At 41.3% G+C, this 1,053,492-nt stretch overlaps 5 protein-coding genes and 3 long non-coding RNA genes across 52 annotated transcripts; 4 read left to right on the top strand and 4 right to left on the bottom strand.

Annotated features, from left to right (window-relative positions):
• Positions 1 to 15,471: 15,471 nt before the first annotated feature.
• On the bottom strand, positions 15,472 to 156,266 carry GAB1 (GRB2 associated binding protein 1). 23 transcript variants are annotated; one of them, XM_042850287.2, is made up of 13 exons: positions 155,319 to 155,521; positions 96,516 to 96,714; positions 71,772 to 72,066; positions 58,918 to 59,131; positions 54,910 to 54,990; positions 50,607 to 51,199; positions 45,690 to 45,763; positions 45,196 to 45,499; positions 23,906 to 23,995; positions 21,492 to 21,585; positions 20,984 to 21,107; positions 18,138 to 18,260; positions 15,472 to 17,134 (listed from the first exon to the last, which is right to left on the bottom strand). In XM_042850287.2, exons 3-13 carry the CDS (start codon positions 71,827 to 71,829, stop codon positions 16,976 to 16,978), a joined length of 1,914 nt encoding a protein of 637 aa, XP_042706221.1. In that variant the 5' UTR covers positions 71,830 to 72,066; positions 96,516 to 96,714; positions 155,319 to 155,521; the 3' UTR covers positions 15,472 to 16,975. The 23 variants fall into 23 exon arrangements, 20 of the variants coding, with proteins under 20 accessions (XP_042706221.1, XP_023959195.1, XP_005284363.1 ...); XM_024103427.3 differs by lacking the exons at positions 20,984 to 21,107; positions 96,516 to 96,714 and adding an exon at positions 18,885 to 18,960 and having other exon boundaries at positions 155,319 to 156,110; XM_005284306.5 differs by lacking the exon at positions 96,516 to 96,714 and having other exon boundaries at positions 155,319 to 156,104.
• A 137-nt stretch (positions 156,267 to 156,403) lies between these two features.
• Positions 156,404 to 212,381, top strand: LOC112059235 (uncharacterized). 2 transcript variants are annotated; one of them, XR_006174426.2, is made up of 5 exons: positions 156,404 to 156,584; positions 160,713 to 160,804; positions 163,961 to 163,998; positions 209,174 to 209,249; positions 211,275 to 212,381. It is a non-coding gene; the product is annotated as an uncharacterized LOC112059235 (long non-coding RNA). The 2 variants fall into 2 exon arrangements; XR_002888497.3 differs by lacking the exons at positions 209,174 to 209,249; positions 211,275 to 212,381 and adding an exon at positions 164,087 to 166,475.
• A 47,007-nt stretch (positions 212,382 to 259,388) lies between these two features.
• On the bottom strand, positions 259,389 to 289,532 carry USP38 (ubiquitin specific peptidase 38). 4 transcript variants are annotated; one of them, XM_065596421.1, is made up of 11 exons: positions 288,713 to 289,532; positions 286,829 to 286,964; positions 279,831 to 279,960; positions 279,470 to 279,571; positions 277,422 to 277,580; positions 274,671 to 274,864; positions 273,844 to 273,937; positions 270,258 to 270,364; positions 267,635 to 268,997; positions 262,054 to 262,114; positions 259,389 to 260,452 (listed from the first exon to the last, which is right to left on the bottom strand). In XM_065596421.1, exons 1-10 carry the CDS (start codon positions 289,395 to 289,397, stop codon positions 262,067 to 262,069), a joined length of 3,018 nt encoding a protein of 1,005 aa, XP_065452493.1. In that variant the 5' UTR covers positions 289,398 to 289,532; the 3' UTR covers positions 259,389 to 260,452; positions 262,054 to 262,066. The 4 variants fall into 4 exon arrangements, with proteins under 4 accessions (XP_065452493.1, XP_005284369.2, XP_065452494.1 ...); XM_005284312.5 differs by lacking the exon at positions 262,054 to 262,114; XM_065596422.1 differs by lacking the exons at positions 262,054 to 262,114; positions 286,829 to 286,964 and having other exon boundaries at positions 288,713 to 288,846.
• A 98,525-nt stretch (positions 289,533 to 388,057) lies between these two features.
• INPP4B (inositol polyphosphate-4-phosphatase type II B) lies at positions 388,058 to 884,636 on the top strand. Of its 16 annotated transcripts, none has more exons than XM_065596408.1 (29): positions 388,058 to 388,698; positions 450,306 to 450,370; positions 486,421 to 486,452; positions 554,805 to 554,886; positions 562,690 to 562,817; positions 563,468 to 563,572; positions 569,114 to 569,327; positions 571,030 to 571,074; positions 597,711 to 597,829; positions 599,910 to 600,026; positions 670,855 to 670,905; positions 677,545 to 677,624; positions 698,212 to 698,323; positions 700,607 to 700,679; positions 706,754 to 706,901; positions 721,905 to 722,035; positions 728,329 to 728,433; positions 741,297 to 741,405; positions 755,839 to 756,016; positions 772,966 to 773,178; positions 782,571 to 782,718; positions 799,129 to 799,301; positions 799,944 to 800,067; positions 802,368 to 802,485; positions 807,297 to 807,437; positions 812,220 to 812,317; positions 820,870 to 820,982; positions 834,547 to 834,701; positions 877,169 to 878,596. In XM_065596408.1, exons 6-29 carry the CDS (start codon positions 563,537 to 563,539, stop codon positions 877,341 to 877,343), a joined length of 2,976 nt encoding a protein of 991 aa, XP_065452480.1. In that variant the 5' UTR covers positions 388,058 to 388,698; positions 450,306 to 450,370; positions 486,421 to 486,452; positions 554,805 to 554,886; positions 562,690 to 562,817; positions 563,468 to 563,536; the 3' UTR covers positions 877,344 to 878,596. The 16 variants fall into 16 exon arrangements, with proteins under 16 accessions (XP_065452480.1, XP_065452484.1, XP_065452487.1 ...); XM_065596412.1 differs by lacking the exon at positions 562,690 to 562,817 and adding an exon at positions 445,960 to 446,166; XM_065596415.1 differs by lacking the exon at positions 562,690 to 562,817 and adding an exon at positions 407,564 to 407,660.
• Positions 617,459 to 619,505, bottom strand: LOC135983645 (myb/SANT-like DNA-binding domain-containing protein 1). The gene is made up of 2 exons (XM_065596419.1): positions 618,929 to 619,505; positions 617,459 to 617,934 (listed from the first exon to the last, which is right to left on the bottom strand). The coding sequence occupies exons 1-2, from the start codon at positions 619,503 to 619,505 to the stop codon at positions 617,459 to 617,461; spliced, it is 1,053 nt and encodes a 350-aa protein (XP_065452491.1).
• Positions 884,637 to 932,151: 47,515 nt separating the features above from the next.
• Positions 932,152 to 1,005,474, top strand: LOC112059236 (uncharacterized). The gene is made up of 10 exons (XR_010601361.1): positions 932,152 to 932,467; positions 934,363 to 934,556; positions 935,200 to 935,299; positions 940,585 to 940,625; positions 952,689 to 952,857; positions 961,853 to 961,956; positions 976,749 to 976,939; positions 1,002,612 to 1,002,666; positions 1,003,267 to 1,003,338; positions 1,005,253 to 1,005,474. It is a non-coding gene; the product is annotated as an uncharacterized LOC112059236 (long non-coding RNA).
• IL15 (interleukin 15) lies at positions 968,339 to 1,042,926 on the bottom strand. Of its 4 annotated transcripts, XR_006174427.2 has the most exons (8): positions 1,042,334 to 1,042,926; positions 1,027,574 to 1,027,703; positions 977,230 to 977,333; positions 974,038 to 974,131; positions 973,409 to 973,450; positions 972,153 to 972,317; positions 971,082 to 971,534; positions 968,339 to 969,740 (listed from the first exon to the last, which is right to left on the bottom strand). XR_006174427.2 is itself a non-coding variant. In XM_005284314.4 (7 exons), the coding sequence occupies exons 2-7, from the start codon at positions 1,027,634 to 1,027,636 to the stop codon at positions 971,409 to 971,411; spliced, it is 594 nt and encodes a 197-aa protein (XP_005284371.1). In that variant the 5' UTR covers positions 1,027,637 to 1,027,703; positions 1,042,334 to 1,042,926; the 3' UTR covers positions 968,339 to 971,408. The 4 variants fall into 4 exon arrangements, 3 of the variants coding, with proteins under 3 accessions (XP_005284371.1, XP_023959199.1, XP_065452476.1); XM_005284314.4 differs by having other exon boundaries at positions 968,339 to 971,534; XM_024103431.3 differs by lacking the exons at positions 1,027,574 to 1,027,703; positions 1,042,334 to 1,042,926 and adding an exon at positions 1,014,466 to 1,014,698 and having other exon boundaries at positions 968,339 to 971,534.
• LOC135983644 (uncharacterized) lies at positions 1,015,390 to 1,018,449 on the top strand. Its single transcript, XR_010601360.1, has 3 exons — positions 1,015,390 to 1,015,659; positions 1,016,064 to 1,016,185; positions 1,016,962 to 1,018,449. It is a non-coding gene; the product is annotated as an uncharacterized LOC135983644 (long non-coding RNA).
• Positions 1,042,927 to 1,053,492: the final 10,566 nt, after the last annotated feature.

Raw genomic sequence — 1,053,492 nt, 5'->3', positions numbered from 1 at the left:
AACAGTGCGCCTCAATTGACCAATAGATCAATTTGGCACATTAGCCAGGAGGAAGCAGACCGTGAGTGTTTTTGACCACAAACCCCATCCCTCCTGATTCGCAACCCCATGGACCAGTGACAGGTGCATGAGCAGACAAGTCATTGGAAATAAGGAAGGTGGAAGCCAGTGGAAAAAATGAAAGGGGCCACTCTGGTATTACCTTGGGCTCAGGGGCATGCTAGCCAGGAGGAAGCAGATCGATGAAAGGGGCCACTCTCGTCCCACCTTGGGCTCAGGGGCATGCTCCGTACCCCCAAAGCTTACCTCCCTTTTCATGGACTCACACACAAATACGTGAAACAGCGCGCCTCAATCGTACAATAGATCAATTTGTCACATTAGCCAGGAGGAAGCAGATCGACCAAAGGGGCCACTCTGGTATCACCCTTGGGGTCATGGGCCCGCCCCGAAGGGGAAGAAGCATGATGGGAGCACAGGGCCGGGCTGGCCAGTGTGCGTCTGGCAGCTCCCGGTTTGTAAACAGTGCCATTGTACTAGGCTGGGTGGAGCAGGGTTGTTCCTGCCGTGCCATGACCCATCTCCCATTGCCCCCGGCCAGCCCGTCGCTCTGAGGACTCTGCCCCCCATGCCCCATGTCCCCATTTCCCCCCTGGGGGACCACAAATATGTTTAGCACCAGGCCCACAAAAAGTTAATCCAGCCCTTTTTGGGGTGCAGGCTCTGGGATGGAGTTGGGGTGCAGGAGGGTTGCAGGCTATGGTAGTTTGAGTGAGGGGTGCAGGCTCTGACCTGGGGCATGGGATTGGGGTACAGGAGGGGGTGCAGACATGTGGGCTCTGGGAGGGAGTTAGCAACTCAGCACGTTATATAAGAGAAATGAACTGCAGTGATTTCATATAGGCATAGAAACTGATAGAAGACACTTTTACATATTCAAAATGTGAGAGGCAGAGTTGGAGGGAGGGAGTGTCTGTACAATATTTCACCGCATTCAGTCTCCTGGCTGGATCAGTAACGTAGCCGTGTACAGGGCCGCCCAGAGGATTCAGGGGGCCTGGGGCAAAGCAATTTTGGGGGCCCCTTCCATAAAAAAAGTTGCAATACTATAGTAACATGTATTTTGAAATCTAAAACATAACCAGTGACATACATTCAAAAATTAATTTGTAATAATTTGAAAATACACTAAATACATTATTTAAAAACATTAAATGCTTTAATGGTATGTATACATTTACAATTACATAATGGGCTGTTGCTGGGTGATGGTGATGGTTAGGATGGGGTCGGGGGGGGGTGCCCCACCCCTTACCATGGCGCTTACCCCCTCTCCTGGAGCCTCAGCGTGCTGCGACCAGGAGCGGCCCCGGACAGCGTTGGAGCCTCCGCGCTGCAGTGCGCCAGGGCCGCTCCCGGACGCGGCACGCTGAGACACCGGGAGAAGACGGAGGCGGGGGCAGCCTCCGACATATTCGTGGGGGCCCCTGCGGAAAATTGCCCCACTTGGCCCCCCCGTCTGGGCGGCCCTGGCCCTGCAACACTTGTATAGGATAGAGAGGAGCTGCGTTGATTAAGCTTTGACAGGCTAGGAATTGGAGGCCTGTGCCTTTAAGACCCCAGCCCCAGGAACCCGCCCCCTGCTCCGAGGCTGACATGCAGCGTCCCTGTGAGAACAACAAAAACAGCCTCTGCCCCCCCCCCACCCCTTGATTAGCGAGCACAGTGTGTGGCTCATCCCACGGGGTCACTGTTCCCCCCCTCCCCCTCCTTAAACGGGGGTTTTGTACCCGCACAGGGTCTGGCAGTGTCTCCCCCCCCCCCGGCTTAACCCCGACTCTCACCCCCCACCACCGATTTTTGCCCTTCAGCCCCTCTTCTGCCGCTAGCTACAGTAGCTTGAACCCCCCAGGCCAGTAAAATTCTGCCCCCTGCTCAGACCCTGACAGCCCCCCGCTGCGATTTGCCCCCCTTAATCCTTTTAAACCCCCCCAAAGAGGAGGCAGCAAATCGTTAGCAGAAGTGAGGGCAGAGAGAGGGCAGTGGCTACAACGAAGGTTACTGGGCATGCTCAGTTCGAGTGAGCATGCTCAGTACACCCAAAGTAGCTAAACGGGAGCGAGAGCACTTTGTGCTGATACACCGGCTGGTTTGCGCGTTTTGCCAGACCGCTGAGCAGTGCTGCGCAGAGGGGTAGGGGCCCAGAGCAAAACTCTTCTACGGCGGGGGCTCCTCCATCCTTCTGAAGAGTCTGGCCCATGGGCCTCGGGTTCTTGAGAGCCTCGCTGCTTGGAAGCATCGCCCTTGAGTGATGGGTCTGTCCAGCTTCCCGTGGTAGCCTGAGGGCTGAGAGGAGCTGGTTTCACCTGGCCTACGGCACCCACGGGGCACCCTAGCCAGAGTGGTGCTGTGCCCTATGCAACAGCTTGCAATGCTACTCCCATAATGGTGCCCAGCACCCCCTGCCTGATATTATTCCACAGGTTGAGGGACCCTTTCAAACACAGGGCAAACTGTCCCTTGTACGCTCTCCCCCCCTGCCCTGGTCAGCCCTGGTGTTGACTAGAGTTTTTGTATAAGAGCTCTCCCAGCCACAAAATAAAACCACTCTCAATGAGGTGTGGTAGCTTCATCAACAGGAGCTTGGCTCCCACTTATGAAGCATTGTACAGTTCAGGGGGGTGTTTTTTCACACTCTTGAGCAACAAAAATGCCTGAGTAGACAGAGCCTGAGACATGCAGTTTCCTAGACACTCTCCATCAACTTCTGCAACAATTCAAGAGCCACCCATAAACGGCTACAGTTGTCCTATGTAGAGATTTTAGCCGTTAGATCTACAGTGGTTAGAGATCTAATGCCTGTAGCTCCTACCCCTTGCAAAAATAAGAGGTGCAAGGAACGGAAGACCAGATTTTTAAACATATGTAAGTGCCTAAAGATGCAAATAGGTACACAGACATTTTCAAAAGGCACCCAACTCCCATTCAGAGGGCCCTAGGTACTTTTGAAAATGCCACTAGATGCCTAGCTGCATCTTTAGGCACATAAATACCTTTTTAAATCTTGCCCTCAGTTCACCTGCAGAGCTGCTCAATACTACTATTCCTTTTTTCCCATCCACAGAATGGTATTCAGGGGATTAGTCTACTGGGGTTTTAATACTATACCCATTACCATGGTATCGGAAACTGAAGCTGTAATAAGAACTGTATTTGTTACAAGAAGAAAGAGTCAGCTTATGTTATTAACAGACAGTTTTTTGAAAAAATGAAGATTCTATGCTGGTATGATTGTGTGCACACCTACAAAGATGCCCAGCTATCAGGACTTTTAACTATGATGTACCTAAAATGTACCACTGATGCTGCTGAATCCTTTGAAGATATTCCATTATGATATCTCTGAACTGATAGAACATATTAAAAAAATAAAACCTAGGTGAAGATGCAGTGAAGCAGAGGAGTACCAGTGGCAAAGCAGTTAAAATATCTAGCCTTATTAGACTTGTGCGCTAAGTGCCTTGCATAACCAGGTGAGTAATTATCTGATGCAAAAAATAAATGTCAAGAATGTAAGTGTTCACCCTGTAAATAAAAAAGTAAAATAAATATTGGAAATGACATCATTCAGCAGTTTGTTTTTCCTACTTTTCTTTCATGTGAATTTTTAAAAATGGAATGATTTGAAAATCGTTGCTCATTCTGCTTCCTCTCATGGCCAATAGGTTAAAGAAAGTATGGCAAACACACAAAGTGAGGAGACTACCACACCTTGTGCTAAAAAGGAAAAGAAGGTCTCTAGTACGCAGCATATTAAAACAGTCTTCTGTCCAAGTACAAACAGGGCCAAAATCCACTTAGTTTCCAAGATCAGGTATTTTCTTGGTCGTATAGTCACAAACAGTTATTCCCCTTAGACAGGATTCTTTTATCATTTTCACACCTGCAGTTAACAGGATTGGTAGTTTTCAGTGGAAAAGATAGATATATGGGGGGCGGGGGAGAGACTTTAAAAAAAACAAAGTTTCTATGTTTGTTTAATGTCTTTTAAAATTAAGACTGAGTAAATAAAATTGAAAGTAACAACAAGGGTATTGTTAAAAAAAAAATCCAAAGCTCAGACAAAAACAGTGGTGCCATAATTTTCACTAAAGCATTAGGCAAGTAGCAAGAGCTAGAAGACAGTGGTTATTACATTCAACAATATTTATCATTTATGGTGGCTAGCATCTTCTGTGCTATGCCATGGCATCACATTTTTATATCACAACATAATATTTTGTCTTACCAGTAGAAGTTTTGAGACATAGGCCCTGTCTACACTTACAAGCTTACAGTGGCACAGCTGTACCGATACAGCTGTGATGCTGTAAGAGCACTTGTGTAGCTGTGTTATGCTGATGGGCGAGAGCTCTCCCGTTGACATCATAAAACCAGCTCAATGAGCAGTGGTAGCTATTTTGGCAGGAGAGCATCTCCCACCGACATATACCAGCAAAATTTATGTCACTCGGGGGTGTTTTTTTCACACTCTTGAGCAACAAAAGTTTTGCCAATATAAGTGCTATTGTAGGCATGGCCTCTGTGTCCTAAATCCTTGAATCTCAGTGCTTTCCTGTAAAGATAAGGACGACAGTCATTCTTATTTTCACAGGACCTACCCTGCTTGTATATGTTCATTACGTTGTAGAGAATTTTTAAAAATCTGTAATTTTGAGGGTTGAAAAATATAGGAGACAAAATTACTAGTTGCAGTTCATCTGCATGTATCACAATGTAGGCCCTTCTTCTGTAATAAGTTGCATACATACATACTTCTGTGCCCCTGTGGAGCAGTTTGCAGTAGCAGGACCCTAGATTTTAAACTCTTTGGGCCAAGAATGTAATGTTATTACATGGCACTGAATGAAGTTATGAGGTGCAATTTTATCCCACACCAGGGGCATTTGAAGATGGCAACCATTAATTGTCTCCAGTGTTCCTTTTCCCCTTTACTGACTAGCATTTTCTCTCTCCCTTTTCTCTCTGTCTTTGACCTTGAAAAGGCAGACCCATTTTTGTTCAAAACTTTAAAAAAAAGAAGTTCACTAAGGTAGAGATCAAAGCTTGGTGAACGCTTGACAAAAATTATTAGCAACTGAAAACATCACTGTAGAATGGAAATAGGGAACCATAATTGTAGTTGTCTCTACACAATCCAGCTATATAATTAGTTATCAAATATTGATTACTCACTTGAAGTCAATAGCACATGCAGGATCAGGACCTTGGACTGGACACTACAGTTTTCTTTCATATGTACCTAGGCAGCTGGGTGAACAGGTAGATGCTGACACTAGAAACAGATATCAGAAACACAATTAAAAAGAAAAGAAAAGAGAATTTCAACTAGAGGAGAAAATGAAGAACCATTAGGTCTGGGGGCAGCATGGAGGACACAGATAATTTTTTAAAAACTGAAATAGATATGCAGACGAGAAAATGAGGCAGGGAAAGAAAAGTGGAAAGAGAAAAGATTAACAAAGTGGAAAAGACGACAAAAATGTTCATGACAAGGAAACGCATGAAAGACTTAAAATTCAATTAAAAAAAAGTAGTAATGATTGATCATAAGACAACATGACCAGAGGTCTCATACTGAGAGCAGAAGAGGCATTAAGAGACTTGTCACAGGTCAACATACAAGCTAGCTAAAAATCAGGGCAGCATATGAGTGACTGAAAAAAATCTATCTCATCAAGATATTGAATTTCACAAAGACAGTTGAGCAATAACACTTACAGCATTTGTAAATATGCAACATGAAAAGGGTAGTTAAATTAATTTTTCCTTTGTGTGAAATTTCCCAGGCACTGCCTTTCAATTTCGTTGAACACTTGCTCTTAAATAATTTTTTTTTGTTAAATAAGTAAACCACTTATGAGTTACTTTAAAAGATCCTATTAGCTGAACAAGAATGGTGTTAATGTGCACTGCTGTGCAGTTTTCAGTGTCTGTAAATCTGTTTAGAGGCTATGAAAATAAAAGGAATGAAAGCGTAACTGTTGATGGCCATATCACTCTGAACATGACTGATCTTATCTGATTTCAAGAAGTTGAGCAAGGGTGAGCCTGCTGGATATTTGGGTCAGGCACTACCTGCGTAGATTTTCTTTCACACAAGGTGGTAGTGATCTCAAAGTATTTTCTCCTTTCTCCTCCAACTCCTTTTAAACTAACAAGTGGTGAGGCAGAGGAGAAGGTAGGGATTTTCAAATTATCCTCATTTTTTAAATTCACATGAAAGGAATATAGGAAAAGCTAGTAAAGGATGTTTATAAAAGAGCTCTACTTTTTTCAGAAGGGCTCATAGTTGCTTTCTTAATGCTTTGCTTTCCCCTTGTTTCCAAATAATATAAATCACAAATCTTGAAATATTGTTTTTCTACATCTGATCAGTTAGAGAGTTCCATTCATCCTTTTTCCATTAACAGCTTTTTATACCCACTTCTTGGGAGGAAAAATGGAAATGGTATGTATAATAGACTGTCAATAATGGGGGGAAATGCTACACTCGTGAGAAAAAGGGGGGCTTCATGTGTCAACATCAGCCTCCCCTCCTGAGGATATTTAAATTGCCTTGTTAAGTCTCTTTCTCAGTTCTACTTTAGCATGCTTTAGTAGGGAAGCTGCCACACTGGCCCTGCTTCCTTCATTGGGTTGGTAGGAGCCCTTCTTTGCAGTTCTTGGGTGAAATCCTGGTCCCATTGAAGTAGTCACTGCTCCCAGTGATCAACCGAGAAGATGCATTGAGCAAAGAATCACACTAGCAGCTGAGTGCATGAATGAGCCTGTTTTAATGAAATACAAATCACTATCTCCATAATTCAACAATACTTATTCCATTCTCAGGAGATCAGGAATTCTGCAGATCACAGTGGTGATAAAGCACATATATTTATTCGTAAGTATTACTGTGTCTCAATTTGATTCAGCCAGCTGAGATGCAGTCTTACAATACCAACATTATACGAAGTTCAAGCTGTGAAACCCTCTCACAAAAAAACATCTATTGTATGTCCATTTCAACAATTCAGTGAAAATATAATGTTCACAAATAATTTACTATATATAATTAACGTCATATCTTCTTGTGTGCTGTTAAATTTAAGTACAGTGAACACTATGCTGGATTTATTCAAGTTATGGTATAATGCTGCTAGGAAAATTAATGTTTCATACAAAATGAATAGTGTTAAGTATGTTTATAGTGCTCACACTAAATGTAATGATCTATAAGCCTACCATATTTCAGGACTGTGTTTGCAATGCAGACTGTAAAAACACTGCCACATGTAGGAAAATTCCATCTTTAGTAGTCTTGACACTAAAATAAACCATATAAAATCTGATAATATATCTGTGTCAAACTTTTCTTCTATGTGACTCCCACTTAAGAAAGAGACAACCATATATGCTTATCTAAAAACAGAATCTGGACATCAATTGCTTATATTTCTTACAGAGATCCTTGGAGAATGAGTTTCTGAAATGGATTCTCTCTCTGGCTGAACAAAAATCAGAATAAAGAGGATGCTTCTTTTGTTTTTATTTACCACACTTCTGTGACTGAAGAGCCTCATATACCATGCATATTTACACAATTTCATTGCACATACATACCTTCTCCTCAAAGTCCCAATTGTAGAAAGAAGCCTGTTCCTCTCTCTCTGTGTGATCAGATCTTGAGTGACATTGCTCCCTGGCAAAGAACTGGAAGCCAGCAGGCTCACTCAAAGGGGTCATTGTTAACTATGCAACATTGGACAAGTTACTGGACCTCCTTGTGATTTAGTCCATTATGGGTTGAAAATAGGGTAAAAAAAATTGGTAATAAATTGGACTTTACTAAAAGCAGGAGTTGCGTCTGTAAAGAGCTGCTAGGACCCTGCTCCTGCATGCTCATATATACAGATGGACTGCTGCATCCATGAGTGCCTCAATGACTTCAGGGGAGCTCCACATGGATACGGGGATCTGTCTGTGCCTATGAACTCGTAGGATCGAGACCTACATCATAGCATTTTAGTCTAGTTTCCTTAGTTTTTATCCCTTCACCAAGCTCAACAGTTTCCTTCTGGATCATGACCTTGGGCCAGATTTTTGAAGGTATTTAGGTGCCAAAAGACTTAGATAGATGCCTAGTAGGATTTTCAAATTGCAAAGATATCTAATTTCCATTGATTATGAGAGTTAGCTGATTATATGTAGATTGTGTTTGGGTTACATGCATGCCTTTTCCATAGGTGCTGTATATTCATGCATAATACAGTAATTCATTTGTTTCTATAAAAATGCAAGTTATTGGTTCATGTGCAAAGTCCTAGCTCCTTTTTTGCATTAACAATTGTTTTGAATAATAATGTAATAGAGCTTTGGGGATTCTTGTACATGTTCATAAGAGTTCTGCTCTCTCTGCAGGAAAATGATGTGGCAAAGTATCTGTTTTCAAAGTAATTGCTTTTCAAACATGATCGATTTTAATTTTCAAATATAATTAATTAATACTTTTTAACTAAGTCCAAAAACTCATGGGAAATAAAAGTGTGACCTTAACAGAGAATGTCGTGTCTAGGGGAAAATGTAACAAGCAACCTGAAGAAAACAGGTGACTTGAAAGTGAGTAGACAAAGCTGACAGGTAAAGATGGGTCAACACTCATATACAGTTTCAGAGAAAGATCACAGTATCTGACACAAAAAGTAGGCAGGCACTTGCACTGAGGAGACTGCACTGCCAAAAGAACAGATGGTAGTCAGCTAAGGGTTCTGAAAGATATAAAAAAAAGGCCCCACTTCTGTTCCCTTTAAATTAAACAGGGGAAGATTGATCCCAAGAGTGAGAAGTGGACATACTAATGGGGATATGCAATATAGGTGAAATTCATACTAGAGGACTTAAATGGGGCATAGACCTTGTGTGGGCCCGCTACACAGGGGTGAATTTCACACTACATAATGAACAGCACTTTTTTTGAAAATTGCAAAGTCTCTACACATTGCCTACTTTAAGAGCCAGGAAAGATCCCTGGTGATATAGACCAGGGATGCAATTCTACAATACACACTCCTTCAAGTAGAGTTGGGTGAATATAGCACAAAGAAATCCAATTTTGAGCAACCACTTACACATCACAAAGAGTTGAAGTGAGTTCACCAACCCTTAGCTGAAATGTTTGCATAAAATCTTTCAATATTTTCCCAGTGAACACATTAATAAAAATCAGAGCCCACTCATCCATCAAAAATATTCATCACAAATAGTTTCCCCATTCAAGTACGGATAACTTGCTTGAGTAAGAGTTGGAGGGTTGGATGCCTGAATCTCAGGCCTGTGCCTTTATGGAAAAAAAAAAATCCCTCCCTGATACAACAAAATATAGGGCTGCTTTATATTATAGCGTATATAGTCCATTAGTGAAACCACAGGAAAAAGAACCAGGAAAGAGTGACCAGAAGAATTTAATGCATGGTGAGAGGCAGTATAGCCAGCAAGGTCTAGCCCTACTTAGACTGTAAGCTTTTGAGAACAGGGATTGTCTTTTTCTTATGTATATGTACAGGGCCTAGTACCATGGTTGAGACTCCTACAATGTATAATACAAATAATAATAGATGAATGGGTCCTTACCCCCAAAGCACATTTTATCCCATCCTTGTTTAAAAGAATTAATATTGTATAATTTTGCTTCTACCTTTGCTATTAAGGTAAAACCTTTCTGAACTTTGTCTCCCTTGTTAGGCTGGACACAGCTCTCTACAGAGCTCATCAGTGTCCCTTCTGGCATTGGTCACATGGTTTCTCTCAAGCAGTTCTCTGTTTGATGGGCTGAGCCTGCTGCCTCCAGGCTGCTGGGGGATGGCCTGATGAGCTTGATTACTGGAATTTCTGAGAGTGGCTGCCTTCCACATACACAAGGGGGAGCTCATCACCAACCAAAAGGCCCTAGTCTGATCTTGTGCTGCTCTTGCAGTGTTGCCAACTCATGATTTTGTCATGAGTCTCATTATAATTATTGTTTTCCTTAAAGCCCCAGCTCCTGGAGTCAAGGGGATATGTGATGATTTCAACCTTCATTCTTAAACAAAAAAAGTTTTTAGCCCTCGTGGCTATAGAGGAAGCTTCAAAATGTGAACCCAGTGCACCCGAAAGGCTAAATACAATTTTAGAACTTAACTGCAAGTACCTATGGTTGAAATTTTTGCCCTCAATATATTATTGATAACTAATTTTAAAACTGACTTTGAATATATACCATAGCCTTGTAAGTGTGTATTATATTATACTTGTATTTTTGTAAACTAGCCATTTTGGCCATAACATGCAACCTTGTGGGAAGCCTCAGTGGAAAGACCAAGACTGAATGACTATCTCACCAAGTCCAGATCAGGGTTGAGGCCCTTGAGCAGGACAGCGTGGGGAAGTTTGCACTTCCTCTATTTATGTTGTATTGTTTTGTTAACAGATGTCCTTCTCAAGGTTGTCAATTCAGCACCTTTCATTAACACAAGGAGGAGAGAAAAAGTCCTACAAAAAGCATTTGATTGGCTGACAAAGTTTCCAGTCGTGTGGCTATCCAACATAACTACGGATTAGGGCAGTGGTTTTCAAACTTTTTTCCTGGTGACACAGTTGAAGAAAATTGTTGATGCCTGCGACCCAACGGAGCTGGGGATGAGGGGTTAGGGGTGCGTGGGGGGGGGCTAAGGAGTGGGGCAGGGGGTTGGGGTGCAGGGTTGGGGCATGGGCTTACCTTGGGCGGCTCCCAGTCAGCGGCACAGCAGGGGTGCTAAGGCAGGCTTCCTGCCTGTCCTGGCACTGGCACCATGGACCGTGCTGCACCCGGAAGCGGCCAGCAGCAGATCCAGCTCCTAGGCGGAGGCATACAAGGGGCTCCACGCAGCTCTCGCCCCCCCCTCAGCTCCCATTTCCCTCCCCGCTCCTCCCACACACACCACCCAAGGGCAGTTGGAAAAGAGCCTCAGACAGCATATTTTAAAACCTTTTATATAACAATGTTCAAACTTTCATGGGCCCTTTTCAAACTGGATACACCATGTGTTCTCATTTTCTTTTTTTGCAGACATAATTTACATGGGAAGGGCTTAGACACACTGATGGGTGCTATTAAATACCCTAAAATATACAGAAAATGTGCTGATTAGTTGTGAATAATAATTTTATACTTGAAAGGTGGCTAGAAAATTAAATGTGACAGTCTTCATTCTAGCACCTTTGATGCCCATATTTTATACTCTTTAGGAAAAATATGTCTCAGGATAAAATCAATTACCTTTTTATTAATTCTGTTTTTGTAATATTTTCTTTTTCGTTTTTAACAGAGAGGGAAAGGCACTGGTTAATGGTCTGTGGTTTAGAAACAGGAAAATAATTATCTTGGCTATCAAACATTGCATAAGAAACACTATCTTAATTTGAATTTACCAAAGTGCTTTTAGTTTATTATATCTTGGGTGTACACATTACATTGCAAAATTCATTTTAAATAGCTAGAGAACAAAAAGTCAACCAAATGCATTTAATCTGAAAAAGGATAGGCAATAAACTCTTTCCAGGTAATTTAAATTAATCTGCTACTTCTGTCAGCAAATTCCTAAATGAAATCTTGACAGTTATGTTCACAGAGATTTTCTTTAAAGGAGAAACTAAAAGTAAAATCCAGTGCAAACAGAAGTAGGTTATCCCTTCATCTGATGGCACACCTCTCCACTAGTCCCATATCCCGCCAATCTGCTGTCATCCCACTTCTGGTATTGTAAATCATCATCAGAAATGCTGAATCACAAAAACAGATTGTGGGAAACTATTCATGTCAAAGAAATTAATCAACACATCTCAAGCTTTCTTCCTTTATTTTTATGTCTCTCCCCTTTGGCCCTTGACAAGTTGAGACCTATACCTTGAGATACTTAGCTGCTTGTTCAGTTTTAAAAACCAGCTTGGCTCTATATTTCATCTGCGCCAATTAAAATAATTTTCTGCCGAGGGTGTAACTGTTCGATGGGCAAAAAATGAGCACTTTTCAGAACTCACTTTCTGGTTAATATTTTCACACAATAATGAAGACAGGCAAGAAAGAAACCCTTATAAACATGTTTAATGCCACAATCTTGAACCATTGAGCAAATGAGGAAAGCACGGAGGTTACACGTCCAAAGCTCCCTTTTCCTTTGGATATTAATCAGTTGCTCTGATTTTAAGGGGGAAAACCCAAACAAATTCAGTTAGAATACAACAGCTTGCAAAACTGTATTCACTCGAACACGCATGGTAATTTTTTTCTTTTTTGTAATGGGCAAATAAATATTCAGTTTTTCATAAAAAAAAAATAATAAAAAAGGGGATAGAAGACTTGTCCCTGGGCTGGTAAGTTTTCAGGACAATTTTGTAAGATTGCAATATAACAATAACAGGTGTTGGCTCTACTTAGAGCCAGAAATACTTTCAACACAATTGACTGATGCAATCAGCAATAGCTAACCTTAAATTTAATTGTGATAAACATCTCACTTAGCTCAGAATGCAGTGAGAAGGCTTTAGACTTGCCTGTGGCCCCTTTTAGGTAATGGAGCTATGAAATCTAAATTACGTGATTAAAATGGCAAGACTATGATTTGTCTCATAAGCCATGTGTGTGGCAGTGTCAAAATTGCCATAAGTGGACAGAATATTTAAAAAAGCTAAATTTAAAGAATTTGTGCAAAATAAATTTCTGCAGTGAGTTAGAATATAATGAATACACTCCACCCTTTTCCATCAGTATCACCTTATAAGCCTTTCACATAGCAGGAACACTATTATTTTGTGGCTTGCACATTTCAACAGCTTGTGAGGTAACACTCTTAATAAGCAATAGATTGTGAAAGTGTGGCCATTAGTACTTAACAGAAAAGAAACTGTTGACATGATGACCTTTGGTGACACTGAAATACAGGAATACCTCTAGGCACTACAGAGTTTTTAGTTTGCATAAATTTCCTTTTGATTTGTCTCTCTCTCTCTCTCTCTTCTGTAATAGATCAATATATACTTTTTTAAAAACTGCCAAAATAAGGCAGAATTCTATTTAGTGTCTAAAGCATACAAGGAAGCATCTCAAGGAAGGGGAAATTGTGAGAAGATTTGCTAGAGACGTGCCAAATTTCAATGGCGAAGAAGAAACCAACTTTTACCTTGAAACTGAAAAACATTTTTGAATTGCTCAGATTAGATTCAAATGGCATTTACTTTATTTTAATAGATTTTGCCTTGTGCCTTAAATTACCATTGTTCATTGTAAATAATGCGACAAACGATGCAGCCATCTAGTAATTCACAATATACTATACTAACAAACCAATCTATAGCTTACCTGTTCCTTGAAAAGAACATAACACATCACCAAGACAAACTCCTTTTGCATTCACATCTATTGAGGTCCTCATAATAGCACCTATTACTGTAGTACCTGATGCCTCCATAAAGTTAATAACCGAAAATCACAATAGGCCAGTAGTCTAGCTTTGCCGCTGCTTCCTCCAAATTTAGAATTCAGCACATTTTAAAATGTCAGAATCATAGCAACAGGACAGATGAGCATGACAACAAATAGGCGGCATACAATTCTACTTTATGCTATGTTATTGGAAATGAGGTACACTATACAGTATTAATACCACCCTCTCTTTGAATGTCCTTGTGGCAATACAAGCTGACAATAATGTAATACCAAAAATGAATATGAAAAATATATTAAAATCCAAAACAGTCAAGAAAAGCACTACAATATTATTTTTAAAAGCATTATATCCACACTATCTGTAGAGTCTGGAAACTGGTGTTTGATAGTTTCTCTTTTAGGAAAACAAAACAATAAATAAAAAAATACTAAATTTTTGCTCATTGAAACTAACATTCTGGATGTTATTGAATTAAAAAGTCTAATAAAATGGAAGCTATAACTCAAGTGAGGACAAAAGCCCACACCAGATACATCATTCACCACAAACTATGCCTTTTGTCTCATCAAAGAGGGCTCAAATTGTCAAACTTGGGTACCTAAAGTTAAGCACTGAGATCAAAAGGAGTCACAAGTGCTCAGAACCTCTGAAAAACCATTCATTTTAGGTACCTATATATTGATATTGGTGAGCAACTTTAGGAAACGCAGCTTTTAAAAAAAATTGGCCCTGAAGCAGTGAAATGGTTGAAAGAGTCAAGGAAATCTTCAGATTGCTACTTGTTTACTAAGAAGCAGAATACTGGAGATAAAAATGTCATACTGAAAAATTGATAGTGCACAATCTTGACTGAGCCGCACTGTCAGGGAGTGAAGGAGGGACAGAGGAGCATCCCCTTCCAGGGGGTAGAGAGATTCTCTTTCACAAACACCTCTGTGACCCCTCCCACCATCCCCAAACTTTCCCACCTGTCAAGAGAATTAAAAGAAAACTCTGAATTTCAACCCAGTGTTTTGAGGCCTCCTCAATGTGTATTTCCACATGAGGGTATAATTTTGGTCCCAATCCCCCTTATGGTAGCCCTTTGACAAGTACCATATTTATTGTTCAGAATAAATGAAAGGTCTGATTCTCCACTAAGATCAGTTTAAAACAGGAGTAACTCCTCTAAAGTCCTTGAAGGACTGGGGCGAGAGGTAAATCAGGCCCCAGCATTTCTGCTTTAATAGTATGAAAAAAATAGAAATTAGTATCCTAAATAAGACTACCCCATATTACATGGAGTACCAAACACATGCTTTGCTTATAGATGCTTCAATTGCAGTATTGGTGAAGAAAATAAGGAAAGTTTGCTCACCAAAGAATAATTATGCACAGTAACGCTTCAGTCCTTGAAAGTGATGTGCATGAGTGGAAGCCTGATATAGTTGCTCCTTTTTTTTTTTTTTTTTTTTTTAAAGACAGTCTAGTCATAATTAGCTCAGACCTAGTTTCACTCAAGACCGTGGCAATAATTCCATTGGCTTCAACGGGACAGGAATTTGGTCCAATTTTGCAGTGTGGGTTTTTTTCTCAACAACTTGCTTTTGAAAATATTTTTAGGCTTAGTTTTTTTAGAAGTACTGTGTATTGTATCTACAATCTAGCAACTTCACAGAAAAAACTGTTTGGTAATTTAGGCACTTTCCCCATATATCTTAATTTTTATTGTTTTCTGGTTCCATTGGACAGAGTTTACACATCAAAATTGAACAATTTGATTTATTTAAAATTCACCTCAAAATGCATTGTATTTAGGTTTTTTTTTGTTTGTTTGTTAAAAAAGAACATTCAAAGCATCAAAATATTACTAATTTAAAAAGAACCCTTGTTAAGAATAAAACAGTTTACATACTGTAGATTGGAAAAAACCTATGGTAGATTAGGCACAGTACTAAGGCCAGCATGACAGAAAACAAGACTAACACACTCATTCAACATGTAAAAGTTCTGGACAAAGAGAGATAGTTTATTGAAAGGTATCTGTGTAAAAAAAAAGTGTTAGTAAATTTTCAATCCAGACATAATTAATAAATTTAAGTCATTTATGTACTTGAAGAAAATCTATTTTCTCCTGACAGCTAAATTATGGTTCTAAACCAAGGCAGAGTATTATTTGGAACTGGGATAGTGAACAAAAAAGAATCACAGTACACAAAGCTTTAAATCCTGTACCAGGAAAAAGCAACAAGGGGATCAGTTAGATATAGTATCTATTTTATAAAAAACAGATATAAAATATCAGTTGCATAGGGATCTAAATATAAGGCAAAGCAGAAGATTGTAGAAAGGGCACTATAGTGTCAAAACATAGTATTTCCATTTGAATTACTATCTAATTCAAAATCACAGTATCGTGCTAGTACTACAAACAGAGAATGTCAAACTGTCCCATTAATTTCAAATTGAAAACCAACATTAGGACTTCTAAGAAATCTAAAACTAAGTTCATTGTCTAACCTGATCAGTGTATTAGCACAACAGTGCTTGGTACGTACCTGATTATTTATATATTCTACCTTCTGTAAATAATATCAAGGTTACTACTTGTTAATAAGTGTGAGATCACAACATTACTGCATGCCATCAGTGGTTTGCAGGTTTACTCAACAATTAATTATTCAGTCTTTAAAAGTGTAAGATCCCACCCTGCAGAATCTTCACCCAATGAACACAGAACACTGTCATTAATAAAATACATTAGACATTCCACCACTAATAACTAATGTTTAAGCCATGTTGCTAGATCCTAAAACCAATGTAGTTCATTATTATTAACTCACAGCAATTTTTGTTAGGAAGGTAACCTGTAGACTTCCAAATATTCTTTGCATGTATTAAATATAAAAACAGTATGTAACTATCGTTTATTTCTTGACATTTCAAGTAGATTATTAAACTGTGACACTACTTCTGCTAAATCATTTCTAAGTTGTTAACATGAAGTTCAAACATTAATTTCCATATCTACAAGTAGCTTAATTAACCTAGAATTGTAATGTATAGTAGTGTAAGAAAAAATTCTCAAAATGAATTCGTCATTAAAATTCATTAACTGGGAATACCTGAACCAACATTTTAACTGAAAAAGTGCATAAACATAGTAATACTACAAATATGTTAAATGAAGAACAAAAGGTTTTCCGGGAGCCAAGCAATACTATTTTTACACATTATTTACATTTGATGAATTATCCAGAGACCACAGGGCACAATTTAGGATCTTAAGATTTCTTTGATGTATTTAAAACGTCCTTGGACTTAGATTTCTTTGATAAATTTTAAGCATTCTTCCATCTATTCATTCTGGAAGCAACACACCAGTGAATTGCCAAGTGCTGTTCAGTCAAGCAACATGGCAGTTATGGTTCTGTATTTCATCAAAATTCATTGGGATAAATGATACTTCTTTTGTTCTTTGAGGAATAGTAGAATTTTCATTTTACACTTTTAGTTGGGGTTTCAGATTCTGTAGACTGCCTCCCATCAGTCCATGCTTCTCGCGTGCTCTTCAGTGCTAGTGTTTTCTGTTGGTCAACCACAACATAATCCACTCTTTCATCTGCCACACTGCTCCCTGAACCACTGCTTTTTTTCTGGAAAGGGGAGAGTGAGAAAAAGGCAAGTTAACGTATATTTACAATCAAATGAAGCCAGGTTCATTTGCAATAGAGCTATGAATGTAATAAGTATTTTTAAAAAAATAATACTACATACACAGAGTACTACCTACTCTATTCAACATATTGCATATGTTTTTGTTGAACATAATCTCACTTATGCTTGAGGACAATAAAACACTGAAAGACATCTCTGATAAAAACTTAGACTTTGTAACAAGACATCAGGCAACACTGATGATCATGTATAATAGCACTCAATTTTGCTGATACTGGAAAAAATACAAATGAGGGTTGAGAGCTGTAGGGAAATTCAAGTGGGAAGGTATAATCATAGAATCGTAGGATTGGAAGGGAACTCGAGAAGTCATCTAGTCCACTTCCCTGCACTCATGGCAGAACTAAGTATTATCTAGGCCATTGATACAAACACAGCCTGCTTAAGATTTTATTTTAATAGCTCCCAGTTATACGAGATAAGGCTTGTATAAAATACTAAGATTCAGGATTCCAGGGAAGAAATCCCAAGAGAGAAAATACTTGATCTGCTGTGCACTCATTGAAAGTTAAAACAAAACTTCGCTACGTGTACTGAAGTTGTAGACACAGGCACTTCCCATACTGATAAAACTACAGTGACAGTTATGTGACGCGAGATCTGTGTAACTCTCAGAAAGAGATTGTGAGTAAAGTTGATCAAGGATTTGACTTCTCTTATCATGCCTTGACAGACCAAGGTAATAGCTCCATGCAAATCTGTCATTAGGATATATTATAGCTTTGCCAGAAGGGTGCAATATTGCTTCTATGACTGGCCACAATAGATATCTGCTAGCAAATCAGGGCGAAGCTGCTGGGCTGCTTTTCTTTTTCATTGAGTAGGATAATCCAATCTAAATTTGCAACAACTCATACGTTCTTCATGCAGCTCAGTTCTGTACATCAGATCAACCTTCTTTTGAACAGTCATTTTGTTTACCTTACGAGGTGGAGTAGATTTCCCAGAATCTAGATCCAGATCTAAGTATTCGACTTGTTTATCTCCTTTGGGTTTTATCCTAGGGCTACTTCCTCCATCAAGACTGTTGCTGCCGAACAAAATCTGAAATTATAATGAAAAATAATCAAGTCAACAACAATGAATATTCAAACATTCTACTCAGTCTATTAAACACTATCTACATAGTCAAGATTTTGGAACTCATCAAGGAGATCTCCTGGTCTGGTAAATAATTCATATTTTATAGCCTATTATTAATGATCTAACAATATTCTAAACAAAAATTAGGTTTAACTAATGTTGATCTTGGGACACAGAGTCAAAAGATAGGGGGAAAAAAATCAAGTTTCAGGTAGACACTCGAAAAAGATTGTGTCTAATTCCTACATATGAGTGAGCTAAGAACAGTCTATGGATTTTCTGATTGGCACTCTGTGTCTCGAGTTTAACATTACTTAAGTAAAGAATTTTGTATTTCACTATATCACTATTAATAGTCATTTGATAAAAACTCAGCCTTACAATACCGGTAAAGTTTTGAAAAAAATCTTTTGCATTTCATTCAAAAACTATCATAATAACTAATCTGAAAATCCAAAAGAATTATTCAGTTGATAAAACTGCAGGATTAATCTAACTCTAGAAAATTTGGACAGGGCTGCCTAAACTGAACTATTGTATTGCATGAACCTAGTTTTCAATTAGCCCAGATTTTTACCACCTCACCTCCTCTGTCCTCTCCCAGCCTGATCCCTCCCTCTTAACAGGTGTTATAGGAACAGTACAATAGAAGGACTCTTCTCTAAAAGATAAAGAAAAAAAAAAGGAAGACAGAGGGCAGCAGTCAGCAAAAAATGAAGAGCAAGGCAGAAGGAAAGACAGGGTAAGGCTGACAGCAACTTAAAAGAAAATGCTGAATATTGCTCATTTAACTAAATTAAACAGAAATATGACACGTAGAAACAAGATACATTAAAGTCAATGATAGGAAAGGATGAGAAAATTATGGACCCTTTTTTAAGTTGTAGTTAAAACAATGAAGTTTCCAAAAACTTTATATACTCAGTGCATTTTGTAAACCTAGAGCTTTGTAGCCATCTCAAGATCACTGGGAAAAACCCCCAATGCTTAAAGAGTTAATTTAGGGGGGTTGTTCTGTTCTTTTTTTTTTTAATTCCATTACACAATTTATTCCATTATCACCAATGCCTTTAACAGTAGGAGGAAACATGGACAAACAAAAATGGCTAGGATTAAAAAAACTGAGTCAATTAAGCATCTGAGTTGTTTGTTAGGAACTTCTTTGAAAGGGTTTACTATATTTCATTTATAAAATACAAGTTTTATTGTCTGTATCATTGTTTCTGGCATGTGTAATAGTATATTACTCTTTATATAGAAAAGGGTCTATATTTCACACATTTACACAAACAGGATGTGTCCAATAAAAACAAAAACCAAAGTCTTAAAATATAATTAAAAGAAAAACAAAAGGGATTTGGTACCATAATCTAGAAGAATGAGAGATGTAAGACAGTAGAAAATTTTATAAGCAATGGGCCAGTCCTTTAGATATGAAATTAAACACATTCATTTAAGTTTTAAAATTAAATTTCTTAAGTGGCAACTTGGTCTAGTGGCTTGAACACAGAATCAGCAAACAGAAATGCCTGATTTCTAATTCTGATTCTGCTACTGATTTGCTGCATGGCTAAAGGTAATTCACAATCACTGTGTCTCAATTTCTCCAGCTCTAAAATGGAATATATCACTGCTTACTTACCAGTAACTCCTTCACAAGGCTGTTGTGAGGATCAGTTAATGCCTTCACAGTGCTTTCAAATATTACTATTTGTATTTTAATTCCTACTAAATAAGAATCTAAGCAACACTTAGATATTAAGTGATGAGCACTATGTAAAAAAATTAAAATAGCTAAGATGGGCCTGAGTTGAAAAGTTTGGCTACAGATGATATGAACTTTCCCAAAGTTCAATGGTGCTCTGAACTATATTTTGGTTTAGGAAAGTACTAACCTTTTATTTTAAAATGCTACTGCAAATTCTTGCTTCTATTTGGGAAAAACATGCATCACTCATGATACATTTCAGTGAACACCTAAATATAATGTACACACAGCTAACAACTTCTACACTGTATCTGATGTGAACAAGTGAAATGAAATTTAATTCACTTTTGCTAACAATTTCTTGGATGACTATACTGAAAGCAAAAAGCTATCTGAAGAAAAAAGTAGACAATATAATCATTATCATTTTATCTTGTATATAAAATATTTCCTTTTTTTTTAAAAAAAGTATAATAAACATATACATATTTTTAGAAAAACTTGAAAAAGAAATATCAATGGAGATTTCTTATGACTTTTTTGTTCCTTCCGTGGTTCTTGCAATGTTTACTTGCAACATTTCTTTTTCAAAAGGACTCTGGAGTGGCTTGAGAATACTAGCATTATTTATATCCACTGAAACAGATTACTTACTGACACGTAGCCCAGGAACAAAGATTACAGAAAGGAAGAGACAGAAACCTTGGGAAAGAACATATTTTAAACCACTTTGTCCAAAAGGTGTCCTACTCTCAACATATATTGTGGACATACTAACCTTGAGCAACTCTACTCTTAACATTCTCACTGCTACAGTGTTAAAACAAAGCTAAAATTCTATAAAGATAAATGGTTTTTGGTTTTGATGCAGAAAATGGAAAGAAAGGTTTGTTGACTGAAGAAGGATTTGTGTTTGCATAATTTAAAAGTAAGGACTGCACAGGAAGAGAGTAGTTAAGATGTAGATTTTACATACTGAGTCTTCAGTGGACTGATTTGGATTCATGGGTACATAATTCTCTTCACTGTCGTGTGAGTCACTGCTGGAAGTTGTGCTATGAACTGAATCCGGTCTGGGAGACATAGGAAACCTGGAGGAGCTAATTACCAGGAATTATTTTACAAACAATCAAACTAGAATATTTTAACACTCCTGGTAAACAAAAAAAAAAAGTATATTACAGCTTAAACTCTTATTTGTCAGCTTTACCAGGGTTGAGTTTTCTGGTTATACATTGTCTTTTTTATTTAACAAATGATACCGAACATACATACATACATACATATAGCTGACACATGCTTGCGCACATGGCTGCGCTTGTGTACACACACACACACACACACACACACACACACACACACGCACAACGGAAATCTCAGTCTCTGCTAGAGAGGCTGAAAAAGGAAAGATTGCAGATATATTTATTAATGCTCCAGTAAAAAGAAAATAAATCCTCTAAAGTAAGAAAATCTAAGAGACTTACTCTCGTGCAAAACTTCGGGTGATAGGAGATCTAACTGGGGCTTGCAATTCTTCCCATTCTGGCAGAGGTTTTATTTCTAGTGGAGCTGGTTTTGCTATATAAAAAACAAACAACAATCTTAAAGCACAGAAAATTTGAAAACAAATCCAAATTCAGCAGCTATTCTAAGGCCAACAATGCACAGAAATCAATATCATTACTTTTATTTTAAGTTGCCACTGAGTAAAAGATTTGCATATAAACCCCAAAATACACTTATCCGGAAATGTTCATTTCTGAAAAAGGTTTCTGAACCACTGTCTGTATTATAAACTTTCCAAAATAATTATGATGTTGTTAGTAATGAGTGCTACCACAATTAGAGAATTTTGAAAGCTGAATATTAACGTGCGATTCTATTCTGAAAAGGGAATCTGAAAATGGCACTCTAGGATTCTATGTTTATTGTGCCACAAAGACTCATCAAATTGCCAGTCCTGCAAACTCTAGATCTGAAATATTTTCTTGGCTCATAATTATTTGTCAATAATAAAGACTCTGCAGACCCAATTCTGCATTCACTTACACATTTGCAATCCCATTGTTAGGGCTGCAGAGGTGAAAGTGAGGGCCCTTTAACTGGAATTTAGTTAACAAAATTGATGAGGCATGAGTCATAACAGAATCCAACTCAGTCTTCCATAGGTGATTTAGTTCTCTGTACTGCTTAACTTGAGAGAAAAGCAGAAGAAACATACCAGCACCATTAACATCAGATGATAGGATTCTGAGTAAGGTGCATTTTTACACAATTTTCAGAGCTTAAACTAAAACGGAAATTAAATTTAAGTGCTTTTGAGTTGTAAAAAACCCAATGGATTTCTGTACTGCAAGACTTATAGGGAAGTCTATTTATCATCAATCTTAATTTCTATCATATCTGACATTTAAAAATTCAAATATTATTTTGAGTAGGTAGTTATGACATTATTATGAACGCTATTAGAGTTTTTTCACAAAAAAAAACCCCAAAATTAAATATCAGCTACACAGGATTGTTGACAGCCCATCTGACTGCTCCAAGACCAACCTACTTACCAATATCAAACTTCAGCCAGTTTAAAACTAGTTCATACACAGTGAAACCTGTCAAAGTGACCACTTGTGGGATTCTCAAAAATCAATTGCTTAACAGAGGTGGTCTTATAAGGGGGAGCAGAACTGTACTCATTTCAGCTAGGGGGGCTATTTTGAGGCAGTATTAGGATAAAGGGTTATCTAAAAAGGTCAGCCCTTGGTACAAATTTCTATGTAATTTTTTTTTAATTGAAATGTTACAGATAAGTGATTATTGGACTTAATCGCACCAAACTGTTCTCCACTGCAGTTAAAATGCAGTATAGTCACCTACATGTAGCTCAAGAGGTATCAGCATACATCAGTAACTTACAATGAACATCAGAACTTACTCTGCCAGCTTAATTCATGCTTAGCAGCAACTTATTTATCAGGTAGTCCCATTGATTTAAAAAAAATCCCAATAATTTATTTCCGTGACTTACTTAAGGAATAAGGTACTACTCAACGTAAGCTAGGGTGGCAGAACTGAACCTTACTTAAGCAACAAATATGCTACCGGATGAGTGGCTATGGTGGATACCAGCACAGCCCAAGTGCTTTTTAAGGCATGAGGCTGAATGGCAGCTACACTCAACAGCCCAAGTGCAACCACTGTATCTTTAGAAATGCAGTAACGTCTTGATCGAAAGCCCAATGAAATCAGCAAGATTCAGTCTATCAATTTAAATGGACTTTTGATCAGGCTTTAAATGCACCTGATGAAGCATGCTTTAAAAAAAAGTTTGACATTTGTAATTTGTCCTAACCCATGTGACTGTACTGGATACCAACACAGTTAGTGTCTACAATAAACCTGTCAGACTCCACCTTCGTAATGCTCATTTAAAAAACATAAATGAATTCGCTGTACTAATAGATAGTCACAGGATCAATCTCTTTGACTGCACCTTGACATTTAGCTAACAGCAGATTATTAACTTGTGACATTTATGTTCTCTCTTAATTAGAAGTTCTTTCAAACAACATACTGGTTGATCACATACCCTTGTTTCTAAATAAACAGATACAAAATTAAATCTGAAATATGAGCAGCTATAAACTGAACAGAACAAAACTTGTATGTATAAGTGTTAATTTCTGGTAATGCTTTACTTATACTATTCAGGATGTAAGAATGTTTTCCCCTGCATGGGAAACACTTTTGATTAGCAAGTAAAATGTGTCCAATATCTTAGATTACAACATTAGCAGTGACAATGCTTTATTACAGTTTAATCTTTAAAAGAAACATACTTTTTTTTTTTTTTTTTTTTTTAAACACAGCCCCATACAACATGCAGTGCTATAGTACATACCCTTTCTTCTTGTAGCAAAGTCACCTATGGTTTGTGAATCAGTTCGCTCTAAACCATGTGGTTTAGGTCTTAAAATTTTAGGACTTTGACCTAATTGGTAAAAAGAAGACTCTCTTAATATAATGTTCGTTTTATAATTGGAAAAATGGAATTCTGTAAATAAGCAGCAGAACCCCTTGCAGAAAGGCTAACTGCATAAGCATAAGCAAGCTGCTGAGGGAGAGTTTTACAGCCCAGCTAGGTCTCATGCCAGGGCTTAAGCACAACACTTTAAAGGAACAAAACATTGCATGCAAGAAGCTTGTCTGAAGCAAGTAAGATGTATCTAAAAGGTAGAAAGCTATTAAAAAAAAAAGACATTTCTGTTGAATTACAATTTTTAAAAGTAGTTTTGAATAAAAAATTGCCATGTTAGAGGAACATTTAAGAAGATATGGAAAATGGTTATCCTTTAAAATTTAGGTTAAAATGAAATTGTAAAAGATAGTTTATATGAATTTCCACTATATTAATCCTTAAAAACCAACAAAGTCCCTTTATTTTTCTTCCAGATAAGTCTTTTGGGAGTCTTTTTCATACTATATTTGCTGATCTGTCTCAAGCTTCCTTCTGACCCTGAGGAAGCAGACATGACTTTCTCTTAGTGTCACAGTCATTCTGTAGAGGACTAATTCCAGGTTTAATTCTGGGCCACGGGATGTGATATAAACTTAAGTCTGCATATGTCCAATCCAGAAGAACTCTCATTGATGTTAACAGGAGGTCTTAATAAAGAGCTAGAGTAGATCGACTGTGGCTATGTTGATGTTATAAATAATGCCAAACGTTTCAGATCTGGGTTCCTAAAGACAGCTCCTGAATCCCATATTTAGGAACGCAAATAAAAAAGTGTCCTAATTTTCAGAGGCGCTTACTACCTGCTGCTCCCACTTATTTTAAACCTCACTTTAGGCACTCAGGTTTGAACAATTTGGAACAAACTTTTCCTATAGCTATTTATTATTCAGTATCTTACTGTTGTATTCATAGATATTGTTATATTCGGATGACATGCTGCCCTTTATGACCACTGTATTTTTGACCTTTGTTTCTCTTTCTTACCCATCTTCTTTTCTCTGGTTCTCCTCTCCCAGCCTTGTCTTTGTCTCTCTCCTTCTTTTGCCCCTCTGCATTGTTCTCCCTGGAGCAAATCCCAAATCTCCCCCCTCCCTCCATGGGCTACATTACCATTCCCCTCCCTGTCCTAACTGCTCAAAGGGGGGGAGGGATAGCTCAGGGGTTTGAGCCTGCTAAACCCAGGATTAGGAGTTCAATCCTTGAGGGGGCCATTTAGGGATCTGGGGCAAAAATCGGTCTGGGGATTGGTCCTGCTTTGAGCAGGGGGTTGGACTAGATGACCTCCTGAGGTCCCTTCCAACTCTGATAGTCTATGAAAAACTCTATGAAAACAATCAGCAATGAAATAGTTAATGTTAAGCGGTTAAATGTCACCATGAAATTTAAGAGGGAATGAGATTGGTGGAGAGCAGAGAGTTCACAGCTATTGTTTCAGGCTATCTGCAGACTCAAAAAGACAACACTATATTGGTTTATAATTGCTTAACATTTAAAATTATTAGTAACAAAAACATCCAAACATAGGCCAGAATCTTGACATACTTTAGGCTTAATCCTTTAAAACAGGTCAAACAGCAGATACTGTTTCAGTGTATTTCACACAGGTTGAGTAACTACAACAGCTAACTAGCTAGGCTTAACTACAAACTCCTGCTAAATTGTGAAGTAAATTTCTCTTTTACTTTTTTCTTCTATTGTATATACTTTACACCTATACATTTGCAATAGAGATACGGTAGCTCAAGCTATATCATCTGATACATTATACTGTGCTATTACTAGATTACACAATTCTTAATTGACACCTTTTAGATGCAAGAAACTATATTAGAAAATTACAGCTATCAAAAGGCATTCTGTAATAGACCCCTTCAAGAAAGTTTAATTGCCTAGGCAACCTGACCACAAAATACTCCATATAGTTCATACGAGGTTGTCCATTTTAAATATATATGTGGTCAATGTAAAACAGGGAATCACCACAGAGCAGGTCTGTTTCTAGTGGGGGCTTGCCAGTATCTGTTCTTAGCCCTACACTATTTAACATTTTTAATCAATGACCTGGAAGAAAACATATAATCATTACTAATAAAGTTTGCAGATGACAAAAATTGGGGGAGAGGTAAATAATGAAAAGGACAGGTCACTGATACAGAGCAATCTGCATCATTTGGTAAAGTGGGTACAAGCAAACAATATGCATTTGAATATGGCCAAATGTAAAAGTACACATCAAGGACCAAAGAATGTAGGCCATACTTAAAGGATGGGGAATGCTATCAAGGGAAGTTAGCTGTGAGATGTGCTAAGTGTTTCAAAGAGTTCAGCCTAAATATCATACAGATTTTGAGTCAAGAGAACTGACAACTTCTTAGACAAAAAGAAAAGAGTTTTGAATTGTCTTGTAAGCTAAAGATTTTAACAACTATTTGAAACTTTGGTTCAAGTGGCATAAGACCTGGTGGTACTGGTGAAATTCCAGAAGAGTTAGAATAGCTTCAAAATTATTACCTGCATGTTACGTTCTGGGTTTCCTGTGTGACAGTCTTGTGCATGTATCAGTGGCAAAACTTGGCTATGAGTATCACCTGGCCAAGGCAATTCAGAACTGAATTTACTCTCTGATAATTAAATAACTTGTCTAAACTTCTAAATCCTACTGTAGAATTGTTTGGTTGAACTGATGTGAGCAGTCCCATAATTCCATTGGCATATAAGCTTGATTGGAAATAAATAAGGATAGATCGTTCCACACTGATACCAGAATCACCCACACACTCATACTAGTAAAGAACTAGGATAAAAGTTTGATAAAACTGTGAATTAATTTAACTGATTTATTATCTCTTGAAAACTAACATCCCACATTGTGGTCAATTTTTCTGTCTGTGAACACCAGCATCTAACCATCTTTATTTTGCTTTTTGTAATTTTTTTAATCTGCTTTAAAAGCTATTTTGGCTAATAAAACTCATCAATTTATAATAATAATTCTTCACTCTGTACTTATGCTAAGGAGAACAGATCCAGAGAATAGTGAGAAACCTAGCAGAGGTAAGTGATTAATTAAATTATTTAGCCAATGTATATTGTGTAACCTATCTTTAATGTGGCTGGTAGGTGTCCAACCCACTACCATGACTTGTTATTTTAGGTCTGTTAATGATTCAATGTGGTTTTGAGCAACTTCCTCAACCTATGTTGCAGTTTTAATATTGGATATATACACTTATCTACGTCAATCTTAATTTATTGTTTGCAAAGGATTATGAAATCCTCTGTGCAGCAGCAGGAAGAGCAACACAAAGAGCTTTTCCATGTCTCAAGGGCTGAACATACAGAATCCACAGTACTTTCAGCTCCTGGCATCAAAGGAGACTGGGGCCAAAACGATGACTTGGTGGCAACATATTGTTCTGCTACCAAACTGCCAGGATTACCCAGTCCCACTATTTCAATTTATCAGATTTAAAGCTTTTGTAGGAGACATTTTTGTACAAATTAAAAACAAAGACTATCTCTGCTCTGTCATCAAAAGACCTTTATATCATTCCTCTTTCCGTCTCTCTCTAAATATATATTTCTATGCGTCTATCATCATTAGTATCAAGGCTTCCTATTAATTACCCAGAAAACATCAGTTCTATCACTATCTCAGATTTTTCTATCATGCCTCTGATTAATGCATCTGAGTACTGTAATTAAATTTCATTAAGTGTTGATGAAATATGGATTCCATGGTGGGGTCAGCTCTTTGCTTTTTCCAAGTTGTAGGAAGCTCCTTTTAAGGAGGATGAAGTACAAAAACAATTAGCTCATACTCCAGTAGATTACTTTCTGAGCAGAATGAGTCTTGGTGACTGTCTTCTAAGAGATGAGGGACTGTTCTTCAGCTTTATTTATTGAGGGTTGGAGGGTAAAGAGATGCGTTTTGCATTGCACTCCAAAGTCGCCTAGATTTGGGCTCATTTAATCTCTGGTACTTCAGAATAAAGCAAAAGGATCTTACATATTGTTTTAAGAGGCATTTGTCTGTTAATTTAAGTCCAAAATTTAAATTTTGTAAATTATTTTTAAACAAACACTTAATATAAATTTTTCATGAAAATAATAAAAAAACAAAAACAATGTTGTTTGCATTTAAAACATTACATTGCAGCCTTTGCAACTGTATACTACAATGTTGTACTAATATGCAAGAAACAAAAATTAAAAAAATTATAAATGAAATGGATTATAAAACAGAAGTGAGACTAACTAGTGTACTACAAAAGGCAAAAAAATGGAGAACAGTGTTTTTGATTTTAATAAGCAATAATATTTGTAACTGTTAAATAGATTTGTTTAATAAAATACAATTTAAGTTGGCAATGTAATGCTCTGTACAGATTCCCCTTCATCCATACATAAATTATTTTGGGATACAAATATTGTGCAATGGGACTTCATGCTGGAGGGTAACTAATAAAGTGTAGTTTTCTGAAAAATTGTGGTAAGTAAAACTGTCAACTAGAAAGAGCACTTATGGATCTAGTGTCAGAGTGTACCCAATCACACATGATTTCTCCTCCAGAATTTCAGACTACCAATGCTCCTTTTGTCTGAGAAATTGTTAGGAGTAGCCCATTTGGCACATACCTATTTTTTTTTGATCAAACAAAGGTTTAAACTGAAAACAGAAGCCTTAATATCAGAGGGGTAGACGTGTTCGTTTGTAACCACAAAAACAACAAGGAGTCTGGCAGCACCTTAAAGACTAACAGATTTATTTGGACATAAGCTTTTGTGGGTAAAAACCCACTTCTTCAGATGCAAAAAGAAGACGCATCTGAAGAAGTGGGTTTTTTACCCACAAAAGCTTATGCCCAAATAAATCTGTTAGTCTTTAAGGTGCCGTCGGACTCCTCGTTGTTTTTGTAGAAGCCTTAATGACACAAGAAGCCTTAGGCTTGGTCTACACTAAACCCCCAAATCGAACTAAGGTACGCAACTTCAGATACGTGAATAACGTAGCTGAAGTTCGAAGTACCTTAGTTCGAACTTACCTCGGTCCACACGCGGCAGGCAGGCTCCCCCGTCGACTCCGCGGTACTCCTCTCGCCGAGCTGGAGTACCGCAGTCGACGGCGAGCACTTCCGGGTTCGACTTATCGCGTCCAGACAAGACGCGATAAGTCGAACCCAGAAGTTCGATTGCCAGCCGCCGAACTAGCGGCTGGGTATAGACGTACCCTTAGTCTTGTGTAGTAAGCATGAAAAGAAAGCTAGCATCAAAAAGTACAACTGTTCAGACAGTGGTACAATCTTTCATTACAACAGCAATGACCTAACATTTTTGGTTTTCATGACACTTAAGCTCTTCAGGGCAGGGACTTTCATTAGTTTTGTGTATAGCTCAGCACACTGTCACTGAAAAACAAATACAGAGTAAATCTAAGATTTTGGTTAAAGATGGATATTTTTGGACCACCTACTGTTGGCTGCTTGATTTGTTGCATCAGGAAAATTCCATTTAAATGCCAATGCCATTTATATCTCAGTAATTCAGGGCTTAAAATTAAAAAGGTAATTCTACCAACATGATAGAAATACATGCCCTGTTAATGCAGTTTCCTGGCCACCACCAACAGGACTCTAATCCTCACAACCAAAAGAGATCCGAAGTAGGAATTCTAGACCACTGCCTTATTTGGAGTGGGAGATGGAGGGGGAAAAGCCAATATTCAGCAAGTCAGGTGTCCCAAATGGCAGTTGTTTTGCCCTTATCAAAAAGTATAAAATTATAAGGAATAGGAATTCTAGGTCTCTATTTTCAAAAAACTAATTAAAGGAAACTGAAATTTACATTTGTATTTACTTTGGGCTGGCTGTTTTCTGACATTCCAGGACAATATTCTGGAATTTCTACTCCTTTGTCCTGAAACACACAGCTCAGTCTTATTTTATAAACTTCACGGTTTGGCATCTCGCTATGTGTAAAAACTGAGGTTAAACAGCTAAACACTTTTTCCTAAGGAGTGTCAGATCCTGGGCACATGGTTCTAAATACACAGAACTCTGACAACTTCTAGATCTGTTTTTCCATGATGGTTTCCTCGACAACAATCCCCTGCCAAGGGTGGATGTGATTAGTAAAAGGTGCTGGCCCTTTGTACCACCAGGCTCATAGTGCTGTTTGTGTTGTTAGGGACAAAAGGGACAATAGAATGTTTGAAGTAAAATGTTTCAGGTATTCTGTACATGGATTCATTTTTCACAAACATCCTAGAATGTTCTGGACTTCTGTAGAATCTTGTGGAACCTTCCAGACTTTCTGAGAACTACATTTTCCTTGAACTTCCTAGAATGTTGTCAGTCATGCCCTTGTGGGTATATAAGGGGTGGGGCATCACCTGTCAGTCAGTGAGATATACGAACGATGTGAAGTGAAGTGAGAGCCCAGCTGCGATATTGTGAACCTTGTTTTACTGTGTAATTGTGAAAACTGTACTTGTGTTTTAAGACTTGAAGAATGCAAATAGCATCTAATAAAGAACATATTTAATGAGATGTCAGAGAGATCTATTGAACCCCATCTACACAACAATATGAAAGAAATACTGTCACTTCTTTTGCCATGCTTAACACGTAATGTTTGATGACTTTCTAAGACTGTGGAACATTGACTTTTGCTCTCCCTACTACTGTCTGTTTTCCCCTATAGAAAATAAAAGATGCCCCATAAGAAGCCTTCAGGTGCTCAGTATAGGAAGCAAAAAGCTCAACTGCAATCTAGTTTGCAGCAAGGGGCAAATTTGATGAGAAAATATCTGAAACAGAACAACAGACAGTAGCGATGATCCCAGTGCAGAAGAAATTGAGAACTGAAGCATAAATGATGGAAGCCCTATTACTAAGGACTTAGCAGATTTACCTGAAGATAAGGAATGGAAATGTGAGGAAAGTGATGGAGAATTGTCCAGTTTTCCTGGTGGCGTAAAGGAGAGTGATGATAAAGAATAATGTGGCTCACATGAAAAGGAGAGTAATCACAAAGAAAAATCTGGTTTATATGAAAAAGAGAGAAATTATAAAGAAGAATCAGCCTTGCATGATGACAGAAACAGCAGGGAGAAAGACTGTACACCACAAATCGATACATCAGATCCTGCTTTATGGCTAGCGATCCTAAATTCTACCGATATTGATCGTACATCTTTGAATGGAAATCCAGGATATGATGTTTCCAGTAAATGAGCAGAAACAACACTTCTCAAAGTCACACTGCGAAAGAATACTCAAGAATGGTGAGCAACTGAATTGGCGTTGGCCAGTTTACTCAAAATCAACTGACAAAGTGTTCTGTTTTTGTTGAAAATATTTGACAAGAATTCACTTTCCAGGTACAATTAGTGCATAACTTATCTGATGCTCTGAAGCAACATGAAAAGTCACCTGACCATTTTACAGGCTACTCCAAATGGATGGAGGTCAAGTCCAGAAAACCAATGCATTATTAATGTAGAAACCCAGCTTTGGAGGAATGTGCTCGAATGTCTGATCTCAATTACCCTCTTCCTTGCAAAGCATAATTTGGCTTTCCGGGGCTTGTCAGGTAAGTTGTTCAGTGAACAGAATGGTTATTTCCTTGGTTTGGTAGAGCTCCTTGGGAAATACGTCATGCGTGAGCACCTACATTCAGTAAATCGTAAAGAAGCTATGCACTATTACTGCAGCAAAACAATTCAAAATGAATGGACTGACCTTATGGCAAGGAAAGTGCTTGATAACACATCTTGGCAAAGCGAAGTATTACACTATAATAATGGTCTGCACTCCTGACATTAGTTATAGTGAAAAGATGTCATTTACAGTAAGATTTGTTGATGACAAGGATGACTGTATCCAAGTAAAGGAACACTTCATCTGTTTCTGGTCTGTGGACGACTCTACTAGAAAAGGGCTAACAGTACTGTTTATGAACATTTTGAATGAGAATAAAATAAAGCTTCAGGACTGCCACAGCCAAGGCTATGACAACGGCACAAACGTGAAGGGAAGAAACAGTGGTGTCCAGGCAAGGATCCTTGCGCTGAATCAAGAGCTTTCTTCATGCCTTGTGGCTGCCATTCCCTTAACCTGGTTGTGTCTCTCTTCAGAGTACTGCAAAGGACATGCATCCTGTTTTCAGCATCAACTATCAGGTGTAAGATTCTCACAGACATTACAAATCTGACCATGAAGTCGCTAAGTGATACTTGCTAGGAGAGCCTCATTGAGAGCATAAGGCCACTGAGGTAGCAAGTAATTGAGGTTGACGACGCCCTGATGGACTAGTGTAGTTGACTAAAGCCAAGGCAGGAATCCAACAAGGAGCAAAGCTGCAAACCAGATCATTGACTTCAAATTTCTGATCTCAATTGTGGTTTGGCACGATATCCTGTTCCAAGTAAATGTTGTAAACAAGGCATTACAAACTCAGTTAATGGACATCGCAACCGCTACTACTTTGATCAGAAGCTGCTTTGATTTAATTGTGGCCTACAGAGACAACAGATTCGAAGATGGCATCACTGCTGCCAAAGCAATGGTGGAAAACGTAGGAGTTGAACCTGTCTTCAGGGAAACTTGTATGCATCAGAAGAAAAGACAGTTTGGTTATGCGGGTAGAGATGAGATGATGGGAAGCTCAGAAGAAAAATTCAAGAGGGAGTTTTTTTGCTCGCTTATTGACACTGCTCAAGTGTCCACTGAAGAAAGGTTTGGATAAATGAAGCACCATGAAAAGGCCTGGTTTTTCTATATGACCTTAGTAAGCTGCCAGTGGACAGGAAAACACTCTTGAACAATTGTACAGACCTTCACCAGATGCTGACACATGGGGAATGTTCGGACGCCAATTATAAAGACCTCTATGCCAAATTGGACAAGATCCATCACATTTTGCCACACGGGAAGAACTCTCCACTCCAAGTTCTCCAATTCATTCATGATGCAGAGCTGAAGGACACTTTTCCTAATGTGTGGGTAGCTTTGAGGATTCTGCTCAGGCTGCTGGTCACAGTTGTAATTGGTGAGTGCATCTTTTTGAAGCTCAGGCTCATTAAAACATATCTTCAATCGATTGATGGCTGATGAGAGACTGACGTCACTTGCTATTTTATCACTTGAAAATGCCATTGGCCAGTCTTTGAATTTCTCTGATGCTGTGCTTCAGTTTGCGAGGGTAAAGGCGAGAAAAGCAACCTTTTGAACTAACGAACTAGGGTTAATATTCTAAGGCTGTTACCTACCGTAAGACAAGTTAACACTGGCCCACCCAATGCGAGTGCACAGTTCAATTTCTTGATGTTAGGGTATTTCAGTTATTCTTAAAATTATAATGTTTCTATAAGCTGAGGAAACAATTATTTGCTATATATGACAAGAATAAATACAGATTTACAGATCCCAGTGGGCAAATTTATTGTTGTATATGACAGGGATAAATTATGCATGCAAATTGTGCATCAAAGTTGTGAAATAGGCAATAAATGCAATTAAAAAAAGTTATTCAGGAAAGTTTAACAAATGGCGGGAAGGGGATGCTGAAGATGCTCCTGGCCTGGGACGCCATTTGGTCGAGGGCCGACCCTGGAGATAGAATAAATTTTTTCTCAAATCTGGCCAGTGAAATGAGATGGATGGTACTGACCCTTTGTCCTGAGGACATACAACAATGCTAGAAATCAGTTTGTTATGTATGCTTGCATCTCTCTGAATAAAAGAGCTGTTTTTGAGATAAAAGAATTGGAGAGTCTGGAAGTGATTCTAGCTGTCTTTACCTTCTCCAAATAAAATTTCTCACAGCATCAAAGATACTTTTAGATACTCCAGAAACGAAGAATGTGTCAGAAAGGGAAGAATCAGAATCCAGATAAGTCTTTTAACTGTAACTTTGATCTAGGGTTCACCGATCCATAGAATATTTGCCAAATATCACAACAACTATTCAGTGAATACCAATGAAATTAATCAAAGACTAGTATGTCGAACACTATTCAAGCAGCTCTACTCTGCTACTCACACTACATATGTCCATATTTAATTAAGCCTCAAAAATGTGATGAACTGAAAGCATTTAATCACACAACAATTATTTTATATTGTCCCAAGTACACAGTGCTTCAAGGGGGTGATTGAAACTCCAGAATCATTGACCACTCAGAATAAAGCATGTGGGACGTCAACTTGAGGTAGCTCTTCAGGTTTTATATAAATGTGAGAGATGGCAGACCTTCTTGAACAGAGAGCTTTTTCCTAGGAAATCAAGCATCATATTAAGGCTACATAAGGGGGAACATTCCAACTTGGATGTGGAAAGGGCTAACCTGCTTCATTTTATTTAAAAACCATAGACATCAAAATACCTATTTATATAAATACATTGGGAAGAGTCAGAAACAATACTGGGGGGGGGGGGATGCTACCAACATTCTTTCATTCCTCCTCCTGTCAATTTCAAGATTTTTCAGATACACACTACAGTTTTTAACAACATTTAGTAAAATACAGCCTGAAAAGTTGTTTATGTTGTTTTTAAAAAAAATTTAGACCAGGCCTTCTTTATTTGATGCTTTTTTCTACTCTATACATCTAAAACTTAGCAGAACTTCACTTGCTGCTGGACTACATTTATCTGCAATTAAAAAAAAAAATACTTAACTTGGAACTGTTTAATGTCCCTGTGTAGTGAGTCGGTGTGGCTCCCCTCCTGCCCAGAAGAGGGAGCCCACGTGCAGGCACCATAGTGGGTGGAGCCACCGCCGCCTGTCCCCGCCCCCCGGAAGTCAAGGGGCGGGACAGGAAGTATAAAGGCCGGCCGCCAGAGCTCAGTCGGCGGCCAGCCACCACAGGGAGCAGATGTGCGGCCGGGAGCTCCCGGCCAGGAGACCGCCGAAGACCGAGGCCTGGACCCTAGCTGGCCTGAGCTACCCCGGGCACGCTACGAGGAGGAGCCGCCGGAGCCCGTCCGCTCCCGTCACTGGGAGAATCCCTGGGAACCCCACCCCAGCAACCCTGAGGGTGAGACTGTACCCGAACCCCTCCGCCCCTGCTGCTACCCAGAGGAGCCGCCTGAGGACCGTTGGCCTGACTTCCCGGCAGAGCTACCGGACCTGCCACCGAGCCCTGGCAGAGAGGAGCCCATGCAGATGGACTGGCCCGAGCCCGGCGCGACGAACGAGGTAGGCTTTGAGGGGAATCGTGGAAGTAGCCCGGGGGTAGCCAACCCCGGTCCGGCTGCAACCGAGTGTGAGCCTATGTCAGTGTGTTGCGGTCTGGATACCCCACTGACCAGCAGCGGCAGTAACCGCTGCTAGGGCCCCGGGCTGGAACGCAGTGAAGTGGGTGGGCCTGCGTTCCCCCCTGCCACCCCCGCTCACGGGTGGCAGGCTTCCCCCTCACCCAACGCTCAGCTTCAGAAAGCCTAGGCGTGCCATACCTGAACTGTTTATTCGCTCAGCCCCTGCCAACAAGGGCCTGAGCTAAACTGTGTTTGCCCCGCCCTGATCCAGGGCCTGGGCTCTGAACTATTTGCTCGCTCCGCCCCTGCAACAAGGGCCTGAGCTTAACTGCGTTTGCCCCGCCCTGATCCAGGGCCTGGGCTCTGAACTATTTTGCTCGCTCAGCCCCTGCAACAAGGGCCTGAGCTTCACTGCGTTTGCCCCGCCCTGATCCAGGGCCTGGGCTCTGAACTATTTGCTCGCTCAGCCCCTGCAACCGAGGGCCTGAGCCCTGAGCTAACTGGCGGCTTTGCTCCACCCTGCACCAGAGGGCCGGAGCTTCGGGACTAACTGACTGCTTGTTCCCCCAGTAGTGAGTCGGTGTGGCTCCCCTCCTGCCCGGAAGGGTCGAGCCCCGGCTAGGACCGATTACACCCACCTTCAGCTTTTTGTAACAGAAATTCAAAGCTGAAACAACCAAGCTGCAAATTAAGAACTGCTGGATCTTGGCAACGAGCTAGGTAAACGGCAAATAAATTACATTTAAAACTACTTCTTAGAAGCTAACCTAGTAGTACAGTAGTGACTTTGCACTGCCACAGGCGAAACCTGGGTTTAATACTTGCTTTTGGGGCAAACAAATGCTCGTGAAACAGTGATCATCTCCTTGGGTGTCATGGAGAAGGCAATAAAAAAAGCATTTTTTATATCTCTAAACAGAAACAATCCCCACCTCAACTGAACAAGTGGAACTGACAGAAGCAATTGGAAGGATTAAATACTTTACTTTTTGATTATTTAGTAGAGTAAAATGAATGTACCCTTAAAACTGTATTTCTACTCTGAAAAATGACTATAAACAGTTATAAAAAAATATATAATATATATAACCTATAAGAATTGGCAGATTCTTACTCAGTTTATCTGCTCTGTGTGAATTTAGAACTAAATCAAAGCTGACACACAATTTTTACAACTTTTTAATACTACAATGCCAATGAAACTCTGGGAGAGCGAGGTGGATTCTACTCTAGCTCACGCATCATAATCAGAATTGTTAGTTTTGAATGCAGAATTCATTGTTGCAGTGCTGCCACTCTGTTTATTTTACTATAAGTCTTGTCATTTTTTGTCATTTTCTTGTGATATGTCATTTTCTTAAAGGCCAAACCTCTGATGTCACGTTATGTGAGCTTTCGTTTTCAAAAGAAAGCACATTTCTAGCTATCATGGTTTCAAAAAGCTTGACAATGTGAAAGGCTCAAAACCCAGAAGTCAAACAGAACCCTAAATTAATTATTTTTTAAGTTCTTGGGAATTTTGAATGCATGGATTTTGAATTTGTGATGTATAAGTAACGAAGAATTTAGGTTTGACTTTCAGATTGAGTTTGCAAAGAAGTAAAAAAAATAATTTTTTATATGTAAAGTGAGGAGATCTGATCTTAAATGGTATTTGAACAAATAATTTTTCAGATTAAAACCAACTTCAAGGTGTTCCACATTATATTTTAGTGGTTCAATAATACACTAGCTTAGATGGTGAAAGACATAAATGCCACATGGCCTCCTTGAGTTTTATTTGATGCTGCTGCTCCTGCTATATCAAAACGTACATATCGTTCAAACTGCATACAAATATGTCACAAGGAAATTGTACACTGGGAGAGAACAGGGTGTGTGTGTGTGTGTGTGTGTGTGTGTGTGTTTTAAAAAACACATGTACTGTACAAACCAACACACAATCATGGGTGATGAAGACTGTGGCAAAGTCAGAATCAATTACAGCACTTACAACTATCATCTATGAGAGAGGTTTTATATAAAATTCTCTTCTTCAAAGGATGACTATACCTAAAACCACATTAAAAAAATAATTACTGGAAGCTTTATTTATATATTGCTTTTTAGTAGGATCCTACTTCAAGTTACTGTACAGTGCAGTCTAATGCTTAATTTCAGTAAGTCTCAAAGATATAGTTTGCCTTTCAAATATATTCAGAAGAACTACATAGTAGCCCACATATTTTCTGCTTCAGCAAAATCCAGATTTAGATGCCAATCTCGATATCATTTTGTGGCATCTTAAAAACAAATAATAATAATATAGCATGCATTTGCCCCAGTCTTTCTTTAATGTTTTTGTCACCAATTTCTACTTGTCACATATTGTGACGAACTGGGACTGTTCTTACTGTGGTCTTTGAATGTTGACAGGGGAGTGTGGCTAGGATAGTCTGCATTGGGCGATGGGAGACTGACCAAGGGGGAATACCTGAGCATGTAACATGAGAACCCAGGAAGGGGTTAGAGGCCAGGTGACACCTTTGCCAGGGAAACTGAACAAAGGCTGTGGGAGGGGTCGCTGAAGGCAGAGTTTCAGGAGCTGGCTGGAGATATGGCTGGGAGGCAGATAGGGCTCTGACCTCCCAAGGGGGCTGGGGTGCCCGAGGACCCCAAGATGGACCTAACTGAGGGGGTCCTGTTGTCTATGCCTGCAAGACCTGTCTTGGACTGTGTTCCTGTCGTCTAAATAAACCTTCTGCTTTACTGGCTGGCTGAGAGTCATGGTGAATCACAGGAAGCCGGGGGTGCAGGGCCCTGAGTCCCCGACACTCCGTGACACACATAAAATTGCATGAGGTAAATTATCTTTCACTTTCCTCAAGTGTAATAAAATAAAGCGAGGACATTAAATTACTCTACTTTGGCATCTAGTTTTGTTCTTATAACTCTAGGTTCTCTCACAGAACATGATTTTTCCCCTCAGGAGTTCCTTTTCTGATAAAGAGGCATTCACTTGTCAGAAAAGGAAGTCAAGGAATAGTTAACTACTGAATCCTCCTGGGAAGCAACAAGTTCCAAGAACAGGGCACATCAAGCTAGGAATCAGGAGACCTGGATTCTATGTGTGGTTCTGCTATTGTTTCAAGTGTATGACTTTGAAAAAGTCTTTTAGTATTTCCATGCCCGATTTTGCTCATCTGGAAAATAAGAATAAATAGAGTGCATATCCATTTGTCAAGAGCTTTGAAGTCTGTTGATGGAGAGCTATGTGAATGCTAGGTGATATATTATTTTGATATAGCTGAGTAAGTCTTGAGATTTCTTAAACACACAACCTTTTTTTTTTGTTTGTTAATCATATTGTAAAATCATGTCCATTTTTTACATATCACTTCGATGAGTGTTTTCGTTATCATGACTGTAAGCTCCTCTAGATACTGGACCGGGGTGAAATCCCGGCGTCATTGAGTCAATGGGAGCTTTGCCAGGTTTCCATCCCGGTCTTCTAATTGGCTTAAAAAGCCATGCTCCTCTATGGCATTATGTACATTTTTTTTTTTAAACCAGCAATTAATCTTCTCTGTTTCATGGACTACATTACTTAAAACTCTAGAACATTGTCATAATACTTCTTGGTCTATTCAACTGCACTGAAGAGGACAATGAGAAAACAAAGTAGAGTTGTCAACAAGGAGTCATTCCTGTTTCTATTCCTAAAACTTCTTCTTTCTTCACTCTCTACTACATTTGGGTACATTTCCTTCTGCTTTTCCTTTGCTTTAATAAATGATGCTTCAAGGAAGGAGTGCTTGATAGTCTCAAAGAATTAAGATGTCATAGTACAGCTTGAGGCCAAGCTAGTCAAATACCTTTAGATTTAGAGGAACACCACCCAGTTGTGCTGATGGAAACAGAGATTCCTTAAAGGCAAATCCCATTTTGCTAGCAATATTGCTTCCAATTTAGCATCACACTACATGCAACTATGGCAGGCTAGAGCAGCAAAAGCACAATGACTACAAAAGAAATACAATGCGAAAGACTGGTCTTTTAAAGTAACATTTAAAAATATACTTTTCAAATTCAGTTCAGATAAGTACAGTAAAAACACAAGGGATTGAATACTCTGGATTTTGTCCCAAAAAGTATATCACTTACCTGTTATTACACTTCTCTGAAGGCTGTATCTTGAATTGATCCAGGCTGTTGGGTCATGAGGCCTCAAGCCATGCTTCAAAAGAGCTTTCAGAGGTTCCAGAAATTACTGAAAGCTCCCCCGTTTGCGGGAGCAGCTGTGAGCCAGGATAGGGAGTGGCGTTACATATGATGCATTATAACCCCAAACTATTTAATCCTTTTTGACCAAATAAATTTAACCTAGGAAACAGTAAGACAGGCATAGCCTAACTCAGTTCACAGCTGCTGCTTCCTTTTTTTTGGCCTCAGGGACACTTCTGCAAATAAGAAGTCTGGAGACTGCTAGGCCCCCAGCTATCTGAGGGGGTGGATGGGTGTTCAGATGTGTATTAGTATGCATATATGCAGGGCCGGCTCTGGCTTTTTTGCCGCCCTAGGCAAAAGAGCCATCCGCCGCCCCGTCTCCCCCTCCTCCAGCGCGGCAGGGGAGGGCGCCACGCCCGGCCGCGGGCCCGCTCTCCTCGGCAGTCAGAGCGCCGGGAGGAGGGCGGAGAGCCCAGCCGGGACTCTCCGATCTCCCCGGCGGCCAGAGTGCCGGGAGCAGGGTGGAGAGCCCGGCCGGGGCTCTCCGCTCTCCCCGGCGGCCAGAGCCCCCGGTGGCCAGAGCGCTGGGGGGAGGGCGGCGAGCCCACCGCGGCTCTCCGCTCTCCCCGACCGGCCGGAGCGCCAGGGGGAGGGCGGCGAGCCTGCTGCAGCTCCGCTCTCCCTGGCGGCCGGAGCGTCGCAGGGAGGGCGGTGAGCCCAGTCGCGCCCCGCTCTCGGGCCAGAGCGCCCCGCCGCGCCGCCCCCCTCCAGGCGCCGCCCCAAGCACATGCTTGGTGGGCTGGTGCCTGGAGCCGGCCCTGCATATATGCTGGTGAATTTTAGGTTGTTAATTTAATATGAATGAATTCTCAAGGATACAAAGGGATACCACCACCCACAACTCACCCCTTCTTCACCATGTTAAACCCTCTTTTACAACACTGTACTATTTCCTAAGAACTAGCATTGAGAAAACATCTAAAAGGTGTCCAAATGTTCCGATATTTATGCCTAAGAGGCCCACTCTCTTTTAGCCACTGACAGGGCCAGGTCTCTGTTGGTAAACGTGTTGGTTCCCAGAGATGGTGGAACCAGAGGAAGCAATACAACATTGCAAACCTCATTTCCACAAAATAGATTGGGAGAGGGGGGGCGGAGACAGGGAACAGGGGTAAATATCTGAAATCACTGCACCAAACCTTGGTCTCATTAAATTCTATGGCAGAACTCTGACTCCAGTGATTCCAGGATTTCGCCCATTACTATCCCAAAAGCCTTCCAGTTCTCAAAAAAAAAAAAAAGTCAAAGGGATCTGTAGACAGAGGAACCCAACAACACTAAAAAGCACAGGGCAATCTGTTCTTATCTGTGAATTCCCATTACCTTATTAGTGTGTGTCATAGCCTTAATGTTATTTTAAACACAGAATGTGAGGGGAAATGTTTCTCAACTACCCACAAATTATTTTTAGCATTGTAAAAATTTGTTGGGCGGAGTAAACACTAGTTACTGTTTAAAATATTGTTGTTTCATTTGCACATCTATGTAAAAATTTAGGTCAAACTAAAACAATTGCTATGTGGACCAAAGAACAGGAGTGGGTGCATATGTACTGAGACTCAGGCTTTATTTACCCCTCCCAATACCAAGCAATCAGAATGTACAATACCAAGCAATCAGGATCAGTTTAAAATAGGAAACACCTTTAAAAAATTAATCTTCCCCACATTTAACACTCCTGATCCAGCACCACAATTCTTGGCCAGGACCAGGTATGTCAAGTCTCAGCAGAGTACATTCTTATCAGTTATTAAAAACCCATTTGAAACTGGGGTTTCAAATGGAAAGATGAAACAGCCTTAGGTCTGATCCTGCAATGGTAACTATTAACATGATTCCCTGTGCTCATGTGAGGTCCTGCTAAAGTCAATTGACTCTCCATGGATGTAGAGGTCCATGCTAAATATATCACTACAGAAACAAGATCACATATACTATTGTAAAAGTTACATAAGGCAACAATGTTTCTCATTAAATAAGAAACTTTGCCATCAGTACCAGAGAGAAAGGAGTTGATGACTGGATGATATGAAAGTTTCTCTCTATAGAAATAACTGTAGCTATCCATACACAGTTAAGGCTCACAGCTGCTTCCTTAGGGCTGGTCCACACTAAGCCCCCAGTTCGAACTAAGATACGCAACTTCAGCTACGTGAATAACGTAGCTGAAGTCAAAGTATCTTAGTTCGAACTTAAAGGTACTTACCGTGGGTCCACACGCGGCAGGCAGGCTCCCCCGTCTAGACAAGACGCGATAAATCGATCCCAGAAGATCGATTGCTTGCCGCCGAATCAGCGGGTAAGTATAGACGTACCCTTAGATAGGAGAAGGTGTGGTCCTGAAATTTCTGGAGGTCTTATAACCCAACACTGTGGATCTCTGCCATGATACATTCCTTTTAGAGAAATAGTAGTACATTCCAACAAAAATTCTTAAAACAAGCACAGGTTAATAAGCACACTGAAATTCCTCTATACTTAAAATGAAAACTCAACAAACATTTTATGTACCACATTCCTCAATTTTTCTTTTCTTTTTCCTAATTCTGGCTAGGCTTTCTTGAAATGCCTGGCCTGTCCATTAACCTCTAGGTACTTGGAGTAATTTATAATGGAATATTGTCAAAATACTTTTAAACGACAAGTGTAGAAACAATGTGCTAGGAGAAGTTGCTAAAAAAGCATCATGGCAAATCTTTGTAATGTATGCGTGTTTCAGTTATATAAAGGACCACGGAAATTTATACTAGTTTTGTGCTATATTAATGGCATTTGAAATTACTCAAAAATATTCTATAGCATGGGAACTTCATCTGTTGTCATTTAAACATGACAAAATAAATACTCCAGTTTTCACTATTTATTATAACCGTTCACAATAAAAGGATATGACGACTTAATACATGGACTTTTTATCCTGACTGGAATGTTTAAATAAGTTCATATTTAAGAATGGAGAGAAACAGTTTATAAGATTTAATTTATTTTATGGGTTAATAAATAAGGTACAATTTCACAGTGGTAAAATCAGACATAATATTATCCTTGGTTAACAAAATCAGGGTTTTTGTTTGTTTGTTTTTAAAGCATATTCCTCTTTTCTCCCATTTCCCTTACCTCCTAAAAATTTACTGTTGTAAATTTTAGTCTTCTGCTGGATATAGTTTTACTTTACAAATAGTTGGCAATATTTGACTATTATATAATTTTTAAATGAAAATTCAAGTTCTTTAGAAAAATAAAACTAATTTATTTTCAAGCTGTTTTATAAAAGCCATCACTGCCAGTAGAAAATGGGCAGAGCCAATCAATATGAACTGTGTTGTATAACAGTACATTTGTTAGTATATCAGTAAACCTGATGATCTTCTTTCTCCATCCATTGAAGTTAACAGGACTTCTCAGATTCTTAACGTGTTTAAGTGCTTTCCTGGATTCGGCGGATGATATCACTTTTTAGAATGCTGCCGTTTCAAGAGGAGATACAAAAAAGCAATGTCTCTTTCTCAGAGATTTATGTGGTTGCACTGTATTGTCAACAATAAAGTGGCAATCTTTTTAGTATAGAGATTGACCTTTTGTGAAGGTCAATACACGCTATGTTGGTAAAAGTATGGAAACTAACAAGTCAAGGAAAAATATTTTTAAACAGTTTTGTATTTATTTTAAAAATATTTTCCAATATCAATTTTTTTCATTGTGTTACTGTCAAATATTTCTTAACTGTTAAACATAACTATTGTCTGACAACATGAAAACAATTAGATGTGAGCAGGAAGTCAAGATTCTGAGGAAGGCTGTTTTGTATTCTGAACACTGCTAGTCAGCTTCAGGACTTGGCACTTCCCGTTTTATGCAGAGATCTTCTACTTCATCATCCTGACAGCATCAGTGTTACCAGTTGAAAATTTAAATTACTAAAATTTTGGGGGCATGTGAGTTTTTAAGCACAGATTACATTTCCCCCCTAAAGTAATACATGTACATCAGTTCAGCCATTTTTCAAGTTGGTAAATATTATTGGTTTCAGATATTTAAAAAACTCATTTTCAAATTATATATATTTAGAAACCAACATTGCTGATATTTGATCTTATGTATGAGCTAAGGTCTCTTAGTATTTTCTTCCAAAGAAAGGAAAATTATAAATATCAAAGTCTGAAAAAGAAAAATCTATTGAGCATGCAAAAAAAATGACAACCATTTATCTACAAGACCCGTATGTTGATGAAACATTACAGTGAGATTGAAAATCATAAGCCGCTTTGATCTCTCTATGCAAGTGTCTCACATCGACACACTACAAGAGAAAGACTTATTTGTTTTTAAAGAGAGACAATTTTAGTCCCGAGAATATAACTTCCTTTAAAGGAAAGTAAATCCAGTGCTCCATAATGCTGCATGGAAATGAACATCTTATAGGAATGCCACAGGGGATTTACCTTTAAGTAAGATAAGAGTTTGGGCCCATTTGTCAGACTTCTCTTAAATTCTGTTTTTTTGGTTGGTTGTTTTTGCTCATGCACTTTTGTCACTGAAGTTGCTGTAGCTTCCTCAAACTCACTACAGTGTCTCCCACAAAGTAAGTAGCTCTTAAAACCAAAACAGAAATGTTTTTAAATGTTAAGATATTTAAGATCTAGCAATCTCCATAAAAGCAGGGAAATTCAGAATCAATCCTAACTCAGTCCACTTCACAGGCATTACTTGACATTTAGGGCCACATCTTGGCATCCAGCTCTTAGCGTGAGGCAAATGCAGCTTGAGAGCCATGGGCTGGTGGGCTCTGAGCTCTGTCTGGATCCCAAGGGCTGTATTGCAACTTCCTGGCCAACAACCTAATTTGCTTCCTATGCGACTCTGTCCTACCTGAGCACTGAAGTCAAGATGATGGGCAGTTCCAATTGTGAACTGAGAATGAGCACGGGAGGTCTAATTTCTTTGCCTTTACAGACTGCAGTAAGGCCTAACATTATTTAACATTTCTAGATTTAACGTAGGTATTCATGTTTTTCATTATTTAAAAGAAAATTTAAATAAAAAATGTTCTATAATACAGGGTACTTTTAATAGGATTTGTTAGAAGCAGCAGGACACAACATGCAATTCATTCTCCCATGGTACAATTAATTTTTGAGACACTGTAATAATATTTTCAGCAACTGTATATGCCTAAAACAATACTAAAGGGGAAATGTAAGAACCATTTTATCATTAAATCATGCAGTGATTTATTATCCTTTTACCTAGTAACATGTTACTATGCTTATAGAGATATATTTAATCAAAATGTTAATGTGGTCTCCTTCATAGCGAGCAGGCCATCTATAGCCTATTATGTATAAGAACTAACTCACAACTCTTAGTCTGTTTACGGGTACTTTATAACAGGAAATGGCGTGCCACCTCTTGATTAATAAAAACATGTACAGCTATAATCTTTAAACCTACAGAAATATTCAGTTTTATTACTCAAGTAATTTTAAATGACCAAATGCTTTCTTAAGATGCTTAGTTCTGCTTTTTTTAATCTGAATTCTTGGAAAACAATCATTTCATACTATCTTGATTTTGGTATGAAAAGATGAAGCGCCAAATCATTATATTATAGGGTAAGAGCAACTTCCACAGCATGTTTTTCTCACCTTTTCTGTCAGGTTTGAGGTTCCGATCCACTGGTGGTGGTTCACATTCTGCAACAGGTACTGGCCTTCTGGGAGGGGTCTTTGGACTGGACCTGAAACCCATGTGGGCGGGTGGAGGGACTTGCATTCCAAATAACGAAAAATCAAATGTGCCTGGTGTCATAGGTACATAGTTTGTCTCTTGGATGGGTTCAGTAAAGCTGCTGGAATGCTGCCGTGGTGGAGAGTTAGGATTCATTGGGACATAGTTTTCATCCAGTTCTTCACTTGAAACACTTCCCACTGTGAACATGCTTCTGTTTTTCTAGAATTAACATACATTTCCTTTAACAACAAAATAATCAGTTATGCTATCAGCTGTGAAATCAGATTCATATTTTAATCTCATCTACTAAAAATATCGTGCAACTCTACACCCTGGTTTTGTACTACAGAACACAGAACATGCAAATGTTTTGTCAGTATAGTCTCAAGTCAGATCAAATCATACTTACAAAGCCTTCCAGTGAGCTAGCTCTGTCATTTGGAAATGATCGTGGAATATCATAGCAGTCTTGAGAACTAATATCTAAAGAATGAAAGGGGTGAAAGTAGGTATTTATTTTCTCATCTCAGTACCTGTCATGTACGTACATTAGACCACTTTTCCAAAGTCTGTAGTTGTTTACTAACTGCTTTCAAGTGCAATTCAAGTTACTGATCTTTAAAGCGCTAGTCATCAAATAATCAAACAGGGGGAGAAAGAGAGCGAGACAGATACACCTGCTATATGATGGTGCAGAGTGGTATAAAGGTTTGGGATGACTGCACTACTTATCAACAAAGCTTCTATCTACTGTATAAGTCACACTTTAAAGATCTGATACTGACATTTTCCAGGGCCAGAAACAAGTGATGCATCCTGTTGCAAAGCTGAGAGGTCTCATTTCCAAATGGTACAAAATATCTATATCTGTCATAACAGATTTTGAGATCTTGGTGTTTCGCATGCAGTTCTACTTGGAAAAGTGACTTTAAGAACAGAATTGTGGGTCAGAAGTTTTCCGACAGAATATTTTCTATTGGAAATTGCTGATTCAACAGAATTGAAACATTCTACGGAAACATGTAAAATCCATCAAAACTTTCAAAGGAAACTTACCTGGTTTCCTGCCAGATCACCTGCCTTTCTCCTTGGCAGCCCAGCCTCCCAGGTCCTCCAGCAACTTGGGAGGCCAGCTCTCCAACTGGCTTGCTGGTACACTGGCAAACCAGTCAACCAGCTAACCTGGAAATTTTCAAAAATATCCATTTTGTTTTTTCCAAAATGGAATTTTTTTGAAAATTTCCATTTCATGTGAAATTTCACATTTCCAACTTTTAATTCCAAATCAGAATGAAATATATTTCCCATGGGGCAGAAATTCTAATTCTTGCCTATCTCTTATTGCGGGTTGCCTATTTATTTTGTCTCAATATTTCCATTTCCATTTCGCTAAATTTACAGGTGAAACATTTTGGGAAGGGGATGGCCTTTTGGAGTTTGGTTTTAAATGTTTTAATTTTGAAATACTAATTCATTCTTTCCATCAAACAAAACATTAAAATAATATCCAAACAAGTATATCATCAATTCCTTTTTTGTATTTTGCCTTAAAATATTCCCTACCTAATTCCTCTCTCCAAAGGACTTCTTTTTTAAGATCCCTCACCTATAATTAATATTACTCTAATTGGTTTAGTAATTTATATTAACATGACATTGTTATGCTGTTGTCTCAGAAAACTAAGGCATCCATTATAGCATCAGAGACATTTACAAGATTAATGGAAAGGATTTCTCTATATTTGATTGGAGATGTAACACCACCATTTCCCAACCTTTCCATTGTTATTAAAAACAGAAATGTATATTGTTTTTGATATTTAATTAATCGTAGCTTGAAAGAGAGAAAAAAGACAGAAAAAACTGTAAGTAGCAAATTTTTCCTTAGGCAGAAGCAGCTGGATGTTAACAAACATCCAAAAATGTGTTAAGTCTCATGCCGAAAATAATAAGTATACTTTAAAGTCCAGAAATACAAACATGTTTTAATTATTATATTTTCATTTTTTCTAGACAAACTACATTACATATACTTAATCATAGGGAGGTAAATATATTTTTTGTACCAGCAGAAATAAAGGTATGGGTTTATCTAGACATATAGGGCTTAGAGCAGTCCCCACAGAAGTCAATGGGACTCTTTCTGTTGACCTCAACAGGAGTGAGATAGGGCCATTAGAAACTAATATTATACTGAATGATTTATATCAAAAAGTAAATATTAAACTCCTTTAATGAAATTGATAATAACAAACAGAATTAATTCTCCACTTTCAGATATCAAAGACAAATCCAATATTAATGTATTTGACCCTCTTTTTTAAAAGATTTCTAGGATTTCAATGATACTTTGCAATAGACAGATCCTTAATCAAGAGCCCTTATGCTTTGCTACTTTGTTTCCAGAGTCTAAGTTCTTTTATTCCCACATCTACAAGTTTTTTCCTTTTGAAGACTATCTTCAACTGGAAAAATTTTAGTAGTAACAAGCTTGGCATCTAAAGACCACCCTTCAATGGGGTGTACTCCCCACTCTGGGTTCTGAGAGGGATGAATTAGGCCAGATGAGCCCAAACAGCCAATTAAGCAGCAAACGAGGGAGATATAGGCTGAGTGGAAAGCCCTGATTAGAGAGAAGGTCACCTGAGCAAAGGTCGGTTGGGCTAGCATAAAGGAAGCTAGCATCAGAAAAGGCTTTCAGGAGGAAGTTTGCAGAGACCTCCTCTTTAGTAGAAAGGGAAGGAAGGGACCCAGGAAAAGAGTACAACCCTGGGGAGGTCTGGCCCTCAGAGAAGGACCTACACTGAAGAGAGCATGGTGGACAAGAGAGCCTGTGGGACACAGAGTAGGAAGCAGCCCAGGGAGTAAGCTACAAGGTTGGGGACTGAACAAATCTTGGTTGTGTGTTGTCGGGTCCCTGGGCTGGAACCCGGAGTAGAGGGTGGGCCCAGGTTCCCCTACCAGCCACTGAGGGAGTGGCACCATGGGGCAGTGAACAGAAAGACGGCCTGAGACATTACTGGAGTGACATTGTCAGGGCAGTGAGGACTGCCTCATGCTTTTTGTGGCAAGAGACTTTGAAAAATCACCCAGGAAGGGAAAACCGCTGTGATTTGGCTGGAGCAGCTCCTGGAGTGAGAGGGGCTGCACACAGAGAGCAATACAGAGAGACAGAGTGCAGCTGGCAGAAGGGAAGTCTGCCTCACAGAACTAATCCCCAGAACAGCCAGGAGGAGGCGCTATCCTGCAGTGGATAGAGTGCCCTGTCACAATCTTGAAGAGCAGGAAGTATTGGTCTAAAGAAGAAAAAGATATACAGTGCTCAAGTGTCAGCCATGTCAAATATAAACTCAGCACCAGTTGAGAAGGGAGATGGAAGAGTGGCTCTAAACCACTTTTCTGATCCCTCAATCTAGGATGGCTAAAACCAGAACGGCCCCAGTGTAACTTAGAACAGCTTCTGAGTTGCTCTGTGTTTCCAGCTGCAGCCAGCTGAATGTTATGTACTCCACCCCACTCCCAAGGCACCCCATTTGCAGATAGGTGGTTGTGGTAGGGTGGAGGGGCAGCACGGTGTTGACTATGCCAGTTTTGTGACATCTATGGATTCCCCGGTATTAGGAGGAATCCTCAACTGCCTCTTTTTGATAGCTTTCTGGGCTGAATCCATGGCTGATTTGGATCTACAAAGCCACAGACTCGTTATCGACCCATCTAAGAGTCTATAATGCTCTAATAGAAAGAGGAGGTAATGAGATTTTTTTTCTACCTATCAGTCCTACAAACTGCAAGTCAACTCTAGCTCAAGCTGAGGGTTTGGGGTTTTTTCCCCCCCTTTTGCCTTCTCACATATCACCACCAGAGAGAAAGTCCCTGCAGCACAAAGTATAACTTAAAATTATACCTATGTAAACTCACAGTATCCAAATTCTGCCCTGAGTTACATCTGTACAACTCCAGTTATAACTTGCCTATAGGATCTTTATTACTAGTGATGACGCATAAAAAGAAAATAAGATCGCTTGACTTCTGCAAACCAAAAAGTGAGTTTGACAAGTAAATTCAAAGTTTGACAAAAAAAGACATACGTAAATTAAGTAAATATATTGGATCACTGAGACTCAAGAAACATGGAACTCAAGCAAGTCATTTTTCCAGAACAATTTTAGAACAGCCACTAACTTTACACCTGTCACTCATGAGGATTACCACTGCTGGGCCTTGAGCCACTGCACCTTTGAACAGGAGCAGGGAACTCCATATGTGAGGGAAAGAAGGAAAAAGCTCTCTAGCAGTTTGGTTTAGAAGCTACTCGTAGGTTTGGAATGTGAGCCATGGCACTGGCAAAAATGGATCAGAGTGCTAACTTGCCTCTAAACTGCGCGGCCGCGCAGCAAGCTATCAAATTCTGTGCAGGTGGGGAGAGGCGCCTCTTCCCCCGGCCCCATCCCCGGAGCTGCCACGGTGAGAGAGGGCTAGGGGGAGTCCTCTCTCCCCACTGCAGCCTTGGGACAGCCTGCACCCCAAACCCCTCATCCCCAGCCCCACCCCAGAGCCCTCAACTCCAGCCAGAGCCCTCAGCCCCCTAACTCCAACCCTCTGCCCCAACCCTGAGCCCCCTCCTGCACCTCAACCCCCTCATCCCGATCCCACCCCAGAGCCATCACCGCCCCCCGCACCTCAACCCTTTGCCCCAGCCCTAAGCCCCCTCCCACACTCCAAACCTCTTGGCCCCACCCCCATCACACATCACCTCCATGTTGGTGCACATAACGAAATTCATTCTGCACATGGATGTAAAAATTTGAGGGAACATTGTTACAGTGCACCACGCAGGTGAAGTAATGAAGGTCCATGATAAATACAATTTATCACAGGACTACCACTACCACATAGGATTATAATATAAAATATACAGAAATATGAAGTATGTTGTCTGCAAATAATTTGGGCAATAGTATATTTGAAGGCTGCACTAGACAATCTTAATAAATTCTTGAGACTTGAACCATCAAAATTTAAAATAAAATGCCTATATTTTGGATGAGGTCACTAGAAGTTAGTTTCTGTGTAACACATTTAAAAGACAACTTAAAAATTAATTTAAAATTACTGGATGTTTAAAAGGGGCACTCTAGAAAGCTGGATAAAGCCTTTTTATGGTCTTCATTTTGGCTGAGATTTTCAAAGCATTCTGTCACCCTATTTTCAGTAGAAACTGGGTGCATAATTCCCTTAGGTCCACTCCTTTAAAGAGCTCAGCCTATTGCACAAAATTGAAACAAAAGAATCGTGAAAAAGCAAGGTCAAGACACCAACTACTGACCTTTACGAAATATATTCAAATCTACAGTGGAAATGGTATTACTGCGTGATGGTGGCAATCCTGCTGTAGGGATGCAATAACTACTATCAGTGTCTGAGGCAGTACGAGTAATGCTACAGGTTTCCACGGGAGATCGATCCGAAGTGTGATGTGGTTTTGGTGGCCGAGGTGGAGGAATATCTGGAATAGTCTCTAGCTTCGAAGTTCCTTCTGGAAAAGTTCGTGGAATCTGATAAGTACCTCCTGGTGTTGGGGGAATGTCATAACTAATGGAGAAATGCCTCATTTGTGTATCTAATGAAGATGTAGCAGAAGGGGTATTGAAAACATGTTGCTCTCCTTCTGTATCAGTCCCAGATGGAGATGTTGCCTTTGGTAAACCATCCTGTGAATAACTCCTAGGCAGGTTATAAAGGCTGCAGTCTACGGACACTGATGCCGCTCGAGGTGGCGGAGAGTCATAGGTACTTTGTTGCTGAAAAAAGCCATTCACTGCATGCTTGCTCAATGATGGAGCAGAATTTTTATGGGAGGGTACATTATCATTGCAGTCTGTTTCAGAAGAGATGGACTTTGCGGAGTCAGCATGCAATCTAAACAAAATAAGATTGAAATGTTGATGTATAAAGAAACACATTACAACTGTAAAGAACAACAGAAAATTTAAAATGTAATCAACTAAAAGTCATTCAATTTCTTAATTCTAAAAAAATTAAACTTAGATCTTTATTTTAAATATTTTAAGTAATTATACATGCACGCACACGCGCGCACACACACACACACACACACGTACGTACGTGTGTGGATATATTCATCATATCAGCTAGGCAGCTGGGGTTTTCACAAATATGTGACTTTGAATAAAGTCTCAGACTGGTTTGGAGGGCTTCTTGTTTGGCTGGGTGTTTTGAAAAAAACATGTTGCACACTCTATGAAGAGCTCATGAATGGCAATGTTAACGGTCCAGACATAGCACTAAAATTCTGGGCTTATGGTAACTTGCTTCCTCTAACAAATACGAAGGAAATACAATTAAAAAAAATAAGGCCTTGTAACTTGCAACAGGTTTAAGTAGATACCTAAAGACATACGCTTTTTTTTTTTAAGCATACAGAAGACAATGTATAGAGTAAATCAGAAAATGGAGGCAGAAAAGCTGAAGCAGTTAGTCTGAAGAAAAAAATTACAGGACATGGGGAACAAACCTGTATTCTGGTCTTGACCAGGGACAAGACAGCATTGTTTGATATTTTTTTTTTTTAAATCCAAACAGTGGGTTTTATATGGCTTCTTTGGAAATTACGTCTCTTACGAAGAGAGCACCTAACAATGAACTGTTACCTACAATACCAAAAAAAGCAGTGGCTGCACTCGCTCGCTCTCTCCCCTCTTGTGTAGAATTCCATCATCACATTGTGGCACAAAAATTCAGTTGATAAGCCTGACAGTTAGTTTAACACAAAAGTCAAAATGAACGAAAACACTAATAGGTAAGTAGAGTAGTTACTCTTAAACTTAGCATTTACCCACAATGCCAACATATTGGTATCGAATACACCACATTATTTTCTAATTTAAGTACCACTGGAATCTATTGTTGCCTGTGTGGCACAATCTGAGTATGTCACTGTAATAAGTACAGCTATTACCCCTATTACTCCAGTCATGTAACCAATTACAGGGCAGTTTATAAAATTATTGGAGTAAATATTTGACTGAAGATAAAACAGCAGCATGTAATGTCTTGGATACTAGGAGCTATAAAAAGAAAAGTTACACACTTACAAATATACAACCTGATTCCATAGTGCTTATTCAAACAGAACTCCCAGCAAAAGCAATGCGAGTTTTGACTGAATAAAGATGACAATTGTATATACCATACCAGTGACAAACAAAAAGGTCTCAAAGTCATATTTTTCTATCCTGTAGAAACAGTAGTCAAACTATAGTATCAAAGATTAGTAGTCTCAGTGCGCGCATGCACACACCTTCAAAAACTTCAACTAATTTAAAAAGTTATAAAAATAAAATACAAATTAAGGCAAGAAACACACAGCATAGCATGATATGATAATAGAATAGAAATTCATGTAGCAAGCAGTACAGCACACTTTATTTTCACTCTTCCATTCGTGGATTATGCAGTTATTACAATCATTGTTGTCCATTACATATTCTCTATTTACCTATGCTCACAAACCCAAGTGGGCTTTAAAATATTGAACACAAAAAGTATTACAAATACCTTTAAAATCTTACTTACCAATTCTGAGCGCTAAGGAGCCTTTTACACGGGCCTTTGAGAGACCTCCTAATGAGGCTGTGCTGCATTTTATTTAATTCTATAAATGCACAACATACAGGAAACAGTCAACTAAAACCATCATTGAAAATTAGTAGTGCAATAACAGTGCATGGATGCCACTCTGGTAGAGTACAGTTCATGCTACCTACTAATGTTACCATATTAAACTTTAATTACTTCTAAAAGTAACAATGCTTTTCCTTACTGTTTCTTGTCCATGTGCATTCATGAAAACTGAACAGAAGGAAACAGGAGAAGGATCAGATTTAGACTACTTGAGGCAGCATAGCCATCTTTCCCTTTTCCCTAGTGGCTGCATCTTGTGCTTTAGAATCTAAGCATTTTCAAAAACTGTTCTTTTAAAACTGAGTCTCTAGTCCTTATAAAAAGCAACAGAGGGTCCTGTGGCACCTTTGAGACTAACAGAAGTACTGGGAGCATAAGCTTTCGTGGGTCAGAACCTCACTTCTTCAGATACAAGATTCCCTTGCATCTGAAGAAGTGAGATTCTGACCCACGAAAGCTTATGCTCCCAGTACTTCTGTTAGTCTCAAAGGTGCCACAGGACCCTCTGTTGCTTTTTACAGATTCAGACTAACACGGCTACCCCTCTGATTCTAGTCCTTATGGATGTGAATATAACCTTCAAAATGTGAACTGGAAAGACTGATCTGTGTCTGTCTGAGTTTGAAGACAGGCTGAAACAACAGTGCCAAGAGAGGAGTAAATTGCCCCTTTTCATCTTAGTGTGACAATCTCTGAAGCATAAATGATCATTAAAATGTCAGTAACAACTTTCACTGCTTATCAAAACAGGCATGGAAGAATTGGTATAATTATGAAAATCTGCACAATGTACTGTGAATGGCATCTCAGACTGGGAGAGCCTGGGTTGTGAGCAGAGCCTGAGAAGAGAATTAACACTATTATTTTTCCAGACTGACCCTAGAAGCAGAATGTTTAGTGAAGGGTGCATTTCTTCCATTCAAGCAGAACAGCTACATTTTATAATTTAGTACAACTTTTCCATACACTTCCATAGCAGGTCATGAATAACTTTTCTGGCTCTGATAGTGCATCAGCAGATAATACTGATTAACATAGAGCATCACTGCACTCCTATTTGTTTAAAATAAAGACTGACTTAGTATAGCAGAGGAAAAAAATTAGCCACATCTGTTACCGAGTAGGACTGACACACCAACTCCTAGCATCATGGTTCTACTACACATTCTCCTTACATCGCTGCATTACCAGGCCCAAGCACTGGCAACATAGTATCTGCCCCCATTCCTTTTCCCACAGTAAGACAGCCTCTCTTTCCATGGTACCATGAAAAGAGTCCTGCACATCCTTCAAGTCCTGACCTGGCTCCACAGAGGTGGTGACAGGACATAGGACCATACTCAAACTGGCTCCCACTCTCCATATAGCTGTGCAGTTGGGAGTTGGGGGAGTATGCATGTCCCTGATAAGGCTTTGAACTAAGTAGAGGCACATTTTTGTCCCTTTAACTGGCTCTTGGTTCCTCTTCCCAAAACTAGCTGCTGACAGAAGATTAGGAACATAAATAATTTTACAAAAATATTCAGTTTTGAAGCAGACTGAGGATTGAACTCCCCACTTTCTAATACATTGTAAGTCGTTTGGTCACTTATCCTCTACCAATAGCTTTCCCTCTGTGAGAATCAATACAACAGGGCAGAGAGACTACTCCAGAGAAGGTATAGGAGCAAAGCAGCTATTGTGTATCAGCACTCAGGAATGGTAAAAGAGCAGTGTGAGAAGCATGCATGGTAGAAATGTGAGTTCAGCCTTGATAGGTGCTGTCATAGCCCTATCTTGATTAATTGAAGTTGGGTTATATTGTTTCTTTTATTAAAACTCACAGCAGACCATGCAGGACATGTTTCAAATATGAAATTTTCAAGCAGGTTATGGCTCTGTGCTTCATTTCCCACACAGACTAAAAAACAACATTATACACTCACTGCAGTGGAATCTTTTTACTTTCAAAATCTTCCAGTAGTAGGTATTCTTTCCCTTCTTCAGAGACAAAGGATGACCCTGGGCTGGTTTATAAACAGGAAAAAATGGAGTAAGATCAGCAAGATAACAGCTGTTATTTTTGTATGTATCTCTGCCAACCAGCCAGAAATGTAAAGATTTCAAACAGACTCTATGGATGAAATTTTTCTTGTAAGTTCAAAGATGAACTCTCAATCTTATTTAACACTGCAGTCAAATGTAATGATATTTTTTACTAATTACCTATTAGAACTTTAAAGATGGTCCAAAGTGATCAGGACATAAAACTGTACTATAGAATAAATATTATGATTATTAATACAACTACTATTATTTCTAACATGCTCCCAATTCCAGTAATTGTACAACATTTTTAAAGTATCTATAAATAAAATAGATGTATGTTAGCACTGAAGATGCAAATACCAAGAACCTTGAAAATTCCAAAAAAGAAATAATCTAGAAATATTCTCTATTTGCCCTTAGTCCCCCTCCCCCAAATGTACAGGAATGCACTGATTCCTAGATGTTCTAAAAAGGAACATGTTAAAGGACGATATTTTCTCCTCATTTTTTGATGAACACTGGTCACTGTTGAAGGATGAATTAAAAGGTAAACACACTCCCAAACTAAGAATTTATGAAAATTCCTTTAATTTGTAACTTTTTTCTCATGTTATAACATCTGCCTACGTAATTATAACTACTATGTTTTATTTTTTTAAAATATGGTTAAAAAAAAACTTTGCTAAGAAATACCGAAGGCCAAAAGGATGCATCGAGTCTACTAACATCTAGAACCTGTATTATAAAATCCAGAGATTAATTATTCTACTTTAAAAAAAAAACCCTCAAAACGGTATGAAAGTCTAGAAACTAACAGGAAAAGAAAGTAGCCACTTCAGTCATGCCATACATTCCTTCTTCGCTCACCATTGTTCCTGTGCGCTCATACAAGTTTTCCCTCCCCTTCCCATCGTAAATATGACCCCTTATAATCTGCATAAATACTGCATAACGTACTGCAAAGGTATTGTGAAATTCTAGTCAGTGGTGGGCAACCTGTGGCTGTTGTAGTTCCTTATCAAGGGGGTCTATTTCCAATTTGCTATGGCCCCATTTCAGCAAAAGATATATGCCTAATGTTAGGCAATTGCTTCACTAACTTGCTGAGTTGGGGCTAAAACGCCAATATAACATTATTTTGCAGTAACACTATTACATATTTTATAAAATAAAGACAAACAGTTAAATGTTAAACAGCAAGCTCACCTCAACCTGAACTATTCGTGGTGCTACTGCCGCACTATAATGGACCAAACAACAAGGTCTTCAAATACTCAACTTCAAACACCATATATTCAACACATTCCATATCCCGCAAAATAATGAATCACAGCTCCCTGAGCACCTTTTTCTTTCATCTTCCCCTCTCCATGTCCAACTTGCATCCTGCCCCCTATCTATATCTCTCCCCTCCTGTCTCATCCAGACCTTCCCCATCAGGGAATCATGGTGACATGCAGTTCATTCATACACTCTCCACCCTCACATTCCAACAAAATTATCCCTTCTAACTACTGATCAATCTTATACTTCTGTAATCCTACCACTTTATATATTATATAAAATCACTGTATGCTAAATAGAGTTGACATAACATCACACAATAAACGAACAATAAACAAAATTCATTGGCTACATCCTTCAATCCCCTACCATTCTCCACGGTCCCTCCCAGACTCCTATTCCTCCACATTTGTTCCCAGTCTCCCACCTCAACCCATGCTCTCAATTCTGGCTCCATTCAGCAACTGGAGTCAGAAGATGCTCAATTTATATTTCTAAAAAGTGCTCTTCATAGCACTTACACAACTCTTTACCTGCCCCTACCACAACTAGACCCCTTGAAATGCTGAGGAAGACATCTTGTCACCATGGCCAATTAAAGAAACCAATCTGGAGTTTCTAGGCCAAGCCGTTCTGGCGAGACAATGAGCCAAAAAAGGATTAGAATCATATTTAGAAAGTAAACTACAGCTAAATATTCAAAACGCTACCTTTAAAACTATTTTTTAAAATCAAACTGTTCAGAAAATCTTTACCCTCGGAAGAGATGTGACATATTTCAGAAAGATTGGGGTTTTTGGGGGGAATGAGGAAGTTAGTAGTGGAATGTCTAACGCTTATAATACAGAATTAGCTTGAACACTCAATATAGAGCGACTACTACTGCTCCATATTACACAGATTCCTTCCCCTCAGGTTGCAAGACACTGTGGACATTCTGACCTTTAATATTTTAGGAGTTAGCCAGTGGGCACCCTCCACTCCGAGCATTGTTTTGGATGTGGGAGGGCTGCCCACCACCTTCATCTTCCATGAACTGGAGGAGAGCAGGCTTATTTGCCTGCCCTAAATGAGATATTTTGGGAGTTGGCTGCAATCAGCAACAAGACGACTAAGAAATACTCCTCTGGTCCCAGGACCATTTTACCTTACTCTGCCGTGCTCCAGAATGCATTGCACAGCAACACGGAAACCTGGCAGACAGTCACATCATTGACAAGGTATTGCTCTAAGTGAATGTGTGGAAGACTCAGCAAAAACACTTTCATAGACCTCTGCTTAGCCTTTAAATATGCCCCTTTGCAATCAAGAGAATAATGAGCAAGCTTCTCTAGAAATACACAAGGGACCATTATTTTAAATTGTTACAGCAAAGCATCTCTGCTTGAGAGGTTTCTAATGTTTTCCAAGGACCATTCTGAGAAACAAAGCAATAATTCCTGGATATTTACCACTACATATTACATCCTCCTATACAGGCAGCATTACATTTCCATTTAAAATGAGAAGCAGCGGTTACTTGGGTACATCAGTTACCAGAGCTGCTCAGGTTTTTTTTATATATTCTAAAAATACTTGCCAGTTTTCCTACTCTCTAGGAGCGATAACAGGGTGGGTAAATCTATTTAATATTAAATTGGACATAATTAGATCATACTAATTTTTCTATATTATTCAAAACACACTAACAGTTCACAAAACTCAGGCTGCAGAGACTGGCTGGTTCAAGATAAATTCTCTCTCATCACAAGATCTCTTGTTTGAATTTGATCCAGGTCAGTAATAGCCAAAAACTTATCATCTGAGGGCTGCTTGATAGCCTGTGTTAAATGAGTTGGTGATCTCAGTACAGGTCCAAGTTGATATTTATCCCTATCACCGAGCCACCACTATAACTGTTAGTAATTTGGCTTCCTTGATAGTAGTCATGGTAGAAGTACAAGGTACTAAAAAGGCCACCTCTCCATCTTAGAGCTGGCTTGAGACACAATGGAGAGTGGTGAGAAGAAGGATCCATCTTTGCTATCCAAGTTGCACCTAATTCCCGAGATATACAGAAATATTTGGTCTCAGGGACTATTAGTCTGGTAGATTTTATCAGCAAATATTTTAAATAATTTAGAAACAAACAAACACAACAACAAACAAACAAACCAAAGACGCTGGCTCTGATGCTACCATTTCATATTATTAAAACAAGAAATTCAAGCACAAAACATAGGGAGAAGAGCAGAAGTGATGGGGTAAAGCAGTGGCCTCAAACTTTTTTACTGGCAACCCCTTTCACATCGCAAGCCTCCAAGTGCGACCCCCCCCCAAAATACATTAAACACACTTTTTTATATATTTAACACTATTATAAATGCTGGAGGCAAGCAGGGTTTGGGGTGGAGGTTGGCAGCTCGCGACCCCCCCATGTAATGACCTCGCGACCCCGAGGGGTCCCGACCCCCCAGTTTGAGAACCCCTGGGGTAAAAAAATCAAGACTGGTGCATTTGACTGCTGAATGACTTCAACAAAAAACAATTATGTAATATACCGAAATGCTCTGCAGGAATAACCATCTTTGGTCTATACAAATGAAACGACTACTGCAAAAAAAATGAAAACACCCATTTACCTCGTAGGTTCAGGCTTCTTGCTTTGACAATTTATTAGCAATAGGTAATCCTGAGGATCTTCTTGGCTAGATGAGGACTCCAGAGGTGGGATGTTAATTAGTTGATATGGAGGAGGTAGGGATGATTCTGCTTGTACAGATGGTGGTGAAGTGTTGACTGCTAATGGTAATTCAGCAGATGCTTGTAAAGAACTGCCAAGTGGCTTCACAGCATCTATGACATAAAAGCACATAGATGTTAATCGCTCTTTTCATAGTTTATTGTGCTCTTTAAACTATATGATGTCATTGGAAGGTAAACAACATTAATTTTAACATGATAGTGTGCAGATTTAAGCCAATTTCAGCATCACAACAATTTCTGACTCAAAAACAGGTCTGCAGGATATTAGAAAAATATTTCTAAACAAAACTCCATATGGAAGATAATTTTGTCTGATTCGATGTACAAATCTTATGCGTGGAAGAGGATCTCCTTCATTCTAGGCCATTTAAAAATGCCTTGGGATCCTGTTATTCTTCACATTTTTCCAGATGTCATCATTCGCCTGACTGTCCCTTCGAAACTAGAGGTTTGTCTTGTAACACGATTTTTCACCCACTTTTCTGGTCACAAGCAAAACAAAGATGCTGACTGGTACCATGCAACAATTAAGCAGACAAATCTGTTGTTTTAAAACAACAATCAAGCGCTCACAGGTTAAAATTCTGTTATGGCTGCATGATTCCGCATTTTATACTGTGTTCAATGTATTTTTCCTTGATCCCAGTCACTTTGGTATTTGATACTAGAAAACTAGGCAAAACTGAAAAGAAACAGGAAAAAATGAACAAAACAAACAAAAAGGCTTTGCTCCTATGGAATATTCACTGTTGCCTACAAGATTCTGAGAGATGTGCTAGATTCCAAAAGAAGACTTTCTATTGCTATCCAATCCTGACTTGCTGACTTATTATTGTGCTGCAATGTTAGATCCAGGTGGGTCTTTTGTTGTCCCATCTCTCCTCTTTATAATTCTTTTCCCCCTTCCATTTGTGAATGGTTTTTTCTTGCCAAATTTAATTCTTTGGTTTCTCCAGAAACAGACACACACACACACACACACACCATTTTGTCTGGTAGTCTAAAAATGCTAGCAGCATCAGATAGCAATAAACCTTTAACCCTTTTATTCTGTTTTTAAATTAAACTGTTGCATTTCCTTGAATTATTGGACCATCCTTAATTTATGTATTGTTAAATGACAAGACTCTGCAAGTGCAATTTGCACATCTTGCCAACAGTATCTGAATATTAGCATTGTTCTAATTAATTCACTACCCTACAATGCAACCGATCCATTAATCTTGCAGCAACCTACAAGGCTAACCCACAAAACTAAGCAGCTTAATAAAGGGATGTTCCCAAAATGATGATGATGTGTTCAATGATAATTCTGAATAAGGTTCAACTTCTAAGGAATTTTTAAAAAAGGGAATATGACATGATCATTTCCTGTTTAGAAACTGCAAAGACGTTATATGAACACATTTTAGTTTTCCACATTTCACAATGCAACGAACATCTTAATTCCCTGATGTTTGTATTAAAATGACAACTGCAAAACTCTCTTCATTCCCAAGACATGTTGGAGTGGATCGGCAAGGTCTAGACAATCTCTGGGGTCCTGACAAGAGGAGGATTGAGGGGAAGGTAAGGTGCAGGCTCAGCTGCTCCAGAGCCTTCCCTTCTCCTTCCTTCATGACAGCTCAGAATGCACACAGACAACATGTCTGTGCAGAGGAGAAGGAGGAGAGATTGCTCCTTCATTAGCCAGGCTTGTGGGGTGGTGGCTGAGAAGAGAGGCGATGGACTCTGTGGCCCCCCTTTTTATCCTTGCTTTATATAAAACCCTCATAGACATGAGCTAGGATCTTTTTGTACACAGGTAGTACTGTAATCACACACAAGAAAATCCAGTATGATGTCCCTGAACTTTACAGGGAAGACGGACATGTCTAGTAGACACAGAGACAGATGTGCGATCAGCAGAACCTAGTAGGTTGACAGAAGGCAGATACCAGCAGCGTGTGTGTGGGTGCAGCCAAGCTACTCTCAGTGCCAGTGCAGGTAATAGGTTCCAAGTGACCAGTTCCAAGAAGAAAACACGAGTAAGAAGTCTGGGAGATGACTGGTGGACCCTATTTGACTGGAGGAAGAAGAGGAGTCTTTAAATCTTTGTGAACTCAGGGACCCTTCACAAGTACTCTCATTCCCCCTTGCAGGGGAATGGCAAGAGAATTCAGAAATGGGCTGAATCCTTGAGATTAGAATGAAAGGGGCCAACCATAAATGTTTATTTGGCCATTTAACACCACACTGGACTCAAATATATGCTTGGTATTTGGGGTGGGTGGAGTGCTAAACCATTAATATCTTCAACTTATGAACCTCTGCTGTGAAATCTATCCTGATGTGGATGCGTGGCATGCTCTAGTGCATTCCCAATCGTTATTTTAAATCAATGTATGATTTAAACAGTGATTGAGTTACTCTGAAACAAAAGTTTTAGTTCGGCTGAAAATTATTTTTTCTTCATCTTAAGGGTACTTCTAATTTGCCTTGCATGAGTTTAGTATTGTTAATAATTGTTTTCAGTACTGATAAAGTAAACAATGTTTTAATTTCGTATTTTTAAACACTGAAAAAAATCTCTTTAGCCATTTAATATACTTTGGAACCTGATGTTCAAGGTTTAGCCTAGCAGCTAACTATGATTTTAATGAGCTTTAATAATGATCTTGGTTCATTTTGAATGAACAGATTAGTCCATCTGCACGCTAACAAAAAAAACCATTCAAAATCTTTTGGTTTGTTCCCAGAGCTCAGACACCAGAGCTGCTCTGAAATAACTGAATTGGAAAAGCATTCAGTGTAGTTATCATACACATGAGCACAACAAGTATCCCATTTCACTTAGTATTCCTGTATTCAGTACAGCTAGAACAAGCAGCTTTTTAAACTGGACAAGTTGTGGGGAGAGGGGTATATTTTTATTTTTTCGCTGGTTGGTAACAGTGGACAGATGCATCACCCAGTTGAGTGTTTGTCAGTCTGGTCAATATAAAGCTGGGTATAAGAGCAGTTACACACAAAGTAGTTATGAAACTTAAACAATGGTTAAAAGGACATTTTGCAACCAAGAATAATGAAAGGTTTTCCCTCATCCTTTTGGTTATTTACAATGTTGCTGATGTCTGCATGCTGAGAATAATCTAGAAGGTTTGAATGCCTTTTTTATGTATGAACTAAATTATTTGATATAGTGTACTTTGCAAATGAGTACAGTAGAACTTTCCACCACTTTTTTGAAGTATGTAATAATGTGAGCAGAATATAAAAGGTTATGAGAGCCTTTAAAAATATTGATTTAATAAAATGTCAATTGTGCTGATTTAGAGTATGAGAAAGCATTCTTCATAGGATGTAGGTAGAACTACTGGAAAGTAAAAATGGGATTTTCCCATTGTAAGCATGAATCAGCAACAGATAAGCCATTGCCTGGCTCTACAATTCTTAGAGAAGAGTCATTCAATCCAGTTACTACTATGTAGATTTTCTAATTAAAATGATTTAAAAGACAAATTATCTATTAATCTTGAACAACTCCAACACAAACTATGGAGATGGAGTCATATGAGAGCCTACATAGACAGAGCAACAGAGAGTCCTGTGGCACCTTTAAGGCTAACAGATGTATTGGAGCATAAGCTTTCGTGGGTGAATGCCCACTTCATCAGACACATGTCTGATACATAGACAGAGTACACACTGCTACAGAAAACTCAAGAATTTGTGGTGGCGTATGCACGTGTACACACACACCTCTCCACCCACCCTAGAATGCAGTATGCAAAAGGAAAAATGAATGTCAAATAATCTCAAAGTACTAAGACACTTCACTAAATCACTTATCTTTCAAAGAACTAATATTTTATAATAAGGGAAATCATTTCTGCAGTATTATTCTAATACAATATAAATCACATCCTGACACACAGGATGCTTTAGCTCCTCTATCTCACCCCAACATCAATTTCTCCCTCTCCTCTTGCATTAGTTTTCTAGGTCTGTTTTCAAATCAAGGACATCATCTTTAATAAATGTCTCAGTCAAAAAACCTGTAAATATAAATTGAGTCACCCACTCACCCTTGGAGGTTTTCAGCTCCCTTACATAAACTATCAATATATGAGTCAAGACAGTAAACATAGCATCCATGAAATACAGCCTATATTTACATACTCTTCTGTGAAGAGCGTAATACAGAGATGGTCGGGAATTTTCCAGTGAGATCGTTTCAGCGAACTTCCAACAAAATACAAGCAGGATTCCACTGGAAACCTACCTGCTTTCTTGCCAGCTCCTCTGGCAGGCTGCTAAGGAGCCTGCACTTCCAGGGGCCACACCTCTAGGGCAGTCTCACCACATGAACTTCCCCAGACTTCCAGGCTCCCTGCCATGGAGCTGGGAGCCTGAAAATTTGAAGAACCCAGGTTCAATCTGGAGCTGTCAGGGCTTCTAGGCTCCTTGCCGTGGAACTGGCAACCTAATAAACTTCGGAGCCACAGCTGAGCTGAGAGTTGCAAAGCTTGGGTGCCCAGGATCAATTCTGTTTAGAAATATTTGAAATTAAACATCTGGATTATTTCCAAACAAATATTTTTCCAGTTTTTCCCACCATGGGAAATTCTAAATTTATACTTGGTTCTGAAACAGAACAACTTTTTTCAGATTTTCACAATTTCCCACATAGTAGAAACTCTGCCTTTCAACCATCTCTTGTGTAGAATCTAAAAAGAAAATAAAAACTTTACATTCTTGACTTTTTAATGACTAATTTTGAAGAACTGTACATTTCAAAAGCTTATTTTGTTTTTTCAGTCTCATCAAGTTACATTTAGTCCTCTTTTTCAAAAGAATTTAGCAGTTGTCTGTTTATTTTATGTTTAGGAGAGTCTGGTCTACTGTGAAACACCTATAACTGTGACTGACAGCCCTTAAGTTTATATCATGTTATAGTTAACATTTCTGACTTTCAGTGTTTACTTTTTCTCAAATTCGGTGTTCATATTATGCAAACTGTGAATAATTTCATGCTGCATTTTTGGCTATCCATTTAAGTAAAAAAAGAAAAATAGCAAAGCATTTTAGTTTAAAATTTCTCCTCTTTCTCTCAACTCAGAGAAGGCACTCTCACAAAACACAAGATAAGGTATAACCATTAGCCTCCTTCCTCCCTATATCGTTTATTTAAGTTAAAAACACAATACAACTGAAAAGTTGCATGGGGAAAAATGGTTAAATTTGGAGGTAAGGAGAAGTTTAATGGGGTTTGGCACTAAGTGTGTATGTGTTTTGTTTTAAAGGAAGTCACAAAATGAGTGAAATGTTGAAAACTGATGATGTATTATTCAGTTTAAACCTTCAACCCTAGTTTTCTGTTTTTGTTTGTTTTAAAATCACAATTAAGAATGAGGAAAAGTGATTTACAGATCAGTCTTCATCTCAAATAAATATTTTAATTGGTTACTTTTATTGCTATTGTCTTTAAAATGGTGTTATAGTGTAAAAGACTTAAGAACAGGACATGGAGGATGACTGGCTTTGCTGTATTGAGTATTATTAAAATACAATAATAATGCAATGTAACTTTAATGCCAAGAACTGAAGCATACAATGCAAGAGTCTCTGTATGGCACAAGTTCATGTCATATGAACTTATAAATTTCCTTGTCTCTATCTGCTGGATGAGAGAATTTGGTTTTTTATTTATTTATTTTGCTTGTTTTTACAACAACTTTTCTGAGAGGAGACAACCAAAGCAGGACGCAGTTTGTAAGATAAGGACACAACAGACTCCTATAACGCCAATTAACCTTTTCCTACATTATTCTCTATGCACTCCTTAATACCTTCCAACATAAATAGTTAATTTTCTTTTCTAAACATTATATTGAGCAGACATCTTTACAGAGACCAGTTTCTAGACTAGAAGATCCTTCTTGGGATTCCCTGAGCAAAGGAGAAGGGGGATGGGGTGGGAAAGACATGCAGGCTTACTTTTCTTTTCCTTTACTAAAATGGGCTTCAGCTTTCCTTTCCAAAAAGACAGGTTGCTTCAGTCATAGGGCAGGTTTGCCATCTACTGCTGCATCTCCCACTGGAATCCAGATATCTAGATCCAACTGTGTTTCGGGTGTCCGAGACAGAGATACTTTTACTGCTGTAGCTAATGTCTCAAAGGATCCCATGAATTGATGCCCAACAGTTTCTAAATCAACTTTTCTTCCATTAAAAAAAATCCTTTTATTTAAGGTGAGTTTAGTGCACATGAGAGGAAATCCAATTGATAAGATTGGAAAATGAAGTCAATCAGTCAAGATTTTAAATAATTTCTGAGGAAAAGAAATCAGCTAAGTTATAGACATTCTTCCATATGTCAGATTCATATTTGCTCAGTAGGATGTGTATTTGGCAATAAAGGTTAGCCAATCAACAGATATCCTGCATTTTGGCAGGAGGTTAGACTAGATGACCCTTCCGGTCCTGTCTAATCCTGTGGTTCTGTGATAAACCTTTTCAGACTAGATTCTAAGTAGTGTATTTCTGGGACTCATTTTTACCCACTGCAGCCTCCTCCAAAATACCTGTAATTAGGCTATGAGAAATGTTGTACTCTACTCTCTCCAATCTCTCCATCTGGCCATCGCCTTGTCTCTTTCAGCATCACCCATTTGCTCTCTTCCTCTTGCCCTATACCTAGCCTTTCTGTGATTCCCACTCCATCAATGTCAATGACTTCTCATTTGCTCTCATCCCTCTCCTCTCTTCCATGGTATGGTTGGTAATTGTCTGCATGCTTCACTTTCATATATCCTGGACTCCTTCGCCCCTCTCTCTGCTATCGCCAGGTCTGCCTTGCCACTTTTCTCTGTTCCTTCTCCTATGCTGATGAACATCTCTGACAGAACTGCTGTGACCAAGCTGACATCCCCCACTACAAATTTGTTCTCTCCTCCTTCAATTCTGCCAAGTTTCTAACCTAACTAAGCAACTTTACTTTTCCACTTTAATTGAATCCCATGTCTGCAATCCTAGCCATCTTCTTTTACTATCTTTGACTCCCTCCTCAAACCCTCTCCCACTCCCTTATCTTTCTCCTCAACTCTCACTCTCCTCCAGTTATTTCCCTTCACAATACAAACATGCTTTAGTTTCTCATCTTAAAACCCCGCCACGTCTCTCTAAATACTATCCTATCGCCCTATACCCTTCATCTCTAAGTTCATTAAACACATTGCCAATAGTCACTGTCTGGAGTTCCTCTCCTCCAGTTCTACTCTAGATCCTCTCCAACCTGGCTTCTGCCACTTGCACTCCATTGGAAATGCTTTCACCAAAAAGTCTATAACAGTCTATTCCTAGCCAAAGCTCAGAACCATCCTCATCCTCTTTGACCTGTCAGTTGCCTTCATAACCATCAACCATGTTCTTCTTGATATCTTGTCCTCCCCCATGACCTCCATGACTCTGTCCTCTCCTGGTTCTCCTCCTACCTCTCTAATTACTCCTTCGGTGTATCAGAGGATCCTCCTTATCCCCCTCCAGCTTTTCGGGGAGGGAGGAGTGGAGGGGGTCCACCAAACAGCATCCCACAGTCGTTTTCTTTTCTCCCTCTACACATTGTCCCCGGGGAAGCTTAGAATAGAATAATAGAATATTAGGGTTGGAAGAGACCTCAGGAGGTCATCTAGTCCAATCCCCTGCTCAAAGCAGGACCAACCCCAACTAAATCATCCCAGCCAGGGCTTTGTCAAGCCAGGCCGAAAAACCTCTAAGGAAGGAGATTCCACCACCTCCCTAGGTAACCCATTCCAGTGCTTCACCACCCTCCTAGTGAAATAGTGTTTCCTAATATCCAACCTAGACCTCCCCCACTGGAACTTGAGACAATTGCTTTTTGTTCTGTCATCTGCCACCACTGAGAACAGCCTTGCTCCATTCTCTTTGGAACCCCCCTTCAGGTAGCTGAAGGCTGCTATCAAATCCCCCCCACTCTTCTCTTCTGCAGACTAAATAACCACAGCTCCCTCAGCCTCTCCTCGTAAGTCATGTGCCCCAGCCCCCCAATCATTTTCGTTGCCCTCCGCTGGACTTTCTCTAATTTGTCCACAACCCTTCTGTAGTGGGGGGACCAAAACTGGACGCAATAATCCAGGTGTGGCCTCACCAGTGCCGAATAGAGGGGAATAATCACTTCCCTCGATCTGCTGGCAATGCTCCTACTAATGTAGCCCAATAGGCCGTTGGCTTTCTTGGCAACAAGGGCACACTGCTGACTCAGATCCAGCTTCTTGTCCACTGTAATTCCCAGGTCCTTTTCCGCAGAACTGCTGCTTAGCCAGTCGGTCCCCAGCCTGTAGCAGTTCACAGGATTCTTTCTTCCTAAGTGCAAGACTCTGCACTTGTCCTTGTTGAACCTCAGATTTCTTTTGGCCCAATCCTCCAATTTGTCTAGGTTACTCTGGACCCTATTCCTACCCTCCAGCGTACCTACCTCTTCCCCCAGTTTAGTGTCATCTGCGAACTTGTTGAGCGTGCAATTCATCCCATCATTAATAAAGATGTTGAACAAAACCGGCCCCAGGACCGACCCCTGGGGCACACCGCTTGATACCGGCTGCCAACTAGACATCAAGCCATTGATCACTACCCGTTGAGCCCGACAATCTAGCCAGCTTTTTGTCCCCCTTCTAGTCCATTCATCCAATCCATACTTCCAAATCAAAAGCTTTGCTAAAGTCAAGATATATCACATCCACCACTTTCTCCATATCCACAGAGCCACTTATCTCATCATAGAAGGCAATCAGGTTGGTCAGGCATGACTTGCCCTTGGTGGATCCATGTTGACTGTTCCTGATCACCTTCCTCTCCTCCGAATTCTTCAAAATGGATTCCTTGAGGACATGCTCCATGATTTTACCAGGGACTGAAGTGAGACTGACTTGTCTGTAGTTCCCAGGGTTCTCTTTCTTCCCTTTTTAAATATGGGCACTATATTTGCCTTTTTCCAATTGTCCGGGACCTCCCCCGATCGCCACGAATTTTCAAAGATAATGGCCAATGGCTCTGCAATCACATCAGCCAATTCCTCAGCACCCTTGGATGCATTAGATCTGGACCCATGGACTTGTGCTTGTCCATCTTGTCTGCCAACACAAATTCTACTTCTATCTCTATGCTGATGACTCTCAGATCTACCTCTACTACAGACCTGTCTTCTTATGTTCAAATTATAATCACAGTTGGCTTCTGTAACAACTCCTTGTGGACATACAGCAATCAGCTTACAATCAAGATGGACAAAACAGAGCTCTTATTCCTTTCTCTATCACTGGACAACACCATCATTGTTCTGGTGACTCCTCTCTTTACATCCCTCCACTGGCTCCCCCATTCTCTATGGCATCACACATAAGCTGCTTGTCTTCACTTTCAAGGTCCTTCATGACCTATCCCCACCCATCATTGCTTATGTGCCATTAAGATGTCAACTCCTGCCTCCAGTCAGCCAAAGATGCCAGCCTCCAGTGTCCATTGGTTAAATTTTCAAACAAACACTTTTGTTGTTTCTCCCATGCTGCCCCTTGTGTGGGAGGAGCTCCCCATAAACATCTGCAAAGCTCCCTCATTCTCCTCCTTCAAATCCCTCCCTTTGCTGTGATGCCCACAAAAATCTTGATAACAATTAGGCTGCAGGAGTGCTGAGACCATGCCCACCATGCTGACTAGTACTATCTCACTGTTTCCTTGTCGTCTTTTGTCTTATTGTAAATTCTGCAGGAAAGGGACTGGTTTTGCTCTGTTTGTATAGCACCTAGCAGAATGGGGTTCTGATCCATGACTGGGGCTCTTAGGTATTAACCAACTACAAAAACAGATGACAACAACAACAACAACAACATCTGAGGCTGCCTGCCACTGTGTAGATACAACTGGAAGGAACTTCAGAGCATTCCCTTGAGGCTGGTGACTGACTGTCCCCACCTAGCTGCAAGCAACCTGAAGTACCTAATCATAATGCATCTGTGAACCTTAACATGATAAAGTAAATCCTATAACCTGCAGAAAATTTAAATAAAAAACAAATTGTACAAAACTGAAAGGCAACAGAAGAAAGTAAAATTGCTATTTCGTACAGAGTGATTTAGTGAATCTTGAAAAAAGTTCCTTTGTACTTGAAATAGAACTTTGATTCCTTTGAAGAAACATGATCGGCATTTCTGGAAAATATAATTTAAATGCTACAAAAAAAACAACCAATATCTATGGGGAGGGGGGGGTGGAGGAATATACACTATACCCTTTTTCTGTTCTATTTCTCCTATTTTCTTTCTCCTCCACTTCTTTTCCTTTATTCTTGCTACATTTATTTAGTTGAATAGGCTGATGAACATACTGTTTGTATGTAGTATGACAATTCTTTTTCTTTAAAGCTCTGATTCATATACAAGTTTAACTTTAATGCCTATAAATTAAAGGTAACCTGCATTTTCATTTTTATTATTTTTTTACTTCAAAATAGTTAAAATACATATAGTACTTCTTCTGCTGAACACGTGTGTGTTGAGAGATACAGTATAAAGTTTCATAGAAAAGTAACTAAAATAAACCCTTATGCATTACCACTTCCCATTTTCATTTTAGATAGATATTATCTATAATAGAATCCTGGAAATTAGCACTTAATTACTTTAATCTGAAGATGGGGTAGAAATTAACATTAAACACCCACCAATCTGTTTCTGTTAATTACAAGGAATAATTATTTAAGATTGTTAGGCAACTTGAATATCTATTTCTTGGTAACTCCAGACTCACCAGGAATCCAAAATAACTGAAAGTATATGTAAACTCTATCTTGACAACTAAATCCCTGTAAAAGAAATTGTCCTACAATATATTGTGCTGTACTGTACTGCTTCCTTAACTCTGCTCTCAGAAATCTGCACAGATTCAACAGCTTGTGACACTGATGATTCAGGAACATGAATCAATCTGCTCATTGTCCAAATAACAAAGTGAAGTTATTGTAATTTTCCTAAATGAATGGTGACGACGTGCATAAATCATTTCTGCTTGGAAGGCCTACACTGGAACACCACACAGAAACACTCCTGTGCAAGTCAAAGGGGAAAAAAAGAAAGAAAATAACAGCCTGCCAGCACCACAGATATTCCAGTAAAGCTACCAGATAGCATAGAAGGAGCAACATAGTGATTAACTGAGATAATCCTTCCCCTCCCACCACCAGAACAATATTTCCCCCACCCCCAAATTAATCTTCAAAATACAAAAACAACAACAACAACAAAAATCACATTCTCATGATGAGGCAGCCTATTGGCAGCACAACATACCACTGGCCTGACCCAGCCCCCCTTCAAGTCAAGGGAATTGATTTGAAGAGGAGCAGACAAAAGCAAAGCCTTCCCTCAACCCTTAATCTAGCAAGGGCTGGTAATGGAGCGAATCACATAATATCAAGTCCTTCAGCCAATCTGGGGAAGGATGTAAGTCATGCTATAGGAAAGTAGTAACATTGGTATACTTTTTATTTTCTGAAGGAAGAGGAAGGTTTGACAGTACATAGATGTAATTTATCCTCTATTTAACATCCCAAAATAATCTATACATTAGCTGGGATAAAAATGTAACTAGTGTATATATATGATTTGAAGCTACTCTTTAATACGTGGATGCAGAGACACGTACCTTGTAAAAATCAGATCCTGAAAATGCAAGTGGATGAACAATTGCTGATTTTCCAAGCTATTTAAATTTTGCACTTAGGCAATGCAGGCCAAGGTTACATCCATAAAACATGCAACAGTACCTTATTCCGAACTAGGAAAGCTATGTATGAAATTTGAAGCATGAAGAAATTATGTTTGTAGAAAACTGATCCAGGACTATCAAGACTTAGAATCCAAATGAAGATCTAGTCTACTTCTCCCTTCCCCAGCAAACACATAACATGCACACACACAAAAAACCTCTTACCAAAAAGCTCTACCCTAATTCCATATTAGTGTCTGGAGTAAATGATTCAATATAGTTCCTATAAACCTCACTATATACACATCCATATAGGCTAGCACGTGCAGAGCTGGGAGACATTTGGGGGGGACGGACTGAAAAATGCTGATTTGGCTCGACTGAAACAATACGGGTGGATTTTGGCTAATTGCTTGGTATAAAGAAAAAAATTGGAAATGTTGGAGCAGTTCATTTAAGCATTTCTGTAACAAAACACTTCAATATTTCATTTCAGAATTTTTCTCCATGTTCTTTTTAAAACCACTGGAAAAAACCCTCAAAGTCAAATGAAGTGGTTTTCAGTTTGGCTAGAGGCAGAGCCAGCATAGAGGCTGAGAGGCAATGAGGGCAGAGCTGGGCTGCGGGCGGAGCAGAGCTGCGACCAGAGTGGGGCTGGGTGGCGCTCCCTCCCTACCTCCCCTGGGGCTTGGCCTGGGCCCCACCACATGCCCCCCCGAATGCTCCTCCGTGCCCCCTTAGGGGGGGCACACCCCTTGGGGACTACTGCACTAGGTCATAAAAATAAACAAACCCTACAGATCTCATTGTCCCATTTATTTCATTTAAATAGTAAAAGAACTACATATCTGATGCATATATCTGCATATAATGCATTTTCTCTTTGTTATAAAAATAGCTATTGATCTTTAAATACTTCTTTGTAAGGTGACATAACAGTGTTGCTCAGGAAAAAAAATGCTAAATTTACCTTCTTCTGTAGGGTTGAACCCACAGATGTCGCAAATACAGCGAACCCACTTATTCATCTCCTCCTCGCTATCTGCCACCAAGTAGAAAACTCTGTCGATAGTGTTGATATCAAAAATATAACTGTTTTCGAACTCTTTTTTGTTAAATGTCAATCCCGCATCCACTTGTTGACACAAGTTTAAGTCAATAATACGAATAGGTTTTTTGGCATGGTCATTTTTGTAGTACTCCAACACATCCGGATCTCCTGTTAGACGGCCACTGCGAAGCACAAACCACCTCCTCTTCCATGCCTAAGAAGTAGGGGGGAAAAGGGAAACATTAATGTAAGCGTGATGTTATTTTAAAGACAATTATGCCTATTTATCAGTGACTTCCACTACTGGAACTGCATTGTAAAAAGAAAAGAAAGAAAAAAGAAAAAAGAAAAAAGGTTGAATACAATGCAATAAATATTTCAAATTGTTTCCAAAAAACCTAACCTGAGGAGAATCAGGTTACAAACTGGTGGCAGTGACCTTTTTAAAAAAATATTTCCTTTTATATTTAAGACTTTGTTCAAGAGAATAAGTTTAAAAAGTAAGATGATATTTGCCAAATGGGAAAGGATGAATCCAATTAAGGAAAAGAGAAAAAAAAGAACTTCCAAAGAAAGTTAATACAGGCAGAGGAAGGAAAAGAAACAACCTATATTTTTAGGTACTTAAAAGTGTCCTCTTAATTTCATGCTGTTTTATCTTCAATAGTTACTTGCTTTCATAGCACACATAATGCTCATTCATACATGCACGTTTCTCTGAATCTTGTGACTAAAGCAGGTTAATCAAATGGTAGTATTTTAAGATAGCTACTCTTGTAGAAAGAGAGCCACTTTATTAGATGGCAACCCTTTACAGCACTGTAAATTATTGGATTTTCTCCTTTAAACTTAAAAAAAAAACCATTTAATTATGTCCATGAATATATATATTTGCCGAGTCCAGGCACTGCGACTCCTACACCAACCCCAACTACTTTATCAGTGCCTTGGGGCTACGGACATCCAGTTTAATTTAGAACAGTGTTTCCCAAATGGTAGGTCCTGATCCACCAGTGGGTTGCAGGAAGAGTGTAGGTGAGTTGATTATCACTGCTCCCCCATGTCACTCTCCATGAGCCCCAGAAGCACTCCTCCTATCAGGGCCACAGGGGAAGTGGGGGAAGGGGGTTCTTTGCCCCAGGCCACACATCTGAGAGGTCCAAACAACCAAGTGACATTGCAACATGCACATGGAGTCACAGCACCACCCAGGTTTGCCTGGCTACCCCTCCATCATGATAGGAAGTAGTCTGGTCCAAACCTAAGTAGTGCTGCAACCCCATCCACCAGGTCACAATGCCCAGAGCAGGGAGCCAGGCCCATCCTTGCAGGACAGAAGCTGCCAGAGCAGGGTGAGTGCGGGGCAGACCCACTCTTGAACACCCCCACCGAGGTCTCTCCAGCCAGCTGGGGCTGCAGATGCAAGCAGGACTGGGAGAGTGAGAGCATGGGGACTAGGCGGAGCTGAGCAACAGGCTTGGGAGCTGGGCCAGGGATGCTCTCCTCATCTTGATGCAGGTGAAAACTTGGACTGTGAAGCCCCCTTGCTGGGAGCGGGATCTGTACTGTTTGGTGTCTGTTTCAATTAGGCTCCCCAGACACAAGGATTTTTGAGAGGCCAGTTCTCTCCAAGGACAGAGACTGGTCACTGGAGGGCTGTTTTGTGTTTTCCTTTGCTGTAGCATGTCTTCCACTCTCACTTAAAGGCATGACCTCCTCAATTACAGGGATGTAGCAGGAGCCCTGTCAGAGCTCTCTATCCACAAGAAGGGACAGGGCTGGGAGAGGGGAGGTGCTAGCAGTGCAGAAAGCACGTGAGTTTATGTTTTTCTTTCATGTTTGAATTTTTAAAAAGTTAAAAAATAGTGAACAGTAGTTTACATTTTACACACACAAAATTATTATTATGCAAAGGCATCTCCCCAAAAAGACAAAAGGCAGTTGGTGGGTCACCTTAGTAAAAAGTTTGGGAACCACAGATTTAGAGCAGCCCTCAGAACATGCTAATTCATGCCGGGGAACCACACTTTGCACACAGTTGGTTCAGGACTGCAGAATGCCGAAGTTACCTTTGCACTCTCCTCCTAACCCCCATTGAGCTCCTTAGCTGTAACTAGAGATATGGGTCACTATATCTTAGGGAGAGGAAGCCTCCACAAATATGATCTAGTCCTGCTTTAATTAAGGTGCTCAGATATCGGGGCAACAGACATGGCATAAGAACCTAGACAGATGGTCTTCTTTTAGGAGTAAGAACTCATTGCCTTTACGCTGAGTTAAGGTTGCAGGATCAGGCCCACAGCCATGGAAGGAATAAACTCTTTATCTCCACCGCTTTTTTTCCTATTTATAAGTCAAAGTGTGAGCTCAAAGAAAGTGAATGGGATGGCTCTAGCAAACTCTCCTCCATACCAAAAACTCTCTTCCCCTTGCCAAAATGATTTCTTTTAAAGTTTGCATTTAGGTTGTTTAAACAAGTATAAAAATCCATCACATAAAAAAATCCATTCATATTTTCTACAGAGTACACAGTGACAGGAAGACAGACTACCACACTAACAAGAGGTGAAAAGGAAGTGTTGAGACTTGTAGTGTCCTTTACATATCCATATGCATCTGTCAACCTCTGGGATCAAAACTTTCTCAGACTGGACTTATGGAACCAGCTGTGGAGCAGAAAACAACTCATGCTGGTTCCTGAGAAGTGTAAATGTAACCTATTACCTCAAACTAAGTGGGGGGAAACATACTGGGGCCTGGGAATCAAAACTGTGCTGCCATCTTATAGCTCTGGCTCAGAACCAGCATAGTCAGCTTTTCAGTGGGTGCTCACAAACAACTCATTGTCAAGCGTGGATGCCTTTTTTGATATCAAGCTGAAGCTACTATGGAAAGATAATACAGAAATTAGGGAAGGGGGAAAATGCCAGACATTTAAACTGGAATTTGTGGCATATTCAGTAGCCACCATGTCCTAAAAATCATCTGAGTTTGAAAAAAGACTTTTATACTCGCAATTCTATACAAATAATCATGCATTTTGTGCTCATTATCATAGATATTCAGCCTTAAAATGCAGAATTATATAATTCAAGTCAGTTCTCAGGTCACCTTTCTCTCTACGTTAGCAAGTTAGTGAGCGGGATAAACAACAAAGTACAAGAATTAAAACTGACAGAAAAAAACAAATGGAACACCTTAAGTAGATGCTATGTATTAAAATGTGTAAAATTCCAGAATTGATATGCATTGTGCTATACTGCTCTGAAAATATGACAAATTTTGTGCTGCTTTCTGCATCTCTATCAAGCCAGAAAAACAACAGCTTAGATACTAGCGTAACAGGAGCCTTAGATATTTTCCATACAGAAAGGCTCCAAGGTTGATAATTAATTGATAATTAGTTCTGAAAAACATACTATAAGCTGCAACTATTTCAGAAACTGGAATTATCCTCTATGTCTTTGCTTTTTAAAAATCTCATCTGAAGAAATAATCTCTAAAAACCCCAACATACTTGCCTAAAGATTTATGCAACACAAATCGCTTGGTACAAATGAAATTTGCCTAGCTTGGGAGTTTCTGTCTAGTTCTGTGTTAAGGGGTGAAACTTGTTCATATTATCACTAATAAAAGCCCTATTCAACATTAAAGAGTGAAATATGACTTATTCCAGTTTCATAAATTAATCTAAAAGGAACTTGTTTTCAGCCTTAATGCTACAAAATACCAACTATTAAGTACTTAAAACACTGAGTTTAGGCTACCACCTGCTACTATTTTTTTTGAAGAATTTTTGCAAAGTGAATATGTGAATGTTTATTTCAGTCATATAATGAGTCACTCACTGAAACTGGCACAGATTAAACGCAAAAAAAAAAAAGCAATTCCATAAACTACACATTAATAAGGCAGATACAAAGGTTCTCTGGGTTACAGTACAAAGCACAATTTAGCAGCAGAATAAAGCCTGAAGCTAGACAAGAGAACTGACATCAGAACCCTTGCTAATCATAGTACAAAAGCTTCTCTATGTTTTGTGAAAGTGCAAAATGAGCCCACATAAATCACTCTTTGTTATCTGAAAATATCTAGGATTCTTAAAGCTTGTTCTATTTTTAACATTTCAGTCTTTGTCACCCTAGTGAAAGCTGTATACTGCCTCACTGAGCCAACAATACTGACTATCAACTAATGAAGAGAGATTTTTCAATAACTGCTTTCCCAAACTAAGTCTCTGAAAGGGGCTGTGTGGAGGTGAGAGCGAGAGAGAGAATAACTATTTATATAAATATATCCTTCTTTATTATTTTTTTCCCTTTGGGTATTTTTGTTTGAAGAATGTTTATCGTATTTTACAGCTGTACAATCTGTAACATGCATTGTATCCTACAAAACCACTACAAATATAAAATTGGGTTATGCCACAATGAAATTTCAGAAAAAAACCCAAGCTTTGTCTCTTCAATTATTTAATAAACAATACACTCTAAACAACGTGACTTTGCTTGCATTATAAAAGTGATTCAGATGCAGCTGAACTTCTATTGGAAAACAGTTGAGAAAAATAAGCAACTCTACAGTGTGATCTGTTTTAAAACTCACTTTTCCAAATCCTAACCAATACTGGTATGAGACAGAGGTTAGATATTTTAGGGGGTGAAATGATATTCCTTCCCTAGGATTATTTAATTTATTTTTAATGCAAAATATGTTTATTTACATTGCATGTCTGGTTCCAACACACTGCCTGCAGATTAGGTATTTATCAAGTATAGTTTTTTTTAAAGTATTAAAATCATATAATTCAGCAGTCTTTCTAAACTTTTAAATATAATTACAACAAAACAAAATTATGGAGATAAAGTAGGTTTTTAAAAGTAGTCTAAGATGTGATAAGTTGCCATGTAGCTACTAAAGACCTGGGCACACTCAGAGAGTTGTAACCAAAGAATACTGAAGTTGAGTATTTTTTTTAACCCAATGGAGGAAGAGAAGAAAACACTTTTTTATTTTATCTGTTGCACATTTTATGTAAATTGAGTACTGCTGGTTTAAAAGCAAGCAATTCAGCCATGCCACAGTATCAGGAAAATTGGAAGACAGCATCACTTAGGGCTTCTCTACACTTACAAGGCTGCAGTAGCACAGCTGCATTGCTGTAGCGCTTCAGTGACAACGCTGCCTACCTATGCCGATGGGAGGGATTCTCCCATTGGTGTAGGTACTACACCTCCCCAAGAGGCAACAGCTGGGCTGACAGGAGGGCTTCTCCCATCAACACAGTGCTGTCTACCTGTCTACACCAGGAGCTAGGTCACTATAACTGCGTCCCTCGGGGGAGAGGAGAGGGGAGATTTCCCACACCCCGAGTGATGTATTTGTAGCGACACAAGTTAGAAGTTTGGATATGCAGCTTCATTTTCCTGATGCATCTCCACTGTCCCTATTTTTTTTTTAAATGTAATTTTTAAATAAAACATGGCAACAGAGAATAAAACCTCCACAAATATCCAGGTATAAACATCTTAAACAGTAATTGTGAAAGGTGGATTGTCAAGACCTTAAATTATCTCAAAATTGTACTTTTTAGTAATAATGCTGAGAGAGTAAACAAATTTATGAAAAACAAGTAAAGTAAATGTGAAGTGAGGAAAATACTGGATGCATTACTACTTTCTTTAAAGTACTTAAGACTTGTTTTCCAGGAAGCACCATCTTTTCTAACTGAGCAAAATAAGGAAAAAACAGTCTCAGTGGAAGTTTCCACTCTACTGGCTATCATCCTGATCATCTGTTCCGAATACACACAAGGCTAAATTTCCTGTTTTCAAACTATTGTCACCATTTTCTAGTCTTGTGCTGCTAGTTCTAACTTTAGCTTTGTTAAATAAACAAAAGAAAACATTGAAAATAAAGCAGAACAATACCTCCATGCATATTTACTGCAAGCAAAATGTCAGAATTTATATTTAATCATTTGAACTAAAATAAATAAATCAATACTGAACTATTCATTAAAGTATCAAAGAAAAGGCAAAAATTAAAAGAAACGTATCTGATCACTGTGTAAGGATATCTCTCGTTTTAACAAGCCTAAAACTACAAATTCATCATTTTTACATGCACTTTAATTTTGCACTGCATTCCTTAAGTCCCATCTACGTTAGAAGTCTAACTGTGCTAACAGGAGAGCTGGACAAAACTCAAGATTTCCAGTTCCTGGGAAATTCTGATATTTATTAAGTTTAGTTTAGTTCTGATTTGGAAAGACACCAAAATTTTCCCACAAACCAGAAATTTCACACACATACAAAAAATAATTTTGGAAAAACTGGCATAGAGTGTTTCTGAAACAAAATATGATCCTCAGAATCCCACAACTGCTGACTGAAACTAAGAAGACTCATGTCAATTTTAATCAAGTGCTTCCAGGACTCCCAAGGTATGTGACTCTAGGCAACTGGCCTGGGATGCCAGGGCTTCCAGACTCTCAGGCCAATTGGCTCCCAAGGCTGGAAGCCCGAAAGCCCTGAGAACATCCTGTGCTTCCAGGCTGCTGGATCCACAGCAGGCATCCCCAGACCCAACCAAGTCTAGCAAACAGGTCTATAACTGTGTCATCTGATCCACATCCACACTCTCCTTCTCAAAAATCATGGGGTTGCATATTGGCCCGTCCTCTATCTATTTACTTACCTATATACCCCAGACTCCCAATCTCAGCACCTCCTAAACATTAATGCATTTCTCCTCACACACTCCTGTGTGATAGGGAAATATTATCATCCTCATACAAATGGGGAATTGACTCAGAGAGACTAAAAGATTTACCCAAAGTCATGCAGAAAGCTTGTAGCAGAACAAGGAATCTAACCCAAATCTCTTGAATCCCAGGCCAACGCTCTAACCACAAGGCCACCCTTTCTCTTCTTAGTCTATATAATCTTTCTGGGCAATCTTGCCCACTTACAACCTTCAAACTATCATGATTTTTCTAATCACTTGCAAGTTTACCTTGCCACTCCTGCCTTGTCCCCATCTGTTTCAATTCTACATCTCGACCTGCCTATCCAACATCATCTCTTCCTGGAGGTCTTGTCAGCAAGAAATGTAATGTGGTCATAAATGAGCTTTTGGTCTGCCCTCCCTTGACCACACCATTACTGCTGAAGACAGCACCCTTGTCCCTATCACTCATGTTCATAATCCGGGGGATGGGTGCCTTTTCCTTGCCCTGCCCATCTAGGTGGTTTTCAGATTTTGCTGCTCCTTCCTCCACAATGTTTTCAAAATACAGTCACTCCTTTCTGTCCCTACCACTCTAGTTCCAAGTGCTCACCTCCTTCTGTCTGGTCTCACACACACACACACACACACACACACCCCTCCTATCACACCTATTCAAAAATGCAGCTGCTAATATAGTCTCGTCCTTACCACCACTCTGACCACATCACTCCCCTCCTTGAATTCTTCAACTGGCTTCCCTTTTCAACACAAGTTTAAGCTTCTTGTCCTTAACTTTAAGGCCTTTTCATCTCTGCCCTCCCAACTAATTTACTTGACTCTCTTGTCTCTTATGCCACCTCCTATGACTGCTGCTCCACCAATGATGCCAGCTTTCTCTGCCCATTTGCCATCTTCTCCCACAACCGGCTCTGCATTTATTTCTATGCTTGGAAAGTCCTCCCTGAATCAACATTTAAGGCCATGACATTTCCTTCCTTCCAATTCCTCTTCGAGATCCAACTCTGCTGTAATGCCTACAAGCAATCAGTCAACCAATTACAGTCTGGTTGTGCATAAATTGGAAATGGCTGATTTATTTTAAAAAGTATTTCATACCTTCATAAATCTTGCAGGTGTGGAGGAGATGCCTAACTGGCTTAGTTTAGTTACCTTCATCCTTCTATTTCCTCCTTTTAATATACTCGTTGTGCTGGGCCCCAAAAAAGTACAGGAAGCTGTTGAGGCTAGGACTTGTCCCTTGGTATGTGACTGTACTCTGCATCGGACAGGGGTGTTTTGATGCTGATTGTGACCTTTAAGCACTACCATAGCACAAAGAACCAGCAACAGCATGACCAGAGTACCAAGGTCAAATTCTTGAACATGCAGTAATTGGGAGAGGCAACAATGCCTGATCATATAAAAATGGTTTAATTTAAAAAATTTGAAGTTTGGGTGTTATAGGGGCATGGTTAACTTAAAACTCCTGGATGAAATCCTGGCCCCATCTAAGTCAATGGGAGTTTTGCCACTGACTTCAGTGGAGCCGGGATTTCATCGCACATCTTACTTTTTACTTACTAGCATTACAGTAATCTTAGGCACTGTTTTTAACTGGAAGATTTGAGGGAAAAATCTCTCTGTTTCCAGTTCATTTACTTGTACATTTACAGCATCTTGTGTATGTTCAGTTTCACTACTGGCCTGGATAGTCCGTCAATTTCCCTTGTCCTTGTGTGAAAGCCTCACACAGACAAGAAGAAGCAAGACATTTAAAATTATATAAAAATGTGCTTGTAAGACCAAAAACACAAGCAGAGGGACTTCAGAACAGGCACAATATCTAAAACTGTTTTTATACATTTTTTTTGAAACTGCTTAATATCAACTTGATGGTGCCCTTAAAAAAATCCTTCTCCAAGGCATAACAGACTATTTCTTTTAGATTCAAATACTGAAACAAAAGCTATAAAATGAATGAGACCAGTTTAGAGAATCAAGAGTACACAACATTTAATAATTAATGTATACTTGAATATACTTTAAAGTTTAAAAAAAAAAGCTTCCATGTAATCGCAGCTCATTTGACAATACTTGGTTGATAAAACAGTACCCATACTAACTTATCAATTCAACTAACAAAACATTTCTATAGTCTATAGCCTCTCTAAGAATAGTCAAACAAACCACCAGATCAAGTGTTTTACAGAATCAAATAACTACATATGATCATTTTATTGTCACCCTTCTCTTCCCTTCACCCAACAACCACTCTAGTAACTGAAATTTAGTCTAAAAGCAAAACCTCATAACAACCGTGTAACAGTAACCTACATAGGAGCTCATGATCATATCACTGAAGATCTTGAGAGCAGACAACTCAATCCCTCAAGTATTAAATGTTTGTTTAGGAATATTCAGTACAAGTTTATTTTTACTATAAGGAAAACTCAAGTGCCATACTATTGTTTGAACAATCAAACAGCAACATAGATAAGTTTCTCAGACAATGGCCAGCCATATCAAGACAAATTATGCATTTTAGAACAGCACTATCCTAAAATATACATTCTTTTGACTTAATATATCAGAACAAGGTTGTGTATTTGCAGTTTGCAGTATTAACTCTTAGAAAAGTATAAATGGTGTTCTAAACCATCTTATAGTATAAAATTACCAAATGTGCTGAATATTTACTTTCATGTCTAAGAAACAGCTCTTATAAAATCTTTAACTTGTATACCAAACAAAAATGACATCCTTTCTAGACAAGAAAAATTAACCTAAGGAAAATATAAATCTTTCCTTGGAGAATGTATTTTTTAAAACCTCATTAAATTTTCCATACGAATAAATAAAAACATCTTATGTCAGTTTTGGGAGCAGTTTACCTCTCTGTGTTTTCAGTAAATCCAAGCAATGTCCTGGCCATTTCTGTAGTTGTGTCTACACCAAAATAAGCAGAGCTTTCTTTTTGCTGTCAGCTTTCCATCTCACTATACATACGCCACCCTATCCTAATAACCTTTGACCAACAGGAAGTAGACACAATGGACTGAAAATAACAGCAATTGTAAGATTTAGAATGATTTAATATATAAGGGGTGGGTTTAAAATATGAAAAAAAAACCTCACTGGGTCTCTAAACAATTTGCAAAAAAGCATGATATCTATAAAAGATTCTAAACTCCAGGCTACTCTGAAGATCATAAAACATGCTAACTGTAGAGTACATATTTTTTCATAGAAGTCTTGATGCCACAGCTCTTCTGTGGATAGGGATTTCTGCACAGGAATAATTTGGGTATATCATCTCTTAACTCCACAGATCTGGGGCTAGTATAACAGTAAAGGGAGGGGAAGTTTCCTACTACACATGTGCAAAGTTACTCTTCAATTTGTATCATTGCTGATAGATAATAGGGTAATTTCTTCATCTTTCCAAATGAACCTGAAGGCTAGTATTCTGTGGAAGCTAGAAACCAGGAAAATCCACTGATTTATGAGTTAGGTATATGGAACATATGATCATGCCAGGCCAGATCAGATCAGTGATCCACCCAGTTTGATATGCTGTATCTGACAGTGACCCATGCAAGATGCTTCAGAGAAAAGTACAAGAAACCTTGTAGTGGACAATTATGGAACAATCTGCCCATAGGAGAGGTTTCTTCCTAATCCCAGGAAGTTAGGGATTGCCTTGTGCCTTGACGCCTGAGGGTTTATATCCATTTATACATTATTTAATGTATCTGTAAATATCTACCTTAGCCACAGAAATGTCTAATCCTGGTGGAAAGAAGAACAGGAAGACTTGTGGCACCTTAGAGACTAACAAATTTATTAGAGCATAAGCTTTCGTGGACTACAGCCCACTTCTTCGGATGCAAAGCTTATGGTCTAATAAATTTGTTAGTCTCTAAGGTGCCACAAGTCCTCCTGTTCTTCTTTTTGCGGATACAGACTAACATGGCTGCTACTCTGAAACCTTTAATCCTGGTGGGGTTTTTTTCCCAGTATACTAAATTCTTGACCTCAGTATTTAGCGGCTATGAGTTCAAATGATCAACTAAACTAATTCCTTTGATTAGTTTGAAATTTGTGGCCTTTCATTTTCATTTTATGTTCCCCTTTTTAGGTTCATTGATTTCAAGGCCAGAAAAGAATGGTTGTGATCATCTAGTCTGACCTCCTGCATAACACAGGCCATCAAATTCTGACAAAATAATTCCTAAAGCAGATCCTGTAGAAAAGCATCCAACTTTGAGTTAAAATTTGTCAGTGATGGAGAATCCACCACGACCCTTGGTAAGCTGTTCCAATGGGTAATTATTCTCACTGTTAAAAAGCCCTATTTCCAGTGTGAATTTGTCTAGCTTCAAGTTCCAGTCATTCAAGCTCTTTCCTCGTGAGAAAGGGTATGTGTGAACATCCAGTTTACCTTTTCTATACCAATCATTATTTCGTGCACCTTTAAGTCCTCTCTTAGTCATCTCCTCTATAAAATAAACAATCCTAATCTTTTCATAATCTCTTTTAAAGCCTTTCCGTACCTATAATTGTCTTCATCACCCATATGAACTGCCATAATGGATCAGGCTGGAGTCCATCCAGTCCAGTATTCTGTCTTGCACAATATCCAGCCCCAGATGATTCAGAGGAAGATGCATGGACTGACGTATGATACTCTACCCTTCCCCAATTAGGTCTCCTCCTAATTTCTTGTAGTTAGAGATTGGCTTAAACCCTGAGGCATAAAGATAGGGTGAACAGGGCAGAACATGATATTCCAGGTGAGGGCATAACAATTTCTATCATATAATAGCTTGTAATCCTTTCAGAATTAGAGGAACAGAGAGAAGGGGGAAAAAAACCATTTACAACCCCCCAACACCCTTGTCCTGCCACTTAGCATAACTTGGCCAGACCAAAGGATTCTGCCCATAATTTTTACTTAACCGTGCTCCTTCATTAAAAACAAGTCACTTTGGGGATGAGAACAAGCAGAAATCTCAGCCCAAAATGTGAATTTGAGAAGGTTATAAGCATGTCAAAACAAAGTAATACTCATACATACCTTTTGCAGTGTTAACTACTATATAAACACACACACACACACATTTTATTCTATATAACTACACCCATGTTATTTACATTAAACTTCCCATGTTTTTAGTAGTACTTTACCAAATACTTAACCACACCAGAATCAGAAAATTCAAAAAAGCTTTGGCATCAGGTTTTACAAGCTGAGTCTGGATCTAACTTGCTAACATAGTAGTTCAGGAAAGTCTACAAATGCTAAAAATAACTGCACACAGAAGATACTAATATGATGTACTTCATTACAGAATCTATAGTAACTTCTAAATATACAACTCTTCCGTTGTGTCTGGGCAGTCTTTTGGGAACACCAGTAGAAACCACTTGCTCCTTTGTCTACCACTAATGTGCCTTTTTATGTCACATTTTAACTGTCTTTTGAAGTACAATTATTAATTGATCATGGAGTAGAAGAATGATTTTGAGATCTTCTTCCACCACATAACCTGAAACCACACTGTCTGCTACTTCCAATCTCCCTTTCCCCTGCCTCCACTTTGAAACAGAACCTGATGCCATAACACCAAGGAATAACAGAAAAGGGATATCCTGCCTAGATATTCCATTATACAGATCAAATCATCAGTCCAGAGGGTTTTTGCTTACACATGGGATAAAAGAAGATGCTTCCAACTGATAAACCCTGAAAAGGAAACAAGGTTGGCTCCTCAACTATTTTTAAGGAGTTAGCACTCACAGAATAGTCCAATATTAACGGCCAATTCACAAGGCCTGCAAAGTCATTATGCTGAAATAATGAGAGTCAGAGTTTTTTCAAGAACTATGAAAAATGAGAAGGCAAAGAGTAAATATATATCTGCCCAGGATCACTTTACCTAACCACAAAAAGAAGAACAGGAGGACTTGTGGCACCTTAGAGACTAACAAATTTACCTAACCAGAATGTTTTAAAAGAGATCCAGAACAAACAATGTCCTTGCCTTGCATACATAGCCCAAACAAAAAAGTCATGAAGTTTCATATCATTCTCGACAATAAATTATTTCCCCAGAAAAACTAAAAGTTACTTTAAAACTGTTTTATTAACAAATATAATGCCTTTATTGTATGTGCCAAGTAACACAGAATGAGTTGCATATCTTCACATATGTCACAAAACATAAGAGTTTGCTTTTTAGCCCTTCCTTGTTGAAGGATACCAACCATGTTATAGGAGCACTATGTCATTTACATGACTAAAATTCTTAACAAAATCTTTCTTCAGAGGGTCCTATTAAGTTAAAAGCATCCTGCCCTCCCTCCCCACCCTTCTGCTTTGCCAAGATTTCCTTTGACACCACCAGAGGAATACTTTATGCATCTTGATACTTCACTAACACCAACATCTGGGATATCATGGATTACGGCAAACAAAACTAGTAATTTAAATTATTATAGATTATTTCAATATTAAATTCATAACAGAAACATCACTTTCGGTGCCAGGCATTTCTTCTAGATAAATGACTAGTTCAGGTAAATGCCCTTCCAACCTATCACTGTACCCCAAGAAATGCCTAGAGTCTTAGGCAAAGTATTGACCTGAATCCTGGGGGTAGGCTGAAGAGAGCCTACCCCAAAATACGGATTATATGGTAGGAGCCTTGTAACCCCTGCACTGGAATCAATTAAATGCCCAGCACAGGAGAATGTGGGTGATGGGTGGGAAGCACCCCTTCCCTATGTTAAAGTTTAATAAAATTTGAGGCCTGCCACTTTCAAATCCATCCATGTATCTGTCCTCATTTCACTGCTGTGTACACATCAGTCGTGGTGCACAAACTGAGAAGAATTTTAAACACACTAGTCTAGAGAAAAATCTGTTTACATTCTGACAATGTTACCAACCACCACTGCTTTAGGAACACTTCAGAGACGGAGCAGTTTACTCATTACGAGGATCATTACTGAAGAAATGGTAAGAGAAAACAACCCTGTCACCCCCCCAATACTAGAAATCACTGTTGTGCAAAAGTTTGCATCTCTGCCATCACCCACATAGCAAACATAGAACAACAGTAAAAAAAGACACACCGTTGTATTGTTGTGTGCTTGCAGTCTAATCTTTGGTCTTCTTGATAGTCTTGGCAGGGAAGCGAAGGATTGAATGGGCACAGAGACAAAGGACTTGACTTTACTACTGGGGTAAGTCGACCCAAGTTATGCTACTCCAGCTACATAGCTTAGTTTGACTTGCAGGGCAGTGAAAACATCAAGGTATCAACAGCAGACGCTCTCCGGTCAACTTCCCTTACTCTTCTCAGAGAGCTGGAGTACCAGAGTCAATTTAGCAGGTCTTTACTAGACCCGCTAAAACGACATCCGTTGCATCGATTGCAGCAGTGTGGATCTCCCCAGTAGTGAAGAGAAGCCCAAAGAACCTCTCGCTCCTAAGTGGCATATCAGCATACAGTGTGGGGAAAACTCACTGCTACTGCCTGGCCATACACCTCTGCCTGGCAGTATTAGAGGACTTGAGCCTCAAAATTTCAATTTGACTAAAATGGAAGTAGCAATGATTTAAGCCAAAAAGGTTTTGGGGAATAAAAGTAAAAGTCAATTCAAGAACACCAATATAAAACATTTATCATCGCTGCATCTACTTGCAAAAAGTGTGCAAGTTACCAATATTTTTCCTAAGTTATAAATATTAAATACAAAAACTCATAGCATATTAACAAAACATTAATGCCTTGATCCTGTAAGCGTTGAAGACAGTGGAACTACTCACCCTCGTTTCAGATGCTGTCTAAAACAGGTCATCTTGAAGGAAAATGGTGTGGGTGATTTTAAACAGACCAAACAAAACGTCTTACAACCTCACAGATCTGTTTGTTTGGGTCATTTAAAAAATCAAAGTAAGTGCAACAGTAATAGCAAAAAGTGCTCACCCTCAGCTCTTGGCACATTTACAAAAACGTATCAAGCAGAAGAGCCAATACATCATAAATCAACAGTCTACATTGTGACCAAATGCTGGTGTCATAACAAGCAGTGCAATAGTTTAGGACATTATACATTTGTTCTAGTGCAGGAACTAAAGGTAATAATGTGATTATACTTCACATATTACAAAAATCATAGTTAAGCACTTTCTGCAACATCAGTCTGATGATAGCCTGTGACACTGCATGTAAGGGATGCAATAGCTGAAAAATATTTTAAAAACTGGTATGTGTCACATCACATGATATTTCTAAATTAATACAAGTCCCTGATTTAGTTGGGAATTGGTCCTGCTCTGAGCAGGGGGTTGGACTAGATGACCTCCTGAGGTCCCTTCCAACCCTGATATTCTATGATTCTAAAGTCATTTCCACTATTTAATCAAATACATTCTAATGAATTGGTAAAAGGGAGGAGCAGATTGAAATGGCAGCTTTTTCTTTAACTCACAATATTTATATTGCAATTTCCAACCCAAGCAAAAACACACTGGTGTTATGATACCATTGTTAGAACATGTTTATACGTCTAACCTAACATTTTTGGAACCAGTCCAGACAGTTCAATAAACATATTACAAACAAAATTAAAAAAAGAAAAACAGTTAAAGACAAACATTTAGCTTTTTTCTCTCCTATTTGGACACAAAGTAGTTGCAAGAAAAATATTCTTGCAGAAAAACAATTATCCAATAAAAGCATTTTATGAACATTAAAGTAAGCAAATTTGCTTCTTTGTTGTATCACAAAAATGCAGTTTGCTAAGTTTTTTTTAAAAAAATCAAATAATTCACTCAGAGCCAAGTAAATTCTCAACTTCACAAATTAAAAGGTAGATAAGCAAAATAATTTAATTAATGCACTTTTAAATCATTGCAAAGAGAAATCCAAAAAGTATAGGATTACCTTTTCTTTAAATGCAAACAAAATCTATGTTCAAAATACGAACAACCTTTCAGCAAGATATATCTTTATATATAGAATTCTCTTTCATCTTCATAGACTTAAGAGTAGAGGCAGAAAATGACATCAGTCATCCAAAATGACCTTTTTTTTGTGTCCCACTAATATCCCATATCCAATCTGGCCTTCTCCAGTGGTGGTGACGGCTCACCCACATCTACCATTCTCTTACTCCACTATCTAGGTGCTCATAATGTTAAGAACTCGCCACTCCACACCAATATTTCTCTATACACCAGAGATGATGCAATTTACAAAACCTTCTCTTTCACTTTAGTCAACAAGAGGTTAAGAGTTCAGAGATTGGCCAGTTAATTGTATTAGTTTGGCACAGCACTACTTTACCAGGAATCTGTGTTTACATGCCCTGGAAAAGAGAGAAAAAACATCTGTGCCTACAGCGATTACAGACTAGAGATTTTTTAGATTGCATACGATGTGTGATGTCACAAAAAACAGTCAGCTCCTCACACAAAAGACAAAATCTTTAATGAATTAATGAGTTGTAACCTAGAGAGCGTTTACTCTCAATATTTTTATTTCTTCAATTTTATAAAAATATCTATAGGTTTGTCTCCAAGAAATCGGAGTTTACAGTAAACTAAAATTGGGATTTACTGATTATGTGTGGTTAAACATACTACTGATCTTAAAGAGAAATGGAAAGGTAATTTTTAATAGAATTCAAATGTAAATAGTCAAGTAATGGTTTAAATTTCTGATTTTGAACTATGATTAACAGACTCATGACTTTCAATTTGAAAAATAAAAGCTTGACTGAAAAATTAATGAGGACATGTGTTACAAATCCATGGTTTCATATTGGTACCAAAATCACTTCTACAGAATACTACAGATTTATGTTTATTACTTTGTAATATATTTAAATTGAATTACAATAGATGAATTACTTGATAAACTGTAACATCCTACATTACATTCATTTGATTAGTTGAACACTGTAAACACTAAAATAGCAATTTTATTTTCTGCAATTTCTTACATAATTTTAAATTGTATTTTGATTAATAAAACTTATGTCTAAGAATTCCCAAGTCTGCACCTTATCTTAAGCAAACAAAAATACGTTTGTCAGAAACATGGTATGGGACAGTGGCTAATTAAATTTACTTAACTAATGTGTGTACAATATTGTATCCTCCCTAATGCTTTCTTAGCCATCTTACCTAGACCTCCATATTTTTTCCTCAAAAGCTCCCAGCTGCTAGCATGGACAATGGTCTCAATGGCTTAATAAGCAAACCAAGATGACACAAGGTCTCTATTTTGTTCCCAGTACTTTTCCTGCTATTGCTATCAACTGAGATCATAACAATACTGTTTTATTGTGACAGAAACCTATGCTGACTCTGGGTGTATGGTATTTTCCACTAGTCAGTAGGCTGATGGTACCCATAATAAAGCTGAGGTTCGTCCCGTCACCTGAACTTGCTTGCAGGCTTTATGGCTAGATGCAAGTTCTCCTGGGGAGAAGACTGGAAATTGTGGTTAAAAAACAATTCTGCTGCTGTTCCCAAGGTCACCCCAAATTTCTCGCCAAAAGAGGCATGATGGTAATTCTGATAAGGGAAAACAGACCAGTACAAAGTGCTATATAACGACCTTATGCCCCAATTCCATTTGCGCAACAAAAGTTTGGATGTTCTGGCAGGTTCCTGTGGGCGAATGGGGAAAATGTGCAAACTTAAAAATATTTGTCCCAAGTTTTGCACTCCCTCCCAAATGCAAAAGTCCTCTTCTGAGTGCAGCAGCAGGAATCCTTGGATGATGAAAGTAGAGCTACTCAACCACTGTAACTGTCAGTAAGAGTTACAGACAGAGGCCAATAAGGAGGAAGGACAAAATTGCTGGTGGTGGGGGGAGGGGGATCATCGTAAAGCATGCTTGACCTGTAGTGCCCTCTGATGAATTAGTATGGCGCTCCCTGTACTCCTACCACAGTTTCACTTCTCAGAAAGACAGTAATGCCACTTCAGGCACTCTTGACATTTGATTCAATAATACCATTCTTAGGGCTTCTTTATTACAAAACCTCTTACAAAAAAAATCCATAACAAACAAAAAGGTACTTCTAGCTTTCAGGGCTCCTCTGAAGCCTGCCCTCTAAGCTCTGTTCCTAGTCCCCTGAAGGTTCTCTCTCAATCTTACGTTTCTCCTCATGTCAGGAGCCCCTGCTCTTCTCCTGGAGATGGGTAATTCACACAATTATTATCTCCTCCTGGAGAACAGCCTTCTCCTGCTGGTGTCTGCTCCTTGCTAACTCAGGACCCTGCAGGAGCCTTCTTACTCCTTTCTGTGTTTTTAGGCATCTGCCCTGCTATGAAGCAGGAGGCAGCAGTTATGCTGGCCCTTTCTCCCAGCTCCTTCCTTATTGGATAGACCCCACCCTCTCTGCCCAGCTCAGGTCCTAGGCCCTTAAAGATACCATAGTAACAAGATTCGTTCTAAATGCTACTTTTTCATGAGGACCCCTTTCCTCTCTCCTCATATAGCCTCAGGCTTTGTGAATCAGACCACCCTAAACTCTTGAAGGGCCATGATATGCGAAGGGGAGGATTGACCAGTAGGAAGTACTGCCCTTAAGAGACAGAATACCCCATAACAGGGGAAAGTAAAGAGAAACTCATTTCCAATTAAAAGGAATTCCTTGCAAGAAGCTCTCCCAGAGACAGCAGAAAAGAATACATCTGCTCTGCTTTGTGAAGGCAGACACACTGGAAATAGGAAGGTTGGGTCAGCAAACACATCCTCAAAGTGAGCTTCCTGTTTCAATAAACAGATTTAAAAAAAAAAACTGGCTCTGTCCCAATGGATTGGATAGAAATACCCATGAGTTATGACTTCAGCCTAGAACAATGGATCCATAGCAGGGAAATTAAGATGGTCACTCAAGGAATTACATTCTCTACATTGCAACAGATATTCCATCTGGCTTGGGAGCCTCATGATTTTCAGCAATATCATGACTTAGAAAACTTCCTTGTGAGTCAAAAGTATCTTGAGATAGTTACTCTGCATCAGCTATTTCACATGCTCAATAACTAGAATGGTAGGTTGAATGTTTAAGATGACCAGCAAAATGTTCACATATCGATACATAATGGATACTTTATAGGGAAGTAATTCATTTCTGTCCACTATATGCAACTATACAGTTAAACATTGACCAAAAAGAGAGCTTTATACGATTTGTGTAATCTCTGTAGAACTCTGGGAGCTGCAGGGGACCGTGCAAGCAGATGGACAACGTAAACAAAATGTCTTGCAGCCCGCCAGTGGATTACCCTGATGGGCTGCATGCCAAAGGTTGCCGACGCCTCATCTAGCCACTCTTGTTTGGATGTTTCTTGAAGGCAAGTGCTCCTGATTATACCCATATATGAAATGTAGTCTATAGGTCCTTAAGATCCACTTGCACATGACTCATTATTTGGATTTTTGGTGGAACACACGTAAGAATAATAAAAAATTATTCACGTTAGGGTCTCTGTTCTTTTACCATCTTGACAAATTGGCTCAATGATTGTTTTTTAAGAACATAAGAACGGCCATACTGGGTCAGACCAAAGGTCCATCTAGCCCAGTATCCTGTCTGCCAACAGTGGCCAATGCCAGGTGCCCCAGAGTGAGTGAACCTAACAGGTAATGATCAAGTGATCTCTCTCCTGCCGTCCATCTCCACCCTCTGAAAAACAGAGGGTAGGGACAGCATTCCTTACCCATCCTGGCTAATAGCCATTAATGGACTTAACCTCCATGAATTTATCTAGTTCTCTTTTAAATCTTGTTATAGTCCTAGCCTTCACAACCTCCTCAGGCAAGGAGTTCCACAGGTTGACTGTGCGCTGTGTGAAGAACTTCCTTTTATTTGTTTTAAACCTGCTGCCCATTAATTTCATTCGGCGGCCCATAGTTCTTATATTATGAGAACAAGTAAATCAACTTTTCCTTATTCACTTTCTCCACACCACTCATGATTTTATATACCTCTATCATATCCCCCCTTAGTCTCCTCTTTTCCAAGCTGAAAAGTCCCAGTCTCTTTAATCTCTCCTCATATGGGACCTGTTCCAAACCCCTAATCATTTTAGTTGCTCTTCTCTGAACCTTTTCTAATGCAAGTATATATCTTTTTTGAGATAAAGAAACCACATCTGTACGCAATATTCAAGATGTGGGCATACCATGGATTTATATAAGGGCAATAAGATATTCTCCATTTTATTCTCTAACCTTTTTTTAAATGATTCCTAACATCCCGTTTGCTTTTTTGACTGCCGCTGCACACTGCATGGATGTCTTCAGAGAACTATCCACAATGACTCCAAGATCCTTTTCCTGATTAGTTGTAGCTAAATTAGCCCCCCATCATATTGTATGTATAATTCGGGTTATTTTTTCCAATGTGCATGACTTTACATTTATCCCCATTACATTTCATTCACCATTTAGTGTAATATTTGACTTTGTTCTAAATTATCTTTATACAAACAAACAGTGCTTATGTGATCAGCACTTATAGAGAAAAATGATAGATGCCTTAGAAATGCCTTAGACAGTATGTCAATCTCAGAGATTTCATTGCCAGACTAATAGGAAATCTGTTCTGTAGTCTCGATGCTGTTATTCATTGCAAGTGCATATGTGCTTACTAATGTCACATAGCACTTATTCTTAAGCAGCATCTTAACAGACATCAACCAGCTGCTCACAACATGCAGTAGATATTCCAAATATTGTTTCTATTGAATTTTGAATAGCAAAACCACCACTTACCTCACATCTCTTTCGCTACATGTCTTCTCTGAACAAAAGGATAATTGTTGACAGCTTAAGCAGAGAAAGGCCAACTTGCTGAACATATTTTGATAAGGTGTACAATATCAATATTGTAGCAGGCAAGTTCTTGCACTACAACAAATTCTTCAGTTTGGCTTATTGCCCCAGCAGGGCTCAAATATTCCAAGTAATAATGTATAAGCCATATTTATTTTTATTTAAACACTGCATTTTAATGACCTCCCTTTAGCAACAGTAAACAATGGGTTAAATGGGCTCTCTGAAAGCCATCTTTTCTAGGCACATCTGCATGTGCAGCCAGCTGCACTATCCCTAAACAAGACAGCTGGGTATTGCAGAGTGCTGCCTATTATGAGCTATGTCCCTTAGTCAACACAAAACAGAGCATCAGAGGATCAACTATATCTTAGACCAAGACTACTGCTGCCACTGACGATACACCTGTTGCTTCACCCCTTGCTTCAGGAACACAGAGTACTCAAAACACGAATGTGCTCTTTATGCTACTCTTACTACAGAATCACGAAATGGCAGTGGCTAAGCATGTTAAATAGATTTAACACAAACAACTCTGACATTGACATCAAAGTTAAATTCATTCCATAATTCAGAACCTTACTTTAAAATAAGATGAAATGGAACATTTTATATTGGCATCCAGCAGCTGTGACTTTTATCCAAAACAAAAAAACAACAAAAATCACCATTTCAGCCTCATCCCAAAGAAAATGAAAGCATTCTTAGCACCAATTCCCAATTGCAGTACATCTGAAAGCTGTGCAATCTTGTAGACTCAATGAAGGTTTCAATCATCTAATGAGATGAGGTAATCTGTGTGTGGTTTCACAGTGCAGTCTCAATGGCAGCCCATTATACCAGTCCCCTGACATGCTGAAGCATCAATCACAGCACTAATCAGTTTTCTCTACTATCCATCACAGAACGAAACTACTGCAAAATACAGAACCAACACAGGTGAAGATATCATATCAAATCTAAAATAAGCTCACAAGGTAGCTCATAAAGTTATAAATTCAGCCACACTAGTGTAGAGATACGTTTATGAAAAACTGTGATTTGGAAACTCTCTCTCACAGGGGCAGTGTTGTGAGTATGGGAATTTGGAGGTGTGCCCTAGAGGCGGGGGTTGGGAACACCGTATAGTGTGCAGCAGCTCACTACAGAAGCTCTCTCATTTGTTTTATGAAAGTTGTATTCCTTTCTCATTCACTGGTTTGTTATTTAATGAACCCCAAGATTGTTACAACTAACACAGGCACAAATTCTAATGAAGTCATGCCATCAACATGTATTCAATGCATTATGCTACCTGATACTTTACCAGTGTAATTTGCTAATTATTACAGAATGCAGAATACTACATTAATAAATTTCTACTAGCATTTACCATTTATAATTATCAGACTTAAAAGTTATTAAACAGTTTTAAAATCTTCATTTACCTCATTTACACATCAAATATAAAATATGTTAGTAAAACAGTGTTAAAATGGCAAACAAAATCCTTTCTTTTCAAGTCCACAGTTCTGTTGTCTATCTTTTCAGGTACTTATCACCACAGTATGTGATTGTGTTTAAAGACACAACACCCCTATAAAGGTAGGGAAGTACTATCATAATTTTACAGGTGATGAATTGATGCAGAGATAGATTACGTGACTTGCCCAAGATAACTGGAAGTCTGCAGCCAAGGAATCTAAATCAGGTCTTCTGTATCCCAATTTATTGCCTTATCTGCAATATCAGCCTCCTATCTTCTCCTGAAGCACTTGAAAATATCACAAACCACCAGAAATTTTGGATGTTTTATTCACTACATTACTTAGTGATTCCCAGTCTTCTCAACTGCTTCAAGAAGAGAACAGAAGCCTGAATTCAGGTGCTGAAGTAATTTTTTAAAATGTATTAATCTTTTCATACTGTACACAACACCATTCTGATTTGGATCTTTTAATGGTTTATTTTATTTGCTTTTTTTTTTTTTTTTTTACAAAGCTTTTCAATGCACCTTTGTCTCAGAACTTTAAGCTGCTTTTCCCTGCAGTGTTAGAACTGGTTGAGTTTTCAAGAGGCACAGAGGATGAGATGGAGAGGGATGGGGTGGTATAGCTAAAGTCTGTAACTTTTACAGAGTACTTGAGACCAAAATAGGCCATCTTATCTAAAATTTGGAAGCCCAAATATGGTGAAAAGTAAAAATAAAAACATACTAAACAGACTTAGGCCTCATGACCCTGCAGCTCAATATCAGCCAAATTTCTCCTGAAAGAATCTCAATCTGTTGCCAAGAAGTTAATTCAAAAAGTGAATGGATAAAGGGGGAAAATAGCATGTGAACCTCATGATGACAAGATTCAAAGTTTTTTTTCCATCAGCTAACTGCTTTGAAGACCACTACCTCAGTGGGCACAATGGAAGCCAAGATTATGACTCTGGACTCTTTCCTTGCTGAGCAATCCTCCCTTTCGAGGACACACACTGAGCAAAAGGTAATTTTGTGGCATTTGACATTCCAGATATATTACATCATATATAAAGCATGCCTGCAGATTCTGGAATCCCTCTCTGACAAGCATACTTTTGATTTACTATGAAGTTGGTCTGTTGGTCCTTAAAATGAATCAAGAGAACTTATTGGCCTGATTCACCACTCCACTTTTAAGCCAGTGAATTTATTGAATTCAATACAACTAAAGTAGTGGGCAAACACTGACTTGGGTCTTTCATAGCACTTTTCATCCACAGCTCTCAATGTACTTTATAAAAGACAGACAAGCATAACTATCTTCATTTTCAGAAGGGAAAAACTAAGGCACAGAAAGACAACTTACCCACTGTGACTCTAAAACTTCTTAATGCCAACTGGCAAGCAGGTGCAGAGGGGTTACAGGAATTTCCTAGGTCCAGTATGCACATTCTAGCTCACCAAAGAGTGTCATGTGAGGTCTCAACTAAAAGCCGGTGTCACGCTGGGCAGCATGAATGGATGTTGTGTAAGGAGTTATGTATCTAAACTGAAAATTATGTTCTTAAGGTTTGTGTCTAAGGACTGGTCACACGAGCAAAGGTGAAAAAGATTTTCTAAAGTGTTTATCTATCTGGCTGTTTACATGTAAATTAAGTCTGTATGGTTCACGATAGGGCTTCTCTCACAGTCTGAACCAAATGCTAATGAAGAATCGTGAAAACTTCAGAGAGAGAAAAGTAAGAGGAAGAAGGAAACAGCAGTGGGGAAAGGGGGGAGGGGGAGATGGGATAGGGATGATCCTATTTGGAGGTGAACATCAAAGGTTTGCTCTAGTAGTCTGGGGGACAAAGGAGATATCCTGTCATCCTTCACCTAGGAAGTATACAGACAGAGAATTTGCTTCATGAATGTCTCAACCATGGTTGGTTGAAAACGTTGGAGAGAACTTTGAATGAGACAATCTTCTTTAGATGGGAGGTTAACTTGTTAGCTAATTTGGAAAGCTGGAAAGTGTGCTATGATTTTGTTCTCCACATAATTGTTTATTTCCAATATTCTTACCCACTCTCACTTGAATCTCTGTCCTTTCATAATAAATATACCTCTGTGCTGGAGTGTTAAGCAAAGTGGTGATCCTGAGTTGAATCTTACCACCTGATGAACCCTGTTACTTTGGGGTTCAGTGGATAAGGGGCTGGGCTGTACACTACAGGGAATGCTCTGAAGATTCAGGGATGTGTTCAATTCACTACCCTTCACAGAGGAGGGAAAGCCTGTGGAGGCCTGGGAAGGCAGAGCTTTTGTTGCCAGAGGAGCTGATCCACAGCATGCACAGACAAGACTAGGTGAAGGAGAGGTGCCTCATAACCCTGGGTACCACTAGGGAGTATCACTCCCATGCAGCAGATCAGTGGCAGAGTTAGCAAGAATATCCAAAATGGGATAATGCACAGGAACGCAGCAAGGCTTAATTCATTAACGTTTGAGAAGAAGTTCAAGACCTGATGACTTTTACTGTCAGTTATCAGCTTTGATCAAACAAAAATTAGGCAAAACTACAGATTTTCTTGTGGTTAGTTTATATTTAGCCATATTAAGCATCCGTTGTACCTTTACAGGACCAAGACAACTTCCAGTTCACGCAGAGGAGGAAACACTAGGCAGAAGAAGATGGGTTTCAAGCATTCATATGTCCCTCTCAGTCTTGTTTGCTATCAGTTCATTTCAGAAAGTAAAGGAGAACCAACAAGTACATTTCTTGTTCCATTAGTCTTTGGCTCTTGCATGGAAAAGTCTAACAGTAGGTTTGCTGCAAATAAGGATGAAAGTGCATTAGCAGAACTGTATAGAGAAGTCTGGAAAATGCCATCCCACATAACAGACCCAACCCTATAACCCTTACCACTCCTGGGCATAGTTCCAGTGATGGCAATATAGCAGGCAGTAAAACAAAATGTTTCAAATGAAGTATTTCCCTCCCCCTTATTTTTTGTATAAATTAAGGGAGCAAAGCTATTTGCTAGAGTCATTCAAAGGGACTAATCCTGCAACATTGGAAAAAACAACCCCAACTATACATACAATATGATGGGGGCTAATTTAGCTATAACTAATCAGGAAAAGGATCTTGGAGTTATTGTGGATAGTTCTCTGAAGACGTCCACGCAGTGTGCAGCAGCAGTCAAAAAAGCAAACAGGATGTTAGGAATCATTAAAAAGGGGATAGAGAATAAAATGAAGAATCTCTTATTCCCTTATATTAATCCATGGTACGCCCACATCTTGAATACTGTGTACAGATGTGGACTCCACGTCTCAAAAAGGATATGCTGGCATTAGAAAAGGTTCAGAGAAGGGCAACTAAAATGATTAAGGGTTTGGAACGGGTCCCGTATGAGGAGAGATTAAAGAGGCTAGGACTTTTCAGCTTGGAAAAGAGACTAAGGGTGGATATGATAGAGGTATATAAAATCACGAGTGGTGTGGAGAAAGTGAATAAGGAAAAAGTTATTTACTTGTTCCCATAATATAAGAACTAGGGCCGCCGAATGAAATTAATGGGCAGCAGGTTTAAAACAAATAAAAGGAAGTTCTTCTTCACACAGTGCACAGTCAACCTGTGGAACTCCTTGCCTGAGTAGGTTGTGAAGGCTAGGACTAACAGGATTTAAAAGAGAACTAGATAAATTCATGGAGGTTAAGTCCATTAATGGCTATTAGCCAGGATGGGTAAGGAATGGTGTCCCTAGCCTCTGTTTGTCAGAGGGTGGAGATGGATGGCAGGAGAGAGAGATCACTTGATCACTGGCATTGGTCACTGTCAGTAGACAGGATACTGGGCTGGATGGACCTTTGGTCTGACCCAGTATGGCCATTCTTATGTACATACCAACTTCTGCATAATTAGCCTTCATTAGTATTAAATTGTTTAAATAAAAAAATCTGATTTTTTTTAAAGTTGCTTTGATTGTGTGTTTTGTCTGCTGACCCTGTTAAGTTTGTGGCAGACCAGGCACTGGAATTGAATGTAGTACATTATGGGGTCCTCATGTTTTGAATGCGTGAAATTTTTCATTTGGATACAGAAATTTTAAGTCTATGCAGCAGTCACAGAAGTCTTGTGTGACTGTATTATGGCTCTAGCCTTCATTTCAAACTGTAAATAGAGTGCAAACTTGTAGTTAGCTTCTGTGCAAGATGCCTACAATACCAACTGCTTCCCTAAAGCACATTTTTTATTACTTATATGTGTTACAAGCACAAGCTTTCAGAATATTAATTTCATTATGTTCAAAACAGGTTCTGTCAGCAATATCATACTGACTTGCAACATATTGTATTTGTTCTAACCAGCCGATTTCCATTACAACAATTACGGCTGCTTCATGGTTAAACAACATTAAGAACTGGAGCAGAAAATGTTCTGAATTTTAAAAAGTAGCTTATTGAAAATATTAAGCTAAGAGTTCTTTATTGCTAATAATTTCTGAAACATTCTTTTTTCTTTTCTTTTTGAGAACACCATATTTTTAAGCATGGAAATTTAAGCTGTACCTTTTAATATCTCTTACAAAGAATTTAATATTTTCCACTGATTAATTTCTTTTATATATTAAATAGAAAAAAGGAATGACTTTTTGACTCTTACTAAGATGTATGCATTTCATTATGCCTTATTTGCCACTTATACGAGTGCTGCTCACACATGGAAGGTAGCTTATCTGTTTGTAACTTCCAAAAAAAAAAAATACTTTGCTTATGGATAGAAACCAAGTGATAGTTTTGTACAGCTCTTGAATTTATTTACTTTTATTGTTTTGTACCAGCAAAGTGCTAGGTGTTTTACAGATACATAAAAATACAAGGTCTTTGCCTAAAGAGCTTACAATCTGGATATAAAACAAACCAACCAACCAACCACCCCAGCATGTATAAGCAATAAAGAACTGCATGTCTACTTAATTCCCCCCTTTTTAAAAAAAAATATGAGAACTTTTCATTTAGGAGAAAACCAAAGTTTGTATATTTGGTAGAAGTAAAATTTTAGGAAGAACCTGAAATTATTTCTTCATATATGCAAACATTTAGCAAGTAGGAACCTGATACAGTATATAACATTTCATTTTGATTACAAACTTCAAAAAATAATTTCTATCTTTTAGTCAGGATATTTATAACATGTGCCCTGTCAATTGCAATATATTGACAGGCCATTACTACCACCATTATTTCAGACTACTATATTGAAAGGTTTTAAGAAACATCTTTCCAAGTAAGGTGATCATATTTTCCTATGCTGAATACAGGACACCTGGTAAAATTACTCGTATTCAAGCGAGTTCAATGGCAATCAATCGTACAAACGTTCAAATTAACATCAAGTTGACTGAGCCCCTGTTAAAAAGAAATACTGCGTAATTGGATTCTTTTTATTTATCTTATCTTTAAGACTTTAGGGTTCAAACGGGGGGAATGACCCAAACACCCCTCCCCCACACTCACACATGAGGAAGGGTCACACACACACACACACACACACACACACACACACACAAACAGGAGGTGACCGACTGACCCGACCCTTTCTGCCCGCCTGGTGCTCTCCACTCTCCATGCCTGGCTGGGCCCCCCAGGACCTGCCTCTTCTGGTACCTGGCACCTGTCCTCCCAAGACAACACTTGGGGGGGAGGGGGGCAGGAATGCAGGGTCACATGCCCCCCCTCCCCTGATTTCTGCCAGGGTTCATACCAGAATGTGGCCAGCAGCAGCCTTTCGGTACCGGGTGGGAGGGAAGGGAAGGGAAGGGAAGGGACGGAAGCTGCTTCCAGCCGCAGGGGAGTGTGAGTGTGTGGGGGTGGAGGGAGACGGGGGGAGTAAGGGATGACCTGGCCTGTGTCTTTGCAGAGCTCATCTTTCCCCCGCCCCACCGTTCCATATGTGGCTGGAAGCAGTTTGTCCCTTCTTGCCCACACACTGTCAAAAGGCAGCTAACACCTCCAGCCTTCTGCTGGCCACAGACATAATCCAGCCACCTCCTATCCCCTGGCTATAGCGTGGTCAGGTAGGGGTTAAGCCCTAAGTATGCACTGTGCATCAGGGCGCAGGGAGCCTGACTGCAGGGGCTTCAGCGAAACCAGCCAGAGAGGTGGCTCAACAGAGGAGGGTGCTTAGGAGACAGAACAGCCCCTGCTCCATGGAGGCACGACCCAGGGGGAAGGGGGCAGGCGAAGAGGGTGCTAAGCCCCGACCCCGGGGGCTGCTGTGGAGCCTGCAGGTTCAGGGCGTGAACAGGCTGGAAATCACTTCTCCCCCTCCCTCCCCACGAGCTTAGCTGAGGGGCGGAGAGGCTTCTCCGTGCCAGTGCTGTGTGGGGCTTTGGCACATGCAGGGCTCAGCTCCTCCTGGCCAGCGCCTCAGGCTGGAGGGTCTTGGGCTCTCCTGGGGTGCCAGATGAGCCAGAGGCAGTGGGGGAAGGAAGGAGCCTGCCAGCCAGGCTGTTGGGGAGCTGAGCGCTCCGACCAGGGGCTGGTTCTCTGCACAGCGTTGGGAGCAGGATGCGCTCCGCTGGGAGGGATATGGAGGAGCTGCGCGGCTGGGGTGGTGAAGGGGCAAAGCAGGGAGAGGACAGAGAGAAGAGAAGCACGTAAAGGGCCGATGGGTGGGCAGCAGAGGTGATATATAACTGGCCACTGCCTGGCACCTGCCCACACTCACCAGCCACCGCAGCTCCAGACAGTGCCAGCCAGAAACGGGACAGGGGGCGGGGCCCTGCTGGCCGAGAGCCGGCATGCAGCGGGGGCTATGCTGATAGACCAGCTGGGGGAGCGGCCAGCCCCACACACTGCATCTTCACCCCACCACCAGCCTTGCACACCCACCCCCATCGACGGCCACTGGACCCTCCCACTCATCACTGGTGGGTGGGTGGCTGGCATGCAGGGATCTGGCCAGCAGCAGGACCAATCAGTATTGATGCAAGAAAGACAGAAAATATGGGACAATTTGCCCGTTTTTAAGAAAAATCAGGACACCTGCAGGAGGGCTTAAATACAGGACTGTCCCTTTAAGCCACCCTATTTCCAAGTGACAGTAATTTACTTCCAACTTCATCACAATAAGGAAGATAAGGCAAAACTGCAGTGGCATTTGCACCCTTGTAACAATTTCAGACCAGTGAGAAATCTTTTGGACATGGGAACTTGCTCTACAACTGATCACATGTTGCAAGTGGCATTTTGTTTGTTCATAATTATTTTGGTAGCTTCATATATTTGAGAGTCTGTTTTCTGAAAATACACATGCTCCTCAGGCCAACATATTTTCAAACTTCATTTATAGGATTTACAATTAACATAGGTCAGAACAGGAAACCTCAATATATGTCACAGAGCACTACCAAGATCATGTCTACATTAAGGCATAAACAGCCCGCCTCTGCAACTCAGGTCCAGAATATAAAAGAGTCTATACAAACAGCAATGGACAAAGCACAAGTATGGGTCAATAACAGCAGTATTATCTAGAACACTAGTCAGTGCAAGGAACCCAAATCTCTAACTAAAATTACCTCCACAGACTCCCATTCTTTCAGACTGCTGTGCAGTGAACAATCATTACCAGGAGGAGGACCAAGTAAAGACTTCTATGAGCTCCAAAGTGTTGCCTTACAAATAACTGAGATGAAAAAAAAAAATGGCCTAGACAAGCCTTCAAAGCTATCATCCCTCTAGTGAAATGAACCTTACAGCTGGGCTACTGGCCTTTCTGTCATGCATTTCAAAGCACCGTGCTATCCACTCAGATGACAAAACAAAGGATAATACTCCCTTTGGGCTTCCCCCCACATTTTATATTACATGTGTGGTGGCATGAGAGCCTCTGCATGTGCACACCTGGTAATGTAATACAGGGAATCTATTCCACATCAATTCTTGCCCTAAAAACCTCTCACAGTCCAAAAAACACAAGACAGCACAACACAGTATGATTCAATACAGGACACACAGTGAAAGAAGAATGAGATAACTGAACACAGAACAGATGCAGTTTTAGAAGAGCTTGAAGGAACAGAGGGAAGGAACTTGCTATTCCAGGTATAGAAGGCAGCATGGAAGAAGGAACAGGAAGAAGTTGGCAAAGGGGACACACTAAAAGGCCTGGGGAGAAGCTTTATGAGGACATTGTGTTATCAAGTAGAATGTATATGAAATTCAAGTAGGGATGAATGATGACTGCCCTGTAGAGTTATGGGGCTAGACCTCCAGGTGTGCCAAAGAAGCACTCAGTACACCTGCTACACTCTGCCAGCCACCAGCACCAGAGCACAAAGGCTGCCCTGGAATCCCCTTCCTCCTTCCCCACCTCCTATACTAGGGCGGGGGGGTGGGTGTGGGGGAGGGGGAAGAGGAAGGAGAGCAGGAAGATTATGTAGAACCATGAGGGGTTGTCATAGGCCTGCCTTTGTCAGCTGATAATTCTCCTGCAGTTCAGGGAGTTTCCAGCTGCTGCCTTTAAGCAGTTTTATGATCAATTTGTGCTTCTCTGTGCCTCTATTTTGAGATCTGCACTATAAAAGAGTGAGAATTTCTGGCATAAATCCACCTGCTCACATGTTGTAGAGGTTTGATATACAAAAGCATTTCTCTGTCAAAAAAAATAATAATAATAATTCCAACTTCTTTTTATTGTGGTCTCAGTTATCTTAGATCACAAACAAACACTTTTATCAGATCAGGTTTGAGAAAGGAAAGGAATCTTTGCTCATCCTCTAAGTAATCAGGGATGGGAGTGTGTGCACGTGCTCTCCCTCCAGCAACAAAGGGGGAGGGAGAACAACAACAACTGGGTTTTTTTCCCCCTGGTGGTCTTCAGAATTATACCAGAATCCTCACTATTGGCTAGCCTAAAAGATCACAGGAAGTACAAGATCATTTTCAATATAAATTATTCCAAAACATATTAAACTAAAGCTTCAGTAATTTTTCTATATAGGTTCTGAGAGCAGAGTCCTTTCTGGCAAATGGAAGTCCTAGTACTTGGACATCACAAGCATTTATTGATTTCCCAGGCACTACAGACACTCTCTGTGAGGCCATACACTTCTACAAAGAATTTTTAGACTTCCTGCAATCAACTGTTCTCCCTATATTGCTCAATATGACCCACAAACTGTCTAAATCAATCAGCTTTTCTGTCATTTTCTAATTGTTCTTTAATTTTCATTGCTGGGCTTATAGAACATCTAAAGTAAAATTTACCAATTGAAGGAAGACTACTGAAAGTCTCTTGTCAGGTTCTGGGACTGTACTAGCTTCATTCATCAGACAAGAGGGTACCAATAGTTCTCCCAGGAAGGAGACCTGGGGCCTCAATATGGGTTGGCTTGATTTTTTTAATGGTTTTCAGTACATTTTATTGTTTTAGTTTCTAAGCACTATCAATACATTTTGCTACTGTGCCCCTGGAGCTACAGAAAATAGTGATTGCTGTTTCTAGGTCTGCTTCTACTCATGATCACCTCACTAACCCAATCTTAATAGTATTTATCAACCAGAGATGACTGACTGTACCAAGCACACAGAAATACAAGGAGGGGAAAGTTGTCATGGCCACCAAGAACCTGATCCAAAGTCCATTGACATTTATGTGACTCTTTCCACTGACTTCAATGAGCTTTAAATCAAGTTTCAACTGTGCAAGAGGAAGTATTTAAGGTTCTCACAGCAGAGCCCTCTCTGTGAGTGAGAGTATGGACTCTCTCTTCCTTGTGAAGAATGGGATAAAAGTCTCCTCAGTTTAGAAGTTACCAATAATAAGAGTGATTGTCTCCCTCAGCAGAAGAGGTGGTGTAAACACCAAAGTAATGAGATAGAGGAGACAGAGTCTCGGGGTGTTAAAACTGGCTGATCCAACAGGCCTCCTTGAAATACACCTCTACCCCGATATAACGCGAATTCCGATAGAACGCAGTAAAGCAGTGCTCCGGGGGGGGGGGGCGCTGTGCGCTCCGGCCGATCAAAGCAAGTTCAATATAACGCGGTTTCACCTATAACGCGGTAAGATTTTTTGGTTCCCGAGGACAGCATTATATCGAGGTAGAGGTGTAGTATGAAATGGTGCAAATGCCTCTTTAGCTGCTCCTCTATTAGCTCATTCCCCATATACTCCTTTTCTCCTCTTGAGATGCTGATGCTGAGAGGATTATGCTCAAGGCTGAAAACCCCGAGTTGGATGGTACCAAGGAATTTTGCTTGGCAGCCTGAGTCATGTGGACAGCACCAGAGAACGTAACACACCCACACTGCAGGCCCTCATGTGGCCTCTTTCAGTCTGATTGGACTCAGGGGTGGGGGACAAAGACTACATCCCTTCAACAGTGGTCCTGTAGAAACAATAGGAAGCGGAGGTTTATCTATGAGAGACATATTTATGGGATTTCAGACACACAGAATTTCTAAAGCCCTAGAACAGTGGTTCCCAAACTTGTTCTGCCACTTGTGCAGAGAAAGTGGCGGCCAGTACGTCCCTCGGCACGCGCCACTTCCAGCAGCTCCCATTGGCCTGGAGCAGCGAACCGCGGCCACTGGGAGCCGCGATCAGCTGAACCTGCAGACATGGCAGGTAAACAAACCGGTCCGTCCCGCCAGGGGCTTTCCCTGCGCAAGCGGGGGAACAAGTTTGGGAACCACTGCCCTAGAAGTATTTGAGAAGCTTTTAGATTTTAAAATGAAAGGTTAATACTCCAATGCACCAACCAACCATAATTCCATTACTAATTTCTAGACTGCTAAAAAATAATTAAAATAGAACGAATTAATTCCAGTGAGACACCAGGGATTCTAGGTCCAGCAACAAGCTGAAAAAAATAATAATCAGGAACTGAGGGTTATGGATATAAGGCCAAAGAGCTTCTTTCTATAGATGTGTTACTGGAGGCATAGGATATATCTGTTGAGGCATTTGATCCAGAGTTAGACCAACTGCACTTAATGGGAATTGAGTGCCTAACTGCCATTTAAACCTTTGAATCTCTCTTTCTGTCTGTGCAGCAGAGCAAACAACTCCAAAAGTATTAAATCTGCCTTTGGAAATTCCAGTGGAAACAAATTTTATTCCACATACAAGATGCCTAGACCATTCTTAGCAGAGCAATCTATATGCAGAAGTCCAAAGGAATTGGAAAGTGTTTTAATACACTGGGAAGGGGGAAGAGAGAGTTTTTCATATAGAACAAAAATGAAACTCTTTTCTCAACAGTCTTCTGAAGGCAAGACCTTCAAAACTGAAATAATGACAAAGAAAATGGTTGCCTGGAAAACTCCACAGCAAAAATTCAAATCCAGCCAAAATTAGTAGTAATCAAAAGTTACTACAATCTGTGGACTGCTCTTCAGCTAATGTGAAGTTAATTGGTGGTCTCAGTTACATTTCAAATGAACATGAGTGCATATCACTCTACACTGGCATCTTCTTTGGAACCCCATAGCAAAATGGTGAAAGGAACTGAATCCTGCTATTGAAGATGCAGAGGCAGAATAGAATCAAGCTTGCTTTTCCATGGTCTTATTGATGCTACAGAATTAATAGCAATAAACATCCAGACCAGTACATAGGATTCAAGGCAACCAATATGTAGAGTAAGAAGGTGCCAACTCCAGCCACACATTATTTTTATTTCTGCTTTAGGTGACTGGGGGAGGGAGAGAATTACTTAATCAGAATACACAAAATAGAAACAAAATTATAATGCAAATTTTTTTTCACAATCTCTTAATATAAATTGGGCAACCACTAGTAAGTAATCCCTAGGCCTAACAGAAACACAAACGCATAGGATGGCCAGTGCTGAAACCAGAAGGACACAGAATAATTCTGATGCCCTTGAAGCTATGGATCCAATAGAAGAAATATGTAGACACACATGCTACCCCCAAAAGAGATTTAAACCTCTCTAAAGAGAGTTCAGGCACTCATACTATCGCTATGGGGGCTACTTAAGTAGACAGTTAGAATGAGCTATGGAAGTCTCCTGCCATTTCCTGAGTTTCTGGCTGCTTCATTGTTTCATATTTCACTTATATTTTTAAGCATATGAAGCATTTTAAATAAAAAATTATTAGTGATTTAGCCATGTACTACATTGGAACAAGCAACTGGAAACTTTTTTTAAAATTTCATTGCAGTTTTCATTTTAAATTAGTTAAATATTTTGTGTCCAGCTGTGTAAGAATGAATTATATTGTATCTGCATTACATATGTATCTTTATAAAGAAACATATTTACTATTCAAAACACACTGCTTAGTTTGGCCAAAAGCTATGATTTCATAGCTTCTGATGGATTGTTATGTTTACTTAAAATTAAAGTTTTTCTACAGAGTTTCAAAAAAATGTTTAAAGAACAAGTGTGAGATAACATTCATATGCACACACAAGTCCAGGAAAGTGGGTGAATCTAAAACTTGGCATTAGTCTAAACCACATAGGCCCTCCACCCACCCAATTATCTTATCCTTATACATGTTGATTAATAACTGATACTGACCCTGCAAACACTTCAGTGCATGCTTAACTTTACTAGTACAGTACTTAAGAATACACATAACAGCCTGCAGGTTTGTTCTTACTATTACGCAATTAGTTAAATGAATTTCAATTGGTCTATTCTGAGAAGTAAGGCACTCCCTTTGTGAGAGTTCAGAATAAGGCCCATTCTTGGTTCACTAGTTTAGTATATTTTACAGTTTTGACACCACCACAGAAAATTTGGCAAGAGAATTCAATTTGCCATACCTTCCCTAGTACACAATGTTAGGTCTTAATATTAATTATTTGAAGAGTTACCTAAAAATTGAATATTTTTTGGAGAATACATGCTAACTATTGTGTCATACTACTTCTGCAACAGAGGTGAAGAACAGGAAGGGGAAAAGACAAATGACTAACTTGCAGTTCAAACTGTACAGATATCTGCAAAAATATTTTTTCAAGTTACCTACTCCAGCACCTTAAATTAGGAGACATCTTACTTGCAAAGATTTCAAAGACCTTGTCTAGTATCTTAGGTATACCTCGAATAATGTGAAGACTCTTCTGTAACAGCTTTACTAAACTGTACCTATCCAAGTAAAGAAAAACCAAGATGAAAGTTAAACACATAAATCACTACCCTAACCAAGAAACCAAAACCAATGGACCTAAGTGAAGTCAAACAGTCTTTGCTCTTAATTAACTGAAAAAGTCCACAAAACTATGAAAAACTGACTAACAAGAAAACAAATAGTAGATAATGTTTTCACCCCTCAGCTCACAGAGAGAGTAAACAGTCAAGAAAAAGAATAATACTTTTTGGGTTAGACAGGTAATGCCTCTAATACGTTTACCATAAAAACTTAGCAAACTATCTGAACTGTGTTTCAAAACAATATGCTTAGCCTGTTTTTATTATTTTTTGTTCTTCCTTAGGATGCGTGAGAATGTGTGATATTTTTCTGCGAAAAACAAACTAAATATTCTATAAAAAAACAAAATAGGGAAAAAAAATAGGAGATCTTAAATAATCAAGTGAATTGTTTCTCTCATGCCACATGTTGCAGGTCTCATGAACTGAGGAGTGCAAAACTGCTGATCATAGAAGCCAAAGGAGAAACACTACTCTAGGTTTGTAAAATTAAATTATAATAGATTCAGACATAACATTTAAGTATAGGCAGTTCTAATTTTAGTATGATTCATAACCAAAATTTAATCAGTTTATAAAAAATTATCTAAGCAAAAAGTTTGGTCGGTGAAGCTCAAAAGAAAACATACACAAAATTAACATAATTTAGTATATTTCTGTATTACACCAGTAATTAGTATATGCAAATAGCTACTTTACAATGACTAAAAATCTTGGCATACAAAACGTACAAAATATGCTCAGAACAACACGCTAGCCTTTGTATTATACAGAGATATTCTACTGACCTTAAAATGCCAAGTCTGTTGAACAAGACTTTCATCAATGAAATGGTGTTACTTAATGACTTAATGGAGACAGACCATTAACTTACAAAACAGCGTCGGTCTGTCTAACCAGAAAGAAAGCAAAATTATCCCAGTGGGATAAAAGGGAGGCTAGTTGGGGAAAGAAGAGAGGAAACATCAAGAACATAAGCAGGGATTTGACATGCTGAAGAAAGCAAGACAAAAGCAGAAAACATACCTTTCATCCAAGCTGGCTCTCTCCATATCTCTGAATCACATCATCACACTGTTCATTAGAGTGGTCTTCACAGAAGCTACACACACAGCATAAACTGGCCTACGTCCAAGTTAGTGACTTCAATTGCTCCATATTAATAAAGTAACAGAAGCAATACACAGGGGACAGAGATAGAAAATGGAGTGGATTAGATAGTTGTTCAAGCCTCCCACTGCTAACAGATAGTGAAGATATTTCACAGGAACCCAAGAAATTACATGCAGCGGACTTGCACTGTTATCTCATACTGTGTCTTTAACATTGGCTTGTGCTCTATTAAGGAAAAGATTGCATTCTCTTTCAGTTATAAACACTGACAAGTACACAGCAGGATTTTATCATATCTCAAACAGAATGGCACCAAAAGACCCAACCCAGTCACAACAAATATTTCAAGTTGTATTGAACAGATTTCATCAACACTTTGCCAATAATATAGTTGATTTAAATATTATAATTAAGAAAAATAAAGGAATAATTAAAGAAAAAACTGAATGAAAAACCTATTTGAAAAGTTTCTGCAAGTGATAAAATGTGTTAAATTCCTGCAAGAAATTATCTTGCATATTCTGAACTATTTTATGATACATGAGCTGTTCAGTCAAGAAACTAAGAAAAGGTCAAATTTGCATCGATGGCCTGGCCAAGAACTTCTTGAAAAAAGAAATAAGGGAGGGAGAAGGGAAAGAGAAGCAGTCATGAGACCAAGAAACCAGTAAACCGACATCTACAGTTAAATAAAAGTTAAAAGCAATATGCAATGCAGATGCAGCATAAAGCTTTTAGATGCAAAACACAATTTTTTTGCAACTAATTTTCAATATATATTATCAGAGTAAAAAATATTTTCTCTTTCCAGTGTAGTTTGGTAAATGTTATTTTATTCAATAAGTCAATATAGTTATTCAAAACAAGTTTTCTAAGCTTTAATCCTTCATCACATTCAAAGATAAAGAATTTGTTTTCATAAGACCATTCACACACATTCATTTCTTCTGAATAAAAGTTATATAGAACAATACACAAGTACAGCTGCCTATATAAAATAGGGGGTAAATTCCACCGTTTAACAAATTCAAGTTGTGTCAAGACCTCCAACACATGCTTAAGTCTGGCAATGCTGCTGTCAAAACAGTGACATCTGAGCTACAGTGTTATGCTAAACCATTTGACAAATGAAAAACACAAAATGTAATTTCTCATTGACTCTGCTGCTTCTCAAGAGTTCTAACAAGTTCATATGGATTTGTTATTCTTCCTCTTTTCCAGCAGGAGGAAGCACCCCCACCTGTTGGGATTGGTACATGTCAAAAGGATAACTGAAAAGCTTAAGTACTATATACCTTTATACTTTGCAACTAATCAACACGGTATTACATAAAAAGGTGTCTCCTTCAGTTGATTGGTATCTGAGTGCAACTACGTTTGAATCAAACTTGCTACTCTACAGGCAACTCTGAAGTGAAAAGAAGAAGTTTATTGTCAGATTCTGCAGGGTCAATAAAGTATTTTAAAACCAATGCACTTGATAAAGATGAGATCTGTTTGAAAATAAAGGATGGGATTGCAGTATACTAAGTGGTAATAACAGCCATTAAACCTGCAAAAGGTTCAGTTGTGGTTTTGCCACAAGCTCAGAATAAGGGGCTGCACATGAGTGCAATACCCAGGAGGGAGATTGTGGCTCAGAGTCGTGACCTCCATTCTAGTTCTCCCATTTCTCTGGTAAGAAGTAAATTATGTTGGGTCCACAGCCAGCAGTATAGCTTACATTTGCCAACACACCAGCCCAGCTAGCTGCCTGTCACATTTTGGGGGAGGGAAGGGGGAGGGAGGGGAAGAGAGAGAGCCTTGATTCTGTCCTCTCACCCACCTGGGCAAAGGCAGTTGTTAGGGAGAGGACATATTAGCTCAGTGGAATCTGCTTTCCTTTCCACACTGCAACCATGATGCTGGGAGCTGGTGCAGGGGACTCAGGGGGTGCCTTACTAGCTGGACCTCAAATTTGGTCCTGAGAGAATACTAATATTAAGTACTTGTCTGCACCAAAGACTGTCTCTGAAATTCCTGAGAGGAACAAATCCAGAATAGTTAACAGCAATTGTAACAGTTTGAGCTATATCTTTAAGGAGGGTCAAACTGAATAAGTTACACTGGAATATTGAAACAAATATCTTAATCAGCAAATTCCTGTACAGCTTTTTAAGATCAAATACTTTCTTAAAAGATCAAGTAATATTAAAGTATTTAAGTTGTGAGTAATAAATACAAACACACACTTAGGAAATACATTTCTCTCTTCTGGTAGTTTCAAGATTCTATGACATTCCCATACTAGTCCAGAGCACTGTGGAGGGGAGGGGAGGGGAGGGAAAAGGTGGGATGGGACAGGAAATGGGGGTCAGGGGGCACCTTTCCCTTTAGCAGAAGGATGAGGCTATAAAATTGCCAAGTAGTTTTTTTTCCCCCTCCTTAAGTTTAACTGATCCCATCTCCCCCTCTCCAATAGGTGCAGGTTCATTTCTGAAGCCCTTGTACAAACATCTCTGTCCTCAGGCACGGTCACCTTACTATCACAAGCCAAACATTTTTTACTACCTCTAAGTTATGGGAATTTTTCCCTACAAAGAAGTAGAGAAAACAAACTTCTGTGATAGAATCTGAGTCACATCCATCAAGCAAGGAGGAACCAGCCAGAAGTGAGCAATGGTAGTGGTAAAACAGTCAAGACGAGAAAATTGTTGCTGTACAAAAAGATTTTTAAATTTGTCACACTCTAAACAAGTGACAAAGAGCTACAGGTAGGAGTGGGCTATGTTCCTACAGTAGGAACAAAAGTAATCTAAACATCAAAACCGTAAGCCACAACCAGCTGCGAGGAGAGATTTTAGGGGAACCACTGGCTAGAATCTAGAAGTGAGATGAAGGACTTAAGGTGAGCAGCTTTAGCAGTTTGGTCTCCTTTTCCAATCCCAAACTATTGTTTTATTACTTGATAGACAAAATCCTATAAAGAAACAGCTGCTGAAGAAGATGACATTGACCAAGATGTAATAATTTTTTCTAATTTTCTTAGATGTCCTTCAGCACATAGGGTGACTCGCTCCACCACACAGCATAGAAGATTATTTGCGACTTATTTATTATAGTCACTTTCTGGGTATTTTCAGACCCATTTCAAAATGATCATTCTCTGCTTTGTTAACTGGGATTTCTCCAATTCAACTGTACTTTGGATCCATGCCCGAATGACTCTGTATTATTTTACATAGTGAAATAGCTGCGAGAGGGATATGTTGCCATAGTTTTAAAGAAAGCCCCCTTGTAGAAGCTTCTTTTGACAAAAGCCTCACTCACACTTGAGTTTGGTAATTAGGGGTCAGTATCTAATGCTTCTTTTTTGCCAAGGTCCTAGAAAAAGTTGACAGCAAAGCCTGTACAAGATAAATTTATGTCAGGAATCAGTGCAGGACAATGATTGACTCCAATGGATAAGAAAGGACTGTTTTTGTTGGTTTTATTGAATACATTATTTTCCTTGCTCCTGTCAAACACTAGATTAGGCATCGCTAACGTTCAATCCACAAACTCTGTATTGGAATCCCACAGGGCTCTAGTGGGCAGTAAACAATGGAGGGAACCTCCATTACTAAGCAAATCTCTCCTAAGTAGTGCAATCCATAACACAATGAAAAATTCCTTTGGCAGTCTAGTAGAGGAAGAGTAAAGAAGGGAACAATGATGGTAGTCTCCTCCCTGTAACACTGGGGGTAAACCTGCAAGGTCAATCTGGGACCAGTCTCCATTCAGATTTATAGAATAACGAACAAACAATTTCCCTAGGGGAGAAGACTCTGTTGCAAAAGACTCTACTGCAGAGAGACAAAGAGGATGCAGACGTCTGCTCTCCACCACACAGGAGAGAGACTGGGGAAGGAATGACTAGTTCAGCAAGCACAGCAACAGGAAAGGCTTCATATTTTAACATAAATATAAACAAAACAAAAAACAAAAACCCTGCCTTCATTTAGCTGGACCAAGCAGGAATATTCTTTCCCAAGCAGTACTGCCAACAGAAGAGAAGAGATGCTTTCCCAACTTAGCCCCAGTCTACGGGGTTAGGTCGAATTTAGCCGCATTAGGTCAATTTTATAATTAATGCGTCTCCACAACCAACCTAGTTCCGTTGACCTAAAGGGCTCTTAAAATCAACTTCTGTACTCTTTCCCGACAAGGGGAGTAGCGCGAAAATCAATCTTGCTGGGTTGAATTTGGGTGAGTGCAGACACAATTCGACATTATTGACCTCCGGGAGCTATCCCAGAGTGCTCCAATGTGACCACTCTTGACAGCACTTTCAACTCCAATGCACTAGCCAGGTACACAGGAAAAGCCACGGGAAATTTTGAATTTCATTTCTTGTTTGGTCAGCGTGGCGAGCTCAGCAGCACAGGTGACCATGCAGTCCCCCCAGAATCGCAAATGAGCTCCAGCATGGACCGAACAGGAGACACTGGATCTGATTGCTGTATGGGAAAAAGAATCTGTGCAGACAGAACTCCGATCAAAAAGAAGAAATACTAATATATGCACCAAAATCGCACAGGGCTTGATGGACAGAGGCTACAACAGTGACACACAGCAGTGCCGCGTGAAAGTTAAGGAGCTCCGGCAGGCCTACCAAAAGACTAAGGAGGCAAACGGTCGCTCCGGGTCAGAGCCCCATACATGCCGCTTCTATGATCAGCTGCATGGCATTCTATGAGGGGACCCTACCACTATCCCACCACTGTCCGTGAACACCTACAAGGCGGGAGTCTCACGCAACAGGGAGGAGGATTTTGTGGATGAGGAAGAGGGTTTCTAACCATCAGAGGAGTGAAGTTCTGGAACAGCCTTCCAAGGGGAGCAGTGGGAGCAAAAGACATCTGGCTTCAAGACTAAGCTTGATAGTTTATGGAGGGGATGGTACGATGGGATAGCCTAATTTTGACAATTAATTGATCTTTGATTATTAGCAGTAAATATTCCCAATGGTCTGTGATGGGATATTAGATGGGGTGGGATCTGAGTTATTTCCTGGGTGTCTGGACCATGCTGAATTCTTTCCTGGGTGTCTGGCTGGTGAGTCTTGCCCACATGCTCAGGGTTTAGCTGATCGCCATATTTGGGGTCGGGAAGGAATTTTCCTCCAGGGCAGATCTGCAGAGGCACTGGGGGTTTTTCGCCTTCCTCTACACCGTGGGGCAAGGTTCACTTGCTAGAGGATTCTCTGCACCTTGAAGTCTTTAAACCATAATTTGAGGACTTCAATAGCTCAGACATAGATTAGGGGTTTGATACAGGAGTGGGTAGGCAAGATTCTGTGGCCTGCGTTGTGCAGGTCAGACTAGACGATCTTAATGGTCCATTCTGACCTTAAAGTCTATGATTCTAGGAGGAGGAGGAGGAGGAGAATGCACAGCAGGCAAGTGGTGAATCCGTTCTCCCCAGCAGCCAGGACCTTTTCATCACTCTGGAGCCAATACCCTCCCAAGGCGGGATCCCCAACCCTGAAGGCGGAGAAGGCATCTCTGGTGAGTGCACATTTGTAACTACAGTACAGGGTTTAAAAGCAATAGTGTTTAAAGTTTGATTTGCCCTGAATACTTGGGATGCATTCGCGGCCAGTACAGCTACTGGAAAAGTCTGTTAACGTGCCTGGCGATGGAGCGGGAATCCTCCAGTGACATCTCCATGAAGCTCTCTGAAGGTACTCTGAAAGCCTTTGCAGACGGTTTCTGGGGAGGGCTGCCTTATTTCGTCCTCCCTGGTAGGACACTTTACCACAACAGTAGCAAGTAGTCTGGAATCATTGCAGCACAAAGCATGGCAGCAAATGGTCCTGGAATTTGGCCAACATTCAGTCTATATCTTTCTGAGTTAGCCTCAGGAGAGTGATATCATTCATGGTCACCTGGTTGAAATAAGGGAATTTTTGTAAGGGAACAGTAAAAGGACCCCAGTCATGCTGTGCTGTTTGCGCTTGGCTAAAAGGGATCATCCCAGAGAAAATCCCTTTTTTTTTAACCACGCGGTGGGGTGGGGGGAGGTGTGTGCTGCACATCCACCCAAAAACTGCAGCCTCTCCTTTTAAATGGCAAACCCAACCGCATTGCTTGCTATGGGAAAGGAGGGCGCTGCGGTTTGAAACCATTGCCACATGTTATGAAAGCGTTAGAAGCCAACCCCGCGTATCCTTTGGCTTACCATGGCTGCCTGGAAAGCTAATTCTGTTGCCCAGCCATGTGTGATGTGTCACCATACCAGCAGGTACCCAATATAAAAGGCAAAATGCGACCTTGTACCTAAAGCACATGTGCTGTCTGCTGTGATTTGCTTGATTCACTGTGAAAGTCTCCCTTTTGTTCTCAGAAATGTATCATCTTAAATTTGACTTTCCCTTTTTATCCCCCACAGGTGCAAATGTTTCAATGCTCCCCCTATCATCTCCGTCCCTGAGGTTATCGCAGATTAGAAGGCGGAAAAAAAAACGCACTCGCGATGACATGTTTTCCAAGCTCATGCAGTCCTCCCGCACTGATAGGGCATAGCTGAATGCATGGAGGAATACGGTGACAGAGTCCAGGAAAGCAATAAGTGAGCACGATGAGAAGAGGCAGGATGCGATGCTGAAGCTAATGGGGGAGCAAACGGACATGCTCAGGCGTCTGGTGGAGCTGCAGGAAAGCCAAGAGCACAGACCGCCGCTGCATCCACTGTACAACCGCCTGCCCTCCTTCCCAAGTTCCATACCCTCCTCACCCGTCTAGATGCCCAAGAACATGAGGGGAGGGGAGGCTCCAGGCACCCAAACACTCCACTCCAGAGTATGGCCCAAGCAACAGAAGGCTGTCATTCAAACAGTTTTGATTTGTAGTGTGGCTACAATAAGCAATGTGGTCTTGTCCTTCCCTCCTCCCCCACATCATGCCCCTTGTCAGTTCTCACTTTTTTTTTTAAATTAATAAAGAAAGAATGCATGGTTTCAAAACAATAGTGACTTTATTTCCTTTGACAGCTGTGATCGAAGGGGAGAGGGTGGTTGGCTTACAGGGAATTAAAATCAACAAAGGGGGCGGGTTTGCATCACGGAGAGAAACACACAATTCTCACACGGTAGCTTGGCCAGTCATGAAACTGGTTTTCAAAGCCTCTCTGATGCGCAGCATGCCTAGCTGTGCTCTTCTAATCACCCTGGTGTCTGGCTGCTCAAAATCGGACGCCAGGCAATTTGCCTCAACTTCCCACCCAGCCATAAGTGTCTCCCCCTTACTCTCACAGATATTATGGAGCACACAGAAAGCAGCAATAACAATGGGAATATTGGTTGCACTGAGGTCTAACTTACTCAACAAACAGCGCCAGAGAGCTTTTAAACATCCAAAAGCACATTATACCACCATTCTGCACTTGCTCAGCCTATAGTTGAACTGATCCTTACTACTGTCCAGGCTGCCTGTGTATGGCTTCATGAGCCATGGGAGCAAGGGGGTAGGCTGGGTCTCCAAGGATAACTATTGGCATTTCAACATCCTCCACAGTAATTTTCTGGTCTGTGAAATAATTTTCTGGTCTGTTCAAACAGCCCGGAGTTCCTAAAGATGCGAGCATCATGCACCTTTCCCGGCCATCCCACGTTGATGTCGGTGAAACATCCCTTGTGATTCACCAGTGCTTGCAGCACCATTGAGAAGTACCCCTTGCGGTTTACGTACTGGTTAGCAAGGTGTTCCGGTGCCAAGATAGGGATATGTGTTCCGTCTATCGCCCCACCACAATTAGGGAACCCCATTGCAGCAAAGCCATCCACTATGACCTGCACATTTCCAAGAGTCACTACCCTTGATAGCAGACCATCAGTGATTGCATTGGCTACTTGAATCACAGCAGTCCCCACAGTAGATTTGCCCACTCCAAATTGATTCCCGACTGACCAGTAGCAGTCGGGCGTTGCAAGTTTCCACAGGACTATCGCCACTCGCTTCTCAACAGTCAGGGCAGCTCTCATCTTGGTATTCCTGCGCTTCAGGGCGGTGGAAAGCAACTCACAGGGTTCCAGGAAAGTGGCCTTACGCATGTGAAAGTTTCGCAGCCACTGGGAATCATCCCATACCTGAACACTATGCGGTCCCACCAGTCTGTGCTTGTTTGCCGGGCCCATAATCGGCGTTCCACTGTATCCCACTGCCGCCACGATGTCCCAATTGCCACATCCCGTGCTTTCAGGAACGTCTGTGTCCATGTCCTCCTCACAATTGTCCTCGTGCTGCCATCTCTTAGCCAGGTTCTTCACAAACTGCAGTATAATGCGCGAGGTGTTTACAATGCTCACAACAGCAGCAGTGAGCTGAGCGGGCTCCATGCTTGCCGTGCTATGGCGTCTGCATGGGTAACCCAGGAACAAAGGTACGAAATGATTGTCTGCAATTGCTTTCCTGGAGGGAGGGAGGGGATACTGATGACATGTACCCAAAACCACCCGCGACAATGTTTTTGCCCCATCAGGCATTGGGAGCTTAACCCAGAATTCCAATGGGCAGCAGAGACTGTGGCAACTGTGGGATAGCTGCCCATAGTGCACCGCTCCGTGAATCGATGCTAGCCACGGTACTGAGGACACCCTCTGCCAAATTAATGCGCCTAGTGGGGACATACACAATTGACTGTATAAAATCGATTTCTGAAGATCGACTTCTATAAAATCGACCTAATTTTGTAGTGTAGACATACCCTTAGCTTTTGAGTTTTTCCTCAGAAAGTGTTGCTCTTTACACCTAGACCACATTAAAGAAATTCCTTCAAAGGCTCCATCCCCTCCCTCCATTCCAAAAGTTCATAAATCTGAAGCTCTAGCCATCTTGGATTAACTATTCACTACTCCGTCATCACGTTCTATTTTGCAATTGACCTGAATGCAGCTACAGCAAGAATGCCTATAAAAATGTAAGGTGCCAGGACCTGTTCTGATGCTACAGCTACATTCACATAACACTGTAATTCAAGACTCCAATGCAGCCTGAAGGCACAGATACAGGAAAGTGTAACTCAAAGTCATATACGCACCAAGAAGCTGGATTTTTCTTCTCTCCCTGCTATTGAATTACCTATTTCTACCATGCTGAATTTGGCACTATTGACATCATGCCATGTCAGTCAGTCTGAAAAAGAGCTGCCTCTAATATAGTCATCTCCGCAAAACAGGAATGGAGCCATACGGGTTTTGAATTAGTAAAATATTTGTCTAATTTCCACATCCTTTCCCCACAATTCAAGCAAGATCAAATAAGGAAGAGTTACCTGCAACTTACACCAGAGGATAGACTATAATGTGGCTTTTGCAAAACCTCAAGGCTAATATGACTGCAATTATACTTATTGCAAAGGATTTATGGTAAGAAACAAATTTCAAAACAGTCCTCTGGATTAGTGCAAGAATGCAAGTTCTTTGGGGCAGGGACTGTCTTTGTCCTGTGTTTGTCCATGACTAGGATTCCTAGATGCTACAGAAATACAAATAAATAAAACAACAAGAGTGCTCCATCTGCTGCAGTCTTGCTAACTTGTATGCAGTGTGCATTTTCAAAATGTTTTGAGTCAGATTTTGTTCGCACAGATAATGCAATTTCATTCACTTTTTGGTCTTGTATGTTAGGGGTTTTTTTTTTTTTTAAGTAAAGAAAAATATTGACAATACAAGTTATTTTCTTACATAAAAAGTGAAAGTGTTGGACAGTCCACATACTCAAAAGACTTTATTTTAGAACATTAATTTTTACAGGATTCCTAATTACTTTTTTGGTTTGAGGAGGTAAAAATATGAATTTCCAAGATAAAAAGCTTTAGATAGTTACAGGAAGCAAAGCTCTTATGAAACAACATGGCAAAGGATGTATATTTATAGGTCAGCAAACGGGGGGAGGGGGGAAGCAGTGAAATCAGTAGTAACAGCTGCATGATTCTTATGTAGAAAATAAAAACAACTTAAAAAGAAAAGAAAAAAACCTTACACAGTAGACCAAACATGGGGGAAATATTTTTGCTATTTCTGATATTACTGAGAAAGGATTTTCTACTTTAATACTAGCTTCTCTTTTTGCCTTATCCAGTTTTCATAAGATGCCTTTGCCAGTTTTCATAATTAAACCCATTAAATACATAATTATATAACATATGTTGCTATGGAGAGGATTGAGATAGCACAGATTCAAGCTTTTACTCCATCACTGCAAGGTTACATAAAAGATAGAATGAGAGAGAGAGAAAAAATTGTGGCTAAAAACAGGTTAATTATGTTAATGTACATTGTAGAGACACTGTTAGTAAGAAGTAGAATTCTCTATAATTGAAAGTTTTCTGAAGTGCAAGAATCCTGATTTGCCCCCCTACCTTTGTAGCAAGCAGTATAAAGGACCACAAGTATGGCTTCTTTCTCGTGCATCATTTTGGTGTAGTGTTGTAATACACCTTCATGAGAATGATTCAGAGAAAGTTAGACAAGTGGGTATGAGGGCCACTTGGATTTTATCCACCTCCTAAACTGGGCCAACACCTCCTCTCCTTCCCAAGTACCCATACAAGAGACAGCAGACAGAGACAGAGACTCCATTAAAGACTATATGCTCAGTCACCTTTTAATAGATGTTCAAAAGAGATGCAGACTGGAATTTTCACCCTCCCACAGGTAAATGGATGTTCTCTACATGACCCTACCAAAGAGCAATGACTTAGTATGGGAAAAACATGTATTTATAGATCTCCTGTCCAACATAGCATGCTGTACTACCTGCTAAGACAACATGCCATCAGCAACTTATTCACAGACACACCATGTTATCACTGAACTGACAATTGTTAGAATGACAAAAATGTTATGTCTCATGGATTAAAAAAAAAGCCTAAAATGAAAGGCATGACCTAACGAGAAAAGGCTACACACCCACATTCTTGTACAAAATTAAAAATTTTGCTACATTTTACTAGTAAATATTCTTTTCAGAAAAAATGGCTTTCTAAAAAGGTTTCAATAAGAAAGGGCAGTCAAGCATGAGTTTTTAATAAAATATATAATTTGCTACAAGATAGCCGTGGAACAGCTTTAAAGTAATTTAAATTAAGCCTTTAAAGTCATTTAGTTAAGGCTGCAATTTACTACTAGAAATGACTATATACATTTTCAAATTAAGGGACAGGCTAGAAAGATTTAAAATTGGAAAAACAAAACAAAAAAAGGAACACACCTGAACTGAACTTTCAAACCAGTTATTCCAGTTTAACATTTTGCTTCCTGAACTGATGTTGTGTAAATAAGACCTACTGAACTAATGAAATACAAAGTTAATCCTGAAGCATAAAGGTAAAAATATTATTATTGTGTTGGGCTGTACTAATTGTAGCCTTTACAAAGCGAGGAAGAATGATCACACTATTCAAACACAATATAGGTTATACATACTCACAAAAAGCTATATATTAGATCATGTTCAATGATCTCCAACTACCAAAAAAGCACTCATAACCTCACACTATCAGGTCCATCTCTGCTCTTTGAAATTCAGGCAATGAGGGCAGCAAGAAATGCCTCCTACCACATCCAGTTTGCCACATGACTGCACCCATTCTGCTCAGATGAAGCCTTACAAACCATGATTCACACATTCACCCCCTCAGGACTGGAGTACTGAAATTTCCTTTATCTAGGATGGACAAACAAGGCCTTACAGAAATGTCAGATAGTGCAAGTGCAACAAATGTTAGTAGGAGTCTTCATGGCTGCTTCTTGTCCTCCATCACTACCAGATCCAACTAAAGGAACTGGTCCTGATCTTCAAGGCACTCAGTGGGATGAGGTCAACCTAAATAAAAGACTAACCTGAACAAGAGGCTTTTTTAAAAACTAGGCAAGCTTAATAACCAACGAGGGACAGGAGCTAATCAGTTACCTCTTTCTCCCACCTCCAGCCAAAAAGATTTGGGAGTGGTGGTGGATGATCAGCTGAACATTAACTCTAGGGTTACCATATTTTGTGCCTCCAAATGGAGGACACTCCACGGGGCCCCGGCCCCGGCCCCAGCCCCGCCCACACCCCGCCCCAACTCCGCCCCCTCCCCAAAGTCTCCGCCCCCTCCCCTGCTTCCCGCGAACATTTGATTCGCGGGAAGCCAGAAGCAGGTAAGGGGGAGTGTGGGGGGAGGAGGCGCGGCCCAGGCTGGCCCCCCGGCGGCTCCAGCCTGGGTCGGCTCGGGCCCTGGGGTGCCGGCCCCGGCCCGACCACCCCCGGCCCGCCCAGCACTGCCGGCCCCCGGCGGCCCGGCGCACCCCCCGGCGACCCCGGCCCCGGCCCCTCGGCCCCGCGACCGGCTCCTGGCCCCGCGGCCCGGCGCACCCCCCGGCGGCCGGCCCCGCGGGGCCCGGACCGGCTCCCCAGCCCCGCGGGGCCCGGCACCGCGCCCCCGGCCCCGGCACCCCGCCCGGCCCGGCACTGCGCCCCTGGACCCCGGCCCGGCACCGCGCGCCCGGCCCGGGGCCCGGCACCATGCCCCCGGCCCCACACCGGCCCCGACCAAAGAGGCCCCGGCCGAGCCCTCCCTCCCGATTTTCCCGGACATGCTCGGCTTTTGGGGATTTCCCCCCGGACGGGGATTTGAGCCCCCAAAAGCCGGACATGTCCGGGAAAATCCGGACGTATGGTAACCCTAATTAACTCCCCACGCAACACTGGGCAAAAGGGCTATTCTGAAAGGTAGTGGACCTGTCACAATTAGGCATGCTCTCTGGTCGCATTTCATAGGTTCATAAATTCCATGACCAGAAGGGACAACTGTGATCATCTACTGTGACCTCCTGTATAACACAGGCCATAGCACTTCCCCAAAATAATTCCTAGAGCAGATCTTTTAAAAAAACATCCATTTTTGATTTTAAAAATGGTCAATAACAGCAGTGTTCCCTCTAATTTTTTACGTCTATGTGCAGAATGAATTTTGTTATGTGCACCAATATGGAGGTGATTTGATGTGTGGCAGGGCCGAGGAGTTTGGAATGTGGGAGGGGGCTCAGGGCTGGGACGGAGGATTGCGGTGCGGGGGGTGAGGGCTCTGGTTGGGGCTGCGGGCTCTGGGGTGAGGCCGGGGATGAGGGGATTGGGGTGTTGGAGGGGGCGCAGGGCTAGGGCAGGGTTGGAGTGTGTGTGGGGGGGGGTGAGGGCTCTGGTTGGGGGTGCAGCCTCTCAGGTGGGGCCGAGGATGCTGGGTTTGGGTTACAGGAGGGGGCTCAGGGTTGGAGCACAGGGTTGGGGTCTAAGAGGGTGAGGGCTCCGGCTGGGGGTGAGGGCTCTGGGGTGCAGGTTGCCCCAGGGCTGCAGCCGGGAGAGAGGACTCCCCCCCCCCCCCCCAGCCCTCTCTCACCGTAGCAGCTTGGGGCCAGGGAGAAAAGTGCCCCTCCTGGGCTGTGGCAGCTCTGGTGGGGCTGGGCTGGGCCAGGCCGGGGGAGGGGCACCTCTCCCTACCTGTGCGGCTGTGCAGCCACACAGCTTAGAGGGAACTTAGAACGATGGAGAATTCATCACAACCCTTGATAAAATTGTTCCAAAGGTTAATTACTTTCAGTGTTAAAAATTTATGTCATATTTCCAATCTAAATTTGTCTAGCTTCAGCTTCCGGACATTGAATCACATTATACCTTCTATGCTAAACTGAAGAGCCCATTATCAAATATTTGTTCCCCATATAGGTATTTATATAAACTGTAATCAGCTCACTCACTAACCTTCTCTTTGTTAAGGTAAATAGATTGAGCTCCTGGAGTCTATCATTAGAAGGCAAGTTTTTTAATGCTTTAATCATTCCCATGGCTCTTCTCTGAACCCCCTCCCATTTATCAACATCCTTCTTGAACTGCGGGCACCAAAACTGGGCACAGAATTCCAACAATGGTTGCACCAGTAAAAAATACGGAGGTAAAATAACCTATCTGCTCCTACTCAAGATTCCCGTGTTTATGCATCCAAAGATCAGAGTAGCCCTTTTGCCCACTGTCCCACGGGAGTTCATGTTCAGCTGATCATCCACCACGACCCCCAAATCTTTTTCAGAGTCACTGCTCCCCAGGATAGAGTCTCCAATACTATAAGTACGGTCTACATTCTTTGTTCCTAGATGTACACATTTACATTTAGCCATATTAAAATGCATGCTCTTTGCTTGTGGCCAGTTTACCAAGTGATCCAGATTGCTCTATATCACTGTCCTATCTTCTTCATTATTTACCCAAATTTTTGTATGATTTTATGTTTTCTTTCAGGCCATTAATAAAGGTGTTAAATAGCATAGGGCTAGTGACTGACCCAAGTGGGACCCCTTTCGAAAAAAGACACACGTCCAATAATTCTCCATTTACAGTTACATTGTGTGACCTGTCAGTTAGCCACCTTTTAATCCATTTGTGTGCCATGTTAATTTTATCTTTCTAGTTTTTCATCAAAATGTTACGCAGCACTAAGTCAAATGCCTTACAGAAGTGTATTACATCAGCACGATTACCTTTATCAACCAAACTTGTAATCTCATTTAAAAAAAAACAACAACCTCAAAGTTAGTTTGACCGGATCTATTTTCCAAAAATCCATGTTGATTGGCATTAATTATAATATCTTCTTTATTAATCAAGTCCCATATCAGCCGCTCTATTATCTAGCCTGGGATGTTGGGCTAACAGGCCTATAATTACCTGGGGTCATCTTGATTACCCTTTTAAAATATTGGCATAACCTTAGTCTTCTTTCAATCTTCTGGAACTTCCCTGGTGTTCTAAGACTTATTGGAAATCACATTAATGGTAGATAGAGCTCCTACGCCAGCTCTTTTAAAACTCTTGGATGCAAGTTTACTGGACCTGTTGGTTTAAAAATGTCTAACCTTAATAGCTGCTGTTTAACATCCTCCAACTAGTGGAATGGAAAGAGAATCATCATATGATATGACTACATCATCTGTTTTTCCAAATATAGAACAGATTTTGTATTGAATACTTCTTCCTTTTCTGCATTATTATTGATAATTCTACCATTTCCGTCTAGGAATGGACTAATACCAATGATAGGATTCTTTTTGTTTCTAATATGCTTAAAAATCTCCTTCTTATTGTTCTTCAGTCTGCTGGCCATAGATTTCTCCTTGTGTTCCTTTGCTTCTCTTGTAAATTTTCTACAATTCCTAGATTCTGATTTATATTCATTATTATCAATTTCCCCTTTCTTCCATTTTTTAAATAGTGATGGCCCCCTGGCACCTGACACTGTGTTCTTGTCCTTCCTCTGTGGTAGTTCAAAGTTTCTTCCCCATTCATTGCATAAGAGAGCATTAACTTCATATTCACTTCTAGATCCAGTTAAAGCCCTGGTCCTGATCTTTAAGGCACTCAATGGGATGAAGTCATTCTATATCAAAGAATGTCTCTTCACTGATGACACTCAAATAGCTGGGTGGAAAATGAAACAATAAAGGCCTAGGGAGAAACATCTGGCAATTGAGGGAAGGACTCTCTTAGTGGAAGATCACGGTCTCCAGATGAAAGCCAAATGGAGCAAACCTAATGCAGTTCAGATCCCATCGTAAAACTAAGCTTTTAGCACAAGATTACCTACAACAACACATTCAATAATAAATAATAATATGATAAGGTAAAAGATATAAGAATCCAAGCAACTAAACCCAAATATACAAGAGAAGGTGCACTAGTAATTCACCTTTATGCAAGGATTAGTTTCTAGGTACTGCAGTAATCGTTGCTGTGATGGGTGGACTAGACTCAAAGGCTCCCTGCTGGAGGCCTCAGGGTTCTGCCACACCCATCCCAGGAAAGGAGCAGTAGAGAGGTCCTCCAAGCAGCCTAGAGTGATTCTGAGGAAGCAACTAATCAGAGGGGCTGCTGGAATGGCCAGTCAGGGGTCAGGAGGGCCCTATTAGGGTGACCAGACAGCAAGTGTGAAAAATCAGGACAGGGGGTGGGGTGGGGGTAATAGGAGCCTATATAAGAAAAAGACCCCAAAATCGGGACTGGCCCTATAAAATTGGGACATCTGGTCACCCTAGGCCCTATAAAAAGGAGCTACAGAACAGATCAGCTATTAGTAGCTCTTTGGAGCTGGAGGAGGGACTGTGTGCTTGGCTGAATGAGCATCAGGCTCACAGACAGTTGAGTGGGGGCAGGGACCAGGGGAGTGAACAAAAGAATGGCCCTACTGGGTCGGGCCAAAGGTCCATGTAGCCCAGTATCCTGTCTTCCGACAGTGGCCAGTGCCAGGTGCCCCAGAGGGAATGAACAGAACAGGTTATCATCAAGTGATCCTCCCCCTGTCCATCGTTCCCAGTTTCTGGCAAATAGAGGCTAGGGACACCATTTCTGGTGAGAGGCTCCTGGGTGGCTGCTAGGACTGAACCAAAGACAGTTTGTTGGAAGGGACCGGGGGAGCACTGACGGAGCTCCTGGCTGGTTGTGGGGACTGAGCCCTGGGCATATGGCCCCATACCAGGGCTGGGACTACTTACTGAAAGAATGCAGACATACCCAACCAGAGTGGGTGCTTGTCAGAGGTGGGTGCTTCAATTGCCCTATAATATTTTAAGCATATTAAAATCTAAACAATTTATGTAGTGTTGTGTAATGTAAAGCTGGTCAAAAAATGGAATTAGTCTTTCAAGAAACTGAGATTCTGAAATTTAGTTTTGTTCCAAATCAGGATGAAAAGTCAAAATCTCAGGTGTTTTGTTTTTTTTATGAAATGAATTGAAATATTCCCAAAAAAATTTCTTCTGATAAGGTTAAAAGATCTCATTAAGTATGGTTTTAACAATTATACAAAAATCAAAATATTTCAACTGTCATATTATAATTTAACATAAGTTGAAACAAAACATTTCAACATTATCAAAATGTTCCCATAAGCATTTCAATGAAATAGATACATTCCAATGAAATGTTTTGACTTTGTCAAGTCAGTATTTTCTGATGTGAAACTGTTCTGTCTGGAAATTTTTGACCAGTTCTAGCTTATTAAAGCAGTGCATGTGTGTATCTATAGTCTATAGAGACAAGGCACCAGGGCAAGAGCAAAAAACAGACATTCTATTCACAATTAGCCAAATCCTGCAATCCTACCTCAAGCAAAATTGCCATTAGCTTTTGGAAATCATCCCCAAGAAAGGACAGCAGGATTTGGTTCAGCAGCTGTTCTCGCTCTCTTACTGTACAACAAGGGTGGGCAAACTTTTTGGCCTAAGGGCCGCATCCGGTTTCGTAAATTGTATGGAGGGCCGGTTAGGGGAAGGGGTCGTGGCCCGGCCCCCACCTCCTATCTGCCCCCCCCCCCCCCCCGACTCCTGCCCCATCCGCATACACTCACTCCCTGTCCCCCGACTGCCCCCGGATCCCCGCCGCCCCATCCAACCCCTCCTTTCATTACTGACGGCCCCCCCGGAACCCCTGCCCTATCCAACCACCCCTTCTCCCTGTCCCCTGACTGCCCCCGGAACCCCTGCCCCTTGCCGCCCCATCCAACCCCCCCTCCTTCCTGACTGCCACCCCAGGACCCCTGCCCCCATTCAACCCCCTGTTCCCCCCCCCAACCGCCCCGACCCCTATCCACACCCCTGCCCCCTGACCACCACCCCGAATTCTCCAACCCTCTATCTAATCCCCCCGCTGCTCTCTGCCCCTTTACCATGCTGCCTGGAGCACCGCGTGGCTGGAGCCAGCCACGCTGTTGCCACTGCGCAGTACAGAGCACCCGATCAGGCAAGGCTTTGCAGCTGTGCTGCCCCAGGAGTTCACAGCCCTGCTGCCCAGAGCATTGCGCCGGCGGCGAAGCGAGCGAGCTGAGGCTGCACGGGGGTAGAGGGGGACGACAGCAGGGGAGCGGGCCAGGAGCTTGGGGGCCAGGCAGGACGGTCCCACGGGCCACATCAATTTGCCCACCTCTGCTGTACAGAATAAACTTACTGAGTTCAGCAATATCTGCCATTTTTTGAGTTACCAGTTTAGGGGAAAGCGTCACCTAAATTCCTCTTCATTTAAGCTTATCCTAGCCAAGAATATAAATGAAGATGACAATTTACCCTAACTATGAAATTTTTATGCTGAGTGACCATTAGATTTCTCTTAAAGAGGTCTTCCAGTAAAATACATATAGATTCATAGATTCTAGGAGTGGAAGGGACCTCGAGAGGTCATCGAGTCCAGTCCCCTGCCCGCATGGCAGGACCAAATACTGTCTAGACCATCCCTGATAGACATTTATCTAACCTACTCTTAAATATCTCCAGAGATGAGATTCCACAACCTCCCTAGGCAATTTATTCCAGTGTTTAACCTCCCTGACAGTTAGGAACTTTTTCCTCATGTCCAACCTAGACCTCCCTTGCTGCAGTTTAAACCCATTGCTTCTTGTTCTATCCTTAGAGGCTAAGGTGAACAAGTTTTCTCCCTCCTCCTTATGACACCCTTTTAAATACCTGAAAACTGCTATCATGTCCCCTCTCAGTCTTCTCTTTTCCAAACTAAACAAACCCAATTCTTTCAGCCTTCCTTCATAGGTCATGTTCTCAAGACCTTTAATCATTCTTGTTGCTCTTCTCTGGACCCTTTCCAATTTCTCCACATCTTTTTTGAAATGCGGTGCCCAGAACTGAACACAATACTCTAGCTGAGGCCTAACCAGAGCAGAGCAGAGCGGAAGAATGACTTCTCGTGTCTTGCTCACAACACATCTGTTAATACATCCCAGAATCGTGTTTGCTTTTTTTGCAACAGCATCACACTGTTGACTCATATTTAGCTTGTGGTCCACTATAGCCCCTAGATCCCTTTCTGCCCTACTCCTTCCTAGACAGTCTCTTCCCATTCTGTATGTGTGAAACTGTATATGAACTACAAGAAGTATCCCAATGGTGGACTCCAAAAAGTGTTATCTTATTAATATGTCTGAATAGGAAGGAATGGAGTTGGAAAGTCAATTGACGTGGGAGAAAGGAGGAGCGGTAGATTTTAAAGAATTCACTTGAAATGAATTTTCAAGAACCACTGGCATTTTCAATTTATTTTAAACAAACTGTATAATGCAGTAATAGGGATTCTGTAACATCCATTTACTTTGCTTAGAAGCCCCAATTTTTGTGGTATAGGAAGTGGTGTTCATAGCACACTAAAACTATATGTCTTCCTGCCACAAAGAGAAAATAATGAAATCGCCATTATGAGATGTCTCAGGAACACACAGATACAGCATGATGACACATTAGTGGCACATAACATTAGGAAAATAGGTTCTTACGATTTAATATATTATAGTACACTTACTTAGCTTTGTAGTCTTTTAACCACACTCACCTAACGAGACAGGCAAGTTTGGATTATGCAATACGTCAACAAGCCTTAAAGCAAATGTAGTAGGACAAGTTGAAACATTGATCAAATTAGTTAAATCTCACTACACCTGAAGGTAGCCTCTTATTTTCATTTATTCCCAGTAAGAACTATCTAACCAGTTATCACCATCTCTAGCTCTTTTCTGGGTATGCTGCTGAGAGGGTAGCAGCAGAATAGCTATGGCACTGTACAGAATATGCAGATTTTCTGGATCCCTTTCAGCTGGGCTTTAGGCCCAGTTATGATATGCAAACAGAACTTTTGTGGGCTAAGATCTGTTGCTGGTCCTGGCAGAAATCAAGTATCCATGCTGAATATTTTAGCCCTATCATCAGACTTCAATACATATGTAAACCCTGACAGGTATAGCTGAACTGCTCAAATAGATACATTCCTTTCTCTCATGAATCCGCAGGGTTGTATGGGTGACTTCGATTGGGCTCCCACAGCTCTCTTCTCTTTTCACCATAAATTCTGTCCTGCCATTCCTCCTCTTCAACGTATATTTAAAACCTTTGGGGGAAGACAGAGGCAGTATGGGCTGTACCACCACGATTGTGAGGCAACACTCAGCTCTAGGTCTGTCTTTCCATCAGACCGGGCTGATGCAGTCTGTCACCTCTCCGAGCATCTAGCTGAGACCGAGGCTGGAGGGAGAGCTAGGTGACTGAGGCTCAGTCTAGAAAAGATGTAGGTGATGCTAAGAGAAGCATTCAGAGGAGACAGCAGAGTTTAACGTATGTCCTCTCAATGTTGGGGGCTCTGACCCAAGAACCCCTGGATGTCAACTGGCAGAGGGCAGTAGGGTGTTTATGGGTACAGGGATTCCCTGAGTTCACCAAAAGAATGTCATATAAGGCCTCAAATAAAAGCTTGTAATGCTGGTCATCAGTCATTGCAAAGATGTATGAATGGTAAATATGGAAGATGGGGGGGAGGGGGAGGAAGTTGTCACACAAAATTATGTTTTCTAGGTCTGTAGTTAAAGCAGGTCACTCAAAAATCCCATGTCTTGAGACGAACTCCTCCAGACAGGGTAAGGGAGACACTTATCTCCAGAAAAACAACAAGGAGTCTGGTGGCACCTTAAAGACTAACAGATTTATTTGGGCATAAGCTTTCGTGAGTAAAAACCTCACTTCTTCGGATGCATCCGAAGAAGTGAGGTTTTTACTCACGAAAGCTTATGCCCAAATAAATCTGTTAGTCTTTAAGGTGCCACCAGACTCCTTGTTGTTTTTGTAGATACAGACTAACACGGCTACCCCCTGATACTTATCTCCAGAGTGGACCATTGTGTATTGTAGGTCATACAATGGAAGTCTATTAGCATTCAAAGTCAAATGTTAATGAAGAGCTGATAGAGACTTCAGAAGGAAACTAACAGGAGGAGGTAAACAGTGTGGGAGGGAACCCTATCTTGGGAAGAACATAAAAGATCAGTTCTGGTATATTTAGGGATGCAAAGACACTCTGACACCCTTCACCTAATAAGTAAACATGACAGCAAGGGATCTTAACCAGATTTGGTTGAAAATGCTGGAGAAAACTTTGGGTGAGATCCCCCTGTCTGAAGAAGTTTAACTTGTTAGTTAAGTTTAGGATTTAGAATGCATGTTATGATGTTTTATATGTAACTCATGTTTCCATCTCTTGCACTGTTTTTTATTTGAATCTCTATTCTTTCTTAAATTTTTTTTTGTTTTACTATAGTTGACCTCAACCACTGCTCCTGTATTCCACATTTAAGTTAAAACTGGCAAACTGGGATTCCTTTGCGTATCACAGAGGGACAGTTTGAAGGAACTCGGGGACAGAGGTGGATCTTTTGTCAACCTAAAAGACAAAGGCAGGGCTGGTGTAGCCTAGAAAAGGATTCTTGAATGGCTGACAGGCTGGTTATGTTAGGGAGCTAACACCCAGCTAGTACACACACGACTCTCTTCACACTGGAGGCAGTGAGGAACAAGCTAATTCTCAGCCATGAATGCCCTAAGAAGAGTCACACGGGGCTTATTCTTTTTGTTTTCAAAATGTGTAATCAGGAGATCTTTTTGGATCCAGGACTTAGCACCTAACTCCCTGCTTAAGCACTTCTGAAAATCACACTAGGAACCTATCTGCATCTTTAGGAGCCTCAATTCCTTTGTACACAATTCAGGGCAGGAACTGTGGGCCAGATTTTCAAAAATCTAGAAAGACAAAGACAGAGGCAAGGTAGGGAAAGGCATTATACACACAAGCAGAGTAACTGGAGCAATGACAGGTATGCATCTTACTCTTTACAAGTTTGCTTGTAGATTTTTTTCCTAAATAATGTTAAATGTACTAATGTCCCTACCACAGCAATACCCACCTTCAATACCACTGCCCCGCATCCCTCTTGCCCCTTGACATGTATGAGCAGTTCACTCTCAGAATAAATGTATTAAATAGGTAAGACCAAGAAGATTCTTGCATATGCCACAGAAGAAAGGAATCTTGAGGAAAGATTTAAATGAGACAGCAGGAGCTTTGCAACAGACTCAGGAAGGTCACTCCATGCTCAGGAGGAAACAAGAAACAGACAAATCTTCTGCAGCAGAGAAGATGGGCGGCAGAGCGATAAGATACAAAGTTGAATCAACAATGAGAGCAGAGTTATGAAAGGCCTTGAACATGATTGCAAGAAGCTTGAAGTCAATACTGTGTAGATGGAGCCCCAGTCAGGGTAGATAAACATTTATTTTTTTAAATTAAATATTTTATTTAAAATCAGATTTCATTTTTAAAATCTCAAATTGAATTTAAAGTTATGACAAACTTGGTTAAGACCTATTAAAATAATTTAAATTAAATAAAAAGTATTCCAACAGTCTATTTTCTGACAAAGGTTTAAAGAAAGTCAAACCACTGAAATGGTGGTAGTCACTGGCTAAGCACCTAGAACCAGAGTTTGTTGAAGTGCAAAATCAGCTTTTGATTGCACTAGCCTCTTCTGCAGGTGCAGAGAATATTTTCTTCATTTCAATTTATATAACTAGCTCACTCAGTTGAGAAACCAACCAGGAACAAACAAACATACATCCATCTCCAACAGCCAGGGATGGGACACTAGATGGGGAGGGCTCTGAGTTACTACAGAGAATTCTTTCCCAGCTGTCTGGTTGGTGAGTATGCCCACATACTTAGGGTACAACTGATCACCATTCTGGGGGTCAGGAATTTTCCCCTGGGTCAGATTGGCAGTGACCCTGGGGGGGCGGGGGGGGCTGCCTTCCTCTGCAGCCTGGGTCACTTGCAGGCTTAAACTAGTGTTAATGGTGGATTCTCTGTAACTTGAAGTCTTGAAGACAGTGCCACAGTTGCCTACGGAGGACAATATGGAAAGCATAAATGTGATCAACCATTTCCAAAGAAGCAAAGTACTGACCCAGAGATTTGGCCAGAAAGAGGTCACTGAAGACCTTGGTGAGAGCAATTACAATAGAGAAAAGAAGGCAGAAAGCTGAGATACTGTATCTAAGAGCCATCAAATGTAAATAAAGGGGTGGCTAGTTGAAGGGAGCTTTTAGGAAACAACTCTCAACACTGGAACCCCCATTCCCTCATCCCTCTTGTTCTGAGCAACTCACACATTTATTGACTTTCTGGGCACACTGCAAGGTCTATTTATTTACTCAGTTTCACCTGAAGGATATAGGGAGAGGTTTGAGGTTTTTCCTTGAAGGAGGGCAGAGCCAGGTTCTTTTGTTGGCATGCTACTAATGTCTAAATTGTTTTGTTCTAATTATTATGTACACACACCAAGAGATTATTTCGATGAGCACAAGTTGTAAAATATACACATGCTGCCCCTTTTACATTTTAGAACTTAAGGTTTTAGAATGCTTACTTATTTGGAATTTGAGAGAGTTTTATCTAATTTGAGTTTTAACAAAGCATTAAAGGTGTTATTTGTAAAATGGGCATAGGGAGTTCAGTATCTAGTTGCCATTTGTGCCTTTGAAAATCTGTGTTCTTAACACAGAGAAACTACATAAAATGCCCGCCTGAAAGCAAATTGGTTATTAAATAGTCATAAAGATAAACACGTCCAATCATTAAAGTTGTCACAGAACCAATTTTATCAATTACAATGTCATACTCAATGGCTCCCAGCTGACTAACAATGATATAACAGATGTAGCAAGCTCAAAGACCTCATTCACCTTTCTTTTTATACTACTGTTACAGTTGTAGGACAGCACGTTTTTTAACTTCTACAAAACTTGCTTATTGTGTTTACTATTAAATAAAATAGCCCATGATGAAAATCTGAATCATGCCATATAAATGTTAAAAATTGGTTGGTTAGTCCATAATCAGTACAATGTGTCCCTGAGCAAGAGTAGGAACTGCAATTTACCCTTCTTGAGCACTCATAGGTCATAATCCTGCAATCAGATCTGTATGTGCCCCCCTTTGTCTAGACACAACTGCAGGATTAGAGCGTAGTCAGATGTGAGGCTTAGTAACTGATGAGCAAAGATATTAAGTGTCCCAGAAGAGGTGGCTATCTGTAGGTAAAAATTATAAGTGGTACACTGTGTAGGCCTCCTTAATAGAGTATGCAGTCCGCAGACTATAAGCAAAGCAAAAACTAATCTCAGTTGTCACAGAATTATAGATGTTCCCTGTTAACAAAAAGTTGAAGCTTAACACACATACACCCTATATAAAGAATTGTTTTATTTTATTAACTATTTTTATTTACATTACAGGATTACTTTAACACCAAGAGTTTTGCATTTCTTTACAGAACTTTGGTGTCGCTGGATACAAGATAGAGGTCTCTAATAGTATGATCTCAGAATAGGTTGGAGGTTTTTGGTAGACTAAATATGGTTCTCTGCTTTGTAAAAGGGGAGAAAAAAAATATCTGGAAAAGTTAGATTATTTTCTCCTTGTTTTGGTAAGGCAGACCCTCCTTTTTCTGTAGAGCTGGTCAATAAAATATTGTCAGCGATACTCCTATAAAAAATGCCTTTTCCACAAAAAACAAACTTTCCATGGGACAAATTGAAATGATGGCTCTCTGGCTGCCTGCAAAGGCGGCTCCTGTCAATTTCACTTTCTGCCAGTGAAACTGAAAAAAGCTTTCCCAGAGGGCTGCTGGGTGCCTTGCCTCTCAGCCTCCTGTCTAGCTCCAAGGTCAGAGAGACAGAAAGCCATAACACTCTGCCTCAGCAGCCCTCCACGAAACATTTCTCAGCTTCACTTTCTGCTAGTGAAATTGACAAGAGCCTTTTAGGACAGCCAGGAAGTCGAAAAAATTCTATTTTGGTTCTCCTAAAACAAAGTTCTTATTAAAATCCCTTCCTTGGGGGGGGGTGTCAAATTTTTGGCATTTCATCCCTGTTCAGGATGAAGAAAATTTCAAAAATGCAAATTTTACAGAAAGGGATTTCCATTTCCCAGCCTGCTCTATTTTAAATGACAGCCTGTAAAGCACATTGTTTATCTTTAAAGTTTTATAGATGGATAATTAGAGGTGAAGGACATGTCTTCTACTGATTCCTGCCTCTATCTCTATGTTCAACTTACTATCTTTTACCTCTACATCCAGTAGTTTTAAGATCCATTTAGAAAATAAATTCATAAGTGTAGGGTGTTTCATTTCTTCAAGGATATCCAGGAGTCACATGCGGAGTCAGTGACTTCTATTTTAATTAGCTTTATTCTCTAATTACACCTCTATCCCAGATATAACGCAGTCCTCGGGAGCCAAAAAATCCCTACCGTATTATAGGTGAAGCCCCGTTATATCGGGGTAGCGGCGGCAGGGCTCCAGTGGTGATTTAAAGAGCCCAGGGCTCTGGCTGCAGGGAGCCCCGCTGCCAGAGCCCCGGGGTAGCGGCGGCAGGGTCCGACGGTGATTTAAAGGGCCCGGGACTCCCCGCAGCAGTCGGAGCCCTGGGCCCTTTAAATCGCCGGCCGAACCCCACTGCCGCAGCCCCAGGGTAGCGGTGGCAGGGTTCCAGCGGTGATTTAAAGAGCCCTGGACTCCGGCCACTTGGGGGAAGCCCGGGTCCTTTAAGTTGCCAGCCGAACCCCGTTGCCGGAGCTCCATGGTAGGGGCCGCAGGGCTCCAGCAGGATTTAAAGGGCCTGGGGCTCCGGCTGCTGCGGGGAGCCCCGGACCCTTTAAAGCGCCGCCCGAGCCCTGCTGCCGGAGCCCGGGGTTACCGCGCTATATGCGAACCCGTGTTATATTGGGTCATGTTATATCGGGGGAGAGGTGTAATTGACTGCTTCCCCAAAAAAATGCAAACGGGTGTCTTTTATTGTTTGAGCCAATTCAGAGGCTGATACCGTTCTTCCTTCCCACAGCTCTGGCTGATTTTGAAATCTGCCTACATTTTCAGTTAGTTGCAAAGACACTGTAGTCACATTTAATGTAATATATTGCATTAAATGTAATATATTGCATAATTATGGTGGCTGGATCTTGTCTTTTGCACACTACATGACGCCACCATCTCGACAGTCTTCCTGAGCTGTACCCACTAGCTACAAGTTTTGTACAAAGTTTAGCAAGGCTGTTTTTCTTAATGCTCAATGTATTTTCAAGAGATTTATAAAGCCGTGCCTGTGGTTTTATTGGCCAGGAAGCCAAAGTTTAGTGCATGAAACAGGAGTCTTAAAAAGATGTGATAGGGAGCTCACGGAGACACTGTTTAGCTGAAGTGCTGTATCACAGACCCTCCATTTTAATACTGTTTATACTTTTAAAAAAAAGGAAAAGAAAAGAAAAACAACCTTCCAAAAACGGCAAGACTGTCATTTATCTTAGTAGATCACATATAATGTAATTACTGAAATTCAATGCAAGTTTGCTATAATTTAATAACTTCAGCTTAAAATGGAAAATTAAGTTTACATGCTAATGTGATATTGATTGACTAGAACTGATTAACTATTATAATGAAACACTGTGACATTATCCTAAGATAGCATGAAAAAAAATTGACTAAACAAAACGTAATGAAATCTGACTTCCAATGCTATCTTTATTGTAGTTAGGAGGTCTCAGTGCTAGAAACTGAAGTTGAAAGAGCCCTAAAAGGCACATTACAGTAATACTGTTATAATTACAGGACTCAACCTACACATTTTTTACTTGAGATTCAGCAAAAATCTCAACATGCAATTTTAAAAAGACACTTAAGAAATGTATAGATTCTTTAAGTGGGTACTTATTTTAACCTACTACTCCTCTTATATCATAACTAAAAGGATAAAATCTATATGGGTAAAGCCATTTCCACTTAGTTTGCTTCAGGACTTAGTTCCCACTTATGGCTCTGTTTATCAAAAACCAAATCACTATCATTTAAAATGAGTTAATATTTACAAAAACACAGCAATTCCTTGTGTTGCACCCAGGGACATCCCTAGCTATTCTGGGGGGGGGGGAGGGGGCCCAGATCTCTGTGGGGTGGGGGTGAGGAGCAGGCCCTAGGCCTCCGCAAGGGGAGGATGTGGGGGGCTGGCCAGCCCCAGGCCTCCATGTGGGGGGGGCTTGGGGAACAGAGGGGAACCACCCCCAGCACTCACCATCAGCCCAGCTGGGGCCGGGTCTGCACTTCCCGCCGCCGGGAATGCAGCCCCAGCCATGCTGGCTGCTGCAGAGCTCAGTGGAGTGGGAGCGGGGCAGGGGCAGGGGCAGGGAGAGGTGGGGGCCATGGGGAAGAGCTGGAGCAGCACGCAGCTGTGCAGGGCACCAACTTACCCAACTCCCAAAGTGGTTAACCATGTTGTGGGTTTAGATTTTTGAGCATTCTCCCAATGTTGTTCATTATTCAACTGGGTAACCTGAGTGAATGTTACATTCTCCTTGTGAAAACAAGAAAACCTGGTCCTCCCAAGCATATAAAGTAGGACCCTCTCCTTCCAGAAAGGGACTGGAGCGCTTAGACACAAGGGAGGGAACAAGAGACAGAAAAGGATACTGAGCTCTAGCCACTTTATGTGGCTACATGGGCTCAAATCTTCTGCCAGACTTTCCTCTTCTGAGGATTTCCCTCAATGTCTCATGACATTTATCAGGTGGGAAAGAAGGACATAGCAAAAACTTTTTTACACCTGTGGAAGCATACTCATTTATGAGGAAATCAGAATGGGAGATGTGTTCATTCCTTGGCTCGTTACCAATTGTCAAACCTAGCATAAGCCTTTTCTCTGCCTCTTCCACCATTCTTCCCACAACTGATTTTAAGCCAATGATATACAGTAATTCCATTCTAATGTTTCAGTTTGAGTGGTGCAGCCATAAAGGAGCTAAAATGTCCCCTCAAGGTCTAAACCAAACAGCTTTCCCAAGTGATGAATGTGAGAGCAAACAATGCATCAAGAGACACTAACTTTTGAGAAGTGCAGAACAGAGATCATTCTCTTTAATAGCAAGCAGCTGCATGAGAGCTTAGTATTAGGTTCTCTCCCCACCCCCCTCATCTGACACACTCGTGTGTCCTGAATGAATCTGAAATGTTCCCCCTTCCCCCAACTTCATCTCAATGGTGGGGGAGGGATGTTGATGAACAGACAAGGATAGAGACACAATGCCCGGAAGAAAAGCAGGAGGTGAGAACACATGCTTGACAGATAGAAGCCAGGCTCTCCTTCTCCTGGGGTCCTACACCTCCCATTTGTTGAGCTGGAAGAACAAGCCAGGCTGACTGGCTCTCATGCCCTCCCCATCCCCATTCTATTTCAGCCCTGCTCAGGTTTTTCAAGGGTCTCTTGCCCAGGGCTTAATTTGTGGCAGGGCTTGCCAGTTCATAGGCCCAGCTCTGCTGGGCTTGCTGCATTAGTTATGAATGTAAAATAATTACCTGAGCCCCAGCACCTCTTTTATTACAAATTAAGCACTGGTCTTGCTCCTTTAGCTGCCACATCCTATCTCCACTTAGTTGTAGTGTAGGAGCTGTATTTTTCAGAATGCTGCAAGTCTGATTGATGGTCTGTTTTGGGATCAGGAAGGAATTTTTCCCATTGGGCCAAATTGGCTGAGGCTTTCTTGCCTTCCTCAGCATTTAACAGAGGCCCAGGTGGGTTAAAAGTGATATGACTTGAAAGTTTAATATAAGAAAAAGTAAGTCCGTTCAGCTTGTTTTAACTTGTGGCTGATGTCCAGTGCAGATAAAAGACAAAACAGCCAGCTCTCAGAGGTAAAAGAGCCCTGAAATTTCACTAGTGGACCTTGTGCCTATAGGATTCATAGATTCCAAGGCCAGAAGGAAGCACTGTTATCATCTAATCTGACCTCCTGTATAACACAGGCCAGAGAACTTCCCCAAAATAACTCCTAGAGGGGATCTGTTAGAAAAACATAAAATCTTGATTTAAAAAATCAAATCTAAAAATTTGAATTGAATTTAAAATGAGAAAAATCCACTTCAACATTGGTAAGTTATTCCAATGGCTATTTACTCTTACCATTAAAAATGTACACTTTATTTCCAGTCTGAATACGTCTAGCTTCAACTTCTAGCCAGTGAATCATGTTATGCCTTTCTCTGCTAGACTGAAGAACCCATTATCAAATATTTGTTCCTTGTGGCGGTACTTGGCTCTTCTCTGACCCACTCCAATTTATCAACATCCTTCTTTAATTGTGAGCACCAGAACTGGATGCAGGATTCCAGCAGCAGTCACACCAGTGCCAAATACAGAGGTAAAATAGCCTCTACTACTTGAGATTCCCCTGTTTATGCATCCAAGGATCACATTAGCACCGTTGGCCAAAGTATTGAACTGGGAGCTCATGTTCAGCTGATTATCCACCATGGTCCCCAAATCTTTCTCAGAGCCACTGAAGTGACTGGGCAACATGAACTTTGTATGGACTGAGGTTCCCTTTGGTATCCTCTATTTCTCTCCCACCACCATCCCGGAGGGGGGGGAGGGGAAGGGAGGAGAGACTATTCAGAAGTGAGCCAAGTCCTAGTGAGAGTTATTATTGATTATATGGTAGGAGACTTGTACTGGACCCAGTTAAATGTCTGGTATGCCAAAGTAGTGGTGGGTGGATAGCAATCCTCCCCTCCATTAATTTAAAATTGTGCCCGCCACTTAAAATCCATTCCTTGTGTCCCCTGGTCATTCACCTGAATATCCTGATCAATGAACAGTTATGTCAATTTAAAGACCAAAAAAAGGCAAAAAGCTGAACTGGCCACAGATGCGTGTGATGAATGTCCCCACTTACAAGTGAGAAGGCATTTTACATGTGTACAAACTAACTTCTTAAAAATATATTTTCATCTGTCTCCTATAGTAACTACAGCCCCAAATTATGAGGAAGAGGTTTTGGAGATCTGATCATTTTCATCATCATGGAGGTGTTTTCAAATAGGAAATCTATGTTTTGGTGGTTAGGAAAGGAGAGGAGAGAAAGAAGTCACAGAAAGCACAGGAAGTCAGTGACAGCTTCCGCTATACTCAACTTGTCACATTATGCCAAGTTTTTCTCCAACAGCTAGCAAATACCATCACAGCCTGAAAGAACACATGGGAAGCAATCTAAAGGGAAAGGAGCAACAACTGTATTTGTTATCATACCTTTGGATTTATATCATTATTAAAAAGGTGCCCATCAGCTATTCTATTTATATTACTGATATCATTATTTTTATTTTGAAGAGAAGTGCTGAAACATTACTAATAAAGTGGACTGCCAAGCAGTTAAACTGATCAGGTTCACAGCTTTAAACTCAGAACTCAGTAATGAAATGGACAAAAATCTTGTCAATTTCACAGCGCTGGTCTTTCCCAAAGCCCAGCAGCAGTCACTGAGGCTAACTTAGGGGAGATTCACAGGTATGCCCTATGCCTTCTCCCCTCCACCCCCAACACACAAAGAGGCTAGTTGAGAAGTATAAAAGAGACTCTCACACACCACATCAGCACCTTATGGGAGGGGTAATGTAACAGAGACTAATCTACTCAAGAGTTAGGAAGCTCTGGAATGGAAAATGGGTGGATGGAAAGAGAAAGTTTATCTTCTTTTCCATCCCTCTTCCCTAACTGCTGGAATATGCTTCAACTTTGTGAGACACCTGCTAGATATAGATGGATACAAAAGATACAGCCCACGAGCACAGTCCAGGAACAGCATCCTAATAGGAATCACATCACCATCCATCTTCCAAGCAGATGCTGAAAGCAGCAAGGCTTTTCACCTTTCCCTTCCCCCACCATAAAGTATTTTCTCTGTCTCTGTCCAGCAGGCACCTGGTAAAATTTTTCAAGGCCTGGTTAAATACAGTATTACTGATTTTATTTTATTTTTTAAGCAAATGCAAAAATGTAAAATTCTGAAATTGAACAGGCAAAACAGAGACCTTGAGTGTCAAGGCCAGATATGACTGTACTTTAACATCATTATTAGCACATAAGACTATTCAACATTATACCATCTCTTATTTACACAAACATTAAGGATTCTTTAGGCTCGCCTCACTTGTAGAAGAGAGAGAGACAAGGTGAGTGAGGTAATATCTTTTACTGGATCAACTTCTGTTGGTGAGAGAGACACTTACACAAGAGGGCTCTTCAAGTGACCTGAAGAAGAGCTCCGTGTAAACTCGAAAACTTGTATCATCAGCAGAAGTTGGTCCAATGAAAGCTATTACCTCACCTTGTCTCTCTAAATTCCTGGGTCCAACATGGCTACAACAACACTGCACACAACAATTGTTACAGAGAGGCATTTGCTGATTCAAGCACAATTCTTATAACTCTTAGGCATCACAGAGCAGTCATTACTGACTGCCGATAGTTCATCTGATAATGAAAAACTGCCAACATTATTTTTCCCAGCACTGCCAAGTTTGCTATTTAGTTTCATTTCTGTACAAAGAGAAATGCATATTCATTGCATCATAACTAAGAACATGACATTACCATGACTTTGTACTTTAAGGACCTTATTTCACTTTGTTTTCACAGTACCATGATAAATTTGGCAATCTGAACTAGAAATAATTGTTCAGAAATAGTGTACAACAATTTGTTAGTATATGTAAGAGTCCTGAGACACAAATAAATGCGTTTATTGCTTTAAGAAAATTGTGTTTCAAATTAATAACTTCATGATACATTTTCCAAGTGCTCCACTAAACTTTGAAACCTAGGAGCATTTCTCAGCTTAAAAATGTTAATTCCCATTTTAGGAATGGATTGCTTCGGAAGAAAAGGGATAGGCAGATGTGGGACAATCCGCCTCCCAAAGAGATTGGCTTAAGCATGAAATTTTAAATACCTAATATTTTTAAGTATTTATTATATCTCTAGATTTTTTTTAATCTACATATGTCAACCATCTCTTTAAATCCTGCTAGATTATTATTTTAATGACATCTTGTGGGAATGAGTTCCACAATCTAATTATGTGGTGTCTGAAAAGGCAATTTTATCAGTTTTCAATATGCCTTTCAATTTCACTGACTGTCTCCTTTTCTTTTACTATAAGACAGGGAGAATAGAAGTTCCCAATCCACCATCTCATTACCATTCATTATTTTACATATTTTTACCATGTTCCCTCTTATTTGTCTCCTTTCTAAAGTAAGCAATCCCAATCTTTTCAATCACTCTTACTATGAGAGTTTTTCCATTACCTTGATCATTATCAACATTCTTCTCTGTACCCCATCTAATTCTACAATATCCTTTTTGAGATGGGGTAGACAGAACTGAACACAGTATTTTGGAGGAAGGCGAACTACTGGTCTCTGTGTATATATAATATTTTCCATATTATTCTCAATCCCATTCCTTATACCTCCCTGGCAGTTTGTCTGCTTTTTTGACCACAGTTGTAAATCACCTCCTGAATGTTACTTAGGGCTAAGTTGAGAATAGCCTTCTCTTGTATGCTCTAGAACAGTGCTTCTCAAAGCCAGTCTGCCGCTTGTTCAGGGAAAGCCCCTGGCGGGCCGGGCTGGTTTCTATACCTGCCGCGTCCGCAGGTTCGACCAATCGCGGCTCCCACTGGCCACAGTTCGCTGCTCTAGGCCAATGGGGGCTGCGGGAAGAGCAGCCAGCACATCCCTTGGCCCACGCCGCTTCCCACAGCCCCCATTGGCCTGGAGCGGCGAACCGCGGCCAGTGGAAGCCGCGATCGGCCGAACCTGCGGACGCAGCAGGTAAACAAACCGGCCCGGACCGCCAGGGGCTTTCCCTGAACAAGCGGCAGCCTGACTTTGAGAAGCACCGCTCTAGAAATAGCTGTTCCAAGATCATTTAAGCTACTTAGAAAATGCTGCTGTCCTACTTAAGAAAAATCTACGTGAAGACACAAATGTTGTAAAACCATAAAAGAATTATGGATTAAATGTAAATGCCAATGTTTGTCCTGTGCAGTTAGTGGCTCAGTGAATTCTTTCAGCAGAAACATAAAGGGCAAAGGGTAATGTGAAGCTTACTGTTTTCAATTTAACACTTTTTATAGTTAATGCACACATTACAAATCTGAAAGTTAAAAATCTACATTAAGGTGTATCTGCTAATTGCTCATTTAATAACTAACCCAAATATAATATCAACACAGAGTCACAAGCTACAAAAAGTTTGTTTGTGGATGGAAGTTGGCTATTGTATTTGAATAACTTCCTGCATTCTTATCTCATTCCCCAGAACAACACACATGAATTCTTATCGTCAGCAATAAGAACCTACTGACAGCTACATGAGACTAATTTTTAACAAAAATCTTTTCGACACTACACAAGTGCAGATGTCAGACCTTTACAACCATGGAAAACTTTAAATTGTTTTGCTATAGAAAAAAATTCAAATTTGTGGAATTAGTTCCACCTCAGCTGGCCAGGCCAGTTCTAGTATCCCACTATTTGGGGGTAAGTTGGTATTTTGGAACCTCTGAATGTCGCTATTTAAAAATAAACAAACTTCCAGGAACTATTTAGAAGTCTGGAAAATCAAAGATTTTAAGAGTAAAAAAAGTAAATTTTGACTACAATGTTAGTATTTTCCTGCTATTTATAATTTATATAAAAGATAAAACTCTCCAATCTGCTGCTGTTCCATTGGTCTGCTCTGGACATGGCTTAGAAATCTTCGATGAGCACATGACCTGGTCCTGCAAACACTTACCTGTGTGCTTAACTTTATTACCATGAGTAATCTCTGAAATCAATGTGCCCACCCATGGTAGTAAAGTCAAGTAAGCTCAGAAGTGTAAAACACTGGATTACTTTGTACATATTTTGGCCTGACAATAATTTGGGTGAAGATCGTTTGTGGGGGGAATGTCACCTCCCCCCGGCAGCACCAAGCCTGTCTACTGGCGCAGAACACACCTTATTACATTGCTGAGATTCACTGCATTCCACTAGATGAGGAGACAATTCCACCATCACTCTGCCCCAAAGAGTTACATTTGGAGATGCATGGGAAACCATGCTTTAGTTTGTGACAGTCTTCACTACTGTAAAGGTGGGTTGCTTGTTTGGGGTTTTTTTTACAGCAAGATAAACAACACATGATACTTATCACACTATAAAATCCTAGTAGAGAAGGCACCTGCAGCTTCTACCATGAGGTAGCTAGGCGAGGTCAAAACTATACGTGTCCAGAGCTGATCTCATAGCAGGACTACAGTGCCTTATCTCTATTATGTTTTTGTAGCATGATATCCAACGTGTTTGTTAACTCACAGTTTAAAAATAAAGAACAAAAACAAACCACCACCATCTTTCTTTTTAAAGCAGCGAAGACAAAGCTTTAGGTTAAGTCTACACTGCAATTAAAAGTCTGCAGCTGGCCTGTGCCAGCTGATATGGACTCAGGTTAAGGGGCTGTGTAATTGCATTGTAGATGTTCGGGCTTAGGCTTCAGCCTGGGCTCTAGAACCTGTGAAGTGGCAGGGGCCCAGAGCTTGGGCTCCAGCCTGAACATCTACAGCACAATTCAACAATCCATTAGCCCGAGTCCCATGACCCTGAGGCAGCTGGCATGGGACAGCCATGGGGGGGGGGGTTAATTGCAGTGTAGACACCCCATAGACTCCACAAAAGGGCTATCAGAGGAGGCACCCCATAGACTCCACAAAAGGGCTATCAGAGGAGAGTGCAGAACAGATATGGTCAATTAACACTCCCTCTGCCCATTCTGTCAACAAGTCAGTCTTTTCAGCATAAGACTTCCAAAAACATTTTCACTTAAGACCAAAGATGGGCATTGAACCCAGATTTCCAGAAGTGGAAGAGCAGTACACCCTCCCATCATGCCATTTACCAGGAGCACCACCACTCTCCCTGTTTTGTCAACCATTCTTCTACTGCCATTTCATAGCCACATTACGATGTATACGCATTTTTTTTAAATGCACAAGTCACATTGGCCATAAGTGGCAGATTTTAGAAGAGCATATGAGTATTCCATTAGTTCCATGTGTACTGACCACCAGGTTTTAATTGCTCCAAATTAACTAAGTACCCTGGAAAAACCTGAGGTGCTAAAATGAAAAAAAAATATGACAACTGTTGAGTTGTTGGTTTAGTAACTGTAGCTAAGGTATAAAGATGCAATTGGATGTATCCCTTTGTATTCGAACATCCACAATAATTTTTAAGAACTCACTTAATAGGTTTTCAAAACCGGAGAATTAGAGGATTTACCTGTTAATTCAATCCCATGGATTCTGTTGAAAATTTACCCATTAATGTCTCACTGCTAGATCATGTTGAGAAAATGTTTTCAGTCATGGTACATAAAGTGAGATTATGCTAAAATTGAAAGTATTCAGGGGTGCTCCAAAAACCTTCAAAAGCTAACCAAAAAGAGCACAGAACTACAGTCAGCAGCCAAATGCAAGGGCAAAAATAGGTGTTAAAATCAGAGTACACCTCTACCCCGATATAACGTGACCCGATATAACACGAATTCTGATATAACGTGGTAAAGCAGTGCTCTGGCGGGGCGGGGCTGCGCACTCCAGTGGATCAGAGCAAGTTCAATATAAATGCGGTTTCACCTATAACGCAGTAAGATTTTTTTGGCTCCCGAGGATAGCATTATATCGAGGTAGAGGTGTATATTCAAAATTAATCTGCTCTTTCACTGAAAGCTAGTACGAAAGATTGTAACACTGGTATACCATACTGAGAAACACTGACCATGCATTATCTGCAGAGCTTGGATTAAACTGTAATTTATAAGTAGTAAATAATCCAGAGAATTTGGGGAAAAATAAATTGCAATAATCCAGCCAAGAATAAAAAAGAATTAAGAAAGGATCAGAATTAGCAATTAAGGATGAATCAGCATCCTCCTGAGACAACACTGTTTGTACTCTTGCTGGATTCCAAGATGATGATTTTTTTCTAAAGTACCATGGTAATCAAAAGAAAATGCTGGTTTAAATATACTAGTTTACAAGCTTTAGGAGCTGGATTCCCTTTGTAAGGTCACAATCAAACTAGCAAATTCAACTGTACGTACACACACAGTAATTCACTCCTCACAAAGCATTGCACACACAGCTGGAATTCAGAGCAATGAAAGGTGCATTTTGAAGAAATGCCTTGCTGCAGATTGGTACAGGTTAAAGTGCTTCTCTTGATAATTAGATGACTATTCATTAAAACAGACTGACTTTAAAGGGACACTGTTAGTTTAAACTAAGAAAATCATGTGACTATCTTTCTAAACCTACCGTTGTCAAAACATGCAAGACTACTATGAACGAAAGAGTAAAGAAAAATATTTTCCTGTTTTTTAGTTTGTTTGCTCTCTACATTTTCCACACTTTGTATCTACTGCTTCACTGTTTCCCCTGCTAAATGCCTGACTGTAAAACAAAAACATGCTCTCAAGAAAGACACCCAGGGACAGCTGTAGTACTGAAATTACTTGAAATCTAGTCATTAAAAAAAAAAAGTCAAGTTGACAGTGTCCCTTTAATCTCTACCATGGGCTTTTTTTCAAAGCAAAAACAATGAGAGAAATGTGTTATGGGTCTATGCTGAGAAAGAGACTACATTTGACTCTGATCATCTGACCCAATAGTCATTACAAAGACACACTTTAAAATTCAATAGTGAAGCTAGAAAACTAAAAAGCAGAAAGTGATCCAGCAATCACTTGAACAATTAAATTTATATCTTGAAAGTGCACTGTAAACAAGTTGCTGGCCTTTTTTTAAGCAGTAGGCTGATGAATGCCAAAGAAGAAAGCCAAAAAAGGGTAGTTCATACCCCTAGGAATTTCCTTCCCTAAAAGACTCTTTGTCAACTAAAGATGGGAAATGGCATTACTGGCTGTTTATGCTATCTGGGTGTCATTTCAAAGGAACCAAAGATTGCAGCTCACTGACAATCAAGGACTATATAATACAAGAAGTGTTATGGGTTTATCCTGTTCTCCAAGCCATTTTCCTCTTCCCACCAACATCACTTCCATCTTACTTACATTTAATTTCAGCCAGCTGCTTCCCTGACTCCTGTCCTGGAAAATATAGGTGATGGGGTTCTTTTTTTCTATCTATCTGACATGAAAGGGATGCAGAACTACACATCATATGCATATAACTGGAATTTAAATCTCTTGCATTTTGTGATCTTCTCTAATGGTTTAACATACATGTTAACTAGGATGGGTGATAGGATTATGCCTTGTGAGACCAGGGCCAGGTCTAAATTATGCTGGCATAGCTATGTCAGTCAAGAGAGTGAAAAAAACCTCACCCCCTACTGGGCACAGCTTTGCCAGCAAACCTCCTCCCCCCCATTGATGCAGCTATGCCAACAGAAAAGCGCTTCTCTCAGCATAACTGAAGTTGTTAGGGGAAGTAGTGTTACTATGCTGACAAAAAACCTCTTTTTGTCAGAATATGCTGTGTCTACACCAAAGGGCTCTGCTGGTATAACTATACCAGGAAAGCATTTGTAACATAGACAAGACCTTTGTAATTGAACATTCAAGGTGTATGAACAACTGCTGTTCAGCATCTCAGACGAAAGACTGGTACCAGTAAAAAGAACAGGAGTACTGCATCCGATGAAGTGGGATGTAGCCCACGAAAGCTTATGCTCAAATAAATTTGTTAGTCTCTAAGGTGCCACAAGTACTCCTGTTCTTTTTGTGGATACAGACTAACACGGCTGCTACTTTGGTACCAGTAGTATGCTATTCCATCCACCGCTGGTAATTCTTGGGTGACTCAGTAATCTCATGTGGTCCAAGTTGTCAAATCTTGTTAACAGACCTGGCAGTAAGAGAATCAATAATTCTCCACTAAAAGGAGATAATCCACCAGGCCATATCCTGTTTAAAACTCAATTGTGAGTGGTCTAGGACATCGAAAGAAGTCAGAGAAGTCTCTTCATCGCCTCAAAAACCTTGCCAAAATAGGAAAGTTATACATGACAGCAATTGCCAAGATAAAACTATTCCTTGATGTGAATTATCATCCATCATCTTGACACTGCTTGTTTCATGGTGCCTAGATGATTGTCCACACTGAAAGAGGCAATGACCATGTCAGTCAGCAAAGGTCACTAGTTTTCATCAGTCACTAGGAGCAGGAGGCAAAATGGAAAGACAGTACAGTGGCTTGAATGCTAGCCTGGAACTCTGGAGATCCAGGTTAAAATTTCTGTTTTTCACAGATTTTCTACTTGAATTTGGACAAGTCAGTTAGCCTCTCTGCCTCACTTGTCTTTCTGTAAAATGGTAATAATACTTTCATACCTCACAGGGGTGATATGAAGATAAACACATTAATGAATGCAAGGTGCTCAGATACCATGGTAACTCAGGCTATGTAAGTATCTTAGATACATAGGGGTTAGAGCAGGGGTGGGCAAACTATTTAGACCAAGGGCCACATCTGGGTGGAGAAGTTGTATGTAGGGCCGGGGCAGGGGGTTGGGGTGCAGGAGGGAGGGAGTGCGGGGTATGGGAGGGGGTGCAACGTGCAGGAAGGGGCTCAGGGCAATGGATTGGGGCAGCGGAGGGGTGCAGGGTGTATGAAGGGGCTCAGGGAAGGAGGTTGGGGTACAGGAGGGGGCTCAGGGAAGGGGGTTGGGATGCAGGAGGGGTGCAGGGTGCAGGCAGGGAGTTGGGAGGTGGGGTGCAGGCGGGGTTCAGGCTCCAGCCCAGCACTGCTTACCTAAAGCAAATCCGGGGTGGCAGCGGCACGCACCGGGGCCAGAGCAGGCTCCCTGCCTGCCTGCCCTGACCCCACACCACGCCAGGAAGCGCTGCAGCCCCCGGGGGGGGGGGGACCCCTTGCCATGCCTCCAGATACCTCCCCTGAAGCTCCCATTGGCCACGGTTCCCCGCAACAGATGGAGCCCTCTGCCCCCTCCCCCCAGGGGCCACAGGGAAGTGGTGCCAGCCACTTCTGAGAGCAGAGCGAGGCCCGCTGCGCCACAGGGGGCAATCCCGTGGGCCGGATCCAAAGCCCTGAGGGGCCGGATCTGGCCCATAGGGTGTAGTTTGCCCACCCCGGGTTAGAGCCACACAAGGTGAGTCAAGTTTCCTTCAGTATTCAAGGACTTCTGTTTGTGTGAATAGGCTGAAATCTGTGCAGGGAGGTATAGATGATGTTTTGCAGCCTCCAAGTCCTGGAATCCAGAGAGTCTTTTAGATCCACGTGATCTTATTCATTAAGTAAGGTAAGGCCTTACCTATACACTGGGGTGAAGTCCTCGGTCCACTGAAGTCAATGGCAAAACTCCCATTGATTTGACTGCAGCAGAATTTCACCATGAAGTTGCAGCAGTTTAACCAAATCTTTAAAAGCAATTTAATTTGACCAGTGCAAGCCTCTAATGTAGATACTAAAACAGGGATAGGCAACCTATAGCACACATGCCAAAGGCAGCACGCGAGCTGATTTTCAGTGGCACTCACACTGCCCCGGTCCTGACCACCGATCTGGGGGGCTCTGCATTTTAATTTAATTTTAAATGAAACTTCTTAAACATTTTAAAAACCTTATTTACTTTACATACGACAATAGTTTAGTTATATATTATAGACTTTATAGAAAGAGATCTTCTAAAAACGTTAAAATGTATTACTGGCACACGAAACCTTAAATTAGAGTGAATAAATGAAGACTCGGCACACCACTTCTGAAAGGCTGCCGACCCCGTACTAAAATCTGTTTAAACTTGGCTTGAATGAATTTAGTTTGTCAGTTATGTTACTAGTTGATTAGATCTTTGTCTAACTGGTCCTTATACTAGTAAGGTATAAAACATTAAGACTAACGGTATATGTCAGTGTATTATATTACATAAAAACTGAAAGACTTTTCAATGGAGAAAAATTGGTAGTAAGTGCTTTTTTCTCTCAGCATGTGCTTGTTGGGCTTCTTTAGCTTACTTTGGACATCAATCCCACTCTCCTAACTCAGAAAGACAAAGTATCTACAGTACACAGCACTGTATCTTTATTTTGTGTACAAAACAATGCAATTCTGTTTTATCCCCAAAGAAAATATTTGAAATTGTTACATTTAGTTTGCTTTCAATTGCAGAGTTTGGGACTCAGCTAGTTAATATTTTCTTTTACAAACATCAAAATGCAACACACTGACTTTTCTACAGAGCATATGATAGGGGAAGGAGGAGGAACAGGCCTTGGGGCTAGACTAGGAGTTTTTACATAGAAAGTATTTGACTATAGCTGGAATAGGGCTGATTGTTAGTTTAACTCACCGAGTTGTGCCTGAATATGGCAGAGGTTAGCAATTTAAGGTACTGGGAAGGGCTCATCTCATTTATTACCTTTTCTCTGTTCTCATATACAGTTCTCTAGAATCTTAAAGAAGCTTTGCCATCTACAAGTGTTAAACATATAAGAGGTACCAAAAATGTGAATGGAGGTTCATATGAAGAGACTGTATAGCAGCCACTTCCCAAAGCATATGTTGGTATAAGCGTGCACAGAAGAAACATACACAAAGAGATAATGTACCAATGGACTGCCAAAGAGAATTTCAAATTATGCAAGCATAAACAGCAAACAAAATACAAAAGCATCAACTTTCTGAGCCAGTTATCTTCTAGACAGATGTATATTACACATATATATTCAAATAACCAAATATTTCTTTTTATAGTTGATACAGATTCTGGACTGACTTCAGCCTGGAACTGTATTTTATAGCAGAACATACATACATTTTGTAGGCTTATATTGAAAGTGCTTATTATGAGACTGTATTACATGCCTTATATTATAAAACACTACATAAGGAGACAAATTAACTTCCATTTTACACTGCAATCCTGGGGCTCAATCCTGCAAGATGTTCAGCAACTCCTAGAGGAGGAGGGGCAGGATCAAACCCAAAATATCAAAACATCTCAAAGAATTACTAGATTACCTCAAGATTAATAAATATAATGTGAATACTGATTTAGGACATCAGTTGCAAACGAAGGGCTGCAAACTTACTCTGATCTCACTTACTCTAGTTCTACACTGGTTTAACTCCACTGACTTCAGGGGATTTGCTCCCAATTTACATTGCAGAAACCATCAGAATAGGTTTGAAATTAACAGATGCATTCCAAAAATAAAAAGTTCTTCAGCCACTTTGGTTTATATCTTATCACAACTCTTATATGTATTTCCAAAACTTTTTTTCTGATGAATAAGTGTTCTTAACTCTCTCAAATCTTTAGCCCTCAAACTACTCTAGCACTGATCACACAAATACCTAAAGAACTTCTGAATAAGCCAATAATAAGATATTCCATTTCTACAGCATCAGTACTTACACTATCTTAGAGTAGCATTAGTAATTACTTCTGGGGGAATTCTGCGCCACTGCGCATGTGCAGAATTAATGTCTGGCACAGAATTTTTTCGCTGCAGAAAATACATCCTGCCTGAGAAATGATGCAGTTCTGCCGTTCACCCACCAGAGGCCACTGTGGCACCAGAACAGCCAGCAGCTGGCTGCATTCATCACAGTGCCCTGCCCGTGGAGCCAGGTTAGGTCAGAGAGTGGGGCACACAGGGCTGCTGGGGGGTCACAGACTGGTTTAGAAGGGCTAGTGGGGGGGACACAACAGACTGGGGTGCTGGCTCAGGAACTAGTGGGGTAACAGCATTGAGCCAGGGCTGAATGGAAGGGGTGCTGCAGGGCCACATGGGGAGGGAGGGTTAGGGGGCTTCAGGGACACATGGGAACAGGGGAAGATGTGCCTGACTGAATGGGAAAGGGTTGGGGTCAGCCAGGGTCTGCCTGGGGGAGACTCTCCAACTCTCTAACAATCCCTCCCCTCCCCCCCCCCCCCCCACAAAACCTGTTCCATACTTCTTCCATCCACACCCAACAACCCTCCAGATTTTCTCCCAGGCTCCTTCCCTCTTCCTCAGCTCCTCCACTCCTCCATTACCCTCGACTCCCACAAGCCTTTCAACTGCTTCTGAGGGGTGCGGAAAATATGTTTCTGTATTGTAGTTTAAATTAATTACTCAAAGTTCTGTTTTTAATATGCCTAATAAGGAATCTATTTGTCAAAACAAAAAATTACCTGAATAAAGACATCCTTGCTGACGGGTATTTTGAAATAAATTACCAAAATAACTGAAAATGGTATGATTATATTGTGTTATATTGACAAATAAAATAAGCAGAATTATAAATATTGTATGCAGAATTTTTAATTTTTGGTGCAGAATTTTTATTTTTTTGGCACAGACTCTCCCAGGAGTAAGTAATTCATGAATATAAGGTAATGCTTAATCATTCATCCAAGCTGCCTAAACTACAAGATGTTAAAATCAGAAATTGAACTGAGATACAAAATTTGGTCTAGATCAAAACTGCCTGAGTTATTTGTTTTATAGGCAAAATTTTAACTACTACAGAACAGCAAACATTTTACTCAAACTGGGATGCATAAATTCTCACTTTAAAACAGCAATAACTTTTATACAAAATGTAGAATAACTCACAATAGTGTAGTTTAAATTAATTACTCAAAGTTCTGTTTTTAATATGCCTAATAAGGAATCTATTTGTCAAAACAAAAAATTACCTGAATAAAGACATCCTTGCTGACGGGTATTTTGAAATAAATTACCAAAATAACTGAAAATGGTATGATTATATTGTGTTATATTGACAAATAAAATAAGCAGAATTATAAATATTGTATGCAGAATTTTTAATTTTTGGTGCAGAATTTTTATTTTTTTGGCACAGACTCTCCCAGGAGTAAGTAATTCATGAATATAAGGTAATGCTTAATCATTCATCCAAGCTGCCTAAACTACAAGATGTTAAAATCAGAAATTGAACTGAGATACAAAATTTGGTCTAGATCAAAACTGCCTGAGTTATTTGTTTTATAGGCAAAATTTTAACTACTACAGAACAGCAAACATTTTACTCAAACTGGGATGCATAAATTCTCACTTTAAAACAGCAATAACTTTTATACAAAATGTAGAATAACTCACAATAAAAAAAAATCTAAGCTAACAATTCCACATTGGATTTGAAATAATGTAAAGCACCAAACACTGTAATTTACAACTGGAGGCCCACTGGTATGTAAAAGTAAATATCAGGAAATGCAGCACAAAGATTTCTGATTTTCAGCAGATTTAATTAGGAGTTGCCACAGTGAACCCTAAATTTAGGAGCAATGAACAGAAGTGAAACTGTCCTTTTAGCCATTAAACTAACGAAAAATTTAGTAACCCTTGCACAATACTCATAAAAGGTCCTCCCCTCACCCCACTCCACCCTCCAAACTGGCAATTCTCTGCCCCTACAGCTAATTTGTCAACATATGGATATTTAAAATCCTCTATACTGCTACCAATACACAGGCTCACTTGATGTGTGAACTGGCACATGAACAGACAATCCGCAGCGAAACCACAGTACAGCAGTAAAATGATGAAAGCTGAATTTTTAATCTTTAAAAAAATGGAGTTGAGGAAAATGTTCTTTGTGTGCTTTAAAAATTGAAGAAATGGGAAAGAGAAAAATGAAGTGAACAAAAGTAGTTTCAAAAGACTTATCTTCCTCATTTTATAAGAGTGGACAAAGCAGCACAAAGGAGAACAAAAGGAACAAAGCTCAGCCTCCCTCCATCCCAATCAGGATCCAAATCCGACTTTACCTTATTCATACAAGTAGCAACGATCATAAAGTGAACAGGATTTAGACCCATTCTCTCTGACAGTAGCTTCCTCCTATATGTTTAGCCCCCTCCCCATTTTGCAGAACTTAAGCAGATGACTAAAAAGGACAATGCATGTTAAAGAAGTAAATAGAGGGGGTGAGAAATGCATCCCTCTAAAGCCACATCTACATCAGGAAGCTGGCTCACTGTTGACAACTGCTGTCAGCAGTGGGTCTGCCTGAATGAGCAATCACGTTCTTTGCAATACTGCTGAAAATGATTATCCAATGCCAGTTCAAGTGAACCCACTGCTGATGACAATAGCTATAAGTAAGGAGTTTAGTTTCCTAGCAAAGACATGAACTAACAATAAAAACATTTCTGCTTTTTTATGGGGAAAGACACCTGCATCCAAGAAACTGATTTTCCATTCCTAAAACAGTCACTTCTTGTTAGGACTTCAAATGCTTCGAAGTTGTCTTTAGTACTATGTCAGACTGTTTAAAAAAAAAAAAAAACTGAAAAACCCCATGGACCATATGTCTGTGCACTAGCTTCAAAGTCTTCTTTCACCCTCCCTAAAGCTTAGCACTAAAACCAGATTTAACATCTGCAATTTCAGACTTCCTATCTCCCTTCCCAGATGGACTCCTGGATTTGCCCCAACACTTGTGTGCATTAACTAACAAGGCATGAAGTTACAGTGTTCCATATACATGTGAAAAGTAGGTGTTGCAAAAGCCTACTTTTCCAGTGAACATTTATTCCTCTCTTCCTTCTGAGGGAGCCTTCTGAAATGTCACCAACACAAAATGCAGCTTTATATAACTTTTTTTTATACTGCTTCACAAAAATGTAGTTATTGTTAGGATAGACAAATCTGCGTCAGTCATAGAGGACTTCGTAGAAATTCACGAAGTTGGACCTAACAGCCTTTTTATTTGGACAAAGAACATTGATCATGATATCAAGGTTACAAACATGGACTTGAGAATCTTTTATCTACAATTCACCAGGCACCAGAGACAAGCAGAAGGAACCTTATTTTAACTTATCCCCTAAACAGTCCCTCCTCTTCTGTTGCTGTTGTGTCAGCAAATATGGTTGTAGGATTTAAACTTATGGCTTTCTGTCCTAAAGTCCAGACAAGAGTGGTACCAACTGAGCTACAGTAAAGTTACTGAAAGCTTGCCCTTACCCACTACACGCAATCTTCATTCTGTACAGCCTCAAAAAGCAGATCTTTCATTTTTAAGTGATATTAACTAAAAACACAGGGCTGACTACTTTTCAGGACGGACCAGTTAAAGGAACACTCTTGTGTAACATATTATCCTATTGATATATTTAATTATAAAGAAGAGAATAGTCATTAAAAATATCTCAAGTGATCTTTTCATTAACTTAATTTTTAAACAGTTAAATCAACCAGCATTTTTTACAATAATATGTAACTTACAACAACTCAAAGTGAGATTTGTGTTTTTTTAATGCCAATGGAAACTGTTTCGAGCCTACTTTAGATCATCAAACAGAGTTTCTGTTGGACAGTAGGATTAAGACGGCAGATCCCGGAGAAGGACAACAGTCCCACTGACCGGAGAGTCTGAAATGTATGTATGCTTATACAGTTATAATACCTTAGACAGCTAAATAAGTATTTATTATTCACTGGAGTTTTCTTCTAATGCAATGTGCATTATTTTAATTTAGCAGTGCAGCCACTAGTTCATTCAAAAAAACCTCAATAATATATAGAAAAGTACAACCTCTCGCGTAGGGTTATCTATGATTTATTGTATCAAGCTCTTAACTGTTAATAACCTCTTCCATCAAGAGACAGCATAATTGTGTGCGATTTTACTTTTCCTGCAGAAAAGTAGTCAAACTTAAAAGATTAGATAACTTGATGCCTCAATCACTGCCACTGTACTAATTATGATACTATACTTTTACCAGGTTTCAGAGTAGCAGCCGTGTTAGTCTGTATCCGCAAAAAGAACAGGAGTACTTGTGGCACCTTAGAGACTAACAAATTTATTAGAGCATAAGCTTTCATGGGCTACAGCCCACGAAAGCTTATGCTCCAATAAATTTGTTAGTCTCTAAGGTGCCACAAGTACTCCTGTTCTTTATACTTTTACCAGTGCCCTAACAGTACATACAAATATGCATACATTCAAAAAAAATGAATACCTGTATAGACCTTGTGCCCAATTCTGTAGGAAAGATATAAAGGTTTTATACACCACCACAATATTCTCATTGAAAGTCTGATCCTGCAATACTATAGTCAACGGGATTTTTGCCATTCACTCCAATAGGACAGGACTGGGGCCTGAAATAGCTTTTATTTTAAAACACAGGGAAGTCTTGTTTAACAAACTCCTTGTAATTTAAAAACTCAAACAGCAACTAAAGTTCACTTCTCGCTTTCCTCTTTGGAAAGTGGTCATGAAGACATCAATAAATAAAAGAAATATTGTGACATGACAAGCTGTGTTTGCTGATTCTCAAGTAGTTTGTTTGCTTCAATAAAAGTGGCACCTTCAAAGTCCATTTTCTAATTAAATGAAACCTAAAAATGGCTAAGTGAAGAAATAGCATCTTGTACCAATTATACAGATACCATGCAAGCTACTTTGGTGCCATGGGAAGGACCTCAAGAAAGATCACTTCTGGCACCATCCATCCCTCCTACGTGACTTGACAGCGTCTCTGAAAGCCTATAGAGCTACGACAGCATTGCTGGTCCTGTGTCAAGAAATTCGCCCTCTCAGCAAACAAGCACCATTTTCATGCAACTTAAATGTCATCTCTGCTATAGTCTGTTAGAATATTTACTTATGAGCAACGGCAGAATTCTATAAAAAAGAAACATTGAAAAGAAAAGAAAAACAATTTGTAAGCCAGGAGTTCTGAAGGTGAAAAGGTTCCCTCATGTGAGCTGTACTCAGGAGGAAAGGAAAAGTGCTTCTCAGATACCTGTAGGAATGATCACTGTTGCACAAACTTGCAATTGCCCTGTAAAGTACAACTTTCTATTTGTAGTATCAACCGATGAACTAGGGTTTTATCTTCCTCCAGCCCCACTGAGTGAGCTGTACAGTGTCTGTAGGAAAAGACTGGCCAGTGTTTACATTTAAAAGACATAACTTAAGAGAGGATCTAAAGGGAACAACTCCGCCCCACGCTCCCTTAGCAAGGCAATAAAACCCAGATAAAAGATCTGGCCGCTCAGGGTCCTTTACTAACTGACATCAAACTGAACTGCGTACTTGGCAGTAAAAGAAAGAAAGAAAAGGTGGTGTGAAAGCCAAAGAGGCTGTGCGGTGCCAGTCTCTGTTGTCAACACAGTAACTCCACCATGCTACAAGAGAGCAAAGGCAGAGGGCGGAGGGCAGCGAAGGAGCGAGCGCAGCGGGGAAAGGTGCGGGGCGGGGAGGAAGGAGACCCAGGCAGAGAGGGGCGAAGGCAGCCGGGACTGGAGAGCGGGGGGGGGGGGGGGGCGCCAACCCGCCCAGGGGATAAGCCGTACGGTGAATGCACTCACGTATCGCTTCAACTTCTTCTCCGGCGGGGACTTTCGGAGCCAGCCCGAGCAAACCACCTCCCCGCCGCTCATGGCTGCACCACCTTCCCGCTGGGGGGATTCCTCTGTCCGTAGCAGCGGCGCGGCCGGGCCGGGCCGAGCCGAGAGAGCCCCAGAGACACAGCAGCAGCCGCACCGCGCCCGCTCCGGCCTCCTCCGGCTCTGGGGAAAGGGGAGGAGGCGGCCGGAGGGAGGGAACGAAGGAGGGGTGGGTGTCTCTCACACAAACAGCCCGAGCCGGGGGAGCGGAGTGGGAAGCGGGACGGAGGGGGTGGCTCTCCCCCTCCGGCCACCGAGTCACACAAACAGCAGGCAGAGGAGCAGCGGCCGCCGCCCCGCCTGGGCCACCGCAACTTCAACGTCCGTGTCCCGGGAAACAACCCAGCCGCAGCGCTGCCAGGCTCGCTCCTGCGGGCTGCCGCAAGAGCCACCTCGCGCGGTGGGGACTGTTTGCAGCTTCCCGCGAGGACGGACCACGGGGGCTTCCCTTGCTGCTCTCGCTCTGCTGCCTGCCTGGCAAATCTCAGCGCCGCTGCCTAGAGCGGCTCCTTCCTCCTCCCCAGCTGCTGCTGTGCTGGGAGGGGGCGGGAATCGGCCGGGCAGCGCTTGTGTGCCTGGCTTCTCCCTCCCGGCTGGGCTGGAACGTGGAGCCCGGCAAAGTTCCACCCCGGCAGCGCTGGGACTTGAGAGGGGCGGGAGGGTTGGAATCTTGCTCCCAGCAGAGTTCGACCGAGCGAACGTAGAGATTTGAAGGGGAGGGGGAACCCCAGCCTCAGCGACTACTGGGCACGGATAGGAGGAGGGGTCCCTCCCTCTTAGCTCGGGGGGCGGGATCTGCCCTGGTATTCAAGTGTCCTGCCTCTCCAGCCCTGTCTTCTACCGTCACCATCGGCCTTTGCTGCTGTCAGTTGAACACAGTTTCCCCACCCCTTACCCTTTTCCCTTCCTCCCCACCGGTGGCCTCTGCGGCCCGCCTCGCCCTCCCCGTCCACAGTGGAGGAGCTGAGACTTTCTCTGAAACTCAGCCAGAGCCTTTTCCAACAACAAGGGCAGGGAGGGGGAAGGAAGGTTGTTGAGCTTGGGAGGGGATCCTGGGATCTGTAGTTCGGAGGATGGTACAGCCTATGTCCGCTTCACGGACAGCCTGGTAAGGGGAACTACAGGGGTGGATTCATAGCTGCAAAAGGAGGTGAAGTTGGAGGAGGCCCGAGAGAGAAACTAGAGAGGGTGAGAAACTTTCTTCTTGGAAAAGTCTCCTGCGTGAACGTTGTCCATTTAAAGCAAAGCCCAATAAGTTTTCTGGAAAGTGCGTGTTGTTTTGTTGTTTTTTTGGGGTTTTTTTTTGCAAACATGGATTTTAGAAGTTTGATTTTGCAGGCGCAGAACGGCAGCTGAAAGTTCAAGGAAATAGAGTTGTCTGTTGCTTTGGAGGGGATATCTTTCCTTTCAATACTAAGTGCAGGCTTGTCAAGTTATGGCTATTTGAATAAAAGCTATAAAAAATGAAATGTTGCCTATCTCTTTTAAACACACAGAAAAATCCTTCACTGCTATAACAAGAAATTATAAAAACTGCATTGACTTTAACCCAAGGGGAGGCTCCTCCTAGCAAATCTGAAACTGTCCTGAGAAAGATGTAAATATGAGTTAGTATGTGACAGTGGTATGACTTAAAATTAGGTGGAAGAGTATCAGAAGGATTTTAAGTGTCTCTCTGAAATAAATACATACAAACAAACAAACTCCTTCATCCCAATAGGGAGAGACTTTCTAAAAACAAAACACCTTCTACATGAGAGAGTCTTCCAGCAAAAGAGCAAGTTTTCAAGATTTGCAGTTTTATTTATGCATAACATTTCTCATGATGACTTTAAATTTGTTTTTTTTAATTGAAATATCCCATAAAATGTATTTTTAGGAGCAACTCTATCAGTTTTTTAAATAAGTGAATAAACAGGTATACTTGGTAATCTCTGTTGGTAGTACCAAGGTTTGTGCACACACACACAAATATTTAATGTTTTTTAGATGGCTTACTTAAATCTGTTTGTACGACCAATTAGTTGCAGTTTAGGAAAGGGCAGTTCAATTTGTTGCTGTTTTTTAACAGTAGTGTGCTTCCACAACAGAGAAATAGTCCCCCTAGTGTGCCATTGCTGTAGAAAGCAATTGTGATATTTGTTGTGATTCACTGAAGCATATTGTATTTAAGTTACAAAATAGCATATGAAGGATTTCCACAGAGCTGCTTACAGAAGTAGCAGGAAGACAAAGGGTGAAATTCTTTCCCATTTAAGTCAATGAGAGTTTTATCTTTGACCTCAATAGGGCCAGGATTTCACCCTAAATTTTTACATCTAGCCCTTCTCTAAAATGCTTGTAGTTGTGCTTTTACGATATGTGAAACATTAACAAATATTATGCAATGAAAAATCATCTAGATCTAGAGGATTTTAACATAATTTTTTAAAAGAAAATCAGTGAACACTTGTTTTTACCAATCTCCTCTAGAGCTCAAATGCTCCTCACCTGCTTTGCACAAATAGCCCTTTCATCCACCTCAGTGGGACTACACGAGAGAATAAAGTGAGCAAGTAGCTTTTTATGTATCCTTTATAGAGATGAACTCAAACCCTAATATTGGGTTTGGATTTAAGATTGCTGTTTTGGTTCAGCCCATTATAAATGTGTTGTCCAAGAATCCCCAAATTCTAAAATAATTTCCTAGTGAAAATTGAAAAGATCATAAGATATTCAGGCTTCTTTAAATACCTTGAAAGTGAACTCAGTATTGTGAGTTAGCCAGTGTGTAAAGGCCAGATGTGTTTAACTGAGGCTGGGTCTACACTACCCTCCTGAATCGGCGGTTAGAAATCGACCTCTCGGGGATCTCTGGGACAATCGATCCCCGAATCGACGCTTTTACTCCACCAGCGGAGGTGGGAGTAAGCGCCATCGACGGGAAGCCGCAGAGGTCGATTTTGCCGCCGTCCCTACAGCGGGGTAAGTCGGCTGCGATACGTCGAATTCAGCTACGCTATTCGCGTAGCTGAATTTGCGTATCTTAAATCGAACCCCCCCCCCGTAGTGTAGATGTAGCCTGAGTTTATCAAAAAATACCCTTACACATTGGGAGGATATAACAGTATATACTCCCTAAGGGTGAAATTTATTCACCTCTGTACGGAGGATCAGACTAACATCTATGTATAGGGCACTACCAAATTCACAGTCATGAAAAACGCATCACGGACCATGAAATCTGGTCTTTTGTCTGCTTTTACCTATACTATACAGATTTAATGGGGGAGAGCAGCATTTCTCAAATTGGGGGTTCTGACCCAAAATTGAGTTGCAGGGTTATTTTAGGGGGGCTGTGGTATAGTCATCCTTACTTCTGCGCTGCCTTCAGAGCAGGATGGCCAGAGAGCAATGGCTGGTGGCTGGACGCCCAGCTCTTAAGGCAGCATCTCACCAGAAGCAGCACAGAAGTAAAGGTGGCAATACCATACCATGCCACCCTTACTTCTGTGCTGTTGCCTTCAGAGCTGGGCGACTGGAGAGTGGCAGTTGCTGACTGAGGGCCCAGCTCTGCAGGCAGCAGCGCAGAAGTAAGGGTGGCAATACCATACACCATGGCATCCTTACTTCTGCACTGCTGCTGGCAGCAACTCTGCCTTCAGGGCTGGGCTTTTCCGCCACTCTCCTGCTGCCCAGCTCTGAAGGCAGCACCGCTGCCAGCAACTGCCCAGAAGTAAAGGTAGCAATACCATAAACCCCCTACAATAACCTTTGCGATCCCCCCACAACTCCTTTTTGGGTCAGGACCCCTACAATTACAACACTCTGAAATTTCAGATTTAAATAGCTGAAATCATGACATTTACAATTTTAAAAATCCTGTGACCGCCAAATTGACCAAAATGGACCGTGAATTTGGTAGGGCCTACCTATGTATTATTTAAATCCCCCTCAACCCCTATTTGGGGTCTTAACATTTTGAAGAACTCCAAAATCCAGTTGGGTCAAGCAGTCTGTGGATGATACAACTAAGTAAGTTATCTGCCCCAAAGGAGCAAAAGTGGTCGTGGTTTCAAATTACAACTGATGGATCCTATAAATGTAAAATTTGCATTAGAAACATGCAGGGTCCTACACTGGTTTGCTCTAACACTTCAGAAACAATACATTTTCTTAAAAGGAACCACATTCCAGAAAAGTAATTTTTGTTCATATAGTGATCAAACATAGCAGTAGAGAGATCTGGAAAAAGAAATTAAAAGTTAATACTGGGGATGGCACATGGCAAGAAAATAATGACAATATAATAAAACTTACTGCACAAATTATTATGTCTTACCACTGTACAGAAAGGCATAAAAACTGGACACAACAATGGCTTGCTGGATTGTTGTATTTAAGAAAATGTAAAACACTAAGGCAGGGATTTTCAAATGTTTTCCATTGGGTAGACCATATCTTATTAGAGATAATATCTTACTGTCTTATCTCCCTTTCTGTTTATGATCATGTGGCTCACCTCTCTTCCCACTCTCATGGATCACCCATGTATAATTACATGAAATTTCTGGGTACGTACATCAATCACCTATAGTAATATTAAGATAGATACAAATACATGCAATACAATCTTTTAATACAGTTTAGCATCTGGAAACAACTAGAGCCAATACCATGTAAACAGCCGAGTCACTTTGGGAACCTCTGTATGAGGGCAAACCAAAGAGTTGACGAGCATTGATGAGGTTCATTAGCAGCTCTGTAGTTTAGATTTAGTTTTAGGATTTGTCCACATGGAGAAATTGATAACCATAGCTATAGTGGAATAATTATTCGCCTATCCCCATGTGGACACACTATTTTGGAATAAGGTCACATTTATTCCAAAATAGCATCCACATGGAGGAGTTATACCAGCATGGCTATAGTGAAATAATATTCCACTACAGCTGTGCTATTCAGTTTCTCCAAGTAGACAAGCCCTCAAACTTAATAAATTTCCTTAAATTATCATTAAACAACACAAAGGTCTTTACCAAAGCTGTCTCATTTAAACAAAGGTAGAAAACTTAATTTTTTTAGCTAGTTTTTCATATTACACTAAGTTGTGCTTTGAAAATTCTAGGTAATTTAAATTCTGTCTTTTCTGAAGTGTACTTAAAATATGGTCTGCCCATGAAGGGCAGGACCTGTGAGGGTACAGAATATTCTGGCAAGGTTGCTACTCAGCCATTGCGCCACACTATCATTGATTTGATGGACTCGTAGAACTATTAACATATGTATGTAAGCAGTGGCACTTGGACATCTTCTTCACCCAGTTTCTCCTTGCAGGTCATTACTGAACAAATGTGCTGTGACAGATGCTGCTTGGGGAGAAAGGCCTGTTTGATGTGCACCATGGAGGATTTGTGTTCCTATGCTAGGTCAGTGGTTAAGGCAAAGAGTTTTTCTTACTTTTGACCCCTGCATCTGTGATATCCCCAAAAAGATGAACAGTCTGCATAGTGGGCATTTAATTAACCTATCAACTCACCAATAGTCAATATTTCTCACTATATTTGTTGACTTATTTAGCATGTAAAATTACTGAGTTCTGGACTGACCTGACTACTTTTCTGGTAATAGTATGAAAACAATTCATTATCGTTGGTTGGTTTTCCTGAGGTTTTGAATGTGTTTAGATGGCTGTGATGAACCACCTGTTAGATATATGGAGAACGGATATGGAGTAATGGATGTCATTAGCGGCAAAAAGGCATCCTTTACAATTTGGAAGTCAAATCTTAATGAGAAGAATAGGTGGAGAAACTTGGGCCAGTAAAATGTAAAAGTATAATTAGGAAGGCCAAGAGAGAAGTTGAGAAGCAACTTGCTAAAAATTCAAAAACTAACAATAAGAATTTTTTTAAGTACATCAGAAGCAGGAAATTGGGTCACTAGATGACAAACATGTTAAAGGAGCACTCAAGGAAGACAAGGCCATTGCAGAGAAACTAAATTAATTCTTGGATCAGTCTTCACTGCACAGGATGTGGGGGAGAAACCCACATCAGAACTATTCTTTTTGGGTGACAAATCTGAAGTACTGCACCAAATTGATGTGTCCATAGAAGAGCTTTTAGAACAAATTGATAAACAAAACAGTTATAAGCCACTAGAACCAGATGGTATTTACCCAAGAGTTCTGAAGTCCCTCACCAAAAGCTCTTCAGGACACTAAGAAGCCATAGGATAATAGTGAAGGTCCTCTCATGGATCAGTAACCAGCTGAAAGACAGGGGAAAAGGGTAGAAATAAATGGTCAGTTTTGACAATGGAGAGAGGTGAACAGCAGTGTCCCCCAAGGTGCTGTACTGGGACCTGTGCTGTTCAACATATTACTTAATGATCTGCAAAGGGGATGAACAGTGAAGTGAACTTTTCTTCACTTCGCACAACTAACCTGTGGAACTCAGTGCATTGGGATGTTGTGATATCCAGTATAACTGGGTTCAAAATAGAACTGGATAAGTTCATAGCGGATAGGTCCATCAATGGCTATTAGCCAAGATGTCCATGGATGCAACCCCATGCTCAGGGCAACCCTAAACATCTGAGTACCAGAAGCCAGGAGTGGAAGACAGGGGTGGATCACTCCATCAGTGGCCTGTTCTGTACAGTCCCCCTGAAGCTCTGGTATGGGCCACTATCAGAGACAGGATACTAGGCAAGATGGACCAGGGTCTGACCCAGTATGGCGGCTCTTATGTTCTTATATAACCATTTGTTTCATAGAAGGTTAATGGTAATGGAGAGATTCTCGACCTATGTCTAGCTGATATAGGGATGTGGATAATGAAGCAACTAAGATGGAATCTCCACTAACTGAAGATTTTCTAAAATGATTTATAATGTTGGCTCTCAGCTGCATCCATCACTGCTTCAAGATTCTCAGCTAGCTGTGGTGGCCCATAGTATTTTTTATTTGGCGCTCAGATATCATGGAGATGGATGCAGTATAGAAACATGAATAGAACATCTGTGACTGACCAGCCAGCACTACTCTCTGCTGTAGATGTGATGACCATATGGGCATAGTGCTTTTGTCACCGTCCAGCTAGTTGACTGTATTGTGCTCAAACCTCGGGCTACCCTGATGATCACGTCCTAGACCCCCAGTTGGTGCAGAATGCATCTGCTCACCTATTGAATGGAGCAGGCTACTATGAGCACATAACATGATGCTCCAATCTCTTCATTGACTTTTCTGTTCATTTGTGGGTGCAATCTAAATTGTGTTAAAAATGTTTTTCAAAATTTGGGACAGAATACTTACAGGTGTCACCATATGAAGTATGTAAAGCCAAAATCCAACTATAGCTAATTTAGTTTTCCAAGTGGGAGCTATTGGGCAGAAGAAGAGATTAAGTTCAAGCGTGGGTGGCAGGCATCATAGGCCGAGGGAGGCTGCGCCTCCCCAAACAGACTCGTATGGCCCCGTCCACACTCTGCCCCCAGAAGTGCCTGAGTTCCCACTCTTTGTGGTCCAGGCTGGGGCTTGTGCTAGGGCCGGACAGCCTGCCGCCTGGGACTGGAGGAGGCTGAGGCTTGCTGGTGTCCATCCCACGCTCTGGGGCTGGGTTGAGGGCACTGGGGCGGCCAGGGCTGGAGTGGGGGGGCCAGCAGCTGCAGTGACGGTGCTCTGGGCTCCGGCAGGGGAAGGGCCTTGGGCAGAAGAGAAGAGAAGGGAAGGGGCTGGGGACTAGCCTCCCCCAATGGCCAGTACACCCGCTGCCCGTGAGTTCAAGATCGGTTTGTTTTTTTTATTTTTCTCCATTAATTTTCCTTTCAAATGATTTAGCAATTCTTCTGTTGCATAACCTTACCACAGACCTTGAGGTCATCATCGTGTTCCTTATCACGTGAAAAGCTAGACTGTATCTTTATCTTGACTGTATCTGTTTCACATTGCGAGATGTAATATTGATGAAATTCTTGATGCGGATCTTTAAAACATTTGTATGTCTTACATTATATTTTAGAAAATAACTTGTACATAAATATGGAGAAAGAGGCTTGGAAAATTAATGAAAGTCAGATACATTGTGTCAGGTTATACACCAAACCCCATGTTTAGGTATTTATATTTCTTCAGTGAAACAGTGCAAAAAAACCAGATTATTTTAGACATGAAAAAAATGCTTCATGTAGGTATGTTCTCACCTTAAATATTTTTCATCCAAGTTCAGAAATCTTCCCACGTGAATTTCATGTATGAAAAAGTTCCTCGGTTAGTTTTGGTGATTTAAACAACCCAGTGTTTTTCAGATTACAAATAATTTAGATTGTCTGACAAAAAGATTGAGTAAGGAGTAATACAAAACAGACATTTAAATGAGACATGACTTCATGTTCATGGACTTCAGGATTGTTTACTGGTTATTCATTTACATTCTATCCTTTTATATCATTCTTTTTATTTTGTGTTGGTGTTATGGGCAAATAAAGAGAAGGGTACAATGTAGCACTTATATAAACAGGCACAATTTTCATTCCATTTTTGGTGAAATGTGTAATAAGCTTTTTTATGATTTTTGTAGGAGACTCTCCTTCTCAGGTATGAAGCGGAAATTTACAGGTAAATACTTGCTCAGCCCTCTGATTTATGCCAGCAGGATTTGGTTTACACCCTGATTTCATGCAAGGGAATTCCCCTTCTCTTCCAGATAAAGCAGTGAAGAAGGAGCAGTAAGTTTGCTAGCCAGCCTTGTAGAAACTTCCTCCAGACTATACAGTCATTAACATATGCAGAAATAAATCAGCAGGATGTTCCCGCCCTTCCTCCCCCTCCCCCGCAAGACAATAGCTTTGCACCTGTTGAAGACTTATGAAATTGGGCAGATTTTTCTTTTTCTCTCACTGTAAGCATTTTATAGGTCAGGCACAGTGGAAAATCAGTGATCCAAACCAAACTGAAATGTGTGTTGTAGTGCTTGACTTGGTCATGTAACTGGTTGAAATTAAAAGTATTATAGGGATAACCTTGTGTTCTTGTGGCAGTGCAATGCACAGTCATGTAAGAGATCAGTATTTAGGCCCAGATCCACAAAAGGATTTAGGCACCTACAGCTCAGATTTAAGCACCTAAGTCCCCGTTGTGGGCATCACTGTGATTCACAAAACCCCTGCTTGGCTGCTGCCTAACCCTGTAGGTGCCTAAATTCACTTGGTGCCTATGTTTTTGCTGTAAAAGTTCCCTAGGTACCTAAGTTTCCGCTACTGAGCATGCACAATGCTGCCTTTCTCTAGGCATCCATATGCCTGTCTCACACCGAAGCTCCAGTGCAATCCGAAAACCAGGAGAAGATAGGCATACCTCTGCCTGATCTGCTAGGTGTGCTCTGAACATGCCTCCTCACTCCACATGAACTGGCCAGGAGAGAGGAGTCCTCCCTTTAGCCCACCGTTTAAGGTATTCACTCAGGAAGTGGGAGACCCTGGCTGAGTTTCCTCCCCTGCCTTATGAGAAGGGATTTGAACAGGGGTTCCTTACTGCTCAGTGGAGTGTCCTAACCACTGGGCTATGGGCATTCTGATGTGGGGCTTTCTCCGTGGCTCTTGTTGAAGCTGCTCCACTTTAGTTAAATCATTCAGTATTAATTGGTCCAGAGAAAGAATGAGAATCACTCTATAGTCCAACAGTTAGGGTGCTCACCTGACAGGTGGAGAACCCCTGTTCAAATCCCTTCTTCTGATCAGCCAAGTGGGGGCGGGGGATCGAACCAGGATCTCCTACATTCCAGATGAGGGCCCTAACTAGTGGCATAAAAGCTATAAGGGAATCCTTCTCCCACTGCACCCGCAGCCATTTTGTGTCTAACTCATTCTCACAAGGCACCTAAGCCACCTGACTCCGGGAAAGGAGTTCCCAGCTGTGAATCCCAGGCAGAGACAGGCACCTCCCTATAGTCCAGACTTAGGTGCCAAACTCTGTGAAAGACGTGGGGCTTAGGATACACCTCTCTCAGCAGCTTCTCCCATTGGCTTGCTTAGGCAGCTTCCTGCCTAGCATGCTGCCATTCTTAAGCACCTCTCTCTCCCCATTTATTGTATAGGGAGCCTAGGCACCTAACACAGGCTTTGTGGATCCTGTTGTTGTTCCAGTGATTTTCTAGGTGCCTAAAAGTAGGGTGTTGCCATGCTGAGTGTTACAATGCCTAAGTCTCTTTGTGGATCTGGGCCTTGGTTTCCAAGTTCCATTGATGGTCAAGACAATGTGCTGGGCCTGTTGAGAGGCAGACAGAGAGCATTGCACTGCTCCCTAGGGACACCAGCTGACAGGTAAATAGAGCTCTAAAGAGAGCCATATCCAGCTCTCCTACACCAAAGAGAAGGTTACTGCAACATGGAGCACTGGGTGAGAAGTGAAAAGGCCAAGAGTTAGCAAATATGAAAACAAACAGCTTGAGATTTTTTTTATTTCAGTATGAAAATCATGTGCATGTCGAGAAGATTGGTCACAGAACCTTTTCATATAATAGAGCAATTTGGATAATTGAGTTTATAATGTAATTCTACTCATGTGCTTTGCCAACTAGAATTTTTGTTGCTATTTTCCTCCTACCTTATAAGCCCCCATGCTTAAGCAATGCTTTATAACTGATATTTTGAAAATAAAATAAGGAATTTAAAAATTAACTTTAAATGTTTGAAGGAAGGGGAGGTGGTGTTAGAATGCCAGGATGGGCTAAGATGCATTTATCTGAAGGTCTTGATGTCCTCACTAAAAGATTAACCCAAAAAACTAAGCTACAAAACTCACAGAAAATCATGTAAATAGGGAACAATGAAGAATTAAACAAAGAATTTGTTCAAAAAATCTGCAATGACTTATTGGCAAAGCAATATGAATAAGCAGTCAAACTCCACAAAGAAAGAAGCCAGTAGAAAGATGTTGGTTGGCAAACAACTATCTAATGACCCCAGACAGGACTGAAAATTCATCAGAGATCCTACAACCAAGAGACAGTGAGAACATGTGAGCAAATGCCTTTTCCAACATGGTCTTCAAACTAAAACTTCACACACTAGAATCCAAGCTGAGCAATTCCTGGAGCAGGGCCGGTGGAAGGATGTTTCGCGCCCTAGGCGAAACTTCCACCTTGCCCCCCCCCCCGTCCCCGAGCCCCCGCCCTGAGGCACCCCCCTATGACAGCAGCCCCTCCGCCCTGAGGCGCCTCCCCCCCGCGGCAGCTCTCCACCCCCCACCCTGAGGCACCCCCTCCCCCCCCCCGCAGCAGCTCACCCCTGCCCCGCCTTCTCCCCGAGCAGGCAGTCGCTGCTTCACTTCTCCCGCCTCCCAGGCTTGCGGCACCAATCAGCTTAGGCACCGCAAGCGTGGGAGGCGGGAGAAGTGAAGCAGCCACGGCGTGCTCGGGGAGGAGGCGGGGCAGGGGTGAGCTGGGGCGGGGAGTTCCCCTGCGTGCCACACCCCCCCCTTGCTCCAGGCGGCCCTCCCCGCGCTCCACTGCCCCAGCTCCCTCCGCCGGCGGCGACTGGGGCGGCCGAAGATCTGGCCGCCATGGTCGCTGCTGAAGAAAATGCCCCCCAAATCCTAGCACCGTATGCAACCGCCTAGGTCACCTAAATGGTTGCACCAGCCCTGCCTGGAGCTTGGCTTTGTTAACATAGAAATTAACATTACTACAACATAAAGTGCAGTTTAAAATGTCTCTCCATGCTTGGATGCTCAAGGGTCCTTCCCTCAGAACTAGACATCCTACACAGTTTTTCTACAGAGGGCCACACTCACTTCTCTCTAGCTAGGTGGTACAATGAGCCACTTGATCCTGTTATGAAAGGGTTAACATCTGCTAACAGGTTGGGGGTATTTCAGGCAAAAACTTTATTTAATTAAAAAAAGATTTCTGCAGTGTGCTTGTGCAGTCAAAACTCTTGTCCCTATCCCAAACCATGCATATAAAGTCTAATACATCTGTTCATAAAGGTTAGGTCATCCAATCAGATAAAAGACATTATACTGATCAGTCACACAGTTCTAATATCAGAGGGGTAGCCGTGTTAGTCTGAATCTGTAAAAAGCAACAGAGGGTCCTGTGGCACCTTTGAGACTAACAGAAGTACTGGGAGCATAAGCTTTCGTGGGTAAGAACCTCACTTCTTCAGATGCAGTTCTAATATTGAATATTGACAATGTGAATGAATACTCACAGTGAACAGTTTACTAGCAATCCATAGATTGACATTTGTTTGCACAAAACATTTATCAAACTGTTGCAAATAGCAAACAAATCAGTAAACGTCACAATCTGCCCATGGACAATTTGTGAACAGACACGAGGGCGAAATTTGGTAAATAAATGGTTTCTGCAATTCGATTCACTCACCTCTACTGGAGACTATTACACTTCACCTTGAGGGATTTCATTTCACCATGTGTTCTGTAATACAAAATTGTGTGCTCATTTGAATTTTATTCTGATTTCCAAATCATTTGCCTCATAAATAAGTCCCAATCATTTGTGCAATAAATTGCAACAGTCTTTTGGTTTTCTTCTTGGATCATGACGCATTATATAAAAATAGTAGCGAACTGTGCAAATACTTTAAAGTGATGGAAACTTAAGTCAGCCTTGTTAAAGATAATCTGTTTGTGGAATTTACAGGAGAACATGAATTGCAATTCCAATAGTCTTAATAGAGGTCAAGATGCTTTAAAAGGGTGAATATTACAATACAGTCTTGCGGCAACAGATGCTAATGTTCTACACATTGAGATATAAGAACCCAGGATGAAACTCACATTGCACCCAAACCGCTGTTATGGGGATTGTGTATAGGGTGACCAGACAGCAAATGTGAAAAATCGGGACAAGGGGCAGGGGGGTAATAGGCGCCTATATAAGAAAAAGACCCAAAAATCGGGACTATCCCTATAAAATTGGGACATCTGGTCACCCTAATTGTGTAGGATAAGGCAACCTTTGGTTAGGCAGTGAACCCTTTTCTGGGGGTTTCTTCATGCTGCAAAGCAGCTTCACAAAAAGAGGGATAATGGCCAGACCATCTCTCCAGCCTATGTAATCCTAGGTGAATAGCTTGGATTAGGGGGTTACCCAGGTAGAAAGGCCAGGGGCTAAGATAGGGACAAGGAACAGTGTGTTTAAGTAGAATGAGAGTCTAAGGGAATCAAAGGCCTAAGAAAACAGCTTCTTGATGAAAGGACAGTAGAGTGTTAGCTGAAGTTTGTGTAAGAGAAAATTGACAGTGTGTGATTTGTTACTCCCTCTGATCAAGGAAACAGGTCTTGTGTCCACTGTAAATAAACAAGCTACCCTAGAAAATATCCTGAGTCTGCACCACCAATTTCTGTTCTGAGGAGAAACTGTTTGCTGTCAGGCCCCAAAATTTGCTATTATTCAACATCAGGGCAACAATGCTTTTATTTAAAAAAAAAAATAGAGAGGTGGCTTCTGTCTTCATACTGAAACTATTTTTAGGCTGAACTTTCAAAAACAAACTCCCTCAAAAGAATTTTCTAAAGCTTTGCAAAATATTCTGTGCAAAATGAAAAGACACTCAAAACTTGCTTATTTTTGAGTTTGCAGCGCTTCCACAAAGTGATTCATAGATAATTTTCCATATCAGCACAAATTTGGGCATGACATTTTCTGCACTCTCTAGATGTCTACAAAATATTGGAGGCATCTTTTTACAACACATTGTGAATATCATCTTTCAAGGTGGAATTGATTACAAGGTGAAAGTTGAATGGCTGAAATCACAGAGTACTTCATATTGGTTAGTATAAAAATTCTAACCTTTGACTATATTTATCAAAAATGAACTAAGTTGAGCCATTATTAGATTTATTTGTAGTTTTGCTCTGTTGAGACTGACTTACTGTGTACTTTTACACAAGCTGGTAAGGCTGGCTTATTGGTAAGGCTGGTTTATTGTATGTTCTTATATGTGTCTTAAATATATTAATGACACATTATTTATATTTAATTCTCCTTATGGTATTAGATGCAGAATAATTACTATATAAAAGGCAAAAAGAGAGTTAGTAGTACTTTAATATGGGATCCGTAATTGAGCAGAAAATTCAGTGTAGTGTACAGTGGTTGCCAACACATATTTAGCATGGAATCCAGAGGGACAGATCAGAAGATGAGCACAGCTGGGTTGAGAGGTTCAAGGAAAGGGATGCCCTTGAAGAAGAGCAGTCAGAGTTCCCTGGTCGAGCGGTGGAATCAGACCAGACCTGTGAAAGCAAAAGGCAGAATGGCAGGTGGTGGGAAAAAAGGGAGTCACTTGTAATCTTTCCCAGGCTAGGAAGGGTTGGAGAGGGCTGAACGCTGGAGAAATGAGTCTGCTGATGTCTCTGGGCAAGAGCTGAAATGATATCTGGAAAGGAAACAGCAGGGCAGAGAAGCACCCCATATGGAGGGGGCAGGGGTGAGGTGTGGTGAGAGACACGGGAGTCACACCAGAGAACTGGAGCATGGTGAGAGGCAGAGCAATACCAGAGAGCTGGAGTGTGGTGAGAGGTGCCGGAGCTGTAGCTGCCATGTTGATGGACTGTTGGGACTTGAAAGATGGAATGTACGCTTTGAATTCTGCTGGGAAATTCCAGATTGTGGAAATTATTTAATACGTTAACCTCATCAAGGGCTATTTATTTTCTGTATTGGAGTTACTGGGAACTGTTGAAGGAGAAACTGAGGTGGGCATGTTGCAGCGTTTCAGGAGGCACCCCAGGAAGGTACCATCTTCTAACATATGGTGGAGAATGCAGGCAGGTGATCAGCCCCTGGGAAGAGGGTAACTGTTGGTGTCCAGAACAGGGAAATCGAGGCAGAGGGCCACTTACAAGGCCATCCCAAGGCCACAAGGGGGTTCCTGGGAGGCAGTCACCCTCTGACCGGGGGCATTGGCAGAATAAGAATATTTCTACTATTGATTATAATGCTGAAGCTGAAAGCTGAGAGCAAATTAAATGTAACCCACCCAAAACACCAGAGAAGAGATTGGGGAAGCAGTCAAAGAAGGTGTAAAAAGAGAAAACCCCAGAGTAAGATTGATTTCCTTATGAGTTCTACTTTCAGTTTAGAACATACCTTTCTCATATTTTACAGAACATTTTAACTATCCATAGCAGCCTGGCTGAGACTGTACATAATGCAAAGGCAATTTTCTTTAGGAAAGGCAGGATGGCAGAGGAGAAAGGGGGCTACATCCATAGGGGCTATAGGTAAGTGGTCACTTATTAACTCTGACTGCCAATTATTAGCCAACATTCTAGCTGTCACAATCCAAAAAAGCTAGGAAATCCAGTCCAAGGTGGTGTCATTGAGTAGATCGTCTGCTGCCTAAAAATAGAAAAAAAATCTAAACAATTCAAAAAGCAAAATCATCTATATCCCCATATTAATTTTTCCAACGATACAGAGAAAGCTTTGGACCTGACAGAATAGGTTTATGATCACAAACTTTTTGTGTACAGAGGACTCACCACCTTGCAGACCTGGATGTACACTGTGCTGATGCCAAACTGTCTAATACTTTGTGTGTAAGAGCTAATCCTGTGAGTTGCTGAGTGCCCTTAATCCTACTGAAATATATATGTGTATATATATATCTCACATGATTAGTAAAGACAGTTTTTGGGAGTGATGCTCTAATTAGTGAGGTGACAAAAAAAAGGGGGGGAACTGCTCAATGGACCTTTGAGGGCCACATGAATTCCTCTCATAACTCCCCTAAGTAATGTTGCTAAGATCTAGGCTTTTGAAAAAAGAGACACTTAGGCCCCAATCCTCAAAGGTACAGTATTTCGGCACCTAACTTCCATTAATTACATTGGGAGTAGGTGCCGAGATACCTTTGAAGATCTGGACCTTCCGTTTTAGCCATTTTATTTTTGTTTCTACAGTGTTTACTATAATTATCACGACATAATTTTGAACTGAAAATGATTGCTTTGTTAAGTATGACAGTGCTGAAATTTCTTTCACACAAAACAACAGGCAGTTGTGTCATGCCATTCAGTATCTGTTATACACCTTTTATAGCAACAAGACAGGCCAGGGGGCACATAGTAGGCTAGTGATGTATGCCTGGAGGTGTTGCAAGGCACAAGGCCTTTTGCCTCATGCTTTCAACAAAGTGTTCTAATAGAGAAACCTACTTCTCTGAATCCTTAAAAATATTAATCTAAAACATAGTTTTGTGAGGATATATGCAATGATCCTTCCACTCTGAAAAGACAGTTCCTAGTAAAAGATTAAGAGAAAATACTAGGAAAAACATCAATAACTTTTTTCTACTATTTTGAATATATTTGTTTGTTCAGTTTTCTCTAACTCCTCCCCCCCCCCCCCCCAGTGTTCTCTGGACTATTTGGACCCCTTCTCCCCAACACACTCCCATGTCCCTAGAAGAATGGATGTCCTGTTAGCAACAGATGGTGGCCCAATGGCCAATTTAACTTATTTGCTTTTATAGAAATTAAATTTGAAATATTGAATAGCTCCCAATTTAGATTCTGCACTAGAATGTGAGTTAAGAGTGGCTAAAAGAGTCACAAACTGCTGCTAAAGTGGCTTTTAGAGTGGTGGAAGGGAAAAGGGCAATTAAAAAATATCTGGGGAAAGTTTCTAAAGCACCTAAAAGATTTAGGGGCACAAGTCCCACTGAAAGCCAAAAGGTGCTTTTGAAAAATCTCCCCGCTCACTTTTCCCCCAGCCCCTGATTTTGACGACCTCATTTGCCATTCTTAATCTCTTGCACATAGTGTTCCTTATTATCTTCATTCCTCTAGTAAAGTTTCCCCTCCACCTATGCAGGAATTTTGAGTGTATTTCAGTGATGAAGTCCCAATTACACAATGTTGGGAGATGGTGCACGGGTGTGATTCCATCAGAAAGGCACAAACCTTCTACTTAGAATGTGCCTTTGGACTCTGTTTTCAGCCAGACTCTGATAGCAAGCAGAACACTTCCAGTGCCAACTCTTAACACTGTTGTTATGTGTGATCAGCAAATAACAGTACATAATGTGAACAGAATTACTGAAACATAGTTTTGGCTTGAACAAAAAACATTTCTTTCCAGCTCTCTCTGCTACCTAGGGTTACCATTCGTCCGGATTCCCCCGGACATGTCCGGCTTTTAGAGTTAAAAATAGCGTCTGGGGGAATTTGTAAATGTCCGGACTCCCCCCCCCTGCAGAGCACGCGCTGCTGACAGGGCAGCCGGACGGATGGTGCCACTTACATGGGGCTCCGACAGCCAGAGACAGCCCCTCCTCCACTTCCCCCTCCTCTCCCCTGCAGCTGAGAGCACTCCCTCCCTCCCTGCAGTCGCAGATCACCAGCTGGCCGTTCGCACCGGCAGTCTGGAGCTCCTCCCCCTGCTCCTCCTCCCCCGCACGCTGGTCTGAGCGGCAGAGTAAGGGGGCCAGGGGGTCACAGAAGGGGCAGGGAGGTTCTGGAGGGAGCAGTCAAGAGACGGGGGGGCTTTCTGGGGGTGGGGGTGTGGATAAGGTTTTGGGCAGTCAGGGTACAGGTAGGGGGTAGGATCCTGGGGGAGGCAGTTAGGGTGGGGGGGTCTCAGGAGGGGGCAGTTAGGGGACAAGGAACAGGGAGTCTTAGGTAGGGGGTGGAGGTTCTGGAGGGCAGTTAGGAGCAGGGGTCCCAGGAGGGGTAGTCAGGGGACAAGGAGTGCGGGGGGGCTATCAGGGGGCAGGGGTGGGGAGAGGGATCGGAGCAGTCAGGGGACAGGGAGCACAGGGGTTTAGATGGGTCGGGAGTTCTGGGGGGGGCTGTCAGGGGGTGGGGAGTGGTTGGATGGGGCGTGGGAGTCCCAGGGGTCTGTCTGGGGGTGGGGGTGGGGGTGTGGATAAGGGTTGGGGCAGTCAGGGGGCAGGTAGGGGTTAGGGTCCTAGGGGGCCAGTTAGGATGGGGGGAGGGTCTCAGGAGGGGGCAGTCATGGGACAAGAGGCAGGGAGGCTTAATGGCTCTCTTAATGGCTCTCCATGCGTCTCTGGACCCTCTCAGCTGTCGGGCTTGGACGGAAACATTGCCTGAGGGTAGTGAGAGAATGGGTTATCGGTGAGGTGGGGGTGGGCGTGAGCCCGGTCAATAGGGGCAACCCCTACCAAGATCTGAGCCTTTTCTCACACGCCCGTTAGAGCTCGACATTATGCTGTTTGGGACCCCTCTTTGAGGAAAGCCTCTGGATTGCAAGTCCAACCGCTACCTCCTTGTGGTGAGAGTCGGTAACTGGCTTGGATAGCCAGGCGGATTGCGGAGGATGAACCCACATCCCACATTCAGTGGGGTGTGGGACGGGGTTGGGCAGCCCCATATGGTGCCACATGGATGCCCCCCTGGTAAGGGTAGCCTCCCCCAGGTACGGGTTGACTCCCCCTGGTAAGGGTTAGATTCCCCCTGGTAAGGGTAGTCTCCCCCAGGCACGGGTTAGTTTCCCCCTGGAAAGGGTTAGTTTCCCCCTGAGAAGGGTAAATCTTTTAGCTATGGAAAAAAGTAATTTATATTTTTATACCGGATTGGCGCTGGACCGGGTTAATAACGCCCCCGCTGTTGGCTTTGATGCCCCGGCTGACAGTGTTAAATATATTAGGGGTGTGATCAGGGTCGCTGGACCAATGGATAAAATGGTGTGGACTATAATGAAGTCTCATGAGAATGAGAGTGAGAATCAAGTCCTCCCAGTGGAGCATGGAGAGGAGGTAGAGGAGAATGTTTGTGATGATCATGGTGAGGAGATTTTATCTATCTTACCGATGGTTTTTACAAGGGACACTTTTAATGATTTAACTATGGACAGTTTTAATCCAGATTTTAAGTATTTAAGTACATTTGATGATCCATATGTTAGGGAATCGGGATATCTTAATGCTCATTTAGTTAATGGGTCTAGTTTATTAAATAGTTTTAGACCAAGTACTGATTTTAATAGGGATCGTAATAAGGATCTTAACAGTACTGGTAGTAATATAAATATATTAGAAAGTAGTTCGTGGAAGGATGGGGTTTTTTATTTAGAGTATCCCGTTGATAGTTTTAATTGTCCAATATGTCCCCAGATATTACCAACATTTGGTAAATGGGCCAAACACATTAATGTGGTTCATAAAAGTAAAGCCATACGAGTTGTATGTAGTAAATGTGGAAAATCTTCTCAATATCATAATATAGCTTGCCACTACCCCAAGTGCATACCCAAGAAAGTGGATACCCCAATGAAGAGCCATACGTGCTCGGTCTGTGGGCTTGGTTTTCATACTAGATCTGGATTGAGCCAACACTGTAGACATAGACACCCTGCTGTGAGGAATGAGCAAAGAAAAGAAGATATGGCTGCTAAAAGTAAGATCAAAGAGGGATCGACTAGATCTCGTATATGGACCAAAGATGAGGTTGCGCAGCTTATACAGTTGGAAAGGAAATATATTGGGAAAAGGAATATAAATAAATGTATTGAGAGCGAGATGAGGACCAAAACGAATAAACAAATATCAGATAAAAGACGAGAATTAGCAAAGAAGAAGTTAGTGGTAACAGGAGATAGGGAGGAAGTGACTGAGGTAGAGGACATTAGAGTAAATATATTAGAAATTCCGCCCCCAAGAGAGAGGATTTTCCCACTAAAAGGACATCCAGAAGTGGATTTAGTGGAGAAAATATGTAAACGGGGAAAACAAAGTAGGGAGGGAAGAGAAATAATAAATAGTTTAGGGGAAATTGAAGGATTATTAAAGGAGGATTTAACAAAAGCTCTCGGATGGGCAATGTTGGAAAAATTATGTTATTCATTAGTAGAGGGAAAGGACCCTAGAAATGAAAGTCAAATAGAGTTGAGGAATAAAGGAAAAGGGAAGATGAGAAAGGAGGGGAGAAGGAAGCAATTTAATGCAATTAGGAGATATGCTACAAAGAAAGCTAAGTATAAATTCTATCAACAATTATTTGATAAGGATAGAAGAAGATTGACTCGCATTATAATAGGAGAACCAGATAAGGCTAAGTGTGCTATCCCTATGAAAGAAATTGAGGAATACTATGTAAATATTTTGGGAACAATTGGACATGGTAATATGATAGGGTGGCCATCATCCACAGAGAATGCGGATAATGATATATTAATGAGTCCGATCTCTGTGGATGAGATTAGAATAGCTTTAAGAGAAATAAGAAAAGATAGTGCTCCTGGCCCAGATAAAGTAAAAGTGAGCAATTTGTGGGATATTTTTAATTTAGACTCCTTAATACTTACAAAGATTTTTAATATATGGTTTCTAAATAGACAGGTACCAGATGAATTTAAGAAAAATAGAACGATTTTAATACCAAAGACACAAGATGAGGAGGAAATGAAGAAGTTAACATCTTGGAGACCATTGACAATTGGGTCAGTTTGGATTAGAATCTATACCAAAATATTAGCAAAAAGACTGGTGGAAACAGTTAAGATATGTAGTAGACAAAAAGGGTTTATATCCGCCCCTGGGTGTGAGGAAAATATTGCTATATTAGATAATTTGATTAAAGGGGCTAAACAAAATGGGAATGAAATTGCAATAGTGTTCGTAGATCTGGCTAAAGCATTTGATTCTGTGGGACACGGACATATAATAGCCGGGTTGAGAAGATTTGGTATAGATGAACATTTTATAGATATTATTAGGGATCTTTATTATAATTGCACAACTAGGGTATGGGTGGGTGATGAAGCTACTGAGTCTATTTTAATTAGGAGGGGGGGTCAAGCAGGTGACCCGTTGTCCCCAATTTTGTTTAATATTGCTATGGATCCCCTTTTAACTAGATTAGAAGTAGAAGGAAGTGGTTTTTATGTTAAGGGTAATAGTGTCACGTCATTGGCTTTTGCCAATACATCTTACCGAAGCTATTTTATAATCTTCTTTTAATAGAACCCCCTTTTAATCTTTTAGACGATCTTGATGTGTTAGTTAGAAAAATAGTTAAAGAGATTTTACATTTACCTCAGTGTACCACAGATGGGATATTTTATTCTAGAGGTAGGGATGGTGGTTTAGCTCTCACTAAGTTTAGTGTGCAAATCCCAAATATGTTAATTCGTAAATGGAGGAGACATATTGTCTCAAGAGATGATTGGATGGACCTATCTTATCTATATGCAGGAGAAAATCTTGTGGATAAAATATTGTCATTTAGTGCAGTAACATCTCATCCCAAGAAATGGAGGGAAGAGGAATTTTTAAGATGGTCGGAACTGAGATGTCAGGGAATAGGGATAAAATATTTTAAAAATGATTTAATTAGTAATTCGATTTTTAGAAACTCTAGTAAAGTTAAATCGTCAGCGTATATCGCAGCATTGCAGCTTAGGGCAAATATTTATCCTACTAGGGAGACATTAGCAAGAGGAAGAGGAGGTGTGAATGCTCTTTGTAGATGGTGCGGTAAAGTGCGGGAGACTGTTCCCCATATCTCAGGACAATGTTATAAGACTAAGAATGCTAGGATAAAAAGGCATAATAGAGTAGTGTCTGCAGTTGTAGATAAGGTTGGTAAATTAGGGTGGAAGGCAATGATAGAGCCCCATTTGAGAAATAGTAAGGGTGAGTTAAGAAAGCCGGATATTATATTTATAAAAGGAGATACAGCAGTGGTGGTTGATGTTACAGTGCGATGGGAGGATAAGGCCGGAAGTTTGGAACAAGCCCACAGTGAGAAGGTGGCTTATTATCTTGAGTTAGAGGAAGAAATTAAAAACTTAACGGGAGGTAAAAATATCCACTTCTTTGGTTTTGTGCTTGGGGCGCGTGGCAAGTGGAGTGAAGGTAATAATGATTTGTTACAATTATTGGGAATGGACAGAAGTAAAAATTTTAAGGAGAGTATACGTAGACTTGTTTTATATTCCACTATTGGTATGATGGCTATATTCAGTGACAGGTAAAGATCCCGGAGTTTCCATTCCGTGTATCTTGCCAAAACTAAATTTTAGCTATTTTGGTTTCCATGCTCTAAATTTTCAAATTTTTAATATTGTTTTGAACATTAACATATTTAGTGTTATTTAATATCTGTCCTTCAATAGAATGGTTTTAACTATATAATAAATACTTATTAATGGATGAAATTCCAATTTAAATTATTAGTTTATTTTTTTTTAACTATTGGATGTGGATGCGGACTGGCCGCGTACAGTAACCAGGAAAGGGCAGGTAGTCACGCTTGTACATAAATAGGGGGTGGAGTCCTGGGGGGCAGTTAGGGGCAGGGGTCCCAGGAAGGGGCAGTCAGGGGACAAGGAGCAGGGGGAGGGTTGGGGGTCCTGAGGGAGGCGGGAAGTGGGAGGGAGTGGAAGGGGCAGGGGCGGGGCTAGGGCAGGACTGGGGCGGGGCTCCTCCCGTCCTCTTTTTTGCTTGCTGAAATATGGTAATCCTATGCTACCAAACAGTTTGTGAACATGCCCTCGTAGGGCAAGATGAATTCTTACTGACCCCTTCGTTCTTCAGACTTTATATCTTTAGTATTAAAGGAGACTGGTTCAAGTACTGTACAATGTTGCATGTGAAGTGTAGCACTTGATCCGGCTTCCACTTAGGAACACTGAAAACTTCCCATGAACTTAAGATCAGGTACTGCAGTCTACATGGAGGCAACCCTCCCACTGAAATCAATGAGAAATATCCCTATTTATACAATTTACTTTCAGAGGGTGCATTGTGGATAACAAAACATACTATTTTATTATATTTGTTGTTCCTAAAGATTTGTAACATTAATTTTCAAATGAGAATCTTTTAAAGTTGTTGTTTGCCTCTCTTATTTCATTGAATGTGATTATCTCTGGTAGACACCATAGCTCTTCATACACAAATGAGCAGAGGACAGTAAACACTGTGAGATCACAGCGAAATTCAACACAATTAACAGAATTTAGATTACATTAATTACTATGGGCCAGTTCATGGCCTCCCACATACAATGCTGTAGGAGGAACAAAGCGTTGACTCCACAAGTCTATGAGGTCAGACCCTACCCTCTAAGGCAAGGGTTTTGGCAGCCATGAAGGAGTATTGCCCTCCGACCCTGTGGATAATCGAAGATCCACAGGAAAATCCCATGAGCCTTCAGGTGGAAGTGAGATCATCCATTATATGCCTTAGTATGACTTTTCGACTCCCCCAGGAGTCATGCTGTCTTTGTATCCCTGGTCATGCCTTGCCCAAAATCCCTTCTCTGAGGGGCCCATTGGCCAATGGGCAAAGCCCATTGAAGTCATGATTGATTCCCCACAAGTCTTTGCCTACAGGCTTTCCTGGCTGCCCATCCATGTCCCCATAAAATCTACAGAGCCCTAATTGCACTTAGTACCGGTGCAAATCTTTACATTGGTGTGGATACTGTCGAATCAGTGGGATTCCTTGCAGGTGTAAGCTCCACACCGCTGAATCTACTGGCATAGTTATGACAACAGAGAGGAAGGGCTCAATGGGCATGATGTGACATAGACTCAGCTCTCCACTCTCAGGTAGATGTTTAGGCTTTTGAGTGTATTTTCTGCTCCTTTTATTCCCTTGCACCGCCACTTGTTGGTAAGACTGAGCTTGTAGGAGCTAAGACCATGCCTTCTATCCTATTTGGAAAGTTCTGATGAGATCATAGGTGGTTAGAATATCTATTAAAAACAACAGCCATTCTCAAAACATGAAAGAAGTCAACCTGAGAAAGTATAATGGTATGTCTTTACTAATGGAGATTATCTAGTCTGCTTACAACTTGATTGTGCAGCACTCTAGACAGACGAGTACACTCAGGCCTGGTCTACACTACGAATTTAATTCGGTTTTATCAGCGTTAATTCGAATTTACCCTGCAACCGTCCACACAACGACGCCATTTATTTCGAAATAAAGGACCCTTTAAATCGATTTCTGTACTCCACCCCCGACGAGCGGAGTAGCGCCAAAATCGATTTTAACATTTCGAATTAGGGATAGTGTGTCCGCAATTCGATGGTATTGGCCTCCGGGAGCTATCCCACAGTGCATCATTGTGACCGCTCTGGACAGCAATCTAAACTCGGATGCACTGGCCAGGTAGACAGGAAAAGCCCCGCGAACATTTGAATTTCATTTCCTGTTTGCCCAGCGTGGAGAGCACAGGTGACCACAGATAGCTCATCAGCACAGGTAACCATGCAGGCTGATAATCGAAAAAGAGCACCAGCACGGACCGTGAGGGAGGTACTGGATCTGATCGCTGTATGGGGAGAGGATTCAGTGCTAGCAGAACTTCGTTCTAAAAGACGAAATGCCAAAACTTTTGAAAAAATCTCCAAGGCCATGATGGAGAGAGGCCACAATAGGGACTCAGATCAGTGCCGCGTGAAAGTCAAGGAGCTCAGACAAGCCTATCAAAAAACAAAGGAGGCAAACGGTCGCTCTGGGTCAGAGCTGCGGACATGCCGCTTCTACGCCGAGCTGCATGCAATTCTAGGGGGGGGGCCGCCACCACTACCCCACCTCTGACCGTGGATTCCGGGTTGGGGATAGTCTCATCAGCTACACCTGAGGATTCTGCCGATGGGGGAGAGGAGGAGGAGGAGGAGGAGGAGGAGGATGAGCTTGCAGAGAGCACACAGCACTCCGTTCTCCCCAACAGCCAGGATCTTTTTCTCACCCTGACTGAAGTACCCTCCCAACCCTCCCAAGCCAGTATCCAAGACCCTGACCCCATGGAAGGGACCTCAGGTGAGTTTACCTTTTAAAATATAAAACTTGTTTTAAAAGCAAACGGTTTTTAATGATTACTTTGCCCTGAGGACTTGGGATGCATTCGCGGTCAGTTCAGCTACTGGAAAAGTCTGTTAACGTGTCTGGGGATGGAGCGGAAATCCTCCAGGGACATCTCCATGAAGCTCTCCTGGAGGTACTCCAAAAGCCTTGCCACAAGGTTTCTGGGCAGTGCATCCTTATTCCGTCCTCCATGGTAGGACACTTGACCACGCCATGCTTGCAGCAAGTAATCTGGTATCATTGCCTGACAAAGCCTGGCAGTGTATGGTCCCGGTGTTTGCTGGCATTCAAGCAACATCCATTCTTTATCTTGTTGTGTAATCCTCAGGAGAGTGATATCACTCATGGTAACCTGGTTGAAATACGGGAACTTAATTAAGGGGACAGAAGTGGCCGTTCCTACTGGGCTGTTTGCCTGTGGCTGAAAATAAATCCTTCCCTGCAGTTAGCCAAGCGCAGATGGGAAATTGGCCCTGAGCTTTTCGCGTTTGGCTAGCAGGGATCTTCCCTGTTACCAGCCACGTGGTGGGGGGAGTGGTACCGTGATCATCCCAGAGAATTTATGGCGGGAGGGGGGCGGCGGGGGGGGGGGGGTTAGTTTGGTTCCTGCAGGGATCTTCCCTGATACAAACCACGCGGTGGGGGGAGGGGTACAGCGATCATCCCAGAGAATTCATGGCGGGAGGGGGGGGTGGTTAGTTTGTTTTCTGCTGCTGCTGAATGTTAACAGAAAAACCGCAGCACTCTATGGGCTTTGCTTGGTATGTGGGAAAGGAGGGCGCAGAAGCCGTAAGACAATGGCTTACCATGGCCGCATGCAAGCCGAATTCTGTTGCCCGGACCTGTGATCTCTAGCAGCAAAGCCACAGGCACAGGCACTCAGTATTAAGAGGCAAAATGCGACCTTGCACAGAAATCACATGTGCTATGTAATGTGAATAGTGTTGGTCACCGTGAAAGAGTATAAGCATTGTTCTGCAAAATGTATCTTTTTAAACAATTCTCTCTTCTTTCCCCTCCCTACAGCAGCTGCAAATTCCTCAAGCCTCCCTCCTCCATCCCGAAGGCTATCACAGATAAGGTGTCGTAAGAAGAAGACGCGAGACGAGATGTTTTCAGAAATTATGGAATCCAGCCGCAGTGACAGAGCTCATCTGAATGAGTGGAAGGAAACGGTTGCAAAGTATAGGAAAGAAGCCAGTGAACGTGAGGACATGAGGGACCAACGTGAGGACAGGAGGGACCAACGTGAGGAGAGGAGAGACGCTCGAGATGAGAGGTGGCGGCAGGAAGATCAGAGGAGGCAGGATGCAACGCTGGGGCTGCTGCGTGAGCAAACAGACATGCTCCGGCGTCTGGTGGAGGTTCAGGAACGGCTGCTGGAAAACAGACTGCCGCTTCAGCCCCTGTTCCACCCTCCCCCCTCCCCATGTTCCGTATCCTCCTCACCCAGACGTGTAAGAACGCGGGGGGGGGGGAGGCTCCGTACATCTTCCCATTCCACCCCAGTGGACAGCCCAAGCAAAAGGCTGTCATTTTTTTAACCTTTTTTTAGTGGCCTTTTCCTTCCCACCGATCCTCCTCCCAAATCCCACCCGGGTTCCCTCCTTCTTTTTCTAATCTAGTAATAAAGAATAAATGATTTTTAAATGATAGTGACTTTATTTGGTTTGAAAGCAAGCTGGGGGAAGGGGGAGGGTGGGTTCCTTATAGAAAATGAGTCAATAAAGGGGGCAGGTATTCATGAAGGAGAAACAAACAGATATTTCACACTGTAGCCTGGCCAGTCATGAAACTGATTTTCAAAGCTTCTCTGATGCTCAGCGCTTCCTGGTGTGCTCTTCTAATCGCCCTGGTGTCTGGCTGCGCGTAATCAGCAGCCAGGCGATTTGCCTCAGCCTCCCACCCCGCCATAAAGGTCTCCCCCTTACTTTCACAGAGATTGTGGAGCACGCAGCAAGCAGAAATAACAATGGGGAGATTTCTTTGGCTGAGGTCAGAGCGAGTCAATAATGAACGCCAGCGACCTTTTAAACGGCCAAATGCACATTCTACCACCATTCTGCACTTGCTCAGCCTGTAGTTGAACAGCTCCTGACTCCTGTCCAGGCTGCCTGTGTATGGCTTCATGAGCCATGGCATTAAGGGGTAGGCTGGGTCCCCAAGAATAACTATTGGCATTTCAACATCCCCAACGGTTATTTTCTGGTCCGGAAAGTAAGTCCCTTGCTGCAGCCCTTTAAACAGAGTAGTGTTCCTGAAGACGCGAGCGTCGTGAACCCTTCCCGCCCAGCCCGTGTTGATGTTGGTGAAACGTCCCTTGTGATCCACAAGTGCTTGCAGCACCATGGAAAAGTACCCCTTGCGGTTTATGTACTCGGTGGCTTGGTGCTCCGGTGCCAAGATAGGGATATGGGTTCCATCTATCGCCCCACCACAGTTAGGGAATCCCATTGCAGCAAAGCCATCCACTATGGCCTGCACATTTCCCAGAGTCACTAACTTTCGTAGCAGCACCTGAGTGATTGCTTTGGCTACTTGCATCACAGCAGCCCCCACCGTAGATTTGCCCACTCCAAATTGATTCCCGACTGACCGGTAGCTGTCTGGCGTTGCAAGCTTCCACAGGGCTATCGCCACGCGCTTCTCAACTGTGAGGGCTGCTCTCATCTTGGTATTCTGGCGTTTCAGGGCAGGGGACAGCAAGTCACAAAGTTCCATGAAAGTGCCCTTACGCATGCGAAAGTTCCGCAGCCACTGGGAATCGTCCCAGACCTGCAACACTATGCGGTCCCACCAGTCTGTGCTTTTTTCCCTTGCCCAGAATCGGCGTTCCATGGCTAGAACCTGCCCCATTAACAACATGATCTCCAAAGCACCGGGGCCCGTGGTTTCACAGAATTCTGTGTCTGTGTCCATGTCCATGTCCTCATCATGCTTGTCGCTGCGTTGCCGCCGCTGCTGCCTCCTCGCCTCGTTTTTCTGGTCCTGGCTGAGCATAAACTCCACGAGAACGCGCGAGGTGTTTACAATGTTCATGACTGCTGTCTTGAGCTCAGCGGGCTCCATGCTTGCCGTGGTATGGAGTCTGCAGTGTTCACCCAGGAAAAAAGGCGCGAAATGGTTGTCTGCCATCCATTGCTTTCATGCAGGGAGGGAGGGAGTGAGGGAGGAGGTGAGGCTGTACCCAGAACCACCTGCGACGATGTTTTTTGTCCCATCAGGCACTGGGATCTCAACCCAGAATTCCAATGGGCGCGGGAGACTGCGGGAACTATGGGATAGCTATGGGATAGCTACCCACAGTGCAACACTGCAGAAATCGACGCTAGTCCCGGTACTTGGACGCACACCGCCGAATTAATGTGCTTAGTGTGTGGCCGCATACATTTCGACTTTATACAATCTGTTTCCCAAATTCGAATTATATAAATTCGGATTAATCCCGTAGTGTAGACATACCCTTAGACAAGTTACACAGACAAGTTAACGGAAGCAGTATTGTTTTCAAATGAGGAAGATCTGTCTGCACCTTCTGGGACGATGTACCCTGTCATTATTAGCAAGAGAATGAAAAAGGCACTACCAAACAAACAAAAACAACAACCCTACACACACACAAAACAAAGGTGATGTAGATGGGGCAAATCACATCTTCTGGGAGGAGTTAAGAGCTTTATTATGCAAATAATCCCCTCCCGCAACATCTTTCTGAATTTAAAATAAATGTAATGAAATCTATGTTTTCTATCATTATATCAATAACAGTAAAAAAAATCATATTAATATTTCTTAAATTGGTCCATTTTCTATGGATACATTAATAAAAGTTCCAATGCTATTTATTCATTTAAAATATATGTACTGTACCCTGTTTGTTCTTGAGATATATTGTACCCACATATATTTTTAGTATTTTTGCATGCATTGTGGCCAATGTGTTACAAGCATACTGTACAAGTAATAACTGGTGTTATTAGATGGACTTTGTTGGATTTTAGTAATAATAGATGAATAAATGTTATAGAATCTGGTATTTGACCTTTCAAAGACTATTTAAAGGTTACAGTAACAATGTTGTACATATAGATATATACACATGTACACACACACACCTGATCCTACAAGCTGCTCTGCACAGGCAGATCACCTGTGTCCACATGGAGCCCCATTAGATTCTAAGACAGAGGTGGCCAACCTGAGCCTGAGAAGGAGCCAGAATTTACCAATGTCCATTGCCAAAGAGCCACAGTAATACATCAGCAGCCCCACATCAGCTCCCACCCTTCCCCGACTCCCAGTGCCTCCCACTCACTGGCAGCTCTGCCGATCCGCGCCTCCCCCATCCTCCCCACACCTGCCGATCATCTGCAGGAGGCTCTGGGGGGAGGAGAAGGGAGGGGGAGGACTGAGGGCATAGCAGGCTCAGAGGAGGGGGCAGGAAGGGGTGGAGTGGGGGCAGGGCCTGTGGCAGAGCCAGGGGTTGAGCAGTGAGCACCCCCTGGCACATTGGAAAGTTGGCGCATGTAGCTCCAGCCCCAGAGTCAGTGCCTATACAAGGAGCCACATATTAACTCTGAAGAGCTGCATGCGGCTCCGAGCTACAGGTTGGCCACGCCTGTTCTAAGATGTTCTGTGGGGGCACAATGAACAGCAATGACCTGCAATCAGAAACTTGCAGGATTGGGGCCATGCATATGTGTAGAACAAACAAAGCATACACAATACTGTGTATAATAACTCAGGGTGCGCCTAATCGATGCTAACACCGGTGGACACAGATGTTTGACAACACACGCAAGAGAGGACACATTTTATATGCATGTGGTGTGTTATACACACACCATGAAAAACATATCAAGATAATATTAAGGTTGCATAGTTAAAAGCACTAAAAAATTAGGAAATGCATGTGCAACCTTTGAGTGTATGCATTATGATACAATCAAATTATATGACCATACACTATTATTTCCACAGGACCTCTGCCTCATTCAGTGTGCAGGGTGGGCAATAGTTAGTGCGTGATTGATCCTACAAACTGCTAGTATCAATGGGCATTGAGACCACTTAGCACCAACCAGGCTTGATACTGAATGAGGAAAGTGTGCAACATTTATGTTTAAGCAACTTTTAAAAAAAATAGAAGTGCAGGTTTAAATAACAGTCCATATCATAATGCAGAGGGGCAGAGTTACAGTTTGTGAGCTTCACTTGTAACAGAGCTTTATAATAATGTAATTTCCCAAAGTTCTTTGAAGGAAAACAAAAACAAAAAGCCCCACCCTATCTTTGCTACTTCCTAGTCAATTTATCTAGACAGCTTCCAGAAGGCAGAAGTGGAACCTAGTTTACATGCCAAAAATATTATATAAACATATGCATAACTCACTCAAGTGCAGACACCAGTTAGATGCCTGCGTACAACTTACGCTTGCGTACAACTGCAGCCCTATTTTGAGGGTTTAGGTGCAACTTATTTTAGGGTTACCATATCTAATAAATAAAAAAAGAGGACCCTCCACGGGCCCTGGCCCTGCCCATTTCCCCAGCCCCCAGCCCCGCCCCAACTCCACCCCTTCCCTGCCCTAACTCCGCCCCCTCCTCCCTCCCACTCCCAGCCATGCGGAAAGGGCTACCAGCTTCATGGTTTGCCGGGCAGCCCCCAGACCCTGCGCCCCCGGCCGGCGCTTCCCCAGCGCAGCTGGAGCCCGGGAGGGGAAGCGCCCAGCCCGGGGCGCAGGGTCTGGAGGCTGCCCGGCAAACCGTGAAGCCGGTAGCGCTTGGGCTTCGGGCAGCCCCCTTGCCTCTGGACCCTGCGCCCCCAGCCGGGCACTTCCCCTCCCGGGCTCCGGCGGCGCAGGGTCCGGAGGCACGGGGGCTGCCCGAAGCCGGTAGCGCTCGGGCAGCCCGGCTCTTAAACAGAGCCGAAGAGTCAGGGGAGGAGCAGAGCCAGGGGTTGTGCCTCCGCAGCTCTGCTCCTCCGCTGACTCTTCGGCTCTGTTTAAGAGCCAGGGTGCCCGAGCGCTACCGGCTTTGGGCAGCCCCCATGCCTCCGGACCCTGCGCCCCCGGCTGGGCACTTCCCCTCCCGGGCTCCGGCGGCGCAGGGTCCGGAGGTATGGGGGCTGCCCAAAGCCCATAGCGCTCGGCTCTTAAACAGAGCCGAAGAGTCGGGGAGGAGCAGAGCCGCCGCGGCTGGAGGCTCTGCTCCTCCCCTGACTCTTCGGCTCTGTTTAAGAGCCGAGCTGCCCGAGCGCTACCGGCTTCGGGCAGCCCCCGTGCCTCCGGACCCTGCGCCACTGGAGCCTGGGAGGAGAAGTGCCCGGCCGGCGGCTGGGGTCCGGAGGCACGGGGGCTGCCTGAAGCCCATAGCGCTCGGGCAGCTCGGCTCTTAAACAGAGCCGACGAGTCAGGGGAGGAGCAGAGCCGCCATTTTCCCGGACATGTTCGGCTTTTTGGCAATTCCCCCCCGACGGGGGTTTGAGTGCCGAAAAGCTGGACATGTCCAGGAAAAGGAGGACGTATGGTAACCCTACTTATATATACAATTTTTGCACAGGCTTTGTACCAGCACTCTGAATTGCACCCCTTTTGAATAACTGTCAAGACCAACAGGTTTCCAGTGTGACAACTGATAAAAAGTCCTTTCTCATTCACTGCACAGTAACTATAATGGATAGTAGGTAAAGTAATAACCAGTGAGCAGCAAGCAAGTATGCACTACACATACTTTCCCAAAGAAAGGGGGAAATTGCCACTGAGCATAAGGCAGAATATCTAGGATTGACAAGAATTCAGTGCAAACATGAGGATGCCAACCTGTAAGAACCCACAGACACATACATATATACACACCAAGTTGTAGTCTAACTGCATGGAACTTGTGATCTTCAGCTCCAGAAACATGGACCCAGATTTAAAAAAAAGCAGCTCTGTAGATTGAGAACTGATCAACACTTGAGCAGGTTTGACATTCCATTTAATAGAGTGCAGGAGTGCACATGAACACTATAAACATATTACAGTGTAACTACCACTAATTTTGATGGGTTATGGGCACATACTGATGTGAGAATACACCATCTTATATACCATACAAAGTTATTTCCTTACACCGCCATGACCCACAGCACAACTTCCAGACTGAAAATATCCATATTTAATGGGAAATGGCAAAACACCATAATGTCAGCAACTTTTTAAATGACCATTTTAGATGAAGGCAGTTTTGATTTGTAAGTTATCCAAACTGTAGTGAACACCATTTGGGGATATGCATGGGGAAATCAATAATGGATTCCTGTAATCTAATGTATTACAGAAATAACTCCATCCTATATAATCTTATATACTTAAAAGCATTTTCAACAGCCATAGGCATAAAGAGTTTAGAGGACTGGAATTTACAGTACTGTTTATTGAATACTTTTCTTATACATTCAAAAATTGCTATGGGTTTGCAACACTTCTTTGGTCATGCTGTTACATACAGAGACTATGATCCACAACTGCAACCAAGGTATCACAACTTCTATAGAAAGGGAGCTACAAACCCATTTCTATGCCCCAGCAGCTCAATACTGACACAGGGATTAATCAGGCCCTTTAGCACAGATCTCTCTTCTTGGCGTGAAGAAAAACTCAGTTCCTCCCTCTGAAAGTGGCCATCTAACAAATCTCCAGTCTTAAAGACCATGGCAGGATTTCATCTTTCACCTGAGTGAAGGAATTTAGGGCCAGATCCTCAAATACCTTTGAGGATCTGGCTCTTAACACCTTTACTCTCCAGCTAGGTAAAGGGTACATAAGCCCTATCACAGACTAGAACATAAGACATACCATCGGTCCAATTCAGAGCAACTGTTATGGCTTTATGTACCCTTATTCTTCTCTGTTAGTTTTGTGTAGCTCTTAAATTTTGCTGAACAAGCACGTTTCATACAATGCGAAGTTCACCTATCGTCTGAAAAGTATGACAGTTTCTTAAAATAAATTTTATTGAACATAAAACATTTATATCCCAGCTAAGAAAGAACAAAAAACAAACAAACATAAAACAACAACCCAGCAATAACAGATAGGATGGTGTTGTTAAGTGCTGGCTTTTATATCAATCATATTCAGTTTGCTAATGCATACACAGATTGCAGTGGTTACCAAATGATTAAATTTCCAACAGTCACTCCACTATGATGGATCTAGTTTCAGCCTGATTCCTTTCTCATTAAAGTCAGTGACATAACTCCCTTTGAAGTGAAACAGGACAGAATCAGGCTCTTTGTGTTTTACTTTAAATGGTAAATGTCCAACCTAATGTGAATCTTCCAAAGCTTCTGACATCGGGTCTTCTAATGAATGAATACAGCTACCCCAGTCTGGAGAGCTGCCACAATTAGGAAGTCTGATATTTTTCAGGAGAAGAAATAGTGTGCTGTAAGGAAAGGAAAGGTCAGAAGCAATTATTTTGTCTAAACCATCATGATTATTTCTTTTCAGAAGGAGCATAACAATTTCTGGGCTGGGTCCTCTGACTGAATGAAAACCTAGCTTGAGTAGTCTGTTTACTGTACATTTTTATTCTAGAGCATAAATTCTGTACTTTCAATGAGAAATTAATGGTCTTGCTTGCTTTTGAAATATGCTAAGCAATATCTCGTCCTGCAGAATTCACTTATATTTAGTTTCACAAAGGTCAAAGTGTGTTTTCATAGCCTTACATTTGAAAGAAATGGTGTATATAATTTTCTAGCTGTCAAAATAGTGGTAAAGATAATACATGATAATTATTAATAATTATCTCAGAACACACATTTTCTATTTTTTCTGAGGATGTATATATATTATTAACAAATAATATACAGTATTTGCCCAATAATTTCTGCATCAAACCTATATCTTCGGTTTGAGCTATAGCATATCTTCTAGGAAGATATCCAATCTTGACTTAGAGACAGCAAGTGATAGAAAATTCATCATATGCCTAGGTAAATTTGTTCCAGTTGTCAATTACCCTCACTGTTCAAATTTTGCATCTTACTTCTAGTATGAATTTGTCTAGTTTCAGCTTCCAACCATGGGATCTCATTATGCTTCTTTTGTTAGTTTAAAGACCCATTGCTATCAGAAGTCTTTTCCCCATGTAGGTACTTGTAGACTGTGATTAAATCATCTATTGATCTTCTCTTGGTTAAACTAAACAGATTAAATTTCTGTAGTCTCTCACTATATGCAGGGCCAGCTCTACTGTTTTTGCCACCCCAAGCAGGGCGTCGAATTGCCGCTACGGACGGCGGGGGCAGTACGTGTGCCGTTAGGGCGGCACGTGCGTTTCCGCGGTGGCAGCAGGAAGATAGAAGCTGCTGCCGAATTGCTGCCGCGGGCAGCCGAACAAAGAAGCTGCCGCTGAATTGCTGCCGCCGCGGAAACGCGCGTGCCGCCCTAACTGCACACGGATTGCCGCCGCCGTCCGTGGCGGCAATTCGGCACGCTGCTTGGGGGCAAAAACACATGGAATGCTGCCCCTTGCAGATTGCAGCCCCAAGCACCTGCTTGGAACGCTGGTGCCTGGAGCCGGGCCTGACTATATGGCATGTTTTCCAGACCTCAGATCATTTGTGTAGCTCTTTTCTGAACCCTTTCTAAACTATTTGTTGTGGAAGGTGGAAATGTCTAACATTTTAGAAGAAGTGGCCGTACATTTGAATGTCAATCTGTCTTGAAGTTCAATCGAGTTCAAATGTGGATACCTAACTTGCTATTGCAAAAAGTGCATATGCAGCCATTACAGGTGCAAAATTAAGTTTGCATTTATGTGCACAAATGGGCATTTGCACATGTAAATCAGGTAAGACCATCTGCCCATGCAGTAGGCGCATTGGTGGGTTTTTCTGAGCACTGCAATTAAAAAGGTTGCATTTGAAAATCTGGCCTGTGGTGCCTACCAGATGGAGATGGACAAAGAAGCAGCAATTGCAGAATGTGTCTCCTTTGTTGCTCAATAGAAAAACAAGCTTATGACTCTTGTGTCTCTTACTTTTGCAGAACTTTTGCAGAGCTAATCTGTCAATTCTGATGGGTAGAGTGACAACACTGATGCCTTTCTGTCCCTTTGGGATTTTTTGGTTTTGTTTGTTTGTTTTTTCTGTTGCAACTAGTAGTCAATACATTGTAATAGCTATGTTTCTTGTCAGCAACGGCGAGGGGGAAGGGATCCTAAGCACCTCCGATAAGAAACCTGCTGCTAAATGTTATGATGCAGCTTTACCAGTGGATATCCCTGCAGGAAGAGCTTGACGGAATAACCAATTATTCTCTTTTAACGGGACCTTACCCATAACAGTAAATGAAGGAATTCAATTAATTAGATATGCCAAAAACATACAGTAAGCAAAGTGGTGAATAGATATGCATCCCCTCCAGGACCTTACCCGCATCCAACACTTCCCTACTGAAGCTCTTATTCATGCTCTTCTCTCCTCTTGTTTTACCTATTACAGAGTAATTCCTTCCCTTATGGGCTTCCTAACCCCTAATTCTTCATATGTTAATTTGCTCAAAATGCTGTGGTTCATCCCTTCATCCATCCCTAGAAATAGGAACACATCAGCCTCACCCTCAAGCACTTTCACTGTCTTCCTATTTCCTGTTCCAGTACAAAATCTGCCTCCTAGCCTTAAACATGCCCCATGGATTTGTACCACTTTTACCATTTTAGAAAGAGAGAGGCTAAATGCACAAAGGCTTAGGCATTGTACCACTCAGTGTTGCAACACCCAACTTTTAGGTGCCATGCCACCCAGTGGAATCCACAGCTCTTAGTTAGGTGCCTGCAATGAATAGGGAGAGAGAGGCACCTAAGAATGAAATCCACAAAAGCCAGCATGCTGAGCAGGGAGCTAGGCAATGGGAGATAGGTGGGTCCTAAGCTCTACCCCTCAAAGGGACATAGGGGCCTAGCTTTGGGCCGGAGGAAGGTGCCTATCTCCACTTGGGATTCACAGACATGAACCCTCTCCTTGAGTTAGGCACCTGAACTGTTGCTGTCTTCATATCCTTTAGCCCAGTGGTTAAGGCATCAGTGTAGAATATGGAAGACCCAGGTTCAATTTCCACCTTCTGGAAAAAGGATTTGAACTTGGGTCTCCTCTCTCTGAGGTAAGCACCCCTAAACTACTAGTCTACAGAATCTGTCTCTCTCTCTTTGAGGCTTGTGGGAGTGTTTGGGAGTGAGGTGGAGAGTGGGTGTGCTTTGCTATTTTCTTTGTTTCTTTCTCTTGGGGAAACGAGGGGTTTTGTGTGTGTTTGTTTAGTTTTGTGGTTGTTGTGGGTTTAATTTCCGGATTTCTTTTGTTTGAGCAGGCTTCTGTCTGCCCTCTTGGCCAGTCCAGAGGACAGAAACCTCAATTTGTTGTTGATTCTGAGGGTTTAACCCATGGCCAAGTGCCTACTCAGTTTTCTACAGCCTGGAAAAGAAACATGCAGAGCAAAAGATGATTGGCCATTTCAAGACACCGTGGAGCCAAGTGCTTTCACATCCTGTGAGGATAAGGAACTTTTCTGTGAATTTTTTCTTAAACCTGTATGCCACAAGCCTGTGTGTCCATCTGAGACTCAGTGCTCCTGGAGGATCTTCCTAGGAACTCAATATTGGATGTGAACAGACTTGAACAGGACCTGACACTCAGAATTGACTACTGCTCTAAATGGTGTTGCTCCAGGGAAGGCACCTGGTATTGATGGTTTGACTGTTGAGTAGTATAAGGCCTTTTGGATCCTCCTTTGGCCTAACTTGCTCCAGGTTTTTCAGGAGAGCATCAGAGAGATGATATTGCCAGTCAGTTGTCATCAAGTGGTTCTTACCTGTTGCCTAGGAAGGGGGAGCTTGGAGTGGTGAAGAATTGGAGACCTATGTCCCTGCTTTGCTCCAACTATAAACTTTTTTCAAAGGTCTTGGCAAATAGACTGAAAACTGTGATGGGTTGGTCATGCACCCTGACCAGACCTATTGCATCCCCAATAGGTTAATTTTTGATAACCTTTTCCAATTGTGGGATGTAATTTTGGCCTTGAAAATGTTTGATTTACATGCTGGGTTGATTTCCCTGGATCAAGTCTTTTGATCATGTAGATCATGGATATTTGTTTTGCACCCTTTTTGGTTTGGGGCCCAGGTTCATATATATATATATATATAAAAGGTGAATGTTTTCACGCCCCCTATCCAGTTTTCAGTGAATCAGGGTTGTTCCCTGTCTAGGTTATTGATGCTCTTTCTATCAAGCTACTATTGTGCATGTTGTGAAAGTGCCTTTCTGACCTTTCGCTTCCTGTTCCAGCTTGTACTCCAGTAGAAGTCTCCACATATGCTGACTATAGGACTGTGTTTATTATTCATGACTGTGATGTCCAGGTTTTGACTGAATGTCAGCACTCTTTTGAGCAGGCTTCCTCAGGTTACATAAATTGTGGGAAGAGTGACACAGTCCTGCTGGGGGCTTAAATGATCTCACACCCCCTGAGTTTGCTGGGGGTGGCGGGGCTATTGTGGAGCCAAACTTGCTTTAAGGCACTGGGAATTATTCTGGGATTGGATGATATTTTGGGATTGAATTGGGAGGGAGTCATGGAGGGGATGTTGCAAAGGTGGAAGTGGTGTTTGCCTCGACTCTCCTTCCAAGGACGGGTGTTAGTCATTAATGATTTAATAGCCTCTATGTTGTGTAGTAAAAGTGTATTGTGTTGGATTCTCCTCCACTCTTTTTTGAAAAGGTTCAGAAGTTTCCCCCATCATGGGCTGAGGCAGAGTATTTTGTATTTGCGCATTGTGGAAGGTGGTCAAGGTCTCATTGACCTTTTGAGCAGAGTAACTACTTTTCAGTTATAGTCTCTGCAGCAGCTATTTGTGGATGAGCCTGTTCCTTGGAAGCATAGGTGCTGGAACTAGGGGTGCTGCTACACCCCCTGGCTTGAAGTGGTTTCCATTATATACAGGGTTTACAGTTTGGTTCAATGGCTCTCAGCACCCCCACTATACAAATTGTTCCAGCTCCCGTTGCTTGGAAGCAACTGGCCTTTGCTTTTTTTTCAGCTGGTAAGGAGTTTGGGTTTTGATTGGGAAACTTTTTTGGTTGGACCCTGAGTGACTCAATTTTGAGGTGTTACCCTGTTTTATCAAAGCCTTTTTAACACTTGAAGATTTCTTAACCTGAGGTCACAGGAAGGGTGGCTGGAGTTCCCAGGGCTGCACCCTTTGTTTATAACCTTGCTGTAAGGATTCCTAATCTTGTTTCTAGGTGTCTTCTCTCTTCCCTTATTGCAGCAGGTGTAACAAAACTGGTTCATTGATTTTACTAATTTTCCCTGGGTATCTTGGCTGTCAAGCTTGGTTTTCATGCTATTCGCTGGGTTTCTCAGTTTTTATCAGAGATGGAATCAGCCCTTCCTAGGGGCAGTATCAGCCCTTGCCAGGACAGACAGTTGCCTCCTTGAGGAGTCATTCCTGATTATACTCATGTTTCTATTTGCTTGCCTGTTTTTCCTGCTATGGAGTGGAATGTTGACAAGCCTGGCAGCTAGCTTGCCTTCAGTGGGCCTTCTGAATTTACTTTTAATAGCTTAAGCCATAAGTCATTGTATATTCTTGTGGTAAAAATTTGTCATTTTCAAAGACTTGTTGATTAACCCGATATGATATGAAGAAGATGGTGATGAACTCCAGCCAGTCAGCCTGGTGAACAGTATACAAGCTTCTAATTACGAAGAGGATGAGTGATCTCCAGTAGAGAATTCTTCACAGGGCTATTGCCATGAATGTGTTTGCGCATCATTTGACTCCAGAGGTGTCTGTGTCATGTCCTTTTTGTGACACAGAGGAGACTGTGTTTCATATGTTTCTTACTTGTTCCAGGTTAAAGTCATTATTTGTTTTACTTCAGGATTTTGTTGGTTACTGCCCCTTGACTTTTCTCCTACTGTATTTATTTTTACTGCTAAGTATAGGTTTACAAATAGACCTGTGGTATGCCTTGCAAACTTTATTTTGGGTCAAGCAAAGAGGGCTATTTTAAAAAGTAAACAATGTAAATTATTTGGTATTGGGGTTGCCGATATTCTTTGGGTTTTTTAGATTTTTTAGCGGTTTTATGCCTTTTGTGTAGATATACTCATAAGCAATTTGGATCAATTTATTCAGCAATGGGCTATTGAAAATGTACTTTGTACTGTTTGGGACAGGCAATTAGTTTGAAGTTGTAATTCCTTGTTTTTACTGTGTTTCTGTACTGATTTGATTAAAAGTGTTTTTAAAAAGTCACCCCCCCTCTCTCTCTCTCTCTCTCTGGCCCAAAATACAGTTAATTCATTCTATACAGTGGTACATTTTCAGCAGGAAAGATCGAGAGAGACCCACTTCAGAATGCCCCTGATAACCGGTGGTTAGGGCACTCATCTGAGAGATGGGAGACCCAAGTTCAAATCACCTCTCCGTGTCAGGCAAAGGGGGGAACTGAATGAGCATGTTCCACACCATGGATGACTGAGTGCTGTAACCACTGGGCTAAAGATTATAATGGGGACTGCTGCTCCTTTCTTTCCCCCCTCCTCCTACAGCTGTTTTGTGCCAAATTAGGTGGCTCTGAGCACACCCATTGGATTGGGCACCACAGGCGAGATAGGCAAGGGAACACCTAGTATGAGGATCCCACTGAGGCTTAGGCATGAGACAGGAAACCAAGCACCTAGACTAAGGCAGCTACACGCATGCTCAGCAGGAGAAACTTAAGTTTTTCTAGGGTGAGACAGCAGCTGAGCAGGGGTTTTGAGGCTCTCACTGGCACCTGAATGTTGGACTTAGGCAACTGAAGTGGCAGTTAGGTGCCCAAGTCCTTTTGTGGATCTAGCACTAAGTCTCTCTGACGACATCTTTCTTTGTTCTCCCTGCACATTCCTAAAAGTGCACAATACTAGACTACAGGTATATGGTACCGGTGATTCCCCTTGCATGAATGCCGCCCTCGTCATCTGGGCTCCACTACATAAATACATAACTCTTATATAAAACACTTTTCATTCATAGATCTCAAAACACTTCACAAAAGTGGGTAAGTATTATTACCCTCATTTTACAAGTGGGGAAACTGATGCACAGAGACAATGTTTGTTTGTCCTGTGGTGTTTCTGGGCTTTGCAATTGAAATGATTTAAAGTACAAATGACATATGTACATATAAGGCACCATCAATGTAATATTTAGGTAGTTGCATTCCCCACCCACACATGAAAAGGCTGATTTGCTAACCTGCATTTGTGCTAGGTCCAAAATGTCCTCCCTCTCCACTAGACTGTAGTGTGTTCTAGTGGACAACAGATTCTTAGGGAAATCACATGAGAATAGAATTTGTTGTGCCCAGGCTCTTTTGTGTGCCAGAGCATGGGACAATAGATGCAATCATGTACACTGCAAAGAATATCTCCTCAGTGCAAACGTTTAAAAAAAATGTTTTACAGTCTGAAGTCTCAGACACTGTAGAAAGATCATAAAACTGTGGCATCTGTAATTTTCTTGCCCCCAAGTTTTCGGCTTAGTCAGCAATTTATATAAATAATGCTTTGCATAGGAAGTCACAGAGGGAAAATAGAACTGTTCAGTGAATTTTGTGGTGGACAAAACCTAGATCAGTAGTTTGCATCAATGTGTCACATGTGACAACTCCTCGGGGTATCATAAACTTCCTGAATCATACACTTCTTGACAAGAACTGGGAAGAGACAGTACAGATTCTGCTCTCGAAATAGTTGCAAAGAGAAAATATATTGTCATGTGCTTCCCCTCTTTCACTGGTTGGTTTTCTTTTGAGAGGAGCTAGAGAAGGAATATAAGAGACTAGGAATGAAACCTGAGTGTTGAACTGAAGAAAATATAGGCATTTCTCTAGTTAGATCTCTGGATGAACGATAGATTTAAAAGACATTTGGTCATATCCCAGTAGCTTCAGTAGCTTCCTTATAAGTGGCACAATGTAGCCAGATCATCTTAAAATAAACTCTCTCACACAAACTCTCTCCCCCTCTCCTAGGTAGAATTAGAGGAGCAAAATTATATCAACCAAGCAAAACGAAGCAAGTCAAAAATCATTTGATAAGCAACATAATAAAATGCAGAGGGGAAGCTATGTCATGGTCTAAAATCATGGGGCTAGGATATGGGAAGGCAGCCTTGATAAAATCTATCTAGAATATATTTTCATTTCTGACATTAAAATCATTTTCATGCACAAATCAAAGTTACAGTTCCAACCCTAAGGCAACACTTTTATACCAAAATACATTTTGCCTGGGTGTTTCTCAAAAGCCAAATACAGTGACTGCTGCAAATCCTTCACAATTCCATACTCTTGTTTTCTGCAAGAGTTTTAAGTGACGAATTACTTGATAATTTTAATCTGCACAGAGCAGCAGCTGCATACCAGAAGAATGGCTGAGCAGCCTGTGGCCTGGATCCTGTGAAGAAGTAGGGGGAACCTTCTTTACTTTGTTTTCCCTTTGTTTTAGAACCCTGGTTGCTCAGCCAGAGTCATTTGGACACAAGGGTGTTAGAGGCCCAAATCCCCTTCACAGAGAATATTGACCTCTGATCTTGCAGGGAACTGCTCGGTGAGCCAGGGCTGTTTTGTGGGCTGCAATGTTATTTGGTTTGCCCTTACCATTTTTTGACTGCTTTACACCTAGAAGGGGTGTTGCTACCTCACCAAGACTAACAGATGTAGGACCACACTCTGAAGTGGCTTTACACGACACCTACAGCTAATGAAGTACACCTGTGATGAGAGAGGTGTCCATCCTCACCCCACGGGGGTGCTCTAGAGGTACAACTTATGACAGGCTGCAAATTAGTCTAGCCCTTACATGCACTGTGCAAGGGGTAGGGATTGCTGCTTATGCCATCTCTCCCCTTACTGCACTCACCAGCATAGGGGTCAAGTATAATCTGACCCATAAGGAGGAACCAATCACAGTAGCATTTATTTGTAAGTTATTAAGAGAGGTTCTGAAATAAAAATCTTCACAGTGGACAGCCTCTTGAATCCCAGAACTCATCACATGGGCCCTAGCAAATTCATGGTCCATTTTGTTCAATTTCAGAGTCATGGGTGGGACCCTACCAAATTCATGACCATGAAAAACACGTCATGGACTGTGACATCTGATCTACCCCGCGTGAAATCTGGTGCTTTTACCTTATACTATACTGATTTCATGGGGGAGACCAACGTTTCTCAAATTGTGAGACCTGACCCAAAAGAGAGTTGCAGGAGGGTCATAAGGTCATTTTTAGGGGGCGTGTAGTATTGCCACCCTTACTTTTGCGCGCCTTCAGAGCTGGGCAACTGGAGAGCAGCGATACCAGGCCACCCTTACTTCTGCGCTGCTGCTGGAGGTTGCTCTGCCTGCAGAACTGGGATCCTGGCCAGCAGCCTCCATGCTCCAGCTGCCCAGCGCTTAAGGCAGCCCGCCTCCTGCAGCAGTGAAGAAGTAAGGGTAGCAATACTGCAACCCCCCCTACAATAACCTTGTGACCACCCCCTCCCCCACAACTCCTTTTTCTGTCAGGACCCCTACAATTACCACACCGTGCAAATTCAGATTTAAATAGTGAAATCATCAAATTTATTATTTTTAAAATCCTATGACCGTGAAATTGGTAGGGCCCTAGTCATAGGATTTTAAAAATAATAATTTTCACGTCAGATATTTACATCTGAAATTTCACAGTGGTGTAACTGTGGGGGTGCCGACTCCCAACCCAAAAGGGGGCTGTAAGAGAGGTCACAAGATTATTGTAAGTTGGTCATGCTATTGCCACCCTTACTTCTGTGCTGCTGCTGGTGATGGGCTCCCAGCTAGCAGTCATGGAGCTACCTGCGGCCAGGGGACGTTTCTGGAAATGGATCTGACTTGGCCTCGGAAGCGGCCTCTGCAGGGGAAGAGGAAGTTCTGTCCTTCCCTAGCCTGTCCAGGACTAGCATCTGGAGACTGGTGCACAGTAAGAGCTTTCCAGCCCTGCCCCTCCCCTACACTAGCCAGATTTCATGGGTGACACCAGATTTCATAGTCCGTGACGTATTTTTCATGGTTGTGATTTTGGTAGGGCCCTACTCACCACTATATTTTAACGCAGGCAGCTCCAGCAATGAACTCATGGGGTTTCCCTTCCTCAGACACACTATACTACTAGTTATTCTAACGGCTCAGCTGGAATTTTTAAAAACCATGACAGAGAAATGAACAAAAACCCAAGAAGAAAGTGAGCAAAAAAATATAGAGATGTGAAATTTTGTTTTCCAAATGTAAGCCCAGATGTGAAGTCAGAGAAGTATCTTTGGGTTTACACAGGCGGAGCTGACAGTAGGATTTGGCCTGTGAACACCCTCTACTACAGATATGGATTGTAGATTTGCAACAGACCTGGAAACTTCTGAGGTTCAATTTCCATTTGGCTCTAACAAAATATGAGTTCTGGACATGGTCCCAACAGGGCTAGAATTATTTTCAAACAATAATCTCTTTTGTTTGCACAGCATAGTCTTCCACTTAGTTATACATAAATCTTTTAAATTAAATTTCCTTTAAAAAAAAAACAGTGTTTAAAGGCACAAAGTGGTTTGCTAAATTCAAAGAGGTTTTATGAAACCTAAAATTTGGGGGAGAAGGGGTGTTGTAAAGCCCAAACCAACACTAAATTCTGCCATGCCTACAAAATAGGTGAATCTGTCACAAACAGAAGAGTGGCTGTTGTTCTGGTTTCCTTTGCTTTTCCTGTAACAAAGAAGAACACTGCTGTTTTACGGTCAGCAATGGCATCAGTTCTCTTTCTCTCTCTCTCCTCAATCAAACAAGGCAGGCAAACCATGCTTTTCAAAACACAACTGCTGTGGACCACACACAGAGCCCGAGGTTAACATTATTACTGCTCCTGTGTCAGGCCTTTCCTGGTCTACAGTGCCAAACCCACTGCTTATTTCTTTATTAAATAAGATTTTTTTTCAGTAGCTATGTCTCCCTCAGCCTTAGTACAAACTCCTTCCTTAGAGGGAAAAGGTCAGCATTGTGCTCTCTCCTAGGTAAAATTGCAGAGTTAGCATTGCACCAAGGAAGTTGCGGACAGTTTCCATCTTCTCTGTCCCACTCACACAAAAAGCAAAAAAAAACCCCAAAAGACGTAAACATGCTTCTCCTTCCTTCTTTCATTTTGTGTTTGAAGAGGGAGCATGTGATTCCTTTTAGCAGCTTCAACTCTGATTACATTAATTCTTTCAGCGAGTCTCATGGGCATCAGATTCGTCCAAATATACCTCAACTTAAAATTAAGATTTGTCCTTTAACAAAACATGAAGTTCTCCTTAATCCAAAATGTGTCTCTGCAACATGGGATAATGTTGATAGTAAAATCTTCCCACCATAATAAATTATACACATCCTTCAAAGGATAAGCAGTTGTTTGGGGCTTATTTCCTAAAATGCAGCAGTCCCAGAGGGAAAAAAATTTAACTTCTGCCCATGTGCTCGGAATGGCTCACATTTAATGTGTCCTTTGTCATCACAGCATTATCAACATGCATTCAAACCATTTCAAATACATCCAAATATAAAAGATATTCTCAACAACCTAATAGATCATCATTATTTACATTTACTTATGACGGTCAGTTTCAGCTCACTGCTCCCACATTTACATTGCTTCATCTAGCTTTCTTATAGGCAGAGCTATGAAGAGCTTTCTGAGCCCAGGGGATACATCTCTCTTTTACACTCTGTGTGCTACCTTTCCTCCTAGTGAAGTCTTTCTTCGTCCTTTCTCTATCTTTCCTGTTCTCTGTGTCCAGCACAGTCTTCCTCCCTCCATTCTGTCCCTCATTCACATTCCCTAATACTCTTTGTAGCTCATCCTCTTCTATAGGTCTTCTCTGAAAACATCCACTCAATGTGCAGTCAAAAAGTGAACAGAATGCTGGGAATAATTAAGAAAAGGATAGATAATAGGACAGAAAATATGTTGTCTCTATATAAATCCACGGTACGCCCACACCTTGAATATGTGTATTCAGTATTCCCCATCTCAAAAAAGATATATTGGAATTGGAAAAGGTTCAGAAAAGGACAACAAAAATTATTAGGGGTATGGAATGGCTGCCATAGGAGAGATTAATAAGACTGGGACTTTTTAGATTGGAAAAGAGACGGCTAAGGGGAGATATGATTGAGGTCTATAAAATCATGACTGATGTAGAGAAAGTAGATGAGGAAGTGATAGTTCTGTAGTTTGAGCATTGACCTGTTAAACCTAGGGTTTTGAGTTCAATCCTTGAGGGGGCCATCTAGGAAACTGGTGTAAAAATCTCTCTCGGGATTGGTCCTGCTTTGAGCAGGGGGTTAAACTAGATGACCTCCTGAGGTCCCTTCCAACCCTGATATTCTATGATTCTATGAAGTGTTGTTTCCTACTTCTCATAACACAAGAACTAGGGGTCACCAAATTAAATTAATAGGCAACAGGTTTAAAACAAACAAAAGGAAGTATTTCTTCACACAACCCACAGTCAACCTGTAGAACTCCTTAACAGAGGATGTTGTGAAGGCCAAGACCATAACAGGGTTCAAAAAAAGAACTAGATAAATTCATGAAGGATAGGTCCATCAATGGCTATTGGGCAGGAATGGTGTCCCTAGCCTCTGTTTGCCAGAAGCTGGGAATGAGTGACAGGGATGGATCACTTGATGATTACCTGTTCTATTCATTCCCTCTGGGGCACTTGGCATTGGCCACTATCAGAAGACAGGATTCTGGGCTAGATGGACCTTGTTATGTTCTTATATCTCCTCCCCCTTTCTTACACCCCCTTATTTTCTCCACCAGCCTTGTGCCCCCCCATTCTGCCACGTGTGTCTCCTCACCCTGATGTTCCTGGCCTTTGCCCACTCATCACAATTAAGAACATTGAACTGGCACCTCAGGCCAGTAGGAAGGAACCCAGGTTTTGGGAGCTCTTCTACTTGTAATACTGGGAGCAGAATTAATGGCTTTGTTCTAATCAGTGCTCTGATCCCTCCTCTGCCCAGATACTGATTAGAACTAATATTTCACAAGCACTGTAGCAGATGGGGAGAGCATCCTGTTCCAGGCTGGGAGGCTCCCTTTATTAAGCACATGGACTCTGTCTTTATCTTTCCCCATTCACAGTAGCTTTGCTCAGAAGTACTAATACATCATAGAAACCCTAAGATAAGACAAGATCTAGGTAGTTTCTTACTTGGGTGACTGGCTAATGAAAGTCAAATTCTCTCCCCACAGACTCATTCAGTGATACAGGAATCATTTTTTATTCTCCACCATCTAGGATTGATAATCTGCAAAAACAAGATATCTTCATATTTCTTACTGTGTATATCATCAAATAGTATGGCTTCGTCCCAAGAAAGGATAACCAACATACAAAATTCAGTTAGAAGCACTGGGCTACTAAAGAATCCCACACCCAATTGGCTTCATTACTTATTATGGTTAATTATGTTGTGCTTCAAGGCTTCTTCTATAGGCTCAGCTTCAAAGCCATCTTCCTCTGCCTATTACTGTAGTAGTATCAGCATTAATGGTTAGAAATCAGGCTTCATCTCTGCAAGTTCTCCTCACTAATGGACATACATGCCCTTTCATGGATTTGACTAATCACTAGAAGATCCAGATTGGGTCATAATAATATTAAAATTTTCATCTCAATTATTCTCTCTCTTCAAAGACTCAATTATCCAATTTGATTCAAGCTTGTACAGTCAGAAATAGACTAGCTCCATCAGAGATTTTAAAACAACAGTGATTAACTGAAAACCATTCAAAGGTCACAAAAGCTTGAGTATAACATTGAAAATCAGACTCGTTACCACCTGTGGTAAAGTCACATGGAGTTTAATAGGAAGGAAGTCAATTGTGTTCTATAGAAATTACTCTATAAACCTGTGGAATTCAATAGAATTTCGTATCAGAAATTAATTCTTTACAGGTCAGTTTGTGTTTTACAGGAAGCTATATGACTTTTCATAAGTGGAGGGCATTGCTCTTCTTTCAGAACTGCCATCAAATGGGATTCAGTCCCTACATCTGGTTGTCAAAAAGTACAGTCATATCAGAAAAATCTAACACGTTTAAAGAAAAAGATGAAGAAATACTGGATATATTCTCCTTTCCCTGATATCACAACCTGGGAAGTACAAAGCAACCCTGAGCCTAAGAGCATCTCCTTGGCAAAAATACCATTGGCTCTTAATATTGTTCATTCTTACACTGATGCCACTTTCCTGTTCCTGGGTTCTAGGGTTCACAGGCCTGCTGACAGGTTCTGTTATTGAGCATGCATGTGAATGGAGGCTCTTAACTGATTTTTTCCCCTCCCAGTTATCTTCATGCTCCTAAATTTCAGGCATCTGGTCACATCATAGACAAGTAATCAGACTTGAAAATATTCTCTGAATGCTACTTACATAAGCAGATTAGTACCAAGAATGCTGCCTCCAAAGACAGAAAAATTCCTACATTTTGATCAATCCAATACTCCCAGGGACAGGAAAAGCCATAAATCTGTATAGCTGGAGCTATATTAGAGAATCCCAGTTCCCATGGGAAAAAAAATATCACTTTCCCTGTCCTGCTCATTGACATTTTTTATGCATTTCACAGGACAATAAGGACTACAACTTCACATTTTCTCTCTTTTCTTCCTAGAGTATTTTAATAGTTTGCTTTGGTGCAGCATAGAAAAGTAAAGTTCAACCTGTCTGTCTTTTGGTTTACAGAGCGCAGGATTTTCACTGTCCCCTTTTTCCTGATAACCTACAAACTTATAATTGTGTTAACCTGTGCTTGGGGATAGCAACAATGAGAACATAACAACTTTTATGCATAAAGTTTAAGCTGGTAACACTTTGTATGTGTGCAGATCCCACAATGTATAGAACAAGGATACTTAAAGATGGTTTGAGTAATACAGAAACAATACAACCAACTTAAAAATATCATATCTGGATGTGGATATGAGGAACTGGCATAGCTAATCAATTCCCAGTTATTAGGACAGAAAATTGTGTGTCATTACTAAATTGGCAAACTCATCTCTTGACAACAATTAGGCTGCTGATGTGCTGAGACCACTGCCTATCATGCTAATCAACATTGTCTCACTGTTTCCTTGTATTCCCCCATCTATATCCATCCGTTGTCTCTTGTCTTATACTTGATTGTAAGCTTTTTGGGGCAGAGACTACCTTTGTTCTGTATTTGTACAGAACCTAGCACAATGGGGTCCTCGTCTATGACTAGGGCCTGGTCTACACATAAGATTTAGGTTGACCTTGCTCTGTCATTCAGGGCTGCGAAAAATGTCAACCTAGCTACTGCCTCTCAGAGAGATGGATAACCTACATCAAGGGAAAAAGCCCTTCAATCAATGTAGGAAGTGTCTACATTACAATAGCACAGCTGCAGTACTGTGCCGCTGTAGCAGCTGTAATGTAGACATACCCTAGGGCTCCTAGGCAGTGAGGAATACAAACATAATAATCCCTGATTGATGCATAAGCAAGTGGCATGCTGTAAAGAGACGTCTCTTTCCTTACCAGCCTGGGGATAGAGGACCTTATGCAGCATAACCTTGTATGACTCAGAATGCCCAAGGCAGAGTTTCCTCTCTAGTCCCTTCCCTATGACTAGACCTTCAAGCCTGGGGTTCCTCACTATTCTTTCCCTGGGGGCTGATCTAAGACTGGGGGTCCTAGTCAGAGGACCTCCCCTCATCATTAAGCTCCACTTCAACTGCCTAGTGATGATGGGAGTGAAGAAATGCAGATTCCCCAGAATATTTCTGTTTAAATTTGGGGCTAGGTTTGGGAGGCCCAAATCACCAGGGAACTGTATAGATTCTAGAGAGCTCCTGCTTGCTATGTTGCACTAAAAAGGTAAGCCCCACATACAGTCTTTTGGGCCAGAGGTTGTGAAGTCTTGAGCACCCAATAGGCCCTGGCTCTCCCATGGGTTTTCCAGGTTCCACATTCATATTTGATTTCTAATTGGATTCAAACTGGAAATCAGGCCTGATATTTGTTTATTTGTTGGGTGGTAGCACCAAAAGTTTAGATATATATATATATATATATATTTTTGCTCTTACCTGTCAGATTTGTTAGCTATGATGGCAGCAGCAGACCTGCTCTTATTCCTATCTGAAAACTATTTGAGTGCTGCAGACTATAACTAATACATTGAGCGTGGGGGCAAATAATAGGAGTACTCTCTTTTAAAAGCTAATTATCCAATTCCCTGGTGGATAGAGTTCAAGATCAGAGTACTCACTAATAATGTGGGTGGTCTGGGCTGCTCTGCGGTGAAGCTGAAAGCTGAACTCAGTGTAAGGGAGTGGCCTGCGCAATGGGAGAAAGAAGAAAGGGTGAATTTAGTATATTCTACTTTGTGTAGGTTAGAAATTGTTCATGGAAATACCAGTGGTGATAGCGTTGTTGGGAGAGCTAGAGAGCTTAATTTTCGTTTATTAAAGTAAGATACTTGACAATAAATTGAAGCAAAAGGAAATTAATTTCCAAATTTGAAGTGGCCCTGAACCAAAACCCCAGCTGCACAACAGCCCTGAATTTCAGGAAAAATTGATCTGGAGCTGAACTTTGTGGTGCATGCTGGCACAACTCAATTTCAAAAATATGAGCCTATTATTATCCTGACAATTTCCTTTTAGTGTATATCCCCTTTTCCCACCGTAAGCCTCTTTTTCCATAGACTGTAAACTTTTTTGGGAGAGAGATTTTGTCTTCCTTTGTATATGTACAAAGCTGAGCACAATGGCTCCATCCCAATCCTGGTTGGGGTTTTCAGTCACTACCACAGTGCAAACTTTTGGCCACAAGTTAAAATTAACCTCTGAGTAATTGATTTGAAAGGCGCCACATCCTGTTACCTGTCTTCCGATCAAAAGATTTTCAGCCACTCTTGTAGTCAGGTGAGCTGTTTCTTTGTCAGAGAGAAGATATTTCTCTCCCACTCCCAAATTACATTTCTGCACTTCATGGACAAAATTATGCCCGAGCACTGCCAGAGCAGCAGTGTCTAAGGACTTTGGGCCAAACTGTATGTGTAAATGGATAAAGCTCCATTAACATCAACAGAACTGTGCCTATTTACACCAGCAGATAGTTTGGCTCATTATGCCTGTGAATGGTGTAACTCTTCCAGGGTGATTGGAGAAAGCAGATTGGGAATCCGCTCTAGCTACACTCTTGAGACTGTACAGCCAGCATCCCTTCTAGGGCAGCTGTTGAAGCAAAGAAGTCAGAGCCATGGCCCTAAACTCAGTCCCTTAACTCAGTCCCTTTGGGGCTGTCTGTGATGGATGACATCCTTTCCTGCATTCACTCACTCTCTGCAGCCAAAGGATTGGTGTGCTTTGGTTGGGTGCACTAGAAAAGAAAGAGATCCTTGCATACTTTCTCCACCTAATATACTCATGCAGGGCCAGGCATAATCTGGCCCCAAGACTTACCCTACTTGGGACAAATTGAAGGTGAGAATTTTGTTTAGAAAAATAAGTGGGCTTTTCATGAAATTCTTGGTAAAACATCCTCAGCTGTTTCCTATTTTCTTTAGATGATGGGAGTAAATTATTCTGAGTGATTATTGTGAGCAAGGAGACTTCCTTCCTCCATGCTTTAAACATTATCTGGAGAGTACCAATTTCAAGGGCTCTGGAGTGTCTTATGATTGTACCATTCAAGAGTTTCATTCCTTATTGCTTTAGTTTTCACTTTATTAGGATTTATTTGCCTGGGCCAACTCGCACGGGTTCTCTGCACTCAGTTGGTAAAAAATGATACTTTTTCTCACTGCATTTTTTTCTAATTTTGTTCAAAACAGCAATGCCAACAATATTGTTCAGTAACTTTTTCATTACATTTTTCTAATGCATCAGATTTGCTTAGTAACTCTGTAGTGGTATTATGCATTGCCAATAAAAGCTGCAGCTCACTGGCATTACACATCTTAATAGTTCCATTAAGCGGTTATATACAATGGACCAGGGGTAGGCAACCTATGGCACGTGTGCCGAAGGCAGCACGCAAGCTGATTTTCAGTGGCACTCACACTGCCTGGGTCTCGGCCACAGGTCCGGAGGGCTCTGTGTTTTAATTTAATTTTAAATGAAGCTTCATAAACATTTTAAAAACCTTATTTACTTTACATACAACAATAGTTTAGTTATATATTATAGACTTATAGAAAGAGACCTTCTAAAATCATTAAAATGTATTACTGGCACGCAAAACCTTAATTTAGAGTTAATAAATGAAGACTCGGCACACCACTTCTGAAAGGTTGCCGACACCTGCAATGGACCAATTGACAGAGAGGCGACGGTGCCAACTGACAAAAGGTTCACCGTTCTTCGCAAACAACTCCTGTCTCAGACCTGACAAACTCACTATACCTAATTTACAGCTCTCATGAAGGGTAGCATGTGAGATTTGTACTGAAAGCTTGTAACTTATTGATACTCATAATCATTGTGAGATGTGTATATGGGTAATATTTAAGGAATGATATAACTATATTGACAATTATGCCCTTATGGTCTTGGAGTGACACTGAGTCAACAGGGTATCATATCACAGTGATGGTCCATTCAAGTGAGAGGGAGCTTTTACACCTCCCTGGCTAGCTGATTATGTAATGTATTGCTCAGTTGCCTACCTTTGCACCAACCCAGAAGAGTAAATGGAAAACTGTCAAAGACAAACTATAAACATTGGACCCACTTGGAAATGAACAGGAATGATAGGACAGCAAGGGGATCACCCTGTCAGTGAATAAAGACAAAAAACTGGTTTGATATGTCATAGGTTGGAGAAAGATACTCTGCATCCATTCACTGAGGAGGTACCTTGATGAGAAGGGATGCTTCATGAAAGATTGGGTCCTAGCATCTTAGGGCTAGCAAACACTGCAAAAGATTGAACTATGGGGTGAGAATCTACTTTATTAGATAGGAAAGGTAACTATTAATAAATTTAGGCTCCAGTTTGTATTTTATGATTTTGTTTCATATGTAACTATTTATTTCCACCACTCACACCTGTTTCTACTTAAATTTATTTTCTTTCTTAAATAAATTTCCTTTTTGTTTTACTATAATTAAATTCAAGTGTCTGTGTGATACAGCAGTCAGCTAAGGTCAGACTGGTAAACTGGGGTACACTGCTCCTTTGGGAATGCAGGATCTGGGCTTTCTGTAAGTATCCAGTGATCAGGGGCTGGATACCATGGGGGATACTCTGAAGGGACTCCAGGGCTGGGGTGTAACTATTGTCAAGCTACAGGGCAAAGGCAGGGGTGGTATAGCCCAGAGGAGAGTGGTTGGGTGACTGGCGGGCTGGTTGTGCTAGAGCGCTAACACCCAGCTGGCATAGACAAGCCTCCCTAGTACTGGAGGCAAGTAGCAACAAGGTGACTCAAGAAGCATCACAGCTCCATTAAGGGGTTATGTACAATGGCCAATATCTGATCTCATTTACATCCCTCTAAATCAGGAGTAGTTATTTTGGATTCACAAGGGTACACATACAAGAATACAGAAATTGATTCAAGGTATTCTTACTGTGCAATACTATAATACACTGTATTAGAGCCAGGGTGGGAACATTAACTGTCCAAAGCCACGATCAAATTTGGTGACTGCATCTTTTTAATGTCAAGCAGACCACAACTCCCAGAGGTGCACTGGTGGGAATTTATCACTACATAGCACACAAAATCCCCTGTTCTTTTTAATGGATGGAGGGGGAAAGGATAGTAATAAGGCACTCTGTGTGGATATGACAAAAAGAAACTAATTGGGACAGTGAGAACAAGGGGCTGAAGGAGAAAAACCTGACATTTCATAAAGAACCATAATAGAAGTAAGACACACCTAAAGTGTGTATCATTGATAGGCTCTTGGGCAATCAAAAATCATATTCAAGGTGTGAATCTATAGACCACTAGTGAACACCCATGTTGAGGCTTATTGCTGTAATGTCTCTGAAGGAACATGCAAAGATGTTCCCCCTCATATTCACTATTATGAATTAACACAATTTATCTTAATGGCGCTGAACAGAAGGTATCGAGTTCATGTATATTTTTCAAGTGCTTCCATTTAAGCCTATGTCACAAGGCTTCAAGAAGATCTCATATTTGCTGATACAAAACTCATTCTCTGTAGTAAAGCAAAAGGTATACTAATTACATTTTTTTTAGTTTGGGAGATGATTAGAAGAAAATTATACAGTTAAAAACAAGGACACTAAATGCAAACACCTTTTTAAAGAAACATTAAAGGATGCTCTTAACAAAAAAAATAGAAATTAGAAATTGATGTGGATATATATTTAATTCGTCTCTGCTGTGAGATTTCTGTAATACTTAGCCACAGTAAGAGGGGTTAACAATACAAGGCAAACTCTTAACTCCATGCTGCCTTGTTTTGTTTTGGTTTTGTCAGTTTAGTTCAGACTGTTAATGTTACTTTTTAAGAGGGTTGTAAAAAAAACTTAATGTGGATAGATTTCAAGAGACTCCTGCAAGCTAGACTTTATGAAATGGCAGAGAAGTACACTAGCAAACAGATCCACTTCAGTAGGATCTTCAACCAAGTTACTATAACACAAATATTATTGGAACTAATGTGCATCACTAGGGAATTTATGCACATTTTAAATCTGTGTTGCATGCAAATACATTTCTTCTTTAAAAATCCATATTTATGAAGCCCTGAATTAACTTCAGAATAATTTTAATAAAAATAGATTGATTAAGGTGTAAGTGAAAATCTGAGTGTTCTAAAATAAGTGCTGTTGATAATGCTTATATTTTCCCCCTCGCAGTTAAAATTCTGCCTTGAGAGTACTCAAACTTCCAGAACAAAAGAACACAGAACACAAAGGATATAGAATTGAATAGGTATTTGCTTCCATAATAATGATTGTTTACAAGCAACTATGGTAAAAGAACACTATTTAGAGAGCAAAAATTAAACAGTCTACAGCAAGGAAATGTCAGGATTTAGGTTGCCCGCACAACCTTAATTCTGCCTCCTTGTGTGTTATGCATATACAATTTTAATTGCATGATCCCATGTTATTTTTTCTACAGAACCTCTACCTCTACCCACAGGATAGACTGTGCTCAAGGAATGAGATATATTTTGTATCTTCATCATTCAATTAGTGTCCCTTGCATTATTTATTGCACACTATCCAAAGCCTGCAGTGAATAAAGAAATATTAATTTCCTTGCAGTCTTTTCTAGGGTGCTCATCACTGCAGTATCTGAATGCATCCCAAATTTTTTTAAAAGTTATCTCCACTGTAGCATGAGAGCACTGTCCCCACTTAACAGATGAGGAGACTGAGACAAAGAGACTTCTCTGAGGCCACACAGAATCAGAATTTGAACTCAGGACCGCCCTGACTCCCAACTCTGTATTCATGCCCCAGATGATACTGCCTTACTGCCAGAAGTACTGACCTGTGGCAATTTCCTTAAATATCTTTGGGAAATATTACTGAATTAAGTTTAAATAGCTTTGGAGTCCATTGTTTTAAATGCAAAGCTTAAGTATTATTGTGGATGATCAAAGGACTGTACTGAACAATGTGGCAGACAAAAATGAATTTTTGGGACTGTGTGTGAGAAGTAGATTTCCTGAGAAAAATCTAGGGAGTGGTGAATGCAGATTCCCATCCCCATCCCCATCCCCTGCCTCTGATTATGCAAAAACCCGGGCTTTTGAAATTATGCCCTGAGGAGAGGGTGACAGTCTGCTGATTACCCATTCCCAAGGTCCCAAGATCAAAGGCCCAAACTGTATAAAGGAGTGACTCACAGATTCATTGGTGTTCTTATTCTGAGCTGAAGCTGTTGTGAACTTGTGACCCCCAGAAAAAACCTTCCTGGAGTCTGAAGGACTGACTGCTTCCGCAGCCCTTGATGGTGGAGTGATTTCTGTTAAGCTTATTAGTGTGCATGTAGCTTCTTTTATTGTTTTAATATGTTTTCTTTGTAATGCTTTCACTTTAAGAATAAATGTGGTTGCTTAGAAAGAGCTATGTGGTAGCTTATACCTATGGGCAATTATGTTGTTTCTAGCCTCTGAGGAGAAAGCCAAGCAAGCCTGCTTAAGCAGTCAGACTTATTGGGGAAATTCAGTGAAGGCAGGGAACTGTGCAGCCTGCAAAAACTCCAGTGAGGAGGGAGAGAGACGTGGTTCTCCCTGCAAGACAGCTGACAGAGGAGGTGCCGGGAGCCTAGGTGGGTACCCTTGTGAATCACAAGGAAGGAAATACAGGTGCAATTGCACTGAACTGTGACATGAGCATCAAGAGCTCTCATTGGCATCAGTTGCAGCTGTAAGTGCAAATCAAACCATAGAGTTTCAAGGTAGGCTCCCAGAAAATGAGGAACACACCGTCCACCTGTGGGAAGTTTAGCTTAAATGATTTACTGAGCATCATACAGAAAAACTATTGTTGAGGCACTTATAGAACTGAGTTCTCCTAGATGGCATTTACTTGCATTTATTACAAGACCATCCCCATCCTCTAATTCTTCCTCAGTCCCCTACTTATTCTCCATACATCTTCTAATTCCTAGAGCAAATTTAGCACTGATTGTACAAACAGCCTCACTATTTAGGAAATCTTAAAGCATTCCCTGAGCACCGTCCATCATCTGCATTGAATGAAGCAGAGGGCCTGTGGAAAAAACAGACTCGTATGCGATCGTGTAACTGAAGACTGTACCATAATGAATTCGCACAAGGGGGTCAAAGTAAGGGTGCACTGTGCAACATTGATTCTGTTATTTCCTAATGTCCCAGTGCTTGACTTTGCAACCTAAATAACATTCTTTCAAAGTATTTTTTTTAAATGCTGCTTTTCCTAGAGTTTTGTTATAAAAAAATGTAAAACCAAATTCCCATTACAGCTGCCTCCATCCCCATCACGTGAACCCTGATTTTTCAGCACTGCAGCGTATCTGGAACTACAGAACTGAATTAGTTAGCAACAGGAGAAGACTTATCTCATAGGAAAAAAGGTCACTGAAGACATATGTGGGGTCTGGAAGAACAGGAGAGTGTCAGGAAGAGCGCACTGGAAAGGCTACTTGTTTCTGGAGTTCCTAGTGCAGCATATGCTGCTGCTGCTGGGGCCTGGCCTTAGATGCTGCCAAAACTTTGATCACAATGCAAGCGGCAGAAGGAAAGTGATGATTTTAAAAAGTTGAAATCTCAGCCAAACCTGAACAGAGTTTCGTGTCATGGACAAACTTAATTTTGGCATCTCTGAAGTTTTGAGTGCTTCCCTTTGCAATGCTAGTAGTTTTCTTTGAAACATAGGTTTTGTGTGTGTGTAATATTCATATAGAATTGTCAGCCTAGAGGTAATTTTATATAGTGTAAAATTAGCTTTTAAGAATCTTTTTCAGGGTTTTAAACAAGTATTTGGGCAGAGTAGGTAAACATTTTGTTGTAAAATAGTTTGGCTGGCAATATAACCTTTTTGATGGTCTTTGCTTTCTGATATTTTAATAAACAAAAACAAGTAAAAATGGCTGCTATATTTTAGTTTGAAAAATAACCGCTGATTGCACAATAGTTATTTTATATAGCTTTTTAAACAAAGATGTGATAGAGCAGTGAAGATATTGATGCTTTGAAGATGTGAAGAAACATTCCATTGTGAAGCATTACGCAGTAGTCACCTGTTACTATTTGGTGTGAGATGAGAGCCAGTTATTTACAAACCTATTAAATTGTGAGTTGGAACAATGAAAAATGCTGATGACAAACTAAATGGGACAGTATTAATGCAAGTTAACAAAAAGATAAAACAAAATACAAAACATTTGTTTTAAAACTTTTGCTGTTCTAACAAATTTACAAAGCAAATTATAATTAAGGTAGACAAACAGTCTGTAACAGCACTGCTGTGCTTACAGTACTTTTTACTGTAACAAATATAGTTTGTACTGTAACTGACTGTTTTTAGACTCCCTAATGAAAGATCATATGGCTGCAGTTGGTAAGCACAACAGGACTGAGTTAAATATACTCCGGCTGTCTTAACTCAGAATTTCCTTGCTTTTGTGGATTTATGTTAACCCCCTAATGTTATTTTTAATGGTTTTTAGTGTTATTTTATCATTAATCTTATTATTATCCAAAAAACTAGCTGCAAATTAGTGCTATGAGGACCGGCAAGCATATTGTTACAGCTTGAAATGTTTAATTGCAAATGTGTTGCTTACTTATAGGAACAAACTGTCCTTAAATTCTATGCTTGCAAGAAATACTCATTTTTTGTGTGTTTTCTTTGGCTTTATGGATTCTACAGAGAAAAGAAAATAAGAATCAATAGTTTTACACTTGACACCTTCTATTACCACCAAATCTAAAATTTGCTAAATAATCAATCACACTCACTAAGGGAGAGCAAAGGGCACCGAGCACTTTGCAGGATTGGATCTCTAGTCAGGACAGGGATTAGTACAGAACTATTCTGATTTCTCATCTCTGGAATTATCCCCAGGTAGGTTCTGAAACAGCTGCTTTAGAAACTTCTAAAGCAGTGGTTCCCAAACTTGTTCCGCCGCTTGTGCAGGGAAAGCCCCTGGCGGGCCGGGCCGGTTTGTGTACCTGCCACGTCCGCAGGTTCGGCCGATCGCGGCTCCCACTGGCCTGCTTCCAGCAGCTCCCATTGGCCTGGAGCAGCAAACCGTGGCCACTGAGAGCCGCCAGCAGCTGAACCTGCAGATGCGGCAGTTACACAAACCGGCCCGGCCCGCCAGGAACTTTCCCTGCACAAGCGGCGGAACAAGTTCGGGAACCACTGTTCTAAAGTAAACTCACATCACAAGTTCTGCAAATCACACTATGGGGATCCAATATGTTTTAGCTGACAGCATTGTGACCACATTTTACCCACACTGAGAGGAATCTCTTTTACATCTCAGCCAACGCTTTGCATTCCTTTACTCTGTATTGTGAGATACAAAGTATTATAAGCCAATGTAATATGATGTTTTAAAACATTTTCTCCTTCTGTACAGAGGACATGTTGAAGTAACCAGTTACCCTGGCCTACCTCCTATAAACTAAAAAATCCTAGTTTGGCAACCAGGAGAATTATAACTTGGAGACTTCAGAACATATTTTTGATCATTACAATAAATAGGTAAATAATAATGCTTTGCGGTAAGGTAGCTCTTTGTGTTTTCTATATATTTATATGGTCTCTATTGCCATAGTATCAGAGTGCCTCCAACATTAATGAATTTATCCTTACACAACCCTCTGATGTAGGGAAGTATTATCCCCATTTTACAAATGGAGAAACTGAGGTAGGGAGAGATAAAGTAACTTCCCAAGATCACACAGAGAGTCCAGCAGAGCTAGGAACTGAATACCAATCACCTGAGTGAGACCCAATTCAGTGATATAATACCACATGATCAACCTTCCTCTTTTGTTTTTGTTTCACTTACGCAGTTCTGACCTATTGCTTACATTACTCAATTGCTGTGTGCGTGTTTATTTCCCTAATCCTCCCACATGAACCGAATTTTAGCCCCCTACTCCCATCATCAAAGGCCTTAACAGCTTTTTTCTTTCGTGGTGCACGTACCATGCATCTTCACTAGGAAAATACATGAGGGGAACCTAGGGTCCACCACAACCGACTAACATGTGTGAAAACAACTATTTGTTTTAGCCATTCTAGGATTTTACCTTGTGTGAGCTAACACCTGGGAAAGAAACATATATTTTGTCAGTGCAGACACACCTTTACCTTCCAGCACAGATCTCATTAGTGATGGCATCTAACTTAACACTCTCCTGTCATGGAAAAGCCGCTCTGTCCAATGTCTCTTCTTAACAGAGTGAGCACTATGAGGCTGCTGCACCATTCCCAATTACTAAGGCCTGGTCTACACTACGAGTTTAGGTTGAATTTAGCAGCGTTAAATCGAATTAAGCCTGGACACATCCACACGATGAAGCCCTTTTTTTCGACTTAAAGGGTCCTTTAAACCGGTTTCTTTACTCCACCTCCGACGAGGGGATTAGCGCTGAAATCAGCCTTTCCGGGTCGGATTTTGGGTAGTGTGGATGGCATTCGACGTTATTGGCCTCCGGGAGCTATCCCACAGTGCTTCATTGTGACTGCTCTGGACAGCACTCTCAACTCAGATGCACTGAACAGGTAGACAGGAAAAGCCCTGCGAACTTTTGAATTTCATTTCCTGTTTGCCCAGCGTGGAAAGCACAGGTGACCACGCAGAGCTCATCAGCACAGGTAACCATGATGGAGTCCCAGGATCGCAAAAGAGCTCCATCACGGACCGAACGGGAGGTACAAGATCTGCTTGCCATATGGGGAGATGAACCAGTGCTAGCTGAACTCCGTAGCAGTAAACGAAATGGCAAAATATTAGAAAAAGTCTCAAAGGCCATGAAGGACAGAGGCCATAACAGGGCCGCGTGAAAATTAAGGAGCTAAGGCAAGCCTACCACAAAGCCAGAGAGGCAAATGGAAGGTCCGGGGCAGAGCCGCAGACATGCCGCTTCTACGCGGAGCTGCATGCCATTCTAGGGGGTGCAGCCACCACTACCCCAACCGTGTGCTTTGACTCCATCAATGGAGAATCACGCAACAGGGAAGCGGGTTCGGGGTACGAGGAAGATGATGATGAAGATAGCTCACAGCAAGGAAGCGGAGAAACCGGTTTCCCCAACAGCCAGGATATGTTTATCACCCTGGACCTGGAACCAGTAACCCCCGAACTCACCCAAGGCGTGCTCCCAGACCCTGAGGGAACACAAGGGACCTCTGGTGAGTGTACCTTTGTAAATATTACATATGGTTTAAAAGCAAGCGTGTTTAATTATTAATGATTAATTTGCCCTGGCAATCGCGGCCATTACAGCTACTGGAAAAGTCTGTTAACGTGTATGGGGATGGAGTGGAAATCCTCCAGGGACATCTCCAGAAAGCTCTCCTTCATGAACTCCCAAAGCCTTTGCAAAAGGTTTCTGGGGAGGACTGCCTTATCCCGTCCGCCATGGTAGGACACTTTACCACGCCGGGCTAGTAGCATGTAGTCTGGAATCATTGCATAACAAAGCATGGCAGCGTATGATCCCGGTGTTTGCTGGCATGCAGACAACATCCATTCCTTATCTCTCTTTGTTATCCTCAGGAGAGTGATATCATTCATGGTCACCTGGTTGCAATGGGGTGATTTTATTAAGGGGACATTCAGAGGTGCCTGTTCCTGCTCGGCTGAACAGAAATGTTCCCCGCTGTTAGCCATGCGATGGGGGGGAGGGGTGAAGTGATCATCCCAGAGAATTGGGTGTGGGGGAGGGGGTAGTTGGGTTTGTGCTGCATGTTAACCCGGAAACCGCAGCCCCTCCTTTTACATTGCAAACCCATTTTAAATGGCCAACCCAACGGGTGCTTGGTATGGGAAATGAGGGCGCTGCTGTTTGAAACCATTCCCACATGTTATGAAGGTTAAAAAAGCCAAAAGACTGTGGCTTACCATGGCTGCCTGCAAGCCGAATTATGTTGCCTTGCACTGCGTGAGTGATCTTTCACACCAAACCGGCAGGCCCTCAGTATAAGAGGAAAAATGCAACTTTGTAATGAAAGCACATGTGCTGTGTAATGTGAACAGCAAAATTTAACGTGAAAGAGTGTACCCACTGTTCTCTAAAATGTGTCTTTTTTAACCACCTCTCCCTTCTCCTCCACCAGCTGCAAATGTTTCTCCTTTGCAGAGGCTAGTGAAGATTAGAAGGAGAAAACGGCGGACTCGGGATGATATGTTCTCGGAGCTCCAGATGTCCTCCCACGCTGACAGAGCACAGCAGAATGTGTGGAGGCAGTCAATGTCAGAGTGCAGAAAAGCACAATATGAACGAGAGGAGAGGTGGCGGGCTGAATCGCGGGCTGAAGAGGATAGGTGGCGTCAGCTTGCTAACAGAAGGCAAGAGTCGATGCTCCGACTGCTGGACCATCAAACTGATATACTCCAGCATATGGTTGAGCTGCAGGAAAGGCAGCAGGAGCAGAGACCACCGCTACAGCCCCTGTGTAACCAGCAGCCCTCCTCCCCAAGTTCCATAGCCTCCTCACCCAGATGCCCAAGAACGCGGTGTGGGGGCCTCCGGCCACTCCACCCCAGATGATTGCCCAAGCATCAAAAGGCTGGCCTTCAATAAGAGTTAAAGTTTTAAAGTTTTAAACTGCAGTGTGTCCTTGTCCTTCCCTCCTCCCCCACCCCTCCCAGGCTACCTTGGCAGTTATCCCCCTAGTTGTGTGATGAATTAATAAAGAATGCCTGAATGTGAAGTAACAATGACTTTATTGCCTCTTGAAGCGGTGCTCGAAGGGGAGAGGGGTGGGTGGTTAGCTTACAGGGAAGTAGAGTGATCCGGGGGAAGGGGGGAGGGTTCATCAAGGAGAAACAAACAGAAGTTTCACACCATAGCCTGGCCAGTCACAAAACTGGTTTTCAAAGCTTCTCTGATGCGCACCGCGCCCTGCTGTACTCTTCTAACCGCCCTGGTGTCTGGCTGTGCGTAACCAGCGTCCAGGCAATTTGCCTCAACCTCCCACCCCGCCATAAATGTCTCCCCCTTACTCTCACAGATATTGTGGAGTGCACAGCAAGCAGCAATAACAATTGGAATATTGGTTTCGCTGAGGTCTATCCGAGTCAGTAAACTGTGCCAGTGCACTTTTAAACGTCCAAATGCACATTCTACCACCATTCTGCACTTGCTCCGCCTATAGTTGAACAGGTCCTGACTACTGTCCAGGCTGCCTGTGTACGGCTTCGTGAGCCATGGCATTAAGGGATAGGCTGCATCCCCAAGGATAACGATAGGCATTTCAACATGCCCAATGGTTATTTTCTGGTCTGGGAAGAAAGTCCCTTCCTCCAGCTTTTGAAACAGACCAGAGTTCCTGAAGACACGAGCATCATGTACCTTTCCCGGCCATCCCACGTTGATGTTAGTGAAATGTCCCTTGTGATCCACCAGGGCTTTCAGTAGCATTGAAAAGTACCCGTGCTCTCATCCTGGTATTCTGGCGCTTCAGGGCAGGGGAAAGCAAGTCACAAAGTTCCATGAAAGTGCCCTTACGCATGCGAAAGTTTCGCAGCCACTGGGAATCGTCCCACACCTGCAACACGATGCGGTCCCACCAGTCTGTGCTTGTTTCCCGGGCTCAGAATCGGCATTCCATGGCATGAACCTGCCCCAGTAACACCATAATTTGCACATTGCTGGGGCCCGTACTTAGTGAGAGGTCTATGTCCATGTCAATTTCTTCATCACTCTCGTCGCCGCGCTGCAATCCCCTCCTCGCCTGGTTTTGCTTTGGCATGTTCTGGCTCTGCATATACTCCAGGACAATGCGCGTGGTGTTCATAGTGCTCATAATTGCCACAGTGATCTGAGCGGGCTCCATGATCCCAGTGCTATGGTGTCTGGGCTGAAAAAAGGCACGAAACTATTGTCTGACGGAGGGAGGGGCAAGTGACGACATGGCTTACAGGGAATTAAAATCAACAAAGGTGGCTGTGCATCAGGGAGAAACACAAACAACTGTGACACAGAATGCCCCCCGCCCCCAAAGATTGAACTCAAAACCCTGGGTTTAGCAGGCCGTTGATTTCATGGATGGAGGGGGAAGCAAATGAATACAGAACAAATCTGGTCCATCTATCTTTTACATCTTAGGCTGGCAGCAGACAGTACAGCATGACTGGTAGCCATTGGCATCTTCTGGGTGCTTGGCAGAAGATGCTGCATTACGATTGCTAGCCATCATCGTCAAGACGGTTCAACAGGACTGCCGGCAGGACTGAGTCTCCAGGAGACAAAACATGTCTGCCCAGGTGCCTCTGACCGAACTCACTGAGGAATACGAGGATAATGGATACCAGTCGTAATACACCATCTACTGCCAAAAGGCAAAGAGCTGCTGCTGTGTAGCAATGCAGTACCACGTCTGCCGGGCCCAGATGACATATGGTGAGGGTGAGCTGAGCTGAGCAGGCTCCATGCTTGCCATGGTACGTCATCTGCACAGGTAACCCAGGTAAAAAGGTGCAAATTGATTGTCTGCCGTTGCTCTGATGGAGGGGGAGGGGCCTGACAACATGAACCCAGAACCCCCCGCGACACTGTTTTTGCATCATCAGGCATTTGGATCTCAACCCAGAATTCCAATGGGCGACGGGAACTGTGGGATAGCTACCCACAGTGCAACGCTCCGGAAGTCGACACTAACCTCGGTACTGTGGACGCGGTCCGCCGACTTAATGCACTTAGAGCATTTTATGTGGGGACACACACAATCGACTGTATAAAAACGATTTCTATAAAACCGGCTTCTATAAATTCGACCTAATTTCGTAGTGTAGACATACCCTAAGCAAGCACATGTCCACCTAAGTTATATTAATGACTATCATTTCTGTTCTACCACAAATAAGCACACTTTTGTAACTATTATCATGCCTGTTCTAGTTTTCACTCCCAGTGTATAGTGCTGATAATTCATGACAACAGCATATGCTAGCATTGCTCCAGCCTGCCTCACAGCAGGAAAACCTTACCGTTTCTGGCCATTACTGCAGCTTCATGACTCAGTTCAGTGTTCCTTTCTTCTTTCATTCTCTCTTAGGCACACTTATATAAGGCCTAATCCTGCCACCTTTACTCAGGCCTTTAATTCCAACCTCCCCAAACTAAGAAATGTGACATTTTATGACTTAGTTTGAAAACCTTGCAGACTGAGGCCTGGCCTACATTACAGTTAGGTCGATGTAAGCCACCTTGTGTCGATCTAGTTGTGCACGTGTCTACACTAAAATTTGTCTCCCACCTATGTAAATGCCCCATTACACCAACATAGTAACACCATCTCCCCGATTGGTGTTGAGCCATGGTCAATGTACTGAGGTTGATGCAGAGCAAGTGTCGATACTGCATGACCTATCTTGACCCTAACAGTCCTCCAGCAGCTGTCGCACAATGCCTAACATTGACTGCTCTGGTTGCAATTGTGAACTCCACTGCCCAGGAGTCATGTAGTCTGGAAGGTCCCCCCCAACCCTCCTTAAAGACCCTTGAATTTTTGAAATGTCTTTTCCTGATTTCCCAGTATGGTGAGCACACCTAGCAGCTCTCCATTGTTGTGTGTAACTACCTAGCTAACCATACTGGCTACATGCTCCAGTTTGGAGTAGACAGGAGATATTGGATCTCCTGGGCCTGTGGAGAGAAGAGGCTGTGCAAACACAGCTACAGACCAGGATGCAGAAGGGGTATGATAAGGATCAGCAGCAGTGCCATGTGAAAGTCAAGATGGCTAGGCATGCCAGAAGGCCAGGGAGGCCAACAATCGATCCAGTGCTGAGCCACAGACCTGTGCTTTTACAAAGAGCAGCATGCCATACCTGGTGGAGACCCCACCACCCTCCAGTCCACTGTCAATACCTCTGAGGAGCCTGAGCCACAAGCCCCTGCTGTGAACAGTGAGGAGGATGTGGAGGAAGAAGATGGAGGACAGGCGATGGAGGGGTCCAGTTGTGCAGGAAGCCAGGACCTGTTTCAGACTCGACTGCAGTCCACTCAGTCCTGGCAGTTGAGTACTGATGAGCTTGATGTTGGAGAAGTATCTGTGGGTAAGCGTGAAAATTTATTGTCCATTATATTGATGGTACCCTGAGCTAAACAGTACACAGCTATCAACTTTTCATTAATTTACTTGTACTAGCAGAGGTAGCAGTACAACAGAGGTAGCCTTGTTATCTGCTTTGCATTGCTCTGCAGAGTTAGGCAAGTGGGACCAGGCAGACCAGTTAGTTTATGTGCACAGGGATGTCCCTTGAATCCTCCTGAGAGAGCTCGATGAAACTTTCATGGAGGTTCTTTGCTATCCTCTCCTGGAGGTTTCTAGGGAAGGCAGCCTTATTTCTTCCTTGGTGATAGGACACTTTCCCTCACCAGTCAGTGATAACTTTGGCAGGCATCATTGTAGTACACAGACTAGTAGCATATGGGCCCGGGTGGCTTCGGGACGCCAGCAGCAGCTGCGTTCTCTCTGCCTTTATTACCCACAGGAGTGAGATCAGCTAAAATCATCACCACCTGTGGAAAACAGTGTCAGTATCCAGTGCCATTGCCCTCTATTCATAGTTCATGTGACTGAGCAATTCCCTCCTCATTTCCCTCACCTCTGGTAGGCCATGCTCACCATGGCTGGTGCAGTGAGTGGCACCGTGCACAGGAACTCCCAAGCAGAAGTGCCAATGAACAGGTCTTGTTTAAAATTTTAGGAGAGCAAGGGAGGGGAGTTCTGAATCTAAATTCGCTTTCCGTTATGACTATACTGACAGTGGTACCTCTGTGTGTTTTATCTGCAGCGGCTGCTTTTATGGCCTTGAAGGGTCCCCCCCTTTACTCCCGTGGAATGCCTGAGCCAGATAAGGAGGAGAAAGACAAGGACTTGGGATGACATGTTCATGAAATCCAGCAAGCCACTGCTGCATCAAACTGTGAGCACAGAGCCTGGAAGGTAAACATTGCAGACAGCCTGGAGAAGGACAGGAGTCCTGATGCACTTAGCAACCAGGCTCCAAATTGGATAGAAGCAGCCCTGAGTTTCTGCTGCCCTAGCTGAAACTAGGTTAGAAGGGACCTCATATATGGTGACAGACGTTGAGGTTTTTAGCAGGGATGTGCACTAATTAAATAGGAACTTTAGAGATTTCACAACAGTACAAAGAAAAGAGGCCCAGTGCACTTTCTCTATGTCCCAACTGGAGGCAAAGATATTAATAATATCAATGATATGCATAGAGGAAGTCAGAGAGCTCTACCTACATACTATTTAAAAACGTACATGTGAAGCAGCTTAAATTAGTTCTTCTAGATTTAAGATGAGGAAATTGAGTAGCAACTTTTTTAATGGGCAACTGACTAACCCAGAAACCCAAACTCAAAACATGAGTGCCCCAGCCTATTCTAGCCTATTTTGAATGTCACTAGGCTCATCTGGAAAATAACAGTCCAACCAGACTCCTCCATTGAATCTTACTTTAATATCCAGTATTCAGTTACAGTAGTGACATTTCCTTAGGCAGTCAGAAAAAGTTGCCTTTTAAAATGCCTTTTATTATAGAATATGTCCTGCTGAGAATGGAATTCTTGGAATGTTTTACATAGAAAGATTCTATAGATCACAAAATGTGCCTAACACCTTTAAAGATATACTTGCAAACTGAGTCAGACTTCAAAGACATATCATTCACACTTCGAATATGTTGCAGCTGTTTTCTATGTCCCTAACTGCCTGATCAGGAGCAATTACTAAATACCTTCCCCTATAATTTCTAAGAGGAGCTATGATATAAGCATAGGACTGGGAGCCAGGAACTCCTGAGCTCAAATCCTAACTTTGTCACTGACCTGCTATGTGGCTTTGGTCAAATCACTGTACCTCCGTTTTCCCCAATGAGAAGATAACTAAATATTTACCTCTCTCCTGCTTCAGGGTGTTGTGAAGATTAATCAATCAATCATAGAATCATAGGACTGGAAGGGACCTCAAGAAGTCATCTAGTCCAGTCCCCTGCACTCACTTATAATGTTCATATAATACGTCAAAGATGAAATTATATAAGTGCTTACTATTATTAATTGAGCACCTCTGTCAAATAAACAGTTTTCATACTCAGACCAAGCATGGAAAGTGTTATTTTTACTATAGCAATAACAGCTTGAAAACAAAAACAACGAGGAGTCCTTGTGGCACCCTAGAGACTAACAAATTTATTTGGGCATAAGCTTTTGTGGGCTAGAACCCACTTCATCAGATGTATGGAGTGGAAAATATAGGAGCAGGTATAAATACATGAAAAGATGTGAGTTATCTTACCAAGTGTGAGGTCAATCTCACAAGACAATTCAATTGACAGCAGGATACCAAGGGAGGAAAAATAACTTTCGAAGTGGTAATGAGAGTGGCCCATTTCATACAGTTGACAAGAAGGTATGAGTAACAGTAGGGGGAAATTAGTATTGAGGAAATTAGGTTTAGGTTGTGTAATGACCCAACCACTCCCAGTTTTTATTCAGGCCTAATCTGATGGTGTCCAGTTTGAAAACAGGAATTTTGTATAGAACCTGTATCATCACCAGTGAAATACTACTAACTCTAACCTATTTTAATGGCTTTGTGTCACTACTTATCCCCAGTAAGGACTTTGGATTCAAGTGCATTTATGTTTGTACATGTACCTTAGATTGAAAGTCTGCTCTTTGTTGTTTTATTTGTACTCTGCTGGAGTCTCCTTTCTTCTTGTTTTTAGCAGCAGGGCTAGTTCCAGTGCAGCTGTCAGCCTAGGATTCCTCAGGTTTCTAACCTTCACTTGATCGGTTTTTCATTTCACTGTAAATTGGTTTTAAATTAGACTTTTCTGGTGCTGTACTTTAGGGTAGGCATTGCTCCAGTCAGACAATAGATTTCTGTCAGATAGTGCTGTTTGAGGTATTTCTGGTTTTTTGGGTGGGTATTTTTGTTTGTTTGTTTTTAATTCCAATTCTCATTTTAAACAAAACTATTACAAAGATTAAGCAAAACTTAGACAGGCCACTTACAGTGAAGTTATTAATACAAAAGACAAATACTATAAGAAGATAACCATATTATCATTATCCTTACCAAAAAATGAGTAGTTCTACCGTTCACTCAGTATCCAATTGTGATGGGCAGCTGAGACAATTTCCTCTAGTACTGAGTAGTAAGTGATCAATTACGAGTCCCCCAGGAGCCCATTGTGGCAGAGTCAGCGGGTTACATTGTCCAACTATTCATTTATTGATGGGTTTTGATTTGTAAAATATTTTTATTCAGCACTTTATAATCCACCCTAACAGTAACAACAGAGCCAAAGGCCACACACACAGACACAGTTAAGAGTCAAAGTTAAGTATTTAAATCAGGGCTTATGCTTTATGAACAACAGATGACAGTCAACATTTTATTCAGTGGCATACAACATATGTGCTCTAAAAAAATAATTCAACTAATTTCCCTTTTCAGGTCAAGCCCAGAAGCTCATCTTAATGATTTCAGTTTGGTGAGCTTCAGACTTTTCTCGAAAGGCGAGGGACAATCTCTAATGTTATTCATGATCTTTTCTAGAGGCAGACAAGTGTTGATTCCATTAGCCCCATAGAAGAAATCTTTGCACCAGTAGTACATGATGAAAATTCTAGCTATTGCGAGAACAATGGCTAAGAACATTTTCTCTTATTTACTCAGGTAATGTGAAAACAGGCTGCTCAGAAACAAAGCTGTAGTTGTAACATACTCCGTACAGTGGCAGATTAGCCACTGGACCAATGGGACCTGCACCCAGGGGCCCCTGCCAATTGGGGGAGGGGGCGGAAAAATGGGCATCCCCACCTGCTCTGCCCGCCCGGCACCCCTGCTGGGGAAGCCCCCACACCCAACCCCGCTCCCCAGCAGGAGTGCCAGGCAGGAGGGCGGGGCAAATCCTGCACCCTGACCCCATTTCCCTGTCAGGAGCGCTGGGGGTAGGGGGAGGGGAGAGGGGGGACTGCAGGCAGAAGGGGAGGGGAGGGGTGGGACCCCCACTTGCTCTGGCTCAGAGCCCCACAAAAAGGTAATCCACCTCTGACTCTGTACTTCCAGTAAATCTTCCAAGAACCTTGAAACTTTCCTTCAGAAAAACAGTTCCCAATTTCTGTCTTACCATATATCATAATTAACATTCCTTTTATGTAGCCTAACTGTTGCTATAGAAACTGAATAAAATTAAATAGAACAAATCAGTGTCTTGTATTAATTGAAGGTTCTTTTCTTAGTATCACCAACCCCAAAGGCTCAAAAATCTTGAGACAGTATCCTGCCAAAATCATGGGATTTCAAAAATATATATTTTTTTTCTGCCTTCTGATTTTTGAACTGGCCCCACCCATTCCTGTGTCTATGTGACCATTGGTGTTGCCCACTCTCACAAACTTGAGTATGGTGATTTTAACAAGAGCTCTCAGTCCTACATCTGCCCGCAGGGCTGGATTTAGGGGCAGGCAACCCAGGCGATCACATGGAGTGCCCGGCTTGGAGGCCTGAGGATGGGCTGGGCTCAGGATGCTGTTTTTGTTCTTAGTGACAAAAAGGGAAAATAGAATCCTAGCGTGCAAATTTATCATCTTATATGATAGGGATAAATCATGCATGCAAATCATGCAAAGTCGTGAAATGGGCTACAAATGCAATAAAACAGAAGGTATTCAAAAGTTTAACAAATGGAGGGGGGCTCTGAAGACGCTCCTCGCAAGCGGTGCCATTTGGTCTAGGGCTTGCCCTGTCTGCCCATCCCCCTCTCCAGCAATTAATTTTGCCCCCCATCAATGATATCCCCCCATTTCCCACATCAGTTCTGCCTCCAAATCTGCTTGCCACATTGTTTCTGCCTGTCCCTCTGACCCCACATCTTCCCCTTGCCTGTCAACCTCACCTCTGTTTGGGAGCAGCAGGTCACTTTTTTGACAGGTGAGGCACAAATCACAGAATAGTTATTTCCACCCCCCAGCCAATGTATAATTTAATAGCTATTAAAAGCTTATCTTAGTTTACAGTGAAGCAGCAGGAGATGGACCTGGAGCAGGAGCCACCACCATTGGCTCCTCGAACACAGGGCCCATCCTATGAAGGAGGGACCTCGGGAGCCCCCGCAAGCCCCCTGCAGTCCAGGCTTAATTGCTACAATCCTGCTGTGGCCTCACCAAGCTGTGATTACTGCAGCAACACCCCTATGAAGTGACATCTGGGCATGATAACTTGCCATGGTAACAAGGCGGCTTCATGAGGCACTATTAACTATACCGAGATTTGAACCTCAGGCAGCACTCCATTCTTCAAACTTTCTGGTGTTGCCTTTTGCTACTGGAGAGAGAGGGAGAGAGAGAGAGTTGTGACACTTAAATCAAATCACAATTTGTCCTTAAATCTATATATATTTATCAATTAAAATTAAAAAATAAATATGCCACATGCCTTTGGTAGCTTTTGGGAATTCTTGGTTAGGTTGTGCCTCACTTCCCAGGGCTGAGGGAGCCACCCCTCCCTCTACTCCTTCTGCAGCCCCAGAGGCTTTACAGGTCCTCTGCCAGACCAGAGGGGCAGCTGCAGTGGGGTCTCCCTTCCCAGGCTGGGTGCTGGAGGGAGGAGAAGCAGAGGAATAGTCCCACCGTTCACTGGCTAAGTCCTAAACTACTGGGCTCTTTCTGCTCCATCTGCCCTCTTCGCCTTCTGTGGGGATGGGGTCAGCTCCTGAAAGGACAGGGAGACAGATTTGCCTGCAGCAGCAGCCCTGTCAGGGGTCACTTTCAATCTTCAGCATCATCTTGTGGTGAAACCAGGTGATAAGCAAGTTTGCCTCAGTTTCCCTCCTTTGATGGACCCATCACTATCTAGCTTTCTTGTTGATTTTTTGTCATGACCTTAGCCCTCTGGCTGGATCGCTGGTAGTCCTTCCCCATCTCAAGGTAGTATAGAGTCCAGTATATCAGGAGGTTGATGGTGCTAGATGAAGGATGTATAGTCTCTGGCCTCTTCAAGTTAGCTCGCTTGTTCAAGGCTCCATAAACCCCCTTTGCCAGGAATGGGAATCTAGCCCCGCCACTCTGCCAGGCTCCAGGCCAGGGACCCTGTATGAAGTAGTTAGCACCAGTTTTTCCCAACCCCTTACTGTTTCCATGGTCTGCTTCCTACTGTGCCTCCTGGAGATTTTTCTTCAGAGTCACACTCTGTGGTCCTCTCTTAGTGGCAGTCTTGACTTCTCCTCAGTGTGCAGCTAAAGGGTCCTGCTCTCAGCCTCTCTGGCAGTTGCCTCACACGTTTGCCCTGCAGCCTTTTGTCTCCTCAGCTGTTGTGAGCCCCCAATCAGCTCCAGCTGAGAAGGCAGTCAGTTTCCATATTAATGGTTTCACAGCTGAGACAGCATGGGGCCTGTACACCCGTCCCGGTGACAAGCCCTGAATGGCAGCTCTTTTGGGGCAGTAGGGAAGTCAGCCAACCTGAGGGGTTTTCTCCTAGGCAGAGCTAAAATTCCCAAAAGGACTGGAGCGTCTCACATCATTGCTAGACTGGCTCCAGCCCTGGCCAAACAAGCCATTTCTTCACATGTCACCCAATACTGTAATTTCTTAGGTAAACTCCCATTGAATTCAATGGGATTTTTGGATGAGTGAATGAGTGAAGTTAAGGGTCTATTCAAGGGCCCTTCATATGCAGATCTCTCCTTCCTGTCAGAAAGGAGCTTAGCTACCTTTGTGGCAGCTCAGTACAGGGTTGGGATCCACATGGGGGGAGGGGCCAAGCTGACATGCTGTGACAGAAATGGAGCAGCCCTGTGATAATTTATAAACACTTCAGTGACTGATTAGCAGCAGGGCCGGCGCAACCCGTTAGGCGACCTAGGCGGCAGCCTAGGGTGCTAACATTTGGGGGGAGGCGACGGCCTAGGGTGCTAACATTTGGGGGGTGGTGACCGCGGTGGCTGGATCTTTGGCCACCCCGGTCGTCATCGGTATTTCGGGGGCAGGACCTTCTGCTGCCTCTGTCGGGGGCAGCATTTTGGGGGCGGGACCTTCCGCTGCCTAGGGCGGCAAAAAAGCTGGCGGCGCTCCTGGTTAGCAGGGTTGTGTGTCTTGTATGACTATTCAACAGCAAAAACCACGTTAACACAGAGGTAAGGTTGCTTGGTGGTATGTCATCCCATGCAGAATGCTAAGTTGAGCAAAACTCAAAACTTCTAAAAACTAGGAAAGGACAGCTAAGGTTGCCTATGCAACCTTAATTCTGTCCTCTTTCAGTAATGCCCCAACACACATACCTTTATTCTGCCAACCCCATATTTTCTGAAATGTACAAGCTCTTCACCTCCTTTTACAACCCCCTCATTCTCAGCCACAGGATTCCTTCTAACACTACCAAAGGACAAAAATGGGGGGTGGGAGTGGGAATAGTGGCCCATGCCACCTTACCTCTATTTTCCTAGATCAATGCTTCAATATGTCCCTGCTCCTATCCCCCCCAGTTCTTCTGCCACCCATCCCCACATCCTCCTTCCCACTGTCCTATCTCTCCACACCCCCTAACCCTCCCTCACCTGAGCCCCCAACCTCTTACCCCTCCCCTCCCACCCATCCTCATTTATCCCCCTCCCCATGCTTCAGCCCCAAACCCCTCTCCCCCCACTGATTCCTCCACCCCTTAATATCCTTCCCAGGAAGCATTAATATGTTTAATTTCCCCCTCAAAAATATTTTGATTACCTGTCCCCCCAAAATAAAATTCCCACCCATGACTCACCAATTGTAGCAACCTCCAGGCACTCGGTCCAAAACTCCATTTGTTTTAGGTGGGGGCTTCTGATCAATTTATCCATAGTTATGTTAATTAAAGGGTGAGTTCACACCCATCAGTCTCAATGAGGTCTGTGATTCATCCAGTCATTAGTACCTCTCAGTTTAGGGTTGCCAACTCTCCAGGATTGGCCTGGAGTCTCCCTGAATTGGAATCGATCTCCCAGTGACTACTGAAAGCAATCCAGGAGATTTTAATAGGCTACTTTAAGAAAACGACATTAAGTCATGTTGGGGAAAATATCTCCTGGAATAACTTCAGTCTGAGTTGGCAACTCTATCTCAGTTTAACAGTAGAAGGCAGCAGAAAGAAACTATTTTGGGGCAAGGGCTGTAACTTGGGAACCTCGCAGTCAAATTACTCCAAATTTGGATCACTAATACAAGCCCCTTTTCCCGCAGGAGGCACACCAAGTTTCAAAGCAATCCAAGTCACTGTTTGGATTTTAAACCGCAAGAGTTGAGCTTTTAAAGCGTATAAAATGGCAGGAAAGGAAACCCTCGGGCCTCTAGCCATTTTTCTATACTGTCACATGAGCATAGCAAAAGTGTACATTTTCTTAAATACCAGTCTCGGTTTGGGTCCCCCAGAGATTTAGTGGGGGACCCAAAGATTAGTACCCTGAGATTCAGATCTTTTTGACCTGCATCACATTAATAGTTTGATCTCTAGCTCTGAGCAAAACAAACACACAAAAACCCTGCACCTAAAAAATTGATATTTTTTCAGGGCTTTTATCTTATACCCCTAGCTCAAATGATCCCAAACTTGGGTCACTAACCCTACTCTGCACTCTTCAGAGACATGCTAAATTTCAAAGAAATCTGACTAAGCACATCAACTTCAGGGGACTCAGCAAAGTCACCTTTAAACAGAAGTCCTGACACTATAATATTGGCTGAACTCAATTGCGGTTTGTTTGGATACAGCAAGGCAATAAGGAGAAGAATGGCTCAAGATAGCCACCTACCAGCAAACACTTAACAACTCTGTCAATGCCAGAATTATTAGCTTTGATGACTGTCTCAGTGCTGGCCAGCCTCTGAAACTGGTTTAACCAGGAATGACCAAGGCAAACAAAGAATGAGGGCAGGTTTTAAGAGATACAGTCTCCCAGTGGGAGGGAGAGCAAAGTGGAAGTGGACTGAGACATGGGAACCCACTGGAAGTGTCTGAAGAAGCTAAGCCTACCTAAGTCACAATCAGGGGATAGTATGACTTTAGGTAAGATAGCCACACTTGTAGATTGCTTGTTGTTTTAAGATCATTTTTCTCTAAACATTTGTTCCTATTGCTAAATAAAAATACTTTTGATTTAAGATGGCTGTTTGATCACCCTGTATATATGTTAGTGGTCAGAGACTCTCAAAGGGAAGAATTGCAGATGCCTGAATCCAGTCAGATCTGCAGAGTAAAGTGACTGGCACAAACAGGGTGCTGTTCCCAGGGCCCAGTCGAAGAGTGGTAGGAAGTGCATCATTCCCCCCTGAGACCGGTGAGGGGATGAGGCCTAACACAGGAGAGGATGCCCTCAGAGATACGAGAAGGAAGACAGAGGTATAAACCGCCTCAGAAGCGTGCAACGTGCCTTTGCTCCCTCCCTACGCAAAGGAGCTCATCGAAGAAATGTAACAGGCTGAGGCTGTAGCTGAGCCTGCGCTGCAGGAATAACACGGCAATGTGGCTCCTTGGGTATAGTGCTCAGTGCAGGTGGCCATGGCCACCTACCAATACCTTGTGCATCCCAGAGGCTTTCTGGGGGTTGCAGTAAATCCCATGTTCTGTTCCACTGGGGGAATGAAACACACACACACTCCACCTGTCTCAATGGAACAACTCGGGAGAAAAAAACTTTCCACAAGATTTCCTCCCCTCTAGCACCTCTTGTAAGTTTTCCCACAGAAGGGGGTGATTATGTCTGAAGTAAGGACCTCAGGAGTTTGCTCTTTGTTTGCTTGCAAATATCCCTTCATTTATCTTCTGGGTACTCAGAATTAGCTCTTTCCCTAACTTGTCTTTCGCCCCCCCCCCCCTCCAGACCAGTATATTTGTCCAATATAAGAAGGTGGTATAAATAAGAGATCTTCTTTTTCAAATGCACCATATTTGATACTCAAACAGATTAAACTCCAATTCTATTAAAGAATTAGTATGTCATTTTTCTAATAACAATATTGATATTATTTATTCTCTGTACTCGCAGAGTGCTAAAAGTGTGAATGGAGAATATGAGCCTGGAAAGATACAACTCATCTTGTTCAGTTTGTTTCTAAAAAGTGACAGAATATGTGGCCTGTGGCCTGAGGAAGAGGGGGGAATAAAGCCCTACACGAGTAGATAGTGCTGAAGGTTCTCTGGAATAAGAGGGTGAGAACATAAGCCAGCAAAATTTACCAATTTGTCTTGATTCAAATGTTGTAAAATGCATCAATAGTACTATGCCAAGCATATTATACATATCTAGATGGGCTGACAGACAGACTAGAGTCCAGGGATACTGGAACAATTTGTATAGTGGGGATGCTGAGAGCCATTGAACCAAACTGTAAACCCTGTATATAATAAGAACAGGAGTACTTGTGGCACCTTAGAGACTAACAAATTTATTAGAGCATAAGCTTTCGTGGACTACAGCCCACTTCTTGAAAGCTTATGCTCTAATAAATTTGTTAGTCTCTAAGGTGCCACAAGTACTCCTGTTCTTTTTGTGGATACAGACTAACACGGCTGCTACTCTGAAACCTGTATATAATGGAAACCACTTCAAGCCAAGGGGGGTGGGGCAGCACCCCCAGCACCCAAAGCCCCTAATGCTAAAGTCTAAAGAATGGAAACACTTTAGAGCAGACTGTCAATGTTTAAGGGTTTTTTTTTTTTTTTGCCAAGTAACAAACGCTGCACGGTGAGCACTGTTCTTTGTCAGCAGCATTAGCTCATTTCTAGTTATCACAGAAAGAACCCTCTTGGGCTCCTATGGGTTGTGCAATTTACATGGCATATTAAAAATGCAGAGACTTTTTCCCTGAAGCCACGTCACCAGCAACTGGAGGTGAGCAGCCCAAAAATAATATTTGAGAGCGATTGCTGCCAATCCACCACTCTCATGTGGAAGAAGTTACAACACCAAACAGCTCTGGGCAGTCTTTGTTTCCTGGTGTATTTTTCATGGTTCATTTTAGTCTGATGTGATGTCCTCTGCTATTTGCCAGGCTGTTGCAGAGCTTTGCTTTGATTAGCGTATTTACGCATGTTGTTGCTGGGCTGTAAATAATTCAGATTCCTCCCACCCCTCTTTCAGAAAAGGTTATTCTGCTTCTTTTACTGTTGCTGTCAACTTTTTTTGCTTGTTTTAACTCCATCAAAATTTTTTGCATATTCTTTCCATTCCCTTCCCCATGCGTCAGTCATTCCTGATAGGGAGTTTCCTTTTGTTGTCACCATTTCCATATAGTACCTGCCTTTATTCAGAAAAACATTTTGTCTTCATTGTCTTGATGTGTTCCATTAGCTAGATCTATTTTTACTCTCTGTTCTAACACTACCCTCCATTAGAAGTGTCTTCTAGGGTATAGGTCATTTGGTAACGGGAGCACTCTTGGGCCTGGTCTACACTACGGATTTAGGTCGACTTTAGCAGCGTTAAACCGAATTAAGCCTGGACACATCCAAACAACGAAGCCCTTTCTTTCGACTTAAAGGGTCCTTTAAACCGGTTTCTTTACACCACCTCCGACGAGGGGATTAGCGATAAAACCGGCCTTTGCGGGTCGGAATTGGGGTAGTATGGATGGAATTCAACGTTATTGGCCTCCGGGAGCTATCCCACAGTGCTTCATTGTGACCGCTCTGGACAGCACTCTCAACTCAGATGCACTGACCAGGTAGACAGGAAAAGACCCGCGAATGTTTGAATTTCATTTCCTGTTTGCTCAGCGTGGAGAGCACAGGTGACCACGCAGAGCTCATCAGCACAGGTAACCGTGATGGAGTCCCAGGATCGCAAAAGAGCTCCAGCATGGACCAAACGGGAGGTACGAGATCTGCTCGCCATATGGGGAGATGAAGCAGTGATAGCTGAACTCCGTAGCAGTAAAAGAAATGGAAAAGTATTAGAAAAGATCTCCAAGGCCATGAAGGACTGAGGCCATAACAGGGACACAGCAGTGCCGCGTGAAAATTAAGGAGCTACGGCAAGCTTACCACAAAGCCAGAGAAGCAAACGGAAGGTCCAGGGCAGAGCCGCAAACTTGCCGTTACTACGCGGAGCTGCATGCGATCCTAGGGGGTGCAGCCACCACTACCCCAACCGTGTGCTATGACTCTCTCACTGGAGAAACACACAGGGAAGACGATTCGGGGAACGAGGAAGATGAGGATGGAGGTACTGTCGGTAGCTCACAGCAGTAAGGAAGCGGAGAAACCGGTTTCCCCAACAGCCAGGATATGTTTGTGACCCTGGACCTGGAACCAGTAACCCCCGAACTCACCCAAGACCCTCAGGGCACACAGGAGACCTCTGGTGAGTGTAACTTTGTAAATATTTGTAAACATTACACACAAAAAAGCAAGCGTGTTTAATGATTAATTTGCCCTGGCAATCGCGGCCAGTACATCTACTGGAAAAGTCTGTTAACGTGTATGGGGATGGAGCGGAAATCCTCCAGGGACATCTCCAGAAAGCTCTCCTTTATGTACTCCCAAAGCGTTTGCAAAAGGTTTCTGGGGAGGGCTGCCTTATCCCGTCCGCCATGGTAGGACACTTTACCACGCCAGGCCAGTAGCACGTAGTCTGGAATCATTGCATAACAAAGCATGGCAGCGTATGGTCCCGGTGTTTGCTGGCATGCAGACAACATCCATTCCTTATCTCTCTTTGTTATCCTCAGGAGAGTGATATCATTCACGGTCACCTGGTTGAAATGGGGTGATTTTATTAAGGGGACATTCAGAGGTGCCCGTTCCTGCTCTTCTGAACAGAAATGTTCCCCGCTGTTAACCACGCAGTGGAGGGGAGGGGTGAAGTGATCATCCCAGAGAATCGTGTGTGTGTGTGGGGGGGGTGGTTTACTTGTGTTTGTGCCGCATGTTAACCGGGAAACCGCAGCCCCTCCTTTTACATTGAAAACCCATTTTAAATGGACAACCCAATTCATCCTTGATATGGGAAATGCGCTGCTGTTTGCAACCTTTCCCGCATGTTAAGAAGGTTAAAAAAGCCAAAACACTGTGGCCTACCATGACTGCCTGCAAGCCGAAATATGCGACCTTGTAATGAAAGAGTGTACCCATTGTTCTCTAAAATGTGTCTTTTTTAACCACCTCTCCCTTCTCCTCCACCAGCTGCAAATGTTTCTCCTTCGCAGAGGCTCGTGAACATTAGAAAGAGAAAACGTAGGATGAGGGACGATATGTTCACGGAGCTGCAGATGTCCTCCCACGCTGATAGAGCACAGCAGAATGCGTGGAGGCAGTCAATGTCGGAGATGAGAAAAGCCCAATATGAACGAGAGGAGAGGTGGCGGGATGAATGGCGGGATGAAAAGAGCAAGTGGCGGGCTGAAGACGATAGGTGGCGTCAGCTTGCAGACAGACGGCAAGAGTCAATGCTCCGTCTGCTGGAGCATCAAACTGATATGCTCGAGCGTATGGTTGAGCTGCAGGAAAGGCAGCAGGAGCAGAGACCGCCGCTACAGCCCCTGTGTAACCAACAGCCCTCCTCCCCAAGTTCCATAGCCTCCTCACCAAGACGCCCAAGAACACAGTGGGGGGGCCTCCGTCCACCCAGTCACTCCACCCCAGATGATCGCCCAAGCATCAGAAGGCTGGTCTTCAATAAGAGTTAAAGTTTTAAAATGCAGTGTGTCCTTTTCCATCCCTCCTCCCCCACCCATCCCAGGCTACCTTGGCAATTATCCCCCTACTTCTGTGAGGAACTAATAAAGAATGCATGAATGTGAAAAAACAATGACTTTATTGCCTCTGCAAGCGGTGCTCGAATTGGGGAGGGGAGAGTGGGGTGGGGTGGTTGGTTTACAGGGAAGTAGAGTGAACCGGGTCGGGGGGGGGGGGGTTTGGAGGGTTCATCAAGGAGAAACAAACAGAAGTTTCACACAGTAGCCTGGCCAGTCACAAAACTTGTTTTCAAAGCTTCTCTGATGCGCACCGCGCCCTGCTGTGCTCCTCTAACCGCCCTGGTGTCTGGCTGCGCGTAATCAGCGGCCAGGCGAGTTGCCTCAACCTCCCACCCCGCCATAAAGGTCTCCCCCTTACTCTCACAGATATTGTGGAGCGCACAGCAAACAGCAATAACAATGGGGATATTCTTTTCGCTGAGGTCTGAGCGAGTCAGTAAGCTGCGCCAGCGCGCTTTTAAACGTCCAAATGCACATTCCACCACCATTCGGCATTTGCTCAGCCTGTAGTTGAACAGGTCCTGACTCCTGTCCAGGCTGCCTGTGTACGGCTTCATGAGCCATGGCATTAAGGGGTAGGCTGGGTCCCCAAGGATCACGATAGGCATTTCAACATCCCCAACGGTCACTTTCTGGTCCGGGAAGAAAGTCCCTTCCTCCAGCTTTCGAAACAGAGCAGAGTTCCTGAAGACGCGAGCATCATGTACCTTTCCCGGCCATCCCACGTTGATGTTGGTGAAACGTCCCTTGTGATCCACCAGGGCTTGCAGCAGCATTGAAAAGTACCCCTTGCGGTTTACGTAGTCGGTGGCTTGGTGCTCCGGTGACAAGATAGGGATATGGGTTCCGTCTATGGCCCCGCCACAGTTTGGGAATCCCATTTCAGCAAAACCATCCACTATTGACTGCACGTTGCCCAGAGTCACTACCCTTGCTATCACCAGGTCTTTCATTGCCCTGGCAAATTGGATCACAGCAGCCCCCACCGTAGATTTGCCCACTCCAAATTGATTCCCGACTGACCGGTAGCTGTCTGGCGTTGCAAGCTTCCACAGGGCTATCGCCACTCGCTTCTCAACTGTGAGGGCTGCTCTCATCTTGGTAACCTGGCGTTTCAGGGCAGGGGAAAGCAAGTCACAAAGTTCCATGAAAGTGCCCTTACGCATGCGAAAGTTTTGCAGCCACTGGGAATCGTCCCATACCTGCAGCACGATGCGATCCCACCAGTCTGTGCTTGTTTCCCGGGCCCAGAATCGGCGTTCCACGGCATGAACCTGCCCCAGTGACACCATGATTTCCACATTGCTGGGGCCTGTGCCTTGTGAGAGGTCTATGTCCATGTCAATTTCCTCATCACTCTCGTCGCTGCGCTGCAATCACCTCCTCGGCTGGTCCGGGTTTCGCCTTGGCATGTCCTGGCTCTGCATATACTCCAGGACAATGCGCGTGGTGTTCATAGTGCTCATAATTGCCGCGGTGATCTGAGCGGGCTCCATGATCCCAGTGCTAGCTATGGCGCCTGGTCAGAAAAAAGGCGCGAAAGTAGTATCTGATGGACCAGGAGAAGGAGGGAGGGTGGGAGGGAGGGAGGGCCGAGTGACGACATGGCGTACAGGTACAGGAACAGGGAATTAAAATCAAGAAAGGTGGCTGTGCATCAGGGAGAAACACAAACAACTGTCACACAGAATGGTCCCCCCAAAGATTAAACTGAAAACCCTGGGCTTAGCAGGCCGTTGATTTCACGGAGGAAGGGGAAGCAAATGAATACAGAACAAATCTATTTTTTACATCTTAAGCTGGCAGCCGACGGTGCAGCATGAGTGATAGCCTCTCCAGTATGATGATGATGGATACCAATCATAATATACCATCGTCTGCAAGGGGCTGCTGCTGTGTAGCAATGCAGCCCCACGTCTGCCAGCCCCACGTCCGCCAGCACCCAGCATCGCCCTCGGCCTCTTCTGGGTGCTTAGCAGACAATACCGGGCAATTGGCAGAAAATAGTATACTACGACTGGTAGCCATCATCATCGAAACATGTCTGCCCAGGTGGCCATGATTGACAGCCACTCCAGTATGACGACGATGGGTACCAGTCATAATATACCATTGCCTACCAAGGGGCAAGGGGCTGGTGCAATGCAGCCCTACGGCTGCCAGCCTGTGACAATGCGGTTCTGGCGGAACTCAACTGAGAGCGCCAACTCAGGACAAATTGCTCAAATAGGGCAGTTACAGCCCAAGGCTGGGGTTTTTTCACCTCTAAGGCAAACCAAACCAGCCAGACTAAGACTTCGGTCTCACCCCACTGGCTAACCGCAAGTCTCACAAGCAATCTCCTTAGACACTCCAGTTTCCCAGTATTACCACCAGTGCCACACGTTATGGGGACAAATGGTTATAAAAACCAATACCCCAGTAAAAGAAAAAGGTTCTCCTGATTCCAAAGGACCAAGCCCCAGACCCAGGTCAATATACAAGTCAGTCCTTACCCACAAATCACGCTACTGCCAATCCTTTAGAATCTAAAATCTAAAGGTTTATTCATAAAAGGAAAAAGATAGAAATGAGAGTTAGAATTGGTTAAATGGAATTAATTACATACAGTAATGGCAAAGTTCTTGGTTCAGGCTTGCAGCAGCGATGGAATAAACTGCAGGTTCAAATCAAGTCTCTGGAATACATCCCCAGCTGGGATGGGTCATTCAGTCCTTTGTTCAGAGCTTCAGTTTGTAGCCAAGTTCCTCCAGAGGTAAGAAGCAGGATTGAAGACAAGATGGAGATCAGGCATCAGCCTTATATAGTCTTTTCCAGGTGTAAGAACACCTCTTTGTTCTTACTGTGGAAAATTACAGCAAAATGGAGTCTGGAGTCACATGGGCCAGTCCCTGCATACTTTGCTGAGGTACAAGGCGTATCTGCCTTCTCTCAATGGGTCCATTGTATAGCTGATGGTCCTTAATGGGCCATCAAGCAGGCTAGGCAGAGCTAATCTCAGCTTGTCTGGGATGTCACCCAGAAGCATAGCATAAGTTTGCCATACAGACAGTATAGAGCCATTATTCATAACTTCGACTACAAAACTGATACACACATATAGACAGCATAATCATAACCAGTAAACCATAACCTTGTCCTAGACACCCCATTTGACCCCCTTTATACAAGATTTGGGTGCCACTACAGGACCTTGGTTTCAACAATGATCTATATGGTCCCAGTTTATGTCAATAACGTCACACAGCCCCACGGCTATCACTCATGCTACACCGTCTACCGCCAAAAGGCAGTTAGCAGCTGCTGCTGTATAGCAATGCAGTCCCACGTCTGCCGGCACCCAGAGGACATATGGTGACGGTGAGCTCAGCTGAGCTGAGCGGGCTCCATGCTTGCCGTGGTATGTTGTCTGCACAGGTAACCCAGGTAAAAAGGCGCGAATCTATTGTCTGCCGTTGCTGTGACGGGGGGGGGAGGGGCCTGACGACATGTACCCAGAACCGCCCGCGACACTGTTTTGCATCATCCGGGCATTGGGATCTCAACCCAGAATTCAAAGAAAAGGCGCGAAAGTAGTATCTGACGGACTAGGGGAAGGAGGAAGGGCGGGCCGAGTGACGACATGGCGTACAGGTACAGGGAATTAAAATGAAGAACGGTGGCTGTGCACAGGGAGAAACACAAACAACTGTCACACAGAATGGTCCCCCCAAAGATTAAACTGAAAACCCTGGGTTTAGCAGGCCGTTGATTTGACGGAGGGAGGGGGAAGCAAATGAATACCGAGCAAATCTATTTTTTACATCTTAAGATGACGGTGCAGCGTGACTGATAGCCCTCGGCATCTTTCTGGGTGCTTGGCAGCAAATACGGGGCGCGTGGCAGTTAGTGTATGACGATGGTCTTCAGGCCTATTGCACGATCGGCTGCTCGGGGAAGACTCTGCTAACGTGCGATGACCCGACTTGTAATAGGACGGCTAACAGTCGTAATACACCATCTACTGCCAAAAGGCAAGCCCCACGGCTGCCAGCACCCAGATCGCCGATGAAGGCTACCAGTCTACTGCACCGTCTACCGCCAAAAGGCAGTTAGCAGCTGCTGCTGTGTAGCAATGTAGTCCCACGTCTGCCGGCACCCAGAGGACATATGGTGACGGTGAGCTCAGCTGAGCTGAGCGGGCTCCATGTTGTCTGCACAGGTAACCCAGGTAAAAAGGCGCGAATCTATTGTCTGCCGTTGCTGTGACGGGGGGGGGGAGGGGCCTGACGACATGTACCCAGAACCGCCCGCGACACTGTTTTGCATCATCCGGGCATTGGGATCTCAACCCAGAATTCCAAGGGGCGGCGGAGACTGCGGGAACTGTGGGATAGCTGTGGGATAGCTACCCATAGTGCAATGCTCCGGAAGTCGACGCTAGCCTCGTACTGTGGACGCGGTCCGCCGACTAGAGCACCTAGAGCATTTTATGTGTGGACACACACGATCGGCTGTATACAACCGATTTCAATAAAACTGGCTTCTATAAATTCGAACTAATTTCATAGTGTAGACATACCCTTGGCCTCTAGGATAAATTATCACTGCCGCTGTCAAATGCCCTATAAGGCCTGGGTTTCTTAATTGACTCCATCCCACAATACTACAGGAGAGCTAGAATGACTGACCGCTTGAATGAAACATTAAATTGAGGTACCTTCTGCTGGTCTCTGGTAACTGGCCAGATGGACATTAATAATGCTATGGTACCTTTTGAAAAGAGGAAGGAATATACCCATTGACCTCTTCAACACCCACTCTTCCAGTGGAGCAGGTCCTGAGAAATGAGGACGGCTGCTAAGTGAGGAGGTGACTGTGCTGCTGGAATTCATATCCTTTGAGTCAGAGTCAATCATCAGAGTTGTAGCTTTCTGCTAGGGTGACCAGATATCCTGATATTAGGGGCTTTGTCTTATATACGCAACTATATCTCCCCGACCTCCTCCCTAAAAAAAAAAAAAAAAAGTGTCCCGATTTTTCACACTTGCTATCTGCTCACCCTACTTTCTGCAGACTAAATTATTTATATAGATGTTAGGAGGAAGTAGCTGCATTAATCAAGGCCTGTAGGTAGATGCACTGAAGAGACCCTCTGCTGTGGGTGCTCCCATAGCAAGAGAGTATTATAGCCTACTATTAAAATGAGGTGAGCATTGACAATTAGTAGGCTGCAATAAGGAAGGCAGTCAAAGCATATGAAACAGAAGAAGTCAGTCAGAACATCCAGAACAACCCCATCTCATCTATTAAGCCCTAGTGCTCTATACCTGAAGCCTGCAACCCAACCTCACTATCATCAGATAACTCAAAAATGCCTGCAATCCAGTGATTTGAGCTGCCAACTTTCCTAAAGTGATTCAAGTTCAATCTAATGGGGATCTCATACTTGTGATATGACCAGTGCTAGCCCAGTTCTAACAAACCCCATCAAACCTACAGTTCTGGTAAATCCAATACCTTTTAAAAGGAACAATTCTACCAAAAATGCAGCATGAGAAAAGAAACCAGTTTTATTGCACAAGAAACACAAGCAAAGCAATTTTCACCCCCTATACTGCACCTATGGCAGCTCTGAAAAAAACAACATATGTTCACAACCTTCAATATATAACTGATGAATGATTTATGGGATTTTGTGTAACAGTACCATGCATCATCTTATCTTGATAAATCACTGAGAGTTTCATTATTGACATCAGCTGAAGTGAGAGGAGACCCATTTTGTTTTTAAAGATTTTTTTATTACGGTGCCTTATCAACTAATGCAAGTTTTCACATCTTGTTGCCCCCTCATCACTTCACTATGTGATGTGGATATGTCCACCTCCTTAGCACAGTTGCCAACTTTCAGGTGGTAAATAAACACCCCGACTTTCGCAATAAGCCAAAAATCAAGTTAATTTCATTTCAAAACAAGGCTAAAACAAGCCAATCTCTAAGAACCCCAATACTCTATGTGACTAGATCCCCGCAGCGTGCAATCTGGGACTGTGGTGGGCCTGCTGTGCACCCCTGACTCTGTACCCTGTGTCCCTGCTTGCCAGAAGCCGATAAAAAAAATAAAAGCAACAAGCCAAAAACTAGCCAACAAGCAACTCACAAGCCAAAAACAAGCCCAATTTCTGCATTTTTTTCGCAGGTTTGGCATGTCTGCCACTCACTATGTAGTAGGATTTTGCACCCCTCTTTTATGGATAGCAATTTTACCCTCTCAGACAACACTACTCTGATCCAAGAAGATTAATAGTTTCCTATGAATAAGACTCTAGAGTTAATTGTTCTTTAGTCCACAAAGAAGGTTTACAGTGCCATCTAATTTTTAGTCAATAAGAACAGATCCCACAAGTCACTTATTTCCAAGATGCTTTCACTGTACTGTTCAACACTTAACGGTCATTATCTCTTCTAATAGTGAGTTCCACAGTCTAGGTCCAGTTCCCACAAAAACTCTGTCTCCTATCCTCACTAGACTTCTATTGCTTGGGAGTTTTATAGTTGCAGTGGAACACAGCTGCTGTGGGAGGTCAGGGCCACCGGGGTAGAGGCAATCTCTTAGGTAGTTCGGGCTAATCCTGGAGGGGGCTTTGACTATCAGAACAGAGATGATGTATTTAAAGAGGAGCCAGTGCAGAGGCTGGAGCATCAGGGTGATGTGCTCACAGTGACCTGTATTGCTAAGCAGGCTGGCTCTGGGATTTTTATAGCGGTTGGAGCTTTTTAAGGATGTGTTGCTTCATTCCTATTAATTGAAATACTCAAGACTAGAGTCCCAAGTGCATGGATGTGTGACCAGATCAGTATGGGATAGGATGAGACTTAGGCTTCCTGCTGCCTGGCTATTTGGCAGCCATAGCACTGAAAAATCCAAAAGGAGCTCAGTGCTGTAAACTGACAATCTGAGGGCATACACCCTCGAGAGTGGGGAATGTTACACAAGATGCATTTCCTCCCCTCTTCTTACCAGTATCACCTCAGTCTCATCTGTGTTCAGCTTTTGCCAGCTGCTCTTAATTTAGATGTTCCCAAATAAGAGGTACTAATATTTTAAACACACCATGCTTTGTTAGGAGAGAATAAGCCCATAAAAACCTATTATGAAAACTTTGCTTTATTTTACAAAGCATGAAGTGAACTGCAGCCCACAGAATTGTATCTGCCCTTTTGAACGTCACTAAGTTCCATACATTCCAATGTAACAAGGAAACGATGTGTGTGTTCAAACTTGATTACAGATATAGGGTAAAGTGTGCACCTTTACAGTTGTTCCTTCACACTTACACAGTGCAAATTCAAACAATTGTTTTAAAAATAGGATTTTATTCTGTCTCACTATCCCAAGATCAGAAGCCACATGCCTGATCACCAGCTACCAGTTAAAAATATGATTAGAAGATTGCCAAAGGTAAAATTACCAGATATCCACAAAGGTTCCTATATCACACTGCATAGGTTCTTTGCCAGCTGTGAAAATTGCCTATTGCCTCTTCAATCCATTACAAAAACAGTGCTAATGTGAATCTCTTTTGCTATTGCCAAGATAATGCCAGTTATCACTGAAAGCCATGCAATGGGAAAATGCCAGTCCTAGTAGGAGCTGACTAGCACCAGCTATAACTAGAACTATAGGAACTACCTTCCACCATGGGTTCTATTTGGGATATACCAGTTTGTGCTCTCATCTTACCTTTGCTGAAAATTGGAATTCTCCTTTGTTTTTCCCCATAAAAGGTTATTGAATTGAAAACATTTAGAAGATATTTGGTAACTGAATTTTTTTGAATGTGGTAGAGATTAGAGATTTTTTAATAACAAAGAATTAACATTTTGTCCTTCTAGAGCACCCAGGGAGCTCAAATGCTTTACAACTAACACCATCATGGCCATGTTGTGAGGTATGAAGTGTTATCCTCATTTCACAGATGGGGAAGATGAGGCACAGAGAAGTAAAGTGACTTGCCCAAGGCCACCTAGCAAGTCAGCATCAAAACGGGAAACAGAATACAGTGGTGCTGGCTCTCGCCCCTTGCTCTAATTCATACATTGGTCTGTCAGAAGAGCTGCACCACTTTCTTTCTAGACATTTACATAGCTATAGTACCAGCTTTGTTATCAACTAGAAGTGAGAATTATAAGCTCTCGTTTATAGCTGTACGTTACTAATTTTTTAATGGATTGACTCCTCAGAAACATAACTGGCCAAACACATCCCTGGAGCAATTCCACTGATGTCAGTGGAGTTACACCTGGGATTTATTTGGCTCCATATTTTTTTGTCTTAACATGAATAACATGCAAATATTCATTCATATTCAGCACATAAATTTATACAAACACACTATCTCTTTGCCACACCCTGAATAACAATGGTCTTCCCTATAAGAAGCAACCCAGGAGTGAAATCCTGCCACCACATAAGTTAATAGCAAGACTCCCACTGACTTCATCAGGGCCAGGATTTCACCCCAGATTGTTACCAAAGGGTAGATTTTTAGGCCTGAATGCGCAGGTCTGGCATACAACTGAATTTGTATTATTAAAATTTACCAAGCACCAATCAACACACAACTATCTCCTCAACACCTATGACTGGCCCTCTAGAAATACAAAGACTGTTTGTACTGGAAAAAATAAATTTGTGATTCTTCTCTCCAAGAAAAATGTTCTTGCTGAGTGGATTTTTTTATATACAAGTTTTAATGTAAATATTAAAGATTTGGCTTTAAAGAACTCATCCATTAGGTTGGAGATATTGTTGAACTGTTTAACTTGGCAGTTAATGTGCAAGCTTAAGTCTGAATGAAACATTCTGGTTGATGACTTCCCTTAAGCAATACACCAAATTTAACTTGGAATGTTTTCTTTGTTATTGCTTTTATTTTTAAATGAACTTTTAGATTTTTTTTTAACTGAGGGTTTTGTCTACCTTAGCAATGAAAGCAATAGCATTAGCTATTGGTTTAGACTTGCATGAAATACATTCTTTTTCCATATCTAGGTACTGACACTAGGAATCTTTTTAATTAATAGGAAAGTAGAAAGAATAAATATGGGGAGTTTTGAAGGAAGATAATACTATGCTCTGAAGCATCACCTTCAACCAAACCCCACCCACTTGACTCCTCAAAACAAAATGCCACTCACAGTAGATTGTGCAGATCTTCATAATATGATTGTTACTCTTCCTCCTTGCATCCCTTACCAGCAATGAACTAGTTAATTATGTCCAGGACAACACCTTTATCAGTAGGTTTCAGAGTTTATACCCAACTGAGAAGAACTAATGTAAGTCACATATCTCTCAGTACTGTTGTTTCAAACTGTCCCCACTTTTGAGGGATCTATTTACACTATTCACATTGTGAAAATTCTTTTGTAACCCTAAAGGCTATATTATATTTTTAAATAAAACCTTAGATTCTGGAGCACAGAGATGAAGCCACCAGGAAAAAAAAAAAGTAACAATTCACTGAGCTGCTGGTAGCCAGCTCCATTTGACTGCTGGGCAGCAGGGTAGGAAGCGTTGTGCCTGAGACATGGATTTGAAATACAGTAATACACTGAAAAAATATACTAAAAATGGCATAACAGGGCTTTATTTTTTTAAGTCAGTCACGGACTCATTTAATTTGCTCAGTTTGAGTAACAAGATTGTTATTTTAAACGGCCAGCCTTGTAAAGTCAGATTGAGATCTGAAAGGCAAGTTTGCTCTTTCTGGCTCATGCTCCATCATATGTAATAAAGATTCTAACTTCAGTAAGATGACATTAACTCAACACAGCTGTCTAGTATCTGCAGGGCTAGCAGGAGTAAAAATAAAAATAAAGATATATTTGTCAGCAAAGTCAGCAGATACGAGTCAGACTACATACAAGTAGCAAATTGATTAAGATGTTGCCATATTTGCATAGCTATTTAACTGTAGTGTATTAAAATGAACTATAGTTAGGGGTTCTGTTTTTTAGTTTGAACCCCAAGAACAAAGATCAAGATTAGGATTAATCCCAGAAAGACAAGATTTTTAAAGCTTCCCGTATCATCAGCCAACATTTTACCTTAACTAGCCATTTAGACTGCAGGCTGTCAGTCAGCTTCTAAATTAAAGACCTTCAATTAACCATTGAGTATCCACCACAAATGAGCCACTTAATCTCCTGCTGCTGCCCCATATTGTATGCAAATATTAATATAACAATTAGTATAGACCCTGCTGTTTTGTGTTCAATTATTTTTGTTTCAAACTCTACTTAATGGAGTCTCAGAAATGCATTGATTTGGACAGGCTAGACAACTTCAATCCAAGATCCAGCCCAGTGTTCCACATCCTAATATTATAAACTTTAGAAATACAAGCAGTCAGAAAGGCAACACAGAATAGTTAAGGAATGTGGCTTCCCATGTTAACTAAATAGGTAAGCTTTAAGAGAAGGCAATGCCAGTAGTGCTCTCTACTGGAGACACATGTTATTACTACAGAATCAATATTTACTTTTAAAAGTTTTAGAAGGGCCTCAATAATCAAGGTGGTGGTGATGTAAAATAATAAAATCCAAATGAGTAAAGATATCTCACAGGGGACTGAGCCTAGATTTAGTAAAGCTCATGTGAACTACACAACTGTCCCTGCTCCACTTCCTTCTAACTCCACATACAGATACATCTATTAATAGGAGGATCTGAGGATGTGGTGGAAACAAAGCATAGTAGATTACATCAGGAATGATTTGCCTGAAATGTTACATACTTGTCGATTACAGTCTGATTTAAAAGCAGGCCATATTTGAACTGTATAAAGTTTATACCTCTTTTAATGTGTCTTAATTGTAATTTTCAATATACACCTCTACCCCGATATAATGCGATCCGATATAACACGAATTCGGATAGAACGCGGTAAAGCAGCGCTGCGGGGGGATGGGGCTGCGTGCTCCGGCGGATCAAAGCAAGTTCAATATAATGCAGTTTCACCTATAACACGGTAAGGTTTTTTGGCTCCTGAGGACAACATTATATCGGGGTAGAGGTGTATTTCTGTTGGAAACAATAGGAGTCCTCCTGTAAAATACCTAATGATGCTAGCCAATGTTTACCTGCCTCAAGTGTGTGCTGCTTTATAATTCAAAGTTGAAATTCTGTCATGATTTTTATTTAATTAAAATGTCTATTATTTTTTAATTGCTTTGATTGTGAATACAGTGTTTTCCCCCCCCATCAAAAACATTTCACCATCTGAAAAAAGTAAAGGCCCCCCTCACACACAAATCAGCCAAAGAAAAGTGAACCTCATTAGAAGATAGCTAGCTGTTTACACAAGCAAGCTATACTAATCAGAGCTAAGGATTACTTTGGTCCACACACAACACTTGCCTAAATTCAGTGCTCCCACACACAGATTTATGAAATTTAGGGAGGGAAGGAATTAGGTTAGCCCCAATGATAATAGGAGCACAAACAGGTTATGCCTTGTTTAGCTTGACCAATTATTGACTTTTTTTTTAAGCATACAAGACCTTTTAGTTTGGTGATTTTTCATTTTAAATATCCTATTCTTTACTCACAAAAGTTAAACATTGCAAACCCACACACCATACTTAAGAAAGGCACAGCTGACATCCCCAGAGTCAAAGTGTCCCACTCCCTAAATCTTGGAGTCATTCTGGGAAGGCCAGAGATATTCCACCGCAACCACAAAAAAGTTTTAAAAATACCAAGATCCCCAGCACTCACTCACTCACTCACTCAGATCTTCTCCTGCTTTCTCCCTAGCTCTCTTCCCTCACTTTGCTGTTAACTCCCCCACCTTTCCTCTTTCCCCTTCAGGCTTCTCTCCATATGAAAGTCTTACCAGACTCACTTTCCACTGCCCCCCAAACTCCTGCAGTACCGTCTCCTACACACGAGACCCTCTCCAACCCCATTTCCTTTCAGTCCCAGCCCTCAATCTTGCTTCATTCTCCATGAAATCCTGCCAGTTTCTTTTCCCCTTCCCCAATTCCCCTTCATACTGACCTCATGTCCATGTCCCTCCTCCCCCATAGCCATCCCCTAAGTGTGTGAAGGAGGGGGAGGGAGGAAAAGAGGCCACTACCCCAGCCATTATTGTTTCCTCATGTCCCACTCAGGTCCTTCCAGCTCAGCAAACCCTTAAAGCTGGTGTGGGAGAAACTATGCAATGTGGATGTGAGTTAACCACAGATCTCCTGCCTCCCCACCAGGAAGTCACAGAAGCCCCTGCTGACAGGAGATTGCACAAGTCTCTGACTCCTGCACTTCAAGTTTATTATCTAAACAGTTCATCGTGGCAGGAAAAGAAAGAGTGTGCTGATCAGTTTAGCTCCAAGAAAACGCAGGCTCTCTTCTCAACACTGTTGTCTGCCTCCCTTCCAAGTTGAGGGAGGGAACAGCACCCCCAGGATGAAAGATGGCCAGGGCAGGGGGAAAGACATTCCCTGTCTTCCCACTATACCAGCATCTATGTTTATGGAGCACTAGTAGAGAAGGCATTTCAGTCCTAACCAGGGCCAAATTGCCCCACTTGCCCCCCCAGGCAGCCCTGGTCCTAACCTATGAACCCATCCAGCTGTTGCTGTTGCACTCTTTCCATCTTCATCTTACATTGACACTGTGGGGCAGGGTGTTGTCTCTGGATCACACCCCCTCATGGCACAGCATGGTACCAAACGCACCACTCCCAGTTCCCTTTTGCTTTTCCAGAATAACTTGTTCACAGCTCAAATTAATTAACATAACATTCCTTCATACTGGGGTCCAATTTATTAAGTATTGATAAATACACAGCTTCCCTTGATTCCCTCAGGCCCAAATCCTTTGAACTTCTTAAGAAACTCCACATTCCTCCCTTCTGAGGCTGTGCAGTGGTTAAGACCAGCTTCCCCAGCCTACAAGTAGCCAGGTTCCAGGCCTGCTTCACATAGCCTCTCTTCTCACCTGCCCTTTGGTTCAAGGCCCGCCCCAGCCTCCTTCTTACACAAACAAACATTCTCCTTTGTCCTTTCCAAGCTAGCTACCCTCTCTCCCCAGACTCATCTCACAGCTGGGTTTTTACCCCGCTCAGGAGGGAGCTCCCGGATTACCCTTCACCAGCTTGTCTGCTGCTCCCTTAAACATCTGTTTCTTTAAGAAGCCAAATCATGGAACAGGGTGGGCTGGCCACAACCCCACTTCTTTCCTAAAGGAGCCAGCCCACCCCCATTGCATGCTGCCTCTCATGCTCTGCCTGCTCTTCCCAGAGTTTCACAGGCTCAAGTTGAAGTGCTCACACAAGGTTACCTTGAGGGTTCTTGTAGCCCCTCACCCCAAAGTGTGACTCTCATTTCCCTGGCAGGTCTCCTGCTCACCATTCCGTTATCATTGCTCTCTTTACAGCTGCACCTGCTGCAACTTTCCCCCTCATTTGTGCCCTGTACATCCAGCTCCAATTCTCCAGATCCACCCTGACGACTTTCCCAGCAGATCTCTCTATTCTTCTCCTCAGTCCCAGCTGCAACTATGTTAGAGGCACCCAACTGTGCCTGGTGAAGCCATTCTGATGGTTTTCATTCTTGATTGTTGCAGAGTCCTTTTCCCTGCTGAATTTTGGGTGGCTGCTGTGCTCATAATCCCACTGATACAGCAACTCTGTCAGCTTTGAGATTGTGCAATGAGCTGACTATCCAGCAGCTTCTACTGAAGCCAATGGGAGCTGCTGGCTTGACAGTTCAAGATCTATTAATTGTTTGAACTTCCTACATGCTTGTGTTCTCTAATAGGTTTCCTGCATTCAACTTGAAATTAAAGGAGGCTTGGACAGAAATAAAAACATCCAATCTTGAGTTAAAAAATTGTCAGTGATGAAGAATCCACCACAACTCTTGGCAAGTTGTTCCAATGGTTAATTACTCTCATTTTAAAAAAATTATGCCTTATTTTCAGTCTGAATTTGTCCAGCTTCAGCTTCCAGCCATTGGATCATGTTATGCCTTTGTCTGCTAGATTGAAGAGCCCATTATTAAATATTTGTTCCCCATGTAGGTCCTTATAGACTGTAATCAAGTCACCACTTAACCTTCTCTTTGTTAAGCTAAATAGACTGAGCTCCTTGAGTCTATCACTAAGGCCTTGTCTACACTGGCACTTTACAGCGCTGCAACTTTATCGCTCGGGGTGTGAAAAAACACACCCCTGAGCACTGCAAGTTTCAGCGCTGTAAAGTGCCAGTATAGACAGTGCACCGAGCTACTCCCCTAGTGGAGGTGTTTTTTTTATAGCCCTGGGAGAGCTCTACACTGCCACGACTACACAGACATGTTAAAGCACTGCCTCGGCAGGGCTTTAACATTCCTAGCGAAGACATAACCTAAGGCATGTTTTCTAGTCCTTTAACTATCTCGTGGCTCTTTGAACCCTCTCCAGTTTATCAGCATCCCGCTTGAATGAACAAGACACCCGACTGGACACAGTATTTCAGCCAGTGCTAAATGCAGATGTAAAATATCCTCTCCACTCCTACTTGAGATTCCCGTGTATGCATCCAAGGATCGCATTAGCCATTTTGGCAGCAGCATTGCACTGGGAGCCCATGTTCATCTGGTTATCCACCATGACCCCCAAAGCTTTTTTAGAGTCATTGCTTCCTTGGATAGTGTTCCCCCATCCTGCAACTATACATTTACATTTAGCATATTAAATGCATATTTGTTTGCTTGTGCCCAGTTTACTAAACAATCCAGATTGGTCTGCAAAAAGAAAGCTGGAGACTTTGAGAACCTCAGTCTTTATTTATAGGAGGCCAGAATGTTCCTGTGCAAAATATTTATTTACACTGGTTTAGTTCCATTTTCATTTGGACTGCTGCATTTTCGCTGGTGATAATTTTTTTCTATAGCAATTTCATGACCTCTCTTAAGGTAATGTTTTTTGTGTGTGTGCAGCTGTATATGCAAGGAACTGTTTCTCATGCCAACAATGCTATTTATATTTTCATGGAATATAGTTTTAAGATTTATATTGGTTTTTTTTTTCATGGTAAGAAATGTATAGTAAATTTGCCAACATAAACAGAGAAAGCATTTAAATTAAGAAACACCAAAACCGCTTTTAAATATGTTATTCTATTATTCACTGTGCCATAGGTAAGATGCAGCAAGATAAAACAGCTAAAGCAACACTATTTTGAGATGGCTCCGTGGTTTGAGTATTGGCCTACTAAACAAACCCAGGGTTGTGAATTCAATCCTTGAAGGGGCCATTTAGGGATCTGGGGCAAAAATCTGTCTGGAGGATTGATCCTGCTTTGAGCAGGGGGTTGGACTAGGTGACCTCCTGAGGTCCCTTCCAACCCTGATATTCTATGATTCTTCCAGCCCACTATCAGATGCACAGTATTGGGTCTGAAAGCTTTGAAAAACAAACACCATTTTGATTCAGTAGACCTGTGGGTTATTTAGTTAGAAGTTGCTATTTATGTTCTGTAAATTTAGATGTGCTACTCAATGAGAGATTTGAGAACATCACCACATTTATGCTTTTAAAACTGGGTGAAAAAACAGCTGGGGAAAAACTGTCAGTACGTTCCTTTATCTGAATGTCTATCCTTGAACTCAGTAAAACCTTTAAAAATAGTATTAGAAATAGCTATTGAACCAGGAACAAAGGAAAAATTCTGACCTTTACCTACTTGTGCCTTTCAACATTTCTGTAATTCATTCATTGACTGCTTCCTGCCCCGTTCTTTATTTTTCTATCAGGAATATAATAAAAATATTTTATGTATGTTGTGCTTAGTGCTTACTTATAAGAATGCATATTGAATCCAGCAGTACATTACAAAACAGGATTTAGACAAGAGATTCTGTAAGCTGCTATACCAAATAACAGAAGCTATTAATAAAAAATTGAAAATATAATATATCATTCTTTTGGAAAATCCAACCTCGAACATTAATTTCTAGCTATCATACTGGTTTCTTTAGCAAGAACAGTTGGGTTTTTTGTGTGTGCAGGGAATAAGGGAAATGAGGACATGTAGTGTGGCTTTTAAAGAAGTGGGATATTAAATCATTTCTCGCTACAGTGTGAAAAGTGCTCTTGCCACAGACCTGTGGGATGGTGCAATTTGCCATAATACAAATCAGACTGACATTTTTCTTTACATTATTAAAACAGCTAATATAAAATGCATTGTGGGAAAACAAGTTGTAAAAAAGTTAATAGTGCTATCACCAAGAGGTCTAATCAAAGCGATACTGCCCAACAGGATAATCTTTCATATAGTGTAGTGGTACACAAGCAGCACGGTGCCTCAATATGCTCTACTCCTTGATCAAAGCTGTTTTGCCTATTGGCAGACTAGTGCATGCTCTTGACACTAAGAAAGCCTGCTCTGATCAAGATGGAGACATGCATGTCAGGACACATCCTCTTCATGAGCTGCATCAGGGCTAAAGAGGCAGCTGCAGGTTGTACTTTGGGCATGCCTACTTCAGTGCTTTTCCAGCTAGTTCTTAAGAATTGACTAGATCACATTACTTTTGTTCAGGACTGGGAAGTAACTAGGAAATTGCGATGTCCTGTACCCATTGGCTCTAAGATGGGGGACCGATTCCCATCTTGTGTCGACAGTGGCAAGCAGCGGCACAGACTAGCTGTGCTAAGTTCATACCCATTGATTTCAGGTGGATTTTGTACTGAGGGCAGCTAACCCACACTACCACTTGCCTCAGCCATGTTACCATGGATATGCTACTACAATGACAACTAGAGCAAGTAAGTCTATGTGAGCTGGGAATCATATCCACTAGTGCATAGTGTAGACGTAGCCTAAGTTTGTCTAGAAACCAAAGTGTAGCCTGCTTTAGTTAGGAGAGACGCTCGTATTTTCTCTTTTAAAACGTTTTCCCCTTTCCCAGCTGTAGGTTTCCTTTATCATCTCCTTCACTCTCCCCTTCGTTCCTGCCGTTCTTCATTTTTCATTTCTTGTTGCCCCACAGACCACCAAATCTTCCACTCAAGCCCCAAGGAGGCTGCTATTGAAAAATATTTAAAGCCACACAGTTGGTACAAGCTGACACTCTGCTGCAGATTCCAGATGCCACTCAGGAGACCAGTCTGACCTGTGCGTGTGCTCAAGGGACAAGTCAAATTGACATTACTATAACAATTTGCTGTAGGATGACTGTTTTTCAAGTGTGTGTAGGTTTTGTCCCTTACATAATCTGTTTTGTGTACTTTGTGTTTACTTTTTAGATCTTGAGGTTTTCTTACAAATAGCATCAGAAGTGCTTCATTCGTAACATTTGAATTAACACTTTAGAAGCCTGTTAATTTCCTAAACCACAGTCACTCAAGCTCCATCTTAACCTACATTCCAGGAGTTTAAGGTCAGATTAGACCATTAGGTCATCTAATCTGATCTCCTGTATATCACAGACCATTAAATGTACTGAGCCTCATAACTTGTTTGGTTAAGGTTTATCTTCCTGAAAGGCATCCACTCTTGATTTGAAGACAGCAAGAGATGGAGAATACATCACCCTCATGCTTAAAAATGTGTGTGTCATTTGAACTTGTTTAGCTTCTACTTCCAGCCCTTGATTTTTGCTTCACGCTGCTCCACTAAAGAGCTCTTTAGTACCTACTATTTTCTGTGTATCATCTTTATATGCTCTTAGATCTATATATTTTAGTATGCCCCACTATGGGGAAGCAAGGAGGCATGAGGAGAATCCAAATCATAATGAACCTTTAAAACAAGAGACTCCTGTGCCAAAGGGGAAGAGTAGTAAAGAATGCTAAGCGAGGTCATATTACTGCAGAAAATGGGATTCTGCCACTATAAATGAGTTGTTTATTGGATGCAGACTGACTAAAATGGCTCATCACTAGAACTGAAACAGAAATAATTGTTCAGATGAGACTCCTGTTTCATTTCATAGAGTAGCTTGTGCAAGAGGACAGGAAAAGGGGGGGAGGGAGAGAAGAGCAAGCTAGAAGAGATAAGTGGCTTGGCTTTGTTCAGTTACCTATGCCGGGCACCCTCTCCTTCATCTTATAGTAAGAATCAACTCCGTATCCAGTGCCACTATTTGTTATGGTTATACGCAACAGTCCAATACTACACTCCATTGGTGAGAAATGCACAGGACCAGATGCATCAAAAAAATAAGTTAAGGGGATAGCTATACAATCCAGTAACAAAATGACTCCTCTCTGCATTAAAAATTGTTTTTTTTTTTTAAATGTGAAGAATAATCCTGATGCCTTAGTACAACTGTACATACTGCACTGAATCAAATAGACTGCAGGCCTCAGGAGAAATGTCCAACATTTTGTATCTTTTCTAGAAGGTTGACTAACAAACATGGAAAAAGCACAGGAACAGAGTTGTGCAGACTTGTGAATAAACTATCAGAATATTTACTCATACTGCTCCACAGAGCAGGTCTGGGATACTGTGGCAGACAGTAATATTACCATCACTTCACTCCTTTTGACAAAGTTAGATACTTTGCTCTTAAAAGGCAGTTCTACTCTATATTCTCTAGTTTGAAAAATAAGGGGTTTTACTCCCACATATTCAGATGTTAACTGGAAATTTTGGTCTTAAGTAGTTTTTAAAAAATGAATCTCCACCTAGGTTAACGAAAGGTAATCAGGGACAAGTAACTGAGTCTTATTCAACATGAGGTGTAACTTAATTTTATACTTAACTAGATCCATTCCCATTTCTGTTACGTTGTTTAAAACTCCAGGGTGTTGAGACCCCATTCAGAGTAAGTAAACAAGAATGTGTAAACCTTTCAAAAACACACTAAACAGATAGTGTAGAGCAGCGGTATTCAGACATCACAAATTATTTTTAGAAAGTCAACAAGATTTATATTTTTACAGGACAAACAGAAAAACACAAATGACCCTTCCAAAAATATTTCATATTTACACAGCCACTTTAAAAATAACTTCATTTTTTTTAACCTAAAGTGTTTGAATGATCCAAGACCACAATAAACTGATCCAGAGAAACCAAACATTGCTCTTTTTGTTTACTTTGTGCATTAGATTGCATTACATGTAGTCAGCCAATCCCACAGGTAGGCAGTCAATTTCCTGTTTGTGTAGGTTTTCCCACACAGCAATGGGGGAGAAAAAAGCCATCTAAAAATATTCACCAGATAAATGCAACTGTAAAACAAAGAAAAAATGGCAAGGAGACCTAAAGGTGGGTGTAGTTTCTTTTAACCCATTTTCTGAAGGTAACTGGATTTTAAGTTTGTGAGAGATGTCGGTGGCAAAGTGAACTAGTCATTTAATCTTTAGAAAACCTAGTCCCAAACCTCAACCACATCATAAGTGAAATTACTGTTTGATCATTCTAATTTGTTCACATCCTTTGGCGAAGGTGGGCTTTTTCTGTATTTCTATTATATTTCTAGTTACCTGCTTGATATTATTCTGTATAACTACATGGAGTTAAGTGAAAGGAGTTTACGGGTTTACAAAAAGGACACTAAACAATGACAGAGGTGAGACACCTCCAGACAGAATACCAAGGATCCTCAACAGAATTATAGAGATATTAAATGGAAAGGCCTGGCTTCAGTCAGGCTAGGCTTATTTTTCCCAGGCCAAAGACTAGGATCCAAGGAACACTAACCCATTAAACACCCCTGCCCTACAGTGGGGGAGTGAGTGGGCAGCTGGAGATAGAAAGAGATACTGAGAGAATGCTGAAGGGGTTGACTCTCCTGCAGTTCAGGAGTAGGGATGTCTAGGCTGAGTAGAATTTACCCAAAACTTACAAGGAAAGAACAGTTGAAAATTAATGTGTGGAGCTTTGTTATTTTAACCCATTTCTCTGTGCTCCTGTTGATAAGAATATTATTTTATAAAAGGATGAGCTATTTGCTGAATAAATTTTCCAGTTCAAAATCCCCCAAAAGAGAAAGCTCTTGTAAGGGAGCCAAAACAAACTAGCCCTGCTAAATAAGCCATGGCGAGAAACAGAGGTGCGGAAGCCTAGGGACACAGAGTGGTAGGATGATTCTATGCGCCACATAGAAGTCCAGAGCCATCACTAGTAAGGTGCATTCTTGAGACTGCAGAAGGCATAGCATGCTCTGTGCTCCATGGTGCATCTCAAGTCTCCATGACCGAGAACCTGATGCAGAGGCCCAGGACGGGAATAGCAGACGTACTGCAGACAAGCCAAGATATTATAAATTGTCAAAAAACTGTTTGGAAGCTTGAATAGCATCTTCTTCCACTCTTCAAGGATCAAGATAGGTTGGTCTGACTCATGAGCACTAGTCATTTCAAAAACAATTTTTTTTAAAGTTATACTGTTCATTATTTATAATTTGATTGTCTGTTCAATTAGTCAAATAAAATAAAATAAGTCCTTAAAAATATACATTTTTTTTACATTTAAAAACCAAAAAGGTATAAAAAAAAGTTTGATTTGTCATGGGAGCAAAGAAGTTTTCCTGATCCACATTTGTTGCTTTTAGTATTTATTTCAAGTCTTTGCTATTGTTCACATAAACACCTGAAATATGCACATTTCAAGGTCCTGGCACTGTCAAAGGAGCGTTTTGTTAAAACCAAGCAAAATATAAAGAAACATTAACCAAACAAAAAATAAAAATAAAAAATATCCTAGTTCTTACATAGTGCTTTGTAGTAGTAGCTCTCAAAGCACTTTACAAAGGTTAGTACGAATATCCTCATTTTACAGATGGTGTAAAACTGGAACTTACCCTTCTAGGTAAAGTGCATATTTTAAAGACAAACTGGATTCAATTGTGCAAGTGCTTTACCTCTGTGCTCCTCTTCATTGTACACCCAAATTTATATTTCTCTCGAAGAAGTTTGGTACTCGTTTATAATTTATCAACTCATTTGTTATTAATATCAAACTAATTAATGATGCAGATACTACTTAATTGGATCCTACAGACTTTCTACACTGTGCACCTGAAATTGGATTATCCTGTGAATGCTCTCTAGCAATTTTAGAGGTATGTGCCCCACTAATCTATGCATCATTTTAAAGGATGTCGTGTATAAATATAATCAGGAGGTAGAAATTAGGGCCCAGATCCACAAAGGTATTTTAGGCTCTTAACTTCTATTGATTTCAATGCAAAATGGGAGATTAAGCACCTTTGGGATCTGGGCCTAAGACACCAAAACAGAGTTTTTGTTTGTTTTTTTAAATGAAGACAAGAGTCCTGAACTGCAACAGATTTCAGTATTAATGTGACTAAGAGAACCAGGCAGAAGAAAAGACGGACTAGTGAAGGAGAAAGAGCTCAGGAACAGGTTTGCGGAGTTGGAAAATGAAGAAGGGGCACAGCAGGTGGTCGCTGAAGGTGAGAGGGCAAGGAAGAAGAGAAGAGCAGTTAGTCCTATAGGACAAGGGGAAGAGTCAATGGAGATAACACCAAATATGAGCCCCAGGAGGATACAGGATGGGTTGTGGAGGATTGCAAGGGACAATAAAAAACGAAAGGACTTGCAGCCAGAGGGAGCAGGGGTAGACCGGAGAATTGCACCATCACCAGGAAAAGGCAGGTCTACGTGATTGGGGACTCCTTACTGAGAAAAATAGACAGTCCTGTAACTAGAGCTGATCCGGAGAACAGAAGGGTGTGCTGTCTGCCGGGTGCTAAGATACGGGATGTGGACCTGAGGCTGAAAAGGATCCTAACGGGAGCGGGAAAGAATCCACTTATTGTCCTTCATGTGGGAACAAATGATACGGCTAGATTCTCGCTGGAACGTATCAAGGGAGACTATGCCAGGCTGGGGAAGACACTTAAGGAAATCGAGGCTCAGGTGATCTTCAGTGGGATTCTGCCCATTCCTAGAGAAGGGCAATAAAGGTGTGACAAGATTATGGCGATCAACAGATGGCTCAGGCAGTGGTGCTATAAGGAGGGCTTTGGGATGTATGGCCACTGGGAAGCATTCATGGACAGAGGACTGTTCTCTCAGGATAGACTTCACCTGAGGAAGGAGGGAAATAGACTTCTAGGATGGAGGCTAGCACAACTGATTAAGAGAGCTTTAAACTAGGGATTTGGGGGAGATGGTTGGGAGATGTCCAGGTAATCTCTACGCCGGAATTTAACATTGAAAAGGAAGAAAACAAAGTAAGAAAGGATACAGCCGTGGGTATGAGAATGGATGTAAGGAGGAAGGGTAGTGTAGATACCAGTCTAATAGGTGATACTGGCGGTACAATGTCTGTGCCTAATCGGGTAAAGAATGTCAGTGAAGCCAAACGGCAAAGATTAAGATGTTTGTACACTAATGCGACGAGCCAAGGTAAAAAAATTGAGGAACTAGAGCTACTGGTGCAGGAAGTGAAACCAGATATTATAGGGATTACAGAAACATGGTGGAATAGTAGTCATGACTGGAGTACAGGTATTGAAGACTATGTGCTGTTTAGGAAAGACAGAAATAAAGGCAAAGGTGGTAGAGTAGCATTGTATATCAGTGATGAGGTAGACTGTAAAGAAATAAGAAGTGATGGAATGGATAAGAGAGTCTGTCTGGGCAAAAATCACATTGGGAAAGAAAGCTACTAGAGCCTCCCCTGAGATAGTGCTTGGGGTGTGCTACAGACCGCCGGGATCCGATTTGGATATGGATAGAGACCTCGTTAAACTTTTTAATGAAGTAAACACTAATGGGAATTGTGTGATCATGGGAGACTAACTTCTCAGATATAGACTGGAGGACAAGTGCTAGTAATAATAATAGGGCTCAGATTTTCCTGGATGCGATAGCTGATGGATTCCTTCACCAAGTAGTTGAAGAACCAACAAGAGGGGATGCCATTTTAGATTTGGTTTTGATGAGTAGTGAGGACCTCATAGAAGAAATGGTTGTAGGGGACAACCTTGGTTCGAGTGATCATGAGATAATTCAGTTCAAACTAGATGGAAGGATAAACAAAAATAGATCTGGGACTAGGGTTTTTGATTTTAAAAGGGCTAACTTTAAAGAATTAAGGAAATTAGTTAGGGAAGTGGATTGGACTGAAGAACTTGTGAATCTAAAGGCGGAGGAGGCCTGGAATTACTTCAAGTCAAAGTTGCAGAAACTATCAGAAGCCTGCATCCCAAGAAAGGGGAAAAAATTCATAGGCAGGAGTTGTAGACCAAGCTGGATGAACAAGCATCTCAGAGAGGTGATTAATAATCTAGGCATGGTCCAATATCTAAACAAATACTTTGCCTCAGTCTTTAATGAGCTAATGAGGAACTTACGGATAATGGTAGGATGACAAATAGGAATGAGGATATGGAGGTAGATATTACCACATCCGAGGTAGAAGCCAAACTCAAAACAGCTTAATGGGACTAAATCGGGGGGCCCAGATAATCTTCATCTAAGAATATTAAAGGAACTGGCACATTAAATTGCAAGCCCATTAGCAAGAATTTTTAATGAATCAATAAACTCAGGGGTTGTACCGTACGACTGGAGAATTGCTAACATAGTTCCTATTTTTAAGAAAGGAAAAAAAAGTGATCCGAGTAACTATAGACATCTGTAGCATGCAAGGTCTTGGAAATTTTTTTTTGAAGGAAACAGTAGTTAAGGATATTGAGGTCAATGGTAATTGGGACAAAATACAACATGGTTTTACAAAAGGTAGATTGTGCCAAACCAACCCGATCTCCTTCTTTGAGAAGGTAACAGATTTTTTAGATGAAGGAAACGCAGTGGATCTAATTTACCTTGATTTCGGTAAGGCATTTGATACAGTTCCACATGGGGAATTATTAGCTAAATTGGAAAATATGGGGATCAATATGAAAATTGAAAGGTGGATAAGGAACTGGTTAAAGGGAAGAGTACAACGGGTCATACTGAAAGGTGAACTGTTAGGCTGGAAGGAGTTTACTAGTGGAGTTCCTCAAGGATCGGTTTTGGGACCAATCTTTTTTTTTTTAAACTGACCTTGGCACAAAAAGTGGGAATGTGCTAATAAAGTTTGCGGATGACACAAAGCTGGGAGGTATTGCTAATACAGAGAAGGACCGGAATATCATACAGGAAGATCTGGATGACCTTGTAAACTGGAGTAATAGTAACAGGATGAAATTTAATAGTGAAAAGTGCAAGGTCATGCATTTAGGGATTAACAAGAATTTTGGTTATAAATTGGGGACACATCAGTTGGAAGTAACAGAAGAAGGACCTCTGAGTATTGGTTGATCACAGGATGACTATGAGCCGCCAATGTGAGATGGCTGTTAAAAAAAGCTAATGCGGTCTTGGGATGCATCAGGGGAGGTATTTCCAATAAAGATAAGGAGGCGTTAGTACCGTTATACAAGGCACTGGTGAGACCTCATCTGGAATATTGTGTGCAGTTCTGGTCTCCCATGTTTAAGAAGGATGAATTCAAACGGGAACAGGTACAGAGAAGGATGATCCGAGGAATGGAAAACCTGTCTTATGAAAGGAGACTCAAAGAGCTTGGCTTGTTTAGCCTAACCAAAAGAAGGTGAGGGGAGATATGATTGCTCTTTATAAATATATCAGAGGGATAAATATCAGGGAGGGAGAGGAATTATTTAAGCTTAGTACCAATGTGGACACAAGAACAAATGGATATAAACTAGACATTAGGAAGGTTAGACTTGAAATTAGATGAAGGTTTCTAACCATTAGAGGAGTGAAGTTCTGGAACAGCCTTCCAAGGGGAGTAGTGGGGGCAAAAGACATATCTGGCTTCAAGACTAAGCTTGATAAGTTTATGGAGGGGATGGTATAATGGGATAGCCTAATTTTGGCAATTAATTGATCTTTGATTATTAGCAGGTAAATATGCCCAGTGGTCTGTGATGGGATGTTAGATGGGGTGGGATCTGAGTTACTACAGAGAATTCTTTCTTGGGTGCTGGCTGGTGAGTCTTGCCCCCATGCTCAGGGTTTAACTGATCGCCATATTTGGGGCCAGGAAAGAATTTTCCTCCAGGGCAGATTGGCAGAGGCCATGGGGGTTTTTCTCCTTCCTCTGCAGCATGGGGCACGGGGCACTTGCTGGAGGATTCTCTGCACCTTGAGGTCTTTAAACCACGATTTGAGGACTTCAATAACTCAGGCATAGGTTAGGGGTTTGTTATAGGAGTGGGTGGGTGAGATTCTGTGGCCTGCGTTGTGCAGGAGGTCGGACTAGATGATCATAATGGTCCCTTCTGACCTTAAAGTCTATGAATCAGCACAGCCAAAGAGTCAGTATGTCACTGGGATAAAGTGATCATCTTCAGATGTTCCTCGGAGAGGCTGGAAGTGCTCAAGAGGGACAAACTAAGTAACATCATTAGTGATTCTCTTCTAAGGCAAAGTTCCTATTGTTGGACAAGCATAAAGGAAAATAATCTGGATAGTGGGAAGTGCAGGCAGTCTGAGACACCTTAACCCATTTGGTAAGGATCAACTCAGCAGCTTTTTGGACAAAACAATTTACAACTCTGCAACTATGAGTCAGTGTTTATCATCAGCTTATTAATAATGTAGGCCAGAGAAGCTGCAATTCAAAAACCACCCCAACTGAACTGTAAATAATGGACAACATGAGAGGTTTAGAACCATCAGATTTTACTTCTGGAAAATCTAATAACTTTCCAAAAAAGTATTAATTTCTAATATTAACAAAACAATTTCTAACATTGTTCTTTAACTCTTCCACAGCCTCAGAAAGTTTTGTATTTAAGTTACAGTACTGCAAGGCACATACAGAACCTCCTCCTTTCAAATACAGAGCAGATATACTTCCTGAAATAATTTAAAAATCCTCAAAACAGTTAGAAATACTACAAATTTAGCAATTTCTAGTTAAAAACTTTGTTCCTACAAGACCATGCACATTTCTTGAAAATGATTTAGCAAACATGTATAAATGACTTTTTACAGTTTTACTCAAAATGCAAATATACTGAATCTGAATAACTTCTACCCTGGAAAGTACTGTAGCAGGTCACGTTTTAAAATTTAAGTTATTGCCTTCATTATAAGGGTGCATCCTCTCTGCCACCATTAAGATTTCCAGAACTTATGAAGGAAAAAATATGTATGCAATTATGCCCACCTGAAAGCATTCCACTGTTGAATAACTATTTCTCTTTTAAAAGATTATGAATGAACTCTCTCTTCCTTTATTCAGTGGATTGGGATGGTACAAACTGATTTAACTGCATTTATTAAATTTTATGCAGCATCATTACATATATTTTTTTTTCTCCTCTCTTTTTTGGCCAAGCACATCTTGCTATTAAAACAATAGGAATTTTAAGAGGTAGTTTTCTCCATGATGCACTTATTTATTTCAAATAAAACCAAAACAAACAAAATTAACATTTGTTTTCTGAACAAGGATTATGTCTCAAAAACAAAAGCTTGGTATGATATTGAAGCAGTTCAGTGGTTTAACAGTCCTAAGCAGCAGTGGGAGCTGTTTTGGAACCAATGTATTCTAGGTCTTCCTCAAAACACTAGTCTACCAATAGTACTGAATCCTCCCCCACCCCCGCCACCGGTCGGTCCACAGCTTCCTGGGGGATCATTGTCATCAAATCCATTGGGTCGAAAAGAGCACGAGGCCGAGGCTGCTTGTAGTGCTTGTGTTCGAGCACTAAGTTCTTGCTCCTGAAATTAAAGAATAGAGGCCGTTAAAAACTCCAAAATTGAAACTTATTGCATTTGTATCTAAACTGGTTTTAAAAGCCACTTCAGTAAGAACTAGGTACATAAACTAGGGAAAATAAGAAAACTATAAACCATACAACGGATTCTCTATTAAATTGTTTTACTTTTTTGTTTTCAACTTGCAGTGTGCCAGTATCCAGGGACTATTTCAGAAAGCGAAGCATTACAGAAGGCAAGCAAGGATAAGAGAATCTGGCCCTAAGTAACTAACAAACATGACTGAAGATAAATCTTGGTGAGATTGTCTTCGAGTTTAGAAGTATGGTACGAAGCCTGTCTTTTCACAGAAATTCTCATGTTCAAAAGCTAAATGAAACGCATTTGTTTTAGCTGCAACTGACACCTTTGACACTAAACCATTGCAGGATATTGGAATTGCACTGGCGCAAAAGGCAAAACACATGGATGATGTATTAGTGTCTATTCATTCAATATGGTTTATCCAAGTTTTTCTTAAGAGCTGTTGCATGGTAGCTCTGACAGCTCTATGATATTACAAATCTCATGCAGGCTGAGATGCTAAATCAGAGTAAGACTGGATATTGCAAAAAATAAAGAAATAAAATATCTAGGTTCCAGGGAACTTCCTTCTACCCAGCTACCGGGGCCACTAAGCATATCTTGCTAAAGCTGAGGGAATTCAGACAATTTCTTTTGCACGTCACCTAGACCCTTATAGTGCAAGAACATGGGACAGAGCCAATGATTAAAAAAACTCGGATCCCTTGTGTTACACCATCATATGAGACAGATGCAGTATATGTAATTTCTGTGATGCTTGTGCATGTTTAAATACTCGTACTGCCAAAAAATGCAGCCTTAAATTTGAAGCTATTTAACTCATTCCCTCATCATTAAACATGGACTGAATGGCCTACTTAATTCAGATTTACTTTGCTTTTGGAATTTGAAGGCAGTCACTTAATATCAGTAGGCAGAGTTTATGCTGGCTATGTCTGAGTGACAACAGTAAATTGTCTCCCAGTCACAGGACAAGAATGGAATCCAAAGTTAATGGGAAATATTAAATTCCACATAACTTCTAGCTAAAGTGTTATTGAGAGATACTAAAGGAATGGTTCCCACATGCTCTTGCTAGAGCCTTTGTTTTAATACAATTCAGTTGTAATTGGAGTTTCTCATTATTAGCTGTAAATTTACTATAGATTAGCTATCCAAACATTCAGAAGTAAATGTGCAACTCATTTAGATTGCAAAACTTCTAGGCTAGCCATGTGCTCTGCATTATATTATATACATTTATAACTAAGGATTTTTATTACAGCATTACGGCAGTCAACTGGAAGCATGGAGTTCCTATATAATTTGAGTTTGACATGTATATAATATAGCTGGTAGTTAAACTGCTCCAGCTAGGACAAAGATTCCTTCCTTCCCCCCCCAAAAAAACCCCAAAGCATCTGCTTAATGTAAACTGCTTGTGCAAGCAGGTTAACACTATGCCAAGTGTCGCATTAACTTTAAATCCTTTAATACATGTACAATGTAAGTTACAGTCATGAGAACCATAAATGACTGACTTTTTAAAAAATCTCATCCATAACATTGTATTGCAGGTATTTTCCTCCCTTCCCTCTGTGGCTGTGGAGGTAGAGGGGATAAAAAGAAAAGAGAAATTAGTGGTTTGTCATTTAGGGTGACCAGATGAGAGAAAGAAAACATCAGGACACCGGGGGGGGGGGGGGGGGGGGGTGAAGAAGGGAGGAGGTCCGCCACCGGAGCAAAAACCAAAACCAAAAACCCAGTGCTGCCGGCGGAGTGAAATATCGGGACAAATTGCATCCCGACCGGTCTTTTAGGGACAAACCTAAATATAAGGATGTCTGGTCACCCTATTGCCATTCCTATGCTACCAGTAAAATTGTGCCTTTACCACTAATGCTCTATCAGTGTATCATCAACAAAGTGTCTCTTTTTCACAGTGGTGTTTCTTGGGAAACACTATTGGCAGCAGCAGAGGTATGATGATCTCCTGCAGGACCATGAAGTGCATTGTGTATAGGGGACTCCCATACCAAACTGGAACCCCAGGACAGTGCACTGATTTTCAATGAAGAGTATAGTAGAGTTACAAGAAAGACTCCCACCAATGATCTTGGGAGATATTGTTTAGCAGCAACTACAACAGGGCAAACTAGTTCCATTCATGTTCATAGCTTAGTTACTACATCATGTGCTAAAAAACCTTTGGTACTATGTACGTAAGTAACATGTACATACTATAAAATTACCGTTTTAAAGAGGCACAAAACAAGTATTTGAACACTTATAGAGTACATCTATTAAAAAAATCCCTTCTAGTGTCATCAATGCTAAAAATAAAAACAGAAAAGTACTGTGTGGTTTCCAACAAAAACACTTCACTATGTCTTGGCAATTTTAAGTGTTTGTTTTCTTCTGTCAGGCAATCTATTGGCACAAAATTCTACATGTAAGAATGTTACAGCTTGAGAATAGAGCTCTATGTTGAGAGAGTCATCAATACATACTCCTCCTGCTTCCAGTGAGATAGACAATACAGAGAAACAAGTCTCATTAATGCAACTGTTCCCAGATTTTAATAATCCATGAGATTTTAGTGAAACACACTCAACTTACTTGCGTGCTTTCCTATTTAAAACTAACATATTAACATCCTATATCAAGTTAAGTACAAATAACTGCTTTCATTCCTCTTTCAGATAATCAGAAGCTAAGTTCCTAAGCAAACCTTTTAATTTTGAAGTAAGATCTCTCTTGCTAACATACTCAAAACATCAATTGGATTGAAATGGACAAGTTTGAACATTCACAGTTTAGAGGATAGTGAAGTGTTATCCTTCAATTCTTCTGTACACTGTCCTCTTGCCTACGCTGCTAAATTCAGTGTATTAGTTTGAGATGGATGGAAACTCAATATTGAAGAACGTGTTTTTGACAAGGAAAGGACATGATCTTGTCCTTAACAGGATACAACTTAATGAAAAAGCACAACTGAATATTGAGAGGTTGGAGTTTGAGTGAAGGATAAAAGAAAAGAGTAAAATAACCTCTAAAAATTTTAAAGACATGAAAAGAATACATTTGCTCTTTTTATTCCAAAGGGTAAGTTTCAAAAGAGCCATTAATATGGCTTCCATCTGTACACTACCAATCGTGTGCAAAACTGATAGTTTACATGCACCAAACTCCATTTGCATACAAACGCTGCTCAAAGTCATCATTTGGGTGATTGTCAAAATATGATTTTCATATACATTCACAATCTAGCCATCAGTTTATAGTAGTAGGTTTACAAAGAGCTTTCAGTGCCTGAAATTCTGTAGCATGGTTCAAAATCCCCACAGAAAGGATGCAACTCCTTATTAAATTAGTTTTTAGAGTAACCTGTAGGGTTCTATAAAATGTCAACCCTATTAAATTCTATAGAACTTAATAGCAAAGATCTCATGTTAATTCTGAAACAAAAATGAGTGTAAATGTAATGAAATTATTCAAGTGCTAATCATTTTAGCAAGAACATCCAGCTATTGGGTTTATCCCACAATCCTATACTGCCTCTCAAGACCTCTGCAGATAAGAAAACTGCCCTCATTCAGCTGCTCAAACCACCTGCTTCCCCTTCCGCCAAAATTTTATGATGCAGTTGTGTAGACAACACCAAAAAAATCTATGACATAGCAAAACTGAAAGTGTGGACAATGTCAAAAACCTACGAATTTAATACCAAATGAACAGCAGACTACGGTACTCAATATATTCATTTTCATAATTAAAAGCCTCTCTAAAGAAGCTACCACAGAGTTTCCACTCTGTCACACTGGAGTGCCAGAGTTTGGGACCACTGTGCCACAGAATACATAGGGGACAGATTAGATAGCTGGAAGTTTTCACTGAGATGGAAGCTAACAGAGCCATAGCAGTCTCACTCCACCAGGAGCAGTTTTACTTTCACACGGAAATCTCCAGTTACATAAAAATGTTATGGCTACAATATCTTAAAAGCCTGGAATTTGCAAGTGCTAAGGCCTGTGTTTTACTATATTACATCCTTGCACTTATTGCTGCAGTACGGCTTTGCTCCAGTAAAGGAGAAGTCTGGAGACCTGAGACTTAACTGAGTTGCAGTTTGTTCAGGAATTCTATGTCAACTTCCATAAATCTTGTAGAGGTTGTTAAATTATGATCTTTCTTGTTGTAAGATATTTTACTTTATATTGTGAACTCTACAGAGCAAGGACAGATTTGAGTCTCTGAAGCATCTAGCACACTTCTGGGCACTCAAAAGAAACATTGTGTGTTATCAAACTAGATCTGTACTAAAAATTGTAAAATTCATAGTTACATGTCAACAACAAAAAATCTTGGAACAAAATGTGTGGTTGGTCTGTTTTGTCAGAGTTAAACTATTTCCTATCCTTAATGTTATAAACCTTAAGAAAGCAAACTGCTTAATTGTGTCATCCTGCTACTGGGGCTGACAGTTGAACTGGATCTAATAGGAAAATACCTGAATGGGAGTGGGCAAAGGCCTTGTCCATCTACTGTGGCTGATATTTAGTGTTAGGACACACCTTTGCTTCCATTATTTTATGAAGCTCTCTTGGTAACCTGCTATGGTTAAGGGATTTTTTCCCTTTTTTTTCTGTTGGGTTAGAGAAGTTAGGACATGGAATTATAACGCAAAAGGACCCCGATTGTATTACAGTCAATAAATACTTGCCATTAGCCTCCTACTAATTTTCTTTCTTCCAAATGTAACTGTGTCAGGTACGGCTAGGAACCCAGACTAGAACAGTGGGCCTGTATTTCCAAAAGCTTTTAAAATATGTCTATGCAAGATCAAGATTTCCATTTTACCTACATATTACCCCAAGGTTCGGTTTTGGGACCCATTTTATTTAATCTATTTATAACTGACCTCGGAACCGATTGCAGGAGTAGGCTGGTAAAGTTTGCGGATGATACGAAGGTGGGAGGCGTTGTAAATTCGGAAGAGGATAGGGATATCCTGCAGGGAGACTTGAATGAGCTTGTGAATTGGAGTGTCAGAAATAGGATGAAATTTAATAGTGAAAAGTGTAAGGTGATGCATTTGGGGATGACCAATAACAATTTTAGTTACAAAATGGGGACGCATTGGTTAGAAGTAACGGAAGAGGAGAAGGACCTAGGGGTCCTTGTAGACCGCAGGATGACTATGAGTCGACAGTGTGACGTGGCGGTGAAAAAAGCCAATGCTGTCTTGGGATGCATTAGGCGAGGTATATCTAGTAGGGATAAGGAGGTCCTGCTTCCGTTGTACAAGGCGCTGGTGAGACCTCATTTGGAGTACTGTGTGCAGTTCTGGTCTCCCATGTTTAAAAAAGATGAACTCAAACTGGAACGGGTGCAGAGAAGGGCCACTAGGATGATCAGAGGAATGGAAAACCTGTCGTATGAAAGGAGACTAGAGGAGCTTGGGTTGTTTAGTCTGACAAAGCGAAGGCTGAGGGGGGATATGATTGCTATCTTTAAATATATTAGAGGGATTAATACAAGGGAGGGAGATGAATTATTCCAGCTTAGTACTAACGTGGATACGAGAACGAATGGATATAAACTGGCCGTGGGGAAGTTCAGGCTTGAAATTAGACGAAGGTTTCTGACCGTCAGAGGGGTGAAATATTGGAACGGCCTTCCGAGGGAAACGGTGGGGGCGAGGGACTTGTCTGGCTTTAAGATTAAGTTAGATAAGTTTATGGAGGGAATGGTTTAATGGTAAAACATAGTTGTCAAGGAAAACCAAGCAATGGTAGGTAAATAGCATAATGGCTAAAAGGGGTCAGGATGGAGACTCTTGCCTATATGCTCGGGGTCTTACTGATCGCCATATTTGGGGTCGGGAAGGAATTTTCCTCCAGGGCAGATTGGCTGAGCCTCTGGAGGTTTTTCGCCTTCCTCCGCAGCATGGGGCAGGGATCTCTAGCAGGAGGGTCTCTGCCGATTGAGGTCACTAATAACAGGATTGGGGACTTCAGCAGCAGAGTCCAGGGAAGGGGCGGGGACGGTTTTATGGCCTGCAGCGTGCAGGGGGTCAGACCAGATGATCATAATGGTCCCTTCTGACCTTAAAGTCTATGAGTCTATGAGTCTATATTGTTACTATGCAGATATAACTTACTATTCAGTAAGTACCAATTATGGATTTACCGTCATCGAGATTTTATTTTCCTTACTGTTGTGAAACAAATTAAAGGAGAGAGAAAGGTAAACAGATTGATGGAAGAAGGCATGACAATCTTGATTCAAAAGTGTCACAGCTGCCTGAGATATAGTTGGTAAGACATTTAGAAGCTTATATTCTACTCCTCTGTGCTTACTGAGCAGACAACAATCAGCATGTAAACAAAGACTGTCAATTTGTGGTAATGCTTTACCACACAAAGTTTTGAAAATAGCAAGCTAAGAATAGGTTACAACATAAACCCACAATTCTCTTCAGCACCTGGAGGTACCATAATAGTTCTTCACAGTGAGGTTTAGTTGTACTTTTCCAATTTCAGTTTAGGTTTGATAGGCAGGATTATACTAAAATAATTTAACACACTGTAAAAAGGGTATAAATAATAAAACCTTACCGTACTATACAAGTAGTCAGTGAACCCCAAAAAAACAGTGGTTCTGAAATGCTCTAGCATGGACCATATTTACTGGTATCACAAATATTTCCCTAACTTTCCTATGTAATATATTTTTAGCTTCTTTTAATGCAATTTAGCAGGTAGCAATAAAAAGAACCAGCACTTTTTGATCATCCAATCCTGGATTGATTATCACTGGTCAAAGGACAGTTTGAGAACCTCTGCCCTAGAAATACAGAACGAGGTTAAAACATGCAAGTTCTTCATATAAAACATATTTCACATAATGCTGTGCACTGGTAAATTTGATTAAAATTTTACTACTTAATCCATCAGTTGCTAGCGCATCAGGGTAGCAGGATTTATGAGCTATAAGATTTTGAGATTAATCCCCAGAATGTTTAGAAGTAACCATTTTAGAAACAGCAAGCAAGTTGATCCACATTTGCCAGTCCTCAGGAGACTGCCACTCTTCACATTAGTTATGTTCTCATCTTACCTGTAAATACAGTTTATTATCTTTTGTAATAGCATCCATAAGCTCTTTCTGCAGAGGAGGGTCTCCGTTCACCCAGAGTCCATTTGCTGAATTGGTATTGAAACCATTACTACAATTCTGTTTTTTGTACAACAGCACATAAGCAGTGTCCTTTGGAAACCTACTGGTAATTTTCTGGACAGACTGAAATGAGGTAAACGTCACTCTGCTGTCATTAAATAGAAACCACTCTTTTGACATCTCATTAGCGTCCAGGTCATTTTCTATAACTGCATGGGAAATCTCCCCTGTCAACAAGCTGCCGTGGGAAGCTAAAGCCATAGTTTTTGATTGATGGCACAGCCCTAAGGAGGGCCCTGAACCAGTGATATTTCTGGCATAAGAATAATAATGCCCACTTTCAGAGGATATACCAGAGTGCACCACAACAGAGCTTAATACATAGGGTACCAATTCTGGGCAGCACACTTCTTCCGCACCCGAGGGCTTCAGTTTTTTAGCAAGATTTTCTCCAGTGTCAGAGAATTCAACATCCACAGACCAGCCCCTTGATACTACACCTAAAGAGGATGCAGTTCTTTTGACTGGTAATTCCAAAATAAGTGGTAGACACACATTGTCCAGGATTTTGCGCCTTATATGACACTTTGGATCATATGAAAATCTGAGGAGAGTGAGAATGAGGTATTCAGGTTCCTCCAGGATTTGCATAATTTTCTCTGCGTTCTGTAGAGAGGCACATTTTTCACAATAATACTTGTTGTCTCCATTTAGAATCTCAGGTGCCAGAAAATAATTCAGTAAGTCAGTAACTGAGGGAGTATTTTCACTTACTGGCTTCTGAGACACATTCTTACTATCCTGAACTTTGTTCAGATCAGAATCTGTAATATTCTCAGAGCTCAACTCAGCAGGAAGAAGGTCTTTCAGAATTCCTTCATTCATAACTGTTTCACAGCCATCACTTACTGCCAGAGATGTATCAAGTGCTGATTCTTCGACAGGACGGGATGCTACAATACTAGTTCGCACCATGCAGTCATCTTTCACTTCAGAAGAATGTGTTATGCTTCGCATGTCAACATTTTCCAAGGAAGCGGGAGGACAAAATGCCAGCGATAGATCCGTGAAGGCTTCTTCTTTTTGAGAAGTACTTTTGCAGTTCAAACAGCATATACTGGTCTGTAGTTTCCCTCCAAACATTCTCTGTATCAATGTTCTTTCTTCACCTCCTGTGCAAGGTTCCTCAGTAAACACTTGTGCCTTGTTGGCAGTTTCCTGTGCCAAGGACTCGTCACTCATCGTATTCTCAGATGGCTTTGCTGAAGACAAAGCTTTCAAGGTTCTCTCTTCTTCATGCAGTCTGGAAAAAAAAAATCCAACAGATGCATTGTTTCCAAACATATTTCTGAAAGTCATTTTATATACCTCTTAGGATTTTTTCCCTCATCTATACTAAACAATCTACCGTAGAATAAAAGAAGCTTGGCTAGATGTTGCTTAAATTATGAACATTTTTGTCAATGCCACCAGAAAAGCAAACACATTATGTCCATTACAGCACAACTCTGTATGGAGATAGTTTTGTCTGAGAATTGGAATCCGAAAGTACGTACTCATGTCAGCAATTCTAATCAAAAGACAAGCTATTTGTTATTTATTTTAATATACATCATTCTGATTGAATGGCTCTGTACTTCTGATTCAGTAAGAAAGCTAAAAAATCTATTATTTATAGTGTTATATGGCACGCATAGCATTTCCATGGCTACGAAGTTGATCCCATTCCCAAGAAACAAAGTTAAAATGAAAAAGGAGAGACATGGAGGGCCATAGGGGGCCCTTTGGGAACACTGTACTGCATATCTGGAGCAGTTTCCCCACAAAGTGAGAGGCAAGTATCTCTGCCTAAGTATCTCTGCCTGATTCTGAGGAGAGATTTGAATCCACAACACCTACCTCTCAGATGAGTACTTAATCTACAGTGCATAGAGCTGTTCTCACTCCCTCTTTTTGGCCCAATGAGCATTCAAGTGTTTATACAAAGGTTAAGCTTCAACAGGGAAACAGAGGCCAACCCAAGAATAGCCTTATCCTTGAGGTCAGGGTGCTCACCTGGCAGTGAGGAGATCCGAATTCAAATCCCTGTTCCAGAGTGGGGACTCAAACCTGGATCTCCCACTCCCCAGACAAGTGTCCCAACCACTGGTCTCAAGGGGGATAGATGGAAACGTACATGTTTGCTGTCCCTGAAAAACTTTCCCTGGGCCAAAACTATTAGGCCAAATTCACAAACAGTTGAGAGTCAACCAAAACTATTTTTTGAACACACACACACACACACACACACACACACACACAAAATGTCTCTGAAAAATTTCACCCACCTCAACTCACAACATCTATGAGGTAGGTAGGTAGGTATCCAGATTTACAATGGATACACTGAGGCACAAAAGTTAAGGGGTACACACATTATGCATCACTTAAGCAACAGAGTCAGGAACAGGACCCAGAAATCTTGACTCCCCATCTTGCAATGTAATCATCAGATGACCACTCAATTAAAAAATTAAGCATTCTACAAACCTAAAGATTACCATTAAGTTAATCATTACTGTACCTGTCTAGCAGAAACCTGAGATATTCTGAGCAGTCTTGCTGGGATCTAGGAGTAAACCATGGTGGCCTGGAAGCCTCAAAGAAAATCCGAGGCGCATATGCCTCTCTCTGTCGGCAGTAATAAAAAAAACAATAAGGCAATATATACAAGTCTTACTAAATAACTTGGCTAAATTGTCTCATCACCTTTCTGACATCTGAACTTTGACTCCTTTTAAAAGAATTGAAGAGTATTTAACGTATGGAACACAACATTTCTTTAAAAAAAGAACTAGGGCTGTCAAGCGACTAAAAAAATTCATCGCATGATTAATCACAGTGTTAAACAATAAGAGAATAACATTTATTTAAAACAGTTTTGGATATTTTCTACATTTTCAAATATATTGATTTCAATTGCAACACAGAATACAAAGTGTACAGTGCTCACTTTATATTTATTTTGATTACAAATATTTGCATTGTAAAAACAAAAATTATATTTTTCAATTCACCTCATACAAGTACTGTAGTGCAATCTCTATCATGAAAGTTGAACTTACAAATGTAAAATTATGTACAAAAAAATAACTGCATTCAAAAATAAAATGTAAAACTTCAGAGCCTACAAGTCCACTCAGTCCTACTTCTTGTTCAGCAAGTCACTCAGACAACAAGTTTGTTTACATTTGCAGGCGATAATGCTGCCTGCTTCTTGTTTACAGTATCACCTGAATGTAAGAACAGGCATTTGCATGGCACTGTTGTAGCCGGCGTCGCAAGATATTTATGTGCGAAATGCACTAAAGATTCATATGTTCCTTCATGCTTCAACCACCATTCCCGGAGACATTCGTCCATGGGGATAACGGGTTCTGCTCGACAACCATCCAAAGCAGTGCAAGCCGCTGTATGTTTATTTTCATCATCTGATTCAGATGCCACTAGGGTGACCAGATAGCAAGCGTGAAAAATCGGGACGGGGTGGAGGGGTAATAGGAGTCTATGTAAGAAAAAGCCCCAAATATTGGGAATGTCCCTATAAAATCGGGACATCTGGTCACCCTAGATGCCACCAGCAGAAGGTTGATTTTCTTTTGTGGTGGTTTGGGTTCTGTAGTTTCTGCATCGGTGTTGCTCTTCTAAGACTTCTGAAAACATGCTCTACACTTCGTCCCTCTCAGATTTTGGAAGGCACTTCAGATTCTTAAATTTTGGGTCGAGTGCTGTAGCTATCTTTAGAAATCTCACATTGGTACCTTCTTTGTGTTTTGTGAAATCTGCAGTGAAAGTGTTCTTAAAACGAACATGTGCTAGATCATCATCAAAGACAGCTATAACAGGAAATATATGGCAGAATGCGGGTAAAACAGATTAGCAGACATACAATTCTCCCCCAAGGAGTTCAGTCACAAATTTAATTAATGCATTTTTTTTTTAAACGAGTGTCATCAGCATGGAAGCATGTTCTCTGAAATAGTGGCCGAAGCACAAAGCGGCATATGAATGTTTAGTATAATTGGCAGGCAAATACCTTGCAATGCTGGCTACAAAAGTGCAATGTAAACACCTGTTCTCACTTTCAGGGGACATTGTAAATAAGAAGCAGGCAGCTCGGTAAATGTAAACAAGCTTGTTTGTCTTAGCAATTGGCTGAACAATAGGTAGGACTGAGTGGACTCGTAGGCTCTAAATTTTACAGTTTTGTTTTTGAGTGCAGTTATGTAACAAAAAAAATGTGTAAGTTGCACTTACAGGATAAAGAGGTTGTACTACAGCAGTGTTTTTCAAAGTTTGGGTCGCGACCTAGTACTGGGTCGCAGCATGTAAGAGACTTGCTCAGCGACCCAGCAGCTCTGGTCAGCACTGCCAACCGGGATGTTAAAAGTCCTGTTGGCGGTGTTGCCCGGCTAAGGCAGGCTAGTGCCTACCTGCTCAGACACCACGCTTCCCCCCTGGAAGCAGCCAGCAGCGGGTTCAACTTCTAGGTGGGGGGCCATGGGGCTCTGCGTGCTGCTCTTGCCCCAACTCAGCACTCCCATTAGCTGGTCCCTGGCCAATGAGAGCTGGGGGGGAGGGGGCGGTGCCTGTAGGCGAGAGCTGCGCGGAGCCACTTACACGCCTCCACCTAGGAGCCAGACTTGCTGCTGGCCACTTCTGGAGCGCAGCATGATTTGTGGTGCCAGGACAGGCAGGAAGCCTGCCTCTGCACCCCGGCTGCACCGCTGACCGGGAGTCACCGGAGGTAAATCCGTGCCCCAATCCCCCACCCCAACTCAGAACCCCTTCCTGCACCACAAACGTCTTATCTCCAGCCCCACCCCAACACCGTGCCCCAGCCCAGAGCCCCCTCCTACACTCCAAACGCCTCATCCGCAGCTCTGTTGGGTTATGGGCATAAATTTTCTTCAACTGGGTCCCCAGAAAAAAAAAGTTTGGAAACCACTGCACTACAGTACTTGTATGAGGTGAATTGAAAAATACTCTTTTGTTTGCCATTTTTACAGTGCAAATATTTATAATCAAAAATATAAAGTGAGCACTGTCAACTTTTTATACTGTTGTAATTGCAATCAATATATTTGATAATGAAAAACATCAAAAATATTTAATAAATTTCAATTGGTGTTCTATTTTTAACAGGGAGAATAAAACTGCAATTAATCGGTTATTTTTTTAATTAAGATTTTTTTTAGTTAATCACAAGTTAACTGATTAATCGACAGCCCTAAAAAGAACTAATTTTGTATAGTAGGGGAAAAGGCAAATAGTTCATGAATACTACAGAACTGCCTTTAGTACAAAAATCAAAGTTCAATCATAGGCTCTTTATAGGTCAAAAAAAGTTACAACTAAATATTTAATGTTCTACTGTTTGCACTTTGCATGAAAAAACTATTGAATAAGACTAAAGAGATTATACATCTTAGCCCTATACTTTAAGCTTTTCACCATTAATAAGTTTGCAGTACATTTCATCCATGCTTCAGGACAAAAAGACATGTTCCTCCTTTCTTTTGCTATTTATCTTAATGTGCTTTTTAAATTAAGTTTAACTATATAAGTGGCAGAAAGAATATAGCTATTTTCTTCTCTTATATCTCGTTACTCTATTAGAAAAGTCATTTGCTGCAAAAAAAATTACAAAGTTTCTTTAAAAATTCACCTGCAAGAGAATTTAAAGAAGATAATCACAAATTTGCATTGCATAGGGCCTTAGATTTTACTTATGCAAGCTACGTTACCCAGTTTGAATGTTTAAAATCATTCAGGGTCTATTTTTATGGTTACAGTTTCTTAAGATACACCTTCTTAAGCCTCATCTCACCTCAAAAAGATTGCCACAATGAAATTTCCCTGACTGAGGAAAAGAACATATAGGCTTCCTTGAGCATATCAATAATATTTGTTCATTTGGTGGCACTGGGTACTAAGAGATAGAGGTAATTTACACTCATTCTCCTCGCAGGTCTCAGTATCACATCTATACATCAAGACAAACCCTGATCTCTCCCAGTCCAAGCACCGCCTCTGCACCATCAAGCCTGGTCAGTCTTGAGTATTACAGCTAGTCTTAAAAAAAGCAGATGAAGTTGACCAACACATACCTGAGTATGAGCCAAAAATGCAAAGAGATGCTGTAATTTTCTCATTAGTGAATTGCACCCATTTAGATTCAAAGATAATACATGTCTCCTGAAACTGAATGGACAAAGACAAGAATTTGTTTCCATATTAGAGTTTTAAAAATGACAGCAACAAAGTATCATTCATGCAAGGAGGATGGAATTAATTTGACAAAGAAGAGCAAAATATATTAACACCTGCTTAAATGCTCAGTGGTTGTTTCTCTAAGAATTGTGTTTTTTAAATAAAAAAAAGAACTCTAGAACAAGAGTTGACCTCTTGCAAAGCTGTTTAAATAAATAAAAAAAAAAGGTTTAAGAATGGAGGAGCACACAAAAAGCATTAAAGCAGACAAAGTATTATAGTTAGTCTCAACATTTAATAGAGTACCACAAATAACTTCAACACTGCAGGAGGGAAAAAGACTTCTCTTGGGCAATATTGCAGCCCTAACTTAATTTTAGATACTGATGAAACTGATGAGTACCAACTAAACTGCTACTAAACAGGGTGCATCACTACAATTTTTTACTAACACTTCTCTCAAATGAACATAAAATATGTAATTTAGTTTTAGGACCACCAAAATTGTAGGCTGGAAGAACTGTATTTTAACACTCTTTCCTATATGTTCACACTCAGTACACGATTAGCTATTAAATGCAGGGAACTCCTATAAGGTTTTATTAGGAAATATGTAGCACAGGACAGTTTTAATCATTTTGTCTTTCACAAAATGTAATGTGGATTAATTTGTAATAGATACAGTTTATTAAAAGGCCGATGGAATATTAAGGTTTACACTTACTCTGTGGCCATAAAAAGTGCCTGAATAACACTGTTCATATAACATGTATTTCCTAGGTTAACTAGACCCGTTTTCCCAGTTTCAGATTTTCCAGACAGTCTAGACAAACAAGATGGCAACGAACTGGATTGAGAAGTCCAGGCACTTTGATTGAGAATCAACTTAATCTTTTCTTCACTGGGTTTGGGCAATTCCTACAAGAGAGAAACATATTTAAACACCATTGGCAGTATGTTTCTTTGTTTTTACAACACACACTTCACCCAGCAACAGTCTTCTATATATTCCCCTTTCCTGCCATTTTGCATTCCCCCCTCCGGCTCTGGTCACCTGGTAGCCTAGAAGAAGCCATACAGTTTCCTTTGAAACTACTGACAATACGATTGTTTGGCCAGTCATCAAAGGCTCATGCTGAGTGGCATGGCCAACATGAACTCCTCCTGAAGGAGAATTCTGTCAACTCTAATGACACTGCAGACCCATAGCTTTGGAGGTCACCTTTCATCTGTATTCTCCTGCTCTCTCTCTGCCACCAAAAATTGCCTCTTAAGTGTCATGTTAATAGCATAACAGAACATACTCTGTTCTGCCAAATTAGAATCCCAGACGCAAATGAACGAAACTAAAAAACACCCCAAGTGTAAGACTGTGGATTTTTTCTCTCAAAACAGGAAGGAATATGTCCATACATACTTATTTATTAATTGCAGAGGTGTCAACACAAATTATATCTGAAAGTGGTTTCTACCAACATACTTAAATACATCATTTGTATTGTACACTTTACATCAAAAACATGAAAACATACAGAATTTTAAAGTAAAGACCACATACCAATGATCTACCCACAGAAGCATCCACATTGAAGAGTCTTAGACAAGTGTCCAAGGTATTTTGCCTTTTTTTTTTTTTTGGTTAACTAGAGATTAATCAGCATACACTCCTCCCTTGTCCTACAATTAACCTCAAAGGTTTGACAGACACTGCCCTCATATCAGCAAAGAAACCCACTTGCCAATGAGGAACTTCCTCTCCTTGCACACTCATTCTTCCTTCATTAAGTAGCTCCCTTTTTCTTCAGCCAACGGTCACTGCTTTCCTGACCTCTTTAGGGCCTACTTAGTATTTCAACTCAATTCCCCATATTCGAGAGACAATGCCCTGTTTAATCGCATTCTGTATCTTCCTGTAGACACTAGCAGATTGCAATGCTTCTTTTCAGTACCATGAGTAACCCAAGTTGAGTAACTGGGTTAAACTGGATCGCAACAATGGCATTTCACCTGGCTGGTGAACACAAAAAACCCTACTTGGGCATGTTTGTGTCCCTCAGGGGAAAATAAATAAATAAAATATGCCAGCAGTATGTTTCACCATCTAACATACCAGAAGTGAATACAAACTGAGGCATGACTATGAAAGAGTGAAGTCACTCTCCCCCAACACCTCATCCAACCAAGCACTTTCAGCCAATTTTAATAGCAAAAAATGCTCAAATTAGACTCTGGAGATTCCATTTGATAATTTAAAGTTGTTCAATCTGTTGATTTAGAGCCAGTTTGCTGACTTTGGTTTAAATTTAAGTCACTGTTTCTGTAAAGAAAAGTTTGAGAATGGCATGGAGATGGCACACTCAGCTCTTTGCACAATGTTGCTGAACTTAAACACCTTAACAATAACTGGGTACTAAGTGAGCTCTGGAGGCAGAGCAGTTTCTCGTTCCCACCTGGAGGATAATTCATTTAAACATACAACATCAACACAGGGGGAAAGTGTTTGCACATACAAAAGGGAAAGGATTCAATGGAATCATAGCCTCAACCTAGATTTCCTTCTAATAAAATAAATTAGAAAAAGGCATATCTAATTGGTGTTTCCTATCCCCTGCAAGTACAGGATGCAGTCCCCATAAGAGAAGAAATATCAGATTCCGGATTTAAAAAACAAAAACCACTAAAACCCCAATCCATTCTGTCTTGAAGGGCAACTGTCTCTGTGTGCTGAAGATGGGGTTGTATTAGAGAGTTATAATAAATAGCAGCATTGGAGACTTGAGACTCCCAGTTTTGTAGCTCTTCCATATGAGCTTGCAATGAGATGCTCAACACTGACATTGGAACAAGAGTGTAGAGGTGGTTAAGTGAACCAGAAGAAATTAAATAAGCAGATAAAGATTTTCAAAAATAGGAGTTCAAAAATAACCTGAAGTTTAACACCTGTGTCTTAATTACTTCATATCTTACGGCCATTTTTATTTAAAACAATTATTAGCACACAATGCTCAAGACAGAATTTTCCCTGTACAAATACATCTGCAGGTCATATACTAATACCGAGCTCAGCAACTTGTCAGAAGTGGTGTGCCGAGTCTTCATTTATTCACTCTAATTTAAGGTTTTGCATGCCAGTAATACATCTTAAAGTTGAAGGTCTCTTTCTATAAGTCTATAATATATAACTAAACTATTGTTGTATGTAAAGTAAATAAGGTTTTAAAAATGTTTAAGCAGCTTCATTTAAAATTAAATTAAAATGTAGAGCCCCCCAGACCGGTGGCCAGGACCCGGGCAGTGTGAGTGCCACTGAAAAATCAGCTCACGTGCCGCCTTTGGCACGCGTGCCATAGGTTGCCTACCCCTGTACTAATAATTACTTTCATCTTTACTAGTGCTCTACAATCAATACTTAACTATTAGATCAAAGGTTTCATATCTCAGAGAAAGCATTCCCTTAGCATTCGCATTACAATACCTTAATAGCTTCCAGAATAGGTTCATAGAGTTCTGGAAATCCCGAATAATGATACATCATACAGTGTATCAACTCAGTCAGCTGCACTAGGAAAGCTGCACTGGAGGGCAAGCCATTGTTTTTAAAGGAGTGAACCAAGTTGACCACATGTGGAACAAGCTACACAAACAAAACAAAACAAAAAAGAAAATGAGTTACAACAATTGCAGCTCCTATTTTGGATCTTCAAGAAAAGAACTTTTACTATTCAATACATTAGATCGGGGTCAGCAACCGTTCAGAAGTGGTGTGCTGAGTTTTCATTTATTCACTCTAATTCAGTGGTTCCCAAACTTTAATAACCTGTGAACCCCTTTCATTAAAATGTCAAGTCTCGCGAACCCCCTCCTAAAAATGAGTATTTCCAGGGATTTTCTCCTTTATTACCTGCGTATAAATTATAAAAACAATGATCTTGGAAATATAAAATTTGTTTTATGACATGTTTATTACACACTATTTACTACTTATTATTTATCATTACAGTATTTTTATTACATACAGCTTGTATCACTTTGAATAAGCCTGTTATAAGACAAGGCTCCTATGTTCAAGGAGTATCAGATGTGAAAGAATGAAGGTATTCAACAAGCCAACTCAAAGAGTTCCTCCTACACAAGCATTCAGGTCTTGAGCAGTCCAGGCAAACAATGCACATTTCAACAAAGCTTAAACTTGTTCTTCATAATAATTTTAAAAACAATACTAGCTGCCTATTTAATTTTAAAAACAGCAAAAAATATCCACCTCCCTTTCCATTTCTTATAAGGACTCTTGAAGTTTAAATCTCCTCAGTGTGATAAATATGCTTGCTTGGAGCTGCTTAGCTCTTGGAAGTCCAGGGGCTCCGGGCTGCTGGCCCCAGGCTGCCCGGGGTCCCTAGGGACAGCTCTTTCTGCCATTAGGGAATTTTTTCCCCAAGCACCCCCAGGGGTTCACAAACCCCAGTTTGGGAACCACTGCTCTAATTTAAGGTTTCGCGTGCCAGTAATACATCTTAACGTTTTTAGAAGGTCTCTTTCTATAAGTCTATACTATATAAAGAAACATATTGTTGTATGTAAAGTAAATAAGGTTTTTAAAATGTTTAAGAAGCTTCATTTAAAATTAAATTAAAATGTAGAGCCCCCCAGACCGGTGGCCAGGATCCGGGCAGTGAGAGTGCCACTGAAAAGTCAGCTCGCATGCTGCCTTTGGCACTCATGCCATAGGATGCCTACCCCTGCATTAGATAGCTGGAAAATATTCATCAGAAAAAATACACACTATTCTATCCCAGCCCACCCAACATTTTTAAACGGTATTGTTTAGTCTTCAGTCTCCTCTTACGCACATTTGTTTCAAGTTTTGAAGCTTTAAAAGCAGGCATTCTGGAGCATCTCCACATCTGAGGTAACCATTTTATCAATAAAAAAGATTAATCTTTAGGCTATATTTTAAAATGTTATTTTTTGAACGATGAATATATCTATGATCTTACGGGTATTATTTTTTTGCATGGTCATTCTTATTCTGTTTTCCACCTATATGTATCCTACATCTCAATCATTTTAGTAAACGGGAGTTTTTACTACTTTTTAAGTCTGGGGCTGCTATCCATGGTTAGTCAAGGATGATACAATTGGAAGTAAAGTCTGGACTTTCTCCCCTCCCACCCTTCCTTCAACATCATCGTTTACCAATCACTGGAGTCCAAATTCTGCCCGAATCAGTCATACCACTTAAGAAAAAGGTGACAAAAGAGTAGCTAAGAACAGAGTTTGGTCTGCAGATTCTTTATGCACATGGCAGTAAAAACCTTACATGAATCACAGATTGAGTTTTCAGGGCCAGAAGTTATAAAACCTGTTGACTTGTGAACAGAATAAATTTTGTCCAAAAGCACTGAAATAAACATGAAACCCTAATCACCAATTTTACAGTCATTTCCATTTAGAACCACACCATAAATATTACATGTGGCCCACTTTAACAAACCAGCTGAAGACACTCACAATTTAATAACTTACCAAGTGAAAAGCCTCTGGAGAATGCTGAAAACTAAGCAACATGTGAGAAAGGACAGCCAGAGCACCAGGCCTCACAAGCGGAAACCAAAGTCGATTAAAAACCTTAAATAAAACAAATCAGACATTTACTCGAGCAAGTCTAAAAAAAATGAAGACTCTTAAAATAAGCAGAAATAGCTTCCAGGTTTACAAAGAATATTTTGAATAAGACAGGTTTGCTATGCTACAACGAACATCTACAAGAGACATTTATACTCTACTACACTGGATATAAAGGCATAATATATTGTGGCACAAGGCATGCTCTGCAGCTGCACAGAAATTAAACAAATCCCCATCACAGCATTATTATCCCACATACCAGTTCTATCTTAAGTAGAGTAACATCGATGAGAATAGTGAATTTCTGGACTGCAGCTAGTCCTTTCAGCAACGCAATCACCCATGTCTCCACATGCTGAGCCAGGGGCCAGGACAGCCAGTCTATCATTCTGAATGGTGAAGCAAAAGGACAAAAACACATTAAGGATATTTCAACTGTTTTTCTGATCTCAGGTATTCTACATACATTTATATTACTTATTTAATCACATGAGTTACACAAGGGTCTAAATGAAGCAAGTTGGGGGTTAAAAAAAGACAAGATCAACTCCCTATTTAGCTACATGAGGAACTATGCATTTTTAAAATATGCACATTAAATTGTAAATTTGACATCTAATTATGAACATAGCTTTTGCAAAAAAAAAAAAAAAAAAAAATCCTGTTAGCATAATGATCTCAGTCACTTTGTGGTTGAAGTTCTCTTAGAGAGAAAAGAAAGCAAACTGATTATACTGGGGGAACCATTCTCTTCCAACTTAATACTGAGGCTACATCTACACATATGGTGGCACACAGAGTTCAGGCATTATACACGTAGCTACATGCTGCAATGGAAAACAGGCTGTGCCATATTTGCCACTGTAGTGGGTAGCTTCATACTGCAGGGAAAGGTCCCGCGGGGCAAGGGGGGAAGCAGCAGGACATTACACTGCTAAAAATGGCAGTGTAGACATGGGAGACACAGCTTGGGCACACAGAGAGCCCAAGTAGAGTATATACCCTGGGGGTTTTGGTGTGTAGGACACTCCACTCATCAAAGCTCACTCTCTACACTGCTGTTTATACTCACGCTAGCTGGGCGTGTAGTGTCAGTACTCTACATACTGCCACAAGTGTAGATGTACCCTAAAACCACACCCAAATTGCACCCATGTTGAATTAAGATTCTAAATTAATAGGCAGCCCTTGTGACCTCATGTGCTTCTGAATTACAGGAAACCAGACTCCCTCTAAGTAGGGAAAGAATGGGAAAATTGAGGATGGCTGCACACTCTACCACAGAAAACAGTGTACGTTGCAGCCTTACGTCAGCTATATGCTGCCTGTGTGCTAATAGGTCTTACCAGGTGCAGTCATATAAACAGTGGAGAGAAGATGTGCAAAGGAGTTTGGCAGCATCTGGGTAGTGTGATAAAGATTAATGGAGTAATGAAAAAGTAGGTAAGTAATGTATGTTTTTCTAAATCAAGATCTTTTCTAAAGGAACTGTGAATTGATTATTTTCACTGGAAAGTAAGGATACAAAACATGGTGAGGACAGCTACACTGATTAAAATAACTATGGTCTAGGATCATTACAATGCACTGCCTCCTGAAAGATTAAAATTCAGGTTTTATACTCTGAGAAACCTTACTCTATGGTCCCTAAAAGGAAAATACATTTTTCTACTGCTCTTGAGCACCCATCCCTCTGACCAGATGGACGATGACAAACGTTGGGGTGAGGGAGGAGGTTGTGGTGGAAAGAGCAGAGGGGAATGTTAAAGGCACACTTCCTCACTTCTCTCCTAATTTTTTTCTTAGATGGGTGACTACTCCTTGTAATATGGATTTGGCCCCCAATGAAAAGCAATTTTGCGGTTGTAATCATTCACTGTCAACAAGCAGGTTAACTTCATAGGCTTCCTCTGTATTAGATCTACATTTGACAACATATTCCAAACCAGTCAGAATGTATTTTACATAGGGTGCTGCACAGTGGTTAAGGCTTTACGCTACCCCTGCTCTAGATACTATAAGCTTTCAAATACTAAGAAACAAATCAAGTATGGTTCAAAATGTAATTTTAATATTTAACAGATATTTTCCCAGTTTGCAAACTGAACACTGCAGAGTTGTTAGTGCACATGAAATGGAGTCATACAGCAAAGCAATAATTTTAGACTAGATATCCCATACTTTCAACAACAGTACACCCAGTGAAGTAGTACTTTTTACAACAGAGGACCAAACAAACACCAGTGAAGAATAGTCTAGCCAATATTTAGTCCTGCCATGCATGCAGGGGACTGGATTAGATGACCCCTTGAGGTCCCTTCCAGTCCTACTATTTTATGATTCTATATTAGATCAGCTGTAATAAACTAAAACTAGATCCTGCACTATAATTGTAGAACAAAAAATGAAGATCAAATTATAGCAGACCTTAAACACCACCACCTACCATTTAATTTCTAAGCCATTTCCAAGGGCTTACACAGTAATAATAAAAAGTCAAATTTGGCTGAAGTTTAGTGTCCAAGGTGTCAGAAGTTACTTCAGATACTTTAACACCTGAAAACTGGCTGCAGCACACACCATATGCTGTTCATAAAGTTGATAAACATGCACTGAAAGGGCAAAGTATATGCTCTTAAGCACTACAGATAAAAAGGATGATTTAAGCCTATATTGCCCAGCTCCTGATTTCCCTCTTTTCCCTGGAGGGCTTGCTATCTGTGGGGAACAGAAATGACAGAGCCCGACACCTGAACTTCAGCTCTCCAGCCTGCAGTTGAGAAGACAGACAATACTGAGGTTATGTATTTGTATGGTGCACAACTTACTACCTACACCTTACTCTACAGCACGCTAAGAGCTTGTCTACACTAGAAATGCTACAGCAGCAAAGAATTCTTTCATTGACCTAGCACTATCTATGCTAGGAGTTAGGTTGAATTAATTACGTCACTTGGGGTGGATTTTTAACACCCCGGAGTGATGTAGTTAAACTGACCTAATTTTCTAGTGTAGACCAGACTTAAGTTTTCTTTAAAATAAAAAACTCCATCAGCATTACCACATTAATGATATTGCTCATCAGTAAATATAGTTCAGAGCTGTCTCTATATATTCACATTTTTTGTGACAGGCTTCCTCCATGCTACTTAAATAAAAAAGCCTCCTTGAAAGTAGGCAGTGCAGACTTGCCCTAGTAGACTCCCAGGCAAATGTCAAAGCTGAGGCCTGGTAGACGAAGACAGATGTTAGGACCAATTTTAAGCTATTTAACCTGTTCTGTTAAGGTTCACACCCCCACCCACCTAAGGAGATAGATGCCAGGAGAGGATAGGTATGTCTGGTATCAAAAACAAAGATGATGTAATGTTACTCTTCCTCCGACCAAGATGAGTGAGCCTCAGCAGCCCCTCAGTGGATCTGGTATCTCATTTTCAAGATCCTAAGGATCTGGTCTTGCTTTTAAGATGAACAGATCTCCCCCCCACAAATACACCCTGCTTCAGAGGAGAAATCCTTCAATCCAGTTCTATGCCTCCATTGTGAACCCAGGCTTCAGCCAAGAACAACACTGTCCATGCAGGGGGTCATAAGTATCATAGCATGCACAGAAAGCAGATTTGGACACCATATTTCCCTCTGCAACAGTACCATTCACAATTTTTTTTTATTCACACCAGGCTGACAGCATAAAAACAGAGGCATTCAGCCCCAAAACTGGTACCAAACCATCACTGCTTAGAAGTTGGCGACAAGTCCCCATAGTAGCAGAATCCCGCAAAATTCAATTTTTTCCACATCCTTTCCCACAGGGAAGGCATTGTCATGTTTAGAGCCCTTGATCTTCTCTGTAGCCAAGGATCCATAGGTGGGGAGGTTAAAACAGTGCTAGACCCCTTGCTGAGGTACTGGATACAGGCACTCAGCCTTCTTTGAGCACACTGGAGCGGATGCTGGGTGCAGCTACATGTCCTGGGATAGGTCTAGTAATCCTCAACAGGAGAGTAATTTCCCCTTTATTCTTGATTTCTATGGCATCAAAGAAGCAATGACACTTCTCCTACATTACTAATCTCCAGCTCTAACGATTCTGCCATGTGTCCCAAACATTCACAGAACTCTACATTATATGATAGTGATAAAAAATGAGGCAGCAACACTGTCTTTAGATGCTGAGGACTTTCCAATAGCATTCTGATATTCAGGAGAAGATTTCTCTAGATCAGTCACTACACCTCTTCCCCCTTTAAAGTCAGAGAAGATATCAAATGCTGGCTAAAGGTGTGGAAGAGGAAGAGAAGCCAGTGCTGGTTGGGGGTAACAAGGGAGAGGAACAGAAGGGAGAAAGGAGACTACAGAAAAAGCAGCAGCAGAAGGGGGACGGAGGAGCAGGCTTAGAAGTCTCTTGACAAAGTGTCTAGATATACAGCTAATCACCTAAAGGAATTAACTTAGGCAGCCCTTTAACAGCATGAACATTTGGTACTTTAAGAGAGTGCTCGTGCAACCCTGACAGGTACTGCTTCTTAGTTTATCAGAGCTCAGTAGTGCCTATTCCACAAGTAGAAATATACAAAGACAATTCTCAAAGTATTACTACACCATCACATTGTGTTCAAACATTGCAAGCATTGCTCAAACAACAGGTGATCCTAACAGATGTAATACCTAGGCATAATATGCAATCTCTAGCACATTGTTGGCAAACTATTAGTGCTCCTAAAGAAGCTTTTTATTTTAACTCTGAATTTCCTAGCTTTCAGTTTTAGATTGGACACATTCTTTTTATTTGAAAGAAACTTGCTTTTACAAGAACAGCAGAAGTGTAGTCAGGTTCTTTTAAAAACCGGAAATCAGCACACTGGCTCCCAAGAAGTAGAGTAAAAATTTTATGTGTATATATCTCACATGAAATCTAAGTACCCAAACTAAAATAAATCAATCCCTGAAATCTAATTTCTTCACACTGAAGAAACCAATTAAGCCATATTAATCAGATTCCTCTAAATAGTACTCAACTGAACTTATGGTTAAAGATATAGCCAAACCAGAAGAACTGAAAATAATTACAATGAAGATAAGTATCAAATACAAGTGTTTTCAGAAAAACAGCACTTCACATTAGTTCTCTCATAGCTAAAATATGAAGGATTTTAGACATGCCCATAATTCAGTGTCTTTCTAGTCTATTCACCCTCAATAACAAGAGCTGCTGGGTTAGACCTTGTGAAAGAACACATTCAGAAGACTATTTTCTTACAAGAGCTAAAGAAACCCTTCTCTAGTACTGGCAGTTTTCTAGATCACCATTTACATTTCTGTAACTACTAACCAAGTCTGCAATTCAGTAACATGGCATGTTGACATTTATAGTCCTGAGGATCCCCAATGCTTAAACTGGTGACAAGAAACCTGGTGGGCAAATGATTCATGATATCCTTCCTTCTTTCCTACCTCCATTGCTACAATAGCCAGTCAACTCCAGCTGCACAGTATTTGGAGACTTGAAGAATCATAGAGTATCAGGGTTGGAAGGAACCTCAGGAGGTCATCTAGTCCAACCCCCTGCTCAAAGCAGGACCAATCCCCAGACAGATTTTTGCCCCAGATCCCTAAATGGCCTCCTCCAGGACTGAACTCACAACCCTGGGTTTAGCAGGCCAATGCTGACGATGAAGCCAGGAGCAGCCCACTTTAAATCTTCATGAATTTTCAACAGGATATCACAGTGGAAGTCATTAACTCATCCTCCAAACTGTCTGTCCTCCTCAAAAGAGGACAGGATACAGATGGGAATGGGAAAGAGAAAGCAGCAATGCATCTAAGGCCTTGGCTACACTCGCGGATTCACAGCGCTGCCGCGGCAGTGCTATGAAGCGCCAGTGTAGTCGCGCCGCCAGCGCTGCGAGAGCCCTCTTGCAGCACTGCAAGTACTCCACCTCTCCGAGGGGAATAGCTTGCAGCACTGAGCGTGCAGCGCTGCAGGCGCTGATTACACTGGCGCTTTACAGCGCTGCACTAGCGGGGGGGGGGGGGGGGGGGTTCCACACCCCTGAGCGCAGCAAGTGCAGCACTGTGAATTGCCAGCGTAGCCAAGGCCTAAAAGAGGCTGAATCCATGAAAATGAGGCCTATGTCCTGTGAGGTTTACAGGTTTAGCTTCTTTCCCCCAAATCTATGGCCTTGGCTACACTTGCAAGTTACAGCGCTGTAAAGCCTCCCCCAGCACTGTAACTCTCTCCCCGTAAACACTGGCAGGGAACTTGCAGCGCTGTATCTCCCTGGGTACACCGCTGGAGGTACTCCACATCTCCGAGAGGAATAACAGCTGCAGCGGAGTGGCTACGACTCACAGGTGTGAGTGTAAACGCTTGCAGCGCTGTACTATCACCTTGTCAAGTGGCCAATCCTCTCCATTGTTGTGACGGGCTGCAGGAATGCGGAAGTGCCAGTTTCAAAGCTCGAACCGCAGAGAAAAGCAAACAGTTTGCAGCTTGCTTTGAGTGAGTAAATGAACGAGCAGGGGGCCGGGAGTTCGGAACTTGCAAAATAGAGAGCTGACATGCTCCAAAAAGCACTCTCTCCCCGCCCACACTGCCTGTCACAATCCCTCCTCCCCCGTTTTGAAAAGCACGTTGCAGCCACATGAATGCTGGGATAGCTACCCATAATGCACTGCTCCCAACACAGCTGCAAATGTTACAAGTGTGGCCCCACCACTGCACTGGCAGCTCTCAGCGTGGACAAACTGCAGCGCTTTTCCCTACTCAGCTGTATGAAGACAGGTTTACCTCACAGCGCTGTACAGCTGCAAGTGTAGCCAAGGCCTAAAAGGAGCACAGCAAGTTTCCTCTCATAATTTCCAGCTGACATTTTACCCTCCTCTTGATTTTGCCATGGCGAAGTATGATCAGGCCACATTAGTGAATAAGGCAACAACATTTCACTGGTTTCAGAGTAGCAGCCGTGTTAGTCTGTATCCGCAAAAAGAAGAACAGGAGTACTTGTGGCACCTTAGAGACTAACAAATTTATTAGAGCATAAGCTTTCGTGGACTACAGCCCACTTCTTTCACTGAAAACTTGATAGTGACATATCTGTGGCATTAGAACTACAAATTCATTTAAAGTTCCAGGTAGTACAACATAAGATTCTCAGATTTTCAGTTTAGATTTTTATAGAATTTAAGTGACAAATAACTTTACAAAAGGCATGAATTAGAAAAAGGCTTATCCCCCTTTCCAATGAGAAACAGTACCTGCAGAGAGCTTGAGTCATACTTGCATCTTTTACATTTGGATCTGTGGTAAGGCTCCGGATGAGTACTGTAATCATCTGTAATGGGATATGCTGCACAAGGCTTGCCAGTGCAACAGAAGGCTCAAATGAAGTATCTATAATAGTTGAACATGACATCTTGTAAGAAACAAAAACACAGAGACAGCTATCTTTTACTCCTATCCTAGATAAGTGTTTCTGTAAACTGTTAAAATTGCTGCCATGCCCTGCACAAGTTATTTCAGCATGTACCAAGATAAAAATCAAATTGAAACTAACGTTTGAGTGGAGGAAACACTGACCCCGTGAGAATATTTATTCATTTGCCTGATAGATATGTGCAGGAAAGTGACATGTTGCTCAACACATCATTAAAGGCCTAATTTATTTTGATAGGCTAAGACAACTGAATCATGCTCTTGAATCCAAGAATAAGCCACAGAACTAGTTTAAATGAGGATTTGTTGAACTGGGTGTTAATAGTTAAGAGTCAGGTTTAGCTGGTACTCTGCAATATGTCGTATCACCACTTCTCTGGTGGCAACACCAATTTCTGCAGAAAAAAAACCCACTCTTAAAATATCAAGGTTCTAGAACTTTCAATTGCAAACACAACCTCTGCATGTGAGCCAATATGCAAGCTCATTAAAAAAGTACTACATTAAGTGTATAGATTTTAAGGACAGAGGAGACCATTATGATCATCTAGTTTGATCTCCTGCATAACACAAGTCATTGAACTTCACCCACTAATATATGGCTTTATGTATGTATGTATGTATAATACTTTGTGTGTGTCAAGCTTTCTGATAAGCAGTCGCACAATGCTTTGAACAGCTTTATGATCTTAGCTATCAGAAACCTTCAGCTAAACTGGGATTGAAGGCATATCTTGAGATGAGTATTAACACTTTCCATCCTAAACTGACCTGTGAGAGGTAACAGATTGTTAAAAGTTAAGTCACTTTGCTGAAAAACATTACAATTAACAATTAACTTTTACCCATAGTATAAAAAAAACAAAACCACAATACACCAAGCCATATTGACCATAGTAATGTTACATTTCTAAGAAAATGTATGTGTGCTAGGGAAAAGAAGTTTTCTTTTAAAATTTTTGACAGATTAAGCACAAACTTTTTACATTAGAGGCTGTCATCTGGATACGAGAGGGTGAGTGTGAGCTCAGCCTCAGTAAGTGACCAAATCCCAAACACAGGCACATGTGAACACATCATTGTTTCTCCACATTCATTCTACTGGTCACTTCATAAGAGATCCTCTTATTTCTCCCCCACCTTTGCTATGACCACCCGCCCTACAGACTCCATTATTCTAGGGCAGACCACTTTATATGGGCAATCTCTTCATTTTAATAAGTGGGACCATTACAGTGGTATCCAGCATTGCCAACTCATGATTTTGTCATGAGTCATGATAATTATTTTCCTTAAAGCCCCTGCTCCTGGAGTCAAGGAGACGTGTGATGATTTCTGCCTTCATTCTTAAAGAAAAAGTAAGTTTCTAGTCCTCGCTGCTAAGGAGAAAGCTTCAAAATGTGACCCCAGTACACCCTAAAGGCTCAAAAAGCAGAAAGCAAATAAAAAGAACACCAAATCTATTATTTTTACATAATCTCATGATTTTCAAGCCACTCGTGATTTTTGGTGAGCCTGACTCATGATTACTGAACATTTAAGGCTGGCAATACTGGGTATCTGAGGCCTGCCATGGCAGCACCAAACAAAACCCAGCCTCCCTGTGCCAGCACTGGACAAACAGATTGTGTGTTGGGGCTTGCAATACCCATTCCAGTTTCGTGCTGTGCCCATTCCCCAATCCTCCCCCACAGCACAGCTCTCACCTGTGGAGGAGATGACGGCGAAGAGCTCCTGCAGGGAGGGCAACAGGGTGTCGGGCTCGGCCTTCCAGATGCTGCGCAGGAGGCCGCTGACCTGGGTGACCTGGGAAACATAGAGGCGCAGCTCGGGCTCCCGACTGCCCTGGCTCTGGAAGTGGGCCATGCTACGCACCAGCTGTTGGCAGAAGGCGAGCGAAAGCTTCCGGCCGCGGGGCAGGCACTGCGGGAAGTCGCCCAGCAGCTGGCACAGGCGGGCGCAGAGCGGGGGCGCAGGCCGCTCACACACCATCCGCAGCGCCTCTACCTGCAGCAGGGCGAAGAGCTCCAGCACCGAGGGGCAGCTGATGATGAGGCGCAGCCCGGCCTGGACGTAGTCCAGGATAGCGGGGTCGCGGCTGCCCAGCCCCCCGTAGCCGCGCTGCAGCAGCCCCAGCACCAGGCCGCGGTTGAAGAAGGCCTCGAACTCGTCGCGGTGGAAGCGGGCGTAGGCCTCCAGCACCTGCCGCCCGACCTGCCGCTGGAAGGGGTCGGGCCCTTGCAGGATGAGCCGGGTGCTGAGCGCGAACATGGCCCGGCACTGGGCCTGGCTCAACGGCGTCTCCGCCGACTCCACCACCCGCCGCACGATCACCCGCTTCACCGGCAGCGGGTGCGACGAGCTCACCAGCCCCTCCAGGATCTTGTCCATGGCGGGCGCCGGGGCCGCATCTACCGGGCCCAGACCGCACCCGGGGCCGCCCGCTCCCCGGCTCCCTCCCTAAGCCCCGGGGCAGCCGCTCCCTCCTGCCCCCCGCGCCCGGCGGCTGCTCAGCATCGGCCCAGCGGCCGGTGTCGGGCTCCCCGGCTCGGAGGCCCTGACGAGAAACATAGACTCTCCGCGCTGACCCGGAAGCAGAGCGGCGCAGGCAGGAAGTAAGAGTGAGAAGGCCACAGGGACCTAGCAACGCGCACGCGCCATCCTGCCTATGCGTGCGGCGTCATTGCCGCTGCGCTGCCCAATCACAGGGGACAGAGGTTGGGCGGGGTAGAAGCGAGGGGGAGGAGGCGTGAGGTGGGAAGAGCGTGTGGGCGGAGCTGGGGATGTTGGGGGAAGTCGCACGTGCCCTTGTCCATTGCTTGGGGCTGGGCTAGTACTCAGGTGCTGGTGGAGCAGTTTTGCAATGAAGTCACGGGGAAGGTGCCCAGCTTCACCCAGCCTGGGCTCTCTGCCCAGGTTCACAAATCGCTCGAGCCAACTGGGGCCCGAGTTTGAGGCAACTGCGGCCAATTTATTATTTTGTAAAACTGCGAAATTCACACCTCCCTTTAATTTTCCGGCAAAAAGTGGTGAAACACATTGGTGTGAATGAAGCTCCACTGTCAAACACAGCCAGGAGTGAACCCAGGCAGAACAAAATCTAAGAAATTGTTTGTTCAACTCTGAAGTAATCCTGCCAACTATTGCACTACTCTGGGTGCAACATCACTAAAAGTCCTTAAAATTTTTGTTATTGTTTTTGGTCTGTAAAGCATTAAGCCCATATCATCAATAGGAATGTAAAAATAAATGATGGTGACAATGCCATTACTATTATTTTAGAGCACCAATCGACTCCCTAAATGACATAGCAAGAATTTGATCCTATAAGAACTCTGCACAAAGTATTGTAGAATTTATTGTCCCAAAAGGATAAAAAAACACAAATGATTTTTTACAATGTTTAAATCAATATTTTATGCCAGTTGGCTGAATCTCCATTTATGCTAAGCCCACCACTATATGATAAGCTGTTCCATAACTGTTGAATTCAAGCTGCCAAGTGCTAAAACAATCTGAACAGTGTTACTCTAGAAAACGCAAAACTGTATTAAATGTCAAATTCTTACCCCAAAAAACAAACAAGGAGGACAAATTATTTTTTATGTGAATTGAATGTAAATAAACAATTTTTCATGTTAAAATCTTGATATTTTTCAGCCACACACAACACAACACAGCACAGCACTGAGGTCTGGTTTGTTAGAACACAGGATGGAGCCACAAATAGCTGCATTTTTTAATCCTGTCTCATCCACTAAAACTCTGTGGCTTCCAGCAATTCACAAAACATCTCTGTCTGTTTTTCCTGGTCTGTAGAATGGTAATAATAGGGAATGTGAGGATTAAAAACTGAATGCACAGTTGGGATAATATAATACAGGAAACCAATGTGACTAATGTTCTACATGACTCCAAGTTCCAATGATGCTACTAACCTTTTCAGCTTCATTCTTCGTTTATTGTAGTGTCTTCAGAAACCTGTGATGTGGATGAAGTGCTGTATATCAATATGTAGTGTGTGCGTGTGTATATATGTGTGTGTTAAAAGAACATAACAATTGCGAAGTCAAGCACTCAAAAATTAGGAAATGCCAGATTTAAATTTACCCATGCTACTTTAATTCAGCCCCTTGTGCGTATGCATTATGATAGAATCTTTAATTACATGATCCCATAGTGTTTGCATTGTCACTAGCCCCAGGTGTCTTACACTCGGTACCCAGAGAATGAGGAATGCCCAGTTAGTGGCCAGCTATGAACATTTTCATTTGAGTGACTTGTTCAACATCACCAGAGCCAGCTCTACCATTTTTGCTGCCCCAAGCCAAAAAAAAGCCACCCGAACCTGCTCGGACTGTGCCGCCCCAAGAATGGACGGAATGCCGTCCCTTAGCATGTGCCATCCCAGGCACGTGCTTCCTCCGCTGGTGCCTGGAGCCGGCCCTGAACATCACAGAGGAACTCTGTTGCAGAGATAGGGATAGAATGCAGTTCTCCAGCTGACATTCAATGTCTTTAACCAGAAGACCATCCTTTCTCTTCCTGCAACCCCCCTGCCTCATTTACAACACCCTTTCCAATTTCTGCAACAGATGAAGCAGGGGTACTATAGACAACAACCTCCTTCACTATAAAACTCTAATTCATTCCATGAACATCCATGCTGCTCACTGAATGAGGCAGGAGCCTTGTGAAAACAATAGTGTTGTTATGTAATTAAAGACTGTATCATAATGGAGACGCATAAGGGGGCTGAATAAAAGGTTACATGGATAACATTAATTCCAACATTTCCCAACTTTGGAGTGCTTCACTTTGCAATCTTAATGTTCTTTGAATTTAGTTTTTTTTTAATGTAATTTCCTACATTCAAAAAAATGAAAAACAAATTTTCCATCATGTGGAATCATGCTGACCACCCAACTTGGACCCTCAGATTCACAGTACAGACCTCTGCCTCTTGAACTAATGCAGTAACTGGTAGCAGTAGTAGACTGTTATCCTGTCATTGGATCAGGCACTGGAGGTGGGTGAGAAATATACCTTGCCAGTGGGTTTCACAGCTATTTACTGACAGGAAAGGAATGTAGAGATTCAGGACCCCTGAGTTCAATTCCAAGTTTGGGAGGGGAGTGTGTTATAGTGGTTATAGACCTTTCTCACTTCATGCCCCTACCCTGTCTCTGTACTTGTATGTGCCTATCCATCGCAGTTCAGCTCCTATCAAAACACCCCCATCCTGGTTCCCACATCCCTTCTCCTATCCAACCTAACTCACCTTGGCTTCAGCTCCACCTCCACCTCCTACTTTGTTCGTATTCAAACCCTCTCACCTCTGCTCTTTCCCACCCTCCCCTTCTACTTTCCAACCCTTGAGGCTCCCCTCTGCTGTCTGACCTCTGTCCCTTTCTTATTCCTCTCCTTTCCCTCCCCCCGACCCCCGGTTCCTGCAATCCCCACTTCCTCCTCTACATTCCAATGTAGCTGCTTTCTCCTTTTCCAAGGAGCCCGAGCACCAACAGGGGAGAAATATTGAGAGCACAGGAGAGACGGGCTCCCTGATCTCAGTTCCTGTGTCTGGCACTGCAGCAGCTGGGAGAAGTAATTGCAGAGAAAGTCCTGCCCACCCCCAAGATGAGGCATGATCAGTGCAGACAAAATCTGCAGAGAATTTAGCTGCAAAACTATAGCAAGTCTCTACTGAGCATGTGTGAACTGAGATTTTTTTCCAGAGGCCTATAACTTGGCCAAATGGGAGTGAATGTTCATGAGGACAACAAAAGGCACATCCCTGACATCAAAGCAACTTCTGTGTTTTATTTCAAGACCCTGCTCCAAAGCAAGAAGCACAAGAGCTTCTCAGTGAAACAGTTGCAAGAATATTTTAAGTGGTTAAAATAACATATTTCTACCTAATCTTGATCTTAGAAACAGCTGGACTATTTTATCTGAAACTTCCCAATAAAATTTAGCCCAAACAGACAAAATTTGCTTAAGTTATAAACTGAAAAAAGGGTCTTATAATGGCAAGTGTTAGGCAACCATGAGTTGTACTACCAGCTCTGCCTATACTAAAATTATCAACTTTCCATCACCTGAGACCCTTCCTAGTCAATGTTATATCATCAATCTCCAGATGTAGGATGTCCATCCACTAACCCTTCAAACACATGGATAAACCTTGTCCAATTATTAGAAAAACATTCTCAATCAAGGGTTCCTTCACTATTATTTTTCTCTCATTGGTCTTTTATCTCATCTGCTCTTGAAAACTTTGCTTTTTAAAAGAATATCACTGTCCTTTTAAAAGACCATCACCATGATAGTATAGTGACCACCTTAATATCTTCAAAACCTACTCTTCCAAAACAATCTAGTCATCTTAGATCTGAAACTGTTCTCTGAATAACGTTCTTTATCTGAATCTTGCTCACAATCTTTACATATCCCTCTTGATCTCACACTGCATTTAAGACCATTGACTATGACATCCATGTTGTTTGCCTAGCAACTGTCTCCCTGGTCTCAGGCATTCCCCCCCCCTCCAGTTTTGCTTCTTCATCCTGTCCAGTCACGATGGGTGATTTATACCTTTTATCACTAGTTCTTTTCACTAAGCATACAATCTCCTTCTATTGTTTTCGCCTCTTCCCTGGCCAACTCTTTCCTTCATTCACAGCTTATGATATATGTGGAAATGATACCTGAACCTACCGTGAAAGTATTCCCATTCCCATTGCAGCTTGTTCTTCACTCTCTCTCTCGTCTGGCTTATATCAAATTTTCAGCTTTAACTTTTTGTTTATACAGCTTATATTTTAAAACCAGAATATATCCTTGGCAGCGGTGGAAAAGAAAAGGCTGTACAGTACTGAAAGTACTGAGAATGTCATCTCCAGAGAACCACTTAACAAAGTTCATAAACCCACTGATTAAAGATATCTCCAGTGTTAAACATCCTAAAAATTATACCCCACCTCCTAATTAGAAGAAACTAACTCAGGCTGACTTATTAGTCACTTGGTCTGCATACACTGGCAGGAGGACTTCTATTTGGCTGTGTATTATTTAGTATGAACACATACATTCCACTGTGAATCATGCCTACATTTACCTAATTAATCTCTTGGCAATATCTGCAGTGCAGCTGGTGCAGAATCTGAACTGGAGTTAAGTTTGAGAGTAGATATTAGTAACTTAAGGGTAAAGGAAACTTACAATAATGTAATAATGCTGTAGCTATCAAAAAACAAGCAATATGGACCCATGAAATTCAGAGTTAAGGTTAACCTTTAAAGGAGGTCTAACATTTATAGAAGTATGGATATAATAAAATAATAATAATAATGGAGATCTCCCATCTCCTAGAACTGGAAGGGACCTTGAAAGGTCATCAAGTCCAGCCTCCTGCCTTCACTAGCAGGACCAAGTACTGATTTTGCCCCAGATCCCTAAGTGGCCCCCTCAAGGATTGAACTCACAACCCTGGGTTTAGCAGGCCACTGCTCAAACCACTGAGCTATCCCTCCCCCCCTTATGCACAGTTAAGATGCTGAAACAACCTAAACTCTGCCCTTCCAGCCTCCAAACTTCCCTTTTTGGTTCCTTTCATACCTGGAGCCAAATTCTACAAACCATTCTACACACAAGTGAGAGTTTGCAGCATCATTCCATTTCAAAATGTATGGGTTTTAGATCAAGGCCTTGTTTTGGAGGACTTTATGAAATTCACAGACAATGGCAGTGAATACCTAAAATATCTTAAATTTGTAAAATACACTGTACTGGAATAGTGACCATACCACCCACTGCTATCCCTTTGTCATCCTTTTTTCAAAGGGACATTGAAAAGTTTGTAGTCTATGCCTGTAGAGATCTTATAGACGGTACAGACCATGTCAGTTGCAAGTGTGATACTTTGGCTCTATGCTAAAGCTGCTTATGTAAGTGCCATATTTTCATGGTGTGGAACTAGGAATTTTGTATTCTCCAATACACTTGTTCTGTATTTACATGTAGAACTATTCATGGCACCCTAGGAGGAGATGGAGTCATCAGGGCCTACAGTAAGAGGGGGAGCCAGGGTCTGGAGTTTTGGTGTCAAGGAATCAAGGTGTCAAAAACATATGGGGGGCAGACACACGTGATGATGTGGGAGTCAGAGGTACATGGGGTTCACGGGAGAGGGACATGAGTGGTGGGAGAGGTCAGAGGCACGAGGCACATAAGAGAATGCAGGTCACGGAGGAAAATGTGGTTTACAGGCACATGAGGACACTGGGGGGAAGGTCAGAGGCAAATGGGGGGTTATAAGCACATGGGAGGATGAGGTACAGGTCAAAGGCACAGGAAAAACATGGGTGGGCAGAGAGTACATGAGCAGCTGCAAAGCAACAAGGTGTGTAAGATCACCTTCATCAATCGGTCCATCAGTCCTCACAGAGAGAGCGCCGATCACAACACATCATTTGTGTTGTTGTAGGCAGTCCTTCAGTCACCTGCTGGCCAGGCTGTCAGTGGCACCGGACTCCTGATTGGCATAGTGCACTGCAGCCCAGAACCTCTGAGCGATCCGCCAGCTTCAGCCTCCCAAGTAGCTGGGATTACAGGTGCATGTCACCGTGCCCAGTGCGGGTAAGATAATATCTTTATTGGACCAACTTCTGTTGGTGAAAGAGACAAGCTTTTGGGGTTATACAGAGCTCTTCTTCAGGTCTGAGAAATTATGTCACAGCGAAATACAAGATAGAACAGATTGTTTCCCATAAGTAGTTAACACATATTTCAAGGGACCATTCAAGGTGAAGTGGCCCATTAACACCTCTCTAATCATAGGGAGGAAAGGAAGGGAGGGGGAAGCAGCTGGGTGGGGGTGTTGGTGGGTTATAGATTGGTGAGGCAGGGAACATCTGCTTCCTAGTGGGCACTAAGGCCTTGGCTAAACTGGCGCTGTACAGCGCTGCAACTTGCTGTATTCAGGGGTGTGAAAGCGCCCCCCCCCCCCCCCCCGAGCGCAGCGAGTGCAGCGCCAGTGTAATCAGAGCCTGCAGCGCTGCACACTCGCTTGCAGCGCTGCAAGCTATTCTCCTCGGAGAGGTGGAGTACATACAGCGCTGCGAGAGAGCTCTCACAGCGCTGGCAGTGCGACTACACTCGCGCTTCACAGCGCTGCCGGGGCAGCGCTGGGAAGTCCCAAGTGTAGCTAAGGCCCGAGATCAAGGGGCTGAGCAATACATTAGCACTCAGCCCTCTATTTTCACACGTGGGCATGGGAGGAGACACAGAGCTCTGCCTGCAAAATAGGCTGAGGAACCAAATGGTTCCTCAGCCTATGTAGGAGCTCTGTCTGGCTTCTGTTCCCCAGGACGTGAAGAATTGGGGAAAGGGCAGCCAGCCAGTCAAGTTGATTTCCCTGTGGATGAGGGGTTTTCTCCACAGAGCCATAGATGAGTCTGAAAACATGTAATCTTCCGGAAACCCATGGAGTTGGCAAATCTGTAGGAGAGTGACACCTGGTGGCTCAGTCATAGGAACATGGAGAGAATGTTTTTCTGTTTGCATCCAAGTGAACCTACCCTTTATTCCTTTGACTCATTTCATCCAATAGAACTGAAGCATTCAAATAAACTGGAAAGGAAGGGTGATGATTGGTTGAGTCAATTAGTGTCATTATGACATCAGATATAAGAATCACCTGAGCTTTTGGGATGGGCCTGACTATACTCATACAATTAGACATTAGGTCATGGTGGATAATCAGCTAAACATGACCTCCCAGTGCAGAGAAGTTATCTCGCCTCTGTATTTGGCACTAGTGCAACTGCTGCTGGGATACGGTGTCTAGTTCTGGTGTCCACAATTCAAAAAGGATGTTGATAAATTGAAGACGGTTCAGAGAAGAGCCATGAGAATGATTAAAGAATTAGAAAACATGCCTTATAGTGATAGACTCAAAGAGCTCATTCTATTTAGCTTAACAAAGAAAAGATTAAGGGGTGACTTGATTATAGTGTATAAGTACCATATGGGGAACAAATTTTTGATAATGGGCTCTTCAAGCTAGCAGAGAATGTTATAACACGATCCAATGGCTGGAAGTTGAAGCTAAGTCTGGAAATAAGGCATAAATTCTTAATGGTTGAGAGGCCAGAAGGGACCATTGTGATCATCTAGTCTGACCTGCTGTATTACAGGCCATAGAACTTCCCCAAAATAATTCCTAGAGCCTATCTTTTAGAAAAACATCCAGTCTTGAGTTAAAAATGACCCATCTGTAAAATGGAGATAATACTACTTAGCTACTTCACAAGAACATTTAGGAGAATAATTAGTTAATGCTTGCAAAGTGTAACACATTATTATATTATTATCGTCAACTTCATAAGTGATGAAAAATGCTTAAACATTGAGTCATCATGTTTTGGCAATTTACAGCATGTTATCATGTGTCCCTCAAGCTTAATCACCCAAAACACCCCACCTCTTCCTATAGTGATGAAACCTGTCATCACAAGGTACATATTGATTTTTGAAGAGGGGAACTTTATTCCACTGTGAAAGCTATTTTTCCTTTATGTGGGTGTGATGCATCATGATTCAGTTATTTACCAGTGGTATGGCTCTTTAAGACTTGCATATAACTGGGAAAAAATGTCCATTGAGTCAGGCACCAACATCAGGCTTAACATGCCATAGCTTCTGTATTAATTTCCTTCTGTCATAATAGCAAGAAATTAAAGCGGTTCAAATAGTAAAAGGCATCTCCACAGTATGTTGATTCAAAGTGGTACAAATACTTTGTTTTGAGCTGATCTTACACTGCTTACCTAGCCAAAACTTGATTTTAATGTGTGTTTTGCCTGAGTAAGAGGTGTAGCATCAGACTAAAGTAGTGAGTTTTTACCTCTCAGTGAAAATTATGACTAATAAAACTATGTTATAATTTATTTCTCTAGAGTGTGGAATATATGAGTGAGTAAAATTGCCTGTTAACATATATCACATTGATATTTGTCTCATCACACACTGTAAAGAAAATTAATACACCAGCTATAGCTAAAGCAGCAAAGAGTCCTGTGGCACCTTATAGACTAACAGACGTTTGGGAGCATGAGCTTTCATGGGTGAATACCCACTTCTTTGGATGCAACTACTTATGGGAAACAATTCAGTTGCATCCGAAGAAGTGGGTATTCACCCACGAAAGGTCATGCTCCAAAACGTCTGTTAGTCTATAAGGTGCCACAGGACTCTTTGCTGCTTTTACAGATCCAGACTAACATGGCTACCCCTTTGATACTTGACAGCTATAGCTAGACAATAATGGCAAGTGTTAAATTTTTATTTGGTCTACTGGATTATCTGCAAAGATTACCTACTCTTCAGTGAACGTTATGGACTGGATTCTCCTCTCACTTACACCACCTGAAATTCATAGTTATTCCAGAAAAATCACTGGAGTTACTGTGGTATAAAACTGGTGTGAGAGGAGTATCAGGCCCTAATCAGTGTTGATAAAAGCTGTATGTCTGGCATAATATCAGGAGCTGTGTTTCTTCCACATATGTTTTCAAAATTGTTCTCTCTCTGAGTAAACAAACTTGGCTGTAAGTTTTTTTTTAAATAAAGTATTAATGAATTGGATTTTTCTTGTGATTTTGTGACAGCATATACAATACATTTGACGTACAGTACCCCATCCCATTGGGGAAAAGCATCTTTTTCCATTACCACATTACTTTAACAAAATCCAGATGAGATACTGATGTGCTAACATTTCTGCATATATTATGTCTTCTATGCAGGAACAGAGGAGGCAGGTGGAATTGGACAAGTGGGAGGGTACTATACTACTGTAGCAGCATGTCCAATTCAGGACAGCACTTGTGCTTAAGACCCACTGAAACTAAAGGTTTTGGTGTACCAAGAGACTTACAGCAACACCATCAGGGAGTCATTTACATGGTCATGTGCATTTACAACAAATTCATGCTATTCTAGAAAATATTTAAAAAGCCCTGACATGTCAATCTGGCAAACACAATTGAACCTGTGGCACCATGTTTCTTTCTTGTCCCACACCACTCGGAAGTTTCATTCCAAATGTCTTTTGGACAAAAGTCATATTTTAAATATCTTTTTCGAAAGTGAGCATAAATTGTATTATATTCAGGATATTTTTGGGCCAGATGTTTAAATATGGAGAACCAAAGTAAGTTATGCCAGAAAACTTGCATTTGGGCACTCAATTACTCACTTTGCATGCAAATGCCTGTTTGGCACACATATGTTTGCAATTTATGTACAATTTCAGTGTCAGCCTGTGAAAATGTGGCTTATATCGGATCTAATATTCAGTGGTACATATATACTTTTTCAGAAAAAATTGTAATGCTGATACAAACTCTTTCAAGAGCACATTGCTTTAAATGCAAAGAAAAGCAATACTTATATGAAGTACTTCTTTTGATGAATGATACATTTGAATGAGCTCAGGTACCGGCTGTGGAAATAGCCTCTTTATATAAATGGAGTTATACCTCAGCATAGCTATCTGCCAGAAAATAGTAAAAATAGATTGGCTGCAAAGTCATCTGTGACTCAGAAATTAAACAGAATGCGGACTGTGGAAGAGCCAGCTGTGAGGCTAGTGCTGAGAATACATTATGTGCGTGTTCCATTGAATTAGTACTGAAAGATGTGTCAGGTGTCACACCTATCTCTAAAGGAAATGATTCATCAAATGAAGAAAAGATGAAGCTTGTCTATTGCTGAGTTTTATGCACAATGGACTTAAAAGGTTGATTATTATTAGATATCTTTATAAAAGTTTGGCTGAAATTTGTGCTGACCATGGATGGATATACATGTGAGATCATGGAAATATGACAGAGCATACTGCATTAACTAGGGTTAGTTAAAGTAGAAGAGCACTCTTCCCTTTATCAGTTTCTAATGAGACACCAGACAGATTTGATATTGAAAATGTGTCTGACATTTACTGAAACATAGAGTGCCAGGCTATTTAACTAAGGAGTAAATAGCATCTTGGATCTGCACTGCCTATCTTCCAGTTCTTAGCGTAATTTCCCCAAATTAGGAGTAGAAATCACCTTCCTTGTCTATTTTCCAATCTTCTCTAACTCTGTCATCTCCAGCTCCATACACTGTCGATGTTTCTAGTAACTGATACCCACAAAGGCATATCTTTGGACCAAGAATAGGCAGAGTTAGCAAAATGCCAAAGGTCTTTGTGTTATGTCTCACAAGCACAGTTGTGGACAGGTTATTGCTGACTTTTGACGTAATAAACAAAGGCCAAATGTACCCTCTCACTGAAAAGGGGATTTTAGGGGGCCCCAGCCTCCCAGGGATCAAATCTTCCCTGTGAGAAAGTACGCCATGGAAGAGTCAAGGGCGGGGTGTGTGGGGGAAGGCTAATGCCTTAACTCCATGGATCCTGAGGATTTGGAAATAAGAGAGGAACTAAGTCCTCTGGGGAAATTAGCACCTCTGTGTACCTTCTCTGGCCACCCTCTCCCAATTATAGCGTGTCTTCTTGTAGAAGCTCTGCTTCCATTAGCCAAGCACTCCATGCCTGCACAAAATCCACCTCTTAGAGGTCTCAACTCAGCAAGTTACTTTATGTATTTAGCACGAGTAGTCCTAGTGACTTCAATGGGATTATTCTCCTGCTTAAAGTTAAGCACGTGCTATAAGTACCTTCCTGAATGAGAGCCTTAAGGAGGTGCAGATACAAAGCCAGTGTTAATGCTGGTTCAAGCAGCATTAACGTAGGTGCTGATCTGTAAGCAGATATCCCTGCTTCCTTAGAATAAGGAATAAGGGTGGGGAGAATGGCATGGAAAGCAACTCCTCCCTACAGCCCTATTCTCACTAGTTTTGATGTAGCCCAATCTCTATGGAGCACTGATGGATTTTAATTGTGTAATGATGTGGAAACTTGTCGCTGTCTATTGATACCTCTCTATATAATAGCTGTACAGCTTGTGGAATATTACCTTACATCTCTGAATGGATTACATCTGTGTAGTTTCATCTGTGAAAGATCTGATCTCAGCTCTCTAGTCTCCATTTTCCATAACTTTTAACAACCCAATCCATGAAGGAATCACATCACAGTGGAAATTACTTCTAGAGAATGCAGCCATGAAAGTACAGTATATCAGGCTCCTGGCATGGTTGCAGCATTTTTCATTTACCTTCCAAGCACAGCTGAATAGGATATGAGAAATCAGAACACATTTTGTATTTTGCATTTCCTCCATCTCTTTTCATTTCATCTCTTCTCCCTTGTTTATCACTCTCTCCCTCTGTCAAAATCTAAGGGCTCAATTCCACTGACATAAACTAGGGCACAAGGACCTCCATGATAGAGAAGAATGCCAGGAGGGGATTACAGCAGTAAAAGACACCTTTGACCCCTGCTCTCCCAAGAAGCCCGCAGCTGGTCAACATATATCCAGAAACACTATCCACGGAGGCACATGGCGGTGACAGCCGCAGTACTTGCTGATTCAGCACATCTCTCAGGCAGTCTCCACCAGCTGACAAAGCCTCCACAACCCTCCAAAGTTGCCTTCTCCTGACAGGGCACCATTGTCTTCCCTGGTGCAGTTGGGGGGCCAATTGACCGCACCACTCAGACTGTGTAAGGCATGAATTAAATCCTGTAACTATTCTCTGAAAACTATCCTCTGGAACCTGTGTCTCTCTCTTTCCTGACCTGGGGTTTTAAGGCTGCACAGCTTTCTGCCATCCATTGTGATATCCACAGCAAGCCAGTTTGCTTAAAGACCAGCCCCTGTGCATTGCTTTCTCTCAGAAGACAAAGACAGTGTTTTTACTAGTGACCACACAGCTCTTCCAAGCAAGCACATTTATTCCTATGGCAGAACCATTACAGAGAGAACATATAAAAATAGATAGATTTAAACTCACACTAAACATACCAGAAATCACCCAACTTCCACATGGGGCATCTGGCAGACCAACATCCCTTCCAACCCTTCAGCAAGGATCAGGGTGTCCTCTTGAACAAAGTCATGTTTGTTTGCTGAATCAAAATGAAGGCCAGGAGTCAGTTCAAGCTCATCCTTTTACACCAAAGCTCTCTCTCTGTTTCCTAGTCTCTGGAAATCTGAGCCTGAACCAGTATATGCAAACCACCCCATGATGGGACTTCTCTGGAGTTGTTTACAATCTCAGGTAGGGTAACCAGATGTCCTGATTTTATAGGGACAGTCCCATTTTTGGATCTTTTTCTTATATAGGCTCCTATTACCCCCCACCCCCTGTCCCGATTTTTCACACTTGCTGTCTGGTCACCCTAATCACCCCCTATTGTTTTAGCTTCTATAGGAGCTGTGATAACCCTCACCCATGGAGTAGAACACAATCATACCTAAATCCATAGGTGCTGGAACTAGGGGTGTTGGACATGCAGCAGCGGCTCCTGGCTTGAGGTGGTTTCCATCATATTCAGGGTTTACAGTTTGATTCAATGGCTCTCAGCTCCCCCACTATACAAATTGTTCCAGCACCACTACATAAGCCATTCATAAATGTAATATAATAGTCCCAAAGATCAGGGCCGGCTCTAGGATTTTTGCCGCCCAAAGCAAAAACAATTTTGGCCGCCCCCCCCCCACCTTATTTAATTACCCCAGCCCCGCCTCAACTCCGCCCCTTCCCCAAATCCCCAGCCCTGCCTCCTCCCCCCAGGCTCTCAAGCCTAGGAGGGAGGGAGGGGGAGAAGCGGCACCGCGCCGCAGCCACTCGGAGTCTCCCCCTCCCTCCCAGGTTTGAGAGCCTGGGAGGGAGGGGGAGACTCCGAGTGGCCGCTGCTCGGGGGCGCCGCTGCTCCCCCTCCCTCCCAGACTCTCAAGCCTGGGAGGGAGGGGGAGCAGCGGCGCGCGAAACGGCCGCTCGGGATCTCTCCCTCCCTCCCAGGTTTGAGAGCCTGGGAGGGAGGGGGAGACCCCAAGCTGCTCCCCCTCCCTCCCAGGCTTGAGAGCCTGGGAGGGAGGACGAGTAGTGGCGCGTGAATCAGCTGTTTCGCGTGCCGTGGCAGCAGCAGCGGAGGTGAGCTAGGGCGGCCGGGGCACATTTTTAGGGGCGGCATTCTGGTGCCGGCCATGCCGCCCCTAAAAATGTGCCGCCCCAAGCACCAGCTTGTTTTGCTGGTGCCTAGAGCCGGCCCTGCCAAAGATACTGCATGGGATTGCAATATGTGTCACAGACTGTCTAAAGTACAGCTGCATTGTATTTTGTTGTTGAGACAATGTCAATCCTATTAATCTCTATGTTCCCTTGTTGCTTGCCAAAGATTAAATTGCGTAATTTGTCTGTCTACAAAACATTTGTGTATTGCCAATCAAGTATTTTCAGATACTTTTTTCAGAGCAGACAGATATTTATGTGCACCTTGAATCACAATCAACTAAAAATGTCAATGTTTGGCCAAAAATCCAGGATTTATAAGATATTTATCCAAGTTACAATTCTGTACATTTAGCTATCTTCCAGTCTTTTGCATTATGTAAACTAAAGGGTCAGCTTGAAGTTTCAGAGAACTGTTAATTACTGTCAAATGATACTAAATTTACAGTGGGTGAAATTCATCCAAGAGCAGAGGGTCCATAGAAAAACCTATACATCACTTATGTCCCATAGTAAGGCTGGGAGTGGGGCAAGGCAGAATGGTCAAGATGGCTTCTGCACTCTTTTTCATGCTGTATAGAAAATCTCTGCACTGGATTTGAATAGAATGGCAGAGAGGGGGCAGGCTAGAGGAGAGGCCACTGAACCCACACTTATGCAGATCCAATGGACCAGTCACAGGAGTGGGGAATGACACAGCAGCCCTGTGTCCTGCCCACATGATGAGGATAAATTCTAGTCCCCCAACTCCCTTTACCTGCACAAAACCCTTTTATCAGAGTTTGTGACCTTTTACGTCACCTCATAAGAATATTACTCAGAATAAGAAAATACAAATAATTGTTGGTGCAGGCAGGGAAGGGACTAAGAAGCCTGTTGTGGACAACTAATGAAAAATCTATCACATATATTTATACCTTTCAGCTCAAGAGATCCCACAACACTTTACAAACTATGCATCCTGTATAAAGGAATCATTTTCCCCAACAACAAAATACTATGAGATGAAGGATGACAGCCCCATGTAATAGTGTAAGACAAGAAGAAAGGAGTACTTTACTGAAATAGAAGTCAGAGCCAGATCCAAAAAGCAAGGACAGCACACCAAGTGCATTATACTGCCCTTGTACTGTGCAGACATCTGCAAAGATTTTCACACTTAAGTGCACAGATCACAAAAAGGGTGGAATTTGGTCCTAAGACATACTGTAGTCACACTGGTTATCAGAGTATGTAATTAGTTTCTTTCTTCTGCCAGGAATGTCAATGCCTTTTAATGATATTGTGAAGAGTTTTCACAGCTGCTATTGTATTTTCCTATTAGATCTCTCTTCTCTGCCTTTTGAAGTTTGCTCGAATTTTAGAATTTTAGCAACAAAATAGTACATCCATCTCAGGTTTTTTTGATCTGGAATCTGGGAATTCCAAAGTAAGCCAGCCTACTTTTGATTTAACACTTTGGGCAGAATTGTATGTGCTGGTTCCAGTGAAAAGCTGATAACTCAAAGTGGTCTGATGGCATAGCTGAATTCTGTACTGAAAATCTGACTCACTAAATTTTTTTCTGTACCTCAAAGTTGCCAAATATATCCTTGAAGACAACATTTGAAAAGAGTTCACTGAATGTCTGCCATTGACATGTATGGTGCATACAAAAAGGTGCTGCAGTTATAGCTTTGTCCACATTGAAATCTGAAACTGTGTTAGCACCTTTTTATTTGAATGCCATTTCAAATCTCAGCACAGATGGAAACTGTGATAATTCAGTAGTGATAAAATTTTGCTTCATCTTAAGCCAGGAACTGACATGTTCTGCACTTACAGCAGCTGCTAGGGGAAGCTTTGGTTAATGTGGATGATAATTGGTTCTTTGAACAAGTTGGGCACACTCTCAAGCAGCTTCAATATCTGATTTCTCCTAATCAGAGATGAGGACAATCTTTTCCTTTTCTTGCTTTTTCTTTCTTTATGCTCCATATGTACTAGAATTTCTGTACTGTAATCAAGTCAATGATCCCGTGGAAACAAATGCTCAGCATTGTAAATAACTTGTGATCAGACAAATATAGAGCTTACACTGGTCTACAGTTTTTGAGAAGTCGTCTGCTTCAGAGATAAAATGTGCTATTTATTATGTATTTTGATGTGCTGAATTCAAATATGACAATTAAAACAACTGAATGGCTACCGTTTCTAAGATATTTAAGTTTTTACATTTTATGTCTATGTATATTGTGTAGATAGTAGAGTTTTAATCATAAATTGTAAACCTAGGTCTTTTCATGTGTTTATGGTTGCTTTACATGATAATATTTTACCTGTCCTGTTTATGTAACACTTTAAAAATCAGCAAAAGGGTTATATAAATAAAATTTATTATGAAACAAAAGGCAAAAAAATTATTATGTACATAGTTTAGTCCTATTCAGTGTCTACTCGGCGCTTCTTGGCTTGTCTCTTGTATTCATTAAATGGAGCATCTCTTGTCACTGTCCAGCAATAGTCTGCAAGCATTGATGGGCTCCATTTGCCCTGATAGCGTTTCTCCATTGTTGCAATGTCCTGGTGAAATCGCTCGCCGTGCTCGTCGCTCACTGCTCCGCAGTTCGGTGGAAAAAAATCTAGATGAGAGTGCAAAAAATGTATCTTTAGTGACATGTTGCAACCAAGGCTTTTGTATGCCTTGAGGAGGTTTTCCACCAACAACCTGTAGTTGTCTGCCTTGTTGTTTCCGAGAAAATTTATTGCCACTAACTGGAAGGTTTTCCATGCCGTCTTTTCCTTGCCACGCAGTGCATGGACAAATGCATCATCTCGAAGAAGTTCACGAATCTGAGGACCAACAAAGACACCTTCCTTTATCTTAGCTTCACTTGACCTTGGAAATTTTCCACGGAGGTACTTGAAAGCTGCTTGTGTTTTGTCAATGGCCTTGACAAAGTTCTTCATCAGACCCAGCTTGATGTGTAAGGGTGGTAACAAAATCTTCCTTGATTCAACAAGTGTTGCTGAACACTTTTCCTCCCAGGCTCCAATGACTGTCGGAGTGGCCAATCTTTCTTGATGTAGTGGGAATCTCTTGCACGACTATCCCATTCGCAGAGAAAACAGCAGTACTTTGTGTATCCAGTCTGCAGACCAAGCAAGAGAGCAACAACCTTCAAACCTGCCACTGATGTTGGTCATAGTTTATGCACCTCAAAAGTTGTTTCGTGTTGTCATAGGTTTCCTTCATATGGACTGCATGACCAACTGGAATTGATGGCAAAACAGCTTTAAGACTCGTCTTCGATGAATCAATGAACAGTCTCCACTCATCTGGATCGTGAACGATGTTGAGGGCTGCCATCACACCATCGATGTTGTTGCAGGCTACAAGATCACCTTCCATGAAGAAGAATGGGACAAGATCCTTTTGATGGTCATGGAACATGGAAACCCTAACATCACCTGCCAGGAGATTCCACTGCTGTAGTCTGGAGCCGAACAGCTCTGCCTTACTCTTGGGTAGTTCCAAATCCCTGACAAGGTCATTCAGTTCACCTTGTGTTATGAGGTGTGGTTCAGAGGAGGAGGATGGGAGAAAATGTGGGTCCTGTAACATTGATGGTTCAGGACCAGAAGTTTCATCCTCTTCCTCTTCCTCGTCTGACTCAAGTGAGAATGATTCTGATGCATCAGGAACCGGCAGTCCTTCTCCGTGGGGTACTGGGCGTATAGCTGATGGAATGTTTGGATAATGCATACTCTACTTTTTCTTCTTTGACACACCTTTCCCAACTGGAGGCACCATGCAGAAGTAACAATTGCTGGTATGATCTGTTGGCTCTCTCCAAATCATTGGCACTGCAAAAGGCATAGATTTCCTTTTCCTGTTCAACCACTGGCGAAGATTTGTTGCACAAGTGTTGCAGCATATGTGTGGGGCCCACCTCTTGTCCTGACCTCCAATTTTGCAGCCAAAATAAAGGTGATGGGCTTTCTTAACCATAGTGGTTATACTGCGCTTTTGCGATGCAAAAGTCACTTCACCACAAACATAGCAGAAGTTATCTGCACTGTTCACACAAGTACGAGGCATCTCTGCTCACTTTGGCTAAACAGAAATGTGTCCCTTTGCAAAATCAAACACTGACAAATAAGAGAGCACGACGCTGTATGATTTCTAGAGCTGATATAGGGCAATTTGTTCAGCAGAGTGATGTAAGCTTCGTTATGATTGCATCATCCATGACTTCTAGGAATAACATGATGCAATTCATATCATGTATGACGCAATACCAGCTTCAGATTGCATCATTCATTGTTTTGCCTAAAAAGCAAGTACTGTCCAATCCCAGTCATAGATTTATTCATAGATCCAGTCAAAGATGTATTTTAGTCATTTCCGGTTTAAATTGAGACCCCTTCCCTTTATAACTCACGTATCCTCCGCCATTCCCAAGTCAAGGGTCGTATATACTGACCCAATAGCATATCTTGAAAACTAGAGCCAATCAACAATTTTAAGCATCATTTTCGTTCTCAGTGACCCAGAATTAGTAAAGTTTGACTACATTTATTTCAGAAGCATTTTGGCAGTAGAGCAGTATTATTAGAGCTGAATTATGTGTCAAGATTAACTATGCACTTTTATGCCCTTATTTTGATGACTTCATTTTTCAGAGAAAGGACCTATTTAGAGTAAATCTGCATATTTCAGCCATAGCATAGCTTCACAGCAAACAAGTAAGGACTTATTTCATTGGGGGCGGGGGGAAGAGGAAGAACACCAAGTGCATATTAGCTGCAATATGTATCCAGTTTTGAGAAGACTAAAACTCTTTAGGTAATCCACAAAATGTTAATATTTATTTATACAGATTTTTCCCTTTTTTGCTTCTGTATAACTTAATAAGGCATGAAAGGAAGCATAGGTGCCAACTTTTAGCATAGAGTGCTGTACCCCCACTCTTCCCAAAGGCCCCACCCCCCTTCCTCTAAGACTCCACCTTCACTCTGCCTCTTCCTACCCCCACTCCACCTCCTCCCCTGAGGTCCCATCCTCACTCCAGCCCCTTCCCCAAGGCTCCAGCCTCGCTCCACCTCTTCCTGCCCCCACTCTGCTCCCTCACCAAGGCCCCGCCTGCCTGCTGCTCTCCATCTTCTTGCAAGCCCCATCCTGAGCTGCCAAACAGCTGTTTGGCGGTGCTACCTATCAGCTATTTGGCTGTGTCCCCAAACAGCTGTGGCTGGTAGGAGCTGAGCGCCCACTATTTTTTTTCCCCCATGGGTGCTCCAGCCCCTAGCACCCACGGAGTCGGCGCCCATGAAAGGAAGTTTAAAATATATATATATATATATATATATATATATATATATATATATTAGTGATAGTACTGTAAATACGTGTGTTCTGGCACTTTTTTATTTAGGACTCAAGTATTGTTTATAATGTCACAGATACCAAAGAATCAAAACCCAATTCAATGAAAATAATTTTTATTCAGAATGTTTACAAATTATTTTTGTTTTTAACGCTTATTTAATGTAGACATCTAAAAAGAGTTGAAAGAAAGGCCTCTTGTTAAAGATTCAAAACCTCAGACTTCAACTAACGTTTGGCAGATATCCCTCCCAGTTCACTTTTTTGGGTTCGGTTCTTCAGCAAATGTCTAAGGATCTTGTTCAAACTCAAAACACCAGCCAGCAAAATCTCTGGCCATATTCCATTCATGCAGGTTACCTGTCTGAACTTCAAACAACAAACAGGGAAAGTCTGATGTCTTTAGGACTCCGTATCTCATCTTCTTGTTAGCAAATCTCCATTTCTTCATTGTTATTATTGTAAGAGTAGCTGACCCATTTTTAAGAGCCAGAATCCAAATAGACTCAGCTGCATCTGAATGCATCATTGTAGAAAAGGAATCATTCCCAGCTGGGACTCTGAATTCCTTGATGATATTTTAAATAATTTAATCCATTAATCCCCACACTTCTATTTGCCTTGGCACTTAGGGGCAGATTGTAGTGTCCCCTTCAGATGCATTATCCCCAGTATGCTTTCAAGTGGATAGTAGTGCAGAAGCATATGTGAGTGGAAGGGGTAGGACAGGCTCCCAATGTCTGTGGCATGAGTCATCATGTAGGTGTAGAATCTGAGGTCAGCTGGATGGTGTCAGGACATAGCCAGGTGCTGCCTCTTATCCATCTATTCTGGAATTGCATCTGATGAAGGGATTTCCACACATCCCCATTCACAGTTTGTTTCTGCTGCCTCTGAAATAGACTGCGCTGACTTTCTGGATATGCTGATGCTCTGACTATTATAGGAGAGACAGAAAACATGGTACAAAGGTTGACTGAAGTCTTGAAGGAAGAGGCAAGAAAAAGATTTACAATCAGTGACAATAAAACTAAATATATGCTTGTGAGCTGAGGAGCAGATCTTGGATAAACTTACTTAACCATTGATAACCACAGTTATCAACAAGTTAGATAATTGATATACCTCTCTTCTTCTATCTCTACATCCTGTGTCTGGTGTGACAAAGTTCCTCCTCTATCTTGGTGGGTCCTGCACTTATTGGCGGATTTTCTTGCCTCAGAGATTCACCATGTGGGTTGGGGAACAGCCCAGAGACCTTCCCCTCTGGAAGAACTCACAGTCCAGGTCAATTGGGAGGTTTGGGGGGAACCCGGGCATGCCCTCTACTCCGGGTTCCAGCCCAGGGCCCTGTGGACTGCAGCTGTCTATAGTGCCTCCTGTAACAGCTGCATGACAGCTACAACTCCCTGAGCTACTTCCCCATGGCCTCCTCCAAACACCTTCCTTAGTCTCACCACAGGACCTTCCTCCTGGTGTCTGATAATGCTTGTGCTCCTCAGTCCTCCAGCAGCACACCCTCTCACTCTCAGCTCCTTGCGCCTCTTGCTCCCAGCTCCTCACACTCACACCACAAACTGAAGTGAGCTCCTTTTTAAAGCCCGGGTGCCCTGATTAGCCTGCCTTAATTTATTCTAGCAGTTTCTTTTTAATTGGCTCCAGGTGTCCTAATTAGCCTGCCTGCCTTAACTGGTTCTAGCAGGTTCCTGATTACTCTAGTGCAGCCCCTGGTCTGGTCACTCAGGGAACAGAAAACTATTAATCCAGTGACCAGTATATTTGCCCTCTACCAGACTCCTGTACCCCACTGGTCTGGGTCTGTCACACTGGGCAGTCTCATTCATGTACAGCTTCAATTATGCTGATGACTCACCGACCTATGTCCCCAATCCTGACCTTTTTCTTTCTGACCAAACTAAAATCTAGGCCTGTCTCTCTGACATCTCCTCATGGATATCCAGCTGTCAGTTTAAGCTCAGCATAGCCCAAATTGATCATTTTCCCAGCTCATCTCTTCAGCCATGTCACTCCTCTTTTTCCCTCTCTACACTGACTCCGCCTTCTTCAACACAGCAAACACAAACTACTTGTCTTCACTTCTAAAGCCCTCAAGGCCTATCCTTGCCCTTCTGGTATGCTCGTATCTGCTACTGAGACATCAGCTCCTGCCTCCACACTGTCAGTGATGCCAGCCTCAGTTGTTGCCTCTTGTCTTATATTTAGGTTGTCATCTTTTTGATTATGTGTTTATACAGCACCCTAGTACGAGGGTACCTAACTCATGACTGAGATCCTTTGGCACAACCACATTACAAATAACAAACAAACATAAGAACATAAGAATGGCCATACTGGGTCAGACCAAAGGTCCATCTAGCCCAGTATCCTGTCTACCGACAGTGGCCAATGCCAGAGGGAGTGAACCTAACAGGTAATGATCAAGTGATCTCTCTCCTGCCATCCATCTCCATCCTCTACAAACAGAGACTAGGGACACCATTCCTTACCCATCCTGGCTAATAGCCATTAATGGACTTAACCACCATGAATTTATCCAGTTCTCTTTTAAACGCTGTTATAGTCCTAGCCTTCACAACCTCCTCAGGCAAGGAGTTCCACAAGTTGACTGTGCGCTGTGTGAAGAAGAACTTCCTTTTATTTGTGTTAAACCTGCTGCCCATTAATTTAATTTGGTGGCCCCTAGTTCTTGTATTATGGGAATAAGTAAATAACTTCTCCTCATCTACTTTCTCCACATCACTCATGATTTTATATACCTCTATCATATCCCCCCTTAGTCTCCTCTTTTCCAAACTGAAAAGTCCTAGCTTCTAATCTCTCCTCATATGGGACCCGTTCCAAATCCCTAATCATTTTAGTTGCCCTTCTCTAAACCTTCTCTCCGGGGCTGCTTTTACCCTTCCAAGGCCGAAGCAGGGTGATCGCCCCGCTCACATTGTTTGCCATGCAGTACACTGCAGTAGTAGAGAGAACTTCAGGAAGGTTGGATGCAAATCAGCAGCAGTACTTAAACAAGACTCCCATTGCATCTCAAGTAGGAGTTTTGACTGAGTAAGCAATACAGGATTGGGTACTTATGATGACAGTGCAGAGGAAAATTAATCAAAAGATGGTTCTACCAAACCAAACATTGGAAATAAGCATGAATATAAGAGCTTAAACAACAAATAATTTTTTACTCAGCAATGCAACATGGCAAAATGACTCATATACACTTCCTGAACTCCCATTAGGGCTCCAGCTCAACTCTCTGCAAATACAGTCAAGATACTTGGGATTCATCTGCAAAGGATGAAACAGAACTGGTTTTTCTTGAATTTGAACAGGTAAACCAGGAGGCAGTTAGCAATTATAATGCCAATGACACAGCTGCTGCCACAATGAAAATGAATTAGGATTAAGATTTAATGAGATTTTACAGAAAATGAGATTAGTTTGCACTCCCATTGGTGAAAGAGAGAGAAGTGTTACCAGAGGTAAAAAAAAAAAAAAAGGTAATTGACAAGATTGATACAGATTTAAGAAATTCTGAAAGTCATATATTAAAAAGCAATGCAGGAATATTGATGAGTTTAGCTGATTCAAAAGAGAGCAAGCAGTGATTCAAAGAAAGAGCAGACATTACTTTCCTGTTGTTGCAGCAGCTGTGAGTAGAATTAATCAAAACTGAGATAAGACAAAATTTAGGACATACAGTATATCAGCACAGTACCTTCCGCCACTCTCATCCAGCATACAAAACATCCCCTGTATGCTCTTCACCAATGTATATGTGAGCTGTGGTGAGGATAATATAGACGAACCTGTCTGTATAGGTTTTTTTTAAATTGCAAAGTCCTTTTTGTTGTAAATAGAGGATTACATATACAAAATGTTCATAGCCAATTGTGGATTTGATATCATCCTCACAGGAAGAAAGAAAGGTTTTGTGGGCAAGGAACTGGACTTAGGGGGAGAGGGATAGCTCAGTGGTTTGAGCATTGGTCTGCTAAACCCAGCATTGTAAGCTCAATTCTTGAGGGGGCTAATTGGGGATTGGTCCTGATTTGAGCAGGGGGTTGGACTAGATGACCTCCAAAGGTCCCATCCAAACCTGATATTCTCTGATTCAATAGATCTGAGTTCAGTTTTTTTGGTTCTGCCCAGGTTTCTTATGTGACCTTCAGCATATTACTTAATCTATCTGTGGCTCAGTTCCTCATCACTAAAATAGGGATAATTCTCCTTTTTTCTCTCTGCTTTGTGTGTTGTGTTTTTCTAAATAGAAAGAGATAGTCCTTGTCCCAAGAGCTTACAGTGATTATCACAATGGGTCTTGATCTCATTAGGATTCTCTAGGGATTTCTGTAATAATTGACAGTGATCTGGATGTGGGCGGTCCTCCCTCCTGGTTGGAGCAGGAGTTGGTAGTCAGGAGTTGGAGTCCAGGGTCAGAGTTGGAGTCAGAGACCAGGTGCCAGAGCCAAGGGTCAGAGCCAAAGTCAAAAGTCAGGAATCGGAGCCAATGGTCAGAACCAGAGTGAGAGGCCAGATGCTGGAGCCAAAGTCAGAAATCAGAGCCAAGGATAAGGATCAGGTTACCTGGAGTGAAGCAAGACAAGGGTAAGACTAGGTCCAAAGCAGGATCAAGGCTGGAACAGGGCTGGGAACAAGCAGCTGTAGGCAAATACTTTGAGCAGCCATTGAACTTTTCTTTTTCATTTTCTTTTTCTTAAATGGTGAAACAGACTTAACTAATTAGTTTATAGCTATGACCAACTATAATTCCTAAATACTCAGTAGCTTATATTCTCTCAGTCTGCCCTGTGTCCTTCAGGTAATGTAACAATGCCTTTCTAAGGCAGGGGTGGAAGTAAAATTGAGCTCTTACCAGTATGGAGGCTGTCTCTGGCCCCCTGGAAGGGGCGGAGCCTTGGGTGAGGGGCAGGGCTGAGGGGTCAGCCTCCCCCAGCCAGCCCATCCATGCTTCCTGGCCCACACAGCCAGGGGCTCCAGTGGCGATTTAAAGGGCCCGGGCTCCAGCCGCTGCCGCAATAGTGGCAGCTGGAGCCCCGGACCCTTTTAAATTGCCGGCCCTGGGGCAGCTGCTCCTTTTGCCCCCCCGTCAGCAGCCCGTTGTGCCACCGTTCACTCCATCGCTCTGTTGCCAATGGCCCTGTACCATAACCTTCTGCTGCCACCTGCCACTGTGACCTCTGCGAGTTGGTCTCTTGAGGTTCCACCCAGCTCTCAGTGATTTCAGCTGAGCTCTCAGTGGGGAAACCTCGCTGCTAGTGCAGACTGGGCCATCTCTTCCACAGAAACACTGTCCCACAGCAGGTCTAAGCACTTAGACCTGATTATCAGTGACTTCAGCTGTAGTAGTCACTTAACAAAACAAAAGACTATCTATGGAGCCTAATTAGCTCTGTCTTTAAACAAAGGTTTCAGAGTAGCAGCCGTGTTAGTCTGTATCCGCAAAAAGAAGAACAGGAGGACTTGTGGCACCTTAGAGACTAACAAATTTATTAGAGCATAAGCTTTCGTGGACTACAGCCCACTTCTTCGGATGCATATAGAATGGAACCTTGTGGCACCTTAGAGACTAACAAATTTATTAGAGCATAAGCTTTCGTGGACTACAGCCCACTTCTTCGGATGCATATAGAATGGAACATATATATATGTTCCATTCTATATGCATCCGAAGAAGTGGGCTGTAGTCCACGAAAGCTTATGCTCTAATAAATATATATATTTAGAGCTTATGCTCTAATAAATATATATATGTTCCATTCTATATGCATCCGAAGAAGTGGGCTGTAGTCCACGAAAGCTTATGCTCTAATAAATTTGTTAGTCTCTAAGGTGCCACAAGGTTCCATTCTATATGCATCCGAAGAAGTGGGCTGTAGTCCACGAAAGCTTATGCTCTAATAAATTTGTTAGTCTCTAAGGTGCCACAAGTCCTCCTGTTCTTCTTTTTGTCTTTAAACAGTGGAGAAGGGCAGGTCAAATAGTACTTGTGACTCAGGCAGACCATCAAGCAAAACACCTGTCCCCACCCTCTCTCGATGCCCTCAATCAGCGCAGGCTAAGTACAGTTCTACTGCCCTTTACTCATACAATAAGAACAACAACATTTCATTCCCTCCCACCCCTGCATTCAAGTGATTTGTAACCCAACCCCAGCCAAAATCTATCACTTGGGCAACACAGCTCTGTTTGCTGGATACCTAGGTAGATTAGGTGTGAATGTAAATACAATCTGGTCCTGAAGCCTTCCCCCCAGCTCATCACTAGCCGTCAGGGAGAGCACATTTACACTTTGCTTACAAATCATCATTTGAAATTATTAGGTTGGCCAACATCACTGAAATGAATGCACTGACATTGTCATAAAAAACAACAGCTGTATAAGGAAGCTAGTCTATGTTCATACTTTTCAAATCTATTCTACTTTTTCAGATACACATATTTTATCATACACGTTATATGCTTTAAAAGTGTGTATTAATGTTTCAGTTTCAATCCAAATTTCCAAACAATTACTAAATTGGCAACACTGCATGTAACTAGTTCACAAAACGGGGGGGCGGGGCGGGGAGTGTAGGGAAATCCCTGGGGACAGCTGAACTGCCGGCAATTGATAGCCTGCTGGGCGGCTGCCGCACAGGGAACTTAGGGGAGCGGGGAGCTGATAGGGGGTCTGCCTGTCACCCTGTTTCCAAGCCCCCACCAGCTAGCTACAATGGGCTGCTCTTTCTGCAAGCAGTGGACAAAGCAGGCAGCTGCCAAACAACATTATAAGGGAGCATTGCACAACTTTAAACGAGCATGTTTTCTAATTGATCAGCAATGTAACAATGAAACAACATTAACTGGGATGACTTTAAGTGAGGAGTTACTGTAATATTATATAATTCCAAGAGAGCCCTCAAACTTTTCAGAGAGATATTTAAATATTATGTTGCATACCTTATCTTTACCTGAGGATATATTCTTGCTGATACTAATAGCTTTCTCAAGTTCTCGCATACAAAACCACTCATTCAGTATAATATTTTCTTGTTTACGCCACCTACATAAAAGTTCATGATTCTCTTCAAAGAACTATCTTTTAATCTGGCAGAAAATTGCACTTTGATTTTATCATTACTCACCCCTCAGAAAGTTCTACTATTTTGTCAGTCCCAATAAGACCTGGGATGTGACTACTCAGCCTGAATTCCGTTCATTCTTCTAATTTGCCTGTATATATCTGATGTCTTTATATCTTCATCTGCAGTACATCCTCCAACTCTTTCTTGGATTTTTAAGTAATTCTTTGTGCTACTGCATTACTTCTTTTATATTTCATTAGAATTTTACTACTCGTATTTTTTGCTTTTTACAGGCTTTGTTCCTTTCTTTAATTGCCCTTTTGCATTCTTCATTCCACCATGGAAGTGAATTTTTAGTTTTGGGATACTTTAATATCTTAGGTATGGCTACTGTAGCTGCTGCTATTAATCCCTTTATTGCATTGTCATTGAAATTCTCAGTCATTACGCACACAATGAACATTCACAAATTCAGTACACTTACTTATAAAGAGCTCCAGTTAACTTCCTTAAAAATTCCAGGTGGGTAATTTTCCATTACCTTCATCCTTACCTTGCTCTTGAAAAAGTAATAGTTAAAGGGAAATGATCACTCCCCATTCCTTTTTCCTTATATATTTCCCAGTTGCATGTACTTGCTATATCTGTTGTTATAATTACCTGGTCTAAGCAAGAAAAACTATCAGCTGCTGCATTAAATCTAGTTGGAGTGCCTTCATTTAAAGCCATTAAATTGTTTTAATCAATGAACTTTTCTAAGCATGCACCATTGTTATCTGTCTTACTGCCCCCACCATTTTTTATGATTACTTAGGTCACTGCATATAATATATGGTCTTTTAGTATTCTTCACTATTTCTTGTAACTCTGAGCATTCTCATTTGCTATAGATATTGTAAATCCTTAAAGAAACATTTCTCTTTTGTATTGGGATCTCAACAGCTTTGTATCCCAGACTTACTTCTTTGTTCTTTATAGCTATGTAGTTTAATCTTTCCCTTATGAAAGTACAAATGCCTCCTCCTCTTCCTAGTTTTCTGTCTTGCCTAAAGGCAATATGCCCTGGAATTTTAAAAGCAAGCTTTTTAATCAACATCTTTGCTGGATACGTATGCTATCCAGTTTAGTTTTAATTTCCAGGATATTATTTTTTTTTCTTGACCATGTATTATCAAACTGTGGACATTACAACAAAAAATTGTGATCCCCACACTAATCATATTTCACCATTAACCTCATTCAAAATTGCACGAATATTTTCCATTGGCAGATTACTAACATACAAATATTTTTCTGCTGCCCTTGATATGATAATTTTCATTTTTCTGATATTTCCCTGTTTGTGATGTGAGATCTCTTGCCTCAGCTGACTACAGATTCCTCCTTTTCAAAAGCCTCCTCCATACTATACATGATTGTCAGGACTGGAGGGGCAGGGCCACCCCCATACACAGAGTCTCTTTGGTGCCTTCCTCATCAGTGAGGGGTGTATACACCATCACACCAATATTTTTTGTCAATCCATCAATAATAATATATTGGCCATCACACACCACCTGCATATTTATGGAGCTGAAAACTTCTATTTCTAAGGCTTCTTTCATTCTGATGTGGAAATCAGGTGTAACTGATTGCACCCAGGACAGATGGAAAGTGGGTCAGATCATAAAACCCTTTCATGATTTTCTACTGCTGCTGTGCTTCAGTCGGACAAGTAATATATGGGCCAGAATACCAATAGTAAGCTGATCTATGCATTTTGAAGTTGCTAACTGGCAAGTACCTGTTGTGTGACCATTTGTAATCTGAATGGGTCCTGTGGCCAGAAGTCTTCATGCTGATGATACTTCCAAACTGTAAGAAAAGCGTTACTTCTTCAAGTCAGACTCTTCAGTTCCCATTTCAATTTCCCAGAGTTCTAACATACTGATAGTTGTCAAACCCATGCCGCCTTTGTTGATTGATATATGTGCTTACTTGGAATACTGATGACACTACATCTATTTGGTAGGACCAGTCCCACTCTCCTATTCTACATGCTGAGAGAACACGCCATACTTTGTTTTCCATTATGTAGAAAGGGAGGTGATTCTTGGCACTCTTTTTCCGTCCCTGGACCCTCATGGAGAGAAGGGGATCAAGACCCTCTGCACATAGACCATCACAAAATATGTCACTGAACTGAAACATGGGATGTATTGGCTGTAATCGCTAGGGTCTGAGGGCATTGCTGAGATTCACTCATTCACATTGCATATGTCATTCCGTCTTTGTTGGAGCTTAGTTCTAACTGAGGGATGATTCAGAAAGATGGATTGTTTCATGAAAAGGACAGTGGCAGGTTATTCCAATGATGACTAAGAAAGGGAAAAAAAAACGTGGAAATATAATGGCAAATATATGATGGATGGCTTTGCATTGATTGATTTCAAACCACAATGTGTAACACATTCAAAAGTGCTAAGAGTCTGAAGCCTTAGTAATTGCTGTGACATTTAGAAATCAAATATCCATCACTGAAAGATGAACCTAAGGATTTTTTTCCCAGAGAAAACTCGGAGCCTTGAAAAATCAACTACTTGATTACTCAAACTGGTAGCATCAACATGAATGTCCTTCAGGGAATTGACTTGATATATCTACCAATCACACAACAATTGCAAGGTACATATGAGTGCAGAAAACCATAGTCTTCCCTGTATAATAGACACCACTATTACCACAAACAAACAAACAAACAAATCTGCGCTCAGCCAGCTGCCCCCACATACCACCCAGTCTTCATTCTTACCTGGCAAGTACATCCCTCCAGATTTCCAGAACCTGGATAATGATAGCCATTAAAAACAAAAACCTCTACTCTTTTCAGCATGGCTTCCTCCTAGGCTGCAGACCGGTGAGTGGGAGCCTGCCTGAGAAAGTTTTAGGGGTTCTTCCTGACCGACTTCTTTATTTTTTATCCTTACTCTTATCCCTTTCTTCCTTCTCTGTCCCCTTATCTCTCACCCTTTTCTTACTTCCTCTGGCTCTTTTCTCTCTCCTTTCCCCTATAGCCCTTAGTAGTTCCCTATTTCTCACTTACTTATACTGGAAAAGGGGAAAGGTAGTGCCAAACCATAAAAAAGGGAAATAAAGACAACCTGGGGAATTACAGACCAGTGATCTTAACTCCAGTACCTGGAAAGATAATGGAGCAAATAATTAAGTAATCAGTTTGCAAACATCTAGAAGATAATAAGGTGATAAATAACAATCAGCATGGATTTGTCAAGAACAAATCATGTCAAACCAACCTGTTAGCTTTCTTTGACAGGGTAACAAGCCTTGTGGATGGGGGAAGCAGTAGATATAGTATATCTTGACTTTAATGAGGCTTGATACTGTCTCGCATGACCTTCTCATAAACAAAGTAGGGAAATACAACCTAGATGGAGCTACTATAAAGTGGGTGCATAACTGGTTGGAAAACCATTCCCAGAGAGTAGTTATCAGTGGCTCACAGTCAAGCTGGAAGAGCATATCAAGCAGAGTCTTGCAGGGATCAGTTCTGGGTCCAGTTCTGTTCAATATCTTCATCAATGATTTAGATAATAGCATAGAGAATACACTTATCAAGTTTGCGGACAGTACCGAGCTGGGAGGGGTTGCAAGTGCTCTGGAGAATATTAAAATTCAAAATGATCTGGACAAACTGGAGAAATGGTCTGAAGTAAATAGGATGACATTCAATAAGGACAAATGCAAAGTACTCTACTTAGGAAGGCAACAAAGAGTCTGGTGGCACCTTAAAGACTAACAGATTTATTTGGGCATAAGCTTTCGTGAGTAAAAACCTCACTTCTTCAGTTGCATCCGAAGAAGTGAGGTTTTTACTCACGAAAGCTTATGCCCAAATAAATCTGTTAGTCTTTAAGGTGCCACCAGACTCTTTGTTGTTTTTGTAGATACAGACTAACACGGCTACCCCCTGATACTTGACAACATACTTAGGAAGGAACAATCAGTCACACACATACAAAATGGGAAATGACTGCCTCTGAAGGAGTACTGTGGAAAAGGTTCTAGGGGTCATAGTGGATCACAAGCTAAATATGAATCAACAGTGTAACACTGTTGCAAAAAAAAAAAGAGAACATCATTCTGTGATGAATTAGCAGGAGTGTTGTAAGCAAGACACGAGAAGTAATTCTTCTGCTCTACTCCATGCTGATTAGGCTTCAACTGGGGTATTGTGTCCAGTTCTGGGTACCACATTTCAGGAATGATGTGGACGAATTGGAGAAAGTCCAGAGAAGAGCAACAAAAATGATTAAAGGTCTAGAAAACATGACCTATGAGGGAAGTTTTCAGGTACATGAAAGGTTGTCACAAGGAGAAGGGAGAAAAATTGTTCTTGTTAACCTCTGAGAATAGGACAAGAAGCAATGGGTTTAAACTGCAGCAAGGGCGGTTTAGCTTGGTCATCAGGAAAAACTTCCTAACTGTCAGGGTAGTTATGCACTGGAATAAATTGCCTAGGGAGGTTGTGGAATCTCCATCATTGGAGATTTTTAAGAGCAGGTTACACAAACACCTGTCAGGGATGGTCTAGATAACACTTAGTTCTGCCATGAGTGCAGAGGACTGGACTAGATGACCTCTCAAGGTCCCTTCCAGTCCTATGAGTCTATGATTCTATTGACATATTATTTCTCTCCATACACCTGTTTGTCCTCCTAACCTCATCTCTTCATTCCCCTGCCATCCCCTACCCCCTTTGCTGTTTACTCTCCATTCCAGTCATACATGGTGTTCCCCCATGTCCTCATACAGAGAGGGCCCACACACATTAGATATATATGCACACATAGCGGATACCTCTTCTCCTATGGTACACATACACACTGTGAAGCTACACATAATTACAGTGTTCTCTGCCAGAGGATGGGGGTGGGAGAGAGATGAACACTGGTTCATATGAGTACAGAGGGCCCAGCTGCCTTTGTGTTTGGCCAGCTGTACACATCTCATGTCTGTCTTTACAGTCTCCTCTTGTTAGAACTGGGGCTTCTTCAGTCTCACTTCATAATGCATAGCACGGTAGTGCACTCAATTCAAACAAGAGGAGACAGAAGAGGCAGGCAGGGCCAACAATCAGGTGTACTATATGACCTAGCCTCATCCTGTCTTCATTCTTCTACTTTCCTGGCCTCACATTTCCTTCATGGTCGGACCCCTCCATGGATGCCAATCATATGAATCCATGACCCCCGATTCACCCACAGGGATGGACTCACAGATCAGATCCATGACTCCACCATTAATTTGTATTTGCCTCTGCTTTGAGCATTTTGATTATTGTGTGGCTCTTGGAAATTGTAACCCTCCCAAGTGCTACACCCTTCAGAGTCAAAATATGCTTCTAAAAACAGATCACCTTTGATTTAAAGAATATATATTTCTTTTTTCATCCTTAAGAGCCATCAGGTGAGAGTCAAAAGATCCCTTGCAGAAAAGTTTGAGTTCACTTCTCCCTAATAAGAGAATTTCCCACTAGCAATAGATTACTTACTTCAACTAGCACCTAACAGATTGAAGATTCATGTAGAAGTCCTTCCAGATGTGGTAACTGCAGCAGCAGCAGTAGAGTCTAAGGTCCTGTCCACCCCAGTGTGGTGGTAACTATTTTCACTGCTCATCCAATGTCTGTCAGTTTGACTGTATAATAGCAAAGTAATAGAAACCAACACCAGACCACTTCAGAGGAACCTTCTTTAATGTGGGATCTCTCAACTTCCTTTTCCAGGATGTTGTCCTGATGTTATATATAATTAACATGGAACATATTATATGAATTAAAAACTGGATCACTGATAGATCTCAAAATGTAATTGTAAATGGGAAATCATCATCGAGTGGGTGTGTTTCCAGTGGGGTTCCACAGGTATCAGTTCTTGGCCCTACGCTATTTTACATTATTATCAATGATTTGGAAAAAAACATAAAATCACCTGATAAAGTTTGCAGATGACACAAAAATTGGGGGAGAGGTAAACAATGAAGAGGACAGGCCACTAATAGAGAGTGATCTGGATCACTTGGTAAATGGGGCACAAGCAAACAATATGTATTTTAATATGGCTAAATGTAAATGTATACATCTAGGAACAAAGAATATAGGCCTTACTTACGGGATGGGGGACTCTATCCTGGGAAGCAGTGATTCTAAAAAAGGGTTTGGGGGTTGTGGTGGATAATCAGCTGAACTTGATTCCCAATGTGATGCTACGGCCAAAAGAGCTAATGTGAGCCTGTGAGGAAAGGCTCACAGGGGAAAGTCAAGTAGTAGTAGAGAGGTTATTTCACCTCTGTATTTGGCACTGATATGACCGCTTCTGGAATACTGTGTCCAGTTCTGGTGTCCACAATTCAAGAAGGATGTTGATAAATTGGAGAGGGTTCAGAGAAGAGCCACAAGAATGATTTAAGGATTAGAAAATCTTATAGTGATAGATTCAAAGCGCTCAATCTATTTAGTTTAACAAAGAGAAGGTTAAAGGATGACTTGATAACAGCCTATAAGTACCTACATGGGGAACAAATATTTAATAATGGGCTCCTCAGCCTAGCAGAGAAAGGTACAATATAGTCCAATAGCTGGAAGTTGAAGCTAGACAACTTCAGACTGGAAATAAGATGCAAATTTTTAACTACAAGAGCAATTAACCATTGGAACAATTTACCAAGGGTTATGGTGGATTCTCCACCACAGTCAATTTTTAAATTAAGATTTGATGTTTTTCTAATAGATATGCTCTAGGAATTATTTTGGGGAAGTTCCATTGCCTTGTGTTATACAGGAGGTTGGGCTAGATGATCATCATGGTCCCTTCTGAAATTCATCCCTCATGTGACTTCAGTGGAAATATAATGAATGAATCTGGCACTATGATTGGGAAGTTCAGAAATCAAGGGCATGATTGTCAGAGGTGCAGAGCACCCACATTGGCTGTTCATATAAATCTGAGCTGTAGATGCTTAGCCCTTCTGAAAATCAGGCCATAATTTAATAAGACCCTGTGGTCCTGAACCTACATTACTTATGCTACCAAAACTTCCACTGAACTCAAGAGTGCAATATTTAGAATGCAAAACTGGTCCTTTAGTTATGGCTGTTCATGTCAGTAACATAGACAAAAAGAAAACCAAAACAGCAGCCTGTACCCATTGAAAATGGGTGAACATAAGAAATGTCAGGAACCGAGAAAAACAAACCACCCCACTGTTACCCCAATATCTTTTCTTACCTATATGCATTTTCACCATACTTTTTAGTTCCCCATCTCCCCAGAAATAGATCTAATTGTCTCAAATTTATTAGTATCTGAATGGAATAGCGCTGCCTGAATTCCTTAATTAGGATATGTTTACACACTTACTGGTATATCGGCACTGCTGCGATCGATGCAGCGGTGTCAATTTAGCGGGTCTGGTGAAGTGCCGCTAAGCCGATGACAGAGTGCTCTCCTTTTGACCCCAATACTCCTGCTCCATGAGAAGTGTAAGGTAAGTCAGCGGGAGAGCATCTCCTGTTGACCCAGCGCTGTGCAGACACCAGGGTAAGTTGACCTAAGCTACGTTGACTTCATTTATGTTATTCACATAGCTGAAGTAGCATAACTTAGGTCGACTTATCGCGGTAGTGTAGACCAGCCTTAGTTGCTGCTCACTTACTTGTAACATAACCCCTAGTTTATAAATGCCTTGCCAGTGTTAAAATTTTACTTTTATGAGTTTTATCAATCCCTTTCATAATTTTCAGTTTCTATTAGGTCAGAGTGAAGTCTTCTCTTGTCCTATAAGTATATTCCCAGGTCCAATAAAATTGCCTCATAATTTACACGGTTGAGATCTGTTATCTTTGTTGCTTTAATACCCTTCATGTGATACGGTGACTAATACTGCACAGGATGGGGCCTATTGCTTATACAGTAAATCATATTACCTCTCTTGTTTTGTATTCTGCTCACACGGCCTAGTACATAGAAATGTAGTATCTCATTTGCCTTTTTCCCCCCTTACTGCTGCTGTGCATTAGACTGATGGTTTCAATGATTTTTTCCACAATAACTGCCAAAACTTTTTCCTGTTCATTGTGCTGGATGATTTTTCTACTTAGCACATATTCTCTAGCTTGATTCTTTGCTTTCAGACTAATTATTTTACAAAGTGCATTGGCAAATATAAACTGTTATATCCCATTGTCACTATTCATAGCCTGTTTTTCCTCTACAGAGACAGCAAACCAAACATTCAATAAAAATAAAGAATGTTAACATAGAGTTAACCTGGAGCACAAGCCCTTATTCAGAACCATCTGTAAATCAGGTAATGAAAACCAAAGATTAATGAAGTGCCATAGTCAGTGTCTCACAACTCCATGCCATGAGCTTCTGTACCCTCTTTTTCTTTCACATTATTTAGGTGCTTCTTTGCCACAGTTACATTCCAGAAGATCTATAGTTCTTTATTCTCTGCTGTAAGCGGAGTTATATAAAATTCCGTTTCAGTCACATTCCCCTTAAGGAACAATGCTGTTGCTACCATCAATTCCCTTCCTTTACTCTAGATTATAAGGCTCAGAACTGAGGAAACAAATAATTTAATATCCTCTCAATCAGTAGCTTCCCTCCTGCCCACTCTTTTTGGACACTGGCAGTAGCTTCTCTTATTTCATGAGTCTCCTTTAGGAGGACTTCCAACTGATAAAAATGTCTCATTGAGTCTCCTCTCCACAACAGTTTACCAAGTGAATAAAAAAGGTTAAGCATGTGGATTTATGTATTGACCTTAAAAGGTGAAAAGTAGTTGTTTTCCCCATGATCAGATATGTAACCAGTAGTAGAATGTGAAAGGAGACCGATATGCAATTATGAAATTTGTATGTTAAGAGAGTCTCAAGTGAATTAAGCCCTTAACTCATCTACTTTCTTTAAAATATTTTGGACAAAGAACGTTCATGAGATACTGCAGGGAAACAGTAGTTGATGCTTTGTCAATTTATGGCATTTGAGTGAAGCAACCTTTTATAACTTTTTTTTTTTTAACCATAGACTGATTTTGTGCTGACATCAGACTTTGCTGCAGCAGCTGCAAGGCTGAGTCAGAAGGCAAGGATGGCATGGATTGAGGAGTAGGAGACTGAAAGAAAAATGTCCAGGAGAGGATGTGGTGAGATGGATTTAGTTAGGGCTTTAGGAGAGACATTGGTTTGATTCTGGGTCATTACTAGGCAGATTTATCTTTATGATGAATTGTGTTGGTAACAGGAGGGGACTGTTTGTTCTTTCTACTGTGGGCACCTTTTTCATTTAGGATTCATTCTTCTGGCATCTACAGGAATTTAAGCAGGTGGTGCAGAGGTGCTAAGCCCAGAGTCATGCTGGTTCGCTCCACTTAATGCTTTTGTTAGCATTGGGGGAATATGTACCAAAGCAGGAATTTTTCGTTTTTGCTATTTTCTAATAGATAGGTCTTACCTGAATCTTGCTGAGTTTAGTATCCCAGGGTAACCAAGAACTAATGCTATAACAAGGGTATATTCAAGTTCTATAGGTGCATACAAAGGCTCCATTTTTGAAACTATATTCATCTTTTAAAGAGAGGAGAAATTAATCAGACATATTGAAATGCCTAATGTCTGCCTATCGCATAATCTACTGCATCTTTACAGTGTAACAACACTAGCCTGGGCTTCCAATGTCAGAGTTAGCCTCTTTATTCTGTACAACTATTCCTTGCATTCATTCATTTATTGATCTCTGTTCCTGGAACAGTGACTGACAATCGTTTTTCACTTCTTAATACTCCACAACAATCCCTACAGCTTCTGGGATGAGATAACAGAGTAGGAGAAATTAGAAAGGTGCAGTTCTGACACAAATCAAAGCAGAAGTCAAGCAGAACAGAAGACCAACAAATATTATGTTGATGGTGGCTCCACTTTGTCCTGATTGCTACAGTGTATCAGATTCTGAGAACAGCAGCATGTAGAGTCCTTGGGCTACCCTGGCATTACACTGCTAGTAACCAAGGAATACAAATGACAACATGCAAACACAGCTTGAAGACTGACATTGGTAATATATCAATTGTCTGGTTCTCCCACTCAGAAAGCATTTCTCTCCATCTCGCTCTCTGTGGGATGTCTTGATAGATCTGCTCTCCGGGAGTTGCTGCATTAAAGAAATCAGTAGAGCATAAAGATGTTTCCATTTTAGATGCTATAGGAATGAGAGTTTTTTCTGGATTATGTGCTGATGTTTTTGGATGGCCTGTGAACTATTTCCCCATTTTACATGGTACCTTTACAAAATAGTGTTTTCCTCTCTGAAATACTGTTATGCTATACGAAAAGGGTAGCCAAGAGTGCACAAGTGAAAGGGCCTTTCAATTAACAATAAAAACTAAAAATTGTTTTCACTGCAGTCAGCATTTTTCAGAAACTCTGGGCAAGCCTAGCAGCACCACAGACCCCTCGACATATACAAACTCAAAGATTAGATTGGCATTTGGCTGGCAGGGCAAAGTGAATTCATTACGGTGACATTTCAGTGTAAATGTATGATTTATCTGAGTATATTTGAAGTGTTCTGCTAAAAGTGTTTTTTCCCCTTTTCATTTTTTTTTATGCTCTTATCATTTTCATTCAGGTGTAATTCCTCTTTTTCCTTTCTGTAAATGCTCCCAATTTTACTAGCTTTGAAATACCATCAATACTACCACCACCAGCAAATTCAGATACATTATTTCTTATCTGAGCCTTGTAACCAAGTGCACTCTGATCATAGCAACAGGAAAATGACACCTGGAAAGTAATTTTGATCTACTTAGTTGAATGATGACACCAAACAGTGATTACGAAAACCAAATTCCAATGCAGTTTCTTTAGCAAATGTTTATGGGACTGATCCTGCAACGTGCTGAGTGCCCTTGTCTCTTGCTGAGATCAGTGGAAGCGGAGGGTGTTTGTCATTTAAAAAGCAACAGAGGGTCCTGTGGCACCTTTAAGACTAACAGAAGTATTGGGAGCATAAGCTTTCGTGGGTAAGAACCTCACTTCTTCAGATGCAAGTAATGGAAATCTCCAGAGGCAGGTATAAATCAGTATGGAGATAACGAGGTTAGTTCAATCAGGGAGGGTGAGGTGCTCTGCTAGCAGTTGAGGTGTGAACACCAAGGGAGGAGAAACTGCTTCTGTAGTTGGAAAGCCATTCACAGTCTTTGTTTAATCCTGGTCTGATGGTGTCAAATTTGCAAATGAACTGGAGCTCAGCAGTTTCTCTTTGGAGTCTGGTGCTGAAGTTTTTTTGCTGTAAGATGGCTACCTTAACATCTGCTGTTGTGTGGCCAGGGAGGTTGAAGTGTTCTCCTACAGGTTTTTGTATATTGCCATTCCTGATATCTGACTTGTGTCCATTTATCCTCTGAAGAAGTGAGGTTCTTACCCACGAAAGCTTATGCTCCCAATACTTCTGTTAGTCTCAAAGGTGCCACAGGACCCTCTGTTGCTTTTTACAGATTCAGACTAACACGGCTATCCCTCTGATATTTGTCATTTAAATTATCAATAGAAATGTTTGCTAATATGCAGATTGATATTATCAGATATCACTATATGATTGTATCACTGATAATATCACTATGTCACTGATCAAATTATTTTCCTTCAACATCTAAATGATTCTTCCTGTAGAGCTGTGGTGGCTGCTGCTACTTTGGAGCCCCCTACTGGAATCTGCACATATGCTTGGTGCTTAAGGTCATTGTTAACAGTGCCCTTCAGTTCAGTGCTCTCATTTTGTTGTTAGAAGGAAATAAATCAGGTGCAGCTCATGGCTTCATCTGTGCCCATTAGGATAGCTAGCCAATTTGGAGACTATCTGTGATCACCAGCAACCTGACTGGGTATGTCTACACCTCAGGCTGGGGATATGATTCCCAGCTGGAGAAGACATACTGAGGCTAGCTCTGTTGGAGCTAGTGTGCTAAAAGTAGAATGTAGCCATGGCAACACAAGCAGTGGAGGGGCTAGTTGCCGAGTGCAAGTCCCTCAGAGATGATAGGTACATACTTGGGTGGTTAGCCCCGCTTGTGCTGCAGTGGCTACATTCTAATTTTAGCATGCTCATTTAATCAGAACTAGTGCAAAAATGTTTCCTTGAGCTTAGACTCATACCCCCGACTCCAAGTGTAGACATACCATCTGAGATGTACTAAGCACCTGCAATTCACACTGAAGTCAATTTCCAATGAAGGAATTTGGCCTGCAGGACATTTATTATTGCCGGTGATGGTGCATAAGAAGGAAATAAGCCAGCTTGACTCTCAGAACCCAGTTTGAGTCTGAAGGGCTGTTAGTTAGGAAAAAACTTCTTTTTACTTTGTAAACTAGCATATTTGATATGAAATAACTGAGAGACAACAAACATGAAACCTCACTGAACACTGAAGACAGAAGTTGCAGTTGCTCGACACTCTCTGGATCAGGTTGATTGAACCTGTATGAGGGGTCCTTTGTGTTGCAGAGCAGCTGGACAAACAAGGAGTTAATGCCCAAGACTCATCCAAACGAACCTATGCTTGGTATTGAAAACAGTGGTCCCATGAGGTTGTGGCATGACTTTGAGCTAAGGGGTTTCCAAGATGAGAGTGCAGGGCAAGACAGAAAGACAATGTATCAGAAAGGGAGTTGCATTTCTGACTACAGAGCTTGACATAGCAGTAGCTTGGCTAGGGTTTCTGCATGTGGAATTTTTTTTTTTTTTAGCCCTTCTGTTGTACTTACCATCTCTGTTGAAGGTCAACAGATTTGCATATAATATAAACAAATAAGACTAGAAAATATTCCAAGTCTTTGTCTCGCTAATTTCTTTTCCAATGAGAAACTGACCCACACTGAAGACCTCAAACCTGCTACTGCTTAGCCAAAGGACAAAATGGCAAGTTCTTCAGGCAGGGAGCATCTTTTTGTTCTGTGTTTGTACAGCACCTAGCACAATGGGGGTCCTGGTCTATGACGGGGGTCTTCAGCAATATTGCAATAATAAGAAATAAATAACCCTAGCTTGCAACAACATGTGGCAACTGAATGAATCTTCCAGTATGCATTCTTATATTACTTTATCATAGATTAACCTCTTTACTTCTGAATCGTGGAATATGGATAACTCCTGGCATATGCATGTAGATATTTGCTTAAGGACTCTTGGATTTTGACCTTCAAATGGTACTAATTTCATTTTTCTTAATATATGAGCACAGTGTATTATATTAGGATTAAGAGAACCCTTTTTTAAATTGTATGCTCAATTTGGATTCTTTTGTTATAAAGCTGAATATGTACTTTTCCTTGTCTCCCCCATATATTAGTCCTCTAAAAGCCAACTCTAAGAAAGTGATTTTGACTATATGAGGACTATACATCATTTATTAATTAAGTACGTTCCCACAAAGCTATTTTATTGGCAAGATGTAAAACAGAAAGATACAGTTCATAATTAAGTAAATATACTTCAGAGCCTCTTTAAATCACATTGAAAGTAGCTGCAATAATAATAATAGTCCAGTAGGTGGAGAAAATAAGCTTAGTTTACCAGCCTGCAGGCACAAGTCAATTAATCAAAAAAGCACATGTTCACCATATTTCCATGGATGTTTCTGCTAACCAGAAGTGAAAACCCCAGCAGGAAAATACATACATAAGAAATTGCTTCTCTTTTTTTTAACTTCATTTTATTTCTCCTTTTACAAATCTCTGTAATCCTTGTCTCTTTAAAATAATGTTTGTTTGTTTGTTTGTTTTTGTTTAGAAGTATTACAAAGGAAATGCCCAATGCAAGAGCTACTGGCTTTAGTGAATTAGCTCTAGTATACACCACAAAGGCATCAAGGATGTAGCTTTAATCACAGTAGTCCTGCTTTCAGAGAGTTTGAAAAATTGACATGTTTTCCTAACCAGTGGGTAGAAAATATTCAAACATCAAGTCAGGATATCATTTGTATTATACATTAAAAATATTATGACAACAGAGCCTGGAATGACAGTACAGCACCATCACAGAAAGAAATAATAGCCTTCTCTAGTATGGGTCAAGACAGAAACATGTAAAATCTCTCATGCAGAAAGCATGCATGCTGGGCATCTCATGATAGTTATGGTAGTTAAGGTTACCATTTTAGGAAATCAAAGTGTGTCTTGATTTTCAAGACAGCTGGCACAGCTCTGAATATTACTGCATCTGGTCTGTTATTTTTGGATTGTATCAGTGGTTCTCAAACCACTCTCAAATCAAAGACCACTGGTGGCCAAAAGAACACAGCTCACTGGTCATATGCTACTCCTTGTTTCCAGCTTCTACACTGTATTAAAGACAGCTAAAATATATTAAATGTTTTCCTAATATTACTTTTCCACTTAAGCAATTGCTGTTGCTGCCACAAAGCACATGAATGGGAGGCGAGGCACTCGATGTGATTGTGAATGAAAGGGGAAGGGGTCTATGTGATCATGAATGAGAATCAATGAGACACTCTATTAAGGTGTGGTCCACACTATGAAAACAGTTTGAGAACTCTGCAGCGTTCCCCAGTAGATCCTGTAAAGGCTGTTCAGGGTATAACATGGCAAATGCATGTGATTTACCTAACACAGTGATACACAGAAAGGGCTATATTCACTCAGGGTTTGTCAGCATCCACTTGCCCAGACAGCAGAAAGAACACTGGTGGCAGAGTCTGCAGAGGAAGTCAGTAGCTGCCAAATCCCCCTTACTGAGGCAGATAGCCAACACAGTCTATAAAATGGGCAGAACTGGCTGGGAATGGACATAGTTAGGGCTGCTGGGGAAGAAGCTGATTCTGCACATCATTTCAGACTCCACCAGCATGACTCCTACAGAATTCCTGATGGATTTTAAAGCTCTTTTCCATCAGTAGAACTTCCAAAGGATTGTGGTGTAGGAAATACTGCCTGCCTTCTCAAGGGATAAATCCCCATTGGGGTGCAACAGGTCTTGCTGGGATAAGAAGATGCACTTTGCATCTCTGTACACCAGTGAGGTGAATCTGCCCGAGTATATTGAAAGCTGCTTTAAATAGCAGGTGTCACTTTGCTTATATTCATCAACAAAATGATTCAGGGCTAGAGCAAGGCATAAGCACTACAAGCCTGTGCCTTGGGCCTCATTTTCTGGAATCACACAATGAGATCAGACTCTCAGCTTTCATTTAAAAAAAAAAAACATTTATAGCTCTTTCATGGATACAAAGAAAAGCTTGAAAACATGACCCAAATGCAACTGATATATGTCTTTCTGCTGGCAGGCTATAATGATAGCTCTACAAGGTATGAACTGCTCCAGTCATCTTAACTGAAACCTGTCACACCAGGGAGGACTGGCCATGATGTTGGGATGGGGCCATGGCATAAGGGGGGTGCTGTAAGGGACACCATGTGGATTGTGCATAGGGCCCAGTATCCCTTAATTCAGCACTGAAAGCACTTGTAGTGTCTTCCAAAGATGCTCTGTAGAGACATGCTTTGTTGTATATAGGCTGCTCAAGTAGTAACCAGTGGGCTGAGGATTGGTAACCAGAGAAATAGCTGAAATAATATAAAATTCCAAAGTATAGTAACTGTGGATGTATTTTCTAGTGTAAAAGTTTTATGAGGGCTGTTTTTAGAGGCAGGATAAAATCCCAACTGTATTGCCATTGGTAGTTTGTTACAGTAGCTCATACTGAATTTCTCATAAACCAAGACAGTGTTATATTAGTGGAGGGCAAACAACTCCCCAAAGGGAAGAAATGCTACTAGCATACCATAGTCCTAAATCAGAAAGAGTTGCTAGTTGTCTTGCTTTAACTGAGCAATAACATTAGAATAAAAATCCAATCTTCCCTCCTTCCAGTTTTCTTCCTGCTGAACCTTCAAGAAGCACATACTGTTTCATTCTCCTCAGGAAATGTCACTGTAAGGCAATGTGGGGCCACATGACAATTAGTGAAATCCTGACTCAGGCACCATTTTATTTTATTTTGTTAATTCTGCACAAGCCAATGCAGGTCATTTTTAGTTTGGTTCACAGTTTGGGGCAGAAGGGCATACCTAATAATAATGCTAGTTTAGTATTTTCGTTTTACGGTACTGAAGGCCCCAAAAGTTCAAATATTGTGAGACTGGGGCAGAAATCATGAGATCAGTCAAAAAATCATTAGATAAAAAAACTAATGGGATTTTTTTTTTAATTAAACCATGTTCTTTCATCTGTCTATTGATCTGTGAACTCCCACTCCTCACAAATTTATAGGGGGAAGATGATTTTGGCCCCTCTAGCAGAATCTCTCCCTAGAGGACCCAAACAAAATCAGGGCCCTATTGTGCTAGGCACAGTACAAACACTGAGGCCATATCTACACTAGTGAGCTTACAGCGGCACAGCTATACTGATGTAGCTGGACCGCTGTAAGGTCGCTTGTGTAGCTGCTCTGTCCTGACAGGAGAGAGCTCTCCCATCGACATAATAAACCCACTTCCAGAAGCGGCGGTAGGTATGTTGGCAGGAGAAGCTCTCCTGCTGACATGGCACTGTGCACACTACCACTTATGCAGGCAAAATTTATGTCAGGAGTGTGTTTTTTCATATCCCTGAGCGACATACGTTTTGCCGACATAAGTATTAGTGTAGACCTGGCCTTAGTGAGAGAGAGAGAGCCTGCCCTGATGAGGTTACAATCTAGTGCAAAGCATAGTGTGAGTGTGTGAAGTACGAGCTGGAAACTAATCTCATATAGGAACTACCAAATATCAATTAGATGGGAACAGTTTTTAATCCCTGCTGAGTCAGTGAGTGTACTTCACACACTCACACTACAAAGTCCTCCGTAAGCACTAATGTTTCACTTTTGAGAATGAGGCATGCATTCTGGGAAAATAAGTGTATTAAATCAAGTACTAACTTTTTTGAACTTACATAGAGAGGGTCTTCCCCTTTCTGGACCCACAGATAAATCCTTCCACACATTTTTCTCAATCCCAAACACACACGGTCACATCCTATGCTCAAAGGGACAGATGTCATTAATCAAAATAACAAACAACAAAAACGCAGCAATAAAACAAATATCAGCACAACTTCCAAATTCATTTGTAAATGTAAGTTTTGCCATACAAAATAATTCCAACAATGAATGCAGGGTCCTTCCACTAACTTTTATACATATGTGTGTATATTTCTTTACCCTATGTGGGTCATCAGCAGGGTTTGAACAATCTTCAGATCCATAGTATGCATGCAAACAGTAGCAGAGTCATAAACCTGTATAGGTGAGGTAGCTGGTAGAGAGTGATACAGAGCCACAGTCTTAGTGAAGGTTACACAAGCACCTCATTAGACACATTCCTTCTGTCGGGCTGTGACCAAGTGCAAGAGACTTGATTCTATTCTATTAGAGAAATGAGTAGTACTCCCAGCTTTGGCTGCAGTGACCTTATGCAAGTGCCCAATTATTCTATCTGTGAAATTGGCAGTTATCACCCAACATAAGAAACTTTTTGGGTTGTGAAGGGCACAGAAATATTAACAGCAGTTAGTGAAGCCTGAGATTTGAATACCTAACCTCTAGGCTTGCAGTTTAGTTCTCTTTCCACTACACTACATGGCATTATGTAGGGGAGTCAGCTGCTCATTCTCATTTTGCTTCCCCAAAATTGTGTGGACCCTGCAGCTTTTCATGTCATTGTGAGACAGCCGAAAGCAGGGACCAAAATTGCATTACTTACAATAAATTGAGAGCCGACAACACTGCCTTTATATTGCCTCTTTCAACCAAGACACTTTGCAAATGTAGGGCCTGATCCAGTTCTCATTGAAATCAATGACAAAGCTCTCATCACTTCAGCTGAAATAGGATCAGGCCCCTTACAAAACCAATATACAAACTATACACAGAGCTCAGTTAATCTTCCACTGAAATGCAGCCTCCACCTGTCAGAAACATAGTAAAACTTAATAGTGCATGGCAGCAGTGTTTAAGGACAGAGGCAAGGAATACCTCAACCAATTAAAGCTGCTGAGGAAGTTTACCCAGATAGAACATAGTTTTGCCAGCATATTGGTTCTAAAACACTTACACTTGTGAAAATTGCCATAGAATTGTTAATGGTCACTGTGGGTCAAGACCTTGGGATAGATATTGTCCCCCAGGATAGAGCTGGGGTCAGAAGGGGGTGGATTGGGGCAGAAGCAATGGGTCCCTTGTGCTAGAGGGATTCTGAATTGCACTACAGTCCATGGGCAGCCCAGGATGGGCTGCTGTAAACTGGAGTTGTTGGGAGTTCAATCTGACTGACTTGGGTGGTTTTGGCCCCCAAAGCAGCCCAGACTCTGGAGAGCACAAAGGTGGCGTAAAGCCATAGAAATACCTATGCCTCCATCAAGGGCTGTACTTCCTGGAAACACAACATAGAGTCAGACCTCTTCTGGGTCTCCTTTGAAAGAAGGAGCTTCCAGTGACCCCCTGCTCCTTGTAATACTATGCAGGGAAAGTGATTCATTACTGACTGAAAGAAGGAGGAGTGTGAGTAACTGGTATTGGTTATGACTTGATTTCTATGTGTTGTTCTTTCAAATGAAGAGAAATTTCCTTTCCTTCTTACAGAGTCAATGTCCATTTTGTGTTCAGATGCAGCCTGCTACAGAAAAGTCATGCAAACTCTGGACTTTTTACAGGAGGCCTTAAATTTGTTTCTCTTTTGTTCTCATTTGCTCTTAATATAACATTAAGAGTCACAAGAATATGTAGAAGTTGAAAATGGTTAGAATTTTAAAATGGAAAAATGGCTAGTTATAGAAATATAAAAGGTTTCTAGTTTAATGAAAGAGGAACCACTTATATCTTCAAAGAATTGGGCAGTGTTCTTATGCATACCTAAAGAAAACATTGGCCAGTTCTCTGAAGATATGGTCTAAATAGTTCATCTTTCATTAACCTAGAAACCTTCCACATTTCTATAACTAGCCATTTTCCCCTTTTTCTAACCAGTTTTTCTGTGATTGGTAGGGAATGTGACATTTACAGTGCTTATAAAAATGTATCAAGTATCAGAGGGGTAGCCGTGTTAGTCTGGGTCTGTAAAAAGCAACGGAGAGTCCTGTGGCACCTTTAAGACTAACAGATGCATTGGAGCATAAGCTTTCGTGGGTGAATACCCACTTCGTCAGACGCATGCAAAAGCTTTCACCCACGACAGCTTATGCTCCAATACATCTGTTAGTCTTAAAGGTGCCACAGGACTCTCTGTTGCTTTATAAAAAAATATTTTTTCCACCAGAACTGGGCAAGATATAATGGTACTTACACGTTATGTGCCAAAAAAACCCCACCTTATAGCTGAAAGTTATAGATTTCTTATAAAAAGAAACAAGTCATAACAGATACAAGTTCTACACACCACATTCTGAATCACTATCACCACTTCCTGCAGCACCTACATAATACTTTAAAGATTTCCCCTCCAGTTCTTGCTTGTGAAATCAGAAAGAATCAGAACACAAGGTAATAGTACTGTAGTTATTTAGTGTAAACTGAAAAAAAACATTGAAAATTCTTTAGGCACCCTTAATATTATACTTTTCAACTGCTTTAACACCGGAAGCTAGCCTGACTCAGGAAGAGACTAACAATTTTTTTCACCTGCTATAGTCAAAGTTTTGGAGCTCTTATACAACTGGATAGAGTATGAGGCAGGTTAATTGAAGTTGCACCAGTAGCTGGATAACCAGATAACTAGTAGCTGGATAATATATATCCAATATAATTATTTATTAAAAATCCAAAATCCTCTCTGGGTTTGGAGGACTAGTTGGCTTAGGATTTGAGATCCAAAGCCATTTCAGTCTGACTAAGTCATTAGAATCTGGCAAAAGATTAATATCTGGCAGCTGACAACTGGCCTAAATTAAATTACTTGGTGGGTTCAATCCAGTTGTTAACAGACAGTCAGTCACATCACAAAACCCACAAAGATATTTGGAAATAGTTGCTAACCTTCCAGGTAATTTCAATAAGGCCTAGGATTGAATGGGCATCAAAACTAAAGTATGCCCATTCCCCTAGAGAAAAGAGACATTGGCAAGACAAATGGCGGAAGGGAATTTTGCACTGCAACTGTCTTTTACTTTTAAAAAAATTGAAGAAAATACTAACTATTTCCACAGATCATAAATGCTTTCTGTGAATGAAAAAGATAAAAAAGAAGCAGCAAAACCAAGGTTATATTGGCACTTCCCAGCAGAAGCCTTCAACTGAAAATGGGTAGTGCGCTTTTGAAAGTGTGCTTAATGGGTGATTATCCAGTATCTTATTCATAACAGCTTAGGTCAAGCTTGCTTTACTCACATTGTACTGGCATGTTCATTTATAACCTGACATCTCTAAACAGGAAAGAACTGGATTGCAGTGGTATCTGAATAGACATTTAAAGTCAAATTCATCCCTAATACAAGTCCACTGATTGCCATGGAGTAACATCTGGGATGAGTTTGACTCATAAATCAAACTTTTGGTCATTACAGGACTTTTTTGGAAAACCTATGAATTGTAACAGAAACCCAGTCAATGGCACACACAACTTCTGTACTGTCTTCCTCATCTCATTTCCTCCCCGCCCCCCACTAATCCTTGAACCTTATCCCTTTCTTTGAACAAGAAGTTAAAATATTCCTTACATTAGTAGTTTCTTATGGAAGTGAGTCATTATTACTGGTCAAGGCAGAAGGAGCTAAACTTCACAGGTTTCTACCTGCCCGTGCATTCTGGATCGTCTTTCTTTCATTACCACATCTGCTTACCCTTCTCTTTATATGAATTAGGAATGCATATCAGTTGCCTCCTCTGAAGCACACAATACAGTTCTGTCAATCAACCAGCAGAGTGTGCTCTATGAATATACAGTTTCAGTCTTTATGTGAAGAAACCAACCATGTTGCTTTCACTATTTTTTAAGGAATGGGACATGAGACTGCAGGGCACTTCCAAATAAATATTGGCAGTTTTTTTGCTCTCAAGTCCTGTAATTTTTATGCCTTTTGTCTGTTGAATATGGGTAAACTTGTGGGTGTTGACATGTTGGGTTCTTTTACCTTAAATTAACATATGGGGAGAGTTGGGCAAAGTGAAAAGCAACGTGCACAGCAATAGTTCACGTTATTGAAATTAAATTCAGTAGTCAACATTAGATATATTTGCTCAGGATCTGGGCTGTGCTACTGCTGATTTGTGCCACATCATCAGTGCAACTGGTCACAGAAGGGTCACCTCTATATTGGGGGATCTTCTAGTGGTTTAGGGCTAGTTCAGTCGCTCTAATGACACCCCTCTCTCTGGGGCTAAGATAAGGTTATGGCTGGGGGGCAAAAGGGAGCATGGCCAGAGCATCCTTACTCTCCACTGATTCCTTGCTTCCCCTGGTATTGCTGGCAGCAAGTGCAAATTAAAGGTTCCTAAAGGCTGCTCTAAGTTATGTTTGGGTAACAGAATAGTGCACAGCTGGCCCAAGAATAAGGGAGAAGAAATGTGGTTAAACCTACTTTTGCACACACACATTCTGAGGACCTGGATCATGGTACATAAATATATTATGTAACAAATGTATCACTTTGCAACATTGCTGACAGGGAAGAAACAAAATGAAAATATGGGCTGAAAAACATAATTAAAAATATAAGGTGGGAGAGATTGTATCTTTTACTGGACCAACTTCTATTAAAGAGTGAAGCTTTTGAGCTTACACAGAGCTCTTCAGGTCTGGAAAAGGCCAAATAGTCTCATTTTAAAAATAAAATTATTAATTGTTAATAGTTATTTTAATTGCTCTATTACACAAAAACACTGTAGTAGGCCAGCACGACCAAATCATCTTCACTATCATACCTAGTTTGTTTCTTTAAGGCTACATTCTGACCTGACCTTGGGACCAGTACTCCTTTCACAGGGACAAAGGATGCTGTGCTTCTACTTATTTACCACCCCATGCCCGCAGAAAGCTCCACCCCTACACCATGCCAGCCTGTACAGTTCAGCCAGCCTATAGAGTGGGCTGTATAAGCTTCCCTGATTCACAGTTTCTTCCCTTTGCTGCTCCTGGGGTGGCACATGCCACCCCTTACAATGGACTGTGTCCTTTTGATTAATTCTAGCCCTTAGCATTTCATATTCAGAAGGAAAATAAATATGAAGCTGTCAAAATTATCGGTATATTTAACATGTCAATTTATTTCCATTTGGCTCTCCAGTATGCATCACTATTTGGGAGCAGTAGCCAAGTACTCTCTTTTCTTTTTTTTCCCCTCCCACTAAATAAGATCTGTATCTGAACAATGATTATTTGCTACTTGAAGTCTCTAAACCACAGGATTTGGGGACTTCAACAGCAGAGTCAAGGGAAAGGGGTTGGGACGGCTTTGTGGCCTGCATCATGCGGGAGGTCAGACTAGATGATCATAATGGTCCCTTCTGACCTTAAAGTCTATGAGTCTATTCTTACTGAGAAAGAGACTGTACAGAAAAATGTTCAGCACGGCAGACTAATTTATCCTTATGAACATCTTAACTGACTAAACTTAACTTTCAGTGGATGGCCCCCTGTGATGGGCTTAAACATCCTGTTCACAGAGTCAGAGACTTTGGGGCCAGGCAGCCATAGAGCAAAATATTTCTTTTCCTACATGATTTGTATTAATTATTGATATAGCCCTGTAGCTGTACACACAACATTATATAGTTGGAGAGAGATGTGCCAAGTAAGTAATAAGTTCCCTCTCCCAAAGGGAAGAACCTAGGATGTAGGACAATACAGAAAAGTACAATACAAAAATGGAATGGCAAGGGGTAATTTTAACTGAAATACATTATGAAACAGGTGGGTTTCATAAAAAAGGAGACCAGAGGCAACACGTGTGGGGGTTCATGTGGGGTCAAGTGCCCGCCCCCCAGAAGCCGCCCTGGGTGGGGAGCAGAAGGAATGGGACCAGAGCCTCATCTCGCATAGGGCTGCTGCTCTGTGGAGCCAGTGCAGCACAGCAGCTGCCTGCGAGAGAGCCTTGCTGCAGCGGTAGCAGGCTGCCCCCCACTCAGGCTTAACTTCCGGGAACAGAGGCCGAGTGAGCCAGAGCCCCCCTTTCCCCTGCCATGTTCCGCCCTGTCCCTGGAAGCTGAGCTGGCTGCCGCCACTCCCCAGCCAAGTTCTCTCTGAGGCAGTTGCTACACTGTACAGAGCAGTGACTGGCAGTGGCTCTGTCCTGCTCCCCCTCCGGGCCCAGCCATGGGGGAGAGTGGCCAAACGTGGGAGGGGTAGAGGGGAGGAGCCAACACAGTGGGAGAAGGATGAGCTCCTCCCCCTCCAGGTAACATGGGGTGGGGAGAGTGCTGTGGCCCTGGACTCGGGGCAGGGTGGGGAAGGAGACATGTGGGGTGGTCACATGTCCTCCCCTTTAGATTGTGCCACCCTAGTATGGTAGGGTTGCCAGATGTCTGGTTTTCAACCAGAACACCCAGTCGAAAAGGGACCCTGGCAGCTCTGGTCAGCACCGCTGACCGGGCCTTTAAAAGTCTGGTTGGGGGCACAGGCAGGCTCCATACTGCTCCCAGAAGCAGTGACATGTCCCTCTGACTCCTAGGCGTAGGGGCGGCCATGGGGGATCTATGCACTGCCCCCACCCCAAGCACCGGCTCTACAGGTTCCATTGGCCGGAACATTGTCAGCCTTCCTGGGAGCTGCCTGAAGTAAGCGCTGCCTGGAGCCCATACCCTGCACCCCCTCCCGCAGCCCAACCCCCTGCCCCAACCCTGAGCCCCCTCCTGCACCCAAACTCCCTACTCCATCCCTGTGCCCCCTCCTGCACTCCAAATCCCTCATCCCCAGTGCCACCCCAGAGCCCGCACCCGCAGCCGGAGCTCTCACCCCCTCCCACACTCCAACCCCCTATTCCAGCCCGGTGAAAATGAACAAGTGAGTGAGGGTGGGGAAGAGCAAGCGACGGAGGGAGGCGGGATGGAGTGAGTGGGACAGGGCCTCAGAGAAGGGGTGGCAGGGGGCGGGGAAAAGGCGTTCGATTTTCTGCGATTAGAAAGTTGGCAACCATACAGTATGGGGAGGCACCATTCATCTGTGAAGAAGACGATGGAAGTCTGTTCCAGTCATCATGGCTGCTGTGAAAGGAGGCAGGATGGATGCAATTCATCATTGCTCTGCTCCTTGTATGGTTATTTACACCAGTGCAGAGTGAGTGTAAGATGCTACCATTCTTGTTCGGCAGCACTTTACACCCACTGTGCATTAACTTTGCACTGGAGTAAATGACTATACACAGAGCTGGGCAATGGGGAATTGGGCCTGAAGTCCAAAGTGTGCAAAGGAAACAACATGTTTTCTAGCTGTAGCAGATTACCACCTTTCCAGCCTTGCTGCCTCAGTTCCCCCTTTGATGCCTCCCTAGCTTTTCTCCTAGAGATGGTTTCCATCTGGTGGAAGGGTAGTTTGTCTCAATGTCCCTTCTGGTACAGTAGTTTCCCTCAGGTTAGAGTAGTTTGAGGGGTTTAGTGTTTGATCTGTGGCCAAAGTCCTCTCCTTCAGGGACAATCAGAGCCCAAATGAAACAGTCCTGAGTCCCTGTGGTCAGTGGTCCTTGAGCACTCCTCAGACTAAAGGGTCTCTTACTCAGATGATGCAGGGCTAAGCTGTTCCTTCACTCTCCCTTAGGATCACATGTCTATTTTCCCCTTTATCAGGCGTTCAAGCCTTCCTCCACCCTATTAAGGCCAATATCCCTCAAAGTTCCCCCATCTTGTATGAAGGGTTTCACACTGCCACTGGGGCACCAAAGCGGAGTTTGGACCCTCCCTCTACTCCAGAGTCTGTGCAAGGAACCATAAACCCAAGTCTGCCCTGCTTCACTTTTCCCAGAGTCACTTCCTATCTCCTCACAAGTCATAGTTCTTGATCATTGAGTTTTAGTTTGTATTTCTTTTGTGGTACCTTATCAGCATGAACAGCATATAGTAAATCTGTTTTTTTCACCCTCCACCCTTTCCAACACAGTCGTGCTTTTTATCACTATTCTCTTATTGAAGAGTTGCATGTGTAACTTCAGCAGTTTGTTTTTGTTAATTGATATAATTGACAACAGTAATAGGGATTCCAATTTTATGTCAATTTTTTGAACAATACTTATTGTCACTGTGCCTGGTGTGGTCACAGCTAAGAGAACCAATTTCAGGTCAGACTGTCAAAAACTAAGCAGACACTCCCACACTGGTGGTTTATTATACAATCAGATTTCACCAAACCAGCAACAAATGTGTGCTCCTGGATCTCTATACTAGTTTAACATGGAGCCACAGGCAGTCTCCTTAGATCCTCCAGTCCATATGATCACGCAGGCAAACTGGACTTTATGATGAAAGGTTATTAAAACCAAAATTCACCATCTATTAGGTTCTTCCAGTCCCAAAAGAGCAGTCACTTACCCCAGGTCACAAAAATACTTCAGATCTCACCAAAAACTATGTTGTAGCCAATCCTTTAGAAACTAACTAAAGGTTTATTAACTAAGAAAAGAAATTAGAGTTATTAAATGGTTAAGACAGGCAAAACACATTACATTTGAATCAGAGTATGTAGTCCAAAATATTAGCAGAGATATTAAATCTGCCAGTTTTCTATGAGTCTCTCTGAGTTGCCCAAATAATTTGGGGCACTCAGTCCTTTTGTTCAAAATTTCCCCTTGTTAGCCCTGGTCTACACTCGGGGGGATCGATCTAAGTTACGCAACTTGAGCTATGTGAATAATGTAGCTGAAGTCAACGTACTTAGATCGACTTACCATGGTGTCTTCACTGCGGTGAATCGACTGCTGCCCTTCCCCCGTCGACTCTGCTTGTGCCTCTCGTGGCGCTGGAGTATAGGAGTCGACGGGAGAGGACTCGGGGGTCGATTTATCACATCTAGACTAGACTCGATAAATCGATCCCCACTGGATCGATTGCTGCCGCCGATCCAGTAGGTGGTGTAGACATACCCTTAGACTTTACCAGGAAAGAGGTGGCCAGGGACCTTTGTTCTTCCCTTTTATATCTTCCCTTTTGCTGGAAAAATACTAGCTGTCTCATGGGGGCAAGCATCTCCATGGCCTTCGTGTTTTTCCATCAACTCTTCATATGAATTGCAAATCTTTGGTTGCACCCATCTGTAACATGTCATCTGAAGTGTGTTCACCCTTGTTTACCATTTCTTTGTTAACCCCTGTGGGCGTTTCTTAAGCTCACAATATGTTTTAGATGCAAACACATATCAAAGTTTCATAACTTCATATACAATGATGATACAAACATTTAAACAGGATAATAATACTTAGCTGATTACAACTTTTCCAGTGATACCTCACAAGGCATACTTTGTACAAGATTTATCACAATTTGTAACAGTAGTGACCATGTTGATGTAGATGATCACCTTCTTCTATACAGCATCATACTTACTACAGTTTCAGGTTGCTTTTCTTAGGCATTGAATTGTTATTCCCAATTGTCATTCTTAGTTCCCAGTGTTTTTAAGTTGGTATCCATATGAACACATCACACTAGAAGCTTCACTGGCTGTCTATTCCTTTGTGGATTACATTTAAGGTACTAGTCCTGATCTGCAAGGCACTTAATGAGCTTGGTTTAACTATCATCAAAACCAGCAATCCATTCACAGCTGTCCAAAACAGATGTAGTATATCTTGATAGCAAAAGCGGAATATAGTCAATGAGTTAGGTTTAGGTTTAGCATTAGGCTTTGATTCCTACTTCTTGTGATATCACTTAAATAACATGTCATGGGATATTCCAAATGAAGGATTGAATCTTGCTTGCTTTTCTCTCCAATCTCAGTAACACCAGTGTAAATCTGGACTAACTCCTTTGAATGCAGTGAAGTTAGATTGGATTTATGCTAGTGTAATTAGCCTGCTGGTTTCACTGGGATTACTCTTGTGAGGGAGGCAAGCAGAATTTGGCGCAAAGTGTGTGAAGAGACTCTGGCACAAATTACTTTCATGTTGTCTGAAATGCAGAAGCAGAAGGAAGGAGAAACTGACATAGGGCTGATGGGCCTGATCCTGCTGTCATTAGGCAAAACACCCCAAGACTTTAATGGGAAATTTGCCTGAGTAAAGACTGAAGGAATGGGCTCCGTATTTTAAACAGGTTGTTCATCAGCATTTCATACGGTCCTTCTTCAGGACATGAAGGGAATAATTTTACAGGGAATTAGGATACATATGAATCTATATAGATTAGGGCAAAAAATACCAAGGAAGTGTCTGACCTTAAGGTTTTATTTTTTTAACTTAACATCTAAATACTTGCTCAGAACATGCTAGCCAGAGAAACTACTGGCTAGGAAAAGAGCCAAAAGCCAAGAAAATTAGTGAAGGGACAAAACATGTACGGTAAATGTTGAGCTTCAAACTGACTTTTTACAACTTCTTTGGGATTAATATTCATATCCTTAAAGCACTGTTCTTCTATGTAAGTAATTGTTGCTTTAAATGAAAGATTTTGCAGTTCCTGTCTCCCCCCTGGATCTTTACAGCAATTGTTTTACAGCAGAAGTTAGGCTCATTGAATGAATATTAGAAGTTGCAATGTTTCTTCTGTTTTGTCACTGGGAGCAATTTTACAAAGACATGGTACATAGTAGCCCACAATTCTGTTTATTATTAACCTAGTTGCAAAGTGTTATATAAAATTCTAAATTTCTAGAGTCTGTAGTCCACATCTCATTAGCCTGTCAAAATGCATATTATGTAAACTTTTGATATAACAACACACGTAATTACAAGATATAAAACTTGGATGGAAATATATAAAGGAAATAAACTAGACTACACTGCATAAAAATGAGTCAGAAGGGTATAGTGTCCTCACAACAAGGAACTTCATATTTCAAGGATCTGATACTGGTGGTCATAGGAAAATTCCACCTCAGAAAATAAATGTGTTCTGAGGAACAGAACTGTCGGACAAAGTGTAACATTGCTAAAATATAATGTTTGCATTGTTCAGTTTTTTACAATCAAATACAGGAAAAACACAGGGAATAACATGGCTTTGCTGATAAAATATATGTTATAAAATCTTTTCAAATATCTACTTTGAATTTTATTGCACAAACAAAGGCCATTTCTCTGGTGTGTCAGCAACTAATGTAAATAAAAAAATACCGTAAATAATGGGACTGTAAGCAGTGGGTAAAGGAGGCAAGAATACAAGTTTCTATATTATTATTTATTTATTATGTGTATAGTGGTTGTGCCCAAAAGCCCTAATCAGACTCAGAGCCCTATTGCCCTAGGTGTTCTACAAATACGTACACCCCAAGGAGCTCCCAATCTGAAACAAGACACAAAAATTGAGCGTAACTAAGAAATACAGGAAAAGGGGGGAGGACTGGTACAATAGTAGTAAGAGGACATGGTTACAAAGGTTAGCTATTGCACAGCTTGATGGTTTCAAATCATTTGAAAGATGTTGTCTTCTTTTGTAAATAATTACAGTTATTAAACTTTTAGTATTTATAACTAAAATCAGGTAGCCCCCACTGCCACTCAAGTGTAACTGTCATTGGTTGGCTGATTTCTTATAGGCACCAGGGCCATAACCAAGGTGGGGCAGTTACCCAGGGCACAAAACTGCGGGGGAAGGAAAATGGGGCGCAGCAGAGGTCAGTGAGGCCAGCCTCGGGTGGCGATTGGGGGGCATGCAGGGGCATTGTCCTCACAAACTGTGTACCAGTCCTGGCTCTCCAGAGCTTGCCAGAGTCACTCCCCCCTCAGCAGTGATGCACACGGGATCTGCCTTCCTCAATCTTGAGCCAAACTTTACCCTCACTCCTGGTCCTGGGCTGCAGCAGCTGGTCCTGGGCTGCAGCAGCTGCTCCCTGCGAACTCCTGGGGTCCTGCCTGGAGTTCCCAGGTAGGCTCTGTCTGCCTGACTCTTGTGAGGAAGTTTCATCCATCTTTGGATGCCCCCTTCGCCCCACCCCCGGCCCCCTAGGAGTTTGTCCAGCTACAGTCCAAGTGGTGCTTGGGGATGCAAAGGAGCGGGAGCGCCCAGCTGGGGGAGGGAGCCTCTGGAGACCCAGATGCCTTCTCCTCCTGCTGCACACTGAAAGGACTCAGCTGATGCGCATCCTCCACCCCTCATTAAATTGGACTAGATAAAGTACACAAGAATGCATTGGAGCAAGGTTGTGCTCCTGGATTGGTAGGAGCTAACACGATAACTCAATATGTCTACTCTACTTTTAATTCTGATTTTAAATAGAGTTGCGTGAATAAATCATTCAGCAAGCAATTTTTCTGTTCGTGGGATATAGACAGGCAGATCATAATTTCCTCAAATTCATTCAACAGATCCCTTATCATAATGTTTACATCCTGGATTGCCCAAAATTCAAAACTCAAGATATGTTATTTAATAATGAATGCAACCACTTCACATACACACACTTGTATCCACATACTTCCATATTCTCTATTCACAAACATTTTTATGAAGACCTATGTCCCTCAAATACAGAAGTCAAACTCCGCCTATGGGGTCAGCCCCATGCGGCGGGGCTCGGAGAGGGAGCACCACCTCCACCCTCTGATCTCACCTCAGGGGCCAACCAACCTGCCTGGATTGAGGGGGATGCAACCAAAAAATCTATGGGAGCACGCGACCCCACGTGCTCCCCTCCGTGCATTGGCTCTGGTAGGGGTGCAAATATGCTTGCTCGGTCTGCGTGCCAAAATGCCTAGTTACGGCTCTTATAGGCATCAGAGCAGAAGTGGAGCTTGAGGCTTTTGAAGGAGGACAGAGTAGTAGCTTTAATGATTAGTTCAGGGAGGGAGTTCCATACATAAAGAACAACATGGAAAAAATGTTTGGAGATGTTTGTGAGGGAAGGAGGCAAATGGGAATTCAAAGCTGGCATCATTGGTTGGAGCAAAGTGTGTTTCAAAGAGTTTGGAAGATTGATATGGGTATTGGGGGGTCCACAGGTGGCAGTTACAGTAATTAAGACAATAAATGATGACAAATAATTGACAAGAGATTATGAAAGAGAATTTTAGCTGTGTGTGGGAACCAAATTTTGCCCTTTGTCACACCCATATAGGTACATGATATTACAGTATGCAATGTGATTAACATGAGTAAGACTAACGCCAATCACATTTTAATGTTTTGTACAGAGTAGTCACTTCAAAATTGAGTTTTAAAAGATATTAACAATGTTACCTCAATTTAATTAATCCAAAGTGTCTTTAAAGCAAGTTTAGCATTCATTTTTGGGTTTTGTTACTTTTCTAAATTCTAGATTGTGTATACTGAATATGAACAGATCCGAAAGGTTTAGCCAAGCAAGTAGGCCTAAAATACTAGGAAATTGAGATATCTTATAGCTAAGGAAAGTGTGTATGCAAAATGTCCAACTCTTAAGAATAGGGAAAAAAAACTTTTGCAGAGTTATCTGAATTGGCAAATTGCTCTTCCTCCGGCACTGAAGGATTGTGTTAGCATGACCAGTGATGAGTAAAGCTTTTTGAAATTGAAAATAATAAAACCTATTCCCATTCCTGCATGGGTCACAAGAAGTTGAACAGATTAGCTGCTAAAACACAGCAGAAAGTTGTCTTTTCTTAAATGATAAATTGCTTTGCAGCAGAGAAACCTTGCACAAAGTGATTTTATACTCCTATTTTCTATAAAATATGTGATTGGCTTTATGATCATTTCCCTTTATTTTATTGCTTTCATATGGATTCCTGTAATAAATTTTCAGCATGATTTTTACAAGTAGAACAGAAAATAAATGATAATATAGTTATATGGTTGCTGAAATAATCTGTTTGCATATATGTGGATAATATACAATTTTTCCCATCCAAAACCTTCGCTAACTTATTAACTTAGAGTGAAGGCTGCAGAAGTAATTAATATAGCCCATACTCAAACAACATTACCATTAAAAAACCCTTTAAGTATTAAGAAGACTGGAAATTACCAATTAGGATAATTTCCATAAATATTCTGTTAAACTTACAGATCAAATATCTTCAGTTAACAACAATAATGACATGAGAAAATTCACTTTAAACATCCAATAGTAACTTTATCTCTGACCCTAATTCTCTGCTTTCCACAGGTGCTCCAGATCCTGAGATTAGTTTTACACTAGCCCCAGCACCACCTCCAGAATACAGCAACCCCAGGTAGCATTAATATATGACAGCAGGCTATGAACCCAAAATGCCATCTTACCAGCCACGTACTGATAGTGTAACACCGACAGACCCCGGTTGTCAGGATCAAACCTGGGACCTTAGTGCATGAGCCTTTACCGCATGAGGTAAAAGCCAACTGGCTCTTAGCTAAAACTGTAGAACAGACTCACTTAACTCTCTTTAGGTGGTCTCGGTGCCACTAGTTGGGACAGAACAGCACACTCAGAAGGTGTGTGGGTTACAATAACATATAGCACACTCCAGCCACATCCACCCTACTCCTGGCACATCCCATATGCTGGAGGCTGTAGCGCCATAGCAGCCAGATATACAGGTTCTACACTCACTGAGGAGAATCTGCTGGGAGAATTCCCTCTAGGGAGATGTGGCCAGTTTCCAGCACCTGTGCTCTAGTCACAGGGGATGGAACAGGCCAGAAACTCTAACCCATAATTTTGAACTCTTCCATAAGAAGCAGATGTATTACGTTCCTACTGTGATACACAGCAGGGACCCAAGATTTAATTGGCCAGATGTTTTGTCAGCTGGGACCCAGAGGAAACAATGACAATTAAAACGTGATTGTTTTACGCATGCACAATTTTAAGAAACATGGAAAATTTTAGTGCTTTAAGTTTTCCATTTGTAAAACTTTAGCACTCCACCAGGTAGGCCCATTCTGATGCAAGTCTCTCCCTCTCCTAGCCTCCACAATGCTTTCCAACCAACATAGTCCCTCCCTCAACACTTCTAGAGAATCTGGTAAGAATCTGCTCTGGGAACTCAGTGTACCCTTCTGTGGACCTTAGCATGTTCAGCAGCTGGAGAAGGTGCCCCATAGTGGAGCTTGAATTTCTGCTGGCCAGGATCCTCCTAGTGAAGGTATCCCATCCCTCCATGGCAACCTGTATAATTCCCACCTATGATCTACTGCCCCTCCCTACCAGCATCACTCATACTACAACCCTTCTTCACTTCCTAACAATCTAAGACCTGCAAGAGGGAAGCCCTACCACCAGAGAAGCCACACTCCTGTATGTTACATAATCTATCAGTTTTCTTTTCTTTAATCACATCATATATTGAAGTCTTTCTGCTTTGACAAATTTACTGTGAGCTTACATCACAGAACTATAGACTAAACATTGTGCTATTCTGAATTGTGGCTCCCCCTGACAGTACCAGAGGAGGAAAGAGTGACAGCTTTTGCTGGACAGAGTAACCTGTCACAAATGTCTGATAGGGAGATTTTTTACAAACATACCATGCATATTTGACACATTTGAAGAATGTGCTATCTTCTCAGGATAACTTTGTTTTCTTACCATAAATAAAGTTATTTTGATATCTAAGAACTTTTCAGCCTTCATATAACATATATAACTACCCAGTACTTTGGTTTGAGGCATAAGAAAGACCACAGTGGTAGTCCATAACAGATATTCAAATCTGGGCCCTTTATCTTGTACCACCTTTTATATTAAAAGGGAAACTGAATTTCCAGTGTGTTGACATGTAATTTAATTTCAGTCTATATACTGTACAATTTCCAGTTTCTTTCATGTACATTGTACCTTGCAGAGACCAGACAATTAGCTGTTTCATGTTCAAATAATCACATTGTCGTAGTGAAGGGTAAATGAAGGGCAGGATATGAAACACACACATAGGCTTGGTCTATACTACCAACTTACGTTGCTATAACTACATCATTCAAGGGTATAGAAAAATCCACATTCCTGAGCAATGCAGTTATACCGACCTAAGCACCAGTGTAGAGAGCTCTACGTCGATGGGAGGGCTTCTCCTGTCAACATAGCTACCTGCCTTGGGGAGGCAGAGTAATTGCACTGACAGGAGAAGTTCTTCCGTCGGCATATGTAGCGTCTTCACAAAGTGCTCCAGTGGCACAGTTGCACCAGTGCAGCTGCGCCACTGCAGCACTATAAGTGTAGGCCAGCCCCCCACACGCACACTTTCCTGAATATCTGGTAAGCCTGGTTGCATTTGAACCTAGTAACTCATTGCTATTGTTATATTGCGCAGAACCAAAACTTCTAAATCCACAAAAAACAACAGTATGAGCTTCAACTATCTGCCTATCTATCATGAGATCTTAAAGACAGGAACATTGTCTTTCTGTCTAAATAGTTACATTTAAAAACCTAAAAGAATTTTAGGTTGTAGAGTCAAGATCTCAAAAATTAGGAAATGCCAGATTTATACTTGCCCATACAAGCTAAATTCTACCCACTTGTGCATCCATCCTGTGCTCTGAATGAGGCAGAGGGACTGAAAAAATAGCATGTGATTGTGTAATTAAAGACTGCATCAAAATGTATACACAAAAGGGAAACAAATTAAGGTTCCACGGGCAAGTGTAAATCTACCATTTCGTGACTTTTGAGTGCTTGACTTTGCAAGCTAAATAATATTCTTTTAATGTAGTTTTTTTAAAATGTAATCTCTTCATTTTTTTAAAGACAAAAGCCTGGTAAAAACAAATTCTAATATGTGCAGCTGTACCAATCCCTCAATCATGCAGCAGCAGTGTTTGAATCCCAAACCTTCAGCACTGCAGCACAGACTGCTAATATTTGAGCTGTAAGAGAAACTACATTAGATGGCAGCCGGAAAAGGCTTTTATCTCAGAGGGGGAAACTGACCACTAGGTCCATGTGCTGTGTCCGGGAGATGATTGTGGGGAGCATGGTCATCTCTCTCTCTTTCCCCTGACAGAAGGGATTCCTGTCCTATGTGGTACCCCTGATGGAGGCATAGGCCACTAGGTCCCTGTGTTAGGTTTAGGAAAGGGGGAGTCAGCTCAACTTTCTTCAACCCCATCCTCACTCCTGCTACAGCTGCTCCGGCAGCTCTCCAGTGTTCACAGTACAGTGTGCTGCTGCTTAGATAGGACATTTGAAATGTCTGCTTTAGAATGTTCATGTTTAGTTATTATTTTGGCAGGCTGCCAAAATTCTCCTGGAGAACCCAAGCCAGTGAAGGGAAATGATGACTCTTAATAGTTTGTATCTCAAAAAAAGCTGAATGGGATTTCATGGGCCAAAAAACTTCTCTAGCCTGAGGGCATTCCACCTGTTCAATATCAAAGGCCTGCTGAAAAGAATGGAGATGTGAGAGATTCTCAAAGAAAAGGCTGCAAGGATATTTTATTCTGGAAAGTGTCAGGCAACCTAAACATAGGGATTGATACCAGCTCCCTTTATAAAAAGTAATAGCTAAAGTCAACCTGCCATTTTATAGGCAGCTCATGACAAGAAAGAGGAATGGACATAATGAGCCTGATTCTTATTTTACACCTGTTTTATACCATATAACTCTGTTGATGTCAGTCCTTATTTATACTGTTGTGAGATCAGAATCAGAACCAAACTGACTGTGGTTGCTGAGCGAATGTGCTGCTGCAGGCTGAACAAGTCACAAATGATGAAGAGACCCTGCTGTGCTCCCGTCTGAGTTGGACATACCACAATCAGGCCTCAAGGTCATGAAGCTTGTGTTGTCATTTCAGAGTCATCAGAAGATAGTGCTTAGTACTGCTGCACGAGCTGGAGGTACTCATACTCAGTTATAGTAATTGAACCCTGAGAGTGCAGGTGGCATACCCACCTGCAAGGTGCTGAACACCTCCTGGGAACTCATCATTAGAAGCTGAGGGCCCTTACCACCTTCAAGGAGCTGACTCTGTCATATCATTTTTATAAAATGAGCACAGTGAAAGGAAGGCATTTGATTGTTTGGTAAGTGATCCAGTTGTGCAGGTATCTGGCACAAACATACATGTCAAAACTTGTTAGACAATTTGCCCTCCAAACACGAAAGGGCAATATATTAGTTTTTGCCTGTAATTTGAAATACCATTGAGACTTGTTCGTTCTTTACCCAGAACAATCTTGTATTCTCCACTGAGATTAATAGGGGTTTTGCCTAAGTAAAAAATTTCAGTAAAGAATGCAGGATTTGGGCCCCTGACTTTAGGAACCAAAAGATTCCTAAAACCTGTAGCTTGTTTGGGGAAACTAATACTTGTCGATCTCAGCAAATGAAAATAACAAGAGTTTTTATTTCAGCTGCTGGCTACTAGTCAACTTTCAAATCTGTTTCTGTGGAAATAGGGGTCATTGAGTCTAAAATAAGGTTTAGTGCAAAGAGTCAATGTTATTCTTCATATTCCCAATAGGATGATCATATTAACAAATTTTCCAATTAACCTATGATCCACAACTTGATGATGCTATGATCACTCAAAGATTTTACAGTTCTCCCAGAGGAATCTAAAGTGCTAGATGCATTATCATAGAGTCCACTTTCTAACATACTAGATATTGCTGAAGTTCATTCTCCATATGCAGTAATGGCTGTTTTAGCTAAGATGTGTCCTAAATCTAAGTGGATTCCAGAAAATATGATGGCAGGTGAAGATAACCACTATGATGTAGGACGCAAATGGACACATTAGAGATGTTTTAGCTCAAAGCCATGCCAAGCAGAAATTCGTATATGCCTGAAGAAGAAGACTGGTGTCATACAAGATAAATGAACTTGTTAGAGTCTGTAAGCACCTCAACTCAGAATCAACAATGCACTTCACTGTCAATTTTGTACCTGTTTTTAAAAGCTTTTGATTCATCATTTAGCACCTCTCACGTGTGAGCTATCAACTTATGTCACCATTCAGTGGAAGGAATATGGGGTACAGGTCTTCATGTAGCCAATCTCTTGCCTTTCTATTCTTTGCAAATTGCAAAGAACCCGAAAATAGCATGTATGGATAAACAACCATTATTTGTGCCTCACAGCACAGGATTTACTATAAATAAAGGTACATAATACATTTCTGTCGTGTAGTTTAAATGAAATTGGTACTTTGCCCTTCTAAAAATAGGATGGGGCAGGGAGGAGGCAAAAGTGGCTCTAAGCAACCAGTATGCCTTCCCTGATCCTTAGCTGCCTAAAACCTGGATTGGTGCCTATGGGAAGTTAGAACAACCATGGTACTGATTAGAACAGCCCCTCCTGGACCATTCCATCAGTTAGGGATTAGTGAACCACATCACTGTCAAATACTGCCCTCACCAATCACCAGTTGGCTCTTACCTGTCTTCTGGGGTATGGGCCAGGATGGGCTCACATAAACAGGGGACACTCAAGTAGGAGTAGAGAGGTTATTTAACTTCTCTATTTGGCACTGGTGTGATCACTGCTGGAATACCATGTCCATTTCTGGTCCCCTCAATTTAAAAAGAACGTTGATTAATTGGAGGGGGTTCAGAGAAGAGCCACGAGAATCATAAAAGGATTAGAAAGTATGCCTTACAGTGATAGACTCAAGTAGCTCAATTTGTTTAGTTTAACAAAGAGAAGATTAATGGGTGATTTGATTACAGTCTGTTAGTATCTACATAGGGAACAAATATTTCTCCAGCAGAGAGAGGTATAACATAATCCAATGGCTGGATTGGATAGACAAATTCACACTGGAAATAAGGTGTAAGTTTTTAACAGTGAGAGTAATAAATCATTGGAATAATTTGCAAAGGGTCATGCTGGATTCTCCATCACTGACAGTTTTAAAATCAAGATTGGAATTTTTTCTAACAGATCTGCTCTAGGAATTATTTTGGGGAAGTTCTCTGGCCTGTGTTATACAGGAGGTCAGATTAGATTATCACAATGGTCCCTTCTGGCACTAGATTCTATGAATCTATGACATAAAAATGCATTCAAAATTAAACAAAATGTAGTCCTTTGCTCTAGATTTCACTGAATGCTATTGAATGAAACAAATGAGAAATTTCTAGGTCAAGTTGTCTTTGGGAAGAGGTATGACATAAGGCCTTTAGAACACTTTCCAAAAAGGTGAATTACATTTCCCCCCCCCCCCCCCCCCCCCGCCTCCAAGACCCATGCCGGTATCACAGAAATGGCTTGTTCAATTCACCTCAAATTTTGTCGAAAACTTCTCTTCAGGCCAAACCATGCAGCTAAAATCAAATAAAATTTGAAATGCACAGGATCAGCTTTGAAGATTTTTTTTTTGAAGGGAAGCAGATAAAATAAGCCTTACCCTTGTTATAACCAGCTGTCTCTCCACAGTATTTCATTAACAATGCCTGAACCATCCAATCTCCTGTAGGAGAATTCTTTTGCTATTTAAAATCTAATGCTGCAAAGGTATCAGGTTATGAAGTCAGCATACCTCTTACTTAGGAACCACCTTTTTATGTTTTTTTTTTTTTTTTTTTTTTTTTTTTTAAAGCTACTGGCCTCTGCCAGACACCTATGAACATTTCTAGAGAAGGTAATGGAAGGTACATATCCTGAGACCTGTGAGTTGTATATTATTGAATAAAATTTATAAATAATCTGTACCTTGTTCTTTTTAAAAAAACCTAACTTCCGCTTTGCAGAAGTACCAGGTACATAATTTATTTATAATTCTTTCCAGATTTAACATGTTAGAAGTTGTAAGATACAATGAGCCATTTCTTCCCTGGTGTAATTCTACTGAAGCCATCAGAGTTAGATGAGAGATGAATTTGGCCCCACATCTGATATAAATTAGTGCTAAGGCCTCCTACTGGGATGTTTGTAAATTATTCAGGTAATTAAAGAACATCTGTTAAATAGAATTTGATGTATTATTAATCATTATTATTTTATTTTAATAATATATTTCTAACCAGACTCACCCATATTGAGAGAAGCCACATTTGATTTGAAAATAAATATGTTGAGTGCATGAAATGCAGAAAAGCTATATTAAGGGTAAATCTGTGTTGGCTGGACTATAACAATGGAGCCCTGGAAAATCTTACAATAATTTAGTTGAGGGACTTTCGTGAAATTAAGGACATGGCCTTTGAAGAGATAAGACTGAATATAACCTCATGATCATGCAGTCTCAGCTCTGGCCAGAAAGACCAGAGGTTTTTTGATGCTTTGCTTTTTTGAAATTCAGTGTCTTGTTGTCAAAGTAACTCCTAGGGCAAACTGAGCAAGCTGCTCGGAATAAGTTGACTAGAATAAAGTCCTTTAGGTTTTTCTTAAGACAAAGCTATTTCCATGCTTCAGCCAGGAGGTTACAAGCAGCTAAGAGGTAAACCAGCATCAGACAAATGTCAAAGCTCATGAATTTAAGCTTAGTGACTTGCAAGAACCTGGAGACTTCTGCTACATAGTGGAAGAAATAGTTTGCTACTACTGTTCTGTATATATCTGTATTCTAGTGATGGGTACAAGCTGCAAAGTTTGGAACAGGATCCAGATATTAACTTCCCAAAGGGTATGGGCAGTCAGACCAATGGTTCTGGTTCAGAGCCATATCTGTTATATTCACTGTATGATAATCAGGCTGCTTCAATTGTTTTTTTTTATTTTTAAAGCAATAGATATTCTGGCTAAAAGTCTACATCTAACATATAAGGAAATATTTATAAATACCTTTAGATGATTTTAGTGTTGAGGTTTTGTTTGTGGTCTTACTGCTCATTTTATACATTCTCTTCCGCTCTTTAAGTATTGTCTTGCATGTACACACTGCTTTCACCCACAAAGGATTCCAAGTGAGATTTGGAGAAGGAAGTGTCACCTGCTAAAAGGAGGAAGAGACCAGAGAGGTTTGGGGCTGGGGGACAGTTAGAAAGTTTTCCAAGTGGGGAAAGAGAGGAAAAATTAGCTGAGTTTTGTGATCAATAGGGCTAGATTGTGACTAAGTGATTACATAGGCTGCAGCACCTCAGGAGTAGACCTGCTTCTTCCTTGCTCCAGGTTGGTAGTAAGTTACTGCTACTCAATACCAGCAGGAAATTGCTCCCGCACTCCTTCCCACACTGCCTCAACTGCTCTGACCAGTGAGTAAAAGGAGGTGAAGCCAAGTCTCCACCCATTCAACCTCCTTCCCACCCTTCTCTGGGGAACAGTAAGTGGGCATGTAGTTTGTTTACTCCTGTACACCATACCCAAGGTGCAATTAGCTTCCATAGGGGTCTCACTCACTTGCATAACTGTATAGTCCAAGTCACAATCTAGCCTTAAATATTTATGAAAGTGTGCATGATGGAATGAATGACTGGAGAAAACTTCCTTGAAAAAGTAATATGTTGTCTTATATGTTGGTGAAATGTTATGATTCTATTTTCTGTGTACTGCATCATCACACTGTGTGTCTGCTAGGGGCCAGTGCTCTGAGTTAATCTAACAATCTTTCCTCTCTCTCTATCATATGAATGCTTATATTGTTCTTTCTTTGTTTTTTTCTTAATCTGAAAAAAAAATGATCCAGACTGAAATGATCAGATTTGATCTTCAAGTACAGAAAACATAACAGAAGGAGTCTTTATGGAATAACAAATGTAACTATTTAGTAAATGCCTAATTGCCTTGTAAAGTATAATATCACCGTATTACTCCAGTAAAGAATCTTATTACTGTTCAGGATTGAAAGGCAATGGTTGGTATACCTAATCTACCTGAACAACTGTTCCTATCTGAAATTCTTATCTTCCCTGTAATTTTATTAGAGGGAGTGTTAGGGGGAGAAGAAGAAATAAGTGGATCCATGGTGATACTCTACTCAAAAATGTAAATAAAACTAAGGTTCAACTTCTTGAGAGTCTCACAACAAACAAACCAGTGATATGCAATGAGCTACAACAGATAGGGCAGATTTTGGCTCCTCATAAACGGGCATGCAAAGGTATGAAAAGACACAAGGATCTATCCCTCCACAATTGTGTAGTTGAACAGGAGACAGCTGAAATCCCGGCACAAATTGTAATTGATGCACAAATTGCAGACTCTATTGATTCACCTTCGGCATATGGCCCTTAGTGATGGAACATACACAAAGGAAATACAACATGCAACCATGGATGTGAAACTTATTGCAACAGTGTCTAAGGTACAGTGAAAGTTGCTTGCCTACAAACTGGGTCAATTTCACATTGAACTGTAAGACTTGTTGGCTAATTGAGAATTCTGTTTACTCTGATTTTGCAAAAAATAATTTCTCAAAATTAACATTTTCTCTTAAATTTTTTTGAACTGCTTTAAAATGTAAAAAAGCTAGTTGCTTTGCTGTCTGAATTTAGGAATCATAGAAGCATAGAAGATTAGGGTTGGAAGATACCTTAGGAGGTCATCTAGTCCAACTCCCTGCTCAAAGCAGGACCAACACCAACTAAATCATCTCAGCCAGGGCTTTGTCAAGCCAGGCCTTAAAAATCTCTAAGGATGGAGATTCCACCACCTCCCTAGGTAACCCATTCCAGTGCTTCACCACCCTCTTAGTGAAATAGTGTTTCCTAATGTCCAACCTAGACCTCCCCCACTGCAACTTGAGACCATTGCTCCTTGTTCTGTCATCTGCCACCACTGAGCTCCATCCTCTTTGGAACCCCTCTTCAGGTAGTTGAAGGCTGCTATTAAAGCCCCCCTCACTCTTCTCTTCTGCAGAGAAATAACCCCAGTTCCCTCAGCATCTCCTAGTAAGTCATGTACCACAGCCCCCTGACCATTTTCGTTGCCCTCCACTGGACTTTCTCCAATTTGTCCACATCCTTTCTGTAGTGTGTGTGTGTGGGGGGGCAAAACTGGATGCAACACTCCAGATGTGGCCTCACCAGTGCCGTATAGAGGGGAATAATCACTTCCCTCGATCTGCTGGCAATGCTCCTACTAATGCAGCCTAATATGCCATTAGCCTTCTTGGCAACAAGGGCACACTGCTGACTCATAACCAGCTTCTCATCCACTGTAATCCCCAGGTCCTTTTCTGCAGAACTGCCGCTTAGCCAGTCGGTCCCCAGCCTGTAGTGGTGCATGGGATTCTTCCGTCCTAAGTGCAGGACTCTGCACTTGTCCTTGTTGAATCTCATGAGATTTCTTTTGGCCCAATCCTCCAATTTGTCTAGGTCATTTTGGACCCTATCCCTACCCTCCAGTGTATTTACCTCTCCCCTCAGTTTAGTGTCATCTGCGAACTTGCTGAGGGTGCAATCCATCCCATCATCCAGATAATTAATAAAGATGTTGAACAGAACCAGCCCAAGGACCAACCCCTGGGTACTCTGCTTGATACCAGCTGCCAACTAGACATCAAGCGATCGATCACTACCCATTGAGGAAGATTAATTCAATTTGCATATCTGGAGCAGGTAGTACTCAGATTGTTACCAGCTCTACCATATAAAGGAAAATGCAATGTTTGTAATAAAACAGTAATAAGACAAAGTAACATCTAGCAATTATGGACCCTGATGTTGAAATCAGCTACAAAAAGAAAGACCTAAATTAAAGGGATAACACATTTGCTCAGAGTTGATATCCTGTGCATTATTGTCTTAATTATTATTTGACTGTGATTGATGATCTCTCTTTCAAGATAGCAAAGCTCTCAATATTTTGCAGGACAAGTTCTTTTACCATAAAATTGTCTATTTAGTGTTTCAACCTCACAGGTTCGGTTTAGTTTATTTCATTTTGCATCTCCCTCTTTTGAGAGATTTCTATGAACATTTAGGCTATGTTTTCCCTGAAAGATCAATAATTGTTTTATTTTTTTTTAGGAAAACACAAAAGACTTATATTTATCTATTGCCAAATGATGAAAATGTTGATTAAGATGGTGAATCATCTTGGTATGGAATTTTATGTACAAATTGCATACACATTTTTTAAAGTATTTTAAAAAGAAATCTGTTAACTACAAATAAAACAGACTGGAAAATGTGCATTTTTTTTTCAAGATAGGACATCTGCATTGCTGTGATATGCAAATTACTGCCATTTCTGATGGAAGTGGAGTGGCATTCTTCCTATCAAGCATAGATAGATGGACAAGTTTGATTTAGGCTGTTATTTAAGTCTTCAATAAACATTTAATTAAAAATTAAAAGAATGTAAAATATTCTGGATAGTTAGAGCTAAGACCTCCTATCAGATTCTTAAGGTGGATTTCAGCTAACAGCTGACCACCAAAGGAACTGTAAAATGAGAATGTTTATCTGGTAGGTGCTTCAAAGCTCCAAATGAGGATTTACAGACACTCTTCTTACTTATGGACAGTGATAAATGGATTGTTAAAAGGGGACATTTGGGGGGGTACATGTGCGGCCCAATCCTGCATTCCTTGCACCCTCAAAACCATCATTAACTGAGTTAAACAGGGGTTCAGTGACAGCTGAGAGGCCCACCCATGAATTTAGTCTTCCTTGATGGAAAATCCTAGCTACTGGATTAATTGTCTTTATTTTTCAGATGCAAAGTTTACCTGGATGAGGTCATGTCTTTCATCTTAATTAGACAATGTGCCAGACTCACCTCCTGCTGGTATAGGGAGGTGAAGTCACTGCCACCCTCCCTCCGGGGTTCTATTTAGAGCAGCAGCTTTTTATTTTGCCAGAGGCTCCACAGGAATCCTGATGATGAAGGCTGCACCAGGGATGTGCTGGCTGGCTGTGGATCCCTGCCTGACACAAACCTCCTCACTGGACTTTCTACTCCAAGCGTCTTGTGTCAGAGTCTATGCCAGCTCCTATCAGCATAGACGCTGGGATGAAACTGCTCCAATTTGTCTGTCATTTCTTTATCAACATTTGATGAATGTTAAAGGCCAGGTCCTCAGCTGAGAAGCTTGGCAATTGTTATTTTCCCTTTAGCTACAAATAGAAAAGGGCAAAACTGTGTGCTCAGTTACACAAAGGTAAGGGATTGCTCTTACATACAGTATCCAATGAAGTCAGGAGGACTACCTACAAGAATAAAGTTTACTCTACTCCAGTAAGGGTCTGTAGGATCAGCACTTCATCCAGAATAACTCTGTTGAAATCAATGGAGTTATTCTGGATTTATACTGGTGTAAGTGAGAGCAGAAGTTAGCTCTAAAAGAGAGGCTGGTTGGTTTTGGTTAGGGCACTAATCTAGGACGTGAGAGAACTGACTTCAATTCTTTGCTCTACCATATATCTGTGTGACCTTGTGCAAGTCACTTAGATCCAGATCTGCAAAGGTATTTAGCTGTTTAACTTCCATTCAACTCAGGTATTTAAGTGCATATGTGATTGGGCCTCAGTTTCCCATCTGTACAATAGGGACAATACTTCTGTTCCTTGGATGGGTGTTGTGAGGATAAATACATTGAAGATTGTGAAGTGTTTCAGTGATGATTGGATCATATCAGTACCATAAAGATATTGCCCTATATGGTGATGCTAGTAGTCATGAAATAAGCAGCTATGTTCTAGTTAGCTCATTTATCACAGGCCCCTGCTGCAGTGGCGTTCTGTAAAGCACCAAAGGTTCAATGAAGAGAACCTATTCCAGCATCTGTCAAGCATAAACTGTAACATCTTTTACTCTTGAAAGTCAGAGTGACTCCTATAATTTATTCATCCGCAGACCATCTATTATTTATTTAGGTTTGTTTTACTATAAACAGCAACACAGAGGGAAGAAATCTGAAGACATAAAGTTAAGGGGGGGTATCGTTGCTGGACGGGTGTGGTGCTGTGCTCTTCCTAAATACAATTTCCAAGCTTTTAGAACAGAAATACATGCCACAATAGAAGAGCTCAAGGGCTTCTCCCTTTCCTTTTCCTTTGTCAGATAGTGAAAAATACATATTTTCCATTCAAAGTCCCATCTGTAGTGATTTGTGTCCATTTAACATGGTGAGGAAACCGAAGAACCCTAAAATCATAGAACAAGAGGCTGTTCTTTATTGCCACGAGCAAAGGGGAGTGCAAGGTGGTGGATCTAGGCATAGATGGGCAAGAAAAGGGAATGCCAACTCTGCAGTATGCTTCCTTCTTCCCTCTGCCCCTTCAGCAGCTCTTCCCTGGTTGGTTCATGGAGATAGGACTCTGTGAATAGGAGGAGAGAGTTGTGATAGGGCCTCCATGCATTAACCATGGAGGGGTTTTCAGTTGCTATTTCAGCCCATAGACTGTAGCAGCCACAGGGTAAAGGGAGGGCTGTGTTGGAAGGGGTTGGATGGGGTGCAGGCAGATGCTGTGTTGGATTTCATCTCTCCAATACTTCTCGTACTCTGCCTGCACAGAGGCCAACTATTCAGGCTTACAGTGAATAAAGTGGATTTTACTTAATATGCTTTAAGGAACAAGGTCAAAGTGACCCTGTGCCTTCAACCCCTCAGGAACTGGAGCTATCTCATATCGCTACTCTTCCTGAAGGGTGTTATTGCTTTTATAAAAAACAAAAAAGTTCTGAGTATTGCCTTACAGAGCTACCTCTCAGAAAAAATATACTATCCTATTGTAGGCAATGTCCCCAAACACTGCAGTATCAGCACTGTGATCTGACGCTCTTTGGACCAAGATATAGCATTGTTTTTTATAAGGATACAGAATAACTAAATCAGTTTGATCCTTCCTCCACCAGCCATATTCTTCTTGAGAACTAGAGCTCCTTTAGTTTCATTTTAATATATATATATAATTTATATATATTCATTTAATATATATATTAAAATGAGACTAAAGGAGCTCTAGTTCTCAAGAAGAATATGGCTGGTGGAGGAAGGATCAAACTGATTTAGTTATTCTGTATCCTTATAAAAAACAATGCTATATCTTGGTCCAAAGAGCGTCAGATCACAGTGCTGATACTGCAGTGTTTGGGGACATTGCCTACAATAGGATAGTATATTTTTTCTGAGAGGTAGCTCTGTAAGGCAATACTCAGAACTTTTTTGTTTTTATATATAACATATATATCTATTTTAAATATAATAATAATAATATATATATATATAAATGAAACTAAAGGAGCTCTCTCTCTATATATATCAACTGCTACTTTACTCCTAGGTAGAAGGAAAATACATTTCTGTGGAATTAGCTGCCAATGTATTATAAGTCTCTTATGTAAATCAGGAGGAGAGCTTAAGCAGTTATAAAAAGAAGCCTTTAACCCTGGAAATCATGACAAACTGGGCTTTTCTGGATTATTTGTGCTACTGGATTAAAAAAAGAACTTCTATCTATGCCTCTTTAAAAAAAAAACAGATTTTGGAAATACATGAAGCCAGCAGAATTTAAATTTAAAATTTAAACAGGAAGGAAAGCTAAAGAAATGCAGTAGGCTGTTGTGGACATCAGAATATCAGTCGGTAGCACATTAACAGCTATATAGGACCATATTCTTACAAAATCAGTAGGCCAGAAAACCAGAGGTCAGAAGAAAGCAGGGGAGCGGAAGTTAGCAGTCCCTATTCTATCAAATCATTGTAGAAAGGCAAGTCTCCCTCAATAGGAGCCAAGGAAAAACACACGCTGCATGCTTTTTCTTGATTAGCCCTTTAAATTAGAAAAAGCTACCTCCCTATCATAGTCAAATTATTGTCATAAGTACTGAGAACACATAACTACAGGTGAAGTGAATGGTGCTAAACACCTCTGAAAATCAGGCTCTTAACCACTTCCACCATAGTGAACTCAGACTTATTAAATACATATATCTGACTCCTCTTTTCATACCAGAACAAGTGATCAGTGATAACCTACAGCATATTGGCTATTCATAACCTAGGCTCATTTTCCATTCTTTTCAATTAAAGGTTCTTGTTAGGCTGAGACAAGAATTATGAACTGTATGTCCTACACTGAAATAGAGAGTGTGCATTGGATGTCAAGGCTAATTACTAGGAGGTAACAGAGCTTGCTTACTGCTGCATTTAGAATACTACGAAAAAAGTTCTGAATTTGCCATGTTGTTATTGAAGTTTTATTAACATTACAATTTTCAGTGTATGTGTACTGAAGTGAGATGGAAGTTAAGGACTATATCAACTGTTGTGATGTACATTGTGACACTTTATACCTCAAGGGAGCACCCTGTAACTCCCATATTCATCATTTACATATACTTGTGATATTTCATGTAAAGCATACCATGTAAGGTTTCATGGGAAAGGTTATGATCTGCTGAAAGCCATTGTTCTATCTAAATATGTATACCATTAGTGCATATGAAATTATGAGATTGTTATATGGTTGTCATTAAAATATGCTGTGAGTTGAGGAATCGCCCAGATATTAGATCCTCAGAGACCACAACAAGGTAGCAACCCAACACCCCCGGGTGGGTGTCAAACACCCATCAGCAGCCATTGTCCAGCATGGGAGTTAAAATTCAATGACTCACTTGCACATGGCCACACCAGGGGAATTGCTCAACCTTGCATGGTGACTCAGCAATGTCCACCAGACATACCTGGACTTGTGTTCTCCAAGCACATGGAATGAGGATATAAAATACAGTAACTCCCCACTTAAGGTCGTCCCGCTTAATGTTGTTTCATTGGTACGTTGCTGATCAGTTAAGGAACATACTCATTTAAAGTTGTGCAATACTCCACTCTTACATTGTTTGGCTGACTGCTTTCTCCACAGCTGGCAGCCTCCCTAAACCCCCTTCCCCTCAGCGCCTCCCGCCAGCCAGCAGACTCTGAAGGTCAGCGCCTTCCCCCTCCTCTCCCTGCCTCCTGCCGGTGGCAATCAGCTGGCTTGCGGCGTTTTGGAGGCAGGAGGGAGGGAGGAGGAGCGAGGACTCGGTGCGCAGGCTCCCCCTCCCTCCCCTGCCTCCTGCCGGCAGCAATCAGCTGGCTTGCGGTGTTCGGGAGGCAGGGAAGGGAGGGGGGAGGCGTGCCGAGTCCTCGCTCCTTCCCCGTTCCTCCTGCCTCCAAAATGCCGCAAGCCAGCTGATTTCCCTAGGCAGGAGGAGCGAGAAGTCGGCGCACCTCCCCACTTCCTCCCCTGCCTCCTGCTGGCGGCAATCAGCTGGCTTGCGGCATTTTGGAGGCAGGAGGGAGGGGGAAGGAGCGAGGACACAGCAAAAGAAGTAAAGAGGGAGGAGGTGGGGGGGAGAAGAGGTGGGTCAAGGGTGGGGGTTTGAGGGAAGGAGTGGAGTGGGCGGGCTGAAGGTTGAACCCCCTGCCTCTGGTGCTTGCAGAGTAGGGGAAGCTGCCCTGGAACCTAACCCCCCTATTTACATTAATTCTTATGGGGAAATTGGATTCGCTTAACATTGTTTCACTTAAAGTCACATTTTTCAGGAACATAACTCCAACGTTAAGTGAGGAGTTACTGTATAGGACAGTTGCTGCATGGATGGTCCTGTCTCTTCCCCCACCTACCCTGAAGGCAACAAGAATGCTGGAGCTAAGGAGATGGGTCCCCAGGCTGACAAGGAGAGCCTGCATATGAAAGACTGTACCCAACCTGCAGTATCCACTGGGGTGAGAACTGCTCAGTCTAGATATTGCCTAGTCTAATAAGCATGCAGTCTAAATTCTCAATCTTATCTTTTATTTTCTTTTGGTAACTACTCTGACTTTTTTTGCCTATCACTTAAAATCTATCTTTTGTAATCAATAAACTTGTTTTACTGTTTATCTTTACCAGCAAGTTTGTCTGAAGTGTTTGGTAAATCTGCTCAGGTTTTAATTAATAAACTTGCATTGCCCAAGAAAGGGTCTTCAGCAGTGCAAGACGGTATATTCCTAAGGAGCTGGAGGGAACTGGCTGGTGCCTTTCTCTGTGTGATTCATGAGTGGCTCTGGGAGTCTTCATGCAATCTAGCAGGGTGTGGGGCTCCACATGCAGTTGTACTGAGTGATAACAGCACCTGGAGGGGGTTGCTGCTTTTCATCAGTAAGGCATTCTGAGAGACAACCCAGAATAGTTAGGAAAAGGGCACAGCAGTCCCAGGTTGCACCCCAGGGATCTTGTCATGTTCACATTACCAGTCCTTCAAATATAAATGAGCACTCACTAGAAATGGATGCTGATTAGCTGCAGAAATTGCATGATTTTGGAATAGAAGTTAGTGTAAATTTGGAGCTGTAACAGGGTGTACTGAGTCAGGAGCCAACTCAGCAATCTGTCACTCAAAGTCCCACCAATATAGATTAATTGGGACCTAACCGGAAGATCAATAAGTGAGTGGAGCTACAGCTGAAGGGCTAATCTGAGGGGAAAGCAAACCCAGCAGCTGGGAGCATATAAATTGAGATGAAAGTAATGGGGGGACTCAGAGCTGAGAGCCTGCAGGAAGGCAAAGATAGGCAGGACTGGTGACGGCAGTGTTCGCCACCTTCCCCAGAAGCAAGCGGTGAGCTGGCTGTAGGGTTGCCAACTTCTTTGCCCCGTCCCTGCCCTGCCCCTTCTCTGAGGCCCTGCCCCCCACTCACTCCTTCCCCCTTCCTCTGTTTGCTCTCCCCACACACGCTCATTTTCACCAGGCTGGCTCAGAGGGCTAGGGTGCAGGATGGGGTGAGAGCTCAGGGGAGGCTCTGAGGTGGCACCAGAAATGAGGCATTCAGAATGCAGAAGGGGGCTCCAGGCTGAGGCAGTGGGTTGGGATGTGAGAGTGGGCGAGGGCTCCATCTGGGGGGTGTGAGCTCTGGGGTGGAGCCAGACATGAGGGGCTTGGGGTGCAGGAGGGGGCTCTGTGCTGGGGGGGGGGTGAAGCTGAGGGGTTTGGAGTATGGGAGGGGCTCTGGGCTGAGGCAGGGGTGTGGGGTGTGGGAGGAGGTACAGGCTCTGGGCTGGGTGTGTGGGTTCCAGGGTGGGGCCAGAAATTAGGGGTTCAGGGTGTGGGAAGGGGCTGCAGGCTGTGGGAAGGGGCTGCAGGCTGGGGCAGGGGGTTGGGATGCAGGAGGGGTGAGGGCTCCGGCTGGGGGTGCAAGCTCTGATGTGGGGCAAGGGATGAGGGATTTGGGGTGTAGGAGGGTGCTCTGGGCTGGGACCGAGGGGTTTGGAAGGCAGGGGGGGGATCAGGGCTGGGAGTTGAGGTCCAGGAGAGAGTCAGGGGTGCAGGCTCCAGGTGACCAGCTCCCAGAAGCAGCTCCCGGAAGCAGCGGCATGTCCCCTCTCCAGCTTCTATGCGGAGGCGCGGCCAGACGGCTCTGTGCCCTGCCCCATCTGGAGGTGCCGCCCCTGCAGCTCCCATTGGCCAGTGCTTGGGGTGGGAGCAGCGTGGGGGACACCCTGGCTGCCCCTACATATTGGAGCTGGAGGGGGGACATACTAGCTGCTTCCCAGGAGCCGCATGGCACAGAGGCTAGCAGGGAGCCTGCTAACCCTGCTGTGCGGCACCACGAACAATCAACGGCCCGGTCAGCAGTGCTGATCAGAACCACCAGGATCCCTTTTTGACTGGTTGTTCTGGCCAAAAACTGGACACCTGGTCACCCTAGCTGGCTGAGGGACTGTAAATATATGTAAACAGCATTATAGGTGGTGGCCTGAAATAGCCTGGTCTGTGATTAAGGTCTGAGGGACTCACAGGCAACCACCCCAGGATAGGGAACTACTCTGCCCTTACATACCTTATGCTGTAGAATTTTGTGTCATTTAAACAAAATATTTATAGTGTTATATTGTATGTATCTTAATGTAACCCTTGCATTTTAATTCCAATATGCTATTACCCTACTTCTGGGGAAATCTCTCTTGCCCAAGAATGCACATTCCCTGCAACAAACAGGATCATAAAATCATCTCCAAAATGGAACAACCATAGCAACATTTATGAAAAAAAGAAATATTTGTAAAGTCACCATTAAAAAGGCTGACCCAAAGAGACACCTTCCCACATCGTTCAATCAGATGATGAAACCTTGGTTGCTGCATAAAATAGCTTAAACTTTCATAGAATTGTGAATAAAAATTCATTATAAAGACAACAGTCCAGTATTTCAATCCTGTATGAAACACATTAATCTCCCCCAGTTTGGAGCTTCACTACAAACTGAAGACCCAGCTCAGATTTGTAGAAAGATTCAGAAACCTTTCTAGTGAACCCAGATCCGGTTTCAAGTGAATTTGGACTTATTTATGGTTCTTCACTGAACTCACAAGGATGAGGCAGTTTCTCATGGTCTGGATATCAAGGAACCCCAGAAAACTCAGTGGCTTTGATGGAGTTTCATTTAGAAATTTTGGGATTTTTGTTCAAACCTGAAACTCAGACACTTGAAGGTGTGAACCCACAGGGTTTGAAAGCAAATAGGAGGCAGGATGGTCTTCTGGTTAAGGCACATAACTAAGACCAAGGATATCTGGGGTTAAATTCTTGCTCTACAACACACTTCCTGTGTGACCTTGGACAAGAGAACTGATATCTGTGACTACGTTCCCCATTTATACAATGGACTGAGAATAATCAGACTGTAAACCCCTTTGGGCAGGACCTGTCTTTTTTTGTTATGTGTGTGTACAGTGCTTAGCATCAGGAGGGCCCAGTCTCTGACTGGGCAAATCTAGACATTGTCATAATAATTAATAGCTGAGTACAAAACCTTTCAAGTGAAGGCACTAAATTTGACATGCTTTTAGTATGAAGATAAAGTCATAGCTCCTTCCTAATATCACTGTATATGAGAGCTGGTTGAAAATTTTCTAGCAGAACAGTTTTCCATCAGAAAATGCTGATTCAAAGAAATAGAAACATTTCATGGGAACATACCAATTTCATCACTTTCAATGAGAAGTTATTGAAATTAAACATTTCAAGGAGTTTGAAACATTTTGTTTTAACCTTATCATTTACACTTTATAGTATATATGCCACAAAACAGTCAAAATGACAAAACATTTCAACCTTATCAAAGTGAAATATTTTTGGAATATTTTGTTTCATGAAAAATGTTAAGATTTTTTAAACTTTTTGTTCTGATTCAAAATTAAACCAACTTGTGAAATCTTGGAATTTCCCATGGGACAGAAATTCCATTTTTTGACCAGCTACACTGTAGTGTCCACTGTATATCACTATTTCACTAAAAGCATCCTACAAACACCAATTGCGCTGTTATTAATTTAAAATCCTCTCAGATGTTCAATATTCAAAAGAGGAAAATCTTCTTGGGCTTACCAATATAGATAGACATATATGAAATCCTTCTAATAAAGCAGTGCTGAATAATAAAGAGCCATGAGCTTCAGATCTAATTACTGGGCAGTGCTGGCTCAGTAGTCATAAAAATCTTGGCTCTGAATAAACAGCCCAGGTTTCTATTATATTAAAGAATAACAATTACCTCTGGTAGCAAACTTCTGTATCTATTTACAATAAAGAAACGCATCTATAGGAAAAGATTAAATCAGCTGATTACATAACAGCATATTAGTGCCTTGAAAAAGTCCAACCAGAATTAGTTCTATTATCAGCTAAGCTTTACTCTGAATTCTAATCAGGGTATGATAATTAGAGAAAGGCAAGTGAGCTGTCCATCTGGATATATTGAGAGCTGCTGTGGTGTACTGAATCCCACATGGGGACGGGAGTTGTATTCTGAACTTGGCTATTGACTTACTGTGTGGCCTTGGGCAAACCATTTAGGGTAGTATTTCTAAAAGTACCGTATTTTCCGGCGTATAAGACGACCTTGTAACCCAGGAAAATCTTCTCAAAAATCGGGGGTCGTCTTATACGCCGGGTGCTGAAACTTCCAAGCCGGACTGGAGAATCTGCGGTCACCGCATATGGTGGGGGGAGCTCAAAAACGGCCGCAGCCGCATGAAAGCAGCAAGGGAGGAGCAAGCTGCAGGCGTCCGGGACACCCGGGGTATGGCAAAAAGAGAGAGAGCGGCGCTGTGCCCAGAAAAACACGCCTCTTTCACCCGTCTGGCCCGCCCTTGTATCCTATTACCTCCTTCTCTGCCTCTCAGATCTCGCTCCTGAGGACTGCAGTGAAGCAGCGCAGGCACGCATGTGCGAGATCTGAGAGGCAGAGAAGGAGGTAATAGGATACAAGGGCGGGCCAGACGGGTGAAAGAGGCGTGTTTGCGCTACCGCTCTGATAGTCTTGGAGACAGGGAGGGCTGGGCAGGCAGGGAGAGCTGACCAATCCAAGCAGACTTTGTATACAACAACCAGCCAATCGCCGGTAAGGTACATCACTTGCCGTGATTGGCTGGTTGTTGTATACTGGGTACCACATACAGTACAGCACCAGTATCTGTACCTGTTCATACAGTATAGCACCAGTACATACAGTACAGTATACAAATGTCCAACAGTCAAAACCCCATCATGGCTCCACCAGCAAGAAGAAAGAAATATGAAGCCAGTTTCAAACTTAAAGTTGTAAACTTTGCCATGGAACATAATAACTGCGCTGCTGCAAGACAATATGGAGTAACAGAAAAGATGGTTCGGGATTGGAAAGCAAATGAAAAAGCATTAAAGAGTATGCCAAGGGGTAAGTGTGCATTAAGAAGAGGCACCCCACATTGGCCAGAACTTGAAAAACATGTAGCAGACATGGTGAATGAGCATTGCCAAAATGGTTATGTAGTGACACGAAATAAAATACGTTTGTTTGCACTTCAGTGGGCCAAATCTAACCCAGATCACAGCAACAGATTTAAGGCCACTGTATCCTGGTGTACTAGATTCATGGAAAGGCATAATATGGTACTGAGGCAAAAGACGAAAATTGCCCCAAAATTACCTGCAGATCTTGATAGCAAAGTAAATAGTTTCCATCGATACATAATACAACAGCGCACTAAACATGGCTATGCGTTAAGTAGTATTGGAAATATGGATCAAACTCCAATGAATTTTGATATGGTTGGAAATAAAACTGTCCATCAAAAAGGTGAAAAAACAATTTTAATTAAAACAACAGGACATGAGAAGTCCAGTTTTACAGTGGTACTAGGATGCACAGCTGATGGCGCCAAACTGAGACCAATGATTATTTTTAAAAGAAAAACAATGCCGAAACTCAAGTTCCCTGTTGGTTGTTTTGTACATGTGAATGAAAAAGGCTGGATGGATGAAGAAGGGGTAAAGCTATGGCTTGATAATGTATGGAGCAGGCGACCAGGTGGACTTATTCAAAAATGTAGTCTACTGGTGTGGGATATGTTCAGGGCTCATTTAACTCCCAGCACCAAGCAAAGGCTTGCAAGACTAAACACAGATGCGGCAGTTATTCCTGCAGGATTGACATCGTTGGTACAGCCACTGGATGTGTGCCTAAACAAGCCATTTAAAGATCGCATTCGAGAACAGTGGAGTGAATGGATGGTTAGCGGCAAAAAGTCATTCACAAAAGGAGGAAACATGCGTGCTCCACAGTTGGATGTTTTGTGCAAGTTTGTCATAAAAGCCTGGAATGATATTGATGCAGAAACAGTAATCAAGTCTTTCAAGAAGTGTGGCATATCAAATTCATTAGATGGTATGGAGGACGACTACTTGTGGCAAGATGAAGAGGAAGCCGAAGCTGAGACCACACCATCTGATACGGAATTCGATCCATACGATGACTGCCTTACAAATGTATCACAAGATGTCATTGATGTACTTATGATATCAGATGACAAACAGGAGGATTTTGAAGGCTTTTAAAGGGAAACTGTCATGCCAGCAAAACCTGTAAAAATACCGTAGCTTGCAGTTATGATGGGCGTTGCTAACTCGCCAGGGACTTGCCCGGCACTTGCTCTCTCTCTATTGTTTGTTATCTTCCTCCTATCATCATCAGTTCCAGTTTGGTTGACAGCTTAGAAAACAAACAGCATGGCAGCTCCCATGGGTTTATTGTCTTATCCTTCCTTTCAGCTTTAGAGTGAATTAGGAAAAGTTTAATCCACTTGCACTGTTTTATGTTTACATGTTTGATGACAAACAGCCTTATGTTTATAAGTGACAGTTTTCCTGCTAAGTACCTGCATGTCATAAGCATTTGAATTAAAATTACCATATTGAAATCAAATCTGATGTTTTTTTAATTTTTATTTGGTGTGCGTTGGAAGAGGGGTAGTCTTATACGGTGAGTATATCCCAAACTCTATATTTTAACTGGAAAAGTTGGGGGTTGTCTTATACGCCCAGTCGTCTTATACGCCGGAAAATACGGTACTCATCAGTAGCCTAACTCTGCTCCCATTGACTTCAGTAGGAGCAGAGGTAGGCCACTGATGCATGTTTTTGAAAATCCTACCCTAAGTCTCTATGTCTCGCCCACAAATTCTGCAGATACATGGAAGACCAAGACCATCATCAGATAGGCCCTGTGCCTCTGCACCAGCTCAGGCTCCAGGCATGCCAATTCCTGGAAGCAGAGCTGACCGTAGGACCCTCCTTAAAGGAAGTTCTCCACCTTGGAAGGGGCCCCAGGGAACAGGTGAACAGGATTAGACTGTTCTAATTATATTATGGCATTTCTGCTCTGGTCCACTCCTTTTTTGCACTTAGATTCCTTGACTTTTAGACAGTGGTGCTCACAGGGGCGATGGGAACAATCTCCTCCCAAGGTTTTGCACTTGTTCAAAGTAAAATAGGCCATAGAGCTGGGGGGGGGGGGGAGGGGGCATGGGCTGACCCTTTTTAAGCAGCAGCCGTGTACTAAATCAGTACAGCTGTTGCTGGAGCAGTCCGGAGTATTGCTCTAGTTGCCTGGTTGCAACGTCACTGAATTTTGACCCAGCCGCCCCTCCGTCCAAGAAGGAGAAGCAGCTGGGCCAGATGGTGTTGCAACCTCACACCAGGGGAGTCTGTTCCTGTATGGTACAGCGCAGGGGAGTCTGCTGAGAACTCAACTGCTGGTGGCACCAGTTCATGTACTGTGTGGGTAAGAGACATGGCAGACTTCCTAGCTGAAGGAGATCCATGGTCCCTGTGGACAGAGTGGTGCTACAAACGGGGACTGGAACAGGGTCCCGGCTGAGGGGACGGTGGAGTCCAGAATTTGCCCCTTCCAAGACATCTGAATTGTTGCCACTGCTTTGAAAGACCCCATTGTAGAGTTCACAAGGAGGGAGCAACATTGCTGCATAGGTAGCTTACCCCAGCTTCCACACTGTGCAATCTCTGCATGAAGAGTGTTCTTCATATTCAACTGAGGGACACAGTCAGATCCTATGTAAATAACTACATTTCCTTTCCTGTTAATTAAAATGCATAAGTACTCACCTATCTTTCAGAGGGAATATCAATTTGCTGACGTGGATACATGTGTCACTTTAAGAAAATAAAAGAGAAAGAAAGGTAAACATTAAAAATGAGAGAAGTAGTATAATTAGGTTTTGTCCATGTCAGGTTTTCCATGCCCCTGAAATTCACAAATCCTGGCTCTGAGGGCAGCTAACCCAATCAGAAAATGTTCCTATGACAACACATCAACAAACACTTCCACATCTACAAGCTACTGAGCCCACCAGAAGGAGGCAGTGGAGTATTCATGCAAATCTCTTAAAACCGAAGTTATCCATGGCAGTGATGGGATTCAGGCAACAATGGGGATTCTAAACTGGGGGGTTGAGTTATAGGCTGCATCCCCAGTGGTACCTAGTGATATCAAAGCTAGCCCATGAAACACTTGCTTCATTTTTCTATGGCCAATATATTTAAACTCCTGAATGAGAGGAATTTCAGAAGTCTCCAGAGACTTATAAAACATAAAAAACAGCCTCAACCTGCAGCACTTGCTAATTTGAGTAGTGCAGCTGAAGTCAATGGGCTGATGTAAGTAAGGGCAGCGGCAGCATCTGGCTTCAAGTGAGCAAGGCTAATGGAGAAAACAATAAGATTACACTCACCTGCAGGATGGCTCTCCGTTATAGATAAATATCATGCAAACTGGTAATATAAGAAGGGGAGAAGAGTGTCAAATCACAAGATTTAAATATTTTTAATCTCAAATACAGCGACTCTACTAGCAGTAACACAGAAGCTATACAAATTATCTGTAAAAAACAATTCTGAGAAATATGGTAGTAAATGGCATTCAACCCTGGTGATAAAGCAGTGCAAAAGTGGGCTTGGTTTTGCTCCCACTCAAGACATTAGATTCAATGGTGCAGGATCAGGACTAATGAGAATTCTTAGGGTGGCATTTTCAAAGCATCCAAATCCCCTAGGCAGCCTTGAAAATCCTCTCCTTTATGGTGAAAATAGACTCACCAGGAGAAAAATATATTAAAATACAAATAATTTCTAATATATTTGTTCCCTTGTACTCATAATAGGAATAAAAAGTTAATTATAAATATAGACCATTGTGATAAAACAAGTACCCGAAGCAGTGACAATAACTTTTCACCTTCATGTAGACAGAAGCACCCAATTCTAATTTAAGTCCCCATTGTCCTGTAGTTGAAGTCAAAGGCAAGGCCCTTGTATTCAACAAAAGCAAGTTCAGGCTCTGAATCCTTGTGAAGATCCCCTGGCCAGATTGTGTATCCAAACCAGGGCCGGCTCTAGGTTTTTTGCCGCTGCAAGCAAAAAAACAAAACCAAAAAAAAGAACACCTCGGGGAGCACAACTGCCAAAGCAAAAAAAAAGAAAAAAAAAAAAAAGGGGGGGGGGGGGAGGGTTTCCAGAATTCTTCCCCTTAAATTGTGCTGCCCAAAGCATGTGCTTGGTTTGCTGGTGCCTAGAGCCAGTCCTGATCCAAACAGTTATCACAGAAATCTTATTCTAACAAACAAAACAAACACATGACATTTTAACCAGTACCCTGAGGGATGGTACTGAATAAAAATGCTTAGCTACTTGCCAGATACCATTAGTATACATATACTCTAAACCCACATAGCCCATATATCTGGTACTGAATAATCCACCCTCTTATTTGCAAAAGATCCTTTCCTAGCCCTTCTTTTATGTTTGGGTCACAAGGTTGAATGTCTCAAGCTATAAGTTTGTAGCAAAGTGGCACATTTAGTACAATATTAATAGTAAACACTTAGGGCTAGATCCTCATTTACTCCAATGCTACTTACACCATCCTGACTGGATAATGGGGTCTTAAAGGAGGTGTAAATTACAGTTTTACATTCTCTTAAATCCCTTTTGTTCTGCCAGAGTGATGTAAAGTGGCCTTAGAGTAAATGAGAATCAGGCTATAACAGTTTTAAATATGGCTGTTGTCAGAGAGATTGCAGGTTCCTGTCTCTCATCTCAGAAAAAAAAAGAAGAAGCAAAAAATAAAAATACATAAAGCAAAATGGTGGGAGAATAAATTTGTCCTTTATAAATATAGACTATAAATGCATGCAGCAGAACTATTTTAGGTGACAAAGAAGAACAAATGACACAGAAAAATGCTTTCTAGATTTGAGCTGTTTCAACAATAATTTGTTGTCCATCAGACTCATGAGGCTTAGCTAATGCTTCGTGAACTATATCAACTAGGATATCCTTTTCCTTCAAATATCTTTTCCAGTTGATTAGCCTGTAACTAAAATGTCTCCGGAGTAAGGTACAAACTCTGGAAGCTCTAATAAACTGACTCACTAGTAATCCCTTCTCCAGAGCTATGCAGTGATGACTTTTATAATTCAGGAGGTTATTCCTGTCAGTATTGTTTTTTTTATAAGGAGAGCTGATTATTGCTCAGTACCTCCATTTCTCACCTTGCCCTTCTAAATGTATATAGAAAAAGGAAGGCAGTACTGCAAGAATCATCACGGATTTTGAATTTAATGGCGGACTGGACAATGCTGATTCCTCTGCTGTACCATATCATATATATATATGTCACACCACCATCATAGAGATAATAGGTAGATTTGTATCTACCATAAAAGCTATATCCCTTTTATGGTTTTAACTTTCTGCTGCATGTCTTTAAAATATGTCTGTTAACTGAAAAATATGAGCTCTGTTTGATTGCTGCATAGTTCTCCAATGAATGCAGTACTGCTTTACTGTTTTGTTTTGTTTATTTTTTATCTTTGTAAAGGAAGAACAAGAACTTACCTTTAACTGCAATAGCCTAGCAACATAAAAATGGAGATGTTATGTTAATATCTCTTCATCATAGTATGGCGTGTAATAACATACAATGCTTTTGTTCTGCAGAGCCTAATCAGAAAATTATTCTAATATATAAAACATTGGGGTAAAAATTTCATTATCATGCATGACAGATTACGCATTAAATTCCCATTTATGGGTGCAAGCAGGCATTTGCCACTTATACCATGGCACGATTTGACTGAAGGCATCATTTCTTATGAAGTTCTGGCAGGTTTGTTGGTCTTAATCAGGCTTTTTATTAACACATTACTAGATTTCTCCAACTGCACCTGCCAGTTCAGGACTGGATTATAATGTAGTTCCTACTGATCCTGGCAGAGCAGTAAGAGGTATAAGGCCCCACCCCCTGGGAGGCCACACAAAGCTTACCTGGATCAGGAGTTTGGGGTTGGGTGAGGACAAGAGGGGAGAACAGGTTCTGCAGGGGCACTACTACCTTGCAAACAAGTTGGGTGGGGAGACTGTGTCCCCGAAATGTACAAGCATGCAATATTCCACTCAGCACAACTGAGCTGGAACAAAGGGTAGTGGGAAATAAACTGCATGCTAAAACAAGGGGGAAATAGGAAAGAAAGTGTTACTTTCAGAGACACAATTCCTTCCTAGGCTCCTCCCATGGTAATGCAATGACAATACTCGGAGCTAGATATAAAGTCTCACTCTAGCATGGAGGTCTAGATTCAGCCACCTCTACTCATGTTGAATGGTATCTTACATTGTCAGTTATCCAGCTAATATCAGTGGGACTTCTTCCAGAGTAAGGCACTATTCAGTGTGGGCTGAGGTCAATTCAATTGGGCCCTAAGAACCAAATTCTGGCCCTAGGGAAGAATGAATAGGTTTGTGTAAAATAAGAGACCCATCTTTTTATAGGTTTCAGAGTAACAGCCATGTTAGTCTGTATCCGCAAAAAGAACAGGAGTACTTGTGGCACCTTAGAGACTAACAAATTTATTTGAGCATAAGCTTTCGTGGGCTACAGCCCACTTCATTGGATGCATAGAATGGAACACACAGAAAGAAGATATTTATACATACAGAGAACATGAAAGGGTGGAAGTAGCCATACCAACTGTAAGAGGCCAATCAATTGAGATGAGCTATCATCAGCAGGAGAAAAACATTTTTTTGAAGTGATAATCGAGATGACCCATAGAAGGTGTGAGGATACTTAACATGGGAAAATAGATTCAATTAGTGTAATGACCCAACCATTCCCAGTCTCTGTTTAAACCTAAGTTAATTGTATCTAATTTGCATATTAATTCAAGTTCAGCAGTCTCTCTTTGGAGTCTTTTTATAACCATTTTTCTCTCTTTGTTGGGGGATTTTTTCCACACACCTCTCCACTACGTGATTCAGCTGGAAATAGAAGTAAAGGAATACTGCCATAAACCTATCTATTATACTTCCTACCTGGATGGAACCAGGAAGTACCAGAAATCTCACAAGAAAGCCTGTGCCATGAGATTTCTGGCCCAATTCCTAGACCAAAGAGGCACAGGTAAGTTAGTGTAGGCTTCAGATCTTAAATGATCCTCTGAAACATACACATATAGATACACTTAGTCATAAGCTTGTTCATTTTATAGGCTTAATACATTACAATAATTAAAAATTAAATGAAATGTAGTAAAAGTTTACATTATTAAATAAAGACTACTTCACATTAACTGGTATTTATTTGAAGATAATTGACCATGAGTTTTTTTTATTTTTTATCTCATCATATGAAAAGGTTCCATAGAATTGGATAGGGATGAAGCTCACAAGGTTCTAGAGAAATTTAGTAGGACTCTGCAGACATTTCTCTGAAGATTTTTATAGTATGGGTTTGAAAACTTATAGAAAGTTTTTAATCATCCATTACATTCTATAGAACAGGGGTTCTCAGACTGGGGGTTGGGACCCCTCAGGGGTCGCAAGGTTATTACATGGGGGGTTGCGAGCTGTCAACCTCCACCCCAAATCCCGCTTTGCCTTCAGCATTTATAATGGTGTTAAATATATAAAAATGTGTTTTTAATTTATAAGGGGGGTCGCACTCAGAGGCTTGCTATGTGAAAGAGGTCACCAGTACAAAAGTTTGAGAGCCACTGCTATAGAACTTCTCCACAGAAGGTTTTCTTGTTTATTCCATACCTTTATCTTCTTTTGTGCAGGCTCCACATCTCTTCATCATTTCAGCAGATGTATTTCAGCAGTATAGTCAGCTGTCCCGACTATTTTTGCAAAAGTGGGCATTTGTCCCATTTGCACTTGATCAGTTGGCAAGAGCAAACAGGACAAATGCCCACTTTTGTCAAAAAGTGGAGTGTGGTGTGGAAGAATGTGCGGGGTGGCCCCTTGATAGCCCCTTGCAGAGTGGGAGGCAGGGTGGGGTGGTGGTGGGGAAGAGAGGCAGGGTTCCGGCAACGACAGCCTCTTGTGTGTGTTTGGCGGGGGAGGGGAGAGGCAGGGTTCCAGCGACAAGGGACCTCAGCCTCATGGGAATGAGACGCGGGGAGAGGCACAGTTCCAGCGACCCCAGCCTCTCAGAGGAGGGTGGCAGGGAGGGCTCAGACCAGCTCCATGTGGTGTCCCATTTTCTCTTTGGAAAATATGGTCACCCTAGGGATATATATGATGTGGGAAGGTGAGGAGGGTGGGAAGGGTTTGTTGCAATGAGAGGAATAGCTTCATAGGCATTGACTGAAAGCCCATTGAAGTCAGTGGAAAGGCTCCCATTGCATCATCCTTATTTTCTTCAGCATCTATTCTTGCTCTCTCTCTGTTCTTGAACTGAAACTGTACTTATCCCTCCTTGAGATGTTGTCCATTGCTGTTGCTTAGGTTCTAATCTAAATGTGTGACATCATGATTAGCTTGGTTACAACTGAATATAATTTAAATGTTCTTCTGTGCAACTTCTGGAAGGGAAAGAATATAGTGAAAACAAAACAGAAAGGGAATTCTAAATGCACCTCTCAGTAGAGCTGTGCCAAATGCAGCAGTCCCAGTTCTCCTTCTTTCAGTTGCTGTCTGTTTGGGTTTGCATCCCCTCCTGAGCTTCTTTGAATTTCAGGTTTGCAAAACTCAAAAGTGCAAACTGAAATTCAATGGAAACTGACATACGTAATAATCTCATTTCACATTCCAACTGCAAGTTCTGTGTGATTTTGATGCAATGCCACAAACAGGAGTAGGTTTATTTCAAAGATTAAAGAACGACGGTGAACCTTTTGACAAACTTGATCTGTTATTCAATGAAACATGGAGCCAGGGCAAGATTTTTGTGGTTTCGGGGTCTGCAAAACAAAGTGTAAATAGTGCCTTCAGACTTTATGCTCCCACCTAATACGGCCCTGATCAAAGTTAAATTTCTGATCAGTTATGAGTGCTTAAAATACGTACCCACATATCTTTATATGCCTGCATATTTCCAAACATCTGTGTATTTCACTCAAGCCATGTAAACGAAAGGAAAGGAAAAACATGGGGGAGGGAGAGGGTGTGTGCTGACATAAATGAAAGTATCAAAAAGGGTTTTTTTAGTATCTATAGAAAGTGGTTGGATGGTAAAGGGCAGGAGGAGTAAAAAATTTTTACTTGTTCCCCGTACAACACCTACTTTCGAAGTCTGGTGAAAAGATTAGCTGCAATAGCTTGTATGTCACAGATTCAGAAGGTCTCAGTTCTTTCTATCTTTTTTGAATAATGTCTCTATTTTAACAAGCTGGCATTATCCTAGCCTGCGGAGTGGAGACCTCAAACCACTACTCTAGTTGGGTTTTGGATTTTTTTTGGATGGGGTGGGGTGGGGGGATTATCAGCAAATAAAGACATTTTCTTCGTTTATTCTTAAATAGTTGATTGTATGTTTGATACAATGTAAGGCAATAAATCCTTTTCATACTGTTACTATTTGATCTTAAATCCTGGAAATTGCATGTGATTTAGATTAAAACATACTGGATTCTCCCTGTCTGGTCAGCATCTATACTTCACATAAAGATCCAATTTTAGAGAAACATTTTCTTTGGAAATGCTCCCTGACATTTTATCCTTTATACTATTATGCTGTATGTTACCACTTTGAAGTATAATATATTGGCATTTTGCTTTATCTGAGAAATATTCCTGGCTGGCAGACTTGTTTACTATTGTGATGTGGAGCAACTGCTCCAGAAACCCTAAAAAAAAAAGTGTAACAGACGCATCTGTGCTGAGAGGAGTTAATAACAATCATGTCATAACCAATGCATTATGATACTTGTATTAATACTATCATGTAATGACATGAAATTCCCAAATTCAGGCATTTTTGTCCTATTTTCCCTCACATCTTTACATAAATCGTACACAATCAATGATTTTTTTAAAAATCACATACACACATTACACTGCATACACAGTATGATGTAATGGAAGCTATTAGTTTACAATAAGATGGGAAATTTCTTCACTGCATTTTGTTCATTAATGTGATCTGCCATCTCTTTTGTGTGCATTTCTGCTGTTAGGTTATTTTTCATGAGGAACGATAACTGACCAGAGTGGTTAAAGTATTTGGCAAGAACATGAAGCTACTATTGCCAGTGGTAATAAATTGAGGTAATAAATGTCAATGATAAGTGAAGGACTGCAACAGCTCAAAGAGCAGCTGATCTTATTGGGCTTCTCAGTACTTATTCAGAGTTTGGTTTGATCATCTCTGTTACCACATCAGTCTCACAAATGCTGAATTTGGTCATTTTAATTTTAGCAGTGCCAGCTACATTAAGAAAGTTTCAGTGTACAAGAAGAGAGTGCAGCGGAGTGATGACTGACACGAAAGCATTAAAAATTTTGATCTTCAGTTCATGAAATCTGCCCTTAGCTCTTCTAATCTAAGTTGTTACTATGTATTGTATCTCTCATTTCAGTTCCTTTCACACATGTTGCAATTCCAGGACTAATACAAGAATAACTAAGTACACTACACTACCAGCCCATTTCAGTGCAACTTCACTCGTAGCCTGGTACATTCCAACTTCCATTTCCTGCTTCAAAAATAAGGGCCTCATGCTCCTACCCAGGTCTTGCAAGTGGGAGCCTGTGCCTTTGAAAGGGGAACTTTTTCCTCTATATAATGCTCCCTCCTTTTCCCCAAGCCCCCAGAGGCCCCTCCATGGGGACTCTGCAGATATTGGCTCTGGAGGGTTAGAGGGTGTGGGACAGGGAAGCTGGCTGAGTTCCACCAGATACTTCAACCCAATAGTTTGGATGGGAAAACAGTCCAAAGCTGTATTAACTTGTGCGGTTTCCTCTTCATGCTGTGGAATCTTCAGAAGGATCTTGGGGCAGCTGTTCTAGAGGGAGCTTCTGAAAATACTGGGTGGGTAGGAGGAGATGGAACTCTGGGTAGGCAGCAAAGGACCAATATGTGCAGGTCCTTACAAAGGATCCACAATTTAAGTGGTGGGTTTGCTCTGACCCACAAGAATCTGAAGGCAACTTCTTCTATAGAAGTTATTCCCACACAGGGGAGAATGTGTAATTTTCACACACGAATGCCCAACTCTGTAGATCCACATTTTTAATTTTCTCTCCCTTTTATGTGTTTTTTTCTTCCTTTTTTCTTTAAAATAATGTAAATGCAACCTCATATGATAGACCTACCAGGGCTAAATATTTAAACACAAAAGGCAGGAAATGCAAACTCAATACCTAATTTTTGGGCAAGATCATTCTCAACTATAAAGGAAGACTATGTTGCACGGGCCTCTTTTCAACAATTCCTCAATCTTGTCCTACCTGGGAGACAGTGATTGCCCACTCTGTACTCTCTACATCAGTGGCTCTCAATCTTTCCAGACCACTGTACACCTTTCCGGAGTCTGATTTGTCTTGTGTACCCCCAAGTTTCACCTTACTTAAAAACTACTTGCTTACAAAATTGACATAAAAATACAAAAGTGTCACAGCACACTATTACTAAAAAATGCTTACTTTCTCTTCTTTGCCATATAACATATTCAATTGGAATATAAATATTGTACTTACATTTCAGTGTATAATATATAGAGCAGTATAACCAAGTCATTGTCTGTATGGAATTTTACTTTGTACTTACTTCACTAGTGTTTTTTATGTAGTGTGTTATAAAACTAGGCAAATATCTAGATGAGTTGATGTTCCCTCTGGAAGATCTCTGCGTACCCCTGGTTGAGAACCACTGCTCTACATAATATGCCATTAGACTGGCCTACAGTCATGGGAGAGTCCCAGGGATCTATGCAGCCAGGCACGTCCACACAAAGGCTCTTGTGCCTTTGTACCAGCTCAGGCTCCTGACTCCCTTTCACATCTTACAGCTTCCTGGCAACATACTTCCTGATTATTGATACCAATAGGAGCCCTGGGAGGGAGCTCTGCCTACGATTCATGGGGATGAAGGGTAATAATGTGCCACCCTCCCCCACTCATACCCTATCTCCAACTCTTCCCCCAAAACAGACCCCAGACCCAAGAGCTCACTGCAGACTCTAGAAGTGGGGATCAGTAGCATATGGGAGGCTGAGTGTCCACTTCTGCTCAGAGGGAGGAGATCTGTGCAAGGATTGTTCCTCTGTGATTATTTGGTAGGTTTTTAAATACACCTCTTGATAACAGTGGGTGCAAGTCTGTTCTCAGTTAGGACCACAGTTAGTTCAGAATAATTAAACTGAAGTCAGTGGGATTCCTCTGAATTTATCCCAGTATAAAGGGAAACAGAATCTGGCCCTATTTGTGCACTGTGGGTTGGTTAAAGTTGCTATGAGTAACTTGCATTTTATATACCCTGATTTTTTTTCTTGTTTGAATTCAGAACTTTAATACTGTAGTAATGTAAGGGTTTACATGTTATATCTATAGTGGTTGGCATCACTTTGTCCTTATCTGTAACGAACTATCACGGGGGAGAGGAAGTGGTTACAATAGCTGCTCGACACTAATTGTAGGCTCTTACTAAAATAGTTTTCCAAGAACCCATATTTTTATATTGGTATAACTTAGCAACTTAGTTTATAATGGTATAACTTAGCAACTACTTAGCAACTTCTATGTTAGCTAAAAATAAAAAAGCAATAATAAAAATATATAACAAGTGCAAAAACCATGGCATAAGGGTTATACATTTTGGATTTGGACATACATTGTCTGCTATTAAACAGTCTTTACAAAAATAATAATTTGATTGATTAGGCTAATCAGTATTGCAGCAGTTGATTCCAGTGCTTATTCTGAAGAAATTACCTTTATTGGGAATTAATTTGTAGGGAAATTCCTTCTGTGCAAAACACATACATTCTAGCTTTAACAATATTACACATCTGCAATGTCTGTCTCAGAATCGGCAAGAAAACATGCTTTATCTCTCACTACACGTGTTATATATAGCAAGAGGAAGTCTGCCATATGTGATTTTACTTCAGGATACAAAGACTATATGGTAGAACATAGAATGGTCCTTTATTCCTCATGATAGCAGTAAAACATAAAAATGTTTGCAGACAAATCAACACAAATATAGTGCTGCTCCAAAACACTAAATTGCTGAGCTACAGCAGGAGCTTGGGACAGATCCTGCAATCTTTGTGTGTTCAATGGGATTAAGTGTATGAGTAAGGACTTGTTGCAGAGTAAATGTTTCAGGATCAAATCTTTGGCTCCTGCTGATTTCTGCATGCTCCCAAGAATAAAGAAAGGGAAGGAAAGAACCCAGGCAGATGGAGGGGGAAATGGGCCCATCTTGTCCTAGAGGAGAGAAGCTGAGAGATGGTTGTCACTGATAAAATTGAGTGTGATTTCAGGCATCTAATCTGAGATGTATATTTGAAATTATTTGTAAAATACATGGTAACAACAATAATAATACTTTGCTCTGATACAGAGCCTTTCAACTGGGATTTCAAATTGCATTAAACCTATCATGCAGAACTGGAAGGGACCCTGAAGGTTGTTGAGTCCAGCCCCCTGCCTTTACTAGCAGGACCAAGTACTGATTTTTTCCTCAGATCCCTAAGTGGCCCCCTCAAGGATTGAACTCACAACCATGGGTTTAGGAGGCCAATGTGCAAACCACTGAGCTATCCCTCCCCCCATAATTAGGGGTTAGAGTGTTCTAGAAAGGCACATATCTGAATAGTGGGTGTGCGTGCCCCAGGGTACATGCAATCCCTTCCTGAGCTCTTCAGCATCTTTTAGGATTATCCAGCCTGCTCCTGAGTCCCAACTTCTCCCAACCCCCTTAGGACAATGCATATCCCTGGTGCACATGAAGGAAGCAGCTCACTCCCATGGTCCCCTGAGTGCAGGGCCTCCTATTGTCTCTGTCCCTTGAAAAGGGAACTGTTATGTATCAGTCCTTGGCTGAGCACCTCCTCCCACTGTAAGACCTACATGGGGAATGGATGATTTTAGATTAAGCATTTACCCAAAAACATTAGTCCAGCATGATGCACAGAAGGAAGACTGCTATTTTTGAATGGCATCAGATTGTGAAATGAAACACAGAGGGTAAGAACATTCCACACGGATTTCAAAAATGATTGCACATCTGTGTAGTAAAGCAGGTTCTTTTTAAAAGCCCTGCTGTGACCAGTATAAAAAGGTGAGGGAGTGGGAGTATGGATGTGATCTGTATGATAGATAGGAGATAAAGGGAAAATCTTTGCACAGCCCAGTTATGTGTATTTGGTGCCTACATGAGTTAATCTGTACTAAACTATGATGGAAAGTTAGTCAAAAGGTAACGCCTCTGTAGAATCCGAGGGTTTGCTAAAAGCATTAGCTAGTTAGGGCAAATTTTGTCGACTCCTGGCCTTTGCATTCCTATCAGGAAACAGGTACAGATTCCTCTCCATGGACTAAACCAGAGGGGAATATGGGGCTTTGTACAAGGAACAATTAAATTCAAGATAACTTCTAGATTCTCCTGAGCCCTTTAAAGGCCAAGAGTCTGAGGAGAAATTGTTATTAATTCTCTTCCCAGACGGAGGTAATGTTAGAGTCCTAACTTAGATTGCTAGTGGATGATTGGATTGAGATTTGAATGCAAAACCAGGAGCCCAACACATAGAACAAAGTGAAAAGTGCCAAGATGTTACTCAGATTGCATCTCAGACAATCTGAATTTTTAAAATGAATTTTCTTTTGGAGTTGAGAAAGATAGAGGAGAGACTGCTGATGGTGAAGTCTATTTGTTCCTAATATTTTGATGTTTCTAGTGGGCTTCAAAACATCACATTGAAATAGATCTATTCTGGCATCACACAAATCTTGTCTGAAAATCATACTGCGAAAAAAGGAATGGCAAATTCTTATCAGCAAGTAGGGAACCATGTACAGTTTGCATTGCAGCTTTTCTGATGACGCTATTGTTTTAGACAGTAAGCTAACTGTTGGACCCTGTGCCCCATGGAAGTGTTACTGAAAGATATTAGAAATACTTTGCCTTTTGTGATAAAACAGAGTTATGTGATTTTTTGGCTGAAACTAAACATTTCAGACCTGTTAGTTGAAATTTTGCCCAGAAAGCTTGTGTATTTCTAATGTATGTATTGACCTAATAAAAAGAATGGCCTTTGCACCTTCTCCTCTTGAATTCAACAGCGTTTGCACTAATTTGATCCACTGCACCAGATTCTCCAGCAGCTACATTCTGTGCAGTCATTTACACCTATGCAAAGTGAATGTAAAGTGGGGGTAAAACTCTACCTTTCTTATTTGTTCTATATCCATTTTGTATAGATATAAATAACTACACTTGGGTAACTGTATTGGAAGAAAGACAATAGTGGAGTTCTAGTTACTTTGTGGGATTTTTTAAGCACTGACTTCTTTTCTCACGGAGAGTCAAGATGTGAAACTACTCTGGCGATAGACCTGGAATTTCCTAGATGAGTGGGGATATACATGTTTCATGTCTCCAACTAGTAGGAAAACAGTCAGTTCAATCCACTTCATTTTGATAATACCTTATTGGCATGACAAGTTATATAAATGTTGCCAAAATGTAAAGGAAACAGAATCTTCAACTAGTATCTGACAGCAATAGGAACAATCTACCCAGGATAGGGCTTCATGTTGTGTTTGCCCATTTCTGATTTGGTAGCAGGTTGCTACAGTGTGTGATGCTATCTCTGCTGTCTCTTTCCTTTCTCCAGGGCTCACGCATTGTATATCCTCATTGTCTTATGATGGAAAGTCATTGATCATTTCTGATAATTTGATTAAATATTTCCCCCCCACCCTCTGTTGTATTTTATACATTGTAGTAGGAACAGTCTCTCAGTTGCAGTTTCACCTCTGTCATATTTGTTGTACAATTGTTCCTTTCTTGAGTATTGCTCCTCCAAGTTGTTCTGTGTGGGCAGACTTCTGCCCAGATCCTCACTGAAATCAGTGGGTACACAGTGCTGCCCACATGGAGTAGCTCACAGGACCAGGACCTTGCTTTGCACAGTGCTTTGTGTTTTTTTCAGTTTCTACTCACAGTCCCTCATTCTCCAGTGCACCTTATGCAGTTATTTACCTTCATGCAGAGTAAGTGCAGAGTGAGCATAAGATGCAATCAAATCATAATGATAGCATTTTATACCCATTTTGCACAGGTGTAAATGACAACATGAAGTGCAATCTGATGTGGATTTCCTGGTCACTCTTTTTGTGTTTGGTAAGAGTCTGTCTTAGCTTAACAGATTTCACTTTAGTGAGCTGGTCTGCAGTGACAGTTCTGTGCAGAGAGCAGTACCAATCTAGCTTGTTGTTGTTTAGCATTTATTCTTCCCCAGAGATTTGTTTTGTTGTGTGATAGGATGTGTTTCCCCACACTCGCCCTGAGAGGGTTAATGTAGGCCAGAGGGGCCAATTAATCTATTAAGTTGCAAGGTGGGAAAATGAAGGCCCTTAGGAAAGCCCTAATTAAGGGAAGCTCACCTGTGCAGGAACAGGCAGGGCTTCTATAAAGCCAGGGAACTGATTACTGACAAAGGTTAGGAAGAAGGGTGGTATGATAGGGACTAGAGAGGCAAGTAACCTACAGTTACTCTCAGAAAGGAGGAAGTTCTGTGGCTTCCAAACCTAGAGAAAGGGAGGGGCTAGAAGGTTAGGAATGCTTCAGGGAAAAGGTAGTAAGGTTTACAATGGAACAGACAGTAGCTGCTGATGAGAGGGTTCCTGAGCTAACCCCCAGAGTAGAGGATGGGGCATGTCTCCCCTATCAGCTACTGGGGAATTGGCACCATAAGAGCAGTGAATAGAAAAGCTGTAGGTAAGGAAAGACTTTAGTAACACTGGAAGGGGGAAATATACCTGGTGACCTGGCTGGAGGATAACCTCATGAAGAGGGAACACCCTGATTCATAAAGAGTGAGACAGGGGCAACAATGTATGCAGCAAGCAATAGAAAAGACTCAGACCTGTAAAGAATTAATCCCCAGAGTGGCCAGGAGGAGGCACACTTGTGGTGAGTGGTTCTCATGACATGGTTTAGGTGTTGGTCCAACCACCTAAATCCATATTAAGGCACTTAAATAATGGCCTTATTTTCAATTAAAATGAGCTGTCCTTGTGGCACCTTAGAGACTGACCCAAATTTATTTGGGCATAAGCTTTTGTGGGCTAAAACCCACTTCATCAGATGCATGGAGTGAAAAATAAAATAAGCAGTGTGTGTGTGTCTATGTGTGTGTATATCTATATCTATCTCAGCACATGAAAAGATGGGAGTAGCCTTACCAAGTGGGGGATCAGTGCTAATGAGGCCAATTCAATTAAGGTGGAAGTGTCCTAGTCTCAACATTTGACCAGAAGGGCTGAATATCAAAAGAGGGGAAATTACTTTTGTAGTGCTAACGAGGCCAATGGCACTCAACATCCCCAGCACCAATTGAACTCAAAGTGAACGCCACAACCCTGAAAATCAGGCCATTTATTTTGATGCCTTAATACGGTTCCCAACTCTGAAAATTTTGGTGCTATAATATGTCTTCACGTTCTGTCTCCATAATAAAAATTTAGTTTATTTTGGCTGGCTTGGGATTTTTCTGGAATGTATTTTTGCTTTTTGTTTCCATGTTGACATGAATTCTATGAAATTATGAATGGGATGCTATTGAACTTGAAACAAGAATTAATACAAGGAAGTTCTGTGGCATGCAGGAGGTCATACTAGATCACAATGGTCCCTTCTGGCCTTAAAAATCTATGTAGTATATGTCTAGTGAGTGCATGTTCCTCTAGTACAGCAGTCTTCCCCGCCCCCCTTACCCCTCTCTGCACCCCTCCTCCAGAGTAGCCCATGGCCTTGGGGTGGGTGCAGACAGGGGTAAAGGGGCTGAGGTTGTGGCAGGAAATCAAGGCTGGGAGCAGGGGCAGGCGCAACCGGGATGCAATGTGGGAGCTGGCAGCTGGGTATGGCTTGCTGAGTGATGCCGGAGCTGGGGCCAGGGGTGGGTGGGGCTGGCCTGTGCTCCCTCCATGCCCCTATGGGGACTGGCCCAGACCTGCTATGGCCCCCCTAAGGAGGTGTGCCCCACACTTTGGGGACCTCATTTTCCATGCAAAATACTACTAGAGCAGATGACCAGATCAATGTACAGTAGTCTAAAAAGCAGACTCCTCTCCTTCTGCTCCTACTGCCTCACTTTCTGACAAAACCCTCTTTAAATATATGTACTCTTCAAAATCAATCATTTAAAAAATGCACAGGGTTTTTCTGCTCACCAATGGATGGCTATAAAGGTATTTTTCAGCATAGCAAAACCTAAGGCCTGATCCTGCAATAAGCCCTGCTTGAGTGGACCCAAACATCCAGCAAAGCTCTATCTCCCGTGGGGCTTTGTGATGGCAGAGGAGTCTGCTTATGCACATTTTATTACAGGATGGGGGGGCCTAAGTAAGGCCCCAATCCTGCAGTGATTTATGTACCTGTAGTTCCATTGATCCCAATAGCACTTTGAAACATCTGGATCTGACTAATGTGAAAATTAGTCTAGACAAATTGCTGTCAAATGCATAAAAAGCGAATTGTAAACTGATTAATCCCCTCCCCTAGCTTCTTTTGGTTGTTTTATCTCTTGCAGAAAGAGGCATCTATATAGTTAAAATAGTGTGAACACTGTTGCCACTTTTGGCCTGAATGGTTAGCCAATATTTTGGGTCTTGTAAGGTTATTTCTGGCAGGAGAAATTATTTGTATTATTGTAGTGCTCAGGAGACCTAGCCATGGACCAGGACCCCACTGAGAGCTGTAGAAACAGAAAAGATGGTCCCTGTCTCTCTCTCTCCCCTTCCTCCCCCCGAAGTATAAGACAATGGATGGATATTGACATTCCAGCGGAGAGGTACAAGGAGACAATACTGGTCTACATGGCAAACAGTGTTCTCAGCACACCAGCAGGCTACAAATCAGGTATTGTATTTCTTTGGTGTAATGGTGTTTATTTACCGAGAATGTACACAAGTTCCTGTTTCCCCAAACACAGTGGAAAAAAACCGGAGGCAGTTTCCTTGCTCACAAATTCCAAGCCTGCCTTTCCAGAGGGTTCTGTGCCACCAGCATCTGTATCTCCCTTTCAGGGCCACACTCTCAACTGCTTCTCTGGCTGACTGAATGCTTTCCCACCCCAACACCCACCTACACATCTGCAATCAATCACCTCACCCCTACATTTGCAACTAGTCAAAGGAAAACCCCTCAGCCTATGTAGCTTAGCTTCTGATAGGCCTCGCCATGCAACCCATTGCCTTGGGTATTGGCTTCCTATTGCTGTCAGCTATCAGCGCATGAAGGGCATTGAATTGGTCTTTCCGTTTAGCCTAACGCACTCTGTGAGGGTGTACATGATGACAGCCATTATCACTTTACAGCATAATAGCATATTAATCTTTGCCAAACATTGGATATTATGATGACAGTCCTGCAAGATGCTGAGGGGCAAAGTGTTCATGCTCTGCTAGATGTGGGGCAGGTACATCATCAGGCCTGTCCCTTTGTAAAATCCCTTCTCCATTAGCAAGCTTTTGACACCCACCACCCCAAATACTCTTCTAGTCCAGTGCAGTTAATGGAGTTATTTTTCCTAAAATGCCCCATTTCTAGCTGGCGGGAGGCGTGACTAATACTTCCCTGGGGACATCCACTTGGCTGGCTGTGTCCCGGCCTCTCCACCGGAGGAGGAGCTGGGGGCGAGGTCGGGGATTGACCCTTTCCTAGAGGTGTGTGGGGAGGAGCCCTGGTCTCCAGCCCTTGGCAGAGTGCCCCGGGAACTGCTGGGCTGGGCGGACTCAGGGGAGCGCTGCCCACGCTGCCGGCCTGTGGCCCCAGGGGAAGCTGCAGCGGACGCCCGGCTCCTCTGGGCGGCTGGAGGGGATTGGCAAGCGGCAGCTTCTCCCTCCCACACGGCCAGCTCGCTCTCCCCTCCTCCAGCCGCGGCAGGTCACCTCGCTCTGAGCGCGGCTTGGCGGGGCTGCTTTGCGCAGTGACAGGCAGGGAGACGGCGGCGGCGGCAGCGCGCGGCTCCTCTTCTCCCCGCGGGCGGACGGGCGCCAGGGGCACTAACTCCGGGGCCGCTGCCGAGCTGGGGGCCGCCGCCGGCGGGCTGCGCTGACATTGGGAGGAGACGCGCCCGGAGGGAGGCGGACGCTGCAACTTCTCGCTGCGGCTGCGGGCAGAGGGTGGGTGGCCGGGTCTCGCTGCCCAGCAGCGCCGCAGCTCCTGGCTTCCTCTCGCTGTCTCGGCCAGAGGCTCCGGACTATAAATAGCAGGTTACCCAGCTGCAGAGTGACAGGCGCCCCGGGAGGGAAGCGCGACTCGAGTCTCTCTGCGCGGTAGGCGCCCTGCTGCGAGCCAGGTAATGACCGTGCGGACGGGCCGGGGCTCGGGGTCTCTGGCTGCGTGGGGAGGGGAGCACGGGCTGGAGGGGGGCACCTCAGGTGAAGCCTCCGTCCGCCGCTCCAATCAAGTTTTTCAATGTTCTGGTGCTACCCGAGACGCAGAGCCCGGAAAATGCGAGAGCCAGGAGCTTTGCAAAGCCTTCCTTCCGGGCTGGGCATTTCACCTGCCCCAGCCCAGCAAAGCCCCAGAACGGCAGGGCTGCTGCAGGCGCGGCTCTGGGGAGTTTGTTAGGGGCTTGCAACTACTTGGGTCAGAGAGCGCGAGCAGGGGGCCCCGGTTAGCTGCTGCGCTTCCCCCCTGCGTGGGTGGAGGTTGCTGCTCCCTTCTGCCCACTCATGCCTGCTCTTGCCCCCTCACGAGGTGCGGGTAATGCTGGGGGATCTGCCGCCCCTTCTTTATTGTCACCCTTTCTTTCCCTCCCCATTGGGGCTCGAGCCAGGGGGTGGATGGGTGGCGATCGGTGGGTGCTTCCACTATCTGCCCCCTGCTGCTGAGGAGACTTGCGGCCGGGTACCAAACAAGGAGGTTGCTCGGGAAAGGGAGCCCGATTCAGTGCTGCGGATGAGCCTGGTTTGCAGGTTGCGGCTGCTGCTGCGTATAACTTATTAGCAAAAGCCGCTGGGGGTTCCTCTCGCTTTTAATGCGGGGTTTGAGCTATCTGATCTCCGTTGTGGTACCGGATGCATTTCATCAATTAAGTTCAGGCTACACATTTTTCTTACTACCCCGTCAGCAGTTGCAAAACGTGCTCCTTTAAAGTGTGGCAGTTATTTAAATCCACTAATCATGGCATTTTTTAATGAGTGATTTAAAATATTTTGTTCCTGACATTTGAAAGTTTGATATCTAACTGGTTATGTTGGGAGTAGAGTCCTCCTCCTAGTGGTTTAATTTTTTTAGACTGGTAACAGAGCTGGCATCCTCTAACTATGTTACAAACCGTTAGGTGTTAACCAGCATATATTCTAGTGTAGTAGACGTCAAAAGCTAAGACACTATATATAAATAAGTTGAAGACAGTCGTGACCTAAAATGGTATCAGCCAGGAAGGGAAGATAATGATGAGACTCAGTCCTTATACCACTGCACCTCCCACAAACTGAGGCACAAATTATAAAATAACATAAAGACCTTTGTTATGTATGAACTTCTCGGCTTGCTGATTTATAGTAAATATTAATTTAAGTATAGTGACTTAAAGTTAAAGAAATTGAAAACATTTTCATGAAAGTTTATAAAATCATGTTTTCATCTAACAAGTAATTATCCTTCCATCTTTCTTGTCTAGAAAATATTTATGCTTGTTTAATTACATATACTGAAATCTGGCTAATCAGGTAGGTACAAACCTTATTAAAATTTAGGCTAATATTTCTAGTTTTCGCTGACTACACATGCACTCCACATCTGTGTTTCAAAGGTCTTTACGTTTCAAAAAATGATGTTATACATAGATAAGTCTAAATGACAAATTGGCAATATTCACTTTAATATGAAAACACTAATCCATTTTATAGACTAATTACTAGCCAAATAATTTTTAAAAAAATAAAGTGTTGGCTGAAATACATAAGCATAAAAAAATCTTAAATTGTTGGTAGTGTTTGTTTGGAAGGGCAATCAATGTATCCTACTGATTTGTCTTAAATTTGTGACATAGGTTCTACCTGAGACTTTTAGTTCTATCCTCTAATTCAGGAAATTGTGTGGGATTTTATGCACACAATTCCCTATGGTATTATTTGGAGTTACCTATGCAGGACCAAATCCTGCTTGCCTTATTCATGCAAATAGTCCCACTGAAATTAAGGCACTAGTCCCAAGAATAAGGTGAGCAGGAATTGGCCCTGGTCAACCAGGCAGTCTTGTCCGTGTTAGAGGAGGTTGTACAGGGTTTAAGTCTGTTCAGAATTTAGCTCAAAAATACCTTCACATTGATAAGAGATTTTAATTTATTTTTGTCTTGACACAAAATCCAATATGGCAATATTGAGAGAGCAGAAAACTGTGAACTCCACTCAGTGCACTTGGGAACCTATATGAATTTCACTTCTCAGCTGACTGTTGAGCAGAGGTTATGAGAGAAACTATTTTGTCATATAAATTAGAGAGGGAGAACTTGTATTAGTCTTCTCTTATCCCTCTCCTGCTAGTATATTCTCAAATGGTTTGTCCAGTCCAGTTTTAAATTATTCCAGTGATGGGGGCTTCCGTTACTTCCCTTGAACTTTTATAAGTACAGTAGCTAGAAATTGGTATGAATTCACAAACAAGAAGTTAAATATCCATATACAATGCAACTAGTTGCACAGATTTGTTTTTTAAGTAGAATTACTTCTATTTGTCTTTTTTTTTCATAAAAACTGTTTCTACAAAAATTGCGTTATAAGCCAAATTTAGTTAGACACTGTGCCTTTACATGTAAAGAGAAGGGTCCAGAAGGTCCTCTCACTTACCCTGGTGTAACTTCATTGTTAAATTGAGTTAATCTTGATTTACACAGGTGAAAGTGAAAAGAGAATCAAACCTAAGATTTTAAATAGGCCTCATGAGTCAGTCTGATATACTAAACCTTTTCCTCCTTACCCTCTAGTGACTATTGCCCATAGACATCTCTAAGTTTCACTTATTTTTACCACTGGAAAGGATTTTTTAATGAGAACTCATAGACAGCATTAGCTATAGTTGTGTAACTGGCATACTATAATATTGAATGCATGATATAATTTATCGGGTTCATTTCTGTGCCTGGCTGAATTAGTATTGCATGATCATATACTGTTGTGCAGTAACACTTTTTAAAAACATCATTTTGTATCCTCGGTAGATAATTTTTATCCTTTAAACATCATCCTTTTAAGGCATTTCCCATATTATTAGACCTATGTAATGCATGCACAGAGGTGGATGTGCTCGCTGAGAATTTTTCTAGAAAGCATCCTGTAGATATTTAAAGGTGAAGAAATCAAAATAGTAAAATGATCTTATGTTTTGTCTGAATGGGGAGCAGAACTAACTTAAGAGGTTTTTCTCTTGAAAAAGAAAGTGTTCCTATATGTTTGTATATACCGTGTCAGAATTTCACCAGTCTTCTTATCCCATTGCTCCTGTGTGTATCTGCCATTGCAGTAAATCTGTCAAATACAGTGAAGATGCTAATTTGACAAGTATAGTAGAATTTGTTAATAACAGTTGCTTAATTGCAGTTTTTCTGGTCATTGTAAGAGGTGGTCATATAATATAGTATGATTAATAGGGTTGCATCTGAAGAAGTGAGGTTTTTTACCCATGGAAAGCTTATGCCCAAGTAAATCTGTTAGTCTTTAAAGTGCCACTGGATTCCTTGTTGTTTTGATTAATAGGGAGAAACTCTTGTAGGAATTGAGATTTTACTGTATACAGATTATGCTACATATAAATAAACTTTCACTGTATACAGTTTATGCTAGGTTTTCATGTAATTTTTTTGTAGTTATAAACAACATTTCTAGCAGTATAGTGGTCCTTAAAGCATGTTCTAAGCTTATAGGTAAGGTGTGTGTTTTCTTTATAAAAATGACTTTGAAAAGCTCAATCCGTGTTAAATCAGGGGATGAGGATAAATATATAGGGCCTGATTTTGGCTTGCACCATGTATAGTTATTTACACTCAGTTTGCACAGAAGTAAAACACTAACAAATCAGAATTGTAGTGTTGTGCAATGTGGGCATAAAGGCACTTTCACTCTGGTTTGGTAGTGTTTTTATTCTCACTTAGCACATGTGTAAATGGCTACACAAAGTACCTGGCATTGGGGAATCAGGCCCATAGAGTGAAATTTTCACCACTATAATGGTGTAAATATGGAATAATTCTCCACTGGTTTTAATGGAGTCAGACCAGTATACACTGTTGGAAAAGGGAACAGCATCTGGCCTCAAAAATTTAACTGTGACACTTGATGTTCAGGATAATTGCAATCCAATACTGCTAGTGATCTTTTTTAGTTATCAGTTCAAGAAAACGTCTTCGATTGTCAAATAGAAATTATAAACAGTGGGGATTGTGTGGAAAGAATACCTTCTTGTCTATAATCAAAGTAACTTGACTGCCTTGTAAAGTTAAACTGACTTTTTTTTAAAATTATTTCAGATGTACTATTTATGGAACTTCTTTGCCATTAACTGTCATGACAAACAACTAGCGAGGCTGCTGTAGGATTGTCACATGACACAGCCTAGTTGTGCAAATTGGCAGCAATAATGATCAGAACAGTCCCTGTGTGGGGAAAATTGTCATTCACACTGATCATTGAGCAAGCTTTCTTTAAGACGTGTACAACAGCTTGCATTTCAGCTTCAGAGGGATTAGGCTTCTCATTCAAAGATGATAGGCTCCAATGATTGAACACTAAAACAAAGGAATATGGTACAAATGTAGAGGTAGCAGGTTGGGATAAAACAATTAAATCTTTAAATTTGAAATAAACTCTAAAAAGAGAAATTAGAGAGATCAAGGCTGTGCTTCTTAAACACTAACAATAGTTTTCAGTGGTTATTTTATAGCATTTTTAACATGGAGAGCTGCTAAACTTGTAACATTCCAATTGGTATATCTATTAAAAATCTTTATAATCATGTATACTGAATATTTAATAAATAGAATAAAAAATCCAAGTTGGATTTTTACCTGTGCACATTGAATTCAGATCTTCCGCAACTTTCAGGTTTGTCAGTGCCCTCTGGTCTTAAATTTCTGAGATTGGAATGATTTTGTTCAGGTGAATATAGTGTTGTTTTCCCCTGTCTTTCAAACAATATACAAATGTGTTGACTTGTATTTGTATGAAAACATTTTGCTTTAAAAAGATAGAATTTTCATGTTCTGAATCTGTAAGATACTTGGAACATAAATACATTCTACACTAGATGGCAGTATACAATACTAAGAAGTCTTAGGTCATTTTAACTGTAACAAATCCATTAGAAACTATGGGTAACATTTTCAAAAGCAACTAACTGACTTAGACTAAGTCACTTCTGAAAATCTTAGGCTCCTAAGTGCCTACATGCTGTTCACTTTCAGTGAGACTTTCACCTCACTTTCAGTAAGGCTCAAAAGTACCACTTCTGAAAGTCTCTTAGGTTTCTAATTGTTTGCAGTATAGTTGTAGCTGTGTTGGTGCCTGGATATTAGAGAAACAAGAAGAGCTCTGGGTAAGCTCAAAAGCATGTTTTTTTCACCAAGTTGGTCCAATAAAAGATATTACATCTCTTAGGTTTCTAAGTCACTTAAGTGCTTTTGAAAATTTAGTTATATTTATTTTTAAACTATGTAGACTTTTTATCAGTCAATAAAATTAAAACCAATAATCAGATGAGACCTGACTAATATGTTTAGTAGATGTATTGGGCCTGGTTCTAATTTATACTATAAGGCCTGGTTTATACACAAACTCTTTGGACTGATTTAACTATTTCAATTAAGGATGTGATTGCTCTACTCAAGTAGTTAAACCTGTACAGTCCCCTGTGGGAATAGAGTTATACTGGTAGAAAGGTGGCGGATACCAGCGTAGCTTATTTCCATAATGTAAGGAGAATAAGCTGTACTGCTAAGGCACCTTTGTACTTGTATACTTAAAGGGGTATAACTTGTGTATGTTGACAAGCCCCCTTTACACTGATCTGGAAGTGTAAAGGGTCTTAAAGTGGGTGTAACGTCAGTCCCCCTTATGCTACCAAAGCAGTGTAAAGGGAACTTAGTGTAAATGAAAATCAAGCCCATTGTTTATGAAATGGTAATACATTCTTATTAATATGGCTTAAAGTGCTTGCAATGTCTGATTACATGGATCATCGGAGAGGAAGATGAAATAAGCACAATGCTGTGTACAGGTTTGGTCACCATAGGTAGGGAAGAGAAGGAGAACTAGGATGAAGAAAGGTTTGCAGAGAATTGTGCATGAGAAAAAATTGGGCGAATTATGTATGTACTACCTTGAAGATTAAGGCTATGGTGGGGAGAGGAAGATATGATTATGTACTTTAGAAGCACACAAATGGGTGCTATGAAGGTGATAATTATTTTTCATTAGTAATACATCTGGATTTAAATTGAAACAACCATCTTAAAAACAAATAATTTTAAGTAGCAAGATAATTACAGAACGTGAGGGAATCAAATTTACTAGAAATCCACAAGTCAATGTGTGTGGTGTCAAATGGGCAATAGCCTAGAGATCTTAGTCCTGTCTAACAACATAAAAGCAAGGAAGACTGAGTAGATGACCTTAACTGTAGGAGTTCTATGCCCAATCTCTGAGCAGCATTATATGTATATATTTGCAAGTAAACTTGTATGTAATTGCAGCTTGATGGAACCCTGTGAATACTTTTTTAATAAATTGGATTTTAGTTCTCTGACTTAGATTTTCTCTTAGAATCCATAGGATTAAGTCTTCACTGGCTGTCAAAATATATACATATGTAGTACTTTGCACTTAACATTGGACAATTGGGGCGGGGGAAATGGACATGTTTCAGAGCACGTGAAATGCTAAATCTGTTAACTGAAAAAAATTCTCTTTAACGTAAAAAGCAATTGGATTTTTCAACCACAGTGTTTTAAAAAAAAAAATGCACCACCATCAGAAGAAAATAGATACTAGTAGAAATATTTAGTGATCAAAATGCCATGGTTCCCTGACTTTACTGCTAGTACTCTAATACATTTTACAGCTTCAAACTTTGGTAATCCTTGATATCTTTTATAACCAGATTCTTATGATGATGCAAAGGATGCACTTGCAGAAAATAGGTTTTTATGGGGTCAAATATTTCTCTTGCAAATAAATACTTTTGCATATGTAATGGGTTTTTGAAGGCACAATAGGTGAGTAGACACTCTTGCAGATAATAGATTATAAACATTAAGTCTTTTGAAAATTCAGCCTTAATGTTTATAATCTATTATCTGCAGCAAATAAATCTTTAATTCTTCATGCCAACGTAGGAGATTGGATGCTGCTTGGTTGTTGCTTGGACTTAAACTTTAAATAGAGCTAACAAATCACCATTCTGCACCATTTATTTAGTGTTTGCAGCTTATTTCAGTACTCTTGCTTGAATGGCAGCCTTTGGTTTTCTTGGGCAAAAAAAAACTGGCACAGCTGTATACTGATCTTTGCAGCACACATTGGGTCTATTTCTACTCTTATTGAAGTTAATGGGAGTTTGCCAATGGCTTGACTGAGAAGAGGATCATGCCTAAAGGGAGATTGGAGCTAAGGGAGCTCCGAATCTTATAGGAATGGCCCCTTGCAACCAAAACGCTAATAGTTATTTGTATTTATACAAATTTTGTTTTTTGTATTTCAAAAAAAAAAAATTGTTTCTATACTAGCCTAGGAAGATACATTCATTATAAATATTTAAAATATCTAAGCCAGCTCTGGTTCAGTTTATTGAACGACTCACTAATGAATGAGGTGTCTCAGAGCTATCTGTGAATATATATTACGTTTTATATAAACAAAAGAATACAGAACTGGCCTGTTTTGAAAACAGCAAAATTATGCTTACTCATTTTAAACTTGATTAAATTACCTCCAACTTAATCAGTTTTGGCACATTACAATAGATTGACAGAGTTGGGCATCTCGCCTGAAGCTACCATCTATTTTGTTTCTCCTCTGTCTCATTCAGTTAATCAAAACAAGATAGTGCAGGTAAAAATAAAGTGGAAATTCACCTCAGGTTTGTGGTTCACTTTTTTATAAATATATAGACAGTTAATAACTTGCTGCTCCTGAACTACTCTAATTCATGTACGTTTATGCTTTTTTTGGACTGTTTAAAATAATAATAAACATCCACCACAGGCCTGGAGGAAATCCCTTACTCTTTTTGTCAGAAGCTATTTTGGTTCCATAAACTCAGTTTAGGCTTCAGGATTCTATTTGTGTGATCTAAAAGAGCAATAACTCCCACTATTGATCAAAGCTCAAAGTAGAAGTGTTTTTCTAATGTGGAATTCAAACTCCTTTAAAACAAATGCATTATCTACTATGGTTAAAGGCAACAAGGGACAACACTAGTAGTCATGACCCTAGTTTCCAATTTACATTTTTGGAACACTTTTTATCCAGATGAATTGCCAGTTCTGTTATATTAAATAATTCAACAGAGCCTTTGTTGTGCCATCAACATTGCTGCTTATATATCTCCTTTCCTAAGTAATATGCCTGGGGCCAGATTCTGACCCTGTTTATAGTGTAGCAAGTCTGTTGAAACTAGTGAAGACACACTGGATTTACACTGGTTTAAATTAAGGTCCGAATCTGGTCCTTTGTATACTGCTAAAAGTAACGTAATTAAAAATAGTTTAAATAAAAATTAAACGGAGGTCATATTCTGTCGCTCCTAAAAAGTGCATAGAGGAGGCAGCATGGGCCAATGGATAGATAGAATAGCACTCTGATGTGGCTTCTGTTCTCAATGCTGTTGCTGACTCACTGCAAGACCATGAGTGCGGTCACCCAACTTCTCTGCCTACGTTTCTCCATCTGTAAAAGGGAAAGGAGATAATGATACTTAGCCATCTTTGAAGTCTATGGGCCAGATTGAGATCTCAGTGAAAGCTACTGTTTTAGTGGTAGGTAAGAGAGGACCCAGATGGCAGAGTACTTGGAGCCACTGCTGCTTCACTAGACAGGAATGGGAATCAAGGAACACCAGGCTTAGGTGTGGAGGAGGGGCTGGGAAGCAGAGAGCCTCCTGTTCACCTAGAATTGAGCTGAGAGAAGCTGTCCAGGTGCGAAGGTGAATACATGTCAATGTAAATTAAAAGAATGAATGAGAGAGCAAGCATGTGCACACACAGGTGCAGTTTTCTGCTCTCAAAAGTAGCTCAAACCCTATTTAGAACTTAAATTTGCACTCTTCACAGGTTTTGATTTTTAATAGTGCAGAAATTGACAAGATAGCATAAGCTGAGCTCAAATCTTCTTATCCTTGGCTGCTTCTACTGGTATTAGATCAATACTATTCTGCCTACACTTCCTATATCTGCTTGATCCAGAGAGAGACTCCCGTCTCTTATATTTGGGTAGGGTAACAAGCTGATTACCTCAGTGAGTTAGCAGATCCCATTAATGTGGGACAACCCCCATTACCAGGATGGGGGCATGTAAGGCAAATGCTGCTAGCTTGTTACAGCATGGCTTTGAGTTGGGACAAATGTGATGTCAAAGTATCTTTCATCTGGACTAGTAAGAGTCTGGTAAATTTTTCAAAGCTTGATGCACTATATGTACTGGCCTTGATGCTGGCCCCCACTCTTCCTATTGTACGCTGATCTGGCAGCACAAAGCAGGAAAAACGCTATCTTTACTGTCTACTTGGAAGTTATCTCAGTGTAGGAATGCATAGAGGTAGAGTATTGGTACTATGACACTTCCTTCCTGTCCCTCAGCATAGGAAGAGTATCGGGGCATATCTGGGGGAAGAGGTCATGGCAGGAATGTCCTTATGCCTGGGTTATTCTTGGCTGCCTGAACAGGCCTTGGGATCATAGGCAACTGAGCATAAGTTAGAGCATCTTAAGAGGTACTCTAGCTTACACTGGGGTACCTGGCCTGGCACCTGGCTTCACCTTCCAAAGCATGAGTGAGTTCAGTGTCAGCCCAGAATCAGGGTCACTCTGTATAGGATTTAATGTTTTGATTTGGTAGGCAGATCTTTTCAGAGTAGCCTGAAAACCTTGAATATAAAGCATCCAACCCATCCTATCTCTTGATTTTATAAATTTAAGAGATACTGTGCTCTGTAGAATGACAATAGGGAAACATTCCTCAACATTTGAACAGCAGAATATTTCATTTAATAAGAGTATCTTGTATATGCTGTAGAAGATGAACCCTTACACCATTTTTCTTTTTGAGATATTGTACATTGTGGATGTTTGGTTAAATAGATATCTTTATAGTTTTTAAAATGTTTGTTATGCATACCATAACATTTTAAAGTAGAAATTAGTCTACACCTGATGCCAGCAACCTCACTAATTACTGCCCAGTCTTGAGTTTGCCTTTTCTCCAGAAGACTATTGAGAAAATGGTGGTATCCAAACTCCATCAACATCTCCCCTCTGCCACAATCCTGAGTTCATCCCATGCAGGTCTCAGACCAGAACATTGCTCAAACTGTCTCCTGTTATTGATGGTGGTGGCTGCTTTAGAAGATGTACTGATCTCATCGTTTTTTTGGTGTATTCCTCTAACTTCCTGGCTTATGCTACTCAGCTGTGGGCATATAGGTGATGTGGGAGCCATAGATAACTTGCTCTGCTGTGAAAAGAAGAACAGGAGGACTTGTGGCACCTTAGAGACTAACAAATTTATTAGAGCATAAGCTTTCGTGGACTACAGCCCACTTCTTCGGATGCTCTGCTGTGGTTCCACTTATCCAGCCAATAAGGGCTGATGAAACCTACGCAGTAAATAAAATTCAGATCTTGAAGGTTTTACATGTAATTAGTTTATTAATTATAGTACTTCAGACAATTTAAAAAAAAAAAAACCTTATCTCATATGAAAAATAAAACTAAGCCCCAAACCATTTGTCCCATTAAACATGAACCCTCATAACAATGCAAGTAGGTTCAGAAATTTCACTTGCAAGAAAAAGGTCATGCATGCAGCATCTAGCACTTATCAATGGCTAATGCCATATAAGAGAAAAGAAATGCCCTAAAAGAACTACCGAGTAGCAGAGAGATAATACAACTAGCATACACATTATGGATAAACAACTCTATCTGCTAGAGGCAAAGAGCCAACTGGATAACAGAAAACATAATATATCTAATCCAATTAACCTATTTACAAAAGAAACAATACAACATTTTTTGACACACTTGCAAGGAAATATGGTTTCCTCAAAAGCTCTTCCTCCTTTTCAGCATATATTAAAACCTAAACATTTTCACTGCAGTTAAAAAAAAATAAAATAAAAAAATCTGAAATATTCTCATATAAAATGTAGAAGCTTGGTCTTAAATATACCTGACATTGACTGAAACACACACACTTTTAAAAAAAGATTTTTGAAAAATAGTAAATTACTCAATTTGTACTGATGTTTTTTTTTTTTTTTTGCAGAAGAAGACTAAGCTCCATGATGGGCTGCAGCGACCTCCCTCATGTTAGAGATTGTTTTAACCCTGTTTCTGCCCACAGGGCTGAGAACAGTTTTAAGCATATAATGATTAATTAAAAATTAAAATCAGCAATTCAAAACACAACACTTCAGAAAATTGTAACTTTTTCTTGCCAGTTTCTTCAGATAGCTGTAGCAGTCAACAGAAACTGCCTCTCCATAAACATGAAAAATCACAAGCATGCCAGGATAAAATTCTGTAAGTACACCTCTACCCCTATATAACTCTGTCCTCGGGAGCCAAAAAAATCTTACCGCATTATAGGTGAAACTGCATTATATCGAACTTGCTTTGATCCGCCGGAGTGCGCAGTCCCGCCCGCCCCGGAGCGCTGCTTTACAGCGTTATAGCCGAATTTGTGTTCTATCGGGTCGCATTATATTGGGGTAGAGGTGTTTGAAAGAGAATTAAATTTATGGTTCCTTAGCATGCAAACCCTCCCCCCCCCCCCAATGTGGAAGCAGGAGATTAAAAGCACATTGACATTTGACATCCACGGAGATAATTAAAAATAGCATGCATGACACAAAATTCAAAACCACCCAGGAAAATGCACAGCCATTTAAAAATTTTTTTTACGGTACATAGGATATGTTGTGAAATGTAAAGTGTATGGAACACAGTGCATGTAGTAGAAACAGGGAAGAGGTTAGCCAACAATTTCAAAATTTGAAACAGACACACTTTGGATTCTGTGGAATTTGGCCCATAGAGATCATCGGGAATGAAAAAATCCTTTCAAAACAGACAATCTTAAGCTAAAAAGATTAATGAAGCAAACTGATTTTTGGATAAGTCCTCTCCTACATGGAAAAATACTCATGTGGGATAGAAAAATCCAAGAATTTCTATTTGCATTTTCCATGGTGGTATTCTGGTGGGAGGAGGGATGACTTTTACTGAACCTGAAAAATCTTAGGACAGTGTAAAACTCCACAGAGTTTCTCATTAGCATCCCTGATCTATGCTTCTCTTGGGTTGGGGGAGGGAGGGTTCATGCAGTACTTGTGACAGTGGGTATAATAATGTAATCAAGGTTAGCAGTATTCTTATTCAATGATCCTTCATGGGATTGGGTTTGTAATGTCTCAGTGATCATCCTCCCTGCTCCACCCCTACCCACTTGAGGATCCTGATCACCATGGAGCTCATAGAGAGAGACTGCCATTGGTGTTGGGTGGGGTAATGCTGCATAGTCAGACTTCGCTGTCCATCTGTGCTCCTAACATTCAGAATAAGTAAAAGAGATTAAGGCAGTAACTACAGGATAAAAAAAATGGGGAAAGAGAGAGAATTAATTAGGAAATTTAGCACTACCGTTTATTCAGCTGAATAGAAGGGATGGGGAAGGAAAAGCACCTAGAATTCCAAAGCACATTTTAAATATAGCTTCAGCAGATGAGTCCTAAACCTGGAATCCTGCAATTTTCAACATAACCTAAGCAATTCAACCATAAATCTTTAAAAATCCCTGTCTTTTGGAACTGCTGCATCATCATCTTAAGATGAGTTCAAGCAAAAAGTAGTAGAGAGCTGGTTTGATTCAGTCCAGGCTATGCCACTTTCTAGTGGCATAGACCAAGGCATAGCAGTCCATTCTGCAGAAAGTCTACCCAGACACCTGAGACAAGTGCAAGACAGACACATGCACACATCTCCCACTTGGCCAGCTGATGCAACCTCAACTGTGTTTGGCATTGGCCAAAGAGCACATCCAGAATGAATGCTTCCCAGGTCAATCAATTTGACTGCTCACTCATGTACTGGTGTCTGTCTAAAGATGCTGAACCTTAAAACTTTAAAACCTATTTTATCTTATTACTATAACCTAAATTCAAAAACACTTCACATTCTTACTTTAAAGACCTCTCTTTGAAACATTCTTACTTTAAAGACCTCTCTTTGAAACATTCTTCCTAATATCACTAATAAATAAAAATTCTATTTTAATATAACGTGAGATAACATTTTCAAATATTAATACCATTTTTATAAATTAACAGTCATTCAAAGGATGTAAATCCATTAGACATTTATAGCTTTTCACAAGCTACATTAAAATGTAAAAGTTGGAAACATCGAAACATAAATTTAAGGAGTTCATTGGTAAGCATTAAACATCAAAGCACCTTTATGCTTTCCCCATGCTGTCCTCTATTCAACTAATGAGTTACTTTTAGATATCTTTAAAGCCACCTTATTGTCCTCCTGCAACTCCCTTCATTAAAACACTCCTTTGCCATTATACCTACCAAAAAAAAAAAGACAATAATTAGACAAACTGGCGTGCTGTGACCCCTGCTTTTTGTGTTGTGCATCGTTGTTTCATTGTGCTTTTTACACCTGGTTTGATGCATACAGCCATTGTCTATGGTCATATACTTAGACTGTAAGCTCTTTGGAGGCAGGACTGTCTTTTATTTTGGGGGGCTGGGGTGGGGCAGAGTATATAGTGCCTAGCACAGTGGGGCTTTGATCTCTGAAGCGCACAGGCAAAATGCCATATAATTAATCTGTCATCGCTGTAGTAGTCATTTAACATTCTCCAACTGTACTGAGAATTGGATATATGTAATACTTAACTGAGAGTTTTTTTTTGTTTGAGTAACCTTTAGACACAGCACTATGTACAGTAATTCATTGACGTAAGCAAATATACCATGCCATTTATGGTAACTTCTGCAGGCTAAATGTATGGCCTCTAATTATCAGAAGCCATTCAGAATTTCAGAGATCAGTGAACACTCAGTGCCAGCCCCTCAAAGGTATTTAGGCACCTAAATACATTTGAGGATCTGGGCCTCATTCTCTGAGGGGATGGGGTTCTCCAGTTCTCTGTATTGTTTGCCAGAGATGAACGCACGCTGAAACTCTGGATCCAAACACTCCCAAAGTTTGGAAATGTTTGAATCCCCATTTAAACTTTATAGGTGGTCCCATCACTTATGCGACTGTATCTTTCTGATTCAGAGGACTGATTTAAAGTGGATTCCCTAAAGTACAAGGGCTCAATTTTCCTCTGTGAGCACTCCACTGAGCATGTGGTGAGAGGCATCAGGGAGCAGCTTACAATTACCTAATTCTGTGCCAGTCTGTCCCTGGCACCAGCAGAAGATTAACGTAGTGGAGCACTGCCTCCATCCTGTCCCTAGCATATCCATATGCTAACATAGGGGCACATGGGATCCCTGGTGTGTGACCTGTCTCCCCTAGATTTGTCACTGGGGGTTCCCCTCTGCAAGGAGGATTCGTTGCTATCAGTGGCCAGCACCCAGCTACTTTGCATTGTCTAAGTAGTAGTATGAAGGGGCCAGATTGCACCTGTGAACTTGACCCCAAGATCATGTACTGTAAAGGATTTGGATTTCTTCACTCTTAAATATGTGTTCTTGTTAATATCCTGTTTTCTGTTTCATAAATAAACCAAGCCCTACTTCTAAATCATTGTTTAAGAAATTTTGAAAGGTTTCTTCCCCAAGTGAATTCCCTTTGTCTATGGTTGCTAACTCTGACTGAAACTATTCTGAGAGATTTTTTTCCCCAACATGACATAATGTCATTAATTGTACTGTACCTATTAAAATCTCCTGGATTGCTTTCAATAGTCACTGGGAGAACAATGCTGATTCTGGTAGACTCCTGGCCAATCTGGGAAGGTTGGCAACCCTATCTTTGTCTCTTCTTTCTTCTGATTGGCTTAAGACACAAATATCAAATTTGCTAGTGTCTCTTGCTTCCTTTGGTTGCAGACTTTTCAGCCGTTTGTCACCACCCCTTGCTGTTTGTTGACTTGGCTGTGCAATAGTATGATGGAGACTGCTTTTAATGCTCTGTGGAGAGCTATAAACTGTGACATCCCCAAATCAAGGATTACTTTGAATTTTGCTCTTCCAGTCTTTTTTTTTTTTAAGACACTAAATAAAGTAGAGAAAAGAGTACTTTTTATGTCTTTTATTCAGAAATAGAATTTTTATTTCAAGCTAAATACAATACGTTTGAGTTTAATTAGTTCCGTTAAAAATAAGGTTTCCAGGTGAAAAATTCATTTTTCACCTGGATTGAGTAATTTCAATTACTCCACTTCACTCCTTGAAGTGGAGTAATTGAAAGCTGGTCCAGGAATATTTAGATACAGAATTTGGGAAAAATTCTGGTGACTTTAGGTAGAGAGTATAACCTCATTGCTAGTTGGGTGGGGGGAAGACAAAACTTAGGAGTTGCTCTAAAGGGTCAGGTGACTTTACCGCTGTAGGTTCATCTTGGAGAAAGAGCATCCTCCGTGGGAGTTAAGAAATATTGGAGAGTTTTGTACGGGGGCGGGGGGCTTGGATAATTGAATGAAGGGTAAGGAGTGATTTTAAAGAAAGATTTGTGAGTTTTAAGGTGAGGTGGCCTTAGTGAGAATGGGAAGGAGGTACTTTGAGAGCCTAGAGAGCTGTACCTGGCCTGACCTTGCAAGGTGCTGAGGGCATCTGCTATTCATTTAAATCCAATGAGATTGAATTAGTCAGGAAAAATGGCCAGATGGAGCTGGGAGGCATGCAGGATTATGCGTAGTCTATATTTTTCTTGTATAGAATACTTGTATTTAAAGTCTGCGACAGCATATTCAAGTAATCTTACATAGGTTACAATACTTGCTGTAGCTAGCAGCTGTATGTGTAGTGGGACAGAGATGAAAAAGAGTGCATATATGCCAAGTTTCTGAAGAAACTGGAACACAGGAAAACTGGGAGGTTCAGCTAGTGGAAGCTATAATGTTGAATGGATGGGTTATTCAGTGCAGGAAGTCTGTTGTTCTTGTGCCATCACCTCAAAACAGTCTCCCAACCATTTTGAGGCTAAAAAATAGGGAAAAATAAGGTCAGAGCTCATGGAGGAAATTCCATGTAGGATCTTGAAGAAGATGATGGGGGATTTTGAACTGGATTCTGAAATGGTCAGGAAACTAGTGAAGATTTCTGAGGATGGTGAATATCTGTTTTTCCCAACTGAAGAGATGAACCATTGTATTTTGGACATAACAAAATTATTAAAGTTGGGATTTAGGGAGATTATAAAATGGCATTAAAATAGTTGAGAACACCCAAAGGCATGAATGTCAAAGGATTGGTTGAAGAAGTGTCCGATGAGAGCACTGTTTCAGACCTCACTGCTGGCAGACATTGGTGAAATATACAGAAGGAAAAAAAGATAGCGACCATGTTGAATAAACAGTCATGACAGAAATGAATACCAGATTGAAGCTGACGGGGGAAGAGAGATGAAGGTATTCACCAATTAGTATAGTGGGTCCCTGGTATATGTCGGGGTTGTGTTCTTGAAAAGGGCAATGGATAACAAAAAGCTCATCCCCACCCCACCTCTTCCTGCCAAGTTCCGCCCCCTCCTCCATGTGCGCCCTGTCCCTACTCTCTCCCTTCCCCCCAAGCCTCCTGCATGCCTCGAAACAGCTGATTTCGGCCGGCAGGAGGAACTGGGGAGGGGAGGGAGGGTGCTGACTGCCAATGATGGATATGCAGATTGGGACTGACGTGGAATTGACTCCGATCGGAACACGTTCCCCTATTGATGAGCGACAGATATGCGAAACAACAGATAAGGGGGAGACATATACCAGGGACCCCCTGTAGTAGGAAATTAGTTTTTCCCTGTTTATTTACAGGAAATTGTGGTAGAGTCAGGAACTGAAGAGGAGGAAAATGAGTTGAAATGAGGCAGGGGTTATATCTTTTGACATCTGCGGCATAGAAATAATTCCCAAGATTGACTTCTGAAAATACATGGACAAGGGAAAGAGTGGTGGGAAAGAATTGTAGAAAAAGAGAAGGGAAAAGCCTTAGGGAGTAATGTAACAGAAGAGGATCTAGTGACACAAAAGTGACCGTAGTTCATTACAAAACTGTAGTGGTTAGATGAGATGCCAGAGAGCCCAGATGATCTAAAAACATGTTAGGGTTGATAGTATCAAATATAGTGATGTGAAGCAGCAGGATGAGGAGAGCAGGACAGATGGGAAGATCATTGACCAAATGTTCTAGTACCAGGAAAGTAGCAAATAGGCTGGAAATGACCAATGAGATTGTTTTTAGACAATGAGAGAGGAGAACGTTTTCCAAAATGCTCTTCAGAAAAGAGAAGATTGGACATAGGATGGTAATAGCAAGGGAGAGGATGTTCACGAGATAATGATTAAATTTTTAAAATTATCATCATTTCACCTTTCAGGAAAATAAAAGGTGTCAGACATCTGCTGCCAGCGAAGTCTGGGCCTCAGACACACTCATGAACAGTTTGTATTGATTTAAATGTAAGTTGGGTGTACTGAGGGCAGAATGTGGCACTATAAGAGACTCCTAAAACAAGGAGAGAGCCCATTTGCAAAAGAGAGAGAAATGTTTTCAAATGAGTTTCTGCCTCTTACCTAGTTTCCTTTTGCTTGATCCGGCAGCAAATTCTTAATCCTATATATGACCTGAGTCTTTTGCCATGTGGAATTGACTGTGATGTCACTAAATCAGCATTAGGACTATGACTCCACTGCAGAATACACCAGGTGGACAAGATGTGCTATGAAGGATAATATGGAACCAGAATACTGTCAGCAAAGAGCATTGCACCAGACTAATTAAGGAGTATTTGGGTAAATGCAAATAGAGCTGATACTTTGCTAATGTTGCAATAACAACTATGAAGAGACTTTGAAAGCAAAAGCTATTTTAAGTATTAGATATTTAAAATATCTTCCCCAATGCCAAAGTCTCCCTAAATGTAGTATTTTAAGTACGTTTAAAAAGTACTAATTATTTTTTTAAATAAATTTCTGTACTTGTGTGTAAGTTAGGTAAGACATTTAGATAAATCCAGTTTACAGTACTGATACTACCAAATCTAATTTCTCTGTATATATCCAAAACTAATTCTTGGTGATTAAACAAAACCGCCTACAAATCATAATTTGAGCATAATGTCAAATTTTGTTATCCAGTGACACTTTTCCCCCCCGAGGAGACTGGATGGATAGTAGGATTGAGTCTCTGTTCTGCTACAGACTTACTCTGCAGGTCACTTAATCTACTCCATGCCTCAGTTGCCCATCTGTAAAATGAGGATAGTGCTTCATAAAACCTCTTGGAGATCGGGAGGTAAAAATCAATTAATGATAGCAAGGTGCTCAGATACTACAATGATGAAGGCTGAGCAAGTATCTAGACAGATGAAGGTCAGCACAACACATTTATGACGTTAGTCCCTGGATTAGGCAGGCTGCTTTTCCAGTAATTATCATCTTTAATATTTACCAATTCTGAAGGATATCAGAAAACGTAACTTAAATTAGGATATATACAATATATGTGGTTGCTACTCATGAAATAATAAAAAGAAGAAACAACAAGACAAATAATAAGCAGTGGAATGCTTTAGTTTCTTTATTGCTATGTAGTGTTACAAAACAACCAATATAATATAAATCTCAAACTTGGCACTCATTTCTTTTACTATAGTTTTCCTCAACCAAGCTTGTTTTTGCTAGTCTGGATCTGGTAATTCAGTGTCAGGAGAAAGCCATACCAAGAGTTTTTATTTGTGATTATTTTTTTCTTTATTTTTTTATTACCAGTGTCAAGGAGAAGAGCAAAAGTACAGCACATAGCTCATCCAGCTCCATTATGTCATAACCTAAAATACAGGCGAGGTTGTTCTCTAAATCAGTTGAGGTAAGAAGGGGAGCTGAGTGTTCCTTATTTTTCTGTGCTGAAATGCTTTTCTGCAGGGCTGTAACCAGGGCTGGGTGAGCAGGGTAGACGCCCAGGATGCAAAGCTGCAGGGGCAGAAGAATGGGATGGGAAAAAATGATAGGAGGTGCAAATATGCTTTCTCATCCTGGGTGCTAAAATGCCTAATTACGGCACTGGTTTTCTGCCCGAAAATCTGTCCCATGTGCCTTAAACAAAACCTGTAAGCTACCAAAAAAGCAAGTTTTTAGCCTGAATAGAAACTTACTCTGACATTTTTGCATAATGATCCAATACTAGATTATAATTACTTTCTAATAAGTCAAGAGGAAAATTTTAAGTGGGTTTAACATTTCCTAAAACTTAAAAACAGAAAGTAGCCTAGAACATATGAATGTGAGCTTTACAATTAGGGCATAAGTTAAGACTTTTGTTGGTTTTTTTTTTTGGTGTGTGTTTAATAGGGCCGGGCAGGAAATGTTTTTCCCATATCATGAAAATTCTCCTACGAAGGAGAAAGAGACCCAACCACCCCAGAATAGCATGGCCTGGTGGTTAGGGCACTCACCTGGGATGCTGGAAATCCAGTGTCTGCTCTGCCTGATTTGGACCAGGGACTTGAACCTGGGTCTCTTACCTCGTATGTGAGCGAGCGCCTTGATTACTGGGCTATAGAGTCTCCTGTTGAATCTGTTCTAATAAGTATAAATAAATATTCTTTGGGCCAATGAGAGAGACTGACTGTATAGCTAGAGCCCCATGTTTTTTGAAAATGCAAAATAGCATGTAACAAAACAAAAAACTTCACCTTGCTGTGGTGGCTCCTGTCCCATGTTGCTGGGCCCAGCTCCCCACTCTGGGTGTTGCAATCTGGTGCACTGGGTTGTAGCACCCCTAAGATTTAGCCTGGCCACCCCTCTAGTGGAGGAAAGCTGGGCTAAACCGGAGTGGTGCATGGGGTTGCAGTTTCAGGTTGCAATGCTGGGAGCTGGGCCCAGCTCCACAGGACAGGAACTGTAGGATGAGTGCAGGGCAGGCTCACTCTACAACCCTGCCCACCTGAGGGGCCATGGGGCAGGAACTAATCTCCTCCCTTATCACCTGCAGGGCGTCCTTCATCTCCCAGGGTCTCCTGACCACCTTCCTCCAATCTGCTCTAGTCCTTGCTCTACCAGAATCAGACCAGGGCCTTGAAGTTGGGTTTCCAACATCCCAGATGACTACAAGGCTATTGGCTATTCTGGTGTGGATTGGTCTCTCCATCCTGAACCTGAGAAACCTTTCCTGATGAAGTTTCTTTGAAACTGGTATGTTCCCACAAAAAGTTTTGGTTTTGATGAATTGGCATGGTCTCTCCCTCTCCCACAAAGAAAACCCCAACCAAACACCCCCACCTCCAAAAATAAAAAAATTGTTGGAAATTTCCCAACCAGCTCTAGTGTTAAAAATGTATTTGTTGGATAACAGAAGGCACTGATGAACATTCCCCATAAGTGAATTGTTAAAGCAGCTGTAGGATGTTTTTAATGATCAAATTGCTACCTTTCTACATCTAAAAATCTGTCAGATAAACTTAGATAAAGATGGATGAAAATATTTTATAGATATTGAAAACTCAGGTTAGTGTAACATTTCATTGGTATCCAGACGTCTGTTAATCTGGATCCAAGCTGTCGTCTTTACAAAGAGTCAGTGACTGGAGATTTTTGAATGACATTTTTGTGTTCATTGTTTAAGAAGAAAATAACATGTTCTCTGAAAACTGCAACTGTGCAGTTTCCTGAGCCAGAAAAGTGCACTACTAACCAATATTGTCAAATGGATCCACATCCTTCTATTGAATGGTTGGGAGTGGGGTGGGGGAATCATAGTCTGGAACAAAAAAATATCAGACAAACATATCAAGCAAAAACATTGTCAGCCAGAGTACTGCAAAATAGAAACTTTGTGTAAATTCAAGCATCTGTTGAATAGTTAAGAAAAAGTACTGATAATAGTATGTCATTAATAATTTATCTGCTTAGGATCACCAGTACATTTGAAGTATGGTATCTTATTCTAGCTTCCCAAGGAGCTATGACTATCCAATCATTTGAAGATTGATTGAGACTCAAGAAAGAGTAAAGTCAGAATGGGATTAAATTGTACAATTAATATCAGGGCAAGCATCCCTAAAAGGGAGAAGAACTGGGAGAGTCTGGAAAGAATTCAAAATCTTACTCCGCTTCAAATAATTTGAATTTCTGTTTGTTACTTACCTCATGGAGGTGTTGTGAGGATTAAATATTGTCTAAAAAGTGCTTGAGAACTTTGGAAGAGAAGTGTTATATACACTAAATAAATGCAATATATTTTTTATTAACGAAGTATTTAATTTTGCATTACTTTTAATATCCAGTTTATTATGAGGGACTAGATTCAGCCCATAATTACTCCACCATTCAGAAGCATAATTCAGGACTGTGTCTGTCAAGAGGGTTGTTGCAGAAGTGCAGTGCTTGCTTCACTTGGGGCCTTGCAGTGAGCTAGCCCACCCCTCAGTTTGAAGCAACAATGAGGGAGGGAATATAGTTATGGTGGTTGTTGGATATTTTGAATAGGGGCTCAGTCCTATGGCCCAGATCCAGTAAAGTACTACTTAAGCATGTATTTAATTTGACTTCAGTGAGACTATTCACATTAAGCTTCTGCTCAAGTGCAGTGCTGAGCTGGAACTCATGTGCATGTGCCAGGCAGCTGCTGGTGGGGCTCTGATTGATTGCCACCTGTAATTGTAACCTAGAAGAACTATCAAGGGAAGGCCGTGGAACTAGTACCATGGAAATGAATTCTGCAGCTGGCACAGAAGGGTGTAAATTGTACCTCACCGGGCCAGTGGGGAATGAACCAAGACTTAGTGTTGTATTTGCCAATCTCTTTGTGTTGTGATTCCCCCCCCCCCCCCCCAAAAGTTGTAGTAGCTGAATGTTAATCTATGTGTTTCACTTAAGAATGCTGGTGTACCACTTTTAAAAAATGTTTTAGAGCTACTGTGTGTTTTATTGTGATACCTAAAACAACATAGAGGAAACCCCTCCTTTATGGGTATTGGGCCAGACTCTTAGGAAGTGCACATCAATTATTGACTTCAATGGAGTCACCCAAATTTACACAAGCAGAGGATTTGGCCTGTCATCTGTGACTATGCTAGCCTATGGATTTCTGGGCAGTAGTAATTCAATCTCATTTAAGCTTGTTCCCAGATCGATTGTTTATCCTTTTTTTAAATCAATGTGCAGAACTACCAGTCAAAACTAGTAATCACTTCATCATCCATGGAGATGAAATTAAATGGGAGAGAATGCAGCTGTCTGTAGGAGCTTTGCTCAGTTAAGGGCTGCAGAATGTGGCCCCAAGCTAGCATTCCTTTTATTTTTTTTATATGCGTAAGACACATGGTGACAGGCATTTTGGTGTGGTAACATTTCAGTATTATGACATGCATTCAAATTTGTGTGGACTATTTGCTTAAATGTATGTTTAGTCTTTCACTTAACCTGTTGTCATACAGAATACACTTATAAAGAAAGCAGTTAATACATTCTTCCTGAATGAAGCCCAAAGCAGTTGTCTTATTTTGTGCTAATAATGATTTGTTTTACAGTGGATAAACACCAATAATTCTGTTTACCCCAAATTAACAGAATGAAGTGTTCTAGAGTTTTTTTCCCCCATCTGTGTTTGATCTGTGGAGGCTGATGACAAGCTGCTTGTGAAAAGGTGGTTCAGTGCTGCTATAGACAGCAAGGCTATACAGAATCTCGAGGTGCCTTGTCTTGTTAAGGCTCTTTTTCTGTTAACTAAATAATTGTCCCAATCTTGGGTTGCATTTCAAGAGTGGAGTGCACGAGGCACAGTTCTGAAATTGAGGAGAGGAGGAGGCAAAAGTGTCTCTTTCTGGCATGGCTGGGGCTGCTCTAATTTACGTTAGGTTTGACAAGCTGCCTAGAGACTCCTCTGCTACTCCAGAATATCCAGAGCGTAGTGAGATCTCACCATCTCCTTGTGAGGCAGGGATGGAATAGGGCCATTATGCTACTGGGGGCATTGCCCAGGGGCTGTCATCTTTTCAGCCTCTTACCAGTATATAAGCTTCCTTTTGAGGGGCTGCAGCAGAACTCTGATTAAGGACCAATACCTTTAATTTGTTTTGAACCTTTCAACTCAGTGCCTCCAAGCACTATACACATAGATGAATTTATGCCTATGTATATAGTTTTAATATCAATCATTGATTTTCCCCTCTCCCCCACCTTTTACACAGAACACAGGAAGACGAACATTTCTTAGGACAGGAAGTGAAGAATAACATATCCATTGAAATGGCATGGGAAACTTCAGGCAGGCATCATGTAATTATCCAGATTGGATTTTGACCAGGACACTAGAATTAACACCTTTATCTGTTGAAGAATGCCAAGCAATCTTTAATAATCAAACACTATCTTTTAACAGTTCTGGTGTATTTGTTCAGAGGGCATCATGCCACTTACTGAATCACCAAACATTCCATTTTTTTTACCTTTAGATGGTCACAAAAAAAAACTTTTCATCTTGGCATAATGAATGATCTAATTGAGGCTTTTGGCTGCCCTCATTGTGTCAGGGAGAGCCCCTTTGATGTCTTTGCTGTTAACACATAAAAACTTGATTTTTTTTTTTATATGCTCCCAAAATTTTCTGTTGAGGCAAAAGATTATTGAACTCCCAGGTTCTAAAGTAAAATAATTTTTTAAAAATAAATGAAAATATCACTGATGGTGCTGTTTTCATCGATCGGGAAATGGAAATTACTTTATCTAGAAGGAAGTAACATTTGGAAACATCTGATGCTTCTACAACTCTTTCAAGAAAATAAATAAAATGAAGCTGTCAGTTCAGCCGATATTTTTTGTCCAAAAGCTCTGACTCTTTAAAGCCCCAAACTGTGCAGTCTAAACTCAGACCCTTAAAATGAAAGATGTGGGAGTAAGCAGATGTGACCAATTAACATTCATAAGGCATCACATAGGTATTTGTAATGTGTCATAGGTGTTTGCTTCACAAATTTACTGGCACTGAATGGCTAGATTGTCTGATTTACCCAAAATATGCTGAGTATAGGACCAGGGGTGAGATTGCTTTGGGGCCACAGAACTGTACCTGATGTAAAGAACATCATCTTCAGGACTGCTGTACTTCACACCCAGCTGCCTAAGGCCCCAGGTGGTGGTTTTGTCAGCCAAGGATTACTGGAGTATAGAAATGTCTTGCCCATGTCCTCTGTGAAGGACATGGAAGATGCCTGGATTATTTTATGAAATATTATGTGATTCTGTTTGACTATTATTGTGTTGTTTATGTGATTATCAAGTGTTAATTCATCAGGAGCTGCCTTGCCTGTACACAGGAAAGGAGACACTATGCTTCAGATAGTAGCATTCCCCAGGACTTAAAAGGACAAAACAGGTATTGATCCCTTTTGAGGTTTTCCTCTGGCAATGCTGAGTCAACACCCTGGGTTTGGTACAGAGGAGGGGAAATCCAGGTGGGAGACAGAGGCCTGGACTATATGTAAAAGTTAGCCTAACAAGCTATGGCTCAGAGGTGTGAAAAATTCACACCCCGAGCATTGTAGCTTATGCAGTGTAGATGCAGTTAGGTTCATGGAAGAATGCTATCCTCGACCTACCGGTAGCTGCAATTGCTTGGGGAGGTGGAGTTCCATACATATCTGCAGCAGAAAGGACTACAGCTCAACTCAGTCAGAAGTCTGGGAGTAATTGATATTTATGGTGGAGCCCAGACACTTCAGTTAAGGATTCCAACATTGTAGCAGTAAATCAAATCTTTTTGCTATGTGCTATTTGCAGGAGTGCCGCCAGCTTTTCTGCCACCCTAGGCGGCGGAAGATCCTGCCCCAAATGCCGCCCCCCAGAGAGGCGGCAGAAGGTCCCGCCGCTGAAATACTGCCGCGGTCGCTGCCCCCCAAATTGTAGTGCCTTAGGTGACCGCCTAGGTCGCCTAATGGGTTGCACCGGCCCCGGCTATTTGGTAATCCACAGTAACAACGAAAAATAAATATATCTTTGGACTCATTTATTTACTTACTCTTTGTGTTGTAACCTGCTGAGGGAGTCATGTTTGCAGAGTTGTTTTTATTACTTTGTTTTACTATAGCAACTGATGGTTTCCTGCACTGTTTGCTGCCTTTTTTTGCTGCTGCTGCTAGGACCAGTAAAGAAGGTTGAAAGCAGTGAAATTCCTTCCCACTTACCATAAAATTATGTAGGTGTTGTGTCAATTTTGAAGCCCCCATTAACTATTTTCAGGCTCAGGAGCTGAAGAGAAAAGGTTTGTTTCCTAATGTCAAAGGGTCACTACTTTTAGATATTGAGCACTTTTATGAGCAGATTATTGCTCTGACATCTAAGCTTTAGTATTGTAAATGGCCCATGACACATTCTTCTTCAGGATATGAAAAAGTACTGTCAAGTACATTAAAAGTTCGATTTAATTTTTTATATCTCAGTATTCAAAAGCACGATGATACAATCTTTCCCATTTGTTAACCATTATTTCCCCTCAGAGAATCTTTCAGATCTTGTAATTACCAAGTTATGTATATATGTTTGTGCACACTCATCACTGAAGATCAGTACACTCTGAAAATAGTTTCTTAATTGCAGCAGTGGAGGAAAAACAATAGCTTGTTTTTATTTAGGTCTCATTAAACAGTGGCCTTTTATGTGTAAGTTCTGCCTGACCAAACTGTAGATTTTAGTTCAAAAAATAGATTTAAGAATCCAAAGGAAGTTCTTGAGATAAATTACTTGACTTTTAGTTCTGCTCCCTATCGTCTAATTCATCAGGTTTCAATTTTTCTCTTTTTTGTTTCTTTCAGTCTGTCTGAATTGTTTATACTTTCTTCCGTATAAATAAAATATGTAACACATTTTTATTTCCATATTGCTAGTGAGAAGATGAATACTTTTTCTTGTCAGACTTTTAAAATAGCATAATAAATTAGTTTTGTTGCAGTCATGATGCCATACTCATTGCATGATCTGGCGCATATTAGAGAAATTTCTTGTCATAGACCTGGCATTTTTCTCAATTTTGTTAGAAACAATAATAATTGTGTTTCCAGTAATAATGTGTTGGTATATTTTTAGGGAGGAACCAGTAAAACTGTCTCTCACTTTAGAAGCTCACTAATTCTCTGTCACTTTGGTTATTTCACAGCAAATCTTCCCATTTGATATGGTTTTATAGTTTATATATTAGAAATAAATAATAAAAGCAGTAATTTTAAGAGAACTTTAATAGATTCTAAGGTCAGAAGGAAGCATTGTGATCATCTAGTCAGACCTCTTGTGTAACACAGGCCATAGAGCTTTGCCAATATAATTCCTAGAACATACCTTTTAGAAAAAAAAATCCAACCTTAATTTAAAATTTGTTAGTGATGGAGAAACTACCACAGCCCTTGATAAATTGTTCCAATGGTTAATTGCTCTCACTGTTAAAGTTACACCTTATTTTCAGTCTGAATTTTTCTAGCTTCAGCTTCCAGCCATTGGATTGTTATACCTTCCTTGCTAGGCTGAAGAGCTTATTATTAAATATTTGTTCCCAATGTAGGCTAAATTCCCTTAAGCTGTGCGGCCATGCTGCAGCCTATTTAGCACCACACAGGCTCTTAGGGAACCTGCCTAGGGACCTGACATGGCCAGGGGAAGGACATCTGGCCCCCAACCTGCTGCCAGCGGGGCTCCCATCCCCAACTAACCCTGTAGCTCGGACCCACCCCAGCCGGAGCGGCCCGGACCCAGGTGCAGCCTGGGTGGCCCTCCCCCAGCCCAGACCTGCTGGGGCCGGGGGAGGGGCACCTATCCTGCAGACCCAGCCCCAGAGCTCCTGTGGCAGGGACAGGTGCCTCTCTTTTCCCCCCCGCCCCTCCCCCCGAACTAGGTGCTGCTGAGGGGAGAGAGCGCCGGGGGAGTCCTCTCTCCCCCCTGTAGTCCCGGAGCACCCTCCTGCACCCCAAAGCCCTCATCCCTGGCCCCACCCAAGAGCCCGCACTCTCAGCCAGAGCCCTCACACCCTGAGCCCCTCATTCTGGCCCCAGCTGGAGCATTCACACCCCTGCCCCCCAACCCTCTGCCCCAGCCCTGAGTCCCTCATCCCCAGCTCCACCCCAGAGCCTGCACCTCCAGCCGGAGCGTTCACACCCCTGCCCCCCAACCCTCTGCCCCAGCCCTGAGCCCCTCATCCCTGGCTCCAGCCCTGAGCCTGCATCGCTAGCTGGAGCCCTCACACCCCTGCACCCCAACCCTCTGCCCCAGCCCTGAGCACCTTCCCATAAGAACTGCTTGGCTCCACCCTCACCACATCAATTTTGTTATAGGCACCAATATGAAGATGATGTGTCACACATCACCTCCATGTTGGTGCACATATCAAAATTTATTCCACACATGGGTGGGGAAAATTAGACGGAACACTGCATGTAGGTACTTATATATAGTCAAGTCACCCCTTAACCTCCTCTTTGGTAAGCTAAATAGATTGAGCTCCTGTAGTAGTCTATCCCCAGAAGGCATTTTCTAATCCTTCATTTATTCTTGTGGCTTTTCTCTGAACCCTCTCTGGTTTATTAGCATCCTTCTTGTGTTGTGAATGCCAGAACTGGACACTGCATTCCAGCAAACGGAATTTGTACCAGTGTCAAATACAGAGGTGAAATAATCTCTCTCTTGTTTGTTTATGCCTCCAAAGATAGCATTAGCCCTTTTAGCTACTGTGTCACAGGGGAGTTCTTGTTGAGCTGATTATCCACCAGGACCTCCAAATCTTTCTCAGTCACTGCTTCCCAAGATAGAGTCTCACATCCTGTATGTTTGGCCTATGTTCTCAGTTCCTAGATATATATGTTTATCTTTAGCCATATCAAAACACGCATTGTTTGCTTGCGGCCAGTTTACCAAACAATGCAGATTTCTTTGTCAGTCTTCTTCATTATTTACCACTCCCTCAATTTTTGTGTCATCTGCAATCTTTATCGGTGGTTATTTTGTTTTCTTCTGGGTCATTAATAAAAAATGTTAAATAACTTAGGGCCAAGAACTATCCCTGCAGGTCCCACTAGAAACACATCTACTTGACTATTATTCCCATTTACGATTATACTGTGAGACCTATCAGCTAGTTTTTAATTCATTTAATGTCTGCATGTGAATTGTGTATCTTTCTAGTTTTTAATCAAAATGTCATGCAGTACCAAGTCAAATGCCTTGCAGAAGTATATTACATCAGCACTAATATCTTTAACAACAACTTGTAATATCATCAAAAGAAAAATCAAGTTGGTTTGACAGGCTCTGTTTTCATAAACCCATGTTGATTGGCATGTAATTGTATTCCCCTCCTTTCATTCTTCATTGTTGAGTCCAGATCAGCTGCTCCATTATCTTGCCTAGGATTGATGTCAGACTGACAAGCCTATAATTACCTGGGTCATCCCATTTACCTTTTTTAAATATTGGCAAAACATTAGCTTTCTTCCAGTCTTCTGGAACTTCCACAGTGTTCCAGGACTTATTGAGAAGTCGACATTAATGGCCCAGGGAGCTTCTAGTCCTCTCTTTTAAAACTCTTGTTGTAAATTATCCAGAGCTTCTGATTTAAAAATGTCTAACTTTAGTAACTGTTGTTGAACATCTCCTGAGAGACTAGTGAAATAGAGTATTATTATATATGACGACATCATCTGTTTCTTCCCAAATAAAGAGCAGAAATATTTATTGACCACTTCTGCCTTATTATTGATAATCCTACCATTTCCGTCTAGGAAAGGAGCAATACTATTTTTAGTATTTTTTTGTTTGTAATATACTTAAACTCCTTATTTTCCTTGCCTCTGCAGCTGTATATTTCTCCTTGTGTTCCTTTGCTTCCCTGATAAATTTTGTACAATTCCGCCTTTGATTTATATTAATTACTGTCACCTTCCTCTTTCTTCTATATCGTAACTCCCCTCCCCCATCTATATAAATTTTTTTTTTTAGCTGCCTTCAGTTTCCCTCTAAACCAACTCAATGTTTTTAACCAATATGGCCACCTTCCTCAGTCATGGTATTGTGACTTTTTGTGCATCTAGTAGAAAGGTGTTGAAAGATTCCCACTTATCATTCACATTTTCCTGATTAAACTCTTCCTCCCAGCTGATTTGGTTAGTAATTGTTTTCAGCTTTGTGAAATTGGCTCTTTGAAAGCAGAGAGTATATGACTGGTCTGGACTTTATTCTGTTTGTACATTACAAAATTGAACAAGTCATGATCACTTGTAGCTAAGATACAGAACTAAAAATTAATGGTGATCAGTTCCTCTTTATCTGTCAAGATGAGGTTTAATATAGTATTCCCCCATGTTGTAGGCAATGCTTTTTGAGTTAGGAAATTGTCATCTGTAATATTTAGAAATTCCAAGGATGTCCTAGTATTGGCAGCATAAGATCTCCAGCATATGTCCTTCAAATTGAAGTCCCCCATGATCATGCAGCTTCCCTCTATCCCCCGCCCAGGCATTATAGCTATGTATGTAAGGAGCTGGTCACTCTGGTCCCTAGTGTGATTTGGTGGCCTGTAGTAGACACCAACTTATACCCTATCTTGTGCTTTCTGGTAGATATTGATCCATAAGCATTAGGGATAATTTTTGTCCGAGTTATCAGTGACTCAGAAACAGGTAATGCCATTTTTGACAGAGTTCCACCCTCCCCCTCTTTTGCCCACTCAATCCTTCCTAAATAGGTTATAACCATTGATTTTTAACATTCCCTTCATGGTAATCATATCACCAGGGGTTTCAGTAATACCGACTAGATCAAATTTATGCTCATAAATGAGCAATTCCAATTCATATGGTTTGTTACCCAGGCTCTTAACATTGTCATATAGGAAATTAAAGAATTTCTTCTCTTGTGACCTTCAGTTCTTGGTTAATTTTGTTCTCAACATCTCAATTTTGTGCTGAGTGCTCATATCTTACCTCTTTTTACTCTCCCCTTTTGTCATTACTTTCACATCCTTCTGAATACTCTAGCCAGCCTCTCTCCAAGAAAGTTGGTCCCCCTTCAACTGAGGTGGAGGCCATCCAAACTACACAGCCTCCTGTCCCCATAGATGGTGGATCAGTGTTTCACTAAAACCCCTCCACCACTTAGCTAGCCAGTGGTTCACTTCCAGAGTCTTCTGTCTTCATTTGCTTCTGGAACAGGAAGAATCTTGGAGAAGATCAGTTGGACATTCTTCTTCAGCAAGCTTCCAATATCCCTGAAGTCATCTGCTCTCTGAGAGATATCCAGGATGCAGTGTCGTTAGTGCCAATATGAACCATTGCCAATGGATCCTTTCCTGTTGGCTTCAAAAGCCTGTACAATCTTATATCGATGCCTTGTCCTTTGTCTTGGTTCTAGGAAGGCAGCAGACTGTTGTGTTGCCCTCCTATCCCTTGCAGACTCTTCTTTCGATTCTTCTGAGTATTGAATTCCCAACAATAGTCCATCTTCCTTGGATGGTTGAAGAATTGTTTGTGGGCAAGCTTGATTTTTCTTATATGTTGGGCCAAGCTGCCACCCACAGGTGATGATGTAGTTGAGGCCTGGTTTGACATGAGTGGCTGAGTGGAAAGAGGTCTTTGAGGGAATTCAAACATAGACCAGGTGGATCCACAGCTTCCATGTTGAGGACCTGGGATTGATTGGAAAATGTTAGCTGTGTGAAATACCTCCTGGTCCTCATCTCTCTGGTGGCCATAACCTGCCCACCCATGTCTCTCTGCAGCTGTGAAGAATGCTGTCTAATGGTTACCTGAGGTTTGCAAATGATACATGATTTATAATAATAGTTAATAAGTAACTTCCATTTTGCATATAATAGAACAAATATTTAGAGAAATCTGTAAATATCTAGGTCATGACAAAATGAGTAATAAGCAGAATTTTAGAGTAAACCATGCCAGACGCACTTGATTGCTTTTTTTGGACAAAATTATAAAGGTGAAGGGAACAGAATATGGTAGATGTATTATCTTGATTTCAGTAAAACAAGTCTTGTACATGAAATTAATTGGCTTGGATATAAGTGTTTACACAAAGGGGAGCTCATTTAAGCTGTATGGGTACCAGTCTGCTGTGTTCTACCAAAATCCTTGATCCCATGTGCTTCCTTCTTCCCCAGTAGCTCATGCACTCCCTCTCAACTGCTCCACCTATGTGGGCATTCCAATTAATCCTTGGGGGACTTAATGACAATTAAAGCAATTTACATATGGCATATACAAAGGCACTTCTAAACCCCACACACTTTACTCATAGCAAAACCTCAAGAGATACATAGATCTATGGAAAAATAACAAACGCCTGCACTTAAAATCCCTCCCTCAGTATCTTCTAACAGCAGCAGATGCTTTGTTATTTCTGTCCTTCCTGTGACAAAGTTCCTCCTCTATCTTGGTGGGTCCTGCGCTTATTGGGGATTTTCTTGCCTCAGAGGTTCACCATGTGGGTTGGTGAACAGCCCAGAGACCTTTCCCTCTGGGAGAACCCACAGTCCAGGTCAATTGGGAGGTTTGGGGGGAACCCGGGCCCACCCTCTACTCCGGGTTCCAGCCCAGGGCCCTGTGGACTGCAGCTGTTTATAGTGCCTCCTGTAACAGCTGCATGACAGCTACAACTCCCTGGGCTACTTCCTCATGGCCTCCTCCAAACACCTTCCTTATTCTCACCACAGGACCTTCCTCCTGGTGTCTGATAACGCTTGTGCTCCTCAGTCCTCCAGCAGCTCACCCTCAGTTTCTTGCGCCTCTTGCTCCCAGTTCCTCACACTCACACCACAAACTGAAGTGAGCTCCTTTTAAAACCCAGGTGCCCTGATTAGCCTGCCTTAATCGATTCTAGCAGTTTCTTCTTAATTGGTTCCAGGTGTCCTAATTAGCCCACCTGCCTTAACTGGTTCTAGCAGGTTCCTGATTACTCTATTGCAGCCCCTGCTCTGGTTACTCAGGGAACAGAAAACTACTCATCCAGTGACCAGTATATTTGCCCTCTACCAGACTCCTGTACCCCACTGGTCTGGGTCTGTCACATTCCCCTGGGGTTTTTCTGTTCTCCAGTCTTCTGTGGGTTGCCAACATGCTCTGTTTGTTACAGCAGCTAAAAGTTATTAGCAAATCAGTAGTCTTTGGCCTGTAGTCTGCAATGCTTAATGATTCTTCCATTCAGGGACAGACACTAGGCACTGGACTGCCTCAGTTTAACACAAGACAGATAATGCAATTTAACCTGACAGTCTATAGTGAAAGACATCAGTAAGGGTATAAGGGTAGAGTCCATAAAATCAAATGAATTAATACATTCACAAAACTGCCACTAATCACCTAGACTGAAAACTGATTTAAGCCTCCCTTTACCCCCCATCCACCAGAAGTAATTCTAAATTACAATGTGTTGAGGTGGGGGTGAGGAGGGGCAAATGTCTGATAGGGTACTGCAAGTCCTGTGATAGGTCTGATTTTAGTTAATGTTTTCATTAAGGACTTGAAATTATGATGCACGATTTGTTAATAAATTTTTCAGGCCGTATTAAAAGTCAAATCCTGCTTTGGTCAATGGCAAGAAGCAGCACAGTGTCCTGTGTATCTTCTGCTATTCCGACCAGAGATAAGGACGCTTTTCTGAGCATCTCTGAGAAGGAGTATGGTGTACTCCTACCTGCTGATACCTAGCCCTTCCTATTCAATATCTTTTGTATTGGCTAGCTTGGCTAGACATGCTCGCTAACTTGCAGACTACATCCTGGGGATATGGTGCATGGGCTGGTGTGTTAGCCATTTGCCACACTTAGTGCCAGGGTATTCCCAGGAAGCTGTATGGCCCTTTTGTTCTGAGGAACTCTGAATCAAGGCTTGGGTTTTTGTTCTGCTCTCAAAGATTTCAGTACATACTCTCTAATTTAATCTTCTTCACTGAGAGAGCCTGGGTTTCTGCAAATGTTTTGATGAGGAACCATGCCCCCACTGAAATCTTTCTAATCTTGAGATACTTGTCCAGTTCCAGGCAGGATCTGTTATTACATCACACAATATCATGCATCAATCCAGTTGAGGAATGGGATTCTGAGAATAGTACACGGAAGTCCTTGCTGCTGGTCTGCTGCATCAACCACTTGATAACAGATTTTAGATAGCGTTCTAATCTTATACAACCCTGTATGTATTTTAGAGTTCATCCTTAACTTGGCTATCATTCCACTCATATATATTTTACATTGATGTAGGAATATGGCAGTCAAAAGTGCCACCCATATCTGAGTATATTAAGATGCAATGTCTGTGTGCTTTTGAGACTTTTGTGATGGCAGGGGTTGACTTAGTATAATGTGCAGGATGGAACATTACTGCACTACTTTTTTAATGCATATTTTGTCATTTTAATATTTTGCTGAATATATGCAGGATTCTAAATTTCTCTTAATCAGAATCCTCATGTAGCAAACAGTGTTTTAAACAAAAATCCACTGGGGACTAGTAAAATGAAACTGAAAAAGTCAGGTCAGTAAAAATTGTGTATGCACACTACTTCACTTCTTCTCATAACAGAAATGTAACTAATGTGTGAGATGGCCAAGTGTATTTAAATAAAGGATGCCATCAAGAGAGAAGTTGGGGAATAAGAGCAATGGTGCATTTGAGCATATAATTCATAAATCAGGGAACAAATTGGGTGCTGTACATCACTTGTTGGCAGGTAATTATTAAATTACATCTCAATTTCAGTAATTAGAATTTTATGTAGTATAATTCTTGTTTCATCAACCACTTCATTTTAGTATGGGTTAAACTACATTTTGTTTTTTCTGGACATGTATCTGATTTTTACATTGCACACAAGTGATGCATGTTTTTGTATCAGAGTTCAAAATGAACCCTGTAGGATATACTGTGCCGAAACTTTCATAGTTGTGAAAGAAAGAAGGGGAGAAGGGTTGAGGGTGCAATAAACTTTCCTTCCTTATCCCCCCCTTGTGTTCTTGCTTAGGAAAACAAGAACTGGGTTAGGCTAGTGTCTACAATATCACCAGTGTCCTTAATGGAGGTAAAAAGAAGAACAGGAGGACTTGTGGCACCTTAGAGACTAACAAATTTATTAGAGCATAAGCTTTCGTGGACTACAGCCCACTTGTAGTCCACGAAAGCTTATGCTCTAATAAATTTGTTAGTCTCTAAGGTGCCACAAGTCCTCCTGTTCTTCTTTTTGCGGATACAGACTAACACGGCTGCTACTCTGAAACTTAATGGAGGTAAGACCATGGTTGTGCTCCCCTCCGTGTCCCCTGCTGCCTCCTCCAATAGAGAGTTCATGTTGTGCCCTTTCAAAAGATGTATCAGGGAGCTGAGTTCCCTCTTATGCCTTCAGGAGCGCCTGCTGGCATAGTGTATCTCCTCATTCCTAACTTCTGAGGGCTGTGACTTTTATAGCTGCAGTTTAAGCTGATATAGGCACTGATATCCTCTGAAATGGTATAGGCCATTATAACACTACAGTGGAAAAATGACTGAGGTGTTGGGGCTAATCCCATTTGGGAGTCTTTGTATAACTGGAACCCAACTGAAGGAGTAGATCAAACTGCTAGTAGTATAGTTCTGGGTTTATTGACTATGAAGATATGTGCCTTTCCCATCCATTGTTTTGCTTTCCTTCAGGAATACGGGGCTTGATCCCGAGAGATGCTGAGAACTTGCAATGAATTCAATGGTAGTGGGCCTCTGCACCTCTCAGAATTAAGCCAGTTGTTACTGAAGCCAAATCTGTGTGTGAAAATTTCTGCCTTTTATTTTTTCTTTCATGTTTCTCATAATGGTATAATACCAGCAATTATACTCTGAAGACTGCTGTATCTGTCTGTTTTATCTGTGGTAATATCTCAATAAATAGTGTAAGAAGAAAATTCCAAGGAATGATTTTACTTCTCCTTTTAACAGCACAGGATTTTACACTATATTGAGATTATGCATTTAAAATGGGGACAAAATATGCATATTTACTTGTTAAGTATGTGTGAGTAACATTTGTTCTTTCTCATATAAAACACGAATAACAAATATATTTAGAAAATACATGCTAAGATTTGCTGTTCCTTTTATAGAATACAATTTTATGATCTCATAAATTATAGTAATAAAATTAGCATTTTGTCACAACTTTATGAAACTGAAGCAAAACCCTTGAAAACAGAGAATTTAAGATGACACACGTCTGTTAGAAAGCTGTCATATGTATCTTTAACTATGCAGTTTTTGCTTGCTTGCTTTCCCCCACCCTGTGCTATAAGAAACTGAAACTTATTTATTTCTGCCTTTGGTACCCACGTTGCTTCTCTGTGAGAGTGCTCATTTCATATTCCCTTTTAGTAAGTAGAATTTGTATTCTTGTCTACTTGAACATCTCCTTGTTCCAGAGAGACAGCGATAGCTCTTGTCTCTGATCCTAAATTGCTTTTGACTTCACTTTGCATGTGGGGAATTGCTGACGCATTGATTCATGGTTGCTGGTTTCATCCTTTTGTCATGATTTTCTTTATCATTACTTAAGAAAAGACAAGCCACATTTCAGTAATTCAGAACTTTACTACATGTTGGGATTCCCTTTGAGATCTCTTTCCACTTGGCTTCCCAAGAACTCAGTTCAACCTCAGACTTCATTGCTCAAGTATCTTTATTTGGCATCCAGCAACACTATGCTGAGTTGATCAGACTAAAATGCAGGGGATGGATGCAGAGTTCATCACATGTTCAAAGTTACACAGAAGCCCTCTTCCCTTTGTGTATATTAACACATTTCATTACATTTGTTATACATTGCATTGCACGTTTTGGGATTGGTTTGGTTACTTTGTAGGAACCAGTCCCTGTACAGCATGCTCCATTACATGCGTCTGACGAAGTGGGTATTCACCCACGAAAGCTTATGCTCCAATACATCTGTTAGTCTTAAAGGTGACACAGGACTCTCTATTGCTTTTTACAGATCCAGACTAACACGGCTACCCCTCTGATACTTGACGTCCATGCACTGTCCATGTTCGACCTACTCTTTACCTCATCTTTACATTCCTGACCTATCTTGTCCATTGTTGTCTTATTCTTTGTGTAAACAGTTCCATGGGTGTTCCCTCCTCTTATCTTAGGTAGTTTAGACATTCTGTCTTCAGCTCACTGACCCATTTATCTATCTTAGCACAAATGTTCTGTTTTCAGCCTGCTGATCTATTACTCCCTAATCTTGCCTTCCAAAAAACGTGGCTACTCACATGTTTAATTACTCTTGTCAAGCCAGGCTTACATTATGGAAGTGCTCTTGTGGTTGCATAGGTAAGTTTGTGTTTTGCACAAGTGTAACAGGGTATAGCAGGGCCCCTTTTTGCTTCTGCCTTTGCTCCGCTCCAAAACCCACTCAGAGACCTTCTGGCTCACCGGTGCAGTTTATTTACAGCATGCAATCCCACCACCTTCTACAGTTTAGGGTTTTCAGCCTTAAGGGCTTCTCAGTCTCTGCAACCAGGAGAAACCCCATTTCTGTCTGCCCCCTTGACTTCCTTCCTCTGAGGCTTTTATGCAGCCCCAGGCTAATTAGTTTGGCAGCTGTTTCCCCTTCACCAATCAGGCACAGGTTTCTCTAGCCAGCTCTAATTTATCTCCCTTAATTGGAGCTGGTATGACAGAGGGCTGGCTCAGGAGTCCCAATCTAGCACCCTGTCACAACAAGCTAGGACTAAAATTTCTCTTGTTCTTTAGTGGTAGAAAGGGGTCTCAGCCGCATACACTCGCTTTTAATAGATAAGTTGAATTTACTATACTTATGGTTTGAATATTTACCAATTTTAGAAGAGAACAGCCCCCAGAGATTATAGGTTTTTTTTTTTTTTCCAGACTCCAGTGGTAATCAGTCACTGGAAGCTCAAAACTTCACACAAAGATACACTCCTCCCATAACAGACAAAGGCAATTATTTAACTTTAAATACAAAAAGAAGTTATTTTCCTTATTTGTGTTAACATATTTTATCCCTGTAAGGAAAAGCTGACAGAACTGGTTGAAGTGGGGCTTGCTGCTGCTCCTTCTGTTCACTGATGTGCCAGGCAGCAGCACTATGGGGAGCCAAATGGAGGTGAGGAGCCATAGAAGGGCACCAGGGGGGTGAGCAGAAGTGTGAGGGTGTTGAGTGAGGCTCTGGGACACCTTGACGGTTGAAGTGTGGCTTTAGGGGGAAGTGTGGCTTATACTAGGAAGAACATAGGGTAGAAATGGAGGTGCCCCTCTCCACCATGTCCCCTAATCCCCTACCACATTCAGTTTTTAAAGTTGATACACAAATATATCTATAAAGCCAACCACAAAGCACATACCAAATTCTTCAACACCAAACTCATAATAAAACCTCAATGCTACTATCATACAAATAATGCTTCTCCAGTGTGCACACATCTGTAAAGAGTATGTCAAATTATTGTGGTTTGAGTTAAGCTTGTACGTTTGAGTGAATTACCTTGTATTTTTCAATGTTTACTCATCAGTTCAGTCCACTGTTGCTATCTGTCTAGTGCAACTCTTGGAGTTAGTGTGAACCTTGTATTATCTTTGTATGCTTTATAAGTAACAATAGGGTTACCATATTTTAATTTTTAAAAAAGAGGACACTCCATGGGGCCCTGACCCCGCCCCAACTCTGCCCCCTCCCCTGAACGCTCCTCCCCCTCCCCTGCTTCCTGCGAATCAAATGTTCGCGGGAAGCCTGAAACAGGGAGGCAGTAGGTAAGCTGGGGTGGGGTGCGGCGCGGCGCGGCTCAGGCTGGCCCCCCTGGCCGAGCAGCTCCCTTTGGTGGCCGGCTGGCCCAGGCCAAGAGGCTGTGGCCCCGGTGTCTCCCGCCCGGCTTGGGCCCCGGCCGAGTACCGTGCCGGCCCCCGGCCAAGTGCCCGCACCCCTGGCCCCAGCCCCGGCCGAGCACTGCGCCGACCCTGGCTGCGCGCCCGCGCCGGCCCTGGCCCCCGGCCGAGCGCCCCGCGACCCCAGCCCAGCACCGCGCCGGCCCCACGCCCCCGGCCCCAGCCCCGGCTGAGCACCGCGCCGACCCCGGCCCCCGGCCAAGTGCCCACGCCCCCGGCCCCAGCCCCGCCCGAGCACTGCGCCGACCCCGGCCGAGCGCCCGGGCCGGGCCCCAGCCCCCGGTCGAGCACCCACGCCGCCCCTCGGCCCTGGCCCCTGGCCGAGCGGCCCCCGGCCAAGCGCCCGCGGCAGCTCCCCTCCCCCCCCCCCCCCCCCGGCCAAGTGCCCCCGGCCCAGCACCGCGCCGGCCCCCTGGCCCCAGCCCCGGCCGAGCACCGTGCCGACCCCGGTCCCGGCCATGTGCCCGCGCCCCCGGCCCGGCTCCCGGGGCGGCCCAGCACTGCGCCGGCCCTGCGCCCCCAGCCCCAGGCCCTGCCGAGCACCGCGCTGGCCCCCGGCCCTGCACTGCCGCGCCCTACCTCCCTATTTTCCTGGACATGTCCGGCTTTTTGGGATTTCCCCCCCCCGGACGGGGATTTGAGGCCCAAAAAGCTGGACATGTCCGGGAAAATCCGGACGTATGGTAACCCTAAGTAACAACTTGTCTAAAAGCTATGGCTTTCCATTGAGGTTTAAATCCAATTAAATTGAAATACCATTAAAAATACTTCTTAGAAGAATTGCCTTAAACCTGTCGTTTCATTTCAAGAGAAAAATGTTTTATAGGATTTAGAGCCTTTAAAATGGGCTCTGTCAAAATTGACAGGCTCAAAATTAACACACTTTTAAAACCACTGTGAATGTTTAATTGAGTCCTTCTAATCCCTTCCCTGATGTTTTCCACTCTCTAAAAGATTATCATTTAATTAAAAAAAAAAAAAAAAAAGGAAATTCTTTCACTTCCAATCAACCCCATAAAACACAAACTGCTCACTGCGAACAATAGAGACCTAATGTGAGCAGGCCACCTGACTATGCACCCGAAGTGAGTGAGAGTTTTTATTCATATAGTCATGCCTGCCAAAGGTGAGGAGCAAATCAGGGCACTGATTCTCCTCTCAGTTACACCCTTTTTAGACCAATGAAACTCTGTTTTCTTAAAGGGATTTAACTCATATGAGAGGAAAGAAGTGTATCAAGGAGTGTGTCATTTGAAATTGTGTGGTTCTGTGTGCATAAGGGACTCATTTGGACTGTTGTTGAAATCAAGTGTGAGTATTTGTGACAGAGCGCTAGTGTTTGGAGGCTTGGTGAAGTATTGATGTTGGGAAGCTGGATTTGCAGTTGGAAGAGAGCTCGTAGTGTTGTGCTTATGCAATGCTTTCTGTCAGCATCTCCATACTGGCGCATGTGAGCCAGGTAGCAGACTGCATTACTTAATTGCTCAGAAACGTATATTGATGCCTATTAGAGAGGTACTGGAATGCCTTACATCAATTTAAAAAAATCTATTCCAGATCAAAGACAACAGTATGTTGCTTCTTGTTAACAAAGCATCTTTTACAAAGCCATAATTAAATCAAGTATTTATTACACCATGTTCAGAAGCTGGCCAAGTTACCTGGACACACAGAGTAGGTATGTCTTGCTACCTTCATTGCATGTTTTGGCTGATATTGTTACCATCAGTTGCCTTTTCGTCAGATTATCAGCATCTGACCAGTTGCAAAAGAATTTCCCAGCTGGTTACTGGATTGGAAGGCACCGTTTGTCATCCTGATGATCTAGAGTATGAATCCACTAGCAAAGAGCTAGGTATTAAGTTACATGCTGTGGTGAAGGGATTTCAGGAATCAAGGTTTGTACTGACAATTGACAGTTTGTAGTGTTGTGATGGGTTGGATCACAGAAAACCCCTTGGGAACTGCCAACTGATGTGCTTGAGACTACTTCTAAGTCTGTTTTCTCTGGCAGTTTGGGACTTCAGTGCCTGGCCTGGTTTGAGCCCAGACATGCTTGCTGGCTGCAAACCCATCTGAACCACGTCCCCTAACAGCTGCATGCTTAACTGAAAACGTCTTAAGAAGTGTTCCTGTCTCTAACACTCAGATGCCCAGCTCCCAATGGGGTCCAAACCCCAAATAAATGTTTTATTCTGTATAAAGTTTATACAGGGTAAACTCATAAATTGTTCACCCTCTATAACACTGATAGAGAGAGATGCACAGCTGTTTGCCCCCCAGTTATTAATGCACATGCTGGGTTAATTTAATAAGTAAAAACTGATTTTATTAAATACAAAAAGTAGGATTTAAGTGGTTCCAAGTAGTAACAGACAGAACAAAGTAAATTACCAAACAAAATAAAATAAAACATGCAAGTCTATGCCTAATACAGTAAGAAAGTGATTACAGATGAAGCCTCACCCTCAGAGATGTTCCAGTAAGCTTCTTTTACAGACTAGCTCCCAGACCCTAGTCCGGGTCCAGCAATCACTCACACCCCCGTGGTTACTGTCCTTTGTTCCAGTTTCTTTCAGGTATCCTTTGGGGGTGGAAAGGCTATCTCTTGAGCCAGCTGAAGACCAAATGGAGGGGTCTCCCAGGGGCTTAAATAGACTTTCTCTTGTGAGTGGAGACCCCCGCCTCTCTCCTATGCAAAGTCCAGCTCCAAGATGGTGTTTTGGAGTCACATGGGCAAGTCATATGTCCATGCATGACTCAGTTTTTACAGGTAGTAGCCATTGCCCACATGCTATCTTGAATGTCTCCAGGAAGACTTTTTATGTGGATTGGAGTCTTCCAAGATCCATTGTTTGTGTTTCTTGATTGGGCATTTAATTTGCACATTCCTTTCTCAAGAAGCTGACCAAATGCTTTACTAAGGCTACTTAAAATCAAGCAAGTACACCACCAATATTCATAACTTCGAGTACAAAAATGACACATGCATACAAATAGGATGAATATATTCAGTAGATCATAACCTTTACAGAGATGTGTTACATGGCATATGTAGCATAAAACATATTCCAGTTATGGCATATATACATTCATAAGCATATTCCCATAAAGCATTATGGGGTGCAACATCACAAGTGTAACAAGTCATATTTTGACATTAGTTTCCAGGAACAGAAGCTGACCCAAGTAAAATAAGGCCGTATTGGAGGTGCTGGAGCATGAAGATGTAGGAGATGCTTATAGGCTTATGGGAATCCTGTACTATGTAGGAAACTTCTCCCCAATTTTGCTGATGTTACAAAATCTCTTGGAAATTGAAGATGCCTGGACACATGGGATGTTCAGTGACAAAAGGCATTTCAAGTAGCAAAGCAAGAATTAAGTTCTCCTACTGAGCTAGCATGAAACCGTACAGAGAGAGACAAGAGTAGCTGATATATCTTCAGGTAATCTAGCCCCAACGTGTGTTGGTTTATTTACAAAATTCAATGGAAATATTTTAATTAACTTAAGACAAAGGGGAACAGTCTTATGATTGGATTTAAATCTTCTCAACTTGTCTGTCAGCAAACCAGATATTACAGTATTTTGCTAGTTCATGAGAACTAGAAAATTACTAGTCTGTGGACATTGGTTAAGTGCAAAAAAGCAAATAGTAAATGATAAAAAGTAACTCTGGTCTACAATTTTTGAGAAGTCGTCTGCTTCAGAGATAAAATGTGCTATTATGTATTTTGATGTGCTGAATTCAAATATGACAATTAAAACAACTGATTGGCTACTGTTTCTAAGATATTTAAGTTTTTACATTTTATGTCTATGTATATTGTGTAGATAGTAGAGTTTTAATCCTAAATTGTAAACCTAGGTCTTTTCATGTGTTTATGGTTGCTTTACATGATAATATTTCACCTGTCCTGTTTACGTAACACTTTAAAAATCAGCAAGAGGGTTATATAAATAAAATGTATTATGAAACAAAAGGCAAAAAAATTATTATGTACATAGTTTAGTCCTATTCAGTGTCTACTCGGCGCTTCTTGGCTTGTCTCTTGTATTCATTAAATGGAGCATCTCTTGTCACTGTCCAGCAATCGTCTGCAAGCATTGATGAGCTCCATTTGCCCTGATAGCGTTTCTCCATTGTTGCAATGTCCTGGTGAAATCGCTCGCCGTGCTCGTCGCTCACTGCTCCGCAGTTCGGTGGAAAAAAATCTAGATGAGAGTGCAAAAAATGTATCTTTAGTGACATGTTGCAACCAAGGCTTTTGTATGCCTTGAGGAGGTTTTCCACCAACAACCTGTAGTTGTCTGCTTTGTTGTTTCCGAGAAAATTTATTGCCACTAACTGGAAGGCTTTCCATGCCGTCTTTTCCTTGCCACGCAGTGCATGGTCAAATGCATCATCTCGAAGAAGTTCACGAATCTGAGGACCAACAGAGACACTTTCCTTTATCTTAGCTTCACTTAACCTTGGAAATGTTCCATGGAGGTACTTGAAAGCTGCTTGTGTTTTGTCAATGGCCTTGACAAAGTTCTTCATCAGACCCAGCTTGATGTGTAAGGGTGGTAACAAAATCTTCCTTGATTCAACAAGTGGTGGATGCTGAACACTTTTCCTCCCAGGCTCCAATGACTGTCGGAGTGGCCAATCTTTCTTGATGTAGTGGGAATCTCTTGCACGACTATCCCATTCACAGGGAAAACAGCAGTACTTTATGTATCCAGTCTGCAGACCAAGCAAGAGAGCAACAACCTTCAAATCGCCACAAAGCTGCCACTGATGTTGATCATAGTTTATGCACCTCAAAAGTTGTTTCATGTTGTCATAGGTTTCCTTCATTTGGACTGCATGACCAACTGGAACTGATGGCAAAACATTGCCATTATGCAGTAAAACCTCTTTAAGACTCGTCTTCGATGAATCAATGAACAGTCTCCGCTCATCTGGATCGTGAATGATGTTGAGGGCTCCCATCATACCATCGATGTTGTTGCAGGCCACAAGATCACCTTCCATGAAGAAGAATGGGACAAGATCCTTTTGACTGTCACGGAACATGGAAACCCTAACATCACCTGCCAGGAGATTCCACTGCTGTAGTCTGGAGCCCAACAGCTCTGCCTTACTCTTGGGTAGTTCCAAATCCCTGACAAGGTCATTCAGTTCACCTTGTGTTATGAGGTGTGGTTCAGAGAAGGAGGATGGGAGAAAATGTGGGTCCTGTGACATTGATGGTTCAGGACCAGAAGTTTCATCCTCTTCCTCTTCCTCGTCTGACTCAAGTGAGAATGATTCTAGTGCATCAGGAACCGGCAGTCCTTCTCCGTAGGGTACTGGGTGTATAGCTGATGGAATGTTTTTGGATAATGCACACTCCACTTTTTCTTCTTTGACACACCTTTCTCAACTGGAGGCACCATGCAGAAGTAACAATTGCCGGTATGATCTGTTGGCTCTCTCCAAATCATTGGCACTGCAAAAGGCATAGATTTCCTTTTCCTGTTCAACCCCTGGCGAAGATTTGTTGCACAAGTGTTGCAACATATGTGTGGGGCCCACCTCTTGTCCTGACCTCCAATTTTGCAGCCAAAATAAAGGTGATAGGCTTTCTTAACCATAGTGGTTATACTGCGCTTTTGTGATGCAAAAGTCCCTTCACCACAAACATAGCAGAAGTTATCTGCACTGCTCACACAAGTACAAGGCATCTCTGCTTACTTTGGCTAAACAGAAATGTGTCCTTTTGCAAAATCAAACACTGACAAATAAGAGAGCACGACACTGCATGATTTCTAGAGCTGATATAGGGCAATTTGTTCAGCAGAGTGATGTAAGCTTCGTTATGATTGCATCATCCATGTCTTCTAGGAATAACATGATGCAATTCATATCATGTATGACGCAATACCAGCTTCAGATTGCATCATTAATTGTTTTGCCTAAAAAGCAAGTACTGTCCAAACCCAGTCATAGATTTATTCATAGATCCAGTCAAAGATGTATTTTAGTCATTTCCGGTTTAAATTGAGATCCCTTCCCTTTATAACTCACTTATCCTCCGCCATTCCCATGTCAAGGGTCATATATACTGACCCAATAGCGCATCTTGAAAACTAGAGCCAATCAACAATTTTAAGCATCACTTTCGTTCTCAGTGACCCAGAATTAGTAAAGTTTGACTACATTTATTTCAGAAGCATTTTGGCTGTAGAGCAGTGTAATTGAAAAAATCTTTCAGTTTTGCTAGTAGCAAAGGAAAGTCATGTTTTTTTAAATACTACTTTTACTCGGCTAGTGCCATAGCAACCTTAAACATACTCCCCTAGATCTTTACCTAGTCTGTGGGCTCACCAGGCTTCTAGTTTAACCCTTTCAGGGACAATGTGACAGGAAAGCAAGGAAAACAGGCCTGGCAAAAGAATTTTTGAACCATAGAAATTTTACTCTTAAAACACTCAAGAATTATAGGTGTTTGAAAACAACAAAAGTCCTGAGATGCGCTGTCCCCTGGTCTGATCTCACCCCTGCAGTATGTCCAAGGTTTGTTAGCATCCCAAGCTAGGTGCAGTTCCTCCTGCCCTCTTTCCTTTCTTGGCAAAGTCGACTCACCTTCCTACACAGAGCAGGATGCTGCTCTTAAGTAGACTTCTGTTGCTGTGCCATGTGTGCCACAGGAGGGACCAGCAAAAATCCTGCAAAATAATTGGCTCCTGCTTATTATAGTGACTAAGCAGAACAGGAACCCATCATTACAAACTGGAGTATTGTAAGCAGAAATCTAGCTGGCATTTATGATCCTTATTTATTACCAACGTAGTTATTGTAATGGATTTTCCAGCATTTCCGGTGTTTCTCCATTACTTGCAGTTAATGGAAGTTGATACGGTGTACTAGAGAATAATGTCTGGGATGAGTAATCATTCAAGAGCAGCAAGCTTGAGTTCACTGTGCGGGTAAAGTAAGTTTGCCATAGTACGCCAATCCTCGTATGTGCCCTGTGCATAGCGAGGTGGCAGTACGGAGCAGCCACTCAGGGAAGCTCTCAGTACCCCCTGCACACCACAACAGAGGGTTCCAGGCAGCTTCAAATAGCCTGGTACACATGGAAGCGTTGGCCAAATATGCCAACCCAGTAGCCCTAACACATTTGGCAAGTGGCACATGGGGAGGGAGAGATGCTGGTCTTTATTCCCTAATGTTAGCTGGAGTAACAGCCTCATGTCCTGCCCTGGGTAAATGTTGAGATCTCACCTTCCATATTTCCTTAAATCCTGCCCCTATCACAGTGTCTGTGCTTGCCGGTCAAAGAATCAGGATAAGATCTGCTAGCCCTTTTCTTATTTTTGAAGTAAAATACATAGGTTGTATATTTTTAAAGCAATTAATTTCTTTGTAAAAAGTGCCTTGATTATATCTCATGCTTTGCTCTCTATAGCGCCAGTTAATGTTTTAGTAGTCTTGAAGTAAAAAGGAAATATAGGGTTGGCTATTGCAGTAATTGCTGGTTTAAAATATAAAATACCTTTTTTGAGGTGTCTTTTATATTTCTTTATGCTTGCTTTTTTGTTGTGTTTTTTATATCAGCCTGCTCTGGGCCACCTTTTCCCCAAGTAGGTCTTCCCCAAGGTGGCATAACATCATTTTTGGAATTGAGACTTTCATTGCTTATTAACATTGTATCATTATTGCCAAGGTGCAGTTAGAATAATTTATTACTCTTCCTTAATATAATGGCACTGAAACACCATTTTCAGATTTATTGGTACAGCAGTTGTGTTCTCAACTGTGATATTATCTTTTTAATTAGAAATATAGGTATCCAGATATTTGTGAACTTTCAACAGTTGTATATTTAGTAAGTGTGCTGACTAAGGATCTTGTTTTCAGGTACTTTGGCTGAGTTTTAATTATCCAAGTAAAATATCATCCAGGAATCTGATTTGAAGATTTTTCTTTTTTTCCCCTCTTCTGAAATCAGAAATTGTTGAGGAAGGTTTAGTAGCCTATTTGTAGTGCTCAGCAAGGGAATCACACTGGATTCCTAGTCCTTGTTCCTTGAGCTCAGTGGATTTTGGAACCTTGAAATGTTGTTGGTTTGCTTATTTGTGAGTGCCTCTTATTGCTCATTAGTGACTCTTACGTGTTTATGGAGCAGCATGGAGATGCTCTGAATGAAGGCCAGTCCTGTCCTCTTAGGATGGTGACCAAAGTATAGAGTTTTAAAGTGGAGGATCATGTTTGGGATCCCCACTAGGCTTATCCAGGTCTGTGGAGGACACCTGGGAGAAATAATTTCAACCATAGTTTGGGTGCCTTTTGTGGGGAACTCCTTCCCAGATTTAACTGAAGTTTGCACAAGCACTGATATGAGGCTTCCCATTAATCCCAGTGCAAACACAGCAACTGAGTTTAGAACTATGTTAAACTTGACTGTTTCAAGTTCAAGAGATTTTTGTGCTTTTTGTTGTTGTTACAGTTCTGAGAGTTACCCCATCTAGAGTTTAAACCTTTAAGTATGGGTTTCAGTAAATCCAAAATCTCAGCTCAATACTCAGATAAAACTGCCAAAGTTTGCTTGGTTTCTACTTGAAATCAGATATCTTCCCCCTGTACCCAAGACTTCTGTGATGGAACAAACAATTAATTCAACACACTACCATTGGGAGAGACCTGAGCTTGGGACTAATACCCAGTCCTTCAAACCGAGGGTGGTAGGGGCTATAATATGTATGACAGACTCAGAAATAACAGAGGTAGAGCAACTCTCACAGCCATGTGGTGACCCTTAGGGTAATGCAAAAGATGTGTGTACGTGTAAAATACATAACCCTCTGTTATGCTTGTAGGCCTTTTTGAGAGGGGATAGTAGCCTCTATTTACTTCTAAGTTAGTGAAACAAACCATCGAAAGCTAAATAATTCAACAGTTGTTCAGAGAATACACCATCTTCAGATAATGAAAAATCTCACATGTTGGAAGTATATGCTGCAGTCCCTAAACACAATGGTGTGTTGTGTACAGTAACAATGGCCAGTGACATTAGTGTTGCCAGTGATTTTGAATGTTAAGTTTACCTGTTTATGTGTTTAGATAAGTATTGGAGGAGACAGGTGATGGTGACCTAAATATAGACTTAAAGACGGTAGCTCCAGAATATATTTTGCGGAAAAAGGAATGTATCTTGCTGAGTGGAATAAAACTCAATTTTTAGTAGTATTGCAGTAACTTCTTGGACTTAGTATAGCCTGGCTGTGAAAAGCAGTATTGGTGGGTGAGCACTATGGATGCCATTTAAGGGGTTGGGGAATAGATCACCACAACAATATTCTGTTCTGCTATTACTTTTTCCACACACCCAATTTTTCCTTCAGAGCAGCTGCAGTGTTGTCAACCCCAAATGTTCAAAAATCATGAGATAGTCTCATAATTTTAAAGTCAATGTAAAAATAATGGATTTGGTGTTTATTTGCCTTCTGCTTTTTTGAGCCTTTAGGGTGCACTGGGGGGAGGGGAGTGGTGGTCACATTTTGAAGGTTTAGTCACAGCCGTGAGGGCTAGAAACGTACTTTTCTTTAAGAATGAAGGCTGAAATCATCACACATCCACTTGACTCCAGGAGTTGGGGCTTTAAGGAAAACAACAATTATCATGAAACTCATGACAAATTCATGAGAGTTGGCAACACTGCCCTGGGGTTCACTTTGACTTCTTGTCAGCATCCAAACCAGGAGCTCATTAGTAAAAGACATCCTACCTAGAGAACAGCATGATGTATTTACTTATCCAATAAAAGGAGGAAGGATTTAAAACCAAGTACATGCTACCCTAATGACCTCACAGCATCTTTAAAGTGGGGGGAGGAGGGGAAAGAGGGGGGTGTTGTCTGGCTTGCTGGGGAGAGGGAATAGAACTTTACTTGGGGGGCAGGGATGGCTTTGTTACAGTGAGTAAGGAAGGGACTTACACAATGAGTTGCAACATCATAGCCTATGTGTGGGGCGGATGTCCAAGGCAGGTACTCCATCGGGAAGGGATACAGTGACAAGATTATATGGCTTGGTAAAGGACCAAGGAGATGTTTGTTAAAGGAGTGGAATGTGGGGAGGATGTTGTTTAAGTTAAGCAATGGTTCTTTCTGACCTTAGTCTTTGAGTCTATAAAAGTCTCCTGTCCTCCTTTCGGTATAGCTGGAAAATAGTACACCGGACCCTCGCTAGAATGCAGGATTTGGGATCCATGCCAAGTACGGCGTTATAGCGGGGACCGCGTTAAAATGAAATCATATTTTTGTGATTGAAATTTCAGTATAGTATATGTAGTTGTGTATTTGCAGGTTATAGCGGGCTAACGATAGCATCAAAACTCGGAACTGTAATGAAAAACGAGTCTACAAGATACAGTACTCACCATGGGCGTCATTGGAAATTGCGTTTTGAAATGGAAGTGATTTTAATGAATTTGGTTAAATGCTTTGTGTGCTTTGTTTTGATTGTCCGCTTTCAGGCGCCATGAACTTCCGTCTTTGCGCATGGAATGCCATAGAGAAATTTATATACACTGTATATATAAATATGTATATAGAAATTTTGTAGCGCTAATTACTTTCACATCCATAAAATATAGAAAACAGTAGAAAATAAACTCCTACTTGAAGGAAACAATAAACGAGGAAAAAAAGTGTTGCTTTATTAGAGATTTAAAGTAGACATTACAATAAACTAGTCTAGTTTTTCTTAAAGTCGGTGAGTTGCTTTTGCTTCTTGCTGCTGTGCTGCTTCCACTTAGCAAAGTGCAAAAGACTACATAGCTGCATAATTTTATAGGCTCAACGTCTTGCGTCTCAAACCATCTCAAAGCAGTCTCTAAACCGGCTACGGTCGCAGTTGACGTTGGAACAGCGTCCAGTTCATCTTCCTCTTCTTCCACAGCGAAGGCCAATTCTTCAGCTTCTGGAATGTTGTTTGGTAGTAATGTCTGAAGAATTTCGTCATCCGTTAGACGTTCAGCAACGGGACAAATTATTCTGCTTCATCGTTGCCTCTTATCCAGGACTCGATATTTTGTGGCAGAACAGTTATCCCGAGCCCGGACAGTTGCATCCACTCCATGTCTGTTCTTCCAACTTCCTCCTCTGTAAATCCCTCGAAGTCAAATTCCTCGTCAGACTGTGATACAGTATATGTGTCTTTCCTCCAGCGATCTTGCATGGATGATTAGGTAATGAACAGCAAGGTCACTTAAAACTAAAAAAAATTGTACTCTACTTAAATTACGGATCCATGGCCGCGACCGCGTTATATCCGAATTCGCATTATATAGACGCATGTTCTAGCGAGGGTCCGGTGTATGTATCATCCCTTTTTGTAGAGAGGGAAAAAATAAAGGGGAACTACATGGAAGCAGCAAGAGCTTTCCGCTAATGAACAAAATCACTTCCCTCCCACATAAAGTAATTTAAAAATGCTAAGTTACTACTTCAGCTACCGATTATTACTACTACTACTTATGCCCTATGCATTGTAAAGAGAAATTTTGTTCCACAGAAAAAAGTAATATTTTAATTGTTTATCTTTTTCATGTAGTACAGTAACTGGTTGGAAATCTTGAGTGCAAACAGCAGTCCAACTACATACATTCCAGTTTTCTGACTGTCTGGGCCTGTTTTAATTGAGAACAAGAATAAACACATGAGTGTTTGGTGATGGGGGTGGGGGGGGAGAGCTCTGCAGAATTCTCACATATGTAGGGCATGATTATTTTTCTCCATGCTAGTCACTCCATCTGTAGGGCAAGAAGGGGGAGAGACCACTTAGAGCATGAAATTTTTTTTTTACTTTTGGGGATCTATGCAAAACATAGGGCCATTTTCCCCAGACTGTTAGTAATTGCCCATCTCTCATGATTTGGACTTCTAGAAGTAATGGAAGCTTCCAAATGAGCTTCTTGCTAAAGGAATAAGTTTTAATTGTTTTTACAGTTTAATAAAGCATCAGAAATGTAAAATTCAATTTTGCAGCATCCCAGGGAGGAAAGAGAAGCAGTTTTAATTATCTATCTGATTTTGAGCCATATTCTGATCTATCTTACACCAGTGAAAATTGGAAGTTACTTTATGGAAATACTTCTGATTTACACCAGTGTGACGAAGATCAGATATGACCCTTTATTTACAGAATTCAGGATTGTAAGCAATGTCATAAGGCCCTCACTATCCATTTCCTATATTTTGACTTCAGAGCTGAATTCATTTAGAAAAATGTATCTCCTATATTTTTTCTGAGAAACATTTCTATAAAACCAATATCTGCTTTAATAGAACAGTTCTTGAAAATACAATTTTGAAATACCTGAGGCTTTTCTTCCTTTTGAAGGATATGTTCCTCCTCCATATGCCCAAAAGACTTATGATCTTAGAACTTCTTAAATATTGCATGAAGTGAACTGAAAGTATCGTACCCTTTCAAAGTAGGAGAAAGGAAAGGAAAAGAAATGAAGGTTGGAAAGTACAACTATATTTTGATAGGGTCTCCAAGGGTTTCATGAAAAAGTTAATATTTTTACCACAACGGTACTGTGAATTAGGATGACAACAATGAATTTTATTATCTTGTTAGAGGCTTAGGAGTCTGCATAGTTTAGGAGACTTACATTCTCAAAACAGATGTGCAGTGATGTGAATATTATCTAAATCTTTGGAATTAAATGCAATATAGGTAAAAGATGAAAGATTAAGATCTAATTTCCTCAATGGTCAGTGGTGTTTAAAAACTCAACTTTGAGAAATTGGAGCTTAAAAGAAAATGTTCAAAGTGTTACTTTAATACTATGCAAATCACCATGAAAGCAGTAGCAGTGTTTGTAGTGGCACTGCTTGACCTCCCTGCAGCCACAGCTTTGAGCGCTTACTTTTAAACTATTACTGCTTGGCAGTCATCCTGTTCTAACAAAATACATGTTCATTAGTTATTCTGATTCTTTTACGGCAGTATGAATCACTGATCAGATGCGAATTATTTTAATGGGTAGTTGGTTTATTTGGGAGTCTTGTAGAGTCCTGTTTGGATAGGGCTAAATGGTGATGACCTAAAACTATTTTGGTAAGTTAACATTGGTTGCCTTTACTGCAAGTTTTGATTGCTGATTGTAAGCTTATGAACAGGATCGAGGCATGGCTTTTGATCTTTTTGAATTCAGTTAATCTAAGACATTTTTTGGTTTGGTAGTTACATTCATATCTTATTAGCTGCTAAAAATGCCTGTTTCTCTGTCCCCTTTCAGTTCTATTTAACATTGTGGTGCATGAATCTACATTGTTAGCAGTTAAGTTTTGATAATTCACAGTTCTTATTTGTATTTGAATCAATGTATGTATTTAAACAATTGCATGTCCACAGAAAACAATTGTAAGACCTAAAACAGTGAAGGAAGCTTGTAGAAGTTTTTCTTTCCAGTTCAAAGGGCTAGCAGCTGTGGAAACTGTTCCCTATTTGAAGGAATTACTTTTCTGGTGGCGGTATTTGGCATCCACTACTAAAAGACAGCTCACCTTTTTTCTGCCCATTTACTGAGTAACTGACCAATCTGATTTTCATATCCATGATAATTGCAGTGATGGTGAAAAACGTCAAGGATTAATTGAATGTAGTGTGTCTGTTTCCCAGGGTGGATTTGATTTAAATCACTAGTCAGGAATATTTGATTTAATCATGGATTTCTACATAAAAGTGCATTCTTGTTGGTTGTTATAACCTTAATACATATTCTTCACAACCAGAGATAAATGTAGGTTTCATTTTTAGAAGGTATACACTATTCATTTTTAAAGTGATTTATTTTGAAAACTTTTCAGATTAGTTTTACAGCTATATCAGAAAATGAATGGTTGGCTGGTTGGTTATTTCATTTACCAAAGGTAATTGAAGCGGATATTTATGAAGTCATAGGGAGGTGAACTATCTTCAATTCAACAGGTTAATCATTAATATTTGGAGGATTTTCTTGCCATGCTGTATTAGGAGGAGAACATCATCAGAGACACATTTAAATTGTTTTATTTAACTAAAACAACAACATTTATGTATTCTGGATTTTTTTCTTCAATAGCAAACATATATGTTAACAAAACACGCATATGGTTTTTTGAATTTAGTTAAACATTCAAGTTTTTTAAAATCAGGTTTGTTTTTGTTAAAATTGTTTTTAACAAAAGTTAAATGAAATATTAAAAAAAAATTAAATCGACTATGTCAGCCAGATCAACATGAGAAACTTAAAATAATGGCTTCTGCAGCTAACTGAGTGGTCTTCACCTTAATTGTCCTGTTTGTTCATAATCTGGAAAAGAAAAACAAGCTTTCCTGCTTTTTTGGGTCCAAAAGGATTTCTAAATTTGGAATGAATTAGTCCAAAGGAAGAAAATAATCTTTTTACACAGGCAGAAGAAGCTACTGCTATTAAAAGTGAGATTATCACTTCAACAGTCTCTGAATCCAAGTGCTTAAGTGAATTCCACCAGTTCACTGGTGTGACTTTCTTTGAAACATTATCAGCAGACATATATTTCTTGAATGGTTCACCCGTAGCTCTGTCTAGTATTCCTGTTTTAGGATGTGGGACCTTCTGGTCCAGCTGCCCCAGACCATTGCTGACTTGTAGACTTTAAGGTCAGAAGGGGCCGTTGTGATCATCTAGTTTGAGCTCCTGCACTTTGCAGGCCACAGAACCTCACCTGCCCACTCCTGTAATAGACCCGGAACCTCTGTCCGAATTACTGAAGTCCTCAAATAATGATTTAAAGGTTTTAAGTTACAGAGTATTTAAACCTGCCAGTGACCCATGCCGCAGAGGAAGGTGAAAAACCCCAGGGTCTCAGTCAATCTGACCTGAGGGAAAATTCCTTTCTGATCCCAAATATGGTTATCAGTTTGACCCTGAGCATTTGGGCAGACCCGCCAGGCAAATACCTGGGAAAGATTCTCTGTAGTAACTCAGACTCCTCCCCATCTAGTGTCCTGTGTCCAGCAGTTGGGGATCTTTGCTAGTGGCAGTTGCCAATGGGCCATGTGCCATTGTAGGCAATCTCATCATACCAGCCTCTCCATAAACTTATCAAGGTCAGTCTTGAAGCCAGTTAGCTGTTTTGCCCCCACTGCTGCCCTTGGAAGGCTGTTCCAGAACTTCATTTCTCTGATGGTTAGAAACCTTTGCCTAATGTCGAGCCTAAACTTGTTGATGGCCGGTTTATAGCCATTTGTTCTTGTGTCCACATTGGCACTTAACTTAAATAACATCATCCTTTTCTCGCATGTCTCATCTGTAGCTTAAGCGTGCTCTCTCTCTCTCTCTCTTTAGATCTCCACCTGAATGGGCACTCCTGTTTGCTCTTTAAATCTTCATGGATCTTGTGACCATTAAAACAAGGGATGTACAGACTTTGCAAAGGCACTTCTATGAGTAAAGTGGGACTGGTTGAGAATAAATACAAGAGATGCACAGATGTATGGAAAAATAACAAATACTTGAATGCAACGTCACTCTGTTTTGTCACCACTCTTAAGAGCACTTTGAATCTCAGTCTGTGCCTGTTTAAAGGTCCAAGATCCTTCTACGCCTTTTCTCCTTCTGCTCAGTCTTCTCTTGCCAAAGAGCCTCTTGTTAACAACAGTTTCTAACACCCTGTCTCTTCCTGTCCTTCCTCTGGGGTTTTTCCGTTCTCCAGTCCTTTGTACATTGGGGCCAACAATATCCTCTGTTTCAGAGTAGCAGCCGTGTTAGTCTGTATCCGCAAAAAGAAGAACAGGAGTACTTGTGGCACCTTAGAGACTAACAAATTTATTAGAGCATAAGCTTTCGTGGACTACAGCCCACTTCTTCGGATGCATATAGAATGGAACATATATTGAGGAGATATATATACACACATACAGAGAGCATAAACAGGTGGGAGTTGTCTTACCAACTCTGAGAGGCCAATTAATTAAGAGGAAAAAAAACTTTTGAAGTGATAATCAAGCTAGCCCAGTACAGACAGTTTGATAAGAAGTGTGAGAATACTTACAAGGGGAGATAGATTCAATGTTTGTAATGGCTCAGCAATGGATAAGAGTTATTAACAAGTCAATAGTCTTTGGCTGCTAGTGCCCATTGTCCTACTAAGGGAAGGTTATTCAATTGTTGATGGTCTATAATGACTGTCCCATTCAGAGGCAGACACCCAGGTGCCAGACACCTCTTGTGGTAAAGGAAAGGGATGATACAATCTCATGTGACAATATACAGTGAAAGAATCAGGTCATGTCTACTCTAGCACTTATTTCGGCAAAACTTACATTGCTCAGGGGTGTGAAAAAAATTACTCATTCTCCTCCCCACCTCCTACCCGAGCAACATAGGTTTTTCTGGCATATGCTCTCGTGTGCACAGTGCTATGTCGGTGGGAGATGTTCTCCCACCAACATAAGTATTGCTGGTCATTTAGGTGGTTTTATTATGTTGATGGGAGAACTCTCTCCCATTGGTATAGAGCGACCACACAAGCGATCTTATAGCGGCACAGCTGTGTCAGTAGAGCTGTGCCACTGTAAGCTGCTAGTGTATACATGACTTCAGTAAAGATATAATCATAAAATCCATAAGTTCATGTAGAGAGACAAGGTGTGTAAGGTAATTTTTTTTTATTTTTATTAGACCAACTTCTGTTGATGAGGGAGACAAGCTTTTGAGCCACACAGAGCTCTTCTTCAGGTCTGTGTTAGCTCAAAAGCTTGTCTCTCTTACCAACAGAAGTTGGGTCCAATAAAAAAAAATTATCCTCACCCACCTTGTCTCTCTAATCTGGGACTGACATGGCTACACAACACTGCATATAAACTCACGCAGAGAAATTCCCAAAACTGTCACAAGTGTGTCTTTAAAAATGTGCCTTGAGAAAGATGAGAGCTAGCTCAAGCTATGTAGAGGGGATTTAAACTGCCACTTCCTCACCTGCTGTGTGATCCCAGTGAGGATGTTTGGGGAAGACTTGGCCTTGATTTGAGGAGCTGCAAAGCAAACAGGCAGGGAGCTCAGTTATGTGATCCTTTTACAGTTGCTACACAGCTTCCTGCTGCAGAGTTGTGTGGTGTTTTTTTTTTTTTTTTTACACACACTAGAGAAAAATAAAAAGTCTGCCCCCAAAATACAATTCATAAGGATAAAACAAAACTAGCAGCAAAATCCTGCTTAGCATACAAAGCCAGTTGGAAAACATGTTAGCATACCAAAACTCCGCTTGTTGCCATATGCCATGGGCCAAGGAAATTGTGCAGCCCAGAAAGTATCTGAATATTTTCGTCTGGGTTGGGCCTATAGATTTCTTCAGCACTTAACTCTGTACTATTGGACTATTTTGGGGGTTAATGCCTCCTTCAGTCTATGCTGTGTGACAGTCACCACTGCACAAATCTCTCTGCAGTACCAGTCCTTCAATGTACAACATGTGGACAAATTGCTGCACTTGCGCGTTGAAGTCAGTGGGGTTCCATGTGGACACGTTTGTTATAAAGTGCAAGATCAGGGCCTATATGAGGAATGTATGATGATAATTAACAAAATTATGAGATGAGGTAAGGACTGGGAAAATGGATTAGATTGAAAGGATAGGAATGGATGAGGAGTGCTGCTGTGATTAAGGATAAAAGGAATACTGCTTTTGAAATACAGGAAAAGAAATGGCACGACTGCATGAAAAACATTTTTTTAATTGCCACAGGTCAGCCCACTCTGGGTCCATATAAAAGTAAGTCTACACTGTATACTTCTTTCAGGAGGTGTAGAGTTTGTACACTGCATGCCCCCGTAGCAGGGCTATAAATAGCAGCATAGATGGTGATGTACACCGCTTAGGTGAGTAGCCTAAAGACATAGCTGAATCCTGTGTCTGTGTACCTTACAGGGTTCTCTACTCACTCAAGCTGTGCCCCCCTGTCTACACTGGTATTTTTAGCAGTGTGATGTTCCACAGCTCTCTCCCGGCTGCTCTACCCTTTCCCTGCCATTGCCTTTCCCTGCTGCTGGCATCTTTCGCTGTGCTGGAGAAAGGCTCTGGCAGCTCAATGACTCCAACAGTGAGGAAATGCTCTGGCAGTGAGGAAGTAGTGGTGAATGGCGTGGCAGCTCCCCACTGCTTTGACTTTCCCCACTGCCTCCCCTCTGCAAGAACTTTCCACTGACGTGTGTAGCTATGCACTGTAGTGTGGAGGCAGCCTGCATTTCACTGCAGTGTGTAACTATATGTACCCTACACACTGGCGCAAGTGGTGTGCTGTGTAGATACAGCTTTTGAGTCCTGGTCTGCTCTTGTCCTGGTTCAGGAAACACCCCCACTAGGCTCCTTTCCTGGAGCTGGACTTATGATTAATGGTCACTTCCTCAAAACAGGAATCCTGAGCTCTCCTCCTTAGAGCTGGGTTGTAAGTTAGCCACTGTAGGACCTTAGCCAGACTTCTCCCTCAGTGGTCCTTTTCCCCCCAATTAATCTTCCAGCTCAAAGGATCCAGCAGGCAGCTGCTTTCTGCTGGTGTCTGACCTGCTATGTGGGAGGCAGCATTTATGCTGATCACCTTCTCCCAGCTTATCACCATTTGGGTAAGAGGGGAGCCTTTCCCTGTCCTCTCTGTAAGGTTCCTGTCCCTTAAAAGACAAAGTGACAGGATTTCCTCCAAAGCACCACCTATTCCTGGGACCACTTCCTCTCTATCATTACCTCCTAGGTCCTTGTGTATGTATATCAGACCATTCAAAATCTTAAAGGGCCACTCACTTGATGGGGTGGAGTGACCGCTTTGCACTATTATGCTTAAGTGGGTGGACTCCCTGTCACACTTGGTATATTTTGTTGTTATAATTCCAATGAGAGATGAAAATATTTTTTTTTCTACATGAATGTGTACTTGTGTACTCTATCTCTTTTGATGCCTTCATTCTATAGGTGAGCATGACATATGCATGTTACTAGTTACATTGTTAAAACTGTGTGTGCAGAAAGTACTGTATAAAATGCATTTTACTTGATCCTGCATTAACTAGTAAAAACAGGGAAAAGCTAAAATGCTTTTTTTCTTTTAATCAGATTTGACAGTGGTACCTATTTTAACCTTAGTTTGTCCATCAATTATATCTTTCATATTTTGAATGACTGTACAATGCATGGAATGCACATGAAATTCTGTATGAAATCACGATATATTTCAGCATCTTTTTTAATATTTCAGTTGACCTCGTCTGCTATTTAGATCTTGCTCATCTTCAAAAAACTCATTAGCATCATTATTCTCCTCCTCCTCCTCCTCCTCTTCACTGTTATATTTGGCATTCAACCTCATTAGATCTGGCTTCACTCGCCAAAAGGCCATCAGCTTGCTTTGACAAGGAAGAAAAAGTGAAAATTTGCAGAGTGGCCAAGGATGGAAAATTAATAGGTATCAGTTTGTAGTGAAAATTATCTGTTGCTGAGGCATGTTTTGCTGCTATTGTCATCTTACAGTGTCAGTAATTACATATTCGTTAGAGTTTTATGTTTTCTTCATTGTGTCTGCTTGAGTGGTGCTAAACACCTTTCTAAATAATTGTTTTTAAGCCTTAGCTGTGGATTAGGAACTCACTGGCATATGCAAACAGAGATGAAATTAATAGTCCTCTGGCTGCTAACTAGACTAATGTACATTCGGGAAAGAGTAGTTTATTATCCTCTTCTTATGTTTTTTTTTTAAATAGGTTGGATAGAGAGGTGTCCTCAATATATATTTTATATGGAACACAGTAGTAGGTATTATGCAACCCTTTCTTTCCAACTGTCCAAAACCCAAAAAACCCTGAAATAACTGTTGGGGACTTTTAAAAATAATCTGACTTGTTGCCAAGTGGATGTTACTCGTGATGTGCTTGTATTCCAAGATTTCTGTAAAATGGTGCTGAGAAAAAATAAAGCAAGCTGTTAGATTTATTCAGATTTAGGGGTATGTACAGAGGTACATGCACACTGACGCTATAAATAAAAATGCATGCCTTCTTTCACCTAAAATTGCTGTAGCTATGTTGACCTGTGAACAGTGTAGTCATTCCTATAAAATCCAGCACTACTGTATAAGTGGCCTCCATTCTGTACTATTTGCCCAAGAAATGGAACTTAGGACTTGCAATGATCTGTGCAACATGTTGATTTGCATTGTACTAGCTGCTAGTCATCAGTCAGTAGTAGCTGTAATTTTTCGATTTCTAGTTTCTCACAAAAAACCCCCCAACCGTTTCCTGCTTTATCAACTTTTATAGCTCAGTTCCTACCTCCTGCACAGGTTTCTTCTGGCTTTTATGGTAATGTACTTAGTATGTCGTTCAATTTCCAGTAAGCTTGAATAAATATCTGTTCCCTAGACTGTTAGGAAATCCCTTGTGGTTAGCTGTAAAACCATCCCTAATATAATAATTTCAGCAACAGAGAATAGGCATTATTTTTACTTGGCCTATAGGATCTCAAGTTTTGATTGTTTGAGAGAGCCTATGGGTCAGATTATAGACTTTAAGGCCAGTAGGGAACATTATGGTCATCTAGTCTGACCTCCTGCACATTGCAGGCCACAAATACCTCACCCACTGCTCCTGTAATAGACCCATAACCTCTGGTGAGTTACTGATAATAATGATTTAAAGACTTTAAGTTACAAAGAATCTGCCATTTGCATTACTTTAAACCTCCAAGTGGCCAGTGCCCAATGCTGCAAAGAAAGGCAAAAAAACACGCAGGGTCTCTGCAAATCTAACCTGGGGCAAAATTCCTTCCCAATCCCAAATATGGTGATTGGTTGGATCCTGAGCATGAGGGCAAGACCCGCCAGCCAGACATCTGGGAAAGAATTCTCTATAGTAACTAGAGCCCTCCCCATCTAGTGTCCCATCACCAGCCATTGGGTATATTTGCTGCTAGCAGTCGCAGATTGTCTGCAATGGCACATATCCAATTTCGTCATACCATCCCCTCCATAAATGTATCAGGCTCAGTCTTGAAGCCAGTTAGGTTTTTTGCCCTCACTGCTCCCTTGGAAGGCTATTCCAGAACTTCACTCCTCTGATAGTTAGAAACCACCTACATTTCAAGCCTAAACTTGTTGATGGCCAGTTTATAGCTATTTGTTCTTGTGTCCACATTGGCACTTAACTTATGTAACTCCCTCCCTGGTATTTATCCTTCTGGTGTATTTATAGAGGACAATCAGATCTCCCCTCAGACTTTTTCGATTGCGCTAAATAAGCCAAGCTCCTTGAGTCTTCTCTCGTAAGATAGGGTTTCGATTCCTTTAATCAGCCTAATGGCCCTTCTCTGTAGCTGTTCCAGTCTGAAGTTAACTTTCTTAAACACGGGAGACCAGAACTGCACACAGTATTCCAGAGGAGGTCTCACTAGTGCCTTGTATGATGGTACTAACACTTCTCTATCTCTACTGGAAATACCTAGACTGATGAATCTTAGGAATGCATTAGCCTTTTTCACAGCTGCATCACATTGGTGGTTCGCAGTCATCCTGTGATAAAACAATATACCCCAGGTCTTTCTCCTCTTCCATCGCTTCCAACTAATACGTTCCCATCTTATAGCAAAAATTCTTTTTGTGAGTCCCTAAGTGAATGACCTGGCACTTAGCACTATTAAATTTCATCCCATTTCTATTACTCCAGTTTACAAGGTCATCCAGATCTTCTTGTATGATATTCTGGTCTTCTTCCGTATTAGTATTACCTCCCAACTTTGTGTCATCTGCAGATTTTATTAGCACGCTCCCACTTTTTGTGCCAAGGTCCTGAAAAAAAAGGTTAAATAAGATTGGTCCCAAGACTGATCCCTAAGGAACTCTATTAGAACCTCCCTCCAATCTGACAGTTCACCTTTCATTATGACCCGTTGTAGTCCCCCCTTTAACCAGTTCTTTATGCACCTTTCAGTTCTCCTACTAATCCCCATCTTTGATTGTCTGGTCTTGCTCCCTGAATAGTTGGGTAAGCTCATTGGGTCAAATTAATCTTAAAAAGTGTTCCAGACGCTTACTAGCCAGGGGGCGGAATCTAATTGCCATAATTTGAGGAATGGGGCTCCCCAGAAAGCTTTCTGGGTTTTGTGCGCTGGTGAGAAATAATATAGAATCTATCGCCAGCTCTTGGAGGGTGCTAGGATTTTTACCAGAGAGCTGTCCTCAAATTCTGCTCATAGGTATCATCTGTTGTATTGGACCCTGGCTAGTGGATACTTGATACATTTGCAGGCACCCCATTCCATCTCGTATTGGCTACTGGTAGGAAGAAGATGCTCTCCTCTTCTCTTTTGCCCTCAATTTCAGAGCCTCCTGCTGAAAGTTGGAGAAAGGTGTCTAACTTTTTTCTGCCCATCCACTATCCTGAGGTGGTTTATTTTTTTTTCTTTTGCTTGGTTTTTAGGTTCTATCTCCTCATGAATAAATCCAGTGACTTCTCTGTTGCTGCTGAGAACTTTTTCCTAGCAGCAGTAGCAATAAAAATTGATATGGTTCTTGTCTGCTTCACTGCTGTCCACTGGGTTCTGAAGAGCTGTACTTTAACAAGATTTCTGGTCAGTTTATTTCACTTTAAAGCTGTGAGCATCTGAGGATATTGAAACCACTACGATTGGGTCACATTCTTTTCTGTATAGGTTCTTCTACTTCGGTAGAGTATCCTCACATCCATGCATACTAGAAATTTAATGTTTTTAAGGGAAAACTGTCTGCTGAAATCGATCCTCTAGGCCCCATTGCTTGCAAGGGCAAACTTCCCATTTTCTAGTGGTGCATAGCCAAGTGGATTTTTCAAGACTTGCCTATATAGCTTCATTGACATCAATGAGGTTAACACCAAGAGCAAAGAAATTAACATATTAGAGCGGATGAGTGATCGATCTGTCAATATCCTGTCTCTGACAGTGGTCAGTACCAGATGCTTCAGGAAAGGTGGAAGAATTCCATAGTGGGCAGCTAGGGAAGAAACTGTTCATAGGAAATGTTTCTTCATACCATGCAGCAATTAGAGCATGGCTTATGCCTTGAAACACGAGGGTTCATATCCCTTCCAAACTTTTTTTTAAAAATCTTCTGTAGTGTGCTGTGGATATTCTCATTTCTCATATAAATGTGGATGCAGTTGATCTAAATAGCCCACTTCTCTATTTTATAATCATTATTCCATTGAAGGAAGGTGATCTAATTTACCAGAATCTAATATCATCTGTAATTTTAGCTTCTGAGCAGTTTAGTAGCAAGCTGTTCAATGCTAAAGTGTCAGTCTCTGCTCCTGTGTGAGAAAAGGGAGAAACGCAAAGAAAACACAGTTGAATATATGCTGCAGTCACCAATTCGCTCAGCTGCAGGATAGAAGAAACCTTCTGGGAAGTTATCTGGCATTTAACAGCATGTTGTACATAGGAGCTGCTGAGTGAAGCTGATTTTTTTGTTAATGATTTTCTTCTGACCTTTATTACTAATGCATATTCTTTAAGAAGCATTTAATGTGTAGAGACAAAAGATTTGTTTTCATTAATCTCTTACTTCTTTGCATATAGAACCAAGAGAGCGATGGTGTCGGCTGAAAGGAAATCTGCTTTTTCTAATGAAAAATAAGACCAAGGTAATTCATTTTCTTACTGATTTTCCTCACATTTTGGTCTAATCTTCCTGAACTTGACTAATCCTTTTTACATGATAGTTATTGGCATTGTGTTTTTAGGGATAGGAAGATTGACTATTATTTAAGCAATTTTAAAAACCACAACAACTCAGTTATAGCGTAAGGTATTCTCCAGTGACATCAACAATATTTTAGTTGCATCGCAAATGATTTAAGGCCACATTCTGCATTCACTGTATACTGGGGTAAATCCAGAGTAACTCCATTGACTTCACTGGTGTAAATGGAAATAGATTTTCACCCTTAAATGCAATACACAGGTAATGCACAAGATATAATTTCAGCCCCTTATAACAATCCTTTGTGCACATAAAAGGGAGAAAGTAACCCCTAACTTCATAGCAAGTTCAGCTACAAACAAGCACTAACAGTTGCTTTTGATGTAAAGGATAGTTATATTCCCAGAATGAAGGACTCCCTAAATTAGGGTCTTGACCCTGCCAGGTACTAAGCATCTCAGAAGCACTGAATGCCCTCACTTCTGAATGATTTTAATGAGAGTTGAGAGCGCTTGGTATCTGGAATGAACAGGCAATAAGTGTGGAGTGGCTCGTTTCCTTGCCTATTATATGCATGTTTTTTGTAGGTGGCCGAAAACTTTCATGCAATCCTAAAGAATTAAGGCAATGAAAATGAAACTTGACATCACGTGTCATTAATTATAAGTATTTTATATTCTGTTCCTGGAATATCTTGGTATTGTATGGGGGCCACTGCCTGCATAGAAGTGATAGTGATGTTTGATATACTGTGTATTCTGTTTGAAAGATTTGCAGCATGATGTAGCAGCTTACGTTACTATAGTAATGTGCCAATATAGTATACTTGTGAAGCAATACACAAGAGCATGCATCAGGGGGTGGGATAGCTCAGTGGTTTAAGCATTGGCCTGCTAAACCCAGGGTTGTGAGTTCAATCCTTGAGGGGGCCACTTAGGGATCTGGGGCAAAATCAGTACTTGGTCCTGCTAGTGAAGGCAGGGAGCTGGACTCAATGACCTTTCAGGGTCCCTTCCAGTTCTATGAGATGAGTATATCTCCATATATTATAGATTCATGTGTTTGTGCATATAGACACGGTGATGTAGTATGACATAAAGGTTTTATTAGTGTAAGTTTTTAGTGTGACCACGCTACTCCTGATCAGTGAAATCAGGATAGATTTTTACCTAGCTTGGCAGGATTTGAATTTAATGGATAGATGTTGATTTCAGCTGACACACTGAAACTGGAGTGTGGGGGTGAGTGGGAATACTGATTGGTAACCATGGTCGGGAGTGCAGTCTCTACCCTTTGCATCTGCCGGGATCAGGTGTCACCGGCCCTGCTGTAGCTCAGTGAACCCTCTGCAGTCCTGCTATCGAGGACTTCCTCGATATTCCTTCACTCCTGTGATAGCTGGGCTGCAGAGGGCTCCCTGCACTGCTGCAGGGCTGGTGACACCTAACCCCTGCAGGCGCAAGAGAAGTCTGTGGTCCTGGTGGGGCAGAGCAGAGATCCGTCATCCTTCTTGTAGTCCTGGCTGAGGAAGTCACCCAGCTGCTGAATGGCTTCTCCCTGGGCAGGGATCAGTGCTAGGCCTCACATATTCAACCCTTTTTCACCAGTGATCTGGAAGTATATATATAAAATCATTGCTGATTAAAATTAGCTATTTGCAGATAACACAAAGATTGGAAGAATGACAAAGAATGATGATGCGGCCCGTTCAAACAAAATTCATTTAATATGCAGAGTCCTACATCAGGGAACGCAAGTCCTATAGAATGGGGACTGTATTCTGGAAAGAATACTGAAAGAGGTGACTTGATTACATTGTATAAGTACCTTAAAGGGGAGAAAATAGCAAAGCACTTAAAGGACTCTTTAATCTAGCAGCTAAAGGCAGAGCAAGAACCAGTGGTTGGAAGCTGAAGCCAGACAAATTGAAATTTGAAATAAGGCGCACATTTTATTGGTGAGTGTGATTAACTGTTGAAACAAACTAACAAGGGAAGTGATGGATTCTCCATCTCTCAATGTCTTCAAATCAAGACAGGATGCCTGTGTGGAAGATATGATTTTAATCAAACACAATTATTGGGCTCAATACAGGGGTAACTGGGTAAAACTGAATCCTTGTGTCATTTAATGGCCTGAGACCAGACTAGATGAGCAAGTGGCCCTTTATAGCCATAAACTCTTTGCATCTATGAAACAAGGATTTTTAGAGTCCTGTAAATTGGCCAAATTTGGGTGGACTTTCACAGGGACAGCCAAAGGCAAATGTAACCGCAGGGTGACACCTTTCAAAATTTCAAGCCCCTGCTCCAAAGCTTGGAGTTGCTAGAGCTTCTTAGTGACATGATTGTTGCCAACATGAAAAGATTCTTACAATGTATTTTTCCCTAGCCTTGTTTTTAGAAAAGGCAGAACTTTTTCTTCTTAAATTTGAGGCAGACATCTGGCATGGAAGGTTCTAGCATGAATGGTAAAGTTTGGGAATGTTATGAGCAACTGGAAACTGGGTGTTCTAATGGTAGGTGTTAGGCAAGTTTAAAAATTAGGATGGAGTGTGTGAGAAAGTTGTACCTAATCTGTGCTGATGAACCCAAATTCCACTTCTGTGATGTCTCTTGATCTGAGATATCTTCTGTGGTTCACCATGCAGGGGTGTAGCTCCAATGAGTCTCAGGAGGTTTGTCAGAATGAGCCTCCGGCTGGTGAACCAGTCGTCTTTCTGGGAAAGAAAACATGGGGTTTTCAGTAGTGCCTAAATGAGTTAGAAGCACAAATCCTGTTGAAAGTCAATGGCAAATGTGCTCCTAATTCTCATAGGCATTTTTGAAAATCCCACCCATAATGTGCATCTTTTACACCCTGGGAAATCCTGTCTTCATAATTCTGGTGTGAGCCAGGGAAACATGCTACTAGGAATAGATAAGTATCCTTTTAATTGATGTAAGAATAGAGCTTTGAGTTGTAACTTGCAGTCCATTTGGGAACATAGCATTGTCTTTTTTTGTCTGGCCACATTAAGGTCTGTGATCAATCTCGCTTGTTTTTTGTTGTCCTTTCTTTTCTTTAGTACATTCCATTTCTTTTCTTTCAGAAATCATAGTGCACCGTTTCCTCATTCAAACAGATTTCTCTACTTTAAAACCTCTCTCTCACCTTTCTCCAAGTCATTTTTGTCACACCATGCTGATTCACTTTCTTTCTCTCACCTGCATCCAAAAATTGTTGTCAGTTATCCATGTAGATATGTCTCTGGAATAATTCCATGTAAGTAAAATAAAGTCGCCTAAGCCTATGCTGCATGTTTCTCCGTATTTGAAACAGTAATACCAATACTTGGCCAGGTTTGTAAATTTCTAAGCAATCCTTTGACGAAAGACTATTGTGGCAGAGCTCTGACCTTGTCCCAGTGGGTCCTGCGCTTCTAGGCGGTATATGCTAGCCTCAGTGGCTCTCTGTGACCCTCCACGTAGCCCTTCTCTCTCTAGGGCCAGGGTTACAGTCCTCTGAGTCCTTTTCATCATAAGCCAGCAAGGAGGTTGGTGAGAGAATTCCCACAGTCTCTGTTGTCCCTAAGGCTTGTTTTAGAACAGTTTAGCCTCCTGTCCTGACAGGGGCCTGACTTCCTCTCCCAGGAGGTGTTCCTGTAGTGGTGGGTTGGGGGGAACCAGCAACCTTTCACTACCAGAGTTGCTACATTTCCCTAGGCCACTTCCCCACAGCTCTCCTGCTTCTCCCTTCTTCACCATTACTTTAGGGCTCCCTTATCAATAACTTGAGGGTGTCTTCATTAACCAGCCCTTCAGCCGCACTTCCTCTCCTCTGGCTCCCTGGCTTTCCTCTGCCTGACTGGAGTGAGCCCTTTTTATAGTATCAGCGGGGCCTTAATTAGAGTCAGGTGGTCACATTAGCTTAATGGCCTCACCTGACTTTTTGCAGGTTAATTGGAGTCAGATGTTCTCACTAGCCTGGAGCAGCCCCTGCTCTGGTCAGTCAGGGAACAGAAAACTGTTACTTCAGTGGCCAGTATATCTGCCTTCTGCTATTCTGCTGTACCCAACTGGCCTGGGTCTAACTCACTATGTATAAGTTCTAAGTAAAGTTATGTTTTTTCAGTATAGTAATGGTTCCAAGGACCCCATTGTGCTGTACTGAGTAAATGTATATTTTGACATGCATATTTATTTTAATATGCATATTTTAAAAAGTGTATTTAGGCATTTATTTAAAAATGGACTTGTGATTGATAGTCTGTAATGACTTTTTTAGAAGAGGCATTAGTGTCTATTGGGTAAATCCTTCTTAGTTTAAAATGTAACAATCCAATAGAAGGAACCATTACAGTATCTTAGGTCAATTTGTCCATGTTCGTGCACACTAAATTTATGTTGCTTAGATGTTTCGTGTGTGTGTGTGTGCGTGTGTGCGCGCGCGCGCTCTTAGGAGCAGTGTTAGCCAATGTTTACACCTTCTTATATTGTATTCTTATGTTTTAAAGAGTTGCAGGATACCAAAAGAAATTAAGTTACATGGATTGCTGTTCTCAATTTTTAAATCAAAGCTCTTTTCAGTGCTAAAAGTATTGACAAGTTCAGGCTGCAGTGAATTTATATAGTAGTTTCCTAACACTCTCAAAACAAGGGATTTATACTGAAACAATGACAGACTAAACTATACTAGGGCAAATGAGAATGCTATGATGCACCTAATGCCTGGGAGTGTTAAGTAAAAGGGGTGAATGTATTGTTTTGAGACTGGGTCTGTGATGAATTACCTTCCTTAAACTGAATGTGTTGCTGAGTATAGGACGGTTTGTAGACAGGATAAATGAGCAAGTCTAAATGCTCATGCTGTCAATAATCCCAAGCCTTCTTGCAATCTTTGTAAAAGCTTAACATAAATTACATTGTTATAGTATTTATCACAAGTCTAATGTGTTACTGACAGTTGACAGAAAAGCATCAAAGTAAAATTGCAGATTGACTCATAAATCAATGACCACAGAATTGGTGCAAGGTTGAAATAATAGAATAATGGCATATTTCTAATGGTTCTGATGTGACTTGCATATCTAACACAACTGTGAAAATGTTATTCAGGTTTTCATGGCATGGTGGGTGCATGTTTTGAAATGGGAGACTGTCAATGAATCCTGTATGCATTCAAGCCAAAAATACACATGCCTTTCAGGATTTCAACACATTTTATTTTCATATGCAATTTATTATTTAGTTTCAATATTTTTAATATGGTTATTTAGTAACATTTTATTATTCAAATTAAGGCGATGAAGCTTTTCTTTTCTGAACTGTGAAAGGTCTTTGTATTGTAAGCCAATGAACTCTACTGAGGATCTCTTAGAAGTAAAAGCCTCTCATCTGGCTAAGGATATAGTTTTTATAAGTTATTTTTCAGCAGTGATTTCAGTTTCCTGGAGCATGCTCAGTGTCTAAGTGCTTTGGCCTGAGCAGTTCTGACCACACTAAGGCCCCAATCTGGCCATCATTTATGCAAATACTTAACTTTACACATTTGAGTCGTCCCTTTGAAGTTGGGACTAGTAACATGCATAAAGTTAAGCACGTAGATGATAACTTGCAGGATAAAATGATAGCATGTGTCAGACCATGTCTAGCAAAAAACTGGTTATGAATTGGCATAAAATATAAGAACAGATAATTTCTACTGAAACAAGGGATGTTAATGCCTACTGTGGCTTTCTGACTTTGATTTATCAAGGCATTTAAGCACATGCCTAACTTTAAGCATGTGAGTCGTCCCATTCAGCACAATGAGACTACCTGCATGTTTAAAGTTAAGCATGTGCTTAAGTATTTGACTGAATTGGGCCTCCATTTTTAAACCAGGTATTGTGTGTTATATTGTTCCTCAATCCACTCCAGAATGTTTCTCTTCTTCTTTTGTATATCTTCTCTCAGATAGTTGTTTGGTTTATTTAAAAAAAAAAAAAAGAGCTTCCTCTGACTGCTATATATGACTCTTTCCAACAGTTATTTCTATAATGTTAATGTTTTTCTTCAGGGGAAAATACAATTTGAAATCATTTGAAATCTTGAAAACGAAGAAGTGATTTTTAGAAATACTTGTAGTCTTAGAACATTACATATTATTAATAAAATATTAACATGTATGACAGAGACAGAAGTGCTGAAATATGAGAGATAAAATAAGAGGTCAGTAAAAAAAAAACCCAGTCATATTTGATTTGAAATACAACCACAGAAATCTTCAATATTCCAGAAAATTTGAAAAATTATGCTATAAACGTCAGAAGCACAGGAGTGGACATTCCACAATACAAAATACTCTTGCACAGAGGAGCCTGCACTGGATATACAACTTTTACATGGTTTGTTAGGCTGCCATGTGTTCTTGAATAAAATTGGAGAAGTTCATTAAAAAGTTTTTCACATCAACAGTTATTCTTGGCATCAATGAAAGTGTGTTAATACAAATTCCATAGTCCTGCACTGTGAGGTTGTCCACAAAGGGAGACAGACAGAGTAGTTGGTAAAGCTTTTCAGAAGCTAGAATAAAAGGGAGAGAGGCAATACTGTTGCACCATTATAAAAAACCCTGTAATCCCACCAATGTTTATAGCCTCGGCTGTTTTGCCCACGTCTTGGTCTTGCAACTTTGCATTCATGATTACCATGCTTTATTTAGCTAGCTATTGGCATTAAACATTATTACTACTAGCCAGCATATAGGTAGCCTGCTCAGTAGCCAGTTAATACAAGATGTTGTTAGTAGATGAAGCTCAAGTTTTTACATATTGAAATGTCTAATTGAATATAGTAGGTGAGTGTATACATATGCTAGGAAATGTACTGTCACATCACTGATTTTTTCCAATAGAATATTGAGATTGTTACTGTTCTGCTAAAGCTGTTTGAAGAATTAAGAGGAATTGATGCACTGTTTCTCTGTTGCTCTATCAGCGATATGGATGAAAACAACAACACTAAACTCCTCTTTGTTCTTGGTGATAATCAGATGAAGATTAGGCAAATGCTTGTAGAATGGTTTCATGCTAAGTGCTCTATCCTTTTTAGCTCAGCTGCTTGTTGTTGTGATGCCAAAGTTGCCACTCGAAGCACTACTGAACAATTCCTAAATAAAGCCAATACAGTGTCTGTAGAACAAATAAAAACTGAAAATAAAGAATAAGCTGTCAAACTGCCCACCAAGAAATACTTGCAGGAAGCATGAAATACTTTTTAGCTGTTGGGACACAACAAGAGAAAATTGCAATTCTTAGTTTCAGTTTCTTCAATAACTGTTGAAAATGTGCTGTCATTCTATCAGAACCGTATACTTCTGCAGCCCTACAGAACATTGCCTGTTGAGTGCTAAGATTCTAAATCTTGCTGGTATGGCAAGGTCACTCCAAACATTCACTCCTGAAAAGTTGTGCAGCATTGCTAAGGTGTCTATGCTGATAGTTATTGCAGATGCCCTTGTAATTTTTTATAACCAATAAAGTTTTGAGAATAATTTGTGCCTATATTTGCTGCAGAGTGAAAGGTTTCAACTCTACCTCTCCAACTTAATTGAATCCCGTGCTCTCAATCCCAGCTGTGTTTTTTGCCATCCCTGACTCCTGCCCCTCCTTTTGCCTCCACCTCTTTCTCTGTACAGGATCTTACTTGGTTTCTTCCAAGAGAAAATTGACTAACTATGACATGACCTTCCCTCTCCCTTTGGCTCACCTTCCTGAAACACTCACCTCCTTCTCCCCTGTCATGGGTGCAGAAGTTTCTTGGCTGCTCTTCTCCTTTAATTCCTCCACTTGCTTCAGTGACTCTCTGTTCCATCCAATCCTATCTTCCTCATACCCACTCTCATCCCTGTCATCTGGCTCTTTCTCTCAGAGTACAAACATACTTAATCTCTCCCATCTTAAAATACACACTTGGGCCCACACCCCTTTGTCTCTCCCATTACTGCCCCATTTCCCTTTCCCTTTTATCTCTAAGCTAATTGAATGCACTGTCTACAGCAGGGGTAAGCAACCTATGGCACACGAGCGCGTGAGCTGATTTTCAGTGGCACTCACACTGCCTGGGTCCTGATCACCGGTCCGGGGGGCTCTGCATTTTAATTTAATTTTAAATGAAGCTTCTTAAACATTTTAAAAACCTTATTTACTTTACATACAACAATAGTTTAGTTATATATTATAGACTTATAGAAAGAGACCTTCTAAAAACATTAAAATGTATTACTGGCACGTGAAACCTTAAATCAGAGTGAATAAATGAAGACTCGGCACACCACTTCTGAAAAGTTGGTGAACCCTGGTCTACAGTCATGGTCTGGGCCCTCTTCAATCCAGCTTCCATCCCTTGCTTTCCATTAAAACTGCTCTAATCAAAGTCTCTAATGAGCTCTTCTTACCCAAAGCTCTGAACCAATACTCCGTCCTCATCTTCCTTGACCTGTCAGCTGCCTTTGATGCAGTCAACTATACTCCTTGTCCTCCTTTTGGCTTCTGAGAGTCTGTCCCCTCCTGGTTCTCTGTCTGCATTTCTAATTACTCTGTCAGCTTGTCCTTCAGAGGATCCTCCTCATCGCCACTTTCTGTGGGGGTTCCTCTGGGCTCTGTCCTTGGCTTCCAGTTAAAACTCTTGTCCAGACTCATAGAATATCAGGGTTGGAAGGGACCTCAGGAGATCATCTAGTCCAACCCCTGAAAGCAGGACAAATCCCCAGAGAGGGTTTTTTTTTTAAATTTAATTATTTTTTTAAACACACCCCAGTTCCCTAAATGGCCCCCTCATTGATTGAACTCACAACCCTGGGTTTAGCAGGCCAATGCTCAAACCACTGAGCTATCCTTCCCGCAAGGTGATGCTCATCACCTTGTGTCTTTCCTCTGCCCTGCTCATATCCATTGCTGCAAAGATTATTCTGCTGCCCCGTCACTTTGACTGTGTCACCCTCTCTCCTCTAGCTCCCCCCTTTCTCTCACATCAAATGTAAGCTACTTGTTCTCCTTTCCAAGGCCCTTCATGACTTATCCCTGTCCTACTTCTCATTCGCTATTGAAATGTTGACTCCCACCTCTGATCAGCCAGTGATGCCAGAATCCATCACCCACTTGTTAAATGATCAAACAAGTACTTTTGTGCTTTTTCTCATGCTGCTACACACACTTACGAGGACCTCCATGTAAACATGATCACACTGCCAGCACTGACCACAGTTGCAAGAGTGTGCTCTAGAAATTGCTTTACTTCAGTTTTCAAATCAGAAAACCCTGTCAAGAAACAAAGTGCAGCAAGCAAATGCAAACCCTAACCCTAAACGGGGACTTTAACCATGCCGGTTCCTAACTGGAATATTTCTTCCAAAAGAAAATGTTCTGAGAACATTTAGATTAAAGGGACAGATTTTGAAATGGGATACCCCTTTCTTTTGAGTGTTTTGAGTCCTCGTAATGTTATCACATTCTAACTTGTGATGAAGTAATAAGTTGTGTTAAAGTAGTTAGTTTCTGCTGGGTAGCTCTGGCAGCTGAATACACAAGAATAACAATAGCCACCTGGCAAATTAAGTGTATTCATTGAGAGGTCTCTGTAACTGCCTTAAAGATGATTTTTGGTGCAGTCACTTGGATGGATGGATAAGGCCACCAAAATCCCTCCTGGAATGGTTGCTGTAGGTGGACAGTGCCCCCTTTTTTCACTGGGCTGTCTGCCTCATTTTTAATAACCTGTTTATAATGGAGGTTGCCACTAGATGGCAGCAGTAATCTCCTCAGTTGAGAGCTTGTATTTCATTACAGATTACAGGAAAAATATTAAGACACCTTATACTGATGTGAACTAATATTAAACTAATAAGAGATTTTATTAGAAAGTAAGTCACTAATGATGAATCCTGCTTTTGTTATGCCTGATCCAGAGTTCATTGAAGTCAAAGATACATGTTGACTACAGTTAGCTTTGGATCAGGCCTTTAGTGAGCAGGATGATGTGGAAAGGGGAAGCAAGAGAGTAGTAGGCCGTTCTTCTGGTACTATGGCAATTCTGCCGTTGCAGAGCTGGACTAGTATTAGGTGACTCGCTATCAGGGACTTCATTCCTGCTCTCAAAAAGAGCACTGTGCTCTCTTGGTTAATATGCTCCCCCCCCCCTTACTATTTTCAGGAGCTAGCTATGGGGGCTGGACATCCCCCAGGTGGCCATCCTGTCTCCCTTTGAGTCATATCCCACCTGCTTCGGTAGCTGCTTCTCCTACCTAGTTCTCTCTCTATCTCTGGGGAGAAATTTTGTCCTGCTACTTGGATGCACAGTTTGAGAGAGCACCTTTACACTTTCTCTCTTCTCCCTGTGCAGAACAGGCCAGGATTTTGACCTAACTGTACTTAGGTAGGTGGTATTAAACATTTATTTAAAAACTAAACCATAATCCAGAACAATTCCGATAATTTGCAATTCATAGTGCGCTGAGTTTCTTACCAGAGTTACCTTCACTTACCCTAGTGGAAGCATAATAGAGTGGGTGAAAAAATATCTTCAGTTGAGACAACCATATTTCTCTTAAACGAAAGAAAACTTAATGCCAGATGTATGGTACACTCCTTAGTTTTTGGGCTTCAACCCATTATAAGACTTCCATCCAGAATAATTTTTTTTATCATGCACATCTGGTCTCTGTTTGTTCTCAGTTTTCTTGGTTTGGTCTTTACTGTTTGAAAGTTTACTCTCTATTAACCTAAATATATCTGCGACTGTTGTCATTGACCACTCTGTTATGTGAAGAGAAATGCTTATGAAGAATGGACTAGATGAGAAACACAAAGGAGAGTGAATCAGACACTGATAGCTGTATATTGCTTATTTTCTTTGTTTGCAAAAAAAAAAAAAAAAAAAAGCCCTGCCAGTATAAGAACAGTTCAGTTATTCCTGTGAGACAGCATAAGATATAATAAAAAAATAAATGTAGGTAGCAGTGCTGTGATTTAATTCTCTGTTGTTAATGTATCAACTCTATAGAGAATAGATGGAATTTAATTCTAGTTTTGCTAAGTGTGTTGTGGGTATCACTGCAGCACAGCACCTGAGTGAAGAGTCCTCCTGTCATAGCAGCATCAGGTCATTTGATTTCATTGGTGCTGGGATTATGGGATGCAGCAGTACTGTTTGTCAAGCAGATTTACACATAATTATGAAGAATCTGCAGCTGTTCCATTCTTTATCTTCTTTAGCAGGGGTTGCTTTGATAACAGATTCATACTGATGTCATCATAAAGGTAGGGGAAGAGAAACCAAACAACTTGTTTACAAAAACTTCCCAGCCCCTGCCCCGCCCCCCCAAGCAGCAGGGAACACAGTACCATTTACAAATTAGCGCAGAGAGCTATTTTCTGCCAACATAATATTTGATTTTATGGCTATCCTCCAGATATGCAGGAGAGTGAAAAATAGATTTATATTTAAGTTGTGTCTTAGGACCTGACCTTGTGTGAGTCTGATGACCTCCTCATCTTGCAGGGTTTTACAGGGTTAGAACTAAAATGTGATCAGTTGGCTACAGAAAGATTTCCATTTATAAGAAACAGGACTTCCTGGTGAAAAAATTCCTGGTGAAAAAAATTCCTGGTGAAAAAAATTCAGCTTCCTGGTGATTAAGAAACTTTTGTCATGTCAACCTTGTGATAGATGCAACTGTGTTTGTACAGGGGTGTGGTATCTCAGTATTTTCATCCTGCTCACCATATATTAACACTTTGAATGTGTCCTTTATAAGACAAGTATTGGACTCTAATTTGAAGTTTGCTGGATACTGATAGATTACAAATGAACAAAATAATATAAATTATGAGACATGCATGCTAGAACAACTGGTTTTGCTGTGCTCAGAGAAAACACTTGATCTCTGTAGCCAAGGTTTGTTTTTCATAATTCATATTCATAATAATTTTTTCCCTTGTGATGAGTAGATAGCTTGTTTTTAGCTGCTGATGGTGGTGTAAATAAAATGCACTTCAAATGTGTAGAATAGTTTTATGCTTTGTGTAGTATTATATAACTGCTTTTGCCCCACTCAGCTCCCTTTGCTATTGTTTTCTTTTTACTGAAGGCTTATGTCCCCTTGAAGGATGATATTCACCCATACAGGGGGCCAATGTGAGGCCTATGCACCACGTTGGTTCCTTTTACGCTATATTGTAGTATTATGTTGGCCCTTTGCACAGGAGTGAATTTCACCCTGATTGCCCAAACTCATTCTTAAAATCTATCTTGGTATTTTTAACTTTCTGTTCCTGTGTAGCATCCTGTGGCTGCTGCACAGGAAGACTCTAGAAAGTCCTGTGATTTTTTTTTCTCCAGTAAACAAGGAAAGGCCAAGTGTTCTTCAAAGAAAAACTATTTAGTTGGGGAGGGGGGTGGAAATCTGAATGAGTCCTTCATCATCACAGTGGTTTAAGCCCCTATGGTTTGTTGTAGTTTTTTCATCTTAATTGTTACCCATAGGTATTGTGGGAGGAAAAGCAAAAAAGGATGATCTGAGAAATTTATGTTAAGCTGGTTGGGGTCTAATGGGAATCCTGCTCATTTAAAGCAAACCAACCACCTTGTGTTTACTGCTTTGTACTGGAGAATCCTACTCCTGCAGCTAGAAAATGAAGAAGGAAAAAGCCCGAAACTCTGTGGTAAAGTTTGTCAGGCACAAGCAGTTGTACACTCCCCTACTTTTTTACACGGGTCATCCTCTCCAAATTGGGAGCTGACAGTAAGTGTTTGGATATGCACAAGAGTATTTTTCTTCCTTAAAGCATTTTTGCACTGTTGCTTTTAACTTTGGAAGGTTTAATTTTCAGTCGTGTGTGTGTACGTACACAAGAGAACCCCACCTCAGAAGTAAAATATGAAAAAACCTGAGCTGTAGGGTTGGATGAAACAAGAACCTAACATGGGAATTGACAAGAATGTTTCCCATTTGCAATGGCATTTATTGATTTTTAAAGCTAAAGTGTTCCCCTGGCTTTGCAAGCTGAGCAGGAAACCCCTGTAGTCATGAGATTGAGACTCCTTATAGCTGCTTAGGTAATTAGGTCCACTGCTCTGGGTGGAGATGCCCTCCTTGGGGACCCCAGTGGATATAAGTATAGCAACATTTTTCATGTGGCCAGAGGGTACACCCTTTGGAGGTGGATCTTGGATGTGTATTGTGAAATGTTATGTATCTAGTTATACATTGTATATGTGTACAAGTATATTACCTTTTCCAGGGGTCAGCACTTAGGAGAATGTAACTTAGGAATGGCTGCTTGTCTGGAGGAGAAATAACTGTTAGACTCCAAAATGTTTGTGTAGCACTGTGATGTTCTGGAGTGCGATCCGGACCAGTGAGGGGCTGTCACCACTTGCCCTGCTACCCTGGGTGGCTCACAATGTTTTGCTGATGCAGCTGTCAACGTGGGATGCTCACAGCCAGCCTAGGAGCATGCAGGCTGCATTCAGAGTGTCTGTGTGCTAGATAGCCCTGGCTCAGCAGCTCTGACCTCAGTAGCTTGTCTACAGCCCTGCTCTGGCTTCCACCAGCTTTGATTACAACTAGCAATGTGGCCCAAAACATTCAGTCTGAGTTTTCCCCAAACTGTGTGTTCTGTAATGTCCAAGCAGTCCAGCCCTCTTCTGGACAGTTCAGAGAAATAAAGTTTGTTTGTTTTTCTAAAGACACAAAAATACATGACTGCTTATTAATTTAACTGTAGTAAATACACCGTTCCAATTAAACACAGCACTGAACTGGCTTACAGTAAAAATAAAACAAATTTATTAATAGTAGGACATAATGTAAATGATGCCAAGTAAAAGGAATGAAGTTAGAAAGATTTACAAGCAAATAAAAATGAAATATGCAACTTTAAGTTTAAAACTTAATCTAGCAAGATGATGGTTTCTCACCTATATTCACTTTCCAGATACTTCAACCCATCCTGCCCCTTGGTTGAAGTACCCATCTTTCTCAGCTTGCAAGAGCCTTGTTCCCTTATATCTGTCTAGTAATTGATGCCAAAGAAGGCTTTTGTCTTTGCTTATATCTTCCAAAGTTCTGTGACTTTGTTTCAAAACGCAGGATGATCTCATGATGTTTTTACCCTCCACTGAGCTTCCCATCTCCCTGTTCATTTTTATGTAAATAGGGCTTCTATTGTTTCTGCTCAGACCTTATTTAGTTTACATAGGAGACCGGTATATAGCTGCTGTCTTTCCTGTATGGGAGGGAGGGAACCTGTTTGGTCACAGACTTTAAAACTTAATATAATTAAGTATCCATATTTCCTCATAAAGTGTACATATAGTTTAGGGGGATAAATATAACATTTCACAATGATATTAACCACCAGTATTATCATTAGCTTTCAGAAAAGACCTCACTCTATATACTTTTATAATACAATGATATTGTATACCATCAATTGCTTCAATTGATTATCACTTGAGGTTCAGCCCCTTGTCTTTACAGACCAGTAAATCTTTGAAATGGATTACCTCTCAAAGTTATTCAAGTGTGAGGAAGGTAACCTGGAGTCTGGTGGTGAAGGAAGCTTCATATTCTTTCTTCCCCCACTTGAGTTTCCCGAAATACAAATTGTTGTTTCCTGCCATCATCTCCCCTGCTTTCTTGGTGGCTCTGTTTACTGCTTATATATAAATTGAAATAAACACACATTCCTTTGTTTAGGATAGTCCTGTTTATCAACTCCCCTGACAATACCTGGTTTACAAACACTTCAGTCATGATTCCAGCTTATATTTATAACTCTTAACATATACATACATACATACATACATCACACAAGAATATTAATGATCAGTGGGTTATTTTCAAATGATACCTCACAAGGCATATTTTGTACAAAAGGTTAGTACAGGGGCTTAGTGTCACAGTCACTCTGCTAGGCATCTAGCATAGAGATCAGTATAGAGACTATTATAAGGTGGATAAGGAATTGGCTAAAGAGGAGAAGACAACAAGTTGTGCTGAAAGATGAATTCTTAGACTGGAGAGAGGTTACTAATGGAGTTCCTCAAGGATTGGTCTTGGGACCAATCTTATACAATATTCTACTTTTAGTGCCAAGGTGATTAATTAAGAGTGTGCTAATGACAACTTTGTATAATATCCTTCTTCTGCAGCATCAAGGAGGGTCATGGCTGGAGATGGCAAGGTGGACTTGGGCTTTGAGATGGCACTGAGCATTCTCTCTCTCAAGTGCTTGGCTGGCTGGTTCTTGGTCACATGCTCATGATCACCATATGTGGGGTCGGGAAGGAATCTTCCCCCAGGTCAGATTGGCAAAGTGCCCTTGGGGATTTTTAAACCTTCCTCTGCAGTGTGTGGTTGCGGGCCACTTGACAGTGTTATTTGGGTATATCTCATTTAATCATTCCTCTGCTATCGCAGAGGCCTCAAGCACTGGTGCACTTTGGTCCCTCCTATTCTCTGCCTGTGGCACATAATAGTCTAGCCTCCTGTGGAATTCATTTACTTTGGTCTAATTTCAGTTGTTGGGTTTACGGTGCGGATGCTGGGTGGTATTGGTGACCTGTGATATACAGCTCAGACTAGATGATCTAGTGGTCCTTACTGGCCTTAAATGCTGACTCCACTATCTCTGGTTTGACCCACCCACCTTCCCAATTCCAACACATCACCTTTTACTGTTGTATAGGCAGTAAAGAACAGGTATGTAGAAGAGGGGTTTCACAGATCCTCTGTAACACAGTGCATCATGAGGACAATCTACTGCATTGCCTACTTGTATATCAGAGGCTGCGAGCAAGTAGGATGCTCCGAGAGAGACAGGATTTGGCATTTGTGGTGTGAACATCTTAATTGAAAGAAGTTGAAACCCCACTCATTTCTCATTTCCAACAGCTATGCTGCATGTGAAAAAATAATTGTCCATATTCTGTAAATTAAAATTGTTACAGGATTTCATATTTATCTGGACACACAAAAACCACCTATGGTGAGAGCAAATTTTGAAAGACATTTACTTAAGGACATAGAGGTAAACGGTAGAATAAAATACAGTGTGGTTTTATAAAAGGTCATGACAGGCCAACCTGATCTCCTTGTTTGAGAAGATAACTGATTTTTTAGACAAAAAAAATTCAGTAGATCTAATCTACCTGGATTTCAGTAAGTTGTTTGATATAGGTCCACATGGGGAAATTATTAGTTAAATTAGAGACAATGAGGATTAGTATGAGAATTGAAGGGTGGATAAGTAATGGGTTAAAGGGGAGAATATAATGGGTCATGCTGAAAAGTGAACTGTCAGGCTGGAAGGAAGTTTCTAGTAGAGTTCTTCAGGAATTGGGTTTGTGATGAATCTTTTATTTAACATTTTCATTCAGGACCTTGGCACAAAAAGTAGGAGTGTGCTAATAAAATTTGTGGGTGACACAAAGTTGGGAGGTATTGTATGATATTCTGTTCCTCTTCTTTATTTACAAGAAGATCTGGGTGACCTTGAAAACTGGCTAATAGAAATGGGATGAAATTTAATAGTACTAAGTGCAAGAAGAATTTTTACTATAAGCTGGGGACATATCAGTTGGAAGCGATGGAGGAGGAGAAAGACCTGGGAGTATTGTTTCATTACAAGATGACTGTGAACCACCAATGTGATGCAGCTGTGAAAAAGGCTAATGCAATCCTAGGATGCATCAGGCTAGGTATTTCCAGTAGAGACAGGGAAGTGTTAGTACCATCATACAAAGCACTGGTGACACCTCCTCTGGAATACTGTGTGCCATTTTGGTCTCCCATGTTTAAGAAAGTTAATGTCAGACTGGAACAGGTGCAGAGAAAGGCTATTAGGCTGATCAAAGGAATCGAAACCCTACCTTAGGAGAGGAGACTCAAGGAACTTGACTTGTTTAGCCTAACCAAAAGAAGGCTGAGGGGAGCTATGATTGCTCTCTATAAATACATCGGAGGGATAAATACCAGGGAGGCAGAGGAGTTATTTAAGTTAAACACCAATGTGGAAACAAGAACAAATAGCTATAAACTGGCCATCAACAAGTTTAGGCTTGAAATTAGATGGTTTCAGAGGAATAAAGTTCTGGAACAGCCTTCTAAGGGAGCAGTGGGGGAAAAAAGCTAACTGGCTTCAAGACTGAGCTTGATAAATTTATGAAGGGGATTGTCTGATGAGATTCTGCGACTGCTAGTAGCAAATATCCCCAACGGCCAGAGATGGCGCTAGATGGGGAGGGCTCTGAATTACTGCAGAGAATTCTTTCCCAGTGTTCTGGCTGGTGGGTCTTATTGACATGCTCAGGGTCTGACTAATTACCATATTTGGGGTCAGGAAGGAATTTTCTCCCAGGTCAGATTGGCAGAGACCCTGGGTGTTTTTTGCCTTTCTTTGCAGCATGGGGCAAGGGTCACTTGCGGGTTTAAACTAGTATAAATGGTGGATTTTCTGTAACTTGAAGTCTCAAGTCATGATTTGAGGACTTTAGTAACTCAGCCAGAGGTTGTGGGTCTATTACAGGAGTGGGTGGGCAGGATTCTTTGGCCTGCAATGTGCAGAGGTCAGACTAGATTATCCCAATGATCCTTTCTGACCTTTTGAATCCAAAATAATGAAAACGTTAAAAGACATAAGACCAAAGATTATTGCCCAAACCATCCTGGATGGTATGTGTTGAGAGGGAAGAGACTATATTTTGAAATGATAAATTTGCTAATATTGGACAGATTCAAAATAATTTTTTGAAATGTCCTATGCTATATATAAGGCAATGCAAAGATTGTATCTGCAAAAAGGAGGATGCTGAATCTAGGAGAGGCAGTGAAAGCCACAAAAGAACTCAGAATGATGCTTTGTCTTAATGCCATGACAGATTGTTACCTACAAAAAAGAAATGAACAGACTATGGGCACCATGGACTAAGAAAGCCAAAGGTTGCTGCAAGCGGTCAAGTGTTTTTAATGCCACTAAGTTTCAGCCTTTGAGGTTAAATCTGGTAGCATGTTCAATGGGGACTTTTTGCAAGCTGTGGCTAGACGAAAAGAGTTTAAATGTTTGTTTTTATTTGTGTGTGTTTGCAGTGGGTTTCATTCAGAGGCCAGCAGGCCTAGTGGGAAGGCTTGACAGTCCTTCCACCTGCCATGGGCTTGCCTGGTAGTCCGTGGGTTTAGCGGTCAAGCTGTGGTCTGTCTTTCCCTGGTGCTCTAGAATTCCCCTGGCCAGATGGGGGAGAGGAGGAAGGAATGGGGGACCAAGGCCCACCCCCTCCACAGGATTCTGGTCCAGGGCTCAAGGAGGAGAGGCATGAAGTGTCTCGGTTGCTTCTTCCTGGTACACCTGGGTGGCTGCTTATCTCCTCACTGTCTGGGTGCAGGTTCTTCACCACCACAGCGGAGAGTTCTCAGTCTCCGCAGCTCAGTTGGTCAAATAAGTGTTCTCCTCAGTGTTCAGTTATTCTCCCTTAGGGAACAGGAAAGGGAAAAGGGTCAGGCCCCTACTAGGCTGGGGTCTTACCCACAGTCAGGGTGGATTTAATTTAAATCAAATTGATTTAAATCACTAGTCAGGAAGACTAGATTTAATCACGGATTTCTAAATAAAAGTGCATTCTTGTTGGTTGCTATAAGCTTAATACATATTCCTCACAACTCAGCGATAGATGTAGGTTTCATTTTTAGAAGGTACACACTATACATTTTTAAAGTGATTTATTTTGAAAACTTTTCAGATTAGTTTTACAGCTATATCAGAAAATGAATGATTGTTTGGTTATTTCATTTACCAAAAGTAATTGAAGCAGATATTTATGAAGTCATTGGGAGGTGAGCTATCTCCAATTCAACAGGTTAATCGATAATATTTGGAGGATTTTCTTGCCATGCTGTAGTAGGAGGAGAACATCACGAGACAGACATTTAAATTGTTTTATTTAACTAAAACAACGACGTTATGTATATTGGGTTTTTTTCTTCAACAGCAAACATATAATATTTTAACAAAATAAGCATATGAATTTTTGAGTTTACTTAAACCTTCAAGTTTTTTAAAATCAGGTTTGTTTTTGTTAAAATTGTTTTAACTAAAAAAGTTAAATGAAATATTAAAAAAAAATTAAATCGATTAGGTCAGCATGAGAAACTTAAAATAATGGCTTCTGCAGCTAACTGAGTGGTCTTCACCTTAATTGTCCTGTTTGTTCATAATATGGAAAAGAAAAACAAGCTTTCCTGCTTTTTCAGGTCCCAAACGATTTCTCAGTTTGGAATGAATTAGTCCAAAGGAAGAAAATATTCTTTCTACTCCGACAGAAGAAGCTACTGCTGTTAAAAGTGAGATTATCACTTCAACAGTCTCTGAATCCAAGTACTTAAGTGACTTCCACCAGTTCACTGGTGTGACTTTCTTTAAAACATCATCAACAAACATATATTTCTTGAATGGTTCACCCTTAGCTCTGAAGTTTATTATAGTTGGCATTATGGAGCGATGATTGCTGGATATCCGTGTCATAGCCAACTCCTCTTCTTCAGCAGTTAAGGTTTGACCCTGGTACCTAGTATTGAGAATATTTGCAAGACAATGAACTGGAGATAGTGCTTGTCCCATTTGTTTTTTTAATGCTTGTAATTGAACTCTGTCATAGCATATTTCTCTTTTTAAGATCTCACTCAGTTCCTTCCAAATTTCAAAAGCATCAGAAATAGGTTTCAGGGTACTAAGTGTGTGTTCAACATTTCTCTGAAGTCCAATGTTAAGAGCTTTGCCTGTGACAGTGCCATCTATTTTTTTTCACGATTTTGTTCACAAACTGTCAGATTAGGCCAGTTGTTGATATAGTGTTCAAAACAGTCCACTCCTGAGTTCCATCGCACGTCTTGTGGGAGAGTTAGCTTGGTTCCTCCCACTTTTTCCAGAGCAGCTGCTGCAAAGTGGTTGTTATGGAAGTATTTTGCAATTTCAGCAACATTAGCCTTTATTTCTGGAACACTGAAGTCTTTGGCTAGGAGGTGCATCAAATAAGCATTGCCACCATATGTTGTTGGTTTGAGACTCTCTTCTAAATAATTACTTCTCATCTTAGATACGTTTGCAGCATTGTCTGTGACCAAGCTGCGTACTAGACATTTGAATTTTTTTTCACAGTTTGTTATAGCTTCTACTGCTACTTCTTGTAAGCATTCTGCTGTGTGTGCATTTTCTGATGTATCAATTGTTTCTGTCAGGAAGACATAGTCTTCTTCTGTTGTTACACAAGCACATACAACAGGATCATTGTGGACATTGCTCAGCCCATCAAGACTCAGGTTAACAATTTTACCCTCTAGACCTTTTGCACACGGCTCAATTTCTCTTTCATACACTTTATCCAGCAAATTGCCTGCAACATCTGCTCCGTTGGGTGGACTGTATCCTGGTCTTAATGACCGAACCATGTTAATGAAGTGTGGGTTCTCAATCATACGGAAAGGAGAGTTTGTTGCATAAACAAACCAGGCAATTTTTTCATCAATTACCTCTATTTGTAATCGGCTGGTTCTTATCACAAACTTATCTATGGTTGTTTCTGGATGATGGAGATTTTTTTTTTTCTTTTTGCTGCAGGTGATATACTGTGGCTATGTGACATACATGATGTGACTGAAACACTATCATTGGCAGATAACTCTGGAAGTATAGAAAATGATGGTGATCTTGAAGGTGAATAGTCTTCAGAATCCTGTATGTTGAGCATGGATTCTCCTAAACAAAATAAGTCAATGCAGTTATTTAATTATTATCATACTGCTCGTTTAGTATTTCTCATTGCATTCACTGATGCTCAGTACTACTTTAAATGTGAACTTGTAAAAGGAAGATCTGCCAATTTCAGCTATTAATTTTTTATCACAACTGCATCTAAAATGATAGTACCATAGAATAACAACTATATTTTTTTGCTCAAACATGAGAATTCAAGAATAGTCCAGAAGGAAGACAGGCAGTCCTTAAGAAAGAAGTATGAAATAAAAAAGTTTACCAACATGAAGATGCTGCATGTTCAGACATGTTCCTTTCATCATCTTCAATGCAGCTTCCTCCTGAGAAGGAACACTTCTCATGATGTTGTTTCATTCGGGCAACCAGGCCTTGTATTTCTTTGTTGCACTGTTTGCATTTTGCACGCATGCCTGTCTTACCCACAGGTTGAGAAACTTCATTAAAATATTCCCAAACTGGGTCTCTTTTACAGCCTGCTGCCATTATAGGTTTTCCCTTCTAGTGAGAGAATGGTATGGTAGATCTCAAATCAATGAAGGCTACACTCAAAAGACCTCAAGACTTCTGGAATATGGTGCTCAAACAGTTTCACTTTTGTTTCTACTGCCTGTCCTTCCCTTCTCACATTTATCTCCAGACTTCTCCTTGTCCAGATTTATTCCGCCCCCAACAATCTTCTATTCATTGAACTTTTTGAAACTTTGCACTTTGAGAGAGAGGTAAGGGATTGAGTCTGTTTACACAAATTTGCAGAGGGACAATAGGGTTGAGGTCTGTTATTTCTCACCTCTATATATTATTTATTTATTTAAAATATTTTTGCAGTTAACAAGCATGTTATTTCTGGAGACACAAATCCACAGTTTGAGAACTGCAAAACTAAGCGTCTCTGATGGTATCTTCTAGACTGAGCACTAAGTCCCATTGGGTAGATAGAAAGATTAACCTAAATTATCTATACAGAAGCCCATGGAACCCCATAAAATTGGGTCCCTAATCCATGAACTATTGGAACTCATTTGCAAAACTTTTCTTCAACATTACATGAATATATTGTCTCATACTATAGAATTAGAATTTATAATCCCTCTTCCATGATGAGATATCTTTGAGCTATAATAGCTTTAATTAATATACATCTTTAGTTAGGTTTTTTCCTCAAAAAGCATTTTATCAAAAAAATCTGATTTAAATAAAAAAAAAAATTTTTTTTTGTTTTTTTTTTTAAACCTTTTTAAATCATTGATTTTTATTCACCCTGCCCACAGTCTATATACTGGTACCCATCTACCATGGATTGCATATCCCCAGAGGCTGCAAACTGACTTTCTTCCTTCAGACAGCCTCTTCTTCACAATCTCTCCCATTTGCCTGTCCTCTTTTGAGCTGCCCTGTGGAATATCTGGAGCATGCTCTGCAGCTGCTGAGGGGCGGGGCCCTCTTGGCTCAGTGCTGCTCCTTCACATTCTAAGTGTCTGTATGGGGTCTTGTAACCCCTCAGCATACCCTCCCCTTCAGGCCTGGTGTCATGGGTAGGTCTATGCTGAGAAGTCTTCTCTCTTCCATGAGAACAAGTCTGTATTCTTGTGATCTTTTCTTGCTCCGAACCAATAGGGCTGCAGTGAGAGGTATGATTGCATGGTTTAGAGGCTGTGGTCTTTCCTGGCATGTAGCCACGGGAGGGATGCATGGTCTGTCACCAGATGGAATGACTAGCCCCATAAATAATATCAGAGGTCCTCGATAGCCCACTTCACTTCCAGGATCACCTTCTCCATTACTGAGTATGAAACTTCTCGGGGGAACTGTTTTTGGCTGAGGTAAAGGATTGAGCAGCCCTTTCCTTCCACCTCCTGTGATAATACTGCTCCCATTCTGATGTCAAAGGCATCAGTCTGCACGGCAAAAGGCTTTGAAGAGTCCGGGCAGACCAAGACAGGCTCTCGAGCCAGTTGACCCTTTAACATGCCGAAAATCTTAGTGCAATCTTGAGACCACCGGACCTGGTTGAGGGCTGCATCCTTCAACAGGTCTGTCAGCGGGGCAGCAATTATAGTGAAGTTCAGGATGAACCATCTATAATACTCTGCAAACCATAGGAATTGACTTTGTGTTGGCCTGGGGGCATTCTGCGAAGTCTTGCACCTTTCTCACTAATGGGTGTAGGCACCTTCTCCCCACTGTGTACACCAGGTATGGCACCTCTTGGTTTGCTGGGCAGCATTTGAACAGGTTGGCTGTAAGTCTCACTCTTTTGAGAGCCTGAAGAACCACAGTGATGTGTTTTAGGTGATTAATCCAAATTGTGTGCTGCAGATGACAATATCATCCATGTATGGGATTCCATATTGGTCATGAGGCCGTAGCACTTTATCCATGAGCCTCTGAAAGATGGCAAAAATCTGGTTGACCCATCCTGCTTAGGCACAAGCGTGATGGGGTTCCGCCATTCGCTGTGCGACTTCTCAACTACCCTGAGGTTTATAGTGGCCTGCAGTGCACTGTTTTCCACATGTATTTCGGCAATAGTCAAAAATTCTCACACCTTTTTCCCCGACTCAGCCTCTGTGTGATGAAACATCAGGTGAGTCTGACCTGGCACTACATTAGAGGAGGACTGGACAGGCTTTAGGATCTGTCATTCTTGTTCTGTCTGTAGGCCCTCCCCCAGTGGCACTTGATCGGAGCTGGGAAATATGGGGGCATGGGGGCCCAAGTTCTGGTTCTGAGGGGAAACAGTGTTACCAGGAGCCATTCCTGATCCTCCAATGTCTTTAACAGTTTGACATGAAACACTTTAGTGTCCTTCCTCTTGCCATGCTGGAGAATCTCACAATTTACCGCACTGATCTGTCTGATTACTTCAAAGAGGCCTTGCCTTTTGGCAAACAGCTTGGATTCTGAAGCAGGTAGTAGAAGTAATACCCAGTCCCCTGGTTGGAACTCTTGGACGTGGGATCCCTTGTTATAGGCTTGTGCTTGCCTCTGCTGCTCTTTCACTAGGTTCTCCCTTGAAAACTATTCCAAGTTGTTTAATTTCTCCCTCAGTTGTAGCATGTACTACTATATCGTGTTAGTTGAAATGGAAATTAACTCCTCCCGTGTCTCATGAAGGAGGTGTAGTATTCCCCTTGGCTGTCTCCTTTACAGTAACTCAAATCAGGAGAGCCTTGTCCCTTGGGACCTTGTGGACTACAAACAGGAAGGGTGGGAGCAACTGATCAGTGGCAAGGTTCCAGGGCTACGAACTTCCAAAGTCTTGTTAAATCTTTTCACCAATCCCTTGGATAGGGGATAGTGCAGCAGAATTCTTAAGGTCTTTATTTTTAACAGGACTTTAAATTAGTATCTTGATCATTAATTCATTCTTGAGTGATTGCCACCCAGGAGAACACTTTGATGAACTCCAGGGCAAGGGCTGTCAAGTTTGTGGCGTGCAATGTATCTCCTCAGGGTACCATGTGGCTGTGTAACTAATGTGTGCTAGAAATCTGCCATGCTCTTTTATAAGGGGCTCATCAGGTCCATGCCAGTCCTCTCAAATTCCTGCCATGGGAATTTGAGACTCATACGCTGGCATTCTGGGCAGCAAGTGCATTACTCCTGTACTTCCTTGTGAATACTTCACCAGTCAAATCAGGGTGTCAGTCTTTTCAGCATTTCCTCTTGACCAAGGTGTCCCCACAGGATATTGCGTATACCAACTGTAATATTTGCTTCTGGTATTTCTTTGTGACGAGAAGTTGCATTTTAAATTCTCTGGTTCAATGGTCTTTCTCCTCCTTATACACTTTAACCCTTTCTAGCTTGAAATGTGGCTACTGCTTCAGGAACTGCAGTCCCACCACCTCCTCATTAACCCAGATGAGCTGTTCATAGGCTTGACTTAAAGTCGGATCACTTCTCCACAGAGTCAACTCTGTCAGAAAATAATCCATTTCCACTGCCTTACTTAGTCCTTCCTGACATTTAACCTTCCTAGGGAAAGTTTGGCTAGCTGTGTTGGGGGTGCTGTCTGTGGAGGCTGATGTTCCTTCCCCTGGGTCCTCATCCTTGTCTACTCCCACCAAGGTCTGAGAGTTTGCCATCCCCAAGTCTCCTGAGTCACCATTTTCTGTGGGCCTCTCATTCTCAAATGTACTGCTCCTTCACTCTCTTAGTCTCTGGGGTCTGTAAATCCCATCATAGTGTTACTTCTATTTCTTAAATAAACAGGATTTTGGTTAAATCCTAACCCTGCAGAGAAGCATCCACAAGGTTACAAGGATTATTCTGAAAAAGTGCAACGCAAATAACTATAGTAAAATCGGTTAGATGTGATTTAAACTTGGAGAGAGAGATGTTTCAGGCTGTCCTCTCCCATGGACTAATCTTTCAAACAAAGCAATAAAATCCTTCACACAAATTTTTAAAGCCACAAACAGCAGATCAAGCAGTTCCAAAAAGAAAACCTATTTGTTCTGCAGCTCAGTTAATGGCTTCGCTCAATCCTCAGGGAAAAAAAAGTTGAAGTAATATCAAAGTAACCTAGTAACTATAATAATTTTAAAACCCCATAGATATGATCATATGTTGTGGAAGTAACAGACCTGACAAAAAATGGAAAATATTGAAATCTTCATGATAAAGTGGAATTAAATGTAGCAGTCAAGGAAATATAATCCTCAGATGAACTGAAAATTTAAAATACACAGCTCTCCAAGATTTAACACACACATTTTGTTTTAGGTTTTAGACTGAATATGGCAATGGCTGCCAAACTAAGAAGCTAACTGATTGTTGATGTAGATGGGTATAATATTATGCCTTTGAAAGTGTGTACAGAATAATTCTAAATTTGAACAGGAAGCTGAATTCAATACTCAATTTGATGCAATCCTATTGAGTTTGGCCCAGGCAGTTTAGTAATGCTTTCTCAAAGCATGTGGCGATAAGTACCTAGATAGATATTAATATTGCATAGATGTACTTCAGTTAACACAATTTTGATTTTTCTGTGATCCTGGATACTAATGTTTCAGGGTTTCTTTATTTATAGGGTTTACCTTGATTGTTTTCCATGGAACGCTGAAGTTGAACGCTTATCTCTCAACCAAACTTAAATCTTCCAAATTTCTGATGGAATATAGCCCTTCCATATCTTGTTAAATTATTTTTGCCTGACAGGAGCAGGCATGGTGAATTTCCATGCCTTATTCATCCTTTTGCTGTTGCTTCTCTTCCTTAGAGCAGGATAATTTAGTTCCAGTTTCAGTCAATTTATGTGATAGTAAAGGTCAGTGGCTCTTCATGCAGTGTGCATGAGGGTAAGGTCAGGAGTACTGTGGACAGTAATCAAAACTATTTCCTCTGGATTCTGAAAACTGACAAAGTGTGTAGGAGCCAAAAAGAGGCCCTTGTCCAGTTATATCAACCTGAGATTTCAGATCTCTCGTTTTTGCAGACCCACAACCAGGGATCGTTTGGATTCAGGTCCCATTTATCTGAACCTTCATGTACTATAGGTGGTGCTAAGGTAAGTGGCTCTCATTTTAGCCCATTTCTGCTCATGACTATATAGCAGGAGAGAGATCACTTGATCATTACCTGTTAGATTCACTCCCTCTGGGGCACCTGGCATTGGCCACTGTTGGTAGACAGGATACTGGGCTGGATGGACCTTTGGTCTGACCCAGTATGGCCGTTCTTATGTACATTTGAAAACCATTAGGAGTTCAGACTACTGTTTGGAGAGACATGTTTATAATTCCTCACTGCTTGACACTAAAGAGTCTGTATTTCACCACCATGACTTGACATTTTCTCTTTTCTTCTTCAATATTCCTGGATTCCTTCAAGTAAGGTTACCATATTTCCACAATCAAAAAAGAGGACACTGGGGGGGGGGGAGCCCTGCCCTGCCCCGCCCCTGCCCCGCCCCCATACACTCCCTCCCACTTCCCACCCCCTGACTGCCCCCCTCAGAACCCCAACCCCCCCTGCTTCTTGTCCCCTGACTGCCCCCTGCTGAGAACCCCCCACCCTAACTTCCCCCCCCTAGGATCCTACCTGTCCCCTGACTGCCCCGACCCTTTTCCACTTGCATGTGTGGCAGGGTTGTAGAAATTTTGGTGGTGCCCAGAACCCACCTCTCACACCTGCCTAAGGCTCTGGGAGGGGGGTTGGAGGTCTGGGGTGCAGGTCCTGGGCTGGGGATTGGGGTGCAGGAGGGGTGCAGGGTGCAGGTTCTGGGATAAAGTTTGGGTGTTGGGTGCAGGCTCCGGGCTGGGGGAGGGGGTGAGGGGTGCAGACTCTGGGATGGAGTTTGGGGGTGGGAGGCGGTGCAAAGGGAGGGGGTGCAGGCTTTTGGATGGAGTTTGAGGGCAGGAGGGGGGTGTGGGAAGGGGATAGGAGAGGATGTAGGGGTGAGGGCTGTGGGTCTGAGGATGAGGGGTTCATGATGCAGGAGGGGGCTCAGGGCTGGGGCAGAGGATTAGGGTGCGGGGGGGATGAGGGCTGGGGCTGAGGGGTTTGGGGCGTTGGAGAGGCTCAGGGCTAGGGTGGAAGGGCAGGGTAAGGGCAGCCTGTCTTCCCATTAGTGGATGGGGGATGCTAGGACCCGGAGGCAGCAGACCGCAGTTGCTGCTGGCTCTGGCAGTACAAGCAGGCAAGGGAGAGGCAGGGAAGGGGGAGATCCACGGGGGGGTGGCAGGTGGAGGCCGGGGACCCATCCAACACTCCCCCGCTCCCTGACTGCCCCCCCCCCGGACTCCTCTTACCATTCTGGCTCCACGTGTTTGCAAAACACGCTGCCCGGTGGGTCAGTTCGTGTGTTACACAGGGCTGCAGACAGAGGGAGGGGGGAGCAGGGGATGGCTCTGGCTGCTGGAGGCCAATGGGAGCAGCTCAATCGGCCAAGCCTCCCAATCAGCAGCCGCACTCTGCATGGAAGGGAGGGAGGGAGGCGAGGGAGGGAAAAAAAAACCCAGACATTTTAACCTTGTTACCAATTCCTCCCGGACAGCTATTTAGAGACTCAAAAGCCGGACATGTCCGGGGAAATATGGACGGATGGTAACCCTACTTCAAGTTTTTACTTTTTTAAGAAAAGTGCTTCCAACTTGTAATGTCATGCACTCTCCTGGCAGTCTGTGAACATTTGTAGTAGGGAAATGTGATCCTTAGGTTGGATGACATTATGGCGTATGAGCAAACTCCTAAAAATCTACCCTTTTTTTACCACAAAGTTATTAAAGGGGAGGGAGGAGGGGAATTTGTAATGGTGAAAGCTGAGTGGGAAGATTTGGGTGCTTTCCCTGCAATATTCTATCCAGCAAGACTTTTTGTGGAATCGGGAAGTAATTCTTACACTTTTAAAAGCCCTGAAAAGATTAAACCATTTGTACAAGACAGGAAAATTGAATGGGAGATGAAGCCAGAGCTAGTAGCAGAGATGGCTAACATGTTTTCTAATACAATGCATTTTCCCCAATAGAAGCAGGCCCACGCTCTACATGGTTTCAGGTACAGTGAATGAAGAGTTGAGGCAACATGCAGAGACTGAACAAACAGAATGGTAAAACCAAGATCACTTTCCATCCTGCTAAACAGTCAGCACTAGGAGCAGCTGACAGAGAAGTAAGAAGAAAAACAGAACAGTGGGGTAAAAACCACCATTCACTCCCAACAACCTGTAGGGAGAAGGAAGGAGAGAGAGATGGCAGGATGTTGAACGTAGTGACAAAGAACAACAAAAGATGCAAGATGACTTGCATCTGAAGAAGTGAGGTTCTTACCCACGAAAGCTTATGCTCCCAATACTTCTGTTAGTCTTAAAGGTGCCACAGGACCCTCTGTTGCAAAAAACAACAAAAATCACCATAGGGCGATGTTCTGACAGCATACTGCAATGATGGCATCAAAATGCTACATCTTTATGTGTGGCCACAGAGCACTGCCTTGTCAGGGCATCACTGCAATTATTTTGTGTCAACCTGTGACATTATTCAATGACAATGGCTCTTCAGCTCATCTACACTGAGTAGCATCACACTAAATAAAATATCTGTGAACACTGTCACAGTGTCTTGCTTATACACAATGTGTATGCTTTGCCTCTAATTTTAAGACTAGATATTAAACATAACAGTTTAGTATATCCTATTTTATTGTATTAGTTTTATATAAGTTTATAAGTGTTGTATAAATGAAAATTCATTGGCTGCACTTAGAAACAAATGCTCTATATAGTTATTAACAGCATTTCTAGTGTTGCTATCTGTAAAATTTTTCATTTGTTGTTCAGTAGGGCAGGTCACAATAACTATGATAAGGATGCAGGTTAGGCCCTAGTCTTGCAAATTTCAGCTGGAGTCTTCTGTGCTTAGGGCATTCAGAATTGTACGCTTAATGTGGGAATTGTTTGAGAGAGGGCAATTCTTCCTTTAAGTTCAAGGATCAGTAGCATATGTGTTATATTTGTGCTCCAAAATAGATGAAATGTGCTCATCCTATACTCAAACTACAGTAATTGCATTAAATCTCTTGTGGAAAAATGTCTAAAGAGTACAAAACATGTTAAAATTGATAGGAGGGTGAAAGAGTTTTCCACATCATTAAAACATTTGTTTTTAAATGTCAGCATATGAAATAATGTAAATGGGATTATTGTTTCAAGGATAAAGCTAAATTATAGAGCAGTGGAAAATCAAGAATACAATATGTGCCAAGTATATTTACTAAGACTGAATTACACATTGAACAAGAAGATAAAATGCAATGTACTTTAATACCCTGACTATAGAAGATATTTCAAGGGTAAATGAGAGAGAGTGCAAATCAAAATAAACCCAATTAACATGAATACTGATAACTTAAAAAGACTCATTTTGTGTCTAGAGTTAGGCATGTGACTCCCTTGTCTGGGATAATTTGGAAACATCTGAGGAATATTTATAACTCCAGTGGGAGGATGTTTAGGCAATGTGACTGCATCCCTTGTGGACAATGTGTTTTGTTGGAGGAAGGCATTCATAGGCAGCTTGGAAAATCTCACTCTAAGATTTGGAAACCCACTGCTCATTAATTTGAATGGGGCATCCAAATTACTTAGGCAGCTTTGACAATTTCAGCTATATTCTCTGGACTAGACTGTGAAGCTCTGCTGTATTTCCATGGCCTGCTGATAGAAAAGATCTTGTATAGATTCTCCCATTGGAGGACCAGTGAGGTATCGTGTCAGGCAGAACCAGTCACTGTTGGGATGGTGGGATGAGGGGGACACAGTATTAAAAGAGAGAGCAGCCATCCACAAAATGCATATTTTGAAACCTGGAATTTCTGGTGCTGATGTTATCCTGAATTGGATGCTGAACAGAGCTGGAAGATTATGCTGGCAATACCACAAAAGGAAGCCTAATAGTAGTTCTGTGAGGTTATATACTTCTGATTTGTGGTGGGTGAACCTCAAAAAGTACAAACTTGACTGAACATCTTGGTTTTGAAATCTTTCCACTATGTTTTATTATGTTTTTGCCTGGAAAATTGAAGACTCTCTGATATTATAGTGCTTTGAATTTGGCTTCCAACGGTTTGCAGCATGACATTGTCAGTTGAAGGCTCCTGCATTTTGGAACTTGTTCCCTTCTACAGTGTATCAAAACTTGAATGTCACATGTTTCTGATCACAGTGTGAGGTTTCTCCACTCATCCAGGCTTTTGTATGAATGTCATTTTTCAGGTTTTCTTGAGTGTTTTTTTGAGTGAGGGGCAGGCATCCAAGTCAGTTTTAATTATTGATGATTTTGATGTGTATGTATAATAGTGTTGTACGGCACCCAGGTTATATGTGCTTTATAAACAGGTAAAACTCTATGAGGCATATCAAGGGCTGAAGAAAATGCCGCAGTGAAAGACTTGGAGATCAGTCGGTTTAGTTTATCAAAAAGAAGATTGAGCGGTGACTTAATTAGTGTGCAAGTACCTTCATGGGCAGAGGATACCAGATGCTAAAGGTCTCTTTAATCTACCAGAGAAAGGCATAACAAGAACCAATGGGCTGGAAGCTAATGCGAGACAAATTCAGACTAAAAATAAGGCATACATTTTTAACTGTCAGGCTGATTAGCTATTGGAATGAGCTAGCAAGAGAGGTGCTGGATTCTCCATTTCTTGATGTCTTCAAGTCAAGACTGGATGTCTTACTGGAAGACACATGTTCAGTCAAACACAATTATTGGCCTCAATACACGGGTAACTGGGTGAAATTTAATAGCCTGTGATATCTAGGAGGTCAGACTAGATGATCCAAGGGTCCTTTTTGGATGCTATGAATCTATGAATCTATGAATATTTGATTCTTCAGTTTAGTCAAGAAGAATAACCCAGGAAGGTTTGTGGTTTAATGCAGTGGCTCTTAACCCATGGCCTCCGATTTGCTTGCAGCCCAACCAGCACACAGCTGCGGCCCTTTGCAGACAAGGTCTAACAATACAAAACTGTGCATTTTTATTCTTCCAATTGGCAAGCACTGCCTGGGGTAAATACTGTGTGAAGGGCCATATCCATGCTATTTTCTGCCTGTGTGGTTCCTAGTTTGGGTCAACCTCTCTGCCTGCAATGTGAGGGGCACACAAGGAGAAGGGAGGACTTGTTCTCTGGATTAGGTTACAGTATCCTTGCATTCAGCAGCATGGTTATTTAGCTCTATAAAACTAAAATAAAGCTAAAACTTACAGATCTGAAAGACTGAGGAAACAGGCAATGAGCAGAACCAGCTGTTAATTGGGCTAGAATCATGCAGACAAGCAGGTTCCAGTCTGGAGTCCCAAAAACTTTTTCTGAACTCTCCCCCTCCCCTGAAAAAATCCTCAAAATTATCCTCTTTAAAGGGAAAGAGAAGAAGAGATTACTTGAGTTCAGTAGTTTGTGTGTGGTATGTGTATGCGCACATGCATGAAAGACAGAGAGGAGAGAGACCCTACACAAGCAACCAGAGAAGGCAGCAAGGAAGCCTCAGAGGCCGCCATAAAGGCATGACCTGGAGGCTTGGTCTACACTTAAGTTAGATAAGCATAGCTGACTGATGAGGAATGCAGACCTAACCCCCAGTGTAGATGCGGCTATGTCGATGGAAGAGTGCTTCCATGGATGTAGCTAACTTTTGTTCAGATAAGTGGTGTTCCTACACCAACAGAAAAAAACCCGCTGTTGGCATACACTGTCTACACTATGTCAGCATAGCTACACCAATATAGCTATGCTGGTATGGTCTCCGTAGCCTGAGAAAAGCTAACAGGGCGCTTTTGGTTTAAAGCAGGCTGGAAAAAGGCTTGGAACGTTGAGCAAAGAAACCGTTTCCTGATGTTTGATTCCTATTGAGTTCAGGGAAACAAGTCTCTGTGTACATTATTTGTAAACTAATAAGACTGCATCAAAGAAATACCTCACTTCATCATCAGTGTCTCCTAACAGAAACAGTCTGCAAGACTCTGAGTTTTGGCTAACTGCTTGGGCAAAGGGTGCAACAGCTCTATTAAGTTATTTTAACTAGCCCCAGGATAAGGCTACTCCTTTAAAGTATACTCTCCAGTGCTCCTGGAAATGGAAGTCATCCACTTCTTACCTCAGGAACCATTCTACAGTCAAACTGTTTCCAGTGTTAGGGATTTTGCCTCCTTGATACTCACGCTAAATTTTGTTTTGCTTGGTTATCTTTTCTTATTCTCTGGATCAATTTAACTGTTCCTGCCTTGGTATTTATAATCTTCCAGCACTTACAGGTAGATGGTTAACATATCTCTCCACCACAAATAAATCTTATAAAGGCATCGTGTTTAGTAGTTTTAGTCTTCCATCATAAATTAGTTTCTACAGTTGATTAATTGTGTGAGTTCTGCTTTTTTGAGTTCCCTCCAGTTTATCAATAGTTTTCTAGTACAGAGGTGCCTAGGACTGAACACAGTAGTCTAGTCTAGTCTAATCCAGTCACTGCTGGTTTTGCTTATTTTCAGAGGAAACCTGAGAATTGCTTAGATGGTGTCAATTTCAGTAATCCTCCCCCTTCTTCCCATCTACAAATTTCAGGCTCCTGTTGTTCTCACTACTGCTGTCTTCATACAGAATTTTTAAAAAAGGAAGAAAACCCTTTAGTAATGTTATACCTAAGCTTCTCCATTTTGGATGGTGTGTATCTCCATAGGACTGGCTTTAATTTAATATAATGCATACAGAGAGGGTTGCCTCTTTGTATCAGTGATATGATTATTATTTCTGTCGGTCAGTACGCTAATCATATCTATCAAAGGTACTTGTGGACTCCATTATCATAGTATCTGAGCACATCACAGTCTTTAAGTGTTTATCCTCAGAGCACCCTTGTGAGGTAGGGAAGTGCTGTTATTCCCATTTTACAGCTGGGGACTGAAGCACACAGACTAAATGACTTGCAATAGGAAGGAGCACAAGGATAAGTGTAATCCAGTTGACAGTGTATTTGCATTTTCAGAAAGCCTTTAATGAGGTCTTTCACCAAAGGTTTTAAAGAAGACTAAATAGCCAGTAAGAGGGGAGGTCCTTCTATGTATCTGTAACAGGTTAAAAGATAGGAAATAAAGTGTAGGAATATATGGTCAGTTTTCACAATGGAGAGAGGTGAAAAGTGGTATTCCCACCAAAGATCTGTACTGGGACCTGTGTTGTACGACGTATTCATTAATGATCTGGAAAAGGAGTTGAACAGTGAAGTGGCGAAGTTTGCGGACAATACAAAATTATTCAAGATGGTTAAGTCCAAAGCTAACTATGAGGAGTTACAGAGGGATCTCATGAAACTGGGCAACAAAATGGGAGATGAAATTAAATGTTGACAAGTGCAAAGTAGTGCAAATTGGAAAAAATAATCCCAACTATTCATATATAATGATGGGTTCTAAATTAGCTGTTACCATCCAAGAAAAAAATCTTGTTGCCATTGTGGATAGTTCTCTGGAAACCTCCACTCAGTGCACCACAACAGTGGAAAAAAACTAACAATACGTTAGGAACTATTAGGAAAGGGGTCGGAAATAAGACAGAAAATATCATAATGCCATCAGATGAATCATGGTGTGCTCACACCTTGAATATTGTGTCCAGTTCTAGTTGCTCAATCTTAAAGATACAGAATTGGAAAAGTTTGCGAGAAGGGCAACAAAGATGATTAAGGATGCAGAATGGCTTCTATACAAGGAGAGATTAAAGAGGTTGGGACAGTTCAACATGGGAAGGATATGACTAAGAGGGGATGTGGTAAAGGTGTGTAAAATTATGAATAGTGTGGGGAAAAATGAATGAAGAAGTATTATTTACTCTTTCACACAATACAGAAACCAGGGGTTTCCCCATGGAATTAATAGGCAGCAGGCTTAATACAAACAATAGGAAGTATTTTTTTTTCACACAATGCACAACTAGCCTGTGAAACTCAATGCCAGGGCGTGTTGTGAAGGCCAAAAGTGTGATCGAGTTCAAAAGAGAACTGGATAAGTTCATGGAGGATAGATTCATCAATGGCTATTAGCCAAGATGGTCAGGGATGCAGCTCAAGCTCTGGGTGACCCAAAACCTCTAGCTACCGGAAACTGGGAATGGAAGACAGTTTTGGGTGGGTCACTCCATAATTGCCCTAATCTGTACTCCCCCTGAAGCTTTGGTACAGGCCACTGTTGAAGACAAGATGCTGAGCAAGATGGACCATGGTCTGACTCAGTATAACACTCTTATGTTCTCAGATGCAGATGCACTAATTTTTATTATTAATAATTATTTGGGCTGCATCAGTGTATGCAGCCCAGAATTGCATTAGTATTTTAGCATACATATCATATTGCAAATGCATTTCTAATTTGCTGTGTGCTGTCTAATTTGCTGTGTTGTACTGTTCGATCTCTTTTCACATTACTGCTTTCTGAGTATCTATCTCTGTGGCATGAAATCTGTTTCTCCTTATTTATCCACAAATATATTAGCTTGTATTTCTTAATGGTGACATTTATCTTCCCGTATTTCTAAACTCTGTTATTTCAGTGTGTACACTTGGCTATTCAGAAATAACTTTTTGTGGTTCAACAAGTTCAGTAAGTAAAACCTGTAAGACTCTGAGATGCATATCATTTGGATTGGCTGCTGTTTTTTGCACATTTGATTGATCAGATAGTCCCTTACCTGCTTTTCTCAATAGAAATCTTTCATTAGTACCCAATTCTCTATTCACATTATCTTTATTTTTCTTGCTATAGATTGATTTTAAAATAAATCTAAGAATTTAGCCATTTTTAAAATTATTGATTTACTCTCCCATACTTTCTCTCCACTTCTTTCCTTCTTGATCTATTTGTGTGTATTATTTTTCCAGTATTACACTGTACTGGGCTTTGAAGTTGTACAGTGCTGCATATGTGCTAAGTATTATGAATTTTATGATTTTCTTTATTTTTGAATTGTACCTTCTCTTCTGCAAAAACATTTGTACCTGCCCTTTTCTGTTTTTCAGCTTTTACTCATCAGTGATAATATTCTTGTGACAATTACCTCATTATGTTTCAATTTTGCTCATTCAATGTACTCTCCATAATTTGGTTATCATTGTTAACTCACATTTGCTTATTTCCTATAGTTTATTAATGTCTAGATACAAGTGCATGCATATGCCTTTTTATTCTTATTAATCGTCATCTGAAATACAATTCTGCTGTGGCTCCTTTTTATTATTCGATTGGAAGTAGAAAACAAACCTTTTAAATTTTTTTAAAGAAGTCTGGTTATCTCCTTTGCTATCAGCTTTGAAGCTTCACTAATTAACCTTGCTTTAATTTTTTTTAAATATACTGAATACTGATCAGAACAAACTATACTTGCCTTATAGTCAGTTCCTTAAGCCCTTTTTCATTTCTCAATGGGCCTGAACTCCCATTGCCTCTGAGTGTTACTTAACTCCACTGATATCAATGGGAGTTTTTACCTGAATAAAGAGTGCCAGATTTGGCCCTCAGAATTCTTAATTATTAACTTACAGAAGACTATTTCTGTTACAAAGTTTAACAAGTAAATATATTACTTATATCACACAGGTAATTGTTTTTAGGCTATATAATCCCTGTGTGTGTTATAGAAATAGGAGCCTTTGCCCCCAGATTTACAGATAAGCAGATTGTCCAGCTTTTCATGTTTTCATTCTGTTTCGGTAGGAAGCTATTTGAGACCAAGGCACTGGAGCAAGGTCAGTTTCTCTCTCATTTATTCTACATTCTTTTTTGCCTGTTCCCCCACTTTGAATATCTTACATTTTCTTGCATTTGTTATAACATTTTTTTCCTGATTGAAAGGATGGAACACTGAGCAAATTCTGAACCTGTCTGAGATGCTCAGTAATATGTCAAGCAGGAGGAACTTTAATAGTAGTAGAAATTACTTATTACATAACTTCATTACGTTCTACTTTAACTGTCTTCATGTGAATCTAGTAGTGACAGGTGCTATATAGAATAGCTCTAGAGACTGACATCTCTACCTACAGAACATGTGCAAGGCAGACTTCTCCACACTGCCCTGTTGATAGACCTCAACCATGGGAAAAAGGACTGCCTCTAGGGTACAGAGGGTAGTTTAGTCGTCATGCCCCAGTTGTTGGACTTTCTGGCTGATCCTCAGCTTCCCGTGATACCAAGTTCCACCATTGTTATGGTATCTCATATATGGTTTATCCATTTTTTCCCCTCTTTCACTCGCCTTACTTTTTCAAGATCTATTCTCTTTTATTTTGCTTTCTGTTTGTCCTTCTTATTTTTTCTCTTCCCTACCTTTCCCCCTGCTCTCTCCTCCCCGTTTCTGATCCCTTTCTTCTCCTTTCTGACTACCTGTGTCAAGTTCAAAGTTCTCTCTCTCTCTCTCTCTCTCTCAAACTTCACTTCCCTGTCTCTTTTCCAGTTCCTTGATCTCTCTCCCTTCCAACCCCTCCAATTTCCTTCTCTGGGTTTGCTTTTCCCTTTTTCTCTTCTCCTGGTGATGTCTCTTTTCTGTCCCTTTCTAAGTGATCCACGCTGTGTGGGTGGCTTATGGGTGGGTAGATTTTAAAATAATCTCTAGCACGTCTCTGTTCGATGTCCTGTGTTGCATTAAAAAAAATCATTTAAACTCGGTGGACTTTTACATCTATAAGTTATAATAATAATTGCTAGTTATTAATCAAAACAGTCAGATGTGAAACTAAATGATAAATTAATCATTGCCACAGGGTAATTATTATTTACTATACATAATGAAAGCTACAATATTTGAATAAGAGGACGAATATATAAAATGTCTAGCTGCATTCCTTTAGTCTACTGCATTAGGGTCTGTTTACAAACTACTTTTAATATATCACAGGGCCTGATCACTCAAATTGCCTCAACACCCACTGACCAATCAACACTTCACAGGAAATTCTCTGGGCATCATAGGACTCAGTTTTAATTACCTGCAACTAAGTTGTCATCATGTCTTTAACCCAAACATTCTGTGATTAGCCAAATTATTATTTTTCCAGTAAATCAAGCAACCACATGTCTTGCCTTACCACCTCTGACCTTTTTCAAATTTTAAGTTTAGAAACAATTTTTTAGAAAGCTTGGTTTAATTGCTATCCAGAGCTAAAGGGATACCTTTCAACTGAGAGTACAGCAGATTTTCTTCCTACCTATAGAATGTAGCTCTCAGCAAATAATTTGAGGGCATATGCAGTGAATGTATTATTGAGAGTCACAGTGAGCTTCCTTGTATATCAAAGCCTTTCGTTTAAATAAATACAATGCACAAGCAATGGATTTAAATTATTAGTTATTCTTCCTAAAGATACACATGCAAAGTTGACAGGTTTCAAATTATTCTGCCCTTGCTTCTGTGAGCAGGTAGAATACTGAAACTCCTATAATATGTTTGTATATGGTTATATTCCAGAACTGTGTATGCTCAAAAGAACAGTATAGAGGTAGAGAGATCAGAAGGAAGATGTACACACACCCACAAAATGAACATTAAATGGTGTATCTAATTTTAGGTCTGCCCACCTGGGCAAATTCTTTTTAGTAGACTCTTTCTTGCCCTATAATTATAAGTTTACTCAGTTTTGGAGCTGTCAGCCGAGAGCTCTCTTCAGCCCACACTGGGTCAGTCTGCCTCTTCACTTGCTATTCAGTTTAGGAGGAATTTGCTCTCCATATTCTGCTTTTTGATGTGTGGGAGAGAAGGACTTGTTTCCCTTGAGGTCATCCCTCATTACTCCAACTCCCATATATTAAATTTGAGTGATTGGGGTATTCTGAGGTTGAGCAGGGTTGAGCATCGGCGCAGAGGCAAAATACCTATATAGAGGTGTAGCCCTAAGGATCTGTTTAGGCATCTCCGGTAGTCTTGGATTTCATGTGACAATATACTACGTGTATACTATACTGAGTCCGGTGGCACCTTAAAGACTAACAGATTTTTTTGGACATAAGTTTTCAGGGGTAAAAAACCCACTTCTTCAGATTTTTACTCACAAAAGCTTATGCCCAAATAAATCTGTTAGTCTTTAAGGTGCCACTGAACTCCTTGTTTTTGCGGATACAGACTAACACAGCTACCCCTGATAATTATACTATACTGGTTTTCAATCTTGAGATGGGAGTTGGTTCATGAAGTTGAAATCTTATAGTATAGAGTATACTGTAGTATAGTGTCTACTTATTTAAAACATCCACTTAGCCCTGTTTTTCAGAGTTTACACTGTTTTGTGCTCCTCGTCACAACCCATGCTTGTGCTACAGCATACAAGTTCACTTGCTTTTGCTGTTTCTCTTCAAGCACTTTTTAAACAAATAAACCTGTCGCATAGAGTAAATACATTTTCTTTGCAGCAGAACAAAACATTAGAAATGCCATGTTACAGTGGAGCCCTATCATATAAATACCTGTCACAAGAATAAATCAGTTAAAAATATAAACAACCTATGCACCAAGATGAATCATGGTAGTAGAATGATCTGTTATAGGAATTGAAGTATTCAAAGAATGCTCCTCAGTGCAGCAAATATCAACTTAAATACAAAATCAATTGAAATTCAGAGAGAAAAACTGTGGGGCTCCAGCACTGCAGAATGTCACTGTGGATGGCTCAGCAGGTAGCGATCTGAAACTGCTGCCACTGAGCTGCTTATTTGTCTCCATTAACAAAAATAAACAAACATCAATACCTACAAATTATGCAAAAAATGTGTATGAGAAAATGTGCTCCTATTTGTTACCCAACCTGCCTTTTCCTTGCCCCTATTTGTTTGCTTCATCCACCTGCTACCTTTTGTCTTAAACTAAGATTGTAAACTTTTTTTGCCTTTTACTATGTGTCTTTTACTTTTTTGTCTTTTACTAAACAGTACCAAGCACGGTGGGGCTCTTACCTCCTTGGGGCCTTAACAGGCTTCTGCAAGGCAAATACATAAATAATAGTTAATAATATTCCTGAGTTGACACAAAGAACGCAGTGAACTAGGGGAGGTCCTCTATTAGGAAAATCCCAAATGCAAGAAAAAAACAAAGACATATGGTAAATAAGAATCTTGTAGTTTAACTTTACCCTCAGAAAATTCCCCGTTGCCTTGGTGAGTGGTTACTAAATCACAGTTTGCAGAGAACTTGCTGGTGATTCGTGGGCAGTGGTTCTAACAACTCCACGTTTTCTTGATGAAATTGTGTTTATAATATAACTAAAAATCTTAAAATAAATTCCTGAGATTAATTTTCCACATGAGCAATTCCCGTGCAATTGCATCAGTAATGTGTGTTACATGATTGTGAATGAGAGGAGAGGTGACCCACAGTATGGAGAAATTTGAGACTCTCAGCCTTGAAGAATGGCTTACACAATTAAAAAGATGGTTTGGTAGTTTTAGGCCTGTTTAAACTGCATATGCTGCTTTAAGGCCATTGATTGATTTGAAGTCCAAACAGTATTACATGATAAAAATGGTGGGAGGTGAGCTGAAGGGCTTGCCATGGGTGGAAGGTGCTTATGCTGCCTGAAGGCTTTTTAAAATTCACACTATTAGAAAGGTATGGAACTATATGCTTGGTGTTGAAAGCAAAGCAAAAGGAACCAGCCTTTGGCTCTTTAGTGTGCAGCTTATGAATGATGTTAGATTAGATAGAAATCCATCTAAGTATTCTATATATTTAGGTTTTTACACCAAGAAGGGAAGGGGAGTGGTGGTGGTGATAAAATAGAACAGGTTGTTTTAGAGGGAAGCAAATGATATGTAAGATGGAGAGAGAGCACCAAAAAAAAAGGATATGCTTTGGTTTGTGAAAGATGGAAAAAAGTTGCATTTTCAATTAAATGAAGTGCTTAGGGGAAGCATGAGGGAGGGAAGAAGTAAGAAATAACAGCTGTTAATGAAGTTTATTTAATTTATATAAGTTACTTTTTACGTTTTGTTTCATTTTTCTATAAGAGGGTGGAAACAGTGGAGGGAGACTATAGCAGAAAATTGTTGACTGTCCTGGTTTGAAGATGCTGTGTCAGTGATTGTGTATCAAACTACAATTTAAGCAAATAGACAAATTTACATATCATATGGCAGATGGAATTCCCCCCCACCCCATTTCAAATGCTGTGTCAGATGGTGGATGGTGATTACTTAAGAATTAATATTTTTTTTTACTAAAATGCCCTTTTATTTTTTATTTGAACTGCTATCTGAATCCAAATATTTCTAGCACTTGATCCTTTATTGATTGATTTTTAATATAATTGTCTTGTCTTGTGTTTTGGTATTACCAATAATAATATACTGTATATACTCGTTCATTAGCCCGTTCATTTATAAACAGACCCTCCAAGATGGAGAGGTAAAAATAGCAAAAACTATATGACCCTTTCATAAGCCGATCCTATATTTCAGGGGTTGGCAAATTTTGGGTCCTGGCCTGTCAGGGTAAGCTGCTAGCGGGCCTGGACATTTTGTTTACCCGGAGCGTTCGCAGGCACGGAGCCCCTCAGATCCCAGTGGCTGCGGTTTGCCGTTCCCAGCCAATGGGAGCTGCGGGAAGTGGCGTTATTTCCCACAGCTCCCGTCTACCAAACAGTGTCTGATCTGGGATCAGACTCTCCAGCTCAACAGTGCAAAAGTTTCACCAGGACAAATAAGCCTTGGTGTACCTCTGTTTACTCCTGAGGGAGCCAAAAAATTAAAAGTTCTGCACACAATATTTTAAAATTCTGCAAATTTTATTTGTCAATGAATAAATGTGGAGACTCCAGCATAGCAGTGGGGAGCAGAGGCCACTGCCTGCATGGAGGTCAGAGATCACCCTGCAGCCCCCACCCTTCCCAGGACAGGGACTCTGCGATGAGGCTGCACCCGACTTTGACACAGCACAAGGGTAGTGTTGCCACTTTTCCGAGTTTTAGCTTTTGTGTCCAGGTGCCATTTAGAGTTGACAGGTGCCTGGTTTTCGACTGGAAAGCCCAGTCAAAAAGGGGACCTGGCAGTGTCCAGTTAGATGTACTGGCTGACCCCCAAAAATCCAGTTACCTCGACGTAGGGGGAGGCACCAGGTCATTAACCTGCATCAGGCCCTGCTTAGCCAGGGCTGCCTCCTATCAGCAGACAGGCTCCTTGTCAAGCTGAAGCAGCTCCTATCCCAGCCCCTGCGCAGAGGGAGCACAGCTGGGGCAGAGGGGGAAGGAGGTGGAGACGATCCAGCGAGTGATGGGGGAGGGACCTTGGTTAAAGAGCTGGAGAAAGGGGTGGGACCTTGAGGGAAGTGGGTGGGGCATAGGGGGGAAGAGGTGGAGCCGGGGTATGGCGTTGGGGGAAAGAGGCGGGACGGGGTTTGGCAGCTCAGTGGGAGATTCAGATGAACAGGGGCTCGTTGGGGCGTTCCGGGTGCAGGGGCAATGTGACTCTGCAGGGAAATCCAGGGAAAGGTGGTTGGGGCTCGGTGGGGAGTGGGTATGGATGTGGAGGAAGCTCGGTGTGGGGGGTCAGTGCTGGGGTAGTGGGGCTTGATAGGGGCTGGTTGGGGCTCAGTGGGTGCGGTCCAGGTGTGGGGGGGGCTTATTGGGGTGGGGTTTGATAGCCCTGCTTAATGGGGCTCCTGCTTCCCCATCCATTCCCCTATCACCTTCTCTTTCTCTTCTCCCTTCCCCCCAACCCCTACTGCCTCTTCCCCCCACCCTACGCTTCCCTTCCCCCATTTCCTTGGTCCTCTTTGCCCTGCCCCACCATGGGCACTCTTGTACAGAAAACAGGGCACCCAGCACACACAGATGGGGAAGTCAATCGGCACTACAACCCAGGAGGTGGCACCCAGCTGCATAGTCAGTGAGCCGGAGCTGCCAGGCAGCTCTGCACTCCTAGAAATTGGGGGAGTGGCAGTGGCATGTGACCCCGTGAGCCTTTCTTACGCCTCGCCTGTTTGGTGGGAGCAGTGCCCACCCAAACTACATCCATGGGCGTCCCCAGTCCTGCCCTCGCAAGGTGATTTACCTCTCCAGCGTCTGCTCTGGGCGCTGGAAACAAGACACCCACGCTGCTGGGGAGGGGCACAGGACCGCTCTTGCGGCATCTCTTTGCTTCCCCAATTTTCTGCAAGACAACAAAGAAATTTGCACGGGGACATGAATTCTCTGTGCACACAGTGGCGCAGAATTCCCTTAAGAATATCTATTGCAGTCAGTAGAGACAAACTAGATCAATTTGACTCATCCTATATTCTCAGTTTGTGGAGCTACATCAGTTTACACTAGCTGAAGATCTGACATAATTGGCCAAATTCACTGCTGCTGTAACTGTGCAGTTCATAAAATTCTTGTGGATTTAGGGGAATACACAATGTGCTGTATGCTTTTTCTGTTCTTTTTCATTCTAATTCTGTTGGTGGTATAACCCAAGTTTATTCTGATCATTTGTTTAAAACCTGTCATTTGTCTATATCTCTGTTATGGAAATTTGTACCAGAGAACAGAAAAAATGGAATTGAACTTTTTGATGAGTGGGCTAGATTTTCCAGGCTGAGTGAGCTGAATTTGGCAGAGGACCGAGGGAGTAAAGACAAAGATGACCTTATACCATCATTGTGGCTTCCTGATTCAGAGCTAGTCAAGCCCCTAGCTTAATTAGTGCTGCTCTAAGTTGTGTCTAGCTGCTCACAGGCCCAAGGGGCTGTACCAGTTATTCGTGCCTTTTGGAGTCCAGAAGGACTCCAGCCATGCCTCTTTTCCTTACAATGCCAGGAACTTTAAAGAAACAAGGGTGTGTGGTGGGAAATCTCCAGTTAGCTAGTTAAGCCAATGTTATGGCACCTTTGTACTGTCAGAATGGCATAGACACACAGCAGAGCTGAGGATCTGGCCCTATGCCTCATCTTTTTGTTTTAGTATAATTCAGATTTCTGTAGGTATACTGTGATGACAGGATTATGTAAATTGAAAAGTTAGCATTACTTGTCCCAAGTATCTGAGCAACCTTGGTAACCATTTAGAAGTTTTAAGCGACTAAGAGTCCTGTGGCACCTTATAGACTAACAAACATATTGGAGCATAAGCTTTCGTGGGTGAATACCCACTTCGTCGGATGCATGACATGTTGGTATTCACCCATGAAAGCTTATGCTCCAATACATCTGTTAGTCTATAAGGTGCCACAGGACTCTTTGTTGCTTTTTACAGATCCAGACTAACACAGCTACCCTTCTGATTTAGAAGTTTTAGTTTCAATTTAATCAACTTCTTTACTTGATCCCAAGTCTTTTAATTTTTAAATTACATTGAAGAGATTATTTGAATATATGTTCTTTTATAGCAGGTTTGTCATGTAAGTTAATGCTCTAAGTAGGATGCCGATAACATTAGAGAGACTATTCTTTTCTTTGCTTGTAAATGATTTAAAATTATTTTCCATATATCAGCCAGTCCACGGGGCTCTATAAGCACTCAGCAACAAATTGCTTTATTTTAAGTGATAAATAGTTGTTCTCAGAAAATAAATGACACTTCAGAATGTTGCCTTTTTAAGTGGAAATTGGTTGTTTAATTGGGGGGTGGGTGGGATGGGGGGTTTGAGAGGGACAATAAATTAAGCAGTAAGTCTGCTGCACCCTGTTGTGGAAGCATTGAGGGACATCTGAGAAGGTATCATAAACATGCCCATAATAAATGTAAACATTTCCAGAATTATTTTATGATGTATTATTTGTTTACAGTCATCCTCATGTTAAAATAATCACATTGTATATACAATGCAGAAATATGACATTATTTTTAGTTTTTTTTGTGTATACTGATGTGAAAAATTGAAGATAACCTTCCTAGTTATTGTTTCAAACCTGAATGACAGAACTGGGATCCGGCATGTAATCTCCTGGGGGAAGTCAAATGCATACTAGCCCAGCAGATATTATGTCCTATGCTAGCTAATATTTTAGGTTTTTTTTTTTTTTTTTTAAAAAGCATAAACTGTTGAAATTTGGAGCAAAGAAAAAGAGAAGCCAATTTATAAATGGGTTAAGCCTATTGGCATTGCAGTATGAATGTTTGAGAGTTTATTTTCTTTGTACAGTATACGTAAGAAATGTGTAATGTAGTATGTAGCTGAATTTTTTTAAAAGGCTTTTTAAAATATGGGCGTTCTACAGAGGATGCTAAGTGCTTCTTGGAGACACTTTTATCTATTATTTATAATCCATTGAGGTCAGAAGTAGTGATTTTTTTTAAACATTTCTCAGTTTTCCATCACAATATACTGCAAAATTAAATGCTTTAGCCCTGGCACGCATCGTGCCTGTTTCTCCTTCTCAGTACTTCAGACCATCTGAAACTCCAAAATAACATGATCAAATGAGAGTTGAAGTCCTTAAGGCTAACTGCTTTGTGCTTCAGAATATTGTGTGTGTGTGTGTGTGTGTGTGTGTGTGTGTGTGTGTGTGTGTGTGTGTGTGTATTTTAACAGGAATTCTTCAAGTGGATCTTTTCAACATCTAGTTTAGATAAATGTTTTACAAATTATTTAAAGCTTTTTGGGACAGATTGGATAATACAGGTGTAAATTAGTGCAGAACTTGGTCCAATTTTAAATCACTTATTGGAGTACTACGCCAGATTCTTTGGTCTGCTCCATCTATTTGGGACAAAAGTGGACAGATGCTGGCTATAGCTGTACAGCAGAGAATGTGCCTTGCAAAGACCAACTCTCTTCTGGTGTAAAGAGCTTGTTCCTGCACCAGCCTGCCTCCCGCCTTTCCCCACACTTCCAGCGTACAGCAAGGGAGGTGATGTTCTGGGAGGGGAAAAGGGAAGGAAATGAGACAGAGCAGAGCTCTGCTCTGTCTCATCTGCCATTGGCATAACGTCCCTTAGGGACCAAGCTTCTCTAACTTCCTCTGGAGCTGGGCAGCACAGGATCAGGGTGTCATTACCACCTCCCTGCAGTGCTACCTCAGCTGTGGTGAAGAACTGAGCCTTGAAAGTGAAGTTGTGCTCCCTGCTCCCCAACCCCCAAATTGATGCCTTTATGTCAAATTCAGCTGTCATACTGGTGTGAATCCAGAATAATGCCTTTAACTTCTTTGAAGCTATTGGATTTTTACTTTGGAATGACACTGGGTAGAGTAGAATATTGCAGTTTATTTTCCAGAATAGGACTGTCCTGTAGAAATCAGAATAGTTATCAGCTTCAGATGCACTGTAGTTGATGTATAATGTCGTCTATGGTTTATCAGGGGAATGCAGAGCAGCTTACTGGATAAATCATATATATACTTTCATCAGTTTATTTTTTTTTTTAGGATTCTGAAATTACAGTGCACAGAGACCCCTTCCATAACATTCATTGGACTGTTAAAATGGAAGAATGCCACAGCTGAAAGGACTTACAAGTATATTGTTTTGAAACCTGCAAAATTTCACCTTCAAAAATTTATCTGATGTCACAGGGGATTGTCTGTTTTAGGATAAAGGGAAGTTCTAAGAGCTACCAGGTGGTGCTAGAGAGGAAAAATTGCCAAACCAGTCATCAGGTGTTTCAGTATCCTCTCTCTGATAGTTTTTCTCCAACCTTCAAAATATCAACCTGCTCCAAAATATCTACGAGGAGACTGAAATTGACCCATGTCAAACTTAACCCACCACAGGTCAAATTTTCAGCAGAGCTCCTTATATACTTGTGAATACGTTGGATAATTATGTGTGAAGAAGTGGGATTTTCAGGTACAAAATGAATGTATCCATAAAAAGAAGCCAGCACTAGCAATTACAGATTAACTGGGGATGCGATAAAATATTATCGCTTCTTAAAGAAAAAATATTTTAAGTAATACATCCAGTGTTAGGAATTAACTTTCCACGTGATTTGGCTCTCTTCATTCACAGGAGCATTTCCATGCTATAAAGGACCTGGGCTATAGTGAAGAAATGTAGACAGCTTCTGATGCCTTTCCTGAAAGCCAGGGAACCACTGTTTGGGGGGTGGATAGGAGGGGAAATCCCCAAAACCTGAAAATGTTCTTATAGTAATCAAATAATAGATTGGACTACAGCAATGAATGAATTGGTTATCCCAGGGCTGGTTCCTTTCTATTTAATAAGCTAGAATTTGGTACAATGGAAGAACTTCTGCACTGAGCTAAACCCCATCATTATGTTAATATTCCTTTCCCCCTCTCCCACCACTGAAGACAGTTGAATTGTACAACAAGGCACATCTATGACCATTATGTTCATTTTGTGGATGTGTATGATTAATAATTCCATACATAGTCAAATCACACAGTAGCCTTAAATTCTGTGATAAACTCCAGTGAAGTGACTGATGTATGCAGTAATCTATTCATATTTTCCACTCTGTATATGTATTATGTATGTTTTTCCTATTCTCAAAGTATGAAAGAGAAAATAAATCCATTAGAGTGCACTACTTTAAGAGAACTTGTTCAAGGACAACCTGGATCTCAAATTTGGTTATCTGATTAGAATATACAGTTGTCCTGATTTTTTTTGCCCCCCCCTCCCCCCGCTCCCCCATGTGTCCCGATATTTTCTTCCCCTCATCTGATCACCCTATCTGACGCTATCTGCAAAGCCACACAGAGCGACCACCTCCCCACTTAACTAGCTAGCAACCTCCCTTCTTATTCCCAGTGCAGAGTCAGAAGCCCCAGTACTCTTAGCCCCATGCAGCTCTGGGCAGCAGTGATACTGGGTCCTGCTCCGGCCTGTCCTCCTTGAGCGATTCCTTCCTGGCACAGTGCTCCTGTCCTGGGGTGTCCCCGATCGGCTGCCCTGTCCTTCCCAGGCTTCAGGCAGGTTCTCTGCTGCTTCACTTTGTGAGGTCCTGCGGGCTGCAGCCCTTCTTTCCCCCAGAGCTCCAGCGCCACATACCCAAGTTTCCCTCCTTTTTCTCACTGTTCCCCTTCCCCCCTAGGAAAAAGATTTAAAGGGACCATGCTCTCTAAACCCCAAAAGGGGTTACACATTACCATACAGCATATTTCCCAGTAATGGACTTTGGAGAGGACATTTACAAATTTACTCCTGTGCACTTTTGCAACTTGAGTACAACTGTCTGAGTGGATCCAGAGCTGGAATTCAGCCCCGTGCCAAACCAGGGGGAAGATCACTTTATTTTTTTCCTGACTTTCAGGAATAGTGATAAGGAAGCTGAGTCTGGAAGGCAGTCTTCATTTCATTTTCACCTTGAGGTAAGACAGCTGGTCAGACATTGCACACAATATTATTAAGTACAAGTATCTTGATCTTAAGCAACTTGATCTGGACAAGTAAAATTTATGCTGACCTGGTAAAAAGCCAGGTGTCCCAGCTCCTATGAGAGAGGAAGGATGGTTCAGTTAGTTGGGGCACTAGCCTACACCTTTGAAGATGCTGATTCAATTTGTTGCTTTGCCACAGACTTGTGTGACCTTGAGCAAGTCACTTGACCTTTCTGTGCTTCAGTTCCCGTCTGTAACATGGGGATAAAAGCACGCCATACCTCTCAGTGGTGGTGTGAGGATAAATACATTAAAGATTGTGAAGCACTCAGATTCTACAGTGTTGGGGCCATATAAGTACTTTGGATAGGTAGAAGTAAACACATCAGAAGTATCTTGGTAGACCTTTGAATTTTAAGAACGCTTACAACACGCAATATCTGTCTTGGTGTTCATGAAAATGGTTTTAGGATGTCTCAAGCAAGGTTGTGAGAAACTGGATTTTTTTCCCCTTGGGAGTGTGGAGAGACACTCAGCCCACTGAGTTCAGTCCACTATTTTATTTTGTGTTTATGGTTTTTTTGTTCCTGGATTTTTTTCTTCATTCTCTGAAATTATCACTCAAGTATTTGCATGAACAGAACATATATTTGAAAAGGAGGGTCCTCAGTGAGCCCCCTGCCTGCTTCTTCCTAGAATAGACAGCATATCAAGAATGGTGAGGGAGCGTGGCTAGAACATGCTATGCTTTAGAGAAGACTCCATCAACTAGATGGAGATATAGCTGATCTGTGAAGGGGTAGGGGGCGATTTAGGACTGGCAAGCAGTTCCCTTGTGCCCTGCAGAGCCAAGCATGGCTGAGAATCTGGGCCAAATAAATGATTGTGGTTCATTTAATATAACTTTTGTGTCTGTGTGTTCAGGTTTTTTCACTGTTTTTTATTTAACAAAAAACAGAGGGTTTTTGCTGGATGGGGAAAATCACAAAATCCTTGTTCCAAGTAATTGTTCCTGACCTGGGGGAAAGAGCTGTTTTTCTCTAGATTGCTTTATTAAAATAGAGAATTGTGAATTTCACAGGTTTTGTTCCAGAAATAATCAATTTCTTGTAGAGAGTCTGTACGGATATTTCAATTTGAAAGAAAAGGACTCTTTTGTACACAATGCTTTGTTTTTTCCTCCCTTTTATCTGGAGAACCTGGTCCACACTAACCCCCCACTTGGAACTAAGATAGGGAACTTCAGCTACGTGAATAACGTAGCTGAAGTCGAAGTACCTTAGTTCGAACTTACCGCGGGTCCAGACGCGGCAGGCAGGCTCCCCTGTCGACTCCGCGTACTCCTCTCGCGGAGCAGGAGTACCGGCGTCGACGGCGAGTACTTCCGGGATCGATTTATCACGTCTAGACAAGACGTGATAAATCGATCCCAGAAGATCGATTGCTTACGGCCAGACCCGGAGGTAAGTATAGACGTACCCGAGGTTTAAAACAAGCCCAGGGGAAAAAAAAGTTTTGATCACTCTGTTTTTTGCCTTTGAGATTTTGCTGTATTTATTGTAGCTGTAAGTAGTGAAACTATTCTGACGGGTAACATAGCCTTGTCTTTTGGTCAGAAGTTGTATCATTTCCCTAAACATCTGATGGCCTTGAGGTGAGAAGAAGGGTCCCAGTCCTGCTCTTATTGAAGTAATTGGCAAAGCTCCAGGATCATGTCAAAAGGGTTTTTAAACCAGTCTTCGGTTGCATTCTAAGAAATGGTGGTGGTGAGATGTTATAGGAATTTAGGGGAATTAAATAACCGTACCTTAATGGGGTTTTAATATTTGTTTCTGAAGCCTATCTACTGGGCCTTGAGTTTAGGATTAAATCGTTCAAGCCTGACAGAATATACAGCAGCTTTAAAATTACAAAGTAGCCTTTCCCAACCTGTTCTAAAAGAAAATCTACGGAGTCCAGTTACTCCCTTCCTGGTGTTTGGCTTTATTAGCCAGGAAATAATAAGATAACAAAGTTCCTCTCAAATCTTCTCCCGAGTCTTGGCTTCTCCGATAGTTAATACCTCAGGATTACTCAGCCTCCACTCTATTTCCTTCCCTAGTTGTGTGGAATAACAAGTTACTTGCCTTTGGGTACTTCTTCACTTACCGGAGGGTCCGGCGGCAGGCAATCGATGTTCTGGGATCGATTTATCGCGTCTGGTTAAGACGCGATAAATCGATCCCGGAAGTGCTCGCCGTCGACGCCGGTACTCCAGCTCACTGAGAGGAGTACGCGGCATCGACGGGGGAGCCTTCCTGCCGCGTCTGGACCCGCGGTAAGTTCGGACTAAGGTACTTCGAATTCAGCTACGTTATTAATGTAGCTGAATTTGCGTACCTTAGTCCGAAGTGGGGGCTTAGTGGGGACCAGGCCTTTGAGAGGTGGTAGTTCTACTTAAGTCTTTCCCATCAGGATCCATATCTGCTATTAGGATGGGCTGTGTCCAGATTGACAGAGCAAGACGAGTACCCAGAAATCACCTACTACAGGACAGGCCCAACAAGGACAATAACAACACCACTGGCCATCACATACAGCCCCCAGCTAAAACCTCTCCAGCACATTATCCACGATCTACAACCTATCCTGGAAAATGATCCTTCACTCTCACAGACCTTGGGAGGCAGGCCAGTCCTCACTTACAGACAACCCCCCAACCTGAAGCAAATACTCACCAGCAACTACACACCACACTACAGAAACACCAAGCTAGGAACCAATCCCTGTAGCAAACCTCGTTGCCTACTCTGTCCCCATATCTACTCTGGCGACACCATCAGAGGACCCAACCACATCAGCCACACCATCAAGGGCTCATTCACCTGCACATCTACTAATGTTATATATACCATCATGTGCCAGCAGTGCCCCTCTGCCATGTACATTGGCCAAACTGGACAGTCCCTCCGCAAAAGAATAAATGGATACAAATTGGACATCAGGAATGGTAACATACAAAAGCCAGTAAGTGAACACTTCAGTCTCCCTGGTCATTCTATTACAGATTTAAAAGTCACTATTATTGAACAAAAAAACTTCAGAAACAGACTTCAAAGAGAAACAGCAGAACTAAAATTCATTTGCAAATTTAACACCATTAATCTGGGCTTGAATAGGGACTGGGAGTGGCTGGCTCATTACAGAAGCAGCTTTTCCTCTCCTGGAATTGACACCTCCTCATCTATTATTGGGAGTGGACTACATCCACCCTGATTGAATTGGCCCTGTCAACACTGGTTCTCCACTTGCGAAGAAACTCCCTTCTCTCCCTGTGTCAGTATATAATGCCTGCATCTGTAACTTTCACTCTATGCATCTGAAGAAGTGAGGTTTTTACCCATGAAAGCTTATTCCCAAATAAATCTGTTAGTCTTTAAAGTGCCACCAGACTCCTTGTTGTTCAGGTAAACATAGTCAGTTTGTTACAGATTTGTCAGAGCTAGATGTAGACTCCCCGCCCCTCGCCCCCGCCAAAAAAGAAAAAGACATAGTGCTTGTTCTTCTGAAGCAGTAATGAGAGATCAGTGTAGCCTAAATATAATGCTACTTGGGAGGAGAGTTTTCTTAATGCTTACTTTTTTTGTGTTAGGTTATTATTGATAATTGTGGTCTCAATTTTCAAACTTAGGTGACTAAATACATATTCAGCTGCCTGATGATAGGTACAAAAGTGCTGAATTAGGCCTCTAAATATAATTGCTTGTGGCTAAATCAGCTCCTAAAATCCTAAATACAGATTTAAGCACTGAATTGTAGGCACCCTCCTTTGAAATTGTCTGTATTTTGTAATGTGATTTTGTGCAACACATAAAATTGTGATGAATGCTATAAATCAAAATAAATGGAATTGCAACAAACTGAATTTTTTTACAAACAATCTTTCTTCAAAAACTTGAGCCACACAGTTAATCGCAGCACTTCATAATATTCTGTATATTACAGGATGTGACATACTACTCCCAAAATTTAAAGCAGAGAATTGCAGTTTGGTAAACAATTTCATTTGCTGTACAAGAGATTTCAAAGACAGACTGATAGTTAGTCATTGCTTTGTAGACGTTTCAATCATTAAACACCATCCAAACACAAGTCTAGACTGTTCTAAACAAGATATCAAATTTACACTAGATAACCATAGGATAATACCAACTTGATGTCAGATTTTGTTGTATGTAAGATAGTTGTTAGGGCAGCCTTGGTTAAATACATTTCCTGTTTTTATTTTGGGAGCTACAAAACTAGAGTTTGAATCCCTCAGCATGGGGTTCTTATATATGGGATCGTTTGCTGATAGTGCTATAGCTCATATTATTAGTGTCTTACTTTTGTAATCAGCGTGAAAGTGTTTGTTTTTTAAATCTAAAACACTGTTTAGACTCCATATACCTGAAGTGTAAGCGTATTTTTGGGACAGTTATTTTCTAGAAATCCAAACCCACCCATGGATGGATTTTGTTAATTTTTTTTTTAATTACCCATGTTACAGTACGTTCAATAGGGAGTAATAGTGGCCCAGCTGCCATGGTGGCTCCTCCTGGGTAGCAGTGCAGAAGGAGAAGCAGGCTTCATACAACTGCTACATCCTCACCTAACACATCTGGCTGGGAGGGGATATGGAACAGAGGCCTTGGCTACACTTGGGGATTCACAGCGCTGCCATGGCTTCATAGGCAGCACAACAATGCACTGCCCATTTCATTGGGCAGATAATGGCACAGCTTAGTCCTAGGTTAGCAGAAGTATTTATGGATGTTGGGACATTACAGTAACAGAAAATTAAAACAAAATGACGTAATGAGAGAGAATCAGGACTAAAGACAACCCACTCTGAAAATGGAGTGAGTGTGTGATTATATGTGGGTGGGCACCCTGTACTTCATTCTGTTGTTGATATAGTTCCATTACATTTATTTATTAAGTTATAATTATTATTAATCTTTAAATTTATTAGAATAAAACATTTCACTGTAATCCTGTCTGCGATAAATTTTTGGGAAAGTGAGTACCACTTTATATAACAAGTGATTAATAAAAAAAATTCCTGTTTTGCTATATTTTTTTGCTATCTCCTACATGAATAAAAACAATTTGAATGAGGTGAAAAGTTCTAAAAGCAACTGTGAAACTGCAGGTTTTAAATAAACATGACTTCATTTGTAAAGGATTTTACAATTTCTAGATTATGTACAATTGTAAAACGAGTTTATCCCATGTTAAATGCGAACTTGCTTTGATCTTTAAAGAAGGAGCTGGCTGTGTGCAGCGGATGCATCAGAATTCATGATTACCTGAAGCATGTGATTGAGTGGTCTGATTGGATTCTACTTGTAATAATCAACAGGGGTGTTGGAAAATTCCAGGACAATTGTCTCAAATTGTACCTGTTTTCACTATTCTCTGTTCTAAGACAGCTGTTAGGATCTGATTTCTCATCAGGTAATCAAGTACAAGATTAAATCACTAAAAACAATGGAAGAGTTGCAAAAGGAATTACTCTGTCTTCTATTTCTCTGTAACCTCTAGTTCACAGTGAAATGTTACATGGTAACCTTGTTGATTCAAAAAACACCATCAGTCAATAACCTATTAATTTGACAGTAACTCTGGCAGTCTGCTTGCCTGTCCCCAATTTCCACCAGGACTAAAGAGAAATAGGACTTGAATGCTATTGTTGAGTATGCATGAATACCTGAATGCCCTTTGAAAAGCAATATATACTACAGTGATAAGTATTTCTGAAACTTTTTTAAAATAGTCATGTTGTATTTCAGATTCTTTTTCAGCATGTAAAATACTATCCACAGATATTCAAATATATATTATGCCCTTAAACTATACCATTTTTACCTTTAAATGAAGAAAAAGTCAGTTTTGTTTCCCTTATGTTTATTTATGTTTTAAAATTGAAATGCTTGTGACACTGCAGGTTTTTCAGTATTTCTTACAGCCATTTATTGAGGCTTTATGTTGGATACTCTTGACCATTACATGGATGATTAAACTCAAATGACCAGGGAATGAGTTATGTGAATTAAGCATTTCTATAATGAGGTAATTTAATTATTTGTTGCTTAAATGTGATGGGATAGGTCAGCTGATTGATAGCTAATTTAAACTATTATTAATGAAAGGTCTTAAACATATTGTGTTTATTTGCCAGACATAATTATATAATTTTTTCACGTATGCATGGAAATGTTCCTCTGGAATAAAAGGTAATTTTTTAGAAAAGCAAATTATGAAGGGGAACTATACTAAGTGTATTGGTTCAGTTATTTATTTATTTTTTTAAATAATAGACTGCATGGCATATTCTTATACAAAAACATCAGGAATGGATCCTTTATGGCATCAAAATAAAAATAGAACATATTAAAAATTAATGCTTTTGTATACCATTTCTAAAGACAGGAGGGTTGATGCTGTGAGGCTATTCACTCGTGATGAAACAGTATTGCATGATCTCACAATTTTATATATATTGAAATGGTTATAACTTGGATTGATTGGCCAGATTCTGTGCAACTGTGTTATGATGGCAAATTTGTCAAAGTCCAATGTGCATACAGCCCTGATGAAGCACCACTGATTAACAACTTGTATTGTGGTCCATTGATAAAATGGAAAGTTCAGACTCAATGCGACCAGTACTCTTAAAAATACTTTTTTTATAATTGAGTCTTTTGGAACAGATTTAAACCATATGGTTTGGTGGGATTTGCAAATGTATTAAAATAAACTCGGATTAGCATTGAGCATCATAAGTGGTGAGGCTGAGGTACAATTATGTATATCTGAAGTATCCATGTCTTTAAGTGACCACATAGTCAATGAGAGTATCAAAATGTTGATACCAATGTATAATTTACTATTCACCAATTCTTGAAAATCATCTGGCAGGTCACTTGCAGAAAGATGTGTTCTACTTGCCACCAGTGCTAAAAAGTATGTACAAGGTTTGTGGACGAAACACAGCACATTAGAGAATGTTGGATGGTGGTGGTGGTGGGGGAATGCAGAGATGAAAAGGGGATCTGTGCTCCATCCCCTGTAGGGACAGGAATGCAACTCCCGCTGGCACACCCTCGCCCCACCCAGCAGCCTGGGTAAACCTGGTTACTGATTCTGGTTCAGCACTTGCTATCCCTGCATTTTAACTTGCGAACTAAGAGACGGTAGGTGAGTATGTCAAGAGTTGCAGTATAAGATATTGTCTCTCTTCTTTAAATTGCCTTAATCCTTTAAATGCCAAAACAGGATATTTTGTGCTGATGATTTAGTCTTTTGCACATACTGCTGATTTGTGCTGTATTGCTTGAGTGGGGCTATGGGGGTGCACGAAGCTGCTCTATTCATGCTTTCTGGAAGGTTCAAACAGAGCTATTCTGCAGGCAGCTACATTCCAGAGCTGAACTGATAAAAGAATCACAGTTACTGGTAAATTACCTTTCTTTCTTAAAACTCTAGCTGATATACAAAACCATAACAATTTGTACCAATGAATCAGGTCACAGCATTCCTACTTGATTATGGAAATGGCTCAGCACAAAGAGAAATTTTGGAGATTTTGGACATCACAGATGTTAATTAAGGTGTAGGCAACTTACAGGGCCAGCCCTAGACCAAATGGCACTGCAGGCGAGGAGCATCTTTGGTGCTCCCCCCAGTCCAGTTGTTAAACTTTTGAATACCATATTTTTTGTAGCCCATTTCATGACTTTGATGCATGAGTTATCTGTGTCATATAAGAAGATAAAATTTGCACACTAAGATCTGCAAATCTGTATTTATTCATGCCATATATAAAAAAAATGGTTTCCTCTAAGCTTATATAAACTTTTTTATTTTAAGAATAACTGAAATGGACTAACATCAAGAAATTGAACTGTGCACCAACATTGGGTGGACCAGTATTAAACAGTGTTACAGTAGGTGAAAGCCTTAGAACGTTAACCCTAGTCCTTCAGTTCAAAAGGTCGTTTTTCTCACCTTTGACGTCATGCTCAGCATCAGAGAGATCCAAAGACTGGCCAGTATTAGTGAGAGCAAAAGTCTATGTTCTGCAGTCTTAGAAAATCATCAAACATTACGTGTTAATGGCAAAGTAAGTAACAGTATTTTTTTTTATATTGTTGCGTAGATAGGGGTTCAATAATATCTTTGATATCTCATTAAATATGTCCTTTATTAGTCACTACTTACACTCTTCAAGTTTTAAAACACAAGTACATTTTCACAATTACACAATAAAACAGGGTTCACAATATCTCAGCTGGGCTCCCACTTAACTTCATACTTACATCTCACTACTGGCTAGTGACGCCCCGCCCACTATATACCTGCAAGGGCATGGCTGACAACATTCTAGGAGGTTCGAGGAAAATGTAGTTCTCAGAGTCCACGAGATTCTACAAAGGTCCAGAACATTCTAGGAGGTTAGTGAAAAATGAATCCACATACAGAATACTGGAAACATTTTACTTCAAACATTCTATTTTCCGTTTTGCTGCTAACAACAAAAACAGAACCTCAAGCCCAGCGCCCCCCACCCCACCCCCCAATTTGTCACCTCGGTCGCCTGCCCCTAAATCTGGCCCTGGCACATGTATCAAGGGAAACTGAACCTGAGATTTCACTGTCTCAACAGGCAGCAGTTGGTATTGAGAGAGTGGGGAGCTACATTGGCGCATCCTGACCTTTTAATTCTGAAATGGAATGCATCAGGACTGGACATTATTTTCTCTGCAGCAAAAGCAATAAGGTCAAAAGGTCCTAACATTTTTCTTCAGACTTTGGCAACTATGTTCCCTGATAAGGCCTAGAAGTATATGCCTTCATTTCATTACTGCTATTTGCCTGAGTGGCACAAAAAAAGTCACAAGGAATTAGCCCTGGTGCTTTTAGCACTAGTGCTAGCTTGTTGGCCAGAACTATCTTATCTGGTGGAAATATCAGCCATTTCTTTGTTAATTGTTAAGAAAAACCTCTTGCAGTAGACCTCCTTATGCAAGTGGTTGTACTAACCTTGGAGATTGAAAGCTGGAGGCTAATTTATGGCTGCTCAGAATTTTTTTTATTGATGCTCAACATAAATGACATATAATCTATTTCTAAAGCATATCAATGCAGGCAGACTTTTTTATTTTGGCTGTACACATAGGGCATGATTCTCATTTACACTGAGGCCCTGTAAATTATTCCCACTTAAGGCCCATTTACACTGGCAAAACACAAGCAAATCAGGCCCTTAGAACCGTAAGACAGTGATTGGTTTCAATATTCTTAAAACTTTATTGCAAAAAAATTTGAGTTTGATGGCTGCATTAGATAATTTACATTGGTTGGAAAGGGAATCTTACTCATGGTAGCATCTCACACTTGTATTGCCAGATTTCTTAATGAAGTTTTCTACTTAAAGCTGAAGCAAGTAGCCAAAGGGAATCTGAATTATGTAAGTCTTATCAGAACTGCTCTTTGAACCTCTGGAGGAGATATCGCTTAGTTCTCATCCATTAAAGTAGCATTTAAAATGCAGCAGCTTTGACATGAAGAATCAAGAGGTCCTGTTAGCTTAAGAACTGATATTGTAGTTTTCCCCCTGACAATCTGATCATATAGACAGGCTACAGCTGCAAAGATATTAAGGCAAAGATTAATTTGATTTTTCTTTGGCACCCCTTTATTGTAATTCCTTCTTTTTGCCTACATCTATGACCCCTTAAGGAAATTCACGTTTTATTTTGGTAGTAGAACAGAGTTAGATTTCAGCAGCTTAGGTAAACAGGATAATTAGGCATTGATGTTCATTATTTCCAAGTGAGTAAAATTAGACGCTAGGGTGCCTTATCAGAAGGAAAGGAAGGCTCTATCAGATAGTATTTATGCATATTCTGCAAGGTCTGGTCATCATTGTGGTCAGAGAGAAACTAGACTGTGTGTGGGGAAATGTAAAGCTACCACATGGATTCCATTTAATTCGTCCTGCGGGCTACAGTGTCTTCCGCAGACTTCTGTTTGTTTTCCCCCATGCTTCTCTTCTCTTCTCTCTTGCTTGAGTGAAGTTCACCCTGTGGAGTCCATCTCTAGGCCTATGTACCACTTAAGTCCTATTTAGAGACTTAGAGTAGCTTATTCAAGCAGGTTTTTCTAATTTATCCTAGGTGTAAAGTAGCCATTATGTAGGGTGAGGCAGCTTATAAGGAATGGGTAATTTTTTAATCATCTCTTTAACATCCACAAGTCTAAAAGACCCTAATAGCTTTGTAATTTTCTTTCTTTTCTTGTCCCTCTAACACATGGTTCAAGTAGGTGCTGAAGCTCCCTGTGCAGTACCATCAGTCTGATAAGATTTCAAAGAGTTTAAGTTACTGCTGAATTTAGTCTATTGTGTCAAATTCATTCTTGGCATAGTTTTAGTGGAGTTACACAAGAGATGAATTTGGTCCATAATTCTGTTCCCTAAATATATATTTAGGAGCTAATAGTCTATGTTGGTGTGTTGGTGCAAAGCAAGGTCCAGTCCATCACTCAAAAAGTGTGGTAGACTTCTGGATCATGCTGTAATATTTTGCAGGATTTTGCAAGGACCACTTTATTGCAGGCATCGATTTTATATTTCTCTTTTTGGAGTGTAAATCCCCATGGTAACTTGTTTTAAGCTCTGAAAGATTTATTTTATTTAAAAAATAGATCTGATAGGCAATGTCTATTGCCAGTTTTTCCATAGGCATAAAATATAAAGCCTCAAAAAAGATGTGCATTCCCTTCTCAAGCAGAATTAGTCTAAACTGATGATTTAGAGTAAGTTCTTGCAGCAGCATTGGAAACTTTCAAAGCTTTGTTTCTTGAGTGCCTCAAGATTGCCAGTTTTTAAGAGTAAAAAGTCTGAGAGATTTCACACTGATCAGTTAAATGGTTGGTTATTCAATTTACCTCCTGTGTATGTGTAGCTAAGAGGCTTAAATAATTAAGCTCATTTTATAAATACAGAAGTTATGTATCTGGAATATGTTTTTCTGTCCAAGTCAAGATGGAGAAAAAGGTACAGCATATGTATTGTCACCTGCGTAAGATGTTCTATCCTTTAAATATGACTTAGAATGGATTTTCTAAGTTACTGCTTGGGTGAAAGATAAGTGTTACTATACAGTCTGTAATTATAGAGTTGTTGAATTTAGCCTTTCATCAAAGCAGCTGACCCAGACTGAAAAGTCTGTCTAGATACTGTCCATTTTGGGACCAGATATTACCATTTTAACTCCGAGAATGCTGTTTGCCTTATCACTTCTCCGAATGGGGATATGATACTGTGGCACTCTGTGAATCAATTCATTTGTTGACCCTGTGTAAACAAAGGTGCTGGAATCCTCCCCAGCACCCATAATAATAATAATACTTAGCTCTTGCATTGCACTTTTTCATTTGAAAGTAGTTTACAAAGATGGATAAATATCCTTATCCCAATTTTTGCAGATGGAAAAACTGGAGTTTGAGGTTATGACTTGCTCAGGGGTTATACATGTCATCAGTCACAGAGCTGAGTATAGAATCTTATTGCTAGTACCGGGTTCTGTCTACTCTACCAGGCTGCTACGCAAATGACAGAAGAGCCAGTTTCAGAGCTGTGTTTGATGGCAAGCTGTCTTGTTGGCTAATCAACAAGCCAACCAAATCGTTTATTTCTTACTAATTTTTATTATGTTTCTTTTTCTTATTTTGTTAATTATATATCTCTTGATCATTTTAACCAGTTATGTCTCTTTACAGAGGAAACCGGATTACATCTTTTTGTCTAGAGGAGGGAGTTCTTAAATTAATACAGTAAGTGGAACTGGCTAAACTTCCATGAAAGACTTTAATTTGTTAAGTGGAGCATGCCCTATTATTGCATGTCTGTCTGAATGGAATGTTTTGGCAGCTGATTCGGTTCCATGATTAAATTGTGAAACTTTGAATTACAGTATTTGACAATAATCTCCTTTCTCTAATTTCCATGACTAATTGAGAAACATTCAGCTGCCTGGGGGACAGAAATCAGATTAGTTGGCTCTATATTTTTTGCAAAGGAATATAGGAAATTTTTTTGAGAAACTTCTGGATTTATACCAGATAAAGTCTTTCTGAGTTGTTAAGCAGAATATTGATTTCTTTTTATAAATATGTTATGTTTTCCTATTGCTCCGCCTCCTTCACTTCTCTCACTTCTGTTTGGCAACATTTCTTTCAGCCAGGATATTCTTAATGTTGGTTGAGGTCATGTAGAAACAGGGAAATGTTTATTGGCTCCATAGGTTGTTATGAATATAGTTCATAAATTCCAATTTGTAAACCTAGGATACCTACATTCAGAGAGAAAAGCAGTGTTTGTCTGTCTCATGAAACTTGTAGTACTGAATATGTGTTTGTACACTTTGAATTTTAGGAGCTAATCTTGTGCCCTGGAGAGACCCACAGAGCTAGGTGGAAGATACTTTCTCCTCAGAACTCTCTGGCCACAGATCCTGCCTGAGGACTGTGGTAGTTCTTGCATTTGCCATAGGCTTCATCTGAGTTAGGAGACAGGGGACTAGCCAGTAGATTCACTCAGTGGCCTTACTCCTTCTCTTTGCCAGACTGGCATTTGAGGAGTTTGCATTCTTTGCCTAAATTCCTGAAATCATACTCCCCAAACCTGTGCAGTGACAAAGTGTGGTTATGCTGCAACCATAGCCTTCTGTACCTTCACGGAGAAGAAGCATTCACAGGTTCTGGAAATGCATTTCAGTTTGTGGAGAGAGCGGATTTAATTGTTTTTGTAAAGAAGATTTAATGTGGCTGGAAACTGAATAAAAGCTTAATCTTATTAAAATAACTGACTGGAGCCTTAAGATATGTTTAACAGAAGACATTGTTTCTCAAATTACTGCTCTCAACTAATAAACTTAGTAGAGTTGTGCATGAAAAATGTCACTTTTTGTGAATCTGTCCTAATAATAAGGACAAAATCTGCATTGCCTGATGGCCCCTTTACACTGCTCTTCTGGTCCAAAAGGCACTGTAAGGCCCGAGGTTAAGCCCTTTGTACCATTGGATTTATGGTAGTTTACAAGTGGAGGGTTAAAAAATTCCTTAAAACAGTGTTCAATATTTTTCTGTAACGCACTACACAGAATATCTCTATACCACACAACGCCATCGCCCATTTCACGTATATTCTTTAATATCAGGCAGTTGAGTAGACATGTTAAGAAACTATAGTGAATTGATGATAGATTAGAACCATTGCAGTGTGCAGTATCTTCAAAATACTGTATTTATTTTGTTCTCCTTTACCCATTCAAATGTTCTGGTATAGTCCCTTTTTGCCGGATGGTAGAGACAGATGTAGCCTAATCTGCCAGTGGGATTTTGATTCTTTCTACCATGATAGAGTTCTGCCTACAGATCAGCTACAGTAGTGAAGTTGTCGTTAGACTGCGGGCCCTGAGGGGCACATAAGACAGTCTGCGAGTTCTCTGACTAGTAATGTTATACCTTTTATTAGCAAAAGAAACAGAATTACAAACATTGTAATATGGCACAGAAGGTAGAGCCAGTGCAGAATGTCCAGCACTTGTATTATTCATGTCATCCCTTGCAGGGAGCGTGAAGTAGGTAAGATGATCCCTAACTGTCTAAGGGTATTGTTCTGTGAAGGCCCAATGGATGTCTTTCTATTGACTTCGGTGGGAGTTGGATTGGCACTGAGTCCTCAGTTCATTCTGACTCCAGCAGGTGGAACACTTACCAACATGCTTCTCAAATTCCAGATTTTCCAGGTGCCCTAGGTTTTTAGATATTTTTAAAGGCAGCGTCCACATTTCTGCATAGATTCTGTATTTAATGGGTTTTCCTGCAGTGTCTATATCTAGCCTGTTGGAAGATCAATCACTTAGTATTCAGCTCCTCAGTTTGGCCAAACATACTGATCAGTGTTGCTCCCATTCCCTTTCCCCCTAAGTAGTGCTGCAGGCACTTCTAGGCAGCAGCAGCATTGATGAAAGTTACAGAGCTGGGAGAAATGTTGGTTTAGGCAGAGGGAGGAGACAAGCCCAGTATAAGGGTGTGGAGCATAGGCAATCAGGCCTAGTGGTTACTGCTGGGCTGGTACCATGGAGTCAAGGGCCATGAGGCGGTGATTGGTGAACAGGGTTCAGAGGAAGTGTGAGAGCTGACATCCACTGGCAAGAGTCAGGGTCAGTCAGGCCAAGTTTGGAGATCGAAAATCAGAAAGCAAGGCCAGGTCTGGAGCCATAGCAAGCTGGAAGTCTGCATGGTTGCATGAACAACTTCCCGGGGCACCATCCACGGTTAAATAGTAAGCGTTGGCCAATCAGGGAGCTGCAGGATACTGTCGCTTTGTCCCTTTTGGGCTGTACTTCCTGTGGTGCCTAATCTCCACAGTGCTCTATGGATGTGGCAGTGTGCGGTCTCCCGGTGGCAACATGGGAACATCAGCTGTGCCGGGTTCTAGTCCCAAGGATCCTTACACCCAGCAACAGTGGAAGCAGAAAGCCTTGCATAGAGTTCCTTCAAGGCTGAGATGTGAGTCTGGCTGGAAGAAGTGAGGAGGCCTTAGGAAGCCTAAAGGAGCCTGTCTATTTGGGGAATGCCTTGAGGGGCATGGTTGGCTGGGCAAAAGTTAGGAGATGAGGCATGACTTGCTGGGTGAAACCTGTATGTCTGTGTGAAACCCTGTTAGGCAGGGGCATCTCTGACTTCCTAGAGGTACTTGGCCATGAAATCTGACAGGCTGATGTAGTATTATTCATTCTGGACCTTTTGTCATATCTTATTGCACGTTGGCTGGTTAGGATGCTAAGGCATGGTTACCAAGCCAATCTACAGTAGAGACAGCAAATAAAGAAGACTTCCTCTACACAATCACCGCTTAGTTGGCAAAGGTAAAGCATCTTTGGTTCAGCTGCTTCCACAGCTACACCTGCAGTAATAGTAGATACCAGCAGCCTGTGAGCTTCCACTCTGGCGTGATAAGACCCATTGTGAAGGACCCATCGTGGCTGAGGCCCTTAAGCACTCTAGGTCTGCGTCATGGGTAAGCAAGGAAACATAGAAACTAATGAGTACCTCTAGTCAGTTAATTACTCTGGTGAATGGAGACTGGAGTTCTATGCACAGAGAAGGCATCTACTTGTCTCATTTAGAATCTGGGAACCCAGCTTTACAACCTGATAAGAGTTCTTGTAGGAAGCAAGACATCCTGAATTCTCTCCAAGCCATTTTGGTTAAGGTTTGAGTGCTAGCTCACTAAAGTGTAATATTGTAACCAGGTCTGTTGCAGTTAGATACAGTCTGTCATTTTCTTTTAAGACATCACTGGATAAGGTGGTACATTTTCTGAAGGCAGTCATCAAATTGAAACTGGTGGTCAAGTTACTAATTCCTCCCTCGTATCTGAATCTGGATTTGAATGCTCTTCCATCATTCAAAACCCTTAATAAAAGTTTTCAATAAGGATCCTGACTTTTATAATAATTTAAAGAATTTTATTCCTGGGGCAATCTGTTTGCCCAGAATGATCGAGTAATTGCAGGCTCTATCTTGTAGGAAAGCTTTTTATGAGATTTCACCTGGACAAAGAAATCTTAAGAATGCTCTGTGGATCCAGGGGGCTTCCATGGAAAACCATAGATATGTCTACTGATTCAAGTCTATAATTTTCAAAAGCAATGTTATACTGCTTTGCCATCTATGATTTAATAGTTTAATCCAGTATATTTGGTTTAGAAGAGTCCTAGAACTGAAGGGACCTTTGCAATCTATATCTTTAATGGTTTTATGGGTCTGAATTTTTTGGACATCTTGATCAGTCTTATCCAATGCAACATAGTGAATCCATAGAATTACTGAGTTTAGCTCTAGCATGTCTATTTTGTTAAAGTTAATTGTTATTTTATGCAAATGTTTTTGCAATTTATAATGCTAATACCGTAATCATTTCCTGAAGAAAAACAGGTGAAGTTGAAAGCAGATTGCAAGCTCACATCACTTTACACCAAAATAAAAGCTTATATCTGATCAGCTGGCTGTGAGGCAGATGTTTTTTGGATATACAATGACATCTCAAAGCAATCAGGATTAAGAAGTGTTTTTGCAGAGCCTCAAATGCCACAGAAGCTGCTGACTGCATTGCATGCATAGGACTTTAGTAACTGCTGGCAGCTGTGATTGGAACACTGAGGTTGTCGCTATTCCAGTCATGTGCACAACAAGACATTTGTTGAGAGCGTATAGCTTTCTTTTTTTAAACTCTACTAGCCCTCAAGAGTTTGATAAAACTGCTGAAAGAGTGGCAGAGACTTGATTGAGGTCCTGTTTTAATAGGCTACTTTATTAATATTTTTAATAATTATAGTACTTGAAATGTAAATCCTTAAAACCCTATAATATCTAAATACAAAAAAACCTATGCCATTACAATGATAAAATTGAAATGTTAATAGCAAGAAAGGAAATTGAGAATTAAAGTTCTCACTTCAGCTTTGTGTCTGCCCCTTGTATGTATGCCTTACATTCAGGGCTTTGTATGTTCTGTGGCGGTGCAATTTAAGGAATGCACCCTTCACTCATCCCTGGCTGCAAAATTCAGTTCCTGGATCTAAGCTTTAATTTGTAGAAAAATACATTTCTAGCTCTAATGGATGAGAGAGAACCTTGAAAATGTGAACTGAATGTAAATCAGTGTGTTGTCTTTCTGAGCCTACCGATAGCCTGAAACTATAGCTCTGAGGGATTGTCTGGCCCAGACATCTCAGTGAGTTAACCCTGTATCCTAAATGCCCTGGTGCCCTGTGGCAACCTGGATCTAAATTCTGCAGCTGGGTGTCTTGATTTGTGGCATTGTAATGCAACAGGCTGGAAGTTGTGCCATGGCTTTACACTTTCATATTGAAGGTTTTTAAAATATTTAAATATGAAATAGCTAATACAGTCAGTAGAGCAGCCCATTTTATTTATCTTGATATTAAATACAGTTTAGCTATCTTTTCAGTATTCAGTATGCTGCTGTTTCTTTGTATGAGTGACGTATAACTGCATCATAGATGTCAGGGGAAGTTGGAGTTTTGGCAGTGGGTAGGGAAAAGAGAGGGCTTTTGGCACTTGAAGAGGCATGTGATGTTTGTGGCTATGCAACAAGCACAGAAACTGGATAATGTAAATAATAGAAAGCAAGAATAACATTTTTATATAGAATTGTTTCTCCATAGTTGCTGAAGGGGAATTAGTGGGTGTGCCAGTTACTTAAAATAAATTATTCTTTTGATAACAGTATGCATGAAATTGTAGTTGAGACATAGTATCTCCATTGGGAAGAAAACAGTGGTTTAGAAGAAATGCTGAGGATTGAAATCCATTTCTACTCTTCCTGATATTTTGAACAATGAGAATTTAACCTATTCTGCTGAGAAGATGTATCTAAGCATAAGGAATAATGCCCCTTTCTTGGGGCATCTTCACTATGTGCTTTTATATTGGCTGTATGGAGGCTTGTTGTAACTTTAAAAGTTCAAGAAATGTACAAGAGTTTTAACTTCATGTAAGTTCTATGTACCAGATTCTTAGGTTTAAATGGAGATGTACTGATTTACACCATCTGATGATGCACACACTGCATGTATACTGTAGTTCTGTTCAGATACTATGGTGATGGGTGCCAGAAACACCCAGTAGATGTAAATATATTAAAATGTTTTCTTATGCAAATAAACGTAGACAAGTTTTATAGTGTAACAAGATTGTGAAAATAATTGTTGCTTTGTATATAATTGTTGCCTGAAACAGACCTTTAATATATCCTACTCAATCTCTATCACAGTCATAGCTGCAATTTTGAAACTTTTTTATTGCAAACTTTATTATTTTTAAAGGTCACAACAAGACAGAGTAACCCTGAAAAATGATTAAAAAGTCTTTATTTTAGGCAGTACTCTGTTATTAATCAACAGAAGGGATACAGACTATGAAATTTTAATTTTTTTATGGATTCTTGCTTTATGAAAGTTTTACATACAAAAAGAAAAAATTATAAAGGATAAGAGTGATGTGTGGTAGAAGAAAGATTTTTCTTTTTAAACAGTGATCACAGATTAGTTATACAAAACGTTTTGAAGGATTTTTTGTGTATGAAAGACTGGATTTGATATGTGTAGCAATTGTTATGCACTTGGATTTGACTTGGTAAGCATAGCAAAACCTGCTGTCATATTAACATCACTCTATTTTGGAGTCACTGGGTAGTGACTCCATAATTAAGGTTGCAAGACTCTTCCATTTGGAATGTTAATTGTGACCCACTTCTGCCATCCTCAAACATACCTCCCCTCCAGTGTCCTTTCTGTGCTTATGTATAAATGTCAGGAAAGAATCTAATTTTGCCTTTCAAATTGTTGTTTCTGAATGTTGGTTTAGTGAAAATTTAACATGTTTCTGGGGTGAGAGCCTCATCTCCGCTCTGGTCCCATTATGCCCAGTAAAAGGGCTGGAGCAGCTTGAAGGGGCCCTAAAATCCCTATATCCAGGTGGAGGAGGGTATCCCCAGTGCAGGAAGTGAGACACCCCATCAGGGTGTTTTCCGAGGACCTTCCTTTCTCCCCAACCCCCCCACACTAAGTGCTGAGGTAGGGTGTGTGCTGAGTCAGGGCTGGGTATGGGGTAGGTCAGCATCACAATGTATTGAGGGCAGCATCACAATGCTGAGGAGATTGTGGGCAGTGCTGTGGCCCATAGGGCAGCCCTAAGAAGGCTGCCATAATTTTAGGCAGGCCCCCAGGGCTCTCTAAAGTACACTGTGTACCTCTCCATCCCCCAGAGGAGCCCAGCATCAGGAGGCATAAAATCACCATAGCTCCCTGCCCCATGAGCTGCAAGTTCTGTGCTGTGCCTTAAAGATAATCTCACCCTTGATTTTCTACTTCTAATGCATTTAGTTCTCAGTGAGAACCAGTGCTTATTGAAAGCTTAACAAAATTTAGCTTATATTAAAAGTTATTAAAGTTGTTCAAGTTATTAAAGCTTACTGTTTTGCTGTGCATTGGTGACTAATGCAGATGTCTCAATTCCCACAGGATCTATTAGACTGCAATATCCAACATACATTGTAGTGGACTGAGGAAAGGTGCTCTGTATTTGGAAAAGATCCCCTTGTTAGGATTGGGATCACTTTGTGCTGGGTACTTTACAAATTCACAAGAAAACATGGTCTATGCCCTGAACTAAATTCTCTCTTCCAAACCATAATTAAGGTTGCAAGACTCTTCCTGGACCTACATAAATGAGATTGATTGATGAAGGTTTATCAGAACTTTATCCATCTTCTTGGAACATATACCTTTCCCTTCATTGACCATTTGAATTATTAGTCATCTCTAAGGTTTAAATATAGTTCAGCACTATTTATGAGAGACTTTTATCAATACTAGTACACATGCACAGAGAAAGAGAAAAACTGGAAAAAAAATCAGTATAACTTTTGGAGACCAATTATGCTTGGTAATATAATTTCTGTGTACATTGTGTGTGTGTGTGGGGGGGGGTTGCGGGGGCAGAGTCTTATGTTCTGCATCTGGTAACTTGAACAGGCACCTAACTCGCAGTTGTGAATTCCAATAGACAGCTGGGCACCTAAATGTTAAGCATTGCTACACCTAAGTCCCTCTTGTGAATTTATCCTCAAGTGGCAGTGGTTTCAACTGGCCATAAGGGATGAGTGGAAGCAGGGCATGGATGGGGTAAGGGGCAGCTGTAAAGCTTCCTTCAGAGGAAAAATGCACTAAGGATCACTTAAGTCTACTCCAGACTTTAGGCTAAAGTAGTGTCTGTGAGGTAGCTCTGTAGTCTCACCCTGCCCTCGTAGGAAGGGGTTTTTGACCTTGCCCTGACCCCAGGTATTTCCCAACAATTAGCCCATCAACTCTCACTGAACATTGGAGGTGATGTATTTAGTCCTTAATTAGTGTCACCATGAGTGTCACTATGTAACTGCTCTTCAGTGGAGCACAAGTTGCAAATCTGTGCTCATTTGGAACATGGTAATAGATCACCCAAATTTGGGGCTTTTTCAATGATAGCTACATGATTTGTTTCAAGTGTGGGCTTGAAGGAGATACAGAAAGAGAAAACAAATATACTTTATAGCCTCACAGCAACATTATGGCTTAACAGATCAAGATAACTTAATGATGTGAGGTTCATATATACAGTATTTAAGTGCCACAGGCATGTTGTCTATGTAACTAAAAATCACAAGTCAACAAGTTTTTTCTTAATTTTTATTTATACATTTTCAAAATGGTTAAAAATACAAAAAATGACTTAAGTCGTAAGTTCTTGGGTAACCCAAGACCAGGAGTCACCTTCTTATCTCCCTGCCTCTAGCCAGAAGGAGACTTGCTTGTGCTGAACTGAGGGTCACCTTCTTCACATCACTAGCCTGTTAGCCACCCAGCCACTCTCCTCTGGGCTATGCCAGCCCATATTTTGCCTTGCTGATTAACAATAAGTGAACCCGGTCCCTGGGCCCCTTTGTCCTGTTCTCCTGTAGTGCCCAGCCCCTTATCTACTGAACACTCACAGAAATACCAGGGAACGGAGTACACACCATGTTGTTTGTTTCAACTCAGGATCAGCTCTTTGTGTAATACCACAGCACCAAGATGTATTTAAAGTGAAAAACAATAAGTTTATTATCAAAGATTCAAGAGATAATGAGAGGGGACAATGGGAACAAAAGAGTTACTTAGAAAATAAAATCATAACATGATTTCTAGAGACTAAACTTAACAGGTTAACCTTCTGTCTAAAGATATTTATCTCACCCCAAATGTCCTTTGCGGCACTTCAACCAAACCTGGTTGAGATCCTGTTTGCATGAATGTCATCGCATTGCCCGATTATGTCCTAGGTGCTGGGTAATGGGGAATCTTATATCCCCCAAAGTTCATTGTTTGGCAGAACATCTGTTTGTCAACTCGGCCTTGATACAAACTTTAGGAATACATTTTCACTCAATATACATATATAACTCCTTACATAGTATCTGTACGTACATGTCACAACTATATTAATGACCAGTGTGACTTTGATTTCATTTAAGCCCTCACACGATATTATTTGGTGAACTGGCGCGTACATAGAAGGATCAGGATAGTCTTGTAACTGCCTTGCAGTTGGCATTGAGGGTCACACACTCCCTGATTAATAATGCAGCAAAATATTAGCACCAAATAGTGGCAAACAGTAAATAGCAGATAAGCTTAGTGAGAGGAAATACAGCTAGAAGACACAGTGCTTAAGTGCTTTCCTGAATTTTGGCCTAAGTTTGTACATGTAGGGGAGTACCATAACCATTGGACTATAGAGTTATCACCACTCTTTGTCTGGCCTAAGGAATACTTAAGTATTTAATGCACAGTGGAGCAATTTCAATGGGAGAGCTAGAGAGAGACTTGATCTAGAATATGCAATAGTCTTGTGATTAGGGCACTCACCTGGGAGGTAGGAAACCTGGAATGGGGCACCACTATTACCATCTTTTGTGCAGGTTAGGTATACTTAGAGCATGCCTCCTGGATTGGGCTCTGCAGGTGAGATAGTGGGGGAGTGCCTAGTTAAGGGCTTAGGCATGAGTTAGGTGCGAAGCAGATTGGTGGAGTCGGGAATTAGGTGGCTTTGCGCATGTCCAGCCACTGAAATTTTGGTGCTTTGGGAACTTTATTGGTTGAAACTTAGGAGCTTACAGGGTTAGACAGCAGCTGAGTAGTGGGGTTGTGAATGCCAGTGCTGCTTAAATGTTGGACTTTGCCTCCTGAAAGGTCAGTTAAACACCTAAGTCCCCCCCACCATATGCATCCGAAGAAGTGGGCTGTAGTCCACGAAAGCTTATGCTCTAATAAATTTGTTAGTCTCTAAGGTGCCACAAGTACTCCTGTTCTTCTTTTTGCGGATACAGACTAACACGGCTGTTACTCTGAAATAAGTCCCCCTTGTGAGTCAAGTCCTTAGAGTGGCACTGTTGTCTGGTAGTAATGTTATAGTGTTGTACATCACTGTTCCAGTTGTTTAATTGCAAACAGTGGTATGAAGTAATGCAGCCTGTCACAAAATCTGTCAGAATATGTCCAAATTATGTGTTACCAGCATTAGTCAGCAATGATAAGAAGGTCTCCTAAAACAGTTCGGACGTAAAACACTAGCTTCCAGCTGTCATATTTTTAAACTGATGACTTAATCTTGCATGTTGAGTGTGTGTTATCTTGATTAACTTTGTGGCATTTCACAAAATCTACTGTGTATTATATTAGTGAGCTAATTTTTCTAGTAACTTTTGCTTACCTTTTGAAAGGGCAAGGTAAGAAGATTTACAACTTGCTTTAAACATTTATTATAACTATCCCATATGATTGGAATAGTTAATGAATACTAGCTAATAAAGAAAACTATGAACTAATTATCTTGTGTGAATAAGTAATTTTTGTTTGATGTTTTGAAATGTACATAAAGACCGTGGAGCAGATTGTGTCATTAAGACTCAGGTGTAAGTGAGGGCAGTGTTGAGCAGTTTCTGTCCAGGGACAGCCCCAGGAGGCTTTCTGCATGCATCACGGAGTCACTATGCTGCCTCCTTCTGTTCCTCAGCACTGAGAAGAAGCACACATACTGCACCACCCCTTAGGAGAGATAGTAAGTACTATCGGCATAGCTAGTCAGCTCTATGGCTGGTGTATGGGGAGAGCTGTGCCTCGACTTGGTCCCCTGTGCCTTTTCATGGCTGCTATTATTTCACATTTCCTCTCCCACTCCAGCTGTCAGCTTGCATGGGGCTCACAGCTGGAGCCCGCCCGAGGGCAGACAACCACAGCTCTCAACCCCATGCAGGGGCTCACAGCTGGAGCTTCCCGTCTCTGGGGCTGACAGCCAAAGCTGGAGACTAAATGTGAAATAATAGCAGCTATGAAACTGACAAAAAGTCAGTCTCCCTGCTGTGAAATTGAGCCCAAGGCCGGGCTCACAGCTTTGGGCTGTCAGCCCCAGGGGTAGGAGGGGCTCCTGCTGCAAGGCCCACACTGGGGCTGACAGCCAGAAGCCTCACTGCCATCTTCTGATGAGGGATCGGGGTTGGGGTGGCAGAGAGAGCCCGGACGGCAGCCGGGCTCTGGCTGTCTCCCTGCCCCCCAATCCCTCACTGGAAGGTGGTGGGCAGGGCTCCAGGCTAGCAGTGGGGCTGATAGCCACCAGGTGATGTCCGTAACACAGTGTCTACACAGACACTACGTCGCCCTAATTACATCGACCTAAGTGCTATGCCTCTTGCGGAGGTAGAGTTATTAGGTCATGATAGTGGGCAACTTACATCGGTGGAAGCACCATTCTAGTGTAGACACTTACATAGTTAGGTCGATGTAAGCTGCCTGTAACGTAGACCAGGCCAAAGTTGCAATTGTGCCAGACTGCTATGTGGAAATTGCAAACATGGGGGAGAATTCTTGGACCTTCCACCACGTACATCCATGCAAGGGCAAGACATAATATAACCTTAGAGAAACACCAACATAAATTTTTGTGTAACATATGCAGGGTGGATTTGATTTAAATCACTAGTCAGGAAGAGTCGATTTAATCATGGATTTCTATATAAAAGTGCATTCTTGTTGGTTTTTATAACCTTAATACATATTCTTCACAACTCAGAGATAGATGTAGGTTTCATTTTTAGAAGGTACACACTATACATTTTTAGAGTGATTTATTTTGAAAACTTTTCAGATTAGTTTTACAGCTATATCAGAAAATGAATGATTGGTTATTTCATTTATCAAAGGTAATTGAAGCAGATATTTATGAAGTCATTCGGAGGTGAGTTATCTCCAATTCAACAGGTTAATCATTAATATTTGGAGGATTTTCTTGTCATGCTGTATTTGGAGGAGAACATCACCAGACAGACATTTAAATTGTTTTATTTAACTAAAACAACGTTATGTATACTGGATTTTTTTCTTCAACAGCAAACATATAATATTTTAACAAAATAAGCATATGAATTTTTGAATTTACTTAAACATTCAAGTTTTTTAAAATCAGGCTTGTTTTTGTTAAAATTGTTTTTAACTAAAATAGTTAAATGAAATATTAAAAAAAAAATCGACTATGTCAGCCAGGTCAACATGAGAAACTTAAAATATTGGCTTCTGCAACTAACGTAGTCGTCTTCACCTTCATTTTCCTGTTTGTTCATAATCTGGAAAAGAAAAATAAGCTTTCCTGCTTTTTCAGGTCCCAAACGATTTCTCAATTTGGAATGAATTAGTCCAAAGGAAGAAAATAGTCTTTCTACACTGGCAGAAGAAGCTACTGCTGTTAAGTGAGATTATCGCTTCAACAGTCTCTGAATCCAAGTGCTTAAGTGACTTCCACCAGTTCACTGGTGTGACTTTCTTTAAAACATCATCAGCAAACATATATTTCTTGAATGGTTCACCCTTAGCTCTGAAGTTTATTATAGTTGGCATTATGGAGCGATGATTGCTGGATATCCGTGTCATAGCCAACTCCTCTTCTTCAGCAGTTAAGGTTTGACCCTGGTACCTAGTATTGAGAGTATTTGCAAGACAATGAACTGGAGATGGTGCTTGTCCCATTTGTTTTTTTTAATGCTTGTAATTAATCTCTGTTATTGCATAAGATCATTTTTAAGATTTCACTCAGTTCCTTCCAAATTTCAACAGTGTCAGCAATAAAACAGCTATTTCCCTGCATTTTGTTCCAGGCTACAGAAATAGGCTTCAGACTACTCAGCGTGTGCTCAACATTTCTCTTAAGCCCAATGTTGAGAGCTTTGCCTGTGACAGTACCATCTATTTTTTTTTCACAATTTTGTTCACAAACTGTCATCAGATTAGGCCAGTTCTTGATATATTGCTCAAAACAGTCCACTCCTGAGTTCCATCGCACTCTTGTGGGAGAGTTAGCTTGGTTCCTCCCACTTTCTTCAGAGCAGCTGCTGCAAAGTGGTTGTTACGGAAGTATTTTGCAATTTCAGCAACATTAGCCTTTATTTCTGGAACACTGAAGTCTTTGGCTAGGAGGTGCGTCAAATAAGCACTGCAGCCATATGTTGTTGGTTTGAGACTCTCTTCTAAATAATTACTTCTCATCTTGGATACATTTGCAACATTGTCTGTGACCAAGCTGCGTACTAGACATTTGAATTTTTTTTCACAGTTTGTTATAGCGTCTACTGCTACTTCTTGTAAGCATTCTGCTGTGTGTGCATTTTCTGATGTATCAATTGTTTCTGTCAGGAAGACATAGCCTTCTTCTGTTGTTACACAAGCACATACAACAGGGTCATTGTGGACATTGCTCGGCCCATCAAGACTCAGGTTAACAATTTTACCCTCTGGACCTTTTGCACATGGCTCAATTTCTCTTTCATACGCTTTATCCAGCAATTTGCCTGCAACATCTGCTCCGTTGGGTGGACTGTATCCTGGTCTTAATGACCGAACCATGTTAATGAAGTGTGGGTTCTCAATCATACGGAAAGGAGAGTTTGTTGCATAAACCAGGCAATTTTTTCATCAATTACCTCTTTTTGTAATCGGCTGGTTCTTATCACAAACTTATCTATGGTTGTTTCTGGATGATGGAGATTATTTTTTTCTTTTTGCTACAGGTGATATACTGTGGCTATGTGACATACATGATGTGACTGAAACACTATCATTGGCAGATAACTCTGAAACTATAGAAAATGATAGTGATCTTGAAGGTGGATAGTCTTCAGAATCCTGTATGTTGAGGATGGATTCTTCTAAAGAAAATAAGTCAATGCAGTTATTTAATTATTATCATACTGCTCATTTAGTATTACTCATTGCATTCACTGATGCTCAGTGCTACTTTAAATGTGAACTTGTAAAAGGAAGATCTGCCAATTTCAGCTATTAATTTTTTATCACAACTGCATCTAAAATGATAGTATCTTAGAATGACAACTATATTTTTTTGCTCAAACATGAGAATTCAAGAATAGTCCAGAAGGAAGACAGGCAGTCCTTAAGAAAGAAATATGAAATAAAAAAGTTTACCAACGTGAAGATGCTGCATGTTCAGACATGTTCCTTTCATCATCTTCAATGCAGCTTCCTCCTGAGAAGGAACACGTCTCATGATGTTATTTCATTCGCGCAACCAGGCCTTGCATTTCTTTGTTGCACTGTTTGCATTTTGCATGCATGCCTGTCTTACCCACAGGTTGAGAAACTTCATTAAAATATTCCCAAACTGGGTCTCTTTTACAGCCTGCTGCCATTATAGGTTTTCCCTTCTAGTGAGAGAATGGTATGGTAGATCTCAAATCAATGAAGGCTACACTCAAAAGACCTCAAGACTTCTGGAATATGGTGCTCAAACAGTTTCACTTTTGTTTCTACTGCCTGTTCCTCCCTTCTCACATTTATCTCCATGCTTCTCCTTGTCTAGATCTATTCCGCCCCCAACAATCTTCTATTCATTGAACTTTTTGAAATTTTGTACTTTTAGAGAGAGGTAAGGGATTGACTCTGTGTACACAAATTTGCAGAGGGACAATAGGGTTGAGGTCTGTTATTTCTCACCTCTATATATTATTTATTTATTTAAGAATAGTTTTGCAGTTAACAAGCATGTTATCTCTGGAGACACAAATCCACAGTTTGAGAACTGCAAAACTAAGCGTCTCTGATGGTATCTTCTGGACTGAGCACTGAGTCCCATTGGTTAGATATAGATTATTTAGGTTAATTTTTCTACAGAAGCCCCTGGAACTCCATAAGATTGGTTCCCTAATCCATGAACTATTGGAACTCATTTGCAAAACTTTTCTTCAACATTACATGAATATATTGTCTCATACTATAGAATTAGAATTTATAATCCCTCTTCCATGATGATACTTTGAGCTATAATGTATCTTAATTAAAACTATCTTTAGCTAGGTTTTTTTCCTCAAAAAGCATTTTATCAAAAAAATCCGATTTAAATAAAAACAATATTTTTTTTAAATAAATCATTGATTTTTATCCACCCTGAACATATGTATGTTTCATGTATAGAAAAGAATAAAAATGGAAATTGCATTATGTGTACTGGAGGTGCAGTGATTATTTGTTGTATGTCTTCACACATCTCCAGTCACTTTAGTCTTGAAGACTTAGGTGTTCATTAGAATACAGTAGTGTTTGAATACATGGAGATTGTATTCTTATGGGAGGTAGTCTCTGTGTTCTGCAGGTTGTAAACTGGAAGGAAACAGAAGAGGATAAAAAAATGAGATGTGTGCATTAGCTGAATACAATAACAATACTTATTTTGTTCTTTACATGGTCAAAGGGCTGCATAAATACTAATAGGCACATTAGCTTTGTTTAAGATATTGATGCTTGACATTTTTAGAAATAGTTTAAAAATATATATTTTAAATTTCTGAATAAGTAAAATGTCATAAGAACTATCAAAGGTGTAAGTTTAGGTTTGAATTTTCAGCCTATGACCTGAGGGTCCAGTCCTGCAAGACATCTATTAACACCATCCATGCACCAGGTGCTCATTGGACTCTGGGCAGGGAGAACTTGGAGAATCAGATCTGCTTGAACATATAATGGATTGTAATGCCTGAAAGGAATAACTATGTGACAATATTTTGGTGTTTTATATAACTTCATTACATTAAAACCATAAAACCTATATTTACAAAACCACGGTTAAGGAATGGTATAGTAATAAGTGTTATAACACGGCTAAGCAATAATTAGGTAAAGTCAAAGTATACTGCTAAACTTAATTAGAAATCATATTTATTATTATTTAACTAATTTAGGACGTTTTAAAATGGTAACAGTAACACTGTATTTTCACTAGGGATTTATGTATTTGAATGTGAATATTACAATCTAATTAGCAAGTACAGGCAAAATATATTTTGAATAGTATATATTAAGAAAGGTAGTAGCAACTCACTTATAGGCCTAGTAAAATCATTCTACACCATTAATGTAAATTTTGAACGTTTTTTGTAGAAAATGTGAAATCTCTTAGTAGAAAAATAATTTATTTCTAAAATTTAATTCCCACAAATAAAAGTGCCACTTCTGCATTTTGCAATCAGTGTTGCTCATTTTGTAATATGGGAATTTACACTGTACAGAATAATTAGAAAAACTGAGCTTTTTATGAGCACACATTTTATTTTATTTGAAAGTGACTTCCCTGCTTTCAGAAGTGTGGGGAAAATTCTAGTTTTATTGATGCTCTGTGAGAGACTTCAGTGGGTTTTTTCCTATTCTTTAATTGTTTCACAGGGAAATTAGCTCAACACTCATTAAAAACAGGGCACAAGAGCCTATAGCCATGGAAATCAAAATAATTTTTCATACAGAAAGTAAAAATTGCTTTCTATAATGTTGTTGTTTAATATTTCATACTATTCACTTGGGTTAGACTTCAGATTTGTCTTAAGAAATTGCTCAGTGTAGGTCATTTTAGAACTGGTACAAGAGATTATTTGAAGATTAGCTGCACCTCACTTTAATATTACATTGGATATGATCATGACAATTTTCTCTATAATTCTCTGATGAGTGATCATACGCATCAATTATCAGGGGGTAGCCGTGTTAGTCTGTATCTACAAAAACAACAAGGAGTCTGGTGGCACCTTAAAGACTAACAGATTTATTTGGGCATAAGCTTTCGTGGGTAAAAACCTCACTTCTTCAGATGCATAGAGTGAAAGTTACAGATGCAGGCATTATATACTGACACATGGAGAGCAGGGAGTTACTTCGCAAGTGGAGAACCAGTGTTGACCACTAGCGAAGTAACTCCCTACTCTCCATGTGTCAGTATATAATGCCTGCATCTGTAACTTTCACTCTATGCATCTGAAAAAGTGAGGTTTGTACCCACGAAAGCTTATGCCCAAATAAATCTGCTAGTCTTTAAGGTGCCACCAGACTCCTTGTTTTCATATGCCTCAGTGATCGTGGTTGTGAGAGATAATAGGTGAAATTAGTCCAGTTGAGCTTTCCTTTTCTCAGAAAAGACAAGCAAGTGGAATCCTCAAACTAGAAAGCTACAAACTTCAAAAAGGATACTTAAAATTCTAAATTTAGGTTTCCTTTTTCAGTTTGTTGACCTTAAATATAGCCTCAATAACACTGGAGAGATTTTAGACTAGGGAATACTTAGCCTTGCCAATTTAGGTAATGACAGGTTAAAACAGAACTTTTCATCATTTTGTTTTTGCTCTGTATAATTCACTATTGTACAAAGGATTCCTTTATTAATGTCTTAAGGTTTAAATATTGTATCCATTTAAAATTTATTTTATTTTCTCTCTTCCGTTCTTCACATTTTTTGATTCCACATTCTTTGATCATCTCTGTTCACATGTTGCTTCACATGCTCATGCTTGATGTTCTTTTTCATTTCTATTTAAATTATGTAAATGGTATAAATTAGTTAATATTGAGCAAAACATCCTTCTCTCTTTCTCCAACTTCCTGGTATGCTAAAAGTGCTTAGCTTTGGCGTCTTCTGATTGCGCCTCTTCTTTCCCCTTTTTCTCCTCTATTCCTTGCCTTGATGTGGGTCACTCCATGAAGGTGACAGCAGTTCCAGAATTATGATGTGATCTGCAGCCAGCCCCTGTTTGGGCGAGGAGAGTGAGAATCCATAGAAGACAAGTCCATAGGGCAAGACTCAGGAGCTCATTTGCATGACCTGCTTACCTCTCTGGAAGGAGATCAGCTGAGCAGCCACTTCTCACTGTGTTGACTACTCTCTCCTCAACATTGATCAATCTGGTACTTAAACTCCCTCTGTACAGATACAAGGGACTTCTGTGTAGGGTTACCATATTTGCACAATCAAAAAAGAGGACACGGGGGGGAGGAGCCCCGCTCTAGCCCCGCCCCCATCCACTCCCACCCACTTCCCACCCCCTGACTGCCCCCCTCAGAACTCCCAACCCCCCCTGCTCCTTGTCCTCTGACTGCTCCCTCCTGGGACCCGTGCCACTAACTGCCCCCTAGGATCCCACCCCCTATCTAAGCCTCCCTGGAGCCGGCCGCCCTGGGGCCCGGGCCGGGCCGGGGCCGGCGCGCTCAACCAGAACTGGGGCCGCTGCCCTGGGGCCCGAGCCGGGCCGGAGCCATTGGGGTTGGGGCCGGCGCGCTCGGCAGGAACTGGGGCCGGAGCTCCGGGGCCCGGGCCGGAGCCACTAGGCTGGGGCCGGACTGGGCCGTGCCGTGCCTCCCCGGAGCCGCCCTCCTTGCGTTCCCCCCCACCCCAGCTTACCTGCTGCTGCCCGCCTGCCCCTGCTTCTTTTCAGACTTCCCGTGAAGATCTGATTCATGGGAAGCAGGGGAGGGGGAGGAGCAGGGGGCGGAGCGTTCAGGGGAGGGGAGGAGGGGGAAGGCAGCTGTGGGGCCGGGGGCGTGCTAAGGTTGTAGGGGATGGGGGGGGAGCCGAGAAGGGGTTTTGGCTGCCAAGCGGCGCCGCTTTTCAATCTATAAATAGCCGACCGGGGGGAAATCCCGGACATTTTTAGATTTTTAGAAATCCCCCCTGGATGGCTATTTATAGATCGAGAAGCTGGACGTGTCCGGGGAAATCCGGACATATGGTAGCCCTACTTCTGTGTCCCTCAGGATTTGGGCCTTCTTGTCTATTACAACACGAATTGATATATGATAGTAACAAGAACTAGGCATAAGAGCTCTTACAAATATATAATTTATGCACACAGTTACAATTCTCTCAATTTCCTCCAAAAGTTGTCCCAACAGTGCAAACTCTATGGTGGTTGGTTAATGTTTAGATGAACTAAAGAACATAAAATATTTGTTTGGATTATGTAAGGGTTTAAACAAATCTGGTGCTCCCTGTCAAATCATTGGATTGGCGGCCTCATTGGAAAGACCCAAAATTGGGTATGACTTTCACCTTCCTTTTCCACTTAACTATGGTGCCATGGAGACTGCACATGGCTGAGTCCCACAGGCCCTGAAGATGGGAAAGAATGTGTCCAGAACTGCCGTGTTTGTGGAGAGTTAGGTAGCTGATAGATGGAGGTTTTCTCATAAATAGGAGGATGGGAGAACCTGCCTTGGCTCTCATAAAGGGGGAGATGCCCTGATTTCACAGAGTGTTTCTGTTGTTATCCCCACAGAGTTCTCAACCATCATGAGGTACCTAGTAATCAACGTGTGGAGCTAGTGAAGGATGAGCACTAACATCAGTGGCCCTGTAAACAGGATCCACTGTGGTTGCAGGTTGGACAGCATTGCTACACTTGCAGATGTAAAGCGCTTTGAGTTAAACCAGTCTTCGTAGAGCGCAGTAGGGAAAGTGCTGTAGTCTGTCCACATTGACAGCTGCCAGCGCACTGGCATGGTCACATTAGCAGCTCTTGCAACGGCCACAGAGAGCAGTGCATTGTGGTAGCTATCCCAGCATGGAAGTGGCTGCAACGTGCTTTTAAATGGGGGTGGGGTAGGATGGAGTGTGACAGGGAGTGTGTTGTGTGTATGTGGGGGGAGAGAGAGTGGGTTTTTGGGGGTCTGAGAGCATGTCAGCATGCTGTCTTGTAAGTTCAGACAGCTGCAGACCTCCCCTTTCCCTCCGCCTCTCTCACACACAGCATTCCATAGTAATGGTTGCTTTGTCTTGGAGCAGATAAGCATGCCGGCTGTCAAACAGATCTTTCAAAGGGCATATCCAAAATAATGACAAGAGTGGCCACTTAAGGGGATTATAGGACGTTTCTGGAGGCTGATCAGAGCGCAGTAATGCAACACCTCGTTCACACTGACGCTGGGGTGCTCCAGCAGGGGCGCATCAACGTTATTCTACTCGCTGAGGTGGAGTACCAGGAGCGCTCTAGCCGTGGGGTCATGTGCTTTGCCAGTGTGGACGGGTAGTGAGCTAGTGTGCCCGGGGCTCCTTTAATGTGCTATAACTCGCAAGTGTAGCCAAGCCCTTAGCCTTACTCTGCCAAAAGAAGAAAAAATGCTTACATAGGATCCCAGATTGTTTTGCCAGATTCTTTCATGTATACTAGTTGAATAGTGTCCCAAATTTATTTAGGCTAGTACATAACAACCAGTTACATTAGTTACCGTATTTGTGTTCTCTTTTGTGAGAAGCAAATGCTCAACTGGTACATACTTAAGCACAGGTAGTGTGGCAGCTGAGAGTCCACTGTATACTCTGTTCCCTGCCCCCCACACTTCTGTGTGTGTCATTACTGTTGTTCATTACATACGAAAAAACTAAAAAAATTACATACACACATGCACATTTGGAGGCAGTGTATACAGTATTTTCATTCAACAATAGATCTCTACTATAACACTTCAAAAGGTTGGCCCAGTCACAATTGATTCATTTGATATTTATTGCAATAATATGAATCATGATAAACTCATTAGGTACTAAATTGAATGTCAGAAGTACTTTTACAGGGTTTCCATTGTAACTGAGGATTAACAATGTACTATTTCTTTAATGTGCTACCATTTTTATTACAGTCTAGATTGTTGCGTGCCCTTTATGTCATGTGGTTTTGATCAATTCTGTGGTGTGTCTAATAATATGTTAAAAGTTTAAGGGATGATATTCATAGCAGAATAGTATATGAGGCAGTAAATGGCTTTTGTAGGTGATTAAATGTCAAAGAGAAGGCGAGGTGTCTGATAGCTGAAAAGGCTTTTCTGAGAGAGTATATTCCAACACTTTTCTTACTAGCAGACAAAACAAAAGGAGATTCAACAAGTCTGTCTTTTAAAAATGGATTTCAGGGTTTGCTGTTTCTGCTCCCTGTCTTTCCAATTTGCAGGTGGACTGTTGATCAAAATCTGTTTGAAGGATTTGCCAATGTAAAAAAAAAATAAACAAAGGTCAAATGTTTAATATTAGGTGCTAATGTTGCACATATGCACATTTTAAAACAAGTAATTGCATGTGCAGCTCCATATTTATTGTGCACAAATCCCTTCACCTTTTTGCGGAAATATTGCCCATAACAATCGTCATTGTCATTTCTGAGAAAATATTAGATTTTTCAGGGCTGTGACTAGCTGAAATTCTCTTTTTTGATGTATAATGTATGCTTAAAGGTATTGAATTGCTGTTGAGGTCCGTATTGGGTATGTTAAAAGTATAAGACATTTGAGGAATATTTTCACATTTTTGAGACTTAGACATGTAATTGCCAGACAGTAAAGATCAGATTAAGCCTGAACTTAATTCTGAATAATGTTTCCTGGCTGTTGTGACAAAATAAGCATTGACATTTCCAGAAGATCATAAACTTTTATCACGTTTCAGCCAATGTTTTATGATAGTCCTTCCTTTTAATAACAGCCACAGGATATATTATAATTTTGTTCTGGAACTACTTTTGTGAAAGTTAATTATTGTTATCTGTGATCAAATGTTTGAAATAATAAAGTGTCACAAAAAGAGAGTTTTGGGTTTCTGTAACTAAAGAAAAATGAAATGCAAAAGGGCAAGATAAAGGTTATAGTAGCATATGCCTGCTCAATGAGCATGAAGTAAAGTCATTGTGGGATGCCAGTGAACTCTTAAAATACTTCAAATAAACACATGAAAGTACAATATAGAAAGCAAAATAGAAGCTGAACTTCTTGCCCTTCTTAAGTCTACCACAATGGAAACTACTATATTTAATTTCAGATTAAATGAGTTTGCTAGTATGTTTTATTAGCGAGAATCCAAATGAAAACAGTCATGTCAAAGCAGTTTATTTTTTGAGATTTTTAAAAATTAATTCTGGGTTCTGACTCCACTGGGTGGACTAATGGATATCTCTTCCCACATGTAATTCAGAAAGGAAGACAGTCAACAGGAAGTTTAGCTTTGGACTGTGGCTCCACCCAGTTTTCTCCATTCCACTTCAATCGTCTTCCCCTTGCCTTGATATGTAGAGGAAATTTTAGCCAGCTAGTGTAATTCATTCTCTGGCATATACATTTGTTAGCTCAATCTTTATCTCAGCAAGTTTTACATTTTAGCCCTGATACACTAAGGCTGCTTTATATGTCTGTGGGAGAACGGCTGAGAAATTTGATTATGAGCTTACATCTCCATGGAGAAGAGATTTTCAAGGGAAGCAAAGATAGAACACTAAAAGGAAATTTTGCCTAAAAAAGAACTGAAACTTGAATGATCAGGAAACTGAGAGACAGCCTAGTCTTAGCAAACCCACACTGGAAGACATGTAGAATGATGGGGAAATATGACTTCCTAGCCAATAGTTTGACAGAGGTGCACCAATGAGAGAAGTCTGTCCATATTCTGAGGTGCCTTTCTTCTTGCTTGGATACTCCATCTCCTTTAACATTCTTCTCTCTCAAGCCACACCTATGAAGAAAGATGACTTGCATTGTAGTGCAGAATAGGGCATTGAGACATGTGCTTTTTGACATGGAAGCTGAATTTACTGTCTCTAGAAAAATCTCAGTACTGTAGATCCAAATACCAAGCCTTCCTTAGCTAGTATGGTATTAATCAAGGATGATTGTTTATTGGACTTGCTTGATCTTACTTGGGTGTCTCAAGTTGACCCCAAAACAGAGGCTCATAAAAACAATGGTCACTTCTGAAAATTTTGCCCAGTTTTAAGTGTAAAACTAACCGTTTGAGAAACGGTTGCATTCAAGGGTGGAGCCATAATTCTCAGTATTGTAGATGAATGTCTTGATAGGTTCTTTTTAGACAATCTTTGACTGATTCTGTTTGAGTGGCAAAGAAAGAAGAACTAGTAAATATTCTGGCTTGGGACCAGGTCCATTATACAATCACGGTTGCACTGTTGCTCGCCTTTTAGTTATGTTATCAAGAAAAGACATTCTGCTGGGCCACAAAATTGGTAGGTGCTCAAAATCCTGTTAGAATTCTAGCAGGCTGCACTTTGTGTTAGCTTTCTTCATCTGCTTCATGCTCAAGGAATGTTTTATTTACATTATCTGGTTTTGGTGACCATCTTTAGCATTCAGAGGTAGAGAAATATATAAAGATGGGTCCACTAGCTCTGTCCAGTAAAAAACAACCAACCAAACAATCTTATGACTGGCAGGTTTAAAGTTTCCAAAATAAGAAAACATTGAACCAACCAGGGAAGGTGTTTTTGTTATTTGTAGATCCTACTGTGTGTCTGGAAGCCCCTTGCAGTCACTTGGTTTCCTTTTCACTGTGTGTTTGGTTGTTACCAGAGCTTGATAGGAATGACCAAACAAACATTGGTCCTAACTTCTAGTCATATTCTCGGAAACCATGCAGTGCTGGAAATACTGTAAGAGTTGTCTGCTGACTTCTATTTGGCTACTACTTGTTTTATTCATATTAGGAAGCAAATATGATGCTTAACTATTCCAGAAAATGACTCAAAGGGGGGAAGCTAATTTTTAACCCAAATTGGATGATCAGTCCTACTCTTTAGAATTAGGTGGAAGCAAATAGCCATTGTACAATCTTCCTAGCAAACTGGCTCCTAAACCTGCAAAAACTTATCAGTAGAGCAACTTATGTGAGCTTGATCAGGACTACTTGTAGTCAACAAAGTTAAGCAAGTAATCCTTTTCAGGCTTGGGGCCTAAGCATTACAGTTCTGTGTCAGAACTAGGCTTTCTACTGAGAGTGAGATGTGTCAGAACATTTGGTGTGTTTATCACATGTTTAAGCGTTCACTATAAATTATGTTAAGATTATTTTACTAGTCAGCTTTGTGGTTAGTACACAAAATATATCTAACTTTGAAATGTAAACATGAACGTCCTATCTATTTAGCTCCATTGAGGTCACACTTTAGTCAGTCATTGATGTCAGCAAACGTCTTTTGTCATCTGGTATATTTCCTACTTTGCACTTCTGTGCTTTACAGATTTCTTAGTGTGTTGCCTCTATTTGTTTCCTTGAGGGGAGGGGCGGCTTGTGTCAAGTTTTTTTTAAAACAGAAGTTTATTTTATCTATATAATTTTCTAACTCTCATGCTGATGTAAATGTTGTTTCTCTTCTATTACAGTAATCCAGATAGGAAATTACAACTTGAACTTTTATGGTTAATTAGCAAGTTTTGGTGAAGAGTAATATTGTGTTTCCTGAAGTCAATTCAGATTGATAGATAATTTAATCTTTGCCCAATATATTTAGTAGTAAAACATTTTGCCACATTTAAAAAAATTAAACAAATTACCATAATCTTCTTTCTTGAGCCAGTGGAATCTGCAATTCTTTCTTTAAGGCGGTAATTCAAAATCTGTTAAAGTCAGGGAAATCCTGACTTTTCTTTGTTCCAAATAAATCATGTTAAAATACAACAAATGTTATACCTAATTGTCTTTAAAAGACAAATTTACATTTAAAGACCAGCACCTCTTTCAGTCAAAGCATATGTATCTTGATTTTTATGTTTGTTTTTAGCCTGAATCTCCCCGACTCTTTATCTGTTACCTATTTTTTTTCTTATTTTCCTCCTGTTATTGTTATTTAAGAATCCCCACAAAAACTTACCTTCATGCAGGACTGAATCTTAAAAGGAAAAATTCTTTTTTTTTTTTTTTTTTTTTTTTAAAGAAAAGTACTTGTTTTACTCAAGAGCAGAATAGACTACTCTAAATCATGTTGTAGTAATGTTTAGAGTAAAATAATCAATTTAGCAGTTACAAAAGAAAAATTATCCAGCCTCAGCTTCACAAAGGTGCAGGCAGCAACATGTGACATGGTTTGATTTTTTTTTTTTGGTGGTGGTTTTGTTTTAATATATAATCCTTTAGTAAACCTGTCCAAAACCTTTTGAAGTTTTTACTTCAGAAAACCAGACTGCAAATAAGATTAATTATTCTTCTGGCCGAAGACCAAGGACAATTCTAAGTTGTAGTAATGGTTGTTCTAATGAATTTTTTAGAAGATCCCTCCCTTCAACATTTTATTTTTCATTAAGAAACACATCCTGAAATCTAGGATTTTAGTTTTATGGGAATCCTAATTTATTTTCTCAATAATACTTTATATAGTATCTCAGTTTTAGTTTGCACAGCATGTACTACTACATACTTTCTAATCTGACAGTTTTGTCTATGGCGCTATAAAAAGTGCTGCTTGGTAACCTTCCATAGGAACTATTTTACTGCTTGGAAATAGTCATTTGTGACACCACAAACTGTAAGTACATCTGTTGGAAATAAATGTACCAATCATCTAGCTGTTTGTTAAGTCTGTGGCCTTTTTGTGGCTTTTTACACACAAAAACAGTGTGCAAAATGAATGAATGTACTTTCTCTTACAAACAGTTTTGTGCAATATAATATGCAGTTACATGCCTCTCTTGGTGGCGCATGTAGTTTAGGAGAGGCGATACAAACGTGTAATCAAAAGGGGTTGGGAGAAACATGAACACACTTGTTCAATGATTAGTTGAAAACAGCATATTACAATTACTTTGCTAAAACAGAAGTCACTGAAAAGTTATGTCCCAATAATAAACTCTGTTATTAACTGGACTTGATTTGGTTGTACATTTCAAATTAAAATCAGACCTTAAATATAATATATCCACCTTAATTCTTTGTCAGTAGACTTTTTTTTTTCCAGCCAGCAGGTATTGATCATAATTTGATTCCAAAAACAAAAAGCTTAGTTTGTAAATGCTTTGTTTGATATTAAAATATTAAATCATGAGAACTGGCAACACTAAGTGTGCAATATCCAGTGTCTATTATATCTCCTTTTAATAGGTGCAGTATACACTACCCTTTTCATGTCAGCAAAGATGGGAATGCAGGGCTATAATAACTATTCCAACCTGCCTGGGTGTACCACTTTACAGAAATGTAACATTCACAAGATAAGATTTGATACGTCATTACTATGCATTTCCTTTTTAGTGCTTGGGTTTTGAAAATTGGGTAAGTACCCATCTCCAGCTGATGAAGGTTAAATTCCAGCAGGTATAGAGACAATTTAGCCAATTTCTATGCTACCTGCCCATAACTCTTGATATAGGGGGCATGAGAGAGGTGGAGAGGAGGCCTGGCTGGAGCATGTTGCACTCCAACAGTCCCCCTGTTAATGGCTTGTGTTTTGGATACTACCACCAGCTGATGGAGTTTACAGTAACCCCCTTCCCCTGACTGTTGTGAACTCCACTGGGACTGTAGCAGTTACCAATACTGGCCAGAGAGTCAAGGCACTGCAACCTAGTCTCTGAGGGTCCCCTGTCTCTGATGCTCAAAGTGGAAATTCAGCTCAGCAGAGAATCTGGGCTGCCATATCTTTTTAAAAAAAAATAACGTTTTTCAGTTTTTCTTTTATTGCAAGTAAATGGAGATATACATTTTAAAAAGTTAAATAAATGAAATATTGGGTCACTAAATTATTAAATAAATGAGCTGAGCTAGCTGGGCTAATAATAGCTGAAAACTAACATCCATATTACTTAATAGCTTTTAAACTGTTGTGGAAAGAATCTGTCGGAGTAAATACACTTTCTATATGCTATGCTTCATTTCAATGAGCTTGTAATGATCAAGGAAAGCACTTGTTGGTAAGAATGCACTGTGTACCAACAATACATCACTCCAATATCTGCGCTTTGGTTGTTAAAAGAAACTTCCCTTACCAGGATCAACGGAGAATATATTCTCTTTCTGCCTGCCTTTGTCCTCTCCAGCAGCTTTAGTTATGGAGGGCTGTAGCAAGTTAAAACATTTGCTGATAATTTGGTACAATGATAACCCATAGTAAGAGGCAGCAGCATGGCCCCTGGAGCACATTAGGGAATGTACTGTGGCTTAGAGTCATATCCAGCCCTTAGCCAGAGAAAGGGTTGCTGTAACGAAGGGCATGGCTACACTTGCAGATGTAGAGCGCTGTGAGTTAAACCTGCCTTCGTAGAGTACAGTAGGGAAAGTGCTGTAGTCTGTCCACACTGACAGCTACAAGCGCACTGGCGTGGCCACATTTTCAACACTTGCAGCGGCATTGGGAGCAGTGCATTATGGGCAGCTATCCCAGCATGCAAGTGACTGCAACGTGCTTTTCAAATGGGGGGGGGTGGAGTGTGACAGGGAGTGTGTTGTGTGGGATGCTGAGAGTGTGTCAGCATGCTGTCTTGTAAGTTCAGACTCCCTTCTCCTCCCCTGTTTCTCTCTCTCTCTCTCTCTCACTCACTCAAAGCAAACAGTAAATGTTTGCTTTTCTTGGAGCTGATAAGCAGCCAGCTTCTCGGAAACGGAGCTTTGAAAGGGCATTTCCGCATTCCTGCAGCCAATTTCACAACAATGACAAGAGTGGCCACTTGACTTAAGGGGATTATGAGACATTTCTGGAAGCTGACCACAGCGCATTAACGCAACATCTCGTTCACAAGGGCGCCGCAGCGCTCCAGCGGGGGCACAGTAAACATTATTCCACTAGCCGAGGTGGAGTACCAGCAGCGCTGTAGCTGCAGAGTCAGAGCGCTATACGTGCCTTGCCAGTGTGGACGGGGAGTGAGCTAGGGCGTTCGGGGCTGCTTTACTGCGCTGTAACTCGCAAGTGTAGCCAAGGCCGAAGGGCGTTTAATAAAAGGCAACCTTGAGGATTTCAGAGGATCTGCCCTCAAAAGTATGGCTTTAAAACATTTACAGATTTATTGCATATTTATTCTGTTTTAAATACTGGAGGTAATTGTTCTGCTGTACTTGGCACTGGTGAGGCCTCAGCTGGAATATAGTGCCCAGGGCCAGCTCCAGGGTTTTGGCCGCCCCAAGCAGCCAAAACAAAAAAAACCAAAACAAAAAAAAAAACAAAAAAGCCGCGATCGCGATCTGTGGCGGCAATTCGGCGGGAGGTCTTTCGCTCCCAGGCGGAGTGAGGGACCGTCCGCCAAATTGCCGCTGAATACCTGGACGTGCCGCCCCTCTCCAGAGCGGCCGCCCCAAGCACCTGCTTGACAAGCTGGTGCCTGGAGCTGACCCTGATAGTGTCCAGTTCTTAGTGCTACACATTAGGAAAGATGTGAACAATTTGGAGAGTCCAGAGGAGAGCAACAAAAATGATAAAAGATTTAGAAAACCTGACTAATTGGAAAGGTTTAAAAAAAAACCCTGGGTATGTGTAATTTTGAGAAAAGAAGACTGAGGGGAGGCCTGATAAGTCTTTGAGTATGTTAAAGGCTGTTATAAGGAAGACTGTGCTCAATTGTTCTCGATGTCATAGAATCATAGAATATCAGAGTTGGAAGGGACCTCAAGAGGTCATCTAGTCCAACCCCCTGCTCAAAGCAGGACCAATTCCCAGCTAAATCATCCCAGCCAGGGCTTTGTCAAGCCGGGCCTTAAAAACCTCCAAGGAAGGAGACTCCACCACCTCCCTAGGTAACGCATTCCAGTGTTTCACCACCCTCCTAGTGAAATAGTTTTTCCTGATATCCAACCTGGACCTCCCCCACTGCAACTTGAGACCATTGCTCCTTGTTTTGTCATCTGCCACCACTAAGAACAGCCGAGCTCCATCCTCTTTGGAACCCCCCTTCAGGTAGTTGAAGGCTGCTATCAAATCCCCCCTCATTCTTCTCTTCTGGAGACTAAACAATCCCAGTTCCCTCAGCCTCTCCTCATAAGTCATGTGCTCCAGACCCCTAATCATTTTTGTTGCCCTCCGCTGGACTCTTTCCACATTTTTCCACCGAAGGTAGGACAAGAAGTAACACAGTTAATCTGCAGCAAGGAAGATTTAGGTTAGATATTAGGAAGGTCTTTGTAACTCTAAGGAGAGTTAAGGGAGGTTGTGGAATTTGTGCCATTTTTTAAGAACAGGTTAGACAAACTGTCAGGGATGGTCTAGATTTACCTGATCCTGCCTCAGCACAGGGGGGGGCTGGATTAGATGACCTCCCAAAATCCCTTCCAGCTCTAGATTTCTTTAATTCTATAAATACTTTATTAACGTATAAGAATTTATATGGGACTAAATCCCCTCTCTAGTTTAATTAGACTTCTGTCTTGAGCTTTTTTTTTTTTTTTTTTTTAAAGAGTTGCTGTGCATTGGTAAACAGTTGCTGTATTCCATCCTATAGTTGAATGCATTATGTTGGTGGTTAAAACAATTCTTCTGTGGTGGAGGGTGTTTGTGTGTGTGTGTGGGGGGGGGGGCATTGTTAATTTTGTATCTTAAAGTGCAATAACCATATTGGTGATAAGGGAAAGTAACTAAATGAAGTAGTGAAACCCAGGTATTCTACTTGCACAGGATGGACAAAGGGAGGGAGCAGCGGTGGGAGGGTTAGGAGTGTGACTTGAATATTGCCAATCCCAAGTTTAGAAAAATCATGCATCAGGCCCGCAAAAATCCAGGGATCTGCTTAAAATTATACATTTAAAAAAATAAATATTACTCTTTCTTTGCCTCCTAGTTTTTGAGCCTTTATGGGTAACTTGGGTTATGTTTTCAAGCTTCTCTCAACAACCATGAAACTTAGAAACATAGGATATTTTTAAAATGAAAACTGAGATTCTCACATAATTGCTTGACTTCAAGAGATAGGGCTTTAATAAAACATCAAATATTGCACCGTTCGCTATCTGGCAACATTGGGATGCAATATACAATGTTCATTATATCTCCTTTCAAAAGGTGCAGAATGCACTCCCCATTACAGGCAGGCAAGGGTGGCAATGCGGGGGACTGGCAAGTACCCTGATCCTGCATTGGTGTGTCCACACCAAGGGCACTGGAACCTTTGGGGGGCAGGAGGGGCAAAGCCAAAGTGCCCCCTCCCTTTCTGTGGCTGGCTGCTCCAGCAGTGAGTCAAGCTGCCCTCTCTTCTGGTGCCACAGCAGCCCCTGGTGGGCGAAAGGTATAATTGCAGTGCCTCCCCAGCAGAACCCTGATCCCCCTGATTCTGGCTCTGGTGGTCCCTATTGTGTTCATTGTTTGCCAGGTTGGGAAACATTGATTTAGGTGGGGAAACAAGGAAGGAAATAAAACAAGGAAGGTTTTTACATTGAAGAGCCTCTTACCACAACTTGTCTCACTTTGCCTCCTGATGAAAAGTTGTTGGAGTTTATTGGACTAATTAGAGGCAATATTTGAAATGTATTGATAAGTAAAGTAAAATCTTCACAACTCTCAAGGGGGAAAAAAAGCTACTGCATATGAATAGCAGCTGTCTTTTTAAAGATGTGCATCTTGAGAATCTTAAACTATTCCCCCATTTCCTCCCAAAATATTACCAAATTCAATGATATTTATGTATGAATTTCCCACTGATTTTTATTAAATTACAAGTGCAAGGGAAAAATCCTGGTGGCCTTACTCAGGATAATTGTTACACTGTCTGGTGTGTCTCACTACTGTGAGTGCATACCTCAGGGCAGAATATCAGAAAACAAGGGCAGAAACCCCAAACTGGTGGTATGTTCTATAATCAGATTTCACCAAGCCAGTAACAAATGTGAACTCCTGGATCACTATGCCAGTCTTACCGTGGAGTCACAGACAGTCCCCTTAAACTCTCCAGTCTATCTTGCCACCCTGGCAAACTGAACTTTATGATAAAAGGTCACTTAAATAAAAAATCACATCACATCAGATTTCTCCCAGTGCCAAGAGACCAGTCACTTACCCCAGATCAACTGGTACTCCAGATCTTACACCAAAGGCAAAACTGGCAGCCAATTCTATAGTAAACTAACTAAAGGTTTATTAGCTAAGAAAAGGAAATGAGAGTTATTGAGTGGCTAAAGCAAGTAAAACATATGTACAGGTGAATCGCAGTTTGTAACTCCAAATGGTAGGAATGATGCTATAGACTGCCAGTTTCCCAAAAGTCTTTCAGGGTATGCAGATTGTCTCTGGGGATCTCTGCTTTGCATCTGGTACCCTTCCCTGTAAGAGTCCAAACAGTTCAGAGATGAAGGATCTTCCTTTTAATCCATTCTTATATCATCTTCTGACAGAATCAAGCTGAGTGTGTCTCTACCCACGTGGGTTTTTCCTTTGAGGACAGCGAGTGAGAAATGCACTTAGAATCTTTGACCTCCATCATCACACACAATCACCACTTGCTTTGAAATTAGCATTTTCTGTTCAAGTCCTTCATTGTCATTTCAAAAGATTTCTTTGATGGGTTATTTGTTATAGGGATATATACAACGTAAATGTTTGCTATTAGGTTATAACAGGAACAGACAAGTGAAAACAATTCCAGGAACATTCCACTAGTTTTTATGAAGTTTAAACACCTGAATACACTCTTACATTTACACTCATTTTGATCTATACTAATACACAAGTGAATTGATCTGAATACACTCTAGCATGACCTGGTCTGCCAGCATCACAGTAATAACCCAGCTGAAGTTTACAGGGCTACTCCCATGACTGTAGTGACCAGGATTGGGTCCATTTATAGTTATATTGCATATGAATTCTGTTTTAGATTCTAATTTAAAATGGCCAAATCATTTTCTTTTTGCACTTGTTTTTGTTTAAATTGCTTCTTGTCGGAGGCTTTCTGTTTCTGTCTTTGTCAAGTTTCTGTCTTCAGTGAATGTTTATGATTGATTTATAAACCTCTGAAAAAACAGGTGTAGCATTGAAACGGACACATCTTTGGCTATAGCTATGTAAACGCAGTAGTGTTATAGTACTAAGAGGGCAAAGGCTCCTGCCAATCCTCACTGTGTTGCACAAAAGGGTGTATGATCCATAAAATCAGAATTAGAATAGAGGCCATACTTCCATGAAGGTACTTTGTGCATATTCCCATTACTTGTGTGAACAGTAAGAGGAATACATTTAATTTTGCCCTTTACTTGAAATAGTCCATTTTTAATATCTTTAATATATTTTATTTTCGCTGCATTGTTGGTATTTGGACAATCAAAATGTTCACAGTCAAAATGCACTTGAATGACAATTTGTACTTTGTCAGTAGCGACTATATACACCATTTAAGCAAATTAATAATCCACCTCATCCCTGAAAACAGAATTCTTTCAGTTTCAAGCCTACATTGTAGATGATTATATAACTGATTCTGTTTACTCTATATACCCTAGAGCCTTTCATACTTAAAGGGACGCTGTCAATTTGAATTTTTTTTACATAGATTACTGTAACTGAAAGAGGTGAGTGGCAAAACAATACTTTTATGTATTTTTCAATTTGTTTACTGCGAGCATGTGACAGCACTTCATGCATAGTTATTTCATTGTTTCCCCTGTTTCTGTGGATTTTACATAGCAGTATGGGGGTGAAATAAAGAATAGGAAAATGTGATTATAAAACACAGATATTGTCAGAAGCATGTGTAGTATCTGAAGCTACTTTTAACTCATTTTAAAAAATTGTCTTATTTCAAGCTGAGGGTGTTCCTTTTAAGGCACCTTAAAACAGTTTACAAAGTAAATCTTTGACACTGTAGTGAATTTGCATAGCTGTATCTTCTGCTCTGTTTAATCATGTAAAATGTGATATTTTATCCTTCCATAGTCCTTTATCAGTGTACATTTTATGTAAATTAGAGCTTTGGTAAGGATGATGTTATTTAAAGAAAGAAATCTTGCATGTTACTATTTGTACTGTTAATTAGAGTCTCAAACACAGGAATATATAATGTTATCATGATCCATTTTGAGGAAACTCAAAATAATAATCAAGAAATAGACAGTACTACCGTGACATTGTAGCAAGCAGAGGCCAGGGGTGTTTGACAGCCAGTTAACTTACATTCAGTAGCCAGCTGTTGTAATATGACACAGTTGGCATAGTTAAAAGAACTGATCGGAGGATATTAACTCACTATTAATGACTACATAGCTAATAAAATGATCTTGTGATATTACCTATAATAAAACAGTTTTTTGAAAAAATATTATAAACACTACAAAGTGCTGTATGAAAATATAAATATGCTATATACATACAGAACAGCTGCTAGCTCTGTGTCGCTTACAATAGTCAGTTACTGGTGGGTGTATGAGATGGTAATAATCATGCAGGTTATAACGTCATCTAAACCACCAGATTATGTTACAAGATTTTAATAACATGGAGCCTGCAATAATGCCTTATATCTCTCTACATTTAGGATATGGTCAGTTTGAGTATTGTAATTCAGTCTTGTGATTGAGATAAGTATGTGACTGCAAAGTATTATAAAGGAAAATAACTGACTTTAAAAAAATTATGATAAATATGTAGCTAGGAGACTTTTTTGGCATCTGTCTGCTAATGTAAAGAAATGAAGGTGGTACCACCTGGTTATTCAGAAAGATGATTTGTGTTTATTGTGCATTGGTGGCACATTATATGGAATCACTGAGTCACTCATCTGAAAAACTACTGACAGCTGGAGCCACTTATGATGTTATATCCTCATAAAATTCTAGATGGTTTATTTTTGGTTTGCTGTATTGGATTGCTGTCAATGGTTGGCAGAAAGAGAAGAATCTTGGACCAAATCCTGAAGCCTTACTTAGTCCAAAACTCCAACTGACTTCTTTAAGGTGTATTTCTCATAAAAGGCTGCATTTCTGGGGACACTGAAGTTACACATTTTGGATGCACTTGAACATAAAGAAGTGGTGGTGATTTTTAAAAAAAGCTTGTTCCATGTGACTATGTGACTACCATTCAAAATATCGAACGTGTAATGAAGCAATAAGAGACAACTTTTGCTGAATGAGTGGAAATGGGTGAGATGAATAGGTTAATCTTTAGTTAAATCACAGTGCTTTGCACTGAAGAATATGTACCTGAAAAAATTCATCATGCAGCCATTGGACTTTTACTTTCCCCCCACTCCCTTGCTCTCTTTGTCCAGACCATTGTTCTTTGTTTTGCTGTCTACTTGAATGATCACTTATTTTTTTCTGTGGAACCACTTTCCTGCCTAAAAGTAACTTGTGGTGGAATTCAAAATCTAGGGGAAATTATGCACTGGTTTTCAAGCCTAAAGTGGGGAGAGAAGAGGTAGCTCGAAAGCTTCTCTCTCTCACCCACAGAAGTTGGTCCAATAAAAGACCTTACCTCACCCACCTTATCTCTCCTGGGACCAACATGGCTACATCATTATCTGTTAAACAGATGCAGTTATGCAAACCTCAAGCATTCAAAAGTCCTGTGTCCCGTCCCTTCCCTCCTCCCCCCCCCCAAAATAAAGAGAGTAGCTTAAAACCATGAGGTTTAAAAAAAAAACCCACAATATCTGTGGGGTCTTTTCTGATTCGGAGTCTTTTCTCTGCCCACAAGAAAGCTGGAAACATGGGTTAAAAGAAAAGAAAAAAAAGAAAAGCTGAGTCTCATGAAATAATGTGACTCCAGCATCCGGGACTTTAAGGAAACAATCAAATATCATACAACTTGCAATAAAATACCAAGAGTTTGCAATGCTGCAGATGTAGTGAAAAGCATTCCTCGCAGCCTGCTCCCCAGGCCTCCAAAGATATGTGTTGGTTCAAAAGTAGGGCTGTCGATTAATCGCAGTTAACTCACACGATTAACTAAAAAAAAATTAATTGTGATTAATCGCACTTTTAATTGCACCGTTAAACAATAGAATACCAAATGAAATGTATTAAATATTTGTTTTTCTACATTTTCAAATATATTGATTTAAATACAGAATACGAAGTGTATAGTGCTCATTTTATATTATTTTTTATTACAAATATTTGCACTGTAAAAATGATAAAAGAAATAGTATTTTACAATTCACCTCCTACAAGTACTGTAGTGCAATCTCTTCATCATGAAAGTGCAACTTACAAATGTAGGTTTTTTTGTTACATAATTGTCCTCAAAAAACAAAACAATGTAAAACTTTAGAGCCTAAAAGTCCACTCTGTCTTGCATCTTGTTCAGCCAATCGCTAAGACAAACAAGTTTGTTTACATTTATGTGACATAATGGTGCCCGCTTCTTATTTACAATGTCAGCTGAAAGTGAGAACAGGCATTTTCATGACACTTTTGTAGCTGGCATTGCAAAGTATTTACGTCCCAGATATGCTAAACATTTGTTTGCCCCTTCATGCTTCAGCCACCATTCCAGAGGACATGATTCCATGCTGATGACGCTCATTTTAAAAAAAAAGTGTTAATTAAATTTGTGACTGAACTCCTGGGGGGAGAATTGTATGCCTCCTATTCTGCCATATATTTCAAGTTATAGCAATTGCGGATGATGACCCAGCACGTGTTGTTTGTTTTAAGAACACTTTCACTGCAGATTTTACAAATGGTAAGAAGGTACCAATGTGAGATTTCTAACCATAGCTACAGCACTTGACCCAAGGTTTAAGAATCTGAAGTGCCTTCCAAAATCTGAGAAGCATGAGGTGTGGAGCATGCTTTCAGAAGCCTTAAAAGAGCAACGCTGTGATGTGGAAACTACAGAACCGAACCACCAAAAAGAGAAATCAACCTTCTATTGGTGGCATCTAACTCAGATGATAAAAATGAATGTGTTGGTCCACATTGCTTTGGATCATTATAGAGCAGAACCGATCATCGGCATGGATGCATGTCCTCTGAAATGATGGTTGAAGCATGAAGGGAAATATGAATCTTTAGTGCTACTGGCACATAAATATCTTGTGACGTCAGCTACTACAACAGTGCCATGCAAATGCCTGTTCTCACTTTCAGGTGACATTGTAAACTAGAAGTGGGCAGCATTATTTCCTGCAAATGGAAACAAACTTGTTTGTCTGAGCGATTGGCTGAACAAGAGGTAGGGCTGAGTGGACTTGTAGGCTCTAAAGTTTTACATTGTTCTGTTTTTTGAGTGCAGTTAGTTTTTGTACATAATTCTACATTTGTAAGTTCAACTTTCATGATAAAGAGATTGCACTACATTATATGCATTAGGTGAACTGAAAAATACAATTTCTTTTGTTTTTTACTATGCAAATATTTGTAATAAAAATAATAATATAGAGTGAGCACTGTACACTTTGTATTCTGTGTTGTAATTGAAATCGATATATTTGAAAATGTAGAAAACATCCAAAAATATTTAAATAAATGGTTTTGTATTATTCTTTAACTGTGCGATTAATCGCGATTAATTTTTTTAATTGATTGACAGTCCTATTCAAAAGGCACAATGCCTCATAGCAACATTTTTCAGGTAATGAATGTCCTACGCTTACCCAGTGTGACTCAATCTCAAAAGAGCTATAATTAAAGTCTTAACATTTTTGATATTTAATTCTTGATTTTTAAATCCGTCTCTGAAGGAAACTCTGATATGGCAGGCACTATGCCAGGAATAAATAAGACCCATGTGTTGTTTTTTTTAATGACATCCAAGAAGTGGAGGAAGAGACTCAAGATAAGCCATGGTTTTAATAGTACGTTATTCAAGGTATATTTTATGATAGGATACTAGAGACTCACACCAAAATATAACTAATAAAAAGTGAACTAATTTGCATTTGAACTGTATATAATTATCTTTAGGTAGGTATGATAATTTGACATGACGTTTCAAACTGTGTGTAAAATATGGAATGAGCTTAGTTTTCCCTTTAATTATGCTTATGTATAATAAAATGAGAAAATATGAGGTATGAATTAACAGACTTGATGTTTGTAGATTATATTTATTACTGTTTTTTGTCAATTAAAAGAAAAGTACTAATGCAAAATATTCACATTTGTTAAAAGTAATAGTCTAAAAGGGTACTTGTCTGTTTTGTAAGATTTCTTCAGTGACATTTCAATTAAACAATGTCTTCTAAAATGGATGTAGATGACCAATATTATGTTGTCAGCATGATATTGGTAGCTGGTGGCATTGTGTGATGGATTAATCATAGTGGTTAGGGCATTGTCTGGATAAAATGACTGAGTATCCTTCAGTGAGCTGACAGTCTGTAAAGAAGATTGTAGCAAACTAGCAGTTCACTCCCTCTCTAGATTAATTAAACCACTTCATCAGATCCTCTGATAGGGTACTCTCCCTTACCATATAGTTTGGGTCAAAAAGGTGTAAAATACTCAGGATACCAACTCAAAGTGTAGGTGGGTTAGCACAAGGATGTAAGGTACTAAAGACACACCAGTTTGTTAAAGAGTGAAATGTGTCTTTGATACATTGAATGGTGTTCACAGAACACTAGGTAGAGATTTTTAATTATACAATTTACATGCTTTCTTATAGTACAAACAAATGATTGCATGACATTTAAAAAATAGAACAATCTGTTTTTCTCTTTGTTATTATTTTAGGCATATTAGTTTTTGAATGGATGGATTCAGTCCAGTTTTTACAGGATTTTTTTAAAGCAAATTTTGTGCTTGTGAAATGGGCCAGCCTGACAACCCCATTGACTGAACTTTTCCATTTATAGATACCGTATGATGAGCAGCAGCAATTCCATCACTTCAGGGTGTCCTATCCCTCTTTTTGGAAAGTTCACTTCTGGGGGGGATGGTTTGGAAAGGAGTGTGAATTCTGGGCCAGATTTACAAAGGTGCCTAAAGATGCAGATAGACTCCTGTTAGGATTTTCAGGAGCAGCTAAGTGATTTAGATGCCTAATTCTCATTGACTTTCATGGTAGTTAGGCACCTAACCTGCTTACGCAATTTTGTGAATCCCATTAGGTGCCAGAATAGCATCATCATTCAGATATACAAATCATCTATTTCTCTCTCCAAAACAGCATTTTAAAACAATCTCCTGACTGTGCAAGCCTGACTTTTCAGCTACCATCAGGATTTACCCTTCTTAGAAAGGATTGCTTCCTTCCAACATGATAAAGTAGAACAAGACCAACCGGTTGTATGGGATCTGTGTTGATACAATGAACGGCTGATCAGTTTCCAGAGTAGTTACCTTAGGGTACAAATATCATCACTTTGGATGCCAACACCTTCTGTAGGCCTGATTCTGATCTTATTTACACTGGCATAAATCAGATGTAACTCTAGTGAAGTCTATGGAGTTACCCTGGTGTGAAATCACAGTCAAGCACAAAGAAATAAAAACACAAATAAAAGAACTCTCATCAAACAAGCTGGTTATATATTTAAACCAAGATAATACTTGTGGGCCCCTTCCAACACTCATAAAGGAAGTTGGTCTCTATTAGACATTCATAATGTGTCTCTTGATTACAATTTTTGTAATTTCATTTGTGAATAAATTGATCATTCTTTTTATATACCAGATAGAGAATATCTCATCTGCATTACAAAAGTCACGCAGTAATGGTGGTCCTGAAGCTCTGTCTTTGCCTTCAGTTTTGCAACAGAGTGTGTGAGGGCCGCGCAAATGTCATCTTCTTATCATGGTAACTAAGGTGGCATGAGGTAATGCCAAAAAAAGTATGTCTACCCATACAGCCTTCCCTTCTCTCTATAATCTTTCCCTGCCTCCCTTTCTCCTCCTCTCCATATAATTATATACAAACAGTAACTGCATATTATCTGATCATCCACTATGCTTAATCTTGAAACTTCGAAGGTCAAGCATACTCCTTTGGGGTTGCAATGTTGTTTCATGCTGGCTTCTAGGGTGTTAGAGTGATGCAAATTGCATTCATATCTCCAAGGAGATTGAGACCAGCACTTTTACAATGCTCCAGCCCTCACTTTCCTAAAAAATGCTTGAATTATCCTGAGCCTTGGTTTCCTGGGTTTATAGTTCATCACATATACCAACTGAACCATCAGCCTGGGCTGCTTTTTAAAACAAACCTCACTGATGGGAAGTTTTTGTTCTATAATTATTTAATATCTCTTTAGTACTGATTGACGTATACTTCTTTTCCCATACAAATCCAAATATCAAGACCATGAATCTTAGTAAGTAGGGCCCAGCAGTACAACTGACATTTTTAAACACATAAAGTTGAGCTAGAAACAAAAAAAGGTAAGTTGCTCATATTGATTATACTGGTATGATTATTATTATTATTATTATTACTGCTTGCCAGTTAGGCTGATAAATTATACCTTTTCTATATAATAGGCCTGATTTTTGGTTATCTTCCATCATCTTTACACTCTTCCAAGGGAATTCTCAGCTGGGGAGATCTGCTGACTTTCTAGAGCCTTTATTGCTTCTGGAGCAGCACAAGTGGACCACAGCAAAGAGGAGAATTTGGTCAATATATGTGTTTTATTAAGGGCTAGATTGTTGCTGGTCCATATATGTGGACACACAGGGCAGGAAGATGATTCATGGAGCCTTGTGGGGGTAGGATTTCCCCAAAGTGAATGATTTGGCAATGGGAGGAGAGGAGGAATATTTGTCCTCCATAATATGGGAACAATCAGTGTTCTCTCCCCCCCCCCCCCTTGGTATGTGATCACCCCAGATCCACTGGAAGCTAGGGTCCTGTGTTTCTGAATTGACTTGTCTCAGAGGGGGCATGAGTATACAGCATCTCCCACTGGCTGCTGCCTCCAAAGATGGGTTATTTATTCCCCCATCATCCCCATAAGCTGATACTGAAAAGATATACAGCTTGATGTTTCCACAGCACAGAGTTGCTCTGGAAATTATACAGCCTCCAGCTGCTGTATTACCTTTTCATTGGATTCTCTGGGAGATGTTGGGGTAGAAATAGGGAGGAATGATGTGCATAGCACACCATTCCTCAGTCCGGGATCTTCTAAATTCATGGATACCCAGAAGGTAAGGGACAGGAGATACTTCTGCTCCCTGCTTCCATATGGAGGGGCCCACTTTGTGCAGATCTAGGGTTCAGGGAGTAGGATCAAGTCCAGTGAATTGTCAGATCTACAAGTTTTCCATGTTTCCCATGGGGATTTTGTAGGAGGGAAGATAAGTAAAAAATGATCACAGTTAACTGAATGCTAGCCAAACGTTTCTGGATCCAAGTTGGATAAAAAGCAACCAGTCTTAGATGGAATAACTTACATGCTTGAACTTCCACAGATTTTTCAGCTGGTAGGATGTTGTTGGGCAATGTGTGTTTTTAAATGCATTTGAGCTTACTCATATTGAAATGTAAAATCGAACACATCATATGTATTTTTTTAGGTATCTGGAGGAATTGGGGCTTGTAAGCCTACCATATAAATAGATTAACGATACATAACTCTTACATTATCATCAGTGACCGATGTAATCTGGATCCTATATTATTCATGTGATGTGATTTTTAAAGAACATATTTGTTGAGAGATCATGTTAGAACAGAAATTGCTTGTACAGAATTTTGTAATGTTCAGGTATATTGCAATGCTGAGTTACGTTTATTTTGTATTTGTAATAATCACAATTAAGAACATTGGGTCAGAAAGTTGTTCCTTACTTAGTCTAATCATGGTTACTGTGTATATAATGTCTGTTGTTAATAGACCAAAAAGCCCATTTTGGATTAGAGACCCATAATGAGGGATACACTAAGCACATATAGGACTGATTCCTCACTGCCTTAATGCTGGATTAATCAGGCACCTACGTGGGCAGTTCATGGGTTAAGCAGTAACCATGTTAAGCTTGTGGAGCCTAACATGTAAGTGAGGAGAAAGAAACCTCTGCAAAACAGTCACAAAAAAATGGGCAGTATCAACAAATTACCATGGTATTTATGAAACAGTTAGTTATGTTTCTTACAAATACGAGTCCTGATCTATTGTTTTTCCTCCATTGTTTAATCATATGTCTTCACCATAGCATAGTGTAAACTAGTGTAAATGGTGGATTCTCTGTAACTTGAAGTCTTTAAATCATGATTTGAGGACTTCAGTAACTCAGCCAGAGGTTATGGGTCTATTATAAGAGTGGGGGGTGAGGTTCTGTGACCTGCAATGTGCAGGGGGTCATGATGATCCCTTCTGCCTTAAAATCTATGAATCTAAAGCTGCTTTTCGGGGACTGTTATTTATTTACTATAAATGTGTACAGTGCTCCGCACAATGGTGACCCAATGTGATTGAGGCCTGAAAGTGCTACTGCAATAGAAATGTTCAGTAATAATAACTGATTTAGAAATGGAATTGAAACAAAGATTTCAGTGTTAAATTACACTTCTGAAAGCAGAAAGTGTAACCAAAGCTGCTTGGTTTATGTGATTTATGAACTTGAAACTCTGTGTTATAGAACTGTTTTTCCTTACCTGCTGCAAAATCCTTTTCAGTGGACAGAAAGCCCTTTCTCCCTTTAACATTAGTGTTGGTTTCAGTTGCCATCTTGTGCTTAAATCTCACCTCAAGCTGCCTTTCTACCTCCACCACTAATCAAATTAGTGCTAAAAGGATTAGTACAGCCTGTAAACAAAGATCCTGATTTTTCCAGGACCATGCAATTTGTTCAGTCATTTACACGTGTGTACTGTGGGTATAAAGCAACCAAATCAGAATTCTTCATTTATTCACACCAGTGATAGCATTTTACACCCACTTTGCAAACGTGTAAATGTTTGCACAAGGTGCAACATAGTTGGGACCCAAGCCAAGGATCTAGGTCCTCATCCTTTATAGTTTTGGTCGTGACTACTGATGGGTATGAAATGTATCAAGAGCAGCTCCCTGCACCACCAACTACAAGTGCTGCCTCTATTTTTGAGTTCTTCTTCCTTATTTAGTTTTCCTTTAACTTTCTGCCCAGAGACTTATTACTGTTATATATTTTTGTATTTTTTTCTTTAAAAATTTGAACTTGTACAATTTTACTTTTTCAAGAGCTTCTCTAGTTTCTGAGAATGTTTACTTTTCCTTGCAGTAGTCCTGTGCAATTGTGTATATATCTCTTTGGGTTGAATTGAATTTTTCTTTTTCTTTCTTTCTTTCTTTCTTTCTTTCTTTCTTTCTTTCTTTCTTTCTTTCTTTCTTTCTTTCTTTCTTTCTTTCTTTCTTTCTTTCTTTCTTTCTTTCTTTCTAGCTTTTGCTCATACCATAGGTTAGAACTGCAAAATGCTAAACTTGTCTTTTCATATTTCAAGAATGAACAGATTCTCAGAGCATTTTGCAGTGTGTATATGAAACTTCAAAGGCCAAATTACAGGCTTCTTGACACAGAAATAGGGTCACAATTTTTGACAGCTAGTGATTTCCCTTATTCACAAATATGTCTTCCTCTAAATTGTTTCACACTTCCACTATTTTGTGAAACAAAACTCCTCTTGCAGTTCTATCTCTTCCCAAGTGATGGCATCTCTTGAGAATGTGTCTGCCTCCACATTCCTGGAATGAGCATTGCCTGGAAAAGCTGACTATTGTCCACAGCCCACATCAAAATCCAAATTGTTGGATCAGACATCCATATTACAGCTTTCTAAGAATACATCTACACTGCAAAAAAAAAAAAAAAAAAAAAAACCTAAACAAACTCATGGTAGAGTCTTAGAATAGGTGTCCACCGACTCAGGCTTGCTGGGCTCATGCTATGGGACTTAAAACAGCAATAGAGATGTTCTGCTCAGGCTCTAAAACGTAGTGAAAGGAGTGGGGCTCAGAGGCCAGACTCCAGCCCAAGCAGGAATGTCTATTGGTATTTTTAGCGCCCCAATGCGAGCCAGAGTCAGCTGACCCAGGCTCTGAGACTTGCTGCCGCTGTGTGGTGTGTTTTGAGGGATTTTTTTTTTTTTGGCAGTGTAGCCATACCCTTGGAGTTTCTCTAATTAAATCTCTTTGTTTATTCTATTGCTTTCCTCAAAAATGTGTAGGTGTGCATTTTTCCAGGCTGGCTCTCATTGTTTCCCATTGCTGTCAGTAAGAGTTGGATTTAGTCATAGATCCTTTTACATTTTTCTTTGATTTACAAGAGGCTTCCAAGAACTCTGAATTTGATTAATATTTGGTTTATCCCTGGCTTCCAGCTCATTAATTAAAAAAAAAAAGTTAAATAAAACATGGCTAACACAATTTCTGAAGCGCCTACTGTACCACTCCCCTCACTCAATATATTGCTATTAATCTTATTTTTTACAGTCCATTAGCTGGTTTTCACTCCAGGCGACAGTGCTCCTGTCTAGGCTAAACTGAATAATTTCCCAAACAATACACTATATTGAATGCTTTCTGTATATAGATATATCACACCAACTGCATTCTCTTGATCCTTTAATTTTGAATTTCGACCCAAAGAAGAGAGATCAAATTTGTCTGGCACATTTTTTTAAATAAAGATCTGTATCAAGTTCACTTTATTCTAATATTCTATCACCTAGAGTAAATCTAGTGGGTTTCATTCTTTTTCTAGTGTTGTCATGAAAGGTGTCAAATTGACTACCACATTTGCTATATTAAAAAAAAAAAAAAAAGTCCAAGATTTCAAAATAGTTGTCTTCCACTAAAAGTACCTCTTAAGACTTTCATGGCAATTTCTATCTTGTTCCTCTTCAGATTAAGAATTTACCGGACTTTGGCAAGAGCTGTTTAAAGCCTTACATTCAAAAGCATATAGTGTAAACTCGGCCTTACTCTGCTAAACTTTCTCCCACAAAGAATCCTCACTCAGGCATGTACTTCCATGAAAGTCAGTGGCACTATTATGTGAGAAAAGGCTCATCTTGTGTAGGAATGCAGGATCAGGCCAAACATTTAAAGCTAAATATGAAGCGGTCTGCAAAAGAAGTGACAGTTTGAGTATCAGCCTGACAGGCTAAATCTCATAATATAAATGCAGAAAATGAAGCAGCAAAGAAAGCTCACGTGTTTTGAAGCAGCTGTTATGGATATAAAAGCATTTTACAAGGTTATCTCTTAAAATAGTGAATATGTGGAATTAAAAGTTGTAGTTTTGGGGAAAACTAGCAGAAAATGAGGCATGTTCAAGTCCTTGGGATCTCCTTGGACAAAGAGGTAACGGAATGTATGGAACATTTAACTTGTGCACTTCTGAAGCTCAGTAAAATAGAGGAGTGGCTCTGTGAAACGCCAGGGTCCTCATAACAAGAAAATGTGTAAGAGAGCAGTGCTCTAATGATTATATATTATCAGATGTTGGAGATAAAGAATGGATGATAAGAACTTCAAGAAAAGAGGAGATAAAATGTGAGGGAGATAGTAGCCTTACTTTTCTAAGTAGGAATCTCATTATTAAGCTGAAAGATGAGGTCTGTATCCTTACAAGGAGGCAGCTGGTAAAAAAGAACATGACCCCAGTAACTTCAGTTCTGTGCCCTGCAATGGTCCAAATCACTTACTATTATGTGAGTTACATGTTCTGGAATATAGTGTCAGTATCTAAGGTTTTCAGTGATCTCGAAGAAATCCTTTATAAAAGGAGATTAAATGGAGATTTCTAGTGCAAGATCATGTATTTTGTGTTGCTGCTAAATTCTGTTCACTTGAACAGTTCACTTATTTTAATAGAATTCCAAGTTTCAATCTATTCAGCTGATTAACAAGTTGTGATTAAATAGCATTAGTTAGGGGTAGAAGTTGGAAGGAAATGGATTGGCTGGTAGTTTACAAATTAGTTGGCACATAAATACTGGCTATATTCACATGGAAGAGAAATCTAATGACTATATTTTCCTTTTTTTTTTCTTTTCTAGTATGATCTTTTTTAGTGTTTTTTTGCCTATTCTAGTTCATTGAACTGCTGAAGCAGGATGACAAAGAACAGTAACTAAAGGATGGTCGTATACATTTGTCTAGCGACTGTTAGGCTTTGCTTCTTTTATAGCTGTAGGCTGCATCAATGTGCCAGATTTGTTGGCTGTGAACCTATTAACAGAAGGACTTCCCAAATGTTGCAAATCCTAACATTTTGTCATCTTTGTCCCTTACAGAGTTCTGAAGTCTGTGACGTTATTCTGGAGTGGCGCTGTGTTGTGGAATTCAGAAATAAAACAGATGTTTCAGTAGTTCTCAGTAAGTAAAACACAACACAACATATTTAACATTCATTTTTGTTACTATATCAATATTTAGAAAATCCTTGAAACATTGCTAAACACGTAGACTGAATGTATCCTGTTGTCTGATGAGGAAACATACAGCTAAACCTCCCCTGCCTTTATTCTGATGACTGAAAAGAGTATCTCAAAAGGCTGCAGTTGCTTTTTCTAAAATTTAGATGAAAAGTCATATGTAGTATAGCTCCTCTGACAGTAAATATGGGTTTTATGTTTTGGTTCATTAGATATATTGTACAATATGGGTCTAGAGTTGGTGCATGGCCATTCCAATTTCCCCTCTCCCCCAATCATCTGTGCTTAATCACGACCATTTTTCATGTAATGTGTTTTTTGCTTTACACTTTTGTTTTCTGCCCTATACTACTAATTCATTTAGTGAATGGACGTTAAGGACAATAACTAAATATACATGAGTTATTTCATGCAAATCTAAATAAGAATTTGAATGTAAAGATTTACATTTGGATCTGATATGGACAGCATTTTTTATTGTAAATGCTAAAGTATAAACTTTCCCTCTGTAGAAATGGCTTACAGCTATGATTGTGTTGGAAATTATTTATGGAGTTCACCTGATATCACAACCAAGTTTCAAAGCCCCTTATATCAATTTGCCATGTTAATTTAGCTCTAATGGACCCTGAGTTCAGCAAGAAAGTTGACTGTACCTAACTGGATTAATGCATTATGATGATTTCTTATTTTTTGTGAGTACCAAACAATTGTTTCCACACTAACCATTTTAAGATGTGTACTGAAACTCAGGTGGTGGAATGGAATTCATTCACAAACCTTTTTTGGGGGGGTATCTTGATTCAAAATTTTAAATCTATCTTGTGTCACAAGTGTAATGAGTATTGTGATCTTTGGTGGACATCTGTCTATAACATGCATCCCACAAAGCATCTGGCACAATTGGTCTTAACTGATAGTCACTTCTCAGGAAAAGCACAGAACTGGTTTGGTAGGAGTGTAGAAAGTTGAGATGGCAGTATATTAGCAAATCTATGGGAGGAAACTTGAATAGCATTTGACTGCTCAGTTCCTGGCAGTAACTACGATTAATATTAGCAGTCTTGTTACTATTGTTCCTTGGTTTTTACAAGCACCAAATTCCTTTCCACCCACTCCAAGAAAAACACTAAACAGATTATTCAGATGACTCTCAATTTTCAGTTGCAGTTGAGAGGTCAATAATTTAAAACGGATTCATTAAGGTTTCTGTCCTTTTATGGTTATTTTCCTGAAGATCTGTTTAAGTCTGCCTCTTCAAGATTGGAATTAAACTGTGTATCATGCACCCTGTGTGAAGGAATCAATCAAAAAGGACTCTTAGGCTACTTATTTCACTTACTTTAACAGTAGGAGCTAGAGGATTAACGTAACTCTCGGAATTACTTGACTTTTCCAATTGTATATTTATTGGCTATAACTATAGTCATGGTAGTTTTGTGCTAGTAGCTCTTCATACTTCTAGCACAAAACTCCTTTGATAACAGGAATTTGATAATGATGCTGGACCCCCTTCTCTCCTGGTCATAATTTCCTATTCCCCTCATCAGAGAAACTTGATTTTCCCCATCTCCTTATGTCATGGAGTGTGGGGGAGTCAGGACCCCGCACTCCCCACTTCCTGCGATTCACCGTGACTCTCAACCAGCCAGTAAAACAGAAGGTTTATTAGACAACAGGAACACAGTCCCCAGCAGGGCTTGTAGGTACAACCAGGACCCCTCAGCCAGGTCCCTCTGGGGGGCAAGGATCTTAGACCCTAAACTTGGGGTTTCCTGCCTCTTCCCAGCCAGCCCAAAACTGAAAACCAAAAACCCCTCCCGCAGGCTGTCTCCCCCTCCTTCTCCCTCCCTCTCCCTTTGTCCAGTTTCCCCGGCAAAGGTGTCGACTCGCCCCACCCCCCTTTCCTGGCTCCTGCTCTACCATCCCCCATGCAGACAGTCCAGTAAAATGACATTCCCAGGTCAATCCACCCCACTCCCTACTGCGTCACACCTTCTGTCCTGCGTCATGAAGGTGTGCCCAGTCCTTCCCCGTGCATTGGCATTGCGTGTGTCCAGCTCCTGCCAACTCCTGTATCTTTGCGGAAAGGAGAAAGAAAGCTCCACTGTCCCTGAATAATTACTTAAAATAAAAAAAATGTTAAGAACACTAGTTTACATGGGAATTGAACCTGCCAACACAGTACTCTGTACATTCTCATCCCTCCCCTCACACTCGAGCCTCTAGCTCCCTAGGGAATGCTAATAATCTTGTCCCAGCAGAGGTGCTGTAACAGTACTAGCACTAGCAGCAAGGAGTGCTATTCACACAGAACTATAGGGACTGCATTCACTTGAGATATACATACCTCGTTAAGATCAGTTCTAAAAGACAAGAAGGGAATTTTCCTCTTCAGGCTGTTGCCTTCACAGAGTTGCTCTGTGCAAGCTGCTACCCTGACCTTGTGGCCACAAAACCTTCTTTGAACTGGTATGGTGGTGGCATGAGTCCAACCCTTCTATTTAGTGAGGGATTCGTCCCTCATGTGACAGTTTGGGGATGCGACCGTCAAAATATGAATCACATTTCGTTTTGTGAACCCCATTTGGGATTGTAACCTTCATTGTGGATTAGAGCATCCATTTTATAGCGAAGACTTGACACCTAGTGGACAGATTATGTCTAAGAAGCTGTGTCAGAGCAATCTAGGGCCACCACCATTGAATGTCTCTTCCTTACTGAAACAATGGGCCATTAAATGACATTCTACTCAGCAACTGGCGTGGGGGCTGGAGCTAAGTCCTTACCCCCGGCTTGCAGCATATCGGGGGAAAGGGTACAGAGAGTCCGTTTTAAAAGGAGTGATTCACTAAGCAATCGGAGGCTAACCAATATCAGAAGCAAGAAGATCAGGCCAAGCAGTCAGGATAATACCCAACAGGAGTACTTGTGTTCAGGAGCTTCTTGCTTTCCATAGACTGGTAACTCTCTTCTGTTTTTTGTTTTGTTTTAAAAGTAAAGTGTTTTCAGCTAAGAAATTCCTTTAAGCATCTGTATCCTTGCTTTTCTGCCAGTGGTCCTCGCATGGTGTAACTGGGAAAATGAGTGCTCCCATAGCTAGGTGGACTTTTGTGTGGCGAACGTGTCGAAGCAACTGAGGACTTAGGAGGGCGGAGTCACTGGTTCCAAGATCTAAGTGGCTGGACTGCGAGGTCACATTGCCTGAGGAGGGTATTCAGCCTGGGATCTGCACCTAGGAGTGCATTTGAGGGACCAAGAGAGTAACTAGTCACTTCCCCAACCTACAGGCTTAGAAGCAGTTGGAATCAGCAGTTAGATCCAACCACAGTAGACTGTTGTCCATCCACAGAGTGGTACTGGACCAGATTGTGACATCTCACTGCTAACTTACCCACGGTTCCTCCCTGTCTGCCAGTCTTACCATCTCCTTTTTGCATGGAATAATTTGTTCTTTTTTGCAAGTAGCTGCCAAATGCTATTTATAACACTGGTCTACAATTTTTGAGAAGTCGTCTGCTTCAGAGATAAAATGTGCTATTTATTATGTATTTTGATGTGCTGAATTCAAATATGACAATTAAAACAACTGATTGGCTACTGTTTCTAAGATATTTAAGTTTTTACATTTTATGTCTATGTATATTGTGTAGATAGTAGAGTTTTAATCCTAAATTGTAAACCTAGGTCTTTTCATGTGTTTATGGTTGCTTTACATGATAATATTTCACCTGTCCTGTTTATGTAACACTTTAAAAATCAGCAAAAGGGTTATATAAATAAAATTTATTATGAAACAAAAGGCAAAAAACTATTATGTACATAGTTTAGTCTTATTCAGTGTCTACTCGGCGCTTCTTGGCTTGTCTCTTGTACTCATTAAATGGAGCATCTCTTGTCACTGTCCAGCAATAGTCTGCAAGCATTGATGGGCTCCATTTGCCCTGATAGCGTTTCTCCATTGTTGCAATGTCCTGGTGAAATCGCTCACCGTGCTCGTCGCTCACTGCTCCGCAGTTCGGTGGAAAAAAATCTAGATGAGAGTGCAAAAAATGTATCTTTAGTGACATGTTGCAACCAAGGCTTTTGTATGCCTTGAGGAGGTTTTCCACCATCAACCTGTAGTTGTCTGCCTTGTTGTTTCCGAGAAAATTTATTGCCACTAACTGGAAGGCTTTCCATGCCGTCTTTTCCTTGCCACGCAGTGCATGGTCAAATGCATCATCTCGAAGAAGTTCATGAATCTGAGGACCAACAAAGACACCTTCCTTTATCTTAGCTTCACTTAACCTTGGAAATTTTCCACGGAGGTACTTGAAAGCTGCTTGTGTTTTGTCAATGGCCTTGACAAAGTTCTTCATCAGACCCAGCTTGATGTCTAAGGGTGGTAACAAAATCTTGCTTGATTCAACAAGTGGTGGATGCTGAACACTTTTCCTCCCAGGCTCCAATGACTGTCGGAGTGGCCAATCTTTCTTGATATAGTGGGAATCTCTTGCACAACTATCCCATTCGCAGAGAAAACAGCAGTACTTTGTGTATCCAGTCTGCAGACCAAGCAAGAGAGCAACAACCTTCAAATCGCCACAAAGCTGCCACTGATGTTGATCATAGTTTATGCACCTCAAAAGTTGTTTCATGTTGTCATAGGTTTCCTTCATATGGACTGCATGACCAACTGGAATTGGTGGCAAAACATTGCCATTATTCAGTAAAACAGCTTTAAGACTCGTCTTCGATGAATCAATGAACAGTCTCCACTCATCTGGATCGTGAACGATGTTGAGGGCTGCCATCACACCATCAATGTTGTTGCAGGCTACAAGATCACCTTCCATGAAGAAGAATGGGACAAGATCCTTTTGACGGTCATGGAACATGGAAACCCTAACATCACCTGCCAGGGGATTCCACTGCTGTAGTCTGGAGCCCAACAGCTCTGCCTTACTCTTGGGTAGTTCCAAATCCCTGACAAGGTCATTCAGTTTACCTTGTGTTATGAGGTGTGGTTCAGAGGAGGAGGATGGAAGAAAATGTGGGTCAGGACCAGACGTTTCATCCTCTTCCTCTTCCTCGTCTGACTCAAGTGAGAATGATTCTGGTGTATCAGGAACCGGCAGTCCTTCTCCGTGGGGTACTGGGCGTATAGCTGATGGAATGTTTGGATAATGCACAGTCCACTTTTTCTTCTTTGACACACCTTTCGCAACTGGAGGCACCATGCAGAAGTAACAATTGCTGGTATGATCTGTTGGCTCTCTCCAAATCATTGGCACTGCAAAAGGCATCGATTTCCTTTTCCTGTTCAACCACTGGCGAAGATTTGTTGCACAAGTGTTGCAGCATATGGGGCCCACCTCTTGTCCTGATCTCCAATTTTACAGCCAAAATAAAGGTGATAGTGGTTATACTGCGCTTTTGTGATGCAAAAGTCACTTCACCACAAACACAGCAGAAGTTATCTGCACTGTTCAAACAAGTATGAGGCATCTCTGCTCACTTTGGCTAAACAGAAATGTGTCCCTTTGCAAAATTAAACACTGACAAATAAGAGAGCACGGCACTGTATGATTTCTAGAGCTGATATAGGGCAATTTGTTCAGCAGAGTGATGTAAGCTTCGTTATGATTGCATCATCCATGACTTCTAGGAATAACATGATGCAATTCATATCACGCAATACCAGCTTCAGATTGCATCATTTGTTGTTGTGCCTAAAAAGCAAGTACTGTCCAAACCCAGTCATAGATTTATTCATAGATTCAGTCAAAGATGTATTTTAGTCATTTCTGGTTTAAATTGAGATCCCTTCCCTTTATAACTCACTTATCCTCCGCCATTCCCAAGTTAAGGGTCGTATATAGTGACCCAATAGCATATCTTGAAAACTAGAACCAATCAACAATTTTAAGCATCATTTTCATTCTCAGTGACCCAGAATTAGTAAAGTTTGACTACATTTATTTCAGAAGCATTTTGGCTGTAGAGCAGTGTAATAATAGGATAGTACAAGGATAGATATTTTAAAAACATTTTTGTTGTTTTTTCTTTGTCTGATTTTTGTGGCACATTTTATGGCCTGGCTCATTATGGCAGACCCAGATAAAGAGACATGATTCAATATAGTGCTCATCTTTAAAAAAGGGAAGAAGAACCCGGGGAACTACAGACCGGTCAGCCTCACCTCAGTCCCTGGAAAAATCATGGAGCAGGTCCTCAAGGAAACCATTTTGATGCACTTGCAGGAGAGGAAGGTGATCAGGAACAGTCAACATGGATTCACCAAGGCAAGTAATGCCTGACCAACCTGATTGCCTTCTATGATGAGATAACTGGCTCTGTGGATATGGAGAAAGCAGTGGACATGATATATCTTGACTTTAGCAAAGCTTTTGTTACGGTCTCCTACAGTATTCTTGCCAGCAAGTTGAAGTATGGATTGGATGAATGGACATAAGGTGGATAGAAAGCTGGCTAGATTGTTGGGTTCAATGGGTAGTGATCAACGTCTTGATGTCTAGTTGGCAGCTGGTATCAAGCGGAGTACCCCAGGGATCGGTCCTGGGGTCAGTTTTGTTCAACATCTTTATTAATGATCTGGATAATGGGATTAATTGCACCCTCAGCTAGTTCACAGATGACACTTCGCTGGGGGGAGAGGTAAATACGCCGGAGGGTAGGGATAGGGTCCAGAGTGACCTAGATAAATTGGAGGATTGGACCAAAAGAAATCTGATGAGGTTCAACAAGGACAAGTGCAGAGTCCTGCACTTAGGAAAGAAGTATCACATGCACTGCTACAGGCTGAGGACTGACTGGCTAAGCGACAGTTCTACAGAAAAGGACCCGGGGATTACAGTGGACGAGAAGCTGGATATGAGTCAGCAGTGTGCCCTTGCTGCCAAGAAGGCTAACGGCATATTGGGCTGCATTAGTAGGAGCATTGGCAGCAGATCGAGGGAAGTGATTATTCCCCTCTATTCGGCACTGGTGAGGCCACATCTGTAGTATTGTGTCCAGTTTTGGGCCCCCCACTACAGAAAGGATGTGGACAAATTGGAGAGAGTCCAGCGGAGGGCAACAAAAATGATCTGGGGCTTGGGGCACATGACTTACAAGGAGAGGCTGAGGGAACTGGGCTTGTTTAGTCTGAAGAAGAGAACAGTTAAGGGAAGATTTGAAACTACGTGAAGGGGGGTTCCAAAGAGGATGGAGCTAGGCTGTTCTCAGTGGTGGCAGATGACAGAACAAGGAGCAATGGTCTCAAGTTGCAGTGGGGGAGGTCTAGGTTGGATATTAGGAAACAGTGTTTCACTAGGAGGGTGGTGAAGCACTGGAATGGGCTACCTAGGGAATATCCATCATTAGAGTTTTTAAGGCCTGGCTTGAGAAAACCTTGGTTGGGCTGATTTAGTTGGTGTTGGTCCTGCTTTGAGCAGGGGTTGGACTAGATGACCTCCTCAGGTCTCTTCCAACCCTAATCTTCCATGATTCTAAGTGCTCCACTCTCCCTGTGAAAATGTTGATTACCAGAGGGCATAACAAATGTCATGAATACATACAAGAAAGATACTCAGTGAAAATATTTACTACTTGTAAGGGCAATCCGCTAGGAAGAGGTTGCAGCTGCTTGTTAGATAGAACCTGCTCTTCACTCCCTGCAGGAAAAGTTCCATAGATTGATAGATTTTAAGGCCAGAAGGTACCATTATGATCATTTAGTGTATCCTCCTATTTAACACAGGGCAAAACTTCTCACCCAGTAAGCTCTGCATCAGTTCCTTTGCTTCTAGTTGAACCAGAGCTTTTTAGAGAGAGAGCCAGCCTTGATTTAGAGACTTCAACTGATGGAGATTTGCACTACATCCCTAAGTAAGTTGTTCCAGTGGTTAATTACACTCTGTTAAACATTTGCACTGTATTTGTGGTCTGAATTTATCTAGCTTCAGCTGCCAATAATGAGATCGAAGGATTCCTTCTTTTTCTGCTAGGTTAGAACTACCTTCCATCAGAAATCTGTTTCCCAAATAGATACTTGTAGCCTGTGACCACCTTCGATAAAATAAACAGATTGAGTTTGTGAAGTTTCATACTATGGGCATGTTTTCCAGACCTTGAATCTTGCTTGTAGCTCTACCAACTTCTTCCCAATTTTTCAACATCTTTTTTGAAGTATGGAATAAAATTTAGCAAAGGAATACTAACCGTTTTCCTGTTTTTTCAATGGGAAGAAGGAAATAAGAATGGAGGTTTTATTGGTAGACATGCAGCAAAAATAGCTCTGCTAGACACAATTAGCAAGAATAATTTCCAACAGAACATATTTGCATGCTCATCTGAAAGGAGTATACATACAAACAAATGTGATTGGAGATAGAAAATACCTTGAAATATCCTGAAGCATACTTGGATATGAAAAAGTGAATTTCTATTACAAGTAAATTATTATAAATAAGACGTATTTCTTGTAAGTATAATTCAGAGTTCAACAACGATGAGCAATTCATCTGACATTTGACTAGGTATCCAGTAAAACATTGGGACAAGATGACTACGCACTGAAGAGAGGACACCCTGCAAACTATCATCACATGCAAACTCTAATAAGGCCACATACAGTGGGAAAGGTAATATGTCACACTTATTATTAAATATTCAGGATTTCATCATGCATGATATCCATTAAGATTACCATCAGCAGGTGGTATTAATTCAAGAGTAGCAGGAATTTGTGAGAAAATGTTTGAGTGTTAGTGCGAACTTTCAGTGCTCTAGAGCTGAAAGTAAAAGACACAATAGTTGTTGAGTTATGTTTATGACTGTCATAGTTTGGTTGGATAATGCAAGTGTGGGGAGCAAGACCTACTAATGGTTGCTGGCCTTACCTATCATAGTTTGGAATTCACCAAGGACAGAAATAATGACGATTCTCGATAGTTGTCAAGGTTCCCTCCCCACTCTGAACTTTAGGGTACAGATGTGGGGACCTGCATGAAAGACCCCCTAAGCTTATTTTTACCAACGTAGGTTAATTTTAAGCTGCCACCACCAAATTTTCCAAATATTTAGAGATAGCCACTTGGAACTCTGCCTTTCCCCAAATATCTTTCAAGTCTCTCACCCCCCTTTTCCTGGGCAGATTTGAGAATAATTTCCCCCCCCACCCCCAAGTCCATATACCCCTTTTCCTGGGTAGGCTCAAGAGAATCCCCTCACCAATTAGTCCTGGTGAACACAGATCCAGAGCCTTGGATCTTAAAACAATGAAAAAATCAATCAGGTTCTTAAAAGAAGAATTTTATTAAAAGAAAAGGTAAAAATCATCTCTGTAAAATCAGGATGGAAAATAACTTTACAGAGTAATCAGATTCAAAGACCCCAGAGGAACCCCCTCTAGCCTTAGGTTCAAATTACAGCAAACAGAGGTAAACCCTCTAGCAAAAGGAACATTTACAAGTTGAGAAAACAAAGATAAAACTAACATGCCTTACCTGGCTGTTACTTACAAGTTTGAAATATGAGAGACTTGTGCAGAAAGATTTGGAGAACATGGATTGATGTCCTGTTCCTCTTAGTCCCAAGAGCGAACACACCCAAAACAAAGAGCACACAAACAAAAGCCTTCCCCCCTCCCCACCCAAGATTTGAAAGTATCTAGACCTCTTATTGGTCCTTTGGGTCAGGTGTCAGCCAGGTTACCTGAGCTTCTTAACCCTTTATAGGTAAAAGGATTTTGGTGCCTCTGGCCAGGAGGGATTTTATAGTATTGTATACAGGAGGGTTGTTACCCTTCCCTTTCTAGTTATGACAATAGTACTGACAAGTGTGGGAGTAATGAGGTGTTGAACACTGGCAGTTACCTTTTGACTTTACTGATAGTTCTGGGCACTCAATAAGTCTCAAATCACGTGATAAATTTGGGGGAGTAGAGGTGAGAATTGGTTTGGGTATACCTGTAACTGCCAGAATGGGTCAGAAAAGGAAGGTGCTTTGGGGAGTGTCAGCTCTTCTATCATATACATTTATATATGTTTGTTCCTGTCATTTTAGAGTAATAATATCACCTAGCACTTGTGTAGTGCTTTTCATCAATAGACCTCAAAGTGCTTTACAAGGAAGGCCAGTATCATTAACCCCATTTTACAGAAAGGGAAACTGAGGCCCAAAGCAGTGAAATGACTGCTCAAAGTCATCAAGCAGACCAAAGGCAGAGCTGGAAATTGAACCCAGATCTCCTGAGGTCACACTCTAGTCTCTGTTCTCTAAACCACACTGCCTCCTGAGTAGGCTGATGTTTCTGGTGGGAGTGGGTATTATTCCCAGCTAGAAGAGCAATCTACTCTTTTAGAAAGGCTATATTTAGTACATTCTGTGAATCTTGCAATATTTATATTCAGCATTTTGGTTATTGGTATATCACGGTGTTGTATAAATAATTACATGGTCTCCCTTGCTCCAGAATAGGTGTGGTATTGATTTAATGAAATGTGTGAAAAGTGAAAAGGATATGGTGCAGTGTGAGAGAGAACCTGATGGTGTTAAAAGAAGCAAATTGTTATGCTTCAGCAATGTGAGAAAACTAAGTTATGTACCATGTTATATTCATTTCAGATATCTTCAGGCGCTCTTCATGAGGGATCTAAATGGAGATTATAATGGCAACTTATATATGTTTGTTCTCAGCATTGCCTTCCCCACCAAAAAAAAGAAGATAAAATTTTTAATTAAATTCTTTATCTTTGATTGAAAATTTAACTTTCAAAGGAAGATTAACACACCATCATCAGTAACCATGGGATGATTTCATCACTGCTAATTTGAACCTGAAATGCATCAGCATATAGAATTCAGCCAGCTTTGTGAATTAAGAGCCTCTGATGTCTGTATTAGAAATATCCTGTAGATATAATTTACGTATCAAAGCTTCCATTCTACTTTTGTTACAGCATATGGTGGTTAGCTGTGATGGTGCTTTATATTTTAGAGTGACAGTGGCTCATTGATATTCCCAACCATTTTCCACTGCTGAGGTAGAAATTCAGAATTACTCTTTGCCAGTGAGTGTGAAGAGAGAGAAAAACCTTTAGACATTTTGAACTCTTTTTAAAGTATTTGGCATATAAAACATATCATTTTAAAATATGCTCTAGAAAAGAGTAGCTGTCACTTGTTGACAGCATAGGCACTGAGCACATGTTCTGTACATAGCTGTCCAATAAATACACCAAGGATTTTTTTATATTGACCCATAAGGATTTATATTTATAACTCTGATTAACGGAAATAAAGCATGTTAATACTTGGCACAGTTTGCCATTCTTCCTGTCACTTCTGCATGGTTAGTATAATAAAGCTTTGTTTAAAAATTAGATTGACAATTAATACGAAGTGAGGAATTAAAAAACAACAACTTTTCTTAGAAGCTTAAAATGTGCATTGTTGAACTGCAGCCTTTTCAATGACAGTATCTTTCCAGGGATATCCTGGAGCTTTCAATTCTTTATTCTGATTATCTATTTCACGTCATGAATATAATTTACTGATAAAGTGAAACATCATCCAGGTAACACACATAACGTAGGAATTTGCAGAAATATCTACTTAAAGGGACATTGTCAAGATTAATCTCAGATACATATTTAAAAATGAAAATGCAATTCTGGGCTTTAAACTACTTTGCAGTATCACTTTTTAATCTTTAGGAACCAAGAAGAAAGTGCTAGCTACTGTTGTTAAACTGGGGTGGAGGAGATAGGGGCTAATGCTTTTTCAATAAACTTGTTTTCACTTGAGGGGGGACATAGCACCAAAAGAGTCTGGTATATTGTAGATAGTGGGGATGCAGGAAGGCTGTCCCTGTGTCTATGGGGGTATCTCCACTTTTCTCTGTGACACTTCTTTATTTGACAGCAGTTCTGTTGTCAGGTTCTTTGAATTCTTTGTTTGAATTACAGGAGTCCTAAGGGACCATAACCCTTTATATTTTTACATAGACCCTGATAAGAAAATAATGGCATGACTTTAAAACTCTTATCACACAAAAAGGGTGAGTCCAGGCTCCATTGAAATCAATGGCAAAAGTCTTATTGACTTCAGTAGAGTCCAAGAGTTCATCCGAAATGTGTGTCGTGTTGTAAGATGCTACAGTAAACAGCATTGTGCCTAATATAGTGTTGCTTTGCCACTACTGTTTTGTACAGTTATTCCTTAGTTGTAGAATATAAAGTATTTTGTTGTCCACACATGGAATGCTTTCTGTGTGGAATATATTTCAACATGAATATAATAACCCTGCCACTTGCAGCACGCTAGGGATTTAATGAAATCGTGAGGATTTTCCACAATAAATCCTTATTTTCAGGAGGTTTCTATTCAACTAAATATTATCTCTGGACTGAAACTTGGCATTAAAGATCTAAGGCTGAGAGGTATTTTACTACTTACCTTTGGGGAAAAAATTGCTTGGCAATTTGAGATATGAGAGCAAAGAAAAACTAGAAATGATTATTATATTAATACAATTGTACTCAATTATTTTTTTGCCTTTAGTGTGAATTATTCAGTTTTTGGTATTGAAAAAGATAACCCATTACTTTTTCTGTTTTGAAAATAGTTTACAGTACATGTATAATTTGTTGGGGTTTTTTTTGGATATGAATTTTTTGCATGTATATATTGACACAGTAGATAGAATATATAGTCTATCAAGTGTTTGATCTGCAAACTAAAATGTCTTCATATTTGCATTGACTTGGAACCTTTGTAGGCTGTCATGATAATTGCACCCCAGCTTATCTGACAGATGCAGTTGTTATGGTCAATGATTTTAGAATTGCAAAATCCTTGGTACAAGTTAATCGTAATCTTTCTGAAATGTAGTTTGGAAGTTCGAGGCCTCAAAATTGGTTCATATCCGGCCAGACTACATTGAATAACATCCCCCTTCCCCATCCTTCAAACACACACATCCATTTCAGGTTCATGTGTATTAAATGATACACTATGCCTTAAGTGCTTAGCATACATTCTGACTGCCAGGGTTAAGGGGTGAATATAAGTAGGGTGGTTCCAATCCCAAAAGACGCATTTCCTCTGAAAGCAGATGTTTTCTTTCTGGCTGGTGATAGAATGCTTGTATGCAAAATCACTGTTCCTGTTTATGTTCAAAATAAGTATATTTTAATAGGTTTGCATTTTAGTTATAAAACTTGTTGCATTTGTTTTTTTTGGCAACCTTTTCTCAAGCAGGCTAGCTGCCTTATCCAAACTGCCTTAATGATTGTTTCTGTACCTCTATAGACCTGTTGTTATAATATTAATTGTGTTTTCCCTAACTGTATTGTCCACTTGTAACAATTTGTCCATTGTTACACCAGTGTTACCAGTACTTGCCTAAATTAAATGACTTAACCCCTTTCGTTTCTTTTCTACATGTGACTCTAAAATAGTCAGATTTTTAAACACCTAGATACTTTGTTCTTTGCTAATTCTAATTAAATGAGTGGCCCTGGCTATTACCTGCATTTCCTTGGGAGCCTAAATGGTTTTTCTTCCCTCTTCTTAAAGTGTGATCATTAAACAATTTACACGTTTGTCAGGCAGGATAGCAACAGACTTGTGTATAGTCATGAGGTTGGAAGTTCCTACATACAATCTGTTGTCTCCTCATGGAGGAGCTGTGCCATCCTAAATTATCTCCACTTATTGATAAGTAGTATTCTGCCAAGATGGATGAGAGGCTGAGTGTAAAGTACAGTTCTAATAGACGAAATGGAAATATTCACCTTAGTGAATCCCACCAGTCCCTTTGTCAGAATGCTGTCTGCTGCCTCTGCTAAATTGTTTATGTTGGCTGCCCTGAAAGCTACCTGCTGAGCAGTAGAATCCACACTGAAAAAAGATTTCCCATGATGATTCTGCCACCTAGTTTTCCAGTACATTAACTGCTTTGGGAACTGCTGTGTAGCATGAACTTAGTGGTTCACTGAATGGGAAGCAACAGGGGTTTGATTCAAGAGGTGTATGAGGTGTGTGTGGTTCTGTGACAGAAATAATAGATGTATACTGTAATGGTGTGTATTATACATAGTATCATCCTGCCATTATCTCCAACCTATTCCTTAATATCTGCATTCCTAAAAAAGTGTCTTAATATTTTCTGAATGCAGAGTTTTAGAGCAGAGACCCAGATCTTTACTGTGAAGCTGCATCTAAAGCAGACTGTGAATTGTGGGCTGTGGCACTTGGAGAAGCAAACGCAGAATAAAACTCAGCAGTTCCAGAGGTTGATCATGGAAATTAAAGAGGAGAGAACATCAGATGAGGCACAGCACTTTCTTTCTGCATCACAGGCAGACAATCTTAGGGAGCCTCCGTTTACAAGTAAGCGTGTATACTCTTTATTTCATGTTACACTGTGAATACTACTTTTAAAATGCCCCAAATTCTATAATTGCACAAATCAATGGACATGTTGGAATTATAGTACAATTTAAATTGTTGACTAACAATTGGCTGTACCAGAGGAAATAAACTGATTAATATTTTATTTAAACATTATTACTGTTTTAGATTTATGCAAATAACCTCCTTGGGGGGAACAAAGGGTGTGATAACTACATTCTGATTTTTTTTATAAGATTTAAAAACTGGTACATTGAAAGAAAAATACATGAACACATAAACTACAACATAGTACAATATACATTTGGTAAACTTAAGAAAGAGAGATGGCTAAATTCATCACTAATACTATGGAATGGTTCCTTGAGAACACCTAACAGTATGTTAACTCCTACTCAGTGTACTAAATTCTGAAGATATGCAGTTAGTTATGAACTGAATCCTTTTTAGAGGATTTCAGTTGCCCAGTTACTTACCCATGTCAAATGTACATCCAGCCTTCCTATTAAAGTCATGTTATAGACCAATCTGCTGAAAGTGGAGATGGTGCGCTTCAATTTTGTGAAATCTAGTTGTCAGAGCAGTTAATTATGTTTTTGAAAAACATGATTATATGTAGTTTATAAAGGCATTTTTAAATATTGCTATTATAAACTCTCCAGGATAGTTCATTCTGCAACTTTAAACTTTTGCAGAGAGCATACAGTTTTTCATTCTTTTATATATACCCTTTTTCATTTCATAGCCAAAAACTCCTTCCCTGTTGACTTCCATGCAAGTTCCTCTTTGTTATCATAGCCCCTTCTGTTTGAGCCTTTCTTTAGTAATGCTCAGTGGCAACAGTTACAGTATGTCGTTCATCAATATTGCAGCCGTTTTCCAGTTACCTTCTGTGGAGGTTGAGCAATGCACAGTTACTTGAGCTGTTTCCCTCATTATCCCCATTGGTCGGCTTTGCAACTTAATGGTCCCTCTCAGACCTGGATGAATTAGGAACATGTTGCCATTTAAAATACAACAAATTATGTGCAACATTAAAGCACACTTCTAAAATGCAAGGGATTATAGTATACTCATACTCAGTATAAGAGAAAGGGAATTAATTTCCCTTCTTTCATATATAAATTTATGGACATTTTGCTGTACTGCAGTTTCTTGATAAAATAATATATGGTAAAGTGTTCTACTTTTGTTAACCTGATTTATATGCTTTGAGTAAATGTGGATATTGTTGTTGCAGTTTACGGTTTGATGGCTTATGCATTTAAAATGAACAATTACATACCATATTTTTCAGAGATATTTAGGCAACTGGGCAGTGTTGTGTTTGTAAACGTATTTAAAAATAAATCATATGTATATATCAGAAAGCGTACATCAGTAAAAGTTTTCTATTTTTTTAATTATTTTTTATTCTTCTACCTACACACACAAGGTAAAAGTGGTGTGATCTCTCAAAAAATGTGAATAAGACAAAACATGGGTTTTTGTTTCTATATTGGCACTTTGTGAAAAGGTCTCTTCTACAGTATAATTTCCTTTAAAAACATAAAAAAAAAAAAAGGTAGATGCTTCCAGCAGTGGCAAGAAGATATTGATATATAAGTAAAGCAAGTTAAGATTACAGTATATGAAACTAGAATTTACATATTTTCAAACTTTTTTTTTTTAATATTAAAAGGTATCCAGAGGATTGCGCATGAGTCAAAGCTGGAGTTTGTCCTGGGTAAGTCATAGTTTTGATTTCTGTACAGAATGGACTGTATGGACATATTCTGTGTGTATAATATTACGTACTAGTTTTAAAAAATTGACAACTGTGTATAGTAGATATTGTGTGCCTATGTTGGAAATATTGGGGCTAGATTCTCAGCTGGTGTAAATTGCTGTAGTGCCATTGACTTAAGTAGATCTACTTCATTTTATATCAACTGTATGGTATGGCCCATAATGTTTTATAAAACATTATATATTCTGGGCTAAGTATTGAAAATCCCTATGTTTAAACTATGGGCAGCTCTATATTTTATTCGGCTATAATACTGTACCTTTGAATAATATATATATTTAGTTAAAAGCACAACTATTCCTTTGTAGGGAAAGGTTAATATCAATCTGTCTTTCTACTATATTTCTCCTTCCTCTAGTGCATTTACAGGGGAGCAGTCTGTTTCAGAAGGTATTCTGTTAGTACATACCACCCACTCTATATATTATGGTTAGGAGAGTTCAGTCGGTCAAGCAGACTAATTGGCTGAACATGTTTCCTCATTGTTAACTTGATGTTTGGTAGCAGAAAGCATTTAAATTAAATTATTTCCTGATTTTTTTTTTGTTTTAGTTATTTAAGTTAACCCTCCATACTCCAAATTAGATTCCCTCATGCTCAGTTAGACTGAATCCCTTTGAGTTACTTACACCCGCTATCAATGTCTAAAGCTGGATAAACTGGTGAAGTAAACACATTAAGGAGCCAGAAGTAAGTTCATTAAAGCAGTATACTTTACACAGTCTTATGCTACCTTAGACATTGGTAGAATTCTGTAAGTAGGTCTAAGGAAGTCTAAGTTCGTGTAATGAGTCTATTAGTATAAGGGGTCTAATGTATACATTACTTCCCAGTTTGGCCCTGTGACTCTAAAGAAGAGTAACTCATTAACTCTAAGGGAGTGTAAGTTGATGTAATAAACATAATGAGGAAACTGGAAGAAATTATGTTACATCCCCTTAAGTCCCTGTAAACTTTCATAGACTTGTTTAAACTTGCCTCTGAATTTGGCACTTGAATCTAGAAGAGAAACTCCAACAGATCATAGCTGTAAAATTTGTTAGTTTGGGCCTAAACTGGTGGCCTGTCTTTCTAATCTAATTTATTTTATATGTAAGATATTAGTCACCTAGGATCTAGACTCTAAAGAAAATGTATAAGTATTATAGATATGTGTATATGAGTAGGTTAGTTTGTGTGTGTCAATAAATACACTTTTTAAAATTCTAAAATGTAAATAAATGATATTGTGCAGTTATTATCATTTAGGGGTAACTTTGCAGGTCCTCTGTCATTAGTGGTGAGTCGTACAGTAAATAACTTTCACAAATGATTGTCACTGGCAATTAAAATCCAGTGCTTTTTCAGATACTTGGCTTGTGCCCTTAGGAGTTTCAGTGGCTCACTGCCATTTAAAATAATGACACTGAACATCAGTGCTGCACAGACATTGCATTCCTGTACAGCAGCAAAGGTCTTGCATGCTGTATATTAAACATATAGTTATATTGATCAGGGTTAAACAATGATTTGTAAATTTTCAAAGATTTCCACTAGGTTTCTTAGCCCTGCTGAAACTGTTATTAATTGGAGTCATGAGGCTAAAACCCTTCACAATTCAGAACATTTGGGAGTGATTGACTGTGATTTATAATAGCCTAACACAAATAAATCAAATATTGCAGTAAGATTGCATGATTCTCTAATGTTTATTATTTTGGGATCTGCGGTTTATCAGAGCTTCCAGTAAACAAGCGTCTCTGGTCTTTAGGTTCTTGAAGACCATTTCTGATATGTCCATTTTTTTGAAGCTTAGGTCTCTTGAGTCTTTACTTTTTAAACTCACCTTGCTGTTTGGCTTTCCTAGTCATGCTGCTCTGTTCTGTTTGCTGGCAGTGGAGTGAAATGTATTAAAATCCTGTTTTCTGAAGTCTTATGAGCAATGCAAGAAGAAGCACATGAAATTCAATGAAGAGAACTGAGTGGGGGACAAGAACAGAGCAAAGGAAGAGCAGGAAGGGAGGAAATAAGTATGTGACTGATGCAACACCCATTGAATTCAGTGAGAATCTTTCCATGGACATCAATAAACACTGGATCAGGACTAATAAGGATTGGCCTCTTCTAGAGTTTCCTTTTCAATTGCTTTAAAAAAAATGTGGGCTCTTACTAATTCTTCCTAGTGTTAAAATTTCATTCAATTACTAAGGTATGTGATCCAAGGAATTGGTGATTTTGGGGATCCCCCAATGCAGTCTTCAGAAGTTTGACTATCTAGTGGTGTTTGCATTTACTTTTAGAGCAAAAGAGAAAACACAACAAGGAAGGAAGGAACAAAGCAGAGGAGGAAGTGGATAAGAAAAGCAGACAAGACAGTTAGTTAATAAAGTGCTCAGATACGACGGCAATGTGCATGGTATAAAAACTTAGAAGGAATTAACAAACTCTAATTTGGGCATATTATTTATCCATCCTGCCATGGCCAGTGGAAATGGATTTTATATATTCCTGCCATAGCAGACAATTAGGTACCAAGGTGATGGTGCTCAGATATCACAATGATTGATGGGGTATAAGAATCCAGATAGATAGTTGGTAAAGATTGTGTCAGCTTTGTATAGATTTTGTGCTGGCACATAAGAGAATGGCTTTAGGGGCATTATTCAATTTATAAAACATCCCTGAAATTTTGCAGTATGTCCTGAAATGTTTCTGAGGCGTGAGATTTGAAGGACTGTTTCATATTTGTTTCTTGTATAGCTTTAGCTTATTTCCAGCATAATAATAATAATGGTATAGGTATAGTCACTGATGTAAAAATCTAATTGAATAGAATTTTTCACAGGATTCAGAGGGAGTGTGGTACTCAGTGGGTTAATGATGAAATTGAAATCTATAGGGCACTTGTATTTTTTTTCCAAGAGGGGTTTGAAAGTGGAGCTGTCTGCCTGTACAAGTAAAAGGTTTAGTTCTTTCTGTCATAACATTTCTCCCTGAATAATATTGTGATAGTGCTTAATTGTAGAAGGTCATGAAGCTGATTTAACTCTGCATTTGAAACCCAAATGTTACACTGCTCATGTACTCTGATTAAATGTTTTCTTCAACTCCAGTGCACCATCTGTAGTTCTTTAGGCAGCAGCTCTTGTCACATGACTGGTAAGCAGAAACATCATTTTAACCATGCCAAAATTTGATGTCCGAGTCCTGGTCCTGCCACAACTCCCCCAGTCACCAGTTTCCGCAATGCTTTGTTATACTGTGAGTTAAACAGATGACAAAAGAAGTATGAATTAGTCCAAAGCAGATCAATGAAAACAAAAGGTGGAGTGAGTCCAGGCAATAAACATTTATTTATCAGAGAGCTATGCCAACCCACTGCTGCTGGATGCATTTGGCTTTATTGGTCTCAAGACTCTGAACTAGGGTTGTCTCCTGTCTGGGTTTTGGCTTCTGTGTCCAGGTGCCATTTAGGGTTGCCGGGTGCCCAGTTTTTGACTGGAAATTCTGGTCAAAAAGGGGACCTGGCAACCCTAAATGGCACCTGACCCAAAAGCCCGGTTACCAGAGTGTCGGGGGAGATGCTGGGTCATTAACCCATGCCAGCCCCGCTCAGCTGGGACCGCCTCCTACCTACAGGCAGGCTCCTTGAGACCATCCAGCGAGCGACAGGGAGAGGGGAGTGAGTGATGGGGTCAAGAGGAAGAGGTGGCGCACTGGCAGGGCCTTGGGAAAAGAGGCAGGGAGGGGGCAAGGCGTTGGTTGTCTGGTTACCAGCAATTAGAAGGTTGGCAACCCTAGTCTGAGCCTTAGAATGAGAGATCTTGGAACTATGTGTTCTTTTGAGACACTTAGTAACCAACTGCTCTGGTAAACCTGTCTGAGTGCAGAGAAGCCTCTTGAGAGCGTAGGAAACCCTAAACCCAATCTACATCTTTTGTAAAGAGGTTGATTTTGATTTAAAAAGTCCTAAATGTTTTTAGATGTAGCTACTTGGGAAATCACTTCTTTCCCCCCCATGTGTTGTTACATTTGTGATGAGCAGAGGTACCTGAGCTAACACTCTCCTGGATTAAAAGTAAGAGACTAGTGATAGGACATTTTCCATTTTAAAAAAAAGTCATTAGCTACGGAGCATACTCCACTCTTGTTGACCTTCAGGGCATGCTATAGGCTTCTCTCTTCTCCAGCAGCCTTTTTGTAATAGAATGAGTTGAGGCATATGGGGTGGGTGGATAAAAGAGATTTTTCTTGAGTGATGTTAGCCTCTCCATAGCTAAGGTTAAAGCTTGTTTCCCATTATAAACACAGTTAAGCTCTACAGCTCCTTCCTCCCAAATTTCTGCAAGAGGAAACCAATCTTCCTGAATTTCATACGCCATATACTGTCCCAGAGTAGAGAATTGTTATGGCTGCTCTGCATCTGTGGCATGATTAAAATCAGCTGGACCACACCAGATATTTTGTCTGCTTTGCACCACTCCAATGCTACAAATTAGTCATCATCCATCACTGGAGTTGTGTGAGCAATTGGAGTTGTATCAGTAAATTGGCTTTTACAAATTTCGCTTTCATCTTTAAGGCTCTGCATATCTCTTCTCTGGCCTATTCATCTCACTCTTTACAAATTGCCCCACCCCCACCTCTGCTGGGTCTCCTCCACTCTCCTAACTACATCAGCCTAGATGCCCTGTTTGTTCTTTTTCATTTTGTCTGAATAAGGCTTCTGCCTGTCACTTGTGATAAGAAAAACTGACTCAAGAGTCCTAGTCTGGAGTACTGGAGGTGCTGAAACATCACCTTCAGGAACAGATTTGAAATGTAAGTAAGGAATTGTTCCTTTATCGACATCCCATCTTCTATCCAATGTAGCATTACTCCTGCTTGTTCCTTTTTTAGCTAATTAGCTATCATCTCAGTAAGCATGTCTAATTGTTGATAGAGCTGCTCACAGAAAATGTTTTCACCTTGTATGGCGTCCGTTGTTACTTAAAGATATTTGGAAAATTGGAACTACCTTGGGGCTCTGTTCATTACATTGTTATGATTTGTGTAAACTCGGATTCCATGTAGGTTATAGGGATAAAAATCCCACACCAACCTTTCTGTGTAATTGGTGTTTGTCAGCCCAGGCTTCCTATTGAGCACAATGATGCTCATGTGCTCTGCAGTGGGTCATAGCATGTGGTGAACCTGTGTGTGGGAAAGAGAGAAATGACTGACAGACTGGTACCAACAGCAGAGGATCTGAGAGGGCAGCTGCGTTTTTGGGCACCAGGAGTAGCAGAATCAAGAGCAGACTGTTTTGAAGCACTTATCTTCCCTTTGTGCTATAAACTCAACCTGTTTTCCACTGGTTTGCCAAAAGCTGTTGCTTCTTTTATGAATAATTTCCCCCTGAACTAATTTGTTCCAGGCATACAGTATGTGACAGCTTTGTAAATACAAATGTGTATAAAACAGGGCTCTGAAAGAGGAAAACTTTTATCCTAAATCCAGGAGCATAAAGTGTTTACTATATAGATTTGCTTACATGTTTTGGAATAAATTCACACATAAGGATAAATTTTGAATAGCTAAAGCTAATCTGTTCAGAGACGAATTTGTGGATATCTGAACTTGAAAAACTATAACTGTTGAAAGGGCTCTGCTGGGATTTAACCATTTTAAGAGAAGGGGGTTTGTCACCATTGTTCTGGAGTGATGCAGCAGATAATAGGAATGAATACTGACAGAACTGTGCAAATGTTGGATTTCTGGTTGCAGATGATGGATTGCTTCCACTTCCAGTAAAGGGGAAAGTGCGGAGGAGGGTAGGAAAGAGCTTTTCTTTTTTGTCTTGTATAAAAAAGATTGTTACACTTTTTCAGTAAAACCAGCTTCTCTTTGACGTTCTTTTTTGTATTTTTTTGCTACTTTACATATTCCCCATAATCCTTAAATATAAATGTTGAGTGCTTTTGAAAATTTTACTTAAGTCCCATTTTCAAAAATGATTTAGGCACTCAGGAGCCTAAATCTTTTTAAAAGTCAATTGGATTTAAGCACCCAAGTTACTTAGGGACAGCTTTACAAAGGTGTTTAGGCGCCTAAAGATGCAGATAAGTGTCTAGTGGGATTTTCAAAAGTGCCTAATAGCAGGTTAGGTGCCTAACTCATATTGATTTCGTGCTTAGATGCTTGTTTTTAAAATCCCACTAGTTGCCTGTCTGCATCTTTAGGTGCCTAAATACCTTTGTAAATCTGACTCTTAGGGTACATCTATACCGTAAACAGAAACCCGCAGCTTTGAGTCTCAGATCCTGGATCTACAGACTTGAACTGGTGCTACAGTTCTAAAAATAGCTGTGAAGATATTGTGACTCAGGCCACCTGGCTCCCTCCCCTGGCTTCTGAGCCCAAGCTCCAGCCTGAGCCACAATGTCTACGTAGCTTTTTTTAGTGCTGTAATGTGAGCCCAGGTCTGTAGACCCAAGCTCTGAGACTTGCTGCCATGGGTTTCTGCTTGCTGTGTACGGCAGTTTTGAAAATTTTACCCATAGTCTCTTAAGTGCCTAAAATACTTTTGAAAATGAGGCTTAGGCTCTTAAGACACTTAGGGTACAATTTTCAAAAGTGCCTATGTGTGTCTCTCTTCAATTTTTGTGATTCTAACATATGAATATATGTTGGTTTAAGATGATTATTTCAGGTAAATATAAAAATTCAAAGTTAATTCTTGGTATAAAAAATAATATATAAGAACCCAGCCAGTGGGCTCAGTTCAGGTACTTTAAGTTGTGAAGATGATAAACAAGTACTCTTGAAACCCCTGGGTTGTTCTTTTGTTTACAGGATAAATTCAGTGAACGCTGCCATTGAAACACATTAATTCTGATTGCACTTCCATGAATATAAATCAGAAGTAACTCCAGACACCCTATCCCCATAGGTGCAGCCTCAGAAAAATAATTGGAAAGAACCAGGATGGATAATTTTGTTCAGCTTAAACAAACAATTAAACAAAAAACAGTCAGGTGAGGGACATGACAGATACACAGGGCTAGGGCTATGCAAATTTCTGTCCCCACAGCACATTTTCAAAATAATCTTCTAGAATTTGGTTATTTATTAAATTATTTTGCATGTACCTTTTCTGTTAATTAACATTTTTTATATATTTACTTGGTTCCTCTTACATTTGTTGTTTTCCTTTTCCACTTCACCATGCTTTTTTCCTTTCCTCTTTCTTTTCCTACCTTCCCTAAATTTTGAATCCTCCTTCCCTCCTCCCTCTCTTGTGTTCCCCATTTCCTAACTCTGTACTCTTCCCACTTTTATCTTACACACACACATTCTGGTAAGCAGTTTTAAGTGTGCTCAATTGAGATGGCCCCAGGGCTCTTCTCCAATAGAAGAATATAAAGATCCTTATCAGTACCCCTGACCCCCATAGATGTGAAAGAAGTAGAAGCCAGCCAAACCAGCATGAGCTACTCCCACACTATTCACAGGAAGCTTCAAGAACTCCTAACCTTCAGCGATCTTTTGGATGGGAGGGCTGGCACGTCTATCCCTGCCAACCCTCTCCTTCACCCAGTATTCTTTTTTGGCTCCCAGCCAGACTCTTCAGGAAGTGATTGGTTGGCTATTCCCCATCCCACCTTTTTGGAGTCAGGGGCAAGACAAGCCTACTCCCACCTTCATCAGTCTCCTGATAAATATCTGCAGGGGGAGCAGTTTTTCTGGCTACTCCCATCCTACAGCTATAAGAACTGGAAACCCACTGCTAGGTCCCACTGCTGCTGACCTTTAAAACAACAGTTCTTACCCTGAAAGCTGCACTTTCTGCATCACAATACAATAGAGTTAGTAGTACTACAATATCAAGCTGGTTTTGTTTGAATATTTAAAAAGCAGTTATAGTTACACTAAGGCTGCTTTAGAGTTGAAGTATTCTGGTTTCTGTGGCACAGTTGACTGAAATTTCTTATAGTTTTCTCCTCTGCTGTTGGCTCATGCCCCTGCAGTCCTGGCTGTTCTCACTAGACAGAAGAAATGTATAGTATTTTGAAGCTGCAGAGTAGCCAGGCCTAAGCCATGCAGGAAGTCAAAAGAAGAGCTTTCTCTCCCTCCCACAGGGATATTACAGTGCCTCCTCTTCAGGTGGGCAGTTGAGGGAAACAGGTAGATGAAGATGCACAAACTTCTTTCAGCACTTCCCTAAGTTCCTGCTGCCTTTGACTTTCTACTCTTTCCCAGCACCCTATCCCTGTTACATCTTTCCCCTCATTAGTTAATGATGGTCTTTCAGGCCAGTGAGGCCCTCTCCTGACAATGTACTATTTGGCCTCTCAGAGTCTCCTGGACTCTATTTGCAAGATGTATTACCTAATAGGCTTTCAGATGCTTTGTCTCATACATTATTAATAGGGTACCTGCTGCCATGTTCCAGTAATACTGGGGTCTCTCAAGACCCATAATTATGTTACAAATGTAACTACACCTCTATCCCAATATAACACGACCGAATATAAAATTCGGATATAATGCAGTAAAGCAGCGCTCCGGGGAGAGGGTGGGGGGGCTGCGCACTCCGGTGGATCAAAGCAAGTTCAATATAATGTGGTTTCACCTATAACACGGTAAGATTTTTTGGCTCCCGAGGATAGCGTTATATCGGGGTAGAGGTGTATTTTAAAAAATGTGTTACCATATAGCTGAATGCAGTCGTTAAAATGATGGTTCAACTGTATTAGGGATGGCTGGCTAGACAGGGGATTCAGTACTACTAACTTATTACAGTTTGTCAAGTGCTTTGAGAAATCAGAGGGTCTGAGTGCAAGAGTTTACACAGCTTTCTGAGACTAAGACATCCATGAGTGTAGGAGTATTAGGAAATTCCATTCTCACTCTGAGTGAATGCATTCACATATTTTTAGTGTGTCTATATAAAGGATGTCAGAATGTGTTGAATTAATTTGCCACTTGAAGTAGTATGAAGAAGTTAGACTTCCATAGGCTGGAGGAGAGCTGAACAAATAGGAAATAAATTCTGAGAATCCCTTTTGAGAATTTCTGACTGACATGGCTGCTTGTGAGTGTTTTCAACCTCACAACATGTTTCAGTAACACACACATAGCCAAACTTCATAACTTCACATATGACGATAGCATGTACAATTTAATGAGATATTACTATCTATCAGATCAAGACTTTTACAATGATACCTCACAAGGCATACTTTGTACAAAACATATCCTAATTACATGACAGTGGTGAATATTGGCGTGCCATGGTGTCACATGTGCTTGTTCCTTTTTTGTGTTTATTTTCTACATATATTCTAGCAAATAAGATTTATTATTGTGAATCCTTAGAAAAAGAATTTTAATTTCAACATTTACGGGAAGCAAATTTCAAACTGCATAACTACCCAACAGTATGAAATTCAAATTGCCACTTTCATACTCCCAGACAAATAGACACATGAAACTTCAGTTAACATAACTGCCTTTAGCCTCAACTTAAGTGGGTGCAGCTTGTTTGGGGAGAAAATTTTAAAGTAACTGAGTTATTTTCAGATCATAATAATATTTTGGGTCGTGGTTCTTGTTGTGAGTGCACAGTATGGTATTGACCCACGGAATCATTAGGTTTTGATAGGTCAATAATATATTAATGAAACCATTTTTAAGTAAGCTATGGCATGATAGATTGTAATTATTTATTTGGAGTTAACAGCTCTGTAACTTGTTAACTGAAAATTTTCCTGTCAAATGTAACTGTTAAAATACATCTCTAAATATGCCTACTGAAAGGGTAGCAATAGTGCATTAAGATACTTCTCAAAAGACTGACTTGAAATCTTTGTATATGGGCATAAAAGTTAAATCGAAAGGGGGATGATTTTAGCCTTCCATTATTTAGATGTTTTTCTTTTCACCACTTTAGTTAAATATGTACTTATGTTGGATTTGAAATGTGAGTCCTGCAATGTGAGCTCTGATTTGAAAAGTGAGGTTCACCTTCAGGGTCTGGAAGATTTGGAATTTTCAGATCAGTAGCAGCCATAAAATCCCACCTAACATTGTTTCTAAAATGGCAGGCTATGCTTCTGTAGTCAGGCTTATCTATCAACTGGTTGGAAACCATTTGCTCTTCCTGATAACTCCAAGTGTGACCTAATGGTGGGGGGGAGATATGCAGTGGTCTCATCTGAGATGCTTAGACAGGGCTTGCTTTAAAAAATAAACCTGCTTGGCATTATCAGAAGAAGAGGCTATAGGCACTATTTTGAAATTTCTAGTATAGTGGTGGCTATTGGATCTTGACATACATGGAACTAACTATTTTAGTTGTCAGAGGTTGCAACAGAATTGTTTTCAAAGCCATCAGGCACTAGAGTATGAGATCTCTATAGTAACATATTAGCAATGTTGGCTATGTGGAGATCTGAATTTACTTCCATTCAGATCAATGCATCCTTTGCTATTAACTTCATTAGGAGCAGATGCATCATAGGTAAACTGTCTCAAAACCTGGAAGTAACTCCCAGTACAAGGAGACAAATGAAAGACTTTTTTTATCCTTAACTATTAATTTCATTGTTCTAGTGAGTTCAGGTCAATTAAATATTATTTCAGTGATACTTTTGAAAAGAAAATGGGCCATTATTTAGTTACATAAGATAACAAACACTATAGTAATGAAGCAATTTTAAGCATGGTCAGTATTCCAGCATGAACAGTGTTTTCTTTGACCTTTTAAAGGACTTCAGCTGGAAATGACATTCCACGAAGGTTACCAGGATCAAACTATGTTGTTTGTGTCACATTAAGGCTCAGTGTCTTTTGGTCTGTGGAAGGTGATTAGTGTCTCTCCCTTTTTGAACAGTTTTAAAATGTCAGCTACAACAATACATGAGATGACAATTTAGAACAGTACCCTTTCTGACAGCTTCATTAGTTTTGAGGAGATGAACAGATTGTTGACCAAGAAGGTCCTGAAAGTTCCAGAATATAAACTATTTTAAATAGGGTTATTTCAAAATTACCGTTACACAGTTTTGCTAGTGCTACCAGCAGGGCACTACCAGTATGCCATTTGTCATCCAATAGGTGTTGATTCTTGCTTAATCCTCTGGCTGGTCTTCGACAGAAAAGGCTGTCTCTTTGTAGTCACAGAGTTCTGCCGGTTGAGAGGTACTCCCTCAGTTAAAGAGGATAGGGGATATAGCTCACTTCTTAAGGATGTTTGGAATATGGGTCCTGCAGAGTGAATTACTGGGGTTGCACAAGACTCTTCCAGTAAAGTGAGTGGATTCTCTAGAGCTCTCACCCCATCACTCTTTAATTGACCTTTCATAAAAATCTATTTTACCTTTCTGGGATCTCTGTAGTTTGTTGGTATTAATGATGCATAGTCTTTCCCTTCCCCCTCATAGACTGATCTCCTCTTTCTCCTAATGAAGAGATGACACTTTGTTACCTCTTGCAGCTCCTGTGCTATTAAATTTCTATTTAATATCCAAAATGGCTTAATCTCTAACTGCCACAAAGTAGAACAGCACCTCTTATTTCCATCGCTCATTTAGCTGTTGATCCAGAACACCCACCTCTCTGACAAGTGTTCAAGGTGGGCTCACTTCTCCTTTAACCATTATCTGCATGCAGATTACTCAGCAGCTTCCTATCAAGTGTGTGCTAGTTAGGAAATGTAATTATCAAATGGCTAAAAGTGATTGACCTGGATTGCAGAATTCCATTTTCTCTCTTGATTAAAAGTACGGTATATCTTTCTCTAATTTTCTCTGACCTGGAGGTGTTCTCCATTCTACCCTGCTTTAGACATGTCAAAGAGCTCTTTTAGCAAAGAAGTGAGCTCTGACATAGTGGCAGCACTGATATTTTACCTTCCTCACACCTTGGTTTCTGCACCTACACTTGGTCCTGTTTTTAGATCTACAACTCCTTTATCTTCGATGTTTTCATGGCTCCTAACTCAGCTGATCCCCAATCCTGCTTGGGGGCCTGAGGGTGTCACTTCAGGACAAATAATAAATAGATATTAAATAAATAATAATAATAATACCCTGTTTGAAAGTACTCTGACCTTTTCTGATTACTTCACACACAAAGGAGTGGAGAGGAGGCGAACTGTAATGTTAAAGTTTTCCCCTGTTGATTTCTCTTGGAAAATCTTTCAAGTATTGTTTGTGGAACTGATCAAAACTGAGTCAGTTGGCTTACCCTCTGTCAAGCTCTGATTCCTGTAAATTAAAGTTTATAAGAAAAGAAACATGACTCTCTTCAGTCAGATTGATCTTAAAGGGTTTTTGGGTGTATACTCGAATATCAGCCTTTGTTATAATAATTTAGTTGCTCCAATGTTGGTCTGCCTTTTCATTTTAGATGCTATTTTAATATATTACCAGCATCTCATCACATTGTTGTCCCCTCTCTGACACTTGCTACCATTGCTACATATAGGGTACACAGAGGTCTGTAAGAGAGTGTACAGCAATCTGCAATGTCATTGCCAACGTATTTATTAGGAAGCTGCTAAAGAGCAATCTTAATTCTGTATCAGAGGGGTAGCCGTGTTAGTCTGAATCTGTAAAAAGCAACAGAGGGTCCTGTGGCACCTTTGAGACTAACAGAAGTACTGGGAGATAAGCTTTCGTGGGTAAGAACCTCACTTCTTCAGATGCAAGACCAGCCCTCCACACAAATGGACTTTACTAAAATAAGACAGGAGATCTACATTACACACTTCACCTCTCTACAAAGGAAAAAGGACCGTAAGCTGTCTAAAATCCTACCTGCCACATGGGGCCACAACAGGGGTACCCCTAACTCACCCAGCAATATCGTCAATTTATCCAGCTACACACTCAACCCAGCAGAAGAGTCTGTCCTATCTCGGGGACTCTCCTTTTGCCCCAGCACCCCCACGAACATGATACAGTTCTGTGGTGATCTGGAAGCCTACTTTCGCCGCCTCCGACTCAAAGAATACTTTCATGATAACACTGAACAGCGCACTGATACACAGATACCCTCCCACCAACAACACAGGAAGAAGAACTCCACATGGACTCCTCCTGAGGGTCGAAATGACAGTCTGGACCTATACATAGAATGCTTCCGCCGACGTGCACAGGCAGAAATTGTGGAAAAACAACATCGCTTGCCTCATAACCTAAGTCGTGCAGAACGCAATGCCATCCACAGCCTCAGAAACCACCCTGACATTATCATCAAAGAGGCTGATAAAGGAGGTGCTGTTGTCATCATGAACAGGTCTGACTACCAGAAGGAGGCTGCCAGACAACTCTCCAATACCAAATTCTACAGGCCGCTTTCCTCAGATCCCACTGAGGAATACACTAAGAAACTGCACCATCTACTCAGGATACTCCCTACACTAACCCAGGAACAAATCAACATACCCTTAGAGCCCCGACCGGGGTTATTCTATCTACTACCTAAGATCCACAAACCTGGAAATCCTGGACGCCCCATCATCTCGGGCATTGGCACTCTCACTGAAGGACTGTCTGGATATGTGGACTCCCTACTCAGACCCTACGCCACCAGCACTCCCAGCTATCTCCGTGACACCACAGATTTCCTGAGAAAACTACAATGCATTGGTGACCTCCCAGAAAACACCATCCTAGCCACCATGGATGTAGAGGCTCTCTACACAAACATCCCACATACAGATGGAATACAAGCTGTCAGGAACAGTATCCCTGATGATGACACAGCACAACTTATTGCTGAGCTCTGTGACTTTATCCTCACGCACAATTATTTCAAATTTGGTGACAATATATACCTCCAGACCAGTGGCACCGCTATGGGCACCCGCATGGCCCCACAATATGCCAACATTTTTATGGCTGACCTGGAACAACGCTTCCTCAGCTCTCGTCCACTCATGCCCCTTCTCTACCTATGCTATATTGATGACATCTTCATCATCTGGACCCATGGGAAGGAGACCCTGGAAGAATTCCACCATGCTTTCAACAGCTTCCACCCCACCATCAACCTCAGCCTGGACCAATCTACACGGGAGGTCCACTTCCTGGACACCACCGTACAAATAAGCGATGGCCACATTAACACCACCCTATACCGAAAACCCACCGACCGCTACGCCTACCTTCATGCCTCCAGCTTCCACCCCGGTCACACCACACGATCCATCGTCTACAGCCAAGCACTGAGGTACAATCGCATCTGCTCCAACCCCTCAGACAGAGACCAACACCTACAAGATCTTCACCAAGCATTCTCAAAACTACGATACCCACACAAGGAAATAAAGAAACAAATCAACAGAGCCAGACGTGTACCCAGAAGCCTCCTGCTACAAGACAGGCCCAGAAGAGAAACCAACAGAACTCCACTGGCCATCACCTACAGTCCTCAGCTTAAACCTCTCCAACGCATCATCAGTGATCTACAACCCATCCTGGACAATGATCCCTCACTTTCACAGACCTTGGGAGGCAGGCCAGTCCTCGCCCACAGACAACCTGCCAACCTTAAGCATATTCTCACCAGCAACCACGCACCGCACCATAACAACTCTAACTCAGGAACCAACCCATGCAACAAACCTCGATGCCAACTCTGCCCACATATCAACACCAGCAACACCATCACTGGACCTAACCAGATCAGTTACAACATCACCGGCTCATTCACCTGCACGTCCACCAATGTTATATATGCCATCATATGCCAGCAATGCCCCTCTGCTATGTACATTGGCCAAACTGGACAGTCACTACGCAAGAGGATAAATGGACACAAGTCAGATATCAGGAATGGCAATATACAAAAACCTGTAGGAGAACACTTCAACCTCCCTGGCCACACAATAGCAGATGTAAAGGTAGCCATCTTACAGCAAAAAAACTTCAGGACCAGACTCCAAAGAGAAACTGCTGAGCTCCAGTTCATTTGCAAATTTGACACCATCAGATCAGGATTAAACAAAGACTGTGAATGGCTATCCAACTACAGAAACAGTTTCTCCTCCCTTGGTGTTCACACCTCAACTGCTAGCAGAGCACCTCACCCTCCCTGATTGAACTAACCTCGTTATCTCCACCCTGATATATACCTACCTCTGGAGATTTCCATTACTTGCATCTGAAGAAGTGAGGTTCTTACCCACGAAAGCTTATGCTCCCAGAACTTCTGTTAGTCTCAAAGGTGCCACAGGACCCTCTGTTGCTTTCCTCACCTTTGTAATACTATTGTTGTAATTTTTAACATCTATACTGTAGTAGCACCTAGAGGCCAACCAGGTCTGAGCCCACTGTGTGCGGTGCTGTACAAATGTACAGTCCCTATACCGAAGAGCTCACAATCTAAAAGATATCAAGTAGGACATCTCATCTTCTTGAAGAAAGGTGCCTGTGCCTTCCAGAGGAAAGGAATTTAATATACTACTTAGGTTATGTATTGTTTATTTCTGGTTGCTTTATTTTGGGAAATCTACTTTCTTTTGCAAACCTAAAATATATGATGATGGTGTGTGTGTGTGTGTGTGTGTGTGTGTGTGTGAGAGAGAGAGAGAGAGAGATGACACAGACATGGGGATGAGGGAAAAGAAGAACTTTGTATAAACTATTTCTTTCCTTATTAGAGAATTACTCTCAGGAAATAATTTTCTTTCCATCCAAGGAATTCAGACTAGTGGCTTCCTCAGAACTTCTTTCAACAGTGCTTATTGAAAGAGTGTATTGTGTTATGTTGTTGTGCATTCAGAGTGAAATGAAGTACCACCTTCTTAGTTGATTGCTACCAGTATATAAGGGTTTATGCAGAAGAATGATGCCATTGTACTGAAGTTGGATATTGTGGATAGTGCACACCGCTAAAAAGTTTCCAACCTGGAAATCAGTTGGAGCTCTTATTTTAATATACAGTTTATTTCCTCTTTTGGCAATGGTGGTCGACCTCCTTTCATTTCTTGTTTTCAGTCTAAATGCGTGTGCCTTTAATGCATTTCAGCCTAAATGAGTGTGCCAGTAGAATACTTTATATTTGGAGAACCTAAAATAAATGACTACAGAAGCCTATGGTATAAAAAGCAATGAAGTAAAAGGTGAAAGTTTACTACGAGTGTCCTATTTGCTTTTTCTCTGCTTCTCATTTAGCACTAGATCCTGCAATCACTCTGTTTTCAATATAATGGGAAATCTGTGAACAGAATTCTTGTGAGCTTGGGCCTTCACTACAGTAGTCATGTGATGAGACAGATATAATATATATTAAAAAAAAGTGAAGGGGCAATGATACCTTAACTTCCGCTTTCTAAGAGTTTAAGCTCTAGTAGAGTGGTTTTCAACCTTTTTTCATTTGCAAACCCCCTAAAAAATTTCAAATGGGGGTGTGGACCACTTTGGAAATCTTAGACATAGTTTGTGGATCCCCAGAGGTCTGCAGACCGCATGTTGAAAACAATTGCTCTATTATGATATCACTAAAGCTGGGGTGGTCAATTGGTGGACTGCAGGCCAAATCTAGACTGCCAGATGCTTTTGAATGGATCTTGAAATCTTTTTTTTAACTTACTATTATCATTATTGCTATTTTTTTATTATTTTCCTCTGAAATCTGGACCTTGAGTTTACCTTAACCAGGAACTTTGGCTTTTGAGAAAAAAAAAAAAAGATTACTTCTGAACTAAAGTATCAACATGTGCCAAATCAATTACAACTTTGGAATATCTGTGTGTAAATCCATTTTTATGTTAATGTATACAGTGCTTTCATAAGCCTATAAACACTTTACATAATCTTTCTCCTCTCCCAGTTGTTCTTCCTAGTGAAATGAAGTCCCCTCCAGGGCAGAACAGGAGTGTCATTATTAGTGATGCCAGCCACTTTACAGTATAGGGACAGGAAGTGAGGATAATTAAAAAATCTATACCTACCACTTAAGTTCTGCTTTACTAACACTATTTAAGTCATGATCTAGCATTTTAGATTTCCTTATGCTGATACACACATTCTCTTCAGGTGCCCAACAGGAGTGTGGAGATATTTTCTTTATAAAAATGAAATTGTTTTATTTCTTTTCTTTTCTTTACAGAACATATGGCTCTACTAAAATGATTAGCATAAACACACACCAGTAGTTTTCTAAGTGGACTGAATTTAGAGCATTTATCCTAGTGCACCATATTCTCCATTTTACAGTTTGAAGTGACGGCCTTATTTTGAACAAAATTATGACCTAACTTACATCAGCATTTTAGAAAGCGTAAGAGGATAAATGGCACACCCGCAGGTAGGAAGTAGACTTGCGTACACACTGTGCACAGAAGGAATTGTGCATTGTGCTCAGTACTGCAGAGGCTGCACAGCGGGCCAATGACAGAGCCAGATGCAATATGCAAATAGAGGCAGAGATCCATGCCAGAAGGGTCTGGTCATATAAATGACATCTCCGTCCGAAAAAAACAAAACAAAAAAAGCAGCAGAACATGCAGCACCAGCAAGTACTAGATCAGGGGTGGGCAAACTATGGCCCGCCAGCCAGATCCGGCCCGCCAGCAGTTTTAAGCTGGCCCTTGAACTCTTGCTGGGGTCTGGGGCTTGCCCCACTCTGGCGCTCCAGCCAGGGCACAGCATTGAGGACCGCTCCACATGGCTCCCGGAAGCAGTGGCATGGCCCTGTTCCAGCACTCCAGCCAGGGAGCAGGGTCGGGGGCCACTCCATGCAGCTCCCGGAAGCAGCAGCATGGACCCCCTCTGGCTTCTACGTGCCCCAAGGGCCCCCGCTCCAATGGCCCCCTCCGACGCTCTAAGGGGAGCTGCAGGGGTGGTGCCTGCGGACGGGGCAGTGTGCAGAGCCGCCTGGCCGTGCCTCCCTGTAGGAGCTGGAGAAAGGACATGCCACTGCTTCCGGGAGCCGCTTGAAGTAAACGCCTCCCAGAGCTTGCATCCCTGAGGCTCTCCCCATGCCCCAACTCCCTGCCTCAGCCCTGATCCTCCTCTTGCCCTCTGAACCCCTTGATCCCAGCCCGGAGCACCCTCCTGCACCTCAAACCCCTCATCCCCAGCCACACCCCAGAGCCCACACCCACAGCTGGAGCCTGCAACTCTTCCCGCACCCCAACCCTCTACCCCAGCCCTGACACCCCCTTCCACCCTCTGAACCCCTCTGTCCCAGCCCAGAGCACCCTCCTACACCCCAAACTCCTCATCCCCATCCCCAGCCCCACCCCAGAACCCGCACCCCCAGCCGGAGCCCTCACCCACTCCCTGTCCCCAGCCTGGAGCCCCCTCCAGCACTCTGAACTCCTCATTTCTGACCCCAACCAGAGCCCACACGCCAACCCCAATTTTGTGAGCATTCATGGCCCATCATACAATTTATATTCCCAGATTTGGCCTCGGGCCAAAAAGTTTGTCCACCCCTGTTCTAGATGATGCAGCACCTCACTTGTAAACTGCTCTGGTGAACAGCTGGAGCAAGTCACTGTGCATGCATCGTTGCAGCTGGAACACAATGGCCAGAAAAGGGTGCCTCAGTCACTGGACCCCAGATGTTCCCTTGCTACTAACACAGCTTAGCACCATAAATAAGCATGGCTTCCAAGACTGAACTATGTGGCACACTGCTCAACCTAAGATCCCAATGTAGCATCAGTAGCAGGCAACAGTATGAGGTAGTGTAGCACTTGGCAAGTCACAATACTAAATGTGTCTGTGTTAATTCCTCTGAGGAGGTAGGGAAGACCTGCCTCCTCCTTACACATGTGGTGCATACTGCTGAGCTACAATGTAGGCAGGGGCCTCCTTGACTGTTGGTGGCAGCTGCAATGTTAGATTATGGTCTTGCCCTTTTATTCATGGTATTTTTTCAGATAGCAGAAATCTAGTGTTTGGAAATGGAATAGTTTGTGATCTGATCAAGTTTCAGGCATCCAGTATTTCCCATAACAGATGAGAAGGAGTTACAAAATATAATTTTCTGAAGTATTGCAAATGCCAACCAAAGTGAGCAGTGAGTGTTCTGGGATAGAAATTTTGTGGTATTGAGAATGGTAATTTGAACTGACTTTGTTCTTTTCCCATGTAAATAGGCTGTATGGATACAGCAGGCATCACATCTCTCTCACGGTCATTCCCCCCCTTCCCTTCACCACAAATTTATAGCATTTCTCCAAAGCAGTCTTTTTTTTCTGGCATATGCTTGTCTGGCTTTAATGTTGGACTCTACAGTGACACTTAACTGTTTCTTAATGTTGTAAGGTTTATATTAGTTCCAAAGTTCTATGAATGAGGGTGACTTTTTTTCTGGCTGACATACCAGCTTACTACTTAAGGTGATCATAGTTTAAAACATTGTTTCTCCATTGCAGAAATCACAGGGATTGCTCTTAATGTCCCCAGTCTAACTGATACAACCCCACTTTCTGATACTGTACTTTTACATGAACTATAGATGGGGGCTGTGCTCCCACTGCTAACTACAGACATCGCCCTGTAAAATGTTAGCTGTTTTATATACTATGCATTTCTGCTGAACTAGGTTACTGTAGTATCCAGTTGTGACTGGCAGGAAGGACCCAGGTCAGGCGAAGCACCGCTGTGAACATCTATACTGTCAAGTCATACTCAAGTAGCTGCATCCACACTGGTACTACATTAACCCAGGCTAGGAATCCTGGTGGCATATCCCAGGTTTCTTAGTGCTGCACTAAGCTGTGTTGCTCTGTGAATTTTTCTCCCAGAAAACACTGTGAAACATGTCTGTCCTTCCCAGGTCCCTATGCAGAAGTATACTTAGCTCACCAACACCATAAGTAAAGCACTTCTGGTTCTTCATACTCCTCACTTCTGTCCATGATCTCAATTTCAGCTGGTATCAAGGCATTGATCCAGCTCAGGAATGTGACCTGTTCCAGCTTTTGGCACCATTAGTGCACTGCCAGTTTCCACAATTGACAGCAGAGAGAGGGCATGAGACATGGTGGAAGGCATTTTGGCAGTGGTTTGTCACCCTCCTTGGTGAGGAGATCACACCAGCCACATGCAGACATAGCAGAGTGGAGACAGCTGACTAGTAGATCTGGAATAAGGCCAAGCGCAGAGTAGTGGGACTACATCATCATACAGAAGTGGGATGACCAGCAGTGGTTCCAGAACTGCCTGATGAGGAAGGCCACCTTCATGAAGCGGTATGAGGAGCTTTCCCTGACCCATCAGTGCCAGGACATGCAGATGAGGGAGGACATACCAATCCAGAAACTGGTTGCTATTAGTTGGCTACCCCTGACTGCTACCGGACCTTGGCTAACCAGTTCATTATTGGCAAGTGAACACTTGGTGCTGTGGTGATGGAGGCTTGTGAGGCAATTATTGCTGTGGTTTACCCACAGGTGGTAGATGTGTCTGCTCCTCCCCCGGGGGATGCCAGAAAGGGTACTACTTGCTCATTATTCAGGCCTTTGTCCCAGCCATGGCAGGAGGTTCGTGGACACCAATGTGGGATGCACTAGCAATTGCATGATGCCAGGTGCTCAGGAGGCTTGGCGTTTATCTGTTTGGACAAAAGGGAATTTATTTCCTTCATACAACATAGATATCAATGGGGTGTCTGTGCCCACTGATATTTTAGGAGACCCAGCCTATCTTCTGCTGTCCTGACTCAGAAAGCCCTCCTCTGATGTGAGAGCATTTAGCCTGCTGAGCAGTTGCCCGATGACAGATGAATGTACGTTTTGCCAACTGAAGGCAAGATGGTGTTCTATAGTAGCCAGTGTGCGTAGGCTATGCATTGCACAACATGTGGGAGGAAAAAGGGGAGACCTTTCACTAGGAATGGGTTGAAGACAATGTTGTTTTTACAGGCCTGGTACAGGCAACCCAAAAGTGCACCTCTGATCATTGGGGCCAGGACAGTAAGGAACGCCTTGTGTGCCCACAACCTTGCTTTGTATGGGGAAATGAAACCCTCACATTTCTCTTTATCAGTTTATCTATTGTTATGATGAGACTTTAATAACCGCTTTGGTTTAAACATCCTGCCTCTTTGTTTTCTAAGCACTCACACGCTGATGGATTGTACAACCAAATACTTTATTAAAATTGAAAAGTGAAGAGCAAACAAAATCAACAGTAGCACCAATCAGTGTAGCTGGATAGGAAAAGATCTATCTTAGAGATGTTTACACAGTAAGAATCTGCAAACCCATAAAGTCTCTAGCTGGGGTGGTATTGGGAGGACCTCCCAGAGTGATGGGTCTTGGAGTTAACTGCCGTATTCATGGGGTGTTCACACTACTCACATCTGTTGTTTCTGTCTGTCTACAGACTCCGACAGATATCACTGGAATAGTTACCCTGGGTTTGTTTTCAAGCTTTTCTCTGCAACCCCAAGGGCTAGAAACTTCCTTTTGTTTTGTTTTTTAAATGAAAGTTTAAATTCTGATCTGACTCCATGAGCTGAGACCCCAGGCAAGAGCCTTAATCCTGGATGGGCTGTGTAACCAATTTCCCCCTTGCACAGTCCTGATGCGCACACAAAAAAGATCTCCCAAAAGAAAAAAAGCAGAACAATATGTTAGTGCAGTGTAGTGAACAGTATAATATTGAATGATGACAGAGCTCAATACTAATCTAGAAGTATACATGCATCTTGAAAGAGACTATGTGGAATAGGAATAGTGCTGCTACTTGGAGCACACTAGCGGAATGGCAGAGAATTGATTGACAAAGAAAAGCATTTCTTCTGTTTGTTTAGTTTATACTGCATATTGTGGAAGGCTAATTTTACAATGTTGTTAGTGGAATAGAAATTGTTAGTCATGAAAACAGAACAACAGCATTTTAAGTACTCCCTCTGTATTTCTGTTTCTTTGAAAATGAAGTTTAAATGTTGAAGAATAAAATCGGTGAAATGTGTGTCTGAAGGCATTTTATACTGTGTTTTGTACTGTAAAACAGTTTCATATATGGACCACAATATTTTGTAAAGTGTATAGATATAATCATATTCTAGAGCAATGCCTCTTTACAGCCATTCATCACCCCCTATCACCCTTCACATCAGTCACTTTGAACATCTCCGGGTATCTTTTACACATAGTGTATATGCATTTTTTCTTGGCTTAATATGTATTAGACCATTTTCTCTGTATATGTCTTAGGTGGTTTTTTTTTTTTTTTAATTCCTAATGCACCTTCTTCATTAAGCTTTCATTGTGCACTGGTTGACTTAGCAGAAATGGGGTTATTGTGGGGATGAATGACTCAGGCTTTTGAATGATGAGTCAATGGTCGCAGTGGATAGATTCATATACTTTGGCATGCAATTCCAGGTTGCTGGTTCTCAGTCCACTAAGTTTTCTGTCATTTCCAGAATTAAGTCAAGTATAGGGTAGTGTTGAAAAGTAATCTAAACCTCTGCCTGTGTGTGTGTGCGTGCATGTGTGGCTGGCATTGGGCATCAAGGATAGGGTGACCAGACAGCAAGTGTGAAAAATTGGGACAGGGGTGGGGGGTAATAGGAGCCTATATAAGAAAAAGACCCAAAAAATTGGGACTGTCCCTATAAAATTGGGACATCTGGTCACCCTAATCAAGGAGAAGGGGAAACTATGTTCATCTCATCTACCCCCTCCCACGTTGTATGTTACAGATCTGGTTAAGAATACACTCCTACAGGACATGTCAGGGTTGTTTTATACAAACTTTTGTCTATAGAATATTTCAATTATATTAAATGGCTACATTTATGCATGCATTTGTGTTCTATGCAGTAGACTGGTGTTAGTTTCCTGAACCATACTGTATTTCTGTATATCAAAAGAATGTGAAGAAGCTTAGAGAGAGCAGCCAACAAGATATTGGATTTCCCAGGGATAGAGCCAATACAACAATTCTAAGGACAAGAAAGCAGTGGACATCTGTGGAATTTTCCGTATTATAAACAGGATGAAGTGAGCTTCTCGCAGTCTCTTATATTGACTCCACAAAGTTTCACAACCAGACCATTTGTGTAGGTGGTTGGGTGATACACTAAGGTTCAAAGTGACACATTTGAATGAGATCCCAAGCTTCTTGTATTAGACAAGGCATAGGTTAGTGCCGTTAGTGAGATCTTCATGGGATAGCAGATCTCAAGAGAAGTCCTCGATAGAGAGTTCTTTGGCAATGATCTGGGCAGGCGCTCACCTCAGTGGTATGGCCTCAGGATAGCGAATGGTGTAACTGACTACCATTGGGGTGAATTGGTGTCCCCTAAGAGTTCAAAAATGTTTATCCCTATGTGCTCAAAGGGCACTAGGGGGAACCCGAAATTTCCCTTTGCTGCCCAATGTTGGCACTCTGAACAGGAGGCGCAGAACTTGTGAACCCCAAGCCAATAAAATTTGGCTTGTGCACGTTACTACATGTTGTTTCTTCCTAGGTAGTCTGAACAAGACAGAGGATGAGCTTATAGCAGGATCTCTGGTTAGGTATCTATTGGTGCGAAGAGCTGGTGGTGTACTAGCTTGTCTGCAGTCTGAATTTACCAAACACAGCAAATGCCTTTACATTTCAAAGTGTGAAAATTGCAAAATTTGGGACTTCCAGGTGATGGCCCCATTATAGTTAGTTGTGGATAGACCTCATTTTCATGTTGTTCCTACATCAGATCATAAGATCCTGACAAGAGGTCTGAGATGAGGTCTGGTAAAGATATAATACCATGGCTAGTTTCAGCATTCTTGGGGGATTTCACAAAATGACCTTAGAATAAACCTGCCTACATTGCATCTCTGACTTTTCTGGGATCAAGAATGGGTGTCGTAAATTTTGAGGGAGTCTTGTCAAGGCTAAAATTTTCAACAGTGCCTAAGTGACTTAAGAGTCTACATCCTATTTCCACAAGTGACTTAGGCACTTAAGAGCCCAAAATCCACTGACTTTCAATGAGACTTAGGAACTGTTGAAAATGTTACTCCAAATCTTCAATGACTATTTCCCAACCTTGCTATAACCTGGTTCAACCATATCAGTGTTTGAAACCCTCCTAATAATGATCCAAGGTACTTTGCTAGCAATCTCAATCCCATCCTTCACTGCTCTCTCTGATCAGGATGCTTGTAGAGATAAGACTGCATGGACACAGGTGATCTGCACAGGATCTATACCAGGATGGTGTTTGGGCACAGCCAGAGTCTACTAACTCAGACATGAGTTACTTCTGAGACTACCAAATCTTCACTGGGCCAACGTAGACTTGATGTCATCTTTGTGTCCCCCCCCCCCCCCCCAACTGGTCAGGTCACACAAGTCTCTGTCCACTATCCCATCCAATCCCACAACTAAAACAAACAGTCAGATAGATCCCTTTGGTCTCTGTAATCTGATAGTTACTTTTGTAATTGGCCAGCAGAAGGTTCCCTGGTAGGATTCTGAAATCTTTCTGAGTATCTGTCTGTTTTCATCTGTCTCCTCTGATAGCCTAGTGTTTTCCCCGCCCCCCCAACATCTCTGATGGCTCATCATATTTCCAGGGGGCTGGACCCTCCTTTCAGGATTGGTATCTGGGTTGAAGTGACTTGTAAGTTCAAGTCAAAGCAGGTTGTTCATTGCCTGGAATGCTTCTGATACAGTGCCAGCTTATGCCGATGATCCAGTCTTGCACATTCCCTGGAAGGATGTCCAGGTATTTTCCTAGATCAGTAGATTCTCTGAGCTATTCATAGATCAGTGTCACAGGATGGACTTGCCCTTTAGGAATTGGGTGATGGCTTGAGATCAGGACCTTGCGAGGAATGATTGTGACTGGAATTTGCATTGCCACCTTCAGCTACTCATAGTCCTTGGCAAATTTGTTGTTCTTTGGCCTTATAAACTGCTTTACTTCCTCCTTCAAGAAGGGTGAAATTCAGGTAGGCCATGTCTATCTGGCCCACTGGGATGCGATAGCCATTCCCTCAAATATAGTGAAGTAGGCCTCCAAGTCAGATAGGATGGTGCTGGTAGTTATAGACATATCAGTGAGTCGGTGATCTTTTAAAGCAGTGGCTCCAGAAATTGCTGCTGAGTTGCTCTTTGGCTCTGTTGCTGTTATATCTGCCATTTCATGAGGTCATCATCATGTAGAGAAGTTGTCCGTATACTTACTTTCAGTACTAAGATATGGTAGGACCAGTGTGAGAGTGTCTAGCAATAGATTTCACTGGCAATCCAAATTTAAACAGAAACCGCAAAATACTCTCTGGGGCTTATGTTTTATTATTTCCAGGTTCTGATTTAACCATAATACAAAAATGATGAAAGTTTCTGTCTGCTTTCCTTTTATGTTGTCTACAAGGCATTCCAAACACAATAAACTCCAAACACACAGCAGAAAAATGCAAACCACATTAGGTATGTTTTTGTTTCTCCAGAACTCCCAGTCTTGCCTTCTCATCAGAGCCAGGTAGCTAGCTTGTTTGCCTGCTCTGTGAGTAACCCAGCTCATCTTTAAGGTGCTGAGCCTAAAGGTCAGCTGCATTTAAATGAGTTCCAAGCTGGCAGTAACTCCCTGAGAACACCCTGAACCTTTGGTTGGAATTAATTTCTGCCTGGCTTGGCAGGGTTTCTAGGGTACCACTGGGGGACTGAAAAATCTATAAATCCCATCACAACCCACTTGTAGGAACGTTTCTTAACTGAAGAGAGCTGGATGGGTTCCCTCCAGTTCTGGAGCCAATTCATGTCCCCATTGGCAATGCTGGTTGCTGCTGAGCAGCTAAACTGTGATCCCCCTCCTCAGCACTGAAGGAAGTGTGAGGCACTGTTTTTGCAGCCCTTTCTGCTCTTTCTATTAGAAGACATGAGAGACGGTCTGGAAAGTAAACTCACTCACTTGCATGGCTATGTGAAGCACTAATTGCATAGTTTTCAGCTCAGACTGAAAACTCATTATTAATTAAAAACTGAATTCCTCCATATTTATCCAGTAAAATGAGTTTTAATAATGATGTGTTATAGCCAGAGTGCAATTATTCTTCCCATTTATATCTGTCAGTCACTGACAAACAGTTGATTTTTATTGTTGCTTTTAAAAATGTAGATTTTTACCCTGTGATTAATACTAATCACGAAATTGATAATGTGGTGTTAGAACATCTAAACCAGTGTAATCAGTGACAAATTTTAATTGGTTTAGAATTTTCCTGAAACAGTGAAAATACCATAAAGTTTGTTAGACAAAAGATGACCAAGTAAGGCTGCCTGAGAGAGATTTCATGGCAAATTAGCTGAAAGCTGATGTTTTAACTTTGAAGTTATCCAGTGTCACAGAGCGTGCCTGTGTGTGCGCATGTGTTCGTATAAAAGAGCTGATGAGCCTCTGGCAGGGAAGTCCTGCAGAAGCTGCAAATGTGGTTAGTGGAAATGAAATCTCAATTCAGCTCTGCAGCATGTGACTTCCTATTTCTGTAAACTACTTCCCAGGGACTTCCTCTGCTAAATCAGCTCAAGTCTTTCAGAAGTTTAATCCAGAGCTATAGTTTAGTCTGCTTTGTCCCATGTCAGAGTTTTCTCTCAGATTTGTTTTTAGAGGTTTTTTTTTTTCTCTTGTGCCATTTCCAGCATGCAAGGATCTAGTGGCTACGGCCCGTGATCGGAAGCTGAATACATTTGTACAGATCTCAATAGTACATCCAGCAGAACAGACTTTGACGAGATATTCAAGCACTGAAATTGTGGAGGTGAGTTTCCTTTTATTACATTACCATTCTTTGCTAAATTTCATATTATTTCCTTAGAAAGTGAATGAACAGCTGAAACAAGTTAGTGCACAGTCTTTAGTAGGCAAGCTTCACTGTAGATATTAGCAAAGCATACCTGAGAATGTTCTGCAGTTCTTGGCATGTAACCAGGATAAACAGTGGGAAATGAACTTGCCTGTTCATGAAAGGTCTATTTTTCCAACAGGAGACATAAAGAATAGTCTGGTTCTTCAGACATAGCTTTAGAGTGAGCTGGAGAATATTTGCTCTCATTAAGAAACAAAACTATATAAAAATAAGCTAAAATATGAGTGCAAACATTTTAATCACAGACGAATGTAGTACACATTTTGTAGTGTTTTCTTTTCATTTTTGTTTTATTCTCCCCTCAATTGGAAACTTGACATTTTTGCAGGTTTAAAAGTGTGTATTTGTTTTTTGATCGGAAAAGGAGAGGTATGTATAGATTTAATAATAATCTGCTTTACATTTTGTAGCAAAAGTTGCACGGTTGCTTTGCTAGTGCTTGTATTCTCTCCCTTTCCCCCCCAATTTCAGTTTCATAAATAGTAAAGTTTATATTTACTATGATAATTACGTAAGTGAAACTATGTAGAATAAACATAACTTTTCATGTACAAAATATTGGAGAAGATTATTAAAAGCAAGATAGTGTCACCCCAAATACAAATTCAGAATTATTTTAACAGATAAACTGAGCTGTTTGATAAATCTAAGCCATAGGAATGTTTCATAAACACTTTGTGTGATCTGATTCCAGCTGACTGCTAATTCAGTTGTCATGATTTGAACCATCAGCCAACCTGAAACTGCATCACTCAGCCTGCAACAGATCAGGATGGTTCAGTGCAGACTGTCTAGCTTGATGGTACTGTTGTAGGTGGAATAGATGATTCAGACAGAAGTAGACTCATTTTCTATTATGAAGATGTGGATTCTGAACAGCTCTGAATTTGTCATGTTCACGCTCTGGGTGTCTGTGGTTAGGACACTTCCTTTTTAGTAGTTGGTGGATTTCATTAAAATGGAAGGTACACCAGACAAATGTTATGTGAGTTATGCTAAAAACTTCCTCTCAATTATTAGGAAATTTAAAGATATCTTTAATTTTCAAAATACATTTAAAGTTTGTTTTTAGATAGAAAGTTTTTATTATGTTTATGCCAAAGAAATGACAACAATGGCGTCATATGGTATGTTTCAAAGTTTTCATATATTAGAACTTACTAACGTTGCTAGTGCAGCGCTATTTTAAATTGCTAGAGCTAATCAGAAAACTACCAGTTTTCTGGATTCCGTCATACACCACTGTTGTATTATTTTTTTAAAAGAAGATAATGTAATATCCAAAGTCTGTAGCTTAAAAATAATGTTTAGGGGATTGCAAATTTTTTACTATACATTTTGAACTGGATATTTAGCAACAGAAAGTCTACTTATATAGGTATAGAGTTATTTTATAAGTCAGTCTGAGGTAAGTTTGGAGTTGAATCTGCAAAAAACAATGCTTACATTTTTAACATTAGAAGATAATCATTGGGTAAGAAATTGAGTTAAATGTCAGCATGATACTAAGCTGATCAATTTTTTTAAAATCGTGTTGATGTTATTGTGAGCCCTTTCTTTTGGGTGATTTAATCAACCAACATCTTCAGTTGTTTGCACAAATTATATCTATGTCCACAGTAGTAACTGTTAGCCTTAAGGAAACGCTTTTATAAAATGTCTTTCTTGAAAATGAATTGTTTATCACTGAGCACTATTAAGAGTACTGATGTATGGTGACAGGGCCACATGAGGGCATTTGTCAGCATCTGCATATCTCAGAAGCACCTCTTTTCAGTATGATTAAGTTTTTATGCTATTAAGTTTTATGTTGCTGACTTTGGTAGCATTTGGCAGTTCAGGTTTCTCTTTACTGTAGCAGATATATTTCCTTTAGAACTCCATAGTTTCTGCACACTCGTCCATAATTACATACTGCACAGTACACAGCTGCTACCTTACTGAATCTGAGCTGTTTACTTGTGCTATACAGGGAACAAGAGACCCACTGTTTTTGACTGGTGTGACATTCCCACCGGAATATCCTATCTATGAGGAGACTAAAATAAAACTAACCGTCTATGATGTCAAAGATAAATCTCAGGACACAGTAAGTATCTAGCTCCTTTTCTTGCATAAATATTATTCAGACTTTTTCTCATTATGTTTGCTTCCTCTCTTCCTCTCCCCCCCCCCCCCCCGTTTAGTAACATTGGAAACTGAAGACTATATATGTTGATTACTCAGAGTTGCTTTTGCTTTATTTCTAAAAATATCTTTACATATTTTTCATGATGGTTAGAAAAGTGGAGAGAAATTGACAGGAATGTTCCTCTCCCCTCCCCCACCCCACTTCAGATGGACCATGTACTGTTATTTAACTTGTTCTATGAAACTGTGTAGGTATTTCTGGGGAAGAAAAGGTTACTATTGTGTGCCTTTTTTATTGCTGGCAGAGAACATATGGAATAGATTGAGATAAGAAGACTGTAAATAATCTTTCCAGAAATATGTTACTGATCATATAATACTAGTCATGTAAAACATAAAACAATAGTAAAGCCTGTTATTTGAGGTTTAAGAAAGGTAATGGATAATCACATTTTGGTTTAATGTTTTGCATATTGATATCTGTATCTCTCCCAGCACTACCATTGTGATCAATAGTGAAGGGTACAAGGCATACTGTATGACACAGGAAAATCTAAATTAAATTCTATAGGACCAGATTGAGACTGTGAGCGGTTACTTGCATGAATAGACTATTGAAATCAGTGGAAGTGCTTATGTGAGTAATTAATCACTAATATGAATAAGGGTTGTACAAGCTGATGTATAGTAACAACAGTACCCAAGTTCATTATCTAGTGTCCTCAGGTAGAAAATAAAAATACAACTTATCCTGATGGTGCCACAGGAGTTACTCACGTGAATAAAGTACTCATGTGCATAGGTTTTTCCTTAAAAAGAAAGAGAGTGATGTTTGTTGTTTCTACACATGTAATTTCAGTTAGATCCAACAGAATAGCTGGGAAGAGTTTTGGCCCCTAAAGATCTGTTTTCTTTTGAATGTGGGGTGTATTTTAAAAATAGTGTTTGGAATTTGTTGTATCTGTATAGATTTCATAGATCAAGGTTCAGGGATAACAGGGTTCAAAAAAGAACCAGATAAGTGTATGAAGGATAGGTCCATCAATGGTTATTAGCCAGGATGGGCAGGGATGGTGTCCCTAGCCTCTGTTTGCTAGAAGCTGAGAACGGACAACAGGGGATGGATCACTTGATGATTACTTGTTCTGTTCACTCCCTCTGAAGCACCTGGCATTGGAAGACAGGATACTGGGCCATATGGACTGTCCCAGTATGGTCGTTCTTATGTTCTAAAGTTATTTCTAATATATTAAAGATATTGAACCAATATAATGATTTATAAAATTGAAGTATTAATTTAACATAAACAGTTAAAGGGTTTTTTACAGATTGGGCACAGAAATCTGGGCTTGCTGCATCAATTACAAATGTTTAAAAAAATAGCTTGAGCTCCAACTCCTCTTTCATTGCAGATTAAGCACTGTGTAAAGGGGAATAAATGGTGTTCCTGCTATTTCCCAATCAGTACCACTGTCATCCTCTCTGAAGACGTGGGTGAGAAGTGGACAGGTAGGGATGAGGATTGGGTAGTAGAGCCTTGACTATGCCTCCTCCTCATCAGCGCACTAGACAGAGTGGCTGAGTCAGTATGGTGGGTAGTAATAATCGGCTGCTGGTATGGGCACAGTGCTTTCCCTGCACTGCTCCTTGAGTGACACAGCTATATGCTACCCTTTATGCAGGGCAGAGTGCCCAATCTAGCCCATATAATTAACATCACTTGATAACTAGTCCATGTTTTTTAAAACGAGTCCATAGAATTCAATACTTCTCTATGCTGTAGAATTCTACAGGATAGTTCAGAGAAATTCTTTCTCTTTCTTAAATTCCATAGGTTTTTAATTTCATAGACCATATGACATTCCTGTAGAACCACATTTCATTCCTACTAAATTGCTATTTTAAAAACTTTATATGTTACGAATATATGTAGCAGTTGTAACCTATATTATTACAACTGGGGCTCAACATTACAAAAAATAAATAAGTTGTGAGATGTATCATATCTGAATCTTCATAGTGTGGACCACCCACAATGTGACTTAAGGTCCCAGAATGACTGGAAACTTACTTACATGCTGGTAAATAAGCTAGAAAAAAAATTAGTGATTTGTCTGTACTTCTACATGGCACAAAGCAGAGGTGATCATGTTTGCATCCATCAATGAACAAAGTTGATTTTCAGACCAGATAGTTGGAAGAACAAAAACCAAAGCTGCTATCCTGAAACATCTTAGTTATTCTTTTGTTGTTTCTCCTTTACTTCAGTTGAGGCTGAAATAGTTCTAATAAGATAAATTTAGCATGTATTAAAGTTTGTTGAGTGTTGGGATTTAACTTTCAGAGCTAAATGGATGGGAGAATTTTCATTTATTTTGCCCAACCCCCCATTCTATCAAAATAGATGTTGGCTCTCATTTTCAAACTCTCTTGGTTTCTAGCATAGTTCAAAAACTGCCGGTCAAATTTTGTTCACATAAGTAGTCACATTGAAGACAGAGAGTGCTCCCATAGTGAGACTATCAGAATTTTTTGGAGTGTGCTGTTATAGTTGCCCTTTTTGAACAGTTGACTCAAAAAATTCGGAGATTATCCCTGCAAAGTCTGTGTTCCTGAATCAGAAAGCAGACAGTTAACTTCTCTCTGGCCTGCCATTTAACTTGCATTTATATAACAAGTGCAGTTTAATTATATTTAAGTACTGTGCAGCTGGTACCACATTTATTGTACTTGACACGCTGAGTGTTCTAGCCACACTTTTTTACATTTTTTTGTGCATCTGTCTATTATGTTGGCCACAATTACATCTTGGCTGTGTGACATTTTCTATAATCATAACTTTTTAATATAACGAAACAGAACCTTTGTTGTTTAAAAGGTCTAGGTTAGGAAGAATGTTTTGTTAATGAAGGTTTTCATACAGATGGAAATTTCAATAAAATAAGGCTATTTCTACTTTACTTTGAAGATGTAGCTGGAATAAAGAAGTTAATACAATGTGTTCAGGTTAACACTGAAATTCAAAAGCTGTAATTTTAAATTTAGCAAGCAAAGCCATGCATACAAGGCACTGGCTGCTGCCACATTCTGAAAAATGTACAGTGACATGTGTTTCCACATCACAAAGATTTTCTTTCCATATTGCCATAAGCCAGTTTATTTATGTTTCACTGACTTAAGTCCGACTGTCTTTAAGATTTGATAGTTGAGTTTTGTCTTAATGTTTGGGTTGCAGCTGTTCTATAGATCATTGTACTAGAAAGGCATAATATGCAGTGTTTAAAATACTGGGTTTTCCCTTTTAATATAGGCATACGATTCTTAACTTTAGCAAAGGTTTTTTAATGGATTTCAGGATAGCATGTCCATGTTTGCACAAGTTGGTGTAGTAAATTTTAATGCTGAAAGGGATTCATTCTTTTCAGAAATACTGTATAGAACTAGTCAGATAATACTATCATATGCCCAGCAGAGCTGCAGAAAATAGAAGGTGTGAAACACATTAATGTACATTACAGCTGGGAAGAGAGCAAATCTAGTTATTAGACTGAGTCAGGACTCCTACTCATATCAAAATTAAAAATACTGTATTGATTCTGTAGTTACTGTCCCAAACTTTTTATAAGGGGATTCTTCTGTTCCTAGCTCTGCTGCTGACTTGCTTCACTGGTGTGATTTTATGCAAGTGACTTAACCTTTCATTTCCTCAAACTTCCCATCTGTGCAATGGGTAAAATCACATCTACTTACCTTGGTTTTTAAAATGAGAAACTGGGAAGAAAAGTGCTATGGAGAATAAGTATGACATGTTATGGGGCCGGGAGATATCCTCCTGACCTGCATGTGGAGAGGACCTTCAACACATGGATCTGGATCTGGATCTGAACTTCTCCCCAGGAATGGGAGGCTCAGGAGCTACTGCAGCATGGTGCTGCAGTCTCTGGCCCCTGCAGAGGCCTCTCACCCAGGGTCCGTGTGCAGGAGGAGATGGAGAGGAGGAGGTCTGAGGCCAGAAGGGATGCCTCTCATCCCACCTCTGGTACTGCAGAAGTTACCTGGAAAAAGTTATACAAAGTCAAGGAACTTGGGGACTGCAGTTCAACAGGTAGACTCTGACAGCATGTCTGAATTGGAGTCATACTTCTAGGGGCCCACTGGAAGCCAGTGTGCACATGTATACGAGGCCTGGCCTTCTGTGGATCCGAGGGATCTACCAGCAGTGGAGGAGATACAATGGTGTTTACGCTCATTGTTCAACAGGATGCTGTGGGAATCTCTGCAAAGGAATTTTTGTGGAGAGTTCCAGGCCCAGAGAAGGGGAGGAACAGAATATTCTAGCCCACAGTTGTCTGTTAATATTTACATAGCCTTGTTTCCAAGTCCCATATTCATTTATTTATAAAATGTACATATGGTGAGGTCACACTCTTCTCATTCTTTAAAAACATTTGGAAGTATAAAATCTATGTAAAACTTCACAAGGAGGAACTTCATGTATTCTGGGATTAAATCTAAGTGAACCTATGAATTTTGTGCAGTAATTAAATGCTGGCATGCTGAAATAACCCTTTTTGGATAGACTCAACAACTGGAATTAATGAGGGGCTTGTAAAATACAAACAGCCATCCTAAGGTTGCATTCCCAGAGCAATAAGAAACAGGAAGCATACAAGGCAAATAGGACATAGCACATTCCACCTGATTTGAATCTCTCATTTCTTTTATCTCAACATCTCCGTTTATTGTTTACAGCAACAAATAAAAATAAATCAAATTATTAAGCAACTTTAATGAGAAACTGGGAAAAATATGTTTCTGATTGTAAAGCATATTTTAAAAGGGCAATATCAGCTTGTTTAGGTGAAAAAATTATTTGCCTTTAGCTGTTCTTTCTCATTGTGGCTCTTCATGTCTCAATCTCTCAGTAAATAGTCACAATTTGAATTAAAAGACACAAGAAGTTGTCAGTCATTTGTTTTATTTTTAATTTCTTGCCATTACAAATATCCCCTTTAATAATGAATTGCATTGGGTAATTGGAAATTAAGAACTTCTGTGGTATAAGAGGCATTTTAAGATAAGTCAATTTTGGAGCCAAATCCAAACTGACAGTGTTCCATGTTCCCTAGTGGGCTTTGATCTATATCACAAAACCACCACACACTTTGGCACAATTTGCTATCTCTGCTAAAGAGGCCCAAGGCTGGAATACCAGAGATGCTGCAGATCAGGATTTGACACGCATTAGCAGAGATGTATGTGAAAGCTTGCACATCACCTGCCTGAACTATGCCTGCCTCTAGCAATTGCTATTCGTTCCTCACTTTTGTGAAAACACATTCACAGAAAAGTTTTTTTTTTTTTTAAACTGCAAGAAGTATTAAAGTTGATAGGCACAAAAGTTCGTGCTCTTTTAAAGAAGAATATGAGTTTTTTTAAAAAAGCTTTATTTTAATTATCTGTAAAAGAGTAAGGCAGATAAATCTCACACTGAGGCTCCCAAAAGAGCATAACACTCTCCACCTGGATCTTGTTTGGATTTGACCCAATTGTACGCAGCTCTGTTCAAACAAGTCTAGACATTGCAGACATTTGGGAGATTTCCTTGGTGATATGATATGTGTACTTACCAAAAACGGCATCATGAATTGCTGATACCTTACACTTCTTCCTGAGTAAATTATAGGAAAGTCTTATAGAAATTGACTAGAAATTTAAAAGGTTACCAAAAGGAGCCGACACATGAGGAAATCATTACTGATGTCTTCATAATTAAGTGTTTCAATCTGTAGTGATTTAAGCTAAAAACCAGAGCGGTATTTACATGTAGGCCAACAATCTGATCCAAACCCATTGAGGTCAGAGTATTTCTATTGATTTCAATGAGCTTTGGATCAGGCCCCAAATGGTCCCAGGCCACAGGCAGTGATAAATGAGGGACAGTGTCCATTGGCGAAAGGAGGAGAAAAGGGTTAAATAAATGTTTTTTCCTAAAGAAAATTCCATTTTTTTCTTTTGGACTCCTTTGGTGGGAGTCTAATTATCTGGAGTTCAGTCCTTCAAGTTGCTGAGCTCCCTTGTTGATGTGCTGAATGCTTCAAATTCCCAGTGGACATTGTGGCCCCACAGGTCCTTTGAAGGGTCAAGGCCTTGGATTATGTCCAGTTCATTCTTGATATTTTGTATATTTGTCAAATCGCAACAGGTCCCTGAGGAGTTAAGACATACAACTTTTCTTTTAAAAAGGGCCTGTTTACAGAGAAAATGTGTTGCTATTACCTTCTGTATTCACAGCCAAAGCATGTGTGTGAAACCAAAAAGAAGCAATTGTAAGTATCCAGTTAAATGCTACTTTTTGTTCTAGCATCATATGTTATCTTTTATTCTTCATAAGGGTATTTCCATTTTCCATTTTTTCCCCAAAAACCAATTGTAGACAAAAGGAAATAATTTTAACAATTTTCCTAATGAATATTTTTTCCATTTCTTTGAGATTTCTGATCTGAATTCTTTAGCACCATGAAAGGTCAAATGTTGTTATTGTATTTATCTTCTCAAACATCTCCTGCTTTTACAAAAGGGCATAAATCCACACAATATAGAGGAAAAACTAGAATTATATGTTCAGAACTCAGCTCTTCAGTTAGAACAGCCAAAAATTTACAATCTAATGTAAAATATTTTTAGACACAAACATTGAAAGGATAAAAACAATCATATTCTGAATGGCTGGAAGAGTCTGGAATTCAGCGATTGCTTTATTCTTGCAAAAGTAAGAAGCTGGGACCATTTTGAACATGCAAGCTAGTTGTCTTCTAAAGTATTGGATTATAAATTTCTGAAAGTAGAAAACGGTAAATTAAAACAAACTAGTATGCAGTTCTTTTTCCCACTATGTCTCTCTCAGAAATAATTACATTTTTTACAATCACAGATACATTTGCATCTTAAATTGTATACCAGTGGGTGAATAGTTGTTAAAAAGTCAAGCCAGCAAATGACAATTGTGGTATAATATAGGGTTTTCTCTTCCTGAGAAGAAGTATTCAGTAAACCACTCTTGGTTGAAATTCTCTACGCTTGCTCTGATTATGGAGCTGATCTTTTTGTTTTGTTTTCTGACTATGAATAGAACGGATCATGGAAGCCAGAAGTGAAAAAACTTTCACTTTTTAGTATGTTGTTTGATGAACTGTTTGTGGAGGGTAAGACACAAGCAGGCAGCAGTGATGACCATAAAGCAGTGGTAGGTGCAGAGAAGAACATGTTTATGGCCTGTATACAGAGTCTGATATTTATGCATTTATTTCAGTTTTTATAGCATCTATCTGATGTAAATAGTTAGGTAATTCTGAAAATATTATCCTAAGTGACTTAGGAGCTTAATTCTCACTTTCAAAAGTGTCTGAGGACTTGTCTAGTCCTGGGGAAGTTAATGTAAAATACCTAGGGGTCTGAATTTAAAGTTCTAAAGCGATTCAACATTAACTTCCCATGTGGACACTCTTATTAAGGGCTGGTCTAGACAAACAGTTAGTGTGTGGCAAGGTGGGGTGTAAATCTACCGTGCACTTAGTGTCCCTGTGGACTCTGCTGGTGTTCCCTAGTGCACACTGACTTACTCCTGTTTCTAAGTGGAGCAAATTAAAGAACACAAGGGAACGTTTAGTGCATAGCACCAGGTTCCACTTGGACATTTAGTGCGCGGCATGCTGGAATGTTGTCAATTTACACTGCAGCTTGCTGTGCACTAAGTGTTAATCTAGATATGCCCTAAGAGTGCCTTTGTGCAGTTTAGATTAATCCACTTCCAAAGCTGTACTCTTAGTGGAGAGTAAGAGCATCCCCATGGGGATCTAATGCAGAATAGCTAATCAGCACTACCTATTTCACACTAGTTATTCCATGTTTCCCCCCCCCCCCATGTAGACAAGCGCTTAGGAGTCTAAGTCTGACTGAAAGTCAATAGGACTTAGGGATCCTAAGTCATTCATGTGCTTTGGATAATTAACCTTTGGTGATTTTACAACATTAAAATGATCATAACAATATGTTTCTGTAAAAATAAATAAAGCTAGCTGTACATGACCATGACCCTAGCTATTAACAGCTCAATGATTATAATAAGAGTAGCTCTCAGTCCAACCCACTGTATTCTACCCATTTCTGCACTATAGCCCCCAAATACCTAGGAAAATTATGGGTGAGATGTATATACTGTTAGCTCTACTTATATTTCATGTACTGGAGTAGGCTCCATTTTCAGGTGGCACATGCACAGTGACTAGAAAGTGATACATAGTTCAGTGAATAAAATGTGGGATAGTTGGGATCATGTGGCTTATAGTTTAAATCTAGAAGAGGTGGCGTGTGTATCTTTATCTGTATAGAGGATACACTGTGAAAAGTCAATATTTAAATATCTATTAACATTCTCAAATGACAAATATGTATTTATAATCACACCTCTATCTTGAGGAAGTTTTTTTCTATTTGCTGGGCTAATTGTTGCTGATAGCCTTGTCTTTCCTGGTCCAGGATCCCTCTTAAACTGTATTTAATTATACTCTTTTTGAGTATAGATTATACTCTTTCTGTTCAGAGAAAGATGACCGATTTATTAAAGCAAACCCTAACTCCAAAGTGCAGAAGTGTATATTTGATCTGAGGGGGACAAATATTTCCCTACAGTGGAATTTTTGATCCAGATAACCATTGGTTCAACCAGATGTTTGTGCTGAATTCAATTCAGGCGATATAAGGAGTCCAAAATACACTAAAGGTGATTAAATGTTAAAGTTACTAGAGGAAAGTTAAGTCATGAATAAATGTCTGATTTAGAGAGGAATTCCTCAACCCCCAGCAATTTCCCAGGCCACATGAAACTTGAAATGCCAAAAAATGCTAAATAAAATTTACTTTACTCAGGTATTAGCCATATTTTATTCTGTTTGAACAGTGGAAAACAAAGCAAAACATGAACATTTCATCCCTCTGGGAGTTTATGAAGGAATCCTCGAAATAAAATGCAATTATACTAGTTCATTATGCGTTGCATAAGTGTGTTTATATTTAGTCTTTTTGGCATTTGTTTTATTGTGCCTTGGGACTTATGCTTTTTCTTCTGACTTTGGTTCACCACACTCCTAGTTTTCCATAGGAATCTCAAAGTGGGCACATGCAAGGATTTTTATTATTCTATTTATCTGTTGATATGCATTTCTGTAACTTACTGAATTACACTTAAAATTTGGAGTCCTATCTGCAGACTCCCTTGCATGTCCCCCTCTATCTCCACCACCAGAAAAAATGGTTTGAATAACTGGTCATTCAAAAGATTGGTGTTTGTAAAATTAAAGTTCCACTGTAGTGTTTATTGTAATATCCCTGTTGGACCAATAAATTACATTAGTGCAAAAACATCGGGCAAAAGATTTTAGCTGTGCTTTTGGAGAGCTACAGACTTGTTTTTTACTGCAGAAGACTGTTTGACCGTTAAACGGATTTGAGACTGTTCCTACTGAAAGGCAAAACTTCTGCTGACCACAGTGGAGCAAGACAATGCACCATGACCACAGAAGTGTGGTTAGGCCAAAATCTAGCAAGCAAGGGGAAACTGGCAGTTCTAGTGAGCAAGTGCCTTCTGCAGAAAGAAGGTTTAAAAAAACAAAAAAACACCACATGTAGCATATTGAGTTGGCTTGACCTGTGGCATTATATCCTGTTAGGGCTGGATTTCTCTTGTATTTCATGCACCTCATGGGATCCAGTTACGTGCAGCTGCCTGTATTGCTCTGTGTTTTGGCTATATATCCAAAGTTTGGCCTTCTGTCTACAAATGCTGTTATTAAGGAGGATGGGGGGAAAGTCAGTATGATTACATGCAGTGGACGTCAGGCCAGAATTCATCCCTATTAGCACAAAATTGTCTGTGTTTTTGTGTGTCGAGTGTATATGTGTATCTGTTCCACCAAAATTTGTGAGCGGAGCCAGAGGCAGTAATGAGTAGGGCAGCCATTTTCTCTGGCATGTTTCCCTCTTCACCCTTCAGAAAACTGAATGGGTATCTCAGAAGGAGTTAACGATGATCCAAGTGAAGTGGCTCCAAAAGTGGTTTTTTTGTTTTTGTTTTAAAGTCTTGTGCCATTGTGGTGCAAGGGACAAGAGCGTCTTCATCTTTCCAGCATCATCTGAGACATCCTAATCAGCAAAACTATTCTGGGAAGAGAGCAGCCATATGAATTGGAGTTGTCTTCACTGTCCATATTTGTTTTTATTTACTTTGCCAGTGAGATCACTTCAGACTGGATTGTCTGCCTCTATAATAGCAGAATTATGTCATGTGGGACAAAAGTGATTTCTTCCCTGTTTGAGCGTCAGCCAGTGTCTCACTGAGATCCTCAGAGAGCTTGAGTTACAGCTTGGATTTTGATCCATAACCTTAGCTGGTGAAATACAGCCTGGAATCCTGAGTCTGTTATTTCGACAGATTCTCAGTCCCTCCCTTCAGGAGGGTAACTGGATGGCTTCTCAAAAATAAGCAATTGCTAGGCCCTTACTCAAGAATGCCCCTTTACGGAATGTCCCTTTTTTGAAAACCTAATTAAGACAGTTGTGATGAGGAAACAATAGCAGTTTCTGGGGTCCTAACTTCTGTCCGACTTTTGTCCATTCTAATGTTAGATTTGAGTATGAAAAGAGAAACCACATTGGTCTCACTAGTCAGTGGTCTTCACATGCTGGACAAAGAAATTGTTCATGCTCATTGTTTTAGATTTATCAGTAGTAGTCTTCAATAGTAGTAATTATGAGGCATTATGGACTTAATCAGAGATAGTTATAATTACTCATGAGTGGCTCTGTTCTTTCCTTCCTGAGGGCCCATTAGCATAGTATCTGATCTGCCCCAAGAGCGTTCTCACATGGGGCTACCACAGGACTTCATTTTCTTACCCTTGTGGTTTAACATGTTTGTGAAGTGTTGTGAACTACTATGCTTTCAGTGTGCAGATGACAAAAAGCTCCATTTCATTAAACCCCGTTGGTGCAGCTTTTCTAGTGTCTAATCAAGACATCAAGAAGTTTAGATATCAGCATGTTTTTTTAGATTCAGTTTGGATAAAGCTGAGATGACGTTGAAGGCATGGGGGAGAAAATTACAGGGAATGGAAGAGAATGTATCAGCTATCTTGATTGAGGGAATATGCGCTCCTTTTGTCATTTGGTTTGCAACTTGCTTTCCTGTGTATGCTAAGCTTTTTGGATGTCCAAGTACATACAGAGGCCAAGAATATATTTTTCCCTCTGTGCTTGGCGGAAAGGTTGCAACCTTTTGTTTTAGATGAAGAACTTGCTATAGTTATCTATGTCACCTCTAGCTAGAATTAGTGCAGTGCGTTCTACCTGCAGCTACTCTTACAAGTGCTATCTTGTGTAGAATCCTTCAGCCCATGTATCAGTATTCAACGGTACTTCTCTTGGGAAGCATGTTAGGGAGCTCTGTAGTTTGGACAAAATTATCGCTAAGCCTTTTGACCTGACCAGGTAGCTAAAGTTTGAGGTCTTGCAGGTTGTTTCCATTAGGAAGAGAAATTGGTGATGAAAGTCAAGTATTTCTTCAATTCAGTCCTGTTTATTTACAAAGAACATACATAGTCTTTTTTGCCCTGAACACAATAGGAATCAAACAGCAGGAGAAAGTTTTGTATTGCTCCAAATCTCTTTCTAGTCAGCATTCTATCCCAAAGCTCTCCTTTCAGTGTTTTCTCAAAGTCATGGAAAAATGCCTCTCCAGCTGTGTCTGGGGCTTCCTTGCTGCCTTTTCTGTTTAACTTTTGTGATGTTTCTGATGCTTCTCTCTCAAAAACAGACACTCAGCTTCATTCAAATCAACCGGCATGCCCCTGCATTTGTTGTTAGACCCCAGGAAACTCCTTGGACCATGTGGCCCACCCACTGCCTAGGCTTGAGTCTCTTTTATAAAGCAAAATTATATACATTTTTGAAAGCAGCTTTTCATCTACAATGCATTATCCCATAAATTAACATCTATTGATTGACAATATATTGATACTTTCTGCTAACAATTCATAGTGTACAGAAATATAAGCCTACAAAATTTGAGGTCTGCTTTGAAAATCAGGCCTAATTCATTTGCCTAGGTCATGTAGCAAAGCTGTTGGGATTAGGACCCAGGTCTCCTACTTCCCAGTCCTTCAGTCCTCTCCAGTTAATGGTAGTGAGAATACCAGTATACTTAGCACTTGTATAGGCCCTTATATCTTCAGAATATGTTATAAATCCCAACACCTCTACGAATAGCTGGCAAACAAAGTAAATGACTTCTCTAAGGCAACTGAAGAAGTCATTGTCAGAACAGGGATTAGAACCCAGGAGTCTCATCAGATTAGATATCGTGCCTCAAATTTACAGTAAAACAGGCAGTTCTAGCTTGAGTGCAGAAGGAGAGGTACAAAGCCATATAAATAGGAAGAAAGCAAAGAAGGAAGAAGTAGGACCGCTGAAGACTATAGCCGGAGAGGAGATTAAAGATAATCTAGGCATGGCGCAATATCTCAACGAATATTTTGCATCGGTGTTTAATGAGGCCAATGAAGGTATTAGGGATACTAGCACCATGACAGAGGGGCAAACAGAATGGGGGATTACCATATCCGAGGTAGAAACAAAGCTCGAACGCCTTAATGGGGCTAAGTCGGGAGGACCGGACGATCTTCATCCGAGAATATTGAAGGAATTAGCGCGAGAAATAGCAGGCCCATTAGCGATAATATTTAATGAATCTGTAAACTCGGGGGTGGTTCCGTTAGACTGGAGAATAGCTAATGTGGTTCCTATTTTCAAGAAAGGGAAAAAAAGTGATCCGGGTAACTACAGGCCTGTTAGTTTAACATCTGTAGTGTGCAAGGTGCTGGAGAAAATTCTGAAAGAGAAACTAGTTGAGGACCTTGAGGTTAATGGCAAGTGTGATAAATTACAACATGGTTTTACGAAGGGCAGATCGTGCCAAACGAATCTGATCTCCTTCTTCGAGAAAGTAACGGACTTATTAGATAAGGGAAATGCGGTGGACCTAATATACCTGGATTTCAGTAAAGCGTTTGATACTGTACCCCATGAGGAATTATTGGTTAAGCTGGAAAAGATGGGGATCGATATGAAAATCCAGAGGTGGATAAGGAATTGGTTAATGGGGAGAATGCAGCGGGTCGTATTGAAGGGTGAACTGTCAGGTTGGAGGGAGGTTACCAGTGGAGTTCCTCAGGGTTCGGTTTTGGGACCCATTTTATTTAATCTATTTATAACTGACCTCGGAACCGATTGCAGGAGTGGACTGATCAAGTTTGCGGATGATACGAAGGTGGGAGGCGTTGCCAATTCGGAGGAGAATAGGGATATTCTGCAGGGAGACTTGAATGAGCTTGTGAATTGGAGTATCAGAAATAGGATGAAATTTAATAGTGAAAAGTGTAAGGTGATGCATTTAGGGATGACTAACAACAATTTTAGTTACAAGCTGGGGACGCATTGGTTAGAAGTAACGGAAGAGGAGAAGGACCTAGGGGTTCTTGTAGACCGGAGGATGACTATGAGTCGACAATGTGACGTGGCGGTGAAAAAAGCCAATGCGGTCTTGGGATGCATTAGGCGAGGTATATCTAGTAGGGATAAGGAGGTGCTGCTTCCGTTGTATAAGGCGCTGGTGAGACCTCATTTGGAGTACTGTGTGCAATTCTGGTCTCCCATGTTTAAAAAAGATGAACTCAAATTTGAACGGGTGCAGAGAAGGGCCACTAGGATGATCAGAGGAATGGAAAACCTGTCGTATGAAAGGAGACTAGAGGAGCTCGGGTTGTTTAGTCTGACAAAACGAAGGCTGAGGGGGGATATGATTGCTCTCTTTAAATATATCAGAGGGATAAATACCAGGGAGGGAGAGGAATTATTCCAGCTTAGTACTAATGTGGACACGAGAACGAATGGATATAAACTGGCAGTGGGGAAATTTAGGCTTGAAATTAGACGAAGGTTTCTGACCGTCAGAGGGGTGAAATATTGGAACGGCCTTCCGAGGGAAACGGTGGGGGCAAGGGACCTATCTGGTTTTAAGATTAAATTAGATAAGTTTATGGAGGGAATGGTTTAATGGTAAAACATATTAGCTGAGGAATACCGAGCAATAGCAGGTAAATAGTATAATGGCTAACAAGGGTCAGGCTGGAGACTCTTGCCTACATGCTCGGGGTCTTACTGATCGCCATATTTGGGGTCGGGAAGGAATTTTCCTCCAGGGTAGATTGGCTGAGGCCCTGGAGGTTTTTCGCCTTCCTCCGCAGCATGGGGCAGGGATCGCTAGCAGGAGGGTTCTCTGCCAATTGAAGTCACCAAGACACAGGATTTGGGGACTTCATCAGCAGAGTCAAGGGAAGGGTAGGGACGGTTTTGTGGCCTGCAGCATGCAGGGGGTCAGACCAGATGATCATAATGGTCCCTTCTGACCTTAAAGTCTATGAGTCTATGAGAAGCATCAAGGACTGGAGTGACACAGCTCAGGTAAAATGAACAAGACAGGTCTTTTCTCTTAAATTTCTGTATTACTCCAGAGTGGATTAATGATTATACCTTCTGTAGACCCACCCACTGCCCAAGGCTGTGTTAGCTGCTGTGGAGCTCCATTTGCTCCCATAGTAGTGCACTACCAATGCTGAATTCAATACTTTGTATAAAGCCTTGTGGGATACTTTAAGTGTGAAAGGTGCCAGAAAAATCAAATTAAATATTATTCTATAAAAAAACATTGAACCTGGGATTGTTATGGTGCTTGCTATTGTTCTGTATAATTTGCCATGTGTTTTTGTTTTCCTTGAATAAAGAAGACTGGTGTATACCAATATTATCAATATGCACAATGTGCTGAATTGTGCAAATAATTTCTTTTCTTGCCTGTGACACTCTAAGGCCTTGTCTACACTACGAGAGTAGTTTGATTTTACTTGCATCGAATTTTTGGAATCGATATTGCAAAGTCGAACGTGTGTGTCCACACTAAGGACAGTAATTCGACTTTGTGAGTCCACACTAACGGTGAAAGCGTCGACATTCGAAGCGGTGCACTGTGGTCAGCTATCCCACAGTTCCCGCAGTCCCCTCTGCCCATTGGAATTCTGGGTGTAGCCGCAAAAGCCTTCTGGGTAACAAAATGTGTCCAGGGTGCTTTTGGGTAACTGTCGTCATCCGTCCATCACTCCCGCCCTCCCTCCCTGAAAGCGCCGGCGGGAAATCAGTTCGCGCACTTTTCCAGTCATTGACAGCGCGGACGCCACAGCACTGCGAGCATGGAGCACGCTGCGACCATCGCTGCAGTTGTGGCCGCTCTCAACGCCTCGCAGCTTATCATACAGGTTTCCCTGAGGCAGATGCAGAAAAGTCAGGCGAGGAGGCTACGGCACCGCGGTGATGGCCTGAAGACTGAGAGTAGCACAGACCTCTCAGAAAGCACGGGACCCAGCGCCGAGGACATCACGGTGGCAATGGGTCATGTTGATGCCGTGGAACGGCGATTCTGGGCACGGGAAACAAGCACTGAGTGGTGGGACCGCATAGTGCTGCAGGTCTGGGATGAATCCCAGTGGCTGCGAAACTTTCGCATGCGGAAGGGAACTTTCCTGGAACTTTGTGAGTTGCTGTCCCCTGCCCTGAAGCGCAATGACACACGGTTGCGAGCTGCACTGACTGTCCAGAAGCGAGTGGCCATAGCCCTCTGGAAGCTTGCAACGCCAGACAGCTACCGGTCAGTCTCGAACCAGTTTGGGGTGGGCAAATCTACCGTGGGGGTTGTTGTGATGCAAGTAGCGAAGGCAATCGTTGATGTACTGCTGCCAAAGGTAGTGACCCTGGGAAACGTGGAGGCGATCATAGATGGCTTCGCAGCGATGGGATTCCCAAACTGCGGTGGGGCCATAGATGGAACTCACATCCCTATCCTGGCACCGGACCACCAGGCCACCCAGTACATTAACCGAAAGGGCTACTTTTCCATGGTGCTGCAAGCACTGGTGGACCACAGGGGACGTTTTACCAACATCTACGTGGGACAGCCGGGCAAGGTTCATGACGCTCGTGTTTTCAGGAACTCTGGTCTGTTTAGACGGCTGCAGCAAGGTATTTACTTCCCGGACCACAAAATAACTGTTGGGGATGTGGTGATGCCTATAGTCATTCTCGGGGACCCAGCCTACCCGCCAATGCCCTGGCTCATGAAGCCCTATACTGGCGCCCTGGACACTGAAAAAGAACTCAACTACCGGCTGAGCAAGTGCAGAATGGTGGTGGAGTGTGCTTTTGGCCGTCTCAAGGGGAGATGGAGAAGCTTACTGACTCGCTGTGATCTCAGCGAAACCAATATCCCCATTGTTATAGCAGCTTGCTGTGTGCTTCACAATCTCTGTGAGAGCAAGGGGGAGACCTTTATGGCGGGGTGGGAGGTTGAGGAAAATAGCCTGGCTGCTGATTACGCACAGCCAGACAGCCGGGCGATTAGAAGAGACCAGCGGGAAGCGCTGTGCATCCGGGAGGCTTTGAAAGCTAAGTTCCTGAGTGAGCAGGGTAACCTGTGACTTTAAAGTTTGTGTACAGAGAAGCTGAACCTGCCCCTGTTTCTTTACCCAGTTAATGTTGACTATCCTATCCAGTTACATACCCCCTTCACCCCCCTTCCAACACACGTTTCGAAATAAAAATAGTTCTACTTTGTTAATGCACACCGTTTTCTTTAATACTGTTTTCGCGGGAATTTTTTAAAACTGGGACGCAGACTGTGGTGCGGAGCGGGTGTAGTGTAGTGTAGTGACGCGAATGAAGCTTCTAAACTCAAGGATTGACAGGCTCCGCTGCGGTGGGATGGTTGTTTCAATGGAGCCTGTCACCCCTCCTGATCAGGACTGTGTGTATGGGGGGGCTATGTGACTTTGTGGCAGGGGGAGGACGGTTACAGATCCCCTGCTGTGTGGCTCTGTGATCCTGCATAAGGACCGCCGCTTAAGATCTGTAACTGCCCTCCCCCGCCACAAAGTCACAGAGCAACCCACCCCCCACCACATAACATGAAAACCACCTCCCAGACTAACCAGGGTAACTAGTCACTGCATCACTGCACTGTGTATGTGCCCTGCTGCTGTACCTGCCCCCGCCTATGTACCCTGCCAAAGATGACTGTCCTGTCCAATTACCAACCCCCTTTCCCCTCCTCCTCCAAAAGAACATGATTGAAACAGTAGTTAACAGAAACGTATTTTTTATTATCAACTACACATGGAACTGGGAGGTGAAACTTGGACGGGGGCTTGTGTCAGGCGGGAAGGAAAGAACTTTTCAAATTTTGGGGAATGAGAGCCTTCTGCTACTAGAGCTCTCTGCAGGGGTGGAGTGAGAGTTAGCACGGACTCTACCGCCTCTCCTTCTTTGCACTTTGGGTGAGGTGGGTATGGGACTTGGTGGCGGGGGAGGGCGGTTAGAGATAGACTGCAGCGGGGCTCTGTCCTCCTGCCTCCGTTCCTGCAGAACATCCACAAGGCGCCGGAGCGTGTCCGTTTGCTCCCTCAGTAGTCTAAGCAGCGTTTGAGTCGCCTGCTGGTCTTCCTGCTGCCACCTCTCCTCCCGATCCATGTTGGCTTGGTGCATTTGGGTCAAGTTCTCCCGCCACTGGCTCTGCTGTGCTGCCTGGGCTCGGGAACAGGCCATAAGCTCTGAGAACATGTCCTCCCGTGTCCTCTTCTTCCTACGCCTAATCTGCGCTAGCCTCTGGGAGTGTGATGCCAGGCTAGGTTGTGAGACAGTCGCAGATGGGGCTGTGGAAATGGGAAAAAGGGAGTGAATTCCTCAGAAAGATAAATGTAGTTGTGAACAAAGAACATAGTCTTTCTCTGTGAACAAGACCATGCACAGCACCTATCACATGCGCACTCAGCACAAGGTCGAATTCTCGGCCTTCGCATTCAGTGCCTGGGGTCTTGCACAGCACATTTGAGAAGCGGGGCAGCACAACGGAATTTCTGTTGCAGGCAGACATGGTAAGCCGTAGATTTGTGGCAGTGTAAAACTTTTATATTACCACTGGCCTCATTTCACATTTAAAGCAATGTCAGTCCCTGCTGCCAGCAATCCGGCAAGCGGGAACTCTGCCCCTGTCCCACCCCCTCACGGCTGTCCCCGGGAACGATCCCTTTCGGCTGCCCCTCTCCCGCCTCCACCGCGTGGCTGCAAACCAGCGGTTACAGTTCTGTAAAGGAACGGGCAAGCAGTCCCAACACTAATATTCCCCTACCTAATTCAAAGCAGGTCACCATGAGCGACATCACCCTGATGAGGATCTCTGAGAGCGAGAGAGAGAGAATGCTCCGGGAAAGCCTCCAAAGACCAGGGCCGTATGCCGCCCTGCTGTGCAGAGCAATGATTCCCGAGTACTTGATAGTCTCGTGGCGCGGCAACGTGTCGTACTTCGGAGGACCCAATAAGGCCGCTCTCCCCAGGAACCTCATGCAACGGCTTTCCAATTACCTCCAGGAGAGCTTCATCGAGATGTCCCAGGAGGATTACTGCTCTATCCCCGGACATATAGACCGCATTTTACTGTAGCTGCAGTAGCAGGGACTAAACAGTAGAGCGGCTTGGGCAGGACAATCACGGAAAACTGGACATTGCTAGATTTTTTTTCAAAACTTGCACTGCCCATGACTGAACTGTTAAGCGCCTAGGGTAAAGTAATCATGAACAACCCATTCTTTTAATTGTTAATATTCCTGTTCCGTTAAAAATAAATGTTTAGATGTTTACAACACTTACTGGCTGATCCTTCCCCAGATTCTGTGTCCGGGGTAACGGCTGGGGACGCTTGGTAGGGGATCTCTGTAAGGGTGATGAAGAGATCCTGGCTGTCGGGGAAATCAGCGTTGTGAGCGCTGCCGACTGCCTCGCCCTCCTCATCTCCTTCCTCATCTTCCCCATCCCCTAACAAGTCCGAGGAACCGGCCGTGGACACTATCCCATCCTCAGAGTCCACGGTCAGTGGTGGGGTAGTGGTGGCGGCCGCACGGAGGATGGAATGCAGTGCCTCGTAGAAACGGGATGTCTGGGGATGGGATCCGGAGCGTCCGTTTGCCTTTTTGGTCTTCTGGTAGCCTTGTCTCAGCTCCTTGATTTTCACGCGGCACTGCGTTGCATCCCAGCTGTATCCTCTCTCTGACATGTCTTTAGAGATCTTCTCATAGATCTTTGCATTCCGTTTCTTGGAGCGCAGCTCAGAAAGCACGGACTCATCGCCCCACACAGCGATGAGATCCGAGACTTCCCGATCAGTCCATGCTGGGGCCCTCTTTCTATTCACAGACTGCACGGCCATCACTGCTGGAGAGCTCTGCATCGTTGCCAGTGCTGCTGTGATCGCCACAATGTCCAGACAGGAAATGAGATTCAAACTGGCCAGACAGGAAAAGGAATTCAAATTCAAATTTTCCCGGGGCTTTTCCTGTGTGGCTGGTCAGAGCATCCGAGCTCGTACTGCTGTCCAGAGCGTCAACAGAGTGGTGCACTGTGGGATAGCTCCCGGAGCTATTAGCGTCGATTTCCATCCACACCTACCCTAATTCGACATGGCCATGTCGAATTTAGCGCTACTCCCCTCGTCGGGGAGGAGTACAGAAGTCGAATTAAAGAGACCTCTGTGTCGAACTAAATAGCATCGCAGTGTGGACGGGTGCAGGGTTAATTCGATGTAACGGCGCTAACTTCGACATAAACGCCTAGTGTAGACCAGGCCTAAACAAATAATACTTAGCTATACATAGAATGGTGAATTACATTTTGCCTACCTAACACCAATGTAGTAATTTCAGGTAATTGTACAACACTTTATTTGTGGTTGCTCATTCATGTGATTTATATCTTTTTGGCTGGTGCACATTCCTAATTAATGAGTCCTAGGAACTATGAAAGACTGCCTACAACATTTTATTAGAGTCATTTAGCCTTTAATATTTCACCAAAAAATGTACAATTATCTCCCTATTGGGGGAGGGGGGAGAAGGATGACATTTTTTATTACTGTTGAATTTAATGTAATATTATATAATTTGTATAATCAGGAAGCAAGGTCAGTGAAATCACACTGAGTAACTGGAAAAAATGGATTGCTTTTGCTAACATTAATATGAAGAAGACATCCATTACCAAATGTTTTGATGATAACTTTTAAAATAAAAATTTATTCAGTAAATAAATATATGATATACAGTTAAGTGTGTGGTGTTATGTATCAATGAACCTTGCTGCATTTGCTGTGCACATGCATTGTAATGAGTTGCTCTATGAAACGATTAATATAGTGAATGCATATTGCATTTAATTGGTGAATCCCCACATCTGAAATAAATGTTTCATGTAGTTTCAAGTGAAATCCTGCTCAAATTGTGTGAAGGTTCATACTTTTAACTCTGGGTATAAAGATTGTAATCTAAAACTTACTGGGTTTTCTAAAAGCTAAGACTGCCACTGTTTTTATTTTGCTGAATTTTCTCAGGTCATTAGCTATATATACTTTTTATTATCATTAAATTATCTCCACAGACATACATAAACACAACTATATTTTTGTGTATAATTTCTCCCTGTCTCCATTTAGACTCTCAGTTGATTTCAGTCTGTACTCTGATGTTGACAGAGGCACTGATACACTCTAGTAGCAGCAGATTCCAGGTCTGTTGCCAGGTCCTAATAGAAATGCCCTAAGTTTTCTGACAGTTATCTGAGATATTAACAGTGGCACATTGTTGCTCTAATTGCCCCCATTTAATTGTGCAAGGAATAGTCTTAGTTGTTTTCCTTATTATTTTTAAATGGATTTTTAGGTTGATAGTTCCCCCAGATTAGCCTATACTAAAATTTTAAGGCAAATCTTATTCACTCTGCTTAAGCAAATACTATTAAATTCATTGGGACTAGTTGCTTGAGTGGAAGAGCAACATTTGGTGCTTATTATTTTTATTAGGCCCTTTGCATACCTTCTATAAAATGTTTGGAAAACAAAATCTCCTTTAAAATGTAATAAATAAAACATCCCTGTAGCATTTGATAACAGATACAATGGATGGAATGTCACTGAACTCCTGGAAATATGCCATAAGCATGTTTGCGCACGTAGCATGTGTGGCCACTCGTGGAGTCCCCTTTTGTGGGTAAAGCTACATTGGGAACTTCTCTGCTGCAGCTGCCTCAGAGCAGGAATGTTAATATTTTGCATTTCTGTAATGCCTCATCTGAGGCTCTTGAAAGGCTTTATCAGTATTAATTAATAAAATAACCCTCATAATTTTTTCCTATTTTATTGAGGGGGAAACTGAGGCACATAGTATACTACTGTCCTGTATGTCTGAAGGGTTAATGATGCATAAACAGTCTTTAGAAATTTAAGATAAGCATGGGAGCAGTGCATAGTTCTTACTGAGGCTGGAGGACATAATTACTGCCTTGCACCTTGTGTCATTATTTACACTGTGCAAAGTAGATGTAAAGTTCTACAAAGCAGGAATCTCCACTCACTCCCATCAGTGGTAAGTTCTTTGCACCCATTTTTCACTAGCTTTTGCACAAATGACTACACAAAGGGCAAGGCAATAAAGAATCCGGCCTAGAATGCCTTTCTGAGGGTAGGGCTAGCGGGGCCTTAAAGTAGAAACCCTAGGAACAAGCTAAACTCAGAAGAAAATTGAGATGAAATTGGATGTTTTATTTTTATATAGGTTAATAACAAAGCAGACCTCAGGAGGATGGTAAGTTTGAATACTAAATCAGTGTGCAGGTGCTCTGTGGGAAATAGCCTGTTTGCACGCCTGTATCGACCTCAGTACATTACACCTGTGTACAGTGCTATTATCAAAATATATGCCAAAGTACTTCGCAAGCTCTGAGACAATTCCCAGTTGGTGTAAATTGGCACAAGTCCCTTGAAGGCAATGCAGGTGCACCGGTTTACATTGACAGAGCACTTGGTCCTATATGTTGTATATAGGAATTGCTCAGTTGGCATTGAAATGCTGCCACTGCTGGGGGTAAGTGCAGCAATTGTTTGATGAACAAACAGCAAAAATGTGTAAAGTACGAACTGAAGAAATACCTTGTTTAAGCCACAGAGGGAATTTTTGTCTGGCAGAATATAGCTAGTCAGTTAAGAATTTGGCTAAAACATTGGGATTAACGTTTTTATTCTTAAGTAAAATGCCATGGGCCTGATGGGCAAATCCTTAGCCTATGTGAATTGGCGTGGCTCTATTGACTTTCTCCTTTGCTTTATGTATTGGCTTCAGTGGTGCTATCCTGATCTACTATCTGAGGATCTGTCTCTTGGACCTGCTGGCACTTTATGTCAGAGTAAGTGCTCAGGAGAATGATTTTATGTCTAATTCAAATGCCAAATAAATTCTATGAGTTATTTATGTTCCAGGTAATATGTAAAGCTGAGGTCCTGATAGCTTTGAAGGTGTGACCAAATTCCAAACTGAGCAATTACATTCTGCTGAATGCAATTCTCCTGGCAGTTATAAATATATTTAGCATTCTTCAAAATGGCATTTACAACAGAAAGTGATAAGTTTCCTGTACTCTAGCAGTAGCTGTATTTTCTCCAAGAGTTGGTGGCATTTCTACAAGGGAAGAATTGAATCGATGTATAGCTTAACTCTGAAAAGTGCTTTATGGGTAGGTTTCCCAAAGAGAAAACAGGACCTAGCCCAGGGCTGATCCAAGCCCTCCTGACCCCTCCCCTCCTGGCACGGCTAGGGTCGCTGGAACCCTGCTCCCCACACTAGGCTGAGGTCGCTGGCATTCACCCCACTGCACATTCCTCCACACTGCCCCCCACTTTTTTGACAAAAGTTGGCATTTGTCCCCGTTGCTCTTGCCAACCGATCAAGTTGGCAAGAGCAAATGGGACAAATGCCCACTTTTGCCAAAACAGTCAAGATGGCCGGGATAGGGCTTAAAAAAAGGGACTGTCCCTGCCAAAACGGGACATATGGTCACCCTATTTATGTGAACAGCTGTGTATGGTGAATATAAGAACATTAAGAGAATGTCAATTTAAAAAATTTAATTTGTATCCAGTACTTAGAAAAGTAGCTGGATGACAAGTCAGCAATTTATCCTTAATTGAAAGTGTATAGAAATTTGCTTTTAAAAAAAGAGAGGACCAATCTTCATGGAAACTGCTGAATACTCAAGTAGACTCAACAAATATGTTCACGTTTTGTATTTGTTTTTTGGCTTCCTAGAGCTGCTGTATCCGCAATTCAGGAAACTTTAGAAAGTCATTAAAATATTGAATCAGATTGGAGTTACCATAACAGCAGCTATTGATCATCGTGGATATCACGAGTGTGGGGCTCCCAGTGTAACTGCTGTTGTGGGGTACAGAATGTCTGGATGCTGGTCCCAGCACAGAGGCAGCAAGTCTCAAGGTCTTTTAAGATACTGTATGGAGGCATTTTTGCCAAGAGAGTTCAGTCACCTGGCTGATGGGTTTTGAAACCAGGACAAAAATCTGTTTTTAATATAATTGGGCTCAATAACCCTGCAAAATTAGAAGATTCGTTGGTCAGCCAGGAAAACCTTTGGATGGGTATGGAAGCTTGGATCTCTTGGGTTTATAGTTAGCCTGTCCAATGGCATAGGGAGAGCTACTGCTGTCAATAGTGTTGCCATAAGTGTGTCACAAAAATATTTCAGCTGACACTAGACCATTTTTATATTCCAAAAGGTCGCTAATGTAAGTATGGAGTTTCCCTCACATTGCTATTGTCTGCAGTATCCTTGGAGGATGCAATATATATCTGAGTGTGATAAAAAGGCATTTATTGTTGAGTGTCTATGTCTGTACTCTGTCCTTTTGAGATTATATTACATTTCTGTGTTCTTCATGTATATTGTAACTCACTGTCATGTCATGTCTTGTCAGTTGTGGAGAAGTTCAGTATGGGATTCTTCTGTTCCAACTTGGCAATTGTATTACTAAGTTGTGTAATTAACAATTCATCACAAGAACGGCCAGGTTCCATTATTATTGTATAGTGTAGAACTATATTCCCAATTACCCCTTCATACTATTGTCCTGGATATTTATATTTGTTGGCATTTAAATTAAACTCAACAGAGCATACAGGCCACTGATAGGAGGTTCAGTGAATCTGGACAACCTTTCAATGCACTTTTCAACATACTGGCCATTCTCATTTTGAGACAGGTGAAGCAATAATAAATATTTAGCAAAGGAAGTGTATTTATATCCAGAGCCTTTTAATAAAAGGATTAAGGCAAAGATCCACGCAGGTTGGTTGGCTCATATCAGCACTCTATTTTTTAAATATTGACAAACTTTTTATTAATGTTAACATGTTTTTAAATTATGTATGAAATATATTTTCATTTATCTCCATTGCTGAATCCAAGTGAGAGTCTATTTGTAAATGATGTAATTTTTTGCTTCTAAATCTTTGTTCTATAGGAGCACTGGATAAAGGAAATTAAAAATTAATAAAGTGTTTGTTACAGCAATGAGAGCAGAGTTTCTAAAGTTAAGCCTCTATCAACATTTCCTTTATACACTCCCATTCCCAGAATTTTATAATTTGGGCATAAAAACTGGCTCCAGGCTGAATGTTGGAGAATTAAAGCTAAATTCTTATACCAGGGCACAGGGATTTTGATGGATAAATATCTGATTGTGGAGATGACAATATATCTCTCTTTTGGAGTAATGTTAGGTTTTTTTTTATTTGAAAAATAAATATTCAATCATTTTTAGTTGCTTCCTTTTATTCTTTTACCTTCCCATTTAAAAAATTTTGGTAGGGAGAAAAAATTGTAAAGAGGAAATGAAGAATACAGTGTAGGGAAGACAATATTGACCTCTGACTCATCCCTCCTTTATAATGATAGTAATATGGTATGTATTAGTGCTCATTTACATTTACAAGCATGAAACCATAGTTCATACATGATCTTAGACCATAGGGCCAAATGTGGTATTTTGGAAGTGGCTTGAGCAGAAGGTAGCATGGCACTTCACCAAGCATCTCATTGCGCATTGAGTCTGCATGGACTGCACCATCCTAAAGATTGGTGCAACCTGCTCACTGTGGTTCAGACAGCCCGTTCCGTGGTCCAGTGAGGATGGAGGCCCACTGGCAAAGTGTGGTCCTGAAACTCCCTAGAGTGAAAAGAATAAAGTTGTCACTGCAGTCCACATAAGTGGGGGGGATAGGTCCTTGTACACTTTCCTTCTTCCCTGCACAAGGCTGGGCACAATTTGAACTGGAATGGCTGAACTCTGTGTATGTGGTGGTGTATGTGTTTTAAGACAAAATCTTGTAGGTGATGTGTGTCATTATGTGAACTTGTATGTCGTGTAGTTGTAGCTGTGTCAGTCCCAGGATATTAGAGAGACAAGGTAGATCAGGTAATATCTTTTATTGGACCAACTTCTTTCTTTCTGGAATCTGTTGTATTAATTTCCATGGGAGATAAATTCAGTCCAAAAACTACCTGTCTTTCAATGAATTTGAATACATCCTGTAATGTCCAGATACTGATTTTTACCCATTTTTATCTGAGTATGCCAAGAATTTATTTTCTACAGAATATAAATTGATTTGTGCCAGTCTTGTGCTGTAAAAGTCTGTTGATACTGGTAGGCTATACAAGTATACAAAGTTTCTCCCTTGAAAAGGTGTTCATAATTAGGCTAAAATAGTGGAACTAAGCTGAACAGGGCAAGCATTATTGATACAAAACCCCACAACTTTGGAACACAGAGTTTAAAAATAACTTCTAGAGAAACCTTTATAAAGAATTAGCAATTACTCCCAAATATTTAATTAATGTTTCAGTTTTTTACTTTGGTAAATCAACAAAATACAGAGTTGAGGTATGCACTCTTTACAATAATAATACTGTTGTAAAAGAGAAACTGCAAGTTAGTTAATAGTCATCTAGAGCTTCCTCAATCAAGTATACTACAGTAGTTTATGCAGCTAGCTTTGTGAGAAAGATGCCTTCACTTTGTGGTCTCCGGTTCCCTGCAGAGAGGAAGTTTCAGTGGAAACCATCCTTCATTGGGCTTTTGTTGTAGCCTGGGAAGTGTGCACAATTAGTTTCTCGAGATAAGTGAAATTAACTTTGCTACTTTGCTTAAAAAATATTGGAGATTATTTTAAAAATCAAAGATCTGAAAACGAGGAAGGATCCTTACCCAAGATTCAATTAGCTGATCAACAAGTCTGTCTTTAAAGAGGAAAACAATTAATTAGCTAGTCAGAGCATTACCTCTGGAAGCAGGCCTAGTGCTAGAAAGAAGAGAAAAAATGCAGCCCATAGAGAAAACAGAGTTTTAATTATTCCTTATTAACCACACAGTTGATGGCATGCAGTATTTCACTCTGTTTTACATTTATCTCCACAGTATACTCAATCATTGGCAATAGAGTTATGCTAGCATAAAATTTGACCTTTTGTCTCTAATTTGCTCACTTACTATTGGATCTGACAAAGGCTTGGGAGGTACAGGAGCTCTGAGCAGAGTTGCAAATAAAGAATGTCAGCAGCTGCTGTGATCTCCTCCTGGCTTCCTCCAATGCATTAGACATTTTCTCCCACTTGCTGTGATGCAGAGTGATGAATAGGGTGACAGTGAGGGAAGGATAAATATGATCCCTACTGCTAGGGTGTAATGCATTTTAAGAGCATATGGCAACATTGCACAACAGTTTAGGCATGAAATAAAGAAGAAAATCATATTCAGTTGAAACTGCAAGAAGAATTTAAGTAAGTGTGTGATGGGGTGTACCTGACCTTTGCAGCTCCAGAAAGCTCTGTGGTCCTACTACATCCTGCCCAGGAACAACGAAGTGGCAGGAAAGGAGTAGCAAATGTGGGACATCAAAGCCTGCCTAAAGAGGCCTCATGGAAGCAGCCAATCAGACCAGCAGGCTCAGATAAAAGAAGCTGCAGGGCCTTAGCAGGTCAGTTCCTGGCTGGGACCTAAGGGGCAAGGAAGGGTGCTCTGCTCTGGCCAAAGGAGCTCGAGGGATAGCCAGAGTTTGTTTCTGGCTGCATTTGATTAAGCTGGGTTTGCAGGGTAAGAGAGGACTTACAAACCACCCTGAGCTAAGGGTGAAGCAAAAAGGGGGACAAGTAGGAAGAGGCCAAGGGAAGAAGCAGCAACAAACTGAATTCGAGCAGGGCATGGCTGCCGTTTTATAGAGTCCCTGGCTTGGAACCTGGAATAGTGGGACGGCCTGGGTTCCTCCATTGGCCACAGTGGCATAAGCCCCAAGATGAGGACAGAGCTTATATGAGTGTCTGAACAAAGGACTGAATTTAAAGGGCCCAGAGCCAGGGCTGAAGATTTATTGGACTCTTTACTACCTCGGAAGGGATTCATTTGGACTTAGTGACTTGGCCAGAGGCTCAAGCCACTGAAGACCCATCAAGGTCAGCCAGCAGTCTGCAAGGGATGCTGGGGTGAGATATAAGGTCTCTGGTGCCACACCCAGGCACTTGGGGGTGCTCAAGAGGTGGAATATAATTACCCGAGTTGGACCAGGAGACCACTGTTAACAATTCACTGTTAAGAAAAATAAATGTTTAGTTACCTCAAGTGTTGAAGAATTAAGTTGATAGGTTCGAAGGCTCTGTATAGAAATACCGAGCTCTACTATTCTGAGGTTCAGAGAGTCTAAGACAAGAAGGGACCATTAGGTCATCTAGTCTGAACTCCTGTACATCAGAGGCCATGAAATTCATCCACTTACCCCCCCATAGAACCCAATAACTTCTTTTGATTAAAGCATAGCTTGTGTTTGGCTAAAGTATGTGTTGTCACACTTAACTCAGGCCCTAAGAGAAGTGAAGAAGGTGAATACAGAGGGCTAGTAATGACAAGGAAGGAAATGGGGTACTACTGGCAAAGGATGTAGAAAAGAACAAAAAAAAGCTTTAAGTACAAAAGAAGTGAGAGTATGGCAAAGGAAAGTGTTACTTAACATGGAAGGGGAGCAAATAATAGATGACAAGAAGAAGGGTGAAGTACTTAATAGCTACTGTCACATTAATATACTGTAGCATGGAAACCACAAGTTGTGGATTCAGGTAGATCAATGGGCAAAGGAAAAACAGAGATCAGTCTAGGTGACTTGCTTTCTTCAGAAATAGTGCTGTCTATTTACAGTGCTACAGAATTTGCAAGGTGGTTTGGTTTACTACATGCAAACCCAACTGCTTTCTACCAACAATTAGAGTATACCTCTTACTAGTTCCATTCTGACGCTTCAGATATTTTTCAGCAGCTCTGTAAAGAAACTTTGGGCCTGATTCTACTCCTAATTCTCTTAAGTAAATTGGGAATAATTCCACTCAAATCAAAGGATTTACGCCCAATTATATAAGAGGCGAAACCAAGTGGTAAATTTCCAATTCTTTTCCTTGAAAATGTAAAATAATCATTGGGGATGAAAGTTTTTTTATGAACAATCAAGACCATTCTTGAAGATATTATTCAAGGTACATTTTGCCAGCTGTCACACTATTATTATTAGTCTTGCAGTATTTGATGTTTTTCCTTAAAACCCTTGGCTTTAATTTTTTTATGAAAAGTTGCTAGCCCTCATGATTGTGAAGAAATATTTGAAAATCAACCAGAAATCAAATTGAAAGAAGCTATAATTTATTGGGTTTTAAAATCACACAATTTAAAAAAATCTCATGATTTGTGGGGCTTTGTAGTATTGCTGCAGCCACCCAGAACTGGGTCTTTGGAATCTGGAAAATACATAACCACAGATCAGTCAAGTTTTGGGAAGACCCCAGACTAATTAGTGTCAATAAGGTGCTCACTAGACTGACCACTGCAAGTTCCTTCTTGCTAACTGCTGGCAGCTGAGTAGCCCATGAGCAGTCTAGCTACTGGGAGCACAAGATCATTTTGGTATAGAGGTCTAGATATGGGGCTGATAAAATGGGAATCCTGAAATTCAGTCCAAATGATTTGTTGATTAAGGGCCTGAATCCAGATTTTGTGCCACTGAATGTGTTAGAAGTTTTAAAGTATCAGCTTTTAGGCACTTTTAAAGTCAGGGATGGGCTTTCTCAGCCCAGAAGCCTGACATGCAGGTTTGGCTTGTTTGTTTGTTTAATTTAGCTGTGCCCTAACTTCTCAAGTGACAGCTTTTTCAAGGTAAATGCATTATTCAGGAGTTTTTGAAATGTGCAGCATAGCCTGTGTTTCTCTGTCCTGTATATCACTCTAATTTACAAAATGGTTTCTGCTGTAACTAATAGCTTGGATGTCAATATCTCTGCATGTACCAAATAGCAGCAGATGGATTAGGTGACGGGCAGCTGATCAGAGACATGAAGAGGTGCTAAATGTCAGTGACCTTCAAGCTTTATTTTTTATTTTAAGTTTTACACAGTTTTGCACACCGTTACCAAAATTGAATTGGAGCTGGCCTTGTGAGAAAATTCGCCTTGTCTAAACACACAATTATACTAATTTAAAGTTGTGTTTTAAAAATAATTTATTTAAACCACTGCAAACCTGTATGGGGACACTCTTAATTTTCTTTAAACCTGTTTTATATTAATTTTGCTTAACTGGGCAAGGAATTGACTTAAGATAAATCAATATAAATCAAATATACATTGATTTACGGGTTTTGGCCACATAGGAGTTTCAGATAGAACTGGGCAGGAAAGAGTCATCCCTCAAATACCGTCGAGAGTTCAAAAAATTTTCCTGTCTGGAACTGGGATAAAAAGTTGAAATCTTGAAAATATTATTGAATCAAAACACTGGAGAAAAAAAATCAGTTGGAGTCAATTAAATCGTAGAATCATAGAACTGGAAGGGACCTCGAGAGGTCATCTAGTCCAGTCCCCTGCACTCAAGTATTATCTAGACCATCCCTGACAGGTGTTTGTCCAACCTCCTCTTAAAAATCCCCAATGATGGAGATTCCACAACCTCCCTAGGCAATATATTCCAGTGCTTAACCACTCTGACAGTTAGGAACTTTTTCCTAATATCCAACCTAAACCTCCTTTGCTCAATTTAAGCCCATTGCTTCTTGTCCCATCCTCAGAGGTTAAGAACAATTTTTCTCCCTCCTCCTTGTAACAACCTTTTATATACTTGACTGTTTCTCCATGATTTTGAATCATTTCATTTTGATTTAAACCTTTTTTTACCCTTTTCAACTACTTAGCTTAAATTTCTGAACAAAAAGTTGTTTTAAATCAGAAAACCAGATTTTTTTTCATTGAAAAATGTTGAAATGTGTTGACAATTTTGAATTCTTTTCTGATGTTGGGTCAAGTTAGGAGATCAACTGAATCTGAATCTGTTTTGTGAACCATTTCAGTTTTGACAAATCAGTATTTTTCAATGAAAAACTTATCAAAAATTCCCTACCAGCTATATTTTAAAACTGATTTTAGATAAACCTATGCAACTTTGTGGGTGAAATTCTGGCCGCATTTAAGTCATTTGCAAAACTCCCATTGACTTCAATGGGTCCAGGTCTTTACCCTGTCAGTTCTTCTTAGCATATGCGTAACGTCCCACTGGTGGCACATGACCAGTATTCATCACTGAATTTGGTCTGCTGGTTGGATCATTAGCTTCCCCAGCTTGGGCTTGGCTCTGATGGGGAGTGCAATGTGAACCCTGATCCATGCCCCCACACTCTGTCATTTTACTGATTGTGGCCACAGTTTTCCATGTGATTTCAAGATGTATCATGCTTTTTGCACATGAAGAGGTTAATGCTTGACAGCTAGTTCTTGGCCAATAGTGATGTTCTTAGCAGGCTTTGGATATTCTCTCTCTCTGACAGGGTTGAGATTCACCACGCAGCGCCTCCTGCTGGTCGTCTCCGGGAATTAGCTCAGTCCAGTGAAGCACCCTCTCCTGGTGGTGTGCCGCCCATTGTCTCGCCCTTGGTTGGCTGTCCGAGCCTGCATCACTCACCAGCTTGCGGCGTCCTCTTCCGGACCACTGCTTCCGGCAGTGCCCCTTAGTCCATCCACACCCCCTTCCAGGGTGTGTGTGTGATCAGCAGTCTTCCTACAGCTTAGCCACCATCTCCAACCACACCCCCAAAGTATAATCCCTCTTGTCAGGGATTTGGCTTGGTCTATGACGGCCGCTCCCTACGACCGATGGCTGGGTGTACTGCAAGGGGGGGAAGGAGGGGACCCAGGCCCGCCCTCTACTCTGGGTCCCGGCCTAGGGACCGTCTGGCGGCAGCCTCGCTGTCCTCCTTCTCTCCCCTCGTCTGTCCACTTCCCTGGGCTGCTTCCCCTACGGCCCCTTGCACCCGCTAAGCCCTTCCCTTCAGGGCCTGCAGCCTGGCAGGCTACAGGCTAGAGCTCCATTCTGCTCCCGAGCCTGGCCAGCACTGCACTGTCTAGGTGCTAGTCTCCCAGCCCTGGAGACTGACCTTCCCCTGTCAAAGGCCTGGGACAGTCTGCCTGCTCCCTTCCTGGGCAGCTTTTATATAGGGCCAAGCTGAGCCCTGATTGGCTGTCTCCAATCTTGGCTCTGATTGGCCCCCAGTAAGCCCCTTTCTTAGTGGCTGCCAGTCTGCGCAGGCCCACTGGCCTACTCCAGCCCCTTCTCACATTGGGGTTGGGCACTCACCCCGCCACACTCTTATAACTTTAGAACTTCCTCAATTTCTATAGAAATGCGCACATGCCACCAGGGATCTAACCAGCTATATGCCCATTCCTCCCTCTACCCACTAAATAACCTTGTTTTTACAAAGAACACAAGTGTTTTTGCCTTGCAAGCATAGCTATCTGCCTCCTGGATTCCTGTTACGATGCTCTTTGCCTCCATGCATTTTGAGCACTGTAGGACAGATGACTCTTCAACTTGAACTTTAATTTTTTTGAATTTTTGAGTTAATTTAAAAGAAGTAAAGGGTCAATTACATTTAAAGATGATGAAGAAAGCTCCTTGAAAATACAAAACAATGGGCTCTTAAATTCTCTTCCCACTCTGGGTACACAAAGTGGATCCTTCCCTCTCTCCTCCAATATTTGTTAAAATAAAGGAACCTGCCCTCTTACATAATGTTGGTAACAGTGTTATAAGCTGAGTTTACAAAGCTACATAGTTCAAAGTTAAGGGTGAAAATACAGGCCAATGGTCCTTGATTTTAATATTGTGTCAATTGATGAGGTATTTTACTATTAATCTACTGTACAGCAGCTTCACAAATATGTGCAACGTATGTAGATTTTGAATGGATTGCAGTCAATGAAATGTAAAGCATTTATTTATTTTTTTAGGCCAATAGTTTCGTTTTTTTTTTTACCTGAGCACCATGGCCTTGATCCAGCATTTATTGAAGTAATTAGAAAGAGTCCCATTGACTTAATTGGTTTTGGATCAGGCCTCAGTAGGGTTGCTAGGGTTGCCAGTTTTGGTTGGATGTATTTCTGGAGGTTTCATCACATGACATAAACGTTAATTAAAGATTAATCTTTAATGCTTGGAGACTCCAGGACAATCCTGGATGATTGGCAACCCTAGGCCTCAAGATTCCACAGGATTTGGATTACAAATGCAAAATAACAACAGAATCACTCCTCACCTGACCCCCTGCCGAAAAACAATTATTGCTGCAAAGCCTGGTTAAGCAAAAACTTTTGTAAATTGTAATGATAATTACTTTTGCAGAGATCTCATGATAACAGTTTTTCAAAGTAGCTAAAATTATTGGCTTCTTTTAAAAAAGCTGGCTCACCAAATTATTTTTAATAGACATGAGTCATCTGAGATTGCTGAAAAAAATGTGATGAATCAAATATAACTAGTAAAGTAACAACAATAATTAACCTGTCTTAAATTAAACCTATTTGAAAATCCAGGTTCTTATTTTATAACAAGTGTATGTCCATAGGTCTGTGCAAGTCAGACTTCTTTTAATGACGATATTATCTTAATTCACTCAGGAAGCCAATCACACAGACACAGTATGTTGGATTTGAGACAGTGGGGAAGTTATATTTCAGATTTCTCTGCATCTTTGCCCAGCTCTATGACTTTATCTAGTTTTGGCTCTAAGACTTGCTCTTTGGACAGCTTTGTTTAGGTCTTGGACTCTGCAGACATTTAATTAAAACAGTGGTTAGGAATACAAAAAAAATGTGTGTGTTGGAAGACATGATGGTCTTGTGATTAAGACCATGGGACTAGGAACCAGGAGATCTGGGTCTCTATTCATGATTCAGCTACAGGCTTCCTGTGTTATCATAAGCATTTCGTACAAAATTTTCAGAAGCAGCCACTTTAACTTCAGTCGGACTACTTGCAGTGCATAAAATGAAGTATTTGCATGAATCTTCACAAGATCAGGTCTTTAGACACCAAAGCCTAATTTTCAGAGGTTCCTGAACACCCCCTGTTGCCACTGAACTACACATAAAATGAGAATAAAAATACTTAATTATTTCACAAGGATATTGTGTGGTTTATTATTTGCATCCTTTTCCAAAGCCCTTTGAAATCCGCTAATGGAACACATCCCTCCTCTCTTCCAAAAAAATACCTATTGCAAGAAAATGGAGGTAGTTTAACATAAACTTGGCATTTTTATTAAATGTCAGTAGCAGTTTTAAAACAAAAATTTAGAGCCATTTATTTTAACAACAAACCTTTCAACATGATGTTGGCGCATTATGCGCTACGCCTGTTTATGGCTTGTTAGTTGTGCTTAGAGCTGGGTGAAAATTTTCAGCTGAAATTCCCCATCCCCACCACCAGAAAAATGTAGATTTGGATTGACTGAAACATTTTTGAATTTATTACATTTTAGTTAATTGGTTTGGCTTCAGAAAAAGAAAACATTTCAGACATTATCAACTCTGATAGTATCAAAATGAAACATTTTGAATTTTTGGCTGGATTTACAAGGGGGTGTAGGCACTATTCACAAAACCAAGGACGGAGAGGTGGTGGCGGCAGCATCCCCTTATACTCGATAGCCTGCTCGTTAAGGGTCTCATTTGGCATTTGGGAGAGGCAAGTTCAGATCCCCTCTTTGGAGCAGGTACTTGAGCCCAGGTCTTCCATCTTGCAGGTGAGTGGTCCTAACCACCAAGCAATAGGTTATTCTGGGGCAGGTCTCTCCCAATCCATCCTATTGAAGCTGTTCATCAGAGAGAATGAGAATGACCTTACAGCCTGGTCGGGTTAGGGCACTCACTTGGAAAGGCAGTTCTTCTTCGAGTGATTGTTCACATCCATTACACATTAGGTGTACGCGCGCCGCGTGCACGGACGTCGGAAACTTTTCCCCTTAGCGGCTCCCGTCGGGCCACCCTCCCTCCCGCCAGAGCGGCGCCCCGCTCCAGGGTATATATATCCCTGCCGACCCGACCCCTTCAGTTCCTTCTTACCATCCGTGGCGGCGTTGGAACAACTCTGTCTCTTGTCTGAGAGAGTCCCTTAGCATAGTCATTAGTGTTATCTGCAACAGTTATCAGTTATTTAGTAGTTAGTGTTAAGCTTAGTAGTTAACAGCTCATTAGGTACTTAAAGTTCCTGCTGTGGTTGTTTGGTCAACCCCGGCACCGGCCCTGGGCGGCGGGGCATGCCGCACGCCCAAGGCTTCAAGGCTTGTGCCACGTGCCGCAAGCCTATGCCATTGAGCGACCCCCACGACTCGTGTCTCCGCTGCCTGGGGGAAGCTCACCAGAAAGAGCGCTGCAAGATCTGCAAGGCCTTTAAGCCCAGAACTAAGAAAGAAAGAGACTTTCGCCTCAAGCAGCTGCTCATGGAGACGGCGTTACAGCCCTCCACTTCGGCGGCACCGTCTGCCTCAGGGCAGGGCGCCCCGGCATCGGTGCGGGAACCGGCGCCGGCGGGTCACTCGAAGCCCACGGCAGCGTCCCAACGGGGGCATGTACGGCACCGGTCGTCTTCGCCGACAAAATCGAAGGGCCAGCCCAAGGCCCGAGGACGCTCCCCGCATAAGAGGGCAGCGCTGGCGAAGATCTCGAGTGCGCCTAAGGCCGGCACGGCCCCGGCACAGGCCCCGGTAGTGGCTCCGGCGCCGAAAGGCCCGTCGAGCCCCGGGATAGGCGCGTCGAGTGAGGAAGAAGGGCTGGAGGAGCTCTTGGAATAGCCCTCCACTCCGGACACATTTGAGGCAGCAAAGGACCTCATTGCATTGTCTGTTGAGGGCCCTCCACAAACTGAGGACGCTCTGCCAAGACTGCCACACAGAGGCAAGCCGGCGATGGTGCGCCCATCACGGTCACCATCTCGGCACCGTTCAAGGCACTGGTCCCGGTCGAGCTCCGCCTCGGTGGACTCCCGGTTATCCTCCGCGCAGAAAGCGCCACAGAAGTCGGGCCTCAGTAAGCGGTCGGCACCGACTCAGCAGCCATATGCGAGTCGGCACCGGGATGCGTCGGCGGTACGTTCCCCGAGACCGACCACCTGTAGCCGTTCCCGGTCCCGTGGTCACCGGTACCAGTCCAGGTCGGCGAGACGATGCTCCAGGTCCTGGTCGCGGAGGCACTACTCCCCAAACCCGGCCCGGCACCGTTCCACGGCTCCGCCGTGGCCTTCCAGATCACCGTCCGTGGTGTCGGAGACTGACTCGGGCCGGTACGGCGGGTATGCCCATAGGGCACAGGCTAGTAGAGACTACGAAGCCTCTGGCCATCCCCAATGGGGCCAACCAAGCCAATGGCCGTTCTGGACACCCTGGGCCTACCACCAGCAAGGGCCCCCATCTAGGACCTCGAGATCCGGGCCATCAGGGCACCGATCCCGCTCTCCGCGGTACCGCCCGCCCTCTCACAAGGAGGCAACGATCTCTAGACCGCAGGAGCGGGAGGGAGTGGACTCGGCACCGAGCACGGTACCGTCCCAGTCCCACACCGTGGGACAGGCCCCAGAGGAACAACCAGTCGATGACGGGTTGCAGGAAGGTGAGGATGGGCAAAAGGCCCCGACCTCTTCCTCCTCGCCGGACGAGGCAGTAGCGGGCACGACAGTGTCCGGCCCTCCCCCGATTGATCATCAGGCGCACCAGGACCTGCTTCGCCAGGTAGCCCTTAATCTGGGCTTGCAAGCGGAGGAGACTGTAGAACAAGAGGACCCCATGGTCGACATCCTGAGCCCGGAGGGGCCCTCCAGAGTCGCTCTCCCGATTATACGGACAGTCCAGTCCAACTATAAGACGGTTTGGCAAACGCCGGCCTCCAGTGCACCAACTGCAAGAGGCGTAGAGAGAAAATACTTCGCCCCATCTAGAGGGTTTGACTTCCTCTTTTTGCACCCGTCTCCTTGTTCGCTGGTGGTCTCGGCGGTCAACGAGCGAGAGCGTCATGGACAGCAAGCCCCTGTGCCCAAGGGCAAGGAGGCAAAACGATTGGACTTGTTCGGAAGGAAAGTCTATTCGTCTGGGGGCCTCCAGCTGAGGATCGCTAATCAGCAGGCGATTCTAAATAGACATAATTTTAATTCTTGGACATCAGTCTCCAAGTTCAAAGACTCCCTACCTCCGGACGCACATCCTGAGTTCACGGCCCTGGTGGACGAGGGGATGGCGGTGGCCAAGACCTCATTGCAGGCCTCCCTCGATTCAGCCGATGCAGCGGCTAGGACAATCGCGTCAGGGGTAGTGATGAGGCGTTCGGCATGGTTGCAGGCTTCAGGCCTTCCGCCAGAGGTGCAGACCACCCTGCAGGACCTCCCGTTTGAAGGTTCGGGCTTGTTCTCAGACCAAACGGACGCCAGACTACATAGCCTCAAGGACTCGCGAGCAACCCTAAAGTCATTAGGAATGCATACCCCGGTGACACAGCACAAGCCCTTTAAGCCTCAACCACCGCAGAGGCAGTACCACCCTCGCCCTCGGCACGAACCGTACCGCCGTCGTGGCAGGGATAACAGGCGGAGACGTAATAATACGCCTAACCAGGGCCAAGGTCACGGCCAGGGCAAGCCACAGCCAGGGAACAAACCAGGCTTTTGAAGTTACGCTCGAGGACAGCGTACCACATTCCATGCCGGATCCTCCTCTAAGTTTCAAGGACCGCCTGTCCCATTTCTACCGGGCATGGTCGCGCATAACATCGGACCGCTGGGTCCTGCGCACAGTGAAGGCGGGCTATACCCTCCAGTTTTCCTCGCCCCCTCCCTGCCATCTCCCTTCCCCGTCCCTCTTCAGGGACCCCTCTCACGAGCAACTTCTCATGCAGGAGGTACAGACCCTTCTCACAGTAGGAGCAGTGGAAGAGGTCCCACCAGACCTAAGGGGAAAAGGATTCTACTCCAGGTACTTCCTGATTCCCAAGGCAAAAGGGGGCCTCCGTCCTATCTTGGACCTGTGCGAACTAAACAAGTTTCTGGTCAGAACGCGCTTCCGTATGGTTTCCCTTGGAACTATTATCCCATCCCTGGATCCGGGGGATTGGTACGCTGCCCTCGATATGAAAGATGCCTATTTTCACATCGCCATCAATCCGGCCCACAGGCGGTTCCTGCGCTTCACCGTCAACCAGCGCCATTTCCAATTTACGGTCCTGCCTTTTGGCCTGGCATCAGCACCACAAGTATTCACGAAATGCATGTCCGTGGTAGCAGCCTTCCTTCGGAAAAGAAGGATGCGCGTGTTCCCGTACTTGGACAACTGGCTACTCGCGGGCAGGTCGGAGGCCGAGGTCCACTCTCACGTGACGCTAGCCTTACAGATGTTCGGCAGGCTCGGCCTCCTGGTCAACGTGCCCAAGTCCACGTTAGCTCCCACACAGAGACTGGACTTCATAGGTGCAGTCCTGGACTCGGTGACCGCGCGGGCAAGCCTCCCAGAGTCGCGGTTCCTGACAATTCAAAGGGCCATAAGCGCCGTCCAGAAATTCCCCACGACAACGGCAAGGTGTTGCATGCAGCTCCTGGGACACATGGCAGCCTGCACACATGTAGTCGGACATGCCCGCCTAAGGCTCCGGCCTTTGCAGTTGTGGTTTACCCAAACGTACCGCCCCAACAGAGACCCCTTGGATCTGGTGGGGACGATCCTGGCTCGGGTGTTGGGCTTGCTCCGCTGGTGGCTCGATCAACAGCAGGTCTGCGAAGGGATCCCCTTCGCTGCCCCACAACCCACTCTGACGTTAGTAACAGACGCATCGGACCTGGGTTGGGGGGCGCACCTGGAGGAACTGCGGACCCAAGGCTTGTGGTCCAGGGAAGACAGGTTGCTTCACATCAATCTGAAGGAGCTGAGGGCGGTTCGCCTCGCCTGTCAGACCTTCCACGCCACCATAGAAGGTCACAGCGTGGCAGTCCTGACGGACAACACTACCGCCATGTTCTATATAAACAAGCAGGGCAGGTCCCAGTCCTCTCCCCTCTGTCGCGAGGCACTCCAATTATGGGACTTCTGTATAGCCCATGCGGTCCATCTTATGGCAACGTATCTCCCAGGGATCCAGAACGGGTTAGCGGACCGCCTCAGCCGATCCTACCACATGCACGAATGGGCCTTGAGGCGGGACGTCCTGCATTCAATCTTCTAGAGGTGGGGTTTTCCCTGGGTGGATCTTTTCGCCACCAAGGACAACAGTCAATGCCCTCAGTTTTGCTCGTTTCAGAACCTCAGCCTGGGATCATTGGCAGATGCCTTCACGATTCCGTGGGGAGGGAGCCTGAGGTATGCCTTCCCTCCATTCCCGCTCATCCACAAGGTCCTCCTCAAGACCCGCAGGGACAGGGCGACAATTATACTCATCGCCCCGGCCTGGCCACGACAGCATTGGTTCACGACCCTGTGGAATTGTCCATAGCCGACCCGATCACCCTCCCCCTCCATCGCGACCTAGTCACACAAGACAGGGGTCGCCTGCGCCACCCTACATCTCACGGCGTGGTATCGTCGCTACATCTCACGGCGTGGTATCTCTCTGGCTGAACGATGCGGAACACAGGTGCTCTCACCAGGTTCAGCAAATTCTCCTTAGTAGTAGGAAGCCCTCCACAAGAGCGACCTACCTGGCCAAATGGAAGAGGTTCTCCCACTGGTGCGAGCCTCAGCACATACAGCCTCTGCAGGCCTCAGTTCCATCGATCCTGGACTACTTACTGCACCTCAAGCATCAGGGGCTCGCCCCCGCCTCGATTAAAGTGCATTTGGCTGCCATTTCGGCATTCCATCCGGGGGAGTTGGGAGTGTCAGTGTTCTCCAACCCCACAGTAGCCCGATTCCTCAAGGGGCTGGAGAGGGTGTTTCCCTACTCGCGCCCATCGGTCCCTGCGTGGAGTCTGAACCTAGTCCTAACTAAGCTCATGGGGCCCCCCTTTGAACCCCTAGCCACTTGCTCCCTCATGCACCTCTCGTGGAAGGTGGTGTTTCTCGTGGCCATCACATCGGCCAGGAGGATATCGGAATTAAGGGCCCTCACTTCAGAACCCCCTTATACAGTTTTTCATAAGGATAAGGTGCAACTAAGGCCGCACCCCAAATTCCTCCCAAAAGTGGTCTCGCAGTTTCACATGGGGCAGGACATTTGTCTACCGGTGTTCTTCCCTAAACCCCATATGGACCCTTATCACCGCAGCCTCCATACCCTCAATGTTCGAAGGGCATTGGCGTTCTACCTGGAGCGGACCAGGTCGTTCCGCAGAACACCTCAGCTGTTTATTGCCATTGCGGAACGTATGAGAGGCCTGCCTATCTCGACACAGCGCTTATCGGCATGGATTGTGCATTGTGTACGCACATGTTATGAGCTCGCCAACGTTCCGGCCCCAGAGATCCGGGCCCACTTGACTAGGGCCCAAGCGTCCTCGACGGCCTTCTTGGAGCAGGTTCCTATCCAGGAAATCTGTAAAGCGGCCACCTGGTCGTCCGTACATACGTTCACAGCCCATTACTCGATCCACCATTAGACTAGAGAGGACGCGGCGGTCGGACGGGCTGTGCTACAGTCAGTTGTACCTTGACTCCTACCCACCTCCAATAGTAAGCTTGGGAGTCACTTAATGTGTAATGGACGTGAACAATCACTCGAAAAAGAAAGAACGGTTACTTACCTTCTGTAACTGTTGTTCTTCGAGATGTGTTGTTCACGTCCATTACACTTCCCACCCTCCTTCCCCTCTGTCGGAGTCTCCGGCAAGAAGGAACCGAAGGGGTCGGGTCGGCAGGGATATATATACCCTAGAGCGGGGCATTGCTCTGGCGGGAGGGAGGGGGCCCTGCCGGCCCGACGGGAGCCGCTAAAGGGAAACGTTTCCGACGTCCGTGCACGCGGCCCGCGTACACCTAATGTGTAATGGACGTGAACAACACATCTCGAAGAACAACAGTTACAGAAAGTAAGTAACCGTTCTTTGCCCACTTCAGTGAAACATTTTGTTTGATCTGAAACCATTTTTTCTGACTTTCTTGGTTTGCTTTATATTAAAAGAAAAATTAGGGTTCAGTTCAACCTGAACTGATTTTTTTCTCCTAATTTTTCAAAATTGCCAGCGAACTGAAAAATCAATTATTTGTGCAGCTCTGGTTGTGCATTTTGCAGGTTGATGGAACAACCATAGCTCTATTGTGGTTTGCTAGATAATTTTACATGCTTTTCTTTTGGTATAACAGTGATAATTAGTCCAAAACTAACTTTTAAGTGAAAGTGCATTAATTAGATGGAAGACAGACACACCTTGTAACTTTTTCCTACTTCAAGACATATGTTGATTGTTTGTTAGGATCAGAACTGAATTACTGTGCTGAAGATATAACTTTTAATAGTTATCTAGACATTTTTTTCACCTCTCTGTGAAACATCAGGTATATGCCACTGCCAGAGGGAGACTGCCAGGTCACAGTGACCAATGATGAGTGCTGAAATGGCTATTTTAATTTCTCTAGCAAAGCACCCAACCCCTAAAGTACTGGGGACTCATGTCTCTGCCCACTCCAATGACCAGAGGGGACCAAGAGTGCTATAATTTAAAAATAGTTTCTCACCAGCTAATCCAGATAACTTTAGGGTCACAAAGTGTCTGTCACTCATTCCTGGGTATTCCAGTATAATAGCACATAGTAATAATAAGAGTAGCAGAGGTAGGATTTTATTATTATTATTATTATTATTTATTATTATTGCCAGACTTCATCCTCTATTGGCAGAGAACTAAAATCTTTCCCAAGAGAATAACTGCTGTAGCTTTTTAACCCTTCATTCCAGGAAGTTAGATATATTAGTGCTGGGAATCTGTACTAGTAATTGCTCTTGGTGCAGAGAGGAGAAACAAGACTTGAGCTGCCCTTGGGTTATGCAATAGTGATGATTAAATTTGAATGTCACTTTTACATACTGTCTATACTGTATGCAAGCATTTCTGTAATATTTTTCCTTTTTCTCAGTATTTGCTGCCGGCTCTGTTTTAACTTTCTTTTTACATTATTATGGCTCTCTTTAATACACAAACACCTGGGGAGATTTTTTAAAATCTTGCAGTCAGTAGGCATGGTTGTCAGGACCTCCAGATGTACAGTACAGGAATTCCTGTAATTTACTAGAGCACAAAGCAATCTGTGAGAAAATGTTTTCCATACACACAAGAGAATAGAACACATTCCTTGTAATTAGAAAAGCAGGGAAGTCAATGTTGGTTTATAGAACAATTAGTAATCAGATATTGGTGCATAGGGTTTCCAAAAATATAGATTTTTTTTTATCTTCAGCATTCAGAATATTGTAGCATTTATGTGTGCATAACAAGCAATTTAAGTGTACATTGCTATTTGGTCATCCATTTAATATTGCTTATATTCTGTGTGTGTTTCATCATATGCTGTAGCTAATATTAAGAGAGATTGTGTGAAATAAAAGGCTTGTTCTGCAAACTTTTATCAGTTTCAACTTTACATTGTCCACATACACTACACAAAACCTTCTAGTTAAAAAGGAAAATGTCATTCTGTATGAGTGTAATATGTTCCTTTATGGAGTGAACACAGTATATTGGTGCTGGATATCAAACATGCTAAGAAATAGATTACTATATATTGGCTAGTTTAGTTTCTACTTTTACCTAGAAAAATAACACAGAGAGAGCTGTCTCTATTCTCTCAGAATTTACTACAAGTGTAACAGAGATTAGCTTTTGTGTGTCTGGCTTAGACCCTTTCTTACTGGCTGTGTGCTACTGGACTGCGTTTACCTATTTTGTGTACATGGGATGAATTACTTACTATGCAGGGCAATTCATAGGTTACCAAAGACACAGGGCTAGTAAAGAATGTGCTGGTGCCTTTCATTATCAAGGGAGGCTGCAGGAAGGTAGGACAGAAAGAAGCGAAATTTTTTTATTTCCTGGGGGGATTTATGCTGTACAGTTAGAAGCAGGTTTTGGTATTTTATACACAGACAACTGTTGGAAACACACTAAACAAAGATCAATGAGAATGGAAGGCTAGATGGCATGCATTATGTACAGTTGCTTATCTTTAAAGATATAGGTTTTCAAGGTGAAATGACTGTCAGGCTGTGGACTGTAATTCTTGGAAAGAAGAGATTACTGAGATGACACTGTCTTTATTACTTTGATTAAATAAAACAAGAACAATAGCTATGCTCTTGAGATATCTTAGCATCTGTAACACTGTAGATTGCAGAAAGGTTAAAAACATGAATAATTCAGTGTAATTTTTAAAGAGCAGTTCTTAACCGGGGGGAAAAATCTGCCAGACTTATGATTTCAGAACCATTTCCCTCAGAAACGTGCTTTATCTAGTAGTGTCAGTAGTAGTACTGGCAGTCAGTCTCTCAGGGCTGGCTCTAGGTTTTTTTGCCACCCCAAGTGCAAAAAAAAAAAAAAAGTGTCTGGAATGTCACCCCTGAAATTGTGCTGCCCCAAGCATGTGCTTGGTTTGCTGGTGCCTAGAGCCGGCCCTGCAGTCTCTAGCGTCTGGGCACTTGTAAACTGAAATGCATGACTATAAAAAGATCTGAAATCCAGCTAAGAATTTGAGGGGTTTAATAAGTGACCTGTGGTCATGTTAGTGGTGTTTGCTGGTGATAGTGATGCGCTTCAAATAACTACTCCACATCAGGAAGAGTTGGACTTAATAGAATATAAACATCTTAGTTCTTATGTTTAAATATAGCTGAAGTTAAAGGTAACTTGGTAGTCTGTGGCTAAAGGTCACTGGGATAGTCTGTGAAAGCGAAGAAGCAATGCAACAACAACAACAACAAAACTTGCCATTATACATTACATTTGGGTGTGCTTGCTTAATATTTCTTCCTTTTTTAACTGTAGCACCTGCCACATTCACAAATAGAATGGCTAACTTTTATCAGCCTCAAAGGTGAATGGCTAAAATCTTTTTTTAAAATGTATTACTTATATATATATATATATATACACCTACCTATTAATAACTATCTTATTTAGTTATAATGTATAAGGAATTAATGCATTTTATATCCTCCATATTAGTTATAATAGTTCTCTAGGAAATTATGCAACCACTTATACCAAAATATCAGGGATGAAATCATAGAAATGTAGGACTGGAAGGGACCTCGCTACGTCATCTAGTCCAGTCCCCTGCAGTGAGACAGAACTAAGCATTATCTAGACAATCCTTGTGAGATGTTTGTCAATCTGTTCTTAAAATCCTCCAATGATGGAGATTCTGTAGTCTCTGTAGTTAACTTGTTCCAGTGCTTAACTACCGCTTACAGTGAGGAAGTTTTTCCTAATGTTTAACCTAAATTTCTCTTGCCGTAATTTAAACTCATTACGTTTTGTCCTGTCCTCCATCGTTATGGAGAACAATTGATCACTCTCCTTTTTATAACAAGCTTTTACATATGTGAAGACTATTTTGCCCCCCCTCCAGACTGAACAAATCCAATTTTTTCAAACTTCCCTTGTAGGTCCTGTTTTCTAGACCTTTAATCATTTTTGTTGCTCTTCTCTGGACTTTCTCCAATTTGTCCACATCTTTCCCAATGTGTGGTGCCCAGAACTGGACATGGTACTCCAATTAAGGCCTTATCAGTGCTGAGTAGAGTGGAAGAATTATTTCTTGTGGCTTGCTTACAACACTCCCAATGATGTGAGAATAATCTTCACATTTTTTGGGACAGCTTTAATTTGTGATCTGCTGTTACCTCCCACATTCTTTTCTGCAGTACTCCTTCCTAGGCAGTCATTTCCCATTTTGTATTTCTGCAATTGATTATTCCTTTTGAGGTGTAGTACTTTGCGTTGTCCTTATTGAATTTAATCCTATTTATTTCAGACCATTTCTCTGGTTTAAGATCATTTGAATTCTAATCCTGTCCTCCAAAGAGCTTGGAACGCTGCCCAGCTTGGTATTGTCCACAAACTTATAAGTGTACTCTTTAAGCCATTATCCAAATTTATTAATATATCAAATAGAACCAGACCCAGGACAGTTCCTTACAGGATCACACTCAATATGCCCTTCCAGCTTGACTATGAACCATTGATAACTACTCTTTAAGGACAAGTCTACACTAGAGTGCTACATCTGCTGTTTTCCTTTTTTACCATTTCTTAGAATCATGAACTTTATTGTTTCATAATCCCTTTCACCTAAGCTGCCTTCAGCCTTCAAATTCTCAACCCGTTCCTACCTATTTGCCAGAACCAAATCTAGAACAACCTCTCTTAGTTGCTTTCTCCAACTTCTGCAATAAATAGTTGTCTCCCATGCATTCTAACATTCTATCAAAATAAACATTCTAGTAAGGTTGTCTAAAAACTTTGTCATTGACTGCTTATCTAGTGTCCTATGAACTGAGGTTCAAGTCATATTGCATATATTAGGAGATGTGAAAGAAATAACTTTCCCACAGGCTGCAGTTTTAAACTAACTAGCGAACAGTCTAGTGTGGTAGAAATTTGGCAGACCAGCCAGGAAAGCTTTCTGTTCATAGGAGTGTATAAACACTGAAAAAATAACATCTGTTTGTGAGCCTCATTGGTACTAGCAAGGCTGAGATGTAAATATCAGCTTCTCTCTGCAGAGTCTTGCCATTCTGTACATTGGTCTGGCAACTGAGAAAAGCAAAATCAGTCTCTCCACTAGCAGAAGAAACTCTAGGGAATTGGTTCATTTTGGTTGACATTTTTGAATTCTGAATAAAAACAGGGCCTGGTTTTGGATACTGTCTAAAGTTGCATTGATTCTCTTAAGAAGAAGACAAATGTCATTATCTCTCTGTGTGTGGGGGTATGATTTAGTAAGAGATAGAGATGTTAGGGCAGGCAAATGATAGTTCAGGAATTGCCAGTCTCCAATATGGCAAAGCATGACTGACTACTGAAATAAGAGTTGGAAGGGTCCCATTATAGTGACAAAAATGAAAGAACGCCAACACCCAAGAATACTAAAGGCAATGGCAAAGAAAATCCTAGAACCAGTGGCATAGGTATTTAGTTCCTCAAAGGTAATAAAAAAAATAGTGGCAGTGATGCAGAGCCATGAGGGTCTCTCTCTTGGGATTAAAATTGGTTATAGGGAGAAATGCATGGATTGTCAAAGCTCAATCAGATATGTGACTGACCCTACCCTAAAGAAGGTGGAATAGAGAAGGCTTTTGATATATTAATATGTAAAAGACAATTAGATTTAAAGTATTTGTCACTTCATCCTATGAGTGGGTCACTCCCATAGGTGGGCAGAAAGCTTATCAAATTAGTGCTTGTGTAGATACCTTCTTATTCTTCTGAAATACTGGCTTTAGTCATGGGAGCCCAGTCTGTCCTCCTATGGATGTAGCAGGGGGCTTGCCAATAAAAACTGATGGTGGAACCCCTGAGATGTGTGCAGATCGGTGAGGGGAAGGGGGGGTGAGAAGGGAAGCAGGTCTGTAGAAGCACAGAGCTGTCAGTGAGGAGACCTGGTATCTCCACATGAGCTCCCTGTTTTGCCAGTGGCTCCCTCAATGCCACTTCCCTCAGTATTCTCCCATAGAAAAATGTGGGTCATTATCAATTTACCCACGAGACTGGGGGTGGGATGATAAGGCAGTGGATTGTGAGTTGGTTTCTTTAGGTTCCAGCCAGCTCTCAGAGATTTCAGCTCTCAGTGGGGGAACTTCACTGCAAATGCAGGCTGGGCACTCTCTTCTGAGGAAGTGTACAGAACTGGCGCGGAGGAAGCTTTACCAACTCCTGGATTATTTAACACTGCGTCCTACAACACCTAACATTTTATTGGAGGTCTCACATCAAAAAAATGAGACAACTGAAAAAGCTTGTATGTCCTTTCTTTCTCATGGTGAAGTAAACCTGAGACAAGATATTTGCTTAGACCAACACCAGCAGAATTCATCATATAGCTACCCACAGTGCAACGCTCCGGAAGTGGCTGAATGCACTCGACTTTATACAATCGGTTGCCCAAAATCGAATTCTGTAAATTTGGAGTAATCCCATAGTGTAGACATACCCTAAGGCTTAGCACATAGACCTGAATATCAGTGATTTCAGCTCTAGTGATCATTTAACAAAACAAAAGATTTTCAATTGAGCCTAATCAGCTCTGTCTTTAAACAGTGGAGAGGGGCAGATCAAATGATGCCTATGACTCTTAGGCAGAGCCCACACAACCAGGCAGAAACACCTGTCCCCAGCCTCTCTTTTCTCTCCACTGGGCTCTGGCATCTGAACCTCCTGCTTAGCAAGTTCAGTTCAGTTGAGGGTGTCCCCCTCAATCGGGACTGGCTAAGCACAGTTCTCCTGCCCTTTACTCGTACAATAAGGGTAACAACATTTCAGTACCCCTGCATTCAATACTAACGTGATTTGTAACCCAATACCAGCCAAAATTGATCACTTTGGCAACACAGTTCTGTCTGCTAGATACCTAGGCAGAGTAGGTGTGTTCGTGTAAATAAAGTCTGGTCCTGAAGCCTATTCCCCCCAGTTCATCACTAGCTGTCAGGGGAGACCTAATTCAGACCGTGTTTATACCATAACAAGGAAGGGAGAATAGAGTAATTATGGCTGCTACATTGCCTGCTTCTCCTGCCACGCTGTGGAACAGGCAGGGAGGGCAAGACAGGCGCTTGAATAGCTGTGCCTGATCCTAGAGGCGTGCATCACAAAGGATGACTGCTCTCCTGCACACAGTCACCCAGGGGAAAATTAAGAGAAATTCTCTGATTGTCCATCCCAGACCCAACCCAAGGCAAAGCATGGCAGAGAAGTTTTCCAAAAAGACCATGTATCAATTGGAGATAGCTGGAGGACAATGCTCTAACCCAGGCCTGCACAACATGTGGCCTATGTGGGTTCACTGTGCGGCCCGCGGGGGGTGAGTAGGTGGGCTCACTGTGCGGCCCACGGGGGGTCAGTAGGCAAGCTGGAAGGGTGGGGGGCTGAGGAGACAAGCGGGCGGGCAGTGGCGGGGGGGCAAGTGAGTCGGCGGTGGGGCAAGTGAGTCGGCGGTGGGGGAGGGGGGCTGAGTGGGTGAGCTGGGGCGGTGGGGGGCTGAGGAGGTGAGTGTCAAGTCGGTGGTTGACCTGTTCTACTGATCTGGTCTGGCTCTCCAAGGGTTGCAGCTGTCTGGAGGTGCTGCCTTCCACACCTTCTTCATTCACACCTCATTCATTCAACAGGGCAATTGATTACAAAGTGGGGGGAAGATCTTATTTTACTTCTAGCAAAAAGGCATTTTTCTTTTACCTTGATTATACTACCTTAGGGGCCAGCTATAACATATTACCAAGGTTCAATACTGCTGTTTCAGCAGGGTGATGCTGGGGAAGGAGGGTTTTTTTCCACGGGGCAGGCAGCGGTGGGGGGGGGAGTTTTTGGGGGGCTGGGCGGCACTGGGGGGGTGTTTCGGCAGCGCAGGGGGGTTGTTTCTGTGGGGTGGGCAGCGCTGGGAGGGGATGTTGTGTTTCGGGGGTGGCTGGGTGGTGCTGGGGGGGGGTCGGTGATGCTGGGGAGGGTCGGTGGGGCCAGGGGGGGTCGGCCCTCAGCTGTTTTCTTTGGAGTAATATGGCCCTCGCCACTTTACGAGTTGTGCAGGCCTGCTCTAACCAGTCTCCCTCCCTCTTTCCCCCAGATGTGCACCCTGCACCAGGGGTTGTGGGGAGGTAGTGTAGGAGCTCTTTTTTTTGCCAGCTTGTGCCTGCTGAAGTTTCTCCCATGCTGGGGATATTGCCAGCAGAGGACTTGTGGTTGGTTTCCACTCTTTGTACTGCCTGAGCTGAACAAAACAGAGAATCTGTCCCAAAATATAGACTGTGACCATTTGACTTTTTTTAAAAATATCATATGTTGGCCCTCAGGTTTGTATCAGAGGGTCACTAAGGAAAATTATTTAATTTCCTACAGACTCCCAGCTCCCTTCACCTCTCTCTTTGCCAAGCTTCTCCAGATACTCCTGGAAACTCCTGTAAGTTCCTCATTACCATCCTCCCACTTTTCAATCATCCAATTGATTCCCGGCTCCCTGACTGCAAGGCCTCCTAAACTTTTCAGAGTCCAGGAGTTGAGCCTAGCCCAGGGATCTCAAACTCAAATCACCACAAGGGCCACATGAGGACTGGTACATTGGCCCGAGAGCTGCATCACTGACACCTTTTCATATAAAGATACAAAAGCCCCCTGCTGCCCCCGGCCCTGCCCCCACTCCACCCCTTTCATGAGGCCACGCCCCTGCTCTGCCTCTTCCACCCCCATTCCAACCCCTTCCCCAAAGCCCCCATCTCAACTCCGCCCCCTCCCTGCCTCTATTCCAACTTCTTCTCCAAATCCCCAGCCCTGTCCCGCCTCTTCTCTGCCTCCTCCCCTGAGCGTGCGGCTCCGCGCTCCTCCTGTTTGGCAGTGGGAAGTGCCTGGAGGTAGGCAGAGGAGCGGGGACGTGCCGCGCTGGGGGAAGGAGGGGGCAATGGGGCAGGGGAGCTTGGCAGCCACAGGAAATAACTCGGGGTGGGGGGAGGGTTGCGGGCTGCAGGAAATAACCCCGCGGGCCGCCGCGTGTTTGAGACCCCTGACCTAGCCCATGTCGATATTGACCAGAAGTTATTTCAATCAATTGTTTTTTTAGTGGCCTATGGGAGAAGGGTTGTTGGTATTGGTCCAGGTCCTAAAGCATAGGTGTCCTTCTCCCAACACTGCAATTAACGCTAATTACCAGCTTGACCAGAAAGCTCAGGTACTGAATGTCAAAGAAAGTGAAAAGCCCTTTCACCTAAGAGGTAGCCCATCCATATGAGGGTTGAGGAACAATGGAGTGGGGCACTGCAAGATGCTTTCGTTGCCACTGCCCCACTGTACCTGTTTTATGGATCAAGGACTTCAGTCTACAAAGGTGTTAGTCTGGAACCTGTTGTGAACACAAAATTCACTGGAAAGTAATGATACGGCTGAAGAATTCTTGAACACAAATCTATACAACCTTCAGGATGTTAAACTCAGTTTACAATTGAAGCTATAGCAGTCCCTGGAGCCAACTACTGTTGCTTCTTATAAAGTAAAGAAAATGGTGTTTTCTTCAACTCCTAAATTTTTATACCTCTCACAGCAACTGAAATAATGAGCTTCAACATTTCTATTGATGGTTTTTGAAAAAGGCAAACCAAAGAGTATGATATGAATAAAACCTTGAAGTGGATAACAGCAAACTGGTTGTTTTAGCTATGTTAACCCTTATACTGCCACATAACTAATACAAGTTCAGTTAAAATGGGGAAGGCTATACATTAGTTATCCAAAAACTGCTGAATAAGATGTTGGACTAGTTTTAATATTTTATTTACTCTGTAGCATTATTTTGACTTAAAGTATGTTTGGGAGTCCCTCACATACATATTCAAGGAATTAATTATATCTTGGCCATACAAATGTAAATGAACTTTTACCTTTTTTTTTTTAAGGTAATTAAGTCAATATTGGACTGAAACTTTTACAGGACGAATAGCTTTTTGCAGTGCTGTTCCACAGTAATATATTTTATCCAGATCTTTTTATGTAGCATTCAGTTATATAATTAGTTTATAGACATGTTGGAATGAAGCCACTATCACAGTTTTTTAAAGCAATCCATACAAGATAGTAACCTATTTGCTGTTGGTACTTGTTTTTTATTGGTAATTAAAGTGATCTGAAGTCAGACTGAGAATAATAAATAGAGCTCAGATGTAAATATTCCAAACAATACTAGACTAATTTCCAACAATATTAGAATAGTATTTCAAACTAACTTGACTGGTAATACTAAACTAATCACATATACCACTTGTGATTTAAGCTTGTTTATCCTGTAGATGTGTATAATTCTATGTTTAATTATATATTTGCATTTAATTATATTTGCATGTGTATTTTTATACACACACACACACACACACACACACACACACACAAGTTAGTCTTAGATTTAAAAAGGCAATATAAGCGTCTATAATAAGCAGCTCTATATGTTCTTTAGGGCCAACCCATGCCAAGCAGCATGGGGATCTTTTGCTTATATTTAAGAATGTTTGCCCCTCAGAGTCCAGACAACATAAAGAGTCCAAGTTTCTCATTGTCAGGGATTTTTTTATTCCCTCACCCCAGATTCCAAGATGATGGGATGAGTTTATGTGCAGGTTTCCCCTTCTGGAGGGAGTTAGGAATGCAATCAACAAGGTCTCTGTCCTTTGGTGCTCCATGATGCCTCATTTGCTTTCAGTGGGCAGTCTTTTGTGCAGAACAAGCACTTTACCTTAAGTAAATTATACAACTACAGAGGTTTACATTGCAAATGCTCAATCTGACTTTATATGGTGGGAATCAGCTATTATGAGTAGGATTAATACATGCAGCATCCTACAAGCATTCCATAAAGTCTAAACACTAAAGACATCCTTATAGTTAAAAATAAATATTAGTGTTATACTAACCCACAGGTAAGCCAGACTGGTTTCCAACTATGCATTTGTTAGTGTTCAGTGAGGTCCTGGCCCTTGGCATGAGCAGGCACCTGATCTGCCAGCATCACTAGTATAAAAAAGATTGTAAAATATGAAACACAAGAGTGAATCTGGCCCTGTGACTTTACTGCCAGATAGTTTTATGAGCGAACAACCTCTTTTTTTTCTTTTCTTTTTTTTTTTTTTAAACTTAATTAGCTTTGGAAGTGGAAAACAGTATAAAACAGATTAGGGAAAATATGAAATTTATATTTAAGTCTGGATGTTTTTGGAAGTTTGTCCTGGAATGAAACTCCAACTTTAATATTAATTTTAAACATTTCTGTTTGGTTAATAGCTTTGTGTTTTTATAATAATTGGTTGTGGAATTCCATTTATGGCATTATAAATGCTATTAGTTCATCACAAAATACATCATTGTGGTATATTTATATTAGTACTCATAATTCTTGTAAAGTTTTAATTACATCCTCCTGATTGATTGTACATACAGTTGGTATTATTATGGCAAATACACTAAATATTTCAATCTTTTATTATGCTATGTGACACTTTAAAACTCTTTAATTATTGTAAAGCATTTTATTTTAAATAAATGATGCATGATAATTAATAACTTAGTACCTTGTATTAGAATAAGCTTACATATTGAATTAGTTGCCTGTTTGATCTAACATTTACAAAATATGCTTTTGAAATATAAGAATCATAAAAGGGAGTGAAAACACTTTTTAGGCTTTTTTGATACATATAACTTTATATTTAGAAATAACTTATTTTTTATCAAATTTGGATTCTAAACTGGTTATTGGCTTTCCATGTTTCCCACTTCCTTCAGTCTTACATGCAACTTTTTCTTTCTTTTTCATTGTCAACTTCCTCTTTGTCTAATTTTTCCCATTCTCACTTTAGATGAGAAAAGTATCAATATTATGGAGAGCTGATCCAAATCTCTCTGATGTTGACAGCACTAGTTACACTGTCATGTTATCTTTGATGTACATATGACTTGTGAAGGGTGTCTGGTGGTCACCTTCCAAATCTTCAGGTGCTGACCCAAAGTAGTTTATTTCTTTTAGGACTCAGATAAAACTTATATGATGCATTCTGTTGGTGTTGGTCTAAGCAAATATCTTGTCTCAGGTTTACTTCACCATGAGAAAGAGAGGTCATACAAGCTTTTTCAGTTGTCTCCCTATTTTTTTGATGTGAGACCTCCAATAAAATGTTAGGTGTTGTAGGAAGCAATGCTAATAATCCAGGAGTTGGTAAAACTTCCTCCGCGCCAGTTCTGTACTGATGTACCTGAGTTAGGTTGTGGAACCATTGTGCTGCTAGAGATACTGTTTTTCATGTTGGCATTGCAGATCACATGGCATTTATTAGAAAAGTAGGAGCGTTAGCCCTGATATTCTTGCTAAATTGAGTGGAGTAATTAGTCTCTCCTGAAGTTCACCCATAATTTCAATTAGATAAAGGATATTCACTTTGTTCAAAAAGGTTGTGCATTGGTGCTGTGTGCTGTTTAAAAGCTGCCACCTTTCACCTGTAAGATGGCGGCTTTTCTGCAATAGATTTAATTACTACTGTGCCCACAGAGTTTATAATCACTTTGTAAAGTTTGTTGAGTGAGTTGGAAGATGATGTTTAAATGTAATTCATTGTCATTATTTTCCATTAAATAGGAATACACCAGTTGCTCTCACTGTTTCTGTATATTCTCCTCTACATATAGGCTGATGATCGAGTTGTGGAAAGGGAAACTGTCAAAAAAATTAACTTCTTAGAAGAATTGCCAGCAACATTGTCAGCAAACAGGGATCACGTACAATCTAGTGCAGTATATGATGTCCGCTCCTCAACTGATAGTGATTAATTTTCATTCAAACTATTTGTTAAATAGAATCTCACAAATTTCCAGGCAAAACTCCCTCCCAGAATGGTGCTATGTCTTGGCATTGCCATAATAAATACCTCAAATCCAATATTTCCTGTGGCATGAAAATGAAATGAATCTGTTCCTTTGATTTGCCTTTTCATCCCACACTTTTCACTCTCCTTGAATTAGACTCCAGGCCAAAACTAAGCCTTTATCATCAAAACTATAATACCTAATGGAATATAGTCCAAATGCACTTTTTTTTGCTATTTTTGCCATTGATGAATCAACACTTTATGGTAAACTTCTGGTGAACCTGAAATGCAGATTTTTCATGATGAAAAGTGCCTTTCTATGTGGCTGAAAATAATGTGAGATCTAGATGGAAATGCAATCCGTAACGCAGCTTGAGCAAAGATCTACATGAGGACTAGTCCTGGTCCTAAATAAAATATGGGCTGCATGGGTATATTCTCCCCTACAGAATTGGTATTTAGCATCTTTTAAAATGCATGACCAGTGTTGTTAGAATAAAGCCAGCTAAGAATACGTACTAGCAGTATTTCCTATTCAGAATCTCACTTTTTGTTCAAAGGTATTGAAACACTGGGGAACAGGGGGTGGGTTGGTGTGTGTCGGGGGTGTTTGTTGAAGTTCTTGGTTCCCATCCTTGGGGTCAGTTTGTATATCTTGTTGTGTGAAGCTGAATGAAATCTCTGTCACTCAGTACTTCCTGTCTGTTGTAGAGGAAGCACTGAGTGAGTTAGAGAGCATTCTCTTCTTAGCACAAGTAGCAAAGCACTGCCGGAGGGAATGAAGGATGTGTTAGTAAACATTTCTATTAGTCAGCACAGGGGAAGAGCAGAATTTGAAGGGGAAGGAGAAATAGGAGAGGAAAAGCAGCAGCAGGGTTTCACGTTGTACTTTCCTAATCTCATAATTACTGTTGTTAATAAATTGCAGTACCCATAATGACACTCCTTCAGACACCCCATCATGTATATGTGTCTTGTTGGCTAGGTGGAGTAGCTGAACAAATATAATATTTCAGGTTCATGCATAAACAGGGTTTATTTTTTCCTTAATTTCTCAGTGACTGCATTTCTAAGTCTCATTTCACAAGATAGAAGCTAGGAGATATCTACCTTTCAATTCTAATAAATGTAAGCTCAGTCAAACCTAAACTATTTGCCAGGAGACCTTTCTTAATTATTTGTATTTCACCCAAATCTGCAACTGATGTGTTTTGAGCCAAACCAGAAATTGCTGCTGAAGAGTATAGGAATTATATTAATTAATTTAATTGTGAAATTAGAAAAATCACAACTAAATATTTTTAAGTATTTGATACTTAATCTGAGTCTCAAACATTTGCATGAGAAAAATGTGGATTCTGAAACAAAAAAAAGTACACAATACTTTATTCAGATTTTGTGAACGATGAGAATGAGAATATAAAGTAATTCCTTACTACTGTCAGCCATGACTATCCCCCTTATGACCCTACTTGTCAGCCTCAAAGTAGAATGCTCATAGTTTATTCATTTTTAACCAGAGGCTCTGCAAGAACTCAATACTGCATATGTAAAAGCACTCTCATGTTGCATAAGACAGCTAAGCTTAAAAAGAAAGTTGACAATATAGAAAAAGTAAAGAGCTTCACTTCACTATGAAAATATATGCTACAGTGACTCAAATTCTCAAATAAGGAAATCCCATTTTTCTGTGAAATGTCTTTGAGATCGAGATAATTAATACTCAGTAAACAAATGTTTACGAATAACAACTTCTCTGATACCAAAAAAACATAAAACAGTGGTACCATGTGTTGGCTTCCTCGTTATTAATTTGTAATGAGCAATGGGGAAAAGAGAATAATGTCAGGTTTTTCTTAGACTTCCCAGATTCAGTAGTTCACTCAGCTTGCTGTACCAATAATGTGAGTCCACCTAATAGCGGCTGTGCATGTATAGACGTATAGTTCTGCCTTGGACACTGGATGGAATTTTGTAACCTGTGTGATGTTGAGAGATTGTTGAGAGGGAAATTCAAGTAACTAAGTAGCGGGATAGGTAACAAACAGGGATTAATCATAGTGAGGTATACTATGTGCCAGTAACACATGCAGGGGAATCCGCTGTTAGCGCCAGGTTCTGATTCTGTCCTTCTGTCTAAGTTACTAGGGAGCCTCCACTACCCTGGAACCTCCTCTGATGTCAGCAGTGACTTTTTTTCAGTTTCTTATCTCATTACAGTGTGGCAACTTGTGCAGAAGGAGGGTTGCACTCAATGGAAGCTTATGGTGTTCAGTACTTCTGAAAATCAGGCCAGTTATTTGGGTACCTATATGTATAGATTTAGGTGTCTAATTTCATGTATAAAGGTTTTAAGGTTGGTTGGTTTTTGTTATATTTTTGTTTTTGTTTTTTGATCTAAGGACATAAAATAGATTCTCAAAGGAGAGAATAGATTCATGCCACCAGTGGTTAGTTTTTACATAGTAACACAAAACTCTTCATAGTATGACCACAGTGCACATTTCTTGGTGTGTGTGTGTGTGTGTGTGTATTTTAAACCTTTAGGATGCAGCATGAATAAAAACTGCCTTATTTGGGGTTTGTCCCAATCTTTATTGCTCCAGAACACTTTCTCCTTCAGAAATGTTCCAGTTTGTAAAATGCTATTGGTAATATTTGGGTGATCACATTTGGTCTTGCCACATCACCGTGTGATCAGGACCTACAAAATGCTGGTGAGCTTTGTGTTGTTTGAGTCTGATGCCTGTAGCCTTTACCCTAGCATATAGTTCTATGGACTTCAGTGATGGTGCTTAATGTGAGTAAAGTCTGACTTTATTTGATGTGCACAGAGACCATTTTCGTTAGTAATTTAGCAGTTTGTTAGTAAATGTAATTTCTTTCCTCTTTTTGCTCAGTGAACCCCTCTTGTTTTTGTGAACTACAAATAACAGCTGAGCACTTTTATTCTATTACATGCCCCTAGCGATATGAGTCCCACGCAACACCGAAGGGAGCCTTTGACCAGCATTGACTTTGAAACCACTTTATTAAACATTGAATGTGGTTTTATTTTACATTATACTGAGAGGGCCTACATCAACACAAATGCCTTCCCTTCCTCAGATGCCGGCACACCGAAGCTCTGGAAGCATCCCAGCCTGCACGTTCAGGAAGGTTAATCCTCATTCTGATAAGGAACTCTCCTACTTCCTTCCCCAAAGCTGTGCGTCTCTGGCCCAACGAGATTTCTATACTCTTTGAACTCCTAGATAAAACATCCAGGAACTCCAGGGAGAAAATTCCCTGCTGTCCTAAAAAGCATGTGAATTGACTGAATGTCAGTGAATTGCAAAAGAAGACGAAAGAGACCATGATCCTAAGCAGTGCTGTGTTGCCTGGCAGCTCAGTTTCTGTCATATTGGAAGGACCATTATCTGGGGAGGTATGACCATGGGATTGGCATAAGTGGGCTCTCTGACAGACATGAACACGTATATTAAGGAAAAGAAAGCAAGAAATCATGAGGAACTTAAAAACGTACCCCTACATCTATCTGTCTGTCTATCCATGTGTCTAACCGTATACCTCCATCATCACCATGATGATCAAGAGGGAATTCTTTCTTCTGAGTTCCAACTAGAGGAGAATTGGGCCCCCTTAAACAACCCAGCCCACCAACAATCAGAAGCCCTTCCCAAAATGAAAGGGTTTTCTTAAAAAAAAAAAAAAAAATCTTCCCCTGACTTTCTGCGACACTGCCTCTACCACTGCTACTGCCTCCTATCCGTGAACCTATACAAGAGTTTCTGCAGATTAGAGTTGTCCATTAACTTCCCCTTGCCGAACTGGTGTTTGTGCGGGGGTGCCTGGGATTTTGAAGGGAGTAAGGACTGTGGGTGTTGGAGATCTGATATGTATGTTTTCTGTCTCCTAGGAAGCTCTGCTACTTGCAGCTGAGGAGCTGTTATTTTGGGGAAAAGGAATTACTTTGGCAGGCTTCAATTTGTGTTGAATAGCATAAGACCTCCTGCAGTGCTGAGACCTGTGACCTTTCCTGGCTTGCAGGTCTTTCTGTGGGATCAAGCTCTTAGGTTTATTATGTTATTAATTTTAGGATAACTACCTAGCAATGCTATACAGTAGCTAACATTCTATCAATTTAAGTCCCATGAAGTCAATCTATGTTTTTTCTGAGTGGGGGCTGTCAGAAATCAGCCCTCTATCAGCAGTATTTAAAATAAAAGAAATAAACCACTTTTATTAGGTTTTCAGATTCTTTTCCTGTCCCCCAACATCATCTTAAATGTAAAGAAATTAAGCACATTCCCGATGATTACCCTTGAGCAATAAAAGGAACACCTTTTCTCCTTTCCCACCTGGCTGAGCTCCTCTGCATCTGATGACTGCTGAGCTTCTGCTTTAAAAAGCCAATGGAAAGGGGGTAACTTTTATAAGCTTATCTATGTTTTAAAACCAAACAAAAACTACTGTAATTTGGCAACTCACATATTTGAAACTGTGCTACTATATTTAGATATAGAAGTAAAATATGTGCATGTGTGTACACATAGCATGGAGTTTTTCTCCAATTAGATTGAACTCGTTACTTGATCTTGCAGAGCATTCTGACTTGTATAGGTGAATAAAATCCCCAAATAATTTTTTTTTCTGGTTCTAATTTGGGCTCCCAAACAAGAAGAGATGTACAGTATAAGTGGCATTCTTTTATTATTACTTGCTTTCTGACCAGCAAACTTTTTCTGGTATTTTTTTTTCCTTTGGGGGTAACTGGATAGAAAATATTTATATACTGTATTTTATATTCTCTGATGAAGCAAAGATGCAGTATGTCTCTTATCTTTAGTACATGCTTTCCATTGGAAACACATCAACCTTTGTGTTGGACACTGCCTACAAACACTGATCAGATTTAACTGATGTGATGGTAAAGCCATTTTGAGCAGCTGGATTCCCTTCTATACAAGGGCTCTCAGAGGTACAGCTGAACTGGTACTAACTGGTGGAATTCTCTTTCTAAAATTCCTTAGTGTAGACACAACTCTATAGGTGGTTCATCCATAGCAGAGTTCAGGTACATTGGCACAGAATTACTGTAAAAAGCTTGCAGTGAAATTCACTTTAAATAAAGGAAATGCAAAAAAACATTTAGCTTTTTGACTGGGAAATTGTGTTGGCAGTTCTCTTTGCTTCTTCCTTCTCAGGAAGGACAACTGGATAGCTCCATTGCTTTATTACATAATTAAGCTAGCTCACAGTGCTTCTGAATTTAGGAGTCCTTCTATAGTCTGACTCTCTAGGCACCCACAAAGCAAGAATACCAACTTTTAAAGGAAGATTAGATAGAACTTGTATAGCAGGGATAGGACTGTTCCAGATGCAAAGAATTTAAAATTTTAAGATTCTAGCTTTCAAGTGCTCCCCCAAGCCAGGAAGCCTATGGAAACCATGTGTAAAATATTGAAAGGTCTTGGGTTGCTATGGGAAGCAAGCATGTTTTTGTGTTTAATGTTTGAATTGTATTTGTATAATTTATTTGAATTGTTTAATTGAATGTTGATGTGTGCTTTCAAGAAGTAGAAATGTTAGGAATACCTACATTTAACACAGGTATAAAGTGCCTATCTTGCTTGTAGCTTGCATTTCATTTAAGGTGTTAGGATGCCTTGGTTTGTAGTAAGATTTCAGAGGTTAGAATTTAAATGTAGTTTAAACAAATAGCTAATGGCTTTGACATGAAAAAAAGGAACACAGAGAGAAATGGATTTTATTTTTTCAGAAGTGCCGTTGAAATGCTTATTGCATTTAGGAATAAGGAACTTGAGCTAACTCATTTCAGCAACTTGTGAGATGCCCTGAGTAATAGTGCACCATTCATCAAATTTTAAACAATTCAGGGAGAAGGTTTTGTACTCAGAATTTTGTCTTACAGCATCCTCTTGCTCATTAACTTACTTATCCCTTATTCTAATTTGCATTTTATATGTTTGTGTGAAGAAAATTAGCAACATAAGACAAAATACTACTTTCTCATGAATACAAAACCTATGAGGCATGATACTATACTATGTAAAATTTAGAAACTGCGGTGGTGTATAGAATATCTGATTACTTGTGCAGTATTTTAACCTGCCTGCGTTGTGTTCAAAAGTAACTGGAGACAGGTGGAAAACCATTCACATATTTTGCTACTCTTAGAAAATCAGGCAATATAATGACTCAAAAAAGAAATTGTAGTGCTTTCCTGAGCCATACAAACTTGTGACTGGCAACCAACTGCTAAGTGAAACAGAAGCATGTACATTTCAGTTAATGATGTAGCTACCTAAGAGCAGTATTGACTGTATCAACTGGTGCTTACCACTGTGATGAACTCTGGATGATTCACTATGTTCAATGTCACTTCCTTATTGTGGGGATATATGTGTGTGGTCTGAGAGTTCTGGTGTGATTGCCAGTGGCTGCTGCAGGTCAAAATTTTAGTTGGGTCACAGTCACTTGCTTTAAGGTCTTCTGTGCTTATTAATTAAAGACCCTCAAAAGAGTACATCATGACTCTGCTGTGGCTGCCAGGCTGTTCACTGAACTGTGGGTACCTTCCATGAAGTTATGATGCTGCTGCTGCCTTGGAGCTTGTGGTATTAGTAGCTATGCCTTTAGGGGCTGATCTTCCCAGTCAGAGTCTGGGCAGGATGCTGTAAAACTCTTGTTATGTGCAGCCAATTGGAACCGGACTAAGAATATAGCATAGCTCTTGTAAGCACATGAAGCACTATGCGATCACTGAACACCACAGAGCCCTTCATTATAAAATGCGCTAAGCGGTTTGTGGGGCATTTGAGCATCTGTCTCCTTTTGGATTCTTTTTCCGAGAGATGGAAATACTACCATGCAGTTAAATTAACAGCGGTGAATGGTGCCTTTACTACCATGCAGTTAAATTAACAGCTGTGAATGGTGCCTTTACTTTACTTTAATTTTTCATTTTTCGGCGTGAGCCGGTGTTGCAGGCCCCCAGTGATTGATCTACCTCTGGTAGCTTTTTCTTTTATGGGTGTCTGACATGTGCATTGAAGCCACATGGCAAGGTCTTCCTTTGCCTGCATCTGCTCCCAGAACCCAATGAAGGTGATTCCACTGTGCAAAGGAAGTTGTGGGGAAGCTATCACAGCTGGGACCTGCATTTTGCTGTAGTTTTGCTGGGTGCAACAATGTGTGACCTTTCCTCCTCCACTGACGTTAATGAAGTGACAGCAATTTACACCCACCGAGGATCTGTACCCTGAGTCTCTGTAAAGAAGAAATTAATTAATAGTAGTGGGTGAACATCTATTTTTAATGATGCTGAGGCTCAGTTGTTAATTATCTTTAATTTATAAAGACCATTTTTCTTCAAATTACTTTTATTCCCTCACATATATTAATTATAGTTTGTCAGATCTTTATCGCTGGAAAAATTGTTCTTTCAAACAGTTCAAAAATGAACATATAGCTCATACTGTGTACCTTATTAGCAAGTTAAATAAATAGGCCTTTCCCCTTCTTTCATTTTTTTCATTACATGTACTGAACACATATTACATTATTTGGATTTATACAGACAGATTTGGCAGCCTCTTCATATTTACTTTGATTGTGAGATATAAATTGAACTTGGGTTCTGTCTTCAAGAGTAAGTTATCTGTCATATGAATAGCTGCGTGACAGAGAATCAGACATAGATACAGTGGTGGTGTTATAATTATGTGTATGAGATATGATTTTCATAGTCCCTGCAATTTTATTTTTGGTCTCTTTATTTGTTATTGTTGTATGGATTTGGGGGAGGTGTTATGGCTGACTTTTTAGCATAAGACTAATAAAAACAAAATGGGGGGAAACAATTTTCTAAATATGTTTACATTCAAATCTATCTCCAATAATTTTTATGGGAAAAGATAAGCAAATCATTACAGAAAGGATGTTGCTTTATAATTTAGGAAGCATGGAATTAGTTTTGTAAGCATCGGAGCGCAGTTTGCCACCCTAACTGTTGAAAATGTATTTGTCTGACCATACAGAAGACCCTTTATCCATGACTGCCAATTTACTTTTGTCCTCTCCTTTATTTAGACATCAAGTTCCACATACTATTGGTCCAAATCCTGCTGACCTCAGTCCTCACTCAGGGAAATCTCCCAGTGTTTTTCATAGTCTTTGCACTCTTTAGCCACTGCCCTGAATTTGGGAGTGGTGCATACACATGTCCTTCTGCCTTGGAGAAGCGGAATGTCTCCAGAGACTCACCAGTTGCATGAGAGCTGGGGAGAAGAGCACTCGGTGACCCTCTTTAAACTCCCCATCTTCCTCGCTCACCCCATCTTCGCTTGCAAATTGCTCTTTAGGAGAGGAGCAATTCTGTGCACGATTTAGCAGGCTAATGCAGTGGGTGGGGATGGTGGGCAGAAGTAGGGAGGAAAGTGCCTTACTCTACCCTTACTCCATAAGAGAAGCCACAATCTGAGCTTTAAACACCACCTAGTAAAAGTGTTCAGCTGTGTCCTTTCATTTGGGCACTTCAGGTACATAAATTTAATCTTTTTTTAAATTGTAGCCCTTGGTGTAACCCAATCTAAACAAGAGCAGGCACATATTCCACCTTGTGCCAGGGCACTGTGGTAGGGTGGAAATCCTGCAAGTTCTATTTTCTTGTTTCCCATTTGTCCAGTATTAAATTTTATATTAGAACCATGTCTCCTGTTCCATAAACAAGTGTGTGACAGACTATTTAAATACAATGTCTGTCTTTGCTGCCTGAAGTTTTGTCATTTAAACTGTCTAGTAAAGGGTTAATCTTCTAACTAAAGAGGAAATACTCTTGGATCTGTAGTTGTTTGTTGTTGCATAAATACCTTCTTTTAAAAATAAATCTACAAAATATACGAGAAGGGCGCCTATTATGTTAAAGTTAATGAGTTGGTGAATGCTGCATAATTAATGTAAAAATCTGAAAAATTTCAGTTGCGCCAGGAGCTGCCAGCAGTCATGCAGTAAGTTACAACCTCCAAAATCTTACCATAATTTTAGGGGAAATTAATCACTAGTATCTCCAGAATGGTCCTTTTTTGTTTTTCTAAAGAAGTGTGATATCATTATCTATAGTTTCAAGACTTGGATTTCAGTTACCAGCCTTGAACCAGAAATACTAAAGTTTTATAAAACTGACCAACAGGAAACGTACAGTGTTGCTGAGTTCTGTCATTTCTTCCATTTTTGTGTCGTCAGCAAACTTCTTCACCACATTGTATATCTTCCTGGTTATAAGAGCTAACATCTCTGATACTCAGAGGGGTAGCCGTGTTAGTCTGGATCTGTAAAAAGCGACAAAGAGTCCTGTGGCACCTTATAGACTAACAGACGTATTGGAGCATAAGCTTTTGTGGGTGAATATCCACTTCATCGGATGCATGTAGTGGAAATTTCCAGAGCCAGGTATAAATATGCAGGCAAGAATCAGTCTAGAGATAACGAGGTTAGTTCAATCAGGGAGGATGAGGCCCTCTTATAGCAATTGAGGTGTGAACACCAAGGGAAGAGAAACTGCTTTTGTAGTTGGCTAGCCATTCACAGTCTTTGTTTAACCCTGAGCTGATGGTGTCAACGAAGTGAGTATACACCCACGAAAGCTTATGCGCCAATACGTCTGTTAGTCTATAAGGTGCCACAGGACTCTTTGTCGCTTTTTATCTCTGATACTGATGTTTATGGCACTTGACCATTCACCTTTATTAACGCCAGACCCCTTCCATGTACAAGTGAAGATTTCTTGGCATTTGATACCTGGGCCAACTCTACACCCTCCAGCAATCTTATTCTTTCTACCACATTTATTATGGCAATTACATTTTGGTCTATTCATGGCAGTAGTAGTATTATTTATCATTTATATACCACAATTGGTTTTCATGGCATTTTACAGATGTAGCTAGACTGAGGAAAGGGATATGTAGAGTTGCTGCACTGCAACAAGAACTTGAAGTGAAATTCTGGTCGACTCAGCTGAAGCATCAACTCTGACACCCTAAGGGAGGATGCAGCCTGCATTCCCCTCCATCACTGGCAAGCTCTGCAGTGGTTAGGGTGGCATGATTATGGTTGCACCTCCACCTGCACCTTCTGTAGAGGCTAGTGCTGCTGGCTCTGTGTTCAGTGCCTGCACTTCCCAGACAAAATGTCAGTAGAGGGAATTACTAGTGCAGAAAGGGTGCCTGCATGGAAAAGTGCTGTCTCAGAGCAGGTCCAGATAAAATGGGATGCTGATGCTACCATCAATGGGAGACTTCCCGCAAAAGGCTAGCATAGCTAAGACTGTAGATCACTTTACCAAGGAACACTTCAGTGGTCTATCTTACTTTGCCTCGCCTCATGATGTAGTCTCATAATATCTACATGTGGCAAAAATCTGCTTACTCTGAGATGGCTGGAGCACATAACAGAAGATATGAACGGTATAATACATGTGCAATTCAGAGTAACAAGTGCTATGAGCCACTTCAGAAACCAGTGAAGTTACTCAAGATTTACATTGATGTAACAGAGCTGAATCTAGCCTGTTAATATAACTTTAAATCATAAATAATAAGAGAGAAATACATTATATACAAACCAAGCCTTCAGTTACAAACTGAAATAAGAGAGGCTTGAACTTAGGTCAGGCATGAAATATTCAAATAAGAAAAGAAATGCTCTTTTGCGTCCACTTTGAATTAATTGCCTATAATATGTTAAAAGGTGTAAGAATAAAAAGTGTCTTAGTTTTTAATCATACTAATTCTTTAATGGGACTGAGGAGGTGTTGGTAATGATAATGGCTCAGTCAACTGATCTCCAACATAGTGTAGATGTAAAGTAATGTGCCGTGAATGACAAAAATAAATGCCCTGTTTAATAATACAATACTGTCTTTTACATCTTGGTAAAGGACTACAGGAAGGATAGTTGAAAAACTATGTGACTTTTTATGCATGGAGAAATATGGCACTTAGATAATTCGGTGGTACATGCACTAGAAATGTTCTAATGTTAATAGTGATTCTTTGTGTGTGATCTGTGCTGTGTATGTGTGGTAAAGAGATTAAAATTTCTAATGAATATTTGTACTAGGTTGCAGTGTTGTTGTAGCCATGTCGGTTCCAGGGTATTAGAGAGGCAAGGTGGGTGAGTCTTGTCTAATAAAAGATATTACCTCACCCACCTGGTCTTCCTAATTTGTAATAGTGACAGTTGTAATGCCTTCGTTCATCTACAGGGCGAGTAGAAGTCAGAGAACTGCGCTGCCTGCTTACCTTTTCTGCTGTCTTGAAAAAACATATTGTCTCTGAGTGTAAGAGAGTAATTTGTTCAAGGCTTGCTTCATCTTGTTCCAGACCAGAGCCAACAAACTCTTTGATGGGTCAGATTTTACTCTCAAAAGCATATTGTATTGTGTATTTGAGATTCAAGTTTATCTTTAGTTGTAGAAAATGGATTAGAATTGTCCTAATGATCCTATTTATAATGAGATGCAAAAAGGAACAGTATTTTGTTTAGTTACGAAACATACTGTGAGAATATTTGCTTTTCAAAATTCTTTTTAATTCTGTGTTTCATTTTTCATCATGGCTTGGGTCTAGAGCTGGGTGATCTATTCATAGTGAATAGTTTATCTGATGAATTACCTTTTCTTCCTGTTTGCAAATTATCTAGAGACTTTGACGAATGTGTCAGTTATTTATAATTATTTTCTGAACACTTTATGTAAATATATTTCAGCCTGTGGGTTGTTTGAAAATCACTATTTTGTTTTGACTGTTTGACTATTTACTATTGTTTGTGAGGTCTAATTGGGTCACATGTTATTGTTTCTATTTAATGTTGTCCAAAACTTCATTTAAAAAAAAAGCGTTTGAGCCAAGCCATAAATAAAAGAGCAGGTTGGAAAATGGGTCCTGTTCTTGGTGGAACATTTTGACTTTTTGGCGAATAATAATTTAAAAAAGTATTTTGACCAAAACCCAGAATAGTTGAACTGCAAAATGCCTTTACGGTGTCTCATTGAGGTTGTAATTAAGATGCCTCATGCTCCCATTTTCCTCTGTAGATTGGCTGCCCTGGTTGGACTACATCTCTGATGCATCCTGGTCTCCCCTCTTGTCGAGGCAAGGCAGTGAATCCTGGGAGTCTCATGGGAGATGATATCCAGGTGGGGAGCCCAACCCAGATAGGAGAATGGGTACACTAGGCAACCCAACTACGACTCCCATAAGGCACCGTGGAATATCTGAATCAAAATATTTCAGTTTTCAGGTGTCCAGTTTGACAAAAAACTGAAAATTTCCACAGAAAACAGACTTTTCACAGTAAAAGCAGCAAAGAGTCCCGTGGCACCTTATAGTCTAACAGACATATTGAAGCATGAGCTTTCGTGTGTGAATACCCACTTCGTCGGATGCATGTAGTGGAAATTTCCAGAGGCAGGTATAAATATGCAAGCAAGAGTGAGTCAGGCTAGAGATAACGAGGTTAGTTCAATCAGGGAGGATGAGGCCCTCTTCTAGCAGTTGAGATGTGAACACCAAGGGAGGAGAAACTGCTTTTGTAGTTGGCTAGCCATTCACAGTCTTAGGGTACGTCTATACTTACCCGCTGGTTCGGCGGCAAGCAATCGATCTTCTGGGATCGATTTATCGCATCTTGTCTAGACTCGATAAATCGACCCTGGAAGTGCTCGCCGTCGACGCTGGTAATCCTGCTCCGTGAGAGGAGTAGGCTGAGTCGACGGGGGAGCCTGCCTGCTGCGTGTGGACCCGCAGTAAGTACCTTTAAGTTCGAACTAAGATACTTCGACTTCAGCTATGTTATTCACGTAGCCGAAGTTGCGTATCTTAGTTCAAACTGGGGGCTTAGTGTGGACCAGCCCTTTGTTTAATCCTGAGCTGATGGTGTCAAATTTGCAGATGAACTGAAGCTCAGCAGTTTCTCTTTGAAGTCAGTCCTGAAGTTTTTTTGCTGCAGGATGGCTACCTTTAAATCTGCTATTGTGTGTCCAGGGAGATTGAAGTGTTCTCCTACAAGTTTTTGTATATTGCCATTCCTAATATCTGATTTGTGTCCATTTATCCTTTTATGTAGGGACTGTCCAGTTTGGCCGATGTACATAGCAGAGGGGCATTGCTGGCGTATATTACATTGATGGATGTGCAGGTGAATGAACCGGTGATGGTGTGGCTGATCTGGTTAGGTCCTGTGATGATTTTGCTGGTGTAGATATGTGGGCAGAGTTGGCATCGAGGTTTGTTGCATGGATTGGTTCCTGAGTTAGAGTTACTATGGTGCGGTGTATAGTTACTGGTGAGAATATGCTTCAGGTTGGCGGGTTGTCTGTAAGCGAGGAGTGGCCTGCCACCCAAGGCCTGTGAAAGTGAGGGATCGTTGTCCAGCATGGGTTGTAGATCACTGATGATGCGTTGGAGAGGTTTTAGCTGTGGACTGTATGTGATGGCCAGTGGAGTTCTGTTGATTTCTTTCTTGGGCTTGTCTTGCAGTAGGAGATTTCTGGGTACACGTCTGGCTCTGTTGATCTGTTTCATTATTTCCTTGTGCGGGTATCGTAGTTTTGAGAATGCTTGATGAAGATTTTGTAGGTGTTGATCTCTGTCTGAGGGGTTGGAGCAGATACGGTTGTATCTCAGTGCTTGGCTGTAGACAATGGATCGTGTGGTGAGTCCGGGATGGAAGCTGGAGGCATGAAGGTAGGCATAGTGGTCGGTGGGTTTTCGGCATAGGGGGTGTTAACGTGACCGTCACTTATTTGCACCATGATGTCTAGGAAGTGGACCTCCTGTGTAGATTGGTCCAGGCTGAGGTTGATAGTGGGGTGGAAGCTGTTGAAATCATGGTGGAATTTTTCCAGCGTCTCCTTCCCATGGGTCCAGATGATGAAGATGTCATCAATGTAGCGTAGGTAGAGATGGGGCGTGAGTGGATGAGAGCTGAGGAAGCATTGTTCCAGGTCAGTCATAAAAATGTTGGCATATTGTGGGGCCATGCGGGTGCCCATAGCAGTGCCACTGGTCTGGAGGTATATGTTGTCATCAAATTTGAAATAGTTGTGTGTGAAGATAAAGTCACAGAGCTCAGCAACCAGTTGTGCTGTGGCATCATCAGGGATACTGTTCCTGACAGCTTGTATTTCTGGGTTTGTGGATCTTGGGTAGTAGATACCCTTAGAGCCCCGACCGGGGTTATTCTATGTTCCTGTACTAGTGTAGGAAGTGTCCTGAGTAGATGGTGCAGTTTCTTAATGTATTCCTCAGTGGGATCTGAGGGAAGTGGCCTGTAGAATTTGGTATTGGAGAGTTGTCTGGCAGCCTCCTATTGGTAGTCAGACCTGTTCATGATGACAACAGCACCTCCTTTATCAGCCTCTTTGATTATAATGTCACTGCAACTCTGGGCCAGATGTTACTTTTTAGTTATCAGCTTTCACAGATTTATTTTGTTAAAAATGCATACTAACTGTAGCCACTCCATTGCCTGTCAAGGATACAATTTTTTATTTTTATTTTTTATTTTTTTTAAAGAAACATGTTATAGTCTTGTCCCAGTATGTTAAATGAAACATGCCTTAAGAGAAAGTGACATTAATTTATTTTCACTTGTAAAATGTGCAGTGTTTATAACTACTCTAAATTTTAAATATTAACTTTTTATGTGAAAAGTAGGAATAAGTGGTCAGCATAAAAGCAATATTCCTCTGAACTCTAACTGGAGGAATACACAGGAATATCTAATACACCTCTACCCCAATATAACACTGTCCTCGGGAGCCAAAAAATCTTACCGCGTTATAGGTGAAACCGCGTTATATCAAACTTACTTTGATCCGCCGGTGTGCGCAGCTCCCCCCCCCCCCCCGCCTCTGAGTGCTGCTTTACCGCGTTGTATCCAAATTCGTGTTATATCAGGTCGCATTATATAGGGGTAGAGATGTACTATCCAAATGAGGATTCTCATATATTCTTAATGTGGACCAGACGATTGGTCCTTCAGTGGGTGAAATGTAAAATTTTCTTGCTGTCTCCAGGCTTTTGTGAAGGAAATATTCTTCTTACTGTGAAAATCATTGCACAGTAACTGCCTGAGGAGAGAAATGTTTCCTCACTCCAAACTCTGGGCACCTTTAAGGAAAGAGCTCCTTAAACCTCATCTCATATTTAAACTAACAGATAAACCGGGGTGGGGGAGGGGGGTTAAAGGGTGAGTGGGTTCTGTTTTATGACAAATGCCAACATAAGAAAGACATTACTGAGTTTCAACTTTATTCTAAGGTTACGCAGAAGAAAATTACATACATGCTAAAAGTACCTACAAACAATTATCAGTATTTGGAAAACAGATTATTAAAATAAATATTAAGCCAATTTTCCTTGGTCTTTGCTGGGGAAATGAAGGGTAGTCATGCATACAAAGAAGCTGCATCCTGTAAAAGGCCAGGGACAACTAGAGGACCTACTCTTAGGAGTGCAGGGACTGTGCCGTCCATGAATGCCTAGGTACACAGATGACCTCAAAGGGCTTATGGGGAGGAGACAGGTGCAGGGTATCAGGCTGTCCCCTAACTGGGTGACCGTGATCCACAAAAGTACTAAGGCACCTAAACCCCAGAGTTAGGCACCAGTTTTGGCTCCACTGTGAACTCTGTAGGCACTTAAACTCACTCGATGCCTAATTTTTTATGGTCAAAGTTTCCTCTCTGCCTACGTTTCTGCGTCTGCGCTCTGTTGCCTTCCTCTAAGCATCGGGATGCCTACCTCTTGCCTAAGCCCCAGAGCAATTTATGAACCGGGAGAAGATAGATATTCATCTGCCTGAGTTGCCTGATCCAGTAAGTGTGCTCAGAGGCCACCTACCAGATCAGGTCTGATTCAGAATCTCACAGCAGGAGATGGTGGTGGTGCCCACATTACGCAGTAACTATTAGCCCAGTGGTTAGAGCACTCAACAGGTTCCATTCCCCCCTTTGTGTTGGGGGGGGGTGTCATAACTATAAAGGGAAGGGTAACAGCTGTCCTGTGTACAGTACTATAAAATCTCTCCTGGCCAGAGACTCCAAAATCCTTTTCCCTGTAAAGGGTTAAGAAGCTCAGGTAACCTGGCTGGCATCTGACCCAAAGGACCAATAAGGGGACAAGATACTTTCAAATCTTGAGGGGGGGAAGGCTTTTGTTTGTGTTCTTTGTTTGGGAGTGTGTTCACTCTCGGGACTGAGAGGGACCAGACATCAATCCAGGTTCTCCACATCTTTCTAAACAAGTCTCTCCTATTTCAGACTTGTAAGTAAATAGCCAGGCAAGGCGTGTTAGTTTTCCTTTGTTTTCTCAACTTGTAAATGTACCTTTTACTAGAGTGTTTATCTTTGTTTGCTGTACTTTGAACCTGAGACTAGAGGGGAGTCCTCTGAGCTCTTTAAGTTTGATTACCCTGTAAGGTTATTTCCATACTGATTTTACAGAGATGATTTTTACCTTTTTCTTTAATTAAAAACCTTCTTTTTAAGAACCTGATTGATTTTTCCTTGTTTAAGATCCAAGGGGTTTGGATCTTGATTCACCAGGAGTTGGTGGGAGGAAGGAGGGGGAATGGTTAATTTCTCCTTGTTTTAGATCCCAGGGGGGTTGGAACTGTATTCACCAGGAGTTGGTGGGAGGAAGGAGGGGGAATGGTTAATTTCTCCTTGTTTTAGATCCCAGGGGGGTTGGAACTGTATTCACCAGGGAATTGGTGAAAGGTTTCTCAAGGCTTCCCAGGGAGGGGGTCCATTGGGAATGGTGGCAGCAGAACCAGAGCTAAGCTGGTAGTTAAGCTTAGAAGTTTTCATGCAGGCCCCTACATTTGTACCCTAAAGTTCAAAGTGGGGATTCAGCCTTGACGGGGGGGAAGAGATTTGAACAGTGATCTCCCAATTCTCAGGAGTGCTCTAACCATTGAACTATGGGATATTCTGATGTGGGACTGCCTCAGTCTCTCCTGTTTAAGTTCAACTGTGAATAATGTTTGGAGGAGGGAACTGAACCCTGGGTCTCCCACCTTCTGGCCGGGTGCCTAAAACACAGGACTACAAAGTCATTCTCTCTCTCTCTCTCTCTCAGGCCCAATGTCTATTTAAGTGTTTACCCACTTTGGAACAATCAAATAAGCTCCTTTTAAACGCCGATAAGAGTATCTACACACAGACTTGCACTGGTTTAACTCAACTGGTTTAAAAAAATACCCTCAGTTCAACCAGTCGAAGTTAGGGTGTAGAAAACTCCCAAGATATATACATACATACGTAGGTGAAGTGTTTATAAGTGTATATGGATGAGTGTGTGGACTTCTGTAGGAGAATCTGCAATATAATCCACCCTGTTATATCCATAAGTCATTCTTCTGTTTGAAGAATGTTGGTTCCTGAGAATGACTTTAGGTAAACAGGCTGTGTGGTATTTTATAACCTAACAGTCATTTCAGTAAAGGTCTGAAGTTATGAAAGGAGCGGTTGAGCATAGTCCTCTCTCCTGCGGAGAATCAGGAAGTTTCAGAATGATAAATGGGTTTCTCAGAAATAGGACTTTGGCAGGATGCCAAAAAATTTGAAGTGATAAATTATTAAAAGAAAATAGTGTTTAGAAACTGACTGGATTGGCACCAGCCCCCCCAAAAAAACAGTAGAAAGCAATGGAAATAAATCAATAAGCAAGTCTCTCTTATTTCCCTTTCATGGAATACCAAACCCACAACTGATTTGTTTTTCCCAGGTCCGCACCCATGTCCGGTCTGAACACAAGGAGCCAAGAACAGATGTTGGGGTAAGTAATTTCTGTTAGCTAGGCAGCTGATAAACTTACTTTGCATTAGGAGTTGGGTTAAATTAATAGAGGATCATGACAGGAGTAATACATTCAGAGATTGATGGATTCTAATGCATTTACTCCTTGACTCTAAACTTCAGGATTTTTCCTTAAGGAGGATTTTTATGCTGAGGCCAGTCCAGTTTTCTAGGGTCTCTGCTAGTGCCTTTCAAGCAGTCTGGGTTAGATACAGAGCTTGGGCTCATACTCCCTTGACCAGCATGGTCGGGAATAAGTCGGAAGGTCAATCAGCACTGCCATAGGAGCTGTATTTGGAGTCTGAATAAGAAATGACATTGATAATATTTAAAAAGCCCATTGTGGTACTGGCCTAATTTTGGAGGAAGAACAGAGTGTTCCTCCTGGGGTAGGGCTAGCTATGTGCATATCAGATAAAATTGAAATTCCACAGACTTGAGGAGAAATCGCATCCTGTAATGGTGTCAGCACCCGCCTCTCGAGCGTGCCCCCTTTTCTCTGGCCAATAGTGCCTGCAAACAGTCTTTTCATGGGGGTGGGGGGCGCCCACCTCTCATGGATGGCCCCCTTTCTCTTGGTTAGGTGTGAGCCTGCTTTTCTTTTTTGGTCTTGAATCAGGGTGGCACCTGCCTCTTGCGAGCACACCACAGCTTCTGGGGTATAGAGTCCCGAGTTCTTATCATGGCCCTGGTATGGGGCTGTAGTTCTTAGGCCTCTTTCCAGAGGCACTGCCTTCTTCAGACACCTAGCTGGGGCCCATCTTGGTACCTCAACTGGTGTCCTTTTCGGCAGCCCTCCCTGGGCTCAGTCTGCTACCAGACGAACAGGGCCCATCTCGGTACTCTCGTCTGGTCTGGCCAGGTTTTATGCTCAGTCCCCCGGGCTCAGCCTGCCCACACTGATCTTTCGGCAGCTCTCTGCTATTCTGTCCAGCCAGGCACCTGGTCTTTGGCAGCCTCCCCTGGGCTCAGTTCTGTCTGGTGAGCTCTCTGCAGTCCTGCTAGCCAGCCAGCCAGGCACTCGGTCCTCCCTTGTCAAGCTCCACACAGCAACTGAACTTCTTTGCTCTGCTGCTTGTCTTATATAGGGCCCTTCTGGCCCCGGATTGGCTGCTTCATCAGCCTCTCTGATTGGCTGCTCCTCTGCAGCCACTCTAGGCTGTCTGGTGGATTTCTCTCTGCTCTATTCGGGGGCAGGGTGATCCTGGACCATGAGGCCTCCAGCAGGGGGCCTCTGGGCCTAGTCCACCCTGCAACACATCTCTGTTAAGATTTAATAATAACCCAGTGATTTCCCAGATTGCATTCTAAAGTATCCAGAATCACTCTTACATGTTGGCAGTATGCACAGCACATAGACACTCTTCTCTGTGGTTGGGAAAAGGGAAATATAGAATTTGGAGTGGGGAATTGGCAGTAAACCGAAATCCTTAAATCAAAAAATCTTGCAAACAATTTAGATTGGGACATGTACAGTACCAAATTCATCTGTGATGGTGATGTGTATATAAAATAATAAATCCAAGCTAGCAAACTATGCTGGTTCTAGTTTGTTTCCTGCTCTATCCAGCATTGGAATTCAGAAGTTGGAGGGGAGGCTCCCCCTTTCTCTTTTTCTGACCTTCCATCATGTGACCTTACCCACTTCTCATATAAATTAATCATGTTTATTACAGTAGTGCCTAATAGGCAACCAAAAATGGGGCCCCATTGTGCTAGGCTGTGTACAAACCCAGAGTAGTAGATGGTTCCTGCCCCCAAAGAGCTTACAATATAAATAGACAAGACAGGCACAGTAGGTTGGTTGGGGGGAATGGAATGGTTATAATACATAAGCAGAGTGAATAATGTGATGGTACCAAATGTCATTTTAGTTGCATGATACTTTCAAGGGGTGAGTTTACTTAGCATGTGGATAAGCTAAATAGAAATAAAAGTTAAGGGAAAGGGAGTGAGGAGGACAAGACAGCGAAAAGGAGAGCAAGAGTGGCCAGTGTGAGTGAAGCTGAGGTGAAGAGACTGTGAGGGAGGGAGAGGGTTGGAGCAAACAGCCAATCAGCGCAAGACAGAGAATCTCTATCAAAACTGTTGAACATTCTCCAAAGATCTCAACTTTGGCAGCTTCACTCCTTCCTGCTGGAGTCTCTGGCTGGTCCTCTCTGCGCCTAAGGGCAGGTAGCTGGGGGGAAGAGAGTCAATGTTTGAGTCCCAGTGCTCCCAAAGTGGCAGCCATCTCCTCTGCACAATACTGGGTCCAGTGGCATGCTGGAGGGAAAGGTAGCTCTGGCTAGACCCTATTTTACCCCCTTCCCCCACGTGCAGCAGTGCCTGCTTTGGCTGCTTTCTGCTCTTACTGCCTGGAGTCAAAACTTGTATAAAACATGCCTGTTTCTGACTGATGGCAAAACAAGAGCTGGGGCAGACAGCAGACTATGGACCGGAAAGATTTTAAGTTGTTTTTTATCCTGAGGTGCTGATTCTCCCCTTGAACTACCAAGGATCATCCCTGGCATAGTTCCAACAGGATGCATTTGAAAAATGTGCAATATGGCAGCAGAGTTAAATCTCAGTGAGCAATCTGTATTTCAGCCTTTCACAGGGCCATTGCAGACATGTTTTTCTTTCTTCCTTTTTTCTTTGGCTAGGTAAGTGATTAAGTTTATCAATCAAACAATTCAACACAAATCTCTTATAATTTATTATCACAAGTGTCTCACCAGCACTAGCAAAATTATGGAGGAGCACTAGCTATTCTATAATTAAGGTTGTTTAAGCTCAATTTTCAGACCTCTCTAAACCACACATGCAAAATTGGATTGGTTTGTAAATTGCCAGGGCAATTAAGGGCCCAGGCTAAAGTTGGCACAGCTATGCAAGCACAGAAAAAGGAATCCAAGGCGTGGTCAACATAGCTGCATTGGTCAGGGGTGTGAAAAATCCACATTCCTGAGTGATTTAGCTATGCTGACCTAACTCCCGGTCGGTGCCATAGCTAGCCACAAGGCACTCTTTCAAATTCTAGGCCCATTGCAAGGCCGGGTAATCCATTTCCATCAGATCACTGGGCCATACAACATTTTTTATTATTATTTTGAAGGTATTTTTAAATGAATTTAAGAATATGAAACAGAAATTTTTTTTGGAATCTGGACAATTATATTGTATTAAGCAGTGTCCTATGAGATCTGAGAACCATGGTGTATTAGGAAGAGCCTGAAGCATGGGCCTGGTGCAAAGCCTGAGGCCTGAACAAAAGTCAGTGAGTTATGCTATTAGCAACAGTCATGTCCGGTCAAAAGCAGCTGTTTGCCTGCAAGTCAGTGACTGGTACATGAACTCGGCACCAGTATTGATAGCATTGCTGCAACACACTGAATATGTAAACACTTTCCAGCAGGCCAGCACAAGAACACCCCATCCTAGCACACAATAAAATGGTTTGACAAAACTGATGAATAGTGATATTTTTCTGAAACATCAGGAGTAAAAGTACAAAGACAGGTGGTGAATAGGAATGTTTTGTCTGAAACATCAGAAGGAAAGTACAAGGGGAGGTAACAAACGTCATGAAACATGTAAGGTGATACACAAGTTGTTTATCCCAGATTGTTTGTCTCAGTCTATAAATGTTAGGATACCTCGCTTTAACCCTTTGGCCAGCCTAGAGAGTAATGAAAAGTCCTGCCATTCACTGAGCTGCATCATTGTCAAGGGCATAGACGTCTTAGTATCCTCATAGAGTCTGCCAGGGCTATTACCATGCTTCATCGACAAACCTGGCCAGGCACCTTTGTACCTTAACAGATCTTGTGGTCATTGGGCAGTTCAATTGAGATCTCCTGTGCCAACTATCTGCGCAGAGTTGGGACAGCACACAAAGAACACACAGCCAAACATCTGATGACACAAGGCTAATTCCAGAGGCTATGAGACCTTGCAGTGGTGTAGAGCCTTGTGAGGGGCCACCACAAATGGGCAAAATGTTTGTTTCTCCCCCCTTCAGTTCATATACGGAATTGTAGTATTAATGTGTATTGCAGTAGCACCTAGAGGCCCCAACTGAGATCAAAGCCCTGTTATAATTGGCACTCTATAAGAACACAAAGTTTACCATCCAAATTGCATATAAAAATGCAAAGGAATGTTAAGATTGCGAAGTCAAGCACTCAAAAGTTAGGAAATGCCAGAATGAAGGTTGTATGAGCAACCTTAATTGTTCTCTCTTATGTGTAAATACACCTCTACCTCGATATAATGCTGTCCTTGGGAGCCAAAAAATCTTACCGTGTTATAGGTGAAACCACATTATATTGAACTTGCTTTGATCCACCGGAGTGCGTAGCCCCGCCCCCCCAGAGCACTGCTTTACCGCGTTATATCTGAATTCGTGTTATATCGGGGTAGCGGTGTATTATGATACAGACTATGTCTTCTGTGCCAAGAGGTGTATTTTTTCAGTGAGATAGTGAACGTGTTACCTATCTTCCTGTAAAATCTTAGCAGAAACAAGGCATTGTGGGAGGTATAGTGTTAACCTCAACTAGTTTCACTGAGGTAAAAACTACCTCTCCCTTGTCTCTGCTAGGATTTTACAGTTAGATAGGTGAGTCGAGTTAGCTATCTCACTTAAAAACGCACCTTTTTGGCAGTGAAGACACAGCACAGTCTTTAATTACATAATCATACTATTTTACCCACTCTGTTTCTATCTCATGTCTCCAGTCTGCCTCTTCTTTACTTCCTCCTTTTCGTCCACCCCTGCCCTCAGCCTGCCTCCTTGGCACCTTTTCTCTTTCTCTTGGCTTGTATGTTCTACACTACCTCCCTTCTTCCTTCCCTTCCTGCCTAGCTGTGCAGCCAGGGATGGAAATTGAATCATTACATGGACGTCAACATGAGCCTGTAGGAGGCTTTGAGCTTGGCCATACTGAGGACCCAGCTTTTAAACTTGGAAGCCAATTATAGAGCTTTACATCTGGGCATTTAAATTGGCACTTAGGTTCCCAGCTATGCATTTTATGTGCCTAAAAGCCTGTCTGAGCACTAAACTTTGGAGCCCACATTCGAATATTCCAAGGCCCTGATTTAGACTGGCCTTACTAAAGGAAGGCAGGATACAACTCTTACTAGGTGGTGTCATACTACTGCTGAGCAGCTCATCTGAAACACATGTTGTTCTCCATTTTCCAAGGGTTGAATATGCTACCTCTATGCGGCCCGGGCTGACCCTGAGAGCACGTGACCAAGCTCAAGACCTATACCTGGATTTTGTCATCTGCAAGCACATTGCATTTGCTGTTAGACCTTTTATTTTTGTTAGCCTTACAAAAGGAATAAAGAATAAAATTAATATTATGCAAAAAACCTGCTTATTTGTTGAAGTTATTTGCCAAGTTGATGTGACTTAATGAAAATATCTGTAACTAATTCACATCAACTTCCAGTGAGTTGCTGAGTATTTTTCAAAAAACCTTCATGGAAGAAAGTTTTAGGTTATTTTCTTTCCATGCTCATTGTCCCTAGGGTAAGAAGAACTCTGTTGTACAACTGGTAAAGTGAAGTTTTAGTGCTGAGTAGCAGAGGTATTGAGAGAGGGTAAAAAGTTCTCTTGAAAAAATGTTTGCATAATTTCCTTGAGGATGCAAAAGGCTGACATTGACAGAAAGACAACATATAGCGTAGCAGGTCAACAGAAATTTAGAAAATGTAGCTGGATGAATATATTTCTCTTTATTTGTACTGGAATAAAATTGGTCCACCCTAGGTTGGAAATACCCAAGGAAACGTGCTTACAAACATTGCTATATACTCAGAAAATACAGCATTTCTATTAATAACTTGTATTGAGCCCAACATAAAAATAACTCCAGCAAGCAAATACATTAATATCTCGAGTTCAAAGATGATAATGCCTAAGGGCTTGTCTATACTTACCGCGCTGGTTCGGCGGCAGGCAATCGAACTTCTGGGTTCGATTTATCGCGTCTTGTCTGGACGCGATAAATCGAACTCAGAAGTGCTCCCCGTCGACTCCGGTAATCCTGCTCGCCGCGAGGAGTACGCGGAGTCGACGGGGGAGCCTGCCTGCCGGGTCTGGACCGCGGTAAGTTCGAACTAAGGTACGTCGACTTCAGCTACGTTATTCACGTAGCTGAAGTTGCGTACCTTAGTTCGATTTGGGGGTTTAGTGTAGACCAAGCCTCAGGGTTTAGGAACTACTGTAGCAAGAACAACATTGGTAAAACACTGAAGATTTAACATTTGTTGTGATACAGAAATCACTTGAATAGGAGGAAAACCTTCAAACTAAATGAAACTTTTCCTGCGGGTGTACATTTTACAGCCTGCTCTTTGTCAGATTGTCAATCTGATTGTTTTTAATGAAAAAGATGGGTTCCTGTCTGTAAAATCTGAGCTTAACAAATTATTGATAATGGTGTCACTGATGTATGAAGGTATTCTATGGAATAATACCTCAAGCTAGTGGGTTCCAATTTAAAATTTCTCTCTTGCTACGAAAGACAGATTTGCAGGCATGGGGCTGAAAATTAAACGATTAAAACTTCAGAAATTAATGATGATGTCCTCCTTTCTCTTTCTTTTCCCCTGTGTTTTTTAGCGAAACTTTCTGGGCTTGACTACTTTTAAAGTAGGAGACTTGGTGAAGTCAAAGGAACAACAGTTGACCCTTACCCTGAGGTAGGTCTTTTTGTCTATTGTAAACCATTTCAAACTAATAACCCGTGACATTTAATGATTGCTGCTTGGCTGTGTTTGAAACTCGGAATTACTTCAGGTATATTAGATGTCAACCTCAAGTGCCTCTGTTTCTACTATGCACAAAGCTAAAGAGAAATACCAATTATTTAAGTCAGAGCTTCCCATGTGTCAGGTTAGAAAAGGTTACTCGCTTTTTGATATGATCCCCTACAGAAAAATTGCAGAGCAGTTAAATTGGGGAAAGTCCGTTCAAAGATTCCTACAACAGGGAATATAAATCTTATTCTCACTTAATTAATACATTATATTTTTGTAGAATCCAAATGTTAATATCATGAAGTGACCAGGATTTGAATATTTGGCATGTTTAAGTACACTGGGCCTGATTCACCACTGCCTTGCACCTTCTGTGATCACTTAATGTGTAAAGTAGGTATGAAATGCTACCAAATCAGAATTGCAATGCAGAACTCTGCACAAATGTGTATGACTAAACAAGGTACAAGGCTGTGCAGAATCAGGGCCAGTGTTTTAGATGTGGCCCTATATTAACATGAAGAAAGGATGGAATGGATGGGTTTGTGTTTAAAACAATGGGTTGGGAATCAGGAGAGTTCAAGTCCCATCTCTGACACAGACTTGTATATATGATCTTGGGCAAATCATTCAGGGCATAATCTATATCCTTTTGAAGCCAATAGAAAAACTCCTATTTACTTTAAAGGCTTTGGATCAGGCCCTTAGGACTTGTTTTTCAGAGGTGTTGAACACCCACAGCTACCATTGATTTCATCTGGAGTTTAAGGTGCTCAACATTTGTACATATCAGACTTTTGTTATATTAGATCCTCTGATCCCCTTCCTCCTCCTGTTCCCCTTGGAGATGCTGCATATAGATGCAGTAGAAGTCCACATAGAACTAGATTTGGTGGCACATGGGCTGCACACCCTGTCTTGGCGCAGATAGCCCAAACTCAAATGCATTAATCAGAACAGCAGTGGTTTCAGTGTACCAAGGGCCTTCAGCACTCTTTTTGGAGAGGGCATAATTTTGTTTTTTATGTACCCGCACTCCTATTAAAAGTAACGGGAGTCGCATGTAGACATGCGGGCAGAGGGGAGGTACATATTACTTGGTTTAGAGACCATGCTGTATTGACAAATTGCGTTGATTTTCATTCTCCATATAGCATAAAATCACAATATAACAAAATATTAGTTTATAGCATTAGCCTAGAGGGTATTGGGTCTGAATTGAACCTTTGTAGGTTTGCTTTTTGTCAAGTTTTGGTTTTGTCTCATACATTTTTTGTACATTTAATAGTAAAAGACAGCAGTTTAAAGCAATTCCAATTGAACTCCAGAAAATTAAATTGTAGACATTAGTGGATTGAAATTTAAAAGACATTTTCACAAGAAAATTATGAATGTTGATTTGTTTCTTGAGTATGGCTGTGGGCCAGATTCACAGAATTACTCTTCTCTCGTTATGTCACCAGGCAGTGCAGAAAGAGACAATACTGCCCATACCTCCTCAATGGCAGTAAAATCTGGCGGCTTGGCATTCCCCTTCCTGCAGCATCCCTGTTGTAGGGGAAGTGTCAGGGATGAGGGACAGGCCTGTTGAGGGCATTGCCAGGCAAACTATGCTCCATCTATTCCTAGCTGAGGCACAGTTGCTTAGGAGAAGCTTTGCAAGCCAGTGTAAGTTAGAGTAGCCTCAGGGCTGCTGTAACCTATGCTAGGTCTAGGACAGAGCAAGGCAGAGAACCAGGGAGCTGAAACTAGCTCTCTGTAGTACCAGGTAGATATAGGTCTCATCATATAATCTGGCCCATACTTTCTTTTTACTGATATTTTAGCATTTTCTTGCTCAGAAAAAACACAAACTAATCCATATAACGATGGATTTGTTCCTCTGTAATTCTGCAGGTGGGAGGTTTTTTGTTGGGGGTGCTGATGGTGAAGGACAGTAGGGTTGGGGGAGGATCAGGACATGTCTCTGCTGCAAAGAAAAATCTGTGGTGCTGAGTCTGAGCCCAGGTCAACTGACTTGGGCTTGTGAGTAGATCAGGCTGTGGAGCTAACACTAACAGTGTAGGTGTTTGGGCTTGGGCTGGAGCCTGGGTTTTGAAACCCTGCGAATGGGGAGGGTCTCAGGGCTTTTCTGAGACCCTCCCCTGCTCAGGATTTCAGATCCCATGCAACAGCCCAAGCCCAAACTTCTACACTACTAGTTTTAGCCCCACAGCCTAAGGCTGTGAGCCCAGGTCAGTTGACCCAGGCTCTGATACTGGCTGCTCCGTGTCTTTTATTGCAATGTTGACATCCCCTTTGGTTTCTGATAACATTCCATTGTTCACCAAAGCTGTACTCTTTCTCTGCCCTCTCCCCTCCTTTTCTTCTTGGCAGTGACTAAGGATACAAGCCAAGGAACTTTGTTCTGAGACGCAGATAGGGTTTTTAATCTGTCCTTTCATTTTGGGTTTTCATTTCTGTTTTCATTATATTGCAGCCCTTAATGTTTAAAGACTGATATTTTCTAGACTGTCAACCAAATGAGTGTTTTAGGAGAATGTGTGTGTCTATATATAATTATCAAAACCTGTCTGAACAGGTCAATTTTAGGTATTGCTTTGGTTTTGGTAAGGTGCAAAACCCGTGTCTTCTGAAGGAATGTAACCTTTTAGAGATTTTGGAGCACAGTTTCGGTTCTGAAAATTCCAAAGGGCTAAATTATGGCTCATCTAAAAAATTGTTATTGGGTGGTGGTGAAGTGCCAAATAACAAGGATTGATGAATAAAATAATAAATTTGCCAAATATAAAAAAGTCATCTTCAGCAGTCTAGATATTTGTGAATATCAATTTGGCAATGTATGTTCACTGGAGATGCAGATTCACCCACTCCTGTGCTGTTGTCAGCAAGCCTGAGTTAGGAGCACTGATGGCTGCTTCAAGTAATCTAGACTGGTTTAGTATATCAGTTTTAGATTGTAAGCTCTTCAAGGCAGGAACTCTCTCCTGCTCTGTATTTGTGCAGCACGTACCAGGCACATGCACAATATGGTTGGGGCCTTTAGGCTTAATGGTAATTCTAACACTAATAATAAATCCGTTCATCAGCCAGTCTGCAATGATGATGGCATTCCCCATTCTCTGGAAGAGCCTTTCATTTCAAGTGTATTACTCTCATTATGAATATTGCCACAGGCTTGTGCTCTGTTACCCCTCCTGTTCAATGTGTATGGGATGTCACTAGGTGAGATAGGAAGATGTGCCGTCCTTTGTCACTTCTGTATTGGGTTATTGTAGTGTGATTTTCACTGAGCTACACAAGGGTAAAAGAGGACAAAAAATAATGGTGCTCTTCTAATCTCTTCCCACAAAGTTAAGCTCTATCCATCTGTGATGCTGCTCTCAGTAGATTGTATAGATATTCTACACAGGATCATACATGCTGTCTGAGCTCCACTGAACTCCTCAGGTTTGGCTTCCCCTCTGTGGGGCATGGGTGGCACCCTTGAGCTTGGTTTCTTCTTGACTGGAAAAGAGAATAAGAGGTGGTACTCTTCCAGGCCTACTTAATTGTGGTGACAAAACAGGATGTCAGTCAGAGTAGATTGTGCAGAATTTCATAGTGTGATCCTTCCCCTCCTTTCTGACATGGGCAATAAAATATTTAACAAGTTTCACACTTATAGTAGCATCTGAGTTAGTGTCCCATAGTGACATGTGGGGCAGTTCATGGCTCTCGGAGCTAATGTTTCAGACTGTCTGGAAGTTCAGGCAGACATCACCGCATCAGTTCACCTTCAAAACCAGAAGTGAGTGTTTCTTTGCAAATGTAACAGCTAGAAATGTACTTTAAAAAAATTGATGTTCTAGAAAACAAGAAGGCAGGCTGGGAGAGGTTCTGGTATGCCATACCACTGTATACTGCTCTAATTTGAGTCCTGAAGGTACCTCTGAGGACCACTCCCACATCAGAACTCTGTGACAAGTGGAACTAACCTTACAAAAACAAGGGAGTTCACGAAGATTCAGGATAGACACACTAGTCTTTATAGATTTACCTTTTTCTGAAGAAAATATATGTGAAAGAGTCTCCCTGTGGTCTCTACTGTACTGTACTACTTTATGAACATAAGGTTGTACTCAAATTTCAACATTTCATTTTGTCCTGTACTTGTTTCTCAATTTCCAAGCATTTCAATACAGTCTGAACTTTTATTCAAGTATAGAGGGTAGGTATATTTGTCACATAGATTTTTAGTAATACAGTGATCTATCCTCTTTATTATGTTGCCTCTTTTGACCCAAGTGGATAGTCAAAATTTGGGGCCCTGCAGGAGAATAAAAATAGATGGTAGTCATGTATTTTTTTGCAGATTTGTTTATTTACAAAGAATGTACAGAGTCCTGTGTCTCTAAATGCAAAAAGAATCAAATAGCAAGAAACAGCACCAGAACACTCTTTGCTGCCTGCACCCCTGACCCAGGAACCTCTCCACAGATTTCTGCCAGGGTCAGACATGCTTTCAGCTGCTCTTTCTCGCACATGCTCATGTGCAGTCTCTCTCTCTCTCTGTCTCTCCTGAAGTCTGGTCCACACTTAAAAATTAGATTGACCTCGCTACATCTTTCAGAGCTGCGAAAAATTTCATGCCCTGATCACCAAACTAACCCCCAGTGTGGACTTGTGTATGTTGAGGAAGAATTCTTCTGTAGATCTAGCTATTGTCTCTTAGAGAAGCAGATTGACGACATTGATGGAAAAAACCCTTCTGTCAATACAGGAAGCATCTACACCAGGGGTCTCAAACACACGGCTCAGGGGCTGCATGCGGCCCGCGGAGCTCTTCCCTGCGGCCCGCCAAGCTCCCCGTGCCCCCCCCCCTCCCCAGTTACTTCCGGTCACAGCCAAACTCCACTCACCTCCCTCCCTCCCCCCCCCCCCGAGTTATTTTATGTGGCAGCTAAGCTCCCTGCTCGCTGCTCCCCATTGTTTGGGGCCGGGTCTCTCCCCTGGCCCCGCCTGCTGCCCCCACGCACCTCCCCCGAGTGTCCCCTGGCCTCACCTCTGCACCCCCTCCTAACCCCAAACTCCATCCCAGAGCCTGCACCCCAGACCCCCACCCCCACCCAAACTCCCTCCCAGAACCTTAGGCAGGGGGGTGGAGTTTGGGGGGCAGGTTCTGGGCACCACCAAAATTTCTACAAACCTGCCACCCCTGGAAGAGGCAGAGCAATGGTGGAGTGGTGGTGCAGCCCAGTGCAGTGGGGGGGCTTTAACAGATGTAAATCTAACTAAGTGCATGTTTTGTCCTTTGAGTGAGGTGCATTACTGAGTGTATATATTTTATTAAAACCGCTTGGAAATGACTTGTAGGAGCAGCGGTGATCTGTATGCTCTGTATAATGCTTAGCACTTTCCAGGAGGGACGGGGGAGGAGCACGCTCTGGGGAAGGGGAGAAGAGATGGGGCAGGGGCAGGACCTCATGGAAGGGGTGGAGTGGGGGTGGAGCCGGGGCCAGCGAGGGGGGCGGGGGGGGTATCAGTGATGCGGCCCTCGGGTCAATGCACTAGTCCTCATGTGGCCTTTGTGGTCATTTGAGTTTGAGACCCCGATCTACACTATGGTGCTATAGTGGCACAGCTGCAGTGCCATAGCTGTGCTGCTGTAGCATTTGTAGGGTAGATATACCTTCACTGTCTCTGCTCTGCCTTCCCCCACACCTGTACCACCCAAAACAGCACTCAGCAAAGCTCCTGGGCAGGCTCACACACTACTTTTTTCATGGGTAGAGTTTATGCTTACAGTTGTGTTAATGGAAAGGTGAGTTTACACCTATCAACCTCAATCCCACAACAAGGTTTCATCCAGTTTATAACACCAGTGCCATCTCAGCTTTACCCATCATCCCAATAAAGCCCAAAACAGTGACACTCAACAATCCATTCCAAACAGAAATAAAATAAAATAAATTTAAAGTGATACAAGGTTAATATTGGGGGGGAGGGATAGCTCAGTGGTTTGAGCACTGGCCTGCTAAACTCAGGGTTGTGAGTTCAATCCTTGAGGGAGCCACTTGGGGGTCTGGGGCAAAATCAGTACTTGGTCCTGCTAGTGAAGGCAGGGGGCTGGACTCAATGACCTTTCAAGGTCCCTTCCAGTTCTAGGAGATGGAAGATCTCCATTTACATTTGTAAAGTGTCTTCCTGTTTTCATATCACCAACTCACAAAAAATTTATTCCCACCTAAATCTCTGTGGTTTTTTTTCTACCTGGATTTACACCCTGACCATTCTTTCCTAATTGGGAATTCACTTCGGTAACAACTTTTCCATCCTCAACTTCCACATTCTCAGATTCAGGGCGCAGCCAAGCTCAAATTCTGTCCCCCTGATACTCTTTCAAATGATTCTTATGGATAACTTTGGGTTTAGTCCTGGGACCCAGCTAAATCCTGTACACAACATCTTTTATTTGGGTCAATACTCTATAGGGTCCCTCCCAAGATTTTTCTAGTTGAGAGTTCCTCTCTTTTTTCTTCTAGGTTTGTGGAGCCAGACCAGGTCCCCTGTTATAAAAGTTTCCCGATATGACCTTACATTATATAGCCTTTTCATGTTGTCAGAGTCTATCCTCAAATTTTCCCTAGCAAAGGTGTAAACTCTTTCAATTTTGCATTGTAAGATTTCTACAGAGTCCAAATAGTCATACACTATCCTGATATCAAGATCCTCTCATTGTGAAGTTTTTAGTTGCTCTGAGGTCCATACCTCGTCCCCATTCCCATTCTTTCAGTGGATGAACCATGAACATGGATGGGCCCCTCCGTAAATTAGAGGAAAAGAGAAACACACCCATCCCTTTTAGTAACAAATTCCTTGCTTTCCTGCTTGGGGCAGTGTTTGCAAATAGCTTCCCAATAAGGCTGTCTGGACAAGCATTACCACGCTTATGGCCAGACCTATTTGTGATTGTGAAATCGTAGTACTGCCATTTCTCCATCCACCTGGCAAGCTGGCGTTCAGGATTTCTGAATCTGCAGAGCCATTGTGGGAAAGCATGGTCTGTCCTGATCATAATCTTCCCCCCATACTAGTAGTGATGAAACCATTCTATAGATTTAACTACTGCTAGGAGTTCTTTTCAGGTGGTGCAATCATTTCTCTTGGGAGAACTTACAGTAAAAGTTTAATAAGCTACCACCCTATTAAGTTCTTTGTTTGTGTGTTAATATTGTCCTCAAGCACTAGCATCTGTGTCCAGTATGAATGGAGTTTTGAAACATGGATAGGACAATATAGGAGCAGTCAGCAGAGCATTTTTAACTCTGAAAATGCTACATTACTTTCTGCTCACCACGGAAATGGTTTTGCCTTCTAACCCAACTTGTGCAGTGATTTTGCAATATAGATAAATCCACAAATGAACCTCTATAATAGGAGCAGAGTCCTGTAAAATTTTGCACATCAGTAAGTAGGCCACTCTCACATTCCCAGAGTACCAGATATTCTGGTACTTCCAGGAACAGTGTGGGCCTGTTCCTGCTGGCATGATCCAAGGCCCCTGGGCAAGGCCTCATATGCACTGTCACATGGGGGTGCCTTTTGAAGAGCACACTGCCTCACGTCCAAAATCATAGAATATTAGGGTTGGAAGGGACCTCAGGAGGTCTTCTAGTCCAACCCCCTGCTCAAAGCAGGGCCAATCCCCAGACAGATTTTTGCCCCAGATCCCCAAATGGCCCCCTCAAGAATTGAGCTCTCAACCCTGGGTTTGGCAGGCCAGTGCTCAAACCACTGAGCTATCCCTCCCCCATTTGTCTCAGTATGAGTTGGGGAATAAACATTAGAAAAGCAGGGCTGTCCAGTTTAAAACTGGATGTATGGCCAGCCTACCTGTAAGTGTCAGGGGAGTTGGCCAGTTTAGTACACCCTCAATTTTCTTTTTGGTAGTGGAAATTCCCTCCTCACTACTTGTGTGCCCAAGACAGACTACTACTTTTTGGAACAACTCACATTTCTTTGGTATGAGTTTCAAATTGGCCATCTTTAGTTGATCACAGACTATTTATATAAATGTTTTAGTTCAGGCTCAAATGTTTTAGTATGCACCAAGATATCATCTAGGTACAACGGATAATCTGAAAGTGATATGCCATGTCTCCATTAGCCTTTCATATGTGGCTGGTGCATCGCGCAAGCTAAAATCTATCACTTTAAATTTCCACAAACCTTGTCCTGCTGTGAAAGCAGTTTTTTCCCCTATCTTTTGGATGCACTTCCACTTGCTGATATTCGCTTTTAATCTGGAAAGCCAGATTGAACCAATTATGGAGTTCAGAGTATCATCTATTGATATTAATGGATAAGAATCCTTTAAAGTGACTTCATTTAATTTTTGATTGTCCACACAGAATCTGGTACAACCATCCTTTGTCTTAACCAGAACTTTGGATGAGGCCCAGGGACTGATTGAAGGGCACGTTATGGCTTTGTGAACCATTTTTGCAATGTCTTGTAGTGCTGCTTCCCTTTTTGCCACTGATAAAGGGTAAAGTGCCTGTTTAATGGGTCAGTTTACCCCAGTATCAATCTTATGATGGGCCAGTGCAGCACAACCTATATCTTTGTTGGATTGGGTGTACAACCTGATTCCTAACCAGAAAGTGTCTGAGTGTTCTGCTATTCCCTATTTAAATGTACAGCACTGCACTGGAATAAGTCCAACAGAAACTCTTGGGGCATACCTTCACTCTCTTCTCCCTTGTAGTTTTCTTCTATATCAGTTTTTACCAGATCCACCATCTCATTCCACAACTGCAGTTCCCTCTTTCACTATTTTCTGTTTATCAGAAACATTTGATCAAACAAACTGGGATCAGTTTTTGTTTCAGATCCACAAGACCATTACCAGCTAAGATTCCCCGAGACCCTGGGACTTAAAACAGGTTTCAACCACTCCCCATCTTTCCCTTGCTGGAAAGCTACGGTAGCATATAGCTGTTATAAGGGTTTCTTCCCCTGGAGGCAGGACAGTTCATTTACTGCAAACCAGTTGCCTACAAACCTTTTGTCTCACCTGAGCCATAAAGGGAATTTCCACAGGCTGAATTTTACAGTTATTAGCTGTAATGAAATCCCAAACAGTTCTTAGCTCATCTACTATTTTAGCCACTTAGACCTCTTGCTCAAATTTCAAAAGTCCAATCTGCAAACCCAGTTTTTGGACAGGTGCCCTTGCCCCAATGACTGTCTCAATTTGAGACCAATTAGACAGTTCAGTTTTGGATACCCTCTTCCCTAACCTTTTTAGCATCTCCGGTCTAATAAGTGTTATGTATGAACCCAAGTCAATTATTCCTGAACACATCACAGATCCTCTGATGCACTGAATAGATGAACTTCCATTATTTTTGTCTAACTGCCCAAATCTAAACAAAAATTGTGGGGCTGAGCTTTATATCTCCAAATTTTGACTCTCAGTGATGGCTTTCGGCTTGTGCAATGTCCCCATTTCCTGAACTGGGACAGAAGCTTTGATTAGATACTTGAGACAGACTGTCTTGGCCCACATTACATTTCTAACAATCCTCCTTTCTGTGGCCCGTTTTGTCACAATACCAGCAGTTAACATAACTTTTATCTTTAATTTTTGCATTTTTGTCAGTTTGCCTTGTTTTACAAACCAAATTATCATGTATTCCTATCATTCAGTGCAGTCACAAACCAGATTAGAATACTCTGTTGCTTCGTGCATATTTGATACAGGGCTCATTGTGATCAGCTTCTGTCTTCTTCAGTGGCAGCTGCTGCTTCCGGTGAACTACTGCAAGCAAAGATTCAAGTTCTTTGGCAAATTCCACAGCCTGTCAAAGTGTCTTTGGCCTTCTTTCATTGATCTTGATGTGCAAGTTCTAATCCAATGAACATCTATAAATTGGTCCATTGCCACTCTATTCTGGAAGGCCTTGGTAGTAGCTGGGTATGCCAGGAGCATAAGTCTCTGCAAGTTTTCTGCTAGTTCAGGTGGTGGTCTTTTTGCTTCTCCTTCTAGTTCTTAGCTGTGCCTTGGCTAGTTCATATTCATGGCTAGCTCCAAACCACATGTCAAGAGCCTGTACCAGGTCTGGATAACTCTGTCGCTTCTCTGGGGGTAAGTTCTGAAGCATCATCAGAGCTGGGCCACCCAAGTTGACTGCTAGTAACCCTGCTTTCTGTCCATCTTCCCAGCCATTCATTTGAGTTTCATAGATTCATAGATTCAAGGGCCCTTGAGTGGTCATCGAGTCTAGTCCCCTGCCCTCATGGCAGGTCCAAATACTGTCTAGAGCATCCCTGATAGACATTTATCTAACCTACTCTTAAATATCTCCAGAGATTGAGATTCCACAACCTCCCTAGGCAATTTATTCCAGTGTTTATAATGTTGAATTGAGCCCATAAGCCTCCCAGGGAGGTTATCTCAAAAATTGTTTTGCATCACAAGAGCTAGGACAGGCCAACCTCTTCTCTTCTGGGCCTCTGTGGGCTACAAAGGGGTAGAAAACTGTTATAAATGTCAGGTCGTACCAAGTCCTCTGGCTGGCTCAATTCCTCATATAGGCATCTGCCTACGGCGGCGGTGATCTGTAAGGCTTTGATTTCTTTCTGGAGCTGAATTTTCAGCTCCTTAAGTCCTTGCCTCAGCTCAGCTTTGTTAGCAAGTCCCATGTTGGCTAAAGCTTGCCTGGTCTCCACTACTTCATGGAAAAACTTTTGGTTTGCAGCAGTCAGGTTGCTGGTCTCCTCTTTGATGCACCTTACCATTCTACCCTGCAGCTGGGCATCCCAACCAGTCTGGACACTTTGCAGTTGTTGCTCTAACAAAGCTTAGCTCCACCCTAAGTCAACCTTCAGCCCTTTCTGGATGTCGAGATGCTGCTTTAGTTTCTTTTGTGGAGCGTTTAGCTCCTGTTTTAAGTCTTAGCCAAAAGAAATTGAAACATCTATGATTTATGCAAACATCACCACATTTGCGCCATTCTGGTTCAACAGGAATACTAGCTCACAATTTTTCTCCTTGGAAACTGGATCTCACTTTGACACTAATGTTGGCTCTTTTGACTGAAGTGGCTACTCAAAGTTTGGGGTCCTGTGGGTGTTCCAGTTGGGAGTAGAAATCAGTTGTAGTCCGGTATTTCTTTGATGCAGTTTTGTTTATAAAGAATGTGCAAAGTCCTGTCTCTCTGAATTCAGAAGGAATCAAATAGTTGCTCTTGCTTATATTACCAAGAGCGCTCTTTTCATCCTGCACCTCTGATCCTAAAGTCTCTTCCCATGTTTCTTCTAGGGTCAGCCACAGTGCTTTCAGCCGCTCCTGTTCACTGGTGTGCTCTCTCTCTCCCACTTTGTCATTCTTTTTTATCTCCTCTCAGTTTCTTTGTATTCTGCCTCCTTCCGCCTCCCCCACACACACCTGACCCAAAACAATACTCAGCAAAAGCTCCTGGGCTACGAAGGGGTAGAAAACTGTTGTAAATGTCAAAACTCCTTTTGTCTTGTGTGGGGTTTATGCCTGCAATTGTGTTAATTGAAGGATGAGTTCAGGCCTACCAATGTCAATCCCATAACAAGGTTTCACTTCCTTTATAACATAGGCTATGGGTATGTCTACACTACCTGCCGGATTGGCGGGCAGCGATCGATCCAGCGGGGGTCAATTTATCACATCTAGTCTAGACGCGATAAATCGACCCCAGAGCACTCTCCTGTCAACTCCTATACTCCACCGCCACAAGAGGCGCAGGTGGAGTTGACGGGGGAGCAGCAATAGTTGACTCACCACAGTGAAGACACCACAGTAAGTCAATCTAAGTACATCAACTTCAGCTATGTTATTCATGTAGCTGAAGTTGCGTAACTTAGATCGATTCTCCCTCCCCCCCGCCCACAGTGTAGACCAGGCCTATATCTACACTACCGCGGTAAGTTGACCTAAGCTACACTATTCCAGCTACATGAATATCATAACTGGAGTCGACGTACCTTAGGTTGAGTTACTGTGGGGTCTACACCGCAGGGGGTCGACGGGAGAAACTCTCCTGTCGACTTACCTTACTCTTCTCGAAGTAGGAAGAATACAGGGGTTGACTGGAGAGTGATCTGCTGTCGATTTGGCCGGTCTTCACTAGACCCACTAAATCGACCACTGGTAGATCAATCTCAGAGCATCGATCCCGGCTGTAGTGTAGATGTAGCCATAATGTTGCCTTCTCCTCTACTAGTGGGAACAGTACCCAGACTTCAAATTTTCTATGATAGTCTAGTAATAGTATAGTAGTTGATATCTTTTCATGCTCCCCAGGCTCTGCTGATGGTTGTATGGTCGCAGTTGGGTTTATCATGTAGTTAAATGTTCATTTGTTCATTGATTTTTCTTGGATTTCTATGTTGCTTTGTCTTTCTTGATTATATTTTTTCCCTTGACATTCAGCTGGAACAAATCCAAACTTTTTTTTTCAAGAGGAGATAAAACAGCTATTTTCTGACATATGAAGTGAAATGGAAAGGCTGGGGTTCAGAGGGCCAGAGGATGAAGACAGCATTGAATCTGAGCAACATTTAACATATTTAATGAAAGAAAAGGAATTTGGCTGTGTAACTTCCTGACCCAGTAATTAGTACAGAAAGCAATGTATTTGAACTATTGTTGCCCTTTGATGATCAATCTGAGGCTGTGCTCAACTAGCTAAGTTTTACTTAGCCTGCATTCTGAAATTATTTCCTGGCTGCTTCTTGTCATGATATGCCACAGGAGGCAGATGGACAGCAGCTTGGCTTTAAACACTAGGCAGGACTCCAGAAGAGCTGAGAAAAACTTGTTTTGATAAAAAACGTAGCCTTGTATTGAAGCAGTGGCAGGAGTCAATACATTGAACTCTAAAAAGTGTCATTCATTTATCCTAAATTTTAACGTTTTATTCATCAATGGAACAGTTTGAAAACAGAAAGCTGATTGACATGGGCTTTGTGTTTCACATGACAAATAAAAAAGACAGTGTTCATATACGAAAATAATTAATACATTTGTCATAAGAAAACGTGTTCATGTCATTCAAAATGCATTACTTTGGTGGGAAAAGAATTTGTGTTGAACTATGTATTAGTCTGCACTACTTGCTCTGAGATTGGAACAATTGAAAGTCATACATTTTCCTTTTCAGGCAATCTCTCATTTCTCATTTATAATTTACAAGGCTATGCAAATACACAGTCTGCTTCTCTTTTGCTTTGTGTTCCTAAGCCATTTTTATTAGTGAAGTTAGGACCATGGGAACCAATTATGAGTTCTGAGTTTTCATATTCAAAATATTTGTTAATAATCAATAAAGTTGTAGAGGAGCAAAATGGATTAAAGTTTTCAAACCTTCAAGTAATAGTAAAATCTTAATATACTTTTCTTGGTTGGCATCTCATATGTATATAACACCATCATACGGTATTACATTAAAAGCACAGAAGAACAATTGTTTGAAACCTTATTTGACTTGTTTTCAAATAATCCTCAAAGATTTTTGGAGAGCACCCAATAGTTAAATAGGCAACACCATGTCTGCAAGCAATGATAGATATGGTCCTTCAGATTAAAAAGGGACACTAGGGTTAACTCGGGTTTATAGTACTTTATGAAGAGTACAAATGAAAGCAGTATGTATGGGGAAATGCACGTTATTCGGGTAATCTGAACATATTCATTGCATTGGGGGCCTCATTTTCTCTATTCTACTGTGGTTATATGCTGATGTAATTTCAAAAGTCTTCCTACATTTTTTTTGGCCTTTCTAGCACTCTATAGTGCCCTAGGTGAGATATAGTCTTCAGGACCAAAATGTAATTAAAATCCAACTCCAAAAGTTATGGGGGCAAATTAACTGCCTTGACAGCACAAATGAGGAGAAACTCCCTAGCAGGTGTAGAGTCAGCATAGCTGGTCCCTCTGCTACCCCATTATGCAGCAATGGCACACTGTGTTCTGGTTATCAGTAGCTGGCACTCTGACCTACTACGGAGCCAAGGGTGGCACGAGCAGAGAATTAGAGTATGTCTCCACTTACCGGGGATCAATGCTGTGTCAATCGATGCACCAGGGGTCGAAATTTTTCACAGCCCTGAGCAATGTAGTTAAGCTGACCTGACTTTGTAGCGTAGACCAGCACTGGATCTATCTGGATATCTGCAGCTGATGAATCACAGAATTCACAAGTTCAGTGACCTTCATCCTAAATGAATTTTGAAGCTTTCAGAATGCTTTGCTCCAGAATATTTGAGTGAAAAGTCTGACAATATCACAAAATAGAAAGCGCACATATTGTGTGAATATTTCTATAGCTAAAGGTTTCTGGCACCACTCGGGCTATTTCAGGAAGTGGTTCTGGTTCTCATTAAGGTCTGGTCTGCACGAGTAAAGTTATATCAGTATAGCTGTTTTGGTTTGGGATGTGGGTTATTTTTTTTAATCACTATAGCTTATTTGGCTTCCCAAACTGGTTTTGCTAGTTAACTATACTGGTATAATTAAAATGGCAACCTTTCTAGTGTAGACAAGCCCAAAGTGACACACTTCTTTGTGAATGAGCTGTGAAGCCAAGCCCCAGCCTTGTGGTAAGGAACACTGTTAAGCATTATCTGTTAAAAGAGACAAAGATATCCCCATAACTTACACAAGAATTGGGGTGTTAATGGGGTCTTTGCAAAATTTCAACTCTGGTAGTCACATATTGCTTATTAAAATTGCTGCCTCTTTTTTTTTTTTTTTTTTTTTTTTAACTTGGATACAGCTTTTTGTTTTACTTCTGTTTCTGTCTCCTTGTTTAGGACTGCTATGTGCTGTCATATAGTTACTGTGTTTCATCCCAGAGGGAGCTGGAAGTGAAGCGATTCTTTGTGTCTATTCTTTTTAGACCCTCATTTTGTAAAGGTTCATTCTGCAACATGACAGGCACAGTACACATGCAAGTTATTTATTTGCCCAAGATTTTGAAAAGTGACCATTGATTTTTGGATGGATACTCAGCACTTTCTGAAAATCAGGTCCCCTTAAGGTGTCTCAATCTGGAGACCCTAAAACTGAGGCAACCCAAATCACTGGTCACTTCTGAAAATCCTTGATTATTTATCGTTCTCTGTTATGGTGGTTGTCTGTAAAAGTAGTACTTTTTTACCAGGGGGTTACAGAGATTCCATATAGGTTCTGTGTTTCAATTTGAATAAGTATACAGAAGTGCAGATGCTTATCAATATATATCCTTGTTTCTTACATAGCCCAACTTCCAAATATCTCTCAGATGTCCAGAAATTCTTGTGAGATCTACACCACATCCTGGTTTTGGCTAGGCCAAAATACCAAGACTTTGTCTAGACCAGAATTTAATAGTGTGATGTTAGCATGTGTAACATGGTAAGAGTCTGATGTAGACAAGACCTTTAACACATTCTAAGCTGGTTTCTTTCTTCTGGTCTCCACTAGACTTTTACAAGTGTGTGTTAGCACATGCTGACATCACATCTTTAAATCCTAGTCTAACCAGGCCCAAGAGAATAACTCTTCTTGAGTTATATCACCAAACAGGAAACAGCAAAGGCATATCCAAACCTTTCCTCTCTGCCCCCAAAGTGAAAACACTCATCCATGCGCTGATTATTTCCCATCTTGATTTCCCCCCCTTTTCTCATCTCTGGAGTCCCTGACACATCTATCATTTCACTTGTCCATCCAAAACACAGACACTAAACTTACCTTTTTTCTCTTTGATCAGACCACTTCATCCTTTGTCTCCACTCACATCCCATGCTCCCCAACATGGATTTTAAACTTCTTGTTATCTATGTTCAAGACAAGTGTCCATCTCGGAGCTCATCTCATACAAATTGCCTTTATGTCCCCTCCACTTAGCCAGGATTGCCAGTCTCCAAGGCTTGTTCATCTCCTTCTCTCATTCCTGTTTCTGTGCCTTTTTCCCATAAGCATGGAATGCATTCCCCATTCTGGTTTGCTAGACCTTCACCCTCTTTATAGAAGTGTTTGCATGTGTGCGTGCAGGGCCGGCTCTGGCTTTTTTGCCGCGCCAGGCAAAAAAGCCTCCCCCCGGCGGGGAGCGCGGCAGGGGAGGGCGCCGAGTCCGGCCACGGCCCCGCTCTCCCCGGCCGGCTGGAGCGCCGGGAGGAGGGCAGAGAGCCTGGCCAGAGCCCTGCTCTCCCTGACCAGCCGGAACGCCGGGGGAGGGCGGCGAGCCCGCCGTGGCTCCGCTCTTCCTAGCGGCCAGAGCGCCGGGGGAGGGCGGTGAGCCCCGCCGCGGCCCCGCTCTCCCTGACCGGCCGGAGTGCCGGGAGGAGGGCGGCGAGCCTGGCCGTGGCCCCACTCTCCCCGACCGGCCGGAGTGCCGGGAGGAGGGCGGCGAGCCCGGCCGCGGCCCCGCTCTCCCCGGCTGGCCGGAGCGCCGGGAGGAGGGCGGAGCGCCCGGCCGCGGCCCCGCTCTCCCCGGCCGGCCGGAGCGCCGGGGGAGGGCGGTGAGCCCCGCCGCGGCCCCGCTCTCCCTGACCGGCCGGAGTGCCGGGAGGAGGGCGGAGAGCCCGGCCGGAGCCCTGCTCTCCCTGACCAGCCGGAGCGCCGGGGGAGGGCGGCGAGCCCGCCGCGGCTCCGCTCTTCCCGGCGGCCAGAGCGCCGGGGGAGGGCGGTGAGCCCCGCCGCGGCCCCGCTCTCCCTGACCGGCCGGAGTGCCGGGAGGAGGGCGGCGAGCCTGGCCGTGGCCCCACTCTCCCCGACCGGCCGGAGTGCCGGGAGGAGGGCGGCGAGCCCGGCCGCGGCCCCGCTCTCCCCGGCCGGTTGGAGCGCCGGGGGAGGGCAGTAAGCCCACTGCGGCTCTGCTCTCCCCGGGTGAGCGCCGCCCCCCTCCAGGTGCCGCCCCAAGCACATGCTTGGTAGGCTGGTGCCTGGAGCCGGCCCTGTGTGCGTGCATGCAAGAAATTCAGATTATTCCTGTAGGTTTCTGGTGCATCTCATCTTTTATGTTTCTGTCATTTGGATTGTAAGTGGTTTATGGCAGGGACTGTCATAATTTTGTATCTTGTGAGCACGCTGTTGGTGATTAACAAGTTAGTATTGTAACTACTAGTGTAAATGCAATATAAAGCACACCAAAGTAGGGAAATTCCCTTTAATTCTTCTTTATTTGATTGTTTGTGTATGTATATATCTCTATTCTATGCACAGTATGACATATATAGAATACACAGCATACTAATTCATTAGTACTTAAGCAAATATCAACAATCAGTTGTTTTAACCTAATATAGGTGGGATCTGTGGTCTTTTTCACTTCTTGTTTGTTTATTTTAGTGCTTCATTTCTCTCTCTTTTATTTTTCTCTGTCCAGGCAAGATTTTAATCTAATATTTTGTGTTTGAGTTCTAAATGCATAGCGTGTCTGTCTGAAAACCCTCATGTACCAATGGTACTTTAAATTCACAGTGTCTGACACAACTAATGATGGTTTCTCCCTGGACATTTATAGAGCTTTTTTGATTTGTGTGCCTGTAGCATTCAAAAATATGATTTGTTTTCATATTGTGATTTAACATTTCTATTTGCTGTGAGGAGATGAAAAAGGGGAGGAGGTGGGCCAGAGTATCAAGATCTCGGTGTTTTCATTTCATTCTATTAAGTGCATTTCTTTTGTAGGTAGAATCAGACCTGTTGTGACCAATACATTCTCAAATATGCTTGCAGGTTTATTTTTTGGCCTGGAAATTTTATTTCCTACAAAGAGTGAGCATAAGATTTTACTTTTACATTTTAGTTTCAGTCCAAGGCGACAGAAAAGCTTAAATTCATCACTGCCTGAAATTCTTGGTTAAATATTTAAGGCTAATTGGTAATGTGACAGAAGTTTGGCATGCTGATCAAAATGCATTAAACTGTTGTGAACTGTCAGTGTTTTACCAGTTGCACCTGAAGTGATACATAAGTTTTAAGGGGTATATATGACCTGGCAACAGCAGTTTGTATGGCATACTCCCTTTCTCCTCAAAGATTGATTTATCTATTGAGTACTGGAGCTTGCTCTACCTGTGCCAATTATGACACAAGAAAGAGAAAAGAGGTGAAAAATTAGGTCAAAACTGTAGTCTGTAGTAATTCAAAGGACAGAGGGAACTGACATGAATCCATTAAACTACTGTTACCTTTTATTTTTTAAAAGGACACTAGCAAATTATTTTTCATAAATTTTAAAATTGTTTATGTACTGTTGATAATAAATATCCATGGCAACCTGAAATCCTGATTCTTCACTACCAATTTCCACCCCGTTGCTTGCTCACTTGTCAGTTAATCTAGGGTTGCTTTTGTGTTGAGCTGCTGGATTGTTTGTTTGTGTGTGTGTTTTGTTTTTTATTATTGTTTGGTGCACTTGGTTTGTAGCAAACAACACCCCACATATATACCACACAAAGATTTATATACAATTTTACAAAGCTTATGTTAGAAAAAATTGTATTTCTGTATTGTCAGAGTATATACATGTAAATGTCTTCAATTTTAGATAACAGTGGCTAGTACCAATAAGTAAACATTTATCTTAAACCACAGAGGTCACTACATTTTAAGACTGTATTGTCGGAACAGGAAAATATCCCAAATAACTACGGTGAACAAGGCCATAATCATGAAAAGACCTACACACGTGCTAAACTTTCCACACTCTGAGTAGGCCCATCGACTTCTTTTGGGACTCTTCATAGTGTGTAAAATTAAGGACACGTGTGAGAACAGCACAAAGTCCCACTGAAGTCATTGGGGCTCTGTACAGGTGCAAGGAAAAGCTCCTAGTTTTTTTTTTTTTTTTTAAAGTTATTCTCTCCTAACATGCCAACCATATAGCCCCTTCTCCAGTGCCTTCCTATATCTTATCATACCATAACAAATTCAAGCTCCTCGTTTTCACCTATATAGTCATAGGGCTCCGTGTCCGTCGCGGAAAGCCACAGATTCCGTGACTTTCTGCGACCTCAGTCACTTCTGCAGCAGCCAGTGTGGCTGACCCCAGGGCTGCCCAAGCAGCTGGCTCGGGGCAGCTGCTCAGGTGGCCCCACGGACAGCCACACCGGCCATTGCTGGAGTGGCTCTGCAGCCAGCCACTCGGGTGGCCCCCAGCCAACCGCACCGACCACTGCTGGAGCGGCTTGGGGCCAGCCGCACTGGCTGCTGCTCGAGTGGTCCCCGGGCAGCTGGCCCTGTTGACTGGCCAAGCAGCAGTCCCTGGGTTGGCCAGAGCAGCTGCTGCTCTGGTGTCTCCCGGCAGTGGTCCCTGGGGCGGCCGGAGCAGCTGCTGGTCCGGTGGCTCCCGGCAGCTGGTGACACTGGCGCACACACACCCTGTGGCAGCTCCCTGGGGCGCCTCTTCTCCTCCTCCCTCCCCCTCTCCCCCGCAGCAGCAGCTGCCCCAAGATTGGGATTTGTAGAGGGACTGAGGGAGTGAAATGACTGCAGAGATGTATTTGAAGGCAATATGAAGGCTACTATTTAGTTGGGTATTTTTAGTAAAAATCATGGACCGGTCACGGGTCCTGAATTTTGTTTGTCATCGATGACGTGTCCATGACTTTTACTAAAAATACCCTGGTCATTTCTTCCCCTCATTCCCTATACTCTTCCCAATCTGCTCATCTTACTATGGAACTCCCAGTCTCTCTTTTAACTGCTTGCAATTTTATGCCTCTTACCATGCTGCCTCCTACACCTGGAATAGTCTTTCACTTTTCATCCTCCAAGTTCCTTTCCTCTCCTTAAAACCCAGCTCTCCAACAGTGCGTCTTCCATTCTTCTCACCGTTCATAATCCCCCAAACCAAAGTATTGATGTGTGCAGTAAATTGGTAGATTATAAAATGGGGCATTGGCACAATGTGTAATAGAGTTTTCTTAGAAGTACCCTAGGCCAGGTCTGCACTACAAACTCACATCGGCATAACTCAGGGGTGTGAAAAATCCATGCCCCCGAGTGACGTAATTATACTGACCTAATCCCTGGTGTAGACAGTGTTCTTTCAATGGGAGCTCTTCTCCCGTTGACATAGCTACTGCCTCTTGTGGAGATGGATTAATTACACTAACGGGAGAAGCTCTCCCATCGGTGTAGTAGCATCTTCACTAAAGTGTTATGGTGGCATGCAGAGCTGCTGTAACTTTTTAAGTGTAGACCTGCCCCTAGTCAGAAGAACATTTAAAACATTCATGGTATTTGTGGAAGAGTTCAATCTTCTTTTAGACAGCACTTGCCCATCTAGAGTTTTAACTAATATATTCAAAGTTCTCCTTGTTATAAGCCGTGTTGGACAAATACATTGCCGTCCTATTGTTACCATTTACTTTATGGTAGTAGAAAATGAGTTTAATACAGATGAAAGCAGCTACAAAATGAATAGAAGAGCAAATGTGTACTGACATGAATATTTGTATTGAAGTGACGAGAGGCTGCTGAAGAATACTTTTTAATTTTAATTATTTTTGGTTTCAGAACTTCTGATGGTGGAAAGACAGTTGGTACCATAGACGTCAGCTTTGTGAAGATGGGGGAGATAGAGGAGGGGGAAGTAGACCACATCACAACAGATGTGCAGGGACAAAAGGTATGAAATCAGTCAGCTCATTGCACAAATTAAATTAGAATGATCAGTGGTGCTAGATGCCTATATTACTAATACCACACTGGGATTTAAGTTCTCATTATTCAAAAAAGCTAAATGAGAAATCAGCTCTGGAATGAAGTACAATATGTGTGCTCAGCTCTCTCAACTCAAAATACATTTGCATAGAGCTGTGCCAAGTGATACTCTGTTCTCAAACGTTCCCCCTCTGGTTTGTTAGAACAAAAGTATTCATTTAAACCTCAATCAACCATAATTAACCACTACTTGAGAGCTGTCAGAATGTAGTATGAGGCACTAGTGTTGTGATGGGTCAAAACTTGGGTTTGGCTTTATTAATAAGCACAAAATACATAAGTTGAATTATAGGCCAAGCTGCCTTCCCAGGCTATTCCTCTCTTGGTGCAGCTTGGCCCTACAATTTAAATTCCTCTGCTGTGAGAGGATCACTCCCCTCGTCCCCAAGCCCTGTTATTTAGTTGAGGCAGTTAATGAGCTATATCAACCATAGTGAGTCTGCAGGAATTAATTGGTCTCTCCTTGCTGGGTTCCAGTACTTGTTGATGGGGTGGGTTGACAGAAGAACACAGTAAGCTTGTTACAGCCATAGTTTCAGTGGGCTTTGAATGCATTTGTTAAATTAAGTGAGACACAGTTACCCAATTTCCTGTTTGTGTGCGCAAACAGGTGAGGGTGCAATTCCAGAGACATTTTTGAGGAAATTGCACTACTTCCTCATCAATATATTGAAATACCCCCAACCAATTAGTTTTGAACTGAGTGTAATATTCAGTATGCTGAAAGTCTGCACATTCAGGCAGAAGGAAACTGGTAGCCAACCCCAGATCTGGGATGTTGATTGGTACAAAACAGACCACCTCCAAAGGGCAACATCTCCCCCTTGTTCACAAACCTTTTCACAGTACACTCACAACCCTCCTACGACCAGATGTTCACATGAGGATCTGGCTGTTAGTACCATTCAGAATTCAGAGTAGGGTGAGGAATTACTAGCATTAGTAGAGATTTCTGTCCTGATGTTCTTAAGCCCTGAATGTTTTACTAAGTGCAAGGTCAGCCCAAAATAGAAGGGGAAAATACTAAAATAGTCTGCTTGAACAAGAATTTATTATACTAATCACTGACTCCTTGGCTGCAGACACTCTCTTGCCAATGTAACCCAGGTGGTTCTGCTGTGTAGAAGGGCAGAATTACTTGCATGGTACAGAGCTTTGATACATAGGGGTTCCCCTTGCAATAGAGAGCATGGGGGGCAGATAGGGCCACGTCTGGAAAGGCTATGGAAGAGGCAGAGATGAGAGCAGAATATCTGCTGCTATATAAATCCTTTTACCCTCTGTCCCACCTCCTGTGGAAAGGGGGCGTGGCAGCAGCCTCCAGAGGCTATGACTGCCTTACTGTTGCAGTAGAAGCTGCAAAATACTTTGTCAGTCTTTCCAACATGTGAAGGAAGGATTCCTTCTATCTTATTCTGCACTAAACAGAATGATGCAAAGCATAGTTATGTGCTTTGTCTGTCTGTCTGTTTAGGATTTAGACCTAAAAGAAATACAAGAACACAACAGAAGCTGGTGTGCTGCCTTTGAAAGGAAAAAAAAAACAGTTGACAAGATTTAAAAATATAGCTTTCTTAAAACATTAGAGCTCAGAATTATACATGAGTGTGAAGCCAGAAGAGGAGCCATTAAAAATGGTTTAGAAGATTATGTAAAAGTAAGTAGTGCTAAGAGATGAAATCAAGTGAGGAAAGAGATGTCAAAAAGAGGACAGTAAAAAAAAAAAATTCCCACCTTTTCCCCCCAACCCTGATTTAAAATTGCGTTTGTACTAAATGCTGCCTGCCTGCCTGACTGCTGTGATTTTGAGAGTAGCCCTTGAAAGAAATTCCTTTGAAATTATATAACTCATCAAAAATTGTTTTCTACTCTGCTATTGTCTTTTTGGAAAGTTCTTTCTACTTCATTTTGGGACAATCCTTCATGTTTTGCTGCCTTCTGTACAGAGACTTCAGTGTTACAACCTATTATTAAATATTACAACTGAATTGTACAGGGAAAATGCAAATTAGTAATTAAAAATAAAATCGCTTCACAAAACAGGTAGGGTTGGAAATATAGCTCATCACAAATATTTTGTCCAAGACCATTCATATTTAACTGTTTTACATTTCTTTTGCAGCAACTTCTGAAAAATTCCATTTGTGGTTATGTTTCCTTTCAAAGTGTTACATCTTTTCTTTTGTAGTGTGCACTGGTGTGTGAATGTACAGCACCTGAAGGCATAAGTGGTAAAGACAGCTTACCTCTATTAAATGCAGGTATGTGTTATAACATCATAATTTCTTTAAATAATTAGGGCTATAATATAGTACTAGGTTATCTCTGTTAGTGGGAGAACGTAGGGAAAACCACCAAAATCTCATGCATACAAGGATTTTGAACAGAGCACTTTTAAAATGTTGTGCCCTATTTAATGATCACTTGAAGTTTAACATTTGCATTTATATAAGCCACAGACACTGAATGTTTGATAAAAGCTAACTACAAAAGATGTTCAAAGGGCATTTTAGTAGTTCAAACAACAAGATGTTTGTAATTCTTTTATGTATATATTCTAATGCATTTTGAGTAGATTGCTTTTTGATTCCAAAACAATGGGCTGCTATACAACAATACCAATTTTGAAGAGTTTCAGAACCACTAGCGATTTAAGGGGTTTTCCTGAAAACCCTGCTCCTGGAAGCTTTCTTCACTCACTGGAGTAGAGTGCAGTTGACTACTTGTGTGAGGAAGGATTTGCAGAAACTGGCCCTGAAAAGTTAGACTTTGTGGTACTCTGCTGAATACTCTTACATTTGGAGCCTTATCCAGTGCCTATTGAAGTCAGTGGAAAGACTCCAATTGACTTCAGTGAGCATTGGATGAGGCCCACTGTTTTTTGTAATGTATGGTGTTGTGTTAATGACTATAAAGTAGTTATAGTTGCACACACATTTGACTCCTGAGTACACCTCTCTCACTGTTTATACAATGTTAGCTGAGATTGTGTTGAAAACCCTGTGATTTTAAATGGAAGGGGCTGCTGGCAGGGCATTTTGAGGTCAGAATCTGCTCTGGAGCTCACTTCAGACTTTGGTTTGAAGTGTTTATATGCTCAACCCATTTCTCTCTCTTTCTCATTATACAAAGAAATATTACATGATGGTGTGGAGTGCTGTAAAAGTGTTATCAGCCTGAGTGTAGGAATTTACATCTCTCAGCAGTAAGAAAGACACAAGTAAGCTATGCAGGTCACCCAAAACATACCACACCAGTTTGTATTCTTTATGCCCCACATACATTACAGATAGAAATATGTTTTTTAGAAATCCGTAAAGCCTTATTTACCATGAGACCAAGTGCTCAGGTCTCAGAGGGAGTCATGGAAACCTCTAAAAATGACTTGAAATAACTTTTCCTTATACACCTCTACCCTGATATAACGTGACCCGATATAACATGAATTTGGATATAACATGGTAAAGCAGCGCTCCGGGGGGGCGGGGCTGCGCACTCCGGTGGATCAAAGCAAGTTCGATATAATGCGGTTTCACCTATAACGCCGTAAGATTTTTTGGCTCCCGAGGACAGCGTTATATCAGGGTAGAGGTGTATATAAAATATCACAATATATTTCTTGTAAACTTTGAATCCAGTTGGGAAGCCTATCTGTAATGCTGTAAAAGCTGCTATTTGTAGTTCTGCATGACTCTGAGATATAGGATTTTAAAACTGACATTTTTATGTATAAAAAACATGTTACAGGTCCAGTAATGAGTCTTGCCCATCCTGGGCCGCTGGTGGGTTTTTTTGTTTTGTTTGTTTTTGTGGGGAGGAGGAGAAGCCCACATATTGTGGGGAGAATGAAAAATATTTTTCTGGTTGCTTGATTTTTTTTTTTTTTTTTTTTTAGTTGAAGCTACTTGGGGGAGATTAGGGGCTGGGAGAGATTAGTAATGTGACCTGAACTTTACCTATGAAATAGAGATGCATGATAAATTAGTTTATCACATGGCTCTATAATTTATTACATAAATATCATCTCCACATATCTGGGTTTATATGAATCTCTCTGTCTCTCTCCCGCCATATATATGTTCTCTATATACCTCACACTTTCCCTCTCTTTCGGTGTATATGTATTTGTGTGTAAATGTGTAAACAGTGTCTCTCTTTCTGATGTGTGTATACTGCACTGTATATACTTCTTGGGGAATTCTGCATCAAAAAAATTAAAAATTCTGTGCACAATTTTTATTTGTCAAAATAACACACTATATTCACTCCAGTTTCAGTTACTTTGGTAATTTATTTCAAAATGTTTGTCAACAATACAGACAACAACAAAAAAGATTCTCCCAGGAGTACAGAGTTAAAGAAACCCCTATGACAACCCAGTTCCAGCTGGGAGGTGCTGGAGGGGGTTACATGTGGCCCCCTTGAACCCAAACAGTCACCCCCCCTCTTCCCAGAGTCCAATCATGGGGCACCACCCCCCCTCCCCGGCCCAGACACCTGCAGCCTCCCTCCCCTCAGCACCTTTACTCCCCTCAGCTTCTTTACTGTCCCACCGGGAGATGTAGTGTGGCCCTGCCCTTCCTCACCCTTTGCCAGAGCTGGGTCTCCCAGGCCCTCTCCTGTCCCTGAGCTGATGCGGATCAAGCCAGGCACCCAACGCATGCAGAGCCTACATCCCTGCTGGGCTGGGCGCTCTGCTCACTTCGAGCAGAGCGCCCATTAGTGGTCCCTAATGGACAACAGCAGCTCTGCAGCTCCAATTCTGCAGGGAAAATATGAAATTCTGTGCGGAACATTAATTCTGCGCAAATTCTGAATTGTGCAGTGGTGCGGAATTCCCCCAGGAGTACTGTACTGTGTATGTACCTAATTTTCTCGCATGTTTTTCACGTAAAAGTATGAAAGAGGAGAAAAGTAACTAAAATCTAATAAAAATGAGCAAAACTGAAGTTATTTTTTTCTGAAATAATATGTATGCTTGCTTTTATTCTAAAGGGAAAAATCCATAAATAATAACAGTATTAGAATCTACAACATGACAGTAGTTTCCTTTGATCTTCATTAGACAGTGAACAGAAGTTCGAACAAGAAATAATGTTCACTCTTTTTGTTTTATAAGTTTTATTTGGGGGGGGAGAGGACTGAAGAATAACATGTGGAGAAATAAATGATTTCCAAGGAACAGAAAACACTGCGATCTTTACATTTACAGTGAGAATGTCAGAAAATGCAGTTTAATAAATACATAGCAGTGATTTCCTGGCTTCCACACATAGATGCACTTTTAAAAGAGAACTTTCTCCATTTTGCTCAGTGAAATGTTCTGAAAGTTCGTACATAAGCAAGTCTCTCTCTACATAAATTTCACAGTTTTATAAATGTAGGGAGTTTTGGACTGAGCAAGCCTTTATTCCATACGTTACAAAAGCTAAATGCGTTACTGCCAAGGCCAAACATTCAAAAGTCATGAGGCACGCCCCCTCAAAATCATGAGACTGGCTTAAAAATCGTGAGATTTAAACAATAATAAACTTGGGATGCTTTTTAATTTGTCTTCTGGCTTTCAGCCTTTAAAGTTTCCTAAGCTCTTCTCCATAACCATAAGGTCTAGAAACTTAAAAAACAAAGCAAAAAGGGGAAAAAAAAAAAAAGGCAAGATTGTTACATAATCACCTGACTCCAAGAGCTGTGGCTTTAAGAAACATTCCAAATATCTGAAAATTCTCAAAGAAATCACAAGAGTTGGCAAAGCTGCAAATAAGACTACTTGGACTCCTATATTGAGCAAAGGTTTGCAAGATATGATCCAGAGTTTTCAATTGAAATGCTTCTCTTGAGCTTGCAGATAGCAGTTTTAGCCATTTGTCAGCATTGGAGACACTGCTAGGATGACAATACAACAGCAACAATTGTTCACTAGTCTTTGTGTTGCCTAAACTCTGGTTAAATGCAAAAAGAAAAACTCCTAGAGCCAAATTTTCAAGGTGGCCCCTTTTGTAAATTTTTTTGGCATTATTGCACATACAGATTTGCACAGGCAAATGTGAGTTATTACATGTTGTGAGTGCAAATTTACAGGTTCTTGAAAATGTTTCAGATATTCAAAAAGCTACACAGGGATGGGATGCCCCATAAAGCTAATATGGTATAGTGCTTTTCATGTCTAGGTTAGCATCTGAAATCTACTCATAGTGAACAGATTCCTACATTACAGTAAGCACTAGAGTTGACACATGTTGGCAGCTCTCTGCTCATGGGCCAAAAACAGAATCAGCTATACATATTGAATTATCCTTTCAAGTCTGAAGCTTGTCACTCCAATGTCTTGGTTAAGGAACATTGGGATATCTTACACTGCTGTGGATTAAGCCAGGACTTCAGTGCTGTCAATAAAACATCTTTCATTAACTTAGTCACAACAAAAGAGAAAAAATAGGAAATGTTTCATAGTGTTTGAACCAAGTGATATTTTGAATATATGCTTCTGAATGCCAGAAGTCTATCGCAATGGATAAGGCACTAGAAAAAATACTTTGTGACCTTAGACAAGTCATTTAACCTCCATGTCTGTTTCCTTCATCTGTAGAATTAAAACAACAATGCCTGATCACTTTTGTGTAGGTACTTTGAGATCTATAGACAAAAAATGCTGCTGTTCATCTCTGCTAAACATCATTAAGGATTATTATGTTTGCTTTTTTAAATTATTCTTTGTTAATATTAAATATTTTAGTTTAGAAGTAAATTTATTATCAATAAAAAAGAGGTTGATACCTCAGAGGTCTTAAGTTTTACATGGAAGAAGAGTAATTTCATGGAATTTCTTCAAAACCAAAGAAAGAGGACAGTTCCTGAAAATAAACAAGAGCTGTTAAAAATGAGCATGTGCAATATTGGCTCTTTATGAAGTGGGCTGTAACTTTGCCTACCAGTAATCATCTCATTTATGTAGATCCTCTAGTTTTATTGTTTTTGTTTCAGTCCTTTTTTTATTTTCATAACAAGTCCGATTTTTTTTTAAAGTGCATTTGTGAATCATTGATGGTTTGGCCTTTGTTTATTATAGCTGTGATATTCATGCTGCATGAATCGGTGTACGTAGGCAATAATAGGAGGGAGTGCTTCCCACAGTAGTGAGTTGTAGTGTAGGTTGCAAGATCCACTTGTTGATGTGCTTTTAAAAGCAACAGTTTCTTCAAAGCGATCACAGGTCATGCATTTCTTTGAATTATACAATAGTGAGTGTCAGGATCAATGAGAGGCTGGTCCAAGGCAGCTTTTACCAGTAATGTGAAAAGATCAGTCGCTTGATGGAGAGTTGGAGGGTTCAGATTGCTGTCTGAAGTCATTCTGAATTAAAAAGCAGCTGATGTGTATGTGTGTTTTAATGACAAACATTTATCTCCCAGTAAGCTTATCTAGGAAGTAACAGAAAAGGTATCTTTTCTAGGTTTCCCCTGTGTGCTTCTTCTGGAGAATCAGTAGAGAACAGAAAAAGGGCTCAAGGTCAGAGATAAGGAGAGCACAGGAATTGCACAGGCTCATTATGGAGCATCATTATGCAATTTTGATGAAAATATGACTATGCAGCAGATCTGAGAGAAAAAACATGCTGTTCTTAGGCTTAAACGTGCAAGGCGCTGAGACCTTGCTCTCTGACAAAGAATTTAAGTACAAGAGTAATCCCTTTTCTGGATTAGAGACAGAGTGCTCTTGCAGGATTGAGCCCGAGACTGTTACATATAGTTCTGGAGGGTGCTAGACTGCAGTGACATATCAGTGAGGCATATTTTCCTCTTAAAATACATATGCAACACCTGTTTGTGTTAATGACCTTTATGTATGTGTAGCTAGGGAAAGATATACCATAATATCTAAATCATTTGGGATGTGCTGCATCTGCCCCATATGGTTTCACTTTCAAATGTATGGAAACCTGAGAGTTCAATAACACACCTTGCACATGGTTACAGATAATGTTATCAGCTCTTAGCATGAGATTTCACTGTTTATTTATCCATCAGTTAAGTTGCTTTTTACTTTTGTCTCATGAATATGTGTCAGAGAGCTTGAGCTTGCATTCTTCCTGCAGCAGTAATGATAAATGTACCAGATACCTACTTTACTAGGTAGAATGTAATTATCTACCGCACTGGGTTGTGCAGCCTTGAGTGCTATGTTTTTAATGAATAATGCGTTTATCTTTGGATTTAAGTTTGGAAATACAGGAGGACAGAGAAGTAATTTTACATTTGTGGACTAAACAATTGTAGTTGCTTCTGAAAGAAACATATAGCCACAATTAAGCAATGCCATCATTTTTTCTCTTCTACAGTGTTAAAAAACCCAATCTGTAAATTATACAGATTTCCCACTTCTGACAACAAGTGGCTGCATATCCGAGAACAGATGTCTGAGAGCACTCTTTCTTTCCATGTTCCTAAGGAGTTGATCAATCTGAACATAAAGGAGGATATGAGAAGGTAGGGGTAACAAAATTACAAAATAAAAACTGTTAATATATTTTCTTAGGCATTATTTCTTAGTTGAGGTAATATACATGGTTATTGGTGAAGGTAAACTAAAATATTTTATGAAATGGGTAAGGAAATATGGTGATCTCACTGGCTGATAATTCATAGCTGTGACAGTAATCAGCACTATTCCTTTCTCAGAAATTCTAAGAGTCTAGTGACTATAAATTCTGAGCAGTGAATTGTGCCAAATACAGTCATGGCTCTGAACTTCTGAGAATCAACATTTGATTAATAATATAAATATTTTGAATAATTAACATTTTATAATCACAATAACACATGCCATGTTGTGAACTGCTCTATAGAGAGCTTGGCTTTATGCCTAGCAGCATCAATGGTGCAGATTACTACGACACAAGCAATAAGATTCAACACAGTTGGAACGAAGTGTAGGAGTAGTGAATATACAAATCACTTTCCTATAATTAATTTATATTTGTTAGTTAAAAGTGTGCCAGGTTTCAAATGTGGTGCTTTGTACAATCTTCCCATATGAATGTACCTATCTAATCAAAAAGGACTTCCAAGGAGCATAACAGAAAACACAGCCCAGGGAAAGGTGGGCAGGAGCCAAAGGTGGCATTAATCCACTTTTGTGCCACCCAGATTCTTGGCTGCTGCCAGGGCTGAAACAGCTTCCTGCCCGTGGATGCCCTGCAGCATAGAATTTCCGTAGTAAGTAACAACACCATTGCCACAATCCACCCTCTCTGCTCCCTGGTATGACTTCAGTGGGACCTGCAAGGTGTGGGGATCTAGGGCTACATACATAGGTTCTATGCAGCTCCTGCAGTGGAAGAATTTTCACCAGGGTCTTTTGCAACTCCACTGCACCCCCTTTATGCTACTGGAGCAGCATGTGAGGGCCAGAATCATTCTACAATGCTTCTGAAGTCAATGGCAAAACTCCTCTTGTTGTCAGCCGTGGTGGATCCAGCCATTAGTCATACTATAGGTATTCACCCTGGCTTAATCAGGAGATCATCAACAAACCTGAAATTCAAAAAAGAGTCATACAAAAAGTGGAAACTAGGTCAAATTATGAATATAAATAAAACAACACAAGCTTGTATGGACAAATGAGAAAGGTCAAGGCAAAAAATAAGATTAGACTCCTAAAGACATGAAGAACATTTTATAAATACAAAAGAAGCAAGAGGAAGACCAAGGACAGGGTCAGCCCATTACACAATAAGGGGGCAAAGACAATAATGGAAAATACAGCAATGGACAAAGTGTTAAAAGTCTTTTTTGTTTCAGTTTTCACCAAAAAGGCTAGCAGTGATTGGATGACTAATATAGTGAAACATGAGTGAAACTGTGATAGGATCTGAGTCTAAAAAAGGAAAAGAACAAACATTACTTATACAAGTTTTCAAGTGGATAGGGCCTTAGAATACTTAAGGAACTGGCTGAAGAGATCTCTGAGCCATTAGCAATTATCCTTGAGAATTTGGGGAAGACAGGAGAGATCCCAGAGGACTGGAAAAGGTCAAATATAGTACCTAGCTATTAAAAAGGGGAATAAGGACAACCAGGGAATTATAGACCAGTGATCTTAACTTTGGTCCCAGAAAGACAATGGAGCAAATTATCAATCAGTTCGTAAGCATCTAGAAGAAAATCATGTCAGACCAGCCTAATATCTTCCTTTGACATGGTTACAAGTGTTGTAAATAGGGGGGGAGCAGTAGATGTGATAATCTTGACTTTAGTAAAACTTTTGATATTATGTCACGTGAGCATCTCATAAATAAACTAGAGAAATATAGCCTAGATGAACCTACTATAAGGTGGATGCACAACTGGTTGGAAAAACCAACTCAGACAGTGGTTATCAATAGTTCACAGTCAAGCTGGAAGGGGATATTGAGTGGGGCCCTGCATGGATCTGTTCTTGGTCCAGTTCTAATCAATATCTTCATAAATGCTTTGTATAATGACTTAATGTATACATTTATAAAGTTTTTGGACAATACCAAGCTAGGAGGGGTTGCAGTCATTTTGGAGAACAGCATTAGAATTCAAACTGATCTGGACAAACTGGAGAAATGGTCTGAAATAAATAGGATGAAATTCAATAAGGACAAATGCAAGGTACTACACTTCAGAAGGAATAATCAGTTGCACACATACAAAATGGTAAATGATTGCCTAGGGAGGATACTGCAGAAGAGGATCTGGGGGTTATAGTGGATCACAAACTAAATGTGAGTCAACAACGTAACACTGTTGCAAAAAAAGCAACATCATTTTGGGATGTATTAGCAGCACTCTACTCAGCACTCATAAGGCCTCAGCTGGTGTACTGTGTCCAGTTCTGGGCACCACACTTCAGGAAAGATGGGGATAAATTGGAGAAAGTCCAGAGGGAGAGCAACAAAAATAATGAAAGGTCTAGAAAAAATGACCTCTGAGGAAAGATTGAAAAAATTATGTGTGTTTAGTTTGGAGAAGAGAAGACTTGGCGGGAACATAAGTCTTCAAGTTCGTAAAATAGGAGGGTGATGCATTGTTCTCCCTAGCCATTGAGGATAGGACAAGAAGTAAAGGGCTTAAAATGCAGCAAGGGTGACTTAGGTTATACATGAGAACACTTACTGTCAGGGTAGTTAAGCACTGGAACAAGTTACCAAGGGAGGTTGTGGAATTGGAGGTTTTTAAGAAGAGGTTAGATGAATACCTGTCAGGATGGTCTAGTATCTGGGCAGAGAATTGAACTACATGTCCCTTCCAGTCCAACATTTTCTTCAGATACAATGATGATGGGTGTGATATAAAGCTTAGATTAATTATTATAGTATTTGATTCTACTCTTTAATGCTGTTTATGTATTTATAAAATGGATAGCCTGTCCCTGTTTGGGAATACAAGTGTTCTGGGTTTGGTTTGTTGTTTTTGTTTTTTACATAAAGTGTTGAAATCAAGTTACTCTGGCTGCACAGTTTAGTTGCTTTCCTAAATTTTATTGGTCAAAATAGTAAGGGATTATTTCACCTATATTGTTTCTTGTGCATTAACATTACCAAAACCATTACAGAGTAGGAAGTTGTGTATTGTAATAATGAGCTTCTCGGGTGAGGCTATAACAACATAAAATAACAGGCATTTACATTTTAACTATAATTTAGTACTCTTATTAGAATAAGAAAGTGACTTTGGAAGAGTAAATAATAGAAATGTCTGTCTTATCTGGCACCCATCAGCATGGCATCTGCGTGCCTGCCAAAGCTGAATAAATAAATTTCATCAGCCTTCCACGGAGGAAGAATTCTATTCCACACTTGCTGGACCCAGGAGTGTAGAGGTAGGAGAAATCTGCTTCCCCAATCTCCTCTCTGAGTGGCAAATCTCCCCAGAAGCGCATACAGAAGATATCCATGCCTCTGCTTCCCTCTCATGTATATCATCTTCCCAGTGACAAATTTACAGAAGTTGCAGGGGCTGGGCTGTTGAAACTTAGGGGAGAGAGAGAGGGAGAGAGAGGGTGTGTGTGTGTGTGTGTGTGTGTGTGTGTGTGTGTGAAATTCACTATGCTTTGGCAGAATGGAGGGCAAAAAGATGCCCACCACCAAGAGTGGCAACCTGTGTTAAGAATACTGGCAGCCAGTGGCTTCCATGATTAGGGCCCTTCCAAATTCATGATTGTGAAAAATGCATCACGAACCATGAAATCTAATCTTCCCTGTGAAATGTAGCTATTGTAGGGGAGACCACATTTCACAGAGTTGGGCGGCCAGAGCGTGGCAGCTGCTGATGAGGAGCCCAGCTTTGAAAGCAGTGGCACTGCCAGGAGCAGCGCAAAAGTGAGATGGCATGGTATGGGGGGGTTGTCCCTTTTGGGCTGGCCTTACAGGGGAGCTAGTGGGTGACTCCCCAGGGCCCCATGGTCAGGGAGGTGCCCTGGCCACCCTCCCCCCACTCCACACACACACAGCCAGTTCAAGGCCCCATTAGCTCCCAAGTGCCAGGCTCCAGCTGTTAGTCCTGGACAGGCTGGGGAGGGACAAGACTTCCTCTTCCTCTGCATGGGCCACTCCCAAGGTTGGGTCACATCCACCATCTCCAGGAACCTCCCCTGAGTGCAGGAAGCTCTGTGGCTCCTGGCTGGGAGTCCAGCTCTGAAGTCAGTACTGTTGCCAGCAACAGCGCAGAAGTGAATGTGGCATGGCGTGGTATGGTATTACCATCCTTACTTCTGCACTGCTGCCTTCGGAGCTGGGTGCCTGGCCAGCAGCTGCCCTCTGGCTGCTCAGCTCTGAAGGCAGCAGCACAGAAGTAAGGGTGGCAATACAGTGAGCCGCTTACAACAGCGAACCCCCCGCGACCCATTTTGGGTTGGGACCCCCACAGTTAACAATACTGTGAAATTTTAGATTTAAATATCTGAAACCATGAAAATTACTATTTTAAAAATCCTATGACAGTGAAATTGACCAAAATGGGCTGTGAATTTGGTAGGGCCCTATCTATGATGGTAATGGGATAGCAGCTGGGGTGTGTGGCCACACTGTAAATGGATGAATGACTGATTTCTTTGGTAAATCACCTGGACAACTGTCAGCCATACCAATAGTTTATGTTTTGAAGGATTTCTCTAAAAGGAAAGAACCTAAGAAATTACTGTAAAAAAAAAAAAAAAAAGAAAAAAAAAAGAAAGAAAGCTTTAGATTGATATTGACATCAAAAGCACTGGTGGCCAAATCATTGGCAGAATGTTTTGCTGCCATTGCTGCTCACATAGAACCAGTCAAAAATGTGGGGGACTTCTGAAAATTTTAAATCAAATTTTTTTCAAAACTGGTTTCACTTTAACTGTTATCTTTTAACCTGGATCTTCCCACTCCAACCTAACCTTTCACTTAACTTATCCTCCTCTCCCTCAAGTGTTAACCCCTTTATGGGGCTTCAGGTACCTTAAATCTGGAGGGCAGGGAAGGTGCCCTCAGGGGCTTAAGGTCAGATCTTTGCTATGGCTCTGAAGTGCAGTCAGGTTCTGAGGCTGAAGGATGATTCTACTCAAGTCACTCAGCGAGGAGGGTTGAGCAGGCCCTGCCAGGAGAGATCTTTTAGTTATATATAATATATAAACTTTAGCGGATTCATCCCTGATCATCTGCTTTCCTGTTTGCAGATCTGTGGTGGTTATTATTAAGACTGTGTTTCTGTGTTGTACACCAGCAAATATCTTCAGTTTCAAATTTTTTTTTGTATGGTTTTATGGTGTGATTCCAGTTTGTGGTGTTTATTTCTTCTGCTTTGTGGTAGTATTTTTTGGCAGATTTTGGGTAGGATCTGAAGGAAATTGATGTTTGTTTCTGCTTATGTCCATCTTTCTTTTAAAAAAAGCAAATTAGTTTTTCAAACTTGATTGCAGATAAGGAAGGTATGTTCAGTTAAGTATGATAAATTCTGCAAAAAAACTCAACAGCTACACAGTACAACTCTCCAATAGTGAAACATAGTTTGTGATGATAGTAAATCAGAATGGCAAGAGAATGAGGATACTACAATAGAAGCTTTTTTCAGCATATGTTTTACAAGTTTACCACTAGAATCTCTGTTAATCCTTGGGAACCAAATTTAGCCTTGACTGAAAGGGAGTTGCACCCACTTATGCCAGAGATAAATTTGGCCCTTAGTGTTTCTGGTCACAATCCATAAACAAATTACAAGAATGAAGTGCTGAACTTTTCTTGAACCCTCTTTCCAGTGTACAAAGATAGAGCAATCAAGCTTTCCTTCTGCATTAGGCACATCTGTTCTCTTCTACCTTCAGTACACTTTTCTTGTACAAACATGTATAGTAGCCATTAAAAGAAATATTTCATAATCCATTTGTCTGTTGTCTTAATTCTTTCTTAGAACATCACAGAATACTGGTGAAGTTCAGACCCTGTTCTGAAACCATGTATTTTTCTATGTTCCCTCTTTAATACTCAAGTGTGATAGAGAAACTGATAATTTGTCTTTGTTTTTTGTTTTGTTTTTCGGAGACCCTCAGCATCTCTTCAATCTTTTGGGAATTGGTATACATTTTCCTGAATTTGGCATGTGATGATTTAAAATGTGTCCCTTGAGCCATTGCATTGAGAACAGAAGAGATTGAAGCCACAGCAGAAGGAGTAGGATGAAAAGGCTGTGTGGAGGACATTTTTCATGACTTTTTAGTACTTTGCAAGACTTCTTTGTGTGCCCATTTAAGGATTTTTAAAAACCTTATTCTAGGTAATTCTATACCATAATGACAATGATTTTCTTTGTCCATATTTTTTAAAGCATCAAAATGTGCAGTCATTGAAAAGATGTTAGTGCACATGTATATGCATGTCTTTTCTGATAAACAGTGGATTGGAGAAAAACCCTGTCTTCTACCTATCTATTGAGAAATGGCATAAGAGAATAAAAATAGTCCTGTATAAATTAAACTGATTGCTTTCAATGAATAGCACCTCTGGTCTTTAGACAACCCCTTTTACTAGAGTCTAAAGGACACAAGATAATAATTTTACCAAAATTATGTAACTCTTTGCTCCAAAGCTAATTATGAGCAAGAGGACAAAGGTTAATGCTGTGAAAAGCAAGGAGGAATTTTCAGAGCTGCCTTAAAAAATAACACTAGAAAGCATCATATATTTGCTGCCAAAAAAAAAAATTACAATGCCTTAAAATGGTCTCTAATGCTGTGATTTGTTGTGTGATAGCGTTATCTGCAGATAAGCTTACTTTTACCATATACCAATACAGGAGGGCATGAAATGCTAAACACATTCTTTGCTGCCAATCTAGAGAGAGAAAATAGGGTGGGGAAAGAAATATGTAGTTTCCCTTCAAAGCACATTGATTAGTGGAGTATTTTTGAGAAGAGGATATAGAAGAAGCACAGTCCCTGTTTTAATTGTTGAAGTAGCAGAGCTTGAATGGTAGTCACCATTGGAGGAGTCTGAGAACTGAGAAATGCAAAGATCTCTAATAGAACACTTTTGAAATGCAAGATATAGTGATGTATTTCACTTTAATACAGAGTTTTACACCTGTTCCTCTCTCTGTGCACTTTTTGCAGCTATTCATGTAAAGAAAATAAGAGTCAAATTCTGTCCTTTGTGTATATATATAGATCCAGCACCCACTGACATTTACCATCCAATCATAGAATGTTACAATTTTTCTAACACTAAAAGAAAAAGGGATATGCACCTAGCCATACAAGATGATATATGTAATCTAGAAACAATGTGGTAGAGGAACTCTGATTTTTCCATATAATTAAGCTTGGTGGAATACAATTTTTATATTTTATAATTTTGATGGATAGTGATGTTTTAAGCATTTTTTTAATTTTTATTGATTTAAATGTTCACAGTTGCAGGAAATTCTGAAGGGGCAGGCAATAATTATGTAATGATACTAAGCATTAAGATTAAAAAAGATTTAAAGCTCTATAACTGTTAAAGCAGAAATTATCAACATCACATGTTACATGCCTAATCAAACAGCATTTTTCTTACTTTGCCTATCTGTGAATTTTGATTATTATTGATTGAAATATTTTCATTGGTTTGGGTATGGTGAAATTGATATTACCAATATTTACTGATAAAAATCGAATCCTTCCAACACTACTTGTAACAGAGGGTATGTCTACACTGGAATCAGAAGTGTCACTGCACTTGTTGCTGTGTTCTGCTCGATAACAATCCAAAGCAGTGCGGACTGATGCATATTCATTTTCATCATCATGAGTCAGATGCCACCAGTAGAAGGTTGATTTTCTTTTTTGGTGGTTTGGGTTCTGTAGTTTCCACGTCGGACTGTTCCTCTTTTAAGACTTCTGAAAGCATGCTCCACGCCTCATCCCTCTCAGATTTTGGAAGGCACGTCAGAATCGTAAACCTTGGGTCGAATGCTGTAGCTCTCTTTAGAAATCTCACATTGGTACCTTCTCTGCATTTTGTCAAATCTGCAGTGAAAGTGTTCTTAAAATGAACAACATGTGCTGGGTCATCATCCAAGACTGTTATATCATGAAATATATGGCAGAGTGCAGGTAAAACAGAGCAGGGGATATACAATTCTCCCCCAAGGAGTTCAGTCACAAATTTATTTAACGCATTATTTTTTTAATGAGCATCATCAGCATGGAAGCATGTCCTCTGGAATGGTGGCAGAAGCATGACGGGGCATACAAATATTTAGCATATATGGCATGTAAATACCTTGCAAAAGTGCCATGCTACAAAAGTGCCATGCAAATGCCTGTTCTCACTTTCTGGTGACATAAATAAGAAGAGGCAGCATTATCTCCTGTAAAAATAAACAGACCTGTTTGTCTTAGTGATTGTCTGAACAAGAAGTAGGACTGAGTGGACTTGTAGACTCTAAAGTTTTACATTGTTTTGTTTTTGAGTGCAGTTATGTAACAAAAAAAAATCTACATTTGTAAGTTACACTTTCACGATAAAGAGATTACACTATAGTACTTGTATGAGGTGAATTAAAATACTATTTCTTTTGATTACAAATATTTGCACTGTAAAAATGATAATCAAAAATAATAATATAAAGTGAGCACTTTGTATTCTGTGTTGTAATAGAAATTAATATATTTGAGAATGTAGAAAAACATCCCAAAAAATAATTAATCGGTATTCTATTGTTTAACAGTGCGATTAATCACGATTATTTTTTGAGTTAATCACGATTAAGCGACAGCCCTAATTTTAAGAAAAGGGCCTAATTTAGAAAACTAATATTTAATGTTTTATAAACTACTAATCTATTCTTTATATAATATTTCAAATAGGTATTTAATGATTACTAGAGAACAAAAGTCATTACCATTTCATGTCTGCTTCGTAGTCTATGTGAAATGAACTGGTTTCAGTCCAATTGCTAATGGACACCTAATAAAGAACACTAATACCAACTGTGTGAATAAGGGTGCTGTTCACCTTGGTGTTTTTGTTAAGTGTTCATCTGGCATTAATGCATCAGCATGAGAATTGAGCTATTTTCTCTCCTTTAATGCGGGTGAGCTCACTGGCTGCTAGCAGTATTTTGTGAAAATATGTTAACTGCCAAAGTAATGGACAAAGATCAGCAAATAGTAAGTACTTTAGTTTCCAGTGGTGTCAGCCCAACTATTATCATAACTACATTTATTCTGAAAAATATATATGTATTCATACACACATGAATACATGTTCAAAAACCAAATAGCTTAACTGACAACCATCGTTCCCCTTCCCACCCCACAGATATCAACTGTTGAATCAGGATTCATTCTGCTTAATCTTCAGCCTTGCAGCTACATTCACTAGGTCAAAACATCAGCATTGCGGAAACCATATATGTCACTAAAAATCCGAAAGGAAATCCTTTGGCAAATTATCTGTTGTCCTGTATGTTCTTTTGAGGGCTGATTTGAATGAAATTGAGATCACTTTACCATCCTACACAAATAAGCATAGCTACAGTGTATTGGGCTTTTGGTACTTTTTTCCCCACCTGCCACTTGAGTTTATCCCACAGTTATCATTAATGTTTTAATTTTGGGGCCACTGCTCAACAGAAGAAATGCACAACTTTCAATAGCACAGAAAGTTAAAGATCTTGGCTCTGCACCAGATTGAGTTGTTCAGAAGAAAAATTCCTGATTTGCTGAAACAGTTTTGCTCACTCCCACCAATGCCTTATGTGAATTGCTACTGTACAGTCCTTAGAAGTGGAGAGACTAATTCAGTGAGGGCTCCCAGAGAACCACTTTTCCCCCCTGAAGTTGAAATACTTAAAAACAAACAAAGCAAAACAAAACAAAACACCAAAATGATTTTAACAGTCCCCAGAGAACAATGACCACTTGCCATTGATTCATAACAGGTTTTTAAAAATAACTAATTTCTTGCCATAATTATTTTTTATATTTGATTTTAAAAGTGTCTAAATTTATACAGGTATAAATCTGCTCCCGAAGTCAACAGCAAAACTCAAATTGATGTCAGTGGAGGTAGGATTGGGCTCTTTTTAAAAAAAATAATTTAATTACCAGTGTTACCTATCACATCTTAGATTGTGAAAATGAAGATAAATGATCTCATTTACATTTATCTAATTATACTATTTACTTTTTTACTCAATGTGAATGGTAAAACTACACTGGGCAGATTCTAGCCAGTTTCACTTTCTGGGTCACATATATTAACAGAACACTGCAGTGCTTTGGTTGTCAGCATTAAAAAAAAACTGTTTCAATTATACTTAAAATAAACATGTCTATTAATGTTGGGCCAAATCCTTGTGTTTTTTCCTAAATAAGGGCTATAGGATTTAGCTTAATAAGTTATGAAGAACTTCTTCATTTTACAAAAGCTACATTTTGTTAAAGGTTATGGGTCCAATCCTTGAGTCTGGCTCAACTCCACCACCTTTCTTTTCCCCTCCCGTACCTTTTCCCAAATGCTAGAGTTGCCTGAAGGTTTATTCAGTTGCTACTGCAAGTAATATCCACTTCAAGACTGCTCTAACTCATGCCTGATTGCAGTGACCCTAAAATGGCTATTATGAGTGGATAGCTGAACACGATCCGAGAGCCTCTTAATGCCAACTGGAAGGTGGCTGGTTACGGGAATCTCCTGATTCTGGGTCTGTACATTCTAGTTCACCAAAGAATGTCAGGTGAGGTCTTAAATGAAAGCCAGGGTCATGCTGGTTAGTAATATCACTGTAAAATGTATGTAGAGATACTATGTAAGGAGTTAAGTTTATATACTAAAAATACATTCTTAAAGGCTATATCAAGGTAAGAGTCACCAGCAGAAATAAAAAACAAACAGAATGTCTGCCAGACAAGCTATGTTTATTCTACTCCCCCCCCCGATGTAAATTAAGGTTGTAAGCTAATACAAAGGATGAGTATTTGTATATGGAATTATTGTCAACAGGGAAGCAGCACACAAGAAAAACAAGTCATGGATGGTTATACTGTGTCTAAGTACAGACAATGAATTTGGGGGAATATAAGTACAAGGCAAAGAAGACACCTGCCCATGGTGTCCCCTAATAGGGCCTACAGGACTCATGATATCTTTTACCAAAATAAATATGAAGCATGATGCTCATCTGGAGTTTAGCATGGAAGTTTTACATATTAGTGGCTTTTGCCAATATTCTTTCCTTTAATCATAAATGATAGTAATCAAAAAAACACAAAATAAAGTAAGTAGTATTTGGACATTTAGAATTTTATTACAACTTTTCTCATCTGTACTCCTACCATCTAGCTCAATGATGGTAAGTCATTACAATTATTTTTTTGAGTTATGGTTGAAAATACTTTATTATGATGTCTGTTCTATCTAGTCCATCCCTAAAATTTCATGAAGCTAAAATGCCAATAAACATCACATTTATCATTATTAGCTGAGAAATACATATGAGGGTGCAAGACAATAGACTCAAGTAACAAGAGAGAAAGAGAGAGACTGACTGTAAGTACTATTGTTTATAACCAAACAAGAATAAGCTAAGATATGTAGCATTAGATCTTTAAAAATGTCTTTCTATTCCTTTAATAATAGAACTTTACCCTTCCATAGCATATTTTATCTGAGGGTCCCAAATCACGTTACAAATATTAGTTAAGCCAAATAACACTATGAGAGAAAGGCAAACAGCATCAGTAAACCCTTTTTATAGAATGACGAGTGGAGTTATTAGTTCAGATTCTCAGGTGGTGGGAATTGCTGTAGCTCCAATAAAGTCAATAGAGCTACACAAATTTACAACAGCCGAGAATCTGTTCTACAGAGTGGTTGGCTCAACTCAAGCTCTGCATGGCTAAAACAGAGCTCTTACTCTTCCCCTTCACCCAAGTCATTGTCCTCATATCCTTTCTTGATCACTGTGGGCATCACCACCATCCTTCTGTCACTCAGGCCCATAAGTTGGGCATCATCTTTGACTTTGAGCTCTCTCTAGCTCCTCACATCCAGGCTACATCCAAACCTCTCTTATCTTTTCTGCATAACATCTCTAAAGTCTTGTCTTCACTACAGAGCTAAATCGATGCAGCTGCATTGATTTAGCAGGTCTAGTGAAGACAGGCTTAATTGATGGGAGAGCACTCTCTCATTGATTTCTGTACTCCATCTCAACAAGAGGCAGAACCATGTTGGCGGGAGAGCATCTCCCATTGACATAGCGTAGTGTGGACCCTGGGGTAAGTAGATCTAAGCTATGTCGACTTGAGTTACGCTACTAACATAACTCAAATTGTATAGCTTAGATCAACCAGCAGGGGTAGTGTAGACTAGGTCTAAGATAAGACCTTTCATATCTATCCACACAGCTAAAACTCCCATCGAGGCTCTGATCATCTCATGTGTCAGTTACGGCAACATTCTTCTCTCTAGCTCTGACAAATGCAATCTTGCCCTGCTCACATCCATGCAGAATGCTGCTGCAAAGATTATTCTTCTAGTCCATTCACATCCCTATACTGGCTCCTCCTCCTTAATCATAACACATATAAAATACTTGTCTTCACTTTCAAGGCCCTTCAATGCCTAGCTGCACCCTATCATTTCCTATTCACTATCAAGATGTCGACTCCTGCCTCTGATAGGCCCATGATGCCAGTCTCCATTGCCCACTTGTTAAATTTTCAAAACAAGCACTTTTGTGCTTTCTCCCATACTGTCCCTTACTCTTGGAGGAGCTCCTTGTAAACCTCCACAAAATCTTCCTTCAAAATCCTCCCTCACTGTGATGCCTAAAAAAAAAAACCCTGAACAATGGCTTGACCACTGGTGTGCTGACACCATTGCCTGAGAGAGTTACTGGCCTCACAATACTCCAACTCAACTGCAGGTTTTCCTACCTTTCCACCCTGACAGAAAGTGCAGACTTTTCAAGTGTCCCCTCACCTTTACATGCAGGTTAGTTTGGAACTGTTGTCTTTCTGCCTACACACAAACATCTCCATTTCTCCTACTGAACTCCTGCACCAAAGGTGGCCAAAGTGTGCTTTTCAGAGTTTTATAAGGATCACATGGCTATGCTCGTTTTAATAGTGCAATCCATGAGTGACTGCATTAGAGTGACTGCAATCTGATCCATAGTGTAAAACAGTATGTAGCCCTTGCTCTTGTGACAAGTTTCCAGTTTGGCTCTTGGTTAGGTAAACTCTGACCATCCCTGTTCCACATGGCTCAAAAGGAATGTCCAGACTAATACTCTGCATTTTGACTTTCAAATATACATGGATGATTACTAGTGTGGATGCAGGATTTTAAGTAAAGGTAGCTGAAATAGTTATGGAGAATATCCTTTATTATGAATATATTTACTATTTGTTTAGTGTCTAGAGTGTGCTACCACTGTAATGACCATAATAATAGCAAAAGTCACTTTCTTATTCCCATGACTATGAGAATGCCAGGATTGCTTAGAAGTCTAAAGTTCTCTAGAGGAAACATATTCAGTACTGACCATACAAAGTAATGGGAATTTGAAGGGAATATTTTGAACTATTCATACACATTATTGGGTTCTCAATTAACTAGATCAAGTCATGGAAAAAGCCTAGGATGAAATAAAGTCAATGTCAAAGCTATCACTGACTTCAGTCGGGACAGGCTTTCACCCCGGCTATCATTGTGGGGAGCTCAATGAAGACCTCCATGCAATGCTCAATGATGGTTAAAAACACCAAACAGAATATTAGGATGCATAAGGTACATGCTGGAGAATAAAATGGAAAATATTATGCTCTTTTGAAGTCAATGGCACACCCTCATCTGGAATACTGTGTGTTGGTCACTCCATCTTAAAAAAGATTATAGTAGAAATAGAGACAAAGACTTGAAATGAGAAGAATTAGGGGCAAGGACAGACTCTTATATGAAGAGAAGATGCAAAGACTGGGATTATAGAAGAGATAAATGTGAGGAGATAAGATAAAAGTACACAAAATAATCAATGGGACAATGATAATCCAACAAGGGGACATCCAATGCAACTGAAAGGTGGTAAATCCAGACCCAGTAAAGGGAAATACTCTTTGATACAAAAATAATTAGCCTGAGGAACCCAGCACCACAACATATCAGAGGCCAAGTGTTTAGCAGGATGCAAAAAAACCCTAGACATTTACAGGGAGTATATTTGCATAAATAATAATCAGTACCAAAAGCCAAGCACTTTGGAAGGAATATAAACCCTTAAGCTTCGGACATGAGCCAATCTCTCATTACTGAGGGTTAAGAGGACACCTGAAAGTGTCCTCCTAACAGCCTATTGCAGGGCTTCTTCCTGAAGCAATTGATATTGGTCATTGTTGGAGAATGGACGCATGTCCCCTGGAATGGTGGTTGAAGCATGAAGGGACATATGAATCTTTAGCACTTCTAACACACAAATATCTTGCGATGCCGCTACAACAGTGCCATTCGAACGCGTGTTCTCACTTTCAGGTGACATTGTAAACAAGAAGCGGGCAGCATTATCCCTGTAAATGTAAACAAAGTTGTTTGTCTGAACAAGAAGTAGGACTGAGTGGACTTGCGGGCTCTAAAATTTTACATTGTTTTATTTTTGAATGTATTTTTTTGTACATAAGTCTACATTTGTATGTTCAACTTTCATGATAAAGTAGTTGCACTACAGTACTTGTATTAGGTGAATTGAAAAATACTATTTATTTTTGTTTTTTTTACACTGCAAATACTTGTAATCAAAAATAAATATAATCACTGTACACTTTGTATACTGTGTTGTAATTGAAATCAATATATTTGAAAATGTGGAAAACATCCAAAAATATTTAAATAAATGGGATTTTATTATTGTTTAACAGTGCAATTAATCGTGATTAATTTTTTTAATCGCTTCATGACCTTACTTAACATACTGTATTTGGGCTAATGCCATCTTTTTTTCCTTTTGATGCAGGAATCAGGACCTAAAAGAGCTAGGAGAACTTGCTCCACATTGGGACAATATGCGTAAAAATGTTATTGCACACTGTGAACAGATGCTGAACATGTACCAAGACACTCTTGCAGATCTTGGGAAACATACAGGTATGGAACTAGTCTCTATCCTCCATCAGAGGTAATGAGTATCTTATATAATGAACATTTCACTCTCGTGTATTCAAAGAGAATTAAACACAATTCACAGTGGGAGTAGTTGTTGGGGGAAGAGGAGAGATTGTATATTGTGTGTACAAGTTGCATATTGCAAAGGGGTTCAGTTAGGAGTTACATGCCCAAATCCTGTCATATGTTACTAAAATTTGTGCATATAATTGCCACACAAACAACTTCAAAAAAATTTAGTAGCTTATTCTCCCAACATTTCTGAGATACTAATACGCACCCTACTTCTGAGCACATTTCCTGGCAAAAGGTGAAGTCTGCACTACCTTTCATGCACCTCAGTTCATTTTCAGGATTTGCATGGTTCATAATCATACAAGTGAGTAAACCACATGGGACAGTAGGTGTATCTGACATCCAGATCATTACTGCACATACAGTATCCTACAAGTAGTCCACACAGCTTGTTCATTGCAGCCAACCAGTCACTAAAGATATTAAAGAGTAACAACAAAATGCAGCCACCTTTTCAAGAACATCTGTTGAGGGTGTATCAGCCAGCAGCAGATCCCATATTTCCCCTCCCTGATGTGTTAGAGGCATTGCCCACATCCAGGAAAGCATTGAACTCCTAGGATGGGCAACCTATCATCAGACAGTTTCTGTGCGTTACCACCAGGGGTCCAAAAGTGCAGCTATTTGCAACTCTACTTTTGCCATACAGGAGGCATTATGTGCAAAGGATAGCTGGCTTGGCGCTGGCTCTGTAAACATACTACACACCACTCTGCCCATAGACTGCAGTGCATAAAGAGGGGGGTTTGTCCATGTGCCAGCAAACCCAGTACAACATCTGTGACAAATTTGCTGTGCACCGTATGCATGGGAAAGTGGCCAGTTTCTCCACCAGCAATAAGAGCTGAGCAATTAATGCATAATAATTAACTCCTTCAATTACACATTTGTTGGTGATTCACTATTTGTCCACATACAGATTCTAATTTTCTCTAATTTACCTGACGTTCAGTATTATTTGCTGAATATCCTTACTGTTTGTTTCTTATACTTGTTTAATGCCTCTGATAATCTCTGTAAATTAAGTTTGGGCACATAGGTTGTTTCTGGGTAGTTTTGTTACGAATATTCAATATTTAAAATTTCAATGTGTTGGACAGAGTTGTTTCTACTTTCTCTCTGAATGAGTGGAATGCTTTCAAGCAGGTTTCAGGTGCCAATAGACAGAACTATAACTTTAAAATTTGCTTTCCGGACTATGCTGCATGAGTCACATAAAGCTTGCTATTTCAGCAAACAATCCCAGCTGTAAATGTGCTTGCTAAGGGTCCAATTCTACAACTTGCTATGCATGGGCTGACTCCAGACCCCCATTGAAATCAATGGATCTCTGTGGGGTACAGGGAGCGTGCCCAGAATATTTGTGGAAAGTAAATATCAAAGGAGCATGAACAGTCATCGAAAATTCATTTAAAAATTCCAATCAAAGATTTGAGATTTTTAAAAAGTATTTGCCCAGTTCCATCTCTAGTACCTTCTGTTTTAGCTAATGAAACTGCCTCTTGTGTATGCTGAGAAAAATGGAGTAACCACAGTTTTAAAATGAATGTTTACCTCAAATAATGCACAGCAGAGTAATCTCCATCTGTATGCTGAATTGGACACAAGTAATTATGACATAATTGCTACCTTGTGTAAAATATTTCAGAGACAAGTCTTTCTTCTCCAAAATGTTAATGGATGAAAAATTCACTTTTTATCATTCTTTCGTCTTCCTGTTCAATACTGAGCATACTATAACACCTGAAGGTGGATTTCATTTACTTACACACACGCACACACACTCTCTCTCTCTCTCTCTTTTACACTCCTGCCCCCAAAGAACATCTGTTCAGAATAGCTTTCCTTTGGACTAGATGCTGTATAAACATCAGAGAGTCACTTGTTTGCAGGTATGTGGTTAAGAGGTTGCATTAGACAAAGGGTTCATCTGCCATCCTCTGAAGTATTTGGTACTGGCCATTATTGTAGACAGGATACTGCAATAGATGAACCACTGGTCTGATTCATTATGGCAATTCCTATGTTCCTTTGTTCGAGCTGAGACACAGTTTTTGAAATATTTTGTTAATTACATTTTGAAGATGTCCCATATATCATCATACACAAAGCAACAAACACAGAATTTTATGAAGTCAATAAAAAAAAGTACTTCTAAGAAAACATTCAAATAACCTTTCAAGATAAAAAAGACACTATAGCATATTAAACATAAATCTTGAAAAATTGGTAACATGCCAACTGTCTTTGAGTACATTGATGATTCTTATTTATCGGTCTTAACTGTGCTCTGAGATTACAAAACCAGATAATAGAGTCTAAGGTTATTTATGAGAACAAAAGAAGCATATGCAACAAAGATACAAAAAGAAAACTAATAAAATGAAGATGGTAAATAAAGTATGAACAGATAATAAGTGGAAGGTTAACACTCAAATCCCTCCTTAAAACTCACTATTTCTTCAAGATCTTTTAGTGCTGATCTACCACTGAAAGATATTTGATTGACATACATAAAAATGTACTTTTTTAATGTTGCCTTCAAAAAGTGACTTAATTTACTGTTTTAAAAACTGACTTTAGTGGAACCATTGAGATGTGTGCAGACACCGTAGTCAAGTAACTGTATAATGTTTTGCTGTGACCTTTGCATTTCTTCATCTCATCTTCCTTATTATTTTTTCATTTTCACTTATTACGTCACATTATAAGCTTGTCAGGTTAGGGATCATACCTCTGTATTTGCTCTGAAAGTCCTTGCACACTTTTGTGCACTGCATAAGTAATAAATATATAATATTCCATACCAAGACCCCAAATCTGCATTCTACTCTCTGAGACAGTGCAGGATCAAGCTCCAAAAATGTATGTTTAGATGTATGCGTTGCCCACTTATGGCTCCAAAAGTCAGGAAATACTTGCCCATGAAGCCTTGGCTGAGATTCAGTGTTGTGCCTCTAAGGGTATGTCTCCACTTCAGAGTTAGCCTGGGTGATTTGCAGGTTAGCCTAGCTTGAGTTTGAGCAGCCATACTGCAGAGCCATACCTGAGTTACTGTGTCCTCACTTGTGCTGCACTCCCCAGTGTGTGTCACTAGGACTTCTGGGGGGCACCTCTGATGGTTAGTATGTGCTGCAATAAGGTGAACCACTCTATGATTCTGTCTCAGTGAATTATAAAGGAACTTTTCTGTCATTCTGGGCACCCATGGGGAATTGTGGGAAGGCTACAATAGAGGACTATCATGCATTCAAGGGATTTAGCCTGCATCCTCACTGCAAAGTGGTTGGGTTACCAATCTGCGTGAAAGAGGAACCAGGGCTTTAACCCAGATGTTTAGCCATGTTAGCTAGCCCCATTTGGAAGCACCACTTCATTCAAGTGCCTTGGGTGAACAAGAGGGGGCTTGTCCAAATAAATTCTGCAGTCAAGACATACCCTTTAGAGACATTGCGCACAACTTCAGCCTGGGGGTGGGGGGTCGGGAGTGCTAAGGTGGCTTTAAGCCACTTTTGTGCCTATCTGATCCTGGGCTTGTCTAGGGACTAGAGAGGCCCCTGGTGTAACTTAGGCCCCTGTTTGAATTATGACAGTTTCCGGGGCTGCAGGCCTGCCTGGAATCTCCTGGCACACCCATGTGCTTGCAAGGTGCCCCTGAAGAGGCAGCTGTCTATAGTTCCTATCCCAAGGGAATCCTCCTCTGTCCAATTATAGAGCTTTTAGGTCCCCTTTGTGATTCTCCAGCCCTATTATACAGTGTAAAGTGGCTAGAGTGGGGGTGAGGATCTCACCCCTTGACATTAACCTCTTGAGTATATGATGCAGCCTTCAATTACATCATCACATACCGTTTCTTCAGTAATACAATACAGCATCATACCATTTGTATGCATCTTTAGATATACTTTTTATTCCTTTATACTGTAATTTCATTATCTGAAAGGTACATCTTTATCGATAGTTTAAGTCTCTGCAAGAAATGTAGCAATAGTTTTCTCAGCACTCAAATACTAAACAGTTTTTTTTTACCCAAAACACAGACGTCATTATGTGTAATGTTATAACTCCGGGAATAAGATTTAGCTAATTTAGCTGTGAAGTTAGGTGTCCTATATCTATAAGAATATACTTTCACTATTCTCTGTTGTGTAGTTGGGTCCCAATCCTTCAGAGACTTATACACACACTTAACATTATGCTCTGTGAGTAACCCTTCCTCTGGATTTACTGAATCTCTCTCTCTCTCTCTCTCTCTCTCTCATATATATATATTCACACATAGACAGAATGTTTCATTCTGTTTCACACTCCCCTCAAAAAATTCCATTTCATTCTACATCATATCAATTATTTATGCAAAATTACTCTTTGATATCTTACAGCCAGATACTGTAAGGTGCTAAGCGCCTCCTTTGAGACATTGATTGCTGTCAAATTGAGTCTTTACAGCCTTGTCTGAAAACTGAAGCCTGTAAAGTTCTTGGTATTTCTTCCATGATAATTGCTAGACTTGTACAGTATGCTGGAATTACCACCAACTGTTTTTCATTGATAAAGTGTGAAAATACCAAATATCTGACATCTCAGAATCATGAGGAAACCTTTCTGCCTGTGCTGCTGATTTATAGCTACACTGTCAGTGATGTTGTTTCCCGGTCTTCCACTGACAACATTAGTGTGTGTCCCAATCCCCTTCACAATCAAATCAGTACAGGCATTTCCTTCACTGTAAACCTAGTGCTGATTTTATAATAGCTTTCCTCCTTTCGTTTTTACAAATTGTCAATTAAGTTCTAATGTTTTCTTGTAACATATTAAAATGTTTCTGTAGAACAAAGTATTTATTGGTTCCTGTATACATTCTCAGCACCAATTATTTGTTTTAATTTGTTTTTATCATAATTTTTTCTTCCTCAATCCGTTTTTTTCCTATAGACTACATTGCACTCTTCTCTCTCACAAAGGGTTTCATCTTTCCACATGTTATTTTCAGAAATGTGTCCCTAAACTTTTTCAGTTAAATAAGATGATAATGCAGAATAAAATTAAATGCATATTTTAACCTGCCCTTTAACCTTTTCTTCTTTATTGGCTATAGGGGGAAAAAACAAGAAAAGGAGTGTGATGCTTGATATTAACATGTAAAAAAATAAGATTCAGAAGTCTCTGTGGTCATATATATATACAAAGCTGGTTTATTCATTACTTCATTTTCATTGTTTAGAGGAAAATGTAGGATTAAAGGAACACTTTCAAGATTGTCAAACCCAAAATATGACTTATGGTACCTTTAAAATTGCAGATGTAATTTTGCTACAATTTCTGAATCTTTTTTCCCCCAAAATGACTTTGAATGGAAAGGGAAAATGCCCACACTCCTGTGTGGTCTTAGAAAAACAAAGCCAGAATAGCATTTCTCTGCAAGCACTACAGATAATGATAATTTTCAATATAGTGTCTAATCATAAGAACAGACAGGCATAGAAAGGGCAAATTACAAGCTACTACATCATGTGTGCATACCATCAAAAATCAGCTGGTAAATTAGCTTTTTGGCCTGCCAGCATTGACAGTGTTCCTTTAAACATTCAAAATAACTATACTTAGTTACTCATAATCTCATACTTTTGATGTGATGATTATGAAGTGTATAGTCAAATCTTTTCAGCACATTGTGAGTAGCTTATTATCACGTTGTCATTTTAGAAAGAAGGCTTATTTATAATGATTCCTACTGAAATGTGAACAATTCAAAGTTTTTTGTTTTCACTTTCAGGAAAGAACAATATTCTAGTCAGTGCATTCGTTTTGCTTTAAAAAAAGAACCAAAAGTTCTTACTTGCTAGTGGAAATATGTAGTGTCATATCTCCATGCTCCTGTATTTTTAGCACAATATAAACTTAATATATGTTAACTGTGGCATCATTTCCAGCATGCGGTGGACCAATTCCAGGCAGCAGGAACAACGTCTCTCAGCAAATTAGATTGTTCTGTGAATTAAAAGCTGTTTTGTTGACTAGAATATGGATGCATGCTGAGACGCAGTTAGCAAACCATTCTTTTCTTAATACACGATTACACATTGAAAGTAAATTAAAGAATGCCACTAACGTACAAGTATTGTCCTAACATTTAAAGAAAAAGACAAAACATCTGCTGGGTGCTTGAGATAATGATTCTTTAAACTTTTGTTTTCTAGGATCTTCTTTCAAATCGAGCTGTAGTAAAGGAGAAAAGACACTAGAATTTGTTCCAATAAATCTCCATCTGCAGAGAATGCATGTGCACAGTCCTCGGTTGAAAGGTAAAGTATATTCCAGAGAAATGCTCTAATTGTGTCATACTATAATGGGGTTTATATATAATCAGAAAGTTTATTTTTCCCTTTAACCCTTTATAATAAACTCCATGCATTTTAACTCATAGCGCTGCTGTTCAAAAATTTCCAATTTCTTCTATGGTAAACCACTGTAACTTGACAAAGAAGAATGGTGCTTAGACAGATGTGCCTTCAGGTTAGGAACTATATTCTCAATAGTACTAAAACATTTTTTCATATAATGCCATATCTTGGTCACTTTGAAGTAATTGGGTGATTTTCCTTTGACTTCAGTGGAACCAAGATTTGGCACATGCTGTTTAAACTTGGTCAACGTGGTCCATGAAGTGGTATGATAGGGAAGTAGTTAAATGGCTCAGTTTCCTTTTCATTACAATAGGCTAGATTTGTGTGCAACTGGCTGGCATGAGTTTACATGGATTTTAGGGCTGAGAGATTAGAGAGAAAAATTAGTCACAAACATTATAATGATTTATAAAGAAAATTTTGCTTAAGCTCTGTTTGCAATTGTTTTGTTTGCTTTTGATCAATATTCATCTAAGGAAATATTTGTTTGGTAAAATGTTTGTGGAAAATGAATTCTTAAACCTTAGCTGAGATTTATATAATCATAAAACATAAGCAGAAATTAAGTTTAGGTCAGCTGATCAAGGAAATAGAAACAATACCATGTACCTGGGGTAACCAGTCACACAGCTCAAGCATTCGGCTATGGATATTGAATATTCAAAGGAATACTTGCAGCAAACTATTAACAAGTAAACCACAGGCTGTAATTTGTTTGCATAAAATATTCAATAAACAATTTCAGACAGTGTACAAATTTCTAACAAATGCAGTATGTTGGTGTTGTGCTAATGAACAAGAAAAAGGATCAAATTCGCTCAATAAGTTGTGTGTTAACCAGTATTGTAGCCATGTAATAATTATAGCAGTAATTATAAGATAAAGGAGCGGAATTGATAGCAGGAATGCAAGAGACCTATAGGTCTAGACCTATAAGAATAGCTTAAGTAGTTAGCATAAGTATAAGGCCTTATAGCCTGAGTAGGAGTAATTGCTCAAAGAGTTATCATATTGAAATAAACTAACAGTAACCGTAAGTCACAAGATGGTATAAGACTATTTATTGTTTTGTCATAATCACAAGTGTTGCAAACTGCTGATTGGTACAAACTGCCTTCTCGCAGTTACCTATCTGAGTATTTTTGGAGGGGAATATTAGCAAAGTAATATTATCATAGTAATCCAACTGATGTATATGATAAGAAGTTTTGCTTAATTAATATACTAGTCTATAGGATAAGGGCACCCCCCAATATTATGAGGGTGAGGAAGTTAAGATATGTTAAAGGAGGGAAGAGCTATGCGTACATATACATGAGGAGGACCATCAAGGCCTATAAAACATCTGGTCTCAGCTCAGATACAGCTGTTGGAGTTCTTCATCCGCATGCCGGAGTTAGACTAGGATATATCTCAACCTTTAGCGCTTTCCCCAAGGATAGAATGACAGTGAGTGTGTATATACCTGGCAATGGTGCCAGTTGCTGACAGTTTTATATTACATTGCTTTACTTGTTTGGATTGTTTTATTTATTGGACTAATCATTGTAATCATAACACTTTTACAGTTACACCAGGTCTTCCCTGAGTGTGAGTGTTGCTGTCATGGCTGTGCCCCACAAGGCTCCTAGAGTAATTCTGATAATAGTGGGCCTTATCTTGAGACAAGAACCTACCAAATTACAGAGTCCTAACTGGGCAAACTAAGTCAATAACCTAATCAATGAACAATCAAAAGATCAGGCAACAATATGGAAAAAGCAAAATTCTAAACAAGGCCAATGAGTTTTGTGAAGTCCTACGTGTTCCTCATGAGTTTGCATGCAATAGGATTTGCAGGGAATGGTTTCATCCAGAAGGCTTATCACATGACCAACTGTCACAAATTTTATTATAAAACCAAAATGAAGCTTCAAAATTCAGTCTGAAAAAGTACCTGCTGCTCCAGTGGCAGTAAAGAGTTTCATTTTCTATTTTGCTCTAATGTTTATGAGCCCTTGGGGTTAGAGTCCATTCTTTTAAGCTTGCAGAACTATATTTAAGCAGTAGTGTTCCTTGTACGAGATGTTTGCGGAGAGAACAAGCACTGTTTACCTTCTGTAGAGTATATTTTGTATTCTGAGTAACAGAGAAAGTTATTACAATAAAAGAAGCTAAGTGGCCAGCCAATTTTTTCCTTTATTCTCCATCAAAATTATCTGCCAAATCCTGAAGGCCATACTCCGACAAATGCCCATTGACGTTAATGAGTATTTTGCCTGAGTAGCTGTCAGGATTTGGCCCAACATTAAAACTTTATGAAGGGTGTAGAACTAATTCCACTGAAATGTCTTAAGGCTTCACTAACTGCCAGCTATCGACTTAGTGTGACCTATGGGGAAGCTGAGAGTTTCTGCCACTCAATACAGGCTTTGAGAAATTAAGCAGTTGCTACTAAGTTCCTTTAGAGAAATCAGAAGGATTCTGTTTTAATAAGGGTCTATTTCTGAGAGAAATAATTAGTGATAGTAGGGGCCTTATTTTTAGAAATGCTGAACACCCGTAGCTACAGTTGAAGTCAATGAGAGTTGCGGATGCTCAGCCCCTCTAAAAGTCAGATCCTGCGGGGTAGATTTGAGTTAAAGGGACCAGCTTCAGAGACAATGGAATCTTCGATAGTGTTTATGGAATTATGATGAACAAGGATTTCAGCTGTAGGATTTTTATTTTTGTTGTGAGTTTTCCTTGAACTACCAATGAGTTGTCTGGTATTATATGCGGTTTCATACTAATTATTGAACTAGTTGTGGGACTTATTTTACAGAAAATGTGTACGATCATTTTTGCATTGGGAAGTGATTTGCTGAAATAGTATGTTATGAAGAGATTTGTTAAAGATCAATGCTTGGTAGAGTCAGGATATAGGGCTGAAGTGATGAGATTTTAAATAAGAGTTGGTTTCTCTGATGATGATACATTGTGTTAATTTTCAACGTGATGTGAAATGTTCTCTGGGCACTTTTCTTTCCCTTGCATCTTTTTAGGTTGTCTCTCATCACTCTAGCTTCATTGACAGTGTGTGTGACGAAGTGGGAATGTTGTGCATGTTTTCTCTGAATAATGCGTGTGTGCCTCAGTTTCCCCTATGTGTTACTCAAGTATCTAGGTGGTGGGACAAAGGAGTGTGATACTTGCAGAGGCCCCTAGAGGGCAGATGTGACTGCCATCTGGCTGCCTGGGCACAGACAATGGCTGATGCTCTGTATCTTGGCAACTGATAGCCAGGGCCCATCCTCTGCAAGAATCAGCCAGAAGTGTTTGAGGACCAAGTGAGAGTTGGAGGCCAGGTGACTTGTTTGCCCGGGAAGGAGACACAGGAAGGAGGAGGGCAGCTAGGTGTGACTGAGGCTGAACTGCTGGAAGCTGGTCAGTCTCCTGTTGGGACTTGGGAAGCCCTGCGCTCTGGATCCCCCTAAGATGGACGTTGATGAATATTCCTAATTTCTCCGCTAACAAGATCTGTTCTACGCTGTGTTCCCAACGACTAATGGAGGTGGGGCAGAATTCATATGGCCAGCATTTTTCTGTGCCTCCCACACAGAAAAATGCAAAAAAAAATCTGCCGGGGGACATGCGCCTCTTCCCCGGCAGCCTAGGCAGCGCGTCTGTTCCAGCGTGCCTGGAGCAGCCTCAGAGACGGGGGAGGTGGACTGGGTATACGTGCCTGTGTGGTTGATCACCGTGGGGGGACTGGGCGTACATGCGTGCCAACAAAAGAGAGAGAAGGAGAGACTCTTTCCCTCTTGCTTGCTACTGCAGCTTGCTGGCGTGGAAGGGTACGGCTTTTTATTATGCACGATGCAGGCTAGAGGCAGAAATATAGCAACCGCCTGTTAGTTAATTGATCTCATTGTCTGAGGCACAAATGTAGCTGCCTGCCTACCTAGTAACATTGTTAATGTTCCTATTGTTAGTTAACTGTTCCCATTCTCAGTCAATTCCCCCAGGATCATAAAACCTGTGAAAATTTTAAGGCCCCTATGTTGCCAGAGTGATGTAAAGGAGCCTTGTAAATGACAATAAGGGAATCCTCAGCTAGGAAGATCTATGTTCTTTCTCACTTTTTTCCTGTGCCAAAGTGGCACAATGGGGTTAGATTGCAGCTCAGGATTTATTTTACTTACCCATTTAAAAAAAAAAAACTTTGAGGGCAAATAAAACCGTTACCAAGCAGTCAATAAAATGTCAGGACAATCAGAACCAAGCACTCCCCAAAGTACTCAGCCAGGACCAGGACAATGATTAGCAAAAGTGTATGACTTGCATGTGTGAAAGTCTGAGCAATTTAAAATTATATTCTACTTTTTTTTTTATGTTTGGTGTTCTGTAATGTAATTTTAATGAACATTCAGGATTATAACTAGAATTCAGGGTATTAGTTAGCAAGTGTTTGTAACTTAAGTTTCATGTGTTTATGAAATGCTGAACAGTTATTGTGACTTTTTTCTGTATTGTAGTTTAAATACATTACCAAAACAATTGAAACAGGTGTGATTATATTGCATTATTTTGACAAATAAAATATGCAGCATTTTGCAGAATTTAGAATTTTTTGGCGCAGAATCCCCCTAGGAGTATTTAATATTAGGTGGCAAGAGAATTTTTGTCTGACTTGGCTACTATATTGTTTAATCTTTTTAAATGATGATCAGGTGCTTGGGGACATTCATGCTAGATGCATTTTTTATAGATTTAAATATAAATAAATCAAGGCAGCACATGCATCTACCAAAACTTAACTATAAAACTAATTTCCCAATGTGTAAATAAATAAATGAATATACAGCTCTGCTGTAATAGAGCAGAACTAATGCTGTCATGTCTCATAATGACAAACTAATAATAATCCTCAGTAAACTTCAGGTGCTCCTAGACCACTGACTTAATTTTTCATCCTAATTCATTGTGTAGATGTATTATAATAGCTAGCAATAACTTTTTCTTAGCTTACTAACCAGACCAGTTAGAGCACCAAATGCAGATAACTACAGATCCTATTGAAAATATAGAAAGTTTTCATATTCCCTTCGCATGGTCTTAAAAGGGATGGGGGGGGGGGTAGATAGGCCCCACACTGGCAATGGGAGGTAGCCCGTAGGCCCCACTGCCTCAAATGTCAGGCTTGGAGAGAGGAGTTAAAAGGGGAAGACCTAGCCCTGTGCAGGACTGACCAGGGAGGAGAACAGAGCTCTGCTTCTCTTGATGGGACAGAAGCCTAGTTGCAGTCCATAGACTGAGCTGCCTTGCCAGCCAGATGAGCCCCTGTTAGAATGGATGACAAGTACCTAGAAGAATCAGCAGAAGCATGGACTGTTTGGAGATAAGCCTAAAACAGAAAGACGGGGTCTCACCAAAAGTTTGTCAGACCACTCTGTTCTGAGTTGTGGGGTTTTTTGTCCCTGCTTTCCTTTGGACCTTAATACCTTGGAATCGGTAGGAGAGAAGCATGCCTTGACCAGAGGGTCTGTTATCTTGGATCTCACAGAGACAGCCAGAGGTGATGCTAGCCCATTGGGGGCCCTAAGTAGGAATACCCCAACCCAAAAACACATAATAAAAGCAAATAAGGGCTCCCCTTGAGTGCTTGGGGGCCTAAGCAATTGTTTAGTCTGTTTATGCCTAGCACTGGCTTTGGAGACAGTCACCTACCAGCAGAGATCTGCAGCTGAGTGCGTTGTGCCTTGATGGGCCACAAGAGATGCCACAAAGGCAACCCAGGCAACACAAGGTGTAATTTGTGTCATATGTCAGTTGTCAGTGTTTAGAACGGAATACCTTACCTGTACTACTTCCATATAATTTTTAGCATCATCTTATACAGGTAAAAGATATGTTTAATGGAATTTGTCCATTGGTGTATGTGTGTGTGTGTGTGTGTGTGTGTATGTATGTATCTATCTATCTATCTATATTTATATATAAAGTAAGAAAGTCAAGGCTTACTGATCAATTTATATCAGTACATTGATAAATTGATGACATTTTGTTCTAAATTGCAATACAAATGCAGAAATCGCACCGTTGAAGGCTCTAACATTTTCCTGGTCCATTGACTCTAAACAGAACCCAAAGTACCTGATGACCTCTACTAACTGTACAAACTATAAAATTGTAATCACCTACCACTATGGATGAGCATCCACCTTTTGGCTGGAATGTGGGAATTGTTTACTGTTTAACAGCAAATCACACAACAATTTAATACAAGAACTGAAGAATACCGTATCTAACTGAAACCACACAAGGGATTTGGATAGGCAGGCTATAAGTACACAAATTTGAATGTGGGCAATATCCTGTGAAAGCACTATCACATTTTTAAAATCCACAAGAGCTCAGAACCTTAATTTTATGTCTCAGATGAAGGCACCAGCCTCAGTAGCACAACACTGTGTAGATATATTTTTAAACAGCAACTTTGAAAAAAGAGCACCACTTATTGAATTGTCAATAACCTTTTTTTTTTTTCAGTACCTGGATTTTTCTTAGCATTTCCCCTTCTTCTATTACCTGTCTGACCCCACTTAGCTTGTGAGTTATGACAAGCAGACAACTGTTAGACTCTTCTTCTAAAATTGTTTTAGTTTTAAAGGAGTGGGTTAAGTTTTCTTAGGCATAATTTCCAAATATCCTTATCTTTTGTTTGTTTGTTTGTTTGTTTGTTTGTTTGTTTGTTTGTTTGTTTGTTTGTTTCTAGGAGGGTTTTTTGTAAGATTTTCTCATCTGAATGAGATGGAAGTTAGGTATGTAGTTCCCATTAATCTGAATTAAAATTACAGATGTAAAATGCTGACACTGCAAAGATACTGTGCATCAAAATTAATGGGACTCTGCCTAGGGGAGAGGTCTGCTTACACGTATCTCTTTGCACATTGGGACTTTAGATTGTAAACTCTTTGGGACAGACACAATCTTTTTATCACGTGTTTGTACGGAATGGGGCCCCAATCCTGACTGGGGCCAATAGCACCCCACACACACACACACACACGCAGTACAAATAATACATAATAATAAACCTTTGAGAATCAGGATATGCTTATACCCATGTATGCATAATACTTCCTGAACATATATCATATCCAGCTGTCAAAGTGCATGATGTTTATTGAAACAGGTTTTATTTGACAAGCACTAAAGACTTACAGCTTGCGTCAAATATATGCTCCGAGCAATACGTAGTACCTGCTCCCTTTTTGTGCTAAGTTGCACTTTGACTTCCAGTATATCTTTCCTCATCTTATGCTTCACTTGTCATGTTTCAGAAGGCATCCAGGATGTTCTTAAGAGGTTTTCAGAAACAAATTAGCATGTAAACATTAATAGAGCTAGTGATTAAAAGCTGATGAGTCATTAAGCCTGAAACTGTCAGACTTGTTTAATATTGTGATACAAGGCAGGTTTTAATTCCATCTATCAAATGTGTCTTAGTATTTCATTCTAAGATGCCCAAAGTCAGTTCTTGAGAGGCTGGAGATTATGTGGGAGGAATGTTTGATGGCACTTACAAATGCAAATTTGTGCAAAATTTGTGATATTATACCATACTTTTAAATGTTATATATCTACACGACAAATGAGCTCTCCTTCAAACTCTTAGAGCCACATTTTCAAATATGAGTGACTAAAATACTCCACATTTGCATATGTTTATTGGGCATTTGAGTGTCTTATTTGCACAATTCTCTAATCTTCATGCAAAGAGGGTGAAACTCATTCTTGTGCAGAGAACCTGTGCATTACTAAAAAGTCACACTTAAACACTCAAAATAGCGCTTGTGGGATTTTAGTGCTGCATAGGCCTTGTTCTGATTACCTCTATGGGGCAAATTTCACCCCAGATTCCTATTTGTACACAGATATTACAGATGCAAGTAAATCACTCATGTCTGAAAATGTAGCTTTCCATGTAACGTGTGTGTGCTCGTTTATAATGATTTAGGGCTAGATTTCACTGGGCTTTGGTTTAGACGTTTAATGAATACTCCCATTTAATATATTATACATATATGTTTAAATTTCCAATTTAACAAACAAACACTGAAGCCGGAAAATATTTCGTTCTCTGTCAACTTTATTTGTAAACACTTTATTTTGTTCTTCTTATGATGCTGCAGGAGCTGTGTCTGTCTATTGTGACAGCTTTTATTTACTTTCCTATCTGTGCTGTAACCCAGCAACAGCATTGGGAACACAGAAATGGAAAATAAGATACACCAAAGGGCAACAATACCTGACTCATGTATTCATAAGAAATCAATCATATGAAATAGAACCACCACATTTTAATAGATTTTCCCTTTGAAAGAGATGAAGAGGAAGATGTTAGCCTTTATACCATTCAGAAATATGCACATTCCTGAGAATCAAGGCTTGCACCAATGAATTGCTGTGATAGTGTCTTTGTATACATTCACAGAATCTAGTAACTAGCTGCTTTAGTGTCTCTCCCAGCACTAAGCGATGTTCTGGTAGCAGTAATGGTCAGGAGTGTGTTTTTCTAAGTTTGGCAATGAGATTGGGACCTTTCTTTTCGGATGTAGAACGGATGTTGTAAATACTGATGTTTTTTGTGATCTCTAGGCTGTGCTACTGCAGTAAGCTTTACAAGAACCTACAGTCTCTTTGAAAACCAGCAGAAAGTTTCCAGTAGTTCAAAAAGCAATTGCTCACTTAATTGATTTGTAGAAAAATGGCCCCTGGAACTGAAAAAGTTTGTAAACAGTTGTCTTTTCTAATTTTTTTTTGTTATGCAAAATTTGTTATATTTTAATTGAAATTTGTATTGAAGATATTATCAGCATTGTTTACCATTACCTGTTTTTGGGAAACAAAAACATTAATGTTTTCAATAATGTTCATGAAAAAATAAACCATGTGGGTCTATTTTGAACCTTGCAAAATGAAAACAACGTGAAAGTTTCAATTTTTTTCATTAACTTTATTTTTAATTTTCAACCAGCTGAGATTGCAAGTATATTCAAAATAGGTTTCCAGTTTGTGTCTGCTTGTAATATGAAGTATTGACTGTGCTCTGTGAAGCAATGTGTGAATTTGCATATCATCCTAACAGTTGAGAATTGCTGATGCAGTTGCTATAGCTGGACTAGATTTGGGAGAGGAGGCCCTGAGCTCTGGAACTGGTCTTATAAAGCTTATTTGCTGACCTTTCAAGCGGGTTGTAAGACATCTTTTTATTCCAAGTTTTGGCTTGACAGTAAATGATTGAGTGTATCAGTTTGTATTTCTGCTTGGGGAGGAGTTTTCTTTTGATGATATTAAGGTCTTAATTTGTAATTGATGTTAGTGTTTTAATGTTATAAGTTTTCAGAGGCTTGGGATGGGTATTTTATAGAGTTACCATCTGTCTGTATTTCCCCGGACATGTCCGGCTTTTGCGTCTCTAAATAGCCGTCCGGGAGGAATTGGTAACAAGGTTAAAATGTCCGGGTTTTTTTTCCTCCCTCGCCTCCCTCCCTCCCTTCCATGCAGAGTGCAGCTGCTGATTGGGCGGCTGGGCCGATTGACCCGCTCCCATTGGCCTCCAGCAGCCAGAGCCCTCCCCTGCTTCCCCCTCCCTCTGTCTGCAGCCCTGTGTAACACACAAACCGGCCCACCGGGCAGCATGTTTTGCAAACATGTGGCGCCAGAATGGTAACGGGAGTCCGGGGGGGGGGCAGTCAGGGAGCGGGGGAGGGTTGGATGGGTCCCCGGCCTCCACCTGCCACTCCCCCTCCATGCATCCCCCCTCCATGGGCCGCCTCCTCCCTGCCTGCCTCTCCCTTGTCTGCTTGTACTGCCAGAGCCAGCAGCAACTGCTGTCTGCTGCCCCTGGGTCATAGTGCCCCCATCCAATAATGGGAAGACAGGCTGCCCTTACCCTGCCCTTCCACCCTAGCCCTGAGCCTCTCCAACGCCCCAAGCCCCTCAGCCTCAGCCCTCATCCCCCCACACCCTAATCCTCTGCTCCATCCCTGAGCCCCCTCCTGCATCATGAACCCCTCATCCTCAGACCCACAGCCCTCACCCCTGCATCCCCTCCTATCTCCAAACTCCCTCCCAAACCCCCTCCCCCTTCCCACACACCCCCTCCTGCCCTCAAACTCCCTCCCAAAGCCTGCACCCTCTCCCTTTGCACCGCCTCCCACCCCCAAACTCCGCCCCAGCCCGGAGCCTGCACCCAGCACCCAAACTCTATCCCAGAACCTGCACCCTGCACCCCTCCTGCACCCTAATCCCCAGCCCAGGACCTGCACCCCAGACCTCCTCCCCCCACCCAACCCCCCTCCCAGAGCCTTAGGCAGGTGGTGGGGGGGTGGGTTCTGGGCACCACCAAAATTTCTACAACCCTGCCACCCATGTGAGTGGATAAGGGTCGGGGCAGTCAGGGGACAGATAGGGTCCTGGGTGGGGCAGTTAGGGTGGGGGGTTCTCAGCAGGGGAGGGTCAGGGGACAAGAAGCAGGGGGGGTTGGGGCTCTGAGGGGGGCAGTCAGGGGATGGGAAGTGGGAGGGAGTGGATGGGGGTGGGGCTAGGGTGGGGCTTCCCCCCCAGTGTCCTCTTTTTTGATTGTGGAAATATGGTAACACTAGTATTTTATAAGTGTAAATAGCTTTATGAAAGTAATGGGATTTAAATAAACCATTATTTATTTCCTACTCCTTTGCATTCCCTTCCCTCACATTCAAAAATAATAATTTTAAGATGTATTTTCAAATATCCCCATGCTTCACCAGTTTTGGGGGTATACACAAGAGACTATTTGATGACTTACCACCCTTTATCACAACTTACTCTGAAATAACTGTGAGAATTTACAAAATGGTTTATGGTCATACAAAGTATTGTGAGCTCTCATTAGTGACCACCATGGGTGTTGACTTGATTTCAATATAAAATAAAGCAAAACCACTGGGGTTTAGACTTTCGAATGCTTCCCTTTTACATATGTCACGAGTTATCTATAAAAAAATTCAGATGCCATTATCCAGTTAACCTCACAGTTTCATCCTATTCTGTTTTAGAGTCACCATTGTTCTAAGAAATATAAAACTTGGCTCCAGAGATATATAGGTGACTAACTCCCACAGAAATCAGTGGGAGTTAAGCACCTAGAGAACTTTTGAGAATCTGGATTTTACTGTCATCTATAGTAGTGGAACGCTAATAACCCAAGATTATATACTACAGATAAAACTATGGGCCTGCAATGAATGGACTACTTAAAAATCCTGGAGCTCACCGAAGGCTAATGACATTATTCCCACTTCTGCTTTAAATGAGTTCTGAAGAGCAACCACGCATCAGTGTAAAATCAGTTTGAATGCATCTTCTTTGAAACTGAGCTCCACAAATAAAATACAGTCCATTTATGCAGTGTTCTTGCTTATAGGGACATTTGTCATCAGAATGCAAAAAAAAAAAAAAAAAGACATGCTTTGGATCCATAAACTGAATATATTTAAAAACTGATCGCTTTCGAGACTGAGAGGATTCTATTTCAATTTGGGGGCACAAAATTACAGCCATTATTAAATGCATATATAAACAACAGCAGTTAGATATCTAACATGAAGGTGAAATCAGATTTCTGTTTGTTACAATTTGTGCTAGCAGATAATTGTGCCTGCAGCTCACTGCTGGTACACAAAGAAAGGGGCAGTTTTAAAAGTTTTCACCCTTTCCCATAATACAGAGAAGAAATCCATGTGGACTCCATAAGAGTTTAAAAGAAAGCAAGCACATACAACTTTTCACTTTAAAATATTAAATGGCAGTGAATGACATGCTTACAGTCTGTAAGTACCTATATGAGAAGATTTCTGATAGGAGAAAGCAACAAAGAGTCCTGTGGCACCTTATAGACTAACAGATGTATTGGAGCATAAGCTTTCATGTACATTCATCTGACTAAGTGAGTATTCACCCATGAGAGCTTATGCTCGAATACGTCTGTTAGTCTATAAGGTGCCACAGGACTCTTTGTCGCTTTTTACGGATCCAGCTTAACATGGCTACCCCTCTGGTACCTGACAGGAGAAGACTCTCTAATCCAGCAAGCAGAAGGTATACCAAAATCCAATGGCTGGAAGCTGAAGCTAAATAAATTCAAATTAGAAATAAGGTGCAGATTTTAAATGGTGAGGGTGATTAACAATTGGAGCAATTTACCTAGGAATGTGGTGGATTCTTTGTCACTTGAAGTCCTTAAATCAAGATTAGATGTCTTTCTAAAGGATATACTCTAGCTCAGCTTGAAGTCATGGGCTTGATGCAGGAATCACTGGGTGAAATTCTGTGCCCTGTCTTATGCAAGAAGTCAAACTAGTTGATTATAATGATCCTTCTGGCTATAATATCTATGGATTTCAACTTGACTGTAAATTAAGCGACCTAAGACACTATAAAGTGAAATACACAAAAGGCCAATTTGCGTTGTACCTTAGTAAACTACAGAGCTAGGACATATTGTTCTACACTGTGGTATATCATTAAGGTAGCAATAAATCAGGTAAAATTCTAAGTTAGTTAGGTGTGCACGTGGCTGTGTGGAAAGATTGATTAGCTCTCTTTGCCTCCTTGTGACCCTGTTCTCAGTTATTCCTAGTAAATTATTCAGAATCAGTCCCTCCATCTCCTGTAGAGTGGATTCAGCAGTGCAGCCATGCCCTGCACATGTGGATGCGCATGCAAATCTCAGTCCTTGTCTATTCCCATTCCAGATTCTCTGTATGATGTCATCACAGTGGGAGCCCCTGCAGCACATTATCAGGGATTTAAGAATGGTGGTCTTCGGAAACTGTTGAGTAAATTTGAGGCAGAAAGGCGAAAGTAAGTACTTCTATAAATAACAATTATCTGCTAATCAAATAATAAAACAGTCTTATTTGTTAAATGCATAACAGATAGTCTGTTTGGACTAGTTAAGGTATCTTTCATGAAACAGTGCATTTATCTTCCCCTCTCCAATAGATTGCTTTAAATTTGTTTGGGATATTTTATTTATAGCAAGATTTATTTTTTACCTCTGGACTCAACATTAAAGACCTTATAATGTTTTCTCTCTCTATTCCAGGGAGCCTAAGGAATATTTAAGCTTGGAAACATGTTGCTAAGAAAGTGCTTTATGCTAAGTGGAGAGTAATTGTAGCTATATTCCAATGCAGTTTCTTGTAATAGTTACATGTATCATGTCTATAAATAGCACTTTCCATTTTTCTGAGCACTATAGAAATGTTAAATAATCTTCTCAAGTCCCCTGTGAAGTAGGTAAGAAAATATTATTATTCCCATTCTGCAAAATGGGAAGCAGATTCAGAGGGAGAAAAAAAAGCTTTATTATAGCCCCAGTTCTGCAAAAGCACTTATGCACATTCAACATTATACTTAAATATTTTGTTGACTAAGCATGGGATTATGCATGTGCTATGTGGGCCCTTCAGAAGATCTGAGCAATTGCAGCTCCCCCTGAATTCAACTGTAGTTGTTAGTTCTCTGTGCTTTTGAAATTCAGGCCTTCAATGACTAGGCCAAGCCTATACAGTCAGTAAGTGGCACTTGTATTAGAACTCGAGGTACTGACTCCCACTGGCATGATCGTTACTCTAGATTCCCATGATTCTCCATAGAAAAGAAATTACCTCTTCTATCCAATGCTCAGCAAAGTTTATTATTATTAACAGTATCACAAAGAATAAAATAGGAGGTGATACAGATTAACTATTTATTTCAGTGTCACTTAGAAAAGGTTTTGCATTAACCCCTCAATGCACACAGCTTGCATTTTCTCTAGTCATCCATCAATACAGAATGCATTTTAAGCTGTCAGCAGGAACTCCACACCTACCCCTCTGATGCCAAGGGAGTAAAATGAAATGCAACATATTTAGTTTTGAAGGCAAGTGAATGACTGAGCTACTAGTTCATAATGTTCTAAAGCAGCGTCAAGGGGTAGTGCTAGAAAATGGCTAGCTCAAACATATCTGACACTTTTAAAACGATTATTTCTTTACTATTTTAAGTTGCATAGATATAAAAATCTTAAGGATAAAATTTCCCTGGACTGTTTACAGACAAGAAAGCTTGAAAATGTAATGTAAATATCATTCAGTATTAGAGATTTTCATGAAGTGGACTTGGTGCTGAGAGTTATTTCATGTTCTGTTGCCAGTGAATGGCTATACAGACAGAAGGCTGACCCCCTTCTCTCCCAAGAGTGGGGAGGTAAATGAAATTTGCATTCACAAATACAAAACAAATAATCATACAATGACATTTTATAAAGCCGTTCTTCTAAAAAGCCCAACAAAATGTGTGCCCCAAAAGTGCATCACTTGCAAAACCTGTGTGTGTGTGAAAACTTGTGTGTGCAAACAATACTTGGCATTATTATAGAGCCTTCTATCAGAGGATCTCAAAAGACTTTACATAGATCAATGTATTAACCCTTTCAACATCTGTTTGTATTTTCATCCGTGTTTTATGGCTGGAAAAACTAAAGCACAGAGACATTAAGGCTAGTATTTTTGAACATGGAAGCCTAAAGTTACTTAAAGAGACAAAGTTACCTACGTATGTTAATTTCAGTAAGAACAGTTAGTGCTGAGCACCTTTGATAACCAGCCAGTTATTTAGCTGCCTAACTTTAGTCCCCCGTATTTGAAAATTTTAACCTAAGTGACTTGCCCAAAGTCTTACCAAAAGTGTGCATCAAATTCAGGAATACTGTCCAGTTCTTGACCATCCAAATCCTTTGTTTTCCCTTTTGTGCATTCATATGCCAGTGTGCAAATGTGGATATTACATGTACAGATGAAAATGCATGCTATTTTTAAAGTCCAATTTTGAAAATTTGGCCTTTAACATAAATATGTTTTGGGAAAAGCTTTCCCTTGTGGTAGGGAAGACAAAAGACAGGGAAGTATATGTGATGTTTTTCTTTCTGGCCACTGTTAAGGAAGATATCTACACCCCAAGTATGATTCTGCTTTCCGAATCATGGCTGGTTTGACAGGAATGTGACTTTCACCTCTACATTCACTTTGGGCTGCCACTCTCCCTCTTACTGCCCCCTTCTATTTTTCCCAGTACACGTGTTGTGCTTGCATCTTATTTCAAAGCTAAGAAGGATGATAGGTGGTTCCAGAGATGTAAGGTATGCCCTTAGCTATCAGAATCACATCTTACAAAAAGTTTAAATTTTAACATTTATTTTACACATTCTTGCCCTAGTTAAATTATAGCTTCTTGAAGCTAGTTGAAATATACAAGAAACTATTCCAACATTGAAGTTTCCATTAGATGACATTCTTTGCTTCAGGAGTAGTTTGCTATCTCAGCTTCAGAGCAGTTTCAGTGTCCCATAGAGAGAGCGGACAGATATTGACAGTTATGTTTAGTGCTTTCTGTGTCTGATTTATTTAATTTGTTTACATATGTAAATGATTGAACAATATTTTAAAATGTATGTAAGTTGCATTTGCTAGTGTATTTCATAAATTGAGTTTAATTATTCAAATTACTTTCCATTAGAATTATTTGCATTTGTATTGATCCTTTCATTGAGAAGTACATCCCCTTTTTGGTCTCTCTTCTCTACTCCCATGCTTTCTTCTTCTTTTTCTGTCTGTTCTTTCCAAATACCTATCAAGCCTCACAAACACGTCTCATTTCCCCCACTCTTTCCACTCTCATTGTGCCTTTACATTAGTACAGTGGTTCCCAAACTGGGGTTCGTGAACCCCTGGGGGTTCGCGAAATGTTACTGGGGGTTCTCGGGGGGAAAAATTCCCTAATGGCGGACAGGAGCTGTCCCTAGGGTTCTTAGGCAGCACAGGGCCAGCAGCCCGGAGCCCCTGGACTTCTAAGAGCTAAGCAGATCAAAGCAAGCATATCTATCACAGTGAGGAGAATTAAAATTCGAGACTCCTTATAAGAAATGGAAAGGGAGTGCATATATTTTACTGTTTTTAAAATTAAATAGGCAGCTAGTATTGGTTTTAAAATTATCATGAAGAACAAGTTTAAGCTTTGTTGTAATGTGTGTTGTTTGCCTGGACTGCTCAAGACCTGAATGCTTGTGCAGGAGGAACTCTTTGAGTTGACTTTTTAAATACCTTCATGCTGTTTCACATCTGACACTCCTTGATGAAACATAGGAGCCTTGTCTTATAACAGACTTATTCAAATTGATACAAGCTACGAAAGTGAGATCTTGGAACAGTGTTGCCGTTTTCATAATGTAATAAAAATACTGTAATGATAAATAATAATGAATAATAAATAGTGTGTAATAAGCATGTCATAAAAACACATTTTATATTTCCAAGATCACTGCTTTTATAATTTATACTCCAGTAAAGGAGAAAATCCCTGGAAATACTCATTTTTAGGAGGGGACTCGCGAGACTTAATGAAATTAAGATTTTAGTGAAAGAGGTTCACAGGTTTTAAAGTTTGGGAACCACTGCCTTAGTACAAGCTCCACAAATAATTGCCTGCAGGGATCTTAGGCAGGAAAGTCTGCTTTTACCCCTTGCAGGCCTGAGGGAAGGGAGCTCCAGCAGTGATTCCTCTTTTCTCCCCTCTCTAGGGCCCTGGTCAGCAACTCTCCCGCTCCTTTCCTCACTGGCACCCCACTATGCAGTTCTGAGCAGGGTGACATGAAGCAGTTATTCACAGCAGAACAATTACTTGCATCTGAAGAAGTGAGGTTCTTACCCACGAAAGCTTATGCTCCCTATACTTCTGTTAGTCTTAAAGGAGCCACAAGACCCTCTGTTGCTTTTTACAGATTCAGACTAACACGGCTACCCCTCTGAAGCAGAACAAAGTGGCTGAAGGGCAAAATCACAGGGAAAATATTTTGTATTTTCTCCTCGGTCCGTCTGGGATGGAATTGGTAAAGTCCAGAAATGGGTTTTTCTCATTCATTTTTCTCTTCCCATAACTCCTATGTACATTAATATAACACCCTTCATCCAAATGGATCCTAAAACCCTTCAAAAAAGTTGGCTGAGCATACAAATTATAAGACCCTCATCACCCATCAATTAGATGTACTGTATCCAGCATTGTGGGGGGAATGTGGCAGCTTTTACACAATGCACAATATCACTGCACAAATATATAGGACAGGAAATTAAAAATATATCCACCTGAAATTGCAGAATGAATTTAGGGAGGCAGAAAGTAATTACCCGAATTGGAAGTGCATGGGATAGCAGGGCTAACAGCCTCATTTTTGTGGCAAAGCCCTATAGGGTCATAGGTGACTGTAAGTGGTCAGCACCTAGGGTTTACATCCTGTTTATTCAGGAGTTAGGGAAAAGTGCCCTGTAAAGAAGATGCATGATCCCTCTTGGAGATCCCAGGGTGTGTGTACATCCTGCACCATCCATTAGGAAGGGGCAATGTGCTTCCCACTCCATGCTTGGCTGGTGTAGTAGGGGAGTAGGAGTCAGTGGAGCCATGGCCCCACATTCTCCACTCTCTGGCCCTTCTGTGGGATGTCTTGTTCCCCTGAGTTGGGTGATGGGAGGGAGCAGTCCCTGTACTCAAGAGAGCACAAGGACTGTAATTGTGTCTGGCCCTTGCAATAGAGCTTCCTCCTGGAACTTCCATGCTTGTATCTGGAGTTGGAAATTGACAGTAAGGTGTATGTCAAAAGACTGAGAACGGCAAGGGGACTGGCAGCCACCTCTTACTTTCATACTCTCTTACTACAAAGGGCCAGATCCCACAGCTCTCTCCCTGCTCCATCCTCCAAAGTCTACAGAAGACCTAAGCCTGCAATGGTGCTGCTCTCCATGGGGCCAGTTCCCCATGCTTATCCCCCCCCCCCACATATATATATATATATATATCTTCCTACTGTATTTTCCACAACATGCATCCAATGAAGTAGGCTGTAGCCCATGAAAGCTTATGCTCAAATAAATTTGTTAGTCTCTAAGGTACCACACGTACTCCTGTTCTTTTTGCGGATACAGACTAACACGGCTGCTACTCTGAAACCTGAAATAGATATGTCTGTGAGGTAATACAGGTTTGAGCTTTGATTGCCTTTTGCTACTGAGCTGCTGCAAGGTACCACAGACTGTCAGTGTGGCTTCCGGTAGATCCCAGGTGCTAGATGGGATGAAGGTTCAATGAATCAGCAGCCAACCCTGAAAGGACAATTCCTTCCCCCACATGAAAGAGGCCCTTTGCCCATGGGTCCCCAACTGGGAAGGGGCAAAGCCTCCAAAATCCACAGCTCCCCAGCTGCACCTACTTGAGGAAATAGTGCAGGGAAAACTCTGCCGGGGAAATTCACTGATTTTTGTCCTCCTTCTTTGGTCCCCTGCAGGTTTTTCCCTGGGAAGCAATGAAATGGTCCTAAACTAATCTCCCATATCTTAATATTCAAGGCAAAGAAACACTTTAGATAGGCAACATTTGAAAGCAAAAGAAAATATTTGAAAGAAACTTTCTGATTCTTACTAGGGAGAAAATGCTTTTACTGTCCTGAAGACTACTTTATTTTGTATGCATGTTTATTTAGCTTCATGAAGCTTCTGTGAGGACACACTTAGCATTTCCATGGGCAGCTTTCTGTTTTACAAAGGGAGCACCTTTTTGAAACCTTGGTTGAGAGAAAAAGTGACACCTGGTGATATCAGGCGGAATGTAAAGTGAACAAATAAAAATGCAGATCTAGCAACTGTTTCCTCTAGGCTAACTGAGCTGAAGACTTAGAGATGTGGAAGAGATTACCTCCCAAGCCAAACTGGGAAGGTTCCCTGTAGCCTTCTAGGCAACATTGTCACTGCATACAACAGGAGTACCTAGTATGTTTTTGACCCCTATTCGATTATTAATACAACTTATTGAAATATCCAACCATATCAGCATACTAAAAATTATGCAAAACTTCAACTGGATGTCTTGACTTTGATTCAAGTCCACCCCTGCAGTAGAAATGGTAAGAGGTAAAATTAATTGATATCAAGGTTATGCTCCATCTTCTACAGTTTGTGAGGCATAATTGCATTTTTAATTGTCAAACCAAACAGTGAATATAAAATTCATTGCAAGAAAGTTTATCAAGGCAAAAAAAAATAGTTCTATATCATTTGGAAGACTGGTTAAAGGAACTGGAAAACATATGGAATTCATTTTCACCATGAGGAAGGTATCAGAGGTACTGGGGAGTCCTATTATAAAGAACAATATTTTTGTAGCTCTTATGTGATCATTATAACCAAATGATCAGTACATCCAGATACTTAAAACGATGAATTTTCTAAATAAAGAACTTACACAATAAAAAACAAAAATTCATCTTGTAAGGAGAAAGCAAGATTTTTGTGGGTATTTGATCCCAAGACAGGTTAGTCAGGTTCTAATTGGCTCAAGCTAGCATTTCAACAATCTATAAATTTCTTTACCTGAAACTGAGTGGCATTTAAAAAGCTCCTATCACTAGAAACATCAGACATATGATTTACATCCACTCTAACCCTTATAACTGAATGACCTCTGATCAGCACAGATGGTAAATACCTCAGCACCAATTAGAATAATTGTTATGAAGTAATTTTTAATCTATATGGGCAAATAAGCACTAACCCCAAAATCTACTGTATTAATGATAGAAGTGTTTTGCTGTGATGTCTGTAAGACCTTAAAAAATAGGACATACAGAAGTTTCATATGATTCTTCATTGGGGGGAGGGATCTCTTTACTTTCTGAAGGTGGACAGCTGTACTGTATTAATAATCTCAAGATAGCATGTTTATTTATTTTTAATGCTTTTATGTGCAGTTTTTTTTTTTTAAGCAACTGTAGTTTCTAGCAGAAGGAGAAAGAAAATCAATTGTTCAGGCTCAATCTTCTGTTGTTCTGCTAATACAGGCTGCCTCATCTTCCAGTAAATGGAAAGATCTGTCTTTCCACCAATCTAGGTGGCAGAGTAAACTATTATTTTTAGAACCAAATTGTTCAGGAACATGAAGTTAGATGTGCTATACATTATATTGATGTAATGCTTCAGTGCTTTAAATGTTCATAAATCATTTTCAAGATACACCAAGGACTTTTTTCTTCTTATTTAAAAGCTAATTTGGTGCTATGTGCTTCAGCCAAAACACATAGGCTTGTAATTATAAGACCTTTAATGCTCCACTACTAACCATCAAGGAAAACAGAGGTGCCCCAGAAGCTGCATTAGGTTCTATGATTTGTTCGGAGGGTTTTTTCTGCCAGCTTTTAATAAGGCCCTTGAAATATTTCTAGTCTTCACTAAAATAAACTTGAAGCTGAAAAAGCATTGAAACTATTTTTAAAAGAGCTATAATTATTTGATATGGGTTTAAATTGTCTAAACAGACCCTTTTTTTATTAAACATGGTCCATATCTTTGATCAAGGTGAGTTTCTTCCATAATGTACTCATTACCAGGGGTTTCATTAAAACAAAAATCTTCAGGGTTCTTATTACCTGTGTCTCATAACCTTCAACCCATTTCCACTGTCTGAGGAGTCTGAAATGGTAATGTTTCACAGAAACCCCCCAGTCATGTTGAAATAATAATGACTTGTGTTTGATCTAATTGTAGCCTTTATTTTCAAAGGGAAATCACAGCCTGTCACACAGCACTTTTCAGGGAGACATTACTCTTTGTTCACTTTCCCTCTCTTTGTGTATGTGCATGAGGGAGAGAGATGAACATTTTTGCAGTGTCCATAAAATGTGTGCATCAGATTCACTGGAAATTTTACCAGAAAACCTCAGCAGCTTGCCAAATCATTCATTTGGTATGTAAAAATCTTATCAAAATATTTTTCTGTGTACTAGATTCTATTGGCCAGATTGTCCCAGGCACTTCTACAGGTGTGTGTATCAGAGAAGGGATAACACTCCCACACGGGCCACGAATGGTTATAGCCTCTATGCTTGGGAGAGAACAGGGACTGCTGCCTTTGGCAGACCTATTGGTGCATTCTCCCTCAAAGGGATAGGAGAGTGGCATGGAGGAGGTGAAGCTATGGCTCTGTCCTCTCTTCTGCGCCAGCACAAAGAGCGGGCAGGGAGAGGAGAGAACGCTGTTTCATCATAAACGCAGGTGTAGCATGCACGCTTCCCCTAAAAGTAGTGCACTTCCACACTTTCCTAATAAAGGACTTTACCAAAATGGCACAATTTAACTCTCTGCTTTGGGTTGAGGTGCAAGCACAATATTTTTCTCCTGAGAACGGTGCTTAGTTACTATGGACCAGATTCTCCCCTGTGTTCGGGTATTTTGCACCATTAAACAGCGATCCTAAAGTTGAATTACCTGGCTGAGAGAGGATCTCCCCAAGAGGCAGAATCTTGGTAGTGTAGAGCCACCAAAGCGGTTCCTATGCCGCTATCACTGCAGCCCAACTGAGGCTGGGGAAAGAGAGTATACCCAAGATGGTCCTACACTTAGCTGATGATTGGCTGCCACAAGCAGCTTAGGGCCATTGACAGCTGAGGGCACTTAGAACAGCCAGCAAGCTGACCTGAGTTATGCTGGGGACTGGGATGGAAGAGTAACAAAGGCAAGCTATGCACATTAACATCTCCAAGCCGCAAAATCTGGCCTTGGCTGTAGCTGAGGATCATGGCCCATGATGATGACTTCATAAGTACAGATAGATTAGATATAACATAGGATTTTACTTTTTTTAATTTATGAAGTGGTATAGCTGTGTTGGTCCCAGGATATTAGAGAAAGAAGGTGAGGGAGGTAGTATCTTTTGTTGGACCAACTTCGGTTGGTGAGAGAGACAAGCTTTTGAGATTACAGAGAGCTCTTCTTCAGTTTGATTTAGTATTCTGGACTGGGTTTTTTAAAAAGGCCTAAGGAACTTAGTTGCACAGTTCCCTGTGAAATTCAGTGGGGAAGCTAGGTGCACAACTCCCAAAACTCTGATTGAAAATCCCAGGTGAGTGGATTAAGAACATAAGAATGGCCATGCTGGGTCAGACCAAAGGTCCATCTAACCCTGTATCCTGTATTCCAACAGTGGCAAATGCTAGGTGTCCCAGAGGGAATGAACAGGTAATCAACAAGAGACCCATTCCCTGTCACTCATTCCCAGCTTCTGGCAAACAGAAGCTAGAGACACCATCCTTGCCCATCCTGGCTAATAGCCATTGATGGACCTATCCTCCAGGAATTTATCTAGTTCTTTTTTGAAGATTCAGATTTATTTCATGGATGCAATAAGTTTGCCATATTTTTATCAATTTAATTTTCCTCATAACTTTTCATATTAGAAATTGTATCCATGAAACTGTAAGTGATGTTTAAATAATAATCCACTGGCTAGGTAGGCAGAGTGATATATGCATATGTATTTGTTCACGGTTATTTTGTGAGGGATGTTTTTCCTCCAATATGCACCTTCTCAATTCTGCATTTTAACATCAGCAGTTATTACTGTGGGAAACACTGGGTCAAATGTTCATTATTAAAAGATTTTAACCCCCTTGCAGATGGTGGCAATTTAACTCAATTACAAAAATGAGTCAATTAACAGCAGGAGTAGAGTTGGAGTTACATGGAGTGCCATTAAGAACTAGACATTTAGCATATTGCAGTACTTCTTGCCAAACAAACTGTGTTAACTTAGAGTTAAGAGTGCTGAAGTAATTAATATAACCTTTATTCAAATTATACCACTACTACATTGCCATTAAAAATAATCTAAAAACTGAAATGATCACGTAAGGTAATCTGCATATAATTGATTATCAGCAATACTATTATGTGAAAGTTATGTTATACATTCCAATAAACAGTTTTACTCTAACCCAGAAGACATAATTATAGTCTCTTTCAACATATACATCACTAATTACATACTTTATATGTCAAGGGTATATTTTTACATTGCATCTGATTTCACATGCAGGAGCTACAAAATTTGCTTTCCCCAGTGCACAAGTTTAGTCTCAGTGGTAACATACTGCATTCAGCTTTTGCATTGATGTGCCTGTCTTTTAAAAGTTTCTTCATCAGATTTATTGATGGGGTCTCATACATAGTTTTTCTGTAATACTATTTATGAAATTTGTTTGTATATGAAAATTGAGTTATGAAAAGTATCCTGGGCACAAGGTAATTACAGAAATGACTTCTCCAGTGAATCTTGAAGTAGCCTTTTCATCAGATATGGAGACACAACATTAAACAGAAGCCCTTTGTTTAATATGGGGACACAAAAAAATTAGAAACTTCAAAAATCTCCAAAAGGAGTAATTTTAATTGTTTTGAATCTGAAAACTAATTGCTGAATTTCTTTGAAATTTTATCAAAAACTTATTATGGTCACTGAGAGTTAACCTTAAAATTCTGAAAGCCTAAAGATTTTTGGTTGTTTAGTGTCTTTCAAAGTATGGCAAATCAACCACATAAGAGCCTTAACTCAGAAGGGAGACCATCTCTGTCTTCACAATTTACCTTGATTTAAAAGCTCCAATTGCCTATACATAGAATGGGAAAGACCTCCAATGTCTTAGGAAATCTAATTACTGTGGATGGTATCTGTTTAATAGCACACACTGTAACTTTCCTGCTACAGTAGGTAATGGGGATCAGATTTGGGAGGGCAGTCAGGGAATGCTGGAAATGGAATGCTAATAGGAATCCAAGGGAAAAGAATGTAGACTGTGTCTGATGGGGATGTTAGAGAGCCAAATGCATCAGAAGATGCAGTATGATGGACAGGGGAGATCAGTAGAGCCCTGCAAATCCGCAGATATCCGCTTCATATCGTTCGATGCGGATATCCACGGACTATTTTTGCAGATAGTGGATTGGATGCAGATACAACCACGTAGGGCTCTACTCACCGATGGCACTTGGCCCGCAGTGTCCAGCCTGGGCAGCCCGGGGGGCGCAGCACGCTCGGGGCCAGCAGCCAGTGCCTGGGGCTGGGTGGCAGGTCGGAGTCAGGGCTGTCCAGCACCTGCTCGGTGCGCCGCTTCCTGTCCAGCAGCTCGGGCCCCTCGGGCAGTGCCAGCATCACCACCATGGCCGGGGAGCACTGGCCGTGTTCCCAGTCCAGGGCCTGGCCTGGTGGCTCCTGGGCAACAGGGCCCGCACCTGGCCACAGGGATTGGAGCGGGCATGGCACCGGCGCCTCATCTCTCTGCCCCACTGTGATGCAGCACACACTGCTGCTGCCATGTGCCATTGCTCACGAGCCCCCAGGAGCAGCACACGTTGCAACGCCTCTTCCCCCTGGCCTCCCCTCCGCACCCCTCTTCTCCTCGCGACACCGGTCCCGCACTGCCCCCCATCTCCAGTTGCCACCCTCGCGCTGCCTCTTCCCTGCAAGCCCTTGCTCCCTTCCCTCTCTCCCCTGTCGCTAGCCCTTGTGAGACAGCTTGCTGCTGTGGATGCGAATACAGATGTTGGTATAGGTAAAAGACGGCCAGCGGATCACGGATTGATCCTAGTGGATGTGGATTGGATGCGGATCCACATTTTGTATCCGTGCAGGGCTCTGGGGATCATCAAAAAGAACTGGAGAGGAACTATCAGGAATAGAAAGCATCAGTGATTCTGAGGGTATGTCTTCATGGCATAGTTTTGGGCTCTTACTTAGGTGTTGCCACTCAGCTCCCTTCCATCCACACACAAATTCTAGTGTTATGCGCAGGTCCAGGAAAACCACCCTAAACAAGCCTGATTGGTCAAAAAGTGCTGAGAAAACTGCAAAAAATTGGCATGGGGCAGGAATTTGCATCATTGCAATGGGCAGGGTTTGAGGGGAAAAAACACCTGCGGGGCATAGTCCAGTTAAAAAACAAAAGCGTACGGAAAAAACCCTGCAGGGTGACTGCATGAAAATTGTCACCCAACTTCTCAAAAACAAGCACAGTTACTTTCTATATGCTACTTTGGCAAGTAGCTGGCCCAGATGAGGGTATAGGCTAAAGCTCAGATGCTTTCACTCTGGCTGGTAACCTGCCCTGAGGATGCAGGCTGTATCACTCAAGTGCTGATAGACCTCCAGTGCCTTTCCAAAATTCCCTCTGTTTGCCCAGAAGGACAGACAAGTTTTCCCACAATTAACTAAGAGACAATCATAGAGTAGCTCAGCCTACTGCAGCACAAAGAATCATGGGTTGTGCCCCCAAAAGTCCTAGTGAGTCGCACACATGGTTGTATGCAGCACTTGTGAGGACACAGTAATTTGGGTATGGCTCTGTGGAGTGGCTGTTCACAGTTGGGCTAGGCTGACCCAGGTGCTAATCATCCTGGCTAACTCTGCACTGAAGACAGCCTGAGAGGGGAAGCAGCAATGAAAGACAGAAAATGAAGAACAGATTACAGCAGTATTTCAAGTTGCAATTCAGCAAAGTACTTATGCATACTTAAGTCGGGATGATTTAAATGGGACATAAACACGTGCTTAAGTGCTTTGCTGTATCAGGGCTACAGTGAGAGAAAACCAGCAAGGAAAAGGGGCAGTGAAAGATGCACTAACAGGGAAAGCAATAAAAAGAGAGGATTGGGAGAAAATTGAAATGAGAGAAAGCAATAAGAGTTAGAAAAGCAAACAGGAGAATCAGGGTTCAAATCCTGTTCAGTGAATTGAAGGAGGAAATAAAGGCTACAGAGAGAGAGAGAGAGAGACAGGAGAAGATACAGAAGAAGGATGAACAGTTGCAGCCAGGGAGATAGATGATGTACTGTTTTGTTATCAGTAACGTTCCAGGAGCCTACCCACTTGGGAAATTGGTAGTTCTAGTTACATCACGGAGGGTTAAATATTGTCTGAATTCAAATATCATCCAATTGTGGATAGTTACTCACATGTTTACAGTTCTCAGCTAGCTGTACAGTTCAGCTACAGTCTACTGGAACCACCCTGCATCAAAGCTTGCCCTTGTCCTTGTCATCCTGAAACTCTCTAGCTCTTGCCACATCTGTTTAATGTGCTCTCTGCTGAGTGGATATCAAAGTGAAATGAACTCTGCTACAGAGCCCAAAGGAGCAGAACGGAGTGTGAGAGAACCCAGATGCTGCATTCTGTCCCTTTTTGCTAAGTTAGGGCTGCAGTGTGAAACTTACCAAAGATTTTGGGTAGTTTTACTTTCAAGCGCAATTCTCCGAGTGGCAAAGGAAGGATTTTGTACAAGAGGGTGAGGGGAAAGAGGCAATAGACCAAAGGAGAAGTAGGGGAGAGAACTAATAGACGTGTACATTGATAAATTGATAAAGACATGATAATCTGGAAGGACTGGAAGAGGCAATAAGGAAATGAAAGAGGATGGTGCTTGGTTAGGAAAGGAAACAGGGAATACATTTTCAGCAGGAGACTCAAGGGATCAATAGACCTAGTTTGTAAACGATGAAAAAGAAAATCAATGAGTTTGTGGTGGGGCATTTGAGTGTTTTAGCAATAATTAATTTCCTCCCCGGTTCTATGCCTTCACTTGTCTAGTGAAATTAGACATGTGACCCTTTTCATTGGAAATAACTCCTGTCCTTATCATTTTGTGAGCAGATCTCTGATGCTGATCAGAGCCTGTTATGAGCCCTTGATCAATTAAGCGTTAATGACCCATTTTGGAGAACTTCACCAGATAGGTAATAACCTAGTAGAGGAGTTAAGATGGAAATCTAGGAAGTCTAATGCTTGTTCTTGTCATTACCCAACCAGTGTTGATCTCTGAATGTGTCGTTAATAGTAATATAAACCTTTCTTTCTCCACAATTATAAAATAAAAATTCAAGGATTTTCCTTTCCCCCACCCCTCGCTTGGCATGATCATCCTTCAAAGCACCATGGGAATAATTAGTTTGAATAACACTATGTTCATCAATGAATAGCCTCCTGTCCTGGTTACAGCAGGGACTGCTTTTAGCCTATCAGGAAGACAGATGTAAATACAGCTCTACCCCAATATAACGCTGTCCTCGGGAGCCAAAAAAATCTTACCGTGTTATAGGTGAAACCGTGTTATATCGAACTTGCTTTGATCCGCCGGAGTGCGCAGCCCCACACACCCGGAGCACTGCTTTACCGCGTTATATCCGAATTCATGTTTTATCAGGTCGCGTTATATTGGGGTAGAGGTGTAGTGTCAATAAAGATGTATAGTAAAGCTTAACAAACTTATCATTTTTGTGATATAAATAGTGAGAACTTGTATCTTGTGCACAGTTAACCATCTGGCTATTTACAGTGGAAACAATTTTTGACATTCTATAACTGTCTCCACGTTTGTTATTACAGTACTGGATACCAGTGTATTTACTATTCACCTGAAAACACAGCCAAGGCAAAAGAAGTTCTCAGCAACATCAATCATCTACAGCCCCTCATATCAAGCCATGCAGACCAGCTGCTTAATTCTGCAAGCCAGCATTCTCCAGACAGCTTGAAGAATTCTTTAAAGATGCTTTCAGAAAAAGTAAGATACAAATCTTTACTGCAATGGAAAATGGAATAAGCAAATGCCTAGCTGCTGTCTTTTTCTGCATAAATTGACTTTCAGAGCATCAGGAAATGTTAAATATGCTCTGTAAAAATCAGCTGCAAAATGTTGCCATAGGAAAAGAATACACTAGTCATATTTCCATTTGCATTATTATTGAGCATTTTTTTAGGCTTTCCATGTTGGAAATAATGCAGTTTATAGAGCAAGAGTGGGTTTTATTTGAAAGTATAATTTTTATTTCACGTCTTTACTTTCCTCTAGTGGCCACATACTGGGAATTTACCAAAGATAAAGTGTTTTGAATTTTGAGGGATGATAAGCTATTATTTGTTCCCATTCCCTGAAACTTCTGATGACTTACTGAACATACCTCTTATAGTGGAGGCCATTCTTGTGAGTCAGTTCTGGACCAATAGCATGACGATGACCATAGAAGGTAGTGTGGTCTGGAGGAATGAGCACGGGAATGGGAGTCAAGAGATCTCGGAGTCTAATCCTGCTTTTACACTGACTAACTTTGTGGCTTTGGGCATGCCACTTCTCTTTCCTGTCTTAGTTTCCCTAACTCTAAAATAGGGATAATAGTTACCCAGCAACTGCATGGGGTCATTGTGGGGTTAGTTAATTCATATCTGTAGAGTACTTTGAAAATATAACATGCTATGCAAATATTAATTATTTGTCACAGGGTAACTGGTCCCTGTGAGCAGAACTAGGCCCAGCTCCTCTATGTCAAAGTAGGTGAGCTAAATCCAGCCAATTAAAGGTGGCGGGCCTAGACCTGGGCCTGCAGGGGATAGGAAATGGAAGGTGGAAAGGAGTATTGGGACAGGCTGTGCCTGGGGAAGGGAAGTCATGGTGGAAAGGAGCTAACTCCTTTGGTGGGTTCCTGGAGCAAGAGGCCAGGTGTTGAGGGATGCAGTCCTGGGGCTACTGCTCCAAGAAGGGCACAGAGTTGGCTAGAGCTAGTAAACTGCCAAAGGATCCTGGGTGGGGTGGCCCTGAAGCCTGAGAGAAAAGGAGTGAGTTCAAAGACTGTTTTTCTGTATTTTTAGTTGCCTGTTTTAAGAGAATTGTGAGCTTTGAGCAGGAATACACTAACAATACATTTTTCAATGTGGGAGATTCAAATTTGAATATTGAGCTCAATCTCATTCTGCGAAGAAGGCATTGTAAGCACAATGCATGCCGATTTACCTATGAAGTCAGATGTTAACAAAGAGATGTGACGTCAACAAGGAAGCAGTACACAGGAAGTACACATTCGCTGAGGAAGGGGAGCTGAATGTTGCTCTCACTTACAGTTGTGCAAATCCACAGTAACTCCACTGAGAACAATACAGTTCTGGTGGATTTGAGTGACATAACTGAAAGCAGAATTTGGCCTGAAAAAAGGGAGGAACATCATTTTGCTCAGTAACAATCACTGCTGACTATTCAGTGATAATATTGATGAGACTCTGGAGGGAACCATGTCAAGATCCCCTGGCAAGAGCAGAGCTGCTGTGATATGGAAGTATTCAAAGAAGGAGGAGGAAAGTTGTACTGGGATAAAATATAAAAAGATCTTTGTGATGCAGATTTCAGCACCTTACTACTTAGGAACTAGAGTTTCAGTCCTAACCAGGTTCTCTCCTCTTCCTTCTACTTCCTGTAATTCTTTGATTTATTGAGTGGGGAGGAAGTAGAAGCCCTGGGCAATGAGGCAGGGGACAGTTGTATAAATAACATTGCATTGGGAGGGCACCCTATTTTAGAAGCTGGGAAGAAAATCCCTTCAGAAAAGACAACCCAGTGTGATGGTTCTCTGGGTATCCAGGACTGAGAGTCACCTTGTAACCACAGCCTCCAGTATGAGGAAATCTTGACTGTGTTTGGCTGGGTGGCAGCTCCTGTCAGTCACTCAAGCCCTTTGCTCTGGGGTGTGCCAGCATGTACTTTGCCTTGCAGTTTAACAGTAGGTGCACCCCAGTCCCTGAGTCCCTTTGAAGCATTCCCCTTGGTTATCCAGCCACTGGCACTGGCTCCTCCTAGAACTACTAGGCCTGCTGTTCTGAAAGGAGCCACTTGTGAGATTCAGTTCAGGAGCAGCACTTTGCTTTAATACCACAACACTGAGGTATGTTTATAATGAAAACAATAAGTTATTATCCAAGATTCAAGCGATCATGTGTAAGGATATTAGAAACAAATGGTTACATATAAGACAAAATTATAACACATTTTCTAGAGACTAAATTTAGCTAACAGGTTAACCTCCCGTCTAAAGAAGCTTTATCTCACCCAAAGTCTTTTGCAGCATTTTTAGCCAAGCTTAGCTGAAATCCCCTTCTGATGAATGTAAGCAGGCTGTCCATTTATTTCCTAGGCGCAGGATGAAGGGGTGTCTGTTTCCCCTCCTACATATATCTCCAAAGTTTACGATCTGTCCTCAGGGACGGGATAATCACCTGTGGCTTGTTTTTCTTGTGTACTGCTTTCTTGTTGATGCCACATCTTTAACATCTGACTTCATATGTAAATAGGCATCCACTGTGCATTCAATGCTTAATTTACATTCTGACAGAGAGCTATAAATTTCTTATCTCGTGTCCAGAAGAAAACCTGTTCCTCACCTCTGCTAGTGACTAATACCTTGATACAAACTTTAAAAACATATCAGTGTATATATATACATGACTGCTTACATAATACCTATATATACCTTTCACAACGATATTGATGACCATTGTGACCCCTAGTTTTCCATTAAGACCTCATATGACATTCTTTGATGAAACACAATGTACATCCCACAATCAAGATATTCCTTGACCACCGTTCCTGTTGGCACTATGGGGTTCTTGGGTCACACCAAAGATATTTTAGAAACTTCATAAAAGCTTTTAAATTGTGCTAGTTTAGGTGGTGGTTTAGTTGTGTGTACTAATATGGACTTTAAGGACTAGGATTAAACCACCAGTTAGCATATGAACTCAGGTTCCCGGAAGTGAAAAGCTAATACTCTAACCCAACTGTCACTATGACATCCTAGCAACTTTCCATACAGTTGTCAGCGCTGAGACCAGGAACTAAGAGACTGTTTCTTGTCATGTTTGAGGTGCATTGACAGCATTTCATGATGAAACATTTATAATGCGTCTGTACTTTTCTTTATTCTAGCAAATGCTACTAGTCCCTTAATTTCATGTGTACCAAATACATACTCTAATACACTTTTACATAAATTATTTAAATTATTTCTAATTTTAAATTATTTTGAATAGGTCAAAGTTCGGGGATCTGCACAATAATGGGATTGGTTTATTTTGTAACAAAAGTTCACTGCTTGGACCATTAATTAAAATATGTAATATTAGTGTTTCATTTGAGGGTTGCAGAAAAATTTATTTTTAATACTAGGTGTCACGGAGTTTGGCGGGAGACCAGGCTTCCTGCGATTCACCGTGACTCTCAGACAGACAGTAGAACAGAAGGTTTATTAGACAACAGGAACACAGTCCAAACCAGAGCTTGTAGGCATAAACAAGACCCCTTAGTCAGGTCCTTCTGGGGGGTAGGGAGCTGAGACCCCAACCTTGGGGTTCCCTCTGATTCCCCAGCCAGCCCCAAACTGAAAACTCTCCAGCCCCTCCTCTCCCTTTGTCTCTTTCCCGGGTCAGGAGGTCACCTGATCTTTGTTTTTCAACACGTCTAGTTGGCACCTTTGCAGAGGAGGGCCCCAGGCCATTAGTTGCCAGAAGACAGGGTGTTGGCCATTCTCTGTACAGACAGGATCACAGTGGCCCCCTAGGGCTCTGCAAGAATCACACAACCCTAGACACTCGAGAAATTCATAGGGGAAAGTGAGGCACCCACACAGCACTCAGGGAAAACATTAAGAACATTCCCACTTTGTCACATCTCTATCCCACTTCATCACACTAGGCAGCCGAAGCAGAGTGGAGATCCAGCCTGGTATTGTCTAATTTAACAACTGAATCAGCCTGCTTACAGGCTAGCTGGGGATAGACATGGAGTTAGGAGTGGTGCGGTGCTGATCCTCAGGTGGCAAATAATGGCATTACTATGCCTAAAAGTTAAAATCAGAAGAGAAACCAAAAGAAATCCATACAACTTATTTCTAACCTGAAACCCATTCCTGGTGCATGTACCTCCATACATCCCGTATGTGACATTATTTCTATTAGCATCATGTCTTGAAAAGAGTATGAAATGTAAAAATAGCCTGGGATGAGGAAGGTTGACACTATGCTCCCTTTTTAGCAGTCAGAGAGCTCTGCTTCAGACTCAGTTATGTCATAACCCCTTTTACCACCAGCCAGCCCACCTCAGAGGTCATTTTGGGGAGGCTGGGATTACAACCCTCCAGGACCCTGTCCACTTTAAACCTTGGGGTGAGTCTGTGTATACAGAAATGGTGTTTTAAAAGCTGTTAGCTAGCAGAAGGCTAGTAATAGGTGTATCTGAGACAGAGAAAGGGGAAAATAATATGGGGAAAATATTGCAATAAATGCAAGTAAATCTTTTTATTTGGGTTTTGTTCTAGGCATAGAGAGCTTTATTGGGTGCACCTCGGGCAAAAATTACAGCAAAAAGCCCATCACAGCAGTGATTGCAGAGTGCTGTTTGTTTTTCTCTCTACACATTGGGCAGGGTTTTACCATTCGCACATCATTCACAATTTGCTGCCGTGATTCTTTTTGATTTTTTTTTATTTGAATTCATTCATTAACATTTGTGTTAATTAAAGAGGCCTTGTCTGTCTACAAATATATCAGCATTTGCAGCTTGCATGGAGCTTGCTGAATGTATCTTCCAGCTATGCCTTTTTTCTTTTTCTTTTTTCCTCAAAATTATTCATTAGTTTGGTATCTAAAAGCATTTGCAACGTTTGCATTTCTTTGTGCATACTGGTCTTGCAGGGATTAGCACAAATTTAGAAATAGTGATGTTCTGTGAATTTAGCTGCACATAAGAAAATGTTCTGTGAGGACCATTCCTGTAGTTAATCCAATGGAACCCCTGAACACAGTTTAATTACAGAAGCAGTTTTGAGTCTGTACGAGGGAAAATGGAAGCTCTCATCTCATTTCCATGGCAGTGTGTTTCTTCAGTTTATTTTTTGTAAAAACATTTACACCTTAATTAAACTATTTAATAATAATACCTAGATCTTATATAGCACTTTCCAGCAGTAGATCTCAAAGCACTATACAAAGGAGATATAATTTTCCTAATTGGGAAACTGAGGCACAGAGAAGTAAAGTGACTTGCTCAAGGTCACCCAGCAGGCCAGAGGAAGTGCCAGTCCAGCGCTCTGTCTGATGGACTACAGATTTCTGGATAGGTAGCCAAATGTATATTATAGGAAGAGTGCTGCCTATAATTAAGGTTGTTCAACACTTTCTAATACAAGACCCTGTTTTTCAGTTGCTCGTAACTTTCCCAAGTTTTAACTGGGCTGAAATTTTCCATGCCAGGGGTCTGCATTTTTTGAGAGCTTCAGCGAAAATGATTTAGCCATTCAGAGATGGAGACTTGGGGAAAATACTTTGTTGTGACTATGTTAAAAATTATTACAGCAGTTTAGTAGAGAAGTTCCAGCACCTCAATGCTACAGGTGGGGGTCCTTAAATTTGGGCATGGGGTGGGTTTCCCTGGTGTCAGGGATGTACCATTCATCATCCCTGTCAAATGCTGCCCAAATTTTCCCAGGTTAGAAGCTCTGAATAATCTCAGGTTTTAGTGGTAGCCGCGTTAGTCGGTATCAGCAAAAAACAAACAAGGAGTCCTTGTGGCACCTTAGAGATAAACAAATTTATTTGGGCATAAGCTTTTGTGGGCTAAAACCCACTTCATCAGACCAAAAAAAAACTTCAATAACAGAGTCCAATGTGAAGCTGCAGAACTGGAATTAATTTGCAAACTAGATATCATCAGATTAGGCCTGAATAAAGAGTGGTTGGGTCATTACAAAACCTAAACTTAATCTCCTCAATACTAATTTCTCCCTATTGTTACAGACAGTTGACAAGAAGGTGTGAGTAATGGGCCACTCTGTTACCACTTTAAAGGTTATTTTTCCTCCCTTGGCATCCTGCTGTTAATTGATTTATCTCGTTAGACTCACCTCACACTTGGTAAAGCAATCCCCATCCTTTCATGTATTTATACCTGCTCCTGTAGTTTTTACTTCATACATCTGATGAAGTGGGTTCTAGCTCATGAAAGCTTATGCCCAAATACATTTGTTAGTCTCTAAGGTGCCACAAGGATTCCTCGTTTTTTTGTTTTTTTTTTTAATAATCTCAGTTTACACATGCTCAATAAAACTTTGTTAGACTTTGGCAACAATATTTTCCTCAGATTCTATCTGTACTGAACAAGCTCCATGCCGTGGCTGCAGGGGCTGTGTGGGACTTTCTCTGCACTTGTACCAGATGCAGTCACTGAGAACAGGGACAATTTCTTTCTCCTGTGTTGTCAATGCCCTCCCCCTGCTGGTGTCCAGGCAGCAAGGAAAAGAAGGAGGAATAGGCCTGACTCAAATGCCAAAAGAACTATTGCCAACCCTAAATGTTAAAAAAAACCAACCAAGCAAACCAAACCAAACCAAAACATAAAATCCCACAACCATAAGTCACACCTGAAAAATCATGATTGGCAAAAAATCTTGAGTTTTTTAAAATAATAATAATACTTAATAATAAATAATTAACAATAGATTTGGGGTTCTTTTTATTCACCTTCTCGTTTCTGAGCCTTTAGGGTACATTTGCTTCATGTTTTCAAGCTTTTCCTCTGTAACCATGAGGGCACAAAAGTTCCTAATGCCAGCAGCAGGACTTTAAGAAAAACACCAAATATTTCAAGTTTTATGGTGTAATCATGAGAGTAGAGCACACACCCCTCCGGAACCTGGAATTGAACCCAGGAATCCTGAATCTCTACAGTCCTCTGCTGTCTGCAAATAGCTGTAAAACCCAGTGGCCAAGTGTCTGTCTCAACCTTCTCTAGTACCTGGTCCATCTAGAGGATAACAGCCTACTACTGCTACCTGTTACTCCCTTAGCTCAAGTGATAGAGATCTGTGCTAAGAAGCTAAGGGGTCGAAAACGACTGAGGACCCAAGCTGGGGGTCAGTATGATGCTAGCTGATGAGATTTCTGTTGTTCCAGTTTCCTTTTTAAAAAAATCTAGAACATTACATTACATTAAAAACATTATTGAGGTTGCAAAGTCAAGCACTCAAAAGTTAGGGAATGCAAGTTGCCTGTGCAATCCTGATTTGGTTCCCTTGCTTCTATGCAGCTATTTTTTCACATACTATTTTTTCCACAGGACCCTGGCCTCATTCTGCTCACAAGATGGGCCGACTCTAGGGATCAATCACAGTTATGTATTGAGGGAAGTTGCTATTTATAGGACGCCTGCTTTATTTGTTGCAGAAGTTGGAAGGTGTGTAGTGAGTGAGGCAGGAATTGCAGGAAGTGAAAGGATGATCTCATGGCTAAGATAATTGAGTGCCATCGTGGAGAACTGGATTCTACCCCTGCCACAGTGTTTCTGTGTGATTCTAGGCAAGTCATTTAAACCAAGATGTTCACAGACGACGACCAGTTATGTGGTGGTCTTCATTTTCTGGGTCCCCAGCATGAGATTTGGGGCAAGATTTGCAGAAGTTCTGAGCGTTCACTACTGCAGCTGAAATCAATTGGAGCTGTGCTTTGAAACATATAAACTGATATAAAAATTCTAAGCGCTCTGAAAAATTAGGCCCTATGTGTCTCAAGTTGGGTACCCAAAATTAGGGGACACTTGTGACTTTAATCTCTCTGTGCTTCAATTCATCATCTGTAAAATAGGGGGGATAATACCTTCTAATCTCATAGGGTGTTATGAAGCTAAATCCATTAATGTCTGTAAAGCACTCAGACAGTATAATAAAAGCATCCTAGAGACACCCAGGGGAAAATTAACAATTTTATATTCAGTGCAGGTTTGGATGGTGTGCAGTAAATAAAGCCTGGGGGGACACATTTAATGAGGAGGATAAAAAGAAAAGTTGAATAACTTCTCATTCGCTGAATGAGCCAGGGTCCTGTGGAGTAAATATCACGTCATTGTGTAATTAAAGATTGAATCATATTGCATATGCACTAGGGAACTGAATTAAGGTTGCCCAGCCAATCTTATTTCTGGCTTTCCTAGCTTTAGAGTCCTTGACTTTGCGAACCTAAGTTCTTTTAATGTAGCCTTAAAGGGTTATGAGCCAGATTTACAAAGATATTTAGGTACCTACAGGTGCAGGCACCTAGTGGGATTTTCAAAAGCACCCAAGTAGATTAGGCACCTAACTCCCATTGATTTCAGTGGGCTTTGCATCAGATATAAATGTACATGATCTCATCAACATAAAAGAAACATAGAACCATTAACTTTGTAGTTTTCTAACATATAAAAGAAGAGTTTTCAATCTTTGTTTTAAAATGTATATTTTTAAAGATTACACAGTACTCTGTTAATGTTTTGGGATCTTACAGTATCTCTAAATAGTACAAAATAATTAATATCCAGTAAGGGATCATCGTCTGTTGCTTTTTATGGTTTGCCAATATCTTATCATGCCAATGCTATTGTCTATAATAGCTTTTATAATCTAAGGGCCTGATCCAAAGCCAATTGAAGTCAGTGGCCTGGTCTATATTACAAGTTAGGTCAACGTAAGCCACCTTCTGTCAACCTAGTTGTGCATGCAACTACGTTTAAATTTGTCTCCTGATGATGTAAGTGCTCCGTTACGCCAACCTATTAGCACCACCTCCCTGAGCAGCATTGAGTCATGGTCAATGTACTGAGTGTGGATGCTGTGTTGACCCTAACAGTCATCCAGGAGCTGTCCCACAGTGCCCAACATTGACCACTCTGGTCACAATTGTGAATTCCATTGCCCATGGGTCACAGACCAAAAGCCACCCCCGATCCCCTTTAAAGCTCCATGAATTTTTCAAATGCTTTTTCCTGATTGGAAAGTACACCTAGCAGCTCTCCACTGTTGCGTGCAACTGCCCAGCTGGCTATGCCGGCTACACACTCTGGATGTGCTCCAACTTGGACTGGACAGGAGATATTGGCTCTCTTGGGCCTGTGGGAAGAAGAGGCTGTGCAAGCACAGCTGTGGACCGGCCACAGCAATGCAGACGTCTACAAGCAGAGTGCACGGTGGATACAGGAGAAGGGGTATGATTGGGACCAGCAACAGTGCCGTGTGAAAGCAAAAGAACTGCAGCAGGCATACCAGAAGACCAGAGAAATCAACAGTCAATCCAGTGCCAAGCTGCAGACCTGCCACTTTTACAAAGAGCTGTATGCCGTACTTGGCAGAGACCCCACCACCCCCCTGCAGACCACTGTTAATATCGCCAAGAATTCCAAGCCACTGGCCCCTGTCATAAACAGCAAGGACAAGGATGAGGAGGATGGGGGACATGCGACTGGTGGATCCCAGCTATGCCATGGGCCAGGGCCTGTATGAGACCACCGCAGTTCAGTCAGTCCCGACAGTTGAGCACCGATGAGCCTGATGCGGGGGGATGGCTCCTTGGGTAAGTGTGTAAATTTATTTCCTATTACAGTGGTGGGACCCCCAACTTAACAGGACACAGTGATTACCTTTTCATTTAATTTACTGGTACTAGAAGAGAGAGTATAACAAAGAGAGGTAGAGTTATCTGCTTTTTATTCCACTGTAGAGTAAGGCAAGGGCGGGCATGCAGAGCAGTTAGTTTATGTACACAGGGATGTCCCTTGAATCCTCCTGAGAGGTCTCAATAAAACTTTCATGGAGGTTCTCTGCAATCTTCTCCTGGAGGTTTCTAGGGATGGCAGCCTTATTTCTTCCTTGGCGGTAGGACACTCTCCCGCTCCAGTCAGCAACAACTTTGGCAGGCACCATTGCAGTATGCAGGCTAGCGGCATACAGGCCTGGGCGGCTTCAGAACACCAGCAGCAGCTGTGCTCTCTGTGCCTTTGTTACCCTCAGGAGTGAGATCAGCTAAAATCATCACCATCTGTGGAAAATGATGCCAGTATCCAGTGCCATTGCCATATACTCATAGTTATATGCAAATGAGCAATTCCTTCCTCATTGGAGAGGAATTGGAGAGGAAGAAGTGGGCTGTAGTCCACGAAAGCTTATGCTCTAATAAATTTGTTAGTCTCTAAGGTGCCACAAGTACTCCTGTTCTTCTTTTTCCTCATTTCCCTCACCCTGGTGGGCCATACTCACCATGGCTGGTGCTGTGAGTGGCACCGTGCACAGGCATTTCCAAGCAGAAGTGCCAATGAGCTGGTCTTGTTTAAAATTTTAGGGGAGCAAGGGTGGGGAGTTCTGAATCTTAAGTTTCACTTTCTGTTGTGACTATCCTGACTATGACATCTCTGTGTGTTTTATCTGCAGCTGCTGCTATGGCAGCCCTGAGGGGTTCCCCCTCCACACCTGTGGAACGCCTGAACCAGATAAGGAGGAGAAGGAAGAGGACTCGGGATGACATTTTCAGTGAGACCCTGCAAGTCCGTGCTGCATCAGACTGTGAGAACAGGGCCTGGAGGGTGATCATTGCAGACAGTCTGCAGAAGGAAAGAGCAGAGAGGAGAGAGTCCCATCAGGAAAAGGAGAGGAAGATGCATCAGGACATAATTCACAGATATTATGCAGGACACAGCAGGCAGCTATAACCATTGGGATATTTTTCTCACTGAGATCCAATCTTGTGAGTAAACAGTGCCAGCGTCCCTTCAATCTACCAAAACCACATTCACCTATCATTCTGCACCTGCTGAGCCGGTAGCTGAATTTCCTTGGTGCTGTCAAGGTGGCCAGAATATGGTTTCATGAGCAAGGGATAGACTGGGTCTCCCAGGATCACTATTGGCATTTCAACATTCCCAATGGTAATCTGCTGGATGGGAAAGAAAGTCCCTGCTTGCAGCTTTCTGAAAAGTCCTGCAGTCTTAAGATGTGAGTGTCATGCACCTTCCCTGACCAGCCCACATTGATGTCACTGAAACATTCCCGGTGATCCCCCAATGCTTGCATAATGATAGAAAAGTAGCCTTTCAGTTGAGGTACTCTGTGGCAAGGTGGTCTGGTGGCAAAATAGGGATATGCATGCCTCCTATTGCTCCACTGCAGTTCAGGAATCCCATTGCTGCAAATCTATCCATTATGTCCTGCACACTGCCAAGAATCACAATCCAGCCTAGCAGGAGGCAATTAATGGTCCTGCACACTTGCATGACACCAGTCCCCACGGTGCATTTTCCAGCTCTAAAGTGATTTCCCACTGACGGGTAGCAATCTGGAGTTGCAAGTTTCCACGGAGCAATCAACAATCACTTCTTCACTGCCAGTATAGCTCTCATTTTGGTATCCTGTGTTGGAGGGCTGGGGCAAGCTCAGCACACAGAATGTGGCCTTGTGCATCTGAAAGTTTTGCTCATCATCCCAAGCCTGCATTACGATGTGATCCTACTAGTCAGTACTTGTTTCTCGGGCCCAGAAGTGACACTTCACATGCTTCTGCTCCATGAACACCACCAACAACTTCAACTGGTTCTCACTATGACCCACAGCAATCTGTCCTCCAAAAATTCATCATGTTCCCCACTGATTCAGTTCTTGCAGATCTGTAAATACCAGAGGATCATTCATCCTGTGCTTACAATGCTTATGACAATAGTGGAGAGCTGTGCAGGTTCCACAGAATCATAGAATATCAGGGTTGGAAGGGACCTCAGGAGGTCATCTAGTCCAACCCTCTGCTCAAAGCAGGACCAATTCCCAACTAAATCATCCCAGCCAGGGCTTTGTCAAGCCTGACCTTAAAAACCTCTAAGGAAGGAGATTCCACCACCTCCTTAGGTAACCCATTCCAGCGCTTCACCACCCTCCTAGTGAAAAAGTTTTTCCTAACATCCAACCTAAACCTCCCCCACTGCAACTTGAGACCATTACTTCTTGTTCTGTCATCTGCTACCACTGAGAACAGTCCATGCTTCTGTCAGAGATGGCAGACAGTGAGGAGGGCCATGCAGGCTTGTGGGATTTTGAAAAAGGTGCGATAATTATGAGATATAGCTGACATTGTAGGATGGAGACAGTTGTACACTGGAAAGTTGACCCCTTGCTTCCAATCACCCCTGCATGACTCATTTCAACCCCACCATGCATTGCCATAACGTCTCAAAAGACAGTGCTCTGGATGGTAGCAGGTTGCACACTGGTTTACCTACCCATAGTGCACCGCACTGTGCATCGATACAAACGCTCTTGGTGAGTACAAGTAATGCCTACAAATGGAGCCGAGCATGAACATGCATCAGTGATATACTAATTGCGACGGCTTTGTGCCAATGTAACTTGCGTCGACCAAAATTTGTGATGTAGACATGTCCAGTAGGAGTCTTTCCAATTACTTCAATGTGCTTTCAATCAGGGCATAAGTGAGAACACAGGAATAGCATACAGCACCAGAGAAATTTGGCAATTAGCAGTGATCGTGCATTTAAACCATCTGCATTGTATTTGGCAAACAGGTCTTGGGGTTTATCTATATATATGAAGTTTAGTCAAACTTCATTTATCCAAACTTAGATTATCCAAAAACAACCCATCAGTAATTGAGGTCCTGATCCATGTGATGTGTCAGTTGCACTGAAAAATATCCCACTTATTCGAAGCCTGGAATTACTGAAATTACTTTTCCTCTACTCATTCAGATAAAAAAAGTTTCATATTATGGGCCAGATTCTCCTTTGTTGCAACTCTATTTGTGTCTCTGGAGTTACACTGGGGATGAATTTGGTACTGCTGTATGATGGAAGAAGTTCTGGTATAACATAGTTGAGGATTCTTCAGCCTTTTATAACAAAAAATATTCATATATCCATTAAAAAGTTTGAGAATCCCATAAGTCAAATGTTACTGGGACATATGTCAGTGGATCAGATAACCTTCTCTTCTACCTTAAATATAATATACCCGTGTAACTCCTATTATGTAAACCTTTTTATATGCTGTGGTCAGCCAATTAGCTGAACTGTATTGTATTTTTAAGAGGCCTGACGTTGTTCTAAACTAACATATTTATTTCACACTTGTATATGGAGACTTGTAATGGACTTCACAGATATGGAACATATACATTTCTGAAGGGAAGAGAGAGTTGCTGGAGGCTATTTGAGTTACTGCAAAGTTCTAGAATATGGTGACAAACCTAGGATGAGACAAGGAACACTGATAAGGAGCAAATCCTGTGGATCCCAGGCACAAGAATCTAGTTTGGTTACACTGAGGATGGGTCAGGAATTGAGATGTACAGGGATGTCACATCCTCCTTTCAGCGAAGTCTAGCTCCATGGGATCTCCGCACACTGTCACAAGCGGAACTTGGGGTAAGCTTCCCACCCTCAAAAGCTTCGAAACCGCCCAGGGGCTGAACCCGTCCCAGCTAGGGTGCCTCCGCCCATGGCGGTGCCTGATATGGCCACCTAGGTGTCACTGCTGGCAGGGCCCCTAGGAGTCCCTGGTACCGCCCCTGTAGAGCCCCCTCGATTGGTACACCCCATAGAACCCCTCTCCCTCACTGGGCATTCATGGCCCACCATAAAATTTCCATACCCAGATGCGGCTCTCAGGCCAAAAAGTTTGCCCACCCCATGTTAGATGTATCCTCTTTTCTACTAAAGGCTGGGGTACCAGAGAGGAAAAGAGTTGTTTTACTACCCTAGATCTGCTCTGTCTCCACCCACTCTTGCAGCGTAGCTCATGAACCATGCAGAGAATGTTTCCAGTATGTTCAGGTGGTGGGAAGACAGTGCTGAAAAATAGCTGAGTCATTCCTCTGCATGGAAGGGAAGAGGCCTATGTGCAGAGAACTCCTCCATGCATGGAGTGGGGGAACAGAAGTTCTACCCCCATATTTGCACCATGAAATTCCATACAGTGGCTATAGAAGCTTTGGGCCAAATGCTGAAGTCGTCATTAATTCATTATTTCTGTTATTAATTTCTGATTCAGACCTTGTTTGACATTACTCCAACCTAAGACAATTGGAGCTTTACCTGAGAAAGAATTGAACAGAAACTAGATAAAGGCTTGAATAATTTGGTTCTTTATAAATTGTGCAAGTCAGATGTGTATTTCATTTCAACATATTGGCATAGTTTGTAGAAAATTATTGCCTTCCATGATATTCCTAACAGAAAGCTTAACAGGATAATATATTTCAGGACTAGATTTAAGGCAAACCAGAGCCCAAGGAGTACCATAACATAAGGCACCCCATAGCTCCACTCCTTGGGCCCTGCTTCCACACTGTAGCTTCATCCCATCACCCCCTTGACATGGTGGTGGAGAGAAGGCTTGCTCACTTCCCATATTCAGTGGCAGCAGGATGGGGCAGAGTTATTGTCATGTTCTGGGGTGCGATCCAGAACAAGTAAGGGGTTGTGTCACCACCTGCCCTGTAACCCTGGGTATCTTAACTGCTCTGTTGCTGTGGCTCACAGACTGGACACCAACAGCCAGCAGGCAAGCATGAAGTATCCTGAGTGACTGTGTGCTGTGCAGCCCTGGTTCAGCACTCTGCTCAGACCCCAGCAGTCTGCCTACAGAACAACAGCCCCATTCTAGTCACTATCAACTGTTACCTTATGCAGGGGTGACTCCAACACCTCCCAGTCCTGAATTTCCCCAAAACAATCTGTCCTCAAGTGTCCAGCCCTCTCCTGGAACATTTCAGAGAAATAATAAGGTTTGTTTGCTTCTTTACAGCTTATTGACTTAACTGGAGTAAACACACCCTTCCCTTCAAGCTCAGCACTAAGTTGGCTTATAGTAAAAATAAAGCAAGTTTATTAACAAAAGGATATAGGTTGAGTGATACCAAGTAAAATAAATGAAGTTAGAAAGGGTTACAAACAAAAGTAAAAATACTCTTTGTAATGGCTAAGACTTAAAAACTACGGCCTTGATAGATTTCTTACCAATCTTTCTCAGCTTCCAAGAGCTCTGTCCTCTTGTGTCTGTCCAGTGATTGATGCCAAAATGGCTTCTTTTTTCTCCTTATATTAGTGTCCCAAATTCATCTTTTTGTCCTCAGACTCAGGATGATCTCATGCTGTTCTTCTCTTCTTGTGGACTTCCTATCCCCCTGCTGATTCATATGTAAATGGGGCTTCCATTGCTTTTGATCACACCTTGTTTAATTCATTGGAGACAGGTTGATAGGTCCCTTCCCTTCTGTCTGGGGAAAACCTGTTTCTCCCAGTGTTTGTCACCGTCTTTAAAGCATAATATCATGCATTATCCATATTTTCTCATATAATGTTAATACATAGATTTCACAATTATATTAATCACCAGTGGATCATTAGCTTTCAGAAAGGACCTTACTCAATACACATTTGTTATACAGTAATATTGTATACAATCAGTTGATTCAGTTACTTATCATTTGAGGTTCAGACCCTGGACTTTATAGCCCAAATGGTTTCTCTCTGTTGTTGGGGTATAGACACCATACTGTCTGTCTCCCCACCACCAATTTGTTTATCTTATATGTAAACAGACCTTTATTGTCTCTGCCTGACAAGAAAATGAGCATTCCTTTGTCTAGGGCAGAATGCACTTGTACACTGCTTGCCAAACACATCTTAAGGACATAATTCTAGCACATATTTGTAACTCTTTGTATATATCCTCTACCTACATCATGCAAGAATATTAATAACCAGTGAGTTGTTAGTTTTCCAATGATATTTTACATGACACCTTTTTAGATACAGATTATGACGACAGTGTGTTGGATGTAGTGAGTATGTCAGGGCTGACAAGAGCTGCTGTCAGAGAGTAATCAACCACAAATGGGCCTCTGAGTCAGTTATTCTAGGAATGGCATGAAGGACTCCTTTTCCTCAGGAGCGTCAAGGTCCCTCTTCTCCCCAAAAAGGCAGGCAGCAGACCTCTCAATACTGCCAGCAACTGGAGTATATCTGCTTGGCTGAGTAGGCCAGGCCTGTTGCTCTCATATCTTCCTGCATCTCAGAGTCTCCTGCTGGGATGGTATTGGCAAAGACTCCCAGAGCTGTGGATTTGAGTTAACACCCCACTTAGGTGAAGGAACATTATGTAATTTTAAAGCTTTTGTTCTGGTTTCTCTGTGATGATGTCACTTCATTGGTTATTCTTGAGTCACATTTTCAAACTTGGCTTTGCAACCATAAGGGCTAGTTTTTTTTTTTTTTTTTTTTTAAAGAAAGATGAGATTCTGACACCATCGCACAACTAAGTCCAAAAGCTGGGTCCCTAGGCATGAGCCTATAGTGCCTATGCCTATGACTTATTCCAGCACTGATCTAAGCTCATGCTTTGTGCATATACTTCAGTTCCACTTGTAAGCATTGCCTTCCTTGTGCTATATTCTACTTGAATGTATTTATTTATTTGTTTCTTTTTTGGAAAGAAAATTCTGAAATTAATCACATTTTCTTTTGACATTTGTTGGGACATACTTAAAAAGAGCAGCAGATTGATACTGTTCAAACAGTTATCCCCATAGAAACCTGTCTCTACAGAGAGGATTTGGATCTAGAATAAAACAGGACTATGTAGACAGATGGTCTTTATAACAGATGCTGTACCTTTGCATTAACTTTTAGAAGAGTGGAATTTCAGAGACTGGCAATGTTCCAGAACCTGACATTGTTCCCCAATGTTTGGTATAAGGTCCTTTCTGTGTCTCAGACTGTCTAGCAATTAATTTTCACTCTACCTAAACAAAATATGTATTTTAATAATTACATATACATTACACCATTACACACTTCGGTCTAACTGCCCATTAATTTCTTTCTAGACAGAGTTATTTGTGCATGCCTTCAAGGATCAGCTGGTCAGAAGTGCCCTTTTAGCGCTATACACAGCCCGTCCAGGCTGTGTCCTCAAGAAGCCAACTGTGCCCAGAAACAGTGTGGAAGGGTGTGGTGATCAACAGGGTCAGGACCATCCATCTCAGATCAAACGGCAGAACTCTATACCTCACCATTCAGAATATGATGAAGAAGAGTGGGTAAGTAGCCTCAAAGTTCTTGCTTGAAACTCTATCAAAAAATCCACAGCTAAGTGTAGACAAACAGGAGTCCCCTCTTGTTAGAAAGACAGAATTTTAAAACTTTAAATACTACTTTATTTTACAGACGCATAGATTCCATTTTCTGGTTCATTTGAATCCCAAGAATACTTTTCTAATGAAGTCCCACAAAAGTAACTTGAAACAATTTTCTGATTAATAATTTGCTTGTGTGTGACTGCTTAGTTTGTGCAAATAGCAGTGTTGGAAGCGAAAATCTTCATGACCAGATGGGAAAAAGCCATGCTGTGTGTTTACCTCAATTCTTTGTCATTTAAGCAGATATAAAGGGGACTAAAAAGGAGTATGAAATCAAAGTGCAATTTTTGCCAAGAGTGAACATAAATAGTTTCAAAATGCATGAACTAATGATCAGTGAAAGAGAACTGTTTTCTATGAGTCTATTCTTAGAGGATATCTGTAATGCCATAAAAGAATCAAACATGGTTTTTAAATGTCAACATTCTTAGCAGATCTTTCAATGATTTGTACAATTTATACAGCTGAGATTTTGTGAATCCGTTATTTCAGTGGATGCTTTTATGATTGATCTTTTCCCTCAACACATTCCTCCTACATCCTCCATTCTATTTCTCGTTAGTTTCTTATACTCAGTTCATCGCTGTGGTATCATGGATGCAAGTACTCCAACATATTAATCTTTGCTGTCAATAATTAATAATTAATCTTTGCTTGTGAGAGCTTCAGTATCTTCACACCTAAAGTTCTGCTTATACCATGAGTATGGAAAGAAGAATATTTTTCAGATAAAGAAAAGATGAAAAAATGTGTTTTTTATTTTAAATGAAAGCTGAAATGTTCAGGTAATAACTTGACTCTGGGTGCTGGAGCTTTAAGAAGAACAAATAATACTGCAAGACTTGCGATAAAATCATGAGTGTTGATGATATTGAAAAGATTAATAATTTTGTACAAGTTGAATCTTAGTTCATTTTAATACATTTGCAGTTACGTAAACGCTACCTTGGTTTTATTTGTTTGTTGAAGCTTTATTTTATTTCTTTATAACATGAGTTACAGACTCCTAACATTTGTCTAAATCAGCAATGAAGCACTTAAGCACATGCTTAATTTGAAATATGTAAGTATTCCCATTAAAGTTAAGCACATGCTTAAGTATTTTGTGAGATCAGGGCCTAAATTATCCTCTCATTAGCTTCCCATTCTCTGTTTTAATGGAAAGCTGATGGCATATATTATCTTAGTTTTAATTACTGAACTCTTGTCAACATGGTGGAAATAGAGCAAGTGCTTGGAAAATGTGAGAAAAATGCTTAATCTAATATGCAATTTAGTTATGCAATAAGATTTCTTTGAAAATTTGTTTGGAAGTTAGAAAACAATTAAACCTCAAAGCAATATTGTGCTTTCTGTGACTCTCTATGCCATGTGCAGTATTCTTCATCTTTGTGTTGGTGCAGATACATATTGCTTTTCTTTCACTATATCAAAGAAACCAGAAGTTTCTTGTAGCTGGGAGTCTAAGTTTAGCTTGACTGAAATCTAAAATAATGTCCTACAAAACTCTTAAATGGACCCAGCTCTTGCTACTTTAAATAACTCAATTTTTTATTTTTTTATAATACTGGTGATTTATTTTACAAGCATCTGGAGTCATGAGTTCTAGGCCCAACTTTAAAAAAATGCAAAAAAAAATTTCTTTATAAGGAGTAGCTTCCAACTTTCTATTTTAATATTCTGTTTTTCATGTTGAGTGGGAAGGAGATCTGAGAAACTGAATTATTCTTAACTAATCTGTGTGTCGTATAAAGAAAGTATATTTAAAAAGAATGCATATGCAGATTTCTAGTAACTTATGAAACTGCCTATATTCCTTGACATGCATACGCAGTTAGGCTAAAACTTAATGTACAAACTAAACCCTTTTGAAAAATAGCTTTTTGTATTTCTGTTCTTTGTTGATTATTTATATCTGGTAAGAGGTTTTTCTTTGCCTTTTTGAGTATACATTTCTAATCAACTTACTGTAGTTCTAATCAACTAAATGTAGTATACATTTCTAATCAACTGTCCTATTTCTGCAACTGGATCCAAATTGGTGGATCCATTGGGGTTCTGTAGTGAACCAGGGATCTTGCTATGTTGATCCAGTTGCAGGATCAGGGCCCTGAGCAGCAGTGCTATAATGCACCTTTCTCTTTGGATGTCAAATGCAAACATTAATGCTAGACAGTTGACAGCAGTATTGATTGAGCTACTTATACTGGTGTAATTGTAAGCACTATGCTTAGATAGTACCAAAGCATTACTGCTTAAGGAAAAATATTTAACTTGATAGTTACAGATTGCCTCTGAATAGTTACTTCCTTCTCTGCTTGCCAGCTGCTTCTGCTATCCTAGAACCTCCCTCCAGGGAGGGGAAAAAATGTCATGTCATGCATAATGCAAGAGTGGGTGGGCAGACTGCCACTTGGAAGTGTTTCTGCTCTACATTTCTAGCTTACTAGTTAACATGGTTGGGGTTACAATGCTATTTGTATAGTAATAATAAAAACATACAATGGCGAGAACAAGCTGACTTTTTTCCCAGTTAAAATGGCAATTCTAGAAGATTACATATAAAAATATTTATAAAAGTAATTAGTATACCAAAAATTATGCAATTGAATGTTGAAGTGGAAAGTAATCAGTATTTTGTATATAATCATTTTATTTTTGATAGTATTTTAACCAGTGTGCTAATACTGCTGTGTGCAATATCTGAATATACTGTAATTCCTGTGTCAAATATTCTCCCACCCGCAATAGCCTATTTCCCAGTGGTCTCCAACCTTTTTACGCACAAGATCACTTTTTGAATTTAAGTGCAACCCAGGATCTACCCCAACCCTTCTCTGAAGCCCTGCCCCACTCACTCCATTCCTCCCCCCCCCTTCGTTGCTGGCTATCCTCCACCCTCACTCACTTTCACTAGCTGCAGGCGCCCGCCAGGTGGCACTTACTGCAGGCCGCTCCCACGCCGCTCCCAGAAGGGGCCAATGTGGCCTCTAGGGGGAGGGTAGAGTCACCAGACAGCAACTGTGAAAAAATGGGACGAGGGGTGGGGAGTAATAGGCGCCTATATAAGAAAAAGTCCCCAAAAACGGGACTGTCCCTTTAAAAACCAGGACATCTGGTCACCCTAGGGGAGGGCACGTGGCTCCGCGTGCTGCCCCATTCTGCAGGCACTGCCCCCGCAGCTCCCATTGGCCACAGTTCCCCGTTCCCACTCAATGGGAGCTCTGTGTGCAGTGCTTGGAGGCAGAAGCAGTGCACAGACACCCTTGCCCCTCCCTCCCACAGGGCCACGGCAGCATGCTGGACGCTTCCGGGAGTGGCGTGGGGCCAGGACAGGCAGGGAGCCTGCCTTTGCCCTACTGCACCGCCGGACTTTTAGCAGCCGGAGATCACAGTTGACTGGCAGAGTCTCCAGGACCGACCAGTCAATCGCAATCGACCGGTTGGTGACCACTGCTATATCTCATTCCAAAGTACTGTCCCATCATGAGAGGACATTAGCTAGGATTCATGAACATTCATTAAGATGTGTGACCTATTATGAACATTCCATGAAGAACTATTAACATGCAGTTTTGGCGCATAGCTACATGCCTGCATGATAATTTAAGCAGGCGCAGTGCCTCTCAGACCTCTGGGAACTACAGTGGCTGTGCTCTACTTTGCAAAAACAAAACTCTGCTGGCTGGTGTGAAAGGGATGGGATCGCTGATGAGCTCTGCAGGGTGTTTGTTGAGGCCTGTGGAAACAAAGGCAGTCTTTGGGCCCCATGACATAGAATTCTGTCTTTTATTTTAAAAGTAAATCAAGTTTCTGCCCCTTCTCAATGATGTAAAATGAGTGTAAGTGATTCTCCTGGATCAGATCCCACCTTATTAACCTTTCTTAAAATTCTTAGGCTGGCCCTCTGCTACCAGGGGGGTTACATTTGTGGGGAGAGTGCAGAGCCAGCGCTAGGCATAAGCAAACTAAGCAATTGCTTGGGGCCCCCCATTAGTATGTGTTGTGGGAAGGGGAGTTAAAATATTCCTGCTTAAGGCCCTCAGTGGGCTATAACACCACCTCTGATGGGAGGTCTGAGAGAATTGTTTAATGGGGTTACCTAAAAGTTTGAAGACTGGGCCTGCTTGTTAAAAATATGATGCTGAGCTGGCTTTGGTGACTCAGGTGGCTGGCATGGTGTGGGTACACCTGCCACTGCCACAGTAGCTTTTGTAAGAGAAACTTCTCTTCTGCATTCCCCTCTAGTGCCAGCAGGAATGAATGGGGGATGCATTGCTGTATACACTGTGCAGCACTAAATCCCAGCTGCCTCCCAAAACTTCTTCGAAGAAGGAGGAGAGGCAGCAAAGCTAAGCTGCTGCTGAACTGAGTAACAGCCTGCACCCATTGCAGCCCTCCTCTCTTCCTGCCATTGGCCTGCCTGTCCAATGTTTAAAGAACGAGCACTGGGAGGGAGGCAAAAGCCTAATTCCCTTCCCCTGATTTCCCAGCAGCACTCCAGGGAACCTGCTGCTCCATCTGACCCTGAACAGTCAGGGGAAACCCATCCACCTCAAGAATTAAAGGGGACCCAATACCTAATTCACCATCAAAGGGACTCACTTTCCCCTGGCCATCTGCCCTGCAGGTAAAGGTAGCAGGTCGGCTATTGCCTGCTATTATTGCAGCCAGCACAGGCTAAAGGACACTTTCCTGCTACCATTACTCTGGCTGTGAGGAGCCTACCTGTGAAATAGTTTTCATGAGGTGTTGGGTAGGGGGAAGCATAATGGGTTGAGAAGGTGGGAGGCGGGTGGAAGGAGTGATGGGAGGGAGGAAAATGGTCTGGAAATCATGGATTTTTTGAGGGGTGGGAAAGAATATGGAATTGATGGATTTCTTTATGTGCAGAAGAATAGTATGGAATTGATGGATTTTATTTGGTGAGAAAGTGTGTTTTTTACCTAAGAAATGTCATATGAACGAGATGGAAAACTTGAAGGGGCCCTTTGTTAAAAATTTGGCCCTCTCCCCTGTTGAGAGAAAAGCATCAGAATCAATGCTTAGCCTCGGATAGACCTTGTGACTCCTCAACATAGTGACTTCCTTTTCTCTCAGCCTCTTCTATGGAGAACATGGAGGCTCTTTACTCCCTCTGTTTCTCTTGCCCACACCTACATATTAGGGTTAGGGTTAGATTTTTGGATGTTTCTCTACATTTTCAAATATAGTTATTTCAATTACAAAGTGTACAGTGGTCACTTTATATTATATTTATTACAAATATTTGCACTGTAAAACTGATAAAAGAAATAATATTTTTAAATTCACCTCATACAAGTTCTTTATCATGAAAGTGCAACTTAGAAATGTAGATTTTTTTTTTTTTGGTTACATAACTGCACTCAAAAAAACCCAATGTAAAACTTTAGAGCCTACAAGTTCACTCAGTCCTACTTCTTTTGCAGCCAGTCGCTAAGAGAAACAAGTTTGTTTACATTTATGGTAGATAATGTTGCCCGCTCTTTATTTACAGTGTCATCTGAAAGTGGGAACTGTTGTTCGCATGGCTCTTTTGTAGCCAGCATTGCAATGTATTTATGTGCCAAATATGCTAAACATACGTACGCCCCTTCATGCTTTGGCCACCATTCCGGAGGACATGCTTCCATGCTGATGATGCTCATTAAAAAAATAATGTTAATTAAGTTTGTGACAGAACTCCTAGGGGGAGAATTGTATGTCTCCTGCTCTGTGTTTTACTCGCATTCTGCCATGTATTTTATGTTATAGCCATCTTGGATGATGACCCGGCGTGTTGTTCATTTTAAGAACAGTTTCACTGCAGATTTGACAAAACGCAAAGAAGGTACCAGTGTAAGATTTCTAAAGATAGCTACAGCACTTGACCCAAGATTTATGAATCTGAAGTGCCTTCCAAAATCTGAGAGGGATGAGGTGTGGAGCATGCTTTCAGAAGTCTTAAAAGAGCAACACTCCAATGCAGAAACTACAGAACCCAAACCACTAAAAAAGAAAATCAACCTTCTACTGGTGACATCTGACACACATGATGAAAATGAACATGCGTTGGTCTGCACTGCTTTGGATCATTATCGAACAGAACTCTTCATCAGCATGGACGCATGTCCTCTGGAATGGTGGTTGAAGCATGAAGAGACATATGAATCTTTAGTGCATCTTGCAATGCCGGCTACAACAGTGCCACGTGAATGCCTGTTCTCACTTTCAGGTGATATTGTAAATAAGAAGTGGGCAGCATTATCTCCTGCAAATGTAAACAAACTTGTTTGTCTGAGTGACTGAGCAAGAAGTAGGATTGAGTGGACTTGTAGGCTCTAAAGTTTTACATTGTTTTATTTTTGAATGCAGTTATTTTTTGTACATAACTCTGTATTTGTAAGTTCAACTTTCATGATAAAGAGATTGCACTACAGTACTTGTATTAAGTGAAATTGAAAAAACTATTTTTTATTTTTACAGTGCAAATATTTATAATAAAAATAAATATAAAGTGAGCACTGTACACTTTAAATTCTGTGTGGTAATTGAAATCAATATATTTGAAAATGTGGAAAATATCCAAAAATATTTATTTAAATGGTATTCTATTAACAGTGTGATTAATCTTTTTAATCGCATGATTAATCGTGATTAATTTTTTTAATCACTTGACAGCCCTACTTTTTTCCTGTTTACGATATTTCATTATGCTTTGCAGAATTCCCATCTCAAAATCACTCTCAGACTCATGGTTGAAATTAAATGTACTTCTTCATTTTCTCAACAATTTTCAGGCACCCTTGAGTTAGAGCTGATATCTAGAACTAAGATTTCCAAGGGGCCTCTTCCTTGCATCTGATTTAGGTTTCAATATTATGCATGCAATTATTAGCTTGTGTAATCCCCCATATTGATGTGAATATCAGGTAGTTAGGTGTCTAACTGCCTGTCATGGATGTACAACGGCCGTTTTTTCCCACTTGTTTATTTGTACATACAGTATTTCAGCCACAAATTCTACAGGCTGGCTTTGAAAATTATGGCCTCATTAGTATATTAAGTGGTGAACAGTGAGTCTGCCTGAGAGTTACTAATTTCTTACCACTTCCAGACAGTTGAGACTTTATTTAGAACATTCTTCTGATCAAAACAGTCCTCAAGAAAAAAACAAAAACTGTTACCTAAAGCAAAAGCACTTCCTTTAGCAACACTACATATTTCTTCTATATGAGGACTAGCTTCACAAATGCATACAATATGTATGGCCTTCTATGGGTACTTTCACTGTGAGTGTTTGTATTGTTTTTTTTACAAAACAGACACCTACACTTTATGCATGTGTGTGTGTATGTATGTGTGTGTGTATATATATATATATATATATAATATATATATATATGCACATTTTCATGATTATATCATCATGACAACAGATTTATCACATGAACAGATTTTATGTTACAAGCTCTAACAGCTGATTATACTGACTGATTAACCTATATGTAACTCATATTCAAATGTGTTGTTAGTTTCCCTTTGAAATCACATCTCTCCGTGAAGGGTTTGTGTTCCTTTTTAGCTGCCACCACTTTCATGTACATGTAATGGATGCTATATAATACATGCAGTACTAGTACTAAACACATGTATTATATTTTACTTATCACAAATCTACTTCATGTTCTGCATATCTCTAAATTTAGACTCTTATACATAAATCAGGATTATTTTACAGTATTAAGTAAACTTTCCCACTATGTGTTATACAATCTATGATTAATTGGACATAGTTTAAGATTAACATTAAAAGACCCTTGAAAGCCACGGAACCGCCAGCCATTAAGAACTATACACACAAGTACTGAAAATACTGTAGCAACTTCTAAAAGTGTGATACATTCTACAGCAGAATTACATGTTGTAAAGTATGGTGATACACAATACAGAATAGTTTTAGATTAATAAGACGTTTGCCTGAGTAGAAGTTCTGGCACAAATCCAGCCTCTTCTATCTCCATCCAGCTTCCATTTGTTTATATTTGTCTGTAACCATAGTATTATTTTTTAGTCTAAATTCTCCTTCTCCCACACATCCTTTGTGTGAGTCTTCCCATCCCCCACCTCCACAGCATTGCCCATATGTGATGTTACGTTCATTATGTCTCTGCTTAAGTCCTCCTGCTTACCCTTTTCTTTCACTTTGTCTTGTAAAACTCCCTTCCTATGCCTCCCACCACAAAAACACGCGGTACAGTTCTGGGCACCCCATCGCACATATATAGAAGAATGATCGCATCACTCACCCTCTTTCTTCCATTAGCTATCCATTTATTTCAGGTCAAATGATTCATTTTAATTTTAAAGTGTGGATGGAGTCATTCCAAGCTCTGTCACTACCCTTGTCTCACAATTTCTCTCTACTTATCTGGCTCTGGCCTCTTTTCTGGATCTAAGAGCCTTTCCTTCTGCAGCTCCTGACACCTGCAGGAGCCTTCTTGTTCCGCTCCAGCATTGTGATTCTAGTCTGTCTCATTCCAAATGACTTGACCTTATCTTTTCATCTGTGCTTATACCTCTTGATTTCGCTCCCGCTCTATTATTTCTGCAGTTTTAACTCTGTAAAGTGTCATGGGTTGCAATTTGTATGGAAGATGATGTACAAAATGAAATTGCATTAGATACTGAATGTGGCATATAGGCAGGCTGCTAATATTGGTGTACCATCTCTCATTTTTATGTTTGCTTATTCAGCATAGGTCTCATTTTAGCAAATGGAGGGTTCAGTAAATGGGCACATCCTTTTGATAAAGCTGCACATGCAAACCACGGTGTTGCAAACAAAAAGCCAATCCCGCAAGGTAACGAGCACCCTCACCTCCCATTGCAGTCAGTTAATCGGAGGCAAGGATGCTCAGAACCTCACAGGACTGAACCTAAAGTGGACAACTTTGCATCCAACTGTACATGCAATATGGGCATATTTAGGAGATTTAGCCCTTGGTTTTGGACAGTGTGAAGTGAACAACAAATATATTACTTTCAGTGCCTTAAAAAAATCAGTTCCCATTCAGTTATTTACACCAAAGAAACAGGGACAATGGAAAAAAAATCTTGAAATGATGATATGCTGTGTAAAGATGTTAAGTTACATAATTGGTAGATACCTAATCTTCACTATCCAATTCAGTAATTCTACTGTAGACAATATTAAGAATCCAGTGGTCTACTAATACATCTCTCTCTATGTTTCTTTCAATAATGTGTAGTGATACTGATGCTCTTTTCAGGATAGGGTGTGGACCAATGTGGGGAAGAGTTTAAACTGCATTATTGCAATGGTGGACAGACTGCTTGAAAAAGACAACAGCAGCAGTGGCATTAAGGAAAGTGAAAATGACCCTTCATCTGCAGATCGCATGGTATCACATACAAGTGGTAAGAAACCTATTTTTTATGATTGACTGGGTAAATAAAAGGAAAAAGTCACAATAAAAATGAGATAGAAAGAGTGAATAGTGTTTTTGATGAAAGTGCTGATAGTATGGTTTTGCACATTCCTAGCCTTGAATGACGGAAAGCTGTTTATCAAATTGCATCTCAGTTGTGCACTCAAGAACTGCTTGCAGTGCTCAATTTTTTGTGCTACATAAAAGCCTCCTTGAAAGAACAGTGTTTTCCTTTGAAGTCTCTGACATAATTTAATCTATTTTAGGTTTTTCTTGAAAATACCATTCAGAAAAAAGACTCGAGCATACATTAACCCTTAAGGAAATTTTAACACACACTTTCAAAATGTCTTTTGCTCATAAATCCTTTGCTGGTTCCAAAATCAAATCACTTTTTAAAGATAAAGTTGCTTCTCTTTTGTAAATGCAGCAGTTTCTGCAGAACTGGATATTAGGTAGAGGATGATTTAACAATATGCTGTGGAGAAAATTCTCACAGATCCACACAGTGATTCTTGACTGCATTATTCTGTTCTTCCTACTGGATTTCTAATTGTTTTCATTTGCACAGAGTGTGAAATATCTTGTTTTGTGTGTGTTGCAGTGAATGTAAAAGTGCCTCTTTGAAGGTGTATGGTATTCCATGACCTAAGGAAAGGGTCTTGGAAGCAGAACCAAATTCTGGGCTGCAAACTGGTAGAAAACTTACGCTTCCTTTTATTTAGTGGAACAGTGCATGATTTGGGCTCCATGTTTTCTTTTATCCTGTAATTACTCCTTTGTGTGTTTCCCACATTTTCATGACTTGGTTTTAGAACAAAGATATTTAAATTATTAGAAATTTTATAAGATTTGGTTATTCAATTAGTTAAAGCTAATATTCCATCCCATTTGTGTACTGGTGCTAGGATTTTAGCTGTAACCCTGATTTAAATGCAGCTGGAAGGCCAACTTATTTACCAATACCAGAGATTTGTGCCAAGACTGGCATCCAAAGTTTCTGCATCAAATGTGTAACTCTATTTTTATGGTAAAGAGATGGAACTTTTCTTACCTGTTACATTTGCTTCTGTGAGTTTCTCTCTATAGCAGGGGAGAATCTACCTCAGCTGTAAGGTCAGGGGAATGGGTGGCAATTTTTTGGTCTATTCTTTATTCTCCAGTAATAATTGTGGGAGTGGGCACAGTATGTAGATTCAGAACTGTGTTCTACTTGAAATGTTTCTTGTACGTTGGAGTGAGGTACAAAATCTCACAGATCAGCTAGGAATAGTTTTCAGTTTGAAACTATCTTCAGGAAGGGAAACTCAACAGTCCTGGGTCTGATAAAGACAGCAAAACCGAATCTTAGATGTTCTTGTGGGAAACTGTTCCTCTTTCTCATCACCCCCTTCCTCCCCCCACCCCTCCCCGTGATTGTAATTAACTCTTACTAGTTTTTTTCAACATCATGAAGTAATAGTAGATTTCTTAATAATGAATATTGGATTTGTTTTGCAAATGAAGCCTCTCTTACGCTACCTGTGTGTTAGATATGTACAGTTCTCTATCTGTTCTCCAGATGGCATGGATCATTTTGGCTGTAGAACAAGATTTTACATTACTTTAATTTTGTTTACCTTAACTGAAAGAAACTTAGAACTTTGTGTATGTGTTTTGGAAGTCCTCTGCCCACAAAAATAAGAAATTAGAGAAGTATAACTTTTAAAAGTCCATTTTTCCCTTGCTCTTTCAAGCCTCATGAACATTTTCCTGGTGGTGCTCTCTAGATTGAAACATATTTGACTAGTCCCATTCTATTTGTGTATGATATTGTACCATTAGCTATAACAAAGGGACAAAAGGTGCCCTTTGCTTACACTCAGGCTCGTAATTTACAAAGCCAGGTGAAAAGTTGATTAGAGTCTTTATCTCTCAAATTCAAAACTACTTTGAATTACCTTCCCCAAAAAATGTTTAGCTTGAAAGGGATTTAAGAAATGTGCTAAATGTTCTCCAAGCAAAATGAAGATATTGCCCTACGCTAAGCAACAGTACTGTTTTTAATCTGAGGAAATTACAGGAGACATCATTTGTTCCACTCATAAAATCTCTTCCAGAGTTGAAAAACAGAACAAGAATAAACAAACCTTGTAGTAATTATGACAATGAAGCAAATTCTTCTTCTTTTTTTTTAAATTCTGCCCTTATTTCTTCTCAGATGTTTACTAAGGGCCTGACCATGCTCCCAGTGAAGTTCATATGAATTGACTTCAATGAGAACAGAATTGGGGCGTTTTAAATACCTTTTTTGGGATTTCTTCAACATCTACTTAGTTGTAAACTGTAGATTCTTTATTTTGTTATATTTTATTTGTCAGGAGGCGTGGCTTCATTTCTGCATTAAATTTTGATGGCTTAAAGTGGAGCTGGGAAGGGTAGACCTAGAAACTGAAATGTTTTGAAAGTTGCCTCCTATTGTAGAACTTACTTTAAAAAGTTATCTCCACAGTGTGGAAAGCTTTCAGATATTGAAGAGCAATAGGAACTGGTGTAGTTCAGGTTGCGTAATAAACTCCAGTATACCTTCCTGTTTTCAGTTCCTGATAATGTTCTGAAACTTTTGCCTTCTGAGGCCACAATTTTCCATGCGTGATCTCTGCCTAAAGGTGATATTTCTCTCTCTCTCTCTGTGTGCGTGTGTGTGTGTGTGTGTGTGTGTGTGTGTGTTTTAAGAGTGTGAGGTGGAAGATTAAAGATTTATGATTATGTACGCAGAAGTCAGGAAATGCCACAGTCAAGGTGATAAACTGAACTTTAATTCTGCTCCGTAGGGTATCTGTAGCCTTTGGTTACATTACATGATGTCATACTATTTCTCAAGAAATCCAGCATAGTACCATGATATTTTACAGCCATAGATACACATTTATATCTTGCAGTGCTGTATACTATTTTGTGTATGCAAGACAAAGTCCATGGAAGTCAATTACATGAAAATTTCTCAATGAATGTTACTTACATGTTATACCACAACTTAAACATAACAAAACTGAGTAATACTGTAAATGTACTAGCATGCATAGGTCCCCAGTTAACTCCGTTAGCTTCCTAGTTGACTAGCTCAGTCCCGAAACTGACCCTATAAGAAAAGCTGTGCTGTTGGTTGAAAGGAAAATATATATAACACATGAAGTTATAACCAGATTATTAAAATACGTACTTTATAGAGAAAAGAACTGATCATATAAAAAGGCTGTCAATAAAGATATATTTGATCATTATGACATAAAATTAGTGTAAGTATTAAAAAATGGAAAAAATGTTACAGGATTCTACACCTGTGTATTTAAGGTTGTAGAAAATGTTATGATGATATACTGGATTATCTGAGCAACAGGATATGTTCCAGTAATTAAGGATTGCATCATAATACATACCCAAAGGGTGAAAAGGTAGGGTTTCATTTTCTTTGCACTCTGAGTATATACTTCCTGAATTTTAGGGTGCATAACATATCCATTGTATGTAATTTCCTAAATTTTAAAATGTGAATACATTTACCGTTTGACTTTTTTCCCTCTCATAGATACTTACTTCAAACAAGGATTGTGCCCTCCTTAATCCATCTTTTCTTACAGTCTGACCGTTGAGTATATTCTTAAGGCTGAATTTGAGATATCAGTTTCCAAGGTAACAGACTATGGTGTCATCAGCACAGGATTATGATTTCACTGCAGGATAAAGCATAAAGAGAAGATGGGTTTTAAGGGAGAACATTGTTTCTTAAGCTTCAGTGTTTTGCTATGGAAAATTACTTGACAAAGTTAAATTATGTTATTTTCCTTTTTTTTTTCATAGTCCTCAGACTGTGAAAGTCCTTTTTTAAGGATTTCAGTGTTACCAGTTTGTACCATGCAGTAGCTTGCTCTCATGCAAGCACAGGATTCTACATTCATCCTAATGTATATGTTACGATTTGTAGGTGGACAGACTGATAGGATAGTTTTGTGGAATGATCTGCTCAATGAAATTGAGAGGGATTCCACAGCTCTAGATTGGAACACTTTTGTAATTATGTGCTCTAGGGAACTAGGTGCTTCTGCACCTGAACCAGTGTCTTTCTCTGTGACAAAGTAACTGGGTGTGGTGGGGGGGATTTGAAACAATGCTATGTTCCCTTTATAGTTTTCTTCCTCAAGTAAATAGTTTTCTGTATAAAAGTTCCTCAGTGGAAATGTATTTTATGTTCGCATCAGATATCATCTACTTTCAGGAGCAGGAGCATGGAAATTTCCATAAACTTTTCTCTTGTGTTCCTCCTTTTCCGTGTCTTCTCTTCCCTGTCTCTTCTTTCACATTCTCCTTTTCTGTAGTTTTCCTGTGGAACCCCTTTATTCTTCTACTTCCACAGCCCTTATATACTCCTCATATCCGTTATTTATCTTTCTCATTCCTTTTTTCTTCCCTCTCTCCCTTTACTTAGCACATGCTCTCTCTCTCTGTCACTCAAACTGTAAGACTGCCCAGCTTCAACAACTTGAATTAACTGATAGATGCTATGAGGGAATGAGGTCTTTCTAAAAGACCCACTGTCTGCAGTGCAGGAGGGAGGGAGATAATGTTTAAATCAATCAATAATGTTTTAAAATACTGTCAGAAAATCCAGAGCAAGATAGCAATTTTATAGCAAGTGTTATTTTGTTAATCCTATTTATTGTGTGTTTTAGATTTGACTCGCTTCCTGTCTCAGGTTATCAGCCTTCTTCATTTGTTTTCGGTATGGCTTCTGATTTCTCTCATAAACAATGCTGAGGGCACGCTCATATTTGAGTGTGGTCAGATGGTTTCAGCATCCACTGTTAATCACTGTGATTATATGGAAAATTTTAGGTTTTAGGCAGTAGAATAGCAATCTCCATAAACTGTAAATTCTTCCACTTCAGCATCAAAGTTGTTCAGTTAAAATAAACATTACAACAGGTTCTGCTTTCCATACAGCAAAGAGGTGAAGCAGTTATTATTTTATTATATATACTGCAGTAATACACAGAGGCCTTCTCGGGATGGGGTCCCATTGTGCTAAATGCTGCACAAATGTGATAAGACATGGTCCCTTCCCAATGGGCTTAGCTACTGTATTTGAGTTAAACCTAGCTCAGAGTCCTCATTGGAAAGAGGAAGAAATTAACTGTGATTTTATAGTAATAATATGTAAAATATTTGAACCATGATCAATAAGATTTCTGAACTCTCTTTTTAAGAAGTTTACCTGAGAATAATTATTTCGGTCATTCAACTCTCCTGTTTTTTAATTTCATACCATTTTAATTTTGAGACAGTTGAAAGCCACAGAAGTTTTCACTCCCTTTACAGTAAGGAGTATATGGTATTAGACAGCAAAGATAGAATTAGCCACATCTGAATCCTCTAAGTATGTTGCTGGGAAAAGTAAGAGCAGGTGCGGCTCCAGGCACCAGCGCACCAAGCGCATGCCTGGGGCGGCAAGCCGTGGGGGGCGGCTTGCCAGTTGCCGTGAGGGTGGCAGTCAGGCGGCCTTCAGCGGCATGCCTGCGGGAGGTTCGCCGGTCCCGCGGTTTCGGCGGCAATTTGGCGGCAGGTACGCCGAAGGCGCAGGACCGGCGGACCTCCGGCAGGCAGGCTGCCAAAGGCTGCCTGACTGCCGTGCTTGGGGCGGCAAAATACATAGAGCTGCCCCTGAGTAAGAGAGAAACTTGGGTTTTTGCTAGCTCACAGCTAGTATATTTCAGTTCTCATTAAAGGGCCCAGTTAGGCTGTGCACATAGTTGGCCTGATTTTGAAAAGATCAGGAGTCTATGACCGTGCCCAAAAGTATATATCCTAATGTAGTGTGCCTAATTTGTGTGAGCAATTACCACTGTACACATGCAACTTGGGTATTGGGATGCAGAAATTCCCAGTTGAATGCCAGACAGACTATTTGCACATACAGTCATGGTAATTGCACAGGCAAATTTGGCTTGTAATCGTGGACATGTCTTTGATTTTTTTATATGGCCCTAGGTGTCTGATTCTATCAAGCCTTTACTTTTGCTGTGAATATCTTTTGCTGGTCTGGGGAGAGGTAGTTTGCACCACTTCCTTCCCTCAGGAATTCCACTAGGAAAGTGCAGCTTTAAGTTGTAATTAGGATTCCATAGTAGCCACACTGCTCTGCTGCAGACTGACTCTGAGGTGTTCTCAATCAAGACTGCCTTCTGGCTTTCCAGGCCATGCCCCCTCCAGGACAGCAACATGCAGTTTGGAGCTGTGCTGTCTGACTGAGCAGACTGTGACGGAAGGGAAGCTGTGGGGACCTTGCACCATTGCCATTCTTCTCACTGCTTCTCCCACCCTAACTTATGACTACATAAGACAACAGAACCTAGGGCTGAATCTGGCTCACGCTCTCAAACAACAGTGTTTTCTCTTTACAAAGTACTCCTATAAAGCCTCTCAGTGTGTGTGTACCCTGCAATAAAACACCTGCTGCTAACTCAGCTATAAAATTGAAGTGTAGCTACTCAGGCTCAGGCTGAAGCCTGGACTCTGGGGCCCCGTGAGAGTGGGGAGGGAGTCCGAACATCTACACTGCAACGTCAGACCCCACAGTCTGAGCCTAAGGTGACCAGATGTCCCGATTTTATAGGGATAGTCCCAATTTTTGGGTCTTTTTCTTATGTAGGCTCCTATTACCCCCCACCCCCGTCCCGATTTTTCACATTTGCTATCTGGTCACCCTATCTGAGCCCCATGAGCTCAAGTCAGTTGACACAGGCTAGCCACAGGTGTTTTATTGCAGCATAGAAATACTCTCCGATATGAGACAGTTATACTCTAGCCAAGTGTGCTGAAGTCTGTAATAAACTCCAAAGTGTAGTGGGGGAGGGGAGTGTTTATATAAATCATATAGACCTTGGTTCCCAAAAGCAGCCTAATAGCAGTAAAGAGCTCATTGTGCAAAAGTAAAAAATTCATAGCTGAATTTATGAAAATATTATTTGAGCATAGCTTTGTCAGTTTTAAAATGGTTAAATTTCTGGCAATTTACCCTCAGCTTCCTCAGCTTGTTAAGCAGTTAGCTAACCAAAATAACACTTTTTAAGTAGCATAAAAAGTGTGAAGTGAAAGCAGAGGTTGAAGGAGCAACAGCACTGACTGCAACTGTCATTACCACGTACAGTTTGCACACAAACACTGAAAATAAAAATATCTAGTTGTTCCTGAGCGAATGGGCTTAAAATACTATTTAGAACTAAAAAGCTGAATTCATCTTTCACTTTTAGCCCTTGTGTGTGTGTTTGGGACGAAAACTGAGAATATAAATGAGATCAATATCTTGTGGTGGTGTACAGTTTACACTCAGAGGTGTGTGTGTGTGTGTGTGTGTGTGTGTGTGTGTGTGTGTGTGTGAGACACAACTTAGTCCACTGGGTATTGACATGCACAACTTTTGCTAAAATTGATGTGAACTGTGTATATAAATCCTACTAAATTACGGTTGTGCATGGGACTCGAAGGCTCCTGAGACTGGTAATGGGACACAGAGTTTTTCATCTCTTGGTTCAAATCAGGCCCAATGCCGTAGCTACCAAAATAGTTTCTGATGGCTGTTCAAAGATCTATGTGGAATGAGCTAGTGATCTCAGTTCAGTTCCTAGTGGAAAAGTGTCTGCACCTGAAAGTCCACCATCACAAGTGGCATCCTTCTTGGTGTTTTTAAGAGATGCCAAGGGTTGAATTATCATGGAGACCACCCTTAGAGGCATATTGACAGGGCACAGAGGGGAAGCTTGTACTGTTGTTCCCTATGGTGTCTCCAGGCCAGGCAGTCTGGTACTTATTCAAGAACTAATCTTTATTTTTTTAAAAACTAAAAAAAAAAATGAGACTTTATCCTTCAGTGGGTAAATTCCCTAGTTTCTAAATGTGAAGGGCTATTCTTATTTTATAATGGGGAATGATAAGTGATAATGCAATCCTGTTTCAGACTTATTTTCTAGCTCCACCTACTGGAGATTAAACATATTCTGTGTTGAATGAATGAGCAAAAATTCAGTGCAAACAATCAGTCAGATGATTGGTACAAGTAATTTAGTTCAGTTTGAATAATTTTATCTTGTACCCTGCAGGAAAAAACCAATTCTATTTATATTCTAGAATAACATTCTAGTATTGTCCAAAACTGAATGTGTTCCTTGTAGATCATCAGGCGAAATGTAGTGAGCCTAGAGATTTTGGAAAACTGCTTTTTAAAACATAACTAAACAGATGTATATTGTAAGTGATATAAATATTTTGATGGGTAATTTTGCTGGCATTTCATAGTGTTTGTGGAACTTAAAAATTCAACAGAAGTTGAAACATTTTTAGATATTCAGTGTGAGAATTTTTGATTAAAATAATTATCATTATGAATCCCTTATTTAATATACAAGGTCAGCTCTCAGAGATCAAGTTAATTAATCAGGCACGCTCTGTTTTCATCACTGTGTGGGCGATGACACTACAAACACAGTTGCAGGGAGATGCCCAGAGACTGCCCAGGTGCGTGCTGCAGGAAGTGGTTTTAGTTCAGTACTAGATATAGAAAGAGGTTCCAATTACTGAATCTCCAGTGATTTTCATGACATTAATGAGTACGGTGCTATTGGCGGTGCCACCTTTTGTGTGAGATATAAAACCAAGGTTTTAAGCACCTCTGATAATTGAGTAGAATAATGTTTAGTACTTCCATGCTCTTAGATCTTCAAAAGTACTTTATTAGTTAGTATAGTGATGTTGATATTAACATAAAGTACTCCCAACACTGACAAGAGTAAGGGTTTTTATTCTGTTGTCCAGCGTAAATGTCAGTTTGAATAATTAGAATTCTGCATATTCACAATGAAGTTTCAGTTGGGTATAGGTTGCTGTGTACTCTTTAACAGCTGTTGCTGTCAATCTCAGAAGTGACTTTGTTTTGGTGGTAAGTTAAATGTTGTGTGCATGTCTGAAATCTCTTCAGCTGAAAAGTCTGTGTTAACTGGAGTGTAGTTATGTTCCATAGGGTTGCACTGAGTTAAGATCCACTCTTGTGATGTCCCTAAGGCTTATGGGAGATAGAGTCGTGCGGCGCTTGTGAGCTCCCTAGGAGCCAAGTGTCAGTCCTGCAGCATTTATGAGATTTGCAAGACTGAAGCTCCCTGGAAGACTTCTCCCCTCCTCTCCTTTTCTGCTGAGCCATCTCTATGCTATAATCAGGGCAAATCTGATTATATAAACCCACAGTTATGAAGGTATTGGGAGTATTCACAAAATTAGGGTTCTGCTATGTGTATGTATTTCCAGAGTGTATTTGGGACCTTTCATTAAGAAAAGAGATTAAAAGTATTTAAGTAATAGCTTTTCTTTACTTACTGTACATTGAACACAGACGATAGAGGCCTACAGCCCTGCACTGGAATTGCCATTCTTTTCTAGCCCACTGGTTCAGATACAATAGTCTGTTTCCTGATAAATCAGCAGTGAACAAAATTTGATGCTATAGAAGAAAGCACACTCCCAACAACCAGTGCAGTGAATCTTATGTGGAATACTTTGGGAAAGAGAGGGAAGAAAATTTAGATGACTTCCTATTTAGATTGTAAGCTCTTCAGTGCAGGAACTTTCTACTACTCTGTGTCTAGCACAATGAGAACCCATTCTTGGTTAGTCATTAGGCATGATTAATATAATAATAATAATTAGAACCTGAAACTGAAATCTGATCATCATAACTTGCTTGTAACCACTAAGTGTTGTTAGTAAGTCATATAAAGGTTAAGATATAGAGAGGGTTAAAAATTATCTAGCTCTTTTTTAAAATCCTGTCACGGTATGTGCTTCAATAATTCCTTGAACTCCATATGTAACACGTAGTATATTTATAATAAAAAGAAAATACTTCTGTGTTTTTTTGTAATATCGATGGGTTATCTCCTTTGACTGAGTGATCTCAGTTACATATCGTTGGTTTCATTTCTCCCTCTCACTGGGGTTCAGAAATTTATTTTCCTGACTCAAAGATAAGACTGTAATAAAATTCTAAGATTCAAAAGCATCTTAAATGAAACAAATAAAGCTTGTCAAAGAAAACCATGCCTAGGTCTAAGACTCCTTAGCTCTCCCCAGGCAGTCTCAATCCAATGAATTTGTAGAAACAAGATCAGAAAATATGACACTTACGTTTCTAGAGCGCGCTCGCTCTCTTTCTCTGTGATTGCCAGTCTTTTTGCCTGACCCTCAGCACTGCAGTACCTTAGGGCAGTGGTTTTCAAACTGTGGGTCGCGACCCAGTACTGGGTCGTGGAATGTAAGGCACTTGGTCGCGACGTGTCTGGTCAGCACTGCCGACCGGGCCATTAAAAGTCCCGTCGGCAGTGCTGCCCAGCTAAGGCAGGCTAGTTCCTACCTGTTCTGACACTGTTCTGCCCCTGCCCCAAGCACCGGCTTCGCACTCTCATTGGCTGGTTCCCAGCCAATGGGAGCGGTGGGGGGTGGTACCTGCAGGCGAGAGCTGGGCAGAGCTGCTTGCATGCCTCCGCCTAGGAGCCGGACCCACTGCTGGACGCTTCCGGAGCGCAGCACAGCCTGCAGTGCCAGGACAGGTAGGAAGCCTGCCTTAGCACCCCTGCTGCTTCGCTGACCGGGAGCTGCCCGAGGTAAGCCCGAGCCCCAATCCCCTGCCCCAGCCCTGAGCCCCCCCCCCAAACCCGGAGCCCTCTCTTGCACCCCAAACCCCTCATCCCCGGCCCCACTCCAGAGCCTGCACCCCCAGCCCAGAGCCCTGACCCCCTCCCAGACCCCAACCCCGCTCCATCCCTGAGCCCCCCTAACCTCTCAAACCCCTCATTCCCAGCTCCATTGGGTCACAGGCATCAACAATTTTCTTCAACTGGGTCACCAGAAAAAAATGTTTGAAAACCACTGCCTTGGAGTATGTCTATAGTACAGCTGGAAGTGAGTCTACCAGCCGAGATGGACAGAACTGAGCTAGAGCACTAAAAATAGCAATGTGGATGTCCCAGCTCAGGCTTTCAAGCCCACCCAACCCTCTAGGCTTCAGAGCCTGAGCTCCAGCCCAAGCCAGAATGCCCACACTGCTATTTTTAGTGCGCTGGCTCAAGCCCCACTAGTGCGACTCTGTCTGCCCAAGTTGACAGGCTCACTCCCAGCTGCAGTGTAGACATTACCAATCTTACCTCTTGAAATAGGATGAATGTCAATTAAACTTTTGAGGCTACTCTAATGTGATCGGGTCTGACCCTGCTTATTACCATATCAGGCATTGAAGCATCCTTCATATTAATACTATGACAATAAACTCTGCTCTTATCACATACTGAATTACTTCTCTGGCACAGCGTATGCTGTGTCTTCCAATCTCATTGATTATTGTGTTTGCTTTCCTGGGCAGTTTTATTTCATAGATTCATAGAGCTTAACGCCAGAAGGGACCAGATCATCTAGTATGACTTACTGTGTGTCTTTACATTTCTCTCAGTTACCCCTGTCTTGAGCCCAATAATTTATATAGTGTTTGGCTAAATCATATCTTCACAGAGTTATAGACTGTAAGGCCAGAAGGGACAACTGTGATCATCTAGTCTGACCTCCTGCATAAGACAGACCATAGAGCTTCCCCTAAATTATTCCTGCTTGAGCTAGAAAGGCATCCAGGCTTGATTTGAAGACATCTGGAGATGGGGAATCCACCACTACTTCCCTTAGTAGTTTGTTCCAATAGTTAATTACCATCACAGTTCAAATCTATGCTTAATTTCTAATCTGAATTTGTCTGGCTTCAGTTTCTAGCCATTGGTTCTTATGACCTTCTCCATTGGGTTGCTAAATTTGTTAGCACTTGGTATTTTCTTCCTGTGAAGGTACTTACACACTGTAATCAAGTCACCTCTCAATCTTTTTGATAAACTAAACAGATTGTGCTCTTTAAATCTCTCAGTGAGGCATTTTCTCTAGACCTTCAATCATTTTTGTGGGTCTTCTCTGCACCCTCTCCAATTTCTCAACATCCTTGTAAAAATGTGAACATCAGACCTGTACACAGCATTTCAGTCTCCATCTCAGATCTAATCACCTCCCTACTCCTACTAACTACTCCCCGGTTTATATGTCCAAGGATCACACTGAACTTTTTGCCACTGCACTGCAGTGGGTGCTCATGTTCAGTTCCTAGTCCACTGTGACCCTTAAATCCTTTTCAGAGTCACTGCTTTCCAGGATACAGTCACCAGCTCAATAGGTATGACCTGCATTCATTTTTCTCAGATGTATAACTTTTCATTTGGTTTTATTAAAACACATTTTGTTTGAATGTGGCCAGTTTGTCAAGAAATCCAGATTACTAGATGACTGCCCTGACCTCATAATTATTTCCTACCTCCTCCAACCTAGCATTTCAAAAGTTTCTTTTATCCTTCATAGTCCCCTACTCATAGCATACACTTTCGGTCAGAATTTAGTTCATGGAGATATCTTTTCAAATCATAGTCTAAATTAACTTCCCTACAGGACACCTCTGTCTTCGCTTTCCAGTATTAATTAGTCCTTCACTGATCTGGCTTGGAATGTTACTTGAAACAATTTGTCATTATCTCCAACTTAATTTATATTGTGGCAGAGCTCCGACCTGGTCTCCGTGTGTCCAGCGCTTCCAGGAGGTTTATGCTAGCCTCAGAAGCTCACTGTGACCCGCCATGTAGCCCTTCTCTCTCTAGGGCCAGGGTTACAGTCTACCGAGCCCTTTTCATCATAAGCCAGCAAGGAGGTTGGTGAGAGAACTCCCACAGTCTCTGTTGTCCCTACGGGCTTATTCAAGAACAGTTTAGCCTCCCGGCCTAACCAGAGTGAGCTCTTTTACAGTATCAGAGGAGTCTTAATTAGAGTCAAGTGTTCACATTAGCTTAACAGCCTCACCTGACTCTTTGCAGGTTAATCAGAGTCAGGTGTTCTCATTAGCCTAACGGCCTCACCTGACTCTTTGCAGGCTAATTGGAGTCATGTGTCCACCCTACCCTGGAGCAGTCCCCGCTCTGGTCAGTCAGGGAACAGAAAACTGCTTATCCGGTGGTCCGTATATCTGATTTCTACTACTCTGCTATACATCAGCTGGCAGCTCCTTCACGGAGCCGTGAGCACGGGCGTGTACTTGGCGCGGTTCACTCCCCTCCCAGACACCTGCCCCTTTTGCGGTGTGAGGGAGACCCTGGCGCATGTATATCTGGAGTGTGCCAGGTTGCAGCCCCTATTCCAGCTCCTCTTGGATATATTATTACGTTTTGGTTGCACTTTTCCCCTCACCTGTTCATCTATGCACTCCCTATCCGTGGCCCAACAAAGTCGCAGGACCTCCTTGTCATCCTCCTTCTAGCCCTGGCCAAAATGGCCATCTACAAAACCAGGGAGAGGAGGTTGGCTGATGGGGTTTCCTGTGACTGTGGGGCCTATTTCCGCTCCTCCGTGCAGAGTTCCTCTGGGTGGCATCTGCTGGGTCCCTTGACACCTTCGAGGAGCAGTGGGCACTGTCCGGGATTTTCTAAATGGTGTCTCCGTCAGATTCCCTTCGTTTAGCTCTGTGATCTCACTCCCATTCCTGTTAACGCCTTAGTTGTCCCCCACAATTATTTGGAATCCTGGACCTGTGGATCCTCCCCTTAGGCTGGGGGGAGGTCCTTTAGCAATGAGCGGGTGGTAGCTTCCGCCCACCCACTGCCAAAGGACCTCCCCCCAGCCTAAGGGAAGCCCGCCCACTTTCTGGATCCCAATAGGACCTACTCTGCTGTACCCAACTGGCCTGCGTCAATCACAATATATTTAAATGGAACATATTTTCATTAAGTCTGTGATCCTTAATAACACCAATCCACAGCAAATATGGTAGCTTGCTGTACGTTATTCAGTCTGTCACACGCTGTATAATCTTGGTGTTTTCTACACATCTGAATTCTTAAGGTTAGGTGATGAAAATTGGACAGATTCCTGAGGCGGGTGAATCTTGTTGGGATGTATTAGAGATTAGGCAAACCCTGGGTGGTTTGGATGCAGATCTAATTTTATTAAAACCTACAAAGTCCAAATGTGGAGTAGTGATGGGGCCAGTTTGGATAAATGATTCCAGTTTTCGTCCATCACTAGATATGTTTGTTGTATTCCTTTTTATTTCACTCAAGCATTCCATTTAAAAAGTATTTCATTATTTGAAAATCTTTTATTTTAAATATGCACTTTAACAACACATCAAAATATATTTCAAAATATTGTGATACATAGTTATTTTCATTACCAACATCTGTCCTTCAGATAATTCCAAAAGTCATTTTATTATCCTTAAATATCCAAAACAAAAAAATAGAGAGAAGTTAAAAAAAAAAATAGAGAAGAATGACTAATCCCCATACCATACATTACTCTGCTAATCCTGCACCCAGCTGCTTCTTTTCCTTGCCTTCCAAGGCTGATCTCCTGTCAGATGTGGGCAGCTCCCACTCTCACAACTAAACTGTATTTGTTCAGCTCTGTATAACTTAGATTATAAACTCTTCAGTGCAGGAATGAGGAGCAGATTCTTAGCTGGTGTAAATTGTCAAAAAATTGATCCCAGTGATTATTGGACCACCAGGAGAGATCCCTAAGGGTACGAATGAGCAGCGCAGGAACACATTAGGAATCATAGATTCATAGGACTGGAAAGGACCTCGAGAGGTCATCTAGTCCAGTCCCCTGCATTCCAGTTACCCTGACAGGTGTTTGTCTAACCTACTCTTAAAAATCTCCAAAGATGGAGATTCCACAACCTCCCTGGGCTTACCCACCCTGACAGTTAAGAATTTTTTTCTTAATGTCCAACCTAAACCTTCCTTGCTGCACTTTAAACCCATTGCTTCTTGTCCTTTCCTCAGAGGTTAAGGGAGAACAATTTTTCTCCCTCCTCCTTGTAACAGCCTTTTACGTATTTGAAAACTGTTATCATGTCTTCTCTTCTCCAGACTAAACAAACCCAATTTTTTCAATCTTCCCTCATAGGTCATGTTTTCGAGACCTTTAATCATTTTTGTCGCTCTTCTCTGGACTCTCTCCAATTTGTCCACATCTTTCCTGAAATGTGGCATCTAGAACTGGACACAATAATCCAGTTTAGGCCTAATCAGTGTGGAGAGAGGCCTAATCAGTGGAAGAATTGCTTCTTGTGTCTTTCTTACAACACTCCTGCTACTACATTGTAGGCAGTCATTTCCCATTTTGTATGTGTGCCACTGGATCTTCCTTCCTCGGTGGAATATTTTGCATTTGTTCTTATTGAATTGCATCCTATTTACTTCAGACCATTTCCCCAGTTTGTCCAGATCATTTTGAATTTTAATCCTATCCTCCAATGCACTTGCAATCCCTCCCAGCTTAGTATTGTCTGCAAACTTTATAAGTGTACTCTCTATGCCATTATCTAAATTATTGATGAAGATATTGAACAGAGCCGGACTCAGAACAGATTCCTGGGGGTCCCCTTTCCATATGCCCTTCCAGCTTGACTGCGGATCACTGATAACTACTCTTTGGGAACGGTTTTCCAACCAGTTATGTACCCATCTTATAGTAGCTCCACATAGGTTGTATTTCCCTAGTTTGTTTATGAGAGGGTCATGCGAGATAGTATCAAAAGCCTTTCTCAAGTCAAGATATATCGCATCTACCTCTTCCCCTCTATCCACAAGACTTGTTACCCTGTCAAAGAAAGCTATTAGGTTGGTTTGACAAGATTTGTTATTGCCAAATCCACGCTGACTGTTACTAATCACCTCATTATCTTCTAGGTGTTTGCAAATTGATTAATTATTTGCTCCATTATCTTTCCAGGTACTGAAGTTAAGTTGACTGGTCTTTGTAACTTCCCAGGTTGTCCTTATATCCCTTTTTATAGATGGGTGCTATATTTGCGCTTTTTCAGTCATAGTTCCATGAACTTCAAGTGAGCTATAACAATTTACACATCTGGCCCCATGCCTTCCCACATGTTTTTTTTACAGATCTGTGAATAACTATAGTGCTATAGAAATAATAACACAAGTAAATATGGCAGTTAGATTTATACAGGAGTATTTGTTTTGGGTCACATCTAATCCCAGCTCCCACCCTGAGCATGTAGTTTAGACACAGGGGAGATATACAGGGGAAAGAAGAGAGATGAATATTTTCCCCAGGATAACCATTCCATGGATCCTGCTCTAGCATAATGGTTAGAATGGGGTTGGAAGGACTGGAGGATCTACACAGCCACTGCCAACTTCTCTGTCCCCTGAGAAGAAGCTTTTATCTACAGGTTTTTCTACAGTATAACTAGTCTTCATGTTCTGTATTGTTCCAGGTGACTGGTATGAGCAGCTTTATCCCCTCATAATTACACTCAAAGACTGCATGGGAGAGGTGGTGACAAGGGCAAAGCAATCAATGACTTTTGTTCTACTTCAGGAACTTGCATGTGGCTTGCCACAGCGTTTGATGCTGACCCTACGAAGAGACATCGTCTTTAGTCAAGCAGTAGGTGCTTCTTGAGTCACTGTTTTTCTGTTGTGATTACTGTTTGTTATTTTCATTATTGTAATTAATCATGGCATACATGCAGGTATTCGCCATTTCTTTTAATGCAACACAACTTCTTCATTTGTTTTAATTCATTCACTTTAATTTTCTGTACTATGATGAGCAATTAATTGATTTAGGTTGGGTTTGACTCTTAGGTTGGGTTTGCAAAGGAGCCTAAGGGACTTAAATAAATAAATGTCATTTAATTTAAATAGGAGTTGGGTGCCTAATTACCTAGGCTCCTTGGAAAACCCCAACCTTAAATATTAATAGACTTAAGGGCATCTTTCTGATCTCGGTTACAGCAGTGTAAATCAGAAGTAACCCCACCTGAAGTCAATGAAGTTTCATGGGTGTAAACCAATTTAAGGTCAGAATGAGATCCATATATTTTATGTATTTTACCCTACAAAATACCATAATATACAATTGAGATGATATATATTCACCAAACAGTAATTTCCATCTTGTTCTTCAGTCACCAAAGTTCAACCTGTATCCTGTAGAAAAATAGCAAACATAGTTATAAAACTCTTGTATTACACTAATTAATCTGTTTTTTCCCACAAAATTTCTTCCATCATATTTTTTTTTAAGCTTGCTGGATTGGTCTGTGGGTTTATAATCAAATTGCACACAAGTTTACGTGATCAAGGCTTCCTACAGCAGCTTCATACTGTTGGGTTAATTGTTCAATATGAAGGACTTCTCAGCACGTATAGTAAGTATTGCCCTGGAACAACATTGCTTAGTCTTTTTTACAAACCAAGAAGTTCACCCAGTAGGTTCTTATTTTAACTTTTATTCAGTAATTTGGCTTATTGAATCAACAAATATTACCCTAATACAAAACAGCAGGCTTCCATACAATAGCACGGTTAAAGCCAATGATATAGTAGTATATGTCAATTCAACATAATAAAGTATAGTAATCTGCTTTTGTTCAGTTTCTTTTGAAAACACACATTCTAATTATTCCATGTGGAGTGCTGAATTGTAATGTCATTAATACAAGAGACTGGTTTCCACAATACAACTATTGTGACTTTTATATTTGAAAAATACTGTAAACTATACTAGTACAAGTGTTTAGCCTGACCCAAATAATTGGTTTATACAACTAACCCAGATACCCAGTTTAAATAGCTACTAAGGCCTTGTCTTCACTTACCGGAGGGTCCGGCGGCACGCAATCGATGTTCTGGGATCGATTTATCGCGTCTGGTTAAGACGCGATAAATCGATCCCGGATGGATCCCGGAAGTGCTCGCAGTCGGCGCGGGTACTCCAGCTCGCCGAGAGGAGTACGCGGCATCGACGGGGGGAGCCTTCCTGCCGCGTCTGGACCGCGGTAAGTTCGGACTAAGGTACTTCGAATTCAGCTACGTTATTAACGTAGCTGAATTTGCGTACCTTAGTCCGAAGTAGGGACTTAGCGGGGACCAGGCCTAAATCTATAATCTACAGCCAGTCAGTATTTCTGGAAATTACATGTCAGTCTTTGTGATGTGAAGATAGCACTAAGCTATTTAAATTCCCAATTGCTTCATAGATGCTGTGATGCAATACACCACAGCTTACTAGTTCACCTTAGAACACAGCTTTGCTTAACACACAGTACTTAGATTTGTTTATAGAGAAAGCAAGTACAGGTTTATTTAACAAAGGATAGCAGATTCATTTGATAGCAAACAGAAATGTTGGAAACAAAGGATTACTTATGAAACAAAATTGTAACGTGCTTTCTATAGCCTAAACTTAACTAACAAGTTGTTCTCCTGTATAAAAAAGTTTATCTCACCCAAAGTTCTTTTCAGTGATTTCAGCCAAGCCTGACTGAGATCCTTTTTTCATGAAGCAAACCCACTGTCAGTTTATTTCCTTGGTGAAGGATGCCAGAGTGTCTTTTTTCACCACTAGATAACCAGACTATACCTTTGATTTTCAACTGAAAATAGGATAACCCCTTCCCCCCTCACACCCCACTGTTTACCTCTTCCTGTTAATTTTATTTTGAAGTCCCCCCGCAAGCTCTTCATTAGCATTTCACTTCGTATGCTGATAAACTTCTACCACAAGACACTCAATACACAATAGTTAGCTAGGGAGATAAGTGTCTCCCACCTCCTATATGGAGAAGTTTTTCTTAAGGCATTCTACCTTTGAGTGACTTCCCTTTAACTACAAGGTCTTTAAGAACATAATTTCCCATGTTTATACACACACACACACACACACACACACACACACACACACACACACACACATCTTTTTATATATTATCTGCACATACATTTCATAATGACTATGATGACCAGGGTGAGACGTTTCAGTAGAGACCTTACATGACCCCTTTTGGTTAACCCTGTAACCCTACATACCTGTAACCCTGCCAGTTGGCACCAAAAGGTTTCTGAATCACAGATGCCAACACTGATAGCTATTAAGTGGGACATTTGGAGGGAAAAATTGCAACACACTTTGAAATGCTCTGAAAAGAATGGATTTTTTTTAGTCAGGCCAAGTTGTTTTTTCTGAAACTAGTGACTATCCCACTTAAGTAGGGACAGTTGGTATCTATGCAGCCCTTTGCCAGTCCCAAAATCAAGTTTTATTGTTTGTCCCCCACTATAAGACTAACTCAGTATAAGGGGCTCTCTGGCTCAAGTCTGTCAGAGGTCCACCCATTATAATACTCAAAATCTTTGCCCTCCAAGAGCAGAACAGTCTTTAAAGGGGTTGTCAATATGAAACCTGGCTGTCCTAAAGTTTTGTCCCTTGAATGTAATGACCTAATTTTCAGAAGTATCCAACACCCACAAACACTGGTAAGGTCATTGGGGGCAGAAAGTTCTCAACTATTTTTATTTAGATGCCTTAAATGTGAATTTAGTAGAGTAATTTTAGTCGCTCCGGTTTGAAATGTATTACACTTATCATACTAGAACCCTTTCAGGTAAAGACACTAGCTAGTCAGTCATATCTGCATCTGTTAACATCTTTTGTAATTTTTCTGTACAGGTGAGGAAATTGGGATGCTAGAAGATATGGCTGTGGGCATTTCAGATTTACAGAAAGTAACGTTTAAAATAATTGAAGCCAAATCCAATGACTTCTTGCCTGTAATAACTGGAAGGCGGTAAGTATTGTCCATTTCCGGAAGCACAAGCCCAGAGACGTGTAGCTTTAACTTGTGCCAGTAAAATCAAGTGGAAACTCAATGTTTTTCTTGTTGCTGTGTTTCCTTATGTGGGAAATGCTATAAATGTGACTTGTCTGAAGAGTGAATAGATGGCCTGTAAAGGTAGTAATGTCCTGAAGAGCCTGTAAAGGTGGTAATGCTTTGGACTTTCTAGTGCCTTCAGCTGAGGATCTCAAAGTTACAAATACTAATACATATTAATTCTCACAGTGTCCCTGTGAATTGTGTACTTGTTGTTATCCATTTTTATATACGGGGAAATTGAAGCACACAGGGCCAAAATTTTCAAAAGTGGCCTCTAAGTTTTGTTGTCTCAACGCAGGGGCCCAGCTTGAAACACTGGAGGCCTTTTCTTCAGGGGTGCTGAGCACTCAGTTTCCATTCACTTCTGTGGAGATGTGGCGCTGCATCTCTGAAGATCTGACCTGAAGTGTCCCTAAACTGGGAACCCAAAATTAAGATGATCCAAAATTTCTGAAAAATTGAACCTACATGATTTGCCTAAGATCATACAGGACATTTGGGGCAGAGCTGGATGTAAAAACCAGATATTTTTAATCCCTACCTGTGCTTTAAATACTAATATACTTTGCTTCTCAAAGAAGTAGTACTGAAATTTAGTACATAAATTGAATACAGAAATAGTGTCTGTGACATACGGGGATTGAAAAGGATAGCTTGCAAGTGATGAACTTTTTTTCTTTGTTATTATCCTAGTCTAAAACTTCAAATGTTTTTACCTGTGCAGGAATTATTTCCTTAATAGTGCTATAATTCTTAAAATGACAGTAAATTAAATTCAGCTAAAAGCAGCAACTTTTTAGAAAAGATGTATTGCCACTGTTGGGGGACGGAGGGGGTATTCACCACTATTTTTCTTTATTATTCCTGACAATTCATTCTCATGCTGTGCACTTTCCGAAAAGGGATTGAAATAAATATCCAGGAAGGTCAGAGCATAATGGGAAAACATCAGGAATAATTAAGAAAAATTATGGTATATAAAGTAGACCCTGAACAGAAGAAATATGTCCTTTGTAAACATTCCCATCAAAGGTCTTGAAAAATCCAACAGCCACTGTTACTGGCTTGGTGCCATTACTGCAGCTGATTGAATTGTCATGCTAGGAGGTCCAGGTTTTGAAATAGACATGAGCTTTAAGATGCTTGAGGCATTATGGATTGATAGAACAGATAGTTGTCAGGAAGAGGACTTACTGGCTATCATGACTATACTATACTTATTGGTGGGTGAGTCACTGAATGAAATTGGTGGTATCAGTTTATTAAAAGGAAGCTTTATCTCTGCTGAGCCCCATTCCTGTTAGAGATGTGATGACACAGTACTGATCAGGGGCACAGGAGGTTAAATGTAAAGAGCAAAAGTAGGGTCAAAACCTACCAATTTTCTGATCACTGTAACAAAAAAAAATATTTTCTGACAATAACTTTTGTCCTTTTTTGGGGTGATCTTATATAATAGAGGTCTCTAAAATGAAACTTGCAGGGAAAATGCAGAGCTGCTAGACAGAAAATTCATTGCAAGCTTTTTAACAAAAAGAGGTAAAAGTCAGAGTAGTATCTGTAATTTGCTTTGCAGGGAAATGCTTAGGTCCTCAATTTTATGTATGAAAATAAGTCAATCCAAACATCACAGCTCTAATGTGTGCTGCAGCCCCGAAACATCTTTCAGTAAACAATGTTCAGTTTTACATGCTTAAAGGGTTGTTGTAAACAAAAGTAGTAAAAAAAAAAAGTATTTTTAAAAATTCCTTGGCATTTTTTTTATTATATACATGAACTTTGAGGCATGACAGGGTAGTTTATTATAAAAACTTTCAACTAATGTTTTTTATCATCGTTGCATGGTTAAGGTGCAAGGCAAGTAAAGTTAAGTAGATAATCCCAAAATTTAAATCATTAATACCTAAATGGGCTGTTGTGATTTATTGTTATTCTCTTAAATAATCTAGTTTTTCTGTTGCAAGAGACGGTATTAAATGCTAAAATTTTGTAATGATTTTTAGGAACACAGGACTGGAAGTGACCTGCTGGGTCATTAAATCTAGTCCCCTGCTATCACAGGCAACCCCGCACATAATGCCGTACATAAATTTATCAAGCTCTATCTTAAAACTAGTTAGGAAAAGTAGGGGCAAACAATCTATGGAAGGCTGTTCCAGCATTCCTCTGATGGTTAGAAACCTAATTTCAAAGCTAAATTTATTCATGGTCAGTTTATACACACTTGTTCTCTTGCCAAAACTGTCCTTTAATTTTTATGCTAAGCCTTCCATTCGCTGAGAAATGTAGTTGTATAACCGAAATCAAATCCACTAAGCCTGTCTACATTGAATCCAGCCATCAAGAAAAAATAAATTACATGGCAAAAAATATTTTGTTTTGTTACTATACCTTATTTAAATCAAACCGGTAATGCAATAGTAAATTAGTTTCAAATGAGTGCTTTGGATTACAATACTTGTTGTCTTCTTGCCTGACTTCAGTGTTGCTCTTGGGCCGTGAAGATATCCTGTTATCCCAGCTCAGTAGTATTTCTCAAAATAATTTGAAAGGCAGCTTTTGTCATTGTTGCAATTTAATGTCAATTGAAAAAGTCACGCAAGATAGTACCACTGTGGAGATTCTGTCCCAAGCACACAAAAAAAGAAAAACAAAAAACACCACATGTACAACACCACTGTTTTCAATTTGTCATATCTAAAGGTGATATCTTACAATGATTTTTTTATAGCCTAAAGACATAGTGATTCTTGGATGTGAAATGCAGTGATTATGATGGTCCTCTGGACTTGATGTTTAGCAGCACATATTTTTAAAATTAGACCAAATCTACATTTCTTTTCAATCTCATGCAAGCATACCATCAGACCATATTAGTAGTACAATAGCATTTGACAGTCAAGATTCAGCAATTAGGAATTCCAACCCGCAGGCCTGGGATGAGTGGCACTATGCAGAGGTCAGCTGAAAAGAGTTTTCTGTACAAGCAGAAACCTCATAAACTCTGTACTGCTTTAAACTAGAGAATTAAATACAGAAAACATAAATTAGTCTTATCTGGGGCATAGAGACTTTTTTGCTTTGAGACTTGCATAACTAGTCCACAGCTAATGATACTGCTCATGAGAGTGCCTACTTTATAGAGCATTTGCTGCTTAACAATACCAGATTTGCACTACTGCTAACTGAGCTAGCGCATGTGTCACACCCCTGGCTGAGTCCCTCCTGTGTGTAGTCACTAGTCTGCTTTACTGGACCCGACCTTCGGATCCTGTATGCTTCCAAGCACACCGGATCTGGACAGTGTCTCTAGCTCTGGCCTCTCAGACACACACCCAGAGTGTAGATTCCCTGTCTGACAGCCCATTGGATGGTGGGGCACCATGGTCCAGCTGCCCAGACTTTCAACACCCCTTCCAACTTTCCCCCGTAGCTTATCATGCTCTCTCCAGAGCTCCACCCATGTGAGCATGCCAGATTATAGTTTAACTTTTCTGGGACCGCATGACACGTAAGGAACACAGAGACTTTACAAAAGAACTTCTTAAACACACCCACACATTACTCTTAAACAGTTCAAGGATATAAGAGCTATGAAAAAACAACAAACCCGTGTATGCTTTCCCCACTGAGTCTACGCTAACCCCTTCTGAGAGTCCTTAGGCTCCGTCCCTGTGTGAGGTGGGTAAGTCCCTCCTTGCCTTCTTCCTCTTGACATGCTCTCTGCTTCCTGGCAGTGTTTAGTTTCAGTCCACTCTGGCTGGCTTGACAGCCTTCATTGAGTAATTAAAGTCCCAGCCCTCTGGAAAGAAACTGGGAGAACCAGCTTCCTTTAACTTAGTCCCTCTGTTTATCAAACTCATTGTTCTCAGAGGGGAGAGAACCTTTGTTGTTTTTCTCATTCAGGTTCAGACCCTAGGCACAAGCTCCACTTCAACAAGATGATGCAATCCAACATGATGGTTACAGTATACAAGGAAAGACACAATCAAGGTTATACTCAAAATAGAGGCTGAAACATGGTTTTCACAAAATCAGACAGGGGACACAGATATAACACCCAAACTGTCACATCATGTCACTTCTAAAACACCAGAATTCATATTTGTGTAATGAACCATCCTGTCCTTTTAAACTTTATTTTCATAGTGCCACTTTTGCTTCAGAGGATGCTTTCTATCCAAGGAGTGAAGTCCTGGCCCACTGAACTCAATGCAAATTTTGCCATTGACTGCAGTGGGGCCAGGATTTCACCCAGGGTTTTCACTGGGTACAAGAAATTATGCAAATAGTATTAGAGTGTACTTCAGGTCAATTCAAGAGTAAACCAAACGAAAATGGCGGTGTAGCTCAGCATACAACATTTTAAGATTTGAAGTACCTTCATTAATATTTCTATACCAAGTGATAATGAGACAAAAGGCTTTCCTTAATTTTTCTACTGCCCTCACTTTTTAATCCTTTTTTTTCCACTTCAGTGAAGAAGTCATTATCAAGACCTAGTGTATAATTATATTACTGATCCTATTTCCTTATAGATTTGCTATGGTTTCAAAACAAAAATAAATAAAAAAGACTTTAAATGAAGGTTTAACACAATTAACAGGAGGGGAAAACGTTGATTTCTAAGTGTAAACATTCTTTGCTGTGGGACCTAGGAGGGTGTTAGTTTAGATTGAACAGCTAGATATTCTCATCTTTTATACTTCCTTTTATTTTCCTAGTGAACATTATGTAATAGAGGTCAAGCTTCCAGCAAAGATGTTTGAGTTGCTGCCACAAGAGATCAAAGAAGGAAAGCAGCTGCATGTGTACCCAGTCCTCTTTAATGTTGGAATCAATGAACAGCAAACACTTGCAGAGAGGTAAGGCAGCACCTTTAGAAAGATACATGTTTCAGTTTCTGCTTCTGGATGTTGTGCTAGTCCAGATGGTCTCTCACAGGATTACATAGGAATCTTGCTTATTACTTGCCCTTGGGCCAATTCGGATTGTTTTGGTACATATTAGAAAAATAAATCACATTAAGGGAGATAATCGGATGGTATGAACTAAAACAAACAGTGCAAAAAGTCAGGAAAAGATATGTGATAAGTATCAATCTGTTTCCTACAGTTAAAGCCTGATTTGTTCTTTAATACACACACTTATCTTTAATTCACACTGACAGAAGCAATGTATTCTCAAGGAGCAGATATTGGCCCTTTGAAACATCTCTTGGAAAATCCTAAAACCACTTAATTTGTTACCATAGCATGTGAAGCTGAAATATTGGGCAGGTAACAGGCATTGGGAGATGCATACTTTCCTCACATTTTTTATATTGATAGTATGGGGCTCATGAATAGAGGTAATAGATAATAAAGTAATAATGGGTTATGTTATTAATAGTCTTATAATGGCAGGAATGGTGGTGGTATATTTTCCTAAACTTTTAATGTATAAATATGCCTAGCCTAGCTACAGCCTCAAGACAGTTCTGTATATCAAGCTAGTCAGCCTATAGTACAGTTCCTGTCAAAGATTCACCAAACTATTCACCTGCTTCCTAGGTGAAGGACAGCTATAGGTACTGTTAAATAATATACGTGACTACAAGGAAGAGCCTCCAGAGTTACATGCTGCTAGTATTACTAGGTACACTGTGCAATTAGACAAAACATATTTTTATTTATTATTTGTATTATCATTGTGCGTAGTGCTCTAGTCATGGACGAGGATTCCAATGTGCTGTACAAACACAAAACAAAAGATTGGCCATGCCCCAAAGAGTTTATAATCTAAGGTTATGTCTGCACTGGGAGCTGGAGGTCAGTTTTCCAGCTCGAGGAGACATACCCATGCTAACTTTGACTGAACTGGCATGCTAAAAATAAAGTGTAACCTCAGCAACAGGAGGGGCTGACGATAAGACAAGAGATGACAGATGGGTGGACAGATAGGGGAGTACAAGGAAACAATGAGATACCAGTGGCCTAATCTTTGTCAAGTTTTGTGTAGGCATCAAGGCAAAGGAGAGTTTTAAGGATTAGAAGGAGAATAATGAGGTAGCATTGTGGATGTTTATGGGGAGCAGCCTCCCAAGTGTGAGGGGCAACGTGGGAGAAGGCATGAAGGGACTTGTTTGACAAGTTTAACAAGTTGGTGATGGAGGCTGGCATGGGCCAATCAGAGGCAGGAGTTGATATCTCAGTAGTGAATGAGAGATGATAGGTAGGGTGGGAATAGGCTGTGAACAGCCTTAAAAGTGAAGACAAGTAGCTTATGTTTGATGCAGTAGAGAAAGGGAAGCCAGTGGAGGGAGGCAAAGAAAGAGGTGACATGGTCAAAGTGAGAGGCTCAGAAAATTACATTTGCAGCAGCTTTCGGAATGGATATGAGCAGGGCAAGACTGTATTTGACAAGGCCAGAGACAAGGTTATTGCAGTAATCGAGATGTGATATGAGAGCGTGGAAGAGAGTTTTAGCTATGTGGATGGATATGAAAGGCCGGATTTTAGAAAGAATCAGCAAGATTTAGATACAGCTTGGATGTGAGGATTTAGAGAGAGGCTGAGTTGAAGATGATAGCCAGATTATGGGCCTGAGTGACAGGGAGGATGGTGCTGTTGTCCACAGTGACCAATGTACTGCTATTTCTGTATGCACATACAAAAGAAAATCATACCATAAAAATGAAAAATTAAGAAAACATGTCTGTCAAGCAAATCAAATTGGATTAATCTATGGAGAAATAACTATTCTGCCATTTCAGGTATAAACTTAAAACTTTGAGTTCACAATATTATCTGTCTTCACTGGACTCCCTTGAATTTTAGAGATTCACGTTTGTACTAGAGAAATGAAATTAAGATTGGAAACACTGAATGTGTTTTTCAGTAAAAGTTTATCTATAAGTATTGAGGAGGGGGGAGAAATAATCATCATAATAGGAAACATTAATAACAATAGAAATCATCTTTTGATTATTAATGTTCTACTAGTAAATGTTATTTCAATAGAACTGAATATCTCCAGTTTCAGTGAGCCATAGCTGGGAATATATTTGATTAAGAGTAACACTGAGACACTGGGAAAATGATAGGCAAGCTTCAACAGAAGAGCAGATATATTTAATATCTACTTTGGTTGCATTATAAGAAACCATGTATATAACACATAGAAATCATGACAGAATGTAAAAATACAGCATTACATTTAGGAGTGATGTACATAGATCATCTTTTCCCCACTCTGTATCACACAACAGCTAAAGAATTTAGACCCAAATTCTGCATGTGCATCTGCATTCACACACGCAGCTTTCATAGTACAGTTCAGCTGGAACAGATGTGGACAGTGCAAAGGAAGGGTGATGGCATGGTAATTTATCCATGACAATGTAGCTAGGCTAGCCAAACTGTCTATCTAAGATTACCCCCCCTCTCCTTCACAGCACCTAGATATTGTGATGTACACTTCAGAAATATTTATATGATAAATAGATTAAATAGGGCACAGTAGTGGCTGAAGCTACTGCAGCCAGTGGATGCAATAGTGGTTGTGGAACAACCATGTAACGTTATTTACTTACCTGGATGGTTATCTGGGGTTATCTGAACTCAAAGCTATGGTAACTAGTCTCTGTCTTCCAGGCACTGTCAGGAGATAAATCAGTGAGGGGACACAGCACCTCCGTCTGAGAAATGATTGTTTTACACAAGAGTGCTTTCACCCAAAAATCCATGTTTTTATTGAATACAAAGAACACTTCAAAATTAGCAATACTCTAGTTTCCCAAAATATAGTTACCCGAAGTCTGAGGTGGTGTCAAGTGACAGCAGCAGGTTTCCAGTGGCTAGCCTTCCTCCTGGCTGCTGTGGAGATTCAGTGTCTTCTTGCTCATAGAAAATCCAAACTTCTCCAAAATACACTTTCTAGCTAATCTTTTTTATAAGTAATTCAAAACAAAGCATAACTCCAAATAAGTTATAATTGGCTGATTGTTTCCCTAGCAACAGCAAAGAACTCATAATTTCTACTTATCAGTAAAGCAACTCTAGCAAGAAACATACAGACACAGGCACCCAGACTAAGGTCAGCTATCCTTGTTAGTAACACTGTGGCTGCGCAGATGTTTTTGTCTGCCTAAGCAAGGCCAAATTCTTTCTCACTACGTGGTGTCCTCGCTTCCAGCTTATGGTAGCTAAGCACAAGATATCTGTGGGTTATGTCAAGTCCAGGTCTCTCGTAACAGGATCTTTGTACCACACTTAACACCATAATACTTGAGCACCTTCTGCAGACTATCACAACACAATAAAGACCTTCTGATTTCCTCTCTCCTTCCTGGTGGATCACTGGAATTTTGTCTTCCTTTTCTTCCAATTCTTCATCTCCCTGTCTCTCTCTCTCCCCTCTCCATGTTCTTCCTGCTCTCACTGCCCCTCCCTTGTTCTTCTGTTGTCTTTTCCTTTTTGCTTTGGTGTTTATGGGAAAGCTGGACTTGAAGAAGCGAGGTTACATGTCACTCTGTAGGCAGCTCTCCAAAAGAGTGTTCCATAGTTTTGAGCCTGCTGCCAAGAACACTGTCTTCACTCTCAGCATTTCACCCTAGAGTGTGGACAGTAGCTTCTGTGAAACCTAATTGTCATGAAAAATCATAGTCTTAGAGAGAATTCTCTGAGGTAGCATGGGCCAGTGCCATGAAGAGCCTTAGAGATGAGAACAGACATCCTGAATTTGACTGGGTGTCCTGTGAGGAGTCAGACTAGTGAGCATTTGGGTGATACATTCCCAGCAACCTCTGTTGCTGAAAAAATGAGCTACAGCATAGTAGAACAACTGAAGCCTTTTTAAAGTGTGCGCGCTTTAGCTTCACCTAAATGCAGTCACAGTAATCCGGCCTGGAGGTCACAAAGGTGTGGGTCACAGTGGTTAGGCCACTATCTAACAGCAAAGGACATAGCTTACTGGCTAGTTGCTGGTGCAAGAAGAAATCCCTGAAAGCTGAATCTAACTGTTCAGGAGTAAGGAGAGGAGTCCAGAAGGATCCAAGGATATGAACCTTGATTATTTGCAGCAGACAATCTCAGTAGAGGGTGCTGCTATGGTAGTGGCTAGGTGTTCAAAATGTTTTCCTGTTGACATCACCTCCATCTTGCCTGAGTTCAGTTTCAGCGGCTGATTCTGTTGAAGCAAAGGCATTATTAGCATCAAAAGTGAATGAGATGTAAAAGTTGGTGATGTCTGTACAAAAGCAGGCTGGCATTCAGACTTCCACAGCAAATCCTGGCACAAAGCCCATTTACTCTGGCTGTCTACGGGGAAGCAGGATTTGGGACTTAATGAATAGTCATGAGATGAAAGTAAGCAGGGATTTTTGTCTGTTAGCTTCTGTTTTTTGGAAGGATGTTCAGGAGTGGTTTAAACTAGTATTTGTTAATGGTATAATTATATTTGAGGTTAGTTATTTTCTGTTGTATAAATCTATTAAAACAGATATTAGGGGAAAAAACAATTCTCTATTTACATAAGGAAGCCATAGCTGAAGCTGAGTTAGGTATGTATTTTGTTTCTTGGTTTTAGAGAAGGGGGTGAAGTGGGGTGTGTGTTGCTTATAGAATTTGTTTTATTTTTATGTCCAACATTGTCCGTTGCTGTTTTAGGTTTGGAGATACCACTTTGCAAGAAAGTGTTAACCAGGAAAATTTTGAACTTCTTAAAGAATATTACAAATTGTTTACTGAAAAAATGCCTCCTGATTGTAAGTATAAAATTAATAATGTAGCATTCAAACTGATTTTAATAAGAGTTACAGGTGATAAACCACGGCAAATTGTAATGCTGAAACTTTAAAAGTGTTAGTATGCAACTTCTTTACGTCTAGCCCTCAATCCTGCAGCTTATTCCAAGTAGATGGACCCCTGTGACTACATGGGGCACCTTTGAAGTCAATAGGGGTCCATCCGCATGGCACAAGTTGCAGGATCCAGGTCATAGTAGAAAGGTGAAACAGTAACAATGGAGTAAATTATCATGTATTGCATATTTAACAACATAATATTTATAGTAACATAAGTAGAGGTAACCTATGGTATTCATGCACAGATACCCGTCAGAAGTTTGAGTCAATTAGCTCCAGTTATTCACTTAACTTTTTATTCATTTTTGAATACTTAACAAGATGTACAAAACTAATGAGTGAATTGCAGCTATGGACCCTATCAATGGGTCCTATTGTAATGTCCAATTAAGTTAATGGGAAGATTTTCATTGACTTCAATGGACATTGGATTAGCCCCTGTATATAAATAGAATACTGTTTTATTACTTTAATTGTTGAACTCAAACACTGAAAAGACCCATTAGGTCATCTAGTCCTGCCAAGGCAGGGTTATGTTCTCAAGTGCTTTGTCTAATGTATCTACTTTTAAATAACTTCAGCAATGGGGCTTCCACCACATCCTTGGGAAATTATTCCACAATCTAAAGATCTCACCATTAGGAGATTGTAGGTTTTTTTTAGTGATAGTCACCCTACATTTTTCTTTGCTCAATTTCAAAACATTACTTTCAGACACTTGAACCATCCTCAATAATTTGTTTCTCTTCTTTCTTGTGTCTATATAATCCTAAAATATGTTTCTATTTCATCTGACTCATCCAGTGTGATTTGGGTCACAAGGATCAGGGCTTGGTTTAGGATCTGTCATTTATGTGTGGCTTTTTCTTTTTCTTTGTGATGCAGACCTTATCATGATAATCCCTACTTTTTGTCATCTCAAGATTGATCAGGTCACTTACCATCTCTGTGTCTCACTTTTTCCGTCTGTAAAATGTGGGTGGCCATGTTTATCCACCTTTGTAAAGGGCTTTGAGATCTGTAGATGAAAAGTGTAAGTGTGTATTGTTGTTATGATGTGTCTATTCCTTATAAATTTCTGCTGCTGACTACAGCAGCCTCTGGGCTAATAAATATTTCTTGCAGGAAGCATATAACACCTTTATTCTGTGATCTGCTTCTATTTTGTGTCCCGGAGTAATTTAAGGTATTATTTTTAACATATAGGGCATAAAATGGGTTGGGTCCCAGTTACTCCAAAATTGCCTCTTACTGCATTTGGGATTGTCAGAGGCAGGTGGTATAACTCTCACATAGTTTCACTGCCAGGGGCTGAAGGCAAGGGGATTTCAATGAAGATTCATCGAATAGTGGAATTTGCTTTCTGCCTTGGTTAGTCAATTTTATTCTGTTGACCTTGAAGCCAATCTGCAAGGCTGAAGTGTTCGCTGGCTTTTTTTCTAGGGGGCAGGGTGAGTATCAGGGTGAGATAATGGTAGGTGTCAGCTCTGTAGGGAAGATGGTAGGATTTGGAAAGTTTATTATTCTTTCTAGACACAGAACTAATTCATTTTGTTGCTTTATATTATTTGTCCGTGTACTGAGAGTATGACATAATGTAGAAGACTTCTATTTCATTTGATTACCGCTGAACAAAAGCAGATATATGATTATTAATATGTATATTTATACTACATGTGCGGTGGTGATATTCATGTGATAAATTGCAGAGCAATGTGGTAAACCGATAATCATAAGAGTCAGTCCCCAAGAAGCTTGCAATCTAAACAAAGTTATTTTTTGTTGTTCTCCTCTCTAAGCCTGTACAGTTGTCAGTACTAAAATGTTCTGCCTTTCCATTAAAGGGTATAGTAAATAGTACCAAAACCATGTTTTTACAACTCTCTCTCTCTTTAAAAACATCTTTTTTTCTGAAAAAGGAGACAGTTGGAACACATTATGATGTGGTATGATATAAAAGTGTTATCACTTTTTCACCACATTAAAGTTCAAGCTTCTTGTCGTCATCTTCAAGGGCCTTCACGTATCTGCCTATCTCGACTTATCTTCTCACATCTCTTGTCACATTGCCCTATGCTCTGCCAGTCTATGCATGCCTGTGATGGTGTATATGAACCCTATGCTTCAACAGCCACAAAAAAAGCTAATGACAGAGCAATTATTCCCCCTCTGTGGCTAATTGATTGACTAGCAACAGCCTGGAAAAAAAGGCCAAAGCTCAGGCAGAAGTGATGGCAACCAAAGAGGCTGGGAACTACCTTACAGAGGCTTCTCAGCACAAGTCTGACAAAGAGACACCTACGGAACAGACCTAGAAACCCCATAGGGAGTGGGTTGAAACTTCCTAAGGCACATGTTGCCAGGCACTTGAGAAGAATTCAACACAGGGATTAAGGAGTAACCTTTATAGGCTTGGAAGGCCATGAGAATGGGATCTGAAAGAATGAACATACCCTTAATAGTCTCTTAGTTAGAGAGCAGGGAGCTGAGCTCCCTCACAACACCACTTCTTGCTTTTCCTACAACCCTCCACATGTTTTCTTTCATGCCATCACTTACACATGGAACATACTCCCTGATGTGGCCACTACCATCTCCTGCTTCAGATCTCTCAAGACTCAATTCTACTATGATGTGAAAATGAAATTGCTCACCTAACTATGGCTAGTCAGAAAGGTAGTCAGTAGGGTTTTTTATGTGATAATATATTTAATGTCTTGGTCTGTTGCTTATCTTTTAGTCCGTGAGCTCTTCAGAACTGGGATTGTGTCTTCCTGCATATGTGGACCATGCTTAGCACATCATGAGAGCTACCATAACAGAATAAATGTAAATTGTTACATGTTTGGGTTGTTTAGCGTAACTCAAAGAGCCTTTGCTATTCAGGAGTACTGGAGACATCCCAAATTCATGCCAATAAACCTTCATACTACATGACACCACCATTTATTTCTTCTATAGAGGTCATGATACTGAACAGAAAGTACACTAATAATCCTACACAGGTTGACTAATATGTTCAATCTGAGCTTCCCAGCAGTATACAGTTATTTTTGTATAATACCTGTCTATTTTATAACTAGCTAATATATTCTTCTTTCTCACTTACGATGAGACGACAACAGCAATATAAACAGACAGACAAGTTGGTTTATTTTTTTTTAACGAAAGTTATTCACAACAGGTGACTCTCCGAGCTTGGCAGCATTTTTCACCATCATCATTACTGCTGCTTATGGTTATTTTCTCACTGTTTTTTGACAGGTTTGAGTCAGAGCTTTGTGGGTTCATGTGATGAATGTTATCAAGTGCACACTTTGCATTCACAATATAATTATACTCTGCATAGGCTAGTAGATTTTTTCTTGCCAAGATCTTTAACAGCCACTGGAATTAGTGGTGTTCAGGTTAGTCTTTTTGAGAGCTAATCAGAAAATTATTTTCTTCTTTTGCTGCTGCTATCTGACTTTGGTGTTTGAAATAGACATCTCTTTAATCTGCAAATGAGTGGAAACTTAAGTACTATGCAAGAGAGCCTCTCTTGCCTGAAGCTGCTAGAATTGTTGCATTAGCTGAAGAGTAGTCTCTTGCTAATGAATTTACTCACTACTTGCATACAGCAATAATCTAAATAGGTGACAGGCTGAGAACCTCAGCTTTTCAAATGGCTGCATGAAGTGACTTTACCTCCGACACCATAACTCCGAATTTCTATTAAGTAGTCCTTCAGATTAGTGTATATGTGTGTGAGCGTGCGTGAACACATGCACATTGCTAAAACAGATCACCTACTACTTCCATTGGACCTAAATAACTAAAAAAAAATTTTTTTCATGCAAATGACAACCCCTAGTTTTCATCACCTGGGTACCCACCTGTGAAGCTGACCCTGAGTGTTTATTCATATGCCATGTTAGTAATTTAAAAGGGATGGAAAATCTTCAATCTTTTTCTCTGTTTTCTGGTCTTACAATTATTAATCTCCACAACAGAGAGTTATGATCTGGAAAGTTTTTCCTTCCAGAATTTGTAAAATCTTTTTATTTTTCATCTTACATTACTTATTAAAGATTGGAGCTCTTGAAGTATTATTCTGGGCTATCCTGTGATGTGCATAATATGCAATAGTTATCTCACACCAAACATTACTCCCCTGATTCCTATCTTCCATGCATCTTGACTTGCATCTGAAGAAGTGAGGTTCTTACCCACGAAAGCTTATGCTCCCAATACTTCTGTTAGTCTTAAAGGTGCCACAGGACCCTCTGTTGCTTTTTACAGATTCAGACTAACACGGCTACCCCTCTGATACTATCTTCCATGCATATTCTATCACTGTTAACAACTTTTTCCTCCTTTACCCATGTCATCAATCCCCCCCAATCTATCTCTACTCCATCTGCTTTACATAAAATGCTACTGTGATCTGTTTCATTCTGGGATTCATTCTGGTAATAATTTGTAACTGTTCTCCCAAGTGTCTTCCTCTTTTCACCTCATTTTTACTGTTGCTGCTGTCTTTTCAGTCTCCTTGATCTTATCATAGTAATTGACACTGTGCCACTCCATCTTCCTGGACCACTTCCAAATCTATGCAGACATCTCTGGTTCCCTTCAAGAACTATGCTTATCTAGCCTCACTGCACATTTCTGCTGATGTACTTTTCTTATTGCGGTTTCTCCATTTCTGGTGAGCCAAGAGCCCTTGCTCTATGGAGATTCACAATGTTTTCTTCTTGTTCTTCTGGTCTTTTTTATTTACCTTCTTCCTTCTCTGTTATTTTCTCTCCACCTTTTAATTGTGTGTATCATAATGCTGATATTCAATTGTATATAAATCATTCAACATCTTTAATAGCTCATCTCCATCCACCCTCTCTGTTCTCTTGACTTGAGGCTTGTCTATACAGGGAAGTTAGTGCACAGCAAGATAAGGTGTGAATTTACAGCACACTGGCTACACTGCAGTTACTTCCTGTATGAGCACTTTTACTGCACACTTTGTGAGCTTTAGCTTAGTACGCTTTAAGGTGTAAGTGCTCAGCTGCACTCCAGGGCTTTCGTTGCACGGTAGCAGTGTTACTGCATCGCAAGCTGATGCACTGTAGATTCACATCCTGGCTTGTGTGATGCAACTCACCATTAAGATAAGCCCAAAGTAAATTGTCAGCTTCATTTCAAGTGCCTTCAGTTAAATGTCTTACAGACAGACATCCCTCTCTTGACTAAGTGGAGCTTACCATTGACCATTATCTATTCTTCCACACCTCATTTATGTGCAAATCTGCCCATCTCCACCTCTGCAAAATTGCCCAGGTATGCCATTGATTTGAGTCCCAGTCTGTTATACTACTAATGCTCCTCTTGTCTTCACTATTGGATTTCCCTGTGGCCTCCCCAAATCCCAGCTCTTCAGACTCCACCATTTTAAACATGCTGTACAAAGACCCACATTACACTATCAAGGCCTGGCCCAGTCCTGCTCTCTGAAGAGATAGCACTCTGCTGTGAGAGGATCTAAGCACTGAATCTCACCTGCTGCTAATCATCCTGGACTGAGTTGTAACTGATCACTGTTCCTACCACTGGGCCACTAAGGCACGCTCCCCAAGGGTACCCACCCCCTTTTCTCTGAAACAGGTTTCTGTGAAGAGAGAGCCCATTCAAAGGCAAAGTCCCTGCTGGCAGGAGCCCATTGTTCAAGCAGGTGAGAGCCATTCTCTACTGATTGTCCCTTGATTTGTCAGACCTTTCCAGGCTGAGTTTTCTTCCTGTGTGCCAAGTTCCTGCTACAAAGTGGATAGTCTAACTTACAGTGATAGTTGCAATGTTCTTAAAACCAAATGGAATTTGTAACTGGACATAGCATTTTTACCAAGCTGATGACCCTTTCATTTCTGGATTCCTTTCAAACTGCTTTTTAAAAAGAAAAAGAACAAACTTTTCTACGCAGCTACTGTAGCACACATTATTAGTCTCTCTCTTGTCCCCCCTCTCTCTGCTCATCTGGCCTCCTCTGTGTGCCTCTCTGCTTTCTCACCATCTTTGGTTAGCAAACTTCTTCCTCCATAGTTCTTGCCATCTGGAGCAGCCATTCTGTACCTCTTTGCTTCATTGACTTTCCATCTTCTTTCAAACCACAGATGAAAACAGTTTTTACTTGCCCATTCATCTTCATTTCTCATTCCCTTTGACTCTCTACTCCTATTAAACCATACATAATAGTGAAGTGTTTTGGGATAGTTTCCTACTGAAAATGCATACAAATAAAGTTCTATATAACCCTCCCGATTCATCCAAAATACAGTACCACTTTTACAATATCCCAGAAGAGCTGAACATATGAAGGATACGAAAATGTAGCATGCTTATTGAAAAGTAAATTTAATAAAACATACACAAAGGTAACCATATGTGGTGAGAATGATTGTTTAGGACTCACCCTAAGAGGCTACTAGCATAAATGTAGATTAAGTCGTGCCTCTGTTGTTTTAAATTGCCACTTTGATATGTGGGGAATAGCCACATCCATGTCAAGATGCTGTGGGATGATATGCTCCAGCCTGAGAAGAGAGCTGCATGCAAAGCACTCTGGAGCCATATGAAAATCAAGAACCTCTGCTTTGGTGCCATATTATGTGTGCAGAGCATGCATGTTCCAAAGTACAACCCGTTTGATAGGATACAGTAATTCTAGGACATATTTCTTTATAATCCACAAAAATAATTTGACAGTTTAATACTGTTATATGATTTAAGGATTTGAACAGTCTTTCACATCCAGCCAAGGCATGAGTTATTTTAGCAATACAGATTAAAAGAATATTCCTGTACCCATGGTAAAATGCATGTCTGCCCAAAATTAAGGATTTGCTAAGATGTATTTGGGAAAGACCATATTATGATGCACTTATATATTTTCTTAATGATAATATGATAAAGTTTCAAAATATCTAGAAACTCCTTTCTGCATATTCACTATATGTATGCTGTGTGTTTTTTAAAAAGTAGACACAATGTGCAGATAAGATTATATATTTATATAAGCAGATAAGATAATCTTCAATAAAACAATTACAAAAATGAATTACAAAGCCAGCTTTTAAAGTGTTCTCTATTATTTCTTCTGTGTTCTTTTTGTAGTGCAATATTGCATGTGGGTCGGGCAATTCGGAGAGCTTTTCAACATATTTCTTTTTATGTATTTTTAAAATTACTTCTCAACTACATATCATGAGTGAGAGAAACTATCACCTTCATTGGAGATGCAAAATAAAAGTCTGTAGATCAAACAGATATCATTCTGCCTGTGATCAGGTTAGGGAAATGGCTATTTGATCTGCATTGTAATATTCCTTTTAGTTTTCACTGTCTGATTTGGAAGTAAATCTTGGATCTCTGTATTTCAGAAGGGTTTGGTTTTAGTAGTGGGGGGGATCCCTCTGCCTGGTTTTACTGAGGCAAAATTACTCAATTTGCCAATTTGAAGCAAAGAAAGGCACCTGGATAGAATTGTTTTCATACTACTTCCTGTGGATCTAAGATATTGTTATGTTTTTTTAAATGTTAACAGTTGATAAATCACTTTTAGTTCATGTCTGTAAGAAGTAATCCAGAAAAAATGACACCACTTGTGTCTAATAATTTTCACTACTAATTTGGAAAGAGGTAACATGAAAAAAGTAATGTGCTATGTCTGTGCCCACGAAGCCCTAGAATAAATTAAAGTGTCTTGTCCTGGATTACTTAGTCACTTATATTTCCCATTGACTTGTCTTCAGTGGGAAATCTGGATGCACAAGGAATACACAACCAGACCCTCTCAGACAGTTCTCCATTCACTTCCAGAGCCTTTCTATGTTCTTTCTATGTTCTATTTTAAACTGACAACTAGAATCTAGGTGCTGAGTAATTGGTAAGATGGAAGTTGAGGACTTTCAGCAGCTCTCAGAATATGACCTATAGAAAGTAAAGCCCTCTGTTTACAGGGAAGATATTTTTTTTCTTATTCATTAAATAGTTAGTTGCTACTTTCTATCAAAATCCTCATGAATCCAAAATGAGACTCTAAGGCCTGGTCTACACTGGGGGGGGGGGAGGGGGAGATCCAGCTAAGTTACGCAACTTCAGCTATGTGAATAACGTAGCTGAAGTTGATGTACTTAGATCGACTTACTGTGGTGTCTTCACTACAGTGAGTCGACTGCTGTCATTCCCCTGTTGACTCTGCCTGCGCCTCTCGCCGAGCTGGAGTACAGGAGTCGACGGGAGAACGCTCGGGGATCGATTTATCGTGTCTAGACTAGATGTGATAAATTGATCCCCGCAGGATCGATCGCTGCTTGCCGATCCAGCCGGTAGTGAAGACATACCCTAAAGGTTGGAGCTTTTCTTTAGTGAGGAAATCTTTAAGTCAACATAACCATTATCACTAACTGTTTATTTCTTTTCAGGCCTACCACATTTTCAAGAACAGAATGACCTAAAGGGATTACTAGAAAATCTCCATCAAAATATCCAGGCTAAAAAAAGAAAGAACGTAGAAATCATGTGGGTGGCTGCAACGGTAAGCTGCTTTGTTCCAAATACTTTCATATATGATTTACTAATTTTCCATTACTTGTTGATATGAGGGCTACAAGTGAGTTTTTAAGGACTCACTCAGAAAATGCAGTGATTTGGGTCATAGAAGTACCTACATATTTCTAGACCAGTGTTTTTCTATCATTTTCATCTGCTGAGCTATTGTAAAAAGGTGACCCTCTCATGGATCCGTCTCCCCTCCCAATACCTGAATGCTCTGCTTCTTGATTCTTAACATTTTTCATTATGTAGATCATCTAGATCATCACAGATTCATGGCACAGACAACTCATGGAGGAAGGGTGAGGTCCCAGAGGACTGGAGGAGGACAATCGTAGTACCTATCTTTAAAAAGGGGAACAGATTGGACCCAGGGAATTATAGATACCTGGAAAGATACTGGAACAAATTATTAAATAATCAGTTTTTAAGTACCTAGGGGATAATAGGGTTATAAGGAATAGACAGCATGTATTTGTCAAAAACAAATCATGCCAAATCTAATTTCCTTGTTTGACAGGGATTACTGGTCTAGTGGATAGAAGGGAAATAATAGACTTTATATATCTTGATTTTAGCAAGACGTTTGACAGTCTCACATGACATTCTCATTAGCAAACCTGGGAAATGTGCTCTAGATAAAATTATTATAAGGTGGGTGCAAAACTTATCCAAAAAGTAGTTATCAAAGGTTTGTTATCAAACTGGCAGAGCATATCCAGCGAGGTCACACAGGGATCTGTCATGCGTCCAGTACTATTCAATATTTTCATTAATGACTTGTATAATGGACAGTATGCTCATAAAATTTGCAGATGATACCACGCTGGAAGGGGTTGCAAGCACTTTGGAGAATAGGATTAGAATTCAAAATGACCTTGACAAATTAGAGAATTGGTCTGAAATCAATGAGATGAAATTCAATAAAGACGAGTGCAAATGAACAACTACAAAGTAACTGGCTAGGTGGTAGTTCTTCTGAAAAGGATCTGGGGTTATAGTGGATCACAAATTGAATATGAGTCAACAATATAATGAAAAAGGCTTATCTTTCTGGGGTGTATTAACAGGAGTGTCATAAGTAAGACATGGGAGGCAATTGTCATGCTCTCCTCAGCACTGATGAGGACTCAGATCGACTACTGAAGAGAATAAAAAATGATAAAATGTTTAGAAAACCTCACCTGTGAGGAAAGGTTAAAAAAGCTGGATTTGTTTAGTCTTGAGAAAAGAAAATGGAGGGGGGACCTGATAAGTCTTCAGATATATTAAGGGCTGTTATAAAGAGGAAGGTGATCAATTGTTCCCCGTGTTCACTGAAGGTAGGACAAGAAGTAACTGGCTTAATCTGCAGCAAGGGATATTTAGATTAGATAGTAGGAAAAATTTTGGAACTATAAGTGTGGTTAAATTCTGGAGTAGGCTTCCAATGGAAGTTGTAGAATCCCCAATATTGGAGGGTTATACGAACAGATTGGACAAACATCTGCCAGGAATGATGCAGGTTTACTTGGACCTATCTCAGCGCAGGGTCCTGGACTTGATGATCTTTCGAGGTCCCTTCCAGCTCTACATTTTTATGATTGTATAATCATTAGTAAGGGCTCCTCCACGGTTCAAAAAAAAGTAGTCTAAGTTCAACCTCTTGCACTGCAAGAGAGCTATCCAAGTTTTCTGCAGCTTTCCATGTAGAAGTACACCTCTACCCCGACATAATGCTGTCTTCGGGAGCCAAAAAATCTTACTGCATTATAGGTGAAACCGCGTTATATTGAACTTGCTTTGATCCGCCAGAGCATGCAGCCTTCCTCCCCCCACCCCCCCCCCGAGCGCTGCTTTACAGCGTTATATCCAAATTTGTGATATATCGGGTCGCGTTATATTGGGATAGAGGTGTAGTATACGTCTGAGACAGCTGCTTATGGTGAAACTTACAAAGAACAGTTCATGGGACTTAATAAGACGCCGTCAGTTATGAACTTCTGGGAACCAATCCTACACCTGGCTCTGCCTAGGAAGATTACTGCACCTGTGCAAAGCCCTGTTGAAATCACTAGAGCTCCATGTAAACACAGGGGCCTGAGCTCTATGTTACAGTATCAGGGCCTTGGTTAATAATACACGCCTGTAGGGATGTTAAATCATGTAAGATACTCCCTTCAGTATCCAGTTACTGTTTTTACAGTGAATCTTTTTTCTAAATTTAAAATAAATCCATTATTGTTGCATACCAAACTTCAGTTATTCAGAAGTACGGTATCTTACTTTTATTCTCTAGAGTCTAACAAGCCTCGGGGCCGATTGCAAAACATAATTACTTGGTTTAGCTCTAGTTGAATATTTCTGTACACAAACTCTATTGTTCATAGTTTTATGTAATGAAGGTACTTTAATTGGTAAATAAATAACTAGCTGCTACTGCTATAGGCACTCTACCAATCATCTTTACGTAAATTACATGTATGTCATTCCCATAGCTACTGTCACCATGGCAGTTAGGCATTCCAACGGCAGTGATTAAAACACCAATCAACTAGATATGGTATTTGAAGAAATACAAACTAAGGAAATACAAAGCAAAAAAGTAATTTAAAAAAAAACCCTCTAATGATGATAAAAAATTCATAAATAAATAAAACATGCCTATTATTTGAAGAGCTCTTGCAGCAGGGACGTGAAATTTGGAAGGGGGATTGTCCTGAGGTCAGACCGGGTCCTGGAGTCCTTTGCTGTCCCTGTGACAATCTATTCAGATTTCAATGAGTTACAAGCTATCTGAAATCACTATTTGCAGTCCGAATTATGCTCCATAGAGTTTGATACAGGCTTGGTGCTTTTTAAAAAAAAATGCAAACATTCTGTCTGCACTGAGCCTGCTCCTCAACCTTACTGAGCCTCCTCACAGGCTTCCTCGGTGCTGAATATGCTCCCCAGAATCTCCGTGCCTCATGCTGAAATAATCGAATACTGGTGTGATGTCTCCAATTTTCTTCCTTCCGGGTGATATCCCCACCAAACTCTGCCCAGTGTTTGGGGAATTAAATCAGGGAGAAGCCTTTTCTTCCTCTAAATTAGGGGTGGGCAAACTTTTTTGCCATGAGGGCCACATTGGCGTTGCGAAACTGTATGGACGGCCGGGTAGGGAAGGCTGTGCCTCCCCAAACAGCCTGGCCCCTGCCCCCTATCCGCCTCCTCCCACTTCCCACCCTCAGAACCCCCGACCCATCCAACCTCCCCTGCTCCCTGTCACCTGACTGCCCCCTCCCGGGACCCCCACACCTAACCGCCCCCTGGGACCACACCCCCTATCTAACCCCCCACGCTCCCTGCCCCCTGACTGTACCGACCCCTATCCACACCCCCACCCCCAGACAGGTCCCCCGGGACACCCCCGTTACCTGTCCCCTGAAACCCCCCAGAACCTCTGCCCCATCCAACATCCTCCTGCTCCTTGTCCACTGCCCCAACCCCTATCCACACCCCTACCCCCTGGGACTCCCACGCCTATCCAACCGCCCCCTGCTCCCTGTCCCCTGACTGCCCCGGAACCCTCTGCCCCTTATCCATCCCCTCTACTCCCCACCCCCATACTACTCAGAGCAGCAGGAGCTCGCAGCCCCGCCACCCAGCTGGAGCCAGCCATGCCATCCACACTGCCCGGCAGGAGCCGCAGGTCAGAGTGCTGCCGGCGCAGCGTGCTGAGGCTGCGGAGGAGGGACCGGGGCTAGCCTCCCTGGCCGGGAGCTCAGGGGCTGGGCAGGACGGTCCCTCGGGCCTGATGTGGCCCACGGGCCGTAGTTTGCCCACCTCTGCTCTAAAGATAGTTTCTTATTGCTGCTCCTCTCTGTGTAATACCCAATGGTCCAAACTATTTCCTCTCTATTCTAACTGTTACTGGTGTCAGGTCTGTTATGTTACTATCAGTAGAGCCTGCAGAGGGAAGAGAAGGCACAGATTCTGCTCCATCTCTTCCGTGGCTGGACTACACAGTAAACTCCTGAATAGCAATCTGTATACAAGAGAGAGGGGCCTCATGAAGCAGGAGGTCTCAGAAAGATTTTCCTTGAAAAAACAGGCCTAAGGGACTAAAAGCCCACAGTGTTCTCTCTACCTTCAATTGCCTGTTGAGGAGAGGATGGAGACGGAGCCTCTGTTTCAAAAGGCCCTGTCTTTCCCAAATGATAGCTCACTTTTATAGCTGTCAGCCAGCTATGTAGGGTGGGGGTTGCTCAATCCCCCTTCTCCTTCTCTAACTCTCTCTCATTTAGGGAGAGACCGCCATGTATGACTGTCAAGGAGGAGAACAGATCTACCACCAACATAATTTCCTTACACATAACACATCTCTGAGGGAGAGTGCATGGTTAGGTGGCCATGGAGTATATCTCCAAGGTTACTGTCAAGAGGGTTCTCTTACAGGCTGTGGAACACAAGTCAGGATTTGACCTCACACTGTATAGATTTTTGAAATCCGGGTGCTTAGTATTGGTATCCAAAGAAGTGTAATTTATAACTTGGCAATGTAAAGTTTGGATCCAAATTCTCTGCTTGTGTAAATAGGCACAGTGCCATGGATTTCAATGGAGCTATGGAAGTTTACACCAGGAGAAAATTTGGCCTTTAGCACACACAGTAGTCTAAACACAAGTTCTTTCTGTACATTTTCAAATATACAAACTATACAGGGAAAAGACATTTTACCTTTCATTAACGGTGGAAACAACAAGATTTCAATGACACACAAAGACTCTTTTTAATAATAAAGTTATTGCCGTTTTATATATTGCTAATGCTATTTTGTAGTAAGGTAATAAATGTAACCATATGTATTACAATGTAAATCAACTGTGTGTAAAAAGGTAAGTCTTTTTCCGATAGGGATTCTGCAATTATCATACAACATTACTCTCAGAAGAAGTAAAAGATAAATCAGCATGGGACTCAAATAATCTACCAAGAACAGGACAGGATTTATTTTCACTTCATGTCTCCAGAGGTTTCTTTTGTCATCCATTCAGTGAATCTTTAACATATTTTCATAGAGGAAAAAAATGTTTTGCTGTTTTACAACCACTTAAAAGTTTGCCCTTCACTAAAATGTATAGCCCTTATACTACCCTATTTTAAATTAACCCCCTGGAATTGACAAGTCTGGAGCTCTTGATGTTTATACCATAGTATGTTAGCATCTTTGTATTGGGAAGTCACAATTTCTTGGTGTAAAGGATTTATTAGATTATTGCAGTAAATATATTATTGCTCATTATAATGGGACTACATTTAATGTACATTTAAAGTCTACATTTGCCAACTGTTACCACAGACATTTCTTATTCTAAATATTGGGGGCAGAGGGAAACTAATTATCTCTGATACCATTGCATGGCAACTGTTGGCAGATGCTGCCAATATAAAGGTGATCACTGAGTGAATGGTGGGTGAAAGCCAAATTCTGCCCTCAGATACACTTATGTGTTTCCCATGAAGCCAGACTATGCTCTCACTTATATATGAACATAGAAATAATTACAATGGATAAGACTAGAGGTCTGTCTACTGCAGTATCCTTTCTCCAACATTGGCTAAACCCAGATGCTTCAGAGGAAATTGCAAGAACCCCAATAATGCACAATTATGAAATAATCTGCGTATAGTGGAATTTTCGTCCTAACCCCAGTTAGCAATTGGCTTAGGCCCTGACGTGTGAGAGATTTTATCTCTTATCCTAACATAACCGTGGATATTTAAGGTCCTGGATTCAGTGATATCTTGTGTCATTGAATTCCATTATGTCTGTGAGTTCCATTAATTGTGTTGTGTAAAAAGTATTTCCTTTTATCAGTTTTAAATATATCCTCTTTCCATTTCACCAGATGTCCCCTTGATCTTATATTGTGAGAGAGGGTTAATAAGAGCATTTGATTTATTTTCTCTATACTGTTCATTGTTTTATATGTCTCTCTCTCCTCTTTAACCTAGACACAGTCCTAATTTTTTCTCTCTCTTTTCATCTGAAAGACTTTCCAAGCCTCTAATAATTTGTATGCCTTCTCTGTTCTGTTTGTGCAATATTTTTTGGGAGATGAAGTGAGCAAAACTGAGCACAGTATTCAAAGTGAAGAGAAACCATTTATTTATATATTTTAGTCTGAATAGTTTGTATCTTATTCTGTATACATTCAAGCATGCGCTTTTTTTTTTTACTGCTGGTGTGCATTGAGCAGATGTTTTCTTTGAAGTGAGCTGTAATGAGGATTTACTCTATGACAAGGTATTAGTTTGACCTAGGTTTTATCCTTAAATTAGAAACTAAGATTTTTTAAAAATTTGTTTAATTTAACTGGTTGGATTTAATGTAGTCTTCTTATAAATAATAGATCAGCCTGCTTCCCTCACTGCTCATCTTCCACACAAGACGAACTCCCCTGTCTTTATTCATTCCTTTGCTCTGCCTGGGATCCCCCTCAGCCCAAAACTGGCTCTCTCACTAGCCAGCTCTGTATTTATACTTTATGAGCACACATTTGGGATTTAATCCTTCCCACCCTTTATTGACAATCCATCATTTTAGCTTTCCCTATGACTCATGCACTTCAAACATTTGCTATGACTCATAGACTTCGAAAGAGTAGTGCAAAGAGATTAATTTTCCTAACTGCTTTTACAGCATTAACAACGCTAACACTTACTTCCTTTCCCCCCCCAAAAAAAGCATTTCCACCAAAGCAAGAATGACATTCGCAACACTGACACTCTATCTACCCATCTCCTACCCAAATATAAAAAATTAGGGCAGTTAACTCACGCGATTAACTAAAAAAAATTAATCTCAATTAAAAACAATTAATAGTGATTAATCGCACTGTTAAACAATAAAATACCAATTGAAATTTATTAAGTATTTTGGGATGATTTCTACATTTTCAAATATATTGCCTTCAATTACAACACAGAATACAAAGTGTACAGTGCTCACTTTATATTGTTTTTGATTACAAATATTTGCACTGTAAAAATGATAAACAAAAGAAATAGTATTTTTCATTACACCTCATACAAGTACTGTAGTGCAAACTCTTTATTGTGAAAGTACAACTTACAAATGTGGGGTTTTTGTTACATAACTGCACTCAAAAATAAAACAATGTAAAACTTTAGAGCCTACAAGTCCACTCAGTCCTACTTCTTGTTCAGCCAGTCGCTCAGACAAATAAGTTTGTTTACATTTGCAGGCAATAATGCTGCCCACTTCTTGTTTATAATATCATCTGAAAGTGAGAGCAGGCATTCGCATAGCACTTTTATAGCCGGCTTTGCAAGATATTTACGTGCCAGATACACTAAAGATTCATATGCTTCTTCATGCTTCAGCCATCATTTCAAATGAGATGCTTCCATGCTGATGATGCTCGTTTAAAAAAATGCATTAATTAAATTTGTGACTGAACTCCCTGGGGGAGAATTGTATGTCTCTTGCTCCATTTTACCCGCATTCTGCCATATATTTCATGTTATAACAGTCTCGGATGATGACCCAGCATATGTTGTTCATTTTAAGAACACTTTCACTGCAGATTTGACAAAAAACAAAGAAGGTACCAATGTGAAATTTCTAAAGATAGCTTCAGCATTCGACCCAAGATTTAAGAATCAGAAGTGCCTTCCAAAATCTGAGAGGGATGAGGAGTGGAGCATGCTTTCAGAAGTCTTAAAAGAGCAACACTTTGATGCGGAAACTACAGAACCCAAACCACCAAAAAAGAAAATCAACCTTCTGCTGCTGGCCTCTGACTCAGATGATAAAAATGAACATTCGTCAATCCACACTGCTTTGGATGGTTATCAAGCAAAACCTGTCATCAGCATGGACGCATGTCCTCTGCAATGGTGGTTGAAGTATAAAGGGACATATGAATCTGGCATATAAATATCTTGTGATGCTGGCTACAACAGTGCCATGCAAACGCTTGTTCTCACTTTTAGGTGACATTGTAAACAAGAAGCAGGCAGCATTATCTCCTGCAAATGTAAACAAACTTATTTGTCTGAGCGATTGGCTGAACAAGAAGTAGGACTGAGTGGACTTGTAGGCTCTAACGTTTTATATTGTTTTATTTTTGAATGCAGTTTTTTTTTACATAATTCTACATTTGTAAATTCAACTTTCATGATAAAGAGATTGCACTACAAGATTTGTACAGTAACTCCTCACTTAACGTCTTCCTGCTTAACGTTGTTTCGAAGTTACGTCACTGCTCCATTAGGGAACGTACTCATTTAATGCTCCCTTATATCGTCGTTTGGCTGACTTTACAAGGGATCATTGCACAAGTTCCTCTTCTCTGCCTCCTTCCCCTCCCTCCCTTCCTCCCTCCCTCCCAGCACTTTGGCGGCGTTTAGGACTTTCTGGGAGGGAGTGAGCGGGGAAGCTGTCCCCCCACCCCGGCAGGCAGGGCCACCCAGAACGCAGGGGTTTTAGGGGCTGCAGGGCCCTGGGCTAAGGGGGCCCCGGGGCCCTGGCCTGCAGTTCTAAAGCCCCTTTCGGAATGAGGCCCTGTGAGCACAGGCTGTAGGACTCAGGAGGAGCAGGGGCAGCTGCGCAGCCAGAGAGAAGCTGCATTTTCCCCTTCAAAGCCGACCGGAGAGAAGCGGCACTTTGAAGGGGAAAGTGCCGCTTCTCTCTGGCTGCTGGCTGCGCAGCTGCCCCGGCTCCTGAGTCCTCCGGCCCGTGCTCGCAGGGCCGCATTCCGAAGGGGCTTTAGAGCTGCAGGCCAGGGCCCTGGGGCCCCTTAGCCCAGGGCCCTGCAGCCCCTAAAGCCCCTGCATTCCAGGTGGCCCTGCCTGCCGGGGCGGGGAGGAGGAGCAGCTCCCAGAATCGTGGCTCCCAGAATCGTGGCCATAGGGGCGGTGCTGCGCTGTGCAGAGCCACCTGCACACCCACTGCACCAAACAGGAGCTGCCCCAGGTAAGTGTTCTGCACCTCCTGCCTACCTCAGCCCTGAGCCCCCTCCCGCACACCCACCCTGAGCGCCCTCCCACACCTTAACTCCCTCCCAGACCCCACACCCCACCCTGAGCACTCTCCCGCACCCTAACTCCCTCCCAGACCCTGCACCCCCAGCCCTGAGCCCCAGCGGTAAGCCAGGGGCACCTCCCCACCACACTACAGTACAGTATATAATGCCTTTTGTCTGCCCCCGCCAAAATTTCCTTGGAACCTAACCCCCTGCATTTACATTAAGTCTTATGGGAAAATTGGATTCGTTTAACATTGTTTCACTTAAAGTTGCATTTTTCAGGAACACAACTACAACGTTAAGTGAGGAGTTACTGTATTAGGTGAATTGAAAAATACTATATCTTTTGTTTTTTACAGTGCAAATATTTGTAATAAAAATAAATATAAGGTGAGCGCTGTGTACTTTGTATTCTGTGTTGTAATTGTAATTAATATATTTGAAAATATAGAAAACATCCAAAAATATTTAAATAAATGGTATTTTTTTGTTTAACAGCGTGATTAATCGTGATTATTTTTTTTTAATCACTTGACATCCCTAATAAAAATAAATCATCCAACCTAACCCACCCCCCTGCAATAAAGCAGAGGTTTTAACCCCAAAAGGGAAGAAAGCCAAAAAGCCACTATGGACTTCACTATTGATTTTACATGGGAGATGCTCAGATACTACCATGGTGGGTGACAATATAAAACACTAAGGTAAGATAAGATTCTCCTTCATCTGCTGTCTAGTAGTAAATAGTTGTGTTACCCAGAGTGTATGGCTCAGATCCTCGTATTGGCTGGTCACTTAGAGGTTAATAATTGCTCATTTAGTTCAAGTGGTAGAGGTCTGTATTTGAAGGTCAAGGGTTCATATTCTACTGATGACCCTTTGGTACTGCTAATGTTGGGAGCTTATTACATTTTCACATGATGGAATTTTCCCTCTGGTTTTCTGTTTTTAAAAATTGGTTTTCTTAATTCACAAAGGGAGAAATCATCCTTAAACAGGTGTTAGAATTAGAAACCAGGATAATTTGTCAGTTTTTGTCATGACAAGAAATATGTTCCAGATTTCAGTCTTTTTCACATATTTTCATTGTGTATACCTTGGACAGTTTGAAGGTTGAAAACTATGAATGGCTTTATAAGTATGAAAACAACAAGGAGTCTGGTGGCACCTTAAAGACTAACAGGCCAGACCTTGCTTACAGACAACCCCCCAACCTGAAGCATATACTCACCAGCAACTACATACCAAACCACAGAAACACCAACCCAGGAACCAATCCCTGTAGCAAACCTCATTGCCTACTCTGTCCCCATATCTACTCTTGCGACACCATCAGAAGACCCAACCACATCAGCCACACCATCAAGGGCTCATTCACTTGCACATCCACTAATGTTATATATGCCATCATGTGCCAGCAATGCCCCTCTGCCATGTACATTGGCCAAACCAGACAGTCCCTCTGCAAAAGAATAAATGGACACAAATCGGAGATCAGGAATGGTAACATACATAAGCCAGTAAGTGAACACTTCAGTCTCCCTGGTCATTCTATTACAGATTTAAAAGTCATTATCATTGAACAAAAAAACTTCAGAAACAGACTTCAAAGAGAAACAGCAGAACTAAAATTCATTTGCAAATTTAACACCATTATCTGGGCTTGAATAGGGACTGGAAGTGGCTGGCTCATTACAGAAGCAGCTTTTCCTCTCCTGGAATTGACACCTCCTCATCTATTATTGGGAGTGGACTACATCCACCCTGATTGAATTGGCCCTGTCAACACTGGTTCTCCATTTGCAAAGTAACTCCCTGCTCTCCATGTGTCAGTATATAATGCCTGCATCTGTAACTTTCACTCTATGCATTTGAAGAAGTGAGGTTTTTACCCACGAAAACTTATGCCCAAATAAATCTGTTAGGCTTGGTCCACACTGGGGTGGGGGATCGATCTAGGAAACGCAACTTCAGCTACAAGAATAGCGTAGCTGAAGTCGACGTTTCCTAGATCGAACTAAGTTTACTTACTGCGGGGCCACGCGGCGCAGGCAAGCTCCCCCGTCGACAGCGGAGGGGAAACACCCACCCCAGCCATGCTGCCTACAGAAGTCCAGGGGGGATTCCCTTCCTCCTCTCGATGAGCAGGAGTTCCGCAGTCAACGGGGGGGCGCTTCTGGGATCAATCCAGATGAGACGCGATAAATCGATCCCAGAAGATCGATCTCTACCCGCCGAATCAGGCGGGTAGTGTGGACCTAGCCTTAGTCTTTAAGGTGCCACCAGACTCCTTGTTGTTTTTGTAGATACAGACTAACACGGCTATCCCCTGATACTTCATAAGTATGGTTTCAATACAGGGTCAGAATCCTGAAAACCATTACCATCAAAATCCTAGGTATCCGGTATCTCCTCACCATATCACTTCATTCATATATTAAGCATTCATACACCTGAACTATAAATGAAATAGGTGGACATCACAGAGAGTAGGGAAAAACAGTAAAAGCCTTTTTTCCTTTTAACTTTTACCAATAATGGAAATCCGTTTCACCACAATTACTACTTCTTCTAAATATAAAGAAATACTATAGTATCTCGGATTCCACAGGTTGGTAATTGGTAAGTTTAGTCGTTTCAATGACTACTATTATTCATACTTAAGAGTAAGGACAATATACATTTTGTAGGGCTTCGTGGTTTTTTAGCTATTAAATCTTCCTTAGCCCTTTACCTAGCCCTGTTCTATTTCAAATCCCTTTCCCTTCAACATCTGTTCTGTCAAATCCTGGCCTCTTTTCAGTTTCATATTTTAATTTAAAAAGCTTAATCAGGATCTCTTTAATGATCCTACAGAAAAATGTTAAACAAAAACTGACACAGCCCAGGGCAGCAGTGCAAGTAATTGATAACGGAAGGGTCAGGAATACACGTGCTTAAAAGCGCAGCCTGGTCAGTGTCGCTTTCTGTAGCAGCACCCCTGATTGTTGGGCCACATTCAATTTCTAATTTTACTTCAAAAAATAAACCTGAGCGTATTAGATGGTGCTTCTATGACCTCCAAGTCAGTCTGTGCTGCCCTTCACAAAATATATTTGTATTCTAATTGTATCTTCGGTCTTTCATCTATATTCAGCTACTTTGCACAGGGATCCTTTTTCTTGTCTGACATGTAACCGGTTGTAAAAAGTGGCACACAACTAATAGTACTATATACATTATGGTTAATAGCAATCAATCAGAAAACAAGACTTAAAAATGAAATATACAACAAAAAGGGAATCATAAGACACTCCAAATTGTGTTTTATGAGGCTGTTAATACACACTTCAAATGGCTGAAGGCACAAGGCCAGAGGATTGTTGCATCAAATGTGCTGGAGTTATGTACTTATTATTGTAGTCTTCAATATTTCAAAAATGCTCAGTAATCTCAAACACTGACCAGCTGCAATCACTTGCCAGCCACAGTGTCTGAGAGAGCACACATTGCCCTGCTAAAATCCGTTTGATAGCCGCCTCATTTTTCCCAAGATGGCAGATATTTATAGACCCGCTGTGCTAATGAAGGGCTTTAAGATCTGGTTTTTAAGATGATGAAATTGTCTAAAATAGAGGCTGCAATCTCGCCTGTACTGTTTACACAGACATGTCTAATAAACATGGATTCCATGGTCCCTCCTCAGGACCCCATTGCCATTATATGTACCAGTCTGCGAAGGTCTGGCACAAGCACCCTCTCCACAACATACACTTGGTATAAAAACTCCTCTGTGGCCTTCTCTGCATTGGGAAAATACATCATTAGACATTGTTCATTAACACGTTTTAACTATCATGTGAAACATGATTTTCTTCTTAGTGTAGATAACAACAGTCATGTTGATAAAAGCACATTAGTGAGTCATGGTTAACCTTAGGAATGGACCCTAGGATTAATCATGACCAGCTAACACGTTTTTAAACATGGCTTGTCCCTGCCTACACAAAGAACAAAAGCATATTTAACATCATGTTAGTTAAAACATGTTTGTTAATACATTTTCTAACATGATATATCTTTGTGGATAGGGCCTGTGGGTCAATTCTAACAGCCTCCTCAGTGCAACTCCACCCTGGAGGTTAAATGGTGCAGAGGACCTTGTGTATGTCCTCCAGGCCAGAGTGAATTTCATTCTTAGAAATGAAGCTTATCTGAAATACTTCTAATGTTAATTTGGTATTTGGAAGTATAGGTGAACATTAATTACAGTAGTACATGTGACAGTAAAAGAAAATAGTTTTCTTTATTGGCTCCTTTTCCAGTTTGTCTGATGATCATTGACTAAACTACTTAGGATCACATGGCAGAAGCATAATGATTGAATTCCATTTGAGTTGGGTTCGTTTTAACCGGAAAAAAAAAAAAAAAGAAAGTTTAGCCTCGATGTAAATTCTCTATAACTGTAAAACACGTGAGTTCATTTTATGCTATCCTTTATGGTGGATAGGATGTACAACAGTAATAATTTCATTTGTCTGTTTTTTATAGATTTGCCGCAAGCTAAATGGAATCCGTTTCACTTGTTGCAAAAGTGCCAAAGACAGGACATCCATGTCAGTGACACTAGAACAGTGCTCAATCTTGAGAGATGAACATCAACTGCATAAGGACTTCTTTATCCGGGCACTGGATTGTATGAGAAGGTATATATCTGGTTTTAGTTTTTGGTTGGTTTGTTTTTCTGCTACTTGTGTTGCAAACACATGCATGTACTATATCGCCTTAGGACTAGCCAGTAGTGAATGTGTTACAGGCCAAAATTTGCTTTATTGAGAAATAAGGACTGCAGGATTTGGATCTAGTTAATTAGCAGTTCATTTTTAATGCTTTTTCATAGGCTTTCATAAGACACACAATTTTAGCAACATGCCTGTACCCTATAAAAAAGACATTTTTATTTACTCTCTTAACAACTTTCAAGCTGTTAAATTCTTATTAAAACATTTAAATAAAATGGAGCTAGAGAAATATTACTAAATCAGAATTAAACATTTGTTATAGTTGGTAGTTCTCATTAGCTCATGTTATCCAAGATAAAAAGGATGACCAAACAAGTTTGGACTGGTGTTGGTTATATTTAATTAAATCATCATTATTATTTTTTTTAAAACGTTACATTGCATTCTTAAGTACAGCTATGCAACCATTAAGACAGAAGTAATTAAGAATGTGTAATTAGGAGATGTGATAGGGTTTTGAATATCTACATGTTAATCATAGGAAAGAATTTCAAGTAGATAAGTTTAGATTATAAAATGACTATGACCCTACATTGTGTTATCTGTTAGTCCTAGAAGAACTAATATTTCATAGTTAATTATTTTTATGGATACTGAATAGTATGCAAAGGATTTGTAAAATACAAACATTTTGCATGTAAGCTGTGTAAAGAATATTTAACAAAAATCCCTGCAAGATCATAAATTTCAGGGCAGCCTCCTAACAGGTAATAGATTGTATGTCCTCAACTCCAGTGCAACATATGATTAGAATTTCTTTCCTAATTTGTTTAAATTGAGTTTGTACCTAAGTTAAAAGTTGTTTTAAAGTTTTAGTAGAGTAATGACCCAAACAGATATATTTCATATCCTGATGCTAGAAGTTGTGTTTATGGATTAATTTCAGAAGCAGTTAAATCTAAAGTGATCACTCTTAGGAGTGCTTTTGCAATATATCCTTCAGTAGGGACATGTTATTTAAAAAGAAACAAGTTAATTGCTAGAAAGAATGATTTAGCAAAAGACTGTGAGGATTCAGAAGTATAGCCCACTTGCAAGTTGCTCATTTACTGTGATGATGTACTAAAATACCATTTCATATATATCATTAGCTCCCCTAAATCCTTTGACCACTGCAGTGTTTCAGCTGGTGGGTGACACTTGCATGCACTATCTTTCATACCTTCATGTTTTACCACTAATGAGCAATTCCTGAGTTTTCTACATTAAACACTCTTTCTGTCGGCATTTCAACTGTTCTGTTTTTCTTTTGTAAGCTATCAATAAATGTGAGTGTTTGAAAGCTACTATAAATGGCTGGACATAAGGATCTCAACTATATAAAATAAATTCTTATGAAGATTAAGACTCAAAGAAGGAATGGAAAAATTCAGCCATTAGAAAATCTCTAAATAGGACCTTGTATATTGAACAGACTAACTTGTTTGTACAGAAGTACTGCAGGTTTTTGCAGACTAAACACTCCTTATACTGGGACTAGTAGTGTCTAATGTCATTATAATTGAGCTGGAAAATGAAATGAGTAATGCATCAATAAGGATATGCAGATGGTACTAAAATTGGAGTTAGATAATAGCAGAAAATTCAAATAGACCTGGAGAACATTTAGAGTACTGGGCAATTAATAAAAATATAATATTAATATAGTAAGAGGCAAAGTTAAAATGTAGGCCCCAATTCAGGAAAGCATCCCTATTCAGGAAGGGCACTTAAACACCTGCTGAACTTTAAATGCATGCTTAAAGTTCATTTTCTTAAGTGTTTCCATGGATCTGGATGTTAGGGAAGAACACTACTAAACAATAATAAAAACATGGAAGCATGCTGAACAAATGGCACAGCAATGCAGAAGACTATTTAGGATGGTAGTGTAATGCATTGGCTTAGTATGTGTGATCATGTGTCCCCTTAGTGACTGGCACCAGTGACTATAATAGCCTACTGCTTATTGATAGCTAATGGAGTAATTCCTTTAGCTCAGGTGATAGGTTGTGCAGTTGCATCCTTCCGCTTCTAATGGTGAATGTTCTAGGTTTGATCATCTCAGATGATCATAGTGTCATGCATCCACCATAGTTTCTTACAACATGAATATTAATTTTCAGTATGAAATCTAAGAAAAAGGCAAATACCATTGCACACTGTTATACAAAAGAATTGCATGTAAAAGCAAGAGCTAATAATCCCTCTCCATTCAGTGGAACCAACTGAGTTTTATTGGTGTAAATGAGTACTGAATATGTCCCACTATTAATAAAACCTCATTTTGAAATGCTATGGGGAATTTTGCTTTCATTTATAATGATGTAAATATAGAAAGGAGAGCAAACCCACAATTTTCCCCATGGAAGAATCTAATGGCCTTCTAACAAAAGCTCACTTATTCATTTGAGGGGACTTGGCAGCTATGCTTTTGAGGTTTGTCTAAATAAGGTTAATGGGCTTGACACTAGTGTGACACTAATGTATTTATCCTTTCTATGTGATTAGTACTGTAAGATGTTATTGTAAAAGGTTATGCTGTGCATTTCTGAATGCTTTATTCTCTAGATGCAGACGCTTTTAAAATGGTTTCTGCATCTGAAGATAACATTTTATTTTATGAGTAGAGAGAGACACGACATCAGTGCATTTCTTAATTTATACAGTTTTGACAATTTTACTCTGATGAATCCTCAGTAGATCACTTTGTTAAGCTCCATGTCAGTCTGGCATTTTTGTGATGATTGCCATGAGACACTTGTAAAGTCTTTGAAAAGAAACAGTAGACAAGAAAAAATAGATCTTGACATAAAAACACTAACAGGCTGGATTGAACTTTGAAGGGCTACTTTTAAGAGTTAACAGTAGGAGATATATAATGGTGTGAAAGCATTTGATTTGTAAAAGTAAATTGAGATTTGGGAGTAGCCTTTATCAGAAACTGTGATTTTGAGGTACTAAAAGAAAACTTGGTGGCTTTAATGCTACCTTCTCGCATGCCTATCCATTGGCATGGCTGTGATTGCTATTATAGAGAGGAGGGACATGTTCATGGCCCCATCCTGGCTTTGCTCCTTTGGAAAGTTTTATGGTAATACTAGACTCCATTAATGCTTGTGCCCACTCCATCTCCTTGCAGGGCTAAGCACAATCTGGCATCCATCAATGGCTACCTCTCACATTTAAATTATTGTTTTGTTTTTTGTTTACACGGTACGACGACGTTCTGCAAATTTTGCAAATAGTTTTTATACTATGGATTAGTAAGAAAAATAAGAGACTTGAACTGGTACACCAGATATTTATCACTTGTAAAACCTAGTGCTTTAAAGATTGGTTTACTAACTCTCCTTTTAATTTATGAAAGATGGTGCAAATTGACTACAGGAATTCAGACTTTTGTGCTATGAATACCCAGTGCAGCGTTTTGTTGTCTTGGTGTATCTCAAGCCATTAAATTGTTGCAATTGAAATGAAAATCCAAATAGGAGTGTCTGTGTATTTAATAAATACTGTTGTATATGTGATATTCTATCCGTGATTTGTGCATGTGATTCCTATTGATCTTAGTGAAAGTTGTGTGTATATTGTGGGGCAAATACAACTAGTATATTCTTCCCTGTGCATCAAGTGGTCTGATTTCACATATTACTGAAATCACACTTTTCTCAATTACCTTTTTTCAAATGATGTGATCTGGTTTTCTTATCTCCCATTCTCCAGTGGGTGGAGGTCTCCTGCCATCTTGAATTCTCTCCTTGCGGTATAGAGTTAAAGGGACAAACAGATTTAACATAATTAATTGCAGGTACCTATGATTCTTTTCATTTTCCTTGGGTAGAGCTGGACCCTGGAAAGCAGCAGAAGTTGGAAGCAGTTTTTTAAAACTGCTTTTTCTTTCTGGCCTATAAAAAGTTGCTTTTCAGTGAGTTGGTCCATATCCATTTTGAAAGTCTTGAATACTAAATAACCAGAGAATCCTTTACTTTCAGAATGTCTTCAGTAAAGCTTAGAAATAAAATGTGACAAATCCACTCACTTCAGTAAAGCCTCAGCGCTGTCAACCCCATCATCATTCTTAACAGGCAGCAGTACCTGTCAGATGTTTGAGTCAGTGAACACATTTGATTCGATGAAGGACTTGTTGTTTTCACTTGGCACCCCAACTGAGGATATTTCAAATAAATTGTCTATCTTCAAAAAGCTGATTGAAACACACAGTGCATGGTCTGAGCAACAAGGTATGGGTGTTTTATGGCCCAGTTGTGAAGCAAATGTCCCTTTTCAGAGAGCTCTTAAAGAGCATCATTGCACAGAGATCACTGACAAAATAAATTCATTAAAAATGTTTGAGTTCTGGGATAAGACTCCTTACTTATGTTTTGTAGAGGAAAAGACAGTTGCAATATCTCTTTCCTATCACCTAGATACAGGGATGGGTTAAAGCAGAATCCATAGGTCCAGACTGAGAGGGACCCTGGACCTAAAAAGGTAGCCCATGACCATACAGCATTGTGATTGCCATGTAGATGCAGAAGCAACTATAGACAGGAGAGAGGTACTGATCACAGAACTAAAAATCAGTGGTAGCTTGCGTAGAAGTGATTATGACTTGATCACGTCTATAATGTGAAAACAAACTAAGTCCAGATCAGTTTTTATATATATATATACTTGGTGCTTTAGAGGGGCCAGTTTCACAAAGCAGAAAACAATTGAGCCAGAAGAGCTGGAAGGAAGAATTTAATAGAAAAGCGTGAAAGATAATTGGGAATTGTTTAACAAAACTGTACTCATTTCCCCAAAAGTCACAATCCCACGATTGTGGAAGAAGGCTGTATTGGTTAGAAAACTGACCTGGTTTAGAGGGGAAGTGAAGACAGCTATAAAATTAGATATATTCCCCTTTACCATCCCATTACTTTCCTTTACTATCAACTTTCTCTTTCTTCTGTTCTATATAGAACATTTAAAAAATCAGAAGCTAGGAATTGTAGAAAATTGTTAAAGAAAGCAAAGGGAAACAAAGAGAAATCTATGGCCAGCAGAGCTAATAAGGAGTTTAAGTATATTAGGAAGAAAAATAATCTTAACATTGATATTAGTCCATCACTAGATGAATGGTAAAATTATCAATAATAAGTAAGAAGAAGCAAAAGTATTCAATAAATATTTCTGTTCTGAATCGGGGAGGGGAAACAGATGTTGTTGTAGTCGTATCATATGATGGTCATATTTTCCATTTCACTAGTATATCAGAAGGATGTTAAATAGGAGTTAATAAAGTTAGACATTTTTAGTCAGTAGATCCATATTACTTGCACCCAAGTTTTAAAAGAGCTGGCTAAAGAGCTTCCTGGACCGCTACTGTTGATTTCCTATAAGTCGTGGAACACTTATAGGGGAAGTTCCAGGAGACTGGAAGAAAGCTAATATTGTATGAATATATAAAAAGGGTAAACAGGATGACCTGGGTAATTATAGGCCTGTCAGTCTGACATTAATCCCAGGGAAGATAATGGAGCAGCTGATATGGAACTTTATTAATAATGAACTGAAGGAGGGTAATATAATTAATGCCAGTCAACATGGATGTATGAAAAATAGATCCTGTCAATCTAACTTGATATCTAGTTTTGATGAGATTAGTAGTTTGGTTGTTAAAGGTAATAATGTTGATGTCATATACTTCAACTTCTGTAAGATATTTGATTTCATACAACACGACATTTTGATTCAAAAACTAAAAGGATATAAATTAACCTTGCATGCATTAAATGGATTAAAAGCTGCCTGATAGGTCTCGCAATGCAATTGTCAGATACGTTCTAGGTATTTTTTGGCAAAGTTTTATGGGCTGTTTTGTGAGGAGGGTCAGCTAGATGGTCACAATGGCCCCTTCTGGGCTTGGAATTTGTCACCTAGGACTGGAATTGTGCAGCTGCTTCTTGGCCCTACCACCATCTCACATTTCTGGACCTGCCTGTTCTCACCTTGTTGGCAGCTGCTGCACTGTGCAATTGATGGCCGACTGCACAAAGAGGAAGCAGTTTTACTCTGGTATTCCTCTCTCTGCCCAGACCAGTGAAGCCTCCCACTCACTTCTATTATGAGTCCTAGTTCAAGGTTTATAAATGTATACTAAACCTACTGGAATAGCCTGTAATCTGGACAGGCCATGGGTATTCTCTAGAATCATAATGTTTTTGTAATCCAAGAGTGGGAATGTGAGGAGGAGAGAGAATTGAACATTAGGCATATTCGTGTGCTGAAAGGGACCTCAATACTGAGCAACAGCAAGGACCATTTTTGCGTATTAATTGTGGTAGACATCTACTTTATTTTTTAACAAGAAGTTATTATTTCTGTAGCAGCAACTATGTGCATGGTGCCTTTCAGACAAGAGGAAAACCAAAGTATGAGACAGGGGAATAGGATGTAATGAAGAACAGTGTGATTGACCAGTGTAGCATACATCTTGTTAGTTTTCATTACTTTTATTTGGATTTTTTAAACATCTTTGTTTATACTCCATATGTAGGACTAGGATTTTATAGATCTTTTGGAAAGAGTTCATCTAAAGGAATGACTTGAATAAGCAAATGGTTGAGATGTAGTGAACCAGTTCAGGAAGGGGGTTTCCAGCACAGGCAACAGTATGCTAGAAGATATGAAGGACAATAGTGATTTTTTAAAAACTAGATCTGGTTGTATGTTTTCCAAGGCAAAAATTTGTTTTCCCCCACATGAGGGGAAAAAAGAAGTCGGGGGAAAAATGTGGAACAAATAGTATGTGATGGTATAATTAAAGACCATATCATAAGAATGACCATATGGGTCAGACCAATGGTCCACCTAGCCCAGTATCTTGTCTTCCAGCAGTGACTGATGCCAGACGCTTTAGAGACAATGAAGAGAATAGGGCAGTTAAGTGATCCATCCCCTGTCATCCAGGCCCAGCTTCTGGCAGTCCTTCCAAGCATAGGGTTGCATAGCTGAATAGCCATTGACGGATGTATCCTCCATTAATTTATCAAATTATTTTTTTTAATCCAGTTATACTTTTGGCCTTCACAACATCCCCTGGCAATGAGTTCTACAGGCTGACTGTGAGTTGTGTGAAGTAGTACTTCCTTATCTTTGTTTTAAACTTGCTGCCTCTTAATTCCTTTGGGTGACCCCTGGTTCTTGTGTTATGTGAAGAGGTAAATAACACTTCCTTATACACTTTTTCCACACCATTCATGATTGTATAGATCTTTATCATATCCCCCCTTAGTTGTCTCTTTTTTAAGCTGAACAGTCTTTTTAATCAGAGGGGTAGCCGTGTTAGTCTGAATCTGTAAAAAGCAACAGAGGGTCCTGTGGCACCTTTGAGACTAACAGAAGTACTGGGAGCATAAGCTTTCGTGGGTAAGAACCTCACTTCTTCAGATGCAAGTAATGGAAATCTCCAGAGGCAGGTATATATCAGTGTGGAGATAACGAGGTTAGTTCAATCAGGGAGGGTGAGGTGCTCTGCTAGCAGTTGAGGTGTGAACACCAAGGGAGGAGAAACTGTTTCTGTAGTTGGATAGCCATTCACAGTCTTTGTTTAATCCTGATCTGATGGTGTCAAATTTGCAAATGAACTGGAGCTCAGCAGTTTCTCTTTGGAGTCTGGTCCTGAAGTTTTTTTGCTGTAAGATGGCAACCTTTACATCTGCTATTGTGTGGCCAGGGAGGTTGAAGTGTTCTCCTACAGGTTTTTGTATATTGCCATTCCTGATATCTGACTTGTGTCCATTTATCCTCTTGCGTAGTGACTGTCCAGTTTGGCCAATGTACATAGCAGAGGGGCATTGCTGGCATATGATGGCATATATAACATTGGTGGACGTGCAGGTGAATGAGCCGGTGATGTTGTAGCTGATCTGGTTAGGTCCAGTGATGGTGTTGCTGGTGTAGATATGTGGGCAGAGTTGGCATCGAGGTTTGTTGCATGGGTTGGTTCCTGAGTTAGAGTTGTTATGGTGCGGTGCGTGGTTGCTGGTGAGAATATGCTTAAGGTTGGCAGGTTGTCTGTGGGCGAGGACTGGCCTGCCTCCCAAGGTCTGTGAAAGTGAGGGATCATTGTCCAGGATGGGTTGTAGATCACTGATGATGCGTTGGAGAGGTTTAAGCTGAGGACTGTAGGTGATGGCCAGTGGAGTTCTGTTGGTTTCTCTTCTGGGCCTGTCTTGTAGCAGGAGGCTTCTGGGTACACGTCTGGCTCTGTTGATTTGTTTCTTTATTTCCTTGTGTGGGTATCGTAGTTTTGAGAATGCTTGGTGAAGATCTTGTAGGTGTTGGTCTTGTAGGTACCAACAGAGCCAGACGTGTACCCAGAAGCCTCCTGCTACAAGACAGGCCCAGAAGAGAAACCAACAGAACTCCACTGGCCATCACCTACAGTCCTCAGCTTAAACCTCTCCAACGCATCATCAGTGATCTACAACCCATCCTGGACAATGATCCCTCACTTTCACAGACCTTGGGAGGCAGGCCAGTCCTCGCCCACAGACAACCTGCCAACCTTAAGCATATTCTCACCAGCAACCACGCACCGCACCATAACAACTCTAACTCAGGAACCAACCCATACAACAAACCTCGATGCCAACTCTGCCCACATATCTACACCAGCAACACCATCACTGGACCTAACCAGATCAGCTACAACATCACCGGCTCATTCACCTGCACGTCCACCAATGTTATATATGCCATCATATGCCAGCAATGCCCCTCTGCTATGTACATTGGCCAAACTGGACAGTCACTACGCAAGAGGATAAATGGACACAAGTCAGATATCAGGAATGGCAATATACAAAAACCTGTAGGAGAACACTTCAACCTCCCTGGCCACACAATAGCAGATGTAAAGGTTGCCATCTTACAGCAAAAAAACTTCAGGACCAGACTCCAAAGAGAAACTGCTGAGCTCCAGTTCATTTGCAAATTTGACACCATCAGATCAGGATTAAACAAAGACTGTGAATGGCTATCCAACTACAGAAACAGTTTCTCCTCCCTTGGTGTTCACACCTCAACTGCTAGCAGAGCACCTCACCCTCCCTGATTGAACTAACCTCGTTATCTCCACACTGATATATACCTGCCTCTGGAGATTTCCATTACTTGCATCTGAAGAAGTGAGGTTCTTACCCACGAAAGCTTATGCTCCCAGTACTTCTGTTAGTCTCAAAGGTGCCACAGGACCCTCTGAGTCTTTTTAATCTCTCCTCATATGGAAGTTGTTCCATACCCCTAATCATTTTTGTTGCCCTTTCTGTACTTTTCCCAATTCTAATATATCTTTTTTTGAGACGGGGCAATCATAATTGCATGCAGTATTCAAGGGGTGGGTGTACCTTAGTGGCATTAAGATATTTTCTGTCATATTTTCTATCACTTTCCTAGTGATTCCTAACATTCTGATAGCTTTTTTTGACTGCTGCTCCACATTGAGCAGATGTTTTCAGAGAACTATTCACAGTGACTGCAAGATCTCTTTCCTGAGTGGTAACAGCTACTTTAAACGTCCCCCTTCCCCCCCCCCCATCATTTTGTATGTATAATTGGGATTATGTTTTCCAGTGTGCAGTATTTTACATTTATCAGCACTTAATTTCTTCTGCCATTTTGTTCCCATTCACCAAATTTAGTGAGATCCCTTTGTAACTCTTCACAGTCACCTTTGGACTTAACTATCTTGAGTAATTTTGTGTCATCTGCAAGCTCTGCCATCTCACTGTTTAGCCCTTTTTCCAGATCATTTATGAATATGTTGAACAGTTTCAGTACAGATCCTATGGGCACCCCGCTATTTACCTCTCTCCACTTTGAAAACTGATAATTTATTCCTATCCTCAGGTCCACATTAACACCACCAGGTCCTGTGTGGGATAGACACCCCATCACACTTCACTACAAAATCATATTTGGCCATTGTCATCTGCATTCTTTTAGGTTAACTGTGGCCATCTAGCTAAAGGGGATTCTTGCCACTTGACTAGGCAGGCTATTTGATATGCTTCCCTAAAGGAGAGCCATGCTGTTGCCAGTCAAAGTTCCACTGACATGTGTAATTTTTGTCTGCTGTGAATTTTTACTCTCCTGCAGAGATACTGACATGATAAATGTTGTTTCATCTAGCACATTAATATCCAGCAACTTGCTGGAAGATATTAGTGTTGCTATATTTTGATCCAAATGAGAGAACAGGGAATTGAACTACAGTTTCCCTCTCAGTGAATTTCTAAAATACTCAGTGCATACTCTGGGTAAGGTACATAATTAATTGCTTGCAAGGTGAACACTATGATCATTCAGTTTCCAGTGTGGATGCCTGCCAAATGAATTTGTCTTCTCATGCTATACTGTGTATGAGTTCAGGATCTAAAACGATTCATCACTTGCGGTAAAGTTAATTTAAATAGAGAATACTGATTAATTGGAAAGGTGTTGGAAAGTGATTACTGTATTTGCACTTTTTAAAAGTCCTTCTAATATAAATGTTCATTATCACACTTGGTTGTACACGTCAGAGTTCGCCAGCATATTACTCCTCTCCTACAGTCTTTACTTTAGCTTCCACTAGTATCTAGTGTTGACTTTAAGATCCTGTTCATCACCACTGTGACATTTCATCGACTGCCTCATTCGTATTTTGTAGCTCAGCTTCTTAGAATCATTAGAAAGGAGTGGATTCTAGTTCCATCATTTATTCAGCATTTCTTTGACAGAGCACTCTCACTCAAAATTAGAAATGTGGTATATCTTACTTTTAAGTGTACAGTAGCATTGGTTTATTCTTCATTTTATGTTTACTTGTATTAAGCACTGTGAGGTACTGTTTCTGAGGCGCACTGCTTGGCATGTTTATTGTATAAGTTCTTGACCTAAAGCTAAATGTATATAGTCAGAGGCAAAGCAAACTAAAACTCTTAGCAACAGCAGCACTGTCCATCATGAAATTCAGATAGAAAGCAAGAAACAAAACAAGGCTAGAATCTACAGGTGTAGATTTACTGTTACTGGAAATATTTGTAATAGCAATTGCCCAGTTTAAAATGTCATGATTTCATTCTCTGCATGAAATTATCTACCTTTAAATACTATATTATTTTCAGTATTATTTTTGCATGGGCAGGAGTGTCTAGTAAATGTCTTCCTGTAGTTCTGGACACTTGCAAATTGTTGACAAATTGGAGGGAATTCAGAAACAGCAACTAACATGAAGAATCGTCTGGGAGGCTTGACTTGTGGAAGAAGATTACGTGATGTTGTAGTGTCTTGATAAATTAAACAGTAAATAACTCACCAGGACCAGATGGGATTAATCCAAGTTCTGAAGAAAGTCATATATGAAATTTTAGAACTAATAACTGTGGTATGTAACCTATCATTTAAATCAGCTGCTGTACCAGATTATGGAGGATAGCTAATGTGATGCCAATTTTTAAAAAAGGCTCCAGAGGTGATGCTGGCAATTACAAGCTGGTAAACCTAACTTCAGTACCAGGCAAATTGGTTGAAACTGTAGTAATAACAGAATTCTCAGACACACAGATGAACGTGATTTGTTGGGGAAGAGTCAACACAGCTTTTCTAAAGGGAAGTCACGCCTCACCAATCTATTAGAATTCTTTGAGGGGTTCAAAAAACATGTGGACAAGGGTGATGCAGTGGATACAGTGTACTTAGACTTTCAGAAAGCCTTTGACAAGGCCCCTCACCAAAGGCTCTAAAGGAAAGTAAGCAATCATGGGATAAGAGGAAAGGTTCTCTCATGGGTCAGTAACTGGTTAAAAGATAGGAAACAAAGGGTAGGAATAAATGGTCAGTTTTCAGAATGGAGAGAGAAGTAAATAGTGCCCCTTGGGTCTATACTGGGAATGTGCTGTTTACCATATTTATAAATGATCTGGAAAAGGGGATAAACAGTGAAGTGGCAAAATTTGCAGACAACACAAAATTACTCATGATAGTTAAGCCCAAAGCAGACTGCGAAGAGTTACAAAGGGATCTCACAAAACCGGGTGACTGGGCAACCAAATGGCAGATGAAATTAATGTTGATAAATGCAAAGTAATGCACATTGGAAAACATAATCCCAACTATACATACAAAATGATGGAGTCTAAATTAGCCTTTGCTACTCAAGAAAGAGATCTTGGAGTCATCGGGGAGAGTTCTCTGAAAACATCCACTCAATGTGCAGCAGGAGTCAAAAAAGCTAACAGAACATTAGGAACCATTAGGAAAGGGATATATAATAAGATAGAAAATATCGTAATGCCTCTATATAAATCCATGGTACACCAACATCTTGAATACTGTGTGAAGATCTGGTCATCCCATCTCAAACAAGATATGTTAGAATTGGAACAGGTACAGAAAAGGGCATCAAAAATGATTAGGGGTATGTGGAACAGCTTTTGTATGAGGAGAAATTAAAAAGACTGGGACTTCTCAGCTTGGAAAAGAGACCACTGAGAGAGGATGTGATAGAGAGAGATAAAATCTTGACTGAAGTGGAGAAAGGGAATAAGGAAATGTAATTTACTCCTACACATAACACAAGAACAAGAATTAATAGGCAACAGGTTTAAATGAAATTAATAGGCAACAGGTTTAAAACAAACAAAAGGAAGTACTTCTTCATACAACGTACAGGCAACTTGTGGAACTCATTGCCAGGGGCTGTTGTGAAGGCCAAAACTATAACAGGGTTAAAAAAAACTTAGGTAAGTTAATGGAGGATAGGTCCATCAAGGGCTATTAGCCAGGATAGTCAGGAATGCAACTCCATGTTCTGGGTGTCCCTAACCTCTGTTTGCCAAAATATGGGAGTGGATGACAGGGTATGGATCACTCAATGATTGCCTGTTCTGTTCATTCCCTCTGAAGCACCCAGCATTGGCCACTGTCAGAAGACCGATAGTAAGCTAGATGGCCATTGGTCTGATCCAGTATGGCCATTCTTATGTTCTTTTATTTGAGGTTGAGAAGGAATTTTTCCCTGGGTCAGATTGGCAGAGACCCTGAGGGATTTTTGCATTCTTCTGCAGCAGGGACACGACTCACTTACAGATTTAAACTAGTGTAAATAGTGGATTCTCTGTAACTAGAAGCCTTTAAACTATGATTTGAGGACTTCAGTAACTCAGCCAGAGGTTATGAATCTATTACAGGAGTGGGTTGTGTGGCCTGCAATGTGCAGAATGTCAGACTAGATAATCATGATGGTCCCTTGGGGTTGCTTCTGCTTTGAGCAGGGGTTTGGACTAGATGACCTCCTCAGGTCTCTTCCAACCCTAATCTTCTATGATTCTATGAATTCTCTTTGGCTGCATATGGGCAGCCTAGAGCTTGGGGAAACTTTGTAAACTTTCTTTTTTCCTTTCATTTCAGGCTTCCTTAATCTTCCCCTGTTTTTCTAACTCAAATTTATTGTCCATCCGGTGTCCCTGCTCCAGCCTCTTCTTGTCCATGCAGGGCCTCCAATCAAACAATCTTCTTGCTCTACCTGTCTAGCACCTTCCTGCTGCAGCCTTCTTCCCTATGCAGGGTCCTTACTCCAGGATTCCCCATTCTGGCTCTCTGGCTCCCACCCCAATCCCTCCATGCCATGTCCCAATTCTGACCTCTCCAACCCCTTCCTCCCCTGAAATACCTCACTGCTATCTCATTCAATGGCTTGATCATGATTGTCTGTGATGGCTCTTGGTGATTCCTTCAGCAACGACAGCTCCCTTGTTAGCTGCTCCAGAAGCTGTAGGTCCCTGGGCAGTGTCTCCTGAGTGCACTCCCACCAGAGTGGCAGTGATGGCTGTGGCAGCGGCTCTTGCCTCCCACCATAGTAGCTTCACCTCCAGAAGCAGCAGGTTCCTCAATCAGGTTCCTGATTGCTCCCTGTGGAAGCAGTCTCTTGCTGCTGATGGCACGTGGATGGCAGATGCAATGCCTATTATGCTGCAGTAGCCATCCTGCTTTCAGACATCTTGGCTGTGGCTGCACACAAGAAAGCAGAGCCAACAGCAATACACTGCTGCCCAGCTCTCTGGACCACCTGGAAGGGCTCAGGAAATAAGTTTGGGAGCCCACCCCTTTAATAATGTACATTTTATATTATATCCTGTACCCCAGGAAGTATGAGGTGATAAGGAAATTACAATAAGAAGTTTGAAATCCTCCAAAAATTGATTGCCAAGTCATTTTGCTAAATCTTTGTGTATCAATTTAAATGGTTTCTTCTTGTCCAGTACTTACTGTATGACCAATGGTTATTAAAACCTTCCTAATCTGCAGTTTTCCTCTTTTTTCCTCTATAAAAGGCATCTTCCTCCCCTCCTTAAGTATTACAGAGATCAATAACTTGGATATAATGCAAGAACACCAAGCCAGGCTTGCCGTACTGAGCCCTGGTCTATTCTGCAAACTTACGTCGGTATAACTGTGTCGCTCAAGGGTATGGAAAATCCACACCCCTGAGCAACGTAGTTAGACCAGTCTAACCCACGGTGTAGACAGGGCTATGTTGACAGGAGGGCTTCTCCCATCAGCATAGCTACCACCTCTCAGGAAGTGGAGTACCTACACTGACAGGAGAAGCTCTCCCGTTGGCATTAGTAGCATTTTCACTAAGTGCTACAGCTGCACTACTGCACCACTGTAAGTGTAGACAAGAACTCCTGTGAGCTATCCGACTGAAGTACAATTAGGCCAGATTCTGATCTTTTATTATTATTTATTGTATTTTTCAAAAATCACATTTGCAACAATCCAAAAATGTTGGCTGCACTTTATTAAAATCCTCTGGTAGCTCATTCATAGCTGCCGATAATGGTCTACCTACAGAATACAAAATAGTGTCATCAATATAAAGATGAACTCAGGAGCTTGCAGCTGCCTGTACTATATTGTTGCTGTTAAGAGAATGAGGGAATCTAAAATAGACTCCTGGGGGACTCCTTTAGTAATAGACTTTATCTGTCAAACAAAAATCATCCTATTTATCACTCTTTATTTCAGCTCTGCTACCAACCCAAAGAGTCAGAGCTAACATTATTTTTTTCAAGTCCATTTAATAAAATGGCCCATCACATTGAATGCTTTGGAAAAATCAATAATAATGGCTGAACTTCTTGTCCCTTATCAAAAGCATAAATAATATTGTTGGTTGTTTTTGTAATAACCAACATAGTGCCAAAATGAGTTGAAAACTCCAAACAATTAACAGAGATAATTTCATCTCTCTCTAAATAATGCATGAATTGATTGTTAATCATTCTAGAATATTAGAACAGGCGGATTAGATACATTTTGGTTTATAAAATATGGTTATTTTCATGATCATTTAAAGAAATTAAAATACTTTATAATTATAATACTGCATTGTGTGCTCATTGCATTACTTTCTATTGTGATATGTTGTTGGGGGAGATTTTCAGAAAGCATCAATGGAGACTTTCTGTGGGAACTGGGCACGTAATTGCCCTTTGTGCCTTTGAAGATCTTTGAAGTTTCTTTCTGGTACCACCCACAGTATGCTAGATGCTTTCTGAACATAAAAATAAGACACAGTAACTGGAATGAAGCTCTTATAGTCTAAAATCTGTAACCCATTGTGCACGTTTTTCCTACCATAGTGTGCATTCTGGAGGAGACTGGAGGTTTCCTAATCTTTCATCTTTAATATTTTACACTTTATTCTCCAGCTTCCCATCTACCTAGCAATTGCAATGTAGTGTACTTCCCTTAGGCAGGGAGATAGGCTAAGTGTCTTTCAACTAATTATTATTTATTGTTTGTTTTAGTGTAGCACTAGGAGACTTCAGCCAGGATTGGGCCCCATTCTGATAAACACTGTAAAACACACAGTAAGAACATTCCTTGTCTCCAGAGCTTATGATAGAAATAGACGAGACAAAAAGTGGAGAATTGAGAGTGTGTGATTTACTCATAATCACACAGAAAGTGTGTGACTGAGCCAGGAACTGAATCTAGATCTCCTGAATCAAAGTTCTATGCCTTAATTATATGACCATCCTTCCTATCTGGTCTATCTCCAGGGGGTGGAAAGGAATTGCTGCTATCCTTGGATGCTCAACAGATGCCTTGGAAAGGCCCAGCCTCTTACTGACCTTCAGTATTTTACGTATACATAATCCTTTGATTATACTATTTGGGATCATGGGATGATGGCTGCACTGTTTAAGCCCTCATGCCTCCTGCGCATTGCATAGCTTGCAGCGTATGGTAGACTGGCAAGCATGTCCTTCAACGTAATGCTATTTAGAGAGCTAGTTTGGAATCCTGCCTTGTTGCTGCCCTGGGGAGGAAGTGACTCACTGTACTTTCTTTCTGAAAGGAATCTTTCTCTGTAGGAATTTGCTCTTAGAATGACTCAGCAAATTTGTAAAAAAAAAAAATTAAATATAAAATGACACGTCTCTTATACAGATTAACACAGTATGCCACAGGCAGAAGCTACATAGTAACAGCTTGAAAAATCAGTTAGAATATGTGGGACTCCACTATTTATTTTTAAAATAGCTTATTTTCCCCACAAAAAATATCATCAATTCATAGCAACTATCCTTTGACCATAGCAATTATTAATGGCCCTTGGAGCTGCTACCTGAAGTTTCTTACTGGTGGGAGGGCATTTATCTTAACTTCGTACATTCAGTGAATTAGCTTTTGTCCTACTTCCCTCTGTTGCTTCACTCTGTGAGAAATTATCTTGTATTGTCAGTCATTGCAGTTTGGTTGGTATTCTCGTCTCAGAGTGAAAATTCTATTGCTTCATCAAGCCCTTCACTAGAATATGACCTGATGTTGGCACTGCAGTACAGTACTATGGCAGAGAGGATACTGCACTAAGCAAGAGTACTATCTTTTCTTGGTAGCTATAGGTGCAGCCATATTAGATTAAAAAATTACCAGAGGGATTTTTTCAGGTTTCACCAGGAATGAAATCACAATTATGGTGGCATATGCATGAGGTAAGGCGGGTGTACAGTAAGGTTCAATCTTCTAAATATTTTAGTTCCTGCAGTATAGTCACAGATCCACACAGAAATAAACATCTAATCCAAAGAAAATGTCTTCATTTCAGCTACTAAAAAAGATAAATTAATTTATTGGTTTCCCTGTTTTATTATAGGATATCATGGAATGAACTTTCAAAAATAGCTGGCTAATTTTTAACCCATAAACTGTGTACATATGCACATACAAGCAGCAGTGCGTGGAGAACATGTATTTGAATATTAGTCCTGTGGGAATTCTGTGCCAAAAAAAATAAAATTTCTGCATCAAAAAATTAAAAATTCTGCCACAATATTTTAAAATTCTGCAAAATTCTGCGAGTTTCATTTGTCAATAAATAAATGTAGGGGTTCCAGCATGGCAGTGGGAGCACAGGCCATTGGCTGCACAAAGGTGGGAGATCACCCTGCAGCCCCCCCCCCACCCGTGGGAAATGGACTCAGCGGTAAGCCTGCACCTGACCCTGACACACCACAAGGGCTGGCCCTACCCCAGAAATACCCTGAGGCCCTGCCCCTCTGTGCTAGGTGTACCAGGTGTGGGGCAGGCTGGCTCAACCAGGCAGGATCCAAATGTGAAGGGGCTCAATATGGGGGGGATCCAGGTGTGGGGGTGAGAGGGTTCTGTGTGGGACAATCTGGGTGCAGGCAGCTTAGTGCGGGGTCTAGATGTGGGGAGATCTGGATGCACAGAGGCTTGTTGGGGGCGTTCTAGGTGCAGGGGTAATGGGACTCTACAGGGGCTTCCAGATGAAGGAGGTTTGGGCTCAGTGGGGGGTCTGGGTGCTGGGGGAGTGGGGTTTGAGGGGTGGGTCTCTGGCTGTAGCTTGTTGGGGGTCAGTGGGGTGAGGGTCTGGATGAGGGGGCTCTGGAAGGTGCAGAGGCGTGAGGCTCATCATGGTGGGGGTTTGAGTGCAGGGGGTGTAGAGGTGGGGGTCTGGAGGCAGGGAGGCTCCAGATGCAGGGGTTGAGGTTCAGTGGGGTGGGGTTCGGGTATGGAGGACTGTGTGTGTGTGTGTCTGGGTATACAGGGTGAGGTTTGGCGGGGGGGGGTGTCCAGGTACGGGAGGTCCAGATGCACAGGGGTTGGGCAGATGGGGGAGCAGCTCCTTGTACAGTGACCCCTCCCCCTGTGGCTGAGTAGTGATAGGGGCAGAAAGCAGAGGAGGATGCTGAGCTTCCTGCAGCCAGGGGGAGGTTTCTGATGGTGGGTCTGACACAGCCCCATCTGCTCCTTGCAGGGGAAAAGGAAGCCCCATCCTCTCCCACCTCCAGCTCAGCCGGGACTAGCAGCTGATCCTAGTGCAAGATAGGAGCCACCAGCGGGGGTGTCCCCAGCCCTGCAGTGATTTAGCTCTCTGCCGACTACTCCGGGTGCCTGAAACGATGTGCCTGCGTTGCTAGGGAGTGGTGCATGACTGCTCTTGCAGCTTCCCTTTGCTTCCCTGTCAGAAAGTAATTTTTCTGCAGGGAAGCAAAGAAATCTGTGGGGGACATGAATTCTGCACATGTGCAGTGGCGCAAAATTCCCCCAGGAGTAAAATTGAATATGCAGCTTGTACAAGGATGCCAACATGATGGTGTGCCTTTATTATTACATAATTTATTAAGCACCTACCTCTGTGAAATCTGCTTGTGTTACATGCCTTAATTGGAGAGATTTAAGATCTCACTAAAAATCCAGACACCACTCTCTCTTGCTGCTAGTAGCTTTACCAGTCCGCAGGTGAAATTACCTGTTTGAACATGCAGATTTTGTTGGTCAGTTTAGGAACCATTGTTTGAAAATTCAGCCTCTTTTTATATGTTGTAGTGTGACAAAGGATTATTTCAAATTAGGGAGGTCATTGGAACAGGAATACACTAGCATCTAATGCTCTAACTCACACTGGAACCTGGGCCAACCAGCCAACTGAACCAAGGGACCATATGTGGCTTCTTAAAGGTTGGCCCTCACTCTCTTAAGTCAAGATTTCAAACGTAGGAGAGAATCTAGCCCTTCATATTGCTGCAAACAGTCTGTCCCAGCCTGCTCTACAAACACAGTCCATATACTTTGTTTAATTAAAACTAATTGCCTTTCTTTTGGTTTGGCATTAACCAATGAGGTAAAAAAGATCAAATCAAACCTTCTTCCCAAGCTTGGCTGCTCCTAGGATTCTTCCCTAAGGACTGCTCAGCCCACACCCTCGATCCTCTCCTCAAATAACCACTGCCACCTCACTTACATCGAGTTTTCAGAATTCAGTTGACCTTTTCCAAGCAGGTTCAACACCTTCTAGCATGGTGGAGTGTTGTACGCAAACGCCAGCCTGTTATCGTTGTAGTATAAAATGTATTAAGTGTCCAACTTCTTTTCTACATCAATACATGATTGAAGCTCATTGTTATCTCAGTACCCACTTTTGAAGCTTCTGCTCAAAACACAGATGCTATAACTAATGGAACTAAATGAACCTGCTCCGTATTGTAATCCTTAAATGGAGAAATGTTTTTTTATTATAAAGTTTATTAAATGAAATGCATACTATGGTGGAGAAGCAGAGTCAAATGATCATTTATGGCAAAAATAAAAACTTTAAGCTTTCCTTATACTCCGCTGGGCATGGAATGCCAAAAGAGAAGTAAAAAGGCATTTAGTCTTGTTGCAAGGTTTAATGTACTGTACCGTATTAGAACAGTCCAAATCACAGGTTTAACTGACTATTGCTTGCTCCTTAATTCTTCTTTTCCCCTTTAGTTTTTATTGCAGAGGGATCAAATTAGCCCTTTTAAAATATATGCTGGTGATTCATTAGTTAAGCAAGCTTGGAAGGCTGTGCTATTACCTATCCTGTTTTACAATATTTATTGTGCTAGAAAGGATTTTTAATGCATGCTTGGCTGGGGCAAGTAGAACATTGCAGCTTAATTCTGATGAGGTAATAAAAACAGATGAAGAAGGTAAGATGAAACATATGCTCCAGTAATTGGCAGAAATGTGTGATTCAAATAATAGACACACACAAATAATCAAATGCACATTCAGTAGACTAGAGCTTGTAAATTACACTGCCCTGTGCCAGCAATGCCATGCTCCTTAGAGGAAAGCCCATCTTGTGAAAAACAGCGGTGCCTGGGAGGAGAGACCCTCCTGTCCAGAGTAGATGGGGATTCTGTCTGTCTCCTTTTTGTCGAATGAGGTGGCCTGTTCTAGCCCTCTGTACCATTGTGGCACTCGATAATGCTGCAAACTGCTCCCCTGCTGCACCGCTGGGGTCCTCTGGCTGAATTTATGCTAGCATAAACTACTAATAAATACAGTCCAGTAGCTTTGGCTCTTTGTCACGTGCAATCCAAAAGGAGATTTCTCAGCCTTTTGGCAAAGCTCATGTAGTATCTGCTAAGTTGATTTTTGCTACCTGGGAACTATATCTTGCACTGGGAAGAGGATGATCTAATAGGTCTTAACTGCCTCTAATATCTTACTGATGAAATTAGTGGTATACACTTTGCCTCCCACTTACCCGCTATTGTAAAGGGGCAGATATTAGATAGCCTCCATTGAAGCATATAATAAAAAAGCCAACTTATTTTCCTCATCTAGAATTCACTCTCTTTATTACTTCAAAATCTTGTATGAAGATTTATTTTGATGATAGCCCCTCAGTGAAATCTCACAATATTGTGGTACATTTAAGATCACAGAACCTTATTTATTCCCTGGTCAACAAAAACAGTTGCTCCAGTTGCTTCCTCTTCTTTCTGTGGAAAAATATCTAGACCACAATGTGCTACCTATGTGTAAAGGTCACATTTAATGGTTACCACAGTATAAGTACTCATACTTAAAAGGCCCCCTTGTTGAGATAGCTATTGCAAATTATATAATCTCTGTATATGTGTATATTTATAGAATGGGTAATTTTAAAACTTTGACAACCTTTCTTGAAATAAACAGATGCTACTTCGGTATTTGCAATACTAAACTTTTTATATAACTTTAATGTATTATAAGCGATATCTTGAATGCTGCAAATTCTGAGGAAAAGTCCCCTTTTCAGGTTTTAAGACTTCTCATTCTTTTGGTATTTCTGTTAGTGAAAGATACAATGGTGTCTTAATAAGATGCAATTTTCCTGATATTTTCTGGTAGGAAATCCAGTCTCACAGTGGAGAGAGAAAATGCAGCCAATCATATGAATTAAAATAAATTTTATTCTTTAGGAAAACAATTTGTGATGGATAATTGTTATCTTACTTCCAAGTTGGTAACTTCCTATTTCATAGTTAATAATTCTGTTTTATTAAATTCAAAAACAGGGAGCTAGATTCTCAGCTGGTACAAGTGAGCATAGTTCCATTGAAGTCAATGGAGCTACCCTAATTAACACCAGCTGAGACTCTGTCTATCCTAACAGTTATTTTAAGGTTTTTTTAAATTTTATATTGCAGACTTCATTAATGTACCATACCTGGGAAAGTGTCATTTTTTTTTATTTCAAGCACCAAAAAAATCCCTTCTACATTAATTTAGGTAGCTATCTGGCAAGCAGAATAGTTGGACTGCAAATATACGCCACCAACTTTGTTTTAATTAGTACAGTCACAATACCATATATTTTTGCCAAGAATATTGTATGTCTAATTTAGGGCATTTGCTTTGCCCATATTGTGGAGGAGTTAAAAGGATACAATTAATCTAATAATATATAAACAGTGCAAATGCCCAACTGTGCATAATGTGATAACAAGAGAAGGCTTTAGTGCCATGATACCCACAAAAAACATAGCATTAAACAAGGAGACAAGAAAACGTGATCTGCTCAGACTACAACAGATGGATATACATTTTCATAGCTTATTGATCAGCAGCAGGTAACAGAGAGAGTTCTGAATTCTGACATATCTTGCAGTGCCCCAAAGTGCAATATCATCCACAATAAGGTGAATGTGGGATAAAGTACATGATAATTGAATGTTATATTGTGACTCTTTCTTTACTCCAAATGTTTCCAAAGTCTTTGGCAAACACAAGAACGTAGAAAAGATGCTGGCCACTGGGTCTTAAATCTGCAGTTGCTACAACTGTTCCTTTATAACCTTGTGAGAGCTGCAGAAGTAAAAAAGTATAGAGTTCCACCTTTTTTCTGTTAGCATACATTATTTGAGCTCATGAAGTGATAGACTGTATGTTTTTGACTAAGCTAATATTAACTTTGTGGTGTGGAGAAGTAGCAATAATTGGGATAGGAAGGTGAAGGGTGGGAGCGGAACCTATTTGAAACCTGCTCAGCAGAATCCCATTGAAATTCTGTGTACCATCCTGAGAGCTGGCAAAGGGACCACAAATGTGAGCAAGGACAATGGTGACCATAGACAGGAAAAAAGTTGAGATAGTCATGAAAACACCTTGATCAAAAGTTCAGAAGCTTTTTAAATACTCTGGTTGCTATTTGGAGAAACACTTTCTTCCTTGTGAACACTGGCATCAGCTCCCAATGTTTGTACAGGCAACTGTCCTCCTTAGTAACAGATAAGTAGGAGGAGACAGGCACACCAATTCTAATTTCCGAAAAAACATGCTGTTCCTTAAAATCATTATCTGCATATTAACAGAGGGTAGGACAAATAAAAACATTTTTAGCTCATGAGAATCTCAATCTCTAACAACAACAACAAAAACCGAGGAGTCCTTGTGGCACCTTAGAGACTAACAAATTTATTTGGGCATAAGCTTTTGTGGGCTAGAGCCCACTTCATCAGATGTATGAAGTGAAAAATACAGGAGCAGGTAGAAATACATGAAAGGATGGGGATTGCTTTACCAAGTGTGAGGTCAGTCTAATGAGATAAATCAATTAACAGTAGGATACCAAGGGAGGAAAAATAACTTTTGAAGTGGTAAGAGAGTTGCCTATTACAGACAGTTGACAAGAAGGTGTGTGTAACTGTAGGGAGAAATTAGTATTGGGGAAATTGTTTAGGTTTCCACTCCCAGTCTTCCTCCTGAATAAAGACTGGGAGTTATTTTTCTTCCCTTGGTATCCTGCTGTTAATTAATTTATCTCGTTAGACTGACCTCACATTTGGTAAAGCAATCACCATCCTTTCATGTGCTTATGCCCAAAATAAATTTGTTAGTCTCTAAGGTGCCACAGGGACTCTTTGGTTGTTGTTTTTTGCTGATACAGACTAACACGGCTACCACTGAAACCAATCCCTAACAAGTCAACCTTATCATTTGCCTTTGAGGGGGGTAGGCAGGAAGGAAGATAGTATGCAGAAGTGTTTTGGTTCTGTTATCAAGTATCTTAGAATATCAGGGTTGGAAGGGACCTCAGGAGGTCATTTAGTCCAACCCCCTGCTCAAAGCAAGACTAATCCCCGGATAGATTTTTGCCCCAGATTCCAACCCTGGGTTTAGCAGGCCAATGCTCAAACCACTGAGCTATTCCTCCCAACTATTCCTCCCCCAAATTATGAGTTTGTTTATTCCACTTATATAAACATACTTGTGCACTAACTTCGGTGCTAAGGCTGACAGGAAGACTGCTACCAGATAAGATCAGTTCTCAAACGTTCAAAATACTCAAGTTTATAACATTTTGTCCAACTAGCTAACTAATTCTCATCCGATTAAGAAAGGAAAATATTATCCCAATTTTGTAGGATCTTTTCTCACTTGGGGCGCATATCCAAGAATTCAACCTGATTTGGGGTCACTGGGAAATCAGAAATTTTCATAGCTTCCACCAAAAGCGTAAATCAGAACAAGTTTGCCCCCAAATTGGCCACAGGCTGAGCTGAATTTCAGATTCTTCTTCGAGTGCTTGCTCATATCCATTCCATTAGGTGTGCGCGCGCCGCGTGCACGATCGTCGGAAGATTTTTACCCTAGCAACACCGGCGGGTCGGCTGTGGAGCCCCCTAGAGTGGCGCCTTCATGGCGCTGAATATATACCCCAGCCGACCCGGCGCCCCCTCAGTTCCTTCTTACCGCCCCTGACGGTCGTTGGAACTGTGGAGCGCTGCTTAGCTGTTCTCCACTTTCCCTAGCTTATCTTGTTGTATCATAGTTGTAGTTATAGTTATAGTCCTAGAGTTTGTTGTAAATTAGTTAAGTAGTTTTAAAGTTGTTCTAAATAGTCCAGGGGATTAAGGGGGTCGTCTCCCCCCTTTCTCCCCCGGCCGCGGGGCCGGGCTCATGCCCAACGCTCCCGGCTTCAAGCTGTGCGCCTCCTGCGCTAAACCTATGCCCACGAGCGACCCGCACGAATCCTGTCTGAAGTGCCTGGGAGAGTCACACCAGACAGACAAGTGTAAAATCTGTAAGGCCTTCCGTCCGAGAACCAAGAAGGAGCGGGACTTTCGGCTCAGGCAACTTCTGATGGAGGCGGCTCTTAGCCCGGACACTCCTTCCACGAGCAAGGCCCCGGCACCTAGCACCTCGGTGCGCAGTGCCCCGGCGGCACCGGCTGCGACGACCACGCGAGTGGCGTCAGACAAGCCTCCCCGGCACCGGACCTCGTCGGCACCGCAGACACAGCAAGTGCCTCGGCGCCGGTCCTTATCCCCAGGGCATAAAAAAGCCCATAAGACGGGGACATCAGTGCCGAAGACGCCAGCTCCCCCAGTGCCGGGGGTAGAGCCGCGTCCACCGGTGGAGCAACGAAAACAGGTGCCTCCGGCACCGTCGACTCCGGCGCCGAGGCCGTTGAGTCCGGTGCAGATAGCGTCTCCCCCCAGGCCGGCGGTGATACAGTGCCTCCCGTCGACTCCAGAGACCTTCGCGGCGGCGAGAGACTTAATAGCTCTCACGGAGCCGGCACCGCCTCAACCACCGGCACCGACTGCACCGTTGACTCGCACGGTCCAGTCGAGGGGGAAACCTGCCTTGATGCGCCCGCCATCACAAGGGCTGGAACCTCGGCACCGATCCAGGTCCCGAAGCAGGTCCCCACGCCGCTCGCAGTCCCGGCACCGAATACCGTCTCGGCACCGGTCGTACTCGCGGCCAAGATCTTCTTCGCGGCACCGCTCTTCGTCTCGGCACCGATATGATCGTCGGCACCGATCAACGTCGAGACGTAGCTCTCGGCACCGCTACGGTCGACGCTCGACGTCGAGGGGTCGCTCCCGGCACCGGGCATACTCCAGGTCCTCGTCGAGGTCCAGATCCGACTCCCGGCACCGACGAGGTCATCGGCACCGGTCGCGATCCCGGCACCGATCGCCGGCACCGCGCAGAGATAGATCATCTCCGGACCGGCACCGTGCGGCACCGCAGCCCACCGGGATGGTTTCATCTCTCTCGGCACCGCCATGGCCGTCTAGATCGGTGTCTCGTTCCTCGGAGGACCTGTCGAGATCGGCATACCCCCCTCAAGGGCACGCCGAGGAACAAAATTTCGGCCACTGGCAAGAGATGGCAGAGGACCACTCTCATGGACCATCTCACTGGTCGTTTTGGACCCCGTGGGCGTACCACCAAGAGCAAGGGGCTCCAATACCATCGACCTCTCGCTCGGGTCACTCGGTCAGAAGGGCCCCAGAATCCACCATCTCTCGGCCTCCGCCAGGAGGCATGGAGGCTTCGGTGTCCACGCCACCCGACACCAGGGACCCAAGTGCAGGTGATGCCCCGGCCCAAGAGCAAGGGGATCAGGACCCCCCCTTGGATCCGGTACCACCGGAGGCATCCTCTTCCTCCTCTCCGGACGAGGCAGTGGCGGGCACTTCATGTACGGGTCCCCCTCCGATAGATCTTCGGGCTCACCAGGATCTCCTGCGTAGGATGGCCCGTAATATGGACCTGCAGGCGGAGGAGATAGTGGAGGTGCACGACCCGATCGTGAACATCCTTGGAGCAGATGCCCCATCGAGGGTGGCGTTACCTCTGATCCGCACGATACAATCGAATGCGGATACGATATGGCAAACTCCTGCCTCCATTCCACCCACAGCGAGAGGGGTGGAAAGAAAATACTTTGTCCCCTCTAAGGACTATGGGTACTTGTATACCCACCCCCAACCGTGTTCACTGGTGGTGGAATCAGTGAATGCACGAGAGCGCCACGGCCAGCAGGCTGCAGCGCCTAAATCAAAAGAGGCTAAGCGGCTCGATCTGTTTGGCCGTAAGGTTTACTCAGCCGGAGGGCTACAACTTAGAGCGGCGAACCAACAGGCGCTACTGAGCCGCTACAATTTCAACTCCTGGAACTCTATGGGGAAGTTTAAGGAGTTGATTCCCCAAGAGTCCAGGGAAGAGTTTGGAGCCATGGTAGAGGAGGGCAAGAAGGTGGCTCGGACCTCCTTGCAGGCCTCCTTGGACATTGCAGACTCAGCGGCGAGGACCCTGGCTTCGGGTATCGCTATGCGCAGGATCTCCTGGCTTCAGGTTTCGGGTTTGCCTCCGGAGCTGCAGCAAACCCTACAAGATCTGCCTTTTGAGGGTCATGGATTGTTCTCGGATAAGACGGACTCCCGCCTGCAGAGCCTCAAGGACTCGAGAACAATCATGCGCTCCCTGGGGATGCATGTTGTGGGCCCCCAGCGCAGGCCGTTTAGGCCGCAGCCTCAGCGCTTCTACCCCCCCCCCGCCTCGTCAGAGACAGGACTCGGCCCGAAGGCGAGGGCGAGGTGGTAGAAGAAGGTGGACCGGCCCTCAACCTGGCCAGAACCAGGGGCCACCTAGACCACCTTCAGGCCCCAGGCAGAACTTTTGAAGGTGCGGTCGAGGACGGCGCCCCAGTCATCCCCCAGGATCCAGCCCCCCCCTTTCGGGATCGCCTCTCCCACTTCCACCGTGCTTGGTCCCTTATAACTTCGGACCGTTGGGTCCTCCGCACGGTGGAGAGGGGATACGCTATCCAGTTTTCTTCATTTCCCCCCTCCTCCCCCCCTTCCCCGTCCCTCTTCAGGGACCCTTCTCACGAGCAACTTCTTATACAGGAAGTCTCTACGCTCCTCGCCATGGGGGCCATAGAGGAGGTTCCGGTGGATTTAAGGGGCAGGGGATTCTATTCCCGTTACTTCCTCATCCCCAAGTCCAAAGGAGGTCTGCGACCCATCTTGGACTTGCGCGGACTCAACAAATTCGTAGTAAAGTTGAAGTTCCGCATGGTCTCTCTGGGGGCCATTATCCCTTCCCTCGATCCTGGAGACTGGTTTGCCGCCCTCGACATGAAAGACGCATACTTTCACATTGCTATTTACGAGCCTCATCCAGGGACTCAAGGCCTTCCCAACTACCACGGTGAGGTCGTGCCTTACCCTCCTGGGTCACATGGCTTCCTGCACGTACGTAACCAGGCATGCCAGACTTCGGCTTCGCCCACTCCAGACCTGGGTGTCATCAATATACCGCCCACATCGGGACAGCCTGAATATGGTGGTCACAATCCCGAACTCGGTCCTGACCTCCCTCACATGGTGGCTAGATCACAATGTGGTTTGCGAGGGGATGCCGTTTCACGCCCCACAACCCTCTCTGCACCTGGTCACAGACGCTTCATCTCTGGGTTGGGGCGCCCATCTCAACGAGCACCATACCCAGGGCCTGTGGACTGCACCTCAGCTAGCCCTACACATCAATGTTCGGGAACTGATGGCGGTGCGCCTGGCGTGCCAGGCATTTCTCAATCTCCTACGGGGCCGCTGTGTGTTAGTTCTCACCGACAACACCACGGCCATGTTTTACATCAACAAGCAAGGAGGAGCACGTTCGTCAATTCTATGCCAAGAGGCCATTCGCCTGTGGGACTTCTGCATCGCCCACTCAATCCATCTCACGGCATCGTTCCTCCCTGGAGTCCAGAACACTTTAGCGGACCGACTCAGCAGGTCCTTTCAAACGCACGAGTGGTCTATCCGTCCGGACATCATACATTCCGTCTTCCAGAAGTGGGGGTTTCCCCAGATAGACCTGTTTGCATCTCGAGACAACAGGAAGTGCCACGTGTTCTGCTCCCTGCAAGGTCGAGCCCCAGGCTCCCTCTCGGATGCGTTTCTCCTTCCCTGGAAAGACCACCTGTTTTATGCCTTCCCTCCGTTTCCTCTGGTCCACAAGGTACTGCTCAAATTGCGCAGAGACCAGGCACAGGTAATTCTGGTCGCTCCAGCGTGGCCGAGACAACATTGGTACACCACGCTGTTGGAACTCTCGGTTCAGACACCGATCCCGCTTCCGTTGTATCCGGATCTCATCACGCAGAACCACGGCCGGCTGCGTCACCCCGACCTGCAATCACTCCACCTCACGGCGTGGCTGCTCCATGGTTCACCCAGGCAGAGCAACAGTGTTCACACTCTGTCCAACAGATTCTGCTGAGCAGTAGGAAGCCCTCAACACGGACCACATACTTGGCCAAGTGGAAGCGGTTCTCCTGTTGGTGCGAACAACGAGCCACGTCCCCATTGCACGCACCTATTCCTCTTATTTTGGAATATCTCCTCTCCCTAAAACAGCAAGGGTTGGCGATATCTTCAATTAGAGTTCACCTGGCCGCTATATCGGCCTTCCATCCAGGGGAACTCGCGTCCTCGGTATTCTCTAACCCGATGGTCGTTAGATTCCTCAAGGGCTTAGACCGGATGTACCCACAACAACGTCAGCCCGTTCCGACGTGGGACCTCAACCTGGTTCTCTCCAAGCTCACAGGTCCTCCATTCGAGCCACTGGCCACCTGTTCACTTCTGTACCTGTCCTGGAAGACAGCCTTCCTCGTAGCCATCACCTCAGCAAGGCGCGTTTCTGAACTCAGGGCGCTTACATCCGAGCCCCCTTACACAGTTTTCCATAAGGATAAAGTGCAGCTCCGCCCACATCCTGCCTTTCTCCCTAAGGTGGTTTCTCCATTTCATATCAACCAGGATATATTTCTCCCGGTTTTTCACCCTAAACCACATGCTTCTCGCCAGGATCAACGTTTGCATTCCCTGGACGTACGCAGGGCCCTGGCCTTCTACATTGACCGCACAAGGCCCTTTAGAAAGACGACGCAACTCTTCGTTGCAGTGGCTGACCGAATGAAAGGCTCACCGGTCTCCTCACAATGCCTATCCTCCTGGATTACGTCTTGCATCCGGACTTGCTATGACCTGGCAGGTGTCTCAGCACCGCACCTCACCGCTCACTCCACGAGGGCCCAAGCGTCCTCGACGGCTTTCCTGGCGCAAGTTCCGATCCAGGACATTTGTAGAGCTGCGGTTTGGTCGTCAGTCCACACGTTTACAGAACACTATGCACTAGTGCAGCAGTCCAGGGACGATGCTGCCTTTGGATCAGCGGTTTTGCACACAGCAATGTCTCACTCCGACCCCACCACCTAAGTTGGGCTTGGGAGTCACCTAATGGAATGGATATGAGCAAGCACTCGAAGAAGAAAAGACGGTTACTCACCGTTGTAACTGTTGTTCTTCGAGATGTGTTGCTCATATCCATTCCAAACCCGCCCTCCGTCCCCACTGTCGGAGTAGCCGGCAAGAAGGAACTGAGGGGGCGCCGGGTCGGCTGGGGTATATATTCAGCGCCATGAAGGCGCCACTCTAGGGGGCTCCACAGCCGACCCGCCGGTGTTGCTAGGGTAAAAATCTTCCGACGATCGTGCACGCGGCGCGCGCACACCTAATGGAATGGATATGAGCAACACATCTCGAAGAACAACAGTTACAACGGTGAGTAACCGTCTTTTTTGTAATATAACCCCAAACCAGGCAAAATTGAAATCCTAACTCTCCATGAGAATCTTCATACCCCTGCCAGAGTAATCTCTTCAGTCAAAACAAGGAGACTGTCAAATAATGATAATAGTTATCCTCATTTTACAGATGGGAAAACTGAGGAATTAAGTGATTTGCCCAAATTTGCAAAACTGGGATTAGAACTCCCATTTCCTAGCTCCATGGTCTTAACTACAGAGTCATGCTACCTCCCTGCCTATACAGCATTTTCAGATGGATATTTTTAAATGTAAACAACCACATTGGTAAAATAATAGCAAATCACAGTAGAGTATGACTTATATATATTGCTAAAATATTTTAACTTTCTTCATCAATCAGGAAGAACCATAGATATAGATATTTTATCAGGAAATGTGAGAAGAAGGATAGCCCAGAGTTTGGGGTACTGGAATGGGATGTGGGAAACCCAGGCTCTATTCTCTGTTCTTCCACAGACTTCCTGTGTGACCTTGTACTTAGCCTCTTTGTGACTCGGGTCACCATCTGTAAAAAAAAAAAAATAGGAGTCCCAGAAAAGAGACGTGTGCCACTGGGATAAAATTGCCCAGTGAAATAGCATGAAAATGATTCCCCTACAACCAAGTTGGCCATGGGATACACACACACAAAACACAATGTATAGAAAAGGATTCACTGGTCTTGGTACTGATTCTAAAACAGAGATAGCAACAAGGAGATTATAAAATGGACAGTCGTCTGTTCTTGGAACAGCACTGTAGGCTGTATAACACCATAGGAAATATAAATTAGCTTTATGGTTTTGGAACAGGTCTTATACTTTTGCTATAGCTACAGTGTTCAGATTGAAAACTTGGCTCTACAAAGTCCAACAGCTGGTGTAATGGTCCTGGTTAAGGCCTTTCCATGGTGCTATTACAGAGGAGCTAGGGTGAAATCCTTACTCTGTTGAAGTCAGTGGTAAAATTCTTGTTGACTTCAGTGGGGCCAGGAGAATAGCAAAGAGTAAATCTTAAAAAGTTGCCATTTTCCTTGGATTATTTAATATTTATAATTAGTATATGTAGTTAAAAATCTAGCAGACATTCTACTTCAGACACCAGGAATGAAATGCATAACCTGTTGAAGTCAATGAAAAAATGCACATTGACTTCAGCAGGGATGGGATTTCACCCATGAAGTTTTCTGTTTTGGTAATTTTCTAGATCTGTATTGGGTATGTCTTCCGTGTAAATATTTAAGTTGCTCTTCTAGCTGCTCTTACAGTAGTTCATTGTATGTTAGAATTTCTTTTGTTAAAAAATGCTAAGAGATCCTTAGCTCAGGAATAATTTATTTTTGTCATTACCAAGCTATAATTTAAATTGTTTCAACTATTAGGTAGAGAGAATAAATAGTGGTTTGGTGCTATTTTTTCACTAGACTTGGTAAGGCAATGTTTTTTCATCAGAAAATGCCAATTTGTGAAAACCAAACTTTTTGTGGGAACGTGTCAGTTTCAAGGAAAATTAAATCAAGAAAGGTTTCTTGATGAAATTTCTGGTGAGAGGAGACTCTGCCAGAATAGCCTGGTGGTCAAAGCACTCACCTGGGGTGGTTTGAATCAGCCAAAGCATGGACTTTAACCTGGGTTTCCCACATCCCCGGTGAGTGCCCCACCTATTCTGGCATGGGTCTCTGCTTTTTTTCAAAAGGTTTCAGGCTCATCCCAATGCACAATGGAACATTTTTGAAATAGTGAAAATATTTGTTGAGTGGAAAAATAACTTCCCACCAAGCTCTAGTCATCACACTGTAGCAAATATATAAACAGGATAGGTCACCTTAGTTTTTGAATATTTGGGTGCAAATTTTCCCCAGGTTTCAAGCAGTAATGAGTTTACTGGTTTCCTCCTAATCCCCAGTGGGGATCTGAAAACACCACAGAATACAGTCATAATGCATGATGTAGGAGACTGGCAAGGTGACAATAGCAGGGTGTTGAAGAACAGGACTGAAGGAGGAGATTTTTCAAAGGCATAAATGGGAGTTAGGCATCCAATTTTACTGATTGCCAATGGAAGTTGGATACCTAACTCCTTTAATCTCCTTTGAAAATCCCACCCAAGGTGTATTGACAAATCTTGGTGGGAAAGTTGGACTGCTGCAGTCAGCACCATTGTTATTTAATTAAAACATTTATGTAATTTCAGAGAGCTATACATAAACCATTGCACTAAATTGCATTTTGTTAGACAGTGGCATTCTTTCCAAAGAGCCCAAGCTTATCCGTGTAATCACAGAAAACAATATGGTTTTGCTTTATCTGATTGTGTAAATGGAACCCATTTCAGTTGTTCCTCTCCGGTTATTAAATACTGCCAGAATGGAGTACTTCATCTATCAATGTTCCCATTCTTGGCTTGTCCCATCACAACAGCAGTACTGGGTTTTAATGACAGTGTGAAGGCTAGGGTTTGTTCATATTTAAATGCATTTGAAGTCTACAACCCTGCCACTTCAACACAACTGCCACTCTTTCACTGTGATCAAACAGCACTTCAAAAACTAGTGTCTTCTTTGGGCCTGATCCCACATTCCAAATCCTCATTGCATTGATGGGTATTTATGGTGCATGAATGTTGTTTGATCAGGCCTTTTCTGAAATTTCCAAGATTTGAATATCTTGCTATGAGCATCACATCTTGACATTTCAGTTCAGTCAACTGTGTGGACAACCAGCACTTTACCTGGAGAAGGAAGAAGGAAAGGGGGGTGGAGAGCAATAGGCAGTGTCAGTTAGAAAGAAGATAGGTTTATGACAGAAAAAGAGAAGAGTAAAGAAGAAGAGGAAACAGAGGAGGCTGGAGCAGAGAAAAGAACAGGAAAAACTGGAGGTAGATAAGGCAGGAGAGAGAACAGGAAATAGTGCCTGGTGCTGCACTCTTGGCTGTGCACATGGATTAGACTATACATTGCCAATCTGGAATGGAAACTGTCTAACTCCCTTAGAAAAATCCTCCATTCTAGTCCCACCAAATGTTCATGGCTTGGGTCTAGATCAGGGGTGGGCAAAATACAGCCCACAGGTCTAACATTTCAATACAGTCTAACATTTCTGTCCGGCTCGCCATGACTAACATTTCTGTCTGGCCTCCTCTGCCCCCTCGCGATCGCTGCGTCCGGGCTGCTAAAAGTCCCGCGGTGCAGCGGGGCGCTCAGGCAGGCTGCCTGCCTGCCGTGGTCCCATGCTGCTTCAGGGAGTGGCCAGCTGCTGCTGGCACGTCTCGGCACGCCCCTGGTGGGGGGGGAGGCGGCTCCATGTACTGCCCCCACCCCCAGCACGGTCCTCACAGCTCCCATTGGCTGGAAACCGGCCAACGGGAACTGCGGGGGTGGTGCTTGCAGGCGCAGGCAGTGCACGGAGACCTGCTGCCCCTTCCCCCCAAGGGGTGCGCAGAGATGTGCCAGCAGCAGCCGGCCGCAGCCGCTTCCAGGAGCGGCATGGGGCCACAGCATGCAGGCAGGCAGCCTGCCTGAGCCCTGCTGTGCCGCCGGCTTGGAGCCACATGTGGTAAGCGCCTCCCGGCCAGAGCCTGCACTCACACCCCAACCCCCTGCCCAGGTCAGAACCCCCTCCTGCACCCAAACTCCCTCCCAGACCCCACACCCCCTCCTGCACCCCAACCCCTGCCCAGGTCAGAACCCCCTCCTGCACCCAAACTCCCTCCCAGACCCCACACCCCCTCCTACACCCCAACACTCTGCACCAGCCCAGAACTCCCTCCTGCACCCCTTCCATTAATATAGTAGAAATGTGCAGCCCGTGACCACTTACCAAAATTCGTGGAGTAGCCCACCTGCAAAAATTATTGTCCACCCCCAGTCTAGATGGTCTTTGTAAATCAATAGATCATATAGGCAGCAGGGTGGTTCATATTAGCTTACAATGGCTTTTTCTGCATTTGATATCGTCTAAGAGATTAAGGAAAGTTTTGTATTTATTGGTATTTCCGGTGAAACATCTAAACATGAATCATTCATAGGGATGGTCTAGATCAGGGATGGGCAAACTATAGCCCTCCCACACCCCAACTCCCTGCTTTGAGCCCCCTGCGGCACCCCTCCTGCACCCCAACCCCTGCCCTGAGCCCGCTTGTACACGCTGCATCCTTCCTGCACCCCAGCCCCTTACCCTGAGCCGACTTCCTGCACACTGCACCCCCTCCTACACCCCACACTCCCTCCCGCGCCCCAGCCCTACATCCATGGCCCTGCAAGGAAGGCAATTTCCCCACCCAGATGTGGCCCTCGGGCCAAAAAGTTTGCCCACCCATGGTCTATAATACTTAGTCCTGCCATGAGTGCAGCGGACTGGACTAAATGACTCTCGAGGTCCCTTCCAGTCCTATGATTCATAAAGTCTTTGATGCAGAAATTTACCCAGGTTGTTGTTCTATCACATCTTCTATTAGAAATACAGAAAAAACCTTCAGTTTTAGTTAAAATGTATACAGCTTTTACATGTTCCTTAATGTATCAACTTTATCATTAAACACCGGTTATCCCATTATTCCTTTGGATACTTCATTTGGACAGTCTGCCATTCCAGGTTCTACCATTCTGTTCCATTGATTCAGCAACAGACTTGACAGTCTGCATTATGGTTAATTATTTTGATCTTGTATAAATCCATATAGTGCCAAAAGCTGTGTGCAGCCTGTTACTAACAAATATGGCAAATAATTCAGAAAAGACAGAAGTGTTCAATAAATATTTCTGTTTTGTAGTGGGGGGAAAAAGATTATGTAGTCGTATCATATAGTGCTGATAACGCTCTTTCCATTCCACTAATGTCTCAGGAGGATGTTAATCAGCAGCTAGTAAAGTAAGACATTTTTAAATCAGTAGGTCCAGATAACGTACATCTAAGAGTTTTGAAAGAGCTGGCCGAGGAGTTCACTGGCCCGTCTTGTTGATTCTCTATAAATTTTGGAACACCAGGGAAGTTCCAGAAGAAAGCTAATGTTATGCCTATATTTAAAAAGGATAAACCAGATGACCTAGGTAATCATAGGCCTGTCAGTCTGACATTATTCTAGGGCAAAATAGTGGAGTGACTGATACAGGATTTGATAAATAAAGAATTAAAGGGAGGTAGTATAATTAATGCCAAAGATCATGGTTTGTAGAAAATAGATTGTGAAACTAACTTGATATCTTTTTTCTTGAGATTACAAGTTTGATTGATAAAGGTAAGAGTGTGGATGTAACATACTTAGGCTTCTGAAAAGTGCATGACATTTTGCTTAAAAACTTAGAAGGATATAGAAGTAACATGGCATACATTAAGCAGATTAAAAATTGGCTGGCTGATAGGTTTCAAAAGGCAATTGTTAACGAGGAATCATTGAGTGGGTGTGTTTCTTGTGGTGTCCTTCAGGGATCAGTTCTTGGTTCTACTCTACTTAACGTTTTTATCAGTGATCTGGAAAAAAAAACCCATAAAATCATTGCCGATAAAGTGTGCAGTTGACACAAACATTGAGGGAGTGGTAAATAATGAAGAGAACAGGTTACGGATACAGAGCAATCTGTATTGCTTGGTAAACTGGGCACAAGCAACAATATGCATTTTAATCTGTTCCTAGATGTATACATTCAACCAAAGAATATAGGCCACAGTTCCACGATGTGGGGCTCTATCCTGGGAAGCAGTCCTCTAAAAAAGACTTGCGAGTCATGGTGGATAATCAGCTGAACAGGAGTTCCTAGTGTACACTATGGCCAAAAGGGCTAACGTGATCCATGGATGCATAAGCAGGGGTGTGATATTTTGAGGATTACCCAGACCAGTAAGGAGTGTGTGCCCCGTAAGCTCGTGCTGTTCAGTAGTCTGCCCACAAGCACCCTGGCTTCCACCAGCCTAGTTACTCCTTGCAAGGGGACACCAACAGCCCTTCCTGTCCCGAGTCTCCCCAAATCCGTCCTGCCAGAGTTTTTAACTGTCAGACACTCGGACTTTTCCCTTCTGGTTCATCACGCCCGAAAATGTAAAACCAGTCCCCCAGATACCAGATTACTTTGGCCCCCATGCTCCACACAGTTTGCACAACAGAGATCTCCTTGGCTTTATTTAATAGAAAAACCACAGATTAAGGGAGGGCGAACATATACAAGTTACACAGCAAATAAACATAAAGATGCAACTTCAGGCTTTACATTTCCATATTGGATAAAATCCCTTTTCTAATACAAGATAACTATTGCCTTTGAACAGTTTCTCCCCTAATTATAGTGGTGATCTGTCATTTCACTGACATCTTCTTGCTTAGAGGCTGCCTCTAAGTTTCTGGATGAAAAATTTAAGACAAAATCCTGCTTTTAAAAGACTTTTTTCTCCTCCCACTCCCCTATCCTTGGAGATTCATGTTTATTCAGTGTGTGGAACCCCCTCTTGATTCCACAGTTGGAATGTCTCCATATCTTTCCTTTAACTCTAATGGCCCATCCTTGTCTTTTCCTGGCTAGACAATGGGTCATTACTTGGAGTTGGTTGCATATAATCACCTGGCTTGGGAAGCACTCTTCCCTGTCTGATTGTTCCCTGTCCTGATGTGAGTGGAGACAAAGTTTCTGAGCCCAGTTCTCTATATACACAAATACATACATTCATAACCATAGCCTGCATACATAGCTCATAATGATTATCAAGTTTAGAACATTACAAGCTTTCACAATAGACTTTACTTGATGTCTTTTATAGCACAATAATGTTGTATACAGTTGATTGACTGTTTATTCTTCGGGGTTCAATCCCTGTTCGCCCCTTGGGGTGTCTGGATCCTGATTGTTACCAAGGGAATTTCAAGTAGGAGTAGAGAGGTTATTTTACCTTTGTATTTGTCACTGATGTGACCCACTGCAGGAATACTGTGTTCAGTTCTGGTGTCCACACTTCAGGAAAGATGTTGATAAATTGGAGAGGGTTCAGAGAAGAGCCACGAGAATGATTAAAGGATTAGAAAGCGTGCCTAATAGTGATTGATTCAAGGAGTTCAATCTATTTATCTTAACAAAGAGAAGATTAAGGGGTGACTTGATTACAGTCTGTAAGTACTTACCTTGGGAACAAATATTAAATAATCGGCTCTTCAGGCTAGCAGAGAAAGGTGATCCAATGGCTGGAAGATGAAGCTGGAAATTCAGATTGGGAATAAGGCACAGATTTTAGACTTAGAGTACCCTGGGATGGCTTGATGGATCCTCAGTGTGGTAAGTCTCAAGTAAAACAACCTGAAATAAAATCATATAGAAAGAGAATTATAGGGTTGAAGAGGTATTCACAGCCCCAGGTGTCTCTGATTAATGAACATCATCCTCTTCATCTTAAAAAACAACATTGCATCTTGAATCAGCTATGAAATAGATCTTATTTGTGCTTTTTGAAACCCTCTTCTCTGCTCTTTGGCACATATTCAGAAGTGCTCTGAGACAGCATTGGTTGTTGTGCTGATGACATACTGAGAATCAAGGGTTAGGGGGAAATTCCCTCATGTAAGCTAAGGCCAAAATGGAACAGTTTGATCATTTCAATTTCTGGCAGTGAAATTCAAGAGATACATTCAAGAATTGTGTTTCAGTCAATGTACATTGAAGTTCACAACTCCGTCTCAAAGGAACTTTTCTAAGTCTCAATATGTTTGTCAAAGACAATTGTAGAGAGTAATACACCTCTCCTTTGGAGTTGGTGATGCAATAGCAGATTGGTAACTATAAACTAAGATACATTTACAGACTTAATAACTTTGCAGTGTTTTAAATTGCATCTTTATTTATCTAGAGCTGGTTTCTTCCGTCTGCCCAGTTACTTTCTGCTATGAAATTAAAGCAGCTTAGAGATTTACATTAGAGAATTCTTCCCATATAATGACAATCTCTTCTGGTACAAGCCTGGGGGAAGGCAACTGTGCCATCCAGTGAAGGAGAAAGTAGGGGGTGGAGAGGGAAGGGGAAAGGAGCTTATTTGGGGAGGAGTGGGGGCATGGCAGAATGAGGCTGTGCTATACCTGTCTCTCTGCTGATGGGAACTTCTGAGCAGACTGTAAGTAAAATCTGTCCTCTGCAGCTCTAATTTACACTGGACTGGACAGCAGCATTCGGCACCCGCCATCCCTTTCCACTATACCTGTGAATCAAGCTCCTGCCTTTTCCACAGGGTTTAACATTTCAACTGAATTCCTGAACAATTTAGAATCTATATATAATTCAGAGCCCAAATCAGAAAGTATTGTTTGTTTTTAATGCCATTCAAGCTCAAGAAGGGCACCTATGCTGGCTATGTAGCATGCTCACTTTTTCAAGGAAAGCTCAGCCTTCTAAATAAGCAAAAAACAAAACAAACAAAAGACAAAATAGAATCTTAAAAGATCCCTAGCTTGGAAAACTGATGCTGCTCAGTAATAGGTGAGGAGAGTTGGCATAAAAGAATGCCTTGCTCTGAAGTCAATGGGAGTTTTTCTTTTGATGTCAGTGGGCTTTGGATAAGGTCTTTAGTTTTTCTTATCTGCCTGACTCATGTCCAGTCACCTTGGGAAGAACTTGACCCTTCTCCTACATCACTGACGTCATTTCAGGGAGCTGTAGCACCAGGAGCTGAGCGGAATCCAGGACTCCTGGCTTTGAAAAGGGGTGAGTGGGATAAATACAGAATATCTAATCTGGCATTCTGTGGCCACTAGTGCATGTGTATACCTCAGAATACCGAGGTGCCGTGTTATCCAGGTGCAAACCCCACAAGGTTTCAATGAGCCAACAAGCTACAATGGGAGTGGATGCAGTATTCCAAAGTTATTACATTTCAGACAGAGGAATTAAAATACCATCGAGTTAAGTGTAAGGCTTTGCTTCACTCAGCCAGTTACATTTGCTTTAGCAGAGGAGACTGAAATCTGCATTGCAAGGCGTTAGTTCTGCAATTGGCAACTTCATTAAAACAGCCTTAGGACACTAAGGCTATGTCTACACTACAGCCTATGTCCACAAAACTTATGTTGCTCAGGAGTGTGAATATCCCACTGCTCCCTGAGCGATGTAAATTACATTTGCATAAGTGCTCATGTGCACAGCGCTATGTTGGCAGGAGAGCTTCTCCCACTGACATAGTTTCTGCCATTCATGGAGGTTCTTTACTTTTATGCCGATGGGAGACCTGTCTCCTGTTGGCATAGAGCAGCTTCACCAGACGCACTGCAGCGGCACAGCTGCACCACTGCAGCGCTGTACATATAGACATAGCCTAGAGAGTTTACAGTGGCAGTACCACCGCTATAAGCTCTCTATGTAGCTGCTCTAAGCCAACAGGAGAGAGTTCTCCCATCAGCTTAACTACTACAGCTCCCACGAGAAGCGATAGCTGTGTTGGTGGGATAGGCTCTCCCACTGACATAGCACTGTCCACACTGGCACTTATGTCACAAGGGGAGGCGGTTTATTCACAGCCCTGAGCGACATAAGTTATGCCAACATAAGCTGTAGGCAGGGCCGCCGAGAGCGGGTTCGGGCCCCAGTGAAAAAAAAATTTCGGGCCCCCCAGCAAGGACGGACTGGCTAAACAGGGCCAATGAGAGCGGGGGACCGCCAGGTCCTGGTAATTTGTACTGGCTTCCCCTCCCCTCGTCGGCCCTGGCTATAGGGTTGACATAGCTGCCATAGCATCTGTCTGAGAAAATAGCTGCCTGTGATAAAGTTTTTGAAGTTAAAGGTATGTTTTGATACTCTTGATATGGTACCAACTTATCTGACAGTGTATTTGGGCACTATCCTCCTGCCCTCAGCTTTGAAAGTGTATCTCCTAGTGTCAGGTATTGAGCAGATTTATGAGATACCACTAATTCCTTGGAGTAGAAGTTCCAGAGCATCAGCAATTCATAGTGGATACTGTGGGCTGAAGTGACTCCTGATATGAAGAGATTAACCATTGATTGTGCTTCTCAGTATATCAAAGAATAAATGTACAGTGGGGCATTGTATCTTTTAAACAACAGAACAAATGGCTTTTATATATATATATTCCTGTTGATTCATGCACATAAATCCTATTAATGCTAATGGAGCTATACAGACCTCAATAAAAGAACAGAACACAGCCACTGAGGCACAGAGCAAAAAAACAGAGTAGAACATGCTAAATAAATAAAGAGGTCACATTCCTGGAATTATAACATGCAAATCACTTCACCCACACTCACCTAGAATAAATTAAAAGAATGTGGTACTTTTACTGTAGGAGGTGTTTGTCCGTTCTTGAGAATGAAGTTCTTCTGCCATAGAAAAACTAAAGTGTAGGCAGTGCAAACTGACCCACTGGTGTACTTCAGCTCTGTTCTGGTTGGACCATTTCCAAGGAAAAACATACACTAGTCTATGTCTTCAGCATTTCTCCTGAGATTGAAAAGTAGAGCCAATTATGAAGATGGTGGTGAGATATCCAGGAGAGACTGGCTCAGATGTAAGTTTGGATGGAGAGAGATTGGTCAGAAGTAGGAATGTAGATCTGTGATTCACTGGTATGAAGATAGTAATCGAAACCATCAGGTCACCAGCAGATGAAGTCACCCAGAGATAGAGAGGAGGAAGCCAAGGAAGATGTGTGGGGTTCCCATGGAGATTGTGCGAAGGGAAGAGAAATTAAAAGGCAACATGCTCCAAAAGAATGTAGAGTATGTTAAAGCAAAGCAAAATGCATTGTGTCCTGCACAATAGAGATATATTGAAGTTACCATCCTCAAAACAGAAAGAGAGATTGACATCAGGTTGAACAGATGCAGAATGTAGAATTCTCTGTATAAATCTAAGTCACACCACAGGCTAAATCAGCATAACTTACTGTGTCAGCTTAATTTCTTAATAGTTTCTGTATAAATTTAGACTCAGATGTTTTCTCTTTCATTAAGTGCCATTCATAGGCACTTGAAAGCACTAGACCAAGGAAAGGAGGTAATTTAGGGCATTTCATACTGAAATGAGTAATAGCATTAAGGGCCCTGTCTTGCTCTTATTAAAGTCAATGGGAGTTTGGGCCTTTATCTTTTACTGTTTAGAATAGTTTTGGGAATCTCTTTTACCCATTGCTGTAAAGTATAGAGTTGAATGCCCAAAGGGAAAGGGAAATGGAGCATTTAATTATTTCTTTGGATTTTTCAAGCATAATTATTTTGTGACAAATTTGGCTAGTCCCTTTGTGGTACCCAGCCATAATTTCAATCTTTGCCTCCCTTTAGTGCTGGGCCTAACACCTCTGTGAGTATTAGTCTCTCTAATAATTGTTTGATGCACTGTAGTTGTAGCGGTGTCAGTCCCAGGGTATAAGAGAGACAAGGTGGGTGAAGTAATAACTTGTATTGGACCAACTAAGATATTACCTTACCCACCTTGTCTCTAATAAGGCAATAAGGAAACAGGGACTTGGCTTTGCTATCCATCTGCACAAGCCAGCTGCAAACAGGAGTGCATGCTGCACTTTTCTAAGGGCTGGTGCAACAGCTGCAGTCTTTTCACCCCACTCAGGGTAGTGCCATAATGGTCTTGTATTTTCTTTTCAGTATCTTCTTTCATGATAAATGACATACCAGTGGCAGGTGTGGCAGAAAAATGCTCCAGTGCAATCTGACACATCTAGCTGTTCTTGACCATCCAGCCATTTCCCTTGAAACTGCTGTCAGGATAATTGTAATCTCTGGTGATAGCAAAAGAGCTAATTCCATTTATAACTGTATCAGTTATGCTTGTCCAAGGGAAAGCCCTTACCAGGGGTCTTGAGCACATGCAAATATAACTTTAATGGGGTTGAAGGGTTTAGCTAAAGTATCCGTATTACATATTCCACTTACATAGACGATATCTTGAATAGCTACCAACTTTACAACTGAAAAGTTTAAAAGTCATTTGCAGGTATCCTTACTGCTCTAATACAGGGACCGCACAACTTTTAAAGACTCAGAAGAACCTCACTGTAGTACAAATTAACCCACAGTTGACTTGACTGAACAAGGTACAATGTCCTTGACCTTTGAATTAAAGATATCAGTATTTATTTAGCTTATAAGATTGAGTTAACAGTGCTGCTGAGTTAAATTTGTTCTAATTATTTTTAAAGAGCCAAAAACATAAAAAATAATTGAATTGTTTCAAAAAGATCACATGTACAAGAAGCAGATAGTGAAGCTGGAGTGGACTAAAAAAATGTAAGCACCAGAGAGACACTACTTTGCCTGGTGTCACATTGTGACACAGTGTTCTTGTTTTCCTTTCCTAAGCCATGCATTTATTCATTTATTTCACTACATATCAATTCATGTGTTTGTCTTAGTCACAGTCCAGCTCATTTCATTTTTATTAAGAGCCTCTAACCTGTGAATGCCACTTTTAAAGCTTTAAAAAAAAATAATAGATAGCAAGTTAGCTAGTTCATTGTGCTTCCCATTTGAGTGCAGAACAGAGTAAAATGTTTGGAATTATTTAGCATAAATCCGCCAAATCAATTGGCCATGTTTAGTGTCTCTTTGTTGTCAGAATACCTAAGTATTGGCTTTCTTTGCTATTTAAATGCTATTCTATTTGTTCCTAACTTCCCCTGTTTAACAGCAGACAAACCCAGGGAGCACTGAATGAGTCGGATGATCCTGAGACAGGCTGTCTAACTGATAACAAGCCAACTTCTCGTCACTTCTATCCTGTCGCCTTGCTGCTTGTCAGCTCACACTTGCTGGTTGTGTGGCTTATCTTAAGTCTTGCTTTACTATTAGCCAAATATCAATAAACTTCACTTGTGTTCCTTTCTTTTCTACAAACAGCAACAAACTAATTTAAAAATAAAGGAATTATGCTGTAATATTTCTACATTTTCAGACCCACAGGATTTGTCTATAGGATATAAATGTCTAAACTGTATAGTGCTTTCATTTATTTTTTCTGAAATCTAAAGAGTATACTATGCATTAAGTGAGTTAATTTCCTCTTTTTGTTCATGACAAAGTTTTCCCACTTGAACTAGCTCAAAAAAAGATCATATATATATTAGTGTCTCTAATATATATATATATATATAATATTAGTGTCTCTATATCGGACAAATTATAGGATCCTGAAAGCTTGAACCCCACCCCCCGGTTTCCAAACTCCTATTCAGTCTATCAATTAAAAAGGTCAAAAGTGATTTTGCACAATACAAACTAACCCTGAGCCAAGAATAATGGATGGGACAGTTTGTCGGATTCATTGTGCTACTTTCATTGTTGTTTATTCGCTGATGGAATTTTCTGTTTTGTTTAACAAATAGGTTATGTTACTACATTGCTTCAACTAACCTTTTCTGTCAAGTAACTATATGGAGGTAGAATGAGTTCTGTTTTGTAATTAAATTAACCTGTTTGTAACTGTTGCTTTGGTTGCGTTTGCTGCTTTTGCTTTCAAGACACTTTTATATTCTTTTTAACTAAGTCTTGTTTGTGTCTTGATGCACCACTTTGGCACTTGTGACTTTTGTACTGTATGTGAACAAGCATCCTTCCTTTGTAAAGAAGAGAGTTGGGTTAGGCTGTTTGGAAAGGCATTTTATCTTTTTTTCATTGCAAAGCTAAATATACTGAAATAAACTAGATATGAAAATTTCCTTTACAAATCTATAGGGCCAGACTTAATAAAATGCCTTACTCCTAGAACCTGCATATTTAGGGCTACATGTAGACTTTAACATGTACAGTAAAAAGTATAGGAATATTGTGAAGGATTTAAAAGGCAAGTATATTTCTAAAGTTAGCGTGAAAATGTAAAATTAAATACATTATTTAAAAAAATTTACTAAACTTTAATTAAACCTTAAGGGGAAATATAAAATTCTCATCATCTATTTCTGAGGGCAATAACTGTATTGGGGCTGGCCTTGGATTTAATTTTGTAAGATGTATCATCACTCGTGGAAAAAAAATGTAGAGTTGAATCTTTTGTTATTTTTACTTCAACTGTTGCTGAAACTCTGCAATGAAGAAATAAAACATATTTATTTATTCTGTGTTTCATGAAGTTGTACTTTTTCCCCTTTCACCAGAGAAGGATGCCGCATAGAGAATGTACTGAAGAATATCAAATGCAGAAAGTATGCATTCAACATGATACAGCTGATGGCTTTCCCAAAGTACTACAGACCACCAGAGGGGACATATGGAAAAACTGATACCTAAGTTTATAATGTAATAAGAAACACACATCTGTGCTAATTAGATAATATAAAAAATTGCTGTTTGTGTGTCATGAATTGGGAGTGTGTAACAAAACTAGGAGTTATCTTGGTCAGCTATCAATGGATCTATTTTAAATTAAAGTAACTGTAGTCCGTTACTATGAAAGAAAACCTCAATTATTGTCTGATTAATGCTTGAGTGTTCTCAAAACCAAGTATATACAGCCCTCAATGCTAGGCTGTAATTTAACCAGATTCCGTAAAGTAGTGGAGTTGGGCCTCATAAGTAGCTTGATGGAAGACCAAAAAGGAAAATGCAGATTGCTGCAGGAATTGCTGTTAGTGAGTCCATAGGGGGGCACTGTGAGTCTGTACTGGTGCTATACCTGAGTACTGTGTGTGAAGTGGCAGCATCCTGCTGGAGGTGATGTCTTCTGCGTCAGGCGTAAAACAGAGATCCCGGTCCCTTGTGGTCAAAGACCACCTTGCATTCTTTGCAAGGCATGTTAATCTCGGTCTGTTGGCCAAATTTAAATTTGGTAATTACATTCTGCTTCTCTATAGAAGTTTGGTAATTGCAGATTGTAATTTGAAGTTTGGTAATTACATAATGTAATTTTAGTAACTACAGTTTGTAATTTGGTAATTGCATTCTGCCTCTCTGCAGTTTCAGTTGGCTGTATTATGCTTGGCATTCTGTGCTAGAGTCAAATCCTACTCATTTTATTTATTTGTTAGTCTCAGTAGAGTCAGAGGGATTACTAGTGTGGGTAAAGTGACCCACATTTGCCCCTTAGACTTTATTGAGTGTTTCTCTGCTTCATTTTGGTACTGGGTGATGTGATTCCTATGTATTAGAGGCAACATAGCTCTTTAGGATGGCATTACTTACATGTACAGTTTTGTTAATTTTTATACAGCACAAAGCCCAACATAAGCATAATAATGAGGGTAAGTACTCCTTAATCTTCTACGTTGTGGCTAGTTAGCTTATTTTCTATCACATGTATAATGCAATATGTAAGCAAAGGATACTCTTCAGCCTTAAGTGTGAATTTTAGTGCTTTTGCCAGCTTGTGTCACTCCTAAATTTATCTTCTAGACATCACAGGGTTTTTAATCACATAAGTTTATTATAGTTCACCCCAACAAAACAAAACACAAAATCACTCAATGATGACTGACGTTTGTATAGCACCTTCATTTTGGAGATAAAATATTTAGGGCAGGAAGTTAAGAATTTTATCCGAGTAAAACGACATTGGAAATTTAAGATACCGTAGGCAAAGTGTAATTACCAAAATCAGAATTTGGCCAAGATAGAGTGGTTAACACACCCACCCCTGCTGGTATAGAAGTCACAGAAGTACTGGGGCATAATGAACTCTAAAATGCTCCTTTCAATCCATTGGGATACGTTGTGTAAATGTGTATTTGTATTAATAAAATATATATTTAAGACTGTAATTCCGCAAACATGCACATGTAACGAGGAAAATGAGCAGTCATGTGAGTAAAATTTACATGTGTTCCTAAATGTTTGAAAGACCCAGGCCTTTGAATAATTATTAAACATATGGGGTGAAATCCTGGCCCCAACTCCCATTGACTTCAGTGCTACAAACGTTCTCAGTGAATTTGGAACAGCTTGTTCAAAGCAGGTGATACTGACATTTAAATAATATTTGGGTACTTTTATGATTTACTCATACGTATGATTTCTTTGGCACTGTCTTGGTCGATCATTGGATATGTATTTAGATTTTTCTTTTATTATATACACCTCTACCCCGATATAACACGACCCGATATAACACAAATTCGGATATAACGTGGTAAAGCAGCGCTCCGGAGGGGGGGGCAGGGTTGCGCACTCTGGCGGATCAAAGCAAGTTCAATATAATGCGGTTTCACCTATAACATGGTAAGATTTTTTGGCTCCTGAGGACAGCGTTATATCGAGGTAGAGGTGTATTAAATACCCAATAGACCACAAAGAGCCTTTTGCAGTTGTCACAGCATCTTCCATAAATACACTACGGAGATAAAATCAGACAGATGTGAACTGAAGGGCTTGCATTCCTTTCAATACTATATAATTTATTAATGGAGTTAGCCATTGCATTCTAACTTATAAATCTGTATTTTTATATGGATTTTTAACCATTACAGAACTGAGCCATATAAAGTCTTAATTTGGATTTATTGAACCAAAGTCTTCCTAGGAATGTTACAATCTATCCTGTCAGTCTAGCTGCCACATTTGCTGTGATCTCAACATTCTTTTTGTTATGTTTACAGTTTAAAAAAAAGTTACTGAATATATACATTAGGTGCTTGAGTCTGCATTTCTCATGCATCTCCGTAAAACAATCCTATAGAATTTACTGGAGAATATAAGCTTTTTATAGTATTTTTAAACCAATCTGCAAATTTCTATGGCAGGGGTATCATTCTCTGTTAAATTCTGTAGGTTTCTGAGTAATTTACCTACAACCCCACTGACTTTATCCATATTAAATTCTATAGAAAGGGAAAGGAATGTTTCAAGATCTTTGTCTCTAGATTTTAAATCATAATGTTGAGACATTTTAAAAACATTTTGGCTCTGAATTACTACTGCACCCTGATCATATTGTGTTTAATTATGTCATTTTAAACAATAAAGCTATATGCGTCATGTGCAAACAAGGGCTTAAATTGCTGTAATAAACATTATTTTTACATATTTTTTAACCTTGAAAATCACCCACAATTGTTGTTTTTAAATTATCAGTTTGTTTCCCCAAATATTTTTAAAACCCACACAATACTCTGCAGTGAAACAGAACTGGGCACAATAGTGTTTGGGTCTTTAAAAATATTGTTGTTTTTTTTAGGCAAGGCAGATGCTTTGCATGCCAAGTTTTTGATTGGAACAAGTATTTACAGATTCAAAGACCCACAGAAAACATGCTGGCACAGCTTCAAGTATATAAGCATACACACTGCTACTTCAATGTTGAAAAATCCTTTTCTGTTGAAATATTTCCTCTGACTTAGATTTCACAGGGTAGATCTTGAGCTGGTGTGAATTGTTACAGGCTCATTGACTGCAATGGGCCTATGACAATTTACAAAAGCTGAGGATCTGTCTCCAAAACTGAGTTGTCAGCTAATCATGGATGCAAAACTAAATATTCTTCAACCTGGATTTTTATGAATACAAATAATCCTTTGCTGCTGTTACCAACTACAACATACCAATTCAGGATGGAGGGCCTTCCCAAAGCCCTGCACACCACTTGAAGGATTAACAGAGGGCTCCGAATGCATATTGGAGGAGTAATTCTGAGCAAATCGATTTTCATGAGCAAACTGTACCATTTGCTAATGTATTATTGAAGAGAACTGACTTTTCTTAATGGCAGAGTCACTACAATGTTCAGACTTTGCACTGTAAAAACTTTTGTAAGGAATGAAAGCTTCTATTTTGAAAGCCAGTCTTTCAAGGGATAGAAAACAGCCACGTTTGAAGTGTATCTGGCATTTAAGGCCATATTCTGCTTGCCTTACTCATGTGACTAGTCCCGCTGAAGTCACTTGCTTAAATAAGATCAGCAGGATTTGACTCAGTGAAATTTGAGCAAAAGTGCTATACACATTAAATGTTTGCATAGCGCACTGGTTATCTACTTGTGTAATTTTTGTATTATAGGTTAGCATGGAAGTAGAAAACCAGTTTAAATTTTAAGAAAAGGAAAAAGCTAAGTGCAACCTTAATGTAATATTTTCTCAGTGATATCTGTAAAACTTCTATTCTTCAATATATGCATAGGTCTGACATATTGTCATACGGGCAGGTCTTTTCTTCTGCGTTCTTCTTTTGGGGAGTTTGGTAAGAATATACTTTTAATATTTATTGTTTATAGTTTAGCTTTTATGAAATTATTAGAATATAGAGAACATTTGTAATTCCATTGTCTCATTATGTCTATATGTTGCTGTGTATGTTGATGAAACATTAGCAATACATGTACTGTAATGAACCAGCAATATAAAGAGCAGGCTGAAGCCAACAAAAGCAGCATCAGTAAAAGTTCTTTGCACTATGAATTTTAATGTCCAGATTTTTGGCTTCAGTTGTAAGCAGGAAACAATAAAATATATATATATTGGGCCCTCTTTAAATCCACACAAATCAATCCAAACCAAAATTGTTATTTAAAGCAAATTAAAGCCTGGCTGGCAATATTCTAAATCACCACTGATATTTTAGGTGCCTGGCTGCAAAGAAGTGCAGAACGTCATGTGTTTACATTTGTTAGCATATAGTGTGACTCTTATTATACTTCAGGAAATAAGTTGATTTTTATTATCAGTTTTAAGAGATGGTTTGAGAAATTCTGTGATCAATTCTTTCAAAGTGGTGAACATATTAAACATCATAAGGTGTAATTGTTAAAGATTACACTGAAAAAATTCAGCATAAAAAAGTTACTTGATTGAGGCAATTTTAGAATTATTTCGCATCAGGTGACTCTGCTATGAACTTAAACCCATTAATTTCTATATTTATGCTTTTTTGCCATAAAGAGAGAGCATGTTGTATTGGCATTGCCATCAGATATGAATTGCATCTTGCCTTTTGTTACTTTGTAGTTTTTAAAAAGAGCTGTGCATTCAAGCAGATGTTTCCAATTGCTGAAAAAAAGAAGCTTTACATAATTGATTATTGTTTAAAAGGGAAAAAATCAAATGGATCTGGAAGATCAAATATTTTAAAAATCATCACAAAATTGCTTCCTCATATACAAGAGAAATGGTTTTCCAGTAGCCTAGAGTATTGATTGGTATTCTGTTTTTCTTTAATCATATAACACAGAGATTCTCAAACTGGGGGTTGTGACCCCTCAGGGGGTCGCGAGATTATTACATAGGGGGTCAGGAGCTGTCAGCCTTCACCCCCAAACCTGCTTCACCTCCAGCATTTATAAAAGTGTTAAATATAAAGAAATGTTTTTAATTCAGAAGAGGTGTCGCACTCAGAGACTTGCTGTATGAAAGGGGTCACCAATACAAAAGTGTGAAAACCCCTGATTAACACATCAACTGTTGTGTGCTTTGTATGCTCTAAAACGGTCATAACTTCTAAAATACCTTTATTTTTTCCTTTTGCCAAACACAATCTTCTGAATAAGTAATGTAGCAAATTAAAAGGAGCCTATAGTATATTACCAAAAATTCAAGACTGAAAAATTGCATTCACTCACACAAGCTTGGGAATCAGGACCTTAAAAAACCCTTATTTGTGAAATCACATACCCAAATTCCAAAGAGCACATACAGAAAACACCAGAAGTGTGTGAGGGAAGAATGGTGATGGGGCAAGGTAATGCAGTGAGTGGGGGGCTTGTTTGTTTGTTTTTTTGGGGGGGGGGGGGAATGGTGACAGTGCAGCTCAGATTGCCTTCCCTTAGCGTGAGTGAGGATTAGCATTTGGGTGGTGGTGTTTGTAATTTTTCCACTTTACATACATATAGTTTTACCTTATGTGCTTTAAAATTAGATGAAGAGCAGCATGATTTCCAAATGTTTGTGAAAGTTAATAGTATAATCACAGGTTACTATGGTACTTGTTTTCCTTTTGTGTAGCTATTCTTGTGTAACTGTAATGGCCAAATCCTGCTCTCTTTAGTCAGTGTGACTACTCGTACGAGCAAGACTACAGGCTTTAGCCCACAATGTGTATTTATTCAGAGAAACTGAAGCCCCAGCTCCTTCTATCTTTGTACTTCAGGAACTACCATTTTTGTTTGGTTGCTGTATGTAAGCCATATCCATTGTACACCATGTGTATATTTTTATTTAAATAAATGTGACTTTTATTTTTTATGTTTGACTTTTTTGTGTTTGGTATTCATTTTTCATTTTCATGAAAATAACAGATCCTGTAAGGTGCTGAATGCCTTCTAAGCGGGTTTTAGCTCCCATAAGTGTCAATGGGGGCAAAGAGTGCTGAGTACTTTCCAAGATCAGGCTCTGAGAGAGCATGTAGCATCCAAGGATGTCCAGGATATAGTAGTAATAACACCAATGACGATGGATTAATATTTCTTGCCTATCCCCAGTTTTACCACAGTTTTCACCCAAGAATAAGTTAGATTTTGTATTTGCTAATAATAATTAATAAAAAGATCTATATCACTGCTGACCTGTAGGGGAATTATTCTATGTGATACACATGGAATGAACTTCCTTTCACAATAAAGAACCCCAAAAATTCAAACAATTGAGTAACTGTGCTGTGATTGGTATTTTAGCTCCATCGGTTCAGTGCCTCCTGTTGGACTCTAGATCCAAGGAAATAAAGAAGGTTTGCTTTAGTTGATACTTAATTTGTTTCCTCCATTACTGAAGCTATGTGGTTTGTTTTCCCAGTGAAAGGTAAGTCCTCCATAGTTGCCTGAAATGTAATAGGAAATCTTATTTTAGCCTGTTTTTATTACAGGATATTAAATTGTTGCTTTCTCTGCTAACAAAAATTGTTTTCCACATTCCTAAATAGTATGATTAGTTCCACAATAAAACCATTTTCTTGTTTAGTTTCTATACACTGGAAAATCCAGTGAGAGATTAAGTATCTGCAAGTTTCTTAACTACCCTTTGAAAGTGCCAGAAACTTACAGTGGTTGTTGGGGTAATATGTTATAAAATGGCTGTTAAGTCTAGGAATTTTGTACATTACTAATAAACATGAGTCTCTTTATTTTACATGTTACTTTGCCACAGCACAGACTTTATCATCCACTGAGATTATGATGTGTTGTTTCTCATGACAAAGAATGTAACAAATATAGAAAAGGGAGCGCAATTCATCTTTCTAAAATTAAAGTGTGTTTGTTCTTGCCACTTCTCTTTTGTAAATTCTTTTTGGATGCATATAAATAGAAGTACAAGTGATCTGAGTTGTTTGAACCAAAAGCTGCCCTTGGTCTGTAGTGGAATCCCCATTGATACTGTTGGGAATGATATGCATTAACTGAAGACAATATGGGCCTGCTCCCAATAAAGTCAATGGGAGTTTTGCCACTCATTTCAATAGCAGACTTATAGAGCCTTATCTGTGGCTCTGTCTTGCTCAGATTGCTCACATGAGTAGTCATACTCATGCAGGTAGTTCCATTGACTTCAGTGAGACTATTAACATGAGTTAGGGGAACAGGTTGTAACTCCTGGTGCACAATAGCTTTGCTAAATCACCACATTCCGCTCACATTCCGCAAGTGAGCAGACCCATTGATTTCTGTGAGGGCTCTCAAACCCTGCCCAACCCCTTGCACACTCATTCTGCTACAAGAGGGCCCTTTGGCACTTGCAGAGGAAGGGACACAATTTGTCCCTAAGGAAATCAGGATAAGAAATGGTGTTTAAGGGCTAGCCAAGATAGTGCAGTTATATATTTCATATAATTGTTAGCTCTTGGCAGTGTTAAAGCTACCGTATAGGGACAGGGGATTGGTGGGGCAAGGCTGGCTACAAAAGTTAAGGATTGAAATACAACTTGAACAATGAAACTTGTTTGACATCAGTTTTATACTGCTGATTTTGGATGGTTAATGCTTATGTAAGAAAGTGTAGGTGTATTTTCTCTTCAAGTTTGTATTTTCAGTCATTAGTGATCCATCCTGCCAATGCTTTCTCTCAGCATAGTCCTTGGGGATTTCTGCCTGCACTTTTTTCCTGTCTGACTAATTTATGGTCATTGTAATTTACATGGTAATGCAATTTACATAGCTGACTTGGATAAAAATTAAAACAAATTTCACACATATGCCCTGACTGGCACAGCAGAATTTGCCCTTTAAATTGTATTGCACATTAGAGATTTTTGTTCAAAAGCTTAAAATATTTCAAAATGGAAAAAAAAGTTTAAGGGCTGATCTTGGTGTCATTACTCACAAGAGAATTATCATTTAATATGACCCTTAACAGCAGGATCAGGCTTTTATAGAGGAGTCAGAAAGTATCCACATTATCTGACTTTGCTTTGAAAATGTGAAATAAAACATTTTTGTTCTGTTTTTGTTTAATGGAGCCCTGATCCATGATTGGGTTCCCTAGGCACTACTGCAATACAAATAATAATAAATGGGTTATAATGTACTTTAATGTACAATGAATTTGCACACACACAAAAATATTTGCCTTGAGTGACTTTTGTCATGAGTTGTAACTTTAAAAGGGAGATGTAACGTAAAATTTTCAAAAGCGCCTAAATAATTTAGGAGTCACTGACTTTCAGTGGGGCTTAGGCTCTTAAATCACGTAGGCACTTTTGAAATTTTTACCTGTATCAGCTAAGGGCCAAATTCTGCCATCAGTTGTACTACTAAAGCCATTATGGTGTAAGGATAGAATGTGGCCCTCAGCAGCTACCTATCACTGAAGCCTCTGCTTTACAGGTTCATCACCTGGACTAGATGAGTCATGTAATCTTAAATTTTTTAATTTTCAATTTGGATGTGAGTTCACTCTGTTTAATACTGTTCTGATGTTCGGAGTTAAGGAAGAGGTCAGAGAGGTCCAAGTTCAACAAATTACTATAATAAGGCTCTTAACATTTTCCAGAACAAGACCATAACTTTAGGCGATGTCGATAAGTGATGTCTGTCAAAAGATGCTAACATGTCAGGTAACTGACATCTATTCCGAAGATTGAAATATATCAGACTAATCTGTGTCTTGTGACAGAGGCCAGATTTACATTGATATATAATGTGTATCTGGCGAGAGACCACCCAGCTGGATTCTAGTGACTGTTCTGGAGTGTTTTAATGTTCCAGTATTACATCTATCAACCAAGGCTCAAGAATCCCAAAAGATGAGCTTATACTTGTTTATGTTGGGACTCTCAAAGGGAGTTAAGGTGCCGAACTCTCATGACATTCAATAATGGCAGTTAAGCACCTAATTCCCTTAGGTTCCGTTGAAAATCTCAGCCAATTTTATTGACCAATCACATGTGCGGCCCTTCAGTCTTTTGGGGAGTGACAGGGAGGTATATAAAACAGATTACAGTGCAGCATTGAGGCAGCTGAACAGATACACTAGTGATATAATCATAAAATAGGCTCTGAGAGAGAAGAGAGATCTGAGCGATCTGGGACAGATAAGGCAAGAGGTTGCCTTTACCTAGCTGCACTGACACCGTAAACTTTGGATTGCGTTAAATCTCTTTGTCCCCACAGTGAAACACCCTAGCAGCTACATACACAAACACACAGACAACAAGTGATTTTATAGAAGGATGGTCAGCATCATCTTTTTAAATTGATATCTGACAGAAAGGGAAGGGACTTGTAAAACAATTAAAAGGGTAGGAAATGAGTCCAGGTCAGGTTATTAGATACCATAAGAAAAAATATTGCACACATGCTCCTTGATGGATTTGGAATCCAAAGAACAAATCATTGTAACATTTAAAGAAGAATAACTAAGGAACAGCTTGTCTGAAAGCTCTAGCCCAGAGAAAAGCTGTTCTGTATATTTAGATAAATGTATTAGACCACTTCTTGGGAACTTTTGATAAAATGTAAGGTAACTGTCAATATCTTGGGAAGAGTCAAGAATCACCTGCCGAAATACCAGTAAATAACATTCACCAATGCGTTTAACAGCTGGGATTTTTCAAAAAATATAGCACATAGGAGAAAGATCTGACAAATATACAGAGATATGGGGTGAGTTATTGGGTTCCTAAAAACCACTTCAAACTTTGTTCAGACAAAGTTATTGCAACAAATTTTTCAAGGCATTTTTTCGTCTCGATGGAGAAAATAAGGTCAGAGTGAACATTTCAGATGAGTGAAAAATAGCAGTTGCTAGCAATTTTTTTGTGTGTAACTCCAGCTAGCATGCTTGATAATAAATTGCAGATAAATGTTGGTTTAAAAAAGAAAAGTGAAACACTCAATTTATATTTATGTATTCATGGGCATAGTGAATGGACATCAGCAGGAAATATGTGCTCCCACATTTTAAAAAAAAATCAGCTGGGGTGCATCTCACACACAATACAATTCCCCTTTTCATTAAACTTATTAAGTCAAATCAGTTTTTACTGGAATATAGGCCAGAGCTCTGGCACTTAATTCCTTTTGATCTCCAGCTTGCTAAATTCCACTTCCTACTCTGCTACCCTGCAGTTTATTTTTAACAGTTAATTTGTTTGGACATCATTAAAAAGAAAATATTACAACTTCTAGCAGTAATAAGGCACTGACCTGCCTGTCTGTCTATTTAACTTCAAAAACAAATAAACAAAAGGACGTTTCAGAGCTAACAAAACTCTGATCTGTGCTGTTAGGAGTGAAATACAAAGAAAACCACACATTTGATACTGACTTTCTCAAAACCAGCATTGCAAAAAGCTTCCACTAATTTCCACACTCAAAAGTGTACCTCTAAACTGTCATGGCCATTAGGTAGATGGAGAAACAGCATCTTATGAAGTGACAGATTTTGATAGGGGAAGAAGCACTGTTCACTGAGTCAACTTATTTTTTCTTATAATTACAGTGACACAAACGCTTATTGTTTACCCATTAGTATGATTAGTGCCCTGAAGGTAATACTTTCCTGATTATGGATTCTTTGTTCAGTTTCTTATTCTGTTACTGTCCTAAATATGTAGTGTACAAATGCACATTTGTGGGAATAGTATTTATAAGCTAGAGAAACCTTTCCATTACTGATCATGCAGCAATATACATTTTTGAGTGGATTTTTAAATGGAAATCCCCCCACAGTTTTTAGTATTACATTGAGAGGTTGCCATATGAAGAGAGCAATTTTCCATGTGTGTGCCCCAGTTCCACGTTTGGGTCTTCAAGTCAGCCCTTAAGGTACATTAAGGTGTGAAAATGGACAAAAGGGCTGCATAAAACCCTCAAACAACTGAAACCATGGAAATTCAGGATGGTGTTCCTAGCAGCTATCATTCCCTGGAATTAGGGGACTGGGTTGCAATCCTTGACTTCAAAAATGCCTACCTACATATAGCGATTCATCCTTCTCACAAAAGATTTCTGTATTTCACTTTCAATCACAATCATTGCCAGTACTAGCTCCTACCCTTTGGCCTGTCATCCACCCCAAGGTTGTTCTCAAAAATCATGCTGGTCATAACTGCCTCCCTCCGTCATGTAGGAATAACTGTGTTTCCCTACTTCAGCAAGTGGCTCCTCAAGGGTTGGTCATATCAGGAGGTATGGTTGGCAGTTCAAACAACTATTTCACTATTCTGAAGTCCAATAAATCTTGAGAAATCGACCTTGACCTCTACACCATGAATTCTCTTTATAGGTTTCAGAGTAGCAGCCGTGTTAGTCTGTATCCGCAAAAAGAAGAACAGGAGTACTTGTGGCACCTTAGAGACTAACAAATTTATTAGAGCATAAGCTTTTGTGGACTACAGCCTACAGTCGTGGACATATATGCATCCGAAGAAGTGGGCTGTAGTCCACGAAAGCTTATGCTCTAATAAATTTGTTAGTCTCTAAGGTGCCACAAGTACTCCTGTTCTTCTTTTTTCTCTTTATAGGAGCTCTTCTGGATTCAATAATAGAACTTGGTAGAACTTGTTTCCCTCACCACAGGTTCCTTGCTCTAAAGAACCTTATACAAAGAGTGCAGCTGCACCCTCAAGTTCCAACAAGGACATGTCTGCAATTGCTGACATGGCAGCTTGTGTTTTTGTGACACAGAAGGCCATGTTGCATCTTCAATGTCTTCATGGATGTCTCAGGACTGTTTATGTACCCAACAAACAGTCTCAACAAGTAGGTGTCTGTACCCAGTCAGGTCCTACAGTCATTCACTTGGTAGACGAAGCCATCCAAAGTTTATGCAGGAATCCTGTGCAGCCAGAATCCCCCTATATCATATTAACATTAGATACTTCCCTCTTGGGATGGGGAGCATATTTGGGTCCTCACAGAATCCAAGGTAAATGATGACAACAGGAACACAGCTTGCACAACCATCTGTTAGAATTAATGGTGGTCAGAAATGCTTACTTCCTCTTTCTTCCCCTATTCAAACACAAGTCCACCAAAATCATGACAGACAACATAGGTTCATGTATTGTATCAATCGTCAGGGTAAAACACGTTCTTCCTTACTGCTCTGAAGTGATAAAGCTTTGGAACTGGTGCATAGCCAATTGGATAGTCTTCTTGGCTTCTTATCTCCCAGGTATATAAAACCATTGCAGATGACCTGAGCAGACACTTCTCCCTAAATTACTAATGAGAGTGGACTCTTGAGTTCTCAACAAAATATTCCTAGCTTGGGTATTTCCAGAGATCAACCTTTTTACCACAACAGCGAACTCAAAGTGCAGGAAATTCTGTTTCAGAGGGTGACTCAATCCCCAGTCTCTAGGAGACATTTTCCTCATAACATGGGCAAAGGGTCTTTTCTATGCCTATCCTCCAACTCCTTGCTCTTAAAGGTCCTTCTCAAGAGCAGTGAGAACCAAGCCAAAGTCATTTTGATTGTGCCTACTTGGCCAAGACAACTTTGGTTTCCTTATCTCACCAAACTCAGCTCTCGCACTCCATGGCAGGTCCCAATCAAACTTCAACTGTTGTCTCAGGAGGTGAGTCAGACGCTGCACCCCAGTCTGAATGTCCTGAAGCTACAAGCTTGGTTCCTCAATGTTCTCAGGACTAGAAACCACATGTTCATTGGAAGTAGAAAAATAGTGTTAAATAGCAGAAAGGAATCTACTAGATGTACTTACCTTCAGAAATGGAGAAGATATAACCTTTGGTGTAACCAACGCCATCTTTTTCCTATCCAGGCATCTCTTCTCTCAATCTTGGATTACCTGTTAGAATTGAAAAAATTAGGCCTTTCTACGAGTTCCATCAAGGTTCATTTAGCATCAATAACAGTTTTCCTTGTGCCAGTAGGAAGTTTCTCACAGCGACATTCCTAAAAAGGCTTATCAATTTTTTTCTGCAGATGAGAGCTCCTACACCACTTGGAGATCTTAATCTGGTTCTTAACCATCTCATGAAACAACTTGTGAGCCATTAGCTACATTCTTCACTGCTACATCTGTCTAGAAAGACACTCTTTTTGACAGCTGTCACTTCTGTTCTAAAGATTGGAGAGATGGGGGGCTCTAATGGCAGACCCTCCCTTTACTTGGTTCTCTAAGGAGGAGGTATCTTTACCACGTCATCCAAAGTTCTTACGTAAGTTGTCCTCTGAATTTCATAGCAACCAAACTATTAGCCTTTTGTTTTTTTTCCCCTAAGCCGCATCAGTCTGCACAAGAGTCTGCTTTTCATACACTAGCTATTAGGAGAACATTAGCCTTTTACTTGGACAGACTAGACCTTTCATGAAGACTCCTAGACTCTTTGTTCCTATTGCAGATTTAAATAAAGGAGTGCCCATCGCCACTCAGAGACTTGCTAAGTGGATCTCTGGATGTAATATTGCCTGTTAGGTTTTGTTGAGGTTACACCTCCCCAAGAGGGACTGCACACACTACTAGATCACAGTCTATGATCTAGCTCTACTCAAAGATATTCAGTCCTTGGTGTACACTATGCCATAATTCATGCTGCAAGATCAGCTGTGGCAGTAGACAATGCATTTCTTTCTTCAGTGATGGACTCTGTTCCAAAACTCCCATCTCCTTAAAGGATTACTGCTAGGGAGTCACTTAAAATGGCACACCCACAGGGACACTACCCAAAGAAGATGCAGAGGTTACTTACCTTGTGCAGTAACTGGAGTTTTTTGAGAGGCTTGTCCCTGTGGGTATACCACTTCCTGGTCTTCTCACCTCTGCTTCAGAGTTGCCTCTGTGGGCAGTAGTGAAGGAACTGAGAGTAGTTCACCCATGCAGCCTCTATATAAACCTTGGTAAAGGGCATGAGGATGTGTAGCAAGCATGCGTGGGCAGAACAGACACTGCTAACAAAAATCTCTGATTGAAGATGCAGGGGCACATGTGCACCTACTGGAGCACCCTCAGGGGGACACATCTTGAAGAACTCCAGGTCCTGCACAAGGTGAGTAAACTCTGTCTTATTGTGCCATTTCTTCAAAACACCAACACACATCCCTTACACACCCAAGCAATGAAAACACATGGATGTACATACACACTGTTCACTCATACGGTGGTCAGGCACAATCTGAACGCAGTGAAGTTTTAATCAAGTAATAATTGATTAATTATTAGCACAATGAAGATCACGCTTCTTTTCTCTCCAAATGAATTTTTCATTGTGGGTTGTCTTTTTATGGAAGCATCATTGTTTTCATTTATGTAAAAGGGTCATAGGTCAATGCATTCTACAGCAAATCTCTTGTTTGGATGAATCCCCATTTCTTCTGATTTCATTTCAAAGCAATTAGGGGAAAAAGAACAGTTAAGAAAATTAACAGGAAATCTTTAAGTATTCTGAGTGTTGGCACTTGGATTAATATACCTGGGACTTAAAAACGAGTACAGCAATATAGTTACATAATAGCAGCCTCAGCCTTCCTGCAAGCAGATGCAGCCTTTTTTCCACTTCAACAATCTGTTCAATCATTGTTTTACCATGATGCACAACTGAGTTCAAGACTTTGTATGACAAGAAAATGTGTGATAATATCTTCTACTAATGTAATACATTACTGAAAAGTCAAAATGAAGACCAATAGCAATGAAGTACAGCTGCTAGTTCAGCACACAAGGTGGACACATATTGAGACCGCCAAAGTCTGTTATGTTTGTTCTATTTTCCAATTTGGCAACTAGAGAGTCATATTTGTGCAACTCTGTTTTCTTACTGTAATCCATATCACAAGAAAGAAGCCTGAGAATTCTAGATTGTATGTTGCTGTTATTTTGCTTTGCTTAATATGCTGCAATTGTTATTGGCTTACAATGTTCATCCTCCAGACTAGAGAAGATATAAAGCAAAAGAGCAGAAGAACCAGTCAATCAAAATATTGTATAGTAATATATAATTATTATATATATCTGGGTGTGTACATTGAGTATTTGTGAGAATACACATTCACACGTCTATCCCTACCACTACCTCTACTAGTGCTACAGCAAGATACCATAATACTGGTGGCATATTCTTGAGGCCAAGATGCAGTCTACAACAAGAGAAATAACACCCTCTTCCAAGGTGCTTATTGTAAGGAGATTTGGAAAATGATATAAAATCAAATCCATTCTCACTATATCCCTGAGATTGCTCTCTAAGTCTAACAGTCATTTTTGGATTCCATTGGACAATCTGTATACAATTAATCATTTTCTTTACTCTGGTTCTGTATCTCATTGTTTCATTTGAAGACAGTTCACTGCTTGCTCATACATTTTGTCGTTCTACAAAGATTTTCAGATTTCTGATTATAATAAAATTACCACAGCAATGATGAAGATTGCAAATGGGACTTTCAAATAATGGCAGGGGAGAAAAAATTAGTGAGTTTCCTCTGTTCCGCCAATGTATATTATTACAGATAAGAGCATGTATGACAAATTTCTTAATATTGAACATGTGTCCAGTGACTCATGAGAAAAAAAAATACTCTCCATGTTTTGTGACTCACACTGTGTCCATATCCTGGAAGGGGTAATGCCTCATCTTCTGCAGTTACATGTCTGGTTTTAAAGCTGTATATTGTGAGGACCAACAATTAATTGTGTGTTTGCCGGGGACAAAAAAGTGCTGCTTAGGTTTTAGGTTGATTTGCTGATATCCACCCAGGTCTTCAAAGGTTCTGGACTCCTGTTTCCTATTGAAATAAATGTGACTCAATATCATCTTATAATTTTTTTAAAAAACTTGTAAACAAAAATACAATCAAGAAAACATCACCAAAGTTAACCTATTATTACTAATATTAAACTAAAAATAAAACTATAGAACTATCAAATCAGAACCAAATTAACCAACACTGAATTGGAGTTTAAATCATCAAGTGAGTTAAATCATCAAATTAGTTACATAGTTCTTATAAGTTCTAAAGAGGATTCTAAGAAGGTGGCTGTCCATTTGGGTATAAACCCCAAGTAAATAATGTACCATCTTTAATCAAATCTGTGACTTAGAGCTGGCTATGTTAGACCGGTATCGAAGCATATGCCAAGTTGTAATGCATACTGAAGGCTAAAAAGCATTTTTTTTTAAGTTATATGGACAGCACAGTATGTATGGCAGCCAGTCAAACATGTAGAAGCATTATGATTCAGTAAGACAGTGACAGAGTATGCAAGGCTGTCACTTGAAGAGAGAAAATGAGCAGTCACACAAAAATAAACATCCAGAATTTGAGATTAGAGCCCAATGAAGAGAGGCTTGAATACCAGAAACTTAATTTCTCATTTCCAACCTCTGGGTCATACTTCTACAGCTTTGAGGAAGCTGTCTAGAATCATGGAATATTGGAATCACTGAAATTATGGAATATATGAGTGTTGGCCAAAGGATTCATCTCAACACCCACAGCAACTATTTGTCTGTATTCCAAATGAAGGAAAAGATGATGGACTCTGAACATTTTAATACAGCTTGGCTGCCTAGAGTGTCCTATATACCTGGATTCCTCCATCAGCTTTCAAAATGGCTTCCATTTGGTTTGGAAGAGGAAAAATACTTGGGATCTGATTTTTTGGAATGGTTGAGCTCTTGCAGTTCCCACTGATTTCATTTGGAACTGGGGATGCTCGGCATTTCTGAAAACCCAGCCCTTAGTGAATGCGCACACACTGTAATTTAACCTCTTAAAACCAAACCAGTTATTTAAATGTACATTTTAACAACCACACAAAACAAAACGGATGCTCTTGAAGGAATGTTAAGCATCTCAGGATTAAAAATTGTTACTTGTTTCCAGTGCCCCTCCAGATTACATTTCAAATTTAGTCAGTAATAAAGGCAGCCCTGAGTTTAATCCTTACAAATGCTAAGCAGAGCAGAGCTCATTGGATCCAATGCCTATTGAGCTGCAAAGTCAAGGAAAATCGTTGTTCCAGAAGTATTTTAATTGCCAATCAGGTCAGTGTCTCATGAAAAGTTCCATCATCAAAAGCATATCCACGCAAGGAGTAACTTTATTAACACTTAACGTACTAGCATATTCCAGATAGTCAAATTAGTGCTTAACTCAGATCAAATACCCAGAAAGGAAAAGAAAAAGTTCTGATTGTCTTATTGGTATTTAGATCACAGTCTTCCTCTGAAAGGCCACCACCCACTAAGTGTTTTACTCCCATTAAATAAGCACTCTACTGAATTCCCTTCCGGGAAGGTACACTGTATATATTAGTGGTGAGTTTGGATTGTCTTCCAGGATCCTCCTTTTACTTCATTAGTCTCTTCCTCACCCTTGCCCTGCTCTACATTATGGTAACCTTCCCTCAAGTGAAGACAACAATGCATGACTCCTTTTCAGTAGCTCATTAATACTACTGTTATGCACTGGCCAGAGGGGAACATGAACTACCAGAGCAAAGCACACAGTATGCCCAGCCATAGGGGATGCTCTCAGCACTGCCATCCCACAGAGAACTTCAGCTCCAGGCATCACCAGCACAAGCACTGAACTCATCATCTATTACGCTAGCACAACATTAAGGCTGCAAACTCAAACACTCAGTAGTCAGAAAAACCCCACAGGCCAGGCACTCTCATAGCATTAACATTGCCTCATTGCACAGCCTATATGTGTTGGGATATGTATTAACATATAACAAACAAGACTGCACAGAAGCTTACATTTAGGGCCAAATTGTTAAAAGGAGCTGTAACCAGGCCTCTTATTTTGCACTGAAGTCAACTGCAGGGGGTCAGTGCTATCCGGAAGGAAATGCTGGCAGAGGACATGTCAGTTCGGCAAGCAGGCACTACCTCTCTGCACCATCTGAGATGAATCTGCCCCAGCCCTATATGTGCAGTATGGTCAAGTTTGCATTGCAGGAAAGATCTTAACTTTAGGGATTTTCTGACTTTTCATCCTTGATTTTGCAACCCCAGCAATAGATTAAAGCTAAATTTGTGCCTTTTAATTTCTCTTTTTTCCACCCTTTTATGGAATAAAAAAGAAAATCACAAACTATTTAGCCAGTACAGTTTAGAAGTGCTACAGATTTCAGCAGCACAATATGTAAGTTCAGTGAACTTTAAAAATTCAGCCCATGCAGCTAACAAGTTCTGCTGGCTTTAGCAGTAGGGCTTGTCAGCTCATTGTTCCAGACCCAATGGATTTTCTTGCTGAATCAGGGTAAAAATGGAAAATATTTCTACCTTACCTAGAGTTCCTATAGTTATAACCAATATAATTAAACTGGGAATGCAAGACCTACAGAACTGTATTTGGAAACTGGAAGAAGAAGCCATTTTTAAACATTAACAGGTGTTTAAAAATCTACATTTATTTATCTGTTCCTTCACTAGGTTCCATTTCCTGGAGTTCCCTAAGGCCAGATGGATACTCACAACAGTGTTCATATTACAAGTGGCAACTGGATGAACCAGGTTGTGATAGAACTAAGTTTGGGATCCTGCGTTCCTTGCTAACCAATACTGGCAGGCAATTCAAAGGGAGTTTGGGGTTACACAAAGACTTCTGGCTCAGGCTGTTGGGTAGCAGAAGAAACTACCCAACAGCCTACAATTTTGTTCTAAACTTCAGAAATGTAGCATTATTTTTCAGCAAACATAGTAGGTTAAAATATTATTTTATTGCTACCCTTTCATATAACCACTCCAACAAAACCAAAATGCCCTTTATTCTGCTCCACAAATTAAACTAGCTACCTCTTGCTCTCATAGCACCTATGGTCCTCAGATCTCAACTCTCTGTAAGCTAAGATACAGAGTTAACAATGCCTGACAGGGAATTTGGATTCTGAACATCATTACGTATATTTCTTCACTTTTGCTTGATATATGCCTCAGGGGAATACATAGCTGACAAATCAAATGTAAAACCTACATAAAATGCTTATTCAGGCATCAGTATTTAATAAATGCTTAACTCTATGTAGCAGTACCTTTTCTCTCACCTATGCAGTATATTAAATCAGTATATGACACAGTTCTACCAGTATGACATATACTGTGAAACTAGCACACAGAACCAAATTCTAGTTCCAATGCAATTAATTGATGTTTTACCAGAGTTTGGGATTGAGTTTTGGATTACAGTACATACAATAGTGAATTGAAACTCACTTGTACTAACCATTGATTTTTGATATTTACAGGAGAAGTGAATACTTCACTGAGGTTAGGCAGCAGTTGCCATCAGATCCTTGGGCCGCCTTGTGGAGTTAAGATTTCTGAGTCCTAGACAATGAGACCTGCTAAAAAGCTAGCCCCTGGTTTGAGGAGAGAATGATGGCTTGACAGTCTGGATTTAAAACCTTTCAGCAATCCCTAAGCGCTTGGATCTCCTGGAACTTTTCACCTTTTGATCCCTGGGACCTTTCACAGAAATAGCTCTACGTATTTTCTTTCTTTCTTGAGATGGCTGTAAATCTTTGGCTGATTCTGCCTGAGTAGAGAAGTCTTGTCTTAATTTAGGCTACAAGCAGATAGAAGACTCTGGCTTAGGAATTTATGAGGAGAGGAGTAAAGGTAGTTCTCAACCACCTTTGTGGTAGCCAACTGGGGCCTAACTGACCTCGGGCAAACAGTGCAGCTCTGAGACTGCTTGAAATTGTGCTGGCTGCATTGGCCCCCATATGCCAACCAAGGATCACCCAGAATACAACAACACTCCAGCCACACCCAACATGTCCCAGTAGTGTGGGCTTTGTGCAATCCTGGGATTCCTCATGCCAAGAGAATCCTCAACTGGCTGACTAAATTAACCTTATGGCCCATTGTGCTACCAAACTGGTACAAAGGAACTGTAGTGCCAAGATCTGGTCCAGAGTCTGATACCCTTATCATAGACATAGGTGCACTGGATGACCTAAAAGGCCTTGCCTGTCTTTTTTATTATACTATACACTTAGCAGATCAAACAAGATAATCAACATTTTTCTGTTCACTGAGCTCCACAGGCTGTGCACAGAATAACTTTATACTGGATATTCTAAGTCATACAAGTGGAGATACACGAGTCCTGTTAGAACATCCTGTCTTCCCCAGCTGTGTAGGACAATTCCCTAAGGAATGGTACAGTAATTGAGCTGTTGTGGGGGTCGATGGGACTCCCTCCTACATTTCTTTGCTCACAGCTCTTAGAAATCAAAAGACTATCAAAACAGTCACTTATCTAACTCCATTACGGAGCAACGTGTGTGGTGGTGCAGAAAAACAGAAAAGCCTGTAGTGAGCATAGAGGGCCTGGTTTGTCAAAGCAAGCAGCTGGCAAAAAGCTTGTTGATACTCTTAAAATATATATACACATGAGACTCAAGCACAAAATTGGCACATAAAGTGGGTTGATAGTTCTAGGAGACTTTACATTTCCCTAGAGTGCATCATTATCATGGTTATATTTTTGGTAGTGATTGTCCTGTCTTCAGTTTCATATACAATAGATGACATGTTATTAGTGCTTATCAGCATTATACGTTTTGTCCCACTCACTATAGATTTCCTATCACCTAATGACATATAGTTTATGCCCAGATCAGTGGCTTATTGAGAGGCAATTAATTTTCTCTAGAACTTGCATTTTCATTTTTGTTCCATGCCTACAGTCTAGCAGCTAATTTCACACCAAGGACCTAATTACTTTGCCTCTCCTGGCATTCTCCTCTACTTCAAGCCTTCATAAAGACCACATAGCTCAATCTGAAGTCCTAATTAGAGATGTGAAAAACTTGCCTGGTAAGCAAACACTTTTGCAAAGATTCTATATTTATTTCTTTTATTTTTTAAACTGTCCAAGCTGTCTAGCCTAGTGAAAGTTACAGACTGATATTTCAAAAGATAGAGGGACTGGCTGACAGTGCGCTGTTTCACACTTAGCCTGTGTCAAAGCAGGAGTGGGCATAATTATAACTGACAGATCAGTATAGTACTATTCACCTGTGGCCCCTCCCTCTCAGCTGATTTTTTTTTAAAGAGGTACAAGTGTTTGTAATTTTTTTCCAGATATTTCTGTCCTCTTTGCACACTTCCATCCAATCTCCCCACCTCCAAAAGCACACCCCTATATTTTAAAAACCTGGGCCTCACTGAATGGGAGTTTTGCCATTTACTTCAGTGGAGTCAGGGTTTTACCCCAGTTCCTTATATGGTCCCCTTGAGTCCGTAGAGACTGACTCCATAATCCTACAGGTTTGGACTAGGTATGTCTCTGCTGAACAGTGAACCTACAAAGAAACCTATGACTGCACACAAGTGTATGATAGTAAAAATAGTGTAAATTTTAATTTAACTAAGGGTTAAACTGTGTGCTAAGGCTTCTAAGGATAGGCATTGAGAGCACTTTTCCATCTGATTTTTGCCTCTCTTACTCATACGGTACGTCTACACTACCCGCCAGATCGGGTAGCAATAGATCTATCGGGGATCGATTTATTGCGTGTAGTGTAGACGTGATAAATCGATCCCCGATCACTCTCCCGTCGACTGCTGAACTCCAGCTCGGTGAGAGGAGTAAGCAAAGTCAACGGGGGAGCCGCGACCGTCGATCCTACACCGCGAGGACGCAAAGTAAGTAATTCTAAGTCGATCTAAGATACGTCGACTTCAGCTACGCTATTCTCGTAGCTGAAGTTGCGTATCTTAGATCGACTCCCCTCCACCCTCGCCAGTGTAGACCAGGCCCTAGTGTGCTCTTTGCTATTCTGGTGGCCCAAAATTGATCCAAGTGGTTCCAACTTCCAGTTCCAAGTTATTCTGCTTTGAGGTCTTCCCAACTGCCTGCTTGGAGGAAAGCCTATAGTCAAAAGCATAAGTCATAATTAGGGCTGTCAATTAATCGCAGTTAACGTACGCTTTGTTTTTTCTACATTTTCAATATTGATTTCAGTTACAACACAGAATACAAAGTGCACAGTGCTCACTTTATATTATTATTTTTGATTACAAATATTTGCACTGTAAAAATAATAAACAAAAGAAATAGTATTTTTCAATTCACCTCATACAAGTACTGTTGTGCAATCTCTTTATTGTGAAACTGTAACTTACAAATGCAGATTTTTTTTTGGTTATGTAACTGCACTCAAAAACAAACCAATTTAAAACTTTAGAGTGTACAAGTCCTCTCAGTCCTACTTCTTATTCTGCTAGTCGCTATGACAAACAAGTTTGTTTACATTGACGGAAAATACTGCTGCCTGCTTCTTATTTACAATGTCACCTGAAAGTGAGAATGGGCATTCGCATGGCACTTTTGTAGCCAGCATTGCAAAGTATTTACATGCCAATTATGCTAAATATTTGTATGCCCCTTCCATGCTTTGGCCACCATTCCAGAGGACATGGTTCCATGCTGATGAAGCTCGTAAAAAAATGTGTCAATTAAATTTGTGCCTGTACTCCTTGGCGGGAGAATTGTATGTCTCCTGCTGTTTTACCCACATACTGCATATATTTCATGTTATAGCTGTCTCGGATGATGACCCAGCACATATTCATTTTAAGAACACTTTCACAGCAGATTTGACAAAATGCAAAGAAGGTACCAATGTGAGATTTCTAAAAATAGCTACAGCACTTGACCCAATTTTTAAGACTCTGAAATGCCGTCCAAAATCTGAGAGGGACGAAGTGTGGAGCATGCTTTTAGAAGTCTTAAAAGAGCAATATTCTGATGCGGAAACTACAGAACCCAAACCACCAAAAAAGGAAAATGAACCTTTTGCTGGTGGCATTTGACTCAGATGATGAAAATGAACATGCATCAGACCACACTGCTTTGATCATTTCAAGCAGAACCCATCATCAGCATGGATGCATGTCCTCTGGAATGGTGGTTGAAGATGAAACTTTAGCGCATCTGGTATGTAAATATCTTGCAAAGCCAGCTACAACAGGGCCATCCGAGCGCCTGTTCTCACTTCCAGGTGACATTGTAAACAAGAAGCAGGCAGCATTATCTCCTGCAAATTGTAACCAACCTTGTTTGTCTGAGTGATTGGCTGACCAAGAAGTAGGACTGAGTGGTCTTGTAGGCTCTAAAGTTTTACATTGTTTTATTTTTGAATGCAGTTTTTTGCACATAATTCTACATTTGTAAGTTCATTTTTTATGATAAAGAGATTTCACTACAGTAGTTGTATGAGCTGAATTGAAAAATACATTTTTTTCATTTTTTACAGTGCAAATATTTGTAATAAAAAATAAATATAAAGTGAGCACTGTACACTTTGTATTCTGTGTTGTAATTGAAATTAATATATTTGAAAATGTAGTAAACATCCAAAAATATTTTTTTTAATTGTAATCGCGTGATTAATTGCGATTAATTTTTTTAATCGCTTGACAGATCTAGTCATAGTATCTCATTCCTTCAAGTACTGAGGGCTATAAATTATCTAGCTCATGGAGAGATCATAAAACTTTGCACATTGCACTCTCACGTCTCTTTGCAGGCATAGGCAGATGGGGTACTGAAATTCACAAGTCTTTGCTTCCTTCTCACAAGAGTGGGACAGTCAGGCAAAGCAGAAAAACAACATGACAAATGCAAGCAATGTGAACTAAAATAAGGCTAATAAGACTGATTTTAGCTGCACATACTTCTTTCAAAAGAAAACTGAAGATACTTAATTATGTATATAGTTGATTCTTTTCTATGTCCTAAGTATAGATTTCATAGATATATAGATTCCAAGGCCAAAAGGGACCATTGTGATCATTAAGCCTGCCCTGAATAACCCAGGTCATAGAAACTCCCCAATATAATTGCTAGAGAATATCTTTGACAAAGACATCCAATCTTGATTTTAAAAATGGAGGTTACTTATTGTAACTGGAGGTTCTTGGAGGTGTATGGTCCCTATCTATATTCCACGGGAGGTATGCATGCACCCGAGTCCAGAAGAGGAGCAAAAATGGAAATTAGAATTCATTCTTAATAGCAATTGTCACTGCTACAAACACTAAAATATACTGAAAATGAATTTCAGAACAGTTTTTAGAAAGCGCTGTCCCTGTTATCCTGTTGCATTCTCTGTAGGAGCAATATTGAGTGGCTTTTGACATAGTAGTGATGTAGTACTGTATTCCTCCAGTCTGATGATGTGAAGTAGAGCTGAGAGAATGCATGACCTATTTGACTAGGAAAGTCAGGACTTTCCTCCATAGATGGGAGCTGAACATGAAACCTAAATCCAACTCTTTCCCCCAGCTTTGAGAAAGTTCAGATCCAAACACTTTGTCTACCTGCAAAAAGCAGTTGTAAGCGACAGTAACTAAAAAAAAAAAACAGAAAACACAACCTTACAGTAATTACATTTATAATTAATTTTAAATGCTTTTTAAAAATTACTTGGTGTCAAAAAAGCTTCATGTTTCTGTGTAGTTTGCATATTTTGCAGGATGACCTTGAATTTACAATTTTGTTAAAAACCCCTTCTTTCCTATGTAGTCAAACAGACTCTGATTCTCTCAACCACTACTCAGCATCATAAGATTCAGAAGCTGCCATCATGACAGTGGATTGTTAATTATTCTTTATCATATTTACAACACTTAACTAAGTTGTATTTATTCTTCTTTTGTACTTAGTGGTAGTAATTAAAATAAGTTTTATAATACATAATAACCTTCCTTTAAATGAAGGGATATGGCTTCAAAGGAGCAACTCTGTTCTGAACTATAGAATATTTTAAATTACAACCAAATTTTACAAGCAAAGCAGTGACTGAAATATAAAAGGAATTATTGCTTAATAAGCTCAACTTTGTGAATAAAACAACACACATTTTGTACAATTTCCAAAACAGAGATTTCTATCACCCTCAACTATTGTTCACAGTCTGGTAGAGCAGCTCATATGATGAAATTTTAAGTTCACAGGTGCCATTTTTTTCTCACATTGAGAGCTTGTGAACATATCATATGTTTCCACTTTCCATGTGTCTTCTTCATTCCTTCATTGCTGTATTTGTCCCCTGGAATGTTGATACCCTAGTGATATATCAGGTATGTGGAGTGGTACTAGAAATGTATTTTGGCCCATTTATCTCATACATTGGGCAGTATTTATTTGCCGCAATTAATAATTTCCCAGGACAGCACGGTTTATCTGTCTTTCAACTTCAAAATCTGCTTTCCTTTCCCACGCTCTTCAGGTACACTGCTTTGGCACTGTATAAGTGTTGACAGTGGTTATGGCTGTTATAGAAGAAAGGTTGGTGCAAAAGACCTGGCTGCATAATTTGAGTTTCCATGTCTAGGGGATCTGGATTATTATTTCATGCATGTAGGAGGAGAAGGCGAGAGCAAGATATAAGGCAACAGAGGTAGTGTAGTAAAATCTCTATTTCTGTTGGATCAGTGTGTCTGTAAAGCAGACTAAGAAATAGTTATATCTGAATTTTTGCTGAACAGAGAGCTGTAGGAGCTTCCAAACATAAAATGTCTGCCTGACATTTTTGCTGACATACAGGCCCGTTAGTAAGAGATCATGTAGCACATTAAGGGATGTATCAGTTTGTAGTTAAAAAATGTATTGATAGGAAGATAAGACTTAATGAGAGAATATATTTAAATCATGCCAACTTGATAATTGGATGCAAATCTGGTCAGAGACTGACAATAGACAGATGCAAAGCTGGCGTCATTCCAGCAAAGGCCACTGTGTGGTAGGAGAAAAGGCCGGCAATTTTGCATTAGCATCAAAGTTTCAACAAAGGCAATCTGCAAAGTCCTGGAAGAAAGGCTGGTAGAAATATTCTGTACTTGCTATTAAAAAGCTTGATTGTTTGGGCAAAGTTCCTTAGGCAAAGCGTATGAGCTTGTTTCACATAAATTTTAATGCACATAGGGTTTTTAACAGAACCTTTGAACTTAATAGAGTTCAGACATTCTCTTTCAATTTACAGTGTCAAGTCTTCTTTTTTAAATTCTATATGCCCAACAACCTTTGTAGGAATCAAAAGTTTCTTGTTAGTAATGCACTTGAATGTCTGACTTCTAATTAACCCAGTGAATAGACAGAGATCAAATTTGTCATCTCCATTCATTTATATTTGAATTAGCAAATGGGATGTGTCTGTTTATTTTTAATTAACCTGATTTGCACTTGTAAGTTAGGGCTTAATTAGCACAGTTCATTCATCATTTCTATCTTAGGCCACTGAAGACTGTATTTTCTATCTGTTGGGCTTCATATTTCAGTGCAGTTTAATTTTCTTAGGGATGGACCTAATCCAAATCCCTGAACCTGACTCAACCCAAACTGTAGGGAGAGGGTGGATTTCAAAATGTAAGAGCTGGATCTGAATTTTGCAGCTGGGGCCTATTTTAATTGTTCATAACTAGCATATGAATTTCCTGAGTAAAATAAAACAGGTTCTCACTCTGAGGGAACAATATGTGATACTTTAATCAGTAAGGCCTATGTGTTTCTCCCTCTTAAGGAGCACTCACTCCCTTAATAGTGAGAAATGGCCTTGAATGCTATTTGGAGAAGAAATTCAATAACATGGTCATATCCTGGGCTGCCCCTCAGCTTCCTCTGGGCCTGATGCACAAAGTATGCAGAAGGGATGTTCTGTGCTGAAAACCTCCCAAATGTGTGGTTTGAAGACGGGGGGTGGGAGGGGGGCAGAGTCCAGCAACATACACTCTATGCTCCATGTTTCCTTCAAAAAGTGGAATAAATGGTGCCCCAAAAAAATAAAATGCCATGTAGGCAACTGCTGCTCGTGACAATTAACTGACTTTATACTCCCAGTGAACTAGAACTGGTTGATCAATGTTCATTAACAAAATAATCCATGAGTTTCCCCTGTCTGTTTTTCAGCAATAAATAATATTAAAAGATTTATTTGCACTATTTGACCAGTTCTATGGGTGGTCAGAAAGTAAATTATTCATGTTCCTCAATATACCTCCCTACTCACCATTTGATACTGGTAATTAACTGGGATATGCAAATATCAGACAACCCATTTCAGGCAGCAAGTGGCCAGCAGCCTGACTTCCACTCAGCATGCTCCACACTTTGGCTCAGAAAGCCAATGGTATGAGCTCATGCACCAGCCTGCTAGGTTGGCACAATGCACTTAACTAACCCAGTGCATAGACAGAGATCAAATTTGGACCAGAATAAACTGTAGGAAAAGTAAGATTGCTGAGAAGGAGACAGGCTGAAGGAGCCCCCATTTCGAGAAGCAGAAGAGGGTTAAGATGTTGATGGACCTGAGCCCAGTTAGTTTTAATCCACCCTCGAGTAACACTGTTAGTCTTTCAGTTCAAGTGCTAAATTCACTCTCAAATTGTAAAAATCCTGAACATCTTGAAGTCTGACTCAGATTTTACTCAGCTGATACTTAGCCAAACTTTGATTGAAGTCAGTGTGTGTTAGGGCTTGTCTAAATGCAGGCTTGCATCGTTTAACTAAAGGTATGATTTTAAACCAGCTTAGTTAAACCATAACAAAAACCTGTTGGGAACACTCATTTCAATTTAAACCAGGCTTATTTCAGTTTAGGTTAAATTGATAAAGAACAGGTTTAAGCTAAATTGCACTGTCAGTCTAAATAAGAGTTTCTATGCAAGGATTTGGTCTTGTTTAACTTTACAAATTTAACAGTGCAAATTTGTGAGAGGACAGGTCCTTTGTGTAAGGGCCAAGTAAAAACTGAGTGAGGACTTCAGGATTTGACCCAGCAGAAATAATGTGTAAGCCATTAGATACTGATTTTCATTGAGTAACCACACCAGGGGATGAGTGCCGCACTCGAGAAGTAAAAGAATGCAAGTGCCAGAAATACCACAAGATGCTGTTCCAGCTCCCAGAAAAAATGCCAGAACTGTGTTCCAGAACATTCTGGCACAATTCAAGTGCTGAACCGGATGAGTACTTGATGGTGCTCTATGTGGCTGTCCTGGACAACCAAAGATTTTTTCATGTTCAACATGAGAGCAGTTGGAGACAGGAAAAAGTAGATGAATTCTAAGCAGACAGAACCTTTGACTGAGAAGTCACTGTTCTGTGTTGATAGAGGGAGAGCCACTGTGTACTTTTACTGCTGTGCATTCATTACCTTCAAAAAGAACAAAAGGCAAACTTCCCTTCCAATATATAATTAATTTTAAATATAAAAATTTCTCCAAGAACAAAGAAAAAGTTGAGAGCTCTGAGGGATGCTTCCTGGTGTACTCTTGAACTTTCTAGTTTTTTTTCCTACCTCCCCACTCCTGCAGATGACTGAGCTGTGTAACAATTCCCTAGCTAGAATGGGAGGGGGCAATGAAGAAAAGAAAAGGAAGGAGACTGGAAGTCAGAGCTGCTATTCTGAGATGCTAATGTGTTCTTTGGGAAGTCACCTGACAAAAGCGACAGTTATTCACTTTAGCAACTGCTGTCTTGATGTTTTGTATTGTCAATGTTATCTCTGGGTCCTTTTATTCCACTTTGTTTCCCTGCTTCCCAAGTAGTCTGTATGAGCTACTGTTTTGCTTTAGGATAGGATTTTTTCCATTACTCTATTCTTATTTGTAGTGCTTAATTTTCATTTCAAGTATATAATTCGCTGTTTTGTTATGTTTTTAACTTGTCTTTCATTAGTATTTTTATTTTCAATTAGGCTTAATAGTTCACTAATGGTCACATACGTAAAGTCAAACCAAAATTCCCAGAGCTGGACCTAGAGGCTTTGAAAATGCATAAAGCTCTAGCCTTATGAAACCCCTAGAGCAGTGTGAATGTCATTCTGGCTACATGACAGTCAGCTACTGATCTAAATGTCTGTTGGATCCAGATAAGCGTACTGTATTAGAAAATGACCACAAACAAAGTATTATAAAATGACTTTAAAAATCACCACTTCTATTTTGTAACCATGACAAAGCAGTTACTGGCTCCAAAGTGAGTAATTTTAAAAGAAGAAGTTGATGAAGGGCAAACTGGAATCTTTACCCATAACAACAAGATGAATCATGTGCTGAACATTTTGCTCTGGGTGTTATGCTCAACCTTTACTCTTAAACACCAGTGTATAGACATGATAAAAGCATCATGTGAACCCAAAGGGAAAATATCACTTCTATTTCTGGGTGGTGGTGATTTATTTTTGTTGCAGGAGCATCTAGAGACCCCAATCAAGCACTGCAAGCCCCATGGTACTTGGCACTTTAAAAGATGTTTAATGAAGGAGTTCCTGCCCCAAAGAAACTAAGATCCTGATTCTACAATTCACTATATATAAGCAAAGTGAGTTACAAGATCAGGTTCTAAGTAGATCCATGCCCTCCCATAAGTCAAGTACATCCAATACTGGGAGTGACTTTTCTTTCTACTACCTATACCAGTGTTCTCAACCAGGGGTACAGGCACCCGTGGGGGTACATCAACTCATCTAGATATTTGCCTAGTTTTATAACAGGCTACATAAAAATCACTAGCAAAGTCAGTACCAACTAACATTTAATGCAGACAATGACTTATAGTGCTCTATATGCTATACACTGAAATGTAAGTACAATATTTACATTCCAAGTGATTTATTTTATAATTATATGGTAAAAATGAGAAAGTAAGCAATTTTTCAGTAATCGTGTACTGAGAAACTTTTGTATTTTTATCTCTGATTTTGTAAGCAAGTAGTTTTTAAGTGAGGTGAAACTCGGGGGTATGCAAGACAAATCATACTCCTGAAAGTCTGGAAAGGTTGAGAGCCACTAGCTTATACCTTGATGTTTAACCACAGAAGGAAACAATGTGGAACTGAATTGACAAGTTTTGAAAGTACAGTCAATTGTGAGTCTTCAGGTAGATTGAGAGCACAATACACATTCTGGGAAGCATATACTTTCCTGGCTCTGAAAGCTGGAGCCCTGTGGAAAGCTGTTGTCCATCATAACCAAACATTTAGTTTGCAAAGTTTATATAGAGAGTTTTAGCCCTGACCTCAGCCTAGTTTCTTTCCATTTACTTGGAACCCAAGTCAAAATCTCCAAAGGATGGGGACAGTTGACAGGAATCTATGGCTCGATGTCTAGTTGGCAGCCGGTATCAAGCGGAGTGCCCCAGGGGTCTGTCCTGGGGCCGGTTTTGTTCAACATCTTCATCAGTGATCTGGATGATGGGACGGATTGCACCCTCAGCAACTTCGTGGATGACACTAAGCTGGGGGGAGAGATAGATACGCTGGAGGGTAGGGATAGGTCCAGAGTGACCTAGACAAATTGGAGGATTGGGCCAAAAGAAATTTGATGAGGTTCAACAAGGACAAGTACAGAGACCTGCACTTAGGACAGAAGAATCCCAGCACTGCTACGGGCTGGGGACTGACTGGCTAAGCAGCAGTTCTGCAAAAAAGGACCTGGGGATTACAGTGGATGAGAACCTGGATATGAGTCAACAGTGTGCCCTTGTTGCCAAGAAGGCTAATGGCATACTGGGCTGCATTAGCAGGAGCATTGGCAGCAGTTCGAGGGAAGTGATTATTCCCCTCTATTTGGCACTGGTGAGGTCATATCTGGAGTATTGCATCCAGTTTTGGGTCCCCCACTACAGAAGGGACATGGACAAATTGGAGAGAGTCCAGCAGAGGGCAATGAAAATGATTAGGGGGCTGGGGCACATGACTTTTGACGAGAGGCTGAGGGAACTGGGCTTATTTAGTCTGCAGAAGAGAAAAGTGAGAGGGGATTTGATAGCAGCCTTCAACTACCTGAAGGGAGGTTCCAAAGAGGATGGAGCACAGCTGTTCTCAGTGATGGCAGCTAGAACAAGGAGCAATGGCCTCAAGTTTCAGTGGGGGAGGTCTAGATAGGATATTAGGAAAAACTATTTCACTAGGAGGGTGATGAAGCACGGGAATGGGTTGCCTAGGGAGGTGGTGGAATCTCCATCCATAGAGGTTTTTGAGCCTTGGCTGGGATGATTTAGTTGGTGTTGGTCCTGCTTTGAGCAGGGGGTTGGACTAGATGACCTCCTGAGGTCTCTTCCAACCCTAATCTTCTATGATTCTATGCTAGAGAGAGAAGGTGGATGAGGTAATATCTTTGATTGGACCAACTTCTGTTGGTGGGAGAGATGAGCTTACATAGAGCTCTTTTTCAATAATCTGTTATCATTCTATGTGGTACCTTAAGTATCCTTCCCCCACCCCCTTTTAAGTATTGATAGCATAGGTCTACACTCCTGGAAACTTACTAGTTTTAACAACACTTAAATCCAGCAGGTCTAAAGAGAAATAGTCAAATAAAGATTATAGGACTCTTCTTCCAGATTAGGCACAGACCTAGGAGCCATGTCAAGAGAGAAATGCTGAAGTGAAGAGCTCCACTGACATGGAGCTGAAGAAAGTGCCAGGTTCTCCCCAATGTACCAAAAACAAGGCACAAGACTGTCTAAGGCAGACATTGCTGCCGGTGGGGTTTCAACTGTTCAATCTTTTGGGGAGGGTGCTATCAGCTCTACAACTCAGTCCTGGTTCAGCAGGAAATCGGCATGAAAGAGACTGAAACTTTGTAAACTGAACAATATCTTGGAACTATGCTACTTTGGTTTTCTTTTGAAGTTTAAGAAAAAAAGAAGAAAAGGCCAAGAACTACAAGCCAACTACTTTAAATCAAGTCTTAACATTATCTAAAACAGGGAACAGCTACCCAGACAAAGGGATAAGGAGTTTGAGACTTCAGAATCCTTCATACACAGGAGTCAAAAAGCACCGCAGTGGTGTCAGTGCTTCAGTTGCTGCTATACTTAAGACTCTTTATTTCCATGAAGAGCATGAGTTTGGCCCCAGCACCATCACTTTCCAGTGGGTTCTGCAGTGTTGCCAGTTCTCACATTTTTATCGTAAGTCTTGTGATAACTGGTATTTTTCTTAAAGCCCCAGTTCCTAGAGCCATGCGATTACAAGACACTCAGCTTTCATTGAGAACAGTAAGTTTCTAGCCCCAAAGCAAAGCTTGAAATATGTACCTTTAAAAGTTCATAAACAGAAAGCATATTAAAAAGAACTCCAGAAGTAGTAATTTTAAAATCCCATAATTTTCAAGCCAGTCTCATGATTTTGGAGGCCTGACTCATGATTTTTTAATACTTGGCTTTGGCAATATTAGTTATGACTTTTAGTGCTGAGAAATCATATATACCCAAGAGTGTTTCCCTACTGTGAATCCACTCTTATAGTATTGTAGCTTATACCTTGCACATTAGAATCCACAGATTTCAGACTAATGAACAGCCTTAAAGAGTGTATGCTCTGTGTTCAGAGAGTCCAAAAGTGTATTGAAAACCTGCTATAAGGTATGTCCCAATACAGCAATCACTTACCAAAGTACAATTCTTTCATGGCATTCCAGTGGGGCAAATGCCCTTCACAACCTATTAGAGCTAGTCAAATATCACCAGGCAACATACTGTACATTATAATGCACACATCACTTTAAATTAAACCTTCAACATCTGTTTCATCCTCCAATTACAAATACAGAAAAAAATTCACACTTGCATCATAAAAACAAAAGACACAATTAAAATGTATGTGCATGATCTTAGTCACTGCAGTGCTGCATCTGTTATGGGTTTCTAATGTTTCACATTCAAGCCAGGGGAAAAGTTTTCTTTTGCTGACACAGGAAATTATCCCCCTCTGAATTGTTTCACAGCAACCAGGAATTCACCAGAAAAGAATCACTGTACAATATAATGAAAATGTACTATGCATTTAAAGAGTTGACTACAAACCACAGCCATAACAGAAAATAATGGAACATAAAAATAGTACCAAATTCAAAAACATGTAAAATTATAGTATTACTGCAACACAGAGGTTCAGAGCTCAAAACACACAACAGTTAGGAAATGCAGACCTAAAAGTTGAACCTTAGCTCTGTCAATGAAATACATGACCTACAATGTGGACAGCTGATATATTATCTGACAAATAAATAACATATATATTACATGTGGGCCATATATAAAATATTGAGAGTCTTCATGCTTGGGCTTGATTTTTAAGTCTCTGTAAGATCTATTTTTTAAAAAGTCACATTTGAAGAAGAATCATTCACTAGTTTCCGCTAAGTTATGAGCTATGAATATTAACAACAATGAGAGTTTAAAATCAGATGAACCCACAAGACCTGATGTAAACAGAGGTGCACTAGTATAAAATATCAGAGGGGTAGCCGTGTTAGTCTGAATCTGTAAAAAGCAACAGAGGGTCCTGTGGCACCTTTAAGACTAACAGAAGTATTGGGAGCATAAGCTTTCATGGGTAAGAACCTCACTTCTTGCATCTGAAGAAGTGAGGTTCTTACCCACGAAAGCTTATGCTCCCAATACTTCTGTTAGTCTTAAAGGTGCCACAGGACCCTCTGTTGCTTTTTAGTATAAAATAGGTGTAAGTCAGAAGAGAATCAGTTCTAGGGACTTTGGAAACTTCAGGCTGACCACTACAAAGCCTATACAATTTTCCCAAGGAGTAGGAAGCTGCTTCAAAGTTTGAAAGGGGGTGGGGGCTGGGGGAATAAAGGTTGTCTAAAATTCTAGGATAATTCAAATAGACATACATTAAACTTTAAAATGTCTGATTTTTTATAAAATAGGTTTGGGGAAAAGCTTCAGCAAAATCTGTTGAGATGCTTAAAATTTTTGTTATATATTCAAATCAGAGATTTTATGCACCAGTATCTAACCAACAGCGGAGAGTAGAAGCATCAAGAATGGCTTGTTTAAGAGCTCTGAAATTTACTCAAGTCTCAATAAAAGTGGTACATTGGTTTTAAATTTATGAAAATGTAAAGTTAGAAATTTCATACACAGTAGGATTTTGCAGAATGTACTGTCTATAACAGGGATCGGCAACCTTTGGCACGCGGCTCGCCAGGGTAAACACCCTGGCGGGCCAGGTCTGTTTGTTTACCTTCCATGTCTGCAGGTTCGGCCAATCGCAGCTCCCACTGGCCGCGGTTCACCACTCCAGGCCAATGGGGGTGGCGGGAAGTGGTGGCCAGCACATCCCTCAGCCCGCGCCGCTTGGCCTGGAGCAGCGAATCGTGGCCAGTGGGAGCTGCAATCGGCTGAACCTGCGGATGTGGCAGGTAAACAAACAGGCCCAGCCCGCCAGGGTGCTTACCCAGGTGAGCCATGTGCCAAAGGTTGCCGATCCCTGGTCTATAAGGTTGTATTGTAAACTGAATTGTTTAACAAGTATGTTAGGATAAACACTCTATTTTAAGGAACATGCACAAAAAAGAGTTAAAATTATGCTTTCAGAACTCTGCATTTCCTAACTTTTGAGTGCTTGATTTCTCAACATTACCAATACATTAATGCAAGAGGGTTTGTTTTTTGTTTTGAGTTTTTGGCTTTTATTTGCACAAGGGACTTACATTTTAAACTGTGAGGATGAAGATGATCCTAAAGCACTTTATCTCTTTAACAACACATGTCAAAAATCTAAGTAATCTCAAAAGGTTAGATCAGGGGTTGGCAACCTTTCAGAAGTCGTGTGCCAAGTCTTCATTTATTCACCGTAATTTAAGGTTTCACGTGCCAGTAGTGCGTTTTACATTTACACGGGCCAGCGGATGGAACCCCAGATTGGCAGCGGGCTGAGCGGACCTACGGCTGGGACCTGCGGCAGCGGCCTGAGCAGCTCAGCCCACTGCCAGTCTGGGGTTCCGTCCACCAGCCCCTGCCAGCTGGGGTGCCCACCACTGGCCCCACTCAGCCTGCTGCCGGCCCAGGATTATGTCCATCCAGGCCAGCAGCAGGCTGAGCGGGGCCGGCGGCGGGGACCCCAGCCTGGCAGCAGCGTGCCACAGTAAAGATCCACAAAAAAATTCCAATATCAGTGCACAAGATTTTAAAATGTAAAGCATTACAAAACTACTAGGGAGGTCAATTAATCACAATTAATTCACATGATTAAAAGAATTAATCATGAATACAAAAATTAATCGCGATTAATCGCAGTTTTAATCACACTGTTAAACAATAGAATACCAATTAAAATTTATTAAATATTTTTGGATGTTTTTCTATGTTTTCAAATATATTGATTTCAATTACAAAGTGTACACTCCTCACTTTATATTGTTTTTTATTACAAATATTTGCACTGTAAAAATGATAAACAAAAGAAATAGTATTTTTCAATTCACCTCATACAAGTACTGTTGTGCAATCTCTTTATTGTGAAAGTGCAATTTACAAAGGTAGATTTTTTTGTTACATAACTGCACTCAAAAACAAAACAATGCAAAACTTTAGAGCCTACAAGTCCACTCAGTCCTACTTCTTGTTCAGCCAATTGCTAAGACGAACAAGTTTATTTAAATTTATGGGCGATAGTGCTGACTGCTTCTTATTTACAATGTCACCAGAAAGTGATAACAGGTGTTCACACTGGGACTTTTATAGCCGGCATTGCAAGGTATTTACAAGCCAGATATGCTAAATATTCATGCTTCAGCCACCATTCCAGAGGACATGCTGATGATGCTCGTTTAACAGCATGAATAATCACAATTATTTTTTTAATCATTTTTTTAATCGCTTGACAGCCCTATAAACTACCTAATCAGTTTTATTCAAACTGAGGTTATACCTTAGCTTGTATGAGATCTATAAAGCAAAGTGAAGAGTGAACATTTTTAGCTTCCACAATTTGATTTCTATATACAAACTCTGTGACTGGCGGTTGGGGGGGGGGTTGTTTTTTTCATACACCCAACACAAAAAATGGCTCCATGAATTTTGCACAAACTTTCAACAACAAAAAACCTGTACACTGACACCAAGCTAGAGCTAGTTCCTTTTCCCTAAGATAAAGAAAGCCCAAATCGAAGCAGCAGTTTCGCAAGGATTATTTCTGCTGGCTAAAAGTTTACAAACAAAATCTGCCACCTTAAGGAATAAATGTAAGAAGCATTACAAAAAAATAGAAGTTGTAAAGAAGAAAACAAACTAAATGAAAAAAGTTACTAAAAGCTCAGGGAAAAGAAGTCTGTTACCTATTTGACTAAAAAGAAGTTTTTAAAAAAAAGATTTTGCACAAATGAACACAGTACAGTTCAAAGGAAATTAAACAATTTGGGTTTATAAAATGTTTTTGAAAGTATTAAAATGTTAAAGTATTTAAAATGTTTGATTTAATAATAAAACCCAGTTATGGAAGTATAACTCAGTGCAGTCATGCCTGGTGAAACCCTCAGTAATAAAACAAATTATGCAAAGGGAAGGTCAGGTGGTGACAACTACCACTACTACTATACTTGTTTCCCCAAGATGCCTTTTACAGCCTTTCTGAAGGAAATGGGCCTTTCCCAATGTGTGTCTGTAAATGATCGGTTGTGCTGGATGCTGCAAGCAGAGTAACTATCTACTTTAAAGTATTACATAATTTAATCAAAAATCACTAAAAATGAACAGGGATTTCTATATGGCTTAACTACTTCCAAATATGCTAGTGGGAATGTAACCTAAGTGCAATCATGTGAAAAGACAATTAAGAGCAACGAAAGGCGTATTAATCAGATCGAACAACCAACTGTAAAAAAAAAAAAAAAAAAAAAAAAGTATTCAAAACTTAAATATAAAAATAAAAACTGCAGTTTAAAAACATTTAAACAACTTAAATGTGCCATTTGCTTGTAACTTGTAATTTACAAAATGAGAATAAAACCTTTTTAGGAAAGAAGAAAGTTCAAAGACTCAGCTGCCAAGGCTGAGCCAAGCAAGTTTAAAATATTTATGTAGTGTCTTGTAATAAACTGTTTACAACATCTTAGGACTAACCAGAAAATGAGAATTCCATTCAGCATAAATTAATCAATTAATTAATTAATTAATTAATTAGAGGTTTTACAATTTTAGTTCCACATTAAAATGAAACTGAGATCTTTTTAAAAATTTTGAGAAAAACATGACTGATGGCGAGTCCTGAGAATAATCACTAGCCCGGTTGTTAGGGCACTCCCCTGGGATGTAGAAGGTACAGGTTCATTTCACTGCTCTGCATGATTTGGAGCAAGGATTTGAAACTGGGTCTCCAACATTCCAGGTGAGGGCACTGGGCCAAAATCAATTTCTGTCAATCTCACCTGTTGGAGCTGTTTCACTTCACGTAAATAATTAAATATCCACTGGACCAGAGAAAGAGATTGACACTATAGCCCAGTGATTATCCAAATGAGGCAGAGCTGGAATTGAAACTGGGTATCCTACATCCCAGGGGAGTGCCCTAACCACGCCTATCATCTCATTTGCCTTTCTCCCATGCCAGTCTCATGATACCTACATACGTAGTTTAGTTTCTCTGGCAAGAAATGCATGGGCAGTAACTTTTGGTTCAACTGTTTTAAGTGGTTGTAGCCACACAGACCTCATTAGATTGAGACTGAGATGCTGGAGCCCTCATGGTTTGAGCCACTTAACTCTCATGGATTGAGATTCATGCTGATGAATTCTTTGAACTACTAGGGTCATATGTGCCAAAATTACCACAGACAACAGGATACACTATTTCACAAAAAAATAGGCTTCAAGAGATCCATTACCATAATTAAAATGCAGTTAAGATTAACTGAAGCAAGTAATGAATTGGCATTACTTCAAAAAGACTGCCACGGCTAAAATATAATCTTGTAAAAAGGATTAGGTATCTAAACTAGAACACAATGATAAAAAAGAGCATTTCAAACGTTGGATTTAAAAACATTCCTTTAGTGATGGAGGTGTTGGGAGAGCTCATGTCAAAATGATGGGAACTGATCAAGTTATTTCCTCCAATGTTATCTTACCTTATATACCTGTCAGAGAGATTTAGAAGACTTTCATTACCAACTGTAATATTAGGAGAAATGTTTTCAGCATCTTGTAGGCAAAGCCTGCAGCTAGAGTTTGGCGGAAAAATTCTGGAGAAACCGTTTTTTGTTGGAATTTATCAATTTGTCAAAATAAACAATGTTTCATGGAGATGGTTTGATTATGACTAAGTTCCACCAATGGAAAACGGCCTCGTTTCCTGCCAGCTTGCCTGCCCAGCTCTTTGGAGGCCCCTTGGCAGGCTACTGGGGAGTCCAGGTTTCCAAAGTCTTTGGCTCTGGGAATGCTTGCCATGCAGACTGCCCTAGGGTTGGGGAATACAAGGACTTCCAGGGTCCATGGGGCCAGGAAAGCCCATCATGCAGACTACCCCACACCTAGGGCAGGCAGACTGCCCCAGGTTACTCACCCAACTCCTTGGCAGCCCACCTGGCAGGCTTCTGTGGAGTCTGGGCTTCTAGAGTCCCCAGCTCTAGGACAGCCCCCCTCTCACTAGACAGAGGTGTCATCCCCTTTTGTGGAGAATTTTGGAGTTCAATTCTCAATTGGAATGAAATAAAATTTCAAAATAGTGAAATCCTCTGGGAATCGGAATTACCTTTTTCCACCCAGCTGCAGTGGTAACACTGCCTATAAGTTATTTTTGGTGTGAAAGCTGAGGAAACCCTGCACAGCACGATGCCTCCTGGAAAAGTATAAATGAATACTTTCCTTGAATAACGCACCTAATTTCAAATTCTTACAGCAGAAGTTATGATTGTTTTACAAGTACAGAGAGAAGGAATGCAGGGTTTTGAATGGTTGATTAGTCAAAGTACTCAACTTAACTTCCAGTTTAGGCATGTGAACATTTGAAACAGATTCAGGAACAAATGCATTCTTAAGAATCTTCATAATGCAATCAAGTATTTATGTAGCACTTTTTAATAACAGATCTCACCATCATTTTACAACATTAGCTGAGCATCAGAAAGGCATGGAGAGATTAAGTAACTTGCCCAAGGTTATTCAATGAGTCAGTGACAGAGCAATGAAGGGACTCAATGGCCCAATCCACAGCTGTTGTGAATCAGTGTAGCTCCAAATCAATGGTTCTAAGCTGATTTACATCAGATCTAGTTCCAGTTTTCCTGAAACAAGTGCTATAATCAATCATCTGCACCATGTTTGCATTATTGGGGAAGAGAATGAAAAAAACCCTTTTCTTGCTGAATAAAGCTGAATCTTATACATTCAGAGTGATAAAATAAAGCTCTGGTGGAAATGCTTTTGAGTTAGACACAGCACCATTAGGTCTGATTTTCAAAATTTCTCCTTTTTGGTAGAAGAATTGCTGAATAAGGAACAACTGCAGCGTTACCTTTCTTTCTTTCTTCCTTTCTTTCTTAAATAAGTTAACAGGCTAATGAGAATCTTCTTGAAAATATGGATCTTTTGATTTAAAAAATAATTTGACTGATTAATACTAAGTTTCTTCCTTACTGAGAAACTAAGATTTGGCTGTGAAATTGAATTAAAATATATAATATAATGTGTATCTCTTGCTTTAAAACATAACTGATTGCAGTGACAACAGCCTGTTCAGTTTACCTCTGCAAAACTGAGGTTCAGAATCACTTTATAAACACTCCTCCCTTTTAATCTCTAATTTGGATTATTTTTTTTACAATTTCTTCTTGTTTGGGGATCTGAGCCATTCAAAATGGCCTGAACTTTATTTTTTTCTATTTATTTAGCAGATTCCATGCTGCTGGGATTATCTGTATCTCCTTCCTAAGAAACGGTTCATATGTGAACTGGAGCTGATAGGGAGAGTAGTACTAGAAGATTAGACAGTTGACAGAATTTGACCCTGGTCTGATTCAGCTATACAGATAGACCCAATTTTACAAAGCCACCCTGTCTCCCTAGGGAAGTTCAGTATAACTATAAAACAGTGTGGTTTGTAGGAACAAGCGCAAGCAGTCAGGTGACCTCCAATTCTAATCCTGGCTCTGCCTCTGTGCAAGTCACTACATCTTTCTGTGTCAGTTTCCCCCTCTCTAAAAGGAAGATAATACTTAGAGACGTGTTTTGAGGATTAACTAGTTATTCCCTCTATATTGTTTTCAATATATAAAGTGTTATAAAAATGTGAAGTACAACCACTTCAGGAGGGACAGTGACAGCACCATTACTTTGCTGCATAATCCTGTGCACCAGAATCTGTTGATCTGATCCAGGGTTGAAAATCAGGGCAGCAACTCTGGGCAGTGCCTTGGCAGACACCTCACTGGCCAGGAGGAAAAACATTTTTATGTCTGTTGTGGTGTATTCTACAGTCTTGAGATAAACTAACTAAGTTAATTGTAGAATTTTGATTTGTGAACACTGTTAGTCGCAACCACATCTATTTACACTACAATGTTTATCATTTAATAATATTTTGCCAAGTTGATTTATCACAATGTCTTTTTTACCACAAATATCTTGGCTTAAAATTGATTTGGCATCAAATATGGGTTGTACAACATATTTTTGCAGGATAGTCACCTGTGGCAATCCATTAGAGAAAGCATTATTTGGACAAAAGGACTGTTTCACAATTCAGTCAGGTAAGTGATTCAGTGCTGCACTAGCTGAGTTATTAGGAAACACCTACCCACAGCTTGTCTTCTACCTTAGAAAGGCTTCCTGAAGTCTGCAAAGGAGAACCTTCACTCATTAACATACCTTCTCAGGTCATTGTTCTTGCAGAACTTTGGAATCACTTAACTGTCTACTGGCCAAGCCTAACCAGTGCTTCTATTGCTGTTGCTCCCTCCCACCCCCACAGTACTGCTTTTTCCAGTGGCTAGGGGCTAGCCTACGACTTGGGAGACCCAGGTTCAATCCCCTCCTCTACCATAAACTTCTTGTGTGACCCTGTGCAAATCACTTAGCTTCTCTGTGCCTGAGTTCCCATCTGTAAAATGGGAATGATAATAATACTTCCCTACCTCACAGGTGTGTTGTGTATATAAATCCATCAGTGATTGGGAAATGCACAGATGTTATGGTGATGGCGGTCATGTAAGTACCTACAGTAGATAGATTCAAGCCTGTTTCCTATTTGTAAAGTGTAAGTATAAGCCACATGCTTGTAGTGTGTATTTACTAGGGTAAATAAGTGAAGAAACCGGTGAGGATACATAATTTCTTTGTTTCGTTTTGGAGTACTTTGTGTGCCTGCAGACTTGCTGGAACCAGGATGAAGACTCTGCTAGATGGGCCAGAATCCTCCAGAAATTGGGATGGTAGGTACTAGGCATGCTCATTAGCTGTTTGAAACTACTTAGGTGATTTCCATTGTGGGCAAGCAGCCTGTCAGGACACACTCAAGCCATTGTCTGAGAACAAAATCAATGGGAACTCAGGGGGATGGAGAGGAGTATATAAATAAAAGGAGTGGGAGCCAGACTGAAGAACTCAGCAGTGGAACAGACTGCAGGTTGCCTTGCCCCACTAGAGAAGGAGGAGTGCACTAAAATTTGCTGCTGACTGATGCTGCAAAGACTCCAGGGGAGTTTGAACGGGACTGTGTAACTAACATTTGTTTCCCAACTTTAAGGGGCTGGCGTACCCTACAGAGCGTTTGGAAACCATTCCACAGAGACTGAGGCTATGTCCACATTACAGCTTATATCGGCATAACTTATGTTGCTCAGGGGTGTGAATAAAACACCTCCCTGTGTGACATAAGTTACATGGATATAAGCACTGGTGTGGACAGCGCTATGTCAGTGAGAGAGCTTCTCCCGCCAACATAGCTATTGCTACTTGTGGGGGTTGGAATGGTTAAGCTGATGGGAGAGCTCTCTCCTCTTGGCTTAGAGCAGCTACATTAGAGAGCTTACAGCGGTGCTGCTGCATCAGTGCGCCACTGTAAACTCTAGTGTAGCCGTGCCCTCATGAGATGGGAAAATCCTCCCTGAGAAAAGCCCTAGGCAAGTGTATGCATGTGTATATGGATAATTATATTTGCATTTGAACTCATGGTAGTAACTTGCGGGAAAACCCCTGAGTGTTCTTTAAAAAGTTGTGTTGACAATATTCACAATTGTTTCATGGGTTATAAGTAAACTGTTATGCATTTAGAGAGAGAGAGAGCAATTTAGTAAATATTTTTCTTTAGAGATTTGGTTTCACTTTTGTTCTCTGAGAGTTCACTCTGTGTAATATAAATATCTGTATGTATGTATGTGTATATCCGGGAAAGGCTAAACTTTGGTCTGTTTAGGACTGAGGAAAGTTAACAAAGTCTTGTGTGTGAATATGTAAATATAAATAGGTTTACACAAAAGTAAAATTACATCTTGCAATTCTGGAGAAAGAACAGCTTTTAAAAATCTCACTATTAGCCATGGTGGAAACAGAAGCCTGGAACCACTGGGACACAGCCTTTTAGGGTAGAAATGTCTGTGAGATGTTTCCAAGGGGGTAATGTTACATCAGGTTTGGATCTGCCACAGACCATGCAAGGAGATTAATAAATCAGGGGAATGAGGTTTTAAACACTGACACACTGCTGTGTGCTAGAGAAACAAAGCTGCTTCTTTCTATGATTAAATCCAAAGCCATTAACAATAGCTAACAAAAGCAGGTATCAGTTAATATCCCTGCTGTAGAACCACACATCATCTGCAAGCAAGAGGCGCAGAATACTGTGGAGGGCCTACAAGGCCCTGCTTTTGATCACAACATGAAAATTAAGCATTTGAGTAGCAACAGCCTTAGGGGTTGACGCAAACAAAAAGGAGCACAACATATATCTATGCCATGCCAAGAGTCCTAGACCATTGTGAGAACTCCAACCAATCACCACCCTTACTCTGCAACTAATTTGTATGCAACAATTTCATTGGTTGTATGAGTGAGATTGATCAGATCAATGAAATTGATTACTTGGCCCAACTGCCACAGTTACCACCCACACAACAACACAACCAGTTACACTATAGAACAGTGTAGTTTGTAGGAACAAGCGCAGGCAGTCAGGTGATCTCCAATTCTAATCCTGGCTCTGCTTCTGTGTAAGTCACTACATCTTTCTGTGTCAGTTTCCCCTAACCCAAATACACACAGTCACCATTGATTTTAAATGGATTCCGTGCTGGTATAAAGGTCTACCTGCATAAATCAGATTGCAAGACTGGGAATTTGGTTTGTGAATAAAATATTGCCATTTTATAACCAGCCTCTTTTCCTTGCACAATTTCATTAGTGATGTCACAAGCACTGATATGAGGAATCAGAATCAGGAATAATATCTAGGTGGCTAACAAAAGAGGGTCCTACTTAGATTCAATAAAAGGAAAGGAAATAAGTGTCCAGCTTAAAATTTTAAGTTTTTTTCTTTAAATATTTTTTTTCCTGTAAGAAGTTGGGAGTTCAGAGGATACAGACAAAAGGATCTGTTTTAACTTAAACACCTTGTCAATGGGACTGCTAAACATTTTTGAAATTTTCACCAAATTTGGTGAAGGCTCTTAAAAAGGAACATTAAAGTTAGTAAGGCTTTCCCTATCACAGGTAACAAATGTACAGTCTGTGTTTTCTCTATGCTACACCACTATGTGCAGTACTACATCTGACACACGGGAAGCTGACAACCGGAAAAGGAATGTCACACAAATAATTTCTCTGGAAGAGAATAGCCTACCTAGCATTCCCTTCAAGTTGTGTCCCTGTCAAAAAGTGAAAAGAGAAGGTTCACTGAAGATTTATTTTCATTTTGTGTTACTGTCATGGATGCTTTGCTGTTCCCTTATGATTTTAAGCATCTCTGAATCTCAAAAGGTATGTTTGGATTAGGTCCCACCCTGTGTTGTTTTTCTCTGTTGGTGGCAACAGGTCACTATGCAGTAAGCAAAGGATTCCAGCAATAGCTAACAATGGTGCATAAAAAATCATCGTGGAGGCATAGGTGCTGGAGGTGCTGCCGCACCCCCGGCTTGAAGTGATTTCCGTCATATACAGGTTGTCCATGAGTATGCATCCTGGTCTCTGCAAAATGCTAACTTCATGTGAAGTGTCTAATAGTAAGATTCCTTTATAGGAGCTGACACTGACAACTCAAAGCATGCAGTAGTGAGTGTAGGACTATATAGGCTTTCCTTATAGATCATCAAGTAATGCTCTATTAGCTACATTGATTGCTACATGCCAGAAATGTGTATGTGGCTATTCCAGTTGGAATTTTAAATTGAAAATTGTTTGACAGATTAAATCAGGAGCTGAATCCATCCAAAAAGAAGAGAATTTCACATATAACAAAACCTGACAATAGATTTACAGCCACCTATTGTGTATGAAATCTTTCTGAGGATTGATTGAGGAAATTTAAATAATGGGGCATATGGTGTCATATTTATATGAGTACACTCCATTACTTCATCCTTGTATTTGTAAATAAAAGGACTGAAAAATAAAAAATAAACCACTTTGTTTTCCTGAACACTATCACTGCCAGCTCTTATACCAATTTATTAGCATGTAATTCCTATTGAGATTTTTCTTATCAGTGTCATGGTGCCAATAATCTTTTCACAAAATTGAGGCCAGTGCCATTGATATCTGTTGAAACTATTATTACCTTGTCCAATGGGGTTTAATACATTTTTATTCTCAGTGAGGAATCCAGGAGTGTATGCTGGGGCTTGGGGATGGCATTTTTAACAGAAGGCAAAAGTAACATGGCTTAAGTTAAGCTTGAAGAATCTTCAGAAACTGACAAGAAGGAAAGAGTCGAAATGACTGACCATTAAACGTGCATGTTTGAATTGTCATTAATAACCCTCTTGCAAAATGTTTGAGTGGTCTCCTGATTAGGTTACCTCACTAGGTTGTTTCCTTGTTTTTTAGCTAATCATAGAATATCAGGGTTGGAAGGGACCTCAGGAGGTCATCTAGTCCAACCCCCTGCTCAAAGCAGGACCAACCCCAACCTAAATCATCCCAGCCAGGGCTTTGTCAAGACTGACCTTAAAACCCTCTAAGGAAGGAGATTTTACCACCTCCCTAGGTAACCCATTCCAGTGTTTCACCACCCTCTAGTGAAAAAGTTTTTCCTAATATCCAACCTAAACCTCCCCCACTGCAACTTGAGACCATTACTCCTTGTTCTGTCATCTGCCACCACTGAGAACAGTCTAGATCCATCCTCTTTGAAACGCCCATTCAGATAGTTGAAAGCAGCTATCAAATCCCCCCTCATTCTTCTCTTCTGCAGACTAAACAATCCCAGTTCCCTCAGCATCTCCTCATAAGTCATGTGCTCCAGCCCCCTAATCATTTTTGTTACCCTCCATTGGACTCTTTCCAATTTTTCCACATCCTTCTTGTAATGTGGGGCCCAAAACTGTACACAGTACTCCAGATGAGGCCTCACCAATGCCGAATAGAGGGGAATTATCATGTACCCTCAATCTGCTGGCAATGCTCCTACTTATACAGCCCAAAATGCCATTAGCCTTCTTGGCAACAAGGGCACACTGTTGACTCATATCCGTCTTCTCGTCCACTGTAACCCCTAAGTCCTTTTCTGCAGAACTGCTGCCTAGCTACTCGGTCTCTAGTCTGTAGCAGTGCATGGGATTCTTCTGTCCTAAGTGCAGGACTCTGCACTTGTCCTTGCTGAACCTTATCAGATTTCTTTTGGCCCAATCCTCTAATTTGTCTAGGCCCCTCTGTATCCTATCCCTACCCTCCAGTGTATCTACCACTCCTCCCAGTGTAGTGTCATCTGCAAACTTGCTGAGAGTGCAGTCCACACCATCCTCCAGATCATTAATGAGGATATTGAACAAAACCGGCCTCAGGATCGACCCTTGGGGCACTCTGCTTGATAGCGGCTGCCAACTAGACATGGAGCCATTGAGCACTTCCCGTTGAACCCGATGATCTAGCCAGCTTTCTATCCATCTTACAGTCCATTCATCCAGCTCATACTTCTTTAACTTGCTGGCAAGAATACTGTGGGAGACCGTATCAAAAGCTTTACTAAAGTCAAGGAATAACACGTCCACTGCTTTTCCCTCATCCACAGAGCCAGTTATCGCATCATAGAAGGCAATTAGGTTAGTCAGGCATGACTTGCTCTTGATGAATCCATGCTGACTGTTCCTGATCACTTTCCTCTCCTCGAAGTGCTTCAAAATTGATTCCTTGAGGACCTGCTCCATGATTTTTCCAGGGACTGAGGTGAGGCTGACTGGCCTGTAGTTCCCTGGATCCTCCTCCTTCCCTTTTTTAAAGATGGGCACTACATTAGCCTTTTTCCAGTCATCCGGGACCTCCCCCGATTGCCATGAGTTTTCAAAGATAACGGCCAATGGCTCTGCAATCACATCCTCCAACTACTTTACCACCCTCGGATGCAGTGCATCTGGCTCCATGGACTTGTGCTCGTCCAGCTTTTCTAAATAGTCCTGAACCACTTCTTTCTCCACAGAGGGCTGGTCACCTCCTCCCCATGCTGTGCTGCCCAGGGCAGAAGTCTGGGAGCTGACCTTGTTCGTGAAGACAGAGGCAAAAAAAGCATTGAGTGTATTAGCTTTTTCCACATGCTGTGTCACTAGGTTTCCTTCCCCATTTAGTAAGGGGCCCACACTTTCCTTGACCTTCTTCTTGTCACTAACATACCTGTAGAAACCCTTCTTGTTACTCTTAACATCCCTTGCTAGCTGCTAATCATAGTATTGAATGTGTATTTTCTCATTCCTTTGGGGATCAGGCTTTCATACTAGTTTCACAATATCCTTCACTTGTTGCAATGTCTCTCTCCTGATAGTTAATTTTCAGATATATCTGGGGTATCATATTCAGTTTAACATAGTTCATTTCACCTAAACACAATATTAACATCCAGAGGAAATTTAGTTTAACCAAAAGAAAGAATGAAGTAGGAGTTTGGGGGGAAATCCTAGCCTAATTGAAAGCAATGAGAGTTTGGACATTGATTTTGATGGAGTCAGGATTTCATCCATGGTGTTTAGATTTCTGTTTAAAAATACATAATCAGTAAAAATTCAGACGAAGGAGCATGTCAGGATGGTTAAGCACTGGAATAAATTGCTCAGGGAGGTTGTGGAATCTCCGTCATTGGAGATTTTTGAGAGCAGGTTAGACAAACACCTGTCAGGAATGGTCCAGATAATACTTAGTCCTGCTATGAATGCAGAGGGGACTGGACTAGATGATCTCTTGAGGTCCCTTCCAGTTCTATGATTCTATATCTCAAGTTATTTTCACATGCAGGAAAACAATACTGCATTAGTTCATACTCAGATCAAGGTAGTCTTTACCACCATGAGGGCTATAAATAATTTTTCTGTGTAAGTGAAAGCTGGGATGCTCTAAAATCTATTTGATTAGACATATCAATTGTTTAAATGTTTCTGATCATGATGTGGATAGAAACATTCAACACTACCATGGCAAATTAAAAAATACCTGAGAAAGCAGCATTTTCAGATCTCAAAAATCAGGAATCTATTTTCCAAGGAAATCTGAAGTATGGATATGTATCAGAGGGGTAGCCGTGTTAGTCTGAATCTGTAAAAAGCAACAGAGGGTCTTGCATCTTCAGATGCAAGAAGTGAGGTTCTTACCCACGAAAGCTTATGCTCCGAATACTTCTGTTAGTCTCAAAGGTGCCACAGGACCCTCTGTTGCTTGAAGTATGGATAGCATCATCAAAAACCAAACCAAACCAAACATGTTTGGAGTTATTTCAAAATGAGTATTCCAGATTCAGTTGAAGTTTTTCAGAAAATTCATTCTGTCCTCAAAGTATGTTCTGCAAATTTTGGGAGGATACAAATATTATTCATATGTAACAGATGTATATAACCCCTGCTTTATGTGCAAATTTCAGTGCAACCTTAACTATGGCGTCTCTGTTGCAATACTGAGGGGCTCAGTTAACTAAAATGGGCACTGATAACAGTAAGGCAATGTGTCTTGAATTGCAGTGGCGTTTAACTGGGGCAGGATTCCATTTATGTTTTGTTTTAGGCCCTTGACTACTATTTTTGTGCAAGACAGAGCAGGCTGGGGAACAGATGGAAAAGCATGAAAGTAATCCTGAGCAAGAAAAATGAAACCGGCAGGGGGGTAAGCAATCTTGAAGTACTTTTCCTGTTCATTATCATTGTCAGATGAGCTTCTCAAATCTATGGTAGCTAATGTTAGCTGTCTATGTCAGTCACAATACTCAGACATAGCTTCCAGCAGCTAAGCAGGACAGGGAAAAACAATATCAATTTCTAGTCTCTCTTTGTTTCCTGGCCAGAACAGCAACTGCTGGCAAGACAGATGAATCCAGTGTCACACTTATGATAGTGTTTTTTTTTTTTAATGTTTAATGAGATCCTTGCTAATAGGTTAAGCAGCTGTTCCCTCCAGTGAGTTAATAGAACTTTCTGAACCAACCATCACGTACTTGAAACAAATATAATCAAACAGCCCTTTTTTGTTGCAGCTCTCACAAGAGTCATGGATTCTGACATTTTCACATTACATTTTTAAAAATGTATCTTTTTCTTAGTTTTGAAAGATTTTTGCATGCATGTGTGTGGTTAAAGAACCCGTTTCTCTTAAGGTGTTCAATCAGACCCCAGGTCTACATTAGAGGATAATTTGAAGAGATGGCTGAGCCACACCATTAGGGGACCAGACCAGTGAGCCCCCAGTGAAAACTGTAATTACTCTAGGGTATTAAGGTTCACCCTGCTCTAAAAGTTAAAGAAATAAAGTCCTTTAGAAAAAGTTAAATCAGGTTTACCAAGGCCACAGCTACCATGTTCAGATCTATTCACTTGTTATCACAATTCTTTTATTATTAAGCTCTGAAAATATGATTAGCTAGTTGGAAGGCACATAGTTCTGTAAGACTTTATAATCAGAAGAAAGACACAAGGAAGATGAGATGCACTGGGAACCCATACAAAGAAAGAATTTGGTAGATTTTTGGAGGTAAAGTTAACTTCTTGCAGAATTTAAATTACACTATTTGCACTGAGTTGGTAAATGAAGATTATTTGGAATAAACCCACAACTCTATACTTTCATGACTATTACCCCTTTTCACCATGACAACCCAAAAAACTGCTGTGATGAAACAGTCTTCGTCATAACATACTGTAGAAGTGCAAATCGTAGTAGATACTGTCATGTACAGTAGACCATATAAAGAACTTAACTTCTGTTTTTGAGTGAATCAGTTTTTGTGTGAATCAGCAAAGAAAAAGTACTTGTTATTCAAATGTTTATTTCTCCCTCCTAATGCATTAATTTTATAAAAGACAGTAGAAGTGTGCTCTTAAAAATAAAATCAATGCACTTACTCATTAACTTCTGACCCTCTTATCTAATGCTTTCTAAACTTTCTGATCTCCTTCGAGGGAATAGTTCATAGACTCATAGACTCATAGACTTTAAGGTCAGAAGGGACCATTATGATCATCTGGTCTGACCCCCTGCATGCTGCAGGCCATAAAACCGTCCCTACCCCTTCCCTGGACTCTGCTGTTGAAGTCCCCAATCCTGTTTTTAGTGACTGCAATCGGCAGAGACCCTCCTGCTAGAGATCCCTGCCCCATGCTGCGGAGGAAGGCGAAAAACCTCCAGAGGCTCAGCCAATCTGCCCTGGAGGAAAATTCCTTCCCGACCCCAAATGTGGCGATCAGTAAGACCCCGAGCATATAGGCAAGAGTCTCCAGCCCGACCCCGTTAGCCATTATACTATTTACCCACCATTGCTTGGCTTTCCTTGACTATTATGTTTTACCATTAAACCATTCCCTCCATAAACTTATCTAACTTTATCTTAAAACCAGACAGGTCCGTCGCCCCCACCGTTTCCCTCGGTAGGCCGTTCCAATATTTCACCCCTCTGACGGTCAGAAACCTTCGTCTAATTTCAAGTCTGAACTTCCCCACGGCCAGTTTGTATCCATTCGTTCTGGTATCCACGTTAGTATACTAAGCTGGAATAATTCTTCTCCCTCCCTTGTATTAATCCCTCTAATATATTTAAAGATAGCAATCATATCCCCTCTCAGCCTTCGCTTTGTCAGACTAAACAACCCAAGCTCCTCTAGTCTCCTTTCGTACGACAGCTTTTCCATTCCTCTGATCATCCTAGTGGCCCTTCTCTGCACCCGTTCCAGTTTGAGTTCATCTTTTTTAAACATGGGAGACCAGAACTGCACACAGTACTCCAAATGAGGTCTCACCAGCGCCTTGTACAACGGAAGCAGGACCTCCTTATCCCTACTAGATATACCTCGCCTAATGCATCCCAAGACAGCATTGGCTTTTTTCACCGCCACGTCACATTGTTGTTTTCCTATTAGCAAGGATTCTGTTAAACAAGAAGCAAAAACCCTCACCCAACATGTATCAGTTACTACGGAAATATCTAATACCAAGAAGTAACACTGATAGAGGTATATCTAATTTGAATTGACATACTTTATTTCTAGGGTGACCAGACATCCCATTTTTAAAGGGACAGTCCCATACTTAAGCTCTCCTGCATGTGTTGTGACTTTTTCTTAAAAACAGGCAAATTATCCCATATTTTCTGTCTCCCCCCACCCCCATCAATACTGGCGGTTCCTGCTGCTGGCTGGATCCCTGTCACCAGCCGCCTGTCCACCAGCAGTGAGTGGGGAGGTTCAGTGGCCGACAATGGGGGTGGTTGTGCAAGGCTGGTGGCAGGGCAAAGCTCCAGCATGCAGGGACGGACGCTCCCCCTGCTGGGCCGTCAGCACAGCCCCTGCTGCATGCCAGCTCTCGGCCAGCAGGGACCTGCTCCCCATTCCATTTCCAGCCAGGAATGGCTGCGCACTGTGAGCTGTGGTGGCTGGTGAATGCGGGCAAGCGCCAAGCAGCGGCCGGTTATATGTCGCCTCTGCTGCCCACCCATCGGCCCTTTATGTGCTCCCCCTCTTGCTGTCCTCTCCCTGCTTTGCCCCTTCGTCCCCCCCCCCCCCCCACCAGCCCCACTGCTCCTCCAACCCGGCAGAGCACGTCCTGCTCCCAGTGCTGTGCGGAGAACCAGCCCCTGGTCAGAGCACTCAGCTCACCACAGTCTGGCGGGCAGGCTCCTTCCTTCCTCCATTGCCTCTGGCTGGGCTGACACTGTGGGAAAGCCCAAGACCCTCCGGTCTGGTGTTGGGCAGAAGGAACCGAGTCCTGCATGTGCCAAAGCCCTGCACGGCGCTGTCACGGGGAAGCCTCTCTGCCCCTCAGCTAAGCTCTAGAGAGGTGGGAGGAAGAAACAATTTCCAGCCTGTTCGCACCCCGACCCTGCAGGCTCCACAGCAGTCCCCCAGCCAGGGGCTTAGCTCCCTCTTCACCCACCCCCACGGAGCGTGGGGCTGCTCCATCCCCTAGGCACCCTCCCCTGCTGAGCCACCTGTCTGGCCCAGTTTGCTGAAGCCCCTCCAGTCAGGTTCTCTGGGCCCTGGTGCACAAGGCATCCTTAGGGCTTAACCCCTTCCTGACCGCGCTGTAGCTGGAGGACAGGAGGTGGCTGGGTTATGTCAGTGGCCAGCAGCAGCCTGGAGGTGTTAGCTGCCTTTCGACATTGTGCGGGCAGAAAGGGACAAGCTGCTTTCAGCCACAGAGGAGTGGGGGATAGGGGGGAGGAGAGAGAGCTGACCTCTGCAAAGATTCAGGCCAAGTCATCCCTCCCACCCCGCAGCTGGAAGCAGCTCCTGTCCCTTCCCTCCTGTACAGTGCCAAAGGCTGCTGCTGGCCACATTCTGGTGTGACCCCTGGCATAAATCTGGGCGGGGGCATGTGACCTTGCGTTCCCCCCCATGTATTGCTTCAGGAAGGTTCAGCGCCAGGTACCAGGAGAGGCTGGTCTATCCTGGGGGCCCAGCCAGGAATTGAGGGCAGAGAGCGCCGGGCAAGGAGGGTCGGGTTGGTCGGTCACCACCCTATGTGAGAGAGGTGTATGGGAGTGCGTGTGTGTCACCTCTCCCCATGTGAACCCATAAGCCTTAAAGATAAGAAGGTAAATAAAAAAAAAATCTAGCTACACAGTATTTCTTTTTAACAGGAACTCAGTCAACTTAATGTTAATTTGAATGTTTGTACTGCATAGTTCTGATTGATTGATTGCCATTGAACTCACTTGAATATGAGTAATTTTACCAGGTGTCCCATATTCAGCATAGGGAAATATGGTCACCCTACTTATTTGTAACTGAAAAGGACGGTCTGAATTTTTTTGTTTTTGTACAAGATATTGGGACTGATCCTCAGCTGGTGAAAATCAGTGTGGCTCTATTGACTTCTCTATGAGATCTGGCCCATAGTTTAAAAAGCCTACTAATAGAGATTATGTATCAGATAACCAGTGGCATGAGAGGTCTGCTCAGAGCAGGCAAGAAAGCAGGTTAGGAGGGGAGGGAAGTTGTCTGTAAGGCTTGTTTGTTCTATCCTCATTTCCATGGGTGCCCTGGCATAACTTAGAGCAACTTCAAGTCTGGTCTTTTATTCTGGCTTCTCTGGGGACTGTTATACAAGCCAGTAATCAGAGTGCACTACCCTCCTACTCCCAGAGCACCCCCACCATTATCCCTACACAAGAGGTGGTATGGAACTAGCATAGCCAAAGTTAAGATCTGGCTGTATATGTTTGAGTTATTTTATAAGATGTGTTAACTAGAGTTTTGAATGGTTCAAAAATTAAGAACATCCCCATTTAAACCATTAATCTGAGCCCAAAATTTGACTGAACGCCTCATCATGAGTCTTTCTTTCTCTTTTACAATATGTTTATGAGCAAAAATTAATACCAGAAAAGATAGTTAAAAGAATACAGTTGTGGGCAGTGGGACTAAAAAGTAGTAAGTACTATTTTACACCAGTCAGTGTTTACCAGGGCATCATGGTCCTTTGAGCCTACAGAGGGCTGATATCCACTCTGTTTCTACGGATCACTGGCAAAGAAGTGCTGCATACCTAATAGATGAGTCCTAGAAATGGTCCAAATTCATTGTGATAAATATATTCATACTAATGTATGATGTTAGTTCCTGTTAGTAAATATTAACCCTTTTAATTCTCTTTTCGTCTTTGTATATTAAATTCATTCAATATTAACTATTCTCCCAAAATCTTTATGGCATTAGCAAAGAGCATGTTTGAATAGTAAGGCTAGATGGTTGGTTTATAACCTGTGAGTGACCTATATTTAGGAATTTCATATGGTTGAGTATGGGAATGTATTTCATTATGGCTGGCATTTCCATGACTGTGGGAAAACAGATGTCCATGAAAGAGACCTCCCCAAACTACAGAAATATAAGCAGGAGTGGGTGATTGATGAATAATTGATATTACAGATGTTTTCTAAAATGATAAAATGGGAAATCCATTAAATGATGTTTTTAACTCAGTGGGAACTGCCGGTTGTCCCGGCTATCAGTAATAATGACCAGATTAGAATTCCATCTAATTTATGAGTCATGTAACCTAAAGATACGATAAAGGAAATTCCATAGGTAATGAGGTAATACAAAAAATGTTAAAACATAACTCATGGTGAAATTAATCACGGAAAGTTATTTTTTCCTTCCAAAAAGAGGGTTCTTTGTCTCACACCCCATTAAAGGACAGAGGTTTGGAAACCAGATGGGGATTGCACACTGCCAGCATCCCACCAGTTGCAGAGAAGAGTGACACAGAGGCCAGTGCTTTACTTAACACCAAAGGTAACATATCTATTTTTTTCTGTATAGAGCTGTACTAATCTCTGATTGACAATCTTTCATTAAACAATTCCATTTGATCCTGTTATTTGACAATCTCAAATTGTTAGTGAATTCAAACATGCAACAACAGCAATTCGTAGATTTGAAAAGAGATCATAACACCAAAACTATCAGTTGGTACAGAATACTCCCTCCCTTTCCTGTTCAGAATAGAGGATCTCTTCTTACTACTGATTTCATTTCAATAAAATGAAGAGCAAATACTGAATGAGCTTTAGTTTCAGCTTGGATTTACAATCCTAGCAGCGAGTGGACCTTGTGGCAGTCTTATTTCATTTTATGATTTTTTTCACAATTCTTTCTGTGAAATATTTTAATCAAAATTGTTTGTTTTTCATTTTCAGAATAAGAATTTTGAAAAAAAAATAATTTGGGGGGGAAGCTTATTTATGTGATTTTGTTTTTAAAACTCATCCTTTTAATAATTGATTTCCAAAACCACACATGATAAAGGAAAGACATTTTGATAATAAATACCAATGTAACAGCATATTGGGCTACATTAGTAGGAGCATTGCCAGCAGATAGAGGGAAGTGATTATTCCCCTCTACTCGGCACTAGTGAGGCCACATCTGGGGTATTGCGTAGTTTTGGGCCCCCCACTACAGAAAGGATGTGGACAAATTGGAGAGAGGGCGGAGAGCAATGAAAATGATTAGGGGGCTGGGGCACATGACGTATGCAGAGAGGCTGAGGGAAGTGGGCTTATTTAGGCTGCAGAATAGAAGGGGGGGGGGGATTTGATAGCAGTCTTCAACTACCCAAAGCGGGGGTTCCAAAGAGGATAGAGCTAGGCTGTTCTCAGTGCTGGCAGATCGAACAAGGAGCAATCTTCTCAAGTTGCAGTGGGGGAGGTCTAGATTGGATATTAGGTAAAACTATTTCACTAGGAGGGTGATGAAGCACTGGAATGGGTTATCTAGGGAGGTGGGTGGAATCTCCATCCCTAGAGGTTTTTAAGGCCTGGCTTGACAAAGCCCTGGCTGGGATGATTTAGTTGGTGTTGGTCCTGCTTTGACCAGGGGATCGGATTAGATGACCTCCTGAGATCTCTTCCAACCCTAATCTTCTATGATTCTATGTCCCCTCTCAGGGCTTGTCTATACTTACCGCGCTGGTTTGGCGGCAGGCAATCGAACTTCTGGGTTCGATTTATCGCGTCTAGTCTGGACGCAATAAATCGAACTCAGAAGTGCTCCCCGTCGACTCCGGTAATCCTGCTCGCCGCGAGGAGTACGCGGAGTCGACGGGGGAGCCTGCCTGCCGGGTCTGGACGGCGGTAAGTTCGAACTAAGGTACGTCGACTTCAGCTACGTTATTCACGTAGCTGAAGTTGCGTACCTTAGTTCGATTTGGGGGTTTAGTGTAGACCAAGCCTCAGTCTTCTCTTTTCCAGACTAAACAAATCCTATTTTTTCAATCTTCCCTCATAGGTCATGTTTTCTAGACCTTTAATTTTTGTCACTCTTCTCTGGACTAATCTTCTATGATTTTTAAAAAGCATCAATGACAGAGATGCACATGACACGTGAAATATGTCTAACATAAATAACTGCAATAGTTTGCATCATGAGTCACATTCCTAGAATTAAATAAAGTAAAGAGCAGCAGCCACAGGTGGAACTGAGGCTGCCTCTCGCTAGCCCTCCCAGACTGGGAGTAGAAGTACAAGCCCATTCTTCAAGAGTGTGCCTGCCTGCTGCAGCTGGAAATTTTTTCTAGGTTTTATCCTTTGACAATTTGCAAGTTATTTTATTTGTTTTTGCAGCTGTTTATCCTGATGGTAAATCAAGCATTTATACTGATCATAATTTTTTCCTTATTTATATTTCAGGGTGGAATTTCCAGCACAGCTCCCCGTAGAATTTTCCTATACTACTCAAAGTATTGTTTTCTTCTTTAAATTATTTACATTTTAGCCTCTAATTTGTGATTTTAAGCAGCCGTCCTCATTCTCATTGTCCTAAAAGAAAACAGAAAAACAAGGAAGGTGGACTTCTAGCAAAATGTGTAACAGCTGATCTCACTGTGAGTCTTAGTGATATTAGAAGCAGGGTTGTTTGTTTGTCTATTTGTTTTCTCCCCTCCCCTCAAACCTCTCCAATATCTCCACTGGCCATTACTGCTTATGAGACATAACTGAACTGAAGTAGGGATAATTTCCAAAGTTTAATTTTAGCAAGCATTCAAACTTTATGGTCTGAGGTCCAGATTCTGCAATTTGATCCAGGCAGGCAGGCCCCTGCACTCCTGCAGAACACCAGTGACTTCAGAGGGACTCTGCTTGGGTAGATCAGGTTGCTGGACTGGGGACAAAATATAATTTGTTTGACTCAAAGTTGGATTTGATTCCATCAAAGGAGGTTAGAGCTGGAGGAAAGGAAATTAACTATAAGAAAAAATGTGAAAGACAGAGAAAAGGCTAAGTAAGATGCAAAATGAGTGTACTAAATCTCTGACAGGGGTTTTAAATAAGAGCACTTTGCACATCAGAAAAATTAATTTTATGGAAACACATGCAAACACACACACATTCATTCTTGGCCTTACTAATTTCCCCTCACTAAAACTCCATCTCAAATCCAGACCTGGCTTAAAGGGAACTTGTTCTTTTCTACTAAGAAAAATGTTCATCCACCCCTAAAATCATTTTTCTTTCCTCCATTCTCAGGTCCATCCAATCTGAAGTCACCCATCATTCTGTGCCTTCCTACCGTCCTTGATGGCTCTGCCCATCTCTACCTCTTTAAGTACTGCTCAAGAGAAGCAAGGTAAGACATTTACACACCCAGCCAGAGGAAGAAGACCACAGCCATAGATGTGTATAGAAGAAAAGATTCATGGCAGCAAATCCTGTGAGGGAAGGTTAGGGGGATGAAAGGCTAGGGGAGGACTCAGAACCAGCCTTTGGTTTAGATCAGCTGACAAAGAAATTTAATAGAGAATGGTATCCCTGCCATAGATTTCTATTTAAATCTATCCAAAGAATATCATCCTCTGTTACATTAGGTGTTTAAAGTAAATTTACAATTGGTTCAAACCCGATTCAGTTATAAGGAAATCTACCATAAGAGGAAGTGTGAGGAGGAATAATAGAGATGGGGCGAGAGTATCACCACCAATAGAAAATTCTTTAGAGGATAAGCTTGAAATGAAGTAATTGTGGTGGGCTGCATGAGAGGATGTAAGGGGGTGGGATCAGTGTTTTAGGTTGGAAACTGAATAATACATTTAAAGAGTCAGGGTGAAATCCTGGCCCCATTGAAACCAACAGAAGTTTTGCCTTTGACTTCAATGGGGCCAGGATTTCAGCCTGATTTTGTCCACCTGAAACCTTTTTTTCAGTTAAAAATCTTATTGTCATTGGAAATTAGCATTATTCTATGTTTTGGTGTTGATATAGAGGCCATGTTACAGCTTCAAGGTTAACCGCACCTTTGATCCCCTTCCGTGGTTTCTTGAGGGAACCCACTTAAGGTTTTAGGCTCTCCAGACATCACTTTTCTTGGGACAGAGACTCTCCTCTCTCACTCCCTTCAGACCAGGGACTTAGGCTTGCAGTCCCTCTGCACTTCCCTGATATCCCCAGCAAGCCCGTGCTTTGATTTCTCTCTGAGGGCTATGATCAGTGTATTGCCAGCAGTTACCCGTTCCCACGTAGCTCTTTCTAAGCCAGCACGTTTTTTTCTTAAGGTAAAAGCATTGCAGAAAAAAACATATAAAAACAATAAAAGTTCCTATGCACATGCTAAAAGCTTACAAGAGGCCACGCATCAGTTTTTTGGGACCCTTGTAGGCCAACATCTTTCCAACCCTTCCACAAGGGTTGAGGACTTTGGACAGAAGGTCTTGTCCATTTGCTGGATCAGAAAGAAGACGCTGAGTCAGTTTAAACCCAGCTTTTTCACATAAAAAGTTATTTGTTGGTCTTTGGAAAATCTAGTTTGAACCAATATACGTGAACAATGTACGTGAACAATGTACGTGTCCCCAGGGGATGGTACCTCTGGAGGTGTTTACAACCTAAAGTGACTAATCTACTGTTTTTAGTTCCTGTCAGAGCTGTGGCAACCTCCTCTCCTCCAGAGCTGCATACAATCCCGCCTGCAGTAATATGTAAACCAGAGGTCGGCAACCTATGGCACCCATGCCGTTTTTTAATGGCATGCTGCTGCCTCCCGGGGTCCCGCTCAGCCCGCTGCCGAACCCCAGCAGGCAGCAGCGTGCCATTAAAAATCCTGCCCGACCCAGCCCGCTCTTCTCCGCCACCTGCCTACCGCTCTCTCTGGTAGGGGCAGGGTGCAGAAGCAAGCTTGGTCCTGCTGGCTGCTGCTGTACGGAGCACCCCCCTGATCCCAGCCCTCTGCCCTGACCCCTGCACCCCCTTGCACCGCAGCTCCCTGCATCCCCCCTATGACCCCATCCCTGACTCCTGCACCCTCCACACATACCCAGTCCCCCCACATCCCCCTGCCCTGACTCCTGCACTCCCCACACATACCCGGCCCCCCCCACCCCATGCCCTGACTCTTGCACCCCCCACATCCCCACCCCCCACCCTGAGCACCAGGTTGTCAGCAGGCTGAGTGGGGCCGGCAGCTGGGGCAAGGGGCCGGCAGCCAGAACCCCAGACCGGCAGCGGGCTGAGCGGGGCCAGCAGCCGGGACCCTGGCTGGCCGGAGCCAGCGGACGGAACCCCAGACCAGCAGTGGGCTGAGCCGCTCAGCCCGCTGCCGGTCTGGGGTGCCAGCCCCGCTCAGCCTGCTGCCTGTCTGGGATCCTGGCCCCCGACCCCGCTCAACCCGCTGCCGGCCTAGGTGAACGGAACCCCAGGCTGGCAGCGGGCTGAGCAGGCCGGCGGCCTAAGATCAGCATTTTAATTTAATTTTAAATGAAGCTTCTTAAACATTTTGAAAACCTTGTTTACTTTACATACAACAGTAGTTTAGTTTTATTATATATAGACTTATAGAGAGAGATCTTCTAAAAAACGTTAAAATGTATTACTGGTACGCGGATCCTTAAATTAAAAGGTGAATAAATGAAGACTCAGCACACCACTTCTGAAAGGTTGCCGATCCCTGGTGTAAACCATTCATACATTTAATACCAGAGGGTCCCAAAGATATTGCAGGTGGTTGAAATATCTCATAGAGTCATAGACTTTAAGGTCAGAAGGGACCATCATGATCTTCAGTCTGACCTCTTGCACATTGCAAGCCACAGAAACTCACCTAACCACTCCTGTAATAGACCACTAATCCCTGGCTGAGTTACTGAAGTCCTCAAATCATGAATCCACCATTTACACTGGTATAACCTGCAAGTGACTCGTGCCCCATGCTGCAGAGGAAGGTGAAAACGCCCCAGGCTCTCTGCCAATCTGCCCTGGGGGAAATTCCTCCTGACCCCAAATATGGTGATCAGTTAGATGGTGCGCATGTGGGTAAACCCCTCTGTAGTAACTTTAGAGCCCTTCCCATCTAGTGTCCCATCACCAGCCATTGGAGATATCTGTCATAGGCCACATGGCTGATTAACACGAAAGGAAATAGAGAAATTAACCATCACACATTGCACACTGAGTATTTGCCCCTATTTTGTAAACTTAAAAAAAAATCAGAAATTGTTTTCATTAGAACATAGGAATATTTTGCTGTTTGCATCATTTATCACTAAACATAGTCCCAGTATAGTCCATGTGATTGCTGTATTACTAAAGTAAATGTCTCATTCAACATTTCTGAGACTTACACCATTAAGTGCTAGTGTAATCAGTTCTGGCTCAAGTGACTACAAGTGAAGCTGTGTGTTGACAAATAGTTTATATAATTCACACACACGTACACAAGCATTCGTGCACAAGAAACCCTGGGGTATCATTTACCTGAGTTTAAAAGGCTCTATTTTCACCACATGTGGAGTTACATACTGCTCAGAGTTCCCCATTGTGAAACTTTCCAAGAATACTCCTGTGCACTGAAATATAATTAACTCTTTTAAAATAGAGAGTAACTGATGGTATCATAAAACCTGAAAAATATCCTATATACTGTAGTCTAATTTAGCTATCTCATAGTATTTGCATCTCTTACTAGTCAGGACACGTCTGGGGCTGAATTATTCAAAGGTTAAAAAGGAGGAGCATTGGCAGAACCATGTGCACATTGGTCATGATCCTGCTGTGCTCACTGAAGACAAAGGCTCCCACTGACCTCAATGGCATGTGATCAGGCCTGTGTCTGACTCACAGCTGTGCTTTTAGTTCCTCATTTTCATGAGGACTGTTTTTCTCACAAATTAAAACAAACAGATAAATCAATGTTAGTTTGGTCCTCAAACACAACCTAATTAGAGAGAAGCAGTGTGAGGGACAGTTTCAGTGCTGGTTCACTTCCCCTATCTGACATGGATTGCACTCGCCAGGTAGGGAATACCTTATCTTTCCACATTATACACTCCAAAGAACAAATGTTTTTTTCTGGTGCTAACGCCAGTGGAGGTAAAGTGTTGCCTCTGCCTTTCCCAAAGAGCCAGAGTGGTCGAAAATAATTTATTTCAACAAGCATAAATCGGTTGATGGGCCCAGCAATATCTATCTGTCCTGATTCTGTCTCTTTTTGGACAGGGAAGTGTAAAATGAGCTACTGAACTTGTGCATAATGGGTCTCTTCTAGTCTAGTGAACATGGAAAACATGAAATGTAAATGATGGGTGGTAGACAAGTCATTTTAAGCACAGCTTCCAGGTATTTACCACTGAGTGGAAACTGAAAGGTACAGTAATTGTTCTGTGAGGAGAACAGAATTTCTTGTGTAAAAGAAAGTGCAGACTGGAACTTGGCAATTATTCTTTGTTGGATTACCAAATGTCCCTTCTTCCATACGGTCTTTCTAAAATACTTGTTCACCAATTAAAATGTGATGAACACAGCTGTCCTATATTAATACATTACCCCATACTAATTACTCATGACTCATCATTAATTGTTTAGATTGTAAGTTCTGTGGGGCAGAGACTGTCTGCTACTCTGTCTATACACTACCCATGGCCATCCCTGGTACCCCTAATCCCACCCCCCCCAGGCCAGCCTGGCCCCCAAGACATCCCTCACCCCACCCCCCCCCCGGGCCTACCTATAGGTGCCGACTCCATGGGTGCTCCACTGCTGGAGCACCCATGGGGAAAAAATGGTGGGTGCTGAGCACCTAATGGCAGCCCTCACAACAGCTCCCACCCAGCCCCCCCGGCGGTTCCCGACTGCCAGCAGCCCCAAGGATCAGCACCTCCCCCTCTCTCCCTCCTTGCACCTCCCGCCCGCTGTGAACAGCTGTTTCGCAGCGTTCAGGGAGGCTGGGAGGGAGGGGGTAGGAGCAGGGACACCACGCTCTCAGGGGAGGAGGCGGACCTTGGTGGGGCATGGGTGGAGCAGGGACGGGAAGAGGTGGGGTGGAGCCTTTGGGGAAGGGGGAGAATGAAGGCAGGGCCTGGGACAGAGCCAGGGGTTGAGCATTTCCCGGCAGTTTGAAAAGTCGGCGCCTGGCCCTGCACGATAGATGCACACTGAAGCGTGGGGCCCCACTAAGTGCGGGACCCAGAGCAGTCGCCCTGATTCGCCATACCCCAGGGACGGCTCTGCCACTACCTAGCACGATGGATTCCTATTTTTGATTGACTTCTAGGCATTACCATAATACAAATAATAAATAACATGGGACATACAAAACTTGTATTATGATTCCAACATATTTCCTTCTTATAATCAGTTTTACCATGGTTCACAATATCAGAAACTGAGCTACCTAACTATCAGTGGCCCAGCCAAAAACTAAACCAGGGAAGCCATCAGTTACTGGAAGCCCCCTCCTTTCTTGTGCTAAGTAGGTCCACAGATAAAAATCAGATTTCAGACCTCTGAGAAGTCTAAACTATTGATATACAATATGGCAGGGTAACATTTTAGCACTGTCTTATAGAAAATTTAAAATAGAGGAAAGTAATGGTCTAACAATGGACCTACCTAGGTAAGTAAAATTACTCCTATGTGTTTTTACAGATCAGGTGCCAACTCAGGAACACCATTACTACTAAAGATTGGTAAGTAATTCCAGAAGACTGGAGGCAGAAACATTTGAAGTAAGATTGACTGAATAGTTGTGAAGCAAAACCAATGGTCACAAATAATAAATTACAATGCCATTATAAATTATTAATTATAAATCTATGACCTTTAAAACACTCCTGTGTTTAATTAGTTTTCTTCACATACCTGTGAGGCAGCTAAATACTTCTTATATCTAGATAATACATGGAGAGGCTGAGATAAAAAGATAAAGTAAATTGACCAGGACACCCAGCCATTAGTAGAAAAGCTAGGATTAGTATTCAGGCTGTCATGACTCCCCGGTTAATTATCTGACCATGAACCGTAGTGCTGTAACGCTGCGCATATCATATGTTTTTCTCAGTTAACCTTATAAATCCACAGCACACATCATCGTAGATATTCACAGTGCTATATAGGCATTACTGTTAATTATGTTTTCATTCTGACAAAAAAGAATGGTATCAGTCTTTTTTCCCTGCAGTGCCATACTGTATTCAGTGCTGGATATCAAGAATTTGTTAGGCCTCCCAACTAGAGTCCTATTTACCTCATGATTTTCATTTGTTAAGAGCCTTTTTTATCAAAGAACATTTTCTCCATTCCAAAACCTTCTGTTTGGTCAGAGTTGAGAACATTCCTTTGTGATTTCATGCCCAAAGTGTTTGCAAAGGTAGGAAGGTGTGAGGAGGGCTCATGCATGAATCAGGAGGACAGAAGGTCTGTTGGGGAACTTAAGTATCAAAGTGGCAAAGTCTCCTGAATTAACCCCCTCATAAGAGGAGCGTCTCTGTTAGTGGACTCATCCAGCAAATGAACTGGCAAAACTAGCAAAGGAAATATTTTAAGCTATGTTCCTCTGGACATAAGGAAATAGGAAGCTGACAACTCACTCTCATTCCTTAGTGACAGTCGCAATAGCTGAGGGGTTGCTTCAGCAGCTACTCAGACTATTTTTTAAAAAGTGGTAAAGGAGCTAGATGCATTCATTACGAGGTTTGACACTGCAAAGAGCATTTTGAACCTGGTGGAGGGGGAACAAAGTGACTTGCTCACTGAGGGGATGTTTAGAAGGTTCAGTTTGGGGGTACAGTGTCATTTCTGATGAAATTTGGAAGCAAAATCAAGCTCTGCTCAACCGTGTGGAATCACTGTAAAATACAAAACCAAAATACAAAATGTAAGAATTATTTTAGCTCATGAGCAAATGGAAACCAAAGAAAATAGAAAGTTATTTTTCAGCATGCTTTACAGAGATTCTTACCCCTGAAGAGTTTATACAATTTAATTGTGGTAAGAACGCCCTACAAAAAAGGGTGTTACATTTCCAGACCCCAGAACTATGCTTGTAATGTGTGGCACAGTGATAATGAGGAATAAAATCTGAAAAGCAGAAAGATCTAAAGATAGCTAGAATTTAATGGATACTGCACTGGAATCTTTCCACACTGTACTACTATACGCTGATTTAGAGGACAAGTTTCAATGCTGTTAAAAACAACAACAACAACAAGTCCGTAAGCTTCGTATGTTTGTGACCATCGTTTTATGCTGCAAAACTTAAAATGTCCAAGGACACATTTTAGTCTCACTCTCACAACACCTACCAAAGTGAAAAAGTTCATTTCAGTAAATTAGAAGAATCTGAGAAAGAAATAAGCTGCTGTCTCCCTGCCCTATGGCCTGAGATGTTTTCCTGCCCCATTCTGCTCTCCCACTGCCTGCTTCATAGATTCCAAGGCCAGAAGGGATCATTGTGATCATCTAGTCTGACCTCTTGTATAACAGGCCCTGGAAATAGAACATATCTTTAAAAAAAATTGAATCAATTTAAAAATTGCTAATGATGGAGAATCCAGCATATGGCCCTTGGTAAATTCTTCCAGTGGTTAATTACCCTCATTGTTAAGAAATTACTCCTTATTTCCAGTCTGAGTTTGTTTAGCTTCAACTTCTAGCCATTAGATCTTGTTATATCTTTGTCTGCTCAACTGAAAATCCCATTATCAAACCTTTGTTCTTGTGCAGGTACTTATAGACTGATCAAGTCACCTCTAAGCCTTATCTTTGTTTAAGATAGAACAAACTGAGCTCTTTGAATCTATCACTGTAAGGCATGTTTTCTAATCCTTTAATAATTTGTGGCTCTTCTCTGAACCTTCTCCAATTTATCAACATCCTTCTTGAATTGTGGACACCAGAACTGGACATTCCAGCAGCAGCAGCCCCACCAGTGCCAAATAGAGTGGTAATATAACCTCTCCACTCCTACTCAAGATTCCCCTACTTATACATCCTAGGATTTCATTAGGCCTTTTGATCGCAGTATTGCACTGGGAACTCATAGTCATCTGATTATTCACCATAACTCCCACATCTTTTTCAGTCACCGCTTTGAAGGATAGATTCCCCCATCCCATAGTATGAACTTCATTCTTTGTTCCTAAAGGTATAGATTTACATTTAGCTATATTAAAATGAATACTATTAACTTGCACCCAGTTTACCATCAGATCCAGATTGTTTTGACCTGTCCTCTTCATTATTTACCACTTCCCCAATTGTTGTCATCTGCAAACTTCAGTGGTGATTTTATGTTTTACTCCAGGCCACTGATAAAAATGGTAAAGAGCATAGGGTCAAGAACGGATCCCTATGGGACCCCATTAGAAATACACCTGCTTGATATGTTTACAATTACTGATGTGTGTGGTCTCATAGACTTTAAGGCCAGAAGGGACCATCATGATCATCTAGTCCAGGGGTTCTCAGGACAACATTTTTGGTGGCCTCAGAGTGAGACCACCAACTCTTGCTGGTGGCCGCTCTCAAATGTTTTCCTAAAATAATTAATTAACTTTAGAAAAAAACAAATATGCAAATATACAGGTCCAAATCAGGGTAATTTATTTATTGCAAGCTAATAAGTCTGTTGTTAAATGTGATATTAGCAAACATACAAATATCACTTTTCACAGCATCACTTACTAAGCCCCGACAAACCTGGGGACAAATTAAGCCGGGGCTGAGTAAGTAAGTTGGGGGAGACAGCAGGAGCCAGGGGTGATTGGGACAGGGATGCTGGGGTAGATAATTGGGGGCCAGAGCCTGATGCCCCGTAGCTAGAGCTAAAGGGCCATAGCTGGGGGATTGAGCCTGAAGCTGCATGGCCAGAGCCTGGGGTCTTTAGCCACACAGCCGGAGCTCAGGGCTGGAGCCTGAAGACCATTGGCCAGAGCCTGCTGCACCACCACCCCAGGGGTGAAGCTCAAAGACTGAGCCTCACCACCCCTAGAAAGGTGGGGAATTCACCAGCTGCCTGCTCCTCCAGCATTGTGCCCCAGCTACCTCCAGAGGGGATAGGGCTCAACCCCTGCTTGCAGCCCTAGAAACCAACAACCAGGCGGTGCATCCAAGAGCAACAGGGAGGGGCTGCTGCTTCCTTCCCCCCAACAAAAATCACAGCCCAGGAGGCTGTGGCCGCAAGAAAAGCTGCTGGTGGCCACATTTGAGAAACGCTGAGTAGTCTGACCTCTTGCACATTGTAGGCCACAGAACCTCACCCACCCACCCCTGTAATAGATCCCCTATCTCAGAGGTCCCCCTAGGAGAGGGAACATCCAGGGGCCACAGTGGGGCCTGGCCAGTCCCCATGGGGGGTGAGGAGGAAATGCCACCCAGCCCCTCCCCACCCCCAACTCTGCTCCAGTCATGACCCCAGCCCCAGCCTCAGCGCAGCTCTGTTCCCAGCCCAGGTCCCAGCCTCCACGCGGCTCCACTCCCAGCCCCTGGCCCAGCCTTGGCTCCTGGCCGCGGCCCCGCTCCCAGGCCCAGCCCCACTCCAAACTGAAGCCCCAGCCTCAGCCCCCTTTCCCCTGTCTGCGTTCCCTCCCCAGCTGCAGCCCCGCTCCTGGCCCCAGCTCCGGGAGGACAGGGAGCACAGACAGGTATAAGGGGAGTCACGACCTTCAAAAGTTTGGGGACCACTGCCCTAATCTTTGGCTGAGTTACTGAAGTCCTCAAATCATGCTTTAAAGATTTCAAATTACAGAAAATCCACCATTTCCACTAGTTTAAATCTGCAAGTGACCTGTACCCCATGCTGCAGAGGGCAAAACCCCCCCAAGGTCTCTGTAAATATGACCTGGGAGAAAATTCCTTCCCGACCCCAAATATGTTGATAAGCCAGACACCTGGCAAAGACCCACCAGCCAAACACCTGGGAAAGAATTCTCTGTAGTAAGGCAGAGCCCTCCCCATCTAGTGTCCCATCACGGCTGTTGGAGATATTTGCTGCTAGCAGTCACAGATTGGCTACATGTCACTGTAGGCAGTCTCACCATCCCCTCCCCTCCATAAACTTATCAAGCTCCATCTTGAAGCCAGTTAGGTTTTTTGCCCCCCACTGCTTCCTTTGGAAGGCTGTTCTAGAACTTCACTCCTCTGATGTTTAGAAACCTCATCTTCATCCTCCTGCCTATACTGTTTTCTTCCTTCTGGAGGGAGTGGGGTTGGTGGTGTCATCTTTCCCATGCTTTTCTTCTGCCCTGGGGTGGGATGTCTTCCTGCCTAATCCCCTTCTCCTCCTGCCCTGTAGTGAGTCAGTAGTGGCAGCTGCCTCCCTCACAAACAGAGACAACGCTAGACGTGGTGAGAAGCTGCAGGAGACCGCCCCTATAACCAGAACAACACATACTAGCAGCCAGAAGGAGGTATTAACCTCCTTTGGACAAACAAGCTTCTGTGTAGCACACAAGTCTGAAAATTGTGGTTGTCCCAGCCAAAACAACACTGTTGGCAAACCTGGGGTAGTTAACTGCTATGTACAGTTGCTTCTGTGGTTTCCAGAACGTAACTCTAAAAACTGTATTGAATGATTAATATAAACTTGAATTAACTGGTCCCAGAATTTGAGTGCCTGTGTAACCTTTGGATGGGCTAGAGATTATTTCACTGCCATTTTCTTAGTGCCAAAAAACCCACAACTCCCACAGAAAAGCATATGGAGACGCAGAATTCAGTCACTGAGGATTTTCAGCAAGGATCACACAAGGTCAACCTCCCCACAGTCGAGTCCAAAAAGAACAACAGGAATGAACTTAAGAATTAAGATAAAGATACATAAATAATAATAATAAAACAACTCCTACAACTTAATTTCTACATCATAATATGGCTACTTTATAAGCCACATACATTATGTTCACAGTTGTATCCAAACATAAATAAAGAAAACAAATTAAATCTAAACAGGTCAGTCCCCACAGAAACACAGTGAGAAGAAACTCAGGGTTCCCAAAAGCTTAGGTTCAGTTTACCTGAGTCTCAGTTAGTCTTTGATCACCTAATCTATAGAGTTTGCTGAGTCATAAGCATTCCAACATCATCTTCCCTCTTATGGTTACCATACGTCCGGATTTTCCCGAACATGTCCGGCTTTTTGGGCCTCAAATCCCCGTCCTGGAGGAAATCCCAAAAAGCCGGACATGTCCGGGAAAATAGGGAGGGAGGGGCCGGCAGTGCTTGGCCGGGGGCTGGGCCCGGCGGTGCGGGGCCGGGGGCTGGCCCAGGGCTGGCGGTGTGGAGCCGGGGGCCAGGCCGGAGGCCGGGGGCCAGGTCCCGAGCCAGGCGGGAGACGCCGGGGCCTGAGCCTCTTGGCCTGGACCGGCCGGCCACCAGAGGGAGCCGCTCGGCCGGGGGGGTGGACTGGGCCGTGCCTCCTCACGCCCCCCAGCCCCAGCTTGCCTGCTGCCTGCCTGCTTCAGGCTTCCCGCGAATCAAATGTTCGCGGGAAGCAGCGGAGTTGGAGCGGGGCTGGGGGTGGGGCCGGGGCCCCGTGGAGTGTCCTCTTTTTGGACACTTAAAATATGGTTTTCCCTAATGTTGGAAAAATACACAAGTATGGGTCACAACTCTACTCTATCAGTAGGCTGGGCTATCATAAATCAAACTTAAGAGAAATCAAACATAAATGGAATTATTTTTTTCCACAGTGCTTTTATCAGCAAATATTCATTTCCCAATAAGATTTTGTAAAGCTCTTTGAAGATAAAAAGTGCTATACAAACTGCTCAAGAGAAAATACTTGGGAGAAGAAGATGCATACGTTAAGTGTAATGTTGAAGGAACACTTCACTAGTACCTAATAAACTACAGAAAGGACTAAAGAAGAGTTCATTCTTTTGAAAATATGCTAATGCCAGTAACTGATTAAGTTATCAGGCAAAGTATTGATTGTTAAGTGGTTACATAACCTGTGGTAGATTTCTGAGGAGTCAGATATGTTAAGGATTAATTTTGAGTCCCACCCTCAAATGTTAGGGATTTTGGTTTTAATGTAATGCTATCTATTCTCTTTATAGTATCCAGGTTTGCTTAATTGCCCGTGTTGGTAGTTAAATACTAATGAGAAACCACTCAACATTCAAGAAGGCCTTTGATTGCATTTGAGAATAATCTACTATGCTATTAAGTAAAGAATTTCTCACTTATTCTTACATTTAAAATGATATATTTTGTCAAAATATTAATCCAGGTGTGACTATTAAAATATAAAACTCTTCATATCAGATATTATTGACCATCAAGCAGATGTCCTTGTTGCTTAGAATGCACAGGAGACAATATAATATCCATTAGAGTCCTTTAAAATCATTCCTTGAGATTGGTAGCATATAATCTTAGCATAATGCTTTAATCGGGCTGAATGCATAGAACAAATGAGACAGAGTTCTGCTTCCTGGGTATTCTAGAAGTAGATGTAGACTTTACCTAAAAGCTATAGCTAACTCAGCAATTTCCTGTCTTGCTCCTAGAAAGTTGTTCCTTAAACTTAATCCATACAGATGCAAACTATGGCGCCATCCACTGTCAGCTTCCAGTATTGCAAAGCAACAATTAAATGAAACAGTTCTTTACATTACCACTATTAACTGCTTTAAGAGGAGTGATATTAAGTTGCTGTGTTTAGTTATAAGAATAAACACTTCTAATTTTGGCCCTGCTAGTGAAGGCAGGGGGCTGGACTCGATGACCTTTCAAGGTCCCTTCCAGTTCTAGGAGATGGGATATCTCCATTTATTAATTAATGTACATGCTGAGGAAAACAAGGTTCTTGATAACAGAGCACAGGGTAAAATGCTGTAAGATCTCTTTGATGCAGTAATACAGATCAGTGGCTGTGTATGAAGATAGATTCATCCTACAGTTTAAAAATAAAAATATTTTTTCATGTCTGAAGACTGCATGAGATGTGAATGTTCTTACATCTTAAGGCCCCAATCCTGCAAAGACTTATGTGTATGCTCAAATTTGAGCACATAAGTAGTTCCAATGACTTCAGTGGGTCTGCTCACAGGCTTAAAGGTAAGCACATCTTACAGGGTCTGGGTCTAGCCTCATGAGCTTTATAGCTGACAGGGACACTAACATTGTATATACAGCTGGAGACCCATTAAAATGAATATACGGCTGTTATCATTGTGAAAATTACCAGTGATTAAAAGATCTGTTTCCAGGACAGTTACAGATTAGTTACATTATCAAGGCCATATACACTCCCAATTACATGACTCATACAACAGTAAATTACTGGAGTTGAATTACATGATACAATTCCAATGACATTGATTGGCTGTGTGTTATTAAGAGGTCATTTGCCTGTATGATGAATGCAGGTGGTAAAACCTGAGCCTGATGATAACTGGCAAATACAAGTACAAACTATTTGAAATGTAAAAAGACTTTCAAACTTTGTATACGCTGAATATGGATTTCATTAAGATTCTATAATAATAATTTCTATTTGTATAGCACCTTTCATTTGGGGGGATTTCAAAGCATTCTAGGAAAGTTGGCATTACTTCCCTATATTTACAGAGGAGGGAAAAGAAGGGAGAGAGAGACTCACCCAAGGTCACAAAGCAAGTATGTGGCAGAAGCAGAACTCCTTTTTCCCGTCTTGTGAACTAACCAATCAAAATTTTTCTTCCCTAATATATTAGTATTAAGAAAAGTGAATACGAACTGTAATAGCATGGCTGGAGCAGTGCCCCCTCATGGATCTTCCAGGCACCCTGACATGATCACAGGTCTTTCTGGGGGAAGGAGCCTCTGTCTACAGTGTCTCTTCAGATCTTATCTCCTTTGGGGGTGGGGTGGGGTGGGGACGGTTAGAGGGCATAGCCCCAAAATTTTTTAAAACAAAAAGCAAACTCAACACTGGGTCACCCATCAGTCTTCCCATGAGGAGTAACTGCCCTTTCTTTCAGACTTGGGTTACAAACCATCTATTACTTGTGTGTCACCCACTCCTTGGGGGTCTAACTGCTCCTAACCACTGGCTGCTCTTCCCAACTCAGCAGGCCAAGCTCCCTTCAGGCAGAGAAGCAGAGCTGCATCCTTCTTCCTGGCCAGTCAGTCCTGAACTGAGAAAGGCTCTCTTCTTTTGTTTCCCCTGCAGGCTTTGCATTAGCTGCAGGTATAGTGGGGATGGGGCTATCTGGGCCTATCAGCGCTCCTTAATCCCTTCTCTGCTGGTGTCGAACCTCTCTGCCCTATCAATCATATATCACATAAATAATAAACACCTGTTATGTGAGGAGATTGACAGTAAGGAAATACACAAAATCACTCCTTGGGGACATCTAATACTATAAAGAGTTTGCTAATTTGGAGATTTTACTGAAATGGAATTCAGAAAAACATAATGACATAATGCTTGAAAGTTAATAGATATATGCTTTACTCCACTTTTCAAGCTGTTTATTCAGACTCAAAGCTCTGCAATTCAAGTTCCATGATAACTGCCTCCTCCCCGTTGCTTTTTTTATTAGGTAAAGGGGATTTCCATATGAAGGGAAAAAAATCAGGGTCAAGTCCCCTCTTATCCATTGCATAGTAGAGTAGCTGCATCTTTTGGAGGTTTTCTTTATGTTGTTAAAGGATTACAACAACTAAACTACCAAGTTACATTTTTATGGCGCTTACTTTACAAGAAAATTATGTATTCTTAATGCCTCACTTTGAAAATGTGTAAATATAAATATATGGATTCAGATATCCAAAATGAACGTTCAGAATTGTGATTCTCTTGAGCCGTCCAATTCAATGATTACATCTCTTAGATTCATTTTCCTTACTAAATCCAGTTCTGTCTATTCCACTGAGACTCAATCAATTGTCTCAAAGTACCCGCAATTTACACTGAAAATAGAATGATTGCCTGTGGCCAATCTACGGCACTTTGCAAGAGCCCACCAATGAGGCAGCATTGGTTGGGTCACAAGGATTACCTAAAATCGTGAACATACAGCTGTGAACACAGAAATTACCTATTTGAATGCCTCATTGAACTCCCAAATATCAGGGTGATGAGATGAGGTTCCTCTGAAACTTAACAACCTTCTGATTCAGAGACAAGACTGAACCGTTGTTATAATTCAAAGGAATGACTGCTTCATGCTAGGAGGCAGATTCTGGCTCTTGCTGCTGCTTGAAGAAATTCCCCCTGTTAACCTTTGAGGGATACTATAAATGTTTTGGGGATCGCTCTTGCGAAAGTATAGGTTAGATTATTGCTGTTTAGGTCTGAAAAGGTTCAGATTGTCTCTTCATTTGTAAACTGATGGGGTTATTTCAGTATGCTTATAAAATGTGGTTTTAAATATGTACAGCTTGTGTGCCAAATTCACCTCTGAGGTTAATGGAGAGCCACCAGGGATGAATTTGGTTCAGTGTGTTGTAACGAGGTTTCACTTTTGCTTGTAAGGAATTGCTTGAGAAACATACAAATCAAACAGCACTCAGTACATCTGCAGCATTCTGAATTCAAGCTTTGCTGTGAAAATGCATTCTGGTTAAGATACCTGCTTTGTCTAAGTGCCGCACACTCACAGGCTGCTCTGTAACTGTTGAGATGAGTCTGTGGCTGAACCTAACAAAGATGGCAACAATTAGTTCTGTATTTCTTAAACAGCAGATTTGGAAAGCCACAGGTCTAGAATCGAGAATCATTTAAGCTTTATAAGAACAGAAAACTAGGTAGAGAATTGAAAAGAGAACAGAAAATGACTGTTCATTTGCATTTTAAATACATTCTTGAAAACAAAGATGTATCAGTGGCTCTGGAAATGGCTGAGCACAGTAACTGGTACATGAATTATGGATTCTTCAGCATACATGTTGAGATGATAAATGGGAAAGAAGAAGCAAAGAAAATTCTATATATTTCTGGTAAAACCATATCAGTTATCGCAGCTAAAGTATGATATTGCCATTACAAAACTATTTAATATTCAGTTGCTTCTTCAAAGAAAGGGAGAGAGAAAAATCAAAGTATCTTCTCCACATTATCCAAAACATTCCAGCTAAAATACTTTGATAATCTCCTTCTCTTGACATTCTAGCCATGCCCCTCTCTCCCCCCGTTGAGCCTCCTCACTTATTTCCAATCTCTTTGTGTAGGACTCGTAATGGAATGCTAGGATTATATTTATTAGTGCTCTGTCCCTTTAAGGCCATGCCATGTATTTTTAAGGATCTGGTGCTCTGTTGAAGAGGTTAAAGGGGAAGCAGGGTGTGGTCCCAGGAGAGTTTGGTGTGCACTGGTGAGATTTAGCAGGGGTGGGACTTGTTCTGCTCTTATTTCATCCCTCACCCTATCTAGCTCCTTTGCAATCCTCTTCATCATCTTGGAGGATAGGTCCATCAAAGGTTGTTAGCCCAGATGGGCAGGGAATGGGTGACGGGGGATGGATCACTTCATGATTACCTGTTCTGTTCATTCCCTCTGAAGCACCTGTCATTGACCACTATTGGAAGACAGGATGCTGGGCTAGATGGACCATTGGTCTAACCCAGTATGGCTGTTTTTATGTTTTTAATCTTCCTAAACTGGAGAATGGGAGGGGGGATCATGGGGACTCCAGGAAATACTTCAAGAGAATTTAAGCCCTGTGCGTTAGTATTAATTCTAGGCACATAGTGTGTTGGACTGTAATTTCTCCATGAGCCTCACTTTAACTGTAAAAGAGCCACATGCATCTCACAAGCTGTGGTTTGGCCAAGCCTGAAATAGGCAGAAAGAAACCTAGTTGCAGCAAGCCACTGGAGATGCCCTCTAATATGAATTTTTCTGTGTGCTAAATTTCTACTTCTTCTGATACTTTTATGGAGCACAATATAGGGGGAACCCCAAAAGTTTAGAAAGACCCATCTTTCTCTATGTGACTGTACTATATTTATTGAGGGATTTGGATTAATTCTCATTGCTTTCTGCAGACTGCTCTTTGATTTGAGTCATACTCCATTTCCTCAACAGCTGCCATTGAAATCTCTAGACTCTGAGTACTCTTTGAAATACCCTTTTGAAGTGGGCATTACTTCAAATTTAGTCGTTTATTTTATTATTTGAGATCTTATTGAATTTTCCTATTAATTGTAATATTTCAGTGACTATATCATACTTTGTGACAATACAAATTGAATTACACCATCATCATATAACATTTTATTGTAGTTTTTATTTAATTGTCATTCTTTTGACATTGCAATATTTTCCCCCCATGGTACCAGCACAGACTATATTGCCGAGTTAAGTAATATGAAATATAACAGACTTCGATGAGTCCTTTTATTTACTGAGAATGCTTGTGATGGAAAGTCATTAGTAGACACCAAAACATGTACAGTATTTTAGAAAAAACTAATCTAACCATGTGGATCCTTAACCAAAACAGAAATCACCTAGTGTCGCAAACATAAAATTCTGCATCACCCAATTTCCTTTTTTGTATCAAAAGGGTAATGTTAACATTTGGCTTTGTTTTTGGTGATATTGCTCATGGTTAAACATTCTTATCTGTTACTAAAATATCTGTTTGAAAGGGATCAACAGAGGGAGAATATATTTTTTGTGAATAGTTATTAAAAGATATACGATGATAATGAATGCAACTTTCAGCAACTTTCTTCTCAGCTACAGTATATCTGAAATCAAACATTTCTTTGTAACTTTGCATTCATGTGTAATGTTTTGTTAATATATTATTCTTCAGGGCATTATACTGAATTGACAAGTCACTGGATCAAAGTCTATTCCTATTTATATTGGTATAAATCCAAACTCTTGTGCAACAGAGCAGAATGTGGCCTCTTTGTCCGAGAGTGAAAGAATAAAACAGCTCTGTGTCTGAAGAGTTCCTGTTCCGTTTTATAGCATTCCAGGTAAGTCTGTCAATGTTTTCAGAGTGGATGAGGCAGCTGTTGTTGTCTGGCTGAGATTGTCACTCTTCTATATAGGATTCCTTATGAGTTCCAATTCTGCAAGAGTGTCTTCAGATCTAGAAGATAATTTTTCAAGGATTGTAATTGGGTTTTATGATTCCTAGACATTTATTGTTGAGGTGCTTCAGGCTCTCAGCATATGGGGGTTCTTTGCTTTGCTATTAGTATTGCCAGCTTGCAGAAATCTGTCTTAATACAAATCTAGTGTGACATATTCCCTAATATGCAAGCAGGATATTTTGGGGCAAGGAGTAATTATTATTTAAATTATTTCAGAAATGTTTTAAAATTTGTCCTAGACACTGTTGGTTTGAGGGCACTCCTGGAAAACATGTATCTGTGTTCCAATGTGCATATTATGCTTTGACAGTGGTGGGATGTGATTTGTATATGCAGCTAGTTTTCAGGAGATACATTCATTGAACCAGATCCCCTGAAGCTGAAATTGAGGAGGTTTACATTATTTCTCCCTGTGCCAGTGAGGCCCTGGAATCCTAAGGTAGATTCACAATGAAGAAGGGCAGGCGGCAGCATGGTTTCCATGGGAGAGGACATCTTTAAATCCCATTGGTAGAAATTACCAAGGGGATAAGATGAGTCAGCACTTTCTTTTCTGTCATAGCTTTGGCTGCTTCCCGCACCAGTGCCACCCTTTTTTTGAACAGCCCTTGCCCCCTAAGGGCTCTCTCTGACCTCCAGGCTGAAGGCAGTTGGTGGTCGTTTTCCTTTGATGTAGACTTTCTAACACCAGAGTCTTGTACCAGAGTTTACACTTTAATACAAATCTAGCCAACTATAGATAGCACATTTTAAAGAATGAAGAGTAGTATAAGGCATCCTATCTGCCTCCTGTCAATGCAGGATTGTTCCCCTGAGAATATTCTCCAGTGCTTGTCCATTACTGTTTTTATATCACCGATGCAATAGAGCTGCCACCACCACAGGTGCTGACTTTTATTTTTTCCGGTGGGTACTCCACCCCAAGGCCCTGCCCCCACTCCGCCCCTTCCCTGAGGCCCTGTCTTTGCTCCACCCTCTCCCCTGAGGCCCTGCCCTCGCTCAGCCTCTTCCCGCCTCCACTCCACCCCTGCCCCACGGCCCCCTGCTCTCCCGCTGCTTGCTGCTCTCCATCCTTCCCCAGGTGCCTCCTGCCAGCCGCCAAACAGCTGATCAGCAGTGCCACTGAACAGCTGATCAACGGTCCCACCGAACAGCTGTGGCTGGTATGTGCTGAGCACCCCCTATATCTTTTTCCATGAGTGTTTTAGCCCTGGAGCACCCACAGAGTTGGCACCTTTGGCCACCACATTCATTTGGAGTTTATAGGACTCATCCTTTGGAAGTTTATGGGAAATAGTTTTGTTCTAGCAATAATTTTACTCTTTGTGTCTTCAGTCCATTCCATTTCTAGGTCAGGGCCTCAGGCTTCCTGTATTTATTTATTTTTAATCCTGCTTGTTTCCATTTCAATACAGTAATTTGTATATTCCAGTAACTGCATTATAGATGCCTCCATTTTAAAGAGAGACTCTTCAGATTTAGATTAATAATGATCATTTGTCCATCTGCCATTTGTCCATCTGTGAAATGAAAGATTTCACACAAGATATATTGGAAGAAGTTTTTGTTAGTAAGCTTGAATTCACTTGTTTGTATACTTACAATAGGAGATTATCTCAGTTCACTGGGCTAGACTTTGGTCTGATTTACATTAGTCAATGGCTTATCTCCATTGACTTCCCTAAAGTTTCCCTGGAATTTTTCCAGTGTACACATGATTATGATCTTTTTTTTTATTTTGTTTTTACTATTACACTTAATGATTATTTGAGCTGCTGGCTGAACCCAGACTGGTGACCAGGAAGTTTTCTTTTGTAGTAAAATATTAAATAGATATGAGCAAAAACTCAAACCCAAATCTGGAAGAAATCTTCTTTCCAGATCTAGATTGAAAGTGCCAAAATCTTGCCTATGGTGGCAGAAATCTCTAAAAAGACAGCTGACCTTGTATGATTCCTACCATTTTCCATTAACTATTGTTGAATCTGAACCAGTAGTTCTCAAACTTTTGTATTGGGGACCACTTTCACATAAGAAGCCTCTGAGTGTGACACCCTTCCTCCCCTTATAAATTAAAAAAACTTTTTTCTACATTTAACACCATTATAAATGCTGGAGGCAAAGCGGGGTTTGGAATGGAGACTGACAGCTTGCGATCCCCCATGTAATACCCTCACAACCCCCTGAGGGATCCCGACCCCCAGTTTGAGAACCAAAACCTCAAACTAGATTTGGCTTCAAAACGTGAAGCAGAATTCTAACATTAGATATTAAGGAAACCCTGGCCTAAATCGAACCTGGTTTCAGCTCTGAATACTGCCACTTCTGGCCATCTGTAGTATTAAATAAATTCAGACCATTGGTCTTCACATGGGATACTCAGGGGCATAGTCTAGTTGCCTCGCTTTCTCAGTGAGAATCGTCCACACATGTTTGTTCATTAGCACAGGGGTGAAAGTTCTATTCTCTAGCTATATTATCATAAACTTCACCGGGCTGCATAATCCTAGGCACTTGAGACCTAGAAGGGCAATCGCTCTGTTTGTTAGACTAGTTGTAATGTCTACAAATTAATTCTGCCAGTATAATTTGATTCAGATGAATGGGGATATCACTGAGTCTAGCATCTTAAAGAGGGTCATCTGAGATTTATTTGTAAATAGGTGGAGGAGTTCAGGACAAGTGTCATTTTTAAAGGATAAAGTATTAAAAGATTGCTTATTAAGAATAAAGTAGCTTTGTCCAGTGATCTGGTTGTATTATTGTAAACCATTTTTATAAAAAACTGTATCTTAATTTAGTTCAAATATTTTTTCAAAGTTGCTATTTATGTGAATACTTATGTCTCTGATGGAACTGGGATGGTGCTTAATTGGTATTTTCTTCTTGGTTACTTACTTTGAAAAGCTCAGTTTTGTCACAGCCAATTTTTAATCCTGAGCAACTCCCAAATGTATTTAGTGCACTGAGTATATTGAGTAGTGCATGTTGGAGCTGGGATAATAAACAGAAAGGTCATTTATGTGCCGTGAAATATGATCAGGGATGTCTGCAGCCAGCATGCTTTTGAGTTCAGATGTGTGCTGCTAACGATTCTATATCTACAGCTTACAATATTGGCCAAATTGTGCTCTCCCCTGGCAAATCGGTATCTAATTACTTATGCCAGGCTTATCACAATGATATCAGAATGTCTCTCTGCAGAAGGTCAAGGAATCCCACAACTTTCAGTGTGCAGACTTTCCTCCAAACCAACACTTGGGGGAAGAGTTGCGGCATTTGCCATTGTGTAGGGTAAGTGGTGGACATGACTCTCCTAACACACAGGTATTCCAAGATCCAGAGGGCAGCCACACAGACCTCAGGGCAGCTGCAGAGGGTCTGGCATTCATGTGGATGTCAGAAACCTATGACATTTTTTATATATAGAAAAGATATTTGAGATCAGTTGTGAAGGGTTTTTAATTATTTTTTTCTCTCCCTCTAAGCCCTGTAAAACTGGCCTAGGGTCTCAATAAAAATGTGAAAAAACTCTCTAAAACACTCAAAAAATAGTTTTTCTGTAATATAAGTGAGCTATAGAGAACATATGAGGTGTGGTGTAAAGGTTCTTCCTTGAGTAATTGCACATGTGCATTCCTCTCTTGGTGTTTGTGCTCCCTGCATACAGTTGCCAAAAATTTTTCCCACAGTGCTACCCATTGGGATGGCTCAAGCACCCTCTGCTGCCATGTTCTGCAAGCACCAGTATAAAGTGGTGCCCAGCTTACCCTGTGCCCCCTCAATCCCTTCTTACTGCCCATGATGTCACTGGAACTGCTTTTCTTGCATTCACAAGTTCTCTGTGGACTTTTCTATATATATTGTAGATAGTTATTTAGTTTTAGTGTACTTATTAGTTTAGTTAGTTTTTGGTATTTATTGGTTTTTCATCTGATCCCCAGTGCCAAGGGATGCCTCGATCACCAGGCTTCAAGCCCTACATCTCCTGCTATGCCCCTGAGTGACCCACACTCAAGTTGCTTGAAGTGTCTGGGGAAGCTCATTTGGGGGCTTCTGCAAGGACTTTAAGCATTGCACGAAGACGGATCGGGAGGCCAGGCTAAAATTTCTGCTCATGGAAGTGGCACTGAGACCTCCATCTGGGCCAGGCCAGTCAGACTCGGCTCCAAGTGCCATGGTGTCAGTAAGGAATGCTCCTCCTATCGTATCACAGTCCCAGCACTGATCACCATCCCCAGTGCCTAGAAGAAAGCATAAGAAACAGGCGGTGATTCCCAGCAACCAAGATCTGCCAGGCATGGGGATCAGAGTAGAGTGCAATCTAAACCCAGGCACTCTTCTGCCTCGGTACCACAGAAACCGGCACCTTTTACTCTGGCACCTGTGTAGGTACTGTCAAGCCTGGAGCCAGAAGAGGCTTCCACATTGGTGGCACTGCACTGTACTTATGCTGTCTTAACTACACCAGAGGCATTTGCAGCTGTCAGGGATCTCCTGTCATTGTCGGGTACCAGTATTACCAGCACCACAGGAGTTACCATTATCGGTGCCAGCAGATATGGAGGAACTGGTTGGATTGTTATAATGCTTGTTACCATGCCAGCCTCCCATACCCAGGACGGTTCATCCTTTGGCACTGTGAAAGGGAAAACCTGTGATGCTTGCCTTGCCACCTTTGCATTGATTTCTGGCACTGTCAGGAATGGCACCCCTGTGGTCAGTGGAAGAAAACTCGTCCTCTTGCAAGTCGGAGGTTGGGTCCTACTCTTTCTACCCTCAGAGCTGCTCTTGCTACTCCTCCAGACATTTCCACTCTTCCATGGATCTGGTCATAGGAGTACCATTCAGTGGTTGGCCAAGAGGTAACTGGGGACCTGGAGGTCCAACAGACTGTTCAGGATCTGCCCTTTGAGGGATCCTTGTTCTTTTCAGAGGAGACGGATGTGAACTCAATGGGCTAAAGGACTCAAGGGCAACCCTAAAGTCCCTTGGGTTGTGCACCCTAGCCCTTTCCAGGAATCACTACAGACCTCAACAACCCCTCTGGTATTCTGCCCCAGTTACCCATCAGGACCTGCTGGGAAAAAGAAATAAGGGTTATAGGTGTAGATACCCTGCCTTTTACCTCTGCATTAATGCCTGCACTATCCAGACATCCAACAGTTTCTAAGCAGGCATTTTGATGGAAAGCTTGAGGACGCGTACCAGTTCCCATGACGCCAGATCCCATTTTTCCTTTAGTTGCAAACCACCTTTCCCACTCCTCAGAGATTGGTCCCATTTCGTGAGGGACTGTTGGATATTGAGTGCTGTAGAAGTGGGATACATCCTCAGCTCATTTCTCTCTAATATACAGAAAGCAGGGGAAGTAAATCCTAATAAAGAGAGTGAGGTGAAATGAATGATAAGTATCATCTGTTTGGGCAGAGTATGTTTAATCTGTATTTGATAGTAATGTTTCCAATTGAAAACTTTATTTTTTTTAAACAAAAAGTCCAGGTTGCCAGTGTGTTTGGGTGACTCATTGTGCTGGCCCGGTCCAAAAAATCCGAATCAGACATTACAATCTAAATAGAAAAGTCAGACAGTATATAAGCAAATGTCAAAGGTAGATTCCCCCACTACACTTCCTGCTTACCCTATCACTCTGTCCAGGTGCTTTAGCCAGTTTGTTACACCGTTATTGACCCTAGCTGCCTTTCTTAACCCTACCTACTTCACTGAAACAGAAACAGGGTCAGTGTGTGTGGTGGTGAGGTGGAGGGAAGCGGTAATGTAGAGAGGAACAGGAGAGGAAGAAAAGAATTAGACAGTCAATGGTGTTTGCCTACTCCACAAAAATAGACGTGTGTGTGTGTGTTCGTTCTCGTTCTCTTTGGTCCCTTTGCAGTCCTTGCTGCTCTCTCCCCACCACCTACCTTCAGAGGATCTGGGCCGGGGGAGATTCCCACCTCTGCTCTGTGGGTTCCTAGACTGGGAACATCCTGGTGGTCTGTCTTGCACTAAGATGTAACTCACTGCACAGCAGTGTTTATCAGTGCTTCTTGTAGCTTCAATAAACAATTGCTGCCTTAATTTCTGCAGTACCCACCAGGTGCAGTTGGGTGATCAGTGCAAAGAACAGAGAAGTGCAGAGTTCTGTAATTTCTGCTTTTCAACCCAAAACAATTGTCACATCATTGGTCTGTATCTTCCCTGCTATGTAAACTAAAATATAATTCTGTCAAATAGAATATACTTGTACAGCCCTACAAAGGGCTTTGTCCTAAAGACACAGTCTAGCCCTCACCATGTAACTTTACAGTTACAGTGTATGGAAACACCTCTTTAAAGGCTTAAAAACTGGAATGATAGAAAGAATTATAGAAAATGCCAAAAGAAAGAATATTATAAGGGATGGGGATTAAAAGTGATATGAAGGATGCAAGGCTGTCATGATGTAAGATTCAATTATAGCCATCTGATCCACATCGGGTGCATGAAGGAAGTGTGATTAATATACTGGGAATCACAGACTAGATAGTTTTTCACATAATTTTTAACCTGGATCTCCTGCTGGGGTTTGGGGGCTTTTCCTAGAGGGCTGGATGTTCAGTTGTTTTTGGTGGTAGAGGGGTTGATACTAAAAGGCTAATGGGTAGGAAGGAAAGAGAATAAAGCAAAAAAGACTTCAGTATAAGATTTTTCTGTAGCTGACACCAGCAAAGAGTATTATCTAAGAAGGTTTCAACTAGTGTTAGACAACACTAGTAACAAGGGAACTTGGATTCTTGAGTCATTAGGAATAATTTGGAAAACACACCAGTTTTAAATAAGAGAAACCATCAACTTTTCTATTTTCACCTCATTTGAATAAAAATATAAGGTATCTCAAATAAAGTAAAGTTTGTTTCCATCATAAATATGTTTAAACTAAGATTATAAACCTCTTTAAAATCCTATTTCACCACTGTTTTTTCTAAGACATGAACTAGCTTGCATAACTGTATGGATAAATATTGCCAGAAATACATACCAGATATTGTTTGAACAATTCTTGAAACCCAATACAGGATTGTTGGGTTGTATTTAATATTCTGTATGGTTTTTCTAGTGCATAATGAATGTTTTTAAGCAAAGTGCTTTCTCTTTTTGGATGTACCTAACGTTTTTGCCACAACTTTCCTCAGCTAATTACCAATGTGGTATTTCAAATTGGTTTTATCCTAATTCTTTTTTAGACCATAAAAGTGGATGATTCTAATGATTCTTCTTGGGAAGCAGGACAAAATAAATAAATGTTTTTGGGGGTATAGATCAAACACTCATATCCCTAGTGATTAAACTGAATTTACAATTATGTCTGCACAGTACCCACAATTGCTGTTATCCTAAAGGATAGGAAAGACACAAACTATTTCAGTGCAAAATCTCTCCATGTTTTCTTCAATAGCTGTTCCCTTTGGAAGGGGAAATCAATAACCCTACATAATTGTTGCAAGGTTAAAAAAATCATTATTTGTAGAATTACACTTAAAGGTATCTCAAGTATTTCCATTATAAACTCAGTTTTCAAGAGTAAATAACTTGACCCGAAACTCTGCATACTATATTAAATCAAGAACATTGCAGAAAGAAAAAGAAGCAAAAATATTTTGCCTAAATAGATCTTTGCACCTCTTGAAGTATAATAAATTATGAGGTTATGTCTCCAGTGCCTCCTAGAGTATGCTGGTTTCACAGTAACCGTGTTGACAGAACACTTGTTTGAAGCAATGTCAGACATTTTCTTTGCAGACGTGTTATTCGCTGTGGCTAGGTATACAAAGTACATCCCTGTGTCCCAATTATTTGAAGAGAGACTCTCTTTAAAATGGTCCAGAACACAAAAGTTTCTTGGTAATAATGGAAGAGTTAATATATTAGCTTTTCTACTGGCTAAAATTCTTTGAGATAATACAATACAGTGGTATTCCCATATGTGATGGGGTGTTCATCCCACATCAGCCCTGAAGGGGTTAAAGTGTCTCAAAAGAGGTCAATTCACCTTATAGGCTATACCTGGGGGACAGCCAGGACCTGATAAAGCCTAGCTGGGGGGAGTAGTATAAAGCCAGGAAGTTTTCACCAGAAATGGGGCTACAGTGAAAGAGTCTGCGTTTGCTCTCTGGGCACAGAGAGGTGGGTAGGAGGAAACCCATTGCGGAGCAAAAACCTTAGGATCCTATACCTGACAGAAGAGGTTTACCCAGAGAGTTGTGAGGAAGAAACCTGGTGGAAAGCAGAGTAAGAAAAAACCCAGGGCCCGAGCAGCAAGGGTTTAGACTGGGTAGCCCTCATCTGCTGATGATAGAGTCCCTGGTCTGGACCCTGAAGTAGCACGTGGGCCTGGGTTCCCCTACCAGCCACTGGGAAGTGGCACAGACTGGAAATTGGCACAGAAGACCGCCTGGGACGGTATACAGACAGTTGCTCCAGAGGGACTTTGATACCCCAAGAGGGGAAGACTATGTAGTGACCTAGCCAGAGGGCTGAGTCATGAAGAGCGTGGTGCTGTGAAGTATTGGAGGAGATACCACCACTGTGACAGAGTCACTGACAGAAGGGGATGCCAAACTGGGCAAGAGCTAATCCCCAGACCTAGCCATGAGAAGGCACCGTAGTAGTGAGTGAATCTTGTTACACCATAATCACATTTACATCATATTAGGTAGAAACTTCTTCCTTAATCCTACACATCTAGTTGGTCCTGGAGGGACAACTCTATAGGTAGGAAGGGTTATTTAGGTTCCATCACTCATTCACTCTTTGGTTTCTTCAGATACCACCAGCAAGAGCGTTGATTAGAAACAATTGTTGTGGAAGTTTTATTATAAATTATGTTTTGTTGCAGTAACACTGTGACCCTAAGAACACCCCAAGGCTGGAGGACAAGAGACTCTGGTATCTAGCAGTGAATCTTAGCTGGCCTGATCAGCACCTGGACAGAGTGATAGGGTAAGCAGGAAGTATAATGGGGGGATGTACCTTTGACATTTGCTTATATATTGTCTGTCTTTTTTATTTAGATTGTAATATCTGATTCAGATTTTTTGGACCGGGCCAGCACAATGAGTCACCCAAACACACTGGCAACCTGGACTTTTTGTTAAAGCCACTTTTTGCTCTAGCCACTGGGGGCAGGGGGTCTCGGGGCTCTGGCCGCAGGAAGGAGGGCAGGGGGGCACGGGCAGAAGGGGCAGAGCCGGGGCTAGCCTCCCCAAAGGGGGGCTCCACCCATGCACAGAAGCACTGCAGGACAAGTGGTGACACAACCCCTTACCAGGTTTGGGTTGAACCCCAAAGCATCAGACACCTAGAGGTCCAAATGAAGGATCAGGGCCCCATGGTGTTATATGTACACATACATATGTAACATAACAAAAATATTGTCCCTGCCCTGAAGAGCTTACAATCTAAGTATATAAGAAGGTGAATACAACAAGGAGACTGGGGAGTGTACAAGGTAAAAACATCTCTATTTGGTACTGTAGAACTCTGCTGACAGACTTGCATACAAGATGGGGGGAAATATTTTTCCCCCATTACTCTTTTTTTTTTGGTGCCATGAATCTAACAGTTCTGTTAATCTAGAGTAATAGGTGGGGAAAATTAAAAAAAAATGGAAAACTGATTAGTAACAATGGCCTGTCTAAGATCATAGGCTCAGAAAAAGCAGCAGGAAATCTTTTAGAACAAAGATTAGTCAAGTATTGCTCAGATTCTTTTAAAATACTTACAGATAGGCACATGGGTCCCACCAGTGACCGCAATACAGTTTGGGAACCAAATCTTTGCAAACCCATTAATAACCTCCTGTGCGTTGCCCAGCCTTATAACCCTGGAGAAAAGCAATTTCTTAATAGCAGCACACACCTCCATCACAATTTCTCCAAGAGTTGATCTATGGCCACCAAACTGGTTAGTTACAATAGCAAATGGAGGTGGGGAGCTTCCAGATGGCACTGGCCATCCATATGGAGGGCAGCTCTCACATAGGTGCCACCACTGAAGCTCCACTGTGAACTCTGCACAGATTTCTTGGAAAAGGAGTTTTAACATCCTGAAGTTCTGCCACCACTGTTGGTCATTCCAGATCTGCAGCACTATTCTGTCCCAGTCAGTGCTAATTGGGTGAGCCCAAAAGGAGCACTTCAGGAACAGTTCAAGGAGAAGTATCTGCTCAGTCTCCTCCTCAGGGGCTATTAGTGCTCTTGTGCTGAATTAATTTAGATAAGCTTGCAGCAACTTATTGACATTCACTACCATGGGAATTGCATTGCTCACCAATGCTTCCTCCATGCAGCCTGACAGCACTTAAAAATGGCACTGGATTGCAAAGAGCCAGATGGATGATGGGAGAAAAGGAGAGGAATCAGAGAATTATTTAGTTTGACCTCAAGCCCCAGAACTTCATTGCAGTCCAGGAGGTATCCCACAATGCATAGCATGAAAAATCCCAGAATGTATCAATTATGGTAAATTCCATTCTTCTTCCATTCTACCTACAAGAGCGACCCTCTGGCTTTGGGTCAGTATTTGGGTTCCCAAGGCCTTAGCTGCCCTTCTTTCCCTTTTTGTCTTTCTACCCTGTCTGGGAGTGGAGAACAAATCTGGGGATATTTCAGAGAAGATTGGGGGTTGACAGTCTGCTGTGGATGCCTCACCAATTTTAGGGTCTCCATCATTCTCCAATCCCCCTACTGGGAGTAAGTTTCCAAACCCTGTGAAGTCCCTCCCTATGAGCACCGGGTATGGGAGTTTAGCGATTACACCTGCTGCTACCTCAATAGTGTTCCCTTGGATCTCGATTTTTACTGGGATGGTGGGGTAGTAACTAACTGTCCCATGGACACATGTGATCCCCGTACATTTAGCCTGCAGCAGCTGACTACGCTTCACGAGCTTCCCTGAGATAAGCATGATAGCACTCCCCGAATCAACCAGTGCCGTGGTCCCTACCCCATTTAGTTTCCCTGGTCTGGTATACATATGTGGGGTTAGTGAGACCCCCACAAGGTGGATTAGGGAGCATGGATCTGCCCAGTTCCCCAGGTTACACTGCATAGGCTCCTCAGCACTGGGACACTGTGCAGCTATGTGTCCCCACTCCCCGCAGGCATAACATCTGTATGGAGCCCTAGGTGTTCCCCGGTCTCTTGGTTTGGGCAGTCTAACATCACGATCCTCTTCTCCCTCATTGCTCTGACTCTTTGTGGCCTCTGATGGGCCTTCAGCCTCTCTCTTTTTCCACCTGGACACTCCTGGTGGCCCAGTCACCCGAACTTTAGGGCTTGGTGCTGCTAGTTTAACCCGGGGTGCCTCTTTCTTAACTGGTCGGGTCAGCTCCCTCACTGTCCTTCGCCTCTCTACCAGGGCGACAACCTTGTCATAGGTGGAGGGTTTGTTCTGGCTTACCCAGGCACGAAGGTCTGGTGGTAGTCCCCTCATGTATCAGTCGATGACCAGAACCGCTAGTATCTCTTTCGGACTTTCGTGCGAGATGGATGAGGTCATACAATTGGGACCGCGGGGTTTTGTCTTCCTGGCACCTCCAACCGTGATAGGTTGGAGGGCCCAGCAGTATCACGGTTGGAGGTACCAGGAAGACAAAACCCCGCAGTCCCAATTGTATGACCTCATCCATCTCGCACGAAAGTCCGAAAGAGATACTAGCGGTTCTGGTCATCGACTGATACATGAGGGGACTACCACCAGACCTTCGTGCCTGGGTAAGCCAGAACAAACCCTCCACCTATGACGAGGTTATGCTGTCATTACCCCAGATCTGGCCAGGATATCTGCTTTCAGCTGGGGGTAGTCTGCCGCAGCCTCTTCAGGCTGATCATGATAGGCCTTCTGGGCCTCCCCACACAGGAATGGGGCAAGTATGCCAGACCACTGATCTTGAGGCCAGGCCTCTCGTAGGGCTGTCCTCTCAAAGGCCAGAAGGTATGCTTCTACATCATCCTCCCGTGTCATTTTCTGCAGCCAATGGCTGGCCCGTATGAGCCACGTCCCATCATGGCCGCAATTCAGCGCTGTAAGGGACTTTACCTGGTTTACCAGTTCCCGCAACATAGCTCGGTCTTGAGCAGCCTGGTCCATCAGCAGGCGATTAGTCTCTTGTTGCAGCCACACTGCCTCCTGTTAGGTGGCTGCCTAGACACGGGTAGCCTCCTGCTGGGCCGCCATAGCTTGTATCAGTGCCCGCACTGTCATCCATTGTGATGAAAAAAATAAACCATCTCCTTTTTTTTTTTAAATCACCCTCCTTCTTCCGCCACACTGTGCACCCCAAGATCCCACTCCTGACACCAGTGTGACAAAGTGCCTCCTCTATCTTGTGGGTCCTGCGCTTATTGGCAGATTTTCTTGCTTCAGAGATTCACCATGTGGGTTGGGGAACAGCCCAGAGACCTTCCCCTCTGGGAGAACCCACAGTCCAGGTCAATTGGGAGCTTTGGGGGGAACCCGGGCCTGCCCTCTACTCCGGGTTCCAGCCCAGGGCCCTGTGGACTGCAGCTGTCTATAGTGCCTCCTGTAACAGCTGCATGACAGCTACAACTCCCTGGCCTACTTCCTCATGGCCTCCTCCAAACACCTTCCTTATTCTCACCACAGGACCTTCCTCCTGGTGTCTAACGCTTGTGCTCCTCAGTCTTCCAGCAGCATACCCTCTGAGCTCCTTGCACCTCTTGCTTCCAGCTCCTCACACTCGCACCACAAACTGAAGTGAGCGCCTTTTAAAATGCAGGTGCCCTGATTAGCCTGCCTTAATTGATTCTAGCAGCTTCTTCTTAATTGGCTCCAGGTGTCCTAATTAGCCTGCTTGCCTTAACTGGTTCTAGCAGGTTCCTGATTACTCTAGTGCAGCCCCTGCTCTAGTCACTCAGGGAACAGAAAACTTCTCATCTAGTGACCAGTATATTTGCCCTCTACCAGACTCCTGTACCCCACTGGTCTGGGTCTGTCACACAACATATTATGCATTTTCCAGAACTGCCAACAACCATGGAAAAAAATTGATTGTATTAGGTTCCATGCTAGAATATATACATTGCATTTCTTTCCCTGTTTTGATCTAATTTTTCCTAGCATGACTATGGTTATCACCATTTAATAAATCCTGGAACACGGAGACCACATACTAGATTGAAAACATTACATTTTGTCCCACATGAGTTGTTCACACAGAGTAATGTTAATATATCCATTGTTTATAATGGCTGTCTATATTTATTCATAAATACAGTGTACACATCTTCCTTGTCAAAAGAGGATTTTTGTTACTACAAAAATAGAATGAATTCAGGCCAGATAAACTTAATGGCACATTTGCCATCTGGGCAAAGCAAACAAAACAATAGAATACACTTATATGAAGATAGAACAATCAAATTATGAAATAAAAATACATTTGTGCTGTAGGCTGATCTATTGCACAACAAATAATTTAGCATCCCAAATATTATGTATATGTTTATTTGACAGAAGATTCACAAACCCGTACAGAAAAATATAGCACCTAAATGTTGGCACTGGAGGAAATAGTGGGCCTGATTCTCCACTCAGTCTCAGCAGTTTTAAACAAACTTAGTAACATTTGTATTGACCTGGCATAAAGAGGAAACTCAGAGCCACCTAGTCTCTTGTTCTGCTGAAAGATGTTAATGGCTGCCATCATCGGGAGTGGAGGATGGTCTTGGATCCAAAGCTAATCACAAACCAAGTACTCTTTTTGAAGCTCAAAGAAGGCACAGTCAAGCCCCTTTATGTAATAAAAACAGCTGCGGGAGCTGGGGTGCTACTACTAAAGGAACTAGGCCACATGGTAGGGCAGAGCTAAGCCCTGTGGACTGGGGGGTTTCCCTGGTTGCAAATGCAGAGGGTGCAGATTCAGTTTTAGCCTGTGTGTTGGGGGTAGGGGGGAAGAGCCTAGAGAAGGAGTGGTGAGCGTGACCCCCCAGAGGAAACACAGAGGCTAGGGACAGGGCTTCTTGGGTACTGAGCTCACTGGAGTGGCAGAGTTGGGGATTTCTGAGTAAGGAAATTGCCTGCTGTAGTTTGTTTCTTGTTCAGGGAAACAGGATTTGGTGAATTAACAATCTTACACTAAAAATATATTTGACTCATATAATATATAATCAAGTTCTCATGTGACTTTCATATACTTTAAGGCCACAGAGACCACTGTGATCATGTAGTCTGACCTCCTGAAGAGCACAGGCTATAGGACTACCATGAGAATTCAAGCTGTGCTTGAACTAGAACAGGGGTCGGCCAAACACAGCACGCAAGCCGATTTTGACTGGCACGCTGCTGCCTACCTTGAGTCCCGGCCTCCAGCCCCACTCAGCCCCCCCGTCCACCGCTCTCCCTTGCGGGGGCAGGAGGCAGAAGCTTGCTCCTGAGGCAGCCAAGCTTCCCCCCTCCCCCGCTTCTTCCCCCAGCCTGGTGCTTTCCTGCCCCTTCTCCTCCCCCTCCCTCTCCCTGCGCCGATCAGCTGATAGCCCTTGGGAGGGGGAGGGGGAGCAGAGCAGAGCTGAGCGGCAGCGTGCTCGCTGCGCCATAGAGGAGGCAGAGAAGAGGTAGGGACGGGACCTTGGGGAAGGGGCTGGAACAGAGCATATCCCTTCCAGCCCCCTGCCATGAGCCGCTCAGGGCAGGGGGCTGGGAGCACTCCCACGAGCCAAGCACCTCAACCCTCTGCCTTGATCCCTGAACCCCCCCCCACAACCCCCAGCCATCTGCCCTGCACCTCCACATACCCCCAGCCCTCTGCCCTGATCCCAGAACTCCCACACACACAGCCAGCCTTCTGCCCTGACCCCTGAACCCCCATCCCCACTGCCCTCTGTTCTGACCCCTGAACCCCCCCACACACCCAGCCTTCTGCCCTGCACCCCCCCACCCCTCTGCCCTGACCCCCCCCCACACCCAGCCCTCTGCCCTGCACCCCCAGCCCTCTGCCCTGACCCCTGAACCCCCCACACCCCCACTGCCCTCTGCCCTGACCCCTGAAAGCCCCACACACCCAGCCTTCTGTCCTGCACCCCCACAGCCCCCATCCCTCTGCCCTCACCCCTGAACCCCCCCCACACCCAGCCTTCTGCCCTGCACCCCCCCACACACCTCCAGCCCTCTGCCCTGACCCCTGACCCCTCCCCAGGTCTGGGGTCCCGGCTGCCGGCCCCTTGCCAGCCAGCATCCCGGCTGCAGGCCCCACTCAGCCCACTGCCGGCCTAGGTGAACAGAATCCCAGGTTGTCAGCGGGCTGAGCAGGCCGGCGGCCTAAGATCAGCATTTCAATTTAATTTTAAATGAAGCTTCTTAAACATTTTGAAAACCTTGTTTACTTTACATACAACAATAGTTTAGTTATATAATATAGACTTATAGAGAGAGACCTTCTAAAAAACGTTAAAATGTATTACCAGCACATGAAACCTTAAATTAAAGTGAATAAATGAAGACTCGGCACACCACTTCTGAAAGGTTGCCTACCCCTGAACTAGAACATATCTTAATTTCAAGATTTCTACTGACTGAGACTCTGTCACAACCTTTGGTAAGTTGTTCAATGGTTAACTACCCTCACTGTTAAAAAGTCACATCTTATTTCTAGTCTGAATTTGTCTAGCTGATTTTTAAACTCTAAGGGCCTGATCAAACTCCTATTAAAATCAATGGGGAGAGTTGCACTGGGTGCATCAGAAATTGGATGGGTTTCTTAGAGAACTGGCAGTATCATAGAATTTGACTAATACTGATCCACTCCTATGTCCTTTCTGCTACCATCCAGGCTTTCCACTCCCATGAGGTAACTTCCAGAATAACTTCCTAAACTGCTGTAGGCATCCCTCCTGTTAGAAGTGCATAGATTCTGTGATCAATCTTTCTGTTGAGACTGACAAAACAGTGCCAATTTTTATAGGGATTTTAATAATAGACATCTGTCCAGTAGGAACTAGACTGAGAAAAATCACCAATTCATTTCATATAGACCACTGCACAGTCATCAGCTTTCAACTTCTGGGCCAGATTCCAGATTCCAATTGCTAACCCAGGGACTGATGAATTGGAATTTTTGGTGGGCATGCAAAAGAGAATCAGGCTGCTACAGGTGGAAAACTCTATATGCCATGACCAATTCATTGAGCTATACCAGGGGTTCTCAAACTGGGGGTCAGGACCCCTCAGGGGGTCACAAGATTATTACATGGGGGGTCGCGAGCTGTCAGCCTCCACCCCAAAACCTGCTTTGCCTCCAGCATTTATAATGGTGTTAAATATATAAAAAAGTGTTTTTAATGTTTAAGGGGGGTCACACTCAGAGGCTTCCTGTGTGAAAGGGGTCACCAGCACAAAAGTCTGAGAACCCCTGAGCGATACAGTTAATTTTTAGTTACATTTTCCCACACTACATATAAATAGCACAATGGAAAAAATGTTCTCATTGGCCTGTGCACATATAGAACTGAATCCTCCTGGCTTTACTCACACATTCATCTCATTTAAATCAATGGGATTAGTTGGGTAAGGCAAACAGAATTTGGTCCAGAATGTCATAGCACTTCAAACACAATAAAGCCAGAAAAGAGAGAGCAGGAAATCACAACTAGCTTGGCAAACAGTCTATTGCCAGTCTCTTAATAGTGCAGGGATGGGCAAACTTTTTGGCCCGAGGGTCACATCGGGGTTGCACAACTGTATGGAGGGCTGGATAGGGAAGGCTGTGCCTCCCCAAACAGCCTGGCCCCTGCCCCCTATTCACCCCCGCCCACTTCCCGCCCCCTGACTGCCCCCTCAGAACTCCCAACCCATCCAACCTGCCCTGCTCCTTGTCCCCTGACTGCCCCCTCCTGGGACCCCCGCCCCCTAGCCAATCCCCCCCGCTCCCTGTCCCCTGACTGCCCCGACCCCTATCCACACCCCCACCCCCTGACAGGCCTCCCGGGACTCCCACTCCCAACCGTCCCTGTTCCCCATCCCCTGACCGCCCCCATAGAACCTCCACCCCATCCAACCATCCCCTCCTCCCTGACTGCCCCCCAGGACTCCCTACTCCCTTACCCAACCCCCCCTCCACCCCCTTACCAGCAGCAGGAGCTCGCAGCCACGACACCCAGCCAGAGCCAGCTGCACTCCCCACACTGCCCAGTGGGAGCGGTGGGCCAGAGCGCGGCCCGCGTGGCGGCATGGCTGCGGGGGAGGGGGGACAGCAGGGGAGGGGGCTGGGGATTAGGCTCCCCAGCTGGGAGCTCAGGGGCTGGGCAGGACAGTCCCGCGGGCCGGATGTGGCCCGCGGGCTGTAGTTTGCCCGCGTCTGTAATAGTGCCTTAAAATTTGACTAGGGTAGATGCTTGTGAAATTAAGTATCAGCTTTTGGTAACTTAATTCCCCTTCATCTTTTCATTCTATTCTTTGATGGGGATGGCTGTTTCCTGTTAGAACAATTCCTAAAACGTTTTACCATCACTGCATTTTCACTGTACTGCATTATTGTGTGTATCCATTTTATTCACTTCATCAATGAAAGTTATAAAAAAGCAGACAAATTCAGGCAGTTTGAATTTACAGCTGCACAACTGCCTCTTTCAGTCCTGCATTTTTTTGATAATCCAGACTCTGGTTTCCACACACGTAGGCCCTGATTTTGTAAGCTGTTCTATGAAAGCAGAGTGCTGTAACTAGGTAGAGCCTCACTGAAATCAGTGGGGTATTACTTGGCCACAGGGGTCTGTTCACATGGGGCAACTTGCAGGATCAGAACCCTGTTTGTTACAGTCAGAGCTATGTGAGCTACTGTTTCCCATGACTTTACACATGTGGTGATTGCTATCTGGGCTCTCAGCAGGGAACTGAAATAAGGCTCTCCAGACATTAAAGCATGAGACTGCATAGCCTGAGCTAAAAAGCCAGGTTCCGTAGTTGGGGACTGAGACAGACTCTGATCCTGTGGGGATTGGGCACAGAGGAGGACTCCAAACACATACTAGTCAGTGATCTTATATATATATATCTATATCATTCCATTTACACCAGTTAAACTTTCCTGGAAAATAAAATATTTGCAGTACAAGTTACTATGTTTTCTAAGTAGTAGTCAATTATTGAGACATGCAAAGAGCAAATATTTATCTAAAATGCTTATAAAATACACATAATTTTACATTTTAATAGCTTCCCAGAGAAAGTAGTAAATTAAAAATAAAAAGGCAAAATAGTCTGTGGCGCAGTTCATAGTTCAGATTATTCTTTGCTGTATTTTGTTTTTTCTGCCTTTCTGTCTTACAAAGTTCTTAAAATAGCCAAACAGTCTGTCTCTCCATCCATCCAATGATTATATTGCTTGAAGTGCCGGCAAAGTTTATGGAGTTTCCCTTAAGCACTTTCAAAAAGAAAGCCTATTTAGGAACGTGCGGTAAAAATTTCAGTTTGTGTTTTGCAAACTCTTCGAAAGTCTCTATAAATTTAATAAAATTTCTTTCTTCGTACTCTTCACATTGTTTGCATGTTATTTTATTCCTGTTCTGAAAAAAAAAAAAAAAAAAAGGGGGGGGGGGGGGAAGACAGAAGAATGGAAAAATGACAATTATTTGAATAAAAATTGGTTTGATATTAAAACTGGGGATAGTTGAATTGGTTTTGATAAAGAGCCAAATCTTGCTCACTTTCCTCTTACAAGAAATCCCACTGCAGACAATTGTCACAGGAGCGCTGCTGGAGGCTGCCAAGGAACCTAAGTACTGAAATGTAAGTGGCCTGATTTTTAAACATGAACTTGTAGAGCTGCCAGTGACTTCAGTGGGAGATGCAGGTTTTCAATCCCTTTGAAAACCAGGCGATATATCTTTAGGTGTCTAAATATGGTCCACTCTCTATGAACTTCAGTTTGAAAATGTTGGCCATGGGGTACCAGTTTACACATGCACACACAGTAGATGGACCCTCTTAAGTATTTGTTTTGCTAACATTGTAGAAAACTTTATTCTGAGAAGAGCTAAATTCTGTCCGTGTAAATCAATGTGTGAGTGGATGACTGCCATTCACACCCCTGTCATGCGTATCTGACAGCAGAATTTATCTCAAGCCATTAAATGCACTTTTTTTTGATTGTCCTCTTTCCAATGATTGTAGATGGCACTTACCGGACTGTTCAGTAAACTTGTGTTCTTTGGTAAATTTGCTTTTACATTTGCCAGCACATTCCGCACGTGCTGTTTGATTTTACATCCTTTTCTGATTTCACATTCATGGGAAATCACTTTCAGCTCTAACAAAAAGCATTCCATCACTTGTACTTCGCACTCATCCTAAAAATGAAAAATGTTAATGGCTTTACAATAGAAAAATTAAAGAAATAGGTGCATATGTGGTATATAATTTTGCAAACCAGCAGCTGATTTTGATCTACTGTGTATTTGTTTTGCCATGCAAATGTTTGTAAATATCTATCATGAAAGTTAATGTGTAGCTTGGTTAAATTACGTTTAAAGGTGGGTAAGGACATAACAGGCTTGATGAAGAACATAAATACCAAGATAGGATGGGAATTAATTAGGATATACTTTGGGGTATAATTAAGAATAATGGGATCAAGTTATTATTAATGATACTTAGCTCTGATAGCAATTTCCATCCAAAAATCTCAAAGCAATTTTTAAAAAGGGAGTATCACGATCTCTATTTTACAGATGGAGGAAACAGAGATGGATTGCCTCAGGTCACACAGCAAGATCAGTGAAGAGCCAGGAACAGAACCCAGGTGTTCTGATTCCCAAAGCCATGCCTGATCCATGGGACTATATTGCCTCCCACTTAAAAAACTAAAAGTTTTGGCTATCAAGAGAACCTTCCTGACAGTAACATCTATTAGGTTGTGGAACCCTCTTCCTAGGAGAGTCTAGAAGCCGCATTGAGGAGATCATTTTAAAATTAGATTGGCTACATGACCTCTCTGATGATTGTGATACACATTTTATCCCCTAAACTGAAATAAATGTGTAAGATAGTTATCCCTAGCTTTGCCATTCCTTCAATTAGAAAGGTGGATGCCTATGCAATTTAGATCTTAACACTATTTTAGAATGCTCTAGCAGAGTGCACAATGTTGGAGAACCATGTTTTCTTCTGACAAAAAGGAAAGTTCTTCCTTTTGATAAAAATCATTTTGTCCTTCCTTTTTAATTGACAAACTTCTATAGCCAATGATTCAGTAGCCATATCTGCTTACAGTCACCCTGATTAATACAAATAAAGAATGGAAACTTATTTTTAATGCAAATGATTTGGTTTCAGAAGCTTTGATCAAATTAAACATTAATTGCCTTTAGCTGGTTACTTCAGAAGAAATAAGGATATCACCCTTAGACCAATCTAGGTCAAATTCACAAAATGTACTTACTGGCTTGTCTGTATATGCAGTGTATAAACAGGCATCAATGCTCTAAAAGAAAACAGATTTGTATATATAAACAATAATTCTTGAGTTTAGGGATAATAAAGTCAATCCTACCAAGGGAATGGCCTAGCTCAGTGCTCAGTCCTGCAAGGTGCTGGAGGTCACTGAAGTCAGTGGACATTGAGAGTCCCCAGCACCTCACAGCATGAGGCCCTTGTAAGCATGAGATTCCCAGCATGAGGCTCAAAGTAAGAAGCACATTTCTGGAGCTGAGTTCCAGCAGTACTTTCTCAGAAGAAGCCTACTTCCAATTCTTCTCTTCAGAAAAACTCTCTTCTTGTTTTATCTGACTAAGAACAAATGCTGCAGAGATTAAAATATTGCATTGAAGGAAATAAAAATTGAAGATGAAAACACTTAATTTAAGGGGCTATAATGCAGGATCCACCCCATGTGTCACATATTGTTATCTACTCCCCTGCTTATTCCTGTGCTATAGCATTACATCAGTTCTCTTCTTTCCCTCCCTTCTCCCCCACTTACTTACTATTTAAGCACTGGGCTAGACAACCAACTCCAGGTCTCTTCCTATCCAAATGATTCTATGAAACGTTAATGCTTTGTGAACTTACATCAGATGTGTCTTTAATCTCATGCAAATCATCTATAACTGCCTCCCACCTTCTTCTTTCAGCTTCTATTCCTGGTAGATATGCACTGATGCAGCTAAAACAAAACAACCACAAAAACAATTAGGATATTTAGTAACATGCACACATCTTTTCTGAAGATAATAATGTAACTAAGACTTGTTGGCAGAAGAGCAGTATCATATTACATATATGCCACATATGCAGGCGTATGTGACAGACTGTGAAGCCCTATGATAAAGTATGGAACCATGAAATATATAGGGAATACTGATGGTACATACTGGTATGAGGGTTTAATCAGCAGGAGTCTGGGATGATCCCATTACTCAGAAGTGGAAAAACCACAAGTAAATTATGCTAAGCATCATTTTATCTCCTGGTGATAAAATGTCTATCCCACATCATCTTGCATATGCCCATATATATGACTGAAAAATTAATGTTACCAACTTTAAAGAGGGTTCAGCTCCACAGGGCCAGAGTGAGAGGTTAAAACTATTTAAAGTAAAATACCTAAAATTGTTCTTTCTAGATATAAAAATGTCACAAATTTGAAGTCTTACAGCTTAGCCTCATCCAAGGCTAGATTCAAGTTCTGAGTCCTACTGAGGAAGGAATTTCCTCTTCCAAATAGTACAGTGCCTGTTTTTAGCCCTGTGAAGGTGTGGGCTAGTGGATTTTTAAACTGTAACTCTTGATGTATAAAAAGCTGTCACTGGCTCAGGACTGAATTTTGCCCATCTTGAACCTCAGGGAAGAATTCTTCCACATTAGACTGTAAGAACTTTGGAACAGGGACTGTTTGTTATATATGCCTCACTCGCATTCTTTAATTGGCGGCCTCTAGTTATTACAGCAATACAGGTAATATTGGGAGAGAAGGAGGAAATATTTATTTGGCTGGTTGATTTTAAAATAAGTGGCAGATGTTTTAAGCCGCTCAATGTTTTGAAATAGTCAAATATAATCACAGAGATTGATCAGTGGGCAGGTAATGTAGTCACAGGCATGTGATAAGTACATATGTATAACCTCCTTGTTCAATTTTACCTTCGTGTGTAGATTATCGTATAACCCTCTAATTTATCACATGGTTCCCAGTCATAAACATAAACATGTTTTGATGATAATATTGTGCATGACTGCAAAGCTGTATGATAATTTGCCTTTGTCATGTACCTTCGATTGTCTCACCTGGATTCTACCAGAATGACAACTAATATTTCAGACATTCAATAGGTCAAACAGCTGACAGAATTTTTTTTAAAAAAAGACCCTTCACAAAAATGTTCCGGATGAGTGCACATACACCATCTACACACACTTTCACTGGTCTGAGGAGCAAGTTGGAAAAGATGGGCAACCACCTGGGAACATGCCAACAGAATCAAGGAGATGTTGGTTGAAGGTTGGTTTGGTCACAATGTCATGGACATGTCAAGTATCCTCAGTTTGGGTGCCAATCTTGAAACATCTTAACCTGATTTTCAGAGGCCTCCACATGTCCCACTGATTTTTAACTAAAGCTGTGGGTGCCTCTGAAAATCAGGCCCTTAGGGCTAGATCCATAATCCAAAATTTAGATTCTCAAAACTCCTGCTCATCTGCCATCTTACCCTGAGGTGCCTAAGTTTCTGCTGGTAAAGTCCCTTATAAAGTACTTAAATAGTCATTGGGCTAAAGCGAGCGAGAGAGAGAGAGACAATGACTCTATAGTCTAGTGGTTTGGGCACTCACCTGGGAGACCCAGGTTCTACTCCCTGCTCCAAAAATAGTAAGCATTTTATACAAAGTGGAACAGCATCAACGGGAGAGATGGAGAGCTCTCCCCTGGAATATCCTATAGTCCAGTGGTTATGACATTCACCTGGGAGGTGGAACACCTGGGTTCAGGTCCCTGCTATAAATCAGGCAGAGTAGGGACTTGACCCCAGGTCTCCCACATCCCCGATGACTGCTCTACACAGTGGGGCTATAAGATATAAGGGGGGCTGACAACAGCACCACCATCTTCACCTGCTGCTGGCTTCTGTGAATCCTATTCTTAGGCACCTGACTCTCTTCATGCATTGTATAGGGAGCCTGGGCACCTAACTTGGAGCTGTGGATTCTGCTATGTGACAGGGTGCCTAAACTTTAAGCATTGCAATGCCGAATCTAAGGGCTTGTCTACATAGTAATTTACTGTGCGGCAAGCCATGGTGTGACTCTACAGTGCACCAGCTTGCCGTGAAGTAACATCCCATGTGGACACTTACAGTGCAGTGAAAGTCCCGGATTGCACTTGGTTTCCTACTACTTGAAAGTCTAGTACATTATGCTGCACTCCAACACTTTCACTGCACTGGACGTGACTGTGTGGCAAATAGGTGCACTATAGATTCTTGCTGCCTTGCTAACTTGCCATGTAGATGAACCCTTAGTTCCTTTTGTGGACCTAGAGTCTCAAGTTTGGCACCCCAAACTTGGTGGATGTTTTTGAAAATGTGGGCCTCAATCATAGATGCAACCACTGGGGCTTCGTTTGGGGGGAAAGAGTGGGACATTTCCCTCAAACTCCCAAGCAGGAGGGAGCAATAATGTCTTTGAGCCTGTGGCACAGGGCAGGTAAGGGAAAGCCAGTTCCAGCCCTTCTGCTGATTTTGTGTGCAGCAGTGGCAGACTTAGCATTCTTCTCTCGCTCTCCCTAGGGGCTAACCAGCTGAAAGGCAGAGGTGGCACCCAATTCAAACAGCAGGTGGATCCAGAGGAAAGAATCCAGCTTCCTTCCTGTTGTCTACACTTACAGGAAAGGAGAGGAAGAATTCTCTCCCAATGGACCTGGAACAATGAGAGGACAGAGGACACTCACCAGCCCTCTTTCCTAATGAGACGGAGGAAGGTACTGTTGGGATGGGACAAGACAGTCCCTATTAGGGAGACTTGACCCAAAAAGGGGGTAGGGAGTGAGCATGCAGGGCACATAGTGGGGCAAAGGGCACTTGGGATGTGAAGCACAAAGCACTGGTGCGGGAGGAGATTGGGGAATACTGAGCTGGTGAGGAGGGTGTGACATGGAACCCGTGGGGAATCCAGCTTTGTAAAGTGACTGGAGATCATTGGGAGAAAGATACTGCACAAATACAAATAATTATTTATTTACTAGCTTTGATTTTTTAAAATTATAATTACCAAAGAATGAAGATGGTTATTCTAGTCGCATTATTTAAAAATCTGAGAAAATGTCTCTTCAGATACTGCTGGTAGTGGAGACAAATTCTTCTCAGGTGTGTTTTCTGAAAGATAAGATCCAGGAAATAAGAAGTTACCTAAATGAGTTGTATGGCACAATTTGACTTTATAGGATATTTTTAGTATAGATTTAATTAATTAATCCATTAAGCAAGTCATCTAGTACAGACAATATTGCGCGTAGTGGATATTTTGTAAAGACGAAACCACTCTGTAGCTTTTTAGGAATAGGTAGTCACTTGCTGGTAGAAAAGCAGATGACAGGGCCACAGCACAAGAAACTGGAATGTGTTCTGGATCATGGGTTCCTAGCTTCTTCTATAGTATGGATCACATTTTAATACAAGTATTGTATTAGAGATCACTTGCTTTCCCACTCTTAATTTTGCAGACCACCTCTCGCCCACCCCTTTGCATTCCATAATATCTCTGCAGCATCTACAGCAATTAAATATGTGAAAAAGTAATATTAGCAAAGGGTTTTTAAAAAATGTTGGTACCTTCTTTTAATGCAATTTAGCACTTGGAAATATGAAGAGGGAACCAGCTCTCCATGGATCATCAGCAAGTGCTCCATAATTCAGAATTTGGAAACTTTTGTTCTAGACTGAACCAAAACCACTCTTATGTAGACTGGCGCAGTTCAATTATGGAGATGCACCTGTTGGGGATTGGGCCCTATGTTTTATTGCTAATAACACTGCTCTACAGCCAAAATGCTTCTGAAATAAATGTAGTCAAACTTTACTAATTCTGGGTTACTGAGAACGAAAATGATGCTTAAAATTGTTGATTGACTCTAGTTTTCAAGATATGCTATTGGGTCAGTATATACGACCCTTGACTTGGGAATGGCGGAGGATACGTGAGTTATAAAGGGAAGGGATCTCAATTTAAACCAGAAATGACTAAAATACATCTTTGACTGGATCTATGAATAAATCTATGACTGGGTTTGGACAGTACTTGCTTTTTAGGCAAAACAATGAATGATGCAATCTCAAGCTGGTATTGCGTCATACATGAATTGCATCATGTTATTCCTAGAAGTCATGGATGATGCAATCATAACGAAGCTTACATCACTCTGCTGAACAAATTGCCCTATATCAGCTCTAGAAATCATACAGTGTCATGCTCTCTTATTTGTCAGTGTTTAATTTTGCAAAGGGACACATTTCTGTTTAGCCAAAGTGAGCAGAGATGCCTCGTACTTGTGTGAACAGTGCAGATAACTTCTGCTATATTTGTAGTGAAGTGACTTTTGCATCACAAAAGCGCAGTATAACCACTATGGTTAAGAAAGCCTATCACCTTTATTTTGGCTGCAAAACTGGAGATCAGGACAAGAGGTGGGCCCCACACATATGCTGCAACACTTGTGCAACAAATCTTCACCAGTGGTTGAACAGGAAAAGGAAATCTATGCCTTTTGCAGTGCCAATGATTTGGAGAGAGCCAACGGATCATACCAGCAATTGTTACTTCTGCATGGTGACTCCAGTTGGGAAAGGTGTGTCAAAGAAGAAAAAGTGGACTGTGCATTATCCAAACATTCTATCAGCTATAGGCCCAGTACCCCACGGAGAAGGACTGCAGGTTCCTGATGCACCAGAATCATTCTCACTTGAGTCAGACGAGGAAGAGGAAGAGGATGAAACTTCTGGTCCTGAACCATCAATGTTACAGGACCCACATTTTCTCCCATCCTCCTCCTCTGAACCACACCTCATAACACAAGGTGAACTGAATGACCTTGTCAGGGATTTGGAACTACCTAAGAGTAAGGCAGAGCTGTTGGGCTCCAGACTACAGCAGTGGAATCTCCTGGCAGGTGATGTTAGGGTTTCCATGTTCTGTGACCGTCAAAAGGATCTTGTCCCATTCTTCTTCATGGAAGGTGATCTTGTAGCCTGCAATAACATCGATGGTGTGATGGCAGCCCTCAACATCGTTCACGATCCAGATGAGTGGAGACTGTTCATTGATTCATCGAAGAAGAGTCTTAAAGCTGTTTTACTGCATAATGGCAATGTTTTGCCATCAATTCCAGTTGGTCATGCAGTCCATATGAAGGAAACCTATGACAACATGAAACAACTTTTGAGGTGCATAAACTATGACCAACATCAGTGGCAGCTTTGTGGCGATTTGAAGGTTGTTGCTCTCTTGCTTGGTCTGCAGACTGGATACACAAAGCACTGCTGTTTTCTCTGCGAATGGGATAGTCGTGCAAGAGATTCCCACTACATCAAGAAAGATTGGCCACTCGACAGTCATTGGAGCCTGGGAGGAAAAGTGTTCAGCATCCACCACTTGTTGAATCAAGGAAGATTTTGTTACCATCCTTACACATCAAGCTGGGTCTGATGAAGAACTTTGTCAAGGCCATTGACAAAACACAAGCAGCTTTCAAGTACCTCCGTGGAAAATTTCCAAGGTTAAGTGAAGCTAAGATAAAGGAAGGTGTCTTTGTTGGTCCTCAGATTCGTGAACTTCTTCGAGATGATGCATTTGACCATGCACTGCGTGGCAAGGAAAAGACGGCATGGAAAGCCTTCCAGTTAGTGGCAATAAATTTTCTCTGAAACAACAAGGCAGACAACTACAGGTTGTTGGTGGAAAACCTCCTCAAGGCATACAAAAGCCTTGGTTGAACATGTCACTAAAGATACATTTTTTGCACTCTCATCTAGATTTTTTTCCACCGAACTGCGGAGCAGTGAGCGACGAGCATGGCAAGCGATATCACCAGGACATTGCAACAATGGAGAAACACTATCAGGGCAAATGGAGCCCATCAATGCTTGCAGACTATTGCTGGACAGTGACAAGAGATGCTCCATTTAATGAATACAAGAGACAAGCCAAGAAGCGCCAAGTAGACACTGAATAGGACTAAACTATGTACATAATAGTTTTTGCCTTTTGTTTCATAATAAATTTTATTTATATAACCCTTTTGCTGATTTTTAAAGTGTTACATAAACAGGACAGGTGAAATATTATCATGTAAAGCAACCATAAACACATGAAAGACCTAGGTTTACAATTTATGATTGAAACTCTACTATCTACACAATATACATAGACATAAAATGTAAAAACTTAAATATCTTAGAAACAGTAGCCGATCAGTTGTTTTAATTGTCATATTTGAATTCAGCACATCAAAATACATAATAAATAGCACATTTTATCTCTGAAGCAGACGACTTCTCAAAAATTGTAGACCAGTGTAATAGTCATTTATCTCACAGGGTTATTGTAAGGATTACTTATATTTGTAAAATTCTTTAAATACTGTGACAACATTCCTCCTCTATCTTGGTGGGTCCTGCACTTATTGGCGGATTTTCTTGCCTCAGAGATTCACCATGTGGGTTGGGGAACAGCCCAGAGACCTTCCCCTCTGGGAGAACCCACAGTCCAGGTCAATTGGGAGGTTTGGGGGGAACACGGGCCCGCCCTCTACTCCGGGTTCCAGCCCAGGGCCCTGTGGACTGCAGCTGTCTATAGTGCCTCCTGTAACAGCTGCATGACAGCTACAACTTCCTGGGCTACTTCCCCATGGCCTCGTCCAAACACCTTCCTTATTCTCACCACAGGACCTTCCTCCTGGTGTCTGATAACGCTTGTGCTCCCCAGTCCTCCAGCAGCACACCCTCTCCCTCTCAGCTCCTTGCGCCTCTTGCTCCCAGCTCCTCATACTCGCACCACAAACTGAAGTGAGCTCCTTTTTAAAACCCAGGTGCCCTGATTAGCCTGCCTTAATCGATTCTAGCAGCTCCTTCTTAATTGGTTCCAGGTGTCCTAATTAGCCTGCCTGCCTTAACTGGTTCTAGCAGGTTCCTGATTACTCTAGTGCAGCCCCTGCTCTGGTCACTCAGGGAACAGAAAGCTACTCATCCAGTGACCAGTATATTTGCCCTCTACCAGACTCCTGTACCCCACTGGTCTGGGTCTGTCACAATACACAACAATGTTATATAGGGATTAGTAAGTAGTATTTATTGTTTCCAAGATCCAAAGGCTTAGTTAAAATAATGTGGCAGTCTGTTGACCACATAACTTTACATGTTTTTAGTGGAAGACAGTTCCAGGTACCTGGAAGCTAGTTATGTAAAATATCCATAACAAACCACAAATAGATAATTTGTACTAAAGAAAGAACATGACAAATCATACTCGCACATGTTTTGATTTTCTTAACTGGTTCAGTATGGAGAATCACTCACAGTAGTGACTCAACTCATCTTAAAAAAAGAGCTTTACCACAGTGAATGGAAATCTGAAAAATCTGAGTCTATAATAGCTTGTAAGCCTCCAATGAAGGCTGTATGCTAAAACATTAAGTAACAAATTACCTGTCCACTTGTAAGCCTATAATGAGAGAGAAGTACAAGCTTATGGTTCTTTCAACCAGGACAGACCTACTGTGGTCACATCAACTTAAGTTGATCGGGTGCTAAGTATTATGGAGATGCAGCAGCCTCTCTATAGTTAAGGTTGCAATCAATTTCTGCTATAACTTTGGCTTGGAAAATCGATTTGACCTGAAGGTGGTCACATATACTCTTAAGGCAAAGGAAAACATTTGGAGAAAATTCTTCAAACTAGTTTTCATTTACAGGTCATAAAAATATTAGCCATTTTAAAATTTTAATTTTAGACTAAAGTTTCTGTCAATTTCTATCTCAAAAAAAGCCGGTTACTCCTCCTTCAAACAATCTATAAAAAAGAAGTTAAAACTAATATGTTCAGTATAACTGAAAACAAGAGGGTGTCATTAAGCAAAATTTTTTACTGTTTGTTGTGGACAGTTTGGGCCTCAATCTTGCTCTCACTGATGTCAATGGTAATGGGAGTTTTTTATATTGATTTTAGTGGATGCAGTATTGGGCATTATAAGAGATCTTCCTTAAGCCAAATTCTAGAAGCCTGCAGCTCTGATAGTGTCAGTTGTTTTACTGGTGATACCTAGTAAAAGCTAAGTAAAAGTTGCAATCATAATCCCATAATAAGGCTGATTTTGATCTTCCATATAACTTTAAAAAAAAATCCAAAAACCAAAAAAAAAAAAAAAAAAACATACCCCAAAATGAAGAAAACGTAAAATCCCCATGCTTTCAAATTTAAGATATGATTTAAAGTTTCATTGGCAACAAAGTTTGTTTAAATTGAGTAAGTAGAGCGATTAAAGTACCTTAAAATCGCAGTCCAATGTTTCCTTGTGCCCTTTGCTCTTTCCAACAAAATCACACTAGGTCATGGTAGGTTCTGATATTGGCTGGTACAAGAGGCAGTATTATTCAAGGTCCAGAATTAAAAAAAAAAACAGCCTTTAAAAATTGCCATTATTTGAAAATGGCAATAGTGAAACTGCCAGAGTGGGAAAACCACTCATAGAGATCAAGAATATTTCCATCATTGACTTCGCACCCATCCAGGACTACTTTTCAAAAGGAAATTCCAGGATGTGGTAAAATTACTCTTTTGCCTGCATTCTAAACCAAAAAGCCCTTTCTTTATATTTGATATGAATGTGGTTGCTTATTATGTGGTCATCGTATCTGGACTAATTCATTTCTTTGTTTTCAAGTGCTTGGATTTTGTAAATATAGTAGGTAACTACATTATTGTCACTTAACAACCTTAACTGATTTTTTAAATAAAGAATTTGGGTTTCGAATAGGTAGTGATTTTCTAATGCCTCTAAAAATGGGGGGAGAGGGGTAGGGGAGAAACGCTCCATGCACACTTTCACAGGTGTTTTATGGTCTCATCAAGTTTTCATAAATTTACAGAGTATCCAGTTAGAAAGGGCCTCCTAGATCATCTAGTCCAATGCAGGATCATTTTGTATACCAATTTATTCAATATTTTATCTTAACTATTTTTGAGCAACATTATTGATGGTAGCTCAACTACAGACTCTGATCAAATATTCCTTTGGCTTGAACTCACTGTTGCAATTTAAAATTTCCCCTTTGCCACTTTCAGGTTTTCATTTCTGGTTCCCCCTAAACCAGTAGCCAATTCATTGCTCTCTTGTTCTATAGTATTATCTTTCTACTACATTTGCCTTATTTTTGGATGAAATAAAAATAGGGATCCCTGAACTGGGGACTCTACAAGTAAAAGTGAAGGAATAAATGATATTTAAATATTTTGTTTTTCACTATGCTGCACTTACTGGTAACCACATATAGTGGCATTGTCAAAACGTTTAAAACAAAATGAACTCTATAGTAAATATAGGTGGGTGCTGCCAAAAAAACCTTCTAAATATGACACGAGCAAACTATTCATTTGAAAAATGTCTTTATTAAACTGCTTTCTAATCATGAAGTTAAAATGAAACACTTAAAATTACTACCAGAATAAAATCTAAGCTACAGTAGTAGCCTTTCTTCACTGGGGACCTGATCATAATCCCATATAAGTCAGTCAATGACAAAATTCCCCTTGACTTTAATGCTCCAAGCCATAATTTTGCTAACTTTGTTGTCATAAAGACTTGAAGTTAAGTTAGACACAAGAAAGATTATAGCTACATAAATTATTTATGTTTTACACTAGGGAAGCTACTGAAACCTAAGGATACAAGTTTGTGTCTATCAAACCATCTATTCAAACTACTTCATTGAGATTTACTCACAAATCTCTCTAGGCATTTCTAAGATGCTGTGGCCCAAATTTTTAAAGGTATTTAGGCACTGCGGTGCTCAATGATAGATAACTGATATAGGAGCCTAAATCTTACTTTCTAAAGGGATTTAGGATCAAAGATCCCATGGACAGTCAATGGCATTTTTATATCCATATGTTATTGTTTATATTCAAGAGAAATTTCACTATACTATCCTGTGATAACTTTTATTGAGGGAAGGTCTACAAGAAGGTGAGGAATCTTACATTTTGCTCTAAAAGTAGCAAGATTAGGTTCATCCTTGTCTCCTGTAGCAAACAGCCTTCCACTGAGTAAACTCTGGGCTCCCAAGTTTCAATGTGAACTGTGTCAAGTGGAAACATCCCCACTGATGGCAGTGTTATCATGGCCTGAAGAGTGAAGTGGTTTCTGAGATAGCTAGGCCCTTGCCTAAAGAATGCTGGAAAGAGTAAGGCCTTGAAAAGGTACTGGAACTAGAGACGGACTGTAGCACATGAAGCACTCATGTGATATGTTGCCTTTCTCTCTTACCCACAAGGCAAGCCCCTCTGTGCTGAATGAAATAGTTTCTGGGGACCCTGGAGGTGATGAATGTGTGGCTAGGCCATACCCCAAAGAAATGCTGAAGATAGAGAAAAGCATTTTCATGAATTGCTATTCCAGTGCCTAGCTAGGAGCAAGGAAAAGCACCTCATCTAAAATCAGCTTGTAGATGATCTAGCTTTCATTGATCAGCATGATGCCAAATTCCAGGTTGCTGAACCCTGTTACCTAGGCTACTGGTCATCACCAACAATAGATGTGGTCTGTGGATGGGTAAGTAGACACTGGGCACTAGCCTCTATTTACAGTCCACTATGCCTGTCACTGCTTGGGACGAGGAGGTTAGGGTTGTTTGAGTGCCAGTCCACAGACTTTTTTGACTCCTTTTCCCACTTGCATGGAATCAGAGGTGCCCATGATTCTTTGCCACTCCTTCTGGTCCATGGCACAGGTTTGTAGGTCTTCGTGTGCCAACCCTTTCCTCTTCAAACCTCTCTTGACAGAGTCCTTTCATTGTATCCTCGGTCTTCCATATCATTTCTTGCTGTCCTCTTCCACCCATGATTTCTTTGCTGATCGTTCTTCTTCCGCTCTTATCACATGTCCAGCCCATCCATCACTGAGAGTCCCACGTTCATTTCCCCCCTAATTTCTTCCATGAATGCTCTGTCAACCCTCTGCTTGCCTGCCATTCACCTCAGAGTACTTTCTACTACCTGCATCTTTTCTTCCATTTTCGTAAGACCCACCATTTCCAAATGACAGAGCAGGCAGGGGGGACACACACATGCACCATCCACTATCTCTTTTAGTTTGTTACTTAATTTTTGGTCCCGTGGTACTCCTGCTACTTCTTTCACTGCTACCCATGTACATTGGGTTCATCTCTTCAATTCTCCAGATCTCTCAACAATGGCACTAAAGTTACTTCCTTAGTACACAAATTGTCTTCCGATTCAGCGTCTCTCCTGCAACTTCAATTAACAGCTCTTCTTCCACCTTCCCTACTTGCATAACTTCAGTTTTATTTGTGTTTAACTCCAAATCATGGGTCTTCAAACACAGATGCCCATTTTGATACCAATTCCTCTTTGATCATTTGGCCCTTTTGGCTGACAGCAACATATATTAGTTTTCCCTGTCTCCACCGGCTTGGTTTCCTGCTAGTTAAGCCCATAACTAGAATAAAATGATGAGGCCTCAGCACACTGCCTTGTCTCACTCCTACCATCACCTCAAGACTCCCTGAAATTCTATGTATTGTTGTCACCTTAGCTGTTGAGCCTCGATAGAGCTCGTCTATCATCTCCATCATCTCAGTACTCCAAACACCAGCTCCCACAGAACCAAGTCATATGCCCTCTCAAGATCAATAAATGCTACCTAGCAGTTATTGCTAAAGGCTTACTATGATGACTGCTTTCAAACAAAAAGCATATTGGTTTTCTGCTGATGTACAACAAAAATGTAGAATCTCCTGTGGAAAACTGTAAATTCCATCTAGTTTATCATGCTTATTTGTGAATGATGAATACAGATTGACCTCTAAAAGAGAATGAAGTAATTCCAGTAATTGGTGTAGCAAAGCTCCCTTTGAGATTTATAGTCCAGCGAGTTGTTGTGGGGTGGTTGTTTTTGGTGGCTATTCAGCAACTGAATTTTCACCATTTCCCAACCTAATTTGCTCTTGCAAAATGACATTTGTCCACAAAAGTATGCAGCTGCAATTTTTGAAGCCTATTTGAAAATTTTGCCCAAAAGGTTACTAAAGGCAACTGGATCACACCAAATAACTAAACATGAGAATTTGCAATGTAAAGTGTAATATTTCCCTTGAGATTTTTTCATAAAATAGTCATGGGATTTGTGCCACCATTTTATGTGTCCTCTTTTATACTTAGCTGAAGGCCCGAGAGAAAGTTTGTGCTTGCATCCACTAATAGATTCGGTTTTTTAATCCTTTGAAAAAACCTTATAGTGACCCAGGGAAGCAATATTTATAGTCAGACCTAATGTATTGCAAAATCATTTAGCAAACTGGTATGTTAAGGACTTTTCTTCTAGCCCATCTCTTCCCACTAATTCTTGATGAGGAGTCCCAGGGCCAGATTTTTATTCCCTGAGTGTGGACTCGTTCCAACAGTAAGTCTTCCTGGAGTAGGGGGGCACTGGTTTAAGCTGCAGACAAGCTTTGTTCTGCTGATAGTCCTCAAGTCAGGTGGTCCAGGCCCAAAAGTGAGCAGGGCTAGCCAATTGAGGGGAAGCAGATAACGTGTTGATTTGGTGCCTGGTCTGGGCAGTCCATGCCAGCAGAGCTCATGTGGAACCCCAGCTGAAAGTGAAAAGCCAAACTATACATAGTTGCCTATTTTAATTTTTCCTTGTAACGTCAACTCTTCCAGCTTTCTAAATCATCTTATAGAGATCTTGGAAATGAGAGAAAATAACTGCATATTTTCTCATATTTTTTATGATTCTGCATATACTACATGCCTCAATGAAATTCCAGGGTTCTCCAACAAGTAGAGTATTTGTCACATTGTCTGGAGTGGTTCATGACTGTGAGTGCTAGCCTCAAGTCAGACTATCAAAAGCAGGGCAGACACCCCAAACTAGTGGTATGTTCTATAATTAGATTTCACTAACCCAGAAACAAAATGTGAACCCTCAAAGCACTACACTAATCTTACCATGGAGTCACAGACAGTCCCCTTAGGCACTCCAGTTTCTCTTGCCACCCAGACAAATGGGACTTAGTGATAATGGTCACTTACACCAAAAATCACACCACATTTAGGTTGCTTCCAGTCCCAAGACACCAGTCGCTTACCCCAGATCAACTGGTATCTTAGATCTTACACCAAAGACAACACTTGTAGCCAATTCTATAGTAAATTAACTAAAGGTTTATTTGTTGAGAAAAGAAAATGAGAGTTATTGAGAGGTTAAAGCAGGTAAAATATATCTACCAGTGAATCACACTCTGTAATTACAAATGGTAGCAGAGATGTAGTAATCTGCCAGTTTCCAAAAGTCTCTCAGGGCTACCAAGAATAACTCTGGGGATCTCAGTCTTCTCATTCAGTTATTCCACCTTGTTAGAATCCAAACAGTCCAAAGATGAAGGGTCTTTCTCTGAATCCACACTTACAGCTTCTCCTCACAGAAAACAAGCTGACAGGATCACTACCCACATGGGCTCTTCCTTTGATGATGGAGAGTGAGGAATGCATCTGACCTCCAGTCATCACAAACAATGACAACTTGCTCTGAAATTAGCACTTTAACAGAAAAGTTCTTCATTTCCATTCACAAGGCTTCTTTCTCAGTTGATGGGTTATTTAGTTACAGAGGTATACACAATGTAACTCTTTGCTACTACATTATAATGGGATATAGTAAGTAACCTCCCATTAGTTTTCATGAAATTTAAATACCAAATACACTTTTAAACATTTAATTATCACTTTCATCTACACTAATACACAAGTAAATTGGTGTGGGATTTTGGCATGAGATGGCACCTGGTCTGCCAGCATCACAGTAATATCCAGGAAAAACAGGAGCAACAAATAGAAACTTTGCTTAGGTCTATGATGATGGGAGAACTAAACTGTGTGGCAACTATGGTTTCCACAGTTAAAGAGAGACAAAAGAGGATAAAAGGAACTACAGACCATCATGCAACTAACTGATTTATAGAGCAGTGTTTTGGGGGAGGGAAAAAGGGGTAAGGGAGGGGAAGAGAGAGAGGACTCATGGGTTCATGACTAAGATAGCTTGAGTAATCAGTCACAGTGAGGCTTGTGTACATTTCATCGAGCGTGGATTAGTAATGCAAACTTTGTCTAAATACAAAAATAACTAGCATGATCTGACCTAGGCGTTATGTTGCCTTCGTTACCTGTCATATATACACTCCTACCATCCTGCAATCACTCACACTAGCAGGTCAAGTACTGAATATTTTGTTGTTTGATATTTTGATATCCTGGTAACCAATATTCAATAGGATTTCCAACAGGAAACAAAGATATGAAGTTTAAAGCTTACTGCATCTTGAAAAGTAGGCTGTCAAACACCTAGAGAGATTTGAGCACAGGAACCTTTAAAAATTGACTTTTCTGCTTGTAAAAGATGTCATATCAACAGCATGGAAATTAGAAATCATCAATCCACAGAACAGGTATAATATGGGCAGCAGCAGAGCAATCTTCTACACCTTGACCAGCCAAAATGCCTCAGCCTTGACAGACCACTCAGCCCAGTGGTTTGTAATGAAGTCACATGCTGATTAGAGGGTCCCCTGGATAATTTGAATAGGGGGAGAGAGGGCTACAGTTACATTTCCCAAAGTTGTGGAGTGAAGCAGCAGTTTATGAGCTTTAAAAAGAACAAGTCACATAATCTGTGACCCCCCACCCTCACTGCAGTGATAATGTTACTGGCCTGAGCGTAGTTTACCTTATTTTGGGACTAATTGGCCTCCAGAATGAAGGAGCATAAGGTGGCTCTAAACTACTTTTGTTCCCTCCTGCCCTAATCAGGTCCTGTAATTTGAAACCTGAGGTTGCCTAGACCTAAAGATCTGACCCTGTATGGAATCAATCATGGGTGAGGAAGTTACAGAACATGACACAACAGGACCTTCTCAGAATTATAAATCTAAACTTTTAAAAACCCACTTCCATCATATATGGCTTTGTCTTCACTAGAAAAAATTCATTGTGAGTCATAATAAATGTGCTTGTTAATACAGACATCAACACTCCATAGTGATGCCACAGCACTGGGCAGCCACCACACCCTGCAGTATAGGGCAAACCACAAGTTAGCTTGTCTTGTTTTTTTGGTTATGCAAGATGTCTTCAGTGAAAGGAGCAGATATAATCAATCATAACAATTTATAGATGATGGTCCACCAGTCTCGTCTCACAAGTCCCCAGAGCACCCAATCCCGTATCCTATCTTGCAATCTACCTGTTCTCGGTCTCTTGACTGCAAGTTACTGACCTTCATATAGTTCTACTCAGTGTCCTTGGCCCCACATTGCAATATCTTCAGCTTCGGTCATGTAGGGTGAGAAGATTGCCCAGAAAGAAGACCATGTATCAGGATGCAGCCACTCAGCTAGTAGCCAATACCAAACTCTTGGTGAACCTTTGGGCCAAAGGAAGCAAAACCCTTGACTTTGGGACCCAGAGAGGAATGCCTAAAAATATGAAACATAGCTTTGGAAATTGCTGGCCAGTCATGGGATCAACTATAGAGGACAACAGTGCAAGGAAAATATAAAGGTGCTCAGGGTGAGCTACAGCAGGGCTAAGAAAAGCAATTCCAAATCTGGTGCTGCCCCAAAAGTGTATCCTATGTAGATTGTCAAGCTGTCTGGAGAGGTTCACAACTGTGAGTGCCAACCTCAGGACAGACTATCAAAAAGCAGGGCAGACACCCCAAACTGGTGGTATGTTCGATTATTAGAGTTCACCAACCCAGTAAAAAATGTGAACTCCTGGATCATTGTAATAGTTTTATCATCGAGTCACAGCATCCTATACAGCAAACAGAAAAACATCAAGAAAGAGCTCTCCAACCTGGAGACTCTCATAAATAACCAACCCTCCACACAAACGGACTTTACTAAACTAAGACAGGAGATCTACATTACACACTTCACCTCTCTACAAAGGAAAAAGGACCGTAAGCTGTCTAAAATCCTACCTGCCACATGGGGCCACAACAGGGGTACCCCTAACTCACCCAGCAATATCGTCAATTTATCCAGCTACACACTCAACCCAGCAGAAGAGTCTGTCCTATCTCGGGGACTCTCCTTTTGCCCCAGCACCCCCACGAACATGATACAGTTCTGTGGTGATCTGGAAGCCTACTTTCGCCGCCTCCGACTCAAAGAATACTTTCATGATAACACTGAACAGCGCACTGATACACAGATACCCTCCCACCAACAACACAGGAAGAAGAACTCCACATGGACTCCTCCTGAGGGTCGAAATGACAGTCTGGACCTATACATAGAATGCTTCCGCCGACGTGCACAGGCAGAAATTGTGGAAAAACAACATCGCTTGCCTCATAACCTAAGTCGTGCAGAACGCAATGCCATCCACAGCCTCAGAAACCACCCTGACATTATCATCAAAGAGGCTGATAAAGGAGGTGCTGTTGTCATCATGAACAGGTCTGACTACCAGAAGGAGGCTGCCAGACAACTCTCCAATACCCAATTCTACAGGCCGCTTTCTTCAGATCCCACTGAGGAATACACTAAGAAACTACACCATCTACTCAGGACACTCCCTACACTAACACAGGAACAAATCAACATACCCTTAGAGCCCCGACCGGGGTTATTCTATCTACTACCTAAGATCCACAAACCTGGAAATCCTGGACGCCCCATCATCTCGGGCATTGGCACTCTCACTGAAGGACTGTCTGGATATGTGGACTCCCTACTCAGACCCTACGCCACCAGCACTCCCAGCTATCTCCGTGACACCACAGATTTCCTGAGGAAACTACAATGCATTGGTGACCTCCCAGAAAACACCATCCTAGCCACCATGGATGTAGAGGCTCTCTACACTAACATCCCACATACAGATGGAATACAAGCTGTCAGGAACAGTATCCCTGATGATGACACAGCACAACTTATTGCTGAGCTCTGTGACTTTATCCTCACGCACAATTATTTCAAATTTGGTGACAATATATACCTCCAGACCAGTGGCACCGCTATGGGCACCCGCATGGCCCCACAATATGCCAACATTTTTATGGCTGACCTGGAACAACGCTTCCTCAGCTCCCGTCCACTCATGCCCCTTCTCTACCTACGCTATATTGATGACATCTTCATCATCTGGACCCATGGGAAGGAGGCCCTGGAAGAATTCCACCATGCTTTCAACAGCTTCCATCCCACCATCAACCTCAGCCTGGACCAATCTACACGGGAGGTCCACTTCCTGGACACCACCGTACAAATAAGTGATGGCCACATTAACACCACCCTATACCGAAAACCCACCGACCGCTACGCCTACCTCCATGCCTCCAGCTTCCACCCCGGTCACACCACACGATCCATCGTCTACAGCCAAGCACTGAGGTACAATCGCATCTGCTCCAACCCCTCAGACAGAGACCAACACCTACAAGATCTTCACCAAGCATTCTCAAAACTACGATACCCACACAAGGAAATAAAGAAACAAATCAACAGAGCCAGACGTGTACCCAGAAGCCTCCTGCTACAAGACAGGCCCAGAAGAGAAACCAACAGAACTCCACTGGCCATCACCTACAGTCCTCAGCTTAAACCTCTCCAACGCATCATCAGTGATCTACAACCCATCCTGGACAATGATCCCTCACTTTCACAGACCTTGGGAGGCAGACCAGTCCTCGCCCACAGACAACCTGCCAACCTTAAGCATATTCTCACCAGCAACCACGCACCGCACCATAACAACTCTAACTCAGGAACCAACCCATGCAACAAACCTCGATGCCAACTCTGCCCACATATCTACACCAGCAACACCATCACTGGACCTAACCAGATCAGCTACAACATCACCGGCTCATTCACCTGCACGTCCACTAATGTTATATATGCCATCATATGCCAGCAATGCCCCTCTGCTATGTACATTGGCCAAACTGGACAGTCACTACGCAAGAGGATAAACGGACACAAGTCAGATATCAGGAATGGCAATATACAAAAACCTGTAGGAGAACACTTCAACCTCCCTGGCCACACAATAGCAGATGTAAAGGTTGCCATCTTACAGCAAAAAAACTTCAGGACCAGACTCCAAAGAGAAACTGCTGAGCTCCAGTTCATTTGCAAATTTGACACCATCAGATCAGGATTAAACAAAGACTGTGAATGGCTATCCAACTACAGAAACAGTTTCTCCTCCCTTGGTGTTCACACCTCAACTGCTAGCAGAGCACCTCACCCCCCCTGATTGAACTAACCTCGTTATCTCCACACTGATATATACCTGCCTTTAGAGATTTCCATTACTTGCATCTGAAGAAGTGAGGTTCTTACCCACGAAAGCTTATGCTCCCTATACTTCTGTTAGTCTCAAAGGTGCCACAGGACCCTCTGTTGCTTTTTACAGATTCAGACTAACACGGCTACCCCTCTGATACCAGAATCCCCTTGGGCATTCCAGTCTCTCTTGCCACCCAGACAAGCTGGACTTAGTGATAAATGGTCACTTTCACCAAAAATCACAAAAGATTCAGGTTGCTCCCAGTCTCAAGACCCCAGTCACTTCTCCCAGATCAATTTGTATCTCACACTAAAGACAATGCTGGTAGCTTTAGTTTTGGTAGTCCTGGGGAACCATTCCTCCTATCTGAGTTCACAAGTTCAGAGCAGGCATTTTTACAATTATAAAGCAAAACTTTAATATTACCTTATAGCACGAGATACAGACATTACAAGTAAGATCAATGCACACAGCAAATGACAAGACTTTTTTAGCGTCTCAACATATCCTTACAAGTCTAACATCTACCTTGAACATTACTAACATATGGGTGAGCTGGTCTGGTTTCCAGCTATGAATTTGTCAGTGCTCAGCTGAGGCCTACAGACTTGGCAAGAGCTGGCACCTGGTTTACCAGCATCACATAGGTGTCCATGAATATGTAATGGTGGTCCACATAGGCCTGCATAATGACAGAGTAGTATCCTTTCCTGTTAATGTACTCACTTGTTCTAAATGGAAGGCATAAAATGGGTGTATGTGTGCCAGCAATATTACCTGCACAATCCAGGAATCCCATCTGTTAAAAACCCGTAATATTACAGGGATGCAGGATTGCAGTAGAGTGATAATTGCCTTGCAAACCTCCACAACTACTGTGCCAACCCCAGATTACCACAGATATCTAATCACCGTCCACAGGGTGATAGCAACATGCATCTGGACCATTACTGCATTTCTCTCATTTGACTGCCATGGTGCTCAAGTGCCAGCATGAGCTCCTCACACAGCTCCAGGAAAGTTATTTTCCCTATACAAAGGCTCTGGGTCCATTGCTGGTCATCCCACATTTCCATCACAATGTAGTCCCAACATTCTGTGTGTGGTTCTGGTCCAGAAGTGGCAGTCTGTGTAGGAGATTGTTTTGACCTGAGTGGTTAGCCAATATTCAGGGCCTTGCGAGTTGTTTCCTTTTGGGAAGAAAATGATGTTGTGGTGTGGTATTTCTTTGATGTTGTCCTGTTTATTTATAAAGAATATCCTATTTCCCTGAACATGGTGGGAAACAAACAACCAGAGACAGTTTCTTTGCTCATAGTTCCAAGTCTCTTTCCAGCCAGCATTTTACCTGAAAGCTCTCTCTCGTAGCATGACCCTGAGAAAAAGCTGAAAGTGCTTCTCTCGCTGCCTGTCAAGCTTTATTGCTGCCTTCTCTGTATGCTTTTGTGGTATTTTTGCTGCTTCTCACTCACACACACACTCACACAGCTCCAGCAAACAGTGTTTTGCATTTGCATTCAGTCCCCAGGAAAAACCTTCGGATCACCTGGTTCCACTCCTACTCCAACTGTGCATGCAGCCTGTGGCCTTAGCCTGATCACCTGACACCTGAGGCAGATTGTAACAAAAATCTGTCACAGTTTTGGTGGAGAAACAACAAGGGGAGGGGGGAAGCAGAGCTGCGCGTCCCTGGAGCTGGTGTGTTTTAAATTTTTTTTTAAAACCACAAAAAGCCAGTTTAAACTGGTACAAAAAACACCAAAAACAAAAGTCGCAAAACAAAACTCCCCCCCAAAAACCCTGGATTTAATAGCCCTCCTAAAGGCTGGAGCAATTCAAAAATTACAGAGGACCTCAAACGACCTGGGCCCAGGACAAAACTCCTGGCCAACCTTCCTCCTCTTCTTCTTACATTACACCCAGGCTTGGCCAGCCTCGGGTAAAGCATGTGTAAGTATGAAAGTGGGTTAGGGCTTGGGGCACTAACACTTCCTTCCTTCCTCTAAGTAACGTGGGGAGCACCCATCACTCTCCGCTGTTATTTTATTAATAAAGCTTTAAAACTTAAACACTTGGTGGGGGAACTTGGGATGTGCTGGGCTGCAGCAGCCAGAGAAAGTGGCGACTTTCCTCAGCTCCAGGACTGCGGCTGCCAGGGAGAGATGGCCCTCCTTCCTAGCCTCAGCTCTGTGGCTGCTGTGGTGGGGGAGAGAAGGAGAGACACCCCTCCTTCCCAGTCCCAGCTTGGGGGCTGCCTCTGCATGGGAGAGAGGGCACATCCATCACATTAGAAAGGTAAGACTACTGATATTAAAATATGAGTTGTGCGCTTTTATTTGTAGAATAAAAAATGTTATTAAGGGTTTTTTTTATATAGTGCTTTTATCCAAAGCGCTTTACAATAGTTAGCTAATGGTACAAACAACATTTGGAAAGATCACTAAGTGGTCCGCCGAAACCCTCAGCAATTTTCAAGTGGTCCGCAAAAAAAAAAAGTTTGAGAGCCACTGATCTAGCAAATAAAGGTATAACATAAACTAATGGTTGCAAGTAGACGCTAGCAAATTTAGACTGGTAATAAGGCATAAATTTTTAACAGTGAGAGTAATTAACCATTGGAACAATTTGCCAGGGGTCATGGTGGATTCTCCACCACTGACAATTTTTAGATCAAGATTGGATGTTTTCCTAAAAGATATGCTCTAGGAATTACTTTGGGGAAGTTCCATGGCCTATGATGTACAGGAGGTTAGACTACATGATCACAATGGCCCCTTCCAGCCTATGAATCCCTAATTAGATGCTTATTTCCTCTGCTTAGCGCAAGCCTCCTCTGCACCACTCCCTACCCCTCTCTCCATAACTAGCACTTTTATGCCGTCTTCCATTCTGCATTATTTGATTAGAATTGACTCCCTCCTGGTGCACCAAGCCATGTCTCTCTCTGTTCAAATCCCTGCTCGAGGGATTTGTACTACTTTTGTGAAACCATGTAATGATAGCCCTCCAAAGATCATTTTAAAATTCATGAGCCTCAAACTGCTTTGAGACTGAACTTTCCACTCTCTGATTATCTTGTGAATCATGTGTCTGAACTGCATTGTCTGTTGAAATAGAGTGAAGGCTCCTGGAGTCATGGGACATGTCTTCTTCTACAATATGCATTGTTCAATACCCAGCACAATGACTGGGCTCATCAAAGAATAAAGAAAAGGAAGGAAATGGAACAAAGAGATGAGCATGACATAAACTGGTACTTTAGGAAGAAGGAATGCAATAAATGAACAAAATCAAAGAGCAATGTAGAGATGATAAAGAAGGAGTGAAAGAGGTTAAATAAGTTTTGTAGTATTGTATGAAAAGATGGTATATGATTATTAATTGTTAGTCAAAAGAAATCCAAAATAAGATTTCAGAAGTATCTTATTTCAAACATTTTATTTTCCTATTACTGATTAACAGCAAAGCTATGAGTGAGTTATAAATGTTATCCCAAAGGAGGACTGACAAAATATTTTTACTACATTGTACCACCATATATGGTAATTTTCATAACTGTCTGCCTGTGAAGCAAGGCTGCCTGAACCCCAAGCCATGAAGCACTTAAGCACATGTTAACTTTAAGCAGGTGTGTAGTGCTAAAGTTGAACATGTACTTAAGTTCTACGCTGGATCAGGGCCTTAGTTGCTATTATTGCCAATTACAAGGGGCTTGAAATGACAGGCATAGTTTGACCGATGAATTTTGAACATTTCTAACTAGACAGAAACCTCTACTTAGAGATAATAGCATCAAGGACTTAGAATTCAGTATCTCAGAACCTTACAGGGTTAGAAGGGAATCTTCCTCTTCCAGTGGTGTAAAGCCCCCATTTCTAGTTCTGATGCCATCAAATCACTTTATGCATTCACATCTATACACATACAGGACTGAATATTGCCCATTCTACTCCCATGCCAATGTAATTTTGCATCTGCATGTTGGTGATTGGGATTATACATGGGGAAGGAACAAGTAAAAGTTCCTTTCTTGGGATGTTTTAAAAAATGGGGATTTGAAGCTACTTAGAGAATTGGAATGTGTCAGGATGCAGATGGATTAGTTGACAGAATACAAGTGTAGGGAACAAAGTTGCATAGATTATACCCTCTTTGGGGGCAAGAACTGGCTCTTTGTTATATGTTTGTACTCTGCCTAGCATGATGGAACCCTGGCCTCCAGGCACTACCATAATACAAATAAGTAATAATAATGTTAATTGCAGTTTTCACAGGGTATTACTATAACATGTGGTTATAAAGACAAACGTATGCCTATTATTCTTCCCTCTCATTCATCAATTGGTCTCATGACCAGCAGGATCAGATCATTCTTTAGGTCCCTGGGCCAGTTGGTAAACATGGAAAGGAGCATTTTCCTCTCTCTCTCTCTCTCACCCACTTCAAAAGTCGTCCCAGCTAAAGAGCTGATATGTTCTTGCTGGGGGACAATGTTTGCTTCTGTTGAAAGGGTAAAAAAAGTGGAATCTTTAATGAAAGAGATAACGTGATGATATATATGGGCCTGTTTGGCCTGATAGTCTCATGCCATGCTTTGGACCCCGTTCTTCACTTGGCTCCTTCAGCAATTGATTTTCACCACCACAGCCGCGAGAAGATGTTGCTCCTCTCCCTCCCACAGCAAATAAGTAAGACTTGGTGCAGCTCCAGCAGCAATTTTGTCCAGTGAACTCGTAAACAGAATCCTGCAAGGATTCAACTCCCCATAAACATGAGCCTGTCAGACTGGTAAGTCCATAGGAAGGGGTGTCAGAAGGGAAATAAAATATATGTAAACATATACACACACATACAGAGCATACATACAGATCAGAATATGGGAGAAAGTAATCTGAAACCACAATAGTGTTATTTTATGTTCAGTGTAAGCACAAGAGTAACTCTTACAGATCAGTTTCAGAGCATCCAAAGAAGTGGGCTGTAGTCCACGAAAGCTTATGCTCTAATAAATTTGTTAGTCTCTAAGGTGCCACAAGTACTCCTGTTCTTCTTCTTACAGATCAATCAAGTCTATTAGTCTAACACATCACTTTGAAAGTGAACTGAGTCTCTAAATGCTGTACCAGTAGCCTCAGACCAAGTCTGGTTACACTAGTCCATGGATAGCATTCTTGACCGGTGTAAATCGGTACAACTCCATTGACACAAGTGGAGTTTTGCCCATTTACATCAGCAAGAGAATCTGTCCCTTTGTTATTTCCTTGTACTCTACAAATCCATCAAGGTCAAATGAAGCACCCATTGGTCTCAGACAGACATATTATGTTGTAAGCAGATCCGCTTTCCTGGTGTTATGATAATAATTTACCAAATTTGGTTTTGGTGGAAATTTTCAAATTCATGTCTATCATGGATAATACACATAATAATACCATTTAGGGGGTCATAAGGCCATTATTGCTTGATTTTTTTTACCAAAGAGCTTTGCTGTACTCAGCTTAACCGCATGCAGCCGGGCACCTTCAGCTCTGAAGCCCAGTCCAATGGGGTGCGTATAAGACTTGAAGACACTTGGCTGAATGTAGCTAAAATGAAAACAGAAGTGAAGATTCAGAGGAAAAACCAGCACAGATAGGGACAATATCCTGTTCAGAGTACCAACCTGCCAACCCTTCTCAGCAGTAGACGAATTTCCTTATGCAAATATTTACGGGGCTTTTTACTGAACGCATATCAATGCATCATATTGGAAACATACTATTAATAAATCCTGGTTGCATCCCAGCCCATTTATGCCACTGTGACAGCTCAAAGGGGCCTAAAAGCAGCCAGATTTGTTCAGCTAAAAATTCTCCTTGTATTTTGAAACTTTCAGCTGGTGTGCCCAGGTGCTATACCCTGCTCCCCAGTTGGCTGCAGTAGGAGGGGCATGCTGGGGGCAGGAGGGATATGGCTAGAGTTGCTGTGTTCAGACTATCCCATGCTGGTGTGTGGTCCCTGGGTACTGTTGCCAGTTGGCATGAGTTACAGCAGCCCCCAGGATTCCCTAACCTAAACTGGGCTGATATTGGCACAGAGTGGCACTGAGGATCAGGACGCCATAACAGGCTCCCTAAAGCTCCCCCACCTGAGCTGCCCCAACCAGAAGCTCTGTGCAGCACAGAACATAGGGGTAATTTGAGCATACAAAAGAATTACACCTTTCTCTACTAACACACAGACTCTACCACTACTTGTTAAACTGAGTCCAGTTTCAGCTCAAATTGTCAGTTTTTCTCTAGAGCTCCTGCAAGCTTGAAGGCTAATGTGTAATTTTTGAACAGTGACCACACAACTTTCATATTCTTTTGTTTTGAAATAAACCTAGTTGTCCATTTCTATTGCATGTCATACACCGTTCTATTCAGCACTATAGCAGGCAGGCTTACTGGCCCTATTCGGTACTCTTCTGCCATACTGCCAGTGCAGAGCGGCCCAAAGTCAGCATATCTCGCTACTGCAAGATCACCTAAACATAAGGGAGCCTCTGATGGTGTAGAGTCAACATAGTGGCTCCTACATCACTGTCTCCACGCTGCTCCATCAGAAGGCATGGATGGTGCATTGCGGAGCACCGGGGGTTCCCTTGCAGCCAGCAGAACCTGTTCTAACTAAACTAACACTTAAAGGGCTAGCATGGCACACAGCCAGGCTATGATCAGGAGAATATAAAGGAGGGCTCTATGACATATTTGCACCACCTCCTGAGCTATCATAACCAGGGATCTGGCTCAGTGACTTCCATGTCTTCACTACAATAGGTTTCCCTGCCAAGAAAAGCATTCTAAAGTGCTTTCATGATTGAACATTTAGTATTTTTCTGTATTATCTATGCCAAATAATATTTCTAGGAGAAGAACTCAATACTTTTGTTTTCAACACCACTTTCAGTATCAGTTACTGTTTTTGTCACTACAACCTATTATTTTGGTCTACAACCAAATAATATGTTGTAAATTCCCTTCTGTATTTCAGTTTCTCCAGCATGTCTCATGAGTCTACAGAATCTTTCTACGACTTAATGTAGAGTTCTCCTCAAATAACAGGATTCCAGAATATGATTTCATTTCATTATTCCTATATCAAACTTTCATACTTTTTTCTACTTTCTAAATTCCTCCTGAAGTTTCTGTAAGATGGGAAGAAAAGTCTAACAGAGCAAGTCTACTGAATCGGTTACATGTACACTTAAAGATTTTAGTTTTGTAGATACTTAAAAAAGCCTGACATAAGGTTCTCTAACTTCTTTTGCTCATCAATATAGTTTGTAATTCTGTCTTTTGAATATTCATTCTGTAGACCGGTATCTGGCTAAAACTAATTCCTGTAAAACTGCAGCTGTTGAAGATAAAGGATTGTGTAAACGATTAGGTAGAGCCTCTGAAAAAGGGATTGTTTTATGTTCTGTGGTCTAAATTATTGGCCAAGTAATACACCCATTAGCTCCAACTTTTTGTCAAGCACTTCTATTACTAGGTCAATCAGAAGTGGTCAGACGTTGTACTTATCCTGTTCCCTCTTTCAGGAGTATTTCTTTAGGAAGGGAACAATTTAATAAGATAGCTCTTGAGATTAAATATAAGGTATCTGTTTCCTAAATTTGGAACTAGATCTATTTTGCTCAAGACAGTCTATTGGTTGATCTAGTTAAATACTTTCTCTAAATCATGAGGTAATAAGGCAGGTTCCTTTCTCTTTGACAGGGCTGAATAGATGTCACAGATTGTCTGAAGACTGCTTTCCATAAATAAAATCTGTTTGGACTTTATGTATCAATGCTTAATTTCAGTCTCTAATTTTGTTGCAAGTGTTTTGGCATAAATGTCAATGTCTGTATTTAAAAGGGCAATTGATCAAAACAGGGATTCATACCCAACTATGTGTTTCTCCTATATGTGTAGTGGTAGCATGATGCATTAGTCCTGGGAAACTCCCTTTTCTCGTGTAGTTTTCAATAGCTCTTACTCAATAAAGGGGCTTTTACTGCTGGAAAGTTTTTTAAAATGTAGCAATATAGCCATCTGTCCCCAGATTTTTCCTAAAGTTAGGCTGTTTACAACACTTTCAATTTCAGTTTTAGCTCAGGATATCCCTTTACCTAATTGTATCTTCTGATGAGAAGATAGGTAGTTTTGTTTTTTCTAAATAATGTTGTATCTGTTCTGAGATAGTTACATATTGTGGGGTATGTAAATTAGCCTAGAAATCCCAAAAAGCTCATTTAATAATTCTTAGATTTTGCTTCATACCCTCTTTGGTTTTAATTTGACAAATATATTTCTTATGAGCTCTCCTTTAAGCAGATAAGCCAAAATCTTGTCAGCTTTATTGCCCTTTTCAAATAAAGCTCTTTTGACTAGCTTTATTGGCCACTAAGTGTTCACACAGCAATGTACTGAGTTCTTCCCTTACATATATTAGCATTCTATATTGCTTTTGTTTTCCTGCACTTCAGGAGAGCCTCCAGTCTTTTAGTTTTCCTTTCAAGGAAGGCAATTCTTTCAAACAGTCTTTCTTTTAAATTGCTCACCATTTCCAATAACTTATCTTCTAATTGATACAGTAGCATTACAAGTATATCCCATAAAGTTTAATTTTACATATTCCAGAATCTTTCATTTAAATTTGCAGCTCGACCTTCATTGTTCTGCACCAAGGTATCATTTAATTGCCAATATTTTCATTGTGTTTCTCCTTTATAGTTTGTACATCTAACATGTCTAGAGTCATTATACAAATTGTGATTTCCCATAAATATAACTAAATTGTTTTCCCAACTTAATGATTTACTCAAGATGTGTTTGTGAGGGATACTGATGTAACCCTTCTGCCAGGTGAAGTCGGCAGCAAAAAGGGCTGGGTTCAATATCTAGGTGTTCCTCTTAACAATACAAAACAGAGCTGGCTCACACCCCCATCCACTAATCTGGGAAAATTTAACACCACCCCTGGGCACCTCTAAGAGGCAAGACTTCTATCTGACTTGGAATTGTAGGGGTTCCACTGCCACTGGCTGCTCACAGAGTGCTATAAAGGTACCATAGTCCCTCCTAAAAATACGCCCACACGTTCTGCATTGGCTCAGGCATTCTCTGGCTGCCTGTAAAGTGGATTTAACTGATCCCTCACCAAATGCCTGTTATTAGCAAGCAATGGTGGGCAGCATGTGGAAGCTGGTAGACTTTGGACACCAGTCCCCACCGTCCCCGGCCTAAGATGCAGAGTTGTTAAAGAAAATGCCAGGCTTCTTAGGGAGAGGGGATAGTGTTGCTACCTGGTGGTGTGGGCTCTGCCTCAGAGTCCTAGACACCATTTGACCTTCCACCTCTCCGCTATTTAAAGACAGAGCTGATTAGTCTCAATTGTTGGTCATTGTTTTGTTCAGTGCTCATTCAAACCGAAATTATTGATAACCAGGTCTGGCTGCTGAGCCTTAGGCCTTCTGCGAGACAGCGTTGCAGTGCAAGAGACTGCCCAGCCTACACTAACAGTGATGTTCCCCACTACTCACTTAAATTACAGAGAACTGAAACCACTGAGAGCTAGGTTAAGTGGTGAAACCGCAGAATGTGGCACTGTAGAGAGTGGCAAGTGGCAGCAGAGAAGCAGCAGTGCCAGAGTGAATGACGGCAGCAGCAGGCAGCAACGGCAGAGTGAATAATGGCAACTGTGCATCAGTTGCAGAAGTGTCAGCAGCAGCTGAGGCATTGGTCAATGCTTCCCCTCCCTCCAGGGGTAGGAAGTGAACGCACATGAATGCACTTTAGAACTCTGGGTCTTTGCCGACCCAGGACAGCTAACAGTGAGTGGGGAGCAGTGGAGGGAGAAGGGAGTGTTGTGCTAAAGGGACATTTGTTTGTTGGACTTTCACACCAAAAGGTGGGAAACTGAGGCAAAGGACACTGCTGAATGCATTATGGGGTGGGGTTGGCTTATAATCACATTTTCAAATATGGTCATAGTGTTTTCCCAAACTAATGCTGGGTTCCCATTCCCTTTTAATAAAAGTTCTTGTTTGTTATACACAGACTCAGTGCCTGCAAGTGGGGAAGTCTTGCCGCTTAGAGGTGCCCAAGTATGGTGGTAAGTTTTTCCAGATTAATGGATGGGGGGCTAGGGGCAGTTCTGTTTTGTAGCATTGAGAGGAACCCCTAGATATTGAACCCGGCTCTTGTTGCTGCTGACTTCATCTGGCAGAAGGATTACATACATAGCCTATAAAAGCGCAAACACATCTTAACAAGAAAACTGTTTTTCTTTGGTAGCCTGCCAACTAGCTGGTGCCATCCACTCAGAAACATTCCAACAATAACCTGGGATAGACCTCAAACATTCCTCCCAACATCAACATTTTAATTAGTGAGCCAGTGTAGGCTGTAAACTTCCAGATCCTGCAAACACTTAAGCACTTAACTTTACTCACATGAGTGGTTCCATGACTTCAGTAGCACTACTCATGTATGTAAAGTTAAGCATGATCATAAGTATTAACAAAACTGGGGCCCAAGTTTGTAGCATATCCTTAAATTTTTAAAAATCACAATTATAAACTAGAAACACATTCTCTTACAACAGCCTTTCTAAAACATTGGTATATTTTCTTTGTAAACTATCTTTAAGTTGATCTAAGATGTTAAAAACATGAGCAATCTTTTCAAGTTCAGATCTGCTCCTCTCTGCTAGGTTCAACACATGGTGGTCCGCTGCACTCACAAGTGAATTGTGGAGATCCATATTGATTGCCAGAAGATACAGGTAAGCTATAAATTGTTTGGGGGTACAGAATAATTTAATTTGATTCCCGTAAATAATTCTGAGGATTGCAAGATACCATAGAGTAAAGGAAAATCCTTGCCCTAGTCATTTTATTGGAATAAACTGCATCTTTCTTCTGAGTGCATGTCTAGTCTAGGAATTATTCACTTTTCCTACTACTGGTCCAGCACCAGTACAGTTCCAGGAAAAGATGAACAGCAAAGTTAGACAACACAAGGTTATAAACATACGCACCTGTTTGCACTACAGCTTCCACTATTCTAGACATCAGATAAGAATGTTATTTTTACCTTAGGAGGTACAAAGTACTCTTCACTGGTAAATATTAAATCTTGGAATCTCAAGAATTTTATTACCATTGCTTTTGGAATGGTTGGTAAAGGGCTACAACGTGGATTATAATACAAATACAGACCCAGTATCCTCCTATTGCAAAAATTTCCTTAAGGAAGCTATTTATAGATAACAGCATATCTCCTCCTTCTCCTCTAGGAAGATATACCAGTCTTGGCCATTCTTCTTGTTCTGTATTCAAAAATTTTCCTGGATCTTTACAAATCCTGTTTGATTTTTCCAATTTTAAGAACAAGGTGTCACTACCCTATCCTCAATGCTCCCCATGCAGAGTTCTATCACAGAAAGTCTTTCTTGGAAGTTCTTTATACCAGACTTAATATTATCAGTTGTCTCATACACAAAAGTCGTCTGCACTGAAAACTCATATTTCTTTGCCTTTCCCACTGAATGTTCCACAGTGCAACTTTCAGGCTTCTTAAGCTGGCCTCCTTACCCTTTGCCCGGGAGCTGAGCAGGTTACCACTGCCAGTTGTGCAGCCTGGCAAGTCTTAGTTGAAATCAGTGGACCTGAGTCTTTCTGGTGTGGCCTCTCAAAACAGAGCTAATCAAAAATCAGAATTTCCATTTAGTAGGAAATTTCAAAGAAGTCTTTGTTCTGATTTGGAATACAATTTTTCCTGCAGACAGAAAATATCAAAAATTTATCATTTAGGAAAAATCAAACGGTATCAGTCCAATTTCCTTTCTTTATGAAATGCAGCAGGTGGCTGCTCTGACTCCTGGAGACTCACCGGGCAGCCCAGGTGGTGCCTGGGAATTATTGGAATCCCCTGGGCAGAGCAGGGCAGAGCCAGAAGTTCTGAGAGCTCTTGCCTGAGCTAGGGTTCCCAGGGCTTCCAATTGCTAGCTCTGGGAGAGTGTGCATGGCAGGGCTGCTCCTGAGCCATGGAACCTGGAAGCCCTTGAGTCCCCAGCAGGCCACCAAGTGAGCTGGCAGGAAACAAGGCAGGTTTTGTCACAATCCTGCCTCTGTTTTGGCAAAGGTTTGTTGAAAACGAAACATTTCCACAAAACATTTCAGGTTAGAAAAATCTGCATGGGGGGGGGGAAGGGGAGAATAAATAAAGTCAGAACATTCCTGACCAGCTTTACCCTTTACATCACACCTGTGGCATAAAGGGACACAATCAGCCCCTGTCAAATCCACCTGTGTTAGGAGGGATGCTCCAGCCAGCAAAAGAGCTCTGCATGGGTCCCTCTCCCAGACCCAACACAGAAGGCAAGTCAGGGGCAGGCTGTTGATGAGCCAGGGGAGGGAGGGGGCATTGCAAGTTTATTTTTAAAAAGCATCACATATACGTGGCAAATAAATTTTCATTATTGACAAGTAGTTCTCCCATCTTGAATATTAAGAAGAATATTTTGTCCTCACTTAAACCTGTGTGCCTTGAATTCTCACACAATTTAAAATGAGAGCTGCAATATTCACGTGTTACTTGAATTACTGTATTTTCTGGCGTATAAGACTACTTTTTAACCCAGGAAAATCTTCTCAAAAGTCGGGGGTCGTCTTATACGCCGGGTGTCGTCTTATAGGGCGGGTGCTGAAACTTCCAAGCCGGACTGGAGAATCTGCGGTCGCCGCATATGGTGCGGGGAGCTCAAAAACGGCCGCGGCCGCATCCCCGCCCGATGACGAGGTGAGGGGGCGCCTCACCGGGAAGGTGTAAGTGAAGGGTGGAGCAAGCTGCAGGTGTCCGGGACGCCCGGGGTATGGAAAAAAGAGATAGAGCGGCGCTGTGCCCAGAAAAACACGCCTTTTTCACCCGTCTGGCCCGCCCTTGTATCCTATTACCGTACCTCCTTCTCTGCCTCTCAGATCTCGCTCCTGAGGACTGCAGTGAAGCGGCGCAGGCGCGCGTGTGCGAGATCTGAGAGGCAGAGAAGGAGGTAATAGGATACAAGGGCGGGCCAGACGGGTGAAAGAGGCGTGTTTGCGCTACCGCTCTGATAGTCTTGGAGACAGGGAGGGCTGGGCAGGCAGGGAGATCTGACCAATCCAAGCAGGCTTTGTATACAACAACCAGCCAATCGCTGGTAAGGTACATCGCTTGCCATGATTGGCTGGTTGTTGTATACTGGGTACCACATACAGTACAGCACCAGTATCTGTACCTGTTCATACAGTATAGCACCAGTACATACAGTACAGTATACAAATGTCCAACAGTCAAAACCCCATCATGGCTCCACCAGCAAGAAGAAAGAAATATGAAGCCAGTTTCAAACTTAAAGTTGTAAACTTTGCCATGGAACATAATAACTGCGCTGCTGCAAGACAATATGGAGTAACAGAAAAGATGGTTCGGGACTGGAAAGCAAATGAAAAAGCATTAAAGAGTATGCCAAGGGGTAAGTGTGCATTAAGAAGAGGCACTCCACATTGGCCAGAACTCGAAAAACATGTACCAGACATGGTGAATGAGCATCGCCAAAACGGTTATGTAGTGACACGAAATAAAATAAATTTGTTTGCACTTCAGTGGGCCAAATCTAACCCAGATCACAGCAACAGATTTAAGGCCACTGTATCCTGGTGTACTAGATTCATGGGAAGGCATAATATGGTACTGAGGCAAAAGATGAAAATTGCCCCAAAATTACCTGCAGATCTTGATAGCAAAGTAAATAGTTTCCATCGATACGTAATACAACAGTGCACTAAACATGGCTATGCGTTAAGTAGTATTGGAAATATGGATGAAACTCCAATGAATTTTGATATGGTTGGAAATAAAACTGTCCATCAAAAAGGTGAAAAAACAATTTTAATTAAAACAACAGGACATGAGAAGTCCAGTTTTACAGTGGTAGTAGGATGCACAGCTGATGGCGCCAAACTGAGACCAATGATTATTTTTAAAAGAAAAACAATGCCGAAATTCAAGTTCCCTGTTGGTTGTTTTGTACATGTGAATGAAAAAGGCTGGATGGATGAAGAAGGGGTAAAGCTATGGCTTGATAATGTATGGAGCAGGCGACCAGGTGGACTTATTCAAAAATGTAGTCTACTGGTGTGGGATATGTTCAGGGCTCATTTAACTCCCAGCACCAAGCAAATGCTTGCAAGACTAAACACAGATGCGGCAGTTATTCCTGCAGGATTGACATCATTGGTACAGCCACTGGATGTGTGCCTAAACAAGCCATTTAAAGATCGCATTCAAGAACAGTGGAATGAATGGATGGTTAGCGGCGAAAAGTCATTCACAAAAGGAGGAAACATGCGTGCTCCACAGCTGGATGTTTTGTGCAAGTTTGTCATAAAAGCCTGGAATGATATTGATGCAGAAACAGTAATCAAGTCTTTCAAGAAGTGTGGCATATCAAATTCATTAGATGGTATGGAGGACGACTACTTGTGGCAAGATGAAGAGGAAGCCGAAGCTGAGACCACACCATCTGATACGGAATTCGATCCATACGATGACTGCCTTACAAATGTATCACAAGATGTCATTGATGTACTTATGATATCAGATGACGAACAGGAGGATTTTGAAGGCTTTTAAAGGGAAACTGTCACGCCAGCAAAATCTGTAAAAATACCGTAGCTTGCAGTTATGATGGGCGTTGCTAACTCGCCAGGGACTTGCCCGGCACTTGCTCTCTCTCTCTTGTTTGTTATCTTCCTCCTATCATCATCAGTTCCAGTTTGGTTGACAGCTTAGAAAACAAACAGCATGGCAGCTCCCATGGGTTTATTGTCTTATCCTTCCTTTCAGCTTTAGAGTGAATTAGGAAAAGTTTAATCCACTTGCACTGTTTTATGTTTACATGTTTGATGACAAACAGCCTTATGTTTATAAGTGACAGTTTTCCTGCTAAGTACCTGCATGTCATAAGCATTTGAATTAAAATTACCATATTGAAATCAAATCTGATGTTTTTTTAATTTGTTTTTGGTGTGCGTTGGAAGAGGGGTAGTCTTATACGGCGAGTATATCCCAAACTCTATATTTTAACTGGAAAAGTTGAGGGTCGTCTTATACGCCCAGTCGTCTTATACGCCAGAAAATACGGTATGCAAAATCAGCTACAGGCATACATAAAATGTCATGTATCTGAGAGTCATTTTGTAAGGGCAGGAGATGAGTGGGTTTTATGTTCTTCCAATTCCCCCTCCCCCCCCCAAAAAAGAGAGAAATATGTAAAAAACAGAACTTGATAGAAGTTCCACACACATTCTCTAGCAACAAGCACACAAACTTGAAAAAGGAAGGTATGCAGCTATAGTTTGCACACTGAGTATACTCCAGTCATCCCATTGTATAAACATAAATCCATGTTCCATTCAGGTATAATTACATAACACCTTAATTGCTAACAAATATTAACAGTATTATTTTTATAGGACAAGTACACAGGTTAAGTGTCACTACTTATGATAAGTCAATCAGCAAAGTCTTGCACAGGATAGTAAAATGGAAGGAAGAGAAAAGTTATTGAAACTGCCTAGAGCAGTGGGTCTCAAACTTTTTTACTGGAGACCCCTTTCACATCACAAGCCTCTGAGTGCGAACCTCCTAATAAATTAAACACCCTTTTTAATATATTTAACACCATTATAAATGCTGGAGACAAGCAGGGTTTGGGTGGAGGTTGACCACTTGCGATCCCCCCATGTAATGACCTCACAACCTCCTGAGGGGTCCCGACCCCCAGTTTGAGAACCCCTGGCCTAGAGTATACATCCACAAGATAGCTAACCACAAAAGATCAAGTCATCTTTCTCAAAGCTTATCATAAAATTGATAATCACTTACCACTTACAGTTCATGCTATGATCAGTCAAAGATCAAACCTAAACAACAGTGTAAGTTGTAACAGCAAGCTCACAGAACAGGAGTTTAAAACTGGTTTCATGTTCATAAGAAATGTAAAGCTTTGCAATCTGAGATTTCACTGAGTCTTCTTCCCCTCCTCTTTTCCAGCTTCTTATCTCCAATTAATAAAAAAAAAAAGGATAGAGGCTTATTTAAACAATACTGATGTACCTCTGCTTTTATCGTATCAGAAGAAATGAAAGTACCAGCCCATATCCATTTATAAAATCAGTGTAAAAATACAGGCAGAGGAGTTCCCCTGTTTCATATTATGGGTGTTACATGTTTTATACTAGTCAGGTATGCCTCCTCTGAGCCACATGAGAGACACTATACATTACCTAATACACTTTCACAAATCTATTGGAATTGGGAATATAAGGATTTAGTCAATTTTCAGCTCCTACTGTTCTTTAAAAAGATTTCCTGAGCTGTGCTAAAGTAATTACACCAAATGAAACCTCTAAAAGTATTCACTCATGTTGTATCCACCAGGCAAGGTATTAACAAACTTCAACAGAACTTTATTTACAGTGGAAATCTCTTTACCGAGTTGTAGCTGCACACTCTAACTCTCCCAGCCTCCTCAACTCCTCCCCCCTCCTTCCTGTTTCCTGTCCTTTCAGACTCCCAACAGCCAGTGCTCCCAGTTCTAATAATCACTGCAGCATCTAAACACCACATTCCCTTCTCTCTTAAGAAACTTTCCAAATTAAAATAAACATTGTTCTTCTAACCACAGGAACAAATATGAAACAAGACACTATACTGTTGGCAGGAATATTACACTGAAAACACTGTAGATACTACATAACATAGTCTCTCGTCCAGGCAGGTGGTCATCTGGATCTGACAGGCCATCTCTCAAGCCCCGGTTCCAGTGCAATGTCTTGTTGTGTTGGCTCTACGGTGAAGTCATCCAATGCAGACTGGGTGTTGGCATAATCTCCTCTTAGTGCATAGGCAGGTGCAAGATAAGAAGCATTCCATACCCGCCCATCAGAAAGTCAATAGGTGTAAGGTCCCTTCTTCTCTATGATTTTAAGAGGAGCTGTGAATTTGTGGTCCCCTTTGCGTAAGATTCCAGGTTTTCGTATTCTAACAAAGGAACCACACTCAAACTTTGGTTCCTTAGCACCCCGACGCTTGTCTGTGAAAGCCTTAGACTTTGCTTGGTTCTGTTCAACTGTCTTTCTCACATTATCCTTGTTTGGGGCATCATGTCCTGCCTTTAACAATCCAGCAATGTTCGGTTTAGTATTCAGCTGTTTCCCATGCAGTAACTCTGCAGGTGATCTTTGCGCATGTCGTGTAGCCCGGTATGCTTGCAAGAAATCAGTAGTGAAGGGTATCGACAATCACCCTTCCAGATTAGCTCTTTGCAAACTCTCTTTCAAACTTCTGTTAAACCGTTCGATTTCCCCATTGGCTTGAGGGTAATATAGGGATGACCTCCTGTGTAAAATGTTCCTCTCTGCTAGAAAAGTTTCAAACTCCAGGAAGTAAATTGACTACCATTATCTGAAACCAGTTCTTTGGGGTTACCTTCCTGGCTAAAAACTGAAGAGAGGATCTTTAGCAGAAGAAATTTGCGATGTAAACGCTACCTCAGGCCATTTGCTGAAATAGTCTATTAAAGTGATGGCATAACGACAGCCAATTGGAGCAGTATCAAAGGGTCCTACAATGTCAATCACCACTTTTTCCCATGCAGATTCAGGAAGAGGAACAGGCTGTAATGGAGGGGTACATGTCACTGCTATCTTATCATGCATTTGGCAAGTGACACAGAAATGCTTCAGTCTGAGAGTCCATCCCTGGCCACCAATACACATCCCGTAGTCGTTGTTTGGTTCTGACAATTCCTTGATGAGTATCGTGTGCCAGGTGTATGAGTTTTGACTGTAATCCTTCTGGCACAAGTAGCCGGTGTGCACCTCATAGCACACAGCCATCAAGCAAAGAAAGTTCATCCCGAACTCTAAAATAAGGCAGCAAAACTGGGTCAAGGTTTTTAGGGTTACTGGGCCATCTCTTTGTCAGAAATTCCCATAATTTTTGTTGAATTGGACACGCTGAACAAGCAGCTTGAAATTGTTCTCTTGTAACTGCAGTAAGAGTGCTTGTAATAAGCGCAACTACTACATCCTCATCCTCCGGTGGACATCTGGTGAAGGCAAAGGCAGGTGAGAAAGGCAATCAGCTACCACATTTTCGTTTCCAGGGTTATATTCCAGTTCATAATTGAAAGAGAGTAGTCTTGCAGACCATCTAGCAATACGATATCCTGCTCTTCCCAGTCCTTTCATGGTGAGCAACGTCGTCAAAGGGCTGTGGTCTGTGCGCAACTTAAACGTGCGGCCCCACAGGTAAGTTCTCCATTTTTCAGTAGCCCAGACACAAGCAAGTGCTTCTTTTTCAACTGTAGAATATTTTCTCTCAGCATTACTTAGTGTCCTTGAAGCAAATGCAACAGTCCTCTCTGTGTTGTCCTCATGAAGTTGTGTGAGGACAGCCCCAAGTCCATAATCAGAAGCATCAGTAGTTACAATTGAGAGCAATGCGGGACTGAATAGTGCAAGTACTGGACTATGTACAATCAAGTCTTTCACCCTTTCGAAACTAGCTCGTGCATCCGTTGTCCACACTAAGGTTGAACTTCTCCATAGTAATTCTCGTAACGGTTCAATGACAGAAGCATAACTGGGAATGAATTTTGCATACTAGGAGGTAAGACCCAAGAAGGAACGTAAGGTTTGCAAATCTGTTGGAGAAGGAGCATTGGAAATTGCCAGGATATGATCTGGATCAGGTTTTAGTCCAGCCTGTGAAATTGTATGCCCCAGAAAGGAGAGTTCAGTTTGTCTAAATTTGCATTTGGACCTATTGAGCTTGAGGCCTGCTTTGCTGATGCAGTTTAGTACAGACTGCAGGTTATTGTCATGCTCCTCAGTAGTATTTCCAAACACAATAATATCATCCAAATAGCACTGAACTCCATGTTGATTCTTCAGAATCAATGACATCATTTTTTGGAAGGCACTTGGGGCTGATGCGAGACCATATGGAACATGTTTAAAACGAAATAGTCCCTCGTGTAATAAATGCTGTGAGGTCTCTGCTATCTTCATGCAACATAACCTGGTGGTATGCGCTCTGCAAATCAAGAGTAGAAAACATCTTTGCTCCACGGAGTTCTGCAAATACTTCTTCTATGTGTGGAAGAGGATGGCTGTCAATCACAATAGCTTTATTTGGCTCCCTTAAGTCCACACAAAGGCGAATGTCTCCACCCTTCTTCTGCGTCACTACTATAGGTGAAACCCATTCCGAGGAGTTAATCTCTTCAATAATGTCCTTTTGAACAAGTTTTCTAAATTCCTCTGAAACAGCTTCCCTGACTGAAAATGGTAAGCGCCGTAATTTCTGTCGTACAGGCATCACATTATTCCACATTTTAACTTTATGCAGAAACCCATAAGCACAGCCGAATTTCTCCTCAACCTGGAGTTGGGTCCCAGCTGAAACTGGTGTGTGTACCGCAAGAGTGCTTTGCTGAGGAAGATCAATTCGTCCATTAACTACCCTGAGTTTTAAAGCAGCTAATAAATCTCTGCCAAGGATAGGAGTGCCTTTGTGGACAATGTAGAACTCCGCAGTTACACAGCAATCACCAAAAGTAACTATTGCTGGCAGGCAGCCATGTACTGGAATATGGTTTTTCAAATAGCATACCAAGTGAAGTTTGGGTTCAGTAAGAGGCACATCTTTAAAGTAACGCAAATAGATGGAATCAGGTAGTATAGATACTGCTGAGCCAGTGTCCAACATTGGCTGAATAGAGTGTGATTTGCCTGAGGGTATGGCAGAAACATTTACAGTGCACTTTATCTGTTCTGGAATATGTGCAGTAGTGATTTTGTCTACACTCAGCACAGTAATATCTGGTATTGTAACTGCATGCACCTGTTGATTGAACTGGCTACTGTGACATACTTTAGCAAAATGCCCAATCTTTTTGCAATGATTGCACTGAGCTACTTTTGCTGGACATCCTGTGTAGCTTGCAAGATGTTGTGGGGATCCACAGCGAAAGCATGCTTTTACTGTATTTTGCATTTGCTGGTTCAGTGGCTTTTCATTAGTTTTCCTTTTGCAATTGTTTGTCTGCAGTGATAGTGAACTTTTCTGCAAAGTAGTCACAGCCTGGACTGGGCCTCCTGTACCCTTGCTCATTATTTTGGCTTCAGCTGTAGCTGACTCAATCTGAGTAGCAGTGGTTATTGCTTTTTCTAGTGTAAGTTGTGTTTCTAGAAGTTAGCGTTCTCTTACATGAAGCATGGTTGTTTTCTCAATGAGCTGGTCTCTAATCATCTCATCTGCCATATTCCCAAAGTCACAAGTTACAATCAGACTCCTCAGGGAAGCAATATACTGCATTATAGTCTCCCCTGGTTTCTGCTCACGCTGGCGAAATCTGTAGCGATTAGCTACTACATTCACTTTTGGCACAAAAAAGTTCTTTAATGCAGTCTCATATTTATCATCTGCAAGGGGAAAAGTGTAAAATATACGCCGCCCTTCTGCTCCAAGGCAGTGGATTAGCAGAGCACGCTTTCTTACTTCAGAAATCTCTGTAGCACTGATCGCAAGCGGATAAGTCTCAAACATATGGATCCAGACAGTAAAAGCAATTGGAGGCTCACCTGGGCTTTGCAGAAAGGGTGCAGGTGGGTTCAGAGGCAGAAGATCCGATCCTCGTCGCCAAAATGTTGTATCCACCAGGCAAGGTATTAACAAACTTCAACAGAACTTTATTTACAGTGGAAATCTCTTTACCAAGCTGTAGCTGCACACTCTGTAACTCTCCCAGCCTCCTCAACTCCTCCCCCCTCCTTCCTGTTCTTTCAGACTCCCAATAGCCAGTGCTCCCAGTTCTAATAATCACATGCAGCATCTAAACACCACAACTCAGTCCAAAGCTATATATATTGGCCGAATATGGAATTATATAATAATAACCTGTACAGAGTACACACAAACGTCAAGTTTCACTTAGTTTAGAGTGAAAAACACACAAATTCATCAATTTTTGCATAGTTTCTACTCAAAATCATAAACCCCTCCCTCTCCCAAAGATTCCTATCCCACAAATAACTCCCAGCAACACTGGGATCCAAAAGACTCCCTTGGATCTTGCTACAACGACTGCTTATCTTGCATGGCCTGAAATACCTTAAATGGCAATATCCCAGAGCCTGTTGCAGGATGGAGGAAGCCTATCGTAAACTAGACGGGAAAAGGATGGCTCTAAACTGGGCTAAGTTTGATAACATTCAATGCACTTGTCAGGTTCTGTTAGAAAAGGTTCACAAGGCTCTACTTTTTTACATGCTTTTATGTTTCAATATGTTACCTTCTGCAAAGAATGAATACAGGCTACAGAAATTAACTAACTGAAATCTATTATTTATAACCTGTTTGCTTTATTCTCTGCTTTGCTACTTATCTACATTTATTCCCATTAAATAGTCATAAATACATGTGTTTTTTAAGAGTTTACTACCTCTATATTGCAAATAATATTCACAGTGATATTTTTAGAAATGGGAGAATAAAATTAAGACAACACAGTACACAAAAACAAGTTAACCACATGGTTCAGTGGACATAGTAATCATAAAACAATCAAAATACAATAGTTTAATGTTTAATGCATCTTAAATAAAACCCTCCCCTAGGTCTCTGGAATCTATATAGATAACCAGATATTTTCAAAAAGTATGTTCTAAGTTCATAGCAGTATACTGCATGTCAAATCTGTAGTGGCGCAGTCAGTTATAGATTAATAGGTTTGCAGATTTGAAAAGACAAAACAAACTAATGTGCTGCAGCAGAAGGTATATTTTTCTAACTCTCCTACCTGCATTTGTATGTCATCCTTTGGTCTGCAAGAGCTAAGCAGAAGTCAAAAAAGGCAGACACCAGGCTTAGTGTCAATAGGATCACAGATGTTAATCAATCTGGCAGACTTCAGCAATGTTTCCAAAGCTATGCTCACTATAACCTCCCAGTTTGCATTTCAAAGGTCATGTCATATTCACATTATCATTTCCTTAATCACAGATGCCTGTGACAGGGAGGAGTCATTTCTGTGTTATTGTTAAAGTTTTACAAATACACCACCACGTTATATAGATTAGCTTTTCTTAAGGTAGACTGATTTCTGGGCATTCATTTCACTTGATTACTTGGTTTATATCCCTGATAAACTACAGATAAGTCAAATGTAGCCAATAAACTTAATTGAAATGAATTATTTGAGGTTTTTTAAACTCATTTTTTAAAATACAGATATAGAGTATCTGGCCTAAGTGGAATTTTTTCTTTTAAAAATCAGCTGTACTTGGCGTTCTGCAAGCATATCCCATGATCCTTTGCTTTGCTGCTGAGATATGTGCATTCTGGGATTTTTCTCACTGAATATTGTGGAATTAGAGTGACCAGATGTTCTGATTTTATAGGGACAGTCCTGATTTTTGGGACTTTTTCTTATATAGGCTCCTATTACCCCCCACCCCATCCTGATTTTTCGCATTTGCTGTCTGGTCACCCTATGTGGGATGAGTAGCAGAAGGCAGGTGGAAGCCAGTGGAATTCTGGGAGTGGGGTCAAATTCAAAAACTCCCATGATTCCTCTCTTTCAGGGCAGGCTAGCGCCATTTGCAAACTGCTGACAGCCAGCATGTACCCAATAATTACTCTGTAGAGGGGTGAACACCCACTCCAGCCCTGAAGGGGTTGGAAAAGCCCTGCAGAGGGCTGGGGCTGTGAAAGGGAGCAAAACCCTGGCTGATTGGGGGAAGTGGCTGCAGCTGGGCCACACCCCAATCAGGCCTTAGCTGGCCCTATATAAAAGGCTGGGAGTCAGGAGCCTCTCTCTGACTGAAGAAGGAGATGGCCTGGCTGCTTGGGAACTCACCCAGGGGACCTAGAGTGAGGCAGGGCTGGGGAAAGGCCTTAGGAGCTGGGAAGCCCTAGGCCAGTAACTCCCCAGGCTGCAGGGCCTAGTTCTAGGCCCACCTAGGTATTGGGCTTGCAGAAGGGTAGCCTGAGGGTGAGTAAAGGCAGTCAGTCCAAACCCAACCTTGCCTATGATGAGGGGCTGATACTGCAGTCTGCCCCAGTGCATGGGGCTAGACAATGACTGGCAATAGCCTTATACTGAGGCGAGGTGGGAATAGTGGGTGGGGGTTTCCTGGGGAGGGGGACCCTAAGACTGAGGGGTTACTGCCAGGGGGCAGCACCCCAGGTAAAAGGGCACTGGGGTACAGGGTGGGACATGGGGGCCAGAGGACAGGTGGACCACTGGCCTGCAGAGGGCACTCCAGGATGCTGGAAGAGTTAATTCCCGGAAGTCACCAGCAGGAGGCGCTGTAGGGGTGAGTCTGCACCTCTACAACTCCTAGGGGAATTCTGTGCCACTGCATGAGCTGTGCATATTTTTAATTTTTTGCACAGAAAAAAGCTTCTGCTGAAAAGTTGCTGCAGAACCAGAGGGTGCTTTGGTGATAGAACACAGCAGCTGCTCCCAGCCAGCTAGGGAAGAGAGAGAGCCTTCTTCGCAGTGCCTGTCACGCCAGGTCAGGAGAGAGGGACTATGGGGAGACTGACAGCATTGGGCTGCTGGGGGATCAAACAGGGGATCATTAGGGCTAGTGGGGGAGGACAGATTGGGGCAGGGCTGAATGGGAGTGGAGGTGGAGGACCACAGGGGGGGAGAGAGGCACAGAGCCACATGGTTACAGGGGAGGGGTGCAGGGCCACAGAGGGTGGCTGAGTGGGGGGCCAAGAGACACATGGGCACAGGGAGAGTGAGTGCAGGGCCACATGGGGTTGGGGAGAGTGGGTGTCTGAGTGGAAATGGAGGGACACATGTGCCTGACTGAATAGGAGAGGCCAGGGTCTGCATATAGGAAGCTCTCTAACAGTCCTTCCCCACCCCTGCAAAAAACCTGTTCCATATTTTCCCCATCCATACCCAACAACCCTCCAAGTTCACACCCAGGCTCCTTCCCAGCAATTATTTCCCTCTCCCTCAGCTTCTCCGTTACCTCTGACTCCCCCAAGCCTTTGCACTGCTTCTGGGGAGTGTGGGAAATATGGTTCTGTATTGTAGTTTAAATTAATTATTACTCAGAGCTCTGTATTAATATGCCTAGTAAGGAATCTATTTGTCAAAAAACATTTTCTGAATCTTTTTTGTTGTCTCTATTGCTACAGACATACTTGCTGACATTTATTTTGAAATAAATGATCAAAATAATTGAAACTGGTGTGATTATATTGTTGTTTTGACAAATAAAATATGCAGAATTTAAAAATATTGTGAACAGAATTTTTAATTTTTTTGGCACAGAATTCCCCCAGGAGTAAATAATGCTCTGCGCCACATTGCTGGCAATTGTGAAGACACAGAGGCTGCTTGTACTTTATGTGAGCTCTCAGAGCCAAGTGACTTTGGTTTTGGACTTTGCCTGCTGCACCGAGTGGATGAAGTGGCTGCAGCAGCGGCTTCTTCAGTAGCAGACAGAGGAAGATGAGAATGACACCAGGTAACTATTACTACATGAACTCTTCCTGAAGCAGCTTCACACAGTGCAGCGCCATTGCTGGATTCAGAAACAAGTGTCAACTGGTGGGAAAGGATCAGCCTGCAGACCTGGGAAGACTAAATTTGAGGATGGCAAAGGCAATTTTTTTTTTTTTTTTTTTTTAGATCTGTGCTATGCAAGTCTCAGAGCTGCAGTGACAAAGTACCAACATGCAGTGGCATGTACCCATTGAGAAGCAGGTCACCATTGCCCTCTGGAAGCTGGCCAACCCCGAATATTACTAGTCTGTAGCCAATCTGGCATAGAGAGACTGACAGTTGGTGCCACTGTCATGCATGTGTGTTGCACCGGATTGCTCTGGGTTGTAAAGCTGGGTAATGCTCAGGAGGTTATTGGTGGCTTTGTGTTCATGGGGTTCCCAAACTGTATTGGAACAACTGATGAGATCCAAGTGCCTATTGTTTGCACCCACACCAGGGCTTGGAGCTTATAAACAGGAAGGGGTTTTTCTCCCTGGTGGTCCAAGGCCTGGTTGGCCAACATGGCAGATTCACAAACAAATTCAGGGAGGTCCACAATGGTAGGATCTTTCTGAACTCAGCTGTATTTACCTTAATGAATAAAGGAGACTTTGTCTCCAGGATCACTATGGACATTAATGTTGTGGAGATTGTGCCAGTTATCCTAGGAGACCCAGTTTATCCTCTGATTCCCTGATTAATGAAGCCATTCACAGGGCATTTGGACAGAGGGAAGGAACAGTTTAAGGATCACCTGAGTAGTTGCAGAATGGCAGTGAAATGTGCATTTGGTCACCTGAAAGGCAGGGGGGGCTGTTTATGGACTAGGTTGGAAGCTACATAAAAAGAGCTCACCTAAGATTATAGCTGCATGTTCTATTTTGCACAACATTTGTGAGAGTAACAGAGAAAGCTTTAACGAAGGGTGGGATGCAGAGACTTCCTTGGTTTGAGCAGCCAGTAAGGTGTCTACTAGAAAATGGAACCAGCCAGGCCCATACTGTCAGGAATGCCTATTGCTCTTATTTTGAGTCTGAGGCCTGAAAATGTTCAACCGAACATCCAGCTGCTATCCCAGGTGGTGGAGGCAGGGGATAGACTGTGAACACTGCAGTCTCTTTTGTAAAAACCTGTGACATGTAAAATTCATAGTAGTTTCTGTGTACCAGAATGTGTACCACATTGCAGATTTTTTTTATGAATTAATTGTAATGGGTTATTAAACAATGTCTTATATAACAGCTAGCAATAAACCTTTAATTAAAACAAAAATGAAACACAGTTTTAAAGTGAAGCAGTGGAGGGCAGCACACAACAAGGGGGGGACTCCAGGTCACAGGTGATTATAAGTCTTGCCCTCTGTCTCTTCTTGTTCATCTGTCTTTTGGTGCTGAGTCTCAGGGCTCAAAATTATCAGGGGCATTAGATGACTCAAAAGAGCCAGGGTCCCTATGCAATTATTTTTGCTGCCCTGAGCTGGGGCCCTGGCCTCTGGGAACATGGCTCTGGGAGCACAGTGGGAAACATGCTGGTGTTCCCAGTACCCTGTATTGTCCAGGAGCTGCAGAACATGGCTAGGTCCTGGCTGAGGGCACTAGATTGTCCACGTGCCCACAAACAATATGCACTTCTTCAGCAGAGCGTTCTGCTTCTGTATTGCCTGCAGGAGTTGCCTCTGAATTATCTCCCGGTCTGTCTCTAGTGTTTTTTGCCATGGCGACGCTGTCCCTGGCCACTTCAGTGTTTTCTCTGGGTAGCTTCCTGTCTTTCTCCATCTCAGACTTCAAAAACAACCTCCAGCTCTCTGTAGTTTTCCATAGTTTCTGAGGAGTCTGCAATGAGGTCTGAGAACATTTCATCCTGAGTTCTCTATTTCTTCCCCCTCAAGTTAGTCCACCACACAGCTATTGACAAGGCCCTGTCCTTGATGGTCTGGCCACTATGGGTGCCATGACCGAAGGAGTAGGGGAAAAAACCAAACAGTTATTGCTTCTATTCCACAGAGGCTCTGATAGCATTTTTAACATGTATTTCTGATTTCCCCTTCCTGAGATTCTTCTCAGTCTTGGGGGAGACCTCAGAGATGGTAAGTTGTGTGCATGTGGAGGTCTAGATTAGGGTTGCCAACCCTCCAGGATTGTTCTGGAGTCCCCAGAAATTAAAGATTGATCTTTAATTAAAGATTAAATTAAATCTCCAGGAATTTATTTAACCAAAGTTGGCAACCCTAGTCTAGACTGGGATTTCAAGGGCGTGCAGTATAAGCTGTTTGAATGTGCAGTTGTGCTTTGGAGGCAGTGGAGTATTGGGAATTATGTTCCTGGCTTGACTTTTCAGTTTAGGCTTTGCCTTGGAGGAGCTTGTGTGGAGTTGGAGAGCTTAGCAGGGGATGGGAGGTCTCTGCGGGCAAGCTGGATACTAAACCTCTCTCCATTCCCTTTGGACTGCCCTGACTCTCTAGGATGTTGAAGCACATGACCAGGTGGCAGAGAATGGCCTTTCTCAAAAAGGCAAAGGGCAGTGAGGTATGCTATGAAGTTATTGACCAGGATGGTGCCACCAGAAGTGCTGCAGGATCGAAAGGGAATTGTGAGCTGTGTTGGGGGTGGTGACTGAGCAGCTATACTACAGAATGTCTGGACCAAAATCAAGCAATTTCTCACTCTTAGATTCTGCTTTATCTCCCCTGCAGATGTGCTGTAAGTGCAGAGAAAAATCAATTTGGTTCTGCACCGGTTATTTGAAACCTTAACTGCTCAGTCTTTTTCTGTATAAGCCTGTGAAAAGTGATTAAGAGCTGTATCACTATGCTATTCCTCAGGTAAACTCTTTTTCTTGTAGGAATCTTTGTTACAGGGCATAGATACCTCTGACATTCAGGGGTACAACCCAGACCAGTGAGGGGCTGTCACCCCAGCCCTGCACATTTGGGTGCCTCACAATGCTCTGCTGCTGTAACTCCCACGTGGGTCCCTCACAAACCACCAAACAGCATTCTGCTACTGCCTTGAATGTTTGTGTATAGCTGTAGCCTGTAAGCCAGACATCAGTCATACTCTGGCTTCCACCAGCCTTGGTTTCCACTTTCAGAATGACCCTAACACACTTCTAGTCCTGGATTTTCCCCAAAAATGTGTGTTCTGCACTGTCCAGTCCTCTCCTGGACAGTCCACATATATTAGGTCTGTTGCCCCTCTAGAGGGGTCAATATACAACAGTTTGCCACCCTACATGGAGTTACCTACACAGTTCACAACACTGGATTAGTTTTGATTTAAAGAATAAAACAAGCTTATTTACCTCCAAGGAGAGAGGTTTTAAGAGAGTACAAGTATAAGGCATTAAAGTCAGAAATGGTTACAAAAGAAATAAAGATAAAATACATCTTAGTATTAAAACTTAAACTAGACTTAGTTCAAGGTGAAGTCCCTTACCATATGGTCCTAGAAACATTGCTGACCAAATTCTTAGGCCAGGATCTGCTCCCAAAATCCAAAGGCTGTATTGTATTTATGCAATTGATTATTCCTTCGTAAGTGTAGGACTCACATTTGTCCTTATTGAATTTCATCCTATGTATTTCAGACCATTTCTCCAGTTTGTCAAGATAATTTTGAATTCTAAACTGGAGCTTTAAGAATGTAACCTGGATGTATATATGACTAATGGTGACAAATTATAACTTTAATACTGGAAAAGAAGTGTTCTCTAAATAAGGTGGAATGGTTGGATAGCCTTACTCAGATTGCATCCCTGGTGAGCGTAATTTAGTCCCATACAAAAAAGCCTACATTAAAATAGAGTTAAGACTGAGAATATGTATTAGTAATTTAAGAGTAAAAACATTACAAAGAGATTGCAGTTAGTCTAAAATCAAGTGTTACACAATTTAACTGTCTTATAGTGATACCATGCAACAGCCATATGATTATGATTGCGGCATTTTGTGTCTGGGGTCCCAGATTAGGTTGAACTGACTTTTAAAAGCACATTAGCTGTTTCCATTTGGTTCCCATCATGATATCACTATAGGACAGAGTTAAGATTGTGAGAGTACTTCAATGTGTATTTCCTGACATATTTGGATTTCTGTTGCATGTAATCTTAACTCTGCATTTATAATGCTTGCTCTTGAGTTAATTACAACATTCTTGTCATGAGTTTTACCTTTAAAATTATTGATGCTTGCTTTCAATCTTAGCTTCATCTTAACTCAGTTTTTGGTCTGGGGAGTTCCTTGGTTTGCTGCAGCTTATTAAAAATTTCACACTGCAATACTAAACAAGAAACCCAAAGAGAAACTACCATGCTATATTTCTAATGGTTTGAAATATGTAGTATATTTAAGGTTGATATTATTTAGTATTTTTAACTTTTAAGGGCAAAATGCACCAGAGTAAAACAGTCAGAGCTTGCTGGACAGTTAAGCTGGATATACAGCTGCTTTGCATCTTCAAAGCAGTGCAAAGCAACTGGAGTGTAGTGGTTAATCTGGCCTTTAATTTGCAATTGATTTTTTTTTTTTTTTGGTTTAGAGGGGGATATTACAGAGACAGAAACTGTGTGAAAGGAAGGGCAATGATGAGCCAAATCTAGGTTACCCTCAATGCTTCTAGTTCAGTTTCCCCAGCCGTGCTACCTTGGTGCATAGCAGAGCTGAGGCAGAAGAGTAATGAGGAGTCGTCTTTCAAGCACTGATGCTCAAATTAGTATGCAGCTACAGAACTGTTAAAGAGCATTGTACAGTTTACTTGGCCCAGTGGTCAGTCTCCCTTGTATCTTTGAGCCATTACAACCCATAGAATTGTTGCATGAAAATTAGCTCTAGAGAAAGGATGGTAATTGGTTTAGTTACTTCTGATATCACAGTAGTCCATCTTACGTGTTACCTGAGCTGTTGAACTGACCCTGCCTGTAGCTTATAACAAGTGGATACAAAAATTGTTGTTAATGTAAACTTTAATTTTATCTTAATCTCTTTAAATATAACCTACACATGAAACTTGAATCAATTTTAGCTATCAGGAATGTTTGAAGAGTCTGTTTTATTCTATTATTGCTATCATTTGAAACCAAGAAAACCCTGATGCAGATGATAAATTTCTTTAAGAACCCAGTGTTTAATTAAGTTTAACTCTGACAGATTTATATAACAACATTCCAGGACTGTCACTCTGTGTCACTCTGAAGCCTAGATTGTCTGAGTCAGGGTGAAGCAATGGAAACAGTTACAAGCATATTCAGAGCTCTTTTTGTTTAAAATATCACCATATTTATTTATCACTGAGATTTGTGGTCTGCTACTGTCCACTTTAAGTACTCAGACATTTTGAGTTTTTTTTTTAAACTGTCTGAATTACACCTGTACAATAGCATAGGCTTTCATCTTAATTACTTATAAAATCTTGAAAATTAATTCATTCTTTAGCTCACAGAGAAAGTGCTGTAAGTTTGGGGAGGTTATGGAAAATATTCTGTATGTAAAAGATGTGAATCGCAACATTAAGTGTGAAATGGAACTCAACCTGAAGTGTAGTGTCACAACCAAGGCCTCCATAATTAAATATAGCATATTTTTCAAAACATTGTTTTAAAAAAAGTTGATACCATTTATAAATTATATTCAGGGAGTGGAATTAAAATGTGAAAGTAATAAGTTTTGGGAGGCAGTGAGCATGTTTCTGTTGTGTGCTAGTACAAATGAGCCCTTATCTCTGCAGCACATAAGCCCTACCACAATACAAATAATATAAGATTAATATAAAATACGACAATACTATTTGTTAGCCTGTTTTTAAAGGTTTTGGGTGATTTTAATGGGACTTGCGTTCCTAAGTCACTTAAGTGCTTTTGAAAATTCCATCCTTCATCTTAAAAGGGACAATTTACTTCAAATATTTTTCTGTTTTGTTTGTCTGATTTGTGGGATTAGCTAATAACTGATCTATGAATATATCTGTCCAGGGAATAATGCCAATAGTAGCTATGTTAGAACTGTATATCTATTTTTAAATGGACTTAATATTTTAAATGAGAGAAAAGAAGAGAATCAGTAACTCACAACCAGACATGCTGATATCTGACAGCAGCCTGACACAGCCCTTTATCTCATTCTCCATTTAATGCCAGGTCTAATACTAGTAACTATGCTCTTAATTACATAGATAAGCACCTTCTCAGCAGTGCGAGGGTCCAGACTGTTTAAAGAAACCACACCAAACAAGCACACAGAGGGAAAACATCTTAAATAGTGAGAACAACTGTGGAGATGTGCAATTATAGCATGAATGTATGCAAAATTGTATGTCCAGATTTCTCAGACAGGTGCAAATCTCTAAAGGGCGCAAGATATCATTTCATTTAAACAAATTCCAGGCTGCAGCAAAGGTGGGTATATATCTTGTGAATGAGCAATAATTTCTAGCAAGTAATGAAGTGTATTGTATGTAAATACTAGAAGAAGAATAGATTGCTCAAATGGCATACAGAACAGAATTATATAAAGGATTAACATGTCCTCATTGTTACAAGATTACTGCACATCCAATGTTGCAATTCACTTTTTAAATGAACTGTTTGAAAAAAGGAACTTTCTTATAATTCTCTCTCCCTTACATCATCTTAATACATATTAATTTACAAAGCCCAGGGCAGAACACTATCACTCATTTACTGGATCAGCCAGCCCCATTTATTTTTAAAAGTAGGACATTTGCCATTTGAATCTTGTTTGCTAATCTCTAGCACTATATTCTCCCTTGTGGATAAATGTATGATACGTTTTTTCAAGCTTTTAAGGCTCCTACAGTAGGGTGTCATCTAAGGCATGCAACATGTGAAACAATTCACTAACCTTTCTCTCCCATAAAGAAGTGTTAAGAAATCACCTGAGGCCATAAACTTCCCTGAGAACCCAGAGATCATTTAACAGCAATCCCAGTTCCAAGGCAGCAACAATTCCAGTCTCTCTCCATAGAGCAGAGCCCACGGCAACCCAGCAGCTCTCCTCTTTTTTGCTAGATAAAGAAGACCAATCTATCAAGCTGTCAAGGCTGTATCCCCACTTTGAACTTTAGGGTACAAATGTAGGGGCCTGCATGAAAACTTCTAAGCTTAACTACCAGCTTAGCTCTGGTCCCGCTGCCACCATTCCCTCCCTGGGAAGCCTTGAGAAACCTTTCACCAATTCCCTGGTGAATACAGATCCAAACCCCTTGGATCTTAAAACAAGGAGAAATTAACCATTCCCCTCCTTCCTCCCACCAACTCCTGGTGAATACAGTTCCAACCCCCCTGGGATCTAAAACAAGGAGAAATTAACCATTCCCCCTCCTTCCTCCCACCAACTCCTGGTGAATACAGATCCAACCCCCCTGGGATCTAAAACAAGGAAAAATCAATCAGGTTCTTAAAAAGAAGGTTTTTAATTAAAGAAAAAGGTAAAAATCATCTCTATAAAATCAGTATGGAAATTAACCTTACAGGGTAATCAAACTTAAAGAGCTCAGAGGACTCCCTTCTAGTCTTAGGTTCAAAGTACAGCAAACAAAGATAAACACTCTAGTAAAAGGTACATTGACAAGTTGAGAAAACAAAGGAAAACTAACACACCTTGCCTGGCTATTTACATACAAGTTTGAAATAGGAGAGACTTGTTTAGAAAGATGTGGAGAACCTGGATTGATGTCTGGTCCCTCTCAGTCCCGAGAGCAAACACAACTCCCAAACAAAGAACACAAACAAAAGCCTTCCCCCCCCCCCCCCCCAAGATTTGAAAGTATCTTGTCCCCTTATTGGTCCTTTAGGTCAGATGCCAGCCAGGTTACCTGAGCTTCTTAACCCTTTACAGGGAAAAGGATTTTGGAGTCTCTGGCCAGGAGGGATTTTATAGTACTGTACACAGGACAGCTGTTACCCTTCCCTTTATAGTTATGACACAAGCTCTATATCAAACATATCTCATCAATATACCAATTAGCGGTCTTCTGCAATCCTCACTTATCAAACGCTTTGAATAGTCACAGGGCCAAAATAGGCTCTGAATTTACACCAACCATTTCTTCCTTAACCATCATTATGATCCTGTAGCCTTCCGTACAGGAAGGGACAGAGGAGTGATGGTTAGGGAATGAGGGTGGGGTACAGTCGACTTTTAGTTAACGTGGTAATAGAATCCAAAAATATTACTAATTTATTTTCCTGATATAGGTCAATCTGAACTACTTACTCGAAATCAAGAAATGAGTAAGGAACTATACAAACTGCTAGTCCATTGCAATCAAATTAAGTTGACAATCTTATCAGCAAGACAACCGTAAATGAGGTGGAAAGTACTGTTGAGGATTAACATGATTCAGTCATATTAATTTCCAAATATATTTTGGTCATCTCCCCCGTGATTGTATTAATGTCATGATGCAAATTGGAGTTCACAGTATATTTCAGACAGCTTTAGATTTGTAACTATTCAGTAACACCAGAAAGTTCGATCTTGGAAGGTTTAAAATCATCTATAGTCTGTCAGAAAATTCTAGAACAAGCATAATTATGACAGTATACTAAATCAGAGTTGCAGCAAGGATAGGAGACCGAAGGGGAAAAATGATAATGGAAGAGTCTCTTTTTTCTGAGAAACAAAATGATCGGCCTTGCAGGTTCAAAGATAAAGTCTATTAAATATATTATTTTACATTTATTTAGTACCTTTAGTCAAAAAGTCTGTGGAAGAATTTTACAACCATTAATTATATTCCACAATACCTCTTAAAGGGAGGTAGGAGATACTGAAATCATCTCCCCATTGAAAGGTAGCTATCTTTAAGGAAAAATTCAACTGGTAATAACACACAGCATTGTCACACAGCAATTTAGGGATATGAATTGAAGGAAACAGCCAAATCTTTGGTCCCTTCTCTGGCTGCTGCAAAACTAGCTTAACTGGCCCATGTGGGAGGCAGAATGTAATTATGTAAACAGGAGTCTGGCCAGGACATTAAGGCTAATAGTTCTACTTCTGCAAAAAGTATCGTGAAAACCCAAACGTGGGTCAAGCAGATTTTACTATTGCAACATAAAACAAGTACTTTTCATAGCACTGTGCAGTTTAATAATATACTTGGTCTCTGGATCAGAACAGTCAAAGAGAAAAAAAATCAACTGCTGAATCACTAACTACACCTCTACCCCGATATAACACCGTCCTTGGGAGCCAAAAAATCTTACCGCGTTATAGGTGAAACCACATTATATCAAACTTGCTTTGATCCGCCGGAGTGCGCAGCCCCCCCCCCCTCTGGAGCACTGCTTTACCGTGTTATATTCGATTTCGTGTTATATCGGGTCGTGTTATATCGGGGTAGAGGTGTATTTGCATCACTCTGATTTTCCTTGGAAGTTTCTCTGCCAAATATTGACAATGTCCAACTTTGCATAGTTTGCTTGGAAACTGTATTGCTTCAGACCATTGCTGAGAGATGTTGCACACAGAGTAATCATGATGTCTGTTATAAGGTTGCCTAACCCTTTCCATGATCACCCTATTTTCAATTGTTTATAACTTTGACAAATGTTAACCTTTCAGGATGAAGTTTTCCATGGTTGCAGACTGCCTCAATTTAATTTTTTGGGGGAGGGCAGGAAGCATAGGGAGGATTAATCAAAAACAGTGCCACGGTTTTCAAGAAAGAGGTCAATGAAAAATAGCAAGTTTTGGCTATGTTAAAAAATAAAATTCCCACCATCTTTTGAACAGCTTTAGCACCTCAGTGGTTTGAAATAGGAACTTGAAGTTTGAGAAAGGAATAGTTCTGAGGTCAGCCATTCACTGTCCCCATGAAAATCCATCCAGATTTTACCAAGTTATAAACCATGTAAAATCGCCACTTTTGTACATGCACAATAGAAATTGTGTCACTTCTGAAAGTTCAAATTCATACTGCATCATTCTGAAATAAATGCACAGCACTATATGTCCATACAGGACACAAGCAAGACAGCAGCAATAACTTCAGCTGCTGTTTTCCCTCCATCAAATACCCTTTGGTCTAGGGTAAGCAATGTAATGATCATGAGGGTTATTAAATAACAAACCTGTGAACGAGAAAGAAATAAAACTGATACTAGACGTTGCTGTGCTAAATAAAGAACATTAATAACAATTAAATAAACTAAGAACCTTCAGCATTCTTTGAATAATTCTGGTAAGAATGGGTAATGGGGAGTGAAAAAACACAAGAAAACCAATTTTGTCATCTAAAAAATCCAAGGTTAATTTAAAGTTTTGAACTTACAATATCACAGAAGTGTAGGGTTGGAATTGTTGAATTATTTCTCCTAATTATTTTACACCATTTGGAACATAAAATATGCTTAAACCTTTGTAACAAATGTGACTTACCTGAGTCCCTAGCCAGTGCCGTGCTCCAATAGAGTTCCATGGTGGCCAGGCCATCACCAGCATGGTTCCTGCTGGGACATCACTCAAATCAGAAGCAGATTAGCTACATCAGAAAAGTTCTTTTGAGGACCTAGAGGTAAAAAAAAACCAGTAGGTTTAATGTTGGGCTGAAAAGCATTCAGAACATTACAACTATTTGGAGGCATTCAGCAATTTCAGTTAAAGTTGCTGAAATTTTGTAAGTCATCTTTAAATCTTCCAAATGTTGGAAAAACAAGACATGGACTTTTAAAAGGTTGCATTTATCTGCTCAATGCCGGAGACCCATCTTGCTTCTGTCATCTTTGAATGCTAAAGTATGTTTTGGGATTTTTTGTGGGAAAGGGGTGTTTTGGTGGAGTCACTTTTTGTGATTGATAATGACAAGTCACAAGAGAGACTGAAGCTAAGTTAGAAAAGGAGCAGTACTAGTACCATTAATGTCAATAGAGTTCCATGCTTAATGCAATGGTAGGAGTGTTGCCCTAACAATACTGAAACTTTGCTTTTTGTGCATGCACACGTACACACATACACTTGCCCCCTGCACAGACAAATGTACAATGCAGATGTAGGAAACCTCTTACTGTAATCACTATATTATGAAAGAAGCTAACAACAAAGTAAATTAAGTAATTATCATAACGTGGCAGGAAGGCCAGTTAGTTCTTAAGAAGCTACCCATCATTTTTTCCACCAGCTTTATTTAAGCAGTGCTTCTGTAATGGACAGGGGTAGCTCTATGTATTTTGCCGCCCCAAGCATAGCGGTCAGGCGGCCTTCGGCGGCGTGCCTGCGGGAGGTCCGTTGGTAACACGGATTCGGCGGCGTGCCTGCGGGAGGTCCACCGATGTCGCGCCATCGGCGTCCCCGCCGCCGAATTGCTGCCAAAGCCACTGGACCGGCGGACCTCCCGCAGGCACGCCACCGAAGGCCGCCTGACTGCCGCCCTCACAGCGACCGGCAGGCCGCCCCCGCGCGGCTTGTCGCCCCAGGCACGCGCTTGGTGCGCTGGTGCCTGGAGCCGCCCCTGGTAGTGGGGTGGCAATATGACAGCTGCCCAGCCAGTATCTCCTCTTAACAGTCCATTCCCTTTTATATTACATTTGTCTCAGCTAAAACAATGAAAGTAAACTAGTAAATTTTATTTCTGTTTAGAGTCAGCTTTTGGTTTTTGTACTCTTGGGTTCTGGTGCACTTGCACAAGTGTTTGGGAGAATGTTTATTTGTTTAAAAAAATCTGTTGCCATTTAATTTAAACAACATTTATGAAATATTTCTAATTAAATTCTGTAAAAGTCCATTTACAAAAAGTAAAATATGGAAAACATTTCACCTGAGACCAGAACTGTAACCACAATGGAGCGGGCAAGGCAGCTACCCAGGGTGCAAAGTCACAGGGATGGAAAAACAGGGACAGAGATGACGTGTGTATGTGGGGGGGGGGGGCACATTGGGTCACTGAGGTGAGTCAGGGGATGGAAGCGGCGCTCCCTTCCAAAGTCCCACTGCGCAGGGCCGCTCCCCCCCTAAGGGGGCATGCCCAACAGTTTGAAAACCTCTATGGGGCAGTCACATGACCCACCTCAACCTTTAAATTGTGCACTCCCCCCCACACACTAGCAACAGTTATGTGTCATTTCTGAATGCGGCACAGAAAAATGATGAAAAAATTGGTAGGGGGCACAAATAAGCTTACTTGCCCTAGCGCTAAAATGCTTAGTTACAGCTCTGCCTGAGAGAGTCCCTTTAACTTGTACCAGCTGTTTTTTATGGTTAGGCTTAATCACAAAGACAAAACTGGTGCTAATAGGGTGTGATGGGAAAGGCCCCCAACCCACTGACAGCAAGCCTAACAAGCATCCCTGCAGTGAGGCAGTGCCAATTAGTTGGGGAAGTTTGCCCAATCTACCACAAGGGCAGAACGGCCCAGTCCAGTAATTCATCACTTTCTTTCTATGGCCTGAGGCCAGATAGCATAGTTTTCCCATGTACTTTTTGAGAAGAACTTTTTCTGTTGGCTAGATATGTTACAACCAAAAACAAATAATCCAATGTCTTAATAAATCTTTCTTAACCATAATATCTACAAAAGCAAAGTACCCAATACTCTGAGACCTAAAGCTTTCTGTAAAATAAATATTTATATAATACTTTTATTTTATTTTCAATATAAATAGTTACAAATCTAGCAAACAAATTACTATATAATTCCATTATATCACTTACCAAAATACTGATTAAAGCACTTTACCAGTGCTACTCTTTGGTTTGAAGGGAATACTATTGGGTCCCCAATGGGCTTTTGCCATTGAATTCAATGGAAGCAGGCCCAAAGAAAGTGATGGCTATAGTTAAAGTTGCCTAACCCTTTCTATTGTAAGATCCTGTTGTCCATTGCTTATAACTTGTCCAAATTTTAACCATTTGGACTGAAAATTTCCATGCTAAGTGACTGCCTCAGGCTGGCTGACTTTTTTCTAAAGTTCTAAAGGGTATGCTTGTGTTCATTTTAAACAAAAATATGATTTACAAAGTACTTATGCATAAAGAAGCATGCTGTGGCTCACCACCCTAGGAACATTCTAGAAAAGCCCAAGGGAAGTGGGGTGAGCTCAACATGTGGAGTGGAGAAGTATAAGCATATGATGAACAAATCTATATATGGAAAGGTTACATATGATTGGTTAGAGGTTTGTGTTATGTAACTTGTTACGTAACTGCCATGTGCTATAAAATAACGATGGGAGGGGCTCCTTGCTGGAGAGGCTCTGGCTGATTTTTGTACTGGGGCTCTCCCTTTGTGCACACTGAATAAAGCCTTGTTGAATTGAATCAAATCAAGTTGAATCAAAGACCCTTGATTCTGCCCAGCATCTGACTCATTGGGAACCACAAAATCCCAACAGTTCCATCAAAAATGGTTCAAGCATTTCCAAGAACAAAATTAGGGGAAAATGCATTGTTTGGCTAATTTTAAATTCTTACAGTGATTTCACTGAAAAGCTGTAGCAGCCTATATTTCTGACAAAGGATTTGAAATTTGACTGCATGGAATTTCACTCCATTATACATATCCCGGACAAGATGGACAAATGCTTCTGGCACACACCTCCATCACAAAACTCTACCAAACTACTTCTGTTGGTGTGTGTGATTGTACACCTTCTCCAAGTCCACAATACCATACTCAGTTGCAGCGTCTTTTCTCTGAACTTCTCCATGAGGATTCATAGACCAAATATAGCATCAAATGTACTATTCCCAGCCTAAATCCGTACTGACCCTTCCAAATTTCAATAGTTCCATGCAGACACTTTTCAGTAATCTTCTCCTATGCTTTCATAAAAAGAAGAACAGGAGTACTTGTGGCACCTTAGAGACTAACAAATTTATTAGAGCATAAGCTTTCGTGGACTACAGCCCACTTCTTCGGATGCATATAGTGGGCTGTAGTCCACGAAAGCTTATGCTCTAATAAATTTGTTAGTCTCTAAGGTGCCACAAGTACTCCTGTTCTTCTTTTTGCGGATACAGACTAACACGGCTGCTACTCTGAAACCTATGCTTTCATAGTGTTTGTTGTCAGCTTAATTGGGTGATAATGAGCACACCGTGTAATATCTTCTTTAGGTTTAAAAATAGTCACCACAAAGCTTTTATGCCATTCATCTGGCATCTTCTTTCTTAAGAATATCACTGAAGAGACTTGTAAAATACTTGACACCTTCCTTTCCCAATGACTTCAACAAATCCATCGGTACTTCATCATGCCCAGGTGCTTTCTCCTTTTCTGTTTTCCTAAGTGTCTCTACAGCCTCTTCTTTCTGTATGCAATCTATCATGCCCCAATTCATTTTATATGTTTTTAATTCCTCCTTTGGATTCTCTTCACTCGTTCAAATAATCACTCCAGACTTGGTTGAGTCACTAGTCATTTACAATATTCTATGTTCATTTCTAATATGAGAAAACTCATTCACACCCTTCATCATTTTCGCTCTTGCCTTAGCAAGTTTGTAGTTGGTCTTTTCTCCCTCCCAGACAGTTATATAGCTCATCACAGGCCAAATTTTTAGCTTAGCAGCACTTCTTTTGGCCTCCTTTTTTGCTCAAACCACTGGACTGCCATTTTAATGGTTACCTCTTTCTTCTCAACAGATTCTTTAACTTTGATTTATTTCTTTTTTTAAACGCCTATCCAAGCAGGCTGAGGTCTGGTGAATAGCATCAGGTGCAGCCTTCAGATTCCTAGGGAACAAGAATTCCCAGCTCTTGCAACCTCTTTCCGAGCGGGGGGAGGGGAAGAGAAGATCCTTGACTCCTATTGCTCCTTCCAGAAAGAGATTAATAATTATTGTGGCTTCTAAGGGAGAGACATGGCCAAGTTCTGCAGCTTGAAGAAGTTACCAGATCACTGAGCTCATGCTCAGTTTCTCATTACGTTAAATAAAGAATAGGCCAATTAGTGTGACATTATTTGAGATACAAAACAGATGTACAAGCAGATGTACAAAACAAGGGCCTGAGACGTTGTCATTATTCCCGCGCCCAAAACTACTCTTCCACTGGTGTGTTGCTTTCAGAAACACCTACAAACTCTTCACCTATATCATCATTTTGCAAATGCATAGTTTGTTGAAAACGTTGGCTTAACAGCACCACAGACTGAAGTTCTTTCTCTAGCAGTCAGAGAATGGGCAGCAGCTATACAATCTTCCTCACTCTGCCCCCACGAATGTGCCTCCACCCTACTGCAAGTGAAACCCATATGGGAGAGAATTACCATGCTTACTCAGTTCTTGGTCTCTCTGCTGAGACTGCAGCAAGGGGGAAATTAGTGCCATTTGTTGTTGTTTATGATGCTCAAAAATGAACTGCAACCACCACTCACTTCAAATATATTATAATGCCTAAAAATGATTTTAAATGGTAAACACCAATCCAAGGTTGTTCTTTTTATTTAAGCATCTTTCTACAGAAAATAAAGAATTAAAATTGTTAAATGTATAAGCCAACTTTGTCATTTACAGGTATTTTTACAATGCAGTCTTTTAAAATCATTCTTCATTGGAAAAAAATCAGCCAATCATTGCTAAACAATTTTCCAGCACTGCCACTACAGATAGCTGTTAAACTATTACACTGTTGATTGTGATTTATAAAGCCCATAATGATAATCTCTAAGTGATCACCCTATACTGCCATTGAAAACATACCTCATCTGTTGTACCATGACATACCATACAATGATTTGCAATGACACACACACCTTATTATTACCTGCTGATAATAACCTATCAGCCAGGGTGACAGTTTAATTATACAGTACCTTTCCTGCTGCCAAATGACTGACTTCCAAATATTGCTGCTTTTCACCAACTTCTTAATAAAAAAAATACTTAAGCTTTATCCTCTCATCCCCAATTTTACATTGGCGCTTTACTTAATGACCAGAAGACTGAAACTTCAGCAGATGGCTTAAATGTAGTGTAAGCTACAGTCTGAATGGGCTCCGCCATCTATTGGTGAACTGGGGGAAAAGACCTCCAGACCAGACCATATTTGCACAGACACATGTACTTTGCCTAGATGATCAGCAGGCAGTCCTACTTTGCTGAAGTGATCAATTTTGGCTGGTTTGGGGTTAAAATTCACCTTAGTGTTGGATGAAGGGATACTGAAATGTTATCCTTACTGTATGAATAAAGGGGCAGCTGAACTGAATTTAATATGCCCTAATGGGGTGGGGTCCAACTAATGTTAACCTCACTCACCAAGTGACTGGGGGCAGGGGTGGAAGTGATGCCAAATCCAAGTGAAAGAGAGTGGGTGGGGAAAGGTGTTCCTACCTGGTGCTGTAGACTCTGCTAAAGGAGTTCTAGATGCTATTTGATTCTCCTCGTCCAGTGTTTAAAGACAGAGCTGATCTGACTCAATTGAGAGGCCTTATTTCTTCTCAGTGACCACTAGAACTGAGATCACTAATGAGCTAGCCTAGGAGGCTGAGCCTTAGAGCTGGTTTGGGGATGGTGTCATGGTGAAAAGCAATGTAGAGGAAGAAACACTGAGGTTCCCCACTAGCAGGCAAATCACAAAGACCTGGAATCACTAAGAACGGGGCTAAGTGGTGGAGCTTCAGCACATGGCATCACAGCTAAAGACAACAGCAAGCAGAGACAGCAGTGAGACTAGCGGGCAGCAACTGTGGTAGAGGCAGTAGCAGCAAGCAGCAAGAGAAGCAGCAGCATCACTAGCAGGCAGTGGCAGAGGGGCCAGTGATGCCAGGGGGCAGCAACAGCAGCAGAGGCAGTGAGCAGCAGCAGAGGTGATAGCAGCAAGCAGTGACGGAGGCATTCTGGGACTTCGCTGACCTTGGACAACCAACCGTAAGTGAGTTGCAGTGGAGGGGAAATGGAGGAGCGGTATGTTAAAGGGACTTTCATCCAGCAGACTTTCACCTAGCAAAGTCAGAAACTGAGGCAAAGGATGACTGCCCAAGATACTGTGGGGTGGGTGTTTACTTATTTTTTGCTTACTTATGAATGTTGTGCTAGAGTTTCCCCAAGTTAACGTGCCGCACCCTCGCCTTTTAATAAGTTTACTTTTGTTATACATAGATTTAGTGCTTGTGAGTGGGGAAGTATTGCCTCTTAGAGACAGCTGGGGTGGTGGCTAGCTTTCCCAGATTTCTCGGTGGGGTCTCAAGCTGGTTCTAGATGGTTCTGAACCCCTAAATATTGAACCCAACTGGACACTGCAAGACAGAGGTTCCTAGGGTTGTGTCTGGGACCGGAGATATTGGTTAGAGTCATTCAGTTGCACAATCCAAATAGCGGCTGGCCAAAAGTGCTCACTCACATAGCTGGGAGCAGCTTACATGCCAGAGGCTGTGCGTGAACAGCCCAGGAGGTTCTCACAGCAGAGCAGGGTAAGGCTGGCTCCCAGAGTGGAGGACTGGAGTGACCAAAGCCCTGAGGTAAGTGGGAAAATGGGATCCTGGGAGGAGGCAAGAGCAGGAGAGCGCAAGAGGGGAGGACTCCTGTCTCATACTGAGAAAGAGGGACGATCGGTGAGTTATCTTAAGTGCCTATACACAAATGCAAGAAGCCTGGGAAACAAGCAGGGAGAACTGGAAGTCCTGGCACAGTCAGGGAACTAGGATGCGATTGGAATAACAGAGATTGATGGGATAACTCACATGATTGGAGTACTGTCATGGATGGATATAAACTGTTCAGGAAGGACAGGCAGGGCAGAAAAGGTGGGGGAGTTGCATTGTATGAAAGAGAGGAGTATGACTGCTCAGAGCTCCAGTATGAAACTGCAGAAAAACCTGAGAGTCTCTGGATAAAGTTGAGAAGTGTGAGCAACAAGGGTGATGTCATGGTCGGAGTCTGCTACAGACCACCAGACCAGGGGGATGAGGTGGACGAGGAGTTCTTCCAGCAACTAACAGAAGTTGCTAGATCGCAGGCCCTGGTTCTCATGGGAGACTTTAATCACCCTGATATCTGCTGGGAGAGCAATACAGTGGTGCACAGAAAATCCAGGAAGTTTTTGGAAAGTGTAGGGGACAATTTCCTGGTGCAAGTGCTGGAGGAACCAACTAGGGGCAGAGCTTTTCTTGACCTGCTGCTCACAAACAGGGAAGAATTAGTAGGGGAAGCAAAAGTGGATGGGAACCTGGGAGGCAGTGACCATGAGATGTTCGAGTTCAGGATCCTGACACAAGGAAGAAAGGAGAGCAGCAGAATACGGACCCTGGACTTCAGAAAAACAGACTTTGACTCCCTCAGGGAACAGATGGGCAGGATCCTGGGAGAATAACATGAAAGGGCAAAGGGGTCCAGGAGAGCTGGCTGTATTTTAAAGAATCCTTGTTGTGGGTGCAGGAACAAACCATTCCGACGTGTAGAAAGAATAGTAAATATGGCAGGCGACTAGCTTGGCTAAACAGTGAAATCCTTGCTGACCTTAAACGCAAAAAAGAAGCTTACAAGAAGTGGAAGATTGGACAAATGACCGGGAGGAGTATAAAAATATCGCTCAGGCATGCAAGAGTGAAATCAGGAAGGCCAAATCGCACTTGGAGTTGCAGCTAGCAAGAGATGTTAAGAGTAACAAGAAGGGTTTCTTCAGGTATGTTAGCAACAAGAAGGAAGTCAAGGAAAGTGTGGGCCCCTTACTGAATGAGGGAGGCAACCTAGTGACAGAGGATGTGGAAAAAGCTAATGTACTTTTTTTTGCCTCTGTCTTCACAAACAAGGTCAGCTCCCAGACTGCTGGACTGTGCAGCACAGTATGGGGAGGAGGTGACCAGCCCTCCATGGAGAAAGAAGTGGTTCGGGACTATTTAGAAAAACTGGATGAGCACAAATCCATGGGGCCGGATGCGCTGCATCCAAGGGTGCTAAAGGAGTTGGCGGATGTGATTGCGGAGCCATTGACCATCATCTTTGAAAACTCATGGCGATCGGGGGAGGTCCCGGATGACTGGAAAAAGGCTAATGTAGTGCCCATCTTTTAAAAAGGGAAGAAGGGGAACTACAGGCCAGTCAGCCTCACCTCAGTCCCTGGAAAAATCATGGAGCAGGTCCTCAAGGAATCAATTATGAAACACTTAGAGGAGAGGAAAGTGATCAGCAACAGTCAGCATGGATTCACCAAGGGGAAGTCGTGCCTGACTAACCTAATTGCCTTCTATGAGGAGATAACTGGCTCTGTGGATGAGGGGAAAGCAGTGGATGTGTTATTCCTTGACTTTAGCAAAGCTTTTGATACGGTCTCCCACAGTATTCTTGCCGCCAAGTTAAAGAAGTATGAGCTGGATGAATGGACTGTAAGGTGGATAGAAAGCTGGCTAGATTGTTGGGCTCAACAGGTAGTGATCAATGGCTCCATGTCTAGTTGGCAGCCGGTTTCAAGCGGAGTGCCCCAAGGGTCAGTCCTGGGGCCGGTTTTGTTTAATATCTTTATTAATGATTTGGAGGATAGTGTGGACTGCACTCTCAGCAAGTTTGCAGATGACACTAAACTGGGAGGCGTGGTAGATACGCTGGAGGGTAGGGATCAGATACAGAGGGACCTAGACAAATTGGAGGATTGGGCCAAAAGAAACCTGATGAGGTTCAACAAGGACAAGTGCAGAGTCCTGCACTTAGGACGGAAGAATCCTATGCACTGCTACAGACTAAGGACCGAATGGCTAGGTAGCAGTTCTGCAGAAAAGGACCTAGGGGTCACAGTGGACGAGAAGCTGGATATGAGTCAACAGTGTGCTCTTGTTGCCAAGAAGGCTAATGGCATTTTGGGCTGTATGAGTAGGGGCATTGCCAGCAGATCGAGGGACGTGATCGTTCCCCTTTATGCGACATTGGTGAGGCCTCATATGGAGTACTGTGTCCAGTTTTGGGCCCCACACTACAAGAAGGATGTGGAAAAATTGGAAAGAGTCCAGCGGAGGGCAACAAAAATGATTAGGGATCGGGAGCACATGACTTATGAGGAGAGGCTGAGGGAACTGGGATTGTTTAGTCTCCAGAAGAGAAGAATGAGGGGGGATTTGATAGCTGTTTTCAACTACCTGACGGGGGGTTCCAAAGAGGATGGAGCTCGGCTGTTGTCAGTGGTGGCAGATGACAGAACAAGGAGCAATGGTCTCAAGTTGCAGTGGGGGAGGTCTAGGTTGGATATTAGGAAACACTATTTCACTAGGAGGGTGGTGAAGCACTGGAATGCTTTACCTAGGGAGGTGGTGGAATCTCCTTCCTTGGAGGTTTTTAAGGCCCGGCTTGACAAAGCCCTGGCTGGGATGATTTAGTTGAGAATTGGTCCTGCTTTGAGCAGGGGGTTGGACTAGATGACCTCCTGAGGTCCCTTCCAACCCTGATATTCTATGATTCTATGACCTAGCAGATCACCAGTCCAGATAACATCAGAGGAACGTCACATATACCTTTATAGTATTCATCACCATATATTTTTTGACAGGTTTTCACGCCCCATTTTGGGCTTATGTCCCACTCTCCGTTCCCATTTCCGTTAGTGTCGAGGTTTGGCACCTGTTTATAGAAGTAATTTATAGTGATAAAAAAGTTTTCCCCTGTGTTTTACACTAATATTTGTCATTTTTAGTAAGGGCAATTTGGAGTAGCATGCTTTTACAGCAAAGACAGCGTTAGCAAAAACAGCTTTTGTAAGCCAGTCAGTGTAATTGTTGCTTTGTAGGCACTGCTACAGAGTATCTTTAAGTTTGTTTTTGTTAATATTTCTGATAGGCGGTTGGATGGGGGAGATAATATCTCATAAAGTGGGAAAGTGTTTTCGAATGACAAATGCTTGCCTGTGCTAAAGCATAACAACTAACACAGAATGGCTGCCTACAAACTTTCATTCTGCTGCCAGCGGGGCTGAAATAGTAAGGAGGCAATGGCCCTGGAGTTAGAGGTCTTAACAAGAGGGGCTTTCTGAATGTTTGAAAACACAATGTGGAGGATATTGGCCTAAGAGATGTTATTAGTCACACAAACCATTCATTATAACACATTAATATTTCTCAATTGTATTTTTCAAATCAGTAATTCTCAAATCTGCTGCTGAAATTTTTGAAATCATCATTTCCGTATTCTTATCAATTCTAGCTAAGGCTTACTGCATCAGTTTTTGACATCAGTGAATGGTTTCATTTGTTATGGCGGAGCATATGCTTTCATTCTCTGAAATCTCCTAAAGTCAGTTGGCTTGTGCGAGAAATTAGGAAGGCAGCCACAGGGCCTGGGTCCAACTCTGATGAGTTTTAAATAAGACTCATTATGTCTAGCAGGAAAAATTATGATTCTTATAGATGGAGTCATCATACCAAGTGGAGAAACTATGGCTCAGTTAACAGAGACTAACCAAATATATCACTGGATAGAAAAGCAAGAAGCAGAACTGCCCAACCATATATAAATATATATATATTTAGCTCTGCACACTAACATATCCTTGTTAGTATAAGTTAGTGTGACATTATTTTCCTTCTTTTGTATTATTATAATTTGCAATGACATTGTCCTTGGTCTCTGTAGACACTGCATCAGAATTTTATTCGTTGTTAAATTAAGCCTCTTTTTGCCCTCAGCTGATGCATGTCTGATCTATTTTTGTAAGCATGCAGTCTTCTGAAATTCACAAGAGCAGAATCTTTTTTTTTTAAATAAACAAATAATACGTTCATTATTTTACAGAGTAAACAAACGGGCACAATCCCAGTATTGCCAGCCTCAAACATTAAACAACCACGAGCAAGACCCCCACCCACCCACCCAAATGAGATTATTTTTAATGTATTTTGATCTGTCTTGATTTTTGACCTCTTCCTGCCCATCCCCATTGTGTGTATATGACAATTAGCATTGCCAACGCTCCCAAAAGTATTCAGCATTTGGTCCCTGTTGCAGGAGTTCTCACCCCCACTTCTGCCTTGCTGACTCATCCCTGCTCCTCCCGCAGCTCCTAGGAAGCTTCTTCCCACTCTCCCAGGCCTGGGGTGAGCTGCAGTGGGGTCCCTCTTCTCCCCCTTCTGTCCCTTCCCAGGTCTGGTGTTGCAAGGGAGGGAGAGTTGAGAAGCAGCGGAACTGCCCCATTGATCACAAAAGAAGATGGGCAGGGGGAGCAGTGCCATTCTGAGCTGTTGGGCTTTTTATGCTCCCTGTTTTTCTCCCCTATCCTTCTGTGAAAATGGTGGTGCCTACAGAACCACTCATCGCCCTGAGGCAGGGCAGTGGGGAAAGGAGCCCATCAGAGGGGGTTTCCCCAAGGCAGAGTTGAAATTCATTGGATGGCTGGAGCTTCTCACATCACTACTAGATTGGCTCTGGCCCCAGCCAAAATCACAAGAGTTGGCAACCCTGGTTCTGCTTTGCCAACTATTGCCCCCCTGAAATCTAAACACCCATATTCCCTACATAGTGTCTCTGAGAAGCAGTAATTTAGACGCATTTTGCAACACAAGTTCAACTAGCGTTGCCACCCCTCCTGATTTCTTATCCTATCTCCCAGAGGCTACTGAAGCCAAACCGGGAGATTTTAGGTGCTGACACTCCGGCAGCACAGCGGGGCTAAGGCAGGCTCCCTGCCTGCCCTGGCCTCGCGCCACTCCCGAAAGTGGCTTGCAGCCCCTGGAGGAGGAGAGGGAGGCAGGTGGCTCTGCACTCTGCCTCCCCCTCAGCTCCGACTCCGCAACTCCCATTGGCCGGGAACTGCGACAAATGGGAGCTGCAGGGGCGGTGCATGTGGACGCGGGCAGCACGCAAAGCTCCCTGCCCCCCCCCCCCCCCCCAGGGGCCGCAGGGACATGCCAGCCATTTCTGGGAGCAGTGTGAGGCAGGGAATCTGCCTTAGCCCCGCTGCGCCACTGACCGCAAGCCACCCAAGGTAAGCACCTCCCAACTGGAGCCTGCACTCCACACCCTCTTCTGCACTCCAACCCCCTACGCCAGCCTGGAGCCCTCTCCTGCATTCAAACTCCCTCCCAGAGCTCTCATCCCCTCCTGCACCCAAACTCCCCCGCAGAGCCCTCACTCCCACCTGCACCCCTACCCCCTGCCCCAGTCCTGAGTATCCTTCAGCACCCAAACTCCCTGCCAGAGCTTGCACCCCGCAACCCCTCCTACATCACAAACCCTTGACCCAGGCTCAGCCCAGAGCCCTCTCCCACACTCCAAACCCCTTGGCCCCACCTCCCACCCCAGAGCCCACACCCCTTCCCGCACCCCAACCCCCTGCCCCAGCCCAGTGAAAGTGAGGGAGGGTAGGGGAGAGCGAGCAACTGAGGGGGGGACGGAGTGAGCACAGTGGGGCCTTGGAAGGGGCGGGGCAGGGCAATGGTGTTTGGTTTTTTATAATTAGACAGTTGGCAACCCTAAGTTCAACAGGACAATATCCCATGTGGGAGAGTGGGGGGAGGGAGGCAGCTTTTCCTTGGCTCCCCTTCTGCCCTGCCACAATACCCAGGCTGCATGAAGCTAAGCTCCATAATTATAAGCATAGAAGCACTAGAGATAGCTGAAATTGAGAAAAAGAAAATGTTGCAGCGTAGCCAGGCTTCTGTTCAGCACAGCTCCTACTTCCTTTTCCATGGTTTCGTTTTCCATACCATATAGTAGAGGGAAGCGGTCAACACTTACAGAACAAATTGAAGGCTTATAACTGTTTAAGACGTTGTGGTGGCAGGGTTCTAAAGTTTGGCATAAAATTAATTGCTGTACAGCTTCAAGATTTACTTGCGTATCTTCTCACAAAGCCAGCTGTCAATTGAAGAGGGAGGACACATCTCAGAGGCAAAGGTATTTACAATATACTGCTACACCAAGTCAGAGCATTTTATGTCCAATACTTCAGAGCAATGCTAGTGAACTTCAGAATGCAACTCGTCAGTTTCACAGTGTAGATCATAGCTTGTTGGGATTCAGATGGGATTTTCTATCAGTTTATACCACAAAGCATGAGATTTGCTTCCATTTATTATTTTAGTTTGCATAGTTAAAATGTCATTAATAGTCCTATAAATTGCCCCAACTATTTTAAAATCTAGCCAAAACATTTGTCTCAACAACTGCTCAAGGGAGTGAATTCCATGGGTCAACTTTACTGCTGTGCAAAGAATATTTCCTTATATTAAATTCTAATTGCACTATAATATTGAGTGTCTCCTTATTTTAGGGCAAAATGAAAAGGGATCACTTCTGTATTTATTACACCTGTCCTGCATGAGGCAAATAAATGGACATGTGTAAATACAGGGAAACGTAAATAATGGCCAAAGAGACTGCTGATCATTTGACAGGTATTCACATAACACAAGCAGATTATTATAACAAGGAACTACTAGCATGTTCCACTATATTTGACATTGTAATCCATATTAGAATATATCTTAAAAGAACCAGGCTTAGGTATACAGGCTGGACACAGAAGAAGAGATCCCCCCAAAGACACTGCCTGGGCACAATATGGTGAATTTCCTTGCTTTTGTGGATTTTATCCAAGTAATTTTGCAGGCATAAAAAAGGTGACACATGCCACTTGATATCTTTAAATGGAAAATACAACAGTCATTTCTTTAAACAGCAGAACTACTAATGCATTTGCCCTATCTAGCATATTGGCCAGTAAAGAGCACAGTCCTAACATCGGAATCTGCTAGCATACCCCAGCATTACTTCAGTGGGACTTCATCTAGGTTGTAGAGTCCTATGTTAATGCATCTTGATGTTTAATTACACCTTCTCATTAAGCTATTTCAAGACCCTGAATTAAAGAGATGCCATCAATTAAAAAACCCCACACTTCTGTCTCTATTTAACCTATCATTATTAAAAGTAGCTCCTAAGACAACTGGAACTTTATTCTCTCCCTCTCACAAGGTTTACTTTGTGTATTTTGCACTATTTTCTGTATAATTACATCCACTGACTACAGTTGATTTTCCCTGTTTGCATAATTCTTTCACACAGCAGCAAGGGAGAGAATTTTTTTTAATAAGAAAAGGTGACTGCAAGATTAAAAAACACTGGTGGATCAATCAGAGGCAGCTGTAGGACTGGAAACTACTGAGATACATCTAAAAGTTAAGCAGAACACAGTCCTGCTTTCAATACATTAAGATATAATCATATGAAAACAAATAAGAAACACAAGCCCGATGAATGTTGCTAAAGTCTGTAAAATACTCACGAGTTTGGGAACGTGTCTGCAGAGAAAGCATCAGCGGAGAGCTGCCACCAATGACAGCAAATCACGTTCTCCCCAGAGCCCGCCCAGTCCTGTTTCACTTTCGGTTGTTACGAAACGAATGAAGACTAGTTAAACCGCAGCAGGACTCAGTTGCTCCAGCTGTGACTGCCTGAGACTGAAGCTAATCTAGGAATTACTGCAGGGAATTCTTCCTTCTACGCACTGTCACGCTGTTAGGTTTGCAAAGAAAAGAAAACTACGGCGAGGGGGGAACGCCAGGGACTCGGCGTCGTGGGCTGTCAACGCTATACACCCAGCTGTTTATCAGCCCATAAAGGGGAAGGAAAACGTGCAACCCTTCTATACAGAGTCCCCTCCCCCCTGCACAGCCAAATTGTGGCCCTTCCCGGTTAGAGCGCTGCAGACGTGGCTCCTGGGAATGCCTCACCAGAACGGGCTGCTTCACTCCCTTCCCCGTCCCTGCGCCCCAAACAGGAGGCGTTCCGGCAAAGCAGCCCCCAGTAGAGGAAAGAGTTGGCCCTTAGGAAAAAATGTGTGGCAGAGCAAAGAAGGAACCCCTTGAGAACAGGTCCTTCGCTCCGAGAGGGACTCGCCACGAATTGCCACCGAAGCCCCGGACGTGCCGCCCCAATAGCGGCTGGAGTGCCGCCCCTTGGTACTGGCTGCCCCAAGCACCTGCTTGTTTAGCTGTTGCTTGGAGCTGGCCCTGGACCTATGCACATTTAATAAGCAAACAATGTGAGTGAGTGTAACCATGCATTTCAGCTTTAAAAGGAGTGTAAAGCTACGCTAGTGAAAGGGCACTAGCCTTCACAGCTCCAGCGTGGGAGGTCCTCTGTTTATCTCCAGGGTAGCAGTAATCCCTCCTGAGCTTTCAACTGGAGACCTCTAGAGGAAAGGCTCTGTAATTCATTAGCTGCATGTCTTGCAGGTAGAACAGGAGTACTTGTGGCACCTTAGAGACTAACAAATTTATTTGAGCATAAGCGTTCGTGGACTACAGCCCACTTCATCAGATGCCCACGAAAGCTTATGCTCAAATTTGTTAGTCTCTAAGAAGCAACAGAGGGTCCTGTGGCACCTTTGAGACTAACAGAAGTACTGGGAGCATAAGCTTTCGTGGGTAAGAACCTCACTTCTTCAGATGCAAGTCTCTAAGGTGTCACAGGTACTCCTGTTCTTTTTGCGTATACAGACTAACACGTCTGCTACTCTGAAACCTGTCTTGCAGGTATCACCCAATAACTGCAGTTTTAAGGGAGAGGGGAAGGAGGCTTTATTTTATTTATTTGCTAACTAAAATCTACACTAAAAACATTGCAAAATCAAACACTGGGAAGTTAAGCATAATGATGTCCTGTCCTGTCTGTAGAATCTTAATTCTGTCAATTTGTGTATATGAACTAGAACAGTCCTTGTTACCATTTTCCCTGCATGGTTTTGTACCAAGGACCTTCAGCTTCACCTCTTTCATTTAAGCTCAAGGAGTAACTAGTATATAGTAGAAGTAGGCAGTTATCCTCTCGGAGGAGGGAGAATCATTAGAATGAGACACAGCCAACATCCCATGACTGCCAAAGTTTACCTGGATACCTGGGTTCTTATTCTTAGTTCAGGGAGCAGCAGAGTGTTGTCTAATGGTGACAGCAATGGGTTTCAGCATATAGATTTGACACATTCATTTTAAAAGGCAGTGTGATACAGCAGACGTGGCTCTGTCACATTAGCAACCTAGTTTCTTCTCCCGCCTCTGCCTGGAATGACCTTGGGCACTCTCTCAGGTACTCCATTTATAAAATTTAGGAAATGATAGTTGTCTCTTTCCTAGCATACGGATACAAGATCTTGGTCATTAATAATAGTTCTGAACTACACAAAAATATTATTACCAGTTAGTAGAAAAACCTAAGAGCAAAACTCAAATCTCATCCTCTCCTGGAAACTTGTGCCCGGCTGTGCAGACTGTATAAGCAGTATCTTGGCTTCTCCAGCAGGAAATCTGTATGGGTTCCTGCTCGAGTCTGTTTCAGTTAAGAGGCTCAAATGTCACTTCGTAAAGAGCAGTATTTATTTAGTGTTTGCGTACTCGCCAAGCCAAGCAATAGTGTTCTTAGTGGCCAAATGGAGCTCTCGAACCCCACTGCTGAATTTGGTTAGTGGGCACTCCTCGACAGTGTGTATAACTGTTTGATCTGCACTGCAGCTTGGATTATCTCGAAGACCTCGACGGTGCTGGTTGGCTGCACAGAGGCCTTGCCCAGTCCGGAGTCAGTTAAGAAGGGCCCACTCACGATGTGGCTGGCAAGCAGTAGGCGGGCAAGCAATAGGGTCAGTGATGAGGAACTGATTGGTGGTTGGTGTTAAGCACCAGTCTTCCCTCCACAAAAGCAGCATTGACCTGGGACCTACTGCCCCCCTCACTGGAAAGCAGTGTGTGTGAAACAAACACTTGCCTAAACACAAGTTTCAGCTAATGCAAAAATTTTAATTCTTCTTCTTCTGATTAAAGAAATGGCCTTTTCCCCCTAAATCAACAGGTTTCATAAGAAGCTTTTGGGGTTTCGATATATTCTGTTTTTTTTTTTTCAAGTCTGAATATTTTGATATTTGAAATATAGATGCCTTCCTCTTTTTCCTTTTTGTCACTGAATGCAGTAGAGTGAATGATATTTAGAGAGATGGGATTTTTTCACTTTTCATTTTTCTTTATTTCCCATTTTCCCTTTTGCCACTCTGTAGACTGTAACTTTTCAAAACTTCCTCAACTATGGAAAAGCTACAGAATTAAAAAACCCAATATTGGGCATCATGAATTTTATTACACTCAGTGGCAAAGAGGGGGAAGGAAGGAGGCATACACAAACATTTGTGTTTTTTTTTAAATCAAAAAGTGAAAAAAAAAATCTATTTCAACCCCGGCAAAATGGAAACACTTTAAAATTGTGATTTGTGTATGTGTGAGTGTGATTTTTTTTTCCTCCCATTTTTTGACCAGCTCTAACAAGCTTCCTCTGGTTGCTTTTGAGAAATGTGTTTCTCTAGCATTTAACAGGTTACAATATAGTTGCCAATTTCATTATAAAACCATACCGAAAGTAAAAATACATTAGTAGTATGTAAAAATTATCCAGGTGTCAGATAATATTATGCTACAGTGTGCTTCCAATACCACCTGCATTCCCTCAACATTTAACTCTCATCAATTTTCTTAATTATATAAAAATGTGCTTCCTAGTTACACAAAAGGCACTTTACAGCTGCCTAAACACTACTAGCCATAGCATGGTGCTTATTTATAGCATAAATTATTCTGGTACATTGACTACCAGCAAAATATCCCTTTTTAATTTATGCAAGTCCCATTTCTAGTGGACACAGGCTATTTGGCAAGATATTGACAATTACTCTCACTAATGAGCAACTAAATTACAATTTAGTAATTTAAGTGCAGTGACAAAAAAAGTGAATAATTTACAATATGTGTATATTAAACTGAAAGTATAAGTATGAATGTAATTTTAAAATAAAAATGTTATTACTGACATATAATAATATTAAGCACCCCAATTTAAAAAATATCACCTTCCCTGCAATTGTGGCTCCACTAGAAGAAATCAGTTTTTATTTGCGCTTCATTTCCAATGAAGTCAAGGTCAGTTTTGTCATGGAATAATGGGTGCAGGACTGGGCCCTAAAACATTGCTAATAGAAAAAAAAAGCACTATCAGCATCTATAATAGCCATGTGTTGTATATAAGAATCATAAAATCATATGGGACAGCAGGGAGAATAGGAATACTGTTCAATGTCTACAAGGCTCCATGTACAATACTTAATACAATGGTCCATGATTGGGGTTCCTAGGCATTACCACAATACAAATAACAAATAACTACAGAATACTAACAAGATGTGACTGTTCTCAGGATGCCCAGGATTGGGAGTCACTTTGTTCCCCCACCCCCAATGAGAAAGAGACACGCATGTGCTTAAATGGATGTTAGCTTCCCAAGACCACCAGCCTGTTAATCACCCAGACAATGTGGTCTGGTCTACACCAGCCCTTATGTTGCCTTTCAGGTTAACAATAGGTGCACCCCAGTCCCCAAGCTCCTTTGAAGCATTTTCCCTGTAGTGCCCAGGCCCTTAGCCACTGAAAACTCACAGTAATACCAGGTTTGCTGTCCCCAAGGAACACTGTACACACATTGATTCAACTTAGGATGTATTTGTAGTGAAATATTATAATGTAGATATATTTATAGTGAAAACAATCATACATTTATTATCAAAGATCAAGATTTAAGAGATAGTGAATAAGGATAAAGGAAATAGAAGGGTTACATATAAAACAATACACACTTTCTAGAGACTAAACTTAATAGGCTAATTACCTGTCTTGAACAGCTGTATTCCACTGAAAGCCTTCTGCAGCATTTCCAACTAAGGCTGTTGTGATCCCATTTTCATGAATGTAAGCATACTGTTTGTTTACTTCTTAGGTGCTTTCCTTGTCATCCCCAGTTATAGTCCAGTAAACCTTTGAAGTGCGCCCCCAGATAAGGCTCTTTTCCCATTGCTGTTCTTCTCTTCCTGTAAAATTTCACACGCATTCACATGCACTTAATGCAGACTGATGATTGCGAATGAGACAATACGGAGTTTATATTTCAATAGGTAGATGGATAAACATCTCTGGTCTGGCAGGAAATCAGTGTTTCACCTCTTCTGGGGATTAACACCTTGATACAAACTCTAAGATAACACCTAGCATAATGGGAGCACATACATTTTATGATGATATTCATAACCAGTGTGACACCAGCTTTCTTTTGATACTGGACATGACATTCTTTGGTGAACCAGGCTGCACATACCAGAATCAGGATATTCTTGTTACCCCTTTGCCAGTTGGCATTAAGGTTTTCTTAGGGTCACACATGAATATAAAAGAAAGTCAGCTGATGTTGAACAGTCCACCCTTGCATAAAAGCAAGAGTCCATGTGCTTGAAAGGGCAGATTTGACCTCAGGTATGTCCTCAAACAATTCTGCATAGGCCCACACTGCTTCTATAAACTCCTGCATGATTAAAGATGAACACGGTCCCTCATTTGCTCACATTAGTTCTTCTTCAGCCAGAGCGAAACTGAGGCCTTCCCTCCTTACACACCCTCAAGCAGCTAGCCTCTCTACAAATTAGAATGTTGCTAATGACACATTTTTGAATGAAATTCCAGGGTTTCATCATGATTTGTGGAAGTGTAGGGATGTAGAAGTCATTTGAGTGCCAATGGCACAAGAAAATATATAGAAGCGTGTTTGGGAGGGAGTCGCTTCCTGAGAATTTTTAACTAGAGCCATACCCCTGCATCCCAAAATATTTCTGCAGGTGTGAACTATTTGTCTGATGATATGGTGATGATATGACTACACGAATGTGGAGGAAAGAGTAGACTCTGAAGAACTGGCTGTTCTCCTTCCCTAATAGCTAGAGGAAGGGAGTGCCCAGACAAGAATAGAATGAGGAATGGCTGTACTTTTGTCTTCTCCCCAATGCAGCAATCAGTGGAGCTGAGCCTTTCCCATCTTAAATGGAGAGGTAGGAAGATGTATTTTGGCAAGGTAGGAAGGGAATACTAGTGTGTAAACAGTTGAGAACCTTGGTGGTACTCATTACAGCCAGTAGCAGATTGCTTTCCCCCAGAAATAAGGGGGAGTCAAGGAGGAAATTGTGATTAAGTCACAGTTCCTTCACTGATCTGCTCCTGCCTGGTGCAGATGCACTATCCCTTACTATGAGCTGACAGTAAACTAAGTCTAGCCTTTACTTGACTTGCTGTGCAAGTTATAGTATTCAAAATATCATATAAACAATGGCATTTGGTAATTGCCCAGGGCCAATTATATCATAGTACAAAAAACAATCTATAAACATTGAAAGGCTGTAGGGCAGATTTGGATTTATATTATACCTTGCAATACATTTAAATATATGGATTTACATTTATTGCAAATATATTTTTAGATGTGAATGTTTGCCCTATGAGAAAACTGACTAACTCCCACTTTATATTCTATATAGCATTTCATAGACTCCATCGCCTCTCAGAATTAAACTTTAATGAATCTTACATTACAGACTCTTCAGATTGGTTATTAAAAACTTTTGGCATCTTAAAAATGCTATTTAATTGTCTAGACACATCTGGTGGGCTATTAATATTCTGCCTTTCTAAAGTATGCATAGTAGTCCTGGCACATTGCATTTTTTTTTTAATCTAACATTACCATTAAACATGAGCAAGCTTTACTTGAGCTAGATTGTTTTAACAAATGAAAATCATCCATTGTCATAGGCTGAAGACATACAATTGCTAAATTGGTGAAGTCATGGTAATGTGGAGGGAGATTACTGGATCATTTCTAAGGTAAATAGCAATATACACGAGAAAATAGGAATGTTTTTAAGTTTGTGAAACATAGTAAGTACTATAGAGAAGTGCAAACTAAGGCCCTAATCCTGCAATTGATTCACATAGGGGCTACTTGCACATGCACACGGCCCTACTGACTTCAATTAAGACTTTGCAATTAGGTGCAATGACCCTACTAGGCAGACCCAATTGCAATATCACAGCCTAAAAGTTTACCATAAGATCTGCTCCTTGGTAAATCACATTATAGGAATAAGAAGATATTACCTCCAACTGTAATAAGGTACTTGTCACAATACGATAAATCAAAGCTCTTCAGTCTCTGATTCTGCAAAAACTTACCCTTAGGCATGTGCTGAATTCTATGTCTTCCCTCCAGGGCTCACTCAAGTTATTTCTCTCAAATTAGCCTAGTGAGAGTGGACACACTGCAAAGAACATTCAAGCTGCTGTGTCCACAGGGCACTACACACGCTTGTGTATGGCACTAAGACTTCTGAGTGCACGACCCACTGTTCTTTGTGCTGCGGTAAGCTTAGCCAGTTTATGAATTCTTTCCATGTGAATTGTGGGAGAACTTGTCTGTCCTTTCTGGGCACATGGAGGGGAACTGTGGGAAGGCAGTGGAAGACTAGTGCACTCAGATAGCACTAGCCTCTTTCCACACTGAAGACTGGTCATGTTAGCAGCAGATGAATTGCACTCCCTTGAGCTATGGCCAATGCCCCCTGATGGGCCAGCCAACTTGAGTTAGAAGCACCACCACACTAGAGCTAAAGGATTTTGTGTGTGGATGGGATTTGAGTTAGGGGCAAAACTAAATTATAACTTTAGTTAATACTGCAGTGAAGACAAGCCCTAAACGTTTGTAGGATTGGGGCAATAGTTTTCCCCATTGAAATATTATGACCGGGGTCCCAGTGGGCGCCAGCTGAGGTTACCCAATTAGGGTAAACTGCAAAGAATGGGGCAGACAAACCCCAAAGCTAGTGGATAATTCAATACTTAGATTTACCAAGCCAGCATAAACCAGCTTCTTTATTACCTTACTGGTTACTCAGAAGTCCAAACAACACAGTTTCCTTGAAGTAACCCAGCCTCAGGCCTCCATCCACGTACTCAAGTCAAATATGATGAAGACTTCTGAAAATCTTATTTCATCGTACGCAAGATAAGGTTCTACCAATCCCAAAAGATTGGACACATTACCTCCCAGGCTAATGAATATTCCAGATCTTACCCAAATACATGCTACAGCCAATTCTTATTAACTAAACTAACATTTATTAAAAAAGAAAATGGAGAGAGTATGGTTAAAAGATCAATATACATCAGACACGAGTTCAATTCTTGAGTTTCTGATACATAGCTGAGATGGTGAGCTTTGTAGTTGCAAAGAGTTCCTTTAGAATTTAGTTAATAGGTTATAGTCCAATGTCCAATATCATATCCAGGGTGTACCAGCTTAACTGGGATCTCATCTTGCGACTCAAACTTCCCCTGATGAAGCATAAGCTCATCTGAGATAAAAAGGATCAGGACCCAAGGATCTTTTATACAATTTCAAGTCTTTTTTCACAAGTTGGAGTCCCTCGGGGAGCAATAGGCCCTTATTTCCTTAGTATCGTCATTAATTATTCACAAAGATAAACTGCCTTATGTTAATCACTGATGCTTAGCTATATGAATTAACATAAGACAATCACCTGTTCTTCCACCATTCGCCGACAATTTGCTATACATTTCAAAGAGAGATGACTACAGAGATATCCCGTGTTTACACTTCATTTAAATGCTAGGATTTTTTTTTTTATCTTTGAATTATCAGAATACAGCATAGACAGGGATTGTTGATTACATTGTTGACCACTACCCATACACATGTAAATACACAAAAACCACAAACATTATCTCCCGACATGTCTTTAAGGGTTGAATTTGAGTAATTTATTTTGCAGGATGTTTAATCCTTTCTGCCCATGTATCACACATATAATAGGCAAAGCGGATAATACTGGCTATAGTTAAGTTTGGCCAACACTTGCCATTGTAAGACCATATTTTTAGTTTCTTATAACTAGGGCTGCAGATTTGTCACAGTATTTTGTATAAAAAATCATGGGACAATCATGGTAAATTTAGTAAAAGTCACAGGTTACTAAATTTTCCATGACTGCTCCCTAATTTTTGATAAAAAAATGCCATGATAAATGAAATTCAACCACATCTCCAAGGCCAGCAACCTTCTTCTCTGACTCCTCTTCCCCCTCTTCCTTGTCCCTAGGGGTGCAACAAAGGGGAGAGAACCAAGAATCCCAGGACCGCCCCACCTTGGCCAGCTCTGAGCAGAGACTCAGCAGCTGCCACTCCTTCCCTCATGGCCAGGCCAGAGACAGAAGTGTCAGTGACCCTGTGTCTAGGGACCTGCCACCTGCACAGGAGGTAATAGGCTGGGGTGCCTACATCCCCACCCAACAGTGGAGCCCCTGTGTGATTCCCAGTGCTGCAGGCTTGGAGGAGAGGCTCCAGCACTTCCCCGAGCCTCCTGCCTAGGCAGGAAAGGAATGGGGAAAAGGGCTGCAGCCCAAATGCCATGGCTTTCCATGGGGAGCAGAGATGCTAGGGGCCCACGGGGCTGTACAGTATCTCCCTTGTGCTTTCTGGGCTGTGCCCTGCCCTGGCATCAGAGGCCTGGGCTTCGCATGTCCCAGTATTTCCTTCCCTGGATGAGACGTTTCCCCTCCCACTGCTTCCACCAGAGACCAGAATTGGCCATGATCTCTCTCCCTGGTGCCAGGCCCGTATGGTGGGGGGCGGGGACGCTTGGCAGCAGGTCAGCATGGAGGGTACATGGACCAGGCAGGGGAGTTTGGGAGCCAAAACTGCTGGGCCTGGGGATGGCAAGGGAGCCCATCCCACACTCACCCAGAAGGGGCAGCTCCTGTGTCCCCAGGGCTGGGCCCAGCTCCCCACTCCAAACATTATGACTTTGCACATGGGATTGCAGCACCAAGAGAGGGGCAGTCAGGCCACACTTGAGCAGTATTGTGACCCAATCCCAGGGCCTCCCCTCCACACCTGGCCAGTAACCCACCCACCTAGAGTCTTCCTACAGGCAGTCATGGACAGACAGAGGAGTCACATACAAACCGAGAAATCACAGTATCCATGACTTTTTCTGCATCATGACACACCTACAGACCTACTTATAACTTAGTCACACCTCAACAGTTTGGGCTGAAATTTTTCATACTGGGCATCATCTTCCTCAGGCTAAATAATTTTGCAAAGTTCCAGCAAACTTGGTTCAGCTATTTCCAAGAATGAGATCAGTGGAAATATGTTTTTCTGCTTTTATAACAATAAATCTTACGTTTTGTCGAGAAGTGCTAGTGCCTGAACATTTTGGAGCAAGTGCCTAAAATTTGCTGAGGGCTGCTTTCATGTCAGTCCTATACATTTTGCTGTTCCGGTTAAAAACTGCCAAAATATGGTCATATTATAAGCCTTTGAAAAATCTCAATTTGCACAGGCTCAGTGCACAGGATGGGCTGTGCTCTGGGAATGAATCAGACCCTGCCAGAACAAAAGATGCAAAATCTGCAGACACATTTCCACTGGTACAATGATCAACATCCCCCTTTCAAGATCCATGGATGCTACACATGCCTATCTCAACATGTGGTATACCTCATCCAGTGCATTAAATGCCTCAATAACAACTGTGTGGGTGAAACCAGACAATCACTATGCTCTTGAATGAACTCAGTCAAGAAAATGATAAAAGACAAAAACACCATATCACCTGTGGGTAAACACTTTCCCCAAAGTGATCACTATATATCTGCACTATCAATCCTCCTCCTCAAAGGAAACCTGCACAACACTTTCAAAAGATAAGTGTGGGAGCTTAAATTCATAACCTTGCTAGACACTAAAAATCATGGTCTTAATAAACACATTGGATTTATGGCTTATTACAGCAATTGGTAACCCACTAACCCCACTTTTTGTCCTTTGACCACAAAAGTGTTAATGAACCACTTCACCTTGAATGGTCCCTTGGAATATGTCTGGTCACTCAGTAACAGACCTGAGGGTGGCAATTTTGCAACAGAAAAGCTTCAAAAACAGTGTCGGAGAAAAACAGAGTTCTCACTATTTGTTTAGGTACAGCAAGTCAGATGCTTTAACAACTCTCACAATTGCGCAGAGGGAGAGAGCTAAGCAGGTCTCTCAACAGGTAAACAATTACAGCAAGCATTTATACCTTTTGTTACAGACAATAATGAGCAACAGTTGCATTTTGTTTATACATAGGTCATTCTGATATCTTGTTTTGCTCACTAATGTAGACTCTTAGTCTACATTCCATATTATCTACACAAGGTCGCAACAACTTCTCACACAGTTCTTTCCCACTCGCCTCACACATTCCTCGCTTCTACAAATCGCGCATTATTAGGGTTACAGTTAGCCTAACTCTTGCTAACGAACTGTCATGCATTGCATCCCCTTCCTGTCAGTTCTTTCTCTGCTTCCACAACCCCCCCTTTTTGTACTACTAGTACAACAAACATTTTCAAATCTCTATTTGCATTAAATCTCGGAATTCAGATTCTACATCAGATGCTTCAACCTTAGGGGTTTTGATTGGATGTAATGACAATGCATGATGAGCATGGACATGAAAAGTATTACT

Source organism: Chrysemys picta, chromosome 5 (genome assembly GCF_011386835.1).
Source record: "Chrysemys picta bellii isolate R12L10 chromosome 5, ASM1138683v2, whole genome shotgun sequence".
Taxonomy (NCBI): Eukaryota; Metazoa; Chordata; order Testudines; family Emydidae; genus Chrysemys; species Chrysemys picta.
This window is presented reverse-complemented; position numbering and strand designations above follow the sequence as displayed.

Bases quoted from the DNA above. Each gene is read 5' to 3' on its own strand.
- GAB1 (XM_005284306.5), bottom strand. From the start codon at position 155,390: ATGAGCGGCGGGGAGGTGGTTTGCTCGGGCTGGCTCCGAAAGTCCCCG. The intron at 45,500-45,689 runs GTAAGTATGATT...TGTTAATTCTAG, and splicing joins CTAGCTCACTGGAAGGCTTT to AAAAACAGAAGCATGTTCAC. The intron at 18,261-20,983 runs GTATGTAAAATC...TTATAATTTCAG, and splicing joins ATCAGTCCACTGAAGACTCA to ATTTTGTTCGGCAGCAACAG.
- USP38 (XM_005284312.5), bottom strand. From the start codon at position 289,397: ATGGACAAGATCCTGGAGGGGCTGGTGAGCTCGTCGCACCCGCTGCCG. The intron at 279,961-286,828 runs GTACTGTTTCTC...TTCACCATTCAG, and splicing joins ATGACTCAAGCTCTCTGCAG to AATGATAGACTGGCTGTCCT. The intron at 277,581-279,469 runs GTAAGTTATTAA...TTGTTTGTGTAG, and splicing joins CTCCAGAGGCTTTTCACTTG to CTTGTTCCACATGTGGTCAA.
- INPP4B (XM_042850293.2), top strand. From the start codon at position 563,537: ATGCAAACTCTAATAAGGCCACATACAGTGGGAAAG. The intron at 571,075-597,710 runs GTAAGTCATAGT...TGCCATTTCCAG, and splicing joins AAAGCTGGAGTTTGTCCTGG to CATGCAAGGATCTAGTGGCT. The intron at 741,406-755,838 runs GTAAGTACTTCT...TTGTTATTACAG, and splicing joins TTTGAGGCAGAAAGGCGAAA to TACTGGATACCAGTGTATTT.
- LOC135983645 (XM_065596419.1), bottom strand. From the start codon at position 619,505: ATGCAGAGCTCTCCAGCAGTGATGGCCGTGCAGTCTGTGAATAGAAAG. The intron at 617,935-618,928 runs GTAAGTGTTGTA...CCATTTCCACAG, and splicing joins ATCTGGGGAAGGATCAGCCA to CCCCATCTGCGACTGTCTCA.
- IL15 (XM_005284314.4), bottom strand. From the start codon at position 1,027,636: ATGCTGGTGATGGCCTGGCCACCATGGAACTCTATTGGAGCACGGCAC. The intron at 977,334-1,027,573 runs GTAAGTCACATT...CTTATCTTTCAG, and splicing joins GGCACTGGCTAGGGACTCAG to AAAACACACCTGAGAAGAAT. The intron at 971,535-972,152 runs GTAAGTGCCATC...TTTTTTTTTCAG, and splicing joins CAAGTTTACTGAACAGTCCG to AACAGGAATAAAATAACATG.